Genomic DNA, 895530 nt, shown 5'->3' on the forward strand with positions numbered 1-895530 from the left:
CAGACCTGAGTCTGCCTTTACTCTATCAGTAAGAGTCGAATAACTTATAGAAAAATTACAAAAGTTCTATGAACCTCAATATCCCCATTTATAAAATGAATCATAATAAATATCTTGCAGAGTTATTATGCAAGTTAAATGAATATATATATGAAAAGGGGCTTCCCAGGCGGCTCAGTGGTAAAGAATCTGCCTGCCAATGCAGGAGATGCAAGAGACGTAGGTTTGAGCCCTGGGCCAGGAAGATCCCCTGGAGTAGGAAGTGGAAACCCACTCCAATATTCTTGCCTGGGAAATCCCATGGACAGAAGAGCCTGGCAGGCTACAGTCCATGGAGTCATGAATCGGACACGACTGAGTGACCAAACAATAATTTGAAAAGCACAGAGCACAATGCTTCAGATTACGTGACTTTCCTCCTCCTCAATGTCTCCATGGTGGATCTCCATGGTATTTGTAAAATGGTAGTACTTGCAGTCCTGAAAATAAAAATATAATTCATCTATAACTCTCCACATATGGCTAGACATATGTATTTAAACATGTTCATGTGTTTTCCAAATATAATTTATTTGCTCAATCTTTTCCTAGTCTTCTGCCCAAAGTATTAAATGTCTGTGGGGAAGGGAAATGAAACAACACATGCTATGACTTGTCCCAGGCCAATTCCTTATTTTTTACACAGACTATATAAAAATGGCATTGTTTTCATGAAACATAAGTGTACATGAAAGCTCACACCAGAGCCTGATCTACATTCTTTTCACGCATAGCATGTGATGAGTTTCCCCTTGATACCATTTAAGACAAAAGATTCCAACTTTTGCAAACATTTAAATATGTATTCTACCCTCCTTATATAGAGAACAGCAAAATAAAAGGATTTTGGGCCAGAATACCTGCTCTTTATAACTGTTTAATCCGTAGATGTAATCTTTATCAACTTTAGTTTTCTCCTATGTACAATAACGATAATGATCATTTATCGTTGGCAATTAATGATAATTGCCATGAATGTTTATTAAAAGCTTACTATGCCCTAACCCACACATACTTATAGTCTGATTTAATATACACAGTGATGAGATTGGTGTTAGTATTAGATCTACTTTGCAGATGACAAACTAAGGCTCAGAGATTACATGGCATGGCTTAGGTAGGCATCAGAGCTTGTGTTCATAGTCTGTGCTTCTAGACATCGCAGTCTACTGCTGCTGCTGCTGCTGCTAAGTTGCTTCAGTCGTGTCCAACTCTGTGTGACCCCATAGACGGCAGCCCACCAGGCTCCCCCATCCCTGGGATTCTCCAGGCAAGTACACTGGAGTAGGTTGCCATTTCCTTCTCCAATGCATGAAAGTGAAACTGCTCGCCATCAAAAAAGTGCAGTAATTTCATATGCTTCTCAGGACTATCATTAGGAGCCAGTGAGTTAATGCAGAAAAAATAATACTTTCTTTAAAGCTAACTAAGGGTTGGTTATTAGTTTAATTAAAAGACTCTGACCTCTGAAACTGGGCTTCCCTGGTGGCTCAGTGGTAAAGATGCCTCCTGCTAATGCAGGAGAAGTGGTCTCAGTCCCTGGGTTGAGAAGATACCTTGGAGAAGGAAATGGCAACCCACTCCACTATTGTTGCCTGGAAAACCCCATGGACAGAGAGTCTAGCAGGCTACAGTCCATGGGATCACAGAGTCAGACACGACTTGGTGACTGAACAACAACAATGACCTCTGAAGCTAGAGGAAAAGCTACAGTAGTACCAGGGAAAATCCAAGTACTTAGTGCCAAGAGAAAACCCTGCAAATCCATCTTTCCAGCTTCTTAAATAATTGGATATTTCAGACATGTTCGTTCTCTAGCCAAGGATGATTCCCCCAAATTTTCTTCATTGTAGGCTGATCTCATTTCCTTTATTAAGATAAAAATGGTAGATACAGATTTCTGTCTTTCATTTGCAAATATGGACAGTTGTATTAGTTTCTTAGGGCTGCTGCAACAAACTAACACAAATCTGGTAGCTTAACACAAGCAGAAAATTTTCTTACAAAAGTAAGAATACTTTTAGTATTGCATCCAGTAATACCATCCCTTGGTATTTACCTACATGAATTAAAAACGTATGTCCACCCCAAAACCTTCAAGCAGATGTTTATAGCTGCTGTATTTAAAATTGCCAAAAACTTGAAAGCAACCAAAATGTTCTTCAATAGGTGAATGGATAAATAAACTGTGGGATATTCAGGCAATGGAATATAGATCAGCACTGAAAAAAATAGGCCACCAACCCATGAAAAGACATGGAGGAAATGTAAATGCATATTGTTATTGTTACTCAGAAGCTAAGTCATGTCAGACTTTTTTGTGACCCCATGAACGGTAGCCTGCCAGAGTCCTCTGTCCATGGTATTTCCCAGGCAAGAATACTGGAGTGGGTTGCCATTTCCTTCTCCAGGAGATCTTTCCGACCCAGGGATCAAACCCATGTCTCCTTCTTTGGCAGGTGGGTTCTTTGCCACTGAGCCACCTGGGAAGCCAGAAAATGCATATTACTAAGTGAAAAAAGCCAATCTGAAAAGGCTACATTCTTGTAACCATTAATTTTATGTGTCAACTTGTTTGAGCCAAAAAGAACGCAGACATTTGCTCAAACCATATTCTTGTGTCTTTGTGAGGACGTTTTTGGATGATATTAACATTTAGTGGATAGATTGAGAAAAGGAGATTCCCCTCGAGAGTGTGGGTGGGCCTTATCTAATCAGTTGAAGGTATGACTAGAACACAAAGGCTGACTCTCCCTTGACTAAGAAAGAATTCTTTCTGTCTGATGGCTTTTGAACTGGGACTTTGGCCATTTCCCTACCTTGAGACTCAAAGTGATAACATTACCTCTTACTGGATCTTGAGCCTGCCAGCCTTTGGACCAGTACTGAACCATTATATCTCCTGGGTCTTTAGCTTACCTGCTCACCTTACAGCTCTTGGGATTTTTCAGCTTCTATAATCATGTGAGCCAATTCTTATCATAAATCTCTTTCTCTCTCTTATGCACACACCCACACCCACATACACTATTGATTTTGTTTCTCTGGAGAACCCTGGTGAGATAATATTATATATTCTAATTATATGACACTTCAGGAAAGGCGTTAACTATCGAGACAGTTAAAAGATTAGTAGGGACTTCCCTGGAGGTTCAGGGGCTAAGACTTTGCACTCCCAATGCATTGGGCCCAGGTTCAAACCCTGGTCAGGGAACTAGATCCCACATGCCACAATTAAGAGTGCACAGGCTAAGGGTCTAAGGATCCCATGTGCTTCAACTAAGACCTGGTACAGCCAAATAAATAAAAATAAATATTAAAAGAAAAGATTGGTAGTTTCCAGGGGTCATAAGCGAAGGAGTAATGGAAGAGGGAGTGCAGAGACTCTTTAGAGCAGACAACGTGCTATGTATACTACTACTACATTGGCAGATATTAATATATACTATTAAACATTGTCAAAACCCATAGAAAGTACAACACCGAGACTGAAACTTAATGTAAACTATGGTAATGAGTGATAATAATGTGTCAGTGTAGGTTCACTGACTGTAGCAAATAATCTATCTATCACTCTGTGCAAGATGTAGATAATAGGGAAGGTATGAGTGTGGGGGGCAAGAAATATATGGGAACTCTGCTGCTGCTGCTGCTGCTAAGTCACTTCAGTCGTGTCCGACTCTGTGCAACCCCATAGACGGCAGCCCACGAGGCTCCCCCGTCCCTGGGATTCTCCAGGCAAGAACGCTGGAGTGGGTTGCCATTTCCTTCTCCAATGCATGAAAGTGAAAAGTGAAAGTGAAGTGGCTCAGTCGTGTCCGACTCTTATCGACCCCATGGACTGCAGCCTACTAGGCTCCTCCATCCATGGAATTTTCCAGGCAAGAGTACCAGAGTGGAGTGCCATTGCCTTCTCCAGGATGGGAACTCTATTTTCTGCTTATTTTGCTGTGAACCTAAAACGTCTTTAAAAAATAAAGTCTATTAAAACAAAGAAAAAAAGGTAGAAATTTATTCTTCTACAGTTCTGGAGGCCAGAAGTCTGAAATCAAGTTTGTCAGTAAGACTGCATTCCAATTGGTGATTCTAGGGGAGAATCTGCCTCTTCCAAATTCTGTAGCTGTGGACATCCCTTGCCTAACAACCACATCACTCCAACTTAAATGACTTCCATGGCTCCTCTGCCTCCTCTTCCTTTTCCTCTGTGTGTTTCTTATAAGGATATTTGCTATTTATTTAGAGCCCACCTGGACACACCAGGATGAGCCCTTAAACTCAAAATACTTAATTTGGTTACACCTGAAAATATCTTTTTTTTTTTTTAAATATATAATGTACAATTCATAGGTTCCAGGGGTTAGGGCATGGAAATACGTTTTGGAGACCACTATTCAGATGTCTACCATGGTCAGTTACTCAATCCTAGAAAATAGACCTCAAGGAAAGTCGACTCAGTGAGTTCTAGGAAAGGTTTTCTCCTTTATTTCTCTTCTATTTATTAAAAGGGATGCAGAAAAAGAAATAACTTCCTTTTATACTATTCTGCGCAGTTGTAAGAGGAAAAGTTGCCAGGAGCAGCAGCAGCCATCTGGGGTCCAAGAGGTGACAAGGCTGAACACTTGGCTGAGTTGCCAAAATGAACTTAAAACCATCCATCTCCTGAATCTTATTCCATCTGAGGTTATAAATGTCTCTATGGTTTAAATGGATGATAACTGTAAATTTTGTTACTTGACCCTCCATGCATCCTAACCATTAAAGTAGTAAAGTTGATATAAGGAAAAAGAGAACGTATGTCATATTCAAAAGATTATGGGCTTAGAATGGAGGGGGAAGTAAGCAACTACCTCAGCTGTCAAGTTGGCTGAAGAGACAGTACTTTGGAGAGTAGTAATTTATCCTATTTCTAAGGATTAATATGATTCTATCTGTGTTCTTGGGGGTTATTCAAAGAACACAGTTAGAAAAAATCATATTTATCCTTATGAATAGGATGTGGAGAGAAATAGCCTAGCTTAGTTGGGAGTAAGGAGAATTGGAACCAACTTCTAGATTGCAAATTTCATGAAATCAATTAAGACTGACTTGAGATGAATGTACAAATAAATTATATAAAAAATACAGTATCTACTTGTCTTGCTTCTAAACCTCACAGCTCACATGGGCAGCCTTTGAGATCTTGCTGGGTATTGCAGTAAAGATTCAGCACATTGAAAAGCTCAGGCTTTTATTTGTAGCAACATGTGAAAACGATTGTGAAGTGGACATAGCCTGATATAGTACTGCATAATTGGAGCTGGATTTGACACAAATCTTATGTAACAAAATGCCAGTCAGTTTTCAGTTTATACTCCAACAACCACTGGCTCCCTTAGCAGTAATGAAAGGGTGACCCAGACAAGTTCTCTTAGGCACACACAGCCTGATATGCAGCCAGAGGAAGCTTGTGAAAATTATGAAATAACCCTCCAATATGAAGTTCATGGACTCACTCCCTCAACGTGATTAAGTGAGCTTTAATTTCAATTGCTGTCAGATTTTACAGCTTTCAACACCTGCAGCTCCCTGGTAGACTTGAGGTGGGTCTTTTTCAAAACTCCTTTTCCACATCTACAAAACAGAACTTCATTTCACTGGAGTTATGACAGAGCTTCTCTTTTGCAGGCAGCAGCTCTTTGACTTAGCAGAAGAATTAGCTCCCTGACCTCAGAGTCAGGCTGTCCCTTTTCTTGCTTCACTGTTCTTCTTGATCTCTGCCTCCCAAAGTTGTCTTTGCTCCAGACATCTCAAACAAAGAAAGCAATAATCCTTCCCCATGTTAGGATCAGGAGGGATTCTCAGGGGTTCTGTCATCGTATTGTGAACCTCTGCCATTTTGTGGGGGGTTACCATACCGAACGACCTCAGTAAACTCCCCACCGATGACCGAAACAGACCCTGGAATTTTGTTCATACCTAAATAACAGCCCCTGAGCAGTTTCAAATTTTAGGGCAGAGGACAAGCACCCTCTATTTTAGAAAGATACTATAATACTTAACTGAGACCAATGTCTTGATAACAGCTAGCATTTACTGCCGGTGCCAGCCGGCAAAGTCGATCAGGTCCTGAGAACATGCACGGCGCGGCTGAGAAAGAATACTACAGCAAGAGACTACAACAAAGATGAGGTCGAGAGGTTCAGACACGTTTCCACAAAGGGAAGTGGTCTGACACCAACTTTATTCAGCATCTTATATTTATACAGGAGAGGGTGAGAAAGACAAGACGGTTAACATTTTTTCTTGGTTGACCTATACATCTTACAGTCACAAGAAATCTTGAGAGCATGGGAATGGCACCCTGTTATTATTTCTTACACCAGATAACATTTCCCTGTGCGTGAGAAGTTTGCACAGAACTCCAGGTGTCTGCAGTAAATAATCGCCTAATCTCTGGGGTGGCGGGACAGAGAGCTATGTTTGCAAGCAAACCCTCAAGGACTGAGGCAGCACCCAGAGCTGTGTCCTTCAGACAAAAGACCCCGTTCTCACAGGCAGCTCCCCGCAATTTACTAAGTAATATTCACATCTCCTTTAATCCTTGGTCTGGTCTTCGTTGCTAAATCAAGTCTGACTCTTTGCGACCCCAAGGACTGTAGCCCACCAGGCTCCTCTGTCCATGGAGTTTTCCAGGCAAGAAAACTGGAGTGGGTTGCCATTTCCTTCTCCAGGGGATCTTCCTGACCCAGGGATCAAACCGAGGTCTTTCTGCAATGCAGGCTCTCTCTTTACTGACTGAGCCACCACAAACACCTTATTTTGTAAGGACCACAATTATTCATTTTCTAGCTGAGAAAATCCTGCTTCAGGTCAAATCACCTAAACTAGCATCACATAACTAGTAAGTGATGGAGATATGGTTCAAATTCAGGCCTCTCTCTGCTTTTAACCGCTACGTCTCCTCACATTATTGAGAAGTTTACTAGAGCTACATGTGCACCACAGATCTGTCATCCTACACTCTCATAGAGATTGCTCCTAGAGAGACCCATACCTAACAAAAGCGTCACAAAGGCGGAAGACACTCTTCATGACAGTCAGTTATGGCCTAGCCCCTTTGTTTTAATCAAATGGCTGCATTGATGACAGCTCATGATTGCACTGTGCTAAGCAGAATATTTGTCTTATTTTGCTCTCTTGATACTCTCCCAAAGAATACAGTGTTACATCTTTTATTTTTAGAGAAGCTGTAGCTCAAAGTAATTAAATTTATTTACTTCCTTCTGGTGCTTTATTCTGGATTTCCATTCTTTAAAGATGACAGAAAATACCACACTTAAATGATATGTGTTCATAACTAAATTCATGGTCAACTATCAGGTACAACATCTATACAGCAATAAAGGATTGGGGTCCAACAGGTATTCCCAGATGTTTGGTCCACATATGAAGACAGTCTGTGTCAGATATACCTAGATATCTGATTTTTTAAAAATAGCTTCAAAAATCTTAGCTCTCCACGATTCTGGAAAAGTGGCCTTCTGTACATTTTCTAAGCATAGCTTGGGGTAGGAAAAAGATGGCTTGAGAGTAGCCCATGAAAAATTTTTTTAAAACTCAAAGAATTTGAATAAGTGGTAAATGAGTCTGTGATGTAAATAGCTGCAAAATGAACTAATTAAACTTAGGCTTCCTAAATAATGGAACCATATTAAAATTTTCTTCTCCCTAGAATATGCTTTTAAAGGAAAAGTATTCTTAGTATCTTTTCAAACCTAGGCTTAACTTCAAATGAATACTTCTTGTAATCAAACCTTTTCCTTGAATCCCAGACACTGAACTATACCTGACTTAAGAGTCACAGAACCCTCTATAAAAGCCATATATTTCTTGTGATGTATTTGCTAAACACTGAAAGAACATTCCTGAAACCTTTCTGGTGCTTCAGGAGCATGCTCTAGTTTACCTCAAGTTATAGAGACCCATTTTATTCACTGAGGCTTTTTATACAAAGGCCATCCTTCTGTGTAGTCACAAACATTCCTCTAACGTCTGGAGCTCTTGGAACTCTCTCAGAATGTCAGGAATACAGGGAACTCTGCTCAATACTCTGTAATAGCCTAAATGAGACAAGAACTTGAAAAAAAGAATAGATAAGTGTATATTTATAACTGGATCACTTTGCTGTCCACCTGAAATGAACACAATACTGTTAATCAACTATACTCAATATAAAATAATTAAAAAAAAAAAAAGAAGCAGCTCCTTGAATGAAGGCAAGGCACAGCCCCTTGAAAGAAGGGGCTGTGATTTCCAGTTGTTATTGCCTGTAGATGGTGGCTCAGAAGGTAAAGAATCCACCTGAAATGTGCAAGACCTGAGTTCGATCCCAGGGTTGCAAAGAACCCCTGAAGAAGGGAACAGCTACCCACTCCAGCAGAATTGCCTGGAGAATTCCACGGACAGAGAAGCCTGGCAGGCTACAGTCCATGGGGCTCACAGAGATACACAACTGAGCAACTTTCACACACTGCATGAGTCTCAGTATCTGGGAACTGTTGGATTATATGGGTATTCGTATGTGTCAGATTCAGTGAAAGGCATTGTTTCAGCATGACTTTTAGCACCAATAACTGGTTTACAAAACAAAATCCATTCTACTGAAATCTTTCATTAGAAAACATCTCTCACACTTTATCCAATTCATTCCAGGCCTTTTAGTCAGTGAAGTGTTTATAGTTTTAACTTGAGTAAAATAGAATCATTCAGGGATATGTCAGTGTTTCCATTACACCCCTTCTTTTTTTACCCTGAAGTAGCCCAAGTTTATTAGTATGTCTATAAAAATTAATATTCCACTGAAACCTGGCACCAAACCCTAAAGTAAATGTTTACACATCCCTTCAAATATTAACTCAGTTGTTTCTACAAGATGATAGGTGTGCCAGGCATGAACATTAGCTTTTCTCAGCTAATTCAGTTGAGTTATTCTTTCAAAGACTAAACTTAGCTAAAAAGCAGTACCTGAAATGGACAGGATGCCAAAAAAGGGCTGAGAGAACATTTATTAATTATCCAGAAGCTTCCAACATGAGGTCATCCTGGAAAGTGGAAACTATCAAACTAAGCAAGCATAGCCTAGCAAGCAGGGGGGATATGCGCACCAAAACATACACCCCTGGTCTCCGTCAACTGCATGTCAGCTTCAGGAAATGGCCCGAGGACTAACCCCCATGAGGCTGCAGCCGCGGAGGTGCTTGGGACAGAGTGGTACAGGGAGTGTTGACTGAGCGGCCAATTCTCTTTTGGCTGACCCAGTGGCAGGGAGGCCAGGTCTCCACCAGCCCTTTAGACTTTAGGTCCATTGTAGAAAAGCTGACAAAACAATTCTCTGGATGAGGGGCCAGTGAGGATAGGGGAATGAAAAGTGTGATGAGCTCGGGTGTAGACACAGAGAACTAAGGAGCCAGAGTTTCTCCTTTTGTCAGCCCCTATCCTGGTTCTGCTTAAAATGAAGCTGTGTTCTGAGTCCTTTGTCTCCTTGTTGCCTCCCCTGGCTTTTTCTGAATACCTATTGTAACAAACATAACAAACAATAGGTATTCAGAAACAAAAAACAGAGAAGGCAATGGCACCCCACTCCAGTACTCTTGCCTGGAAACTCCCATGGACGGAGGAGCCTGGTAGGCTGCAGTCCATGGGGTCGTGAAGAGTCAGACACGACTGAGCGACTTCACTTTCAGTTTTCACTTTCATGCATTGGATAAGGAAATGGCAACCCATTCCAGCGTTCTTGCCTGGAGAATCCCAGGGACGGCGGAGCCTGGTAGGCTGGCGTCTACAGGGTCGCACAGAGTCGGACACGACTGAAGCGACTTAGCAGCAGTAGCAGCAGCACTGTAACAAATAGGTGTCAGAATTAGAAGACTGACTTGATTTGAGATGCATGTTCACCACCCACTACCCACGTGGTTTTGAGCAAGATACTTAATTACCTGAATAATCCTTTCCTTATCCATAAAGTTAACATCCAATAAAGGTTTCAGTAGAAACCTGATGATACTAATGCTGTTCTTTTTATCTTATATGGTTAGAATCAGAAGAACATGAACTAACATATATAAAACTATTTGGGTAATAATATTATTAGTCATAATGATAATCATTTACTATGTGTCTGGCCAGATTCAGAATTCTGCATAAAATCTTTTGCCTAGACTATATAATGCACATGCAAGCCATTTGTCCTTTTCAATTTTTCAGATAAAGAATCAGAGGCTCTGAAAATTTTAATATTTTTTCCAGGATGCTCTTTCTCCCTAAATTGATGTATAGATTTAGCAACCAAACTCCCAGGTGTCTTGCCCTTCTTTGTAGATGTTGACAGACTGATTTTAAAATCAATTTGGAAATGCAGAGGACCTAGAATAACCAAAAAAATTTTGAAAAAAGTAAGAAAAACAAAATAATTTAGGTGATATGCACTACCTTGTTTCAAACCTTACTATAAAAGCAAAAGTCATCGGGACAGGTTGGTGTTGGCATAAGGGCAGACATACAGATCAGTGAAATAGAAAGGAGAGTGTAGAAATAGATCTACATATATATGGCCATTCAATTTTCAACAAAGGCAACAGGATAACTCACTGGGGGAAAAGCAGTTTTTGTATTTTTTAATGATGCAGCAATAACTGTCTACATGAACAAAATGTACCTGATCCCTACTTCACATCATACAAAAATAATTTAAATAATAAAATATTAAAATAATTAAAAATAATTGTAGATCTAAATATAGAAGTTAAAGTGCTAAAACTTCTAGGAAAAAATCTTTGTGTCCTTATTATAAGCAAAAAGTTTTAAATATAGGATGCAAGCACACTAATTTCTTGATACACAGGGCTTAGAGCTGCCAACCCTTCATGTAGTAAAAAAAAAATCCATGTAAAACTTTTTAACATCCAACCCTCTGCATCCAAGCTTCTGCATCCATGGATTCAATCACCTGCAGATTGTGTAAGACTGTAGCACATATTTAGTGAAAGAAAACTGTCTTTTACTTTTAGTAAAAGAAATGTACCTTTGAGTGGACCCATGCAGCTCAGATACATGTTATTCAGTTGTTCAAGGATCAACTGTTTATATATAAACTTGAAAAAGTACTTTAAAAATAAACATAGAACTACCATATGATGTAACAATCATATTCCTGGGCATATATCTGGAGTAACCCATAATTTGAAAAGATACATGCATCCTAATGTTCATTGCAGCACTCTTTACAATAGGCAAGACATGGAAGCAACCTAAATGTCCATTGACAGAGAACTGGATAAAGAAGATGTGGCACATATATACAGTGAAATATTACTCATTTATATATTAAAAAAAGAACAAAATAATGCTATTTGCAGCAACATGGATGGATCTAGAGATTATTATACTAAATGAAAGAAAAATATGATATCACTTGTGCGGAATCTAATTTTTTTTAAATGATATAAATGAACTTATTTACAAAACAGACTCACAGATTTCAAAAACAAACTTATGGTTACTAAATGGGAAATGTGGGGGAAGGGATAAATTACGAGCTTGGGAATAACATTCACACACTACTGTGTGTAAAATAGACAACCAACAAAGACATATTGTATAGCACAGGGAACTCCACTCAGTACTTTATAATGACCTATATAATGACCCTTTTGGGCTTCCAGGTGGTACTAGTGCTAAAGAACCCAATTGCCAATGCAGGAAACACAAGAGATGCGGGTACGATCCTGAGTTGCAAAGATCCACTAGAGTAGGAAATGGCAGCCCACTGCAGTATTGTCGTCTGGAAAATTTCATGGTCAGAGGAACCTGGTGAGCTACAATCCACGCGGTCACAAAGAGTCAGACATGACTCTTTGTCATGAGAAAAGAATCCAAAAAAGAGTGGATATATATATACATATAACCAATTCATTGTGCTGTATAGTAGAACATAACATAACATTGTAAATCAACTATACCCCAATAAAAATTAATTTAAAAATGAAATAATGAAAATGCAAAAATACAGTTAAGGAAAAATTTCTGCAACACATATATGGGGGAAAGGATTTGTATTAAAAATATATACAGAACTCTTTCAACTAAATAAGACATGCACATTGTATAAGTATTTACATGAGGCTCCAGAACAACCAAAACTAATCTAAATGATTAGAAACTAGACCAATGATCGCCTAGGGTTGGAGGGGAGAGGATTAACTGACAAGGAGAAAGAAAAAACTTTCTGTGATAATGGAGATTTACTACTTCGTTAATGATGTATTGGTTATATAAATGTATACATTTGTTATAATTCAACCAAATGTTCACTTAAAATGGGTGAATTTTACTGTATTCAAATTCAAATCTCAATAAAGTTGACTTGAAAATCGATACAAACAGTCAAACATTTGGATGAACAATATTTTGAGATTAGTCTTTGTTTTCATGTGTCTGTTACATGGGAAAATTGTTCATAAAAGAGGAACTCAGAAATAACTTCTAGTTTAGGATTTTTTCATGGTATAGTGATGTCATTAATTTGTGATTCATTCATAGAAATAGCTTAGCCAGGAGAAGAAGAAAGCTTTGAAAATTGAGCTAAGTTTTTACAATGCTGAGTGTTATCTGTCTATGAGATATCTAAGTAAAAATGTCTGGTAAATAGTTAAGTGTGTGAGTCTTGAGGTCAGCAGAAACCTTGGCAGAATATGGACATTTGTGAGTCAGAAGTGCAGATGTTAAGAAAGCCATAGAATGGATGGGATTTGCCTTGGAAGAATTTGTAGTATTAAAATAAGAGGCTTAGGACAGAACTACAAAGAACACGTGACTTAATGGATAAAGAGACAGAGATGCCTGCTAAACAGTAAGTTTGTGCAGCTAAAGAGCTAGGACAAAAGGAAAGTAAAGTGTCACAGATATTAAAAGAGGTGACATGTATCTCAGCTAACATTTGATTAACAAAGCATGTCATAAACGGCCTATCTGACTTTTAAGAGGTGGGCAGTACCATCCTAACACATGGCAGGAAGCAACAAGCAGAAATATGAGTGAATGGTACTGATGCCTATCACAATTTGCAGTAAATTTCCTCCGTTTACTTTCAGCTTCACATTTCATTCCTGTTATCCAATGCTATATCTGTTTTTGTTGGATTCCATGACATTTTGGTCTTTGTGGCAAATCTACTCTTTTCTTCTCTATATTCTTTTTTGCTAACACTCTAACCTTTGGCTTGCTCTAACAATACCACTGCTATTGTCAGAGTTTTATTGAATTGCTCATCCACTGATGATGTTTTCTGTTATCTTCATTATTTTGAACTTTAAGAGTTCTAATACACTAATTTTAGTAATGTATCCAGACAGAGAGGATAGGAATACAAAGATTTAATTTATTATCTTTAAATAGACACTAAATAATTACACTTAAATTATAATTTTCTTGTACACTATTGCTTTATGTCCTATGAATTCATTGCCTGCTCCCAAGATGCAAAGATAGTTTCATAGAAGTTTTATAATTTCACTTTATAAGCCTGTGTATGTTGTTGTTGTTTAGTCTCTAAGTCATGTCTGACTCTTTTGCGACTCCGTGGGCTGTAGCCCACCAGGCTCCTCTGTCCTGGCATTTTCCAGGGAAGAATACTGGAGTGGGTAGCCATTTCCTTCTCCAGAGGATCTTCCTGATCCAGGGATCAAATCCTCATCTCTTGCATCTCCTACATTGGCAGGCAGGTTCTTTACCATTGAGCCACTGGGGAAGCCCAGATAATTCATATAAAATTATATATGGTTGGAGGTGGAAATAAGTCTTCAATACTTCCTGGTGGCTCAGACAGTAAAGCGTCTTTCTACAGGGCAGGAGACCCAGGTTCAATCCCTGGGTCAGGAAGATCTCCTGGAAAAAGAAATGGCAACCCACTCCAGTACTCTTGCCTGGAAATTTCCATGGACAGAGGAGCCTGATAGGCTACATTCCTTGGGGTCACAAAGAGTCAGACACGAGTGAACAACTTCAATGTCAAAATGAAATTATAAACTATTTGTTGGAAAACCTGTCCTTTCCCAAGTGGATATCTTTGTCATTTTTTCAAAACTCTTTTGACTATGTGAGTGGTATATATCTGAGCTTCTTATGATCCATTTGTATATTTTTAGGATGGTACTACATGCTTTATGTAATCCTTAAAGTCAGGTGACGTAAGTCCCCCCAGAACCTTGTTCTGATGGTGAAAGATGCTGAGATTCCTAGTAGCAAGGAAAATGATAGAATTCAGGTACAGCAGAGACCAAGACTTATCCATCAGAAAAATGAAAGTGAAAGTGGCCTGATCATGTCCGACTCTTTGCGACCCCATGGACTGTGGAATTCTCCTGGCCAGAATATGGGAGTGGGTAGCTGTTCCCTTCTCCAGGGGATCTTCCCAATCCAAGGATCAAACCCAGGTCTCCCACACTGCTGCCGGATTCTTTACTATCTGAGCCACCAGGGAAGCACAAGAATATTGGAGTAGGTAGCCTATCCCTTCTTCAGCGGATCTTCCTGATCCAGGAATGGAATGGGTGTCTCCTGCATTGTAGGTGGATTCTTTACCAGCTGAGCTACCAGGGAAGCACTAGCCATAAGAGTCAAGGCATAATTCTCAATGGAGAACATGGTCATGATGGCCTCCAGAAGGTCCTAATCCATAAGGATCTATGTATATGCTTCATAGAACATAATATTCTATGAAAAATAGATAGACAATGAGTTAGCTCCTTAATAATAGACCATGATCCATTGCCCAATTTCAAATCTTTGACGAGTTATAATCCTTAGTGCCCATCAGTTAAAATAGTTTCCATCTTCTTGCTGGTGATTTCCTCAGGCCTTCCCCAAAAAACTTAGGACCATTTATAATGGGGAAAGGAAGAAGTTCAGATTTTCAAGGTCTGGGTACAAGCTTGGATACAAGGTCTGAGCTGAAATGAACACCCAGGGACCCAAAGTACGAGTGTTTCACTCCTGCTAAAACAGAGGTATGTGGAAATCAGCTAGTAAATACAGGTCTAGTATTGGCCTCACAGTGAGTCCACTGCTACTGGGGAGTACACCAGCTGTCATTTCTCTGGTTTCTGAGCATACATTTATAGTCATATATGGACCTACATCATCCGCTGGATCATCAAAAAAGCAAGAGTGTTCCAGAAAAACATCTATTTCTGCTTTACTGACTATGCCAAAGCCTTTGACTGTGTGGATCACAATAAACTGTGTAAAATTCTGAAAGAGATGGGAATACCAGACCACCTGACCTGACTCTTGAGAAACCTATATGCAGGTCAGGAAGCAACAGTTAGAATTGGATATGAAACAACAGACTGGCTCCAAATAGGAAAAGGAGTACGTCAAGGCTGTATATTGTCACCCTGCTTATTTAACTTGTATGCAGAGTACATCATGAGAAACTCTGGACTGGAGGAAGCACAGGCTGGATCAAGATTGCCGGGAGAAATATCAATAACCTCAGATATGCAGATGACAACACCCTTATGGCAGAAAGTAAAGAGGAATTAAAAAGCCTCTTGATGAAAGTGAGAGAGAAGAGTGAAAAAGTTGGCTTAAAGCTCAACATTCAGAAAACTAAGATCATGGCATCTGGTCCCATCACTTCATGGGAAATAGATGGGGAAACAGTGGAAACAGTGGCTGACTTTATCTTTTTGGGCTCCAAAATCACTGCAGATGGTGACTGCAGCCATGAAATTAAAAGACGCTTACTCCTTGGAAGGAAGGTTATGACCAACCTAGATAGCATGTTCAAAAGCAGAGACATTACTTTGCCAATAAAGGTACGTTTAGTCAAGGCTATGGTTTTTCCAGTGGTCATGAATGGATGCGAGAGTTGGACTGTGAAGAAAGCTGAGCGCTAAAGAATTGATGCTTTTGAACTGTGATGTTGGAGAAGACTCTTGAGAGTCCCTTGGACTGCAAGGAGATCCAACTAGTCCATTCTAAAGGAGATCAGTCCTGGGATTTCTTTGGAAGGAATGATGCTAAAGCTGAAACTCCAGTACTTTGGCCACCTCATTCGAAGAGCTGACTCATTGGAAAAGACTGATATTGGGAGGGATTGGGGGCAGGAGGAAAAGGGGATGACAGAGGATGAGATGGCTGGATGGCATCACTGACTCAATGGATGTGAGTTTGAGTGAACTCCAGGAGATGGTGATGGACAGGGAGGCCTGGTGTGCTGCAATTCATGAGGTCACAAAGGGTCGGACATGACTGAGCGACTGAACTGAACTGAACTGATGGACCTACCTGTAGCTTGAAGAAGCCTCACATTGATTTCCTGGCACATGCAGTAAATACAATTAGAGCAAGAACATAACCATATTAGATTAGAGCCATATGTAGTCAGCTACTCAGAATTAGTCATACAGAACTCAGAATAGAAACTTCAAGTCTGGCTTCCCAATATAGATGTTTATTTTGAGGTCTACTAACTCAAACCCAGAGACATTAAGTCCCTAACTTTTTTATTTTTAAAGAGCTTTTGGAATTAAACTCTGTTTATATATGAATAAAAAGAAATAGTTTATCACATGGTTATTTTGAGGTCTAACTAGAAATTACTTCAAGAACTGTGAAAGGTCTAAGATTTTATGCTACTTGTAAACTAACCACTTCACCAAACACAGGTTCAAGGATGCTGGTGGAAGATGTGATATTTGTAGGTCAGAAATTGCATTTTTCAAAGCATAGGTCATAGCATGAGCTCTTACTTTTGCATTGGTTCGCCTTGCCCTCCAAATTCACTGGAACCCAGATGCAGTCACTTGGTACATCCTGCATACATAGTGGATATGCATCTATGTGTTGAGAGACCTGAAGCCTAGAAAATCCGATTTAATGGACCCCAAGCAAAGCTGCCTAACATTTGCTCCAGAGGGAGATGTTATCTTTACTACATTGACAGTGAATAAACTTGCCCTCTGCTCTAGGGGGAGACATTCAGTTCAGTTCAGTTCAATCGCTCAGTCATGTCCGACTCTTTGCGAACCCATGAACTTCAGCACACCAGGCCTCCCCGTCCATCATCAACTCCCGGAGTCCACCCAAACCCATGTCCATTGTGTCAGTGATGCCATCCAACCATCTCCTCCTCTGTCATCGCCTTCTCCTCCTGCCCTCAATCTTTCCCAGCATTAGGGTCTTTTCAAATGAGTCAGCTCTCTGAATCAGATGAGCAAAGTATTGGAGTTTCAGCTTCAACATCAGTCCTTCCAATGAACACCCAGGACTTATCTCCTTTAGGATGGACTGGTTGAATCTTCTTGCAGTCCAAGGGACTCTCAAGAGTCTTCTCCAACACCACAGTTCAAAAGCATCAATTCTTCGGCACTCAACTTTTTTTATAGTCCAACTCTCACATCCATACATGACCACTGGAAAAACCATAGACTTGACTAAACGGACCTTTGTTGGCAAAGTAATGTCTCTGCTTTTGAATATGCTATCTAGGTTGATCATAACTTTCCTTCCAAGGAGCAAGCGTGTTTTAATTTCATGGCTGCAATCACCATCTGCAGTGATTTTGGAGCCCCCCCAAAATAAAGTCTGACACTGTTTCCACTGTTTCCCCATCTATTTCCCATGAAGTGATGGGATCGGATGCCATGATCTTAGTTTTCTGAATGTTAAGCTTTAAGCCAACTTTTTCACTCTCCTTTCACTTTCATCAAGAGCCTCTTTAGTTCCTCTTTACTTTCTGCCATAAGGGTGGTGTCATCTGCATATCTGAGGTTATTGATATTTCTCCCGGTAATCTTGATTCCAGCTTGTGCTTCTTCCAGCCCAGGCATTTCTCATGATGTACTCTGCATATAAGTTAAATAAACAGGGTGACAATATACAGCTTTGACGTACTCCTTTTCCTATTTGGAGCCAGTCTGTTGTTCCATGTCCAGTTCTAACTGTTGCTTCCTGATGTGTATAGAGGGAGACATTACCCTTATGTGTGTGTGTGTGTGTGTGTGTGTGTGTGTGTGTGTTTGTGTGTGTATGGATATATGTGCTTAGTCACTCAGCCATGTCTGACTCTTTGTGACCCCATGGACTGTAGTCCTCCAGGCTCCTCTGTCCATGGCATTCTCCAGGTAAGAATACTGGAGTGGGTGGCCATGCCCTCCTCCAGGGGATCTTCCCAAGCCACGGATCAAAGCCAGGTCTCCTGCAATGCAGGTGGATTCTTTACCATCTGAGCCACCAGGGAAACTCAAATGGATGGATATATATGGATATATATTATATATCTACACCAGTTATATATATAATTGGTATATTCACTATTTGATAGCCTCGAAAGAAGAATCTCAGAGAAAGGCAAGATAGAAAAAAACATGGAGAACCCTAAATATTAGTGTATATTTCTTTTCCAAATTTGATAGAAAATTTGATAGAAAAATGAAGATTTTAGATGAGATACAAGAGCCACTGATAGACTCTGGAATATTGATACACTATGAGAAGGCAATGGCAACCCACTCCATACTCTTGCCTGGGAAATCTCATGGACGGAGGAACCTGGTAGGCTGCAGTCCTACCAGGGTCGCGAAGAGTCGGACATGACTGAGCGACTTCACTTTCACTCTTCACTGGAGAAGGAAATGGCAAACCACTTCAATATTCTTGCCTGGAGAATCCCAGGGACGGGGGAGCCTGGTGGGCTGCCGTCTACGGGGTCACACAGAGTCAGACACTATTGACGCGCCTTAGCAGCAGCAGCATGCACTAGAGTGGAACCCTACCCTTAATATCTCAACCCCCACCATTGATAAAAAAGGCAGCTTTTTTTTTTACATTAATTCTAGCATTTAAAAACAAGGTTATTTTAAGTATCTATCTAGTTAGCACTCTTTGTATTTTTACATTTTCAAATAACTTCTTGCTAAATTCATGCTCTAAACCAAGGTGGAGATTAATTGTCCAGCTGAAACCATTGTTTTAGGTCCCAAGAGAGTTCCCATTGGGTTAATGTTGATGGATTTATTTGTCTCATCATTCCATTCGAAAGCTTGGCCATCAGATGAGAGAGAGAATTTCCTAAGGGGCCAACTGAACTTCACATTTTTTTTCCCCAATTCATTTCAGCCAAAGGATAAATTGGCACCCTTTCTGACGTGAGCACATAGTGGAAAGAACATCAGACTGAGATCCAGGAGACTCATGTTCTAATCCCATTTCTTCCATTAGCTTGCTGTGTAGACTTGGACAAGAATGTAGGGCTTTAAGTAGCACAGAGTAAGAATCACTCATAAACAAACACAGCCAAAAAAGAAATGAAAGAAGTTTTGCCAATTTCAAATTACATATCTGGCTTCTAAATTTCAAGATGAATTTTTTCTTTAATAAGCAGAACAATGTTCTTCCATGTTAGAAGCAGACCATTTTACTGTAGTTCTTTTTTTAAACAAAGAGAAAGAGAAATCAAATACAAATATAGATATTCCAAAAAGTTTTATAAATCTGTAACTATATTCAGTATTTTATACTACAGATGTTGGAATATCATAGAAATTTTAAATCAGAAAAATTTCATATAAAGTGAAGAGTTTTCCCTTCATTTTGAAAATATCCCATTTCTTATTTCAAAATAAGGTTATTTTAAGTATCTGTCTTTCTTTCTTATTCTTACATTCACTGCTTTAGATTGGCCTACAAGATTAATCATTAATCCCTTAAATGATTTCCAAGTTTCTGGCTTGTCTCCACTTTCAATCTGTCCTTTCAATTTAATCTTCTTAAAATTTAAACCACCTCTGCCTATTGGATTAAATTCAAACTATCTGTCTTGATATTTCTAATCTCAGTTTATCTCATCTAGTTAACATTCATCTTCTTCTTTACCAAAAGAGAAATCTTATCCCAGTCAGATCAATACATTTATATGTATCTAGAATACCTCATTTTCATGTTAACTTCCTGACTTTTTCTCCCATCATGTCCACTTATCTGATTTCAACCTTTCCCTTAAGGCTCGGTTCTATATCTGCTTCCTCTCTGAAGCATTCCTTGATTTTTCTCAGGTCTTAGCAAAGCTTTTAGACATTTTATAAATGCTTGTAGGACTAGAACTCTAATTTGGACCACACACATTTTTGAATTTTGTCTTGGTATTTTTCCTTAGGTTGGGTGTGTTTTTTTGAGAGCAGAAAATTAACTTTTTTTTTTTTTTTTTTAATCACTCCTCAAAACCTTTGACTTTCCAATTGTTCTTCATTTGATTGGTTGGATTGTGACTTGGTATGATTGCTTGCCATGATTTAGTCTAAGCAAGTTGGAATATTCCTTTGTTCTTTTGCATCATGGACATGATACAGAGTGATTTGGTTTTAGTGGGCTGAACCAGAAGCTGTATCTTAAGTTTACACTGATGTTTTTCACTTATAGTACCAATAAGCTAGATGAGTGGAGGGGTTTTGATTCCGTGATTCAAAAGTTTTTGATTGGGACTTTCTTGGTGGGACAGTGGTTAAGACTTCGTCTTCCAATGCATGGGGCTGCAGGTTCCATCTCTGGCCAGGGAGCTAAGAACCTCTATGTTTGGCAGCCAATAAATAAATAAAACAGAAGCAATGTTGTAAAAATTAAATAAAGACTTTAAAAATGGTCCAAATAAAGACTTTAAAAAGATCTTTCTTAAAAAGAATGAATTATTAATTGATTTTAAAATTATAATTTTAATAAGGTGGGAGGGAATAAATCCATATTAAAGTAAGCTAGTGTACCTAGTGATGGAGTACTGATGGAGTACTAATTTATATACAGTCATTCCATTCAAATACTCAGTATTCAATTGGACTATTATTGTGGTCATTAATTTATTACCAGGATATTTGTATATTACTTTATCCTTAAGTTTCTCCTATGACTCTTCACCAGCTATTCTTTTCTCTGAGACTCTTAGGCCATGTCGAGTCTTATTGCCTTACCAACAATGAATTAATATCCTACTATGTATTATGGGTTAAATTGTATTCCCTTCTGTATGTATATGTTGAACTCCTAGCTCCCATTATCTCAGTTGTCGCTATTGTTTTTGGTCGGTTGCGCAGTCATGTCTGACTCTCTGCGACCCCATGGACGGCAGGCATGCCAGGCTTTCCTGTCCTTCACTATCTCTTGGAGCTTGCTCAAACTCATGTCCAATGAGTTGGTGATGTCATCCAACCATCTCATCCTCTGTTGTCCCATTCCCCTACCTGCCTTCAATTTTTCCCAGCATCAGGGTCTTTTCCAATGAGTCAGTTCTTCGTATCAGGTGGCCAAAGTATTTGAGTTTCAGCTTCAGCATCAGTCCTTTCAGTGTATATTCAGGACTGATTTCCTTTAGGATGGACTGGTTGAATCTCCTTGCAGTCCAAGGGATTCTCAAGAGTCTTCTCCAACAACACAGTTCAAAAGCATCAATTCTCGGCACTCAGCTTTCTTTATAGTCCAACTCTCATATTCATACATGACTACTGGAAAAACCATAGCTTTGACTAGACAGACGTCAGGAACATCAGTAGAGTAACATCAGTGGAGATCTGGTAACTAATGATTTGTGGAGTTCCCTCTGGGAAAAGCCATTCTATCTATTATCTGTCCAGTTCAGTTCAGTCACTCAGTCGTGTCTGACTCTTTGAGATCCCATGAACTGCACAGCACACCAGGCCTCCCTGTCCATCACCAACTCCTGGAGTCTACCCAAACCCATGTACATTGAGTCGGTAATGCCATTCAACCTTCTCATCCTCTGTCGTCCCCTTCTCCTGCCCTCAATCTCTTCTAGCATTAGGGTCTTTTCAAAGAGTCTATCTATTATGCTGCTGTCGTAATGGCCATCAACTACTGGGTTGGTCAAAAAGTTCATTTAGGATCTTACAGAAAACCGGAATGTACTTTCTGGCCAAGTCAATAGTTCTGCTGAGGGCTCAGATGACCTCTGTTATTGTTGTTCAGTTGCCAAGTCATGTCTGACTGTTTGCAGTCCCACGGACTGCAGCACTCCAGGCTTCCCATGCATACCACGATCTCTAGAACTTGTTCTTTTTCCCAATTTAAGAAAGTGCTTTCTTCATTTTTTTGTGGGAGTGGGTGGTGATCTTTCTTTCTTTCGAAGTATGAAAAGAAGTACATTTTAGATTTCAAAATAGTCCTGTTCTTCACATCACGTGGCCAAAGTAATGAAGTTTTAGCTACAGCATCAGTCCTTTCAGTGAATATTCAGGACTGGTTTCCTTTAGTATTGACTGTTTTTATCTTCTAACTGTCCAAGGGACTCTCAAGTCTTCTCCAGCACCACAGTGCAGAAGCACCAATCCTTAGGTGCTCAGCTTTCTTTATAGTCCAACTCTCACATCCATACATGACTACTGGAAAAAAAATCATAGCATTACCTCAGATAGTGACCTAATTTGGAAACAGGGTTGCTGGAGATGTGATTAGTTAAGTGCACACTGGAATATTGTGGGCCCCTTGTCCAATACAACTTTTTTTAATAAAAAAGGAGAAACTTGGACATAGAGACATGTTCACAGACAGAATGGTATATGAAGATTGGAATTATGCTGCCATAAGCCAAGCAACTACCTCAAGTGAGGACAGAGGCCTGGAGGAGATCCTTCCTAGCACCTTCAGAGGAAAAATGGTCCTGTTGACATTTTGCTCTCAGAACTGTGAAATAATAAAATCTATTGTTTAAGCCACTCAGGATCTGACACTTTGTTGTGGCAACATTAGCAAACTTGTACATTGCCCTCACAGTTCCTGGATGGAATTTTTCCTTGCATTATTATGCACTTCTACCTCTTTCTAGAACAGTGCTGTGTAAAGAATTTTTGTCTGTGATGCAAATGTTCTATGTCTTCTGTCCAAATGTTTTCCATTAGCTAAAGGTGACTATTAAGCACTCGAAATGTAGCCTCTGCACCTGAAGAACTAAATTTTTATTTTACTTAATTTCAATTAATTTACACTTACATTAAATAACTGCTTTTGGCTAGCAATTACCATATAGAAAACTGCAGCTCTAGAACTTGTTATAGTGCAGTAAGAGTGTTTACCTCAGAGTCCTGGTCTTATCCAGTTTGCTTTTTTTAGAAATTTTTTGATGTGAACCATTTTTAAAGTGTTTGTTGAATTTGTTACAACATTGCTTCTATTTCATCTTTTGGTTTTTTGGGGCCTGAGGCATGTGGGATCTTGGTTCTCTGACCAGGAATTGAACCCTCACCCCCTGCATTGGAAGGTGAAGTCTTAACCACTGGACCACCAGAAAAGTACCCATCCAGTCCGAATTTGACTTTCTGTGACCCATAATATCATAGGATAGAATAAAGCATGAATCCCAAAATTTGCCACAAAGTTTGTCTGCTGAATTTTGTTTTTAAGCCTCCTCTCATTAGATGGAGTTCAACCAGATTGAAAAGAATGATTGAGAAGAAAGATGCTAGATTCTAGTTCATTTGCTAGTCACTTTGATTTTGTTGAGCCTGCTATCAAATGTTCCCATTGTGTTAGTGGATTTTAATATGAATCATGACTATGAATTAAGCACTAGGTAGTAATTCCTGATTAATTTCAGCTAAGTCATTTGACCAGCCACTGAGGTTGCTTACTAGCTTAAGTGACCCTGGTTAACACTGAATTGGTGCCCAGAAAATACAAGGTTATAACTCATATTTCCAATTGTGTATGACTTTCATGACTCAATCAAACCACAGAAAGATATATTTCCTTAATATTTTTATTTTTGTGTTTTTTTTTTGCACTAGGAAAGTTAGTTGCTCTTGTTTTCTTATTGCTTCTTTATTTGGATTAAAGCTTTTCTGCTAGAGTATCTTATCTTTTTGGTTTTTGATTCTTAGTTTCTATCATGGAAAATGAATCTTGATATTTCATAGATACATTTCTTTTTTTTGGGCCTTATTAGCAACCAAGACTTGGGCCTCAGAAAAGGGATCAAACATGTTTTTGGATGGCCTAGATTGACTCCTCATAAACTCTGGATTCTTCTCCATCTTCCAATTCTATCCTCAATGATAAAGGTAAAAAATTTAGTCTCAAAATTCTAGAATACTAGATTAAGGAACATCCCTCAAAACCTAGGAAAGGTCAATTTAAGACAAGCTAAAGACATTGGATCAGCTAATTTTACATAAACACTATCAGGAAATAGAGATTTATAGGAATTACTTTGAAAACTCAGTAAGGCACTAAGTGACCCTATGTAGTATCTACCTAAATAGCTCTAGGTATACAACTATAAGGAATAAAGGTAAAAGAAAGAAACTATAATGAACAGTTCTGGAACAGATGTTATGTGCCAGTCACCTTGCAAATTACTTTCATATATAAGGTCTATTTTAGTATGGGCAAGTATATAAAAATTTTATTATGCTACTTACTTTACTGGTGAGGAAATTGAAGATCAAAGGTTAAATGACTACTCTGAGATCTACAGCAAGCATCTCCTAAATGATGAAGGAAACAGAAGATTTGGAAAGATCCAGAACAGAATAGAGATCGGATGAACTGTGTGAAGAGAAAGCCAACAAAGTAAATATGATGTCAACAACAAATTGGCACTTACCAAGAGCATTGACAACCACAGAACATCAAAGGCATTTGCCGTCTGCCTCTATGGAGACTGAACCCCATGCTGCTATAGCTGTTGACCTTCAACAACCCCTGAGGGAGTTCAGGGTGGAGTGAGGCACTCTGTGCTCCAGGGAATTTAGTGGGATAGGTCTTTCAGTTCAGTTCAGTCGCTCAGTCATGTTGGACTCTTTGCGACCCCATGAATTGCAGCACGCCAGTCCTCCCTGTCCATCACCAACTCCCACTCAAACTCATGTCCATCGAGGCAGTGATGCCATCCAGCCATCTCATCCTCTGTCGCCCCCTTCTCCTCCTGCCCCCAATCTCTCCCAGCATCAGGGTCTTTTCCAATGAGTCAACTCTTCCCATGAGGTGGCCAAATTTTGGAGTTTCAGCATCAGCATCAGTCCTTCCAATGAACACCCAGGACTGATCTCCTTTAGGATGGACTGGTTGGATCTCCTTGCAGTCCAAGGGACTCTCAAGAGTCTTCTCCAACACCACAGTTCAAAAGCATCAATTCTTTGGCACTCAGCTTTCTTCACAGTCCAACTCTCACATCCATACATGACCACAGGAAAAACCATAGCCTTGACTAGACGGAACTTTGTTGGCAAAGTAATATCTCTGCTTTTGAATATGCTAAGTTGGTCATAACTTTCCTTCCAAGGAGTAAGCATCTTTTAATTTCATGGCTGCAGTCACCATCTGCAATGATTTTGGAGCCCCAAAAAATAAAGTCTGACACTGTTTCCACTGTTTCCCCATTTATTTCCCATGAAGTGATGGGACCGGATGCCATGATCTTAGTTTTCTGAATGTTGAGCTTTAAGCCCACTTTTTCACTCTCCTCTTTCACTTTCATCAAGAGGCTTTTTAGTTCCTCTTCACTTTCTGCCATAAGGGTCGTGTCACCTGCATATCTGAGGTTATTGATATTTCTCCTGGCAATCTTGATTACAGCTTGTGCTTCTTCCAGATCAGCGTTTCTCATGATGTACTCTTCATATAAGTTAAATAGGCAGAGTGACAATATACAGCCTTGATGTACTCCTTTTTCTATTTGGAACCAGTCTGTTGTTCCATGTCCAGTTCTAACTGTTGCTTCCTGACCTGCATATAGGTTTCTCAAGAAGCATGATCAACCTAGACAGCATATTAAAATTCAGAGACATTACTTTGCCAACAAAGGTTTGTTTAGTCAAAGCTACTTTTTTTTCCAGTAGTCATGTATGGATGTGAGAATATAAAGAAAGCTGAGTGCCAAAGAATTGATGCTTTTGTACGTGGTGTTGGAGAAGACTCTTGAGAGTCCCTTGGAATGCAAGGAGATCCAATCAGTCCATCCTAAAGAAAATTAGTCATGAATATTCATTGGAAGGACTGATGCTGAAGCTGAAACTCCAGTCCTTTGGCCACCTGATGTGAAGAACTGACTCACTGGAAAAGCTCCTAATGATGGGAAAGATTGAAGACGGGAGGAGAAGGGGATGAGATGGTTGAATGGTATCACTGACTCAATGGACATGAGTATGAGTAAGCTCTGGGAGTTGGTGATAGACAGGGAAGCCTGGCATGCTGCAGCCCACAGGGTCGCAAAGAGTTAGACACAACTGAGTGACTGAACCGAACTGAACTATATTTCCAAGGCACACCATGGAACTGATATAAAGCTTAGGGGTGAGTGATGAACAAGAAATCAGAGAGCAATGGGCCTAAACTCGGATGTGCTGGGTACAAGGCCGGACTGTGCCAGATATGACTTGATGATCTTAGAAGAAAATCCAAAACTCAACAGCCAAGAACAGAAACATGAAGCTGAACATAAATGGAATGCTATTTCCTGGCAACAAAGAAGAAAAAATTTTCAGCTAAGAAGAAAATGTCTTCCTTCAGGTTGTTTTCAAACTTTATTGGCATCCTAGTTACCTGGGCTTGTTAAAACACAGGTTCCTGGGCCCCACCTCTAGAGTTGCCTTTTCCAAAGGTTTAGATCAAGATCTGAGAATTAGCATTTGTACAAGTTCCCAGATGATGCTAATGCTTCTAGTTTAGGTTATCACACTTAGAGAGAATCTCTGTTTTAGAATATGTAATTTACTACCTAATTTTCAAGCTGTTGTTTTCAACTATTTTTTTCAGTTCTCTTGATTCTTCCTTTCAGATAACCTCAACTACCATCACAAAATGCTGCAATATGAACATATAAACAAGCAGATTTTCAACCGTCTTAATATGACAGCCTCTATTCCAAGTTCCTAGGCTGAGAGCTTTCATCTGGTCATTTTTAAATTAAATGAAGAAATTGGCCAGGTCATCAGAAGCTCCAAAGGATTCAAAACCACTAAGTATAAGCGTTTATTCTTCTTAAGGGCTAGGAAACCATTTATGATTATTTTCTTGAAAATTTAAATGGCAACATAATGAGCAATATTCCAATGGGAATTTTATCTCTTCTTGGTCTTCTATTTTTGTCATCTGACAATTCCCACTTCCACAAAATGAGAATTCACAAGCTTATGTTTTTTCACTAAATTACTTCTTTGCATAGCTGTTTTCTTTCATCCTATGAGTGACTTCCAAAAAGAGTCACTTTTCAGATTATATCATCAAAAACTCCTGGCATAAAAAATTAAAGCACTAAGCATAAATGGGCTTCTCTCATAGCTCAGTTTGTAAAGAATCTGCATGCAATGCAGGAGACCTAGGTTTGATCCCTGGCTCGGAAAGATCCTCTGGAGAAGGAAATGGCAACTCACTCCAGTATTCTTGCCTGGAGAAACCCATGGAGAGAGGAGCATGGCAGGTTACAGTCCATGGGCTCATAAAGAATCACACACAACTTAGAGACTAAACCACCAAACATAAATAGCCAATTGCTAATTCTCTGTTTGAAACATCTATATTCTTAGTATCAGTGAAATTCATGTTTATACAACATCATCTTAGGATGACATCAATTAACAGCAAAGAATGGGTTTGAATCACATTATCTTCATCTCTGCTTCTCCTGGGAACTACAAGTTGATCTGCATCCCCCTAAAATTTGGCAGATATGACCAGTGGCTACAGGTCAGTGAGAGGACAGGTGGGAGATATAGAAGTGGCTTCACACATACTGTGCAGAAGAAGAAAACCATCTATACTGTACCCCAAAGGCCTTGAAGTATTTTTACAGCTAATTTGGAGTCCACTCCCATCTCTGGGTTCCAGGCTCCTAATCATGCTGCCTTCTGAGTTTCCTGGATGTTTGGTTACTTCTCTCACTGTCTCACACCCTGCTTCACACCATATTGCATGGTTCCACTTATTTTCCTGTCTTACTCTGCCCAATAATGTGATTACCTTTAATAGTGACTTCAAAGCTGCAAGAGTTTCAAGCCCTTTTTATAGGGACCTCAAAAAATTTAACAGTTTTCAAGACCTAATAAAATTAATCTTTATTGGTCTATAAGCCTAAAGTGGATCTCCCTGAATAGAGATTTCCCAAACTGTGCCTGACACTGAATCAGCCTCTTCCAATCAAATCTGATCTGGAATCTGTAGCTATATACCTTCCCATCCTTCAACCCTAGATCTCAACAACGACCTGGATTCTGGACTTCTATTATAATAAATGGTGCATGTCTTCTCTTGCCCCCCACCAGGAGGTAAGACTGCATATTGGTCCAGTGAATTTTAACTGATGTTCAAAGTGACTATAGTCCTGAGAAATTCTCCATCGTGGATAAAGGGGAGGATGAAGAAAACAGCCCAAGGACTAAAGAAGATTTTAGTCTTGAGTAGGAGGACCAGCTAATGTCATTGCAGAGTAGACTGTTTTCAATGTCCACGGAAGAGAGCAACACGTGTGGAGAGGAGCATGTCAATTCATTGTATTTCATTTAATTTGAAGCCTCTAACAAGTGCTCATGGTCATGGTGGATCAGTTATCCATTTAAAAGAAATTTTTTTCACTTATCCAGCCTCTTCTCTGTTTTCATAGTGGAGTACCCAACATGGAGATATTCCTCTGATGGAATACTATATTTAATGGCCACTTAATTCCTCCATATGCACTCACATGAAGTAGTAATGTAATAAATAAATCCTGGTAATGTAATTTATACTCACATGATTAGATATCTTAGTAACATTAGGTATCTTAATAATAACTAGATTCAGTAGAAATCAGTAGCAAATCAGTAACAAATAAAAACTTCTGGCCTTATTTTTGCAAAAATCTTACATATATAAAATGATTAATAGTTTACAAAGTGTGTCTTGCATGGGTTATCTCAACTAATGTCTATCATGATCTAAGGTGGGAGAAGAGATTATTACTCCCATTTATGTTGAAGAAAGTTTTAATGATTTCCCAAAGTCAAACATTTGGTTCATTATGAATAAAAGTCTCGAAAACATGAATTTCTGTGCTTTCAATATGTACAAAAATATTGGAAACAGAAAGCTAAAATGGTTGTATTCTCCTGATTTCTTTAATGATATAATATATATATATATATATATATTTTTTTTTTTTCCCTTTCTAATTTGATATTGTCTCTTCTGTATCTTTGCCAGTTCATCATTCCATGCCTGGCTACTAACTGCTGGAATTTCTCAGAGTTCAGTTATGACCTGTCTTCTCTCATCACCTCACACTCTGCTTAAATGACTTCATCCATTCACATGAAATTAAAACTCTACCTATCTGCCAACAATTCATAAATATTTTAATTCAACAACATTCTTCTGAATTCAGATACAACTTGCATTCTTATATTGCACGCGCCAGGGCAAGTTTAATGGGCCACACATTGATTTCTGAACTTTTGTTGTTGTTCAGTTGCTAAGTCATGTCCAACTCTTTTTGATCCCATGGACCACAGCACGCCTGGCTTCCCTGTTTTTCAAACTCCTGTCCATTGAGTTGGCGATATTTTCTATCTGTCTTCCACCTCTTCACAGACACTTGTTTCTATCCAGTCTCCCCTAGATCAACACTGACACCATCATGACCCTCACCTCCTTCATTTTCTTTATCCAATCAGTAAGCAAGTCCTCTTGATTATATATCAACCAAACAGATCTCAACTCTGCTGACTGCACATCTTTCTTACCTTTCTACATCCGTGATGTCAGTTCTTTCCACTTGTTCCCTTGTGTCAACAATGTAAGATAATGATTTTATAAAAATGGAAATGAGGCCATGTCACCATTCTCTGCTTACAAACCTTCAGTGGTTTCCTTTCGGTTTTTGGAAGACAAATTACTGGCATAATTTATAGAGACCTTCTCTTACCAGCCCTCATCTCAACCTTATCTCTCCTCTTTTCCTTTCCTCCTTCTCTGCCATCCTACACTGGTCTCTCTGTTACTGTAGGATGTAAACCTCAGAGCCTTTCTACATGCTGGTTCCTCTTCCTATGGTGTTAACGTGACTCACATCTTCTCATTCATTAAATTGCCATTTAAATTCATTTACTCAGATCTTTCTGGGTTATATTCTCTTAATCTATGTTAAGTCCTTCTGTAAAATTTCAAGCATTATATTCTTTTATTTTATAGCACTTATCACAGTTTTAATTTACTTCTTTGCATGATTATCTTTTTTGCTGAAATTCTCAGTATATTATAAAATTAGTGAGAATAGGATTCAAATCTTTGCTCTTCTTTGAACTGTAATTTAACATAGTTTCTGGTGGTAAGGCTTCCCTGGTGGCTCAGCAGTAAAGAATCTGCCTGCTAATGCAGGAGATGCAAGTTCAGTCCCTGGGTTGAGAAGATACCTTGGAGAAGAAAGTGACAGCCCACTCCTGCATTCTTGCCTGGGAATCCTATGGACAGAGGAGCCTGGGGGGGCTATGGTCCCTGGAGTGGCAAAGAATTAGACTTAGGGACTAAATAACAACAACAACTTGTGATATACATATTGATATTATTTAATGTTTGAATTAATAAATATACATGTTTGTAAGGGTTATTGCATATTAATCTGGAAGTCAAAACTCCTGGTATCAAGTCCATATTCTGAAACCAACACACCATATAACCTAGATCATGTCTTCCCCTTTGGGTGTTGTGGTTTTCTCCTTTGCTGAAAGAAGATAAAAGTGTCTGTATTCTAATTTTCCTTTTATGTCCAAAATGCCCTTAATCTATTACACTAGTAAAAAAAAACATATCCAGTAACTATAACTGGAGCCTTAGAATGCATTAAACAGGTCTCCAGGTGAAGAAGAAATGTGTTTATGTGTACCATCTTGACATTTAGACAAATTTTGCTGCTATTTTTACATGGCTAAAAACAAATGTAAGGTTTTGTCTCCTGACTATTTCTCCTTTCTGCAAGAAGCTTTAAGTTAAAGTTCATACTCATTCATCCTAAACTCCATTATGTGTATGTGTGTGTCTGTTTTCATTTAGGTTTCCATCTTAAAGGGCATCTTAGCCCAATAGGATAAGTTTTATTCTGAGATACAAGGACATCATCTCTGTGTTCTCCATTCTTCGTATATAAAGAAAGAGGCTATTGAGTTAACTGGGATCATAGAAATTATAAAATAATCCAAATACTTATTTTATAGTCCATTAGTGGTCCCAGCAAGGAGGAATCTGTCATGCTGATTTTTTTATTAGAGTCTGTCTGAAACACAATATAAGAAAACAGACACCATAGTCTTTATAAATAAATACTCAAACAAGTCAACACCACTCAGAAGACAAAACACTCTTTCCAAATTACCATTGTTTATCTTCCACTGTGTTTCCATTCCTAAATATGCTATCTTCTGCCTTACCCACGTCTCACTCTCCTATTATAGATCACAGATGTTGGGTTAACAGTTTTGTAAACTAGTCCTATTTCTTGCTTTGAAATTGATTCCACATTTATAGGACATTTTTGGAAACTTGTACCAACTCAAATATTTATGATTTTTGCTAACCTCAGAATTAAATATGGCCTTCCCCTTAAAGCATGAGGAGGCATTTTTTTTTTCAGTGTATTCTGGAAATTTACTGGCTGTACTCCCTAAGAAGCTTGGATAATTTGTCCCAAAATTATCTGGTAGTTGAGAAAACTAAAGTAGATCTTGGAGAAGCCAACCCTCCCACAGAAAGAAAGGGACATGAGCAATGAATGGCATGTCTCTGATTCTGCAACTGAAACTCTTAGTCTTCTGTCCATGAGTTCAAGTTCAGTACACAATATTTTTCCTCTCTTGTGCCTAGGACTTGGGTAGGGGAGTAGATATGTGTTTGCTTATGTTAGAGTTTCCCAGAATATGATATTCATTTTGAGTTTTTATGGAAGTATTGAGGAGAGTGGGCTTCCCTGGTGGCTCAGACAGTAAAGAATCCACCTGCAATGTGGAAAACCTGGGTTTGATCCCTGGGTTGGGAAGATCCCCTGGAGGAGGGTATGGCAACCCGCTCGAGTATTCTTGCCTGGAGAATCCCCATGGCCAGAGAAGCCTGGCAGGCTGCAGTCCATGGGGTCAAAATGAGACAGACACAGTTGAGCTACCTTCACTTTTCCACTTTCATTGAGGAAACTGCTAAACAACTCACCACAATGTTATAAGATTTAAAATAAAAGGTATTCTGAATGTAGTGCCTTGGGATATAATAAAGTTTTTTGGGGGTGTTGTTAACATTATACTCATTATTTTATATGATCTCTAACTTTCTATAGAAAATCATGGTGTAATAATGTGCTTGTAGAGTGAGCAGAAATGGAGGGGGGTGTGTTTTACCAACCATTGGGTCATTGTCTCTCCATTCTTTGGTGATAATAACATAGTACTTTCATAACTGCTATGCCATTATTTCTTTCAACTCCTTATGGAATATAGTTAAAATAAACAATATGTTTGCAGTTACACAGTAAGTAAAATAATAGAGGAAGGAATGCACCGAGACTTCTTGAGTTATGGTTTTATGCCTCCTCCACTGTCACAATAGCTTTTTATCCTGCTAATTTAAGGGAACGATGACAGCTTCTAAATCAATGCTTCACAGCATGAACTGAACAAATATGTGTTGGATGAATTAATGAGATTTTTGTACCATAACTTCCATGGGCTTGGAGTTTAGTTAAAGTACTGAAAAGTGTCTCTTCCAACCATATCCGGCAGGAGGACAAAAGAAAAGGGTTGTTGTGGAGTATCTCCCTCTCATTGAAGAGACAATTAAGGCCAGCGCATCTACTCCACAGCCACGGAGATTCCAAGCTCCATACACAGTAAAGTAACATGGTAAACTTTTTCCTGGGTAGGCTGAGGCATTAGCTACAGGCAATGGATAGGGAATATGAGAAACAGAGATAAGTCTAGAGTGACAACAGATTTCTAGTTTATTCAGACCCAGAGGACAATTAATTTTAATTCTTAAACTTGCTCCTCAACAAGGAGCAAGTTTAAGAAGGCTGATAACAAATTTCATGTTGGAAATCAATATGAAGTTCTCTGAACCATATGCATGGAGATGTCTATGGTTTGCAATATGAAATCCAAAGTCAGCTCAGAGAACAGGGCTTTAGATCCAAATTTGGCAGTTGTTGAGGCCACACTGACCATTGAAACAAAAATAAAGGTAACTGTACTATTTAGATTCTAAGTGCACATGCAAACACAAATGTATTCATTAATTAAGCAATAAGAGAAAAACACTTGATTTACTTCTATCTTTTAAAACATTGAAAGTCATCTTTTTCAAATATCAAGTGCTTTATATTTTAATATATGTTTTGCTTTCTAAAATTATTTTCTTGTACAAATTTAGTGATGCTTGTCTATAGTTGTCTATATATTTGTTTTGTTATTTGTCTATATATTTGTTTTGTTGTTTAGTTGCTAAGTCATGTCTGACTCTTTTGTGACCCCATGGACTACATCCCACCAGGCTCCTCTGTCCATTGCATTTCCCAGGTAAGAATACTGGAGTGGATTGCCATTTCCTTCTGCAGGGGATCTTTCTGACTTAGGGACTGAACTCCCACCTCCTGCATCACAGATAAATTCTTTACCACTGAGCCACTAAGGAAGCCCCCTATATATTTAGACCATCACAGTAGATCTTTCTTGTGTACCTTTTTTAATGCTTAGCTATTAAATTATTCAGGCCAAATTTGGATGAAACCAATATTAATTTTTTTTGTTTTGTTTACCTAGAAGTTGCATTGAATTTTCACTTTGTATTAATAGTAAGACATCACTGCAGTCATTACAATCATGAATATTGTTATGAGACAAATTGGTTTGGAACTGCAACTCTGTAGCTAGTTATTTGTACTACTTGGGAATTTACATAATCTTTTCATGCTTCAACCACTCACTGATAAACTACACACAACAATCTTGCTTACATCATATGGTTATAAAGGGTACTAAATAAATTAGTAAATAAGTAAAATTTCCTTTAAAAAGCCCTAGTATGCAGTAAGTTTTGTACATTGCTAGCTATTATTTTCCAATTATTTATATATATAAATTTATATTTAGAAACATTAAAAACATTAAAAAATAGAAATATAATTTCTATTCATTTTCAAAATTTATATATAAAATATATTTGTGAAGATTATAGCTAAAATTATTGGAATAGTTTCATGCAAAGAGTATTATTCTTCCAAATTTAGATTGATTGCTACAGAAATTATAAAAGGAAATTGCTTTGATCAGTCTCTTAATGAAATTGTATTATGCAAAACATCCAATCCAATCACATTTAGGTGGCAATACTGACTTTTCAGTGACCATGAACTCAACTTCTCTGTAGTTGCTTTAAAAGTTGGCCTTTAAAAATACATGTTCAAATGTTCAAATGGTCTCTGAGGGAGTTGGGCTCTTGTACTTATCAGAATAAGTAAAGGTTTATTCTAGGGGCTGTGGTAGGGGGTTTACGGAGTTCTTTGTCCTACCTGAGAGGCAAAATTTCTTAGGTGCAGGGACTGAATGTGATTAATAAACACTCAATGCACTACGGCATGGTTGCATTGCAAGCCACAGGGCTCAGCAGCAGCCAAGAGTTGTATGACTGCTAAGGTTTGCACAGACAATAAATACTGGACATAAAGCTACTTATAATTTTTGTGGAAAAATATATTACTCTACTTTTCAGTGTAGAATTTGAAGCCAAACAGCTAAGTGAACATGCTGTTGTTCACATACCAGCTTTACTCATCTATATAGTAATAGTACCTATCTGATGGGTGGTTGGAAGAATTAAACTACTGTATCTTTATAAATTATTTAAGAAACTTCTGACATATCATAACAATCTCGATAAATGTTAACTGTAGCTAGTTACTTGTACTACTTGGGAATTTACATAATCTTTTCATGCTTCAACCACTCACTGATAAACTACACACAACAATCTTGCTTACATCATATGGTTATAAAGAGTATTAAATAAATTAGTAAATAAGTAAAATTGTCTTTAAAAAGCCCTAGTATGTAGTAAGTTTTGCACATTGCTAGCTATTATTATTTTCTAATTATTTATATATATAAATTTATATTTAGAAACATTAAAAACATTAAAAAATAGAAATATAATTTCTAAATGTGATTGTAATGGAGATATGAGCAGAATGCCTGGGATGCAGAAGACTGGTTGTATTTTTTTCTTCCTAGGAAGGTCAAGAAAGGCTTTCCTCTTCCTGAAAATTTTCTCTGCCTCCCCACTCCAATTTGTCCCTCGAAGTTTGCTCAGATGTGTTCCTTTTCTGTGGAGACCTCTGGTCTCCCTGCACCTTTTTTTTTTTTTTTTTTAAATCAGAATGAATCACTCTCCTCTTTACACTACTTCTAGACTCTGTGTTTTACCAACATCTGTTGAATTATTCTTATTTGTTTTACCTTTCATTCTCAACTTTGATGAATGGTGGTGAATTTACTTTGCATTGAATATTGAAGATTATCCCTTGAATATATTAGGAACCCTTGTACATACTAGGAATATATAATATAATAAATATAAAGAAATAATATAACAGAAAAAGTAGGAAAAAATTACCTGGTGACTTGTTCTACCAATTAATAAAATGTATTTTACTGCAAACAATTAAATCAGAATGATACCAAAATAAATATATAGGTCAAAAAAAGAAGATAAAATATCTAAAGAAAGAAAGGATTTTTTTTTTTTCAATAAATGGATTCAGACAACTGGATAAAGACTTTGGAAAAAAATACTGGACAAGGATTACACAACACATCTTAAAGTAAAATAAATCTCAGATGAATTCAAGATTGTAATGTTATTATTTAAAAAATATATATGTAAATTCATTATTTTTAGGGTTTTGAAACAAATTTTTCTCAGTTTATAATAAAGGCAGAAACTATAATTGATAAAATAAAGCATACTTTTAAGATGGCAGAAATACAGTAAGCAGAGATAAAAACTACATTAAGATTTTAGATACAAAGTTTGAAAAATATATGCAGAAAATATAACAAACAGAAGATTAACAACTTTGACTTCCAAGAAACTCTTTAAAATAAATAAGAAAAAGACAAACTCAAACAAAATCAACAAATGACATAACCAGACAGTTCTCAAAAGAAGAAATATTATTCACTAATATTTAAGTTAAAGATATCTAACTTAAATATTATTATCTTAAACTTAACTTAAATATTAATATCTTGGTTAAAGATATTTAACCAAGCAAGTAATCAAAATATCAAATTAACCCATACTGAGATATAAATTTAAAGCTATCAGATTGAGTATCTTGTTTGTTTGTTTGTTTTGGGTAAAATCTATTGTTGGAGTGGATATGGCCAAATAGATATTACATAAATTATAAACAGACTTGTAAATTGATATACCTTTCTGGAGAGTAATTTGACAAAAATTTACAAAAATGGCCATTCACCTTGTGGTATCAACTCTACTTCTTGAACTTTAGACTAATGAAATTATCAGATTTGTGTGAAAATATAAATGTAAAAAGACTACAGCTTAGCAGCCTTTATCTATAATGCTGCTATTCATAAGCAATTTTAGAATAAATTCTCGTGTACCCGTGTATTGGTGAGTTATCAGCCATGTAACTCTTTAAGTTCTGTATTTATTGACATTAAGATGAATACAATGCATTGTAAAGTGTAAGAGCTGTTTTAAAATGATCACATTTATTATGATCTCATATTAGTAAGAAATGTACGTACACACTGGGGAGAAGTAGGGAGTTCAGATAAAGTATGAAAATGTACATAAAAATTGTGCCTCGAGCAGTATTTAGGTACCTATTACTTTCTTCTCTTTATATGCTCATAAGCCCATGTTGTCTTACAGTAAATTCATAGTGTATTTTATCTATAATGGGAACATGTTATTGTTATGAAAAAGAAAGATATTGCCCAATAACCAAATGGATTTTAAAAAATGCACTTCTGTAGTTTCCAATGACACTAGCTAAATACTTGGAAATGGTCATCTTAAAGGCCTCCCCCTGTGTAATTAGAAACACAGCTGTTGAAACTTGAACAGAAATAATTCTAGACTCCGGATTATGCTTTCCTATTTTTCCTTCTCTTCTTAATTTTCCAGAGTCTAAGAAAACAAAGCACCATGAATTATTAGTCCATGGAAAAATTACCAGGGGGAAAAAGACTGTTTTTAAAACCTTCATTTTTTTAAATAAATAATTTACTTCATTCTAGACCTAAACGTTCAAAACACCCATGATTTACAGTTCAGAATGCCAGATCTATTTCCCAGGGAATGCCAGATACATTTTCCAGATGCGTTGTTTATGAGACTAGATTATTTATCACAGGTGTCAGGGGTTTGTGTTTTTGTTTTTTTTTTTCCTCTTTCAAATTCTCTAATTAGCCTTAGAGGAAAGAGGAAACCTGCTTAATTCATTTTCAGAACAGGATACAGAGGCCCCTTCCACAGCTCAGTCACAAAACAGATGTGTTAGAAGCTGATGAAAGTTGACATGTAGCATTAACATAGATCATTTGGGGTAGATTTTGTGGGGGTGGCTTTCCTAACCTCTCTCTCTCTCTCTCTCTCTCTATATATATATATATATATATACACACTAAGTTAAGTATGAAATAGCATTCTAGAAATAACATGAGTTTTATTTTTTATTTTGTAATTCGTGTACAGTGTGAACACCCAGTAAATAAATAATGACCGTGATCTAGCTGATACTGAGAGAACACCCTCACATTTAAAAAATATATAAAATATTAACTTCACTTTATGTATTTCCGTCACGTCTCAGCTCTATTTCTTTGTTGAAAGATAACTTTCTGTGCCTACTAGAAAATTTCCTTTGGCTAATGTGGTTGAATTTGCTACTGCTGCTAATAATAATGACAGCAATCACTACAATAAATGTAGGCTTATTTACTAAATACTAAGCCCTAAGAAACACAGCTATTCTATTATGACTATTTCCATTTTACAGATGAGGAGACTTACCAATGGGAAATATCTGGAAAATAACTGATAAAGATGGAAATCAAGGCCCAGTTTGTCTGATTCTGACTTAACTGTGGCTTGATGTTGTTGTCTTTGCCAATGTATTCCAGAATGGTGAAGATATATTTCTTTTAAGCAAAAATAGAATTTAAATGTAAAATGCCTTTTTGTACTACCCAATGTATTCTTGCTTCTACAGTCCCACTTTATTTAAGGCATTTTATAGCTGACACATATCAGGAGTAGAGAAAAATAATTCAAAAGATAACAACTGCATTTAAACTAAAATACCAAGGTAGGAATAAATGAAAATGATGCCTGGCTACTACAGAGTTTCTGTTTACAAGCCTAGTGTTTTATTTTTTTTTTTTTTTTCTAATTTTATTTTATTTTTATTTTTATTTTTTTTTTTCCTTCCAATTTTATTTTATTTTTAAACTTTACATAATTGTATTAGTTTTGCCAAATATCAAAATGAATCCTCCACAGGTATACATGCGCTCCCCATCCCGAACCCTCCTCCCTCCTCCCTCCCCATACCATCCCTCTGGGCCGTCCCAGTGCACCAGCCCCAAGCATCCAGCATCATGCATCGAACCTGGACTGGCAACTCGTTTCCTACATGATATTTTATATGTTTCATTGCCATTCTCCCAAATCTTCCCACCCTCTCCCTCTCCCACAGAGTCCATAAGACTGTTCTATACATCAGTGTCTCTTTAGCTGTCTCATACACCAGGTTATTGTTACCATCTTTCTAAATTCCATATATATGCGTTAGTACACTGTATTTATGTTTTTCCTTCTGGCTTACTTCACTCTGTACAATAGGCTCCAGTTTCATCCACCTCATTAGAACTGATTCAAATGTATTCTTTTTAATGGCTGAGTAATACTCCATTGTGTATATGTACCACAGCTTTCCTATCCATTCATCCGCTGATGGACATCTAGGTTGCTTCCATGTCTTGGCTATTATAAACAGTGCTGCGATGAACATTGGGGTACACGTGTCTCTTTCCCTTCTGGTTTCCTCAGTGTGTATGCCCAGCAGTGGGATTGCTGGATCATAAGGCAGTTCTATTTCCAGTTTTTTAAGGAATCTCCACACTGTTCTCCATAGTGGCTGTACTAGTTTGCATTCCCACCAACAGTGTAAGAGGGTTCCCTTTTCTCCACACCCTCTCCAGCATTTATTATTTGTAGACTTTTGGATCGCAGCCATTCTGACTGGTGTGAAATGGTACCTCATAGTGGTTTTGATTTGCATTTCTCTGATAATGAGTGATGTTGAGCATCTTTTCATGTGTTTGTTAGCCATCTGTATGTCTTTTTTGGAGAAATGTCTATTTAGTTCTTTGGCCCATTTTTTGATTGGGTCGTTTATTTTTCTGGAGTTGAGCTGTAGGAGTTGCTTGTATATTTTTGAGATTAGTTGTTTGTCGGTTGCTTCATTTGCTATTATTTTCTCCCATTCTGAAGGCTGTCTTTTCACCTTGCTAATAGTTTCCTTTGATGTGCAGAAGCTTTTAAGGTTAATTAGGTCCCATTTGTTTATTTTTGCTTTTATTTCCAATATTCTGGGAGGTGGGTCATAGAGGATCCTGCTGTGATGTATGTCGGAGAGTGTTTTGCCTATGTTCTCCTCTAGGAGTTTTATAGTTTCTGGTCTTACGTTTAGATCTTTAATCCATTTTGAGTTTATTTTTGTGTATGGTGTTAGAAAGTGGTCCAGTTTCATTCTTTTACAAGTGGTTGACCAGATTTCCCAGCACCACTTGTTAAAGAGATTGTCTTTAATCCATTGTATACTCTTGCCTCCTTTGTCGAAGATAAGGTGTCCATATGTGCGTGGATTTATCTCTGGGCTTTCTATTTTATTCCATTGATCAATATTTCTGTCTTTGTGCCAGTACCATACTGTCTTGATAACTGTGGCTTTGTAGTAGAGCCTGAAGTCAGGTAGGTTGATTCCTCCAGTTCCATTCTTCTTTCTCAAGATCGCTTTGGCTATTCGAGGTTTTTTGTATTTCCATACAAATTGTGAAATTATTTGTTCTAGCTCTGTGAAGAATACTGTTGGTAGCTTGATAGGGATTGCGTTGAATCTATAAATTGCTTTGGGTAGTATACTCATTTTCACTATATTGATTCTTCCAATCCATGAACATGGTATATTTCTCCATCTATTAGTGTCCTCTTTGATTTCTTTCACCAGTGTTTTATAGTTTTCTATATATAGGTCTTTAGTTTCTTTAGGTAGATATATTCCTAAGTATTTTATTCTTTCCGTTGCAATGGTGAATGGAATTGTTTCCTTAATTTCTCTTTCTGTTTTCTCATTATTAGTGTATAGGAATGCAAGGGATTTCTGTGTGTTGATTTTATATCCTGCAACTTTACTGTAGTCATTGATTATTTCTAGTAATTTTCTGGTGGACTCTTTAGGGTTTTCTATGTAGAGGATCATGTCATCTGCAAATAGTGAGAGTTTTACTTCTTCTTTTCCAATTTGGATTCCTTTTATTTCTTTTTCTGCTCTGATTGCTGTGGCCAAAACTTCCAAAACTATGTTGAATAGTAATGGTGAAAGTGGGCACCCTTGTCTTGTTCCTGACTTTAGAGGAAATGCTTTCAACTTTTCACCATTGAGGATAATGTTTGCTGTGGGTTTGTCATATATAGCTTTTATTATGTTGAGGTATGTTCCTTCTATTCCTGCTTTCTGGAGAGTTTTTATCATAAATGGATGTTGAATTTTGTCAAAGGCTTTCTCTGCATCTATTGAGATAATCATATGGTTTTTATTTTTCAATTTGTTAATGTGGTGTATTACATTGATTGATTTGCGGATATTGAAGAATCCTTGCATCCCTGGGATAAAGCCCACTTGATCATGGTGTATGATCTTTTTAATGTGTTGTTGGATTCTGATTGCTAGAATTTTGTTAAGGATTTTTGCATCTATGTTCATCAGTGATATTGGCCTGTAGTTTTCTTTTTTTGTGGGATCTTTGTCAGGTTTTGGTATTAGGGTGATGGTGGCCTCATAGAATGAGTTTGGAAGTTTACCTTCCTCTGCAATTTTCTGGAAGAGTTTGAGCAGGATAGGTGTTAGCTCTTCTCTAAATTTTTGGTAGAATTCAGCTGTGAAGCCGTCTGGACCGGGGCTTTTGTTTGCTGGAAGATTTTTGATTACAGTTTCAATTTCCATGCTTGTGATGGGTCTGTTAAGATTTTCTATTTCTTCCTGGTCCAGTTTTGGAAAGTTGTACTTTTCTAAGAATTTGTCCATTTCTTCCACGTTGTCCATTTTATTGGCATATAATTGTTGATAGTAGTCTCTTATGATCCTTTGTATTTCTGTGTTGTCTGTTGTGATCTCTCCATTTTCGTTTCTAATTTTGTTGATTTGATTTTTCTCCCTTTGTTTCTTGATGAGTCTGGCTAATGGTTTGTCAATTTTATTTATCCTTTCAAAGAACCAGCTTTTGGTTTTGTTGATTTTTGCTATGGTCTCTTTTGTTTCTTTTGCATTTATTTCTGCTCTAATTTTTAAGATTTCTTTCCTTCTACTAACCCTGGGGTTCTTCATTTCTTCCTTTTCTAGTTGCTTTAGGTGTAGAGTTAGGTTATTTATTTGACTTTTTTCTTGTTTCTTGAGGTGTGCCTGTATTGCTATGAACTTTCCCCTTAGGACTGCTTTTACCGTGTCCCACAGGTTTTGGGTTGTTGTGTTTTCATTTTCATTCGTTTCTATGCAAATTTTGATTTCTTTTTTGATTTCTTCTGTGATTTGTTGGTTATTCAGCAGCGTGTTGTTCAGCTTCCATATGTTGGCATTTTTAATAGTTTTTCTCCTGTAATTGAGATCTAATCTTACTGCATTGTGGTCAGAAAAAATGCTTGGAATGATTTCTATTTTTTTGAATTTACCAAGGCTAGATTTATGGCCCAGGATGTGATCTATCCTGGAGAAGGTTCCATGTGCGCTTGAGAAAAAGGTGAAATTCATTGTTTTGGGATGAAATGACCTATAGATATCAATTAGGTCTAACTGGTCTATTGTATCGTTTAAAGTTTGTGTTTCCTTGTTGATTTTCTGTTTAGTTGATCTATCCATAGGTGTAAGTGGGGTATTAAAGTCTCCCACTATTATTGTGTTATTGTTAATTTCTCCTTTCATACTTGTTAGCATTTGTCTTACGTACTGTGGTGCTCCCGTGTTGGGTGCATATATATTTATAATTGTTATATCTTCTTCTTGGATTGATCCTTTGATCATTATGTAGTGACCTTCTTTGTCTCTTTTCACAGCCTTTGTTTTAAAGTCTATTTTATCTGATATGAGTATTGCTACTCCTGCTTTCTTTTGGTCCCTATTTGCATGGAAAATCTTTTTCCAGCCCTTCACTTTTAGTCTGTATGTGTCCCCTGTTTTGAGGTGGGTCTCTTGTAGACAACATATGTAGGGGTCTTGTTTTTGTATCCATTCAGCCAGTCTTTGTCTTTTGGTTGGGGCATTCAACCCATTTACATTTAAGGTAATTACTGATAAGTATGTTCCCGTTGCCATTTACTTTATTGTTTTGGGTTCGAGTTTATACACCGTTTTTGTGTTTCCTGTCTAGAGAATATCCTTTAGTATTTGTTGGAGAGCTGGTTTGGTGGTGCAGAATTCTCTCAGCCTTTGCTTGTCTGAAAAGCTTTTGATTTCTCCTTCATACTTGAATGAGATCCTTGCTGGGTACAATAATCTGGGCTGTAGGTTATTTTCTTTCATCATTTTAAGTATGTCTTGCCATTCCCTCCTGGCTTGAAGAGTTTCTATTGAAAGATCAGCTGTTATCCTTATGGGAATTCCCTTGTGTGTTATTTGTTGTTTTTCCCTTGCTGCTTTTAATATTTGTTCTTTGTGTTTGATCTTTGTTAATTTGATTAATATGTGTCTTGGGGTGTTTCTCCTTGGGTTTATCCTGTTTGGTACTCTCTGGGTTTCTTGGACTTGGGTGATTATTTCCTTCCCCATTTTAGGGAAGTTTTCCACTATTATCTCCTCAAGTATTTTCTCATGGTCTTTCTTTTTGTCTTCTTCTTCTGGAACCCCTATGATTCGAATGTTGTAGCGTTTAATATTGTCCTGGAGGTCTCTGAGATTGTCCTCATTTCTTTTAATTCGTTTTTCTTTTATCCTCTCTGATTCATTTATTTCTACCATTCTATCTTCTAATTCACTAATCCTGTCTTCTGCCTCTGTTATTCTACTATTTGTTGCCTCCAGAGTGTTTTTAATTTCACTTATTGCATTATTCATTATATATTGACTCTTTTTTATTTCTTCTAGGTCCTTGTTAAACCTTTCTTGCATCTTCTCAATCCTTGTCTCCAGGCTATTTATCTGTGATTCCATTTTAGTTTCAAGATTTTGGATCAATTTCACTATCATTATTCGGAATTCTTTATCAGGTAGATTCCCTATCTCTTCCTCTTTTGTTTGGTTTGGTGGGCATTTATCCTGTTCCTTTATCTGCTGAGTATTCCTCTGTCTCTTCATGTTGTTTAAATTGCTGAGTTTGGGGTGTCCTTTCTGTATTCTGGCAGTTTGTGGAGTTCTCTTTATTATGGCGTTTCCTCACTGTGTGTGGGTTTGTACAGGTGGCTTGTCAAGGTTTCCTGGTTAGGGAAGCTTGTGTCGGTGTTCTGGTGGGTGGAGCTGTATTTCTTCTCTCTGGAGTGCAATGAAATGTCCAGTAATGAGTTATGAGATGTCTATAGTTTTGGGGTGACTTTCGGCAGCCTGTATCTTGAAGCTCAGGGCTGTGTTCCTTTGTTGCTGGAGAATTTGCTTGGTATGTCTTGCCCTGGAACTTATTGGCCCTTGTGTGGTGCTTGGTTTCAGTGTCGGTATGGAGGCAATTGATGAGCTCCTGTCAATGAATGTTCCTTGGAGTCAGGAGTTCCCTGGAGTCAGGGTTTGGACTTAAGTCTCCTGCTTCCGATTATCGGTCTTATTTTTACAGTAGTTTCAAAACTTCTCCTTCTATACAGCACCACTGATAAAACATCTACATTAAAGATGATAAGTTTCTCTACAGTGAGGGTCACTCAGAGAGGTTCACAGGGTTACATGGAGAAGAGAAGAGGGAAGAGGGAGTTAGAGGTGACCCAAATGAGATGAGGTGAATCAATAGTGGAGAGAGTGGGCTAGCCAGTAGTCACTTCCTTATGTGCACTCCACAACTGGACCACTCAGAGATGTTCACGGGGTTATACAGAGAAGAGAAGAAGGAGGAAGGTAACAGAGGTGGCCAGAAGGATAAAAGGGGGGAATGAAAAGGAGGGAGACAGATCCAGCCAGTAATCAGTTCCCTAAGTGTTCTCCACCGTCTGGAACACACAGAAATTCACAGAGTTGGGTAGAGTAGAGAGGGGTTAGGGAGGAGACACAGGCGACCTGGTGGAGAAAAAGGAGGGTCCAAAGGGAGAGAGAGCAGTCAAGCCAGTAATCTCATTCCCTAGTGAAAAATGGGTCCTGAAGATTGGGTCCTTAAAGGTACAAAATTGGTAACAAATACATAAAAGCAAAAATTAAAAATCTAGAGTAGAGTTTGGAATTTCAAAAATACACTGTTAAAGAAAAGAAGAAGGAAAAGAAAGAGAGAAAGAACGAACAAACAAAAACAAACAAGGTCGTGAAAATTATAAAGAAAGTACAGGTACAAAATTGATAACTAATACCAGAAAGCGAAAATTAAAAATCTAGAGTAGAGTTTGGAATTTCAAAAATACGATGTTAAAGAAAAGAAGAAGGAAAAGAAAGAAAAAACGAACAAACAAAAACAAACAAGGTCGCAAAAATTATAAAGAAAGTACAGGTACAAAATTGATAACTAATACCAGAAAGCAAAAATTAAAAATCTAGAGTAGAGTTTGGAATTTCAAAAATACAATGTTAAAAAAAAAAAAAAAAGAAGAAGAAAAATAAAGAGAGAAAACAAACAAACAAATACGAACAATGTCACAAAAATTATAAAGAAAATACAGGTACAAAATTGATATCAAATACCAAAAAGCATAAATTAAAAATCTAGAGTAAAGTTTGGAATTTCAGATATACAATGTTATATAAAAGAAGAAGAGAAAGAAACAGAGAAGAAGAAGAAAAAAAAAAAAGTCACAGAAATTATATAAAAAAAAACTATAGGTACAAAATTGATAACATATACCAAAAAGCGAAAATTAAAAATCTAGAGTAGAGTTTGGAATTTCAAAAATACAGTGTTAAAGAAAAGAAGAAAAAAACAAACAAAAAAAAAAACAAGGTCAAAAAATTATAAAATATATATATATGAAGTTTGCTGAAGAAGAAAAAAAATAGGGTCTTTTTTTTTTTTTTTTTTTGCAAAGTAATAGGTTATAAAAGTGAAAATTAAAGGAACAATAGAGGACTTAAAATTTTTTTTTTTTTATTAAAAAAAAAAAAGAAAGAAAGAATGATCGTAAAAATAATAAAAATATATCTAGGGCTTTTTTGGTTTTTTTTTTTTTTTTTTTTTGTGGGTGTTGTGGGTTCAGTTCATTTTTGGCTAGTTCCTTGGTCAGATTTATATTTCTCAAGATCTATAGGCCCCTTCCTATGTAGTCCGTAGTAACCACAGGGTTTTGATCTATTGCCTGTAGCTTCCAAGGCGTTTCCCTCTGTTATATCTTCTTCTGTTTGCTAGTCTCTTCAGTATCTGGTTTCCGCCCTGACTCAAAGGGCACGGTGGAGGACACTTTTTTTTTTTTTTTTTTTTTTTTTAGGCTTACTTGTTCAGTCGCGCTGTGGGGAGGGAGGGAGGGATGCTGCAAACAAATAACACTGGCGTGGGCTCCCAGTGCCTCAGCCACCCTGGGTCTGCCCCCGCTCACGGCGCGTGTAGCCTCCCTGTCCACACTGCTCGGACTCTAGGTTGTTCCGCCGGGAACAATCCGAGGCTGGCCCTGGGCTGCATGCACCTCCCAGGTCCAAGCTGCTCAGGTTCAGGCACTCGGGTAGTCCTCAGAGGCGCAGACTCAGTTGGGCCTGCGTTTTGTGCTCTTCCCAGGTCCGAGCGCCAATTTGCTCTTCCCAGGCGAGCGCCAATGCTGCGACTTATCGCCTCCCCGCCACTCGGATATCTGGATATAAAACCGGCGCACCTTCTCAGGCAGATGTTGACCGTCCAGACCCCCAAGAAGTTTTAGTTAGCAAAGAAGCCTGCTTACAGTTTAATAGATAATGACTCTCTGGGGCTGCGATTGCCCCCTTCCGGCTCTGGCTGCCTGTCACCGGAGGGGCAAGGTCTGCAGCCGGCTATCTCTGTTCAGTCCTTTGTTCCGTGCGCGGGCCTGGCGGTCTTAGGTTAGGGCTGGCTTTTCGCGTGGTAGGTATCCCACAGTCTGGTTTGCTAGCCCAAATTATTTCGCTCAGATAGCGCTCAGGGTATTCAGGCCAGATTCTTACTCTCAGCGCCCAGCCCCGGCTTGCTAATGGCGGATGCAGGCGTCTGCGCTGCTTCTCTGCTGGGGGAGTTACCGTAGGGCTCGCAATCTGCGAGTTTTAAATTGTTTATTTATTTTTTCTCCCTGTTATATTGCCCTCTGTGCTTCCAAAGCTCGGCGCAGATTCGGCAGTGAGAAGGTTTCCTGATGTTTGGAAACTTCTCTCTTTTTAAGATTCCCTTCCCGGGACGGAACTCCGTCCCTCCCTCTTTTGTCTCTTTTTTTTGTTTTTAATATTTTTTCCTACCTCCTTTCGAAGAGTTGGGTTGCTTTTCTGGGTGCCTGATGTCCTCTGCCGGCATTCAGAAGTTGTTTTGTGGAATTTACTCGACGTTTAAATGCTCTTTTGATGAATTTGTGGGGGAGAAAGTGTTCTCCCCGTCCTACTCCTCCGCCATCTTGGCTCCTCCCCCAAGCCTAGTGTTTTATACTTTAGGTTTTCTTTCATGGCCTTTCTGGAGATTGTTTGATCTATCATTTTCAACCTTGCTTGATTTTACTCTGCCTCACATGGCAACTATACACCCTGGTGGCTCAAACAGTAAAGAATCTGCCTGCAGTGCAGGAGGCCTGGTTTGATCCTTGAGTTGAGAAGATCCCCTGGTGAAGGGAATGGATACCAACTCTAGTATTCTTGCCTGGAGAATCCCATGGACAGAGGAGCCTGGTGGACTAGAGTCCCTGGGGTTGCAAAGCATCGGACACAACTGAGCAACTAAGCACACACACACGCACAACTCTTCATTGGGTCATGCATATTTTTTTTGTTGTTTAATTAAAACCTAGAGTCTATCATACAGAATGAAGAAAGTCAAACGGGAAAACAAACATCATATATTAAAGCATATACGTGGAATCTATAAAAATAGTACAGATGAACCTATTTGAAGGGCAGGACTAAAAACACAGATGTAGAGAACCGACGTGTGGACATGGACGCCAGGGACGGTGGGAAGATTTAAGAGATTAGATTTGACATAAATACACTATATGTGTGAAATAGATAGCTAGTGGGAAGCTGCTGTATAGCACAGGGAGCTCAGCTTGGTGCTCTGTGATGACCTAGAAGGCTGGGGTGTGGGGCAGAAGGTCCAAGAGAGGGGGGACATATGTGTACATGCAGCTGATTCACCTCATTGTACACCAGAAACTAACACAACATTGTAATTTTACTCGTATGTTGTTGCTTTTGCTGCTTAGTCTATAAGTCGTATCCAACTCTATACAACTGCATGGACTACAGCCAGACTACTGCCAGACTCCTCTGTCCATGGGATTTTCTGGGAAAGAAAACTGGACTGGATTGCCACTTCCTTCTCCAGTGGATCTTCCCAACCCAGGGATTGAACCCGTATTTCCTGCATTGGCAGGCAGATTCTTTACCACTAAGCCACCAGAGAAACTTAACTATACTCACATATATATATGTATATATATAAACATATATATATGTTTCATGATATATATTATATATGTATTACTTATTTGTTGTTATCCAGTTGCTAAGTCATGTCTGACTCTTTGCAACCCCACGGACTGCAGCATGCCAGGCTTCCCTGTCCGTCACCATTGCAGTCCAAAGGACTCTCAAGAGTCTTCTCCAGCATCACAGTTCTATAAAAGATAACTATAAGAAATGAGACAGATTTTATGCATGCATTCTGGAACAGTATTGGTACTGGAATATAATGTCAAAATTTGTGTTTGATTTTTAAATCACATTGAAATAAAGGCATTTTTTTTTGCATGCCAAAGTATTGTCTATGTCTTGGGGACTGTGGTAGACAGAGCTCAGGGTGACCCCCATGTTCATATCTTGTGTATCTGGGACTTCTGTCTTGCTTCTAATAAATGCAGTGTAGCAAATATGTTGCAATGTGATGAGATGATGTCACTCCTGTGATTTTTGATAGTTACTATGGTTGTGTGTGTGTGTGTGTATATATATATCCATCTTACTATCACACATGGGAGAGACTTCCTAATTGATTTCCCTTCTTTGTTTACATAAGCACACTGCCATGTTGTCAAGTGCCCACAGAGAGGGCCAGGTGGTAAAAAATTACAATTCTAAGAATTGAGAGCAGCCTCTGACAAACAGGCAGAGGAAATAAAAAAAGGGAACCTTAGTCCTACAACTCCAAAGAGATGGATTCTGCAACAACCTGAGAGAGCTTGGAAGTGGAAGTGTATATTTTCCCATATATACACCTGAGGCCATGGCCTGACTGACACCTTGATTATATCCCTGTGAAAATCTGAGCAATGGACAAGCTAAGTCATGCTCAGACTCCTGACTCATGAAAATGTGGGATAATTAATATGTTTTCTTTTACATTAATAAGTTTATGGTGTCTTGTTACACAGCATTCAGTCCCTCAATATCAACTTGCATTTTCCTTACTCACACGGACAAATGGTGATTCACATAATTCCAGTGGATTGCCTGTTGAATGAAAGAGAATTTATATTTACCAGAGTATTTTTCTTCATCCTTTGACTTGAATTTGCAATGAGTTTCTTTAAGCTAAGGAAAACTGCCTTGAATGTTTTAAACAGGAAAAAAGACACTTTTAAAAATGATTTGATATGTGAATGTAAAAATTGCATATGTTCACTTAATCAATATGGTTTCTAAAAAATTTATCTCTCTCAAAAGTGTTTAAAAGCTATACAATGTGAAAAGTCTACTATTTATGGGCTTTGGGAAAAACAGGAATACCTCATTCTTGTTTTTAAAATGCTAATTTTCTTTAAGTACATTCTATATGAAATTATGTAGGGAATGAATATATTTTGATATTCTATAACTAAGATATAAAAAATGTCTACAATTTGTGAATCAATTCATGTGGGTAGACGATTCCTAATATCTTTAATTTTAAAAAATTATAGGGAAGAAGTTGTTGTCTTGGGAATGCTATTTGCACAGCTATAAAGATACCATGCTTCTCACTGGGACCCACACTGAGGATCTCACAGAGATACAAAAAGTGTTTCGGGGTGGGATTTGTACAGAGTGAACTAAGTCAGAAAGAGAAAAACAAATATCACATATTAACCCATGTATGTGGCATCTAGAAAAATGGTACAGATGAACCTATTTCCAAGGCAGGAATAGAGACACAGACATAGAGAACTGACATTTGGACACTGGGTAGAGAGAGGAGGGTAGGATGAATTGGGAGATTAGGATTGACATATGTACACTACCATGCATAAAGTAGATAGCTAGTTGAAACCTGGTATAAAGCACAGGAAGCTCAGCTCAGTGCTCTGTGATGACCCAGATGGGTGGGATGGGGCTGGGAGTGGGCAGGAGATCCAAGAAGAGGGAGAGGAGTATATATGCATATGTATATGCATATATATATGCATATATATACATATGCATATATGTATGCATATGGCTGATTCATTTTATTGTACAGCAGAAACTAACACAACATTGTAAAGCAATTATATTCCAATAAAATAAAATAAAATGGATAGCCAACATGGACCTACTGTATAGCCCAGGGAACTCTGCTCAATATTATGTAACAACTTAAATGGGAAAAGAATTTGAAAAAGAATAGATACATGTTTCTGTACAACTGAATCACTTTGCTGTACACCTGAAATTAACACAAGGTTGTTAATCAACTACACCCAATATAAAAATAAAAAGTTAAAACAAAGCCTTCTATAAATCCTTTGGCAGCTATTATCCTATCTATATCTAGTTTCAGTCAAAATTTCCTTTATTTCCTATTTGAATCATTCTTTGAAATCTCTTGGTGGACTCTCCACTTTCCCATCCATGCCCCTTTGTGCTAAAAGAGGGACCTAACACAAATTGTGCACCACAGGGAGGTCAATGACTCCCCTTCACCTTCAAGCTAAAAACAATTCCTGCAGGTATCCCATATTTTCTGTCTATTCCACAGCTTTCTCTTCAGAGTTTGTATTCTAGGCATCTGTGTTCTTCCCTCATCATGCCTATTGAACTGTACATTCCTTGAAAATAGGACCTGAGCCTGGTGATAAATGCTTATGAAAAGAATAAATGACTCAAATTTTGAATCTAACATTAACCTGGCAACAAAAGGTCAATATGATTTATATAGCCAGTGAATCATGACAGTAAGATCATGACACAGATGTGGAATTTATTTGCAAAATAGCCAGTCCAAGACTTCAGCAAAGCAATATTCATACTTGCTCTATAGACTCTACCTCTCACAACAAGGCTCCTCCCTTGGCCTCTAGGAGCATGGACATCTAAAAGAGAAGTGTTTCTTTTTTTATATTTTCATGTTTTCTTTAGGGTCTATGTAACTTCTCTTCTAATTAGAGAGGACATGATGCTAAGTTGCTTCAGTCGTGTCCGACTCTGTGCGACCCCATAGACGCCAGACTCCCCCGTCCCTGGGATTCTCCAGGCAAGAACACTGGAGTGGGTTGCCATTTCCTTCTCCAATGCATGAAAGTGAAAAGTGAAAGTGAAGTCGCTCAGTTGTGTCTGATTCTTAGCGACCCCATGGACTGCAGCCCACCAGGCTCCTCCGTCCATGGGATTTTCCAGGCAAGAGTACTGGAAAGGGGTGCCATTGCCTTCTCCGAGAGAGGACATAGATCAATCATATTTGCATGCAGAGAAAGAGACTGTCTTGAGTCTTCACTCAATAACCCAGGAGGTAGACCAGATGTGCCTGAAAAGCTGAATACCAGGACTTAAGAAACCTAGTGCATAAGTGGGCTCCACCATTAGTCTAAACAGACTGTCATGTGGCAGCTGCTTTTCATTATCTACTAAAATCTCTGAACCTTATTTTTTGTCTTATTCCCTCCAAACCATAATCTTCTCTGTTGGCCTTGAATGTACAGAATTTCATAGTCTGGAAGGGTTAGACATTGACCACAGGTGCTGTAATCAGTTCTTGGAACACTAGAACCAGTTGTGCTTAGAAGCTTCTGGAGACATGATGCTTGATGTTGGAGTGTTTTGGAATGATCCAACTGGAAGATACCGTAGAGGTGAGATAAACACAGAGCTTGTATTTTCTGGGGTAGTTTTCAAAATGCTAACTCTGTCGTCAGTATAAACCAATTAGTACTTGTTAGAAAACAAGATTCTTGTTCTTAGAGATCTGGTTGTTGTTATAATAGTAGTAGCTATCTTAGAAAACATTTTACATTATTTCGGGGCAGTATGTAAGGGCATGAGCTCAAGAATCAGACTAACTAGGTCCAAATTTGTGTTCTCTCACTCATAGCTGTGTGATCTAGAACGAGGATTTGTGACTGACACTCTCTGAACTTTGCTTCCCTAATTGTAAAGTGGGAATGGAAGAGTTTCTACAACACAAGTTTATTATGAAGATTAAATAAGATAATTTACATAAATCATTTAGCATTCAGTAATTATTGAATATGTTAGCTATTTTGATTATTATTAAAAATTTTACAGATGAAGGAACAGAAGCATAGGAAGTTTAAATAAGTTGCCGGAGCTAGACAACTAGCAACGAAGTTAGAATTAGAGTTTGCATTCAGATCATCATAGTGCCAGGCCCTTTTCATATTCACTTCAGCATGCAGCTTAACACAGAAACATCCAACGAATTATTCAACCATACATTTTGCAATTCACTTGTGGGAAACCTAGGTTCAGATTCATTATACCTGCTTTTCTTCCCTGTGAGAAACTAGGGATAGGATAGGAAGGGTTGCAAGAGAGTGACCCAGAGAAGGCAACTCATCACTCTTTCCTCGATTTCTTGTGGCTCAGCCTGACTTGGTTAGTGACAGAACCAGAGGATACTCTCTTCTCTGAAGTAGAAACAGGGATACTAATAAAAATATTTAGTAATTGGATTGACGTCAAGATTAAGCCATCAGAATGAATATAGTGGCTAGCCTCAGATCAAGAGGATCCTGGAGGTTCCTTGCTACACCAAGTTTCTGACTTATAAAAAATTATTTTAAATTGGAAGATAACTGCTTTACAATATTGTGTTGGCCTCTGCCACACCATAGATCAGATCAGTTGCTCAGTTGTGTCTGACGCTTTGCTACCCCATGAATCCCAGCACGCCAGGCCTCCCTGTCTATCACCAACTCCCGGAGTTCACCCAGGCTCACGTTCATCGAGTCAGTGATGCCATCCAGCGATCTCATCCTCTGTCGTCCACTTCTCCTCTTGCCCCCAATCCCTCCCAGCATCAGAGTCTTTTCCAATGAGTCAACTCTTCGCATGAAGTACTGGAGTTTCAGCTTGAGCATCATTCCTTCCAAAGAAATCCCAGGGCTGATCTCCTTCAGAATGGACTGGTTGGATCTCCTTGCAGTCCAAGGGACTCTCAAGAGTCTTCTCCAACACCACAGTTCAAAAGCATCAATTCTTCGGTGCTCAGGCTTCTTCACAGTCCAACTCTCACATCCATACATGACCACAGGAAAAAACATAGCCTTGACTAGATGGACCTTTGTTGGCAAAGTAATGTCTCTGCTTTTGAATATGCTATCTAGGTTGGTCATAACCTTCCTTCCAAGGAGTAAGCATCTTTTAATTTCATGGCTGCAGTCACCATCTGCAGTGATTTTGGAGCCCAGAAAAATAAAGTCTGACACTGTTTCCACTGTTTCCCCATCTATTTGCCATGAAGTGATGGGACCGGATGCCATGATCTTCATTTTCTGAATGTTGAGCTTTAAGCCAACTTTTTCACTCTCCACTTTCACTTTCATCAAGAGGCTTTTTAGTTCCTCTTCACTTTCTGCCATAAGGGTGGTGTCATCTGCATCTCTGAGGTTATTGATATTTCTCCCAGCAATCTTGATTCCAGCTTCTGTTTCTTCCAGTCCAGCGTTTCTCATGATGTACTCTGCATGTAAGTTAAATAAACAGGGTGACAATATACAGCCTTGACGTACTCCTTTTCCTATTTGGAACCAGTCTGTTGTTCCATGGCCAGTTCTAACTGTTGCTTCCTGACCTACATATAGATTTCTCAAGAGGCAGATCAGGTGGTCTGGTATTCCCATCTCTTTCAGAATTTTCCACAGTTTACTGTGATCCACACAGTCAAAGGCTTTGGCATAGTCAATAAAGCAGAAATAGATGTTTTTCTGGAACTCTCTTGCTTTTTCCATGATCCAGCAGATGTTGGCAATTTGATCTCTGGTTCCTCTGCCTTTTCTAAAACTAGCTTGAACACCAGGAAGTTCACGGTTCATATATTGCTGAAACCTGGCTTGGAGAATTTTGAGCATTACTGTACTAGTGTGTGAGATGAGTGCAATTGTGTGGTAGTTGGAGCATTCTTTGGCATTGCCTTTCTTTGGGATTGGAATGAAAACTGACCTTTTCCGGTCCTGTGGCCACTGCTGAGTTTTCCAAATTTGCTGGCATATTGAGTGCAACACTTTCACAGCATCATCTTTCAGGATTTGGAATAGCTCAATTGGAATTCCATCACCTCCACTAGATTTGTTCGTAGTGATGCTTTCTAAGGCTCACTTGACTTCACATTCCAGGATGTCTGGCTCTAGGTCAGTGATCACACCATCGTGATTATCTGGGTCGTGAAGATCTTTTTTGTACCATTCTTCTTTGTATTCTTGCCATCTCTTCTTAATATCTTCTGCTTCTGTTAGGTCCATACCATTTCTGTCCTTTATCGAGCCCATCTTTGCATGAAATGTTCCTTTGGTATCTCTGATTTTCTTGAGGAGATCCCTAGTCTTTCCCATTCTGTTGTTTTCCTCTATTTCTTTGCATTGATCGCTGAAGAAGGCTTTCTTATCTCTTCTTGCTATTCTTTGGAATTCTGCATTCAGATGTTTATATCTTTCCTTTTCTCCTTTGCTTTTCGCTTCTCTTCTTTTCACAGCTATTTGTAAGGCCTCCCCAGACAGCCATTTTGCTTTTTTGCATTTCTTTTCCATGGGGATGGGCTTGATCCCTGTCTCCTGTACAATGTCACGAACCTCATTCCATAGCTCCTCAGGCACTCTATCTATCAGATCTAGGCCCTTAAATCTATTTCTCACTTCCACTGTATAATCATAAGGGATTTGATTTAGGTCATACCTGAATGGCCTAGTGGTTTTCCCTAGTTTCTTCAATTTAAGTCTGAATTTGGCAATAAGGAGTTCATGGTCTGAGCCACAGTCAGCTCCTGGTCTTGTTTTTGCTGACTGTATAGAGCTTCTCCATCTTTGACTGCAAAGAATATAATCAATCTGATTTTGGTGTTGACTATCTGGTGATGTCCATGTATAGAGTCTTCTCTTGTGTTGTTGGAAGAGGGTGTTTGTTATGACCAGTGCATTTTCTTGGCAAAACTCTATTAAATAGTCTTTGCCCTGCTTCATTCCGTATTCCAAGGCCAAATTTGCCTGTTACTCCAGGTGTTTCTTGACTTCCTACTTTTGCATTCCAGTCCCCTATAATGAAAAGGACATCTTTTTTGGGTGTTAGTTCTAAAAGATCTGGAGAAGGAAATGGCAACCCACTCCAGTGTTCTTGCCTGGAGAATCCAAGGGACGGGGGAGCCTGGTTGGCTGCCGTCTATGGGGTCGCACAGAGTCGGACACGACTGAAGTGACTTAGCATAGCATAGCATCTAAAAGGTCTTGTAGGTCTTCATAGAAGTATTCAACTTCAGCTTCTTCAGCATTACTGGTTGGGGCATAGACTTGGATTACTGTGATATTGAATGGTTTGCCTTGGAAACGAACAGAGATCTTTCTGTTGTTTTTGAGATTGCATCCAAGTACTGCATTTCGGACTCTTTTGTTGACCATGATGGCCACTCCATTTCTTCTGAGGGATTCCTGCCTGCAGTAGTAGATAGAATGGTCATCTGAGTTAAATTCACCCATTCCAGTCCATTTCAGTTTGCTGATTCCTAGAATGTCAACATTCACTCTTGCCATCTCTTGTTTGACCACTTCCAATTTGCCTTGATTCATGGACCTGACATTCCAGGTTCCTATGCCACACCACAATCAGCTATAAATAAATGTATATCCCCTCCCTCTTGAACCACCCTTACTCCCTATCCTGACTCCACCCTTCTAGGTCATCACAGAGCTCCAGGCTGAGCTCCCTGTGTCATATAGACAATTTGTGTCCTTTAGTTGCTGGATTATGGGGAGAACTGTGGGCTGGCTTGGGGCAGAGACTCTTATAGCCCAAAGAAAGTATTTCCATATTTTAACTGTGCTGCAACCATGCAGTAGCAGGCCAACTGAAGGTCAGCCCTGGAGGTGTATACTTTTCACCCTGGTTACTGGTTTGTTTTCCAATCCTGCATACTGTAGTGCCTTTATTCAATGATGAATTTTAAGGTGAGTTATACTGCTTCTCAGCAAGTGAAAACTTCTAAATCCAGAGTCAAGTCTGATTCCATAACCTGAGTTCTATGTTAAACTACTTCAACTTCACACTGTGTGCTCAGTCACTTCAGTCGTGTCCAATTCTTTGCGACCCTGGGAAGCCAGGATAATAAAATTCAACAGCATAATGAAGATAAAACTGAGATATACAGTGGATGGTAGCAACAGAGCTGAACTTGAACTCAGAACTTCTCACTTTTCATCCAGAACCTTCTCATCACATGGGATTAGCCTTTCTGAAAAAAAGTGAAAATGTTACTTGTTCAGTTGTGTCCAGCTCTTTGTGACCCCATAGACTGTAGCCCACCAGGCTCCTCTGTCCATGGAATTCTCCAGGCAAGATTACTGGAGTAGGTAGACATTCCTTTCTTTAGGGGATCTTGCTGACCCAGGGGTCAAACCCGGGTCTTCTGCATTGCAGGCAGATTGTCTGAGCCACCAGAGAAGCCTATCAATATCAAAAACACTAGTCTTCTCTGTCAAACTTTTGCCTTTGTCAGTATTTCTGCTCTCTGGTTGGGAAAGACTCTGATAAGGGAGTGCCTGCACTTTAAATCCTACCAAGCATATGCAATGATCAAATATCAACTTGTTCTAAAGCTCCTTATACACAGCTAGATGATTATTCTTGTGGCTTGCTAAATTTGATCCAGGATTATTTTTAACACAAAAAGAGACTTCTGTTTAGTCCAACCTCTCAAGCTAACTACATTTGCTCAAACCAAATAAAAGTATGATTTATTTTTCATTCTGTATGATATTAATAACATTTTTAAAGCTCAGTATTAATCATAACTTCTTCCATATCAAGATGAGCAACTAGTATGCTTGTGAAACATATTGGCTTAGCCATACAACCTGCCATACTTAAAGAAACAGTATTCTCTGAGTCCATTTTTTACCAAGGAAAGGGAAAAAACTAAAGGATCAGTAAATGGGGCAGAAAAGTATCTACCAAAAATATATATATATATATCTATATATGATTTTGTTTGTTTATTCTTTCCTGTCTTGTTCAAGAAGATTTTAATTTATTTAATTTTTAGTTTATCCAATTTATGACCACTGATTGCCACCATAGGTTTCTGAGAAATGAAAATGACTTGTGACAGTCATACCACTAGAAATGACATTGAAATGATCTGTAAGTCCCTTTAAAAATAAATTTAAGTTCAAGACTCTAAACAACTATACAGAGTTTCTATAAATAAGACAGTTTTTTAATGTTTTCACTTATCTACTTTGCATATTTTCTAAAGCACATCATATCCAACAGTTCAAATTTCACTACACTTCTCCTCCCACTCAGGTTTAAGATGAATTCATATTTTCCTAATAGTTTATGTGTCATAATAACTAAAATATAGATTTTTCACTTATTTCTTTATGTATTTACTTAGCATCTGTTTCTTGTTGAGTCGTCCTTGTGTCAATTTCATAAATTTGCTGTGATTTTAGGTAAATTGCTTAGAAAATTGACTAGCATTTATTAGTTATTAACACAGTTTACTTTTTAAAATAAATGTCAGATCTGGTCTTAAGAGTGCTCTTAGGTCTCCCCTCAGCCCATGGCTGGGATGGATCTGTGCGTTTATCTTAGGGGCATCCTTGCATCTCTGATTCTAGAATTAATACTGAGTTGTTACTTCTGGTTATGCAAATTTTGCACTGCACTATCTAGGAAGCACAAGTCACATATACCTCAGGCTTAAAGCAGCTTCTCCTTAGAAGGCAAGGTGACCAGACTTTGCATTCCTACAGTTCCTTCTATTTGATGAGCAGGTTGGAAAACGCCGTAGAGTTCTCAGTTTCTTCACTTCAGTTCTCTTCTCTTCTTCCCTCTCAGGTTGTGTTCTCCATCTTGCGGTTTCTATTGCAGTTCCATTGTCTCCGATTTGAATTTTACCACTCTGGACTTTTGGATTGATACTAGCTTGGCCTATATGCTGGTTTTGCACTGGACTCTTATCTTTTAAAATCCAAGTGGAAAAATATTTCTTAAACAATACACAAAAAAGCACAAACTGAGAAAGAAAATGGACTGATTTGATACAATCAACTTTAGACTTCTCTCTAGCAGAGGACCCTACAAAATTACCAGATGACTGGTGTAATGGTAAGAACATAATATTTGAATATAGCAGAGAATCACTAGAAAAAGATAAAAATCACAAAGGAGAGTTTTTGAATAAACAAATCCAAAAAGGGAAAACAACATAAGTTTATGATGAGATACTCAAATTTATCATAATCTGAGAAATACAAATTAAAAGATAATTTTATACCAATCAGTTTAACAAAAATGTAAATGTAAAATTTAATTATTCTAGGTGTCCCTGAGATTGTGAGGAATGTACATGCACTGCTAATGAATATTTAATCAGTTGCAGTCTTTCTGGACAGTAATTTGGCATGGTTGAGTGAAATGAGCAACAAACAATTATTCCTACACCTATATATACATGCTAGAGAAACGTTCCCAAATCTCCATAAAAAGACAGATGAAAAGAAGTTCGTCAGAGCATTGTTTAGGGAATTAGGGAATTTGGATGACCTGAATGTCCATTACTGCATATATGGTTAAATTAAATGCAATGGATATATTTTCAGTGATGCAGTACAATGCAGCAATGAGAAGGAATGAACAATACTGATAACAACAATATGGACAGATTAAGAGGAAAGTCGAGTTTTTTTAAAAAAGAGAGAGCATTGAAACAAGAGCTAGTAGTTTTACATAAATTAAAACTTAAGTCCACTTAATGTTATATTGATATTTCTCTCAAGGATATGCATACTCCAAACCACATTAAACACTTTATAATAGGTTCACCACAAAGGAAGGGTTTGTAAGGAAATTACATTAGGATGGGGATGGAGAGTATAATAAAAAATAAATAGAATTAAATGAAATATGGGATTGGTCAAATTATTTGCTTGGGTTTTTCCATAATATGTTACAGAAAAGTCTGAGCAAAATTTTTGGCCAGCTCAATAAGAAAGCGGCTTTACTGGGATCACTGAGAGTGACATGTATTGAAGCAAGGATTCATTTCTCCATACCTGATGTCCAAGAAATAAAATTGTCTGAAAAACCTACCAGGACATTCTGCCCAGAGTTATTTACTTGTGAGACAATGCTTCACTTTTAGCATTTCCATCAGAATATCTTGAAGAGTTCAGCTTAGAGGTTTATGTTTCTCTATATGAATGAAGAGTCGGACACAACTGAGTGACTGAACTGACTGATATGAATGAATATACTTTTTTCCTCCTAAAATACATGAAACATCCATTAATATTAATTAGAGTTGAGGATGTACTTGAGATAAACCAATTGCTTTCTAGTCAAATACTGACAAAGTCCATCACCACATGCTATATACTATTTCTTCCCAAATAAAGATGCTTCAAGATGCTTATTTACCAGGTGGCTCAAAAAGTCTGTTTGATATAAACTACATGATGTTTATATAAGTCTACTTGATAGACACCAATAAAGAAACATACTCCTAATGTACTAGTTCTTTACATATATACGTATATAAAGAAGTCACATTATTTCTTGCATCTTTTGAATGGATTTGGAACAGAGACAAAGCATGTGTATTAGTCTAAATAAAGATATGAATATACTAAGTGATTTAAAAAACAATTGAAATTTAGATTTGAAAAATAAATTGTGGGGTCTTCACTGAGCTCTTACAAGGCCTGCTATTCCAGAGGATTAAGTGGGTTTTACAAGATGACACATGTACTAAATTTACGGACGTTCCCTCACCAAGTGTGGAGATGATGGAAACTGTGGGGAGATTTTCAAGACAACCTTATATTGTGGAAAGAAATCCAGACTAAAATTGTGAGGATTTCCTTCTAAAACTTTTTTCTAACAGCTTGAGAAATCACATTATATCCCTGAACCTAATTTGTTCATCTGTAAGATAGTGGAGAAATAGTTGCAAGATGCTGACAACATTCTAACGACATAACAAATGTGAAAGAGCTTAGTGAACCCCAGTTATTGGGATATAGGGAAAACTAGTAGCAATCATGACTGTTTACCCTCCCTGACCTTGTCACTTCCCCTGCTTTGAAAATGAAAAACAAAAGGTAAGAATGGAAGAAAATTACATTGAAAGTAAGACAAAAACAAATAAGATTCTGAAAGACTTTGCATCTACTGAGTTGAGGAGCGAAATTATATCAGAACAAGAATTCAGCATCAAATCTCTGTCAATTTCTTCCCCGTCTTCCCTGCTTTACTCAGACAAACCCCTCAAACTGAAGCTTACTTCCAGACCAGGGTCTTCCCTGGTGGCTAAGACGGTAAAGAATCTGCCTGCAATGCAGGAGATCTGGGTTTGATCCCTGGGTCAAGAAGATCCCCTGGAGAAAGAATGGCTACCCACTCCAGTATTCTCGCCTTGAGAATTCCATGGACAGAGGAACCTGGTGGGCTACAGTCCATGGGGTCGCAAAGAGACATGACTGAATGACTAACACTTTCTTCTTTCTTTCCTCCAGACCCTGTAAGTTTGAGGTCTTCAGCCAGACCAGAGTTGACATCTTTCATCTCAAGTGGTGAATATTATGGTATGCAGGGAAAAACTGGGTGAAATACTATTATGTTTCCTCCATACTGGGACACTTGTATGAGTTATGAGAGGGGCACATACACTAAGACTACTCCTGGCAAGTGGCACCCTACATAAAGTCCCCTCCACATGCCCTTCTGTTTCCTGTGCCTTGTTAAGTTACAGGTTAAATCATTTCACAAGCACAGTAGCAATGCTGAGTTTTTCTAATTCCGTTTGCACTAACACAATTATGAGAGTCCCGGGAATTCTAATGCTCTATGAAGTTTGCTCCTTCCCATCTATTTTATGGGGTCCCCAGAGAGTAACTCTGCTGTTTGTGAATTCATTCTTTCTAGCTAGCGTTAGAACATTTGCCGTCTTTTCACCATCTCCTCAGGCAAGTATCATGAATGCAGGGGAGGGAGCATTTTCCATGCCCTGGGTACCAGCATTTTCCATGCAGGGTACCAGCCGTTTTCACTTCACAAACGCACGCGGTCGGAGTCACCATGTCCCTGCTTGTCACATCTGTTGTTTCCTTGGCATCTCCTCCTTTTCAGATGTGAGCCTGTCGGCTTCATGCTCCGCACTGTGTGCCTTCACCGTGTTGCCGTCACATTTTTTGAGGTTTCTTCTTTATTCTCCTTTGTTCTTTGTTAGAGACTCTAAAGCAGCATGTTCAAGATCTCCATCGAAATGCAAGCAGAATCACTTTTATTTTTAACCACTGCTTCTGCCCAAGACTCTGGCACTGGTTTCTGGAGAAAAACACTGACTCTGTACATACTATGAGTAGCTCACTACTATAACAAATCCTTCTAGTCTGTAACTGGGTGTTCACCTTTAGAGCACGTTAGTTATTTTCTCTCCCCTCCATAAACAGATGATCCTTGACATTTCATAAAAATAGAATGAGGTGAGAGAAAATACAAATGAGGAGATGAGGAAGATATTCTCCACAGGAGGAAAAGCTTGATTAGAGAGCAGCAGGAATGATTATTTCCATACTATAAGATTCCTAGACTGCTGTCATTGAAAGATGCATGTTGGGGAATATTTAAAACCAGAGTTGCCTCAACTAACAGTTGCTCAATTCACACAGGAGGAGTTGAGGCAGTAAATGAAGGGATATTTTGTAGATTTCTGAACAAGAGACAGCCATGGACAGTCATGTTTACAGGATGGCTTGCAATGGGTAAAGATTGTAAACAGAGAGAATGGCTAGGACTATATGAATAAAACATGTGTGAGATATAATTTAGACTCGGCTGGTGGTAGGGACTACAGGGAGTGATGGAAAGGAGAATGAAAGGCATTTTAAAAAAACAACTTCTTAGCTGACTTCTTAGGGGAAAAAAAGTTCAAGTCCATTTCAGAGAGCTTAACAAATTAAAATTCATGAGTCTGCCCTGGAGGCTGTTTCCTTTAAGGTGATTTTCAGTCTGAGGAATCCCATCTCGGACTTGCTCTCTTAGTGTCCTAGACCAGAAAATTAAGCCTAGCTGTGTTCAAGGTAACTTTGCCTAGATTGAAGTTCACAAGCTTTCAGCTTCCTGTCTCAAAGCTTAAATGTCCATCCCACCAGTTATTTATGGTATAGTATTGGCAGGTTGAATGTGAACAAAATGTATACAATCCATCGATAGCTTCCACATTTTGACTCCCTAAAACTGGAAAATAAAAGCAACCATAAGAATGGGAAGACAGAAGATGATATCCACACTGAGGACAGGCTGTTGGCATTGACTTTGGATCCGTGGTGATGTGTTGAAATGTCCAGGTGACAAACAGCAAGGATGGTAACTTTCAGTGGGTCAAGATAGGAGAGAGATATTTGAGTCACTGGGATTGGGGTAAAAACTGAAACTCTGAGAATAAATACCCTTTTATAAAGGACAAGATAACAGAGAAGACTAGAAGGGAAGCCAAGATCAATTGTCTCATCATCTATCATAGGGAGAAAGTACCCGTGGTTCCCCCTACACAGCAAGCAGCCCCGAACACAGGCTCCTGACTGTCAGGCTATATCAGAGATACGATTGGCCCCAGTTGTGCTCGTCACCCAGCTGCTTCTGTGCCATGTTGACCAGCCTGTGCTTTCTCTTTCACACTCTCCGCCTGTGTATCTAGTGTTTAGACAGGGATGTCTGTACTGTGATCCTGACTCACGTGTTCCTTTCCTGTTTGCTCAAATCTGGCTTTATAAAGGCTTACTGCAGAAGGAGAGGTAATGTATTACTTTCTGACTCTTGGAAATATAAGGAAATCCCATCATTTAGTGAAATTATGCTTATAGTTTCCCTTACACACTGCACAGATGTCATTTCACTTTTTGCCTCTGATCCCTCCATAAGCATCTTGGGGAGGGGGGAACGAGAGAACACTTTCCCTGGGAACCACCACTGACTGTAGAAGGTTACAGCAGTTTTTCAAAATGCCAGGTCAGCAAGACATATGCTTCAGAGACCACAGCACACGATGTAATACTTGCAACCACAGTGAACTTGGCTCAAACCATTTATTTTGAAAAATTCCAGACTGGGGCCAAGGTATAGAGAAATAGCTCCATAATTTATAGGTCCCATTTAAGTCTTCTCCCTGTAAAATTAAATTCCACCCTTTTCCTACTTCTTCTTGCAACTGCAGTTTCCTGGCATGGCTGACAAGCTTTACTCTTGAGAGTGCTACTCCTTAGAGCCATGAAAGGCTGTTTGCAAGCTCCTGATTAACCTGCCAACTAACTGAATATGAAGCCATCGTTTAGGAAGAATCAAAACAACCCCCGCTCCATTTTCCAGATGCGTGGTTCTAAGGGCCAGAGCATAGCTGGCCTAAGAGAAGTCAATTGCGGTTTATGAGAAGGAAAGAGAAGCATAGGCTTTGGAATGATACAATTCTGGAGTCTAGCCCTAATTTTTTACGGCCTCAGGGTCTTTGCATTGCTATTTCCTATGCCCAGATGACTGTTCTCTTAGCTCAGTTTGTTTCATTACTGACGACTTCTCATCTTCACATCTCAGCTTAACTGTCACTTTTCCAAAGAGGTCTTCCCTGGCCGGTCCACTGAAAGCTACACCCTTCCTGTTCTCCCTCTAGTTATTATCATCACAATCCTCAGTTTCATCCAAAACATTTTCCTCCAAATATAAGTGCTGTTTACTTATATGTTTATTTGTGTTTTAGTTTCCCCTATACTCTTGAGAGTCCTTTGGACTACTAGGAGATCAAACCAGTCAGTCCTAAAGGAAATCAGTCCTGAATATTCATTGGAAGGACTGATGCTGAAGCTAAAACCCCTGTACTTTGGCCACCTGATATGAATAACAGACTCATTGGAAAAGACCCTGATACTGGGAAAGATTGAAGGCAGGAGGAGAAGGGGATGACAGAGGATATGTTTGGATGGCATCACTGACTTGATGGACATGAGTTTGAGCAAGCTCTGGGAGTTGGTGATGGACAGGGAAGCCTGGCATGTTGTAGTCCATTGGATTGCAAAGAGTTGGACACGACTGAGCGACTGAATTGATACTCTAAGAGGCAAGTTACCTGAAGGCGGAACTGTAAACACATCTGTTTTTTATTTTATTTTTTGAGAAGTAGAACAGACAGAGTCATGGTTCTCAAACCTTTCACTTTCTAATCTCTGGATCTTATTACATCCTTAAATGGTATTAAGGATCCTGAGAGTTTTTATTTATGTAAGTTATACATATCTATATTTTCTGTATTAAAAAGTAAAACTGGGTAAATTTTAACAATACATCTTTTAAGTCATTTAAAAATAACAGTAGTAAAATCCACTGCATATTAACATAAATAATACTTTTTATTAGAAAGAAATATTGTCTTCCAAAATATACGAAGACAGTATAGTGAGTGGCATTATTTTATATTTTTGCAAATCTCTTTAATACTATCTTACTACCATTATCTCATAGGCTTCTGCATTCAGTTTGTTGTGATACACTATTTTGGTTGAATAACTAAAAAATATTGCATACACTCTTCTTTGATGTTATACCCAAAATTTATAACTGGTAGTTCCTTAAAGTTGCAAACTGAAATCTGAAACCCTATCAATGGACTTCTAATAATTCGTCACACTATAATTCATTGGCCTAGTAATCTGAAAGAGTTTTTAACCTATGAATGATTTTTTAATATCATGCTTTGATCATCTAAATAAATTTGGTTAATTGGTCTATCCCTATCTGTCAAATGCTAACATAGGTTATGATAGGATATCAAGTAATTTCATTTGCTAATATCATCACTAATCTCACAAGAAAAAATTTCATTAGGAAGCTTATTAAGCCAACAGCGACATATATATGCTTTTCAAAATCCTAGTTTTTTGTTTAAAAGCTTACGTTTTATAAATAGCAAAAAATACTGTCAGTTGTCTTGCAGTGACAGGGTTAAAATTTTTGTTAAGATGATTTTTAACAAAAATACTTCCGTATTTTTTCCTGAAGAATTCCATGGAGAGAGGAGTCTGGTGGACACAGTGCAGGGTGTTGCAAAGAGTCAGACAGGACTGAACGATTAACACTTTCACTTTCTTTTCAAAATTAAGAAGCTATTAAGAGATTTCCCATCTACTTTCCACCCACACATACACCCTCCCATTATCAACATCCCCCTCCAGAGTGGTGCGTTTGTTGCATCTAAAGAGCCTACATTGACAGTGTAATCACCCAAAGTCCATAGTTTATGCTATGGTTCACTTTTGGTGTTAAACATTCTATTAGTTTGGAGAAATGCATAATGACAGGTATCCATCATATAGGTATCAAGCAGAGCATTTTACTGTCTTAGAAATCCTCTGTGCTCTGCCTCTTCATCCCTTCTCCTGGCAAACAGTGATCAAATATTTTGTTGAAAACTTTTTAATTCATGTTCATGAGAGATACTGATCTGTATTCTTTCTTGTGATGTCTTTGTCTGGTCTTGTCATTAAGGTAATGCTGGGCCCAGAGAATGAATTAGACAATATTTCCTTTGCCTTTATCCTCTGAATGAAATTGTAGAGATCTGGTATAATTTTCCCCTTAAATGTTTGGCAGAAATTGCCAGTGATCTGGGCCTGATTTTTTTGTATGTTTGTTTGTTTTGGAAGTTTATTTAATTATTGATTCAATCTCTTTAATAAATATAGGCCTACTCAGATTATTTACTTCTTGCTAAGTGAGTTCCAGCAAATTGTGACTTTGAAAAAAAAATGGTTCATTTCATCCAGGTTATCAAATTTATGGTCATAGAGTTTTTTATAATTTGTATTATCCTGTTAATGTCCATGGGATCTGTAGTAATAACCCCTCTTTCATTTCTGATTTTTAGTAATTTGTGTTCTCTTCCTTTTTGTTTTATTTAGCGTGGCTAGAGAACTGGCTCTTGATTTCATTTATTTTCTCTTTTTGTTTCCTGTTTTCAATTTTATTGATTTCTGATCTAATTCTGGTTCTTTTATTCTGCTTTCTCTGGACTTAATTTTATTATCTTTTTCTAATTTCCTAAAGTAGGCAGTTACTAATTTTAGAGCTTTTTCCTTTCTATTACAATAATGCATAGCTTTATTTCTTCTAAGTTTTCACTTATCCCATTAATTTTGATAAATTTACTTCATTCATTTTTGAGAAATTATCTACAAAATATTTTAGTGCAAGTAACCTTATTTTGACTTTTATTCATTTAAACAAAAATGGTATTCCATGAAAAAACTGGCTAGCTTATTTCCCAATTCAAACATCATATAAATCCTTTCCCTCAAGACAATTGTTATACTTTGTAAGCATAATTAGGGCTTATGTGCACTCTTTATTCCACGACATAGACTATTAAAAAAATGTATACTCAAGGGTTGCCACTTAATATAACTAATAATTTTACTCCTTCATCAAGTACATTCTTAACATCTTTGACATTAAGATTATTTTTTCCTGTGTATAAACACAACGACTATTAGGTCAGTTTGGTGCCACTGCATTGATTCATGGGATGACACTAGCTGTTTACCAACCACTATTTTGCACCATAAGTGTAAATGTCAACATGATGAAAAGCAAATATGAAAATGGCACTGACCTCATGAAAAGGTCTCAAAGACCTCTGGGTACTTTGAGGACCACTGGAGCAGTGGTTAGGGGGATAGATGTAGGGCTCTAGAATGCTTTGGGCTCTCCTTGCAGCCTATTCACAAGGAGGTTGTTTTCATCTTCCTTCAGTTTCCTCATCCCTAGAAAAGTATGCTAATGATGAATACATTTCATTATAGCTGTACAACACCAAAACTGAACCCTAATGGAAACTAGGAACTTTGGGTGATTATGATGTATCAATATCGGCTCATCAGTTGTAACAAATGTACACCTGCTGTACTGGCTACTGATAACGGGGGAGGCTAGGCACATGTGCTATCAGGGAGGTGTATGGGAAAACTCTGTACTCTCTCTTAACATTTCTGTGAACCTAAAATTGCTCTAAAAATAAGTTTTTTTTTTTTAAAGAGAAAATGCTAATAATAATATCTAATGCATAGTGTTGTGAAGTTAAGTAGGAGAAGGAAATGGAAACCCACTCCAGTAGTCTTGCCCAGAGAAACCCCATGGACAGAGGAGCCTGGTGGGCTACAGTCCATAGGGTTGCAAAAAGTCAGACATGACTGAAGCAACTTAGCAAGCATGGGGAAGGTTCAGAACAGTGTCAGGCACAGAGTAAGGGCAACAGAATGTCAGCTCTCTCTATTGCCTTTCCTTGTTGTCCAAGCCCTTAGAAAGCATCTGACACAGGATTGGTACTCCATAAATGTTTATTGAAAAAAATGTGATTGGACCAAGCCTCACCACATATTAGTTCTGGGTTCTTAGGTAAATGACTGTCTTTGAGCCTAAACTTTTTTTAATAAGGTGGGAAATTTTTACTTTACAGGTGTATTATGAAGATTAAACAGAAGGCTATATGTGGAAATGCTCAAGTTTCAGACACTCTAGAGATATTTTTTTGCCAATAATGAAAATTTTCCCTTATGGACTTCTACCCACTTTTCTGTTACCTTCTGACTTTCCCGCAGTTTCTACCCAGTTCTATAGAATCTCCACGTCTCAGCCTCATCAGCTTGGCTCTGACTAGCTCGTCAGATATGCCAACGGGGGATGAAGAGCAAAAGTGTCAGAGTTCCATTAAGTGGTCTACACCTAAAATAAAGTTTGTAGAAGAGAAATTATACTTGTTCTGAGCTAGAGCAAAACTTTTATAATAGAAAATGGGAATCAAAATTTGAATAAGCTTCCAAGCATAATAATCAGTGACAATTTGGAATTAATTTATATGAACAACAGGTGAATTAGTTAGAATTCTCTTAGTTACAAGTGATCAAAACCCAACTAAACTGTGTAAGGAGAAAACAGCCAGTCACATAGACAAAAGTTAGGTCACATTCCTTAAAGCACAGCTTCAGGCACAACAGAATCCAAATATTCACATTTTGTCATCCTTCATCTGTCTTTCTCCTCTTCTCTACTGTATTCTCCTGGGCATTGCCTCATTTCTCAGATTAGATTTCAGGACATAGTGACAGAATGAATCCCCAGCAGCTTTTAAGCTTTCATCAGTTTAAAAACTGTGGTGGAACATTCATTTAGTTGACTTAGCAGAGTCCTGGGTAGGACTCTCACTGACCCAGTGTGATCATGTACCCATTCCTTCACCACTTAGAGGGTTAAGTTCTCTAATAATTATCAGTTTGTAATTGACAAGTTTGATCAAACACACAATTCTAGAAACAGAAAGTGATTCAAGTCCCATTTTAACTACATAGATTGAAAATAGAAGAGAGAAAGTTTCCCTGATTAAATTTGGTATGATATTACCAAAAGAAGGGAGAGGATTAGAGCTGACAAAATAATAGGTATTTGCTAAGAGTGGTAAAAGAGAAATGTTGCCATTTTACTCTTATAAACTAATTACATATACTGTAAGTCCTGTATTTTAACAGGAGTGTTTATTGTCCAAGGAGTAACTCTGATAGAGGAATGTACTGGGGATCAGGCAGGCAAGTTGACAGACTGCATCACAAGATACTGTGTTTCAGTGAAGAGGCTTTAAATTTTTATGTTATCCTTAAACCTTTTGTTTAAAATAAATATCTTAGAGAAGCCCAAAATATATAAGCAATAAAATCACAATTTCTCTGGTTAAATTATAACTTCTCTAGTTAACTTGTGCTCTCTCTATTTTCCTCATTTTCTGAAATTTCTCTTTGGACAGATTTGTGGAATTTTAGGGCTACCAAGCACTACTTGAAAACCATCAGTATAATAGAAAGAGCCTAGGATTTCATGTCACAAATTCTGAATGCAACTCTAAGCCTACTACTTATCAAATGCACGTCCTTGAGCGAAGCTTTCAACATCAGGATTTTCATTTTTGATAACTCTGTAATAAGTGGCTCAGTAACCCTTCATTCACAGATTTCTGGGCAGATCGGCTGAGGTAATAAATGTGAGAGTAGTTTTCAGTCTGTAAAGTGATATTACAAGAGGATATAATGTTTTGATTGCTTTTCTGGCCAGACTTCCACTCAGTAGCTAGAGCCAGCTACCTGCTAACAGATTGTCTCCTCAATAAAACTGACACAGTGTACAGCTACTTACTTCTAGGATCTTCCAGACCATGTGGACTTATCAGGACAAATGGAGGTTTAATAACCATAAAATTGAATTTAATGACTCTTGCTTTGACCTGCTCACACAGAACTTCCAGAATCCTTCAAATTGTCTCCCAGTTACTTCAAGGGGTCTGTGAGGGCTTTCTCACATATATGAGAAAGTAAGTATGCTTTTTTGGTTAGTAAGTTATTTCTTCTGTTTCTTCATCTCTTGCAATGAATCCCCTTATCCACATTCTTGTCCCTGTAGGTTCTTGAAGGAACTGAGTTTCCTGTAGCTGCATTTTCTATGTCTGCCCATTTCCATAAAATCACTGCTATCTATGGGGTTTCCCAGCTCTCCTGAAATTGCTATCACAGTGCTAAAAAACACCATGTCCCTTTATCCACCTCACCTTGCCCACACTTCTGTATGTTCCACCCAGAAGAGAGGGAATGTGTACATTCTCCTCACCGAAAGCAACGTGATTTTACAGGGGCACAGAAGCCAGTAGTGCTTGGTCTCCATACCTCACAGGGTCAAAGATGCAAACAGTTGTTTTCTTTTTTGTCCAGGAACTCCTGTCTCTAAAGGGCTTATATAGGGGTCCTTGAGGATGTGTGGATAGATGAAAGGAGAAAGATAAATTACTATCTAGCCAGGGATGGGGCCAAGGTTGTAGTCAACGAAACAATACCAAAGTGCCATACTGAGGTTGTGTGAGGTTGGAAATGGCTTGTGGTGGGTTGTATGGAGTGAGTCAGGGTAAGCAGCTCAGGTCTGACTCTGAGAGAAGTGAGAGGGCCAAGGGCTTACTTCTAGGAAGGTTAAGTTTTTCTACACTGATGTAAGTGAGACTTTCACTTATAGCTTTTAGTTAATGGTGTTTCCATAGGGCAATGATTCTAAAAGTCTTAGAGCATATACTAACAGAATCTTGCAAATAAAAAGGCATGTTGCATGGTTTGAAGATATTCTTGAGTACACTGCATGTGCTTGCCTTCCACAGAGAGTGACACTCTATTTCACTGTGTCACCTGCATGGACTGTTGGCTGGCTAGGTCTCTAAAGGAACTGCTCTATTGAGATTCGTACTGACTGCAGTGGTCAGTCTCCAAATGACCCCCATGATCTTTGCCTCCTGGCATTTATTTCCCTGTGTAGTCTTCTCCCACAATGAATTAGAGCTGGTCTGTGTGACCAATAAAGTAAAGTGGAAGTGACAGTGTGTGACTTACAAGACAAGGTCATACAAAGTACCGAAGCTTCCTCTTTGATTCCTTGGATCAATTGCTCTGGGAGATGCGGGCTTCAATGTCATGAAGTCACTCTAGTATAGAAGCCAATGTGGAGAGGAGTTGAGGCCCTCCAACAAGCAACCAACACTAGCTTGCAAACCACATGGGTGAGTCAGCTAAAGAGGATCCTCCTGCCTTAGTTAAGCCGTCAGATAACTGTAGCCTTGGTCAAAGATGGCTGTAACTTCATTTGAGATCTTGAGCCAGACTGCTCAGCCAAGTCTACTTCCAAATTCCTGATTCCTGATTATGTGATAAACAACAAATTTTATCATTGCCTTAAGTCACAAGGTTTTTAGATTATTTGTTACACACAAATAGATAATATAGAGTAACTTACTCTAATTTCATTACTGACACCTTGGGTTAATTATACCTGTTCTTTTCCATATTGCACCAAGTAGACATTTTAAAGTTTTAGAGATTCACTAAGGACAGTAAAAAAAAAAAAAAAAAAAAAACCCACAAAGGGATGAATAAGTGTATATGATTTAATTTTTAAAAACATTCACGTTTGCTCATATGAGGTCACAAACATGTCTTAAAAATTATGAGAGAGGAAAAAGATGTTCCCTACAGATAGCAATATATTTATCAAATATTTGATAACAATATTAAGGACATATTTTTCATTTCTGCAAATCTAACAGAATAAAATGAAACAGAATGGATTAGGGAATAAGTTATTTGGCAGAACAAGGTACCAAAAATGTCCACGTTGTGTGAGTCAATGGGCCACAAGTTAAAAACAATAATTTTAATGAGAAAAGGATATGTTTTCTACTGTGGCCAAAATGTATATCATTTATATATTCGTAGATCACACACAACACAGTACAATACTGGATATTCTTAATAAGAAAAAATATTTGAAAGATATCAGCTAACACCTAGAAATTACGAGACCTGGGATCCTACTGCAAAAAAGAGGAACAAGTTCAGTCTAATTATCTAGATAATAAGAACATCTTTAATCCTCCGGAAAGGCCACTTCTGGAATGAAAATGTGGAACCATTTTTATTCTCAATCTGACTTTCTTTATATAAAACTAAGTATCCTGGGCAAACAGAGTCTGAATGCTCAGCTATATGCCGATGTCTACACTAAGAAAGAAAAGAGCATTTTAATTATAATCTCTCCCTTTATCCTTGTTCATCTCAAATTTAAGTTATTGCTACTACTAATAGGAGGGAAAAAAAAGATGCTGGAGGCTATAAAACAGCAATTGTGAACCACCAAGATGAATTTTCAAGAACAAAATAGCAGAGTTGTAAGGAGATTCAGGATTTTAGACTCCACTTCACTTTCACTTTTCACTTTCATGCATTGGAGAAGGAAATGGCAACCCACTCCAGTGTTCTTGCCTGGAGAATCCCAGGGATGGGGGAGCCTGGTGAGCTGCCGTCTATGGGGTTGCACAGAGTCGGACACGACTGAAGCGACTTAGCAGCAGCGGCAGCAGCAGCAGCAGCAGGTTCGAATATCATAATGTAGCCTCTAAATGCTCATTCAATCTTAGGCTACACTGAGAGTCAAGGTATGAAAAATGAGAGAGTAATGTTGCTGCTGCTGCTGCTAAGTCGCTTCAGTCGTGTCCAACTCTGTGCGACCCCATAGACGGCAGCCCACCAGGCTCCTCCATCCATGGGAGTTTCCAGGCAAGAGTACTGGAGTGGGTTGCCAGTGCCTTCTCTGGAGAGAGTAATAGATGTATACTAATATGTATGTTTAGATCATGCTGGGAAAAACAGCCTTAATATATTGTTGAGATAAGAATAAATTATTCCAGCATGTTTGTAAACACACATACACAACACACACACACATTTGTAAAGGATAAGGTCTACTTTACCAGCTTAGGTCATATATAAAGTATATATACGTATAAAGTATGTAAAGTCATGAAGCATAGTATTTGCTCAAGCCAGCGTCTATCTAACAGGCAGGATGCTTCATTCTCTTCCCTTCTACCTTCTGGTTTCTGAAACCCCCAGAGGCTGCTCAATTCAAAGGGACTGATTACATCTGGGTTCCGAACCTTTAACTTTTTGTTCATGACTAAAGGATGTAAGATGAGGACAAAAGGGGTAGCCCGCAGGGAGACTAATTTTTGCGTATTATAAGAAAACACTTTCTGAAAGTCAAAGCAGGCTGATATGTGTTTTTGTTATGGAAAGCACTAAGAAATACACTGATGGATATTTAGCAAGAAGTTATACAAGATATTTGATCAAAGATAATAGAACCAGACAGGAGTCTTTCTGCCTTGCTTGTAAGAGCACACACACTTTGTGTATTTGAAAACACTGCTGATATCCTACATTTATCTACTCAGGCCACATATAGTCTGCACATCAACACGATGCTCAGTTACTACAAATACTTTTCTAATCACTAATTTATAGCATCTGGTAGTGCTAATGGTGAAGAATTCGCCTACCAATGCAGGAGATGCAAGAAATGTGTGTTCAATTCCTGGGTTGGAGAGATCCCCTTGAGTAGAAAATGGCAACCTGCTCCAGTATTCTTGCCTGGAAATTCCATGGACAGAGGAACCTGGTGGGGTACAGGCCATGGGATCACAAAGAGTCAGACACGACTGAGTGACTGAGCACTGGAATCAAATACATAGGTGAAGAAGCAAACATTCTGATTGTGTCCTTCTTTTGCACTGACAGGAGTCCTCCAATAGAAACCTGGTACTTGAAATGCTCCAGGGCCTATCTGCACTGAGTTAAGGAAAAGAGAGCAGGGATAAAGAAGCAAAGAAAGGAGGAGAATATCAGAGAAGAGGGATGTGACACAGCCAGGCTTCTTTTCCCAGAACTAAGATGAAGTTACCATGCAGCTATATTTCCCCACCAGGAAGATCAATCTTGTCTTGCTTCTTCCCATTGTTTCATTTTCTGTTCGTTTTTTTTTTTTTTTTTTTTTCTTTTGTCTTCCTATTTTTTTTTTCACTTAAAAATTTTTCCTTGTCATGGTTATTTAAAAGTGATCCAAAGAGAGCAGTAATGTGTCCAGATGGCAGTGTTAAGCAACCTGAGGAAATTAGCTAAGCACATTGTGGAATCAAAGACAGCTGCTGCTTTTTTGCATATAATTAAACACTTTTGGGGAAAAACCTACTGACAAGAGCATGGCTCTATGGGCAGTCATTGGCCTTCTACTTGTAAGTTAGAAGCCAGGCAGCATGTAAACCAGCCTCATAATCTAGGGATGCAAAGAACCACTGAAACATATTATAAGATTGCCCTTTTTTTCTTGGCCTGAAAAGTTTCTTAAGATTAAATTATAAGATGTTGAGGACTCTTATGAAAGAAAGTGAAAGTGAAGTTGCTCAGACGTGTCCAACTCTTTGCGGCCCCATGGACTGTAGCCTTATATGTCCCTGGAAATCATTTCCCTTCTCTGTATCTCATTTTCATCAGAAATAAGGTTAGAACTATGGTTCCTCACCCAAAGTTCCTGGAATCCTTGTAAGGTAGTGACAAGAATCATTAAATTGCTTTTAGTGTCTCTGAAAGTTTAATGGAAATTATAAAGGCTTCCCAGCTTTCTCAGTAGGTAAAGAATTCACCTGCAATGCAAGAGACACAGGAGACACCAGTTCAGTCCCTGGGTTGGGAAGATCTGCTGGAGGAGGACATGGTGAACTGTTCCATTCTCACCTGAAAGATCCCATGGACGGAGGAGCCTGGTGGGCTACAGCTCATGAGGCTGCCAAGAGTTAGATACAACTGAAGCTACTGAGCATGCACACATGGACACAGGGCTATACAAATAATCACTATTGAGTTTGAGGGTTTTTTTAATCTATCCATGGATTGAGACTATATTGGTTATTTAAAGGTGATAAAAAATGTTACCTGGCTATAGAAAGCTTTAAGAAGTTCTGGGACATGATTGATGGACTAGACTCTGGTAATAAAATAGGGTCACACTGGTCATGACAAAAGAGTGAAGCTCTCTGTTAAATGTTAAAAAAAAAAATAAACAACATGCAAAGGTTAGGAAAATCCAGAACAGGTACATTATTTTGTACCTGAAATTCTCATGGGGGCTTCCTAGTGGCTCAGTGGTAAAGAAATCACCTGCCAATGCAGGAGACGCAGGTTCAGTCTCTGGGTCGGGAAGATCCCCTGGAGAAGGAAACAGCAATCCACTCCAATATTCTTTCTTGCCTGGAAAATCCCATGGACAGAGAAGCCTGGTGGGCTACAGTCCATGTGGTCACAAAGAGTTCTACAAGACTTAGTGACTGAGCCCGCATGCTCAAGTCCTAACATTCTTTCATTTGAAATTACTAAGTTCTGTGGCCTAAATTTGTCATGATCATATCTTAAGTTGTTTATCCAAAACAAATTTCCCAGGATAAACTTGTGAAATTCAACCTTCTGTGAAGAGGCAATGGAAGCCATTTTTCTCTACAGAAGCAGTAAATGTTATAATTCTCCTGCTTTGACTGCATTGCAGGTATCATTTAAAGGATAAAGTAGCATTTGGAAATGTGACCATCAGGTCTTAACTTTGCCAGAGCTTTTCCTCTTTTCATGGCACTATTGATGCCCATAAGCCCCACAAGAAATGTTTTATACCTGTCTTTTTAGAGCCTCTTTTCAAGTAAAAATATTTACTTTAGATCTTCCTGGGGATAGAGACAGGGATGGAATTGACAGCCATAGGCTAAAGCTCAGTGCCCACCTTCTCAAATGACAGATGTTTTTGTGGCCAAAACTCAGTCTCTTTCTTTTCATAATGTACTATTTTAGGTCTTCAACATCTGCCATTGGTATTATTTTAATAATTGGTTTCCTGGCCTCCAATCTTACTATCTTACTGTTTCTGCCAGATAAATCTTTCTAAAGCATAGCCCTGAAAATAACTCTTGCTTAAAATCCTTCAATGGCTTTTTATTGAATATAGAACAGAATAAAATCCTCCAAGCCTGGGATTCAGGGCACAGTATATTCTGGCCCTGAAATTCTTTGCAGAATTCCTTCCCACTACAGCCCCCTCTGGTTTGAACTTCAGCAATCATACCATGCTTATCATTCTCCCTTTTATCATTCATTCTTCATGCCTCCAAGTTTTTGCTCATGTTGTACCTTACAGCTAAAATTCTTTCTTTCCATTCTTTAAAAAAAAAAAAAAAATTGTATTAATCTCTGGGGACCAGTGCAAATGTTTCTCTAGGAAACAGAAAGACCTTTCTGCTCCTGTTTATCTTCACTTTCACAGACTTTGGCACACATTTTAGTCAACCTTCTGTTGTGTTCTGCAGACTGGCTATAGTCCATGGGGTTCTGAAAGAGTTGAACGTGGTTTAGCAGCTAAAATAGCAACAAACCTGCTTGTCACACTTGTAAACTCCTAGAGATCAAGAATTAGGTTATTTCCTCTTGTATCTCAGAAAGACCTTTAGGAAGTCTCTAAAATTATTTAGTTCCCCAACAGTGGTCAGTTGCTACATTATCTTTTGAAAGTTCTCCTAGAGAGAGAAAATGAGGATACAAGGAAGAATGTCATCTGTTACTTTAGAACTAAAGGATAAAACGTCACTCAAAAATGTCTGTGTTTGAAATAAGCCCCTATGGTCTTTATTAAAAGCTTTCCTCAGTCATCTTGGCTTTACCCAATTCCCAAATAGCGTAACCGATAATCTGGGTTTTTTATTTTATTTTACTGCTTTCAGATCAGGAGTCTGGGTCTCTGGTGGCTCTCTTGGGAGAATCACTCCTCCACTAGATACTTGCCTAGAGTCCTAAGTAAAGATTCTGCCAGATTCTTGGAAAAAACATGTTTCCAAGCTAAAAACAAGCAGATTCCACTGCACTTCTGCAGAAACCAAGGAAGAGAAGCCTGGAATTCTGGGTAGGTCTTACCAGAGCTTCTCAGAGATATCAGATAGAAAAGAGTGTCCTGAGGAGACACCAGTGTGAATCACAAGATGGGACACAAGAAGGGAAACCAGCTGAAAGATTAAACAAAGAGTAGAGCTCAAGAAATAGATGAGACTCAGTGTCAAAAATAAGGTAAAGTTTCCATTTCTTAAGTAATTGTTAATTATTCCTACATTTTTACTAAAAACAAAATTTTCTAAGTTGGCATGGTATATCAAAGTGAGTTGAGATGGTTTTAAACAAGGGAAGACCCTTGATATTTAGCCAATTTACACAGAATTATTGTGATGAAACATATGATTACCATTACATTTTAAGAAATATGGAAGCTGATTTGCAGACCCCTGTTATAATCTTTATAGATTCCTAGGAGGCCACCGAGTAAGATTTGGGAGAGTCATTAGAGTGAATCAATTCCAATTCTTGCACCTTTATTTTTGGAACATGAAGAACTTAACATTTCCCTGAGTTTTACTTTCTCATCCTATTGCTTAACTCCCAGAAAAAATGTCTTCATTTTTAGATCCTCTGTTCCCTCTGAAGGGACACCTATGTTAATGACTCAGGTCTGCCAATCCACAGTATTTCTTCGTGAAACCTAATATCACTGTCTACAACTATTTGAAGATAAAGAGGTCCAGATTTAAACCTCACAAAGGATTTTCTTCAAGGGAGGCTTTAAAGGCACAGTACAGCATGAATCACATGACCCCCTGAGAATAAGGTCTTTGGGGCTGCTGGAGAAAGCACACAATGAAGTGAGACCAGAGGGGTTGTTCTATAAACCATGAGTTAGGCATTTTGCAGAATTATCCTTCTTCCTTTCTACCCATGAGAGACCTGTGCTCAGTAAACTGATGTTTTCTCCTGACATTCATTTATCTTTATTTATAAAAACAATATGTGGCTCACTATAAACATTCTAAAACAATAAAAATATCAAATAAAATCTCAAATGTTTCTTTTGCTGTCCCCTTAGACCTCTAGTTTTACAGCCAGTCCCAATTCAGTATGTATCCTTCTGAATACATACTGGAAGATCCCCTGGAGAAGGACATGGTAACCCACTCCAGTATTCTTATCTGGGAAATCCCAAGGACAGAGGAGCCTGGAGGGCTAGAGTACATGGAGTTTTAAGAGTCAAACGTGACATAGCAACTAAACTACCAGCACCAATACATTTTTGACATAGAAAAATGTATATAATACATTGTCAAATCTTTTTTAAACCTACAAAAGATAATCTCTATATAGTAAAATTCAATTTTTGGAAAATACCCTATTTATATAGATATGGGATCTTATAAAACAGTTAACAGGGTTTCTCTTTAGGTGGTAATAAGATATATTGTTTTATGTTTTTCTTTTTCATTTTTCTTGTATTTAAAATTTTGTTCTTGTTTAGTAACATAACATGTCAAAAAGCATGGTTTTATGAAGGAATGTCAAACACATTTACTGTCTTTATTGAATGAAACTCTGTTGCCTTTTCTCAAAAAAGATAAGTTATAAGTTATTACAGTTAAAAGTGCTTAGTAAAATGAGAAAATTAAATTAAAATTAGAATTTTAAGTAAATAAAATATAACGAGAATTTTCAAGTACTTCAGTTCAGTTCATTCACTCAGTCGTGTCTGACTCTTTGCGACCCCATGAACTGCAGCACATCAGGCCTCCCTGTTCATCACCAACTCCTGGAATCCACCCAAACCCATGTCCATTGAGTCAGTGATGCCATCCAACCATCTCATCCTCTGTCGTCCCCTTCTCCTGCTGCCCTCAATCTTTCCCAGTGTCAGGGTCTTTTCAAATGATTCAGCTCTTCTCATCAGGTGGCCAAAGTATTGGAGTTTCACCTTCAAAATCAGTCCTACCAATGAACACCCAGGACTGATTTTCTTTAGGATGGACTGGTTGGATCTCCTTGCAGTCCAAGGGACTCTCAAGAGTCTTCTCCAACATCACAGTTCAAAAGCATCATTTCCTCGACACTCAGCTTTCTTTATAGTCCAATTCTCACACCCATACATGACTACTGGAAAAACCATAGCCTTGACTAGATGAACCTTTATGAAAGTGATGTCTCTGCTTTTTAATATGCTGTCTAGGTTGGTCATAACTTTCCTTCCAAGGAGCAAGCGTCTTTTAATTTCATGGCTGCAATCACCATCTGCAGTGATTTTGGAGCCCAGAAAAGTAAAGTCAGCCACTGTTTCCACTGTTTCCCTGTCTATTTCCCATGAAGTGATGGGACCAGATGCCATGATCTTAGTTTTCTGAATGTTGAGCTTTAAGCCAACTTTTTCACTCTCCTCTTTCACTTTCATCAAGAGGCTCTTTAGTTTTTCACTTTCTGCCATAAGGGTGGTGTCATCTACATATCTGAGGTTATTGATATTGCTCCCGGCAATCTTGATTCCAGCTTGTGCTCTTTCCAGCCCAGCATTTCTCTAGATGTACTCTGCATATAAGTTAAATAAGCAGGGTGACAATATACAGCCTTGATGTACTCCTTTTCCTATTTGGAACCAGTCTGTTGTTCCATGTTCAGTTCTAACTGTTGCTTCCTGACCTGCATACAGGTTTCTCAAGAGGCAGGTCAGGTGGTCTGGTATTCCCATCTCTTTCAGAATTTTCCATAGTTTATTGTGATCCACATAGTCAAAGGCTTTGGCATAGTCAATAAAGCAGAAATAGATGTTTTTCTCTTGCTTTTTCGGTGATCCAGTGGATGTTGGCAATTTGATGTCTTGTTCCTCTGCCTTTTCTAATACCAACTTGAACATCTGGAAGTTCACAGTTCACATATTGCTGAAGCCTGGCTTGGAGAATTTTGAGCATTACTGTACTAGCGTGTGAGATGAGTGCAACTGTGTGGTAGTTTGAGCATTCTTTGGCATTGCCTTTCTTTGGGATTGGAATAAAAACTGACCTTTTCCAGTCTTGTGGCCACTGCTGAGTTTTCCAAATTTTCTGGCATATTGAGTGCAGCACTTTCACAGCATCATCTTCCAGGATTTGAAAAAGCTCAACTGGAATTCCATCACACCCACTAGCTTTGTTCATAGTGATGCTTCCTAAGGCCCACTTGACCTCACATTCCAGGATGTCTGGCTCTAAGTGAGTGATCACACCATTGTGATTATCTGGGTCGTGAAGATCTTTTTTGTACAGTTCTGTGTATTCTTGCCACCTCTTCTTAATATCTTCTGCTTCTGTTAGGTCCATACCATTTCTGTCCTTTATCGAGCCCATCTTTGCATGAAATGTTCCCTTGGTATCTCTAATTTTCTTGAAGAGATCTCTAGTCTTAGAAGACTGAAAAAAACAAATCACAAGAAAGAGTCCTTCCCTGCAGGTACAAGCAGAACCTTGCCTTAAGGTGGTCACCACAACCAGGAAGAGTCTCAACTCGGTTTGTCTTTAAGATTCAAATAGGCCCCAGGTGACCTCAGTTCCCCAGCCCAGTAGATTCAGACCAGATGGAATTTTGGGGCAGAGCCCTCCCTGTAAATATGCTTGTGCTTTCAGTATCTTCCTGAGAACAACCCAAGATAAAGTAACAATTTAAATTTATGATAAAAAGTAAATCTTAGAAAGAAAATAAGTAACTTTTTATTTATTTATGGCCCTTGATCGAATCCCTGCTCCCAGTCCTGCCCTCTACCCCAAGTTTCTTGACCCTAAAATCAAAACCCAGCAGAAGCAGGGAGACCACAGAAGAGTTAACCATGAAGAGGCTGCCATCTTGTGGCCACTGAGAACACGCTTGCTCTGTCTGCATAGTTTTCCTCTTAAAAAACACAGCTGGTTCATATTAGGCTTGTTTCAGACTGTAGTCTATAGACCATAAATACAAATCCTAGTCATGTGTTAGAGTAGGACTGGGGTCTTACACAGTCATTTTTTATGACTTTCTAAAAAGCAAGGGTCATTTGAGTTTGGGCGTGTGGCCCATTTCCGGCAGTTTTGCCATTAACATTATTCTGAACAACCTACTGTCTTCACTCATTGGAGGCCTTCAGAAATTCACAGTGCACCTAACTGTGTGTTTGCCGCATTCTGATGACTTTCCCCAGACAGCCAGGGGGAGGACAGCCACACAGAAGGCTGTCTGTAGTGGCCTAACAGAGGAAATATTATAAAGACTTCTAAGAATTTCAGTGTGCAAAAAAGTTTATATGGGGGCTCTGTTCAAACACACACACACTCAATTTACCTATTCATTTGCTTTTTCTAATGTTTGAGGAAATGGCATGGTGGGCTTCAAATTGCTTATGTCATTTTGTCATATACAGATGGCTCCTTAGTGAAATAATTAACATTGAAATTACAAAAAGAAAAAAAAAACAAACAAACACAAAAAACCTTCAAATCTATTCCTGTGCAGGCTCCTTAGACATAAGAAGCACTATTCATACCAACTGTCAATCAATGCCTGAGAGTTGTAGCTACTGGGACCAAAAAAAATTTAAAGAAGTGAGTTTATCACTCAATTCATCTTCGTAGTTAATTTATCCTGTTAGTCATTAAGTCGTGTCTGACTCTTTTGCAACTTCATGAACTAGCCCACCAGGCTCCCCTGTCCATGGGATTTCTAGTCAAGAATACTGGAGTGGGTTGCCACTTCCTTCTCCAGGCGATCTTCCCTGCCCAGGAATCAAACCTGGGTCTCCTGCATTGCAAGCAGTTCTTTAATGACTGAGCCAGCAGGGAAACCCCATCCTAACAGAATTCTAATTCAATTGGGGAATCTGCATTCTCATCACACTTACACATATTTTCCCTTCAAATCTCCCTTGATCCTGTGTTCCTTAAGTCTCCTCTAAAGTTTTACTTCTTCAGTCATCTTTCTGGTTTTTTTTAGTTTTATTATTTCCTTTAGCAATTTCCCACTACTGTATAAAGTAAAACTTCCTCATCTCTAAAAATATACGATGAAACAAAACCAAATAAAAAATGTTTTTCAATCACCTATTTCTCTTAAGCCACCATTCCTAGTCTTATTTCTCCTAACAAATTTACATTTCTGCCTTCCTGTGACTTCCTCAGTGCTGTGACTCCCCCAGTGCTGTGACTCAGATGTGAGAATTCAGTTAGATATATAAATTAAGATATCATAAATAGGGAGGCAGTATTTTAAGTGATCAAAGTGAAAAGTCCTTCCAGGGAACGAATATAGTTTGAGAACAAAAGAGGGTTGAAGGTTAAAGATTAAAGAAATGATTGAATATAAAAGTTGACCAAAGAAAACAGAAGTAGAAATTAACTGATATAGAGGGACTGAAAAGGAAAGAAAAAAAAAATGTTCAAAGTCACTGAGTTCCAACAACAGTAGTATAAACAGCAAAAAAATAATAATAATTTCAAAAATAATAATAAAATATATTGACTGTTCTCTGTATTGATCTCCTACTTTATACTAATCCTGCCTGTAAATACTTGGATTTTTTTCATTTAATTCTCATGACAGTCTTCAAGATAAATATGATTTTTCTCTTGTACAGTAGAGGGATTGAGGCTTGGACGATTTATATTATTTTCTAGTTTTATAAAATGGGCTTCCCTCATAGCTCAGTTGGTAAAGAGTCTGCCTGCAATCCCAAGAGACCCAGGTTCGATTCCTGGGTGGGAAGATCCCTGGAGAAGGAAACGGCAACCTACTCCAGTATTTTTGCCTGGAGAATCCCATGGACAGAGGAGTCTGGCAGGCTATAATCTATGGGGTCACAAGAGTCCAACACGACTGAGCGACTAAGCACAGCACACACAGTTTTATAAAAGAGGTTGGCAGAGACAGGGTTAAAATCTAATCCCCTTCATAATGCTTCACATGCTCCAAATGACACTTCACAAATACATAAATACATATTTTTTCTTATCTTTATGTCTGTTCTCTAACAGAGTTTTTTCCTTTCTAATTTCTCCCCTATAAAGGGAAAGCATGAGAGAGGACTTTGTTAGGGGGAAAAAAAAAAAAAAGATGTTATGGAAATGTGATAGTTAAGGGCACATTAAGTAAAAAGGAAGCAGAATTCTTTGTTCATCGGACCAGGGCCTTTTCATTTTCAGAAGTGTGTTAATATATCCCTGCTCATATCTATTACTAGCTGAGTTACAGCAAGGATTTCAGTCACCCAGGCAAGTTGGTAGTAACACAGATTTGTACAAACTCAAAGCAGAAGGTCAGGTTTCCTATGGAGAAGATAATTCAGCTGTTTTGCCCTTATATGTTTATAAAGATGCAATTCTCATTAGAAAATTCTGTAGGCCACTGTGTCCATCTGTCAGATGCAATGTTAACGTTTGTATTAAAACACTACAGATACGTAGGTAAAGCTGTCTCCTTCCTGTTGCTCCTTTCATGATAAATGCCCATGAGCTCTCAGAATGAAAACTTTTCTCTCTCTTCCTGCCTCACTTCCTCTTGGTTCCATTATACTTGTCATTTCTTGACTCCCAGGTACACTAGCATGGCCCATCATCATCATTTCTGTTATAGATCAAGCTTCCTAAAGGTTGCAAACCCTACAGACATTATTTAACCTCCCCAATTGAGCTGTCTCTGAGATGATGTTCTTAAAAATCACTCTGATGGTCACCTCCTCTTTTTAATAATTGTTTTGAAAAAAAAAATGTAGTTGTTCTCTATTGCAGCTGTAATATCTTCCACAGACTTGGTGGCTTACACAATACAAATCTATTATCCTATGGTTCTGGAGAGTGAAAGTCTGAAATATGTCTCACAGAAAATCAACATGGCAGCAAGCAGTGCTCTATTCCTGGAGCGCAGGGAAAATCTCTTTCCTTGCCTTTGCAGCATCTAGATGCCATCTGAATTCCTTGTCTGAATTCCTTGGCTAGAGGACCTTTCCTGCATCTTCAAAGTTACCAACAACGGCTGAGTCCTTCGCATGCTGCCATTTCTCTGCTTCTCTTTTTTTTCTCCCTCCTCTTTCATTTATAAGGACTCTAGTATGACACTGAGTCTGCTGGGATAATCTCGGATAATCTCTCCATCTCAGTTCAGTTCAGTTCAGTAGCCCAGTCGTGTTTGACTCTTTGCAACCCCATGGACTGCAGCACGCCAGGCCTCCCTGTCCATCACCAACACCCAGAGCTTACTCATGTAAGCTCATGTCCATCAAGTCTAGGTGATGCCAACCAACCATTTCATCCTCTGTCGTCCCCTTCTTCTGCCTTCAATCTTTCCCAGTGTCCAGGTCTTTTCCAGTGAGCCAATTCTTCTAATCAGGTGGCCGAAGTATTGGAGTTTCAGCTTCAACATCAGTCCTTCCAATGAATATTCAGAACTGATGTCCTTTAGAATTGACTAGTTTGATCTCCTTGCAGTCTAAGGGACTCTCGGGAGTCTTCTCCAACACCACAGTTCTGAGAGGCAGGTTTCCTAGGCAGGTTGATAAGGAGTCTAGGAGTCCCCAAGGAGAGAGGGATCTGAAATTCTCAAGGAGGAAGAAAGGACAAACTTTTTTTCCTTCTCCACATTCCTTAGGATTATATAACAATAATGTATCCTGCCTGAGGACAGTCTCTGGATTAAACCTTCTGGCTAATTCTGTTATCTTAAAATGTAAATTATGGGAGTAGGTCTGGTGAGGTCTTTATAAACTCCAGACATTCTTTGGATTCATTGGAGAGTATATAACTTCATTGCTAACACTAGCAAGCGGGTACTCTTTCTGCCCCCTTCTGATGCCTATGTCAGAAGCTTTCTCTATCTCCTTTATACTTTAATAAAACTTTATTACACAAAAGCTCTGAGCGATCAAGCCTCATCACTGGCCCCGGATTGAATTCTTCTCCTCCGGGAGCCAAGAATCCCAGTGTCTTCGCGTGATTCAACAACAACCTTTCAGTTCAAAAGCATCAACTCTTTGGTGCTCAGCTTTCTTTATAGTCCAACTGTCAAATCCACACAAGACTACTGGAAAAACAATTGCTTTGACTAGATGGACCTTTGTTGACAAAGTAATGTCTCTGCTTTTTAATATGCTGTCTAGGTTGGTCATAGTTTTTCTTCCGCGGAGCAAGTGCCTTTTAATTTCAAGGCTGCAGTCACCATCTGCAGTGATTTTGGAGCCCAGAAAAATAAAGTCTGTCACCTTTCCCATTGTTTCTCCAACTATTTTCCATGGAGAGAAGGAACCAGATGCCATGATCATTTTTGAATGTTGAGTTTTAAGCCAGCTTTTTCACTCAACACTTTCACTTTCATCAAGAGGTTCTTTAAGTCTTCTTTGCTGTCTGCCGTGTCATCTGCATATCTGAGGTTGTTGATATTTCTCCCAGCAATCTTGATTACAGCTTGTGCTTCATTCAGCCTGGCATTTCGTACGATGTACTATACATATAACTTAAATAAGCAGGGTGACAATATACAACCTCGATGTACTCTTTTCTCAATTTGGAAACAGTCTGTTGTTCTGTGTCCGGTCCTAACTGTTGCTTCTTGACCTGCATACAGGTTTTCCAGGAGGCAGGTCAGGTGGTCTGGTATTCCCATCTCTTGAAAATTTTCCACAGTTTGCTGTGATCTACACAGTCAAAGGCTTTGGTGTAATCAATAAAGCAGAAGTAGATGTTTTTCTGGGATTCTCTTGCGTTTTCGATGATCCAACGGATGTTGGCAATTTGATCTCTGGTGCCTTGGCCTTTTTTCAATCCATCTAGAACATCTGGAACTTCACAGTTCATGTACAGTTGACGTCTGGCTTGGAGAATTTTGAGCATTACTTTACTAGCATGTGAGATGAGTGCAACTGTGTGGCAGTTTGAACATTCTTTGGCATTACCCTTCTTTGGGATTGGAACGAACACTGACCTTTTCCAGTCCTTTTCCAGTGGCCACTGCTGAGTTTTCCAAATTTGCTGGCATATTGAGTGCAGCACTTTCACAGCATCATCTTTCAGGATTTGGAATAGCTCAACTGGAATTCCATCACCTCCACTAGCTTTGTTTGTAGTGATGCTTTCTAAGGCCCACTTGACTTCACATTCTAGGATGTCTGGCTCTAGGTCAGTGATCACACCATCATGATTATCTGGGTCATGAGGAACTTTTTTGTACAGTTCTTCTGTGTATTCATGCCACCTCTTCTTAATATCTTCTGCTTCTGTTAGGTCCATACCATTTCTGTCCTTTATCGAGCCCATCTTTGCATGAAATGTTCCCTTGGTATCTCTAATTTTCTTGAAGAGATCTCTAGTGTGCCCTATTCTATTGTTTTCCTCTATTTCTTTGCATTGATCACTGAGGAAGGCTTTCTTATCTCTCCTTGCTATTCTTTGGAACTCTGCATTCAAATGGGTATATTTTTCCTTTTCTCCTTTGCCTTTTGCATCTCTTCTTTTCTCAGATATTTGTAAGGCCTCTTCAGACAACCATTTTGCCTTTTAGCATTTCTTTTTCTTGGGGATGGCTTTGATCACTGCCTCCTGTACAATGTCACAAACCTGCAACCATAGGTCTTCAGACACTCTGTCCATCAGATCTAATCCCTTGGATCTATTTGTCACTTCCCCTGTATAATCGTAAGGGATTTGATTTAGGTCATACCTGAATGCTCTAGTGGTTTTCCCTACTTTCTTCAATTTAAGTCTAAATTTGGCAATAAGGAGTTCATGATCTGAGCCACAGTCAGCTCCCAGTCTTGTTTTTGCTGACTGTGGGCAAGGGATTCTTGTCCACAATAATAGATATAATGGTCATCTGAATTAAATTCACCCATTCCAGTCCATATTAGTTTACTGATTCCTAAAATGTCCTAACATTTTAAGATGTTTAAGATGTTTAACATACTAAGATGTTCACTCTTGCCGTCTCCTGCTTGACCGCTTCTAATTTACCTTGATTTATGGACCTAACATTTTGGGTTTCTTTGCAATACTGTTCTTTATGACATCAGGAAAGGTGTACATCAAGGCTGTATATTGTCACCTTGCTTATTTAACTTATATGCAGAGTACATCATGAGAAATGCTGGGCTGGCTAAAGCACAAGTTGGAATCAAGATTTCTGGGAGAAATATCCATAATCTCAGATATGCAGATGACACCACCCTTATGGCAGAAAGTGAAGAGGAACTAAAGAGCCCCTTGATGAAAGTGAAAGAGGAGAGTGAAAAAGCTGGCTTAAAACTCAACATTCAGAAAACAAAGATCATGGCATACAGTCCCATCATTTCATGGCAAATAGATGGGAAAACAATGGTAACAGTTTCAGACTTTATTTTTCTGGGCTCCAAAATCACTGCAGATGGTGACTACAGCCATGAAATTAAAAGACACTTGCTTCTTGGAAGAAAAGCTATGACCAACCTAGACAGCATATTAAAAACAGAGACATTACTTTGCCAACAAATTTCCATTTAGTCAAAGCAATGGTTTTTTCCAGTAGTCATGTATGGATGTGAGAGTTGGACTATAAAGAAAGCTGAGAGCCTAAGAGTTGATGCTTTTGAACTGTGTTGTTGGAGAAGACTCCTGAGAGTCCCTGGGACAGCAAGGAGATTCAGTCAGTCAATCCTAAAGGAAATCAGTTCTGAATACTCATTGGAAGGACTGATACTGAAGCTGAAACTCCACTACTTTGACCACATGATGGGAAGAACTGATTCACTGGAAAAGACCCCGATGCTGGGAAAGATTGAAGACAGGAGGAGAAGGGGACAACAGAGGATGAGATGGTTGGATGGCATCACAACTCAATGGACATGAGTTAGAGTAAGTTCCAGGAGTTGATGATGGACAGGGAAGCCTGGCGTGCTACAGTTCATGGGGTCGCAAAGAGTTGTACATGACTAAGTGACTGAAGGGACAGTATTGGACTTTATTTCTGTTACCAGTCGCATCCATATCTGGGCGTTGTTTTCGCTTTGGCTTCATCTTATCATTCTTTCTGGAGTTATTTCTCTACTTGTGTCCATACTGGGCATATTGGGCACCTACCAACCTGGGGAGTTCCTCCTTCAGTGTCATATCTTTTTGCCTTTTCATGCTGTTCATGGGGTTCTCAAGGCAAGCATACTGAAGCGGTTTGCCATCCCCTTCTCCAGTGGACAACGTTTTGTCAGAACTCTCCACCACACCCGTCTGTCTTGGCATGGTTCATAGTTTCATTGAGTTACAGAAGGCTGTGTTCCACATGATCAATTTGATTCGTTTTTTGTGATTGTGATTGTGGTTATCCTCTGATGGAGAAGGATAAGAGGCTTATGAAAGCTTCCTAATGGAAGAGACTGACTGAGGGGGAAACTGGGTCTTATTCTGCTGGGCGGGGCCATGGTCAGTAAATCTTTAATCCAGTTTTCTGTTGATGGGTGGGGTTCTGTTCCCTCCCTGTTGTTTGACTTGAGACCAAACTATGTTGGAGGTAATGAAGCTAATGGCGACCTCCATCGAAAGGTCCAGTGCACTCACGTCGGCACTCAGTGCCCCGACCCTGCAGCAGGCCACTTTGCTCTTTGCCATGTAAACTAACATATTCACAGATTCTGGGGATTAGAATGTGCACATTTTTAGGGACCACCATTCTGTCTACCACAGAAGTTAGAGAAGCCTCACAAGAAAAGAACAGCCAACTTCAATTTTCCCTTTATTATCATGACTTTTATCTCCATCAGTATATTTATGCTTACATGTGTGTATGCTCAGTCACTCAGTTGTATATGATTCTTTCCAGCCCTGTGGACTGCAGCCCACCATTCTCCTCTGTCCGTGTGACTTTCTAAGCAATAATACGGGAGTCAGTTGACATTTCCTTCTCCAGGGAATCTCCTGACTCAAGGATCGAATTCATGTCTCCCGTCTCCTGAATTGCAAGCAGATTCTTTACTGCTAAGTACAAGGGAAGCCAAACTTATACATATATGCATATTATAGTAATTTTTGCGATAAGTTTGAAAGTAACTGGCAGGCATTATAACCCTTCATATTTCAAAATGTAGTTCTTAAGAACAAGCACATTCACTTATAACCACAGTGCAATTAGCAAAATGAATAGGCAATTAATGATGATAATACTATTACCTAATATTCACATTTCAACAGTTATTTTTAAAATGTCTTTAAAAAATTCAACTCAAGATCATACATTGCTGACATTTTTGAAGAGTACAGGATGGTTATTTCACCAAATGTCTCTCAATCTTGGTCATTCAGAATTTTTTAACCTCAGGATTAGACTCAAGTGATGGTTTTGCTGGCAACAAGACCACAAAAGTAATGCTGTGTCATCTCAATGTAATATAGAAGGAGGCTCACACTATCAGATTATTCTGTTATTGGTGATGCTAATTTTGATTACTTGACTAGCAGCATTTGCCATAGTTTTTCACTATACAGTTCCCATTTTCCCTTTCAGAAGTAATTAATAATCTGTGAGAGAACTTTGAGACTACAGATGTTAATCTTTATTCCACCAGACATTCATGCAATATTTTAGCAACCTTTGCTGATTCTTGACTGAATCAATTATTGGGAAAAATGATTGTAAAATGGGGATTTGTTGAAAACTTTATCATTCTTATTATACTTGTTAACTAGCATTTTATTCGGAGAAGGCAGTGACAATACCAGTACTCTTGCCTGGAAAATCCCATGGACGGAGGAGCCTGGTGGGCTGCAGTCCTTGGGGTCACTAAGAGTCAGACACGACTGAACGACTTCACTTTCACTTTTCACTTTCATGCATTGGAGAAGGAAATGGCAACCCACTCCAGCGTTCTTGCCTGGAGAGTCCCAGGGATGGGGAGCCTGGTGGGCTGCCGTCTATGGGGTCGCACAGAGTCGGACACGACTGAAGCGACTTAGTAGCAGCATTTTATTATAAGGATCATACCAACCATCAATTCATAAACCTCCAGTGGCTACTCATGGCCTACAGAACAAACTCCTAAACAAAGTCACAAGCCAGATGTGGGACCAAAGGTCAGAGGATATATATTTTCTATTTGATGCAAGTCATCACCTGCAGAGGCTCTAGCTGACTTGTCAGTTGTTCTGTGTTTGTTCTGATTGCCCCTTAGTGTGATAGGAAGAGGGGTCTTCAAAGAGGAAAGGATGAACATGACCTATTATTATTAATAAGTTGGGTTAAAGGAGATGTAGATGCCTATCACTGATTCTGTAAGCTGGAATAAAGAAGAGGAAAACTTCACAAACAGTAAGGTCCATTTGGGGGCTCCCTGTGCAGCCCAAGGCCTTCCGCAGGATGGGGGCTGTGAGATAGTTGGTAGTAAACCAGGAAAAAGGATAGAGTTTTATAGGTTAGCCATTATATGCATACTAGAAATTATTTTAAACAATGACACATATTAACTCATTTGATGGTCATTTAATTTAACATGAGGAAGTTTGTTGTTGCTGATGTGCACTCAGTCGTTTCCAGCTCTGTGTGACCCCATGAACTGCAGCATTCCAGGCACCTCTGTTCTCCACCATCTCCCAGAGTTTGCTCAAACTCAAGTCCATTGAATCTGTGACACTATCTAACCATCTCATCCTCTGCTGCCCTCTTCTCTTTTTGCCTTCAATCTTTCCCAGCATCAGGGTCTTTTCTGAGTCGGCTCTTCACATCAGGTGGCCAAAGCTTCAGCTTTAGCATCAGTCCTTACAATGAATATTCAAAGTTTATTTCCTTTAGGATTGACTGGTTTGAGGAAGGTACCCCTTATTATATCCATTTAACAGAAGAGGAAGTGATGCACAGAGAGTTTAAATAATTGCCCAAGTCCACAGAATTGGCAAGCAACAGAGCAAGAACTGCAACCTCTGAAAGGGAAATGCTTCACTACTGACTTTCCTACAGATGTTCAGAACACAGCGTGGTATTGATTCAATAAAAATATATGGTAAGTAGATGTATGAATGAATGATTGAGTGTTTTTAATGTAATATTACAGAAGCCTCTTTATTGGTCTCTTTATCTCCATGCTCTTCTCATGCCAAGTTATTACCATACAATTGCTGAATCAATCTAAAATTGCTTTTGCACATGCTGGGCATTCAATAAATATTTGAGAGAATAATTAAAAAATCAAATATGATTGCATATTTCCCTTGACAATGAGTCAATGTATATTAATAATATATACTTGAAAATTCAGTCTTCTTTTCATGGCATGCTCATTTCCGGCTTAGCTGATATAGCCACATCTACTTCCAGTTTTCAGGTTCTAAGCTTCAATATTACTAACACATTACCCACAAAAGTTGTGTTTTCTATCACCTCCATGCTTTTGAATGTGTTTATTTTTCTATCTAGAACTTCTTGCCATCTATACTCCACTTTTACCCACTTATCACTGTGTTCTTCTTCAAGCTTCCTCTTGAATGTTACAATTTTTAGGAACCTAATCTGATTCTGTCAGTTAGAATTCAACTTTTCTATGTCTTTGATCCCATTGGGCCTTGGTGTGAGTGTGTGCATGTGTGCCCAGTTGCACAGTCGTGTCTGTGTCCGACTCTTTCTGACCTTATGCACTGTAGCCTGCCAGACTCCTCTGTCCATGGGATTCTCCAAGCAAGAATACTGGAGAGGGTTGCCATGCCCTCCTCCAGGATGTCCCTTCCCAACTCAGGGACTGAACCAGCATCTAATCCATCTCCTGCACTGCAGGCAGATTCTTTACCACTGAGCCACTGAGGAAACTCTGGAAGTTGATAGATACTTCTTATTAAATATCCTCTAGTAGATCTTTTGATTTATATCATATCACAATTATTTCTTGCCTGCTCTTCGACTAGAGCTTCTCCAGAGCCAGACTAAGTCTAATTCATTTTTATATCCTTGTATCCATTACATGGGTCTTTCCCAATGGCTCAGTGTTAAAGAACCCACCTGCCAATGCAGGAGATGTGGGTTCGATCACTGGGTCAGCAAGATGCCCTGGAGTAGGAATGGCAACCCACTCCAGTATTGTTGCGTGGAAAATCCCATGGACAGAGGAGCCTGGCGGGCTACAGTCCATGGGGTCACAAACGAGTAGGACACAGCTTAGCAACTAAACAACAATAATATAGCATATAGCCTGGCACATGGGAGATGCTGAGGTTTGTACATCTCATTATAAAGAATGTAGATTCTGAAATCAAACTGCCTCATCTTAGGTCCTGATTCCAGAAAGTAAGAGCTTTCTGATCATTTATGAATTGCTGTCTTCTGTGTAACTTGGTTTTTTCCTTCTGTTAAAGGGAAATAATAATACTTAGCTTTTAGGTTTGTTGTGAGAATTAAATGAGCAAAATGTGCACATGCTTTACATAATTTAATATAATTAATCTTTAAGATAATGCATATAGATAGGTCCTATTGTTGCCTATATTTTACATCATCCAGTTTATTGAATTGTGGGGAGTTAGAGTAACTTGTCAAATATCAGTTATTGTTATTATATTAGTTAATTTAGATCCACTGACTAAAACAAAGGTTGATGTAAGAGTAGATTCATATGGAAGATTCTGAAGGTAAGTAGGAAGAGAATTCAAAATTTTCAAATGCTGGATTAGAGTTCAACTTTATTTTAAAGATGGGAGTGGCAAATAAATTTCAGTTCTTGTGCTAACTTAGACTAATTGCTGATGGCTGTTTGGAGTGTTGAGTTGAGAAAGGTTGTTGGCTTGCACACAGCATTAGGGAAAGCAAGCAGTGTGAGTGAGCTCACATACCCATGCTAAATGTGGGCAAGGGGAAATGGTAACATACATCCCATTTAGTTGACTTCCTTGGAAACAAAGCATTAAGGACATATGGATCTTGGGAAACTCAGACTAACTTTTCAGACTCTTGGGAAGGAACATGAGTCTCTTGTACATGAAAATAAAAATCCAAATTTATTCTTTTTGACAGTTCTTTAAATGCAGGTATTTCCCCATGACCATATTCAATCATAGCCTATAGTAACCAAACAAAAGTCTTAGATATTTTCTTCTAGATCATGTTGGAGACTCAGATTATATTATAAATCTGATTCAGTATTATCATCATGAAATCTTTGCTTAGACAAATCAAGCCATTGAAAGAGTTCCTGGAATTTCAAAGCCTTTTCTTTCACTGATTCTAGAATATATCATATGACATCCCTCATATGAGGAATCTAAAAGAAATGATACAAGTGAACTGATTTGCAAAACAGAAACAGACTTAAAGTACAAATTTATGGTTACCGGGGGAACAGTCGGGGGAGAGATAGTCTGGGATCAACATGTACCCACTGTTATGTTTAAAATGGATAACCAACAAGATGCTACTGTATAGCACAGGGAACTCTGTTCAATGTAAGTGGCAGCCTGGATGGGAGGGACATTTGGGGGGGAAATGGATACATGCATATGTATGACTGTATGTCATACATACAGTCCATTTGCTGTCCATTTGAAATTATCACAACATTGTTAATTGGCTACATACATACAGTCCTTTGCTGTCCATTTGAAATTATCACAACATTGTTAATTGGCTACACTCCAATATAAAATTAAAAGTTTTAAAGAAATATATGGCCCTGGCTGAGTACTTGCTTGTGTATGTGAAGAGTGCAAGCCTCAGTAAGTTTCTTCTAATTTTATACTAATTCTCAATGCTGTGCTTGTGACATGCCCCAAGAGAATGACACAAAAATATGCCTACCTGTAAGGAACACATACTTTAGTCGGAGAAAATGAAAAAAAGAAATGTCTATCACATTTGATTGGGAACAATCTCTGAGATTTTGGACTTCTGTGAAAGAAGTCTTGGCTTAACTGAGTCTAAAAATTGGATTGGATTTGAATGGGAGGACAGAAACAGAGCATTCTAGGTAATGAATACTGGACGAACATGGGGGAAGCAGGAATGAAGCTGGTTCTACAAGGAAAAAAAGTAGAAGAACAAGGGCAGGAGAAGAAGACTTATGTGGAGATCAAAGAAGTGACTTATAGAAGAAGGAAGGGGCTAGCTAATGAGAGCTATTGGAGCCTAGGCAAAGAAGTGTCACTATATAGTGACAAAAAGTGGTTTTTGAGCAAGATAAAATTATTATTTCAAGAAAACTACATTGTACAGATTTGCAGGGTGAATTAGAATGGATGAAGACATGAGGCAGAGACCTTGCTTAAGAGTTGCCTGACAGGTTCCTCTGTTCATGGGATTTTACAGGCAAGAATACTGGAGTGGGTTGCCATTTCCTCATCCAAGTAATCTTTCTAACCCAGGGATCAAACCTGAGTCTCCTGTGTCTTGTGCATTGGCAGGCAGATTCTTTATCTCTGGGCCACCTGGGAACCCAAACACCTTGCTTAACAGGCACTACAAAATGCTCTGTGAACTAGGATGCTTGATACAAAGGCTTATAAATGTAAAAGAGAACAAGGAACAGAATAAAATTGCTTGGACTGCAGAAGACAGAGTGAATTTAAGAGATTTCAGAGGAAGACTCAAAATATGTTAGAGAGACATCTTGGATTAACAGCCAAGCTCCACATCCACTCTACTCCTGGCTTCTGGCAGACAGGGAACACTTGGTATGTCCACAAAAGAAAAAAAAAAAAAGAGAGAGAGAGAGAGAAGAAAGATGAAATTGGTATCAGTTCAGTTCAGTTCAGTTCAGCTGCTCAGTCGTGTCCGACTCTTCGTGACCCCATGAATGGCAGCACACCAGGCCTCCCTGTCCATCACCAACTCCCGGAGTTCACTTAGACTCACGTCCATCAAGTCGCTGATGCCATCCAGCCATCTCATCCTCTGTCGTCCCCTTCTCCTCCTGCCCCCAATCCCTCCCAGCACCAGAGTCTTTTCCAATGAGTCAACTCTTTGCATGAGGTGGCCAAAGTACTGGAGTTTCAGCTTTAGCATCATTCCTTCCAAAGAAATTCCAGGGCTGATCTCCTTCAGAATGGACTGGTTGGATCTCCTTGCAGTCCAAGGGACTCTCAAGAGTCTTCTCCAACACCACAGTTCAAAAGCATCAATTGTCATATGAGATAATTATTCATTAAATTCACAATTTAAGGACTTCATATTCACTTTCTATTTATTATATCCCATCTTGTTCTAGAAAGAATTTCAGAAGACCTATATATTTTGTGTAGGGCATAATAAAATATGATAAATTAGTTCAGGTTAAATGTGGGCAAAAAGTTGTGAAAGACTAGATACAAAATGGAGCCATAAATAAGACTAATCATTCAAACTATAATGAACTACACATTTAATGTGGGTTTGAGCAACTGATGTCAAAGGTAAAAACTTGGCAATTAAACAAACCAGTGTCATCAGATAAGACCATATGGATTACTAGATGGAATTTTCAGTAATCTTGGTTCTAAACTTAGCAAGATAACCTCCCATGATATGTATTTCAGGTGAAAGTTAATTTTCTTGCAACAATACTCTCTATCTCAGCTTTCTCTCTGTTTCTTTCTGTCCCTCCCTTTTCCTCTACACTTGACTCCCACCTAACAGACACACACATGCTCACACACTATACACACAGAGAAGAATATCATCACTAATTGTAATTAAAGAATAGCTAATATCTAACTTTGGCCATATTATTGAGTTTTAATGGATAAATCAATGCTCCTTCTCCTCCTATTCCCCACCGGAAACAATCCAGAAAATTCTCCCTTGAGGTACAAATATAGAATTGCTTGTTTTAATCTTATGTCTTATGATGGACTAGATGAAATAAAGAATTTACAAGAGGACAAAGTAGGTATGAGAAGAGAAGTGAGAGAGAAGGAAAATGGGATTTTCTTTCAGATTTCTCCTATGGTCTGAAAACTTATGAGCTCATGTTTGACCTTGATTGTAATGGAACTGCACCATGAAGCTTAACTGAATCTGTTCCAAGAATTATCTAAATTTGGCAAGCAGACAATGCTACATACCTAAGGAAAGATTAGAATACTCACATAAATCAAAGGTGAAGGAGATCAAGTACCAGTCAAAATAACATTTAGAAATAATAATGCAGTGTTATATGCAGTAAAGTACAATGACTACTTAATTAGATACTGTGGTCTTAGAAGCATTTATGTGCAAACCTTGGCCAGTGTGAGCTCCCCAAATAAAAAAGAGTTCATTAAAGTATCACATTCCTGCTCCATAATTCTGTTATAATGATAACCAGGTATTCACAACAGGGCCTCGGTGGATTCCTGCTTTTATAGCCTAAGCCAATACAAAGTCTTGCAATGTTTTCATTTTTGTTACAGCCTAGCCATGGCACCCCACTCCAGTACTCTTGCCTGGAAAATCCCATGGACGGAGGAGCCTGGTGGGCTGCAGTCGATGGGGTCGCTAGGAGTCGGACAGGACTGAGCGACTTCACTTTCACTTTTCACTTTCATGCATTGGAGAAGGAAATGGCAACCCACTCCAGTGTTCTTGCCTGGAGAATCCCAGGGACCGGGGAGCCTGGTGGGCTGCCGTCTATGGGGTCGCACAGAGTTGGACACGACTGAAGCGACTTAGCCGCAGCAGCAGCCACCAGTTAGAGAAAGTGGAATTATAGCTTAAAAATAGAAAGATGGTTTTATTTTAGCAAGGGAAAGTGTTATGGAGGTTATTCAATAATAACCTTTCAAGCAAAAGGGGGGCAGGAAAATGACCTTGTTCAGGGTTTGAAATTAAATGGAGAAGAAAACATATATACTGGGTAAGATTGAAATATATTCATTATATGAAAACTGAAAGAAAGCTCATGTCCAAAAAAACAGTACATCTTTGTAGAAAGACAACTTTAGAATTATATAAATCTAGGATTGGTGTTCTGGCTCTGGCACTTATTAACTCTGTGTCCTTGGAAAAGTCAAACAGCTTTTCAGTCTCAATTTCCTTATCTGTAAAATGGGAATAGTGATACCTATTTCTTAGGGTTGACAATACACACTTTTTAACATATCTTATTCAAAGTCAGGCACATGGGAAGTGATCAATACATGACAACTTTACGCATTTCAAGATTTGTTTTTTGTTATTTTATTTAATTTTTTTAGATTCCAGATATAAAGACATAGTTCTTATCCTCAAGAATGCAGAGTTTAACAAGAGGCTACAGATAGATAAATAAAGAGTTAAGAAATAATGTGATTAATATTCTAGTAGCAACATGTATGATGTTCCACGGGGGTAAAAGCTTATCAGTTATTAATTCTGTTCTGGGTGGTTGGAAAAGGCCTGGAGGCAAAGACATTTGGGTCTGTCTTAAAGATGAGTAGAACTTTTTCCATAAGGACCGACCTGATAAAAGATAAGGGTCCATGAAAATCCTGGAGTAAAGGGTAATCTGGGACAAGGCACAAACTGAGGACCAAGATTCTGGTTGAAGCTACCTTTTGAAAGGCAAGATGTGTTTTGCTAAGGATTTGGAATTTGTCTTTAGGCAGAAAGACTGTGGATGGTTTACATAATTTTTAAGCAAATGACTGGTTTAATGTGTTTAGGAAGGAACCGGCAACTCTATAGAATAAGAACTAAAGAATTTGGAGAATGGAGACAGAAAACAAATTGGCCATTGCCACAGTCCATGGCTGCTCAGTCGGTAAAGAGTCTGCCTGCAATGTAAGAGATCCAGGTTGGATCCCTGGGTCGGGAAGATCCTCTAGAGAATGAAATGGCAACCCACTCCAGTACTCTCGCCTGGACAATTTTATGAACAGAGGAGACTTATGGGCTAGTCCATGGGGTCACAAAAAGTTGCCCACAACTGTGACTAACACTTTCACTTTCACAGTCCATGTGTAAAATAAGGGTTTGGACTAAGGTCCTAGTAGTGAAATTAAAAGGGGGTAAGACTGCAATTTTAGAGGCTTTTCAGAGGTAGACGAATAGAAGTTTGTAATGGCTGAATATTAGAGATTAAAGAGTTAGGAGTTTTGATGGCAGCTAGAGGTGCCAGGCAGGCTACAGTCCACAGGGTCACAGAGTCCAACACGACTGAAGTGACTTAGCATGCACACACGCACAGTAGTGTTATGATAGAATCATCAGCCTGACAGAAGAGGAAGAGCAGTTTTGCAGACACAACACTGAAGTTAATTTTGAATGGGTTGGTGTGAAGTGCTGAGGAATCATCTAAGCAGAGATGTGCAGTAAATAGTTGTACCTTGTATTCTGGGGCTCATGATTCAGAGATGAAGATGAAAGTGAAGGAATATAAATAATTATAACATCTATAACAACAACAGCAATAGCTACTATTAACTGAGCACTGATTATGTGCCAGTCATGGCACTAAACACTTTAAGACATTATTTTATTTAACTCTGACAATATTTTATTGTTGAACACAGGGAACCTCAGAAAGCTAAATGATTATATACAAAGAGTGGATTTCATTCCTTAGAGGGAAGGTATACAGAATCAACTGAAAAGCTGTTGACTGCAACTAACAGGAAACTAAACTCAAACTCTAATCTATTGATATATAATAATTAAAATGTCCCCAAATAGGGTAGGTCCAGTTGAAATTTGACCCTAAAACTCAGCCGTGTCTCACCAGAACCAGCTTCCATTCAGTTCTTGATTCCAGCTCTGCCTTCCACAGATTTGCTCTCACTGACCAGCTTAAATCATGGTTTCCTGCCTTTCCAATTAATTTGACTAGAGGAACAGAATGTGCTGACTTGCTTACACCTGACTTTATGTGCATCTTCATTAAACAGCTACTATAGCTGGGAAGGAGGCCTGGAGTTTGCTTACTGGGAAAGACCCAGAAAGGCCTATTCTCTTGAGCTGTGGGCATCAATCCTATTCAAACTTTAGACTGGAAAACATTACATTCTTTTTTTTTTTTTTTTTTTTAATGGACAAAATGATCATCTTCTTTTAATTTATATTTCTTTTTCTTTTTTTTTTTTTTTGGTTTTAATTTTATTTTATTTTTAAACTTTACATAATTGTATTAGTTTTGCCAAACATCAAAATGAATCCACCACAGGTATACATGTGTTCCCCATCCTGAACCCTCCTCCCTCCTCCCTCCCCATACCATCCCTCTGGGTCGTCCCAGTGCACCAGCCCCAAGCATCCAGTATCGTGCATCGAACCTGGACTGGCAACTCGTTTCTTACATGATATTTTACATGTTACAATGTCATTCTCCCAAATCTTCCCACCCTCTCCCTCTCCCACAGAGTCCATAAGACTGTTCTATACATCAGTGTCTCTTTTGCTGTCTCATACACAGGGTTATTGTTATCATCTTTCTAAATTCCATATATATGCGTTAGAATACTGTATTTATGTTTTTCCTTCTGGCTTACTTCACTCTGTATAATAGGCTCCAGTTTCATTCACCTCATTAGAACTGATTCAAATGTATTCTTTTTAATGGCTGAGTAATACTCCATTGTGTATATGTACCACAGCTTTCTTATCCATTCATCTGCTGATGGACATCTAGGTTGCTTCCATGTCTTGGCTATTATAAACAGTGCTGCGATGAACATTGGGGTACACGTGTCTCTTTCCCTTCTGGTTTCCTCAGTGTGTATGCCCAGCAGTGGGGTTGCTGGATCATAAGGCAGTTCTATTTCCAGTTTTTTAAGGAATCTCCACACTGTTCTCCATAGTGGCTGTACTAGTTTGCATTCCCACCAACAGTGTAAGAGGGTTCCCTTTTCTCCACACCCTCTCCAGCATTTATTATTTGTAGACTTTTGGATCGCAGCCATTCTGACTGGTGTGAAATGGTACCTCATAGTGGTTTTGATTTGCATTTCTCTGATAATGAGTGATGTTGAGCATCTTTTCATGTGTTTGTTAGCCATCTGTATGTCTTTTTTGGAGAAATGTCTATTTAGTTCTTTGGCCCATTTTTTGATTGGGTCGTTTATTTTTCTGGAGTTGAGCTGTAGGAGTTGCTTGTATATTTTTGAGATTAGTTGTTTGTCGGTTGCTTCATTTGCTATTATTTTCTCCCATTCTGAAGGAAGAAATGAAGAACCCCAGGGTTAGTAGAAGGAAAGAAATCTTAAAAATTAGAGCAGAAATAAATGCAAAAGAAACAAAAGAGACCATAGCAAAAATCAACAAAACCAAAAGCTGGTTCTTTGAAAGGATAAATAAAATTGACAAACCATTAGCCAGACTCATCAAGAAACAAAGGGAGAAAAATCAAATCAACAAAATTAGAAACGAAAATGGAGAGATCACAACAGACAACACAGAAATACAAAGGATCATAAGAGACTACTATCAACAATTATATGCCAATAAAATGGACAACGTGGAAGAAATGGACAAATTCTTAGAAAAGTACAACTTTCCAAAACTGGACCAGGAAGAAATAGAAAATCTTAACAGACCCATCACAAGCACGGAAATTGAAACTGTAATCAAAAATCTTCCAGCAAACAAAAGCCCCGGTCCAGACGGCTTCACAGCTGAATTCTACCAAAAATTTAGAGAAGAGCTAACACCTCTCCTGCTCAAACTCTTCCAGAAGATTGCAGAGGAAGGTAAACTTCCAAACTCATTCTATGAGGCCACCATCACCCTAATACCAAAACCTGACAAAGATCCCACAAAAAAAGAAAACTACAGGCCAATATCACTGATGAACATAGATGCAAAAATCCTTAACAAAATTCTAGCAATCAGAATCCAACAACACATTAAAAAGATCATACACCATGATCAAGTGGGCTTTATCCCAGGGATGCAAGGATTCTTCAATATCCGCAAATCAATCAATGTAATACACCACATTAACAAATTGAATAATAAAAACCATATGATTATCTCAATAGATGCAGAGAAAGCCTTTGACAAAATTCAACATCCATTTATGATAAAAACTCTCCAGAAAGCAGGAATAGAAGGAACATACCTCAACATAATAAAAGCTATATATGACAAACCCACTGCAAACATTATCCTCAATGGTGAAAAATTGAAAGCATTTCCTCTAAAGTCAGGAACAAGACAAGGGTGCCCACTTTCACCATTACTATTCAACATAGTTTTGGAAGTTTTGGCCACAGCAATCAGAGCAGAAAAAGAAATAAAAGGAATCCAAATTGGAAAAGAAGAAGTAAAACTCTCACTATTTGCAGATGACATGATCCTCTACATAGAAAACCCTAAAGAGTCCACCAGAAAATTACTAGAAATAATCAATGACTACAGTAAAGTTGCAGGATATAAAATCAACACACAGAAATCCCTTGCATTCCTATACACTAATAATGAGAAAACAGAGAGAGAAATTAAGGAAACAATTCCATTCACCATTGCAACAGAAAGAATAAAATACTTAGGAATATATCTACCTAAAGAAACTAAAGACCTATATATAGAAAACTATAAAACACTGGTGAAAGAAATCAAAGAGGACACTAATAGATGGAGAAATATACCATGTTCATGGATTGGAAGAATCAATATAGTGAAAATGAGTATACTACCCAAAGCAATTTATAGATTCAACGCAATCCCTATCAAACTACCAACAGTATTCTTCACAGAGCTAGAACAAATAATTTCACAATTTGTATGGAAATACAAAAAACCTCGAATAGCCAAAGCGATCTTGAGAAAGAAGAATGGAACTGGAGGAATCAACCTACCTGACTTCAGGCTCTACTACAAAGCCACAGTTATCAAGACAGTATGGTACTGGCACAAAGACAGAAATATTGATCAATGGAATAAAATAGAAAGTCCAGAGATAAATCCACGCACATATGGACACCTTATCTTTGACAAAGGAGGCAAGAATATACAATGGATTAAAGACAATCTCTTTAACAAGTGGTGCTGGGAAATCTGGTCAACCACTTGTAAAAGAATGAAACTGGACCACTTTCTAACACCATACACAAAAATAAACTCAAAATGGATTAAAGATCTAAACGTAAGACCAGAAACTATAAAACTCCTAGAGGAGAACATAGGCAAAACACTCTCCGACATACATCACAGCAGGATCCTCTATGACCCACCTCCCAGAATATTGGAAATAAAAGCAAAAATAAACAAATGGGACCTAATTAACCTTAAAAGCTTCTGCACATCAAAGGAAACTATTAGCAAGGTGAAAAAACATTACATTCTTTAAGAAAGTGAAATGGAATGCTGGGGAGACAAATAGCAGTATTGACTAAACAGAGTAAATATGAGAGGATCGAAGATGGAATTCTGGAAAGGCACTCTATTTAAAGGACAGGTTAAAAAAGCAATATTACTGCAAGAAAATGAAAAAAAAAAAGTGATTAAAGAAGTAAGGGGAAAACCAGGGAAGAGTAATATCTCAGATACCAAAGAAAGTTTCATGTGTGCCCTTGAGACTGATTGTGCTAAATTCCCTGAATCAGAAAAGCCAATATGATTTTGTTTTTAGGAATCTATTATTATTAAATTTTTCCAAAACTTTTATAAATGAATGGAAATGAGGATATTACTCCAATGTTAGCATAGTATGATCATCTAATATGATTGCTTGAAATTTTACAATAATTTTCTCAGGCTCTTGAGATATTCTTTTTCCTTTGAGGGAGAAAATATGGAGAGTACAGTTCCAGACCTATATGTGTAGTCTTTGTTGTGATGCGCGAGGGGTGGTCCCTTGACCCTCTAGCCCACAGAAGAGATCTCTCTGATGCCTTTTTTTTTTTTAATTTATTTTATTTTTAAACTTTACATAATTGTATTAGTTTAACTGAGCATTATCTCTTACTCAACTCCCAGGCCTTAGAAGGCATTCAACCTGTAGCTACACATTTCTAATGCACAAAGCACTCCTTCCAAGATTAAAGAGCTGGGATAAATTCAAACAATTATCTACTGGAAAGACTTATTCACTGCAACAAAGGTTCAGCACTACTTTAGGAAAGGATTGAGGTCTGGGAAGAAGAGAGGTCTAACACACCTGAGTCTGAATCTGACTTCTGATGCCAGCTGTAGGATCCTAACCAAATTACTACATTCTTTTGAGGCTCAGTCTCCTGACAATAAGATGAGGAATTTGATAATATCTTGAAAAATGTTTATAATGTTGAGTAGCCAATAATATCTATTAACTACATTGTAGCTGCTCAATAAATTGCTGTTATAAAGTCCCGTGTATGTTGTCTTTATAGTTGTCATTATTATCTGTTACAAAAAGGAGGCAGTTTGAATAGTGGCTAATCACAAAATAATGAAAATCAAGCTGCCTAGGTTTCAATCCCACACCATTTTTTATATAATTCTATATACTTGGATAACCACACCTCAGTCTCTTCATCTGTAGGCTAATGGTAATAATACTTTTCAAAAGATTGTAAAGAGAATTAAAAGACATGATAGATATATAACTCTTAGACTTGCTACTGATGCTCAATGAGTGAGCAGTAAACATTTTTTAAACAGTTTTAATTACTGTTGTGTAAGGTGATGATCGGAGGATTTTTTTGTTTTAATAGACTGTCTCAGAGTGCTCTACTTTCCAAGATATTTCTTATTTGACTTCATCTCATGAAAGGGTAGATGAGGTTCTCTTTGATTATCTTTAGATACAGTCTCATTAAGAACATGCGATCTTCTGATGGATCCACACTCACTTGATGTACAATGTAATCAGGATAACAGTAACCTCACTGGACTGTTGTAAAAAATTATCAGTCTAACGTGATGCAACCCTCCAGATCTAATAAGGTTTAACTGGAGCTCCATTGTACACTCCCTGGAATTTCAAATGTTTCCTCAGATTGGCCTGAGTTTTGCATTTCCTGGTCAATCTTGATGCTGTGCTTTTTGTCTTTTTCTGAATTGTGTAAGAATATGAACACCCCCACCTCCTCGCTCATGCTCTTGTCAGTTTTGCAATGGTTTTCTCAGCGAAGAGAAATGGAGAGAAGAAAAATTGAGAGGGGATCCAGAGAGAGATTATGTAAACACAGAGCACTTAAATGTGTAGTAAAAATCACTGACAATTTGGGAGAACAAAATTTCTAATTAAAAATTAGATGTTGCTTTTGTTTAAAGTCCTTATCATAAGGGAGTTTTTCTCTCATCATTTTGCCTTTCAGTGTATCCTAGCCTCAAATCATTTAGCTTATTTCTCTCTTTCCTTTTTTTCTCTTGTCGTTTTAGTCTTTTACCACTCACCATTCTCTAAAGTAATTTATTTCTTTTGTTTCTTTGACTTTTGTTGACATATATCCTGGCTTACTTACCAAAGGATATTCCTGAACAAATGTTTTATCCTGTTACCCACAAGCAACATTTAGTAAAGTTAAAGCACATAAAATGTGTTCAGTGATATAGCATTTAATAATAATGGATATAGTAATTATCATTATTGTGATTTTGCCATGGGAAAGAGCACTGGTCATGGGAGAGATACATGGTTTCAGAGCATCACTCTATGGCTAACAGGTGGAAACTTAGGACAAGTTACTTTATCTCCTTATTCTCATATTCCTCAAACGTAAAATGAGGTGTAAAATTAATATCTATGTTATATGGGATTGTATGGATTTCATGAGAAACTATGTAATTTGCTTAACACTATGCCTAGAAATACTTAATATTCAATATTTGTTAATTATTATTACTCACAAATTTCGAAACAAGCTCTCAAGGTCCATAATGCACAAAGTACGTGCTACTTCAGTAAACATACTTCCAAACACTCACCACCTAGCTCACAATCAGGTGTACCCATGGTTTTCTCTCCCAATCTATTTCTTTTTTTTAAACTTTTTTTATTGAAGGGTAATTGCTTTACAGAATTTTGTTGTTTTCTGTCAAACCTCAGCAAGAATCAGCCATAGGTATACATATCTCCCCTCCCTTTTGACCTCCCTCCCACTTCCCACCCATCCCACCCCTGTTTGAGTTTCCTGAGCCATATGGCAAATTCCTGTTGGCTATCTATTTTACATATGGTAATATAAGTTTCCATGTTACTCTTTCCATACATCTCACCCTCCCCTCCTCTCTCCCCATGTCCATAAGTCTAATCTCTATGTCTGTTTCTCCATTCCTGCCCTGTAAATAAATTCTTCAGTACCATTTTTATAGATTCCATATATATGTGTTAGAATATGATATTTATCTTTCTCTTTCTGACTCACTTCAATCTGTATTATAGGTTCTGGGTTCATCCACCTCATCAGAACTGACTCAAATGCATTCATTTTTATGGCTGAATAATATTCCATTGTGTATATGTACCACAACTTCTTTATCCACTCATCTGCCAATGGACATCTAGGTTGCTTCCATGTTCTAGCTATCATAAATAGTGCTGCAGTGAACAATGGGATACATGTGTCTTTTTCCATTTTGGTTTCCTCAGGGTATATGCCTAGGAGTGGGATTGCTGGGTCATATGGTGATTTTATTCCTAGTTTTTTAAGGAATCTCCATACCATCTTCCATAGTGGCTGTATCAATTTACATTCCCACCAGCAATGTAAGAGGGTTGTCTTTTCTCCATACCCTCTCCAGCATTTATCGTTTATTGACTTTTTGATGATGGCATTCTGACCAGTGTGAGGTGATATCTCACTGTAGTTTTGATTTGCATTTCTCTAGTAATGAGCATGGAGAAGGCAATGGCAACCTACTTCAGTACTCTTGCCTGGAAAATCCCATGGACAGAGGAGCCTGGTAGGCTGCAGTCCATGGGGTTGCAAAGAGTTGGACATGACTGAGCAACTTCATTTTCACTTTTCACTTTCATGCAGTGGAGAAGGAAATGGCAACCCAGTCCAGTGTTCTTGCCTGGAGAATCCCAGGGAAGGCGGAGCCTGGTGGGCTGCCGTCTATGGGGTCGCACAGAGTCGGACAAGACTGAAGCGACTTAGTAGCAGCAGCAGCAGCAGTAATGAGTGATGTTGAGCATCTTTTCATGTGTTTGTTAGCCATCTGTATGCCTTCTTTGGAGAAATGTCTGTTTAAGTCTTTTTCCCACTTTTTGATTGGGTCGCTTGTTTTGCTGGCATTGAGTTGTATGAGCTGCTTGTATGTTTTGGAAATTAATCCTTTGTCAGTTGTTTCATTTGCTATTATTTTCGCCCATTCTGAGGATTGTCTTTTCACCTTGCTTATAGTTTCCTTTGCTGTGAAAAACCTTTAAGTTTAATCAGGTCCCTGAATCTACTTCTAAATGGTGTGAAAAGGTGAGTTTTTCCACTCATGGATCTGTTGGGGTCTATTGGATCTTCGCATATATATGCCTATATGTTTTATATAGTATATATTATGCAATGTATCAAATATATATAGATCTTGTCTTAATATATATAACATAGTATATATTCTTTGATCTTCTTTTAGTGTCTGTATTTAAATATACTTTAAGATGTGCATGATATATTAGTATATATAAATAATCTTTAAGCAGATACAATATACCTATATTAGAAGTGTGATGGAAATCTTTTAATAATGAGCTCTAAAATTAAAAAAAAAAGAATTTAAAAGACAATTTACAACATTCTTGGCACAATAGTATTTAATATGATACACAGTACCAATTTGCCAGGCTCTAGGCAAACTTTTACACTCATCTCATATGCTAGTAAAGTAATGCTTAAAATTCTCCAAGTCAGATTTCAGCAGTACGTGAACCGTGAACTTCCAGATGTTCAAGTTGGTTTTAGAAAAGGCAGAACCAGAGATCAAATCACCAACATCCACTGGATCATCAAAAAAGCAAGAGAGTTCCATAAAAACATCTATTTCTGCTTTCTTGACTATGCCAAAGCCTCCCTTGCTTTTTTGATGATCCAGTGGATGTTGGTGATTGGAGAAGACTCTTGAGAGTCCCTTGGACTGCAAGGAGATCCAACCAGTCCATCCTAAAGGAGATCAGTCCTGGGTGTTCATTGGTAGGACTGATGTTGAAGCTGAAACTCCAATACTTTGGCCACCTGATGCAAAGAGCTGACTCATTTGAAAAGACCCTGATGCTGGGAAAGTTTGAGGGCAGGAAGAGAAGGAGACGACAGAGGATAAGATGGTTGGAAAGCATCACCGACTCAATGGACATGGGTTTGGGTGGACTCTGGGAGTTGGTGATGGACAGGGAGGCCTGGTGTGCTTTGGTTCATGGGGTCGCAAAGAGTTGGACACGACTGAGCAACTGAATTGAACTGAACTGAGGCAAACTCTTAGGAACCATAAGCTACTGCTTAAGAATAATAGACATCTGAGATAGAGGATATGTATAATACAATAATATAATAATGGCTTATATAATACAACAACATAATAATAGTTGTATTTATTAAGTGCTAGCAATTACGTTTTATACTTATTCATCAGACATCAGGTTATGCACTTTGCATATCTTTCCTCATTTAAACTGTCTAAACATCTGTGGTTATCAATAAAACGTGTATTTTACAGATGAGGAGACAAAGTCTCAAAGAAGCTAAGTAACTTGCATAAAGTTATAGAACAGGTAAGTAGTAAAGTCTGAGTTTATACTCATGCAGTCTGACCGTGTCATACATCAGAGCACATGACAGTCTGGCTCAAGTAATTTTGTATCACACCTGACTATCCCAGTTTTAAAATCTATTCCTGAGTCCAATCTTATTTGAGCAGCAGAGCAAATCTTTGAGTCATAATTAGTCCTCGAATTTGATATGCAGAGAGCAAGAGTCCATTTCATTACTAGTCTGCAGACTCTTTTTGTCCTTGTTAAACCTTTGCTCTTAGGGAAAAACAGAGTTGAAAGCTATCAGAACTGAGATTTGATATATTTATCTGATGTTTCTTCTTTAATTCCCAATGTCAATGTGAATGTGTCTGTCATAGCTTTTGCTTCTGACTTCATCTGATGAAGTCAATAATCAATGAATTGTTGTTGTTTAGTCACTAAGTCATGTCTGATTCTTTCATGACTCCATGGACTATAGCCCACCAGACTCCTCCATCCATGGGATTTCCCAGGCAAGAATACTGGAGTGGGTTGCCATTTCCTTCTCCAGAGGATCTTCTTGATCCAGGGATCGAACCCGTGTCTCCTGCATTGGCACGCGTATCTATACCACTGAGCCACCAAGGAAAGTCAACCAATGAATTACACAACTTCAAATTACTTGTGAAGTGTAAAGTTTCTTTCTTCTATAATGCCACTGAAGTCCTTTCAAGTTATAACCTATTCAATAAAGAAACAACTAGAACTAACTGCTTTTGGTAAAGCATTAACAGGGGATGAATTTACTATACTTCTTTGCTGACTAATGCCCTCATTCATTTTTGAGCTCTAGCAAAAACACAAGCTTGTTCTTACACCTTCATTAATAGACACATTCACTGCAAAAAGAGGCAGTCATAAATGTGTGATGGTGGGATAGACATACATATTTATCTTGCATGATTTCACAGCAAATATTTGCTGTTAAATAGAAACCAGAAACTGGAAGAATGATTCCTTGTACTTTCTGTAATTTCTGAGAGAGATCTGGAGAGAGACTTATAAAAATATTTTAAAGTTACCTATTCCAATGAATTATGAGCAACAGAAGTAAATCGGAGAGATGAGCAATTGTCTGGCACATTCAGGACTTGAAACTCTTTCATCCAAAACGATGACATGATGAAAAGAACTTGTTTTTGGCTTGAGTGATTGGGAAGATGGCCTGAGTACTCCACTTCACAGTGCAGATTAGATCACAGCATGTAATTTTTTTTTTTTCTAGTACCTAGAGCGGGGGTGGGCAAACTTTTTCTATAAATGAGCAAGCAGTAAATATTTTAGATTTGTGGCCCATAAAGTCTCTGTTGCACTAATGAACTCTGTCATTGTAGCAGGAAAGCAGTCACAGACAATAGTACATGAGTGGGCAGGACTGCATTTCAGTAACGTTTTATTTATAAGGACAAGCAAGTGAAACAAGGGTTGAATTTGGGCTGAGGGACATAGTTCGCCAATCTGTTGTCTACAACTTCTGGCTCCAAAACACCATTACTATCAACAATTAAAACAAATTTTTTCCATTTCTTATTTTAATTTTTTGACTGTACCATGCAAATAATGCTTAAAATTCCCCAAGCCAGGCTTCAATAGTACATGAACCATGAACGTCCAGATGTTCAAGCCAGATTTAGAAAAGGCAGAGGAACCAGAGATCAAATTGCCAACATCTGTTGGATCATCAAAAAGCAAGAGAGCTTCAGACAAACATCTACTTCTGCTTTATTGACTATACCAAAGCCTTTGACTATGTGGATCACAACAAACTGTGGAAAATTCTTCAAAAGATGGGAATACCAGACCACCTGACCTGCCTCCTGAGAAATATGTATGCATGTCAAGAAGCAGCAATTAGAACTGGACATGGAACAACAGGCTGGTTCCAAGTCGGGAAAGGAGTATGACAAGGATGTGTATTGTCACCCTGCTTCTATAACTTATATGCAGAAAATATCATGGCAAATGTTGGATGAAGCACAAGCTGGAATCAAGATTGCCGGGAGAAATATCAATAACCTCAGATATGCAGATGACACCATGCTTATGGCAGAAAGCAAAGAACTAAAGAACCTCTTAATGAAAGTGACAGAGGAAAGTGAAAATTTTGGCTTAAAACCCAACATTCAGGAAACTAAGATCATGGCATCCAGTCCCATCACTTCATGGCATATAGATGGTGAAACAATGGAAACAGTGAGAGACTTTATTTTTCTGGACTCCAAAATCACTTCAGATGGTGACTGCAGCCATGAAATTAAATTTCCTTGGAAGGAAAGCTATGACCAACCCAGAAAGCATATTAAAAATACTAAATACATATTAAAAATTACTTTACCAACAAAGGTCTGTCTAGTCAAAGCAATGGTTTTTCCAGTAGTCAGGTATGGGTGTGAGAGTTGGGCTATAAAGAAAGCTGAGCACTGAAGAATTGATGCTTTTGAACTGTGGTGTTGGAGAAGACTTTTGGGAGTCTCTTGAACTGCAAGAAGATCTAACCAGTCCATCCTAAAGGAAATCAACCATAGCTATTCATTGGAAGGAATTATTCTAAAGCTAAAACTCCAATATTTGGTCACCTGATGTGAAGAACTGATTAATTGGAAAAGACCCTGATGCTGGGAAAGATTGAAGGCAGGAGGAGAAGGGGAAAACAGAGGATGAGATGGTTGGATGGCATCACTGACTCTATAGACATGAGTCTGAGTAAGCTCCGAGAGTTGGTGATGGACAGGGTGGCCTGTCGTGCAGCAGTCCATAGGGTCGCAAAGAGTTGGACACAACTGAGCGACTGAACTGACAGATTGACTGACGCAAGTAGGATCCTAGTCCTGTCCGGGAATCAAACCCATGCCCTCTGCAGTGGAAGCATGAAGTCTTAACTATTGAACTGCCAGTGAAGTCCCCAATAATTTTGAATATATTGTTGTTCAGTCGCTAAATCATGCCTGATTTTTTGTGACCCTATGAATTGCAGCACACCAGGCTTTCCTGTCCTTCACTATCCCATGGAGTTTGTTCAGACTCATGTCCTTTGAGTTGATGATGCCATCCAGCCATCTCATCCTCTATCGTCCCCTTCACCTCCTGCCTTCAATCTCTCCCAGCATCAGGGTCTCTACCAATGAGTCAGCTCTTCACATTAACTGGGCAAAGTATTGGATAGAGTCTACACATATACATTAGATATTCATATGCATGTGTGTATGTATAAATAATGTCTCTGATGATGAAAGTCTTTTTGAATCTAATTTTAAATTCAAATCATCCTATACTGTTTCTCATTTTCAAATTACTTTTCTCACCTAGGTGTCATACCTTTGTCTTGAGGCAGAAAAGGCAGGCACTATTACATGTGCTTTCATTTTATAGAACATGAAACTATGAGCTAAATAGTGGAACTTGAACCAAGTCTTCCAAAACCCAACCATAGGTTATCTTCTCTGAATGATTTAAAACATGTCAATTTTAGCAGCTTTTGTCTTCCCTAAAATTCATGCATGCCCAAATTTTACAATGTTATCTTTTAGGGAAAATAGATACCACCTGTACCTAAATCTGGACTGAGAGTGGCATATAACTAAATTTTATATTAGCTTATATTTCCTAAGATAGAGTTCAAAGGTTTTGTTTACAGTATCATCAATATGAACTTTATTGTAGCTCTGAATGTAGATCTGGAAGATCAAACATTCTGTTCCACACCAGACAAGGACTGGGCTCTGATAGTATTGATTCAAAGATTTCTTTACATTTTTTATTGGTCAAAGGGAGGCTCAGAACTGACTTAGCGAATGGGAACTATACAGAGTTGAATGACTCTGAAGATGAAAATGGAAGAATTTTTATTTGATTAGTTTTGATTAATTTTGCTCCTCAAGGAAAAAAGAGAGAGGAGGAAAGAAAAGATGAGAGAGAGGGTGACTAGCAAAATGTAAAGTGGCAAAAAGCAAAAACAAAAATGCTTTTATATATATATATATATATATTATTGAAGGACAATTGCTTTACAGAATTTTGCTGTTTTCTGAGAATGGATCACTGGGCTTTTCAAGTTGGAAGGGGCCCCAAATAATCAACTTGCCACCAAATGGCTAAAAGATCTACTTGAGCAACAGTGGTATCTATGAGGCCAACCTTTTTGTCTCTACTAGGGTCCAGAACCCAGGAGTCTACTCAGTGATTGTCCCACTGGGATCTGACACAAATTCTTTAGTACAGCTTTTTCCACCAAAGACATCTCCAGAATCATAGATTTTGCTAGATCATGTGACCCAATTGGCAGGCCCACATGCACTGCAGTTTAAGTCTGCTGCAGAACCCTTTCTTTCCGGTTCCCAATCAATGTTGACATTCTTTCATGGTATGCGATGTATGATCCAGAGCAATTTTTATAGTTGTGAAATTGGTTGTGTGTGTGTGCATGTGTGTGTTATCATTCAGTCGTGTCCAATTCTTTGTGACCCCATGGATGTAGCTTGACAGGCTCCTCTGTCCATGGGATTTCCCAGGCAAGAATATTGGATTGGGTTGTCATTCCCTTCTCCGGGGAATCTTCCCAACCCAGGGATCGAATCCAGATCTCCTGCATTGCAGGCAGATTCTTTACCATTGAGCCACCAGGGAAGCCCATGAAATGGGTTACCTCCAGATAAAAGGAGACTCTCAGGAATTAGATTTCTTTGTGGAAGAGGATACAAGAGTCACAGTCTTTAAGGGAATGTCCTGACACATCCTGATCTATGGTTCCCTGAAATATTTCATTACAATAGCACATCTCTTAAATAGTCATAAGGTTGATCTGAGTGCCTCTGTAGCACTTATATCTCAAAGGCTTTTGTATATAAGTCACTTCCTGCTTATTCTAACCTATCAATATGATATTAGTGGTACATTAGATCAATGTCATGGTCTGCAGGATGTCACAACAGCTCAGATCTCTTTACTATATTATGACAAAGGAAAGGAGAGTAGATATTACTCTGGGGTAAAATTGCAAATATATTACCATCTATGTATTGTACATGTCAACTGTTTCTAATCCTCAATTGTGATGGGACTGAAAGGAATACATTCACCAAATTAATGGTCACATGCCATGCACACAGAGTCATGTTACATCAATCTACTGCTGCAAAAATATCTTGTTTTCCATGATAACTCTGGCTGTAGCTACTCCTTGGTTAAGCTTGCAATAGTCTATGACATTCTCCAGGATCCACTTGGTTTTTATATGAGCTCAGACTTGCAAATGAAATAGAACTATGAGAATGACCCTCACCTTTGCTTTCCTTAAACTTGTACTGTTTTAATCTGTCATCTCCTCTGAGATGTGATATTGCTGTAAATTTACTATTCTGGCCAGTCTTGGGATGCAGTTTCAGGGGGGTTCCATTTGGTTTCCTTACTCTGCTGGTACTTACCCCAGATGCCAAGGTCTTAGTATGGCAGATCCTGTCAAGGATGTCATTCACAAGTACACTTTCATGGACCAAGTAAGTGACCAACCAGTTGGGTTAATGAACGAGGGGACCTACAGTCATTCAGACTTTGGGGAACATATCGATTCCTTATACCTCCAGGTATCGTTACCCATAGAGACACTATGCTCTATTTACATGTCTATAAAGCGAAGTTGCTCAGTCGTGTCCAACTCTTTGTGACCCCATGGATTGTACCAGGCTCCTCAGTCCATGGAATTTTCCAGGCAAGAGTACTGGAGTGGCTTGCCATTTCCTTCTCCAGGAGATCTTCCTGATCCAGGGATCGAACCTGGGTCTCCCACATTGCAGCCAGAGCCACCATAATTCTCACTGGTTTAAGTTCCCTGGACTGCCACTCTGGCCTTGCCATTTGTTGTAACAATTGCAACATCTTAGTTTCTAGCCATCAAGGCTGCCATCTAGCTTTTTGCTTCAGGGCTCCATCATTCCCATGGCTATCAGTAAGCCACATTCTCTGACAGCCTCTCCAACCACCTGATCTCAGAGATGTTGGCATTTCTGTCCCATCCCATTCCCACCAGCTTTTATGAATAGTATGTCTGCTAGGCCTTTGGGGGAAGCCTAATCCTCTGCTGGTTCTTCTGGCCTCCTACACCTGTCCAGCTTGCTCACTCACTTAAGTCTATTTTTATTCTTAATAATATTTTAATTTTAGAATAGTTTTAGGTATACAGAAAAGGTACACAGGTAGTACAGAGTTCTCATATATCCCTCAGTTTCCCTCATTATTAACTTTTCACATTACCATGCTATAATTTTAGAACTAATAAACCAACATCAATACACTATTATTAGCTAAAGTCCAGACTTATTTGGATTTCCTTGATTTTTACCTAATGCCCTTTTTCTGTTGTAGGATTTCATCCAGAATATCACATGACGTTATGCCATCTTTGTATTTAGCCTCCTCTGGAGGGCTTCCCTGGTGGCTCATATGGTAAAGAGTTGGTCTGCACTGTGGGTGAGCTGAGTTCAATCCTTGGGTGGGGAAGATCACCTGGAGGAGAGCATGACAACCCACTTCAGTATTCTTGCCTGGAGAACCCCCATGGACAGAGGAGCATAGTGGGCTACAGCCCATGAGGTCACAAAGAATTGGACACAACTGAGTGACTAAGCACACACACTTAGATGGCAGCAGTTTCTCAGACTTTCCTTGTTTCTGATAGCCTTGACATATTTGAGTAGTACTTGTTTTTTAGAGTATTTCTCAATTTACGTGTGACTGATATATTTTTTTAAATTTTATCTTATCTTTGAACTTTACAATATTGTATTGGTTTTGCCAAATATCGAAATGAATCTGCCACAGGTATACATGTGTTCCCCATCCTGAACCCTCCTCCCTCCTCCCTCCCCATACCATCCCTCTGGGTCGTCCCAGTGCACCAGCCCCAAGCATCCAGTATTGTGCATCGAACCTGGACTGGTGACTCGTTCCATATATGATATTTTACGTATTTCAACGCCATTCTCCCAAATCATCCCACCCTCTCCCTCTCCCACAGAGTCCAAAAGACTGTTCTATACATCAATGTCTCTTTTGCTGTCTCATATACAGGGTTATTGTTACCATCTTTCTAAATTCCATATATATGTGTTATTATACTGTATTGGTGTTTTTCTTTCTGGCTTACTTCACTCTGTATAATAGGCTCCAGTTTCATCCACCTCATTAGAACCGATTCAAATGTATTCTTTTTAATGGCTGAGTAATACTCCATTGGGTATATGTACCACAGCTTTCTTATCCATTCATCTGTTGATGGACATCTAGGTTGCTTCCATGTCCTGGCTATTATAAACAGTGCTGTGATGAACATTGGGGTACATGTGTCTCTTTCAATTCTGGTTTCCTCCGTGTGTATGCCCAGCAGTGGGATTGCTGGATCATAAGGCAGTTCTATTTCCAGTTTTTTAAGGAATCTCCACACTGTTCTCCATAGTGGCTGTACTAGTTTGCATTCCCACCAACAGTGTAAGAGGGTTCCCTTTTCTCCACACCATCTCCAGCATTTATTGCTTGTAGACTTTTGGATCGCATGAAATGGTACCTCATAGTGGTTTTGATTTGCCTTTCTCTGATAATGAGTGATGTTGAGCATCTTTTCATGTGTTTGTTAGCCTTCTGTATGATATTTTTATTACAATTATATTGGTGTCCTACATCATGCTATCCTTTCTCTACCATCTGCCATGGTGATGCAGGCTTAAATTTCATTCATCATGGACCATTACCTTTTTCAATCTTCTAGGAGCCACCTGAGTGGTAAGTTTATACCATTTCTGGGGGTCCTTGCCAAGGTGTTAAAAATAGTATCCTATGAGAGCTTCCCTAGGTGAGGAAACTCTTCTTTATCTAGGCTTATGTTTTTCACTGGAGGTACAGATGGCCATAGAAAAGATAGTTTCCTAAGACTTAACAAAATTGTAGAGATGTCTCCTGATATATGGTTAGATAGGATCTCCGATTGAATGGACATGAATTTAAGCAAGCAAAGCACAGGGAAGCCTAGTGTGCTGCAGTCCATGGGGTCGCAAAGAGTTGGACATGACTTAGCAACCAAAAACAACTCCTGATACTTAGAGGTAGTTTAATTAGTGGGGCTCTGAGAAAATTAAGATTCCATTTCAAGAAACAAGGGAAACTCAGATGATTTTTGGGTCTGTCATGCAGTGTGAAGCTTTCCGATCCACACACATTAAAGAAGTGGTCTTATAAAGGCATTTTATTTTTTTTCTTTTTTTCTCTCCTGTAGGCTCTTTCCCATAGGCTGGACTTGGGAACAAAATTGTATTGTATGCCCACTCAATAAGCCTTGGATTCCCTGGAAAGATGGGATGTGAAATCAACTCATGAAAAAATTTCATCTGAGATGATTCAGATTCTAAACATTGTTGAGAATGTCTTTTCTATTCTAACAAGTAATACAATCTTTTCCTTCATACTCAGTGACTATTCCCTGCAATGAAACTTTAGCATTAATGAAGTCCTAGAACTTCAGCTAAATTTATCTGACCTGTGACCTTTGGTACAGTTAAACAGCAACATCTTATTACCAGGTAAAACAATTATTAACAAAAGCCAAAGTTCAAAAACAAATCTCTAACTGAAAGAAAATATCCTTGGGAGAGTGCAAAGTGCTTAGTAAGTTTCAAAACTTTTAATGCAGTAAGATTTTCTTATAAGTTGTATATTTATAAACTTTATATCCTCAGCAGCAAGACCATTTATTGAGTTATCCCATCTATAGTGTATCGGACTAATCATCTGAATTACTTGGTAATAGTTAAGACCTGATACTGTATTAATCATCTTAACCACTTTATAAGTATTATTTTATTTAATCCAAATGATCATCTTTCATATAATAATTCCCATTTCACAGCCAAGGACACTAAATCTCACAGTTTTCAGAACTTTCCTCCAACCTGTAGTGTGGAGCAGAGCTTGGGAAAGAATCTAGATCATGGTCATGATCTGTCCACCATGATACCCTGTCTTCTCAAAAATATTTACTTCTGCCTGACAAGGTCACTCACTGGTGGTTTTTAAAAACCTCCCCCCTCCCTTTTCTGTATTTAATTTTAGATTTGGAAGAGCAGGTGGTTACTCAAAACCAGAACCCTTTAATCAAGTATAAGGGCTCTCTTAGGGAAAGAGCACGTTAGAGCCACCCTCCTTAAAATTACCATTGTTCCTCTTGAGTAGGAACAGTGTCAGTGGCTTCTTTTTTTCTTTGGTGTTTTTGTTTGTTTGTTTTCAGTTGATTCTTATAAGTAAACTATATAGAAGCTCCTTGATTTGACACAAAGACAAAATCAAACACAAAAGTACTGCTTTTTATTAGCAGTTCTATGAGTTCTACTCGCTTCCTGCTTTTCCCCTTTGACAGCAAGGTTAACTTTAATCCCAAAGTCATTAGGGGTATTTTCATTCTTTGGTGCCTAAAAATAGACACATTAAGAAGTGGCTTAGTGACAGAAACCAGGGCATCAAAGATCTCAGCTGCAGTGTGTAGGTTTTCCTCCACTGGGATGGGCATCCTGTTTCGGAGGGTGTTTTTTTTTTCATAAGATACTGGGGGATGGAGCTGTTTTTGATCTCAAGCATTTACCCAGTGGAGATGTTGCCAGAGTGTGGGTGCTGGAAACCAGAATGTTCTGGATCCTCCTGTGATCAGAAACAAAGTACCAACCACAGACTTAAAAGTTGGCCTGAGGCAATTGGAGAAAGTCAGCAGATATATGCCCTGCAGAAGGGGTGACCATATGCTCTAGTTTGCTTGAAACCACAATCTCTTTCTCATTATCATAACACCCTTTTCACTGTCAGCACTCCCAATTCAGTTGATGTATCATAAATTACATCATGTCTTTAGTTATAGATCTTATCTTTCCATCTTCACACTCATACTAGATGATAGCTAACTTGAGAGTACGAACCAGACCTCATTTGCCCTTGCATAGTTCCTCAGCATTAAGCTTGGACCCTTTTACACAGTTTGCACATAATACATGCTTATATTACTAAATTGATTCCTGTATTCATACTCTCCCCACCCATTGTAAAAAAAAAAAAAAAAATGAAAGCAACTAATGTGTACAGAAAAACTACTGTGTGGTAGGCACTGATTTGGGCTTCCCTGGTGGCTCAGCGGTAAGGAATCTGCCTGCAATGCAGGAGACCCAGGTTCAATACCTGGGTCAGGAAGATCCCCTGGAGGAGGGCATGGCAACCCACTCTAGTACTCTTGCCTAGAGAATCCCATGGACAGAGGAGCCTGGAGAGCTGCAGTCCATAGGGTTGCACAGAGTTTGACAAGACTGAAGCGACTAAGCAGCAGCAGCAGGCACTGATTTAGATGATATCTTCTATTGCTTATAAACACCTTGCAAGGTATTCTTATTTTACCAAAGAAGAAAGTCAGAGAGGTTCAGTAATCAGAGTAAGTTACATAGTTAGTAAACAATATAGCAAAAATGCCCTTCAGTTTTGTGTCTAAGCTCAAGACTGTTATTTTCCCTGTCTCCCCCAACCGCCTATGCCAGCATCCTCATATAATGCTTTTACAGTTTATAATGCACAAAAGCATGGAAATCTCAAAGCAGTTATTTGAGGTAAGTAGTATCATTTTCTGGAAAAGGCAATGGCACTCCACTCCAGTACTCTTGCCTGGAAAATCCCATGGACGGAGGAGCCTGGTAGGCTGCAGTCCATGGGGTCGCTAACAGTCGGACACGACTGAGCTACTTCACTTTCACTTTTCCCTTTCATGCATTGGAGAAGGAAATGGCAACCCACTCCAGTGTTCTTGCCTGGAGAATCCCAGGGACGGGGGAGCCTGGTGGGCTGCCGTCTATGGGGTCGCACAGAGTTGGACACGACTGAAGCAACTTAGCAGTAGCAGCAGTAGCATTTTCATTTTAATAAAGATGTCTTTTAAAATTTGTTTGTTTTGCTCAAGATCACACTGCTGATTAGCAGAAAACTGGGCTCAAACTCAGTTCCTTTCACTTCAAATCACAAATTGCTTTGGTTTATACTTTTAAATATGCTGTCTCAGTGGTAAAGAAACTGCCTGCCAATGCAAGAGACATGGGTTCGATCCCTGGGTCAGGAAGTTCCCCAGGAAGAGGAAATGGCAACCCATTTCAGTATTTTTGCTGGGATAATCCCAGGGACAGAGGAACCTGGAGGGCTACAGCCCATGGGGTCACAGAGTTGGACACAACCAAGTGACTGAGCTCACATGCACGATATTTTTAAAAATACTGAAAATGGTGAAATAGCTCACCTACTGATATCTTCAGTGTTCTAGGATGAATTAATTGTGCCCTCCCCACTCCACCCCAGCCTTCCTTCCTCAGGGATACGATACACAGCCTTTTAATTTATGCTGGTGATGAATTCTTAAAAATTTTGTAGTTATTTGGCTTGCAATATGTTTTCCTAAAATTGTTATCAAAAGTACTTATGATTTAAAATGTAGCAGTATGTCTTTCCCAGTTGATAATTTTTGTTACTAACCCATGCTTTCCCATCAGAAAAACCTCAGCAATTTCAGACAGACCTCAAAGACCTCAAACAAAGTTTAATAGTTTTCCTTGGCAGGGATAAGAAGTGAGATTTTGAACTTGAAATGTATCAGGTAAATACATATTAAAACCTCATCCATATTGGCATTCCCATACATAGATATGCTTTAAAAGAAATGGAAATTAGCTTCTTCAACCCTGTTTGTCCCACGAAGGCACTGATATTGTAAGTGTTTCCCTAAGTTTTTCTTTCTAATCCTATACAATTTTAAACTATAACACACAGACAGATCATGTGCAAATGTGCTTTCTTACATAGTCTTCCCTAAGTTCTAGTTAAATAGTCAAGTTTTCACTCTTCAGTTCAGTTCAGTCAGTTCAATCGCTCAGTCTTGTCCAATTCTTTGCGACCCCATGAATCACAGCACGCCAGGCCTAGTTGGTATGATATTCCATAACATGTTTGCTTCATAGGGGGACTGAAATAATATTGATTTGGAAAAGCTTGAAATATTTGCAAAAGGGGCCATACAATTGCTTTTCTAGAGTATAGAACTGACAAGAAATTACATAGAAACATCAGATCAGATCAGTCGCTCAGTCGTGTCTGACTCTTTGCAACCCCATGAATCGCAGCATGCCAGGCCTTCCTGTCCATCACAAACTCCCAGAGTTCACTGAGACTCACGTCCATCAAGTCAGTGATGCCATCCAGCCATCTCATCCTCTGTCGTCCCCTTCTCCTCTTGCCCCCAATCCCTCCCAGCATCAGAGTATTTTCCAATGAGTCAACTCTTCACATGAGGTGGACAAAGTACTGGAATTTCAGCTTTAGCATCATTCCTTCTAAAGAAATCCCAGGGCTGATCTCCTTCAGAATGGACTGGTTGGATCTCCTTGCAGTCCAAGGGACTCTCAAGAGTCTTCTCCAACACCACAGTTCAAAAGCATCAATTCTTCTGCAAATACCTATAACATCACAAAGTCAGCTTCAGGCTTGCTGAACAGATATTAGCTGAACCAGAACTTTTAGCACATTCATAAGAAGACTCCTATCCAAAGATGCAAAGAGCCAATTTGAGAAAAGAAAAAAAAATTATAACAGTCACAAAATGATGAATATCATCAGTTCAATGAAATTGAGAAGGTTTCTGTAATCTATACATTAAAGGCAAAGAGTAGAGCAAAAATAAAGGAAACCCAATCAGAAATATAAATTCTATCCCTCTGGTTTGTGAAATAAATATTTATGAATGATAGTATGGTAGCTCCTGTGTTATTTTCCTAGGCTTTGTTCTTCCCAGCATAGTACTAAAAGTTCCTAGTGCAAATGCTGAAATATGACAGCTGCCAATCGTATTGATAATTTGTTGTTCAGTAGCTCAGTCATGTCTGACTTTGGAACCCCAGGGTTTGCAGCATGCCAGGCTTCCCTGTCCTTCACTATCTCTTTGAAAATTTGGTGAATGGAAAATTTGGTCAAATTCATGTTTGTTGAGGCATTGAAATGGATAAGCATTATTACTGAAGTTCCTATGATGTGCCCAACTCTGCATAAAGAAGCTGACGGACACCTTCAAAATTAACAACAACCCAATGAAAAGGGTCTCATTTCTATGTTAAAGATGAGCAATTGAGTGTCAAAGAAATGAAACAACTTTTTAAGATGATCAATTAAATACCTGAGCAAAAATCTGAGCCTAATTATGACTCAAATTCTCCAGTCTTCATTATTAATAAGAGCTTTCACTTAAAAACTTACACTTGATACACTTACTGCTGCTAAGTCGCTTCAGTTGTATCCAACTCTATGCGACCCAATAGACGGCAGCCCACCAGGCTCCCCCATCCCTGGGACTCTCCAGGCAAGAACACTGGAGTGGGCTGCCATTTCCTTCTCCAATGCAAAAAAGTGAAAAGTGAAAGTGAAGTCGCTCAGTCGTGTCCGACTCTTAGCGACCCCATGGACTGCAGCCTACCAGGCTCCTCCATCCATGGGATTCTCCAGGCAAGAGAACTGGAGTGGGGTGCCACTGCCTTCTCCACTTAAGTATGAGTCAATTACCTGAGTGTTAAACTAATCCCCAAATCATAAGTAGGGCCACCAAGAGCAAGCTTCTAGAAAACAAAAAGAGAGAGAGAGAGATACAAATAAAGTAACTTCAAGGTCTCCAGCAAAGGAGGAGAGATACAAATCTTTACCTGGTATTTGTATGGATATGTTCATTGACTTCCTACAGAAAACTCTGCTCACAGATTACTCCAAATTTTTCCCCTCTGTGTGCTTTAGCATTCACCTGAGCTTCATGATGAAGAATGAAAGACATAAAGCAACTTTCTGAAGGTCGTAAGGTTGGTTGACTGAGATGAGATTTGAATTCAGTTCTTTCTGCTTTAATGTAAGAAGAAGCTTTTCTAATTAAACAATTTCTAAAAATGGAACATTTCAGAAAGCTGAAAACTAAATTTTAAGGGGAATTTTTTAATGACGCATTTTCCATTTATCATGAACCCAAAATAAAATATCATCAAGACCTGGCAACCTACCAAGCAAGGAAATCAAGTCTTAGAATAAATTGGAAGGTATAGAATTAGAATAAAATTTCTGAAAATTCTTTCTTAGAAATAAAATTCCAAAAGACACACATGATCACTGAAGAATTCAACACTTGAAGAAGCTTGAATGACTGTGACCAGTGTGGATGAACCTCTGCTATTACCATTTTTTATTAAAGAGGACAACAGCATCTTATATGTGTCTCCAAACACTTGCGAACACAATCCCCTCAATCAGGGTTTTAAACAAGTCCTCTTGGAATAACTATATGTTGTGGTTACATTGCACCATACAGTTTGTGAAATCTTTCTTTGACATCACCTTTGAGGCTGGGAGATATTCATTTGTATATTCTTAGTGGTGAAAAATATCCAGTTAATTTCGGTTTAGGAAATATATAAAAGTCATTTACTCATAGCGGTGCCTGGTGATGTCAGAGATAGCATGAGGAATGCTGGAATTGATAGGAAATGAGAAACTAAAAAGAGTTTCCATGGTAACTGATAAACACTGCATCTGAGCTTGCCAGATATACTGTATGTTCGAGTACATTTCTACAGGATCTGAAAAATAAAAATCACTCAACATTAAATTTTGCCTGAATTTAATGGAAATGTCATTTGCTTATTTATAAAATATTTGCTGCTGCTAAGTCACTTCAGTCGTGTCTGACTCTGTGCGACCCCATAGACGGCAGCCCACCAGGCTCCCCCGTCCCTGGGATTCTCCAGGGAAGAACACTGGAGTGTTGCCATTTCCTTCTCCAATGCATGAAAATGAAAAGTGAAAGTGAAGTCACGCAGTCGTGTCCGACTCTTAGTGACCCCATGGACTGCAGCCCACCAGGCTCCTCCATCCATGAAATTTTTAGATATTTGAAGATGTGACAATATCACAAGATCGACACAAGGAGCCTTGAATATCACTGTTCTGTTTTACTTCACATGTGTTGATTATCATTGTTGAAGTTGACAGGAAAGACAAACCCAGATTTTTCTCTCTTACTTTTAAGAAGTGCCCCCATCAAAGCTTGAAAAGTAAGTCAGAACTGTGTTTGTAAGAAATATTCAGTACAAAGAACATGGATTTTCGAGTCACCCAGGATTAGACTTGTATTAAAAAACACCACTTAGTGACTGTGTGAACTGGATCTTCATGTTGCACAAAGCATTTCCTTGTTTATATGTTTCATTTGGAAGATGGGATTATTGACACTAATTTTAACAGATTTTTTATAACTATGAATGACATGACATATGAAAGTGTCACACACATGGTAGATTCTGTCCCCTTTTGAAACTTATTCAAAAGTTCTATTTTAATGCCTAGAAACCTGAAACAAGCAAGATCCCTTCTGTTTTTGCTTATTTAACAAAAGGAAGCTCATAATAGATCTTGCTGGTGGTTCTCCCATTTGTCATTCTACAATGAGAAGTTATTTGGTATCTAAGGATATTCAGCTAAGGAACTTGATCCTCACGCTCAATTTCCCTTCTAACTACATATTCACTTTAAAGTTCTACTTGTTTACTGCAAGTGTGTGATGCCATTAGTCTGTTTTAATATTAAATGATGATCTCTGCTGGACTCTGAAATTTGCCTCTTAAAGTTGCAAGTCACCATTTTTCAAAATTGTTAAGTGTAAATAGGATGAATGAATAAAATTTTAACTACTGTCAAATTTAGCTGTAAAGAATTTTGAGAATCTGATAGAATGAAATATAAATTTCAGTTTTTATTTAGATGGGAAAATGCGTTTTGGAGGTAGATAAATATTTCAACTTTTTAAAAAATAGTCTTGGAAATTTTTCTTTTAGTTTCCCTTTTTAATCAGTAAAACAAGATTTAAACATAGATTATAACAATGAAAGAAACCCCTAGAATTCACATAATTTAATTTGTTGAGTGTATACTATGGGACAGAAACTTATAGGTACTAAGAGTAACAGAGAGAACAAAATAGATAAAGTTCTTTATGGAGCTTATATTCTAGTAGGGGGATATTGACACTTAAAATACTATATGATATATTAGTAGGAGATATATTTTATGGAGAATAAAGAAAGTAGAGATTGAACATGTATCTGTTTACAGTGTAAGAAGGTTGTCTGGTCCAGGAAGGTAACATTTGAGCAGGCTTGAAAAGGTAATTTAGTTGCTTAAATTAGTCTAATTATCTAATTATTATTAAATATGATATAGCATTTTCAAATAGGTAGCCAAGAACAGAGACAATAGTAATGTGTCCAATATTACAAGATGGCTGAGTGAGAGGGTGGAGAAAGAGACTTGGTCCTTGTTGCAGATTAAGGATGGAATGCAAAAGTAGGAAGTCAAGAAACACCTGGAGTAACAGGCAAATTTGGCCTTGGAATACACAATGAAGCAGGGCAAAGACTAATAGAGTTTTGCCAAGAAAATGCACTGGTCATAACAAACACCCTCTTCCAACAACACAAGAGAAGACTCTATACATGGATATCACAAGATGGTCAACACCGAAACCAGATTGATTATATTCTTTGCAGCCAAAGATAGAGAAGCTCTATACAGTCAGCAAAAACAAGACCAGGAGCTGACTGTGGCTCAGACCATGAACTCCTTATTGCCAAATGCAGACTTAAATTGAAGAAACTAGGGAAAACCACTAGGCCATTCAGGTATGACCTAAATCAAATCCCTTATGATTATACAGTGGAAGTGAGAAATAGATTTAAGGGCCTAGATCTGATAGATAGAGTGCCTGATGAACCATGGACTGAGGTTTGTGACATTGTACAGGAGACAGGGATCAAGACTATTCCCATGGAAAAGAAATGCAAAAAAGCAAGATGGCTGCCTGGGGAGGCCTTACAAATAGCTGTGAAAAGAAGAGAAGCGAAAAGCAAAGGAGAAAAGGAAAGATATAAACATCTGAATGCAGAGTTCCAAAGAACAGCAAAAAGAGATAAAAAAAGCCTTCTTCAGCACTCAATGCAAAGAAATAGAGGAAAACAACAGAATGGGAAAGACTAGAAATCTCTTCAAGAAAATCAGAGATAGCAAAGGAACATTTCATGCAAAGATGGGCTCGATAAAGGACAGAAATGGTATGGACCTAACAGAAGCAGAAGATATTAAGAAGAGGTGGCAAGAATACACAGAAGAACTATAGAAAAAAGATCTTCACAACCCAGATAATCATGATGGTGTGATCACTGACCTAGAGCCAGACATCCTGGAATGTGAAGTCAAGTGGGCCTTAGAAAGCATCACTACAAACAAAGCTAGTGGAGGTGATGGAATTCCAATTGAGCTATTCCAAATCCTGAAAGATGATGCTGTGAAAGTGCTGTACTCAATATGCCAGCAAATTTGGAAAACTCGGCAGTGGCCACAGGACTGGAAAAGGTCAGTTTTCATTCCAATCCCAAAGAAAGGCAATGCCAAAGAATGCTCAAACTACTGTACAATTTCACTCATCTCACACGCTAGTAAAGTAATGCTCAAAATTCGCCAAGCCAGGCTTTAGCAATATGTGAACTGTGAACTTCCTGATGTTCAAGCTGGTTTTAGAAAAGGCAGAGGAACCAGAGATCAAACTGCCAACATCTGCTAGATCATGGAAAAAGCAAGAGAGTTCCAGAAATACATCTATTTCTGCTTTATTGACTATGCCAAAGCCTTTGACTGTGTGGATCACAATAAACTGTGGGAAATTATGAAAGAGATGGGAATACCAGAACACCTGACTTGCCTCTTGAGAAATTTGTATGCAGGTCAGGAAGCAACAGTTAGAACTGGACATGGAACAACAGACTGGTTCCAAATAGGAAAAGGAGTACATCAAGGCTGTATATTGTCACCCTGTTTATTTAACTTCTATGCAGAGTACATCATGAGAAATACTGGACTGGAAGAAACACAAGCTGGAATCAAGATTGCTGGGAGAAATATCAATAACCTCAGATATGCAGATGACACCACCCTTATGGCAGAAAGTGAAGAGGAACTCAAAAGCCTCTTGATGAAAGTGAAAGTGAAAGTGGAGAGTGAAAAAGTTGGCATAAAGCTCAACATTCAGAAAACGAAGATCATGGCATCCAGTCCCATCACTTCATGGGAAATAGATGGGGAAACAGTGGAAACAGTGTCAGACTATTTTTCTGGGCTCCAAAATCACTGCAGATGGTGACTGCAGCGCTGAAACTAAAAGATGCTTACTCCTTGGAAGAAAAGTTATGACCAACCTAGATAGCATATTCAAAAGCAGAGATATTACTTTGCCAACAAAGGTCCGTCTAGTCAAGACTATGGTTTTTCCTGTGGTCATGTATGGATGTGAGAGTTGGACTGTGAAGAAGGCTGAGCACTGAAGAATTGATGCTTTTGAACTGTGGTGTTGGAGAAGACTCTTGAGAGTCCCTTGGACTGCAAGGAGATCCAACCAGTCCATTCTGAAGGAGATCAGCCCTGGGATTTCTTTGGAAGGAATGATGCTAAAGCTGAAACTCCAGTACTTCGGCCACCTCATGTGAAGAGTTGACTCATTGGAAAGACTCTAATGCTGGGAGGGATTGGGGGCAGGAGGAGAAGGGACGACAGAGGATGAGATGGCTGGATGGCATCACTGACTCGATGGACGTGAGTCTGAGTGAACTCTGGGAGTTGGTGATGGACAGGGAGGCCTGGCGTGCTGCCATTCATGGGGTTGCAAAGAGTCGGACACGACTGAGCGACTATCTAATCTGATCTGATCCACTATAGTACAATATCAAAATGGCCAAGTCTTGTTCATGTCTGTTTTCCTCCTTTCTCTCCTAGGCTAACATAAACCTAGTGTGCATAGCCTGCTGTTAAGAATATTGCAACAGTGGTGTCTTTTCCTTGGATGTCCTGTCCTTCCAGTTCTTTACTCTTTTCCCCATTCCCCACCTTTGTTAACATTCAACGTCCTCCAACTCTTTTCCATTATAAGTGCTCTATGCCAGGTGCAGAACAATTTCATAGCACAGAACTATAAATGATCACAACTTCAAATATAACCTACTAGGCAAGGGGATAATTGAATAACTGGGCCTTGTTAAGGGAGTGTGCGTGTGTGTGTCTGTGTGTGTGCATGTGGGTGAAGGGTGGCAGTGTTTAGTATTTACATTCTAATAAAGGTCTCAGTTTTACACTAAAGAAATAAAATAGAGATGGTGCCCCTGGAGGCTTCTGTAAGAGGATACAGGAAATACCGTGGTTTCTTTCGGTCAAAGCAGCACATTTTCCTTTGTTCTCCCCCCATGTTAATATTTTTGACATAGGGATGGATGTACTTTCTAACTGATATAATCACTGAATGTGTTGGCTTTTTGTTTTCCCCCCAAAAGTTATGAATAAACAAGTGTTCTATATTATAATCAATATGAGCCTTGCATAAAGTGAGTTTTAATGGGATAGAGGGAGAGGGTTTAAAGACACTGAAGGCTATCAAAGGAAGAAAGTGTAAAGAAATAGAAAATAACTAAGAATTAAATCAATATATTAATGTTGTGCCTTATAATCAGTGAAAGTTGAAAGTGAGGACTGCCAATACCGTTTCTTGACAAAGGTTAACTGAAATCACTCATCAATTCTTTATCTACAAGCTTCTGGTATTTAACCTTGGGAATGTATTGATATAATAGTGCTTTGAATTAATATTCACAAGACTTGTACAAATTGTCCTCATGTCTTATGGATTGAACATTAACACTTAGATGTTAATATTAAAGCATAGAATAGCCAAAACTCTGAAAGCTGGAGCTCTGATTTTCTGCTGAGACAGATACCAACCAAAACCTGTTATATAATTAGAATATCTCATGATAAAAATTAGTAAAACTCAATGTTAAAGCAAAAAAATTAAAGAACTATTTTTTTCATTAATCCTGATATCAACTCTGTAAATTTAGAGGAGGGAATAAAGAAACAGGACATGGACAAACCTGGCAGAGCTTTTTCAGATTTATTCTCAACTAAAAGCATATTTCAGTCATCAAAGCTTTGTGTGGTTGACTTCAAATCCATGGATCAAGGTAGGGAGTAAAAACAGTATCCAAACTAAGCAACTAATCAAGGAGTCAGTCAGCTACTCAGATGTCAAAAGCAAAATTAGAGGTTCCTCTGTTTAATAGGAAGTATTTCTGGCCTTGGACATAATTTTTGTTTTTTTCTTTTGCTTTTTGGATGAGTTCTTTACTTTCTACAATTGTTATTCGGTCACTAAGCTGTGTCTAGCACTTTGAGACCCCATGGACTGCAATACACCAAGCTTCCTTGTCTTTCACTATCTCATGGAGTTTGCTCAAATTCATGTCCACTGAGTAGTTATGCTATCCAACCAACTCATCCTCTGTCGCCACCTTTTTTTCCTGCCCTCAATCTTTCCCAGCATGAGGGTATTCTCCAATGAGTCGGCTCTTCACATCAGGTAGCCAGAATATTGGAGCTTCAGCTTCAGCATCAGTTCTTTCTACCTATGGATTGGGCACCCTGGACCAGATCTTGTGCCTCTGCCTTCAAGGAGTTGGTCATCTACAACCACTGAGTGGCTCCTACAGATACATACATAGAGTCTTTAAAACAGGTGAGGATATTTGCAGAGTAAAGAGTACCAAGGGACCCTGCTTCCTACAGGAGTTGGGGGAGAGGGCAGTAGGAAGTATGAGTCAGAGAAGGCTCCACAGAGCAAGGTAAATATGAACTAGATCTTGTGGAACAGACTGGTTTTGTAGGGGTGGAGTGGGTGAAAACCATTGAGAAGGCAGGAGAAGCATGAATAATGTGGAGAAATTGCCCCACAGAGGCTTGCTGGGGGCACTTTGGATCAATCAACAGAGTCTAAGAGCAGAATCAAGAATCTCTAACTGTTTCATAGATAAGTTCATTTGTAATATTTTTCCACATAAAAGTGTTATCATGTGATATTTGTCTTTCTCTGTCTGATTTACTTCATTTAGTGTGATAATATCCAGATCCATCCCAGTTGCCGCAAATGGCATTATTTCACTCCTTTTAATGAGTCAGTAATATTCCATTGTATATATTAATATATACCACATCTTTATCCATTCATCCATGGATGGATATTTAGATTGCTTCCATGTCCTGGCTATTACAAATAGTGCTGCAATGAACACTGCGGTGCATATATCTTTTGGAATTATGGTTTTCTCCAGATATATGCCCAGAAGAAGTATTACAGGGTCACATGGTAACTCTACTTTAATCTTTTAAGGAAAGTCTATACTGTTCTCCACAGTGGTTATACCAATTTACATTTCCACTAAAGTGAAGGAGGGTTCCCTTTTCTCCACACCCTTTCCAGCATTTATTGTTTGTAGACTTTTTGATGATGGCCATTCTGACTGGTGTGAGGTAACATCTCATTATAGTTTTGATTTGCATTTCTCTAATAGTTAGCACCGTTGAGCACCTTTTCATGTGCTTTTTGGCTGTATGTCTCCTTTGGAGAAATGTCTAGTTAATATCACAGCTCATTTAAGTTTGCACCAACTTGAGCAAAGGTCTCCTGACTCCTTGTTCTTTGCTCCTTTTCCTCCACACCCACTGCCTCAGGAAGTCACAGATACACACCTTCACTCTCCCTTACTTGGAAGAAAGACACCAGTGATGGTTATGTTGGCATTTTACAGATTCTGTTTAACTCATTAAAAATGCTGAGGTGGTGAACTTGAATCACTCCTATGTTTCCCAGTAATATTTAACCTTAAGTTAAAAGAAAACCTAGAAGATTAAAGAACATGTTATCTGGCAAGTGCATTTCACCCTCGGTGGTTATTAATTTCAGAATACATCTGAGTTCCTTCTCTGCAGCATATGCTTTAGCAAAGGAACAGAGAGCTCCAGGCCAGGGTCAGATTTCAAGTTCTTATCTATTGATACCCATACCACTACCAGAATCCTCTTTGCTGTCAACTTCTGAGATCCTTCCCAGGTGCAACTTGGTATCTGAAGTGCTACCCCAGTGCCTCTGGTCGTCATTCTCTTCACACAACCTCAGCCTCCTCTCACAGAAAAGCATATACTGTACTGAGCTTCGCTTTTGGAAAGACATCAGGTTGAGAGCAACTCTCTGGTGCCTATACTTCTCAGCATGGAGGTGAAGAACTTTGCAGTTTGGGATTATGTTGTCTTTGCAGCCCTCTTCATCATTTCCTCTGGAATTGGGGTGTTCTATGCGATTAAGGAGAGAAAAAAAGCAACTTCGAGGGAGTTTCTGGTCGGTGGCCGGCAAATGAGCTTTGGCCCAGTGGCATTATCCCTGACAGCCAGCTTCATGTCCGCCGTCACTGTCCTGGGGACCCCTGCCGACGTCTACCGCTTTGGAGCATCCTTCGTCCTCTTCTTCATCACGTACGGGTTAGTCATTATCCTCACGTCAGAGCTCTTTCTTCCTGTGTTCTACAGATCTGGCATCACCAGCACGTACGAGGTAAAACAACTACTTACTTCTATTTCACTTTGGGAAGAGTTGCTGTTTCCTCTCCACTTGAACAGGTCTTTTTATGATTGCTTTTTCCCTCTAATACACATCTTATGTGTATTATGTCTTAATGATAACACATGGTGGTTGAAAACACTTATTTGCAGGATAATTATGAATCATGGTGAGAATTTATTACAGTGTTATTGGGGAAAGCTTAAGCTTTGGACACGGACATACCTGTATGCAGAGACAGCCACAGACATCTACACCTTCCATCTGTAGAGTGAAAGTAACAAAGTTAAGCTTTGAGGCTATTTCAATGATTAAATGAGAATTTGTTGGTAAACATCTAAAGCACTGCCTAACTCATAGGAGATTCTCAATGAAAGAGAACTGAACTTGTCACTTGTTTTATTTTATTCTGAAAAGCACAAAGAACATTGTGTACTGTCACTTTTTGGCTGAGAAAACTGAGATACAGATAGATGACTTAAGATTGTACAGTAGACTGTGCACTTTTAGTAAAGTGGTTCAGTTACTTAAACCAGTTGCAAATATGTAACTGAGGAGATTTGAGACCATACAGATAGAGGACACACAGGGATTTAGTTGAATTTAATTAACCCTTCACATTTGCCCATTACAAATTTTTTAAATTGTTGTACGCTGATACAAAGAAACTCAGATTGTGTAAAGTATATATTTTGGAATAGCCTCTTTCTTTGTAAGAATTGGCAGTGTCAGGGGTGGGGAACAGGGCAGAAAGGATAATTAGAGTGTTTGGGATCAACATGTACACACTGCTGTATTTAAAATGGTTAACCATCTGTACAGCAGAGGGAACCCTGCTCTATGTTATGTGGCAGCCTGGAGGGGAGGGGAGTTTGGGGGAGAATGGATACATGTATATGTATGGCTGAAGCCCTTTGCTGTCCACCTGAAACTGTCACAACATTGCTAGTTGGCTATACTCCAATATAAAATAAAAAATTTAAAAGAGAGAGAGGAAAGCATTGGCAGTGTTGCATATAAGTTAAAGGCATGAGCTCTAGACTCAAAAGAGTCTAGAGTTACTTGGTTTTGATTACTAGCTCTGCCACTTAACTAGCTGCATAGCTTTGGGGAAATGCCTCACTTCTGTATCTGATTTTAACACACGTAAAATAAGAATAATAAAAGGGTCTATCTTAAAGAATATCTGTGAGGAGTAAATGAGGCAATTTATTGTAGGCAAATACTCTTAACAGAGCCTGGCAAATGGTAAATACAGAGGAAGAGTTTGTATTATTATAATTATTATTCTTGTTGTTGCTACTGTCTCCAAATTTATAGTCTCGCTATAGAGACTTTAATTTATGTTTATTTTTCATTCTCCATTTCTTGCTACCTATCTATGGATCTTCTTACCAGGTTTTTTAAAGTAGAAAGGACTGAAAAGGGAGAGTTTATTTCCCCATCTCGAATCCGGGATGGCCTTGTGACTTGCTTTGGCCAATAGAATGTGGCAGAAGTGATGTGTAAATTTGGAGCCGAAGTCTCTTGGACTTTTAACTGCTGCCTTTGCTTCTTGGAATGCTGTCCTGATACAGCTATCTTAGGAAGTGGATCTAGCTGGTCTCACTTCTGGAAGATGAATGGACACATAGAGGAGAACAGAGGCAGCCTGGCTAGCAGCCAACACCAATCACCAGACTTGTGAGTGAGGCCATCTTGGACTTTCTCCCCCAGCTTATCTTCCCATTGATTGCAGCCCCGTGAGAACCTTGGACAAACAAGTACAGCAATCGCCCACCCAGTCCTAAAAACTGAGAAATATTAAGTCCTTAGTTTTTAAGCCAATGACTTTTGGGGCTGGCAATAACCAACTGATTTAAATGCTTTAATATGCAGAGAGATTTCAAGACTAATCTATGAATCTGGGCTACTTTGTCACTATTCTCTCCCATGTCAAAGCATAAGGAATTGTTCTCACCCTCAAGCTGTAACAGGCTCAGCTCATTTGCAATAGCGTGCATTTTCATTATCTCCACTCAGACAGTTTATAATTAGTCTCACCATGTTGTCTCCACTCCAGTTAGAGTTATTTTCTTCTTTCTGGTATCACATTAATAGATCCAGTTTGTTATAATTTACCCTTAACACTAGCTTATGGGCTACCTACTTTCTCATTTTTCTTAGTCTTCTTCTTCTTCTTTTAATTTAAAGTACAAATTTGTTATACTTATTTTATTTTTTTGCTCCATTAGGTCTTCGTTGTGATACACGGGCTGGCAAACAGGTTTAGTTGCCCCACAGCATGTGGGATTAAACTCGTGTTCCCTGCATTAGAAAGTGGATTCCCAACCATTGGACCACCTGGGAAGTCCTTTCTTGTACTTCTTAACTAAACAGTTTCTGAACTACTTACTTCTCTCTAATCCAGATTTTTCATTATAATGCCAAGGCCACTACTTCTCTATGTCTTCTTCCATAGTGTTGTCTAAGCATTATAGATTATATATACTCTTTATTTATAAATTGCTTTCCTTTTACTTCTCCTTTAAATTACATTTGTGGCATTTTAGTAATTATAGTTAAAAGTTGAGAAATTAGATGTGTATGATATCATTCAGTTCAGTTCAGTCAGTTGTGTCCAACTCTTTGCGACCCCATGAATGGCAGCATGCCAGGCCTCTCTGTCCATCACCAACTCCTGGAGTTCACTCAAACTCCTGTCCATCGAGTCAGTGATGCCGTCCAGCCGTCTCATCCTCTGTCGTCCCTTCTCCTCCTGCCCCCAATCCCTCCCAGCATTAGAGTCTTTTCCAATGAGTCAACTCTTCGCATGAGGTGGCCAAAGTACTGGAGTTTCAGCTTTAGCATCATTCCTTCCGAAGAAATCCCAGGGCTGATTTCCTTCAATGGACTGGTTGGATCTCCTTGCAGTCCAAGGGACTCTCAAGAGTCTTCTCCAACACCACAGTTCAAAAGCACCAATTCTTCGGTGCTCAGCCTTCTTCACAGTCCAACTCTCACATCCATACATGACCACTGGAAGAACCACAGCTTTGACTAGACGGACCTTTTTTTATTGATATCATTATTGAGTATATGATATCATTATTGAGTATTATTTCAGTAAAGTAAATGTTGTGACCAAATATTTGTTGTAAAATGGATGTTTAGTGTGTGATAGTGTCTGAACCACTGTTATGAGACCTTTTAGACCATTTTAAGGATTGGTTTTTACTCTCAGTGAGATAGATCATTACAATGTTTGAGCAGAACAGTGACTTGTATTTCAAGAATATTCCTCTAGCAGGATATTATTGCTGAAACAGGGGGTCTAGTTAGGAGGCTACTGCCATAATCTAGGCAAGAGATGACAGTATTAGTGTGGAGACAGAGGGGATGACACAAGTGGAATTCTGAAAGTAGGGGGAGAAGGTGCCAGGACTCTTTTATGAATTGCGTGTGGGGAGTGAGACAAAAAAGAGGAGTCAAGGATGGCTTCCTGTTACCTGGGCTTGAACCCGCATGAAAAGTAGACTTGTTATTTCCTGAGATGAAAAGGAGTGTGGCTAGATCAGATTTGGGGTTTGAAAATAATCCATCATGATGGTAAATGTTACCTGTGCTATTTTTAGAAGCAAGCATGATGTGTGCAACTTTTCTGCTGAACTTCCATCTTTACTTTTGACCATACCCAGTATTCTTGCCTGGAAAATTCCATGGACAAAGGAGCCTGGTGAGCCTCAGTCCATGGGGTTGCAAAGAGTCAGACAAAACTGAGCAACTGAACATGTCGGGAGCCGCGTTAAGCATTACTGACAAAATGGAGGCGTGGTCCCCAGATCCCTCTCCTCATTCCGCAGGCACGGATCCTGGGATGAAGGAGTTAGGCCTTGTAATTCTGACTTCTCTTTTCCTCTCCTCGGCTGAGTTGACTGAAAAGGAATATTAAGGTGCTTATTGTTCTTAAGAGGAGCATGAGAAGGCACAAAGCCTTCTGCAGTTGTGTTCAGAAAATAATTCATAAAGTTAATCATTGACATTTGTTCAAGGACTTTCACAAAGGAGTGTTCCAGGATGAGCACATAGGCTGTAGCTTGAGGCCATGGGAGGGATTGATATCTGAAGCCTATTTGTGAGGAGAATGTTTATGGCAAAGGAGTTTACTGAATTTAGGGCTTAGAAATAATTAAAATAGTTAGAAGTTAAAGATTTAAGGAATGTTGTAAAGTTAGCATATTTTACTATAGCTTATAGAAGTTATGAATTTTTAGAGACACTATAGCTAGAAGCCTTGTTAAGAGATAGTGAGCTCAGTATGTTAGGGGCAAATAGGACTTAGGAAGATAAGTAGTAAACTGAGGAATGTAGCATGAGCTACAATGTAATCACAAGTTAACTATAAGACACATTAGAAGAGGTAGATAAATGATGATAAGGCTGATACCAAGAGAATCACTGAAGCAGGAACTCTGTTTGAAGAGCAACAATGATTTATGGAGATAATAAACCTGGGCGAGGGGGCACTGAAAATGTCAAACCTCTGGCCTAATGTTTTTGTAAAAGTATAAAAGAGAATCTTAAACTTGAAATAAACAGGCAGTCCTTAGGAAAATGAGAGGCTGTCTCGTTGCCAACACTGTTCACCTCTTCAGTTTGAATCCCTGGTTGCTGGAGTTGGACTCCGGCAGAACATGCTTGCTTGCAAAGCTATACATCTGCAAAGATGACCACTGGATGAGTAAGTGAGTGAATACAATCTTTCAGATGGAAAATTATGCAGTTTGAATAGTCTCTTATTATGGAGTGAGATAGTGGTAAAGCTCAAATTAGAATTCAAGGAGTCTTACTTCATATATATATATATTTTTTTCTTTTTTCTTAATACTTTCTAGTTTGACCAAATTGACTGAATTTAGAGGAACTAAACTGAGTTGCATGTTAAAACCAGTGACTTTTTCTAGATTCCTATAGCAGTTTCCTTACCCTGTCTCCATTTTTCAGTAACAATTTTCTGTTTGCTTTCCTAGACTTCATATGCTATCCAGCCAATACCATATATTTTGGGTTTTGTTACATTTCTCAACATCTGACATCACTTTTTATGTCAATTATCTATTGATGTGTGATCTATCACCCCAAAATAAATTTCTTAAAACAACAATTATATCTGTTCACAATTCAGTGGATCAGTAATCTGATCTGAGCTCAAGAAGTTCTAATAAGACAGTCAAGTTCTTCTTCTGGTTTTCCTTGGGGCCATCTATCCAGATGTTCAAGTTGGTTTTAGAAAAGGCAGAAGAACCAGAGATCAAATTGCCAACATCCTCTGGATCATCGAAAAAGCAAGAAAGTTCCAGAAATACATCTATTTCTGCTTTATTGACTATGCCAAAGCCTTTGACTATGTGGATCACAATAAACTGTGGAAAATTCTGAAAGAGATGGGAATACCAGACCACCTGATCTGCCTCTTGAGAAATAAGTATGCAGGTCGGGAAGCAACAGTTAGAACTGGACATGGAACAACAGACTGGTTCCAAATAGGAAAAGGAGTACGTCAAGGCTGTATATTGTCACCCTGCTTATTTAACTTCTATGCAGAGTACATCATGAGAAACGCTGGGCGGGAAGAAACACAAACTGGAATCAAGATTGGCGGGAGAAATATCAATAACCTCAGATATGCAGATGACACCACCCTTATGGCAGAAAGTGAAGAGGAACTAAATAGCCTCTTGATGAAAGTGAAAGAGGAGAGTGAAAAAATTGGCTTAAAGCTCAACATTCAGAAAACTAAGATCATGGCATCCGGTCCCATCACTTCATGGCTAATAGATGGGGAAACAGTGTCAGACTTTATTTTTCTGGGCTCCAAAATCACTGCAGATGGTGACTGCAGGCATGAAATTAAAAGATTCTTACAACAAAGGTCCATCTAGTCAAGGCTATGGTTTTTCCTGTGGTCATGTATGGATGTGAGAGTTGGACTGTGAAGAAGGCTGAGCGCCGAAGAATTGATGCTTTTGAACTGTGGTGTTGGAGAAGATTCTTGAGAGCCCCTTGGACTGCAAGGAGATCCAACCAGTTCATTCTGAAGGAGATCAGCCCTGGGATTTCTTTGGAAGGAATGATGCTAAAGCTGAAACTCCAGTACTTTGGCCACCTCATGCGAAGAGTTGACTCATTGGAAAAGACTCTGATGCTGGGAGGGATTGCAGGCAGGAGGAGAAGGGGACGACAGAGGATGAGATGGCTGGATGGCATCCCCCACTCAATAGATGTGAGTTTGAGTGAACTCCGGGAGATGGTGATGGACAGGGAGGCCTGGCGTGCTGCAATTCATGGGATCTCAAAGAGTTGGACACGACTGAGCAACTGAACTGAACTGAACTGAAGTCCTTGGAAGGAAAGTTATGACCAACCTAGATGGCATATTAAAAAGCAGAGACATTACTTTGCCAACAAAGGTCCATCTAGTCAAGGCTATGGTTTTTCCAGTGGTCATGTATGGATGTGAGAGTTGGACTGTGAAAAAAGCTGAGCGCCAAAGAACTGATACTTTTGAACTGTGGTGTTGGAGAAGACTCTTGAGAGTCCCTTGGACTGCAAGGAGGTCCAACCAGTCCATCCTAAAGATCAGTCCTGGGTGTTCATTGGAAGGACTGATGCTGAAGCTGAAACTCCAATACTTTGGCCACCTCATGTGAAGAGTTGCCTCATTGGAAAATACCCTGATACTGGAAAAATTGAGAGCAGGAGGTGAAGGGGATGACAGAAGATGAGATGGTTGGATGGCACCACCGACTCAATGGACATGGGTTTGGGTGAACTCCGGGAGTTGGTGATGGACAGGGAGGCCCTGCGATTTATGGGGTCGCAAAGAGTCGGACACAACTGAATGACTGAACTGCACTGACTGATGTGACTGTCATCAGCTAGTGCTTTGGCTCATTGGTCTAGGCAAACTCAGATGGGACAACTTGTATAATAGCATATCAGACTTAGTCTCATCTTACAGTAGGCTATCCTTGACTCTTAATGTTATGGGAGAAGAATCTCTTCTCAACAAGAAGGTACAGCTTATCACACAAGCAATTCTGCAGTCTTCACTTGAATCATATCTGTTATTAATAAAAATATCACTGTCCTAAGTTGCATTCTCCCAGAAGCAAATCCTGAGACAAGGAGTTGTATGCAAGTCATTTTTTGGGGAAATGATTTAATTAAACTGTCAGTAGGCCAGTGGCAAGTAAGACATGGAAAAAAAAGCCAATGTTTTTGGGCAGGTTGTTAACCATGAGCAACTGAGGTTCCATCTCAGTGGGAATCTCAGGGAGACAGTATAGGTCACATATCAGGGTTGGCCTCACTGAAATGGAAATTACCAGGATTTTTGGGGTCCAACTTCCTTTTATCACTGGTTTTCAGCAGTTCCAGTCTGTCCTGGGGAAGGGCTGAGATAAAGCCCTCAAGCAGATAATCACAGAACACTTAGATGCCATCAGAGTGTACTGGGACAGAGAATGGCAATAAACTACAGGGGTCACACCCATGACAGCTACTATGGTCACTGAGATCCCATATATTCCTGTCCCTGCACTTGCTATTATCGTCCAGTGTGTCGATAGGTCATACAAGTGTCAATTTTAGAAAGAGGGAGCCATGGTTTAGTGCAATAATCTGATCTTTCCAAGGACATGTAATCTAAACCCAAGTTGTCCTCAACATAAAAGTTTTGTTCTGTTTTTTTATCCTGTGATAGCTGAGACTTTTGGATCCTTCCTCAGTGACTTCTTCACTTCTTTAAAAATATTTTCCTTGGTGCCCTCATTCACACATCCACCTGACTCATAGTGTACTGAATGCATCTTCTGTAGAAAGAAGGGCTTAAAATAAGGCAGTTCTTTCTTAGGGGGAAGGGTTGAGCAGGTAAGTTGGGAGATGTGGATTAGTGTGAAATCGAGTGACAGTTCTGACAAGAGGAGTCTTTTCTAGGGTTTTAAAGAAGGTCCCATCTTAAGGCATCAAACGACTCTTTCAGTTCAGTTCAGTTCAGTTCAGTCGCTCAGTCCTGTCTGACTCTTTGTGACCCCATGAATTGTAGCACACCAGGCCTCCCTATCCATCACCAACTTCCAGAGTTCACTCAGACTCACATCCATTAAGTCAGTGATGCCATCCAGCCATCTCATCCTCTGTTGTCCCCTTCTCCTCCTGCCCCTAATCCCTCCCAGCATCAGAATCTTTTCCAATGAGTCAACTCTTCACATGAGGTGGCCAACGTACTGGAGTTTCAGCTTTAGCGTCATTCCTTCCAAAGAAATCCCAGGGCTGATCTCTTTCAGAATGGACTGATTGGATGTCCTTGCAGTCCAAGGGACTCTCAAGAGTCTTCAACACCGCAGTTCAAAAGCATCAATTCTTTGGCGCTTAGCCTTCTTCACAGTCCAACTCTCACATCCATACATGACCACAGGAAAAACCATAGCCTTGACTAGATGGACCTTTGTTGGCAAAGTAATGTCTCTGCTTTAATATGCTATCTAGGTGGGACATAACTTTTCTTCCAAGGAGTAAGTGTCTTTTAATTTCATGGCTGCAGTCACAATCTGCAGTGATTTTTGAGCCCCCCCCAAAATAAAGTCTGACACTGTTTCCACTGTTTCCCCATCTATTTCCCATGAAGTGATGGGACCGGATGCCATGATCTTCATTTTCTGAATGTTGAGCTTTAAACAACTCTTACTTATGTATTATTTCTAGGAAAAAGGAGTGGTTAATTCCTGGCTTAATCAAAAGTATTTTTCTTAAATTAGATAACAACTATTACCAATTAAAAATTACTACCAAGAATTACTACTAAGATATTAAATCCTTAAGTATTTGCTACTTTTAACATTTATTTTGTTCATTCAATGCATGTTTATTATGCACTGGAATTCAAATACTAGTGCCTTCTAGAGTAGGAATTCTAGGGATTCAGGGGTACTTTTGTTGACCCCCAACAGTAAATCAGATACATCTATTTAGTATGTTCACAGCTCCCTGTAGCTTTTCTTCTAGTACACACCATCACTGTAACCTTACTGTTATAAATTTAGTAGTCTCCTCCTCTCATCGGTAAAGTCCTTTGGGTCATGAACTATATAATATTTGCTATCATTGTAGGTCAGAATGCAATACGGAAGACAAAGGATAAATATTTGTTAAATGAATAAATGAAAGATGAAGATAAAATGATAAAATTGGACACTGTTTACATGCCCCAGGGAAAATAAGTGGTAGACTGGAAGATGCATACACCTCCCTCCAAAAATGGTCTTCCCAGTGCTCAGTGGTAAAGAAGCCACCTGCCAAGCAGAAGGTACCAATTCTATCGTTGGGTCTGGAATATTCCCAGGAGGAGCAAATAGCAACCCACTCCAGTATTCTTGCCTGGGAAATCCCATGAACCAAGGAACCTGGCAGGCTACAGTCTATGCTGTCACAAAGAATCAGACACAATTTAGTGACTAAACTACCACTACCACTCTTCAAAAGGGATAATAAATGTCCTAATGCCAGGAATCTGAAACTATTACCTTATATGGTTTTAAAAAAGAGATCCTTGCAAAATTGATTAAATTAAGAATCTTGAGATAGAGGGATTATCCTGATTTAACCAGGCAGGCCTTAAGTACAATCATATTTATAAGAGGGAGGCAGAGGAACACTTGTCAGACAAAGAGAAAGCAATGTGACCACAGAGACAGAAACTGGAGTGATGACGTTAGAAGTTAAGGAATGCCTGCAGCCACCAAAAACTCCTAAGATGCAAGTAGATTCTTCCCTAAGAAGTCCAGAGGGAGCAGAGCCCAGCCAACACCTTGATTTTGGTCCAGTGAAATTGATTTTGAATTTCTGACTTCCAGAACTGTAAGAAAACACATTTCTGTTGCTTAAAGTCACCAAATTTGTGATAGTTTGTTACAGTGGCTATAGGAAATGAATACTGTAAAATATGTGATGTGTGCACGCATGTGTGCTCAATCAAGTCCAACTCTTTGCAACCCATGGACTGTAGTCAGTCAGGCTCCTCCGTCCATGGGATTTTCCAGGCAAGGATACTGAAGTGGGTTGCCATTTCCTATTTTAGAGGTCTTCCCAACCCAGGGATCGAACCCACGTCTCTTGCATCTCCTGTATTGGCAGGTGGATTCTTTCCCACTGTGCCACCTGGGAAGCCTATAAAATATGTGAATCCAACACTAAAATATAAGGTAGCTGGTTATCACGTGCTAAAGAAGTTTAGTATACTTGCCTTAAGAGTTCGGAGGGGAAAGTATGAGTAGGAACAGGAATGGCAATCAGGCTCTCATTTTTGAAAGATGACTAATACTTGGTGAATTTTGAGGGTTGGGGGTGAGGGGAGGCTCTCTTGCACTGAAAAATTTTGCTACACAGAAGAGAAATCTACAGAGTACAAACATGCTGGCTGAACAATACATAGTGATTTTATTGTATACAGTAAACCAGGTGAGGGCTAATGATGTTGAGAGGGGAAGGGTGTGGATCAGATAGTAGAGGGTTTAGAATGGAAAGCCTGGATGTGCGTTTTGTTTTGTCAGTGATAGAGAATCACTGAAACCTTTGAGGAAAAGTATGTGACCAGTGTTCTGCTTTAGGAGAATCAATGTGGTTGGTGGAATGGGTGGACACAGTTTGGAGAGAGTCTAGAGAGCTCAGATAGAGGGTTACTGCGTTGATCTGGTCAAGAGGTAAGGAAGGCCTGAGCTGAATCTGGGGGTAGTGTGGCTAGAAAAGGAAATAATGGCTTTAGTATGTCTAGTAGGAAGAGCCCTGGGGAGAGAGCCAGAAGACCTTTTAATTGAAGCAATAATAATTTAAAAATTAAAAAAAGTATTTATCTTCTCTGACCATCATGTGAAGTTTGAGCAAAAACTGAGCTTTAATACATCTTTGACTTTAAACAATCCAAATTTCTTTCCCTTTCTTTCAAGTTCAAATAGGGTAAAATTATGTTATAAAGCTAAGCATTAAACTCAGATAAATACCAAGAAAAAGCAAACCTTCTTCAGTACAGTTCAGTTCAATCACTCAGTCGTGTCCAACTCTTTGCAACCCTATGAATCGCAGCATGCCAGGCCTCCCTGTCCATCACCAACTCCCAAAGTTCACTCAGACTCACGTCCATCGAGTCAGTGATGCCATTCAGCCGTCTCATCCTCTGCTGTCCCCTTCTCCTGCTCCCAATCCCTCCCAGCATCAGAGTCTTTTCCAATGAGTCAGCTCTTTGCATGAGGTGGCCAAAGTACTGGAGTTTCAGCCTTAGCATCATTCCTTCCAAAGAAATCCCAGGGCTGATCTCCTTCAGAATGGACTGGTTGGATCTCCTTGCAATCCAAGGGACTCTCAAGAGTCTTCTCCAACACCACAGTTCAAAAGCATCAATTCTTCAGCACTCAGCTTTCTTCACAGTCCAACTCTCACATCCATACATGACCACTGGAAAAACCATAACCTTGACTAGACGGACCTTTGTTGGCAAAGTAATGTCTCTACTTTTCAATATGCTATTAGCAGCCTTTAAATAAAACTTGCTTATTTTTTGCATGTCCTTCTCTCTGTTCTTTCTAGTACTTACAACTACGATTCAACAAACCAGTTCGCTATGCAGCCACAGTCATCTACATCGTGCAAACGGTAAGGAGAAAGGGCTGCTGCAGAGGTGGGTTGTGGGGTGGCAAGGAACGGGTTTGTTTATTTCAAAAAGCAATTAACACAGTTAAAGGAAAGATTCAACACTAAGAAGAAACTACTGTCTTTCAAGGATAGCACTTTCAAAATATGTGATTTTATAGAGGGATTTCCACATTTCATAGGCTTCAAATATCTGTATGCTGCTGCTGCTGCTAAGTCGCTTCAGTCGTGTCCGACTCTGTGTGACCCCATAGACGGCAGCCCACCAGGCCCCCCTGTCCCTTGGATTCTCCAGGCAAGAACACTTGAGTGGGTTGCCATTTCCTTCTCCAATCATATATCTGTATAAATAATACCAAGTACATATCATAAACCACCAAAGGGGCAAAAAAGCATTTTCTTAAGTTTATTGTGAACTCTTATTTAACTGGTACAAGTTGCTTTTGATATGAAATGGTCTGGTAACTGTTTTTTGTTTTTTGTTTTGCTAGTTTAGCTGTGTTGAACCAGAAATGCTCATTTCCAATTCAACAGAGAAATGAGTTAGTTTCTGAAAAATAGTTTAAAATTATACTCTCAAACCAATACTCCCACATCCCCTTTTGGACTCTTCTCCTCCCTCCTTGGTTCAAGGGTATCCTCTTGCTGCCCACAGCTGCCTGTGGGATAGCTTCGATGCATTTCAATGACTCACCAAGAACTTTCTACTATAAGATAACCTTCTTCCATTTCTAAATTAAAACTTCCATCAGTAACTGAAGGATTTAAGAGCAAGAAAACGGGGAAAACAATGCTCCTTAACCTGTCCATGGTTACTTGCCTTTTAAAACTCTCACATGGATCTCTAAATGGTGAAATTTCATTTAAAACTATATGGGACCGGACCCACTTCTGTCCGTGTAGTGGCCTCCAGTTCTGGGAGTTTGAAGATATGCCCATAAAGGGGGTCGCCTGTGTAGCTAGTTTTCCCTGCAAGGTGCTCTCTTCATAGATTATTCCATCTCCACTTTAAAGTCTATGTTTCAGCAAACTGCTAAAATGTGTTTGTATCATGGTGATATGCGTATGACGGGGCAGTGGAAGGGTGAGTCAAAAACTGAACCCTATTTTTCATATCCTTCAGAAATACACCAGCTGTAGCCATAAAATCTCAAAATGTATAGCCATTTTAAAAGTCCAACAGCCTTCCTCTATCTCATGCTTATTATCCTTTTTGTGAATTAGTTACAGTGGCCAAGGACTTCAAAATGAGAGTGTGAAGGAATGAAATGTTTGGAACAAGTTGAAGGAAATGTAGTGCTAAGGCTGTAAGGAAATTTTTAGGAAGGTTTCCTTTCCATGTCGCTCTTCTCACTGTTCACCTGATTCCTGTCTCTCCCCCAGATTCTCTACACGGGAGTGGTGGTGTACGCTCCTGCTCTGGCCCTCAATCAAGGTGAGTTAACCACATTCCCTTGTGCTTTCCACCATTTTTATACCTGCGTTGTCACCTTGAGAAATGTATGCACGAAATCTTGTTGGGAAGACATTCCTGTGGTTAGAATACTATGAATTACTGTAGTTGTCACAACATAAAGCTCTAAAAATTGATCATTGAAAATAATGCAAATAACTAGTTACTTGACTGTATCCACGTGGTTTCAAACATCCAATTTGATTGTCATTCATTTTCTAATCACTGAAGTAATGACAAATTTTTTTGAGGTTTGGTTGATTTACAATATTGTATTAGATTCAGGTGTACATCAAAGTGATTCAGTTTTATGTATATTTTTCAAGTTATTTTCCATTATAGGTTATTATAGGATATAGAATATGGTTCCCTGTGCTAAATCTTTGTTGTTTATCTTTTTCATGTATAACAGTTTAGAAATAGTATTAGAAATCCTGTGTGTGTGTGTGTTATTCGCTCAGTCATGCCCCGCTCTTTGTGACCCCATGGACTGTAGCTCACCATGCTCCTCTATCCATGGGATTCTCCAGTCAAGAATACTGGAATGGATTGCCATTCCCTTCTCCAGGGAATCTTCCCAACCCAAGCATCAAACCTAGGTCTCCTGCATTGCAGGCAGATTCTTTCCCATCTGAGCTACCATTTATCCCTACTTCCTCTCTTTCCCCTTTGGTAACCCTAAGTTGATAGTTTTGTGTTGTATACACACAACCTAAATACGGTCATCCATAACATATGGTCCTTTCTGAGTAATCTCATGAAGAGGATATTCTGAATACATGAGTAAAAGGTGTTTGTAGTAATTATTTTAAGATTTACACTTGACCTTGTTGAAAGAATAGAATCCCAGGGGGAAAAAAGGAAAGAAAAACCAAAAGCAAAAGAAATTTCATAATGATATGTATAATATTAGAAGTCCTCAATATTCAATTTAATTGTGCTATGTGCTTATACTGAAAAATATTTATTCACAGTCATTGTTAAGGTGGTTTCAAAGTATGCAGACTTTGTTAAGAAAAGCAAACAAATAATGAAATGTTTGGTGCAGAAATTGGACTAATTGACTTTTTTAAGGAAAACAAACAAATAAGCAAACAATTGGTACAGAGATTGGGAACTCCAGAATCTTAAAAGAAAACATTTGGCTTATACCATTACATGAAAACTATGGACTGGGTTGCTGCTGCTCAGTCATTTCAGTTGTGTCTGACTCGGCAACCCTATGGACTGTAGCCCACCAGGCTCCTCTGTCCTTGGGATTCTCCAGGCAAGAAAACTAGAGTGGGTCGCCATGCCCGCCTCCAGGGAGTCTCCCCAACCCAGGAATGGAATCCGTGTCTCCTGTGTCTCCTACACTGCAGGTGGATTCTTTACTGCTGGGGAAGTCCCATGGACTGGGTTGAGTTATAATAATATAATAAAATAATCTCTATCAGATGTGATAAAATTTAATTTAATTTAATTTTGACCTCTAATTTGATTTTCATTTGCCCACAAAGAATACAGACAAGAATATTGTGACTTTTTCCTCATGAAGTTTGTTCTTTTACTGTTCTTAAAGGAACTTCTTTCAATATTTTTGTCTCCTTTCATAGTGACTGGGTTTGATCTCTGGGGCTCTGTGTTTGCAACGGGAATCGTTTGCACATTCTACTGTACCCTGGTATGTATCTAGCTGTGAAAAAGTATTTAGCACTACCTCCTAATATGGGATAAGGGCAAATTTTCAACAACAAAGCATCTAAGTATAGCAGAAATTGCTATTTCTCAATTAAATAAAAATATGCTGCCTTATCTGTAACAGTTTTCTGAGGAAGGTGCTGTTGTCTTATTTAAAATCCTTTTTCATATCAACCATTAGTAGAAGTTGAGCTCTGGGTTCATTTGAGAGAGCCATGAGTAAAAGAAGATTTAATGACAGAAATATCTCCCCGCTTGAAGGTGAGGTGGCCATATGCAACTACTGAGAAAAAAAAAAAAAAAATGTGCTCATTAACAGTGATTATAAGCCTTAGGTAACATTTATATTGGGTTGGCCAAAAAGGTCATTTGGGTTTTTCTGTAACATCTTATGGAAAAGCTAAACAAACTTTTTGACCAACCAGTACTTCATTGACTACTGGTTGCTGCTGCTAAGTCACTTCAATCGTGTCCAACTCTGTGCGACCCCATAGACGGTAGCCCACCAGGCTCCCTGGGATTCTCCAGGCAAGAACACTGGAGTGGGTTGCCATTTCCTTTTCAAATGCATGAAAGTGAAAAGTGAAAGTGAAGTCGCTCAGTCGTGTCTGACCCTCAGCGACTCCATGGACTGCAGACTTCCAGGCTCCTCCATCCATGGGATTTTCCAGGCAAGAGTACTGGAGTGGGGTGCCATTGCCTTCTCCATGACTACTGGCTAAAGAATACAAAATGTACCAATGAACAACCAGTGGTGGCTGATATTTTGGAAACTTGAGGATTCCACACCTTGATTTTGTCTCTTATTGATGGATAAGCTTGGATTACATTTAACATTTGGCTTTACATATGCTTAGTTTTAACCAAGGAACTTGGGTGGTATTGGAAATTATATTTATGAAATTATTACAATTAGTTTAGTTCAACAAATATTCATTGAGCACCTATCATTTGTCATGCCCTATAATAGGAGTCTTTATTCTTCTGAGCCATTGATATCATGCTTGCTAAGTCACTACAGTTGTGTCCGACTCTTTGTGACCCCATGAACTGTAGCCTGCCAGGCTCCACTGTCCATGGGATTCTCTAGGCAAGAATACTAGAATGGGTTGCCATACCCTCCTCCAGGGGATCGTCCCAACCCAGGGATGGAACCCGAGTCTGCATTGCAGGCAGATTCTTTATCACCTGAGCCACCAGAGAAGCCCTATTGGTACTATCAGTTCAGTTCAGTTCAGTTGCTCAGTTGTGACCAACTCTTGGCGACCCCAACTGCAGCACACCAGGCCTCCCTGTCCATCACCGACTCCCGGAGTTTACTCAAACTCATGTCCATTGAGTCAATGATGCCATCCAACCATCTCATCCTCTGTCGTCCCCTTCTCCTCCTGCCCTCAATCTTTCCCGGCATCAGGGTCTTTTCCGATGAGTCAGTTCTTCACATCAGGTGGCCAAAGTATTGGAGTTTCAGCTTCAACATCAGTCCTTCCAATGAATATTCAGGACTGATCTCCTTTAGGATGGAAATCATACTAAATATGGACTGGTTGGACCTCCTTGTATTGGTCCTATATAGGGAGCCTATAAGTAACTAGTTAAGAATATGGTAATGGTTCCCAGATAGTCAGATTGTCTTTCCCCCTTTATAGAGAAAAATAAAGTAATTGCTAAATTATCACATAGTATTTTGATATAGCATACTGTCCATGCATTTTGGCCTTGTGTGCATATCACCTACTTTTTTTAACATATGTTATGATAATATACAATTTTAAAATGTTCTTATCTCTTTTTTCATACTTATAAATCCCATCTTTTCTTTACACGGCAAAGCTTCATCTTATTTTTTTTTCTATTCCATTCTCACTACCATGCTTCTGTTCCAGACACACACCTCCTTTTGCTGTTGTTCAGTCCCTAAGTCATGGCTCCCTCTGTGAATCCGTAGAGTACAGCACAGCAGGCTCCCTTTTCATGTCCATTGAGATGGTGATGCTATCTAACTATCTCAGCCTGGACTTCCCAGGTGGTACAGTGGTGAAGTGTCCACCTACCAAGCAGGAGACAGGTTCCATCCCTGGGTTGAGAAGATCCCCTGGAGAAGGAAATGGCAACCCATTCCAATCTTCTTGCCCAGAAAATCCCAGGACAGAGGAGCCTGAAGGGCTACACTCCATGAGGCTGCAAAAAGTTAGACACGACTGAGCATACATACATCTCCTACCTAAATTAAAAATGGGCTTCTACTTCATACATGTCTGGCCATACGTAACAGATTAGTGGCTTCAAAGTATTTGCCTGTAGGAAGATAACTAGATGCATTGCCAGGGACATGAAAGGCAGACTTCTTAGCAACAGTAATGGAAGCCAGAGCAGTGAAACAATATCTTCAAAACATTGAAAGAAACAATTGTCAATTATAATTGTGTACTCAGCAAAACTATCTTTCAGCAAAACTATCAACTGTCAAGAACTAAGAGAAATTACCATTAACATATTTTCCCCAGAGAATAACCTAAAGGAAATATTGTGGGAAGAAATAAAATTCTCTAGATTTTGATGGAAAAAATGACAAAAATATAATAATAAACAGTAGGTCTAGTCAAACAATTTTTGGTGCTTAATCACAATAATTTTATAGTGTGGTATAATTTATATAATATTAAATAATATAATTTATAATATTAAAATGTAATAACAATAATTATATGTGATTTAGGGATTAAAAAGAATAATTTCATTTAGACCTCAATAGCATGTAAATCAAGGAGAGAGTACTTAGATTTAAAGATGTTTTAATCCTTGAATTGTTGGAGATTAAGACATTTTAAAAATTTAGACTTTAAATGAAAAATTCATGGCACAATTTCAAGGGGACCCATTTAAATAAAACAGTCAAAGTAGAAAAAGGGAATTAAAACAAAGTGAAAAAAAAATCACCCTCAACTTATTTAAGCAAAAGGAAAAATATATATATATAGAAAAAGTAGAACAAATAGCAAAAAGATGTCAGAAACAAGTCTGGATATTTTAAAAATCACAATAAACAAAAATGAGCTAAATGTACTACCTCTTAATTGATTTCAGTGCTTCCCTCCAGCCTGCATACCTCTGTCAGCCTAATCTTCTTCAAACATGCATCTCTTCATGCACTTGACTGATCTAATTCTCTCTCTGCTTGCATTGTTCACAGGATAAACTGTAAGCTTCTTAGACTAGTGTTGAAAATCTTTCTGTCTGTGAGTCAGTCCGCCCAATTTGATCTCTCCTCACCACACCTCTATTCCATCCTCTCTGGCCAGGCTGAAGGCTTCAATGTCTCACCAAAACAATGGCTCATCTAGCTAACACTTGCTCATCTTGCAGTCTCTTACTCTGATAATCCCATAGATGTATAGCATAGCTAAGATAATCAGTGGACAGTGGAAGAGATTTTAAAAATAAGAAGAAATAATTCCTGCCATGCAGGAGTTTGCAACCTAGTGAGATAAACAGTCAGCAACACAAAACAACACAGACTGATTAAATACCTAAGTGACACTCAAGATACAATCAGGATTATATATGAGTGGAGTGTGGGTAGGTGTGGTTCTTGCTATATGAAGGAGTCATAAAAATCAGAGAAGTTTTCATGCCTTTTGATGCACGTTTGATAAAGTGGTTTGTTCTCTTGCCCCAGGTCTAGCTTAAGTTCAGGTTTATACATACTTTCGTATAACCCATGCCAAATAGCCTCTGAAAGGACGTCTTTGGCATTGGTCTTTGTATCACCAAAATCTGATATTTTGATTTGGATTTGGAAGGGTTTTATCGCCTTTAAAGAAAATCAAAATACCACTACTTAGGAGGGGTAAGTAAGAGATTGAATATCCTTCCAATCAGAAATTGAACAGAATATGCAAATACAATGCATCTGGAAGGGACTTTTATGTCTATTTTTTAAACTCATTTTAATTTTAATTACACAAGAAATGATGAGACAAATCCAATGTCTTCTTTCTTCTCAAGATAAAGATGAAGCCTGTCATCTTTTCATAGAAGTTCTTGACACTCTGGAGGAGTAACTGAGGATAATAATTCTATTTTTCAGCGTTAAAAATATCACATCCTTTCATTCCCATAGTGCTTATTCATTTTCAAAATACTTTTAAAATATATCACTTCATTTAATCTTTCCTAGTTTGCGCATTCCATCTTCGCCATGGTCCTAAGATTCTCCAGCAGCCTCTTTCTTTCCTCCTTTCTTCTTGCCCACATCGTTCCAACTAGAATTGTACATTGGAGTCACCTGGAGGGCTTTCAGAAACACTTAGAACTGCCCCAACCCAGACCTCAGTTTATTCTGAATTCCTGGGAATGGGGCTCAAACATTGTTTTTTGTTTGTGCGCTTTTAAATTCCCCAAGTGACTCTAAAGAGGATCCAGATTTGATAACAACTACTCTAACCACTTGTTTAATCACCCTCTCCTGAAATCTACTGTTAGATTCACTCTCCTGACACTCTGGTTTGCTCATCTCACTATTCGATCTTCCTCCAGCTCTTAAAACGCTTTTCTCCATGAACGTATGGAATCTATCATTCCTTCCTAGTTCTTTTCTTTTTTTTTCAGTAGCCTACCATCTCCGTTTCCCCACATTTATTCACTAAATTTACAAAAATAAATCTCAAGTTGTACAAGCCAGACCCAGGTGATTATCCCCAATAAACTTGGCAGATAAAAGGTGTTCAGTGACTGTGAAAGGAAGGGAGAAGGAAAGAATGAAAGGAAGGAAGGGAGAAAGGGAAGAAAAAGACAGAAAGGGTGGTATCTAGCAGATAGCAAAGAGGCTGTGCTGAGGTGGAAGGGTTTGAGTCTTCACTTTAAGAACTCACATCCATTCTCTTCATTTCAGGGAGGATTAAAAGCAGTAGTGTGGACAGATGCATTTCAGATGGTTGTCATGATCGTGGGCTTCTTAACGGTTCTCATTCAAGGATCAACCTATGCTGGTGGATTACACAATGTATTAGAACAAGCAGAAAATGGATCTCGATTAAATATATTTGAGTATGTCCAACGCTACTTTTTCTTGTTTTATAAACATTTAGCTGTATGACCTCATCACCTAAAATAATATTTAGGTATCAAAGGAATGTGTTTTCTCACTCATTTCTCTCTGCTTCATAGCTTTGATATAGATCCTCTCAGGAGGCACACTTTTTGGACAATCTCAGTGGGAGGAACCTTTACGTGGCTTGGGATCTATGGAGTTAATCAGTCGACCATCCAGCGATGCATCTCTTGCAAAACAGAAAAGCATGCCAAGCTGTAAGTTATTAATAAACATTTTTATGTTTTCTTCTCTGCCGTTCTTGGGTATTTATATGCTTTGAGTGTGTATATGTATGTGTAAAAGAGAGAAAGAAGTGAAGATTCTTTTAACCCTTTCAATAATTTTTTGAGGCAGGCATGGCTATTATTCCCTTCTCCATGAGGAAGTGGCAGGGCTGGGATTTGAACTTGTTTTTGTTTGCCTTTTCTCACTATCACTTGTTGCTTTCATTTTTTGAGAAATTACTAGGTTGAATTAGGTGCTGTGGGAGACAATGCAAAGATAAGGAGCACCTGTATCTTACCTACAGTTTCGGTGACGAGTTGGTTCTCATCACTATTTCCATTCACCATGTGGTCTCTTCAACTAGCATCTTTATTTTGATGGATTTACCATAAAAGTTTCCAAGGAGGTTAAGAGAATAAAACACAAGGTAATGAGGCAGTTATAACACAGGTAATGAGTCAGTCATAACAGGACTTTAGTGTCTCTAACTCCTGTCAGGATAATCAGTAACCAGTCTTACCAGGCTGCTTACTCTGAAGAACACCACAGAGTCACAACTTGTTAAGCCTTTTTTAAACCATGCAAGTCATCCCACTCTCCAGAGTGGGGACCAAATAAAGTTATACACTGTTTTTTTTTTTTTGCAAAGCTGGAATAAATAAGCTAGAATTGCATTGAAAATAGGCATTTCATCCTCATTGCTGCTATCCAAAGTTCCAGCCTCTGCAGACCTGTCAGGATGCCCTTAACTTCTTTTGGAATGAGAAACAGTCTCTATAAATATTTCCATAGCTGATCATAAAGACTTTAATTGCATAGTTTCTTATTTAGATGGAATAAAAGATACAAGTAAATGGACATAGTTCAACATTTTGTGACTTGAATTACAAAAGGGAATATATTACTTATATAGTTCACATACCCTCAGAAGGAAGAAGTGAATATGTTGTTTACTATTCTATCATTTCATATCTTATTACAATAAATAATATTAAACTCTCTACACATGTGATCATCACTTTATCAAATAGTTGAATTGCTTAAAATGTGTTCAAGATCAACTGTAATTTTGATCTTAAAATAATATGAAATTAGAATTTATTTAAAGTTCTGCATTAAAATAAACTAGAAGATATCTGATAGGGGAAGAATCCTTAGGTGAAATAAATAATAATTCTCTGTTAGAGCAAGGGTTTTTTTGGTCTTATGTGATTGTGTTATACCATTTATTCTTGTGAACATGACCAATTTCTTCTTATTACTATAATAGTACCTAAAAGTTAGGAAATGTACTTTTTTCATCATATTCCCTACATGTCCAAGAATGATACTTTGTGCTCATTAAATATTTATTACTTATTTTACAAAGCAATGCTTCAAGGTGATGCTTATATATGTGAGTGTATAAGCATATAAATTGATACATATATACATAGGAATTTTTATGTGTGTGTGTGTGTGTGTGTGTGTGTGTAGGAGTGTGTGTGTGTAGGAGTGTTTGTGTATACTCCTGCAAGTGTACTTGTGTTTGTGTATCTTTCAGTCTCATTTAGTGGACTGGTTTAAATTAAGCAATCCATTCATAATAGTTTCTTGGAATTTGTTATATTAGTATTTGATGCATATGAAAACTGTCAGAAAAGGAGAGATACTCATTAAGGAAGAAATATGTATAATTTCCTAAGCATTTAAGATCGCCATTCTTTTTTTTTTAATTTTTATTTTATTTTTAAACTTTACATAATTGTATTAGTTTTGCCAAATATCAGAATGAATCCGCCACAGGTATACATGTGTTCCCCATCCTGAACCCTCCTCCCTCCCCATACCATCCCTCTGGGTCATCCCAGTGCACTAGCCCCAAGCATCCAGTATCGTGCATCGAACCTGGACTGGCAACTCGTTTCATACATGATATTTTACATGTTTCAATGCCATTCTCCCAAATCTTCCCACCCTCTCCCTCTCCCACAGAGTCCATAAGACTGTTCTATACATCAGTGTCTCTTTTGCTGTCTCGTACACAGGGTTATTGTTACCATCTTTCTAAATTCCATATATATGCATTAGTATACTGTATTGGTGTTTTTCCTTCTGGCTTACTTCACTCGCCATTCTTGATTTGACCCATCCCCACTCCCACGGACAGACCAGAACTATGGTAGGAATTTTGTTAGAATAAGGAAAGATGAAAAAATAAAAACTGTCTTTAGAAAATATTTACCTGTAAGAATCTAAGTTGATTTCATTGATACCATCCAGGAGTGAGAAATCAGCCCAAGTGGTCAGTACAGTTAAAGTGCCCATAGCTGGAGGGGAGATTGCTAGAGTAGAGATCTACTGGGACCGTCATTTGTCACAGAACTTGAGCATCAAGGCCAGCACTGGGGCACCTGAATGCCACTCAGAGCCAGCTGCCAGCAGACTCTGACCTAGAAGGCTCTATAGAATGTTGATCACAAGTACCACTTCCATTCAATTATCTGATGTGATTAAAACAGTCCATCAGGGCTAAACCTATGAATCACTGGTAGGCGAAAATACATCCAGAAAGTTCATACTGAATGTGGCCATAAGTGAAAACCAAAAGTGACGCATTATAAATGAATTGAATTGCATGGTTAGAATTCTGCTTACTTACAAAAGACACCTTCATCTTAAGCTAGATCTTCTTCACACCCAGGAACATTACCACTTACCATCATCTTAGATGTGCTCCCTGGAAACTTCCTTGGACTCTTGTTTCTAGAATTCCATTTACATTTCAGAAGTGCTGGTGGGAGATAGTGCTATGAGGGCAGGAGAAGCTGGTGCAGGTTATCAGGTCCCTTCCCACCACCACTCATCTCCCAGCTAAGATGAGCACGTCCACATGCAGTCCCTTTTGTTCCATTCTCATTGCCTTTGTTTATTTTCTTTGTATCTCTTATCATATATAAAAACACCTTGTTTATTTTGCTTTGGTGATTATTACCTGCCTCCAGTGGGTTCGGGGTTGCCCACTGCTATGTCCTCAGTACCTAAAAGAACCTGGTACATAATGATGCCTAATAAGTATTTTCTGAATGAATCACCAAAATGGCTTAGGTTTCAAATAGGAGAATCAGCCTTGCAGGGGGTTAAAGTATATCTCTAATGAAAAAATGGGTTTCCCAGGTGGTGCAGAGGTAAGCAATCCACCTGCCCATTGCTGAAGACGCAAGAGACACAGGTTCAGTGCCTGGGTTCAGGATCAGGCAAGATCCCCTGGAGAAGGGCATGACAATCCACTCCAGTATTCTTGCCTGGAGAATCCCATGGACAGAAGAGCCTGGCTACAGTCCATGGGATCACAAAGAGTCGGACATGACTGAGCACGCACACACGTCTAGATCCAGTGTGAGGCCAACCAAATTTCAAATCTTCCCTGATGTCATGGTCTTGTGCAAGTTAGAAAAGAATTTCCAGACATGAAGCAGAATGAGAGGAGAATAGTTTATTAGAGCAGAAAACACTGTTAGAGCAGTGGGCCGGCTCAAGGGAGAGTTGAAGCTTTTGTGGCTTTTTTAGAGCTTCAAGACAAAGAAAACTCTTGCTGGAAGGGTGGCATTAGATCATTTGTTAGGGTGCTATAGGTTGGGTAATAGAGTGGGTATTTTTACCTAATATGGGATCAGGGGGTTGGCAGATTTAGATTAGGACTGCTCATGGCTATGGCTGCTCTGGCACCTAGTCAGTTCCAGAGTTGACTTTAGCGCAGGTCCCACGTCTGTGGCCTTGGTACAAGGCCTTACACCTATGTCCTGGGCATATGGCTCCACACCTGAGATTTAGAAAATGTGTGATATTTTGACTTTCGAAGGACAGTATGAATACAAAATAGCCATAAGATACTACCAATGCACTCAAATTGAAGTTAAGAAGAATTTTGTAGAATTTAAAAGAATAAAAAAGAATTGCTTCAAAGAAATAGGGAAAATGACTTAGCTTTGTCATACTTTATATTGCCTTTTAAAAAACTGAACTTTAAATTTCATCTCACTTAATCCCTAAAGTGAATATTGCCAAAATGTGTCTATTTCTACATTTATCTCATCATCCCTGTGGGGGGAAAACAGATGTTAAAACATAAGTTGGCTTTTTGACAGTTTCATGAATTGAGAGAGGGGAAATTATTTGAAGTTATATAATATGAGTGATTGATACATGAAATTTCACCCAAGGAATTAGACCTGACCCCATATTTAAGGCTTCGCAGAAAACCTCTCAATTTCAAAAGCTTTACAGAAAAACTCTCGAATTAAAAAACCCATAAAAAAATCTATCTCGTTTAAATTTCATAATCAGTCTAAAAATGTAACATTCCCAAATAAAAATGAAAAAATACAAAATGTAATGATTTTTTTAAATTGCAATATAATTGACATAATATTATGGGGCTTCCCCGGTGGATCAGTGGTAATAAATCTGCCTTCAATGCAAGAGCCACAGGAGATGCAGTTTCAATCCCTGGGTTGGGAAGATCATCTGGAAGAGGACATGGCAACCCACTCCAGTGTTCTTGCCTGGAGAACCCGTGGACAGAAGAGCCTGGTGGGCTACAGTCCGTAGCGTTTCAAAGAGTCAGACACGACTGAAGTGACTTAGGACTCGCATATATTCGTTTCAGGTGAATAACATAGTGACTTGATATCAGAATATACAGATTTCTGAAGGCTAGAGAATTTTATTTTATAGCAAAAAGGCCATCCGAATTTTGTCTTGATTCTTTGGTAATGACCTTGTTGACTTAGAAAAATGCACTATGTAACAGATGCAAGTTAAATTTTATTTGGGGCAAAAAATGAGAACTGAAGCCCAGAAGACAGCACCTCAGAGAGCTCTGAGAAACTGCTCCAAAGAGGCAGGGGGGAAAGGTCAGTACATTTGTGATTTTGGTGAATAAAGAATACATGCAGTCAAGCACATGTTTTTCCAGAAGGTTTCTAACTAGTCTTGTGAAGCTTTTGCTAGTCACTAGGAACAGCCATCACCATGAAGAATTTTAATGCTTTTCTAGATATAAGGAGATATAAAAATTGAGCTCATAAAATTAGCTGCTTAAAATATCTAACTATCTGAAGACCTGTCCTGACAGTTTTTCCTGAACACAGAGTGCCTCATTTCTGCTCTCCAACCTAAACTCCTTTCAGGATGTGTTGAAAATCAGCAGCTGCAGCAGCTCATGATTTAATGCCATGGCAAGTGCCAAATTGTAGTTGACAACCTCATCACATTATAGTTTGACATAGAGTCTACCGTGTGTTCTTTTCTAGAGCCTTGTACTTCAACTTGCTAGGTCTCTGGATCATTCTGCTATGTGCAGTCTTTTCTGGTTTAACCATGTACGCGCACTTCAAAGACTGTGATCCTTGGACTTCGGGCATCATCTCAGCCCCAGACCAGGTATGTGCTCCCTTGGGGCCAGCTGAAATGAGTGTGTTTCGGGCCATCACTAGATAATGTTGAGCCTTTCTCTTTTTCCACCTGGACCTCTAGCTATTTCCCAAACCCCACGATTTGATTTTTTCCTCTCCTCTTGGATGATATTGTCACAGACCAGGATCTATAGTCTTCACTCTCTCCTCCTACTTGTTAAACTGCCACTGTGTCTTGTGGGAGCTCCTCTCCCACGAATCTAGCTCCAGAGTAGAACCATAATACCTAGATTCCCTGAAGATCTGTTTTAAGCACTTGTTTTTATGGCTTGGTTTCTATCATTAAAGTAAACAGGCAAGAAAATGGCACACATTGAAAACATTAAAAAAAAATTAAAGGTTTCTGAACATTCTAAAGTTCATACAGTGGGTTTTCCTAATATGACTGTCTGCTTCCTACCGCTTCTCCTACCCTACAGCTGGACCTCAGGTCCATGGAAATTGGATGGATCATAACTTCATTTGCTGGCATTTAAAAACCATAGTCAATGAAAACTTCTTTATAATTACTTTCTTTTTTCCCCCACCTTCTTTTGCTAAAAAGCTACAATATGTGCTCAGATGCTTAGTCTTGCCCAAGTATTTATGACCCCATGGACTGTCAGCCACCAGTCTCCTCTGTCCATGGGATTCTCGCAGCAAGAATACTGGAGTGATGTACTATTTCCCCCTCCAGAGGATCTTCCCACCCCAGGGATGGCATTCGTGTCTCTTACATCTCCTGCATTGGCATGCAGATTCTTTACCACTAGTGCCGCACAGGAAGCCCCCAAAATCCCACATTTCAGACATTGCTGATGAGACCTCTCACCTGTCCCATCTCGTCTTGCCTCCTCTTCAGCTGATGCCATACTTCGTCATGGAGTTATTTTCCACGATGCCTGGACTTCCAGGACTTTTCGTGGCTTGTGCCTTCAGTGGAACTTTGAGGTTAGTGTATTGATAACACTTGTCAATAGTGTTCTGATAATGAGGATGGTAATAACAAAGCAACAAGGATGACAAGAGTATTAGTGGTACTCACCACCAGTATTACTGAGTTCTCACTGTGTATTAGCTGCCTTCTGAATGCTTTATATGTATCTGTTCATCAGTTGTCATACAGTATATGAGACCGAAACTACTCATTATCTTCTGCTGATAGATAAGGAAACTGAGATTTAGCAAGGTAGATAACTTACCCACGGTAAGAGAGTAAACTGCAGAAATCGTATGTAAAGCTAGGCCTGCTCTTGCACTAGATCTCTCTGTTTATTTTCTCAACCTCTTCTGGAGCTCACTGCCCCCATGGTTTCACATCACTTGCCCATAAGGCAGCTCTGTTTGCTTGCATTTCTCATTCAGCTGCGGTAGATTCTTCCAGATCTCTTCTTTGCAATCCATTCTCTACATCTTTAATAACACACTCAGGCAGCTAAGAACATCCATTTCCAAAATGTAGGCATTATTATAAATTCAAAATTATTCACATGTTTACTCTGACAGATATGTTAAAAGGCTTATACTATGCCAGGCACAGCTGGTGATGTGGGGATGCTGCAGACAAGATTGGCATAAATGTTGCCCTTAAATAGAGTTTGCATTCTGGTAAACATGGGAGATGGATAATATATAACTAAACAGTAACAAAAAACCAAGATATTATTTGATGATGACAAATAGCATAAAGGAAATGACAGAGTGATAGCATAGAGAGAGGTTAGGTTGGGAGCTCTGTTTTTGAGAGGGTCTTTAGTGCACTTCTATTTAAGTGTATGACATTTGCGTTGAGATCTAAAGAGTGTGAAGATCACAAACAGGAATTTTTGCAGGCAGCGAGGAGGGCAAATACCAAACCCCCCAAGGACATAATCTGTATGAAACAGTTCAGGATCAATGAGAGGGGTTGAAGCTTAAGAAATCAAGAGGAGAGCAAATGAGGAGAAATTGGAAGAGGCAAGCAAGCATCAGATCAGGAAAGTTTTCATGAAAGACTGAAGAGCTTTCATTGCATATTAATTAGGAAGTCATTGGAAAATTTGAAGCAGGGAAGTTTGAGTGAGTGATGTCATACAGCTGAAGACTCGGTCTTGTTTGTGAAGGGAAGGGGCTATCGCAAAAGAAGGAGTGGTGAGAGCAAATGACTATAAAGGAGACTTTTGCCTTAACCCAGGTGAGACATGACAGTCATGGGGAGAATGGTGGGGGCAAGAGTATTGAGAAAAATGGACTAAAACAGTAAGACAGTATCACTTTTTTAGATTCCACATATAAGTGATACCATATGGTATTTGTCTTTGTCTGACTTAATTCATTTAGTATAATACAAATTGCCTTGAGCAGAAGTGGGGTTGGCTATCTTTCCATACCTTCACTGGCCATTTGTATTTCTTTCTCTGTGAAATGCCAGTTCATGTTCTCTGTTACTTTTTTGTTTGCTTTTGAGTTTTCTTCCATATATATATATATATATATATGGGAAAGGATTATTGATATATATCTCATTTTTTCTCATTTGTCCTATGTATATTTGCTTTATTAATATTTTTGAATATATGGAACAGCTATATCATATTAATTAATTTTTTACATTATGATTTCTAGGTTTATATCATTCTTCTCTGCTCCATGCTTACAAATAATCATCCAGATATCATTCTAGTATATTTATTGTCTTATTAAATGTTAAAATTATTAAATCATCTAGACTATACATGGGGTATAGTGTATACATGGGGTATAGTATAGAAAAGAAGTGGAGTTCCTGACTTATTTTTCTGCTAAGATAGTAGCAAGATACCTCATTATTTTTAATGAAAAGTTACCTTTTCATCACTGACTTGAAATGCTACTTTTATTACATCCTACCTTCTTTAATACTTTTGAAACTTTTCCTGGATTTTCTGTTATATTCCTTTGATCTATTTGTGTACAGCTATAATGATACTAATAATTTTAAGCTAAGCTTTAAAGTACATCATGAGAAACACTGGTCTGGAAGAAGCACAAGCTGGAATCAAGATTGCCTGGAGAAATATCAATAACATCAGCTATGCAGATGACACCACCCTTATGGCAGAAAGTGAAGAGGAACTAAAAAGCCTCTTGATGAAAGTGAAAGAGGAGAGTGAAAAAGTTGGCTTAAAGCTCAACATTCAGAAAATGAAGATCATGGCATCTGGTCCCATCATTTCATGGGAAACTGATGGGGAAACAGTGGAAACAGTGGCTGACTTTATTGTTTGGGGCTCCAAAATCATTGCAGATGGTGACTGCAGCCATGAAATTAAAAGATGCTTACTCCTTGGAAGGAAAGTTATGATCAACCTAGATAGCATATTCAAAAGCAGAGACATTTCTTTGCCAACAAAGGTCCTTCTAGTCAAGGTTATGGTTTTTCCAGTGTCATGTATGGATGTGAGAGTTGGACTGTGAAGAAAGCTGAGCACTGAAGAATTGATGCTTTTGAACTGTGGTGTTGGAGAAGACTCATGAGAGTCCCTTGGACTGCAAGGAGATCCAACCAGTCCATCCTAAAGGAGATCATTCCTGGGTGTTCATTGGAAGGACTGATGTTGAAGCTGAAACTCCAGTACTTTGGCCACCTCATGGGAAGAGTTGACTCTGGAAAAGACTCTGATGCTGGGAGGGATTGAGGGCAGGAGGAGAAGGGGATGACAGAGGATGAGATGGCTGGATGGCATCACTGACTTGATGGACATGAGTTTGAATGAACTCCGGGAGTTGGTGATGGACAGAGAGGCCTGGTGTGCTGCAATTCATGGGGTCACAAAGAGTCAGACACAACTGAGCGACTGAACTGAACTGAACTGAACTGAAGCTTTAAAGAATGATTTTAAATATGTTAACTTAGTATATAGTATTTATTCATTACTTTTACAGAATTTCCCTTGATATCATTTTTTTCTAATTATTTTCAGTCCATTCTATAAAACTTGAATGTACTCAAGTCATAATATTTGCAAATACTTTTGAGTTCTTCTTTCCTAATAGCTACACTTCTATGTTCACTCTCATATAATTATGCTTTGAGAACAATGATAAGAAAATTGAGGGATTACAGAAACCTTTGTTTTGTTATATGCTTTAAAGGGAATGGTTCCTGGATATTACCAGTAAATATGATACCAGGTTTTGGTTTGAATGATATTATTTATTTACATTTAATATACTTATATATAAAACTAACAAAATCATAAATAAGAACAATAATGCCTATATTTATTCTACTTTTAGGAAATATTTTTATCAGAGAGATATATGGAATTGTGATTACTATTGGCATTTTTGAAATGACTATTGTTTTCTTTTCTAGCTTTTGACATATCAATATTAGTATGCTTATGTATTTCCAAAATAGCAGTATCTATGAATTCACATAATGATTTTAGCTTGCTTATGGTATAATTTTAATTTAGTGTTCTGCTGAATTATTTTTGCTACTTTACTTCATAGGATTTTGCATCAGTAGTACAAAGGATGTTGTTCTGTGGTGTTAGTATCGGCATCTCAGGGAAACTAAGGAAGAAATAAAGAACAGTAGAGGATCAAATGCAAATAGGGATGACACATTAGCTTTCATTTGGTCCCTCCCTACAGAGCTTGTTTTATTTATTCAATTTTCCTAAAGCTGACTCCTCCATAATGGATAAATATAGCTGTCAACAGATTGATTCTCTCATAAAAGAATAGTTGATTCTTTTGATCTCAAATCCAAAAATTTCAAGAAAGAGATATACTGGACAGTACATACTATAGAGAGATTTCTTTTGCTGTAAGGTTAAGGAGGACGTTGGGTTAGAGAATGGGGAAGACAAGGGAAGGGGTAGAATAAAGAGATAGTGGTTTAATGCTAGGAAAGAAAAAAAGATTTTCACCATCTTGTACCAGTTTTAGAATCTGAGAAATTGACATATGGATAATATATCTGACTGCAAAAGCAGTCCAGCAGAAGTTCTGCAAATCTGATCCTTCTGGGGAAAAACGGCTTTCTGTTGCCTCCCTCACAGTGGATTCAAAGGTAGAAAATAAACCCTAAAACTTAAAGCTTTCAAATGATGGATTTTGAGCCATATATGTAGGGAGCATAGAAGCTTATTTTATTTGATCCTCTCCTTTCTTTATTTGACTTGCATGGAGCTGCAGATAGAAGAGAAGTCTTCTAGGGGACATACACTGTGCCTTGATTCTCAGGAAAAGGAGAAAGCTAAGCTGAAGTACTTGGAATTTCAATTTCTAGAAATGGGTCACAGAAAGTTTCTACTAACTGTATCTGTCATTAGGGAAAGAACTTTTAAATTTTGCACTAGATGGACCTGGAACCATCCCAACTGAAGTAAACTACAGCTAATGAATTAATAATAATACTATTATCTTGCATTACAGAAAAAAAGGCAAAGTTTGCATTTTCTTCCATGCTGTTGCCATAGCTACAGCTTGTCTTCAAATGAGCATTGGAGGATAACAAAACAATTAGCTAATGGATAGCAGTGGAAAAGGAAAGCATTGGAGAAGGAAATGGCAACCCACTCCAGTGTTCTTGCCTGGAGAATCCCAGGGACAGGGGAGCTTGGTGGGCTGCCGTCTATGGGGTCGCACAGAGTCGGACACGACTGAAGCGACTTAGTAGCAGCAGCAGCAATGGAGAATTTACAAACAGCTGACCAGGCTTTGTTCATTTGTTTCTTTCTTTTCCAGAACTTTTGTTTGTGCTTGTGATTTTGCATAACATGAATTTAATAAATACATCTATCCTACTAACTAAAATATTCCTGGTCTGTATGAGAAATTTAATAAGTTTTCATGTTGTTCTACAAAGGAAACTCTAATTTTTTGATTTTTCTGTCCATTAAGCAAATTTTGGGCTGTAAGACTGAACTCTGTTTGGAAAGTTAGAGAATACCAGAGCTTTTATGTGCTTTTGATCTTTGCCTACTTCCTAGTATTTTCTTTGTCTCTTTCTCCCTTATTAATTACATGCTAGTCACACTGGTGCTTCCTGTTGTTGGATGAAACAAGTTTTTCATCTGCAGGCATTTACTTAAAATTTTCTCTTTGTTCTAAAACATCTTATTCTGAATTTGCAAGGGTCCTTTCAGTACCTGTCTTAACTACCACTGTCCATGGAATTCTCCAGGCAAGAGTTCTAGGGTGGGTTGCCATTCCCTTCTTCAGGGGATCTTCTCAAACTAGGGATCAAACCTGGGTCTCCCACATTGCAGGCAGGCACTTCACTATCTGAGCCACCAGGGAAGCCCTTCCTTAGAGAAGAATCCTAACTTCATTTCAGTTTAGGTCTCTGCAAGATATGCTTTCTTAACTCTTTGTTATTTTTCTTCATAACAGTGGAGTCAGTTGAATAATTAGTTGTTAAATATCTATGTCACAACTAAAGTGTAAGCTCTATGTCTTTCTGGTTCACTATTGTATGCCTAGTACTCAGAATGAACAGATGTATAAATGGTATGAATGAAAGAATGAATGAATGACATATTGTAGTGATTCCTGAATTAGAATAGTCACTACTTCCTGCGTCAAGTTTAACCTACACACACACACACACATATACACAACCTCTCTGCTACTGCATGTTAGCTTATTTAAGGTCTAGGGAAATCAGTGGGAGTTAGAGAATGAAAGGTTAGCTTCTTCACTGGAATTAGAGGAAGAAAGTGAAAAGCTTTAAACACAGAAGCAGCTTTGGTGAGTGAGGCCCTGTAGTTCCCCAGAGATCCAGAATAAGGACATAGGTCTATTTTGTCTAGAGCCTTGCCTTGTCTATTTACCCTGGATGCCAGGGCAGGCCGGTCAGCTTTATTTAGTTTGGGCTATGTTCTCGCTTTTGTCTCCATATAGCACCGTGGCTGCCAGCATCAATGCCTTAGCAACAGTGACCTTTGAGGATTTTGTCAAGAGCTGTTTTCCTCGTCTCTCTGACAAGCTGAGCACCTGGATCAGTAAAGGCTTATGTAGGTACAGCCGGTGGATCTTCTATTCCGTATCATGAAATGTATATGTGGTACATGTCAAAATCCTGCACACTCTATTCAGTGCATACTGACAGGCACAAGTGCACATGGAGATACATGAGTAATCTCACATATAAATCCTTTTTTAAATTGGGGTATAGTTGCTTTACAATATTGTGTTAGTTTCTGTTGCACAACAAAGTGAATCACTATATGTATACATATATCCCATCCCTACTGGACTTTCCATCCACCCCACGCCCATCATCCCACCCATTTAGGTCACCGTAGAGCACTGAGCTGAGCTCCCTCTGCTATACAGGAGATTCCCACTAGCTAGCTATTTTGCACATGGTAGTGTATATATGGGCTTCCCAGTGGCACAGTGGTGAAGTATCTGCCTGCCAATGCAGGGAAAAAAGAGACAGAGTTTGATCCCTGGGTCAAGAAGATCCCCTAGAATAGGAAATGGCAACCCACTCCAGTGTTCTTGCCTGGAACATTCCATGGACAGAGGATCCTGATGGGCTACACAGTCCATGGGGTTGCAAAGAGTCAGACAAGACTAAGTGACCAAAGAACATATATATGTCAATCCCAATCTCCCAATTCATCCCACCCTTCCATTCCCACTCTCCCCACTATGCAACCTTCTAAGACTGAACCAGGAGGAAATAGAAAATATAAACAGATCAATTACAAGCAATAAAATTGAAACTGTGATTAAAAATCTTACAATGTACAAAAGTCCAGGACCAGATGACTTCACAGGTGAGTTCTATCATTCATTTACAGAAGAGATACCACCCATCCTTCTCAAACTGTTCCAAACAATTGTAGAGAAAGGAGCACTCCCAAGTTCTTTTTATGAGGCCAAGATCACCCTAATACCAAAATCAGACAATGATATCACAACAAAAGAAAGTTGCAGACCTATAGAACTGATGAACATAGATGCAAAAATTCTCAAGAAATGCTAGCAAACAGAATCACATATAAATTCTTACACTTCCAAAGGTCCCAGGAAACCAGGAGGGTATCAAGAAAGAATGATTGGCTAGCTTAGCTTTCACCAGTCTTATATTTGACATTCTCCTGTGTTCATCCTACACTCTAGATTCACCACATCAACACCTCTTGATTATGCCATATATTGATCCTATTTGTTCCTCCAAAGACAAAGACATTTAGCTCAATATGGCCACTCCGCTTGTCTAATAAAGTCAAATTGTTTCCTAAAGAATCCTTTATTACCAAACTCCCGGTAACCTTAACTCAAAAGATAATTGCTCTTTGCTTAATCATATAATCACATTTTATATTTATAATCACTGTAGCACTTATATTGAATTATAATTTTACAAAATTTACTTCTTTTTAAGTATAAACAAATTATACACCTACTTACTATAGGAAATGTAGGTAATTTGGGAAAGTATATGTGCTTTTAAAATAAAATTATGTATAATTTTGTTCCTGGTTATTTTTTTTTTCTAGTATGCTATACTGAGCACCTTCCTGTGCCATTTAATGTATTCTTTGAGAGCATGATTTTGAGTGATTGCTTAGTGTTTTACAAAATGACTCATTTTTATGCTGTTAGTTTGAAGTTTTTTTTTGGTAACACTGTGATGAAATCCATATGCATAATTTTTTATCGTATCTTTATTTTTTTTCCTTAGTCAGGAACTCCAAAAGAAAATTACCAGGTTGAATAAAATGCTATAGTTTTTGTTTTCATTTGTTTTGTAAAGCACATATGTGGCCATTGGCACAACTCTTGTTTATCCCCCAAATTTTAATTGATTTTCTAGTAAGTATGGTTATTACCTTCAAATATTGATGATTTTATGGTATCCTCATTCTTAAATGTTTCTCTAATCTGTGGTTTGTGTTGTCCATATTCTTCACGTTCTCTTGCTTTCATAATTTTTTCCTCTCCCTCTGTGTACTTGAAAGGCTTAAATTTTTTCTGTGTTATTGTAATAAGTATTCCACAAAATAAATTTCTTAATAATAGTGATTTGAATTCTGCTATAGTATTTTGTTCCTCACATTTTACTATTAAAACTACAATCACACAGCAAAGTTTAAAGACATTTATCATGATCTCCTGTATATATACCACCAAGATTCTCCATTAATGTTTTATTGAACTTGATTTTTCACACATCCATCTAACTCTCTATCCATCTATTAATCCATCATATATTTGATATATTTAAAAGTAAATCCAGACATCAGTACACTTCCCTCTAATTATTTTAGCATATTATTAACTAGAATTCAATAATTGTTTAAAGTTTCTTAAGTGTAAAATTTATCCACAATGATGTGGAGAAATGTTAAGTAAGCATTTGCTGAGTTTTGAAAAATGCATACACCTGTGTGACTCAGCCACTAAAGATATAAATTATTACCATCACCCTCGAAAGTTCTCTCTTGGTTATTCTGGTCAATTCCTACTCCCACTTCGTTCCAGAGGCAGTAATGATTTTTTCATCATAGATTAGTTTTAACTCTTCTAGAATTTTAGGTTGGAGAAGGCAATGGCACCCCACTCCAGTACTCTTGCCTGGAAAATCCCATGGATTGAGGAGCCTGGTAGGCTACAGTCCGTGGGGTCGCGAAGAGTCGGACACGACTGAGCAAGTTCACTTTCACTTTTCACTTTCCTGCACTGGAGAAGGAAATGGCAACCCACTCCAGTGTTCTTGCCTGGAGAATCCCAGGGATGGCTAAGCCTGGTGGGCTGCCGTCTATGGGGTCGCACGGAGTCGGACACGACTGAAGCGATTTAGCAGCAGCAGCAGCAGCAGAATTTTAGGTAAATAGAATCACACAGTACACATTTGTTTTTGTAAGACTCCTTTCACTCAGCACAATATGTTTGAGATACATTCATAGTGTTTTGTGTATCAGTATTTCATCCCTTTTTATGGCTGAGTAGTATGACATTGTATAGATACACTGTTTTTTTTTTTTTTTAACTTCTATTGATGTACCTGGATTATTTAAGTCTGAAGTTCTTTTGATACAGCTGCTATGGATATTCTTGTACAAGTCTTTCGTGAACATGTTTTCATTTCTCTTTAGTAAATACCAAGGAGTAGAAGTGCTTGGTCAACACCATAGTTTTCAATTTCCTTGTAGTCCTTTCTGCTCACACCTGGATTCACCCTCACCTAAACTATAGGTGTTTACCCTATCCTGCTGGTTTTTTTCTTGCCATTTGTTTTCTGTTGACCTGCACTTTTCACTTCATTGAGTCCACATGTTTTTGCATAGTATTGAAATTACCAGATAGTTTCTAAATACTTTTTATGGTTCTTAAGGTAAATTATTTCCAGAAAACATATTCTGTATTTGAGCTTTTAAGTTAATATATTCATTTCCTTCCTTGGCAACATTTTGGCATGGATCCTATCTTTCTTTTTTCTTTTCACTTATGCTCAAACAAGAGATTGGTGCTGACAAATGTTTGTTAACTGGGTAATTGAATTGCCTTGATTTTTTTTTTTACTATCTTGCAGAATGAGTTACATACAGCTAATAGCAGGTGGATGAGCATCATTTCTTATGCAATTCCCAATTTCTAGCAGATATTCAAGAACATGCTGGGTAGAAGTTTCTGCTATGCTCACGGTTATTCTGATCCTCCAAGCTGTTATAACACTGGGAAAATCCATAGGATTTTCTGAAACTGTGGTGCTTTCTCTCTCGCGCACATTTACTGCTTTGTCTGTGGATCCATACACTCTAGGTCTCCATGGAACACCACCAATTTTCCCTAAGCCCCTTGCCTTGAAAGTTGCTATTGATTGTTATTTGGTGGGTGTATAAAGATTTGGGGGAGAGAGGGACTGAATCAATTCTCTAGTCAGCACAGAAAAGTAGAACCCTTGGATTGAGGGGTGGTTTCCTAGAATCCCATTTGAAACAGATAACTGTTGGCTCAGCAAGAAGATAATTAACAGTTGAGAAAATATGTCTTTTAAATTTTCTTCAGGCAGGTGAAATTCTCCTTAATCATGAAGTGACACAGAATTAGGGCAAACATTTATTTCTGATGTCTAATCTATCATCTTTAAAAATAAAGGGAGCAATTTTATAATTCTGAAAGTTTATTGGTCAAGTTTATTGGTTTACTGGTCAAACTTGGTTTTATTGTTATTGTGTAGGTTTCCTTGTTTTTCTATGTTTTATTGAGAGATTGGAAAATACAGCTTCAAAGTTGCTACTCTGATTTCATCTTAAAAGTGAATTCCTGATAATAAATATTATGGATGTCACATACCAAATCTGATATAATAATAATAATAATAACAAGCATATAGTACTTGCTATATAACAGGTACTCTTGGATAAATTAATTTAGATGTCATCCCTTCCTAGAATATGAGATCTTTGGGGAAAGTGGTATTTATAGCATTGGCATTTAGAAAGTGTTTGACATACTCAGTGAAATTAATGGTGACATTGGGAACTGAGCCAAATATTTACCTGAGAGAGAATTTCAAATAAAATGAGAAAAATAATTTTCTCTATTTTTGTCAATGTGTCTCTATCTATCTCCAGCTCCTTGTCTCTCGCCCTTTCTCATTTAGTCTATGGGTTTTAATGGGAATTGAATAGTTTTAAGGTAGTTTTTAAACAAAGATGTATGAAAACAATTGTTTTTTAAAATATGGCTTAGAAAAAGATATCACCTTTAAAAGATAACCAAGATATGCTGATTCATCCAGCAAGATCCTATGATGCTAGAGGCACACTGCGTAAGATGCTTCAGAGCGTGGTACCCTGATGACCCTCATGGTGCTCCAACATAGCCATGTAAACAAAGAAATCCTTATGCAATATACTGAGGCCCATGAGGAGGTTATGAATAAAGCATGAAAAGACCAGAAAAAATTTCCAGATTTTCAAAATCTACGAGGTAAAGTGAATAGATATTTAGCTATTTTAAAGATGAAAAACTACATATATCCCAGAGAAGTTAGTAATTTCTTCAGCTGATTATAGGTAAGTGGTTGAAATGGACTTGCTGCTGCTAAGTCACTTCAGTTGTGTCCGACTCTGTGGGACCCCATAGACGACAGCCCACCAGGCTCCCCCGTCCCTGGGATTCTCCAGGCAAGAACACTGGAGTGGGTTGCCATTTTCTTCTCCAATGCAGGAAAGTGATAAGTGAAAGTGAAGTCGCTCAGTCGTGTCCAACTCTTTGCGACCCCATGGACTGCAGCCCACCAGGCTCCTCCGTCCATGGGATTTTCCAGGCAAGAGTACTGGAGTGGGATGCTATTGCCTTCTCCGTGAAATGGACTTAATTCTCACTAATTTAGTCTGGATTAGTCTGTAGACCAGTGATCTTTCTGCATCTTCATGTTGCTTCAACATGACAGTTTTCTTCTTAAATCCTGGAGAGAAGCCTCCTCAAGGCTGGATTCCAGCTCATTCTGCCTGACCGAGGAAAGCATGTATTGTGGGAGAAATTCTCATCAGTGCCCTTCTTGGGGTTTGTGATAGCTACATGGGGTAGACAATCCTTCCCAAGACCCCTTCCAATATGGCTTGCATGAGAGAAGACCCTGAGTAGGAGCTCAAGAAATCCCTCAAAGCAGGTCGGATGACAGTCATGCATTTTCTTTCTTCAGGTCTTTTATTTGGCGTGATATGTACCTCCACAGCTGTGGCTGCATCCCTCATGGGTGGTGTCATACAGGTAATGACAGATCTGAGAATTTATTATCCTTAAATAAAACTAGGATAATCATACTAGTAAAATCAATAATTAAAATGAACATTTATAGAATGCTTATTATGGTCTAGCTGCAGTCTCGAATGTATTACCTCATTTGATCCTCATCACTTCCCTAAGATGTAGTTTGAGTAATGTACTAATGTCACAGGTGATGAAACTAAGAAGTAGAGAGGTGAAGAACTGTCCCAAATTCATATAACCAAAGCATGATAGACCTTGAAAATGAGCCCACCTCTACCTATTAACAATGCTGAAAGTGAAGGAAAGTGAAGTCACTCAGTCATTTCCGAGTCTTTGCGATCCCATGGACTGCAGCCTACCAGGCTTCTCCATCCATGGGATTCTCCAGGCAAGAATACTGGAGTGGGTTGCCATTTCCTTCTCCAGGAGATCTTCTCAACCCAGGGATTGAACCCAGGTCTCCTGCATTGTAGGCAGATGCTTTACTGTCTGAGCCATCAGGGAAGTCAGTGCTGAAGTACCTTCCAGTGCTTATGTCAGCACTAGAAAGTGCTGATAATCTGTTTCAACATTTATTTTGTAAATGATACAGAAAAAAATGAAAACATCCTGCTCAAGTTCTCCCAGCTAGTTAGTAGTTAAACCATGTTTATGACCCAAGTCTTCTGAGCTCCCCCTTTTCCTTCCTCAAATTGCCCAACTCACAAAACATCATCAGATAAGCAATCTTCATAGTCTACATCAACCATCTTAATCCTATCACATCTTTGTATAATTTGAACATCCTTTATATTTTCTTGGCATGGTTTAGGTTTTTAATACATGCTGTTTAAATGTATAAATGAGTGAGAATGAGGGAATAGTCATCACTGACTTTTATAGGATGTGTTTTAGTTTCCAGAGCAGTGGATCTTGCTTGATCCTTCCAATGACTCTCTACATAGGTTCCATTATTTCCTTTTTGAAGTACAGGAAACTGAGTTGGGTAGTTTAGTACTGTAACAACCATTTCATCCTCTGTCTTTATAAGAGAAGTTGTGGGACTGGAAACGTCCTGTCCTCTGTGCTAAGTATGAGCTTTATTTAATGACAGTTACTTGCTGATCTCTTTACAACTTTTGAGGACTTTGCTATCTCCCCCTCCACACAGCAGAACTGACTGTCTGTAGTGACCTCAACAGCATTTTTTAAGGTTTGCATGCTTATCACTAAGTCATGTCTGACTCATTGCGACCCTATGGACTGTAGCCCTGCAGGCTCCCCTGTCCATGGGGATTCTTCAGGCAAGAATACTGGAGTGGGCTGCCATTTCCTTCTCCAGAGGATCTTCTTGACCCACGGATCAAACCCAATGTTTCCTTTGTCTCCTGCGATGCAGGTAGATTCTTTACCCAGTGAACCATTGGGGAAGCCCCCTTTTACGGTTTATTTTCCAAGTTACCTCTGATGCTTTGTGCCCCTTTGTTTTCTCCCCTTTATACAATCATTATTTACTCTTTTTTCTGTCTATTTTTTTTATTGGCGTAGTGTTGATTAACAATGTTGTTTTAAGGATGCATCACCATGTCCAATTTGGTGAAAATTTGAAACAATAAATTGTTTTCTTCCAGAGATAGTTCCATGTTAAGCTTATTTGCCATTGAGGCATGAAAGGCTCCAGAATAGATAAGGTCTCCTGCAACACTGGTGTAACACATCAAGCTTACCATGAAGAGGGAGCTGTGAGGGATGCTTGTCCTTATTCAAATAAGTATGCTAGGCTTGCTTCCTTTCCTGATTGGTTAAAATGTGTGTCACAAAGTTCACACAGTTTAGGGGATGCCAGTGGGCAAGAAATGAACACATTGATGTGTTGTTTCCTAGGAGAGAGATTTGTGTCTAAAATGCTCTCCTTGCTTCTCTGAAGACATCTGATTTGACAGGTGCAGAAAGACAACTATAATATACCATTTAATTTTCCAATGCATTACCCTTTCAGAAAGCTACAGCACACAGTACCATAGCAAAGGCTCTGGGAAAACCTAGTAAGCTGTTTCATTTTAAATATGTGACCATAGAATCATCTACAGGGAGAGAAGATGATAGGAGGGGCAGGTAGCATCAGTCAGTTCAGTTGCTCAGTCATGTCCAACTCTTTGTAATCCCATGGACTGCAGCACACCAGGCCTCCCTGTCCATCACCAACTCCTGGAGCTTACTCAAGCTCATGTCCTTTGAGTCAGTGATGCCATCCAATCATTTCATCCTCTGTCATCCCCTTCTACTCCTGCTTTAAATCTTTCCCAGCATCAGGGTCTTTTCAAATGAGTCAGTTCTTCACAATAGGTGGCCAAAGAATTGGAGTTTCAGCTTCAGTGTCAGTCCTTCCAATGAATATTCAGGACTGATTTCCTTTAGGATGGACTGGGTTGGATCTCCTTGCAGTCCAAGGGACTCTCAAGAGTCTTCTCCAACACCACAGTTCAAAAGCATCAGTCCTTCAGCTCTCAGCTTTCTTTATAGTCCAACTCTCACATCCATACATGACTACTGGAAAAACCATAGCTTTGACTAGACAGATCTTCGTCAGCCACATCAGTAGAGTAACCAATGGAGATCTGGTAACTAATGATTTGTGGAGTTCTCTCTGGGAAAAGTAATTCTATCTATTATGCTGCTTTCTTAATGGCCATCAGCTACTGGGTTGGTCAAAAAGTTCATTCAAGATCTTCCAGAAAACTGGAATGTACTTTTTGGCCAACTCAATAGTTCTGCTGAGGGCTGCAATGGCCTCTGTTATTGTTGTTCAGTTGCTAAGTCACGTCTGACTGTTTGCAACCCCATGGACTGCAGCACTCCAGGCTTCCCATGCATACCACGATCTCTACACTTATATTTTTCCCCAATTTAAGAAAGTGCCTGTTTGTTTTCTGTGAGAGTGGGTGGTGATCTTTCTTTCTTTCGAAGTATTATAAAAAGAAGTACATTCTAGATTTCAAAACAGTCCAACTATCAAATGACACACCTCAGGGATCAGAGAGCTCACCAACAGGGGAGGTAAGAAGATAATAGTAAGATGATAATAATGGTGGATAATATTTCAGGGGTGATTATCATGTGCTCCAGAGTGCAGGTTCTATTTAGATTCTATTGGATTCCACATTGAATACTCTCAAACAGGCACACACACAAAAATCCTAGGAAGCAGGTATTAGAAGCAGTTATTTTGATTTCCATTTGTCATCTGAGAAGGCTAGGACACCTCGTACTGAAACACATTTCTTTAGCTGCAATCCTCTCCTTGCAGCAGGGGCTTAAAAGAGATTTGGCCATTGGGGTAGGGGCTATTAAATGAGCTCTGTCTTCCTTCAATAAAACGTACTTAATGACAAAAAGAAAGACAAGAAATTGAAGTTGGTTTTGTATATTACAGAAATATGTATTTTTAAAATCCAGAAACTCTTTGATTTATTTCTCTTTTATCACATGAAGACTTCCCCCTTACCCAGAGCATATTGGCCAAGGACTTTGTAAAAGATTGATCATTATTTTTCTCCTACAAGGGAAATAAACATTTATCCTAATTTATTGATTCTCCCATATAATAGCTAGTAAGTTAGCTTCCAAATTCAGCAACCATAGCAACTAGAAATTAATACTATCAATCAGCAGAGAAAATGTGAAGACTATTAAGTATTGACTTTGGGGAAGAGTATCTACTGTAATTTTATCTATCTCCATCTTGTCAAAGATCTATCTGTGGCATTGATTTCTCTAAAAATTATCCTGGAAAAGCAATCATCACAGTGCATTGTAGCTCATTTTTCTGGACAAAAGAATTTATATTATAGCTGGATTGGACTTGAAGTCCCTTTGGTCCTACTTCTATTTTATTTTATTAGAGAAAGAAGACTCTCTGAAGTAAAATAAATCTGAATTAATAACTGAAGTTTCACCAGATCATATTTACATGTGGCAAAGTCAAAATGAGAATCTAAATATTCTCTTAGTGATGAGCTCTTTCAAAGAACTTTTTCCCTTAAACAGAAAAAAGGAGACCATGACGGTTGTCCATGCTTTTGTCTTTTTTTAGGTGGGACTTGCTTTTAGAAGAGAAAATATGGGTTTTAGAGCCAAACAAAACTGACTTCAGACTTTTCAATCTCACCTCTGCAACATTCTGAGAGTATACCTTGAATATGCTTTGTTTCAGTCCAAATTTCTCATCTGTAAAATCCAGTTAGTGCTATCAACTAAGCAGGGTAATTGTGGGGATGAAATGAGATCATTTGTTTAGAGTGCCAAGTTAGTTCATCTCTATTATCTGACACATAAGACATGGAGCTGGTGCCTGACAAACAGAAAAGATGTATAAAATGTTTAGAGCATTCTTATCACAGCCCCTTGATCTAACAGCCCTGTAGTTGTATGGATAGAACTAGGGTTGCATTGCAGAGTAGCTTTGTGTGTGTGTTTGTGTGTGCGTTTGTGTGTGCACGCATGCATATACTTAAGTACATGTTCCCTTCCAGGCTTATCAGTGCCTGTGTATGTTAAAGACTTTTGAAAAGCTATGGTACAAAACTATATAAGTTGATAGAAAACTAGTTTAATTAAAACCCATTGCCAATTCACTGGGTTCAACAACTTAATGGCTAAGAGAGATGGAAATGCATTTGCCAAACTCCCTCTATATACAAAGGAGACGGAGCCATAACAATGGGATATAGGATATGGAGTATCCAATGGTCTCCCCACCATGTTCCAAATTAATGCTGCAACATCCTTGAGGTATTCTGGTGAAATAGCAAAAGTGGGTTAATAATTATTGTCAAAATAATAGAGTTGTTCAAACTAAATGAAAACAACTGGATCAACTGCATAAGATATGCAACCAAGTTATAGATATATTTATTAAATAAATTATTAAAAAAGCTTTCTTTTTAAAAACTGTGTTACAATCCCCTTACCATGTTGTGTTAGTTTCTGCTGTACAATGAAGCAAGTCAGTCATATGTATACATATATCCCCTCCCACTTGGACCTCTCTCCCACCCCCCTACAAAAGCTTTTTGACAAGATAGAAAATATAAACAAATCAGTAATTTCCAGCTTGCGGGAAAACTTATTCTACTCAATCCAAATTGTCTGTGTTCACACACACACACACACGTATGTTTATAGATATTTTTGTTTTTTTACGTAATGCTTATCAATGAGCCCAGAAGGGAGAAATGATTTTGAGAAAGCACATAATTAATTTTGAGAAAGCACACGGTCAGGACTAGGACCGTATTTCACCACATGTCCAAGAAAGGGAGCTGGTCCTGGGTGGGCCACAGATTCAGGGGAATATAGTTTGTTGATCTGATCTGCTTTGCTCCACAGGCTGCCCTCAGTATCCACGGCATGTGTGGGGGGCCGATGCTGGGCTTGTTCTCTCTGGGAATTCTGTTCCCTTTTGTGAACTGGAAGGTAAGTCTCCCACACCCTTCTGCACACTTCCAGCTGAGATCGGGCCCAGCCACTCTTGTCTCAGTCCTCCTTGGAAAGGCCATTTGTCTTTGCCAGAAAAAAATGAGGTCTTCTTTCCATAGTAGATCTAAATAGAGCCCTAGCCCTCCAATCTCTTAATCTGTGAGTCTGTATTAAGAGCAGAAAACAAAGTAAAAGCCAGTCATGAAATATCATATTTTATGGCATCAATGCTAACTCTTTAGGGTTTAAGTTGTCTTCTCTAAATTAAGAGCCCACAAAATGAAATATAAAACAGATACTAAGATCAGAAATAGTTTATTTAAAACCCAACTTTGAAAACTTTAAAAGTGTAAATTTTCTTTTCTATATTTAGTTACCCCAAATTATAAGTAACTTAATTAAGCTAATTAACTAATTGAAGAAGGAGAGAGGAGACCAGCCTACATATTTTAATAGCTGGGTATTCTTGGTTTTGACAAAGGTACAAATACTAGATACCATACAAGCTAATGTGTGTGCATGAGTGCTAAGTCACTTCAGTCGTGTCCAACTCTTTGTGACATTATGGACTATAGCCCGCCAGGCTCCTATGTCCATGGGATTCTCCAGGAAAGAATACTGGAGTGGGTTTCCATGCCCTCCTCCAGGGAATCTTCCCAACCCAGGGATCAAACGCACATCTCTTATGTCTCCTGCATTGGCAGGCAGTTTCTTCTTTACCACGTAGCATCACTGGGGAAGCCCCAGTACAAGCTAATGGTATGTCCTTAAGTAAATATTGGTTGGATGACTGTGTAGTAAAAATAACTAAAAAGGAACACTTATTTGGAAATATAATACAATGCTCAGTTATTGCAAATACTTTTCTGATCATTAATTTATAGCATCTGGTGGCACTAGTGATAAAGAATCCACCTGCCAATGCAGGAGATGCAAGAGATGTGGGTTCGATCTATGGGTCTAGAAGATCACTGGAGGAGGAAATGGCAACCCACTCCAGTATTCTTGGCAGGAAGATACTATGGACAGAGGAGCCTGTTAGGCTACAGTCCACAGTCCTGCAGAGTCAGACGTGACAGCAAACGTGCGGTGTAGTCCAAGGGCTCTAGTAGTCAAGTCACATTCATTGCTTTAGCTTCCCTAAACAATAACAAACAGAACATTCTGGTGCTGTAACTGAAGAGACATTTTTATGAGTAAATAGAGAAACCAACAAGTTGTTTTCTGTCACAGAGAAAGCTCAGCTATCTGGCAGAGACCAGCAAGATTCAGTTTTAGTTTTCGGTGGTCCTGATCCCTGCTGGGTTATTCTGTTTCCTTGGAAGGAGAAGTGAGTGACTCACTGACTTTTAACTTTTTATCAAGAAGTATGACCCTTAACTGACATGACTAACATTTAGACTCAAACCAAAAACTCTAAACTTGGGAGTCCAAGGACATGACCAGCATCACCTGGGAAGAGATACGGGAATAAAAATTTCTATATCACAACCTACAATGGATGTCAAGGGAATGACCCCAGTGTCTCCATTATCTGAGGTTTTCCTGAATTTCTGAAACTCTTCTTCTGGGAACTGAGATTCAACAAGTATTTTTTAGTGATAGGATGGAGAAGCCAAAAAGAGAAAAATAAATCCTGCTAAAATTTACATAAAATGACCACAATAAAATCCTCCAATGTCTTCATTTAAGGAACAATGTATTCCTAAATAAAGCTCACTGTGGGAGTTTGAAGGCAGGCAGTGTGCTGTTTTGAGCACAAGTGGCCAGGATTGGGGGTAGAAAGCCAGAATGTCTGAGACAGAAGGCTTTTCATCTCATTATTCTTTCAATGGCTTTGATCTTTCAATGGTCAGATCTCTCATTAACTTTTGCTTTTCTTTTTCAAGGGTGCCCTAGCAGGCCTTCTGACCGGAATCCTCTTGTCATTTTGGGTGGCCATCGGGGCCTTCATTTACCCTGCACCAGCCTCTAAGACGTGGCCTTTGCCTTTGTCGACTGACCAGTGTGGCCTATCAAACGTGACGGAATCGGTGCCTCCGGTGCTGTCCAGCAGGTATTCTCACCTTAAAGATGGCGTCAGGTCCCAGAGAGACGGTCACCAAGTTAGAGAAAGGTGCATACTTCATGCTAAGTGTGAGGAGACCATCTTGCTCTCCTAAGAGAGAGTTGTTCTGGATGGTACCCAGCAATAAAGAGTGCCCCAGCGTTCCAGCTTTACGTAAATATGCATTCCTCTGCATCCTGGTGCCCAAGGATGAACTTGGCAAGAGCGTTAATTGGAAGTCTCAGTTCTCAGGTCCACTACGCTATTTCTTCCTTCCTCCTGTGCTTATTCTATATTTTTTCTTGGAAAGCTGAATCCTGGCTCTAACAAACCTTTTTTTTTTTTTTTTTTTTTGCTTGAATAACAGCTAAGTATTTTTTAAAATGGAGAAGGCAATGGCAACCCACTCCAGTACTCTTGCCTGGAAATTCCCATGGACGGAGGAGCCTGGTAGGCTGCAGTCCATGGGGTAGCTAAGAGTCAGACATGACTGAGCTACTTCACTTTCACTTTTCACTTTCATGCATTGGAGAAGGAAATGGCAACCCACTCCAGCGTTCTTGCCTGGAGACTCTCAAGTATGGAGGAGCCTGGTAGGCTACCGTCTATGGGGTCGCACAGAGTCAGACACGACTGAAGAGACTTAGCAGCAGCAGCAGCATTTTTTAAAAACAAGCCGAGACATCATCTCACATATCAGCCTGGGTTTAACACTCTTTCTGAATATTTTCCAAATCCTTTGTTGTTCTTCTACGAAGGGGTGCTGGTCTATTTTATGATTGTTAACTCTTATATGTAGACTTTGTGGCTTACTTATCTTTAATCTCCAGTGTCTGTCACAATTTCTGACACTAAATCTGGGCTTAGTAAATGTCTGAAATGGAAAGCATGGTCTTTATTGCAATTGTGGTATAGTAGTAGGACTTGTAATGCAGGAATGGATTGAGTTGAGTGAAATATAAAACACTCTACAGTCAATTATTTAAAAAAAACTATCAAATGGCAAAAAGATAAGCTTTGGGGTTTTGAGAGATTGTTGTTTAGTTGCTCAGTCATGTCCGACTGTTTGTGACCCCATAGACTGTAGCCTGTCAGATTCCTCTGTCCTCGGGATTCCCTAGGCAAGAATACTGGAGTGGGTTGCCATTTTCTCCTCCAGGGGATCTTCCCAATCAGGGATCATACCTGGTTGATCATTGGCTCATCACCACTGAGCCGCCAGGGAAGACCATTTTAAGAAATGCCGAGCCCTCAGCCAACCTCTTAGTCACTGTGAATCATGACTTCACACTCAGAACTGAGGATATGCTGCTGTTCTTCACAGACCCGCCATCGCTGAGACCTGGTATGCCCTCTCCTACCTGCACTACAGCACCGTGGGCTGCCTGGGATGCATAGCTGCTGGAGTAATCATCAGCTTCCTAACAGGTCAGTTACATACTTTCCTCTTCTTGGGGCCAAGGAAGACATAGGCTAGTCTTATGCATTGCCAAATGAGGTACCCATCTTACAGGCATGATTTGGGGTTCACCACAAAAAGACTGACCTAGTTCTCAAATGGACAATCCTTAAAGGAACTCTTGGAAGCGTGCAACACCTAATCCATTTTTCCTTTTATTATTAGGTCTCCAAAAGGGCAAGGATATTCCACCACTGCTAATTAGACCAGTCTGCAATTTATTTTGCTTTTGGTCTAAGAAATACAAAACACTGTGCTGGTGTGGAGTTCAGCATGACAGTGGAACAGAGCAGGTAAGCTGATGTTTGAGCTTCTGAACAATGTGAATTGGCTCAAAAGGATTCCCTTTCTGCCCATTTAAACCATGTGCAAGGCTGGGAGTTGGGAAGGTAGCTGGTGGATAGGACAATCTGAAAGAATCTGCTTTTCCACTTCAGTTACCTCAGCTAAATTCTCTGGTAGCTCAGCTGGTAAAGAATCCACCTGCAATGCAGGAGAGGAGACCCAGGACTGATTCCTGGGTTGTGAAGATCCTGGGGGAATCCTTGGAGAAGGGATAGGCTACCCACTCCAGTATTCTTAGGTTTCCCTGAATCTGCCTGCAAGGTGAGAGACGTGGGTTCAATTCCTGGATTGGGGAGATCCCCTGGAGAAGGGAACAGCTACCCACTCCAGTATTCTGGCCTGGAGAATTCCATGGACTGTATAGTCCATGGGGTTGCAAAGAGTAGGACATGATTGAGCAACTTTCACACTTTTGGAACTTCAGCTTTTATCTGAGAACAAAGGGGAGACCATGCAGTGTGACCTGGACATGAACATGTCTGGTATGTCACGGAGTGTAAATATAAAGTAAGATTTATTGGTGGAACTTCTCAGACAGAGAAGCAGCAGGTTACATACTATCTCCCAGCTCTCCTCTTATCCTTCCAAGAATCATGGTTAGGCCACACAGGGTGAGGGAAATTGTCCCATTGCTATTAAGGTCTAGAGATGCTGTCCAAGTATGATTAAGGTCACATCAGCCCATGACCATAACAGCCTGAAGTCAAACCAGATTGGACTTACTGACTTGATATAGGAAGCAGGGCCGGGACATCCCAGGGGAGCCAGGGATTGCCACCCTCAACAAAAGGGTAAGGTTGGTGTTTCTGCTGGAGGATTCTAAGAGCGGTCTAAGATAGGGAAGAGGGACTGGAGACAAAACCATCTGCGGCAGCTTTGGCAGAAGAACAGTAATCACTCAGAGTTACTATGGCATCTGATAATGCCAGGACCTTGACAGAAGCAATGATTCCTGTTGGGTTTGCAGCTGCTTTTATCCATGTCTGTCCTCTCAGTCAGATTACAGGCAGGAATTTTTTTCCCTTAAAGTGAGGGCTTATTATCTTTCTTTCAAGCCCAGATATTTCACTCTTTCAGTACTCTAGGAGAGGGACTCTTTGCCCTTATCACAGCTCTTAAGTTGTCATCTGCTTCCCCCCTACCCAAAGCCCATAATAACATGTATGTGAAGTAAAGCTGAGTTTCACAGTTTTTGCTAAGGAGAGCACCTTCTTGACAGGGGCTTGGAATGGGAAGGCAGCCTATTTGCTGACAAGGCAGCTGGCTAAGCAGTGTGTTGTTTGGCTAAATGGAGCTTGAGGAAGTTCTAGAAAAAAAAAGGAATAATGTTATTTACTGCTTTACAGACATCATCCTGGGCACAAATTTCCTGAGATAAACGGGAAATCTTGCTGATGCAGGCAGCTTCTGTTTTCAAGGCTGAGTCTAGAGTGGGAGGGAACACTTACTTGTCACTACTGGGCTCCTTTGCCAAGAAATAACACTGAGCAGCCTTCTGCAGAGTTTGCATACAGGGCCCCTGTTGTGACCAGAAGACTTGCTGTTCATGGAAAGGAAGAGGGTGACCACCTTCTGAGACTCAAATTTGTCTCTCCTAAGCAAGTAATACTACTGCCTCACAGGACTATTGTACTAGAGACATAAATGTCTTCACTCCATGCATTGATACATTGTGCGATGCAATTACTGGCTCAGTTGTGTCCGACTCTTTGTGACCCCATGGACTCTAGCATGTCAGGATCCTCTGTCCATGGGATTTTCTAGGCAAGAATACTGGAGTGGGTAGCCATTCCCTTCTCCAAGGGATCTTCCCAACCTAGGGATCGAACTTGGGTCTCCTGCATTGCAGGCAGATTCTTTACTGTCTGGGCCACCAGCTCACCAAACTGCTCTGTTATTATTATTATTATTATCATCATTAGAAATGGCACCTACATGGATTGAGGCATCAAAGCTACCAATTGGGAAGTGCCCTGGGTCAGAGTTATTTGTGCTGCTTTCATATTTATCTTTTTTTCTTTTTCAAAAGGGAAGGTGCGAGCAAGATTCCCTCAGTTTGATTTGGGATACATTAAGACTGTTCCACTAATATGTGTCTCTCTATTTTCCTCAGGAAAACCTTGAGAATGACAGTACCTGGAAACAAGGAGCTGAATCTGTCTTACAAAACGGCCTCAAGCAAGAAAGCCTGGTTCCAGGCTACGATCCCAAGGACAAAAGCTATGACAACATGGCTTTAGAGAAGATTACCCATTTCTAAGGCAACACACACACATGATACACAGATACACACAGTCCACATACTCCTTTCCTAATGTTTAGTGGGCTTCCCTGGTGGCTCAGACAGTAAAGAATCCGCCTGCAATGCGGGAGACCTGGGTTCAATCCTGGGTTGGGAAGATTCCCTGGAGGAGGGCATGGAAACCCACTCCAGTATTCTTGCCTAGAGAATCCTCATGGACAGAGGAGCCTGGTGGGCTATAGTCCATGGGGTCAGACACGACTGAGCGACTAAGCACATTGGTTAGTAGACTTTGTAGTTTCCAGTACTAGAAGAGGGGTTGTCTGAAGGAGATCAGCCCTGGGATTTCTTTGGAAGGAATGATGGTAAAGCTGAAACTCCAGTACTTTGGCCACCTCATGCGAAGAGTTGACTCATTGGAAAAGATCCTGATGCTGGGAGGGATTGGGGGCATGAGGAGAAGGGGACGACAAAGTATGAAATGGCTGGATGGCATCACTGACTCGATGGGCGTGAGTCTGAGTGAACTCTGGGAGTTGGTCATGGACAGGGAGGCCTGGCGTGCTGCGATTCATGGGGTCGCAAAGAGTCGGACACAACTCAGCGACTGAAATGAACTGAACTGATGACCACAAATAAAATGAATGTTCCCCAGAATATTCTGAAGATTATTCTTTGGAAGATCCCACTTTCAGGTGAGAAAAAATAAACAAGACTTAAGTGCCCCAGCAACTTTCTTTTTTAATAAATTTGGGCTTGACTTCATCAGAGTGCAAGAATCAGTCTCTTTGCTTTGTGTTATATAAAGTTCCAGGGACTGTGTGTGTGTGTTTGTTGGCTGGGTATTTTTTTTTTGTAGTTTTTTTTTTTTTTTTTTTTAGCCATCAAATATCTTGAAGTTTGAGCTTCCCTGGTAGCTCAGCTGGTAAAGAATCTGCCTGCAATGCAGGAGACCCCAGTTCGATTCCTGGGTCAGGAAGATGCCCTGGAGAAGGGATAGGCTACCCACTCCAGTACTCTTGGGCTTCCCTGGTGGCTCAGCTGGTAAAGAATCTGCCTGCAATGTGGGAGACCTGGATTCAATCCCTGGGTTGGGAAGATCTCCTGGAGAAGGAAACAGCCACCCACTCCAGTCTTCTTGCCTGAGAATCCCCATGGACAGAGGAGCCTGGGGGTGCTGCAGTCCATGGGGTCTCAAAGAGTTGGACAGGACTGAGCGACTAAGCACACACAGCACATACATGTTGGAATTTGCAGGAGGAGAGATGCATATTAAATGCTTCCCTGACACTGCACATAAAACAAGGGAATGACGTCCACCCCAACCCCATACCTTACACATATGCAGACATGTTGCATCCCTTCATCCTTCAGGTGCAGTGGGAACACAATTGCTCTTAGTCCCTCTCCCCAACCCACCCACACACCTTTAAGTCCTCTTCCAGTCATTCTTGCTATTACAGCTATCCTGATCAAGCCTTCAAATTAATTTTGCTCAACACAAGAGGACAGACTGGTATGTCTGGTAAATGGGAACAATTATAACTAAATACTCTGCTCCCTTTATGTTCTTAGTGTAGTATTTCTTCTTCTCATCTATCACCTTACAGTGAAAAATTCACACTGTGCTAAATAAGAAGTCTGGAGTCTTTTTCTGTGCATGCATGAGTGCTCAGTTTCTCAGTCATGTCTGACTCTTTGTGACACTATGGACCGTAGCCTTTCAGGCTTCTCTTTCCATGGAAGTTTTCAGGCAAGAATACTGGAGTGGGTTGCCATTTCCTACTGCAGGGGATCTTTCTGACCCAGGGATCGAACCTATGTCTCTGTTGTCTCCTGCACTCCAGCATCTCCTGCACTGGCAGGAGGATTCTTTACTACTGAGCTGGGTAAAGAGCAAAGGCCCCCAATAGGAAGTGAATTAGGACAGTACTGTGCAAAAGAAACTTACAGATAGCTTACCAACCCACAGGGGATTTCAGTAGCCCTAGAGTCTTCTTTGGTGCTAAGTGCCTCATCCACAGGATTCCTACTTTGTTCCTTCAGTTCATATCTGCAAACTCACTGTGATCCATCAGGTTAAGGAGATGGAAGTAAAGACCCTAGTTGTTGAATTCTAGAAAATAATCGTTAAAGTTCTGGAGTGAGAGGAGACTATAGATCAAAAAGTGAATTAACAAATGGAGAGTCAGTCAAAGCTTTTTGGAAGAAGAAAAGAAATCAAATCCTTAAAGGGTTAAAAAGAGGCAGTGCCAAAGATGCTAGATCAGAGGAAAGATAGTAGAAAACAAACTGATGTCTGTTAGGTCAGGGGCCAGGTATTTATTTTGGTGGCCAGGCAAGATGAAGAGGCCTAGAACAAGTATGTCAGCAAAGTAAGGAGAAATGGTCCAAATAAATAGAGATAAGGAGTCCCAAGGCTGTGTTTTGTCAATGTTACCCAAGAGAAAACTTTAAAAGAAGCAGGAGATGGGGGGAAGTTATGTAAATAGTGTTTATTAACAGGGAGATAAACTAGAAAGAAGGGAAAACAATCAATAGAGGAATTTAAAATATAGCCGGAGTTTATAAGTCATAGTCCATTGCTTGCCTTCTCTTCTCCAATTTCAAACAAGAGGGGAAATAATGGGAGAAGAAGAGAAAATTTGGCTATGGTATACAATAGAGATGAGAAAAATACATTTTGAAAAGAGGAGGAAAGAAGGGAAAGGGAGTACATTGGAGAAAATAATATGAAAATGAGAATGAAAAGAATTACTAAAAATATTTTTGAGGTACAGCATGTTAATGAAGGTATTGTTCTAAGGATTTGTAAATTGAGAATTGCAACTATTTCCAAATGATTTAGTGGTTAAGGCATTCTTATCAATTAGAACTTGAAAAATACATTGGGTGGATGTTGAAATCTGGGCCAAACCTCATTGGCTCAGTTAATGGGATAGAGAAGGAAAAAAAAAAAAATCTGAGGATAAGAATTAGATTAACAGTAGCTCTATCTATAAAGAGATATCCCTGTTGCTCAGTGGTAAAGAATCCACCTGCCAATGCAGGAGCCATAGGAGATGTGAGTTCTATTCCTGGGTGGGGAAGATCCTCTGGAGGAGGAAATGGCAACCCATTCCAGTATTCTTGCCTGGAAAATTCCATGGACAAAGGAGTTTGGCAGGCTACAGTCATGGGGTCCCAAAAAGTTAGACACAACTGAGCATCACACTATAAATACATAGATGTATGTGTATATATACATACATAGCTATATATATGAAATTCAGAACTTCACTTGGAATTCTGCAAAACTAAAAGGTACCCTATATTTTTCCATTTTACTCACAAATTCTCTTACAAAGTTTACTCCAAATTCTCCTACAGATATTTCACTAGCTTACTACTTTCCCAGAAAGTTTTTGGATCCTTTTTCTTTTTCAGTCACTAATTCTTTCACCTGGAGTGTTACCAAAATATAAAATGACTTACTTGCACATTGAAATAATATTTATTATAAAAATATCTCTGTCTTCTCTCATGTGATTGAACCTATGGCATTCTGAAGTCACATTTCAAGAAATTTTAGAGGTCAATATAGCGATCACACCTAATTCTCCCCAAAAGAACAGGTGAAAAACCCAAGAGCAGATGGGGATCCACAGGAAAGCCACCTTCCACAGTGCGCAGAAGCCACACGTGCTGTGCTGTGCAGTGAAGCAGACGGGCCCTACAAGGGCAAGGTCAACAGGTCTGCCTAGTTAGTCATAGCACACCTCTGCTGCCTCCCTCCTCCCTGAGGAACGCCAGCTCAGAGTTGTGTCAAGGCCGCTGCGGAGGTATAAAGTCTGCCCAGGGCTAAGTTCAAAGCCATAAAAATGGGTTACACTTGTGGTTGGTTTTGCCACAGAATGAACAGGGATATTTTCAATAAGGGGGCAATGAATGATGAGTTCTTAGGATGGCCTAAAATGTGCTAAATTTGACTCCAGTCTCTTAATCTGTTAAACATACCCACAGATATTGGTAGAAATGGAATAGAATGTCCTCAATGCCTCTTTCACTCATATGGAATGAATTCGTTTTGATGACTGACACTTTCTTTGTCACCATTTGGAGCAAGGAGTATAGCTCCTTGATTGAGGTGAGGGATTGGAGTCAAAGGGCTTCAGGTATAAATGTAAGTTCCAGCAAAAATTATCTTGGTAATCTTGGGCAAGACTTTCTAAACTTTATTCACAAATTAAAAGGAGCAAAACTGTCCCTACTTAATAGAATTGCTGCAAGGATTTACAGAGGTAAATAATCTAAGGTAGTTGGCACAGGGACTGACCTGTGTATAACAGTCAGTGCCTGTTAGTCTGCAGTGCCTGAAGAAAATGGTATCCATTCCAGGATTCCTTTTAAATTAAACTGGTTTACTGTTTCCCTTTAGGATTTTCAAGACACATAATGCTGAGTGCAATTAAAATATGATCTTCCAGAGAGTAACTTTCCTAAAGGTCCTAAATTCTTAAAAACAGGAAAAAAAATACTGTTCTAAAGACAGACAAGTTTTGTTATTGAAAAGTATAATATTCATATCTATAATTTAAGTAATACATTTATAAGTATAAACTTTGATAAGTAAACAGCATTTCAACCCAAGTTTGCCATTCAATGCACAGTTAATAGCATATGTAGTTCTCTAATCAAAGGAACAGTTAAAACTGGACATGAAACAACAGAGTGGTTCCAAATAGGAAAAGGAGTATGTCAAGGCTGTATATTGTCACCCTGTTTATTTAACTTATATGCAGAATACCTCATGAGAAATGCTGGGCTGGAGGAAGCACAAGCTGGAATCAAGATTGCCGGGAGAAATATCAATAACCTCAGATATGCAGATGACACCAGCCTTATGGCAGAAAGTGAAGAGGAACTAAAGAGCCTCTTGATGAAAGTGAAAGAGGAGAGTGAAAAAGTTGGCTTAAAGCTCAACATTCAGAAAACTAAGATCATGGCATCCAGTCCCATCACTTCATGGCAAATAGATGGGGAAACAGTGGCTGACTTTATTTTTCTGGGCTCCAAAATCACTGGAGATGGTGATTGCAGCCATGAAATTAAAAGACGCTTACTCCTTGGAAGGAAAGTTATGACCAACCTAGACAGCATATTAAAAAGCAGAGACATCACTTTGCCAACAAATGTCCGTCTAGTCAAGGCTATGATTTTTCCAGTGGTCATGTATGGATGTGAGAGTTGGACTATAAAGAAAGCTGAGCACTAAAGAATTGATGCTTTTGAATTGTGGTGTTGGAGAAGACTCTTGAGAGTCCCTTGGACTGCAAGGAGATCCAACCAGTCCATCCTAAAGGAAATCAGTCCTGGGTGTTCATTGGAAGGACTGATGTTGAAGCTGAAACTCCAGTACTTTGGCCACCTGATGTGAAGAACTGACTCATTTGAAAAGACCCTGATGCTGGGAAAGATTGCAGGCAGGAGGAGAAGGGAACAACAGAGGATGAGATGGTTGGATGGCATCACCGACTCAATGGACATGGGTTTGGATGGACTCCAGGAGTTGGTGATGGATAGGGAGGCCTGGCGTGCTGCGGTTCATAGGGTTGCAAAGAGTCGGACACGACTAAGCGACTGAACTGAGGTGAAGTGAAACAACAGTGGAAAGCGGGAGGACTTTTCCTTTTGTTTAATTCAAATAAATTTCTGTTTAGTATAAATTTCATTATCTTGTGATTTTATGGTGTTATACCATTTCTTTCTAAAATAAAAAGAAATAAACCACAGACCAGGGAGCTTGCAACCAGTATTTCAAAGATAGTATTATTGAAATCTATTTATGGTAATTTCAATCTTAATCAAGCATTATTACAAAGATCAGATCAACAAATAAAAAACATAGGGGAGTCTCCCTTTAGTTGTTCTTTTAGAAATAAATTGCTTTAAAATTAGTAATAGACATTTTAGCTCTTTCTATGTACATTTGAATATAAAATAATCTAATGTGCTCAGTCTCAGTTTTGTAGCAACTAGGTTTCCTATAGAGTTAACCTCTTTTATCCAGTATTTATAACCTTGAAGTAAAATCTATTTTCAAACAAAATTTAATTGATATTACAAATGATGTATATTAAAATGATGTAAAACTTTTAATTAAGCAAGAGTAACTAGTAATCAATTGTAATCACCTAATGGTTATTTTTATTTGCAATTCTTGGAAAGAATTAATGCCATTATTTTCTCCTCCATTCCAATCTTTTGACCCATATAATCTAGATTTGCAAACACTTATATGAGTAACAAACACTCATAAGCCCACTTTTCTTTTACTGTACCTTTGGTATTTGAAATATAAAGTTATCTTCACAAGACAGACATAAGGTTATAAATATTTGGCTACTTAATACAAAATGGCCTTCACATGGGATTTCAGGATATCAGTGGCCTTTCTTATTGGACTCTAATGACAAATTAGAAAAATAATCCTACTCTATAATGGAAACTGTTGGTTAATAATAATGCTTCTGTACATCAACAGGAAATTTAAGATGATATTTTTATATTTCCAAAAGTGTACGTAGCTTTTTGATAGAGCCTTGGAATACCACTCAATTTAATGCCATTTGTATAACTAATTTTAGGGGGAAAATGCCTATAGAATAAGAATAGATATACATAATGAAAATATATAATTATTTTAATTATATCTTCTAAATATAAGTGCAGATTGAAGTTCATTCAAACTTCCAGATGTTCAAGCTGGTTTTAGAAAAGGCAGAGGAACCCGAGATGAAATTGCCAACATCCGCTGGATCATCGAAAAAGCAAGAGTTCCAGAAAAACATCTATTTCTGCTTTATTGACTATGCCAAAGCCTTTGACTGTGTGGATCACAATAAACTGTGGAAAATTCTGAAAGAGATAGGCATACCAGACCACTTGACCTGCCTCTTGAGAAACCTGTATACAGGTTAGGAAGCAACAATTAGAACTGGACATGGAACAACAGACTGGTTCCAAATAGGAAAAGGAGTACGTCAAGGCTGTATATTGTCACCCTGCTTATTTAACTTATATGCAGAGTACATCATGAAAAACGCTGGGCTGGAAGAAGCACAAGCTGGAATCAAGATTGCTGGGAGAAATATCAATAACCTCAGATATGCAGATGACACCACCCTTACAGCAGAAAGTGAAGAAGAACTAAAGGGCCTCTTGATGAAAGTGAAAGAGGAGAGTGAAAAAGTTGGCTTAAAGCTCAACATTCAGAAAACTAAGATCATGCCATCCAGTCCCATCACTTCGTGGCAAATAGATGGGGAAACAGTGGAAACAGTGGCTAACTTTATTTTTCTGGTCTCCAAAATCACTGGAGATGGTGATTTGCAGCCATGAAATTAAAAGATGCTTGCTCCTTGGAAGGAAAGTTATGACCAACCTAGACAGCATATTAAAAAGCAGAGACATCATTTTGCCAACAAAGGTCCATCTAGTGAAGGCTATGGTTTTTCCAGTGGTCATGTATGGATGTGAAAGTTGGACTATAAAGAAAGCTGAGTGTGGAAGATTTGATGCTTTTGAACCGTGGTGTTGGAGCAGACTCTTGAGAGTCCCTTGGACTGCAAGGAGATCCAACCAATCCATCCTAAAGGAGATCAGTCCTGGGTGTTCATTGGAAGTACTGATGTTGAAGCTGAAACTCCAATATTTTGGCCACCTGACACGAAGAGCTGACTCATTTGAAAAGACCCTGATGCTGGGAAAGATTGAGGGCAGGAGGAGAAGGGGAAGACAGAGGATGAAATTGTTTGGCATCACCCACTTAATGGACATGGGTCTGGGTGGACTCCAGGAGTTGGTGATGGACAGGGAGGCCTGGCTTGCTGCAGTTCATGGGGTCACAAAGAGTCGGATACGACTGAGCAACTGATCTGACTGACTGACTGACTGACTAGGGTCAGGAGTGGGATGAAAATAGTTATCTTCTCTAAAATCTTCTATTTAAACAACATAGTATGGGAGGTCAACCAAGTGAGCAAGCAAACATATGTCAAAATAAGATCTGACATACTGTTATAAAACATGACTTCTTTTTCAGTGTTTTGGATAGTGCTTGTAACAGCTGGGCTACCCAGGGCTACATATACACATACACACACACATACAGACAGAGAAATAAACATTAAGGGGATTTTATGACAATAAAATTGGTTACTGTAAATAAAAGAAAAGCAAATATAATGATGGTAGCATTTCTGGACACGGCTTATTTGTCCTCAGGAATTTCTATAAGCAACAATTCATCTCTTTTTAAAAAATCTTAAAGCAAGTGTATACTCAGGTATTCACAACACACGGTTCCCAATTATAGAGTCTGCTTCAACACATTTGAAAAGCTAAGAATAAATTTCATGTAGTGTATTGCTTTCATGCCAATGTAACCGCCGTGTAAGAAAATAAATAAGCAATCCCCAAATTGCTTATTTGTAGCAGTATAATATAGTCAGGCAGAATTTGTAGAGAACTGAGCAATCAGACAATGTTGTTGACCGATTCAGAATCTACATTATAAAAACTTATGAATCTTTATTGTTCACTTTCTTCAATAATGCCGACCTTCTTTCAGTAACGGTATCTTTGGGGAGATACCATCTAAAAAACTTATTCTATCTCAACAGAACAAAGAATTCCTTAATTGGCTTTAAAATTTCTTATGAAAGTTTGGAATGTTTAAAGATTAATAATCACCATTGTTAAGATTCATACTTTAAGATTTTTTCACATTTTCAGAGCAAAAGTTGAAAGTAAAAAGAAAAAAATTGATATTTATAATCATCAAGTTAAATATATGGCTGCAATGCAACTCTCATATTGAGAACAAAAATGTGTGGAGAAATCCAGTCTTTCTCTTCTGGCCATCCCCAAATCCCCCCAATTACAGGACACTAATAATTCTTTCCTACTTGAAAATTACACTATAGAGGCCAACCACCATTCCAGGAAGATAAGATTTTGCACTTAAGTGCATTTTCATCTTCAACATTGAAAACTGAGACGATTATTCTTTAACTAGAGTTGTCACTGAAATCTAAGCTTACTAGATTTAGCTTCATGTCTTAAAATAGAAAAGAAAAAAAAAGGAAAACAAGACCATAAACCCTCCATTTCTTCTTCATATTAAAAGATGAACTAAACTGAAATTGTTTTTCAGTCAGAAAGAAGGCAGGGTGTTCTGACAGCAGATGCTGAATCAGGATCTGCAAAATAGCCATTTTTGGTTTTGTAGGAAAGTCCCATTGTGCCCGTGCTCACCATTCTCAGAACACTGCTTCCATAATTATCTTTGCTATCAAAGTTTACTGATCATTCAATTCTCCCTTCTCTCACTTACAGAACAGCATCCAAAAAAAGTATAATATGTCAAAATCAGTGAGACAATCTGCTCATATTTTTGTTAGAAAAGATATTAAATTTGGTCTGAAGTGTTGACCTGGCAGCATTGAGGGGTATTGACAAAATAATTATAAAAATTTGCAGGCAGCTTAAATACCACAGGGGGGTTAGCTATCCACATGACAATCATTTTCGTGGGGAATCATCGAAATGGATCTCATTAAGTTTTGTTTTCAGCTAATAACTTTAGGAAATGTTTGTTTTCTGAAAAACAGAGCAAAGATAATGCTTTTCCCACAGAGAGAGAACTGAGAGCGAACAAATACCCTGAATAAGTCAATGACAGCATATGTATGAAAGTATCATCACCTTCCTTCTCAGGGAAAGATGTGAAGCTGAACCCACCTAGCTGACTGTCCTGTCTACTGTACAAGGCTCCCACTCTGGGGATAGTTATACATGGAACTGATGCTAAAGCTGAAACTCCAATACTTTGGCCACCTCATGCGAAGAGTTGACTCATTGGAAAAGACCCTGATGCTGGGAGGGATTAGGGGCAGGAGGAGAAGGGGACGACAGAGGATGAGATGGCTGGATGGCATCACCGACTCGACGGACATAAGTCTGAGTGAACTCCAGGAATTGGTGATGGACAGGGAGGCCTGGTGTGCTGCTATTCATGGGGTCTCAAAGAGTTGGACACGACTGAGCGACTGAACTGAACTGATACATGGAACAGTTGCTTTTTTTTTCCCCTCAAGAAGAATGTGCTCCTCAAGGAGCACACGTTGATACCATCATAAAGTATAAGGCAGGAGGTATAGATGTCTTTTCCTTAATGTGATGGTCTAAGAAATTGGATCTGGTCTCAGATATGAGTCTCTTCTCCCAATCTGCCTGCTGTCATCTTACTTTCCTGAAAACATGTCTTGTGGATGTGGCTAGGATGCAGTGACTCTAATATCTGTGTTCTCTAGAAAGAAAACCATTTAATGTGGTCATGGGTGTCGTTTCCGAGATGAACACAGCTGACAAGCACTCTTGAAGGTACCTTAACACCACTACAAGTATGTGAATCCTAGCTAGCAAGAACCTACACTGATTAGTGATTCAAGCGCAAGTCAAATCAGTCTTCAGACTATGTTTTGTTGACACATTTCATTTTGAATAGAAATGTCTATATGGGAATGCCCTCCTTTCCACTAGAAGCTGGGTTTTCTAAGTCACTCCTAAAATGTTTTCTTTTCAGCTACTGAGGATAACAGGAAGGATATGAGAGGTTCACTGATGCTCTGGATAAAACTTACAATTGTTTTCAGAGCTTGTTATAATACTGAGATTTGGGGGAAAATAAAAATATCAGATGAATGTAACAGGATTGAGTTAGGCATATCTCACAGAGAGTAAGTGCTCACTGTTTTTTACAGAATAAAATGAATTCCTAGTCCTGTGTGTGGATGCACCCACTCTCTCTCACACACACACACACACACACACACACATATACACAAACACATCATACTCTCGGCTTATGTCTCCCTGTTACCAACTGATAGACTAATCAATTCAGCCTTATCAGTTACGCAACTCTTTGCACAACCTGGATTTTCAATTTGCCCCATCACATTGAGAAAAAAATGGGCCATTTGGTGGCTTCTTGTTGACAGCAGGTTCAATTTGTCCTCCTTCGTTGGCATGAATTATAATATCTGCTAAACTTCCTGTTCTAAGGAGATTTTAATGGCAACTGATAGAGCCAGTGCAAGTGTCAAAAAAAGAAAGAAAGAAAATGCTTCTACGTGACAAGATCAAGCTCCTCTCCCATCTTTGCTAACACAAAGCACTATTAGGATCAATGTGGTACTCCGTCTGCACTACCATATGAGGAAATGCCTTGATGATGATAGTTTATTGGAAGACAAAGAGTCAAAACCTTTCAAGTGTGGGGAAGGGCCCAAAGAAAAGGAAACTCTTGCCTTGGAGAACTAAAGAACGTGTAATGCCCTCTTCCCATACACACTCAACAAATCCCAGCGTCAAACTTAGAGAACAAACAGGATTAAATTAACATGCATATTATAGAAAAAATACCATCTCACATGAAAATTTATTGAGTGAAAAAGATTCCTTTTCATCGCATTCTACAACAGATTGTGCTAAGAGTCATTTTGGAAGAATATGCAGCATTCAGAAGTTGTATCTCCTCATGCAGTCACTCAGGCACATTTTATCTCAAAGTGCGTGCACGGACTCAGACAACTGCAAACAATTTCAGCTATAACCTAGAGCAATTTTCCACACACTGTACAATGAAAATGCTACAGCCTGGCGCAACTTGTCAAGGCTGAGAGCGTGCACATACATGTATATATTAGTTATCTGCTTGAAAAGACAACAATTTAGAATAAGAAAATATATAAGCAGCATTCATGTAATACAGAATTCCTGAGAATAGTGTGTTATATAAATCTTTGAGAAATAATTTGTATTCATACGAAAACCATGATATAAAATATTTCTCTCAACTAAAGCTGAGTTGTCTAAAACCGATATACTGTGAGGGGCTGTCAATATTTTGCTGTCAACGATGATGAAGATATAACTAGATTCTACTGCATTGCTTCACAAAAGGAGAATTTCAGATAATGTTTTTCATTGTTTCTCTGTTTTTCCATCGATTTCAAAAATATCAGAGAAGGCATTTCCTAAATCAATGTATCATAATTTTTATTAAAAATACCTTTTTCTTTTCATTTATTCCTGCTAGGTAATCAATATGATTTTATATGGTTGTATAAAAATAACTCAGAAAGAGACAAATTCTCAAGGGCTATCTGTATTCTTTACTATAAGGCAAATGGTTTTGCCTTGTGTCCCTAATTGTTAAAGGACATAAATGTCAGGTTCTTTTATGTCTTCAATAGGCATAGAGAGTATTTATCCTCAGGCATGAGTATATATTTAACAAACAAAGAAAAGGAAATGCAGATGCTACAAAATGGAAGTATTTAAAGTTTCTTTGTGAAATTAGTACAGTTAGTTACTGTGAATAGGCAGGTGGCAGAAACAAAACCTCTCTGGAATCTGAGGAAGATTCTGGAATCTGAATGGAAGAATTCCTTGAGACAAGGGAATGGGAGGGACATTTAGAGTCTGAAGTTCTTCCTCTTGCTCAGAATCAGAGGGCAGGTAGGGAAGTAAGTATTTTTGACAAAAATCAACCAACCACTGTGATTTATTTATCTCTGGAGAGAAAGAAGGAAAACTAAAATAAAACAAAACAAAAAACACTTCATTGTTAAAATTTTTTAAATAGTGAAGAGAAACTTTATGATTTTTCTTGCTAGAGAAACCCTTGCATATATACAAAGTAGTTTTATTTCCACAGGTCTTTATAAATTTTGGAAATAACTGTACCTTTAAACGGCACACAAAACAACCGCATATGTGTATGAATGCATGATTACATATGGGCTTCTCTAGTGGCTCAGTGGTAAAGAGTCTGCTTGTCAATGTATGAGATTTGGGTTCGATCCCTGGGTCGGGAAGATCCCATGGAGAAGGAAATGGCAAACCCTCCAATATTCTTGTCTGGAGAATCCCATGGACAGAGGAGCCTGGCAGGCTACAGTCCATGGGGTCTCAAAAAAATGGGCATGACTTAGCAACTGAACCACCACCACCATGACTATGCATGCCTAATCCCATTCCCAGAAGAAGAAAATTGAGATTAGTTTTGTTTTGCAAGAAAAAGTGTCTTGATTTCTACTATATATTTTCTTAATTCAACTCTTCTCTTTCTTCCCATCCTGCCCCCATAGTTTATGCCTCCACCAGACTTTGTTTGAATGCCTCCTCAACATCAGTCTGTGAACATTCATGCTCACAGAGTTCAGAGAAACAGCAACTCCACAACAAGCAAAAACAATGTCTTTCACAATTAATTTGACTTTGTTTCTAGTGAGTTTTCAAAAATAAACCAAATCAATCTACCAAAGAAATAACAGAAAACTCCCTTCAGTGATGAAGAGAAAGTAAGACTCAAAAAAATGTGTTCTTTTACAAATAATATAAATTTATATTCATGCATTGTTTTCATCAGCTCACGAGCAAGAGTGCACATTGTTGGAAAAGCTTATATGTTGCAAAGCATCTGGCTTCTGTTTTCCTGAATAAACAAGCTACAGTGGAATATTGTGTAACTGGTCTCAGAGCTGCATGAATTGTATTAATAACTTGGGTTCCATATTGCAAGGTGCAAAGGTACAAGGAAAATCAATATATTTACAGCATTTCAAGTTATTCTGTGAGAACTGTAATAAATCAGGGAGGTGGAAATTAAGTATACTAGAAAACAGCCTTCCACAGTAAAATATGGATTCATTATCTTCTAAATGATATGAGAATGAGCATCCATATTTTATAACAATATGACTCCATTGGCCTTTAGTAAAGGAGAAAAAAAGGCAGTGAAAGTGAATCTGCTAGTGATAAAACAGATTGGAATGCAGCCAATGCAATAGAGTATTATTTCAATGAATGGTATTCTTTTTGGAGTCTTAGATTTTTGGTTTGACTACTGAAGTTGTGCAACTCTTCAACTGCATAGTCAGTGAAAAACAACATGAATTTCCTGTGACAGAGATCCAAAAATCCCAGCAGGAAACAAAGGAAATTCTTATAAAACAGTAACTTGAAGGGACGCAGAGTTCTGGCAGCAAAGGCAATAACTAATTTGTCATTTCTTGGTAAGTAGCTCAACTCAACCTAAGGTTCCAAAGTCAGATTAGTGTGCACATGAGGACCACATGATACTTTAAGTCATGCCTGACTTGTGTACATTTACATGGAAATCTGTCATTAGAAACCTCATCATCACCCTCCCTCGTATACTGTGTTGATGGAAGGTGGAGGTTTCCAAACACACAACTCCCTGAGGCTGGTTCTGAGAATTAGACCCTGGCTTCCTGCACTCTCAATCTAACCATTTTTTAAGGTCATGAGCCATTTTTCTTCTTCCCTAGACGACTGGATATTTCAAATCCAGAGATGGCTATGATGTATTTCCAAGTATCATATTATACATGTGGTTTGCCAGGTATGCCTTCCTCTTAGATCCCACCTAGAATTATAATTTGCCACTAACGGTATTGCCCCCACTGGGCAACAGATCCACTAAGGCCATTCATGGTGAACAGGGTGACCACTTTTTCTCCGCTGCTGTTGCAAGTGTTCTAGTTCAGCCTCGTACATCATTTCTTGGACTAAGTACTTCTCCCGTCTTATTCGGTCATATAGGTTCTTTGGTACATCCGGAATCAGGTATGCGATGAAAGACTTGATCCCAAAAACAAGGTGCTGAAAGTTGAAGAGGAGAAAGTACATTTTCAATGATTCTGAAATGCTAATTATAAAACAAAATAGTAATGAACAATGCTGTGTTTGCCTTACATTCAAGCATCAGAACTCGGTATGTACCATCTAGAATATTTTGGGAATATTTTGGAGATATCCCAAAACTATATTGGGGATACATTTATTGCCTTCCATCTAATAAGTATTACAACAAAAACGTGTTGATGTCACCTTACAAACACTGAATGAATCTGACATGCACACCCATAAAACCCTTATATGCTATGCAATACTGCTATGATATGCATTGTCATACATGGATAAGAAAGACCATACGCAGGGAAAATTCCTGCTTTATAAGATGTTATAAGACACAGTGTATGAACCACACAGAATACAGTGAAGCTGTGAAGCTGAATTTGGACTCAACCCCCAGCATACACATTTTTCAGAATTTCTACTCTATTAAAATCATATATTATTATAACTGCTCTAAAATATCTTATCTTTATCAACATTTATTCTATGATAAAATATATTATACTAAAATAAACTGATAAAAGTATTGCATTAAAAAAAGCAGGAACAAAAATTAAAGGGTAATATGCCTGTGATTAAAAGTACAGATGCTGAATGAAATTGCGTGTGTTTGAATCTCACTCCAACACTCTTAGCTGTGTAACCTTATACAAATCACTTATGTTCTCTATGTCTCAGCTCTAAAATGATGCTAATATTGGTATCTTTTAAAGGTTGGTATAAGAATTAGAAGAGCAAATGTATGTGAAAAGTTCAAAGGGGTGCCTGGTACAGTATAAGCACTGCTTAAATAGTAACTTCAACTATTATAAATGAATCTTTTTTCTTTTCCCATGAATAATAGGTCTTTTAATTTCTCATTAAAAAAAATCTGATTGATGGAGTTAGGATGATCTGTAGAAAAGAACCCATTCACTAATTTAAATTGTAACAAATGTTTCTAATTTTTACTTCTGTGCTCTTGAGTCACATTGATTAAAAAAAAAAATCTGATTGATAGAGTTAGGATGATCTGTAGAAAAGAACCCATTCACTTGAAGGACTTAGGACTTAATCTCTATGTGGAAAGGAAAAAGGTACTTTTAACTGGGCTTGCTGTACGTGTCCAGGGAAACAGCACTGCATAGTAAATCATAGAAATGCAAGTCATACTTTCCCATAGATAAGCAGATCAAGAGTTTCTTTCCCGACCAAATACTTGATATTCACAGAATAGGCAGCAATGTGACTCAAGAGCACAGAAGTAAAAATTAGAAACATTTGTTACAATTTAAATTAGTAAGTAGGAATATGCTCCAAGTCCTATGTGGTTCAGTCACTCTGTCATGTCTGACTCTTTGTGACTCAGGACTGCAGCATGCTAGGCTTTCCTGTCCTTCACCATTTCCTGGAGCTTGCTCAAACTCATGTCCATTGAGTTGGTGATGCCATCCAACCATCTCATCCTCTGTCGCCCCCTTCTTCTGTTGCCCTCAGTCTTTCCCATCATCAGGATCTTTTCCAGTGAGTCAGCTCTTCACTTCTCAAAAAGCCAAAATATTGGAGCTTCAGCTTCAGCATCAGTCCTTCCAATGAATATTCAGGGTTAATTCCCTTTAGGATTGACTGGTTTGATCTCCTTGCAGTCCAAGGGACTCTCAAGAGTCTTATCCAGCACCACAGTTCTAAAGCATCAATTCTTTGGCACTCAGGCTTCTTTATGGTCCAAATCTCATATCTGTAAATGACTACTGGCAAAACCATAGTTTTGACTATATGGACCTTTGCCTGCAAAGTGATGTCTCTGCTTTTTAATATGCTGTCTAGGTTTGTCATAGCTTTTCTTCCAAAGAGGAAGCGTCTTTTAATTTCATGGCTGCAGTCACCATCTCCAGTGATTCTGGAGCCCCCAAAAATACAATCTGTCACTGTTTCCACATGAAGTGATGGGATCAGATCCCATGATCTCCAAGTTGTATACAATGGTAATAAATGAACCTACAAACTGATTCTCAGAAATTGATATGCAAGGATGGCTTAATACTAAAAAGGAAATCTTTTTTAAGTTAGATTTTAATATCCATTTATCAAGGCACTCTCACAACCAGTAACAGATGACAATTTTCTTAAAGTGATAGAGTTTACCTTAAAAAACCTACAGCAGATAATATACTTTAAAAAACCAGAAGTGTTTCCATTGAAGATGGAAACAAGACATGGTTGTTCACACTGCTGCTATTCAACATCCTATTGGTTTCCAGCTATACAGTAAGGCAAATAAAAGCAATGAAACTTTGGAATTCAAGACGAAAACTGTTGTTATTTGCAACTGGTATTATCACTTGAAAAGACAATTCACCAGATTTACCAGACAGAATACTAGAACTTAAACAAGGAGGTATGATCATCTTAAAAACATTATTAGTATTCCAGCAAAAATCAAGCAAATCATGTAAGGGAAGTTTAGATAGCATTCATAACAGCAATAAAAAATATCTATAAATTTTCTAGAAATTAAAAGGGAAAAATAAGCAAAAGAATATTTAAAAATATATTAAAGGAATAGAACAATTTGAATAAATTCCACATTCATTAATGAAACAACAGAGATTTTGTAAATAAGTCAGAATTTGATTTCTACAAATGTAATTCTAACCAAAGTCTTTGCTCAATATTTGAAGGAACCTGAAAAACAGTTTATATGAATGACTAATAATTCCAACTAGCTATGATAATTTTTTAAATTAAGAGAAAATGTGGCAGGAATGGAAGGTCACTTGTTTTGTTGGATATGAAATATTTAAATATTGCATTTATATAGTGCAATAGTGTTCCAGTTACAGAGTGATAACTCAAAATACTAAGGTCAGAGATATACCCGTGATAATATAGGAACTTGAAATATAACAGAGATGGTTTTACAAGTCAGTGGATAGATAATAGATTATTCAGTAAATTGCAGTGCAAAAATTATTTTACTATATGGAGAATAAAAAAATAACTTTTTCTTTCAGACCCTATAAGAACTCCAGGTATCTTAAAGACATGTGATAGGTAAAACTATAAAGTTAATAGTAAAAATGTAGTAGAATACCTTTTTGAATTGGAGATAAGGAAAATGTCTTAACTAAGCTATGCAGAATAAGCACACACCATGAAAGGTAAACAGTTATGGGCTTGACCACATCAAAATTGAACATTATCTGTTTACAGGTAAGACTAATAGGTTGTGGACAAAAAATGACATCTGCTATGTATATAACTGGTGAAGATTAATACATAAAATAGATAAGGAAATCATAAAATTTGGTTAACAAATACACTGGAAAAACAATCCAAAATGGATCAAAGTTATAAGACACACACAAAAAAAGGAAGCCTCAATGGCTTTCTAGTACTAAAAGTGATGGTCAGTGTCATTATAACAGGTTATAACAAAAAAAGTTAGAGCAAAATATTACCTTACTCTTTTACAAATGCAAAATATTAGAAATCAGATACTATGAAAATCTGGTGGAAATCCAGGAGAATTTTGAAGAGCACTCTGTCGGTATTATTATACATGAAACCAAGTACCCATACAAACTAACAATTCCACACCTGAGTAAAATACTCCTTAAAAACCCTTAATGTGTTTACAAGATAACATGTCCTATAGTCTTAATAACAGACACAATGAGGTAGAGAATTATTGTAGGTCTAGAAGGCAATGGCATCTCACTCCAGTACTTTTGCCTAGAAAATCCCATGGACGGAGGAGCCTGGTAGGCTGCAGTCCATGGGGTCGCTAGAGTCTGACACAACTGAGCGACTTCTCTTTCACTTTTCACTTTCATGCATTGGAGAAGGAAATGGCAACCCGCTCCAGTGTTCTTGCCTGGAGAATCCCGGGTACGGGGGAGCCTGGTGGGCTGCCATCTCTGGGGTTGCACAGAGTCGGACACGACTGAAGCGACTTAGCAGCAGCAGCAGCAGCAAGTACCTATCGTACGGTACGTATGGTATTTAATTTTGATGAAATATCATAAGTAAAGAAAATAAATTACAGATCTCATGGATAGATGTCTCTCTAGATCTGAAAAAGTACAATGGCAAGGGATAAAATGAATTATTACATAATACCATTGAAGTAATTCTGAAAAATAGTACTTAAAGTAATACTACACACACACACACACGTATATATTTATAAACAAACATATATTCAAATCAAGATGTGGAGCATCTTCCACAGAAGAAGACAGAGTGGGTGCTTATGGAGGGAGCGGGTAGCAGGGAATGAAAAGAGAAAAAAAAAAGAGGGAATCATTGGTGTCATGGATCCATGATGGAAGGTTGCTGGTAACTGAGGCATTTAATTAAGTTCTTCACTGTATCAGGCTAGCTATATTTTAAGCAAGGCAATGATATTGTAGCTTCTCTAAATTTCTTAACAGGACTACAATCTAGTATTACTGTATCACTCTGATCATCAAAATCTGTGCAATTTTTATAAAAGTGTTCTCAGGCATAAATTACTGAATTATTTGTATGCTTATACAAATACACATGAAGAAGGAAATGGCAACCCACTCCAGTATTCTTGCCTGGAGAATCCCATGGACGGAGGAGCCTGATGGGCCACAGTCCACGGGGTTGCAAAGAGTCACACACGACTGAGAGACTTCACTTTCATTTTCACAAATACATATGATTAACTATAATTAGAGTTGATTGTTCAGAAGATAATCTCTCCATCCGATGAACAAATATGGGTTCTTTTGTTAGATTATGAAAATCATTCTTTCCTTTTCAAATTTGGTTACTATGGTGCTCATAACTAAGTTGAAGTACAGTTGATTTATAATGCTGTGTTAGCTTCAGGTATAAAGCAAAGTGACTGACTTATATATATATACATATACTCTATTTTTTCAGATTCTTTTACCTTATAGGTTATTATAAAATATTGAATATAGTTTTCTAAGCTATATAGTAGGTCATTTTTTGTCATCTATTTGATATATAGTAATCAGTTCAGTTCAGTTGCTCAGTTGTGTCTAATTCTTTGCGACCCCATGAATTGCAGCACACCAGGCCTCCCTGTCCATCACCAACTCCCGGAGTTCACTCAAACTCATGTCCATCGAGTTGGTGATGCCATTCAGCCATCTCATCCTCTGTCGTCCCCTTCTCCTCCTGCCCCCAATCCCTCCCAGCATCAGAGTCTTTTCCAATGAGTCAACTCTTCGCATGAGGTGGCCAAAGTACTGGAGTTTCAGCTTTAGCATCATTCCTTCCAAAGAACACCCAGGGCTGATCTCCTTTAGAATGGACTGGTTGGATCTCCTTGCAGTCCAAGGGATTCTCAAAAGTCTTCTCCAACACCACAGTTCAAAAGCATCAATTCTTTGGCATTCAGCTTTCTTCACAGTCCAACTCTCACATCCATACATGACCACAGGAAAAACCATAGCCTTGACTAGACGGACCTTTGTTGGCAAAGTAGTGTCTCTGCTTTTCAATATGCTATCTAGGTTGGTCATAACTTCTTCCAAGGAGTAAGCATCTTTTAATTTCATGGCTGCAATCACCATCTGCAGTGATTTTGGAGCCCAAAAAGATAAAGTCTGACACGGTTTCCACTGTTTCCCCATCTATTTGCCATGAAGTGATGGGACCAGATGCCATGATCTTCGTTTTCTGAATGTTGAGCTTTAAGCCAACTTTTTCACTCTCCTCTTTCACTTTCATTAAGAGGCTCTTTAGTTCTTTTTCACTTTCTGCCTTAAGGGTGGTGTCATGTCATATTTCTCCCGGCAATCTTGACTCCAGCTTGTGCTTCTTCCAGCCCAGCGTTTCTCATGATGTACTCTGCATAGAAGTTAAATAAGCAGGGTGACAATATACAGCCTTGACGAACTCCTTTTCCTATTTGGAACCAGTCTGTTTTTCCATGTCCAGTTCTAACTGTTGCTTCCTGACCTGCATATAGGTTTCTCAAAAGGCAGGTCAGAAAAAAAAAAAAAAAAGGCAGGTCAGGTAGTCTGGTATTCCCTATTCTTTCAGAATTTTCCAGTTTATTGTGATCCACACAGTCAAAGGCTTTGGCATAGTCAATAAAGCAGAACTAGATGTTTTTCTGGAACTCTCTTGCTTTTCAATGATCCAGCGGATGTTGGCAATTTGATCTCTGGTTCCTCTGCCTTTTCTAAAACAAGCTTGAACATCTGGAAGTTCACAGTTCACGTATATACGTATATGTTAATCCCAAACTCCTAATTTATCCCCCTCTTTCTCCTTTAGTAACCATACATTTGTCTTCTGTCTGTGAGTTTGTTTCTGTTTTATAAACAAATTTATTTGTGTCACTTTTTTACATTCCACAAATAAGTGGAATATATTTGTCATTCTCTGTCTGGCTTACTTCACTAAGTGATAATATGTAGGTCCACCATGGACCTAGAGATTATCCTAGTTTTCTGATATAAATACTCTTTAACTTACATTATTCAGCCCTTGCCTTTTTTGTACTTGTCACCATGGTTTCGTTGTATTTAAATCTTTTACAGGTACATAGTCAGCTCCAGTTTTGGAAGTCAGTGAGAAACTGAGTTCAAAGAAACAATTAATGTATCAGTTGGAAAAGTGTTTATCTACAGTAATTTTATCAGCCTGTGACTAACCTCAAACACAATAATGAAGGCCAATCTAGCAGCGAGGATATGCCAGTACTGGAGGGTGAATTCATAGGGTTTGGAACTCCAAGGAGGACCTCTGTAGTCTCGGTACCTAAAATCCACAAAAACAGAGTTTGGAGAATAGAGATCAAGATGTGAAGATCCCAAATATTCTTTATTTGCCAAAACTTCAAAATGACAATTTCAGTGTTCCCATTAACATGTTGAATGGAGGAGATGGAATGGTGAAAGCAAAAAGAAAAGACAGCTATAATTTTTAAGTACCTGCAATACCCAGATTTTCCTATGCCAAGTTCACTCAGGTCAAAGAAGGATAGGCTATTGTTGACATATCCTGTTAAACAACTGAAAAGAAAAGAAAGCATCATGTGACTCAGATTCATAAATTTCTAATCCAACTCCTTCATTACAAATGATGGGATTTAGTAAGTGCTGTTATGCCATTCATTCTATTTATAAACTCTGAGCAACTCAGCTCTCTGATTCTATTCCCTGACTCACTATACCTGTGATTATACCTTAATGAGACTGACTCTTGCCTGTGATTTCCCTGCAATAGTTTCTGTCTTGCCCTATCACTTGACTTATATTTTGTTAAATGTTCACTATGCAGTGGGTGGATTTCCCTGGTGGCTCAGACAGTAAAGCGTCTGTCTGCAAAGCAGGAGACCCGGGTTCGATCCCTGGGTTGGGAAGATCTCCTGGAGAAGGAAATGGCAGCCCACTCCAGTATTCTTGCCTGGAAAATCCCATGGACGGCGGAGCCTGGTAGGCTACCGTTCATGGAGTTGCAAAGAGTCGGACACGACTGAGCCACTTCACTTTCACTTTCTTTCATGCAGTGAGCATTGTGGTTATTTCATATGCATTGAAATTACATAAATATACTTTTATAAATATACATATATATACATGTTACAGTATTTGGATAATTATAATCAAGCAGCCAGTTGATAAAAATGCTTATTTGTGATTTATTAACTTATTCAATTTATATTTGAGGACCTAAAATTTGTTAGAAAATTCTAGATACTTGGTATTCAACAGTAAACAATATAGGCAAAATTCCCTACCCTGATGGTTCAGTATTAAATTGTAATCAGGGTCAAATTTTACAATAACTTTAGAAGCTTATTATTTCCATCAGGTGGATTAAAAAAACTAATATTTACAGAAACTAAATGACTTTCTTTAGTATTATAATTCTCAAAATTTCTGGTTTCAGATACCCTATACATTTAAAATAGGCATTGAGGATCTCAAGGAGCTATTTGCATAAGGGCAACCAGGTAGAATTAGTGGTAAAGAGCCCATCTGCCAATGCAGAAAATGATAAGAGACACTGTTTCGATCCCTGGGTTGGGAAGATCCCCTAGAGGAAGGCATAGCAACCAACTCCAGTATTCTTCCCTGGAGAATCCCACGGACAGCAGAGCCTGGCAGGCTACAGTCCATGGGGTTGCAGAGCTGGACACGACTGAAGTGACTTAGCATGCAAGCATGCGTATCAATTGATATTTACCACATTAGAAATTGAAAGAGAAATTTAGAAAATATTATGTTAACTCGTTGTAAATAACTATCAAATCCATTCAAATAATATAAAAACACATTTGAAAAATATATGTTCCAAAAGAAAAAATTGGAGTGAGAGATGACACAGATTTACATGTTTGCAAAATACCTTAATATCTGCCTTAATAGAAGACAGCTAAGATTGAAAGCAAGAAGAGAAGGGGACAACAGAAGATAAGATGGTTGGATGCCATCACTGATTCAATGGACATGAGTTTGAGCAAGCTCCAGGAGATGGTAAAGGACAGGGAACCTTGGTGTGCTGCAGTCCACAGGGTTACAAAGAGTCAAGACACGACTGAGCGACTGAGCAACAACAAGATACTCATGTGTGCTCCATCGTATCCAACTCTTTCGACCCCATGGACTGTAGTCCACCAGGCTCCTCTGTCTGCGGGATTTCCCAGGCAAGAATTCTGGAGTGGGTTGCCATTTTCTCTTCCAGTGGATCTTCCTGACTCAGGGACTGAACCCAAGTGTCTTGGGTCTCCTGCATTGGCAGGTGGATTCTTTACCACTTGAGTCATCTTGGGATACCTGCATTAAATCTGTTGCAATGTGTTGTTTTTGTTGAAGGTTAAGTAGAAAATCTGGCCTCATACAGATTAACTAGTTGGAAAAAGGAAGACTATTTTAATATTTCAGATAAATGTTAGTATTTTTCTTTGGTATTCCACCAAAGCCCCACCTATGGTAATGTCTCAAGTTTTTGTTGCAACGTGGAATCTTAAAGTTTCAATGAACTTTCACATAAATTGTTTCATAGCAGGTCTATCTTGTACTCTGAATTCATCATTTATCCAAGCATGATTCCGTGATATCAAATAGGGGCCATTTGGAGAACATCTTTTCCAAATGAAAAGATAAATCAGGGGTCCCCAACCTCTGGGCCACAGACTGGTACCTGTCAGATCGGCAGTAGCACTAGATTGGAAATAAAGTGCACAATAAATGTGATGCACTTGAATCACCCCAAACCATCCCTCCTCTCCCAGGTCTTGAAAAACTGTCTTCCACAAAACTGGTCCCTGGTGCCCAAAAGTTTGGGGACCGCTGCTTATGCAGATATCCCATATATTGATTTATTTTTTACTGAAGACCATGAAAAAGCACAATTGTTAATATCACCACTGATTTTTATCAGAAAAAATAAATACTGGGAAACTCTCAAGCCCCACAAACATTCTTGATTATTTTCCTTAAAATGACAAGCTAGTTTTGTGCATTTTATAAAAGAGTGTTTGCTAAATACCCAAGTCTGAATACTCATAGTTTGGTAATTGTTCTTTGTCTGGCAATTGTTGAAAAAAATGTTGGTTTGGTATGCAGCTCCAGCAATCACACAGGTGCTCTTCTGTGACACTCCCATCACACTTCAGGATATAGCACGTGTGCTTCATGCACACTTCGTGTTTTGTCAGATAGAATATTGAGAAGACATTTATTCAAGGGTAGAGGCTTGATACAATTGATAATTATTACGCTGCATCCAAGATATTTTGAAATGTCTTTGTTGTTCAGTTGCTAAGTCGCGTCCAGCTCTTTGCGACCCCGTGGACTGCAGCGCGCCAGGCATCCCTGTCTTTCACTTCTCCTGCAGTCTGCTCAAACTCACGCCCATTGCGTCGGTAATGGTATTCAACCATCTGAAATTTCGTACTGGCATCTTAAAAATGGTGACTGTAGTGAGAAATACTGTCATTACTAGTTTGTTTTTGGTGCCACTGCTTTGAGAGATGCAAAGCCACCCCAAAATTTTATCCACCAGTGCTTTTGTACCATCTGTGCAGACTTCAATGTGGTAAAAAAAGCAAATAGTATCTTAGTATTATTATGAAAATAGTATTGACCTCATGAACACTGAAGAAGACATGCAAGCCACAGACTGAGAAGCTGTCTGGAACATAGTGTTGTTAGAGCTTGGATTTGAGTGCCCATTTATCTTATTCTAAACCTCCAAATATTAATTATAGGGTCCCACTGACTTCTCTCCCCTCCCTGTCCATCCTAGACCTCATAATCTATCATTTCAGCTGCTCTCTTGCCAATATTCTCCTCTCCACTGCCACCTTGTCCTTTTGCCCTCTTGCTCTGGAAATTTCCAATCTGAATGACGGTACTCCAATTTAGCTGCTAAGCATATCCAGAGAAAATTGAATACAGGTAGCCCTTGAGAATGTGTGGTTTCAACATCACATAAGTCCACCACATGTCTCCTTGAAATGATTCTGCATCCCTAGTCACTGCTTATGGAGAAGGGCTCATATGCTGACTAAGTGAAAAGTCAGGACTGGAATGTAAAGCAGCTGGTGCCCAGCCAGTCTCATTCTCGCCTGCCACTAGGTGGCGGTAAAGACACTAACGAATAATGCCTGTGAGGAAGAGGGCTGCGAATTGTGCTCCGTATTTCAAATCTTTAAAGTCTGCTTCTAGACCATTTTGAATTAAGAAAAAGGGGACTTTGTGATTTTTCACTACTAATATTAAAACCTTTTTTTTTTTTTTAGTGTTTTGTGTTTTACAGTTCATAAAATGTTACCTCAGACATCATTTCTGAAACAAAGGTCCAGACTGATGAGGTGCCTTTTAGTAAGAAGCAAAGTTAATACTTAAGTCTAGGGAGTTTGACTTCAAGTCAAAAATCTCTTGGGAAAAAAAAAAAAATCTCTTGACAAGACTCTAAAATATAAAATAAAATCTCATGTCTTTATTACCTCTCTTTGAAAAATTGAGATGTTTGTTTGTGTTCAGAAAGGCACTGCAATGTTCTGAGACAAATTAGTTAGCTCATCAGCAGAACTAAGAGCTGATGTCTTCCTAACCAGGACTCGGCCTGTTGGGGCACAAGTCCCGTATCCAGATAAGATGCAAGCCCAGAGCTGCTCCTGAAGGGAGGAGAGGCAGCTTCTCCTAGCACTACTAACCACTTATCACTACTTTCAGACCTAAAGCTACCCTCTAGCTAAAAACTCCAGTTTCTCTCTGTCGCCAAGTGCAGCACTGCCTTTCATTCTTCCCTAACACACATTTTCAAGAAGGAAAGATCTGGAAAGTCCATGTCCCCTAAGGCAATGGTCCCATTAATAAAATGGGAAATTTTGTTCCCCAGTGACCATTTTGTGATGATTGGAGACATCTGTGGTTGTCACAACTCGGGGAGCAGCGAGGTTGCTTTTGGCATCCACTGGGTAGAGGTCATGGGTGCTGCTAAACATCGTAAGATGCACAGGATGTCCCCTCCTCCTCAAAAACAGAATTATCTGCTCTGCAGTGTCAGTAGTGCAGAGGTCGAGAAACCCTGGAAGTGTTGATTTAAATTTTAACGAAAAAGAAAAAGGAGGCAGATCTAGGGTATCCTTTTCTGCATCCTTAAAACCTCTAGCAGTAAATTCCTTTAGAAAAGTCTTTTATATAGCTGACAGTTTCTTCATATTCTGCATCTCCTCACAAACTAGTTTAATTCCCTTCAGTAATCCGATTAACTATTATGGGCCTCAATTTCCTGATAGGTCAGTTGGTAAGGAATCCACCTGCAATGCAGGAGACCCCGATTCAATTCCTCGGTTGGGCAGATCCACTGGAGAAGGGATAGGCTACCCACGCCAGTATTCTTGGGCTTCCCTTGTGATTCAGAGGGTAAAGAATCTGCCTGCAATGTGGGATACCTGGGTTTGATCCCTGGGTTGGGAAGATCCCTTGGAGAAGGAAACAGCTACCCACTCCAGTATTCTGGCCTGGAGAATTCCATGGACTGTATAGTCAATGGGGTTGCAAAGAGTTGGACAGACTGAACAACTTTCATATCACTTCACTTCATAGACAGAAAATTACTGGATGATTTTTAAGGTCTCTCCTGGTTTTAAATCTGACTTCTAAATACATTATAACGTTTTTACCATTTTAATGCCAGTGATGAATTTACACAGAAAGTCATAGAGAGACTCTAAAATTATTTTCTGTAAAACCCTGTTGTGCTTTTTATCCCAGTTGATTTCATCTAATAAACATAGAAACACAATGATCAGAAACATTACCCTTAATGGTCACAGAACAAAACTGCCCAGTAAGTTCTGTTTAATGACAAACATAAAATGTGTAAAGTTCAACCTTACCTTTCACTATATTCAAAATGAGTTGCACAGGGGCCATATTTGTATTCATAGACAAAACGTGGGATGTAATCAGATGTTATAGCAATTACAAACGCATTAGTGATCACAGCCAATATACCAATTCCTTCAAGAATTCCATACCAGATACCTAGTAGAAGAAAGATAAAAGACAGTGAATAAAAATAAAAAAAAGAAAAAGAAAATCCTTTAGTTTTCCAACCTTTAACTTGGAAAAGATGTTTTAGTTATGCTGGAACCAAGTATTGTCAAAGTGTTAGTTGCTCAGTTGTCTCTGACTCTTTGGGACCCCGAAGACTATAACCCACCAGCTTTCTCTGTCCATGGAATTCTCCAGGCAAGAATACTGGAGTGGGTAGCCATCTCTTCTCCAGAGGATCTTCCTGACCCAGGGATCGAACCCAGGTCTCCCACACTGCAGACAGATCTTTACTGTCTGAGTCACCAGAGAAGCCAATGTTGGAACCAAGCTCTGTCCATTATTTACTTTCTAAGGATGGTATATATCTCACTACAGATATTACAGCTACTGAATACTTTCTATAGAGAGGAGGAAGATCCCATCTACAGAGATTTGAAAATTAGAAAATTGTTGGAATTGGTTTTTATTTTTAACAATGAGATATGGCATAGCTGCTTAAGATTCTTCAAAGCCTATATATAGAACTTGATTAGTACTAAAACCAATAAAAATATAGTAGTACTTCATTGTGTGAACCCCAAAATATCTGCATTCACTATGAGTTTTGCCTTTATCTTTGTCAAAAACATTTTTGATGTAAAAATATTAAAAAGTAAAGCTAGTTTAGTGTCATGATCTGGAAATCACTGGTTTCTTAAGAAGTAGAAAATGTCAACCAATCTGGCATTACATAGATACACCAAACAGGCTTTGAAATTGTATATCGTATCAACAGACTATTGATTTTGGTCAAAATTGATGTTTCAAATAGGATTAAAATTAACTTTAAAAAATGATGATATGAAAAACTAAGTCCTAGAAAGGTATATATGACATCCTTTACAGTTACAAACAAGTTTATGAAATAGCAATGCTCAGTAAGAACTTACACGCAGCCAAGAGTTATAAATAAAATCACTCTCATTTCATTCTTTTGTTAATGAAAACAGTTTTGTTATGGTTGGAAGGGAACCCCAGCAATAGAAACACATATGGTGCTAAGTAAGATCAAGCCACCACTTGGCCTTAGCAATGCAAAAACCCATGTAGTTCCTGAATCTTACCTATGTCGGTTGCTCGGGCTGGCAAAGGCCTCCGCCACTGGGTGACAAATTTGTATGCATCCAGCCTGATTTCGATGATATTGTTTAACAAAGCCAAAAGAGGGGCCAGAGGAAAAGCTGCAACGAAGATGGTAGTAAAACCAAACTGCAAAACTGTAAAGGCAGAGAGTTAGAAAATTAGTAATATAAACAGTCTCATTTATTGAGTGTCTTCTTTGTGTCATATTAGGCATCTTTACATAGATTGCCTTTAATCCATTCAACACCCTATAAAGTAAGTATGCTTATCCTATTTTACAGTTGAGAAAACTTGAAGCTCATAGGTGTTAGTTAATCTGGCTAAAGGGTAGATAGCTAAAAAAAGGTTAAAATCTGAATTCAAACTCAGGTCTCAATAGACTGTAAAAGGCTCTATGAGCCTTTCATCTCTATGTGATACATCATGAAGGAAGAAAAATGTCAGAGGACTTGAAGAAAAATGCTCAGTCCTAGAAGAGAAGCAAGAGACCTAATCTTGTCCTCTGTTTTTCTGGATGAGAAAACTGAGGGCCAGAGAACAAAAACAAACATTAAAACAACACACCAACATGCAGCAATCTTAACAGTCAATCCTTATTTTCATAATGTAAATAAGTTTATTGAAGAAGCCCAGACTCAGACTGATCTGTGCAAAGATTTACTGTGAGAAAGAATTACTGCTTTATTTGGATGGGATGATACATTTCTTAACATAGGAATGAGTTTTGCTTTATTTTGTTCCTTTAAAATATTTGTTCAAAAGGTAGATACTTTCATTTTGCTCAAATATTATGGTTGACAGGGCAATATGCATAAGCCTTCCAAGGACACTGCCTTAATATCTTCTCCAGCTCTGCTGAGATAAAGGTGTAGATGTGTTTTAGAAAGCTTGGAGTTGGAAAGGAGAAAGATGGTTTTCTCTCTGGAATCAGAGTCTGCATGAAGTACAAAAAGTATCAAGAAGGTCAAATAGCTTTGCAGAAGGTTACATACCCATTTCTAAGTACTCATCCATCAGTCCGTGAATATTCATGGGCTGCAGATTCCAATCATTTTCCCATTGAGGGATGGAAGCATCTTGAATTCCCCGCTTGATTTTATGTCGTGACCACCAGTTCTGGATCAACCTACATTATGAGCAGACAAAGGGCTTTTGAGCTCTTATTTAAGCAACTGGTAAACAATTTACAATGCATTAAGAAAAGTGAAATATTCACTACCTTGAAACTGTACTGGGAATCGGGGGTCTTTGTATGGTCTCAACTTTGTTTTTACAAAGTTATTTATTCATTTCTTTTTGGTTGTGCTGCATCTTCGCTGCTGCGTGTGGGCTTTCTCTAGTTGTGGCAGGCGGGGCTATTCTCTCGTTGCAGTGGGTGGGCTTTTCATTGCTGTAACTTCTCTTTCAGCAGAGCACAGGCTCTAGAGCATGCGAGCTTCAGTAGTTGTGACACACAGGCTCAGTAGCTGTGGTGCTTGGGCTTAGTTGCCTCACAGCATGAGGAATCTCCCCGGAGCAGGGATCAAACCCATGTCCCCTGCTTGGCAGCAGGATTCTTAACCACTGGACCAAGGGGGCCCTAGACTTCCTAGCCCCTATAAACATCTACATATTTGTCAGAGTTGAACCTCCCATGCACTGGTGCTTCCTGACATTGTTTAGACAGAGTCTCATTTCTATGATTCTATGATCCCATCTATATAAATATTTAAACTCCTATGCTGCCTGCTGTAATTGTATCTGAGCCCTTCCTGCCATATCGTCTGGGCTGTGTTCTCTGAACACGAGTAAAATCATTTAATTGAGCCCTACCTAGAGTTTCAAGAGATGTAATTTCTAGTCTCCACCCTACAATGCATTAGCTGTGTGGCTTTTATTAAGTCACTTCACTTCTCTGAGTCTATAAACATGAAGCATTCAAGCGATTACACTCTGCTCCTATAGACAATAATAACTTACAGGCAATGAGTCCAAGTTTCAGTCCATTTATCAGACTTGGGAAGGATGTAACAATACTTTCCCCAGTCCAGGGGCCGTCTTGAAATTATATGATTCAGAAATATCCTGGTATGCAAATATTATAGACTTCTGGGTAATTATTTTAAGAGTTAGATGAAAATTATCTCTAGGATAAAGTGAATTTCACAGGACTCAGTGAACACTACCCAACTCTCAGTTGTAATTAATCATAGACTTGGAGCTTTAGTGGGGCTTGGAAGAGCCACCATAGCCAGATAAAAACGTCGGGCAGAGTGCTTCAGTGTGTGCTCCATGTAGGTTGCCTCTGGAGCCTCATGAAGATGAAAAAGAGGGTTGGAGTTGGAAAGCCAGCTTGCTTATATGCTATTTACTTCAATCTGTTTAAGATTCTACTTGAAGAAAGAGAATTGTGGTTTAAAGTTTAAAAATTATTGCTTTAGGGACTGGGTCACTCCTGTTAGATTTTCTGCAGCGAGGTCTTAATCCAATTGTTGGAAAAACCCCACCAGGATATCCTTTGCCATGGTACCCTTGGGATTTGAAATACAAAATCCAGGCTGACCTCTTGGGCAAGGACATGGTGGAAGATGCTGTCCAAAATGCACAGTATGTATAGAAGTACATGGATAATGATAACAATTAGATTCAATGTTAATACCACAATGGCTACCACACCATTGTGACTGTGCTTGTGAAGTTCCCACACTATGTCAGATGCTGCGGTAGGCACTTGATACCTAATTTATTCTGATATTTTCAAATTATATTCTTCAAAATCTATGTTCAAAGAGATGAGCCAAGGATAGAAAGGGATATGAAAAATGGACTGGGCTTCCCAAACCTCTGTTGCTATTCTCTCTTCATTCAGAGGAAATTCGCTTTAATCCGTTTCGACTATTGAGGATTTGTATAAATATCTCTTCACAAAAACCTTCTGTCATTTATTGATGAAGATTTAAAAACCATTGTGTCATATAATCTAATCTTCATAAATCCTTTATTTTACAAATTAAAAAATAAAGTCTCAGAGAGGTTAAGTAAATTATAGGTATCTTTAGCAAGAGGCAGAGAACGAATCTGAACCAGGCCTCAGTAATTTCACAGTCCAGTGCTCTTAGACTGCCTGTAGTTTAACACAATACTTTATTACCAATTTCAGGGTTAATATCACCTCTCCAAGCCCTCTGCTCAGGCATGTCCTGATATAGTTATGGGTCGATGAGGAGAAAAAAATATGGTATAATTTGATGACTGAGCCTAAACTATTTTTTTATAGCATCAATTAACTAACCAGTTCTTCCCCCATAGCAAGGAAATTTCTCAATACTATATTATTTTTAGCTTGGTTAGACCTCAAAGCTTCCATATCACATTGTTTTAAATACATCCTATTTCACTATATTCTAAAGGTTAATATATTTTAATAGATGTAAAAGTGATCATTCAAGGCCCTTTCATGCCAGCATTTCATAGAATTTATCTTTATGGACAAAAATAGAATGCTGTTGGTTTGATATTGTCACAACCAATACTGGTGTAATGATTTTCATTATTACTGTTGTTGTAACAAAGAGCCCAAAATAGTCCCATCCACAATTTTAACTTTATTTTATTTTGCTTTTTTTTGGCAGGTGGGTAGAATGGAGGTTCTCTGTATTAAACAAAAACAACAACAACCTTAGTCTTCTGGTAACCAAAAGAGACCAGAAAGTTACTTTAGTCCTCAAGAACCCACACTATCAATAATGCTTTAAGAATACCAACAAGTGTGTTAGGATACTGAACAGAATACAAGTATTCTACATCCATTATCTCCATTAGTCCTTTAACCTGTTCTTGAGAAGATACAGCTTTTGAGCCCTTCCAGGAAATGTGAAAGCTAAGGTACAGAAAGACTGACTTACACACGGTCACACATTTTAGAGAGGAGCAGAATGGAAACCGAACTGTTATGACTCTGATTACCAAGCCCACTTCTTAACAACCAGCCATACTGCCTGTATCTTTCTTCTTTGTCACTCTGTATGTATATGTGTGCACACTTGGCTGTGTCTGACTTTTTGAGGTCCCACAACTATAAGCCACCAGGCTCCTCTGTCCATTGAATTCTCCAGGAAAGAACACTGGAGTGGGTTGCCATTTCCTACTCCAGGGAATCTTCCCAACCCAGTGACTGAATGTGAGTCTCTTCTGTCTCCTGCATTGGCAGGAAGGTTCTTACCACTAGTGCCACCTGGGAAGACCTGTCAGGCTATACATGGCCAGTTTAAAAATTAAGTACTCACGGGTATCCCAGTTCCATGAAGTTGTTCCATATTTGCTTCAAAAACATGATGACTCCCATCTGGAGGCAAAGGTCTATCAAACAGCCACTGGGATGACACTGAAACAAACAACAGGGCAATAAGGATCTTGCTGCTCTCAGAGAGCTTAAACACCCCTATCTTCCAACTGCACAGCAAATTCTAAAGCCATGTCTCCTCATGTCAATGCATAGAGAGAATAAAAACAAGGAAGGAATAGCAGGTATGAGGATACTTGATAGGGAAGTTTTCAGTAAATATACTGGAATATTGACCAAAATTATAACAGCAATAACAACAAATCTTCTTTTTTTTTTTTCATGGCCACCCCATGAGGTGTGTTCTCTGCATTGGAAGCACAAAATCTTAACCACTGGACCACCAGGGAAGTCTAACAAATCTACCTTTTAATGAAAACTTACTACTGCCAGGCTCCGTGTTAGGCATGATCACATTTAATGAATGTTCTGGAATACTTTATGAAAACAGTGTAAGTATTAGTCAGTCATGTCTGATTCTGTGATCCCATGGACTGTAGTCCACCAAGCTCCTCTATCCATGGGATTCCCAGGGCAAGAACATTGGGATGGGTAGCCACTTCCTTCTTCAAGGGATCTTCCTGACACACGGATCAAACCTGGGTCTCCTGCATTGCAGGCAGATTCTTTACCATCTGAACCATCAAGGAATCAATTTAATAACCAAGTGATATTAAAATGTTTAACAAAATGTTTATATTTTAAAAAATAAGCTTCCTATCTCAGGCTAATTTTAAATTTGTAGAAAATTTGCAAAGCTAAAATAGTACAGAGAGTACCAATACACTCCTCTCCCAATTTCCTTCACTGCCCCTTACAGAACCAAGGTATATTGTCAAAGCTAAGAAATTCACAGTAATACATTTCTATTAGGTAGTGTGTTAAAAAACAGAGGCATTGCTTTGCTGACAAAAGTCTGGAGAGTCAAAGCTATAGTTTTTCTAGTAGTTATGTACGGATGTGAGATTTGGACCATAAAGAAGGCTGAATGCCAAAGAATTGATACTTTTGAACTGTGGTGTTGAAGAAGAACTCTTGAGAATCCCTTGGATAGCAAGGAGATCAAACCAGTCAATCCTAAAGAATCATCCCTGAATATTCATTGGAAGGACTGATGCTGAAGCTGAAGCTCTAATACTTTGGCCACCTGATGAGAAGAGCCTACTCACTGGAAAAGACCCTGATATTGGGAAAGACTGGGGGCAGGAGAAGAAGGGGATGACAGAGAATGAGATAGTGGATGGCATCACCAATTCAACAGACATGAGTTTGAGCAAGCTCTGGGAGATAGTGAAGGACAGGGAGGCCTGGAGAGCTACAGTCCTTGGGGTCACAAAGAGTCAGACATGACTTAAGAGGCTGAACAGCAATGAACTAAACTCCAGACTTTACTTAGATTTCACCTGCTCAAGAATCTAATCTGGGATACCTCAGAATTTGTCATGTCTCTCCCAGTCTCCTCTGGTCTAGGCAGTTTCTCAGATTTTCATATTCTTAACAATTTTGAGCACCACTGACAAGCATCCTGTGGACAATCCCCCAAGCTGGGTTAATCTCATGTTTTCACCTTTAGACTGGGGTTATATGTTTTGGAATGGAGGTTGGGTACAGTGGTGAAGTGCCATTTTCACCATCAGGGTTACATGATATCCACATGTCATTACTAGTGATATTAACCTTCAACATTTGGTTAGTATAGTATCTGCCAGGTGTTTCCATGGAAAAGTTACTCATTTTTCCTTTCTCTCAGAAGTGAGTCACTAAGTCTAGCCCACTCTCAAGATGGGGGAAAGGTCTATTGCCCAGGGAGGAATTATCTATGCATATTATAATGCATTTAAGTGATAAAAGTGCGCCACAAAACAGTTTGCCAGTATGATCCCAGTGATGCCCTGTCTGTGTTCCACTGCTTTTTTTTAGATCTTCAGTAATAGCATTAGAGGGCTTCTCAGGTGACCCAGTGGTAAAGAGTCCACTTGCCAATGCAGGAGAAGTGGGTTCGATCTCTGGGTCTGGAATATCCTTTGAAGGAGGAAATGGCAACCTGCTCCAGTATTCTTGCCTGGGAAATCCCATGGACAGAGGAGCCTGGTGGGCTACAGTCCACAGGGCTGCAAAGTCAGACATGGCTGAGTGACTGAGCATACACGAATGCAACAACATTAGAAACCCATACACACAAAAATGTGATTACAATGAAAATTGTAATCAATGTGTTTTGCTTGAAAACTGCACACTATTTGAGTAGGAAAGCATAGGTCTTTTTCTTTGGAAATGGGTTCACGTCCTGCTCATAAGGCTGATGGTCTCTGTAGCTTTGATCTACAGTTTCTATTTCTATCAAGTCAGTACCAGTGGGACTTCAAAGGGAACAAATACTTAGGACACAAAGAGCCTGCTTTTCTGTTTCCAGCCCAGTAACTTAAAACTCTCCAATCTGAGCCAGAGAGGGTTTGCCAGTGGTAGTTTTTATTGTGTGGAGAAGTTTCAGTTCTCCTATACAAGCATATTCCTTTTCAGGATGAATTTAGGACCCCCTGAACTCTGCCACATATATACCATAAACAAGTTCAGTAGAATGTCTGAGACAGAATAATTACTAAGCTACAGAGGCAGATCAAAGATCACAGTAGCAAGCTGAAACTGTTCATTTTTTGCAGAGAGATTCAAAGAGGCAAATTAACTTGTCCAAGATTATGCAATGCTAACTGGAGATGTAGAAATGAAAGCTGTGGTCTCCTCTACCCTAATGCACTGCTCCCTCACATAATGCTAAGGATGACTTCTATTTATCAAATGTATTTGCTGCCTTGTAGGGCTGCTTTCGGAGAAGGCGATGGCACCCCACTCCAGTACTCTTGCCTGGAAAATCCCATGGATGGAGGAGCCTGGTAGGCTGCAGTCCATGGGGTCATAAAGAGTCGGACACGACTGAGTGACTTCACTTTTCACTTTCATGCATTGGAAAAGGAAATGGCAACCCACTCCAGTGTTCTTGCCTGGAGAATCCCAGGGACAGGGGAGCCTGGTGGGCTGCAGTCTATGGGGTTGCACAGAGTCGGACACAACTGAAGCGACTTAGCAGCAGCAGCAGCAGCAAGGCTGCTTTAGCAAACCCTATTATTTTGTGGAAAGGGAAAAGGAAGACCATCATAGAACCATGTGACTGGATCACTCTCCACAGTGGTAGGGCAAAGTGGGGAGGCCAGAAGACATGCCATTTATAATTTTGTTGGAATTGAGCATAAGGACTTTTTGGTTCACAGGATAGAGTATGTTAGTTGCTCAGTCATGTCCAACTCTTTGCGACCCCATGAGCAATAGCCCGCAAGGGTCCTCTGCCCATGGAATTCTCCAGGCAAGAATACTGGAGTGGATTGCAATTTCCTTCTCTAATATGGTAGAGAAAGTGGTTTAACAGTTTCAGTGAAGCTACCTCCTCACGTAATGATTCCTTTGAGCTAAATCCAGTCCTTCAATACTCTAAAATTCATTTAGTAAAAAGTCTATACGTAGAAAGAGTAAAGTGAAAGTCACTCGTTTGTGACCCCATGGACTATACAGTCCATGGAATTCTCCAGGCCAGAATACTGGAGTCAGTAGCTGTTCCCTTCTCCAGGGGATCTTCCCAACCCAGGGATCAAAACCAGGACTCCCACATTGCAGGCAGATTCTTTACCAGATGAGCCACCAGGGAAGCTCAGAATGAGTAAAGGGCATGGACAAATGTGCAGGAGACCCAGACTTTCATTTCCATTGCACCACTCACAATCATATGACCATCAGCAGTCCAGTTGCTCAGTCATGTCCGACTCTTTTTGACCCCATGGACTGCAGCATGCCAGGCTTCCCTGTCCATCACCAACCCCCGGAATTTACTCAAACTCATGCCCATCATGTCAGTGATGCCATCCAACCATCTCATCCTCTGTTGTCCCCATCCCCTCCCACCTTCAATCTTTTCCAGCATCAGGTTTTTTTCCAATGTGTCCGTTCTTTGCATCAGATTGCCAAAGTATTGGAGTTTCAGCGATAGCATCAGTCCTTCCAATGAATATTTAGGACTGATTTTCTTTAGGATGGACTGGTTGGATCTCCCTACAGTCCAAGGGACTCAAGAGTCTTCTCCAACACCACAGTTCAAAAGCATCAATTCTTCAGCTTTCTTTACAGTCCAATTCTCACATCCATACATGACTACTGGAAAAACAATAGCTTTGACTAGACAGACCCTTGTTGGCAAAGTAATCTTTCTGCTTTTTAATATGCCGTCTGGGTTGCTCAATAGCTTTTCTTCCAAGGAGCAAGAATATTTTAATTTCATGGCTGCAGTCACCATCTGCAGTGATTTTGGAGCCCCAAAATAAAGTCTTTTACTGTTTCCATTGTTTCCCCATCTATTTGCCATGAAGTGATAGGACCAGATGCCATGATCTTTGTTTTCTGAATGTTGAGCTTTAAGCCAACTTTTTCAGTCTCCTCTTTCACTTTCATCAAGAGGCTCCTTAGTTCTTCTTCACTTTCTGCCATAAGGCTGGTGTCATATGCATATCTGAGGTTATTGATATTTCTCCTGGCAATCTTGATTCCAGCTTGTGCTTCCTCCAGCCCAGCATTTCTCATGATGTACTTTGCATATAAGTTAAATAAGCAGGGTGACAATACACAGACTTGACGAACTCCTTTTCCTATTTAGATCCAGTCTGTTGTTCCATGTGCAGTTCTAACTGTTGCTTCCTGACCTGCATACAGGTTTCTCAAGAGGCAGGTCAGGTGGTCTGGTATTCCCATCTCTTTCAGAATTTTCCACAGTTTATTGTGATCCACACAGTCAAAGGCTTTGGTGTAGTCAATAAAGCAGAAATAGATGTTTTTCTGGAACTCTCTTGAATGTGCTGGTATATTGTAAACACTCATTCCATATTAACTACTATTAACATTTTATATAGATACACAAATAAGGTGCTCAGTTGCTCATTTGTGTCTGACTTTTTGTGACCCCATGGACTGTAGCCCGCCAGGCTCCTCTGTCCACGGGATTTCCCAGGCAAGGATACTGGAGTGGGTTGCCATTCCCTTCTCCAGGGCTTCTTCCCGACCCAGGGAGACTGAACCCAGTGTCTCTTGTGTTTCCTGTATTGGTAGGTGGATTCCTTACCACTAGCACAATCTGGGAAGCCATGAGATATTGTATAGCATGGTATGAGAGAAGTCCATAATAGCCAGTTTATAAATTTTCTAAATAAATTGCAGTACTATTTTTCTTTCTTTATAAATAGCTGCCATTATTCATGCCAGGCATTTTACATGCAAGATCCAACTTAATCCACCTATGGCCAGTATTATTGAGAATGACTATTCTTATCACAATTTGCAAAGAAAAAAAACATTTTGAGACATAGAAATATTAAGATCATGTATCCAGCGGGGCAAAATTAGAATGTAGATTGTCAGATTCCAAAGACAAAATACTTGTTACATATCATGGTTATGTTATTTTCTTCAAGATTGTTAACATTATTAAAGGAAGGAAAGAGATATCTTCACTTGTACACCACATATTACCCAGCAGAGGTCTAAGATACAGTATGTATTGGGAGAATGGCATTGAAATATGTATAATATCATGTATGAAATGAGTCACCAGTCCAGGTTCGATGCACGATACTGGACGCTTGGGGCTGGTGCACTGGGACGCCCCAGAGGGATGGTATGGGGAGGGAGGAGGGAGGAGGGTTCAGGATGGGGAACACATGTATACCTGTGGCGGATTCATTTTGATATTTGGCAAAACCAATACAATATTGTAAAGTTTAAAAATAAAATAAAAAAAAATAAATGCTTGTTGTATGACTAAATTCAGAGATCTAACTCTTATTTTCCATCATATATACCTTTTCTATCTACACTTCCAGGATTTCCAGGCTCTATTCCAAACCCATATTTTTAATTCACTGATTTTTTTTTCAAAATAAATCTTTTATTGGAAAATATGGCTACTATCTATGTCATAGGCATTGTGGAAAATAGGATGGCTATGAAATATTTTTCCTGACACTAGTATTACAGTTATTTCCCTGGGACTTTCAAAGAGGAATCACAAATTCTAATAATTTCATGATTAACAGTGAAAGTGTGAAAGTAGCTCAGTTGTGTCTGACTCTTTGCGACCCCATGGACTTTACAGTCCGTGGAATTCTCCAGGCCAGAATACTGGAGTGGGTAGCTGATCCCTTCTCCAGGGGATCTTCCCAACCCAGGGACTGAACCCAGGTCTCCAGCATTGCAGGCGGATTCTTTACCAGCTGAGTCACCAGGGAAGCCCAAGAATACTGGAGTGGGTAGCCTCCCCCTTCTCCAGAGGATCTTTCTGACCCAGGAATCAAACTGGGGTCTCCTGAATTGCAGGAAGATTCTTTACCAACTGAGCTATCAAGGAAGCCCCAGTTGACAGTAACAGTACCCAATTAAACAAAATTATTGGAGAAGGAAATGGCAACCCACTCCAGTACTCTTGTCTAGAGAATCCCATGGATGGAGGAGCCTGGTAGACTACAGTCCGAGGGGTCGCAAAGAGTCGGACACGACTTAGCGACTTCACTTTCACTTTATTGGTGCTAGCAGGCACGAAAATGGCATCATATGCAGACTACCTGCCTGTGACCACTTTGTTCCCCGAACTACCCTTGCTAACTCCACTGAACACTCTTGGAAAAAAGTAAGCCTTTTTTTCTCCCCACCCCTTCACCACAACACACACACACACACACACACACACACACACACACACAACAAAGGGGAGCTGAAAGGCTTTTAGTGGATATGGTCATACTTTTGGGCTATGAAAGAAAACTGCAAGTTTGATTTGGGGACTTCCAGGAAGCCTGGGATTATGAAAGGCCCTAGTTTATCTCTTTCCAATAGAATAATACCCAGGTAGCTATAGAGACATAGCATTGATAAATATCAGCTACAATTTACAGAGTTCCTACCATAGTACAGGGATTGGGCTACTTGTGTGATGCAAATTATCTTTTATCTAGTACAGCTTTGCAACCTAAGTATTACTATTGCCAGTGTACAGATGAGAAGACAAATATTCAGAGAGGTTAAATGAAGGACAAAGAATAATCAGAAAGATTAACATTTGAGCCCAGTTTTCTTTGATAAAAAGCATACATTCTTTGGGCTTTCTCAAAGTATTCCAATCAACTTTTAGAACACCCAAAGGAGACAACATTAATGAGAAAGCCCCTGTGTTTGGGGGGACTGTTTAGATAGAGATCAGAAATGCCTCTACCCTCCAAGTTCTCAGGTGATCTTTTTCTTAACCTTTCACTAAATTATGACCTCCTAATAATGCTGCCTCCCCTTCATGGATCACAGCCTTGTCTTGGCAAAGGGGTTTGTATAACTCAATGAAGCTATGAGCCATGCCATGCAGGGCCACCCAAGGCAGGTTGATTATAGCAGAGATTCCTGACAAAATGTAGTACACTGGAGAAGGGAATGGCAAACCACTCCAGTATTCTTGCCACAAAAACCCCATGAACAGTATAAAAAGGCAAAAATATATGATACCAGAAGATGAGTCCACCAGGTCGGAAGGTGTCCAATATGCTACTGGGGAAGATCAGAGAGCAATTACTAATAGCTCCAGAAAGAATGAAGAGCCTGGGACAAAGCGGAAATGTTACTCAGTTGTGGATGTGTCTGGTGGTGAAAGAAATGTCTGAAGCTATAAAGAACAATATTGCATAAAAACCTGGAATATTAGATCCATGAAACAAGGTAAATTGGATGTGGTCTAGCAGGAGATGGCAAGAATGAACAACGACATTTTAGGAATTCAGATGACCATTATACTGACTACTGTGGGCAAAAATCCTTTAGAAGAAATGGAGTATCCCTCACAGTCAACAAAAGAGACTGAAATGCAGTTGTTGTAGGTCAGTCGCTAAGTCGTGTCTGACTCTTTGTAATCTCATGGGCTGCAGCATTCCAGGCTTCCCTGTCCTTCACTATCACCTGGAGTTTGCTCAAACTCATGTCCAAAATACAGCACTTGGGTGCAATCTTAAAAATGACAGAATGACTTCATTTTTTTCCAATGCAAACTAATCAACATCACAGTAACCCAAGTCTATGCCCCAACCACTAATGCCAAAGAAGTTGAAGATGAATAGCTCTATGAAGGCCTACCTATAACACCTTCTAGAACACCAAGAAAAATATGTACTTTTCATTAGAGGGGATTGAAATGCAAAAGTAGGAAATCAAGAGATACTTGGAGTAACAGGCAAGTTTGGCCTTGGAGTACAAAATGAAGCAGGGCAAAGGCTAACAGAGTTTTGTCCAGAACACACTGGTCATAGCAAACACCTTTTTCCAACATAAGTGATGATTCTGGACATGGACATCAGGAGATGGTCAATACTGAAATTTGATTTATTATTCTCTTTGCAACTGAAGATAGAAAAGCTTTATACAGTCAGCAAAAATAAGATCTGGAGCTTACTGTGGCTCAGATCATGAGCTCCTTATTGAAAACTTCAGGCTTAAATTGAAGACAGTAGGGAAAATATTCATACCATTTAGATAGGACCTAAATCAAACCCTTATGATTATACAGTGGAGGTGATGAATAGATTCAAGGGATTAGATCTAGTAGACAGAGTGCCTGAAGAACTATGGATGGAGGTTCATAACAATGTACAGGAGGTGTGAACCAAAACCATCCCAAAGAAAAGGAAATACAAGAAGGCAAACTGGTCATCTGAAGAGGCTTTAAAAATGGCTGAGAAAAGGAGAAGAAAAAGGCAAGGGAGAAAGGGAAAGATATACCTTACTGAATGCAGAGTTCCAGAGAATAGCAAGGAGAGATAAGAAAACCTTAAGTGAACAATGCAAAGAAATAGAGGAAAACAATAGAATGGGAAAGACTTAGAAATCTCTTCAAGAAAATTGGAGGCATTAAGGGAATGTTTCATGCAAGAATGGGCATGATAAAGAACAGAAATGGTAAGGACCTAACAAAAAGCAGATGAGATTAAGAAAAGGTGGCAAGAATACATAGAAGAACTATATTTTAAAAAGTCTTAATGAACTGGATAACCATGATGGTGTGGTCACTCACCTAGAACCAGACATCCTGGAGTGTGAAGTCAAGTGGGCCTTAGGAAGAATTACTAACAGCAAAGCTAATGGAGGTGACGGAATTCTAGACAAGCTATTCAAAATTCTAAAAGATGCTGTGAAAGTGCTGCACTCAATATGTCAGCAAATTTGGAAAACTCAGCAGTGGCCACAGGACTGGAAAATGTCAGTTTTCATTCCAATCCCAAAGATGAACAAAGACAAAGAATGCTCAAACTACTGTACAATTGCACTCATTTCTCATGCTAGCAAGGTAATACTCAAAATTATTCAAGCTAGGCTTCAGTAGTACATGAGCTGAGAATTTCCAGATGTACAAGCTGGATATAGAAAATGCATAGGAAGATCACCTGGAGAAGGAAATGGGAACCCACTCTGGTACTCTTGCCTGGAGAATTCCATGGACAGAGGAGCCTGGCAGGCTATACAGTCCATGGGATTGCAAAGAGTCAGACACACTGTGCAATTAACTTTCACTTTTCACTTTTTTCATAGGAACCAGAGTTTAAATTGCCAAGATTTCATTGCATCACAGAGAAAGGAACCGAATTCCATAAAAGCATCTACTTCTGCTTCATTGACTACACTAATGCCTATTATCCACTATGTGGATCACAAAAAACTGGAAAATTCTGCAAGAGCTGGGAATACCAGATCACCTTATCTGTCCTCCTGAGAAATCTGTGTGCAGGTCAAGAAGAACAGTTAGAACCAGACATGGAACAATGGACTGGTTCAAAATTGGGAAAAGAATATGACAAAGCTGTATACTGTCAGCCTGTTTATTTCACTTCTATGAAAAGCCATCATTAGACATTCTGGGTCGCATGACTCAAAAGCTGGAATCAAGATTATTGAGAGAAATACCAACAATCTCAGATATGCAGATGGTAACATTCTTATGGCAGAAATTGAAGAGGAACTAAATAGCCTTTTGATAAAGCTGAAAGAGGAGAGTGAAAAAAGTTGGCTGAAAGCTCAGATTCAAAAACAAAGATCATGGCATCTGGTCCCATCACTTCATGGCAAACATTATAGAAGGGGGAAAAGTGGAAACAGTGACAGATTTTATTTTCTTGGGCTCCAAAATCACCATGGATGATGATTACAGCCATGAAATGAAAAGACACTTGCTCCTTGGAAGGAATGACAAGCCTAGACTGTGTACTAAAAAGCAGAGACTCACTTTGCTGACAGAGGTCCAGAGAGTCAAAGCTATGGTTTTCCCAGTAGTCATGTACAGATGTAAGAACTGGACCATAAAGAAGGCTGAGGGCTGAAGAATTGATGCTTTTGAACTGTGATGCTAGAGAAGACTCTTGAGAGTCCTTGGACTGTGAGGAGATCCAACCAGTCAATCCTAAAGGAAATCAACCATGACTATTCATTGGAAGGACTGATCCTAAAGCTAAAACTCCAATACTCTGGCCACGTGATGCAAAGCGCTGACTCACTGAAAAAGACCCAGATGCTGGGAAGACCCTGATGCAAAGAGCTGACTCACTGAAAAAGACCCAGATGCTGGGAAGATTGAAGGCAAAAGGAGAAGGGGAAAACAGAAGATGAGAATGTTAGATGGCATCAACAACTTAATGGACATGAACTTGAGCAAACTGTGGGAGATAGTAGAGGAAAGGGAAGCCTGGTATGTTGCAGTTCATATCATTGCAGAGAGTCAGACACCACTTAGTGACTGAACAAAAACAACTAATGCTGCCATATGTTAAATTGAATTTTATATTAGAATAATTTTTAAAATTTTGAACTAGATAAGTAAAAAATTTGACAATTACTCTAAATAGATCCAGAAATTTTAAGATGTAGAATACTGATATAATAAACCTTACAATCTCATTTCTCTGAGTGAAAAGTAATTTTATTAAATTTGTGGCTGCTAATTTTGGGGGATCTTAATTATACTTTACATGAAAATAAACTTCCAATGGGTCAAAGATAATATTTTAAAAAATAACAGTAGTTTAAAATATGCATGAATTTTTAAAATTTCCCAAATTGACAACACATTTTTGTGATGAAACAAATTCCCCAAAACATTAATGACAATAATATTTTGATTAGAAAATGCTATAGAGTTTTATAAAAAATATATCAAAATAAAATTAAAAGATATACAAGAAAATGGGAAACATATCCCTAACAAATTTGGAAGAACCTAATTGTATTTGTTTAGAAATTATTAAAACAGAAAAAACAGTTTAATGAAAATGAACAGGAATAACATACCTGCAGAAATACAAAATATCAATAAACATGAAAAACATTCTCTGTGTCACTTGTAATGAAAGGAACTGAAATCAAGAGATATTCTAATATCTTTTGGATTATTGGTAAAAACGAAATTGTTTCACTTGGCAAATTCTGAAGAAGTAAATTCATATACTATAGGTAGGAGCTGGCATTTGTGAGGACAGTTTGTCAGTCTTAGTGAAAATATACAACACTCTCTCCCTGGAATATAGAAATATTATTCCTAGACATTTTGTTTCCATATATACATATTATAAATCAATAAAGAAATATAAGACTTTGAAGATATACCTATACATATATAAATTGGTATTTCATGTAAGATTTCTTTTAGACTAAATTTTCCTTGCTTAGAAGGAAACACAATACATTTAAAAGTTTGGAGATCAGTGCATAGATAATAATAATCCTCCAAAAGAAAAAAATCTACTGGAGCTAAATTTCTGGGCTTTGTGAATGGAAGAAATGGTTCTGATAGTATATTAAAGAGCTCTGAGGTCAGGATCTTGGGTTTTAACGTACACCCTCTTTTTTGGAAGACTTGGTTTCTTAGGAACCCGTAGATTTCCTGCTTTATCAAAAACATGTCTTCAGTACAGATGAAATTGCCTGTTTCACCTCCCCTTTCTCTCTCTTCCCACCCCCTTTTCCCCCACAGTCATTGGCCCATATCCATGCCCACCCCCACCCTTACAAGGTTACTTACTTCCTCTAGTCTCCACCGGTTGAAAAGTTTATTGTACTTTCCTGGATGGCCAACAAATCTGTAAAAAGCCATTTTAATTCATTAGTGTTTAGGCGGGGTTGACTGAAGAACACTTACTAATGCATTACAACCAGTGCAAGTGTGGGTAGACGTAAGTGTTCTCTGGAGCAATTTGTACCCAAACAGTGACTTAGGCCATGCTTACACATCAAAGGACCTGACTTAAAAAGGAAGAGTGGTGTGTGAAGTCATTATCAACGGGTTGAGAAAGTACAGACAAACCAACCAAATGACATTTTCCATACTGACTTGTAGAGTTTTAATGTCTTTTTGACCTAGTTAGTGACTATTAATAAAATGTGCTGAATTGTTTAGTTTAAAATTTTCTAGCTTCAGTATGTTTCCATGGCACTGGCTGGAGTGTTGAGCATATGGCAAACCAGAACAGGTAGCTTAATATGCTTCTTTTTTATATTTTGCAGCAAATTCAGAAAAAAATATTACCATGATAGGTATGTTTCCACACTAAGGAAGTGTACTCTGGGCTTATACAAAAATATTCTTATTTAACAAAATCATCACTAATGATTGGAGAATCATAATTCAACCCCAGCATGGCATATAGGTCTTATTTATTTTATTGAAGTACAGCTGATTTACAATGGCGTGTTAGTTTCAGTTGTACAGAAAAGTGATTCAAGTATATGGCTTTACCTTTTTATTTCAACTTTAATTGGGAGTGGCAGCCAGAAGCACTATACTAAGTCTTGATTTGAAAAAGCATGTGAAGATTCATTGGGACAGTTTTTCAAGGCAGAGGACAAGAATTTGCTACCTCTGTTAACAAACTGGCAATAAAACTGTTGACAGTCTCCGTCACTGAGCAAAGACAATGTGTATGAAGTTGACTTACCTCCCCAAAAAGAAAGCAATATAGAAGATAGAACTGTTCAAATTGACAAATTGGAAGAGGAACATCTTCAAAGCAAAGCTGTTTTCCCATTCAGATTCTGTTCGAGGATATTCTAAAAGGAACATAGAGTGTGCTTACACAGATGAAGTAAATGACAAAAAATATGGATACAGAATCAGAAGTCCTATGTTCAAAGTCTGGTCCAGTCATTTACTGAGTCTATAAGCCATTCAATGCCTCTGAGTTCTAGTGTCTGCATTTGTAAAAATAGGAATGATAATATCTGTTCCACAGAATTGCTGAAAAGATCCAATGAGATAATCTTTAGACATTTTCCACAACTATAAAAGTATGATATCTGTTGTTAAGACATAAGGATTTTCATGATTCTCTCTGCTCCTGTCATTTAGAGGTAACCATAAATATTAGATCAGTCTTTCATTCCAAATGTCTATACTTAATTCAGAGAACTTAACTGTCTACAGAGTTCTTTAAAAAAGGAATATTTTATATGCAGACTGAAGTGGATTAGTAAAGAAAAAAGAGGGCTACATTAGTCAGAAAAGCTCAGTTCTTATCTCAACCTTATACCTAATTTGCTGGTAACCTCAGGCAGGTGTCTGCATGTATTTTGCAATCAGTTTTATAATCTGTGAAATGAGGAATTTAGATAAGATGATTTTAAGAACTCTGTCAACTTACACCTTAGGGTTCTGACTTCTCAAAATAAAGCAAACAATAGATAACAACATAAAGCAACATCTTCATAAAACTGGATGAAGATGGCAGAATGTACCTCAGCCTCAGCTCCCACTGGATATCCAAATAAGGGATAGAAAATATATATGCACATCTAATGTATATATTCTAATGTAACTGAAAATTCAAGAAAGATAGAAAGTAGATGTGCTCTGACTTAAAGGAAAAGATAGGCCAAACTGTATGCACGAGCAAAGCACAGAATAAAGAGGAAACTTTATCCAGGGGAACTCCAGAATAGGTCTTGGGGAGCGCCAAGCCCAAAGCAGACAACTGTCAGAAACAGGAAGGATCTGTGGGGCATCCACAAGAGTGACTGACGGGCAGAAGGGAGAGCTGTCAGGAGAACCGACATTTCTGCATGGTTATGTTTTCACTGTTGTTTCCTTCTAAATAGTTTGTAAATTAAACAGAAAACTTATTTAGAAATAAGACTGTGGGTTTTTTAAAAATCCGCTGTGTAAGATTGTTTTGGGTCTCCATTTCTAATTTTGGAGAAAACTTTGGAGAAGGAAATGGCAACCCACTCCAGTATTCTTGCTTGGAAAATCCCATAGGAGCCCGGTAGGCTACAGTCCATGGGGTCGCAAAGAGTCGGACACGACTGAGCGACTTCACTTCACTTCACTTCCAATTTCATTGCCTCATGATCCACACATGTGTCCTGTGTGATTTCTGCCTTGGGACAAAAAAAGTTGCAATTTCACTGTAGCCAAATTACATGGATAAGTTATGTCAGTTATCAAGTGTCTCAAAAGAATATTCACTTTTCTCTTGAGCATACAGCTTATATATGTTTAAAGGAAGCCTGCTAGTTATGATATTTAAATACTCTATCAGTTCAGTTCAGTCACTCAGTCATGTCCAACTCCTTGTGACGCCATGAACCACAGCATGCCAGGCCTCCATGTCCATCACCAACTCCTGGAGTCCTCCCAAACCCATGTCCATCAAGTCGGTGATGCCATCCAACCATCTCATCCTCTGTTGTCCCCTTTTTCTCCTGCCCTCAATCTTTCCCAGCATCAGAGTCTTTTCCAATGAGTCATCTCTTCGCATCGGGGGGCCAAAGTATTGAAGTTTCAGCTTCAACATCAGTCCTTCCAATGAATACCCAGGACTGATCTCCTTTAGGATGGACTGGCTGGATCTCCTTGCTGTCCAAGGGACTCTCAAGAGTCTTCTCCAACACCACAGTTCAAAAGCAACAATTCTTTGGCGCTCAGCTTTCTTTATATATAGTCCAACTCTCACATCCCTACATGACCACTGGAAAAACCATAGCCTTGACCAGACGGACCTTTGTTGGCAAAGTAATGTATCTGCTTTTTAATATGCTGTCTAGGTTGGTCATAACTTTCCTTCCAAGGAGTAAGCGTCTTTTAATTTCATGGCTGCAATCACCATCTGCAGTGATTTTGGAGCCCAGAAAAATAAAGTCAGCCACTGTTTCCACTGTTTCCCCATCTATTTGCCATGAAGTGATGGGACCAGATACCATGATCTTAGTTTTCTGAATGTTGAGCTTTAAGCCAACTTTTTCACTCTCCTCTTTCACTTTCATCAAGAGGCTCTTTAGCTCTTCTTCACTTTCTGCCATAAGGGTGATGTCATCTGCATATCTGAGGTTATTGATATTACTCCCGGCAATCTTGATTCCAGCTTGTGCTTCATTCAGCCCAGCATTTCTCGTGATGTATTCTGCATATAAGTTAAATAGGCAGGGTGACAATATACAGTCTTGACGTATTCCTTTTCCTATTTGGAACCAGTCTGTTGTTCCATGTCCAGCTCTAACTACTGCTTCCTGACCTGCATACAGGTTTCTCAAGAGGCAGGTAAGGTGGTCTGGTATTCCCATCTCTTTCAGAATTTTCCACAGTTTATTGTGATCCACACAGTCAAAGGCTTTGGCATAGTCAATAAAGCAGAAATAGATGTTTTTCTGGAACTCTCTTGCTTTTTCGATGATCCAGCAGATGTTGGCAATTTGATCTCTGGTTCCTCTGCCTTTTCTAAAACCAGCTTGAACATCTGGAAGTTCATGGTTCACGTATTGCTAAAGCCTGGCTTGGAGAATTTTGAGCATTACTTTACTAGCGTGTGAGATGAGTGCAATTTTGCGGTAGTTTGAGCATTCTTTGGTATTGCCTTTCTTTGGGATTGGAATGACAACTGACCTTTTCCAGTCCTGTATATCTTGGCTTGTATTTTGAGTGTTTATTTGTCAATTTATTTGTGTATTTCTATTACATTTTGCTTTCTATGCTTTGAAAGTTGGTGGAAAGGTGTATAGAAATTGACTGTTATACTGACCTGGTAGGTTGTTTATCAGTATAAAGTCTCTCTCTTTCCCTCTCAACTATATATTAAATTCTAGTTTGCCTAATATGAGTATGATGACATCTGATTTTATTGTTACTCTTCCCTTGACATAGATACTTTTATTCCTGAATTGAGCTCTGACAAAATAAAAATTCTTTTCAACAGTTGACCTAATTTGCTTCTTGGAATCTAAGTTTATCTTTATAGATAATCAATACTACAGATAAATCATTGTTCATTATTACAAATACTTCATTATTTGAAACAACTGACAACCATTCTGATCTAATTCTTAACAACCGAAAAGCTAGGCTGAAAAAAGTATCACTTTGGATCAAATATTATATATTCTCTTTAAAAAACCTTAATGTGACAGAATTGAAGGTTTGATTTTTGTGTATGTATGATATTTGAAAATAAAATATTTGGGCAAAAAATAAATCAAGAAACAAAGTCTTAAAAGTATTTTGTGTAATTAGAAAGTAAAATCTAATTTCTAATTTGAAGCACAAATTTGCAAGCCTAAATTTATATAGAATTTAATATCATATATATTGCATACATATTATTTTTATAGATACATGCAATGACATTACATTTCTTTAAACAAAATATCAATATTTTATTAATTTAAATTTATAAAGCTCATTATTAATTGACAGCTATGAGTCCACAGGCATTATGGTATGAGTTATAGAAGGAAAAATCAAATATCAAGTGAAAACTGGCATTCCTGGCAATTAGCATATTCTGCTTCTATAATTAATACTATGGTTCCCCCAAATTACTTGCTTAGGTTTGCTTTCATCTTGGGCATAAAATACTTTACAAGCAAATAAATGTAAGGAATCAGAGCTAGAAGAAAGCCTTGAGATATCTAGTTCAAGTGTTTTATTACCCAACTGAAGAAACTATAGCTCAGAGGGTTTAAAGAACAATGAAAAAGATCATTCCCATTTATGGGGCACTTGTCATGTGTCAGGCAGCTAATCTACAGTGACAGTGAAACAGCAACTATTCTCATTCTCATTTTACCAATGAAGACACTGAGACTCAAAAAAAGAAAAGGAGATGGAGCAGAGAGAAGAAGAGGAGATGGAAGAATAGAAAGAATAAAAAACTTGCTCATAGTCATGTAATTTCCAAGTGACCCTATCAGCCAGACTATGAACTAGGGGCTAGTTCTTCCCCCTATACATTGTCTCTTCTCATGTTACTCGCATCTGTAAACACACTGTAAGGCAAGCAACATATCCTAATGGAGTGATACAGTTACTCCACCAGTCAGTGGAGTCTGCCACATCTGAGTTTAAATTCTACCCATTAACTTAATTGGGCTTCCCTGGAGGCTCAGCGGTAAAGAATCCACCTGCAAAGCAGGAGACACAGGAGATGCTGGTTTGATCCCTGGGTTGGGAAGATGGACGAGGGATTTAACCAAGATCCTAGGGGAGGGCCTGGCAACCCACTCCAGAATTCTTGTCTGGAGAATCCCATGGACAGAGGAGCCTGGCCGGCTACAGTCCATAGGGTTGCAGCGTGGGACACGACTGAAGCAACTTTGCACGCATGCAACTTAATTACCTTGATTGTCTTATCGATAAACTTGGGATACTACTGTCACAGAATTGTGATGTAAAACAAAATAGTAAAGGAGGAGAGTCTAGCCGAGCTCAATGCCTTGGCTCTGTTGAGTTCTCAAATAATAAAAGATCGCTGCTCAAACAACTTGGTAATAAAAATTTTGTACCCAAATTAGGGGACCAAAATTTAAGTTTGAGGATAGAAATAAAGGTATTTTCTGACATTCAAGGTTTTGAGATGTTTACTTTCCAGGTAGCAAAATAAGAAAATAAGACAGAAGAAACAAAGGATCCAAAAAGTATTGTCCAACTGAAAAAATAAAAAGTGAAGGAATTGCCACAGTGCTGGTCAAAGCAGTGTATGCAATTGAGCACAAGCCCAGAGGGTAACCTATTGAGACTGGAGTAGACAGCGGTTCAGGGAGGATACCTCTCAGAAGAAAGTGAGTACAATATTTGATGTTTTTAATGCATTTAGAGAGAATTTAGAGTTACGGCAGGAAGTTCGGGATAAATCAAGGCAAGTATGTGTAGACAATTAAGCAAAAAAAAAAAAAAAAAGTTATTATTAGCTTCACGAAAATATAAAGGTTGTGTAAGAAAGAAAGCCACCACAGTACACATCATGCCTTAGATATGAGCATAGTTCTGTAGATAAACGATGTGAACACCAATTATTCATATGCTAATGCTGCCAGTACAAGTGCTTTGGAAGGAGGAGAAATAACAGTCTGCTTTTACCTCGAGATGGTTGGGGAAGTGTGAGGGTGCAGGATACTGCGGGAATAAAGTACGAAGTTCCTGTCTTTTAGTATGGGAAGGCAATCACTTCCCAAAGCTGGAAAACTCAAGAATGGCAGCAGTAGCATGCAATTTAGAAATAGGGTAGAACAGAAAACAATGATTAAACTGCTAAAAAGCACTACCTCAGGGATATGGAAAGCAAGAATGGGCAATGTGCAAAGACTGGTATTTATCATGAATCTCTTAACACTCTTGTGCCTTTTAAGTTGTGTACATGTAATATGACACTGTGATAAAATAAATGTTGCAGGGAAAATCCCAAAGAACTGAAAAGGTAGGGGGGAAAGCAATCCCAAGTAGGCAGAACCAGGTTTGTTAATTTCTACTAGGATTTTGTAACTATATACCTTGCTTCTCTATAGTTATACGAAGAATTCCAACTTCCTAGGTCCCTTCTTTCATTTTATTGACAATTATCCAACCAAAGTTGATATAAAAAATGCTAAAGTATGTAAAGAAACCGCAGACTGATATGCCCATGTTATTTTCTTACTAAGGAGTGAAGTAAGAAAAGTGGACTTACCTAAATTAGTGAGAAGGTAAGCAATTTTTTCATAAGCCTGTAATAAGAGAAAGCAGTTAATGTTATTTTCTTTTAGAAAAAACTGTTATTTAGACTATTCAATGAAACATCTAAAGTTATTCTACAAAGTGGAATGACTTCTTTCAATTAAGAAGAAGCACGTTTTAAATCTTACTATGTGGTACATTATATACATGAACACACAAAATGTAATAAAACACATTGTAAATGTGGCTATATACAGACATGATTTCTGCAATAACCTTTCTGCTGTCTTTATTTTCACTTTATAAGTCAAACAAAAGAGACTTGTATATACCCCAAAGAGTTTCAGCTAGTTAATGTCTGACCTGGGATTTGATAACCAAATTATATTTGCTTTTTTCCTACACTGGAAGGTTTAGTGGAACTATGTCTTCTTCACTATTGATAAACAATTTTCCTAATTATGACAAAGACAGCGAACAAAGTTGCATTCCCAAACAACAAAGCTGTTTGGTGGTTATTTAAAACAAGATTCACTTTGTTTCCCAAAACAAAGTTGGTTTGGTGCTTATTTAAAATAAGACTCACTAATCAAATTTGTTGAATCTGTAGTTACGTGAACATTTTTATAACATTTTTTTATAATGTGTCAGAATATTTTTTTATATTTTTTATATTCTCCTTGTCCCACCTTATTCTGTTCACAACTCATACAGACTCAAGGGAAAAAAAAACATATTTCACAATATTACAAGTAAATACAGCTGGAAGCATGTATTTACTACAGATAGAAGGGTGATATATATGTGCATGTAAATATAATTACATAACTTCAAAGTTAAACAAATTATTTTTTAGACTATAAATTCAAGTAACCCTGCCTATCAGCATGCAAAATCAAAAAGGTATATGGACACATTAAAACTTGTTCACCTTCCCTGGCTGTTCATTCAATAGAACTAATGTGATTATTCATCTTAACCATGATTCAAACTATCTCTTCCTAAGATCTGAAGCGGTATCTTCAGACAGAAAGATTATACTGAGTACAAAAGTTTCATTCTACTCCTGGTGCAGTTTTTTTAAAAACTATACACACAAGTTATCATTTTCAAATTTTAGAATTAGATAAGTTTGAATCTGTGAGCACCAAAGTTTTCCTGACTTTACTCTTTTCCATGCCCCGTTTATCAACTAAGATGATTAGAGAAGGGTCTCCAAAGAGTATGATAAGAAAGCCTTATCAATCAGCAAATAGTCCATGAGTAGCTACTGGGCTTCAAGCACTGAATTTAGTGCCCTCATGGAGACTGAGAAAATTTTACTTAAGTAACTGCCATTTAGAGTATCTGGCTGGTGCCAAACAGTGTTTTCCATTGGGCTGCACAGAAAGTTCGTTCATGTTTTTCTGTAAGATGTTATGGATACTGGAACGAACTTTTTGGCCAACCCAGTGTATATTATTTATGTTTGGCCTTACAAAAATATTATAAAATAGATGTTATGATTTTATGGAACAGGAAACTGAGGTTTAGAATGTTAAGTACCTAGCCTGAGATAATACTTCTAAGCAAGAAGCAAAGTCAGTATTTGGTATAAAGACTCTCTTGTAGCATCTATGCTATGCCTTGTCTCATAAACAATTTCAGATTTTATCTTATGACTTAGCACATAGACCTGCCCATAAGCCCAGGATGGCAATATCTAGAGCTGATGCCCCAAGGGACTATAATAATCTAATAATCTTTGAAGGAATTTTACCAGTCAGAAAAGCCACTGTGCCACCCCTGGAAATACTACTTTTGGAAGGGTATCTAGAGTAGTGGAGAGCCTATACCATCCGAGGCCCAAATGCTACAGCCTACTGGCACTGTCATGATGATAAACTACAAAACAGTCCTTGCAGTGTGACTCATTAACTCACCCACAAAGTGTACGAGGAAACCGTAATTTAAATATAACCAACTAGATGGTATATGACAGCAACCTTGATAGGGGAAGTTGTGTGTGTGTGTGTGTGTGTGTGTGTGTGTGTGTGTGTGTGTGTGTTGGAATAGAGATATAATTGAGGGAGGAGAAAATAAAGGGATTCAGGGTCAGTTGTTCTGCTTACTACATTATATACAGGTAGTGACTGTATGGGGGCTTCCCAGGTATTGTGGTGGTAAAGAATCCACCTGCTAATACAGGAGAAGCAAAAGACACCTCCAAGGTTCAATCTCTAGGTCAGGAAGATGCCCTAGAGTAGGAAATAGCAACCCACTCCAGTATTCTTGCCAGGGAAATCCCATGGACAGAGGAGCCTGGTGGGATGCAATCCATGGGGTCACAGAGTTGGACAGGAAGAAGAATTTATGTAAGAGTGTATGTATACATTATATGAATCTGCATCATTATACATATATATATATATATGCAATATATGTGTGTCTTTAAAATACATATATAAATAAAATAAATTTTAAAAATACATAAAATACCACATAGTGAACCCAAGCTTTAAAAATCATTCATGAGTCCATTTCAGTAAGCCAATATTCTCTTAGTCATGTACATTGGGTTAAAAGTATTTATTAGAAATTTCTAATGAGTCAGGTACTATCCAGGGAAACAAATGACAGTGAATCAAATATAGTCTCTACCATTATGGAATTTAAATTCTGGTTCTCAGAGACATATGACAAAGAAATATGTACTTGGCAGGAGATGCCAAGTACTAAGAGGAGAGATGAAGCAGGCTGATGGGTAGAGAGCAGTAGAGTGCTATGTAGAAGCTGGTCAGGGAAACCTCTAAGAGAGGGAGACATCTGAGCAGAGAGCTGCTTGGAGTAAGGGAGCCAAACAGAGATGGGGCTAAGTATCTGGGAGACATGGAAACAATGAGTGCAAATGCCTGAGCCGGCCATGCACTTGGTGTGTCTCCTGAAGGTGGAGGAATAAGAGCGATGGGGTGGAGGTACAATGGAAGTAACAGGCGAATCAGAGAGACCTCGGAGGGAAATACTTTTTTGGTGTCTCATAGGCTGTGGTGAGGACTTCAGAATGCATTCTGAGCTGAAAAAGTCATCATCTCCCCAAATAATGCTTTGTTTCGAGGTGTCATGGGAAATCCATTGGGAAAAAAGTGGCAAAGGCATTTGCTGTCAAAAGGCAAAATCCAGGAGTCCTACATTTGCTTCAGTGCTCTTCATCTCCAAGTCAGATGCTCACAATCTAACTTTCATTGTAAACAGGAGCTCCAAATGGCAAATGCAGAAACAAAAAGAGTCTTCACTTTTCCAGGAATTCTCCTTTTTGAATTTCTAGAAATCGTTGCCATACACATGAACAAACTAAACAAATACATTTAAAAAAGCCAATCTTCTTATTAAGAGTCATTTGTTATTGTTTCCTTTTGAGGTCAAGACGTGTGGTCCAACACTTTGATCCACCCTATTTCATAATAGCCTTTTGGCATTGTAATTATCAGTCAAGGAAACTTGGGTACATTTTGAGGTCTTTGGGGATCAGGCCCATGGAAGAAACATAGAAATGCATGCTCTGGACTCTAGAGACAGAAGGGGATTAATATGTGGAAGAGTCCAATACTACAAAGCTACAGTCATCAAGACAATATGGTACTGTCACAAAAACAGAAATATAGAACAGGATAGAGAGCCCAGAGATAAAACCCACACCCTATGGGTACCTGATTTTTGACAAAGGAGGCAAAAATATACAATGGGGCAAAGATAAGCCTCTTCAATAAGTGGTGCTGGGAAAAATGGAGAGCTATATGCAAAAGAATGAAATTAGAACACTTGCTAATGCCATACACAAGGATAAAGTCAAAATGAATTAAAAACCTACTTTCAAGACCAGAAACTATAAAACTCTTAGAAGAAAACATAGGCAGAATACTCAATGACATAAATCAAAGCAAGATCTATGACCCACCTCCTAGAGTAATGGAAATAAAAACAAAAATAAATAAGTGGAACCTAATTAAACTTAAAGCTTTTGCACAGCAAAGGAAACTACAAACAAGGTGAAAAGATAACCCTCAGAATAGGAGAAAATAATAGCAAAGGAAACAGCTGACATAATTAATTTCCAAAATATACAAGCAGCTCATACAAATTAATATCAGAAAAACAAACAACCCAATCAAAAAGTGGGAAAAAGACCTACACAGACATTTCTCCAAAGACATACAGATGGCTAACAAACACATCAAAAGATGCTCAACATCTCTCATTATCAGAGAATTGCAAATCAAAACCACAATAAGATATTACCTCACACCAGTCAGAATGGCCCTCATCAAAAAATCTACAAACAACAAATGATGCAGAGGGTGTGGAGAAAAGAGAACCCTCTTGCACTGCTGGTGGGAAAGTAAATTGATACAGCCACTATGGAAGACAGTATGGAGAGTCCTTAAAAAACTAAAAATAAAACCACCATATGACCCAGCAATCCCACTCCTGGGCATATACCCTGAGGAAACCAAAATTGAAAAAGATACATGTACCCCAATGTTCAATGCAGCACTATTTACAATAGCTAGAACATGGAAGCAACCTAGATGTCCACTATAGATGAATGGATAAAGAAGCAGTGGTACATACACACAATGGAATGTTACTCAGCCATAAAAACGAATGGATTTTAGTCAGTTCTAATGAGATGGATGAACTTAGAGCCTATTAGATAGAGTGAAGTCAGAAAGAGAAATATCATATACTGACGCATATACACGGAATCTAGAAAGATGCAACTGATGAATTTATTTTCAGGGCAGCAATGGAGAAACAGACAGAGAACAGACCTAAAGACATGGGGGGAGATGGAAGGGATGTTTGGGAGGGAGTGGACATGGGTGTACCTGTGGCTGATTCTTGATGTATGACAGAAAACCACAAAATTCTGTAAAGCAAATATCCTTCAATCAAAAAAATAAAGTGGCAAAATATAAATAAATAATGTGGATGAGTCCAGAACCAGCATGGAGTACTTACAACAGCCCAGTATATTCAAGGGTTTTCTTTCTTTTTTTTTTTTTTTGTTAAAGCATGCTCTATGCATGGCACATGGATTCTAAAATGAGAGGAGGAAAATCAAAAGGAATTCATCCTTTTATTGGCAATGCTGAAATAGTTTAATTGGCTTAATTCCAGCTATTTCAAACTGTAAGAGTACTTCTGCTGTGATGTTTCTATTTTTTTCTTCAAAATTATGCATTAATCATGAGACCAGACAGCTGTCATGCTATTGCAATCTATTCTTAAACTAATTAAGAATTAACTAATTAAGAATTAAGATAAATTAAGAATTAAGAATCTTGTTGTCAAGCAACAAGAACATACATTTAAAAAATAATGGCATTTTAAATTTTTATTAAAAACTTTTTGGAAATATTTCCTGATGGTGGCTAAGCATGCTATTTATGGTATCTTCAATAGCATATTTTCAGGGTCAGTAAAATAAAAAAGAAAAAGGATGATGGGATTTATAAAAATAAAGTCCTGGTTTTAAATTCTGGCTTTGAAGTTTTTTAGCTGTCCTCTTGGTAAAAGATGTTAAAGATAATAACTTGAAATTTTAGCTACTGTTAAATTATTTGTATTCTGTATTTGGAATATGTGATTTCCGATTTTGGCTGTGTATCAAAATTACCTTATATCCCTTAAATCACTGATTTTGTAATGCTATTTTGGGGAATGACTGGATCAGAATCACTTGGAGAGCATTACAGGTTATTTTTTGTTTTAAATACAGACTTCATAGTCCTACAAAGAAGATTCTGAATGAGACTCAGGGATCTATAGTTTTTCAAAAGTGTTTCAGGTGATTTGATGAATAAAAAACAGGAAACAATCCTTTAAGTTACTTTTATGATCTGTAAAACTGGCCTGTCATCAAATTTTTATTATCTTGACCCATATCTCTCTCCCAAATTGAACATTTCTTTAGGAATGGCTCGATCCACCTATTTTAAAAGCTTAGAGAATGTGTATACTTTGATCATTAATTTGAATTAAAATAACAAGGGCAGAAAACCTGAAAGACACTGAAAATATAATTCAAATAACAAAAATAATTTTGAGCAAATGTAATATTCAAAATGCTAGGATATTTGAAGAATAAAATATTTTAAATGTCTTCGAAAATATATTCTAAATGTCTTTTAGTCATTCGGCAAGACCTGGAGATACAAACACGAGGAAGCTACAGTCCCAGTTCTTGAGGAGTTGATACCCTGATAGGGGGAGAAAAGGCATGTCCCAAGCACTGTAACAGAAGAATAGTCACAAAAGACTGTTCGATTCTACCAGGAGAATCTGATAAAAATGGAGAACAGACCTGCCAAAGTACCTATGAGAAGAGACACAAAAGATTATTTCATTTCATATGTGGAACTGAGAAAAATTTTAAGAAGGAAGTGATCCTTAACTGGAATTGTCAAAGATGAAGAGATATTCTCCAAGGAGATAAAAGGAAATAAAGGCCAACAGAGGAAGCACTGCGAACCCGGAAATGGGTGCGAAACAGCAGAATGCCAGGGAGCAAGCACAAGTGAGTCTGTAGGCTGCAATGCAGGGTGTGATAGACAGGGAGGGGACGGGACACACCACTAATGAGGAGAGAAGGGAAAACCGATTTTAATAATGGAAACCCTCCTTGCCATTGATATCAGAGGCAGTGGGAACCTGTTAGACAGATTCGAGTACAAAATTACAATGATCAAATTTGCAATTTAGAAAGGCGATTGCAGCAATGGAGTGAAAGGGAGATGGGAAGAGGTGAAAATACAGACAGGAAGACTAATCAGGCTGCGGCAACAGTTCAAGTTAAAAATGCTAAGTAGCTGGCTGAACTAAGGAAGCAGAAGCGAGCCTGAGGAGCAGGGAATGAATAGGAGATATGTTATCAAAGCACAATTCTCGTTAGTCACTGACATGATGAAGGAGACAAAAGTAATGCATGAATAATGACTTAAGGTTTCAGTCTGTGTCCATTAAATATGAAAAGTTCCAATTAAACATATTTGGCTGATTTAAACTATTTTCCATGCACTTATTTTGTAATTTCATGTATATGACATATAGCCAAAAAACATATTAGATTAATAGAGTATTTTGACCGAGTCCAAATCCCTAATTTGGGGAATATAGTTTCACGAAGTCAAGTTATTAAGGAACAAAGCTGTTTATTTAGTGTTGGTCTGAAAATAGCAAAAGGTAGCATTTGGTATTCCAGGTGAATCCTTTTGGCGGTATGTTTTTTTAAAGGGTCTGATATTTTGATATCAATTGATATTCATCTATCCTTATTTGATTAAGCTTTTAAATTAATCCCGTGTGTTCATGTGTTTGGTAGGACTGTTTGATAATCTGTGAAGTGTCTTAACATCCTGAGAAGGAAGGAAATGCATAAATTCGGAAGGAATTTTTTATATGGATTGAATCTGAGAAATGTAACATTCCCTTCACATTTGTTGAGTAGACTGCATAGTTCTTCAGTTCGGTCACTCAGTTGTCTCTGACTCTTTGCAACCCCTGGACTGCAGCATGCCAGGCTTCCCTGTCCATCACCAACTCCTGGAGCTTGCTCAGACTCATGTCCATTGAGTCGGTAATGCCATCCAATTATCTCATCCTCTGTCACATAGTTCTTGCTTGATGCTAAATCCAATTTAAAATTTTCTCCTGAGTTAGTTGCAACGGCAAAGTACAAGTTCTATGGCCTATTTCACTTCCAAGAATCCCTGTCTTTATGCCAAATGTTCAACAAGTAGCAATAAACATTTAAAAAAGAAAAGTCAGCTGTTTTCTCCTGGGAACTATGGATGCTTGTACTTAGCTCTAGGTATTTACACAGGCTTTTGTATTTAAAGAAGTAGAGCTAGTGGGAGCCTGATGGGTTACTGTCCATTGAACACAACTGAGCACAGGCATGCACGCACACACACACACACACACACACACAGTGGGATTTTAAGGATCTCAAAGGATAGTTTCTATAATAAGAATAGTACTGTCTTCACCTGTCTCTAGAGGTCTTCTTATCTGTAAAATGCAAGTACTTTGGAAGGGAGAATACGTTAAACCTCATCAAAAATATAAACTTAGTGAGAAGAAGCTGTGTCTGAACCTGTGAGAGGAGTGTATGTTGGAGAGTTAATTGTGATTCTCAGGAAGGAGTGGTCACTGAGGAGAGAGACTAGAGGGGGTATAGAATCAGAGGTCAAGGGACTGGGGATTGAGAAGCACCTGGAATAATACAAAACTAGGGTATGGTACATCAGTGGAAACTTTCGTCAAATTTCAATTTTTTGCAATATCACTGATAATAGGAAGAATGCCAAAGAATGCTCAATCTACCGCACAATTGCACTCATCTCTCACGCTAGTAATGCTTAAAATTCTCCAAGCCAGGCTTCAGCAATATGTGAACCGTGAACTTCCAAATGTTCAAGCTTGTTTTAGAAAAGGCAGAGGAACCAGAGATCAAATTGCCAACATCCGCTGGATCATCAAAAAAGCAAGAGAGTTCCAGAAAAATATCTATTTCCGCTTTATTGACTATGCCAAAGCCTTGACTGTGTGGATCACAATAAGCTGTGGAAAATTCTGAAAGAGATGGGAATACCAGACCACCTGACCTGCCTCTTGATAAACCTGTATGCAGGTCAGGAAGCAACAGTTAGAACTGGACATGGAACAACAGACTGGTTCCAAATAGGAAAAGGAGTACTTCAAGGGTATATATTGTCATTGTGCTTATTTAACTTCTATCCAGAGTACATCATGAGAAATGCTGGGCTGAATGAAGCACAAGCTGGAATCAAGATTGGCAGGAGAAATATCAATAACCTCAGATATGCAGATGACACCACCCTTATGGCAGAAAGTGAAGAAGAGCTAAAGAGCCTCTTGATGAAAGTGAAAGAGGAGAGTGAAAAAGTTGGCTTAAAGCTCAACATTCAGAAAACTAAGATCATGCCATCCAGTTCCATCACTTCATGGCAAATAGATGGGGAAACAGTGGAAACAGTGGCTGACTTTATTTTTCTGGGCTCCAAAATCACTGCAGATGGTGATTGCAGCCATGAAATTAAAGGTCACTTACACCTTGGAAGGAAAGTTATGACCAACCTAGACAGCATATTAAAAAGCAGAGACATTACTTTGCCAACAAAGATCCGTCTAGTTAAGGCTATGGTTTTTCCAGTGGTCATGTATGGATGTGAGAGTTGGACTATAAAGAAAGCTGAGCACCGAAGAATTGATGCTTTTGAACTGTGGTGTTGGAGAAGACTCTTGAGAGTCCCTTGGCCTGCAAGGAGATCCAGCCAGTCCATCCTAAAAATCAGTCCCGGGTGTCTATTGGAAGGACTGATGTTGAAGCTGAAGCTCCAATACTTTGGCCACCTGATGTGGAGAGCTGACTCATTTGAAAAAACCCTGATGCTGGGAAAGATTGAGGGTAGGAGGAGAAGGGGACAACAGAGGGTGAGATGGTTGGATGGCTTAATTGACTCTATGGACATGTGTTTGGGTGGACCCTGGGAGTTGGTGATGGACAGGGAGGCCTGGTGTGCTGTGGTTCATAGGGTCACAAAGAGTCAGACATGACTGAGTGACTGAACTGAACTGAACTTGTAGGGAAAATGTTTGAGGATAAAAGTTCCTAATTAATTCAAATGCAGTTCTGATTGTAACATGTCCTTTAGTTTAACTGAAATGATCAGTAATTTTCTGGGTAGGGATTACGGAATGAACACTGAATGTGGAAGCTCTGTTACCAGAGCTGTCATGCTTGCCTTCCCAAGCAAAAATTAATTAATCATATTTGTCTTCTTCATTGTCTTTGTCTGTGAAATATTGTCCATCTTCAAAAATATGAGCCCATTTCAGTACTTAAGATGTATTTGAAGATCGGTAGGTCTCTGGAACAAATTGCCAAATAAACCCAGGAACACAGGGTACGTTTTTGAAGGCAATAATAATTGATGGGGGGAGTGGAGATTTACAGACATGAAACCATTAACATTGATTATCTCCAATGGGTACAATTAGTTTATGGTAGGAAGGGAGGAGACTGGCATTTTGGATTGAGAAAAGTAACTTTCATCTAATATTTTAAATATCCTTATACTATCTTTAGTTTTATAAGAACAATGTAGCTATTTTATAGTTCAATGCTAATAAACAATGGATTTAAAAAAGGATAAAATAAAATTAAGACATAAGAAGAACAAGACTACTGAAATTACCATAGTGTAATGGTATGATTTCTGTATGAAATAAGTAAACATTTCAATTTTCTTATATTTAGATGTATATTTGATGAAAACATATAATACAACAACCTATATGTGATTTATTTTCTCTCTACCAGCACTATGAGTATTTACATATTTATAGGTAGCAGATAATAAAGAACAGAGAGTAAAAAATTATTAACAAATGCAGATTTGGCCTGAAGAATTTAGAAGGATCAAAGAAAAGATCATCAGCATTCCTGTATCTTGAACTAAAGGGCAATAATCAAACTCTATTATTTAAAGATGAGGAAAACGGAAAAAAAAAAATAAAGAAAATTTTGTATTTTGCAGGAAAAGAAATGAGAGTATAAATAGACTTATAAAGAGAAATAAAAATTCAAAGCACTGAACAAATAGGAAGAAAATGAGCATTTATTGAACACTTCTATTCACTAGAAGCAGATTTCATTCCATCTTTCAATCCCCCTAGGCATTTGTCTTATTACCCTCATTTGAAAGATCAAGAAATTAAAGTTCAAAGATGTTATGCAGGGTAGTCAGGATCACACAGGTCAAGGAGCAAATCTCTGTTTTGCCTGTTTTTAAAGTCCATTACTTTTTATCTGGACAGTATGTTGAGGAACTGACAATACAAACTGATGAAAGCCTGGACAGTGTTCAGAGGGGCAGGAGGGAGGGGGAGAGCATAAATGAGAACAGAAGGAACAGAGAGAGAGAGAAAGAGACAGAGAGAGAGAGAGCGTGTGCGTGTGTGCACGCCTGCGTGTGAGTGTCCTGGGATGCTATGCAGCCATCAGTAAACCTTTGCTCTACTTGGTGAAAGACAAAATTTTAAAAATGACTTGAAATTGCTACCTAAAGCTACCCAAGTGGCTGTGGTTTTATGAGTGACTCATATACAAAGTAAAAGTACATTCTGATTCTGATTTGTTCCAGATTTTTTATCATGGTATTATGTATTAAAAGTAAAGACTATTTTTTTCTGATTATAAACCAAAACCTACATATAGAGATAAACATTTGAATGAACAGAAAAAAATATGAAATCAAATATTATCCCACTCCTGAAATATAACCACTATTAACATTTTATTGTCATTCTTCAAAATGCAGATGTATTCCCATCGAAATCAAGTGAAATTATATATCCTTCTTATGTAACTGTATGTCATGTACTTAAATACTATTAAAATTTAATATTCAACCAACCTACCAAGAATAGGAAAATGAATCAATTTAAAATCATACTAGCTTATCGCTAGTGTTACCTAGAAATAAATATATTAACCACTAAAGCCTGCTTTTCCTTAAACAATTTCTTTCCCTATCTGCTTGAACAGTTAACATAAGAATTAAAGATATAAAAATCTGTTGTATAAAACCCATGTTGTGAATGGCTCCTCCTTCACTGTGGTGATTTTGTGCAACATACAACCTATACTGCCTTTCATAGATTATCACACAGCCCTCTTCATCCTAGCTCTGTAGTTTTTCAATGTTTATTGTTCATTTCAATCCATGAGTCAAAAGCATAAATTAAAATACTGTATGGCTTACTTGGAGATACAGTAAAAAAATATTCTCCTTCTGCAAATAAACTGAACCTGAAGAAAGCAAACTCCAGTAGAAAATACTAACTATTGTCCTTGCATTGAAATTTACCCATTTCTTCAAGTGACTATTCACTTTTCACTTAAGAACTTCCCTGATTATTTTAAAGTTAAATAGAAAATGGTTCCAGTCCCTTCCCAACTAATCATATAACACCAGTGTCAATCTAGTTTGGACCCAGATACATATTACCTGTTTATGGTATCAACATCATTATGTGTGTATTGGTCAGCTCTCTACATGAATTATCATGTAAATAAATATGCAAGCACTAATACTTATTAAATGCACAATCTGGGACAAGTTATTTAAGCTCTCTGAATTGTAGTTTCCTTATTTACATAATGGAGAGAATATTGATCGTGTGGTGGTGTTGGAAGAATTAAAGGAAATAAATTGTTCTAAATGAGCCAGTCAATGCCTCCTGTCTTCAGAGAAAACAGGACCCCAACCACAGACCTTGCTAAAGGGGCAGACCTAAGCATAATGTCCTCTCAGCCACAGACATTTGGTTCACAAGTTAATTGGTATATGTGATGTTGAACCAATCACATGCACTCTCTGAGAAATTAGCACATTAAAACACTGGATGATCTAAGTTAAATAAACTACAGAAACTGACCAACAGGATCATGAAGTTAGAGTCAATGAAGATAAGAAAAGCATATCAATGCACCAGCACACCAGACACTGAAACAGCGGCCATTGTTAGGCAATATAGTCTTTTGCTGATAAAAACAGTCTCTTCCCCATGAAAACAAATGCAAATAGAATCATTGTTTTAAAAAAAAAAAAGATGAGAATGGAAGAAAGGAAGAGAGAGAGAGAAAGGAGAAACAGGGAGAGAAAGACAGAAAGATGAAGAGAAAGGAAGGAAGGAAAAAATACTTAGTCTCAGAGAAATGCAAATGGAGAAACAGTTTTCCATTTCACGTGAGGTCTTGGAGGTAACGAGGCTACACTTTCAAACAGAATTTTCTATATCTTTCCAATAAATTCTCGGAGTTTGAATTTGTTGGACTGGTTTTCTAAACCTAACAATTCCTTATCTGAATGAAAAGAGCATAGCATCTTAAATAAAGAGCACAGCACCATTTCCAGCACACACTAGATACTTGATGAGTGGAAGCTATCACTAAATCAAGTTATAAACCCAAGACTTCGCTGCTGGAGCAGTGGATAGGAATCCACTGCCAATGTAGACGACACTGGTTCGATCCCCAGTTTGGGAAGATTCCACACGCACCTGTGTGTCAAAGCTACTGAAGTCCATGTGCCTAGAGCCTGTGCTCCGCAAGAGAAGCCACTGCAATGAGAAGCCAGGGCACTACAAAGAAGATTAGCCCTCGCTTGTTGCAACTAGATAAAGCCTGTGCAAAGCAACAAAGACCCAGCACAACCAAAAATAAAAATAAATAAATAAACTATAAATTCAAAGACCAAGGAAGACAATACAACTGTCATGGATTTTAATTTTTTTAAAAAATCATGTAAACCACACAAATGAAATACTTCCTGTTAAGCCAAACTGTCTTTGCCAGAAATGATACTTGGCCTTATTTTGGCTTCTTATAAATCCAATCCAAATATAAAGGAAACACAGACCTCTCCTCTATTCACCCACTTTACACCTACTGAAAAATTGTAAACACTTACAACATTCAGTGCCATAATGATTACAAAATTGATACAGACTGCAGCAGCGGAAGTTGCAAACTGCCAGTGTTGTTTGATGAAATTCCACTTGAATGATGCAAACTGTTCCATGACAACCAGGCGATACACCACAACAGCGAACACTGCAGTGATCACCAGGGAAATCTACAAAATGGGAGACCGGAAGAGACATCCACGTTTTGCATTATTAAAAAAATAAAAGCAACAACATAGATCCAAAACATTGACCCCAAAAGCTAAAGAAATTTACTTTTCCAAGAAAGCGTACATAAATTTAAAATTTCCTTTAAAGAACTGAGTTACATTAGAGTCAAAATAAACAGTGTAAGCCTCAGTTGTTTTAGCGTGATATGTTGTTCAAATCTCAACTGTCACATGAATGCTTGGTTTTAAAACAGAGGATCTAATTTTAGGATGACTTACATAATTTCCATTTTTTCTTAGATGATCTTTGTTTCTCCCAGACAGTATTTTATTTAAAAATATATGCAAACTCCCTCTGCAATTACTGCATGACCTGCTGTGATTTTTATTTTGCTTAATAGTATGTATGTACCACCAACATACTGAACAGGATACAGTTGCTTACCCCCGCAGGGTCACAATATGAGTTGGTATTTTAGAACTTCTTTCTAACCCTGGAATCCCACAATATTCTGAGACTGATGGTTCTACTTTACCATGAAGAATATTCCTGAGATAGAAACAAGAAGACGAGTGACTTTGTCTGAGGAAGGCTGATGTGGTTCAGGTTTTCCACTGATAGGATTCACTCGCTCCATCTTGTAATACTTTGCTTCGAACTGGGGACGAAGGGTTTCCTATGAGAAAAACTAAAGTTAATTAAATATCTAAGGCATAAAGTAAAAAAAAAAAATCATCCAATATTGACTAAATTCTTGGAATTTGGCCTACTTCTATGTTGAGTCTTGGCAAAGAAGCAACTTGCAAAAAATTAGATGCAAGATAATTTCCAGGTTAAACCCTAAGCTATATTTTAATTGGCATGATTTTCCACTAATGGAATTTAAGGAAACATTAAAGAAGTGCTCTGAAAAAAGTACATATTTTATCATTGGTGTCTATTATATTCATAAAATAACAATGTTGTTAGTAAAACAAAAAAAAATCAAGGGAAGACTGAGCTGGGTTTAGCTGCTTTCTGCTTAGACATTAAGGCAGTGAGTGTTTTCCGACATCATATGTTATTCCAGTTTTTATCTCCTGGTCTCTTAACATCTTACCTCCTCTTCTTCCCATTCAATAAGGTCCCAAGTATAGGTTAGTGTACTTCTTCTCCTTTTCCAAAACTCCAGGAAGACTGTGGCTTATATAAATAAGAATAATAATATTACTATTATAATTCTTACCTGATGACATCACATTCTGTCATCATTGCCTTACTTTGAATTGATGCATTTATATCATATTATTAAATAATTAAAATTAACTACATTTAATTTGTATTAAATTCATACAGCTGCAATTTTTCTTCCCTTACCTTCTTCTATATAAATTATCAACATGCACTCTCAATGGAGAGTGATTCTTTTTATTGGAATAAATAAGCAGAGACTTTTGGTAGCATGACCTTGATCTTGTGAAACTGGATTGGAGATGAAGCTGGAGGATAAGAGGCCTTCAGTAGAAAAGGGAGCTTAGTTATCAGGGAAAAGCTGGGTTTCCTGTGCATCGTGGAGGTAGAAGAGCATTTCAAAATAGCTGAAGATGATGCCCAGTAATTCTGCTCCTTAGCAACTATGCATTTATTTTTTCACTCTTATCTCACTGACTATCATGTATACTTTTCTCAACATTACAAAAATTTCACAGATCACGTGCTGCATCCAGTCCTTGTACCTTCATGTCTCACGTCCATTTCCAGCGGCTTTCCTCTGTGATCCAAATTCAATGGCACAGAGTAACGGAATCACAGGGTCAAGCATGTGAGAGTAGTAAGGTCCTATGTGTTTTCACTTCAGTCACTCAGTCGTGTCCGACTCTTTGCGACTCCATGAACCACAGTACGCAAGGCCTCCCTGTCCATCACCAACTCCCAGAGTCCACCCAGACCCATGTCCATTGTGTCCGTGATGCCATCCAACCATCTCATCCTCTGTTGTCCCCTTCTCCTCTTGCCTTCAGTCTTTTCCAGCATCAGGGTCTTTTCAAATGAGTCAGCTCTCCGCATCAGGTGGCCAAAGTATTGGAGTTTCAGCTTCAACATCAGTCCCTCCAATGAACACCCAGGACTGATCTCCTTTAGGATGGACTGGTTGGATCTCCTTGCAGTCCAAGGGACTCTCAAGAGTCTTCTCCAACACCACAGTTCAAAAGCACAGTTCTATGTGTAGTCTGAAGTTATTTATTTTAATTTATCAAAAAACAAGGTCCAGAGTGATCAATATATATCACTGACCTTGCAAAGCATCTAGAACTTTTTCCTGTACCTGTTTTTTTCCCACACTTGAAGGTTAAGTCTCTTGAGGGCCTTTTTCCCCTTAGCATTTTAGTGCTTTGCATACTGAAAATGTTTAATAAATGAACTGAATTACTGAACAACTCAGGGATTGCAACTCTAATTCCTGTGCAAGTGTTCTTTGCATTATTCCAGAGGTTTTCATGGAATGCTCCATGGAATTTCACTGACGACATTGGAAGAAAGAGAGTCCCTTGACAGAGAATCCCTTTCTTTATATAAATATATATTGAGCAGTCATGTTCAAATTTTATTTGGAAAAATAATTATTGTTGAAAAAGTTTTAAAAACTACTTCACTATACTTTGAAGAAGGGGAGTAGCTAATGAGAGGGGGATCAGGGGTAAGAGGTCAGTTCCAAACACAAATGAATTTAAGTATGTCTGAATATATTGAGCCCCCAAAAGAATTCCAAGTATTATTTTCACCAGAAGAGATAAGGATTTGAAGCCTTCTTAAAAGGAGACCCAGCTGAAATGAGATTGTGTCAGAGCAAATGCTTGGCCTCATCAATGGAGACAACACCCGAGAACAACTGGAGTCCTCCATTCCCCAGATATTTTTTCCGCAACATTTGCAAGCATAATGTGCTTTCCCCACACAGCACTGCAACATCACTATACATGTGGTAGAAACAGAAACCTCACTAAACAGGTTCTACAATCAACAGAAGGGCCATGAATATGAGACATTTTAAATTTCTCTGCTTAGGACAAGTTATTGATTTTCTGGTTAATGCTTTACAGAAATGCAATTAGTAGAGCTTTTTATGCATGAATATCTAGTAGGTTAATCAATGGAAAGAGCCTATGTGTGAAATAGTAGATTTTGAATATTTGGGCTGGATTATACTTGAGTCAGTCACCACTGATTAGTTGTAGAACTGGCTAGTCAAGACCTTCTTGTCTGGTTAAATTTTCTCTTTGTCCAAAGACACAGAATCTTTTTCTAACTTCACTTCCAATTTTCCTCTCCTTTTGTCTCTCTAAAAATACTAAGTAAGAAATAAAACAATACATATCTATGTTCTAAAAACATGAGAAGGCCAGTATTTGATATAAGCACTGAAAATCCTTACCAATTTCTAAAATCAGACATTCTTCCCCATAGGAAACTTCATTAAGAAATAAAAATCTACACATAAATAGCATTGTGCTATATTAAAATACGAGAACTCTCACCACGGTCTTGACCAGACCAGACTCTTAAATTTGATGGAATGTGTCTAAGTTAACTCTTCCTGTCACTCAATATGGTATTGACATTTGTACATTAAATAGGCATTCAGTAGCACCTGTTCACATTAAAATGGATACTAAATGAATTGCTAAAAAATTAGGTGTCTATACAAATAACTTGTTAACTTTTTTTTGCCATGCATTTTTAATAAATACAATTTAATCTTTTTAAAGTTCTGGATTTATTCTTCTCAGGACATTTCTTCTTACCATTCATATATTTGATATAACTTCTTTAATTAACTCTGTGGAATAGTCTCTGATTATAAATATAACACCAATGAAAGTAACAGAAACAGCCCCTGTCTTACTTCTGAAATCTAGGAATGCCTGCTATTTACAAGGCTTTCAGTAAATGTATGCTGAATGAATAAATTAAACTGTAAAGAATAGAAGTCACCTACAATTCCACATTCATAAACAGTCACTACTTCAATTTTGGCAATCCCATCCAAAGTATTTTACTAAAGAAGTGTATTTAGGGCTGATATGTTGTTGACACTCAGAGATACAACCATTTGTTTTTGTTAAGTTGCTAAGTCATGTTCACCTCTTTGCAACCCCATGGACAGCAGCATGTCAGGCTCCCCTGTCCTTCACTATCTTCCAGAGTTTGCTCAGATTTATGTTCATTGAGTTGGTGATGTTATCTAACCATCTCATCCTCTGCAGCCCCCTTTTCATTTTGCCTTCAATCTTTCCCATCATCAGGGTCTTTTCAACTGAGTTGGCTCTTTGCATTAGGTGGCCAAAGAATTGGAATTTCAGCTTCAGCATCAGTCCTTCCAATGAATATTTAGGATTGATTTCCTTTAGGATTGACTGGTTTGATCTTGCTGTTCAAGGGAATCTCAAGAGTCTTCTCCAGAGTCTTCTCCACAACTCAAAAGCATCCATTCTTTGTTTTTGTTTTTCTTTTCTCTTTTTCTGTCATAAATGAGCCTGGTTGTTCATTTATGACAGGGAAAAACAAAAAAAATTCATAATTGAACCCTCTAAAGGCATCATGTCCTTCACAGGTTGGCCCTTCCTCTCCAGGAAACCTTCACCAGGATGAGGTACATGTAGCATTAACCCCTGGAACAGCTCTGGCCTCCAGGAAAGTGCTCCAGAACTAAAGTCAATATCCATTCTGATTGTCCAGTAAGGAGTCCTAGTTCCAAGCATGGTTAAATACTTGCCTTTTCACCTTATAAACATCCCCCTGGAATTGAATCCTTAGAAATGTACTTGGCATCATAGGCGAATGCCAACAACTATCAAAGAAATTACTAACTTCATTTTTACAATAAATACAATTTATCTTCTTGATCAAGTTATAAAGACCCCCAAAAGACCATCTAGGAATGACAATGTGGTGCTGGAGAAAGAGCATGGCTTGGGATACAGATGTTCTGGTTTTGAGAGCTTCCTATATTCTTTTCTAATTATGTGACCTTAGACTAGTGAAAAATGATAAGCCTTTGTTTTCACAATCTAAAAACAAGAATAGCAAAATCATCTTCTTAGAGGTGTTGTACAAATTAACCTTAAATTAAGGTATAATTTATAAGTGATCTAGCATCTAACTATTATTCATTCATTTGAAGAATATAATAGACCATGTTGTTGTTGCTTAGTCGTTAAGTCATGTTCAACTCTTTACGACCCCGTGGACTGTAGCCCACCAGACTCCTCTAGCCATGGGCTTCTCCAGGCAAGAATACTGTGTGCCATTTCCTTCTCCAGGGACTCTCCTAACCCTGGGATCAAACCCACATCTCCTACACTAGCAGGCAAATTCTTTTCCATTGAGCCAGCAGGGAAATCCCATAATAAATTATAATAATCTTTTTTTCAACATTCTGTTAGTTATTATACATAGGGAACTTGGTAGAGAAAGTTCTTGGTTTCATTGAATAAAGCTACTATATATTTTTCTGTAGGAAACATGCTTTTTCAATTATTTATATTTTGACTGTTTTATAAAAATTCAGTCATATGCGTCATAACACTGCCCATCTTTTTCTGGTGACCCAGCAAACCATTTATATTGTTCTTTTTCTTCTTTTGTATTTAAGACAGTAAAGCTACCTCTAGAGCAGAGGTCCCCAACCTTTGGGCCACGGACCAGTACCTCCTGTCAGATCAGTGGTGGCGTCAGACTAGAAATCAAATGCATGATAAATGCAATGCGCTTGAACCATCCTGACTCCATTCCCCTGCCTCTGGTCCAGTGAAAAACTGTCTTCCATAAAACTGGTGAAGTACAGTGAAGTCAAAGCTGCTCAGTCATGTCCGACTCTTTGCAACCCCCTGGACTATACAGTCCGTGGAATTCTCCAGGCCAGAATACTGAAGTGGGTGGCTGTTTCCTTCTCCAGGGGATCTTCCCAGCCCAAGAATCAACCTACGTCTCCCACATTTCAGGCACATTCTTTACCAGCTGAGCCACCAGGGAAGCCAAGAATACTGGAGTGGGTAGCCTATCCCTTCTCCAGTGGATCCTCCTGATCCAGGAATCAAACCAGGGTCTCCTGGATTGCAGGCAGATTCTTTACCAACTTAGACATCAGGGAAGCCCATGAAACTGGTCCCTGTGCCAAAAAGGTTGGGGACCACTGCTAGAATAAATAATTCAATTCAAAATTATTTTTGAGAGCACAACGTCTATTATTAGAGCGCACACAAAAAAAGGAAATGAGCTGCATCATAGTCTCAAAGAGGAAGAAGAAAACTACCATTATAGAGCACTTTCAAATTTCAAGACTTTGTGTTAGACATATTTTTAATTAGCTCCTATCATTTCCACAACAATCCAGGTGAAGTAAAGATTATTATCTTCTTCAGTAGAGAAGCAAATCGAAGCTCTTGGAGATTAAGTTACCTGAGGAAGTCACTTGGCTGAAATTCAAATCTAATCCAAACACTGACCTTTTTCTACGCTAAAGGAAAAACTATTGCTAAACATGGTCTGATACAGAACTTTTTGAGCTACATAATCTGCAACATTCTTCTGGGAAGAAATTAGTATCACAGACAAAATGTTTGAGCAGATTTCTAAGAGACCTAAATGAGGTTGAGAGTGACCTATTAATCAGAAGTCACCCTTTTTTGTTTGCTTTGGAGTCTAAAAATGATTACTAACAATTTTCTTTTCTTATAAATGTCTCTACCAAGATAGAAATCTTTGCATTGGTCTTTTAGAAGACTTTTCCTTTGCAATCAAACTCAAATAAAAATCTGACACGTTATAACTTAATTGTCTGAAAAGACTATTATTTTTCCTTTATTAGACGACTGTATCTGAATTTGTGAAGGTGGACATGCAGAAGTAAGCATAATGCTTCTGGGTTCACAATTCAAGCAAACACTCAGTTAGTCCCAGAATAATTAAACTGCTTCTATTTACAATTTTGATGTGTCTAATAGTTCCCTGTAGACATAGCCAGAATCTCTGATTTTTCCAAATATGGCTGAGGTAGTGGCCAAGTGTTTTTGATAGCTAAGTATTGCAAGGTTTCCATAATTAGGGATACATGCATTTAGTAAGATATGTTTATGTGATTTGCAGGCACTTCCAAGTGTTGTTCCATTATTGCCAGTTATCCTAATGTAGCAATGGCTTCTGAGGTGACTCCTCCAGTTCACATGCTGACTCTTTCAGGGGCCAGGCTAGGGGATGTATGAAGAGATGCACATGTTCTGTGGTATCCAGTACTGATTATGGAAGAGAAATAAGATCTAAGATATATGGGGCCAGAAACTACTCCATGGGAACTATTTCACAAACTTTAAGTCATATATGAAACACACCAGAGATTTTCTCGGAGTTCCAACAATATTAAAATGCGCATGGCATTATCAATTATGAAATTGAAATAAGCCTTTCAAAACTGCCAATAATGGGGACTTGCCTGGTAGCCCAGCAGTTGAGAATCTGCCTGGCAATGTAGGGAACAAAGGTTTAACCCCTGATCAGAGAACTAAGATCCCACATGCTGTGGAGCAACAAAGCCTCTGCACCTTAACTGGAGAGTCTGGGTGCCATCCTCAACTGGAGAATCTCTGCACCATCCTCAAAGATCCCACATGACGCAATGAAGATCCCATGTGCCGGAGCCAAGACTTGAGGCAGCAAAACAAATTAATAAATCTTTTTTAAAAAACTGTCAAAAATAATAAAATAACTTTCAATTAATTGTGCTAGAGGAAGAGGAAAAACTGAATGACTTCTCCATTCCTTCCATGAAATATCTTTTTAAACATCATACAGAGATTGGGATTCCCTAGTGGCTCAGACGGTAAAGAATCTGCCTGCAATGCAGGAGACACAGGTTCGATCCCTGGGTCGGGAAGATGCCCTGGAGAAGGAGATCGCAACACACTTCAGTATTCTTGGCCTGGAGAACTCCATGGACAGAGGGGCCTGGCAGGCTACAGTACATGGTGTCGCAAAGAGTTGGACACGACTGAGTGACTAAAACATGCATAGATAATAAAAAAAATGCAGATAAAAAAGTAAGACAAAAAGCATTTATGGAGATGTGTTAGGCAACTAATTAATTAAAATATTATTACTTCTATGGATTTTGATTTTATGTAGCATTTGAAGTTTTTAAAATTTGTAAACTTTTGATATTTTTATTTTGCATTCTTTTCCTAAAGAGAGCGTCCAAAATTGTGTATCTCCTTCCAATGAATAGCTATTGTGCATTAGACACAAATGTTCCAGATAGCCTGTTCAAATGTTTTACACACACTTACTCACAAAATCCTCAACAGCTCCATGTTCAAGAAATTAAGTTACTGTTATTGTACTGGTAATGCTGCAAAAGTTCAGAAAGCATAGTAGACTTGTCCTCAAATGAACTGGACCCTAGAAGACCAGCTCACTGTGACACCTATGGCAGAGTTATTGGTTTAAAGCATTCATTCAGAGAAGAGGATTTATGACAACGCTACATGTTTTTAATAAGGATTCTCTCCTGATGCAACACAAAACTACCTTCCTTTTACTGTAGCTAAGAGCTTATAGAACTGTCAGCTTAGTTAAACCTAACATGTTTTCATTGTTCTCTGCAAAATGTTTATATTGCTCCTAGTCCTCCAAAGAGATGAGAAAAACACTTGTCATTTTTATTTTTTGCCCATGAACTTAATATCAAAATCCCCTTTAGGTCATGAATAACTTCTTTTTCTTCTGTCCCTGCTTTTGAGCCAAGGAACAAATCTGAATTCTTAAAGTATATAGACCTAGCCTAGGTATCTCACTCTCTCCTCACTCTGCTCCTCTCCAGGTCATGGCTCAGTGCTGAGAACACTCAGCAAATAAAATCTTAAAAACTCTTTTGTTATGAGGTTCAGTTCAGTTCAGTTGCTCAGTTGTGTCTGACTCTTTATGACCCCATGGACCACAGCTCGCCAGGCCTCCCCTGTCCATCACCAATTCCTGGAGTTTACCCAAACCCATGTCCTTTGAGTCGGTGATGCCATCCAACCATCTCATCCTCTGCCATCCCCTTCTCTTCCTGCCTTCAATCTTTCCCAGCATTGGGGTCTTTTCAAATGAGTCAGCTCTTCACATCAGGTGGCCAAAGTGTTGGAGTTTCAGCTTCAACATCAGTCCTTCCAATGAACACTCAGGACTGATCTCCTTTAGGATGGACTGGTTGGATGTCCTTGCAGTCCAAGGGACTCTCAAGTCTTCTCCAACACCACAGTTCAAAAATATCAATTCTTCAGTGCTCAGCTTTCTTTATTGTCCAACTCTCACATCTATACATGACTACTGGAAAAACCATAGCCTTGACTAGATGGACCTTTGTTGGCAAAGTTGTGAGGTTATTACTTGTTACTCTAACTTTTAAAACCAGAAAGAAACAAATTAGAAATGACAGGATTTTTTAATTATCCATCTTAATTTTTTTAAAGGCAGGATTAATAAATCACTTGGATCTCTTCTTAAAGGTAGAAAAATAAACTACAATATTATCAATCTGCCAGTTTTGCCACTTTATTATATTTTAAACCGGTTGTAACTTGATTTAATTAAATTAATATCAAAATACATCATATAGTTGATAAATTAGGCAATGGCTATCTAAAGATTCTATAACAAAATTAGGATTCTAAAAGATGTGAACTTGTATAATAGAATACTCCATCATACGGGAATGAATCAGTTGTGCAGTACTTCCACACAGTGGAATATCATGCAGTTGTTAAAGAGAGCAATATCATTTCCCAGCAGGCTGCTACTGCCCGCTTGGAAAGAAAAGTTGCTTTAGGTGCTAGCAGTAAGAGGCTTCCCTTCAGAACTCTTTCATCAGCAGGAGTCTAGAGGGAGCTCAGAATTCTCCATCCTGGCAAGATGTTCCTTCACGTCCTTGCTCAACTGAGACAAGTAAGGGACACTTAGGGGACACTCCTGAAACTTCACTTTCTATGTGACATTTTCAGGTGATGGCTACGTGTGTCCCACACCAACAAGTGCCAAAGATGAGGCATTGAATTTCTTGTTCCTCGTTGCTGCTTCAAGACTAGTTTTTCTCTCCCTCCTCCTTAAAGATTCACAGACTTGAGTCTCATATTATCAGTTCATACTTTCTACCCTCTTTCTCTGTGGAAGTCATTTACTACTCCCTTGGGATACTTCCCCAAGTTTTCTAAAAAAAACTTTTTAAGTCAGCTGAGTGTAACTCTTATCAACGTGACTCCCAAAATAAATTTTTGAAAGTACAACATCCACCAATAATATTTCTAGTATCTTGGCTTCTCAGCTCTTTGCTTTCTCCTACTCTATCTTATGCCTGCCCTCCCAAGGTGTACTTTTGATTAGTCACTCCAAACCCTCCATAATCTCCCAATTATCACCTCCATCCTTAGCTTACTTCCTATAAACTTCACTTCCAACAACAACTTCACCCAGACTTTTTTGATACATTAACTTTTCACCCAGATTTTCAATCCATTCTCCCCATCACATTTTCTCTGTCCTTTCCTCCCCTGCGCCCTCAATTTCTTCTCTCTGCATCCTCTTGATCAATCACTATATTCACTCGCAAATGCCGTCAACTTTTTAGCTCTTCTTTCAGTCTGTCACATAAACCCATAGTTAAAACATAACCCTAATTAAAAACAACATTCCCTCTGCTGTCTACCTGTTCCCAAGCACATTACCATTGCTTGAGGAAAAATACAGTTTTACTGGATGACTTGTTTTATTTTAAATCAATGATTTGAGTAGACCCTCAGGACTGCCATACTATCATACTTTCTCTTCTCTATTTTAACATCCAGCAGCTATACCTCTAACGTCACTCAACAGTTTACTGTCTCTCATCTTTCAAAATTAAATATTCAGAATAAGTTATTCATCAAAACCATATATATCTATGGTTCTACACTTGCGCCATAACCTCCATATTCTCACCTGTTACAATACAAATTTTATGCATCCCTAGCTAAAATCAACTCTTCTTGTGAACTACCTCCCGTCTCTTATCATCTGCTAAAGGGAACTGCTCAAGGATCTATGTGTATAAATATACAAAGATGTCTAAAGAATATCTTTAAGTGAAGAAAAGATTATTTCAGATCTGTTGAGCTTATAATTGGAAGACTATTCTAGGTAGAAGAAAAATGAACTTGCAGTTATTTTATGCTTAGTGTACTTTTTTATTTATTGTTAAATATATTTATTTATTTGTTCACTCTCCATCATTTGCTCATTCCTTTATACATTAATTGAGCATTTAGCCTTTGCCAGGAATTATTCTAGCTATGTAGATAAAACCATGAAGAAAATATAAAAATGCTTGCTTTCATGAGATTTCTAGTATGGGAACAGACAAAAAACAACAACTAAAATAAGATATAGGGTATGTTAGATGGCAGTTAAGTGCTGAGGGAGAAAATAGTGCAGGGAATGGAGATGAAACAGATCAAGAAAGAAGAGTTATAGTTTTTAAAAGGGTGACCAGGGAAAGATTTTATTTTAAAAAAATCAATTAAAATTGGGTCATTTCATGATCATGAAAAATCATTTTTCATTCAATTAATATTTATCAAACAACTACTATGTACTAAAGTATAGACCCAAGCTCAAAATAATCCAATATAAGTTTTTCTACATTTTGTTGGATTCATCTCAACTTTTATGAGAATGTTGAAGCTTCAATTTTTACCATCTTTAAAATTATTATAGTTATCATTGATAAGCCCTTATTTAGTGTCAAGTAACACATAATACGTTACCTACTTTATCTTTTGGTTCCCCATTGTCTAGGATATCTACCTAGGAGGTAGATATCCCATTCTGTATTTTATACATGAGAAAGTAGTCTTCGGATATGATAGTTCAGGTTACAGAACCAGTAAGTAGCAGGACCAGGATTCAACAGAGAACACAGCCAGAGAAGGAGCCCCAGAGTTCTCACACTGAATAAAGATTCGGTAGGGCCACCTCATGCTAACAAATCTATTGTAGTAACATACAGAGTAGATTATGAGCATAATGGCAATGGTAACACACTGAAGAAAGTAATATCTACTTTTGAAATGTTTCCATCACATTTTGGCAAAAGCTCTGAAACCCTCTCCGGCATTTTTTTTTTTTTTTCCTTTAATGGAACTAGAAGAGAGTAAAATGGTTACTGGGTCAGGCCCTAATTATTATAGAAAAATGCCCAGTAAAATATTCTGAATCCTTAGAAATTAGTGAAAAAGTAACGCATTAAATCAGTGGTCTTCAAAATTTTTGTAACCTCAAATAAGTTTATAGAACTATGTATCGTATTATATATACTTATGACACCCAAAATTTATTTTCATCATATATGTTAATTGTGGCAAACAATGCAATTTCCAGTGCATTATAAAAACTGACATTTTAAAATATAACTTTTATGTTGGTCTTTTATACCTAATTCATATCCCTTTAAGATATATACTTTCAGAAAGCTCTTCTTATCTACTGAAACATTTTAATGGTTCCATTTCATCTTTAAATCCAATTCTATTCTATTTCTACCTCAGAATATTATCCTTTATATTTATGCCTGAAAACGTTTATTGATAACCTTATCATACTTCTTTGAAACAAAAAAATACAGACAGAAATTAAAATGATTAAAACAATTTTGAACATCAGAATGGATATGTCTCTTTAAAACACCTGGATTATCACTTCAATTAATAAAAAAATAGAATTCATTCCAAAATTTAATAAATATTAAGCTTAAAATATAAGATTTTATTATAAATGTTTCTCTTAAGTTGTTACGTCAATGGTCTTTTTGTTTTTTGATCGGTCCAGATATCCATGGACACCCACTACTTCTTATTACAATCAGATAGGTTTCATCATCAACTGCATTTTAATTTCCTGTTTCTATAAGGATGTTTACTGAGAAAACATGTTCCTTTAAATGTGTAGATAGGAATGCAACAGGTTTTGCTATGGTTATGTAATTCACTTCTTTGAACTATGCCTGAATTAAAGTTTGTATCTGACATGCCCAATTTATAACTTTCATAGGATCCCCATTTATGCGTGTATGTATGCCATGTATATGCTATTTCAAAAGTTCTGCTTAACAACAGGCATTGTCCTTAGCACCAAAATAGAGTGTTTAACCTTTCCAAGAAGTTACAGTTAAATGAAGATCATACTATAATACCATATGACTTAGGAAAAAAAAAAAAACACCTTGTATGCTAAACAAGTGTTAGCACTTATGAGAATGATCCCTCTACTTATCTTCTAAGAGAATACTAAAACAGCTGTTAACATCCCAAAGAAATTTTCCAGTCGCCAATTTCCATTGTGCTTGTAAAGAATATCATTGACATATCCTCAGATAATATAACCATGATATTACCTTATTTTTACTCAAAAATTTTTTTATTGCTTAAAAAATCTATGTTCCTCTGGAGAGACAAAACATAAATTAAACATAGAATCTGTTTTAAGCTCATAACCTGCTAATAATGAATTTAACCTATGAAAACAAATTCCATATGTGTCATGTCAGTATCACACATGTGACGCAATAGGGTTTGTAAAATAAGATACCACTTTGGACCTAGAACAATATTTTGGTTTTATCTGAGACATGGTCCCAAGCTACAATCTGGTTCTGTTTTCAGATCCATCAGTGACAATAATGTGACTTCATGTTCTGGAAACTCCACTGGTGAGTGGAGACATTTAAGACAAAGAGGCAGTAGTTCTTCTTCCATTATGTATTGTGAGCTTTAATTAATGGTGTCAAGCAATTGGAGAGTGCTAGATGAAAGCCTCCATAGGAGGTAAGGAAGTACAACACAAATTATGTAAGCATCGCACAGTATGTCATCTCAGCTGGTTTGCCGGATGAAATTGTTCGGTAATTGGCCCTTATTGTTGAGTTCTTCAGGTCTAAAATGGGATAGGTCTTACCTAGACTGTGGTATCATGCACAGGTACACCTGGAAATGCATCTCAGCAAGACTTGTTTGTTTGGCAAGAAATTACTTTTTAACTCCAACTCAGGTGCTTCCATAAAGGTGTCTGATCACAACTACGTGAGCTAAGTAATAACTGAGGCATTAAATTTATGCATAGTTTTCATTTTATAACTTTGCTTCCAGATGTGCTCATGACAGGGAAGGTAAACAAGGTTTATCTCTAGGGTCAGGTCTACTCAATTGGTTAAGGCTGTCAGGAGGGCAGTAGTGAGAAGGATTCTGAGGCCACAGCTAGCGTCTTCAGAAAAAAGGGTCACTGGAGATTAACTTTGACTCTTGTGGCAGTGAAAGCAGAGTTGTAGCAGAAGTACCTTGTAATTTCCTTGCCTGGTATAGGCCATGATTACTATGCTAAGTAGAACATGATAATGTATTCATGCACATATCTAGGAAAATCCCTAAGGGTATGTACGGTACACCCGGTCCTGCCAAGTCATGTTCAGTTCTCTAAGCACAGATATAAAAATATTTATTCAGTTGAATTTTTTTTTCCTAGTAACTAGCTAATCTGAAAATAACCAATTGAATTTTATTAAGCCATTTCTCAGTAACTAGTTATTTGATTAAACTGAACTTGCTTTTCTTCCTACCAGTACAGATATAGCTTAAATATCTTTTGAGTGAATATGTTTTAGGCTTAATTGGCTTAATTTCTAATCAAACTCTGAAGGACTTTGGGCTTCAGAAAATTTGAAACTATAGAATTACCTTGTTCTTTCTTAAAGCCAATTAACTGGGCAGATTCTTTGCATTCAATTTAAAGCCCCTGAACCTTAGCTAAAGTTTCATTTTCTCTCTCAGCAGTTGGAAACCTATCTCCTTGCACAACAGAATCTAAGCATGAACCTCAGGCTTACTGAACTGAACAGACCCTGGCGACGGTCCCCAAATATTGATGGGCGGAATCTCCCAGAAAGTGCAGTTTCATTCTTCTCCCTTTTATAAGCCGTGAAAGGAAGTACGCCAGGTTGTTATTCAACTCTAGTATTTAACCAAGCATTACTTAGGCTCTTCTGAAACTCTCTGGCTTCTAAGTTGAGAGGAAAAGCAAAGAGAACACAGGATGGAAACTAATTGAGCAGGCTGCCAGATTACTCAGGATCACATGGCCATTCTCAGTCAGGCCCCAGTTACCACCTCCCCCAAACTTCTGAGAGTCAGCAAGAAACCCCACCTCAGTCCTGGTGCTGATTTCTAACTTGATATTTTACAGCTTTCTCAAGGATCTGATGCACAGTAATCCACTGTCTGAAGTGTGACTTTCTATAAATCTAGTTTCAGCGCACAGCAGACAACACTTTCTGCATTCAGGTTGTGAGTACACAAATCGGGCATCCTCACAATGGGAAAAAAAGATTTGTGTATGTGTTTGGAGAACAGCATGCGGCCGGCACAGGTCACTCGAGCAACAGGTGCAGGCCTGACTCACTGTGGTTTCCTCACCTGCAAAGGGGGAACCCAGCATGTGTCAGAAATCCTTGATACAGCAGTGACCAGGACCAAACTCTCTGTCCCGCTTTTTTCCACCGAGGGCAAGAAATGTATGCCCTTTGTTTTCCAACACCCGAAAGAGAACTAGCCTGTCCCGAAGTCAAAGCAACCAACCTATGAAAGCCGGAGGGTTGGGCTTTCTTTTTCTCTTTTTTTTTTAAAGGCCTGAATGAGGTGATAGCTTCATGCTGACAGCTGAGAAGCAGGTCAGTCGGGTTCTTGGGTGCTCTATTACACAAGCAAGATACAGCTAGCCTCACCTAACTTCATTTCTCTGGCACCCTCCTGCTTAGTGGGACATCTGTACACTTAACCCATTTGCTTTCTCTAATGCATGGCAGACTCATTGTGGCCAGGACGGCTGTGATACTTCAGTTCCTGTTTGTAAACATCTCCTAGACCTGAAGGTAAGTGCATGCTGGATTATATCGGATCCTTGGTCTCATCCCTCTCTCTCTTTCTCTTATTTACCAAAGAGAATCAAAGTCAGTTGAACTTTTGGCAGAACAGTCTGGCAAGTACCTACAGAGAGCCTTTGTGAAGACAGGTAGCTGTTTCATCAAGTAATTACCTTCCAAATGAGCACTCGTGCTAAGTGAGTTAACTTTAAGAATTATTGCCAAATTCTGTAGATGATGAAACCAGCTGAAGAGTTAAAGAAAAAACTTGCTTCAAATGTGCATGATTGCAAGGGCGAATTTCCTTAAGTCAGATCTTAGTAAAAAGCTTCAAAATGTTTAAAGCAGAAGTGGCTGTGAGAATATAAACTGAGTATTTAGATTTAAATTATGCATTTGGCTCAATGGTTCTTGCTGAAGTGTTAGAACACAGCAGCTTTTCGAAAACAATCTACTAATGCAAGGAATTATTAACTTTATATCTTCACCAAAGATCTTCTTAATCAAAAATTGGCAAAATGATGTGTATATATGTTACTTAACATGGTATGTGTACCTATAGAGCACTCAATGGAAATCTAAAAGGCTAAGCCGGTTGCTGCAAAAGACCTCCCATGGATCAAAGACAGGCATTAAGTTTCTTATAATTATTTTCAGTTTGTGGCTGTGTAAGGATTCTTTTATTAAAGAGAGGTCGATATACTGCTTACCACTGTCTTCTAACCAACCCATAGAGACTGTTTCTACAAACAGTGAAACAATAGAAGGCTGAAAACCCAGGAATTTGGGTCCAGAATATTTCTTTTGGAGACACAATCTTTCTAAACTTAACACTCTTCAACCTAATTATTTCACTATTGAAGTTTATGACTGAAAATGCTCAAGTTAGCAGGGAGTATGACATTCTATCTATTCTTCTGGGCTTATACATTCCTCTGTCTTATATTAGAATGATGTTCTCAAACTCTTGAAATGTATTAGTTCCTGAAGGAAAGTCATGTTTTCCTTTTTGTTTGTTTCTTCCTTTTAAAATCAAATAAAGTGAATGATATGGGTTCTCAATAGAATCCTACCTTCTGGCTAGTTAAGTCTTCTCTCCCTTAAAACCCTCTCATAAAAGAGGCATCTCTAGAAGCATAATTCCTTATGTCTTCATTTACTGTGGCTTTTTCAGTGAGGGAAAAGCAAAATACAATGCAAGACTGGAAAGTCCACTCTGAGTAAAATGTGAGTTCTGCCTGGGATACCAGCTATATGTCAGGCTGTTTCTTATGACTAAGACAAGCACAACTCATCTGTCTTAATTGGTAGCCTGAGATCTACAATAAGAAGGATCACAAACAACTGAGAGAGAAGCAGCACAGAATATATTCTTTAGTTGTTTCACTACATGTAGAAACATGCTTTTATACATCTTCTCAGTGCAGCTTAAAGCAATGGTTTTCTTTAACATTTCTGATTTTGGTTTAGTTTAGAATAACTAGCATGGTTATTCCTCTTCCCTTGCATGGCTTGATTACTTGACACAAACCAGGGTACGTCCTTATTTTTAAAGCTCAGTGCAAAATAGGTATGACTCAGTTACAACAGGAGGGCTGGGCAGAATAATAACTTTACAAAATTAAGGGGCAACAATTTTATGAACAGTGAATGTGGATTTGCTTCCCTTAACAGCCACAAGTTTTCTTTTTTTCTTCCTTTATCACCACCTCCTGAAACCCTCTATAGAAAAGCAGTAATGTGAAACCACTTTTTAGTGCCAACACCAAAGACAAGAGAAAATAGCGTTCATTTTCTTTGGACAGAGGAATTATTAAAAAAAAAAAAAAGTTAAACTCACACTATCTGAAAGTATATTTTAAAAGTTATTAAGCCTTAGAAGCAATACAAACATTTCAATATATTCAGAAGGACTTAGAATCTTTGTTTAACGTATCACAAATTGGATGGATCCTTCTCTCTCTCTCTGTCTCTATTCCCTTTATAATAATTCTAATCTTGGAAGGTTTTCAGGTTCATAATGAGCTTATCTCTGTTCCTAGGCTACAATCCCAGGGGTGGGGGAGCCTGGTGGGCTGCCATCTATGGGGTTGCACAGTGTCGGACACGACTGAAGTGACTTAGCAGCAGCAGCAGGCTACATCCTGAAAATTCCTCTTAGGAATTTCTACCTCAGGGCAAGATGGGGCAAAGAACAGAAGAAATGATGCTATCTGGTTTTCCTGTTTTGTTTTTTTTTCTCTCTCTCTCTCTCTCTCCAAATTCACTTTCTTTCATCCCCACATTCTCTCTGCCTTCACTATGCAACTGGTTGACTGATGAACTTGGAAGACAGGAGCACTCAATCCATTATCCAGCGTAACTTTACACAGCAAATAGACAACAGAGTTTAAATATATTAACTAGAGAAGGAAGGAGGCTGAAAGAAAAGTATAAAGAATATAGATTTCTTTTATTGTCCTCTGGAGTTTCTGTACCACTAACATTAATCTCCCCTGTTTGTAATATGCCTTGTTCCATTCAGAATGGGGTCTGTGCTCAGTCATGTCAGACTCTTTGCGACTTTGTGGATTGTAGACTACCAGGCTTCTCTTTCCATGGAATTTTTCAGAAAAGAATATTGGAGTAGTTGTCGTCTCCTACTCCAGGGGAAAATGGGGTCACAACTTAACCAAAATTGCTTAGTCCATGCCCCAGCAAAAATCCAGTGCCAGTGTTCTGAAAAGCTGATGGCTTCAGTTCCTGGCTGCTTCTGTCCCTTTAAGATGAGCGGACCTGAGTAGGAGGTGCAACCTGGTTCTCTCAGAAGCCAGAGGGCAGAAGCAAAGTTGTCCCCAGTTACCATTCTGGGACAACAGAACAAATCAATACTCACAAAAGCCTTACCCACGAGTATATTAATTTTTGAATAAATTACAAATAGCATTCACAATGTACTGTCTTATCCCACTCTTTACTTTCTCCTGTTTCCCTGGAAATAAATTATAGGCATAACAGACTGCTTGGCCCATTAGGGGTGTTGATACCTGAGGTTTTCAAGTTATAATCAAAAGCTGGGTAAAAGGTAGAGTGATCCCCTTGGTGGTTCCATGTTACAGGCAAAGTGAAACAGGAACAACAAAAGTCACTTTGTTGACTCTTGAGTGGATTCTCATAACGGGAATGGGAAGGGAGTAAAAGCACTTTGCAACAATCCTTATGTGACATTATAAGAAAATTAGATGAACGGCCAAGGTTTGTTTTTTGGTCCCCTCTGGTGACCGCTTCTTTGGGAAGACAAAATAATCAGAAAGCCTAGGTTTAGGGAAGGCAAATCAAACTGCCTAACCAGACAGGTGACCAAATACAATGCAAAATGAATCAGATCCATGGCAGGAGACAGTGAAAGAGGCTATAAAGTTTACTATGAACTTGACAGTTAACAGGAAAGAGATGTTTCTGAAAAGGTTCATTTGAGTATTTTTAAACTAAATTGATTGCATTTTAAATGTGCTAGGTGAAGCAATATTTTAATTAAATGTTGGTGAACTTCAGGTTCTAGGGATAATCATTCCTATTTTGTTCATGTTAATCTGTAAATTACAAGGTAAAAGTGTTTATTTAGAAACCATGGCGACAACTGCTGGGAATTTCTAAATTAGGATAAAGGTGTACTTTAGTATGTTTAAGAGGTACTAAACAAAGAAGGTGGCTCAGACGGTAAAGAATCTACCTGCAATGCGGGAGACCTGGGTTCAACCCCTGGGTTGGGAAGACCCTTGGAGGAGGGCAGGGCAGCCTACTCCAGTATTCTTGCCTGGAGAATTCCATGGACAGAGGAACCTGGCGGGCTACGGTCCATGGGGTTGTAAAGCTTTGGACATGACTGAGTGACTAAGCACAGCACAGTTAGGTAGAAGTCACTACTTTACCAGTGATTAAAAAGATGAGGTTATCAACAGCTCTGGTTAAAATAAAATTTGGATTATTTTATTATTATTATAATCTGTGCTAAGCAAACACTTGTGGGAAAAGTTCTAAAAACCAGTTGATACCAAATCTATATTCCTTTGTAGCTTCTATTATATAGATGAGTGATTATGAGATTTTGATGCCAAGGTCTGAATCTTAACCCTATCTTTCAACTACTAGCTATGTGTTTTGAATACATTATTTACATTTTTTTATTCCCATTTAACTATCTGTAAAGTAGGATTAATACCCTCTTCCTTACTGTTTGATTGTTTTTGTTAAGAATTAAATGAGAAAACATGCAAACCATCTCATGTAATACGTGCATACTAATAATATGTTTTCCAATTATGTTAAAAATTTTTAGGATCTAAATGAATTTTCATGATTATCACAGAAAGTGACTGAAATATAAATAAACAAAATAATCACAAATACAAATATAGTCTAACTTTTTTAAAGAATTATTTTTAAATAAAAAATACTTAAAATTTTAACACCTAATTAGGTTGGAGTCAGCAAACTTGGCTTTCACTGCTGCTTTTTTCATTTACTAGCTTTCATTACCGGACACTCTGACCCTCAGTTTATTCATCTGCAAAATGAGGATAATGTGAGCTACTCTTTTTTGTCTCAAGGGATCATTGTGAGGATCTAATGAGTTGATATTACAAACTGTAAGACACTTATGGAAATAATGTTATATTTTAATAATAAGAAATGGAAATTAACTAACCACTTACTTTGGACCAGATATGGTTTAAAGTACTTCTACTTAAATTATTTCATTTAGTCTGCAGAACACTATGAATTTAGTATGATTATTATGATTTGATAAAACAACTGCTTCACATGATGATTCTTTTTCATATGTTTTTCATATAGAAGCCAGATTTGCAATATAAATGTAAATTCAAAACCTCTCCCCCGTATCCTCCTACCTATGAATTGTGGAGCTTCCACATTTAAGAGGCAATGTGATGTGCCCGGATTGGAGGTCAGAGCCATGGTTTCCAACTCCAACTCTGCCATGATCTAGTTAGGTACCTTTTTCCACACATACTCCCAATCAGATTCTTCACTTATACAAGAGGAGGATACAATGAAAGAATCTCCAATTCTAAGAGTTTTTCTGACTTTCTGTAACTTGGGATTAATAGGAAAAGGGGCTACATGAAGTAAAGATAATGTTAAAAAAAACGGATGTTAACCTCAAATTCAAGTAACTCAAATTAAGAACTAATAAAATGCTTTCAAGTGGAGTTCCTGACTGACTCACTTTAAAGTGGTATGTTTAGTGTATAATTGATAAGATAATTTTTATAATAAACACTCCAAATTACATCTTTATAAGAAACATGTTTCCTTAAATAGGTTAAAGAATCAGCAAGCTCTACATGCCCTATATTTATAGTATTAAAAAAAATTACTTAGCCATCCATATACACTGTGTGTGTGTGTGTGTGTGTGTATACTTCAACTTGTCCCAAGCTAAATGATCTTGGAAATAATAAAATGGCAATGCCTAGCTTGAAAAAGTTTCTATATGGCATTTCCCTAGAGGAAGAAAGAAAGAAATATTATATAGAAAATAGAACTCAGTCAAACAGAACTTAGTGACTCTTGTTTTAATAAAATCCAAAGAAAAGAAACTTTTGGAATAAAGGTTATGATACTATCATCTGAGTACTATGTCTCTATATTTTTTAAAGTCACTTTAGAAATGTAGATCAATTAAAGAAAAACCTCAATACTTCATTTAATAAATCAAATGATTATTATTTTCTTTCAGATTCTCCATATTAACACTAATACCAAAGAAGATTACAATGTTGACTTCAGCCAAAATTCTGTTGATTTCAATTTTGTCTAGTTTACTACTGTTTGGAAGCCATGGGGAAGAAGGTCAAAAAACAAACACAACAGAAAGCACTGCAGAAGACTTAAAAACAATGGAAAATCAATCTGTCCCTTTAGAAAGTAAAGCAAATTTAACCTCAGATAAAGAAAATAGAGAAACCTCCAACCCCAAGGCAAGTAATTTCTCTTTTGAGGATCCATCAAATAAAACACATGAAACAGGTTTCTACAGTAATCTGTCAACAGACAACTCTTCCAGGAGTCCAAGCCTCATGCCTACACTTTCCCCAAGATCTCCCTCAACCCACAGCTTTGTTTCTAAACTGCCTTGGAACTCATCCATAGCAGATAACAGTCTTCTGCCAGCTTCAGCCCCTCCCAATACCACAGTTCCTGTATCTTCAGAAAACTTTACCCTGTCTTCCATCAATGATACTATGAAAGCTCCTGACAACAGTTCCATTACAGTTAGCAACCTCCCTTCGGGACCAAACACCACGTCTGTGACCCCCATGGTAACAGAGGGATGGCCTACCACAACCAGAGAGAGCGTGGAGGGGTTTACCGTCTATCAAGAAACAACTTTACATCCCACCCTGAAATTCACCAATAATTCAAAAATCTTTCCAAATACGTCAGACCCCCAAGAAGGTAAATATAAATGGATTTAATTTTCCTTTTGTGTGAAATTGAATATCCAAATAAGTTATTACACCTGAGGAATGCACCACTCTAGAAGAAAAAGGAGGGTGCAATAGTGCACGTGGTTCTCATTTTGCAACAGCAGCCATGATATTCATAGTGAACAGTGAAGGGATTTGGGGCTTATAGACACTAGTCGTTACTGAATGGGAATGTGATGAAACAGTGGGCAAAAATAAGAAATAGGTTAAGCTGAAAAGAAACCGAAACTGATGTAATGGTACAGTTTTAAGACACTGTAACAATATTACTGCATCTCAGAAAGACTATATGAAATTTCCCAGGCTTTTAGGAATACAACGCAACAGAAGTTTAAAAATATATGTATGTGGGTTTTGAAAAGAGAATGAAATGAATAAATTTGGAAATTATCTGAAACCATACTGCAGTCACAGGAGACTAGAACACTGATATTTTAAAAAAGTAAATTCAACAGGATACCCTTCTTGATTTTTGGTTTGGTACCTACTAAACACCATAAAAATAAAATTTAGCTGTGAGTATCACAAGAAAATTGTGTTATGGGGACATTTCTGTTTTCATTTGGGGATTAGTCAAGTTTTAAAACATAAAACAGAAAATATTTCCAATATATAATGAAAATTGTTTATATAACCATGGTTTTGTTTCCTGAATTTAAAAAAAAATACTCTTTTTTTCCCTCCATGAACTAATTGATTTCCATACAACCTATCTACAGATGTTAGTGATATAAACAACAAATTATATATACAAATTCCTATTTGAAAGCTGTTGTTAGTGTACAAGAAAAGTTTTAAAATTTGAAATTCAAGATTACTATAGCATTGCAACCAATATATTACATGTACACATATTTTCATAATTTTAAGACATCCTTCCATTCATACATAAAAAAATATGCTCTGTTTTGCCTTTCTAACACTATATAGATGGAGAAGGCAATGGCAACCCACTCTAGTACTCTTGCCTGGAAAATCCCATGGACGGAGGGGCCTGGTAGGCTGCAGTCCATGGGGTTGCTAAGAGTCGGACACGACTGAGTGAGTTCACTTTCACTTTTCACTTTCATGCATTGGAGAAGGAAATGGCAACCCACTCCAGTGTTCTTGCCTGGAGAATCCCAGGGATGGAGAGCCTGGTGGGCTGCCATCTATGGGGTCGCACAGAGTCAGATACGACCGAAGCAACTTAGCAGCAGCATATATATGTATATATATAGAGAGAGAATATTGAGTACTTAATCCTACCATTGTTTTTTAATCAAAAGAAAATTTAGTTAACTTTGTCTCACTTTCAGCTTAGTAAAAAAATGTGCTGCTGTTGTCAATAAATTTCAACATGTTTCTTGGTGTATAAATGGAGTCTGATATAGAATTAGGGACCCTATAAGAACCCTTGCCTACCTAATTAATAAGCTTCTTGAGAAATTATTTTTTAAAGCTGAAAATAAATTGCACTAAGCATGAATTCAGGGAATATTATGTGATTTATTGATGACAGCCTTCAAATAAGGTGCTTGTTAAAGGGGATGATAGAATGAAATTCTGGATTCCTTGAAACAGACCTACACATTTGTTTGAAATGTACAAAGCACAGCAAACATCCTGTTTTGTTTGGTATATTTCCTGTATTTGAAAATATTCTATATCAGGATATATTTATTTTTCTCATAATGCCTTTTCATTGGGGTGAATTCATTTCTATCACCTACTTACTCCCATTTGCTTTTTACTTTTGAATAGAAACAAACTCAAAGCCTATCTCATCATTAAAGTTCATCAGTGATTCAGAGATGATTAAAAACAATATAGAATTCAACAGAGAAGTTAGATCTTAATGGAGAATGCACATGGCATTTCAGTACTATTGGTGTTAATACGTAATGAGACAGTTACAAAACTAAGGCTTAGGAATGTTTCAGCATAATTCAAATTCTGAAGTACAGTTTTATCAGGAAGTATATATTTTGGATACATCCCCAAAACTCAGTACTTTATAACACACACACACACACACACACACACACACACACTGTATATACATACCCATTATCTTAAAAGAAATGTGTTAAACTTTGCTTACATAAAATCCACATGTATTTCTATTCTTTGAATAACTGTTTTCTACTTCCTATGTGTAAATTATTTTTCCTTTGTCCTCTAGAGAACAGAAATACAGGAGTGGTATTTGGGGCCATTTTAGGTGCTATTCTGGGTGCTTCATTGCTTAGTCTTGTTGGCTACCTTTTATGTGGAAAAAGGAAAACAGATTCATTTTCCCATCGGCGACTTTATGACGACAGAAATGAACCAGGTAAAAACAACTTTCAGAACTTCACCTGTACACACTGGTTTTAAGTAAGTGAAGATGCTAATGTTCACTGCACTATCTAGATGGGATTTAGAGAGTCACATGACAGAAACGAACTAAAGATTTATTCTGATCTACTCTCTTTCTCAAAGAACATAGCCAAAATAACTATGGGCCTGTTGGTGAAGTTGTAAAACCATTTGGAACTGTTGCTTATTACATCACAATTGGTTTTAAGTAATCCCAGAACCTAAAACATAGCATTATAAACAGTGTTAGTCACTCAGTCGTGTCTGACTCTTTGCAGTCTTATAGACTGTATGTAGCCCACCACTCACTCCTCTGTCGAGGAAGAGTGTGGCAAGAATACTGGAATAGGCTGCCATTTCCTCCTCCAGGGTATCTTTCCAACCCCCTGGAAGGATCGAATCCAGGTCTCCTGCATGGCAGACAGTTTCTTTACCATCTGAACCATCAGAGAAGCCAATGAAAAGACTATGGTATGATATTAAGAACAAAATTGCCAGTTTGTAAGCAAAAAGCTGGAGCCATTCTCCATCGTTGTTGGATCTCTTAGTAGCAGGATTTTGAACAATGATTTATTCTAATTGGATGCTCTTTCAAAGTTTACACATATACAACAAAGTTTACACATATACAATAGCTGTCTATTAATTATGTTGATGAGGTTCTAAAAAAGAATTTCTGAAGAGTTGTATATTTGGGTACATAAAGTCACATATACCTTAATTCAGAAATTTCCCAATCACGTGATGGAAAAAAAAAGCACCCACATCTATGGATGAGAAATGTGTCTGCTAAGAATAAACTACTGAGTGTGATCAGTATTAACTAGAACAGAAATGAAATCACTTCAAAAGCTTGACTCATCTTTTTAAAAAAAATATTTCAGGACAAAAAAAAAATTGGGTTTTTGGCTTACACAATAGACTCTTGCTACCATCAAAATATAGTTAAATGCCCCTGTTAAGTCCTATTGATAAAATCTTGTTGATTTTTTATAAGTTTGGATCATTACTGATATATTGCTGATTTTCAAAAGCAAACCCATTAGTTGTAAATTTAACTGAACTCTGTTCATCTACATCCTGGCCTTTTCAAATCTGTTTATGGATTTCCAGCAATCCATAGAAAATAAAAAGTAGCACTTTTCGAAATTGAAGGATAGGATTTCAACCTTTTGGGGCTTCCAAACTTTTTTTTTTTTAACTTCATAATATTTTCTTTAAATGTTATCACATGTAAAAGGTCAGTCTGTCAACTTTACACAATCTAAGATTTGTGATTGAGGCATAATGGAATAATTCAATCACAACAGTTTTACTGTTTCAAGGTAACTTTGTGTCACCCCTTTCAAATCCATAAGGCTCCTGGGAGCCCAGTTTGTAAACAGAAGCCTTAAGGACTAGGTAGGATCTGAGACTACCTAGCTGAATAATTAGATGACTAATATAGCTAGTAAAGAGTCACTGTTTTAGTATTCAGAAGCCTAGAACACTCCAAGTTTTCTATAAAAATAAATTCAAGGTCATTAAGGAAATAATAATTAGTTGTTTGTGGAAAGAAAAAAAAAACTAACCATGTTATTAGTTAGAAAACCCTAAGTGTACAATAATCTGGATCTATCAGAAGCAAACAGAAGATTTTACAATTTTTTTCCTCTCCATTGCTCACCCATAAAGATATTAAGACACTTAATAAAATAATGACACTGATTTTAAAAGTAAAGCTCTCACTTTTTAAAAATCACTTAACACCAGAAGTAAAAATTCTGAACATGTTGGGAATTCCCTGGTGGTTAGGACTGTATGCTTTCATCACTGTGGGCCCAAGTTCTAGCCCTGGTCAGGAACTAGGATCCCACAAATGCACAACATGACCAAATTTAAAAAAAAATTCTGAACTTGTTGACATGGTTCTGAATTCACAAGATTCAAAAGTCAATGAGACATGTCAATACTTCCTTATACCAAATATTGCTAGACTTCTGTTGTGATCTCTCCCGTAGTTCCTTATGTTTGGACCACCAGCAGGGAAATTTTGGAAGTTAAACTGTTCTTAGTTTTAGAAACAACAATGTGGCTTGATAAATAACTACTTATTTAAATTCAAACCCAGTATCTGAAAATATCACATAAAAATGTAACTATTTGCTCATCCAGAACAATTCCTATGGTCTAGCAGATGTGGGAGTATGCATTCCAGACTGTCACTATAAAACAATTTTTTTGTTGCTTTTTTAGTTCTGCGATTAGATAATGCACCGGAACCTTATGACATGAGTTTTGGGAACTCTAGTTATTACAACCCAACTGCAAATGATTCATCTACTTCAGCAGGTGGAGAAAATGCACACGACAGCATTCCTATGGATGACATACCTCCGCTTCGTACCTCAGTGTAAAACTTAGGGGGGAAAGGCTGCAGATGGCAAGTGTTCATCTACATCCTGGCTTTTTCAAATCCATCTTCCAAACACTGAAGCAAGACCACTGTCATGTGGCCTGTGTCAAGGAGAACTGTAAAAGCGTAAGGCTACTAGCAAAAACATAAACAGAGGATAAATCATCCAAGAGGTTTCCTTTCTTACCAGTTTTGGCTATGCTGATTCATCCATTGAGAAACCTTCATTAGTATTTTGGCCTATTTTTTTCTTAGTAGGAAATATCTATAGAATCAGGTAAAACTAAAAGACTTCACCATGATTGCCCTGCCTGATTAATTAAAAAATCCTTCAATGAAAATAGGAACCCCAAATTACGTTTTTACTTTTTGGGTGAGGGGGTAGACAAAAGTCAATGGATTAACTCTTCATTGTTCCCTTTGTAGTCTTAATGCATTTTCCTGAAGGAAAATTGGAAGGGTGATTTTTTTTTTTTTTTTGACTTAAAACTAGAAAGAGTATGGCACAGAGTTTGTGTTCCTGGGAAATTAAGGCAATGGGAGTGAAAGATTTGTATTCTAGTACATTTTATTTTTCTGTATCAGCAGGTCCATAGTAAAGTTCTCAAGTTGCCAAGTTGATGATAACTTTGCATTCAACAGACCATCATCAGAAAGTTGACCCTACCCAGGAAAGTAATCACTTCTTTTCAAATCATGGGAAATTCCAATCTGTAATTTACTTTAGGTCTCAATTAATTGGGTTCTTTAAAAATTCAATGAGAAACTTCATGAAAAAGTCAGCCAATACATACACCTAAACATAATTTTTACAGTTTTAAGATGCTAGATAGGAACAGGATTTATTTAGTATTAGACATTATTGCTCAATCATATACAGAATAGATTCTGTATCTCTAAGTGCATAAAATGTAAGGTTAAAAAAATAGATTACTGGAAGCCTTAAGCAAACAAAATATTTTCTGATCATCACTTTCACAAGTATGCTTCAGTTTGTTTTTAATTACTGGCTGCTTTTGGTGGGGAAAATATGCTCTACATTATAGGAAGGTTGAGGCTTTAGGGATTAGAAGATTAGATCAAGAGTTAAATTCCCGAAGAAGCTGTGAATGTATCAAGAAGGCATAGGAAAAAAAGATATTTTATTGATATTGAATTGACACATGGTATGTGTGTTTGTGGGTGTGTGTGGGTGTGCAGAAACATACAACAGCTTCAGAAAACAAGGGTTAGGAAGTTAAGTAATGGAAGAACATACTTACCCCATATTGCCATAAAAATAGCAAAGAAGACTGTCCCTCCATTATCAAACAGATATGTCACCTTAATGGAAAACAAACGAAAATATTAGCCACATTTTTGGCTATAATAATACAGTGATTACTTTTTTTACATTGAGGCACTATTGATTTTTTTTTTTCTCACTGGAATCACATTATTTTATCATTTGTAAATATAAGATAGACAATCCTTTCATGGGTCCCGCAACTGTTTCATGTGATTTACTCATGGAGAAAGTTGGGGAATCAGCATTTCCCCCCTTACTTTCTCTTTTCCTTTTGGACTCTACCTTTATTTCTGCTTTGAAGTGGTTCTAGCACTCTAAGGAAGTATTTGTGGGTCACAAATGGAAGCTATGCAGTGAGCTTTAAGAAGTTAGCTTTCCAGGGAAAGCACACACAGCTGCACTTCCTGTTAGCCAAACTGCCAGGGCTGGGGCAGTTGCAGAATGCAGAATTCCATTAGTGATCCAGCATTTCCAAGGGAGAGGTATCAGAGTGCTGGCCCTGCTCTCTGATGTCTTTCAGAATGTGCCATGGGTCATTAAGAAATTTCATCAATCACTGGATATATTTAGGATACAGTCCAAGTGTTTTTTAATCAGACATGACCTGAAGTTTTACAAAGAACAATGTACAGTTACACAATGTTACTGAATATACATTTCAGAGTTGTAAGAATTGTTTGATTTTAATAAAGTATAAATTCAATTTGCCTTTTTCTCTTTTCATTTGCATAATATCTTTACTATAGTCATAATTTAGTGAGGGAGATTAAACCAATACAGTCAAGGCATCATATTTTTCTCAGTCACTTAAATACCATAGAAATCATACAGAAAATAGGTGCATTATTCTCACAGGAGTAGAGGGCAATTAGGTATTTTCCTATAATATTGCATTATTGAAAATTTCATTATACAAATGATAATGAAAACTACTACTTTTGAAAGTTGGTAGATAGGTGCAAGATATTCTAGATGGTTCTAAACTTCTAAGACTGTTGATGTTAAGACTTGGGCTTTTGAAAAATGCAATAAGAATAGTTTTTCACAACAATCATCAGCATATATTATGTACAGTAGAGAAAAGGACCACAAAGAAATTCTCCCACAGAGCTCATAAAATTCCACCCAGTAGGGGAATTTAGCTTTTTTTTTTTATGTCCAAAGATATCCCACAGAGACACTAGTGGCTGCCAAGCAGCTGAACAGCTGTCTGCTGTCCTTTATAAACAAGTTTAGTGCAGGAAACAGCCTCTTAAAAGTGTTAGAACAGAGGCTTCACACATGGAAACATAAAGATGACCAAGAAATAATGGCTCCTCCTGCTCCAGAAATGGCCCTGTTTTTAGAAAAGTGACATGTAAAAAGCCATATTTAATAACAATTGTGTTGCATAGACATTATTTTTTGAGCAATATTTTTCCTTAAAAAAGCTTTTCATTTTTTTCTTGTTACTTTTGTTTATAAATCTTTCAGGCATTTTTTAACTAAGTAAATTTAAATATCAACTTTTAGAAACACATCCGCTCGACATAGTAAGGTATATATGTCATACTGATGTAATGTGAGATTATAAACTTGTAGTGAGAAATAAAGCTAGAACGGAAGTTAGGGAAGTCTTCAGAACTTGCCCTGAGGAGGCGGGTAAAAGTGTAAGGTCGTCATGTTACCTCCACTAAACTGTTACCTGTGGTGTGTATTATGAGAGGGGAGACTTCGGAGATAAGAAGAACACTCAGAAGCCTGTGCTTATATAATAGCTTCCCATGACAAGGCTTTTTTAGGGTGCTAATATGGGCTTCCTTTGTGGTTCAGTAGTAAAGAACCCACCTGACAATGCAGGAGACTCGAGTTTGATCCCTGAGTTGGGATGATCCTCTGGAGAAGGAAATGGCAACCCACCCCAGTATTCTTGCCTGGAAAATCCATGGACAGAGGAGCCTGGAGGGCTACAGTCCATGGGGTCCCAAAGAGTCAGACATGACTTACCAACTGAACAACAACACCAACAAGGTGCCTAATATAGAGCTGCTAAATGAAAACGGAGGGGACAAAAAATGAAGAGTCAAGCACAGTGTGAATGGCTTGAGCTTAGAAAGTGAGCAATTGGCAGGAGAATAAAGGTGGGAGAGACCTTCTGCCTAGTAGGAAAAGAACAGTTGCTCTATAAAAGAAAACTCCAGTTGAAATCTCAAGAAAAATCCCAAAGCAGCATAACAGAGCCAAAAAAAAACCCCACCAAAAACGCGAAAAGTAAAAAATCTTGTCCAATCTACAAATGTATATTTGCAGTGAATTACTTTATTTTAATAGCATGCCTTTATGCATAGAGAACCTCTGGACAAGCATTTTATTTAACATTATGCATGTGAGTAGGGATAATTTAAGAAGACAGAAGCAAACTTCTTTAAGAAAACAAAGCTGTGTTTTAGCACAAATTCTCCATTTTCTTTGACATGTGATTTCTCTTGGAGAGCTGAGTGTGGCTGAAAATCAATAAATGTGAGGACTGCTTATGGAAATAAATTTCTTATTAGGTTGGAAGCTTAAAGTCTGTTTCTTCTCCTCTACTGTAGTTGATAGATAGCTCTCTCTAAAATTGTTTCTTGGTGAGAAATGGTCTATTTTCTGCCATATCAGTACATAAGGATGTCACAGTCATCAAGGATTCCAGCCCTCCAGGGCACGCAGAAAGAATACCTGCACCATCTGGCAGCCATTAGACTGCAGCCACTCCCTACAATGAGAACTGAAAATGTCAGGATGTGAAATATTGCAGAATACTGGCTCCAGACAGCTGAGATGCATAGGAAAGGAATGATTTCAGTGAGCCCAGACTCTAGCATCTTTCCGTATATAGAAAAGTGCTAAATTTCTTAACTTGAGATATCTGGTTTTCTTTAATTCACAAAAATACTTTTGATGTTCAGACTACCTGCCCTTTGTTGAAAACTTCTATATAACCTGACTCCTCTCTACCTACTTGGAGCAGTTCTCTTAGGGTTACTTGAGATGTCTCCTGGGCTTAAAGTCCTAAAAACTCCCACCAAAAAAACATAACTCTCAACTTTTAGGTTGTGACTTTTTTAAGTCAACAATAGGTTCAGAATAACTTAAGGCTTTGGAAACTGCTGTATATATTCCATTCAAGATTCTGTGGGCTAAGGAGAATAAGACTCTTCTTGAACAGATCCAACCCTGCAGGCCAGGTGATTACAAGGAAGAGAGGCAGAGAGTTGGAATTTAGACCAAAGTTTAGCCTTCTCTCAGTTCCTCAGTTCCTAATTCTTCAATAGCGCAAAATCTGTACACCTATCCATGCCCACTGGACCTGGGCACAGGCTACAACAAACATGGAAGCTTCATGTATTCACCCTCAGTTTAGTTCAGTTCAATTGCTCAGTCGTGTCCGACTCTGCAAACCCATAAAATGCAACACGCCAGGCCTCCCTGTCCATCACCAACTCCCGGAGTTCACTCAAACTCATGTCCATTGAGTCGGTGATGCCATCCAGCCATCTCATCCTCTGTCATCCCTTTCTCCTGCCCCCAATCCCTCCTAGCATCAGAGTCTTTTCCAATGAGTTAACTCTTTGCATGAGGTGGCCAAAGTACTGGAGTTTCAGCTTTAGCATCATTCCTTCCAAACAACACCCAGGACTGATCTTTAGAATGGACTGGTTGGATCTCCTTGCAGTCCTAGGGACTCTCAAGAGTCTTCTCCAACACCACACCTCAAAAGCATCAATTCTTCAGCACTCAGCTTTCTTTATTGTCCAACTCTCACATCCATACATGACTACTGGAAAAACTATAGCCTTGGCTAGACAGACCTTTGTTGGCAAAGTAATGTCTCTGCTTTTGAATATGCTATCTAGGTTGGTCACAACTTTCCTTCCAAGGAGTAAGCGTCTTTTAATTTCATGGCTATAGTCACCATCTGCAGTGATTTTGGAGCCCCCCAAAATAAAGTCTGACACTGTTTCCACTGCTGCTGCTGCTGCTGCTAAGTCACTTCAGTTGTGTCCGACTCTGTGAGACCCCATAGATGGCAGCCCACCAGGCTCCCCCGTCCCTGGGATTCTCCAGGCAAGAATACTGGAGTGGGTTGTCATTTCCTTCTCCAATGCATGAAAGTGAAAAGTGAAAGTGAAGTCACTCAGTCGCGTCCAACTCTTCACAACCCCATGGACTGCAGCCTACCAGGCTCCTGCACCCATGGGATTTTCCAGGCAAGACTACTGGAGTGGGGTGCCATTGCCTTCTCCACTGTTTCCACTGTTTCCCCATCTATTTCCCAGGAAGTAATGGGACCAGATGCCATGATCTTAGTTTTCTGAATGTTGAGCTTTAAGCCAACTTTTTTACTCTCCTCTTTCACTTTCATCAAGAGGCTTTTGAGTTCCTCTTCACTTTCTGCCATAAGGATGGTGTCATCTGCATATCTGAGGTTATTGATATTTCTCCCGGCAATCTTGATTCCAGCTTGTGCTTCTTCCAGCCCAGCGTTTCTCATGATATACTCTGCATATAAGTTAAATAAACAGGGTGACAATATACAGCCTTGATGTACTCCTTTTCCTATTTGGAACCAGTCTGTTGTTCCATGTCCAGTTCTAACTGTTGCTTCCTGACTTGCATATAGGTCTCTCAAGAGGCAGGTATTCACCCTCACCCCAAATCAATACTTGTTTAGTGCAATAACTTTATAAATGTGGGCCTACAAATAAGAATCACCTGAGTAATCTGTTAACATGTAGGTTTCTAAGCCTTGCCCTTGACCAGCTGATTCTGAATCTAACATGGGCCCAGGAATCTGTTTTTAATGACAGTTCTAGATGATTCTGATGTAGTCTTCTGAGGATTCTTCCATGAAATTTCTTAAAGAAGAAACATGTTCATGCATGTGTGTTAAGTCACTTTAGTCATGCCTGACTCCTTGCAATCCTATGGACTATAGCCTGCCAGGCCCCTCTGTCCATGGGATTCTTCAGGCAAGAATACTGGAGTGGGTTGCCATTTCCTCTTTCAGAAGAAACATGATCTGTCCTGATTCTGTTGTAATCTCAATATTAGTATACAATCTGAGGCTCAGTGCATTAGGGATTGAATAAATGTTTGCTGAACCAGTAAAAAAAATCACCGAATATTAATAACTATTATAAATAAGCATAACTTCAAATAAGAATTGAGTCATTTTTAGAACTATATGAAAAAACAATGCAGGACTCTTGTACCTAATGATTTTACCTTTAATGAAAAATCCTAACATAATGGAAATTGACACCTGTGGTCACCTGTGCTTTGAAGAATATGCAGATATCACTGCAATGACTTAATTGCAAATATTTCTCAACCCCATACTTTTAAGTATCGAAACCTAAAATAATCACCAAAGAAAATGTTAGTGTACTTAGATATAATTTTTATTATATAACGGGACCACATTTTTCCTGAAACACACCCTTGACACTATTAAGGGAATGATTAAATGTGCATATTATTTATTTATGCACAATAATTACATGTAAAATATGGCAGATTTAATGTCCTGCTACTTTTCACAAGTAGCAGTGATTCCATAAGGAATTTACCAGTTTCTAAATGAGGTGGCTGGGTCGCACAGAGTCGGACACGACTGAAGCAACTTAGCAGCAGCAGCAGCAGATGAGGTGGCTAGGTGATCAGGTGACTAGATGATTTTAGATTGGTGGGCTTGTTTCTTTGCTAAAAATTTCTTCTCTTATTTATGACACTGTCCCTCTAGTAACCTCTAGGTGTTTAAATACAACAGATTTTAAAAGAAAATGTTTATTTCCATTCAATGAAGGAAGAGTAGTTCTGATTTTTAAAATGTAAATCAAGTAACTACATTTTACCTTAACCAGAGGATCAAATACAAGACATAATGAAGATTTCACCCTGGTGGGTTTTATTTCTTGCATTGTTCCTTAAGGCAATATTCTCCTCTGCAAGCTAACATTTCTACCTACCTGATAATAGTTACTAAGTGAGATCTTCCTGAGTCATACCTACCCCTACATATACTCTTTTCTCCAGGGTAACAGAGGAATGTAGATACCACATAATTACAATAGCTCCCTAGATTTAGCATTTCCTTGGATAGCTTCTTCACTTTATCACTCTGCCACATATGATTCTTATCTTTAGTGTTTGGATTTGTTGGTGTCCCTAAGGCTGTCATGTATCTTTGAAATGCATGGGCAAAGGGAGGGACATGTGTCTATACATCAAATGACTCTAATATACTTGGCTTTTATAAAAAGTGTCGAGAAAATGCTTCCCAAAACAAGATATCTTTGGGGAACATTTGAGAGAATTCAATACTAAGCACACTTCAGAAATTAAATTATAAACAAAACAGATTTTCCCCATAACATGCATTTAAGAAAAATAATTCCGAAGCTAATTTTAGTAAGTTTTGGTCTCCTAGGAGGATCCTAAGTGGCTTTTGTTTTTATGTTCACCCTTGTCAAAAGTGATTATACACAAGCTTCTACTTCTGAACTGGGCTTCCTAGGTGGCCCTAGCGGTAAAGAACATGCCTGCCAATGCAGGAGACATAAGAGACGTGGTTTTGATCCCTGGGTCAGAAAGATCCCCTGGGGGATGGTGTGGCAATCCACTGCAGTATTCTTGCCTATTAAATTCCATGGACAGAGGAGCCTGGTAGGCTACAGTCCACAGAGTTGGACACAAATGAAGTGACCTAGCACAGCATTTCTGAACAAGATGAAGTAACAGAGACTGACTTTACCCACATTCTGGAAATAACTGAATAATTCCCAAAATACATAATGCAACAGATTTCAAGACTGGATGTGAGACAATGAAGGGCAGTGATTCCTAAGAGGTGGGAAACAATGGAGGTGAGCATTACGGTTGCCTGAAAGAGTCACAAGAGTGCACAGAAGGACAAGCCAGACAGAGAGCACTCGTGAGGAAACTGGCTGCAGACATAGTCCCTGAAAGCATTAGAGGAAACGGGTTCAGGAGCTCAGATTCAGGCAGGGGTAGGGCCTGTTAGCCTGACTGCAAATCCTCAGTATTCACACTTCACTGGGGAGAGTGCACAGAAAGATTTGTGGGGAGAATTAGTGCTAGAAAGAGCACTGATGTGAGGCTAACTCACAAATCCTAAAAGCAAGACCCGAAAGAATCAAATAATTTTCAAGTAACTAAATCACAATGAGCTCTCTCTAAAGCTCTATTAGAACAGTTACAATGAAAAAGACTATCATGAGAACTAGTGGGTATATGGAAAACTAGAACTCTCATACATCACTGGTAGAAATGTAAAATGTGTAGAAATTCTGGAAAAAAGTTCTGCAATGTCTTAGAAGGATAAAAATCTACCTATCATCAAATCTAGTAATTTTTATTCTAGGCATTTACCCAAGAGAAATAACAATACTTGTCCAAACAAACATTTGTAGATGAATGTTTATAGCACCTTTATTTAAAATTGTAACAACTTAACCTCCCCCCAGATTATTAATATGAATGAATAATTATTAAGATTCATCTTAATTATGAAGATCAAGGGATAACTGAATTCTGATATAGCCATATCATGCAATACTATTAATACTCAGCAATAGAGAGAGAGGATTTGCTGATAAATGTTATGACATTTATTTTGAGGATGAACCTCAAAATAATTATGTTGGGTGAAAGAAACTAGAAAAAATTCACACACTGTATGACTCTATTTACATAAAAGTCTGGAATATACAAATTTATCTATAATGGCAGAAAATGTTTGCCTGAGCCCAGGGGTGGGGTTTGGGAGGCAGGGATTACAAGAAATCACGAGGAAACCTTTGGATATGTTACTTTATCTTGACTGTGGCCGTAGTTTCACAAAAGCATATATATGTATTTAAACACATTCATTTATATACTTCAAATATGTACATTTTATTACATATTAACTATACTTTAATAAAACCATTTTACAAATGAGTACTCATAATTATATAATTGAAGTACACTTTTCTCAAACTTGTATGCACTCTGAAATCACCTGGGAGTTTTTAAATTATGCTGATGCCTAGGTTCCAAAAACTAGATTCTAATTTAATTGTTCTTGGATGTAGCTTGGGTTTCAGGAATTTAAAAAACTCTTCAGGTGATTCTAATAGGAAAAAATTTGAGAACTTCAGGTATGTTAAGAAAACTTGATTTTCTCTGTCAAATTAGAAGTATTTAGACTTCATGAGTCTTCATGGGAAGATACAAACTTTACCACTGAAGAAGAAATAATCTTCTTCTCCAAAAAAATAATCTAGATATCATTCCAAGTGGATGTTTTATGTCTGTGATGGCAATAACCATTTATATAAACAGAGGAAGACAGATATTCTAATAAAATACATCCTTTTTATAACTGCCACAGAGTGATGTTTTATTCAGTTGTCAATGACACTGTTTGTTGAAACTCTTGGGAACATTTAACTTTGGTAGAAAGCAGTTTGCTAGAGGACTTTTTACTGCCTACGTTCCTAGGAAAAGTAGAGGGCAGGGAGGGGAATGTGAGGGTCCACACTGACCTTGGCGTAGATACAGCTTTCGTTGAGTCTCTGCAGTGAGCAGTTCTTATCACAGAGAGGGCACATGAAGACTTCAGTGGCCTTGCAAATTTCTTGGCTTAAGAAATCAAAGAAAAAGAAAGCATGAACCTCCACACTCAGGAAGCTGCTTAGCCCCTACGGCCAATCCTATGGGAAGTAGTAGGGTGGGAAGGAAAAGAAGAAATGGAAATACTGGTGGACAGGGGAGGAAGAACTTGAATGACTCCCACCCAAATTTGTAGAATTTTTGTGATACTGAGTTTGCTTCTTTGTTTTAATAAATCTCTGATCCAAGATATTTTCATGATAATAGGCCAATTTTATACTCAGGAGGCACTTGTGGGGCCTTGTTACAAGGATACTTTTCCACCTGATTTCATGGCATGTAGGACAATCTTGGGAGGAACACCTAAGAATATTTTAACCCAGCTCACAGGCTTGGATGTGGCTGAGCTGGAATCACATCTGACTATGCTGATTTTTCAGAGAAGGCAATGGCAACCCTCTCCAGTACTCTTGCCTGGAAAATCCCATGGATGGAGGAGCCTGGTAGGCTGCAGTCCATGGGGTCGCGAAGAGTCGGACACGGCTGAGCAACTTCACTTTCACTTTTCTCTTTCATGCACTGGAGAAGGAAATGGCACCCCACTCCAGAGTTCTTGCCTGGAGAATCCCAGGGACGGGGGAGCCTGGTGGGCTGCCGTCTATGGGGTGGCACAGAGTCGACACGGCTGAAGCGACTTAGCAGCAGCAGCAGCATGCTGATTTTTCAAGTCTGTAGACCTTTCCCCTGGTTCTCACTGCTTTACAGTCACCAAAATGAGTAGCACCCATAATTCATATAATTCCACAACCCCTACTGCAGTCAATCAGTGCAATACGGATTACTGAAATATACGATACCCTCCAATAGAATGTAACCTTGTAACATTTGCTTCTTGAGTTTATTGCTATCTTTCAAAAATCTCAGCATACTTTATAGATGACATCATGACATGAGCAGGGCATCAATAACAATTTCTCAAAAGACTCACAATCTGAGAGTTCACAGAAACTGTTATTAGATGTTTTGTGCCTTTATCTGTCGTACCTGGCCCTTTCCCATTTGGTATCCCCTTAATAAATTGTCTTTAAGTAAATCTGCTCTAGAAATGTTGAAGGTAATATAAAGGCTTTTAAAACTATGCCTGGAAATACAACTGTTAATAAAACTTTTGCTGTTTTCAAAATATATAAACTCAAAGTGAAAAAAAATAATGCATATCTATTTCAAATGCTGGATGTGTACAAACTCAAGACAAAGTGGAAATGACTAGTAAATAATAGTACTATACTGTAATGCAAAGCCTTACAGTAACCAAAAATGGATTCACGTCCGTTAAGTTTAGTCCTCAATGCAATCTCCTGCAGTCATAATGTTCTCCACAGCTGAGAGGAAGCTGATGTTTAAGAGCTTTGTTCAAGGTCATAAGCTTACAAGAGATACTTGAAGGAACTGAGTTTAGGTTTTCCTGATTCTAGGTCCAGTTCTCCATCAACTACAACTCATCTGAAAGAGGGATACGTTTATTTCACATTACAGGGGACTTTCCTACCAAAAACTAATTTACTAATGATGATGATGGTATGACGAGTCTTATATAAACTATAATTCTCCCACTTTCACATACATCTTATTGCTAGTAATCATGATATCTATGTGAAGTAGGGGGAAGCAGGTAAAATATACATTTTTAAAGCTCAGAAAAAAAGAGAGATGATTATACTTCCTCTTACTAATACTACTAATTTGTAGTAATAAAAAAAAGAATTAACCCACCTCTTGGAGAAAATTCCTATGAAAATAGGCTTGCTATCATAATTCGTTGTTTAAAAAATGTATAATGTGCCCTGTATTGAACTCTCACACTAGAATGGTATTAAATTTGGTTTATATTACATCATCTTTCCCACCTTCCAAATAATCAGACAAAAGCACAGATGTATCAAAGCATCCAGTCTAGGATCCTAGTCATCAGACTGAGCCTTATTTTTATGTCTAGAATTATCAAACTCATTTTCCATAAGCTGCTCAAAGTTCCACTGGACAGATAACACACACACACAAAAAACCCCACTAAACAAGTTTTGCAACATTTTTTAGCCTAAAATATGGAATTTGAGATGATTACAGCGTTCTTTGACTTAACCACTAGATGGAGAGAGAGTGCCCAAAGTGTTTCTTAATTTCTTCCTAATATACACCTGGCTTCTCTGGTAGCTCAGCAGGTAAAGAATCCACCTGCAATGCAGGAGACCCCAGGTAGATTCCTGGGTCGGAAGATCCCCTGGAGAAGAGATAGGCTACCCACTCCAGTATTCTTGGGCTTCCCTGGGGACTCAGATGTTAAAGAATCCACCTGCAATGCGGGAGACATGGGTTTGATTCTTGGATTGGGAAGATCCCCTGGAGGAGGGCATGGCAACCCACTCCAGTATTCTCGTTTGGAGAATCCCATAGACAGTCAGACACAACTGAGCAACTAGCAACTATGCACAACATGATACAAAGCATTGCTTAAAATGTGGCTTTCTTTTGTCTTCTATCTGTTAGAAATACACATCAAAAGCTAATTCAAAGGAAATAATAATTATCACCAATTTATCATAATTACCACCTCTATCCATAAGGGAGGCGGGAGCAATTTGTCCATTTGGGGGTGAATGCCTGGACCTGCTCCAGGCTCTTGATGCTTCCTGTGATTCTGTTAACATGCAAAGTACAGAATAAGATGTGTGGTGATGCCCATTTTGGGGAAATCTGATAATATGAAAGTAGGTTTAAAGGAAGGAAGTTTGGAAACATGACTAAAACATGGATTTTAGAATAATATATAATTGTCAAGGAATAAGTAAATGATAAGATGCTAAGCCACACCTGTTAGGATTGTTATTATCGAACAAAACAAACAAAATAAAGTAAAAACAACACATGTTGGCAAGGATGTAGAAAATTTAGAACACTTGAATATTGTTGGTGGGACTGTAAATTGGTGCTGCCACTATGAAAAACAATACGAAGGTTCCTCAAAAAATTAAAAATAGAACTTCCATTTAATCCATTAATCCCACTCCTGGGTATATATCTAAAAGAACTGAAACCAAGGTCTCAGAGATACCTGCACCTCATGGTTCACTTCAATATTATTCACATTAGCCAAGGTATGGAAATAACCCAAATATCCATTCACGGATGAATGGATAAAAAGGTGGAATAGACATACAACAGAATATTAGCCTTAAAAAAAAGAAGGATAGTTTACCATATGCAACAACATGGATGAACTTGAAGGACATTATGTTAAGTGAAATAAACTAGTCACAGAATAATGAATACTGTGTAATTTCACTTATATTAGGTATCTTAAAAAACACACTCATAGATACAGAGTAGAACTGTGGTTGCCAGGGAGTAATGGAGCGGAAATGGAAAGCTGCTGTTCAATAGTATAAAGTACCAGTTATGTGGGATGGGTAAACTCTAGAGATATGCTGTCCAACATTGTGCCTACAGTTAACAATACTGCAGTGTGCATTTGTGTGTGTGTTAGTCGCTCAGTTGTGTCCAACTCTTTGCGACCCCATGGATTGGAGCCCACCAGGATCCTCTGTCCACGGGATTCTCCAGGCAAGAATACTGGAATGGGTTGCCATTTCCTTCTCCGGGGGATCTTCCCAATCCAGAAATCAAACCCACATCTCCTGCATTGCAAGCAGACTCTTCACTGTCTGAGCCACCAGGGAAACCTGTGCACTTAAGCGTTCTTTTAAAAAATATATTTATTCATTTATTTATTTTTGGATGTGCTGGGTCTTCTTTGCTGCATGGGCTTTTCTCTAGTTGTAATGAGCAGGGGCTGCTCTTTAGTTACAGCGCACAGGCTTCTCATTGCAGAGCGTGGGCTCTAGGACGTATGGGCTTCAGTGGTTGTGGCACATGGGATCAGCAGTTGTGGCTTCTGGGATCTGAGCACAGGTTCAATAGTTGCGATGCATGGGCTGAGTTGTTCCACTGCATGTGACATCCTCCTGGACCAGAGATTGAACCCCTGTCTCCTGCACTGGCAGGCAGATTCTTCACCAGAGCCACCAGGGAAGCCCCACTTAAGTGTTCTTATTGCAATTTTAAAAAATTAGATATAGGTTTAACTTGCTAGATATTTCCCCCAAGTCATCTACCACTTTGAGGATCAATTCTTCATCTCTAGTTGGAGATAATAGCCAAGTGGGATACTACTTCAGGAATACTGATAATGTGCCTGGCACATCATAGGCACTTGATAAGCCGATGAAGCCCTTATTGCTAAGGAGGTTGTCAGGAGAGGGTTTGAAAGGTCCTTTAAGACAGGGGTTCAATCCTGGTCCAACAGCTTTTGAAAACCTGGCCAGTACTGATATTTCTTGGTGAGTTCTAGTGCCAAAGAGGCAAGAAAGCTGTTTCTGCTCTTTGCCTTGGACCTGAAACCCAAAGCCTGAGAAGAAGGGACCATGTGTTCCTGCTTGTTCATTTTCATACTCCTATAATATGTGCTCTACCTGACACAAATCTGATGACCTTTGATTGTGTAAGACCGATATACATGTAAATATATGCTTGTACATGCACATACAAGAAATAATCTGAACATGATTTTCACATAAACAATTAACTGCAGAGCAGTTAAGAAATATGACCTTAATTTACATAAACACAACTGGTAGAAACATAATACAACCTAATCTTTAGCTTTTTAACATTTTGTTACCTTGCAATAAACAAGAAAGAGATTACTAAAATAAAACTGAAACAAAGCAACTCAAAAGTCCTATGTCCTCCACCCACATGCCATGATAACACCTACAACTTAACCACGTCTGACACCTTGAATGGAAAAATTCAGTCCCGTGAAATTTTGAAAGTCAAGATATTCAGTGATGCTTACCTTGATTTAGAACAGTAAGTCTGACAGGGTCTTAATTATAGTGTGACAGAAGTAGCAGTAATATAATACCATAAAGCACAGAAGAAAAGAGTTTGCGAGTTTAAAACACTCCTTGTGCTAAAGGTTAAAGAATACTTATCTCATACAAAAGGAGTCTAATTTTCTTCATTGGTACATAAATCAATAGGAACAGAAAATCTATTTCTTTCATTGCCTTTTGTTCATTTTCAGCTTCAAAAGTGTGGAGGAGGAAGTCTACATCACTTGGGAAAACTTTGTGAATATGTTCTCCATGGGATCAATTTGAACAGTAGCTAACTGCCTAAAAATCATTTTCTGCTCTTGTCAATTCATTTTAAAAGACCATGTCTCCAAAACCCTAAGTGAAGGGAAGTGATAGTCCCTCAGTCACGTCTGACTCTTTGCAACTCCATAGACTTTACAGTCCATGGAATTCTCCAGGTCAGAATACTGGAATAGGTTGCCATTTCCTTCTCCAGGGGATCTTCCCAACCCAGGGATCAAACGCAGGTCTCCCACATTGCAGGCAGATTCTTTACCAGCTGAGCCATCAGAGAAGCCCATTCTATCAAAAAACTATAACTAAAACATGAATTCAATAAATTTGCAGGATATAAAATCAGTACACAAATATCAGTTGTGTTTATATATACTAACAAAAAACTATCAATAAGAGAAATTTTTTTTTAAATCCCACTTAAAATTACATAGAAAATAAGAAAACATTTAGGAATAAACCTAACCAAGGAGGCGAAAGCTCTATACACTGAAAATTATGAGACATTGGCAAAGGAAATTAAAGAAGATACAAATAAATGGAAAGATATTCTGTACTCTTGAATTAGAAAATTTCACACTGTTTAATGTCCATACTACCTGAAGAGATCTACAGATTAAATGCAATCTCTATCAGAAATTCAATGGTAATTTCGCAGAAACAGAAAAACCTACCCTAACATTTTTATGAAACCACAAAAATCCCGAACAGTCAAAGCAATCTTGAGAAAGAACAAAGCTGGAGGCATCACACCTTTGATAACAATATTATAAAGGTATGATAATCATAACAGTACATTACTGGCATAAAGACAGATACATAGATCAATGGAACACAATAGAGAAACCATAAATAAACCCATGTATATGTGGCCAATTTTTGACAAAAAGCCAAGCATACTCAATGAGGAAAGGACAGTATCTTCAACAAATGGTGTTAGAAGAGAAGGATCCACATGCAAAAGAATGAAACTACAGTTCTATCTTCCACCATATACAGAAATTAACCCAAAATAGATTAAAGATTTAACTTAAGAGCTGAAGCTGTGAAACTACTAATAGAAAACTGAGGGGGTAAATTCCTTGAAATCAGTTTTGGCAGTGATTTATAGGGTTTGACACTGAAAGTAAAGGCAATAAATGCAAAAACAGCATATAAAGAAATACCCAAAGGGGGACGAATGTCTTCAGTGGGTGCATGTTTATCCAGGAGGATGCTGCCTTCTAGACTGGTGCTGAGTTTGCAAAACTCTGAAGAAAGACTGTCACTAGAAGAAATGCTTTTGAACATTAGGTGTTTGTTTTCATGCTAATTACCATTTGGCCTTCCTGAAGAACAAGGGGATTCTGAGATACCAAATCAAGGAATTTGGTTATGGAATAGGCTTCAACTCTGGAACAATGAAAATATTTTGTTTTTAGGCAAAATTGTTACGCAAATATATCTGCATTATTTATAATGCAGTGTGTACGTGTGTGTATGTGTGCATGTACACAAATATACAAAGAAAATTCAAGGAAATGCATTTTATGGTCCCATTAACTGTCATGATTACCACCCAGTAGCATGGCCATGGTTAAAAGATGAACCAAAAGAGAAAAAAGTACTGAGCTTTTAAGGGGAGCAAAAATGCTTTATCATATTTTGAATTGTATCATACAAGGTTGAACTTGATGAAGTCCCTTTGGCACAGTAAATAGAACACGCTATTAAGAGGATTTTTTAATGCCAAGGTGACTTACTTCTGCTGAATAGTATCATTGTATGTGTTGAGTACTCAGTTGTGTCTGACTCTTTGTGACCCTCTGGACTGTAGCCTGCCAGTCTCCTCTGTCCATGGAATTTTCCAGGCAAGAATACTGGAATGGGTTGCCATTTCCTATTCCTTGGGATCTTCCTGATCCAAGAATTGAACCCACATCTCTTGCATCTCCTGCATTGGCAGGGAGACTCTTCACCACTGCACCACCTGGGAAGCTTGAATAATTTTATATTGTTTCTATATCCAAATGTTGAGTCATTTAAACTTTAACAGAAAAACCATCCTTCTGATAAACATTTGTTATTTCTCAAAATCTTATTTACTACCATTTTGATACTTTAAGTTGATGCGAAAATCTTTTATAAATTCTATTCCCTTAGAGAATAAAAAGAAAGTAGAAAGTAACTTTATGTTGTCATGACAGGAGACCACTTAGGATAGGATTTACATGGTACAAATTCACCTGCAATACAGAAGACTGGGAGACTCAGGTTTGATCCCTGGGTAAGGAAGAGCCCCTGAAGGAGGAAATGGCAACCCACTCCAATATTCTTGCCTGAGAAGTCCCACGGAGAAAGGAGCCTGGTGGGCTACAGTCCATGGGATCACAAAAGAGTCGGACATGACTAAGCAATAAACAACAACATTTTGTTCAGATATCTTGAGCTATGTAAGATTCGCTCAGGTGCTGAAAGGAAAACTCATCTCCAAGGCTGGTAGTGAAAGTTGTATAAAATGAAACAGTGTGCTTGGAAGGTCTTTGTATATCTTAAGTGTTTAAAGAATTGTATCTATTATAATTATTTGAATTACTATATTGAGAGAGTATTTCAGACTACCAAAGACTATATGCAAATTTAAATTACATAGAATGGTCTATTGCATTGTTGAATTATTATTAGTTATGTACTAGAAAGAGAAATTTGGCATAAAGAGAAACAGTCTTAGAACTTATCCAAGATAATCTGCATATAAAAAATAGGAATGGCCTTTATACGGTGCCTCCCCCCTGCAAAAATAAAAACAAATTGTAGTACAAATTTTATTGTAAATAAAAAATCATTTATTTTTCAATCAGCATTATTATAAAGTTTTGATCCAATCAGAAGGCCAAGCTGTTTAGTAAGTCTGTTAATAGCTTACCTTACTTGACTTGCATTCATTGTTAATATTCCATAGAAGAACACACACAAGCCAACAATGGCTGCAGGAATCAGCATTCCAGTATACCACCCCAGCCAAGCAAAGTATAATCCAATCTTCTCACCAAAGTACAGCCTGTGCGAGAAAGCAAATTCTTAGCTTATGGCAACCTAAGGAATACTACAGATATTAATGCCGCACCTAATATGACTTTCAGATAAACATTTGAGGTTCCAGCTCAGTTCCTCCTCAGCTCCGTCTGGGATATCATAATAGTCTTGCTTAATAAATCCAGTGATGGTAATAGTTTGTTTTGAATGTTGCCTTTATAGGAGCAATTTTGCAAAATCTATTTATTTCTGTGTCAAACTTCTTAACATGGCTCATAAAGCTTTTCATAAGCCAGTTCTTGCTTTTCTTCATCCTCTTAGTAGAATCCTTTTTGTTTCCCCCACACAGAGCTGTGCTAAACCATACTGCTTTGGCATAAATTAGAAAAGTGTCTCCCTCTGGGTAGTTACTGAAAGCAGACTTGAATTCAGTCTCCATCTGCACTCTTGGCCAGATTCCCTCATGCCAGACACAATCTGCACAATTTTGTCACACATCTTCCTCAACAAAATTCAACTCTGCCGTTCCTGGAGCACATGACTCTTTTCTTGGTTAAGGCTGTTTCCTCACTTTGGAAGATTACATTTCTTCCTATCTGGCTTATACTTATCCTGTCCTTTATATCACTTCTTCCAGGAAGCCTGCCCTGACTTCACTTCAAACCTGGGTTAGATGTCCCTGGTCTTGCTCCCACACTCCCTTGACCCACGTTTCAGTATCCTAAACTCATAAAACTTCATGACCATTACCTGTCACTCCCCCATTCCTTACCCTCCCCCTATGACTACAAGCTACTTGAAAATGGACCTGTATTTTGTTTCACTGGCACCCACCCCAGGAAGTATTTTGTTGGATGAAACAAAGGGAATGAATGTATTTTATTTCCCTTTACTTGGTTAACATTTCATATGGACACAGCAGATGAACAAGATGGTTCCAACAACTTCTCAGTTGCTCTTCACCATGTCACTGCCAATATTAACCCTCACAATTTACAAGGCACCAGTAAGAAATGACAATTTCTTGAATTCTGCACTGGTGTTTGGTCTCCATCTTCTAAAAATGATTACTTAACACAGTTCTGTCCCAGTACTAGTTTTAGAGATTAGTTCATTCGGGAATACCTCTCTGGGCAAAAATTCTTACTGGAAAGAAAATTCTCTTGTTATTTTTTTTTCTTCTTCAGTAAGACTTCCCTCTCAAAAATCATCCTCTTTCTACTCCATTCTCTGTACTGTGCCAACTAAAATGTGTGTATTCTATCTAGTGTAGACATGAAATCATCCTCTACTGAGCATCATTTATCTAATTTTTTGCTTTTTTCATTGATTTCTCGTAGGAGACATAGATCAAAAGCCTATTTATTTCTTTTATAATGGAAGTGTTCTACTCTGAAATGAAGCTTATAATATTAGCAGGTATTCTAACAAAGCTACTTGTTCCTTCAAACAAGTGTTCTGTGGGGTGGAGTACAGTTCTGGCACATATTACTAACATTTTTATGATGATGATTATAGAGGACTGCACAGACAGAAACCCTTACATACACAGAGTATTATACCAAGATTTTTAATTATACATTATCGATGGTTAAGAGGAGCAACGACGTTATTTGACAAGAGTGCAATTACCTAAGTTATAGCAAATTTCAGATCTGTTTCAAGAGAAGAAACTAGTTCCAAGCAAAGAAGGCTAATGAAAATATCCTTAATCTAGAACATGGGTAGTCACAATCTCTTAGGAGCTCTATTCAATTTCTTTAAAACCACAACAGGGCAAGGAGGAACAGGGGGTTGCTATTGGTGTCATGCCATCACACTTCAACTGGAGTCACTCTCTTTTTATGTTGTATATACTGGTATCCTGTGTTATGGGGCTTCCCCTGTGGCGTTAGCCCACTGCCCATGCAGGAGACCTAAGAGATGCAGGTTTGATCCCTGGGTTGGGAAGATCCCCTGGAGAGGGGAATAGAAACCCCTTCCAGTGTTTTTGCCTGGGGAATCCCATGGACAGAGGAACCTGGCAGGCTACAGTCCATAGCGTCACAAAGAGTCGGACAGGACTGAAGCAATTTAGCACAGCACAGTCTGTGCTACGTTTCATTTGACGATAGGATTCCGCTGCTGAAATAACTTTTATCATAAAAATGAATGTTAAGTTGAACTCTTTTTAGAGTGAATTGTTCCATTTAGTTTTTACACTTAAATCCTTCCAGTGTCTATTGAAAGACATTAGGAAAAAAAGTCACACAGCTATCTTAAGCAGGTTTTGTAGCAGACCATTTTTTTAAATGTATTTTTTTCCAGATTTCAATATTTTCTTTGGAAAAATAGGCTGAAAAGGCTTTAGCTACTAAAATGATAGAGTTCATTCTTAAAATGAAAACAAACACAAACACGTGCTTAGAAATGGTTGTTTATAAAAAAAGAAAATGAACTGATACTCCCTCACTTTCCACCTGGGCTTCTCTGGCGGCTCAGTGGTAAAGAATATGCCTGTCAATGCAAGAAGACACAGGAAACACAGGTTCAGTCCCCGGGTCAGGAAGATCCCCTTGGAGAAGGAAATCACAACCCACTCCAGTATTCTTGCCAGGATAATTCCATAGACAGAGGAACCTGGTGGACTGCATTCCATGGAGTCAAAAAGAGTCGGGCACGACTGAGCCCCTGAGCACACATGCACACCAGTACGCAGACGCTTCATCATCATCTCGTGGCTCTCTTGACCATATTACACGTCTGTATGTTAAATTCTTTTATTAAATTATCTTCAAACTCTCCCTTTATTCTGTCCATTCTATCCATTTCCTATTAGGACAATGATACGGTTTTGAGTTATTCTTGATATTTATAATTCATGAACATCTCATCAACACATATAATCTTATAATATGAATGCTATTTAAAAATTTTATCCTATAAATATTTCTAGTTAGCTGGGGATGTAAGTCTCTTTAATATATATTTCCTGATTTTTAAAAATAAGAACAAATCATCTTCCATCAAAATAAAATAAATTGTGAATATAATACTATTTCAAGACCAATTCAAGTTGTGAGCAGTTACTCACTAGGCTATACCTCCTGGAATAAAATAGACACTCATTAAATCTTTGTTGAAAGATAAATATATGCAGAGATGCTATGCTGGCCACCTTTCTATTTGTTCTCAGATCTATTTTCTGCCTGTCCTTCTTTCACTGGGAAGTAGATCATACAGATTCCCTTGTAAATTGCTGCTAAGTCACACTAGGAGGTACTGAAAGTCTCAGAGGTGGAAGGATGGGAGGAGCTTGTATCTTATCTCCTCTCCTGGCCGTTCTCAGGGCTCTCCCCAGAGCAGCCATAATTTGTTGTGAATTGTGTGTATGCTCAGTCATGTCTGACTGTTTATGAGTTGGTGGACTACAGCCCATCGGGTTCCTCTGCTCATAGGATTTTCCTGCAAGAATACTGGAATGGGTTGTCATGCCCTCCTCCCTGGGATCTTCCCAATCTAGGGATCGTATTGTGTCTCCAGTGTCTCCTGCATTGGCAGGCAGATTCTTTACCACTGAGCCACCTATAATTCTCTGCTGGCTTGACTCTCAACACTTCACATCTCTGCAGACAGTCCTCATCATCAATAGCAACGCTCCTACCAAAGGGTTCAGGTATTAAGCTCTGAAACACACTTCATCCCATTTTTCCTCCAGCATTAAGTGTCGTTAGCATTTGTCTGCTGTTTTTAATTTCCCTAAATTGTTTCTTTTATTGAAAAGATGCATAGTGGCCTTTTTTTTCCCTTGTTCAACCCTGACTGATACAGATGATTTGGTGGGTAAAGAAAATAATTCTAAATCTAAGACAATGCTGAGAAAACAGCATTATATGTATTCCATTATTGATCTATCCCCAAGACCTACCTGATTAAATCCAGGGGCTGATGCTTGTACCACATTCCCCAGCGTGCCCAGCGTTCATATAATAGATGTCTGTTATTCTGAGGTCCGTGGGTTTTGATGGGTTGGTTACTTTTATAGGCTCCCTGAAACAAATAAGATAAAATGAGTTGATACACATTCTTTTAGTGAAATGTGAATTACTAGGAATTGCTTTTGCTTTTTTTTTTTCTTACAGAATAATTTAAAAACTTATTGGAAGCTCCAGGATTATAAACATAAACCCATCACTGGAGTGATGCAGTAAATGCATTTATATATCTATCTTTTATTGAAAATATTCTGATAGTTCTTTAAAACTTTTCTTAAATTCCTTTTTTAACCCAATGAAATACCTTTTACTTAAATTAGACTTTAGGTTTGTTTGAAACCTAAGGTCTTTTAATAAACACAATGTCTTCATCATCGAGAGAAATTGCTTTAATCTTTAGTTCAGAAATTGAGTCTTATTCTGCTTTGATAAGCTATCCACTCCCAGAAAATATTTACTTCATTAATAGAAGCTAATGAAAAGAGTAAATGTTCATTAAATAAGTGCTCCCCATCTAAAAGAATCACTACACTGTACACATGAAATTAATATAATATTATAAATCAGCTGTATTTTAATTAAAAGTGTTTAAAGTAAAAGAGATATAAGTCACCAGTTTTAGCCATGTTTTTAAATTCTAGAATTTGTAAAACTTACTTTAGATAAGATATTCCAAAAATGGAATTGTGTTTTAAAATTCTTTATATCGCCTCTCAAAAATCTGTCATATGCAGTTTCAGAAACATAGAATATATCTGTCTTTTAGAAGAAAGTGTTCCCTGAAGCCTGAACTGCTCTGCTTCTATAATAAAAAAGGACAATAGATATAATAATTTTATTTTCTGAATCAAAACTTAGACACAGAACTTAATGAAGTTCCTCTGCTCACTTCGATGTGTGATTCTACTTTTATGACATGTTTGATGAAAATTTAAAGCAAGTCATGTTTCAGTTACCTCACTTAGATTATGAGGATAATAAATATTGATGATATATCAATATAGAAGAGGTTTTGTGAGGACCCACTTCGCGTATAGCTATAAAATGTCAGGCACATAAGAAGTACAAAATCACTGTTAATTAATTTTATAGAAGTTTGCTATACTCTGGCAGTTGAACAGTGCCAAACTAACATCTCCTTCTAGACAATCAGGGCTGTGAGATCCTATGAAGAAAAAATGGCACCTGATTCATGGTCTGCAGGTGCCTCAAGGCTGAAATGAGAAGTTCATATGGATTTTGCTTCTGTTTTTCTCACTTCCAGGTTTTCCTGATAGCTCAATTAGTAAAGAATCTGCCTGCAATGCTGGAGACCTGGGTTCAATCCCTGGGATAGGAAGATCCCCTGGAGAAGGAAACAGCTACTCACTCCAGTGTTCAGGCCTGGAGAATTCCCTGGACTGTATAGTCCATGGGGTCGCAAAGAGTCAGACACGACTGAGCTACTTTCACGTTTCACTATCACTTCTAACAAAATAAATTAATCAGGTAAAAGCAGACGTACAGTTAGTGTGCAGTCTCAAAAGTTTCTTCCCTAAGGGAACCCAAGGTGCTTAAAGATTGGAAGCTAAGTAGATGGGAGGAAAGATCAAGATGCTTAAGACATCCACTTCCATTAAGATAGCTTGCCCTGAGATGGGAAGGTAACTCAAAATCTCAGGTTTCTTTAAATCATTCCTGATAATCCTTCTAAAATACATGACTTTCCTTGCCAGCCTCAATGGTCAGATGTAGGCATTTCCTGGATTTAAGATGCTAACCTTCAGAATCTCTAGTACATCATTGTCTGACTTCTACTCATTAATCTCAATGAACCACAAGTTCTGGGATGACAGTGACATGAGAAGCACTGCAAGAGAAAACGGATCAAAGTGCAGACTCCTGCTCAACCATGTATTTTCATCCCTTTTCACAGGACTATGTACACTCCTTGATCCATACCTTTTCCATGATCAGCCCCCTCATTCAGCCAACACACTTTTCTTGTCTCCACTACTCATAATTGGTGGGATTATCAATTCTACCTATATTTTAGGCAGTCTTTCTCATATATATACTCCTCTCCTTCCCTTTCTTCATTTTTGTGCCAAATTTCCCTGGGAATGTCTCTTTCTCCCCTCTTGCTATTGTCTTTTTTGTAAGCAAAAAATAAATCTCAACTGTGGAGGTCTAAAACTGTGAGTGCCCTTATTCAAATTAAAGAGTCCATTGACTCCATTTTCCTCTAAAAAAGCTTTGCTTTTCTTTCTTCCAGTAATAGCCTTCAAAATCAATAGGAAATTCCTGAGTCCATTTTATTGACTTGCCGCTATATTTTCATTGCCTGTATTTCAACAATATTGTTTTCTGTCATTTTGTATATGTGTACCCATAATTTTGTATATGTGTACCATATATTAGTTTTTCTACAAAATTACAAGAATAAATGGGAAAATGACCATTATTTACAACCTATTCCTGCTGCTGCTGCTGCTGCTAAGTCACTTCAGTCATGTCCGACTCTGTGCGACCCCATAGACAGCAGCCCACCAGGCTCCTCTGTCCACAGGATTCTCTAGGCAAGAATACTGGAGTGGGTTGCCATTTCCTTCTCCAACCTATTCCTAATAGGTTCCAAATTTCACATAAGAAACTGTCAAAAAATAAAAACTGTCAGAACACAGACTACTTAGGTAGACAAAGTATTTAAAATAAGAAAACAAACGATGTGCTATAGAAGCTCCTGTGGGGACTCACACTCCAAACACTTTACCACTTACTGACTAGGTCATATTGGACATGGTGTTTAATTTCTGAGCCATGTTTCTGTCTCTCTGCAAGGGCAAAATAATATCTCCTCTCCAGGGTTACTGTCAGATGAATGGGAATATTCACGCACAGGACCTGTTGTATGAAACACTCTAACACATTATCTGCTATCATTATTTCTATTCCTAATATCAGTAGGTATACTATAATGAAAAGAAGCATTGAAGTCTGGATGCCTAGGTTCAAAACTGCCATTAATACTTAACTTTTCTCAGGCTCAATGGTCTATCTATAAAATAGGGTCAATATTATTGCCCATCTCAAAGGGTTGTTTGCAAGGATTAAATGAGATAGTCCATATAAATAACAGCTCAGTACCAAATAGGAAGTGCTCAATACATTTTACCTTTTATGAGTTATACTAGACTGTGAATTCAGCCTTTAAAACTAGAAGACTGCTGGGCTTTGAAAACACACACATTAAACTCCTAAATACTTTGTTCTTATTTTAAAATGCAAAACTGCCTTAAAAAAGAATATTATGTGTGTGTGTGTGTGTGCGCGCATGTGTGTGTGTGTGTGCGCGCATGTGTGTGTGTTGGGGGAGGGAGTTTAAAACTGATTCAGGTGTCGTTTATGTCTCAACAGGCAGAGTCTACCACAACATGACCTACTGAAAACTGGAAGAGGCAATAATCTGGCAGAAAATCAAGTAAATAATGGGGTGTAGGGTTGCGGTTGGAGTTTTCCTTGGGCTTTCAGGTATCCCAAGGCAGTAGGCACAGACCAGAATCTGCCCCGTTTCACAGCTGTGTGAATTCCAAGCTGTGTCAAGCCTGGAGCTCTATGCTGGAACAGTCTGGTCAGAGTGGCTGAGCCACGTCCATGCGTTCCCTCAGAGGCTGGGATTCCTGGTACAGGGCAAACTGCAGAAGGAATATAGAACCAGTGCACAGGCACAGATTATAATGGGGGTCTCAGAAAGGTTCAGGGCCACTCACTTAATTGAACCCTCCTGGAATAAGGCAGCTAGACTTAACTGAAAGAAAATGAGACCAAGCATTGAACAGGAGAAAAAAAAAATTTTTTAATGGAAATTGTTCTTTAAAATTACCTCATGTGGGGGAAAAGCTGCTATATATGAGCCATTGTTTATAAGTTTACAGATACCTGGAAAGAGAAGAATAGAACATTAACTGAGTTAGTTTAATTGAAGAATTCCCTCTGAAGCAACATATATAATACTTGGATCAATAAATTAATTTTAAAACAAAATATCCCAAATGACTTCCACAGCTGTACCACCTACAAGCACAGTGACACTGTGAAAGAGACTGAATCTAAGAGTCTAATTGTGTCCTTATAACAATAATAAATGGAGCTTTGCAAGGTGCTAACAGATGGCACTTTGCCATATCATGAAATGTGGGCATTTTTTTACCAACTTATTTGGAGGCAGATGAACCTGGAACAACTTGTTTTTCCTCAAGAAAAAATGTCTCAGAAGGAGACTGCGTATCAAGAAATGTTTAATTCTTTAATGCTGATCCAAAGAGAATAAATAGCAATATGTGACTCTTTTTAAAATTTCTTCTGACCCAATGAGAGTGTAGTGAAATGGACTCTCTCATATCGTTTTGGGAAGACTAGATATTGATAAAACTTTTCTGAGGAGAAATTTTTATTGCAATATCATTTACATTAGTAAAGAATCTGAAGGAGATCAGCCCTGGGATTTCTTTGGAAGGAATGATGCTAAAGCTGAAACTCCAGTAATTTGGCCTCCTCATGCGAAGAGTTGACTCATTGGAAAAGACTCTGATGCTGGGAGGGATTGGGGGCAGGAGGAGAAGGGGACGAGAGAGGATGAGATGGCTGGATGGCATCACTGACCCAACGGACGTGAGTCTGAGTGAACTCCGGGAGTTGGTGATGGACAGGGAGGCCTGGCGTGCTGCGATTCATGGGGTCGCAAAGAGTCAGACACGACTGAGCGACTGATCTGATCTGATCTGATACATCAAAATTAGGGAATTGCTTCATTATTAGCGTTCAAACAATTATATTAGGGCTTGGTAAATGACTGCAGTTTGATGAATGCTTATAACAGAGTATTTATAGCTATTTACAATAATGTTTTCAGGCATACTAAGGGCTTGAGAAAATATACATAATGGTAATTTTGAAAAGGACAGAAAATTGTAAACATTGGATGATTCTAATTATGAGATATATATGTATGTACGTAAATTTAGCACTATTTTGTAACAATGCCAATTTTTAAATTTTATTTTTATACCCTTCTCTGTTTATTGCATGTTTGACAAAGTGCATGAATCATTTAAATGTCAATTTTATCTTTAAAGACTACATAAGCACATAGTGCTATCATTTAGACACATTTGTAGTTTACAGTCTGGATTTCTCTATATTTCTTATTTAGAAAACATCTGATTAACTGTAAAATTTTTAATAAAGATTTAGTGCTTAAATTAATTATTTTGACTGCTAGATAATAAATTAATTATTAATCAGAAGAGAACCAAAATCTGAACATTCCTCTTTGGATGACTTGAAACATAGTTCATTTTACTAATGTGGCATTCTATTTGAATGCAAATTAGTAGATATTAATACAAGTTTCCATTGGCTATCAACTCTTTATTTTTACAAGTTTTTAGAATGTGACTAACACTATTTCTTCAGCCATCTTTTTCACCCTAACAAATGGCCAGCTCATCTGATACCTGCTGTTTTCTGCTTTGCTCTGTGTAAACTTTGCAATTTTACTTAATTTTCCCTGGTGATACTTTCTCAGTTTTCTGTTGCATCAGACATACTATAGCACAGTGCTAAACATTCAAACAACACAGATGTTTAGAAAGCTAAAGTTAGGTATAATCTCACCTTTCAGAGATAATCTCTAAAATATTTCATATAGAGTCTAGATTTTTTTCATCTGTGTTTAGGAAATGGAATTATATTAGATTTATAGTTTTGTAATAATTTTTTCAACTTAATAATTGCTTTCAGCTATCTTTCAAAGTCAACAAATAGAGAACTGATACTAATTCTCAATCTCCATCAGTAAAGGGTCTATGTAATATACTTTTTATAATATGTAGAGTATAATAGATGCTGAATACATTTGAGTTGAGTGAATCAAATCACATCATTTTTAATGGATACATTATGTGGATATAACCTAGTGGACAAAGTATCTCCAGTATTACTCTACTGGAGTAGAGTACTCTATTCTATTTTCTGTTTATAAAGCCACAGTGGACAAATATCTACATATATCATTATTCAAGAGTCAGATTTTTTTCTTTGGAAAAAATTTTAAGAAATAAAGTCTATGTTCCAAAGTTTTTGAACATTTCACATTTCAATACATGTTGCCATATGCCCTTAAAAAAGCTTTGTTTTATTTTGTTTTCTTTCATTAAAGGCTGAAAAAGAGAGGGTTGAGAATTTGTTCACTGCATTATATCCTCATATCTAATGCAAGAAGGCAAAGCTTCAGTAGTCAAAAAATACTTCTGAGTGTAATTAGTAAAAGTAAATACCATATTGCATTTTGAATTAGTGTTCTTACCCACTTTTGATATTCCATTTTCATATTTGGTGTGCTGCAGCATGTGATAGACTATTCTGCTTCGAGTAGCATTGCTGAAGAAGGTGTCCTTATTGTTAATTATGAAGCTGGGAAGATTAAGGGGGTTGGTTTTAATATTCAGAGCAGACCACAGAATCTAGCAACAGTTATAAGGTCCTGGGTAGTCATCCATGCATTTTTCCCCTTAAAATGAATGCATGTAAAGTATAGTAAATCAGAAGAGAAACCCTCTTCTTAAAAGAAAATCATTTGGCTACAGTTATAAATAATACAGGGCATTATCAAATATTCATTTTAATATCTTTCAGTTTATAAGGAAGCCTAGATATCCTCATAGTTCTTGTTGAGCACGAAACAAAAACAGATTGTCTTTTGCCTCCCATAAATTTTGTACTACCTTAAGCAATGTGGTTCCAAATAGAACACATTAACAATTGATGTCATTCCCCCATACCTGCACTTTCCAAGCGAGGAGCTAGCTTATTTTGTTTTCAGTACTTTAGCGATAAGCAATGTTTCTCCCTTTCCCTTCATGTCCTACTCTCCCAATGCACAAAGAGTTGCATGAAATAAATGTGAGAGCCAATTATGTAAACAGCAAAAGGGTGATTTCAAGAGATGTTGGGAGAAAAGATATGGGAACTCACTGGTGAATCCGTGCACGGCTGAAGGGGCCAGTATAGCAGTCTGACTCCTCCAGGTCTGGGAAAGCTGACTTGTCGAGAACCATTGGGTTTTGGGACATCCATTTTTTGATTCTCCTAAAATATTTTTGCACCCTGGAACAAGGTCACATTTTTTAACTGAATTAAGTTGCATTCCAGAGTCATGAATGTCTACCTTTCACTATCATTCTGAAAAAGAGTTTCCCAAAGACATACATACATCCACACTCATACCCACACACCTGTATTATTTCTGTGCTCACACAAAGGAAATACATTCCAAAACAAACCAAATCTTGCATTTATTTAAATTCCTTCAGGACAACTAGGTTATCCTCATAAGAAAAGTCTTGTGGAAAAATATTAGAAACTCGTTATGTATAAAGATGACATAGGAAAAAGCATAAAGAATAAAACCAGTGAGATTATTTATTAAAGTTGTTTGTATACATGTATATATGTGTGTGTGTGTGTGTGTGTGGCTACAGATCACTTTAGAAAATCTACAGCAATGTGGCTCCACAAACATGGAAACTGAAAAGAAAGAAATGGCTCCAACATACTCAACACACTCAGTTTTAGGAGCCATAGGTCCTATGAGACCAGCAAGGATTTTGGAATCAAGAAAAATTGTGTTCAAAGGCAGCTCTGCATTATGGGTGCTGTAGGGACAAGTTATTTAACTTCTTGCCTTGGTTTCTTCACCCATGAAAGTAATCATACTGACATTGCTAGACAGTTGTGAGTTGGTGTTTTACTTTAAACTTGATTATTAACAACAAGTAAAGTTGAGTCAAGGAGCCTTTGTTGTACTTTCAGGACTTTAATGGACAGTTAAATCACCTGAATATCTTGTTAAAATGCAGATGCTAATTCAACAGGCTTGAGTTCTGAGACCCTGCATTTCTAACTAGCTTCTGTGGTGCTCATCCTGCTATCCATGAACTCAGCTATGTTATACTTATAAAAATGTGCTATATTTATACACTGTGAGGTCTATCTTTGGCAATTTTTGGCTTCTTCTGTAATAGTAAGTCAAAGTGGCAGGAAAGAATATTTTCCTAGAGAAGTACAATGTCTCATAATATTTGTTTGGTCAACTCTGCTGCTGCTGCTGCTAAGTCGCTTCAGTCGTGTCCGACTCTGTGTGATCCCATAGACGGCCTCCTACCAGGCTCCTCTGTCCCTGGGATTCTCCAAGCAAGAACACTGGAGTGGGTTGCCATATCCTTCTTCAATGCATGAAAGTGAAAAGTGAAAGTGAAGTCGCTCAGTCGTGTCCGACTCTCAGTGACCCCATGGACTGCAGCCTTCCAGGTTCCTCCATCCATGGGATTTTCCAGGCAAGAGTACTGGAGTGGGGTGCCATTGCCTTCTCCATTGGCCAACTCTGCTTAAACTTTAAAAAATTTAGTACGACAATCTGCAGGCAATGATTGTATCTTAGAAATTATTTCACTAAAGTCTATTATGGTAAAAATACCATGCCTAATTTGAAACAAACGTCAAGTCTTGATGTTAAACTTTAGCACGTAAAGAGTTTGGACCTTTTCTTTACCAAATAAGGTTATCATTTAGATGCCAAATCTTTTTTTTTGGTTTTTCAGGGACCAGAGTGTTTCTTTCTAGCCTAAAATAACACATTAAAATTATCTGAAGAGTCTTTTTTGTTTCTTCTTACTACAAAGAAAGTCTCTGAAATCACAAAACATCACCACATTCTAGCCACTTGTGCACAGACATGTGAAAACACTGAGTGTGTTTTAAAGCAACTATTCTAACTTTTCAAATTCAGCCTAGTGAAGAAAACAATGGTATAGAAGCGAGAGGATGAAATTGCCAGTATGGAAACTGAGCCAAACATTTCCAGTCTTTGAGCTTTAGGTCCCTCATCTGTAAAAACAGGAAGTAATTCCATCTGTCCTACTTCATTAGGTGGCTAGGAGGATCAAATAAAAGAGGCATCTGATGACAATTAGAAAACACTGATAAGCTACAGGACTCAAGGGCCTATTATCTCTGACAAAATTAGACAAACGAAATAAAGTGACTTTTAGATCATCATTGACCTTTTAAAGAAAAATAAATCATATTATCAGCTTAGGCTTTTCACACACTTACTGTGAAGGAAAAAATGATGCCTGCTAATGAAATGCAGTCAGTTCAGTTCACATCAGTTGCTCAGTTGTGTCCGCCTCTTTGCAACCCCATGAATCGCAGTATGCCAGGCCTCCCTGTCCGTCACCAACTCTGAGTCTACCCAAACCCATGTCCATTGAGTTGGTGATGCTAACCAACCATCTCATCTCTGTTGTCCCCTTCTCCTGACCTCAATCTCACCCAGCATCAGGGTCTTTTCCAATGAGGCAGCTCTTCACATCAGGTGGCCAAAGTATTGGAGTTTCAGCTTCAGCATCAGTCCTTCCAATGAACACACAGGACTGATCTCCTTTAGGATGGGCTGGTTGGATCTCCTTGAAGGCCAAGGGACTCTCAAGAGTCTTCTCCAACACCACAGTTCAAAAGCATCAATTCTTTGGTGCTCAGATTTATTTATAGTTCAACTCTCAGATCCATACATGACTACTGGAAAAACCATAGCCTTAACTAGACGCAGTTTTGTTGCCAAAGTAATGTCTCTGCTTTTTAATATGCTGTCTAGGTTGGTCATAACTTTCCTTCCAAGGAGTAAGCATCTTTAATTTCATGGCTGCAATCATGATCTCCAACGATTTTGGAGCCCCCAAAAATAAAGTCAGCCACTATTTCCACTGTTTCCCCATCTATTTGCCATGAAGTGATGGGACTGGATGGCATGATCTTAGTTTTCTGAATGTTGAGCTTTAAGCTAACTTTTCACTCTCCTCTTTCACTTTCATCAAGAGGCTCTTTAGCTCTTCTTCACTTTCTGCCTTAAGGGTGGTGTCATCTGCATATCTGAGGTTATTGATATTTCTCCTGGCAATCTTGATTCGAGCTTGTGCTTCCTCCAGCCCAGCGTTTCTCATGATGTACTCTGCATAGAAGTTAAATAAGCAGGGTGATAATATACAGCCTTGACGTACTCCTTTCCTTATTTGGAACCAGTCTGTTGTTCCATGTCCAGTTCTAACTGTTGCTTCCTGACCTGCATACAGGTTTTTCAAGAAGCAGGTCAGGTGGTCTGGTATTTCCATCTCTTTCAGAATTTTCCACAGTTTATTGTGATCCACACAGTCAAAGGCTTTGGTGTAGTCAATAAAGCAGAAATAGATGTTTTTCTGGAACTCTCTTGCTTTTTCCATGATCCAGCGGATGTTGGCAATTTAGTCTCTGGTTCCTCTGCCTTTTCTAAAACCAGCTTGAACATCAGGAATTCATAGTTCACGTATTGCTGAAGCCTGGCTTGGAGAATTTTGAGCATTACTTTACTAGTGTGTGAGATGAGTGTAATTGTGTGGTAGTTTGAGCATTCCTTGGCATTGCCTTTCTTTGGGATTGGAATGAAAACTGACCTTTTCCAGTCCTGTGGCCACTGCTGAGTTTTCCAAATTTGCTGACTTATTGACTGCAGCACTTTCACAGCATCATCCTTCAGGATTTGAAAGAGCTCAACCGGAATTCCATCACCTCCACTAGCTTTGTTCATAGTGATACTTCCTAAGGCCCACTTGACTTCACATTCCAGGATGTCTGGCTCTAGATGAGTGATCACACCATTGTGATTATCTGGGTCGTGAAGATCTTTTTTGTATAGTTCTTCTGTGTATTCTTGCCACCTCTTCTTAATATCTTCTGCTTTTGTTAGGTTAATACCACTTCTGTCCTTTATTGAGCCCATCTTTGCATCAAATGTTCCCTTGGCATCTCTAATTTTCTTGAAGAGATCTCTAGTGTTTCCGGTTCTATTGTTTTCCTCTATTTCTTTGCACTGATTGTCAAGGAAGGCTTTCTTATCTCTCTTTGCTGTCTTTGGAATTCTGCATTCAGATGCTTGTATCTTTCCTTTTGTATCTTTCCTTTTCTCCTTTGCTTTTTGATTCTCTTCTTTTCACAGCTATTTGTAAGACCTCCCCAGACCACCATTTTGCATTTTTTTTCTTGGGGACGGTCTTGATTCCTGTCTCCTGTACAATGTCAAAAAATTCTGTCCATAGTTCTTCAGGCACTCTATCAGATCTAGTCCCTTAAATCTATTTCTCACTTCCACTGTATAATCATATTTGATTTTATTTACGTCATACCTGAATAGTCTAGTGGTTTGCCCAACTTTCTTCAATTTAAGTCTGAATTTGGCAATAAGGAGTTCATGATCTGAGCCACAGTCAGCTTCTGGTCTTGTTTTTGCTGACTCTATAGAGCTTCTCCATCTTTGGCTGCAAAGAATATAACCAATCCAATTTCAGTGTTGACCATCTGGCGATGTCTATGTGTCAGGACATGTCCAATGCAGTCATGGTTGGATCTGAATCACATGATGTGAAGATCTAGCTTATTACTTAATTTCTTTGATTCTCATTCAGTTTTCTCATCTCTTAATTGAAGGGATATCCTGATAACTAAATAGATAAAGCCTGACCCTACAGTGCAAAGTGAAGACTCAATAAAATTTATGACATTAATAAGGAAAAGGAATATCACTACTACTTCTACAACCAACACAACCACCCCCAGGCCATAATTGCAATCTAATGTATTATCGACACTCTACCAAACCAGATAATCACAATGGTGTGATCACTCACCTAGAGCCACTCATCCTGGAATGCGAAGTCAAGTGGGCTTTTGGAAGTATCACTACGAACTAATCTAGGAAAGGTGAGGGACTTCCAGTTGAGCTATTTCAAATCCTAAAAGATGATGCTGTGAAACTGTTGCACTCAATATGCCAGCAAATTTGGAAAACTCAGCAGTGGCTACAGGACTGGAAAAGGTCAGTTTTCATTCCAATCCCAAAGAAAGGCAACGACAAGGAATGCTCAAACTACTGCACAAGTGCACTCATCTCACACACACACTAGCAAATAATGCTCAAAATTATCCAAGCCAGGCTTCAATGATGCATGAACCATGAACTTCCAGATGTTCAAGCTGGATTTAGAAAAAGCAGAGGAACCAGAGGTCAAATAGCCAGCGTCTGTTGGATTATGGAAAAAGCAAGAGAGTTCCAGAAAAACTTCTACTTCTGCTTTTTTGACTACACCAAAGCCTTTGACTGTGTGGATCACAACAAACTGTGGAAAGTTCTTAAAGAGATGGAAATACCAGACCACCTGACCTGCCTCCTGAGAAATCTGTATGCAGGTCAACAAGCAACAGTTAGAACTGGACAAGGAAAAACAGACTAGTTCCAAATCGGAAAAGGAGTACATCGAGGCTATATATTGTCACTTTGCTTATTTAACTTATATGTAGAGTACATCATGCAAAATGCCAGGCTCGATGAAGCACAAGCTGGTATCAAGACTGCCACAAGAAATATCAGTAACTTCACATATGCTGATGAAACCACCATTATGGCAGAAAGCGAAGAACTAAAGAGCCTCTTGATGAAAGAGGAGTGGAAAAATTTGGCTTAAAACTCAACAGTCAGAAAACTAAGATCATGGCATCTCATCCCATCACTTCATGGCAAATAGATGGGGAAACAGTGGAAACAGTGAGAGACTTTATTTTCAGTTCAGTATAGTCGCTCAGTCATGTCCAACTCTGTGTGACCCCATGAACTGCAACAAGCCAGGCCTTCCTGTCCATCACCAACTCGGAAGTTCACTCAGACTCACGTCCCTTGAGTCAGTGATGCCATCCAGCCATCTCATCCTCTGTTGTCCCCTTCTCCTCCAGCCCCCAAACCCTCCCAGAGTCAGAGTCTTTTCCAATGAGTCAACTTTTCCCATGAGGTGGCCAAAGTACTGGAGTTTCAGCTTTAGCATCATTCCTCCAGAGAAATCCCAGAGCTGATCTCCCTCAGAATGGACCGGTTGGATTTCCTTGCAGTCCAAGGGACTCTGAAGAGTCTTCTCCAACACCACAGTTCAAAAGCATCAATTCTTTGGCACTCAGCTTTCTTTATATATAGTCCAACTCTCACATCCATACATGACCACAGGAAAAACCATAGCCTTGACTAGACGGACTTTTGTTGGCAAAGTAATGTCTCTGCTTTTTAATATGCTATCTAGGTTGGTCATAACTTTCCTTCCAAGGAATAAGCGTCTTTTCATTTCATGGCTGCAGTCACCATCTGCAGTGATTTTGGAGCCCCAAAAAATAAAGTCTGACACTGCTTCCCCATCTATTTCCCATGAAGTGATGGGACCGATGCCATGATCTTCGTTTTCTGAATGTTGAGCTTTAAGCCAACTTTTTCACTCTCCACTTTCACTTTCATCAAGAGGCTTTTGAGTTCCTCTTCACTTTCTGCCATAAGGGTGGTGTCATCTGCATGTCTGAGGTTATTGATATTTCTCCCGACAATCTTGATTCCAGCTTGTGTTTCTTCCAGTCCAGCGTTTCTCATGATGTACTCTGCATAGAAGTTAAATAAGCAGGGTGATAATATACAGCCTTGACATACTCCTTTTCCTATTTGGAACCAGTCTGTTGTTCCATGTCCAGTTCTAACCGTTGCTTCCTGACCTGCATACAAGTTTTTCAAGAAGCAGGTCAGGTGGTCTGGTATTCCCATCTCTTGAAGAATTTTCCACAGTTTATTGTGATCCACAGTCAAAGGCTTTGGCATAGTCAATAAAGCAGGAATAGATGTTTTTCTGGAACTCTCTTACTTTTTCCATGATCCAGCAGATGTTGGCAATTTGATCTCTGGTTCCTCTGCCTTTTCTGAAACAAGCTTGAACATCAGGAAGTTCACGGTTCACGTATTGCTGAAGCCTGGCTTGGAGAATTTTGAGCATTACTTTACTAGCGTGTGAGATGAGTGTAATTGTGTGGTAGTTTGAGCATTCCTTGGCATTGCTTTTCTTTGGGATTGGAATGAAAACACCTTTTCCAGTCCTGTGGCCACTGCCGAGTTTTCCAAATTTGCTGGCATATTGAGTGCAGCACTTTCACAGCATCACCTGCCAGGATTTGAAATAGCTCAACTGGAATGCTGTCACCTCCACTAGCTTTGTTTGTAGTGATGCTTTCTAAGGCCCACTTGACTTCACATTCCAGGATGTCTGGCCTAGATAAGTGATCACACCTATGTGATTATCTGGGTCATGAAGATCTTTTTTGTATAGTTCTTCTGTGTATTCTTGCCACCTCTTCTTGATATCTTCTGCTTCTGTTAGGTCCATATCATTTCTGTCCTTTATTGAGCCCATCTTTGCATGAAATGTTCCCTTGGTATCTAATTTTCTTGACGAGATCTCTAGTCTTTCCCATTCTGGTCTTTTCCTCGATTTCTTTGCATTGATCACTGAAGAAGGCTTTCTTATCTCTTCTTGCTATTCTTTGGAACTCTGCATTCAGGTGCTTATATCTTTCCTTTTCTCCTGTGCTTTTCACTTCTCTTCTTTTCACAGCTATTTGTAAGGCCTCCCTAGACAGCCATTTGCTTTTTTGCATTTCTTTTCCATGGGGATGGTCTCGATCCCTGTCTCCTGTACAATGTCACAAACCTCATTCCATAGTTCATCAGGCACTCTATCTATTAGATCTAGGCCCTTAAATCTATTTCTCACATCCACTGTATAATCATAAGGGATTTGATTTAGGTCATACCTGAATGGTCTAGTGGTTTTCCCTACTTTCTTCAATTTCAGTCTGAATTTGGCAATAAGGAGTTCATGATCTGAGCCACAGTCAGCTCCTGGTCTTGTTTTTGTTGACTGTATAGAGCTTCTCCATCTTTGGCTGCAAAGAATATAATCAATCTGATTTCGGTGTTGACTATCTGGTGATGTCCACGTGCAGAGTCTTCTCTTGTGTTGTTGGAAGAGGGTGTTTGCTATGACCAGTGCATTTTCTTGGCAAAACTCTATTAGTCTTTGCCCTGCTTCATTCTGCATTCCAAGGCCAAATTTGCCTGTTACTCCAGGCGTTTCTTGACTTCCTACTTTTGCATCCCAGTCCCCTATAATGAAAAGGACATCTTTTTTGGGTGTTAGTTCTAAAAGGTTTTGTAGGTCTTCAAAGAACCATTCAACTTCAGCTTTTTAGCATTACTGGTAGGGGCATAGACTTGGATTACTGTGATATTGAATGGTTTGCCTTGGAAACAAACAGAGATCATTCTGTCGTTTTTGAGATTGCATCCAAGTACTGCATTTCGGAATCTTTTGTTGCCCATGATGGATACTTCATTTCTTCTGAGGGATTCCTGCCCGCAATAGTAGATATAATGGTCATCTGAGTTAAACTCACCCATTCCAGTCCATTTTAGTTCGCTGATTCTTAGAATGTTGACATTCACTCTTGCCATCTCTTGTTTGACCACTTCCAATTTGCCTTGATTCATGGACCTGACATTCCAGGTTCCTATGCAATATTGCTCTTTACAACATCAGACCTTGCTTCTATCGGACTTTATTTTAGGGGGCTCCAAAATCACTGCAGATGGTGACTGCAGCCACCAAATTAAAAGATGCTTGATCCTTGGAAGAAAAGTTATGACCGACCTAGACAGCATATTACAAAGCAGAGATATTACTTTGCCAACAAAGGTCCATCTAGTCAAAGCTTTGCTTTTTCCAGTAGTCATGTATGGATATTTGAGTTGGAGTATAAAGAAAGCTGAGTGCTGAAGAATTGATGCTTTTGAACTGTGGTGTTGGAGAAGACTCTTGAGAGTCCCTTGGACTGCAACGAAATCCAACCAGTCCATCCTAAAGAAGTTCAGTCCTGAGTGTTCATTGGAAGGACTGATGCTGAAGCTGAAACTCTAATATTTTGGCCACCTGATGTGAAGAACTGACTCATTTGAAAAGACCCTGATGGGTGGGAAAGATTGAAGGTGGGAGGTTAAGGGGACGAAGGAGGATGAGATGGTTGGATGGTATCAGTGACTCAGTGGAGATGAGTTTGAGTAAGCTCTGGGAGTTGGTGATGGACAAGGAAGCCTGGCATGCTGCAGTCCATGGGGTCGCAAAGAGTCATACACAACTGAGCAACTGAACTGAACTGAACTGAACCAAACCTTTATCACATTGGCCATTTTGCAAACTCAAGATTTTATGGCAAAATGTGAAGATGACTTCTAACAGAGCTTTAAGTTTATTTGCTAAAATCAGTGCAGAGCAGAGAATTCAAGGGAACTTGAAAATAAATCTGGATTAAAGGGTCAAAAGAACTTGTCAGAGCATACCAGCTATAAAAGTTAGGGCATGAGATGCAGGGTTGGTGAAAAGGAGTGATAATGAAATCATTCCTTTTCCCTGATCTGTAAAACTGGTTATGCTTTGTTCTGCCTCCCTAAAGGGTTGTTTTGAAACTGCTTTGAAAATTGAATATTAAATTGCTTTGTAAACTAATTATAGATAGCAGCAATGCTTGAACTGTATTTTTATATACACATTCTATCAATATGCCTATAGAAACAATGATCTTCAAAGCCTGGATAATTGCCTGTACCTATTTATCCCCTAATGTTTATTGGCCAAATTACCCATGCACAAAACATTTCTCCCACATCAGAAAAGGGAAAGCACAGTGCCATCTAACTGCACACTCTGACTTTTGCTTCCCTCTTTCCAACTGTCTACAAATTGGGTTTTATAATTCTATAACAATGATGACGCCCACACACACACATGCAAACATTTAAGTTTACTTTTCCAAAGGCCAAGTTTTAAGAAAAATCAAAATCAGCCATTTCCTTAATTGAAAATGTAAATGCAAGCAAATACCAAGACAATCATTTTTTTCAGTTTAATATCATGTATTTTATAAATTTGCCTTTCCTATTTATTTGCTACCCTCCTCATATGCATCCACTAACACAAGAACAAAGAAAACTATTTGTAATATGTAAATTGTAAGTCAGTAAGCTACAGTACCACTTAAAATAAATTAACAATCATTTGGAATAACTGGTAATCTTATTTTAATTTCATAAAATGAAAGAAAAAATAATAAACACAAAAGAAAATAAAACATATTATGACACATAATATAGTGTACATTTTTCTAGTTTACTTCTGTTTGACCAAAATAGAAAAGAAAAGCATTTTCTACTATTAAAAATGTTAAAGAAACAGAATTTAGAATACATATTTATCAGGAATTCTAAACACAAGTTTACTCTAAAACTAAATTACGACGGCATGACATAGACATTTGTCGCCAATTTAATATACAGGATTTTATCCTTCTGTAAGTCTCTGAAAGGAATACACCTGTATGGCAGAAAATCCACCACTTACATAGTGGCAAAAATCCCACTAATTCTATACAGCACCCAGAAGTAAACCCAAATATGTTTTCTCAACACAATCCAGTATTAAACAGGCATGTGTAGAGAAAAACCCACAGTTGTATAATTATGTAAAATCCCAATGAATTTGCCCTTGTTATGCGAAACTAACTTTGGAAATTTGCTATATAGACCAGGAACAAATGAACACAAGTGAAATGATGAACGCTCACAGTAACTCTGAATATGTCAACCTGACAAACAGAAAAATCTGACTGGCTAAGGAACATCATTAATTTTATTAAAAGCCATTTAAGTTCTAATTCCTTTTAACATCCATCCAAATTTCAAGTTTTCCCCCCATGATTTGCTTTTCTTGTCACCTATTCCAACCACACTCAAATTTAGTGTTTAAAGGAGTATACTCTTCTACTCTTGAATTCAAAATGTTCCTGTTTTAAAGTTCTAAATTATATTTAGATATTTCTTTGGTAAAAGAACTAGATTTATTAAATTCTTTCCTTAAACGGTCAGATATTTACACTGTATTTTTCTAGTTTCTGTGTCATTCTGATTTGCAACATCCTGCAGTATCATTCACTAGAGCCTACTACATGACATTCACATTCTGCTTTGGTTAATTGATTTTTTTGCAAGGAGCAGAGCAGTCAAATATTATAAGCCTTTTGTTTGTAGAGTTCATTAAATGAAAGCTCATTTCCTCCAGTGAAAAGGGGCCAAGGCAATTCAGGTGGGAGGGTTTCTTGTGTCTCAGGGTTATGTTTTAATTATTTCCTTTGCCATAGCTACTGTTACCACAATACGTAAGGAGATGTTGTTTTGAGATAAAGCTTTTAAAAAGAAGTTTGCTTTCAATGCCAGAACTGAAAGAGAGTCAGCTTCAGCTCGTGGAATAAAAGTAGGTACGTGATACAAAAGATGCTGTACGGCCTTGGGAAACCACTTCATCATTCCGGATGCTAATCTTTCTTTTACCATCTCATCAATAAGAGGCTTGGATTAGATGATCCAAAAGGCCTCTACTGTGTCTATTACTTTAGTGGGTCATCATTTACCTATAATCCTGGCTTTATAACTATTTTTAAAATTAAAATCTCCTAAAACACTAACTAGCAATTAAAATCCTTGTTCTATAATATTATATAAAAGGAGGATTATAGGAATGGCAATGGCAAATAGAAAAAAATAGATCATGATTTTAAGCATTATTAAATTTGGCATAATCACTTTGGAAATCTCTTGCATAAATAATAAAGTTCCCCTTTGTAAAATTTACAACTGCTGTTACAGATAATCAAATGCATTTTTATTGTTTTTCCCAAATGACAAATTGGTTATAAACAAATTACATATCACCCACCAACCTGCCCATTGATTTGCTCCTCCGGTCAGTGTAATAAGATTTTTTCCTAAAAAAGAAAGAAAGAAAGAAATCAGCTGAGGAAAGTCACATGAAAATCGTGAAATCAGAGACTGACAACATTCAATTATACTGAGCATTTCAATACTCTCATTTTCACATGCTAAAGAAAGACATGAAATAAACCAGTATAACAGGAAGAACATTTCCCAGGTGTCTCAGTGGGTAAAGAATCAGCCTGCAATGCAGGAGATGCAGAAGACATGTTGTTCGATCCCTTGGATTGGAAAGATCCCCTGGAGGAGGACATGGCAACTCACTCCAGAATTCTTGCCTGGATAATCCCATGGACAGAGGAGCCTGGTGGGCTACAGACCATGGGGGTTGCAAAGAATCAGACACGACTAAAGCGACTGAGAACACACACAAATAGGAAGAACGGTGAATTTGCATTGTTTTAATTTCAGACCCTAAGTTACTAATAACAGAGACACTTCATAAATCAATAGATCATTTTTGAACATTTGATTTTTTTTTAAGTTTAAAAAAATATTTATTTATTTGGCTGTTCTGGGTCTTAGTTGCAGCATGTGGGATCTAGTTCCCCAACCAGGGATCAAATTCAGGTGCTCTGCAATGGGAGTTCAGAGTCTTAGCCCCTAGGCCACCAGGGAAGTCCCTTAATTATCTTTTGAAAGTCTGTCTTTTGCTGCTGCTGCTGCTGCTAAGTCGCTTCAGTCGTGTCCGACTCTGCGCGACCCCATAGAAGGCAGCCCACCAGGCTCCCCTGTCCCTGGGATTCTCCAGGCAAGAACACTGGAGTGGGTTGCCATTTCCTTCTCCAATGCAGGAAAGTGAAAAGTGAAAGTGAAGTCGCTCAGTCGGGTCCGACTTTTATCAGTCCCACGGACTGCAGCCCACCAGGCTCCTCCGTCCATGGGATTTTCCAGGCAAAAGTACTGGAGTGGGGTGCCATTGCCTTCTCCGTCTTCATTGTGTAGTCTTCTACACAATGCATATTAATCAGAGCATAGGCTTGTATGTTCTACAAAGTCATCTATCCATCTAAACACATATGTACTGAATATTTCTGATATTGCAAAGAATTCTATTATAACCTTAATATTATAACTAGAATTATATTATAATTAAATTATAACCATTAAAAATTTAGAGAAAAAAGAGGGTCTTTACCCTCAAAAAGCTACTTTACAGTTGAGGAGAGAAGTGATAGTTATAATAAAGTGTGATAACACAGTAAAACAGAGAGGGCTATAGAAGTACCTAGGAAGGGATCTCATTTAGCCTTTGTAGATGTAGGAGAAAGGAGATAGGGAAGCCTTCATCACTATGTGTTATCTGTGCTGAGTCTTAAATTCAACCTTGTTGAATGACAGGAGTCTTCTAAACGGAGTACTTAGGACACAGCATTTTAGCCTGAGGTAGCTCGGAGAAGGCGATGGCACCCCACTCCAGTACTCTTGCCTGGAAAATCCCATGGACGGAGGATCCTGGTGGGCTGCAATCCGTGGGGTCGAGAAGAGTCGGACACGACTGAGCGACTTCACTTTCACTTTTCACTTTCATGCATTGGAGAAGGAAATGGCAACCCACTCCAGTGTTCTTGCCTGGAGAATCCCAGGGATGGGGGAGCCTGGTGGGCTGCCGTCTATGGGGTTGCACAGAGTCGGACACGACTGAAGCGACTTAGCAGCAGCAGCAGCAGCACATGAATGGTTATGGGAGCAAGTGAACCATTGTAAAATTCAGGGAATGTTTACTAATTTGATAATTGCCAGCATATAAATTGCAAGTTGAGGATCATAAAGAGGTGAGGGGATAATGAACAAGGCATATATAATGAAGGATCTTAACCACTGATGCTAAGGTTTTGGACTGAAAGATATTGAATGTATTAAGTAAATGTGTACCATTCTGATTAATTCACACTCTAGAAGATTCTCACTAAATCTACATCTTGGAGCTCAAGAATCTCATTTGGGACCTTCTAAAATGCCTCTTTACCCCCACCCACCAAAACCCATTCCAGAGAATCAGAAGACTCCTCTGCAGTGCATGTGGTTTCTAGAAAGCAGGGCTGAGAGTCAGTACAATTGACATTTAGTCCTGTATTATTAACTGCTTAGAAAACCTGAAAACATTCTGAGCTACTGTATTTCATAGCAATCACCAGTCACAATCCTAGAAAAGAATTTTAACTTGTCCCTGACACACTCTAACACTAATTATAAGTATGGAGTTTGAATGCTTGCTCTGCTTATCCTAAACTCACATTTAAATACCACTTCCTTTATTTTTTTCAAATATACACAGGTTTGTGTGCATATGTCATTTACTCCCTATTGGGCTATAAACCCATCTTCACTCTAAAACTCTCACATCATTTACCCCATTATTATATAACTGTTCACTGACTATCTTATATAGGAGATCGGGCTTCTTAAAGATGCCAGTTTCAGTTCATCTGACTTTGTGTATATGGTATATTCTTTGGTAAATAGTAATGAGGATTCCCATGACTGATGAATAAATGAATGAGCTTTTAACTCACAGCTGCATTTATTTCCTTCAGTGCCTGAGGGTACTTTCAATTTAATAACATTTACTAAATAAGGTATATCTTTAAAAAACTACAAATGTAGAAATTAGTTTAAAATAATTGTCAGTATCAAAAAAATCTAGGAATGTGATTAAGAGATGATAAGGATTATGATTACTATAATTATCAGTTGTGGATATGGTAAGGAATAACATAAAAAGACAAGGGAACATTGAGACTAAATGTTATCCTCTTTTTATTGTTACTATTTTGAAATATTTCTTTCAAGCATTTTTAAAAATTTTGAAATGCTTTCGGAGAAATAAAAAACAAGTGAAGGAAGAATATCATACAAGATGAATACACGTGGTTTTTAGACCATAAAAACAAATAAAATTAAGAGACTCACTTTTCCCAATTAACTAACATTCTAATTACCAGTCAAATCTAGGATGAACTATGTATGACAATTAATGCTGTAATGTCCTCTTACTTGAGGATTGGTTACTGTTTATCTTGAGGACATGCCCATAATGGCTTGTATCTGCGTGGCTGTATAAAAGGGGGAGCTTTCTTTCTGTCTTTGCAATCTCAGTGAATTTCCTGTGACGCAAGCCGCATTTGGTTTAATGCTTATTTATGATAAAAAGGGTGATCTTTCTCTCGTATCTTTGTGGAGAAGTTTCTTTACTTGGGGAAGATTTAGTTCTTAATTACATTCCCCTAACATATACGAGTGAACCTTTAACCCACTCAGTCAATAATAACTTGCAATTCTCCTTAGTCTTTCTGCATAAATGAACCTGCAGGACCAAATTATTTCCACACACAATCTTCATTACATAATTTATTAACTGCATATTGTTCTTTGACAGAGCTTTCTTTATTTTCCCTTATTTTTTCATTTGAAAGATCCTTCTATTTTACACCTTATGTCAAGACAGCATTTTTTTTTTGTTCCATCATAAGTTTATTTTTTTTCTTATATGATATTGTACATGTTTTAATGCCATTCTCCCAAATCACCACCACCGCCCCCCCCCCACAGAGTCCAGGACTGTTCTGTACATCTGTGTCTCTTTTGCTGTCTCGCATACAGGGTTGTCATTACCATCTTTCTAAATTCCATATATATGCATTAGTATACTGTATTGGTGTTTTTCTTTCTGGCTTACTTCACTCTGTATAATAGGCTCCAGTTTCACCCACCTCATTAGAACTGATTACAGTCACTCAAAATGATTTATAAGTAAATCATTATCTCAATCACTGTTTCCAACCAGTGTTTCACATAGCCAGTGGCCACATGTAAGATGTTTGCAGGTCCAAATGAGAAGGACTGTCATATGAGAGGGACCCTGGCCCCTGCTCCTTGTTAAGCGAAGCTCCTGTACTTTTATCTATTTTATACACTGGGGTCTCTGTATGTTATTACATCATTTTATTTTTGAGTGAGTTATCCTTTGCATACAAAGGAGATCTAAGTTTATTCCCAACAATAATAAAAGGTTATTCTTAGTTGTTTTAAAAAATTCTCCCAAATTTGCTCTGATTAAAACATTTGTGGGAATAAAAGCTTGAGGAAAGACAGAAGGTTGACCCATATTGAACTCAGTCTGAGAAGCTACAGGATGACTGAATCATCTTAAATAGGCTTGCCCACTTTAATATAAGATGGGTAAGAATGAATATGAATCACCTTGAATAAAAAGAAAAGTGAGGAAAGTGGGAATTGATATTTATGTAATATAGAAGACACACAAAGTCATTCCTAATAGAATAAAAGATAGAAAATGTAGGATATTTTAATTCTCAGATTTTTTTGGTTAGTTATGAAACATCAAGTCCAGTATGCAGGCCATTTTAATCAAGAAAAGAAATAGCTAGACAATTTAGATATATAAAATTCTATATATGCAGAATATTCAAGCATAGGCTCTAGATAAAATGTTGAAGTTTTGTGTTCAAACAGTAAGTTAGCAGAAAACTTTTGTAGGAAGGGTTATAACTCTAATAATTTTTTCTGAATAAATTTGCAGGTTTTCTTTATGGAATGCAATATAGGTTTCACTACTGAATATGGAATAGTCAAGCATGCATATGTCCCTCTTACATAAATTTTTTTAAAAATCTTGTCTTGAAAAGAGATATGCATTTTTCCTATTTAAGTTCTTTGATGTCTATCCATTTCTTAATTTTAAGACAATATGTATGTCTATATATGTCCTTAAATATGATAACAATTGACATTTGGAAATTGAGCTGACAATCATGAAAATACTTTGCCACTTATTTTATACTTAAATAATATTCCCTCTTCATGAGCTGACTGCTATCCCAAATTTAGGCATACCTTATAAATAAATCAGAAGTTGGTTACTAAGGAGTTGGTTAATGCTACATCTATTATTAAAGTAATAGGGAAAGATGTTGCAAAAGAACTCCTCATTCTAGAATTCCTCAGAATGTTTTCTCAAGAACATCATCATATTATGATTTAAAAAATCCATCATTAGATGAAAATTAAGGCAAGGTTGCTCTGTGTAACTGTCTGTTGAAATTTATAAACAATATAAGAATTATAAAAATACTAAAATCCTCAAGACAATATTTCTCTACCAACTATAATAAAATCACTTGGGATGCTTGTTAAAAACGTATATACCCAATCTTATCCTCTGGGTGTAGGTTCTAGGAAACTTTACTTTTGCTGAGTTTCCCAGGTAATTTTGATGTATTCTGAAGATTGAGAATCACTTCTCTAAAAATTCCTACAGTAAATAAACTTATTGTTTAACTTTGAATTTCAAGAACATATTTGGTCACAGGATATTTTTCTTTTACTTTGTCTTGAACCAGTGTTCTTTTGGTATACTTTGGAAAAGCTATATATTTTCTAATATTTATATTATTAAATCAGAAGAATCACAATTGCATTTTTCAAAGTTTCAGGAATGTGGAATTTGTAAACATTATCTTGAAAAACATAAAGAAGAAACTTCAGCCACAGCATCAATTAAAAGAGACAGTAACTATATATATTTCATATTTCTTTCTTTTGATGTATCATAACTCTTCTTTCAAATGCAATCTTATCAGAAAATAAAAATGAATATCATTTATAACAGCAAAACGGTTTTAAAGAACTTCTAAGGAAAAGACACGAAGAAATAATTTTGATACAGATTTTTTAAAAATTATGAGAATATTGATTATTATTTAAATTAGAGTTCCTCAATAGTTATCTGAAAAGTCAAGAGTAAGGGAAATGAGAGGAAAAAGGCCAATATGCTGTAACAGATTTTCAATTTTTAAAAATAATACAATCCAACCAAGATGGTGGAATGAGTTATATGAAACTTGTGACACTAGATTCTTTTGCCATTGTCTTTATAAGACTTTTTCCTGATACACTACAGCAGAGTGGACATACTTGAATAGTACTGTTAGGGGAAGCACCCTGATTGAAACCGCCTATCCTGGCCAGGCACCATCGTAACCATCTGCATGAGTTGTTTTATGACAGGAGGTCCTGGTAAGGAACATGGAACTAATAAGCCTCCACCAACCAGAAGAGTTCGGGAAAGGTCAAAAGGAGACACCACATGTCCGACCACCTCCCAGAATCCTTCTCTCTGGCATCCATCTTGGAAGGACTCTGAGTCAGTTGATTGGCTAAAGACAATCCGAAAACTAATCCCATCACCATAAAACCTGAGACTGCAGCCAGAGCTGTTCTCCTGGGTTCCCTTACCCTACTGCTCTCCACCCAGGCGCCCTTCCCCAATAAAATCTCTTGCTTTGTCAGCACATGTGTCTCCTCAGACAATTCATTACCGAGTGTTAGACAAGAGCCCAGTTTCAGGCCCTGTAAGGGGTCCCCCTTCCTGCAACAGTACTGATAGAGAAAGAAAAAATATTTCTGAAATTATGAGTGTCAAATATTTGGTGCAAAGTGAACATGCTAACCAACATTTATTTTTCATTGAAGGAAAGTATAATTTCAAATTAATAATAAGTGTCTTGGCCAGGAACTAAGAATCAGATGATGCCAAATTCCCCCTTGGATAGCAAAAAAGGATTCAGTCTTTTGGACCTCTAGCAGACATGTGTTTTGTATAAAGTTCAGAGGAGGTAATGGAAGCTATGAACCTTTTTGGATGAGATATTTAAACATAATATTCAGTTAACCTGAACATAATCTGAATAATAAAATCTACTGAAATGGCATGCTTTGTGACAGCCTCTAAGGGTTTCTTCCTTTTGCATCTATGAGGCAATTAGTTTGTGCATAAACTCAACTATAACTCCTCTTAGAAACAATGGTGAAATCACAGGAATAGGGGCAGGATGAAGGCATATGGAAATTCATTTGGAATTTTTTTTAGCAATTTCACCCTGATATCAGAAAGTAGGTTATTGTCTTGGGTGTTACACTTCTTTTGCATCTTTGTTTATATCCTGCAAGCAAATTAGAACTTGCTAAAAATAATTTTGTAAGAAAGTAAAATAAATAAGGACCCACAAAATAATAAAGACTTCACTCCCACCCATCAGAAGCAATCACGTTTTAGCATATTATATTCTCCTCCAATTTTTTTCTATTCATTTTACATTGTTAAAATCTCATTGTATAAATAAATGCATATCCTATACATATTTTATTAAATTTTACTACTTATTATTTAACTACAGTCATTAAGAAGTCCTTGTACCCATTCACTTTATAAATAAACTATTTTGCATCACAAGGATATATCTAATTTATTTGAATCCTCTACCGTTGAACATATTTACTTTTTTCACAATTATAAAAAATATTGCAGGGAATGTTTTTACATATTTTTCAATTTTCTTCTTAAGATAAAATATGAAGCTTATGAAAAGTTTTAAGTCTCACAGAAAATAATTTTAAATTGTTTCAGAATATTCTATGAAGATTGAGTCTCACCACATATCAACAGATGTGATTATTCACCATATCTGTGGTAGGTTTGAAGAGTACTACCTGTGAAAGTGTTTGATAATTTTGTAAGTTAAAATGAATCTCATTGTTTTAATTCTGCATGATTCTGTGTAGCATGTACAGACCAAACAAGAAGAAACCAGATAGAGCAAAAGGCAAATATGCTCCATTGTCAGCCTGAAATAAGTCACAGGCATGTATATCAAAAGGCTTTTTTAAGAAGGAGACATAGTGTCAGGAGGAAAAAAATTCCTCAGAAGTCAAAAGACGTAGAGTAGCACGGTGTTTATTTACCTACTTGTGCTCTCAAGACTGGTTCAGTAGAATGACCTGAATTGAAAGAAGTCTTCTGGAGACTTCAAACTATCTAATCACAACACAAATAATATTTCATATGTCCTTACTTGCTTCTTTCAGGGATCAAGTTTCATAAAAAGGTACAAACTTCAGGTTCTTATAGATATCATATTAATAATTTATATAAGGTGCTAAAGAATTCTAAGGAATTTTCTTTCCTGTGTTCATCTTCTTTTGTTCTTTTTTTTAATTTAAATTTATTTATTTTAATTGGAGGCTAATTACTTTACAATATTGTATTGGTTTTGCCATACATCAACATGAATCCGCCACGGGTGTACACGTGTTCCCCATCCTGAACCCCCCTCCCACCTCTCTCCCCATATTGTTACTATTATTATTTTTGCCAAGCTCTTCAAGATATTATTTATCTATCTTATAATTATCTGTATAGAGGATTTTGAAACTATTTCTCAAACAGGTTGTTCAGTTGCCCAGTCATGTCCGACTGTTAGCAATTCCATGGACTGCAGCGCCCCAGGCCTCTCTGTCCCTCACCATCTCCCAAAGTTTGCCCAAGTTCATGTCCATTGCATCAGTGATGCCATCTAGCCACCTCATCCTCTGACAGCCTCTTCTCCTTCTACCCTCAATCTTTCCCAGCACCAGTGACTTTTCCAATGAGTCGATTTTCCCATCAGATGACCAAAATACTGGAGCTTCAGCTTCAGCATCAGCCCTTTCAGTGAGTATTCAGGGTCAATTTCCCTTAAGACTGACTGGATTGATTTCCCTTGAGATTGTCCAAACAGGAATGGGAGTCAATTTAGGTATCTAATTCTAATATTGTCACTGTAAAATTCCTCAGTAGTTGCCAGTGCTTAATCAATTTCTGCTTTGTGGGCAATGACTTGTGGGTGCAACTTCCAAAGCCTGAGGAATTTCAGATGATTAAAAAGACAAGACTCTCGAGGCTTGTCATGCGACCCGAGGCTGGCAGCCCTCTCACAGATCTGGTCTCTTCCATGTTACCAGGTCTGATAAATTTCTTCACAGTTTTGAATTGCCCTCTTACTGTTCATGCAAATTCATTATCTAGAGGCTCTTTTCCTTGGCATCTTCTTACCCTGAACCTTTTAAAACCTTTTTTAGCAGTTGATGAAGCATACTGAGCTTCAATGCCAGTTCACGCATGGTATAAACACTTGAATTTCATTGTGAGACATCAGGAAGGAAAGTGATACATTCTGCATATAACACAAAACACACAATATGGGGAAATAGGTTTATTCAATTTTTGACTTTCCTGTAGTCTTGCCTATAGGAAAGACTGAAACATCTTTGAACTGAGAAGGTCTTTCATTACTATTTATCCTTTGGCACTGAGGACAGAGCCAAGAAACTATCTGGTTGATCTGCACCTGAGGAAAGTTTCCTGATAACTGCTACATACCGAATGCCGAATCTGTATACGTAAGAATGCTACACACTTACTTCTGTCACAAAAACAAGAGTTCCATCTACCTATATTAAATAAGTGAGACTGATCTTGGGAATAGTAAGTAAAATTGGAAAACAACTGTCTTTCCCTCCTTCCAGTCTAGTCCAGCTAGAAATGATATAAAGCATCCAGGGAACCTGGAAGCTTACACTAGGCAAGGAAATTAGAAGGTAAGATAAATGGCCAAAATTGACTAAACTTGGGGGAAAAAAGCATTTCTTCTGCAGAAAGAATTACATTTATTACTCTCTGGCTTTGCAAAAAAACAGGCTCACCTTAACATATTCTGAGATAGAACGAAACAAAACCTGAAAGTACCTGAAGGGCATCCTAATATTCAGTCTCTCTGCATACTTGCACAGTGTGTCCCACGGAATGTGAATTTTAATAAACATGATATCCGAGTTTGCAACAGCTGGCTGTAAAGGGCAACAGAACAGGTGCCAATTAGAATCAGAGCTGATTATCATGTCACAATTTGACCTTACAGGGAAGAACACTGTCCCCTTTATATACACAGGAATCATTATCGCTGATTTAAAAGGAATTTATATGAATAAAATTTCTTAACACAGAATTATCTTAATAAAAATGTAATGATGCCATTGTATGCAAGAAATAATCATCCATGTGAGTTAGCGTGCTTTCTTCCTTGACCATTATTAAGATCCAGAGCCACCAACCAGAATAATGAAGTTATTCTGGTTGCAAACTTTCTCATGATCCTTTTTTTCCTGCTCAAGGTGGATAGACAATACTGACAGTTATACCAGTTATTCATTCATTTTTCTTCTAGCATATTTTATTGAGCAATTACTATTATACTTGTGAGAGCCTATGACAATTCTGGGGATAAACAGAGTATAAGACTTACAAGTCCATGACCTTGCGGAGCTGTCAAATTTGCATACTTACTTGAATCTTAAAAGGTTAGTATAATGTTTCCTGCAAGAGATCATAATAATTTGTGTCTTTGATCTAGACAAGAGGTTTTTAAGCAAAATAAAGTGGGCATTGGGATTATCTAAGGAGCTTTTAACAAACTTGAGTACTCTGGTCAATTTCTTTAATCCTAAATGCCTACTTGGAAGAAATGACACAGTATGGAAGAAAAAACACAGTGTTTAGAATCACAAAGAGGTAAGTACAAATTCCATTTCTATCATTTATTAACTCTAGGACCTTGGGGAAATTACCTAATTTCTCTGATGCTCAGTTTTCTCGCTTGGGAAATGGAGAGAATGGTCTTACCTCATAGAGTTGTCCTGAGTCTTATGAGAGACTAGACTATAAAGAGCTCAAGTACAAGGGGTTTACCAGAATGTTCATTCCCAGTGAGAGCATGCTTCTAGAATCAGACCATGGCCAAAGTAATGGCTATTTTCAAAGCTTCACTAGAATAGTTCTTTTTTTTTTCTTTTTTTCAGTAAATAGCTACTTGATTCATCTTTGGTGGAGCACTGCCTTGGTTTTTAGGCCTTCTATAATAGGCTTTGAATTATACAAGTAAAAAGCCAGTAACAGCATATGATTGGGGAAAACTCTGAAGTTGGGGACTTGAATCAAGTGATTGAAAAGTTAAATTTTCTTTAAAATAAAACTCAGTATAAATTGTAATAAAACTGTATTTCTACAGACTATAGTTTCTTTGGGAAATTTCTCTTTCATCTTTATGTATTCAAAGTGCCTTATGCTTTTATGTCATTGCTCAGTTCCTGGGGAGGTGTGGGTTCCTTTCCAGCAGTTACTCAAAGACAGAGAAAATGGGACCCTCAGAATTAAAGAAAACATATTTAGTGCTCATTTCATCCCAGAATCTGGAAGTGAGACTTCTATGAAAATGAATCTAGACTCAGACAAAATCAGTCTCTCCCAGAATGACACATGGTACGGGTGGGATGATTTAAGATAACAACCAATCCCTTGAGAAGTGCACTGATGTTAGATCTTTACATTCTCTCCAATGGTTTCTCAGAAGTTTGAGAGTGGGGATCTCTTTTGAGGAATAAGCAGATGTTGGGACAAAAAAAAAATCATTTCTCAGGAGCTAAGCCTTATTTTGGTATGAATGGAGATCACACTCTCCCACAGAGCATCATGGTTCTTAAAACCTAGGAATGTTGGCTGCCAGAATATATTAGCAGCATGAAGAAGGAATGACTATTACATGCATGGGTGTTGGGATAGATCTGGGAAGGCTTACCCTCCACCATAGGAGAGCTTGGGTTTCATACCATTAGTTGGTTCCTAGCTTGTTTTTCTTCACAGCATGTACAGCTAGAACAGGTCGCTCCCCACTTCTTCCACAGCTACTGCTCTGGTCTATCACCACCATCTCTGATCTAGAGTCTTACAGTGTTTTCTAATAGAGCCTTTGCTCATATTCTTGCCCCCAATGCTCTATTCATAGCACAATGGCCAGAGTTATTCTTTCAAATATAACTCAGATCATATAATTTCTCAGAACCTCATTTGAATCAAAGTGAAAACCAAAGTTTTTCCAATGACCTACACAACCTTTTACAACCTCACCCTCCATATCTTGTTAAACCTTTCTCCTACTAATCTCCCTCTCATTCACTCTACTTCCATCATTTGGTCACTTGCTATTACTTGCCTGCTTCACCCCATCATCCTTACCTCACTCCATTTTTTTTTTCTATAGTGTTTATTATCTTCTAATGAATGAGTCTGTTTATGTAAGTGCTGTGAGAGGAGGGATATTTGCTTTGTTCATTTATGTCTACTGAGCACCTAGTTCTACACCAGGCACACAGTAGTCACTCACTAAGCATTCACTGAATGGATGAATGAATGAATGAGTTCACTTACTTTGAGTACACATTCTTTGTAACTTGTACCTAAGCGAGAGACAATGAAGATAAGAAAGCAAATAAGCCAGAATTATTTTGGAAGAGGTACTATGTCAGGTTCAAATTAGCATCATGAATAGCTGGCTTAGCACTGATAATTAATTCAGTCTGGTCAACTCTTAAGATGTGAAAAAAATCTAATACACCCAAATAAAGCAGATGCTTCAGAAGGACATTACTACATTAATTCTACCACCAGTGAAACATCAAGCTAAGGGCACATACAGCTAGAACATTTCTAATTTTGTATGTCTAAAATATATTAATATATACATACATACAGATGTATATATTTTTTCCAAGCAGCATGAATTGTCTTATAACTTCTTCAACTTAATTTCTCTTTTGTTATACCTCTACTTAAAAAAAAAACAAAAATAGTTTTATTTCCTTGCAGCAGGGGGTTGATGAAGGGATGGGGTTGGCAGAAAGCAAGATTACTTTCTCCCTTGGAATCAGAAGCTCCCAATCTGGCACTATTCTGTTTAGCTCTGATGCAGGCAGGCTTTTCCAGGGGAACAAAACACCCACAGCCTTCACACTTCACATTATTATTTAATTATTCCATCCAAGATTTTCAAGAGGTAGAAGATTCATTCTTGAGAAAAAAAGGAAATTTTAAAAATATGTTTTTATAATGTCACTCTGCAAGTTGGTGGCAGAGAGCTGAAAAAAAATATAGAATATGGTAGCTTGCTATACTAAGTATAAGATAAAGGTAAAATGCAGATATAGTCTGGAAATAACACTTGGATAACAAAGAACATATCTTGACAGAGATCATCTACCTATTTATCTGCACAATCTTCAAACATGAATCATTATCTGTTGCTGATGTGATTATCTAGAAACTATCCACATCAACATGCAATTTAATGAGGATTTGAGATATACTCTGTGCCAGGCTCAGTGCTTAACTCTGTTGAATATAAATTTTAAAAATTGGAACTTGTTTCCTAGGGAATACTCCCATTTTTTCTGCTAAAAATCCGGTACTTGCTGATATTTTCACAATTTCATTTTCCTTTTCCACCTGTGACAAGACCTAAATATTTTCAATTTAATACTTATTAAAATTAAGTTGCAAATAAAGCACATATACTATAATACTAAAAATTTTAAGAAGAAATAAAAGTTCATGATAATGCAAAACACTGGATTTGATAGTTCAGATAGGTATAACTATTTAGATGCCATTTAGTCATCAGTTAACATAAGGTTTAAACCAAAAACATATCTATGTTCTATATTATAATCATAGCGTTAAGTTTATTTCTACGCCTACTTGCTTAAAAGGGCAATACATAGGATATTGAATTTTTTAATGTGGTTGGCAGAATTCTAAGAAATCCTCTTAGATCTTCATGCCTTGTCTTCATCTTGAACAATCTACAGGACCTGTGAATACGATGGCATATTCAGTCTCATGATTAAGTTCTTTATATGGCACATTTGCTTTTAAAACAGAGATTATTCTCCATGGCAGATGATTCCCTGAAAGGGACTCTTCTTGGCAAAAGAGATTCAAAACAGCAGAGGTACACAAAGGGGAGTCTCTGTTGCTGGTTTTGAACGTGGGTGGGGAGCATGCAGCAAGGAATCAGAATGGCCTCTAGGAACTGAGAGAGGTAGCTGGCTTACAGCTAGCAAGGAGATGTGGATTTCAGTCCTACAACCACAAGGAACTGAATTCTATCACAACCACATAAGCTTGAAAGAATACCCTAAGTTCCGGGTGTGAATGCAAGCCTATTCAACACACTGATTTAAGTCTTGCAAGAAACAGAGCCAAGTGCTCACCATACCCAAACTTCTGATTTGCAAAACTGTGGGCTAACAAATAGGTTTTATTTTAAGCTGCTGAATATGTGGTGATGTGTTCAGCAGCAATAGAAAATTAATAAAAATAGTACTGAACAATTTCTTGATTATAAATTTTAAGACTATTTTTTCATATATAAAAATAACATGCTTATTTCATATATAAAGTTAGCATGCTTATTACATAAATATGTTTTGTTCACCTAAACTGTTTTTTGTTGATTTTACACATTAACATTATGATAATTAATCTAGTCCTAATTAACTCAACCATTTAAAAAACCAATGTTAATACTCTTAGAATTAAGAATATAAGTAAACATAACATTGACAACCAAAATAAATGATTGCAGAAAATTAACTTTAGAATACCATTAAGGAATCTTAATTTTCCCTGATATTACACATGATATTCTAACTGTATACTGGATCTCACCCTTAATTTTCACCTAAAGGCCTTTCAATTTTTTTTACTCATCTGTCTTCTGTTTCCTCAATCTTTCTCTTCTATTTCTTTCTTTCCCTGCCTCTCTCCATTCACCCTTCCTTCCTTCTCATTATTTAAACATCACATACAAGAAAAAAAGAAAACAGAAAGAAAGAAGTAAAACCTCATGAGACCTTGTTTCCATCTTGGGCTATCATTCATCCTTCCCTTCACAGATGAGCAAAAAGATGATGTTTGCCACAGCCTCCATTTTTCCATTATCCAGTCACTCTTCAACTTGCCCTAGTCTCTCTCCTCAGAGAAAAGATTCTCACTGATTTTACCAAGATCTCCATATTCTCCAGTTAACTGGGCCTCTTTCTGGTCTCACTTGACTTCTGAGCAGCACTTAACCCTGGTAACCACTCTTCTCTGTGACTCCTCATCTCTTCTACTTCCACCTACATCCAACATCTTCAACCATTTATTTCCCCCTCCTACTTTTTATAGGCTCACTTTTAGGCTCTTTTTTTTTTTTTTTTTTAATCATTCTCTCCAGTGATCTCATTACTAAAACACAGCTTATATTACCATCTATGTTCTAAAGATTAAAGCATTTACCTTCAGTTTAGAGTCCTCATTTGAGCTCTAGACACAAATTTCAAACATGCTTACTAAAATATTAAAATCTAGATATTAACGGTTTGGCAGACTCATTTCTTTCAACATTTTGTTTTTCTTTTCATAGAGTTTTGTACTTTATACAGGATCATTCCTTCTTTAATTTTAAAAAATGTAAAAACAGCTATGCCCTTTGCAAAATATTTAAATTTACAGAAATGTATAGAGTAAAAAAGGAATATATTTTAAAATATGACTATACATATGCATTTCTTTTACATGTGGGAGAAAATTGCTATATGTTTTTAAAAGCCATATGTTATACCTTTTATACTGAAATGTAAAATATCATATTTCTTCCAGCACATTGTATCATATAGGTAATATTATTAAAGCACCTACCTCCTTTTCTAACATTAAGCCTTCCGCTCTGAGGTTCTTTTCAAATGTGTTTCTTTTGTCATATTGTATATTTGACTTTCTATAAACCAAGATGTAATCAATCCGCTTTTTGCCATCTTTGAATAGAAGTCCACTGGATGCTATGTAATTCATGTCATTCTGCAAATAAAGCAATGGTTGTTAATAGTGTGGGTTGGATAAGCACACACATTCAGCTTTCAGACACTTCTGTTCAAATATTGGCAATCCAATGTAAAAATGTATTTTTTACATTCCAATTATGAGACATGAAAAGATAAATTTTAAAGTTTTCACCTTACAGTAGGAAAAAAGCTACCAAGTGATGTTCTAGGATTTGAAATTAGTCTGACACCAGAACATGGATTCTCTGATGTTAGCATCTGAAGGTCTATGTTTTATTCAATAAAACCCTATAAAAATAATAACAGCCAATATACATTGAACATTTGCTCAAAATCAGGCCCAGACATAGATGTTTTACATGTTTTATCTTACTCAAAACTCAAACTTGCCTTTCAAAAATAAAGACAACAAAGCTTAAACAACATAAGTACTAAGAACTGAAATTAACATAATTTCTTCCATGAAATGATACTCAGATGAGGCATTATTTCCCTAAACCTATGTTCAACAACACCAAAAAATAATTTCTGAACCGCTTGTTCCAAGAAATACTTCCCTCCAGAGTATAAGACTATGATCTGATGACAACCACCTACTTACTAAGACTAACCATGTGCTTATTAAGATCTTTAAGGTACTCATCTTGCTCTGTCAACCTATCCCAGCTGTTTTTCAAGGATGCTGCCCAATTTTCAACCAACTGCCTGCCTTGCAAGATTTACCTTAATACCTACCAGCCCAGGTCCTAGAACCCTCTGAAAACTCTTTCCCAACTTCATCTCTGTAAAACACTACTAAGACTACCCAGATTATATCTTTACTTGCTGTAACTTTAATAAAATTAATTTCAGCAATCACCTGATTTTTGTAATGGCCTTTTTTTGGGAGCTGGCACTTTGTCAGTAAACAGCTCAATATTACTTTAATTCAGTTTTTATTTCTGGTCCATGTTTTTAGCTATTAGATACATGATCCTTCTTTTCCCATGTTTCCTATCAAGCTATTTGATTATCTGTACCAAATCTCTGTCCCATTTTTCCCATACAGGCATTCTTGAGCTTAAAAAATGTCCTAACATTTTGAGAGTTAACTGATAATTTAAAAAAAAAAGGCATCTCAGACTTCTTTGGAGGAGCCTGCTTAGGACATATATGCAGCTTAAGGTTTAAAAAAGTGAGGACCAGAGTAACCTAGTGGCCAACAAGTCATCCAAGTGAAGCAACAAAAACTGATATCTGAGTGATTGTAATCCTACAGGAACAGGTCAGGTGGCTCAGAAGCTGTCTTCTTGGAGAAAATAGGTTCAAGTGTGTGAATTCAGGGGTACTAGAGACTCCAGTATTCTTGCCTGGAAAATCCCAGGGACAGAGGAGCCTGGTGGGCTGTCATCTATGGGGTCACACAGAGTCGGACACAACTGGAGTAACTTAGCAGCAGCAGAAACTTTCAGGCTCAAGGACAAGAAGACTTTAGACATTCTTTTCTCCAGTGAATAAAAAGGTCTTGAGAGTCCCAGGATTACTTTATTGGATACTATACAGTGACTAAGTAACAACTCAAGTAGAGTCACACACTGCCCTGTAGTTGCATAACGTGTGCTGCGTTTAGTCGCTCAGTTGTGTCCGACTCATTGCAACCCCATGGATTGTAGCCCGCCAGGCTCCTCTGTCCTTGGAGATTCTCTATACAAGAATACTGGAGTGGGTTGCCATGTTCTCCTCCAGGGGATCTTCCCAACACAGGGATCAAATCCAGGTCTCCTGCATCGCAGGTGGATTCTTTACCATCTGAGCCACCAGGGAAGCCCATAATAATGATGATAATAATAGCTATCACTAACTGACAATTTACTATAGTACCATGCAATGTGCCAAGTGATTTATTCTCATAATTCTTTAAGGTAGATACTGACATGAGTACATAGAAGCCAAAAAGGTTAAGTTACATCCCAGATGTCATGGAAAAGGAAATAGTGAAACTAGAACTCTCACCTCTTTGATGGTGGTCTTGACAACTATATTGAAAAAGACAAGCATATTTAGGTGCACATTACTAGGTCTGGGGTTTGGCAGTAATAGAAGGCTAACCCCTCAAAAGGCCTATGATTTATAGTTCCTATAGGGTAGAGATACTGAGGATTAATAGCTGGAGAAGACATAATTAACTTCAGACTTTAGAATGCTTTTGCCTCCATCACTCCAGAGATTTCACTTGGATGTCTAATGGACATATCAAAGCTGACTGTCTAAAATGGAATTCCTTATCTTATCTAAGCAAATGTTCCCCCAAACCCTTGTTATTTTGATTGGCTGCAAACCTATTCTTTAAATTGCTCAGATCAAAAATCTAGAGTCATCTTTGTTCCCTCTATTTTCATCCATCTAACATGCAAATCATTAGAACATTCTTCAAAATATATTTAGAATCTGATCACTTTCTAACATCTTCATCACTACTCTGTTCTAAGATATGTCATCTATTGACGACATTATCACAATAGTCTGACTCATCTCCTAGCTTCTAACTTTCCTTCTCTAAAATCTATTCTCAGCATGACAGTTAAGACACTTGAGTGATCCTCCACATTATAAATTACATTATGTAACTCCTCTCTTCGAGACCCTTCAGCTGTTTTCCATTATACTCCACTCTTGATCCTACTTTCCTTAACCTATTTTTCTTAACGATTGTTAAATTTCAGCATGTTCAGTTCAGTTCAGTTGCTCAGTCACGTCCGACTCTTTGCAACCCCATGGACTGCAGCACGTCAGGCTTCCCTGTCCATCACCAACACACAGAGCTTGCTCAAACTCATGTCCATCGAGTCGGTGATACCATCCAACCATCTCAACCTCTGTCATCCCCTTTTCCTCCTGCCTTCAATCTTTCCCAGCATCAGGGTCTGAACTCCAATGAGTTAGTTCTCCATATCAGGTGGCTAAAGTATGGGAGCTTCAGCTTCATCATCAGTCCTTTCAATGAACACCCAGGACTGATCTCCTTTAGGACTGACTGGTTTATCTCCTTGCATTCCAAGGGAATCTCAAGAGTCTTCTCCAACACCACAGTTGAAAAGCATCAATTCTTCAGCACTCAGCTTTCTTTATAGTCCAACTCTCACATCCAAATATAACTACTGGAAAAATTATAGCTTTGACTAGATGGACCTTTGTTGGCAAAGTATTATCTCTCAATGCTTTCTAATATGCTCTCTAGGTTGGTCATAGCTTTGCTTCCAACATGTTATATAACACTAAATTATTTATTTGTTATCTTTTTATTGTCTACCTTATTCTATTAGAATATAAATTTTACAAAGGTAAATAATTTCTTACTCTTTTGTTCACAGAATATTTCACACATCTAACTCAGAGCCAGACACATAGTAGGCATCAAAATATTTATGGGAAGAAGGAAGGAAGGATAGAAGAAAATAAGGGAATGGAAAGAATGGAATAATGCATAGTAATGTGTATCCACACAGGAATTACCTCAAAAATATAATGCCATTAAAAGATCATGTAATAATTTCTCATCCTCTTTCCTCCAACATTAACACAAATCAAATTAGAATAAGATGATTGATCACAAAATTATAGCAGAATTGCAAAAGCCCTGGCTTGCACTTTGTTTCATACATATGACCCACTGCTTCCAGGCATCCCCATGATAATATAAATAAGGAGTTAAAATAAGGTTATATAAAATTTTTCCTCTGCATTTTGTTTTGCCTAAAGTATACAATCCTCTTAATACTAGTCTAGTATTAAGTATCATTTCAGTTCACTTCAGTCGCTCAGTCGTGTCCGACACTTTGCGACCCCATGAATTGCAGCACACCAGGCCTCCTTGTCCAACACCAACTCCCAGAGTTCACTCAGACTCACGTGCATTGAGTCAGTGATGCCATCCAACCATCTCATCCTCTGTTGTTCCCTTCTCCTCCTCCCCCCAATCCCTCCCAGCATCAGTCCTTTCCAATGAGTCAACTCTTCGCATGAGGTGGCCGAAGTACTGGAGTTTCAGCTTCAGCATCATTCCCTCCAAAGAAATCGCAGGGCTGATCTCCTTCAGAATGGACCAGTTGGATTTCCGTGCAGTCCAAGGGACTCTCAAGAGTCTTCTCCAACACCACAGTTCAAAAGCATCAATTCTTCGGTGCTCAGCCTTCTTCACAGTCCAACTCTCACATCCATACGCGACCACAGGAAAAACCATAGCCTTGACTAGACGGACCTTTGTTGGCAAAGTAATATCTCTGCTTTTCAATATGCTATCTAGGTTGGTCATAACTTTCCTTCCAAGGAGTAAGCGTCTTTTAATTTCATGGCTGCAGTCACCATCTGCAGTGATTTTGGAGCCCAAAAATAAAGTCTGACACTGTTTCCACTGTTTCTCCATCTATTTCCCATGAAGTGATGGGACCGGATGCCATGATCTTCATTTTCTGAATGTTGAGCTTTAAGCCAACTTTTTCACTCTCCATTTTCACTTTCATCAAGAGGCTCTTTAGTTCTTCTTCACTTTCTGCCATAAGGGTGGTGTCATCTGCATATCTCAGGTTATTGATATTTCTCCCGGCAATCTTGATTCCAGCTTGTGTTTCTGCAAGTCCAACATTTCTCATGATGTACTCTGCATATAAGTTAAATAAGCAGGGTGACAATATACAGCCTTGACGTACTCCTTTTCCTATTCGGAACCAGTCTGTTGTTCCATGTCCAGTTCTAACTGTTGCTTCCTGACCTGCATACAGGTTTCTCAAGAGGCAGGTCAGGTGGTCTAGTATTCCCATCTCTTTCAGAATTTTCCACAGTTTATTGTGATCCACACAGTCAAAGGCTTTGGCATAGTCAATAAAGCAGAAATAGATGTTTTTCTGGAACTCTCCTGCTTTTTCCATGATCCAGCAGATGTTGGCAATTTGGTCTCTGGTTCCTCTGCCTTTTCTAAAACCAGCTTGAACATCAGGAAGTTCATAGTTCACATATTGCTGAAGCCTGGCTTGGAGAATTTTGAGCATTACTTTACTAGCGTGTGAGATGAGTGCAATTGTGCGGTAGTTTGAGCATTCTTTGGCATTGCCTTTCTTTGGGATTGGAATGAAAACTGACCTTTTCCAGTCCTGTGGCCACTGCTGAATTTTCCAAATTTGCTGGCATATTGAATGCAACACTTTCACAGCACTACCTTTCAGGATTTGAAATAGCTCAACTGGAATTCCATCACCTCCACTAGCTTTGTTCGTAGTGATGCTTTCTAAGGCCCACTTGACTTCACATTCCAGGATGTCTGGCTCTAGGTCAGTGATCACACCATCATGATTATCTGGGTCGTGAAGATCTTTTTTGTACAGTTCTTCTGTGTATTGCCACCTCTTCTTAATATCTTCTGCTTCTGTTAGGTCCATACCATTTCTGTCCTTTATCGAGCCCATCTTTGCATGAAATGTTCCTTTGGTATCTCTAATTTTCTTGAAGAGATCTCTAGTCTTTCCCATTCTGTTGTTTCCTCTATTTCTTTGCACTGATCACTGAGGAAGGCTTTCTTATCTCTTCTTGCTATTCTTTGGAACTCTGCATTCAGATGCTTATATCTTTCCTTTTCTCCTTTGCTTTTCGCTTCTCTTCTTTTCACAGCTATTTGTAAGGCCTCCCCAGACAGCCATTTTGCTTTTTTTGCATTTCCTTTCCATGGGGATGGTCTTGATCCCTGTCTCCAGTACAATGTCACAAACCTCATTCCATAGTTCATCAGGCACTCTATCTACCAGATATAGGCCCTTAAATCTATTTCTCACTTCCACTGTATAATCATAAGGGATTTGATTTAGGTCATACCTAAATGGTCTAGTGGTTTTCCCTACTTTCTTCAATTTCAGTCTGAATTTGGCAATAAGGAGTTCATGATCTGAGCCACAGTCAGCTCCTGGTCTTGTTTTTGTTGACTGTATAGAGCTTCTTCATCTTTGGCTGCAAAGAATATAATCAATCTGATTTCGGTGTTGACCATCTGGTGATGTCCATGTGTAGAGTCTTCTCTTGTATTGTTGGAAGAGAGTGTTTGCTATTAAGTATCACCTGACCTTAAATTAATAATAACATATTTAGTCCAGGTGAAGGTAAAATCTTTCAATGAGATGATCTAGAAATCAAATGATTGTTTTGTAGGAAAATTATGAGACAGTAAGATAGCTTTTAAAATATTTTATGTGCTTTTCCAATTTTAAGAAAGTGGAACTCTGATAGTTATTATTCATTACTCTAAGATTAAGCAAAATAAATGTTAAACTCTTCCATAGAATCAACTTACAATTTGAAAATTAAAAAAAAAACTACATATTTTATGTTTTTATAATAAGTGACCTTAGGTAATATTAACAGTTCTTGTATCTTTGTAAACATGTTCACAATCAAACTCTATTAACTAGAGTTACTAGGATTCTAGTTTAGTATCTAATTATTCTATGATTCTAAATCATGAATAAAGAGTTTGACCAATTGATCAGGCAAAAAAGAAAAGTAGTTTTCAAAGTGATGATAAAGAAATATGGCAAGCAAACTCATTCTATGAGGCCACCATCACCCTGATACCAAAACCATACAAAGATGCCACAAAAAAAAGAAAACTACAGGCCAATATTACTGATGAACATAGATGTAAAAATCCTTAACAAAATTCTAGCAAACAGAATCCAACAACATATTAAAAAGATCATACATCATGAACAGGTGGGCTTTATCCCAGGGATGCAAGAATTCTTCAGTATTTGCAAATCAGTCAATGTAATACACCACATTAACAAATTGAAAAATAAAAACCTTATGATGATCTCAATAGATGCAGAGAAAGCCTTTGACAAAATTCAACATCCATTTATGATTAAAAACCCTCAAGAAATCAGGCATAGAAGATACATACCTGAACACAATAAAGGCCAATTATGATAAACCCACAGCAAACATTATCCTCAATGGTGAAAAATTGAAAGCATTTCCCCTAAAGTCAGGAACGAGACAAGGGTGTTCACTCTCACCACTACTATTCAACATAGTTTTGGAAGTTTTAGCCACAGCAATCAGAGAAGAAAAAGTAATGAAAGGAATCCAAATTGGAAAATAAGAAGCAAAACTCTCACTGTTTGCAAATGACATGATCCTATATATAGAAAACCCTAAAAATACCACCAGATAATTACTAGAGCTAATCAATGAATATAATAAAGTTGCAGGATATAAAGTTAACACGCAGAAATTCCTTGCATTTGTATACACTAACAATGAGAAAACAGAAAGAAATTAAGGAAACAATTCCATTCACCATTGCAATGAAAAGAATAAAATACTTAGGAATAAATCTACCTAAATAAACAAAAGACCTATATATAGAAAACTATAAAACACTGATGAAAGAAATCAAAGATGACACAAATAGATGGAGAAATATACCATGTTCATGGATCTGAAGAATCAATATAGTGAAAATGAGTATACTACCCAAATCAATCTATAAATTCATTGCAATCCCTATTAAGCCACCAACGGTATTTTTCACAGAGCTGGAACAAATAATTTCACAATTTGTATGGAAATACAAAAAACCTCAAATAGCCAAAGCAATCTTGAGAAAGAAGAATGGAACTGGAGGAATCAACCTGCCTGACTTCAGGCTATACTACAAAGCTACAGTCATCAAGACAGTATGGTATCAGCACAAAGACAGAAATATAGATCAATAGAACAAAATAGAAAGCCCAGAGATTAATCCACGCACATATGGACACCTTATCTTTGACAAAGGAGGCAAGAATATACAATGGAGAAAAGACAATCTCTTTAACAAGTGGTGCTGGGAAAACTGGTCAACCACTTGTAAAAGAATGAAACTATAACACTTTCTAACACCATACACAAAAATAAACTCAAAATGGATTAAAGATCTAAATGTAAGACCAGAAACTATAAAACTCCTAGAGGAAAACATAGGCAAAACACTCTCTGACATAAATCATAGCAGGATGCTCTATGACCCACCTCCCAGAGTAATGGAAATAAAAGCAAAAATAAACAAATGGGGCCTAATTAAACTTAAAAGCTTTTGCACAATGAAGGAAACTCTAAGCAAGGTGAAAAGACAGCCTTCAGAATGGGAGAAAATAATAGCAAACAAAACAACTGACAAAGAATTAATCTCAAAAATATACAAGTAACTCCTGCAGCTCAATTCCAGAAAAATAAATGACCCAATCAAAAAACAAGCCAAAGAACTAAACAGACATTTCTCCAAAGAAGACATACAGATGGCTAACAAACACATGAAAAGATGCTCAACATCACTCATTATCAGAGAAATGCAAATCAAAACCACAATGAGGTACCATCTCACACTGGTCAGAATGGCTGCTGTCAAAAAGTCTACAAACAATAAATGCTGGAGGGTGTGGAGAAAAGGGAACCCTCTTACACTGTTGGTGGGAATGCAAACAAGTACAGCCACTACGGAAAACAGTGTGGAGATTCCTTTAAAAACCGGAAATAGAACTGCCATATGACCCAGCAATCCCACTGCTGGGCATACATACAGAGGGAACCAGAACTGAGAGACACGTGTACCCCAGTGTTCATCTCAGTACTGTTCACAATAGCCGGGACATGGAAGCAACCTAGATGTCCATTGGCAGATGAATGTATAAGAAAGTCTGGTACATATACACAATGGAATATTACGCAGCTATTAAAAAGAATGCATTTGAATCAATTCTAATGAGGTGGACAAAACTGGAGCCTATTATACAGAGTGAAGAAAGTCAGAAAGAAAAAAACCAATATAGTATATTAATGCATTTATATGGAATTTAGAAAGATGGTAATGATGACCCTATATGTGAGACAGCAAAAGAGACACAGAGGTAAAAGCAGACTTTTGGACTCTGTGGGAGAAGGTGAGGGTGGGATGATTTGAGAGAATAGCATTGAAATATGTATATTATCATATGTGAAATAGATCACCAGTCCAGGTTCGATGCATGAGACAAAGTGCTCAGGGCTGGTGGGATTGACCCTGAGGGATAGGATGGGGAGGGAGGTGGGAGGGGGGTTCAGGATAGGGAACACATGTACACCCATGGCTGATTCATGTCAATGTATGGCAAAAACCACTACAATATTGTAAAGTAATTAGCCTCCAATTATAATAAATAAATTAATTTTTAAAAAAAGAAAGAAAAAAAGAAATATGGTGAGATTTGGAAACCTCTTCTGAATTATGTATAGAGAACACAACATAGATTCTACATAATTTAAGCTTAGAGTATTATATTTTGCGCTTCCTGGTGACTCAGTGGTAAAGAATCCACTTGCCAGTGCAGAGATGGAAGAGACGCAAGTTTGATCCCTGGGTTGGGAAGATCTCCTGGAGAAGGAAATGGCAATCCACTCCAATATTTTTGCCTGAAAAATTCCATGAATAGAAGTGCATGGTAGACTACAGTCCACAGGGTCACAAAGAGTCAGACACAACTGAGTATGCATATATGTATTATATTTTAATACATACATGTCAACCATTAACCAAGATGTTTATTAACCCATGTTCAAATATGTTGCCTAAATGCAGAATTGACAGGAACTTTTTTAGATATATCATTGTATCTAGACGCCAAAAGAACTTCTTTGTTTGATATAAATGGTTGTTCATACATAAAATCAAGACTCATTTAGAACAGTGAAATGCTTTCCAGTTACAACGTGGAATGCATCCAATTTAACACCAAATTTTTCATGTTTATTTTTCCCAGAAGACAGAATAAAATCAGCTTCTCTCAGAGAAGCTGGATGCAGATCATCCATCAGGTACCTAATCTTTCAACAATTTTGAAAACCACTTAATTATTTAAGGCATTGCAAACCATGAAGCACAGGGACTTTCAAAAAAGCTCAACTTCCTAAAGAAGATCTTAAGAATGTGCAAGTTATGACTCAGGTTTGCAAACATTTTAGCCCATTTGCCAAATAGCAATAAAGCCTGCTTATTTGCATGAGAACGCATTTTAGGGTATTCTTCAAATAAAATTATGACAGCAACTGCTTGTGAAATGTATATTTTTCCTAACATTAATTCTTGTTGATCTAACAAGCATTTATTGAACACCTAATGTGTGCTGGTGCTGTGCTAAACTCCAGGGATGAAAATAAGAAGACACTGAATATTTTCTTATTTTAGCATACATATTGGCTTCTCCAGTGGCTCAGTGGGTAAATAATCTGCCTGCAATGTAGAAGACACAAGAGACATGGGTTCAATCCCTGGGTTGGGAAGATCCACTGGAGAAGGAAATGGCAATCCACTTCAGTATTCTTGACTAGGAAATCCCATGGACAGAAAAGCCTGGCAGGCTACAGTCCATGGGGTCACAAAGAGTCAGACACAACTGACAGACTAAAACTTTCACATTTTCACATGGAGTGATAGGCAAGGAAATGTTTAGTTACAATGCTATCTAACATGTGCAGTAGGAGAGATCTGAGCTACAGAGTTAAAAAATGTCAAGGTGTAGCAGAGGAAACCAGATTAATGGGTATCAGAAGCCATTAAGGGTCATATTATCTCAGTGAATTTACTGCAGTTCTTTCTCAGGCCATTGCAAAATTAGATCTTGTCACTAATCTGTAAGTGATGGCTGATTATCTGTTAACCATACCTTTGAGTTAGTACAATGCAATATGACACATTGCTTAATGTATTGAGATCCAGATCAGACAGAGATGGGTTTTGATTTACTGTGTTCTTAGACATGTAATTTAATTTCATTGCTTAGCCTCAATTCCTATAGGTTTGAAGTTAAGATAAAAATATCAACTTTGTAAGATCGTTGTTATGACTAAATTGGACATTGCATACAGAGTACTCTCAACATAATCTGACTCACTTTACAAAGTTTTTAAAAATGTTAGCAATTATCACAAGAAAACAAGATAAAAATGCAGGCAATATATTAATTTCTGTTAGAATTTTTCTTGTTTTCTAATGAGTCAAATGAACCCTTCCACATTTTGGAATGTTATCTTTCTCAGGACAAAGATAGACAGAAACAGATAAATATGCCAAAGGATGTTATTGTGAATATGGAACTAGAGTAAAGGAAAGCAGATATCCTTCACAAGTACTTATGAAACATGATTTACTAGGAAATAAAGAGTGCAATAAAAAAGCATAATAATAATTATAAGACAAACCTCTTTATAACTACTCCAAGAAACAATAAATACACCGTTAACCTTCTCTCTCAATCATTATGCCCTCCACATCCTCCTCCTCTAAAATAATCATAATCCTGTTATTTATGGTATTATTATCTCACTTTCCCTTAGCTTTATCTTCAAAGGATACTTTCTTTAAGTTTTTTAAACTTTATGTAAATGTATAATGAGCAATCTATTGTGTCTGGCTTCTTTCATGTAATATTATGGGTGTGAAATTTATCCCTGATTTTCATATACATTAGTAGTTATTTCTTCACTGTCATATTACCATATGAACACAACAAAAATTAATTATTTATGCTCTTTTCTAATGATGGATATTTGGGCTGTTTCCAGTATTGCCTATTACAAATAAAGCTATAGTAGACATTCTTATGTATACCTTAAAATACACCCGGGCATCCGTTTCTAGTATGTACCTAGGAAAAAAACTGGTGAGTCACAAAGAATGCTCATTTTCAACTTTAGCAGATAATGCCAAACTACATTCTAAATCAGTTTAAATCTCTACCAATAGTAAAGTTACCCCTAATTTATAACTGTTTTTTCCAATCTTTTAGAAATAATAATTACTACTATTGTTCTTTAAAGACATCCTGGTCTATGAAAAAATAAACTCTCCCCAGTATCCCAGAATCTCAGGTGCTACTAGTTTCTGTCCTCCCTGCCCCAACACTTCTTTTTATCAAAATTTTGGTATTTGGAATTCAACCAATTACTGCCATGCCCATTTCCTGGGTATTTGTTTTCTTTGAAGTTAGCGAGTGGGGCACAGATGGGGAAGAGCAGAGGAGGCAGAGCATGACTCTGGCCCACTCAGAAGACTGTGCCTGTTGAGATGGGGAGCCAGTGTTTAGTTTCTTAGACTCTGTGACCCCTGAAGCCCAAAACTAAGGCTACATCATGGACCAAGTTAGCTCAACTCCCTTCTGCAATTTTGGGGCCATTAGGCAGGTTAGTTAATAAGGCTAAGTGTCTGTTCCAGGCTTAATCATATCCTACAAATCTTCAAATAATGAAAACCTTTCCTATTAGGTTCCAGTGGTGGTGCTTGTTTTTGTGTTTCTGTATTTTTTTGGCTATCTTTAATACAAAACTAGAAGACAGCAGTCCAGATGCTATCTGATCCCATGTTTTCCTCAGAAGTTCTAGCTTTACACTCTTTAATTAGAGAAACAGCCAAGGAGCCTTGGTATGTAACTATAATTTATTTCAGAGTAAAACCATTTTTCATAATAGCTCTTGTTATTGGCCATACTTGTTATAGAGGAAAAATGATTTTTAATATTTTTTTCCATTTCAGACAAATAAGTAGTCTTGTCAAAAAAACCACAAAATTTAAAATAATAGAAACAATCCCTATTAAGAAAAACAAATCAACAGAACACACATCATACACTATGATTCACAAGAAATTCCACACATAGATGGAATTTTAGTAAATGGTACTAGACTAAAATTCAGATTTTTCTATCACAGAAACTTTACTTTTTAAAATTGTACTTATAGAATAAAAATGTTTTAATTTTCTCTACATACGTATTTCAATCATTTCAGTCACTCAGTTGTATCTAACTCTTTGTGACCCCAAGGACTGCAGCACGTCAGGCTTCCCTGTCCATCACCAACTCCTGGAGCTTGCTCAAACTCATGTCCATCATTTCAGTGACACCATCCAACCATCTCATTCTCTGTCATTCCCTTCTCTTCTTGCCTTCAATCTTTCCCAGCATCAGGGCCTTTTCCAGTGAGTCAGTTCTTTGTACCAGGTGGCCAAAATATTGGATCTTTAGCTACAGCATCAGTCCTTCCAATGAATATTCAGGGTTGATTTCCTTTAGGATTGACTGAATTGATATCCTTGCTGTCCAAGAGACTCTCAAGGATCTTCTCCAACACCACAGTTCAACAGCATCAATTCTTCAGTGCTCAGCCTTCTTTATGGTTCAACTCTCACATCCATACACGACCACTGGAAAAACCATAGCTTTGACTCAATGGACTTTTGTCGGCAAAGTAATGTCTCTGTTTTTTAATACACTGTCTAGGTTGGCCATAGCTTTTCTTCCAAGGAGCAAGCGTCTTTTAATTTCATGGCTGCAGTCATCATCTTCAGTGGTTTTGGAGCCCAAGAAAAGAAAATCTCTCACTGTTTCCACTGTTTCCCCATTTACTTGCCATGAAATGATGGGACCGGATGCCATGATCTTAGCTTTCTGAATGTTGAGTTTTAAGCCAGCTTTTTCACTGTCCTCTTTCACTTTCCTCAAGAGGCTCTTTAGTTCCTCTTTGCTTTCTGCCATAAGGGTGGTATCATCTGCATATGAGATTATTGATATTTTTCCCAGCAATCTTGATTCTAGTTTGTGCTTCATCCAGCCCAGCATTTCACATGATGGACTCTGCGTATAAGTTAAATAAGCAAGATGACAATATACAGCCTTCATATATTCCTTTCCCAACTTGGAACCAGTCTGTTGTTCCATGTCCAGTTCTAACTGTTGCTTCTTGACCTGCATACAGATTTCTCAGGAGGCAAGTAAGGTGGTCTGGTATTCCCATCTCTTGAAGAATTTTCCACAGTTGGTTGTGATCCATACAAAGGCTTTAGCATAGTCAGTGGAACAGAAGTAGATGTTTTTTTCTGGAATTCTCTTGCTTTTTCTATAATCCAATGGATGTTGGCAATTTGATCTCTGGTTCCTCTGCCTTTTCAAAATCCAGCTTGAACAACTGGAAGTTCACAGTTCACATGCTGTTGAAGCCTGGCTTGGAAAATTTTGAGCATTACTTTGCTAGAGTGTGAGATGAGTGCAATTGTGTGGTAGTTTGAGCATTCTTTGGCATTGGCTTTCTTTGGGATTGGAATGAAAACTGACCTTTTCCAGTCCTGTGGCCACTGCTGGGTTTTCCAAATTTGTTGGCATATTGAGTTCAGCACTTTCACAGCATCATCCTTCAGGATTGAAATAGCTCAACTGGAATTCCATCACCTTCACTAGCTTTGTTCGTAGTGATGCTTCCTAAGGCCCACTTGACTTCATATTCCAGGATGTCTGGCTCTAAGTGAGTGATCACACCATCGTGGTTATCTGGGTCATGAAGGTCTTTTTAGTATAGTTCTGTGTATTCTTGTCACTTCTTAATATCTTCTGCTTCTATTAGGTCCACACCATTTCTGTCCTTTATTGTGCCCATCTTTGCATTAAATGTTCCCTTGGTATCTCTAATTTTCTTAAAGATATCTCTAGTCTTTTGTTTTCCTCTATTTCTTTGCATTGATCACTTAGGAAGGCTTTCTTATCTCTCCTTGCTATTCTTTGGAACTCTCCATTCAGATGGCTGTACCTTTCGTTTTCTCCTTTGCCTTTCACTTTTCTTCTTTTTCAGTTATTTGTAAGACCTCTTAAGATAACCGTTTTGCCTTTTTGCATTTCTTCTTCTTGGTGATGGTTTTGATCACCGTCTCCCATACAATGTTCTGAATCCTCCCCATAGCTCTTCAGGTACTCATCTATCAGATCTAATCCTTTGAATCTATTTGTCACTTCCACTGTAATAATGTAAGGGATTTGACTTAGGTCATAAATGAATGGTCTGACAGATTTTAATGCACCTACCTTAAAACATATAAGAGATGTTATTACTATTCAAATTTTTCTATGAAAATCATCTCTAAATATGCTTCTGAGGAATCTCAAAAAAATCTGACACAGCCTGACTTCACTGCTGATCAAGGCTTGTCTTATCACTTCCTTACAGAAAGTCAACACCTCTAGCGTGTAGTCATCAGAAATAAAAATCTTCCCTAAGCTAGTAACTCTGAAGTACTGTTTATTAGATGGCAGAATCTCTAACTGATTGTATTCCAGCTCCTATTACAATCTAGCAGGAATAACTGCTATAATAAAATAATAACCAATATTTAAAAAATACTAACACTAATACAAGCTAGGCAGAAAACAAGTACTCCGCTACACAGTCTGCATATATTGACACATTTCACGGTCACAAAACTGAGAGGTAAGTGCTATTTTTCCCATATCACAGATGTTGATATTGAGGCAGACTTTAAAAAACAAACGGAAAGGTCTTTGTATTCTCTATATTCTCAACTATTGCTAAGCTAGGAAACCAAGGTCCCTGGAAAGCACAATATATTTTAATCGCCGTTTTAATTACCACTGATGGCAATGCATATGGAAATAGAGAATTTTTAATAATTTTAATTAGAGAAGCATAAGAATAAATCATGATCTGAACTAGCTTCTAACCTTGGACTACTGGGCATTGATATCTATATCTGATGATAGATTGATTCAATAGTCATAACTATAGCTAACATTTATTAAAGCTTTTCTATATGCCAAGCATTTAGTCAAGCACTTATATATATATATACACACACAGATATAGATAGAGATATAAATACAGATATACACTACTAATTTAACCTGTATAGGAACCCAATATAGCAGTTTTGTCATTAGCTCAGTTACATGTATCAGGCAACAGTATCGAAGGTCAGCCAGTCTGTCAGCCATAGAGTGAATTAGAATTCAGGCAGGCTGAGAGGAAGCACCAGCTCTTAAGCACTGCATTTTATAAACCCTCTCAGCTCAGTGAGGTGTTATTCCTATTTTCCTTTTGCTCTCTTCACCCAGACTTGTGCATGTGTATATCACATAATTATGGCTTCCTACGTATTAAAAATCACTACTAACTATGGGATTCAATCAGTTTACAACTAATAAATACTGATTTCATTAATGCCCAGAGATAGCTTATGACATCTTGGCAGCAGGTGATGCCACATGGACTTTGAAAAAAAAAAAATGTTTTAAGATTAACAAAAAGTACATCAGTCATGGAATCCAGAGGTTGCCTTGTTACCCAACCACAGAATGCTACCTCTGAGGCCTGACAGATAATGATATACAGAGTTTAGGACATAGAAGAGACGGACTTCACTGATTCACTCTTCTTTCAGCTAGGGCAACTAGGGAAGCTGAAAGCGGAATCCAGAAATCAGTCATAAGCTTCTTCCCCAGTGGCAGTCTAAGAGCTCCATGTCCCATCTGGGATTTCCAAGAAGAGATTCTCTTCACCTCCCTTTCACCCGAGGCTTAGTGGGTGCACACACGGTGTGGCTCTGGGTAAACCCCAGATTAAGGAACAAGGTTTGGGGGAAGGAGTTACTGCCTCTTCTTTCTCATTGCTTATGCTTCTTGGGAATGTACCGAAGCAAGCAAGCCACTGCATCTCCTATCCTGACCTAGAGGCAGGTACAGATGGATTCATCAGCCCTAGCTGCCTACAGGCTATGCAATTGGTTGGACAATGAGGTTTGCTCCAAATGGTAGCTCTAACATATTATACGATACAACAAAAGCACCCTAGACATTCTGGATCTTACTCTAATCTTGACTGAGATCTAATTCTTGAGTTTCTTTCTCTCTGGGAGAGGACCTTTAGAGGAAGACAGTCACTTGAGAAAAGGGTAGGACTAAAAGATGCCTTTTCTTCCTGTTGCTTGGTATCTTCAGAAGGTTCGGAATTTCAGGATTTGTTTTTAAATCATACCGATTTTTTCAGCTTTAGAAATGACTGAGTTGTCAAGTGAAAGTAGCCAGTTAAAAAGGCTACATATTATTCCAATTATATGATATCCTGGAAAAGGGAAAACTATGGGGACAATAAAAAGATTAGGGGTTTCCAGGAGCTAGGAGAATTTTAGGGCAGTGAAACTACCCTGAATGATACTATAATGATGGATATATTCCATCATAAACTTGTCTTAACCTAGAGATTGTACAACATCAAGAGTGAACACTAACATCAACCATAGACTTTGGGTGATATATCAATTGTAACAAAACACACACTCTGATGGGGGGGTGTTGATATTGGGAGAGGCGTTGCACGTGTTGGGGCAGAGTATACAGGAAATCTCTGACTTTTTGCTCAATTTTTCTGTGAACCCAAAAATGCTTTGAAAAAGAAAGTCCTTTTTTAAAGTTTCTTTAAAAGACTAAATGAAATGTCATACACCTTACAAGCTACTTTGTGTCTGTTATTGCCACTTTTCTAGCAATACTAAATTTACCTCTTGGGGGAGAAAAGGAGACATCTTCAAGTAAGAGTGAAAAACAAAGGACTTTTCATCTTGCTGTACAACCCCTTATCTCTAACAAGGCGATGTATATGTTCAAGAAATATTTATTTTATATATAAAATTTGTATATATATATATATTTATTTAACTACTATGTTTTTGGAATGTTTGTAGACTCTGAGAAATCAGCAATGAACAAAGCAAAACAAGGTATATCCTCCTGTAAGGCAGATATAGCAAAGAAATAAATACATAGTATAATCCAGATGGTGACAAGCACTGCACAAAAATAAGTCTGGTGCTTTGGACGATTGTCAGTAAAGACCATTTTAATGGATAATATCATATATGAAACGAGTCACCAGTCCAGGTTCAATGCACAATACTGGATGCTTGGGCTGGTGCACTGGGACGACCCAGAGGGATGGTATGGGGAGGGAGGAGGGAGGTGGGTTCAGGATGGGGAACACGTGTATGCCTGTGGCGGATTCATTTCGATACATGGCAGAACCAATACAATATTGTAAAGTTTAAAAATAAAATAAAATTAATTTTAAAAAAGACCCTTTTAATGGATAGAAATAAAGATGTGGGGTTTGCAGCTGGGACAATAAGATTCAAGTTACAGATAGCAATCACATTTCTTTTTTTTTTTTCTTTTTCTGTAAGAGGAATAGTTCAATAGTTCATATAATTATTGTGAAAGGAGAATTAAGGCAACACGTATAAGTAAGATGGTCTCTTATTTTAATATCCTATCCTTGTACATGTGTGTGCAAGCTCAGTCATGTCCAACTCTTTACAACCCCAAGGACTGTAGCCCGTCAGGCTCTTCTGTCCATGGGATTTTCCGGCAAGAATACTGGAATGTGTTGCCGTTTCCTCCTCCAGGAGATCCTCCTGACCCTGGGATCAAACCCAAGTCCCTTGTGTCTCCCGAATTGGCAGGTGGATTCTTTACCACTGAGTCACCTGGGAAGCATCCTTATACATATATGCTAAATGAGATAACGCTTGAATGACAGGAGTAAAAACTATATAAAATATTATAAATGTGTTTCTTATTATTACCATTACTATTACAACTGTGTGATGCTATTAAATAGAAATCTAGGGAATAGGGAGAACGTTCCGAAAATGGGGCATTTTGTGTAGCCAGGAAATAAATAAGTACAAAAGAAAAGTGTTTTTTTCTTTTAATATTGCTTCTTAAAGTAAAGAAATTCATGAAATTAGGCCATTATATTTTTCTCAGATTGAATACTCAGATTGTGCTGATGGAGCATCTTGTTGACATAATTTTACTGAATGAATTCAATGAATGTTTAGAAGTTATACAAAATTAATTTACTCAAAATTTCAAATCTGTGTCAGTGAGTCAGACAAAGCATATTGTTGATTGTATTCCCTGGCCTGCTGACAAGCTGGTATATTTCAGTTGGATTAAGAATTTTCAGTTTGGTTCATTAATGGTATACCAAAAATCCATTGGTAAGATTCCATTTAATGTATCAGGATAGCATATTTTATGGTAAGTGTGTGAATTATCTATTCTTGGATTAAAAATTTAATACAAACTTAAGAACTAAAAATCATGTAGATATATTATCTTACATTTCTGTGGGTCAGGAGTTCAGGCATAGCTTAGTGGGTCGGGGTCACATAAGCTGCAATCAATTTGTCTGCAGGACTGTATTCTCATTTACAGACCTGACTAGGGAGAATCCACTTCTAAGATAATTCAGGTTCTTGGTAGAATTCATTTCCTTGTAGCTAAGGAATAAGTATTTAACTTCTTTTTGGCTGTTAGCTGGAGGTCATTCTCAGCTTCTAGAAGCATTTTACTGCTTCTTGACATGTGGACATTTCCAATATGGCAGTTTACTTCATCAAACCAACAAGAAGAGTCTCCAGAGTGAAACAGATAGCAAAGCAGACTCATGTAATGGAACAAAGTCACAGAAGGGACGTCACATCTCTTTGGCCTTATTCTGGTATTTAGAAGCAAATCTACAGGGGAAAGGATTATACAAGAATGTGAACACCCAGAGGCAAAGATGATTCAGGTCCTAGAGTCTGTCTGTCACTGTAAAGTTTATGAATTAGATAAAAGCTAAAGATCTGGTTTGAAAGACGAAAAAGTTGATTTTTAAGAGTGATCTTAGGAAATACTACACAGAGGAAGGAAATCTTGCCATCTCATCCACCAAATTCCTCCATGGATCAACTGGGGGATAATATATCATTTTAGGAAATGTCAGGGGAAAATTTTTAAAGGTAAAAATAAAGAAACAAAAGAATTCATATTTTACTCATGGTTCTATGACTGCTAATGCATTCAGACAACTCTGTTTTCCTATCTGTTGCTGAATTCCCCTTTGTTTCTTTTTAGTCACTAAATCATGTCTGACTCTTTGCAATCCCATGGACTGCAGCACGCCAGGCTTCCTGGTCCTTCACTGTCTCCTAGAGTTTGCTCAGATTCATGTCCACTGAATCAGTGATGCTATCTAACCATCTCACCCTCTACCACCCTTTCTCTTTTTGCCTTCAATCTTTCCTAGCATCAGTGTCTTATCCAATGAGTTAGCTCTGAGCATCAGGTAGGCAAGTACTGGAGCTTCAGCTTCAGCATCAGTCCTTCCAAGGAATATTTGGGGTTGATTTCCTTTAGGACTGACTGGTTTGATCTCCTTGCAATCCAGCTCCCCTACCATGAATCATAGAGTTGGTGCAAAACAAGGAAGGGCATGTACAGCTCTGACATTCACGATGCTCTTCTTTTTCCCAAACGTTTCTCCAAGTGACTGTTTTTTAAAGGTCTTTCAGGTTTCTCAACTGACTTTGGCTATGGCTTTTATTTCTCTTCCAAATGATGCTCACATAAACAGCTGGCAGTTGAGTTCACTCCCTAGGTGAGCCAAAGGTCTTTTCAGGGAAAATCGTAAATGAAAATTGAGATCTGTTGTACTTCTGCCTCAGTGAGCACCTTTAACATCATGAAGGAGAAAATAGGAGAAAAAGGCAGTGCTCTTATTCCAAAATAAAACGTGTTACCTTATCAATGTTATCAAATTTCACAAATCAGCTGGAATACAAAGCACATACGTTGGAATGCAGCACCCTTCTCTGACCACTGAAATAAAGTCTGAAGGGGAAAATGCAGTGATGTAAAATTCTCCCAGGAAAAACCAGCACCAGTTTTCAGAAACAGGGATAAAAATAGAAAAGCATGGCTGGGATCCCAGCCACATGGCACACAATATAATTTCAAAACCTCTCATGCAATAAAATCCTGGAAATGATAGATAAAATAAAACATACATCTTTTGAAATTCATAGAGGAATTATCAGGAAAGTATGAAAACCTCTGGCTCTCAAGCAGAAAAAAAGTGGCAGGTTTTCTAAACACATGCTGGCAAATCTATAGTGTGGCTACTCTGGGTAGGATCTAAAGTTAATAACCGTAGTGGAAACAAACATTTATAAATTAAAAATAAATCATCCAAATAATTAATAAGCAAAAGAAATAAAATACGATGAAAGCTAGAAGATACTGAAAATGTAAACATAGTCTATTTAATAAAAGATGCTGATTCAGATGAATTGGATATTCACAAAAAAAGATTAATTAGACCTCTACTTTATACTTAATAGGCTTTTAGAATTTTGAAACATCAATTCTAGTCCAGGGATAACCCATAAATTCGTGGTCAGTTGACTTTAAACAACAGTGCCAAGACAATTCAATGAGGAACAAAAGGTCTTTTCTAACAGTGGTGCTAGGGCAACTGTATTTCCATGGGCAAAGAAGTTGAACACCTATCTTAAAACAAACACAAAAAATAACTCAAAATGGAGGGAGCTCGGACCTAAATGTAATAGAGAAAATTATGAAATAATGACACTAAAAACGTGTGAGTAAATACTTGGGACCTTGAGTTTATAGGTTATATACAATACCAGTAGCGCAAGTGACAAAAGATAAATAGAAATATATCAAAATTAAATACTTTTGTGCTGCAAAAATTCCATCAAGAAAGTAGAAGGCAAACCACAGAATTTTAAAAAAAAAATTTGAAGAAAACTGTATATGTGATAAGTGGACTTGTTTTCACAAAATATAAATAACAATAATTCAAACCACAGATAATCTAATTAAAATGGGTAAAGGATTTGAATAGAGATTTCTTCAAGAATATATACAAATGACTGTATAAACACTGAGGGATTTTCAACATGAAAATTATGAAAGTTAGAGAAATGCAAGTCAAAACCACAGTGAGATACCATTTTTCACCCACTATGATGGCTGTAATCAGAAAGACAAAATTAAACCAGCATTGGCAAGGATAAGGAGAAACCGAAACCCTTTTATGTTGCTGGTGGGGATGTAAAATAGTAGAGAAGCTCTGGAAAACAGTTTGACAATTACTCCTTGTGTGAAACATAGAGTTACCAAATCATCGATTCCATTCCTAGGTATGTGAAAGTCGTTCAGTCATGTCCAACTCTTTGCAACCATTGATCATATAGTCCATGGAATTTTCTAGGCCAGAATACTGGAGTGGGTAACCTTTCCCTTTTCCGGGGGATCTACCCAACCCAGGGATCCAACCTGGGTCTCCCACATTGCAGGCGGATTCTTTACCAGCTGAGCCACCAGGGAAGCCCAAGAATACTGGAGTGGATAGCCTATCCCTTCTCCAGCGGATCTTCCTGACCCAGGAATTGAACCTGGGTCTCCTGCATTGCAGGCAGATTCTTTACCAACTAAGCTATGTTCCTAGGTATATACCCTGAGAAATGAAGCACACATCCGCACAAGAACTTCTATAAAACATTCATAGCAGCGTTGTGATGGAAAAAAAAAGATGAAATAATGCAGTGTCTACTGGATGAATACACAAATCAAAAGTGGTATTATCCATATAATTAAACATTGTGTGTGCATGCTAAGTTGCTTCAGTTGTATCTGACTCTTTGTGACCCCACAGTCTGTAGCCCACCAGGTTCCTCTGTCCATGGGATTCTCCAGGCAAGAATACTGAAGTGGGTTGCCATTTCCTTCTCCAGGGGATCTTCCCAACCCAGGGATCGAACATGCATCTCTTATGTCTCCTGCATTGGCAGGCAGATTCTTTACTATTAGCACCACCAACATTATTCAGCACTAAAATGGAATTGAAAATTGACACATGCTACAACATAGATGAACCCGGAAAATATTATACAAAGTGAGAGAAGTTAGTACAGAAGTCCATATATTATATGTTCCTATTTATGAAATTCAATAGTAGGCAATATACATAGTTAATCATTTTCTAGGATTGGAAGAGTGGAGGAATGGAGAGCTACCACCAATGGATACAGGGTGTTTTGGGGGGGAGATAAAATATTTTAAAATTATATTGTGATGATTACACAATCCTATGAATATACTAAAAACATTAAAATGTACACTTTAAGTGGGCTGTGAATTATATAGTATATGAATTTTATCTCAATAAACTTCTAAAAATCAATTCCAGATGGATTACTGACTGTGAACATTAGAATATATAGTTTCTAGATGCTAACATAGGAACTTAGAGTAGGCGAATATTTCTAAAACAGGACAGAAATAGAAAAAGATGGATAAATTTGCCAACATTACATGTAAAAAGCATCTGTTCATCACAGGAAGATTCATTATTGTAAAAATACCCATTATCTCACACTCATCTATAAAGCTGATATCATTTAAATCAAGAGCTCAACAGAGTTTTGTGTGTATGTATATAACTTAGTGGGCTTCCTTGGTGGTTATGCAGTAAAGAATCTGCCTGCAATGTAGGAGACCAGGTTTTGCTCCCTGGGTCAGGAAGATCCCCTAGAGGAGGGTATAGCAACCCACTCCGGTATTCTTGCCTAGAGAATCCCATCGACAGAGGAGCCTGGTGGGCTGCAGTCCATAGGGTCCCACAGAAACAGACACAACTGAAGTGACTAATCCAGCAGCAGCAGCATATAACTTAACAAGCTTATCCCCCTATTTACTTGAAAGATCAAAGTGTCTTTGATAGGAAAAGATAGGTTGCTAAGTTCAGGACACAGGAGAAATTAGAATTGGAGAGGTAAACTGCATACCTGAACATATACACTGCTTTTTACTCAAGGACTTTTGCAGATCTGACAAATATGGGCTTTCATATTAGGACTGTTCTGTGTGCTGGGTGCCAGGGTTACAATGGTGAATGAGCCAGACAGCCCAATCTGCCAAGATATTTTTAGAATACCTCAATATTTAAAATATTAAGATACTCCCTTGGCTCTGAATTCATAGCAGATGAAGGACAGGCAGATGCCTAAAAAGAATGGGAAGCTCAACACAAAGAGGTCAGATTACACAGGGGCAGACTGAATTCATTTGCAGTTTTGCAAGTGCAAAATAAAAATGTCAGGTCAAAATACATGAAAAGATTATCTCTGAAACAGAGGCATAATCCAGAACATTACCCTGGTCAAAGGCTACTGTTTCACTTGAATATTTAACTTGAAGTGGCAGACCTTCAGATCAGGGTATCATAGTTTCTGGCACTGAATAACTGCTCAGTATCATCGCCATTGTCCTTGACCATATGTGGAAATGAGGGCAATTCACATAATACTCCAGGCAAACTGTTTGAAACTACTAGGCGTTTGTTTATCATCAATCATATACTCTAAGAAGGCAGAGAATAAAATCCTCCATAACCTTCATGGCAAGATGGATTTGACCTGATGAGAAATATATTGACTCTTGCAGAAAAGAGGAGCCATAGGTTGTGTTCTTTATATTTGCAGAAAATTACTTTTCATGATCCAGCATTCCTAGGTTTCTCTTTATTTCTCCCTAAAAGCTCTACCTCAATAAGACAAGAGTCTCTGGAGACACAGCAAGAGGAAGAAGAATTATCAAGCAAATATTTTTGCTAATGTCATAAAGCAGATGACCTTTCACAATATCTACAAATAATCTACTCAGAGCAAAAGTGAATCAGGTCATGTTGGAAACTTTAGAAAGTGAGCAATGAAAATACATGATAGAACATAAATGTTTATTTTGCCATGAGCTTAGTTCTTTCCAGTACCAGAGTTACTCTTGCTGTTAAAATGTACATATTTATAAAGCGATAAACCCCTTTATAGATCATAGCTTTGTTGTGGTAAAGGGGCTTGCACAACTTACTGAAGCTATGAGCCATTCCATGCAAAGCCACCCAAGACAGACAGATCATGGTAGAGAGTTTTGACAAAACACGGTCAGCTGGAGGAGGGAACAGCAAACCATTTCAGTCTTCTTGCCATGAGAACTCCATGAACAGTAGGAAAAGGAAAACAAAATGATATGACACCAGAAGATGAGTTCCCCAGGTCAGAAGGTGTCCAATATGCTACTGGGGAAGAGCAGAGGGCAATTACTAACAGCTCCAGAAAGAATGAAGAGACTTAGCCAAAGCAGAAACAACGTCCAGTTGTAGATGTGTCTGGTAGTGAAAGTAAAGTCTAATGCTATAAAGAACAATATTGCACAGGAATCTGGAATGTTAGGTCCATGAATCAAGGCAAATTGGACTGACCAGGCAAGAGATGGCAAGAGTGAACATCAACATTACAGGAATCAGTGAGCTAAAATGGATGGGAATGGGTTGAATGAATTTAATTCAGATGACCATTATATCTACTACTGTGGGCAAGAATCACACAGAAGAAATGGAGTGGCCCTTATAGTCAACAAAAGAGTCTGAAATGCAGGACTTGGGTGCAATCTCAAAAATGACAGAATGATCTCGGTTCATTTCCAAGGCAAACAATTCAACATCACAGTAATCCAAGTCTATGCCTCAACCACTGAGGCTGAAGACACTGAATTTGACCAGTTCTGTGAAGACCTATAAGACCTTCCAGAGCTAACACCAAAAAAAGATGTCCTTTTCATCATCAGGGGATTGGAATGCAAAGGTAGGAAGTCAAGATATCTAGAGTAACAGGCAAGTTTGGCCTTTGGAGTATAAAATGAAGCAGGGCAAAGGCTAACAGAGTTTCTTCAAGAGAACACATTGGTCATAGCAAACACCCTCTTCCAACAACACAAGGGACAACTCTACACATGGACATCACCAAATGGCCAATAATGAAATCTGATTGATTATATTCTTTGCAGCAGAAGATGGAAAAGCTCTATATAGTCAGCTAAAGCAAGATCTATAAAAACAAGAGATGTATACAAGTCAGCAAAACTATGGCTCAGATCATCAGCTCTTTATTGCATAATTCAGGATTGAATTGAAGAAAGTAGCAAAAAACCACTAGGCCACTCAGGTATGACCAAATCAAATCCCTTACCATTATACAGTGGAGGTGACAAATAGATTCAAAGGATTAGATCTGGTAGACAAAGTGCCTGAATAACTATTGACAGAGGTTCGTAACATTGTAGAGGAGGCAGTGACCAAAACAATCCAAAGAAAAAGAAATTCAAGAAGGTAAAGGGGTTGTCTGAGAGTACTTTACAAATAGCTGAGAAAAGAAGAGAAGCAAAAGCAAGAGAGAAACAGAAAGATATACCCAGCTGAATGCAGAGTTTCAGAAAATAGTAAGGAGAGACAGGAGGCCTTCTTCAACAAACAAAGCAAAGAAGTAGAGGAAAGTAATAGAATGGGAAAGACTAGATGTCTCTTCAAGAAAACTGGAGATATCAAAGGAACATTTTATGCAAGGATGGGCACCATAAAGGACAGAAAAGATAAGGACATAACAGAGGCAGAAGAGTTGAAGAAGAGGTGGCAAGAATACACAAAACTATATAAAAAAAGGTCTTAATGACTGGGATGACCATGATGGTGTGGTCACTCTCCTAGAGCCAGAAATCCTGGAGTGTGAAGTCAAGTGGGCTTTAGTCCAAGCATTGCTACAAAAAAGCTAGTTGAGATGATGGAATTCCAGCTGAGCTATTTCAAATCCTAAAAGATGATGCTATGAAAGCACTGCACTCAATGAGCCAGCAAATTTGGAAAACTCAGCAGTGTCCATGGGACTGGAAAAGGTTAGTTTTCATGCTAATCCCAAAGAATAGCAGTGCCAAAGAATGTTCACTACTGTAAAATTGCACTCATTTTGCCTGCTAGTAAGGTTATACTCAAAATACCTCATGCCAGGCCTCAATAGCATGTAAACCAAGAAATTCCAGATGTACAAGCTGCCTATAGGAAAGGCGGAGAAACCAGAGATCAAATTGTGAACATTTGCTTGATCATAGAGAAAGCAAGGGAATTCCATAAAAACATCTACTTCTGTTTCATTGACTGTGAGAATCACAAAAAAAAAAAATGTGGAAAATTCTTAAAGAGATGGGCATACCATATCAACTTACTTGTCTCCTTAGAAACCTGTATGTCAGTCAAGTAGCAACAGTTAGAACCTTACAAGGAACAACAGACTGGTTCAAAATTGGGAAAGGAGTATCACAAGACTGTATATTGTCACTCTGTTTATTTAATTTCTATGCAGAGTATATCATGCGAAATGCCAAGCTGGATGAATCACAAATTGGAATCAAGATTGACAGGAGAAATATCAACAATCTCAGATGTGCAGATGATACCACTCTTAATGGCAGAAAGTGAAGAGGAACTAAAGAGCCTCTAGATGAGGGTGAATGAGGAGAGTGAAAAAACTGGCTTAAAACTCAACATTCAAGAAACTAAGATCATGGCATCCGGTCCCATCCCTCATGGGAAATAGAAGGCAAAAAGTAGAAGCTGTGACAGATTTTATTTTCTTGGCCTCCAAAATCACTGAAGATGGTGACTGCAGCCATGAAACTGAAAGACACTTGCTCCTTGGAAGGAAAGCTATGACAAACCTAGAGAGCATATTCAAAAGCTAAAACATCACTTTGCTGACAAAGGTCCATATAGTCAAAACGATGTTTTTTTCCAGTAGTCGTGTACGGTTGTGAGAGTTGGACCATAAAGAAGGCTGAGTGCTGAAGAATTGATGATTTGGGATTGTGATGCTGGAGAAGACTCTTGAGAGTCCCACGGACTGCAAGGAGATCCAACCAGTGAATCCTAAAAGAAATCAACCCTAAATGTTCATTGGAAGGACTGATGCTGAAACTGAAGCTCCAATACTTTGGCCAGCTGATGGGAAGAGCTGACTCACTGGGAAAGACCCTGATGCTGGGAAATATTGACAGCAAAAGAAGGGGGTGGCAGAGGATGAGATGGTTAGATAGCATCACCGACTCAATGGACATGAATTTGAGCAAATTCCAGGAGATGGTGAAGGACAGCGAAGGCTGGTGTGCTGCAATCCATGGGGTCACAAAGAGCTGGACACGACTTAGCAGCTGAACAACAGCAACAAGGAAATAAAAAGATTAGCTCTTTGAGGCACCCATGGATGTCATTTAAGCTTAGAGGTTTGACTTTTTTTACTTGTATAGATTCCTCCATGATTGGTAGCTTAGTTCCCTAACCAGTAGAATGATAGGTCAAGATAAGACTAGTGGTTTTTAATTCTTCTTTGGTAATAGGCAATATCGAGAGGGGAAAAAATACACATACTTACATATTCATGTAATTATACATGCAATGTCAGAGAGTTCGTGGGTCTCCTGGAACTCATGCAGAAGCCCCTGTAGAGCTCCTTGGACAGGCTGAAAATTTTTGGATCAGGCAGTCTCAGAATCCTCCCAGTTCTAGGAACACCTGCTTCTGTAAACTAAACTCCCCTTGGCAAGCCTTGACAGAAAGATGTTGCATCTTTTACAGCAAATCCTCCAAGCTCTTTGGAAGCCTCACAGCTAAACTAATAGTATAGTCATTTGAGTTTTTAAAAGAAATGTGGATTAGTGAAGGTACGCAACATTTCTTTTCCTCCTCCTAATCTTTCTTTTTGGAGACTATGAAAAACCAACACACCACAATGCCTTCTGTTTGAAACCAAGATAAGTGGAAGAATTCATATTCCTTTAATTTTGTGACAACATAACTTGCAGTTGGGATAACAGAGATGAAGACCCATTTCCTACTTCTTATCTTGAGTTACTGTGCACAAGCCTTAATTAAATTTTCCACAGTCTTATTTATAAAATGGTAATAATAGGCCTGTTTATTTCTCTGAAAAATTGTGAAGATGGTGGCTGATGAGTATAAAACAACTATTGTGAGTGCCAGACTTCTTAGGTGCTAGATAAATGACAACTGTCATCTAGGAAGTAATTAGACAAGATACAATATGCCATTGCTTCTCAAAATTTACTCATATATCCATATATTTTTTGCTACAGCTAAAACCACCTATTAATATATTTTTCTTTAGATTGCACTCTTTCTTAAAAAAATAGACTTTGCAAAAATAACAACATCTGAAAAAAACAAGTTTGGCTAGTTATGTTTTTTTCTTCTAACAAAGATTAAAATAAAGTCATATTTATTAAATTTTTAAAAGTTGTTTCTGTGCAGCTTACAAGTTATTTTGAAAACTATGATTTGGAAAGTGTGCAGGTATAGCAAGCCACTAAACCTTAGCTTAGGTTAAACTTAATCTGGGTTTATTATTTCCCTTGGCAAAAACCAAGTCAGGAAACAAGGTGGTTGGAGTTTTGAGGGTGGGAAGGGAAGAAGGAAATGCCCCGAGGAGGCAGGTGGCAGTGCCGTGGGCATCTGACGTTCAGCCAGTGAGTGACAGTCCCTGCGGGCTGCAAACAAGAAGAAGGAAAGGAGGTCAGAACAGAAGATATCTGAATTTTAAAGACTGGTGTTACTGATCTCAGGTCCAGAGATGGATAAGCTCCTATCATTTTTAATAGGGAAAAACTACATCTCTTTTTAATGGCAGCAGTATGCTAAAGTTAGCAAAAACTTACAGATAATTTATCACTTAAAAAAGTAAAAATTAAAACACAAGGCAGGAGTGGTCAGGACATTAATTAGCTCGGTAGGCAGGAAAAAATGGCTCTCAATTGCTGATTTACTGATGTGAATCTTTCCTAATGCACTCCCACTCCTTTTTAGAAGCTAGATACAAAGTTGTAATTCTGTAAAGCATTTGGAAAGCCATTAAAGCACTGCTTATCTTTTTTTAATTTAATTTAATTTTTAATTGGGGGATAATTACTTTACAGTATTGTGTTGGTTTCTGCCATAGATCAACATGAATCAGTCATATGTATACATATGTCCCCTCCCTCTCGAACTTGCCTCACACCTCCCTCCCCATCCCACTCCTGTACGTTGTCACAGAGTACTCTCTTTGGGTCCCCTGCACACAGCAAATTCCCACTAGGTATCTGTTTTACATATGGTAATGTACATGTTTCAAAGCTACTCTCTCAAATCATCCCACCCTCTCCTTTCCCCACTGTGTTCAAAACAGCACTGCTTATCTTTTAGCCAGTATTTTCTGGAACTGCCCATGGCAGTCCTTTTCAGCATGCTCCTATATGGACAATAAGAAATATGTCCTAAAAAAAAAGATGGAAACAAATCATATCTCATGAAAGTTGCATTATTAAAACTCAGAGGTACAGCTTTCACTAACCTAAAACACACACATGCACACACACACATATCTAACATACTCAGCAACTACTTTGAACTACATGCTGAAGAAACAAAAGAGCATGTATTATTCAACAAATCTTTTTTTAGTGTCTACTCAGATCCAAATGGGAGAAGGCAATGGCACCCCACTCCAGTACTCTTGCCTAGAAAATCCCATGGATGGAGGAGCCTGGTGCACTGCAGTCCATGGAGTCGCTAGAGGTCGGACACGACTGAGCGACTTCACTTTCACTTTTCACTTTCATGCATTGGAGAAGGAAATGGCAACCCACTCCAGTGTTCTTGCCTGGAGAATCCCAGGGACAGGGGAGCCTGGTGGGCTGCCGTCTCTGGGGTCGCACAGAGTCGGACACGACTGACGTGACCTAGCAGCAGCAGCAGCAGATCCAAATACTTGCTTCAGTCATTGAGGATAGAGTAGTGAACCGCAGAAGGAGAATAAAATGAGTACAAAAGTGGTCTTTTATATTCCAGTTTGCATAAGAAAATGTTTAATAAGCACCCATTACGTGCTGACAAGCGTGTCTTTTTCTTAACCTTAGCATTTTTCACCCTATAGGAGTTAGTGCAGCCTAGAATTAAAGGCTCATTCTTGGGAAGTAGACAGACCTGGATTTGAATTCTGGTTCTGCCTCTCAGCTAGCTATGCGGACTTGCACATGCCAATCTCTGCATTCACTGGTTTCCCCATTCACAAAGTAGGAGACAAACATCCCCTCCAATATAGAGTTAAGTTCTCACCAACGAGTATTGATTCAGTGTTCTTCTGTCGTGGTTACTATTATAGGCGTAAGTGGAAAACAGTGAACAAAACAGACATGGCCTTATAGTCCAGCCATCAGGATAAGTGGATAGCTTTATCTTAAAGTGATTAGTGGGAAGTTGATGCAGTAGACTTACTGGTATAATTATTAAATACTGGCATTTTGAATGGAGGACAGAATGACAAATACATGCCCATAAAAGAAAAGTATTTTAATAAAATAAGTGGCAGGTATTAAATGACAAATGACTATCTGGAAAATAATAAGCGTTTTAAATTATATGCTGCCCTAGAAGTTAAATATGGGAAGCTACCATGGCAGATGGTGCTGAGCAAAGGCAGCTTTACCAATAAGAAAGGTTTTCCTAACCAGACAATAAGTAAAAAAGATCAGATAATCACATAACCATTTAGGCAAAGGCACCTATGAATATTCTTGAAGTGTAACAGCAGCATTGAGATAGAGCAAAAGATATACACATCTCAGCTCCCTAATTCATTAATAAGACACTAATGGTTAATCTCACCCTAATGCCTTGAGAGAACCCCAATTTTATTAAACAAAATTTTAATTCTAGATAACTAAGTTTTTCCTATGATATGGTGCAAGGTCCAGGGTACAGGGCCCACATTCAATACATTTCTCCTTATCTACATTGGCACAGGAAACTCTAAACAACAGAGGAACTCTTGTCTTTGTAAAGAAAAGAAAGAAAGAACGTGTACTTGCCCCCCATGGACTGTAGCCCACCAGGCTCCTCTGTCCATGGAATTCTCTAGGCAAGAATACTGGAGTGAATTGCCAATTCCTTCTCCAGGGGATCCTTCCCACCCAGGGATCGAACCTGGTTCTCCGGCATTGCGGGCAGATTCCTTACCATTTGAGCCACAGGGAAGCAGACAATGTCTTTATAATGACTGATTCAAACATGACATTCTTTGATTTTGGCTTTAAACAATATTTAGAGGAGATATTAAATTGTACTTATGAACACATTAAATATCCTTAGTCCAAATTGTTGTTCTGTTGTTCAGTCACCCAGTTGTGTATGACTCTTTGTGACCCTGTGGATTGCAGCACACCAGGCTTCCCTGTCCTTCACCATCTCCTGAAATTTGCCCAAATTCATGTTCGTTACATCAGTGATGCCATCCAGCCACCTCCTCTTCTGATGCCCTCTTCTCCTTCTGCCCTCAATCTCGCCTAGCATCAGGGACTTTCCCAATGAGTCAGCTGTTTGTATCAGGTGACAAAATACTGGAGTTCCAATTTCAGGATCAGTCCTTCCAATGAGTATTCAGGGTTGATTCCCCTTAACATTGACTGGTTTGATATCTTTGATGTCCAAGGGACTCTCCATCTTCTCCAGCACCATAGTTCAAAGGCATCAATTATTTGGGGTTCTGCCTTCTTTATGGTCCAGCTCTCACAACCAAACGTGACCACTGGGAAGACCACAGCCTTGACTACACAGACCTTTGTCAGCAAAGTAACGTCTCTACTTTTCAGCACTCTGTCTAAGTTTGTCATAGCTTTCCTGCCAAGAAGCAAACATCTGATTTCATGGATGCAGTCACCATCTGCAGTGATTTTAGAGCCCAAGAAGAGGAAATCTGTCACTACTTTCACCTTTTCCCCTTCTATTTGCCATTAAGTAACGGGTCAGATGTCATGATCTTAGCTTTTTAGTATTTAGTTTTCAGTCGGCTCTTTCACTCTCCTTCTTCATAAGTGGTACAACTTACCACTTGGTAAATAATGTACAGGTAATTAAATGTTTTGGTTTTGAGTTTTTTATAATTTTTTTTTTTTAAACTTCAGAAAATTGTAAAATAATAGGGTTTCTCTAAAGCTAACGATGTTTGGTAGAAGACAGAAGTGACAGTGGAGGTGGGGGCTATGTGGGAAGAGTTGGTTAAAATTCATCTGTTTCCTCTCTGAGTGTGGAGAAGGTATAGATGAATTGTGTCAATGTTTTCTTATGGTTATCTTTTCATAGTCAAAAGGAAAAACAAACTGGGGAAGGAGAATAAAGAACAGTTGCTTCTGTTCTGGGGCATCTTATGGTCTCCTGGTAATGAAGTCCTTTGACACACTGCCTCCATTTTTTGTGTCTCTTTCCCTACACTGAGATCTTTCCCTCACTTCTCACCCACCAGTATCGACTGAAGTGACTTAGCATGCATGCGTGCATTGGAGAAGGAAATGGCAACCTACTCCAGTATTCTTGCCTGGAGAATCCCAGGGACGGCAGAGCCTGGTGGGTGGCCATCTATGGGGTCGCACAGAGTCGGACGCGACTGAAGCGACTTAGCAGCAGCAACAGCAGCAGTACCTACTCACAAGAGCCAGCTTTTAAATTTGGGGAAATTTTATGAACTAGTTGACCTCACTGACGGTCTGAAATAGGCCGCTGGGAGCTTGCTTCTTTTTCACCATGGAAATCAGGAAAAATAATTATTTTGAGCCCTTTACCACCAATGCTTGTACATGTCGACTGCAGGAAGACAGAGACTACATCTTTGTTCTTTACGACATCTCTGTGGTGCTTAGTCTAGTGTCGGCTATATTGTGGATATAAATGAACTAGACAGATCAGACAGGAGACTTAGCAAGTCCATTCATTAATTCATTCTCAAAACTTATATATGACCTTTAAAATCATAACAGTGTCACAAAAATCCCCAGCTGTGTATGAACTCTGTTCAACCATTTCCATAATTCCCTTACAATAGAGAGGAGATGCTCAGGAACAAGTTATATGTATGGAGGAAGACAACCATTGAGAGCCCCCTGGACAGCAAGGAGGTCAAACCAGTCAATCCTAAAGTAAATCAACTCAGAATATTCATTGGAAGGACTGATGCTGAAGCTGAAGCTCCAATACTCTGGCCACCTGATGCAAAGAGCCAACTTATTGGAAAAGATCCTGATGCTGGGAAAGATTAGGGCAGGAGGAAAAGGGAAGACAGAGGATGATATGGTTAGATGGTATCACCAACTCAGTGAACACGAGTTTGAGCAAATTCCAGGAGATGGTGAAAGACAGGGAAACCTGGCATGCTGCAGTCCATAGGGTCACAAAGAATAGGACAGTACTTACCAACTGAACAACAGCAACAACAGGAAGGCAGGATAAATCATAAATTTTATAAAGTTTCTGTTACTTCAAGGCAGAATATCTCCTGACTGGGGGGAATGGAGCTACTCACAACAAATAAGTTTAAATAGCCTAAATAATCTGAGTTTCACACAGGCAGGGTTTTGAAGAGCTATAGTTTTGATGTTTTTTTAACCTTCTGCTCTTAAGAATCACCATGATTTAGGAATAAAGAATGCAATGGTGTGTGGGAAAACGGATTGTTGTGACTGACTTTTTGGAGACTTTAAAAGCCAAACAATTGTGAGTCATGAAAGAGTCCCTGCAAATCAGGTCGGCGTCTGCAGGGCAGTGGCAACTGCATTAAGTAATGATAACAAAAAGCACACAGCATCAGAGATGATTCTTAATAACAGTATTTAACAAATGGCTAGATGATGCTATTTTTTCCACTAAAAGCCTCCCCTCTTGTCTGCCTGTTTTGACCCAGTACCACTTTAAGACCCTGTCAAACAAAGATGACAGGTCCCAAGTCCCAGGTTATATAAGAGTAGTAGTTTCTTTCATCTTTGTCCCTGCCCCAGGCTCCCTTTCTTTTTACAGATGGCTGTTTTTTATTCACTAATGAAAAAACATTTTATTTCAGTGTCAAAAATGCCAGTAGCATCTGCTAAACTCTATGATCTCATGTCAGGAAGAGAAATCCTTTGAAGGCAGGATCTTGAATGTCTCTAGTTACCAAAGGAAGAATAGCTTATCTAAGAAGGACTAAAGAAAATCTGTATCTATAAACACATAAACATTTTGAGCACCCTGGAAAGTTTGTATAGCTTTTTAAACCACTGCTTTCCAAAGCAGTGATATCACTAAGAAAAGCAGGTATAGATAATGTCAGTCCAGAAACCTCTACCTAGGAACTCTAAAAACATTCTCTTTTAACCATTTAATCCCGCTCATGATTTTGTAACAAAATATGTTTCCTTAACTACATTTGCTTTATTGATGTACATGTTTATTTTTTTAAGGCAGTTAAATGTTTGAGACAATAAATGAAATAAACACAAAATGGAATTCAATTATATGCATATGTGAATTTTACTTAAATATATATACAGTCCTGACTATTCATTGGAAGGACTGATGCTGAAGCTGAAACTTCAATACTTTGGCCACCTGATGTAAAGAACTGACTCATTTGAAAAGACCCTGATACTGGGAAAGGTTGAAGGCGGGAGGAGAAGGGGATAACAGAGGATGAGCTAGTTGGATGGCATCACTGACTCAATGGACATGAGTTTGAGAAATCTCCAGGAGTTGGTAATGGACAGGGAAGCCTGGCATTTTGCAGTCCATGGGATTGCAAAGAGTCAGACATGACTGAGCGACTGAACTGAACATATATGAATATATCTGAAGTCAGATTATTTCTAAGTAGGAAAGTTTACATATATGTGTGTGTATGTATGTATGTATATGTGTATATATATATATAGGCTACCCTGGTAGCTCAGTCAGTAAAAAATCTGCCTGGAGTACAGGAGACCTGGGTTTGATCCCTGGGTTGGGAAGATCTCCTGGAGAAGGAAATGACAACCCACTCTAGTATTCTTGCCTGGAGAATTCTATGGACAGAGGAGCCTGGTGAGCTATAGTCCATGGGATAGCAAAGAGTTGGACACGACTGAGTGACTAACACGCATATAACCTCTCTCTTGTTAAGTGGGAAAATACAAGTTAAAAAACAGACTGGTAAGTATTCTATAAAATTGATCCCAAGTCACAAGCATAATCCCCATGAAGTTCCCATGATTCATTACCACTTGTTCAGTGGTGTAGGGAGAGACTAGTTTTCCAGACTCAACATTCAAGGTCTACTTTTGTCCTTAGGTTGTAAACATGTAACACAACATTTAAGAACTTCTCAGGAGAAGGCAATGGCAACCCACTCCAGTACTCTCGCCTGGAAAATCCCATGGACAGAGGAGCCTGGAAGGCTGCAGTCCATGGGGTCGGTAAGAGTTGGACACAACTGAGTGACCTCACTTTCACTTTTCCTTTCATTCATTGGAGAAGGCAATGGCAACCCACTCCAGTGTTCTTGCCTGGAGAATCCCAGGGACGGGGGAGCCTGGTGGGCTGCCGTCTATGGGGTCGCACAGAGTCGGACACAACTGAAGCAACTTAGCAGCAGCAGCATAGGATTCAAACTCAGGTCTGTCTTTCTCCAAAGCCCATGTAAGGATAAAAGGTAATGATGGTAAACATCTGACTAAAAGTACATCACAGAAATCACTAAAAGCCTTAAGATCTTAGTGACAACTTGAAAAACAGTGACAGCACAATTGTTAGTTACTCATTAAGTTGGAAAAAATTTCTAACATCCAGAAGTCGAAGTTCAGGCCTCATCAGTGTTTTAAAAAAAAAAAAAAAGAAAAGAAAAAAAATTCAAATAAACAAAGACATTTCTGTCAAAAAAAAAAAAAAAAAAACATTTAAGAACTTCTCATCTTGTTCTTTACTTATCTCCCTCCCCCACAAAATCCCATTTGTGGAGACAATTAATAAGGTAGAAATTTGTCACATACTGTAGAAGAAAATGAAAGATTGCATATCACACTGTGCATTAGACAAAACTCTTCTTCTGGAGCATTTTTTCTTAGTTTCTTTTATTTCTCCTACAGTCCTAAAACCTCTAAGTACCTGCTCCTCCTCTTGGATTTTTTTTTCCCTTAATCTCAATCTACCTCCCTTTCTCAGCACAGAATTAGACCACAAAAGGGATAGAGTCAACCTTGCCACTTACTATGACTGTAAATCCTTGAAACAGTGATTTGATCTTGCAAATCTTCAATTTTCCCATCAATAATAATAGGAATACTCCGTATTATTGATAAATCACTATGCACCAGCATAATTGTAAATTTCATATAAATATCCATTCATTGATTCCTTATAAATATCCTATGAAGTAGGTATCATTAATTGTTACTGCTCTCCCACCTTATGTTACAGACAGGAAATCTGAGGCAAAGAAAATGTAAACAGCTTTTCCAACACAGCATGTAAAAGGCAGCACCAAATCCAAATTCACGTGTCTTAAATTCAGGAGCTATGTTCTTAACTATTATATTGTTAAGATGCATATCTATAAAGTGATAAGAATCATACCTATTTCACATATGCTTATTATGTAGAGTCCCATGTACTCTTTAGCACATATTATTTGTTACTTTTAAGGGCATTGATTCCTTATAAATACCTTCCCAGATACTTATAAGGAATCAATGAATGGATATTCATATGAAATTTAGAATTATGTTGGTGCATAGTGAATTACTGTTACTATTTTCAATTTTTATTTTTAGTACTACTATCAAGTATATAAAAGACCAACATCCCTACACAAGAGATCCTCCAATGCCATACCTGCCCTTCAGAATCAAACTGAGGAGCTTATTACATAAATTGAAATGTCTATACTGTCATTTATGTAAGGAGTTACATGTGTTGTCCAGTTAAGTGACAATATAGAGTCCATTTGTCTGAATGCTCAGTTGGTAAATTAATCCACTCCGTGCGTGAATGTGTTTTGTAAATCTGTATGACATCACAAACATTTGCATTTATGGGTATGAGGCAACAAATGCTCATGAATAAGACTTGTTGTATAAATCCATATTGCCTCCTTACCTGTAGTCTTTCCACAGGCCCTTTCTCCCACACTCTGTGCTCTAGCTATGTGTGTCTCTTATCTTGATCACTGCACATACATGACTAGTCTAGACCCTACTTTTGTTCATGCCCCAGCCTTCATCTGCTCCAATGGCGCTTTTCATTTTTTCCAAGTCTGCTTTCACTTTCACAATAATCTGCATGCTTGCTACAAAATGAAGACAAAGTTAAGTGTTGCTCAGAGGTGACTGCTGTTTCAAATTCAGAGCTCTCTTTCACTCTCTCCTCTCTCAATCCACAGATATAGATGCAACTGTATGTGTGATGCGTATACACTTCTCTGATATATAATATGCAAGGTGGCTATGTCCTATTGCACTAATACCCAAACAGTATTCAGTTTTACAGTTCTTTCATTTATTTACCTTCCAGTGAAGAATAGGCCTATTCTTCTAGCCTATTCTAGTGAAGAATAGGCTTTCCTGATGACTCAGATGATAAAGAATCTGCCTGCAGTGCAGGAGACCTGAGTACAATCCCTGGGTTGGGAAGATCACCGGGAGAAGGGAATAGCAACCCACTACAATATTCTTGCCTGGAGAATTCCATAGACAGAGGAGCCAGTATACAACTGAGCAACTAACACTTATTGTGAATGGTAATGATTCATTGAAGAATATTTTGGCTATATTTGCTAAATTATTCTTTGGCATGATTCATCATGATTCAGTGAATATCCCTGAATATCATACATCCCTATTAACCTCTCTAATTGTTTTATTCATATAAATCCTAGAAGTAAAATTACTCAAAACTTTTATCCATTTTCAAAGATAAGCTTGATTTCCTACTTTTTCATAAACTTTATCTTAACTCTTAAGGCCACAATCATAACTCTATTCGACTGAAAGTTGTAATGTTTTCCTAATATTCTTCTGTATGTTCACTTATTTAACAAGTTTATTGTGTGTTCTTGTTATGAGGCAGGCTCTGTGCAAGGTGCTGATGTAATTACAAAGAAAAATAGACCATGATCCCCATCCTTGAGAGAGTAATTTAGTCAAGTAGACAGATAGCAAGACAAGTTAATTACAATTTGATGTGATTTGGACTATATGAGGGGTGAGCACAAGAGCTGAGAAGAAAGATAAAGTGACTGTCTGGAGAAGGAAGGAAAATTCTTCTCTGTAACAAATAGTGCTAAAACAAGTAGACAATCAAATGCAAAACAGGACAAAACAACTAATCTAGATGGACTACACTCTTCACGAAAATAATTCAAAATGGATCAAAGCCTTAAATGTAAAGTATGAAACTATAAAATTGCTGGAAGGAAACCTAGATGACCTCTGAAATAGTGATGATGTTTTAGATACAACACCAAAGTCATGATCCCTGAAAGAAATAATGTATAGCTAGACCTGATTAAAATTCTGCTTTGGAAAGAGACAATATCAAGAGAATTAGAAGACAAAGCATAGACTAAGAGAAAATATTTTCAAAAGACATATCTGATAAAGAACTGTTATCCTAAGTAAACAAAGAAATCCTAAAACTCAATATTAAAAAATCAGTTAAAAATGGCATGTGATCACTGAAAATACACCTCTTCAAAGAAGATGGTACATAAGTATATGTGAAGATGCTCCACACTGCATGCTACCAGGGAAATGCAAATGAAAACAATAGTGAGGTACCATTACGAATACATTAGAATGGCCAAAACCCAGTACACTAATAACAATAAATGCTGGTGAGGATGTGGAGCATCATGGATTCTCACTCATTGCTGCTGAAAATGCAAAATGGTATACCTACTTTAGAAGACAATTTGGGGGTTTGTTATAAAACTAAACATACTCTTACTATATGATTCAGAAATTGTGTTCTTGGGTATTTTCCCAAAAGAGTTGAAAATCTATGTCCACATAAAAACCTACATGTGTGTGTTCACAGCAGCTTTATGAATAATTGCTCAAACTGGGAAGCAATCAAGACGTCCTCCAGCGGGTCAATGGATAAACTGTGGCGCAGCCAGGCAATGGAATAATATTCAGCACTAAAAGTAAGTGGGTTATACAGCTATGAAAAGACATTGGTTCAGTTCAGTTGCTCAGTCGTGTCTGACTCTTCGTGACCCCATGGACTGCTAGAGGAATCTTTAATGGATATTGCTCAGTAAAACAAAACAATCTGGAAAGGCTATATGCTGCGTGATTCCCAACTATATGACATTCTGGAGAAGACAAAACTATGGAAACAACAGAAATACTAATAAAAAGAAAAGCGGTTGCTGGCAAGGGGCCGGAGTAAGGTAGAGAGAAACAGTCAGAGCACAGAGGATTTTTAGATCAGTGAAAATGATCTGTATGTTATTATATTGATGTATATACATCATCATACATTTATTCAACCCATAGAATGTACAATACTAAGAGTGAACCCTAAGGTAGACTGTGGACTTTGGATGATTATGAAGTATCGATGTAGGTTTATCGTTAGTGAAAAATGTACCATTCTGGTGAGTGATGCTGGTGATGCAGAAGACTATATGCATGTGTGAGGGTAGGGACATACGGAAAATCTCTGTCCCTCCCTTTTAATCCTGTTGTAAATCCAAAATTGCTCTAAATATAGTCTTTAAAATGTGGTATGTGAAGAAGGGGAAGAAAAGTCTGCAGGTAAAGGCACAGATCATGCAAGTGGGGGAGTTATTCAAGACCCATTAGGGTGTTGGTTGTGATTGTGTTGGGAGAAACTGGTATCTAAACAGGCTGTCAAAGAACAGAAAGGATGATACTTATGCACTCTAACATTTCCATCAGAGTTGCACTTATGTCCCTCTTCTTATCTTTCCCAACTAACTACAAGCCTTTTGATGACTGGAACTATACCTTATTCATTTTTTAACCACTATATTTTGTATAATGCTTGGAGTGTATATGTATGTGTACCCATGACTCAGTCATTCAACCTGTGGCTGTCTTCTCAAAGTCACAGTGTTTTCTTTTTACTGATACATGTGAATTTAGAAATTCTATAATAATATGCATTTCTAGTGTATACAAAATAAAGGGAATAAAAAATCACCTATAATCCCAGTATGATACTTGAAGACTCTTTTTACACACATGCAAGTATAATTTTGCTTTCAAACAAAATTATTTTGCTTTTTTCCCTCTTTGACATGTTCCCATGTCACTATAAGCAACATCACTGTGATTTTTTAGTAACTATCATCTCTATGGTTATACATATACATGTATTCTGATGTTGGAAACTGCCAGCACTCCTGGCTACACCACCATCATCTTTCAGCTGAACTGCTCTAACATCACCTTACTCTCATCACTGTTTGCCCATTCTCATGTAAAGTGATCTCAGGAAAACAGAAATCTGTTGAAAACTCTTTGAACTTAGAATGAAATCCAGACTCCCAGCGTAAGGGCCCCTGAATGGAGTGTTGCTTACCTCTCTCTCTCCTCTCATTTCAGCCATCCTGGTGTTCAGTCTCTGTGTTCCTGCCACACAGGCTATGTATCAGTTTCTCAAACACACCAAGCTCTTTCCCATTCCAGGGCCCTCATAAGAGGCACCTCTCTGCCTGGAATACCTCTTTCTCCCACTCTTCCTTCGGCTGACTTCTCATCTTTCAGTTCTTGGCGTTAATACCTTCTGAGAGGTTAATACCTCCCTGATTGCCCTGTGTAGCCTCTTCCACTATTTAATGACCCACTTAATGACAACTTGTAAATAGTTATTTAACTTGTTAGTTTATTATCTATTTTCTGACTCCTCCATTAGACATCTACAAGCTTTGCAAGGGTAGGAATTCTGCCTGTTTTATTCATCAAGAAATATCCAGACTTAGTATAAGGTCTGGCATATGGCAGGCTCTCAAAAAATAGAGTACACTGGAGATATTAAGGGAAGATGTCAGGGAATGGTTCTCAAATGTGGTACCAGTATCAGCAACATCAACATCATCTGAGAATTTTTTAGGAAAACAAATTCTCCAGCCTCAACTAGAATTATTGTTATCAGAAGCTCTGGTGTAGAGCTTTGTCACCTGTTTTTTTAACAAGCCCTACAGGTGATTTTGATGTTTCCAGCTTGACAACCACGGTTGCAAGGTATCTGTTTAGAAAAAGAAACATATTTTGTTTGAAAGTTGCCACAGCTAAAATTCCTTAGAATGTGAAATCTGAACCTCTGTGTGTGTCTATGTGCTCAATCATTTCTGACTCTTTTGCGACCTCACGAACTATAGCATGCCAGGCTTCTCTGTCCATGGGATTTCCCAGGCAAGAATAGTGGAGTGGGTTGCCATTTCCTTCTGTAATTTGAAACTTTAATATTACCAAATGTCATCTTTCATTTATTGATAAAAAAAATGCTGAAAGATAATTTTTAAAAAATATTTAACCTGACAATTAGTGAAGTTTTGCTTATAATTTTGCTTTTAAGGTTATAAAATACACATAATTCTTATAAAATCAAGTAAAATTATGCAGCACATACTCTTCTCTGCAAAAAGTCCTCGAATGTAAAGCTACTTTCCTACTGATGGCTGAGTACTAATTCAGTTAAAATCAGGTATAATTATGGAAGAACATATTTCCTACTTTTCTCAAGATGGTTCATACAATGAATTATTCTGAATAATGTATCAAGCACTTGGTCTTTGAGGTGAATTTTTGCATTAGTGACTTTAGTTATTTTATTTAAGGGGAATCAGTTTTTCAACATTTGGAGTATCCTATGAAATGGAGCTGGTTCACTGAGCAACACAGTATCAGTGGAATTGCAAAGAAGATAGAAAATTAATCACTGAAGGTGGAACCTCAGGTTGGATTCAAAACACTTGAATTACCTGACCTGCTATCACTGGACTAAGTGTGACTCTGAATACCATAGAATAAGACATATATCCATAGAAAGAATAAAAATTATGAAGCAAGTGTAAGTTTTCTTTGTAACAGTTAAAAAGGAACCAAAAGGAAGAGAGAAACAAAATACTGGTTGAATTTCTATGATGTAACAGGCACTATATTATACTAAGTGCTGGTTTTTAAGACTATCATATTATTCTCTTTCCACCCATTTTTATTTGCCAAAATCAAAGGTGTTCTGGGTTTTCTAATGAAATCCAAAAGCCAAACCTTTCTAAGCAGATTATGATGGGGTAGACTATGGTTTTTCTACTGGGTTCTCAATGAAATAAACATTTGTTTTTGAACATATGAGCTTTAAATATAATCTTAGTGGGAATAATTGACAGAGAATACATTTGAGCATACTTTTTCCTCCCCACTGATTTTTATATTTCATATACTATAAAATGAATCTTTTAAGTATTTATTTTTTTTAAAGAATACTTATTTCCATATCAGTGATTATCTATTTTAGATGATCTAACCTTGAATGGAGATTTAGAAGTTGAACCTCTTATCTCCAAAGGGAAGGAGCTGACATTTTTAAACAAAGAAATGAAAGCCTTCAGAATGGGACAAAAAATAATTTTATCACCTTTAAATGCATGAGAAAATACAGTAGGTTGAAAAACATTTTGTTCCCTAGTTTAAAACAAAATTAATTTGACAGTTGTGTCAGTTTTTTAACATTTAATGTTACAAGACATGCTTCTTTAAATTCGGATTTTTTTCTCAGACATTCTACTTTGACTGATATTATTTACTAAAATACCTTGTATAAAAAATAATTTAAGAACATCTTAAAAAGACATCCTTTTGTAAGTGATTATACTTTATAAATATTTTGAATGAAGAACAAATTTTAGAGTAGAACTTGTGAGTACCTATTTCATTGAAACCAAAATTCAAATGCATTTAAAAATAGCCAAAACTTCAGAGAGGCAGCATCTGTTATGTGAGATAAACACTGATGCTTAAAATATATCCATTTAGATGATATAGTTCTTATTTTTAAAAATACATTTCTAGTATTTGAAAGAACAGAGACACTCATCTACTATTCTGCAATCAATGCCTATAATTCTTTGTTGGCTTCTTACATATTTTTAAGGAAACAAAAAAGTAAAATAGAATTCCTAATGTTTAAATATACTTATTTAAACATACCACAGTCAGAGTTCTGGGTTCAGCGGCATTTGGAATCCTTCATTGCTGACAACAGAGTTTCAAATGACAATCTTCTTTGAAGCACTCTTCAGCTTGACAACAGAAAGTTCTCCCTTCCACCGCCTGCTTTTTCCATTAGCTAGAGTGTTACATATTGAACGCTGCACAAAGCATTTGACTGGAGGGTTTTTAGACAACTCTTTAAATTCCTGAATCTGAATAATGATTAAAAGGGGGAAAAAGATAACACATCATCTCTTTATAAGAACTTCTGTATTTTTTTAATTACTTTATTTTAAGGGGGAGTGGTTTATTTTAAGGGGGCTGCCTTCATGTGTCATTGTTTAATAGTGTCTGCGTATGATTCATCTAAATGGCATTTAGTTATATAATGTCAGTGACATTTTGATGATTTTACTGTCAATTTTTAATGATCTATTGCATATTCTTAGGTTATTTGAATTAGTTGGGCAGATTAACATAAAAGGTGGGAGGTATATTTCAGCCTGAATAATAGTGGTCTGACAAACAAAAACTTTTTTTATTGGTGAACTTTATTTTTATACGTAATGTTTTTTTGATAGCTGAGTGGGGCTATATATTTTTTTCCAGTTCATGTAAATGGCCACATTTTCTTTTTCACTGGAGAGAGTTAAAACAGAACCATTAGTAGTTTTTGAAAAATCCTATATCTATTACTTGACATTGTATTATATTGGCTCTTGGATGAAAATGATGAAGTGATTGTAACCTGAAAGCAACAGAAGTAATTGTTACCTTAAAAAATAAATAAATGAATGAATAAATTGAATTGAAAAATTTAGCCCATTTGTGATGAACACTGACAGGATGAAATGCAACAGAAGGTTACATTTATTTCTGTCAAGGAAACCTCCACAGGATAGCTTGTAATTGAGACTGACAAGACAGTGAACTAAGAATCAGCCACTTAATGGATATGGCCCTGAATTAATCAGCATGCTAAGAATGGATTTTCCAGTTAATCCCACATAACAGAATATTTTAATGTCACACAAGAGTTTGAAACCTTTAAACAACAAATTGAAGATTACTGTAATCCCAATGTCTACACTGTCTGTGTCATCAAGGGGTTAATAAAATCATGCAGGTCTCCATGGGATCCTCACCTGGAACCTTGAATTGCACCTTGCAAAGAAGTCAATGGTCACAAGCCAATTTTTTTAAAATTCTACAGGTTTCAGAAGTTATTTAATAAACACAAGAGTACTTAATCTTGTTGATATTTTCTTCCCTTTTCAAATAGTGATAGTGGCTCAGAATGGTCATATTCTGATGGACACATTTGGTGGCAAGAAGGAGTCTATAGGCCAATGTGAATGGAGGCAAAGGGCATGGGGTGGTGAAGGGCTCTGAGCAGCAGAAAAGGGGTGAGTATTTCACAGTTTATTAGGATTTGAGCATAGGAACCTCAATTTTATACTTTCTTCTTAAGCAGAAAACATTGACAAAAGCACAATATCCATGGTCCCTAGGGAACATGAGAATTCCTGAGTGAGGTGAACATGTTCTCTAACCACTTGATGGACTTGTCTCACACCTCCAGAACGCTGTTCAGTACAGCACAGCGCTTAGCAGTGAGGTGGCCTCTATAGACTTCCTGCCGACTGTTTACCTAGCTTTATGATAAAAGGATACTTAGCCATTCCCAACTTCCATTTCCTCACCTCTGAAAAGAGGGTAAAAATATACCCAACTTTTTAAGAGTTGCAAGTATAAATGGATGTAGGTCATCAATAAAATCTCTGAAGGATCCTTAATAGATGTTAGCTGTTGTAATTATTTACTGTTATTTTTATTAATGTTCCAACAACCTGGAGAGCCTCAAGTTAGGAGATTAATGAAGTAGACTTGACTTCAACTGTGTTCAAATAGCATTACTTTTGATGTGATTTCACTGGCTGCCCTCGCATCTCAGCAGGTAGAGAGAAAGTTTGATGTGAGCCTATCATTGACTGACTGTATAAATATCAAGCAGAAGAATTATCTGCACCATTTAACTGGTGTGCCCACACATTAATTTATTAAATTTGCTTTCATGTCCCATAAACGTATATACAATTCTGCAGACAAGTTATCGCAGCTTTCATTTTAGAGCTAAAGTCCTCCGGGGAGGCTTAGGAGATCTCCCAAGATAAGCTAAATACTCCTGGGGACAACCAGTAAGCTGGTGATTGAGGAAGCCTGTTCTGTGTCTAATTACCAAGACATTAGTTCCAGGAGAGAGCAAACATCTATGGCATTTTGTTTGTTTTCTTGTTATCGCTTATGAAATAAGACGACTTCCTAAATAGGCACATTTTCCCCACATAGTCTTTAAGGGAACAAAAAGACAACAATCCCAACAAAGCCATCCTTCACCTAAATCTACTCTCATAATTAAATGTCTCTTGATCTTCTAGCCTCCAGCTCTAGACATAGCCGTAGGGGCTTTTGTGGAGGAGTGTGGCAACCCACTCCAGTGTTCTTGCCTGGAGAATCCCAGGGATAGGGGAGCCTGGTGGGCTGCCGTCTATGGGGTCGCACAGAGTCGGACACGACTGAAGCGACTTAGCAGCAGCAGCAGCAGAGTTTTGTGGAGTTTATTTTTTCCCTGGTTTACAAGGGTAGTTCCCATACTGTGTAGCAGATGCATTTGAAAACATTTAGATCACTGATTATTATGTAACACCAAGGAGTATACACATCCTCCTCTGTGGCTACTTTTGCTAGAAATAGTAAGTCTGTAACAAACTCCCAACAAATTTTTATTTTGTTGATACAAGAGTAAATTACAAACAGATTAGTCCACTCCTGGGATGTAGAGGGTTCAGTTCAGTTCAGTTCAGTCGCTCAGTCTTGTCCGACTCTTTGCGACCCCATGAATCGCAGCACGCCAGGCCTCCCTGTCCATAACTACCTACTTCAGAGCAACATTTTAGGATTTTTGAAAGATATGATTAATATATGAGTATGTTATTATAGTTAACTATTAAGCTGAAGTCAGAAAAGCATAGAGTACTGAAGATAAAGAGACATGCTACAGTCCAACTCTGTTCCTGCCTAGTTCAGAGACTGGGCAAAAAACTTACCTCTTTAAATCTTATTTTCTTCATTAGTAAAATTAGACTACTACTACTACTTACTTTCATTATTATGAGAATTAGATTATATATATATGTGTATATATATAGAGAGAGTGCACTTCTGTTTAATGACAGTTAACATATTGAAAAGCTGAAGTCCTGAATTGCTCTTATCTCACCAATATAGCAAAGTAGAAAAGCAGTTGTCAGAAACAGAACCATCTTATTTTAAATTCTGCATCTGCCCATTTACTAGCTGTGTGAGATTTTTTAAAATAGGAATTATAATAGTGTAATACTTAATAGCTTACATATAAGAATATGTGAAATAAACTTTGTCATGTGAATTTGACCAATCAGTTTAATTTTTTGTACACAATGCTAATAATTTTATTTATGAAAAAGAGCTATATTACTTGTATATAGATGGTATCAAACTGCATATACTGTTTTTTAGAACCATTTTCTTATTATGTAATTATACACTGTGATTATTTCACATCATCCTTAAATAACTGGGGACTCATTTTTTATCACCTTATTTAAAGGCATTACTGCTTTTAATTTCATTTTTTACTCTTGAACATTTAAGCACTTTATATTCCCTCCCCCACAATTCCCTTACAAATTACAGTGTGAGAAACATCTTTAAACAATTATTTGGGCTAACATCTAATTACATTCTCTGAATAAGTTCCTAGAAGTGGGTCAAAGGAAAGATTATTTTAAGGTTTTTAATTGTTATTGTCAAATTACTTTCCAGAAAATTTGGATCAACATACATATCTACCAATAAAAAATTAAAGTGACAGTCTGTAGTATCAATTCTGAGTTTTATTTTTAAAATTATAATTTGGTTTAAAAAATTGCTTACTTTTGTATTTCTGCAATTACTAGTTCTGCTAATCACTGCTAATCACTTTACATGTTAAAACTGTATTGTTTTTTAATGATTTTTTTACTTGTGCATTTATCAATTATATTACTATGATGTCTTTGTAGACTAAGAATATGAACCAAACTTTGGTATATTCTAGTATATTCTATATGTAGAATCTTAAGTTTATCTCTTTCTTCTTAATGCTATTGTAATTTTGATACTAGTAAGTATCTAGTCAACTCCATCAAGATTTCCATGATTAATTTTGTTGCTTGTGTAGAAAATCCCTTTACAGAAGACATTTTTCCAGTCTGTGATTAGGAAAAAAAAAAAAAGCTTGTTTTATTTTTACACATACAGTTTTGAATTGGTTAACTATTTAGTTCTTCAATTCATTTTGGTGTAAGATGTGAGGTAGGCATCTGAAAACATTTTGCATGCGTACTAAGTCGTGTCTGATTCTATGCTACCCTACTGACTGTAGCCCACCAGGCTCCTCTATCTGTGGGATTCTCCAGGCAAGAATACTGGATTGGTTGCCATGCCCTTCTCCAGGGGATCTTCCCGACCCAGGGATCAAACCCACATCTCTTATGTCTCCTGTGATGGCAGAAGGGGTCTTTACCACTAGCGCCACCTAGGAAGCCTGAAAACATTTTAACCTCTTCCAAATTACTGATCAGTTACTGTGAGAACATTTGCACATTTTTCAAAAGATTGATGTCTTTACAATTTGAAATGATATTTTTATCACAATACATACACGAAAACATGAACACATTAGGGTTTAAACAACTCATAGATAATGTGGAGGGGTTCTAGAAAATCTTATGCTAAATCTTAGGGAAAATAAACACTAGCAATTAGCAAGTATAGAACACACCCTCATCATTTTCTGATGAGGGCTTTAAGGGTCAAGGTAAGTGATTAAACAGCACAATAGAGGGACATGCCTTCTATGGCCACAGGGAAGATAATGCTCTCCTCAGTATCAAAGAGTCTGCAGACAAGATCAGTTATTTGTTAGACTGATTAAAAAGGAGTCTTTTTAAAACTAGGGAAGAATATAAATTTAAAATACCGGCAAAAACATTAAGAAACCAAAATGATTTCCTGCATGTCCCATGGTTTACATAAAAATTAAATATTTAGGGTACAGTTTCCCACGATGAAATTATTAAATATAAACAAGTATTATCTCAAGTCCTAAGTTAGGGAAATATTAGCATTTTCTTTAGAAACTATCTCAATAAATGCAAATAATTAGTATTTAATTTCATGTATACTCATTAGCTGAAACAGCCATACTAGGTCAAGTTTAGTCATTTACCTTGTATTTTAAAATAACATTATCTTACAATTACTGGGGCAAAGTGTGCAAATTCAGAATATTAACACCTATACATTATTTGGAGACAAAGAACCATTGAATTGAGTTAACAACTGCCAATGTCCATGGGAAAGGTACACTGTAGAAGACCATAGAGACCATCGGGCTCACCATCACCATTATATGATCTGTGCTTCTCCAGCGTTAACAGAAAACTAATTCTGTTACCAATTTAGTTAAAGATGAACACCATCTGCCAATGCCAGTAGACAGTAAAATTGAATGGCCTTGTGATTCAAATTTAAAGAACTGCTAAAATATTCATATCAAGATTTTCCTGGTCTATAACCCCTTTTCTGTCTAATATGATACCCAAAGTCTCTTAAGAGGGGGAGTCACTATAATTTGAAATATAGATATATATTCTCAGATATTATTAGCAACTTCTATAGTTATTTTTGGCATCCTGAGGGACAGTAGCAGCAGTAAACTCTTCATTAATGCCTAGTACACAAGCCACTGATTCTGCTTCACAGCTTCGTTCCTTTTAACCTAGATTAATCACAGACATTTTCTGTAAACTGTCCACATCAAGAAGTCTCCACTGGTATGAAGTATATGATTCCTTGATGCAGAAAGGGATTTTGTTTCTCAGAACCATCCAGTTGGTTATAGGACCTTATCATCATGTGTTATTCATAATTCTCTCTATACTAATGAGACAGAGAGAGGAAATATTTACTGAAATAATCTTAAAAAGAATCCCTCTCTCCTCTAAAACTTTGCTTGCAGTCTGCCCAGGTGCTCCAGTCTATAAATCCATAGAATTGCTTCTTTTCTCGCATCACATTATTAATTTTCTCCCTCATTTTTCTTGTCTACATATATGTGACACAGTCTTCTTGTCAAAATGTTAGAAAGGAAATAAACTTGCCTTTAAAAAAGCTAGTTCCTCACCAATTTTAATGGGTGTTTGGAACATTACTAACAATATACATATGGTTTAATGGAAGGTAATCTTGGAATTCTTCACTGATTCAAAGGTACAAAAAAACTACTTTTGTAAATAGAGTTTTATTAAAAAAAGATAATTTAAGAAAATGTTAGAGCCCTAGATTTCTCATGATTTAGGTTATGACATTAAGATATTCTTGGGCTCTATAGAATTAAATGGATAACATGGGTATGTGTGGAAAACTCAGGGACAATTTTGCACATGTTCCCTTTCCAGTGAGAAAGAATTCACTTTACATTTACAATCATTGGTGCCAGCAAATACGCTACCCTCTAACATTTATGGCTCCAATATCTATTGTGGATAAATAAACCAGCCCCAAATACTTTTTATTTAGCTCAGGAATCTGTGAGCAGCCTGGGCCCAGTTGTGTAGTTCTCCCAGTCTCAGCTAGACCTTCTGTGGGTTCTAGCTGGATTCTTTCACGTCTCTGTGTCAGCGGGAACAACTGGACTCCCTAGGTTTCAGTCCACACGGCCTTATTATCCTCTTGCAGGATGGCTCTGACATTCCTATGATGGAGGCAGAGTCCTAAGAGGAATAATGGGAATGCAAGATCTTTCAAGTTCAAGGTTCAGCACTGGGACATGGTCACTTCTGCAGGCAATCTATTGATCAAAACAAAGCCCGAGGCCAGTCCAGTAAGAGTGTACCTCTTGGATGAGAGAACCTGCAAAGTCCCATTGAAAATATTGTAGGTATAGGGAAAAGGGAAGGGCTGTGGCCAATTTTGTAGCTACTGCAAAGCCCCAGAGATATTTAAATACAGCTTTTATTATACAGCTTGAGGCTAGATAAATCTAGACTTATCCCATATCTAGTATCATCTCTAATTTCTAAGGCCTCTTAGCTTTCTTCGTTTATATGCATGCCCACCTCCTGAACTGCATCCCACTACATGGATAGCAAGACCTGTCCATATTTGCCATCTTTCTTTGTCTTCTGTCCTGCAGGACAGAGTGGGTTAAAAATAAATTAAAAATATGTCCTATTAACTTATCAATATCATTTTATCATATTAGATATCAGTATCACATGAGTTTAATCTCTGAAATATTAAAGACTTTTAGTGTAAATGATACATGCCTAAAGTTAATAACTTAAAGAAAACATTCTAAAGAAATAATTCATCTTACTGAAGATAATTCTAGTGCAAACTATAGTATCTTACAGATATATTTGACTTACAAAATTATCAGAAGCAGTGGATATATCGTCAAAGCAAAATTCACCACACTGACTCAAGATCATTCAGGGAATGTTTGTACAATGGCTCTCAAAACAAATTCTCAAGCAGATGTATAGTTTACCTATACAATAACCAGTAAACTAGTCAGATGGATTTCTATATTTATTTATTTGTTTTTACTATTGATAAACTCAACAGGGAGTCCTCATAAATTCAATGTTAGACACCACTTTGACACATTTGGAGTTATTTCCTAGAACCTAGTTTTATAGCTGATGGCAAATCTTGTTAGAAATTTTTATTTGTTTTCTGTAATCTAACACTTGTCATGATTTACAATGTAGTTTACATTAGGAATCATTTTCCTCTGTGAATCTTTGTTCCCTTTCTGCTGACTTTTTATAAACTTGTTTTTTCATCTCTAAAATGTAATTGAATAACTTTTGTGAAGAAATAAAATATCAGTTACACTGTATAATATCCATGGGACAGGTTGCAACCAGTACAGTTATCCCAAGCAAATAACATAATGCACAGATCTTCAGCCATACAACTAGATACATAGAGATCAATACATGCTAATTTGAACCATATGAAAGTTGCTATTTTGTAGGTCACAAGTGAATGAATGTTGTCAATTTCCTAATAGCCAACTTAAAATATATGTAGATACACATACACACATATATATGCATATTATTTAATGATAGGATGAAATATCAATAACCTCAGATATGCAGATGACACCACCCTTGTGGCAGAAAGGGAAGAAGAATTAAAGAGCCTCTTGCTGAAGGTTAAAGAGGAGGTTAAAAGACATTTGCTCCTTGGAATAAAAGCAATGACAAACCTAGACAGCGTATTAAAAAGCAGAGACATTACTTTGCCTATAAAGGTCTGTATAGTCAAAGCTATTGTTTTTCCAGTAGTCATGTATGGATGTGAGAGCTGAAAAATAAAAAAGCTGAGCACCGAAGAATTGATGCCTTCAAACTGCAGTGCTGGAATCTTGAGAGTCCAGACTGCAAGGAGATTCAACCAGTCAGTCCTAAAGGAAATCAGTCCTGAATATTCATTGGAAGGACTGATGCTGAAGCTGAAGCTCCAATACTTTGGCCACCTGGTGCAAAGTGCTGACTCATTGGAAAAGACCCTGATGCTGAGAAAGATTGAGGGCAGGAGGAGAAAGGGACGACAGAGGATGACATGGTTGGATGGCATCACCGACGGAATGGACATGGGTTGGACCAAACTCCTGGTAGATACTGAAGGTAAATACTGAAGGGAAGCCTGGCATGCTGCAGTCCTTGGGGCACAAAGAGTCGGACATGACTGAGAGACTGAACAGCAATAGCAGAGTTATAAACTAAGGTTATTCAGATGCTTGTTCAAACAATAGATATATAGGTCATTGCTTTTTTGAGGTTCTCTCTGATAAATGTACACAAAGAATACACCTAAGAAGATTATTTTGCCTTTCATTTATAGATAAGCTTTGCAAGCAAGTAGCCTAGCTAAATGTATTTTAAACATCTTTTTTCTTCTTTTGGAATAAAACTATTTATTCAAGTTGGATTTGTGCTACACCTTAACCTATAAAATGGATGAAAGTGGGCATATTTTCATAGAAGCTAGAAGAGTGAATCCAAAAGCCTCCAGGTGATGCACTACATTTTCAAATTTGACTAGAAGTGTAATAGAACTAACAGGACTTTAGGTTAGGATGACTGGACTGGACGACTGTGGTATACTACCATCATCACACATCATTCTCTTATTTTGCTGTCAAAAAAACAAAATATGTATGCAGGTTTAATTATTTCTTCTTAACTTGAATATTCTAAAGTTCAAGTCTAGTTTAGAGATTTGGGAATTGGTGACTGTTGAGCAGAAATGGAGTGGAAGGTATCATTGGTGGCGGTGGTTTAGTTGCTAAGTCGAGTCCAACTCTTGTGATCCCATGGACTATAGCCCACCAGGCTCCTCTTTCCATGGGATTTTCCAGGCAAGAATACTGGAGTGATTTGCCTTTTCCTTCTCCAGTGGATCTTCCCGATCCAGGGATCGAACCTAGATCTCCTGCACTGTAGGCAGATTCTTTACTGATTGAGCTACCAGGGAAGCCCAAAGAGGAGGGAAGGAAAGCATTAGAATGAAGAGACTGAAATCATAAAGGGAAGAAAACATGGTGGCATGTGCTAATTTTTAAAGAAGCAGATAACACAAATTTTATTTAATCTTAATTCATTTTTTAATTATTTTAAGCGTATCATGTTTGTGTCCCTACTCGTTGGTGCTCAAAGTATCTTAAGGTAGAATATCTGCTTTTCCTCAGTTTTTCTTATGGCTTCTCTCAGGCTCAAGTCTCTTGGAACAATGCTTTAGAGATAGTTGTTGTTTGTTATTGTTCAGTTGCTAAATCATGTCCAACTCTTCGTGACCCCATGGGCTGTAGCCCACCAAGCTCCCCTGTCCAGGGGATTTCCCAGGCAAGAATACTAGAGTGGGTTGCCATTTCATTCTCCAGGGAATCCTCCCAACCCAGAGGTTGAACCTGTGTCTCCTGCATTGGCAAGTGGATTCTTGACCATTGAGCCACTCGACTCTCCAAACATCCACAGGACCAATCAGATAGTACATAGAGAGGCAGGTGAAGTAAACATTGGGAGATAAACTACCGATTAGTGAAGACAAGAAATATCAGCACAAAATAGTATCCTTACTTAACAAAACCAAACCAAAGATGAATGAATAAACCAGGCACAAATATTTATTTCTGTGTCTACTTATTACAGCTCAGAATCAATATAACAGTAAGATTTAAATTGTGCCATATTTTGTCACTAACACACTGATGGTGACAAATGAAGGGATTTGTAAAATTAATCCAGGCCACACCAAATCAAATATCACAGAAAAAGATATTTTCAAGGAAATGATTATCAGTTATTGTCCATGCAGTGACAACTAAAAGTTAAGTCATTCCTTATATTAACATCCAAATTTCTTTTACTAAGGTATTCCCACTTTAATCAATAAGCAATTTAAGAAAAAATGAAGTGAAGTTGGACTGAGTCAATATTTGTCTTGGAAAGCATCAAAAGGGGATGATGGTATTTGGTGCTGGATGACTTTATTCACATACTTTGAAGAACCCACAAAATAATTTTGAGGGATGGTGGGATTTCTGGAACCAGAGATTTTTAAAACTGAACCCCAACCCAGTGATTTGTTGATGAATTATAGTTTCAACACAATATTCTCAACATCCAAGTTGTTATGGAAACCTTTCATAATGTTTCAAAATCTGCAAATCAGTGTGATACACCACATTAACAAACTGAAAAATAAGGATTATATAATCAGCTCCATAAATGCAGAAAAAGTTATTTGACAAAATTCAACATCCATTTATGATAAAAACTCCCATCGAAACAAGTATACAGGGAACATATTTCAACATATACGACAAACCCACAGTTAACATCATACTCAACAGTGGAAAGCTGAAAGCTTTTGTTCAGGGACAAGAGAAGGCTGATAATTCTCAGCACTTTTATTTAACACGGTATTGGAAGTTCTAGCCACAACAATCAGAGAATAAAAATAGGCACAAAGAATCCAAAATGGAAAGGAAGAAATAAAACTGTCACTATTTGCAGATGATATGAAATTTTGTAAAGCTGTAGGCTACAAATTAATGTACAGAAATATGTTGTATTTCTATATACTAACAACAAACAAACTACCAGAAACAGAAATTTAAAAAAAAAATCAAATTTTCAGTTGCATCAAAAAAAATTAAACATCTAGGAATAAGACTATCTAAGGAGGTAAAAGACATACTTGCAAAACTGACACTGATGAAAGCAACTAAAGACCAGATAAACAGATGGAAAGATACATTAGTACCATACTTATGGACTGAAAGAATTAATAATGGTAAAATGATCATACTACCCAAGGCCTTCCACAGATTCAACACAATCACTATCAAAATACCAATGGCATTTTTCAGACAACTAGAACAAATAACGGAGAAGGCAATGGCAACCCACTCCAGTACTCTTGCCTGGAGAATCCCATGGATGGAGGAGCCTGGTAGGCTGCAGTCCATGGGGTCATGAAGAATCAGATATGACTGAGCGACTTCACTTTCACTTTTCACTTTCATGCATCAGAGAAGGAAATGGCAACCTACTCCAGTGTTCTTGCCTGGAGAATCCCAGGGACGGGGGAGCCTGGTGGGCTGCCGTCTATGGGGTCACACAGAGTTGGACATGACTGAAGTGACTTAGCAGCAGTAGCAGAACAAATAATTCTAAAATTTGTATGGAAATACAAAAGACCCCCACATACCCAGAAACAATCTTGAGAAAGAAGAACAAACCTAGAGGAATCGTGCTTTATGATCTCAAACTATACTACAAGTTAAAGTAACCAAAACCACATGTTACTGGCACAAAAACAAACGCATGCATCAGTGGAACAGAACAATGAATCTGTGACAGAGGAGGCAACAACAGACAACGGGAAAAGACAGTCTCTGCAGTGAAGGATGTCGGTAAAACCAAACAGCTATATACAAAAAGGTCAAACTGGACTACTTTCTCACACCATTCACAAAAGTAAATTAGAAATGGATTAAAGATGTAAATGCAAACCCAAAACCATGAAACTTCTAGGAGATAATATGGGCAGCATGCTCTTTGACATTAATCTCAATGATATTTTCTACATATGTCTCCTTAGACAAGAGAAACAAAAGCAAAAAATAAACAAATGGGACTACATTACATTAAAAATCCTTTGCACAGTGAAAGAAACTATCAACAAACTAAAAAGGTTCTCCAGGGGATCTTCCCAGCTGAGGGCCTGAACCCACATCTCTTGCATTGGCAGGCAGATTCTTTACTTCTGAGCCACCAGGGAAGCCCATATGGAATATTACTCAGCCATAAAAACAATAAAATCTTGCCATTTGTGACAACACGGAAGGACCTAGAGACCCAGAGGGCATTATGCTTACTGAAGTAAGTCAGGCAGAGAAAGAAAGAAAAACACTGTATGATTTCACTTACATGTCGAATCTAAAAAAGGGAATAAGAGGATAAATATAAAACAGAATTATAGACAGAGAGGACAGACAAGTGAACAGGTGATGGCCAGAGGGGAGGGTGAGGAGGGGAGGAAAGAAGTAAGGGAGATGAAAAGCTACAGACTTCCAGTTGCAAAATAACTGAGTCGTGGGTATGAAATACACAGTGTGGGCAATGGAGTCAATAACTACATTATATCTTTATATGGTGAAAAATGAAAGTGAAAGTCACTCAATCGTATCCGACTCTTTGCGACCCCATGGATGATACACATAGTAAATATAATGAACATTGCTGTATGCTGTTTATGGAAGTTGTTAAGAGTAAATTCTAAGAGTTCTTATTATAAGAACTATATATATATATATATATATATGTATGTATTTCTGTTTCTTTGATTTTGCATCTATATGAGACGATGAATGTTCACTCAACTTATTCTGGTAATCATTTCATGATGTATGTAAGTCAAATAATTATACTGTATACCTTAAACTTATAAAGCACTGTGTCAATTATATCTCAACAAAACTTGAAGAAAAACAAAAAATTTGTCAAGCTGACAACATGATTATAATTTTACAAATGATGAAAACAAGGCTAAGTGAGTTTGATTGACTTGCTCAAGTTACCACAACTATAAGTATTGGAACTGCAATTCAAATATTGGCCCACTTGATAATAAAATTCATGTTCTCATTAAACCATGGTGTCCTTCAAAAAACAAGAAGATGGAATAAACCTTTAAAAAATTACTGAATAATTTTATGCTTCAGAATGTTTATAAAATTCTGTTTGACAATATAAATGGATATGATGTCTACACATAACTTTTCAGTTTTAGTCCTGTGCAGCCTTATTCTCTCCAGGAAATATCAACTGAAATTCAAAAGAACTGTATGGATTTAGATGTTAGAGTCCCCAGTGACTTATAGATCGTTTAGTTTGCATTACCTTAGGTAATCTGGGCTTCGGTTCAGAATTATTTTTAGGAACAAAGTCTTTAATGAGGCGAGATCGATCATAATTAGCATGCTCTGATTCATCCGTGTAATCCTTATCTTTTCCTAGGTCTAGAAAAGAAAAAGAGAAAATTACATCCATTTTTATCCTTCTTTCTTTTCTTTCTCCTTAAATATAATAACCTCTTTTTTTCCATGTTTTCTCAAGGTTTAACCAAATATCATTTTCATATGACCCATATATCCAATAAATAAGCAAAAAAAGGTAATAATACAGAATCTTGCCAGTAACTTTCAGAAAAAATAAAATGCATCTCTGTCATTTAGTGTACTTAAACATTTTGAAAACAAAGTTAAAGTCATGCAAATGCAACTGGCTGTTATCTCTTTTGAACTTGAAAATAGAGATATTTGTAAGAATTCAGTACAATTTTGCTTTTTAAGGCAAATTTTACATGTTTATTTGCTTAATTAAAAAGACTACAGATTTTTGGTCATTTTTTTAAATTGCTGTTTTATAAATATGAACTTGACTTAAAAGAATAAGAAGTCTAAGAAATCATATAAGAAATGCTAACAAATTTTACAAGAAAGATTAAAAAGTATTAGGAGATTGAAATGAAACCACAACAGCAAAAAAGGAGCAAAACATTGAAATATGGTAATTACCACTGGAAAAATCAAAAAGGGTAACACATATAAGAAACTATATGTGCATATTATATGAATAATGAGCAAGCTAGAATCAATGTAAATGAGTATAAAATAGAAAATACCCATGATGGTTGCAAGCATCACCAAGAACTGGTGACAATTCCACAGACTTTGTGTTCTAGGTGATACAAAGAGCTCTCCAAATTAAAAAACAGATTCCTAAATATTTAGTCTTTTCAAATAAATCCACTGAAATTATTGTAATTATTTTATTCAATCTGTCCCTAACCTATCAACAAATTTTAACACAGAAAACTATACATAGTTCTTTCAAGACTTCAGTCATGTGACTCAGTATTGTAACAAAAAATTTTATTTATACTAATGCATTAGTTTCTTTTATTAGTAATGCTTAAAATCTACTATAACATATGGCATGTGAGGCATAGCTAGCAGTATCAAGTTATTAGTCACAGTATAAACTAAGAATGAACAGATCATTATACACCTTAGGATATACTTAACTACCAATTACATTAACATGCTCTAGGCATTTGACCCGGAGAAGGCAATGGCAAGCCACTCCAGTACTCTTGCCTAGAAAATCCCATAGATGGAGGATCCTGGTAGGCTGCAGTCCATGGGGTCGATACGAGTCGGACACGACTGAGCTACTTCACTTTCACTTTTCACTTTCACACAATGGAGAAGGCAATGGCAACCCACTCCAGTGTTCTTGCCTGGAGAATTCCAGGGACGGCAGAGCCTGGTGGGCTGCCGTCTATGGGGTCGCACAGAGTTGGACACGACTGAAGCGACTTAGCAGCAGCAGCAGCAGCAGGCATTTGACCTATACCTGTGTACCTATTAATAATAGCTATCACTCATGGATGGCTAATATTTGCTGAGCGTATACTAAGAGCCAGAAACTTTACACATATAATTTCCTTTAATCCTTATAACAACTCTAGTAGTGTGTATGGTTTTTATCTACACAATGATAAATAAACTAAGGCATATGCAAATTAAGTAGCATGGCAAAGTTGCTGAACCATTAACACACACACACACACACACACACACACACAGAAGTTGCTCAGTCACGTCCGACTCTTTGCAACCCCATGGATTGTAGCCCACCAGGCTCCTCGGTCCATGGGATTTTCCAGGCATGAATATTGGAGTGGGTTGCCGTTTCCTTCTCCAAAGGGGTACATCAAACACATCCCGATTGATGCCAAAGCTGATGTTTGTGAACATGCTATAATGTTTCCCAAGACTTAGGTAAGGGCTTCTCAGGTGATGCAGTGGTAAAGAATTTATCTGCCAGTGCAGGAGATGCAGGAGACATGGGTTCGATCTCAAGTACCAACATAATAAGTAAACTTTAGGAACAAAACGTGTCAATATGTTTTAACAGAAAGACTGGAGGGTATTCCTAAAGTCATAATCTGAAAGAAAGAAAATCTATTTTCACAAGCATGTTCAACAAGCCTATGGGCACTAAAGTATAGAAACCATTGCCACCTTAATAAACAGCAACTCAATTCTTCCATCAACACAGGCCAGAATTCTGACTCCTCATTTTCTCTTATCACCATGTCTGCTCCTTAAGCAAATTGTGTTGATTTAGCACAAAGCATAATTTTATAAACGTGGTATATGTTTATCCTATATATATGTATATATATATATATATATATCATCTGCATATGCACATATGTGTGTGTGTATATATATATATATATATATATATATATAATGAATATGTACATGCTCTGCTGCTGCTAAGTCACTTCAGTCGTGTCCAACTCTGCACCCCATAGATGGCAGCCCACCAGGCTCCCCCATCCCTGGGATTCTCCAGGCAAGAACACTGGAGTGGGTTGCCATTGCCTTCTCTACATGCATATATTTGTGTTGGTGCTTATATAAAGGACAAAGAAAAAAGTATATATGTAGAGAGAGAGTACTGATAGATGATCATCTGTCTCTTCCCACTTTAAGTGCTATTGGTGAGCTGATTGTTTTGTTCACTGCTTCATACACATTATTTAGCTTACTGTTTAGCATCTTGTATGAAATTAAAAGATGCTTACTCCTTGGAAGGAAAGTTATGACCAACCTAGACAGCATATTGAAAAGCAGAGACATTACTTTGCCAACAAAGGTTCGTCTAGTCAAGGCTATAGTTTTTCCTGTGGTCATGTATGGATGTGAGAGTTGGACTGTGAAGAAGGCTGAGCGCTGAAGAATTGATGCTTTTGAACTGTGGTGTTGGAGAAGACTCTTGAGAGTCCCTTGGACTGCAAGGAGATCCAACCAGTCCATTCTGAAGGAGATCAGCCCTGGGATTTCTTTGGAAGGAATGATGCTAAAGCTGAAACTCCAGTACTTTGGCCACCTCATGCGAAGAGTTGACTCATTGGAAAAGACTCTGATGCTGGGAGGGATTGGGGGCAAGAGGAGAAGGGGACGACAGAGGATGAGATGGCTGGATGGCATCACTGACTCGATGGACGTGAGTCTGAGTGAACTCTGGGAGTTGGTGTTGGACAGGGAGGCCTGGCGTGCTGCGATTCATGGGGTTGCAAAGAGTCAGACACGACTGAGCGACTGATCTGATCTGAAGCACTTAGTATCTGTTGAATAAATTGATGAGTAGATGGTACACTTATATGTGGCAATATTTTCCAACTGTTAAATGGCTAATTTTACAGACTGAAAACTTATAGAAATGTTTAAAATATAATATTAAGTTAAAATTTGTTTTTCTTAATTTTGATATATTTCATTTCAAATATACTTTCCCTTATGATGAAACTTCTGTGATACTATGCAAACTTAAGGACAAAAAGTGACAACTACAATATGTTAAGAATGTGAAACATTTTCTTATTTTGACAGAACAATGGTAGTTTTCCCCTCACCCTAGACCTTTTTCTACTATTCTTGCCAGAAGTTTATGCGTATCATAAATAGCAGAATTAAAAAAAAAAAAAACTGCCGTTGGTATTAACGCCAATAAACATCTGTGACAATGAAGAGGACCACATTGCATATGATTAATAAAGTGAATCCCTCTTCCATTAGAAGAATTATCTGAAATATAAACAAAACCTACTAATGTGTTTTGGTTCTTATCGAGGACACAGATCCTTGTGTTTGTGTGAAATATGCCCCACGTGGTAAAGATCATTTAAATTTCAAACAAACTGAATAATTTCAACAGCACCAAATTACAATACCATATATATTTCATTGTCTTAAGATGCTTTTCCCCCACATTTTAGCATTTCTGAAATCAGGATGGGGTCAACAGTCCATGTTGGACCATAAAGAAGACTGAGCACCAAGGAATTGATGCTTTTGAATTGTGGTGCTGAAGAAGACCCTTGAGAGTCCCTTGGACAGCAAGGAGATCACACTAGTCAAGCCTAAAGAAAATCCACTCTGAATATTCATTGGGAGGACTGATGACGAAGCTGAAGCTCCAATACTCTGGCCACCTGATGCAAAGAGCCAAGTCACTGGAAAAGACCCTGATGCTGGGAAAAATTGAGTTCTGGAAGAGAAGGGGAAAACAGAGGATGAGATAGTTGGATGGCATCATCGGCTCAATGGACATGAGTTTGAGAAAACTCCAGAAGACAGTGAAGGACCGGGAACCATGGCATGCTGCAGTCTATGGGTCACAGAGTCAGACATAACTGAGCAACTGAACAAGAGCAACAGTCCATATTTCCTAAAATTGATTATTAATTTGATGATGCTTTTCACAATTGCTAGTGTCTTAAAATCCAGTAAATTTGATAACTAAGAAAAACAGACTTTCAAAAAACAAAAACATTTAACATCTGTCTGGTATAGTAGAAAACGGGTAATTTTGATTATGACAAATGAAACTACTGTTGCTTTCCAGTAGCTGACCGGTAGAAAGACATACACTCTTAAAAAGTAGACAGTTGGATTTTATCAAAATTAAAAAAATGTACTTTAAAGAATACCATCAAAAAAGAGAGACAACCTTCAGAATATGAGAAAATGTTTGCAATTTATATATCGAATAAGGGACTTGTATATATGTATGTACAACTCTTAGAACTGAATAATAGACAAACAACCCAGTTTGAAAATGGGCAAAAAATCTGAACAGACATTTCTTTGAAAAAACATACAAGAGGTTCAAAGGAAAAAAATAACATGAAAGGTGTTCAACATAATTAGTGCTCAGGGAAATGTAAATCTAACCCACAATGAGACCACTTCATATTCACTAGGATGTATATAATAAAAAAGAGTGTTGATGAGAATGTTGAGAAACTGAATCTTTATATACTGCTGATGAGAATGAAAAATGGTGAAGCTGTTGTGGAAAACAGTCTGGCAGGTCTTAAAAATTTTTAACAGAGTCACCACATGATCTTGCATTCTACTTCTAGGTATAATACTCAAGAGAAATGAAAGCATAATTTCACCAAAAAAAATTGTACATGAATGTTCCTAGAAGCACTGTTCATAATAGCGAAAAAGTCAAAACAATACAAATGTCCATAATCTCATGAATGGATAAATAAAATATGGTTTAATCAATATCATAGAATTTTGTTCAGCAATAAAAAGGGCTGAATTACTGAATTACAGTAAAACCTGACTGCTGATAGGTATGGAATTTCTTTTTGAGGTGACAGGAATGATCTAAAATTGACTGTGGTGATGGGTACATATCTTTGAGAATATGCTAAAAACCACTGAGTTTTCACCCACTACTTAAAGTAGGTGAATTGTATGGTCAAGGTGAATTGTAACTCAATAAATCCATTATATAAAACACAAACAAACAAAAATCAAGATTCTCCAAGCTTAAGAAAATCAATTAGTATGTTAATGCAGAGAGCTTGATGTAATGGAAGGATAACTAATATTAGCTCCATAAAAGCCAAGTTTAAATTCTGGTTATGCCATTTATTAGCTGAGTGGCAGTGAGTCAGTTCCTTAATATGAAAATTTGGGGTAATAAAATCTTTTCATTCCAAGGATTAAACAGAATAGTCTAAAGTGAAGAGGTACAAAAGAGCCTCTTGATGAAGGTAAAAGAGGAGAGTGAAAAAGCTGGCTTAAAACTCAACATTAAAAAACTAAGATCGTGGCATCCAGTCCTATCATTTCATGGCAAATAGATGGGGAAACAATGGAAACAGTGACAGACTTTATTTTCTTAGGCTCCAAAATCAATGCAGATGGTAACTGCCACTATAAAATGAAAAGATGCTTGCTCCTTGGAAGAAAATCTATGACAAAACTAGACAGTGTACTAAAAAGCAGAGACATCACTTTGCCAACAAAGGTCCATCTAGTCAAAGCTATGGTTTTTCCAGTAGTCATGTATGGATGTGAGAGTTGGACCATAAAAAGGGCAGAGTGCCGAAGAATTGATGCTTTCAAACTGTGGTGCTGGAAAAGACTCTTGAGAGTCTCTTGGACTGCAAGGAGATCAAACCAGTCAATCCTAAAGGAAATGAATCCTGAATATTCATTGTAAGGACTGATGCTGAAGCTGAAACTCCATCCTTTGGCTACCTGATGTGAATTGCTAAATCACTGGAAAAGACCCTGATGCTCGTAAAGATTAAGAGCAGGAAGAGAAGGGGGCGACAGAGGTTGAGATGGTTGGAAGGCATCATCCACTCAATGGACATGAGTTTGAGCAAACTCTGGGAGATAGTGAAGGACAGGGAAGCCTGGCATGCTGCAGTCCATGGGGTTGCAAAGAAATGTACATGACTGAGCGACTGAAGGACATTAACAAAATGTGACTTGTACACATAAATATTGAAGAATTATATATTTCTTTCCTTTGGTTTTTCTTAAATTCACAACTCAAATATTTAGAATCAGCAAAACAAATTATGTAATTTGGAACAAACAAAAAAACCTTATCTTCCCTTTTAAAGCCTAAGTGGGGAAGAAACAATGTAATTACCTTAAGTATGCCAATGTACAATTTAAAATTTAATCTAAATATCTCTTTTCCAATCACCAATAATATGATTTATGATAAAAACTTTTGTTGAGTCAAGTGGGAATCCAGTAAGTCTTCTAAATGTTGCTAGTAAACCAGCACCAGCTCAAAACAAAAGAGACTGATCAATATAGGAGGCTACTAAGATTGCAACATAAACTTTAGAGCCATCTCTGGAAGTGTAATTTTAATAACCAAGTTATTCCATCTCAGCCATTTTTCTTTATTATAATACTATTTTATTTCATTATGTTGTTACATTGTATTATAACTGCCTAAGCATCTGGAAACGGATGGTGAAACTTTTGAACAATTTTCAGTATGTGTGAGTGATCATATTAGTGATCACTTACTTTCAACTATGTAACCTTCCCATTCATTACTAATGTCAGCATGTTTTAGGACTGCCAGAGTAGCTGAGGCTGAAGATTAAAACAACAGTTATTAGGTTCAGGATGGTGGCATAGGAAGATGCTGGACCCACCTCTTTCTGGGGTAGTTACATATGCATCAGTTTCTTCTGAGAAAGAGCTGTAAACCAGATGAACTGCTCCTCCATGACAAAAGATAAAAGGACCACATCAAGAAAGGTAGGAGAGACCATATTTGACAGTCCTTCCAAAACCCCACTCTCAGTGTAATGACACAACAGGGAGGGATCTCCTCAGTTCAGTATTTTTCTCAGAGGAGCAAGGGATTTGTGCCTTACATGAGGCACCCCAGCCTTGGATCTGCACCAGAAGACAAGGCCCCAAAATACCTGGCAAGGAAATAAATGGGAAGACATTCAAAGGACCCAAGGGACATATGGAACTGAGATTCACCTTTTAAAGGGCTTGCATGTGGTCTCATTCATGCCAGCAGCAGTTTAAAAAGTGCCTAGACTATATGTGAAGGAGATTCACTTGCTAATTTTAAAGCATCTGCAGAAAGGGCAGGAGACAGTTGAAACTCTCTCCAGAGACAGAGGTGTTAGTGGACACCATTTTTGCACTCTCTACCCATCCTGATAGCACAAGCGCAAGTGTCAGTCACTCAGTTCTGTCTGACTCTGTGACCCCATGGACTGTCTATGGAATTCTCCAGGCAAGAATACTGGAGTGGCTTCCCAACCCAGAGATCGAACTCATGTCTCTTGTGTCTCCTGCACTGCAGGCAGATTCTTTACCATCTGAGCTACCAGAGAAGCTAGCACAAGCAGGCAAGCTAAACCCTCTTGCTGCCCTGCTAGGACAGGTGGGGAAAGCAGCCTCTGCACTGTCTCACTGCCTTGCTGAAAGTAAAAAGCTCATGCAGTGTGACACTCCCTCGCCTGCTGTCTGGGAGCAGGAAACAAGAGCATTCTCCCCTTGTAGTTCAATGATGGTCTTTAGTGTTATGCATTTTTGCTTTGTGGTTATCAAGAGGCTCAAATATAACATCCCAGGATAGCAACTTAAATGTGAACATGTTTCAAAGCTCTTCAAGGAACTCTCTCATGGCATCACTGAGACCTACAGGCAAACACAGTTAAGGCATTTTCCTGTAATACTGCCCAGCTTACAGCTGACTCAGGAAAGCCAACAGGAACATTGGTGGTATTTAGTGATAAGGTAACCCTGGCAGCCAAAGAGGCTGGTTTCTGGTCTCCACCAGACTGTGACAATCAGAGACAATTCTTGGCAGGCTACTACCCTCAGAGCAATGCACAGATCACAGAATGAAACACATCCCCACCTTCCTGTGAAAAGCCTATTTATTTATGTTGGAGCTTCAGCCTGAGGGATAGGCTTAAGTTTTCCCACACATCTAGAGTCTATGGAGGTACTTCCAACCTAGTAGAGAGATAGCATCCTATGCAACCCCTTTGCCTCACTTCACCTTGATAATAGCTTACACACTGATCTGGAGCTCTGATTTTTGTTAACAGTCTCCCAAGGCCACCCTCAGATTTCCTGTCTGAAGACTGTAGGGTTTGGGATTGCAGCCCCACAGAAACTGTACTTATTTGCATACTTTAACAGAGCTGTCTGAGGCCATGGTCTCCAGTCAACCTGAAACTAGGTGCTAAGTGAGATTTCTTCCCTTGGAGACAACAGGTAAGTAAGAATCTCATTGGCAAAAACAAATACAGAGAAAAGGTAGTGAATTAATCACTTATAAATCTAGTAAGGAAGTTAAAAGACAAAAGTAGTAAAATCAACTAAAATGACAAAAATCAGTTTAGAAATACATAAAATGAAAAGATACAAAATTTGACATAAAAAACACAAACTGGAGTAAAAATGTAGAGGTTTGGTGCTGGTAAAGATCCAGACCCAGTCTTTTTACAATTTTTTATTTTGTATTGGGGTATAGCTGATTAACTTCCCATGTGGCTCAGATGGTAAAGAATCTGCCTGCAATGCAGGAGACCCTGGTTCTATCCCTGGGTTGGGAAGTTCCCCTAGAGAAGGGCATGGCAATCCACTCCAGTATACTTGTTTGGAAAATTCCATGGACAGATGAGCCTTGCAGGCTACAGTCCATAGTGTCGCAAAGAATCAGACATGACTGAGTTACTAAAACAATACACATAGCCATTTTACAATGCTGTGATAGTTTCAGGGGAACAGTGAAGGGACATACATACACACGTAGAAGACCCAGATTTACTGGTTCTTTGCTGTTCTTTTGTTGTCTGCTTCTCCCTAACAGTATCAATGTTCTAAAGTCCTGACACTAACCAGTCACAGCACAGGTACTGCTGGAGCTATACTGAGTCAACCCCCCAACTGAGGAAATTCTGTGGATAAACTACTTTCCATTGTGTCAATGTGTTGGCGTTTATTCTACCCACATCTATCTTTCCATATATTCACCCAATCAATCATCATTTATCTACCTATCTGTCACTGAAAACACGGTGCATGCTGGGCAACACGAATGGGACAGATATAAATAGCAATTGTTATCTAGCAAAATGAGTATGCATGGAAAGTAGAAAGAAAGTGAAGTCGCTTGGTCGTGTCCAACTCTTTGCAACACCATGGACTGTAGCCTGCCAGGCTCCTCCATTCCTGGGATTTTCCAGGCAAGAATACTGGAGCAGGTTGCCATTTCCTTTTCCAGGGGATCTTCTCGACCCAGGGATCAAACCAAGGTCTCCCGCATTGTAGGCAGACTCTACCGTTTGAGCCACCGGGGAATCCAAAACTGAAAGTCGCTTAGTTGTGTCCAGCTCTTTGTGACCCCGTGGACTGTAGCCTGCCAGGCTCCTCTGTCCATGGACTTCTCCAGGCCAGAATACTGGAGTGGGTAGCCGTTCCCTTCTCTAGGGGCTCTTCCCAGTGCAGGGACTGAACCCAGGTCTTCCATATTGCAGGCAGATTCTTTACCTTCTGAGCCACCAGGGAAGCCCAAGTATACATAAAGCCATATTCAAAGTGCTATAAGAATAGAAAGAAGGCCTCATCTCAACTTCTGAATGTTAGGGAGGACTTCACAGAAGGGTAATGTTAGAAAGTCATACTCTTCCTACTTAAGGAGAATGATGACTATCAGTTCTTTAAATGCTCTCCCAGAAGGTTTGTCAACCCAAATGAAAAAGAGGAACATAATCAGATTAGGTCGTCAGTGAGAAAACTAACACAGTAATGATTTCTAACAAATGAGGAAAATCACACTGAGGGATCACATAACGGTGAGAAAAGTAATGGGCGAATCCTACAGCAAACTCTCCAAAGATATGCATGTCAATAGCCTCTGTGTCGTTTATCCGTTTTTTTGGATTCTAAATATATTATTGGAGCCCCTACTATGTGCCAAATAACGTTCTTGATTCTGGGCTACAGGAATCAAGAAAGTTAACAAAGCCTCTATGTTCTGGAAACAGAAAGAGAAAGAAAAAAAAACCCACAGAATTTCAGGTAATGCTGCTGCTAAGTCGCTTCAGTCGTGTCCGACTCTGTGTGACCTCATGGACGGCAGCCCACCAGGCTCCCCCGTCCCTGGGATTCTCCAGGCAAGAACACTGGAGTGGGTTGCCATTTCCTTCTCCAATGCATGAAAATGAAAAGTGAAAGTGAAGTCGCTCAGTTGTGTCCAACTCTTAGCGACCCCATGGACTGCAGCCCACCAGGCTCCTCCGTCCATGGGATTTTCCAGGCAAGAGTACTGGAGTGGGGTGCCATTGCCTTCTCCGATTTCAGGTAATACTTTCTATGTATTAAAAAGAAGAATAAATCAAGATTAGAGCACATAAAGTGAAGTTTGTGTGAATCTGGTTTCTTTCGATGGAAGGCCCTGGGATCAGAACAATAGGGAACAGAAGTTTGAACTGTCTACAGCATTGGCTTCCCAGGTGGCTCAGTGGTAAAGAATCTGCCTGTTACCATGCAAGAGATATAGGAGACATGGGTTCAATCCCTGGGTCCAGAAGATCCCCTGGAAAAAGAAATGGCAACTCACTGCAGTATTTTTGCTTGGGAAATCCCATGGACAGAGGAGCCTGGTGGCTACTCCATGGGGTCACAAAAGAGCCAGACATGACTGAGCAACTGAAAAACAAGGGGGAAGAGGCAATAGGAAATGGCCATGCCCAGATACCTCATACAGCCTCTGAAAGCCAAGTAGGAGGTTTACATTTTAAGTGTAATGAGAAAGCTGGAGGAATATGAGGAGAAAAACAATGAGATTTAATTTCTTTTATTAAAGCTTCCTATAATTGCTGTGTAGAAAATAGATTATAAGGAAGCATGAGGTGGAGCAGAGAGACCAATTAGGAGGTTATTACACTATCTCCCAAGAAATGGTGGCAGAGTGGATTACGTTGTAGAGCACTTGTAGCAGCAAATGGTGAGCAGTGTTACATTCTGAATACAACTTGAAAAGTGAGACAAGATGACTTATGTAATGTGCTTAATAAAAAGCTGAAAAGATCTGCAGTGACTGTGAGGCTTTCAAAACTAGAGAACAATGTCTTTCCCTGTAACTCCATTTTTTTTTCTGTAATCGTAAGTAAATTGGTAACATCAGTGGAAGTTATTTTTATACCATTTTAACATGAAACTGTTGGAAAAAATGATGAAAATTAGTGGAGATTAATATTGCAGAAAGACAGCAAAATCATTACATACATACATCATTACATTTGAACATAACTGTTTGGAGAAATAAGATCAACAAACAAGCCATTAAGCTGAACTATGAAACTTGTAGAAAGCCAATGCCTTGATTATCTAACACAAACCCCTTCCTGAGGGAGTCATTTCATAACACTGGCAAAATGCTGATTGCACAAGATTAGGAAGATGAATATTTTGGTGGGTTGGACCCAAAGTATATTGGTCTTAATTAGCCCTGCTTGTTTCACTTCAGAGTTACCTGATTTTACTGCAGCGTGGGCAAGGGTAGAATTAGGCCTTAGTTACTTGTTAATTGGATTGCTCTGTCTTTGCCATTCTCTCGTACACTAACAAGAAAAGAAGGGTGAGCAATAGTAGCAGGACTTCCAGGATTGATGAGCAAGATTGCCAGCACACTATGATTTCACGTTCACTGTTACATGGATCAGTACTTCCCAGAACAATTGTGTGTGTGTGTGTGTGTGTGTGTGTCTATGTAGCTATGTGGCTGGGGGAGAATGGTTTATGCAATGAAATGGTGCCCTGGCTGCTCTATGAAAAGAAGAATTAAAAGTCCAGAGACAACAATTAGAAGAATAAATGAAGAAAACACAGCAACAAAATCCCAACCTCCCAACCTGATTAGTTTCCTTTAATCAATCATCTCCCAAATATATTTTACCGTGCAATGTTACTCCTCCATCTTTTGCTGCTCCCAGCCTGATACTTATTAATATCTTGCAGAGCTGGTGTTCCCTGGGTTTCACTAACCACTTGTCATCTTAAATGCCTGTGTTGCTATTGTGCTGATTAAGAGAGGAGATAAGAGATGAAGGTTTCCTGGGTTGAAACCTCTGTTCTCTTTGGCTACTGCTGCTAAGTCACTTCAGTCGTGTCCGACTCTGTGTGATCCCATAGAGCCCACCAGGCTCCCCCGTCCCTGGGATTCTCCAGGCAAGAACACTGGAGTGGGTTGCCATTTCCTTCTCCAATGCATGAAAGCAAAAAGTGAAAGTGAAGTCGCTCAGTCATGTCCCACTCTTAGCAACCCCATGGACTGCAGCCTACCAGGCTCCTCCATCCATGGGATTTTCCAGGCAAGAGTACTGGAGTGGGCTGCCATTGCCTTCTCCATTGGCTAGTTAGATGATTTTTGTAAGTTAACTTGCCTCTTGGTGAATCAGGTTCCTCATCTGTAAAAATAAGATGATAATAACACCAACCCAAAGGACTGATAAGAAAAATAAGATAACATAGGCAGGGAGGTGTGCATGTGAGTTCAGTAAATTATTGTTATTCCAGTATGCCATCAGGGTCACGTTTTGGTGATAACATAAAGAGATGGTTCAGTTCAGTTCAGTCGCTCAGTCATGTCCGACTCTTTGTGACCCCATGAATCGTAGCACGCCAGGCCTCCCTGTCCATCACCAATTCCCGGAGTCCACCCAAACCCATGTACATCAAGTTGGTGATGCCATCCAACCATCTCATCCTCAGTCGTCCCCTTCTCCTCCTGCCCTCAATCTTTCCCAGCATCAGGGTCTTTTCAAATGAGTCAGCTCTTCACATCAGGTAGCCAAAGCACTGGAGTTTCAGCTTCAACATCAGTCCTTCCAATGAACACCCAGGACTGATCTCCTTCAGAATGGACTGGTTGGATCTCCTTGCAGTCCAAGGGACTCTCAAGAGTCTTCTCCAACACCACAATTCAAAAGCATCAATTCTTCAGTGCTCAGCCTTCTTTATAGTCCAACTCTCACATCTATACATGACCACTGGAAAAATCATAGCCTTGTCTAGACGGACCTTTGTTGGCAAAGTAATGTCTCTGCTTTTCAATATGCTGTCTAGGTTGGTCATAACTTTCCTTCCAAGGAGTAAGTGTCTTTAAAATTCACAGCTGCAATCACCATCTGCAGTGATTTTGGAGCCCAGAAAAATAAAGTCAGCCACTGAAAGTGAAAGAGGAGAGTGAAAAAGTTGACTTAAAACTTGACATTCAGAAAACTAAGATCATGGCATCTGATCCCATTACTCTATGGAAAATAGATGGGGAAATAATGGAAACAGTGACAGACTTTTTGGTGGGGGGACTCCAAAAGCACTGTAGATGGTGACTGCAGCCATGAAATTAAGATGCTTGCTCCTTGGAAGAAAAGCTATGACCAACCTAGACAGCATATTAAAAAGCAGAAGCAGTACTTTGCCAACAAAGGTCTGTCTAGTCAAAGCTTTGGTTTTTCCAGTAGTCATGTATGGATGTGAGAGTTGGACTGTATAGAAAGCTGAGCTCCAAAGAATTGACGCTTTTGAACTTTGGTTTTGGAGAAGACTCTTGAGAGTCCCTTGGACTGCAAGGAGATCAAACCAGTCCATCCTAATAAAATTAGTCCTGAATACTCATTGGAAGGACTGATACTGAAGCTGAAACTCCAACACTTTGGCCACCTGATGTAAAGAATTGACTCACTGGAAAATACCCTGATGCTGGGAAAGATTGAAGGCAGAAAGAGAAGGGGATGACAGAGGATGAGATGATTGGATGGCGTCACCGACTCAGTGGACATGAGTTTGAGTAAATTCCTGGAGTTGGTGATAGAGAAGGAGGCCTGGCATGCCGCAGCCCATGGGGTCACAAGGAGTCAAACACGACTGAGTGACTGAACTGAACTGAACTGAATAGCTTTTTTGAACAGGGATAAATATGTCTTCAGTGAAACACTGACCACATCCACGTCACTCTGCCATAGCCTCAACATTTTTATGGGGCAGTTTAAAGTAGTTTACTCTAAAAAAATGAAAATCCATTAATTAGAAACATCAGTAGGGTTCCAAAAATTGTACTAGAGCCTATTAGTACTTGGAAACTCCAATGCATTAACCAGCTCAACATTAGAAGCTAGTAATCTGCACTCTAGATGCAACATTAGAGAATATAACTTCACTGAATTTAAAAGACAGCATGTATTATTAAATACTCATGATTCATGATGTTACAGTTTTTCTTTATTTGACATTGTTTTACTTGACCTCCTCTCAAACATGATAAAGACATACCAGCTACAGATATTCAGCCAACTTTGAAAGAGCATTTCACAGCCAAGTTTTATGTCTAGCTAGGCCCCTGGAATGCCTGGTGATACTACAGTCAGCTGGAGCTTCATTCCTGGCTTCATTATAGAGGTGAACATGTACCTCCGGTGTGATGTCTTAACCCCTTCAGAAGCTCTGATGTTTTTCTAAACTGAATGAATGATAGGCTGATGCTGGTAGATGCAAAAATAATGGGTATGAGTTACAAATTCCTGGAGAGATATAAACACAAGTCAAATGTGTCAAATGACTGAGATACTTGAATGGTGAGAGGGGGAAAAAAGGAGTCTGGGCATCTAATTATGCAGTAGAGGAAATGTTAATATTTGGATTGGCAAACTGTCAAAAATAAGATTCCTGGAATTGAATAGAAAGGTTTACATGACTGGAGTCATTGTTAGGCTCCTAGTAGTACCTTGGGAGAATTATTAATGAAGGGTTCTATGCAAACTGTCACACCTGCATGGATATTTTGAACAAGATTTTTGTTCTGTTTTTGTTTTCTTATCAGAAAACAACTAACACAAGTAACCTCTTTCAGGACTAATTACTTTTTATGGGAAAGACCTTTGCACTCTGAGCATATCTGTTCTGATGAAATGCTCTTCTCGATATTGTATGTGAAATGAACCTGCTGGTGGCTGTCTTCCTTTAATTAGGAAACTTAATAAGCCAACCTTGTGTCTAAGCCACACACACACAAAGAGGTATTATTTAAAAAAACACGACTAATTCACATTCAGAGTGCTATTATAAATAACACAGCTCATCCTTTAAACAAATTATGAAAAAGTGTCTCAGCGAAGTCTTCAGAGAGAGATCAATATACATGTTGTAGGCTAGACATGCTTAATTCTGGCTATACTTAATATTTATCTGGGGAACAGTTAAACGTATGGATCCTGATTTCTATCCTTAGATCAATTAAAACTGACTCTCTGGAGGTGGGTCCCGGAAGTTTTGAAAGCTCTCGGTGACTTGAGAATGCCTGATGTAGGCAATGCAGCCAGGCCACCAGTGTGTACACTACTGAAAATTCATGGCTCGGGTTCCACGGATTACAAATAAATTCAGTCTGAGGTTATAAAATACTTGTTGGGGCAGACACACGTGTTTGGGTATCACTCTTTGATAAAACTCTGACTTCATTTTATTTCTATTCAATTTATGAAGGAAAGGCCCTTGTTTTAAGGCATTGCTCGTAGGCAAGTCCAACGAGTATGAATCCGAATATAAATCTCATTCAAATGAAGCAAACTTGCATTGTAACTGCAAAAGGCAAAACAGTATATTGAGTATAATTGTCTCTGTTATAAAAAAAAATAAATAAAAATTATACTGTCTACTAATGGAGGATCAGGATAGAATCTTTCAGTACCACCATTATTCCAAATGTTATCAACCAGTTCCAAATATCAGTTTTGAAAACTATGCATAGAATTGTGTGCTATTTTGACTGAAATATGAGCTTTTTTCTCAACTTATAAAAAGTTTTGATGTCAGTATTTTTCTTTACATATTCTTACTATATAATATTTGTATATATCTTCCTTAGAGAAAAAAGAAAATATGGACAGCAAGAAGATATATAACAACCCCAAATAACCACATGTGGAGATGATATTCATTATCAGCTGGCATAATGGTATATTTCTTTCTAGTTTTTTTCCAATATATTTTTAACTAAAATAAGAGGCATTCTGCATTTACATTTGAAGAAGGAAATGGCACCCCACTCCAGTACTCTTGCCTGGAAAATCCCATGGACGGAGGAGCCTGGTAGGCTGCAGTCCATGGGGTTGCGAAGAGTTGGACACAACTGAGCGACTTCACTTTCACTTTTCACTTTCATGCATTGGAGAAGGAAATGGCAGCCCACTCCAGTGTTCTTGCCTGGAAAATCCCAGGCACAGAGGAGCCTGGCGGGCTGCCGTCTATGGGATCGCACAGAGTCGGACACGACTGAAGTGACTTAGCAGCAGCAGTAGCATTTACATTAAGCTGTTTTCCCTTCTGAGCAACGTATTTCTAAACATTCCATAATATAGTGTATTAATGAGCCTGTGATATTCTAACATGTATATATTTCACAATTTATCTACTCTCCCATTACTAAAATATTCAATTTGCTTCCATTTTTATGAATTTTTTTGTTTTATTGCTTAATTTTTTAAATAAATTTTTAAGTTTTGGGGGCTTTTTTACTGAAGTATAGTTGATTTAAAATGTTGTATTAATTTCTGCTTTACAGCGAAGGACTCAGTTATACACACACATTCTTTTTATATGCTTTCCCATTATGGTTTATCCCGAGGTCTTGAATATGGTTCCCTGTGCTATACAGTGGGACCTTGTTGCTCATCTATCCTGTATGTCATAGTTCACATCTACTAACCACAAACTCCCAGCCCGTTCCTACCCATTCGCCTCCCCTTTGGTAAACACAAGTCTGTTCTCTAGGTCTGTGAGTCTATTTCTGTTTCACAGATAGGTTCATCTGGGCCTTATGTTAGATTCCACAGATAAGTGATACCATATGGTACATCTTCTCTTTCTGACTTGACTTCACTTAATATCATAATTCTAACAGCATCTATGTTATTAGATATCATCTGCAAATGACACTAATTTGTTCTTTTTTATGGCTGAGTTGTGTTTCATTGTATCTATGTACCATATCTTTTTTTTTTTAATTTAATTTTTAAACTTTACAATATTGTATTGGTTTTGCCAAATATCGAAATGAATCCGCCACAGGTATACATGTGTTCCCCATCCTGAACCCTCCTCCCTCCTTCCTCCCCATATCATCCCTCTGGGTCGTCCCAGTGCACCAGCCCCAAGCATCCAGTATCGTGCATCGAACCTGGACTGGCGACTCGTTCCATATATGATATTATACGTATTTCAATGCCATTCTCCCAAATCATCCCACCCTCTCCCTCTCCCACAGAGTCCAAAAGACTCTTCTATACCATATCTTTTCTATCTGTTCATCTGTCAGTGGACATTTAGGTTGTCTCCATGTCTTGGCTATTGTGAATAGTGCTGCTATGAACACAGAGAGGCATGTATCTTTTTGAATTATTGTTAATGGCTACCCACTCCAGTATTCTTGCCTGGAGAATTCCATGCACAGAGGAGCCTGGTGGGTTACAGTCCATGGGATCACAGAGTCAGACATGACTGAGAGACTAACACTTTCTCTTTGTCCTGATACATGCCCAGGAGTGGGATTGCTGCATCAGATGGTAATTCTATTTTTAGTTTTCTGAGGAACCTCCATACTGTTTTCCATAGTGACTGTACCAATTTACATTCCTGCCAACAGTGTAGGAGGCTTCCCTTTTTTCCATACCGTCTCCAATATTTGTAGAGCTTTGCATGATGGCCATTCTGACTGGTGTGAGGTAGTATAATTTGCTTCTGTTCTTAAATTTGATAATGACTATAAATAAAGGCTGTAAGAAAAAATGTTTTTAATTTCTAATATTATTTTTCTTGGGATAAATTTTTAGATGTAAAATTGGACACTGAGTCTCTACAGTAAGTATTCCACAGATTTCCCCCTCTGTCCTATATGGTAAAATATCTCATCAAAGAGTCATTTATCATTAACTTGTTGATAGTGTGAAGAAGCAGAGTTCAAGGTGGCTGAATGAGTTTTCAGGCATGTTTGTTGCCCCTTCCTGCGGAGACTTCAGATAACTATTAAAAAGTAAAAATTTACCAGAGTGTTCTAGAAGGCAAAATTCTGATGGAAGTGTTAACTAATGGAGCAGCTTAGCCTAGAATATGTTCAGAGGTAAGAAGAGAGAGTGACTCTCCTTAGACAAATCCTGGAGATGTCTGGACTCAAAGATGGCAGATAAACAGAAGGAAAGAACGAAAATTGAGGGTGAAAACATGATGAGAACTGAAACAGGCAATAGAAAACAGAACAATAGAACAGGCAAACAGAAACCATTTCTCTACAGAAATTCACAGCATAAGAGAGTAATGTGGGCATTGGCACTTTAGAGTGCAGTCCTCAGCCTGACATGGGTGGCTCATCTAAGTAACAGTTCCTTAACCACTCTGTAGCATAGATGCTTTCTGTTTCTAAGACTTGTCCTTGTATCCAGCTTTGAGTCAGTCTTTCCTAAATGTAAACAGAGGACCAAAAAATCACTAGAAATTTGAGAAAATTCTACAGCTAAAAATGATCCCTGGGAAAACAGACTAAAATTTACAACGCAAAGGAAAACTTAGGACAATAGCCAAGTGTTGTTAGAGAGATGCTGTATTTATGAACGGAGAAGGCAATGGCAAGCCACTCCAGTACTCTTGCCTAGAAAATCCCATGGATGGAGGACCCTGGTGGGCTGCAGTCCATGGGGTCGCTACAAGTCGGACGCGACTGAGTGACTTCACTTTCACTTTTCACTTGCATGCAATGGAAAAGGAAATGGCAACCCACTCCAGTGTTCTTGTCTGGAGAATCCCAGGGACAGCAGAGCCTGGTGGGCTGCTGTCTATGGGGTCGCACAGAGTCGGACACGACTGAAGAGACTTAGCAGCAGTAGCAGTATTTATGAAATATAATAGGATACTCTGAAAAAGTTATATTCTGAAAACAAAAAAAAGTAAGTATACATATACTGTTGCATCCCCCGCCCTGCTCCCTCCCCAACAGAAGTGAAAAGAGATTTTGAGGAAAAAGTCCAGGAATCTTCCTGAACCGAGGCAGAAATCAAAACTATGAGATGAGAGAAAATGTCAGGCTTTTAACTACACTTCCCAAAAGAGAAAAAGAAGGAAAACCAAAGTGCATAAATTGTAGATAAAGTATCACAGAAGTGGAAAGGAGGCATAAGACAAATATATAAAGGACAAATGATCTCTAGAGTGGGATGAACTAAAACACATACACAAATATATAAATATAATGTTGTATAATTTTATAACACAACAAAAAAAGTAAATATAATAGAAATGTACACAGAGAAGAAAAATCAACTACAAAGGAATTTCTAACAGTAATAACAGATGTTAGATGACATTGAATTAATCACCGAATTTCATAGGAAATTATTTTTAATGCAGAATTTTATAAACAAAGAAATATCAATCAAATGTAAGAACCAACAGAAGTCATCTCAGATATAGAATAACTTAAAAAGATTGCATCTCACATCGATATTCACAGGTAGTTGTTTAAGGATATATTCTGAAAAAAAATGAGAATGAAAACTAGGAAAGAAGAATATGGGGGGAAATTAGAAAATGGAATTAATGCAGTAATTCAATGAGAGTCAATGGACACCACTTAAGAATTTCTTAAGGAAGAATGAGATAAAGGATATAAAAACAAGAAGCTGAAGTATAATGGAAGTATTTAGAAAAAGGAATATTTTTCTTTTCCTGAGAAAAAATTTAGATGATCTCGGAAAATAAAACTAACAAAAGTTTGTGACATTATATAAGCAACAAAATAAATGCAATATGACATGACTTTAAGTATGTGATAGAGGGTGGGAAAGGAGAGTTTATTTGACCTTGACTCTAAGAGGATTCAAGAGTAGCATAGAGGGCATAACTTGGAATTGTATAAAAAGAAGTGATACTGCATTTTTTTATTAAAAAATATACTATTTAAAGTTATAAATTTAATCTGAAGTGATTAAAAATTTTAAATGGCAATGTAACTGAAAAGAATGAAAGGCTATACAAATGGACTAATAAGCCCTCATCTAGCACAAGAAATCAACAGATAATACTGAAATTTGATAAATCTATACATAGTATAAAATTTTTTATTCATAGAGAAATGAAGGAAATTTCCAAAAGACTAACAGCAGAATTTTTTCTTTTTTCTGTTATAGGATTGTTGTTCATTTAAAACTTTCTGTGTTTGATTTACCAACTGTACATGACATACCTTAACAATACTTTAATCTTTTATTCTCATCCATCAAATGTTAAAGACTAAACATGAAATTTTTTCTTAAAAAATAATGTTTTAAATTTGAAGACAGTTTGCTTTTGGAATGGGAGAAAGTAGGAAGAAAATATCAAAAATCAACTCACCCAAGCAAAAATCACTGAGGTCGGTGAAAGAACATTTGAGCACAGAATCTTTTCTCTCTTCCTCAGTGTTAACTAGAACAACAGCAAAAAGACTTTGTAGTTTGGGGGACTAAACACATAACAATGATTAGAAAAATAACCGTGGTGACTAATATCCAAATGACTGCCAAACATGAAGAAATGTTTTTCAGTTAATGAGTTGAAATGAGAAAGACACCCATCTTACATTTTAGCACTTTGATTCTCTTGAACAATTAGCCACTTTTCTTACTGGCCATGGATGTAAGCTGACTATTTAAAATAGGCAGTACTTTCCCAATACTATTGAAAAGAGAAAATCAGAATTTTCAATTTATCTAGAGGAGGAAGCAAGCTTCAGGAATCATAAGGAAATGAGTTTTCATAACATAAAAGCTTTTAGAGATGGATGGGGAAAAAAAAAAAACACCCATCCACTGAATGACAAAGGGCCTGGTTGTATTTTGACTCCTAACTCTTTTGAAAAGGAGTTATCCAAAGGTATAAGGAAGGAAGGAAATATGGAGAAGGAAATGGCAACCCACTCCAGGGTTCTTGCCTGGAGGATCCCAGGGACGGGGGAGCCTGGTGGGCTGCCGTCTATGGGGTCACACAGAGTCGGACACGACTGAAGTGACTTAGCAAAGGTATAACGGCATCTCAAATGGGCAGCTGTGTGTAGTTTTGGTTGCCAACACTTGTCCAATCACATCTTCATGCAACCAAATCTTTATTGCTTTACAGTAAGTATTATTTAAAGTTTTTGGGTCTTTTGTTTTAAGGAAACCAAGTTTATTATTGCTGGCATATTTAATTACTGGTAATAAATTCTCACTAGGAATGCTAATAAGCCAGTGATTTGGGTGGCTGGTCTTTCTCCTCCCAACAGAAAGTAGGTCCATATCTGCATGGTATTGGCTACTTTTAGGGACATAAAGGGATGAACATCATCTAGCCAAGGAATGGCCTTTTGTCTGACTGGCAGGGGCAACTGTTCTCCTTCCTATGCCAGTCTCCTTTCTGAAGACTCCATAAACACTAAGTGGAAGAAAGGAAGAGAGGGCAAGAGGGAGGGAGAGAGAGACAGAGGGTTGGAACACTACTCTTTATAAGTTAAGCAAGAAAGTAGAGCTCACCTTGCTCTGCTTTGTCAGCGGAGATTGAGGTTACAGAAGTGGGATCCTGAGATTCACTCTCAATTGACTGGAAGAGTGAGGTAGACTGGCTCAGGCTCTTTGAGTAAGCATAGCTCTGGGCCAGGCAAGGCAAGGATCTCCGAGATGGTTTTAATGAAGTTTCTTTTGCTATCTCACTCTTGCTTATATTCATACCTGCAAATTCAAAATGGCATGTTTTAACAATAAGAAATTATCAGAAGAAATCAACAAATAATTTTAATTCTCATGATGGCTATTTCAGGAAAATACTATTGAAAAGTACCACCTAGGGATTAGAACTAAGTAAATTCTGTTTCTATATTTTCAAGGGAAGTGTTTTGAGATTTTTATCAAACAATTATGAGAAATAAACAGCTCCTCTTCCAGTTTTGAGCCTTCACTATTTGTTAAAGGGCCTGCAAAAAAGAAACTGAGGTTTAAGTTCATTTGGGGAGTTATAAGGACAACAATTTGGATTGTCTTTGGATAAATCTGTTTCAGTTTTAAAGTAGTGAAATAAATAAAACCTAATGAACTGACATTCAAATTACTCTTATTAACTGGAACCCTTCTTTTTATACCTTATCCTCCTTTCAACACATGCATAACACACTAATGGGTGAGCAAGAGGCGGAAAGAGGTAGCACATGTAGTTAGCACAAAAATCGGTCAATAGGCAGGGGTCGAGGGACAATATTCCTGTGCTCCATGTAACAGTCCCTCCCTTCACAGAGGACTGATCTGCCAGAAGAAAGAATGCCCCTAGATAGGACTCTGGCTCCATAACTGGATGTCCCTGTAACTGTATGCTCCCAGCAATGAATGACCCCATGCCCCTGCACATCCCTGTCCCCATTATTCCTCACTTCCTCACATTAATCCCAGGGCATTCCTCAGCCCTGGAATACTGCTGTGAGTATTCTGGCATATGCCTTCTTTTGCACATACTGAGTATTTCTCTAAGAGGAAACACTTAGATGTACAGTTGCTGGTTTGAAGAACATGAATATTTACGATTTGAATAAATAATGCCAAACTGATCTCCCTGAAAGCTTTATCTTTTCACACTTCCACAAATAGTACAAGATGGAATCCATTTCCTTATGAAATTTCCTGGCCAACTCTAGACAGTATCCATTGTTTTAACTCTGAATAAAATAAAAAGCCAACAAATAGAAAACTAAAAAATTGTTTTATTCTTTGTGTAACAGATTGAACATGTTTTCATATATTTCATAGCCGATTATAACTCTTCAATGACTAAGCGATTTTATGGTTTTTCTAGTGTATTGTTAGGCTTTTTCTTGTTATTTTATATGTACTTGGTATATGTGTGTATACATATACAGATAGATGGATATATTGTTCAGTCACTAAGTTGTGTCTGACTCTTTGCGACCCCATGAAATGCAGCATGCCATCCTTCTCCGGCCTTCACTATCTCCCTGAGTTTGCTCAAACTCATGTCCATTGAGTCAGTGATGCCTTTCAACCATCTTATCCTCTGTTGCCCCCTTCGCCTCTTGCCCTCAATTTCCCCCAGCATCAGGGTCTTTTCCAATGAGTCAGCTCTTCACATCAGGTAGCCAAAATATTGGAGCTTCAGCCTCAGCATCAATCCTTCCAATGAATATTCAGGGTTGATTTCCTTTGGGATTGACTGGTTTGATCTTGCTGTCCAAGGGACTCTCAAGAGTCTTCTCCAGCATGACAGTAATTATCATATTTATTATAAGACAAACAAGTTAACTAAACTCCACCAACATTGTTCTGGTCAATACTTTTAAGCTATTTTATAATCAGCTCATGAATTAACTCCAGATTTCTAAGAACGTATCAAATGCATGAATTCAAATAAAGACAAGCAGAGGTACCAATGTGCACTGTCCTTTGAGAAAAATGAGAATCTTGGGGAAAAAATGACAATTTTTGAAAGTGGTTCTACAGAAATAAGACATGATTGAATAGATGAAATGCAAATAAACCTAGCAGTATGGATTTTATCTTCCTGTTTTATTAAAAAATGTATTTAATTAGTTTCAAATAATTATCAGGGTGCAAATAAAATGTGAACTAGAAAGGGATGCAAGAAAAAATTATAAATTGATGCAGTCTTTGGCAACTAACACTTTCACTTTCTTTCACTTAGCTTTCTGGGACTCCATAATAGTAAGAAAGGAAAATACTCTTTTGAAGAGGGATTCCCTAAGGCCTACAAAACTCATATTGAAATCCTACTCAAATATCATACAATCTCCCTTAGTTAAGGACTGACTAGAGTTTTCTATACTACATCCAAGGAACTGCACAGGAAAAATCTGTCCTAGTAAGGTTTTATACTTGTGAATCTTTTGTAATATGGTCTAATATTTTATTTCATTTAGAAGACACTGATGTTTAATATTAAATGATCTGTTTTTGTTACAGGGCTCTGGCTGAAAACTATCTTTTACCATAGAAGAACATATAAGTAAATGAATAAATATTCTTTGGAGGGGGTTAGTACACAGATGGAAGATGGTAATAGTTGCTAGTAAAGATATTAGAAACAGAGAGAAATGCCTTGGTCCTCTGAGAATGGCCTTACTAGGGACTCTACAATGATACTAGTTACCTTAATCTACTGAACCCAGAATGCATGTTCAAAAACTGCTGAGCTAAAGATGATAATCACACTGGTGCCTGAGTGCATGTGCATGCTAAGTCACTTCAGTCATGTCCGACTCTTTGTAACCCAACGGACTGTAGCCTGCCAGGCGCCTCTGTCGATGGGGATTCTCCAGGCAAGAATACTGGAGTGGGTTGCCACTTCCTCCTCCAGGGAAATCGTCCAGAACCAGGGATCGAACCAGCATCTCTTAGGTCTCCTGCATTGGCAGCCAGGTTCTTTATCACTAGTGCCGACTGGGAAGGCCAGCACACATGTAGATATTGCTATTTTATAAACCAGTATAGGGTGAGACTAAGCTTTATGCTCATCAATGCTATCAGTATCTTCCATCATTTGATTCATCTCTGTATTCACCTAGTCACAGAAAAGACATTACTTGGGTTTTTGCTCTCTGCAGGCTCCATGTTGATATTAGATATACAGTGGTGAATACGGTTGACATATAATTTCTGCCCTCATGGGACTTTCACTCAAGCAGAGTGTCAGACATTGGTCAAACAATATGTATACACATATATAAATTGTCTGAAACGCTATGAAAATACAGGCATAGTTATATAATGAAGAATTATAAAAAGGTCTTTTTTATGAAGTGATCAGGGACATTTTCTCTGAAGAACTGACAATGTTAGGCAAAAAAAAAAAAAAAAAAACATGAAAAGGAACCTAACATATAGAAAGGTGTCTATGTATGTTTGTGTTGTTGTTTATATGTGTGTGTCTGTGGGGAGTGCTTTTAGGTAAAGATAATAACGTGTAAAAGCCGTGGGGAGAAAGATTGCAACATATTTATAGAACTGAAGAAAACAACAGCAGCAACTGCGGTACAGTAAGTGAAAGAGGCACAAATGGGCTACAGCTGCAGCCAGGTAGGGGGTAAAAACTCCCTATGGTTCTTTGGGGAGTTTTGCATACGCTTATGTTCCCATTATTTTTCACAGATTTATCTGCCTTATGTCCTTTTTTTTTGAATAACTGCATTTGCCAAAATTTATAAAATAGTTTTAAACATACTTCAAATGGGAAATGAAAATGTGAGAAGCAATGAAATTTACCTACTCTAGGTCATAAATCAAGCAATTGGCAGAAAACTGAATGTGAAAGTGATAGTCATTGGATTCCAGAACCCATGATCTACACAGAATGCTCCCCACACGGCTCTTCACAAACCCCAGTCCTAGATGAGTGGTTACCATGGTTTCACTTAGTAAAAATATCACACAAATTTTCAGCAGAGGGCTCTGAATGTAGAAACCACAGAGCCAGAGCAAACTTCAGAACCTGTAATTCTATATCCACAATCTTAGCCAACTCTGAAATATGCTGATGAAAAACGAATGTGTGCTGTTTGGTACACAGTAACTGGAATGTCTACCCATCATCTGACAAGTTGCTGTTCTTATGCTGATCTATAAAATAATTGTTGTTTAGTCATGAAGTCGTGTCTGGTCTTTTGTGACCCTATGGCCTGTAGCCCACCAGGCTTCTCTGTCCACGGGATTTCCCAGGCAAGAATACTGGAGTGGGTTGCCATTTCTTTTTCCAGGGAATGTTCCTGACCCAGGCATCAAACCCACATCTCCTGCACTTCAGGTAGATTCTTTACCACTGGGCCCCCTGGGAAGCCCTAAAATAACGGTTAGGAATAATACACAATCTGCTATGAGTAGACACTGTGACTGGCACAAAATAAGTATCAGCTATTATTTGTAAACCTAATTGTTATTTTTCCATTTCCATCATTAAGTTAACAACGTGTGTAAGTGAGTTATATAACATAAATATTATTATGCTTAAACCTAATTTTTATTCATTCAGTTTTCTAATGTTTAATAATTCCAACAATTATTGAGTTCTTTTTCTGGACCAGGACTTAACTCAGCATTTGGTAAAAATGCTGCTCACCATCAAGAGATGTTCATATACATAAAAGTAGTTCTTTATATTAAAAACATATAAAAATATGGATAAGTCATCATAAAACCACCAAAGAGGAACTCCTAATCCAAGAGGTAGTAACAGTGAAGTCCTGACTGTGTAGGTAATCTGAGCTGATTCTTTCTGAACCATTCCTTCTCCTACAATTTTATTTATAATTCTTGGATTTAGTAAGTTTTCTACAAAGGATTATGCATATAAGGTAAGAAATTCTGTGTAAGACCTTCCATAAACACATAACTGTGGAAAACATTTGTTAAAAGCAACATAAAAAGAAAATTGAGAAAACAATGTTGATGATACACATATCCTTCCTAAAGCTCTGCATTTTTCTTCCCCATTGACCTTAAAGCAGAACTTTCTCATTTCCTAAACAATTGAGTGTTTCCAAAACTATCATACAGGTTGGCTTTGCTAGAAACCAATAAAATTTAAGCTGAAAGTGTGATAACCTAATGTTCTAAAAAGTACAGTTTCTTTTCAAATTTCCACATCAAACACCATCACATTCTGCTTGGCATAACCAGCAATATCTGTTCTTTCCTTGGCATGATTAACACTAACTACTCCCACAGCACATCCAGGCCTATTTTCTTCTATTCTAAAGTTCCATTTCTTTTCTTGTATGACTTTACCTGGTACTCTTGAATATTTGACAGTTACCTATTTAAAGCTAATAACTAGAAAAGAGACCCCAGTAACATGTCAGTTTTGGTAAACATATGCAGCTCTTAAGTTCAAGGTTAAACCTGTAGAAGCATAGAAATATGTCATTTCCTATATTTATAACAGCTTTTTCTAAAGCAACAATTAGTACTACTTCCAACTGTTCTAAGAGGACTTAATAAATGCTCACATATTTAAAAGGATCTCATGAAAAGACTATTTCACTTGGGTATACACAAAGGTCCAATTACAAATAAGGTATTTTCTAGAAATACATTCACATAAGACATCTGACATCAAAGGAGGTAAAGTTCTGATTGAGATACTACTTAACTCAATGAGCTTCCAGATGATAAAAAGTTTTAATTGGAAAAATAGGTCCTTTGAAAACTTCAAAGAGAAAATTGAAGAGTAAAAAATTCTTTGTTGTTTTCGGTGCAAAATACACATTTTTCAAAAGACCCACCACTCTTTTATAAAATTTCAAAAAAACTAACTCATCCTAAAGGACTCATGTGAAAAAATGTATATATATATATTTAATATATATATAAAATAAATGCATATTTATAAACATATTAAATATATGCATATTTTATAGATCAAACTTTGACATTTCTGCCAAGTAAATTGTTAGAAGAATTTGGGGAAATTTGTAGCAAAAGAACACAATATTGTTATCTAATGAATTTCATATTATGTCCATAAGAGGAAATTTTTTTTTATTCACTTTTTCCATACATATCACCCTCTCCTCCCCTCTCACCGTGTCTGTAATTCTATTCTCTGTCTGTTTCTCCATTGCTGCCCTGTAAATCAATTCTTCAAAACCATTTTTCTAGATTCCGTATATGTGCATTAGAATACGATATTTATCTTTCTCTTTCTGACTCACTTCACTCTGTATAATAGGTTCTAGGTTCATTTAGAGGTTCATTTTTCTAGAGAAAATTCTTAAAATAAATTTAAAAATAAATATATTTGTCTATTTTTATAGTCTCAAGAAGAATTACGCTATTTAGTAAGATTTTATACCTTTATCAGAAGTACTTTCGAACTGATGGCCAGAGGAGAGGTGGTGTCTTAGATGTTATTTAATTTTATAAACTCCAAACACATTTTGCTATATTAGTGGATACAATCAAAGCATATTTACCTAAATAATAAGCTTTATGGGAAAAAAAAGCAAAAATGGGCAGATAATTTTCTTATTTGTCTGCCTTGTGAAATCGTAATAGTTTTCTCTCCCTCAAAAGAACATGTGGCTTGAGTGTGTCCTTTTCGGCAGAAGTTATTTCTACGTGATAAAAGCTCTATATATTGAGTGCCTACAAAATGCTAGGTGCACCCTGTGTGTTATCAATACTTCTCACAGCAATCCTGTTAAGACTTGTCATCCCCACTTTACATGTGAGAATCCTGAGACACAAAAGACAGTAACTTGTCTCAGGTCCCACAGGCAGCAAGTGTTGGAGCCTGAAACAAACCAGGTCCACCTGATTTCAAGGTCTCTGTTCTTTGGAATATAACAAGCAACTTCTCTGTTTACTTAAAAATTCATTTTACAATAATTTGCTCTTCACTCACTTTTCAGTTTTCTTCTCACTTGAATAAGAATAGTCCATTCTAAAGGAGATCAGCCCTGGGATTTCTTTGGAAGGACTGATGCTAAAGCTGAAACTCCAGTACTTTGGCCACCTCATGCGAAGAGTTGACTCATTGGAAAAGACTCTGATGCTGGGAGGGATTGGGGGCAGGAGGAAAAGGGGACGACAGAGGATGAGATGGCTGGATGGCATCACTGACTCGATGGACATGAGTCTGGGTGAACTCTGGGAGTTGGTGATGGATAGGGAGGCCTGGCGTGCTGCGATTCATGGGGTCGCAAAGAGTCGGACACGACTGAACGACTGAACTGAACTGAACTGAACAAGAAAGAGTATGTCTACTCATACTGTCCTAGTAGAGTAGAGATAGTTGTTGTTTAGCCACTAAGTCTTGTCCAACTCTTTTATGACCCTAAGGACTGTAGCCCACCAGGCTCCTCTGTCCATGGGATTTCCGAGGCAAGAATACTGGAATGGGTTGCCATGTCCTTTTCCAGGATATCTTCCCAACCCAGGGATCAAACCTGCATCTCCTGCACTGGCAGGGGGATTCTTTACCACTGAGCCACTAGGGAAACCAGAGATGGTTAATTCAGAGTAACTGATGAGTTTATTAAAAGTGAAGTGACAGTCGCTCAGTCATGTCTGACTCTTTGTAACCCCATGAACTATATAGTCCATGGAATTTTCCAGGCCAGAATACTGGAGTGGGTAGCCTTTCCCTTCTCCAGGGTATCTTCCCAACCCAGGGATTGAACCTGAGCCTCCAGCATTGCAAGCAGATTCTTTACCAGCTCAGCCACAAGAGAAGCCTACTTAAAGGCTGTGGGCAGGATTAAGATAAAAAGATAACAGTCAGGGAAGCTTGCTACAACTAAGTAGCAAGTACCCGGAAACCTTTATCACCCTTGGGCCGACAGAGCAAGGAGAGGAAGTAGATAAACGAACCTGGAGACAATTAAAGGTGGGGAAGAGGAAATCTGTCAGATTCCGTGTGCTTAGACACAGGAACATAGCCACTGCCAACCACAGACAGGCATGAAGGGAGCCAAGGAAATAATATACCCCAGCCTCTCTTTTGTCAGCTTCTAATCTGCTGCTGAAGCCTCCCACTGGTCAAATCTAAACGGTAGTTAGGGAGCATGAGAACCAGCAGTTGCTGTCAGTCATAGATATCTGCTTGCTGGGACATGGTGCAGGGTAGAAAAAGGTACAGGATGAATGTGGGGGGATCTACAGACACAATCCACTACACATGTACAGATGTGTAACTTCAGAGGAGCACCGAGCATAAGCCTTTGGGAGGAGAAAACAACATATGTCTTTTTAACACTAGAGAATAAAATTTAAAGTTTTTTTCTTTTTTAAATAAGGGTAAGTACATTACTAAAATTACGTCCGGCATGAATACTCGAGTGAGTTGCCATTTCCTTCTGCAGGCAACCTTCCCGACAGAGGGATCGAATCTGCATCTTCTGCCTTAGCAGGTAGGTTCTCTACCACTGAGCTACCAGGAAAGCCCTTATCTTTCTGTACTGCTCTGATTTCCAAGTCAAACAGTCCACCAAAAATAGGTTCTTTTCCTTGCTATTCATTTCATTTCAGTCGCTCAGTCGTGTCCAACTATTTGAGACCCCATGAACTGCAGCACGCCAGGCCTCCCTGTCCATCACCAACTCCCGGAGTTTACCCAAACTCATGTCCATTGAGTTGGTGATGCCATCCAACCATCTTATCCTCTGTTGTCCCCTTCTCCTCTTGCCCTCAATCTTTCCCAGCATCAGGGGCTTTTCAAATGAGTCAGCTCTTTGCATCAGGTGGCCAAAATATTGGAGTTTCAGCTTCAACATCAGTCCTTCCAAGGAACACCCAGGACTGATTTCCTTTAAGATGGACTGGTTGGATCTCCTTGCAGTCTAAGGGACCCTCAAGAGTCTTCTCCAACACCTGAGTTCAAAAGCATCAATTCTTCAGCGCTCAGCTTGCTTTATAGTCCAATTCTCACAACCATACATGACTACTGGAAAAACCATAGCCTTGACTAGATGGACTTTTGTAGACAAAGTAATGACTCTGCTTTTTAATATACTGTCTAAGTCGGTCATAACTTTCCTTCCAAGGAGTAAGCATCTTTTAATTTCTTGGCTGCAATCACCATCTGCAGTGATTTTGGAGCCCCAAAAAATAAAGTCAGCCACTATTTCCACTGTTTCCCCATCTATTTGCCATGAAGTGATGGGACCGGATGCCATGGGGATATGGCAGTGAATAAATAAGTAAAATACCCTCCACGCATAAAGACTGAAATCACGAGGGAGGGGAATACATCAGTGGCAGATTGACGTTGATGTATGGCAGAAACCAACACAATATTGTAAAGCAATTTTCCCCCAATTAAAAATAAATAAATAAATAAATCTCAAGGGGACTTCAAAAGGGATTTACTCTTAGTTCATGATACAGTGTTCTGAAACTTGAAGGCTCAGGCAACCTATCAACTTAGTGTTGCTGTTGTTGTTGCTATTTTGAAATACAAATGAGATTTTTCTTTAAATATTCATTTGGTAATGCCACAAATAAGATATGAATATTTATCATTACAAAACCAGTGACCCACACAGTGATTTGCAAATGCCCTCTCCCTCAAATACCATTCATGTCCTTGCTTCCTTTTTAAGACTCAAATTGATCTTGGCAGAAATGAAACCTAAGAGTCATAGAGGTGCCTGCTATTTATGAAAGGTGCTATTTGCAAAGTGCTTTCTTTAGACTACACTGGAAAAAAAAAAAACAGAAATTAGTAAAAGATAAATCTGTAACAGCTCTTCCTATAATTTCCCACTGTAGTTAAGTTCATAATCTCACAGTCAACGTCTCCTTATTCCTTCAATAACCTGGTCATTCAGCCACATTTTCTTCATGTTATCTCTTTTGTCCTGAAAACTTCTACCTTTCAGAGTGAGGCTCAGATGCCATCACCATTGGAAAAGCTTTCGTAATGCCTTTATGCGGTATTTGCTACCATGTTCCCTAAGCATCTGTAGCACTCCCAAGGCACTTCTAGTATAGGTGCGTATTTTTCTGTGACACCATGAGCTACCTCAAGGTAGAAACCAAGTCTCATTCAGTTTTGAGATCTTAGCATTTTGCACACATTTGGTTTCTAAAGAAAGAAAAAGTAAGAGTGGGTGGATAAGAGGGATGGTTTTGCTCATGCACAAGAATGAGCATATATGAATTACTGGCAAAATATGAATTATTGATCTTCGATAAACTTTTCAATCTCTCTGCTTCTGTTTACTCAACTTCAAAATTAGAAAGTGTGTGTGGGTGTTAGTTGCTCAGTCGTGTCCAACTCTTTGCAAATCCACGTAATGTAGCCCACCAGGCTCCTCCGTCCATGGAAATTCTCCAGGCAAGAATACTAGAGTGGGTTACCACTTTCTTCTCCAGGGGATCTTCCCAACCCAGGGATCTATCCCGGGTCGCCTGCATGGCAGGAAGAATCTTTACCATCTGAGCCACCAATGGTAATTAATTTACAGAGTGTGAATATTAAATGATTAAAGTGTGAGAATAATGCCTGGTACTTACTTTATCCTATATGTATTTGCTATTATTATAAATGAGTAAATGATGCCATGTATATATAAGATGTAATAAGATATAAAATCAGAACCATAAATATGTAGTATGCAGAATTTTTTTAAAAAAGAAACTTCTGGAGTTTTTATACCAATAAAATAATAAGTAGCTCATTTTCCAAAAAAATTAATATTTCATGCAGCATAGAGACACAGAGCACTAAAAAGGAACTAATCTTCTGCTTTAGCTTTTGGTAATTAGGGTCAAGGACTGCATCTGGGTGAAAGAAATTGCAGTATACTTGAGGGAACTCCTGCCTAAATCCTTGAAGGAAAGAGATCACTATGTTCAAAAGGCAACAGCTGTTTGAACAAGGATTCATGAATTAATGCCAAGAAAGAAACTGAAAGTTAGCAGATTCCCTACACACTCTCAAAGATTAAAATCCAGTAGCAGAAGCAAACCTTCTACCAACATATTAAGAAATTAGGGAATTTCATGCAAACTAACAAGGGTTCTAATGAAGATCCCCAAATGGGTCCAGAGCTTCCTCCTGAACTGCCTAATTACAATGTCTAACAAGGCTCATAAATGTTTTTTTTTTTCCATTTTCTATCTAATCCTTTTGTGTTTGAAAATCTTGGAAGCACTATCAGGAGATAATTTGGGACAGGACATGTATCCAAAACCTTGAACGGTTGCAGATATCCTTTTGAAATAACCTCCAGGTAACCTTTGAAACCTTGAATTTTATTGTTCAATTAATGTACCACAAGTGTGTTTCATGCAGGTGAAGGCAGTGGACTTCTTAGGGAAAAGACTGGTAATGATCTTGGTGGAACCACCAGGTAGGAATCATTGCAGGAACTGGAACAGTTGACAGGTCATCTCACCGTGTGTGCCCAAAATCCATGCCCCTGCACACATCTATAACCATCTGTGACCCAAAACACCTGTTCGAACTCTTCACTGGAACGGGAAAAGGTATTTTCAGGATTTTGTCTTCTGAGCTGTCTCTTGACTGATTAGCTAAAAACAAGGAGACTTCAGTATCATTCATTCATCATCAAGTTCATATTCTAATGGACATGCAGCCCAGAGCTATCTGGTTTAACAAAAATGTTTATTCTTTTTTTTTTTTTTTTCAGTACTACCATGATGACTGATAGACTTCAAATGCCTAATCAAACTCACTGGATTCTCAATGCTGTGAGAAAGGGATGAAAATGAAACCTTTAAATACCTTGGAGTTATTATTATGAAAACCACAGGGGTGCTCCTTGCATTATACTTAATGTCATTGTGTTTGTGCATATGTGTCTGTGCATATGTATGTAGAAGGGTAAAATGAAATTCCTGATCAACCCTTACCTGTCCCATGGAAGGTAACACCAAATGAAACTAAATCTTGGGTTTGGATAAGGGTAAAACACTTAAACACTTAGAGTACCTCTGACGAGCTGCAAAGTTATACTATTTATATGGCTGCCAAGACCAGCACAGGCTGTTTTACTCCAAAGAGCTCAAAAAAGTCACTTGGCCAAAGTATTTGGACATTCAAGGACACTTGGGTTACACTCTGTCCTGAAGTAGGGGGGTTCTGAAGACTCCCACTGTATCACACAGGTCTATGACAACATTTTGAAAATCTAAAAATCTAACCTCTTCCAACCACACATTGTTACTGGTAAAGCCAAAAACTACAAGAAATTTGTTGATGTGTAGAATATGAACCCAAACACAGGCATGATTAGTCTAACTAGTACTGCATTGGTACACAAGCTGTTCTATATTTTTATCCTACCATGAACATTTGTAGCCACAGATCTTCCCACTTCTTGCCACCTGCTGCTGTTGTTCTTACTTATGGTTCTGTTCATACTGTGCCAAAGGCTGGCAATTTATACATCTGCTTTTGAATATAGTTTGATATTTTGTCATTGAAAGCTTATTTCAAAAGCTTAAATAAGAATGGGAAAAATAAGTTTACTAATGCTAGGAAAACAAAACAAAAAGTAGTATTTATTTCAATATTTTTTCAACCAGTTCAGGATGAGAAATTTTAGCTATTCCTATGGTATTTTAAAATAAAGTTTATTTTTAAAAACAAGTGACAAATAATAAGGATTTCACATATTATTGTTATTATTAATATTGCTGTTTAATTATGTTTATATTACTACTAATAATTACCACCTGTTATTTATCAACTACTCTTCTAAGGGATATTTATTTTATAGAAGGTCAGAATTTGAGTTTTAGTTTAGTTTAATAGCTTTTTAGCTTTGATTTTTGAAATTATATTTTTAAAATCATAGTTTACCTGCATGAAGAAGGTTATATTATTTTTTCAAAGATTTGAGTTCAATAAAACCTAAGATTATTTTTGCCAAGCACTGTTATTCTCATTATAAAAACCATATGTGTTTTGAGAGATAACACATATGCTTGGATTTTTCCCCTTTTTTAATTTTCATAGAAGAAAATTAACTTTTTCATTGTACAGTTATTTGATTTTGACACAAACATATATTCTTATAACCACTCCAAAAGCACAGTTGGAAAAATTACAACACCTCAAAAAATTTCCAAGTCTTCCCATTTGTGTTCAGGCTCTTCCTTCACCATTAATTCCTGACAATTAGTGATTTGTGTTTTTTACCTACTTTTTTGCCTTTTCCAGAGTGCCACATAAACAGAACTGTACATTGTACACTGTATAAATTTTAAGATTAGGTTTTTTCATTTGGCAAAATGCATTTGAGAACCATCTGTGTTTTTGTTAAGTATCAATAACATGTTCATTTGAATTCATTTCTATTACCAAGTCATAACTCCATCGTATGGAGGTAACACATTTCTTTTGGCCATGTTACATAACATGTAGGATCTTAGTTCCCTGAACAAGTATCAAATCCACACTCCCTGTATTGGAAGCCTGGACTCTTAACCACTGGACCACCAGGGGATTCCTTAATGTAACAGAATTAGATTATCCACTCACTCATTTAAGTACATTTGGGTTGTGTCTAGTTTTTGTGCTTATGAATAATGCTACTATAAACATTCACATAGATGCTTTAAATTCTCATAAATGCATGGGAGTAGGTTTGCTGAGGAGAAGGCAATGGCAACCAACTCCAGTACTCTTGCCTGGAAAATCCCATGGACAGAGGAGCCTGGTAGGCTGCAGTCCATGGGGTTGCGAAGAGTCGGACACGACTGAGTGACTTCACTTTTACTTTTCACTTTCATGCATTGGAGAAGGAAATGGCAGCCCACTCCAGTGTTCTTGCCTGGAGAATCCCAGGGACGGGGGAGCCTGGTGGGCTGCCATCTATGGGGTCACACAGAGTCAAACATGACTGAAATGACTTAGCAGCAGCAGCAGCAGGCTTGCTGAGTCATATGGTAAGTGCACATTTAACTTTTAGAGGAACTGTCAACTTTTTTCAAAAGTGGCTGTTCTACCACCAGTGTATGAGTTTCTGACATACCATACACTTATCAACAGGATTGTTGCTGCTGCTGTTATATCTTCTAACAATAATGAGAGGCTACATTTCCTTAATGACTAGAGAGACTGAGCTTCCTTACATGTTTCTAGAGTTTCTAGAACTTCCAATCAAACACTGAGAAGCAGAAGTAAAAGGGGAAAATCTTGCCTAGTTCCTGATCTTAGGGGAAAAGTTATCTTAGGGGGAAATTTCATGATTAAGTATGGTGTTAGACGTGAATTTTTATAAATGAATTTATCACATGGGGACACTTCTTTCTAATCCTAGGTCACTGATATTTTTATCATGATAGATATTGAATGTCTTTTCTGCATTTATTGATATATCATGTAGTTTTCCTCTCAAGTCTGTTAGTGTGGCAAATTATAATTGGTTTTTAGTGCTGGACCAACCTTGCATTCCTAGGTGATATTTGATATATTTAATTCTCATAATAATCCTAAAGTTTTGATTTGCATATTTGAGACTGAGAAAATTAAAGTTAACTAACTAAAGGACATTCATCTCTGTGCTGTGCTATGCTTAGTCACTCAGTTGTGTCCAACTCTTTGTGACCCCATAGACTGTAGCCTCCAGGCTCCTCTGTCCATGGGGATTCTCTAGGCAAGAATTCTGGAGTGTGTTGCCATGTCCTCCTCCAGGGGATCTTCCCTACCCAGGGATCGAACCCAGGTCTTTGGCATTGCAGGCGGGTTCTTTACTGTCTGAGCCACCAGGAAAGCCCAGTAACTGCCAAACCTATGAACTGAACTCAAGTCCATAAGATCCCTGAGCTATGTTCCTCTTACCATAGCACCCTGCCTTTCAGATATGCAAGAAGAAATTACTGATGGCCTCTAGGGCAACAACAAAAACTCTCCCTCCCTATACTCCACTTCCAAGGTAAAGAGTCCCTGATAATGTTCTAGCAAATACACACATTTGTTCCAGGGTTCTTAAGAGTGAAGCCAACGGGTACATTGATAAGAGAGATCATAAACTCTGGCATGTACAGTGTCTGTTGGTCTTGCCTTTCCATTCAATTTGTCTTCCATGTGTCAGGATTTGTGAAGGGGAAGCAAAAACAGTACAGGGTTTATGCAGGTAACCTTTTAGAAGATAGTTTAAGACTTACACCTTAGGGACATATTTTCATTTCTTTCTGATTTCCTGGTGTTTATTAAGGTTTTGAGAGGATGTGATTTTAAGGTTCAAAATTAGATATAGGCCTAGAAGAAAGAAGCCTAAAAGGCCATTCGGTTTACTGTTATTTTATGTCTTAAAGCATAGATGAGCTCAGCAAAGCCAATAATTGCACCTAGAATTTTGAGGCCAAGGCCCTAGTTAGAAAAAATAAAATTAACAAAAAGCACTGCCTTGTGTCTTCTCTGCATAATTAGGTTCTCATGAACCTACTTTAAGATTTGAAAATACATTTCCTGGGTTTCAGCTAAATCTTTATCTTAATTCAAGAAATGCTTACAAAACCTTAGGATTCTATGCTCACATTCTCTAATTCCACAGCATTATCGTAATTTACTTACTGAATAGAAATACCAACATTCAAATAATGTCTAAGAGACAACAAAAAAGTGCTTTAAAATAAATATACATATATTTTTTATTTATGGTGGAGAAAGAGTAGAATTTGGATGATCTTAGGAAGAATATGACGAATATTTATAGCAAGATCACTTGTTCTATAAAATGGAAGTTATTAACAACTGCCAACCTTTACAACATCAATGCTGAGCACTTTAATTATTATACCAAAGCTGAAAATAGTAAGAAATTTAGGAATAATTCATTTAATTCAGTATAAGTCTAATGTTAAAAACCTCAGAGGAGTTTCATTGCCTTCTAATTTTCTTTTAAAAGCTGTCTGAATATAAATGTTCTAATCTTGTCATTATAGAATGAAGAATGTATTTTAAATTGACAGACCGACATTATTAAAAAGAATGATTTCAAATCACTCATGATATGTACAAATGTCATGCCCACTTCAAAGAGAAAAAGGGAATATGTCCCTTGCTTTATTTCCCTGATTTTCAAACAATCACTGGTCCTTGACAGGTTTCTTCCAGAATGGCACACACAAAAACAAAGATGTGTTCCGGACTTTTCTTTTCTACTCCTTAAAAAGGAAAATGGACTGAGGGATGAATAGGTGCTGCTTTTTGCAAGGGGAGAAATGAACAGCAAAGAAATGCAAACAAATTCAAAATACAAGAGCCGACTGACTGCTTTGTCTCTTCCAATGGAAACCATAGCCACATATATTTTTTAAAATTCAGACACACATTGTCAGTGAAGGTTACTTTATGTAACTGACTAGATTGCAGGCCTTTTGCAGTTAGAGGTGGCAGTGGTCAAACAGGGGTCCCTGGAATTGCTATAGGTCACAAACACAGTTCAGGGTATGCCACTGAACCTCTGAATATATTATCTTTATGCTTGACAGGTCTTTCTGGGGACATACTGTTATGTGAATGGGCAGGTTCAGATGGGACTGTCATTACAAAAGGGAATGTCATCTTCTGAAAATCCTAGCAGGTCTAGTGTATGGTGTTTTCATACGCTAGTTAGTACAGGGGTCTTAGGGCAATTCTAAGAATATTCAGGAGCTCCTAAAGAGATTCTAGATAGACCTGGGTATTTAACAGCCTTAAAGTAGCTTGTGTGTACTTCTAAACAGACTTTCATATACACACACATCCTCACACCTATCCCAAATAATATTTGGTCAGTCTGGCTCTACCTTATACCCATGGCTACTTCACAGCCACAAGTGTGCATTCCGGGGTTAGGAGTGTGGTTTCACTTCTCAAAACTATAAGAAATCTCCCCAAAATTAAAACAGAGAAATTGGACTGATCATAACGGTCATGGATAATTCTAAGAGTATGGCATACTATTTGTAAAAGATCCCAAAGCAGATGATAACTCCACCACTGGATTTGGATTAACTTCCAGACTCTGGACAATTTCAATTCCAAGACTGTAATATACTATGATTTTCACAGTTAAATTTGGTCATTCTGTTTCTAAGAGAAGTCTCAAAGGCCTTTATTTTAAGTTTTTCTAGTTTTTCTCAGCCTTACTTTATTTAACCTCCTTTAAGTTTCTGCCATTGTGAAGCTGCCAATAAATTCAAGGAGGCTGTAAACTCGAGCAGCATTATTTCCATAGACATGGGCAGGAGACATTGTGTATAAATTCTCTTCAGTAACCCAACCCCTTTGTTCTGTTTTTGAAAGAAATAACAAGGAAACTTAAATATTAAACTGATGAAAGGAGTACATAAGCATGGTTTATGGTGTAAGTTCTTTGGGGGTAAGGTCTAAAGTAGCTCCTAAGGTAAGAAGTTAGTTTCCTATTAAATTCATTTTCAGCAAAACTTAAACTAGTTCTCCAGCATATTAAAATAGACTGAAATTTATGATAGTTCTATACACAGGTCAAAATAATAATATTTCTGTACAAAATAGAAAGAGTAATTATACTAAGATTTAAAAATCAGACAATTCCAAGGAAATGAATTTAAGTCACTTTCAGGTAACAGCTTTCCCCCAAATGCATGATATCTCAGCCTTCATATATTCTTATTTAAGGATTAGAAATACATTATGAAGACAGCCTACTATCTCCAGTTAAACAATATATAAAGTAATTTTTTCAGCGAAGTACCTATGGGAAAGGCATTCAGGGATGATAGAATGACAACTTGCAAATACACATGCCTGAACCAGGCTTAATTCCCTTCACTTCCTCCTCCTGCTTTTAAGAACGCTATGGGCAACAGACTGTTAAGGCAGAACTCGGCACTGTTGAGTAAATACAGTTCGTGGCTGCCATGGAATTGTGTTTAAGCCATTCCCCAACTGTAAGGCACATATGTAAAACACTCTATGTCTTATGAATCACTTTTAAAAAGGACCCTTGATTTCTGGAACAATGGTGACCCCATTTAACATTCATTTCCAGAAATACATAGAGATTTGTCTGACTCTATTTATGACTTTAGAGGTTAATGAGGAGCTTAACCTACCTAATAAGCCATTCAAAAGCATCCATACGCTCACACAATCTCCCTTTATTCTTCCCTTAAAAGTGTTATCTCTTTATTTCAAATTTTAATAGCACCTAGGCTCCTTAACTAAAAATGATAATTTTTATTTCAGTATAATTTTTGCAAGCAAGCTATATCTCTACCATTAAACTCAGCCCCTTGAGGTCAGGGACAAATAAGATGCCTCCTTATTTCTGCCATAGAAACTTGGTCAGTGCTTTACATTCACTGAATAACTTGAAGCACTGTGTTGATTTCAGTACACCAAAGGCCAGCCATGCTTCTTAAAATATACCAATATACAGTCACAGAGTAAAAATCCTAAAACAACTATCAGATTATTATATCAGTAGCAATATTGTTTCACTACCCACTACAGCTATTAGATTGTTTAAAGTATATTACCTATTAAAATGTATGCACCCAGATATTATTGCTGCAGTGCTAGTGTTAAGTTTTTTGAGTTGTGTCCAACTCTTTGCAACCTTATGGACCATAGCACACCAGGCTCCTTGGTCATGGGACTTTCCAGGCAAGAATACTGGAGTGAGTTGCCATTTCCCTATCCAGGGAAACCTTCCTGATGCAGGGATTGACCCCAGGTTGCCTGCATTGCAAGCAGATTCTTTACCATCTGAGCTTTGAGGGAAGCCCTTCTACTCTAGGTAATTATTATAATTCAAGCCAAGAGATTTTTCCTAAAGCCAGACAAACCTGCCAGAGATTTAAGAATCTGAGGTCCCGGAACAGAAAGACAAAATTGCTTCTGACAGTCAGTGGCATGGTTAGTGCACAGGATGCCCATCCTACAAACAATGGAAATATCTACTAATACTGCTCTAACATTATACTCTGCAGCTCTGCTTACATTATGTCATTCCCTGCTTTAAAACTGTCGATGACTCCCCCAGGGCAGCCTGTTTCACATTCAGGCAGTTTCAGCTGTTAAGAACTTTTTGCAGAGCAAAAATGTGCCTTCCTATGGTTCCCAAGGTTGGTCTGGTTCTGCCTTTCAGAAAGTACAAAAATAAATGCAGTCTACCTTTCATATGACAGCTTTTCAATTATTTGAAGATAACTACCATTTCCCCTTCAAATCCTGTATTCTCTAAAGATTTTGTTTCTACAACTGTTTTGGGGGATGTTGCCAAACCACACCATTTCCCATCAATTCCTATAAAGGTGATGATTTGGGATTCAGTTCAGAATCAGCTCTTAACCAGTGCCCAAATTCATTGTGCTATATTTTGACAATTTCAGCAGCTCTTGATATTACAAATAAAGAAGACTATCTCCAGTTCAGTTCAGTTCAGTTCAGTCACTCAGTCGTGTCCAACTCTTTGCAACCCCATGAATCGCAGCAGGCCAGCCTCCCTGTCCATCACAAACTCCCGGAGTTCACCCAAACTCATGTCCATCGAGTCAGTGATGCCATCCAGCCATCTCATCCTCTGTTGTCCCCTTCTCCTCCTGCCCCCAATCCCTCCCAGCATCAGAGTCTTTTCCAATGAGTCAACTCTTCGCATGAGGTGGCCAAAGTACTGGAGTTTCAGCTTTAGCATTATTCCTTCCAAAGAAATCCCAGGGCTGATCTCCTTCAGAATGGACTGGTAGGATCTCCTTGCAGTCCAAGGGACTCTCAAGAGTCTTCTCCAACACCACAGTTCAAAAGCATCAATTCTTCGGCACTCAGCCTTCTTCACTGTCCAACTCTCACATCCATACATGACCATAGGAAAAGCCATAGCCTTGACTAGACGAATCTTTGTTGGCAAAGTATTGTCTCTGCTTTTGAATATGCTATCTAGGTTGGTCATAACTTTCCTTCCAAGGAGTAAGCATCTTTTAATTTCATGGCTGCAGTCACCATCTGTAGTGATTTGGAGCCCAGAAAAATAAAGTCTGACACTGTTTCCCCATCTATTTCCCATGAAGTGATGGGACCAGATGCCATGATCTTCGTTTTCTGAATGTTGAGCTTTAAGCCAACTTTTTCACTCTCCTCTTTCACTTTCATCAAGAGGCTTTTAAGTTCCTCTTCACTTTCTGCCATAAGGGTGGTGTCATCTGCATATATGAGGTTATTGACATTTCTCCCAGAAATCTTGATTCCAGCTTGTGCTTCTTCCAGCCTAGTGTTTCTCATGATGTACTCTGCATATAAGTTAAATAAGCAGGGTGACAATATACAGCTTTGACGTACTCCTTTTCCTATTTGGAACCAGTCTGTTGTTCCATGTCTAGTTCTAACTGTTGCTTCCTGACCTGCATACAAATTTCTCAAGAGGCAGATCAGGTGGTCTGGTATTCCCATCTCTTTCAGAATTTCCCACAGTTTATTATGATCCACACAGTCAAAGGCTTTGGCATAGTCAATAAAGCAGAAATAGATGTTTTTCTGGAACTCTCTTGCTTTTTCCATGATCCAGCGGATGTTGGCAATTTGATCTCTGCTTCCTCTGCCTTTTCTAAAACCAGCTTGAACATCAGGAAGTTCATCAGGAAGTTCTCCTGGCTTGGAGAATTTTGAGCATTACTTTACTAGCATGTGAGATGAGTGCAATTGTGCGGTAGTTTGAGCATTCTTTGGCATTGCCTTTCTTTGGGATTGGAATGAAAACTGACCTTTTCCAGTCCTGTGGCCACTGCTGAGTTTTCCAAATTTGCTGGCATACTGAGTACAGCACTTTCACAGCACCACGTTTCAGGATTTGAAATAGCTCAACTGGAATTCCATCACCTCCACTAGCTTTGTTTGTAGTGATGCTTCCTAAGGCCCACTTGACTTCACATTCCAGGATGTCTGGCTCTAGGTCAGTGATCACACCATCGTGATTATCTGGGTCATGAAGATCTTTTTTGTACAGTTCTTCTATGTATTCTTGCCATCTCTTCTTAATATCTTCTGCTTCTGTTAGGTCCATACCATTTCTGTCCTTTATCAAGCCCATCTTTGCATGAAATTTTCCCTTGGTATCTCTGATTTTCTTGAAGAGATCTCTAGTCTTTCCCATTCTGTTGTTTTCCTCTATTTCTTTGCATTGATCACTGAAGAAGGCTTTCTTATCTCTTCTTGCTATTCTTTGGAACTCTGCATTCAGATGTTTATATCTTCCTTTTCTCCTTTGCTTTTCACTTCTCTTCTTTTCACAGCTATTTGTAAGGCCTCCCCAGACAGCCATTTTGCTTTTCTGCATTTCTTTTCCATGGGGATGGTCTTGATCCCTGTCTCCAGTACAATGTCACAAACCTCATACCATAGTTCATCAGGCACTCTATCTATCAGATCTAGTCCCTTAAATCTATTTCTCACTTCCACTGTACAATCATAAGGGATTTGATTTAGGTCATACCTGAGTGGTCTAGTGGTTTTCCCTACATTCTTCAATTTAAGTCTGAATTTGGCAATAAGGAGTTCATGGTCTGAGCCACAGTCAGCTCCTGGTCTTGTTTTTGCTGACTATATAGAGCTTCTCTATCTTTGGCTGCAAAGAATATAATCAGTCTGATATCAGTGTTGACCATCTGGTGATGTCCATGTATAGAGTCTTCTCTTGTGTTGTTGGAAGAGGGTGTTTGTATGACCAGTGCATTTTCTTGGCAAAACTCTATTAGTCTTTGCCCTGCTTCATTCTGCATTCCAAGGCCAAATTTGCCTGTTACTCCAGGTGTTCCTCAACTTCCTACTTTTGCATTCCAGTCCCTTATAATGAAAAGGACATCTTTTTTGGGTGTTAGTTCTAAAAGATCTTATAGGTCTTCATAGAACCGTTCAACTTCAGCTTCTTCAGCATTACTGGTTGGGGCATAGACTTGGATTACTGTGATATTGAATGGTTTGCCTTGGAAACAAACAGATCATTCTATCTCCAGTTACTTAGGACATATCTGATCCCACCTCAGTTAAAGGAGGTTTCCCTGTTTACACTTTCATCACACATAGGCATGTATCTCCATTGTCATTAAAGAATCCTCCCTGAAATCATCTGATTCTTGTCTGCATAACTGCTGTGCATGGTAAGGTCCTGGAAGGCAGGAAATACGGTGTGTTCACAGCTACAGTGTGAGACTGACACTGAGGCCACCACGGTGCCTGGCACATAATAGGCACTCAATAAAGGTACTCAACAACTACTAAATGCCAGTGTATTCAGTGAATATTGAGGGATACCTGGATCCTGAAGACCATCCCTTTACTTTTCATTTACATTTATGTGTTAAAAGACATATTTTCCTTATAATCTACCCTCAGAGTTCATGAGAATATTGAATGTGGTGGAGTCTAGAAAAAGAACTCTGATCAAGAGGAAATCATGTAGAAAATGGCTGACACTGATCCCTACCTCTGAGATACAGTCATTTAATTACTCAACATTAACACTCAACCTTGTTTGTGCCTTGTCTGTAAGGGTATCATATCATCATTCCCATTACTACATCATTTTGCTAGAAGCAAAAGGAGGAAAACACAGCATTTAAACTGCCATCCTGCTCACTCACACTTTAAAATTCTGTCAAGGCACAAACAGAGATGATTAGATGAAAATAATCTGCTCTGGGAAAAAAAAAAAATGACATTCATTTTTTTTCATGGTAGTTTTTACCTTGATGAAAATAAGAGAGATTATGTTGTTTCATTACATATATTCCAGTACTCAATTCACAAAATATATACACAGCACGTTTAATTGGCTGGCGTGATTCATATAACTGTTGTTCCTCCAGTGTCAGGTTACTACAATTTATAGAGTAGCTATGGAGGGAAGGTCCAGTGTTATACACTGGAGGTGGGTAAAAAATTTCATGTGCATTCTTCAAGGCTTCGTCAACTGACTCCTGCCCCAAAGTATCTCTTTTCTCTTGTTTCCCAAGAAAAACAAGTACCTGGTACATTCCCTTTCACTAATTCCATGTTTGTTGAACTATGTTCCATATATAATGTCAGCTCCAGGGATAAATGACAAGTTAGGGGAAAGTTAGCCCTTAAGTATGTAGCACTAACTAGAGTGTGAGAAGTGTTATGGGAGGAAAGTGCCCAACAGCCCCAAGGGCATATCGGAGGGGTTTCTTACCCATACTTGGAGAGGAAGTGGAGAGTAGGGAAGACCTTCCAGAGGAAGCGATTTCTAAGCTATATTTGCATAAGTAGGATTACCCAGAGATAATGTGAGAGTGAAGCTTTCCAGGGAGAAGCAACATCATGTATAAATATCAAGAGGGTAGAGAAAGTTTGTTATTACTGGAAAATAGAGCAGAGACTGATGGAGAGTGAGGGAGTAATTTTCCAAAGTGATTAGGAAAAACAGCACTACAGGGGCCTCATGAAGTATGTAAACCCAGAATTCCTGCTATAGAGTCCAAAACAGAAGCTCAGATTCATCACACAGTGTCACCTGGACAAGTTCTGATGAAGACTAGGAGTTATTCAATGTAGTTTCTTGTTCCAATTCATTCATTCATCCTGTTATTAAAATATTTACATGACTAGGCAGACACTACCAGACAGACACTATTTTAGCCCTATCATATTAACAGGATGAACAACATGAAGCCCTCCCTTCATGTAATCCACATGCAAGTGGGGAAGACAGTCCATCAGAGCATGCAACATCAGGTATTCATAAGTCAGCTCAGAAATAAAACAAAAAGAAGGGTATGAGAACAAAGAAGAATGGACACTTCAATTTTAGGTGGGAAGGTCACAAAATCTCATTCTGTGAAGGTGAAGGATGAGTAAAAATCTCAGTGATGAGTAAAAATCTCAGTGAATTGGAAAATGAAGCATGCAAACATCTGAGATGAGAGCATTTGGTATAAATGCAAAATGAGCGCAGGCCCTGAGTTAGAAAGTGTTTGCAACGTTCAAAGAAGACCAAAGGGGCATCTGGCTACAGAACAGTGAGGAGAAGAGAGCAGAAAATAAACGCCAAAGCCAGGAGCCATTAATGCAGGAACCTGTAAACCTCAAGGAATTTGCCTTTTATTCTGTGTGAAATGGGATGTCACTAGAAGGTTAAAAGCAGTGACTTGGTCTGTTGTTTTGAAAGCTTGGCTCAGCTACTATGTGGAACACAGACTGGAGGAAGTAAGAATTGAAACTGGGTAATTAAGATGCTACAGAAGTAGTCTGGATAACAGAAAACATTGAACTGATGTGGTAAGGTAAGTGAGGGAACAGGTGTAAAAAGTCCTATTCAAGCTATATTTTGAAGTTAGAGCCAAAAGGAATTGCTAATGAGTTTTGCCATAGTTCCTCTGTGACTATGTAAAAGTAACTGAACCTAACTGAACCTCAGTTTCAACATCTTTAGGCTAAAACGATGTCCTAGTGAAATAATAAATCTCAATAATGATCACCAGTGACTGCTATTACTGCAGAGAGAAAACCACTCTTAGGTGTCTCCTCATGGAAATATGTAATACCAATTATGAGATATTCTTTGATGAGAATTGAATCTGAATCTGATCATGCTTTTAAATCTTTCAAGTTACAGGAAACATGGGATCGAGAGACACACTAAACAACACAAAGGGAACATAACCAGCAAAATCTAGATTCAGTTCAATTCAGTCACTCAGTCGTGTCTGACTCTTTGCGACTCCATGAACTGTAGCATGTCAGGCCTCCCTGTCCACACCAATTACCAGAGTCCACCCAAACCCATGTCCATTCTGTTGGTGATGCCATCCAACCATCTCATCCTCTGTTGTCCCCTTCTCCTCCTGCCTTCAATCTTTCCCAGCATCAGGGTCTTTTCAAATGAGTCAGCTCTTCGCATCAGATGGCCAAAGCATTGGAGTTTCAGCTTCAACATCAATCCTTCCAATGAACACCCAAGCCTGATCTCCTTTAGTATGGACTGGTTGGATCTCCTTGCAGTCCAAGGGACTCTCAAGGGTATTCTCAAACATCACATTTCAAAAGCATCAATTCTTTGGTGCTCAGCTTTCTTTATAGTCCAATTCTCATATCCATACATGACCACTAGAAAAATCATAGCCTTGACTAGATGGACCTTTGTTGGCAAAGTAATGTCTCTGCTTTTTAATATGCTCTCTAGGTTGGTCATAACTTTCCTTCCAAGTAGTAAGTGTCTTTTAATTTCATGGCTTCAATCACCATCTGCAGTGATTTTGGAGCCCATAAAAATAAAGTCTGACACTGTTTCCCCATCTATTTCCCATGAAGTGATGGGACTGGATGCCATGATCTTAGTTTTCTAAATGTTGAGCTTTAAGCCAACTTTTTCACTCTCCTCTTTCACTTTCATCAAGAGGCTCTTTAGTTCTGCACTTTCTACCATAAGGGTGATGTCATCTGCCTATCTGAGGTTATTGATATTTCTCCTGGCAATCTTGATGCTGTAGAGAGCAATATTGCATAGGAACCTGGAATGTTAGGTCCATGAATCAAGGCAAATTGGAAGTGATCAAACAGGAGATGCCAAGAGTGAACATCGACATTCTAGGAATTAGTGAACTTAGATGGACTGGAATGGGTGAATTTAACTCAGATGACCATTATATCTACTACTGTGGGCAGGAATTCCTTAGAAGAAATGGAGTAGCCATCACAGTCAACAAAAGAGTCCGAAATGCAGTACTTGGATACAATCTCAAAAACGACAGAATGATCTCTGTTCGTTTCCAAGACAAACCATTCAATATCACGGTAATTCAAGTCTATGCCCCGACCAGTAACACCAAAGAAGCTGAAGTGGAACAGTTTTATGAAGACCTATAAGACCTTCTAGAACTAACACCCAAAAAAGATGTCCTTTTCATTATAGGGCACTGTAATGCAAAAGTAGGAAATCTAGATTGTGGGTAAATTTACAAGATTAAAATTAAAGTTTTCCATCAAACAAATTGCAAGAGACAAAATGATAGTAAGAGGACCCTGTGCACTAAATGAGAGCTGAGAAATATCAACCAGTTGCAGTGTATAGATCCTTTTAGGTTCTGATTTGAACAACTTCCAAACTCAATTTAAGAAACAACTTGTGAAACATAGGCAAGGACTGGCTTTTAGTATCATGATATCAAGGATAATACTTTTTTAAGTATGGAAATTATATTTTGGTTTTAATTTTTAAACATTATTTAAATTGTAGAGATATGCACCGTAATATTTACTAAATAAAACATGACATAAGTAGTGTCTGATGAAATCTAATCCAGTGGATTACAGATGTGAATAGGGGTATAAATAAAACATGTTGGGCCAGTAGTTGATAATGTTTAAGCTGATTGCATGTACATTGGCATTTATTATATGATTCCCTCTACTTTTTATCCATTTGGGATTTCCAATAATGAGTATAAAATAAGATTAATCTTCCCATATAAGATTTAAAAAAAGATTACTGAGTAGAACTATTAGAAGGATTGCTGTATAACTAATCTAGTCTTACTCTCCAAGTGCATTCTTTTAACCTTTTGGGGAAAAAAATGGAAGCATGAATGGTAAGAATATGCCTACTGTTTGATGAATTAATTACTCTTTCAAGATATTGCCCAAAGGAAATATCAACAGTTCACAAGAAACCTTAAGTATGTTTTTTACACTTACTGGGTTTCTAACCCAAACTCCATCCCCCACATTACTGTCATCGAGACCCAGATTTTATTCAGGCATTCACAATATAGGTTGACTCTATCCTCAATTCTGAGGCATAAATTCTGAGAAGTCCAAGCCAATGATGGTAATAGTATTTCTTGTAACTGTAATCTTCATACAGTTGAGCATGTGGCCTAGTTTATGTTGATGGAAAAGTGAAGGGAAATATGTTAATGGGGGCACATGGGCAAGTTTTCTGACTCTTTCTTTTTTACAGTGTGATATTGTCTTTCTACATAACTAGAGAATAAGACTCTAAAGATGGTAGGACACACAGATGTATAGCCTGGTCCTTGCAGACAGCCTTGAGCTAGTAAATTGGTGCATTAAACAATCCTGAAGGAGCCCTAATTTTGGAATTGCTGGTTATGTGAGAAAATGTGTTCCTTGTTGTTTAAACTGTTCTGAATTAGATTTTCTGTTATTGCCAAATCAGAATTTATTTAAGGACAGCACTTAAAGTTTGGAAGTAACAGACTTTAACACGTGAAACTGGATGAATGATCAAATTAGAGTACCATTCAGTAAACTAGGCTCTGCAGGTCAAAACTGACTTGCTAATTATTTTTGAAAGCAAACTTCATTGATACACAGCCTGTCTAGTTGTTTACATATTGACTACAGCTTGTTCATGCTATTATGTCAAAATTTAGAGGTTTCATCGGAGACCATGTGGCCTGCAAACCCTGAAGTATCTACTACCTGCTCTGTTACAGAAAAAATGTGTGCCAAATGCCACGGTGCAGCACAGGGAACCAATGACTCAATTATTTCAGGCCTATGTGATGACAGTTCCTATAATCAGCTTGTAAAACAGTAGATACTTTTCAACTGTTACTCAGTTACTTATCTTAGGGCATGCTTCCATAGAAGCATGCTTCCATAGAAAGGCTTATTCTCACTTCTTTTAAGTAAAGTTCCATAGGAAAAGATAAAACTTATATAAAGCTGGCTTATAAGAAAAAGCAGGGAAAGAGTAAAATACAGCTTTTCTAAGAACACATTTGGCAGTATACAGTAAAAAATGAATTATTTGCAATGCAAGCCATAATGGGAAAATGATTAACCTAACAACATAAGATAACTACATACAATTTTGGGGGTAAAGCAGAATGATGTGGTATACGTGCACATGTTATGGATGACAAGGAATTCATTTTTTCTATATTTCAAGAAAATATATATATTAAGAAAAAATGAATTCTTTGAAGTCTCATAAGGCTGGAAAACTTTGTTTTGCGTTTCACACCGGAGTTGGTAACAGAAAAGCTACAGAAGCAAAAATTTAGCAAGGAAGTTGGAAAAATATAGAAAAATGTGATTAAAAGCATGAAGTCTTGTTACACAAGATCACAAAATACCTGGCTGTTGCTCTTCAGTTCAGTTCAGTCACTCAGTCGTGTCTGACTCTGCGACTCCATGGCCTGCAGCACGCTAGGCCTCCCTGTCCATAACCAATTCCCAGAGTTTACTCAAACTCACGTCCATTGAGTCAGTGATGCCATCCAACCATCTCATCTCCTGTGGCCCCCTTCTCCCGCCTTCAGTCTTTCCCAGCATCAGGGTCTTTTCCAATGAGTCAGTTCTTCACATCAGGTGTCCAAAGTATTGGCATTTCAGCTTCAGCATCAGTCTTTCCAATGAATATTCAGGACTGATTTCATTTAGGATGGACTGGTGGGATCTCCTTGCAGTCCAAGGGACTCTCAAGAGTCTTCTTCAACACCACAGTTCAAAAGCATCAGTTATTTGGCTCTTCTCAAAAGTTACACGAAACATGCTGGCATTCTATCCAGAATGTTTTCTTTTTGTATAAGAGAACTTCAGCTCTGTGTTTTTTTTTTTTTTTTAAGTTATTACAAATTTATTTTTTTTAATTTTATTTTATTTTTAAACTTTACATAATTGTATTAGTTTTGCCAAATATCAAAATGAATTTGCCACAGGTATACATGTGTTCCCCAAGCTCTGTTTTTATGAAGTAAATACATTTTTAGAGTGACATTGAAATCCTTTGCTATTTTTGTATTTTGATTTTTTCTTTAATTCATGTCTTTTTTTTTTTTTTTTTGTACAAAAAGGCAAACAGGCTAAAAAATGGTCCATGGGGTCGCTAAGAGTCAGACACGACTGAGCGACTTCCCTTTCACTTTTACTTTCATGCATTGGAGAAGGAAATGGCAACCACTCCAGTGTTCTTGCCTGGAGAATCCCAGGAACGGGGGAGCCTGGTGGGCTGCCATCTATGGGGACACACAGAGTCCGACATGACTGAAGTGACTTAGCAACATAGCAACAGCAATGCCAGGGACAAACTTCTAAAGCCTATGCTGTGATACTAAACTTTATTCATCATAACTCTTAGAAAAATAAATTATGACATCATTTTTATGAGGAAATTGTGGTTCAGAGTAAGTACACTGACTTTTCTAGTGTGCCATATATTCAAGATTGAGGCTGAGGTCTGTCTGACAAATGCCCACATCTCTCTAGCTTTGGTCTTCAATATTTTTATCTGGGCTAACTAACTGAACAAACTGAATGTTTTCTTATTGGAAACTTTCTTTGTCCTTGTGATGATCTTGAGGCTAATGTACATTTCTTCACTGTAACATGATGAAAATAGCTATATCTAAATACCCTACAAACTGAGGAGAACAGGTCAAACTATATACTACTTCTGGCCTCAAAACTGATCCAGTCACTCTCCAAAATAATTAAGCAAGGGTATGGTGATGTTTATTCTTGTGAATGATTTTAGTCCTAGGAATTAATCTAAGGAAATAACTGAATGGATAAAGTACTCAGTTGGCCAAAAAGTTTGTTTGGGTTCTTCTGTATGATGTTATAGAAAAATCCAAAGAAACACTTTAGTAAACCCAACAGTAAAGAAAACAAATTTTACATATTTTCTGTGTAGTTCTCAGGAAAATTTTCATGATTCATAAAAGATAGAAATGAATAACAGATTCCTTCATTTTACCCATTTAGTTTTAGAATTTACAAAGTATTTTTGCATACTTTTAAATTGCAAAGAGATCCATTTGACTGAGTTTAATTATTTCTATTTAAGAATGAAGAAGAGTCATTATCCAGGGTTATTTAGCTAATAGGTAATAGAGCTCAGGCTTGAGCCCAAGACAAAATGATCAAATCATTTTAAAGTTTAAATAATGATTCAGTTCAGTTCAGTCACTCAGTCATGTCTGACTCTTTGTGACCCCATGGACTGCAGCATTCCAGGCTTTCCTGTCCTTCACCAACTCCCAGAGCTTGCTCAAACTCATGTCCATCAAGCCAGTGATGCCATCCAATCATCTCATCCTCTACAAACCACATAACTTTTTTTCAATTAATTCAATTTCTCTCTCTCTCAACATGTCAGTTTCTACAAAATTCAAGATAAAGGTAGTTTTTCAGAAGAACTTGGGATGTCTCTTTTCTTATCAGCACCTTTATTACCTCACTGTAATAACTTCCTAGATGTGTCTCTCACCACTGTCTTTCTCTTCCACTTATAATTCACATTATAGAAGGGAAAAGGTGGAAGCAGTGACAGATTTTACCTTCCTGGATTCAAAATCACTGAAGACAGTAACTGCAGTCATGAAATTAAAAGATGCTTGTTCCTTGGAAGGACAGCTATGACATATCTAGACAGGGTATTAAAAAGCAGAGACAACAATGGATAAAGAGGTTGTGTTACATATATACAGTGTAATATTAGTCATTACAAAGAATTAAATAATGTCATTTGCAGCAACATGGAGAACATCATATTGAGTGAAGTACGTGAGACAGAGAAAGAGAAATAGCATATGACATCCCTTATACGTGGAATCTGTAAATAAATGAACTCGCTTACAAAACAGAAAGAAACTCACAAACTTAGATGAGGAACTTATGGTTGCCAGGTAGAAGGGATAGGTAGGGACTTTGAAAAGGTCATGTACACACTGCTATCTTTAAAATGGATAACCAACAAGGACCTATTGTATAGCACATGGAACTCTGCTCAATGTTACGTGCCAGCCTGGATGGGAGTAAGGTTTCGGGGAGAATGGATACATGTATACATATGGCTGAGTCCCTTCCCCGTTCACCTGAAATTATCACAACATTGTTAATAGGCTATATTCCCATACAAAATAAAAAGCTGAAAGTTAAAAAAAAAAGCAGAGACATCACTTTGATGACAAACATCCATATAGTCAAAGCTATGATTTTTCCAGTAGTTGTAAATGGATATGAAAGTTGGACCATAAAGAAAACTAAGCACCAAATAATCTATGCTTACAAATTTGCTGGAAAAGACTACTGAGAGTCCCTTGGATGGCAAGGAGATCAAATCAGTCAATCCTAAAGGAAATCAACCCTGAATATTCACTGGAAGTACTGATGCTAAAGCTGAAGCTCCAATACTTTGGCTACCTGATGCAAAGAGCTGGGAAAAGACCTTGATGTTGGGAAAGAATGAAGGCAAAAGGAGATGGAAACATCAAAGGATGAGAAGGTTAGCATCACCGACTCAGTGAACATGAATCTGAGCAAACTCTAGGAGATAGTGGAGGACAGGGGAGTCTGGTGTGCTACAGTCCATGGGGTTGCAAAGAGTAGGACACGACTTAGAGACTGAACAACAAATAATTTACACTGGATATAAATATGAAAAAAATTCCCTTTGTAAGTACCAAGAGAGACATTAACATCCATATTATACAAAAGAAATACTTGAGATCTAATTTGAGTGCGTATTTCTATAAAGCTTCTCTAACAGGAGCTTGAAAGACCCTCTTCTGGTGATATTCTGAATCTGGCATACTATTCTCTTTCCAATGACGAAATTACATCCTACAAATTCTTTCAGTTTCAAGAAACTTAATAAAAGACAAAACCATGTGAAGGCAAGACACTGAGTGGTTTATTGATTACTGATTACCTTCTTATTTATATCAGTTCAGTTCAGTTCAGTTCAGTCGCTCAGTCATGTCCGACTATTTGCGACCCCATGAATCGCAGCAGGCCAGGCCTCCCTGTCTATCACCAACTCCCGGAGTTCACTCAGGCTCACATCCATTGAGTCAGTGATGCCATCCAGCCATCTCATCCTCTGTCGTCCCCTTCTCCTCCTGCCCCCAATCCCTCCCAGCATCAGAGTCTTTTCCAATGAGTCAACTCTTCGCATGAGGTGGACAAAGTACTGGAGTTTCAGCTTTAGCATCATTCCCTCCAAAGAAATCCCAGGGCTGATCTCCTTCAGAATGGACTGGTTGGATCTCCTTGCAGTCCAAGGGACTCTCAAGAGTCTTCTCCAACACCACAGTTCAAAAGCATCAATTCTTCGGCACTCAGCTTTCTTCACAGTCCAACTCTCACATCCATACATGACCATAGGAAAAACCATAGCCTTGACTAGATGGACCTTTGTTGGCAAAGTAACGTCTCTGCTTTTGAATATGCTATCTAGGTCGGTCATAACTTTTCTTCCAAGGAGTAAGCGTCTTTTAATTATTTATATACATGCTCTTAATTCAGACCATTAGGCACACACTGAACTTCCTAAGACAGCGCAGTACATCATTCTTGAGTTAGGCAGCAGAGGTGAACTGAGACTTTTAATTATAATATTTCAAAACTACATCAAGTTTACCATAAACTTTTAAATTCTAAAATTTTGCAAAGTACATACAGAATTAGAATTTCAATATTCCTTAGTCTTTTATTCAAGATGAAAAATAATACCTTTTCAGTGTGCATAATGAAAAGATAAAGCACTATAAAATGTAATGAGATATTCAACTTTTAGACAAAATTAGCAAACATGTGGTACTTAATACATATTCATGATTATAAAGCAAGACTTGTCATAGGAATTAAAAATCTTTTCAAATGTTAATCAAAGTTCCTAAGATTATAAAGAATGCTATTATACCTATCCATTTGTAGAGTGCCTGTCTGCACATGGCTGGCCAGCTTGACTAAGATTGGAGAAATATAATTAAAAACACATACATTGTGCATTCCGTGACAGATCCTGGAATCATTCATTAATGGATTCAGTTAGCTTTATTCACTCATCAGTATCATAAAGTCTTTTTGAGATAGAAACTTTTATTTATTTTTTTTTCAAATTTTTTTTAAATTTTATTTTATTTTTAAACTTTACATAATTGTATTAGTTTTGCCAAATATCAAAATGAATCCATCACAGGAACTTTTAGTATCCACGTTATATTCAGGAGTTAATTGAGGCACTGAGTTATTAGCCCAAAATCACAGGATGAGTGGTAGAGGTGGGATCTGAACCCAGGCAGTCTCAGCACGTGTTATTCCTCACTGTACTATTTTGTTTCACAAAATAAAAAAGTACTATACTTTTTTTCCTAATAAAGAAGGAAAAAAATATTTGGAGTAGTTGTAGATACACTGGCTTGGTCTTATTACAGTGGAGTAGAAAAAAATCAAAATATGTGTATTTATAAATTAATTTAATATATCAAGCAAAGTTGGCCTAAGGATTCATGGCTAGGAAGAAATTCTGCAGGTCTCACTTACAAGCACTGAATTTGTGTTCTGTACACATGAACACCTCTAGGCTTGCCTTGAACTTTAGTTTTTCTCAAGTACAAAATGCTCCCCAATATTTCTTTCAAGTACTAATATGGTACAGAATACCCAACATTACTCTATTTGGGTAAAGTTTGTTGACTCATTGATAGGATGATTGATATATGCTTAACTGCTCCCCCAACCTGGTAGATGCTGGCATTCTCTCAATGTGGGTCATTAGCAGTGACTTTAAGTGGTCCAATGACTAGTATTTATCAAAAATTGGTCTTATGGGATGGTTTGTAAGGTGTAATTTTAAACAATTCATTTAGCTCTGTCTGCTTTCTAATCTGTAAAATGTGTGTTAGTCGCTTAGTTGTGTCAATTCTTTGAGACCCCATGAATTGTAGCCCTCCAGGTTCCTCTGTCCATGGAATTCTCCAGGCAAGAATATTGGAGTGAGTAGCCATTCTCTTCTCCTGGGGAACTTCTTGACACACAGATCGAATCTTTCTCCTCCACTGCAGGCAAATTCTTTATAGTCTGAACCACCAGGGAAGTCATTTGTACCTAGTCAGGTATGTATTATGGATGCTTAAGTGAGATATTATATGCAATGTACTTAGAACATAATTTGTCATATTTAAAATGCTTAGTAAATTTAGTTATTACTTGTTAAAGACTATTGTCTTTAACCTAGATAGCATATTCAACCTAGATAGCATATTCAACCTAGATAGCATATTCAAAAGCAGAGACATTACTTTGCCAACAAAGGTTCGTCTAGTCAAGGCTATGGTTTTTCATATGGTCATGTATGGATGTGAGAGTTGGACTGTGAAGAAAGCTGAGTGCCGAAGAATTGATGCTTTTGAACTGTGGTGTTGGAGAAGACTCTTGAGAGTCCCTCGGACTGCAAGGAGATCCAACCAGTCCATTCTGAAGGAGATCAGCCCTGGGATTTCTTTGGAGAGAATGATGCTGAAGCTGACACTCCAGTACTTTGTCCACCTCATGCGAAGAGTTGACTCATTGGAAAAGACTCTGATGCTGGGAGGGATTGGGGGCAGGAGGAGAAGGGGACGACAGAGGATGAGATGGCTGGATGGCATCACTGACTCAATGGACGTGAGTCTGAGTGAACTCCGGGAGTTGGTGATGGACAGGGAGGCCTGGCGTGCTGCGATTCATGGGGTTGCAAATAGTCGGACACGACTGAGCAACTGATCTGAACTGAAAGACTATCGTTAAGAAAAGAGATTTCAAATAGACTTTTATTAATTCATTTGTTGTTCACTTTACAATCAACTTTTTTGCATGAAATTCTGTGCTAAAGCCAAGACAATAAGGATATGCAACACTAGGGTAATCCGTAAGAGATTTATAGTTACTTTGGGAAAAACAGTAAAATATTATATATAAAATATTCCTCTTTTCTCATAATGAAAGACTTGACATTTTAAGGATTCTTTTGTTAAAGTACTACCTGATTCTGGTTAAAATATATTTTGATGTATTTCCTGGACTGTAGGAAGTAACGAAACTCTCAAAAATGACAGCATAACAAAACAAACAAAAATTAAACAAAAAAAGAATCATGATCTGAAACCAGAACAGAGGCAGTTGGTGGCAAGCTTGTAAAAGCCTATGTTACCCAGGAGACTAGAGCTTTGGCCTCTCCAAAGTGAGGAGCTGAATTTGCAATTTTCACATTAAGATCAAGCAGTTAAATCAGAAAAAAATGATTCCAGACACACTGTCCCCTGGCTCCCAGCAAAAAAAAAAAAAAAAAAACACACAAATTCTCTGTGAAGAAAAGCATCCTTGGTTTAAGCCCTAGTACTCCCACCAACTAAAATGATTTAAGAGTTGGCAAATGTAACATATTAAGATCACTCAAACAAACAAGAAAATGAACCTCTACTAATGAAAACCAGGAAAAATAAAGACATAGGTTTAGGCCCTTCAGGATTTCAGATATTTAAATATCAACATACAGAACATAAAGTAACTAAAGATAAAATGTTTAAAAATAAAATACAGAATTGAAAAGATGAACAAAGGGTTATTCATAAAACCTCTGATTTGAGAAATGCAAAAACCTTATGAAAATATATTTAATAAAATATAAAACAATGAAAGTATACAGTAGATTAAATACAGCCATAAGGAGAACTGGGGCACTGGATTTAACCAAATTACAGAGAGTGCAAAGGAAAAGAGAAAGAAAGATCTGGCATGTGTTAGGGATAGAGTTGAGGAATTAAGTGATAAAACTGGTTTCAGAAGAAAGGGAAAAGAAGGAAAACTGGAAGCTGTTCTTTGAGCACTTGGATGCATTTTAGGGTTCTCTCTACTTTTTAAAGGATTTTCAGTTAATTCTATCTAAGCTCTACTTCAGGTAGCCCTTTTGGAGGTTCTTGATACTTACAATATCTGAGCTGTTCTGGGGTCTGATAGGAATGGGTCTTGCTGTCTTCTCCATGTACCCTCAGCTTTTCACCTATCATGTCTAAAGTTAGCTACTCATTTGCTTATCTGCTTTTTTCCAAATTCCAAAACTGAGGGGAACTATTATCAATTGCTATTATGTATAAAGCACCGAGAACAATGCCTGACACCAAATATATGCTATAAGAGGATTAGCTATTGTTGTTCTTATTACTTCTTCCACATTCTTGCCAGTTTTGATAGTATTAGACATAAGCAAATATTAGCTAATGTACATATTTAATAAGTAATTTGAATATTGTACTTTATCTCTCCTAGTTCAGGCTGAATCTCGGTACTTGTTTTCGGATGCTTCTGTTTCCAGTGTAGTCATTCTCTAAAGGCAGCCTGAAAATAATTGTGAAAACATATTGTTTGACATGCTAGATGTCACAATTTAATAGTCTAAACTCATTTAGGATGGGGCAACCCTTTACATAAATTGCTATCATTTCCTAAAACAGCAAATCCTTTATCCTAACTTGAGTTTAATTATCAGGAGCACTCTAGGACGTGACTGTGAAATGTCCATAAGGCAACTATATCAACAAAGGTAGGAATAAGTCAAAATTCTCACAACTATTAATAAATTCTAAATTAAATATGACTAGAATATGTAGTTTTAATGACCTACTCTTTGGTTAGAAGTTCTCACAGTATGTCTTGTGGAATTTTTTATAGTGTGTTAGCATATACTGGTTGAAAACAAGTTTGTTTAAAACATATTTGGCCAAAGCTCGGTAAAACTAACTTGCATGTGTCTTCATCATAGTAATTTTCACTATTAATACCTGTCCTGGAGGTAACCAGGGGATAGGATAATAAATATTATTAAGAAACAAATTCCTATCTCATTTGATTTCTAATTCCTTTTTCTTTGGATATTTGATAGAATTTCTAGGACCACATTTTGGAAAATGTGGATATAGACTAAACCTCATGTAAAAGTGCTGCAATCTATCTGTTAGGGAATATTTCTTTTCTATTTAGTACTGAATATCACAGTAACGTGATATTTACAAATACCTCACATCAGGCATATGCTTACTCAGAGTCCAAGATTATCACATTAGGATAGATCTAACTTCTTTATGAGGATTCACCATTGTAGGCAAACTCCTGTGACTCAATAATAGGCTCAGGTGCTGCTGCAATTCTCTGACTTCTTTTCAAATAACGCCAATGTTTTCACAACTAAAGAGGGCAATCTCTCAGCTTGGGTAACACGTACTTTTAATTATATAAGCAGTGCAATTATTGCATTACCTTGGAGAATCATCAAGGAGGCAGAAACTGGGGTTTACAAGGCTAGGTTCATAAATGCTAGAACCTTGCTACCAGAGAGAAGTGGGCTTTGGGAGAATATTTATGTAATTTCTGAGACGTGATGACTAACTCCACAGCAGAGGAGCATTTGGGGGAAACCAGCTTGCTTCTATAACTGTTTCTTCTTTAAAAAATAACATCCATTTTTATTGAGTTTTATGAGGTGGGAGTTCATACTTCTTTTTATCTGAGAGACTAGCAGAGTAGGTGGTTGAGGGAGGAGAAAAGAAGAGTAGAGGAGCCAAGTCTAGCGTGTTAGTTTGTTCTTGCCAATTACATTCTAATTTCAGGAAATCCCAGCAAACTGGATTTTGAGGATGTCAGTTTGGCTATGAATTATGAAGAGACCACTGCTTTGAAAACTATAAGGCCCTATATTCACTATATGGATACTATTATTATTATATCAGTAGTTTCCAAATTACTTTCTTGGAACTTCTAATTTTGAAAATATTTTATGACATATTTTATGATTTTAACCTTCTTTGAGCAACTTACTTATGGACTTCTAATAAAACTGCTAAGCTCAGAACTCTCCGTACAAATTGAATACACTATACAGATTGAATACCAGACCACCTGACCTGCCTCTTGAGAAATTTGTATGCAGGTCAGGAAGCAACAGTTAGAACTGGACATGGAACAACAGACTGGTTCCAAATAGGAAAAAGAGTACATCAAGGTTGTATATTGTCACCCTGCTTATTTAACTTATATGCAGAGTACATCATGAGAAACACTAGGCTGGAAGAAGCACAAGCTGGAATCAAGATTGCTGGGAAAAGTATCAATAACCTCAGATATGCAGAGGACACCACCCTTACAGCAGAAAGTGAAGAAGAACTGAAGAGCCTCTTGATGAAAGAGAAAGAGGAGAGTGAAAAAGTTGGCTTAAAGCTCAACATTCAGAAAACTAAGATCATGGCATCCGGTCCCATCACTTCATGGCAAATAGATGGGGAAACAGTGGAAACAGTGGCTGACTTTATTTTGGGGGGCTCTAAAATCACTGCAGATGGTGACTGCAGCCATGAAATTAAAAGACGCTTACTCCTTGGAAGGAAAGTTATGACCAACCTAGACAGCATATTAAAAAGCAGAGACATTACTTTGCCAAAGGTCCATCTAGTCAAAGCTATGGTTTTTCCAGTAGTCATGTATAGATGTGAGAATTGGACTATAAAGAAAGCTGAATGCCGAAGAATTGATGCTTTTGAACTGTGGTGCTGGAGAAGACTCTTGAGAGTTCCTTGGACTGCAAGAAGATCCAACCAGTCCATCCTAAAGGAAATCAGTCCTGGGTGTTCATTGGAAGGACTGATTCTGAAGCTGAAACTCCCATACTTTGGCCAGCTGATGCAAAGGGCTGACTCATTTGAAAAGACCCTGATGCTGGGAAAGATTGAAAAGAAAGATTGAAAGGTTGAAGGCAGGAGGAGAAGGGGACGACAGAAAATGAGATGGTTGGATGGCATCACTGGCTCAATACATGAGTTTGGGTGGACTCTGGGAGTTGGTGATGAACAGGGACGCCTGGCATGCTGCAGCCCATGGGGTCACAAAGAGTCAGACACGACTGAGCGACTGAACTGAATTAAATACAGACTGAATATGTATGTATGTATATACGTATATGTGGGCTAAATTATTACCCAAATTGTCTAGAATGTGAACATTATAATAATATAGAATGAATCTATCATTAGTAAAAAACCCAGTTTGAGAAACAAAGAATACAACATGATTTCTCCTGCTACCAAGAAGTTTTTAAAAAGTGTTTTATACATAGATCCATTTTATGTTTATTTATAAAAATAAAATACCTATTCTCCATTCTACTGGAGATTAACATTAACTTCTAAATCATAGCTGACAATCACCTTCTTTGGGAAATAGACCTGCCTTATAAGTAAATAGACTTCCCTTATAAGTAAAGCTTCTGACAAGTTATTCTTTGGACACTGCTGGCAATATTCTGTATCAGACACAAGAATGGAGGGTTGAAGTGGAGGTGATTTAGGAATGAGGCTTTATCAGCTTTATATAGCAGCCAAATTATTCTTTTGGTCAAAAAGCATTCATTATGACCCTACTAAGTGTCAGGTCCTATTCTGTCTGCCAATGAATAAGACAGACATGGCTGCTTAGAATTGTAAAGGGGGATGAGACAGTTAATATAAAGTTAATACTGCATGAATAATTCCAAATGGTATAAAGTTAATACTGCATGAATAATTCCAAATGGTTAAGGATAACAAAACAGGGTGATGGGATGGATTATATCATTAGTCCATTTATATTTTTTACATTTTACTAAATAGTCCATAATAAGCATGCACTGCTCTTATTTCCATAAAATGATACATATAAAAAACAGTATTTATTACATGAATATAAACATTCACAGTGAACTAGCCAATCTATCTAAAATCTCAACTATTACTCTGCCAATTTATGGCCCTTTTCCTGCTCTAATTTTATGTCTTTGGTACCAGTCACCATTTGTCCGATGCATGTATGCATGCTAAGTCGCTTCAGTCGTGTCTGACCCTTTGTGACCCCATGGACTGTAGTTCACCAGGCTCCTCTGTCCATGGGATTCTCCAGGCAAGAGTACTGGAATGAGTTGCCATGTCCTCCTCCAGGGGATCTTCCCAACCCAGAGATTGAACCTGCATCTCTTATGTCTCCTGCATTGGGTTCTTTACCACTTCATGCCAAGTGGGAAGCCCCGTTTGTCTGACACATTATGCAGATATATTACTTCTTATATTGTCTCTCTCTACCAACAAAATATTACCTCGCTAAAAATCAAAAATTTTATCTGTTTTGTTTATTGTAGGATTTAGATCAATGTCCAGCTCATTATATAAGGTCAATCAGTGTGTTTGTTTATAAAAAAGTAATTGAAATAGTATAAAAAGTACTGTTACTTAAAGATTTACCCTTGAATTAAAAGCAAAATACATCCATGTTTTATAAATGTGCAACTTCTTTTTTAAAAAGAATATTTATTTAATTTCATTTATCCAGGTCTGACTTTTCATCATAAGAGCATAAACAGGCTAACAATCCATTTTTAAGGGGGTTAATCATTTCTAGTGCATATGCTGTTCTAAATAGGTCAGTTTAATTTTCATCCAAGAACAGACTGAATCTTCACATCAAAGAGTAGTCTGAGTATACAGAGGGAGAGAAAAGATGAGAAGGCATTAACCTGCTCAATTTCATCCTCTCTTTAGGCAATCAGCAGGGTACAGGAAGTGGCACTGATGGTGTTCAAAACCTGAAATTGATTTGAATATCCAAGGATAAGTCCCACATGATGGTTCAATAATACACCAAACAGAGGGTTTTAATTTAGAAAATAACAGTAAACCAGAAAGTAGTCAATACTCTTTGAAGAAAAAACAGAAAAAGAACCTTTCCTTATAGAGGGATAGATTAGAGAACATGAGGATGAAGATTAGAGAGACTGTGTTAGACACATCATTTGGAATCATTAAAATCAGGCCATGTTGAAAATAAGTGCTAAAATTGAAGGAGTATACTAAAAGTTTCCAAGAGTACTATAACAAAAGTAAAAACAAAAGAGTTGGTCATTGGCAATGTGCTGTTGCTTCCCATTTTGAAAATCATAAAGTATTCAAAAATCAGCTTTAGGTTTACCTGATAGCCTCAGAGCTCTCCGACTGGAAAATAAAAAAGGAGGAGAAGGAAGTGGAAGAAGTGAAGAAGGAAATTAAGAACTAAAAAATATCAAACATAAATGTTATAGTTTATGTGACATTCAAATGTTTCCAGATAGGCCAGATTTGAAAGATTTCCTAGATTCCCTTCTAAAATCTAAGTATGTCAGAATTCAGCTTCTTCAGAATTCTTATTCAGAATTCAGCCACTCCTTTATTCTCACTCCATGTGCTGTGCTTAGTCGCTGAGTTGTGTCTGACTCTTTGGGACTTCATGGACTGTAGCCTTCCAGGCTCCTCTGTCCAAGGGGATTGTCCAGGCAAGAATACTAGAGTGGATTGTCATGCCCTCCTCCAGGGGATCTTCACAACCCAGGGATTGAACCCAGGTCTTCCACATTACAAAGAGATTCTTTACTGTCTGAGCCACCAGAAAAGCCCTCCACACTTGCAACACACATACACACATTCATGTCATTTGAAAAGATATATATTACTTACCCAATTTAGAATATAAAAATAAATGAGGCCTTATTTTATTCATAATGATAAGGCAGAGAGAGTACTCTCAGCACTTCTGTGAATGTGGACCCTGTAAATTGGTTGAGCTTTAAATTAGCTATGCCATAATTATAGACTTTGTGCTTTTTTGAACCCTAAGTTATCATATTAAAAAGTATGCTCCACTAAAGAATAAAGAAAACGTAACTTTGCCAGTTGCATTTCCAGAATGTGTATAGTTTTAAATTAGATTCATTTATATTGAGATTCTTGATATAAACTGATGCAGAGATAATTCAGAACTGATATTAGATTTAACCTTTAATTATTTTAGAAAGGTCGAAGCACATAGATTCTCAAGGCTCACTCTTTAAAACACACAGAGCTATCTTTCACTAGTATTTGCATTCACAGCGATAAGGCAGAGGGAGTACTCTCAGCACTTCTGGGCAACAGTTCTTTGTCACCAACATTTGTTGTCCACTCAGGTGGACTTTAATATTTACAGAATTCAGGATCTCAACCAGAAAGATCATCAATATAATGACTATGCTCTCTCTAAATGATGGCCTTGCAGGCATGAACAAGAAATATTAAGAGAGACAGGCCTTTTTGAACCAAAGGCAATGATGTTTTAAAGTCACTTAGGAAACTGCTGGAAATATTAGCAATATTTTGTGTTGCTGAACCAGTAGGGTTATCAAACCTGAAGGGTAGATCCAACCTCTGTGCTTCTGGATGAACAGAGGTTGGATCTACAGAGGCCAGACATGCAGAGATAGGATTAATTTCTTAATAGGATTCATTTCTTCTTTGGGGAAGAAGAAATTAAAATTTCTTCTTTTAAGCTTGTAGGATCTGGAATAGTAGCCAGAACCCTGGAGCTATGTGAGTCTACATGAGACAGCAGCATCTACGATCAGTTGAAACTACACAAATGGATATGATTAAAATTCATGCACTGCAAAGATTGACTTCCCAGGTGGCCCACTGGTAAAGAATCGGCTTGCTGATGCAGGAGACGCGGGTTTGATCTCTGGGTTGGGAAGATCCCCTGGAGTAGGAAATAGCAACTCAGTCCAGTATTCTCACCTGGAATATTCCATGGACAGAAGAGGCTGGTGGACTATAGCCCATGGAGTCACAAAGAGTTGGACACAACTGAGTACGTTCACACACGCTGCAGAGATTAATTACTGCAGTTTCCACGAGCATACTTCTTCTAAGTAACATTACAAATTAATATCATTTGTAAATTATATTAAATATAAATTTGTAATTGTAAATGCATATATTTAAAATTAAAGAAAAGAAATTAAAATTTCTTTTCAGCTTGTTGGATCTAGAATAGCACCCAGGACCTTGGAGCTATGTGAGCCACTCCTTTAAAAAGGACTGTCCTGATCAGGACAAATGTACCAAAAGTAGGCACTTGAATCTTGAAAAGACAATCTCCTTTCTTCTCAGATCTATGGTATCATCTTCTTTTGAGAGCTGGATTAGGCCAATTGCCTTACTCTCCTTCTTTCTGTAATGTATATTAGAGAATGTGAAGCAAACATAGAAAATATAACTGTCAGTAAGAACTGAAGCCAACAGGAGAATTGAAGGAAATAAATGCGTAGTGTGTCTCAAGAATATGAAAACAACACAAAGTCATAAATTCAGCAAGCACAGACTTGACTCTCACATGCACTGCACTGTATTGCCTAAGAGTCACCTAGGAAGTCCTAAACCTCAATATGACTATCTTTGGAAATAGGGCCTTTAAAGGGGCAATTAAAGTTAAATTAGATCATATGCATCAGAATCTAATTCAATAAATGTCCTTATAAGAGGAATCTTTGGAAATAGGGCCTTTAAAGCGGCAATCAAGTTAAATTAGATCATATGCATCAGAATCTAATTCAATAAATGTCCTTATAAGAGGAAGAGACCCTAAGGATGCCTAGACATGGAGAAAGAGACCATGTGACAATACAGCAAGAAGATGGCCACTCACAAGACAAAGAGGAGGGCTTCAGGAGGAACTGAACCAGGGACATGTTGATCTTGGACTTACAGCCTCCAAAAAATAATAATAATGATGATACATCAATTTTTGTTGTTAAAGGCACCCAGTCTGTGCTGTTATGGCAGCACTAAACAGAATGCTAACTAATATATATTCTAAAATGCCCTCAATTAATTAAGATTTGTACATGGATTACCTGATAAGTTTGTGTTTTCCTATAAACTAAGAGGATGATTTATGGGAAGGTTTTTAATCTCTATACATCATGGCTTCCTCACCCAGATGATGGGAGAACACTAAGATATTGACAAATTTAAATTTAATGGGAATGATGACATTCCTAACTATGCCAGTCCATCAAGAAACTGCACTACTGACTGTTGAACAAATTCCAGTTATCACTTGTTCTTGAATGATACAAGCATATTTTAGTCCACCAACTGAGCTGTAAGAACTTAGAGGAAAGATTCTACACCATGTATTTTCTTTTTTTTATGTTTTTTTTTTTAATTAATTTCTTTTCTTAAACATATCCTACATGTGAAACACCATTAATGCTAAGAATAAAATTATAAAGCTGATGCATATGACACTTTCTTTTATGGAAGAGACTGACAAACAAAATTATGCAAGTAATTCAGAAATGTAACCACTAACAATATATAAAATAATCTGTTAATATTTCCTTAATGAATACTAGGAAAAAAGTATAACATTATTCTGGAATTCAAAGGAAGGTAACTCCTTCCTCTAAAAATCAAATTAATTTAGGAGATGGACTGATAATCCAAACACCAAAAGCACAATTTGCTCATGCATTTTAGGGTCAGCCTGAGCCAGCACAATTTCATAACTGCCACAAAGCCATCTGCTCAAAAATCTGTAGGCTCTGCTTGCCATCAGTCATTCCTTTAAGATAAACTGGTTTGCTTACTGGAGTGAGAGGGATTTCAGGGTCAGGTAGAGCTGCTCTATTAGACTTCATAAAAAACAATCTGAACTTGCTGCTTAAACATTCAGAACTTTAATTTCTTTTTTTTTTAGAATTTTAATTTCTATAACTGAGTGATGGAAAATCATAATCCACCCTGTACAGTTGTGAGAATTAGAGATAATAAATACACAACTCCAGAGAGACTATTTAACATACATTAGAAACACAACATATTTATCATTATTTTGTTTCAAAACAAATATGGCAAGATGATTTTTAATGATTGATTGTGGCTACTTGATACACCATCATGAAAATAGTAAGACAGTGATTTTACTCAAGTTCCATGGCCCACAGTCAATGAAGAATTTCTGTCATAGGCTCAGTGAGAGAAGCTGCACATTTAAGTGTGATTCTCATATTAAAAACTCCTATTTGGTGGTGAAATGGTAATTGGAGACAGTAATGGATGGTTCCAATAATTTTCCTCAATCTGTGAATCAGTCACTAAAATAATTGACAATTGTTCAGCTAAATCCTAATGGAGATGTGTGGAAGGAGGGGATAAAAGGGTATTTTTCAAAAACCTGGAACAGGGTTCACTACCCAGAAGCAGAGTCAGCAGGCAACTGCCTACCATGAAGAGATGAAAATCTTAAATAAGAAGCTATTGCAAAAAGAACCAGAGTGCCAAAGGACTAAACATGAATGCTTACTAGTGGTTTTGCAAGTACTGTGCATGTGCTATTTGGGACACGCACAACGTAGAAAAGTAATTTCAGAAATATTACCTTCTAAATCAACAGGGTAGCAAGCGCCAAAATTGGCAACCGACACCATAAGTCTAATTACCATCCCTTTGGTTTTCCTTCAAAATAAATATGTTTATTGCAAATGTTCTCTATTATTTTTCCATGGCACTCATAAGGAAGTAGCATAAACAAGAGTTCAACTAAGTCATTACAATTACATTATCAGTTATATTACAAAAGGCAGTTAAGTCACATTTCCATGTTAAATGCAATTATGTTTTATTACAAATATTACAATAAAGAATAGATCTCTTTAAAGTGCAGTTTCTTTTTGTTCCGCTGTGATGTAGAGCAAAGCCTCAAACAATAAAATGTCATTGGATATTTGAAATGAAAAATAAATCTAATATTCCCCAAACTGCTGCAAATATAAAACACTTATAAAAGCACCCAGGGGCCTTTTTCCCAAGACGATGGAACTCTTAACAAAATACTTGTAAGAATCTGGATACCTCTCATTTCGAACAACAGCTTTTCATTACCTAGGCCATAAGCACTGACCTCTGATATGATTTAACAGCTCTTACATTATATTAAACTGGCCTATCCTGGCTTCTGGAAAACAAATATAAAAAGTAATCACATATTGTGTTTGAAGTTTAATAGGACAGTTTAATAGTTTAAAAGGGTCAAGTTGCATTTGCACACTTAAAGCAGAACTTTTTTTTTTCTAAACTGAGGAGTAATTGACATATCAGTTTAGATGTGCAACGTAATGATTAAGTATTTGTGTGTACTGTTAAATGATGACAAACTAATACACATCTGTAACTAGACATAGCTACAAAATATTTCTTGTGATGAGAACTTTTAAAAAGCACTCTCTTAGCAACTTTCAAATATATAATACATTATTGTTAACTAGTTACTATGTCATGCATTCCATCCTCACGGCTTATTTATTAAGGTAGGTAAGTAGTGGAAGTTTCTACCTCTTAACCCCCTTCACCCATTCTGCTCACCCTCCCCACCCCTCTGCCTCTGGCAACGACCCATCTGTTCTCTGCATCTATGAACTTGGGTCATTTTTTTTAAGATCCCACATATAAGTGAGATCATTTGGTGTTTGTCTTTCTTTGTCTGACATTTCAATTAGCATAGTGTCCCTGAGGGATATCCATGTTGTCACAAATAGCAAGATTTCTTTTTTTTTTTTTTTTACAGCTGAATTATTTTCTGTCTATCCACTGATGGACATTCAACTTGTTTCTGTATCTTGGCTACTGTAAGTAACGTTCCAATGAACACAGGAGTGTATATATGTTTCCCATTTAGTGTTTTTATTTTCTTCAGATAAATACCCAGAAGTGAAATGGCTGGATCATGTGATAGTTCTATTTTTAATGTGCTGAGGATCCTCCGTAGTGTTTTCCACAGTGTCTGCACCAATCTACATTCCTCCAGCAGTGCACAGGGTCCTTTTTCTCCGTATCTTGCGAACACCTGTTATTTCTTATCTTTTCGATAGCCACTCTGACAAGTATGAGGTGATAAATTATTGTGGTTTTGATTAACAGTTCCCTGATGATTACTGATGTTGAATACCTATTAAGGACCTGTTAGCCATCTGTATTGCCTGGAAACTCCCATGGACGGAGGAGCCTGGTGGGCTGCAGTCCAGGGGGTCGCTAAGAGTCAGACACGACTGAGCGACTTCACTTTCACTTTTCACTTTCATGCATTGGAGAAGGAAATGGCAACCCACTCCTGTGTTCTTGCCTGGAGAATCCCAGGGACGGGGGAGCCTGGTGGGCTGCCGTCTGTGGGGTCGCACAGAGTTGGACACGACTGAAGTGACTTAGCAGCAGCAGCAGCAGTCATCTGTATGGTCTTCTTGGGAAAATGTCTGTTTAGATCTTCTGCTTATTTTTTGATTGGGTTTTTTTCCTGCTATTGAATTGTATGAGTTCTTTATGTACTTTGAATATTAACCCCTTATCAGATAAATGATTTGAAACATTTTCGTCCATGTGGTAGGTTGCCTTTTTATTTTGATGGTTTCCTTTGCTGAACAGAACTCTTTAGTTTCATTAGTTTATTTTCATTTTTGTTGCCTTTGTTTTTGGTGTTATATCCAAAAAAAAAAAAATCACCACCAAAACCAATGTCAATGCAGGACTTCTCTAGATATGCAACTGGTTCCACTCCAAAGAATTCGAGTTTACAGTATGCAGTACTCATACGTTCCAGGGACAGTGCCTGTGCCCACGAGCTAGACTGTGTGCGCGCTAAGTTGCTTCAGTCATGTCTGACTCTTTCCATCCCATGGACTATAACCCACCAGGCTCCTCTGTCCATGGGATTCTCCAGGCAACAGGGCAGGTTGGGATCTTCCTGACCCAAGGATCAAACCCACATCTCTTGTCTCCTGCATTGGCAGGTGGGTTCATTACCGCTAGTGCCAACTACTAACTAGACCAGAAAATCTCAACATTCAAAAAGCCTTGCACTATAGTGAGAAATTCCTTGATTGAGCTCTGATCCCACTTCACAAAACTTAAAAGCAAGATACAAAAGGGTCAAAGTAGTTTCAAGTAACTTAACTGCCGTCTAGAAAAAAGCTCAATGATATTTATAGAAATATAAAAATGTCCAGCATTCAGCAAGGTAAAACTGACAGTGTCTGGTTTCTAATTAAAAATATATATACTAGGCATTCAAAAAAAAGTTAAAATTGAAACATAGTAACAAGAATATTTATCAAAATTAACCCAGAACTGACACACATAACAGAGTTAGTAAATAAAGACATTAAATGGTTATTATAATTCTATTTCACATGATCAGAGTAGAAGCATGAAATTGAAAAAAAAAAAAAAAAACTGAACTTCTAGAAATAAAACCAAAATTGTATAAAACAAAAAAATATGCATTGAATAAGATTAATAATAATTACTGAAGAAATAAAGCAGTGAATTTGAACATGGCATAATGGAAAAAATTTGAAGAAACAATTAAACGGAGAGAGCAGAACTGAGTTTTGGGACAACTTCATGTAACCTAATTTATGTGTAAATGGAGACTACAAAAGAGAATGGGGTAAAACTACTGGCCAATTTTTTTTTCCTAAATTTGTAGAAACTAAATGTGTGTGTGTATATATATATAAAACAAACCCCAAACACAAACACAATATTGAATAAAAAATATAAGATATACCATCTTGTAAGTCAAAAGAATATTATGATGCCATTTCTCTGCCAATTGGCCTATAGATTTAATCAAGATCCCAACAGTCTTATAAAGTGTAAATGAATAAACTTACTCTAAGTTTCATATGAAAATGCAAGTAACAGAGTATAGATAAAAGAACATTAAAAAACAACAAATGAGTAATGTTAACTGAATTTCAACATTTATCATAAAGCTACAGTAATCAAGGCAGTGTGAAACTGGTGTAAAGGCTGACTAGCAGAACAATGGAATGAAAATAGCTCAGTAATAGATCCACACACATATATGAACAACTGATTTTTGACAAATTGCAAAAGCAATTCAGAGAAAAAAGGACACTATTTTCAACAAATGATGTTGGAACAATTGGATATGCATATGAAAAAGACACTTTGATCCATATAGAACACCATATAAAATATTTATGCAAAACAGATCATTGAAACAAATGTTATGACTACTTAAAACTATAAAAACTTCTAAAAAGAAACATAAAAGGAAACATTTATGACACCCAGTTAGGCAAGCATATTTTAGATATGATACCTAAAGTGTGACCCATAAAAGAAAGAAACTGAAAAATTCTACTTCATAAAATTAAAAACATTTCCTCAACAAAAGATTCTATTAAGAGGATGAAAAGACAAGCCATAGTCTGGGAGTAAATTTTATATCTAATAAAGTGCTGCTGCTGCTGCTGCGGCTGCTAAGTCATGTCAGTTGTGTCCGACTCTGTGCGACCCCATAGACAGCAGCCTAACAGGCTCCTCTGTTCCTGGATTCTCCAGGCAAGAACACTGTAGTGGGTTGCCATTTCCTTCTCCAATCATGAAAGTGAAAAGTGAAAGTGAAGTCGCTCTGCTGCTGCTGTTAAGTCGCTTCAGTCATGTCCAACTCTGTGCGACCCCATAGACGGCAGCCTAACAGGCTCCTCTGTCCCTGGGATTCTCCAGGCAAGAATATTGGAGTGGGTTGCCATTTCCTCCTCCGATGCATGAAAGTGAAAAGTGAAAGTGAAGTCTCTCGGTCGTGTCTGACTCTTCGCAACCCCCTGGACTGCAGCCCACCAGGCTCCTCCGTCCATGGGATTTTCCAGGCAAGAGTACTGGAGTGGGGTGCCATTGACTTCTTAGAACAAAGTATTAGTATGTATGTAATACATAATGAATATCCCAAGTGAAAAAACCCAAATAATCAAATTTTTTAAATGGGGAAAAGATATGGAAAGATGCATTACTAAAGAAGATACGTGGAGAAAAAATAAGCATGTGAAAAAATGCTCAACATAATAAATTACTGCTCCTGTTCGTGCTTGTGCTCAGTCGTATCCAAATCTTTGTGGCCCCATGGGATGGCAGCCTGCCAGGCTCATTTTATCCATGGGATTTTTTTCAGGCATGAATACTGAAGTGGGTTACCATTTCCTCCTGCAGGGGATCTTCCTGACCCAGGGACTGAATCTGTGTCTCCTACATTGGCAAGCAAACACTTTACCACTGTGTCACCTGGAAAGCCCCTATAATGAATCACTGTTGTTCTTCAGTCGCTAAGTCATGTCCTACTCTTTGTGACTCCATGGACTGCAGCATGTCAGTCTTCCCTTCCCTGTCCTTCACCATGTCCTGGAGTTTGCTCAAACTCATGTCCATTGTGTTGATGACGCCGTTCAACGGTCTCATCCTCTTTCACTCCCTTCTCCTGCCCTCAATCTTTCCCAGCATCAAGGTCTTTTAAAAATGACCATGGCATACCGCTACTAAGCACCTGTTAGAATGGCTAAAATTAAGAAGTGCTGGGGAATTAATAAAGGAATTAGAACTCTTACATAGTGCTAAAGTAGAAATATAAAATGACAGAACCATGTTGAGAAACAGTCTGTTTCTTAAAAAGTTAAAACTATATCTACAGGACGATCTAGCCATTTGACTCCTGGATATTTGAGAGAAGTGAAAAAATATATCTACACACAAAAACATTCACTCAATGTTCATAGTCCCTTTATTGTAATAACCATCAAATCGAACTGGAAACAACTCAAATGACCATCACCAGGTGAGTGGATAAATTACTTTCAGTATATCTATATGTGATTGAATAATCCAAGTCCTCTTCCCGTTAACCTGTGAATGTGACCTTATAGGGCAGAAAGGACTCTGCAGTTGTGATAAAGTTAAAGATTTTCAGGTAAGGAAATTCTCCTGGATTACTTGCGTGAGTTGTAAATATAATCCCAAATGTCCTTATAAACTGGGGGAGGACCAAAATTTGACTAAGAAGATAAGACCGTGTGGTGACAGAAGCCAGGACTATAACTTCATACCTTGAAAATGGGGGAAGAGGCAACAGGGGGGAGAAACAGGCAGTCTCTAGAAGCTCAAAAGGCAAGGAAAGGCATTCTCCCCTTAGAGTCTCCAAAACAAACTAGTTCTGCCAACAATTTGACTTTATCTTGGTGAAATTCATTTTGGACTGTGACCTCCAAAAATGAAAGTTGTAAGTTTAAGTCAATCAATTTCCAGTAATTCATTATAGCAGCAATAGGAAATAACACCTTATAATCAATATAATCAAATGCTAATCAGCAATAAAAGAAATGAGCTACGGATATACATAATACAAATGAATATAAAATAATTAAAAAGCAGAGACATTATTTTACCAACAAAGGTCCATCTAGTCAAAGCTATGGTTTTTCCAGTAGTCATGTATGGATGTGAGAGTTGGACTATAAAGAAAGCTGGGTGCTGAAGAAAATCGATGCTTTTGAACTGTGGTGTTGGAGAAGACTCTTGAGAGTCCTTTGGACTGCAACTAGTCCATCCTGAAGGAAATCAGTCCTAAATATTCATTGGAAGGACTGATGCTGAAGCTGAAACTCCAATACTTTGGCCACCTGATGCAAAGAATTGACTCATTGGAAAAGACCTTGATGCTAGGAAAGATTGAAGGCAAGAGGAGAAGGTGACAGCAGATGAGATGGTTGGATGGCATCACCGACTTGATGGACATGAATTTGAGCAACCTCTGGGAGCTGGTGATGGACAGGGAAGACTGCTGTGCTGCAATCCATGGGGTCGCAAAGAGTCGGACATGACCGAGCAACTGAACTGAACTGATAAAATAATTACATTGAGTAAACAAAAAGATAAAATATATACCATTTATATAAAATTATGGCACTTACATAAAATTCCAGAAAATGCAAAAGCAATCTACAGTGTCAGAGAGTATGCTGGTTATAGTCTGGGGGCAAGGGGGACAGGTAGGTGAGGAAAGGAGTGCTACGTGGAAAATTTCAGAAATAAACAATATTATATTGAATATAGTTTGGTTTCATTGGTGTGTACATAGTCAAAAACTATAAAACTGTATACTTAATTACATGCAGTTTATAATATGCCAAATATACTTCAAGGCTTTTAAAATAAAAAAATAAATGCGTGTAGCAGGTACTGCACTGTACTCCTCACTTAGTCATGTCCAACACTTTGCGACTCCATGGACTGTAGCCCACCAGGCTCCTCCTCCACGGAATTTGCCAGGCAAGAGTACTGGAGTGAGTTGCCATTTCCTACTTCATAGGCTCTTCCTGACCCAGGGATCAAACCTGTGCCTCCTGCATTGGCAGGCAGATTCTTTACCACTAAGCCACCTAGGAAGCTGTAGCTGTAGCATACATATATAAATGTACACACACACACACACACATAAATATATATATATATACACACACATAATGTATTAATATAGACATGTGCATATGTGTGTATAAACATATAGAGTATATATAGAAGAATGGAACAAAAATAAAAAATACAAATAGATGAAAATAGGAGAAAATAAAAGATAATTTGAGAAGTCACAATTTTCAAAATCTATCTTATAGTAGCTTAAGAAAAAAATGGATAAAATTTAGAGAAGTGTTATAGAGATAATATAGGAAAGCCTCCCAGAATTAACAGGCATCAGTTTTATATATTAAAATAAGGACTTATAAGTACCAGCATAAAGAATAATTAGAACCAATGCTTGCCATTATGAGATTTCAGAATACCAAGTTAAAGAGAAGATCCTAACCCTTTAGAAGAGTTGGTATTGTGAGGAACAAGAGACTGGGAGAGAAAAAAATAAACAAGTAAATTTAAAAGTTGTAAAACATATTTGGATCCAGAATGATGTGAGGCTATTTGAAAGCAAATGTCTGTTAAAATGAGCAGCAATATAATTCTGTAAAAGTTTTGTGAGGAAGTAATTTCTATCTTAGAATTCATTATCTAGCTAAACAGTTCATCAACTTTGTAGGTAGGGGGATACAAAGACATTTTATGACATGCAAAGGCTCAAACAATTAACTCCTCAAACATCCTTTCTTAGGAAGTTACTAGAGAATATCTTAGTAAAATAAGACAGCAAATCAAAAAAGTGAAAGACATGGAATCAAAAAGAGATATAAAAACAAGAACACTGAAAAGAGAAGTTCCAGGACAACAGCTCTGCAACAATCTTGAAGTCTGGAGTAGGAGGAGACAGGTAAGATGGAGTAGCATCTTCAAGAGGGAAGAAAAAAAAAATTACAATCATCTATGTTTGAGTACAAGGAAAAATAATTGCTACGCCTTTAATAAATTATTTTTGAACACTTAAGAAATTATGGAAGAGTTAATAAAAATAAAGCAAATGAAAAATGAGTTATTCAAGAAAAAAAGAACTCATAAAAAGGGAATTAATCAGTATACTATTTGACTATCACTTGACAAAGCACTAAAATATTATAATATGATAATAATATATTTATTAACTAGTGATTTAATCAAAATTGATAAACTTTACTGGGAAAGTAAAGGAAGAGGGATTGTGGTGGTGATGCAGTGGTAGTATGAAAAGTTAAATTACAAGCAATTTGAGAGGAAATCAATAGACTGTATCTAAATTTAACAAATAATAAAGTGCATCATAAGTATATAATTTAGAAATACAGAGGAAAATGCCAGAATAAAGAATATTAAGAACTAAAAGAAAGGTTGTTCCTGGGAAAGGTCCTGGGGAGTACAAAGGGGTAAAATAAGCCATTGCTCTCTTTTTAAGTCTTTTTTCACTATCCTTCATTTTCACATTGTCCTTTTCACTTTACTTTAATCTAAAAACGTTTAACAAGGAATCAGCAACTGTTGTCTTAGCAATACCTCCCAATTAGTGCAGCTTTGAATAAATCTCTATTTGCATTCTGAATCATTTTTTTCAGCAAAATATGTTTTACAGTTAAAAGGAAAAATAAATAAAATATTTTAAATGAGGTTTACATTTCCTCATTTTTGCATGCCAATTTTTCAAAAACAAAATAAAAACGAATATCTACTGTTGTTAGGTGAGGATTTCAACTTTGGTGATAAAAATTAGTAAGAACATGTTCTTAACAGATTACAGTTTATTAGTGGGTGCTAGTGGCAGTAAATAAACAGAAAATTAGAATTCATTGTGATTATGCTCAAAACAGTGAGGAGGGTGGCTGTGTTTAATTATGAAGAAATTTCAACACTGGGATAGTTTCCAAATTTATAGAAAAACTTCTTGGATGGGCAAGTGTAATCAAGACAATGAAGGGGGGAAGGGTGTAAATGATGTAATACTTATTATATACAAGGCAGAGGCCACCAGACAATCAGAATTTAAAACAGAGTACGTGCTTTCTAAATCACTGAGAAAGTTGAAAACCAACAAATTAAGTTTAATATAACAAAGACAGAAAGCAAAAAATAAATAAATAAAGGTAAATAAACACAATATCCAGGGAACACTAAGATAAAATGAAAAAAGGCCAAGGCACATCCATTTCAATAATTATAATTCCTATTTTTGCAACGTTCTTCAATTATATTTCTGAGAGAATTCTGGGGAGGGTGCTTCTTAAAATCACTCATACTAGTACAGCCACTATGGAGAACAGTGTGGAGATTCCTTAAAAAACTGGAAATAGAACTGCCTTATGATCCAGCAACCCCACTGCTGGGCATACACACTGAGGAAACCAGAAGGGAAAGAGACACGTGTACCCCAATGTTCATCGCAGCACTGTTTATAATAGCCAAGACATGGAAGCAACCTAGATGTCCATCAGCAGATGAATGGATAAGAAAGCTGTGGTACATATACACAATGGAGTATTACTCAGCCATTAAAAAGAATACATTTGAATCAGTTCTAATTAGGTGGATGAAACTGGAGCCTATTATACAGAGTGAAGTAAGCCAGAAGGAAAAACATAAATACAGTATACTAACGCATATATATGGAATTTAGAAAGATGGTAACAATAACCCGGTGTACGAGACAGCAAAAGAGACACTGATGTATAGAACAGTCTTATGGACTCTGTGGGAGAGGGAGAGGGTGGGAAGATTTGGGAGAATGGCAATGAAACATGTAAAATATCATGTAGGAAACGAGTTGCCAGTCCAGGTTCGATGCATGATGCTGGATGCTGGGGGCTGGTGCACTGGGACGGCCCAGAGGGATGGTATGGGGAGGGAGGAGGGAGGAGGGTTCGGGATGGGGAGCACATGTATACCTGTGGCGGATTCATTTTGATATTTGGCAAAACTAATACAATTATGTAAAGTTTAAAAAATAAAATAAAATTAGAGAAAAAAAAAATAATATAAAGCACTTGGCAAGGTAATCTGTCAATCTCTAGAAATCAATAATTTAATATCTAATGCTTTATTTTTTACCTATTTCCCAGTAACCAAAAGAGTATTCATGAACAAAGTACCTTATTGAAATTCAAGTAATAATAATGTATTGAAATTCAGACTTCAATAATTTGGATGGTGGCTGAAGTTGATTAAAAGTCAATTATTTCTTCAAAAAAAAAAAAAAAATCACTCATCTAACTCCCTCTGTCTAAAATTCCAAATTAAGTGACCTAGGAGGAAAAAGGAAGAGGATAAGGGGAGGAGAGGGGCGGGAGAGGGAGAAATAATATAAATGAATGAATCTTCATTACTACCACAATGCTGCTGCTGCTGCTAAGTCGCTTCAGTCGTATCCGACTCTGTGCGACCCCATAGACGGCAGCCCACCAGGCTCCCTGTCCCTGGGATTCTCCAGGCAAGAACACACACACACAAAAAAAGTAATGGGATAGACAAAGCCAGATTAAGTCAAGATGTCTAGTCAGATTTGGTGCTAAATTATTGGAAGAAAGTTTATGGAATTCTGATATGAGTTCATTAATATCTGTTGATTGTAAAAGCAAGGATAAGTGGACAGGGCAGAAAAATAGATGGGTCAGCATCCCTTTATCTTTATGTAATAACAGGGGAGAAGCAATAGCATAGGGCAAGTTGGTCCACATCAAACAGAAAAACACTTCAAAGTGGAGTTTTTCATTGATCCTACTGGGTTTACTTTGAAACAGAAGGAAATAGAAACAAGAAAGAATTACACAAAAACACACAATTTGCCTAAAGTAGAAACCAGGCCAAAAATAAAATTTCATTAGTAAATGTAGCAAGAGGCACAGCTGATTAAATAAACACTTTAACAAATGGCACAATGGAAACTGCCCAATGATCTTCTTACCCAAATCACGTCAAGATTCTAGGTCACTAAGCGGGCAAATGAAAGAGCAAACAGCCATCCCCTTTAAGATATGACTGGAGGATGGTAACAAGAGCAATGACTAGGAGAATCCTCTCTATTGCTTTGGGTCAAATCCCTGGCTTTTATAGCCCTTTATTTCATTGAAGATGAAAATTAGAAATTAATGTATAGAACTAATGAAGATGCTTATTCTTTTTTTCAGTATAAGAGGGAATAACATGTCTCAAAGTTTGCAAAATAGTAAAACTGAACAAGACAAGCTACAATAAACAAATATAGATAGCATCTGTGATTTCCCCTAAATTAAAAAAAAAAGAATTCTTAAAAATTGTTATACCACATTAAAATGAAAACAGAGCTGGATAAATTGAAGAAATAATTTATAGAGTTGTTAATAATTTGTTGCTAGACACTTAAAATATGTTTTGAAAAATAAAGAACAAAATCTACCCATGAGAAAACTGAATCATTGATACAGAAGACAATCTTAAGCAGTACTATCAGAATAAAGGGGGGAAAAAAAGTGGAAAACTTATGACAAAACAACAGAGAAGATAAAATTAATTTGAAAGCTGTATATCCCAGAGTTATGGTTGAACAATGAAGCAAGAATGAAAGAATGAGAAATAATAAAGTGAGTTTTAGATAATTATTGAAGTTATTAGGAGAAGGCAATGGCACCCTACTCCAGTACTCCTGCCTGGAAAATCCCATGGACGGAGGAGGCTGGTAGGCTGCAGTCCATGCGGTTGCTGAGGGTTGGACATGACTGAGCAACTTCACTTTCACTTTTCACTTTCAAGCATTGGAGAAGGAAATGGCAACCCACTCCAGTGTTTTTGCCTGGAGAATCCCAGGGACGGGGGAGCCTGGTGGGCTGCCGTCTATGGGGTCACACAGAGTCGGAGATGACTGAAGTGACTTAGCAGCAGGATGACATAGCCAGTAAGTGATAAAACAAGAATGTGAAGTTTTATATACAACTCTCATCTTATACTACCTCCTCATAAGAATTAGATACTATAATATTTTATTAAAAATACTTCCAAATATTAATATGGGCAGCACATTTTGAATTGCAATGCTGGATCAGCTCCCAGGAGTTTATTCCAGTGACAAGGCTGACTATAGCTGTTCTTAAAGAAATTTTGCTTGCTTTCAAATTTTTAAGTGATACCGCGTCCACAAAGCACTTTTATGACTGAAGCTGGTGTCCAAATTGATGACAGCCAGTTATTTCTTCAAGAAAAATGATTGGTTAAGAGACAGCTCTATGTTGAAAAACCATAAGTATCGATGGAAAGGAACATAAATTTTGAAGAGCTTCTTCAGCAGATGTCAAATTTAATTAACTGTTGTGTTTCCAATATTTATCACAGTGCCTGGAACATAGCAGATATTCAATACATATTTGAAGAAACACATAATTACGGAGTTAGGGTAAGCCACATTATGATTCCTGTCCCCTTGTTATTTTCCATCCCAGTAAACAAAAGCTTAACGTTCAATATTCAAATTTAGGGGAAATAAAGTAACAAACAGCAAGTCCAGATTTAAAATGGCAGCATGAAGGATATGTGACTAAAGGGAATTGGGTGTTTGGGGAGAGGGTGGTTTAGAATAGCATGAGATTGGAACAGAGTCATTCTGAGATGGTAAAACAGTCTTCATAGATACTGACTATACTATAAAAAGAGATACACTCTGTAACAGAAATTTTCAAATATTCTTTGTTGTTATCCCTCTTGTACCTTCTAACTGGCTGAATAACACAAGCACTCAATAATCCTTCCACTTTGCATGGCATACAAAGTTCATATCTTGGAGTATTCATCGTGATTATTGATTAATAAACTATTTTTTCTAATCCAGGTTTTTCAGGATGACATAGTAGAAACAACTCTTCTTAAATATAATGCATTTCATGATAGTAGAAGTGAGATTTTACTCCAGGCCTACCACATATTGGGCTTCCCTGGTGGCTCAGAGGTTACATATTAGCTATGTGAAATGAAGAAGTAAAAGTGTTACTTGCTCAGTCATGTCCGACTCTTTGCGACCCCATGGCCTACAGCCCACCAGGCTCCTCTGTCCATGGAGTTCTCCAGGCAAGAATACTGGAGTGGGTTGCCATTCCCTTCTCCAGAGGATCTTCTCCACCCAGGGATCGAACCCATGTCTCCTGCATGGCATTGCAGGGAGATTCTTCAACATCTGATGACAAGGAAAGTCTGTTAGGCTATGCGGCCACGTGCAACTTTAAATTCATCTGTTTCCCTATTTGTAAAATATATTTGTGCCTGAAATATACAAATTGTGTGATACTGCATGTATACAATGGCCAGCCCACTGACAAACATTAGGCCCTGAATATTATCAGCTCCTCTTACCCACCTTACTAAAATGCAAATACTATTTTAGGGAACAAGTTATACAGCCAAATTGCTGGTTTAAAGTTCATATCCTAAATACTCACCTTATGTTACTGGGTAAGCTATTTCTCACACTGTGCCTCAATTTTCTAATCTATGAAATGAAGCTGAGGGTACCTTTTGTGATGGGTTTTCAAGAGAATTATCTGAATTCAATGCACATCAAGCACAGTAAGTTCAATTACAATCCCCCACATCTTTAAAACAGGAATTTTTAAAAAATGTTCAGTGAACACTTGATAACATCTCTTCATCTGCTGAATAGCTGAAGAAGACATTTATATCTGGCCCAAAATTATTTTGGCATAAATAAAATTCAAATATGTTAAGTTTTATATCTGCTGGGTACTATACACATCAAGGATTATTATCTTGGTTAAATGAAGAATTATCAGATAATTTCAAAGAAAGTCTTGCTTGTGACATTTCCAATTGGCTATGGGAGGTTTTTTCAAGACTGGGTCTGAAGCAAGGAAAAGTTCAGAATTTCCCCATCCCTTTTTTACTTCTTACTCTCAAAACAAGCCATTCTTTAAAAAAAAATAATAATAATAATGTATTTTTAATTGGAAGATAATTGCTTTACAATATTGTGTTGGTTAGCGACATACATCAAAGTGAATTAGCCATAGGTATACACATGTCCCCTCCCTCCTAACCTCCCTCCCACCTCCCACCCTATCCCACCTCTGTAGGTTATCACAGAGCCTGGGTTTGAGGTCCCTGCATCATACAGCAAATTCCCACTGGCTATCTAGTTTACAAAGCATGCCATTCTTAAAGACAATGTGGTACTCAAGTATTATGCAGGTCTCAGATTATATAGGCAAATTACATTATGTCTTAAACATTATATTTAGACAGAATATTCTTATGTACACATTCATTGTTCAGTTATATCACTACATGGTGTTTTAAAATATATAAAATAAGTTCTGCAAAACGTGAATTTATATGAATTATATACTAGAGTGACTGTTATCCATGATTTATTTTTTCTTTTTTAAAAAATTTATTTATCTTAATTGGAGGCTATTACTTTACAATATTGTGATGGTTTTTGCTTTATATTCATGTGAATCAGCCATGGGTATACGTGTGTTCCCCATCCTGAACCTCCCGCCCACCTTCCTCCATATCGGATCCCTCAGGATCATCCCAGTGTACCAGCCCTTAGCACCCTGTCTCATGCATTGAACCTGGACTGGCGATCTATTCCACATATGATAATATACATGTTTCAATACTATTCTCTCAAATCACCCCACCCTTGCCTTCTCCCACAGAGTCCAAAAGTCTGTTCTTTACATCTGTGTCCCTTTCGCTGTCTTGCATAGTCATCATTACCATCTTTCTAAATTCCGTATATATCCATATATTAGTGTTTTTCTTTCTGACTTACTTCACACTATATAATAAGCTCCAGTTTCATCCACTTCATTAGAACTGATTCAAATGCATTCCTTTTAATAGTTGAGTAATATTCCATTGTGTATATGTACCACAGCGTTTTATCCATTCATCTGCCGATGGGACATCTAGGTTGCCTCCATGTTCTGGTTACTGTAAACAGTGCTGTGATGAACATTGGGGTACATGTGTCTCTTTAAATTCTGGTTTCCTCGGTGTGTATGCCCAGCAGTGGGATTGCTGGGTCATATGGCAGTTCTATTTCCAGTTTTTTAAGGCATTTCCACACTGTTCTCCATAGTGGCTGTCCTAGTTTGCATTCCCACCAACAGTGTAAGACGGTTCCTTTTTCTCCGCACCCTCTCCAGCATTTACTGTTTGTAGACTTTTGGATCGCACCATTCTGACTGGCGTGAGATGGTACCTCATTGTGGTTTTGATTTGCATTTCTCTGATAATGCATGATCTTAAGCATCTTTTCATGTGTTTGTTATTTAGTTCTCTGGCCCATTATTTGATTGCGTCACTTATTTTTCTGGAATTGAGAAATATCAAATTGCTTGTATATTTTTGAGATTAATTCTTTGTCAGTTGCTTCATTTGCTATTATTTTCTCCCATTCTGAAGGCTGTCTTTTCACCTTGCTTATAGTTTTCTTCACTGTGCAAAAGCTTTTAAGTTTAATTAGGTCCCATTTGTTTATTTTTGCTTTTATTTCCGTTACTCTGGGAGGTGGGTCATAGAGCATCCTGCTGTGATTTATGTCAGAGAGTGTTTTCCCTATGTTTTCCTCTAGGAGTTGTATAGTTTCTGGTCTTACATTTAGATCTTTAACCCATTTTGAGTTTATTTTTGTGTATGGTGTTAGAACGTGTTCTAGTTTCATTATTTTACCAGTTGACCAGTTTTCCCAGCACCACTTGTTAAAGAGATTGTCTTTTCTCCATTATATATACTTGCCTCCTTTGTCAAAGATAAGGTGTCCATAGGTGCGTGGATTTATCTCTGAGTTTTCTTATTTTGTTCCATTGATCTACGTTTCTGTCTTTGTGCCAGTACCATACTGTTTTGATGGCGGTAGCTTTGTAGTATAGTCTGAAGTCAGGCAGTTTGATTCCTTCAGTTCCATTCTTCTTTCTCAAGATTGCTTTGGCTATTCAAGGTTTTTTGTATTTCCATACAAATTGTGAAATTATTTGTTCTAGTTCTCTGAAAAACACTGTTGATAGCTTGATAGGGATTGCATTGAATCTATACATTGCTTTGGGTAGTATACTCATTTTCACTATACTGATTCTTCGGATCCATGAACATGGTATATTTCTCCATCTATTTGTGTCATCTTTGATTTCTTTCATCAGTGTTTTATAGTTTTCTATATATAGGTCTTTATTTTTTCTTTAGGTAAATTTATTCCTAAGTATTTTATTCTTTTCATTGCAATGGTGAATGGAGTTTTTCCCTTAATTTCTCTTTCTGTTTTCTCATTGTTAGTGTATAGAAATGCATGGGATTTCTGTGTGCTAATTTTATATCCTGCAACTTTACTATATTCTTTGATTAGCTCTAGTAATTTTCTGGTGGAGTCTTTAGGGCTTTCTATGTAGAGGATCACGTTATCTGCAAACAGTGAGAGTTTTACTTCTTATTTTCCAATCTGGACTCCTTTTATTTCTTTTTCTTCTCTGATTGCTGTGGCTAAAACTTCCAAAACTATGTTGAATAGTAGTGGTGAGAGTCGACACCCTTGTCTTGTTCCTGACGTTAGGGGAAAGGGAAATGCTTACAGTTTTTCACCATTGAGGAAAATGTTTGCTGTGGGTTTATCATATATGGCTTTTATTACATTGAGGTATGCAGATGGTGATTGCAGCCATGAAATTAAAAGACGCTTACTCCTTGGAAGGAAAGTTATGACCAACCTAGATAGCATATTCAAAAGCAGAGACATTACTTTGCCAACAAAGGTCCATCTAGTCAAGGCTATGATTTTTCCAGTAGCCATGTATGGATGTGAGAGTTGGACTGTGAAGAAAGCTGAGAGCCAAAGAATTGATGCTTTGAACTGTGGTGTTGGAGAAGACTCTTGAGAGTCCCTTGGACTGCATGGAGATCCAGCCAGTCCATTCTAAAGGAAATCAGTCCTGGGTGTTCTTTGGAAGGAACAATGCTAAAGCTGAAACTCCAGTATTTTGGCCACCTCATGCAAAGAGTTGACTCATTGGGAAAGACTCTGATGCTGGGAGGGATTAGGGGCAGGAGGAGAAGGGGACGACAGAGGAAGAGATGGCTGGATGGCATCACTGACTAGATGGACGTGAGTCTGAGTAAACTCCAGGAGTTGGTGATGGACAGGGAGGCCTGGCATGCTGCAATTCATGGGGCTGAAAAGAGTCGGACATGACTGAGCAACTGAACTGAACTGAACTGAATGTTCCTTCTATGCCTGCTTCCTGGAGGGTTTTTATCATAAATGGATGTTGAATTTTGTCAAAGGCTTTCTCTTCATCTATTGAGATAACCATATGGTTTTATCTTTTAATTTGTTAATGTGGTGTATCACATTGATTGATTTGTGAATATTGAAGAATTCTTGCATCCCTGGGATAAAGCCCACTTGGTCATGATGTATGATCTTTTCAATATGTTGCTGGATTCTGTTTGATAGAATTTTGTTACGGATTTTTGCATCTATGTTCATCAGTGATATTGGCCTGTAGTTTTCTTTTTTTGTGGCATCTTTGTCTGGTTTTGGTATTAGGGTGATGGTGGCCTCATAGAATGAGTTTGGAAGTATCCATGATTTAAACTCTAGAGTAATGTTGTCTAAATTGGCATAAGTGCCTCTGAGTAGGTGGTTTGCTCACATCTGGTAAGAGTTATGACTAATTACAAGCTGTGCAAACACCAACTCATTCATCTGGGAGAAACATGTGAGAACTAGAGAAGCATCATTCAAAATATTAGTGCCCCAAAGTAGGCATTACACCAAAGACTATTTTCCTTAGTAAGAAACTTAGAATTTACTGTATACCCCCAATTTTTTTTGGCTACTCTCAATGATGGACATTTAAATATTATCATTGCATATGATAACAGGCACAAAATATGAAAATGAGAAACATAATTTGAACTCTAACTGAACAAAATTTGTTTCGGTTTCCATTTTCTATACACTCATCCCATGAATAATATTGCTTTCTAATTCTTATAAGCATAAAACATATCATAAATAATTATAAATTAATAATGTTATATCAGAAATAAATAAAAATTCAGAGATGAACAATATATGGATTGTTTTTAGATAATTTTATTTCTAAACTGAAACCCTGGTATGTTGACATTCATATACAGGCTCATTTCTTTTGAATCATGGCATAAGTGTTGAGCTGTAAGGAAAGTGCATTAAATTTGATTTTTTCTGATCTATGTTATAGGGACATCTATAGTACAAGCTTCCCTGGTGACTCAGATGGTAAAGGATCCACCTGCATTGCAGGACACCCAAGTTCGATCCCTGGATCAGGAATATCTTCTGGAAAGGGGAACAGCTACCCACTCGAGTATTCTTGCCTGGAAAATTCTATGGCCAGAGGAGCCTGGCAGGCTACAGTCCATGGGGTCACAAAGAGGCAGACATGACTGGCTAACACTATCTCAGTACACACACTGTACTACAAGTGTAACTTGTACTGGGATATCTTAGAACTTTTTAAGATTAGGAAAAGTTAAAACAATAGCAAAAACAGGGAGAGCCAAATTGGTAAATGTATTAATTTTTAGAATCCACCTCAAAAAGCTACCCTCAAAACAATCCTATCAGTCCCAATTTATAAGAGAAATTTCTCTTATAATTTATAAGATAAAGTGGGAAATTTAGAGAAGTAAAATTATGGCTAAGATCATGCAATCACACATATCAAATTATACAGAAGTATCACTTGACCCAAGCTGCTTGACTCTTGCACTCAAGTTCTTGACCATTCACCTCTCTCTTATTGTAAGTCTGAGACTACGTTGTGTTGATATGTTCAATCTACATTCAAAGTAACTTTAGACAAATAGACTATAAGTGTACCACTAACTGCAAATATATAACACTGTGCCTGTGAGATTCACCAGTTCACAGATAAAAACAATTTTATGTCTTTTGAATATGTCTAAATTGAGCTAATGTTGGTAAATTAAGCTCACTTACAAGAAAAAAAGAAGCTGCGTAATTTCAATCAGCTCAACTTTGGGAGAATCATTTGAAAAAAAGAATTAGGAAATGCTGGTGAAATCAAGTGGGTAGAGGAAATAGCTAGGTAAAGAAGGAAATCCCTGTACTGAGTTATGAACAATTTTTAATCTTACTGATTTGGAGTCAGAGTAGAGAGTTAATGATGCTTTATGTAAACATTATTTACAAAGTACTGAGCCTACTATAGAGCAATTTCTGTAGAAGTAACTAATGGTACACTAATGCTAATCTTTGTAACATTTCTACCTGCCAGGTAGGTAGCTTAGCTCCACTTCTACTAGTTTTGTGACCTTGAAGACTTGCTTACCTTCTCTGCCCTTGTTTCCTCACTTATGAAATTCAGTTCAGTTCAGTTCAGTCACTCAGTGGTGTCCAACTCTTTGAGACTCCATGAACCACAACAAGCCAGGCCTCCCTGTCCATCACCAACTCCCAGAGTTCACCTAAACTCATGTCCATCAAGTCGGTGATGCCATCCAACCATCTCATCCTCTGTTGTCCCCTTCTCTTCCTGCCCCCAATCCCTCCCCATCAGGGTCTTTTCTAATGAGCCAACTCTTCACATGAGGTGGCCAAAGTACTGGAGTTTCAGCTTCAGTATCAGTCCTTCCAATGAACACCCAGGACTAGTCCCCTTTAGGATGGACTGGTTGGACCTCCTTGCAGTCCAGGGGACTCTCAAGAGTCTTCTCCAACACCACAGTTCAAAAGCATCAATTCTTCAGCGCTCAGCTTTCTTCACAGTCCAACTCTCACATCCATACACGACCACTGGAAAAACCATAGCCTTGACTAGACGAACCTTTGTTGGCAAAGTAATGTCTCTGCTTTTGAATATGCTATCTAGGTTGGTCATAACTTTCTTTCCAAGGAGTAAGCGTCTTTTAATTTCATGGCTGCAGTCACCACCTGCAGTGAGTTTGGAGCCCAAAACAATAAAGTCTTCCACTGTTTCCACTGTTTCCCCATCTATTTCCCATGAAGTGATGGGACCAGATGCCATGAGCTTAGTTTCCTGAATGTTGAGCTTTAAGCCAACTTTTTCACTCTCCTCTTTCACTTTCATCAAGAGGCCTTTTAGTTCCTCTCCACTTTCTGCCATAAAGGTGGTGTCATCTGCATATCTGAGGTTATTGATATTTCTCCTGGCAATCTTGATTCCAGCTTGTGCTTCCTCCAGCCAAGTGTTTCTCATGATGTACTCTGCATAGAAGTTAAATAAACAGGGTGACAATATACAGTCTTGACATACTCCTTTTCCTATTTGGAACCAGTCTGTTGTTCCATGTCCAGTTCTAACGGTTGCTTTCTGACCTGCATATAGATTTTTCAAGAGGCAGGTCAAGTGGTCTTGTATTCCCATTTCTTTCAGAATTTTCCTCAGTTGATTGTGATCCACACAGTCAAAGGCTTTGGCATAGTCAATAAAGCAGAAATAGATGTTTTTCTGGAACTCTCTTGCTTTTTCCATGATCCAGCAGACGTTGGCAATTTGATCTCTGGTTCCTCTGCCTTTTCTAAAACAAGCTTAAACATCTGGAACTTCACAGTTCACAAACTGCTGAAGCCTGGCTTGGAGAATTTTGAGCATTACTTTACTAGTGTGTGAGATGAGTGCAATTGTGGGGTAGTTTGAGCATTCTTTGGCATTGCCTTTCTTTGGGATTGGAATGAAAACTGACCTTTTCCTGTCCTGTGGCCACTGCTGAGTTTTCCAAATTTGCTGGCATATTGAGTGCAGCACTTTCACAGCATCATCTTTCAGGACTTGAAATAGCTCAAGTGGAATTCCATCACCTCCACTAGCTTTGTTCATAGTGATGCTTTCTAAGGCCCACTTGACTTCACATTCCAGGATGTCTGGCTCTAGGTCAGTGATCACACCATCGTGATTTTCTGGGTCATGAAGATCTTTTTTGTACAGTTCTTCTGTGTATTCTTGCCACCTCATTTTAATATCTTCTGCTTTTGTTAGGCCCATACCATTTAATAGAAATGTCTGCTTAGGAATATTAAGTGGCAATTACAAGCAAAATGCTTTAAACAGTGTCTGGCAAAGAAAAAACATTTAATAATAGCACTTATTATTATTCTGATTTTAGAAATGAGGAAACTAAAACTGACTGAAAGCAGTTTGCCCATGATTCCCCACTATGTAACAGCCTTTAAAATTAAACACAGTCTGTAGGTTTCCATACCCCCATTTTTGATTGCACACATTGCCTTTCTCACAGTGACTTTAAATTATGACAGTAAATTATTTATAAAACTCAAACCTAACACATATCTTTTATATACATTAATCAAGGAGAACCTTAAACTTTTAGTGTGCATTACAGTGTTTTCTTTTGCAAAAACTTGTACAGTAAAAAATAGGAATTAAAATACCTGGGGCATAAATGAATTGATAGCATTTGCTAAGGTCATGACAGGACAACTGGAGACAAAGTCTGAGAGCTCTTCCTTACAAGTATAAAAACTCCTTTACTGAAGTGTCCAATAAAGGATACCAGACAGTAACTCTCATTTAGGAAGTTCATCAAACCTTACAGAGGAGGAATTGGGGAATTATAATTATATTAGAAACACACTAAGCTACATTTTCATAGTACTAAATGCATGTATGAAGCTTAAGTGCTGGAATCTATACAGTTTTGCCTCTATTAATAAGAAAGATCATCTATTTATAATTTAATTTAGCCCACTCTCTTAAATCCATTATCTCTCTCAGTGTTTACGCAGTTACTATTTTTTTTTACAAAATTGTTTCTCAAATGCACCTTGTAAGAATTCCATAGTGCATAATTGTGCATAATTGTAAAGAACACAAATTCCCAGTGTCCCTGGAGATGAGATTCTCTAAGTCTGGAGGCACTAAGAACTTTAATTTTAACAAGAACTCCAGGTGATTTGTTAAATCTTGCAAATGTGGGAAATGAGCTATGGCAGATAAAATGAACTGCTCAGTATATCAGTGAGTGATGGAAACTGTTTAAGACAGAACTTGTGCCTGTATTTGCAATGTAGCCACAACTCCACCTCCAAATTGCTTCTAAAAGAGCTCCAAAGCCAAACATAAAACATGTACAATTTAAGAGTTATTTTGGGGAGATGCCTTTTGGTCAACCTGTTAGGTTCTTAGAAACATAATGATGAGAGGTGTTCCATGACTAATACAGTGCAACTGAAAAATACTTTAAGCGATGTACTTTCACATCCACCCAATTTACCCACAAGAAAGTCCTCTCCTCTGTGGCCAACTATTTCTCATCTTTCTTTAGTGAGGATGTGAGTCTGGGCCTGATGTTTTGATAAATCTGAGTCCTGCAGCTAGTACAGGCTTCCTACATGCCTGCTGAGTTGCTAGGTAGGAAGTAACTGCTGCTTTCCTGTGCAATTTAGGAGGAAAGGCAATAAATGAAGGGAAGGTTGGGTTGGTTATACTAATGATCTGTCAGGTTTAGAATATGATTTTATACTTCTGTAACTTCTGATGAAGTCAGAAGGTGTAATGAACATTATTCTGTTTAAAGTTTTCACTTCACCAAGGCCGCAGAAGGGAGTGAGCTGACCACGATCAAGCTCAGAGATCTTTGAACTCTGCCTTGAACTCATTAAGAGTTAACTTGGCAATGCATATAACATCTAAACCTTAATTCCCTCACCTTGAAAATAGAAAAAAAAAAAATATATATATATATATATATGTATCTATCTGCTAAAGTTTTAGTCATTATAAAATAATGCAGTGTACTTTTGAGTTTTGGGGACAGTGGATAGTGATAGTATTCACACAACGTTAGCAGCTTTTTTTGGTTTTGTTTTTTTGCTATCCTTCACCACATTCCTGAGAGATGAAGATTATTATCCCAAAATTTTGGATAAGGAACCTAACAACCCAGTATTTGTTAGGTAAATACCCAGAGTTACAGAGGGAAAGAGGATTCAATCACAGAAAAAACTGAGTCAACACTTTTTATCAAGGTACGATTACTTTACATTAATCTGTAAATACTAATATTTTTAAACATCTGAGCAATGGTAAAATGCCAAAGTAATAAATAGAAGAAAGTCAAGCTTTGCTATGCTTATAGATTTGGGTTTCCTTTAATAGGCTGATTTATATCCAGTTGACCCTTGAACAATGTGAGGGTTAGGGGTGCTGACTCCCCATGCAGTCAAAAACCCACATATAATTTACAGTTCGCCACTAAATATCTGGTTCCTCTGTATCTGTGGCTCTGCATCTGTGAATTCAACCAACTATAGATCATGTAGTACTGTAGTGTTTCCTGTTGAAAGAAAACCACATGTAACTGGACCCATACAATCCAAACTCATGTTGTTCAAGGGTCAGCTGTGATCACCAGTCCCAATATTTTTTTCCAGTAACATCATGCTCACAGTATAATGTTAAACTCTACATTGAGATGAAAATTTCAGCTCTTTAGAACTCTCAGGAAATATGACGCTTTGGATACTTGACTTTCTAAATAGCTTTCATAAACACTCACATATTTACATTATAATTAATTTGGGTGGAGTTGCTTTTAAACTTTACCGCTTGTCTTCATTCCTACTATAAGATATATATTATATATTATTGCATAATATATACTACTGTTGCTAATTCAAAATTATCATTTTAAACATCAATGTTACTTTGAAGTAACATGGCAGTTTCTCTAAGCCATTTTTGGTACACAGGATTTTTACAGAGATGATCCTAGATACATATGCTTGCTTTTTGGACTGAAGTATCTCTTTATTGTATTCACAGTTTGATTCATCGTTACTAGGAGATTAATTATCTATAACTAGAGTCATAAATATGTAAGAAATAGCCTGTGGAAAGGGAAAGAAAGGGAAGGGTAAAAATGAAGAGAGCAGAAGACCCGAGGGGCTCTCAATTAGATTAGACACTCAATCCTTTCTGATGATCCAGGGTGATATTCAGCACCAGCCTGAGTACCAGTCTGTGCTTAAGGACCAGTCAGAATAATTTTCTGACTTTAAAATATCTTCCCCAACGTTTTGCCTATATAGCTGGGAAGTATTTTAACAAGAGACAATGCCTTCCCTTCTTCAGTCATAAATAAAAGAACAGACTGTCAAAATACCAGGGAGAGCTACTACGAATGTGTGAATGCATTTCAGTCATTGCACAAATGGCTTTAGATTTTTTTCTGGATTCACCAGGGTTGAGAGTATAGGAAGATTCTAGATCCTAAAAATATCAGTGAAGGGAAAAGGAGGCTTAAACAGTGGATGCCAGAAATTCTGAAACCAGATATTCTCTCCAACACCCTCCCTTACTAGGCACAAAGCAAGCTAGTTGCTGAGAGGCTCGACAGGTGGGCCCCCGCAGTAGTGAATAATTTATTTTAAGAAAAAGAGAATGAAAATGCCTGTGGCCTGCCAATTCCCATGTAAGTGTAACGATTACTATTACCACATAACTTATTTGAGTAGGAAGTATTTGATTCTGTGGAAATATTATAAACACTCTTCACGTTTAACCAAATGTTCTTTGTGATAATGATGAATCACTTAACCACTTCTGATGATCCCATTAAATCCAAGCTTTTGGGGACAGGCTGTGTTTGATGTGACCTATGGCTTCTCTGAAAGTCTTACTGGCTCTATTGGTAAATAACAGCCACCAGAAGCCAGAACTATCATTGTCTTTTTCCCGCCCACTCTTGGGTGACACACGAGTCCATTTTAAATCAAGTGAAACAAAGCAAACCAGGCTGAGGAGCAGTTGGATCTGCATCAGAAATCAGTGATGATTTCCCAGCTATTAAGTTCCTCCAACATGTGCTAAGTCAAAGGCAAACACACACTCCCAGTTGTCTATAAGCATAATATACTCATTTACCTTTGGGACTTCAGAAATAAAGTTGCAAAAATCCCATCCCGATACTCCCCCCACTCTAGCTGAAGATTCTCACTTCTTTTGCTTCCTTATTATGCCTCTTAATAAAACAATCTATTAATAAAATTTAAATAAAAATCAAAAACATATGTGGGTCTTTTCTTCAGAAAACAAAACTTAACTGACATGGCCAAGAAACAGAATGTCAGTATCTTCCTAGAAAAATACAAAGTTCTCTATAACTCACATAAAGGTGGTGTTCAGCAAACCTCTCAGACTTCCTACTGTACAAAGTTCTCTGAAGGAGATTTCTGCAACAACAGGTTTAGGAATGAAAGTGTCCTTAATATTGCTACCACTAAGTATAGTCCCTGGCACACAGCAAGAACCTGCTAAATATGGGGTAAATCGGTAGTGAATAAATGCAATTTATTTGCAAAGGAATTTTAAAATTAAGAAAAGAATTGAATTTCTAAATTTACTTTATGGGAATTTAGGTGAAGTTTTCCTGAGGCATGGTCATATGAGTTGAATAGTTCAGGACTGTAACTCAAGACCACTGGAAGGAATCCTTAGATGGTCTGGAATCCAGTTTTCCCTAAGAAACCCTAAAGTAATAACAATGAGTGAGACTAAGGAAAATAAAGGGCAATGAATTATAAGGAAATCACTAAAGGTTTGTGTTTTTTTTTAACTCCTATGAAGTGAAAAAAAAAAAAAAATGAATGAGGCTGGGAAGAAAAACTATTACTATTATTGCTGCTGTTTTTGTTATTGTTTATTACATTTTGAACCCCAATCATGTGCCAGACAAACTCAGGTACTTTGCAACATATATATTATTATCTTTATTTCACAGTGGTGGTGATTGAGGTTTAGAGAGAGATTAACAAATGTAATTTGTTAGTAGGATATGTAGGATAAAAATCCAAGGCTGAAAATGAAGAACATAGATTAACCTAAGGATAAGTATTTCAACATCCATATTGATTTATTGAAAACACTGAGTGATATCGGTGTTTGGATCAATGATTTATTACTACATACTTCTCACATATATTGGAACATCTCCAAGCTTGCTGAGAGTTTCATTACTGTGTGCTTGTTTATCAAGTTAGTGAACATTTTTAAAGTTTTATAATAACAGTTTTTTCTGAATATCTCAGGCTATTTCTAGGTATTATAAAGTTGAAATCAAAACCACAAAAGACATTGATATCACTTAAGATAAAAATAATCCTCATAAATTGCTTCATTTATCCAAATTATTTCCTAACAGTGAACTAAAACACTACTTTCCACTTTATCTGGCCCAGGGGGAAAAAACCATCTCTTTTCATTGCACCTGCCCTTCCCATAGACCAGAGGAAGACCATGTTGATCAGGTGCTCACTTTTTTCACATTTATATATGAAGAAAAGTCCAAAGAAGCTAAAACGTCACTCAAGGTTTCTAAGCTACTTATAATGGCAGGCTTAGGATTTAGGACACTAGAGTTACAGTAGACAGTTTTCTCCTCTTCAATGGGCAGTTTTCAAATTAATATTACAATGAAAAGTATCCCTAAAAGCTTTCTGTCTCACACTTCCTGGGTAAGAAAGCATCTAGAATAGTGTTTTACTCCTCCCTCTTTGTAGAATTAAAGTAGTTAATCCTATGTTTGGTATGTCTTTTTGAAAAGTCCACTCAGGGTTAAGAAACAATTAACTAAAACCACTTTAATGATACTTCTTTCCTATCCCTCCTGCTCCCTGCATTTATCCTTCTGCTAAAGTTGCTTTTTGTGCCAAAAAGTAAAGGCGGCTTGAAAATAGATGGCTCATAATGCATCATAATGGAAACAATGCTCATAATGCATCATAATGGGAACAATGACAGTTGGTCCTAGAGTTGGCAATTATTTGCTTTTAAAAACACAATATGTGTTCATACATAAGTTGTGTGAGGGCTATTTCAATAGTTCAGGTCCCAGAAATAAGTTACCCCTAGCACCCATGCATGAGGGGAGGATTATTAGCCATATGAAGCTGGTGCCAAGTTCCTATACTTTCTTCATTCTGAATGTTTGTATGTGTTTAAAATAATGATTAAAGGGAACACAACTTTTGGAACAACTAAATTTTCTTTGGAACATTTAGATTTGAAGTGGAATTGCATACAAGTTGAATTTTTTGTCTACCCAATCTCTCATCTCACTTCCAACTTCAACATATTTGCAAAATAACCCAGAGAACTTGGACTTGAAGAGAGTATAAAACTATGCCATTCAAAGCTCACTAAGTCCATAATTTGTCTAATACGGGGATTGCTCTTAAATTATCCCTGGTGGATTCAACAGTTTTTGCTTAGAAAAACGCAAATATCTACAAAGAAACAACTGTTGGCCAAAAAAACAAAAACAAACATGAATAACATCTAGGCATGGGGAAGTAGGAATATTTAATTAAATGTATATGTCACTTTTTTTTTTTTTTTTTTTGACCATGCTGCACAGCTTGTGAGACCTCAGTTTCCAGACCAGGGACTGAACCTTGGGCATGGCAGTGAAAGCCCAGGATCCTCACCACTGAGCCACCAGGGAACTCCCTATTTCCTTCACGTTGCATTAACAAATCTACTATTCTAGAATTCACATATCTTAGGTACCATATGATCAACTATGACATAATTATCATCATTAATTTTAAAAAATGGTAATTATGCTATTTAATAATTTTAGGACAAATTCCAGAAAACTGGAAACATATCCAAAAATATGTGATCTATTAAAAAGCTTTTAAATAAAATAATGAACAAGGACCAAAGGGTGAGGATAACTTGAAAAAAAAATCTTGATTTGACTATGAACATATATAGACTCATCACTGTATCTAGGGAGAAATTTGAAGAAAAGGCAAAGAGAGATAAGACAGAGAACCTGCCAGAGGAACCTACTAACAATAATAAAATCCTGAAACCCAGAATCAAGCATAACAACAAGGGGAAAATTGAATTTTCTGAGAAAGTTTCAGAGCCCCTTCAATAGGCCAACTTCTGGAATTGTCCAAAAATTAATTTATCCTAGGATTGTGTAAAATCATCTTAAATAGGATATCTACTTATGTGGAGCTTATTAACCATCTGAATCACAGGCTGGGGCAAACCGGGGCCAATATCTCTGTTTTCAAATCTCAGAGCGCAACTGGGCCGGTATAACAACCCCTGCTAAGCTGGTTTACTGCAATGCATTGACAGAATCTTAGAAAAGATAGACATTACAGTCTCTGAAATGACGAATTCCGCTCTTCCCAGGGACCGTGCGGAGGCTCAGAGATCAGACTCATTTCGGATGCAAAGTGAAGTGGCATTTTAAAAAAAAAAAGAAGAAGAAGAACATTTTTTAAAACTTCACAGAGTTCTCCACCTCTGCGACGCATTAGTCTGGAAAGGATGCTCCTACACAACTGCAAGGGCATGCAGACGGGACGTGACGCCCACAGAGAGGGGGGGACCAAGATTCCGACTGACCTTTCTGCTGTTTAAAGGACTGAATCGAGCCTGAATGATGGACCATTTTCACTCAGTGCGTCCCCGCCGGTTTAGGAAGCTGTCCGAGGGAAAGGTGGAGTACCAGTATGCAGACTCCGTGAGAGCCTCCGAGGCTCAATGCAATCCCGGAACAACCGCGAACGCACTGCAATCAGACACCTGCTTTTGCCGGCACTTAGCTCCCTAGACAGCGCGCCCACTGTTGTCATGGAAACGGCGAGGCGGTCCAGCGTCCGGCTCCCCTTAGCGGCTACTCGAGGAATAGCCTCGCATACCCAGAGTGTCCAGTGCCACAATATGAGTGGGCGTCATGCGGGGTAGGCTGGGTGTGAGAAGGGAGAACTTCTAGAGTCTGTAAATGAATTGCAGCAAATCTCTAGAACCGCAAGTTCAGTTTGGTTCAGTTAAGTCACTCAGTCGTGTCCGACTCTGCGACCCCATGGACTGCAGCACACCAGGCTTCCCTGTCCATCACCAACTCCAGCAGCTTGCTCAAACTCATGTCCATCGAGTTGGTGATGCCATCCAACCAGCTCATCCTCTGTCGTCCCCTTCACCTCCTGCCTTCAGTCTTGCCCAGCATCAGGGTATTTTCCAATGAGTCAGCTGTTCACATCAGGTAGCCAAAATATTGGAGCTTCAGCTTCAGCATCAGTCCTTCAAATGAATATTCAGGACTGACTTCCTTCAGGATTGACTGGTTGGATCTCCTTGCAGTCCAAGGGAGTCTCAAGAGGCTTCTCCAACAGCACAGTTCAAAAGAATCAGTTCTTTAGGGCTCAGCCTTCTTTATGGTCCAACTCACATCCATACGTGACTACTGGAAAAACCATAGCTTTGACTAGACGGACCTTTGTTGGCAAAGTAATGTCTCTGTTTTTTAATATGCTGTCTAGGTTTGCCATAGCTTTTCTTCCAAGGAGCAAGCGTCTTTTAATTTCATGGCTGCAGTCACCATCTGCAGTAATTTGGAGCCCAAGAATATAAAGTTTTCTTTATTGCTGTTTAACACTGTCTCCATTATTTCCCCAGTTATTTGCCATGAAGTGAAGGGACTGGATGCCTTGATCTTCATTTTTTGAATGATGAGTTTTAAGCCAGCTTTTTCACTCTCCTCTTTCACTTTCATCAAGAGGCTCTTTAATGCTTCTTCTCTTTCTGCAATGAGTGGTTTCATCTGCATATCTGAGGTTATTGATATTTCTCCCTGAAATCTTGATTACAGCTTGTGCTTCATCCAGCCCAGCACTTCACATGCTGTACTCTGCATATAAGTTAAATAAGTAGGGTGACAATATACAGCCTTGACGTACTCCTTTCCCAATTTGGTACTAGTCCATTGTTCGATATCCAGTTCTATTGCTTCTTAACCTGCATACAGATTTCTCAGGAGGCAGGTAAGGTGGTCTGGGATTCCCATCTCTTTAAAAATTTTCCACAGTTTGTTGTGATCCAAACAGCCAAAGTCTTTGGTATAATCAATAAAGCAGAAATAGATGTTTTCTGGAACTCCCTTGCTTTTTCTATTATACAACAGATATTGGCAATTTCATCTCGGCTTCCTCTACCTTTTCTAAATCCAGTTTGAACATCTGGAAGTTCTCGGTTCATGCACTATTGAAACCTTGCTTGGAGAATTTTGAGCATTTACTTTGCTAGCATGTGAGATGAGTGCAGTTGTGCAGTAGTTTGAACATTCCTTGTTCACTGAACATTCTTTGAACATTGCCTTTCTTAGGGATTGGAATGAAAACTGACTTTTTCCAGTCCTGTGGCCACTGCTGAGTTTTCCAAATTTGCTGGCATACTGAGAGCAGCACTTTAATAGCATCATCTTTTAGGATTTGAAATAGCTCTTCTGGAACTCTTCTGGAATAGCTTTACTGGAATTCCGTCACCCCCACTAGATTTGTTCTTAGTGATGCTTCCTAAGACCCACTTGATTTTACACTCAGGATGTCTGGCTCTAGGTGAGTGATCACACCATCATGGTTATCTGGGGCATTAAGAACTGGGTCATCAACAGAAAATTGTATTAAAGACTTACTGAGTATGAACCCACCCATCAGAACAAGACCCAGTTTCCCCCACAGTCAGTCTCTCCCATCACGAAGCTTCCATAAGCCTCTTATCCTTATCCATCAAAGGGCAGACAGAATGAAAACCACAATCACAGAAAAGTAACCAAACTGATCACATGGACCACAGCCTCGTCTAACTCGATGAAACTATGAGCCATGCCTTATAGGACCACCCAAGACAGACGGGTCATAGTGGAGAGTTCTGACAAAATGTGGTCCACTGGAGAAGGGAATGGCAAACCACTTCAGTATTCTTGACTTGAGAACCCCATGAACAGTATGAAAAGACAGAAAGATATTACACTGAAAGATGAATTTCCCAGGTCAGTAGGTGCCCAAGATGCTACTGCAGAAGAGTGGGGAAGTAACTCCAGAAAGAATGGAGAGACAGAGCCAAAGCAAAAACAACACCCAGCTGTGGATGTGACTGGTAATGGAAGTAAAGTCTGAGGCTGTAAAAAGCAATATTGCATAGGAGCCTGGAATGTTAGGTCCAGCAATCAAGGTAAATTGGTCAAATAGGAGATGGCAAGAGCGAACACTGACATTTTAGGAATCAGTGAACTAAAATGGACTGGAATGGGTGAATTTAACTCAGATGACCATTATATCTACTACTGTGGGCAAGAATCCCTTAGAAGAAATCGAGTAGCCATCATAGTCAACAAAAGAGTCCGAAATGCAGTACTTGGATGCAATCTCAAAAACAACAGAATGACCTTGGTTTGTTTCCAAGGCAAACCATTCAACATCACAGTAATCCAAGTCTATGCCCCAATCACTAATGCTGAAGAAGATGAAATTGAATGGTTCTATGAAGTTTACAAGACCTTATAGAACTAATACCAAAAAAAAAAAAAAAAAGATCTCCTTTTCATCATAGGGGACTGAAATGCAAAAATAGGAAGTTAAGAGATACCTGGAGTGACAGGCAAGTTTGGCCTTGGAGTACAGAATGAAGCAGGGCAAAGACTAACAGAGTTTTGCCAAGAGAATACACTAGTCATAGCAAACACCCTCTTCCAACAACACAAGAGAAGAATCTACACATGTATATCACCAGATTGTCAATACCGAAATCAGATTGATTACATTCTTTGCAGCTGAAGATGGAGAACTCTATACAGTCAGCAAAAACAAGACCAGGAGCTGACTGTGGCTCAGACCATGAACTCCTTATTGCCAAATTCAGAACTAAATTGGAGAAAGTAGGGAAAACCATGGACCATTCAGGTATGACCTAAATCAAATCCCTTACGATTATACAGTGGAGGTGACAAATAGACTCAACGGATTAGATTTGATAGACTGCCTGAAGAACTATGAATGGAGGTTCATGACATTGTACAGTAGGTAGTGATCAAGACCATCCTCAAGAAAAAGAAATGCAAAAATGCAAAATTGAGGCCTTACAAATAGCTGAGAAAAGAAGAGAAGCTAAAGGCAAAGGAGTAAACAAAGATATACCCATCTGAATGTAGAGTTCCAAAGAAAAGCAAGGGGAGATAAGAAAGCCTTCCTAAGTGATCAGTGCAAAGAAATAGAGGAAAACAATAGAATGGGAAAGACTAGAAAGCTCTTCAAGAAAATTAGAGATACCAAGGGAACATTTCATGCAAAGATGGGGATAATAAAGGACAGAAATGGTATGAACCTAACAGAAGCAGAAGATATTAAGAAGAGGTAGCAAAAATAAACAAAAAAACTATACAAAAATGATCTTAATGACTCATAACTACAAGCAATTCACTCTTTTTCAAGTTTTGAGGCTGCTTATGTCTAGGCACAGACTGATTTCCTAAAAGTTTGTCTGAAACACCAGCACTTATAGAAGGGCAAAGTTGGTTTCTGCTCTAAGAGGAATACAATGGCAGATGCAGGAACAGTTTTATTTTTCCTGCTAAACTTGAATATGGAAAATATGAATAACCTCCACTTATCCAGTAGAATGGGTTTTTAGATAAACAATGTTAAAGTCTAGCACATTACACTTGAGTTCTTCTCTTGTATTTCAGTTACTGAGACTGGATCATATATGATATGGGCTCTGGACCTTTTCAGTAGTCAGGTATGGATGTGGGAGTTGGACCATAAAGAAGGCTGAGCAGCAAAGAATTGATGCTTTCGAACTGTGGTGCTGGAGAAGACTCAAGAGTCCCTTGGATGCCAGGAGATCAAACCAGTCAATCCTAAAGGAAATCAACCCTGAATATTCATTGGAAGGACTGATTCTGAAACTGAAGCTCCAATACTTGGGCCACCTGATGCCAAGAGCCAATTCATTAGAAAAGACCCTGATGCTGGGAAAGATTGAAGGCAGGAGGAGAAAGGGATGACAGAGGGTAAGCTGGTTGGATGGCATCATTGACACAATGGACGTGACTTTGAGCAAACTCCTGGAGGTAGTTTAGGACAGGGAAGCCTGGTCAGCTGCAGTCCATGGGTTCACAAAGAGTCAGGCACAACTAAACAACAACAACAGGTAACAGGTGCTGAAAAAATGCTATCCAAGATACTTAATTTAATCCTCATAAAAGAACTATAAAGTGGGTAGACTATCACTATCTGAATATTATAAAAGAAACTGAAGCCCAGCACAACAAATAATTATCACGTAAAGAAACACATAAAGCAACACTTTGAGAGAGAAAGGAAGGCATGTGATACCTAAAGACATGAAGTCACTTTCAGAAGGCCACGGTGGCCAGAACAGGAATCAGGGGCCTGCTCAACACACTTTTGGGTATAGTCTCTTTTCCTCTTACCAATGCTTCCTGAACTTCTCAAGTTCCTCCTGGAAGATGTAACATATTACAGAATAGGCACTCAAAAAAAGTCTAATATTTCCTGAGTTGTAAAGTTTTGTGAGATCAACTCAGAATCAGGTGAAAGATCCAAATAAAGGTAGATAAAAGAGAGAAGGATACATAGATATCAAAAATTTCAAAACCTCAGACAGGTCGAGCTACTAGCATATGCTCTTTGATTTCACCTATGGCTCATAAAATAAGGACAGTAAAGTGAATGCAGTTTTGCACAAGCAGATGTTCCAGTGATATATGCCAGCATAACAAACCACTCTGAAAGTAAAGGCTTAAAACTGAAATTTATTATTATCTCTCATAGTATTTTATAGGTTGCCTCGGGTAAGCCTGGTGATTCTGACTCAGAGTCTCTCCTGAGTTTTCAATGAGCGGGCCTGAAGCAAGGCATCTGAAGCAAGAAGAGTGAAATTGGATTTCACTCTCAGTGGGAGCCATAGCAAAGGATACGCAGCCTTCTTTAATGAAGGAGGGTCCTACAGAAGGAAAATGTTGAGTATTCAGTAAGAGCTCAGGAGGCAGACACCAAGAAAATATTAATTATTATTATTAATATTTGGTTAGAAGAATGAACTCAATGTGAGTTTATCTTCAACTGAAGGTTTGGAACAAATCTCAGAGTCAGTCTCCACAAAGGGTCCTTTTAGAGATGTTTCTATTGAAGAGGACACTGAAAACCAAAGCAATAAATCACTTACCTGAGAATGTTTTTGTTATGCTTTGCTCATTTCATTAAAATTCTAATACAACTGGTAGGTCATTTTGATACAACACAACTCACTAGAATTTAATACAACCCTATTCTCATAGGTGAATATTAGATAATGTATTTAAGGACTAGTTTATGGCAGGAAACTAACATACCTCAAACATTAGATACTATTATTATAATTATGATCTCAATGGATTTGATCTTCCTTTTCAAATCCTTTTATATCACTGGGTTTGAATCATAAATATTTTTGAAATGTGAGCAGTAATCTAATTCATGATCAGGAGGAACAGTTGCAAGAATTAAAAGCCTCTGATTCTACTCGACCTATACTCCAGATATAGGTAACATTTTCAATTTTTTAGAACAACTTCATTCTGCTGATGTCTGATTTTCTCCAACCGCACATCAGCAGGAGGCAAGAATGCATGCATGGGATCTAGGGATGACTAAGAATTTGAACCTCGTTAGAAAGAATTTAGCTTCATTATTTTTTTCCCAAAAAAAGTAGTTTGGCATTATTCCTTGCACCCTTATACCCAAACCTCTGCAGTGAATCTAAGATTAAATTATCTTTTCATAAAATTGACTGCTTTTAATTAGAAACATTTTAGCCTGGACTGACAGATTGACTAGCAAGGGATTCAAAGAACATCTATGCTTGTTTTAAAATCAGTGTTTTAAGGAAGGTTGCTAGAGGAACAGCTTTGTGAGGGGCCTTGGAAATTTCTAGCACCATCTGCTTTACAGGAAAAGCAATGCAAAGAGAAGGAAAGGCTGTGTGTCTGTGTGTGTGTGTCTCTATGTGTGTCTGTGTGTTTCTGTGGTATATAAAGAAAGAGAGGTTGTGTGTTTGGGGAGTGGGGAGTGCAGAAAGAGGTGTTTAAACAAAGACTTTTCTGAAAAACAAGTCTATGATTTGTTCAAAAGAAATAGTTTATACTGACATCTCTACTGCAGACAGTTTAGGAATGCATATTAAACAGCCTCATTAGGGAAAGCAAAACTAAATGGCTTGTTTTTTCATATTGTTTTTCATTTTGGAGTTCTTCACATTTTTAAAAATTTCTTGTAATTTAATACAAGGTAGAAAAATGCTGAGTAAAATGATTCCAAAATTTTCTGAGAGAAAAATACATGTGTATGTTGAAATTATTTGTTTATATGTCTGCCTTCCCTTTAGATACAGCTGCTCTCTATGAATGGCTAATGTGTCTTTAAGTTTGTATCCCCAGAACCAATCACAGTGCTTAACACAGAGCTTCACATGAGTGAATGAATGAACAAAAGAAGAAAGCAATAAAAAGAGGAAGGAAGAGAGATAATCCACTTCTAGGAATAATCATGAAAATGAGATTATTGGAATGATTGATACAAGTTCACTATATTCAAGCAGAATATAGAACACAGAGGTTCAGAGTCAGAGGTGGCCTGCTTGGGTTTAAACCTTGACTTCCTTACTTGCTAGATGTCTGCTCTTGAGCAAGTTACTTTCCTCAAATTTTAATAATGAAAAAATATTTATTTTATGTAATTTTCAATAAAGGGTCATGATTAATATGTTCTTGACTATAATATGTTCTTGACTATAATTTGTAAAACAGGGGGAAAAAAAGACTGGAAAGAAACATACCAAAAATGTCCAGAATAATTAATTTTGCAAGTTGGGATTAGACTAGATTTTTTAAATTCCTCCATATATGTTTGTCATGTTCATATTTTGTATAAATTATGCAACATTGATTTTAAATTGATTAAATACATGTATCTTTAAAAATCCTTCCATAATCTATCTTTCTACAACTCTGAGTTTCTTTCTTTTTCCATCTTGGAACATGGCTTTTTTTTTTCCTTGTTGAGGTTTCTGTTGCATTTGCCCTCCCACAGGTCACCACCTGTCTCCTGTCCTCCTTAGGTAATTAATTTATAAGGCCCCATGCTAACTGTTGCCTCCCAGAGAGGTAAAGGACTCTGATCTTTATGTAACTGAGAGGCTTTGTATTCCTTTGAATCCTGAAATATGACTGCTCAGCCAGTTGTGAGTTCCCCCATATTGCGCTCTGTCACAGAAAAATAGAGTTTCCTTGTTACCTCTTTGGCTCTTGAATCACTGACTTAATTGAAATTGCCAATTCTGCTTCTCTGCCCAAGTGCAAACAGAAATAGAGACAGAAATTCTCTTTGAGGTTACTCCCTTTCTAGAACCCAGTTATTTGAAGTATCAGTGGGCAAAATAAAATAAACAAGTCACATCAGTATGGATTTATCTACAAAGAGTAACAGGCAGTGAAGTAACGCGATCTCCCTGGAAGACATTATGAGTGGGAGTGTACGGTCTCTTTGAGAGCCGACTGAGTATAGAATATTTGTTTCTTCTGAGACCGGTGTAGTTCCTGATACACATGCTTAATAAATGCTTACTAATGAATAAGTAAAGAATGCAATGAATTTTAAAATGTAAAATGACCTCAAGGAAAAAAATGTTGTTTGGTTCCCTCATTTTCATATATATAATATGTATGTATGTGTGTGTGTGTATATATATATATACATATATATATAAATGCATTAATTACTTTTTTAGTTCTCGTGGCTCTCCCTACTCAAAGGCACAAAAAAAAAAAAAAAAAAAAAAAAACTCTTTAAAAATGATATGCTGTGATAAATGGAAGGGTGGAGTGCAATTTAACAACTGCTTTCCCCAAAGTCAGTGGTTCCTGGTCACATGTTACTATATAACAACAGAACTAGGCAGGTTAGACCTGCTAAAATCCAGACTATATGTTCAGAGAAGCATTTAGGAATAACATTCCTGATGGATTCATGTGACTAAAAGAAAGCAATGGAGGAGAATCAGCACCTCCATCTTCTCTGAATTCCACCTAAGTTTTTTATCACAAGTATTTTCAAGAGACAACACAAAATGATTTGCTGAAGAAGACAACATCAAGAGAAGGCAGATGTATGGGACAAAGTAGCTGGTGGTGGGTTAAACCACAGTTGTATGACCCTGCTGAAAACCTTAAGTTACTTCTTCAAGCTGCTTATAGAATACAGTCCAGGTTCACTGCTCTACCACTCAAGCAGCTCCACCATCTGCTCTTGCCAATTCTCTGTCTTGTTTCCAAGGCTTTCCTTTATAAACTGCTTTGATCCTACAGTGGATTTCTTCCTCAAGCCTGGAAGATAGGCTTTGCTGCTGCTGTTTCCTCTGCATGGAATGCTCATTCTAAAATCCTATCTGACTCATAAGTATTTTCACTCCCTACCCATTCTTCAAGGCCCCAGAACAATACCATCTTCAGGATGATGGCTTCCTTTATCCATACCCATCCACTATAAAGCCAGTTAGATGTGAATTTAACCTCCTATAATTCCTAGAGGATATGACTAACATCTTTTCAAAGCATATGTTTCTACCATGCATTATACGTATAAGCTTTTTTTATTATATTTTTTGTGTGCGTATTTGCTCTTAGTCATGTCTGACTCTTTGCAACCCTTTGGACTGTGGTCCACCAGCCTCCTCTGTCCGTGAGCTTTTTCAGGCAAGAATACTGGAATGGGTTGCCATTTTTAATTAGAGGATAATTACTTTACAATATTGTGATGGTTTTTGCCATGCATCAACATGAATCAGCATTAAGCTGTTTAAAGTAGGCATATACTTTTCTTCTAGTTCAGAAGAAATACTTTAGGGAAGACTTTGTACTTACCCATCTTTTTTTAAATTTCTTACATTGCCTAAAAGGTAGCCTGGCATGTAAAAGCGGATCAAATACACATCTGCTGAGTCAAATGCTTCCTCTGATACCCAACTGTTTTCTAGTATTTGTCAGAAGAGTCTAGCAACAAGATATTCGAATCTAAGTCTTTAATTGCCTTTTAAGACTTGAACGCAAGACTATGGATTTGCCTTCCTTTGTAATTTTATTTATTCCAGGCAAATAATTTCAGACAGACTGTTTTTGTGATGAAAACCCAAGAATGCAATAATTATTGATGTATTTTCTATGCCTGCTCATCTTTGTAAGTTCTTAAACTGACGCTCTGGTTGTATCAACTACTCAACTACATTTTACTGAGTTCCTATGCTCTTGAGCATAGCTGATGCTCAGCTGGTGTTCTGGATGTGGTGGAACTGATTCTGGGTGTGACTAGAATCTCTTCTGACAGTTTGATGCCCCTACCTGACTTGGGTAGGCCTGTGCTGTTGTTGGTTGTTAGGTGCTTGCCAATAGGAAGGTAGAAATGGAGGAAGATTTTGTAGTTACCAAATTACTTTTCAAAGGTAATATATGCTTAACCTCTGAGAAGCTGGAGTGGCTGGGTGTAAACAAACTGTGGTCTCTATTTGAACATAACCAACTCTGTTGGGCAAGGAATATGTCTGCTGGCTTTTCATTTGTCCAAAGATATTAACAACATAATACTAAAAAATCCATTAAAAATATAGTGTGCATAAATGCTTATTTACTGGAAAAATGTTTGATATATGTTTTATTAATAAGAACAAACTGCAAAATTATATGGCAATATGAGATCTGCCTTTGCAAAATATCACATATACATATCTATGACAGAACTAAAATTAGAGCTAAGTCTGCATGGAGGAAATACCAGTGAACTAAATATTTTTATTTTACTTTCTAATATTTTAAACTTGAAAGTGAAAAGTGAAAGTGAAGTCGCTCAGTCGTGTCTGACTCTTTGCGACCCGGCGGACTGTAGCCCACCAGGTTCCTCCAATTTTAAACTTACTCTCCATCTATTCCTAGAGCAATTTTACATTCTGGGTTGCTTTTTGTTGCAGTGTAATTATTAATAGCCTCAAACTTTAAAAAGTGCTCTGTCTTGGACAGCAAATTATATAGTCACTTTAGCCATCAAAAATGTATTGCTTATGTTAGAAAAATAAATGTAAATAAAATAAAATATGAAAAAAAAGAAAAATAAATGTAAAAAAGAAATGCATAATGATAACAAATATTTTAAAATAATCTTGATATAAAATACCATTATGCCATTTTAATCCAGTAATAGTACAGATTTGAAACTGAAAAACAAACTCAGCAATTAGGCATGGAGACCCCTTTTTTAACCTAGCAGAAAAATGTGGAAGGCGGGCATTGCTTTGGGAGTCTAGAGCCTACCTAATTACCCTGGCCTATAAATTGGCATGCTAACCTTGTGAAAATCATCTTGCCTTCTTGGCCCAAAATGTCTCATCTATAATAAGACTGACGGATTAGGTACTCCCTAAGGTCTGTTCTGTTCCTCATATTCCAGGCTTCTTATGTGCTGGAAGAGAATTTCATGTGCTCTGACTTCAGATATGTAATGCATATGGCTGGTTTCACTAGGGTCCTTCCTCTTTTCCCTCTGAAGGAAAATAGTAGAAATAGCACAGAAAATCCTCACGGATATAAATCTACAAATAGAAGCTTTGTGCAACCTGAACTTGAGTGGGATCTGAAATTAAACATTGTAATGTGATGAAGAGACATAGATTTTGCCAAAATAAAAGTTATAGGATGAAAAATTATTGAAATATTTAATGAGATACCATTAAATATGCTCTAAAAATGAATATTGCTACTTGAAACCGTTTACATATCAGTAATAAATCTGCCAATTATAGCCTTTGTATTCATTAAATCTAAAGAATCTATTTAGCATCACAGAATAGTTGATCACATTATATTACCTTGAAAATAATCAATAAATCACATTTTATATGAAAGAAAGGTCTTCTTCCCTTCCTATAATTTCTATAAGTAAGAGGAGAAAGCTACATATTACTTTTCCTTACATTAAACAAGTATATACTGGAATCTATGTACCAAATTCTGTAGGGATGTATAATTTTAGTTTTTGCAAGCTTTATAGGAGAAGAAACAGTACATCTTTGTAATTACTTTAAGAATTGTTAGCAAATGGTTATATAAGCCTTATACATTTGAAGTTTCAAGTCTTCCAAGTTTGTGGTGTTTTATCATAAAATGATGGTCAAACATTTGGAAAAAAAAATATGTCACATTTTACACAATAAAAAAAGAATGTGCGTGTTTCCTTTCAGGAAGGTTTGTTTGCCGATGCTAGTAACTATATTTTCCAGCCCCCAAATTAGGTTTTGTCACCTTGGAATCATTAAAATATTGAGAAACAAAAACAGGAAATAGACTGACATCAGACTTTCTAATCTGCAATGATGCAAGCTGGAGTAGTTCCTTCAGATTGATGAATAAATGACTTCAAACCAGAATCACATACCTAGACAGGATATAATGTATTCTCAAGTATAGGGAGACATTTAAGGATTTGCAGTAAATTGAGTGATATATTTAACTTACATACTTTGATTAAACCCTTAAGGAAAGAGAGAAAAAAAGAGAGATAAATCAGAAAAGAAACCTCTAGATAAAAGAAGAATAAAATAATATAGTAGTAGTATCATGCTTATATATTTATTGAATTACATTCAAGTTAATAATAATGCATTTTCTAGGGATACTTAATATAAGAGCTATTAAACGATATTTTAAAGAAGAGAAACACTATAAAACAAATTCCACTTAGTTATCAATTCTTTCAACAAACCCAGGTAGTTGAGAGTGGGAAAGTAAAAATGTTATAGAAGTCTAATGAGGGAAGGGAGAATGAATCAGGAAAAGTGAAAACAATCTTAATACCTTGTTTTATTGAGAAGAGGATAAAACAAAAAGCAAACAGAGGGGCTTTCCTGATGGTCCAGTGGTTAAGAATCTGCCTAGCAATGCAAGGGACACAAGTTCAATCCCTTGTCCGGGGAGATTCCCACATAGTACAGAGCAACTAAGTCCATGAGCCACAACTACAAAGTAAACACAGAATGATCTAAGTGATTTTTCACAATCAATGAACATTTAACAGAAGTTTATAAGAGCATATATTATCTTTGTATTTTGTGAACAAACTATAACATCACCTTTTGTGTCAACCTCACTAAGCTGCAACTAAGTTTTCCAGACTTGTCTTCCTTCTGTGGTTCCAGGTTAAAGCTAATCAAGAGAGAAATTAGTGCATGACTAGGAAGCTGGGAGAGAAGGCAATGGCAACCCACTCCAGTACTGTTGCCCAGAAAATCCCAAGGATGGAGGAGCCTGGTAGGCTGCAGTCCATGGGGTCACTAAGAGTCGGACAAGACTTCACTTTCACTTTCACTTTCCACTTTCATGCATTGGAGATCAGATCAGATCAGTCGCTCAGTCGTGTCCGACTCTTTGCAACCCCATGAATCGCAGCAAGCCAGGCCTCCCTGTCCATCACCAACTCCCGGAGTTCACTCAGACTCACGTCCATCGAGTCGGTGATGCCATCCAGCCATCTCATTCTCTGTCGTCCCCTTCTCCTCTTGCCCCCAATCCCTCCCAGCATCAGAGTCTTTTCCAATAAAGTCAACTCTTCACATGAGGTGGCCAAAGTACTGGAGTTTCAGCTTTAGCATCATTCCTTCCAAAGAAATCCCAGAGCTGATCTCCTTCAGAATGGACTGGTTGGATCTCCTTGCAGTCCAAGGGACTCTCAACAGTCTTCTCCAACACCACAGTTCAAAAGCATCAATTCTTCGGCACTCAGCCTTCTTCACAATCCAACTCTCACATCCATACATGACCACAGGAAAAACCATAGCCTTGACTAGACGAAACTTTGTTGGCAATGTCTCTGCTTTTGAATATGCTATCTTGGTTGGTCATAACTTTCCTTCCAAGGAGTAAGCGTCTTTTAATTTCATGGCTGCAATCACCATCTGTAGTGATTTTGGAGCCCAGAAAAATAAAGTCTGACACTGTTTCCACTGTTTCCCCGTCTATTTCCCATGAAGTGATAGGACCAGATGCCATGATCTTCGTTTTCTGAATGTTGAGCTTTAAGCCAACTTTTTCACTCTCCACTTTCACTTTCTTCAAGAGGCTTTTTAGTTCCTCTTCACTTTCTGCCATAAGGGTGGTGTCATCTGCATATCTGAGGTTATTGATATTTCTCCCGGCAATCTTGATTCCAGCTTGTATTTCTTCAAGTCCAGTGTTTCTCATGATGTACTCTGCATATAAGTTAAATAAATAGGGTGACAATATACAGTCTTGACGAACTCCTTTTCCTATTTGGAACCAGTCTGCTGTTCCATGTCCAGTTCTAACTGTTGCTTCCTGACCTGCATACAAATTTCTCAAGAGGTCAGGTGGTCTGGTATTTCCATCTCTTTCAGAATTTTCCGCAGTTTACTGTGATCCACACAGTCAAAGGCTTTGGCATAGTCAATAAAGCAGAAATAGATGTTTTTCTGGAATTCTCTTGCTTTTTCCATGATCCAGCGGATGTTGGCAATTTGATCTCTGGTTCCTCTGCCTTTTCTAAAACCAGCTTGCACATCAGGAAGTTCACGGTTCACATATTGCTGAAGCCTGGTTTGGAGAATTTTGAGCACTACTTTACTAGTCTGTGAGACGAGTGCAATTGTGCAGTAGTTTGAGCATTCTTTGGCATTGCCTTTCTTTGGGATTGGAATGAAAACTGACCTTTTCCAGTCCTGTGGCCACTGCTGAGTCTTCCAAATTTGTTGGCATATTGAGTGCAGCACTTTCACAGCATCATCTTTCAGGATTTGGAATAGCTCAACTGGAATTCCATCACCTCCACTAGCTTTGTTTGTAGTTCTTGTATTTCTTTACAAGATGCTTTCTAAGGCCCACTTGACTTCACATTCCAGGATGTCTGGCTCTAGGTCAGTGATCACACCATCGTGATTATCTGGGTCGCGAAGATCTTTTTTGTACAGTTCTTCTGTGTATTCTTGCCATCTCTTCTTAATATCTTCTGCTTCTGTTAGGTCCATATCATTTCTGTCCTTTATCGAGCCCATCTTTGCATGAAATTTTCCCTTGGTATCTCTGATTTTCTTGAAGAGATCTCTAGTCTTTCCCATTCTGTCGTTTTCCTCTATTTCTTTGCATTGATCACTGAAGAAGGCTTTCTTATCTCTACTTGCTATTCTTTGGAACTCTGCATTCAGATGCTTATATCTTTCCTTTTTCTCCTCTGCTTTTCATTTCTCTTCTTTTCACAGCTATTTGTAAGGCGTCCCCAGACAGCCATTTTGCTTTTTTGCATTTCTTTTCCATGGGGATGGTCTTGATCCCTGTCTCCTGTACAATGTCACGAACCTCATTCCATAGCTCATCAGGCACTCTATCTATCAGATCTAGGCCCTTAAATCTATTTCTCGCTTCCACTGTATAATCATAAGGGATTTGATTTAGGTCATACCTGAATGGTCTAGTGGTTTTTCCTACTTTCTTCAATTTCAGTCTGAATTTGGCAATAAGGAGTTCATGATCTGAGCCACAGTCAGCTCCTGGTCTTGTTTTTGCTGACTGTATAGAGCTTCTCCATCTTTGGCTGCAAAGAATATAATCAATCTGATTTCGGTGTTGACCATCTGGTGATGTCCACGTATAGAGTCTTCTCTTGTGTTGTTGGAAGAGGGTGTTTGTTATGACCAGTGCATTTTCTTGGCAAAACTCTATTAGTCTTTGCCCTGCTTCATTCCATATTCCAAGACCAAATTTGCCTGTTACTCCAGTTGTTTCTTGACTTCCTACCTTTGCATTCCAGTCCCCTATAATGAAAAGGACATCTTTTTTGGGTGTTAGTTCTAAAAGGTCTTGTAGGTCTTCACAGAACCGTTCAACTTCAGCTTCTTCAGCATTACTGGTTGGGGCATAGACTTGGATTACTGTGATATTGAATGGTTTGCCTTGGAAACGAACAGAGATCATTCTGTCATTTTTGAGATTGCATCCAGGCACTGCATTTCGGACTCTTTTGTTGACCATGATGGCCACACCATTTCTTCTGAGGGATTTCTGCCCGCAGTAGTAGATATAATGGTCATCTGAGTTAAATTCACACATTCCAGTCCATTTCAGTTCGCTGATCCCTAGAATGTCGACATTCACTCTTGCCATCTCTTGTTTGACCACTTCCAATTTGCCTTGATTCATGGACCTGACATTCCAGGTTCCTATGCAATATTGCTCTTTACAGCATTGGACCTTGCTTCTATCACCAGTCACATCCACAGCTGGGTATTCTTTTTGCTTTGGCTCCATCCCTTCATTCTTTCTGGAGTTATGTCTCCACTGATCTCCAGCAGCATATTGGGCACCTACTGACCTGGGGAGTTTCTCTTTCAGAATCCTATCATTTTGCCTTTTCATACTGTTCATGGGGTTAGCATTGGAGAAGGAAATGGCAACCCACTCCAGTGTTCTTGTCTGGAGAATCCCATGGACGGAGAAGCCTGGTAGGCTGCAGTCCATGGGGTCACACAGAGTCGGACACGACTGAAGCGACTTAGTAGTAGGAAAGCTGGAGGAAAGCAGCAGCCACTGCACTTGGAATGTCGTTATGTATACAAGCAATGAAAGAATGACACAGAAGTGCACTCAGCCCTTGTTGTTGTTGGCAGCGTGTCCAGCTCTTTTTTTATCTTCCTACAGAAAAGCAATGCCACCAGCAGGTACTGAAGCAACAGCTGTTCCATGGGCTGCTCCAGCAGTGCGCCACATCGTCCCACTCCATGTTCCCTGATTGTCGGCCATACCAGTGCCACAGAAGAGCTGGTTAGTGGCTTTTATAGGGTCACCCAACATCCCCTTTTGGACCACTTTTTTCCTTAAAGTCTCCTATTGTTGGTTAAATTCAAATTTCTAAAATAAATCCCTATTCCATGATATTTAAAGTATTTCTCATTCTGCTTCCCTGATTAAACCTAGACTGACAAATTTAAAAGAGAGAGAGAGAGGAAAAGAGAGAAACAAAAAAGAAAAGAAAAGAAAAATGTAGAGTATTTACAGACTGAATTCTCATATCATAATCTAAAAAGTCATAAAAAATTTAAAATGGGAAATACATTTTCTACAGCAGTCAAGGAAATATAAGTTAAAATAACTAGGTATATTTTTAAGCTCTGCACATTAACAAAAATGGAAAGGAGCCATGATACCTATTTTTACAGGGGATGTTGAGAAAAGCTTTCTTTCATATATTGCTTTGGAATTGTGATGTATGAGAGCCTATTTTAACCAATAATCCACCTCCTCAAAGTATATCCCATACAAACACAGAAGCCATAAAGAATGACCTAAATGTCAGAATCTTTATTGCATCACTGATCTTGGTAAAAAAACAGTGGAAACAAAACTCAGACTTAGGAACATGTTAAATTATAATTTATTGTACCATGAAATCTGATTGTTAGAATATGTGTGTGTTATTAAAATACACACAAAACTACATACCAGGCTATTAATAAGGGTGTGGGCAGGTTAACACGGCTGTATAAGAGAAAGGAAGAGAAGGAATCCCAAAAGGGGGAAAAGAAAAAATGACCATATATTCAAAGGCAAGTATATAACCATATTTATGCATTTATGTAAAGTTATATATATGTACGGCTAAAACAAAATTAAGCATTAAAAAAATTCTCAAAAGCTGGCCCAACTTAGTTTTTCCACCAGATTTCTCTTGATTCCCCAGCACAGGCTCTCAGTTTGGGTCAGAATATATTCCTTGATCTGCCTCACAAAAACAACCAAAAATACTTCTGTTTCTCTCATGGAAATGTTCTCCACCTGCTATTCATCACTCAAGTTCTCCATGGCACAATTGATTTGCCACCTCTTCCTTGAATATACCAGCCCACATGGAGTCCCTTCTGAACTTCTTTATCCTTACAAAATAATCTGGCACTTAATTATATAGAATCATGAGTTGTTCTGATTCTTTTATGCCAGTTAGTCTTGTCTCCCCAGCTATTAGTCCTATTCTATGAGTCTATTTCCCTTAACATATGCATCATCAAATTGTACCTTTAAGTGTAGTAATTGTCATGTATAGTGTAATGCTTGATCTTGGGTTTCCAAATAGGGAGACAGCTAGGAAAGTACGTAGCCTTGACCTCAAAAGATCTTAGTTAAAATCTGTGCTCTGTTACTTCCTAAGGGATGTACCTGAGTACATTTTTCTCTTAGCCTTATTTCCATTATCTGTAAAATAGTTTCCTCAAGCTCAATATAAAATTTTAAACAGCCTGGGTTATGGAAAGAACTCTGATTTCAGAGTCAGCTAACCTGGTTTTGAGTCTAGACACTACAACTGTTTTATTTCATATAGTGCTAAGTAGCTTCAGTCGTGTCCAGCTCTTTGCAACCCCATGGACTGTAGCCCGCTAGGCTCCTCTGTGTATGGGATTCTCCAGTTTAGAATACAGAAGCAAGTTGCCATTCCCTCTTCCAGGGGATCTTTCTGACCCAGGGATCAAACCTGGATCTCCTACATTGCAGGTGGATTCTTTATCACTGAGCCACCTGAGAAGCCCCATCTCCTATAGTACCCAACAATTATTATTAACTTGTGTCTCTACATTCAAGTGATTTTGGTTTGTCAATAGCTATGATATGCATTAAATAGCACTGACGTCACCACATAATTTTACTAACTTGCATAATTTTAAGTATGAAAAAGGAACTATTAATTTGTTACCCTGGGTGGGAAAGCAAGTATAAACAGGGACTGTCCCTGGGAAACTATTAGAATCTATGGTGACCCCCATCTAGAGCAAATAATCTAGTAATAGATACCTTATTCATGAGCAGCAGGAGATAATTTTATTCTCAATTCACCCTTCCTATTCTCAATCCTGGGCTTCCCTGGTGGCTTGGTACTGGTGGTGGTTTAGTTGCTAAGTCATGTCTGACACTTGTGACCCCATGGACTGTAGCCTGCCAGGCCCCTTTGTCCATGGGATTCTCCAGGCAAAAATACTGAAGTAGGTTGCCATTTCCTTCTCCAGGGGACCTTCCCCAACCAGGAATCAACCCTGGGTCTCCTGCTTTGCAGGCAGATTCTTTACTAACTGAGTTATGAGGGAAGCCCCTCCTTGGTGGCTTAGTGGTAAAGAATCTGCCTACAGTGAGGACACAAGATTTCGATCCCCGGTTTGGGAAGATGCCCTAGAGAAAGAAATGGCAACCCATTCCAGTATTCTTCCCTGGGGAAAATCCATGGACAGAGGAGCCTGTGGGGTGGGGGGGGAGGGGGGCTACAGTTCACAAGAGTTGGACACATCTTAGTGACTAAAACAGCACCACCACTGCTGTCAATCCTGCCCCTAGTGGAAAGGAGAGGTCTTTAGTCAAACAGAAAAAAGAGACAGACTATGCTGTCATAACTCATTAGCCACTTGATAAAAGGCAGTCAATATTAACAAGCCTTCATTTTCTTTATATTGTCCCTCAAAAACTTCTGAAGTATATAAAGCAGAAGTTTCGGGTTGATAGACAAAGGATAAATCTGAACTTGAAAGTGAAAGTGAAGTCCCTCAGTCGTGTCCGACTCTCTGCGACCCCATGGACTGTAGCCTATCAGGCTCCTCCGTCCATGGGATTTTCCAGGCAAGAGTGCTGGAGTGGAAATCTGAACTTAGGGTCATTTTATTAGGCTTACACAGTATTTTTTTTCAAGGATTAGAAAGTATTGCCAATATTCTAAATTGAAATATTTAGACAAATACCCTCATTAGCAACTTCTCTTGAAAAATTGGGGACATGCATTAAAACTGAAACTTCATGTCACTTGTCAGGAGTCAAGTGGAACTGAACTGTCGGTGCCTCCTCTGCCATCTCTCTTCAATTCATCACACTTCTCCTAAAGAGGTTTCGTTTCATTCATCATTCCCTTTGTCATATTATGATCTGCCTGCCTAACTCACTCACAGGTCCTGCAAAGACCCTGAAAGACTGTAGATGCTTTTTTGAGCTTCATGTAAACCTCCTTCAAGTAGCTTGCAGCAAAGGTTTTCAGACTGATGCTGAAAACAAGGAGAGCACAGTCTTACGAAAGCTAAGGAGATTTAAAAAGGGAAGAAGGGTACAGACTAGACAAAACAGTGGACTCTGCCCAACTAAAGTGGGTCTTTGTGACTGAGCTATGAAATAATATATAAAAATGTAGGAAATAATATACAGTTACTAAATATTTATGGACTGACAGATGACTAGATGGATTACTCACCATCTGAATATCATCAGTAAGTGTGATTATCTACAGTTGTTTTTTTTTTTAAATAACATACTTACAGACCTGCCTAGAATTTCTAAAAAAGGACAGAAAAATTACATGCAAAATAAAAACAACAATGTTTATTTAACTTATTAAACTGTTGGGATCCAACTCAGTAATAAGTATATGTGACTTTAAAATATAATAACTATAAAATGTTATAAGGCTTGATGATGAAGAGGAGGAGTCATTTGTATTTATAGAGCATGCTTTTTGGTTTGGGAGGTTATCTGAATATCTAAATAAAGTTTATATTTCTTGCTTCTGTATTCATTTTATTCATTGATCACCTCTTGTTGAAAATGGACAAAAGTCATTCCTAATATGACTTGGGTCAGTTTGTTACTTATTTTATTTATCCCCTGTACTCCCTGTTCCATGCATATTGCCATTCAAAAAAGGAAAGAACCAAGATTTCTGAGCACCAGATGGGTCTGACGCAAGGGCCCTGGACAATCCAAGCTTTGAAGAGTGGAACCATCAATATACAGAAGACAAAGAAAGAAAAAAAGGAAAAAGAAAGATGGCCAACTTTCCATTCTCCTTTATCATACCAAGAGACCACTCACATTTCTGCATGGCATTCCTGAAAATCCACTTGTGGCAAAAGGAAGTTTGTGTGCTGCCCCACTTACAATATTAGCAACATTAGTAAGAAATGTAACAACTAATATTTAATGAGACCTTAGTATGCAAAACGGGAGAAGGCAATGGCAACCCACTCCAGTACTCCTGCCTGGCAAATCCCATGGATGGGGAGCCTGGTAGGCTGCAGTCCATGGGGTCGCTAGGAGTCGGACTTGACTGAGCGACTTCACTTTCACTTTTCACTTTCATGCATTGGAGAAGGAAATGGCAACCCACTCCAGTGTTCTTGCCTGGAGAATCCCAGGGACAGGAGAGCCTGGCGGGCTTCCTTCTATGGGGTCGCACAGAGTCGGACATGACTGAAGTGACTTAGCAGTAGAGGTAGTATGCAAAACACTTATCTCAATGTTCATACTAGCCATATAAGACCAAAATATTATCTCAAACTTATACATGAGGAAATTGAGGAGCAAAAGGATTAAGCAAACACTAAACATCATGCAGCTAGGAAAATGCATAATCAAAATCTGAACACAGATAATCTGATTCCACAGGCCATGCAGTCAGCTTCCATGCCATGTAGTTGCTTTTCGTGCTTAGTCACTCAGTTGTGTCCCACTCTTTGCAACCCTACGGATTGTAGCCTGTCAGGCTCCTCTGTCTATGGGATTTCACAGGCAAGAATACTGGAAAGAAAGAAAGTGAAGTCGCTCAGTCGTGTCCAATTCTTTGCAACCCCATAGACTGTAGCCTACCAGGCTCCTACATCCATGGGATTCTCCAGGCAAGAATACTGGAGTGGGTTGCCATTTCCTTCTCTAGGGGATCTTCCCCACCCAGGGATCAAATTGGTGTTTCTGCTGTCTTCTGCATTGCAGGTCATTCTTTACCCTCTGACCTATTAGGGAAGCCCAGTTGCTTTTTACTACAAACATTTATATATTTTTCTCCTGCTGACTCTTTTTGTGTTTAGAAAAGAACCTTGGCAGTCATTCTCCCTGTTTCTTTCTTATATATCCCCTTCTTATTATATAATGAAGTTTTTATAATAATATTTAATTTCATATGAAAATATAAAATGTTTTGTTTTAATGTGGTAATAAAAGAACTTACCTTTATATAGCATTTTATAAATTATTTTATAATTCAGTAATTCTTCCAGTGCTCAGAAAATTCAAATTAGTAAAGTATATATTAACACCATCATTTTCTTAATAAAAAATAGGAAACTCAAAGAAAATTTGAGTTGCCAAAGTCACACTGTTTTTATACACCCCATTCTGACTCAATCTTGGTTTTTCTTACCTTTTATATAATGTTCTTTTCAGTCTCTCTTCCTGTACTTTCTCACCTAGCTCAATACCTGTTGCAAAAAGAACCACTACAATGCTATGATAAATGAATGAGTGAACACAAGTCCTAATAAAAGATCACTCCAATACATATATTCTTGTACAGACCTGCTAGCTTTCTTATTCACAGGATAGAAATGCTGGGTGCTAAGACTGGGTTTTTCTAGGCTGTTATTTAAGGAAAAATGGTAAGTAGGAACTACAACTTCTGGTTTGTGACAATGAAGATTAAATTACATTCTCCCTCAAGAATTTGCAATTAATTTAAAACAGATTTTTTTTTTAAGAAAATGGAATAAGCTGTATTCCTTTGATATTTAAGCATCTACCACGTCCAGGAGAATAAGAATGGCATTAAATGAAAAAGGAAATTTTGAACATACTAAGGGGAAAGCAGAGACATTACTTTGCCAACAAAGGTCCATCTAGTCAAGGCTATGGTTTTTCCTGTGGTCATGTATGGATGTGAGAGTTGGACTGTGAAGAAGGCTGAACGCTGAAGAATTGATGCTTTTGAACTGTGGTATTGGAGAAGACTGTTGAGAGTCCCTTGGACTGCAAGGAGATCCAGCCAGTCCATTCTGAAGGAGATCAGCTCTGGGATTTCTTTGGAAGGAATGATGCTAAAGCTGAAGCTCCAGTACTTTGGCCACCTCATGCAAAGAGTTGACTCATTGGAAAAGACTCTGATGCTGGGAGGAATTGGGGGCAGGAGGAGAAGGGGACGACAGAGGATGAGATGGCTGGATGGCATCATGGACTCGATGGATGTGAGTCTGAGTGAACTCTGGGAGTTGGTGATGGACAGGGAGGCCTGGCGTGCTGCGATTCATGGGGTCACAAAGAGTCAGACACAACTGAGCGACTTAACTGAACTGAACTGAAGGGGAAAATCTAGACCAACATCCCATAAGAATCATAAGAATCTCCACACAGTTAGTAATCTGGCTTTAATTAAGATTGGGCTTGGCTAATTACTATTTTCAGAAAGACACATATAACAAAAGGAGAGACTGCTGTCTAAGGAGCTCAAATTGATGCTGCAGTTCACTCCAGGGAAATATAGTACTGCATAAACTTCCAGTTTTACATTTTAAAGATGGATTACTGTGTAGTTCATTTCATTTCATCAGCAAACTTTTTGATAAAAGTGCCTACCATTTATCAGGCACTGTTCTAGGCACTAAAGATAGTGATCAAAATAGAAAAACTAAACAAAGCAAAACTTCCTTCTCCCATGCCAGGTACAATATAATGGAAGAAAATAACTCATAATGTATAAAAAAAAAAAAAAAAAACTATAGCATGTCAGATACACGCTGTGGAGAAAAGTAAGTGCAATGGAGTCGGGGCAAAGCATGCACATGATGGCCAGGGAAGGATTACTCAGGGTCCCACTGAAAAAGTGATGTTTGATCAAAGCTCTGAAGGAGGTGAGGCAGGAAGCCATACACATATTTGGAGAAATGTAGTGTTCCAGACAGAAGCCACCACAAATACAACAATCCAGAGGTAAGGAGACCTACAAGGAGGCCCTGTGCTCTATGGGGAGAGAAATGGAATATTTCCTGCCATATCAGAGAACAAAGGATATCACAGTCATCACAATTGCAGCCATCAGCCAAGGGTAAGCTGGTAAGCCCTGAGAGAACTTATCTTCCCATACATGGAAAAGTGCTATATTCCTTGACCTGAAATATCTGGTTTCTTTAACTGACAATCTTTTGACATTAGGATTATCTACCCTTTGTTGCAAAACTTCTATATATCCTAGCTCCTCCCATTGCCTCCTCAGAGCAGTTTCTCAGAGCCATCTGAAATGCTGTCTCCTGGGCTGCAGTCCTCATCTTGCCCCAAGTAAAACCTAATTTGCAACTCTCACATGGTGTAAATTTTTTTCAACAGGGGAATTAGTAGGAGATAAAATCATAGGGCTGGTAACTGGTGTTGCAGGTCATTTTAAGTAAGGTCTGTATGACACAGGAAGCCTTTAGGGGGTTTTCTGGAAGAGGAGTGACCTTATCTGACTAAAGTTGTAAAATCTGTTGTAGCTGTTCTGTCAAGAAGAGAGTGTGTGAGGGGTAGCAGAATAGAGTAAAGGCTATAGAGGCCACTGGTTGGGAAGGACAGTTATCCAGTGGGAAAGGTGGTGGTACTTTTGACCAGAGTGGAAACAGTGAAGATGATAAGCAGCAGTTGAATTAGGCATGCATTTTGAAGATAGAGTCACAGAGAAATTAACTAATCCTATGTGGAGGACTGTGAGAAAAGTATCATGGAGACTATAAGGAGTTTGGTCTGAGTAACCGGAAGGATGGAATTGTAACAAAATCTACTGATTAAACCAAACGAGAGCAACATAAAATCTATCTACCTTGCCAGAAAAATTTTAGTTATATAACACAATATTATTAACTATACCATTGATCGTCAGAACTTAATCATCTTGCATAACAGGTGACTAGCACCTTTGACCAGCACCTTTGCATGCTCCCTTTCCCCTAGCCCCTAGTAATCAACATTCCACTTATCATGTAAGAATTAATTAATTAATTAATAGGTCAAGTGATAGTCACTCAGTCATGTCTGTCTCTTTACAATCCCATGGACTGCAGCCCACCAGACTTCTCTGTCCATGGAATTCTCTACGCAAGAATACTCTACGCAAGAGTGGGTAGCCATTCCCCGCTCCAGGGGATCATCCCGACCCAGGGATTGAACCTGGGTTCCCACATTGCAGGCAGATTTTTTACCATCTGAGCCACTGGGGACCCCTTAATTAATAGGGCCAGGGAATAATTTTGGAGGTGGTGGATATGTTAATGGCACTGATTGCAGTGACGATTTCAAAAGTGTATACTTATCTCCAAATTCATCATGTTGTTAGCATTAAGCAGAACATTTTGTATGTCAATCATATGTCAATAAAGTGACTTAACACAAAACAAAACGGATTTCCTTGGTGGTCCACTGGCTAAAACTCCACTCTCCCAGTGCAGGTGGCCGGGGTTCGATCCCTGGTGAGGGGAATAGATCCCACATGACACAGCCAAGAGTTCCCATGCCACAACTAAAGATTCCACGTGCCACAACTAAGAGCCGGTGCAGTCAAATAAATAACTTAAAAACAAAGCGTAAAATGTCAAATATGACAATACTTGCTTCTTATCCCCAAGAAAAAACAAGCTAGTAAATGCCCTGAATTTACACTAAGAAATATACAAAAATAGGTATAATGTACAGAGGATTGTTTCCGTTAGGCATCAGGGAGGAAGAAAGAGGTCTTCTTTCTCTGATAAGTCAGGCTTGTGGCCGTGTGGTCCTAGAGCAGGAAAATGTTGAAAGCCTAAACCTTGCCAACAAGGAGACAGGTTTAGCATCTGGATGCCAATTTCTTCATTATAAATGAAAATGCTTTGATACAAAAACCCTACCTGAAATTTTCATAGAATAGGATAGGAAGAACATGCCATTTAATACCACAGGTGGATCTAAATCAGAAAAGTATAATTATCCACTTTTTATAAAAATAAGAACATCTATAGAATTGTAGAATTAAAACAAAATAAACTTAGAGTTTCCTAGTAAGTTAATCTTATCCTCTCCCATAATTTATTTGTCTATACACAGGATTTTGATGATTTATCATGTAAGATATGTCTGAAGACTAACACTTCTTCCCAAAATGCATCTAATTTTGATTTCCACAGTTGATGGAAATTTTGTTACTGATTTTTAGGATCACACCACTATCCGTGAATGTTCAAGAGCTCTGTCTCTTCAAAAGACAGACCTGGTTTTGTGTCCAAGTTCATGACTCTGCGAGGGCAAAAGGAGCTAGATCACAAAATGTGACTTCACATGTTTAATCCTCATTTACCTAATCTGTAATTGATAGTACTCTTGGTCTCACAGAGTTGCTGGGAGCAATCAACAATCCCACACAAAGGATTTATACACAGTACTTGGCACACAGAATAACTCAAATACCAGTTCCTTCTAACATTCTTATTGCCATTAATGTTATATAAGAGCTTGTTTTTACTCATATGAGTTTTCATTGATTCACAATTTTTTCTTGTTAATTACTTCACCATTCACCCATCAGAGAATTATGCATGAGCTGATCATGTACCCTGTGACTCTCTATGTTACTATGCCTTTAAAAATCCTTCCCTGAAATCCTTCAGGGAGTTGGAGTCTTTTGAACTTTAGCTGCCCATAGTCCTTGCCAAGCACCTGCAGTAAATACTGCACTCTCCTTCAACAAACCCTGTTATCAGTAGATTGGCTTTACTGGATAAAACTCAATAAGATGCACGATAATTAGTCATATGAATGTGATCCTACAAATTCGTGTTAAATTTTCACACCCCACAGACTCTGGAGTTTCTCCTCCATATACTGAAGAAAAAAGGTGGGAGCACCTGCAACCAACTTCAAAACTTACCTTCATTGTATTTGCCTTTTGGCAACCCACACACTCTTTTCAAGCCCACGATGAGAAGAGCACAACTTTTGCAAGGAGGAACAAAGAACCAAAAATTGCTTAGAAACTCAATAGACCAGAAAAAGAGTAGAAAATTATCATGAAAAAAAGAGCTTTTCGTGTTGACTACAGTTGCTATAAAACTACTATCTGGTATAGGTCAAATTAGTTATGAAAAAGTGTGTAGGAAGATACAACTTTCAGTAAATTGCATTAAAAACTAAGCAAGTAGGTAGCTTCTATTCGCTGTTATACAAGCTGATTGAGCTGTCATCTATGAAGAACTTAGAATGGCTAGATTTCCCAATTACATTTGCCCCAGGTAAGTAACACATTCTTCTAATACCCTGTCCACCCAACCTCAAAAGCTGCATCTTTTCCTTTGCTCAGTCCCTACTCCTCTTGTTACCATGCCTAATCACCAGAATTCCCTGACACAACCTCTACTTCTTTGCTTCTGGGATTCTGCTTAATCTGTTCTCTGTGCTTAAAATGACTTGTCTACCCACCAAGTTAAAGAAAAGTCTATTCTTTTTACAAGACTCAATACTAAAGCTACTTTCAAAGGCAATTTTCTGACACCTCCATTTAGAAATAATTATTTCTTTTAAATAAGCACTTCTACAGAAATGTTTCCAAGCCTCAAAAGATACCTAATAAGATGTAACGAATAGTACATTCTCATCACACTAGCTATGTGACTTTGGAGAGATTAAGATTTCTGATCTCATTTTTTTTTCTTCTGCTAAATAGAATAATAACCTTGGAATCTTGTAAAAAAAATAGTTTTGTTCATGTTAATTAGCATTCATATGTTAGTTCCTGGCATAAGTCCTAGTTCATATAAGTATTCAGTAAGTGGTAGCAATTAACAGTTTCTTATGCTTGTAAGTGGAGAAGCCAATGGCAACCCACTCCAGTACTGTTGCCTGGCAAATCCCATGGACGGAGGAGCCTGGTAGGCTGCAGTCCATGGGGTCGCTAGGAGTCGGACTTGACTGAGCGACTTCACTTTCACTTTTCACTTTCATGCATTGGAGAAGGAAATGGCAACCCACTCCAGTGTTCTTGCCTGGAGAATCCCAGGGACGGTGGAGCCTGGTGGGCTGCCGTCTATGGGGTCGCACAGAGTCAGACACGACTGAAACAACTTAGCAGCAGCAGCATGCTTCTAATTACAGTAATACCTTTATCTGTGTGCTCCCTCATTGGAAAATTTTCTCCTGGAAGGTAGACACCAAACCTTTTACTTCATTTCTCTATCCATATCCCCATCCCAATCTAACAATATTTGTCACAGTGCCTTGTACTAGCAAGCTTTTTTCCCCCAATAAAAGCTTCCTAGCTTATTCAATTAATATATTATATAGGTGTGATGTTGTGATTTATAATAAGAAATATATAGATGGTCTTCATCCCCATTTTTGGCATAGAGCTCCTAAAACCCTTTGGGTTTCCCAAGTGGGGTTGGGGGGCGGTGCTTAAAGGTGTCCTTTATTATGTTAATTAGGTGTTTAATGGAAAGCACCTATGGACAGTCAAACATGTGATTAGAAGGCTGAAACTGCAGGCCTGATATCCTGACATCTGCTAGAGATGGAATTCAGTCTCCAATGGCCCAGAGCTGTGTAATGAAGCCTCCACTGAAAACCCAAAAGGACAGGTTTCTGAGAGCTTCTGGGTTGGTGAACACATGGAAATTTGGTGAGAGTGGCACACCTGGAGAGGCACAGACGCTCTGTGTCCCTTCCCACACACCTTGCTCTATGCGTGTCTTCTATCTGGCTATTCCTGAGTTATAATCTTTTCTAATAAACCAGTGATCTAGTAAGGAAAATGTTTTCCAGACTTCTGTAAGCCTATCTAAAAAAACTGATCAAACCCTAGGAAGGAGAAGCTCATGGGAAACTCTGATTTATAGCCAGTTTGTCAAAAGTGTAGGTAACAACTTTGGCTTTTTTTTTAATTAATTATTTTATTTTAATTGAAGGCTAATTACAATATTATAGTGGTTCTTGCCATACATTGACATAAATCAGCCATGGGTTGTGTCCCCCATCTTGAACCTCCCTCCCACCTCCCTCCCCATCCCATCCCTCAGGGTCATCCCAGTGTACCCTGAGCGCCCTGTCTCATGCATTGAACCTGGACCACTTTGGCTTTTGACAAGCATGTGAACTGAGAGGGAGAGGGGAAGCAGTCTTGCAGGACTGAGTTTGTAACCATGAAATTTGATTATATTTCTGGATAAACAATGTCAAAATTCAGTTGATTTGTAGGATATCTAGCTGGTGTCCCAAGAATTGCTTGCTGGAATGGGAAACCTCCCCCATCACTCACATTGGAATTAGTATCAGAACCTAGTCTGTGTGTGTGTGTGTGTGTGTGTGTGTGTGTGTGTGTGTTAGTAGCTCAGTCGTGTCCGACTCTTTGTGACCCAATGGACAGTAGCCTGCCAGACTTCTCTGTCCATAGAATTCTCCAGGCAAGAATACTGGAATGGATTGCCATTCCCTTCTCCAGAAGAACTTCCCAACCCAGGGGTCAAACCTTGGTCTCCTACATTACAGGCATATTCTTTACCAATTGAGCTACAGGGAAGTCCTACCTATTTAGCAGGTGACCCCACATTTTAATGGCTCATCTGAATAAAATTGGTCTTATACAGTTACCAAAATAGAATAACTATCCTGTAATTTATCTATTATTTTGATTCTGAAGTGTGAGTACTTTTATAAGCATCTGAGGTTGAGAAATTTAATGATCACCAGACAAACATGTAATAAAATAGAGTCTATTTTATAATAGTAGAGATTGATTTATAATAGTAAAGTATAGCTTACATATATTGTATTAAACGTCTTTAAATATCAGTTTAACAATTATAAACTGAAAGAGACTTAGGGTCTATCTAATCCAACCCTACTTATTTCATAAATGAGCAAATCAAGACACAGTGCATGTTTTGTAAAGGGTTTTTAGGAGACATGCAGATTCAAAGTCACAGAAGAGACTTAAACCTAGGTTTATTCATTATTCTTTCTTACCCAGCCCTTAAAAGTCTTTATAGAAGAGTATTTAGATTTCCCGATTGTTTTATCAATATGATAAAACATTAAACATTATTTTAGGGAGACAAAGAGTTTTTTTGTTTAGGATGGTCATAATAAGTTTGAACTGAATATCTTCAGGTACTAATAGGATTTAAGCTGACCTTCACCCCACTCCAGTAGTCTTGCTTGGAAAGTCCCATGAACGGAGGAGCCTGTTAGGCTGCAGTCCATGGGGTCGCTAAGAGTCGGACACAACTGAGCGACTTCACTTTCACTTTTCACTTTTATGCATTGGAGAAGGAAATAGCAGCCCACTCCAGTGTTCTTGCCTGGAGAATCCCAGGGACGGGGGAGCCTGGTGGGCTGCCGTCTGTGGGGTCGCACAGAGTCGGACACGACTGAAGTGACTTAGCATAGCATCAAAAAAAAGACTTGGATAGACTAAGGAGATCATAAAGTTACTTCAAGCATGAGAAATAACGAGAGAAGTGTGGAAGCAGGACAAAGGCTTACTGAGAGATAAGGAGAAGAATATGGGGTTGGAGAAGCACATTTACAGAACCCCAGCCCCCAAAATGCAGGAAATGACATAATTATAAGGGATCTGAGAAACATGTAGTCCAATTCAATCACATGATAGTCAAAAAAACTGAAACGTCTTTTCCACTTTGGTAACTACATCTGAAGGAACTGAGTCTGGCTCAATTTCAGGCACGTTATCTTCGGCTTGAGCGTGAGACAGTTTAGTACCTGTGTTCACAAACTGAGAGGCGGGTAGGAGTAGGAGACACAGATTGAGATGCTACACACATAAAAGTGAGAGCTGAACTTATACAAGGAAAAAGTTCTTAGAAGAGAAGGGGAAAAAAAAACAGGAAGAAAAAACATAGAAGGCCAAGACAGAGTCCTAGCCAATACTAACATCTGGTTGGCAGAAAGAAAGGGAATCAGTGAGAAAGTGGAGGGCCTCAAATGGAGTATTTGGAAAAAAAAATATCACAGTATTTTTAGTTCCATCTTGGGAGAACTCCATATCCTAAAAGTCACTGGGGAGGTCGTCCACTGTGTATATGCCCATCAATTTCAAAACGCTAGGTTCTGTTTTAGTATGTACGTCTGGCCAAATGTTTCAAATCTTGCATGAAAAACAATTCTAGGAAGTTCAGCAAAGGATTGAGAACAAAGAGAATTATATCAGACTAGTTCATCCTCAGAAATGCATTAGTGAATTGAAATATTTTATTAAAATTTTTATTTCTAAGTAAAAGTCTCTCCAGACTACTTGTTAAATATTAGTTATCAAACTTGCTTTAGCTCTGAAACCCCTCTTTTATCAGCATTTATAAGACACAAATGAGGCCTACTGTCTGACTCAGTGGAAAGGCTACACTAGTCTGGTAAAATTGCCTAAAATTAATTGACAGATCTGGACTGCAATATCATTGGAGGAGCTACATATAATCTTGAAAGAGATGGTAGAAGGAAGGACAATTGGTTAAAAAGTTTAAATTAAAAAGCTTGCAACCATTCACTTATTCATTGACTGATGCTGTCTACATCAGAATGAATCATATATTGATACCATCAATGCTGAAACACAACTTATGACTGTTTTTCATGATTACAAAGGTGTTTGTGTGAATTTTTATTCAATTTTCAAAGAACTAATGAATCAGTTCAGAATGAAAGTAAGTCATGACCAACTAAACAGATAACCTTAGGAAGTTCATTTTTCCTTAATTTCTGTCTCTGTAAAATGAGGGGATAAACTGGATAAACTGAAATCACTTCTCTCTTTAAAAATAATTATGTAGTTTTTAATCAAAGCCCCTGAAACTTAACTTTTCATAAAGTTGTAATATAGATATGGATGTAGATATGATGCTTTTGAACTGTGATATTGGATAAGACTCCTGAGAGTCCCTTGGACTGCAAGGAGATCCAACCAGTCCATTCTGAAGATCAGCCCTGGGTGTTCTTTGGAGGGAATGATGCTAAAGCTGAAGCTCCAGTACTTTGGCCACCTCATGTGAAGAGTTGACTCATTGGAAAAGATTCCGATGCTGGGAGGGATTGGGGCAGGAGGAAAAGGGATGAGATGGCTGGATGGCATCACCGACTAGATGGACATGAGTTTGAGTGAACTCCGGGAGTTGGTGATGGACAGGGAGGCCTGACGTGCTGCGATTCATGGAGTTGCAAAGAGTCGGACACGACTGAGCGGCTGAACTGAACTGATGGGGTACATAGTATGTTATAGGTAAAGCATTAAATTTCAACATTAGATTGAAATGAAAAAGATTTTCTTTAAAAAAAAAAAAGTACATTTGTGGGAGACAAATATAGATATGTGCCATGTGGAAAGTTAGTACAAAACTTTATGAAACATAGGGAGGTAAAAGTTCTACTCCTTAACCTCTTCTGTATGAAGGAGCCTTTATCCTCACTCCTCCAAGTATCAGGGTAAGATCCAGTTCACAGATAAAGAATCATGTGAGACAGATACCATATGATAACTGGCAGACTGGCTGGATCTTGGCAGGTGCCTTCACGGCCTCTGCCCAGTACCTAAGCTTAGCAGGGTTGAATCACCAGTTTCTCCCCCTCCTTGCAATTAGTGGCATTAATCACTCTCTACCACTTTTAACCATGAATATTCTTTTAACAAATATAGGTTTATCTATATTATGAAACTTAGAAATGAGATGAGAAGCCAAAGGTCTCCATCAATCTCACTCAGAGCTGCCTTCTTTGCCTTTGAGACTACATCAATGAGGGGAAAAATAAAGCAGTCTCTGGTCTAAGGCATGGGTCTCCAACCTCCAGGATCTAACGGCCTGATAATCTGAAGTAGAGCTGATGTAATAATAGTAGAAATAAATTGCACAATAAATGTAATGTGCTTAAATCATCCCCAAACTATCCCCCTCCACATGGACCATGGATAAACTGCCTTCCATGAAACCGGTCCCTGGTGCCAAAAAGGTTGGGGACCGCTGGTCTAGGGTATATATAAGGGTCTTGGCAAACTAAAGGGCATCTCTTGCCTGAACCTTTCATCACACACACAAACACACGTAGCCTAACATCGTATGTTTATAAAATTAGGGAATCATAAGAGACACTAGATCCTCTAACGGTTTTAAATCATGATTCTTGGAGAACTTGAGTTCTGTGCAGCTGTCTGAAAGAAACCTGAGAAGGGTTTCTTTCTGCGCCATCATATCTCTGATTCAAAAATTTTTTTTAAAGTCATTTTCATTTCTCACACAACCAGAATGCTGCTACTTTAAAAATACTTTAACCACTGATCAAGCTCACCTTATTCAATTAATATGTTAAAAAAATGAGTGACCCAAAGTTTGGTACTTAACCAATGTTACAAATCTATGGCAGAAATAGGACAAGAATTCAGGTACCTAGACTTTAACTCCAAATGGAAATGAGAAAGTTAATGAAAGTGGTAATCACCTGTGATTCTGGATTTCCCATGAGGTTGCTATAGCTTATGATACTTGCATTATGAAGAGACAATTAAGAACTTAAAGAGGTAACTAGGCAACAGTAATGCCATTTTCCTAAAAATAATATGAGGGATATTATGCAGGGATAGTTTACTTTTGCTTCAGCTGAGCTGTTGCATATGTAGGAGAAGAGAGGTTGAGCATCTGCTGGGAATTAGCCTAGACCTTTTTTCTACACACCTGTTCTGTAGAAGAATATTGATAATGAAAGTGCCTACTAGCTTGTCCTATGTAACTAACAAAATCCAAGCCTGTAATATTCCCTGCCCATATCATTACAAAAGGCAGATTCTGGTCTGTGAGATGGCACTAAAGAAAACAAATAAGGTAAAGTTTGATGAAATTCTGTGGGTAGAGTTGTATGGAATCGTAAGCCCTCTGGGCCAGTCCCTCTCACTGGGCTTTAGTTTCCCCATCTGTAATGAGGGGAATGGAACTGATCTCTAAATAAATTTCAATTCTTATGTGTCAGTTATGTTGACTGGGGTATAGTGTTCTTTGTATTTTATTTTTTGTTTTAAAATCATATTCAATGCCTAGAGGGAAAAAGACAAAAGAAAGAAAAATATTAGCAACTGTTTTAGAAACATGGTATCAAAGCCTTTGTATTGCTATGTTTAAAAATACTATCTCAGATAGAGCTGAGATGAATGTTATTAAAAATATTCTTTTGACTAGAATAGAGGAGACACAATTTATTTTTAAATACGATTTGTGTGTGTATGTGTGCATGTTCATATCACACCAACTCCAGGCATAGACTGGACAGTTTAAAACACAACTGGAGTTAAAAATGTGTCAACCTGTAGGCTGATCGCCCTAAAGTTTGTAACAGTAGCCTCAAACGGGTCCTTAGTGCTGACCAGCAGTCAAAATATATTTTCACTCTTCTAGAAGACTATTTCGTATTTTATTCCTTCACTTTAAATTCTGTCTTCCAACACCTTCTCCCCAGTGCTCACTCTCAGCTGATGGTTTTGCTTCCTGTTCCCTGAGAAGACTGAAGAAAACTTCCACAGCTCCCATCCACCCCCTGGCATCTGTACCCATGTATTCTGACGTGCTGCCTGATACTCAAGACAAACTAACTGCATTCCCACCAAAGCCTATCTCCTTTACTTATGCAATAGTTTCCATTACTGTCACCTACTTCAGACCAATAACTTTCCCATGCTCTCCTTACTGAGTCAAAGCCAGCCTCTCTCCACACCCCACCTCACCCCTAGTTGATAACTCCCATCGCCATACAAGCATACTCTTTTAATCCCTAAAAATTGGGGGGAGGGGAAGCAACCTCTTGATGCCTGTTTTCCTGGTGGTTTTTTCCATATTTAATTGTTTCCTTTCATTGCAAAATTCCACAAAAGTAGGGTTGGTAGTTATTGTTTCTAACTCTTCTTGAATCTTCCACAATAGGTTTTGTTGTTGTTGCTTGCTGTTCCATACCTCCACTAAGACTATCAGAGTCACCAATGGCTCTTCAATGCCAAAGTCAGTAGTCAATTCCTAGTCTTCATCTTATTTGGTCTATCAAGGACTTTTGACACAATTGCTTGCAACTTCCTCCTCAATACACTTTCCTCACTCGGCCTCCAGTGCACAACACTTCCGTGGCTCTTCTCCAACTTCACTAGATGCTCCTTCTCAGTCCTCCCATCTCTTGACCTGTCTACTTTGGAAAGCCCAATGACTCAATCTTTGGATTCTTCTCTTTTTTATCTTTATCACCTTCCCTTGGTGACCTCATGATTCCTCATGGTTTTAAACCTTATCCACATCTGACACCACTAGATCAGATCTCCAGGCCAGATATTTCTCCCTAACTCCAGGCATTTATATTACATATCTGTCTTCTTTATATTTCCACTTGGTCTAAAAGAATCATGTTCAAACTGAACCAATATTCTCAAATTAACCTTCTGACATTTGCTAACAGATCAAATTCCCTCACCATTTTCCCATATCAGATGATGGGGAAATCTTGGAGACCAAAATCTTGACCCCTTTTTCTCATTACCCACATTCAGTCCACTTTCAAAATATATCCAGAATCTAACTATGACTTCTCAGATCTCCACAGCTGGCAAGGCTTCTAATTGGTCTCTCTACTATTGCAGTGACTGAGCATGGGGGTAGGTTTGGAATTGAGAGTGAGCAGATATGAGGAAGATGAGTTCTTTTCCTAAAACCCTTCATTCAATGAAATCCCATTTCACTCAGTAAAATATCAAATTTTTATAATTAAAAATGACAACAAGTCCTGAAATAATCTTGCTTGGTATTGCAGATACAAAAACACATCTGTTTTAGAAAACGCTCTTTCCATATTCCTCTGTAAATGCATCTTTAAGAATTCAAAGCACATCACTGCACACATGCTTACAGAGCTTACTCATGACTAATACAGCACTCAGGTATCTTTATAATGATAAGGACATTTATAATTTAATTATGCTGTTTATTATGTCTCTCTGCTTTCAGTACCCTACATTCTTTTAAAAATGCTGCTGTCATTTCAGCTTTTTTCAATCCTAATAATTCTTTTGATTTCCCGTTCTATTACTAGTTTCTCAATTCACTTTCCTTTCTAATTTCAATTTTTGCACATCAAATTATGTAAGTGTTTTATAAACCTATTACCTTACTCTTGGTAATAAAATACTAATAGTCTTTATTTTTATTGTTGTCAATTATAAATATGAACTTTTTAAAGAAAAATATTTTGAATTCATGACAAGAAGGAGCTAAGTACTCCTTTTCATTGTTTCCTGTGTTTGTTAATACTATATGAATTATAAAATTACATATACAGAAGTCCAATGTGGAGGGACTTCAACAAAATAACACTCCTAGTTTATCTGGGCTATACGATTTGCAAGTTTGGAAGAAAAGGAGCAAGGAATGCTTAGTTCAACAAATTTTTTATCTATTTTGGTTTGTTCCCCTATCTTCTGCCATGTAATATGGGGTCAGACACTACGGAAGTTGTCTGAGGTTTATACTTATGTCAGTTGCTTGATGGGAGGGTCTAAAATTCGGAAGAAGAGGAAACTGACCTAGCTCATTTGGCCACACATCAAAGTTCCATTCTCCCAGCTTTCATCAGTTATACAGCTGACCTTTTGATAGCCATCTGTCAGTCTCTAGTGCTCTATTTATCAACTGGTTTAAAACCTAGGTAGGGAGGACAGAAGGGAATTTATGGAGTCCATCACAATTCCAACATATTCAAGGATCACGATACTAGTTTCTAAACTCCTCATTTTTGCATGTATAATCTGAGGGCAGGAGGCTATAGTGGAAAGGATGGGCTCTGAGGTCAGTCTTTGCTTCAAATGTCAGATATGTTACTTATTGACTATATCACCCTGAGTCGACTTATTTAAAGCCACTTGGCTTCTTTTCCCTGATCTATAAAAGGTATGAAAAATGACTCCCTCACTGCATCATTGTGGAGTAATATATGGAATGACTAGCAGGAAACTTAGTATAAAGTATGCTCAGAATTATTACTGTTCCCTTTATATTAATAATCCATAGAATAAATGACTGAAATCAAGTCAGAAATAAGATTCATAAGTACTTACTTATTTCATTCAGAAATAAGTAGTCATGAGAAAGTTGCTTACAGATCAAAAACAACTGAGTTGTATAGACCACATATTTTGCAAAATAACCGATCTTTTATATTGAAGGGAAAGTAAATAAATTATCTTCTTGAAAAACTGAAAGAGACTAATGAAGAAGAAAAAGATACCAGTAAATGTCCAAAATTTCCACAGTAGCTGATGTGGGTGGAATAAAAGGACCCTTGATTCATCCAGCCCACGGCTTGTGTTCTATATAATTACAAGTTTTTAATGGCTTCTGCAAGGGTGCTGTTGATCATTACATGACAACAAATCCATAAATATGTGTCTGTGTTAGAACACTAACACTCACTGGTTACTTCTGATACTGACAACAATACTCACTACTATTAATAAAATACATCCCCTTATAAAGCAAACTTAAATAATCCTTATAGATGTCAGCAAGGTAAAAAAGAGGATACCCAACTCCTAAAGTATACCTATAAATATCTTGACAAACATAACTGTAAAATTTACCCAAAATGGAATTAGATGCTTTGGTTTGTGGCTCCCTACACCTCAAAGATGCCCAAATATATGTTAAAACAGTCATTAATTGGAGTAGGAGTAGCTCTAGCAAAGATTCATGAATAATAATTAGGAATTCTAGATGATCTTTGAAAGTGTTCCAACTTCCAGTACCTAGTACTCAAGAACTCAGAGCAAAGCCACACTTACCTGACTTGGAAGATTGTAACATTTTTTATAGTAAAATATGGTTCCTTTGCTCATATGTAAATTATATAAACCTTTTTTTTAATTATTAAATCTCTACTGGTTTTGGAAACAGGAGTGCTTGTCAAATCAGTGCCCTTGCTAGCCTTTTGTCAATGATAATTACTCACTGCAGTGAAAAATAATAAAAAGTATCTATAGCTTCTTACCTATGGGATGATTTTCTGTCACTTAACACAAAAGCAGCAAGAATGACTGACCTCTTCTCTTCTAATCCCCAACCTTAGTAAAAATCTTAAAGTCTCATAGTAAAACTAATATCAAGTTTCAGGAGAAATTTAACATGTGTCAGAGACTGCAAGGACTCTACCCTAACAGCTCATTATTTTTTTTTTTTCTCCTTTTTAGACTGGTAAAAGAGAAATGTTTTAAATTTCTGGCTTAAACATGTTGCTTATTAGTCATCCCTCAAAGCATTAAAGGGAGGGTCAATTAATCTAGGGCCAGAAGAAGCCTTAGCATCCCGTGCAGACATTTTCTCATTTCTTATTTTAGAAATGTTGACATTCAGGAACTTACGAAGAAACTGTTAACTCGCCCAAGGCAGTTCTGTTTTAACAAACCCATTCATATAATTACAGCTTGTTTCCCTTAGGTACCAAGAACATTCTTAAATATAAATCAGTGCAGGGCTTCCCTGGTGGCTCAGTGGTAAAGAATCCACCTGCCAAGGTAGGCACATGGGTTTGATCCCTGATAAAGGATGATCCCACATGCCGAGGAGCAAGTAAGCCTATGTGCCACAGCTATTGAGCCTGTGCTCTAGAGCCCAGGAGCTGCAACTACGGAAGCCTGCGTGTAAATCCACTGCAATGAGAAGCCAGCACGCTGCAACTAGAGAGCAGTCCCCACTCACGCACTAGAGAAAGCCCACATGCAGCAATGAAGACTCAGTGCAGCCAAAAATAAATAAAATCATTAAAAAATTAATCAGTGTACATACGATCATTTACCGATACAAGAGAAAAGATAATCTTGTTACCTACCACCACTCTATTGGGCTTCCCTGGTTACTTAGATGGTAAGGAATCCACCTGCAATGAGGGAGACCAGGGTTCGATCCCTGGGTTAGGAAGATCCCTTGGAGGAGGGCATGGCAACCCATTCACAGTATTCTTGCCTGGAGAAGCCCCATGGACAGAGGAGTGCAGCTCTCAGTCCATGGGGTTAAAAAGAGTTGGACATGACTGAGCGACCGAGCATAAGCACTCTATTACAGAGAATAGTAGTCAAATTCATTTTATTTTCCTTATTAAAAATATATTTAGGTAATGAAGAACAGTGGGATCACTGGGTTTAAGCGTTTTTCTACCATCCCTCTTTCCAGTTATCATTGGAGTGTGCTGATCACAAGACAATATCCAGGCTAAATAAAACACATGAATATAGACATAATCAGCTCTCTAGTTTGAGAGCAGGAGGAGAAACAATTTCATGAAGAACATAGAAGAATAAAGCATGGGTGAGGGTAGAAAAAGAGGAATTTGACTCAAAGTGTCCATGTGGTTCTGCTTTCTCAGACTGAATTATTTCTAAACAATAGCATCTGTAAGAACAAAACCCAGAGATGTATTCAAAGGCATTTTCAACGAGGCGGGCTCAAGATGGCAGAGTAGGAAGACCTGAGCTCACCTCCTCCCACAGACACACCCAAACTACAGCTACATATAGATCAACTCTCCCTGAGAATGTCCTGAAGACTAGCAGAACAGCTCTTCTACGGTAAAGGATACAGAGAAAATCACACTGAGATCGTAGGAGGGGAAAAAAAGAACCCAACCTTCAGTGGGTAACCCAAAAGAGGAAGGATATTTCAAAACCTAGAAAACCTCCCTAAAAAGTGAGGAATTTGAATCCCACTTTGAGCACCCCAGCGCTGGAGATTGGCACTTGGAAAATGAACCATTTAACTGGTTTTGAAAACGCGTGGAGCCTATGACCAGGAAAATCAGAAGGCTATAGTAAAACAAGACTCCTTTCTTAAATGATGCATGTATACTTGCACTTCCCAGGTGGCGCTAGTGGTAAAGAAACGCGGGTTGGATCCCTGGGTCGGGAAGATCCCTGGAGGAGGGCATGGCAACCCACTCCAGTATTCTTGCCTGGAGAATCCCATGGACAGAGGAGCCTGGAAAGCTACACCATGGGGCTCCACAGTGTCAGACACGACCGGAAGGACTTAGCACTCATGCACCTACGAACTGACTTGCTTGAATGACAGCACAGAAGCAGCAGATAGAAAAGTGTCTGGAAAGTTGTCAGCCTGCCTGCCAAGGCTGACCCAGAACACCCACCAGCCCGCACCCAGCTCCAGCTCCAAGCCCTCTGCCAAGGCAGCAGCCTTAAGTATGCCCCAGGAGGGGTTCCAACATACACTAGATTCCAGCTCTAGCCCCTCTGGTTCCAGAATTCCCACCAAAATAAAGGTCTCAGCATGTCCCAGGAGAAACCCTGTCCCATGCTGTAGCTACAATTCTGGCTGTAGCCAGTAGCTAAGGGATACACAAAAATATCTTAATGTGTCAAAAACATAAAACACGGGGGAGGAGTAAGGGTGTAGAGCATGATGACACTGTGATAATTATTTTTTTCAAACAGCTACAGGAAATATGTAACAACTCTTAACACACTGGCAAAAGAAAACATATCAAAGGCCATGATGTTACCAAGGTCCGAGAGAACACAGCAGAGCCCAGGGCAGCAGGACAGCATCGTGCTACCTGGTTCCTATTATTGTGTTTGACACATACATACATATTATTCACTTCTGCAGATGTTTCCAAGTTGCATTAAACAGAACTTGTTCTCACAAAGCTCATCACCATCATAATCACTGTTATTTAGATTTACTGTATCAAGATACACTCACATGAATCTCACAAATGTTTACTATTTTAAAGAGGTAACTGAGGCATGCTGAACTGAACTGAGGCATGAGGTTGAAAACTCCTTTCATAGACATGCAATAAATTAGTAACAGAATGGAATAAAGCCATACCTCTCGTACTCTAAAACTCATGATTTAAAACAATCTATAGCTTGTCATTCTGTGTATTTATATTATTATAATGGAAGGAAAGAAGAAATAATGGCCACAAGGGAGGTACAGATAAAGCATTGTGTTGGCATTTCAGAAAAATTACATTAGTTTTTAATAGAGGCAAGGTGAGCAAATATCTTATGAAGATGTTTTGATTTGAAACCCTTAGGTAGGAAGTTCTCAATTATGAAAACAGGTACAGTACCCTGCAAAGCAGAGAGAACTGCATGAGCAAATTCTGTGGGGAGGCAGGTTGGAAAAAGCACAGAAGCCATACAATTTCACTTTGGCTGAAGTGCACATCATATCGAAGAAAAGAGAAGGAAAATAATATTCCTGAGTGTGTTCTTTAGTGCTGGTCACCTTGCTGCATATTTCACACGAAATACCTAATTGTTATTGAACTATTATAAGAACTCAGTGAAGTATTATTAGAGTTTTGACAAAAATAAGTAATTGACAAGATGCAGAGCAAATGTATTCTGGTGAGATGTTGAAATCAGAGAATAAAGCCCATATTCTCTCAAACATCATATTTTATAACATAATGAAAAATCCTAAAGACAGATATAGAAATGGAAACAGGGACCACATTGAGTAGAACCTTAAAGATCAAGATAAAAAAGATTAAACTTAGCTTTGACTATAATCATAATTCATTGCTGGCATATTTATGTCTATACTCTAAAAAGATTTCTCTATATGTCAAAAGTACCTTTTAGTCATTAACTGACTGATTTGCCCATCATGAAAAACCAAGGTCAGTAAATTCTAATGTGTTAATTTAAATTCGTTCTTTCAGCCAAACTTTAAGCCCCTGAGTCATAACTCCCATGCAACAATCAGACAAATAAGAAAATCAAAATACTTCAGTGAACATAAAATTCATGATAAAAATTATTAAATTACTCATATAAAGAGTAAAATAAAAGGGATGGTAGGATGTGTTCATGAAATGGAGACTTTCTGTATTACTCATATAAGTAGGACTGGAACGTTTGCTTTGGTGAAGGAGGCTGCCACATATTTGCCAAAAGACAAAATCTACCACTAAAATGTCACTCCGTATACATACCCTTTCCATGGATAATCATTTTTCTGAGAATTTATCCTGTGGAAGTAATTCAATACATGCAATATTTAGGCACACAAAGATATATTTCTAATCACAAAATTGTGCAGGAAAAGTACAATATGAAGGTATAGCCTAAAATATTAACACTGATTGTGGGGATGTCTAGCTTGTGGTTAATTTTGATTGTGTTTTCATGATATATTTTTGTATTTTAAAAAGTTTATATAATGAACACAAATTATGTTTATATTGGGGAAAACATACAATAATACAAAATAGAGGGAGTGAGAGAGGCACAGAACTGGGAATTAAGGGAGGACAGACTTCTTCATTTCTTACTTTCTGCTTCTGGCCGGCTCTGGGCACAGGAATTTGTGCATGCTGCACCTTAAGTATAGACTGGGACAGGAGATGTTTTCCAATCTTTTGGTGCAAAATGTCAAACCACAGGACCTAAGACTACTTTGAGTATTTAGAACACAATATAACCTACCAGGAGAAGGAAATGGCAACCCACTCCAGTATTCTCACCTGGAGAATCCCAGGGATAGAGGAGCCTGGTGGGCTGCCATCTATGGGGTCAGACAGAGTCAGACATGACTGACGTGACTTAGCAGCAGCAGCATAACCTACCATGTCATAACTTATTCTCAAACTGCAATTAGCATGGTTCACTATGTAAGAAGTATTTGTTTCTGCCCAGAGAAATGCAAAATTCATTAGAGCTGTCGAGTGGTGACTGGAATGTGACCCTACGTACGTGACTTTTAGAGCTCATTTCTCATTCTCAAGGTCCAGGATCCATTACTTGGACTCATGTTTTATGTCAGTAAAATGATTTTGGTTTTTAGAGTGTCGATGATCATACTTCTTGAACTTTGAGACATTCTGTCTGATAATTTTTTATTTGTGTAGATGTGTGTGTAAATGTATACCTGTGGCGGATTCATTTTGATATTTGGCAAAACTAATACAATTATGTAAAGTTTAAAAATAAAATAAAATTTAAAAAAAATTCAGTTTTTGAGTTTCATATTAAAATTTAACTATATGTTTAATGTTTACTTTGATATTAAAAGTAAAATATATTGTTCTTGAGAAAATTAGGTTTTTTGTTATAGATATCTAAATGCTTATCACTTAATCACACCTGCCGACATTAATGCACAGATTGAATATTTCCATAAGTAGTACTTTGATGGTTAATATTTTCTCATCATGTGTTCTTAGCTATCTTATTCAGTTTCCCATTCTTGAAGCCATTTCTTCTGAAATTTTCAATTACATTATTACTAGAGTTTGTTATTCAAGTTGGCCAAGCACAAATATCTTTATCTTATTTCAATTTATATTTCTTTCGATGCTTTGCTTCATGGAACAAGCAAAAAGACCTAGGAAAATCATTTAAATGATAAAATTAATTTGAGAGAATTGTTTATCATCAGTAAGTAAACCAGTTGATTTGTACTAATGGTTATTCATATATTGGACAGAAGATGAAATCTCATTTAATAAGGATATGGAAAAGTTTTAACAAGTTGCATATAGGCCAGCTGAATGTCTGAGAAAAACATCTTTCAGAGAGTTTGCCAGTGAAGAAAGAGAGGAAATTTCTGATATAGGTGGAAATTGTCAGGTACAACTACTTTGGAAGGTAACATCATAAATATATATCATTCATACACATAAACTCATCCAAAATGCACACACAAAGTCAGTGCTTTCCACACTGACTATTTTTCTAGCCATATATAATTGTTCCTCTGGTATCTATGCTGCTTCATGGCATGTTGTTTTTCTTTCTCTATTTCCAGTGACTAATAGCATGCCTTCATGCTAGCAACAGAGCTGATGTTAGTCTTGTTAGTAAGAAAATGTGTCTTTATCATGTCTTGAAAGACAGGTAATTTCACTTAAGTATTAAGCATGTTTGAAAAATAATGTTCTAATATTTGAATCTGACATTCTTAGAATACATAACCTCTAAAGACTGCTGTAGCAGAGCCCTGACTCAGCCATTTCAGTACATGCCTTTCTGAATGTTCCTGTAAGCATCTGTTTGTCTCTGTCTAAAGGGTTTTTCCTCACAATCTGTATCTATTCTGCTGATGTGAAAGGCAGGCTAGGAGTTCTAGGAAATTAACATCCCTGGCAACATCCCTCAAACAGTGATTAATGGGTCTTATAGAAAGGTCCTTCACCTCTTAGGTGGGATAAATCTGAAGCATGTGTGCCAGGCCATTTTCAAATAACCTGGAATTCCAGACAGGACTAAGCTACAGATACTCACATTGAGGACTTTATTACTTTATTAACTTCTTGCACACAATGTGCCAGCAAATTTGGAAAACTCAGAAGTGGCCACAGGACTGGAAAAGGTCAGTTTTCATTCCAATCCCAAAGAAAGGCAATGCTAAAGAATGCTCAAACTACCGCACAATTGCACTCATCTCACATGCTACTAAAATAATGCTCAAAATTCTCCAAGCCAGGCTTCAGCAATACATGAACCATGAACTTCCAGATGTTCAAGCTGGTTTTAGAAAAGGCAGAGGAACCAGAGATCAAATTGGCAACATCCGCTGGATCATCGAAAAAGCAAGAGAGTTCCAGAAAAACATCTATTTCTGCTTTATTGACTATGCCAAAGCCTTTGACTGTGGATCACAATAAATTGTGGAAAATTCTGAAAGAGATAGGCATACCAGACCACCTGACCTTCCTCTTGAGAAACCTATATGCAGGTCAGGAAGCAACAGTTAGAACTGGACATGGAACAACAGACTGGTTCCAAATAGGAAAAGGAGTACGCCAAGGCTATATATTGCCACCCTGCTTATTTAACTTATATGCAGAGTCCATCATGAGAAACACTGGGATGGAAGAAGCACAAGCTGGAATCAAGATTGCTGGGAGAAATATCAATAACCTCAGATATGCAGATGACACCACTCATAGCAGAAAGTGAAGAGGAACTAAAGAGCCTCTTGATGAAAGTGAAAGAGGAGAGTGAAAAAGTTGGCTTAAAGCTCAACATTCAGAAAATTAAGATCATGGCATCTGGTCCCATCACTTCATGGCAAATAAATGGGGAAACAGTGGAAACGGTGTCAGACTTCATTTTTCTGGACTCCAAAATCACTGCAGATGGTGACTGCAGCCATGAAATTAAAAGACGCTTACTCCTTGGAAGGAAAGTCATGATCAACCTAGATAGCATATTAAAAAGCAGAGACATTACTTTGCCAACTCATTTGTGACAACAAATCTCACGGTGATAAGTACAAGCAAATTACCGTGTACTAGCAGAGTCAGCAATAGTTAAGAGAGCTAGCAAAACTTTGTGATGACTTTATGTTGCATCAACATCTTATAAATACCAGAGGTGGTTAATACTGTTGGAGGTATGGGCTCTTTTGAAAATAGGATGAAAGCTGTTGATACTCTCCTAAAAAAGAGCAGAGTCATGTGTGCACACTAAAAGCTCCACGCAATTTTAGGTAATTCATAAACTGATCAATTCAAATAAATGAATGACCATGCTGTCTTTTCCTGGAGTGTACAGACTGTAAAAGATTTTCCTCCAAATAATCTTAGATTAACAACAACGAGTTTAGTTTCCTCTTTGTTCATACCCTGGCCTCTGTTTTTTTTATATTTTGGCATCAAAATCTAGATTCAAAATATAGATTTGTTTTCAAGGCCAAACACAAATTAGTATCTATTTTATTATCACAGGATAAATTATATGGTATCTTATATCTGATGTTATTCTACTTTTCTTCATCATGGGTTGGTTTCTTTTACATGTCTGTATTTGTCCTAAAGTCTTGGCAGGATTTATTTCTAAATGGGCAGGATAGAAATCAAATGTGTTTCCTTTAAAACCTAACCCAGTTTAATAGAATGGTTTAATAGAATAGTAAAGCAGATGAGCTACATACAATCAGAAATTTCCTTATATTATACTTCTAAAAAAACACAGTAGAAACCAGACACCTAAAATACAACCTATCTGATAATAAATCTGAGTTTAAAGACTTTTAATAGTGAGAATTGTTCAGACAGAGTCCATATTTCCTTCAACTAAATGAATACGGGGCAGAAGCTACACAGCATTCAGCTATTTGAAAAACTGAAAAGTATAAAATCTATTGAGAGGTTATTGTCTCCCCAGAAAATGAGTACAGACACATACATAAATGTGGTAAAATGCTCATTTCAGGTGCTATTGGGACATTAAGCAAAATAATAGCACATGGGTTACTTATTTAGTTATTCTCCTTGTCAACAGCATAGAAGCATTGCTATTTTTACACTGTGAGAGATTGAGAAGGAGGAAAAGAGGTTCTGTCTACCTTCTCTGATTTCTAAAAATAACGTTGGAGCTTTGCCTCAGTCTGACAAGGTCAACAGACATACCATGTAACCTCTTTGAACGTTTTCAAGCACTTTTAAGAATACAGTTAGCCTCCATCTAGAAGCATATCGAATGTTCTGATATCAAGTGTGGACACATTTTTTAAAGTATTACAAATGATATTTTAAAAGATTAATTTTTCAAGCTATATATAAGTATTTAAGTAACTTGAAATACTTAAAGTGACAAATAATTTAGCTATAAGGCACATCCATGTGTGCTCAGTCACTTAGTCATGCCCACGTTCTTGCGACCCCGTGGACTGTAGCCTGCCAGACTCCTCTGTCCATGGGATTTTCCAGGCGAAAATACTGGAGTGAACTGCCATTTCCTCCTCCAAATGATCTTCCCAACCCAGGGATCAAACCCATGTCTTCTGCATCTCCTGTATTGGCAGGCAGATTCTTTACCTCTAAACTACCTGGGAAGCCCCATAATAAGGCACATACTCATATAATATCATCACATTATACAAACTGCATGAATAAAACCATGGGGCTTATAAAAAATACAGTTGGTGACAACATTCAAAAACTTCTTACATGACATAAAAATTGAAACTGAATAAAAGAGGAATCATAGTTTTATAAATATTAAATGGTTAAGATGCACATAAATTCTACAATAAACATGCTATTTCCCTTGACAGAGGCCTACAGCTTGCTTGCAGAAGTGTTGTAGATTATGAAGTAGTGGAAGGGGTGTTGTCTGAATCTAAGGGAACTCTGTCATGCATATGAGGACAGGAGGATTCATAACACACCACGTGGCTGAGGGGGTCGGTAATGTTTGAGGGGTATCCATGTGTGTGAGTTTTGTGTCTTCTATTGCAGATGAGTTCAGTTTGGTGCAGTTTCTGTGTTCACCTAGCAGTTTCTGTGCAGGGACTCATGCCCAAGTAAAGGCAAACTTTACATTTCTCCTCTAATATAGCAACTGAATTGAAACCAATCCTTGTTTTCAAAACAAGTTCTATAGTAGAACAGAATTCTGGTGAATATTAGAAATCCCATCCATTTCACTTCAACCAAAACAATATTCCTTATGCAGAGAAGAGAAATCTGACAGGACTATAAGTTGAGGAACATTCAAAAGCAAAAGTAATGCCAGTATGACATCTGACACTATAATGTTATTCTAATTATGTTTCTATTCCAATAAATCACAATATCTAGCCCATTAATTCATGGTCCTTGGCACATGATTAAGGATTTAGTGCACTTCAGGATTCAGTTCAGTTTAGTTTAGTCGCTCAGTCGTGTCCGAATCTCTGTGACCCCATGAATCGCAGCACACCAGGCCCCCCTGTCCATCACCAACTCCCGGAATTCACTCAGACTCATGTCCATCGAGTCAGTGATGCCATCCAGCCATCTCATCCTCTGTCGTCCCCTTCTCCTCCTGCCCCCAATCCCTCCCAGCATCAGAGTCTTTTCCAATGAGTCAACTCTTCACATCAGGTGGCAAAAGTATTGGAGTTTCAGCTTCAGCATCAGTCCTTCCAATGAACACCCAGGACTGATCTCCTTTAGGGTGGACTGGCTGGATCTCCTTGCAGTCCAAGGGACTCTCAAGAGTCTCCTCCAACACCACAGTTCAAAAGCATCAATTCTTCGGCGCTCAGCTTTCTTCACAGTCCAACTCTCACATCTATACATGACCACTGGAAAAACCATAGCCTTGACTAGACGGACCTTTGTTAGCAAAGTAATATCTCTGCTTTTCAATATACTATCTATGTTGGTCATAACTTTCCTTCCAATGAGTAAGTGCCTTTTAATTTCATGGCTGCAGTCACCATCTGCAGTGATTTTGGAGCCCCCAAAAATAAAGTCTGACACTGTTTCCACTGTTTCCCCATCTATTTCCCATGAAGTGATGGGACCAGATGCCATGATCTTAGTTTTCTGAATGGTGAGCTTTAAGCCAACTAGTGCACTAATTGTTTAAGTGAGCCCGTGGTGAAGAAAGAAACCTGGTCCTAAGAGGGCCAAACTCTATAACAACAGTGATAAACAAATGGCATTCTGTTTGCCTTCATCTTACTCGTGTGTGTGTGTGTGTCTGTCTGTCTGTCTGTCCGTCTCTCTCTCTCTCTGTAGGAGTCTTGCCTTTAGACTGTACATTCATGAAGAGCAAGAACCATATTTCATTCATCCTGTATTTTCAAGAACTATCTGGAGCTTGAAAGGCGCACAGTAGCTGTTTGTGAAATGAATAAAGTACTGTTAATTGGTGGTTGCTATATGCTGACTGTTTGTCGTGCTACTTCTGCTCCCTGCAGCAAATGTGTGAAAGAAGGATTTGTTCTCTGTCTTTCTAACTAAAGAAACTAAGGCTCAGGGAAGTTATGTAACATGGCTAAAAACACATGGGTACAGTGGAGGAACTAGGATTTTAACATATTCTCATGTTGAACCACTTACACTGGCAGTTCATTATTCTGTCTCTCAAAAATTTAAGACCTTTTTTGAAAGCACTTCAAATCAAGGTTACATTGTAGTGGTAATATACTTGTACACTACACTGTAACCTTGGTTTGAAGTGTATATAACACACATCTTTGGTAAGTTAACTGGTAATCACATCTTCAAATATTTGTTACTCACCCCTGCATCCAGGCATTGTCCAGGATGCAGAGATTTGGCCCTAATATCAGAGAATCTATGAACCAGTTTAGGTGCCTTAAGAAAGCATGTATTTAGAATATTCATCATAAAAACTGACATTTTTTCATACACACCAAAAAAAAGAAAGAATATATCACTGACGTCTCATCCTGCACTACTTGTAGATATATTAATTTAACTATTTCTTTTCACACATAGCTTAGTTTCCACTGTGCTAGCCTAGTTCTCTACTACATTTTCTGGATTATTAAAATAGTCACCTGTCACCCTTACATCCAATATAAAATCTCTTCAATCCCTGCTACATGCAGCAAGTACCCGCGATGTTGTAATTTACATTTATACGTGACCATTTCACATCCCTGTTGTTTATAGATTGGAACCCAGACTTTTTGGCCTCCCACATCTGGTATAGGGCCTCTGATCTTTGAGTGGGGGCTGGATGGAATTCTAAATACCTCGCTTCTCTTGCCTAGAATAGTTTTTTCCAACACAAAGCTTAGGAGGAGGAAAAGTGTTGGCTCCTCTCCCTTCTGGGGAGATATAGCAGTTCTAGCCTGGAAGCCCTTTGGAGAGGCAGCCCTGTGTTCTTGGCCGCACCAGCCTAGAAAAAAGATTCCATCATGCTGGGATGTTTTGTTCTGAGAGAGAGGGGCAAAGAGACAATGGATCTTGGCTCAAAAGCCACATGTACTCTCATTTCCCAAATACCACTGCAATTTAATTTATTGATGATCTGGCTCCTAGAAATCTCATTAGCAGCTGCCTACTTTATGTATTATGTTACAAAAATCCAAGGCTGTTTGTAGTCCCCTGATTTCATTTCACTTTTACATACTGACAGTGTTTTCTAATGGAACAGATATGCAATATGAGAGAAGAGAGCTCCTGAGTATAATTGAAAGAGTTTTACTCTAATCACATAGGTAAATGGATTAACAGCTATAGGAAAGGGGAAAAGAAGAACAAGATACAAGGTGGGGGATAGGAGGTAAATTTGATGTATGTTATGTTTCAGATGCCAAGACACATATGAAAATCTAAATGTTAGTGTGAGGCATTCCACAGACCCACCCTCCCCTTTTTTCCCAGCAAAACACCCTTAAATGATGATGTATGTATCTATCATCATTCACTTTAAATCTCCAGAAATTTCTGTAAGGATATACAGCAAACTAAGACAAGCAGAAGAAAAGAAATAACAAAGATTAGATAAAATGTGGTATATCTATACATAATGGAAAGTTATTTGGCAATGAAAATGATTGAATGACTGATACATGAAACAAAATGGAAAAATCTTGAAATTTTTGTTACATGAAAAAGCCAGTCACAAAATACTACATGCTATAGAATTCCCTGTACATGAAATGTCTAGAGTAGAAAAATCTTTAGAAGCTGAAAATAGATTAGAAGTTTTCTAGAGTTGGGGTCCAGCAGAGGCTGGGAGGGGGGTTGGGAACTATGGGTATGAGGTAATTTTAGGGGGCAGAAAATCTCCTAAAATCTATTGTTTTGATGGTTGCACATCTCTGTGAATACTAAATCCCATTGCGCATACTTTAAATTGGTGTATTATATGGCTATGAAATAGGATAAAGTAATGTCCCAGTGTGTGTGTTGCTCAGTCGTGTCTGACTCTTTGTGATCCCATGGACTGTAGCCCACCATAGACAGGTTCCTCTGTCCATGGAATTTTCCAGGCAAGAATACCAGAGTGGGTTGTCATTTCCTTCTCCAGGAGATCTTCCCAGCCCAGGAATCAAACCCAGGTCTCCTGCATTGCAGGCAGATTCTTCACTGTCTGAGCCTCTGGGGGAGTTAAAGTAATGCCCCAAGTTAGAATCTATTACCTAGAACTTCTTAATATTAAATTTTGACTAGATTGTACTCTACCAGAAAAGCAAAAATGGCACCAAGTTATAATACACTTGATGGTTGGGTATTGGGCTTAACTCCTCTACTGCAACTTCCCAGGAGGTCATTTGCATGCAAATAGATATTGCATATTATATCCATGGTACCAATTAATTTCTTCAATTTAGAAACACCCAAGATGACTAAGGGCTTCCCTCATAGCTCAGTTGGTAAAGAATCCGCCTGCAATGCAGGAGACCCGGGTTTGATTCCTGGGCTGGGAAGATACCCTAGAGAAGGAAATGGCAACCCACTCCAGTGTTCCTGCCTGGAGAATCCCATGGACAAAGGAGCCTACCAGTCTATAGTCCATGGGTTCCCAAGAGTCAGACTAGACTTAGTGACTCATCCTCCACCATGATGACTAATTTAGTGTATCCAGTTGGCAAAGCAATATTCCTCTCTTCTCCTACCTTGCTGGTTTCTAGAACATGGTACAGAAAATAGTCTGCTTTAAATGTTTTCTTCCTTTATTGCTCCAGGCACACAACAGTCAAAGAAATTGGCCTGAAATTGGAAGAAGGGGAGAGGCCAGGAGAAGTCTACACATTTATCCACTCTAGTTTGGGTTTATTATTACTGAAGCTAGAATGACCAGCTTTATGGAATCTATTAGGAAATAATAATAATAAAGCTGAGAATCCCTTTATCCCTTTTCTACCAACTCATACGATGATAGTTTGAGCCAAGATTTATGTATTCTCTTGTAGGCACTTTCTTAGAACAATTTTTTTTTTTAAGTAATAGAAAATTCCACATTTATTGTCTACTTAAACATGGGATCTATTTGTTTCTTTCTGAACAACCATTTTCTCAAACGTGGGCAATAATACATACCTTTGAAGTAAACTTCCACTTCTTGATCTTAAAAGTAAGCTAGGAAAAAGGCAGCTTGCAGTTTCCCCTTGAAATTACTCACCCTGTTGTGGGTACAGTGGGCCAGTCTGTCTTCCTCAGGGATCTTCTGAGCCCATCCCCTTTCTTCTTGGGTACTTAGCCTCCTGCTCAGCTATGTTCAGATTTTCATCATAAAGGTTTGGGGGGCAGTCTCTGCCTTCCATAATCATTTGGTTAACTTTATGATAGCATTAATCCATGCTGCCGCGTGGATAGCCCGTAACATACACGGAGAAGAAAATGGATGGCAAATTGAATCCATGTGTCAGTTTTCTATTCTTTGACAAGATCCTCTCTTAGTTTCAGTAGCCATATAGAGACCAACTTGGACTTTATCACTGAAAGGAAACAATCTGAGTTTTGACCTATATGTGGCCAATGACCGCTTCTTTATAATTGAGTAAGTCATTTACTTTCCAGGGCTCTAATTTTCTCACCTATTAATTGGTTCCTATAACAGTTTTATTGCAAAGCTGTAAAAAGTGTCGGTTAGGAGCAAAGGCTTACATACACCTACTGCCTGGGTTTAAAATCGCGATTTCACCATCATTTACTGTGTGACTTTACATAAGTTTCTTAACTGCTCTGTGTTTCTATTTCTGATGATGGAAAAGTATCTCAAATATTCACAGACCTAATTTTACCTACAATTAATATATTAGTGATACAGAAAATCAGGTGGGTACTGTAAAATCAAACTCATTGTGTTTCCACTAATTTATATATAATTTGTTGTTTAAAACTCCTTGCTGCTGAAAAATCTGAGTATCTGTTGGCCCAGGTTTCCTGAAAGAAAAAATAATCTAAGCAGAGAATCTTAGTGGGTTCTAGACTCAACCAAAAGATTCACAGAAGATGGGCTGAAGCTTGTGTCAACAATTCAAGAGCTTCCAAACCATGGAGCAACAGTGATTGAGTGAGTGAGTGACAGTCACTCAGTCGTGTCCAACTCTTTGCAACCAAGTGGAATGTAGCCTGCCAGGCTCCTCTGTCCATGCAATTCTCCAGGAAAGAATACTGGAGTGGGTTGCCATTTCCTTCTCCAGGAAATCTTCCCAACCCAGGGATTGAACACGGTCTCCTGCACTGCAGGCAAAGTCTTTACTATCTGAGCCACCACAGAAGCCTACTATTAAGAAACATTTCTGAGTATAAAGACAGGTCAACTTAAAAAGTATCAGCAGATACATGCTTGACTTTTATTTTATAATCTGTAGATAATACACTTCCATATCATTGAGCAAGAATAAATATCACCAAATAAGCTGAAGGAGTCCTGGCATTTTAGTAGCTCTGTGTTTATCCTCCAATGGCACCCCACTCCAGTACTCTTGCCTGGAAAATCCCATGGACGGAGGAGCCTGGTAGGCTGCAGTCCATGGGGTTGCGAAGAGTCGGATATGACTGAGCGACCTCACTTTCACTTTTCACTTTCATGCATTGGAGAAGGAAACGGCAGCCCACTCCAGTGTTCTTGCCTGGAGAATCCCAGGGACGGGGGAGCCTGTTGGGCTGCCGTCTATGGGGTCGCACGGAGTCGGACACAAATGAAGCGACTTAGCAGCAGCAGCAGTTTATCCTGGAGAAGACAGCAAACCCACATTGCCTGGTACAGTGGCTAAGCAGTGGTATGTTAACAGCAACATCGCCATCTTCTGGGAATTTCAGGCTTCACTCCAAACCTGCTGCTGCTGCTAAGTCGCTTCAGTCATGTCTGACTGTGCGACCTCATAGATGGCAGCCCACCAGGCTCCCCCATCCCTGGGATTCTCCAGGCAAGAACACTGGAGTGGGTTGCCATATCCTTCTCCAATGCTTGAAAGTGAAAAGTGAAAGTGAAGTTGCTCAGTCGTGTCTGACTCTGCGACCCCATGGACTGCAGCCTACCAGGCTCCCCCGTCCACAGGATTTTCCAGGCAAGAGTACAGGAGTGGGTCGCCATTGCCTTCTCCGTCACTCCAAACCTACTGAATCACAATTGGTATTTTAACAAGATCCCGAGGTGAGTCCTGTAACAGAAAGGTTTGGGAAACATTACACTGTACCAGTGATTCCTAGAACTGGATACACATTGGAATCACCTGGGAAAACTTAAATGACTAATGCCTGGATTTTAATCCCAGCAATTTTTATTTAATTGGTATGAAGTATGGCCTGACAGCTGAGATTTTATTAATATTTTCCCCAATGATCTCAGTGTGCAGTCAGAATTCAGAACCACTGAACTAAATATTAGCACACCCAGGTCTTTATATCATCAAAGTATAATGATTTCTTTCATGTACTCTGAATACAAATATATTAAGATATATCAAATCCATATCATTTTTGGTTGAGAAAGTTTTCTTCCCCATTACTGTTACATGCTGCTTTCAAAGCCTCCTGGGCTATTACTCTCATTGTAAGTTCAGTTTGTAGAGATGTGACTGTCTTATTTTCAGAAAGACAATTAAAGGTTGATTCCCCAACAAGCTGTTCCATCTGTTAGGATGGAACAGTGCCAATTCAAAATGTGGTATTGACCACTTCGTCTGCTATCATGCTAAATCACTTCAGTCTTGTAAAATTCCATGCAACCCTATGGACTGTAGCCTGCCAGGCTCCTCTGTCCATGTGATTCTCCAGGCAAGAATACTAGAGTGGTCTGTCATTTCCTCTTCCAAGGGATCTTCCCTACCCAGGGATCAAACCCTCCTCTTTAAAGTCTCCTGCATTGGCAGGTGGGTTCTTTACCACTAGCACCACCTGGTAGCAACAGATAACATGAAATTTGAGGCCCTTTCAGAACTCACACGGAGAAGGCAATGAATGGCACCCCACTCCAGTACTCTTGCCTGGAAAATCTCATGGACGGAGGAGCCTGGCAGGCTGCAGTCCATGGGGTCGCCAACAGTTGGACAAGACTGAGCGACTTCACTTTCTCTTTTCACTTTCATGCATTGGAGAAGGAAATGGCAACACACTCCAGTGTTCTTGCCTGGAGAATCCCAGGGACGGGGGAGCCGGGTGGGCTGCCGTCTATGGGGTCACACAGCGTCGGACACGACTGAAGCGACTTAGTAGCAGCAGCAGCAGAACTCACAACATATTATATGTTAGATCCCTGGCAGAAAGGTGATCCCAAATTAGAAACACATGCCTCACTGGAAGGGCACTTATCTACTAGCACCTAAGAAGCTCCATTCTGAGTGAGGCTTTTATCGCTCATACCCTTGCATGGACTCCTACCACCTTGCTGCTACTGTCCTCAAGAAGCATTTCCTGACAGCACACGGCAAAGGGAAGGGACAGCCCAGGCTGGCCTGTCTTATTCTGCATCGGACACCAACATGCCTGACCTAAAGGAAATAATTAAAGAAGAATCTATGTATCCCAAATGGTTGCTATTATTATTATTGCTGTTGTTGTTCTTATGTTTGTACTTATTCTGTGTAATTTAACTGGAGGTATTTACATGATATGACTCATGTGCTCTAAAAACTTCCTTTGGTAGAAAAATTCTGTATTCAGTAATATATGACCTTAGAGGAAGAATGGATTTGCGGACTATGCAAAAGGTAGCTTTTAATTGTTCTTAAATATTCACTAGTCACTTATAACAAGTAGAGACAGCACAGTGAATATAATTTTATACTTCTTAAAGTAAAAATGCTGATTTCTCTTAAATTTTATATAAGACTCTATGCCTTACAGACTAAAATATTTTCAGATTCTTCCTCAATCACAGTTTAAATTAGATGCTTCACTGCCAGTTATTTAAACTTTTCTCCCCCTTTATTTCCTACATTTTCTCCTTCAGAAAGGTTTATGCTTAAGACTCCAGGATCTCCTATGTGGAATATGCATACAATTTTATAAAAATAACAAAGTAACCTTTATTAAGATTAAATCTATGGGTAACCAAAAGACACTAACTTTGCCTTAGTTATCAAAAGCCAAGAATACAATGAACAAAAAAATAGAAAGCATTGTAGTAGCTCCCTCTAGTGGACATTCTGAAGGTAAGGCAGCTAAAACAGATCAGCCATTTTACATTGTCAGGCTTGAGTAGTGCCCTTACAGATCAACTAGCCAGTCAAAAAAGTGGGGAAAAGGAATATCAGTATTCAAAATGAGCATTTATGAGGGCAATAAATCCAGGGAAAATCTAATTTGTATTATTCCACTTTTTCACTGAATGATGGGGGCAGAGTTAAAGCTATCTCATTATCCATAAGTACAAAATACTTCACAGACTTGCTTCAAAAGGGTTAAACAAAATCTGTTTCTCCCTCAATCTTTCTCTACATTAAAAACTCAGCATTCAAAAAACGAATATCATGGCATCCGGTCCCATCACTTCATGGCAAATAGATGGGGAAACAATGGAAACAGTGACAGACTTTCTTTTCTTGGGCTCCAAAATCACTGCAGATGGTGAATGCAGCCATGAAATTAAAAGACACTTGCTCCTTGGAAGAAAAGCGATGACCAACCTAGACAGCATATTAAAAAGCAGAGACATTACTTTGCTGACAAAGGTCCATCTAGTCAAAGCTATGGTTTTTCCAGTAGTCATGTATGGATGTGAGAATTAGACTATAAAGAAAGCCAAGCACGGAAGAACTGATGCTTTTGAACTGTGGTGTTGGAGAAGAATCTTATGAATATCTTGGACAGCAAGGAGATAAAACCAGCCAATCCTACAAGAAATCAATCCTGAATATTCACTGGAGGGACTGATGCTGAAGTTCCATTACTTTGGCCACCTAATGCTAAGAACTGACTCATTGGAAAAGATGCTGATGCTGGGGAAGACTGAAGGCAGGAGGAGAAGGGGACGACAGAGGATGAGATGGTTGGATGGCCTCACCGACTCAATGGACATGAGTTTGGGTAAGCTTCAGGAGTTGGTGATGGACAAGGAAGCCTGGCGTGCTGCAGTCCATGGGGTCACAAAGAGTTGGACACGACTGAACCAAACTGAACTGAAAGATGTGCAGCACCAGTAATCAAGTTTGAATCCTCTTTCTTCATTTTACTTCACATTCTACATGCATGCTATTGCTTTACTCATGTCTGACTCTTTGCAACCCCATGGACTATAAACTGCCACACTCCTCTGTCCATGGGATTATCCTGGCAAGAATACTGGAGGAGGTTGCCATTCCCTTCTCTGGAGGATATTCCAGACCCAGGAATTGAATCCACATCTCCTGCATTGCAGGCATATTCTTTACCATCTGAGTTGTTTATATATGATGGGAAATTAAAAGAGGATCTCTCATAGTTGATACAAATTTGCATGACAATAAGTTGTGAAACAAAAAAATTAAAAACTATATTAATAATTTAAAATGTTGGATCAACTATTTTGGAGGAAGGAATGAGTTATCCTTCAATTTTGTTTACTGTAGAAAGTGTTATTAAAATGCACTAAAATATTCAAATAGCATGTAGCCAAAATGTAGAAAAGTAATTATAGAGTTGTGACAGGTAATTACTGAAAACATACTTTATGTTATTTTTCTGAGTTTTGTGATGTTTTGGTGCATGTGACCTTTCAGAATTTTATAATCATTTTGTCTTCTCATCTACTTTCTAGTTCTAGAATGTGGTACTCTCATTAGTCAGATTTAAACCACATGCTTACTAAAGGAAGAATTAAATGGTGTCAGCATCACTGGATGCCCATGAGAATTCATGGAAGTACAGAAAGAGAATCTGGGAGTCATTACTACAACACATGATTGGAAGTCATTGCTAAAATGACTTTCAGTGGAAGCTGGGAATGGATTCTGGACTGCGGTAATGACAGATTCCACCAGCAATGGCTTAGAGGGAAAATCATAGGTAGATGTTCACAGTATATCTACTAGTTTATACTTGGAAACTCAATGAGGCTTATTTACATATTAAAGTGAAAAAAGTGAAAGAGTTAGTCACTCAGTGAAGTCCAACTCTTTGCGACTCCATGGACTGTAGCCTGCCAGGCTTCTTTGTCCATGGAATTCTCCAAGCAAGAATACTGGAGTGGGTTGCCATTCCCTTCTCCAGGGGATCTTCCTGACCCAGGGATGAAACCCAGGTCTCCTGCACTGCAGGCAGATTCTTTACCATCTGAGCCAATAGGGAATCAATCTTTTATTCATAGAAATGCATTACCTGAATATGTTTTGATCACAGGCACACTACCAGGCTTTAAAAAAATTCTTAAAACCTCAGTCTACTATATTAAGTGATGATCTAGTAGAATTTTCAAGGCAGGATTGGGAAAAGGAAAAATCAGAAGAGTTTTACAGAGAAGATAATATTTAAGTCAAGAAGAAGGAATTCTGTGTTTGGACAAGCCTCTGAAGAAGGATGAGGAAGAAAGGAAGAAAGACCTTTCGAGTAGAAGAACAGCATGTGGAAAAGCATAGAAATATGAATGGATATAGCTTGTCTCTGTGCTATGTCACTTCAATCATTTCCGACTCTTTGTAACCCTGTAGACTATGGCCTGCCAGGCTCCTCTGTCCATGGGATTTTTCAGTCAAGAATACTGGAGTGGGTTGCCAGTTCCTCCTCCAGGGGATCTTCCTGACCCAGTGATTGAAATCAAGTCTCTTACGTCTCCTGCACTGGCAGGCAAGTTCTTTACCTCTAGCCCCACCTGAGCTTGTCTAGATACATGTAATTTGACTTGGCTAGAATCTTAGGATGCAAAATGAATGAGTAGCAAAAGATTTTTAAAAGTTGTTTCAGCCGAAATTATGAAAGCCTTATTTCTGTTGTTCTAAGGATTCAGCAATACGAGAACCATGAACTTCCAGAGGTTCAAGCTGGTTTTAGAAAAGGCAGAGAAACCAGAGATCAAATTGCCAACATCCACTGGATCATTGAAAAAGCAAGAGAGTTCCAGAAAAACATCTATTTCTGCTTTATTGACTATGCCAAAGCCTTTGACTGTGTGGATCACAATAAACCGTGGAAAATTCTGAAAAAGATGGGAATACCAGACCACCTGACCTGCCTCATGAGAAACCTGTATGCAGGTCAGGAAGCAACAGTTAGAACTGGACATGGAACAACAGACTGGTTCCAAATAGGGAAAGGAGTATGTCAAGGCTGTATATTGTCACCCTGCTAATTTAACTTATATGCAGAGTACATCATGAGAAATGCTGGCCTGAAGGAAGGACAAGCTGGAATCAAGATTGCCAGGAGAAATATCAATAACCTCAGCTATGCAGATGACACCACCCTTATGGCATAAAGTGAAGAGGAACTAAAAAGCCTCTTGATGAAAGTGAAAGAGGAGAGTGAAAAAGTTGGCTTAAAGCTCAACATTCAGAAAACGAAGATCATGGCATCTGGTCCCATCACTTCATGGCAAATAGATGGAGAAACAGTGGAAACAGTGTCAGACTTTATTTTTCTGGGCTCCAAAATCACTGCAGATGGTGACTGCAGCCATGAAATTAAAAGACACCTACTCCTTGGAAGGAAAGTTATGACCAACCTAGATAGCATATTCAAAAGCAGAGACATTACTTTGCCAACAAAGGTTCGTCTAGTCAAGGCTATGGTTTTTCCTGTGGTCATATATGGATATGAGAGTTGGACTGTGAAGAAGGCCGAGCGCTGAAGAATTAATGCTTTTGAACTGTGGTGTTGGAGAAGACTGTTGAGAGTCCCTTGGACTGCAAGGAGATCCAACCAGTCCATTCTAAAGATCAGCCCTGGGATTTCTTTGGAAGGAATGATGCTAAAGCTGAACCTCCAGTACTTTGGCCACCTAATTCGAAGAGTTGACTCATTGGAAAAGACTCTGATGCTGGGAGGGATTGGGGGCAGGAGGAGAAGGGGACGACAGAGGATGAGATGGCTGGATGGCATCACTGACTCGATGGACGTGAGTCTGGGTGAACTCCGGGAGTTGGTGATGGACAGGGAGGCCTGGCGTGCTGCGATTGATGGGGTCGCAAAGAGTCGGACACGACTGAGCAACTGAACTGAACTGAACTCCTTGGAAAGAAAGTTATGACCAACCTAGACAGCATATTAAAAAGCAGAGACATTACTTTGCCAACAAAGGTCCGTCCAGTCAAGGCTATGGTTTTTCCAGTGGTTATGTATGGATGTGAGAGTTGGACTATAAAGAAAGCTGAGTGCCAAAGAATTGATGCTTTTGAACTGTGGTGTTGGAGAAGACTCTTGAGAGTCCCTTGGACTACAAAGAGATCCAACCAGTCCATTCTAAAGGAGATCAGTCCTGGGTGTTCATTGGAAGGAAGGACTGATGTTGAAGCTGAAACTCCAATACTTTGGCCACCTGATGCGAAGAGCTGACCCATTTGAAAAGACCCTGATGCTGGGAAAGATTGAGGGCAGGAGGAGAAGGGGACGACAGAGGAAGAGATGGTTGGATGGTATCACCGACTCGATGGACATGGGTTTGGGTGGACTCTGGGAGTTGGTGATGGACAGGGAGGCCTGGCATGCTGCAATTCATGGGGTTGCAAAGAGTCGGACACGACTGAGAGACTGAACTGAACTGAACTTGCATGCAAGGAGATCCAACCAGGCCATCCTAGAGGAGATCAGTCCTGAATATTCATTGAAAGGACTGATGCTGAAGCTCAAACTCCAATACTTTGGCCACCTGATGTGAAGAACTGACTCTTTGGAAAAGACCCTGATGCTGAGAAAGATTGAAGGGGGGAGGAGAAGGGGATGACAGAGGATGAGATTGTTGAATGGCATCACCGACTCAATGGACGTGAGTTTGATTAAATTGCAGGAGTTGGTGATGGACAGGGAGGCCTGATGTGCTGCAGTCCATTGGGTTGCAAAGAGTTGGACACGACTGAGCAACTGAACTGAGCTGAACATTTCTCATGAGTGAAGGCAGAACCAAAGCTCTTCAGGCGCGATTTGAGCAGCTGCCACTAGAGGGCAAGCTTACATCGTGATGTCATCAGTTAGCAGCAGCTGCTGCTGCTGCTGCTAGTTGCTTCAGTGGTGTCCGACCCTGTCCAACCCCATAGATGGCAGCCCACCAGGCTCCCCCGTCCCTGAGATTCTCCAGGCAAGAACACTGGAGTTGGTTGCCATTTCCTTCTCCAATGCATGAAAGTGAAAAGTGAAAGTGAAGTTGCTCAGTCGTGTCTGACTTTTAGCGACCCCATGGACTGCAGCCTACCAGGCTCCTCCGTCCATGGGATTTTCCAGGCAAGAGTACTGGAGTGGGGTGCCATGCTAGCTAGGTTAATTCAGAGCATGAAAGAATAGCAAAGGTGATCTCAGTAGAGGTTACGAAGAGTCAATTAGTGTAAAAGGAGAGGTCAGTCCAAGTAACAGGGACAAAGTATCACGTGAGTCACTGTGAAGCAAAGCTGACCGATTATACCCATCAAAGCCCAAAGGTAATGATACCAGAGAAGTGAACAGTATCATTTTGATGCAGAGATGACCTGTAAAGGGAGGAAGGAGGTTGCTGTCAGATTAACCAATTCTACCTTATCAGGAGTGAGGTGGAGGCATTTTTCAAACACATTAAAACAGGCTAATGAAAATGTGTTGTAACCAGGTGTAATTCCATAGAAACAGAGTGAGAAGTGCTTTTTTAAACCTAAAAACAATGGCTAAATAGAATCCCTGAGGGGATATCCTTCCTATAGGAATTTATTCTTTGAGAAACTGACCCCGATTTGAATATAAGCACAAGGATCCTAGACTAGCCTGTATGTAGACAACCTTATCTCAGATTAAAGTCTTGGTGTCGTTTTGAAAGAGTTAAAAGTTATAAAACCAAATTCACCTGTAAAAATGAAGTCAGAATTCTTTGAAGGGGGACTACCTGCCTCAAAGGAAATCAGTCCTGAATATTCATTGGAAGGACTGATGCTTAAGCTAAAACTCCAATACTGTGGCCACTTGATGCAAAGAACTGACTCCTTGGAAAAGACCCTGATGCTGGGAAAGATTGAAGGCGGGAGGAGAAGGGGATGACAGAGGATGAGATGGTTGCATGGTATCACCGACTCTATGGACATGAGTTTGAGCAAACTCCGGGAGTTGGTGATGGACAGGGAAGCCTAGCGTGCTGCAGTCCATGAGGTCTCAGAGAGTTGGACACAACTGAGCGACTAACCTGACCTGCCTCAGGATACCTTCCTCAGACAAGAGGATAGTTGCTAAAACTTCGATGACTAGATTCCATCCTCCTTTTTAATGACAGACGCTCCCTATCAGAATTGCTGAGGTGGGGTCTAGGCATCTGCATTGCTGGCAAGAGCCTTGGGTAAGTCTTTTTTTTGCAATATTTGGAGACACAAGTGTAGCACAACTCAAGTTACCCCCATGTTAGCTCTATTGGGTGCCTTTGATGGATCAAGCTCTTAAGCACAGCTAAGTGTCATCTGTTTGCCTACATACAAATACACATTTTTATAAAGCAGGCAAAGCATCCCCTGTGTGAGACACCAGTATTTAATCTTACTGTGCTAAGCACTGGATGTGCATTATTGTATTTTAATGTTTCCCGAGCCAGTGAAAATATATATTGTCATTCCCTTTTATAAATCAGAGAGAACACAGCTTCAGATAAAATTAACTGATTCATCCAAGGTCCTGCATCTAGAAAGCAACCAAACCAGAAGTAAACGCAAGATCTACTAAAATCTAAAGTTCTTTAGCTAAGAAGCAGAAGAAGAGGTAAATACTTAAAAGTTTATTAGACATTAATTTCCTGTTTGTTTCCTAATCCTAAATTTTTGAACTGGATATTGGAAAGCTCCCCCCATTTAAAATTAAAATCTGTTGTTCTGCAATTCATCTAATCTGAGATGTCCAGAGTTATACAGGGGAAAAGTTAATCTGTGTCCTACAATATAACTTTAGAAAAAAACATTAGCTCCTGACTCTGTTTCAAAAGAAGAGGTAAAAAAGATTTCTAATGTTATCTCCTTGAAGGAAATCCATTTAAAACCCATCTTAATGGATTTCTTTGATTTAGAGATGTGTTTGTAGCATTTTATAAACTATGATTATTAACATTTAAAGTCAAAAGAAGGTTAGGCATTTCATCTCTACCAAAAATAAAGTGAATAAAAATCCTAGAAAAATTACTGCAGATTTTTAGATGTCTCTAAATAAGCATATTTCACTTGTCAGAATGTAGTTATGAAATACTATAGCATAAAAATGAAATGTGGCTTATGGCTTATTTTCTTTTCCTTTTAGTATATTTGGCCATTCCCATTAAATAAAACTTTTTTTTTTTTTTTGGTAAACTCTACTTCATTTCAGTAGCATGCATTTAAATGTCAAGCAAGAGATAAAATCCAGATTTTCATGTATATTTTTATTATTTCTTTCATATATATATATGTATACACACACACACACACACACATATATATATATATAATTGGTTACCTTTACAAATTGTGAAAACAACAAACATAGAAAATTAACCCTTAAAAAATCAAAAACTAAAAAAAATACTTCTGAAATCCATGATGATATTTACAAGAGTAAAGATAAATTACAGCATTTTCAGTTAGCTTATTTTTATTTTTAATTATATATTATGTATGTATTATATATACATATTTGATATTTTATTTCCTTAGCTTTGTTATTATTTTAGACATATAAAAAGCTATAATAATGTATACTATTTGATGAGCTTGGAGATAAGCATCCATTTGTGAAATCATCACCATAATTTGTGGTACTATTTTTATAAAGAATAAGTTAATGTATATTTGTATGAAGTAAGAATTATTTTCCCTCCTTCTTCTGCCCCCTCACTTCTAACCATCACTCATGATTTTCTGTCTGTTGTTTCATATCTATCCATATAGGTAGATCAGTAGGTGAAGAAGGGCAGACAATTAGGAGAGTAGATAGATAAAATGTATTTTTTTTTTAATGAGAAATAGCACATCCCTGGAGTGCCTCTATATACTGTATCTGAATTTAACACATTTTCAAACAGCAAAACGGTTCCCTGACTTAAACTGCAAGGATGTATGACAAAGTCACAAGCAGATGGATTTACATTGAGGATATAGAGTGTTAATAATATAAACTATATCAAGATGATGGATTTACTCTCCCAGTGTCACCTCAAAGTTATGCTGTTGACAATAACAAATGACTCAAAAACCTTAGTGACTTCCAACAGCAAGGTTTAATCTCATTATGCAACCAAGAGGAGTGAATAGCTATGTGGTTGCATGACTCCATCACTCCCCAGTGTGAGACCACAATGATGGGACATACTACCTGGGGCACCGCATGTATCATAGCTCAGGGAAGGAAAACCATGGAAAACAAATATTTGTGTGAAAACGTGACAGTCATCTCTTCTGCTGACATTTCATTGCCCTATATAAATCCTTCAGTCAAGCCTGATATCAGAGGGTCTAGGGTGTGGAAGGAGGGTGAGCAAATATTTTTAACAATATGTAAATTACAATAGGTATTTTAAATAGTAACTGCCATATCTAACCTTGCATTATTTTATATTATTTCATCATATGAATGCATCACAGTTTATTTGTGGACATTTATGTTCTAATTTTTCAAAATACAAACAATGCCTGACTGAACATATTTAAATATAAACCCACGTACACACACTTCTTTTGGACTATGCTTAATAAATACAAATTAAAACTCTAGAATTATCTTTTATACCTGTATTTTTCCTCAATTTTTCCTTCTTTTACAAAATAATACAAATCATTCTTGCCTGATTAAACAGCTTATCCATTCACCAAAATACTGATAGAAGCTGGCTTAAAATATCTATTACTGTGACAACAAACTGAAATTTGTAAAAAAAAAAAAAAAAAGAAAGAAATTACTTTTTTATCACTTATTAAAAAAGAAAAGGTAGTTCAAATTTGCTGTTCTCTGAGACTATTTTAATCAGATTTTTTCACCTTGCAGATCCAAGTTACATAAAGAATTACTTCTTTGTAAGTTTTCTGGCTACTTGGATATCATTAACTGAGTTTGGGTCAACTTTGGGGTAGCTTCCTTTCAGTTCAGTTCAGTTCAGTTCAGTCGGTCAGTGGTGTCCGACTCTTTGCGACCCCATGAATCGCAGCACACCAAGCCTCCCTGTCCATCACCAACTCCCGGAGTTCACTCAAACTCACGTCCATCGAGGCAGTGATGCCATCCAGCCATCTCATTCTCCCCTTCTCCTCCTGCCCCCAATCCCTCCCAGCATCAGAGTCTTTTCCAATGAGTCAACTCTTCGCATTGTATATTTCAAATTCTAACACACATCTGACATTCAGCCATCTGAAGAAATAACACCATTCTTTTCCTATGTCACTGAACAAACATAATCAAATAGCGGGTAATACTTTTTGAAATTAATGGACAGTTATACCTCACTTTAAATATCATTTAAACACATAGCCTTGCTTGTAATTTTGATAGATATTATGGTATTTTCTATTGTATAAATTTATTAATTATAATATTTCTAAAAAATTGAAAGATGACTACATCCATAATTTTGTAAGTTTATTCATCCAACAAACACTCTGAAAATTGAGGACCTACTCTGTGAAAGACACCATGATCAGGTGCTGGAGTCATGAAGAAACAACATGATCTTGCTACCACACTCTCCCAGTTAGTACACAGCAACACTGTGACCAAAACCAGGTCCATCACTAGACAAAGCCTACAATTTTAACTAGCATGTATTATGGCCTAGAGAAATATGTGCAGACTGCACTATCAATGACTGTTTTACTAAATGGAAAACAGTCTTGCTTATTCTGCTTGGTTGACGAACTAAACACATAAAATGAATGAAAATGAGATTCCTTTCACTAACCACTAACATGAATAGGGGAGGACAAAGAAACAAGAAAGTTTTTGTTTTTTCCTTTATTCTTAATATATTCAACAAATGCTTATAGAAACTCCTTATGCAGCAGGCATTGTACCATGTGCTATAAATTCAGTTGTGACCCAAAAAATCCAGGAAAATACAATTAAACAACAGAAAAAGAGACATTAAAAGGAGAAAACTGTAGGGAAGACCCAGGCAATGAACAAATAAAATGGAAACAACAAAAGAAAAGTAATTCAGGAGAAATTATTCAATTAAAGATAAAACCATTTCAACTTCCTCAAGTGGTATTCTTGATAGAAACTAGAAAAAATATATACAACAAAACTACTGGGAAAAAAAAAAAAACTTCTGGGGAAAGGAAAATTTTTGAGGAGGGGAAGAGATAGAACAAAAACCTAAAATATGTATTTTGAAAGGACAATAATACAAACTTACAAGAAATGAAAATCATGAGATATATACATACCAATTAAATGGCTCCATTTTAAGGCTGATGAAAGACTCCTGTGAGTGACTAAAAAAAAAAAAAAAAAAAAATGATAGTGTTGGGAGGCAGAGATATTGAATAATATCCTCTGAGCTGAGAAGGAACTTTAAGACTTGAAAAATGGAGTGCACTTACAAAGTTTATTGTGGGTAACTTATGGGGAATCAGGCAACAATGATTCAGAGGCATTCACAGCTGTACTCCGCAGAGCCAAAAGGGGTATCAGTTCAGATCAGTTCAGTCACTCAGTCGTGTCCGACTCTGCAACCCCATGAACCGCAGCACACCAGGCCTCCCTGTCCATCACCAACTCCCGGAGTCCACCCAAACTCATGTCCATTGAGTCAGTGATGCCATCCAACATCTCATCCCCTGTCATCCCCTTCTCCTCTTGCCCCCAATCCCTCCCAGCATCAGGGTCTTTTCCAATTTTCCAGTAGCATATTGGGCACCTACCGACCTGAGGAGTTCATCTCTCAGTGTCCTATCTTTTTGCCCTTTCATACTGTTCATGGGGTTCTCAAGGCAAGAATACTGAAATGGTTTGCCATTCCCTTCTCCAGTAAGGGGATTTAAATGAGCAAAAGATAAAAATAGAATCTGACCACTAGGGGAAAGTAAATCCACACTTCTGGGAACCTGGGGTTTTTCTCCTCCCAGGGGTCTCGTGACTATTAACCATTTGCATCAACAAAAGGCACTCTTCCAATTTTCATATCAGACGAAGGCAAGAGGAAGAGTTGATGAGAACTTATCTGGCTTGGGCACAGTCCTGGGAGTAGGCTAAAATTCAATCACATAGAAAGGGGAGAGGATAGGACTGCTGGCCTGAGATAGAGCTGACAAGATGGAATCAGTGTGGTTCAGCCAAATAGATAACACGACTTACAAACTTTGAAACAAACTGACCTTGGGCCTTTTCATAAAATATGAGTATAAAAGTACAGAGAAATTTTGTCACTAAAATTTTTATACTTAGATAGTATGTCATCATGGAGAAGGGACCGGCAACCCACTCCAGTATTCTTGCCTAGAGAATCCCGTGGACAGAGGAGCCTGGCGGGCTGCTGTCCATAAGGTTGCACAAAGTCAGACACGACTGAAGTGACTTAGCATGCATGCATGCATTGGACAAGGAAATGGCAACCCACTTTAGTATTCTTGCCTGGAGAATCCCAGGGACAGAGGAGCCTGGTGGGCTGCCGTCTATGGGGTTGCACAGAGTCAGATACAGCTGAAGCAACTTAGCAGCAGCAGCAGCAGTATGTCATCAAGAATGAAAGAAAGATAAATATTCTCAAGACATATATTTTACTAAAGGCTATTATGGGGAATGGAGAAGGCAATAGCAAACCACTTCAGTATTCTTGCCTTGAGAATGCCATAAACAGTATGAAAAGACAAAAAGATAGGACACTGAAAGATGCACTTCCCAGGTCCATAGGTGCCCAATATGCTACTGGAGAAGAATGGAGAAATAACACTAGAAAGAATGAAGAGGTGTCTGGAGCCAAAGCAAAATCAACACCCAACTGTGGATGTGACTGGTGACGAAAGTAAAGTCGGATGCTGTAAAGAGCAATATTTTACAGGAACCTGGAATGTTAGGTCCATGAATCAAGGTAAACTGGAAGTGGTCAAACACGAGATGGAAAGAGTGAACATTGACATTTTAGAAATCAATGAACTAAGATAGACTGGAATGGGACTGGAAGATCAAATTGCCAATATCTGTTGGATCATCAAAAAAGCAAGGGAGTTCTAGAAAAACATCTATTTCTGCTTTATTGACTATGCCAAAGCCTTTGACTGTGTGGATCACAACAAACTGTGGAAAATTCTTCAAGAGAAGGGAATATCAGACCACCTGACCTGCCTTCTGAGAAATCTGTATGCAGGTCAAGAAGCAACAGTTAGAATTGGACATGGAACAACAGACTGGTTCCAAATCAGGAAAGGAGTATGTCAAGGCTGTATATTGTCACCCTGCTTATTTAACTTATATGCAGAGTACATAATGCAAAATGCTGGGCTGGATGAATGACAAACTGGAATCAAGATTGCTGGGAGAAATATCAGTAACCTCAGATAATGCAGATGACACCACTCTTGTGGCAAAAAATGAAGAAGAATTAAAGAGCCTCTTGATGAAAGTGAAAGTGGAGAGTGAAAAATTTGGCTTAAAGCTCAACATTCAGAAAACTAAGATCATGGCATCTGGTCCCATCACTTAATGGCAAATAGATGGGGAAACAATGGAAACAGTGACAGACTATTTTCTTGAGCTCCAAAATCACTGCAGATAGTGACTGCAGTCATGAAATTAAAAGACACTTGCTCCTTGAAAGAAAAGCTATGACCAATCTAGAGAGCATATTAAAAATCAGAGACATTACTTTGCCAACAAAGGTCCATCTAGTCGAAGCTATGGTTTTTCCAGTAGTCAAATATGGATGTGAGAATTGGACTATAAAGAAAGCTGAGCACCAAAGAATTGATGCTTTTGGACTGTGCTGTTGGTGAAGACTCTTCTGAGTCCCTTGAACTGCAAGGATATCTAACCAGGCCATCCTAAAGGAAATCAGTCCTGAATATTCATTGGAAGGACTGATGCTGAAGCTGAAACTCCAATACTTTGGCCACCTGATGTAAAGAATTGACTCACTGGAAAAGACCCTGATGCTGGGAAAGGTTGAAGGCAGGAGGAGAAGAGGACAACAGAGGATGAGATGGCTGGCTGACATCACCGACTCGATGGACCTGAGTTTGAGTAAGCTCCAGGAGTTGGTGATGGACAGGGAAGCCCAATGTGCTGCATTCCATGGGGTCACAAAGAGTCAGACATGACTGAGTGACTGAAGTGAACTGAACTGACTATGGGGGAAGCCTGACTGATACTTTTCTAGGACAATATCAGTTTCATCTTAGGTATATTTTCTGAAAATATTTTATCAAATATAAATTCTTCTTCATGTAAAGCAGATCCTTACTTAAAATTCAGGTGCCTACTTTCAGATATACTGGTCTGTGGAGCTCACTGTAAGCCTTTTATATTGTGGGTTATCTATTTTTAGAATTTGTTCAGAAGAATCAGAGCCAAACTGGGAAAACACATTAAAGCTTCTCCTGGTGGAACATGAGCCACAGATACTCGGTCAAAATCACATAAATGAGATTCTTTTTGTGATACTATAGCTGGCAAAGCATAGAGTTTTGGACAAAGAAGGAAGTTTGATATTATAAAACTGGATTTGGTTCCCACCAATACATTTAATAATTATCAGCCACCTGTGTTCACTAATTAACCTCTTGTGACTATGTTTTATCATCTGTAATATGAAGAATCTTAAAAATAGTACTATCACTATTATGAAGCTTATCATTATAAATTAGTAGATCCCACATAATGTATGACTTTTCTTTCCATAATGAATAATTTACACCCTTCTCACCTTAGTCCAGCAGCGTATCAAAAACAAGAAGAAACCAAACCCACAGAAAACCATATGCCATTAGAAAGTTTATCATCCTTTGCTTCTCCTATACCACGTTTTAATTAGCCTTGCTGCTGCTGCTGCTAAGTCGCTTCAGTCGTGTCCGACTCTGTGAGACCCCATACACAGCAGCCCACCAGGCTCCACCATCCTTGGGGTTCTCCAGGCAAGAACACTGGAGTGGGTTGCCATTTCCTTCACCAGTGCATGAAAGTGAAAAGTGAAAGTGAAGTCGCTCAGTCGTGTCCCACTCTTAGCGACCCCATGGACTGCAGCCTACCAGGCTCCTCCGTCCATGGGATTTTCCAGACAAGAGTACTGGAGTGGGTCGCCATTGCCTTCTCCATTAATTAGCCTTAGTTTAATGGAAATAACATGGAATTTGTCAGCAGAAATGCCTGAGGTAACACTGAAATTTTATAATACAACAGTATGAAGCAAAGTCAATTACTTAATATTTCTAATGGTTAGTATCTTCACCCATAAAATGTACTTAATAATCCCTACTTTTCAGTTTTATGAGGCTTAAATGAGGTAAAATTATGAATATTCAGAACAGAGTAAATGCTTAGTATTTAATATTCTCATTTGACCTTTCTTGTATTTTCAGTTTTCAAAGAATATAAATATTTTCCAGAAATTTTCAGAATTATAAATTACTAGATAAGTAATATTTACCTTAAATAATTTTAGAAGGAAAACAACATAAAATTGTATAGCAAAGTCTTTAAATAGTATTTTAAAGTAGTCTTTTAAAGCAATCTCCTCTTCATTTAGATGATATTTTGAAGGGGAGGCTCGCGGGTTGCAAAGGGGAGTCGATGGGGTCTCAAGAGTCAGACACTATTTAGCAACTAAACAAAAACAACAAGAAGCTAATATTACATAAATATATCAAGGCTGACATCTTTGGCTCAGTACTCCAGTGGACACAATTTTGTAGGTGAAAGAGGGCTTTGGCATCCTCATATTCATCCTCTCTGCTTAAGAAGAACCTACTACAAAGAGGTCTCTGGGGGAGAAAATACGTGGTGATCATCTGAGTTACACACTTAGCACCATCCCTGGGGGGCTGGGCACCTTACTTCATGCAGTGTTCACAACAATTACATAAGTAGGTAATATTACTTCCAGGTTGCAGATTTTGAAACTGCCAGAGACTGGACATTGACGCTATCAATCCCATTAGAACAGAAACTAAAAAACAACCAACTCTCTATATTTTAGGTGGTGCTTATGGCAGTATCTGGCTCACAGTAAATATTCTGTAAATGATCATTTTATCATATTCCTTTCAAGACCATACATTTACCATACAATGTAGGACTGTTCTCTGCTCCACAATGATTTGTCTTTGGGCTATTCGTACTGTGTTTAATTTTGTTTAATTTTGCTCTCAGTTTTTTTTAGAGTTGTAAAATAGTTTCTTAACTAAATTTTCATTTTAGTATATTATCCAAGGTTTTATATGCCAAGAAATTAAAAGGAAAGGACTGCTGCTGCTGCTACTAAGTCACTTCAGTCATGTCCGACTCTGTGTGACCCCAGAGCAGCCCACCAGGCTCCCCCATCCCTGGGATTCTCCAGGCAAGAACACTGGAGTGGGTTGCCATTTCCTCCTCCAATGCATGAGAGTGAAAAGTGAAAGTGAAGTTGCTCAGTCGTAGCGACCCCATGGACTGCAGCCCACCAGGCTCCTCTGTCCATGGGATTTTCCAGGCAAGAGTACTGGAGTGGGTTGCCATTGCCTTCTCCAAAAGGAAAGGACAAAGTGAGACAAAAGGAGTTATATAATTCTGTAGAGAGAGAGTAACCATAAGTTTTTTGTTTTTTGTATGTCTGATCATTTTCGCCAGTAGACCAAGCAGATGGAAACATGAGTAAAATGTGCAATAAGATTAATTGGAGACCCATAAAAAAGGGCAATAAAAGTGGAAAATTTAGCTGGCAATACCTGCGCAATAAATATAACTAATCTGCTACTGAATTTAAAAAGAGATTCCTGATCTTCACATTATTTGCTTATTTTTTAAACTTTTTTTTTTTTAAACTGATACTCACTTTTAAAAGAAGAGGGAAACATTATGGAAATGATTATGACTTTATTCTCTCTTAGCTGATGATGTTTTTCAAGACATTTAAATTACCTGCTAAACCAAGGATGAAATAAACTGATAAAGCTGAAAAATAATATTTTGAGTTGTATTTCCTCAGTGTTCATGCAAAAATACAAAGATCTCTGAATATAAATTCTCTATGGAATGGAACAGTTGCCACATAATATAAATTATTAGTGACAAATTTCTGGCACAATATTTTATGTAACATCAAGCACTTGGGATTCAAGGCGGTGACCTCAGCTATTCTGATACATGGTCCTCAAAAGGAAAGCTTCTGGTGGCACTGAAGAGTGTTGGGAAATTCCAGGTAAATTTAGTTTGCACCACTGCAGATTTTTACATGTTTGTGGGAAGGTGGTTTTTATGCATGTTCAACTTGCACTTTATGCATGGAAACGTTTTGAAAATACTAAATACTGAAAACACTAAATACTGAAAACACTGAATACTCTGTACTTAGAAATATTTACATTTGTTGTTTGAATCATAATTAACTGCTTGGATTTAAGGTCCATAAGAACAGGAATTATATGAACTGTCTGCCATATATCAAGTGCCCCATAGTAGTGTTAAAATCAATCAGTGAATAATTCTAATTAATAAACCTTTAAAATCTGAACCATAGGGAAAGGGGAAATGATGTGTGAGAGCAGAGAAAGATTTCAGAGTGATTGGGGGATAGGTTTGAGGAGGTTGGAAGTATTTCTAACACTGAGCAACTTTGCAGAGATAGACTAAAATTTCCCCTAGGTGACTCATGGAGGGATTTGATGAATCCCAGTGTAAACATCTACTTATAAAATTCTATTGAATCCTGAATTTCATCCCAGAGATAAGAGACAGAGAATGTCTTTAAAATGCTTTCCTTATTCCCCAGAAGTGTTCCAGTCAAAATGGGTTGACACTGATAGGCTTTCTCCCTCCACTGTAGAGCTTATGAGGCAGGCTACTCGGCTGGAATTTCAGGTTTATTTGACATATATTCCATTTATCATTGCCATCCTTTGAATTGTAACCACTTTACCTCCAGGTTTTCATATGTATAATTTGCCATGCATCTTACTCAGGATAAAGGTTGTCATATGTGAATTTCTGCTTCCCACCTGAGCTTTGAGAAATGGTCCTACGTTTCACAATATTTGACTCACTACAAAATGAAACGAGTCGCCAGTCCAGGTTCGATGCACGATACTGGATGCTTGGGACTGGTGCATTAGGACAACCCAGAGGGATGGTACGGGGAGGGAGGAGGGAGAAGGGTTCAGGATGGGGAACACGTGTATACCTGTGGCAGATTCATGTTGATATATGGCAAAACCAATACAATATTGTAAAGTTAAAAAATAAAATAAAAAAAAAAAAAAAAAATTCAAGTCCTGGACTGCTAATATTTGTCCTAGACAGGCTAACTAAGAATGGAAAGAAATCTCTGCTCAAAGAATGTAATATTCCTCATAAAAACCTACTTAACTAGAGAAGAAAGAATGAAGGATGCCTTTCCGTGATTATAGGTAGTGGTGGTGGTAGTGGTGGGGGTTCGTCCAAGATGCATTGCTTCTGAGATGCTTTCATTAAATTGTTCTAGTAGAGCAGAGACTGATTGTTTTTCTTTTTGTTGTATCTTCTCTGTCTGCCACAGAGAGAATGCTGAACAATATGTATCGGATCAAGAAATTAAGTTTATGTAAAACCAAGCCAGGCATTGATGATGTGGGAATAAAACAGCTAGTCCTAATCCTCAAGGAGCTCTCAGCTTAATGGAGGGAATAAATGTATATGATTACTGTACAAGATGATAAGCCTACCAATGCTGATAAGCATTCAGGTGCAGAAGTAACATAGAGGAAAACTGCTGAATTCAGGTCAGTAAAAGTGGGAAAAAGTAAAGGCTTCCTATAGGAGATGGTGCTAAAATTAATTCTTCAAGCATCCCTAGGAATTAGCCATATAACTAATGGGGAAATAATTATTGATGACAAAAAATATGTACAAATGCAGGAAAGAAGGTCACATTGGTACATGTCTGGGTGTAGCATAGTGAGAAGAAATTCTTTTTTTTTAATCTTCTTGTTCTTGATGGTATATCTTTCCCCTTTATTTCATCCATAGTACTAACAGCACCAAGTCCAATAAATATTGTCTTCAAAAGAGAAATTTAATTACTGTATTGTTATAGACCGAACCATGTCCTCCAAAATTTATATGTTGAAGTATTTATCCCTTAGTAGTTCAGAATGTGACTGTATTTGGAGATAGGTCTTTAAAGAGGTAACTGTTAAAAGGGATAATTCGAGTGAGCTATAATCCAATATGACAGTTTTCCTTATGAGAAGGAAATTAGGACAGAGACACATAAAGAAGGAAGACCATGTGGAAACAGAGAGAAGACAGCTATCAACAATGCAACAAGAGAAATGATCAAAAGAAAGCAAGACTGCCAACACATTAATCTCAGATGTGTAGCCTCCAGAACTGTGGGCAAATACATTCTGTTGTTCTAGCTACTTAGTCTGTGGTACTTTTTCATGGTAGCACTAGCAGATTCAGTTCAGTTCAGTTCAGTTCAGTCACTCAGTCGTGTCCAACTCTTTGAGACCCCATGAATAGCAGCACACCAGGCCTTCTTGTCCATCACCAACTCCCAGAGTTCACTCAGACTCATGTCCATCGAGTCAGTGATGCCATCCAGCCATCTCATTCTCTGTCGTCCCCTTCTCCTCCTGCCCCTGATCCCTCCCAGCATCAGTCTTTTCCAATGAGTCAACTCTTCTCATGAGGTGGCTAGAGTACTGGAATTTCAGCTTTAGCATCATTCCTTCCAAAGAAATCCCAGAGCTGATCTCCTTCAAAATGGACTGGTTGGATCTCCTTGCAGTCCAAGGGACTCTCAACAGTCTTCTCCAGCACCACAGTTCAAAAGCATCAATTCTTCGGCGCTCAGCTTTCTTCACAGTCCAACTCTCACATCCATACATGACCACTGGAAAAACCATAACCTTGACTAGATGGACCTTTGTTGGCAAAGTAATGTCTCTGCTTTTGAATATGCTATCTAGGTTGGTCATAACTTTCCTTCTAAGGAGTAAGCATCTTTTAATTTCATGGCTGCAATCACCATCTGCAGTGATTTTGGAGCCCAGAAAAATAAAGTCTGACACTGTTTCCACTGTTTCCCCATCTATTTCCCATGAAGTGATGGGACCAGATGCCATGATCTTAGTTTTCTGAATGTTGACTTTTAAGCCAACTTTTTCACTCTCCACTTTCACTTTCATCAAGAGGCTTTTGAGTTCCTCTTCACTTTCTGCCATAAGGGTGGTGTCATCTGCATATCTGAGGTTATTGATATTTCTCCCGGCAATCTTGATTCCAGCTTGTGCTTCTTCCAGCCCAGCGTTTCTCATGATCTGCATAGAAGTTAAATAAGCAGGGTGACAATATACAGCCTTGACGTACTCCTTTTCCTACTTGGAACCAGTCTGTTGTTCCCTGTCCAGTTCTAACTGTTGCTTCCTGACCTGCATACAGGTTTCTCAAGAGGCAGGTCAGGTGGTCTGGTATTCCCATCTCTTGAAGAATTTTCCACAGTTTATTAACACAATGATACCACGAGTGCTCTTCCAACACTGATAAAAGGGTAAAGACCCTCACACACAAAAAAACATATCAAAATAAAGATCCTTCCTTCATTTTGTATTCAGTTCAGTCATCAGTCATTTCTGACTCTTTGTGACCCCATAGACTGCAGCATGCCAGGCCTCCCTGTCCATCACCAACTCCCGGAATTTACTCAAACTCAGGTCCATTGAGTCGGTGATGCCATCCAGCTATATTTGTTGGACCTTTGTTGGCAAAGTAATGTCTCTGCTTTTCAACAGGCTGTCTAGGTTGGTCATAACTTTGTTTCCAAGGAGAAAGTGTCTTTTAATTTCATGGCTTCAGTCACCATCTGCAGTGATTTTGGAGCCCAAAAAGATAAAGTCTCTCACTGTTTCCATTGTTTCCCCATCTATTTGCCATGAAGTAATGGGACCGGATACATGATATTAAGTTTTCTGAATGTTGAGTTTTTAGCTAACTTTTTCACTCTCCTCTTTCACTTTCATCAAGAGGCTCTTTAGTTCTTCTTCTCTTTCTGCCATAAGGGTGGTGTCATCTGCATATCTGAGGTTATTGATATTGCTCCCAGCGATCTTGATTCCAGTTTATGCTTCATCCAGTCCAGCATTTCACATAATGTACACTGCATATGAGTTAAATAAGCAGGGTGACAATATACAGCCTTGACACACTCCTTTCCCAATTTGGAACCAGTCTGTTGTTCCATGTCCAGTTCTGACTGTTGTTTCCTGACCTGCCCACAGATTTCTCAGAAGGCAGGTCAGGTGATCTAGTATTCTCATCTCTTTAATTTGTAGAATTAAAACCCAACAAATGGAAGATATCAGCTCCTTTATATTAGAGAAGACCACCTAAGGCCAGACTGAAGACTCCAGAGCAGCTCATCAAGATTATCTGAAACAAGTTCAGAGGAATGCAGGCCCAGTACCCACTCTAATCTTATCGACAACCCCACACTTGAACTGTTGCTATAAAGTGAAAGTGAAGTCACTCGGTCATGTCCAACTCTTTGCGACCCCATGGACTGTAGCCTACCAGGCTCCTCTGTCCTTGGGATTTTCCAGGCAAGAGTACTGTAGTGGGTTGCCATTTCCTTCTCCAGGAGATCTTCCCAACCCAGGGATTGAACCCAGGTCTTCCACACTGTAGGCAGATGCTTTACCATCTAAGCTACCAGGGCTATAAAACTCCTCATCAAATGTCCCAGCTTAGGACACACAATTTTGAGTGGCACAGGCGTGCTATGGCCCCTTTGCCTAGTGCAACAATAAAACTATCCTTTCCTACTTCACCCCAAACTCTGTCTCTGAGATTCTGTTCTTGGCACTGGTGCATAGAGGCCAAGATTTCAGCATCAAATCCACAGCATAGAACACAATCCAGGTGTTGGCAGTTCCTTCTAGAATAAGACTGCAGTATGCAGAGGAGCACTGCATCTTACTGTTGAGTATGCCTTCTTATTATTCCAAACTACCATTCCAGACACTAAATAATCTACTCAGTATCCAGTAGAGCAGACAGAACAAGCAAATGAACTATTTGTTTCAGAGGCCTTGTCTGTGAAACCCAGGTAACTCAGAGTGTGATGCAGACTCAAAGCTGGCAACACAAGGCAGACTGGCATAGTGCATTAAGCAGTTACATCACTCGTCCTCATAGCTCTCTTTACCATTGGCCAGCCATTAGGCCTTGCATAAGAGTGCCATTATCTCTTAATTTCAATTTCTTCATCAAAAGTGAAAACACATTTGACTCATTGGTTTCTTAAGATTATTTCAAAATAAAGCATTCTCTCATTGCAGATTTCAAAGATATGCCCAAATTTAAGTGTTCTCTTGTTTTTATATATTTTAGTATATTCTGTTGTATTTTTTAAAGCACTGGTGCAGATGTATGACCACAGTCAGTGTGCAGAGAGATGTCATGGGCTACAGCAGTGGCTTCCAGCAAAGACAGTGCAGTGAGAAAAAGGGTTTGTCTCCTCTGGACACGATCATCCATCGTTGTTGTAAAGTACTAAAGAATGTCTGCTTCCTGAATCTTCATGTCAGACGGATGACTGAGACCCCAGTATTGTTGTCCTTTGTGAATTCTGACTTTCAATTAACTAAAATCTAACAAAGGAAGTTCTCACTTTCATACTGTCCAAGTGTTTCTTTCAAGATCAATGATATAGAAGAATCTTGCAGGTGGATTACTTAAAAAAGGTTTACTCGGGACACTAGTACACTAATATTCTACCTTAAATATGAATTTTGTTCAGATTTTAGAAATAATATGAAAAGATTAAAAGAAGTTTTATCTTTAATGAAATGCAGTTCACTGGTGAGTGGTGAAGAAAGGAAAACAGGCATGAAGAAGTGTAAATGCATCTGTGTATCTGTCTAATATGTACAAGTGGGGGTTTGTGTAGGGAGGCATGTTCAAATTACTGCAGAGTTGGTATGTGAAAAGCCTGGAATAATATTAATGAGAATAAAGATTAAATAAGTAGGAACACCAAGTGCTCAAAACTATTCACTAAAGTGACTCACTTTTCTTAAGAAGGTGATAAAAGTAGTACTCCATGGAAGAGTTTAAAAACTACTCTATTTAAATACTAGAAAATTAACGAACAATTCACGTATTTGTCTTCAGGGTCCTCACTGGCCTCACTCTATAAGATTCTTTGAAATTTTAGTTCAGAAACCAGAGAAAAACTATCTGGAGAGCAAGACATCTCCTATTGAGATTCTAGTAATTCATGGTTTTGCTAAGATATCACTATCTTCAGAATATCACTTCTCATGATGCTTTTTAACTGTATTTTACACTCCAAAATAAGACTGACTCACCAACTATATCATTTTAAAATTTTGAAAATTAAGAAAATTTGAGTATCTCAATTTTTAAAAATTGAATTAAACAATGTGATTTTCTGAGTTTCTTTTGAAGCCAAGGCTAAAGTTGAATTTAGCTTTATGGAAACAGCACACCTAGAATGGAATAGCTGTGCCTCAGACTTTGACCCAAGATAGAAGGATAAGCCTCCTGTTCCCTCCCCACACTTGCTCTCTATATCCCCCTTTTAGTTAGACCTTTTTTTTCATTTTCTTGTTTATATTTAGGAAAACTAAAACAAATTTCATTTAAAAAACAGGCTGTGTGTGTGTTTATGTGTGTAAAATCAGAAGGATATAATAGCACTTTCATTAAACAGATTAAGGATCTTATGACTAGAGAAGTTGCATGAAATGCCCAAAGAAGAAAATAACTAGCCAGTGACAGAACTAACAAGATGATTTAGTCGTCTTGCTTATCAATTCATTGTCTCAACCCTATCGTTGAGGTGATAAACTGCTTCGACACTGAAGGATGGCGGTGAGGAATTCAATGGAAATTTTTGCATAAAATCAGCTCAGTGATAGTATGTAAGGTAGCAAAAAATTTGTAAAATAGTATCCTTTGAAAACTTATTTCACTGTAGTCTGTATCATGGAAATGAAAAGATTAAACAGGAATACAGAAGTGCTTTGACCTAGGGCTGATTAAACATGTTAGCTACTCAGGGAGTGTTATGGCATCTAGAGCTATGTGCATCATGGGACTCTTCAGTTACAATGTAATCAAACGGTGACCTGGTCCTCCAGAGAGAACAGAGCCTACTATTCTTTATTTTTGTATACATTCACCAACATGTGCATGCATGCTAAGTCACTTCAGTTCTGTCCAACTCTTTGAGACCCTATGAACCATAGTCCACCAGACTATTCTGTTCATGGGATCCTCCAGGCAAGAATACTGGATTGGTTGCCACGCCCTCCTCCAGGGGATCTTCCCGACCCAGGAATCGAACCCTCCTCTCTTAAGTCTCCTGCATTGACAGGCAGGTTCTAGTGCCACCTGGAAAGCCCTCACCGATACCGATGAGTAGAACAAAGATGGCAGCCAACCAGAAAACATAAAGTGCTCAGAGCTGCAGGAGGAAGAAGATGTCAAGCACACACAAACACAAAAGGAATTTTTCCCAGTTTATGAGCAACGCTTTTGCAACACAAGTGGCAGAGAGTTATTGCTCACCAAATAGTCACCACAGGCCACCAAAAGAGGCAAAGAATTACACAGTTCAAGAAGTAATAGAAACCACAACACCATAAAATTCAATCCTTAACTAAAGCTGGCTAAGGCTTCTCATTTGTTCCTTTGTATAGTGATTGATAATATCAGAATAGTACTATTTATTACTTCTTATGCTAACTACATAGTGGAATGTGTTCACTTATCACTCCATTGAATAAATTCAGCTTTTGTCTTATAAGTAACCTTTTGTTGTCTTCACAAAGTACTATATAAACAAAGTCATACAAGTATACAGTGGGGCTAAAGGATGTCTGGATTAAGAGGGTCCTTTTCAAATATGGCCATCAGTATTCACATGCCAGAGTGGCAAAGCTAGATAATCAGGTTCCATTCAAGAATATTTCAAAGATCTAGGCAAATATACATTTTATCTTTGCTTAAGTTCTGATATAAAAGAAATAAAGAAATGTAAAGGCAAATGAAAAATGTTGCATCCCACAGAATTAAAGAATATCACAAAAAAATTAAAACCTCAGAACTTCAACAAGTCATTTCAATAGAATGATTGTGTCTGGGTAAACAGTATCTGCATATAGAATCCAGTTACGCTCCATTAATTGATTTCAAGAGGATAGAATTGAAAAGATTCCTTGGAAGAAAGTCTCTGTCTCTTGTCGTACCATTTGCCATAGTTTTTCTTCAGATTCTCTATATTTCCTGTCATTCATTCAGGAATGACAAAAATCAAAGTCAAGATCACAGTCACATCCAATAACCGTCTCATTTGGGAAAGAAGCCTAATTTGAAAAAGAACTTGGAAGATGTAAATATTAAACCTTCTTCTCAAAAGTGACTGGAGTTCCCAACTAAATAAACCTTCTGGATCTTTCAATAATATTCCCCTCTCTTCAAAACAGTCAGATGATGCAGACAAAAATGGAAACTGAAAAAGGCTCCATCACTAATTCAACTGAGCTGAAACAATGGTTTCTGTGAATACCGATTCTTTCAACTCCCAATGGCCTGTCTCTTGATTTTAACAACTAACAAAACACATTTGTTTTTTGACTAACAAAAGACTAACAAAGAAAATAGACTAACAAAAGACTAACAAAAATAAAAGTGCTTATGAGTCTAATAATCACTGAGTACCTGATGATGGGAGAACACAGTGACTTTTTGTAGTTTTTTTTCTGGGTCTTCCAATTTTCATTGCAGTTCTGAATATGATCTTTGCATTTAAGTCCTGACTTAATGGTCATGTTTGAAGTCTGAGGAATTTTACAGAGAATATTCAGTACTCAGATATCTTTTTTCACAAGGTGGTAGTTTAAGTTTGGGTTAGTGTCTGGGTCAAGGAAATTCTTAAGCTCCTATCACATACTAAGTTCAGATTAAATTTGAGTCAGTAATACTATTTACCTAGGCAGCCAAAATATTTCTCTTATGAAACTAGAAGTAAAGAAAAGAAAGTATTTTTAAAGAATGCATTTTAGCAAGGCTTGATTCTGATATTTCATGTCTCTGGAGACCAGTTTCAATGAAAAAGTTCCCACAAGACTAAAGAACATGGGAACGAAGTACAATGCTAGTGCTTTACATAATTTCCAGTGAATACAGCTTTCAGCACTCACATACTGAGTATCTTTGAAAGAGCCCATTGTTCTGTTTTTCTGTAACAGCATTGACTACAATGGGCCTTTGAAGACAGCTATACTATCAAGGGAAGCTCTGGTATGAATAAACATGGGAATAAATTTTTATGTACAGCTTTACTGGATATGAAGGGATTCCCTTGGTGCTCTTTTTGTCATATGCTGAGGGGCCACCACAAGAAAGATAATTATGGTCACAGAATAATGATGATGGTGACAGCAAATACTGTCAAATGTTTGTTACGTACTATGCACTATCATAAACATGCAAAGAAATAAGCTCATTCAGTCTTCACAGTGTCTGTATGAGTAACTACTATTATCTTGATTTATCAGATAAAGAAGCATAGAAGGGTTAAAGTAATTTGCATAAGTAAGCAGCTGAGTCAGAATTTTAACCCTAACCATCATGGACTTATCCACAGTCCATGACTTTAACCATTTAACCAACCATGCTAAATTTACTCAGAGAAAGCAATGGCAACCTGCTAAGTCATTTCAGTCGTGTCTGACTCTGTGCGACCCCATAGATGGAAGCCCACCAGTCTCCCCTGTCCCTGGGATTCTCCAGGCAAGAACACCGGAGTGGGTTGCCATTTCCTTCTCCAATGCATGAAAATGAAAAGTGAAAGTGGAGTCGCTCAGTCGTGTCCAAATTTTAGCATCCCCATGGACAGCAGCCTACCAGGCTCCTCCGTCCATGGGGTTTTCCAGGCAAGAGTACTGGAGTGGGTTGCTATTGCCTTCTCCTTAGCAGCAGCAGCAGTAGCTAAATTTACTATGGTATACATACTATACTATACTATACTACACTATACTATATATCTTATTTTACTGTACTATATCATACCATACCAGACTATTCTATTCTATGGCAAATGCTTTTTTGCCCACCAAAAGTATCAATTTATTTCCCACTTAATCTGGTATTAAAAAGTTAACTAGAGTGAAAACACTAAATTATGGAGAGAAAGTAATTTTCTAGAATAATTTAATCATGGAAAGTCTAAGACCTTTATCATTTTTCATTCTTCACTCGACAAATATTTCTTGAGCATTTGTCATGTGTCAGATACTTAGCTTAGACCAGAGTTACAGCAGAGACCAAGGCAAATAGGAGTTGTGCATTTAAGACATTAAGGTAAGACAATAAGATGATAATAAACAAGGAAACAAATCAACCTTAGTGCTACGAGAGAAATAAAATGGATAATATGAAAGAAAGTGACCTAGGGTTGCTTTAATAGAATCCGAAGAAAGTCTCCTTTATTGGATGACATCTGAATTGAAATCTCAATCATGAGAAGGGGTCACCCTGGGCTGATCTGGGGCAACAATAGAAGCAAGTCAGTGAAGAGCTGTGTAGACAAGGAACTATTTGGCATTTACGGTAAAGAGTAGAAAACTTTGAACCACAAGTCATGACTCATTTTCAGGAGGCTGAATATAAATGAAGATGTAAATTAGTCCTGCTTCTTGCTCCAAGGCCGTGAAATGGAACTCTAATTAGCATAAATGGGAGGTCTCCAGTTTGTTGTAACCACATGATTATGAAGGATCTATTTTAACAATGTGTTTTCATATTATTTTTTTGTGTAAAGAAGCAATACATTACCATGTAAATAGTTTAATAATGTCTTAGTGCATCTATGAAGATCACCAATTTTTAGCAGGTCTATTAAGTTACAAATTTAAAAAAAATCTGAACACAAAATCATAAATGTCTTTTAATCCAAATTAGGATTAATATAAGTCTTTTTAAAATGCTGGACAGAAATGGACACAGTTCCATGAAATGCTAAAAGAAGCTATCTCTAGTTAGAAGAAACTTGAATTTAGATTTTCCAAATTTGGGTTAATGATCTGAAATAACTGTCCAAAATAGATGTGCTTGGTCAGTCACTCAGTCATGTCTGACCCTTTGTGACCCCATGGACTGCAGCCCGACAGGCTCGCCTGCCACAGAATTCTCCAGGCAAGAATACTGGAGTGGGTTGCCATTTCCTTCTCCAGTCCAAAATAGATAAACAATTAAATACATTATAAAACTTGACTATAATGAATTACCAGACAACAAATAAAAAGGATGCTTGCGATAACAGGGACTTCAATACTCTTTCTTCTGGTTTTATATAACATGCAACATCCACCACCTACTAAAGCACTATATATAATTTTCACATTCATTATATATACATGGCTGTGAATTTTCTCCTATTCTGGGAGAAATTAATATAAAATATTATCATAAATATATAATATATATATTATTAGAAATATAATAAATTATTATAGAAATATAATAATTTTCAATGCAAAATCCCTGCCTATACTGTTCAGCTGCATGAAGCCTAGAACATTTCTGACATTCAATAAATATTGAATGAATAAATAGATGAATAGGTAGATATAATTGTTTTAATGGTTGAAAGTTAAAATATCTTGAGGATCTAAATTTTAAACAATATTAATGTTAAACCAGATTACTTTCTAATCTCTTTCATTTTTAATCTATGATTGTAAATTAAGACCACTAAAGTCAATAAATTTGGATGACATTGAAAAAAGTGGTATGCACACTAAGTAAATACTAGTTAACCCCATGAGTGAGTGAGTGAGTGAGTGAGTGAAGTCGCATCCGACTCTTTTGGAATGTAGCCCACCAGGCTCCTCCATCCATGGGATTCTCCAGGCAAGAATACTGGAGTGGGTTGCCATTTCCTTCTCCAGGGAATCTTCCCAACCCAGGGATCAAAATCCAGGTCTCCCGCATTGCAGGAAGACTCTTTAACCTCTGAGCCACCAGGGAAGCCCTAGAGACTGTGCTGAAAAATCAATTAATGAGCAAGCTTCCTTTTCTTGATCATGACAAGCTAAATTCTCAAACTAGTCTAATTGAGTTTACTATGATGTGAATCCTAGAAGTTTAATTCTATGTTCTATGCAAGCACATGTATACATGCACAACCATTCTACGTTCAACACTCAAATGATAGTAGCAGGAAGGGCGGTAGACATTTTCATGAAGAGGTTTTCTAAATTGTTGACATTTGGGAAATTTTTGGTTTATAAAATAATTGCACCATTTATCTAACAGTCCATGTAAACAATCCAGTTTTTGTCTTTTATACTCACACACAAGAGAAAGTTGCTTATTTTTGAATCAGTGCAGCCCTTAAATTTCACACTAACTTATGACACTCATAAACACTTTCATTCAAGTGCAGTAGAATGTTTAAGATTAAAGGCTGACACGCAATATACTAAGTTATAAATTACAGAATACTTGTTAAAATTACGGACTGGCACGTAAACTTTAATACATACATTTGGGCATGTATAACTTTTCCATTACTAATTATTTTCAGTTTGCAAAGAGAATAAATGTCTATTATAGAACCTTTCACCTACATGGAAAAACAAAACAAATAAAGCTCTCTATATAAGAGCAAAAGCAAAAATACATTTTTGTTGTTATCCTATGATTCATACTTTTTTTAGAAAGAAGAAAAATATTCAGATATTTTTAGAATCATTTTTAAAATTACTAACTCCTTAAGATTTATTACGATTTTTGTCAGCTTTGTTTTCTTTGTAAAATATTGAAGCAAATTATGTAAAATGTGTTGCAACAGGAAACATATTTTGACAAAGGAAAGATATGATAATAATTAAAAGTATGATTTGCTGTTGATATTGCTGTTCAGTCGCTAAATCTTGTCCAACTCTTTGTGATCCCATGGACTTGTAGCACTCCAGGCTCCTCTGTCCTCCACTACCCTGGAGTTTGCTCAGATTCATGTCCATTGAATCGGTGTTGCTATCTGACCATCTCATCCTCTGTTGCCTCCGTCTCTTTCCATCTTTCCCAGCATCAGGGTCTTTTCCAATGAGTCAGCTCTTCACATCAGGTGGCCAAAGTATTGGAGCTTTAGCATCAGTCCTTTCAGTGAGTATTCAGGGTTGATTTCCTTTAGGATTGACTAATGTGATCTCCTTGCTGTCCAAGGGACACCTGAGAATCTTCTCCAGCACACAGTACCAAAGCATCAATCCTTTGGCACTCAGTCTTCTTTATGGTCTAACTCTCACATCTGTACATGACTACTAGAAAAACCATGGCTTTGACTATATGGACCTCTGTTGGCAAAGTGATGTCTCTGCTCTTTAATATGCTATTTAGGTTTGTCATAGCTTTTCTTCCAAGGAGCAAGTGTCTTTTAATTTCATGGCTGCAGTCACCATCTACAGTGATTTTGGACCTCAAGAAAATAAAGTCTGTCAGTGTTTCCAATTTTCGCCCTTCTATAAGGGAAATAAATAAGATACTTACTGATAAAAAGTAAAACAGCAAAAAAAAAAAAAAAAAAGTAAAACAGCAAACTTAAAAAAAAAACTTAATCACCTGCAATCAAACTGCAATCACCCAAAATGCTTTAGGGAAAGGGAAAATATAACTTAAAGCTATTCTATTTTGAATGATCTATGTAAAGCTTCACAAGTTATACTATTTAATCCTAGCAATGTACAGAAGAGGAAATAGAATTACAACCAATTTCATAGAATAAAAAACCTGGATTTAGAGATCATAAGCAAACCGTTAATATCATATGAATGAAAACTGTAAAATTCATAACCAGTTTTGGAAGACTTCAAACCCTTTGTGATTGAATCAATACTTTTCTATACAGGGAACTACGAGGGAGGAGATACCAGTACAAGAGAAAGAATCCTTGATAATTCAAATTTATGAAAAACAGAATTTTGACCCAAAATATATGTTTTCCCTAAATTCAAAATATTTTGGAACTGTATATATCCTCATTTCTGATCCAATAAGAATTACAGACTAAATGAACCTAATATTTATTTGAAAACTGGGGATTCTGAAGACACTTGAATTACTATTTCATACCATCAAATCTCATATGTATGAGAAATGCACATATTTCCTTAAAAAATGTGTTATGCTTCAAATTATTTTGAGGCAAAACAAACAAACAAAAACTTTTAAAAGGCTGCTTGAAGTATAATACATTGTTGATGAGAAAAGAAACATGACTCATGAAAAGAAGCCTCAGAGGCTTAATTCTGATTCTAGCCCTCACTTGCCCTTTCTGTCAGTTCAGTTCAGTTCAGTCGCTCAGTCATGTCCGACTCTTTGCGACCCCATGAATCGCAGCACGCCAGGCCTCCCTGTCCATCACCAACTCCTGGAGTTCACTCAGACTCACGTCCATCAAGTCAGTGATGCCATCCAGCCATCTCATCCTCTGTCGTCCCCTTCTCCTCCTGCCCCCAATCCCTCCCAGCATCAGAGTCTTTTCCAGTGAGTCAACTCTTCGCATGAGATGGCCAAAGTACTGGAGTTTCAGCTTTAGCATCATTCCTTCCAAAGAAATCCCAGGGCTGATCTCCTTCAGAATGGACTGGTTGGATCTCCTTGCAGTCCAAGGGACTCTCAGGAGTCTTCTCCAACACCACAGTTCAAAAGCATCAATTCTTCGGTGCTCAGGCTTCTTCATAGTCCAACTCTCACATCTGTGCAGAAGCATTAAGACCACTAATTGAAGATGACTGGTTCACTACTATTGTTCAGTATGTCAGAGATAAAGTTGGACAAGTCACATCCCCAGAGATTACAGGGTATCAATTCTCCTAGTGAATCTCCATCAAAACACATCTGAATAACATGAATGGCTACTGTGATCAATGGTCACTCTTCTGCATTTTCTTCATTTAAGTATGATTCTCACAGACTTTGAACACTCTTGGCAAACCCGAAGTTTTGATCAAAGGCCAGGACTCCAGAGGTTTAACCCCAGATGATCATCTTTATGAAAATCATCTATTCAGAGAAATACAAAAAGGAAACACTGAAGAAGAAACAGAAAAACTCTTATGAAAAGACAAATATTTAATAAGAACCTGCACTGTGGGTGGGGTTGTAAATTGGTGCAGGCACGTGGAAAACAGTATGGAGGTTCCTCAAAAAATTGAAAATAGAAATACCATATGACTCAGAAAATTCCATTTTGGGTATTTACACAAAGAAAATGAAAATGCCAATTCAAAAAGATATGTATACCTCTATCTCCACTGCAGCCTCATTTACAATAGCCAAGATATCACTTCAGTTCAGTCCCTCAGTCACATCTGACCCCATGAACCGCAGCACACCAGGCCTCCCTGTCCATCACCAACTCCCAGAGTCCACCCAAACCCATGTCCATCGAGTCAGTGATGCCATCCCACCATTTCATCCTCTGTCGTCCCCTTCTCCTCTTGCCCTCAATCTTTCCCAGCATCAGGGTCTTTTCAAATGGGTCAGCTCTTCGCATCAGGTGGCCAAAGTATTGGAGTTTCAGCTTCAACATCAGTCCTTCCTTCCAATGAACACCCAGGACTGATCTCCTTTAGGATAGACTGGTTGGATCTCCTTGCAGTCTAAGGGACTCTCAAGAGTCTTCTCCAACACCACAGTTCAAAGGTATCAACTCTTCTGCACTCAGCTTTCTTCATAGTCCAACTCTCATATCCATACATGACTACTGGAAAAACCATAGCCTTGATTAGATGGACCTTTGTTGGCAAAGTAATGTCTCTGCTTTTGAATATGCTATCTAGGTTGGTCATAACTTTCCTTCCAAGGAGTAAGCGTCTTTTAATTTCATGGCTGCAATCACCATCTGCAGTGATTTTGGAGCCCCCAAAAATAAAGTCAGCCACTATTTCCGCATCTATTTGCCATGAAGTGATGGGACCAGATGCCATGATCTTTGTTTTCTGAATGGTGAGTTCTAAGCCAATTTTTTCACTCTCCTCTTTCACTTTCATCAAGAGGCTCTTTAGTTCTTTTTCACTTTCTGCCATAAGGGTGGTGTCATCTGCATATCTGAGGTTATTGATATTTCTCCTGGCAATCTTGATTCCAGCTTGTGCTTCTTCCAGCCCAGCATTTCTCATGATGTACTCTGCATATAAGTTAAATAAGCAGGGTGACAATATACAGCCTTGATGTACTCCTTTTCCTATTTGGAACTAGTCTGTGGCTCCATGTCCAGTTTTAACTATTGCTTCCTGACCTGCATACAGGTTTCTTAAGAGGCAGGTCAGGTGGTCTGGTATGCCCATGGAAGCAACCTAAGTTTCCATCAACAGACAAGTTAATAAAGATGTGGCATACACATACAAATACATACAATGGAATTCAGCCATTAAAAAACAAAATCATGCCATCTGGGGCAACAGAGATGGATCTACAGGCTATCATGCATGCTAAGTCGCATTAAGTCAGACAAAGACCAATACCATGACAGTCTCCCTTATATGTGGAATCTAAAAAACAAAACAAATGAACAAACAAAACAAAACAAAAACAGACTCAGTCATAGATAAGAGAACAAAGAGGTGGTTGTCAGAGGGGAAGTGAGTGGGGGAGGGGTGACATAGGTGAAGGAGATTAAGAGGTATCAACTTCCAGTTTAAAGTAAGTAAGTCGGCGGCCAAGAGGAGTTACCCCACGTGCGAGGTCAGGGGCAGCAGTCGACAGTGCCAAGCTGCGACGGTGCAGGAATGGCCGAGAAGAGCTACCCAAGTCCAAGGTCCAGGGCGGCAGCTGAGAGGAGCTACCCCGCGTCCGAGGCCAGGGGCGGCAGCCTGGAGGGGTTTCCCCACACCTCCACGCCTGAGGCCAGGGGCGGCAGCCGGGAAGACCAACCCCATGTCCAAGGAGTGGTGGCTGCACGGGCGCAGGAGGGCCTAGAGGAGCTATCCCACGCTGAAGGTCAGGAAGGGCCACAGTGAGGAGATACCCCTCATCCAAGGTAAGGAGCAGCGGCCACACTTTGCTGGAGCAGCCGTGAAGAGATACCCCACGCCCAAGGTAAGAGAAACCCAATAAAGACGGTAGGTGTTGCAAGAGGACATCAGAGGGCAGACACACTGAAACCATACTCACAGGAAACTAGTCAATCTAATCACACTAGGACCACAGCCTTGTCTAACTCAATGAAACTAAGCCATGCCCGTGGGGCAACCTAAGACGGGCGGGTCATGGTGGAGAGATCTGATAGAATGTGGTCCACTGGAGAAGGGAATGGCAAACCACTTCAGTATTCTTGCCTTTAGAACTTCATGAACAGTATGAAAAGGCAAAATGATAGGATACTGAAAGAGGAACACCCCAGGTCAGTAGGTGCCCAATATGCTACTGGAGATCAGTGGAGAAATAACTCCAGAAAGAATGAAGGGATAGAGCCAAAGCAAAAACAATACCCAGCTGTGGATATGACTGGTGATAGAAGCAAGGTCCGATGCTGTAAAGAGCAATATTGCATAGGAACCTGGAATGTCAGGTCCATGAATCAAGGCAAATTGGAAGTGGTCAAACAAGAGATGGCAAGAGTGAATGTCGACATTCTAGAAGTCAGCGAACTCAAATGGACTGGAATGGGTGAATTTAACTCAGATGACCATTATATCTACTACTGCAGACAGAAATCCCTCAGAAGAAATGGAGTAGCCATCATGGTCAACATAAGAGTCCAAAATGCAGTACTTGGATGCAATCTCAAAAATGACAGAATGATCTCTGTTCGTTTCCAAAGCAAGCCATTCAATATCACAGTAATCCAAGTCTATGCCCCAACCAGTAATGCTGAAGAAGCTGAAGTTGAACGGTTCTATGAAGACCTACAAGACCTTTTAGAACTAACACCCAAAAAAGATGTCCTTTTCATTATAGGGGACTGGAATGCAAAAGTAGGAAGTCAAGAAACACCTGGAGTAACAGGCAAATTTGGCCTGGGAATATGGAATGAAGCAGGGCAAAGACTAATAGAGTTTTGCCAAGAAAATGCACTGGTCATAGCAAACACTCTCTTCCAACAACACAAGAGAAGACTCTACACATGGACATCACCAGGTGGTCAACACCGAAATCAGATTGATTATGTTCTTTGCAGCCAAAGATGGAGAAGCTCTATACAATCAACAAAAACAAGACCGGGAGTTGACTGCGGCTCAGATCATGAACTCCTTATTACCAAATTCAGACTTAAATTGAAGAAAGTAGGGAAAACCACTAGACCATTCAGGTATGACCTAAATCAAATCCCTTATGATTATACAGTGGAAGTGAGAAATAGATTTAAGGGCCTAGATCTGATAGATAGAGTGCCTGATGAACTATGGAATGAGGTTCATGACATTGTACAAGACAGGGATCAAGACCATCCCCATGGAAAAGAAATGCAAAAAAGCAAAGTGGCTGTCTGGGGAGGCCTTACAAATAGCTGTGAAAAGAAGAGAAGCGAAAAGCAAAGGAGAAAAGGAAAGATATAAGCACCTGAATGCAGAGTTCCAAAGAATAGCAAGAAGAAAGCCTTCCTCAGTGATCAGTGCAAAGAAATAGAGGAAAACAACAGAGTGGGAAAGACTAGAGATCTCTTCAAGAAGATTAGAGATACCAAGGGAACATTTCATGCAAAGATGGGCTCAATAAAGGACAGAAATGATATGGACCTAACAGAAGCAGAAGATATTAAGAAGAGATGGCAAGAATACACAGAAGAACTGTACAAAAAAGATCTTCATGACCAAGATAATCACGATGATATGATCACTGACCTAAAGCCAGACATCCTGGAATGTGAAGTCAAGTGGGCCTTAGAAAGCATCACTATGAACAAAGCTAGCGGAGGTGATGGAATTCCAGTTAAGATATTTCAAATCCTGAAAGATGATGCTGTGAAAGTGCTGCACTCAATATGCCAGCAAATTTGGAAAACTCAGCAGTGGCCACAGGAAAAGGTCAGTTTTCATTCCAATCCCAAAGAAAGGCAATGCCAAAGAGTGCTCAAACTACCACACAATTGCACTCATCTCACATGCTAGTAAAGTAATGCTCAAAATTCTCCAAGCCAGGCTTCAGCAATATGTGAACCGTGAACTTCCAGATGTTCAAGCTGGTTTTAGAAAAGGCAGAGGAAACAGAGGTCAAATTGCCAACATCCACTGGATCATGGAAAAAGCAAGAGAGTTCCAGAAAAACATCTATTTCTGCTTTATTGACTATGCCAAAGCCTGTGACTGTGTGGATCACAATAAACTGTGGAAAATTCTGAAAGAGATGGGAATACCAGACCACTTGACCTGCCTCTTGAGAAATCTGTATGCAGGTCAGGAAGCAGCAGATGGAACTGGACATGGAACAACAGACTGGTTCCAAATAGGAAAAGGAATACATCAAGGCTGCATATTGTCACCCTGCTTATTTAACTTATATGCAGAGTACATCAGGAGAAACACTGGACTGGAAGAAACACTAGCTGGAATAAAGATTGTCAGGAGAAATATCAATAACCTCAGATATGCAGATGACACCACCCTTATGGCAGAAAGTGAAGAGGAACTAAAACACCTCTTGATGAAAGTGAAAGTGGAGAGTGAAAAAGTTGGCTTAAAGCTCAACATTCAGAAAACGAAGATCATGGCATCCGGTCCCATCACTTCATGGGAAATAGATGGGGAAACAGTGTCAGACTTTATTTTATGGCTCCAAAATCACTGCAGATGGTGACTGCAGCCATGAAATTAAAAGACGCTTACTCCTTGGAAGGAAAGTTATGACCAACCTAGATAGCATATTCAAAAGCAGAGACATTATTTTGCCAACAAAGGTCCGTCTAGTCAAGGCTATGGTTTTTCCAGTAATCATGTATGGATGTGAGAGGTGGACTATGAAGAAGGCTGAGTGCCGAAGAATTGATGCTTTTGAACTGTGGTGTTGGAGAAGACTGTTGAGAGTCCCTTGGACTGCAAGGAGATCCAACCAGTCCTTTCTGAAGGAGATCAGCCTTGGGATTTCCTTGGAAGGAATGATGCTAAAGCTGAAACTCCAGTGCTTTGGCCACCTCATGTGAAGAATTTACTCATTGGAAAAGACTTTGATGCTGGGAGGGATTGGGGGCAGGAGGAGAAGTGGACAGAGGATGAGATGGCTGGATGGCATCACTGACTCGATGGACGTGAGTCTGAGTGAACTCCGGGAGTTGGTGATGGACAGGGAGGCCTGGCGTGCTGCGATTCATGGGGTCGCAAAGAGTCGGACACGACTGAGCAACTGAACTGAACTGAAGTCATAGGGACTGTGGTTTTCATTCTGTCTGTCCTCTGATGGATGAGGATAAGAGGCTTGTGGAAGCTTCCTGATGGAAGGGAGTGGCTGTGTGGAAAACTGGGTCTTGCTCTGCTTGACAAGGCCATTCTAGTAAATCTTTAATCCAATTTTTTTCTGATGGGTGGAGCTATGTTCCCTCCCTGTAGTACAGGTAATGGCAGTAATGGCAACGTCCTTCAAAAGGGCTTATGCAAGCATGCCAGGCCTCTCAAGACTGTTTTAGTCAGTACCCCTAACCCCACGGCAGACCACTGTCGACCCATGCCTCCACCAGAGACTTCCACACACTCACAGGGAATTCTGGCTCAGTCTCTTGAGGAGGTCTCACTGTTCCCTTCTCCTGGGTCCTGGTGCACATAAGATTTTGTTTGTGTCCTCCAAGAGTCTCTGTTTCCCCAGTCCTGTGGAATTTCTGTAATCAAATCCCACTGGCCTTCAAAGTCAAATTCCATGTGGGTTCTCAAGCCCTTTGCCAGGTCCCCAGGTTGGGAAATCTGTTGTGGGCCCTAGAACTTTTGCCACAGTGCCAGAACTCCTTTGGTATAATTATACTCCAGTTTGTGGGTCGTCTGCTCCATGGCTCTGTAGTGGAGTTAATGTCAACCTTCTCTATGAAGACTTATGCCACACGCTGTGCCTCCCAGGATTGCTGCAGCCAGAGCCCCTGCCCCCGTGGCAAGCCACTGCTGACCCATATTTCCACAGGAGACACTCAAATACTCAAAACCAAGTCAACTCAGTCAGTCTCTGGTGGAGGTCACTGCCCTGGGTCAAAAAAATGTGAAAGTGCTGGCACTCAATATGCCAGCAAATTTGGAAGACTCAGCAGTGAACACAGAAGTGGAAAAGGTCAGTTTTTCATTCCAAACCCAAAGAAGGGCAATGCCATAGAATATTCAAACTACCACACAACTGCACTCATCTCACAAGCTAGCAAAGTAATGCACAAAATCCTCCAATTTGGAATCAGTCTGTTGTTCCATGTCCGATTCTAACTGTTGCTTCCTGACCTGCATACGGGTTTCACAGGAGGCAGGCAAGGTGGTCTGATACTCCCATTTCTTGAAGAATTTTCTGCAGTTTGCTGTGATCCACATAGTCAAAGGTTTTAGCACAGTCAATGAAGCAGATGTTTTTCTAGAATTTTCTAGCTTTTTCTATGATCCAACCAATGTTGGCAATTTGACCTCTGGTTCCTCTGCCTTTTCTAAATCCAGCTAGTACATCTGGAAGTCCTCGGCTCACATACTGTTGAAGCCTAGCTTGGAGGATTTTTCTTGGACTCCAAAATCACTGTGACAGTGACTGCAGCCATGAAATTAAAAAACACCTGCTCCCTGGATGAAAATCTATGGCAAACCTAAACAGCGTAATAAAAAAGAGACGTTACTTTAGCAGCAAAGGTCTGTATAAGTCAAAGCTATGGTTTTTCCAGTAGTCCTGTAAAGATGTGAGAGTTGGATTGTAAAGAAGGCTGAGCACCAAAGAATGGATGCTTTCAAACTGTGGTGTTGGAGAAGACTCTTGAGAGTCCCTTGGACCACAAGGAGATCAAATTAGTCAATCCTACGGGAAATCAACTCTGAATATTTCTTAGAAGGACTGATGCTGAAGTTGAAACTCCAATTACTTTGGCCTCCTGATGCTAAGAGCCAATTCATTGGAAAAGACCCTGATTATGGGAAAGATTGAAGGCAGGAAGAGAAGGGGACAACAGTGGATGAAAGGGTTGGATGACATAACCAACTCAATGGACATGAGTTTGAGCAAGCTCCGAGAGATGGTGAAGGACAGGGAAGCCTGAATGCTGCAGTACATGGTGTCACAAAGAGTTGGACACAACTGAGCGAATGAACAACAACAACGAAAGTCATGGGTATGTAAAATACAGCACAAGAAATATGGTCAATGTTATAACTTTCTATGGGGACAGATGGTTATTAGATTTATAGTGGTGACCATTTCATAATGTATTTAAATGTTGAATCACTACCTTATACATGTGGAAGTAACATAATGTTGTACCCCAACTATATTTCAATTTTTTACAAAATCAACAAAGAATGACACTAAAGAATCATCTTATTTCAAAATTAAGCTGATGAATTAAGAAATCAAATGAATCTCAGTCTAGATAAGGGACATAAATTGTCTTTAGATTCCTCTACTCCTTTCTTCTTCCTTTTTGTAGTCAAAGTATTTTATGAACCTTTTTGTAGATATTTGACTTTTCCTCACTGGCAAGTGCTCTATATTGAAGACCTTTCTTCCCCCAGTTCTCCATACTGTCCCTTCTTATAACATTGTCACATATCACTTTTTAAAATGGCAACCCACTCCAGTGTTCTTGCCTGGAGAATCCCAGGGACGGGGGAGCCTGGTGGGCTGCCATCTCCGGGGTCGCACAGAGTCGGACATGACTGAAGCCACTTAGCAGCAGCAGCAGCAGCAGCACCTGTGTCCATTTCCTCACCTCTGCTCTCTGCTCAAAGACAATGGGTTGCAAAAAAAAAATAATAATAATAACCTCTTTTGTTCAACTATCCAATTCCATGATTTTATTAATTTAAACTATATGTGTCTAGAAAGAATCACAGTTTCAGGAGGCAGAAGTCTTTACCCAACTAGCTCATCTGTGCCAGTCTGTTTTCATCTCTGGGCGGTGTCCCTGTCTTTACATGGCACCAATCTCAGAAGAAAGCAAAGAGGCTCTGATCCTGAAACAGAATGAGGCAAACTAAGAATAAAGGATCAGAGAGGAGAAATGATTTTAAGACAGCAAAGTAAATAGGCAAAAAAGAACAGGAAATCTCTGCCAACCGTTCTTTTATTCATGTTTTATTTCCAGCTTTATTTGTTTACTAATACTTCATATGCATAACAACTTGAATACGGAGTAGTTCTGTGTATAGGTGATTTTTTAAATTAACATCTTGTAGATGTAGTGGATCCTGAACTTAAATAATAATAAAAACACACACCATGAGCTCAGCAAATGTTCATAAAGAAGCAATGGATCCTAGATTAGCACCTAGTGTAGACGGGTGAAGAAGAAAGGCTCTGTGACAGTTCAGGGTCGCCCATCATTAAGAGGTAGGTTATAGAAACTTTTAGGATTAGAGAAGTAAGAATAACAACAAAAAGGATAGGATAGTTTAGCATTTAAAACAAAAACAAAAACCGAATGCATTCTTTAAAAAAATAAATAAAAGCAACCTATGGTGTGCACATTGAAATATGAGAGGGGCATGCATGCCCAGCACTCAGAAGGCACTCATGGCATTTATGTCCCACTTTATCGTCAACAATGTTGACTTACCAACAAAGTGCCTATCACTTCACTTGTGTAAGCAATACGTTAAGAAATCAAAATTCTGTTTAAAAAGCTCATTGCTGTATACACCAATAGCAAAATATCTTCATCTCACTGGTCACACACAACTGGCAGTCTGGATTGCTATTCTGAGGAGGAGTATAAAGTATGAGAGGAAGAGAATGGTATGACTGAAGGGAGATGTTTCCCCAAAGCACGTGGGGAGCACAAGTGAAATCACGCAAATGAAGAATCTTTCTTCATCAAAAACTCAGGATGAATAAAGGCAGGTTGAGAGATTCTTATAATAAAAAAGGGAAAGAAACTCCACAATATTGCCTATGGATGAATCACTGATTGCTTCATCCCTGTTTTCTACAAATGGATTTAATTTCACAGCATTCAACACAATCATTTCCCAAAGACCAGTGAAGATGTAAATATGCGTTCTCAACTACGACCAGTAGATGGCAGGAGGAAACAGATGATCTAGTTCATGACTTTCACGTAAAGCTCAAAGGAATGTTTATTAATGGAGGCGGGTGTCAATGAAATTCATTAAACTCATAAAATGAAATATAGCAAACTCATGAGGCAACAGCAAAAGTTTCACTAACATAAATTTTCATGATTTTTTTTATCAGAGTTTACTGTGAACTTTTATATCTCAAGATTTAAGGATAATATATTTAAGTTAGATATTGAAAAATTCATTTAACTAAAATAAGATATGCCATGCTATTTGTCTTGTTTTAAATGTAATCTTCCAGCTTTGCCTATGTGATAAAACCAAATTTTAATCTGGCCAAAACATGTTTAATATCAAAACAGGAAAGTGTAGCAAGATAACAATTTTGAATCATTTTATTAATAGACTGAATATGCATGTAAGAGGTTAATAGAGTCTGTGAAGACAGGACTTACTAAGATGATTCAAGCAAAAACTGCTCCTTGGGTACCTAAGCCAAGAGGTGAGAAATAGTTACAGCAGATAAGAAGTTGGATTTGTCGTTTCTCTGCTTAAAACCAGGCAGTGACTTCTATTAACTTATAAGTAACTTGGTATTTAAACTTAAATTAAAGAAAGTGGGGAAAACCACTAGACTATTCAGGTATGACCTAAACCAAATGTCTTATGATTATACATTGGAAGTGAGAAATAGATTTAAGGGACTAGATCTGATAGACAGAGTGCCTGATGAACTATGGATGGAGTTTCGTGACATTGTACAGGAGACAGGGATCAAGACCATTCTCAAGAAAAAGAAAGGCAAAAAGGCAAAATGGCTGTCTGAGGAGGCCTTACAAATAGCTGTGAAAAGAAGAGAAGCAAAGCAAAGGAGAAAAGGAAAGATATACCCATTTGAATGCAGAGTTTCAAAGAATAGCAAGGAGAGATAAAAAAGCCTTCCTCAGCAATCAATGCAAAGAAATAGAGGAAAACAATAGAATGGGAGAGACTTAAGATCTCTTCAAGAAAATTAGAGATACCAAGGGAATATTTCATGCAAGGATGGGCTCAATAAAGGACAGAAATGGTATAGACCTAACAGAAGCAGAAGAGATTAAGAAGAGGTGGCAAGAATACATGGAAGAACTAAACAAAAAAGATCTTCCTGACCCAGATAACTATGATGGTGTGATCACTGACCTAGAGCCAGCCATCCTGGAATGTGAAGTCAAGTGGGCCTTAGAAAGCATTGGTAAGAACAAAGCTAGGAGAGGTGATGGAATTCCAGTGGAGCTATTTCAAATCCTGAAAGATGATGTGTGAAAGTGCTGCACTCAATACGCCAGCAAATTTGGAAAACTCAGCAGTGGCAACAGGACTGGAAAAGGTCAGTTTTCATTCCAATTCCAAAGAAAGGCAATGCCAAAGAATGCTCATACTACTGCACAATTGCACTCATCTCAAACGCTAGAAAAGTAATGCTCAAAATTCTCCAAGCCAGGCTTTAACAACACGTGAACCGTGAACTTCCAGATGTTCAAGCTGGTTTTAGAAAAGGCAGAGGAAACAGAGATCAAGTTGCCAACATCAGCTGGATCATCAAAAAAGCAAAAGAATTCCAGAAAAACATCTATTTCTGCTTTATGGACTATGCCAAAGCCTTTGACTGTGTGGATCACAATAAACTGTGGAAAATTCTTCAAGAGATGGGAATACCAGACCACCTGACCTGCCTCTTGAGAAACCTGTATGCAGGTCAGGAAGCAGCAGACGGAACTGGACATGGAACAACAGACTGTTTCCAAATAGGAAAAGGAATACGTCAAGGCTGCATATTGTCACCCTGTTTATTTAACTTATGTGCAGAGAACATCATGAGAAACGCTGGGCTAGAAGAAGCAGAAGCTGGAATCAAGACTGCCGGGAGAAAATATCAATAACCTCAGATATGCAGATGACACCACTCTTATGGCAGAAAGTGAAGAGGAACTAAAGAGCCTCTTAATGAAAGTGAAAGAGGAGAGTGAAAAAGTTGGCTTAGAACTCAACGTTCAGAAAACAAAGATCATGGCATCTGGTTCCATCACTTCATGGGAAATAGATGGGGAAACAGTGGAAACAGTGGCCAACTTTATTTTTGGGGGACTCCAAAATCACTGCAGATGGTGACTGTAGCCATGAAATTAAAAGATGCTTACTCCTTGGAAGGAAAGTTATGACCAATCTAGATAGCATATTAAAAAGCAGAGACATTACTTTGCCAACAAAGGTCCGTCTAGTCAAGGCTATGGTTTTTCCAGTGGTCATGTATGGATGTGAGAGTTGGACTGTGAAGAAGGCTGAGCCCAGAAGAATTGATGCTTTTGAACTGTGGTGTTGGAGAAGACTCTTGAGAGTCCCTTGGACTGCAAGGAGATCCGACCAGTCCATCCTAAAGGAGACCAGTCCTGGGTGTTCACTGGAAGGACTGTTGCTGAAGCTGAAACTCCAATAGTTTGGCCATCTGATGCGAAGAGCTGACTCATTTGAAAAGACCCTGATGCTGGAAAATATTGAGGGCAGGAGGAGAAGGGGATGACAGAGGATGAGATGGTTGGATGGCAACACCAACTCAATGGACATGAGTTTGGGTAGACTCCGGGAGTTGGTGATGGACGGGGAGGCCTGATGTGCTGTGGTTCACGGGGTTGCAAAGAGTCAGACGCGACTGAGCAACTGAACTGAACCAAACTGAACTTGGTATTATCAAGGTCCTTTGAGAGCTGGTTCCTGCCTACCTCTTCATTCCATTGCCTGCTATCGTCCCCCGTGCATCTCACACTATAGATCTAGAACACTGTTTTCTTTTCTGTATCTCTCTATTCATTTATCATATAGTGTGCCTTCCACTGGGAATGCCTGACTCTTTGTATGCTCATCCCTCTTATTGCTTCAGGAGGTGGTGGTTTAGTCACTAAGTCTTGTCGGACTCTCATGGCCCTATGGACTGTAGCCCACCAGGCTCCTCTGTCCATGGGATTCTCCAGGCAAGAATACTGGAGTGGGTTGTCATTTCCTTCTCCAGGGGATCTTCCCGACCCAGGAATCGAACCCAGGTCTTGCACTGCAGGCAGATGATTTACCAACTGAGCTATGAGGGAAGCTGCCATGCTTCAGAGGTTCCCATTAATATCTCCCCCCTTTTGAAAGTTTTCCTGATTGTTCAACTGACCCTCTACTGTGCTTCGGGCTGTTTTAGATATGTCCCTCTTGAGTTCTTAATCAAAACCAGTTCTCAATGATTATTCACTTCTCTGATCACTTCATTAAACTATAATAGTAGTTATTCATTCACTATCATTCAACAAACATTTGTGCCAACTGCATGCAATCTGTGAGGTATCAGAGGTGTATTTGTGCTCAAACTATAGACTGTATCCTTAGAAAACTTTGTGTAGTGAGAAAGACCAAGTAACCCAGGAGACAGCCCAAGATGAAGGTCTAAAACAGAAGGAAATGACATTTCCAATGTCACACAGATGGTAAATGGGCAGCCAGGATTTAAAGCCTTTCAAACCCACAACCAGTATCTCTAATCCTTATAATAGTTTTTACCAGGAAGAAAAAAGAAAAAATCCAGGCATAGACACAAGGCCTAGCCTATCTCTTACAATCATGGCAAGCTCGTGCTTGTGCCACATGGTATAGACCATTAAGAAAAAATCAAAATGCAAAACAGTACAGGCAATGTCATAGTTCACAGGTCATGATAGAAATTAACAGTGCTTCTTTTCCATTGAACATACTCCTCATGGAGAAACAGAAAAATGCAGTCAATGGAGCCCATAATTGAAGGTGTCTCTCATTTAATATGTTCCCATGATCACTCATACATTTTTATAAGTTTGCAAAAGTTATAATGCATTGGGACCATGGTCTCTATCTACTTTAATTTTCCTCTGTCACATCTCACCTTTATCAAGTGGGGCTTTGGATTGGTCATGAGTACTTTGTGACTTGACAGGGGAAGCTGAGTGCGAACACATTTATTTAGGTTTTAGTGAGAAAATTATGGGCTTAGCACCTATAGCTATGTAGAATTAACATATTTATGGCAGTACTGGTGTACAGATGGCTTCTAGGAATACTCCTACCATCTTCTTGCTATGTGAACTCACCCATGATATGACACAAACATATAAGGATAGTAATTGTGATTGTGAATGGATGTGTCCTATGTTCCTTTACTCCAGAAATTTGTAATTAGAGCTGAAATAACATTTGGAATGTACCAAACCTGAAACATCTGAGAAATTATACCAAACCCTATAGATGACAAATGAGAAACTAGAGAGAGGTATTTCCAAATTGGACAATAATTCTAAAAATGTGCGTGATATTATCAAACATAATTGTGTAGCTGAAAATAACTTTTTTAATGAAAATAAGCTTCTTCAACCAAGGATGAGAGAAAACAATGTATCATTAAAAAGTTCTCACTACAGAAACAATTATTACAAAATCAATGTCATGTGAAGAGGTTATCAATGTTTCCCTGGTGGCTCAGTAGTAGTTTGCCTGCCAGTGCAGGAGACATGGGTTCAATCCAGAATAATCCCACATGCCACAGGGCAACTGAGCCCATGCACTGCAGTTACTGAGCTCTAGAGCCTGAGAGCTGCAGCTACTGAGCCCATGTGCCAGAACTACGGAAGCTCAAATGCCCTGGAGTCCATGCTCCAGATGCAACAAGAAAAGACATGCAATGAGAAACCTGCACACCACAACTAGAGAGTATCCCCCAATCACCTCAGCTAGAGAAAAGCCCATGCAACAACGAAGACCCAGCACAGTCAAAAATAAACAAAAAATTTTTTTTAATTTTTATTTTTAAACTTTACAATATTGTATTAGTTTCGCCAAATATCAAAATGAGTCCGCCACAGGTATACCCGCGTTCCCCATCCTGAGCCCTCCTCCCTCCTCCCTCCCCTACCCTCCCTCTGGGTCGTCCCAGTGCACCAGCCCCAAGCATTAAAAAGAGGCTATCAACAAAAAAAATAAAAATAAAAAAATAAAAAGAGGCTATCAAAGACTATGAATCTGAAAATTAACAGGGAAAAAACATGGCAGAGGGTGTCCGACAGTTCATCAATAAAAATAACATGTCTTTTTTTTTCCATGCAGTTTGTGCTTTTGTGCAATTGTCAGCATTGAAACAAAGTCTAACTGTAGTAATTTACTTTTCTCAATTCTAAATGTGCCCTTTTCCACCAGCTACTATATATTAAAAATTCGCATTATTTTTTGAATGTGAGTAAGTGAAAGTCGCTCAGTCATGTCCAACTCTTTGGGACCCCAAGGATTATATAGTCCATGGAATTCTCCAGGCCGGAATACTGGAGTGGGTAGCCTTTCCCTTCTCCAGGGGATCTTCACAGCCCAGGGATCCAACCCAGGTCTCCCGCATTGAGGGCGGATTCTTTACCAGCTGAGCCACAAGGGAAGCCCAAGAATAATGGAGTGGGTAGCCTATCCCTTTTCCAGCTGATCTTCCCAATCCAGGAATCAAACCGGGGTCTCCTGCATTGCAGGTGCATTCTTTACCAACTGAGCTATCAGGGAAGTTCTTTTTCTTTCTTTCTTTCTTTTTTTTTTCTTTTATTACATAAGCTTCAAACTTCACAAATTCTGGATCATTTCTTACTCTCAAGCCAGAAATAATTTCTCATTTGAATTTTCTGTAGGAAGTTTATGGTCTCTATCTTTTTCTTCCACTTACTTGATCTTGAATAAAGTTGAATTATTCTAGTTCAGTGCCTATGACATGCAAAATGTTATGCAGAATTAAAAAGACTTTCTAAATTGAGAATCTTTCCTTAATATGACCTCACTGGTGAGAGTTTAATAGATATTTTAAAATTTTGCTATAAAGATAACATGACTTTTTATGTATAGTGAATTCACAACCCCCAAAAGAGCAGTGAGTAGCTTTAAGCTATAAGAAGAGAACGTGGACTCTTGTACTCCATGTTTCCTCTTGGACTGCATAACTGCTTAGGTATCTTAGGTGAGATGATATATTTTCTGTCTTTTACTTTCCTCAGCCACATAAATTGGTATAATATTTAATGTTGTTGTGCTTAGTCACTAAGTCGCATCTGACTTTTGTGAGTGTGGAGTCTGGACTATAGACCACCATGGACTGTAGCCTGCCAGGTGCCTTTGTTCATGGGATTTCCCAGGCAAGAATACTGGAGTGGGTAGCCATTTGCTTCTCCAGGGGTCTTCCCAAGCCAAGGGTTCCAACCCACGTCTCCTGCATTGGCAGAAGGATTCTTTACCACACAGCCACTTGGAAAGCCAATATTTAACCTTATCTTGTTTCAAAGACAGAGTTCATGAAAAAAACTAAAAGATCCCAAGGAAAAGAGCTTTGTTTATTTTACCATAATAAAAATAAGATATGATTTCTTTTTACACTGCTGGTTATTAAAAATTTCTACTCAAATAAAACAAACATCAAGTACAAAATGATTAAGCAGGCTCAGATAACACAGAAACTTTAATATAGCTCTTTGAAGTTCTGCCTAAGTTTCTAACTTGTACTTACTTTCAAGTTCCCCATTTTACCATATCTCTTTCCCATGGGCTTAAACATCTCCTGGAAAAGCATATTTTAAATGTTTTTTGTTGTAGTTCTCAACTGGGGGAAATTCTGCTCCCCTGGGACTTTTGGCAATGCCTAGAGATATTTTTGTTTGTCACAACTGGTTGGAGGGGTGTTGCTAGCATCTAGTGTTGTTGAGACAAGGGATGCTGCTAAATATCCTATAATGAGTAGGAAAGCCCCTCAAAACAAAAAACTTTATGGCAAAAAATGTTAGTAGTGCCAAGACTGAGAAACTTCAATCTGAGATGACAAACGCACAAGAGTTGAGATTTAACATGACAACTTCAAATCAAATGTTCAAATGATGACTGAAACCATCAATCTGCAGGATACCAGCTCTCTGCCACTTCATTGCATTTTATTTTCACATTAAAAACCACATGTGTGCCAAGTTCTGGTGTATTTTTTTAAAACATATCTCTTTTTTTGCCTTTTTGGGGAAAAAAAAACTAACAGTTTGGAGCTCTACTTACTGCCATTTCTCTCAAGAAAAATATAAGCCTTTGCACATTTACTTACCTTATATAAAAATCCTGAGTGTTAATATTGTCCTTTGGAGAAATTCTTATCAGTACAGCCATTGGACAAATGCAAATTTTCAATGAGCTGAACAATGATATGAAGCAGCTGCTCAGGACATAAAGGGTCAGAGGGTGTCACTGAACATAAATAATATCTAGAGAAGTGAGGAGCAGAGAAGGGAGCTGGAAGGATGAGTGTAACTAATTAAAATATTATTGCTCAAGCAAAAGTAGAAACTAGTATGAGAAAATATGGAAGAGAAAAATTCAAGAGACTGTACATTTACAACAGAGAGTAGAGAAAAAAACAATAAAGGATTCTAGAAGGTTCTAGGAAAAGGTCATCTGACTGCTAATACCACTAGGCACAGCTACAATGTCTCTCCTCTGATGATTCTTCTATGCAGGGTCAAACTGGCTGCAATAGGCAGTCATGGTCTGATTGTCTGGCATAAAGTGAAACCAGGACCACTTTTCCTCAAGACAAAAATTCTGTATTTCTGCTAATGTGCACTATAAACAGTGCTACCTGACCTTCTGAAAACAAATAAATGCATTTCATACATGTTAAAGTTGTTAAAGAAGGAATTCCTTATACCCTCAGTTCAGTTCAGTTCAGTTCAGTCACTCAGTCATGTCCAACTCTTTGCAACCCCATGAATCGCAGCACACCAGGCCTCCCTGTCCATCACCAATTCCCGGAGTTTACCCAGACTCACGTCCATTGAGTCAGTGATGCCATCCAGCCATCTCATACTCTGTCATCCCCTTCTCCTCCTGCCCCCAATCCCTCCCAGCATCAGAGTCTTTTCCAACGAGTCAGCTCTTCGCATGAGGTGGCCAAAGGATTGGAGTTTCAACTTTAGCATCATTCCTTCCAAAGAAATCCCAGGGCTGATCTCCTTCAGAATGGACTGGCTGGATCTCCTTGCAGTCCAAGGGACTCTCAAGAGTCTTCTCCATTGAGGATAATGTTTGCTGTGGGTTTGTCATATATAGCTTTTATTATATTTCCTCTAAAGTCAGGAACAAGACAAGGGTGCCCACTTTCACCATTACTATTCAACATAGTTTTGGAAGTTTTGGCCACAGCAATAAGAGCAGAAAAAGAAATAAAAGGAATCCAAATTGGAAAAGAAGAAGTAAAACTCTCACTATTTGCAGATGACATGATCCTCTACATAGAAAACCCTAAAGACTCCACCAGAAAATTACTAGAACTAATCAATGATTATAGTAAAGTTGCAGGATATAAAATCAACACACAGAAATCCCTTGCATTCCTATACACTAATAATGAGAAAACAGAAAGAGAAATTAAGGAAACAATTCCATTCACCATTGCAACAAAAAGAATAAAATACTTAGGAATATATCTACCTAAAGAAACTAAAGACCTATATATAGAAAACTATAAAACACTGGTGAAAGAAATCAAAGAGGACACTAATAGATGGAGAAATATACCATGTTCATGGATTGGAAGAATCAATATAGTGAAAATGAGTATACTACCCAAAGCAATTTATAGATTCAATGCAATCCCTATCAAGCTACCAACAGTATTCTTCACAGAGCTAGAACAAATAATTTCACAATTTGTATGGAAATACAAAAAACCTCGAATAGCCAAAGCGATCTTGAGAAAGAAGAATGGAACTGGAGGAATCAACCTACCTGACTTCAGGCTCTACTACAAAGCCACAGTTATCAAGACAGTATGGTACTGGCACAAAGACAGAAATATAGATCAATGGAACAAAATAGAAAGCCCAGAGATAAATCCACGCACATATGGACACCTTATCTTTGACAAAGGAGGCAAGAATATACAATGGATTAAAGACAATCTCTTTAACAAGTGGTGCTGGGAAATCTGGTCAACCACTTGTAAAAGAATGAAACTAGAACACTTTCTAACACCATACACAAAAATAAACTCAAAATGGATTAAAGATCTCAACGTAAGACCAGAAACTATAAAACTCCTAGAGGAGAACATAGGCAAAACACTCTCTGACATACATCACAGCAGGATCCTCTATGACCCACCTCCCAGAATATTGGAAATAAAAGCAAAAATAAACAAATGGGACCTAATTAAACTTAAAAGCTTCTGCACATCAAAGGAAACTATTAGCAAGGTGAAAAGACAGCCTTCAGAATGGGAGAAAATAATAGCAAATGAAGCAACCGACAAACAACTAATCTCAAAAATATACAAGCAACTCCTACAGCTCAACTCCAGAAAAATAAATGACCCAATCAAAAAATGGGCCAAAGATCTAAATAGACATTTCTCCAAAGAAGACATACAGATGGCTAACAAACACATGAAAAGATGCTCAACATCACTCATTATCAGAGAAATGCAAATCAAAACCACTATGAGATACCATTTCACACCAGTCAGAATGGCTGCGATCCAAAAGTCTACAAATAATAAATGCTGGAGAGGGTGTGGAGAAAAGGGAACCCTCTTACACTGTTGGTGGGAATGCAAACTAGTACAGCCACTATGGAGAACAGTGTGGAGATTCCTTAAAAAACTGGAAATAGCACTGCCTTATGATCCAGCAATCCCACTGCTGGGCATACACACTGAGGAAACCAGAAGGGAAAGAGACACGTGTACCCCAATGTTCATCGCAGCACTGTTTATAATAGCCAGGACATGGAAGCAACCTAGATGCCCATCAGCAGATGAATGGATACGAAAGCTATGGTACATATACACAATGGAGTATTACTCAGCCATTAAAAAGAATACATTTGAATCAGTTCTAATGAGGTGGATGAAACTGGAGCCTATTATACAGAGTGAAGTAAGCCAGAAGGACAAACACCAATACAGTATACTAACGCATATATATGGAATTTAGAAAGATGGTAATGATAACCCTGTATACGAGACAGCAAAAGAGACACTGATGTATAGAAGAGGCTTATGGACTCTGTGGGAGAGGGAGAGGGTGGGAAGATTTGGGAGAATGGCATTGAAACATGTGAAATGTCATGTATGAAACGAGATGCCAGTCCAGGTTCAATGCACGATGCTGGATGCTTGGGGCTGGTGCACTGGGACAACCCAGAGGGATGGTATGGGGAGGGAGGAGGGAGGAGGGTTCAGGATGGGGAACACATGTATAATTTTTTTTAATTAAAATTGAATAAAAAAAAAAAAAAAGAGTCTTCTCCAACACCACAGTTCAAAAGCATCAATTCTTCAGCACTCAGCCTTCTTCACAGTCCAACTCTCACATCCATACATGACTACTGGAAAAATCATAGCCTTGACTAGACGAACCTTTGTTGGCAAAGTAATGTCTCTGCTTTTGAATATGCTATCTAGGTTGGTCATAACTTTCCTTCCAAGGAGTAAGCGTCTTTTAATTTCATGGCTGCAGTCACCATCTGCAGCAATTTTGGAGCCCAAAAAAATAAAGTCTGACACTGTTTCCACTGTTTCCCCATCTATTTCCCATGAAGTGATGGGACCAGATGCCATGATCTTCATTTTCTGAATGTTGAGGTTTAAGCCAACTTTTTCACTCTACATTTTCACTTTCATCAAGAGGCTTTTGAGTTCCTCTTCACTTTCTGCCATAAGGGTGGTGTCATCTGCATATCTGAGGTTATTGATATTTCTCCCGGCAATCTTGACTCCAGCTTGTGCTTCTTCCAGCCCAGCATTTCTCATGATGTACTCTGCATATAAGTTAAATAAGCAGGGTGACAATATACAGCCTTGATGTACTCCTTTTCCTATGCGGAACCAGTCTGTTGTTCCATGTCCAGTTCTAACTGTTGCTTCCTGACCTGCCTAGGATAGCTAAATCATACAAGCCACGAGTATCCTGAATTCTCCTGCCTGCAGTTCAATGTCCTTAGTTATTACATTGGTCCCAATGCAAATTACATCCTCCATTTTCCATGCTGGTCCATGCATGAACACAGACACCAACCTCCCAACCTCCCAACTCCAATCATTCAGAAAGGAACTAACACATTCATATACATATACACACACACACCAAATATCCTTAATGACTAAGGGTTTTATTTTTTAAGTTAAATGTTAAAAAAAAATAACAAATATCTAGAGATAATTTGAATTTAAATTTGCATTTATATATCAAATACTTTTCAAATATTGTTATAACATGTACTATGTCCCAGGTTTTCCTCCAAGCACTTAACAAATATTAATTTGACCTTACATCATCTGCATGAATACAGACTAATATCACCATTGTACAGATGGGAGTTGGTGATGGACAGGGAGGCCTGGCGTGCTGCAGTCCATGGGGTAGAAAAGAGTTGGACATGACTGAGTGACTGAACTGAACTGAACTGAACTGAACAGATGGAGAAACCAAGATACAAGAGGTTGTACAAAAACTTGTCCAGGGTCAACTAGCTAGTAAAAGATAGACTTGGAATTCTGAACAGATCATCTGAATTCAGAGTCTGTGATCTCTCACTGTGACTCCCCAATCTTTACTTTATCCACCTAACTCCCATCTGAAGGTATATGACATGGTAGAGGCCCTCATTACCTCAGTCTGTTGGCAATACATGAAGACATTCAGAGTCCTTGAAATTCAGGCAAAAAGAGACAGAGACAGAGAGAAGTATTTTAAATCCCTTCCCCTACAGTCAAGAAATGCTACAAAGTTTTCATCACCTGTCTGTACACTAGACACAGGTTATATGTTTCACAAAAAGTAACTCAAACTAGATTATAGAACTAAACATAAAGCTATAAACCTTCTGGTAGATAATAAGGGAGAATATCTGTATGATACACCACCAAAAGTGCCATTTGTGGAAGAAAAACTGATAACTTGGACTTTAAACTATTGCTCTGAAATGGCACTTAATGGAAGAGAAAGACACACCATGGATTTGGAGAAAATACTTGAAAAGTAAATATCTGATAAAAGACTTGTATGCAAAACACAGGAATAACTCTTAAAACTGTATAATAAAACTAACACCATAAAAAACTTGGCAAAAGATCTGACTAGACAACTAGACTCCTCATCAAAGAAGATGTTTTGGTGGCAAATAAACATATGAAAGATGCTCAAGATCTTGTCATGAGAGAATTATAAATTAAAACAAAAACTAAATATCACTTCAAACATTTAAAAAAATTTTTTTAATGTTTTGTGTGTGGAGGGGTGGCAACATAAATTGCTGACCAGGATGCAGAACAATAGGAACTCTCACTCACTGATGGTGAGAATGCAGAATGGTACAGTCAATTTGGAAAATAGTTTGGCTATTTATTTCAAAGCTAAGTACAATTTTACCATACATTCCAGCAATCATACTCTGAGGTGCTTATTAAACTCACTGAAAATATGTCCACACAAAACTTTCACATGAAAATTATAGTAGCTTTATTCATAACCACCCAAATTAGAAGTATTCACAATAGGCTTCAATAAGTAAATGGCTAAGAAGACTGTGGCATGTACATACAACAGAACATTATTCAGCCACAAAATGATATAAGCTAATCAAGCCACAAAACAGCACAGATGGACCTTAAATGCATGTTGGTGAAATGCAAGAAGTCAATCCGAAAAGGCTGCATATGATATGACTCCAAATTACTCAGCATTCCTTTAAATGTAAAAAAACTATAAAGATGGTAGAAAAAAAAAAAAGTGGTCATTGCCAAGTGTAGGGTAAGGGAAAGTTTAATGAGTAGAGTACAGTGGCATACAGTTAAAGTTTTATCTATGATACTGGGTGGAATACAGGACAGTACACATTTATTTGTGTACTAGCCTAGCCTATACCTATAACAGCGTAGACAGTATATTAAAAAGCAGAAACATTACTTTGCCAACAAAGGTTCATCTAGTCAAGGCTATGGTTTTTCCAGTAGTCATGTATGGATGTGACAGTTGGATTATAAAGAAAGCTGAGCGCCAAAGAATTGATGCTTTTGAACTGTGATATTGGAGAAGACTCTTGAGAGTCCCTTGGACAGCAAGGAGATCCAACCAGTCCATCCTGAAGGAAATCAGTCCTGAATATTCATTGGAAGGACTGATGTTGAGGCTGAAACTCCAATACACTGGCCACCTGATGTGCAAAAGTGACTCACTAGAAAAGACCCTGATGCTGGGAAAGATTGAAGGCGGAAAGAAAAGGGGATGACAGAGGATGAGATGGTTGGATGGCATCACCAACTCAAAGGACATGAGTTTGAGTAGGCTCCAGGAGTTGGTGATGGACAGGGAAGCCTGGGGTGCTGCAGTCCATGAGGTCGCAAAGAGTTGAACACTGAGCAACTGAACTGAACACATTTATTTAAACCCTTAGAACTTTGTGACACAAAGAACAAACCCTAAAACATGCAAATTAAAAAAAAAATCTAAATAGAGTTTCTTCAGGAAAGAAGGCAGAATGTGACAAAGCCAATTACATTTATTGCAATAAATGAAACATCCTAATTAAAGAGAGTAAAGGAAAATGTTGCTATCCTAAACAAGTTTGAAAATGAAAGAAATCTGTAAGACTAAAGGCAAGAGGCTATACATAGGTACAGTACTCTAGTGGACAAAGTTCTTTCTGTTGGGGGTTTAGGCTAACAATTCCAGTAACACTATACATGTATGCTGGCATTGAAAAATAAATCAGTAAACGGATGGTATCAGTACGTGGTACAAGTCAAGTTTCTCATTGTTGAGAGTTGATTGTTACAGATAAACAAAGGAGGAGGCTACAGTGACTCATGGAATGGATCAGTTTAACATAGATGGATACCGCTACACACTGAAATATTTACAGGTAGATGCACACATACAGGCTATTATGTATACATATAGTTCACTGTACTTTCAGCTGAGAGAGCCTAACAGCAATGATATTAGAACACTAATAAGCATACTTAACACCCAGATGTTGGTTTCCATTTGTTCTTCAATGAATGGAATAAGAGTTTTCAGAAAAATGGCTTGCTGAAGGACTGGGGAAAGAAATATAAAAGAAGAGTCTGTAGTACCTTGTATTCTCTAAAAGTGCAGAATGTTTCATAAGGGGAAAAACAAATACTCAGAACAGTAGTAGTACAGCAAGGTGACACTGGAGACAGTTGCAACAGCTCCAGATGGCCAAAGTGTGAACAACTGAAGCCATACTGTATTAAAACTTAAAATATAAAATAACTATGCATGTTTCCATACCGATAAAAACAGAGGAGTATTTAAACAAACGAGGGAAAATGAACAAATCACCCATAAAGAAGACCTCCAAATAATTTATCTGAATGCTACTCCTTAAAGGAGATGAAAACAACTTGCTACTCCGTAAGTGTGGGCTATTTATACTTTTAGTGAGTCTTTTCTATGGTAAAGAAGGAAAGAAATGAAAACATTCTAAACTTGACAAACAGTACTTCATCCAGGTTAATTTCAACATTGGTAAGTAATGTTGATAGTATAACCTTGACACATTGTAATGAAAATTGTATTTTACCTCTGTGGTCTTCCTCCCTCAAACACATAATCCCAGTCTAAACATGAGGTAAGTATATGACAAATACATATTGTGGGACTTTCTACAAAATAGCTGACCAGTTCTCAAAACTGTAAAGACCATCAAAAACAAGGAAAGCCTGTAAAACTGTCGCAGCTAACAGTAGCTTTAATGTGTGAGTCACTCAGTTGTGTCTGACTCTGGACTGTAGCCTGCCAGGCTCCTCTGTCCTTGAAATTCCCAAGAAATTCTCCAGGCAAGAATACTGGAGTGGGTTGCCATTTCCTTCTCAAGGGGATCTTTGAAACGACAAACACAAGCATTGTGTTTTACTGAATGAGGTTCTGAAACAACAAAATGAATACAAATAAAAGCTAAGAGAATCCGAATGAAGTATGGAATTTAGATAATAATATATCTGTTTATTAATTTTACTAATGCACCAAATTGATGCAAAATTTAATAACAGGGAAAACTAGGGGTGGTGTATATGAGAATTCCTCATACTATTCCCTGGATTTTTCTATAAATTTAAATCTTTTCTGAAAAGTTTATTTTAAAAATATTATGTTGATAAGGAGAAGGAAAAAATAATGAGTAGAGGATGGAGTATAAAAAGGAATCAGACTATTCCCAAGTTTGTGTCTCTGGATGTAGCTGGACATGTTCAAATATTGCTAGTTAACAGTGATGATATTTATTTTGATGTGGAATACTTTTGCCAGAATCCATGACTAAGTATTAAATCAACAGTTATCCATCGGAAAGAAAATAATGAAGCATGGCAGTTGTGAATTCATGGAAAACTAGAAGATGACAGCCTATCTTACAAGTACCACCACTGCCCATCCTTAATCTCCCAAACAGAAAAACATAAATCAATGTTGGTACTTATTTACATTCATGAAAGTGAAAGTGAAAGTTGCTCAGTTGTGTCCGACTCTTTGCGACCCCATGAACTATACAGTTAATGGAATTCTCTAGGCCAGAATACCAGAGTGGATAGCCTTCCCCTTCTCCAGGGGATCTTCCCAACACAGGGATCAAACCCAGGTCTCCCACATTGCAGGCAGATTCTTTACCAGCTGAGCCACAAGGGGAGCCTATTTACATTCATAAATACACAAATATATTTATAAGGTTTAGACAAAGGTAATACTTGTAACTTGTTTTATATTTCTTTTCCAATTTAGTAAAGTGGCATAATATATTGCATTGCAATTTTTAAGGGAGAAACTTTTGTTTGGAAATTGGTATGCTGATATAAATAGCTCAATTGGTAAAGAACCCACCTGCAATGCAGAAGACCCCTGTTCGATACTTGGTCCAGAAGAACCCCTGGAAAAGGGATTGGCTGCTCACCCCACTATTCTGGCCTGGGGAATTTCATGGACTATACAGTCCATGGGATCACAAAAAGTTAGACATGACTGAGTGACTTTCACTTACATGCTGATATAACATGAAAGGTCATATATGTGAAAATTACCTTTCAAAACTCTCTATTACCAAAAGATTTGCAAAATTAAAACTGACTTTCATTTTTATTTTAGTGTTCAGAACAAATATATAAAGCTATTTTGCCCTTAAAAGTCATATGTGGAGAAACCAAATTACTTCTGGATTCAGAAATCTAATTAAACTTGCACTAGTCCAAACAGAAATCAAATCAAGACATATTTCAGTGCAATGTACTTTGAAGAGAGAGGTGCAAATTTAAATGAATAAAGACTAATTCTTTAAAACAGACCTTTTAAAATCATGTCAGATATACAAACATTTTAATCTCACCCTTATTAACCTGTACATCAATCAAAATATATCATTTAAAATAATTATCATTATTTTATTAAAAAAAGCAGAAAATTTGAACTTTTCCCAAGTTTACATTGAGGTCAGCTTTATCACTGTATGGGAAGAGTAATCTTAAGACTACTTTTCCCATAGAGTGGCAACTGATATTTCCAGACTGATAATATCCTTCAGTTCAGTTCAGTTCAGTCGCTTAGTTTTGTCCAACTCTTTGTGACTGCATAAATTGCAGCACACCAGACCTCCCTGTCCATCACCAACTTCCGGAGTTCACTCAAACTCATGTCCATCGATTCGGTGATGCCATCCAGCTATCTCATTCTCTGTCATCCCCTTCTCCTCCTGCCTCCAATCCCTCCCAGCATCAGAGTCTTTTCCAATGAGTCAACTCTTCGAATGAGGTGGCCCAAGTATTGGAGTTTCAGCTTCAAAATAAGTCCTTCCAAAGAACACCCAGGACTGATCTCCTTTAGGATGGACTGGTTGGATCACCTTGCAGTCCAAGGGACTCTCAAGAGTCTTCTCCAACACCACAGTTCAAAAGCATCAATTCTTCAGTGCTCAGCTTTCTTCACAGTCCAACTCTCACATCCATACATGACCACTGGAAAAACCATAGCCTTGACTAGACGGACCTTTGTTGGCAAAGTAATGTCTCTGCTTTTGAATATGCTATCTAGGTTGGTCATAACTTTCCTTTCCATGGAGTAAGAGTCTTTCAATTTCATGGCTGCAGTCACCATCTGCAGTGATTTTGGAGCCCCAAAAAATAAAGTCAGACACTGTTTCCACATCTGTCTGCCATGAACTGATGGGACCACATGCCATGATCTTCGTTTTCTGAATGTTGAGCTTTAAGCCAACTTTTTCACTCTCCACTTTCACTTTCATCAAGAGGCTTTTTAGTTCCTCTTCACTTTCTGCCCTAAGGGTGGTGTCATCTGCATATCTGAGGTTATTGATATTTCTCCTGGCAATCTTGATTCCAGCTTGTGCTTCTTCCAGCCCAGCGTTTCTCATGATGTACTCTGCATAGAAGTTAAATAAGCAGGGTGACAATATACAGCCTTGACGTACTCCTTTCCCTATTTGGAACCTGTCTGTTGTTCCATGTCCAGTTCTAACTGTTGCTTCCTGACCTGCATACAGGTTTCTCAAGAGGCAGGTCAGGTGGTCTGGTATTCCCATCTCTTTCAGAATTTTCCACAGTTTATTATGACCCACACAGTCAAAGGCTTTGGTATAGTCAATAAAGCAGAAATAGATGTTTTCCTGGAACTCTCTTGCTTTTTCCATGATCCAGCGGATGTTGGCAATTTGATCTCTGTTTCCTCTGCCTTTTCTACATCCAGTTTGAACATCTGGAAGTTCACGATTCATGTAGTGCTGAAGCCTGGCTTGAAGAATTTTGAGCATTACTTTACTAGCATATGAGATGAGTGCAATTGTGTGGTAGTTTAAGCATTCTTTGGCATTGCCTTTCTTTGGGATTGGAATGAAAACTGACCTTTTCCAGTCCTGTGGCCACTTCTGAGTTTTCCAAATTTGCTGGCATATTGAGCACAGCACTTTCACAGCCCCATCTTTCAGGATTTGAAATAGCTCAACTGGAATTCCATCACCTCCGCTAGCTTTGTTAGTAGTGATGCTTTCTTTCTAAGGCCCACTTGACTTCACATTCCAGGATGTCTGCCCCTGGGTGAGTGATCACACCTTAGTGCTTGTAATCTCAGAATTAGCGTCTCTTTCCTTATAGTTCCTACAAAATTGTAAGCAAGGTTCTCCCACTTCTGTCCACATGTTCAAATGATAAAGGACAATTACTACCAAGTGAATGATGTGTTCTAACTGAATAGACCTGAAAGTGATTTATCAGAACAGTACCAGAAAATTACCTTATCAAAATCAGTATTCTCCTTTTGAGTTACTGCAACAATTTATTTTTTTATTTCATAAGAAATCTTCTTATTTCATGGAAAGAATTTTGATTAGGTCAAAACAAGAAAGATATTTGCCCCCACTTTTCCCCACTGTCTAACCTTGCTTTCCTCCACTTTTTACCACTTTTATAAATTTTTCTCCAAAATCTAACTCTTTTCACGTTCTTCCCCAAATTTCTTCAAACTACAGAACAAAAGTGAACCTTTCCTGTGAATTTGGAATGCACGCTATTTATGGCACATGATATACAGATGCTTAGAAGATATTTTAAATAAAGGGACTTATTACTGAGGAAAGAAGTAACTGTTGCTCTCATCAGATGTTGAATCAAGGTGCAAAAGTTGCTCATGTGACTATGTTTTTATTAAGAATGTTCCTGAGAAATATATAACTGAAAATCCCTGAAAACGTAGGTAAATATTCATAAGCTTAAAAAATCTGCTAACATAAGAGAAGACAGCTGTTATTCAGTTGCTCAGCCGTGTCCAACTCTTTGCAACTCTGTGGACTGCAGTTTCTGTATATTTCATATACTAACCATTAAATTAATGCTGATTAGTATAAAGGTGCTTGCTATATATTTCTGATATTCTCAATATTTTAGAAAATGGCTTGATGGAGGTGGATGTCAGACTAGAAAGAACAACATGAAATATTGGCTTGGGGAAATTTATGTAGCTACATACATTTGAAGGCTTCAATTTGAATTAAGATGGAATTTTTTCCTATTGTGTATGAAGTCACAGAAGTAGTATTTTTGTTATGTAGGAACATGTGTTTGGGCCAGTACACAAATATGAAAGATGCATACAAAGACAAAGAAAATCCATGGAGAAATAAAGAAGTGGTAACGTTCAAGTAACTAGTGCTTACAATTCCCATCAATAATTCTGAGCCAAAACATAACCTCCTAATAACTCAAGTTCTTAGCTACTCTACTCCTAGAATACATTAGCTGCATAAATTTATATTCTTTATTCCTGAGTTTTATGCTCAAGGAAGCAGCCTTTAGTTCAATTTAAAAAATGTCTTATCCAAGAATTACAAACCTTTAAGTACCTATTGGAGAAGGCAATGGCACCCCACTCCAGTACTCTTGCCTGGAAAATCCCATGGACTGAGGAGCCTGGTAGGCTGCAGTCCATGGGGTCACTAAGAGTCGGGCACCACTGAGCGACTTCACTTTCACTTTTCACTTTCATGCATTGGAGAAGGAAATGCAACCCACTCCAGTGTTCTTGCCTGGAGAATCCCAGGGACAGGGGAGCCTGGTGGGCTGCCGTCCATGGGGTCTCACAGAGTCGGACACGACTGAAGCGACTTAGCAGCAGTAGCAGCTGCAGGTACCTAGTATTTACCAGAGATTTTTCTTTTCAAGAGAAACATTGTCAAGAAAGAGTGACTAGGAGTGCATCTGACCAGCATGTTTGATGACAGGGAGAAGAGGATTGATGCCTAACAAAAATGAGAAATATACAAAACCAGTATGAATAAATTCATTCTTTGTAGTTATGAAGAAGATATCATTGATTGGTTGAGGCAATAGTTTATCACTTTATTTATAAAATGTATCTACTTATTAGCTGTCATCACATTCACATAGAATAAGTTAATATCATTCACACTAAAATGTTTATAGGACTTGATCAACTCATATCAATTTAGAGAGTTTAGTGGGGAGTTGCTTCACAAACAGGGTTATCAATTATCTATTGCAAAATAATTAGTAGAAAATAAATTTTCTTCCCCTAAAAATCACTATTACTCAGGGCAATTCATGAACTATAAAACACAATCTCAAGGAAATTATAATCTTAAATTTTATATGACTTTTCATACAGTGAGCCTTAAGAAAAAGGGCTCAAGTTGTAATTAAGAGATAACAGTCTAACATTCCAAAATTCAATGCAGTCTTCTCAGGGAAGTCAGAACTGATTGCTCCTTATTTCAACTGTCTGCCACACCAGCTCCTTTTAGTCTTTCCTTAACAGGTTCTTCCTCACTACATGGCAGGTGGTGCCATAGTTCTGCCTTCTCTGTCCTCACAGAGAAAGCTATTCATGATAATGGTAATGTTGTCAATGAGTTAAGATTCTGCTGGAATAGTGTGTTACTATCATTAGAGGGCTCAGTGGTTGGGAGGCATAAGACCAACAGATTCACCTATATAATATTTTAATCCCAGGAGATTGATCCTCTTTCTTGAAAAATGTGGAAATGTGTGAAAATCACTATGAATACAGATAAGTTGGATTTTAGGTTACCTTGGTATGAGAAACTCATGAACTGACTAGTGCAGATGATAAATGCTTTTTACCATAAACTACTAAAGAATATTTTTAGCCCAATCCATCCATCCCAAGACTCACTGCAAACCTGACTTATTTATATCGTGGACATTTCTACTTGAACTTTAAAGTCAACTCTTGACCTTGTCAAGAATATAACAGCTGCTTTATAAAATGTGAAACGAATCCACTGATGCTACTGAAACTGAATTTTCTCTCCCATTGTGATACAGCAATACCAAAGGTCGTTATACAAAGTAAGGTGCTAAGTGTCACTAAATTATTATTATCCATATTATCACTACCACTACTACACCATATTAGTTTACTACTTACTTTGTATTTGTATATAGTCAATTTTTTACAGTTTACCCAGCGCTTTCATATCAGCTAATCTACTGATATCAGCCTTATGGGATCAAAGCTATTCCCACTTCACAATGAAAGCTACAGTGGCTCCAACAGTTACTTACCTCGTTTGCAGTTATGCAGTTACCAAGTGACAGAGCCCATCCTGGAACCTACTTCTTCCAACTCTAATTTCAGCTTTTTTTTTTCCTATAACACAGGTTTCTCCCTAACTTAATCTCTTATGAGACTCTGAATTGTGAGGAAAATTCCAGTTGAGGATAAAAAACAAGCTAGAGAGAGAACAAGATGGCGGAGGAGTAGGTGGACGTGGAGTACATCTCTCTCCAGGTATCTCCAGATACATCAGGAATACACTTTCAGATACGAAAGTGCATGCAGAACACCACCTGAGAGCAGGCAGGAGTACCTGACCAGAGGAAAAGAACATATAGAACCACGCAAAACTCAGTAGGATGAAGGAACTAGGGGGAAAAACAGGAGTGTTAGTAGGACTGGACCTGCCCTCAGCAGGTGGGGGAACTGAAGCAGGGGTCTGATACTCATATCAGGGCAACTGTCTGAGTCAGAGGAGAAACATTTAAGGCTGACAGTGAAACAGCTAATGTGTGGCAGCCTAAATGGAATGAGAATCAGACAGGCCTTGCCACAGCCATACATACCTTGGACAGGGATGAGGTCCCATGGAAGGCACAGCAGCTGGGAGCTGGAATTTGGGGATTATGGAGTAATCCCAGGGTGAGGGCTGCTGTTGACTGTGGAGAGACAGATTGAGGGGATGTGAGGGAGGAGATCCTAGTGGGAAATGCCAGTGGAGGAAAGCCAGGCAGACAAGGAAGCAAGGTGATACTGCTGAGTCATGCATAAGGGGTGGAGCCATCACCATAGCCTCTGTCTCCCCACATGCCAGCATCGGCAGCTGAATAAACAATAGAGAGGCTGGCCCATCAAACCGCGTGATGCACTGAACTACAGAGTAGGACCCCACCCAGGGTGCCCCTTGAAGTGCCTGATGCCCAGATCTACAGAGAAGGACCTTAGGCAAGGGAGCCCTCCAAGTGCCTGAATGGGCAGAGGTACAGAGAAGGACTGGCCAAAGAGGCCCTCTGATTGCCAGCTACAAGAGGCTTGGAAAAAGACTCTGATGGGGCCATTACTCCTGCAGCAGAGGCAGTCCGTGTCCCTGCACACTTGGCACCGCCAGGGTCCCTGCAAGTCAAGCAGCTGCTCTACCTTCACACTCAACTCCCACTGGGGCAGAGCTGAACAGGCAAAAAAAAGTCTTGCGTCTGTGTGCACAGGGTCACTTCAGTAGTATTCGACTCTTTGTAACCCTGTAGACTGTGGCCTGCCAGGCTTCTCTTCCGGGGAGGGGGTGGGGGGGCGGGGGGTTGAGATTCTCCAGGCAAGAATACTGGAGCGTACTAGCCAATACTGGTTGCCATGCGCTTCTAGAGAACTATATTTCCTGCTGGCCTAGCTGCCAACCCCCGTGAGTACTGGAGTTGCCAGAACCCCTGCGACCCAAGCAGCTGCACCACCTCTACACCTGGCCCTGATAGGGGCAAACTCAAGTCCTCAGGGGCAAACTCCAGTGGACAACCCACATGCAGAGGTGGAAATAAAACCATAATTGAAACCCAGGGGCAGTGTGGCTGAGGAAAAAGGCCCAAACTTTCCCACCACTTGTACAAGCTGCAGATTAAATCCACACGATCAACTAGGCAGACTCTGTGTCTATGGAATATATAAAAGGTCATTGAGAGCTCCCACAAAAGGAAATGCACTAGTTCTGATAGCTGTGGACATTGGAGGCAAGAACACACAGGAGTAGGACCAGATTAGAATCTGAGTTGCCCCCACAGCAGGTCCAGAGACCAGCACAGTGTTGGAGGGCATCCTAGGGAGGTGAGGTAGACTGTGACTCCCAGTGAGGGAAAGAACTCTGACAGCAGTGACTCAAGAAAAACATTTATTATTCTAATGTTTTGACATGTTCTCTAGAATTCCTTTGGATTTCTTTTTCCTTTTCCTTTTATTCCCCCCTCTGTCGTAGTTGTCAATTTTATTGGCACTATGAAATATAATTAAGCTTTGGAGCTCTTTTCTCCCCCTCAATTACATTTTTTATTGCTGTTATAAACCTCTGCCTCTTCGTTGAGTTTTTGCCATTCTGTGTAGTTTTCCTTTTTGTTTTTTCTTTTTTTGATTTCAATTTCTAATTTTTTAAACCTATTGGTATTTTTTCTACATTTATTCTTTTGTTTGCTTTTCCTACAGTTTTTACCCCTTGCAGTTAATCTTTAATATTTATAAATCTTTTTTATCTACCTCTATTTAACTTCTTATCTATTTCTTTCAATCCTTTCCTCTCAACATATTTGTAAGTTTTATTTTCATTGCTTTATTATTCCCCAATTGGCACCTTGCTTTAGCTTAGTTTTCCAGTATGTACTTAGTTGGCTTTGTCTTTTGTTCTAGTAGATATAATTTTTGGTTTCCTTTGTTCACTGGGTCAATCTATTGTACTTTATATTTGTTGAACTGTTTTGATTTTTCTTAAGGGTGTATATGTGTATGTGTATATTCAGCATACTTTTTATTGTTGTTATAAACCTCTGCCTCTAGGTTGGGCTTTTGCAGTTCTGTGGAGTTTTCCTTTTTTTTTTTTTCCATTTTTCTTTATTCTTTTCTCTTTTTTATATTTTTAATTTTTAAGCATATTATTTTTTCTACATTTATTCCTTTTTTGCCTTTCCTACTGTTCTTTTCCCACTGCAGTTAATCTTTAATGTATATAAATCTTCTTAATCTACCTCTATTTAACTTCGGGTATCTATTTTTTTCTTTATTTTCTTTCTTTCCTCTCCTCTCAACATATTTGCTAGCTTTGTTCTCACTGTTTTATTTCCCACTTGGCACCTTGCTTTAGTATTGATTTCCAGTTTGTGCTTTAGTTAGTTTTGTTCTTAACTGGTACATATAATTTTTGATTTCCTTTGTTCACTAGGTAAATCTACTGTACTTTATTTTTGTTGGACTATCTCACTTTGTTCATGGGTGTATATGTATATGTGTATATTCCATTATTTTAGTTATTATTTGCCTGATTTTGTAACTGTCATTTGTCTGGAATTCATCTTTGGTTTCTCATTTTTGGATACTTGTTTTAATCTCAGTTAATTCCATAACAAGCCACTTGTGGAATCTTCATTCCTGACCAGAGATCAAGCCCCGAGACTTTGGAGTGCCTTGGGAGCACTGACTCCAAGACCCTAGACTACCAGAGAACTAACCCTGCTGTGCTGCTGCTGCTAAGTCACTTCAGTCGTGTCCCACTGTGCGACCCCATAGATGGCTGCCCACAAGGCTCCCCCAACCCTGGGATTCTCCAGGCAAGAACACTGGAGTGGGTTGCCATTTCCTTTATGCATGAAAGTGAAAAGTGAAAGTGAAGTCACTCAGTCGTGTCTGACTTGACAAGACTCCATGGACTTCAGCCTACCAGGCTCCTCCATCCATGTGATTTTCCAGGCAAGAGTACTGGAGTGGGTTGCAGTTGCCTTCTCCAGAGCCTAGAGAGTATCAAATAGTGAGAACTCACACAAAGGAAAACCACTTGAATACAAGATCCAGCATCACCCAACTATAAGTGGCACCCTGTGCAGGACACCTCATCTAAAAAACAAACAAAAATACAAACCCAGTCATCAGCAGACAGGAGTACCACCTCATTCAGCCTTGCCCATCAGAGGAAAAGCAAACAAAAATGCAGCACAAATCTCACCCTATAGGAAGCTTACACAAACCCCTGGACCAACCTTAGGAGGACAGAAAACAAAGGAAGAAAGAATTCAGCCATGAAGCCTGGGAAAAGGAGACCTCAAACACAATAAATTAAAAAAATAATGAGAAGGCAGAGAAATACTACACAAGTGAAGGAACAAACTAGAAACACAGAAGTCCAAATAAATGAAGAGGAAATAGGCAAACTACCTGAAAAAGAATTCAGAATAATGATAGTAAAGATGATCAAAAACCTTGAAAACAAAATCGAGAAAATGCAAGAATCAATTAACAAAGACCTAGAAGAATTAAAGAATAAACATACAGAGACAAACAACACAATTACTGAAATTAAAAATACTCTGGAAGGAATCAATAGCAGAATATCTGAAGCAGAAGAACGAAGCAGTTCCTCTGATAAAGATAAAATCAGTTCAGTTCAGTTCAGTCACTCAGTCGTGTCCGACTCTTTGCAACCCCATGAACTGCAGCACGCCAGGCCTCCCTATCCACCACCAGCTCCTGGAGTTTACCCAAATTCAGGTCCATTGAGTCGGTGATGCCATCCAACCATCTCATCCTCTGTCGTCCCCTTCTTCTCCCACTTTCAATCTTTCCCAATATCAGGTTCTTTTCAAATGAGTCAGCTCTTCGCATCAGGTGGCCAAAGTATTGGAGTTTCAGCTTCAGTATCAGTCCTTCCAATGAACACCAGGACTGATCTCCTTTAGGATGGACTGGTTGGATCTACTTGCAGTCCAAAGGACTCTCAAGAGTCTTCTCCAACACCACAGTTCAAAAGCATCAATTCTTCTGTGCTCAGCTCTCCTTATAGTCCAACTCTCACATCCATACATGACTATTGCAAAAACCATAGCCTTAACTAGATGGACTTTTGTTGACAAAGTAATGTCTCTGCAAGGATTCTTCAATATACACAAATCAATCAATGTGATACACCATATTAACAAATTGAAAGATAAAAACCATATAATGCAGAAAAAGACTTTGACAAAATTCAGCACCTATGCACAATTAAAATTCTTCAAAAAATGGGCATAGAAGGAACCTACCTCAGCATAGTAAAGAACATATATGGTAAGCCTACAGCAAACATTATTCTCAATGGTGAAAAACTGAAAGCATTCCCCCTAAGATCAAGAATAAGACAAGGGTGTCCACTTTCACCACTATTATTCAACATAGCTCTGGAAGTCCTAGCTATAGCAATCAGTGAAGAAAAAGAAATAAACAGAATCCAGATCAGAAAAGAATAAGTAAAGCTCTTACTGTTTGCAGATGACATGATAATCTACATGGAAAAGCCTAAAGATAGTATCAGAAAAGTACTAGAGCTAATCAGTGAATTTAGCAAAGTTGCAGGATACAAAACCAGTACATAGAAATCACTTGCATTTCTATATACTAACAATGAAAAATCAGAAAGATAAATTAAGGAATCAATCCCATTCACCATTGCAACAAAAAGAATTAAATATCTAGGAATAAACTTACCTAGGGAGACCAAAGAACTGTACACAGAATATTATAAGACAGTCGCTTTAGTCATGTCCGACTCTGCACAACCCCATAGACGGCAGCCCACCAGGCTTCCCGTCCCTGGGATTCTCCAGGCAAGAACACTGGAGTGGGTTGCCATTTCCTTCTCCAATGCAGGAAAGTGAAAAGTGAAAGTGAAGTCGCTCAGTCGTGTCCAACTCTTAGCGACCCCATGGACTGCAGCCTACCAGGCTCCTCCGTCCATGGGATTTTCTAGGCAAGAGTACTGGAGTGGGGTGCCATTGCCTTCTCTGAATGGAATAAATCAAAGGTAACATCAACAGATGGAAAGATATCCATATTCCTGGGTAGGAAAGATCAATATTGTGAAAATGACTATACTACCAAATGCAATCTACAGATTCAATACAATCCCTATCAAATTACCAAGGGCGTTTTTCACAGAACTAGGACAAAAAATTTCACAATTAATATGGAAAGACAAAAGACCCTGAATAGCCAAGGAAATCTTCAGAAAGAATAATGGAGCTAGAGGAATCAACCTTCCTGACTTCAGATTATACTACAAAGCTACAGTCACCAAGACAGTATGGTACTGGCACAAAAACAGAAACATAGACCAATGGAACGAGATAGAAAGCCCAGAAATAAACCCATGCATCTATGGGTCCCTTATTTTTGACAAAGGAGGCAAGAATATACAATGGGGCAAAGACAGCCTCGTCAATAAATAATGCTAGGAAAACTGGACAGCTACATGTAAAAGAATGAAATTAGAACACTTCCTAACACCATACAAAAAGAGAAACTCAAAATGGGTTAAAGACCTAAATATAAGACCAGAAACTATAAAACTCATAGAGGAAAACATAGGCAGAACACTCAATGACATAAATCAAAAAACAATTTCCTCTATGACCCCCTCCTCCCACCAAGAGTAATGGAAATAAAAACAAAGGTCAACAAATGGGACCTGATTAAACTTAAAAGATTTGCACAGAAAAGGAAATGTAAACAAGTTTAAAAGAGAACCCTCAGAATGGGAGAAAATAACACCAAATGAAACAACTGATAAAGGATTAATTTCCAAAATACACAAACAAAGGGACTTCCCTGGTGGCTCAGATGGTAAAGCATCTTCCTACAATGCAGGAGACCTGGGTTCGATCCCTGGGTCGGGAAGATCCTCTGGAGAAGGAAATGGCAACGCACTCCAGTACTCTTGCCTGGAAAATCCCATGGACAGAGGAGCCTGTTGGGCTACAGTCCATGAGCTCGCAAAGAGTCAGACACTACTGAGCAACTTCACTTCAATTCATACAACTCAATACCAGAAAAACAAACAACCCAATCAAAAAGTGGGGAAAAGACCTAAACAGACATTTCTCCAAAGACATACAGATGGCTAACAGACACATGAGAAGATGCTCAACATCACTCATTATTAGAGAAATGCAAACCAAAACTACAATGAGATATCACCCCACACCAGTGAGAATGCTGCTGCTGCTAGGTCGCTTCAGTCATGTCCAACACTGTTCGACCCCATAGACCGCAGCCCACCAGGCTCCCCATCCCTGGGATTCTCCAGGCAAGAACACTGGAGTGGGTTGCCATTTCCTTCTCCAATGCATGAAAGTGAAAAGTGAAAATGAAGTCGTGTCCGACTCTTAGTGACCTCATGGACTGCAGCCTACCAGGCTCCTCCTTCCATGGGATTTTCCAGGCAAGAGTACTGGAGTGGGTTGCCATTGCCTTCTCCTCCAGTCAGAATGGCCATCATCAAAAAGTCTACAAAAAATAAATGCTGGAGAGGGTGTGGAGAAAAGGGAATGCTCTTGCACTGTTGGTGGGAATGTAAATTGATACAGCCACTATGGAAGACGGTATGGAGATTCCTTTAAAAACTAGGAACAAAACCAGCATATGACCCAGCAATCTCACATCTAGGCATATACCCTGAGGAAACCAAAATGGAAAGAGACACATAAGCAAGATGAAAAGACAGCCTTCAGAATAGGAGAAAATAATAGCAAATGAAGCAACTGACAAACAACTAATCTCAAAAATATACAAGCAACTCCTACACCTCAATTCCAGAAAAATAAATGACCCAATCAAAAATGGGCCAAAGAACTAAATAGACATTTCTCCAAAGAAGACATACAGATGGCTAACAAACACATGAAAAGATGCTCAACATCACTCATTATCAGAGAAATGCAAATCAAAACCATTATGAGGTACCATTTCATGCCAGTCAGAATGGCTGCAATCCAAAAGTCTACAAGCAATAAATGCTGGAGAGGATGTGGAGAAAAGGGAACCCTCTCACACTGTTGGTGGGAATGCAAACTAGTACAGCCACTATGGAGAACAGTGTGGAGATTCCTTAAAAAACTGGAAATAGAACTGCCTTATGATCCAGCAATCCCACTGCTGGGCATACACACTGAGGAAACCAGAAGGGAAAGAGACACGTGTACCCCAGTGTTCATCACAGCACTGTTTATAATAGCCAGGACATGGAAGCAACCTAGATGTCTATCAGCAGATGAATGGATAAGAAAGCTATGGTACGTATACACAATGGAGTATTACTCAGCCATTAAAAAGAATACATTTGAATCTGTTCCAATGAGGTGGATGAAACTGGAGCCTATTATACAGAGTGAAGTAAGCCAGAAAGAAAAACACCAATACAGTATACTAACACATATATATGGAATTTAGAAAGATGGTAACGATAACCCTGTATACGAGACAGCAAAAGAGACACTGATGTATAGAACAGTCTTTTGGACTCTGTGGGAGAGGGTGAGATGATTTGGGAGAATGGCATTGAAACACGTATAATATCATATATGAAACGAGTCGCCAGTCCAGGTTCAATGCACGATACTGGATGCTTGGGGCTGGGGCACTGGGATGACCCAGAGGGATGGTATGGCGAGGGAGGAGGGAGGAGGGTTCAGGATGGGGAACACGTGTATACCTGTGGTGGATTCATTTTGATATATGGAAAAACCAATACAATATTGTAATGTTAAAAAATAAAAAAAAAAAGAGAGACACATATATCCCATTTTTCATTGCAGCACTATTTACAATAGCTAGAACATGGAAGCAACCTAGATATCCACTGACAAATGAATGGATAAAGAAGTAGTGGTACATACACACAATGGAATGTTACTCAGCCATAAGAAGCAATGTATTTAAGTCAGTTCTGATGAGGTGGAACCTATTATACAGAGTGAAGTGAGTCAGAAAGAGAAAGATAAATATTCATATTCTAATACATATATATGAAATCTAGAAAAATGGTACTGAGGAATTTATTTACAGGGCAGCAATGGAGAAAAAGACATAGAGAATAGACTTATGGACATGGGGAGAGGGGAAGAGAGGGTGAGATGTATGGAAAGAGTAACATGAAAACTTAAATTACCATATGTAAAATAGATAGCCAACGGAAATCTGCTGTATGGCTCAGAAAACCCAAACAGGGGCTCTGTATCAATCTAGAGGGGTAGGATGGGGTGGGAGATGGGATGGAGCTTCAAAAGGGAGGGGACATATGTATACCTATGGCTGATTCATGTTGAGGTTTGACAGAAAACAACAAAATTCTATAAAGCAAGTATCCCTCAATAAAAAAAAAAAAAAGCTAGAGTTACACCAAGTACATCTGTTCCCACCACCTGCACCCATTTCTTCTACTCCACAAGAGCAACAACAGTCCTAGTTGTTCATCAATAGTCAGAAGAAACAGGAAAAGAGGGGAGATCTGCTGAAGCAAAGCCTCAAAATACAAATTAAAGGTCTTGCATATTATACAGTGCTATAAAATGAAACAAACTTAATGAATCAGAAAACTTTAAAAATATTAGAAAAGCAAAATCACCTCAATATCTTTTTCTTCTGACTGTTGTGTCTCATGATGGCTGTACCTGAGGCTGTTGCTTCATTCAGATCTAAGACAAGGACGTGCTAACTGCTTTGATTTTATAAATATGTATGTAAAACAATAAATGTTTGTGTAAAACTAAAAATATTAATCAAAATAATCTTTAAAAAGATGCCTTGGATACCTTAGAACTTTATTTTTCCTTTAGTGAGGGCTAACATCATTTTCATATTATATGGAAATATTTTAGTTTTGACATTTATTTTTATATTTTGTAAAACATTCAGTTCCCTGCAATCAAATGATCTGCAGAAGTGTGGCTCTCTGTGGAGAGCCTCCATGATCAATGCTTAGCAAATAAAGTGTGAAAGCTTAGTACTATATCTTTAACCATGTGTATCGTCCACACAAAGTTTGATATCATTAGCCCATAGAGATTTCAATGTAGACCTCTAATGGATTATATTAATCAAAGTAAAATGTCACCTTTACAAGTTCTACCTTTTACTGACGTTGATGTAACCTAGTGTGGGTATTAAGAGCAAATGAACCATCTTTGCAGTACCCCTGCTTTGCAGTACCCCTGCTTCATATCTGCCACTTATAAAGTAGACGTAACCTACCTTGGGCAACCTCTAACATCTCTGTGCGTCAGCTCTTTCTTCTGTAATTATAGCAACTTCTTCATTGACCCATTATGAGGATTAAATAAATCAAATTATGAAAAGCATGTAAAACAATGCCTGGCACCAAGTACTTAATGAATTTATTCTTATTAATGTCATCATCATTATTATTATTATCATTAAAGATGAAGAAACTTTGGAAGAGCAGAGAAGTTGAAGGTTCATGCAAGATGGCTGATGAGAGAGAAAAATGTGAATTTAAACCCACATCAATGTTTAATAAAGCAATTATGCACACATACAAAAGAAAACTACTGCTGAGGTTTTTCTTCCAAACCTCTAAAGGTTACAGAAAAACCCCAAAACTTAGAATATTAACTCTACATTTAAGAATCTGATTTATTATAAGGAATTTATACTTTTAAAAAAACTATTTTTAAACCCTTAATCCTTATAAAATTATTTCTCTGGGCATCAAATTCCCTATTAATTTGACTTTATTTTAGAAATCAACTATAATTAATTGAAACAGTTAAATTAGTTATTAAATTAGCAAAGCTCAAAGTGCACACTAAAATGTTTCTTTCTTGTATGTTCATTCATCTGCTCAATGCCTAACTTAATGTTTAAGAGCACATAATGCCCCAGCATGTCAAAACCTCTGCACAACTAATCCCTAAAGGTGAATAAATAATTCACTAACCTTGAGTTAGTTTTGATTGAGAATATTCCAATTATTTTGTCCTTGAATGCATTTTTCTCTTCAGTCTTTAAAACAGCTTTGTACTAAGAAGATAAAATCATTCTCATTTGTCAAATAATAATTATGCTGATGTCCTCTCCACGTCACCTTCTCTTTTCCTTAGGGAAATCAGTTTATATTAAAATGTAAACTAAATTGTTCTGATACTACCCAGAAAGGAAACAGTGTTGATATTTTTATAAAAAGTAGTGCAAATAGAGATAATAATAATGAGTTTACCTAGAACTGCAAACCAAGTTAACAAATACCAGATTTCTGACTTTTTTAAGAGAAATTCTAAATATGCAGTATTTCTAATAATATAATATATGCATTTGGAGATGGATGGATAGAATCATGTATCCTGTTAGGAACAGGGAGAGGTGACATTTTGACTGCAAGATGAATTGTTCACACATATGCAAGATTCAAGTAATATAAACTGGAAGTACAATAAAAAGACTATCACATCCATATAAACCCATATTTTAAAAGCTCCAAATTACTAATTAAACCAAATTTCCAAATGTATAATCAAATTATGTTTGATAATATCTTTAGCTCAATCAGAAATAGTTTCCTATGATATATTCAATAGAAAACTAAACCATAAAAGTTGAATTGTAATTGAAAAACCACAGCAATATATTGTTATTGTCTATCACTATTTCTTGTTATCTCCTCCCTTTTCATCTATGCATGTACCTCCATTTTTCTTAAAAGTTTTTTAGATTTTCCTTTTAACAGGTGAAGGAACAAAAATTACTAGAAGAGGACACATAAAATTTAAGCTTGAGTTTTAAACAATGCCTTTTGAGGCATGAATTGGTAACTTTGATTCAACTGCCATTTTACTTGGCTACATTTGGTTTGAGATAGAGGTGAAGCACACTGGGAAGATGTGCAGAGGATACAGCAGGCTAACACTTTCCTGTGTACACGAGTCTTCAGTCTTTCTTCCCTGTTAATCTCCTGTGTTGTCTTATATTTAGATGCGCTGAAAGATGTGTAAAGGGAGGCAGCCGTGTTTTATAATCTGTAAGTGTTCCCAGCATCATTCTTTGGAACATGGGGGTGAATTTTACCTATTGTTTTCAGCTTTGGTTCCTCTTTCTGGGAAAAAAAAAAAAATCTCATTTTGCATCCTACTGGACATTCTACAGCTCATTTAATACTCACATCAGCTCTAAGAATAGGTATTATTATCCTCATTTTACAGATATGGAAATGGATGTGGAACTCATTATCTCTCCAAGTGGCAGAAGTCGGCTGGAAATCTGTTGTGTCTATCTCAAACCAAATGTGGCAGATTCAAGAATACTAGTCCAAAGAGTCAGGGTGCCTCAGGGAAAGACCTGCTTTGCACCCACATAGGAGCTCGGCAATGAAAGATTCTTAAGAGTTTCGAAAGACTAAGTGACAAATGTCTTCCTAGGGAAAAATAACCTGCATTCTCTGGGGTTCCCATGGCACAGAAATCAATGTCTTACTATTTTCCTGGGAAAATTCTGAATAACATAGGTGCTGGAGATGTCCCTGTTAACACAGCAAAGAGAAAAAACCGGAGAGTAGCTTAGTTGCCTGCCCTTCTGGAATGTGTTGGGTATAATATTACTGTGTTATCCTGTGGGATAGGCCAATGCTTGGAAGGAACAGCTTGAAAGGAACTTGCCTGAGAGGAATGCCTGCCAAGGTGAAGAAATTTTTCTAAGAAAAGGCCTGTGTGAGGTGCAAGTTTTGTGTGTGGGAACTGAGGAAGTGTTCTAAAGTGGCACCCTCCCAGGGAGAGTAGAGCAGAAGCTCCAGAGAAGGTGTGAATGTTGGGATTAGAGTGACTCTCCAGAAAATCCTCAGAAACTTTCCACTGAATGGTTTATAAACACGCATTTTCACAGTTCTGGAGGCTGAGAAGTCCAAAATCAAAGTAAGGTGCCAGCAGATTTGTGTCTGGTGATGACCTACTTCTAAATGGTCATCTTTTCACTATGTTCCCATACGGAGGAAGAGAACAAGAGGCTCTCTGGGCTTTCTTTCATAAAGGCACTTATTCCACTCATGGAGGCTCCAACCTCAAGACCTAATTACCTCCTAAAGTCTTCACCTTCTAATTATCACCACAATGGGGGATAGGATTTCCATATGAATTTTAGGGAAAACAGACATTAAAATCTATAGCAGAAGGTAAGGTGAGTTAAACTGGACTGCATGAAAGGTTGAAGTGTTAAATCGTATTGTTTTCTGGACTTTTTAATTTCTTAAAACCTGATTCTCGTAAACCTGAAGAGCAACTGGCAAGAGGAGCAGAATTGGCCTACAAAACTGTTCAAGAGCGGAGAAGACAGACTTAATGACAGATTAATGTATAGTAACTAGAAAAAGTACATACATTCTTAAAGAATATTCTATACTCTAAATTTTACCTTAATATGCCTTTGCAAAGAGGATGTGATGAGTTTGTGTGTGAGTGGATGTGTGCATCTGAGTGGGTGTGTGTATAAGAGAGGTGTGTGTACCTGTCTCTTTGTTCTACTACTCTGTACCCCAGGAGAGCACATGTTGCTAGAGTTAATCTACACTCCAGAAGCAGTTACTACCAGTTTTTCACTATTACTATCTGCAGTCAAAACCAATGGTTTATCAATCAAAACAGTGGATGTTAGTATGATTTTTTTATTGGTGAAAGGAGTGATGTTTCAAACATAGTTTATGTAGAAACAGTACAGAGGCATTTTTGCCATTGCATAATAGGGTATATAAATCTGGGAACCCATATCTTAGATTTCTTAAGAATGGTTCCCTAGATTTAAATTTTAAATAGTCCTGTTTTACAGCTTAGGTGAACTTGCTCTTAGAATATCATTGCGTTGCCTCAGATAAATCTTTCACTCAAGGCACTATCAGAGCACCTGAAAGGACTGGCCATAGGACTTTGTGAACTTACAGAATTGGAATAACTATTTCACACTAGTCTGTTAATGAGTATTTGAATGTAGCAGTATATGTTGATTTCATTACAACTGGTAATAAGGAAGAGACACCGTCCATACCCACTTCTAATTATTCAGAAGGTACTTTAATTATTAATAAACTTAAAAGTTGTGTATGACCAGCTGTTTTAATTATTCATAAACTTAAGAATCATATGAGGCCATACTAAAACATTTTTTACCAAGATAATTAGCCTTCATTCGGAGACCAAAGAAAATAACTTTTCTTCCTCTGGAACTACCAAGAGCATAGCTTGGATTGTGTCACTAACCTCCTTTAATATCCTTGGAGGCTTCTCTTCTTTAAAAAAATAAAAGCTAAACTGCTTGTTTGGACATTCGAATCCCATCATAAATTGGCCCATCTTAACCTCATCTTTCAATCTCTGTCTTATGCAACCCACAGCCCAGTTACATTACTATCCATTTAACAACTGTCTCCTGAACTGCTGCCAAGGAAACATATGCTTTGCCAAGTAAATCAGAAATGGTCCCTGCTTTGAGGAACATAGAATGATGACAAATAGCCTAAGAGACTCATAAAAAAATTATTCTACCAAATATATGAAAAAATGTTCTAGGAATTCAGAGAAATGACTGAATATCTCTGGTGGTTTCAGGGTGGTTTTAAAGATGGATTTTGATTTCTCAACTGCAGGTTTCTTTCCCATGCTCTTCTGTGGTTGACCACATTGCTCTCTTTACCTGGACTCCTTCGCCAGCCTCATACTTTAACTTTATGGAAAAATTCTATTTATAAGGAGTCAAATGTCTCCACCATTGTGTACTTTTTTTGCCACTTCCTTTCCAATTCTTTCTGTCGGAACTTATCACTTCTAGTGCTGTGTTTCCACAACACACTATTCATGAATTTACTATAGAACTAACCATGTTACACTTTAATAGAAGGTTTAAGTGTTTCTCTTTCCACTAAAATGTTCCATTGATCAAAATCCACCACATAAGATTCTAAACAGTACTTTTTATAACTAACAAATTAATGAATGGAATTCTGGAAATAAATATAACTTAGAAGATTATTTGAAGCCAGTTAGAACCTCATGCAAAGAGTTGACTCATTGGAAAAGACTCTGATGCTGGGAGGGATTGGGGGCAGGAGGAGAAGGGGACGACAGAGGATGAGATGGCTGGATGGCATCACTGACTCAGTGGACATGAGTCTGAGTGAACTCCAGGAGTTGGCGATGGACAGTGAGGCCTGGCGTGCTGCGATTCATGGGGTCGCAAAGAGTCGGACATGACTGAGCGACTGAACTGAACTGAACTGAGAAATTCTGGATATGATATTCTAAGAAATTTTTGTTGCTGACTCTTCTAGACTCAACCAGTTATAGGAGTAGGTTAATTATTAAGACCAAGGAAGCTAATAGCTTGAACCTAGTCTCCAGGGTAGCAGTTTGCTTAATTCTATTCCAACATCAGCTGTATGCCAAACTCAAATGACCTTTTGATAGATGAATGTAAAAATAGCAATAGACTATAAGCATCAATGAGAGTGTCTGCCTAAAATCATTAGCACAGTTTCAACAGGGTTTTACTAGTGGTCAGTCTTTCATTTGATAACCTGTATGTTAAGACCTCAAAGGCTCTGAGGGACATTTTTAAAAATATTGCCTCATGTACTGATTCTATAGAGAGAAATAGACCCAGATATATGCAATAGTTTATTTACATAGTTTGAATACACAAATCATTATCCCTTCATGTAACTTCTCTCTCTGAATTAAATGTATTACTACTCAAACATAACATTCATGAACTTGACCTTCATGATTTCTGTATGTTTGACCACACTGAAAATCCACAGTATGATTTCACTTATGATTTATTAATTTAAATGAATTTAATTTATTAATAAAATAATAAGTAATTAAAATAAAACAAAATAAAAATATTTAAATAAAAATAATTAAAATAAATTTAATTTATTAATAAAACTGAACAGTATATTTATGTAGACTTCAAAAATATGTTACGTATGTAATAATCTGTTATTAGACATCTTCCATGGCATCCCTAGTTCTTCCTTTGGCTAAAATACATCATACCTTTAATGATCAATAATCTGTCTTTCCGGTAGTTCACTCAGAGCACAAACTCTGTCCTGATGAATTCCCCAAATTGAACACAATATAGAACAGAAGAGGTGCTAAATACTGTAAAATTAATTACAGTAATTTATAATATGAAAGATATAGATAAGCAAACATGCCATTATATGATAAAGATTATGATGGATTAACCACCTATCAAGTTGTGTCAAAAAAAAGAAAGCCTCACAGACAAAGAAATAACTTGAGAGAAATTTTGAAGAAAAGGAAAGGGTCAGTTACACAAATTCTGACATAGGCTAGTTTTAAAAAATAACAGACTTAATTTAACAGATTTCTGGATTCAGACCAGCTTCAATTAGGGCCTGATTAATACTCAATGATTACAGTACTATCCATCTCTTGGTTCCTCTTCTTCTCAGTATACGCTCCACAGATAGGCCCTGACAGCTCCAGGCTCTCACAGCATAACTGTTTCAGGTCTCAGTTTTAGCCTCATGTCTTTCCTCAAACCCAAACAGTAAGCCCAGAATTCCTAACTGAAGTCCTAATAGCCACTCTAATTGCACAAGCATATCTAAATAAGTAAGACACTCTATGGTCATGGATCAGTCAAACTCCCAGAAAAAAGGCTTTTATCTACTAATATTATGATTAGAATGTGGCAAGGGAATGTTTCTTCAAAGAAATTTGGCTAAGAGTTTCCATTGAGAGGAAAATGTACTCTGTTGCAACTGTTATACAGAACCACATGGTCTTATGTTTTTAGTCTTAAAACCATTCACTGAGAAAAAAATCAATTTCCTCATATAAGGAAGATAAAATCCATTAAGGTACCATGAAAATATAGAAACATAGGATACCATTAATATCAATGAATTCTATAGTCATAGCTTCTTAAGAGTGTAAAAGTGTCTTTGTCCCAGTTCCTAACCAGATGGTTAAATATGTCATTTCTCGGTGGTTATGCAAGTATAAATTTATGCCTAGATCCCATGCCTGCGTGAAACAAAAAAACAGGAACATGAAGTACCCACATGGAGTTCACCCTGAAATAGAACTGAATCAGGCTAGGCAAATCTGAGACCCCTGGAGGAATTCTGTAAACAGTCTAAGATTAGCCACTTCCTCCTCCTCCTACAATTAAATAAAATTTTCTCTTTGGTGGGAGGGACAGAGAACTTCAATGTTGCCTTGGGGACACATTAGGCTTCTACATGAGGCTTAGTTTCCATCTATTTTAGATGCAAAAGGATATAAAGTCAGGAACCTAGAGAGCAGAGGTTAAGGCCAGAGTTTGTTAGACTTCCATGAGTTAAGAATGGTTGTCTGGCTATGGGCCCAGCTTACTGTTATGAGGTCTTGACTAGAAAAAAAGAGGAAAGATAAAATGGGTCTCCCTCAAATAGCAGGGTATCTATCATCCACACTGGCTAATACTATTCATTTATCATTAAAGGCTAACTATTCTATCCATGGGCAGCAAGGAGACCAAACTAGTCAATCCTAAAGGAAATCAACCCTGAATATTCATTGGAAGGATTGATGCTGAAGCTGAAGCTCCAATACTTTGTCACCTGATGTGAAGAGCAGACTCATTAAAAAGCTCTTGATGCTGGGAAAGATTGGGGGGCAGAAGGAGAAGAGGGTAATGAAGAATGAGATGGTTGGATGGCATTACCAAATCAATAGACATGAATTTGAGAAATCTCTGGGAGATAGTGAAGGACAGGGAAGCCTGGCATGTTGCAGTCCATAAAGTCACAAAGAGTCAGACACAAGTTAGTGACTGAACAACATTCATCCATTCTATCCATGTTCCACCACCTGACAACAAGGATCTTCTAATTTAGCTAAGCAGGTCATTTCTTATCATTATCCTACCCCAAATCCGAAATGTACATATCTACCTTTGAGAAATCTTCCTGGTGCCCCTGATAGAAAAGTCAAATCAAATGAGTGATAACCAATAAGAAATTCATTGGCCCGATAACTGGAATACTTGGAAGGAAGGCTGACTTCGGGCACAGTTTAGAGGCACAAACCTTATCATCAAAGAGTAGGAAAGGGATTCATTTCCCAAGAGAAATCCAGAGTATTCATACTGAAAGAGGAATGTAGGCAGGACTGGCAAAAAATAAACCAGCAAACACAGGCATACACAGACGCACAAGTGAATGCTTTTAAGACATCATATTCTGTGGTCAGTCTTCATCATTGCATCCCCTGAGAACAACCTCTTCCTTTCTTTTAAAAAAGTCTGTCCCACTTTAAAATGTCTTTCATTTTCTACTCTCTTTGGGCCATACTGATCGATTCTTCTGAAAGTCCAGGACACATATCCTCAATCATTGATTTTTCCTTTGACACACACTATAATCAACAGTTACCTCACTTTTCCCTTCAATAATCACTCTCAACTTTAAAGCAGCTGTGTGTGCTGCTGAAGGTTAAATTCTAAGTTACACTGTACAGAAGATAGAAATCTCTTCCGCTTAAAAAGTGGTGTGATACAGTGTGTCCACTTTCCAGGACAGCTTAGCAAAATTTAATTAATTCATCATGAAACTGAGGTACAATATTAAAGTTCTAATTTGACTTTCCAAAATGATCCTAAATTCCTTCCTGTTCTCTAACACCTGACCACTTATATTGGGAGAGGGAAGAACACTGCTACCACTTCTTACCTCACTGGACCTGGGAGGTGAAAGGGTGTGCTCATTCCCATCATTTTGATGGCCCCATATTCTGTGAAGGTCCTCAGCAATACTGAGGCTGGAGTCACGCATGAGATACAGATGTTCCAACAGGTAGGGCTGAGTAAGATGGCATGAGGTGTGGAGAATGCAGGAATTTGACATCTGTGGAGGATGAATATCTAGTGTGGATGAAGATTAAAACAGTGGCCAAGTCCAGATCTGGGAAAGGTACATCTCAGAAACACTAGGGAAGACTAATACAGATAAAGAGATATTATGACATAGAAGCACAGACTGTAAGCCCAGGAAGAGATTCTTCTCTAGCTTAACTTTCAGTAAACTAAAGACTAAAATTAAACTTACTTGGACACATCCACACAGTGACTATACTGCAAAACTCTCATGCAGACTCTCCTTTTTCTTAGTTTTCTTCTCCTTCTTTGTAGCCATCTATCAAGATCCTAATACTGAGCACGTTCAGGGTGAGACAAGAACAAGAGCCCAAGACTGAAAGGACAGCTTGAGCTAATTCATGAATAAGAAAGAATGAGGCAAGGGATGCAGTGATATCTAGAATGTCAGGAAGAATAAAGTTGATACCAGCCCAGGCAGTACACACACATATACACAGATATTACTGCTTGCGTATCAAAGTACACTTACCCATGGTACATTGTATATTGCATATATTTATATATTGTACAATGTATTGCCATATATTTATATATACACACACACACAGACACATGACTACTCAGTGAGTGTTAATGTAATGAATGTCTTCTCTAATAGTCATCTAAAAGAAGATACCTTGTTTTAATCTCCTTTTAATTCATTCCTATCCTTGTATTATACAATTTTTACATTTTAGTAGGTCACACATTATATTGTTGATCCATAAATAAATAATTCATTCCCTGGAGCTTCCAAAAATTCCACCTATTCTTTCTCTTCATCATTTCTCTGTGATGAAATAAATGGTCACTTTCAATTCAAATGTAAGACAGTTTGCATATGTATTTTATGGAGCTAACAGGATGCTACTTTCTAAAAACTAATTAATTTTATTTTTATTTTTCTAAAAACTTTTTTAAAGAATCCATATAATAAGGACATCAGATAAATTGAGAACAACTTCATTTGACTTTCAAGACAAAGCCAGAGGAAAAAATGACCACGCTGTCTACGATTATTCTATAGTATTTCATTTGAAATTATGAAATACGTAGCATTTTGGATGTAGAAGTTAGGTAACCTCCAAAATCCACACTCTGGTTTCTGCTATAGAACTGACCTCTTCTTTATGTCCTTCTCTTTCAAGACTTGTCTCCACTGTGGCCTTGGAAATGGAACATGCATTCTGAAATTTGACTGGCTGGAGCCAAATATTCAGTGGAAAGGAATAAAAATAAAGCACTGAATTATGCTTATCTACCAAGGAATCAGATAAGAATTTTGGAGCAAACAATGGCAGAATAGATAAAGGGGGAAGATAATTTCTTCAGTGTTAATGGACAATAAACCAACAATGATGAGCTCAAGATTCTGATATTACTAAAAATGGTTAGATGAATATTCCCATATCTTTGTCTTTTTGAAATTATTCATAAATCACTCTCAAGGGAATCTGATCTAAAAGGCATGTAAAAGGCATGTAGTTGTAAGAATTAAATAGGGAACTCACAATGATATAGGTATTTGTAGAATATTTTGTGGTTTTCAGATTCACTATCCTTAGTTATCATAGCAATTAATGAATGGCCCAGCAATTTTTCGTTTGAGAAAGCACAGGGAGTAAATAAGTAGGCAAAACACTGAAAATGGGAAATGGGGAGACATCACATATTTATTAAACACTTATTGTAAGTCCCTTCTCTGCACAAGGTATTTTTTCATACATTTTCTCAATCCCATAGACAAGTCTGTAAAGTGGATATCCCACTGAGAACAGGAAGAAAATTATTAAGTAACTTGTACAAGTTCTGAAATCTACTGTGTCTCTGAATCATAATCAGAGCTTTCTATGATGAAGCCCATGTCGTGCCTCTTATTCATCATGAACCCTTGGAATTAGAAGACACTTGCAGTTTTGACAATGTAAATTATACAACATTATAGACTGACTTCTGTATCCAATTATTTGTGTGATCTTAGACAAGCTACACATGCTGTCTTGGTCCCACTCTCATATTTTCACACAAGAGAAGATTACAGATCTATCTCTACCCACTGACAAGTACAATTCAGTCAAGCTAATCCAGATGATGCCTGAACATCACTAGTATCTCAGCTTCCTTATGTAACACATTATTCAACATTGAGAGAAGACATCCCATTTCTAGAAGCTAGATCACCTCAATTTATTTTAAATTTACTGAAGTATAGTTGATTATCAATATTATATGTTTCTGGTGTACAACATAATCATTCACAGTTTATAAATATTATATTCCTTTTATAGTTATTATAAAACACTGGCTAATATTCCCTGTACTGTACAAATACACTTACAGCTTATTTATTTTATACATAGTAGTTTGTATCTCTTAATCCCCTACCGTGTCCCTCCCTTTCTGCTCTCCCCACTGGTAACCACTAGTTTGTTCTCTATCTCCATGAGTCTGTTCCTTTTTTGTTATATTCATTAGTTTATGGGTTTCTCTGGTAGCTCAGGTGCTAAAGAACCCACCTGCAATGTGGGAGAGCTGGGTTCAATCCCTGTATTGGGAAGATCCCCTGGAGGAGGGCAAGGCAACCCACTCCAGTATTGTTGCCTGGAAAATCCCCATGGACAGAGGAGCCTGGCAGGCTACAGTCCATGGGGTCACAAAGAGTCTGACACAACTGAGTGACTAAGCACATTAGTTTATGTTTTATTTTATTTTATTTTTTTTTTAGTTTTTTTTTTTTTTTAGTTTATGTTTTAGACTCCATAAACAGTATTTGTCTTTCTCTATATGACTTATGTCACTAAGCATAATATTACTCTGCTGGTCTAGATCTAGAGTGGGAGCAAAAGACAAGTTTAATAACTAACACAGAAAAAAGCTCAAGTTTCCCTTTCCCAATCTCATTTTAAGTGAAGTATTATAAAATGCCCAGCTTCTCCTGATGATATCCTGAGAAGAAAACACTGTTTAATGTCAATGCAACTATGTAAATGCTAAAACAAACGTGGCCTCACTGAACCCAAGACATTTGACTCCACAAAAAGCACTGAGAACCACTGTCATCATGGGGCTGTGTGTGCTTATGTCCAGCTCTTTGCAACCCCATGGACTGTGGCCCACCAGGCTCTTCTGTCCATGGGATTCTCCAAGTAAGAATACTGAAGTGGTGCCATGCCCTCCTCCAGGGGCTCTTCCCAACCCAGGGATCAAACCCAGGTCTCCTGCATTGCAGGCAGATTCTTTGTCATCTGACCCATCAGGGAAGCCGTTGTCATGGGCCATCAACACCCAAACAACCAGCATAAACCAGGATTCTGATGCAGCCAATACATTTTTTTTTCTTGCTTTGTTTTCTTTCCAGTGCCTCACAAACTTTCCTCTAGAAATGTTTCTCATGTTAGAAAAGCAAATGCCCACAAACATCTCTAGGTTAACAGGAATTTTCTTTGAAATCTAACATTTTATCATACAAATTAATCTAGGTATTTATTCACTTCCTACCAAATTTTCCTTTTTAATATTAAAATTTCATAAGATTACTTTTCAAGTAAAATAAATGCTCCTGAAATGTGTGATGTTAATTCTCTGCACAGTCATGTATCCCAGTGGAAAACTGTACCTAAATTGAGAAGCTCAGTTCTCACTACACAGATGCTACAATTTGTCTTATATGGATTACAATCCCCAGAACATGGTCAGTCATCATATTGTGGAACACCATGATAGTATATATCCTACCTTGTTACCTTGTATAATGTACTTAAAATAACAAAATTTCTTAAATATTTACTGTGTCTGCTTAGTTGCTTGGTCATGTCCGACTCTTTGTGATCTCATGGACTGTAGCCCCACCAGGCTTCTCTGTCCATGGGGGATTCTCCAGGCAAGAATACCGGAGTGGGTTGCCATGCCCTCCTCCAGGGGATATTTCCAACCCAGGGATCAAAGCCTGGTATCCCACATTGTAGGTGGATTCTTTACCATCTGAGCCAGCAGGGAAATTCAGATACTTACTAGTTATAGACTAAGTACTAAGCATTGTGCTAAGTGCTTTTTTGGTCTTATTTCACTTACTATTCTTAACTAAAGCTCAGAGAAGCCCAGATACTTACTAGTTATAGGCTAACTGCTAAGCATTGTGCTAAATGCTTTTTTGGTATTATTTAACTTACTATTCTTAACTACTCTGTGAAACAGAGATTTTTTTTTTACAGGCTTCAGCTTCCCTGTTGGCTCACCTGGTTAAGAATCTGCCTGCAATGCGGGAGACCTGGTTTCAATCCCTGGGTTGGGAAGATCCCCTGGAGAAGGGAACAGCTATTCACTCTGGTATCCTGGCCTGGAGAATTCCATTGATTGTACAGTCCATGGAGACACAAAGAGTTGGATACAACTTACCAACTTTCACTCTCATTCTTAACTATTCTGTGAAATAGAGATTTTTTTTTACACCCTTATATGAGGAAACAGAAACACACAGAGATTCATTGAAAGTTTCTTAAGTCGCATAACTAAGAAATATCAGAGCAACCTCTGGACTCTAGCTTGATTCTAGTATCTAAAGCGACTGCCTCTCTATTGCTTTATATGATGAATAACAAGTTTACTTTATATAGGGTACCAGATTATCTGCTAAGTTCCATTTCTAGGTAGACAACTCCCATATCAAGAAGTTGTTGTTCAGTTTAAATGTTCAAAAAATTGAAAAAATAAATGCTAGCAACTTTTGCATTTACTTACAAGAAGTAGAAAATAAAACTATTAAATCTAAAATTATCATTATGGTTTGTATTTTCTACTCATAAACTGAAGCAAGAACTTTCTGCACAGAATTTTCAGATAACATGAACAAGTATATTTGAGTTTTGAGAACTCAAATTACAGACCAAGAAAAAGCAAAAGCAAAGAACAAAGGACAAAGAAAAGCAAAGAACAGGCAAAAAGTTCAAATTTCAGAATGTGTAAGATACAAATATGGGAAATGAGAGTAGAGTTCATTGGTCACCTGCTGCTGCTGCTAAGTCACTTCAGTCATGTCTGACTCTGTGCAACCCCATAGATGGCAGCCCACCAGGCTCCCCCATCCCTGGGGTTCTCCAGGCAAGAACACTGGAGTGAGTTGCCATTTCCTTCTCCAATGAATGAAAGTGAAAAGTGAAAGTGAAGTCGCTCAGTCGAGTCCAACTCTTCGCGACCCCATGGACTGCAGCCTACCAGGCTCCTCTGTCCATGGGATTTTCCAGGCAAGAGTACTGGAGTGGGGTGCCATTGCCTTTTCCCATTGGTCATCTAAGAACAGGCAAAATGCCACTATCAATAATAGCATCCACCACAGCTGACTCTAGGGATAAGCAATGATTTCTCCAATGCCCTTGGTTTAGATGAAAAGTACCCCTGAGTCAGGCAGCACCATAAGTTTTGAAAAGACACAAGAGTAAGGGTGAGAACACAGGAACATGGGAGATCAGAAGCCAATGATGAGTTCCTCCAGCATGCAAATTTATATTAAGCAATAATTCCAAATTTATGATGACTTGCAGGACTTTGTAGACCTTCAAACAAAGACCCTTATTATTTTTTAACCAAATGCTTATGAAAAAAATCAAAGAATCTTTGAAAATAGGTCCAAGTCCCTTGTTTACCAAATGAGGAAACAAGTTCAAAGTGGCCTTCTCTTGATGAATCTGTGCATTGCCTACTCTCAGGCAATGGGTTCTGTGTGGGGTTCATTCCACCCCAGTGCAAGGGTTTTGGCAGTGATTTAATCAGAAACCAATTAGGGCACAGTTTTGGGTTGGAGATGTAGCACTGTATACTTTTCCTGTTTACCAAGTGATTTTCTGTGTAGCGCCAGAGTTGGAGGAGAGGTGAAAGTTTGGGCATATCAGCATAAGTAGCATGTGTTTGGAGTTGACAGCAGCTATGTCTCACTTTTCATGCTTAAACATCAGTATGTTCTATGATTTTTTTTCCTGAAAACTTACCTTAGAACCTATTTCAACTTGATTCAATGATCCTATGAGATATAAAATATCTTCCTAACAAGTCTCTATGTTTCAACAGATCCTGATACATAAAAATATTCTCTCTCTATTGTATAATTATCTTTCTGTTGATTTCCATACTTTTGCTATTGTTAGTTTTTAATACATGGCCCTTTCTCTTCTCTCTTATTGTTAGCTTTTTGATGCCCACAGACATTTTGATGCCTACAGCCATCATTATTTATCCTTTCTTTCCTTTCTGCTAACCTTAAATAGATGGGGCACCTGTTTGTTGGCTGCCTCTTTGTCTTCCCTGAAATATCCTCTTTCTTGAAAGGTTGTAAAATGATTTCTTCTTCTGAGAAAGTAAAACATAATGAAGCTCATAAAAGTGCCAGTTGCAGTTTTACCTGGATATGGTAAGTGGCCATTGATGTGTGCATATTGGCTATTTCTGTATATGGAAGAGCTGGGGTGAACAATGACTGCAAAAACAGTGCTAAAGATGACTATCCTCAACATCCTGAACAAGTGTCTTGAGTATCTAGTGTTTTCATGTGGGACTCTATGCTAGGGCCCCAGCATGAAAATGAGATTGGAATAGAGGGTTGTGGAAGTGCTGTGAGAGTCAAATGGAGACTTGAAAATTCTCAAATATTAGGAAACCTATATTTAGCCAAGGACTCTGGCACAATTTAGTCCCTCTATGTCTATTTTCATGTAAGATTTTTCTCATTTTTCTTAAGTATATGAAAACAATTATACTCCTGATATGCATTCAGATGTAACTCCTTTTTATCATTGTAAAAGTAATACATGATTAATCAAGGCAGTTCGGAAAGCATACAACAAAAAAAAAGGTAAATTTTATTGTCACCCTGCTTATTTAACTTATATGCAGAGTACATCATGAGAAACGCTGGACTGGAAGAAACACAAGCTGGAATCAAGATTGCCCGGAGAAATATCAATAACCTCAGATATGCAGATGACACCACCCTTATGGCAGAAAGTGATGAGGAACTCAAAAGCCTCTTGATGAAAGTGAAAGAGGAGAGTGAAAAAGTTGGCTTAAAGCTCAACATTCAGAAAATGAAGATCATGGCATCCGGTCCCACCGCTTCATGGGAAATAGATGGGGAAACAGTGGAAACAGTGTCAGACTTTATTTTTCTGGGCTCCAAAATCACTGCAGATGGTGACTGCAGCCATGAAATTAAAAGCCACTTACTCCTTGAAAGGAAAGTTATGTCCAACCTAGATAGCATATTCAAAAGCAGAGACATTATTTTGCCAACAAAGGTCCATCTAGTCAAGGCTATGGTTTTTCCTGTGGTCATGTATGGATGTGAGAGTTGAACTATGAAGAAGGCTGAGCGCCGAAGAATTGATGCTTTTGAACTGTGGTGTTGGAGAAGACTCTTGAGAGTCCCTTGGACTGCAAGGAGATCCTACCAGTCCATTCTGAAGGAGATCAGCCCTGGGATTTCTTTGGAAGGAATGATGCTAAAGCTGAAACTCCAGTACTTTGGCCACCTCATGTGAAGAGTTGACTCATTGGAAAAGACTCTGATGCTGGGGGTGGATTGGGAGCAGGAGAAGGGGATGACAGAGGATGAGATGGCTGGATGGCATCACCAACTCGATGGACGTGAGTCTGAGTGAACTCCAGGAGTTGGTGATGGACAGGGAGGCCTGTCGTGCTGCGATTCATGGGGTCACAAAGAGCCGGACATGACTGAGCGACTGAACTGAACTGAACCCTCAGGACTAACAGATTTTACTATTTTGGTATGATTTTCTTTTATATTTTGCTCAAATCTCATGTAATTATAAATATCTACACAAACCTTGTATAAAACATCTGCATATAATTTTATCACCTCATTTAATGTTATGTCTTGAGCATTTTCCATTACCAACAGCATTTTCTTCATTACTTATTTTATGAGTCTCTAACATTCCTTCTTGGGAGATATGTTATAGTTTAATTGTTTAATGAATTCAGCACTGTTGGACTCTTAGTTCTCATTATCTCTATTAAAAGCAGCACTACAATGAGCTTTTTTGCTTCATTATTTCTGTGTATGTCTCTGATTTTATCTGAAACAAATTCTTAGAAGTTGCATTTCTGAATCAAAGCTATATATGATTTGAAATCCACCTGAAAAATAATGCCAAATTTCTTTCCAGAATAGTTTACTCTTGGACTTCTATCTTCCTGCTTATATCTCTAAGAATAGTGATTTTCAATTTTGTTTCTACCTTTACACATGTAAATACACCCACATACGCAGACTTAATTAATTCACAGCGTACATCTGTACCCCACTACTTTATCTCCTGCTTTAAAAAAAAAAAAAAATAAGAGCATTGGAGTTAAAGTGAGATTGATTAACTGTAAGAAAATCTTGAATCTATTGTAAAGAGATAATACTCACAAGCTGCAGTACCTAAGTACATTTTCTGTAATTGGTCATAAATTATTAGGTAGCGTGTATGACTCCATACCTCAGATGTGAACACACCCATTACTTTAGAGAGAGCTTCCTGTCAATTGCTTTCCAGAAACAGTTTTATGAATAAAGATTAAGGCTATGTATCATTATGTCAACCTGAGAACATTATCATAAACATTTCACTACAAGTCTTAATTTAAAAAAATAAAATAAAATGCTGGGTAAGCCAAGGTACTGAGACTTATTCCAAAAAATTGAAGCAAAAATTTTTTTCATCTGGCATCAGGAAGACAAGACACCAGAAATCATTTGAGGAGAGATATCTCTATATCAGCAACTATCTTTATCTCTATTCATTTTAGTGAATTCCACCAATTATTATGCACTGATGCAATGGCCACATAAGCACTCCTTGTATGTTATCAGAAAAGATACTTTGAAAAAAAAAACTTTTATTTTGTACTGGGGTTTAGCCAATTAACAAATGTTGTGTGAGAGTTTCAAGTGAACAGTGAAGGATTCAGCCATACATACATATGCGTGTATCCATTCCCCCTCAAACCCCTCTCCCATCCAGACTGCCACATAACTGAACAGAGTTCCCTGTGCTGTACACTAGGTACTTATTGATTATCTATTTTAAATATAACAGTGTGTACATGCCCATCCCAAAGTCCCTAAATATCCCTTCCCCCTATCCTCCCCTGCCCCAACCCCTGGCACCCATAAGCTCTTTTTCAGTTTCAAAGTCTGTGAGTCTGCTTCTGTTTTGTAAGTGAGTTCATTTGCATCACTCCTTTTGTGAATTAAGTCAGACAGAGAAGGGGAAATATCATGTCATCCCTTATATGTGGAATCTAGAAAGGCCACTTTTTAAATCATTATTTTGAATTATAACAGAAGTACTCAATTCCTAGTAGAATATTTTCAGCAAGCATTTAACAAAATGATGGTTGTTGGGGTTATTTCATTTTACAACATCACATTAGCATTAACTTTTCATTTTACCAGGGCAGCCAAAGTACACATATTATATGAACCTAGATTGCTCTTCTTGAGACAGAATGAACTGAAGGTCCCTAGGCAGAGCCATTAGGAGATCAGAGTTATATTAAAACATTACACAAAGGAAGTAAAGATTTCCATCAGTTGGGCCATCTTTGTAAAGTCATATTAAGAACAAGTGATGCAGGTCCTTCTGTTCACAGAGCTCTCTGGTGGTCCCTCTTGAGGGAAGAGAAGTACAACATGTCTCTTATCTTGTAGAAGTTTATTCTCTATTTTACAAAATACACCCATTTAAATGCAAGATTAAATGCAGAAAGTAAACACTTTACATTGAAATCAGTGCCATAGAAATGGGTATAATGAACCTCCAATATAGAGAAAATGAAGTATTTTGTATAAAAGATGAGAAGAAGGACTTTTTAGAAGGATGTGAATCTGAATTTATCTGAGGGTGATGTGTAGGCGTAAGAAAAATAGGAAGACACTTTGGCAAGTATATAAATGGATCAACAGCCATTAAACAAAAGTTGATGACAAAAGAGTTCTGCTGCTGCTGCTGCTGCTGCTGCTGCTGCTAAGTCGCTTCAGTTGTGTCCTACTCTGTGTGACCCCAGAGACGGCAGCCCACCAGCCTCCCCCGTCCCTGGGATTCTCCAGGCAAGAACACTGGAGTGGGTTGCCATTTCCTTCTCCAATGCATGAAAGTGAAAAGTGAAAGTGAAGTCGCTCAGTCGGGTCCGACTCTTAGTGACCCCATGGACTGCAGCCTACCAGGCTCCTCTGCCCATGGGATTTTCCAGGCAAGAGTACTGGAGTACTCAGTGTTTTACCTGGATTTAATGTTTTCATGTGGGCCTCTATGCTAGGGCCCCAGCATGAAGATGAGATTGGAATAGAGGGTTGTGGAAATGCTGTGACAGTCAAATGGAGACATGAAAATCGTTACGATCAGAAATTATCTGGAAAAAAAAAACAAATGCCATAATATAGTGATCACCGAAAGGGGCCTTTGCCAATAAACCTCTCCTTGCCATTGACAAAAACATTGGTTCTCAACCTTTGGTATACAGAGTCATATTATGAGAAGTTTCTAAAATCTAGATTTCTGTATTATAACCACAGAGTGTACATGTAATGGGTCTGGGATGGGATCCAAGAATATTCACATATTACAAGATTCTAATGCAAGTGCTCTGTGGGCTACACTTTGGCTTTAAGAACTACCTCTCTAAAAGCACTGTCCTCCCGGTTCATAGGTTCCTGCCCTGAATGACACTGGCAGGATGAGACAGTAACCTGTTTCAATCATACATATGGATTTTTTCATAACCAGATTTAGAGCAGACATTGGGCCTTCCAAGTACATTTCTCACAGACACTGGCAGAGAGTTGGACACAGAGCAGACATTTAATAAAAACGAACAGTTGGTGATGTTTGTACAACTATAATTAGTCATGTGGCAGCTGGTTATAGTTCTAAGCATCTCAAAAAAGTTAGTACCTCTAATTACTTCTAACTGAACAAACCTCTTTTTGTAGAGTGGCCTGTCTTCTACTTTTTGGTCAGAGATAGTCTTCTGGGCTGACATTAGTTGGATGCTCATCCTCATACCCCAAGGTCAGAGAACACAGAACCTATTCTTTGGATTCCCTTTAGTAGTCATGCTCTTAATTTTTTGAGACAAAAAATAATCATTGAAAAGCCCATTTGATAATAGCCCAAAACACCTATGATGATAAAAAGATTGTTTTTATGCTTAGCACAACTAGAATTTCAGCAGAGTGGTCAGTCATTTCTGGGTTCCAGAACACTTTCAAAAAAATAGCAATAAAATTCTCTAAAAAACACAGTGACTGAATGTGTATGTACGTGTGTGCCTTTTGATGGGGATACTGTGTAATATTTATCATGGGTTTATATTTACTCCTCTCATTACTACTGAATGGTGCAATGCTCTTGAAAATACAGCATTTGTTTGCGATCATATGACACCTTAAAATCTGTTTCCTAAGGAAAGCACAATAATTAATTGTTTTATGTCTCAGTTATACTTCAGTGGAGTAGATTTATTTTCACTTGGTATCAGGGAGACATGATACTAAGAAATTTTTGAGGGAAGATAACTACTTTAGTGTGAAATGCAATAGATGAGAAATGAGACCCAGCTTCTCATCTTCATCTTTGGTATTAAGTAGCAGTATGACTAAATAGAATAATTTCAAGTTAATCCTCAGCTACAAACAAAAGAAAGCAGAAAGGATGTTGTTTGCATCAAAATGTTACTGTAAATGCACAGTACACCAGCACCTTGCTAAGACATCTGAATTTTTTTTAAATAAAAATTTAGAGAAGAAAGCAAGTCGCTTATGGAAATAACTCAAAGGCAATTTTTTAAAGTACAGCAATTGTGTCAGCCTCTAGTATTTAATGATAGTTGGTCAAAAGTTAGGATTAGTTTACCAGAAATCATTAGAATTGAATAAGCTTCCTAATTTAGACAGGAAAAAATGATTTAAAATGATTAACACTATTAAAAGATTCTGTGCTTCACCAAATATATAGAACACATTTGAAATGATCATACTAATTTTTTAAAACCAGCATGTTAACAGTTAATTTCTGTAGGCCAAGTAGTCATTCCTAGCTTAACAAGTTACTTGTCATATTTTTTCTTGCAAAGATACCAGCTCAACCCTTCTTTATTGAAAAACTATATTTGAAATATGACAGGTGATTACAATACTATTGAATCTCTCCGTTCTTCTGAACAGTATCGGAAGAATAAAATGAGATTAGAATTGTCTGGAAGGCAATTAATATAGTAAATATTGTTGTTTTTCATATTTTTCACTATAATCATTACAGCAATAGTGGTACTTATACTTGTAGTAGCATAGTGGTAATAACATGTGGAATTGGAAAAAACCTGGATTTAAGTCCTTGGTTTGCCACTGACTAAAATTTAACTGTTAGATATGCAGTTTCTTTATTTGTAAAACGGGAATAATAAAATGATTTCATCTACAGAGTGGTTGTAAAATTCAAATGTAAAAGAGCTCCGAAAATTATGAAGTTCATTGCATATGCTGACACTCACTGCTATAACTTACATATAAATATACACATTATCTTTACCTATTTTTATATTACTGGCTTTACCAAGCTTAATGATGTGTATTGGAAATGTTCTGAATCTGTTTTTATTAAGTTTTTTTATAATTATCAGTGGCCTTCAAGATCAACTAATCTATTCTAGATATTGTATAGATTAGGAAAATCATCCAGAAGAGATGTTAAAACCTTGTCTAAGGTGGTATACTTTGAGGTGACTTAGTGAGACCCTATCTTGATTTTTTATTAGAGTTCCCATTATTTCATTAGTTACATAATGTATTCTTTAAATCTTCAAAGCAAATCTTGCAGGATGTTGGAAATGTTCTATGTAAAAGTGTTTTGAGTCTAATAAACATGCACAGTCCTAGATTAAATAAAATTAACAAACTTCTTCAAAGTTGAATCACATACATTCTTGAATATATTAGACTGCACTGTATGAAACTCTAGAAAAAAGATTTACTATCTATTATGGCCAAAATCTTTCAACCATTGAAATGTATTTTATGTTATTGGCCTTTAAGTGAATTATAGATCACATTGATCAAAATGTTACTTTATCACACTGGAAGTTACATGACTATCAGTGGGACATACCTGGTTTTGGTAAGGAATAATAGATGAACAAAATGATCTTCAGAATTAGCACTGTACACTTACCACCACTGTGAAGTATTTGTAGCAGTACTTATGTGAATTATATAAGCATTGTTTCAATATGCAGCCCATTGGTCCAAATGGATGTTTACTGGTTTGCTTTCACATAATTGAGATAACTGACACAACTTTTTTTCAGTAATATACGATTTTATGTTAAGAGGTTATTATCTAATTGTATGAGGTACTTAAATTCTAAAGGAATGTCGTGTCTGCATCATGCAGCAACAGGTTAATTTGAAACTAGAAAAACAGTTCATGAAAAATAGTAAGAGTCCCTGAGGAGCTGACAAAAAAGCAAACATTCAGAAGCATCAAGGATATAGAAAACAGATGTAAAGACAGAGCAGTAAGTCACTCTAGAGAACTAGACATCCACACAGGCAGACACTATAGACAAGGGGAGAAGACATTCTTTAAAATTGCATCCGGTTTTGCTACAGTCTGCAGTAGTTATGTCTTCTTTCTGCTATATTATAATAACCACAACCTGAACAAATGATCTGCTTCCTAAATTGTAGGTGTCTAACTATCAAGTAGAGCCAGTCACCAAAAAGTCACAATAATAAAGACACTGCTGCTGCTGCTCCTAAGTTGCTTCAGTCGTGTCCGACTCTGTGCGACCCCAGAGATGGCAGCCCACCAGGCTCCGCCGTCCCTGGGATTCTCCAGGCAAGAACACTGGAGTGGGTTGCCATTTCCTTCTCCAATGCATGAAAGTGAAAAGTGAAAGTGAAGTCGCTCAGTCATGTCCGACTCTTCACGACCCCATGGACTGCAGCCTACCAGGCTCCTCCATCCATGGGATTTTCCAGGCAAGAGTGCTGGAGTGGGGTGCCATCGCCTTCTCCGAATCAAAGACACAATTAGGTTTAAATAAGTTTTTATAACCTATAGATGCATAACAGATTGTTACAGAAAATTAAAGATGTGTAGATTTTATAAACATCTAAAATCAGTGGTAACCACTCTTTGCATTTATGTACATATAATTTGTTCCTTATTGTTCATGTTGGCACATATATCAAATGTGAACCACTGTTCTCACAGCGAGAAATGATCCATTACTCCACTACACATTTCTTAAGGTGTAGAAAATATCTGTTGATTGACTAGTAGTGTGATAAGGAAATAATATTACCTAACTCTCCATAGGGCTGAACATGAGAAATTAAATATGTAAATACATACATTTGTGTGTGTATAGTGTAGTAATGTAGTGTTAGTTGCTTAGTCATGTCCGACTCTTTGCGACCCCATGGACTGTGACCCGCCAGGCTCCTCTATCTGTGGGGATTCTCCAGGCAAGAATACTGCAGTGGGTTGCCATTCCCTTCTCCAGAGTGTGTGTGTGTGTGTGTGTGTGTGTGTGTATACATGTATGTATGTATATATGTATATATATTACATTAGTATGTTATAAATAAACATTATATGTTTTATATATAAATATAAACATTATAGGTATAAAAGAAAGCACTGCTTGAATACACAGGAAATGATATATCTGTGCTTGTCATTAACACAACAGTAAGGATGATGACCAAGATGACCATAATGATGAAATGCTCACTGGCTCACAAATCATTTAAAGTGCATTCTGGAGTCCAGACAGGAAATTTACTGATTACTAATTAAATTCATTTCTGGAACACAATAAAGCATGTTCCCCCATGTGACTTTCTTTAAACTTAATGTCCCACTTGTGTTAAGAAGGAAAAAACACTAGAGACAGAAAACAGATTAAGAACTCTTAAACTTCCCCAACATACACAAACACACACACACACTCTCTCTCTTACTATATGTATATGACTTTTGTCCAATTAAATTACTTCTCTGAAATTTGGATTCTCTTAGTGAACAGTTTAAGATAAACAAACTCTATCTAATAGATGTCTTGTGAGAACTATTTAAATTCTGTAGGTATGTGTTATCTTCAAGGTATTTTTAAAAAAGTGAAAAGTATAAATACTGCTTTTGCAGACAATGGAATGTATTTCTTTTTAGACAGATCCATTAAAATCTTCTTCAGCATTACTTGTCAGGGCATAGACTTGGATTACTATGATGTTGAATGGTTTGGCTTAGAAACAAACAGAGATCATTCTGTCGTTTTTGAGACTGCATCCAAGTACTGCATTTCAGACTCCTTTGTTTACTATGATGGCTACTCCATTTCTTCTAACGGATTCTTGCTCACAATAGTAGATATAATGGTCATCTGAGTTAAGTTCACCCATTCCAGTCCATTTTAGTTTGCTGATTCCTAAAATGTTGACATTCACTCTTGCCATCTCCTGTTTGACCACTTCTAATTTGCCTTGATTCAAGGACCTAACATTCCAAGTTCCTATGCAGTATTGTTCTTTACAGCATTGGACTTTTCTTCTATCACCAGTCACATCCACAACTGGGTGTTGTTTTTGCTTTGGCTCCATCTCTTCATTCTTTCTGGAGTTATTTCTCCACTGATCTCCAGTAGCATATTGGGCACCTACTGACCTGGGGAGTTCATCTCTAAGTGTCATATCTTTTTGCTTTTTCATACTGTTCATGGGATTCTCAAGGCAAGAATACTGAAGTGGTTTGCATTCCCTTCTCCAGTGGACCATATTTTGTCAGACATTTGCCTTTGACTGTGTGGATCTCAACAAACTGTGGAAAATTCTTAAAGAAATGGGAATACCAGGCCACCTGATCTGCCTCTTGATAAACCTGTATGCAGGTCAGGAAGCAGCAGTTAGAACTGGACATGGAACAACAGACTGGTTCCAAATAGGAAAAGGAGTACATCAAGGCTGTATATTGTCACCCTGCTTATTTAACCTATATGCAGAGTACATCATGAGAAACTCTGGGCTGGATGAAGCACAAACCGGAATCAAGATTGCTGGTAGAAATATCAATAACCTCAGATATACAAATGACACCACCCTTATGCCAGAAAGTGAAGAACTAAAAAGCCTCTTGATGAAAATGAAAAAGGAGAGTGAAAAAGTTGACTTAAAACTCACCATTCAGAAAACTAAGATCATGGCATCTGGTCCCATCACTTCATGGGAAATAGATGGGGAAACAGTGGAAATAGTTACAGACTTTATTTTTCTGGGCTCCAAAATCACTGCAGATGGTGACTACAGTCATGAAATTAAAAGACGCTTGCCCTTGGAATAAAAGTTATGATCATCCTACACAACATATTAAAAAACAGAGACATTACTTTGCCAACACAGGTCCATCTAGTCAAAGCTATGGTTTTTCCAGTGGTCATGTATGGATGTGAGAGTTGCACTATAAAGAAAACTGAGCACCGAAGAATTGATGCTTTTGAACTGTGGTGTCGGAGAAGACTCTTGAGAGTCCCTTGGACACAGCAAGGAAATCCAACTAGTCAATTTTAACGGAAATCAGTACTGAGTGTTCATTGGAAGGACTGATGCTGAAGCTGATTACTGATTCATTTGAAAAGACACTGATGCTGGGAAAGATTGAAGGCGGGAGGAGAAGGGGATGACAGAGATAGCTGGATGGCATCACCGACTCAACGGACATGAGTTTGAGGAAACTCTGGGACTTGGTGATGGACAGGGAGGCCTGGTGCACTGCAGTCCATGGGGTCACAAAGAGTCAGACTGACTGAGTGACTGAACTGTCGCAACTGACTGACTGACAAAATGTAGGAACTACCATTCATCTCATACTTCATTTTCCCATGCTAGGAGTATGCACATATGCATACTTAAAACATGCTGCTGGGCTTCCCTGCTGGCTCAGTGGTAAAGTATCCACCTCCCATTGCAATAGAGTCAGGTTCAGTCCCTGGTCTGGGAAGATCCCACACGCTGTGGAGCCACTAAGCCCATGTGCCACAACTATTGAGCCTGTGCTTTGGAGCCTAGGAACTGTGACTACTGAGCCCATGTTCCAGAACTACTGAAGTTCATGTGCCTGGAGCCCATGCTCTGCAAGGAGAGAAGCCACAGTGAGGAACCCGCTACACACCTGGAGAGAGTCCTCCTCTCCCCGCAACCAGATCCAGCACAGCCAAAAATAAATAAAGTTACCAAAAAGAAAAAAAATGCACACTGTCATGCCACTGAGATTAAAAGGATACAGTTCTTCTCTACTTCTGTTATCACCTAATTTTATTTTCATATAGACATCTAAGCATTAACTCTCATGAATATTCAATCAATATATATTGAATGAAAGGATACAACCTGTCTCTATTAGAAATAGGACAAAGCAGATTCTAGAATGCTCAATGCTCCATAAAAATTTCAAATAAAAAACAAATTCCAGGTACTTGTTATTATCAGGCAACATATTGTGTAATAATTTCCACATATTTTGGCTGTTAAAATATATGTATAATTTTATTTCAGTAAATACTACCTATAACATAAAATTCATTAAAAGATAAACTATACTGTTCTGTGCTTAGTCACATACCACTCTTTTTGAACCCACGGACCACAGCCTGCCAGGCTTCTCTGTCCATGAGATTCTCCTGGCAAGAACAGTGGAGTAGTTTGCCAGGCCCTCCTCTAGGGGATCTTCCTAACCCAGGGATCGAACCCAGGTCTGAGCCACCAGGTCTAAGCCACCAGGGAAGCCCAGGAATACTGGAGTGGGTAGCCTATCCCTTCTCCAGGGTATCTTCCTGACCCAGGAACTGAACGGGGGTCTCCTGCATTGCAGGCAGATTTTTTACCAGCTGACCTACCAGGGAAGCCCAAACTATATGGTACTAACTGGCAATTCACTGAATCATATTTATTGTATGTGACAGACAATTGTTGTATGTGATTCACAGACACAAAAACAATTGTGAAATGGCAATTACCTTTAAGCAGCATAATCTAATAGGAAAGGATCCATGAGCATATGTATTTATAAAAATAATTAGAATGTGAATATTTTAACACAATGAACAAACATTTTGTAGAAGTTTAGCAACAGGAAAAATTCCTTTATATAGAGAGTTAATCATAGGTATTTGGGGATACAACAGTATTTTATCTCAGTGAGATCTTAATAGAGGCAGAGGGAAAGAATTATTGGAAATTATTTTTAAAGAATAATATGCACACTGATTTAAAGTGGAAAACATTCTTGTTGGGTATGTGTAGGTTATATGAGGCTGGAAACGTTTTGGAAGAAAACAGATTTAGATCATAGAGCACTAGGTTTATAACTGAAGTCATAAAGAATTACAGAAATTGTAAACAAAGGTGAAAATAGGTCAGACTTGTACTTATGAAGGACTATGTGACTGTCTTCTTAAATTAAAAAAAGTAGGGAACCACTATGCCATTCAGGAATGACCTAAATCAAATCCCTTCTGACGATACAGTGGAAGTGACAAATAGATTCAAAGGATTAGATCTGATAGAGTGCCTAAAGAACTATGGATGGTGGTTCGTAACATTGTACAGGAGGTGGTGATCAATCCCATCCCCAAGAAAAAGAAATGCAAAAAGGCAAAATGGTTATCTGAGGAGGCCTTACAATTAGCTGAGAAAAGAAGAGAAGCAAAAAGCAAAGGAGAAAAGGAAAGATATACCATCTGACTGCACAGCTCCAGAGAATTCCAAGGAGAGATAAGAAAGCCTTCCTAAGTGATCAATGCAAAGAAACAGAGGAAAACAATAGAATGGGAAAGACTAGAGATCTCTTCAAGAAAATCAGAGACACCAAGCTAATATTTAATGAAAAGATGTATTAAAAAAAAAAAAGACAGAAATGGTATGGACCTAAAAGAAGCAGAAGATATTAAGAAGAGGTGGAAATAATACAGAGAAGAATTATACAAAAAAAGATCTTAATGACTCAGATAACCAGGTGGTGTGATCACTCACCTTGAGCCAGACATCCTGGACTGTGAAGTAAAGTGAGCCTTTAGGAAACATTATTATGAATAAAGCTAGTGGAGGTGATGGAATTCCAGCTGAGTTATTTAAAATCCTAAAAGATGATGCTGTGAAAGTGCTGCACTCAATATGCCAGCAAATTTGGAAAATGCAGCAGTGGCCACAGGATTGGAAAAGGTCAGTTTTCATTCCAATCCCAAAGAAAGGAAATGCCAAAGAATGTTCAAACTACCCCACAGTTGCACTCATTTCACATTCTAGCAGAATAATGCTCACAATTCTCCAAGCTAGGCTTCAACAGTGCGTAAACCGAGAACTTCCAGATGTTCAAGCTGGATTTAGAAAAGGCAGAGGAACCAGAGATCAAATTGCCAACATCCGTTGGATCATATAAAAAAAAAACAAGAGAATTCCAGAAAAGCATCTGCTTCTGCTTCATTGACTATGCTAAAGCCTTTGACTGTGTGGATCACAAAAAAAACTGTGGAAAATTCTTCAAGAGATGGGAATACCAGACCACCTTATCTGCCTCCTGCAGAATCTGTATGCCGGTCAAGATGCAACAGTTAGAACTGGACAGTTGGTTCAAAATTAGGAAAGGAGTATTTCAAGGCTGTATATTGTTACCCTGCTTATTTAACTTATATACAGAGTACATCATGTGAAATGCCTGGCTGGATGAAGCACAAGCTGGAATCAAGATTGCCAGGAGAAATATAACCTCAGATATGCAGATGACACCACCCTTATGACAGAAAGGAAAGAGAAACTAAAGAGCTTATTGATGAAGGTGAAAGAGGAGAGTGAAAAAGTTGGCTTAAAACTCAGCATTCAAAAAATTAAGATCATGGCATCTGGTCCCATCACTTCATGACAAATAGATGGGGAAACAATGGAAACACTGACAGTCTTTATTTTCTTGGGCTCCAAAAAAAGCACAGATGATGACTGCAGCCATGAAATTAAAAAACACTTGCTCCTTGGAAGAAAAACTATGACCAACCCAGAAAACATACTAAAAAACAGAGACATTACTTTGCCAGCGAAGGTCCTTTTAGTCAAAGCTATGGTTTTTCCAGTAGTCATGCATGAATGTGAGAGTTGGACCTTAAAGAAGGCTGAGCATCAAAGAATTGATGCTTCTGAAATGTGGTATTGGAGAAGACTCTTGAGAGTCCCTTGGACAGCAATGAGAACAATCCAGTCAATCCTAAAGGAAATCAACCCTGAATATTTTTTGGAAGGACTGAGGCTGAAACTGAAGCTCCAATACTCTGGCCACCTGATAGCCAACCCATTAGAAAAGATCCTGATGCTGGGAAAGATCAAAGGCAAGAGGAGAAGGGGACGACAGAGGATGAGATGGTTGCATGGCATCACCAGCTCAGTGGAGATGAGTTTGAGCAAGCTCCGGGAGATGGGGAAGGGCAGGGAAGCCTGGCGAGCTGCAGTCCATGGAGTGGCAAAGAGTCAGACATGACTGAGCAACCAAACAACAACAAATGTGACTGTCAATATGCAAGAGGCTTGTTAGAGAACCTGGAGGTGAGATCAGTTAGAAATCTACACAGGTGCATGCACTAGGCGGAATGAAGAGGGCCAATCTTTCAGTCCCTTAGGTATGCAGGCAGGGAGTCACATCAAGAACCTTTTATTGCCAGGCACCCTACTGAGTACTAGGGCTACAGTGGTTGTCAAAGAGGTAGAGAAGACAAATATTATTAATAAACTAATATGCATACAACTAAACACAAACTTTATACTGAAATATATGCTAAGCAGTTATTGACTAAAAGGGAAAAAAAGGATATAAAAAGGAGGAGGAGTTTTTAGGAAGTTTTGCTTAGTTGTTTTGAATTTGAGGCACTGCCAGGATATCAATGAGGAAGTGTCTTCCAGGCTCTGGGTTTACACTTAAGCTATAGATGTACAGCTCAACTGCATGAAGACAACTGTTCAATTCAAGATGTGCTATGACAGAGATGAAATAAGATAAAATTCCTTGCAAAGAAAATGATTGAACTGGCAAACGCTTTGTTTATAAATTTTATTTTCCTGTCGAAGTTTCCTGTATAAAGCTGCATTTACTTGTAAAGAACTGATTTTTCCACTTTATGAAATTGTAGGTTCAATTCTCAAGAAGATTCTCAATTTAAGAAAAAGACAATAACATGGGGACCTCTTTTCTTACAATGGAAAGAAAATTTACAAAAGATTGTTATATCTCCTGACTGTAGAACTGCCTATAGTATAATAAAACAAGTCACAGAAGACAAAGAATCTATCAACAAAAAAATCAGCAATTGGTTTGGAGTCACATAAAGCTTCTTTTTAAACATCTCAAAACAAATAAACATGCCAGATTCTCTTGGAATAATCCTCTGGTTACAAAATGGAATTTATTATTTCTGCAAATATTTTTCACTGGACAAAGATTAGTGTCCAGTAACAACCAGAGTGATGAAGGCTTTGCTTAACTTTTTTTTTTATTTTATTTTATTTAACTTTACAATATTATATTAGTTTTGCCATATATCAAAATGAATCTGCCACAGGTATACATGTGTTCCCCATCCTGAACCCTCCTCCCTCCTCCCTCCCCATACCATCCCTCTGGGTCGTCCCAGTGCACCAGCCCCAAGCATCCAGTATTGTGCATCGAACCTGGACTGGCAACTCATTTCATACATGATATTACACATATTTCAATGCCAGAAGGCTTTGCTTAACTTTTACATTCATATTACACTGTCATTTTTATGAGTAAAGATAAAGAACTAAATCATAATAGTTTTCCTTTAGAATAACATTTAAGTATTATTTATTATACAATTTTTTTCTACAAAGAACAATTTATTATTGACATCTCACAGCTGTTCATCCAAATGAAACCCTCAGAAGTTTTTGATGAATGCAAACTATTAGTGTCTAGCATTAGTTACTCAAAATTGCAGAGCAAGAAGGAAAACTGAGATTCTGGATAAGTAATACCCAAAGGTATCAAAAAAGAAATTCTTCACATTAAATTCTATTAACACTGTCAGCTCACACAGAATCCAAATAAAATAACAAAACCAAAAGGAATACTATCTTGTTCTTAAAGAGAGGCAAAGCATATTTTGTCTTTGATATAATTATGTAAAAGAAAACAGAAATAAAAAAGAGGAATGAAAGATGGCAGGGCTTTTTTTTTTTTTTTTTTTTTTTTGCAGTTTATGGATAAATCCCCTGATTTCATCAGTCGTCCCAAACAAAACTAAGCCATGATAGACTTGAGTGTTCAGACAAACAAAATCTACTTCACCATTAACTTTTTTTAGTTCATTGAATTTGTTTTCTGACATTTTACTCTATTGGCAAACCCTCTATTCTTTTCTATAAAAAGTATTTATATATTTCAGGAAAAAACAGCTCAAGAAACTAAAATTGACACCAGTTACACGACTGCAAAGTAAATGACATTAAGATTTACTTTTTACACATCTGGCATTTAAAAAGTACAGATATAAGTTAAGATACTCAAAAATATCAATCTAAGGTTTAGCTTACCAACAGGGACAGAATTGGAGTGCTGAAGTTCCCATTGACTAGAATCACCAGAAAGTTCAGTCAAGCAGGTTAAAGCAAAATCTGAGCTGGAAGCATGCTCATGTCTGAATCCTTCAGGAGAAAGATTATCCAATTCAAACTTCACAGTTGACATTGCAAAATTCTTATACAGCTATATAAATCAAAGTTTAAACTTTGATTCAGATAGTTCAAACTACTGAATTTTTAAAAATCACAGGAGGGGGAAAATCACTGTTTTATAATCAGCAACAACCCCAGGCTTTCTAGTAATTGTTTTCACTTGGAAATTTAAAAGAGATAAAACATGCAGAGCTGACTTTACGAAGTTTTCTGTATTCACTCCCTTCCTAAGCAATTGACGTCAAGAGGATGGATGGATTTTAGCGCTGTTTTTCTTGAAGATAATCTTGCTGCCTTTAAATGATAGCAGTGCTAACCCCATCTCAGAGAGGCTGCAACAGAAAGTAAAATGAGCTAAGTGAAGATACAGGCAAGGCTGCAGAGAGATGCTTTTAGTAACTTGGTATTAGGTCTCCGCATATCTGTACACAAAAGATCAGCTGGGTGGGGCTAAGTACTGTCAGAGAATGCAACTTTATTCCACTGGGCAGCACATCAGAGGAATGTCTTAATTTGGAAGGAAGTTAATTCTAAATTATATTTCCTCGGTCAGGATTGTGAGACTGTAGTCTTCATGCTTCCTGAAACATGCTTGTGATAGTGGAGATTAAATGATGAGTTAAACTAAAAAGTTCTGCACAACAAAAATACAGTCAACAAAATGAAAAGGCAAACTATGGAATGGGAGAAAACATTTGTAAACCATGTAACTGAAAGTGCGTAACATCTGAAATATACAAAGAATTCATACAATTTGGCAGCAAAAGAATCCAGTTAAAGAACTGGCAAACAACCTGCATGTCTTCCCAGGAAAACATACAAATGGCCAACAAGTAAGCGAAAAGGTGTTCAACGTTGCTAATCATCGGGCAAGGGCAAATAAAACCACAATGAGATACCACTTCACATTCACTAGAATGGCTATTACAAAGAAAACAAAAACAAAACAAAAACACAAGATACAACATGCAGGCAGGTTACAGAAAAAAAAAAAAGAAGAAGAACACTGTGTACTGTTGCTGCTGCTGCTAAGTCGCTTCAGTCGTGTCTGACTCTCTGCGACCCCATAGACGGCAGCCCACAAGGCTCCCCCGTCTCTGGTATTCTCCAGGCAAAAACACTGGAGTGGGTTGCCATTTCCTTCTCCAATGCATGAAGTGAAAAGTGAAAGTGAAGTCGCTCAGTCGTGTCCGACTCTTAGCGAGCCCATGGACTGCAGCCTACCAGGCTCCTCAGTCCATGGGATTTTCCAGGCAAGAGTACTGGAGTGGGGTGCCATTGCCTTCTTCAGGACAACACTGTGGAGGTTCCTCAAAAGATTAAAAAGATAGAACTGCTGTATAATTTGGTAATTCCACTTCTGGTTGTATAAAACGAAATGAAATCACTATTTTGAAGAGATATTGCACCTCCTTGTTCACAGCAGGCAAACATGAAAGCTATATAAATGTCCACTGATGGATAAATGGATAAAGGCAATATAATATATGTACAATGGAATATTACTTAACCATTTATTTCTTCATTTAAGTGAATATGTATTGACCCTGTACTAGGTATTAGCTTATATACAAAAATGCCAAGCGCTGGTATTTGTTGGACTACTTAAGCTTACTTATTATTCCCCTGCATTCCCCTGCAGGCCAGGTACTGTGGAATGAAAGACAATCCCCAGCCAGGTTACAAATATGTTTGAAGGCTCTGAGAAGGTAAATATATAAAACAGGCTTGCAAATCCACTGCTGTTATAATATAAAAGGATTCTGGAGAAAAAGTGACAAGTCTTACTCATCATTAATTATTGTAACTGAACAAACAAGTAAAGAAAACTGGCTCTCTGCGCTACATGCTTTTATAAACTACTGTTCATAGCCATGGAATCATCATCATTCCAACAGCAAAGGACAACAAGAAAATATGCTAGGCAAACCCAGGCTACCACAGTTCTTGAACAGGAATGAACAATCTGACTGAAATGGCTAATACGACCAAGTTTCTCTGGTAATTATATGACACTTTGCTTGGATAAGATGGTGAAAGCATAACCAAATGATCAGTTTAAAAAACAAAATACACAGTTTCCATATGATCTTGATATCCCATTCCTGGGATGTATCTGGAAAAAACTATACCTCAAAAAGTTACATGTACCCCAGTATTCACTGCACTATTTACAATGACCAAGACATGGAAAAAACCTAAATGTCCATTGACAGATAAATGGATAAAAAGATGTGGTACATACATAAAATGGAATATTCAGTTCAGTTCAGTTCAGCTCAGTCTCTCAGTCGTGTCTGACTCTTTGCGACCCCATGAACCACAGCACTCCAGGCCTCCCTGTCCATCACCAACTCCCGGTGTATACCCAAACCCACATCCATTGAGTCAGTGACGCCATCCAACCATTTCGTCCTCTTCATCCCCTTCTCTTCCTGCCCTCAATCTTTCCCAGCATCAGGGTCTTTTCCAATGAGTCAGCTCTTCACATCAGATGGCCAAGAATTGGAGTTTCATCTTCAACATCAGTCCTTCCAAAGAACACCCAGGACTGATCTCATTTAGGGTGGACTGGTTGGATCTCCTTGCAGTCCAAGGGACTCTCAAGAGTCTTCTCCAACACCACAGTTCAAAAGCATCAATTCTTTGGTGCTCAGCCTTCTTTATAGTCCAACTCTCACATCCATACTTGACCACCAGACAAACCATAGCCTAGACAGACCTTTGTTGGCAAAGTAATGTCTCTGCTTTTGAATATGCTGCCTAGGTTGGTCATAACTTTCTTTCCAAGGAGTAAGTGTCTTTTAATTTCATGGCTACAATCACCAACTGCAGTGATTTTGGAGCCAAGAAAAATAAAGTCAGCCACTGTTTCCCATCATTTGCCATGAAGTGATGGAACTGGATGCCATGATCTTCATTTTCTGAATGTTGAGCTTTAAGCCAACTTTTTCACTCTCCTATTTCACTTTCATCAAGAGGCTCTTTAGTTCTTCTTCACTTTCTACTCAGCCATAAAAAAGAATACAATAATGTCATTTGCAGCAACATGGATGGACCTGGAGAGTAGCACCACCTGGGAAGCCGTAACAGGCACATACCAAGTGAAGTCAGACAAAGACAAGTGTCATATCACTTACATGTGAGATCCAGAAAGACACAAATTCACTTATTGTAAAACAAAAAGAGACTCACAGACATACAAAAAAAATTTACGGTTACCAAAGGAGAAAAGGGAGGACAGATAAATTAGGAGGTTGTTATTAACATATATGCACTACTATATATAAAATAGGTAACCAACAAGGACTTACTGTATAGCATAGGAAATTATACTCTATATTTTGTAATTACTATACTAGAAAAGAATCTGGAAAAGAATATATATTACATATATATATATATATATATATAGACACACATATAGACACACACACACAATCTAGATAGCATATTCAAAAGCAGAGACATTATTTTGCCAACAAAGGTCCATCTAGTCAAGGCTATGGTTTTTCCAGTGGTCATGTATGGATGTGAGAGTTGGACTGTGAAGAAAGCTGAGCGCCGAAGAATTGATGCTTTTCAACTGTGGTGTTGGAGAAGACTCTTGAGAGTCCCTTGGACTGCAAGGAGATCAAACCAGTCCATTCTGAAGGAGATCAACCCTGGGATTTCTTTGGAGGGAATGATGCTAAAGCTGAAACTCCAGTACTTTGGCCACCTCATGCGAAGAGTTGACTCTTTGGAAAAGACTCTGATGCTGGGAGGGATTGGGGGCAAGAGGAGAAGGGGACGACAGAGGATGATGGCTGGATGGCATCATTGACTCAATGGACATGAGTCTCAGTGAACTCTGGGAGTTGGTGATGGACAGGGAGGCCTGGCGTGCTGCGATTCATGGGGTCGCAAAGAGTCGGACACGACTGAGCGACTGAACCGAACTGAACTGAACTGAACACACATACATACGTTGTTGTTGTTGTTGCAGTTTAGTCGCTAAGTCTTGTCTAATTCTTTTGCCACTCCATAAACTACAGACCATCAGGCTCCTCCAGAATACTGGAGTGGGTTGCCATTTCCTTTTCCAGGGGATCTAGAATCACTGCGTTGTACACCTGTAAGTCAATTATCCGTCAATAAAAAATTATAAATGATATTTCAGAAAAATACTATATTTAAAATAAAAATGAAAGTATCAGTAATATTCTGAATGCCTGATGAAGTGCTTTCACAGCAATACAAACAATTACTTGTCTCCTACCACCTATGGATTCTTAAAACTTGAGTTAAGGCTTCTAGGAGAGATATAAATAGGTCAGTAGTGATAAAATGGGTAGCAGAAAAGATAGTTGGCATAAATTTGGGGAGATGATAAAAGCAAAAGGTACATTATACAATTTAGAGAAATAAAGTAGGTTCTAGAATCATGAAGTATGGGCTTATAATAATTGAAATATCTGTTATGGTAGATAGTAAAGGGCAGTTTCTTAAATATAGAGTCTAGATGGTTTGATTTAAAGATACCCTGGAAGTGGGCATAGCTACCCGCTCCAGTATTATTGCCTGGAGAATTCCATGGACTGAGTAACCTGGCAGGCTACAGTCCATATAGTCAAAAAGAGTCGGACACAACTGAGCTACACACACACACACACACACACACACACACACACACGGAGGTTTAACTACATGATAATTTCTACCCTCTATACCTCTGAAAAGTCTGCCCAAATCCTGCAGTGTTCCCTTTTTCAAGCAATCCTTGAAAGAATGGAAATGTGATTTTGCATAAGAACCAGAGTTAGAAATGCCTAAGGGATTTTTCAGCAAAACACTGAGGGTATGATATCTTATATCATAAGACAGTCTCATTTTTTCTAGCATGGGTTTTAGTTTTTGAACATGAGGACACCTTGGGAAAAAAAAGAATATATATATGTATATTTATGCATGTATATAGACACTGTATATCTCCAGTCATCATCCCTCTGTACTCATAATACTACTGTATTTTGATTATCAATATATGACATATTCATATAAAACAACTTGAAATTTACTAAAACTTAAATATTACATTTTATTAATCACATACTTCAAAGTGTCTTCATATAAGTGTGGAAAATGTTACTAACCTTCTCTAAGATGGGTGGATCTATAAACCATACAAAATTACTTGAAATGGTCCATATATTCATAAACCAGCAATTACTATTCTCCAGTATATTAAAAATAAGATTTTACTGTTATGAATAATATATATGGGCAAACTTTGTCAACAAACTCACTTCAATGTCCTTTTCCACTAGAGATGTAGGTACAAACATCTCCTGAGGCCTGAAAATGTCAGTAATAAAGAATCTTTCCTTAATGTGGATACTAAAGAACTGGAACCCTCAGCACATATCTATTCTTGGGTCTTTGGTCAGAATGTGACTGCCAGTCTTTTTTTTTTTTAAGTTAAGAAACACTGTATTCTCCTCTTTCCCCCTAACAGTTTTACTGAGGCAAAATTGACATAAAACATTGAGTAAGATGGAGATGTTACCTAAATTAGTTCTAAACTTCAAATTCTCTCATGAAGTATTTTCCACGATAGCTTAGCTAATACTTACATTCAGAATATTTGTCTGTAAATCTTTGGAAATATCAGTGCAAACTTTTGACTCATGTCATCTTTCTGATACCTGAAACACATCCTCCAATATTTTTCTCCTTAGAGTAGGAACGTAAGAGGGCAGGAAACAGCACATAACCTTCCTGCTGACTGGTCTAACTCCAAAAATTTTTCTCTCAATCTGGATCAGTTTGTCTCCGTTATTATAGTAACCACTCACTTGCCAGTGGTTACCATAAATTCAAATCTGGGCCTTTATTCATTCTAAAATATAAACTGCATTTGCAAAACTTTGTCTTCTTCAATAAAGCCTATTTGTTATAATGTGTCTTGGATTCTTAACAGGCCAAAGTAACTTGATTTTATTTTTAAAATAGTTAAACTTATTTTGAATCACTGCAATTTTAATAGTCTCATCAATACATTTTCAAACAAGTATAATCTTGCTTTCTACACAGGTTTTAGGATATGTACAAATTCCCAAGTGAACAATTGTTATGAATTGTAATTGTTTATAACAATTTTTACTTTATAACAGTTGAATAATTGTTATGTGATATATCACACAATATCAGTGACATGTCACAATATCAGTGAAAATATCAGACAACGTATTTTCACTGTCTCAGATGCTTTGCTCTTGGATGCAGTGCGTGAAACAATTCCCCAGACATATATTTATCATTTTTCTGGTTTCAGAATGACTCTTTGAGCCCGCAGGTTTATACCCTATCTTTTCCATTGAACCAACCATTGATCTAACTAAATAAATTACCATAGACTACCCTTGAATTAGCAGAAGAAATTTTAAAAATCTAAGAGTAGCAAGACAGCAAAGTATTGGAAATTTTTAGAAAATTCTGGACTATATTGTGGAGGTGAGTGTTAAATAGACTGAATAATGGGCAATTCCATAATAACACAAAGGAAGTTGCCTCAAAATAAATAGAGTTTGACTTAGGATGTCCATGGACAAATCCTCCCCAGTTGAGAGCCAGAGATACTGAAATTAAGATGAGATATGCTCCGTTTTCTTAATCATCATTTGATTCTAACCTTCCAATAAGAAAATAATTATATACCTAAAAACTTTTTAATAATTATGCTCTTTTTGCACTGGCTAGTAAATCTAGTACATGTTAATTGAAATGACAATCATGAATATTATTTCATTCCTATTCTGAACAGAAAATTTTCACTACATATGTAGCTTATCATATGTTTTTTGTAGATATTCCTTTATTAGATTATTGCCATCCCTCTTTATTCATACTTCAATAAGAACATACTGCTTTTATAAACAAAGTATGTGGGTTGACTTGTGCCTAATACTTTTTCAATGTCTATTGAGATGATTTCCCTTTTAATGTGATTGTTAAATTTAAAACTAATTTTTATTCCTACACTAAGTTCAACACTGACCTTGATGTAATGATTATTTTCATGTATCAATGGATTTAAATGCTAATCTTGCACCTATGTTTATGAGATAGCTCAGCATGTAATTCTCTTTCTTTAGTCCTTATAAGATGTGGCATTGAAGATGATACTGTCCTTCTGTAAAATAATTAAAACTATTATTTTTCCTGTTCTCTGGAAGAATTTTTTTTAAGATTAGTATTATTCTTCCTTAAATGTTTGGTAAACTAACTTGGGAAACCATCTGGAACTTGAAGTTTTCTTGCTTTGAAAATTCTTAATTATTGATCTAATCTCTTTACTAGATAGAGAACTTTTTTTTTTCCCACTGAATCCCTGAGTCAGTTGTGAAATGTTGTCTTTCCCAAGGTACTTTCGGTTTCTATATACTTCTAAAAATTCTTTTGCATAATGCTATTCATCACCCAACTCAATGAACATGAGTTTGAGTAAACTCCGGGAAATAAATGAAGGACAGGGAAGCCTGGTTTTCTGCAGATCATGGGGTTGCGAATAATCAGACATAACTTAGAGAATTCATAACAACAATTCATAATATGGGTTTCCCTGGTGGCTCAATGGTAAAGAATCCGCCTGCCAATGCTGGAGACACATGTACAGTCTCGGGGTCAGTAGGATGCCCAGGAGAAGGAAACTGCGAATCACTCCAGAATTCTTGCCTGGGAAATCCCATGGAAAGGGGAGCCTGGACAGAGGCAGGCAATGTCCATGGGGTCACAAAGAGAGTCCCACATGACCTAGTGACTAAACAACCACCACCAAATTCATGATAGCATCTCCATATCCTTTTGATGTATGTAAGGTCTGAAGTTATTTCCAGTTTTTATTCTTACTATTGACAATTTATGCCTTCTTTCCTTTGATTTGATCAATCTTGTTTAGGGTATTTTTACTTCTATTTATCTTTTTAAACATGACAGCAAACTTTCTTGATTTTCTCCTTTATTTATTTCTTTTATATATCAGTTTCTACTTTTACTTTTAAAATTTCCTCTTCCTATTTTTTTTTGGAATCAATTTACTGTTTATTCTAGACTCCTAAGAGGCATATACAGATTTTCAATCTTTCTTCTTTTCTAAAGTATAAATTCAATGTTAGTTTTCCTCTAAACATGGCTTTAACAATATCTCATGTTTTGTTGATAGTTATTAATACTTTACTATTAATAGTTAATATTATACTTTATGTTAAAAATTAATATTATCATTTTTACTCAATTCAAATTATTTCCTAATTTGCATTATGATTTCTTCCTTGAATTATAGGCTACTTAGTACTTGCTTAATTTGCAAATTTGGGCTCTTCCTTCTTTCCTTCTTTATTTTTTTCCATTTGTTGGTTTTACTGACAAGTTGGGTTTTAACATGGCAAGAACCATGATTTCCATCTTTGGACTTTTATTGAAAATTATTTAAGACCCAGCATAAGATCTTCAGTGCAATGTTCTTACAGGCCAGCAAGGCCATCTGTTAACCATACTGTCTAAGCTTCGAAACACTTGGTGATTTTTATCTGCATGTTTCACAAATAACTGGGAACTTTTTCTTACAATCTTATACTACAAATGTGTATTTATCTATTTCCTTTTTGTCATGTTTGCCTTGAGTATTCTGAGAATATGTTATTAGTCCACATGCAAAGTTATAACACTTTATAGTGGATTTAACCTTTTTCTTAAGAAATGATACACTCCTTCTTATGTCTACTAAAATTTATTGACTTATAGACCTCATGCAAAGAGTTGACTCATTGGAAAAGACTCTGATGTTGGGAGGGATTGGGAGTAGGAGGAAAAGGGGACAACAGAGGATGAGATGGCTGGATGGCATCACCAACTCGATGGACATGAGTTTGAGTGAACTCTGGGAGTTGGTGATGGACAGGGAGGCCTGCCGTGCTGCAATTCATGGGGTCGTAAAGAGTTGGACACAACTGAGCGACTGAAGTGAAATGATAGTCTGTTTATCTGATAGTCGTTTAGCAACAATAGATGTTTAGCAACATCAGGCTGGTTTTTGCTAATATTTGTAGAGTATAACATTTTTCCATCTCTGTACTTTCAAGCATTTTGTATTCTATATAACAATTTTGACTCTTCTAAGGAGAATATGACAAGGTTTTTAAAAATCTCAGTGACAGCCTTTGTGCTTTAATTGTTCTTAATGTATTACATTAGATATAGTTACTGATATATTTCAGAGAAGGCAATGGCACCCCACTCCAGTACTCTTGCCTGGAAAATCCCATGGACGGAGGAGGAGTCTTGTGGGCTGCCGTCCATGGGGTCGCTAAGAGTCAGACATGACTGAGCGACTTCACTTTCACTTCTCACTTTCATGCATTGGAGAAGGAAATGGAAACCCACTCCAGTGTTCTTGCCTGGAGAATCCCAGGGACAGGGGAGCCTGGTGGGCTGCGGTCTATGGGATTGCACAGAGTCGGACACGACTGAAGCGACTTAGCAGCAGCAGCAGCAACTGATATATTTAAGATTAAATCTACCGTTTTTTTTTTTTAAATTGCTTAACCTTCTGGACAAACCAATGGTTTTTTTGTTTTGTTTCTCTGCTATTCTTCTTTACCCATAATGCTATTATACATACTTTAATCTTTGCTTAGTGATCACCATAATACAAAATACTTTAATAAATTGACACTTTTGCCACTTCTTTAAAAGAACTTAGAACTTTTAGACTTCCTTAATTTGTCTCCTGCCTTTTGGGGCTGTAACTAATTGTGTATATATGTTTAATCACTACAAGAAAATATTATCATGGTTTCAGTTCTATTTTTTCAAATATTTAACCTGTTCTTTGTTCTTGGCTTCTTTTTTGCAATTTCATACTTTCCTAAAACTTCTCTCAGATTTTTTTATCTAAATAACTGCCTTTGTAGTTTTATTATGGGTTTTTGTGAGCCATGACACTTGTTCACTAAAGAGGCTGGCAGAGGCAGCAGCAGCCAAAAGCACTGATGTTTTGCCAAGCACCATTTGTGACTGTTGTGGGAGGGAGTATGCTGCCCTACTTAGCTGATCTGAGAAAATTTGTTATATCATCAAGGACTCTCCCAAAGCAAAGAGAATCAGATTAGGGTCTTGCTCATGTAAGACTGCTGAGTACACATAATCACTCTATTAGATGAAACTATAGAGGGAAATGTAGTGTGAAGGTTTCTCAAACACTTCCATGTTAGACAGACATAATGAGGTAATAGAGGTTGATCTGTCTTTAGTGTTTATTCTATCCGAAGATGGCAAAGGTTTCAGTCTACTCTGTTGCCTTTTTTTGGTTTCCTCAATTGCTTTTGGATTTCCCTAAGAACGCCTGATTAAAGAGAGGCTACACATCACAGCTCTTTTGGTTGGAATCCAGTATTACATTACTAAAGCCCTACTGTGGCGGTGCTAGGATGTGGGGAGGAGGGAGTATACTATAACTATGTGATAAGTTTCAGTCTTAGAGGGTCTGTGTCTCATGCAATTTTAAATAAGAAACATATCCTCTCAAAATATATCTTAAATATTTGTATATTCCTCTATAATGTCAAGGTACAAATGGCAAAAAAAAAAATTTATTCTTTGATAGATATACTTTTTTCTCTAAAATTTAGCCAAAGTTAATTTCTTTTTTTAAATTTTAATTGGTGGTTAATTACTTTACAATATTGTATTGGTTTTGCCATACATCAACATGAATCCACCATGGGTATACACGTGTTCCCCATCCTGAACCCCACTTCCTCCTCCCTCGCCGTACCATCCCTCTGGGTCGTCCCAGTGCACCAGCCCCAAGCATCCAGTATCATGCATCAAACCTGGACTGGCGATTCGTTTCACATATGATATTATACATATTTCAATGCCATTCTCCCAAATCATCCCACCCTCTCCCTCTCCCACCAAGTCCATAAGACTGTTCTATACATCTCTGTCTCTTTTGATATCTCACTTACAGGGTTATCATTACCATCTTTCTAAATTCCATATATATGCGTTAGTATACTGTATTGGTATTTTTCTTTCTGGCTTACTTTACTCTATATAATAGGCTCCAGTTTCATCCATCTCATTAGAACTGATTCAAATGTATTCTTTTTAATGTCTGAGTAATACTCCATTGTGTATATGTATCACAGCTTTCTTATCCATTCATCTGCTGATGGACATCTAGGTTGCTTCCATGTCCTGGCTATTATAAACAGTGCTGGGATGAACATTGGGGTACACGTGTCTCTTTCAATTCTTGTTTCCTCAGTGTGTATGCCCAGCAGTGGGATTGCTGGGTCATAAGGCAGTTCTATTTCCAGCCAAAACTAATTTCTAATTAGTGAGAATATTATTCACTTAACTTCAGTTGTCTCCTAGCCATTGTGTATTGGATGTATCCAGGAAATGTTAATATCTTTTCCATGGCCACACCTCAGTCTTACAGAAGCAGAAATTACTGAACTACAGTTGGAAGCTAGATGTTTCAACAGCCACCTACAAAATATCAGTAATGAGTCATATTTAGGAATAATGGATTAGATATTACTTGAGAATTCTTCAGTTTTTCGATGTTAGAATTTACGATTCTAAAACTTTATATTGGCTAGCTCAAAAAAAAAATCAATTAACATTAAAGAGCACTTTGTTCATTGTTCAGTTGCTCAATTGTACCCAGCTCTTTCTGACCCCATGAACTGCATAACAACAGGCTTCCATGCTTTCACCATCTCCCAGAGTTTGCTCAAACCATTGACTTGGTGATGCCATCCAACTATCTCATCCTCTGTTACTCCTTCTTCTCCTACCCTCAATCTTTCCTGGCATCAGGGTCTTTAAAAATGAGTTGGTTCTTTGCATCAGGTAGCCAAAGTATTGGAGCTTTAGCTTCAGCATCAGTCCTTCCAATGAATATTCAGGGTTGATTTCCTTTAGGGTGGACTGGTTGGATCTCCTTATCTAGGAGACCCTCAAGAGTCTTCTCCAACACCACAGTTCAAAATCATCAATTCTTTGGTGCTCAGTCTTCTTTATGGTTCAACTCTCACATCCATACGTGACTACTGGAAAAACCATAGCTTTGACTATATGGACCTTTGTAAGCAAAGTGAAGGTTCTGCTTTTAATGCACTGCCTAGGTTTGTCATAGCTTTCCTTCCAAGGAGCAAGCATCTTTTAATTTCATGGCTGAAGTCGCTGTCTGCAGTGATTTTGGAGTCTAAGAAAAGAAAATCTATCACTGTTTCCATTTTTGCCCATCTATTTGCCATGAAGTGATGGGACAGGATGCCAGGATCTAAGAATCTGAATGCTGAGTTTTAAGCCAGTTTTTCTCACTCTCCTATTTCACACTCATCAAGAAGCTCTTTAGTTCCTCTGTGCTTTCTGCCATCAGGAGTAGAAACATGCAAATCTGAGGTTGTTGACATTTCTCCCAGCAATCTTGATTCCAGTTAGTGATTTATCCAGCTAGGCATTTCACATGATGTACTTTGCATAGAAGTTAAATAAGCAAGATGATACCATATAGCCTTGATGAACTCCTTTCTCAATTTTGAACCAGTTCATTTTTCTATGTCTGGTTCTAATTGTGGCTTCTTGGCCTGCATACAGATTTCTTAGGAGACAGGTAAGGAAAGTGGTCTGGTATTACCATCTCTTTAAGAATTTTCCACAGTTTGTTGTGATAAAAACAGTCAAAGGCTTTAGCATAGTCAGTGAAGCAGAAGTGGATGATCTGGAATTCCCGTGTTTTTTCTATGATCCAGTGGACGCTAGCAATTTGATCTCTGGATCCTCTGCCTTTTCTAAATCCAGATTGTACATCTGGAATTCTTAGTTCAGGTACTGTTGAAACCTATCTTGATGGATTTTGAGCATGACCTTGCTATCATGTGAAATGAGCGCAATTGTGTGGTAGTTTGAATATTCTTTAGCATTGCCTTTCTTTGGAATTGGAATGAAAACTATCCTTTTCCAGACTGACAGACACTACTGAGTTTGCCAAATTTGTTGGCATATTTAGTGCAGCACTTTAATAGAATTTCCTTTTAGGATTTTAAATAATTCAGCTGGAATTCCATCATCTTCACTAGGTTTGTTCCTAATAATGCTTCCTTAACACCCACTTGACTTCATACCAGTTCGTCTGACTCTAGGTGAGTAACCACACCATTGTGGTTATCCTGGTCATTAAGACTCTTGTTGTACAGTTCTGTTTATTCTTGCCACCTCTTCTCAATTTCTTCTGCTTTGGTTAGGTCCCTGCTGTATCTGTCATTTACTGTGCCCATTTTTACATGAAATATTGTTTTATTCCATAAAGGAAGCCCAATATAAATTAGCTGATTGGCCTAAAATTTCAAAATAAGCTATGAATATGAATACCAAGACAAAGTTCAGCTTGAATCCTGAGGCTTTTAGATTTTTCACAGTGAAAAACTGGAAAGGTCAGTTTTCATTTCAGTCCCAAAGAAGGGCAATGTCAAAGTATGTTCAAACTACTGCACAATTGTGCTCATTTTACATGCTAACAAAGTAATGCTCACGATCCATCAAGATAGGTTTCAACAGTACCTGAACTGAGAATTCCAGATGTACAATCTGGATTTAGAAAAGGCAGAGGATCCAGAGATCAAATTGCCAACATCCACTGGATCATAGAAAAAACACAGGAATTCCAGAAGATCATCCACTTCTGCTTCACTGACTATGCTAAAGCCTTTGACTGTGTTTATCACAACCAACTGTGGAAAATTCTTAAAGAGATGGTAATATCAGACACCTTCCTTACCTGTATTCTGAGAAACCTGTATGCAGGCCATGAAGCAATAGATATAACTGGACATGGAACAATGGACTGGTTCAAAATTGAGAAAGGAGTTCGTCAAGGCTGTATGTTGCCACCTTGCTTATTAGTGTTCTATGCAAAGTACACCACGTGAAATGCAAGACTGGAAAAATCACAAGTTGGAATCAAGATTGTTGGGAGAAGTATCAGCAACCTCGGATATGCACATGATTCCACTCTTAATGGCAGAAAGCAAAGAGGAACTAAAGAACCTCTTGATGAGTGTGAAACAGGAGAGTGAAAAGGCTGGTTTAAAATTCAACATTCAGATTCTTAGGTCCTGGCATCCTGTGCCATCGCTTCATGCAAATAGATGGGGAAAAAATGGAAACAGTGACAGCTTTTCTTTTCTTGGTTCCAAAATCACTGCAGACAGTGACTGCGGCCGAGAAATCAAAAGACACTTCCTCCTGGTTTTAGAAAAAGCAGAGGAACCAGAGATCAAATTGCCAACACCCATTGGATCATTGAAAAAGCAAGAGAGTGCCAGAAAACATCAACTTCTGCTTTATTGACTATGCCAAAGCCTTTGACTGTGTGGATCATAATAAACTGTGGAAAATTCTGAAAGAGGTGGGAATACCAGACCACCTGATCTGCCTCCTGAGAAATCTGTATGCAGGTCAAGAAGTGACAGTTAGAACTGGACATGGAACAGACTGGTTCCAGATCAGGAAAGGAGTACGTCAAGGTTATATATTGTCATTGTGCTTATTTAACTTATATGCAGAGTACATCATGAGAAACACTGGGCTGGATGAAACACAAACTGGAATCAAGATTGTCAGGAGAAATATCAATAACCTCAGATATGCAGATGACACCACCCTTATGGCAGAAATTGAAGAAGAACTAAAGAACCTCTTGATGAAAGTGTAAGAGGAAAGTGAAAAAGTTAGCTTAAAGCTCAATATTTAAAAAACTAAAATCATGGCATCTGGTCCCATCACTTCATGGCAGATAGATGGGGAAACAGTGGAAACAGTGGCTGACTATTTTGGGGGGGCTCTAAAATCACTGCAGATGGTGATTGCAGCCATGAAATTAAAAGACGTTTGCTCCTTGGAAGGAAAATTATGACCAACCTAGACAGCATATTAAAAAGCTGAGACATTACTTTGCCAACAAAGGTCCATCTAGTCAAAGCTATGGTTTTTCCGGTAGTCATGTATGGATGTGAGAGTTGAACCATAAAGAAGACTGAGCACCAAAGAATTGATGATTTTGAACTGTGGTGTTGGAGAAGACTCTTGAGAGTCCCTTGGGCTGCAAGGAGGTCCAACCAGTCCATCCTAAAGGAGATCAGTCCTGAGTGTTCATTGGAAGGACTGATGCTGAACCTGAAGCTCCAATACTTTGGCCACCTGATGGGAAGACCCAACTCATTTGAAAGACCCTGATGCTTGGAAAGATTGAGGGCGGGAGAAGAAGGCAGCAACCAAGGATGAGATGGTTGGTTATCATCTTTGACACAATGCACATGAGTCTGAGCAAATTCCAGGAGATAGTGCAGGACAAGAAGCCTGGTATGCTGTAGTCCCTGGGGTCACAGAACCAGATATGACTTAGTGCTTGAATAAAAACAGTCCAAAAAAATCAGTAACAAAATTGAAGTAAACTTCTTTTACTTGTTAGCCAACTTTAACTCTATTGAATGTTATTTTATCTTATTGTGGCTTTTGGTCTTAAATCTACTGATTGATCATTTTAACCGACCTAAGATAGTCTCCAGACATCATTCTACATAACATTTCACAGTCATCAGATTCCCATACCATATTGAAGTCAGTCGAAACACTATGATCAATCAAATTGATTACATATTCAAATATATTTTCCCCAGCACCAACACTACTCTTAGAGGAAAAAGGGTTCTTATCTCATTACATTTACGATTCACATAAGTAATGCATAATCCCAAAGCCCTGGTTATTTGCTTCTCAAATTTCTCACAATAGCTCCTGAAAATTTGACTTCTGAGATGCAATCTCACACACCTACGTACATTTTTAAACTTTACTTAGAGTTGGAAATATGCAACTTGTGAGCACAAGTTTTAATAGAAGCAAAGGAAAGTTATTTATTTGAATGAATTAGCTGAACATTCTGGAGAAGGCGATGGCACCCCACTACAGTACTCTTGCCTGGAAAATCCCATGGACGGATGAGCCTGGTAGGCTGCAGTCCAAGGGGTCGCTAGGAGTCGGACACAACTGAGCGACTTCCCTTTCACTTTTCACTTTCATGCATTAGAGAAGGAAATGGCAACCTACTCCAGTGTTCTTGCCTGGAGAATCCCAGGGATGGGGCAGCCTCCTGGGCTGCCGTCTATGGGGTCACACACAGTCGGACACGACTGAAGTGACTTAGCAGCAGCTGAACATTCCATCTACTACAAACCAGAGCCACAAAAATCTTTTTTGTTAGGCCACTTCTGCACTTATCACATCATATGATTACTATCTTACACCAAAGATCCATTATGAGTGTTCTTAAAAATTTGTTTAGAGCCAAGCAATCAGGCATTTATAAGAAATCCCTAGGGTAATAACATGATTAAATTTTTAAAGGACACAGAGGCTTCATAAAAGAAATTTGCAGGGGAAAAGGAGAAAGGAAACATTTGTTTTTCTAGGAGGAGGGCAGAGATCATTGTGGCCGCTTGTGAAGTGGACTTTCAATTCTGTGTCATAAAAAGACTTACAGTTCTGACTTGTTCTAGGGCACTTAGGGTTAAGGATTGATACACCTCTTAAAGTTCTTAGATTCATAAAGCTGCACATTATTATTTAATGAAGAATTTAAATTGCATATCTCTGTAGAGGAACAAAGATAGATGAAAGTATAATGGAAAAAAACAGTCAGCACTTTCATTATAAAGGTATGAAGAAATGTCCTTTTAAAACTACAGACTTAGTTTAACGGATATATTATACTAAAACATGTTACTGTGATACAAAATAATGATTTACAGCATAGATAAAATATTCATTTTCCTTATTTTTTCTTTCAAAATAATTAGAAAGGCAGCACAGAATAATTGCAAAACTGGGAACTCTAAAATCATATGAACCTGGATTAAATCCTGTCTTGGATATTTAATACTTATTTACATCTGTTAAAGTTATTTGACATATATGAATCTGTTTCACCATGTGTGGAAAGAGAAATAATGATAGCCTAGAAGGACTGTTTTAAGACCGAGATAATATCCTCAAAGCTATTAGCATAACATCTGGCTCATGACCACCTATTCATTCAACACACATTTATAAAAAGAGTCTGCAATATAATATCCATTGGTTTAGGCACTGTTTATCAAAATAATAGAAAAGATAAAGCCATTAAAAGTATAAGGTGACATTAAAGACAGTAATAATTATTAAAAAAACAAAGACAAAACAAAACTCATCAAGTAAGTAGATTGCATGTGAAAGGGTGGTCAAGGAAGAGCTCTTGGGAGATGCTGTTTGCAAGGAAACTAAAAGGAAAAGGGTGGTGTGCTCTGTAGATATCTGGAACAAGAGGCTTCTGGACAAATGCAAGAGTCCATGAACAGAGTATTTACTGCATCTGTTGGACTCTGCCTGCAATGCAAGAGACCGATGTTCAATCCCTGGGTCAGGAAAATCCCCTGGAAAAGAGAATGGCTATCCACTCCAGTATTCTTGTCTAGAGAATTCCATAGACAGATGAGCCTGGCAAGCTACAGTCCATGAGGTCACAAAGGGTTAGACACAACTAAGCAACTAACACTTTCACTTTTCACAGAATTCATACAGGTTCTAGTATGTTCCCAGAAGGTAAACTAGGAGACAATATTATAAATAGCATACATGCCATAAATTCAACAGTTAAGAACAAGGACAGTGGGGTAGACTATCTATATCCTATGTCATCTGGATATAACCTTCTGGATTTAGGCTTAACTCATTTGTAAAGTGAGAACAACTATCTCCTAAAATTGTTGCAGGAATTAAATGTGCTAATAAACAATAAGGTGCTGCTGCTGCTGCTGCTGCTGCTAAGTCGCTTCAGTCGTGTCCGACTCTGTGCGACCCCCATAGACATCAGCCCACCAGGCTCCCCCGTCCCTGGGATTCTCCAGGCAAGAATACTGGAGTGGGTTGCCATTTCCTTCTCCAGTGCATGAAAGTGAAAAGTGAAAGTGAAGTCGCTCAAAAGAATTCCTTTTTTTTAAAGTTAACAACAAACATAGACTAGAGTATCATGCTGCCCATACTGGAAAATCAACTTTGATTTAATGAGAATATAGTCAGTCCAATGAGAATTCTTGGATTACCATTTTGAAATATACTTTATCTGTGTGACTCTTATGAATGTTTTCTATTTTGAAAATATGCCTTTCCTGCTCCTCTCTAGTTTTATTTTTAGGTTTCTTTTAGATAGAGTTGGTATTTCGTTTATTTCCAACTTTAGAAATCGTACTTAAGAGCTCTGCTCTCTCATAAACATCAATGAGCGAAACAAATATTTTGAAAATTGATGACTCATACAATTCAAAGAAGAATTTTAAAATTCAAGAACAAATAGTTTTGATGTTTTCTTTTTGAAAACTTTTGACAGCAGGGTTAAACATTGGATCTAGTTTAAGCATGAACAGAATTTGGCATTCAGATAAAATACAGATCTCATTGCCAATTATAGTGCCTTCTGCATTTAGACTATGAATTTGTGGCTTGCTCTTTCACTCATTTTCCTAGCCAATACTGACAACAATACAGTGAAGTGGGTATTGTTTCCCCTACTTTAAAAAGGTAAAAACTAAGAGTCATAGAGAGTTAACTTAAATAACTATGATGTTAAATGTTAGAGGTAGAATTCAGTCCCAGATGTCTTAAGTCAAACATGTATTCCCAACTATTAATGGTCGGAATATTAGTGTTCCCCAAAAATTCATGGAAAAGTAGGAAATCAAGAGATATGTGGAGTAACAGGCAAATTTGGACTCGGAGTACAAAACAAAGCAGGGCAAAGCCTAACAGACTTTTGCCAAGAAAATGCACTGGTAGAAAATACCTTCTTCCAACAACACAAGAGAAGATGCTACACATGGACATGACCATATGGTCAATACCAAAAACAGATTGATTATATTCTTTGTAGCCAAAGATGGAGAAGCTTTATACAGTCAGCAAAAACAAGACTGGGAGCTGACTGTGGCTCAGATCATGAACTCCTTATTCTAACAATGAGACTTAAATTGAAGAAAGTAGGGAAAATCACTACACCATTCAGGTGTGACATAAATCAAATCCCTAACAATTATACAGTGGAAGTGACAAATATATTCAAGGGACTAGATCTGATAGACAGAGTGCCTGAAGAACTATGGACGGAGGTTTGTGACATTGTACAGGAGGCAGTGATCAAGACCATCCCCAAGAAAAAGAAATGCAAAAAGGCAAAATGGTTGCCTGAGGAGGCCTTACAAATAGCTGAGAAAAGAAGAGAAGCTAAAGGCAAGAGAAAAAGAAAGATATACCCATTTGAATGCAGAGTTCCAGAGAACAGCAGGGAAAGATAAGAAAGCCTTCCTGAGTGATCAACGCAAAGAAATAGAGGAAAGCAATAGAATGGAAAAGACTAGAGCTCTCTTGAAGAAAATTAGAGCTACCAAGGAACATCTCATGCAAAGATGAGCACAATAAAGGACAGAAACAGTATAGACCTAACAGAAGCAGAAGATATTAAGAAGAGGTGGCAAGAATACACAGAAGAACTGTACAAAAAAATCTTCATGACCCAGATAACCACGATGGTGTGATCACTCACCTAGAGCCAGACATCCTGGAATGTAGTCAAGTGGGCCTTAGGAAGCATCACTACGAACAAAGCTAGTGGAGATGCTAAAATTCCAGTTGAGCTATTTCAAACCCTAAAAGATGATGCTGTGAAAATGCTGCATTCAATATGCCAGCAAATTTGGAAAACGCAGCAGTGGCCACAGGACCGGAAAGGTCAGTTTTCATTCCAATACCAAAGACGGGCAATACCAAAGAATATTCAAACTACCACACAATTGCATTCAACTCACAGGAGAGCAAAGCAATGCTCAAAATTCTCCAAGTCAGGCTTCAACAGTATGTGAACCGCAAACTTCCAAATGTTTAAACTGGATTTAGAAAAGGCAGAGGAACCAGAGATCAAATTGCCAACATCTGTTGGATCATGGAAAAATCAAGAGAGTGCCAGAAAAATAGCAACTTCTGCTTTATTGACTATGCCAAAGCTTTTGATTGTGTGGATCACAGCAAACTGTGGAAAATTCTGAAAGAGATGAGAATACCAAACCACCTGACCTGCCTCCTGAGAAATCTGTATGCAGGTCAAGAAGCAACAATTAGAACTGGACATGGAACAACAGACTGGTTCCAAATCACGAAAGGAGTATGTCAAGGCTATATATTGTAACCCTGCTTAAACTTATATGCAAAGTACATCATGCAAAATATTGGACTGAATGAAGCAGAAGCTGGAATCAAGATAGCCAGGAGAAATATCAATAACCTCAGATAGGCAAATGACACCACCCTTATGGAAGGAAGCAAAGAAGAACTAAAGAGCCTCTTGATGAAAGTGAAAGAGAATAAAAAAGTTGGTTTAAAACTCAACATTCAGAAAACTAAAGTCATGGCATCTGGTCCCGTCACTTCATGGCATATAGATGGGGAAACAATGTAAACAGTGAGAGACTTTATTTTCTTGGGCTCTAAAATCACTGCAGCCATGGTGACTGCGGCCATGAAATTAGAAGACGCTTGCTCCTTCAAAGAAAAGCTATGACCAACCTAGACAGCGTATTAAAAAGCAGAGACATTACTTTGCCAACAAATGTCCATCTAGTCCAAGCTATGGTTTTTCCAGTAGTCACATATGGATGTGAGAGTTGGACTGTAAAGAAAACTGAGGGCCAAAGAATTGATGCTTTTGAACTGTGGTGTTGGAGAACACTCTTGAGAATCCTGAACTGAAAGGAGATCCAACCAGTCCATCCGAAAGGAAATCAGCTCTGAGTGTTCATTGGAAGGATTGATGCTGAAGCTGAAACTCCGGTACTTTAGCCACCCTATGCAAAGAACTGACTCATTTGAAAAGACCCTAATGCTGGGAAAGATTGAAGGCAGAAGAAGAAGGGGAAGAGAGAGGATGAGATGGTTGGATGGCATTACCAATTCGATGAACATGAATTTGAGTAAGCTCCAGGAGTTGGTGATGGACAGGGAAGCCTGGTGTGCTGCAGTCCATGGGGTCACAAAGAGTTAGATATGACTGAGCGACTGAACTGAACAAAATTCATATGTTTAAATCTTAAGCCTCCAAAATTATGATATTAAAAGGTGGGTCATTTTGAGTACACTTAAGTGATGAGCATAAAGCCCTCTGAATAAGGTCCGTGCTCCAGAGAGATCTCCAGTTGCTGCATCATGTCAGAATACAAGAAGTCTGGACTCAGGAAGAGTCAGGAGGGACCCTCACCTAACCATGTTGGCTCTATGATCTTGGACTTTCTGTCTCCAGTAGTGTGAAAAATAATTTTTTTATATTTATTAGCTACCCATTCTTGGTATTATGCTATAGCAAGATATCCACCCAAAAAACATCTACTACCTCCTATTAGTTTTGCAAGCACCCAAACCACCATAAAGCTCACACTAACGACTTCAACTCATAGTATTTTGATTTTACTAGTCATATAATATACAATTGGGTTTGGGTTTCATAACTCTGTATTTAATATTATCTCTTGCAAATAATTATAAATTCCTTAAGGGAGGGACTGAACATTATAAACATATATTTTTGTATTTAATCTTCCATAGTCTATAAAATGTGTCTGATATAAAAGAGCTATTTTGAAAATATTTGATAAACAAAGTAAAATACCTGTACTTGGAAAGATTACAGGATTCAAAGCTGCTCTGATTTAGACTGAAAATCTCTTCCTTGTCATTTCCTTGATCTGTGACCTTGAGCCTTATTACCTTCATCTTTAAATAAGACCAATATTTTTTCCTACTGTAGTCATTATATGGATTGAATGTGTAGAAGAAAAAAAAATAATTTTCCCTCTTCCCTTCTGAGTTTTTAGCTGATAACGCTTAGTAGAAGACAGAATAATAAGAGAAAAGCAAACAGAAGTTTATTAAGATGTATACCTCATGTACATGGGAGATACCCAAGGGAAATGAATAACTTCTCCGGGTGGCCTAGAATTCTAGCTTAAATACCACAGGAATAAGGAAAAGAGAGGGAGGATGTACTTCTTTTAAAGGAAGAGGACAAAGCTTCTCTCAGTGTGCTATCAACTTCTAATCTCCTGTAAGAAGTGCCGATCTTCTTCTGCTGAAGAGACTCCTGGGGAGGAGCCTTATGACAACTGAGTTAGTTTAGGGGGATTTGTTTTTAGGCAGATAAGAAGAGTTCAGAGTAAACCTCTCCCCACATTTGCTGTTTTTCCAGGGTCTAACACTCAAAATAATCAATATATTTAAGAAACATATTTAGGGTTGACACACCCTGAACTCCTACAGTTATATTTCAGGCTGGTATATTCTGCTACCTTTCAAATGTAAATCATCTACCATGATCATGGACATATTATGGCCATTTCAAAGGTGTTGGCATTCCTAGTCCCCTCAGCCCTCACATCTATCAGAGTAAACTGAACAAATATCCCATGTTACCTCTTGCAACAAAAATAGTGTTAATCTAGTGTCCCAAAGACTCATTAATGCTCTTGGTTTATCTTTCAATATATTTAGTTTTGAAAAAATAAATATGCTTTTCACTCTTCATAGGAGACTGTGTTCAATGTTATTTATAATTCAAATTTAGATTTTCCACTCTTCCTTTTATTTAAATAATCTTTAAAAGGATTTTATCCATGATTCTCATTCAAGAGTATGGAAGATATGAGAGAGTCATAAGGAAGTCTTTACATATAATCCCATATTATTATCAAAACTATACACTAGCAAAGTAATGCTCAAAATCCTTCATGCCAGGCTTAAACAGTTTGTGAACCAAGAACTTCCAGATGTACAAGCAGGATTTAGAAAAGGTAGAAGAACCAAAGATCAAATTGACAACATCTGTTGAATCATAGAAAAAGCAAGAGAATTCCAGAAAAAACATCTACTTCTGCTTTACTGACTATACCAAAGCCTTCGACTGTGAAGATCACAACAAACTGGAAAATTCTTAAAGAGATGAAAATACCAGACCACCTTACCTGCCTCATGTGAAACCTGTATGTAGGCCAAGAAGCAACAGTTAGAACCAAGCATGGAACAGCAGATTGCTTCCAAATTGGGAAAGTTGTAGGTCAAGGCTGTATGTTGTCACCCTGCTTATTTAACTTCTACCCAGAGAATATCATGTGAAATGCCGGGCTGGATGAGGCACAAGCTGGAATCAAGATTGGGGGGAGAAATATCAATAATCTCAGATATGCAGATGACACCACACTTATGGCAGAAAGTGAAGGGGAAATAAAGAGTCTCTTGATGAAGGTAAAAGAGGACAGTGGAAAAGCTGGCTTAAAACTCAACATTCAAAAAAGTAAGATCATGGCATCTGGTCCCATCACTTCATGGCAAATAGATGGGAAACAATGGAAACAGTGACAGTCTTTATTTTCTTGGGCTCCAAAATCACTGTGGACAATGACTACAGCCATTGTCCTTTAGACACTTGCTCCTTGGAAGAAAAGCAATGACAAACTTAGTGTATTAAAAACAGAGAGACATTACTTTGCCTACAGTCAAAGCTATGGTTTTCCCAGTAGTCATGTACAGATGTGAGAGCTGGAAAATAAAAAAGGCTGAGCACCGAAAAATTGATGCTTTTAAACTGTGGTGCTGGAGAAGACTCTTGAGAGTCCCTTGGACTGCAAGGAGATCAAACCAATCAATCCTAAAGGAAATGAGTCCTAAATGTTCATTGGAAGGACTGATACTAAAGCTGAGCTCCAATACTTTAGCCAACAGATGCAAAGAACTGAGTCACTGGAAAAGACCCTGATGCTGGGAAAGATTGAAGGCAGGAGGAGAAGGGGACGACAGAGGATGAGATGGTTGGATGACAATCACCGACTCAACGGACGTGAGTTTGAGCAAACTCTGGAAGATGCTGAAGGACAGAGAAGCCTGGCGTGCTACATTCCATGGGGTCACAAAGAGTTGGACGTGACTGAGTGACAGAACAACAAATATTCCTTAATTTATAGGGTAGATAGTGTCTGATAAGTTTCTAAATTTTCGTAAAGCTTTGGAAGTGATCTTTGGCAACCATGAGAATGCAGCTTGCAGGTCCACAACTATTGAAGGAGGAAACAGACAGAACAGGCTCCATCTTGAAAGCAGGACTCCATCTTGGGTCGGAATGTGGACTTTGAGCTCTATGCCCAGTATCTCAGAGAAGGCAATGGCACCCCACTCCAGTATTTTTGCCTAGAAAATCCCACGGATGGAGGAGCCTGGTAGGCTGCAGTCCATGGGGTCGCTAGAGTCAGACACGACTGAGCGACTTCCCTTTCACTTTTTACTTTCATGCATTGGAGAAGGAAGTGGCAACCCACTCCAGTGTTCTTGCCTGGAGAATCCCAGGGATGGGAAGCCTGGTGGGCTGCCGTCTATGGGGTCGCACAGAGTCGGACATGACTGAAGCGACTTAGCAGCAGCAGCAGCCCAGTATCTATGGAAACAACATACCAACTGGAAAACCAGGCCCCCAGGAAGAAGAGCCCCAGGGCTCATACCTAGACTCTCTTTCGCCTAGAAGAATACCCTAATTATCTGTGTGACAAATAGAGTCATACATTCTATTACGGTTATTGGGGTATGACCACAGGCCTATAGATAATTGTCCACTGTTAACTACCTAGGCCTAAGACATATGAATCACAGGTTAACTTTGATTGTATCTTTCTTTTCCTTTGTTCAGACTACTTTCAGGGAATCGGGGGAGGTGGGTTTGGGCACGTACACTTAGGGTATATAAGGTTTTCACAAAAACTGGTCCAGGTCCTTGGCTAAGAGGAGACTCTACCTTGGGCCCGCTGGTGTAACAAACTGCACTCCACTATCTGCATTGTCCTTCTGAGTGAGTTTGTTTCCTGGAACGCGTGGCTACAATACTGTAGATAGATTAACAGCCTATTGCAATCTGAAATTTGCTGCAATGTTTTTGCCAAGATTCTACTTCCCAGGAGCTGCTCCCAACCAATGATAGTGTGGCACGGCTACTAAGGCAGACCCATGCGTGCAAGACTTGGAACTCCTTGAAGAATTCTGACCTTTCCAGACTTTATTGAATTGTACTGCAGTCTAAGACAAATCTACCCAACCTTCCCTCCCTTTCTGCTTGCCACAGGGCTGAATTTACAACACAGTTTACTTACCCTCCCTGTCTTTTGCGACTGCCCTCCCCCTACTTCCTTTCAAACAGGAGCTTCCCTATTAAAATTCATCCACATTTTATCTTGTTTTCTTAAAGAAAACAGGTTAATACACCATGCTACTGTCAAACTGAAAGGTAAACAGGAAGAACAACTAGGTACTAGAGGAAGCTAGAATGCATAATATATAAACAATTGAGATTATTTAGGCAGGAGAAAAGGTCTGTAACATACACTTTACCAGTAAACTATGCCAAAAGCATCCTTCCAAAAAGCACACCTGAATATATTTTAAAAGTCCTTAAAAATGTCTTAAGGTCTGTCAACTAAAAAAAGTTTAGCCACAATCTGTTAATAGAGAGCTGTTTTATTTGGTGGGTATGTTAAGAACTCTGAGCCCCAGAAGGCAGCATCTCAATGGCCCTAAGAAAAACTGCCTGCTCCAAGGAGGCAAGAGAGGGAGTCAGGCTACATATAAGTTTGCAACAAAGGGGGCAGGCAGCTGGAACATCAAAGACTATGGTTAAGTAGTAAGGAAAATCAGATATCAAGCTAAGGAATTTAGTTCTTCTATGTATGGGAAGATCCAAGCCTCGGGGCTCACTGGATTCATCTTATGCACCTCAGCTGTGCATGCGTGCCAAGTGCTCAGTCGTGTCCAACCTTTCATGAGCTATGGACTATGGCCCGCCAGGCTCCTCTGTCGGTGGGATTTTCCAGGAAAGAATATTTGAGTGGACTGCCATGCCAACCTCCAGGGACTCTTCCTGACCCAGGGATCAAACCCGGTCTCCTGTGTCTCCTGCATTGCAGGTGGATTTTTTTACCACTGAGCCACCAAGGCTAAATCCTGTTTCCTGTCAACATAAGGTGTGGCAGATGTGGTGGATGGCTGCTTCTTGCATCCCCCTCAAGCTCCTCTACAATCACCTTGGTGGGGGAGGCAGCATCTGCTGGATTCCAGGCACTGTTCCCTCTTGGGAGCCCTCATTCACATTAAGAGGCCAGAAATCACTGATAGCTGAGACATTTTTAGCCTGTGGATATGGCAGGAAATAGTTCATTTCACAGGTCAGTATGGTATAGGCAAAAAATGTGGACCTCAAAGTCAGCAAGATTTGATTTGAATAATAGCTTTGCCACTTATGGGCATATTCATGTAAAATTAGGTGAGACACTTAAACTTTTGAGTCTCCCTTTCCTTTTACATAAGATAAGAACGACAATCAGTCTTACAGATGCAGCTATCACCCAGTGAAAATGCTTTCACAGTACCTTGGTGGTGTTTATAACCTAAATCTTGAATCCAGTGACTCTATCCTGATTTGTTGCTCTGTACCCTCAATATACCCATCTAGAATCCGATCCATCTTGCCCCATCTTTATCTCTGTAATCTTGGACCCAATGCATAATACTGCTTCTCTTATTCTTTAAACTAAGATTTAAGTGTATCCAATATATTCTCTCCCCTTCACAGATCACTGCCTTGTCATTGCAAAGGGGCTGTCTAGTGTCATCCTGTTTATTTAAACTACTTGCTGCGCACATCATGAGAAATGTCAAGATGGATGAGTTACAAGCTGGAATCAAGATGCGGGCAGGGGAAACATCAATAACCTCAGATATGCATATGATATCTGATACCACTTTAATGGCAGAAAGCAAAGAGGAACTAAAGAACCTCTTGATGAGAGTGAAGGAGGAGTGAAAAAGCCAGCTTAAAACTAAATACTAAAAAAACTAAGGTCTTGGCATCTGGCCCCATTGCTGCTGCTGCTGCTGCTGCTGCTGCTGCTGCTAAGTCGCTTCAGTCGTGTCCGACTCTGTGCGACCCCAGAGACGGCAGCCCACCAGGCTCCCCCGTCCCTGGGATTCTCCAGGCAAGAACACCGGAGTGGGTTGTCTGGCCCCATTACTTCATGACAAAGAGAAAGGGAAAAGGTGGAAGCAGTGATAGGTTTCCTCTTCTAGGGCTCTAAAATCACTGCAGATGGTGACTGCAGCCATGAAATCAGAAGATGATTGCTTCTTGGCAGGAAAGCCATGACAAATCTAGACAGTGTGTTGAAAGTCAGAAATATCACTCTTCCAACAATAGTCTATATAGTCAAGGCTATGGTGTTCCCAGTGGTCAAGTATGGGTATGAGAGCTGGACCATAGAGAAGGCAGAGCGCCAAAGAACTGATGCCTTCAAACTGTAGTGGTAGTGCTGGAGCAAGGAGATCAAACTAGTCAATCTTAAAGGAAATCAACCCTGAATACTCCTTGGAAGGACTGATGCTGAAGCTGAAACTCCAGTATTCTGGTCACCGGATGTGAACAGATGACTCTTTGGAAAAGTCCCTGATGCTGGGAAAGATTGAGGGCAGAAGAAGAAGAGGGCATCAGAGGATGAGATGGCTGGATGGCATTACTGATGCAATGGAACTTGGGCAAACTTTGGGAGATGGTGAGGGACAGGGAGGACTGGTGTGCTCCCGTTCATGGGTTCACAAAGAGTTGGACACGACTGGGCGACTGACCACCAACAACAATATAGTCTATGTGCTTCTAACTGATCTAGGTAGAAAGTTTTTACATCTATCCTTCCATTCTGGTACCCACTTATGGATTAATGAGTAGTCTTTCTCTGAGGTTTGCCTGAGCTCTCAAAAGAGGGAAGAATGAAGACAGCAGACTGAAGACAAGGAGTACAGTCATAGCTAGGCTCCATAACTTACAAGAATGTGATGTGGCAAAGATTTAAAGCACTCATCAAAGTCAAGAGAGAAACAAATTCCATTTCTTAAACCTTCACAGGCACCCGCATTTCTTGAATATACTGTATGCCTAGAGAATGATTTTCTAAATCTTTCTACTTTTCCAGGTCCTCACAGTCAATTAATGCCTCTCATTTTATGCTCTAAAAAGGTGACTCGATTCCTCTTAGCTCTTGGCTTTAAACCTTCTACACATTATCTATCTTTTAAACACTTTTATTGGCTTTTCAAGAATCTAGGAGTTAATTTAGAATTGTCATCTATTGCACATATTTTATATTATTGTCTTCACTTAGTCACAATAAAAACTTTAATTACAAATAATATTTTTTAATTACAAAAATCTCTCTCTACCTACATGAAGTAACATCTCCAGCTCTCTGTAATTAAACCATATTTTCAGGATGCTTCTTTCACTTCACGCAGTATTGAGTCTATAAACTCAGTCTCCTAATGTCATCCTTTCATTCAGAAACATATTACCTTTTACTTGGAGTACTGCTTTCATCTCTTAACTGATATTTCTGCCCTCATTTTTAATTTAAATATGACTTACAATATTAAGCTAATAAATCAATATTTGGAAATATAGCAAAATGGCCACCACAATGAAGCTAGTTCACATTATCACCCTAGTTACATTTTTTTTCTTTTGATAAGAACTTTCAAGAGCTACTCTCTCAGCAACTTTTAATACACAGTATATTACTGTTAACTATTGCTATTGTGTTACACATTATATCCCTATGACTTATTTTGTAACTTAATATTTATACTTTTTTACCCCTCTAACTCATTTTGCCTACACCACTCCCCACTGCCCTTATTCCTAAATTAATTAGCCGTCATTCAAACTTCTGATTAAACAGATTCTCTTTGGAAGTGGTCTTTTTTTTTTAATTTTAGATGAATTCTTAAATATCAAAATAGTTCAAGGAAAAATAATTTTTACCTTCCAGAATTAACCATCTTGAATATCTTGATAAATTACTTTAAGAGATTGTTTTCAAATTTATAATTTTGAAAAAATCCATTATTACTTACCAAAATAATTTCCATTGGAAATAACAGATTGTTACAGACAAATCTGATACTCTTCTTTGATCTTCACTGGTTATATCATTCCTTTACCCCATTTACTGCAGCACTTTCTAGAGTAAAATTCAGAGGAGAAAGTTATTCAAACCCATTAGCCAAAATAAAGTTATTCTCATATCCCCAGTTTTATAAAGTAGTACATTATGATCCCCTAGACTTAAGTCCTAAGTCTAAACACTTACTGCATTTTCCATTATAGATTATACTTACATATGAATAGTCCTACCCACCTTCTTTAATCATAAAAATCTGGCTCAATTCAAGGCACTTTTGTCTTCCTTTATTCATTAGGTAAATATGATAATTTCTCTGTGATATTCATGATTACTCTTCTATCATAAAACTTGTCATATTTCTTTGGTGTTAATAATATTTGCATAGCTTTTGATCCTAATCTGTGAAGGATTTGAGAAGCACAGGCTGTTTCATCCTCATATTTATAGCTCCTGAATGAAGCATACTACTGATCCTTTGTCTGGGTTCAATACATTTTTGTTTTAAATGAAAAGTTGAGGAAAGGTGGTAATGGGAATGTAGGAAGAGGACCAAGAGAGAAGGAAGCTCCAACTTGGCATTAATTTACTCAAATCTGATTTTTTTTTAAAAAAGGTTTTAGATGTAATAGTAGAAATAATATATACAATGTGGAATGAAAAGTTCAAAATATACTCATAGATGGGTAATGGTTTAAAGAATTAAATGACTTCCCTGCTATAGAATATTTGTTTAAGAAATTAAGTTTTTAGCACAAGGGAAATGTTCTGCTTGACAGAGAAGTATTATTGAAGAAAATTTTGGAATATAAAAATATCAAATGAAGATGTATGCACAAGTCTTAAAATTTAAATCTGCCCTGAAGATGAGAAAAAATAATTAGTAAATGATGTCTTTTTGCAAAGAGCTTTCTAGTTGATATCTTTGAAATGATGCCTTAAAATCCCAATGCAAAGAGTACTTTGTGTTTTAAGTTTCATATGACTCTAGCTGGAACTTCCAACTTTGGACTCTAAAATAAGATATACTGATAGAAAATGTGTTGATAATTGATTTATATTTATCAATTAATCTGGCAGGTATCAAAGTAGTGATATTTGGGGCATTGTTTCTTAATATGAAAACAGAAAAGTAATTTTGCAATTACTAGCCATTATTTCCAATATTGTATTATAAAATCTAATACTGTATTATAAAATCTAGTTGCATGAATAAGATTGTATATTAATGTACCCAAATTATACTTCTGTTAGTTGTTTCAAAATGATAGCTCTGAGTCATTTAATTAGCTGATGCTTTTATTTTTTTTTCTTATTATTATTTTTTTAATTTTATTTTATTTTTAAACTTTACATAATTGTATTAGTTTTGCCAAATATCAAAATGAATCCATCACAGGTATACATGTGCTCCCCATCCTGAACCCTCCTCTCTCCTCCCTCCCCATACCATCCCTCTGGGTCGTCCCAGTGCACTAGCCCCAAGCATCCAGTATCGTGCATTGAACCTGGACTGGCATCTCATTTCATACATGATATTTTACATGTTTCAATGCCATTCTCCCAAATCTTCCCACCCTCTCCCTCTCCCACAGAGTCCATAAGACTGTTCCATACATCAGTGTCTCTTTTGCTGTCTCGTACACAGGGTTATTGTTATCATCTTTCTAAATTCCATATATATGCGTTAGTATACTGTATTGGTGCTTTTCCTTCTGGCTTACTTCACTCTGTATAATAGGCTTCAGTTTCATCCACCTCATTAGAACTGATTCAAATGAATTCTTTTTAATGGCTGAGTAATACTCCATTGTGTATATGTACCACAGCTTTCTTATCCATTCATCTGCTGATGGACATCTAGGTTGCTTCCATGTCCTGGCTATTATAAATAGTGCTGCGATGAACATTGGGGTACACGTGTCTCTTTCCCTTCTGGTTTCCTCAGTGTGTATGCCCAGCAGTGGGTTTGCTGGATCATAAGGCAGTTCTATTTCCAGTTTTTTAAGGAATCTCCACACTGTTCTCCATAGTGGCTGTACTAGTTTGCATTCCCACCAGCAGTGTAAGAGGGTTCCCTTTTCTCCACACCCTCTCCAGCATTTATTATTTGTAGACTTTTGGATCACAGCCATTCTGACTGGTGTGAAATGGTACCTCATAGTGGTCTTGATTTGCATTTCTCTGATAATGAGTGATGTTGAGCATCTTTTCATGTGTTTGTTAGCCATCTGTATGTCTTCTTTGGAGAAATGTCTATTTAGTTCTTTGGCCTATTTTTTGATTGGGTCATTTATTTTTCTGGAGTTGAGCTGTAGGAGTTGCTTGTATATTTTTGAGATTAGTTGTTTGTCAGTTGCTTCATTTGCTATTATTTTCTCCCATTCTGAAGGCTGTCTTTTCACCTTGATGATAGTTTCCTTTGATGTGCAGAAGCTTTTAAGGTTAATTAGGTCCCATTTGTTTATTTTTGCTTTTATTTCCGATATTCTGGGAGGTGGGTCATAGAGGATCCTGCTGTGATGTATGTCAGAGAGTGTTTTGCCTATGTTCTCCACTAGGAGTTTTATAGTTTCTGGTCTTATGTTTAGATCTTTAATCCATTTTGAGTTTATTTTTGTGTATGGTGTTACAAAGTGTTCTAGTTTCATTCTTTTACAAGTGGTTGACCAGTTTTCCCAGCACCACTTGTTAAAGAGATTGTCTTTAATCCATTGTATATTCTTGCCTCCTTTGTCAAAGATAAGGTGTCCATATGTGCGTGGATTTATCTCTGGGCTTTCTATTTTGTTCCATTGATCTATATTTCTGTCTTTGTGCCAGTACCATACTGTCTTGATAACTGTGGCTTTGTAGTAGAGCCTGAAGTCAGGTAGGTTGATTCCTCCAGTTCCATTCTTCTTTCTCAAGATCGCTTTGGCTATTCGAGGTTTTTTGTATTTCCATACAAATTGTGAAATTATTTGTTCTAGCTCTATGAAGAATACTGTTGGTAGCTTGATAGGGATTGCATTGAATCTATAAATTGCTTTGGGTAGTATACTCATTTGCACTATATTGATTCTTCCAATCCATGAACATGGTATATTTCTCCATCTATTAGTGTCCTCTTTGATTTCTTTCACCAGTGTTTTATAGTTTTCTATATATAGGTCTTTAGTTTCTTTAGGTAGATATATTCCTAAGTATTTTATTCTTTCCGTTGCAATGGTGAATGGAATTGTTTCCTTAATTTCTCTTTCTGTTTTCTCATTATTAGTGTATAGGAATGCAAGGGATTTCTGTGTGTTGATTTTATATCCTGCAACATTACTATAGTCATTGATTAGTTCTAGTAATTTTCTGGTGGAGTCTTTAGGGTTTTCTATGTAGAGGATCATGTCATCTGCAAATAGTGAGAGTTTTACTTCTTCTTTTCCAATTTGGATTCCTTTTATTTCTTTTTCTGCTCTGATTGCTGTGGCCAAAACTTCCAAAACTATGTTGAATAGTAATGGTGAAAGTGGGCACCCTTGTCTTGTTCCTGACTTTAGAGGAAATGCTTTCAATTTTTCACCATTGAGGATAATGTTTGCTGTGGGTTTGTCATATACAGCTTTTATTATGTTGAGGTATGTTCCTTCTATTCCTGCTTTCTGGAGGGTTTTTATCATAAATGAGTGTTGAATTTTGTCAAAGGCTTTCTCTGCATCTATTGAGATAATCATATGGTTTTTATTTTTCAATTTGTTAATGTGTTGTATTACATTGATTGATTTGCGGATATTGAAGAATCCTTGCATCCCTGGGATAAAGCCCACTTGGTCATGGTGTATGATCTTTTTAATGTGTTGTTGGATTCTGATTGCTAGAATTTTGTTAAGGATTTTTGCATCTATGTTCATCAGTGATATTGGCCTGTAGTTTTCTTTTTTTGTGGCATCTTTGTCAGGTTTTGGTATTAGGGTGATGGTGGCCTCATAGAATGAGTTTGGAAGTTTACCTTCCTCTGCAATTTTCTGGAAGAGTTTGAGCAGGATAGGTGTTAGCTCTTCTCTAAATTTTTGGTAGAATTCAGCTGTGAAGCCATCTGGACCTGGGCTTTTGTTTGCTGGAAGACTTTTGATTACAGTTTCAATTTCCGTGCTTGTGATGGGTCTGTTAAGATTTTCTATTTCTTCCTGGTCGAGTTTTGGAAAGTTGTACTTTTCTAAGAATTTGTCCATTTCTTCCACGTTGTCCATTTTATTGGCATATAATTGTTGATAGTAGTCTCTTATGATCCTTTGTATTTCTGTGATGTCTGTTGTGATCTCTCCATTTTCATTTCTAATTTTATTGATTTGATTTTTCTCCCTTTGTTTCTTGATGAGTCTGGCTAATGGTTTGTCAATTTTATTTATCCTTTCAAAGAACCAGCTTTTGGTTTTGTTGATTTTTGCTATGGTCTCTTTTGTTTCTTTTGCATTTATTTCTGCTCTAATTTTTAAGATTTCTTTCCTTCTACTAACCCTGGGGTTCTTCATTTCTTCCTTTTTTAGTTGCTTTAGGTGTAGAGTTAGGTTATTTATTTGACTTTTTTCTTGTTTCTTGAGGTGTGCCTGTATTGCTACGAACTTTCCCCTTAGGACTGCTTTTACCGTGTCCCACAGGTTTTGGGTTGTTGTGTTTTAATTTTCATTTGTTTCTATGCAAATTTTGATTTCTTTTTTGATTTCTTCTGTGATCTGTTGGTTATTCAGCAGCGTGTTGTTCAGCCTCCATATGTTGGAATTTTTAATCGTTTTTCTCCTGTAATTGAGATCTAATCTTACTGCATTATGGTCAGAAAAGATGCTTGGAATGATTTCTATTTTTTTTGAATTTACCAAGGCTAGCTTTATGGCCCAAGATGTGATCTATCCTGGAGAAAGTTCCATGCGTGCTTGAGAAAAAGGTGAAATTCATTGTTTTGCGATGAAATGTCCTATAGATATCAATTAGGTCTAACTGGTCTATTGTATCATTTAAAGTTTGTGTTTCCTTGTTAATTTTGTTTAGTTGATCTATCCATAGGTGTGAGTGGGGTATTAAAGTCTCCCACTATTATTGTGTTATTGTTAATTTCTCCTTTCATACTTGTTAGCATTTGTCTTACATACTGCGGTGCTCCCGTGTTGGGTGCATATATATTTATAATTGTTATATCTTCTTCTTGGATTGATCCTTTGATCATTATGTAGTGACCTTCTTTGTCTCTTTTCACAGCCTTTGTTTTAAAGTCTATTTTATCTGATATGAGTATTGCTACTCCTGCTTTCTTTTGGTCCCTATTTGCATGGAAAATCTTTTTCCAGCCCTTCACTTTCAGTCTGTATGTGTCCCCTGTTTTGAGGTGGGTCTCTTGTAGACAACATATGTAGGGGTCTTGTTTTTGTATCCATTCAGCCAGTCTTTGTCTTTTGGTTGGGGCATTCAACCCATTTACGTTTAAGGTAATTACTGATAAGTATGATCCCGTTGCCATTTACTTTATTGTTTTGGGTTTGAACTTATACACCGTTTTTGTGTTTCCTGACTAGAGAATATCCTTTAGTATTTGTTGGAGAGCTGGTTTGGTGGTGCAGAATTCTCTCAGCTTTTGCTTGTCTGAGAAGCTTTTGATTTCTCCTTCATACTTGAATGAAATCCTTGCTGGGTACAATAATCTGGGCTGTAGGTTATTTTCTTTCATCATTTTAAGTATGTCTTGCCATTCCCTCCTTGCTTGGAGAGTTTCTATTGAAAGATCAGCTGTTATCCTTATGGGAATTCCCTTGTGTGTTATTTGTTGTTTTTCCCTTGCTGCTTTTAATATTTGTTCTTTGTGTTTGATCTTTGTTAATTTGATTAATATGTGTCTTGGGGTGTTTCTCCTTGGGTTTATCCTGTTTGGGACTCTCTGGGTTTCTTGGACTTGGGTGATTATTTCCTTCCCCATTTTAGGGAAGTTTTCAACTATTATCTCCTCAAGTATTTTCTCATGGTCTTTCTTTTTGTCTTCTTCTTCTGGAACCCCTATGATTCGAATGTTGTAGTGTTTAATATTGTCCTGGAGGTCTCTGAGATTGTCCTCATTTCTTTTAATTCGTTTTTCTTTTATCCTCTCTGATTCATTTATTTCTACCATTCTATCTTCTAATTCACTAATCCTATCTTCTGCCTCTGTTATTCTACTATTTGTTGCCTCCAGAGTGTTTTTAATTTATTGCATTATTCATTATATATTGACTCTTTTATTTCTTCTAGGTCCTTGTTAAACCTTTCTTGCATCTTCTCAATCCTTGTCTCCAGGCTATTTATCTGTGATTCCATTTTAATTTCAAGATTTTGGATCAATTTCACTATCATTATTCGGAATTCTTTATCAGGTAGATTCCCTATCTCTTCCTCTTTTGTTTGGTTTGGTGGGCATTTATCCTGTTCCTTTATCTGCTGGGTATTCCTCTGTCTCTTCATCTTGTTTAAATTGCTGATTTGGGGGTGTCCTTTCTATATTCTGGCAGTTTGTGGAGTTCTCTTTATTGTGGCTTTTCCTCGCTGTGTGTGGGTTTGTACAGGTGGCTTGTCAAGGTTTCCTGGTTAGGGAAGCTTATGTCGGTGTTCTGGTGGGTGGAGCTGTATTTCTTCTCTCTGGAGTGCAATGAAATGTCCAGTAATGAGTTATGAGATGTCTATGGTTTTGGGGTGACTTTGAGCAGCCTGTATCTTGAAGCTCAGGGCTGTGTTCCTTTGTTGCTGGAGAATTTGCTTGGTATGTCTTGCCCTGGAACTTGTTGGCCCTTGTGTGGTGCTTGGTTTCAGTGTTGGTATGGAGGCGTTTGATGAGCTCCTGTCAATTAATGTTCCTTGGAGTCAGAAGTTCCCTGGAGTCAGGGTTTGGACTTAAGTCTCCTGCTTCCAGTTATCGGTCTTATTTTTACAGTAGTTTCAAAACTTCTCCTTCTATACAGCACCATTGATAAAACATCTACGTTAAAGATGAAAAGTTTCTCTACTGTGAGGGTCACTCAGAGAGGTTCACAGCGTTTATATGGAGAAGAGAAGAGGGAGGAGGGAGTTAGAGGTGACCCAAATGAGATGAGGTGGAATCAATAGTGGAGAGAGTGGGGTAGCCAGTAGTCACTTCCTTATGTGCACTCCACAACTGGACCACTCAGAGATGTTCACGGAGTTATACAGAGAAGAGAAGAAGGAGGAAGGAGACAGAGGTGGCCAGAGGGATAAAAGGGGGGAATGAAAAGGAGGGAGACAGATCCAGCCAGTAGTCAGTTCCCTAAGTGTTCTCCACCATCTGGAACACACATAAACTCACAGAGTTGGGTAGAGTAGAGAGGAGTTAGGGAGGAGACACAGGCGACCTGGTGGAGAAAAAGGAGAGTCCAAAGGGAGAGAGAGCAGTCAAGCCAGTAATCTCGCTCCCTAGTGAAAAATGGGTCCTGAAGATTGGGTTCTTAAAGGTACAAAATTGGTAACAAATACACAAAAGCAAAAATTAAAAATCTAGAGTAGAGTTTGGAATTTCAAAAATACGATGTTAAAGAAAAGAAGAAGGAAAAGAAAGAGAGAAAAAATGAACAAAGAAGAACAAACAAGGTGGCAAAAATTATAAAGAAAATACAGGTACAAAATTGATAACTAATACCAAAAAGCAAAAATTAAAAATCTAGAGTAGAGTTTGGAATTTCAAAAATACGATGTTAAAGAAAAGAAGAAGGAAAAGAAAGAGAGAAAAAATGAACAAAGAAGAACAAACAAGGTGGCAAAAATTATAAAGAAAATACAGGTACAAAATTGATAACTAATACCAAAAAGCAAAAATTAAAAATCTAGAGTAGAGTTTGGAATTTCAAAAATGCAATGTTAAAAAAAAGGAAGAAGAAACATAAAGAGAGAAAACAAACAAACAAAAACAATGTCGCAAAAATTATAAAGAGAATACAGGTACAAATTTGATATCAAATACAAAAAAGCATAAATTAAAAATCTAGAGTAGAGTTTGGAATTTCAGATATACAATGTTATATAAAAGAAGAAGAGAATGAAACAGAAAAAAAAAAGTCACAGAAATTATAAAAAAAAAACTGTAGGTACAAAATTGATAACATATACCAAAAAGCTAAAATTAAAAAACTAGAGTAGAGTTTGGAATTTCAAAAATACAATGTTAAAGAAAAGAAGAAGAAAAAAAAAAAACAAGGTCAAAAATTATAAAATATATATATATGAAGTTTGCTGAAGAAGAAAAAAATAGGGTCTTTTTTTTTTTGCAAAGTAATAGGTTATAAAAGTGAAAATTAAAGGAACAATAGAGGACTTAAAAAAATTTTTTTAATTGAAAGAAAGAAAGAATGATCGTAAAAATAGTAAAAATATATCTAGGACTTTCTCTGGTTTTGTTGTATTGTGGGTTCAGTTCATTTTTGGCTAGTTCCTTGGTCCGACTTATATTTCTCAAGATCTATAGGCCCCTTCCTATGTAGTCCGTAGTAACCACAGCGTTTTAATCTATTGCCCATAGCTTCCAAGGCGTTTCCCTCTGTTATAACTTCTTCTATTTGCTGGTCTCTTCAGTGTCTGGCTTCCGCCCTGACACAAAGGGGACGGTGGGGGAAACTTTTTTTTTTTTTTTTTAGGCTCACTTGTTCAGTCGCGCTGTGGGGAGGGAGGGAGGGATGCTGCAAACAAATATCACTGGTGTGCGCTCGCAGTGCCTCAGCCACACTGGGTCTGCCCCCCGCTCACGGCGCGTGTAGCCTCCCTGCCCACACTGCTCGGGCTCTAGGTTGTTCCACCGAGAACAATCCGAGGCCGGCCCTGGGCTGCATGCACCTCCCAGGTCCAAGCTGCTCAGGTTCAGGCACTCGGGTAGTCCTCAGAGGCGCAGACTCAGTTGGGCCTGCATTTTGTGCTCTTCCCAGGTCCGAGCAGCTCAGGTGATGAGGTGTTTGGCGAACGCCAATGCTGCGACTTATCGCCTCCCCGCCGCTCGGTTATCTGGGCGTAAAACCGGCGCACCTTCTCAGGCAGATGTTGACCGTCCACACCCCCAAGAAGTTTTAGTTAGCAAAGAAGCCTGCATACAGTTTTACAGATAATGTCTCTCTGGGGCTGCGATTGCCCCCTTCCGGCTCTGGCTGCCTGTCACCGGAGGGGGAAGGTCTGCAGCCGGCTATCTCTGTTCAGTCCTTCGTTCCGTGAGCGGGCCTGGCGGTGTCTTAGGTTGGGGCTGGCTTTTCGCGTGGTAGATATCCCACAGTCTGGTTTGCTAGCCCAAATTATTTCGCTCAGATAGCGCTCAGGGTATTCAGGCCAGATTCTTACTCTAAGCGATGCAGCCGGCGCCGCGCCTCCCTGCCCAGCCCCCGCTTGCTAATGGCGTGTGTAGGCGTCTGCGCTGCTTCTCCGCTGGAGGAGTTACTGTAGGGCTCGCAATCTGCGAGTTTTACTTATTTTTTCTCCCTGTTATGTTGCCCTCTGTGCTTCCAAAGCTCGGCACAGATTCGGCAGTGAGAAGGTTTCCTGGTGTTTGGAAACTTCTCACTTTTTAAGACTCCCTTCCCAGGACGGAACTCCGTCCCTCCCTCTTTTGTCTCTATTTTTGTCTTTTATATTTTTTCCTACCTCCTTTCGAAGAATTGGGTTGCTTTTCTGGGTGCCTGATGTCCTCTGCCGGCATTCAGAAGTTGTTTTGTGGAATTTACTCGATGTTTAAATGCTCTTTTGATGAATTTGTGGGGGAGAAAGTGTTCTCCCCGTCCTACTCCTCCGCCATCTTGGCTCCTCCTCTCTAGCTGATGCTTTTAAATCAGTTAGATCAAATGGTGAGCAACAAGGATGAATGGATTTCAAAGCAATAATAATGGAGAATTTGAGCAAGGAATAAATATATAACTGTATGGATATGGTGACTGATTATCTTTGGATTCATGAAGACCACTTCACCAAAAGTAAATTTGCCTTGCAGGATATAAACTGACCAATCGTCTATGTCTTAAATCTCAATCAAGCCAGTAGTTGCTTTGGAAAGTTGCTGAGACTACTGTAACTTCCTGGGCCTACAGCAAATAAAATGACAAGAGGACTCCTATTAATTCTTAATTAGCCCTGTGAGCTCTTTCTGATAAAGTTTTTCCACATTTTAAAATTAATTCCAATTTTGCCTATTGTAATATTAGTGGTTACAGACTGAATATAAGGTACCAGCAGAAAGATCCAATCTAAATAGGAAACTTAGATAAAATGTGCCTCAGAAATGGAATTATTCAGTGGCTTTAAGGTAGGAGAATTATTCAAACAGAGTATCTATTAAAGTGAGAAAGGGAAAGCAACAGATTTTATTAACCAGATTTGTTGTGTATCAAACAACTGCAAAATCCTAATGTTGATTCATTGCTCATGTGCCTGATTATGTAATACAGAAACACAGATTAATCTTGAGAAATAAGTGGATTCTTTTGAAGTAGTTGCAATTTAAAAAATCATCTAATGTTCATGAAGATTTCACTAAAGTGACTTATATTAAAGATGTCACAAGGAGAAATCTCCAAAAACAGAAAAGAATACTTTATATCCCAGATGAAATTCTTCATCTTTGTTTCCCATGTAACTAAGAATTAGTACATGACTGAAAACACATTAAGTCAAATGGTAGGGAAAAAAATATATGTTTTCTGTATTACATTGAGCATATTTTCTAATTAATTATTCAAATATCATAACAAAGAAATATACTTCAAAAGTCTTCACATGCTTTAATCATTTTAGATCTTTTTTTCTTTGAAATCAGTCAGAAGTCCCCCAGAACTAGCACTACAGGATTTTGTATGTAGATATTTACACTGTTAGGTGGAGTCTGATAATTCTCCAAATTGTAAGACTTACTGCACTAATTGGTCTTCCTAACAGGATTTTAAAAGCCTGTCCACTAAAATTTAGCAGCATCTATTTCACATATGAACTAATTATTAATCAACTGAGGAATGATGGCAAGTGCTAACATTTGAGTGCTTAAATGTAATGTTTTGTGATAAACAATTCAAATAAATTATCTTTCATAATCTCACAGCTATCACAAAAGGAGTGAGTATTTTTAATGATTATAGAAAGAAAAGAAAGGTTTACAGCTAGGCTAAAAAACATTGCCAATTTACTCAGGTAGTAATGAAGGTGCAGATATTGAACTAGGTCTCTGTGACCTGAACCTTGAACACTTAACACTACTAATGTTCAGTCTATATTTACTGCTCTAGATATTTTGTTGTTGTTGTTGTTCAGTTGCTAAGTCATGTCTGACTTTGCAACCCCAAGGACTGCAGCATGCCAGGCTTCCCTGTCCTTCACCATCTCCCACAGTTTGCTTAAATTTATATCCATTGAGCTAGTGATGCTATCTAATCATCTCATTCTCTGCCGCCCTCTTCTCCTTTTGCCTTCAATCTTTCCCAGCATCAGGGTTTTCTAATGAGCCGGCTCTTCAGATCAGGTGGCCAAAGTATTGGAGTTTTAGCTTCAGCATCAGTTCCTTCCAATGAATATTCAGGGTTGATTTCCTTTGGAATTGACTGGTTTGATCTCCTTGCAGTCCAAGGGACTCTCAGGAGTCTTTTCCAACATGACAATTTCAAAGCATCAATTCTTCGGCTCTCAGCCTTCTTTCTCACATCCATACATGACTATTGGAAAAACTATAGCTTTGACTATATGGACCTTTGTAGGCAAAGTGATGGCTCTGCTTTTTAATATGTTGTCTAGGTTTGTCATAGCTTTCCTCCCAGGGAGCAAACATCTTTTAATTTCATGGCTGCAGTCACTGTCCTCAGTAATTTTGGAGTCCAAGGAAAGAAAATATGTCACTGCTTCCACCTTTTCTCTCCTTTCATTTGTCACAGAGTGATGGGACTGGATGCTATGATCTTAGTTTCCTAAATGTTGCGAACTTTAAGCCAGTTTTTCACTCTCCTCTTTTACCCTCATGAAGAGGTTCTTTAGTTCCTTTTCACTTTCTGCCATTACAGTGGTATCATCTGCATGTTGGAGGTTGTTGATATTTCTCCTAGCAATCTTGATTTCAGCTTGTGATTCAAGCTAACCTGGCATTTTGCATGATGTATTCTGCATATAAGTTAAATAAATAGGGTGATAATATACAGCCTTGTCATACTCCTTTCCCTATTTTACTTTAGATGTATAAGCCTAAAACCAACATTGTGAAGTTGATGCTTAAATCACCATCTCTCAGGTGAGGAAACTGAAGCTAAATAATTTGCACAAGGTAACGTTTTTATTTAGAACCAGGATTTGTATTAACGTCTTTTATGATTTCTATGCACAATTCAGCAACAGTTTGATTTGGTACTTTGTCCTCATAGCTTCAAAAAAGATCTTGTAAAGAACAAGAAAAAGAAATAAAATCAAGTTCTGATCAATGAAATTCCATAGGAATGCTCAGGAACACGCAAGACAAAACATGGCTATTTCTAAGATGTTAAGTGAATCTACTGAACTTGGACTGTTTCTGAACTGGCCCATCAATGACCATATTTCAGAGGTACTCACGAGCAAAAGTGAACAAAATAATTTTCCTTTGTTTTATTTACTCTTTACTTCAGTTCTCAAAATTTCAAAGGTATTGAGTGAAAATGAAACAACATAACAGCACTGTTAACAGAAAACAAGCAAACCAAAAGAAAACCACAACAAACAAACAAAACCCACACAAACATATCAGAGTAATAAAAACCCATACTTCAGTAGAATTGAATATCTGAAGAGTAATGTAGTTGGCAGACAAACTTGAGTTTGAATCCTGGCTCTAGGACCAATTAACTACACAATTTATGGTATAGTCCTTTCACTTCAAATAACTACAACTGTCTACTAAATGCAGAAAATTTTAACTCACAGCATTTTTATAAAAATCAAATGGGTTCAACCTATGCAAATCACTTAAGATACTGTCAGGCATATAGCAATTATTAAATTGCCAGCTTCTTTCTCTTTCATTCTGTGTATACACAGACATATTGCTTTGTTTAAATGAGGATTAACATTATTTTTCCTCCGATACCTCTTTGTGTTCTATTTGGCATGATTAATCCAACTCTGTTTTCAAATATCACATAAAATGAAAAGATACATTGAATATACTAAATATATATTGCACATACAGCAAGGATAAAATACTATTTCTTAAAAGATTTTTTCCATTATATATAAGAAAAAAATGTACATGTGAATATTGGATTGTGATATAAAGTAAATTCTTACTGTGGGTCACCATCAAAATCTTTGAAAAGCATAGCTTAGTACAGTTCTGAGGGCAAAGTGAGCTCCAGGTAAACATGTAGTAAAATGTTTTCATCAGATAAACATTGTGTTTGGTTAGTAAAAAAGGCCTCCTTTAAATATTCAAGACTTTTTTTCTCTTGTGTAAAACAAGTCAAAAGGCAGGCAATTCTGGGTTTAATCTAATGCTTCCTAATATCAACAGGAACCTCATCCATTGGTTGTTTTCATCCTTAAGGTTCCCTGCCTGTCCAAGATGAACATTGTAGCTTTAGCCACAACATCAATACCACACTTAACAGTAAAGAAAAGAGTAACAGAAACATTCTCTCTCCCTTCCAAAGAAAGAACGTTAAGTACCTCTGAGCGATTTGATTCCTATGTCATTCACCAGAACTTAACTGTATGGCTACAGAAGCTGAAAGGCAATGATTAGCTGACATAAATTATTCAGTTGAGTTCAGCTACTAAGGAAGATGGTAAAAGTGTATTTTAGAAGCCTCTTTCCCAGAAGAGGGGTCTGTGTTTCTTTTTCCCATTTTGTTTTGCCTCATAGCAAGAAGTCTTTTAACATTTGCATATGTCAGAATTAAGTATGAGAGGAAATCAATTTTAAGAAGAGAGATTTCAATTTTCCTTAAAGATGTTCAACTCCTAGTGGTCAATGTCAGCAAAAATCTAAGAAGGCCCCACACATTCACAAGGGCAATGTCCTTGTGTGTCCTAGGATGTCCAAGGATGTCCTACGGTGCCATAATAAATACATCAAATGCACAATCACAGAAAATTGTTGTGAAAAATGGATTTCAAATGTAATTTAAGAAACGGAGAGACAGGAAGGAAGTAGGAGGGAGGGAGACAGACAGACAGAGGCAGATAGAAAGTGTCTTCAACCTCCCAGGGTGAACTGGTTTAAAAAATTGATTAAAATGCCCTAGAACGGTTCATCTATTCCCTGATGTTAAAATACATATATAAAGAAATTCCAAACTGTGTTTCTTAGAACACTAACTTCTTTAGATGTTAATACTGTTCTCATATGGTAGCTCTGCTGCTGCTGCTGCTGCTGCTGCTGCTGCTGCTGTCGCTTCAGTTGTGTCCGACTCTGTGCGACCCCATAGACAGCAGCCCACCACGCTTCCCCGTCCCTGGGATCCAGGCAAGAACACTGGAGTGGGTTGCCATTTCCTTCTCCAATGCATGAAAGTGAAAATTGAAAGTGAAGTCGCTCAGTCGTGTCCGACTCTAGTGACCCCATGGACTACAGCCTACCAGGCTTCTCCATCCATGGGATTTTCCAGACAAAAGTACTGGAGTGGGGTGCCATTGCCTTCTCCGATGGTAGCTCTACCTTTAATTTTTTTAAGGAACCACCATATTGTTCTCCATAGTGGCTGTAACAATTTACATTCCCACCAACAGTGAAGGGATTCCCTTTTCTCCAGCATTTAATGCTTGTAGATTTTTTAATGATGGCCATTCTGACCAATCTGAGGTGATACTTCATTGCAGTTTTGATCTGAATTTCTCTAACAATTAGTTATGTTGAGTATCTTTTATGTGACTCTTGGCCATGTCTTCTCTGAAGAAATGTCTATTTAGATCTTCTACCCATTTTTTATATGGAGCTTCAAGAGCTGTTGGTATATTTTGGAGATTAATCCCTTGTTGGCTGGTATAGTCACTATGTGGAACAGTATGGGGGTTCCTTAAAAAAAAAAAACTACCATAAAATCCAGCAATCCCACTCCTGGGCATATATCTGAAGGAAACCATAATTCAAAAAAAGATGTACACCCCAATGTTCACTGCAGCACTGTTTACAATAGCCAGGACCTGGAAGCAACCTACATGTCCATCAACAGAGGAATGGTTAAACAAGATGTGGTATTTATATATACAATGGAATATTAGCCATAAAAAAGAACAAAATAATGCCATTTGTAGCAACACTGGAAAGTAACTATACTCCAATTTAAAAAAATTTTACAAAGTTGTTCTTGCCAATTTGAAAATAAGCACTTCAAGGATATATGAAAGACTGTTAAAATATTAAAATCTTTGATTTTTTTTCAGAAATAATAAGATTAACATTAATTCAGCATTTCTCTAATATATGTATATATGTATTTGAAAAGAGAGTCACTCTTTTTCTTTTTGATTAGCAGTTATTCCATACTGGAAAACAGTGTACCATAGAACACTGTGTAAGAAAAATTAAACTGAGCTGTCACCAATATCACCAATACTACAACTAATAGCTAATAGGAGAAAATCACACAACAAAATGTCATTTCACTATAATTGTTTTCAAAGTTCAGACTGGCTAACATTAATACAAATTACCACAGTAGCACCCAACTTTCATGGAAGGATCAAAACAGAATTATTCCCTGGACCAGTCCATGAACTTTTCTTGTGGAAGAATTCAATGGGATAAAAATATCTGCATATTTCCTATACACTTGTCAAGTACAAATATAATGCCATCACCAATTCTTGTATTACATAGTCTTAAAGGGGATGTTATTCTCTCTCTCCTACCACATATTATTTGCCTTAATATTTTATGCTTCATGTTATTTTAAATTAGGTCATTTTTCCCAGGAGAATAAATCTTCATTTCCTCTTTTTCCTCTAAAATTACACAAAAACTTGTTTGAACTTCAGAAAGAATTCAAGTCAAGGAGGAAGCTGATTTGGCATTTACTTCCCATGACCATCCCTTGTTATGCTTATGCTTTTTTTTTTAATTCATTTATTTTTATTGAAGGATAATTGCTTTACAAAATTTTGCTGTTTTCTGTCAAACCTCTACATGAATCAGCCATAGGTATACATATATTCCCACCCTTTTGGAAAACCCTCCCATCTTCCTCTCCATCCCACCCCTCTAGATTGATACAGAGCCCCTGTTTGAGTTTCCTGAGCCATACAACAAATTCCCATTGGCTATATATTTTACATATGGTAAGGTAAGTTTTGTTCATAGTGATGCTTCTTAAGGCCCACTTGACTTCACATTCCAGGATGTCTGGCTCTAGGTAAGTGATCACACCATGGTGATTATCTTGGTCGTGAAGATCTTTTTTGTACAGTTCTTCTGTGTATTCTTGCCATCTCTTCTTAATATCTTCTGCTTCTGTTAGGTCCATACCATTTCTGTCCTTTATCGAGCCCATCTTTGCATGAAATGTTCTCTTGGTATCTCTAATTTTCTTGAAGAGATCTCTAGTTTTTCCCATTCTGTTGTTTGCCTCTATTTCTTTGCATTGATCGCTGAGGAAGGCTTTCTTATCTCTTCTTGCTATTCTTTGGAACTCTGCATTCAGATGCTTATAGCTTTCCTTTTCTCCTTTGCTTTTCACTTCTCTTCTTTTCACAGCTATTTGTAAGGCCTCCTCAGACAGCCATTTTGCCTTCTTGCATTTCTTTTCCATGGGGATGGTCTTGATCCCTATCTCCTGTACAAAGCTAGTGGACGTGATGGAATTCCAGTTGAGCTATTTCAAATCCTGAAAGATGATGCTGTGAAAGTGCTGCACTCAATATGCCAGCAAATTTGGAAAACTCAGCAGTAGCCACAGGACTGGAAAAGGTCAGTTTTCATTCCAATCCCAAAGAAAGACAATGCCAAAGAATGCTCAAACTATGCACAATTGCACTCATCTCACACACTGGTAAAGTAATGCTCAAAATTCTCCAAGCCAGGCTTCAGCAATACGTGAACCGTGAACTTCCAGATGTTCAAGCTGCTTTTAGAAAAGGCAAGAGGAACAAGAGATCAAATTGCCTACATCTGCTGGATCATGGAAAAAGCAAGAGAGTTCCAGAAAAACATCTATTTCTGAATTGACTATGCCAAAGCCTTTGACTGTGTGGATCACAATAAACTGTGGAAAATTCTGAAAGAGATGGGAATACCAGAGCACCTGACCAGCCTCTTGAGAAATTTGTATGCAGATCAGGAAGCAACAATTAGAACTGGACATGGAACAACAGACTGGTTCCAAATAGGAAAAGGAGTACGTCAAGGCTGTATCTTGTCACTCTGCTTATTTAACTTATATACAGGGTACATCATGAGAAACGCTGGGCTGGAAGAAACACAAGCTGGAATCAAGATTGCCAGAAATATCAGTAACCTCAGATATGCAGATGACACCACCCTTATGGGAGAAAGTAAAGAGGAACTAAAAAGCTTCTTTTTTTTTTTAATTTTATTTTATTTTTAAACTTTACAATATTGTATTGGTTTTGCCAAATATCGAAATGAATCCGCCACAGGTATACATGTGTTCCCCATCCTGAACCTTCCTCCCTTCCCCCTCCCCATACCATCCCTCTGGGTCATCCCAGTGCACCAGCCCCAAGCATCCAGTATCGTGCATCAAACCTGGACTGGCGACTCATTTCATACACGATAGTATATATGTTTCAATGCCATTCTCCCAAATGTTCCCACCCTCTCCCTCTCCCACACAGTCCATAAGACTGTTCTATACATCAGTGTCTCTTTTGCTGTCTCGTACACAGGGTTATTGTTACCATCTTTCTAAATTCCATATATATGTGTTAGTATACTGTATTGGTGTTTTTCTTTCTGGCTTGCTTCACTCTGTATAATAGGCTCCAGTTTCATCCATCTCATTAGAACTGATTCAAATGAATTCTTTTTAATGGCTGAGTAATACTCCATTGTGTATATGTACCATAGCTTTCGTATCCATTCATCTGCAGATGGGCATCTAGGTTGTTTCCATGTCCTGGCTATTATAAACAGTGCTGCGATGAGCATTGGGGTACACGTGTCTCTTTCCCTTCTGGTTTCCTCAGTGTGTATGCCCAGCAGTGGGATTGCTGGGTCATAAGGCAGTTCTATTTCCAGTTTTTTAAGGAATCTCCACACTCTTCTCCATAGTGGCTGTACTAGTTTGCATCCCCACCAACAGTGTGAGAGAGTTCCCTTTTCTCCACACCCTCTCCAGCATTTATTATTTGTAGACTTTTGGATCATAGCCATTCTGACTGGCATGAAATGGTACCTCATAGTGGTTTTGATTTGCATTTCTCTGATAATGAGTGATGTTGAGCATCTTTTCATGTGTTTGTTAGCCATCTATATGTCTTCTTTGGAGAAATGTCTATTTAGTTCTTTGGCCCATTTTTTGATTGGGTCATTTATTTTTCTGGAGTTGAGCTGTAGGAGTTGCTTGTATATTTTTGAGATTAGTTGTTTGTCGGTTGCTTCATTTGCTATTATTTTCTCCCATTCTGAAGGCTGTCTTTTCACCTTGCTAATAGTTTTCTTTGTTGTGCAGAAGCTTTTAAGTTTAATTAGGTCCCATTTGTTTATTTTTGCTTTTATTTCCAATATTCTGGGAGGTGGGTCATAGAGGATCCTGCTGTGATGTATGTCAGAGAGTGTTTTGCCTATGTTCTCCTCTAGGAGTTTTACAGTTTCTGGTCTTACATTTAGATCTTTAATCCATTTTGAGTTTATTTTTGTGTATGGTGTTAGGAAGTGTTCTAGTTTCATTCTTTTACAAGTGGTTGACCAGTTTTCCCAGCACCACTTGTTAAAGAGATTGTCTTTAATCCATTGTATATTCTTGCCTCCTTTGTCAAAGATAAGGTGTCCATATGTGCGTGGATTTATCTCTGGGCTTTCTATTTTGTTCCATTGATCTATATTTCTGTCTTTGTGCCAGTACCATACTGTCTTGATAACTGTGGCTTTGTAGTAGAGCCTGAAGTCAGGTAGGTTGATTCCTCCAGTTCCATTCTTCTTTCTCAAGATCGCTTTGGCTATTCGAGGTTTTTTGTATTTCCATACAAATTGTGAAATTATTTGTTCTAGCTCTGTGAAGAATACTGTTGGTAGCTTGATAGGGATTGCATTGAATCTATAAACTGCTTTGGGTAGTATACTCATTTTCACTATATTGATTCTTCCAATCCATGAACATGGTATATTTCTCCATCTATTAGTGTCCTCTTTGATTTCTTTCATCAGTGTTTTATAGTTTTCTATATATAGGTCTTTAGTTTCTTTAAGTAGATATATTCCTAAGTATTTTATTCTTTCCGTTGCAATGGTGAATGGAATTGTTTCCTTAATTTCTCTTTCTGTTTTCTTATTATTAGTGTATAGGAATGCAAGGGATTTCTGTGTGTTGATTTTATATCCTGCAACTTTACTATAATCACTGATTAGTTCTAGTAATTTTCTGGTGGAGTCTTTAGGGTTTTCTATGTAGAGGATCATGTCATCTGCAAATAGTGAGAGTTTTACTTCTTCTTTTCCAATTTGGATTCCTTTTATTTCTTTTTCTGCTCTGATTGCTGTGGCCAAAACTTCCAAAACTATGTTGAATAGTAATGGTGAAAGTGGGCACCCTTGTCTTGTCCCTGACTTTAGAGGAAATGCTTTCAATTTTTCACCATTGAGGATAATGTTTGCTGTGGGTTTGTCATATATAGCTTTTATTATGTTGAGGTATGTTCCTTCTATTCCTGCTTTCTGGAGAGTTTTTATCATAAATGGATGTTGAATTTTGTCAAAGGCTTTCTCTGCATCTATTGAGATGATCATATGGTTTTTATTTTTCAATTTGTTAATGTGGTGTATTACATTGATTGATTTGTGGATATTGAAGAATCCTTGCATCCCTGGGATAAAGCCCACTTGGTCATGGTGTATGATCTTTTTAATGTGTTGTTGGATTCTGATTGCTAGAATTTTGTTAAGGATTTTTGCATCTATGTTCATCAGTGATATTGGCCTGTAGTTTTCAATAAATGCAAAAGAAACAAAAGAGACCAAAGCAAAAATCAACAAAGCCAAAAGCTGGTTCTTTGAAAGGATAAATAAAATTGACAAACCATTAGCCAGACTCATCAAGAAACAAAGGGAGAAAAATCAAATCAATAAAATTAGAAATGAAAATGGAGAGATCACAACAGACAACACAGAAATACAAAGGATCATAAGAGACTACTATCAACAATTATATGCCAATAAAATGGACAACATGGAAGAAATGGACAAATTCTTAGAAAAGTACAACTTTCCAAAACTGGACCAGGAAGAAATAGAAAATCTTAACAGACCCATCACAAGCACGGAAATTGAAACTGTAATCAAAAATCTTCCAGCAAACAAAAGCCCAGGTCCAGACGGCTTCACAGCTGAATTCTACCAAAAATTTAAGGAAGAGCTAACACACCTATCCTACTCAAACTCTTCCAGAAAATTGCAGAGGAAGGTAAACTTCCAAACTCATTCTATGAGGCCACCATCACCCTAATACCAAAACCTGACAAAGATGCCATAAAAAGCTACTTGATGAAAGTAAAAGAGGAGAGCAAAAAAGTTGGCTTAAAGCTCAACATTCAGAAAACGAAGATCATGGCATCTGGTCCCATCACTTCATGGGAAATAGATTCGGAAACAGTGTCAGACTTTATTTTTGGGGGCTCCAAAATCACTGCAGATGGTGATTACAGCCAGGAAATTAAAAGACGCGTACTCCTTGGAAGGAAAGTTATGACCAACCTAGATAGCATATTCAAAAGCAGAGACATTACTTTGCCAACAAAGGTTCGTCTAGTCAAGGCTATGTTTTTTCCAGTGGTCATGTATGGATGTGAGAGTTGGACTGTGAAGAAGGCTGAGTGCCAAAGAATTGATGCTTTTGAACTGTGGTGTTGGAGAAGACTCTTAAGAGTCCCTTGGACTGCAAGGAGATCAAACCAGTCCATTCTGAAGGAGATCAGCCCTGGGATTTCTTTGGAAGGAATGATGCTAAAGCTGAAACTCCAGTACTTTGGCCACCTTATGCAAAGAGTTGACTCATTGGAAAAGATTCTGATGCTGGGAGGGATCGGGGGCAGGAGGAGAAGGGGACGACAGAGGATGAGATGGCTGGATGGCATCACTGACTCGATGGATGTGAGTCTGAGTGAACTCTGGGAGTTGGTGATGAACAGGGAGGCCTGGCATGCTGCGATTCATGGGGTCGCAAAGAGTCAGATACGACTGAGTGACTGAACTGAACTGAACTGATGCCATGGAAAAGAAGAAAAAAAAATCTTCATGTGCTGGGAATTTGACCATTCTCAGCACAGATAATTTTCATTTGGCAAGAGGCCTGAATGTTTACTGGCTTTTGCTTTCTATTCTCTGAAAAAAATAATTTTTCCCAGGAAAATACGAAGTTCCCATAGCTATCTATGAAGAAGAATTTAGAAGACAAACCTTGTTTTAATTTAACTAGGCATTCTGTGTCCTTCAGCTATTATTGAATAAAATCACTATCCCCATGACTGTTTCTAAAGTTGTATATTTTATGCAAATTTATGTATGATGATATATGCTTATTTGAAAAAATAAAATGATTGCTTCTTATTTTTATGATGGCAGACTATTCTAAGCTTAACTCCTGCAATGTGTCTTGATGTCTATTAGTTATGTCCTTGTATCTATGAGCTGCAGTGTAGTGTTTTAACACAAAAAAAAAGTCAAAGAGACTCTCAAAATTCTTATCTGGTGGCTAGAAACACAAGCACAGTTTAATTCTGATAGAACATCTATGAAGAAGTGGAAGTTCATAGGAACATGGGTGTTGTCTATTTCACTCTAGTAACTTCAGTGCTTACTTTTTCAATCAAGTACCTACTTCACTGATCCTTTTCTTGTGAAAACCATCCCAAAGCCTACTGTATCCACACTCTTCCCATACTCTCTTTTGCTATTGCTCTTGATTCATCTCGCTCAGACTTGGACTCACTTGCAGATCTGTCTCTTCAGCAGTCCACTTCCTTCTCCCTCTCATCACTATCTCTCACTCTGGACAAAACTCCCTGATTCATAGATCTGATTAATTTCAGATATCTGCTCAGGAACTCTGTGGGGTTGCTTATTTCCCACCAAATACTTGAAGGAGAGCAGAATTTGCTAGCCTAAAATATATCTCTTTGGCATAAAGATTTAGGCTGACTACTTTTAAGAAAGAGTGGACACAAGAGCAGCTCAGAAAATCTAGTAGAAGTTTGTTAACCTTTTGTAATGTAAATAGACATTACTTTGATAAAAGCAATCACCTTACAAGAGTGTCTCCATTGGTATACCAGGAAAAAGACAACTAAATCTCCAGAGCCTGTCATCAATGGAGAAGAATTGGTCTGCATAACAAATGTACCTTTGTTTACTGGGCTTTGCCTGAAAACCTCCCTGCTGGTTCATCACCCACCCAAAACCTTTTGTCTTTACTTGGAAATGTATTTAAGGTAATGGTTTAGGGCATTTGGGGCAGTTACTCCATTTTCCTGAGTCTCTTCCATGCATAGAGGAGGTACACGTTACTAAGCTTCTGCTTGCTTTCCTTCTGTAATCTGTCTTTTCTTATGGGAGTCGGTGGTTCTCAGCCAAGAATTTAGCAGCACAGAGAGAAAAATATATTTTTCTTTCACTACATAGTCATTTTTTATACTTCTGTTTAAAATCTTGAGGATGTAGCTCTAGTATTTCTTTCCACTGTTGTCTTCCACTCACCTACAGGGTCCTGCACTTATAGCCGTAGTTCCGATTCATCAAATTCTGATTCCAGCAAGTAAGTGGATTCTCTCTTCTTTGAACTCCACTACTATTTTCAGTTCCCTTTGGGCACCTATCTTGTTGCATCTTCTATCAATGATAAGTATTTTGCAACTAGTACCTACTTCATTGTTGTCCAGTCGCTCAGTCATATCCGACTCTTTGTGACCCCATGGACCGCAGCACGCCAGGCGTCCCTGTCCTTCACCATCTCCCAGAGCTTGCTCAAACACATGACCATTGAGTCGGTGATGCCAACCAACCATCTCGTCCACTGTCGTCCCCTTTTCCTCCCACCTTCAATCTTTCCCAGTATCAGGGTCTTTTCTAATGAGTTGGCTCTTCATATCAGGTGGCCAAAGAATTGGAGCTTCAGCTTCAGCATCAGTACTTCCAATGAACATTCGGGTTGATTCCCTTTAGGATTGACTTTTTTGATCTTGCAGTCCAAGGAACTGCTACTACTACCTACTACTTCTGACATTTCTAAGGCTCTTAGCTTATCTCCCATCTATCCCTTTCCTGTTGGAGAAGGAAATGGCAACCCACTCCAGTGTTCTTGCCTGGAGAATCCCAGGGACGGCAGAGCCTGGTGGGCTGCCATCTGTGGGGTCGCACAGAGTCAGACACAACTGCAGCGACTTAGCAGCAGCAGCAGCATCCCTTCCCCAGAAGAAAGTGGCAGTAGACAGACTGCTTTTGTGTGTGTGTGATGATTAAGGGAGATACTTTTAAAGGGTCTATTTTTTTTTCCTATTCAAAATGAACTACCATCCTGCTTCAGAATGAGGACTCTCTCAACATGAGAATAAAAACAATTTTATCTAACTAGCTGAATTGTGAACCTGGAGACGGTGAAGATGCAGGAAACAGTCATGATGATGACTGTGAGGCTTAGATACCTCCAGGATATCGGGGCCTACATCCTAAGCCTGGACATGTAGTCTGGAATATTCATAGTGGGGAAAAATTTTCCCTGAAGTTTGTTAAAAGGTTGTAGGGAGCAGGAGGTACCCTGACCTTTAGAGGAATGTGACATGGATTCTGGCAGCAGTCATTCTGATACTTAATATTACATTGCTTTTTTCTGCATTTTAACATGTTAACCCATGTTTGATGGCCAATTTTTATAAACTTACTTTACACCATAAGAGTGCTGGGGTTGTATTCAGAGGCTGATTTACCAGAAAGCTAATGGAATAAAAGGTTTAAGGCCTCTTACTTACATGAGGCCTCTTCTGTGCTATACTGTGCTTAGTCACTCAGTTGTGTCCAACTCTTTGCAACCCCACAAAATGTAGCCCACCAGGTACCTCTTCCCATGGGATTTCCCAAGCAAGAACACTGGAGTGGGTTGCCATGCCCTCTTCCAAGGTATCTTCCCAACCCAGAGACTGAACCCACATCTCCTTTGGCCTCTTCATTGGCAAGCAGAGTCTTTACCACTGAGCCACCTGGGAAGCCCCCCACTTTATAATAATTCCCATCTCATCAGTGGCTTTAGGGTGACAATTAACATTTTTAGAATCTTATTCAAGGAAAGTTGAGTTGAGAAGGTACATTTAGTTTGGGATTAATAGAATATATATTCCAGTTAATCCTTTCCATGTATATTAAGTTATAGTAGCAATCTGGGAATAGGAGTGGTGTCCAGTAATTCTCTGAATATTGACATTAGCTAATGAGTTTCTACTAAGATGATGCAGTTATTAATAGAGCTAAGTAATCACCAATCAGAGCAGGAGAAGGGCTGGGGTAAAAGTGAGACTGCAGGAGCTGTTTGTAGGCAAAGACACTGTGGCAAAAGGAAGCAGGAATTGGGAAGCAGATTCTCCTGAGAGTGTCTGTAATTTGGAGTGGCTGAAAAAGAGATACATTAATAAGAGGGCACAGAAAACTGGTTGGGCAATAATTTGTTACAGTGACAGGTAATTTCATACACTACAGGTCAAAATGGTCTCATGTTATGACACAAGAGTCATTCATTTTGGCAACACGTACTTTTCTTTGATGTCAGTTTCTGGCAGGTTGTGCATGCATGGCATATAGCTACAATAGATTTTTCAGCCTTTATAAGCTCTTTGGTGTGATAAATATTGCTAACTTTAGTGCCTTACTTTTTACTTTTACATTAATGTTTTCTCTGACTCTTCCATATTCTATAACCATAGATTTGGTTGTCAAATATCCAAAAGCATCTCTTGACTAGACAGAGATCTCATTCATATGTGCCCTCTTTTTCTCCAAGTTAACATTCAGAGCTGAACATAAACCTATACTTATAGACATTTCCTTTTTCAGTTCATATTCAAGTAGGGTAAATTGAAAATGACAAAGAAATGCACTTACAATAAACTATCTTTTATAGAGCTTGCTGTGGGATTAGAAGGCAACCTTCTCAAATATGTGACAAATTTTTAGGAATAACTATGGTATCAGAAACTGAGACTACTTATTCCAAAGTATTCACTCCCTTGTGCTATTTTATTTAAAGGAAAATATTTCTTCTTGACACAGACTGCCAAATCTCAGCCCAGTTCCATCCTGCCCTGTTTAGTTAAAGCAAATTCAATGCTTACTGGGCTAGGAGAGGGACATTAACTTCTATAATCTTTCTGCCCCAATACTCTACAACTTTACTGTAAGTGGCAGTAAAATTCAGCTGATTTTTTTTTTCTATTTTTGGTTTTCTGTGTTCTCTTGTTTGGAAATTTTTAATTCTACCCCTAAACATTTATAGCTGAATTTTCCTTGCTCATAACATCTCTTTCCCATACAATTTAAGAAATTTCCTCTTTGTGGCAATCTTTTAAAAAAAAATCCAGTTGATGTTCAGCACTATCCTCTGTGATGATCATACAAACAATGGTTGATTGTATCAATCTTCAGAAGACTTCTCAAACCTAACTATAGATATATTTTAACTCATAAAACAGGGCATCAACTTCCTTTAATACTGAAGAAACAAACAGAAAAAGAACTCAGTTTTCTCAGATTCATAAAAATTTCAGGGATGAAAGTCACGTGAACATAATTTATGGAGGAGATTAGACTTAAATGTAATCACCTCCTAGGTATTAAATGGGAGCAACAAGTATCATTTTCTGGAACTCACTGATAATTTTTAGATTTTGGTATCAAGTTCATCAAGCTAAGCATTCTCATTATGAGAAATATCAGTCCAAATCGTTAAAGTTAGCAAACATCAAGAGCACATCACAAAGGTAAAATTTAAGGAAATGTGTTGCTGATAATGAATTTCATAGCAAAAAAACACACAAAACCTGTCTGTTTATAGATGTTCTTCATCAGGTTACCAGGACCAAATCTGCATTTCTATACTTTGAGGTTTAATATTGGAAATTCTTCTGAAGGCCAATAAAAAATTTCTCTGATCATTCAACTCTCTTTTCTGGACCTTACTTTTATCATTGTATAAGGTTTAATTCCTAGAGTCCATCCCCTATTTGACATGTTCTCATTGGTCCTGCTTTTCTGACTGATAGACTTGCCCATACACTCCCTCTGGATGAGATCATGACCTATCTTTTCAAAACAACTGGTTGAACAAGGAGAAGAAAAAAATTTAAAGAAGGAGCCCATCCACAGATGGACTCATTGAGAAAAAGATCATCTGAGCAAACTAGATAACTCTTTTGCATTTTAGATTCAGGGCACAGAGACTGTGTCCATTGATCAAAAGATTTAAAACAAGTGACTTTAGTTATAAAGGAGCCAAGACCAGTCATGGTGAAACATTTTCAAGCTGCAGGATCAGATGAGAGTTCTCTAGAGAGAAAAAAAAAAAATCTAAGAGAAGAAAACAGTTTCTGAGCCTGAAAGATGCATAACTGCTTTGCATTGCTGATGGCTTCTCAGTTCTCAAGTCTAACCCTATGTGACTTTCCGTATTTGAGTTCTGGAAAACTTATCTAGGTTCTTGAAATAAACACCTCTCTCTCTTAAGAAAGTATTATTTTTCCCATAAGACAAAAGAAAAATTGCAGTTAAATAAAACCAAAAGTTTAAATTATATAGATGGAGATTAAAGCAGAAATGTGAAAATTCAGCACCTTCAGCGAAGATACTACTTTTAACATCCTATCTCATTCAGAGTTCAAAGACCAGAAAGTAATTATACTTATGCCAGTAATTATGAAGACAATGCACTTTTAAGTCTACAGTGATAATATTTTATTTTCTCACAAGATGGTGATTTTGTTCCAAAAAATAAAATAGCAGGATTTCCTAAAAGACTGATAGTTTACTAAGTATCAGGGTCTGCACAAGACATTTAAAGCAAACAGCCTCTCATCTTTCAGAATCTCTCAGTGCTGTTGGGAAAATAGACACATAAATGATAGACACATTAAGGATAATCATGAACAAATGGTATGGCACTAGTGATTGAGATATATGCACACTAAATATGGGGAGAATATGGTACTCCATGCTTTACAATACATAAAGTTATGTTTTTCTCCAATTAGGAATAGCAGGATTTCAGGAGCACTTGCATTAATATGCTGAGTCGGGGAAAAAGCATGTTCTTCAACAATGTGTATCATGTTTAAAACCTACCGCAGTTCATATTTACACAATCAATCATCATAACTCCTCTGCAAACATGCTCAACTATCTTTTCTCCCTTTTAATTTTTTCATATTTCCCAGGAAAAACACAATCCAAGCCAAAATCTGCACCTTTGCAGATAAATGTAACTAAAAATTCTGATCTCACTCTAAATTTACGACTTCTGCTTTCAAGTGGGCCCATAACATTGTCCACGACATACTGTAACTCCCAGCCTTTCCTAATTCCAGTTCCTCCAGATGAGTATTTATATTTTTCCTCTTCTTTTCAAACTTAAAAATATTTTGCCAATCCTCTCTCAGTTTATGACCTTGGTTCTTACTTAGCTAAGAAAACCAAAGCAACTACAAAAGAACTATAATTGGAAAGACAATATTTGAAAACCATTTGTCTACTAGACTACAGATTTTAAAATAGAGATACTTTTATTCTCATGAGCTTTTTGTTGTTTTTATTTGAAAACTTTCTAAAATGTATAGAAAACTTGCAAGAACAGTAAAAAAATATTTTTTATATTTTTATTTCTTATATTTTCATGAACTATTTGCCCATAAGCTGAGAACATGATGCACCAACCAAATAATTTAGTATTTTAGAATTCTTGCATAAAGACAAACCACAGGAATCATGAAATTAACAGTAAGTTATTACCAATCTAATTCTCATACCCTCACATGTAAACTTTGTTCCCCAAATGTCCTTTAAAGCCCAGAAATAGCTTTCAGAATCATGCGATGCACTCAGTTATCACGTCTCGTTAGTGATTTTCAGAATGTAGCTGTTCCAGTCTTTCCTTAACTTTCGTGAACTTGATACTTTTCAAAGTAATGAGGTTCAAGGCAGCACACTTCAAAATATGCTCTTTGGCATATTGATTATTTTGAATTAAAGTTACTTAAGGAGAGATCTCCTGGAGGAGGGCATAGCAACCCACTCCAGTATTCTTGCCTGGAGAATCCTATGGACAGGGGAGTCTGGCAGGCTACAGTCCACGGGGTCGCAAACAGTTGGACACAACTGAAGCAACTCAGCATGTACCCATGCAAGAAAACACTGATGCAAGAATACTCTGACCCTCTTTTGTCCCCCTTGAAGCAGGAAATTAATCTCTCATGTGAAAGGAACCCTCTCTGTACCAGGAGGTAGCAAGACATCCTTACAACCACAGATACAGAATTTAGAGCCTACATAAACTTTGTTACTTCTTTACTAATTTATTACCTTCCAAATTCTATTTCTTGTCAATTCTTCAAAAATCTATTGCTTCTTTGTCTAAGAGGTATATCAGGTTCCTGCTTCAGTCACTTCTTTGATTTCCATATCTATGGGACATCTGTATGTATGATTTTTTTTTCTTCTCTTAATCTGTCTTGTGTCAATTTAATTAATAGTCCAGACAAAAGAACACAAAAGGGGTGGGGAAAAATTCCCCTGCCTAACAAATGTTAGAGGCCAGTTGTCTTGTAGAACGGTCTTCAGTGGGGTTTATCTAACGTTTTCTTAAGAGCAGATTCAGGTTATACATCTTTGGATAGATACTGCAGAAGTTATACTATGCTTTTTTTCTTTTCTTTTTTGCAGCCTATCAGGGGCACAAGATTTCAATTTGTCCTATTACCAATAATGTTTGACCTCTTGACAAGGGTGATAACTGTTAGGCATCTCTTCTCCAAAATAATATATTCTGTGTATATATATATATGCAATCTTTATAATAGATTGGTATTTGTGGGGAGTTGCCTTGAAATTTTATAAACATACTGTTCTTTGCAAATCTTTCAATTTATTCTCATATCTATTTTTATTATTTTAGAGCTTCTGGTTTCCCATTTTATTCAATGCATCATAATCCATTAGTCATGTTTATTTTTGTGCTTAAATTATCTGAGAACAAGCTGGCTACTGTGTTCTTTGAAATATTCTTTGAACATTTCCTTATTTTTTGAAATCAGCAGTGTCAGGCTCATATTCGGGTGGGGTTGCCCTATGCTTGCATTCAGTCACTTCTCCATCGATCCCAGATTTCTTGGAGATGAGAACAGCATATAGAAGTCAAAAGTTGTGAGGTAGATGCATATATATTCTGAGTTTCCATTAATGACTTCAAAATTAATTAACCATCATTCTTCTTTATTCCCTTTATCTCATACCTGTAACTCTATTCTCTGATACTAGCATCTAATACCTTTAATATATTTGTTTAACTAATATCCCCATATCGAACACACACCCTCTTTTCACCCTACTCTAGACTGGACACACTATGTCTAGCATCAGCTACCACCCACCTGTGGAGAACTCTCCATCTTCTGCCCATGCTCCAACACCCATTGCCAAAACATTCCATAGCACAGAAGACTCTGTACCCACTCTGGGCTCCAGGCCCCTGCAAGGGCCTATCTGTTCCACCCCCATTTGGATCCCAGGCTCACCTCACATAGGTTCTATATCATAGATTGCAATGTCCCCCTCTTCTGCTGGGACTTCCCTTCCTCACTTCCCTTCCTCTTCAGTGTGAAGGCCTTCTTCATACCCCCACAGCACTGAACCCTGCTTTGTGGAGCCATGACTCTTTTCCATTTAGTAAAGAATACTTCCCTGCTAGGCCCTACCTAATGGCCTTAAGACTGGATTGCTGAGGAAGGGAAAGGCAGAGATAGAAATGGTTTAAAAAAGAGAGAAGAGAATGTGTAGAATAGAAGAGAAGGTAATTCTCATGATTTTAACACACTGAAATTGGTTTTCTGGATCATTTGTTTCATTGGCCCTTCTCTTTTTACCTTAGCTCAGATTGTCCTCCTTAAATGACTGTTATATAAAACTTAAGGACAAAAGTGAGGATGATATTTCTTAAGCAGAATTTTCAATTAAAATATTATTATAAAATTTAATGACTGGGCTATTGCCTAGAAAATCATTCTCAACTATGCACTTCCTTGATTCCTTGATTAATATTGCATGGGGTGAAAAGGAGCTACTTAGAAAAATTCTTAAGGAATAGTTAGCAAAACAAATCTGATACTGTGATTTCTGTTTATTTCATTGTTAAAATGTGAAGCAGGTTATCCCATTCTTGTAGTTTTAATGTTCTTGCTTGCAATTCCCATGTTGCCTTTCAGTTCCTCTTTTTGTTATCCCTTATCTTCTAGACTTTTCTGAAACCATGTTTATTTTACTAATGGTTAGGGTGGCCCTGCTCACACTAAATGCTATCTGCTTCTTTATTCTAGAACAGTGCTCTCCAACTGAGATATAAGAATAGTCATATATACAATTTAATTTTTTTCTGGTAGCCACAATAAAAACATAAAAAGAAACAGGTAAAGTTGAATTAAAACTATATTTTACTTAACTCAATATACAAAGGTTATTATTTTAGCATGTTAACAATATTAAACTACTGAGATATTTTGCACTCCTTTTTTCATACTAAATCTTTGAGATCCACTACGTATTTTAACATACACAACATCTCAATTTGGATGCTGGATTTCCATGTGAAACATCTGGCTTATATTTAGAGTTCATAAAATTATCATTTGAAAAACCAGATTCATACTTCCAAATTGGTTAAAACACACTTAAAAGTCTCCCAATATATGAAGTAAGTATCCATTTATAAAATTATAACCAAACTAATTTAAAGAAAATTATAACCACTTTCTTGATTTTATAAGTGATCAACAGATACATGTGGACAGTCTCTACTATCTAAAATAGTGCAGACTTCATCATTTAGAAATAAGGAAGGACCCTGGGGGATGGGATGGGGAGGGACGTGGCAGGGGGGTTCAGGATGGGGAACACATGTACACCCATGGCTGATTCATGTCAATGTATGGCAAACCACTACAATATTGTAAAGTAATTAGCTTCCAAATAAAATAAATAATTTTTTTTAATTTTTTAAAGAAATAAGGAATGTCTGAGTTTCAACATGGTGTGGTGTTGATAAGAAAGCAAATATGAGTAACTTTGAAGAGATGCAATCCATCTGATTTGGAGGCAGAATAGATCTGGGGCTATGAGAATTTAAGAGGAAAGTCAAGAATACCTGGCATTACTCATATAATATAGTTTTGAACAGTGTTTCTCAAGCCATTGAGTGTGAAGAAATTTTCTTGGGGAGATACTTAAAAACATATATCAATTTTCCTGTTCTTTACTCCACTCTTTCAGAGATTCTAGCTTAGAAGTTCTACAGTGGGGCTTAGGAAACTGCATTTTGATTCTGTTTCAGATACTTCCACATGAAACTCTGAGAAATACTGCCCTCCAGAGTTTGACTGCATTAAAACCAGTTTTCAAACCAGTATTAAAAATATTTTCTATATACATGTGTTCCAGTGCACCAGCCCCAAGCATCCAGTATCGTGCATCAAACCTGGACTGGCGACTCATTTCATATACAATATTATACATATTTCAATGCCATTCTCCCAAATCATCCCACCCTCTCCCTCTCCCACAGAGTCCAAAAGACTGTTCTATACATCAGTGTCTCTTTTGCTGTCTCGTATACAGGGTTATTGTTACCATCTTTCTAAATTCCATATATAAGCGTTAGTATACTGTATTGGTGTTTTTCTTTCTGGCTTACTTCACTCTGTATAATAGGCTCCAGTTTCATCCACCTCATTAGAACTGATACAAAACCAATACAATATTGTAAAGTTAAATAAAATAAAATTTTAAAATATATATATTTTTTCCAGCATTGATTTGGTGATGCTGAGCCAGCATCAGCATTGCTTTATCATTTGCCTGTTTTATTAATGACGTATGTCTATGGGGTCGCACAGAGTCAGACACGACCGAAGCGACGTAGCAGCAGCGGCGGCGGCATGCCTGCAATCATAATGCATAGTGTTTACAATCTTGCCAACAAGTGTATTTAAACAGAGAGTGTTATTAGATCATTAAAAACACAGCAAATGATGAACTGTCCAAGTGACTAGCTCAAAACAACGAAGTCTACTGCTATCCCTCCCTCAGGTTGTCAATGTTCAAATTGTGGCTATGCCTCTATATAAAAACATTTTTCTGTCCTACCATCATAGAAGATCAAGAAAAGCAGTGCTTTTAACACACTATTGAAAGATATTCATCTGTTAAGAAAAACACTGTTAGTGCTTTGGTCATCTATATGTGACGTTACTTTCTGCTTTATATTGTTTTGTTTTCTTTCCAAAGTTTATAAACATATATCTTGCAAAATTAGACTTAAACGTGTAAGATTTTTAAGTATTTACATTTGGTAATCTTGTATCACAGCTTTAAAATGCAATCCCAATTATTTAGAAAAATAGCAAGGCACTAAAGAAGGAAAAAAATACATAAAACTTTGTTTAGGTATTTCTGCATATAGTATCATTTTATTACAGTTCTGCCAATGTTTCTAGATTATAATTTAAAGGGAAGAAATTGAGTATATGAGAACAAAATAAGTAAAAAGTGTCATCTGTGTCATGACAGTCAATAATAGTAACTGAGAAATTCTCTGAGACCTTGAAGGTGTTAACAGGTAACTTAGTATCAGACAAATATTTGAGAGCATCAACAAAACCTCTGATAACTATAATGTTCTGTCATGGGCTTCCTAGATAACCAACCCTTACCTGTCATTAAAATAAAGTGGTAGTATTAAGAATAAAGTGGTCCACTTTGAAAAAAGTCGAATAAGATGTGACAATGAACTTCTGTAGACTACAGTGTAATTGGACTAAAGATTCCATGATATCCTAATACATGAAAGCACTGCTCTAAGTGATGTGACACAGATTTACCAGGATCAAGAGATACACCTTTGCTCAACAGCTAGGCAGGAGAGACTGGTCCCAAATAGAACAAAATCACAAGCCCAGATGGGATGTTATGGCTAGGAATGTAAGCAAGTTCTTATGAAACTTTTCTAAAGGAAGTAGTAACTTTGTTTTCTGCATGTCAGAAAACTCACTTCTCCAACCTGACAATACCCATCAAAGACATACTTCAGGCCCCTTTCACCCTTTTATTTGTCAGTTTTGTCTAGGCAACTATTAGAGTTCACCTGTTGTCTGACACCCTGAAACAAAAGCAGAGACTTCTCAGTTTTCATTCCTTTTCATATACCTACAAGTTGATCTTCCCTGGTGGCTCAGCTGATAAAGAATCCACCTGCAATGCAGGAGACCTGGGTTCAATCCCTGGGTTGGAAAAATCCCCTGGAGAAGGGAACAGGCTACCCACTCCAGTATTCTGGTCTGGAGAATTCCATGGACTGTATAGTCTATGGGGTTGCAAAGAGTCAGACACGACTGAGTGACTTTCACTTTCACATGTTGATCTAGTCCTAGAAAGTCATTTTATCTAGATTAACATCAGACTACTGTTGATTTAAGAATAGAGAATATGTTTTCTTCAGAGAGCTATCACAGAGTAAGTAGGAAATGGTGAAATCAACTTATTTTTGATGCCTAGGAATATTGAAGAATACATCCTCTAGGTATGAAAAAGGATTGATTAAATTTTTCTTGAAATTCATATAGCTGAAAATATGTATATAGGTGAATTCAAACTAGGTCCATTTAGAAATTAGTTATTGCACCCCTTTAGGTCACTGGAAAGGAAGAGATGGAACTTGTTTCAGAATCCTTGTGTAAATAATTTTGTTAATTAACTCTATCTTTAACAATGTGTCACCAAACTTATTATATTCTTGTTCCAAAATTAATAATTACACATTAATACTGTTTGTTTACTATACCCACAAATCCCAGAGTTAAGAACCCATTTGGGTATTTTTATATATAAATACCAGGATAAGTCAACCCAGATTGACTTTTTCAGTCAAGATACTTTAGCCCAGCCTTGGCCAATCCATGTAAACTGCTTTCTGTAAAAATTCATCATAAACTACTAATGTGTGTCACTTGTTACACACAAATAAGTTTAACCTTACTTTGGCCACCTTATGCAAAGAGCTGACTCATTGGAAAAGACCCTGATGCTGAGAAAGATTGAAGGCAGGAGAAGGGGACAACAGAGGATGAAATGATTGGATGGCATTATTGACTCAATGGACATAAGTTTGAGCAAACTCTAGGAGATGGTGAAGAACAGAGAAGCCTGGCATGCTGCAGTCCATGGAGGTCACAAAGAGTTGGACACAACTGAGTGACTGAACAACAACAAAGTTTAGCCTTCAGGATACAAATATAGCACCCAGAGAGTCCATGCCTTTAAGAAATTCATAGTCCAGTGTGTACGTGTGTGGGGAAGAGGGGGAGAGAGGAGAGGATGGTCAAGCAACAGAAGAAATAGTAACTGTACATTGTGTTCTGACACAAATGTTTGTAATGAGGTATCACAGATTTGAGACTGGCTCATAGTGGTGGTTCAAATTGTGTGCAAATTATTTCCCAGAACTGAAAAGAGATTCCAGACAAAAGAAATAACAGTTACAAAACAGAAGTGCCAACTATTGCATGTTTTAGGAAATACACACTGTTCACCCTTTAAGAGTACAGAAGGTCATGCAGGATAATAGGGATGATTAAGAACAGGAAGCCAAAGCAGAGAGTGTACTATTGAGAGCCATGAGCACCATGCTAAGTGAGCTGAATTTTATCCTTTGACGGTAAGACATGATTGAACGCTTTAAATATGGGAATATTAGCTTAAATCATATAGTTCAGCCAAATTATTTGTAATAACAGCTTAGAAAGTATGGTAACTGCTACCACAAAGGAACGGGCTTCAGTTCCACAATCTCTACCTCACTTTTTTTCTGTTTTTCATCTCTTAGTTCCATTTCCAGGGATAATAAAAATTCTCACCAAATTAGAAACAGAAGAAAACTTTCTCCACCTGCAAAAAAGCATCCAAGGAAAACTTGCAGCTAACAGTGTGTCTAATTGTGAAAGATCAAGTATTTTTCATCTAAGAGCTAGACTAAGGCAAGAATATCTTACCAGTTCTATTCAACATTGTACTAGATGCTACAGGAAAAGCAACAAAGTACGAAAAATAAAAGTTATACATATTAAAAAGGAAGGAATAAAAGTCCTTCTGTTCTCAGATGGCATGGTGTTTTATATAAAAAATCATATGGAATAAAAAATAAATAGCTTTTAGAACTAGCGAGTTTACCATGTTTAGTATATTTATAAAACAGTAAAACAAATAAAATAGACATAACATACCAGGAATTTAAAGATTCAATATTATCAAGATGAAAAGTTTTCTCAAGTTAATTCTAGATTTCACTCAACCTCATTCAAAATTCTCATAGTTTTTTTTTTAAATAGAAACTGATAATCAAATCATAAAATTTATTTGGAAATTCAAATGGTCTAGAATAGATTAAAGTGTTTTGAAAAAGAAAATAGATGGGCATCTTATACTACATAATTTCTGTGCCTAGTACATAGAAGGTGCACCATACATATTTTTAACTAAATAACATGTTCCCCTACATGTAACAAAGTCTTACCATAATCAAATGTCACATTAACCTTTGGCAGGAAAAAATGAATTATGAAGATAGCAAATGATAACATCAGGTGAAGTAAAAAATAAAATAACTAACAGATCTTAAGTTCTATTGAGTTTGATGTGGACATATCATCAGGTGTCAGATGTCTTTGCCATTTGCAGATTAAAAGCAAATTTTCCCATAGTTGAAAATTTCAACTCATCACTATACCTTTTCACAGCTGCTATCATGTTATTTCTCTTGTGAAGTGTTTAAAATGGCAGAATATATAAGCACTTGAGCCATACAGTCATTAAAGATATTAAGACAAAAATAAATCATTCCATACTGAAACCTCTAAGCCTGAAAAATCTGTGACAGATAAAACAGTGAGTAACCTTAGGAGAAATTTATTGCTTTACATACTGAAAACTAAACCTAACTGCCTCATAAATAAGTAAGAAAAATATGTAAGTGATAATCTGAGGCCTAAATTAAAGTTGTTAAACTGATGATGCTGAAATATACAGGTGTCCATATGAGCTTAGTTTTGAGAAACACAATTTCTCCACTTTTATTTTATTTAGCAAGATTTTCACTGTGCCTATCTGCTACAAGTGTGATAATTTCAGCCAGCAGATTATTGCATATAATTTTACTAATGATTTAGAAATTCTCCATGTAGCTAAAAAGATATACTTATTGCTGATCTCAGCCTACCAATGGTTCCCAATGAGGCAAAGTGCTATGACTTCTAGAAGGGGTCAACAATAGGCTAAAAAGTACGTGTTCTTAAATTACCCAAGCATATAACCGCCATTCCAAATACTATATAAAACGTTTTCCTCATTCCATAAAATTCAACTTTACCCTTTAAATCGTTATTCCTACCCTTCCCCAAGCACTCACTATCATCATAGACTGCTTTTGCTAGTTCACATATACCTTATGAAAATTCCATTTCCCACTACTTTATGTGTATATGTGTGTGTGTCTCCATCTTCTTTCACTGTCTGTGATACTGCATATATCTCAAGTGTATTTCCTTTTTTACTGCTGGGTACTATTTCATTGTTTGAATACATCACAACTGTGTTTATCCATTTTTCTACAGTTGGAACTTGGGTTGTTCTCTGTTTTATTTTATTTGATATTATATATAATGCTTTTATGAAATCTTTATACAAGTGTTTTTGTGGACATAACTCTAATTTATTTCCTTGGGAAATATCTAGGAATAGAAATGTTAGACCATGGAGTTGATGCATGCTTAAATTTGTAAGAAATCACTATATAATTTTGAAACTTTAATAAACTAGATGTAGTATTTGCCCTCTCACTACCAAATTGTAAGAATGTGTATTGTTCCACATTCTTATAAACATTTTGCATTTTTTATCTCTTTTGATTATTCTATTAGATGTAGTGTCTTATTTTATGTGCATGTGTACATTGTGTTGGGAATGGAAATTTTTCTTTCCCAAGAGAAATTAAATCAACAACTTTTAGTATTTCATGTACTTGCACAATATGGAGAGCAGATGATACCATCACTTCAGGCAATATCCTGTCTTACCTAGAATTCTTATAGATTATGACTCAGAGATTAATCTCAAGTAGTTTTGACTAACTGAAACTTTTTTTTAAAGTATTAAAAAAATACTGCAAATCCCTAATGTTTTATGTGCTTTATAATTTAGCATACTCAACTAGAACATATTCTAAAAGTGTGAAAATGTCTTTACCTTGTGCTTTTATAAAACTCAGATAGAACAACACATGCATATAAGATGTCAGCTCGTACAATTTATTCATCTTCTATAACTGCTAATTAATTCGTATTCACGGATATCTGTCACAATCCTAAACAGTTCAAAGTGTTTGCTAAAAAAAGTGAAGTGCTTCTTCTGAAAAATATTCTCACCACCTGGAAAGGATTTTTCCCCTATTTCAAGAAGCCTAAGAAAAGAGTTCTAACAATTCAATGTGTCCCTTTTAGCACAAAATCGATACCAAATAGATGCAGTTAAATATTATCTATCTTTTCCCTCTCCCTTTGCCTAATATCTGATAGAAATTTAATTTTCTGAAACAAACCAGTTATAAGCAAAATAAGAGAAGCTTGGCAAACAGATAAATGACAATAACAGCACAACAGCATCAACAAAAGCTAATGCAATCACCATATTAAGGAGCAAGTTAAAGCTACTTCCCTTAGAAAATATACAGACTAAAGAAAGAAGAGAGCACCTGAAAATTACATGTTTACAAGAGATCATCGGATGGTTGTGTGTATATTTATACACACAGTTACTATATATTAAAATAATTTTACAGTAGAAGAAGAAAGAAGGTCAAGAATAAGAATGAGGGATAAAGTAACTCAATTTTAGAAACCTTTATAAGAAAAAAAGTTGATTTTAAAAAGGCATAAAGTACAAAACAAATACAATTTTGAGGGGAGGGAACAAAGAAACTGTACCAGACTGTACTTAGTTTTACCATGGTTACCTTGGATTCGGCATATTTAATATCATACGTTTGATTCTCTAAATTCTCATCCTAATGCACAACTGACCATACCACTACATGTCTCAATCCCAGAAACATCATCAAGATATCATCCAACCTGGAGAACTCACTTATATTCGGACTCTCCTTGTCTAAGTAGCAGAATCACATCACCTTCTGTATGTCTTCTGCCATGTGATTACCAACGTCATTGCTTTAGGCCCTCTTCATCTTCCTCTTGTAACTATGTTTCTCACCTAGTTTCCCCATATTTCATTTTAACTTTCATATTGCAATCAGAATTTATTTATAAATAAAATCTAATTAAATCAGTCTTCTGTCCAATTCATTTGATTATACACCATCACATATAAGATAGTTAATAAGATAGTTTAAAATCACAGTTTATAATTCAAGGATCTTTATGAACTAGCTTCTACCAATTTCTTTCTATATAACCATATACATAATTATTTATATACAATAATTGGCAGTATTATTTCCTGCTGAACCTTCATTCATTCCCTAAGCTCTTGTTACACTGAGCCACTTTCACTTTCCTTTCTTGTACCTCATTTGCTTTCATATATTGTTGAATTTACTGAAACTCTTTTCAAATTACTGGTGCACCTTCTTTCCCCATCTACTTCTTTATGTAGCTAGGCAGCTCATAGTCATCCTTAATACCTAGTTCAAGCGTAATCTCTGGGAAGTCTTTCTTTACTGGCTTTGGCCTCCTCTGTCTTCCTATATTCTCATACTACCTTTGAGCTATCTTATGCTGCCTACTTTGAAAGTCTAAATAAGACATTATTTACATTCATTAAAAAAAAAAAAAACCTGTTTTAGCTGTATAGTTTAATAAGTTTGATATATTCTGCATTCTGGCTCAGTTCAGTTCAGTCGCTCAGTCATGTCCAACTCTTTGCAACTCCATGGACTGCAGCACACCAGGCCTCCCTGTCTATCACCAACTCTCAGAGTTTATCCACACTCATGTCCATTGAGTCAGTAATGACAGCCAATCATCTCATCCTGTGTCATCCCCTTCTCCTCCCGCCTTCAATCTTTCCCAGCATCAGGGTCTTTTCATGAGTCAGTTCTTTGCATCAGGTGGCCAAAGTATTGGAGTTTCAGCTCCAACATCAGTCCTTTCAGTGAATATTCAGGACTAATTTCCTTTAGCATGGACTGGTTGGATCTCCTTGCAGTCCAAGGGACTCTAAAGAGTCTTCTCTAACACCATAGCTTTCTGCCATAATGGTGGTGAAATCTGCATATCTGAGGTTATTGATGTTTCTCCCGGCAATCTTGATTTTAGCTTGTGCTTCATCCAGGCCAGCGTTTCTCATGATGTACTCTGCATATAATTTAAATAAGCAGGGTGACAATATACAGCCTTGGCATACTCCTTTTCCTATTTGGAACCAGTCTGTTGTTCCATGTCCAGTAGACTTTATTCTTTAAAGTGGTTTTGGGTACACCCAAAAATTGAACAGAAAGTTCCCTGCTGCTGCTGCTGCTAAGTCGCTTTAGTCGTGTCCAACTCTGTGCGACCCCAGAGACAGCAGCCCACCAGGCTCCCCCGTCCCTGGGATTCTCCTGGGAAGAACACTGGAGTTGGTTGCCATTTTCTTTTCCAATGCATAAAAGTGAAAAGTGAAAGTGAGGTGGCTTAGTTGTGTCCGACTCCTAGCGACCCCATGGACTGCAGCCTACCAGGCTCCTCCATCCATGGGATTTTCCAGGCAAGAATACTGGGGTGGGTTGCCATTGCCCTCTCGGAGAAAGTTCCCAGATGGCCTTTAATTTCCCACACCCACATGCTGTTATTCACATCTTGCATTAGTGTGACACATTTGTTACAATTGATGTGCATTGTGTTTCCTACAGTTTTAATGAATATCATGTTATGTATCCACCATTAGAATACAGAATAGTTCTGCTCTCCTAAAAACCTGTGTTCCACCTATTCATCCCTCTTTCCCTCCAAACCCTTGGCACTTAATTTTCCCCACTGGCTGTCACTTTCCATACAGTGTTGAATAGAGCTGATGAGTGGACCTATTGTTTTATTTCTGATCTTAGGGCTAAAGCGTTCACCATTAAGCATGAAATTATATGTGATTTTGATGCTTGCCCTGAACAGATTTAGAAATTTCTCTCTGGTTCTAGTTTTATGAGAATTTTTTTGTTATGAATGGATATTGGAGTTCATTAAATGCTTTCAACATGTATTAAGATGATGTTTATTGATATGATCATATTTCTCTCCTTTATTATTTTAATGTGATCAGTTACACTGATGCATTTTTAAATTGGCAAACTGCTATTTTAGTTCTGCTAAGACTACAGCAGTCCTAATGTATTCTTTTTTATATTGCTGTGTTTTATTTTCTAAGTCTTTTGTTAAGCCTGTTTTTGTGTAAGTTAGTGGTGGATATCGGTATTTAGGTTTTTTTCCCCACCCTTGAAATATCTTAGTCTGGTTTGGGTACCATAATGCTTGCCCCATAAAATGAGTTTGGATATGTTCCCTCCTTGTTGTTTTTCTAAAAGATTTAATGAAGGATTGTTATTTTTTCTTCCTTAAATGTCTGACGGATTTGACTAATGATGCTTTCTAAAACCAGAATGTTCTTTGTGGAAAGGTTTTAAATTGCAAATATATTAAAGTGATATAGGGCTGTTAAGATTTATTATGTCCTCTAGGATGGAGGAGCCTGGTGGGCTGCTGTCTATGGGGTCGCACAGAGTCGGACACGACTGAAGCGACTTAGCAGCAGCAGCAGCAGCAGCATCAAGTTTTAAATGTGTGCTTTCAAGGAATTTTTGTAATTCACATAAGATATCAAATTTATTTGCATATATTTATTTGATGTTATTAAGTTATGTAGCACTTGTGCTGATGACTCTTCTTTAATTCCTGTTATTTGGTAATTTTGTCTTCTCTCTTTTTTATTTACTTTAATCAGTACAACCTGAGTGTTTTCTTTTTAATTTTGTAGATCATTTTAGAAAAAAATGCTTTCAGTTTTAATGATTTTTCTCTGTATTCATTTCTTATTTTAATGATCTTTCTCTCTTATTTATTTTTTTCTGTTTACCTTAGTCTTACTGTTTGTTTTCCTAACTTTTTCAGAGGTAGAAGTCTCAATCATTGATTTTAGACTTTTCCTTGTATTTGATATAAACATTTAAACCTATAAATATCTGTGTAAGAACTGTATTTATTATGAATGCAAATTTTGGTTCTTTTTTTCATTTTCATTTAGTTTATAATATTTTATAATTTTTCTTATGCTATCCTCCTTGACATGTGGGTCATTGAGAAGTGTATTATTTAATGCTTGTAGGGATTATTTCACACATAGGATCTGTTTTTTGTTTTTCCATACTGGAAAGTCAATATAGCTCAAGGTATTTCATCATGCAGAAGACGTTTTTAAATGACTTTCCAGTGTTTGGAGTATTTGCCATAATTCTTTTGTGTACTACCCCTACCCTTTAGAAAGGAGCCCTTTAGACAGGAGTCATCAGTTTCTCAGTCTTTCTTACATCTAGAACAAAAACCTAGGTTTACTAATCAGAGGCACCAGTGTATGACCTTGATTCAGAAGAAAGCTATATGAAGAAGCAGATGCATGAAGAAATTAGTTTTTTCTAGTGATGTTGGTGACATAAAGCATTAACATAAAGTGTTCGAGGTGGAGTGGCTAGGGTTTTGATGTTCATGATTCAGTTCCAGCAGTGTGGTTTTAGTGTTTTTTTAGATGGATGATCTCTGAATCTTTTACTTTGCTCTTCCCTGCTCACTGAGATTTTGTAAGATTGTTTTTAGGTAAATTGCTTTTCCATTTGAACTAATTAAGGTGGCTTCTGTTACTTTGAAAAAGAATTATGACAGACAGAGAAGTGATTATTTTTCTAAATAATTTGCAGGTAAATCAGCTTTTAATCAGAAATATGTAACACTTTTCCTGCACTTCAGGACAGACAAGAACAGTGTTTGAACACAGAGTGATTATTGAGTAAATATAAATGATTGATGTACATTCATGTTATTAAAATATATAGTTGTTCTTGAGCTTGTCTTTGAGTATGATAAATTGTCCTACTAAGAAATCACAATTTGTATTACATAAAATATTTTTGCTACAAGGTATTTTATCCTCCAGACCTCTTATATTTTATCTTTATTATGTTATATTACAAATATTTATGAAAATAGGCTGGAATGATATGAAAGTCTGTAGACTGTCTGTGACAATACATTTCAAATTGCTACCATAAAAATTTCTGTGAATAAATTCAATTTAGTGCCTAATTTGCCTATTACTAGTATTACTATAGGAAAGAAAGAACAAAAACTTTCCCTGACTAATGATTCCAAAGTGTGTTCACCCTTTAGATCAACTCCATGATGATGCATGTGAACTTGTCGGTGAGTCAAATAGTTTCCAGTTACAGGCTCTTAAACTTTGATTTTCAGAATGGATATATTGAGGATTGGTTGACTTGACTATCTAAATCTGAAATTTCGGTACACTTATTCCATAGAATTGCTTTTTGGGGGGACTGCTAGTTGAGTGGGGCACTGCTGGGTATACAGGCACATGAGTGAAAACTGACTTGCACTGTATCTTCTGTTTGCTCCCTTACTTCTGTTTTACAACCCACTTGATATTGTTCTGTGCCCTAGAAGTGTGATCCTCATGAGCTCTGCAGTTTGGAATACTTTGGTTGGTAAATGCGAGGCACCGGGAGGAGATCAGTCCATGAAGGGAAGAGAGGTAGAGACAATTATCCACCAACTTCCTCCTTCCTGGTGTGTGGTTGACGGAGGATGAAGGCTGTTGAAGGCTGCAACTTCTGTCTGGTGGTTCCACAACTAGATTTTTCTCTTGGAAAACGGCTCACTGTCTTTGTCCCTTCAGAGTTAAAATCAGTACTGTTTTACACCCCGGTTAACTCCAGGGTGCTTACAAAGGTATCCTTGTTATTTTTCTTTAACTCTGCCCCCAAATTTTGTAAATGGTCTTGTCTTTGAATTTATTTAATCACCACTTTTGAGTGGAGGATCTGTTTTTCTGCTGATACAGTAATTAGACCAGGAATGATCCCAGGAATCACGGCTTCCAAATGAGAATCTGGGAGTGGGTTTCTCATTTACTTAATAACTACATGGATATCTTACTTCTGAGGAAAAAATAAGAAAATGGTAATCCATGCTTTTCAGTGAAAGCATAGTTGCTCAAATTATCATTGGTCATGGTATTGAAAGATGGAATATAGTCAGTATCAACTCCATCAGCATATAACCAATGCAGATCAAATCAGTTGCTCAGTCGTGTCCGACTCTTTGCGACCCCATGAATCGCAGCATGCCAGGCCTCCCTGTCCATCACCAACTCCCGGAGTTCACTCAGACTCACATCCATCGAGTCAGTCATGCCATCCAGCCATCTCATCCTCTGTCGTCCCCTTCTCCTCCTGCCCCCAATCCCTCCCAGCATCAGAGTCTTTTCCAATGAGTCAACTCTTCACATGAAGTGGCCAAAGTACTGGAGTTTCAGCTTTAGCTTCATTCCTTCCAAAGAAATCCCAGGGCTGATCTCCTTCAGAATGGACTGGTTGGATCTCCTTGCAGTCCAAGGGACTCTCAACAGTCTTCTCCAACATCACAGTTCAAAAGCATCAATTCTTTGGCACTCAGCCTTCTTCACAGTGCAACTCTCATATCCATACATGACCACTGGAAAAACCATAGCCTTGACTAGACGAAACTTTGTTGGCAAAGTAATGTCTCTGCTTTTGAACATGCTCTCTAGGTTGGTCATAACTTGCCTTCCAAGGAGTAAACGTCTTAATAAATCATATTACTTAATGCTAGGTAGTCACTGTGTTGAAATTCCTTATAAATTTTATCAGTGTTTGTAAATGAAGTTCCATGGATAATATAGCACATGTCAAAAACTTGGAGTTTCAGCTTACACCCAGTCCCGCCTCCTTCTGCCTCTCTCTACCATCATGTGACTGGTCTTACCCTGAGCTCCTCCACCTCTGCCCAGTGACTGCTGCCCCATGAGGGACCCCAGGTGCTGGCACAGGAAGGGCTGAGGTTTGTGTACCACTGTGTCATGAAACAGGACCCTGGAGACTATGAGCGTCTGCAAATGTACCACAAGTTTCCCCATGCCTGAGCAAATGTAATACTTAATAACAAATAAAAATTCTATGACAGTTGAGAGAGAGAGACATGGAAAAATGAAAAACTTTTTTCCAGATTTTTCATCAGAGGCCTGCATTTTTATCTTGTTCTGCTCCCTACCAATTCTTGGGCTTCACAGATGGCGCTAGTGGTAAAGAACCCACCCACCAATGCAGGATATATAAGAGACGTGGGTTTGATCCCTGGGTCAGGAAGATCCCTTGGAGAAGGGATGACAACCCACTCCAGTATTCTTGCCTGGAAAATCTCATGGACAGAGTAGCCTGGCAGCCTACAGTCCATAGGGTTGCAAAGAGTCAGACACAACTGAAGCAATTTAGCATGAACAGCACACGAATACATGGGATAGTGGGGAAGATAGATTTTAAAACAGAAGAATAATTAGTTTGCCAATAAATGCAAATATTTCCTTTGTGAGGGAAAGACAAGAGAGGAATGTATGTGCAACATTCCAGCTCTTTGGAAGTCTGCTGGAAGGACTGTTTTCTGTGTCACAGTGTAGAGTATGGGAAAATATGGATGTATAAAATAGATCCGTTGCCTTTAAGGAAGTGCCATTTCTCTTCTAAACTACAACAGCACCTTTTAACTCATACACTTACATCCATATTGTTGTCAAGATATAGTTCCAAATCTTAGACACTGGTCTGCAAAGTCATAGTTGCTTGGCACCTGTCCACCATCCCAACATCATCAAATTGCATAAGACACTGAACATGTTCATGAAAATAATGAGATTTCTATCTGCATCTTATCTGAGCTGGAATTTTTCTTCTTTATGTCTTTCAGTGTTGTATAAAATTCTCCATCAAAGTCATTTATTTTTAATCAATCGAAAAAAAGTAAGAGAAGGAAAAAATGCATATACCAAAAGGAATGAGGTGAATTTTAGACATCATTTTCTATTCTTAACTTGTATTCTGAAATTTGGGGACTTAGCACTTTAATGTTTTAGTCGTGTCTTTTTACTTATTTTTAAATGAATATATTTTGACTGTCACATGTTAGTAGAAATTGTTATGATTCTAAAACAAATATTCCCTTTCTGGTAAATGGTTTAGAAGTTAAGAGCAGGAAAGTTTACCCAAACTGTTACTTAAAGTGTATATTAACCACATAAACCAAGCTTTCCACATTTAAACAGTTAAGAGATTCTTGGAAAATGTTTATCTTCCTTTATAGAAGCACTCCTTGTGTACGTATTGTAGAAAAAGTTGTGTGCATGAGGATATACAAAGAGACTTTCAGAGTTTATTCTACATTTAGTCAAATTAAACATGCTCTTTGAAGACTGAACCACGTAAGCTTGGTCTCACCGCAAAGAGAAAACATGGTAATAAAAATATAAAACTTACCCATCTGACTGTTTGATCTTTATAGATTCTAGGAATGTAAAAGTATCTGTTTAATGCAAAAGTTATTAACAACATATTTACTTAGTATGGCATTTTTACAGTGTTCAAAGGCAAATTATAGATGAGTACGGCTGAAAATAACTTGAGAGATGAACTGGTCCAACCTAGACTACGTCCAACAACACAGGAAATGACTCTACAGGTGGACATCACCAGATGGTCAATACCATCATCAGATTAACTGTATTCCTTGCAGCTGAAGATGGAGCAGCTCTATACAGTCAGCAAATATAAGACCAGGAGCTGACTATGGTTCAGATCATGAACTCTTCATTGCAACATTCAGCCTTAAATTGAAGAAAGTAGGGAAAACCACTAGACCATTCAGGTATGACCTAAATCAAATCCCTTACATTATACAGTGGAAGTGAGAAATAGATTCATGGGATTAGATCAGATAGACAGAGTGCCTGAAGAACTATGGACAGAGGTTTGTGACATTGTACAGGAGGCAGTGAACAAAAACATCCCCAAGAAAAAGAACTGCAAAAAGGCAAAAGGGGTGTATGAGGAGGCCTTACAAACCGCTGACAAAAGAGAAGCGAAAGGCAAAAGAGAAAAGGAAAGATAAACGCATTTGAATGCAGAGTTCCAAAGAATAGGATAGAGAGATAAGAAAGCCTTCCTGAGTGAGCAATGCAAAAAAATAGGGGAAAACAATAGAATGGGAAAGGCTGGAGATCTCTTCAAGAAAATTAATGATACCAAGGAAACAGTATATACAAAGACAAGCAAAACAAAGGACAGAAACAGTATAGACCTAACAGAAGCAGAAGATATTAAGAAGAGGTGGCAAGAATATGCAGAAGAACTATACAAAAAAGATCCTCATAACTCAGATAACAATGATGGTGTGCTCTCTCACCTACAGCCAGACATTCTTGAATGCGAAGTCAAGTGGGCCTTAGGAAGCATTACTGCGAACAAAGCTAGTGGAGGTGATGAAATTCCAGTTGAGCTATTTCAGATCCTAAAAGAGGATGCTGTTAAAGTGCGGCATTCAATATGCCAGCAAATTTGGCAGACTCACCATGACCACAGGACTGGAAAAGGTCAGTTTTCATTCCAATCCTAAAGAAGGGCAATGCCAAAGACTGTTAAAGTACTGCACAATTGTACTCATCTCATATGCTACCAAAGTAATGCTCAAAGTTATGCAAGCAAGGCTTCAACAGTACATGAACCAAGAACTTCCAGATATTCAATCTGGATTAGAAAAGGCAGAGGAACCAGAGATCAAATTGCCAACATCCACTGGATCCTAGAAAAAGCAAGAGAGTTCCAGAAAGACATCTACTTCTGCTTTATAGACTACCCCAAAGCCTTTGACTGTGTGGATCACAACAAACTGTGAAAAATTCTTCAAGAGATGGGAATACCAGACCACCTTATCTGCCTCCCGAGAAATTTGTTTGCAGGTCAAGAAGCAATAGTTAGAACCGGACATGGGAAAAATGTACTGGTTCCAAATCGGGAAAGGAGTCCATCAAGGCTGTATATTATCACCCTGCTTATTTGACTTATATGCAGAGTACATCATGCGAAATGCCAGGCTGGATGAAACTCAAGCTGGAATCAAGATTGCCGGGAGAAATATCAATAACCTCAGAAATGCAGATGACACCACCCTTATGGCAGAAAGCGAAGAACTAAAGAGCCTCTTCATGAAAGTGAAAGAGTGAAAAAGTTGGCTTAAAGCTCAACATTCAAAAAATGAAGATCATAGCATCTGGTCCCATCATTTCATGGTAAATAGATGGGAAACATCTATTTTCTAGGGCTCCAAAATCACTGCAGATGGTGACTTCAGCCAGAAGTTAAAAGGCGCTTGCTCCTTGGAAGAAAAGCTATGACCAACCTGAACAGCATATTAAAAGCAGAGGCATTACTTTGCCAACAAAGGTCCATCTAGTCAAAGCTATGGTTTTTCCAGTAGTCATGTATGGATGTGAGAGTTGGACTATAAAGAAAGCTGAGAACCGAAGAATTGACGCTTTTGAACTGTGGTGTTGGAGAAGACTCTTGAGAATCCCTTGAACTGCAAGGAGATCCAGCCAGTCAATTCTTAAGGAAATCAGTCCTGAATATTCATTGGAAAGCCTGATGCTGAAGCTCCAATACTTTGGCCACCTGATGCAAAGAACTGATTCATTGGAAAAGACCCTGATGCTGGGAAAGATTGAGGAGGAGAAGGGGACAACACGGTTGGATGGCATCACCAACTCAATGGACCTGAGTTTGAGCAAGTTCCGAGAATTGGTGATGGACAGGGAAGCCTGGTGTGCTGCTGTCCTTGGGGTGGCAAAGATTCGGACACAACTGAGCAACTGAACTGAACTGAACCTAGACAATTCTGGAAAAATATCACAACTCTGATGGCCAAATACAATATATTTTCTTTTAATTTCCTGTCATTGGACATAGTTACGTATTCATTCATTTATTTGCTTAATTATTCCCTGCTTTCTATAGGCTAAATATTGTTAAGAGTCTATATCAATAAGGAAAGCAGACACACTCTCTGTACTTGTGAAGTGTACATTCTACTATGAGTCAATCCATTAAAGATAAATATAATAATAAGTAAATTCCTTGGTATATTACAAAGTAATAGGAAAAAGAAAAAGTAGAAGAGTAAGGATGATAATGGGTGCCAAGATTAATTTTTAATATTTTCTTATTTTCACATTCAGAAATGTATATAAATATTGTTTAACTGTTTACTTGATAAGGAGTTGCTTTAGTAGATAGAAAAATGTATTGCAACTTTTAAAGACCTTTCATTTATAGTTTAGAGATTATTCTTAACTGGTTTTTCAAGGAGAGGTTGGCTTGGCTAAATGATCTCAGATTTTCTTATAAGTCTTAAATTCCAGTTCATACAAGACCATAAGGTGGTAACCTCTCATTTATGCTGCTTCATGATTTGGGAACAAAAAGCAGGGCTGACTTTGTGTCAAAATAAATATGCAATTTGTGAAAATGGTTCTGTGATCTGAGTTCAGTACTGAGTTTCCTTGTCTGTGTTGTTACCAAACATTTTCCATTGTTTGTTGCTCTGTACTTGTAGTTCTCTCTGCCTAGAGTGCTTTCCTTAGGTTACCCTAGTCTGGCTCCTTTTTACAAACAAGATTTCAAATCTAATGCATATTTTTCAAAAAAGACCTTTCAACACACTGTTTAAATCATCTACTCCACTCCAGCAGTCTCCATCGTATTAACTATTTTATTTTCTTTATGACACTAAAGTTATATAATAATTTTAAATTATTTATTGCCCTCCTTTTCCACAATTTGATCTCCCTGAGAGCACATCTCCTGTCTTTCTCTTTCAGGGCTATAACCACAATCCCAGCAATGGGATAGTGGATACTAAGTGAAATATTTGTTGAATGAATTATGACCTTCCATACTTGTCCATAGTTAAATCCAGAATGTGTAAAGAACATTTCTCTTTAGTATTTTTACTGTATTTAAATTATTAGTCCTACAGTAAATGTAGTAAACAAGTTTAACTCTTGGTTCATAATATAATACATTTTAGAAAGTCTAGTTTATTCTGGTAGTTAAAACAGTGGGCTCTGGGGCTCAAATTTTAAATCTGATCTTGGCAAATTTATCCAATCTTTCTATGATCTTCAGTTCAGTCGCTCAGTCATGTCAGACTATTTGCAATCCCATGGACTGCAGCACACCAGGCTTCCCTGTCCATCACCAACTCCTGGAGTTTGCTCAAACTCACATCCATCAAGTCGGTGACGCCATCCAACCATCTCATCCTCTGTCTTCCCCTTCTCCTTCCACCTTCAATCTTTCCCAGCATCAGGGTCTTTTCCAATGAATCAGTTCTTCACATCAGGTGGCCAAAGTACTGGAGCTTCAGCATCAGGCTTTCCAATGAATATTCAGGACTGATTTCCTTTAGGAGGGACTACTTGGATCTCCTTGCAGTTCAAGGGACTCTCAAGAGTACTCTCGAACACCACAGTTCAAAAGCATCAATTCTTCGAAGCTCAGCTTTCTTTATAGTCCAACTCTCACATCCATACATGACTACTGGAAAAACCATAGCTTTGACTAGATGGACCTTTGTTGGCAAAGTAATGTCTCTGCTTTTTAATATGCTCTCTATGTTGGTCATAGCTTTTCTTCCAAGAAGCAAGCATCTTTAATTTCATGGCTTCAGTCACCACCTACAGTGATTTTGGAACCCCCCAAAATAAAGTCTGTCACTGATTCCATTTTTTCCCCATCTGTTTGTCATGAAGTGATGGGACAGGATGCCATGATCTTAGGCCCATTAAATTTGTCTTTCTATGCCTCAGTATCCTCATCTATAAAATCAGGATAATAGTCATGAAAGAGTGACTTTGTAAGGACACAGTTCTTAGAATAATATACATAATATAAAATATGCATTTGATAATTATTATTGTTTTTTTTCCAATGTGTTCAGTTCAGTCACTCAGTTTTGTCTGATTCTTTACAACCCCATGAACCGCAGCACACCAGGCCTCCCTGTCCATCACCAACTCCTGCAGTCCACCCAAACCCATGTCCATTGAGTTGGTGATGCCATCCAGTCATCTCATCCTCTGTCGTCCCCTTCTCTTCCTGCCCTCAATCTTTCCCAGCGTCAGGGTCTTTTCAAATGAGTCAGCTCTTCGCATTAGGTGGCCAAAGTATTGGAGTTTCAGATTCAACTTCAGTCCTTCCAATGAACATCCAGGACTGATCTCCTTTAGGATGGACTGGTTGGATCTCCTTGCAGTCCAAGGGACTCTCAAGAGTCTTCTCCAACACCGCAGTTCAAAAGCATCAATTCTTCAGCACTCAGCTTTGTTTATAGTCCAACTGGGTGACTATATTGGAGAAGGCAATGGTACCCCACTCCAGTACTCTTGCCTGGAAAATCCCATGGATGGTAGGCTGGTAGGCTACCTGGTAGGCTGCAGTCCATGGGGTCACTAAGAGTCAGACACGACTGAGTGACTTCACTTTCACTTTTCACTTTCATGCATTGGAGAAGGAAATGGCAACCCACTCCAGTGCTCTTGCCTGGAAAATCCCAGGGATGGTGGAGCCTGATGGGCTGCCGTCTATGGGGTCGCACAGAGTCGGACATGACTGAAGTGACATAGCAGCAGCAGGAGCAGCAGGTGACTATATTGTCCAGCATCTGGCTTTGCCTGTGCATATGAATAAAAAAGCACAAGAATATAGCAGATACTATGAGTCTGTTGCCAGAAACATAGGTGATAGCATTTTCAGCCAAGCCAGTTCTTCTCTTGATGAGATATCCATTTTCAGAAATCCATATAGGTTGTTGAATTGCAGAAGGCAACGTGTACAAAGATGGGCCATCTCAAAGTTGATGAGTATGTGACTTCTGAAATCTGTATTTGTTGCAGACTGTCCGTAGCCTATGTCATGCCTTGTCTTCTGATATCCTCAGTCCTGTAATGTGTCTGTGGGAATATTTTCTCATTAAAATGATTCCTCAGAGATTCATTGCCAATCATGAGACTAAGATACATTCTGTAAGTATACTTTCTCAGCTTTATTCTAGAGTTAACAAAATGTTTTAGCCACTTGAGTAAATAGTTTGAGTCAAATCTGAGCACCCTTAAAGTATGATAATAACATCATAATTCTCCTGGCTTAGGCATTCTCTAAAGCTTATGTTAAACTGGTACTGCTTTGTGAAACAGATATTCTTCATCACTTCTCAATGCCTGTGAAAGATTCTTCTGGCTTCAGATGTCTCCATCAAATCTTCTCATAAAACTGGAGGTCAGACTCAATGGCATCACCCAAAGAGGGAAGCCAGAAATAAACTGCCTCAAAAGACCAATATTTTTCTTTAGAACTGAGAAAACAAAATATTTCATGAGGGAGGAAATGGCCTTGGGAATTGTTATTTAAGATTTTCAAATTGCAACAATATGTGTAGAAACAATCACTTCCCATATCCTGTGTTAAATTTTCTAGTCTCTAAATTTAGGAGAAGACTCTTGAGAGTCCCTTGGACTGCAAGGAGATCCAACCAGTCCATCCTAAAGGAGATCAGTCCTGGGTGTTCATTGGAAGGACTAATGCTGAAGCTGAAACTCATATACTTTGGCCACCTCATGCTAAGAGTTGACTCATTGGAACAGACCCTGATGCTGGGAGGGATTGGGGGCAGGAGGAGAAGGGGACGACAGAGGATGACATGGCTGGATGGCATCACCGACTCGATGGACGTGAGTTTGAGTGAACTCCGGGAGTTGGTGATGGACAGGGAGGCCTGGCGTGCTGCGGTTCATGGGGTTGCAAAGAGTCGGACATGACTGAGCGACTGAACTGAACTGAACTGAAATTTAGTGTGATGATCATCTCATGATGTGTGTAAGTCAAATCATTATGCTGTATACCTTAAACTTAAAAAAAACTGGGAAAAAAAGAGAAAGTGGACTTTGGTTAATATTAAGGTATCGGTATTGGCTTACTAATTGTGAAAATGTGCCACAGTAATATAAGATCGTAACATGAGAGGAAACTGGGTGAGGGAAATACTGGAACTTGTATTATCTTTGCAACTTTTTCATAAATCTAAAGCTATTATAAAAAGTTTGCTTAAATACAAATAAAATTTTAAAAATAAAACATTTCTCTGAAATCTACAAACTGACAAGAGCTCTAGTTTCAACAGTGAGACAGTTTGTGTAGTGTAGGACTCAGAAAGAAAATATCCCCACCCCTTATGCCTGTATTCTGATACTGGTGATTTATTCTGGAATCTTAATCATTGCTATATGGAGAAGGAAATGGCAACCCACTCCAGTGTTCTTGCCTGGAGAATCCCAGGGACGGGGGAGCCTGGTGGGCTGCTGTCTATGGGGTCGCACAGAGTGGGACACGACTGAAGCGACTTAGCAGTAGCAGCAGCAATCATTGCTATGGACTTTTTTTGTCTAATTCTCTTTCCAAAAATAAACCTAACCAACCTAAACCATGTTTTCATTAACTACAGTTTACTTCTCTAGGTGATTTATCCATTTGTTATTAGACACATTTCTTACCTTGAAATAAAATGCTATTTTTGTAGATTAGATACCTCATAAGGCTCTTGAATCCAGAATGTATAAAGAACTCTTAAAACTTAATACTACAAAGATAATCCAGTTAAAAATGGACAAAGAATCTAAATAGATATTTCTCCAAGAAGATATACAGATAGTTCATAAGCAAATGAAAAAATGCTCAACATCATTGCTCGCTAGGGACATATGCATCAGTACCATGAGATAACACTTATACCACTAGGATGACTGAATTTCAAGTTTTTCAAATCTCAGTATTGCCACCTAAATAACACCTGAATTCATTCAGGTGACCTTTAACATCCTGTGTCATGTGTGCACAATTTAAATTCTCATTCCTGTGTTGTATATCCCCAGTCTTGGGTTTATCACCCTGTACCCCCCTGAAGTACTTGCTGTTTTTCCTACCAGCCCTGCTACTTGTAGTGCTGCAACACCTCCATTTTTAACAAGCCCCCAGGCAGTGGTATTGTAGATCATCTATGAAGAACTGTCACCTAGCTGAATTCTTACCTGTGAAATAGCTGTGAAAATGTTACCAAGTCCAAACTCATACTGCTCGCACAGAACAGGCCAATAAATCGAGAGACAAATATTTGTTGGGACAGAGAATCGTGACATTATTAAGAAAGCCCACAAGCCTAGAAGATGGTGGACTGCTATCCCAGAGAATCATCCTACGTGAGTTAGAATTCCAGCTTATTTTATATTAAAAGAGAATGGTTGGTTGTAAAGTTCTTGGTGTCAGAGTCCTTTGTTCCGGCAGAAGTCCATGTAGGTCAGGTCATGATGTTACTATAACCTCCAAGACAGATGTTATTCTCTGTTCTGCAACTTTTTCTCTCTGTATGAATGGGCAAGTAGTAAACCTTTAGGGTCATAACCTTTAATATGGGCTATTCTGTATATTTCAGACTATAGGAAACATTCTTAACTTGTAACAAAAGCAATAACATACAAAGGTTAAAGTAAAAGAAGGAGATCTAATAGGGAGATTTGTTCTTCCCTGTTATAAAGCTCCAGCTTCCCAGGTGGCCCAGTGGTAAAGAATCTGCCTACCAGTGCAGGAGATGCAAGAGAGGTGGGTTTGATCCCTGGGTCAGGAAGATTCCCTGGAGTAGAATATGGCAACCTCCCCCAGTATTCTTGCCTGGAAAATTCCATGGACAGAGGAGAACTGGTGGGCTACAGTCCATGGGGTCACAGGATCAGACACTACCGAGCAACTAACACTTTCACTTCTTTCACATACATATGTTCTTTTTTTTTTTTTTTTTTTTCCCAACTGAGCATACATACTCACACACATTACAGAAACTCTTACTTGGAAAAATAGAATGCTTGTCTCTCCAGATGCTTCCAACCTGTAAGTTATTCTTTTGTTCCTGTCTCAGTGTTTCATTCTGCTTATAAAGAGAAGAAAAGGCACTGTTTTTCTTCATACAGTATCTACTCAAATTGTATATATCTTGCAAGTGTAGCATCCTTTATGCTTATCTGTTTGATTTATAAAGAACAAGGGAATTGCAATAGTACTACCACTAATAAAAAAAATCTATATGGTAGCAGTGGAGCTGAAGTTGGAGTTAGTGGTTAAAACAACAGCTTACCTGTCTTTTGTTTTTGAAAATACAATATAGGGTGACTTCTTGGGATATATAAGTTTACTCGAATAAACCATACCACACTTTTTTTGACAGGAAACTACAAAGAAGTTTAATGAGCATATAATGTCACATAATATTGATTCTGCAATCAGACTCTCATTGGGATTAAGAGATTGTTTGCTGTTACTTTGCTTTTTTGGAGTTTTAAAAACAGAAATCCTGGGTATCACTCTGCAGAGTTCTACACGGTACAGTTGATTGCAGTTTACTAATCTAGGCACTTAATAAACAACAAACATAAAACACCTCCTCAGGTTATCTATCAGCCAGTTTTGGGGAACTGTCTACAGTGTGGATCTCAGATCACTAACTTCAAAATATCCCTGAAGTGTTTTCCTAAAGCTCTGTATCCTGTACTTGCTATATGAGAATTTCAAATGTGAAACCTAGGAATCTGTACAATAAACAGATTCTACTGTAGATGCATATGTATGTATAGGAGAACCAAATGTCTCTTTGACACATAGATTATTTTGAGCTGAAAACAATTAAAATCCAAAAGACCCATAAAAAAGTGTTGACCTTTCCTGTTAGCTTCCCAAAGAATTTAGATGGAGGGACTCTTACAGGAAAGGAATGATCACCATGCATAGCTATATTTTGAACTAGGTGTGGTTGACTAAGACCTGTGAAAGTGAAAGTCACTAAGTCGTGTCTGACTCTTTGTGACCCCATGGACTATTACAGTCCATGGGATTGTCACTGTTATAAAGCCCGTTTTATGAACGGTTAGGAAATATGTTTGTTTGTTTTAATTATGAGTTCATAGTGACACTTGGAATTCTGATCCTAAACCACAAAGTCGTCTCCCTTAACCACAAAGTCGTCTCCCTTTCCTGTTTCATACTTGCATTTCCCCTTTTTCCCATAAGGAAATCTGGTTCTTGAAAACTTTTAATACATTTGTACCATTTGCTTAATGTTACAGTATACAGTAGTTCAAGAGTCACTTTACCAGTACTATTACTACCAAAAAAAAAAAAAAACCCTGCTATTAAAATTCAAAATTTCTTTTAGTTTCCCTTAAAATATGTCTCATTGATCCATATATAGTCAGTACTACATTCAAAAGTTACCTAACTTGTTTTCCTTCTTTCCTCTGTATGCATGCCAACATTTGTTATCTCTTCTTTTTTTGATGGTCATTCTAACATGTGTGTGGTGATAATATCTCATTGTGGTTTTAATTTGTATTTCTCTAATGGATTGGGGGCAGAAGGAGAAGGGGACGAGAGAGGATGAGATGGCTGGATGGATTTGATGGACATGAGTTTGAGTGAACTCCGGGAGTTGGTGATGGACAGGGAGGCCTGGCATGCTGCAGTTCACGGGGTCGCAGAGTCGGACACGACTGAGCGACTGAACTGAACTGAACTGAATGACTAGTGATGTTGAACATCTTCTCATGTACCTCTTGGTCATTAGTGTATCTTCTTTGAAAAAATGTTTATTCAGGTCTTTTGCCCATTTTTAAAAAATCATTGAATTTGAGGGTTCGATATTGAGTTGTGAGAGTTCTCCATGTATTTCTGGCAGTAATCCCTTATCAGACATACAGTGTTGGGGCTCAGGGAGAACTGCCCACAAATATAACACAATAGCCTATTGATTACTTGGAATTAAAGTTACTTAAAAAATGGCCAGTGCAAGAGGAATACTGTAAACCTCCTTTCTGGCTCCATGAAAGCAGGAAATAAATCTCTCAGGTGAAAGATGCACTCCCTGCATCTGGAGGTGAAAGGATGCCCTGATTGCCAGAGACAGGAAATTCAGGTGAGAGGCCTATTTATGCAAATCTTGTCACTTCTTTAACATACTGCCCCAAATCCAAACTCTTCAGATTCTTTACTAAGTGAGCCCTGCAAACCTAAGTTTTTATGTCCTGTCAATTCCTCACAACTTATTGCTTGTCTAAAATAAAACTATAAAAGCTGCCTGCTTTGGCCATTTTTTTGGTCCTATTTCTACGAGACCTGCATGCACATAAATAAAATTTATTTCTTTTTCTCCTGATAATCTGTCTTGTGTCAGTTTTATTATTAGTGCAGCTGCAAGAACTCAAGAAAGGTAGAAGGGGGAATTTTCTCCTCCCTGGCAATGGTTTGTAAATACTTTTTTCCTCCTGTTCTATGGATTGTCTTTTCACTTTATTGATAGTTTCTTTCTCTGTGCAGAAGCTTTTTTAGTTTGATGTAGCCTCACTTTTAAAAAAATTTGTTGCTTGTGCTTTAGGTGTGATTTCCAAAAAAATTATTACCAAGACCCATGTAAGGAGATTTTTAATATTTTCTTGTAGGAGTTTCATGGTTTCAGGTCTTAGGTTTAAGTCTTTAATCCATTTTGAGTTAGTTTTTGTGAGTAATGTAAATTAGGGGTCAAGTTGTATTCTTTTACATGTGAATATCCAATTTTCCCAGCACCATTTATTGAAGAGACTATCTTTTCTCCATTGTGTATTCTCGACTCCTTCAATGATTCTTGTTTCCTTTCTTTCTCACACAAAAGTTAGCATACCATATAAACTATTTTGCAGTTTGCTTTTTCTATTCAATAGTATATATTAGAAATCACCCCAAATCAGTTACAGAGATTATCTTCATTCATTATGGTATCTGCATACAGAAACTGTAATTGTTTATGGATGTATCATAATTTATTTATTCAAATAGCATCCTATGTTTGACAGGATCTCATTCCCAATATTTTGTTATCAAAAATAATGCTACAGTGAGAAAATCGTTCATGTATTTTTCATATTCCTAACAATGAAACTTCAGAGTAAATTCATAGAAGCAGGATTGCTGTGTGTGTATGTGTTCACGTGCTCCATTGCTCAGTCTCTTTGCCACCCCGTGGACTGTAGCCCTCCAAGTTCCTCTGACCATGGAATTTTCCAGGCAAGAACGAGTGAGTTGCCATTTCCATTCTCCAGGGGATCTTCCTAACCTAGGGACTATACTTGTGTCTCCTGCATTGGCAGGTAGATTCTTTACCTCTGAGCCACTAGGGAAGTCCATTGGCATTACAATAATTATGTAAGAAACTGGACATCTTTTTATAAGGTTTAGAGCCATTTTGCATATGTTTTATGGACTGTCAGTTATACTATACTCATTTTTAAAATCATGTTTCTGATATTTTTTCCTTAAGTGGTATTAGTTCATTTTGTACTAGGAAGATAATCTTGTCCTCACTGGTAGTTTTTGGAAATGTTTTCTGTTTTCATTTATCTTTTTACTTTACAATGTCTTTTCACTTTATAAATGTATTTTAATATAGTTGAATTTATTATGCACTTTTTTTTTTACTGATTTTGAATTTTCAAGCCATAATTGGAAAAGTTTGTTTTTCTCATCCTCAGATTATGATTAATCTATGTTTTTTTTCTATTATATACATGAATTCTTTTGGGGTTTTTTTTGTTGTTTTTTGACCTCTAATCCCTTTTGACTTTACTCTTGTGTATTGTTTAAACTGTAAGTTCAGTTTTATTTTTTTTCCAAATTTGTATCTAGTTGCCCACAAGTTATTAATATGTCATTTTTCCTCAGTGATTTGAGATATTTTTATACCCTAGATTTTGCTCTGTACTTAAATATATTTCTGAACTTTCTCTTTTGTCCTACTGATTTATCTATTCATGTGTCAGTAGCAAGAGGAGGTAGTATTTATCCATTAGTGACTATTGGTCTTGCAAGTAGTTTTGTTTATTTTTATCACTCAATTATTAAGATAGAGGCTGTTGGAAATTCTAGGAAATGACATTTATAGAAACATTTTTTTCAGCTGAAATTAGTTAGTCTCAATCTTTTTAAATTACCATTTCTGTGCTATGTCAATTTTGAAGTTAGGAAAGACTTTTTGAAAGTCAGTTGTTTAATTTAGTTAACCTGAGTAACATGTAAGAAGGCGCATTTATTAATAAAAGCTTAAACGCCTACAGGCTAGTCTCTTTGAAGTTACTTTTATTTTCTTCTCCAGTGAGAATGCTATTATTTGTCTTCAGTGTTATTGACTTTGATTTATTCTTTGATACATGTAGCTCAAATGAATAATGAAAAACTTAGAGAATCTGCATAAGAATGGTGTCAAATGGTGTTTCAAGAGTGAAAGAAATACAGTTTCATTCAAATGATCTTTTCACATACATCTTTATTAATCATCAGACCCAAACATTCTGTCAGAATAGATTGTTTTTGTTAAGTTTACATTAATTTACATTGCCCTAATAATTTTAAGAAAGTAGAACATCTAACATACTATATTATTATTTCTTATTGTCTTTAAATTTCTGTTATGGTATTCAAAATAGCAGTAATATTACTTTAGGGAAAACGTGATTCTGAAAACAGTTTACATTTGCTGAGTTCTCTGATATATTCTGTAATAGCAACTGTTTATCTGGCTTTTCCATACTGCACAGTGATTGGTCTTGATATTTTTTATGACAATGTCTGTATGGTTTCTTTCAATATAGAATTTTCTGAAGACAACGAAAAGGCTAATTACCAATCATTGAATTCATACTATTAAAATGAAAATTACATATTCTCCTAGGCTGTTGACTTAAAACAGAGGTTGTCAAAGCATGACCAATAAACCAAATCTGCCCATATGCCTTGTTTTCTAAATAAAGTTTTATTGAAACACAGCCATGTCATTTCTTTACTTACTGTCTGCACTGTGGTGGCAGAGGTGAATAGGTATGACAGAGGTCATATGACCCTCAAAACCTGAAATATTTACTATCAGGCCCTTCAGAAATAGTATTTGCTGATCCCTGATTTAGAAGATACCACATAAAGCAAGTTGTAAAAAATACAAAGCAATATTTTATCATTTATCTATATCACATATTATAGATTGAATATTTGTGCCCTCCCAAAATCTGTATGTTGAAATCCTACATCCCGAGGGTGATGATATTAGGAAGTGATTGTTGTTGTTTAGTTGCTAAGTCATGTCCAACTTTTGCGACCTCATGGACTATAGCCTGCTAGTCTCCTCTGTTCATAGGATTTCCCTGGCAAGAACACTGGAGTGGGTTTCCATTTCCATCTCCAGGGGATCTTCCTGACTCAGGTATTAAACCCAAATCTCCTGCTTTGGGAAGAGGTTCTTTACCACTGAGCCACCAGGGAAGCTTTAGTCCCCTTATAAAAGAGATCTGCAGAGCACCCTGCACTTTCCGCCATGAGAAGATACAAAAAGTGATCAGTTTGCATATCGGGAGAGGGCTTTCTCACCTTTGCTGGTTTCTCTTGGGCTCACAATGGATTGAATTTTGTTGGACAGTAGCTTGAGCTAATAAGTCCAAAGTAGTCTTACATCTGCTAACAGACAGGTCCTGACTTTTATCCGGGAGGCCTCAGTCCTTCCCCATACCTGGCTCAGTGTTCCAAGGGAATAAAGGCAGAAACCATATGAAAGAGTACACTGAGTATCTGTCAGTTCCATTAGGGAGAAGTCAAGCTTCATTCATCATTATATTACTAGTTGGCATGGTTTTGTAGAACAGAACAACAAATAGGTAAATTTATGAACAACAAAGCAGAATTGAGAGGGAATAAGCTTAACCATGACCACTGTGATCTTTGAGGGCAAATCTCTGAGATGAGTTCACAACATTCCCTGCTATGTCCTGAGCTGCGTGGAGAAGATCTGTGCTAAGAACTGCTTATTTGCTTGTTCTGTCTTGTTAGATGTTGATTACCATTGACCATGACAGTGGATTAGACCAAATATGAAGAAAGGTGAAAATATAAGCCTCGTATAAGTGTGTATGCAATATCTGTATAAACATTCATTTAATTGCCTTTATAAACAATGAAATTTGAGGTTAACACTGGAGGCTGGCAATACTGAGAGTTCTTTTCTCGACGATGCATGTTCATGTTATGTTCATTTAAATGATTCTCCCTATACTCTCCAAATATCCACTTAACACTGGATAGATTTTAGCACAGAAAGATTGTTTACGAGGGACTTTTATGTAATCACTGAGCAAAACTAAGATTTAACAAAAGTCCCTCAATCTAAACTTCATATTTCCTATGTCACATTTAAAACTCATGCTTAAAATGTGACCTTTCTCACAAAGGTGAGAAAGTATTATTTAATTTTTAATCATGATACTATTTTTGCTTAATAAGGACATATTTAGTACTAAGCATTCATAGTATAGAAACTCCATAATTCCTTTACTTATTTTGTTCTCACAATAGCAATTATAGGTAAGTCTTAATATTCCATTGTTCAGACAAAGAAGCAAGTTAAACAAAGCGATGCACTTGCCCAGGGTAAGTGATAGAGCCAGAATTCAAATCCAGACCTGCCCTACCACAAAACCCATGCTGTGTACACTCCACTGTGCAGTTCTCTGTAATCATGTGTACTACCATTGTAATCATGTTTACTAAGCATTGTGTGTTATCCTAAATGAGGTGTTGATCTGGTAGGTGTTTTCACCTCTTTCTAAATACCATAGAATGACCAAGTGGCTAGTCAGAGGCCTGCGGGGGCCTTTGTGGTCCCACTAGAAAAAGCAGACTTCTTCAGGCTGCTGAAACCTTTTGTCATTCTAATTCCACGGGTATTCTTTTGTCTGGCATTGTTCCCTGATCAACTTTATGTTATTGTAGAATGTAGCCCCACTAAAAGAGAAATGAGCTTTAGGTACAGATAAGCTTAGATCCCAGCACCAGCCTTTCTCAGTCGTGTTATTTAGGTAGACTGTTCTCTGAGCTTTGGAGTCTTCATTTGTAAAATAAAGATAATAATTGCACCTAACTTAACTTACTGAGTTCTGGTGAGAAATAAAGGAGCATTATGTGTGGAATTTTGTCACCAAAGGTTATTAATCATAGCCATGTTATTGCTTTACCCTAGACATCTTAGATAGTTATTTTATAATTTCTATTCTTTGCTAAATAACACTACTTTTTGTTCCCCTTGAGTCTTAACGGAATGGTTTGTACATGCCAGGAACTAAGCTGGTATCTGGATAGAGCAGTGGACAAGGGAGGAGGAAAAGAAAGGTGTAACAGGTAACTGGATATAGGAGAGGTTAAAAATATCCGAGGTTTCCCGTCTCAGTAACTGGGGGGGAAAATGAAAATCGTTAAAAGGAAAAAGGAAACCAGAAAAAGTAATGAATATACACAATGGAGTATTACTCAGCCATTAAAAAGAATACATTTGAATCAGTTCTAATGAGGTGGATGAAACTGGAGCCTATTATACAGAGTGAAGTAAGCCAGAAAGAAAAACACCAATACAGTATACTAACACATATATATGGAATTTAGAAAGATGGTAACAATAACCCTGTATACGAGACAGCAAAAGAGACACTGATGTATAGAACAGTCTTTTGGACTCTGTGGGAGAGGGACAGGGTGGGATGATTTGGGAGAATGGCATTGAAACATGTATAATATCATATATGAAACAAGTCGCCAATCCAGGTTCGATGCACGATACTGGATGCTTGGGGCTGGTGCACTGGGACGACCCAGAGGGATGGTATGGGGAGGGAGGAGGGAGGAGGGTTCAGGATGGGGAACACGTGTATACCTGTGGCAGATTCATTTTGATATATGGCAAAACCAATACAATATTGTAAAGTTAAAAAAGAAAAATAAAAGAAAAAAAAACTATGTATCAGAAAATTAAAAAAAAAAAAGAAAAAGTAATGAAATCAGAAATGGCATCCTGCTCCAGTATTCTTGCCTGGAAAATTCCATGGACAGGGAAGCCTCACGGTCTACTATCCATGGGATCACAAAGAGTTGGACATGACTGAGAGACTGAGCATGTGCGCACACGCGTGTACACACACACACACACTCTATCTAAGGCAGAGGATGTTAGTCATGTTTAGGCTGAAAGCATGATTCTGGATGGGAATTGTCCTCACTGCATTTGGAGCAATAAGAATATAAATTGTACAAGATATTTTAACTAAAACTTCAATTTTTGAATTTGTTAGATTGAGTGACAATTAAAATGCAGAGGTCACTCTATTAAAAAAAAAATTGAAAGGTCAGGCACAGACCCATGGGGCATGCTCTCATTTACAAGAATAAAAACAAAGACTAGGAGAAGTGGTGAGGTGATATGTTAATTAACTAGATAGGAGGAGTCTTCTCACAATGTATATGTATTTTATTTATATTTTATTTGTCAATATTACCTCTCTGGATAGGCATAGACCCCTGGGGCATGCTCTCATTTACAGGTAGGAATCACAGGAATCTCTGCATACATTTGAGAGATATAAAACATGAGAGTAAGAAAGAATTTGCAAGAGCAGAATCTAAGAGAAGCCAGTCAGATGCTGCAGTGTGCTTCTTACTTGCTATATAACTTAGATCTCTGAACTCATTTATGCTTCTATAAAATGGGAATAGTATCACATCCTTTGAATGTGTGTGTTATGAGCCAGAGGGATGATATGAGGAGGGAGGTGGGAGTGGGGTTCAGGATTGGGAACACGTGTACACCCGTGGTGGATTCATGTTGATGTATGGCAAAACCAATACAATATTGTAAAGTAATTAGCCTCCAATTAAAATAAATTTTAAAAATAAATTAATTAATTAAAAAAAAGAATTAAAACACATAAAGAAATGGGCAGGCAGGTGTGGTAGGGAGAGTAAGAGTACCGGCGCTGGAGGGTGCAATCAATGATTCTCAACTCTAAAAGTTGACAACCTCATCAACTCAGTTTCTGCTCTTTTTTTCTTTCAGTTCTATTGACATATAATTCACAAATAAAATGTAAGACATTTAAAGTGTGTTAATACATTGTGGTGCTTTGATATACTGAACACATACTTTGTCATCAAAGTTCCGTCTAGTCAAGGCTGTGGTTTTTCCAGTGGTCACATATGGATGTGAGAGTTGGACTATAAAGAAAGCTGAGCACCGAAGAATTGATGCTTTTGAACTGTGGTGTTGGAGAAGACTCTTGAGAGTCCCTTGGGCTGCAAGGAGATCCAACCAGTCCATCCTAAAGGAGATCAGTCCTGGGTGTTCCTTGGAAGGACTGATGTTGAAGCTGAAACTCCAATATTTTGGCCACCTGATGCGAAGAGCTGACTCATTTGAAAAGACCCTGATGCTGGGAAAGATTGAGGGCAGGAGGAGAAGGGGACGACAGAGGATGAGATGGTTGGATGGCATCACCGACTCAATGGACATGAGTTTGAGTAAACTCCAGGAGCTGGTGATGGACAGGAAGGCCTGGTGTGCTGTGGTTCATGGGGTCGTAAAGAGTCGGACATGACTGAGCAACTGAACTGAACTGAACTGAATTGAACATTATGAGAAGACTCCTCCCATCTAGTTAATTAACTCATCTATCACCTCACCACTTCTTCTCGTTGTTCTTATTCTTATTCGTCTTATTAATTTGGTGATAACATTTAAGTTCTGGTTTATTAGCATATTTCATTCATACAATACAATGCTATCAAATTAGTACCATTTTATACATTATAGACTCAGATCTTACTTATCTTACGATTTGTACCCTGAGAATTTGTACTGTTTCACCAGCCTCTCTCTATTTCCCATACCACCTGGGCCCTGAAAACCACTTTTCTACCCTCTATTTCTGTGACTTTGACTTTTTTAAAGATTCTACATGTAAGTGATTCAATGAAGCATTTTTCTTTCTCTAACTTATTTCATTTAGCATAATGCCCTCAAAATCTATCCATGTTGTCACAAATGTCAGGATTTTCTTCTTTCTCATGGATTATTAGTGTTTCATCATATATATATATTTTTTTAACAACATGGAGGTTAGAAACACTGACCTCCCACATATCAAAAATCTGCGTATAACTTACAGTCAGCCCTGTGTGTCTGTGGTTCCTCTGGATCCAAGGTTCCACATTCATGGTTTAAACCAACCTATGATCCATAGTACCGCAGCATTTATTATTGAAAGCAATCTGTGTATAAGTGGACCCTCTAAGTTGAAATGTTATTCAAGAGTCAGCTGCATATTTATATGTTCATCATCCCCTCCTCTTTAGCCATTCATTCATTAATGGACACTTAGTCTGTTTCCATATCTTGATTATCATGAATAATGGCCACATTGAACATGGGAGTATATCTCTTTTATACACTTTTAAAATTTCTTTTAAATATGCATATACCCAGAAGTAGGACTGCTGGATCATATGGTAGTTCTATTTTAAATATTTTTCACTTTTTGAATAACCTCTATAGTGTTTTGTATCGTTGCTCCACCAGTTTATATTCTCATGAAAAGTGCACAGAGTATTCCCTCTTCTCCATATCTTTGCCAATACTTATCTCTCTATATATATTTTTGGTGACATCATTCTAACCGATGTAAGGTGACATTCCATTGTGGTTTTGATTTGCATATCCTGATAATTAGTAATGGTGTAGACTTTTCCATGTACCTATTAGCCATTTGCATGTCTTCTTGAAAAGATGTCTATTCAGTTCATTTTTTAACCAGATTTTTTTTTCCTTTTTGCCAGTGAGTCCTGTGAGTTCTTTAAATATTTTGGACATTAATCCCTTATATTTATGATTGCAAATATTTTCCTCATTCTTTAGGTTGCCTTTTCATTTTGTTGAAGGTTTTCTTTGCGATGATGAAGCTTTTTAGTTTAATGTAATCTCACTTACTTATTTGTGCTTTTTTGCCTTTGCTTTGGTATCAGATCTGAAACAGCATCACTAAGACTGATGTAAAGAAGCATATTGTCTTTGTTTTCTTTTAGGAGTTTTATGATCTTAAGTCTAATGTTCAAACCTAATCCATTTTGAATTGATTTTTTTTGTATGGAGTAAGATTGGGATACACTTGCATTCTGTTGCATGTGGCTTTCCACTTTTCCCAACATCATTTATTGAAGGTAATATCCTTTACCAATGTATAGTCTTGACATTTTTTGTCATAAATTAGTCGACTATATATGCATGGGTTTATTGCTAGGCTATCTGATTTTAGAATTCTGATCATTTTGAAATTTTCCATGCATTTTTGTGTGATTCTTCTTCCAGATAATTTGTGTCATTATTACTATTGAAAATTTTAATCACGATTCTCATATGGATATAAAATATACATGTGTTAAAGTTTCATTTAATTCACTAGTTAAATTGTTTAAATTAATTGTTTCATTGATCTATGAGTCTGTTTTTATGCCAGTATTATACTGTTTGGGGCTTCCCTGATAGCTCAGTTTTTAAAGAATTCACCTGCAATGCAGGAGACCCCAGTTTGATTACTGGGTCAGGAAGATCCACTGGAGAAGGGATAGGCTACCCACTCCAGTATTCTTGGGCTTCCCTTATGGCTCAGCTGGTAAAGAATCCGCCTGCAATGCAGGACACCTGGATTCCATCCTTGGATTTGGAAGATCCCCTGTAGAAGGGAAAGGCTATCCAATCCAGTATTCTGGCCTGGAGAATTCTATGGACTGTATAGTGGGGTCACGAAGAGTCAGACACAACTGAGCGACTTTCACTTTCACTATTATACTGTTTTGATTACTGTAGCTTTGTAATATAGTTTGAAAAAAGTAGTGTGATTCATTCAGTTTTATTTTTTTTCAGATTGGTTTGGCCATTTTCTTTTCTGGTTTTGTGCAACTTTTAAGATTGCTTTTACTATTTCTATGGAAAATGTAATTTTAATTTTGATATGTTTTAATTTTGCAATGAACCTATAGATTGCTTTGAGAAGTATGAACATCAGTTCACTCAGTCAGTCATGTTCAACTCTTTATGACCCCATGAATCACAGCAAGCCAGGCCTCCCTGTCCATCACCAACTCCCGGAGTTCACTCAAACTCACATCCATTGAGTCGGTGATGCCATCCAGCCATCTCATCCTCTGTCGTCCCCTTTTCCTCCTGCCCCCAATCCCTCCCAGCATCAGAGTCTTTTCCAATGAGTCAACTCTTCGCATGAGGTGGCCAAAGTACTGGAGTTTCAGCTTTAGCATCATTCCTTCCAAAGAAATCTCAGGGCTGATCACCTTCAGAATGGACTGGCTGGATCTCCTTGCAGTCCAAGGGACTCTCAAGAGTCTTCTCCAACACCACAGTTCAAAAGCATCAATTCTTCAGTGCTCAGCCTTCTTCACAGTCCAACTCTCACATCCATACATGACCACAGGAAAAACCATAGCCTTGACTAGACGGACTGTTGTTGGCAAAGTAATGTCTCTGCTTTTGAATATGCTGTCTAGGTTGGTCATAACTTTTTTTCCAAGGAGTAAAGTCTTTTAATTTCATGGCTGCAGTCACCATCTGTAGTGATTTTGAGCCCCCAAAAATAAAGTCTGACACTGTTTCCACTGTTTCCCCATCTATTTCCCATGAAGTGATGGGACTGGATGCCATGATCTTCGTTTTCTGAATGTTGAGCTTTAAGCCAACTTTTTCACTCTCCTCTTTCACTTTCATCAGGAGGCTTTTGAGTTCCTCTTCACTTTCGGCCTTAAGGGTGGTGTCATCTGCATATCTGAGGTTATTGATATTTCTCCTGGAAATCTTGATTCCAGCTTGTGTTTCTTCCAGCCCAGTGTTTCTCATGATGTACTCTGCATATAAATTAAATAATCAGGGTGACAATAGTATGAACGTATTTAATGTTAAATCTCCTAATCCATGAGTATGGAATTTTTTTCATTTCTTATGCCTTCTACAATTATCTGCAAGCAGTTACAGCATTACTTTTCCCTTCCCTATCTGGACATCTTTTAGTTTGTTTTCTTGCCAAATTTGTCACACTAGAACTTTCAATATTATGTTGAATAAAGTGAGTGAGAGTGGAAATACTTGCTTTGCTTGTGATCTTAAAGGTAAAGCTTTTAGATTGTCACCATTGAATATGATGTTAGCTGTAGGATTATCATATATGACATTTATCATGCTAAGATTCATGCCCACTATATCCAGATTGTTGAGAGTTTTTAGTCATAAATTGTTGAATTTTCTCATATGCTTTTTCTACATCTATTGAGATGATCTTATGATTTATGTCCTCTATTTTGTTAATGTGATATATGTCATATTGATTGATTTGTGAATGTTTGTTAATGTGATATATGTCATATTGATTGATTTGTGAATGATATGTGAACCAGCATAACATCCCAGAGATAAATCCCACTTGGTCATGGTATATGACCCTCTTAATGTACTGTTGATTTGCTATTATTTTGTTGAAGATATTTGCATCTATGTTCATTATTAATATCAGTCTATAATTATCTTTTTAGTAAGTGCTTGTCCAGTTTTGGCATCAAGATAATGCTGGCTTAATAAAATAAGTTTAGAAATGTTCCCTCCTCTTATATTTTTTAGAAGAGTTTGAGAATGGCTGGTATTAATTCTTTAAATATTTGGTAGAATTCACTGGTGAAGCCATATGGTACTGGATTTTTGTTTTTTGAGAAACTTCTGATTACTTACCGGTCTTTTTACTAATAATTGGTTTGTTCAGATTTTCAATTTCATCATAAGTTTTGATATTTATGTTTCTAAGAATCTATGTGTTTCTTCTAGGTTTTTTAATTAGTTACTGTACAATTGTCCATAGTAGATTTGTGTCTGTAAATGGAAATGCTGGAAAACAACTGGACAGCTTTTCTTAATATTTTTCATTAATTCATTAATATATTTAAAGTTATTACTTGAGCAGTATATGATTGCAATAACTAAATGTTTTGTTTTATTAACACTTTTGAATTGTTTTGCTATCTTAATATTCAATATTATTCAATACTAGTGATAATAGTAGTAATAATAATTATTTTGGAATTCTGATTATTTTGAAATTTTCCATACATTTTTGAATGATTCTTCTTCTGGATAATTTTTGTCATTATTATTATTGAAAATCATAATCATGACTCTCATATAGATATAAAATATACAAGTGTTAAAGATTATTCATCTATAATCAAATATGAAATCTTGAAATAAATTTAAAAGTAGATAAGAAACAGATGAAACTTTCTAGTATCTACAGGTTGACAATTAACTGCATTCCACAAGACACAGTTTGATTTCTAGCATTAAGAATTACTTACATTCTAGCTCATTATAAAACATATTTTGCCAACTTATTTTGATACTACAAATAGCATCAAGCACTTGTAAACTTGTCAAACCAGTCGATTCTAAAGGAAATCAACCCTGAATATAAACTGGAAGGACTGATGCTGAAGCTGAAACTCCAATATTTTGGCCACTTGATGCAAAGAACTGACTCATTGGAAAAGACCCTGATTCTGAGAAAGATTGAAGGCAAAAGGGAAAGGGGGTGGCAGAGGATGGGATGGTTAGATAGAATCACTGACTCAATGGACATGAGTCTGAGCAAACTGCAGGAGATAGTGAAGGACAGGGAAGCTAGCATGCTGCAGTCCATGGGGTCACAAAGAGTCAGACATGACTTAGCGACTGAACCACAACAGCACCACCTGTAAACTTATGGTATAAGAGATGTATTGGATCTCCAGTGGGACAAACCACTAATTAAAGTAGAAACTGAGAAATCTGAAAGCTGGAAAACAAATCCATCTATCCTTTCTTTAAGTGAAATGTGATGAACTGCTTAAAGCTTTTCACAAGGCAAGAATAACCTAGAAATATCAGAAAAGAGCTCTATTTTCTCTCTACTCTCTGCTCTTGTTTATTTGTCCCCACTGAACTGGGAAGTGTTTATTACTGAGGTAAATTTAAATTGTTCACTAAGACTAAATGTTGAGGTACTAGGAAATCCAATTCAGTATTCTCCAAATGCCTAAAGCTATACTTATGGTCATCTCCAGAGAGGCATTTTTTAATATTAATTCAAACATGCACCAGAATCATGCTTTCAGAAAAAAAATTCACAGATACATATATGTGTGTGTGTGTGTGTGTGTGTGTGTTCCTGTATTATGTGTGTGTGTGTGCACGCATGTGTGCACACACTGTGCTAAGTAGCTTCAGTTGTGTCTGACTCTGTGTGACCCCATGGACTGTAGCCCACCAGGCTCCTCTGTCCATGGAATTCTCCAGGCAAGAATACTTAAATGGATTGCCATGCCTTTCTTCAGGGGATCTTGCCCATCCAGGGATTGAACCCATGTCTCTTAAGTCTCCTGCACTGGCAGGCCAGTTCTTTACCACTAGCACCACTAGGGAAGACAAATATATTAATATTAATAAGACACTTTGAAGACTAGCGAATTTTTCAACATACAATGGTAAAATGTGCTCCTGTAGGAGCAAAACACTTAAAGAAACTTACAGAATATTATACTCCATTTTCTTATCATACAAGTACTTAGAATATGCTTGCATATCTTATGCATATCATATCATATGATATATTTTTAAAATATGATCGGCTACTGCTGCTGCTAAGTCATGTCAGTCATGTCCGACTCTGTGTGACCCCATAGACGGCAGCCCACCAGTCTCCCCTGTCCCTGGGATTCTCCAGGCAAGAATACTGGAGTGGATTGCCATTTCATTCTCCAGGGGATCTTCCTGACCCAGGGATTGAACATGGGTCTCCTGCATTTGCATTGCAGGATGATTCTTCACTGTCTGAGCCATCAGAGAAGCCCTTTCATTAAGATTTCTTTATTCATCCAGCAATATATATCAAAGGCAGACAGGGTACTATGGACTAAGGTTACACTATCAGACAGAAAAATCAATATCTTTACCCTCATCAGATTTATAATCTAATAGGTTACACATAAGTAAGTAAAATATGGTATATTATTTTAATCAGTATTAAGCACAAAGAACAAAAATATATAACAGGGATGGAAGATATTTCGTGAGGGAGTAGGGATTGTAAATTTAAAGTTGTTGCTCTACAAGGTTTCAAGAAAAATGTCTGGAAGGAAGTGAAGGACAAAATCATGTTATTGTCTGTATCAAAGCATTTCCAGGCAGAGGGAAAAGCAAGCATGAACATGCTGAGGCAGGGGAATGCCTAGTGAGAGAAGAACTTCTATTTGGGTAGATATGATAAGCCAAAGGGGAAAATCATAAATAAGATGGAAGAAAATAATGTTGACAAAGATACAATAGGAATTTTTGTTTTTACTCTGAGATGAGAAGCCCTAGGAGGTTCTAAACATAGAAGTAATATCATCTTATTTGTTCTTACTACCTTACTCTGATGGGTTGGAAATAGACTTAGGAGCAGGAATAGGTGCTGAAAGACAAAGTAAGAGACTTATATAATCATCACAGTGAGACCTGATTTACTTGGGAGAGGATGGGATACCATGTTCAGATTTTTTCCCATTGTATTAATTAGATTGATTGTTTTCTTCTTGCTGAGCTTTAAGAGTTCTTGGTACATTTGGATAATAGTCCTTTATCATATACAGTCCTCCCTCAGTATCCATGGGGAATTGGTTCCAGGAACACCTCAGATACCAAAATCCATGCTGGCCATTCAAGTCTCACATAAAGTGGCATCAGTTCAGTTCAGTTCGGTCACTTAGTCATGTCTGACTCTTTTCGACCCCATGAATCGCAGCACGCCAGGCTTCCCTGTACATCACTAACTCCTAGAGCTTACTCAAACTCATGTCCACTGAGTCAGTGATGCCATCCAGCCATCTCAGCCTCTGTCATCCCCCTCTTCTCCCACTTCAATCCTTCCCAGCATCAGGTCTTTTCAAATAAGTCAGTTCTTCGCAACAGGTAACCAAAGTATTGGAGTTTCAGCTTCAGCATTAGTCCTTCCAATGAATATTCAGGACTGATTTCGTTTAGGATGGACTCGTTGGATCTCCCTGCAGTCCAAGGGACTCTCAAGAGTCTTCTCCAACACCACAGTTCAAAAGCATCAATTCTTTGGCGCTCAGCTTTCTTTACAGTCCAACTCTCACATCCATACATGACCACTGGAAAAACCATAGCCTTGACTAGATGGACCTTTGTTAGCAAATTAATGTCTCTACTTTTTAACATGCCGTCTAGGTTGGTAATAACTTTTTTCCCAAGGAGCAAGCGTCTTTTAATTTCATGGCTGCAGTCACCATCTGCAGTGATTTTGGAGCCCAAAAAAATAAAGTCTATCACTGTTTCTACTGTTTCCCCATCTATTTGCCATGAAGTGATGGGACTGGATGCAATGATCTTTGTTTTCTGAATGTTGAGCTTTAAGCCAACTTTTTCACTCTCCACTTTCACTTTCATCAAGAGGCTCTTTAGTTCCTCTTCACTTTCTGCCATAAGGGTGGTGTCATCTGCATATCTGAGGTTATTGATATTTCTCCCGGCAATCTTGATTTCAGCTTGTGTTTCTTCCAGTCCAGCGTTTCTCAGGATGTACTCTGCATATAAGTTAAATAAGCAGGGTGACAATATATAGCCTTGACATACTCCTTTTCCTATTTGGAACCAGTCTGTTGTTCCATGTCCAGTTCTAACTGTTGCTTCCTGACCTGCATACAGATTTCTCAGAAGGCGGGACAGGTGGTCTGGTATTCCCATCTCTTGAAGAATTTTCCACAGTTTGTTGTGATCCACACAGTCAAAGTCTTTGGCATAGTCAATAAAGCAGAAGTAGATGTTTTTCTGGAACTGTCATGCTTTTTCCATGATCCAGCAGATGTTGGCAATTTGATCTCTGGTTCCTCTGCCTTTTCTAAAACCAGCTTGAACATCTGAAAGTTCACAGTTCACGTACTGTTGAAGCCTGGTTTGGAGAATTTTGAGCATTACTTTGCTAGCATGTGAGATGAGTTCAATTGTGTGGTAGTTTGAGCATTATTTGGCTTTGCCTTTCTTTGGGATTGGAATGAAAACTGACCTTTTCCAGTCCTGTGGCCACTGCTGAGTTTTCCAAATTTTCTGGCATATTGAGTGTAGCGCTTTCACAGCGTCATCTTTTAAGACGTGAAGGAGCTCAACTGGAATTCCATCACCTCCACTAGCTTTTTTGGCAGTGATTGTTTCCTAAGCCTCACCTGACTTCACATTCCAGGATGTTGGCTCTAGGTGAGTGATCACACTATCATGATAATCTGGGTTGTGAAGATCTTTTTTGTACAGTTCTTCTGTGTATTCTTGCCACCTCTTCTTAATATCTTCTGCTTCTGCTAGGTCAACAGCATTTCTGTCCTTTATTGTACCCATGAAAGTGAAAGAGGAGAGTGAAAAAGATGGCTTAAAACTCAACATTCAAAAAACAAAGATCATGGCATCTGGTCCCATCACTTCATGGCAAATAGATGGAGAAAAAATGGAAACATGTGACAGACTTTATTTTCTTGGGTTCAAAAAAAAAAGCAGAGATATCACTTTGCCAACAAAGGTCCAACTAGTCAAAGCTATGGTTTTTCCAGTAGTCATTTATGGATATGAGAGTTGGACTATAAAGAAAGCTGAGCGTGAAAGATTTGATGCTTTTGAACTGTGATGCTGGAGAAGACTATTGAGAGGCCCTTGGACAGCAAGGAGATCAAACCAGTCAATCCTAAAGGAAGTCAACTCTGAATATTCATTTGAAGGACTGAAGCTGAAGCTCCAATTGGCCACCTGATACAAAGAAATGACTCATTGGAAAAGACCCTGATGCTTTGAAAGATTGAAGGCGGGAGGAGAAGGGGATGCTCAAGGAGGAGAAGGTTGGATGGTATCACTTACTCAATGAACATGATTTTGAACAAGCTCCAGGAGATGGTGAAGGACAGGAAAGCCTGGCATGCTGCAGTCCATGGCATACAAAAAGTCGGACACAACTGAGCAACTGAACAACAGTTCTTTGATGCTCTGTTACTTTTTTCTTCCATCCTTTTTCCCTCTGTGCTTCTTATATTTGGGAATATCTATGGGTCTTTCTTCAAATTTACTAATTCTTTCTTCTCCCAGGTTGAATCTTTCATTTAGCATCACAAGTGAGATTTTCATTTACCATGTTATGCTTCAACTCCAGTATATTCCTTGTTTTTTTTTTAATAATAGAATCTATATTTGTTGATTCACTATTCACTCATGTGAGATGAGTGCAATTGTGTGCACTCACACCATTGTTATGCTTTAATTCTTTGAACATATATATAATACCTGATTTGAAGCCTTTTAAATTAATTTTTATTGCAGTGTAGTTGCTTTACAATGTTGTATTATTTTCTACTATACGGCATAATGAATCAACCATACATATTCATACGACCCCTTTTTTTGGACTTCCTTCCCATTCAGATCAACACAGTGCCTTAAGTAGAGTTCCCTGTATTGTATAATATATTCTTGATAGTTATCTATTTTATACATAATATCAATAGTGTATATGTGTCAATCCCAATCTCCCAACTTCTCCCACCACCCCGTTCACCCTTGGTATCCATATATTTGTTCTCTACATCTGTGTATCTATTTCTGCTTTGCAAATAAGTTCATCCATATCATTTTACTAGATTCCACATATATTCATTAATATACAATATTTGTTTTTCAATTTCTGACCTTCACTCTGTATGACACTCTAGGTCCATCCACTTCTCTACAAATGACCCATTTTCATTACTTTTTGTGGGTGAGTAATATTCCATTATGTATGTGTATGTACCACATCTTCCATATCCATTCCTTTGTTGATGGACATTTAGATTGCTTCCGTGTCCTGAAAGCAGCACTATCTAGAATATTTAGAGTAGTGCTGCTATGAATTTGGGGGCACATATCTTTTTGAATTATGCTTTTTTGGCGGTTTATGCCCTGTAGTGTGGTTGCTGGGTCACATGGTAGTTGTAGTTTTAGTTTTTTAAGGAACCTCGATACTGTTTTCCATAGTGACTGTATCAGTTTAAACTCATACCAGCAGTGCATGGGAGTCCCCTTGTCTCCACACCCTCTTCAGCATTTATTGTTTGTAGATTTTTTATGATGATGATTCTGACCAGTATGAGGTGATACCTCACTGTAGTTTTGATTTGCATTTCTCTAATGATTAGTGATGTTGAGCATCTTTTAATATGCTTGTTGGCTATCTGTATGTCTTCTTTGGAGAAATGTCTATTTAGGTCTTTCACCCATTTTTTTATTGGGTTGTTTATTTTCTTGATATCGAGCTGCTTGGGCTATTTTTTATATTTTGGACATTGATCCTTTGTCAGTCCTTTTGTGTGAAATTATTTTCTCCCATTCTGAGGGTTATCTTTCATCTTGTTTATGGTTTCCTTTGATATGCAAATGCACTTAATTAGGTACTTTTTTTTTTTTATATTTATTTCCATAACTCTACAAGGTGGGTCAAAAAATACGTTGCTGTTATTTATGTCAAAGCATTTTCTGCCTGTGTTTTCCTCTAACAATTTAGATGTCTGGAGTTATATTCAGGTCTTTAATTCATTTTGAGTTTATTGCTGTGAATGGGGTTAGAGAATGTTGTCATTTCATTATTCTACATGTGTGTGCATGTGTACCCAGTCATCTCTGACTGTCTGTAACGCTTTGGACTGTAGCCTGCCTACAGTCCATGGGATTTCCCAGGCAAGAATACTGGAGTGGGTTGCCATTTCCTTCTCTAGGGTATCTTCCCGACCCAGAGATTGAACCTGAGTCTCTTGTGTCTCTCGCATTGCAGGAGGATTCTTTACTCACTGAACCATTGGGGAACCCTCCTTTTTTACATGTAACTGTCCAATTTCCCCAGCACAACTTATTGAAGAATCTATCTTTTATCCATAGCATATTCTTGTCTCCTTTTTCATACATTAGTTGACCATAGGTGTGTAAGTTTATCTCTGGACATCCTATCCATTCTAAATGTAATAGTTTGCATCTGCCAACACCAAATATCTTGAGGGATGCCATAGTGTTTTTCAGTCTGCAAAGGATATTAAATAGCTCTCTTTCCTGTACCATTATGCCTGTACCACTATTTTGGCACAGCTGATGCTAATATGGGAGGGAAAACTACCACATTTTACTTTGTATCTGCATCTAGCAACTCTTTCAGAGGCTCTTGACTCAGTGATGTTTTCCATGCTATTTTGTGTGAAATGGTTTTATCTGTGTAGCAGCTTTTGACTCCCTAAGTTCCCTAGGCTGCTGTCTGCATCTTGTCCTTGTGTACAACATTGAGAGGTTTTCTAGGATGAGAGCCATATACTAGGTGAGAGCAGTCTGAGAAGTCAGGGAATGAACTGTGACAACTTTTAGAATAAGGCTATTCTTCAAGAAGCTGGCCTCTTTTTCCATCTTGAATAAGGAGCTAAAAAAATTAACATCTTCTGATGGCCTGAATCCTTAGATCAAAGAGAAGGATCTCCAAATCTGAGACTGTGTTAATTTTGGATGGGTTTGTTGGCCTGAGATGATAGTCTGTCAGTTGTAAGAGTACCCTGTTTTTACAGTGTGTGGCCAAACTCTCTGCAAATGGAAATGTTTGCAGAGTGTTGGAAATGTTAGCTCTGTCCTGCTGTCTTTGTGGTTTTTGTCCTCCCACTATGGTCCAGGTCCCTAACCAGCACTCTGTCTTGTCATGTCAGCCCCATTAGCTATCTTGTCATACTCTGAGGTACCACTGCCTCTGCTGGATGAGTTTTATTTCCTTCAAAAAAGGAGATAAAAATATTAGAATTGGAGTATGCCTTTCTTTCTCCCTTTCCTTTCTTTTCTAATTTTAAATTTTGAAATAATTTCAAACTTAAGAAAACCTAATAAAAAATATATTATGACATATGTTTATTCTTCCAGATTCATTTGAGATTAAGTTGAAGATGAGGTGTCCTTTTACCACTTCGATGTGTATTTATTCTTCTTTTCACTTTTACTTTAAATATTAAGAGAAATGGATGGGTCTCATGTTTGTATATTTGTTTGTATATTTTAAGGCATTGACTTAAGCAGTTATGGAGGCTGAGAAGTCCCATGATCTGCATCTACAAGTTGGAGACTTGAATGAATCCCAGTGGTGTAGTTTGAAGGCTAGACAGCCAAAGAGCTGGATTCTAGTTGAAGTCTGATGCCTGAGAACCAGGAGCAATGAGACCAGGAGAAGATCAATGTCCCAGGTGAATAGTCAAACAGCGAGCAGTCTTCCTCTACCTTTTTGGTTTTTTTAGGCTCTCCGTTAATTGGATGATGCCCACCCACGCCAAGGAGAACCATCTGCTTTATCCAGTCCATCAATTCAAATGCTGATCTCTTCTCGAAACACCCTCACAGATCTACACAGAAATAACATTTAACCAGATGCTGAGCTTCCCAACTTGACTGAGGCCCAGTCAAGTTGACACAGTGTTAACCATCACACTCTCCATCCCCACCTCCAGGTGAGGAGCTAACTGTAGGAGAGCTAAGTGAGCTGCTATCTCCTATAATCTATTTGATTTTGGCTTTTAGATCAAGGGGTCAAGATTGATAAAGAACTGATGACTCTTAATGTTGGTTTATGAGAGGAAAGAAACAATTAAAAATGAACAGTAAAATCACAGAAGATCCTCCATGTTGTTCCTGAGAGGACAAGTACAGATTTCTTATGTGTAAGATAGAAGGAATGTTAGATCATGGTTTGGCCCACTGGTAGGTAGGCTTGATATTGACCCAAAGATTGTGTTTCCTCAGTTTGAGTGTGTGGTGGTAAATGGTTAGTCTGATGAGTGCCTAACTCCTAACTGATATACGATGAAATGGTGGAAGAGGCTATAAGCCACAATTCTGCCATGTCATGCAGGCTTTGGATCACAACCCTTGTCAAGCTAGCCATTCTGTGTTTTTCCAGCCTCTTCCTTTGTGAAGCAATATCCTCCCTTGTTGGCAGTCATATTAATACAAGAATCAGGGCCCCTCTCATTCCTGTATGTTGACTACAAATGGAATAAGCAACAGGGGACTTCCAAACCTGCTACTGATGTCTTCCAATAAATCCTATGCTAAAGGTCTGGTCATCTGGCTTTGTTTGCTCCATGTTATTCAGTTGTCTGAATGTGCTGACATTATTTATTAATTCTTCTCAGTGAGCATTTTGGAGTTTTTGGCTGTTTGAGGCTATGACAAGGAATGCTGCTAAGAACAGTGCTTTATATTTAGTGCCCAAAAGCACATGTTTACCTAGGAGACATTCTAGTTGTGAATTATTGGATATTAGGGCAAATATATCTTCAGATTTCTAAAATAATTCCTAAGAGTTTTCCAAAGAAGTTGTACCAATTTAATCTGCCACCAATCCGGAAGTTCATATCCATTACTCAACCTTTCTCAAATTGCTCGGACCTTGCTAACATTCAGTACCATCAGACTATTTCATCATAACCAATCTGGTGTGTGTATTGTATTTTATTGTGCTTTTTCTCTTTTGTGAAGTGAGTTTTCAATCTTTTCTTCATTTTATCTATTGAATATTTTTGTTGGAATTCGTTGTAATCTAAATGGTTTTTTTCTTATTTTGTCCTGTAAAATCTATTTTGTGGCTTGTCTCTTTTAAGTGTTTTGAGAAAATTGTAGCTTTTTATATCATGTAGTGAAGAGTTGACTCATTGGAAAAGACTCTGATGCTGGGAGGGATTGGGGGCAGGAGGAGAAGGGGACGGCAGAGGATGACATGGCTGGATGGCATCACTGACTCGATGGACATGAGTCTGAGTGAACTCCGGGAGTTGGTGATGGACAGGGAGGCCTGGCGTGCTGCAATTCATGGGGTCATGAAGAGTTGGACACGACTGAGTGACTGAACTGAACTGAACTGAAGAGATATTTAAGAATACAAAGGAATACACCACATACTCTTTACATATGTGGTAAAGAGGAACAACTTACAAAACTAGAGTAACAGTATCATAACCAGAACATTGACATTGATATAGTGAAGATGCAGGACAATTCCATAACTACAAGGATTTCTCATATTGCCCTTTGCTAGTCATAACCACTTCTCTCGTGTCTCATCCCTCTTTATTTTACTTTCCTTCTTCCTGCTGCTCTTGGGTCTATTTTGCTCTTCTTTTCTAGATTCTTGGGAGCTATGTTATTGTTTTGAGACTTCCTCTTTACTAATTTATATATTTACTGCCATAAATTTCCCTCTCATCACAGCCTTAGGTATGTCCCATAAATTGTATGTGTTGTATTTTCACTTTCGTTGAGTTCAGTGTATTTTTATGATTTTCCTTGAGACTTGCTCTTTGACCCATAGATTATTTTGAAGTGTGTGGTTTAGTTTTCAAAATTTTGAAGATTTTCATGTTATCTTTCTGTTATGATTACTATTTTGATTCCAGTGTATCATAGAACACATTATGTGTGATTTAACTCCTTTTATATTGTCAAGGTCTGTTTTAAGACTCAGAATATGGTCATACTTGCTTATGTTCTATAAGGATTTGAAATGAATGTATATACTGATGTTGTTTGGTGGAATGTTCTATACATATCAATTAGACCTATTGGTTGCTGTTGTTGAATTCCTATAATTATTTGCTGATTTTCAATCTAATTGTCCTATCAATTTTTGAGAGTTTAGTGTTGAAGACTTAAACTATTATGGATCCATCTATTTCACCTTTTAGTTCTATCAAGTTTTCATTCACATGTTTTGTAATTCTGTTGTCTGTTGCACACAAATTTAGAATAGCTATGTCTTCTTTGTGGACTGACCCTTTATCATTATATAATGTCCTTCTGTGTTTCTAGTAATTATCTTTGGTCTGAAGTATAATTTATCTGGTATGAATGTAGCCTCTTCTGCATTCCTTTGATTCATGTATAACCTTTCCATCCACTTACTTTCATCCTGACTATTAATAACTGTTGTTATTTTTGAAGTGTGTTTCTTTTAGACAGCATATAGTTGGCTATTCCATACTTTATACCAGAGAGGTCATACAAAATCAGATGAAGTGTCCTGATTTTTATTTATATTTATCTACTGGCCTTTTCCACAAATGATTTAAGAAAACTTCCAACAAGAACTTTTTCAATTAAGTAGTAATAAATAACAGAAAATTAGGCCCAAGGAAAAGATGACACAGATATGTTGCTCACAAGAGTTAAAATATTGTTATACTTTAGCTTTTAAACTTTGGAACTGAACTTCCTGGAAGTCAATATTGCTATAGTTGAGCTTAAATTTTGGAACTGAACTTCCTGGAAGTCAAAGTAACAACGTACTTCATGTAGTTCTCATTGTCAGAAAAAAGAGAGGGCATTCCAGTTACCAGTGATTCTAGACCAGCACTGTCCAATAAACTTTGAATACTAACTTTCTCTGCCTTCATTGTCAAGTACAATAACTGCTAGAGACACATGGCTGTTAAGCACTTCAAATGTGATTAGTAGCAGAGAAACTTGACTTTTATTTTTGTTAAATTTTTATTAATTAAAATTTAGTTAGCCATGGGTGGCTCACAGCTACTTAACTGAAGAATCCAGGTCTAGGGGGAAAAAGTTTCATAATGTAACTGAAGTCAAATTGACTGGGTTAATTTATATGAGTCACTTCAGTGGTATCCAACTCTTTGTGACCCCATGGACTGTATCCTTCCAGGCTCCACTGTCTATGGGATTCTCCAGGCAAGAATACTGGAGCAGGTTGCCATGCCCTCCTCCAGGAGATCTTCCTGACCCAGGGATTGAACCCATGTCTCTTATGTCTCCTGCATTGGCAGGCAGGTTCTTTACAACTAGTGCCACCTGGGAAGCTACAGTTAATGAGTCAGAGGTATATGTGACTGTGGAGAAGCTACTTAATCTTTCTCAGTTTCTAGACCTGTGACATAAATACAATGATAATATCTAACTCTAAGACTCTGAAGAAATAAATAACATGTGCATTGTATTTAACACAAACCCTGACACACAGCAAATGCAGCCCTGTTTTATAATGCTTGGAATTATTTGGTTTATCAGATTTTATGCCACAAAAACTTTTACTCACACTAATATGGAAATTTTATAGAAGAATCAATAACTAGGAGTCAGAGTTATGCTTGAGCATCTTAGCCAATAACTGGTTTCTGTCCACAGAATCAAAGGCCGATCAACACTGAAAACAACCTAAAACCACTTCAGGCTGCTTGCGGATATTCTGTTCAAAAGCATGGGATTCTTTTTTCCTTGTCAAGTTATTAAGAGTTTCAGCCCCAGTATTACCAATGAGTAGCTCTTTCAAACTTGCTGTTCAGTATTTCTTCATTATGAGTGTATTAAGAGCAAAAATATTAATTGCAATGAGCTTTCATGAAGAGAATCATTACTTTTAATAAAAAAGGACAGTTGTTAAAATAGGAATACCATATGTTTTAGTGAAGATAATGTCCAGACTTTGGGCTTGATACACTGTTGTACAGATGACTAGAGTCTGGCATCAAGCCCCAGCATACTGCCAAGAAAGGAAAATCAGAGGCTGTCACTCAGCTGGTGAGTCACTCACCAGCTATAGGTCTTGAATTTATCCCTTTTTTGTGTCAGTTTTATTATTTTGCAGATTTAGATAACTGGTACTTAAAACAGCTCCTGACTCAGCCTTCAGTCCAAGCAGTAACAAACAGAATTGCTCTAACAGTAATTAGAATGATACAAATAAAGTTTGGGATTGCTATTGCCTAGACTGTAGGCTGCAGGTTAGAAATCTGAGTGTTTGTTTTAATATTACTTGCTTCTTACACTTTTCTGAGAAGCCTCTCCTGTCACACAAAGACTTAAGTGACAGTAGGCCAGCCTAGATGTTTAAGTAGCAAATGACTGTTGTGTGTGTGTGTGTGTGTACATATGTTTGCAAAGTATATGAAACAGGCTTTATGGATTATGTTGCTGCTGCTGCTGCTGCTAAGTTGCTTCAGTTGTGTCTGACTCTGTGCGACCCCATAGACGGCAGCCCACCAGGCTCCCCCATCCCTGGGATTCTCCAGGCAAGAACACTGGAGTGAGTTGCCATTTCCTTCTCCAGTGCATGAAAGTGAAAAGTGAAAGTGAAGTCGCTCAGTCGTGTCTGACTCTTCACGACTCCATGGACTGCAGCCCACCAGGCTCCTCCGTCCATGGGATTTTCCAGGCACTATAACAAACTGCAAACTCTCTTATGTTGTTTTCAGTAGAATTCTCCCCAAGATGATAGTGTAACAATGATCACTAGAAAGAAAAGTTTGTCTTGGGTCAGCTTGTTCCTTATGGAAACTATTTGACTAAGAGTTCCTACTCTACAGGAGGGTAGAGTTGTGAAAAAATGGCTAACATTCTTCGTTTGCAGGTTCGAAAGTGTCCTTAAAAAAATAACTCAGTTCTTCTAGCACAATCTTATATCAGTTCATCATACTTTTTGTCTAAAATCATATGTGGCTTACTAGACTTTGAACAGTATTCATTACAAAACAGCCATTTAATTAGATGAATAACAAGTCTGAAACTGAGTCAGTTCTTTTGGGACAATAAAGCTGGGAGAAAATATTTCCCGGATATCAGTGAGAACTCGTGGTCTCTTGTCCTATATCATGTCCCTGAGTCAAATTCTTTAACTATATTTTGTGGTTAGATTTGAAGCCTTACACAGAGATTGAGTACTTATGTTCTTTGAAATAAAAATGTGATAATTAGACTTATTTGATAAACTCTTTGTTACCCTTTTTATATTCTGCTTTGCGTGCTTTAATTTTGTCTTGCTTCTGCTTTAAAACTAAGAATGATAGTATCAGACCTATGTCTGCCCTAACATGGGACCAACCTCCAGAACTTGTTTCATTCTCTCTTGATAAGAGAAGAGGAAAAGGTGTCTAAAGAAGAGGTTTTAGAAAATCTTCATATCAGAAAAGATTTCTTAATCCCTTGATTGCTACCTAATCTCAGTGGATACAATGATTTCACGGGACATATAGGACAAGAGGAGGAAATATTTAACTGAGTATGGTTCTGAGGAATAGGTGGTGATGATCAAAAATGATCAGCTTCCTGTGAGTCTTACACCAACAAGAGGTATTAACCAGGTGAAAGTTAGAGGTGGAAAGTGGGTCAGCCTGGCAGTAGGGACAGCATGAAGAAAGACACATAATGGTCTAGGAGAGCAGTACAAGGGGTTTACTTTTACTGGAGTTACCCAACTTTTGCTGAGTTGGGATGAAGGAGAGAAGAAGGAAGATGAAGCTGGGAAGAAAGGCAGGATCCAACTTAAGGAGCTAAAAATTTAACATTAGGGATGAATTTTCAGAGAAGGCAATGGCAACCCACTCCAGTATTCTTGCCTGGAAAATCCCATGCACGGAGGAGCTTGGTAGGCTGCAGTCCATGGGGTCACGAAGAGTCGGACACTTACTGAGCGACTTCACTTTCACTTTTAACTTTCATGCATTGGAGAAGGAAATGGCAACCCACTCCAGTTGCCTGGAGAATCCCAGGGACGGGGGAGCCTGGTGCGCTGCCATCTATGGGGTCACACACAGTCAGACACGAATGAAGCGACTTAGCAGCAGCAGCAGCAGCAGCAGGGATGAATTTTAACTATGGTCAGGTATGCATTTTTAAAAAATATCACTAGACAACTCTTGAAAGGCACATTTTGGAAAGGTATACTGGAAGTAGTGAGATCTTAACACTTAGCATAGTAGTACTAAGAAGTTGTTACCAGGGTGATGATTATGAGCCTGTTGTAGTTCAGTTGCTAAGTCGTGTCCAACTCTTTGCAACCCCATAAACTGCAGCATGCCAGGCTTCCATGTTCTTCACTATCTCCTGAAGTTTACTCAAACTCATGTCCACTGAGTCAGAGATGCCATCCAACCACCTCATCCTCTGTTGCCCTCTTCTCCTGTTGTCCTCAATCTTTCCCAGCATCAGGGGTCTTTTCCAATGAGACCACATTTCACATAAGGTGGCCAAAGTTTTGGAGCTTCAGCATCAGTCCTTCCAATGAATATTCAGGACTCATATCCTTTAGGACTGACTGGTTTGATCTCCTTGCTGTCCAAGGGACTCTCAATAATCTTCTCCAACACCACAGTTCAAAAGCATCAATTCTTCAGCACTCAGCCTTCTTTATGGTCCAGCTCTCACATCCATACATGACTACTGGAAAAACCATAGCTTTGACTAGACAGAACTTTGTCAGAAAAAATGATGTCTCTGCTTTTTAATATGCTAAGTTTGTCATACCTTTTCTTCCAAAAAATAAAAATAAAAAATAAAGTTAAGTGTAAGAGCCAAAAAAAAACAAAACAAAACAAAGAGCAAGTGTCTTTTAATTTCATGGCTGCAATCACTGTCTGCAGTGATTTTTGGAGCCCAAGAAAATAATGGGCATTGCAATCAATAAGAGAATGTCTAGGAGAAATGAGTAGGAAGTATAATAATCAGAATTTGGTAGGTAACCATGGGAATGGAGTTGGAAAGGAAAAAGGAGGAATTACAAATGAAATCTTGGTTTCAAATCTTGTCATTTAGGGATTTGAAGACAGAGGCAATGAATTGTATTTGACGGAAAGATCCTTCAGGTTAGGGTTGATGGACTCTGAGGTGTCTACAGCAGGACATTCAGATGAATATGACCAGTAAACAGTTGGATATAAGTCTAAAAGTCAGAAATAAGATGAGAGCTAGAGAAATGCCTGGAGGAATCAGAGATTAAACAAAGGTGTAAATTTTTGAAGCAGGTTAGTTAAGAGAAAAAAAAGTAAAACAGAAAGAGAATTAATAACAAACTGGGGTACAAAGTTAGTTAATGCCTGAACTAAATGACTGACAAGAACTGAGTTTATGTGTAAGTTATTTTAAGGAAGAGCAAGACAAAACAGACCATACCTTAAAAGACATTTAAAGTGTGGTGCTCTGAGCTAAGGTCAGGTGTTAGCCTTGTATTTCATCTCAGTCCGTGACTTGGTATCCGAGGCCACGCCCCTGGCCACGCCCACCCATACCTGCAGTCTTGGGCTCTTCATTCTGCCTGGCCGCCATCTTGAGAAACGTTGGCCTTCTCTAGTCTGTATTCCTGATTTAGGTTTCGAATTGCAGTCACTGTAAGTACAACTCTGTGCTTACCCCTTAGGCATCTCTAGAAAGATGAAGCTACATTAATACTCTCAATTTGGTAGGCACAACTTAGGCATTCTACCCTGTCAGCTCACTATGTCTAGTGAAGCTGGCGCTGCCATCATCCTTCCCTGCTCAAGGGACGGCGCTAAGAACAGAGGGCTTCCACTTAAGCCGGTCCCCAGGCGGGGTGGGGCAGGAAGGGCGGGATGGGGTGGGGTGGGTGTGGGGATGGGGGGCACCAAGCCCCGCAGCCCCTGGGCAGGGCCACTGTTTCGGCTTATCTGTACGTCATGCAGGTGTGAATGGCATTTTTATTTCTCTTCTCGAGTCACTGTTCATCTTTGCCTTGTCAAATGTCTGAAAGTTGTTTCATGCATTTTGTCCAGTTTTCTTGTTTTTTTTTTTTAATGTCTGTAGGGTAAATTTTGTTTTACTTTCTCAGTCCTAATGGACACAGCCTGGATTTTGCTCGGACAACTGGGTGAACCGGGGTGCCCTTTACTAACATGGAACTGACCTCAAGAGAAATAGATTTTGAAGGGAAAGTCAAGGCTTCAGTTTTGGACATACTAAATTTTGAGATGCCTGTGAAAAATCCAGGTTGAGTTTGCAGTAGAGTTTTGGATGTATGGGTTTGGAAATAGGAGAGATCTAGAAGAGAAATCATATTTATTAGTGTTTCTCTAAATAGTACTGAATTTTCATGTGAATTTGGTTACCCTGGCTGATAGATGCAAGGTAAAGAATTGGTGGATATGTGGGAAATTATGATAGTAATGATTCTGGCTAGAATGTTTCATTCAGTATTCAAGTAGTTTACCTTCCTCTCAGTCACAGAACTTTTGTTCAGAATGTCTTTCTTTGGCCAGTATTTGAAATATTCATATTGCAATTCGTATTGCAGTTTCAATACCAACCAATTAAAACTTTTTCTCATATAATTGTAATTTGCCTTTGACCCATGGTTTTTTTTATGAGTATAGTGTATAGTTCAAATGTCAGATTTTTTAGTTATCTTTTTATGATTGATTTCTGGTTTGATCAAACTGTAGCCAGAGAATATACCCTCCAGATTTTGTTACTGAACCACAACTGTTTTTTCAAGGGGCTTTATGGTTCCATAAAGTCCACTTTAGTTCTTTAACGCTGTCTAGTCATATTTGAGTTTACGTATTTTCCAAATAGGATATTCCACTTAAAGCCATGGTCATATAGTCATTATTACTGTGTCCCATTATAAGGAGAACAGATTCTTAGTGAACTCATGCAAGTAGCTATATTTCCATGAAAATAAAAATACTGAGTTTCCAAATTGTGAAGGGATTGGGTAGAGAAGACATAAATGTTTCAATTTTACTTACAAAGTTATAACTTACCAGGTTACTACATGTTATAATTAGCTTAAGGGGAAAGCTTTCCCCATATATGGAAAACACAGATTAAAAGCCAGTAATATTTCAGATAAAAACTATAAAACGTATAACTATATTCATCAGTTCACTCTATCCAATGTACCTAATCTTTGATCTTATATTTTGTTAACAGTTTGAAGGAACCATCAGGGTTACATCAGTGTTTCCATTAGATTTCTGTAGTTATTCAGCTGAGCAGTGTGATCTGAATGTTTACAGAAACCTGTGGAAATGGCAACCCACTCCAGTGTTCTTGCCTGGAGAATCCCAGGGAGGGTGGAGCCTGGTGGGCTGCCTTCTATGGGGTCGCACAGAGTCGGACACGACTGAAGCACCTTAGCAGCAGCAGCAGCAGTACTAGTCAAAAGTCCTTTCTATGAATCTTAAAATGAAATTTTTTTTGCTTATGCATTAGAATGCAACAATAACTCTCTTTGAATAAATAACTCTCTTTTTCTCTTTGAAAAAGCTTAAAAAGCTTGGTTAAAGATCTGATGGGAATGCAGTTGACAAACTTGACAGACAGTGTGTCATACAGTGTTTAAAGATAATAGCTAGAATTATGACTGATAATACTATACTCAGACATATCCAAGTTTTAGAAATTTCACATGATTTCTAGGAAATTTATATTAATGACATTTATCCATACTGTACAACTTAAGATTTATCACCACTCATTTTATAATGCTTCCCATGTAGTCTGAAATATCAAATAATCCTAATTAGTTTAATATTTCTGTCTTCGATGCTTCAGCGGCCCTCTGAAGCATCCCAAAGTTAGCTCGAGACCCAAAAAACTTCAATTAGAATTTGACCCTTGGGATTTTGTCGGAAATCTTTGTCAAAAAGGCTTTAAAATGCCTGGTCAAATAGGGTACAAGATGACTGTAAAGCACCACTTATTCACTTAACCAAAGTACCATTAAAAGATTTCAAAGGCAAATAAAGTTATGACAGATCACTTAAAGGAGGTGAGGAATGTAAAATCTGTAATCAACAGTAGCTCAGTATTCCAAGAAAACTTGGTTCTCTTAACAGAGAGCACCAAAACTTCAGTCTTTCATCATCTTACTTTTAATAACAAAGTCCCTAATTAGATCATTTACCTAATTAAAATCCAATCTAATCCTAACCATTTCTGACCACTTACAAAACTCTCCTCAGGGTTCCTTTCCCATAAACAACCTTCCACAATTTTCTGTGTACATATTGTTTAGTCGCTGAGTCATGTCCAACTCTTTTGTGACCCCATGGACTATATGCTGCCAGACTCCTCTGTCCAGGAGGTTTTCCAGGCAAGAACACTGGAGTGGGTTACCATTCCTGCTCCAGTGTATCCATATTAGGTTAACCTTCATTTTCTCTCCCATTTTAAAATAACCAGGATCAGGAAAAAATCACTTTGTTTTCCCTTAACAAAATGCATTTCCATTTTTTCATACTTTCTTGCACTGAAAACACATATCTTTCCTGTATGCTAAAATATTTCCCTTATTATTTCTAGTAGCTTGAATTATGTGTATTTTATTATTTTTCCTTAGTTTTTTTTAAAGGCTGAGTAATATTCCATTAGAATCTGCCTGACAATACAAAAGATAAGGGTTTGACCCCTGAGTTTGGAAGATCCCCTGGAATAGGAAATGGCAACCCTCTCCAGTATTCTTGCATGGGAAATCCCAGAAAAGAGAAGCCTGGCAGGCTACAGTCCATGGGGTTACAAAAGAGTCATACACAACCTAGTGACTAAACAACAAATATTCCATTGTGTGTGTGCATCTTATATATCACATCTTCTTTTTCCACTCATTCAGTGATGGACATTTAGCCTGCTTACATGTCCTGGCTATTGTAAATAGTGCTGTAGTGAACACTGGGGGTCATGTATCTTCTCAAATTACAGTTTTCTCCAGATACATGCCCAGAAGTGGGATTGCTGAATCATATAATAATTCTATTTGTAGTTTTTTAAGGAACCTCAGTGCTGTTCTCCATTGTGGCTGTACCAATTTACATTTCCACTAACAACAGTGTGGGAGGGTTTCCTTTTCTCCACACCCACCACAACACTGATTGTAGATTTTTTGATTATGGCCATTCTGACCAGTATGAAACAGTATGAAAAGGCAAAAAGATAGGACACTGAAAGATGAACTCCCCAGGTCGGTAGGTGCCCAATATGCTACTGGAGATCAGAGGAGAAATAACTTCAGGAAGAATGAAGAGATGGAGCCAAAGCAAAACAACACCCAGTTGTGGATGTGACCAGTGATGGAAGTAAAGTCTGATGCTGTAAAGAGCAATATTGCATAGGAACCTGGAATCTTAAGTCCTTAAATCAAGGCAAATTGAAAGTGGTCAAATGGGATGGCAAGGGTGAACACCGATATTTTAGGAATCAGCAAACTAAAATGGACTGGAATGGATGAATTTAACTCAGATAACCATTATATCTACTACGGTGGGCAAGAATCCATTAGAAGAAATGGAGTAGCCATAATAGTCAACAGAAGAGTCCGAAATGCAGTACTTAGCTGCAATCAAAATGACAGAAAGATCGCTGTTTGTTTCCAAGGCATACCATTCAGCATCACAGTAATTCAAATCTATGCCCTGACCAGTAATGCTGAAGAAGTTAATGTTGAATGGTTCTATGAAGACCTACAAGACCTTTGACTGGGTGGATCACAACAAACTTTGGAAAATTCTTAAAGAGATAGGAATACCAGACCACCTGACCTGCCTCCTGAGAAATCTGTATGCAGGTCAGGAAGCAACAGTTAGAACGGGACATGGAACAAAGACTGATTCCGTATTGGGAAAGGAGTACGTCAAGGCTTTATATTGTCACCCTGCTTATTTAACTTATATGCAGAGACATCATGCAAAACGCTGGGCTGGAGAAAGCACAAGCTGGAATCAAGGTTGCCGGGAGAAATATCAATAACCTCAGATATGCAGATGGCACCACCTTTAGGGCAAAAAGTGAAGAACTAAAGAGCTTCTTGATGAAAGTTAAAAAGGAGAGTTTAAAAATTGGCTTAAAGCTCAACATTCAGAAAACTAAGATCATGGCATCTGGTTCCATCATTTGATGGCAAATAGATGGGAAAACAGTGGAAACAGTGACAGACTTTATTTTGCGGGGCTCCAAAATCACTGCAGATGGTGACTGCAGCCATGAAATTAAAAGACTCTTGCCCCTTGGAAGAAAAGCTATGACCAACCTAGATGGCATATTAAAAAACAGAGACATTACTTTGCCAACAAAGGTCAAAGCTATGGTTTTTCCAGTGGTCATGTATGGATGTGAGAGTTGGACTCTAAACAAAGCTGAGCACTGAAAGATTGATGCTTTTGAACTGTGGTGTTGGAGAAGACTCTTGAGAGTCCCTTGGACTGCAAGGAGATCCAACCAGTCCATCCTAAAGGAAATCAGTCCTGAATATTCATTGGAAGGACTGATGCTGAAGCTGAAGCTCCAATACTTTGACCACCTAATGCGAAAAACTGACTCATTGGAAAAGACCCTGATGCTGGGAAAGATTGAAGGCGGGAGGAGAAGGGGACGACAGAGGATGAGATGGTTGGATGGGATCACCGACTCAATGGACATGAGCTTGAATAAACTCCAGGAATTGGTGATGGTAAGGGAGGCTTGGCATGCTGCAGTCCAACGGGTTGGACACAATTTAGTGACTAAAACTAACAACCAGCTGAGATTTAGAAACACCATTTCACGTTTTCTTTTATTTTCATTTGAATATAAAGTAGTTCCAAATTCTCAGCCTCCAAATAGCCAATGTTTAACAAAGAAGACAATCAGATATTAGACAGACAAGACAACTAAGGCCAAAACATAAAACAATCTAAAACCAAAACCTCAGGACATTAACCCAGGTTTAGAAGAACTCTGCAAGTGTGACATTTTTATTGTCCCTGTTAATGTAGGCCTCTAGCCCATGATCCTACCAAGTTCCCACCATCTGGGCCTCTAACCCACCATCTGGAAAATTTAAGTACAGGTACTTTTTAATCAGGTTGTTGTTGTTCATTTGCTCAGTCATGCCCAACTCTTTGTGACCCCATGGACTGCAGCACACCAGGCTTCCCTGTCCTTCACTATATCCCAGAATTTGCTCAAACTCATGTCCATTGAGTCAGTGATGCCATCCAACCATCTCATCCTCTGTTTCCCCCTTCTCCTCCTGCCCTCAATCTTTCCCAGGTTCAGGGTCTTTTCAAATGAGTCAGTTCTTTGCATCAGGTGGTCAAAGTATTGGAGCTTCAGCTTTAGCATCAAGTATCTTCCAGACCCAGAAATTGTTTCTTACCTGCCATGAAAAATAATATACCAAAGGTCAGCAGCATCATGCCAGGGGGAAATCCAGGGAATGGTCCCTGGAACGAATGGACCAGACAGCTGCTTGGACTCATCCACAGGCTCATAATGCCTGCAAAGAATCAACAAACCATGGATAAAAAGTATGTCTGGCTCCCCAAATTTATTACCAAATCAGTTTCATTTGCTTGACATGCAGTAAACCAAGCACAAATACACCAGGGTTTGTAGAGGAGAACAAATCTCAGCGCCAGAAATAAAACTCAGTTCCAGGTCCCTGAAGGTGAGGGATTTGAGATATTTATGGGATAAATAAGCAGGGTGGTCTTTATGCTCCAAATAAAAAAAGTTGTATAAATAGGGTGAGAAAAGGTAGTTTGAGGTAGAGAAAAGGTGAGGCAATTGGTATTTTGTGCAGGTGTATCTGAGTGACATTCTTCTTCATAGATGCATGTTCAAAAAATGGAGATGCTTAGCATGATATGAGGGTGAAGTTTGTGGCCCTCTGTCATCAAAAAAATCATACATCAGATACTTGAGCAGGCTCAGGTTTTGGGTTAGTATCCCAACTAGTGTATGTTGGCTTCAACTGGACAAGAGCTGACCCCAGGTTCCTAAGCTATGTGAAGTTTGGAGGGTATCTATTTTGCAACAAATAAGGCAGACTCGCTCAGTGAAGCAGAGGGTGTTTTGAACAAGCTGTACGCTTATCTACTGATCTGTTTGTTGGTTTGGTCACTAAATTGTGTCCGACTCTTGTGACCCCATGGACTGTAGCCTGCCAGGATCCTCTGCCCATAGGATTCTCCAGGCAAGAATACTGGAGTGGGTTGCCATTTCCTTCTCCAGGGGATCATCCTGACCCAGGAATCGAACCTGAGTCTCCTTCATGGCAGGCAGATTCTTTACCGACTGAGCTATTAGGGAAGCCCATTCATAGCTTCCCTGGTAGTTCATCTGGTAGAGAATCGACCTGCAATGCAAAAGACCCCAGTTTGATTCCTGTTTTGGGAAGATCTGCTGGAGAAGGCTATCCACTCCAATGTTCTTGGGCTTCCCTGGTGGCTCAGCTGGTAAAGAATCCGCCTACAATACAGGAGACCTGGGTTCGATCCCTGGGTTGGGAAGATCCCTGGAGAAGGGAACAGCTACCCACCCCACTATTCCGGCCCTGAGAATTCCATGGACTGTATAGTCTATGAGGTCGCAAAGAGTCAGACACGACTGAGCGACTGATATGTTAGATGAGCTCAAAATTTTCTTATTCACCTGTTTCTGGTCATCCTATTGTGTATGGTTTCAGAATGGATTTTTTTTAACTTTATGGGGTACAGTTTCAGTTTCAATTCTTAGATATTTACTAAAACCAGTTGTGTGGCTCAATATATGATCAGTTTTGAAAACATGTTCCATTTCCATTAGAAGACAATGTTCATTCTGTGATTATTGAAGACAGTGTTCTATGTATGTTAATTTAGATTAGTTTGTTAATCAAGTTGTTAAAATCTTCTATCTACTTAGAGAACTTTTGTCTGCTTATTATATCCTTTATTGAGATAAATGTGCTAAATCTCCTGTCATGATTGTGAATTTGTCTGCTTCTCTTCTAAAGGCTGTGTGATTGGATGCCTATAAATGAAAATTTCTTTTCTAAAAAACCATTTTTCATGATTATGAGATATCCCTCTTTGTCTCTGCTAATGCTTTTTGCCTCAAGATTCTTTGATCTGCTGATAATATAGTGAAGTAGATTATGTCACATGGGCCCAATTCTCATTTTTCCTTTAATTCCATTCTTTGTGTTCATAGCTGTTGCCATGCAACTTTACAGTGGCCTCCTACTATGAGTTGACACACTCTGCTTTGACTCTGACATGAAGACATCCCTTGGAGCAGAGGGTTGAAATGGGTTTGTACCTTGGTCCTGCTCTCTTAGATAATTTCCATCACCATAAGAACATACTCACGCCAACCTAGTTGAGTGTCACATGGAGCAGAATTATCTGGTCATATTAACTGAGGCTGGTCTAGGTGAGCAGACTGAATAATTGATTAGCTCAGATGTTTGAGCAATAAATTATAATTGTATATGATTAAAGCTTTTGCCTTTGGTTGGACATGGCATTATCCTAGTAATGACATACTGATACATATAAAATTTTGTGTTTTCCTATTCTTTTACTTACTATTTCAACAAACCAAGCTCTTCTAAAGCATATGTGGTTGAGTATTGTTCTTTTAATCTAGTTAGACAATTGTTTTATTTGGAGCATTTAGTTCATTTACATTAAAATGAATCAGTGATATATTTATATTTAAATCTGGCATTTACTATTTGCTTTGTTCTCCTGTTCCATGTTTATTTTCCTTCTTTTGATGTTAATATTTTTTTAATTCTATTTAGCTCCTTTGGTTTATTATATACTCCTTATTGAGGTTAATAGTATACACATTTAACTTATCCTAGTCTACCTTCAACTAATATTATACTACTTAACATGTAGTAAAGAACTGTGCAACAAACTGTACACTTTCATTTCTCTACTTCTGGCCTTTGAATTATCATTGTCATACATTTTGTTTTACTTCTATGATTGTGATGAGCTGCAGTATTCATGGTTATAATTTTTCCTTCAAATATTCAATTATCATCTAAAGTGATTTTATGAATAACATTCTTTCATACCTACACAAGGTATACTACAAGGCTGTTTATTGTCACCCTGTTTATTTAACTTATACACAGAGTACATCATGTGAAATGCTAGGCTGGATGAGTTACAAGCTGGAATCCAGATTGCCAGGAGATATAGCAACAACCTCAGATATGCAGATGATACCACTCTAATGGCAGAAAGTGAAGAGGAACTAAAGAACCTCTTGATGAGGGTGAAGGAACAGAGTGGAAAAGCCAGCATAAAACTCCATATTAAAAAAACTAAGACTATAGGATCCTGTCCCATCACTTCATGGCAAATAGAAGGGGAAAAGGTGGAAGTAGTGACAGATTTCCTCTTCTTGGGCTCTGAAATCACTGTGGATGGTGACTGCAGGCATGAAATTAGAAGATGATTGTTTCCTGGCAGGAAAGCTATGACAAACCTAGACAGTGTGTTAAAAAGCAAAGACATCGCTTTGCTGACAAAGGTCTTTATAGTCAAGGCTATGATCTTTCCAGTAGTCATGTACAGATGTGAGAGCTGCACAATAAAGAAGGCAGAGCACTGAAGAATTGATGCTTTCAAACAGTGGTGCTGGAGAAGACTCTTAGAGTCCTTTGAAAGCAAGGAGATCAAAACAGTCAATCTTAAAGGAAATCAACCCTGAATACTCTTTGGAAGGACTGATGCTGAATCTCTAATACATTGGCCACTTGATGCGAACTGCTGACTCATTGGGAAAGATCCTGATGCTGGGGAAGATTGAAGGCAGAAGAAGAGGGGCAACAGAGGATGAGATATCTGGATGGCATCACCGATGCAATGGACATGAACTTGGGTAAACTCCAGGAGATGGTGAGGGACAGGGAAGCCTGTGTCCTGCGGTCCATAGGGTCACAAAGAGTCAGACACGACTTGGTGACTAAACAACAACACATATGTTTAATATTTCCAACGTGCCTCATTCCTTTATTTTGGTGTACATTCCCCTCTGGTACTTTTTTTCCTTCTTATTGACAGACCTTCTTTAGCATTTCTTATAGTAGATGTCACCTGTTGATTAATTCTCCAGTTTTTAATATCTGAAAAGATCTTGTATTTCACTTTTTGTAACTCTTTTGTAATTTTAATACTGAATTCTAGGGTAACACAGTTGTTTCTTTATTTCTTCAGTTCTTTGAAGAGGTTGCTCCACTATTTTTTTGGCTTTTCATTATTTTTTCACCAGAAGTCATTCTTGTTCCATGAAGATCCAAAAATCATTCTTATCTTTATTCCTTTATGTGTAATTTGTCATTCTTCTCTGGCTGATTTTGTGATTTTCTCTTGATTATGATGTGTTTTGTAGTTTTATGTCTGTCTTTTCCTTGGGATTTTGTAATGCGTTTGCCTATGGATTTATAGTTTTCATCAAATTTGGAAATCTTTCAACCACTAACTCTTCATATATTGTTTTTGTCTCTAAGTTTCTCCCTTCTCACTTTCAGTAACTCCAGTCACATTTATCTTAGAATGCTTCTAGTTGTTCTGCAGTTCATAGTTTCTCTATTCTTTTTTCTCAAATTTTCTAATTTTTTTTCTACAGTGTCTAATCTTTTAATCTTAGCAGTGTATTTGTCACCTCAGACATTATGTTTCATCTCTAGAAGTTCACTTTACATATTTTTAAAATATCTGCCATGTCTTCCCTTAAAATATTTGCTTTCCTCTATTGTCATGAACAAATGGAATATAGTTGTAATGAAGCTTTAATATCCTTGCCTACTAAACCTGTCATCTGAGACTTTTCTGAGTATTTGTTGACTTATTTATTTCCTATTTATGGATTGCATCTGCCTGGTAATTTTTGATTTGGGCTTCCCTGGTGGCCTAGTGGTAAAGAATCTGCCTGATGATGCAGGAGACACGGGTTCAATCCCTGGGTCAAGAAGATCCCCTAGAGGAGGGAATGGCAACCCACTCCAGTATTCTTGCCTGGGAAATCCTGCGACAGTGAAGCCTGGCAGGCTATAATCCATGGGGTTGCAAAGAGAGAGAGATGATATAGCGACTAAACAGTAACAACAACAGAATTTTTGATTGGATGCTAAGCATTGTGAATTTTGCTTTGTTGCCTACTTTTCTTTTTTTTTTTTTTTTCTTTTTTTTAAATTTTATTTTATTTTAAAACTTTACAAATTGTATTAGTTTTGCCAAATATCAAAATGAATCCGCTACAGGTATGCATGTGTTCCCCATCCTGAACCCTCCTCCCTCCTCCCTCCCCATACCATCCCTAATAATATGTATTCTTGGTCTTTGTTCCATACCCCAGTAAAGTAACTTGAAAATATTAGGTTGGGGCAAAAGTAATTGAGGTTTTACATTGTTGAACTTTGCCATTTGATAATGAAATACATTCTTAATAAATGTAGTTATCTAAAACATTTTAGTGCACATTTCTTGCTCTGTTTTTTGCAAATGACTTATTACTTGCTATTTATTTTATGTTTATTTTAGACTATAGAAATAATGTAGACAAAAACCAATTTTGAGCAATTTTTTTATTCGAGTTCAAAATGGGTTGTAAAGCAGTGGAGACAACTCATAATATCAACCACACATTTGGCCCAGGAACTGCTAACGAATGTACTGTGCAGTGGTGGTTCAAGAAGTTTTGCAAAGGAGACAAGAGCCTTAAAGATGAGGAGTGTATTGGCTGGCTATTGAAAGTTGACAGTGACCAATTGAGAGCAATCACCAAAGCTGATCCTCTTAGAACTACACCAGAAATTGCTGAAGAAGTCAATGTTGACCATTCTACAGTCATTTGACATTTGAAACAAATTGGAAATGTGAAAAAGCTCTGTACGTGGGTGCCTCATGTGCTGACTGAAAATTTTTTAAAATCATGTTTTGAAGTGTCATCTTTCTCTTATTCTATACAACAACAGTGAATCACTTCTCAAATTGTGACATGTGATGAAAAGTGGGTTTTATGCAATGACCAGCTCAGTGGTTGGACAAAGAAACTCCAAAGCATTTGCCAAAGCCAAACTTGCACCCAAAGAAAGATCATGGTCATTGTTTGATGGTCTGCTGTCTGTCTGATCCACTACAGCTTTCTGAAACCCTGCAAACCATTACATCTGAGACATATGCTCAGCAAATCGATGAGATACACCAAAAACTGCAGTGCCTGCAGTCAGCAGTGGTCAACAGAATGGGCGCAATTCTCCACCACAACACCCAGCCACATGTCACACAACCAACACTTCAAAAGTTGAATGAATTAGGCTACAAAGTTTTGCCTCTTCCACCATATTCACCTGACCTTTTGCCAATTGACTACCACTTCTTCAAGCATCTTGACTACTTTTTGCAGGGAAAACACTTCCACAACCACCAGAGTGCAGAAAATGCTTTCCTAGCATTCATCAAATCCTGAAGCATGGATTTTTTACACTAAAGGAATAAACTTATTTCTCATTGGCAAAAATGTGTTGATTGTAATGGTTCCGATTTTGATTAATAAAGGTGTGTTTGAGCCTAGTTATAATGATTTAAAACTCACAGTCTGAAACTGCAATTACTTTTGTACCAACCTAATATTTCTGTTCTTTTGAGGCTCACCTTTAAGTTTGTTTGGCCAGACCATAGCAGCCTTTAATGCAGGCCTAACTTTTTTTTTTTTTTTTTTTTTTGCAGTGCTGAGGAAATACCCTTCTAAGTCTGCTACTTAGTGCCACATGCAACAGTTTTTCTGCTTTGGTGGAAACTATTCCCAGCCTTTTATGAGCCCTGGGGATTGACTCACCACTTTATTTTGCGTGGTTCTCTCCCTACTCTCAGGTAAGTTCTTCTAAAGCAATTATTGATTCAGTTGGAGACATGAGAGACACAGGGGAACACTAATCTCCCTAAACTGCCATTTCATTCTGCTCAGTCTGGGATACTGCCAGGCTCTACTGTGTTTTCACACCCAGTGCTTTACCCTGAAAAAGTATATCCAGGTTTTAAATGAGAGATTCATAACATTCACTTCCTTTGTTTTCCTTCAGTCGAGGATTGCTACACTTCACTGCTTATTGTTATTTCACATCTTGCAGTTTTTTAAATCATTTAATCTGGGCGAATTACTGTAGGCCTTGTTGCTCATTTTGGCCAGACATGAAAATTTCAGACTTTGTGTTCTTTTTTTTTTTTTTGGCTGCACTGGGTCTTCGTTGCTGCACATGGGCTTCTCTAGTTGCAGCGAGCAGGGGCTTCTCATTGCTGTGACTTTTCTTGTTGTGGAGCATAGGCTCTAGGGCATATAGGCTGAATCGTTGTGGTATACAGGCTCAGTTGCTCTGCAGCATGTGGAATTTTCCGGGACCAGGGATTGAGCCTGTGCCCCCTGCATTGGCAGTATATATATATATACTGTATATAATATATACAGTATAATATATATATATATATATAAAGAAATACATATAAATAGGAAGTCAGGAAACACCTGGAATAACAGGCAAATTTGGCCTTGGAGTACAGAATGAAGCAGGTCAAAGGCTAATAGAGTTCTGCCAAGAGAACACACTGGTCATAGCAAACAGCCTCTTCCAACAACACCAGATAAGACTCTATACAGGGACATCACCAGATGGTCGACACCGAAATCAGATTGATTATATTCTTTGCAGCCAAAGATGGAGAAGCTCTATACAGTCAGCAAAAACAAAACTGGGAGCTGATTGTGGCTCAGATCATGAACTCCTTATTGTCAAATTCAGACTGAAATTGAATAAAGTGGAGAAAACCACTAGATTATTCAGTTCAGTTCAGTTCAGTTGCTCAGTCGTCTCCGACTCTGTGACCCCATGAATCGCAGCACGCCAGGCCTCCGTATCCATCACCAACTCCCAGAGTCTACACAAACCCATGTCCATTGACTTGGTGATGCCATCCAGAAATCTTAACTTCTGCCAACCCCTTCTCCTCCTGCCCCCAATCCTTCCCAGCATCAGGGTCTTTTCCAATGACTCAGCTCTTCGCATGAGGTAGCCAAAGTATTGGAGTTTCAGCTTTAACATCAGAACTTCCAATGAACACCCAGGACTGATCTCCTTTAGGATGGACTAGTTGGATCTCCTTGCAGTCCAAGGGACTCTCAAGAGTCTTCTCCAACACCACAGTCCAAAAGCTTCAATTCTTTGGTGCTCAGCTTTCTTCACTGTCCAACTCTTACATCCATACATGACTACTGGACAAACCATAGCCTTGACAGGACGGACCTTTGTTGGCAAAGTAATGTCTCTGCTTTTCAATATTCTAGGTTAGTCTAGGTTAGTCATAACTTTCCTTCCAAGGAGTAAATGTCTTTTAATTTCATGGCAGTAATCACCATATACAGTGATTTTGGAGCCCCAAAAAATAAAGTCTGACACTGTTTCCACTGTTTCCCCATCTATTTGCCATGAAGTGATGGGACCAGATGCCATGATCTTAGTTTTCTGAATGTTGAGCTTTAAGCCAACTTTTTCACTCTCCTCTTTCACTTTCATAAAGAAGCTTTTTAGTTCCTCTTCACATTCTGCCATAAGGGTGGTGTCATCTGCATATCTGAGGTTATTGATATTTTTCCTGCATTCCAGCTTGTGCTTCTTCCAGCCCAGCGTTTTGCATGATGTACTCTGCATATAAGTTAAATAAGCAGGGTGACAATATACAGCCTTGATGTACTCCTTTTCCTATTTGGAACCAGTCAGTTGTTCCATGTCCAGTTCGAACTGTTGCTTCCTGACCTGCATACAGGTTTCTCAAGAGACAGGTCAGATGGTCTGGCAATCTCATCTCTTTCAGAATTTTCCACAGTTTATTGTGATCCACACAGTCAAAGGCTTTGGCATAGTCAATAAAGCAGAAATAGATGTTTTTCTGGAACTTTCTTGCTTTTATGATGATCCAGCAGATGTTGGCAATTCAGGTATGACCTAAATCAAATCCCTATGACTATACAGTGGAAGTGGGAAATAGATTTAAGGGACTAGATCTGATAGACAGAGTCCCTGATGAACTATGGATGGAGGTTCGTGACATTGTACAGCAGACAGGGATCAAGACCATCCGCATGGAAAAGAAATGCAAAAAAGCAAAATGACTGTCTGAGGACTTACAAATAGCTGTGAAAAGAAGGGAAGCGAAAAGCAAAGGAGAAAAGGAAAGATATATCTATTTGAATGCAGAGTTCCAAAGAATAGCAAGGAGAGATAAGAAAACCTTCCTCAGCAATCAATGCAAAGAAATAGAGGAAAACAGTAAAATGGGAAAGACTAGAGCTCTCTTCAAGAAAATTAGGTTCAGGATGAGGAACACGTGTACACCCGTGGCAGATGCATGTTGATGTATGGCAAAACCAATACAATATTGTAAAGTAAAAAAATAATAATAAATAAATAGGAAAATTAGAGCTACCAAAGGAACATTTCATGCAAAGATGGGCACAATAAAGGACAGAAATAGTATGGACCTAACAGAAGCAGAAGATATTAAGAAGAGGTGGCAAGAATACACAGAAGAACTGAACAAAAAAGATCTTCATGACCCAAATGATCACGATGGTGTGATCACTCACCTAGAGCCAGACATCCTGGAATGTGACGTCTAGTGGGCTTTAGGAAGCATCGGTTCGAACAAAGCTACTGAAGGTGATGGAATTCCACTTGAGCTATTTCAAATCCTGGAAAATGATGCTGTGAAAGTGCTGCACTCAATATGCCAGAAAATTTGGAAAACTCAGAAGTGGCCACAGAACTGGAAAAGGTCAGTTTTCATTCCATTCCCAAAGAAAGGCAATGCCAAAGAATGCTCAAACTACCACACAATTGCACTCACCTCACACGCTAGTAAAGTACTGCTTAAAATTCTCCAAGCCAGGCTTCAGCAACACATGAACTGTGAACTTCCAGATGTTCAAGCTGGTTTTAGAAAAAGCAGAGGAACTTTGCCAACTTCCGCTGGATCATCAAAAAAGCGAGAGTTCCAGAAAAACATCTATTTCTGCTTTATTGACTACGCCAAAGCCTTTGACTGTGTGGATCACAATAAACTGTGGAAAATTCTGGATGAGATGGGAATACCAAACCACCTGACCTGCCTCTTGAGAAATCTGTATGCAGGTCAGGAAGCAACAGTTCGAACTGGACATGGAACAACCGACTGGTTCCAAATAGGAAAAGGAGTACGTCAAGGCTGTATATTGTCACCCTGCTTATTTAACTTATATGCAGAGTACATCATGAGAAACGCTGGGCTGGAGAAAGCACAAGCTGGAATCAAGATTGCCTGGGAAAATATCAATAACCTCAGATATGCAGATGACACCACCCTTATGGCAGAAAGTGAAGACGAACTGAAGAGCCTCTTGATGAAAGTGAAAGTGGAGAGTGAAAAAGTTGGCTTAAAGCTCAACATTCAGAAAACTAAGATCATGGCATCTGGTCCCATCACTTCATGGCAAATAGATGGAGAAACAGGGGAAACAGTGGAAACAGTGGCTGACTTCATTTTTCTGGTCTCCAAAATCATTGCATATGGTGATTGCAGCCATGAAATTAAAAGGTACTTACTCCTTGGAAGGACAGTTATGACCAACCTAGAAAGAATATTTAAAAGCAGAGACGAAAAAAAAAATTAAAAAATAAAAAAAAAAATAAAAGCAGAGACGTTACTTTGTCAACAAAGGTCCATCTAGTCAAGGGTATGGTTTTTCCAGTGGTCATGTATGGATGTGAGAGTTGGACTGTGAAGAAAGCTGAGTGCCGAAGAAATGAAGCTTTTGAACTGTGGTGTTGGAGAAGACTCTTTTTTTGTTTGTTTGTTTTACATTTAAATTTATTTATTTTAATTGGAGGCTAATTAGTTTACAATATTGTATTGGTTTTGCCATACATCTACATGAATCCACCACGGGTGTACACGTGCTCCCCATCCTCTCCCACCTCCCTCCCCATACCATCCCTGTGCCCCAGCCCCAAGCATCCTGTATCCTGCATCGAACCTGGACTGGTGATTTGTTTCTTATATGATATTATACATGTTTCAATGACATTCTCCCAAATCATCCCCCCCTACCCCCGCCCCCACAGAGTCCAAAAGACTGTTCTACACATCTGTGTCTCTTTTGTTGTCTCGCATACAGGGTTATTGTTACCATCTTTCTAAATTCCATATGTATGCGTTAATATACTGTATTGGTGTTTTTATTTCTAGCTTACTTCACTCTGTATAATAGGCTCCAGTTTCATCCACCTCATTATAACTGATTCAATTGTATTCTTTTTAATGGCTGAGTAATACTCCATTGTGTATATGTACCACAGCTTTCTTATCCATTCATCTGCTGATGGGCATCTAGGTTGCTTCCATGTCCTGGCTATTATAAACAGTGCTGTGATGAACATTGGGGTACACATGTCTCTTTCAATTCTTGTTTCCTCAGTGTGTATGCCCAGCAGTGGGATTGCTGGGTCATAAGGCAGTTCTATTTCCAGTTTTTTAAGGCATCTCCACACTGTTCTCCATAGTGGCTGTACTAGTTTGCATTCCCACCAACAGTGTAAGAGGGTTCCCTTTTCTCCACACCCTCTCCAGCATTTATTGCTTGTAGACTTTTGGATCGCAGCCATTCTGACTGGCATGAAATAGTACCTCACTGTGGTTTTGATTTGCATTTGGAGAAGACTCTTGAGAGTCCCTTGGACTGCAAGAAGATCCAACCAGTCCATCCTAAAGGAGATCAGGCCTGGGTGTTCATTGATAGGACTGATGCTGAAGCTGAAACTCCAATACTTTGGCCATCTGATACGAAGAGCTGACTCATTAGAAAAGACCCTGATGCTGGGAAAGATTGAGGACACGAGGAGAAGGAGATGACAGAGAATGAGATGGTTGGATGGCATCATCCACTCAATGGACATGGGTTTGGATGAACTCGTGGAGTTGATGATAGACAGGGAAGCCTGGGTGCTGCAGTTCATGGGTTACAAAGAGTTGGACATGACTGAGTGAGTAAAGTGAACTGACTGAATATGAAATAACAGTTTCTTAATATATATACATATATATATTATAGATGTATAGTTGACTTACAGTGTTTCAGGGTCACAGCAAGGTGATTCAGTTATGCACATATATTATTTTTGAAATTATTTTCCATTAAAAGTTATTAGAAGACATTTATAGTTCCTGTGATATACAGTAAACCTTTGGTATATGTTGCCTATCTTTTTTTAAAAATTAGAAATCTAGCATTCTATTCATACTATGTCCTACAAGTGGAATCAAAATGTCATAAATGGGGAGAACAGGATGGTGGAGGAGTAGGTTGGCATGGAGTACATCTCTCTCCATGGATACATCAGGAATACACCTTCAGACACAGAAGTGCATGCAGAACACCAGCTGAGAGTGGACAAGAGTACCTGACCAGTGAAAAAGAATATAGAACCACGCAAAACTCAATAGGATGAAGGAACTAGTGGGGAAAACAGGAGTGTTAGTAGGACTGGACCTGCCCTTAGCAGGTGGGTGAACTGAAGCAGGAGTCTGATCCTCACATCAGGGCAATTGTCTAAGTCAGAGGAGAAACATTTAAGACTGAGAGTGAAACAGTTGATCTGTGGCAGCATAAATAGAATGAGAATCAGACAGTCCTTGCCGCAGCCATACATACCCTAGATGGGACCGCTGGTCCACTGGAAGGCACAGCGGCTGGGAGCTGGAGTTCAGGAATTGTGGAGCAATTGCAGGGCGAAGACTGCTGTTGACTGCTGAGCGACAGATTGAGGGGATGTGAGGGAGGAGATCCTGGTGGGAAATGCCAGTGGAGGAAATCCAGGCAGCCATGGAAGCAAGATGATACTGCTGAGTCACGCGTAAGGGGTTGGAACCATCACTATAGACTCTGTCTCCCCACAGGCTAGCATCTGCAGCTGAAGAATAGAGAGGCTGGCCCATCAAACGCCTGAGGCACTGAACTGCAGAGTAGGACCCCACCCAGGGTGCCCCTTTAAGTGCCTGAGGCACTGAGCTACAGAGTAGGACCCCAGCCAAGGGGGCCCCCTCTATGTGCCTGACGTGCCAAACATCAGAGAAGGGCCCCAGGCAAGGGAGCCTTCTAAGTGCCTGAATGGGAAGAGCTATGGAGAAAGACTGGCTGAAGAGGCCTTCTGATGGCCAGCCACAAGAGGCTCAGAAAAAGACTCTGATAAGGCTATTACTCCTGCGATGGAGGCAACCCGTATCCTGCACACTAGTCACCACAAGAGTACCCGCAAGCCAAGCAGCTGTGCCACCTTCATGCTCAACTTTCACTAGGGCAGAGCTGTCACAGGCAAAAAAAGTCTTATATCTATGCGTGCAGGGTTGCCTTCGTCATGTCCAACTCTGTGACCCTGTAGACCGTGGCCTGCCAGGCTTCTCTGTCAAGGAGGGGTTTCTCTAGGCAAGCAAACTGGAGCATAGTGGCTATTGGAAGGAATGGTTATCATTCCTTCTAGAGCACTATATTTCCTGCTGGCCTAGCCGCCACCTCCCCTGAGTACCTGGTGCTGCCAAAAACCCCTGCAACACAAGCAGCTGCTCCACCTCCACACCTGACCCTCATAGGGACAAACTCAAACCTTCTAGGGCAGCTTCAGGAGCAAACCCCAGTGGATGACCCACATGCAGAGGTGGAAATAAAACCACAGTTGAAACCCAGGGGCAGTGTGGCTAAGGAAGAAGACCCAAACTTTCCCACCAGCTGTACAAGCTGCAGATTAAACCCACACGATCAACTAGGCAGACTTTGTGTCTATGGAATATATAAAAGGTCATTGAGAGCTCCCACAAAAGAAAATGCACTAGTTCTGATAACTGTGGACACTGGAGGCAAGAACACAGAGGAGCAGGACCAGATTAGAATCTGAGTTGCCCCCACAGCAGGTCCAAAGATCAGCACAGTATTAGAGGGCATCCTAGGGAGGTGAGGTGGACTATGACTCCCAACTAGGGAAAGGACTCTGACAGCTGCCGGGGTCCAGCCCCAGCTGATCCAGGGTATTCGAAGGAGAGACGGCATCAGCGACTATTTACATATTCATCAAAGATATAAAAAGTAATAGAATGAGGATAGCTCAGTAGGAAAATTCAGTGGAGAAAAGAGGCTGAGTAGCTTGGTTTACGCGGAAAATCAATATAACCTGTGACACCAGGTTAGCTCTGACCACGGAGGCCGCAGGCGCCCTCTCAAATAGCGGAAGGTGCCCCACCTTAGACACCTTCTCTAGTGGGTCTTAGAAGCCCAGGCAAATAAATGGTCTCAGAGGACCTCTGCGCTCCAGATGGAGACTCAGCTGGAAATTGAGGAGAAGGATGACATGGGGAGACCAAGCTTTGGTGAGCAAGGCCCGTAGCTTTATTTTCAACAGGGGCTTTTATACCCTAAGTTACACATAGAGGATAATAGGGGATGCAGAGTCAGCAGTCTTTGATCCTTATCAAAAACCAAGGTTTCTTTCCTGCAAATTTATCGTATACAAATGGTTTAGGTGATTTACATCATCTTCTGGCCAGAAGGCCTATTAACATTTTATGACTCTTGACAAAGACTTATTTTCTCTAAGAGTAATTATTTTAAGGTTTGGCGCCATCTTCCGAAGGTGTTAGATAAAGTTGCATTCCTATAGGGCAGATGTGTAATGGGTTTACAACAAAGGAAAGAATTTATTACCTTAAGGGTCTAAAGTTGCTAACACCAAGGCCACTACTTATTTTTTCTACATACCAACTATATTAATTAATACACATTCAAGGATACAATACAGAAGATGTGGAAACTTGGCAGCAAGCATTGGCTCATCAATGAAATCTTTTACTAGTTTTATTCTGACAGTTTCTAACTCTGAGAGGCTCTAAGCTATTTGAATATCTTAAGCTTCCCATGCCTCTCGAGGCTGGGAGACTGTAAACAATCCTATGCATAGCTGTAGGAGTCTGGGTAAACTTGTCAGGCGAGTTAGAGAGCTATCTGAGGGGTTTGGATTTAAACACTCCTAATTGCCCAGGAACTTAATTAATTGGAGCTGTAAGTTAACTCTTTGACAGAAAGAGCGAGATGGTGGTGGGGGACAGCCCCCAGTAAAGTCAGAGGTGAGAGCACAAAGCAATAAAGTAGGCAGACTCTGGTTTTTTTGGGGGGTAGATGCTCGAGAATATCCAGAGGGACTCCTGAGGCTCGATCCCACCTTTGCGTGTGCCGAGCCTCCTTCCTCATGACCTTTATCATGAGTGGAATGCCTCACCGGCTCCCGGCAGACAGCAATGACTCAAGAAAAGCATTTATTATTATTATGGTTTGACATGTCCTGTAGATTCTTTTGGATATTTTTCTTTTTTTCCCACCTCTGTTGTAGTTGCAGAGAAGGGAATGGAAACCCACTCCAGTACTCTTGCCTGAAAAATCCCATGGACGGAGGAGTCTGGTGGGCTGCAGTCCATGGGGTCGAGAAGAGTCGGACACGACTGAGCGACTTCACTTTCACTTTTCACTTTCATGCATTGGAGAAGGAAATGGTAACCCACTCCAGTGTTCTTGCCTGGAGAATCCCAGGGACGGCTGAGCCTGGTGGGCTGCTGTCTATGGGGTCGCACAGAGTTGGACACGACTGAAGCAGCAGCAACAGCAGCAGCTGTTGTAGTTGTCGATTTCACTGGCACTATGAAATCCACCTAAGCTTTTGAGCTTTTTTTTTTCCCTTTCTTTCTCAGTCACATTCTTTATTGTTGTTATAAACCTCTGCCTTTATGTTGGGCTTTTGCAGTTCTGTGGAATTTTTCTTTTTTCTTTTTTTTTTTGTTTTAATTTTTTAAACCTATCATTATTTTTTCTACATTTATTCCTTTGTATGCTTTTCCTGCTGTTCTTTTCCCCTTGCAGTTAACCTTTAACATAGATAAATCTTCTTCATCTACCTCTATTTAACTTTTCATATCTATTCTTTCTTTCTTGCCTTTCCTCTCAATATATTTGTTAGTGTTTTTCATTGCCTTATCCCCCAATTGGCACCTTGCCTTAGTTTTGTTTTGCAGGTTGTGCTTAAGTTAGTTTTGTTCTGGCAGATATAATTTTTGGTTTCCTTTTTTAGCTGAGTCAATCTATTGTACTTTATTTTTGTTGGACTGTTTTGATTTTGCTTATGGGTGTATATGTATATGTGTATATTCAGTCACACTTTTTATTGTTCTTATAAACTTCTGCCTCTCTATTGGGCTTTTGCAGTTCTATGGAGTTTTTTCTTTCTTTTCCCTTTTTTCTTTCTTCTTCCGTGTTTTTGTTTTTGTTGTTTTTTCTTTTTTTATCATTTTAATTTTCAATTTTTGAAAATCTATTATATTTTTTCTACATTTATTCCTTTGTTTGCCTTTCCTACTGTTCTTTTCCCCTTGCAGTTAATATTTAATGTATATAAATCTTCTTCAACTACCTCTGGTTAACTTTACATATCTATTCTTTCTTTCTTTCCTTTCCTCTCAACATATTTGTTAGTTTTCTTTTCATTGCTTTATTCCCAACTTGGCACCTTCCTTTAGTTTTGTTTTCCAGTTTGTGCTTTAGTTAGTTTTGTTAACTGGTAAATATAATTTTTATTTCCTTTGTTTGCTGGGACAATCTACTGTGCTTCATTTTTGTTGGACTGTTTTGACTTTGCTCATGGGTGTATATGTATCTGTGTATATTCCATTATTTTAATTATTATTTTCCTGAATTTGTAACTGCCATTTGTCTGGGGTTCATCCTTGGTCTCATTTGTATATTTCTTTTAATCTCACTTAATGCCATAACAAATCACTTGTCAAATCTTCATTCCTGACCGGAGATCAAGCCCTGAGCCTTTGGAGTGGGAGCACTAACTCCAAGAGCCTAGACTACCAGAGAACTAACGCTAGGAAGAATCAAATAGTGAGAACTCACACAAAGGAAACCACTTGAATACAAGACCCAGCATCACCCAACCACCAGTCGCACCCTGTGCAGGTCGCCACATCTAAACAACAAACAAAACAAAAATACAAACCCAATCATCAGCAGGCAGGAGTACCACCTCACTCAGCCTTGCCCATCAGAGGAAAGATAAATAAACAAACAAATAAACAAAGCTCAGCACAAATCTCAGCCTATACAAAGCTTGCAGAAACCACTGGACCAAACTTAGGAGGGCAGAAACCAAAAGAAAGAGAGAATTTAACCTTCAAAGAAAGAATTAAACTTTCCTTGAAGCCTGGGAAAAAGAGACCTCAAACACAATAAGTTAATAATAATGAAAAGGCAGAGAAATACTTCACAAATGAAGAAACAAACTAGAAACACAAGTCCAAATAAATGAAGAGGAAATAGGCAAGCTCTCTGAAAAACAATTCAGATAATGATAGTAAAGAAGATCAAAAACCTTGGGAAAAAATGGAGAAAATGCAAAATCAGTCAAGAAAGACCTAGAAGAATTAAAGAATAAACATACAGAGACAAAAAACACAATTACTGAAGTAAATACTCTAGAAGGAATAAATAGCAGAATATCTGAAGCAGAAGAACAAATCAGTGTGCTGGAAGATAAAATGGTGGAAATAACTTCTGCAGAGAATAATAAAGTAAAAAGAATGAAAAGAACTGACGATAGTCTCAGAGACCTCTGGGACAATATCAAACACACCAACATTCGAATTATAGGGGTCCAGAAGAAGAGAAAAAGAAAGGGTGTGATAAAATTTTTAAAGAGATTATAGTTGAAAATTTCTCCAACACGGAAAAGGAAATAGTCAATCAAGTCCAAGAGGCACAAAGAGTCCCATACAGGAGAAACCCAAGGAGAAACACGCCAAGACACAGACTGATCAAACTGACAAAAGAAAGTGAAAGTGAAGTCACTCAGCCATGTCTGACTCTTTGCGACCCCACGGACTGTAGCCTACCAGGCTCCTCCATCCATGGGATTTTCCAGGTAAGAATACTGGAGTAGGTTGCCATTTCCTTCTCCAGGAGATCTTCCCAACCCAGGGATTGAACCCGGGTCTCCTGCATTGTAGGCAGATGCTTTACTGTCTGAGCCACCAGGGAAGCCAGTTAAACTGACAAAGATTAAACACAAAGGAAGAATATTAAAAGCAGCAAGGGAGAAGCAACAAGTAACATACAAGGAAAACTCCATATGCTTAACAGCTGATCTTTCAACAGAAACTCTGCAGGCCAGAACGAAGTGGTAGGATATATTTAAAGTACTGAAAGGGAAAAATCTACAACCAAGATTACAGTACCTGGCAAGGATCTCATTCAAAACTGATGGAGAAATAAAAGCTTTTCAGACAAGCAAAAGTTAAGAGAATTCAATACCACCAAACCACCTTTACAACAAATGTTAAAGAGACTTATATAATCAAGAAATACAAGAACAGGAAACAGATTTACAAAATCAACCCCCAAATAATTAAGAAAATAGCAGTAGGAACATATATATCAATAATTACTTTAAATGTAAATGGATTAAATGCTCCAACCAAAAGACACAGACTGGCTGAATGGATACAAAAACAAGACCCATATATATGCTGTCTAAAAGAAACCCACTTCAGACCTAAAGACACATGTAGACTCAGTGTTGGAGGATGGAAAAATTATTTCCACACAAATGGGAAGCAAAAGAAAGCTGGAGTAGCAATCCTCATATCAGACAAAATAGACCTTTTTTAAAATAAAGAAGATTACAAAAGATAAGGAAGGACACTACATAATGATCACGGGATCAATCCAAGAGGAATACATAATAATTGTAAATACCTATGCACATGGCACCCCACTCCAGTACTCTTGCCTGGAAAATCCCATGGATGGAGGAGCCTGGTAAGGCTGCAGTCCATGGGGTCGCTGAGGGTCAGACACGACTGAGCGACTTCACTTTCACTTTCCACTTTCATGCACTGGAGAAGGAAATGGCAACCCACTCCAGTGTTCTTGCCTGGAGAATCCCATGGACAGAGAAGCCTGGTAGGCTGCAGTCCATGGGGTCGCACAGAGTCGGACACGACTGAAGCGACTTAGCAGCAGCAGCAGCATGCACACAACATAGGAGCACCTCAATACATAAGGCAAACACTAACAGATATAAAAGGAGAAATTGACAGTAACACAATAGTAGGAGACTTTAACACCCCACTCACACCAATGGACAGATGATCAAAACAAAAAATTAATAAGGAAACACAAGTCTTAAATGATACATTAGATGAGGCGGATCTTAATGATATCTTCAAGATATTCCATCCAAATGCAGAAGAATACACCTTGTTCTCAAGTGCACGTGGAACATTCTCCAGGATAAACCACATTTTGGGTCACAAATCAAACCTCAGTAAATTTAAGAAAATTAAAATCATATCAAGCATCTTCTCCAACCACTATGCTATGAAACTATATATCAATCACAAGAAAAAAATTGTAAGAAACACAAAAACATGGAGATTAAACAACACATTTCTAAATAACCAATGGGTTATTGAAGAAATCAAAAGGAAATCAAAAAATTTCTAGAAACAAATGACAATGAAAACACAACAACTCAAAACCTATGGGATGCAGCAAAAGCAGTTCTAATAAGGACATTTATAGCAATACAACCCTACCTCAAAAAAAAAACAAGAAAAGCATTGACTAGACAACCTAACTTTACACCTAAAACAACTGGAAAAAAAAAGAAGGAAAAAAAAATTAGTAAAAGTAAAGAAATCATAAAGATCCAAGCAGAAATAAGTGAAAAAGAAATGAAAGAAACAATAGTAAATATTAATAAAACTAAAAGCTGTTTCTTTGAGAAGATAAAAAAAAATTGACAAACCCTTAACCAGACTCATTAAGAAAAAAAGAGAGAATAATCAAATCAACAAAATTAGAAATGAAAAAGGAGAGGTTACAACAGACAATGCAGAAATACAAAGGAATATAAGAGACTATTATAAACAACTATATGGCGATAAAATGGATAACCTGGAAGAACTGGACAGATTCTTAGAAAAGTTCAGTCTTCCAAAACTGAACCAGGAAGAAATGGAAATTATGAAGAACCCAATCACAAGAACTGAAATTGAAGCTGCGATCAAAAATCTCCCAAAAAACAAAAGACCAGGACCAGATGGCTTCACAGGAGAATTCTATCAAACATTTAGAAAAGAGTTAATGCCTATCCTTCTAAAACTCTTTGAAAAAGCTTCAGAGGAAGGAACACTTCTGAACTCATTCTACAAGGCCACCATCACCCTGATACCAAAACCAGACAAAGGCAACACACGCACACAAAAAGAAAACTACAGACCAATATCACTGATGAACACAGATGCAAAAATCCTCAACAAAATTTTAGCAAACAGAATTCAGCAACACATCAAAAAGCAAATACACCATGATCAAGTTGGGTTTATTCCAGGGATGCCAGGATTCTTCAATATATGCAAGTCAATCAATGTGATACACCATATTAACAAATTGAAACATAAAAACCACATGATAATCTCAATAGATGCAGAAAAGGCCTTTGACAAAATTCAGCACCCATTTATGATTAAAACTCTTCAAAAAATGGGCATGGAAAGAACCTACCTCAACATAGTAAAAGCCTCAACATATTATAAGCCTACAGCAAACATTATTCTCAATGGTGAAAAACTGAACACATTCCCCTGAAGATCAGGAATAAGACAAGGGTTCACCTTGTCTTTCACCACTATTATTCAACATAGTTATGGAAGTCCTAGCTACAGCAGAGAAGAAAAAGAAATAAAAGGAATCCAGATGAAAAAGAAAAGAAAAGCTCTCACTGTTTGCAGATGACATGATACTTAACATAGAAAACCCTAAAGATAGTATCAGAAAATTAACTAGAGCTAATCAGTGAATTTGGCAAAGTTGCAGGATACAAAATCAATACACAGAAATCACTTGCATTTCTATATACTAACAGGAAAATTCAGAAAGAGAAATTAAGGAATCAATCCCATTCATCGTTGCAACAAAAAGAATTAAATATCTCGGAATAAACTTACCTAAGGAGACAAAAGTACTATACACAGAAAATTATAAGACACTGGTGAAAGAAATCAAAGACAACATAAACAGATGGAGAGATATTCCATGTTCCTGGGTAGGAATAATCAATATTGTGAAAATTACTATACTACCAAATGCAACCTACAGATTCAGTGCTATCCCTATCAAACTACCAATGGCATTTTTCACAGAACTAGAACAAAAAATTTCACAATTCATATGGAAACACAAAAGACCCCGAATAGCCAAAGTAGTCTTAAGAAAGAAGAGTGGAGCTGGAGGAATCATGCTTCCTGACTTCAGATTATACTACAAAGCTACAGTCACCAAGACAGTATGGTACTGGCACAAAAACAGAAACATATACCAATGGAACAAGATAGAAAGCCCAGAAATAAACCCATGTACCTATGGGTATCTTATTTTTGACAAAAGAGGCAAGAATATACAATGGGGCAAAGACAGCCTCTTCAATAAATTGTGTGGGGAAACCGGACAACTACATGTAAAAGAATGAAATTAGAACACTTCCTAACACTGTACACAAAGAGAAACTCAAAATGGATTAAAGACCTAAATGTAAAACCAGAAACTATAAAACTCATAGAGGAAAACATAGGCCGAACACTCGATTACATGAACCAAAGCAATATCCTCAATGACCCACCGCCTAGAGTAGCGGAAATAAAAACAAAAGTAAATAAGTGGGACCTGATTAAACCAAAAGCTTTTGCACAGCAAAGGAAACTGTAAGCAAGGTGAAAAGACAACCCTCATAATGGGAGAAAATAATAGCAAATGAACCAACTGACAAAGGATTAATTTCCAAAATATACAAGCAGCTCATACATCTCAATACCAGAGAAACAAACAACCCAATCAAAAAGTGGGAAAAGTACCTAAACAGAAATTTCTCCAAAGAAGACACAGATGGCTAACAAACACATGAAAAGATGCTCAACATCACTCATTATTAGAGAAATGCAATTCAAAACTACAATGAGATATCACTTCACACCAGTCAGAATGGCCATCATCAAAAAGTCTACAAACAATAAACGCTGGGGAAGGTGTGGAGAAAAGGGAACACTCTTGTACTGTTGGTGGGAATGTATATTGATACAGCCACCATGGAAGATGGTATGGAGATTCCTTTAAAAATCTATGATTAAAACCACCATATTACCCAGCAATCCCACTTCTAGGCATATACCCTGAGGAAACCAAAACAGAAAAAGACACATGTATCCCATTGTTCGTTGCAACACTATTTGCAAAGCTAGAACATGGAAGTAACCTAGATGTCTATCGACAGATGAATGGATAAAGAAATTGTGGTACATATACACAATGTGTATGAGTAATATACATATTACTCAGCCATAAAAAGGAATGCATTTGAGTCAGTTCTAATGAGGTGGATGAACCTAGAACCTATTATACAGAGTGAATGTGTGGAGTAAGTCAGAAGAGAAAGATAAATATTGTATTCTAACATGTATATATGGAATATATAAAAATGATACTGATGAATTTATTTACAGGGCAGCAGTATAGAAACAGACAGAGAATAGACTTATGGACATGGGGAGAGGGGAGGAGAGGGTAAGATGTATGAAAAGAGTAACATGAAAACTTACATTACCATATGTAAAAAGATAGTGAAAAGGAATTTGCTGCATGGCTCAGGAAACTCAAACACAGGTTCTGTGTCAACCTAGAGGGGTAGAATGGGAAGGGAGATGGGAGAGAAGTTGGAAAGGGAGGGGACATATGTATACCTATGGCTGATTCATACTGAGGTTTGACAGAAAACAATGAAATTCTGTAAAGCAATTGTCCTTCAATAAAAAATAAAATTTAAAAAAAACTTTAAAAAGTCATAAATTCTTTAGCTAGACAAAAATTCGTAGGTTTTCTAAAATACATAAGACATATTTAAATGCATATATACAAAAGGTTTTCCACTATGCTTGATAAAGGCTTGAGAAAGAACATTAAAAAAGACGAGATGGAGAAATTGGTAAACATAAACTAAATGAAATGGGAGCACTGGATATGAAATAGAAAAAGGCAAAACAAACTAGATAAAAGTAAAAGGTCATCATGTAATCCAGTTGTTTTTAAACATAACTGCTTATTAGAAAAATATCTGGAGCTCTGAAGGAAACAAAAAAAGCAGTCATGGGTATTTTTGTTTTTCAAAACTTAAGATAATTCTGATATGCATCTGGATTTTAAAAAGTGATTGCAGGTTTTTCTATTAAATCCTGCAATAGAGGATTTAGAGTTCTATTATTTAGAGATATAGAGTTCTATTATTTTTCTGTTGACCAATCATGATACAGTGTTATTGTTACTAAAAGTTACATAATCACAATAGTAAAAGATGTTTATCATTTTCCACAATCAATAGCCAAATGAAAAATAAAAGATAATTACAATTGTAATCCATAATAGGAGCACGACTAACTTAACAGTATAAAATAATTACATACAATTTAGGGGGTCAAGCAGAGTGATGTGGTTAGTGGAAGTGCATATATGCATGTGTTTTCATCCATCCAGCCAGTCTATATCTTTTGGTTGATGACTTTAATCCATTTACATTTCAGGCAATTATTGATAACGTGGCAACCCACTCCAGTATTCTTGCCTGGAAAATCCCATGGACAGAGGAGACGGGGGGGCTACAGTCCATGGGATCACAAAAAGTTGGACACGATTGAGAAACTTCACTTTCACTTTCATGATCCTACTACCATTTTATTAATTGTTTTGAGTTTATTTTCCGTACGTCTTTTCCTTCTCTTGTGTTTCCTACCTTGAGAAGTTCCTTTAGCATTTGTTGTAAAGCCAGTTTGATGGTGCTGAATTCTCTTAGCTTTTGCTTGTCTGGAAAGCTTTTGATTTCTCCATCAAATCTGAATGAGAGTCTTTCTGGGTAGAATATCCTTGGTTGTAGGTTCTTCCCTTTCATCACTTTAAATATATTATGTCATTCCCTTCTGGCTTGTAGGGTTTCTGTTGAGAAATCAACTGATAGTCTGATGGGAGTTCCCTTGTATTTGTTATTTTTCCCTTGTTGCTTTTAATATTTTATCTCTGTCTTTAATTTTTGTCAGATTACTGTGTGTCTTGATGTATTGCTACTTGGGTTTATCCTGCCTAGGACTCTCTGTGCTTCCTGAACTTGGTTGACTATTTCTTTTCCCATGTTAGGGAAGTTTTTAGCTATTACCTCTTCGGATATTTTCTCAGGTCCTTTCTATCTCTCTCTCTCTCCTCCTTCTGGGACCCCTAGAATATGAATGTTTATGCATTTAATGTTATCCCAGAGGTCTCTTAGGCTGTCTTCATTTCTTTTCATTATTTTTTCTATATTCTGCTCTATGGCAATGATTTCCACCATTCTGTCATCCAGGTCATTTATCCATTTTTCTGCCTCAGTTATTCTACTATTGATTCCTATTCTAGTCTATTATTCGTCTCTGTTTGTTTGTTCTTTAGTTTTTGTAGGTCTTTGGTAAACACATTTCTTGCATCTTCTCCATTATTTTTCCAAGATCCTGGATTATCTTCACTATCATAATTCTGGATTCTTTTTCTGGAAGCTTGCCTATTTCCACTTAATTTAGGGGTTTTGTCTTGCCCCCTCATCTGGAACATAACTTTCTGCTTTTTCATCATGATTAACTTTCTGTAATATGGTTTTTGTTTTAGCTGCTACAGGACTGCCCTTCTTGTTTCTTCTATCTACTCTCTGATGGATGAGACTAAGTCACTTGTGTAAGACTGATGGGAGGGACTGGCAATGGGAAAAACTGGGTCTTGCTCTGGTGGGCAGAGCCTTGCTCAGAAAAGCCGTAATCCAATTATCTGCTGAGGCTGGGGTTACACTCCCTCCCTGGTAGTTGTTTGTCCAGAGGAGACCTAGCCCTAGGATCTATGGGCTCTATGGTAGGGTTAATAGTGAACTCCAAGAGGGTTTACACTGAGGCGGACCTTCCCATCCTGCTGCTACTAGTGCCCCCATCCCTCTGGTGAGCTCTTGCCAACCCATGCCCCCACAGGAGGCTCTCCAACACTATTAGGTAGTTTTGGTTCAGTCTCCTATGGAAGATTTTGTTGTGCAATCCATGATTGGAGTCTCTGTTTCCCACAGTCCTGTGGTAGTCCTATAATTAAATCCCACTCACTTCAAGGCCAGATTCCCTAGGTATTCCCAGTCCCTTTGTTGGATCCCCAGGCTAGGAAGCCTGACATGGGGTTTGGAACCTTCACAACAATGAAGCTCTTTGGTATTATTGTTCTCCAGTTTATGGGTCACCCACCCGGCAGATATAGGATTTTATTTTATCATGATTGCACCCCTCCTACCACTTCACTGAAGCTTCTTCTTTGTCTTTGGACATGGGGTATCTTTTTTTTTTTGGTGGGTTCCAGCATCCTCCTGTCCATGGTTGTTCAACAGCTAGTTGCAATTTTGGAGCTTTCACAAGAGGATATGATTGCACATCTTTCTACTCAGCCATCTTAAATTGGAAGTCCAGACTTCGTGTTCTTAACTACAACATTAGATTGTCTTTCACAAAAAAAAAAAAAAAAAGCACAACAAAATTTCCAGTGGCAAAGACTATTGTCTGGGATCAAGTCTTTAAGAATTTTTCTCATTTGATTTAATTTTTCCTTTTACTCCCCTAATTCCACACATTCTCTAGAAGTTCCTTTGTCTGAGAACTTTATTCTATCACAGAGGTATGAGGAAATGCAGGAGTGACAGCTAGATATCTTTCAATATCTATTTTCCCTTTTTTACTAGTAAGAAAACCCCTGTTAGTAAAATGTCTCATACAGTTTCTTTAAATGTCCTTAAAATAAGGGGGAGCACCCTTCTTTGTTCCTTCTTCCTTCCTGATAGTTGGAATTTGGAGTGATAGATATAGCTTGAACATCCATTTTGTACCCTGAGAAGGAGCCATGCACTGTAATGGAAGAACAAACTGGAAGATGTCTGGGTTCTAACGACATTGGGAAGTAGCATGCCACATAATTTATTTATACATTTTTAGGGGCAAATTTTTGTTGGTAAAAGCGAAAATAAACTTGTCTAATTTTAGCAACTGCTGTTCTGAATATTCCATCATTTTTGATTGAGGCTAACTCTTAAAAATGCCATATGTAAGGTGAGAATGGCAAGGGGAAGCCATTTGTATGTCTAACTCATTAGTCAAGAATTGTATTTTTTCATATACTTAACCCATGCCTCTAAATTCTCAAGCTATTTCACGAGCATACCACAGTTTTAAAAACACATTCATATCTATCATCTAATTTGATATTTTCAGCATCTATTAGTTGGCTAGGGCAGAGAATATGGTACCATTTTAGAGATAAGAAAATTAAACATTGAATAATGTAACATTTTCAATAAATACTAAGCTAATTCATGAGAAAGAGAGGGTGAAGCTCTACTCTTCTACACCAAATCCAGTGCATCTCCCTAGATTATAAACTTTTGAAAGATCTATCCATTGTTGGGGCTTCCCTGATAGCTCAGTTGGTAAAGAATCCTCCTGCAATGCAGGAGATCCTGGTTCTATTCCTGGGTCAGGAAGATCCCCTGGAGAAGGGATAGGCTCAGTTCAGTTCAGTTCAGTTCAGTCGCTCAGTCGTGTCCGACTCTTTGCGACCCCATGAATCGCAGCACGCCAGGCCTCCCTGTCCATCACCAACTCCCGGTGTTCACTCAAAATCACATCCATCAAGTCAGTGATGCCATCCAGCCATCTCATCCTCTGTCGTCCCCTTCTCCTCCTGCCCCCACTCCCTCCCAGCATCAGAGTCTTTTCCAATGAGTCAATTCTTCACATGAAGTGGCCAAAGTACTGGAGTTTCAGCTTTAGCATCATTCCTTCCAAAGAAATCCCAGGGCTGATCTCCTTCAGAATGGACTGGTTGGATCTCCTTGCAGTCCAAGGGACTCTCAAGAGTCTTCTCCAACACCACAGTTCAAAAGCATGAATTCTTCGGTGCTCAGCTTTCTTCACAGTCCAACTCTCACCACTCCAGTATTCTTGGGCTTCCCTTGTGGCTCAGCTGTTAAAGAATCTGCCTGCAATGTGGGAGACTTTTCTGTAGAATTGTGGGGTAGGAGACATTTGAGGGAGCTTCTGGATCCTGACTATTTTATTTACCATTCCAGCAAAAGGGTGAAGCATGGATGACATTAACAGGACTGAGGTTGGGAATGAGGAGACAGGAAGAAGAGAAAATAATTCATGGATTAAACGCCACTTCAACTATGAATGCTATATGACTTTCCTTAATGGCTGCTACAGCTGCAAGTGGGAAGCCCAACAGAAGAAAAAACCCAGACGTCCACTCTGCTGCTGTTCTTTGGTACAGAGCAATGGGAAGGAGATGGGCCATATTTTCTTAGATATGGGGGACGTGGGCCTTGAAAGAAGTGCTATAATTGTGTGTGTGTCTGTGTGTGTCTGCCTATGCAGACAGTCATGCACCATGTGTAATGGGTCAAAAATAGCTATTTATAAGGTGAAAGGTGATCAGAATTGGATAGGTAAAGAAAAGAAGGTGGCAAAAGAAGTGATATCAGAGGAGGAGTCAAAGCGCTTAGAATAAAGTGTATTTTGGTAGAGAAGAGGATATGGATGGAGAAGTGATGGGAAATGAAGTTAGAGACAGAGGCGGGACAGACTGTGGTTTTAAGAATTTTATTTCTGCCACGTAGGGAGCTAAGAGTCCCTAAAGATTTTAAGACACCAAGGAGAACAGTAGTGTGTTCAGTAAAAAATGAACTTCCATTGTTGAATTTACACATATTAGGTGATAAATGGTAAGTGATCTGGTTGGAGAATATTTTAACCAGATTGTGTAGTAACTTTATGTCAAACTAAACTGAACTTTTTCCTGGAACAGTGTGGAGGCTTTTAACATTTTCAAATGAATGGCAACAGTGAAAATCAAAATAAGGAAATGGATTTATCCATCATTTATTGAATGTGTGCCATAGTGAATAAGACCACTAAGGCCTCTGGCTCTCCTGCGTGTCACAGGGATGAGTTAGGTAGTAAACAGTAATGAAGAAAGGTGGTTTCAGCTGGAGATAAGAGCTTTGAAGACAATGCATAGGAAAATGTGTTAGGTAGATGGAAACACGGTTGGAGAAGACTACTTTGAAACAATGTCACATGAGCAGTCTCAAGTGAAGACCTTGGGACCAGCCATGTATATGTCTGGGGGCAAAAATATCTCAGCCTGAGGAACCAGGAAATGCAAATCTCTTGAAATGGGAACAGATTTGGTCATGTTTTAGAAACAAACAAAAAAAAACATCATGAATGGAGTTCAGTAATGACATTAGTTTGTAGAGTGGGACGAGGTCAGGAGTGGGCAAGGCTTAATCATGTAGGACCTTAGGGCCATGGCAGGCAGTTTGAATGATTATTCTGATATAGTAGGAAGTTCTGGGAGAGTTGTAAGCAGGGGAGTCTTTATCTGATACATGTTTTTAAAAGGTCACACAGGTTTTATGTAGAGAGTGCATATAAACCTGAATCAAAACATGCTCTCTTCATCTTCCTACACGCTGGAAGCAGTGGTTAAGTGCCTTAATGCTCGTAGTGTCTCTCACCTTTTTGGGGTATTCTTTCTGTTTCCCATTTTATTTCTTACCCTTAGTCTTCACAATAGCCACATAATTTATATAAGGCAGAGACTCTATACAGTTTTAATAGTTTGGATGCAGTATCCCAAGGAGGCAAAATTTCTCTTTCATATGGTACAGTAATGTTCCCAGGGCTTGACAACTCTGGCTTGGCTGAATTTGATATGGTTTCAGTTCATGGGGTAGTCTTCAAGAATCAGTTTGTTCACCTTCTCCATAAAAATACTCTCCATCTTGACTTTGGGCTCACATATCTGGATAGTGCCCCTGCCACCGCTTAGCTATGTGACCTTGAGTCAATTACCTTACCTCTCTGAGCTTTAGTTCTGCAAAATGAGGTTAACAATACCTAACTTATATGACTATATTGAGTAATAAAACAAATGAAAATCATTTGTGAAGTCCCTAACATTGTATTCATATAAAATGGATACTGAAAAAAAAAAAAAAGGAGCTTGTTTATTCCCTAAATTCCTCCCTTCCCAAAAATGTGGGTAGATAAATGACTAAGTGAATTTGTGAATGAATATGTTACTCAACTAATGAACAAACATTTGATACTTGAAGAGATGGATAAATTCAACAGATGGTTGTTGAGACACTGTGATAAGATCAGATCAGATCAGTCGCTCAGTCGTGTCCGACTCTTTGCGACCCCATGAATCGCAGCACGCCAGGCCTCCCTGTCCATCACCAACTCCCGGAGTTCACCCAGACTCACGTCCATCGAGTCAGTGATGCCATCCAGCCATCTCATCCTCTGTTGTCCCCTTCTCCTCCTGCCCCCAATCCCTCCCAGCATCAGAGTCTTTTCCAATGAGTCAACTCTTCGCATGAGGTGGCCAAAGTACTGGAGTTGCAGCTTTAGCATCATTCCTTCCAAAGAAATCCCAGGGCTGATCTCCTTCAGAATGGACTGGTTGGATCTCCACATTGGCAATATATAGAAGGGTAACAGAAGTTCCTTTTACTCAAAAAAGAAACAGATAACATCAGATACAAATCTATACAAAAATGATTCCAGTTCAGGGTAATGTTATAAATAGGCTTTTACAAAATTCCATAGGGGTAAAAGAATACAGTGTTCTCTCCAGCCTGGGGAGTGTAATGCTGCAGTGTAACTATGTAGACCTCTGGGGAGTATAAGCAGATGTTGCTGAGATACAATGGATAAATGGAGCTAAATGAGACTTCCTTCTTTCTCTTCCCAGAGAGAGCGAATATTTTACCCATGGCTGATTATGTCATTTTTCTTGTCTACAATTTTGCTGTTTACATGGGTGGAGACTTCAAATGAATACAATGGCTTTGACTGGTGAGTTTCACTTTTTTTAATTTTTCATTTGAGTAAGGCAATGGCAACCCACTCCAGTACTCTTGCCTGGAAAATCCCATGGACGGAAGAACCTGGTAGGCTGTAGTCTGTGGGGTCGCAAAGAGTCTGACACGACTGAGTAACTTCACTTTCACTTTTCACTTTCATGCATTGGAGAAGGAAATGGCAACCCACTCCAGTGTTCTTGCCTGAAAAATCCCAGGGATGGCAGAGCCTGGTGGGCTGCCGTCTATGGGGTCGCGCAGAGTCGGACACGACTGAAGCGGCTTAGCAGCAGCAAGGGTTCTTTGGTCTAATAGCCACATGGATGCTACTTCAGGCTGAAAAGATCTGGTGACATAAGAGGAAGAGTGGGAAAAATTGGGTGTTCTACAGCTAGTGGATGGGAGGCACAACTCTGGGGAGGGGTATGGTTGCTCAGCACCCTCAGCTACTATACTTCCCTTCCACCTATGCTCCCTCTCACACTTAGACCAAATCTGCTCAGTGAGACGCTTTCTCTGTGCTTCCCGTGCCCCCAGTCCTTCTATTCAGATGATTCCCTGATACCTTGGTCCTCAGCTTCTCTGTCTGGGTTACTGATACCTACACTGGTTGGTCTTCATGATCTCTGTCCATGAACCCTGATGTCTCTGCCTCACCTCCAGCCTCTGTTTCTTCCTTCTTTCCTTACTGGGCTTTCTAAGACTCTAGAGACAGAAACAGTGTCCCATCTCATCATCTTTTCTAGCCAGATTCCTGCTCTGAACTATTCCTAGCTCTTCCAGTTTCTCTAGCCTGACTGATATATTGTACCATTACTTGGTATTTGAGGGCAAAAGTGGTATCTTTTAGTATGAGGCTTTAAAAATGTAATACAGTTTACTTTTTTCTTTATATAAGTAAAATATGTTGTTTTAAATATTAAGAAATGCAGAAAAGTAGAAAATATTATCTTATTCTTCAGTGGCAATCACTTGGTGTACTTCTCAGTCTTTTTTCCTATGCTTATTTTTATATTATGCTTGTACCATATATGTAATTTTTCTTTTTTCCCCCATTTAAAATAGTTGTACACATTTTGACAAATTATTAAAACTCAATGAAAATCACTTTAAATGGTTTTAGAGTCTTTCATGACATGAAGATACTGTAGTGCACTTCCGTGCTCAGTCGCTTCAGTTGTGTCCAACTCTAGGCGACCCCATGGACTATGGCCCACCAGGCTCCTCTGTCCATGGGATTCTCCAGGCAAGAATACTGAAGTCCCCTGGAGGAAGAAATTCTCCAGGGGAACTTCCCAACCCATGTCTCTTGCATCTCCTGCATTGCAGGCAGATTCTTTACTTACTGAGCCAACTGGTAAGGAGGTAGTGCACTTACTTATTTTTTATTGTTAAGCATTAGTTTTTCTAGAATATGAGTGTAGAGAAATCTTTGTGTTCTGACTTAGAGTCTTACAGGAGATTCCCACAAGTGGCATTATTCAGTCAAGAAGAATAAAACACTAGTAAAATTCATTATTCCTATTACTAAAGTATTTCTCAAAAGGTAGTAGTTTCCATTCAAAATAAAGGTTTTGGCTTTCTATTTTAAACTTCCATTGACAGCATTGACTATTCTAATTTTGAATCATTTTTATTAATTTATAGAAGAAATTTATTTTTATTTAATTTAATTATTTACCAGGTATTGAAACTGATTTCTTTAGTAATTTATTTTCTTTTTGGTTTTCTTCCTTTATCTTGTGGGATTTAGTTTTCTCATTTATATGCATTCTTTATTTATTCATCAATTCTAAAGTTCTCCACAATATTGGAAATAAGAAATGTTTCACTTCTTTATAAAATTTTACCTAGTTTTAGAGAACTTTATATTGAGATGTAGTTGAAACACAATATTACATTTCTTTTAGGTATATATTATAGCATAATGATTTGCTATTTCTATATATTGTGGAATGATCACTGCAGTAAGTCTGGTTAAAATTCTACATCACACATAGTTTCAATTTTTGTGTGTGATGAGAATTTTTAAGAAATATTCTCTTAACAACTTCCAAATATACAATACTGTATTATTAACTATAATCACCATGCTATATGCATTTCATCCCCAGGACATGTTTATTCTGTAACTAGAAGTTTACACCTTTTTATCCATTTTCACCCATTTGTCCACCTCTCACCTCTCTCTGATAATCACCAATCTGTTCTCTGTGTCTATGAGTTTGGTTGGTTGGTTTTCATTTTTCATGTATGAATGAAGTCATATGGTATTTATTTCTTTCTCTGACTGATTTTACTTAGCATAATGCTGTCAGGGTCCATCCTTATTGTCATAAATGGCATTTTTCATTTTTTATATAGTTGAATGATAGTCTCCTGTATGTATATACCACATTTTTATTAAGTCATCAGTGGACACTAAGATTGTTTTCTTGTCTTGGCTATTGTAAATAGTAGACTTTTTTATAAGGGCCATTCTGGTTGGCATGAGGTGATACCTCATTGTAATTTTAACTTTCATTTCTCTAATAAATAGCAGTGTTGAACATCTTTTCATGTGCTTCTTGGCCATCTCTGTGTTTTCTTTGGAGAAATGTCTATTTAGGTCTTCTGCCCAATTTTTTATATTCCATTGCTTGTTTGCAGTTGAGATGCATGAGTTGTTTGTATATTTTGGAGATTAATCCCTTGTCAGTCACATAATTTACAAATATTTTCTCCCTTTCCGTGTGTTGTCTTTTCATTTTGTTAATAGTTTCCTTTGTTATGCAGATGCTTTTGAGTTTAAGTAGGTCCCATTTATTTATTTTTTCCCGTTACTCTAGGAGATGTATCAAAAAGGTATTGCTGCAATTTACGTGAAAGAGTGCTTTTCCTATGTTTTCCTCTAAGAATTTTATAATATCTATTCTTATGTTTGGGGCTTCCCTGGTGGCTCAGACGGTAAAGCATCTGCCTGCAGTGCGGGAAACCTGGGTTCGATCCCTGGGTTGGGAAGATCCCCTGGAGAAGGAAATGGCAACCCACTCCAGTACTCTTGCCTGGAAAATTCCATGGACTGAGGAGCCTGGTGGGCTACAGTCCATGGGGTCACAAAGAGTCGGACACAACTGAGTGACTTAACTTTCACTTTCACTATTCTTACATTTAGAGTTTTAACCCATTGTTATTTTATTTTTGTGTATGATGTTAAAGAATGTTCTAATTTAATCCTTTTACAAGTAGCTGTCCAGTTTTCCCAGAACCATTTATCGAGGAGACTGTATTTTCTGCTTTGTGTATTCTTGCCTATTTCTTCATACATCAGTTGATCATAGGTGTTTTGAGTTTTGGGTTTCCCAGGTGATAATAGTGGTAAAGAACTTGTCCGTCAATGCAGGAGACCTAAGAGACGTAGGTTCAGTCCCTGGATTGGGAAGATCCTGTGGAGGAGGACACAGCAACCCAATCCAGTATTCTTGCCTGGAGGATCCCATGGACAGAGGTACCTGGCTGTCTACAGTCTATAGGGTCACAAAAAGAGTCAGACATGATTTAGCACATGTGAGTTTACTTCTGTTTTGTCCATCCTGTTCTATTGATCTATATTTCTGTCTATGTGACAGTACCATACTTTGTGCCAGTACTATTTTGATTACTGTAACTTTGTGATACAGTATGAAGTCAGGGAGCCTGATTCCTCCAGCTCCATTTTTCTTTCCAATGTTTGGTTTGGTTACTCAGGGTCTTTTGTGTTTCCATACATGTTTTAATTTTTTGTTGTTGTTCTAGTTCTGTGAAAAATGGCATTCGTGTTTTCATATGGACTGTATTGAATCTATAGATTGCCTTGGATGGTATACTCATTTTGACAATATTGATTCTGCCCATCCAAGAACATGGTACATCTTTCCATCTTCAATTTCTTTCATCAGTGACTTATGGTTTTCAGAGTTCAGGTCTTTTGCCTCCTTAGGTAGATTTATTTATTCTTACATATTTTATTCTTTTTGATGTGATGGTAAATGGATTTGTTTCTTAAATTTCTCTTTCTGATTTTTTGTTGTTAATGTATAGGAATGTAATAGAGTTAATTTTGTATCCTGAAACTGTACCAAATTCATTAATGATCTCTAGTAGCTTTGTGGTAGCATCTTTAGGATATTCTACTTATAGTATCTTGTCATATGCAGTAACAGTTTTACTTCTTCTTTTTCAGGTTGAATTATTTCTTTATCTTCTCTGAATGCCATGGCTAAGACTTTCAAAATTATGTTGACTAAAACTGGTGAGAGTGGACATTCTTGTCTCGTTCCTGATCTTAGAGGAAATGCTTTCACCTTTTCATTGTTGAATATGATGTTAACTGTGGGTTTGTCATACATAGCCTTTATTATATTGAGGTATATTCCACCTATGCCCACTTCCTGGAGAGTTTTTATCATATATAGCTACTGAATTTTTTTCAAAAGCTTTTCTGCATCTATTGAGATGATCTTATGTTTTTTTTTCTTTAACTTGTTGATGTGGTGTATCACACTGATTGATTTGTATATATTGAAGAATCCTTGCATCCCTGGGATAAATGCCACTTGATAATGATGTATGATCCTTTTAATCTGTTGTTGGTTTCAGTTTGATAGAATATTGTTGAGGATTTTTGCATCTATATTCATCACAGTTATTGACCTATAATTTTCTTTTCTGTGGTATCTTTGTCTGGTTTTTTTACCAGGGTGTTGGTGGCCTCATAGAATAAGTTTGGGAGTATTCTTGCTTCTGAAATTTCTTTGGAATAGTTTCATGAGGATAGATGTTAACTCTTCTCTAAACCTTTGATGGAATTTGCGCATGAAGCCATTTGGTCCTAGACTTTTTTTCTTGAAAGACCTTTGATCATACTTTCCATGTCAGTACATATGACTGGTCTGTTCATATTTTCTATCTTTTCCTGTTTCAGTCTTGGAAGGTTGTACCTTTCTAAGAATTTGTCCATTTCTTCCAAGTTGTCCATTTTGGGGACTTATAATTACTCATAGTAGTCTCTTATGATCCTGTGTATTCCTGTGGTGTCTGTTGTAACCTCTTATTTTTCATTTCTAATGTGAATGATTTGAGTCCTCTCCCATTTTTCTTGATGAGTCTAGCCAAATGTTTATAATTTCGTTTATCTTTTCAAGGAACCAGCTTCTAGTTTCATTGATCTTTGCTATTGTTTTTTTGTTGTTGTTGTTTCTATTTCATTTATTTCTATTCTGTTCTTTATGATTTCTTTACTTCTACTAATTTCAGGTTTTCTTGCTCTTTAGTTATTTTTTGTACAAGGTTAGGTTGTTTATTTGTGATTTTTCTTGTTTCCTGAGGTAAGATTGTATTGATATACACTTTCCTGGTAGAATAGGTTTTGCTGCATCTCATAGGTTCCGGGTCATTATGTTTTCATTGTCATTTGTCTCTAGATTTTCTTTTTTTTTTTACTTCTTTAATTTCTTCAGTGCTCCATTGGTTGTTTAGTAGTATACTGTTTAGCCTCTAAGTGTTTTTGTTTTTTATACTTTTTTCATGTAGTTTACTTTTCATCTCATGGAGTTGTGCTTGGAAAGGATGCTTTATATGATTTCAGTTTTCTTAAGTTTACCAAGTCTTGCTTTGTGGCCCAGCATGTGGTCAGTCATGGAGAATGTTCCATGTGTATTTGAGAAGAATTTGTGTTCTGCTGCTTCTGGATGGAATGCTTTATAAATATCAGCTTCTCAGGTGGCACAGTGGTAAAGAATCTGCCTGCCAAAGCAAGAGACATAGGTTCAATCCCTGGGTAGGAAGATCCCCTGGAGTAGGAAATGGCAACTCACTCCAGTATTCTTGCCTGGAAAATTCCATGGACAGAGGAGCCTAGTGGATTGCAGTCCATGGGCTCACAAAGACTTGAATACAACAGCACACACTTTATAAATATCAACTAAGTGTATCTGGTCTAATATGTTACATAAGGCTTGTGTTTGCTTATTGATCATCTGTCTGGATGATCTGTCCATTGATATAACTGAGGTGTTAACATCCTCCACAATTATTGTGTTACCATCGATTTGCCCGTTTGTGGCCATTAATATTTGTCTTATATATTGGCATGCTCCTATGTTGGGTGCATATATAATTACAGTTGTTATAAGAGCTTCATCTTGGATTGATCCCTTGATCACTATGTAGTGTTCTTCTTTGTCCGTTGTAACAGTCTTTATGTTAAAATCTATTTTGCCTAATGTGAGTATTGCTACTCCAATTTTCTTTTGATTTCCATTTTCATGGAATATTTTTTCTATCCCCTCACTTTCAGTCTGAATGTGTTCCTAGATATGAAGCGGGTTTCTCATAGACAGCATGTATATGGGTCTTTTATGTATCCATTCAGCTAGTGTATGTCTTTTGATTGGAGCATTTAATACATTTATATTTAATTATTGATATGTACGCTTCTACTGCCATTTTCTTAATTGTTTTGGATTTGTTTTTCTAGGTCTTTTTTCTTTCCTTCCTCTTTTGTTCTATTTTCTTATGGTTTGATGACTAAGTTTATAGTGTTGTGTTTGGATTCCTTTTGTGTGTGTGTGTGTGTGTGTGTACACATGCACACATCTAATTAGTTTTTGGTTGTGCTGTTTCCATGAGGTTTTGATACAGTTGTCTGTATATGTATAAGGTTGTCTAGTGGTGCTGAATTCTCTTAGCTTTTGCTTGACTATAAAACTTTTGATTTCTCCATCAATTCTGAATGAGAGCCTTGCTGTGTAGAGTATTCTTGTTTGTAGGTTCTTCCTTTTCATCACTTTGAATTTATTGTGCCATTCCCTTCTGGCCTGCAGAGTTTCTGCTGAGCAGTCAACTAGTAACATTCTGGGGATTCCCTTGTATGTAATTGGTTGCTTTTGCCTTGTTGTTTTTGATATTTTTTCTTTGTCTTTAATTTTTGTGAATTTGATTACTATGTGTCTTGTCATGCTTATCCTTGGGTTTATCCTGCCTGGGTTTCTGCATTTCCTGGACTTTAGTGACTGTTTCCTTTCCCATGTTAGGGAAGTTTTCAACTATTATCTCTTCAAATAATTTTTCAAGTCCTTTCTGTCTCCTCCTTCTGGGACCTCTATCATGTGAATGTTGATGCATTTAATGTTGTCTCAGAGGTCTCTTAGACTGTCTTCATTTCTTTTCATTCTTTTCTCTTCTGTTCCACAACAGTGATTTCCACCACTGTGTCTTCCAGATCACTTATCCATTCTTTTGCCTCACTTATTTTGCTATTGATTCTTTCTACTGTATTTTTCATTTCAGCTATTGTTCATCTATGTGTGTGTGTTCTTTTCTTCTTGGTCTTTATTAAACAGTTCTTACATCTTTTCAATCCTTGCCTCCATTCTTTTTCTGTATCCTGGATCACCTGCACTGTCAGTATTCTTAACTCTTTTAATCCTTGCCTCTCTCCACTTCACTTAGTTGTTTTTCTGGAGTTTTATCTTGTTCTTCATCTGGGACATAATCCTCTGCTGTTTCAATTTTTTCTTGTTGTTTTGTGATTGTGGTTTCCATTCCAAAGGCTGCAGAATTGTAGTTCTTCTTGTTTCTTCTGTCTGCCCCTCTGATGGGTGATGCTATCTAAGAGGCTTATGCAATTATAACTTTGTTTAAGAAATCAATTTATTAGCAGTTTTGTCTCATAAACTACTTTAGATACAAAAGAGACCAGAGATGTTTTTAAAGGATCCAGAGCTCTTACACAGAATATAGACATTAATATAGTGGCTTGCTGTTATGTAAGAAAACATATATTTATATGGATAAAAAATCTGCCGAAATGGAAAGTATTAGCTATGTGAAAGCAGTGAACTTACAGATGACTTTTCCTCTTTTGACATTCCAGAATTTCCATATTTTTTTTACTGAGTACAAAGTTTTTGAGTATTCTAAATAGTATTCTAATTCTAATAGTATCTTAAATAGCTTTTAAAAGCCATACAACTCATATAGAACCCTGTTAAAGTACATAATTATCTGTAGAACAAAGTTAAAACTTCTCAAATAAATATCCCCAAAGGGTATCTATTCCCAAATTGCTTTTCTTTTCAGCCCCTGTTTTCTTATACCTCATCTAGTCCAGTCTTATCCCTTATCCTTGACACAGATGCTACTAATTTATGTATTTTAGGAATTGAAACATATTTTTGCAGGGTTGTTTTCCTAGGTGCAAGAATTTGGTTCTTTTGGTCCCTTGTCTTGCTGAGTGTCATTGGGATCCTGGCTGCCTACACAACAATGCTGGTGGTGAGTAATGTTTCCTATTTCTCCCACCCACTTCTCGAATAGCCTCATGAGGTGTTCTTATCTATGGTATGGTTCCCAATTGGTGCTGGGAGCCCTCAGATCACTCTTAGCATAGTTTGGGTTTACATCAGCCCCTTGAATATTAGAGAGGAGGGATAGATTGCAGGGGGAAAGGCTTGTGCTGTTAGAAGGTATGTCTTTCTTCTTTGACCCTTTGAAAAAGAGGCAGGACATCCTTTTTCTCTTCCTCTGTTTCATGGCTTACTTTCTGGTTCACTCAGTATTGCCATTTTAGATGCTCACACCTTCACATGGCAGTACTTTTACACATTTAACTATTCATTTCATAGCGCATCTCCTGAGAATCAGTCTTTCTGGGCCTTACAAATTATCTAGTGTGTTACACCTGTTATACTGTGCAAGTGCTAGTCCCCTAGTCCAGGTGCAAAGTACATTTATTTTAGCAAGTATCTTTACACAGTAGAGACCCTGCCTGTTTCCTGACATAGTAATATCTGTAGTGTGAGAAATTCACACCAGACATAGCAGCATCATGTAGTATGAGAAACTGAGGGCAAGCAGTAGCGGAATCTGTAGAAGTGGAACATTTATGGGAGACTAACGTTTAGATTACTGGAGTTTTTCGGTACCCACTTACACATTGGACATATATATCTTTCTCTGATTTCATAATTTCTTGTCCCCACTGATTTCTTATCTGATACTAAAAAACCCAACTCCCAAATCAGTTGACATTTGCATTAACTTTTCTTTCAGCAAAATATATTGATTATTGTATGAGCCGTAAGTACTGAGGTTACAGAGATCAAAGACATGCAGTTTCTGTTTTTATTCAGGGCACTTCAAAGACAGAGGTATGAGAAATAAAGTTACAATAGTCCTTAATTCAATGAGTTTAGAATCTAGTAGGGAAGTAAGTCCTAGACAAAAATAACCAACACAGACAGAGCATTATAATTGTCATTAGAAGGCCTAAATAAAGTTCAGCCTGGGTTCTAAGAAGGAAGAGGCAACTTTCAGTCAAGAGGTTTAAGTGAAACTTCTTGGAGGAGGTGGCAGAGGAGTGGGATCTTGAAAGGATGTTGGATTTAGACACATGTTTATGGGAGTGCAAAAGAAATTCCAGACCATGGCAACATCATGACAAAGTCAGTAAGACAGAGATATATGGAGTGTGACTAGATAAGAGAGAAGAATCAGTACTGTTAGCATGTAGGGGATAGTGAATAAAAATGGGGAATATGGTTAAAACAATAGACTTGTGATAGATTTTGTAAGGCCTGAAAAGTAGACTAAGATACTTGGTATAAATCATATTCTAATTAGGATTATCATTTTGAAAGTCATTGTGTGAAGGGTGTCTGTAGATAGAAATTAGTTAGAAATTTTTCTATTTAATGAGAAAAATGCAGATGAATGATGTATTTGGGGCAAGAATTTGGCCATTGAATTGTACTAGTCTCATACATGATCAAAATAAAACCAAAATGGACTTCCACTGTCCAATAAGCCATGTGTTTTTTAATAGGCTTCTCCTCTACCCTACCTGTTTTTGGATACAGTGGTAACAACAGAGGAGACCTAGATTCTGTTTCTGCTTTAAGTTATTTTGTAACCTTGACCAAGTCACATAACTCTTCTAAGCCTCAATGCCTTGGTTCTAATGAGAATTATCATAATATTTAATGATATTTTATAGGGCTTGGTAATGTACAAATAAATGGCCGGTGACTCAGTCAGTAAAGAATCAGCCTGCAATGCCGGAGACCCAAATTTGATCCCTGGGTTAGAAACATCCCCTGGAGAAGTAAATGGCAACCCACTTCAGTATTCTTGCTTGGAACATCCCATGGATAGAGGATACTGGTGGCTATAGTCCATGGGGTCACAAGAGTTGTGCACAAATTAACAACTAAACCACCACCAAAGTACAAATAAAATCATATCCATAAAATTATTTTGATAAAAAGGTGAGTGCCTTATGCATTCAAACTCTCCTTAATAACCTAAGAATTGGAAGACTCCAGTTTTCAGTCTGTGTCTTCACACTGACTTGGTAATTACATAGATTCAAACCTAATTAAGGTTTGAATTAATTAGATTCAAACCTAATTAAGGTTTGAATTAATTAGATTCAAACCTAATTAAGGTTTATTGACTAATACCAATGTTAACAGCAGTGGTTAACAGTTGTAACAATGGCACTGGTTCCTCAAAGAAGAGCTTAAAAAAAAAAAAAAACTATTTATTTATTTGGCTGTCTTTGGGTCTTGGTTGCATAGTTCAAGGTCTTTCACTGATGTGTATGGACTCTCTAGTTGTGGTGTATGGGCTAAGTTGCTCTTCTGCATGTGAGATCTTAGTTCCCCAGCCAGAGATCAAACCCTTGCATCACAAGGCAGATTCTTAACCACTGAACCACCAATAAAGCCCCAAAAAAGAACTTTTAAATGACCCTTGGAAGGGCTGGCCCATGACCTCTGTTCTCTTACTAGTGTCTCTAACTAACACCAGGAATAAGCTCCATCACACGGAAAAGAAAATTGGTAGAAACTCAGGAAGGATATAAGTGTACTGATTGTTATAAAATCCCAGAGAAGATAATAAATTCTCTCTGGATTGCTGGTGAAAGTTACAGCTAGGAAGTAACATGTGAACTGTGTTTGATGGGCCCATGCATGGGAAGGGAGAGCTTTTTAGCCAGAGGAACAGCATGGCAAACTCTTAGATGATGAAAAGGGAAGGTGTAGCAAAGAGTGAATGTAATGCCAGACTGTGAAAGGAATTTTGAGTTCAGTTTTGTGTAGCATCTTGGTTTTTTTCTCTTTCTTTGTTTTTTTTTTCAGGTACTTGGATTTTTGCTGTGTTGGGAAAAAAATGAACTGTACCTGCACTGGTATCATAAGGTAGGACATCTGAATCTTCATAGGAGACCTGAGACAAGGACTGAATGTGCCTCTTGGCACTAAGTGTTAAATACAGAGCTTCCCTTTCTTTGTCTCCCTTAGAAACAAGAGACCTGCTTACACTGTTTCAACTGAAATCATTCAGTGTCTAACAGGTGGAACTGGCTTACTGACCAAGCTGAACCCAAACTTTATTTTTTCTCACTGCTGCTACTGCTACTACTAAGTCGCTTCAGTTGTGTCCAACTCTGTGTGACCCCATAGACGGCAGCCCACCAGGCTCCCCCGTACCTGGGATTCTCCAGTCAAGAAAACTGGAGTGGGTTGCCATTTCCTTCTCCATTTTTTTTTTCTCACTACTCCATGTTAAACTCATTCTGTGATTCTGTTCTTCCCATTCCCATAAAATCCTGGGCAAACTCCATTATTTTCCCAGTCCTTCATAGTCACAGAACTTTCTTATTTCAGTCATTAAGAATTTTAGTTTATTGTAGTAGACCGAGCTTTCCTGATGGCTCAGTGGAAAAGAATTCTGCAATGAAGGAGACACAGGAGAAGCAGGTTCAATTTCTAGGTCAAGAAGAGCCCCTGGAGGAGGGCATGGAAACCCACTCCAATATTCTTGCCTGAAGAATCCCCATGGACAGAAGAGCCTGCCAGACTACAGTCCATGGGGTCACAAAGAGTCAGACCCTGTTGTAACCTAAATGGGAAGGAAATCCAAAAAAGTGGGAATATGTGTATACATACAGCTGATTCCCTTTGCTGTACAATAGAAACTAATACAACATTGTAAAGCAACTATATTCTAATAAATTTTTTTAATAAATAAATTTAAAAATAAAATTTTACTAACAGTAACAGAGGATCCATATCTGGTCGGAGGAAGCACGTATCACTGACCCAACATCTGAAGACATGCATCTCATTTCCAACACTGCCTCCCTCATTTTGTTCTGCCATGGGCTTGAGCATCTCTAGCATAGCCCCTTGCTATTTATAGGCTTTCAGGTATGGCTTTGATACCATTCCTTGTATTTCCTCAAATCCAGGAACATGTCAAACTCTGAGTGGTCTCCTTAAATTTCCTTTTACTCAAAAGGAAAGGATGAGCTGAAAATACAAATTTAAGGGTTAGAATGAATGGAAATCGAAATCACAAGATCATACAGAGAAACAGGAAATTGAAGAGTGAACATAATAGGCCTTACTGAGATCCTGTGGGTTTTGGAGTTGGGACACCATGAGCAGTTAGTCACTACCAAGATAACCTATGGATTAAACCATTCTAATCACTATTCCAGGCTTGTGTCTATTATAGAAACCATGCTTACGTTGCCTCTGGCAGTGAGTGCTGCTACTTGGCCTCTTCCTAGCAGAATCTCATCATTGTCTTTGAACTCAGGGAACCAGTTTCAATGGCAGCACTTCTCACCTTTATCCAGGCATAAAGGATGGCCACTACAGTGCTTTTCAAGGATGCTGGCACTTTCCTCACCAATGAGCTTTTCAGTGTCCTCTGAGACCTCCCACAGAGCATGATATAGAGTGGCTTAGCTCCGCATTCCAGTAAACTTTTCTCAATAAATCATTGGATTCTTTCTTCCATATTACACTAAGAAATTGCTGGTGTCCCAATTTTATAAAGCATGGGCTACTATTGAGCTGAAATTCCAATACTCTGGCCACCTGATGTGAAAAGCTGACTCATTTGAAAAGACCCTGATGCTGGGAAAGATTGAGGGCAGGAGGAGAAGGGGACGACAAGGGATGAGATGGTTGAATGGCATCACTGACTCAATGGACATGAGTTTGGGTAAACTCTGGAAGTTGGTGATGGACAGGGAGGCCTGGTGTGCTGCAGTTCATTGGGTAACAAAGAGTTGGACATGACTGAGTGACTGAACTGAACTGAACTATTGAGCCAAGGTTTCAGATACACAAACAGAACCACTCTGAGATGCATAATACCTGGATGCTGATACATTGACTTTAGAATCTCTGGTAAGTGCACATGTATCAATAAATTCAGCCTGGTTTAATATTACTTTATTTTCTCCTTGTCTAGCATCCTTAATATTACATTGTTTTTTCCTTGGCAAGCATCCTCAGAATCAATTCTGACACATATTCTACAGGATATATATATATATTTAACAAAGGATACATATATACAGGATATATACAGGATATATATTTAACAAAGCCATCATCTCTTCAGGTATTCTGTGATCTAATTCCAGTTACAAATGCGTAGCCAATGAGAAGTAGTGGAGCTGGTTGTTAGAGAAGTTGGAATACCTTTGGAAGATGACTAATTTGTGTGGACCTTTAAGCCCTTGGTCTTTAAGTCTTCTTGGCAAGGGAGTTTCTTTAGGGCTTGGAATTTCAGTGGGAAAGAGTAAACCTGGAAGGAAAGGGTTAGCAATCAGGCCTATAGTGTATTCCCTTCTACTTAAATGTGCTCAGAGAATAATGAATGACCTCAATTAAAACTCTTTATTTTAAAAAAATCTATATATAACTAATAACCCAACCTCCTAATAAACATACTAAAGATATTTATTGGCCAAAAGATAATGGAGAGTCCTTATCTATGGAAATTTCTAGGAGGATCTAAATAGGTGTATCTAGGTTGCTTACAATAAATAAACTTACCTGGAATTTATAGATTTGTAAGGTGGGAGGCATGGCTGGCTGAAGTTGTATAGTTAACAAAATATATTTTTTAAAAAATGATGCACCATAACCCAAAAGATTCCTTCTGTGAAGAAATGTTTCCACATACTTTACTCAAAACACACCTCACAGTTTGAGTCCCAGACCAGAATATATCATATTATAGGAAAGACCTTTTTATGAATAGCTACTTTTGACAGATCTCCAAGGGAAACTGTTTTATCTGTACCTTATAATTGCCCTTAAATCATTAGTAAAGCTTGATGTTGAATAAAATCACAGAATTACATGTGATTCAGGTGAGTCTCATTTGTCTATTAAAGTTTGTATTGTGATGTATTTGGTTTGCTAATAAGTTATTTAAGATTTTAATATCTGCATAGATCCATGTATAAAAGAGTTTGGACTGTCATTTTTGTTTCCTATAATGTCCTTGTTGAGTGTGAATATCAGTGGGTTTTTTTTTTTTTTTTGGCTTCAAGAAACAAGTTAGAGAAAATTCCCTCTTTATTCTTTGGAAGAGTTTTTTAAAGTTGAAATATTTCTTCCTTAAATATTTGAAAAATTAACCCTGAGGGCAGCAAGGCCTGGAGTTTCTTTTATAAGGTTTAATTACAGATTCAGTTACTTTCATAGATAAAGAATTATGGAGGAGTGGAAGCCAAGCACTGTCTAGAGGGCTACATACATATAGAAAACTATTTGAAGGGAAGCAGTTAAAGTTATGTATTCTTGGTCTCAATGTTCATTTCCTATGACTAAATATAGTTTTCTGGCCAGCAGGTTTTTTTCATCTGTTCACCAAATATTTATAGAAAGTTTATTATGTGTCAGACATTCAAAAGACAATAAATATATAATCATGAACATTATCCCTGATTTTGTGAAGCTTATAGTCTATTTGGGGAAAGCATACATTGAACAAAATATTGTTTACCTGAGATTGTATTGAGTCGTATTTTTAAAAAGTGAATATTTGTAATGGCTACTGTTGAAACTGAATGAGACATGCTAAGCAATGTTGAGGGCCAAGCTGACATGGAGATAATAAATCAGTAAAGGAATCAGACCACATAGCTGTGTAGGTTTGTTTTTTTGTGTTTTTTTTTTTTTTTTCTTTCTAACCATGGTGCACAAAAAAGACTTCACAGCAAAGAAGGTAGATTATTAGATCCATGGACTATTAAAGAATGGTTAGATTAAAAAAGATGAGGAAATTAGGTCCCTGAAACTGTGAGTACATGCATGGCAATCCACTCCAGTATTCTTGGCTGGAGAATCCCGTGGACAGAGGAGACTGGCAGGCTACAGTCCATAGGGTTGCAAAGAGTCGGACGTGACTGAAGTGACTTATCACACACTCATGCACATTTCCCAAAGACAGTTCTGATCCAAGCTTAGTGTCTAGAAGTCAAAGTGAAAGTTGCTCAGTTGTGTCCAACTCTTTGTGACCCCATGGACTATATAGTCCATGGAATTCTCCAGGCCAGAATACTGGAATGGGTAGCCTTTTCCCTTCTCCAGAGGATCTTCCAAACCCAGGGATCGAACCAAGGTGTCCTGCGTTATGGGCAGATTCTTTACCAGCTGAGCCACAAGGGAAGACCAAGAAAAATGGATAGCCTGTCCCTTCTCCAGCAGATCTTCCCAACCCAGGAATCGAACCGGGGTCTCCTTCATTGCAGGCAGATTATTTAACAACTGAGCTATCAGGGAAGCCCCAAAGAAGTCAAGATATTCTTTTTATTTCCCTAGATCATGGTTCTGATAGTGATTCTGCTTTGCTCATTTTTGATGTGGATTTTATTAACTTTTTGGAGAGAGAGATGGCTCACCATTGGGCTGTCACTGCAGGTAAGCACCATCCTTAGTTGTAGCCCTGTCTGTCCAGATGTGTTCAGCCTGACTTTTGGCTTTCTCTCAGGTCTTTGCTCCCTACATACACCTGAGCAGCATATCTGCGATGGTTTTGCTTTCCTGGCCTGTGGCCTTCTACTTGATCCATTTGGAAGGAGAAGGTATGTCCTAAGGGTGGAACTTTCCCTGATTCTTCCAGCTCTGACTTTAGCTAGTGTACTTTACTCAGCCAGACAAGGTTGGTAGACAGCCAGCACTGTAGCTTTTTGAAATTCATTTAGCTTGTTACTCAGGCATGCTTCTTCTGGTCGAACTCACAACCCTACATGGCCTGTCACAGCATTTCTCTGATCAGACAGGCCCTCTTCTAAAAAGGGATTCTGCTTCTAGAAAAATAAGAATTTTCTCTCTGTTGTTACACATTGACTGGGAATAGATTGAAGTAGTTGTGGGGAGGGTAGAGGGAATTTTAGTTTTATTTGACCAGTGATGGTACAAGTCAGAGTTCTTTTAGTTTATATTCAAATATTACTATTTTCAACTCTAGAACCAAGTGCAGATATCCCCTGAACACATCTTAGTACTTCAAAACAGTCCCCAGTGAAATATCATGGAAACAAACAAGAGTCAAGAGCTGTATATGAAACTATTTTGAGAATGGAATTCTCTCTCAGCACCCTAACTGAGAAACAGGAGGATCTTCTTCTATGTCTTTTTTTTTTACTGCTGGTTAAACAGGAAGTGCCTGCTTCCTGACTTGTGCAAGGATGCAGGAAAGAGAAAAACTCAATTGGTAGTGTTGTCATTGAGTGTACACGTGTGTATGTGTATGTGACCAGTGGATTTTAGGAAATGTTTCTGGGGGCAAGAACTTACAGGAAATGTTTCTGGGGGCAAGAACTTACAATGACTCTTTTGTTTTTCATTTCCTGAATTTTAGCTAGAATGAGAAGATACCAGAATACTAGTGAAAGAAGAAGAAACAAGTGGTGTACTATGCTCACAAAGTTGAGAGGTTAGAGCTGGCAGATCTAGATTTGAAAGCAACATAGGTGGTAATTTTTAAGTGTACAAATGGGTAAAATCCTCCAAAGTCTAAAATAGTATGTGTTGGGGAGTGGCCAGTGATAACAGGTATTATGGTCAGGCTGTATGTGTGTGTGTGTGTGTGTGTGTGTGTGTGTGTCTGTGTGTCTGTGTCTGTGTGTGTATTTAAGAGATGAATGAGGAGAAAGAGAGAAGTGTCTACTATTTACTGAGAACCTGTGATGAGTCAACCCTGGCATATTAATTACATGAGATAGATGTTAGTAGCAAAATAGTTCCATTTTTCAGAATGAGAAAAGTGAAGATCCGAAGAGGTTAAACAACATGTCTAAGGCACAAAATTAGAAAATAGTAGTCTCGCTTTGAACTTGGATTTCTTTAAACTAGTATCCCTTCTACTATCCCTCACTGCCTTCAGTACAGGGGCATTTTAGGCTGATCCTTAAGGGCTTGAGGACTTTCTCAGAACCAACCAAACTACTCCTCCTTCTGAGAAGTTATTCCTTAACATTCCCTCTCCTTCTACCTCTTATACAACTCATTCCCTTGTAAATTTGCATTTGCAATAATTTTGACTTAATAACACTTTTTATTTGAATAGTTCTTTACTTTCAAGTCACTGAAAGAATATGGGGATATGACAGAAACTGAGAGTAAATCAATGAGTCCATAGATTCAATGAACCCATGCAGTAGGCATTTACTGACTGTTGTTTTGGGGATAGTTATTTGCTTGGGATGGTTCTTTATTCCTCTTTTCTTTTTTGTCACCTTCTCCTTCCAACTTTTTCAGTTCTGCAAGTGGTTGTTGGATTGCCCTTCCTCCTTATCCTTTTATGTCTCTATGTGGTGCCATTTGGGACTTATTCTCCCTGTGTTCAGGAGAAGGATAAATTAGCACCCAAGCCGGACTTCTTTGGTCATAGAGGTGCACCCATGGTAGGTCTGAGCATGATGGATGTTGGTGAGTACAGATGTGCATGGGTGTGGGTGAGACAATGGCACATCAGATCCAGGAGCCCCTGGAGAAGTAAAGAGTTTGGCTTGAGATGACAGAAATAAGGAGTTAAATGTAAAGGTTGGACTTGAACCCAGGTCACCTAATTCTCAGTCTTTTTTTTTTTTTTTATTGTACCCAATGACATTGCCTCAGATGAACCAAGTCCCCAAATCAGGTTCGGTAGAGTAGAATATAGGCAGATTCTTTGAAAAAAGAGCCAAGGGAGCCAAACTCTCCTTCCTAAAGTCTTGTCATTACTGGGTCCCCTCCCTACCGTACAAGGGATGTTGGCAGTAAAGACTGTGAGATTAAAGGCCTGATGTCCTTTTCTTACACAGCTGGGACCTGAGAATACCATAATGTCCTTTGAGAAAGCTGTTGAACAAGGGGCCCATGGACTGGAGAGTGATGTGCAAATAAGGTAGGAAAGAAGGGGCCAGGGTGGGAGGAGAAGAGACCAGTGCCATGGACGACTCCAGCCTGGCCTAGGCTGTAGAGAGGGCAAGCCCCTGGGAGTTTCTCCCATGTTCACATGGGACATCTGCCCATGACACACATACATGAACCACTTCTCCTTTACCAACCACACATCTGCAACCCCTACATGCTCATCACAGGCTCATAGATCACTCTGTGTAGTCTCCACACACAGCTCAAACTTGTACCCCCTACAAGCATGCTTATAACTCATTCCCATGCCCCACCTTAGCAACCTATTTAATTAACATTCCCTGGGTACCTACTATATTCCTACTATATCCTTCTTTTGAGTGCTGGGGAGAGGCAAATGAGTGAAATATAGTCCTGCCTAAGAGCTGTTCCCAGCCAGTGAAGGAAATAGGGCATGTTTACAAATAAACACAGTACAGGACCATGTGTGGTGAGGGCCGTCCAGAAAAGAGTAAGGCAAATGCAGTGGAGCCTCAGTGGAGGAGGGTGAGTACCCCTCCTACTCTGTGGAAAATGATCTTTGTGCTCAGAACTGTATTCGTGTTGCACCTTGAAGGAAAAATAGTATTTTCCCAAACAGAGATGGGGAATCTGGGTAGAGGCAATAGCTTAGCCAAAGGCATCCCAATGAGAAATAACTAGTTTGTGGATCAGTACATGATAAAGCCAGGATTAGAACTAGATTTCCTGATCCCAGACTAGGGTTGACATTATCTAACAGTGGTGTTACTCAGCTGTTTCATGCAGGATATTTTAAGCAGAACTGAAACTGGATGTTCTTCTAGAGCTTCTGGGTTCATTGTGCAAGTGCCTAGAGGTCGTGGCCTAATGTGGTCATGATGCTGAGCCAATGAGCTCCTGGCACATTGTCTTTCTCTCTTATCTTACTTGTGACTTCAACTTCGGTGTAGATGACCCTTCCAACCCTTCAGTTTCTCTGTGTCTTGATGTCTTCATTTCCCATTACCACTTCCTCCACATACCTCCACCATCCACATTGATGGTCATAATCTAGACTTAATCACTAATAAATATTGCTTATCAGTCATAGTCTAGCCAGAACAGGAATACCACAGCAGTAACTAGAACAGGAAAATCTAATATCAAGAATTACTAAGTAGTAAAATGGGGAAACAGTGGAAACAGTGAGAGACTTTATTTTGGGGGGCTCCAAAATCACTGCAGATGGTGATTGTACCCATGAAATTAAAAGATGCTTACTCCTTGGAAGGAAAGTTATGACCAACCTAGACAGCATATTAAAAGGCAGAGTAAGCCAGAAAGAAAAACACCAATACAGTATACTAACGCATATATATGGAATTTAGAAAGATGGTAACGATAACCCTGTATACAAGACAGCAAAAGAGACACTGATGTGGACTCTGTGGGAGAGGGAGAGGGTGGGATGATTTGGGAGAATGGCATTGAAGTATGTATAATATCATATATGAAACGAGTCGCCAGTCCAGATTCGATGCACGATACTGGATGCTTGGGGCTGGTGCACTGGGACGACCCAGAGGGATGGTATGGGGAGGGAGGAGGGAGGAGGGTTCAGGATGGGGAACACATGTATGCCTGTGGCGGATTCATTTCGATATATGGCAGAACCAATACAATATTGTAAAGTTTAAAAATAAAATAAAAATAAAGAAAGAAAGAAAAAATAAATAAAAAGCAGAGACATTACTTTGTCAACAAAGGTCCATCTAGTCCAGGCTATGGTTTTTCCAGTGGTCATGTATGGATGTGAGAGTTGGACCATAAAAAGGGCAGAGCACCGAAGAATTGATGCTTTTGAACTGTGGTGTTGGAGAAGACTCTTGAGAGTCCCTTGGACTGCAAAGAGATCCAACCAGTCCATCCTAAAGGAGATCAGTCCTGGGTGTTCATTGGAAGGTCTGATATTGAAGCTGAAACTCCAATACTTTGGCCACCTGATGCAAAGAACTGACTCATTTGAAAAGACCCTGATGCTGGGAAAGACTGAGGGCAGGAGGAGAAGGGGTCAACAGAGGATGAGATGGTTGGATGGCATCACCAACTCAATGGACATGAGTTTGGGTGGACTGAGGGAGTTGATGATGGACAGGGAGGCCTGGCATGCTGCGGTTCATGGGGTCGCAAAGAGTTGGACATGACTGAGCAACTGAATTGAACTGAATTGAAAATGTTGTTAACTTCTAAAAGAGGAACACAAGACTGTGGAAATGCACAAACAGCAGCTACTAAAACTTCAGCACATTCCACCCTGTTCTCTCCAAGAATTAGAAATACGTAAAAGAAAAAAAAAGTTTAAAACTGGACAAAATTCACAAACCATCTGACAGAAGACTCTGAAAGGTGGAGATTTGGAGGTGGACTGGCTGGTTCATAATATTGAAGGAACTTCCTAGTAGGGAGCAAGTTTCCTGTTGGTTGTTTTGGTTTTTTCCTCATATACCCTGACATGAGCTCTGAAGAGACGTGCACCGAAACACCTACAGCTGCAGAGGGAAAAAGAAAATCTGCTTTTTCTAGCCAGAGAATTTGCAGTAGGATTGCCCAGAAGGCTATAAATGTTTTGACCATACCAGTCCTACTCAGGGGAACACCACACAAAAGCCCCTCCCCTCCCTATCACAGCTTGAGGCTGTGGCCCTGCAGGGTATAAGCAAACCCCTGTAACGATTTCTGCCCTGGTATAAGAAGTGGTACCCCTCTCCTTTCTCTGCCTACTTAAGAGTGAAGTACTGAGAGAAGTTTTCTAGAGAAAGTGACTTTTTTGTGCTAAATATATTTAACATAAAACTTTTCATTTTAACCATTTTTAAATAAAATTTTGTTAGCGTATAGTTGATTTACAATATTGTGTTAATTTCAGGTGTACAGAAAAATGAATCTGTTATACATATATCTACTCTTTTTGTTGTTGTTTAGTTACTATGTGGTGTCTGAATCTTTTGTGGCCCCATGGACTATAGACCAAGTACCTCTGTCCGTGGAATTTCCCAGGCAAGTACTGGAGTTGGTTGCCATTTCCTTCTCTAGGGTATCTTCCTGACCCAGGGATCAAACCTGCATCTCTTGCATTGCAGGCAGATTCTATACTGCTGAGCCACTGGGGAAGCCCAGTCTACTCTTCAGTGTACAGTTTAATGGCATTCAGTATATTCACCTTGTTTTACTACTATCACAACCGTCCATGTCTAGAACTTCTTCATCTTCTCAAACTGAAGCTCCATACCTATTAAATAATAACATAATCCATATGGCATACAAAATCTGTTTTGATCAGCTGTTTGTGTTACTTGTAAGGCTTCCAGTCAATAGAAGACTATTAGTAGTTAAGATACTGGGAGTTAAAAGTTACGTATGAATTTTGACTGTGCCCATAACACCCCATTGTTCAAGGGTCAACTGTAGTAAAAAAAAAAAAAAAAAAAAATACTATCTATGAAAAATGTTCAAATAACCAAAAGAAAGCCAAAATGAGAAAACAGGGGAACAAAGTTGGAGCAACCAAACATCAAACTAGTATCAAAGTGGCAGACTTAAATTATAACATACCAACAAATATAATAAATATAAGTACTCTAAATATACAAATTAAGACATATACTGGTAGACTATATATATTAAAACATAATGCATTAAATACATATAGTACATAAACTATAAGCTGTGTACAATAAATTCACCTCAAATATAATGATATAGACAGGCTTTTCCCAAAACCTGGCTTAAAACTCAACATCTGAAAAACTAAGATCCTGGCATCTGTTCCCATATTTCATGGCAAATAGATGGGGAAAAAGTGGAAACAGTGACAGATTTTATTTTCATGGGCTCCTAAATCACTGCAGATGGTAATTGCAGCCACAAAATTAAAATTGCTTGCTCCTTGGAAGAAAAACTATCATAAAACAAGATAGCATCTTAAAAAGCAGAGACATCACTTTGCTAACAAAGGTCTGTATGGTCAAAGCTATGGTTTTTTCCAGTAGTCATGTATGGATGTGAGAGTTGGACCATAAACAAGGCTGAGTGCCAAAGAGCTGATGCTTTTGAACTGTGGTGCTGGAGAAGACTCTTAAGAGTCCCTTGGATAGCTGGAAGATCAAACCAGTCAATCCTAAAGGAAGTCAGTCCTGAATGTTCATTGGAAGGACTGATGCTGAAGCTGAAGCTCTAATACCACCTGACCACCTGATGCAAAGAGCTGACTCACTGGAAAAGACCTGATGCTGGGAAAGATTGAGGGCATGAGGAGAAGGGGATGACAGAGGACAAGATGGTTGGATGACATCAACAACTCCCATGAGTTTGAGCAAACTCCGGGAGATAGTGAAGGACAGGGAAACTTGGCATGCTGCAGTCCATCGGGTTGCAAAGAGTCAGACACAACTTAGCAACTGAACAACAACAAATAGGTTAAACTCAAAGGATGGAAAAATATACAAATAAAAGATGGAGTAGTTATATTAATATTTGACAAAGTAAACTTCAGAGCAGAGCAAACCACAATAAGCAGGGAACATTACATAATGATTAAAGTAAATTCATCAAGAGGACATAACAATTTTGAACGTGTGTGAACCCAAGAATAGAACTGCAATATACATGAAGCAAAAACTGACAAAACTAAAAGAAGAAATAGACAAACCTATAACTATAGTTGAGAACGATGACACCCTTCTCTTAGTAATTGATGTAAGACTAAACAGAAAACTATTAAATATGCAGAACAACAAGATGATGCTGGACTATGCCATCAGCCTACAGGATCAAAGTAACACTGATGGAACATTCAACGCAAGAACAGCAGAAGATATATTGTTTTCCAGTATCCACAAAACATATAATATAGACCATATCCTGGACCAAAAACAAAACAAAAACAAATTTAAAAGTACTGAAAACATACAGAATGAGTTCTCTGACCACAACAGAATCACACTAGAAATGAATCACAAAGTTAACAAGAAAATCTCCAAACACTTGGAAACTAAACAAATTCACTTCTAGATAATTCATGATTTAAAGAGAACATCTCTTGTATTACACATGTGATTTACAAAAATTTCCTTCCATTTTAAGTTCTCTTTCATTTTCTTGATGCCATCTGATTTTGACAAAAATGCAAGGCAATTCACTGACCACTGCCTCACACCAAATATATAAAAATTAACTCAAAATGGATCAGTGACATAAATATGAGAGGTAAAAGCATAGAATTCTTAGAAGAAAACACAAGGGTAAATCATGACTCTGGATTTGGTGGTGAGTCTTTCTATATGACACTAAAAGCATGAGCAACAAAAGGAAAAAATAGGTGAATTGGACTTCCTCCAAATTAAAACCTTTTGCTCATCAAAGGGCATTACCAATAAAAACAAAAGACAGATTACACAATTAGAGAAAATATTTGCAAATCGTACATCTGATAAGGATTTGTATTTTTAAATTTTTTTAAAATGTTTTGGATGGTGATATTCTATTTTATCCTATGACACTATTGCCACAAAATTGGCTTTACTATTTTGGCTTCAATAGGTATAAAAGAAAATGGATTACCATCTTCATTGCTATAATGTGTTAAGCATTAAGAGCAATGCCAAAGAATGTTCAACCTACCACACAGTTGCGCTTATTTCACATGCTAGCAAGGTTTCAGCAGTCCATGAATCAAGAACTTCCAGATCTACAAGCTGGGTTTCAGAGAGGCAGAGGAACCAGAGATCAAATTGTCAACATTGGGGCCCCCAAGATCAGTATCTAGTTTAATTGTTTCAGGTGGAAAGTATTCTTTGAGTTTCCATTTTTAAAGCATTTGGATTAAACAAAGAATAAAATACTGATGCCTACAGCAAAAAAAGAAAAAAAAATTGGCAAAGGACTTGAATGTATTTCTCTAGAAAATTTATGCAGTTGGCCAAAAGGCACATGGAAAGATACTCAACATCAGTAGTCACTGAAATTGAAAGTGAAATCGCTCAGTCGTGTCCTACTCTTTGCGACCCCATGGACTGTAGCCTACCAGGCTCCTCCCTCCATGGGATTCTCCAGGCAAGAATTCTGGAGTGGGTTGCCATTTCCTTCTCCAGGGGATCTTCCCTACCCAGGGATTGAACCCAGGTTTCCCGCATTGCAGGCAGACGCTTTAACCACTGAGCCACCAGAGAAGCCCCAAAGCCATTATCAAAATCACTTCACACTATTATGACTATAGTTAAAAACATAGAAAATAACAAATGTTAGTATGGAAGTGGAGAAGTTGTAAACCATGTACATTGCTGGTGGAAGTCAAAGTGGTATAGTCACTATGGAAAACAGCTTCTAATTCCTTAAAAACCTTAACATGGAATTACTATATGAACTAGCAGTTATACTCCTAGGTGTGGGTATACATTTTTATATACAATGAAAAAGTAGAAACAGATACTCAGATAGATACTTAGATGCCAATGCTTATGGCAGCATTTTTCATAATAGCAAAAAGTTGGAAACAACCCAAGGATCCATTAGCAAATGAATGAATAAATAAAACATGTGTGTGTGTGTGTGTGTGTACGTGTGTGTGATGGAATACTATTCAGCCATAAAAATTAATAAGGTTTCCAACAACAGGGATATTATAATACAGATGAACCTTGAAAACAATATGCTAAGGTGAAAGTAGCTAGAAATAAAAAAAGTATAATCCTGTGTGTATGAAATATCTAGAATAGGCAAATTCCTAGAGACGGAAAGTAAATTAAAACTACCAGTATTAGGGGAAGGGAGGAATGGTGAGTTACTTAATGGTTACAGAGTTTCTGTTTGTGCTAATAGAAAGTTTTGGAAACAGATAGTGGTGACGTTCCTATAACATTGTATATGCATGTAGTACCACTGAATTGAACACGAAAAATCGTTTTAATATGGCAACTTTTATGTTTTATATATTTTACCATAATGAATATAAGTGAAAAAAAAACTAAACAACAGAAGAAAAATAAATAGTACTAGAGAAATTGGACATCAGATACAATAAAAGTGACCCTCAACCTAAAGCTGGTGGTTTAGAGGAGAAAAAAGCACAAAAACTCAAAATTTACTAGGATTTAAATGCAAACTGTAGAATTATAAAATATTTAGAAAACCAAAGAGGGGGAGATCTCTGGGATTGGGACTGGCAAAGTATTCTTAGACTTTATACCAAAAGCACCGTCCATGAAATGAAAAAAACTCATAAATGGGATCTCAAAGTAAAACACTTCTATTCTGTGAAACACTTCTATTCTATTCCTTGTGAGGAGAATAAAAAGAAAAGTATCAGATGAGAAGGCAGTATTTGTAAAATATGTATGTCACAAAAGACATATATCTAGAATATATAGGAAACTGTCCAACTCAACAGCACAAAAAATATTCTGAACAAATCCATTTAGAAAATGGACAAAATTAATAATCAGTCACTTTTCCTAAGAGAATACACAGATAGCTAATAGGCACATGAAAAAATATTCAACTTTAGCAGATATTAAAAAGATGAAAACTAAAACTAAAATCACTACTTACTGATCAGAATGGCTAAGTTTAACAAATAGTGATATCTTCTAATGATAGTAGATAAACCAGATCACTCACACATTACTGGAAGAAATGTAGAATGGTATAGCTGCTCTGATAAGTTTAGCACTTTCTTAAAATACCTAATACATACTTGCCATACAACCCAGAAATTACACTACTACTAATTTATTCCAGAGGGAGGGAAAATTTGATGTTAATACAAAAACCTTTACATTAATGTTCATAACAGTGTTGTTTATAATGGGCAACATCTGTACAACTCCATTTTCCTTCAAGAAGTTCAAGAGGTAAATGGTCAAATGTGGTGTATCCATACTATGGAATACTATGCAGTCCCTGAGATTCTCCAGGCCAGAATATTGAAGTGAGTAGCCGTTCCCTTCTTCTAGGGATCTTCCCAACTCAGGGATCAAACCCAGGTCTCCCGCATTGCAGGTGGATTCTTTACCAACTGAGCCACCAAGGAAGCCCAAGAATACTGGAGTGGGTAGCCTATCCCTTCTCCAGCAGATCTTCCTGACCCAGGAATTGAACTGGGGTGTCCTGTCTTATAGGCAGATTCTTTACCAGATGAGCTTCCAGGGAAGCCCCAGTAGAATACTGCTCAGCAATAAAAAAGAAAAAAAAAAATGGGCAAAGGACTTGAATGTATTTCTCTAGAAAATTTATGCAGTTGGCCAAAAGGCCACCTATACCTATTGATACATGCAGCAATTTGGATGGATGAGTCTCGTGGGAATTGTGCTGCATGAAAAAAGCCAGTCTCTAAAGGTTGCATACTGTATGCTGTCTTTCTTATATAACTTTCAAAATCATAAAATTAAATGATTGAAAATACATCAGTGATTGCCTGGGATGAACAGGGGGAAAGAACATGATGTCTGTGGCTATAAATGATAAAAGATTGTTCTCATATCTTTACAGCTTTGCATATTGACTCTGGTGGTTGTCACCTGAATCTGTCTATGTGGTAAAATGAGCACATACACATTTAAGTGCATGTAAAACTAATGAAATCTGAATAAGGTCAGTGATTTTATCAATGTCAGTTTCCTTGTAATATTGTACTATATACAAGATGTTACTGTTGGAGAAAACTCACAGTATTATTTCTTACAAACCCAAGTAAATCTACATATATCTCAAAATAGAAATTTTTAAACAGACAAGAATGCCATCAGTTTAAAAAAACGACAATCCGATTCTAAAATTTATATGCAAAGACAGAGGAACTAGGATACCTACCCCAAAACTGACAAAGAATAAAGTTAGAGGACTCACGCTATGTGATTTCAAGACATACTGTCTAGCTACATTAATCTGAACAGTGTAGTAATGGAGGAGAATCAGACACGCAAATTAATTGAGCAGAATAGGGAATCCAGAAATAGATTCCAGTACATAAACCCATATGTTTATTTTTTACAAAGGCTCAAGATAAATGAAGTAAAGACAGTCTTTCTAATAAATGGAATTGGGACATATAAACTTCCATTATAGGGGTGGGAGTAGTAGAGAACCTCCTCCTTTAACTCGTATCTTGCTGGATTTATGTGAAAAAGTGTTCTGCCTATGTTTTCTCTATAAGTCTAACATTTTAAATATCGTTTTTTAGATATTTTGCAAAATAGTTAATGACCTTTTTAGTTAATTAAATACTTTACATGTTTTAAACTGGGGTTATGAATTTTAAATATTTTCTTTTTTTAGGTACTCCAGTGGTCTGATTTCAGTCTTTTCAAAATACTTTTAAGTAATTCATATAAGTCTAACAATTTAAATGAATTACTAGATAGACTTAAATGTTTTTATATCTTTTAAATCACTTTATAAATATAGTGAGATTTTAATTTATAATCATATTCTAGGTCAGTTGATCTATTTCACATTTTAAACTGGAGTTACAAAGGTAACCTAAGCCAAGATATAAATTTACCTGAAATACTAAATGCCCAACGATTTCTTAAGCACAGTACTAATAACAGGAATGTTTTAAATGTACGTAGATTAAACTCTTCATCTTTCCACTTTGAGACATATTTATTCACCTAGAAAACAAATGTTATCTGTGTTGGTTTCCCAAGTAAATATATTGTGGTGGCATTTTTTATTTAAATTTTTTTTAAATTTACAATATTGTATTGGTTTTGCCATCCAACATGAGTCCACCATGGGTGTACATGTGTTCCCCATCCTGAATCCCCCTCCCACCTCCCTCTCCATACCATCCCTCTGGGTCATCACAGTGCACCAGCCCCAAGCAACCTGTATCATGCATCAAATCTGGACTGGCGATTCGCCTCACATATGATATTATACAGGTTTCAATGCCTTTTTCCCAAATCACCCCACCCTCGCCCTCTCCCATAGAGTCCAAAAGACTGTTCTATACATCAGTGTCTCTTTTGCTGTCTGGTATACAGGGTTATTGTTACCATCTTTCTAAATTCCATATATATGCGTTAGTATACTGTATTGGCGTTTTTCTTTCTGGCTTACTTCACTCTGTATAATAGGCTCCAGTTTCATCCACCTCATTAGAACTGATTCAAATGTATTCTTTTTAATGGCAGAGTAATAACTCCATTGTGTATATGTACCACAGCTTTCTTATCCATTCATCTGCTGATGGGCATCTAGGTTGCTTCCATGTCCTGGCTATTGTAACAGTGCTGCGATGAACATTGGGGTACATGTATCTCTTTCGATTCTGGTTTCCTTAGGGTGTATGAACAGCAGTGGGATTGCTGGGTCATATGGCAGTTCTATTTCCAGTTTTTTAAGGCATCTCCACACTGTTCTCCATAGTGGCTGTACTAGTTTGCATTCCCACCAGCAGTGTAAGAGGGTTCCCTTTTCTCCACACCCTCTCCAGCATTTATTGCTTGTAGACTTTTGGATCGCAGCCATTCTGACTGGCATGAAATGGTACCTCATTGTGGTTTTGATTTGCATTTCTCTGATAATGAGTGATGTTGAGCATCTTTTCATGTGTTTGTTAGCCATCTGTATGTCTTCTTTGGAGAAATGTCTGTTTAGTTCTTTGGCCCATTTTTTGATTGGGTCATTTATTTTTCTGGAATTGAGCTGCAGGAGTTGCTTGTATATTTTTGAGATTAATTCTTTGTCAGTTGCATCATTTGCTATTATTTTCTCACATTCTGAAGGCTGTCTTTTCACCTTGCTTATAGTTTCTTTTGTTGTGCAGAAGCTTTTAATTTTAATTAGGTCCCATTTGTTTATTTTTGCTTTTATTTCCAATATTCTGGGAGGTGGGTCATAGAGGATCCTGCTGTGATGTATGTCAGAGAGTGTTTTGCCTATGTTCTCCTCTAGGAGTTTTACAGTTTCTGGTCTTATGTTTAGATCTTTAATCCATTTTGAGTTTATTTTTGTGTATGGTGTTAGGAAGTGTTCTAGTTTCATTCTTTTACAAGTGATTGACCAGTTTTCCCAGCATCACTTGCTAAAGAGATTGTCTTTAATCCATTGTATATTCTTGCCTCCTTTGTCAAAGATAAGGTGTCCATATGTGCGTGGATTAATCTCTGGGCTTTCTATTTTGTTCCATTGATCTATATTTCTGTCTTTGTGCCAGTACCATACTGTCTTGATGACTGTGGCTTTGTAGTAGAGCCTGAAGTCAGGTAGGTTGATTCCTCCAGTTCCATTCTTCTTTCTCAAGATTGCTTTGGCTATTAGAGGTTTTTTGTATTTCCATGCAAATTGTGAAATTATTTGTTCTAACTCTGTGAAAAATACCATTGGTAGCTTGACAGGGATTGCATTTAATATATAGATTGCTTTGGGTAGTATACTCATTTTCACTATATTGATTCTTCTGATCCATGAACAGTATATTTCTCCATTTATTAGTGTCCTCTTTGATTTCTTTCACCTGTGTTTTATAGTTTTCTATATATAGGCCTTTAGTTTCTTTAGGTAGATATATTCCTAAGTATTTTATTCTTTTCATTGCAATGGTGAATGGAATTGTTTCCTTAATTTCTCTTTCTATTTTCTCATTATTAGTGTGTAGGAATGCAAGGGATTTCTGTGTGTTGGTTTTATATCCTGCAACTTTACTATAGTCATTGATTAGCTCTAGTAATTTTCTGGTGGAGTCTTTAGGGTTTTCTATGTAGAGGATCATGTCATCTGCAAACAGTGAGAGTTTTACTTCTTCTTTTCCAATTTGGATTCCTTTTATTTCTTTTTCTGCTCTGATTGCTGTGGCCAAAACTTCCAAAACTATGTTGAATAGTAGTGGTGGAAGTGAGCACCCTTGTCTTGTTCCTGACTTTAGGGGAAATGCTTTCAGTTTTTCACCATTGAGGATAATGTTTTCTGTGGGTTTGTCATATATAGCTTTTATTATGTTGAGGTATGTTCCTTCTATTCCTGCTTTCTGGAGGGTTTTTATCATAAATGGATGTTGAATTTTGTCAAAGGCTTTCTCTGCATCTATTGAGATGATCATATGGCTTTTATTTTTCAATTTGTTAATGTGGTGTATTACATTGATTGATTTGTGGATATTGAAGAATCCTTGCATCCCTGGGATAAAGCCCACTTGGTCATGGTGTATGATCTTTTTAATGTGTTGTTGGATTCTGATTGCTAGAATTTTGTTAAGGATTTTTGCATTTATGTTCATCAGTGATATTGGCCTGTAGTTTTTTTTTCTTTTTTTTTTTTGTGGCATCTTTGTCAGGTTTTGGTATTAGGGTGATGGTGGCCTCATAGAATGAGTTTGGAAGTTTATCTTCCTCTGCAATTTTCTGGAAGAGTTTGAGTAGGATAGATGTTAGCTCTTCTCTAAATTTTTGGTATAATTCAGCTGTGAAGCCATCAGGACCTGGGCTTTTGTTTGATGGAAGATTTCTGATTACAGTTTCAATTTCTGTGCTTGTGATGGGTCTGTTAAGATTTTCTATTTCTTCCTGGTTCAGTTTTGGAAAGTTGTACTTTTGTAAGAATTTGTCCATTTCTTCCAAGTTGTCCATTTTATTGGCATATAATTGCTGATAGTAGTCTCTTATGATCCTTTGTATTTCTGTGTTGTCTGTTGTGATCTCTCCATTTTCATTTCTAATTTTATTGATTTGATTTTTCTCCCTTTGTTTCTTGATGAGTCTGGCTAATGGTTTGTCAATTTTATTTATCCTCTCAAAGAACCAGCTTTTGGCTTTGTTGATTTTTGCTATGGTCTCTTTTGTTTCTTTTGCATTTATTTCTGCCCTAATTTTTAAGATTTCTTTCCTTCTACTAACCCTGGGGTTCTTCATTTCTTCCTTTTCTAGTTGCTTTAGGTGTAGGGTTAGGTTATTTATTTGACTTTTTTCTTGTTTCTTTAGATATGCCTGTGTTGCTATGAACTTTCCCCTTAGGACTGCTTTTAAAGTGTCCCACAGGTTTTGAGTTGTTATGTTTTCATTTTCATTAGTTTCTATGCATATTTTGATTTCTTCTGTGATTTGTTGGTTATTCAGCAGCGTGTTGTTCAGCCTCCATATGTTGGAATTTTTAATAGTTTTTCTTCTGTAATTGAGATCTAATCTTACTGCACTGTGGTCAGAAAAGATGCTTGGAATGATTTCAATTTTTTTTTTTAATTTATCAAGGCTAGATTTATGGCCCAGGATGTGATCTATCCTGGAGAAGGTTCCATGTGCGCTTGAGAAAAAGGTGAAATTGATTGTTTTGGGGTGAAATGTCCTATAGATAACAATTAAGTCTAACTGGTCTATTGTATCATTTAAAGTTTGTGTTTCCTTGTTATTTTCTGTTTAGTTGATGTATCCATAGGTGTGAGTGGGGTATTAAAGTCTCCCACTATCGTCTTAACCATTTTTAAATGTATGGTTTAGTTGTAACATATATTATTTATCTGGAATTGAGCTGCTGGAGCTGCTTATATATTTTTGAGATTAATTCTTTGTCAGTTGTTTAATTTGGAATTTAGAAAGATGGTAACGATGACCTTATATGCAAGACAGCAAAAGAGACACAGATGTAAAGAACAGTCTTTTGGACTCTGTGGGAGAAGGCTAGGGTGGGATGATTTGAGAGAATAACATTGAAACATATATATTATCATATGTGAAACAGATCGCCAGTCCAGGTTTGATGCATAGGACAGGGTGCTCAGGGCTGGTGCACTGGGATGACCCTGAGGGGTGGGATGGAGAGGGAGGTTGGAAGGGGGTTCAGGATGGGGAACACATGTACACCTATGGCTGATTCATGTCAATGTATGGCAAAAACCACTACAACATTGTAGAGTAATTAGCCTCCAATTAAAATAAATTAATTAGTTTTTAAAATTTTTTAACTTAAATAAAAATAAATAAAACATATATTATTTATAATATTGCCTAAACTTCAACTGTTTATCTCCAAAACTCTTTTTATCTAGTAAAACTGAAAGTCTGTACCCATTAAATGATACTTCCCAATGCCTCCTCCTCCTCAGCCCCAGACCCTGGCAATCCCATTCTGCTTTCTTCCTTTATGATTTTGACTACTTCATGTAAGTGGAATCATACAGTACTTTTTGTATGTTACTGGCTTATATCACTTAGCTTAACGTCTTGAAAGTTCATTCACGTTGTAGCATATTGCAGGATTTTCATCCTAAAAAGGATGAATGATATTCCTCTGTATGTATATACTACATTTGGCTTCTCCATTCATCAGTTGATGGACACTTGTTGCTTCCAATTTTAGCTATAGTGAATAATGTAGTCATAAACATGGGTACATACATACCTCATTGAGATACTGCTTTCAGTCTTTTGAGTGTATACCTAGAAGTGAGATGGCTGGGTCATATGGTAATTCTGTTGTTAATTTTTTGAGGAATTGCCATTACCCTTTTCCAAAGTGGCTGTACCACCTTGAGTTCCCACCAACAGTATACAAGTGTTCCGGTTTCTCCACATTCTCACCAATAACAAACAAACCTTTTTGCTTTCTGCTTTTTTGATAGGAGCCATCTTAATCTTTGTGAGGTGGCATCTCATTATAATTTTGATTTGCATTTCCCCGGTGATTGGTAATGTTGAGCTTCTTTTCATATAATTATTAGCCAGTCAAATCTTCTTTAGACAGATTTGTAGTCAAGTCCTCTGCCCATTTTTGAATCAGGTTGTTTGTTTTTTTTTTTGTTGCTGAGATTTAGGAGTTCTCTTTATATTCTGGACATTAATCCCTTACCACAAATATTATTTGCAAATATTTTCTTGTAGTTTATTGGTTGCCTTTTTAGGTTGTAAGTAGTATATCTCGATGTATAAATTCTTGATTTTCATGAAGCCAATTTGTCTGATTTTTGTTTGTTTTTGCCTCTACCTTTGTCATCATAGAAAAAAAAATCATTGCCAAATCCAATGTCATGATTTTCCCCTATATTTTCATCTAAGTTTTTGTATATGGTATTAAGTAAAGGCCCAGTTTCATTCTTTTCATGTGAATGTCCAGTTTTCCCAGAACAATTTCGGAAAAGATGTCTTTTCCCTGTTGAATGGCCTTAGCACTCTTGTCAAAAATCATTTGACCATATGTGTGAGGCTTTGTTTCCGGCCTCTTTATTAATTTGTCTTTATGCCAGTACCACACTATTTTAATTACTGTTGCTTCATACTACTTTTTAAAATCAGGAAGTGTGAGTCCTCTACTTTTGTTCTTCTTTTTTAAGATTCTTCTGGCTGTTGGGGATTCCTTGTGATTCCTTATGAATTTTAGGTTGAATTTTTCTATTTCTTAAAAGAAATGTTATTGAGATTTTGTCAATAGATTGCACTGAATCTGTAAGATTGCTTTGGATAGTATTGACATCATAACAATGTGAAGTCTTCCAGTCTATAAACATGGGCTTATCTCCATTTATACATGTCTTCTAACCTTAATTTCAATAATGTTTTCTAGACTTCACTATATACATCTTTCACCTCCTTGTTTAATTCTTATGTACTTTATTCTTTTACTAAATGGATGCTAATGCAGTTGCTTTTCTAATTTCCTTTTCTGATTGTTCAAATCCTTGTTCTGATTGTTCAAATTTCCTTTTCTGATTGTTCAAATGTAGAAATGCAACTGACTTTTGTGTGTTGACTTTGTATCCTGCTGCTTCACTGAATTCATTCATTGGTTTTCTTTTGTATATGTGTAATCTTAGAATTTTCTGTACATAAGATCATATCATCTAAAAACAGAAGTAATTTTATTTATTCCTTCTCAATCTGTATGCATTTTATTTCCCTAAGTTGCCTAATTCCTATGGCTAGAATTTCCAGAACTATTATGAACAGGGGTCCTCAAAGCAGACATCCTTGCCTAGTCCTAATCTTAGAGGAAAAGTTTTCAGTCTTTTACCACTGAATACAGTGTTCACTCTGGATTTTTCATATATGTCTTTATATTGGGGTAGTTTCCTTCTATTTTTTTTCTTTTTAAAAATATTTATTTACTTGGCTGTATCTGAAAGAGGGAGTACCAGACCACCTGACATGCCTCTTGAGAAACCTATATGCGGGTCAGGAAGGAACAGTTCAAACTGGACACGGAACAACAGACTGGTTCCAGTAGGGAAAGGAGTACGTCAAGGCTGTATATTGTCACCCTGCTTATTTAACTTATATGCAGAGTACATCGTGAGAAACACTGGGCTGGAGGAAGCACAAGCTGGAATCAAGATTGCCGGGAGAAATATCAGTCACCTCAGATATGCAGATGACACCACCCTTATGGCAGAAAGTGAAGAGGAACTAAAGAGCCTCTTGATGAAAGTGAAAGAGGAGAGTGAAAAAGTTGGCTTAAAGTTCAACATTCAGAAAACTAAGATCATGACATCTGGTCCCATCACTTCATGGCAAATAGATGGGAAACAGTGGAAACAGTGGCTGACTTTATTTTTCTGGCTCCAAAATCACTACAGATGGTGATTGCAGCCATAAAATTAAAAGACGCTTACTCCTTGGAAGGAAAGTTATGACCAACCTAGACAGCATATTAAAAAGCAGAGACATTATTTTGCCAACAAAGGTCCATCTAGTCAAGGCTATGGTTTTTCCAGTAGTCATGTACATATGTGAAAGTTGGACTATAAAGAAAGCTGAGCACCAAAGAATTGATGCTTTTGAACTGTGGTGTTGGAGAAGACTCTTGAGAGTCCCTTGGACTGCAAGGAGATCCAACCAATCCATCCTAAAGATCAGTCCTGGGTGTTCTTTGGTAGGACTGATGTTGAAGCTGAAACTCCAGTACTTTGGCCACCTGATGTGAAGAGCTGACTCATTTGAAAAGACCCTGATGCTGGGAAAGATTGAGGGCAGGAGGAGAAGGGGACGACAGAGGATGAGATAGCTGGATGGCATCACCAACTCGATGGACGTGAGTTTGAGTGAACTCCGGGAGTTGGTGATGGACAGGGAGACCTGGCATGCTGCGGTTCATGGGGTCACAAAGAGTCCAACACGACTGAGCAACTGAACTGAACTGAACTGAACCAGGTCTTAATTGTGGCATGCAATATCTTTGATCTTCATTGCAGCATGCAGTATCCCCAGTTACCATGTCCCAGATACTTTGTTGCAGCATATGAACTCCCAATCACAGCATGCAGGATCTAGCTCCTGAACCCAGGATCAAAATCCAGCCCCCTGCATTGAGAACACAGAGTCCCAGCCACCAGACCACCAGTGAAGTCCCAGGAGTAGTTTCCTTCTATTTCTAGTCTGTTTAGTGTTTTTATCATTAAAGGGTGTAGAATTTTGTCATATGCTTTTTCTGCATCAATTGGGATGTTCATTTTTTCCCCTTTTTTCTATCAATGTGGTATATGATGTTGATGGATTTTGATATGTTGAACTATCCTTGCGTGTCAGAATAAATTCCACTTGGTCATGGTCTATATTCCTACTATTATACTACTAAATTCTATTTGCTTGTATTTTGTTGAGGAGTTTTGGATCACTGTTCCTAAGGGATATTGATCTGTAATTTCCTTTTTTGTAGTGCTTGTCTAGCTTTGGTGTCTGGGTTACCTTATTAGACTCTTCACTTTTCTGCAATCTTTTTTTATTCTCTTCCTCAGACTCAATAACCCATATTGTCCTATTTTCAAGGTCACTGATTCTTTCTTCTGCCTGGTTTAATTTGCCTTTAAATCCCTCTAGTCAATTTTTTTATTCACTTCTTCATTTTAGCTCCAAAATTTCTTTCTGCTCTCTTTTTAGGATTTTTTAATCTCTTTATTAATATGTCCATTTTATTCATATATAGCTTTTTTAACTTTATCTACAACTTCCTTTAGTTCTTTGAGTATCTTTAATATTTAATGTATTTAGTGTATCTTATATCAGCTCTTTTTCAGGGACAGTTTCTGTTGATTTATTTTTTGCCTTTGAATGGGCTGTACGTTCCTATTTTTTGTGTCTTACAATTTTGGAAGAATTGAAAACCTGACAGATTGTATTATAATAATTCTTAATGTGGGTATGTGTATGTGTACTCTTATATTTATCTTTCTTTGTATGCATTAATATTCTTGGATATATTGGTGCATAATTTTTATAAAGTTTTGGAGATTTTTTTAAAACTTTCATTTCCTCAGACTTTTTTTTCTGTTTTTCCTCTTCTCTTAGGATTCCAATCACACATATATATTTTGGATAAATTCTATTCCTACATCTGAAAATTCAGTGATATTTACATCATCTATAATACCTAATCTGATAATAATTTCATCCAATGAAATTTTCATTTCAGTTATTATTCAATAGCAAAATTCAGTTATTGAATTTTCATTTCCATGAAACTTTTTCATTTCAGCTCTGGAATTTCCCTTTATTTTTTATTTTTACAATTATGTCTCCATTATGTTCATATTTTCCTTTACATCTGTTTTATACATCACTTATATGTATATTTTGTATCATTTAACATCCTTATTTATTAATTTTACCATCTCTTTCCTTTCCAAGTTTGCCATTATTGGGTAATTTCTCCTGGCTATAGGTACATTTTTCTCCTTCCTTGCCTGTCATATAAATTTTGTTTACATGTTGGACTTTGTGATTTTACCATGCTGGGTAGTAAATTTTCTTCTCCTTGAAAGAATTTTAGACTTTTTGTAGCATGCAGTTGATTGAAGATTCTTTGGAGGCTTGCTTTTTTTAATATAAATTTATTTATTTTAATCGGAGGCTAATTACTTTACAATATTGTAGTGGTTTTGCCATACATTGACATGCTTTAAAGTCTTTTTGTGGAAGTTCTAAAGTCATTCTAGTTTTAAATTATCCCCATTTCAGAAGTATAGCTCTCTGTAGTCTCTAGAGAATGCCTGAGTTATTATTGAGATCTGTGCACTCTCACTGGATGGAACTTGAATCATTCACACACCCAGTAGAAGCTGTCCAAACTGTCTTAGAATTTTCTGGTAATTTTTCTCAAAGTTGCTCTTAGCAGGCTTCAAAGAATTTTACTCCACAAGGGTATCCTTTGATATTTATTCATATATTGAAGGAAAATCTTTACATATTTCCCTAACAGTCTTCTTTTCAGCATAGCTCAATCTCCTGTGGAACTCTTATCCACAAAGTCTAGCTGTCTTGACCTCTCCTTCATCTAGTTTTTTTCTCATTTCAGCACAATTTCTGGGTCACTTTTAGGTTTTTCTTAGTACCACAGTCCAGTATTCACTTGCAAGAAGAAAGCCTGTAGAATGGTAGAGGCTGTTTATTTGTTTACCTTTTCTCCAAAACCATCATGCTGTGCTTATTGTTGTCCATTGACTGAAAAAGTTATTTCCGTATTTTGTCCAGTTGTAAATTGTTTATGGGAAGGATGCTAAGTTTCAACCCTATTACTCTCTGATAGCCATTACAAAGTTCTCTTCTTAGGTATTTTAATGAGAAAATAACAGAGAGTCTCATAAAAGTAGAGATTCTTCAAGGAAAACTTCAGAAAACAAAATTAGGATCTTTTCTAATGATACGACCTGATGTGAAGTGTCTAGGACAAGAAGTACTCACTCATGGCAGGTGCCTGGCTGGAAAATGGGTCAGAGAAACATAGGGAGATTGTCTGGGTGCCTACTTTCCATGACTCTGAAGACCACAGAGCATCGCCCCATCCTCACCCCATTCACTTTACTCTAAAGTCACTACTCTACCTATCTTCCTCTCCATTCTAAAAAGTTCATGGATAGAGAAGTTATTCTTTCATCATAAACATTATTATTACACACCAGAAAATGCCGATCCCTAGGGCATTAAAATATTGACATCAACTATGAATTGCTTGTATCTTGGACTGCAAGGAGACCCAACCAGTCCATTCTAAAGGAGATCAGTCCTGGGTGTTCATTGGAAGGACTAATGCTAAAGCTGAAACTCCAATACTTTGGCCACCTCATGCAAAGAGTTGACTCATTTAAAGAGACCCTGATGCTGGGAGGGATTGGGGGCAGGAGGAGAGGGGGATGACGGAAGATGAGATGGCTGGATGGCATCACCGACTCAATGGACATGAGTTTGAGTAAACTCCAGGAGTCGGTGATGGACAGGGAGGCCTGGCATGCTGCGATTCATGGTGTCGCAGAGTCCTACACGACTGAGCAACTGAACTAAACTGAACTTGCTGAGATTGGGTAGGAGTAAGACTTGTGACCTTGGTGGACTTTCTGAGAACCCTGTCTACCAAGAGGACTGAATTCAATTTACTGACCCTTTCTCTTACTTTTCCCCTTTGCATATAGCCTGGATGAGGTGCCTTTCCTCATGCATGATTATGACCTGAGAAGAACAACCAATATCTTGGAAGTCATGCCAAATGCCTCCGATGAACAGAGTAGCTTTTTTTATTGGGATTTCCTGTCAACTCTGAATGCAGGCAAATGGTTTGCAGATTCATGGGTAAGACACATTCCCCAGGTCAAAAAATCTGCATTTACTCCCTCTTGTATGGTCATATGCTGCTCCTGGAGATAAGTACACTGTGTACAGTGTAATTTTGATGCAAGTGTGAATGAGTCTACTTGAGAGAGTTGGAGAACATTTCATGCAAAGATATCATTTGAACTAAAATAAGATCATTACTAAGAGGAACCATAGGCATTGATGAATTGATGGTGGTTTGTTTCAGAGATTATAGTATACTGGAGCAAGAGGAGATATATTTCTGTCTGTCTGTGTGTGTGTATGAATGTGTAAGAAAGAAGGGAAGGAGAGATAGGGAGGAGATGGGAGAAACAGATAGAATAATCAGGAAAATATGTTATGAGGAGACTATAGCATTGCTTAAATAACAAGTTCGAGAGTTTAGAATTATCCTAAATATTTTAAATAGGTAAAACAAAAGGTCAAATTTGCATGTGATAAAAGTCAAGCCTGCCTTCTCAAGAAAGTTAAAACCAAACTTACATTTTCTAGGTTATCATATGTCCAGAGGGAATCTACATGAATTCGGTTTTATCAATCAGATGTACTCATTTTGAGTCTTTGATTTTGACAACAAATATCTGAGCAGGCATACAGCAAGCATTCATATTGCTAGCACCTGTGGCAGCAGAGCTAAGATAGTTGGGGGCAGCTGTAGTAATAGCTCTCTTATCAGTTAATTGTGTAATTAGGAAAACAATTTTCAAATACTTTTGATTATGTACTAGGTGGAATGGAATTTTATTTATCTCTAATGTTAATCTAGAGGATCCATTTAATCTTTTTTCATGTTAAAATAGTGAGAAGTAAAGAGCTATGTGAGGGTAAATTTATCCACTTCAAATGTATTCTGTTAACTAGTGTTAATACTAGGAATAGCTAAAGATTGATTTGTAATGACTGTATCACCTCAGAATACTTATTACCATATGAGTACATAACCTATAAGCACTATTTCCATATATGAAGGTAGTGGGATCAATCTGATAGCCCAAGTGTCTATATGTAAGCTCTGTACATGTCTCATCATACATGAATAAATAGACGCATAGAAACTAGAGATGCTTTATTAAAATACATTTACTGGTTTAGTTAGTCATAGGTGATGTTTTGCCTAATGTGTGTTCCAGATGAATAGGCTGTTATTGTATCTGTTGTGTAACATATGGCTGGTAAAAGTCTCCATGGTAAGTGGTGTGATTAGATATGTTATTGTAGTAAATTTTGGTGGCTTCTTTTAGGATTAACAGTTTTTTCTTAGCATATTTAGATGATATGTTTGAAATGCTTTGTTTTGCTATTGCTTTAGCTACTGAGGAGTATCCTGAAGCCTCAGGTTCAAATATGGTTATCTAAGCAGCTTTATTTTTAGGTTTGTTTGTGTTTTCTTTACTTGCATACTGTATGTTTACTGGTGGTCAATGTGGTGATAGCACATAATTTTAAATATTTGAATGTTTGGATAATTTTCTGAAGAAAAATTGGTTTTCTTTGTGAAAAGTACTCTGGGTTTCTCTTCATTTGGATAGGTATAATTATGGATTGATATGGTGGTGAGTTGATGATTATTTGTTAGTACATTTGTTTTTCTTGAGATTAAGTGTGAAAATTAAGTAGTTAATCTGATCAGTAATGAAATAAGAATAGATACAAAAATTCTGGGAGTTGTCTCTGGAAGCTTAAGCTGAGTTCCTGTTTATCCAGTAAAACCCCTTTGTGTGGAACATTTTTATATCCTTTTGTGAAAGTATAAATCTCAAAATTACAGAGATGTAATTCTCATGCATATAGACAGTAAGCAGAGTACAATTTTTATTTAGCATATTCATGTGGGAACAAGCAGGATGACAAACCCCACTCAAAAGAAAAGTGAGAAACCAACATGCAAATACTCAGTGCAACAAAGAAATACTAAAATTGCATTGCTAAGTTGGATACAAATCTAGTGTATTGTTTTGGTTAATATACTTTGTGACAATAAAGTTTACTTTTAGAGTTCTCTTCTCTATCAAAACTCATTTGCATCTCTACCACACAAAAATCTTTTCCTCTTTTATCAGTTTTCTAGAAGTCAACATCTAACTTTACATAGTCTGTCCCTAATTAATAATAAATAATTCAAAGAAAGATACATTCCCTTGAGAGATGACATTTAGGTGTGCCTGGTAAGAAAAAAAATGTGCTACCATAATACTGGAGGGTTCAACAAGCCTTGTTTCTGAGTTTTAAATAATTAATTCCCCTCTTGTGATCATGAATAAACTCTATGGACTATTTAGAGGCTGTTCTCATTGTGATTTGTGTTATTTGTCTTTATTGATTTACATCAGTGCAGTTAAAATGGTTGATTACTACACATAAGGTTCCTTGTTGTATAATCAGCAAATCTAGAGTCAGATTGTGTTGTACAACTACTAAGGCTATTAAATGAGGTTCTGACTAGAGAATATATAAGGAGTCTAGAATTTCACTTTTAATAGTCCCTGTCATTCCAGAGCTCTTTTTCTCACTACTACTTTAAAAGTTAGAAGTTCACTTGAACCAGGTTTCACATCTATAGCTACAAATATGTGCAAATTTCTCTTTCCTTTTCCTGCTAGTCATTGATCTTTCTTACCTGTAATGCTGAAACAATGTACAACGTCTTGACACAGTGTACAAGAGTCATGCCTGACTCTTTGCAACCCCATGGACTATACAGTCCATGGAATTCTCCAGGCCAGAATACTGAAGTGAGTAGCCTTTCCCTTCTCCACAGGATCTTCCCAACCCAGGGATCGAATACAGGTCTCCTGCATTGCAGGCAGATTCTTTACCAGCTGAGCCACCAGGGAAGCCCCCGTGTACAACAGGGGACACCAGATAGTTTGCCTAGGAAGGTTCATAGGCATTGGTTCCAAATACTGATCATATATGTGTCCTTAGTTGGGCCTGGTGACTTGTCATATTCGAGTAAATGACATTTATTCTCAGATATGATCCTTCAGATATGACCTTTACAACACAATCAGTTTTTCCAGTTATATCCCAGTGTAAAGGGGCACATATTTTTATTCAGTTTATGCAAATAACTGCATTGCCCTGAAACACAGTGACTCAGTAAAGAGAATTTGTACCTAAATTCAGAGGAGTGGTGAGAACAAGTTATTAAATATTGGGTTGGCCAAACAGCTCCTTAAGCTGTTAAGTAAAAATGAAAGACGTTTTTTCATTTTCACCAAGGAGTTTATTAAACAACGTATTCACCATTTTGTTCCACCACCTTCTGCCATTTTTCTGGCAACTTCATAATTCTCTCTTCAAAACATTTTATCTTTGTGAGCAAAAAACTATTCCAGGTGCCTTGTACAATCTTTCGGGAAACTGAAATTTTTTCCACTAAGAGAATTTTGTAAAGACCAAAATCAACAGAAATCCAAAGATGCAATGTCTGATGAATATGGCAGTTGAATCAGAACTTTCCAACCAAACCGTAACAGTTTTTGCCCGATCATCAGAGAAACATGCAGGCTTGCATTACCCTGATGGAAGATTATTTTCTGCTGACTAATTCTGGATACTTTTCATTGAATGCTGCTTTCAGTTGGTCTGAGAGCAATACTTGTTGGAATTAGTCGTTTGGTCTTCCTGAATGAGCTCATAATAGAGGACTCCCTTCCAATCCCACCATATACACATCATCACCTTCTGTGGATGAGGACCAGGTGTGGTTGGTGGTGGTTCATTTTGCTTGCCCCACAATCACTTCTGTTCCACACTATTGTACAATATCCACTTTTCATCACCAATCACAATTTGTTTTAAAAATGAAATGTTTTCATTATGTTTAAGTAGAGAATCGCATGCAGAAATACTTTCAAGTCCTTTTTCACTTAACTTACGTGGAACCCAAACATCAAAGCAATAAACATAACCAAGCTAGTACAAATGATCTTTAACACCTGATTTGGTTATTTTGAGTATGTCAACTATCTCCCTTGTATTATAACTTTGATTGTTCTCAATTAATGTCTCGATTTGGTCACTATCAATTTCAACTGGTCTCCAGTCTGTTTAGAAATCTCCAGCACTGAACTTCACAAACTACTTTTGACATGTTCCATCAGTCACAGCACCGTCTCCATACACTGCACAAATCTTTTTTTGTATTTCAGTTGTGTTTTGCCTTTCTTGAAATAATTAAGCATAATATGCTGAAAATTTTGCTTTTTTATTCCATCTTCTGTATTAAAAATACACAATTGCTGTATGATTCAGGGAGCTCAGATTCAGTGCTCTGTAATAACCTAGAGGGATAGAATGGGGTGAGAGTGGAAGGGAAGTTCAAGAGGGAAGGGACCTATGTATACCTTTGACTGACCCATGTTGCTATACAGCATAAATCAACATAAAAAATATCATTATGAAGCATTAAAGATGAAATAAAATAGCAAATTGGAGAACAAAAATTCTCCAATTTTGATAAGTTTTTTAAAAGTTTTTAAATAGTCTAACAATTTTTCTCATTTGAAAAGACCCTGATGCTGGAAAAGATTGAAGGTGGGAGGAGAAGGAGACAACAGAGGATGAGATGGTTGGATGGTGTAACCAGCTCAATGGACATGAGTTTGAGTAAGCTCTGGGAGTTGTAATGGACAGAGAAGCCTGGCATGCTACAGTCCATGGGATCACAAAAAGTCAGACACAACTGAGTGACTGAACTGAACTGAACAACAGTTGTCACAATAGAATCTAATAAAATTGTTTCAAATGAAGTTAGACAGCTAAGTGCTTCTAGAACCGTCTTATGGGAAAAAATGAATGAACCTTTTGGCCAACCCAATATTTATGATGTTATGTATTGTTGATGTTTTAACCCTTTTATCATTACATCGTGACTTTCTTTGTCCCTTGTTACCATTTTGCCCTAAAGTTTATTTTGTTGGGCATAAGTATAACTACACTTGCTTTCTCTTGATTATCATTTGCATGGAGTATCATCTTCAGTCCCTTCATTTTGAGTCTGTGTGTATCTTTAGAACTGAAACAAGTGTCCTGAAGACACCATACAGTTCAGTCTTATTTTTTAATCCATCCCACCACTCTGTGCCTTCTGATTGGTGAGTTCAATCCATTTACATTTAAGATGATTGTTGATATATAAGAACTTACCACTGCAAATTTATCTTTTGTTTTCTGGTTGTTCCGTATCTCCATTGTTTCTTTTTTCTTGTGTTTCTGTCTTACTTTGTAAATCAGTGATTTTCCGTGATTGTTTGCTGAGTTTTCCTCTTTATGTTTACTATCTGTGTTCTAGATTTTTGTTTTCTGAGTATCATGGGGTTTGCATAGGACATCTTTCTCATAGATTAAATAGTTTTTTTCCTGTTGATAGCAATTTTTCTTAATTTGCTGTCCTCTCTTTTTATATTTTCTCTGTAGAAATTATCTCTCTTTATTCTATGAGTTTGTTGCCACATTGTAGTAGCTATAGTTATTTATGAAGCTCCTTCCTTTAACCTTTATATGATCGTTTAATGTTTAACACTTTGTTCTAAACTAGAGTTACAGTTTTCTACATTACTGAGAGCTATGTATATTTTTATCTTTTCCTTGGAAGAACTCATGTCAATATTTCTTGTGAGGCAGATCTAGTGCTGAGGAACTCCTTAATCTTTGTTTGTCTGGGAGAACCTGAATTTCTCCTATCTAAAGAATAACTTTGTTGGATAGAGTATTCTGGACAAACAGTTTTTATCTTTCAGTGCTTTCAATATGTCACTCCACTCTTTTCTGGCCTACAGAGTTTTCCTGGTAATCTAATGGGGATTCCTTTGGGCAATACTGAACTTTTCCCCCTAGTTTCTTTTTTTTACCATGGACCCTGACACCTCCCTTATAATGTGTCTTGGAGAAGGTCATTTTGCATTGAGATAAGGTGATCTCTGAGCTTTATGGAATTGTATGGCCAGATTTAGGAAGTTCCCAGCCATTACTTCTTTACATAAGTGCTCTGCCACCTTTTCCCTTCTCTTATTCTAGTATACCCATTATCTGTATTTTGGCTTTCTTAATGAATCTGATACTGCGTGTAGTGTTTCTTAACTATTTTAGAAATATTAGCTCTCTCTCCTTTTCCACCTGAAGCATTGGTAGATTTCTTTCTTCCAGCTCATTTATTCTATCTTCCATTTCTGTATTTCAAATGCTGTCTCATGCATTCTTCATCATATCTGTTGAGTTCTTAAATTCCAGAATTTGGATTTGGTTTTTTTTTAGAATTGAAAACTTCCCAAAAGCTAAAACAAACAAACCAAAAAAAAAAAAAAACCCACACCTCTAAATAACCCATAGAAAAAAGGGGAGAAATCTCAGAGAAAATTGCATATGTTTTCAGTTCAGTTCAGTTCAGTCACTCAGTCGTGTCCAACTCTTTGCCACCCCATGAATTGCAGCACGCCAGGCCTCCCTGTCCATCACCAACTCCCGGAGTTCACCCAGACTCACATCTGTCGAGTCAGTGATGCCATCCAGCCATCTCATCCTCTGTCGTCCCCTTCTCCTCCTGCCCCCAATCCCTCCCAGCATCAGAGTCTTTTCTAATGAGTCAACTCTTTGCATGAGGTGGCCAAAGTACTGGAGTTTCAGCTTTAGCATCATTCCTTCCAAAGAAATCCCAGGGCTGATCTCCTTCAGAATGGACTGGCTGGATCTCCTTGCAGTCCAAGGGACTCTCAAGAGTCTTCTCTAACACCACACTTCAGAAGCATCAATTCTTCAGCGCTCAGCCTTCTTCACAGTCCAATTCTCACATCCATACATGACCACAGGAAAAACCATAGCCTTGACTAGACAGATCTTTGTTGGCAAAGTAATGTATCTGCTTTTGAATATGCTATCTAGGTTGGTCATAACTTTCCTTCCAAGGAGTAAGCGTCTTTTAATTTCATGGCTGCAGTCACCATCTGCAGTGATTTTGGAGCCCCCAAAAATAAAGTCTGACACTGTTTCCACTGTTTCTCCATCTATTTCCCATGAAGTGATGGGACTGGATGCCATGATCTTCGTTCTGAATGTTGAGCTTTAAGTTAACTTTTTCACTCTCCACTTTCACTTTCATCAAGAGGTTTTTGAGTTCCTCTTCACTTTCTGCCATAAGGGTGGTGTCATCTGCATATCTGAGGTTATTGATATTTCTCCCAGCAATCTTGATTCCAGCTTGTGCTTCTTCCAGTCCAGCGTTTCTCATGATGTACTCTGCATATAAGTTAAATAAGCAGGGTGACAATATACGGCCTTGACGTACTCCTTTTTCTATGTGGAACCAGTCTGTTGTTCCATGTCCAGTTCTAACTGTTGCTTCCTGACCTGCATACAGATTTCTCAAGAGGCAGGTCAGGTGGTCTGGTATTCCCATCTCTTTCAGAATTTTCCACAGTTTATTGTGATCCACACAGTCAAAGGCTTTGGCATAGTCAATAAAGCAGAAATAGATGTTTTTCTGGAATTCTCTTGCTTTTTCGATGATCCAGTGGATGTTGGCAATTTGATCTCTGGTTCCTCTGCCTTTTCTAAAACCAGCTTGAACATCAGGAAGTTCACAGTTCACATATTGCTGAAGCCTGGCTTGGAGAATTTTGAGCATTACTTTACTAGCATGTGAGATGAGTGCAATTGTGCAGTAGTTTGAGCATTCTTTGGCATTGCCTTTCTTTGGGATTGAATTTAAAAAAAAAAAAATGAGCAGAGCTTCCCTGGTGATCCTGTGGCCAATGCAGGGGACAAAGGTTTGATCCTTTTGTGGGTCCGAGGAGATCCCACATGCCACAGAGCAACTAAGTACATGTACCGCAACTGCTGAGCCCATGCCCCTAGAGCACATACTCAACAATGAGAAGCCACCGCAGTAAGAAGCTTGCACACTGCAAAGAAGGGTAGCCCCCAATTGTGTAGCTAGAGAAAGCCCACACACAGTAATGAAAACTCAGCACAATGAAAAATGCATAAATTTTTTAAAAAATTGGTGGAATGCAACTATGGCAGTGACTGGAGAAAAACTCCTGGGATTATCTGCTTATGTTAGGAAAGAAACATTTGATTTTGTTACAAATCAAAAATGTAAGCTTCCTCTTTAATAAGCTAGAAAAAGAGCAAATTTAACTTGAGGTAAACAGAAGAGAAAAAAAAATAAAAAGCACAAATCAGTGAAATGGAAACAGAGAAATAGAAAACATCAATGAAACAAAAGTTTATTCTTTAGAGATCAACATCTAGTCAATTGACCAAGACAAAAAGAAAATCCACAAATTTCAAACATTAGGAATGAAAGAATGTTCATCAATTCAGACCCTCCAGTCATTAACAAAGGTAATAATGAAAGTGAATAGTGGAGCTGGCTCATATTGGCTCATAAGAACTAAATAGATTTCAGAGCTTTCAGAACCAGTTGTTAATCCAGTTGTAAAATTAGACATGGTTGTAGTATTTAAGTCCATGTGCATAAATCTGCCAATTTAGATGAAATGGAACAATTCTTTGTATCATGAAAATTCAATTAACAATCAAATTTTTAAAAAGAGAATTTGAGCCAAACTGAAGATTATAACCAGGAGACAGACTCTCAAAAGCTCTGAGAACTGTTCTAGTAGTTGACATTCAAGGCATAGTCATATAGGTTTTCAAGACAAAAGATCATACATCACAGTGACATGCTGACCTCTCTCGTCTAGGCCGACAACATGCCATCCAGACTAAGGAAGACCCAGAACTTAGGGACCACATGAGCCACAACCACAGCCACATGGGCAAACACCGAAAACACCTAGGAGGCCAGGCAATGCGGGTAGCGTGCATCACCACAGGGTCAACTTGGACAGCTGTCACCCAGGGTACTCTGGGAAAGTTGGTATGAGGCATTACCACTAAGAGAGGAACCAGAGTTTCTGCCCAACTATCGACCTTGATAAACTGTGGACCTTAGTCAGTGAGCTGCTGCTGCTAAGTCACTTCAGTCGTGTCCAACTCTGTGTGACCCCATTGACGGCAGCCCCCCCAGGCTCTGCCATCCCTGGGATTCTCCAGGCAAGAACACTGGAGTGGGGTGCCATTGCCTTCTCCGAGTCAGTGAGCAGACCCAAGTAAATGCTGCCAAGAACAAGACTGGTGCTGCTCTTATTACTCATATGGTGTGATCTATTTACTACAAAGTTCTGGGGAAGGGAAAGCTCCCAGAGCAGCCTGTCATCATGAAAGCCAAATTCTTCAGCAGAAGAGCTGAGAAGATTAAGCATGTAGATGGGGCTTGTTTCCTGGTGGCTTAAAGGCACATGCTGGGGAATTAATTAAATGTTAACAAGTGCTTTTCAAAAAAAAAAAAATGACATGCTGACATTTTACATAACATTCACCAAAGATAAATAGACCAGATAAGCACATATAAAGTGAGCAGAAAGTCATCATGAACCCTTGCAGAGTTGAAAAAGAATGCTAATCTTTTAAGACATCACATTAGTAGCATCAGAAAAAAAGTAAAAATCAATATTTCCAGTAAAGCAGTCATTCCCATCTTTGAGATCTTGTTGATGTTCAAGGCAGAAGCACATTGCACATTGAAGGGGTGGGGTGGGGGGAAGGAGGGCCAAAGGACAGAGAAAGAGCATTTTATCCTTAAAATTGCCTGTCCTGCCTTGAAATATAAATTTTTTCTTTTGAAAAACTCAATAAGAAATACATAAAGAAACTGACATTGTAGGGTAAAAACTTTCAACAGAAAATTCCAGATGCAGGTGTGCTCACTGGTGAATTCTATGGTTGTTGTACAAGAAAAAAATTATACTGATTCCACAAATAATCTTCTAGAAAATCCAACAAGCGAGCATAATTCCTAGTGTAATTTGATCAGCCCAGTATTTCTCTGATAAAAAACAAAGGCATTTTCACGAACCTCAGGACTGATATCCCTCATGAATATAGATTGAAATAACCTCAACAAAATCCAACAACGTGTAAAAAGAGCATATCTTAATCAAAGGAGTTTTATCATGAGAACACACAGTTGGTGCTTACAGTTTAAAAATGATTCTTATCATGTTAACATACATGAAGAAAGTCATATAATTTCAATACATGCAGATCACTTGATATAATTCAGTTCTGTTTTTCATTTAAAAAAACTCTTTGTAAACTAAAAACTAGAGACTTTCTTAATTTGATAGAGGTAATCTCTGGTATACTTATAGCTGTCATTATACTAATGGTGAAAGACTGAATTAATTCATTTTCCATAAGACCTGGAAAAAGAAAGTATGTCTTACCACTCAAGTCAACATTATATTGAGCCCGCACCAGTACAATAGGGAGGAAACAGGTATAAGTGTTGGAAAGGAAGAAATAAAACTATTTCTATTTGCAGAGGACCTGATGCTGGGAGGGATTGGGGGCAGGAGGAAAAGGGGACGTCAGAGGATGAGATGGCTGGATGGCATCACCAACTCGATGGACGTGAGTTTGAGTGAACTCCGGGAGTTGGTGATGGACAGGGAGGCCTGGCGTGCTGCGATTCATGGGGTTGCAAAGAGTCAGACACGACTGAGCGACTGACTGACTGAACTGAACTGATCATATAAAATCCCTAGAAATCTACAGCAACATCCAAGGACTGAGTTTAGTTTGAACACAGAATACAAGGTCAATATTTAAAGAAAAAACAAACCTCAAATACCTTAATCTAATCAGAGGTGACAATATACAGCTTTGACATACTCCTTTCCCAATTTTGAACCAGTGTGTTGTTCCATATCTGTTTCTAACTGTTGCTTCTTGACCTGAATACAGGTTTCTCAGGAGGCGGGTAAGGTGGTTTGCTATTCCCATCTCTTGAAGAGTATTCCACAGTTGTTGTGAATCATACAGTCAAAGGCTTTAGTGTAGTCAGTGAAGCAGAGTTTCAGATGTTTTTCTGGAATTCCCTTGCTTTTTCTGTAACCCAACAGATGTTGATATCGGATCTCTGGTTTTCCTCTACCTTTTCTAAATCCAGTTTGAACCTCTGAAATTTTTCAGTTCATGTATTGTTGAAGCCTAGCTTGGAGGATTTTGAGCATGACCTTGCTAGCATGTGAAATGAGTGCAATTGTGCAGTAGTTTGAACATTCTTTGGCATTGCCCTTGTTTGGATTGGAATGAAGTCTGACTTTTTCCAGTCCTGTAGCCACTGCTGAGTTTTCCAAATCTGCTGGCATATTGAGTGCAGCACTTTAGCAACATCATCTTTTAGGATTTGAAGTAGCTCATCTGGAATTCCATCACCTCCACTAGCTTTGTTCGTTGTAATGCTTCATGTTCAGAGAACATGAAACAGGATAATTATTAAAAATTCTATACCTAGGCATATTGCATTCAAATTGCAGAAAATCAAACACAAAAAATTCTCTAAAGTCAGCCAGGAGGAAAAATATCCTTACATATTGAAGAGCAAAGATAAGAATTACATCAGACTTCCCATCAGTCTTGAAACCACACATACAAGAAAAAAGTGGACTATTTATAATTGCAAAAACCATCAAAAGAAGTTCTTCAGAGAGAAGGAAAACAATATAGGTGAGAAACTCAAATCTCCATAGAAAAAGAAAGAGCATCAGAAAAGGAATGTGTAACTCCTAAATGAAATTTTTTATTTAGTATAAAACTTCTAATAGAATATATAGTATAAAATTGTGGTAACCTTGGATTACATAAAGAGTTTTTGGAATATCAAAAGCATCATCTTTAAAAGAAAACTGGATAAATTAGATGTCATAAAAATGAAAAACTTTTGCTCTGTGAAAGACATTGTTGATATTTCAAGACAAGGAAAAGGGTAAAAGTGATATACAGCATGATATATCTAATTGTATTATCCTTGCTTGTAAGTTCTACAGTCAGGTTTGCATCGTGAAAGAGACAAGTTTTGATATTTTGCTGAAGAATAGCACATAATTTGGGATGTAAAAAACTTAATTTTTCTGAATTTATGTCCTATGTTTGGAAGATAACATAAAATGTTATGGTATATAGGTCATTTAATTTTGGAGAGTTAGGTATCTAAGAACGGACAATAATTCTAGTTTTGTTATCAACCATACTGATAAACACTTTTAAAATAAAAATAGCAGAACATAACAATTATAAGGAAAATGAATTCCTTAAAAAGTGAAAAACATTTGTTTTTGTTATCTAAAAATAATAAAGGACATGCCAAAGTAAGGGCATGCAATAACGAAGCACAAGTTATTTGAGGGAAATATGGGACCTTTGCTAAGTGGACAGATGATGACCCACAATGTAAGTAAAGGTTCAGTCCATATTTTAAGGAGAAGACCAAATAGTCAAAGATCCATTTGGCATTTTAACAAAGATAAAATTGAATTATAGTCATACAATAATGTAACGTTTGTCAGCAGAAATTCAAAAGCCCTTTAACTATCTTTTTAAATGAGTTAAACTGAACTAACTTTGTCCAAATTTTGATCCATTTAATTGCTTCTTACCACACGCATTATTTGCAGATATTACAAACCAAAGCAAATATATCAACAGTTCTCCTCCCTCAAATCTTATTTAATTTATTGTACACACTCACTTGTCTTTAATTATATTTTGTTTCACATTCTAGAACAACCAAATACTTTTAGCTCTTTCACTAAAAACACTGTTTAGTTCAGTTGAATAGTCTTATTCTAGCATGATACATATGTATAGTGGGAAATAATACACCCAAGGAAAGAATCTTAGCATCCGGGCTGAATTTTAATCCTGCAGTTGTTCACTGTTGAGTTGAATGACTGGACGTGTCACTTATAGTTTACCTATTAGTTGAATAATTGTACTTGTCATTTTTTAAGCTTTAGTTTTCTCATTTTTAGTATATGCTGTGGTCAAATTAAATAGTGCATTTGTTGTTGGTTGTGGTTTTTGTTTTTTTTGTTTTTGGTTTTTTTTTTGCAAATTGCCTCTTACTGATACCATAGTCCAACTGTAAAAAGAGCCCAAAATAATTTTCAGTGACCACTGTCATGAAACATGTTTTATTTGTCTGTGTATCTTACCTCCCTTACTAAACTGAATATTTTGAAAACAGAATTTGTGTTTTAGGAGCACACAGAGTATGCTTTCTGAATGAATGATTGTCTAGTATCCAGGGCTTAGTAAGCAAATCTTACACTCCTTTCTTCTTAACAGTGTCATTGGAAATGTACAGTTAATGTCATTGGTAAGTTAAATTTCCTGAAACACTGCATTCCTAGTAGCATCCACTGCCGCAAAACCGAGGCGATGCAAGTCCTTTTGATTACATTTAATAAACCCCTCCCTTATCAAGTCACAGTTCAGTTCAGTTCAGTTCAGTCACTCAGTCATGTCCGAATCTTTGCAGCCCCATGGACCACAGCATGCCAGGCCTCCCTGTCCATCACCAATTCCCAGATTCAAGCCACAGTTGGTCTTTAATCCAGTACAACATGAAGTGTTGGCAGTGATGCTGGTTGGACAAAAATAAATCCAGGGCTTCACTATTTTCCATAACTACTCAGGCTAAGAAATTTAAACAGTTATAGTGTACACCTAAGGCTTGGGTTGTGTCTTTTATCACATCAGCCAAAGTGAAATGCACATTTTTTAAATCACTTCAAATATTCACTTCCTGGTGGTGGGATCCATATCCTTAGAGGGCTGTTTCCTAGGAAATATGCTATTCCTTCATATGCTTTATAAGCAGATCTTGTTTACTGAGAGTTTGGAGAGTCCTGCAGTTGCAGAGATCTAACTGGCCTACAGAACATCTAATCCTGCCATGGGTTACATTCAAAAAGCCTGATTTCTACATAGTTAAAGAACACAGGAGTTATATGAGAAAAATACTGTCAACTTTGATAAACTTTAATAAAGTATATTTTCCTTGAGAATTGTCATGACAGTCATTCAACTATTACACCACAAGTTCATTTTTATCTTCTTCTAGGTCAGGGATGTTTCTTTTCATTTAGGTACTACTTACTGGCGGCTCAGAGGTTAAAGCATCTGCCTGCGATGCGGGAGAGCTGGGTTCAATCCCTGGGTTGGGAAGATCCCCTGGAGAAGGAAACGGCAACCCACTCCAGTATTCTTGCCTGGAAAATCCCATGGACAGAGAAGCCTGGTGGGCTATACTCCACGGGGTTGCAAAGAGTCAGACATGACTGAGCGACTTCACTTTCACTACAAAAATAATCGTTATCAATAAAATTTCAAGCTGTCTGCACTAGTAACATCTTGGAGGAACTTAGAGTGATGATTGTGTAGCAAAGCTTAGAGTTAGGCAAATTATTATTTTTAGTAAGAGAAACATGATCAGCTAAATCAAAAGTATATAACCTTAGGACTTCCCTGGTATTCCAATGGTTAAGAATTCACCTGCCAATGAAGGGGGAAAGGGCTTGATCCCCAGTTTTGGAAGATTCCTCATGCTGCAGGGCAACTAAACCCATGTGCCACAACTACTGATCCACATGCTGTAACTGCTGAAGCCAGCATGCCCTAAAGCCCATGCTCTACAGATGAGGCCATCACAATGAGAAGCTTGTGCACTGCAACTGAATAGCTCACATGCAGCCTAATTAAATAAATTCTTTAAAAGTGTATCAGATCAGATCAGATCAGTCTCTCAGTCGTGTCCGACTCTTTGCGACCCCATGAATCGCAGCACGCCAGGCCTCCCTGTCCATCACCAACTCCTGGAGTTCACTCAAAATCACATCCATCAAGTCAGTGATGCCATCCAGCCATCTCATCCTCTGTTGTCCCCTTCTCCTCTTGCCCCCAATCCCTCCCAGCATCAGAGTCTTTTCCAATGACTTAACTCTTTGCATGAGGTGGCCAAAGTACTGGAGTTTCAGCTTTAGCATCATTCCTTCCAAAGAAATCCCAGGGCTGACCTCCTTCAGAATGGACTGGTTGGATCTCCTTGCAGTCCAAGGGACTCTCAAGAGTCTTCTCTAACACCACAGTTCAAAAGCATCAATTCTTCAGCACTCAGCCTTCTTCACAGTCCAATTCTCACATCCGTACATGACCACAGGAAAAACCATAGCCTTGACTAGATGAACCTTTGTTGGCAAAGTAATGTCTCTGCTTTTAAATATGCTATCTAGGTTGGTCATAACTTTCCTTCCAAGGAGTAAGCGTCTTTTAATTTCATGGCTGCAATCACCATCTGTAGTGATTTTGGAGCCCAGAAAAATAAAGTCTGACACTGTTTCCCCATCTACTTCCCATGAAGTGATGGGACCAGATGACATGATCTTCGTTTTCTGAATGTTGAGCTTTAAGCCAACTTTTTCACTCTCCACTTTCACTTTCATCAAGAGGCTTTTGAGTTCCTCTTCACTTTCTGCCATAAGGGTGGTGTCATCTGCATATCTGAGGTTATTGATATTTCTCCCAGCAATCCTGATTCCAGCTTGTGTTTCTTCCAGTCCAGCGTTTCTCATGATGTACTCTGCATATAAGTTAAATAAACAGGGTGACAATATACAGCCTTGACATACTCCTTTTCCTATTTGGAACCAGTCTGTTGTTCCATGTCCAGTTAAAAGTGTATAGCCTTAAGTAAATAAAAAGAAAATATGGCCAGAAAGATACGGAATGAAAGCATTCAAAGGAGAGTCTAGAATTTAACAAGAGAATCTTTTCCCATTGCTCTTTGAGGAAAGCTGTTCTACTTCATGAAGCTGTTTGCTCATGCCAGGGATCTAGGGTCAACTGCTGACTTCCTGTGGTACTCTAAGTAACCTGAGTTTATAGTCTCTAATGAGTGTAACTTTCCAATTGTTGTCAGATGGGGGTTGTAATTTTAGTTGGGAAATGTGTATCCAAGGATCAAGTCCTTCTACTTTAATAGCTCTGTTGGAGTTAAGAGTATTCAGTATGGTCGTCTTCGGTGATGTTCAATGGCAGTCTCTCTATGAGCTGTTCTCTATACACTGGACTTCACTGCTGCGATGGTTGGCAAGCAAAAGCAACCTGTTCTGTTAATGATTCGACTGAGATATATTGCTTTACCCCTTATAATATTTACCTAAAAGAGTTTTGGTAAATTTTAGCTGAAAAGTTTTGAAGCTATAGTAGAGATATTTCCAAAATGTAGGCCTGCAAGTGGCTAATTGACAGAAGATAATCTAGGGTTCCATGAGATGGTGAAATACAGGGGAGACTGGCATGCTGCAGTCCATGGGGTCGCAAAGAGTTGGACACAACTTACCAACTGAACAGCAGTAACACCAAATCTAGGATTACCTGGTGGGAAAGAACACAAAGCCTAAGAGAAAAAAGAGTGGTCCTTAAGGGTATGGATTGTCAAGAGTATCTGACAGTTTGGCTGATTTCAGTTTTTACATATCATGTATTCTTCCCACTTTTCTAGAGTATCTGTGTGTTTAAGGACAGGAAATTTTTTTAGTATGGAGCTAAAGCTGAAACTCCAGTACTTTGGCCACCTCATGCAAAGAGTTGACTCATTGGAAAAGACTCTGATGCTGGGAGGGATTGGGGGCAGGAGGAGAAGGGGATGACAGAGCATGAGATGGCTGGATGGCATCACTGACTCGATGGACATGAGTTTGAGTGAACTCCGGGAGTTGGTGATGGACAGGAAGGCCTGGCGTGCTGCAATTCATGGGGTTGCAAAGAGTCGGACATGACTGAGCAACTGAACTGAAGCTTTACCTAATTCAAAGTAAAACTTCCAATAAAATGTTTCCACCTATCACTGGATAGCTCAGTTGGAATGGCTTAGGTACAGAACACAAACATGTAACAGTTTTTTAAGCCATTTTAAGTTGCAGTGAAATTATTTGGGACACTCCCAAAATAAACACACAATTACTAGTACAAATTCATAATGCACAGAGGGAAGAAATTGTACAAAATCTATTTGGACATCCTCAAAGGATCCTTTAGGCAAGGTGCCTTTCATATCTGACTTTTATAGTTTTTTCTAGGATTGTGTTGGTTATAGATGAGGAAAGAACTGCTCATATCTTCTGATGACTTGGAAAGTTACCCCATAAATGTTCATTTAATACTGTAGTCAATTTGGACTTACCTGGTGGCCCAGTGGTAAGAATTCTCCTACCAATTCTGGGGACGTGGGTTCAACCCCTGGTCTGGGAAGATTCTGTGGCAACTAAGCCATGCACCACAACTGCTGAAGCCCAGGTGCTCCAGAACCCATGCTCCACAACAGTGGAAGCCACTGCAATGAGAAGTCTGTGCTCTGCAACCAGAGTAGCCCCCACTCGCTCCAGCTAGAGAAAGCTCATCCTCAAAGACCCAGCACAGTCAATATAGATATAGATATGTGTATGTATATATACATACATACATACTGTAGTCAGTTTATCCCTACTGTGGTGAGTTATATCTTGGAAGATTTGAAGAAATACCCATTTGAGTTTAATTGGTACTACCAGGTTGCCATCATAAATCTCAAAACCTAAGTAGTTCTAGTGTTTCGTTTCAGAACTGGGAGTCAAGTGCTATACATCAATGTGATGGAATTTGTGAACTCCATAGACTGATCTGTCTTCTGTGAAAGAGGCCCTTGTCAAGGACTTTAGTCAGAGCATTCTTGTAGTTTGATGACCTGCAGAAACCTTTCCTCTAATGTCTCATCTTACTGGCTATGTGCCCAGTCACTCAGTCATGTCCGACTGTTTGTGACCCCATGGACTGGATGGAGCCTGCCAGGCTCCTCTGTCCATGGAATTCTCCAGGCAAGAATACTGGAGTGGATGGCCATTTCCTCCTCCAGGGGTTCTTCCCAACCCAGGGACTGAACGTGTGTCTCCTGCACTGTTGGGTGGATTCTTTACCAATTGAGCCACCTGGGAAGCCTCTTACAGGCTATGAGTAGATGATTAGTGTTGCCAAGACTCCATTTTTTCCCCTGAGGCAAAGATAAAAAGCCTTACTCCTAGATCAAGGAATAGGCATTAATAAACAATGAGTCTTTGATGTCTGTTAACTTGTTAATAGATTAGACCAAATTTAGATTTGACCTCCTGTTTTGTATACTTTTAAAGAGAAAGATTTATGGTTATCTGGAAGATCAAGAAGGTGAGCAAGTTCAGCAAAGATGAACGTTGAATAAATATTTTGAGATCACGTAAGGTCTTTTTGGTTTCTTTTTTTTGAGAATGGTTCCAGGATGTCTGATTAAGTCAAATCACATGGACACATTTCATAAATGCTTCCTTCTTTAATCTTAAAGAACCAGTTAATCTCAGAAATCATCTTTAGTGATTTAGTGGTTGACCCTTGATAATTTTGAAACATTTGCAATCTCCCATTGCATTTTATCCCTCCTTAGCCAATAGATCATGGCGTAGATCAGGAGCTGGCAAACTACAGTCTGTTGTCCAGTTCAGTTCACTAGCTGTTCTGTACAGCCTGCAAACTAAAAATGGTTTTTGTATTTTTAAATCATTGGAAACAATCAAAAGAGTAATATTTCAAGATGTGTAAAACTCATATAAAAGCCAAGTTTTAGTTTTAGTTCAATCTATAAAGTTTTATTGGAACACAGCTATGCTTATTCACTTATGAACAGTTTACGGCTGTTTTTGCACTGTAATAGTTCAATAGTTGAGACAGAGCTGTGACTCACACAAAGTAAAAATAATATTTGTATCTGCTCCTTCACACATAAGTTTGCTGAACCCTGGATAATGAACTATTATTTTATAGAGTTAAGTTTATCCTTAGACGTTTTATTAATAAAATCATAGATTCAATCTTAAGAATTTCAAGGTGGGTTACTGCATAGCCTTAAGATCTTGGTTTAAGACTTAAGTAGAATGACTCTTCAGAAAACCTGAAACATAACTTTCCAGACAAATTGTTGATTTTGCCCTGGTCAGGGCAGGCAGTGTTGATGATCTTCACCAGATAAGACACAATGAAAGTAAATATAGAACCAGAAAGAGTACATTTGGGTTACACAAACTAGAAAATGAGATATAACTTTTTGGTTAAGAACTCACAGATAGTGAATGAATTTATATCCTCCACTGTCTCAGTTTTTGGGTTTAAAAAAAATCATAAAATAGATACATTTGCTTGGACTAATACAAGATATAGTTAAACATTGTTTTATTAAGTCTGTTGTTTAGTTAGATCTTCCTTAAATTCAGCATTAGGATTTTAGGCAAAATTTCAACCGAGTCAGTGTAAACTCTTATGGATTTTACTTTGATTATTCTAGATCTTTTCTCTTCAGGAATTCTCCTACCATGACCATTTATTTATTTATTTATTTATTGAATCAATATACTAGTGTCTATAGCTACAATTTGATAATGTGCAGTCAAAATTGGAAAAGGAATACGTCAAGACTGTATATTGTCACCCTGCTTATTTAACTTATACACAGAGTACATCATGAGAAATGCCGGGCTGGAGGAAGCACAAGCTGAAATCAAAATTGCTGAGAGAAATATCAATAACCTCAGACATGCAGATGACACCACACTTATGGTAGAAAGTGAAGAAGAACTAGAGAGCCTCTTGATGAAAGTGAAAGAGGAGAGTGAAAAAGTTGGCTTAAAACTCAACATTCAGAAAACTAAGATCACGGCATCTGGTCCCATCACTTCATGGCAAATAGATGGGGAAACAGTGAAAACAGTGACAGACTTTATTTTGGGGGGCTCCAAAATCACTGCACATGGTGACTGCAGCCATAAAATTAAAAGACACTTGCTCCTTGGAAGAAAAGTTATGACCAACTTAGGCAGCATATTAAAAAGCAGAGACCTTACTTTGCCAACAAAAGTCCGTCTAGTCAAGGCTATGGTTTTTCCAGCGGTCAGGTATGGATGTGAGAGTTGGACTGTGAAGAAAGCTGAGCGCAGAAGAATTGATGCTTTTGAACTGTGGTGTTGGAGAAGACTCTTTAGAGTCCCTTGGACTGCAGGAAGATCCAACCAGTCCATCCTAAAAGAAATCAGTCCTGAATATTCATTGGAAGGACTGATACTGAAGCTGAAACTCCAATACTTTGGCCACCTGATGCAAAAAACTAACTCACTTGAAAAGACCCTGATGCTGGGAAAGATTGAAGGTGGTAGGAGAAGGGAACAACAGAGGATGAGATGGTTGGATGATATCACCAACTCAATGGACATGCGTTTGAGTAAACTCCGGTAGTTGGTGATCGACAGGGAAGCCTGGCATGCTGCAGTTCATGGTGTCGCAAAGAGTCGAACACGACTGAGCGACTGAACTGAACTGACTGAGAGTAAGGAATGATCCAGAATTTGTGAAGTTTGAAGCTTATGTAATTTTTTTTTAAATGAAAATAAATAAATGGGCTTCCCTGATAGTTCAGTTGGTAAGAGTGCGCCTGCAATGCAGGAGACCCTGGTTCAATTCCTGCGTTGGGAAGATCCCCTGGAGAAGGGATAGGCTACCCACTCCAGTATTCTTGTGCTTCCCTTGTGGCTCAGCTAGTAAAGAATCTGCCTGCAATGCAGGAGACCTGGGTTTGATCCCTGGCTGGAGAAGTGAGAGACTACCTACTCCAGTATTCTGGCCCTGGAGAATTCCATGGGCTGTATAGTCCATAGGATCTCAAAGAGCAACTGAACTAACTAAACTGTAGAATTTTCTTCAGCTCCTGATACTAATTTGTCTGTGGTGCCTTTATTCTAGCTGTTCTTTTTCAAAAAAGATTCCTAACATAAACATTTTAGGAAAGTGCTATAGAGAAGAAATGAGTGTTATATGACAATAGTCTCAAAATAACAGTTGTAGGTTGGTAAATAGAAACGGACTTAATATTGTTAGAAATTCTCTCTGCATGAATAGTGTTAGTACTCTGAGCAACCTGGTTTACTTCCGTAGTGGGATTAATAGTAAAAGTAGTGGTACCTGTTATGGATAAGAAAATGATATTATTGTTCATTTATGTTTACAGCTGGTTCTCAGAATTATCTGTTGAGTGGTAATCTTTCCCTCTAAGTGGCATCACTAAGAAGATTTTACATAATTGTCCTTTTTTAAAACTGAAGATTTATTGACATAAAATATTATATTAGTTTCAAGTGGACAACATGGTGATTTGATATTTTTATATATTACATAATGATCACTACAATAAGTCTGCTTACATCTGTTACCATACAGAGTTATTATGATATTATTGACTATATTTCCTTTGCTGTACATTATATTTCTCTGACCTGTATATTTTATAACTGGAAGTTTGTACCTCGTTGTTGTTTAGTTGCCCAGTCATATCCGATTCTTTGTGACCCCCTGGACTACAGCATGCCAGGCCTCCTTGTCCCTCACCATCTCCTAAAGTTTGCCCAAGTTCATATCCATTACATTGGTGATGTCATCCAACCTTCTCATCCTCTGACGCCCTCTTCTCCTGCCCTCAGTCTTTCCCAGCATCAGGGACTTTTGTACCTCTTAATCTTACCTGTTTTAGCCATCACTCCTTCCCTTTAGCAGTCACTACTTCATTCTCTGTATCTATGATGTTCTGTTTTGTTATATTTGTTTTGTTTTACTTTTTTAAAAAAAATTTTTTTATTGAAGGATAATTGCTTTACAAAATTTCGTTGTTTTCTGCCAAACCTCAAAATGAATCAGCCATGGGTATACATATATCCCCTCCCTTTTGAACCTCTCTCCCACCTCCCTCCCCACCCCACACCTCTAGGTTAAAACAGAGCCCCTGTTTTAGTTTCCTGATCCATACAGCAAATTCCCATTCACTATTTTACATATGGTAATATAAGTTTCCATGTTACTCTTTCCATACATCTCACCCTCTCCTCCCCTCTCCCCATGTCCATGAGTCTATTCTCTGTCTGTTTCTCCATTGCTGCCCTGTAAATAAATTCGTCAGTACCATTTTTCTACATTACATATATATGTGTTAGAATACAATATTTATCTTTCTCTTTCTGACTTACTTCACTCTGTGTAATAGGTTCTAGATTCATCCACCTCATTAGAAGTGACTCAAATGCATTCCTTTTTGTGGCTGAGTAATATTCCATTATGTATATGTACCACAACTTCTTTATCCATTCATCTGTCGATGGACATCTAGGTTGCTTCCATGTTCCAGCTATTGTAAATAGTGCTGCAATGAACAATGGGATACATGTGTCTTTTTCCATTTTGGTTTCCTCAAGGTATATGCCTAGGGGTGGGATTGCTGGGTCCTATGGTGTTTTTATTCCTAGTTTTTTAGGGAATCTCCATACCATCCTCCATAGCTGGTCCAGCCTCTGGCTGATCTCCAAAATTCCTTGCCCCAGCCATTTAAGAGATAACTACTCTGAATAACCTTGGAGAAGAACAGGCCCCCTTAAGACAGTAACTTTCCACATACATGCCTATATATACTTATTCTTCCTGGATAAGTGCAGCAACTCACTAATCTGACTGCTGCCCCTTCTCGCTTCATTAAAGGTGATTTGTTCCTGTAAAGTGCCAGTCTCGTTCTTTTTCTGAACCTCGCCTTCTCTAACTCCCTTACCTTACAGGGATCGTTTCCCAGCATGACTGGATATGTGGCTTAGGGGCTTCTCGGGCTGGTTCTGACCTGGCAGTGGGCAGGGCTAGGTCCTGGAGCAGCTGGCTGGATAGCCTGGTCAGGGAGTTTCCTGGGGTTGGTAATGGCTTAGAAGCCTGGTGGGCAGGCTATGCCCTGGAACCAATACATGAGAGGGAGGCATCCAAAATGGTGCTGTCCAGCACCAGAGCTTCTGCAGTAGAAGTAGATCCCAAATGCAGCTGCTGCCAGCGTCAGTGTTCCCAGGGTGAGACCCAACTTCCTACCGCCTCTCCAGCGGCTCTGCCAAGATTGGCAAGTAAGTCTGACTAGGCTCCTTTCAAATTATTGTCTTTGTGGTGAGTCTCAGAGCATGTGAGGTTTTTGTGGGCGCCCTGAAAGAGCAGAGTATCTATTTCCTTTAACCTCCCTGCTCTCTAGTATACAAACACTGCAGGCCTTCAAAGCCAGACATTCTGGAGGCTCTTTTCCCAGTACAGGACCCTTGAGCCAGACAGTCTTATGTGGGGCTCAGACTATTTGCTTCTTGGGGAATATATTCTGCAATTATTATCCTTCCTTTTGTGAATTGCCTCCCTGAAGTATGGATCTTCACCCTACCGTGTCTCTAGCTTCCTTTTTTATATCTGGAGTTGTGAAAATATTTTCTATTAGTCTTCAGGTGGTTCTCAAAGATACTTGCTCTTTCAGTGGTTGTAATTTTGGTATGCCCTTGGGAGAAGGAGAGCTCAGGGCTTTTCTATCATGCCATTTTGGTCACAACCCTAATTGTCCTGTTTCTTAACCAATTGATACACTGGATCATCTAGCAGCCCTTCTACTTATAATTTCTCTAAGCCTAAGCATAGAGAACTGAAAACCTTTTAATACTGTTTTTTACTTGAGGAACAAGATGTTTTTGTGGAGAACTTAAGTTTGTTTTCATTCTATCTTGTTACTTACTGGAGATTTTTTAAAATACTAAGCTATAGGTTACAGATAGTCTAAACTGGCTTTGACTCATTCCAGCTTGGGACTTCCCTGGTGTCTCAGCAGTAAAGAACCCACCTGCAATAGAAGATATGGCAAAAGCCACAAGTTCGATTGCTGGGTCAGGAAGATCCCCTGGAGAAAGAAATGGCAACCCACTCGAGTATTCTTGCCTGGAAAATCCCATGACAGCCCATGGAGTCTCAAAAGAGTCAGACAAAACTTGTTGGCTAAACAACAACAGCATTCCAGCTTATTTTAAATATTTTTAAAATGAGCCTTCATTAACTTAAGCTATTACTTCTTTTTTTTTTAATTTTATTTTATTTTTAAACTTTACATAATTGTATTAGTTTTGCCAAATATCAAAATGAATCCGCCTTCTTAAAACATACTCAGATCTAGTTTTAAGCTCTCCTGTTAATCTTGATGATTTTTACTACTTTAATTTTTTGTCCAAGTTATTCTTAAAAGGAAAGGCTTCATGAATGTCCTTGTATAGAGCATTTCCTAGTCCTTTTGCCATTTAGGGGCATTTTAGAAATTATGCATAAATGAATTATTTAAATCCTATCTTGATCTTTGCCCATCCAGTTTTTCCACAACAATTAAGTGAATCATTTGGTCTAGAACAGGTAGAGTCTAACAAAAATCTTGAATTCTGAAGCAGATTTCTCTTTTCATGATGATTAAGAAAACCCTTAATTATAAACTTCTGCTCATGTCTAAACTATAGTTTCATTCAACACTGATATTCTGCCTTGTGGATATTATGAAATATGATTCTTTCTTTCTTGAGAAAAAAGTGAGAAAGGGTAGCTTTCTTAGGGTATAGGGGAATAAGAAGAAATACAAAGGGTGGAATTAGATTGAAGATAAATTTATGTCAAGAAAAAGATTGCTTTAGTCTTGAAAAAATGTGAGGTAGCTACTGCTTCCTTCTCCTGAGAAAGAACCTTCTATCACTGACTTCACCAACAAGTGATCTGAAATTGGAAAATGATGGTAAAAGTAACTGTCTAGTAAGTTCAATATAGGCAATATATATATGGACTGGGCTTCCCTGATAGCTCAGTTGGTAAAAAATCCACCTGCAATGCAGGAGACCCTGGTTCGATTCCTGGGTCAGGAAGATCCACTGGAGAAGGGATAGGCTACCCACTCCAGTATTCTTGGGCTTCCCTTGTGGCTCAGCTGGTAAAGAATCCACTTGCAATGCAGGAGACCTGGGTTCGATCCCTGGGTTGGGAAGATCCCCTGGAGAAGGGAAAGGCTACCCACTCCAGTATTCCAGCCTGGAGTATTCCAAGGACTATGTAGTTGATGGGGTCCCAAAGAGTCAGACACGACTGAGTGACTTTCACTTTCACTTCACATATATGGACTGAGGTATAAGATGTAATGCTGTGTTAAAAAAAAAAAATGGCATTTCCTGCTGTGAAAAAGTTATACTCAGTAGAAGCAGTAGAGTGACGGAACTATTGTGAATTATGCAATATTCTGTGTACCAGACATGCTCCTAAACCCAGAAAATATCTTATCATATTTAATAATCAAAGTAATCATGAGAAATACACAGATCATTCCTCCCCTTTCCCATTTTATACTTTGGACAATAAAGATTTTGAGAATCTAAGTGGTTTTATCGAGGTTACAAACCAACAGCATACGAAGCCAGAATTTTAATATGACTTCAAAAGTATACAAGTAAGTATAGAGAACAGAATTAAAGAGGCATAAAAATGAAACATCTTGGGTGTTAACCACTTACTGAAATGGGAAACCACTTCAGTATTCTTGCCTTGAGAACCCCATGAACAGTAGGAAAAGGCAAAAAGATAGGATACTGAAAGATGAACTCCCCAGGTCAGTAGATGCCCAATATGCTCCTGGAGGAGAGTGGTTACTCCAGAAAGAATGTAACTCCAGAAAGAATGAAGAGACGGAGCCAAAGCGAAAACAACACCCAGTTTTTGATGTGACTGGTGATGGAAGTAAAGTCCAATGCTGTAAAGAACAATATTGCATAGGAACCTGGAATGTTAGGTCCATGAATCAAGGCAAATTGGAAGTGGTCAAACAGGAGATGGCAAGAGTGAACATTGACATTGTAGGAATCAGCGAACTAAGATGGACTGGAATGGGTGAATTTAACTCAGATGACCATTATATGTACTACTGTGGGCAAGAATCCCTTAGAAGAAATGGAGTAGCCCTCATAGTCAACAAGTGTCCGAAATACAGTACTTGGGTGCAATCTCAAAAATGACAGAATGATTTCTATTCGTTTCCAAGGCAAACCATTCAATATCACAGTAATCCAAGTCTGTGCCCCAACCAGTAATGCTGAAGAAGGTAAAGTTGAATGGTTCTATGAAGACCTACAAAACCTTCTAGAACTAACACCCAAATAAGATGTCCTTTTCATCATAGGGGACTGGAATGCAAAAGTAGGAAGTCAAGAGATACCTGAAGTAACAGGCAAATTTGTCCTTTGAGTACAAAATGAAGCAGGACAAAGGCTAACAGAGTTTTGCCAAGAGAACACACTGGTCATAGCAAACACCCTCTTCCAACAACACAAGAGATGACTCTACATATGGACATTACCAGATGGTTAAAACCAAAATCAGATTGATTATATTCTTTGCAGTCAAAGATGGAGAAGCTCTATACAGTCAGCAAAAACAAGACCAGGAGTTGACTGTGGCTCAGATCATGAACTCCTTATTGCCAAATTCAGACTGAAATTGAAGAAAGTAGGGAAAAATCACTAGACCATTCAGGTATGACCTGAATAAAATCCCTTATGATTATACAGTGAAACTGACAAATAGATTCAAGGGGTTGGATATGATAGACAGAGTGCCTCAAGAACTATGGATGGAGGTTTGTGACATTGTACAGGAGGCAGGGATCAAGACCATCCCCAAGAAAAAGAAATGCAAAAAGGCAAAATAGCTGTCTGAAGAAGTCTTATAAATGGCTGAGAAAAGAAGAGAAGCTAAAGGCAAAGCAGAAAAGAAAAGATATACCCATTTGAATGCAGAGTTCCAAAGAATAGCAAGGAGAGATAAGACAGCCTTCCTCAGTGATCAGTGCAAAGAAATAGAGGAAAACAATAGAATGGGAAAGACTAGAGATCTTGTCAAGAAAATTAGAGATACCAAGGGAACATTTCATGCAAAGATGGGCACAATAAAGGACAGAAATGGTAGGGACCTAACAGAAGCAGAAGATATTAAGAAGAGGTGGCAAGAATACACAGAAGAACTGTACAAGAAATATCTTCATGACCCAGATAATCACAATTGTGTGATCACTCACACTCACCTAGAGCCAGACATCCTGGAATGTGAAGTCAAGTGGGCCTTAGGAAGCATCACTACGAACAAAGCTAGGGGAAATCATGGAATTCCTGCTGAGCTATTTCAAATCCTAAAAGGTGATGCTGTGAAAGTGCTGCACTCAATATGCCAGCAAACTTGGAAAATTCAGCATTGGCCATAGGACTGGAAAAGGTCAGTTTTCATTCTGATCCCAAAGAAAGGCAATGCCAAAGAATGTTCAAACTACCACACAATTGCACTCATCTCAAAAGGCTAGCAAAATAATGCTCAAAATTCTCCAAGCCAGGCTTCAACAGTACATGAACCATGAACTTCCAAATGTTCAAGCTGGATTTAGAAAAGGCAGAGGAACCAGAGATCAAATTTCTAACATCCATTGGATCATCAAGAAAGCAAGAGAGTTCCAGAAAAGCATCTACTTCTGCTTTATTGAGTATGCCAAAGCTTTTGACTGTGTGGCTGACAATAAACTGTGGAAAATTCTTCAAGAGATGGGAATACCAGACCACCTTACCTGCCTCCTGAGAAATCTGTATGCAGGTCAGGAAGCAACAGTTAGTACCAGACGTGGGGAAATGGACTCGTTCCAAATCAGGAAAGGAGTATGTCAAGGCTGTGTATTGTCACCCTGCTTATATAACTTATATGCAGAGTACATCATGAAAAATGCCACACTGGATGAAGCACAAGCTGAAATCAAGCTACCAGGAGAAATATCAATAACCTCAGATACACAGATTACACCACCCCTATGGCAGAAAGCAAAGAGGAACTAAAGAGCCTCTTGTTGAAAGTGAAAGAGGAGAGTGAAAAAGTTGGCTTAAAATTCAACATTCAACAAAAGAAAAGCATGGCATCCAGCCCCATCACTTCATGGCAAATAGATGGGGAACCAATGGAAACAGTGAGAGACTTATTTTTTTGGGCTCCAAAATCACTCCAGATGGTGACTGCAGCCATAAAATTAAAAGACGCTTGGTCCTTGGAAGAAAAGTTATGACCAACCTAGACAGCATGTTAAAAAGCAGAGACATTACTTTGCCAACAAAGGTCCACCTAGTCAAGGCTATGATTTTTCCAATAGTCATGTATGGATGTGAGTATTGGACTATAAATAAAACTGAGCACTGAAGAATTGATGCTTTTGAATTGTGGTGTTGGAGAAGACTCTTGAGTCCCTTGGGCTGCAAGGAGATCCAACCAGTCTATCCTAAAGGAAATAAGTCCTGAATATTCATTGGAAGGACTGATGCTGAAGCTAAAACTCGAGTACTTAGGCCACCTGATGAGAAGAACTGACTTATTGAAAAAGACCCTGATGCTGACCAAGATTGAAGGCAGGAGGGGAAGGGAACGACAGAGTATGAGATGGTTGAATGGCATCACTGACTCAATGGGTATGAGTTTGAGCAAGCTCCACGAGTTGGTGATGAACAGGGAAGCCTGGTGTGCTGCAGTCCATGGGGTCTCAAAGAGTTGGACACGACTGAACGACTGAACTGAACTGAACTGAACTGAAAAATGAACCATTGGAGTTTAATGCCACCAAAATCTCTCTAGTTCAGAATTATTTAAGGAAGTCTTCATGAAGAAGGTAGCATTTGAACTAAGCTTTGCAAATAGAAGAAAGGATTTAACAGGTTAGTATGGCAAGAAAGATCCCTTGAAGGAGGAAATGGCAACCCACTCCAATATTTTTACCAGGAAAATCCAAAGGCCAGAAGAGCCTGGAGGACTGTGTTACAATCCATGGAGTTGCAAAGAGTCAGACACGACTAAACACATACACAGACAGCAAGGAAGGCAAGTAAGTGATAGAGCTGGGATTGAGTCCAATTCAGCTTGAAACTGAAGTCCTTTTTTTTACACTACACATAACTAGAACAGTGAGAGAAAATGTGGGAAACCAGTAAAACTAAAACTGAATTATATTACCTTGAGTTTAAAAAAAGGTTGAAAAGGAAGCTCAGGAGGAAAATAGGAAGGTCCTTCAGTTCAAATACAGCAGATTCTGTTACAGAATAAATCATTGAAAATACCATCACTACCTATGGAGATTACATTTCATTTCTCCTCTTGGCTACTCTTACCTCTGGACAGTATTTCAGAAGATTTGGTGGGCTGAATAGTAGTGGACCAACACGAAGGTAGGGCTTGGTGTGGGGCTAAAAGCATGAGAATTGGAAAATACTTTTGATAGCAGCTAATGTTTTCTCTGATATACTTATTTTTAGATCAAACCATTTTTTGGTATGAAACCTCTATCAGATGCTGATAGGGAAAGAGCGAGAAATCAGAAGATTCCAAAACTAAGTGAATTATTGGAAATCGCACGGAAGGCAAAAAAAAAGGTGATATTTGATCTTTATACTCCTCCACGATCACATCCTTCCAGATCATCGTATATCCGCCTTGTAGTAAGCGTGATCCTTGACTCTAAGATTGAGCAACATCTGGTACGTCTATCTCAGTATTTATGGTAGAGGTTGGGAAGTGGGTAGCATAGCATTTGAACCTGAACTACCTTGTAATCTTCCCCAGAATGGTTCTACTCCCTGTAGAAAATGGAGTTGGCTGCTTATATAGCTACTGGGTTGGCCAAAAATTCCTTCAGTTTTTAAGTAAAAATAAAAGACACATTTTATTTTTACCAAGAGGTTTATTGAGCAACATATCCACTGTTTTGTTTCACTACAAAAGAGCTAAAGGTGCATGCTCAGTCGTGTCCGACTCTTCGCCACTCCATGGACTATGACCCGCTGGGTTCTTCTCTCCGTGGAATTTTCCAGGCAAGAGTACTAGAGTGGGTTGCCATTTCCTACTCCAAGGGATCTTCCCAACCAAGAGATCAAACCTGTGTCTCTTGCATCTCCTGCATTGGCAGGTGGTTTCTTTACCACTGTGCCACCTGGGAGGCCTTATCTTTTGCCACTTTTCAAGCAACTTCATAATTTAATCTTCCAAAAATTTCTTATCTTTTGGGGCAGAACTGTTCCAGGTACCATTTACAGCATTCCAGGGAATAGAAAATTTTTCCATTAAGAGAATTTTGTAAATACCAAAATAAATGGAAATCCAAAGATGCAATGTCTGGTAATACAGCAGATGAATCAGAACTTCCCAGCTAAGCTGTAACAGTTTTTGCCTGGTCATCAAAGAAACATGAGATTTTGCATTATTCTGATGAAAGATTATTCATTTTCTTCTGACTAATTCTGGTTGCCTGTTGTTGAGTGCTGCTTTCCGTTGGTCTAATTGGGAGCAGTACTTGCAGAGTTAATCATTTGGTTCTGGAAGGAGCTCATAATAGAGAACCCCCCTGCCCCCTCCCAATCCCACCAGACACATCATCACCTTCTTTGAATGCAGACTGGCCTTTGGTGTGCTTAGTGATAATTCATTTTGCTTGCCCCATGGTATCTTCAATTCCACATTATTGTACAGTATCCAGTTATCATCACCTGTCACAACATGTTTTAAAAACAGAACATTTTCATTATGTTTCAGTAGAAAATCGCTTGCAAAAATACCTTCAAGAAGGTTTTTTTTTCCCTTAATTTATGTGGAACCCAAACATCAAAGCAATTAACATAACCATGGTGGTGCAAATGATTTTCAACACTTGATTTGGATATTTTGAGTATGTTGGCTATTCCCGTGTGGTATAACATTGATTGTTCTCAATTAATACCTCAATTTGATCACTATCAGCTTCAACTGGTCTTTATGACCGTGGAGCATCATCCAGCAAGAAATCTCCTGCATGAAACTTCACAAACCACTTTTGACATGTTCCATCAGTTACAGCACCTTCTCCATACACTGCACAAATCTTTTTTTTTTTTTTTTTTTTGCATTTCAGTTGTGTTTTTACTTTTCTTGAAAAAATAAAGCCTAATATGTCAAAAATGTGATTTTTTTCTTTCTTCTTCAACATTAAAATCCTCCAATTTTGATGTTTTTTTAATGCACACTAATATTTCAGCTGTCACAATACAATCTAATAAAATTGTCTCAAATGAAGTTAAAGACAAGTTAAGTGCTGCTCAAGCCATCTTACAGGAAAAAAAAAGAAAAGAACAAAATTTTTGGTCAACCCAATATATGTGATAGTCTATGAATGAGCCAGTTAAATTTGTATCAGTAGGGAAAACATTGAGGCTGTTTGCTATTGCAAATCAAATGTCACCACTGTGTTGAAAGGGAATGTGTGTAATAGCTATATGATGTGACTTGCACCATGATCAACATACATCTCTTAGAGAAAGGGCCTTAGAGAAAGGGAACGCTAAGACTTTCATTATCAGCTTTCATTTATGATATAGAAAGTTCTTATTTCAGCAGAAAACTTATTCATCATGTTTTCCAGAAAGCTCTGCATTTTGGCAGTCAGTCATTCCACATATCTTTAATTCTCAGAATATGGAAGAATGCCATGAATGAAACAAATATCTGTCATTTTGCAAATAGAACTCTTTCCACAGATGAATCATAATAGCATTTCCTGTTGACAGGAAATTACTCTTCTCAAAGATGATTTGTATCATTATCAGCCCAAGGAGATGTTTATGATTCCAACCCCTCCTCCACACCTACCACCTACTCATCCACTTTAGCTAGTGTAGTGATACAGTGAACCCTTGGCCCCACGATGTTAACTGGGAAAACTCAGCTCCAGAATAACCCTGGTGAAAGCCCCATTACAGTTCACTAGACCATATTAGGCCAGGTTGACTCTTTCATCAAGGACTAGAATCTCTGCTCCCTATAAACTGTTACTCATGCTGGAATGAGACTTCTCCCATTCTACATGAGGCTGTTTGTACCTAGACAGCTGATTATCCACTGAAAGAATTACTGTTTCTCCTTGCAGATTATTTGGTTACCAGGTTCTGAGAGGGATTACGTCAGGAGCAAAGCTCCTGGTTTTCAGCACATTGGCCGGTTATTCACCATCGAAAGACTTACAAAAGAAAAGATCACTAGAATAAACGTTGACTACAAGAACTTGTTCTACAATGGGTTGAAGTAAGTGTTTAACCACACCTCTCTTGGTGTGTGTTGCCTTTCTTGCACAAAATCTGCATCCCAGCCAAGCTACTGGGATTTCTCCTCCCATCTCAAGAATTTCTGTCTGTGGCTATCTTTGTGAAATTCCCTATTTTCTTCTTCTTACCTTTCCCTCCCTGTCTGCCAAAAAACATTTATTAAGGGTAGACTCTGTTCCTGGAACACAGTCTTTAGCCCCTACTCCTGTCCTCCAATCTCTCATCATTTAACCCACTTTTGTGTATTCTTGGTGTTTTTCTTTTTAAATAATGTAAGTGTTTGAAAAGTCAGAACTCAAAAAGTTGTTGATATCCCCTGCCATTACCAGAGAGATTCCAGTACCTTATAAACGGCTTTGTGATCCAGATATCAAGATCTCTTATAGTGTAAAAAAAAATTATTAAACATCAAATTTATAAATATTATAATTAGAGATACATTTTCAGAATTAAAAGTACCTGGGAATAAAATAACTTTTTCAAATTTATTAATCACTGCTTACATTAATCCCTATACCATTCCTGTTAAAAGTGATTTTTTTCAGATAACTCTAAATGCTGCAAAAACAAAGTATCCTTAGAGATAGAGATGTAGGTATAATTATGAGTATAGATGTAGATATAATTATAGATATATATCCAAAATCCCCCTTGGCCAATAAAAATTCCCCTAGTTACTTTTCTGTATTTCAAGCCTTGAACTACGCTGTTGTATTCACCTAGATACCAATAAAAGGTATTGCCGATTTATTACACTCCACTTGAATTAATATTATTCCACAGTATAAAGTACAGAAATTAAGTCCTCCAGTGCAGTTCAGTCGCTCAGTCGTGTCTGACTCTTTGCGACCCAATGAATCACAGCACGCCAGGCCTCCCTGTCCATCACCAACGCCTGAGTTCACTCAAACTCATGTCCATCAAGTTGGTGATGCCATCCACCCATCTCATCCTCTGTCATCCCCTTCTCCTCCTGCCCCCAATCCCTCCCAGCATCAGGGTCTTTTCCAATGAGTCAACTCTTCACATAAGGTGGCCAAAGTATTGGAGTTTCAGCTTCATCATCAGTCCTTCCAATGAACACCCAGGATTGATCTCCTTTAGGATGGACTGGTTGGATCTCCTTGCAGTCCAAGGGACTCTCAACAGTCTTCTCCAACACCACAGTTCAAAAGCATCAATTCTTTGGCGCTCAGCTTTCTTCACAGTCCAACTTTCACATCCATACATGACCACTGCAAAAACCATAGCCTTGACTAGACAGACCTTTGTTGGCAAAGTAATATCTCTGCTTTTCAATATGCTATCTAGGTTGGTCATAACTTTCCTTCCAAGGAGTAAGCATCTTTTAATTTCATGGCTGCAATCACCATCTGCAGTAATTTTGGAGCCAAAAAAAAAAATAGTCTGACACTGTTTCCACTGTTTCTCCATCTGTCTGCCATGAAGTGATGGGACCAGATGCCATGATCTTAGTTTTCTGAATGTTGAGCTTTAAGCCAACTTTTTCACTCTCCACTTTCACTTTCATCAAGAGGCTTTTTAGTTCCTCTTCACTTTCTGCCATAAGGGTGGTGTCACCTGCATATCTGAGGTTATTGATATTAAGTCCTTCTGTTCAGTTCAGTCGCTCAGTTGTGTCTGACTCTTTGTGACCCAATGAATCGCAGCACGCCAGGCCTCCCTGCCCATCACCAAGTCCCAGAGTTCACTCAGATTCATGTCCATCGAGTCAGTGATGCCATCCAGCCATCTCATCCTCTGTCGTCCCCTTCTCCTCCTGCCCCCAATCCCTCCCAGCATCAGAGTCTTTTCCAATGAGTCAACTCTTCACATGAGGTGGCCAAAGTACTGGAGTTTCAGCTTTAGCATCATTCCTTCCAAAGAAATCCCAGGGCTGACCTCCTTCAGAATGGACTGGTTGGATCTCCTTGCAGTCCAAGGGACTTTCAAGAGTCTTCTCCAACACCACACTTCAAAAGCATCAATTCTTCGGCACTCAGCCTTCTTCACAGTCCAACTCTCACATCCATATATGACCACAGGAAAAACCATAGCCTTGACTAGATGGACCTTTATTGGCAAAGTAATGTCTCTGCTTTTCAATATGCTCTCTAGGTTGGTCATAACTTTCCTTCCAAGGAGTAAGCATCTTTTAATTTCATAGCTGCAGTCACCATCTGCAGTGATTTTGGAGCCCAGAAAAATGAAGTCTGACACTGTTTCCACTGTTTCCCCATCTATCTGCCATGAAGTGATGGGACCAGATGCCATGATCTTCGTTTTCTGAATGTTGAGCTTTAAGCCAACTTTTTCACTCTCCACTTTCACTTTCATAATTCCATTTACTACCTTCTGCCATTTGTGCTATTGTTCTTATAAATGATATTTAATAATATTTTATTTTTAACCCCCAGAATATACTTTATTATATTTTTTAAATAGTCTAGAATATTTTTCAGATTGAACTTTTTATTTTGAGGTGGTTGCATGTTAACATGTAAGGAATAATAGGAAATAGTCCTGTACCTTACCCAGTTTACTCCAGTGGTAAAACTTGCAACATTTTGGTATGATATCAAGACCAAGATACTGAAATGGATGCAATCCACCAGTCTTATTCAAATTTCCCCAACTTATATTCATTTTTGTGTGTTTTTCTGTATTAATATATATAGATCTATGTGCAGTTTTATCATATGTGTGTTTGTGGATTCAACATCACAACCAAGATATAGGCTTGTTTAGTCACCAGACGTATTCCTTTTGTTGCCCTCTGATAACCACATTCCCCTTCCTTGCATATCCAACTCACCTCAAACCCTAACTTCCTCAATGAATAATCTCTTCTGCACTTCTGAAATTTTGTCGTATTAAGAAAAATATATAGAAGAATCATAGAGTGTGCAACCTGTTGTGACTGGCTTTTTTCCACTCAGTGTAATTCCTTTTGAGATTCATAAAGACTGTTTCATGTGTCAGCAGCTGGTTCTTTTTCATTGCTGAATAGTATTCCATTGTATGAATGCACTAAACTTTAATTATTCACCAACTGAAGGATATCTGATTGTTTCATCAATTTATGAGCTATTTTTCATAAATGTGAATATTTATGTATAGGTTTTCATGTGAACACAATTTTTTAACTAAGTTAATAGCTTATTCAGATTTTGCTCTCTTTATTTTTTATTTTTGGCTGTGCTGGGTCTTTCTTGCTGCACAGGCTTTTCTCTAGTTGCAGTGAGTGGGGGCCACTCTGTAGTTGCAGTGTGTGGGCTTCTCATTGAGGTGGCTCCTCTCATTGCAGAGCGTGGACTCGGGGCTGTGGGCTTCAGTGGTTGTGGCACACGGGCTCAGTGGTTGCAGCTCCCAGACTCTAGAGCACAAGCCCAAGAGTTGCAGCACACGAGCTTAGTTGCTCCATGGCATGTGGGATCTTCCCAGACCAGGCATCAGAGCCATGTTTTGGGTTTGCTAGGTAGATTCTTTACCTCTGAGCCACCAGGGAAGCCCTTCTCTCTCTTTAAAAACTTTTAATTATGTTAAAATACACTTAAAATTTACTTTTGTGATAATTTTTAAATATACAACTTTGTGACTTTAATATGCATTCATTACATAGTTCAGCAGTCACCACCATCACCTACTTAACATTTTTTATCTTGTAAACTCAAATTCTGTTCTCATTAAGCAATGAGTTCCCATCATACTCTGCCTCCAGATTCTGGAAACCACCATTTTACTTTATATCTTTATGATTTTGATTCATATAAGTGAAATTATATAGTATTCATCTTTTTTTGATTGGTTTATTTCTTTTAAGATGAAGTCCTCAAGATTCATCCATGTTGAACTCATCCACTGAAGAATATATTACTTTTTAACTGAATAATAATTCATTGTGTGTAAATGCCACTATTTGCTTAGCCTTTTGTCAATAGATGGGCACTTGGGTTGCTTTCACATTTCAGTTATTGTGAATAAAGCTGCTGTGAAAATGGGGGTACAAGTATCTCTTCAAGACCCTGCTTTCATTTCTTTTGGGTATATACTAGGAAGTGGAATTGCTGAATTATATGGTAATTCTACTTTTAGTTTTTTGAGACACCACCGTACTATTTTTTACAACTCTAAAAACAGAAGGACGCAAATGCTCCAGTTCCTTCACATTAACACATCCTATTGATTCCTGGTTTTCTAATGTCGCCATAATGGGTTCGTATTAGTTCTTCTTGAAATGTTTGATGGAATTCACCAGCGAAGATATTGGATCCAGGACTTTTCTTTGTTGGAAGAGTTTTAGTTAATAATTCAATCTCCTTATTGATTGTAGATCTATTCACATTTTCTAATTCCTCATGATAAGTTGTGGTAGGTTTGTTGCTTCTAGGAATTTTTCCATTTCACCTAGGCTACCTAATTTATTGGGATACAATTGCTCATGTTGCTCATATTCTTTATAATCCTTTTAATTCTATAAATCCTGTAATAGTATGTTCACTTTCATTTCTGACTTCAGTAATTTGGGTCTTTTCTCTTTATCTTATTAGTTCAGTTCAGTTCAGTCGCTCAGTCATGTGGGACTCTTTGCAACCCATGAATCACAGCACTCCAGGCCTCCCTGTCCATCACCAACTCCCGGAGTTCACTCAAACTCATGTCCATTGAGTCGGTGATGCCATCCAGCCATCTCATCCTCTGTCGTCCCCTTCTCCTCCTGCCCCCAAGCCCTCCCAGCATCAGGGTCTTTTCCAATGAGTCAACTTTTTGTGTGAGGTGGCCAAAGTATTCAAGTTTCAGTTTCATCATCAGTCCTTCCAATGTACACCCAGGACTGATCTCCTTTAGGATGGACTGGTTGGATCTCCTTGCAGTCCAAGGGACTCTCAAGAGTCTTCTCCAACACCACACTTCAAAAGCATCAATTCTTCAGCACTCAGCTTTCTTCACAGTCCAACTTTCACATCCATACATGACCACTGCAAAAACCATAGCCTTGACTAGACAGACCTTTGTTGGCAAAGTAATATCTCTGCTTTTAAATATGCTATCTAGGTTGATCATAACTTTCCTTCCAAGGAGTAAGCGTCTTTTAATTTCATGGCTGCAATCACCACCTGCAGTGATTTTGAAGCCCAAAAAAATAAAGTCTGACACTGTTTCCACTGTTTCCCCATCTATCTGCCATGAAGTGATGGGACCAGATGCCATGATCTTAGTTCTCTGAATGTTGAGCTTTAAGCCAAGTTTTCACTCTCCTCTTTCACTTTCATCAAGAGGCTTTTTAGTTCCTCTTCACTTTCTGCCATAAGGTAGTGTCATCTGCATATCTGAGGTTATTGATATTTCTCCGGGCAATCTTGATTCCAGCTTGTGCTTCTTCCAGCCCAGCGTTTCTCCTGATGTACTCTGCATATAAGTTAAATAAGCAGGGTGACAATATACAGCCTTGACATACTCCTTTTTCTATTTGGAACCAGTCTGCTATTCCATGTCCAGTTCTAACTGTCAAAACTAGTGGAGGTGATGGAATTCCAGTTGAGCTATTTCAAATCCTGGAAAATGATGCTGTGAAAGTGCTGCACGCAATATGCCAGCAAATTTGGAAAACTCAGCAGTGGCCACAGGACTGGAAAAGGTCAGTTTTCATTCCAATCCCAAAGAAAGACAATGCCAAAGAATGCTCAAACTACTGCACAACTGCACTCATCTCACATGCTAGTAAAGTAATGCTCAAAATTCTGCAAGCCAGGCTTCAGCAGTACATGAACCGTGAACTTCCAGATGTTCAAGCTGGTTTTACAAAAGGCAGAGGAACCAGAGATCAAATTGCCAACATCCACTGGATCATCAAAAAAGCAAGAGAGTTCCAGAAAAACATCTATTTCTGCTTTATTGACTATGCCAAAGCCTTTGTGTGGATCACAATAAACTGTGGAAAATTCTGAAAGAGATGGGAATACCAGACCACCTGACCTGCCTCTTGAGAAACCTGTATGCAGGTCAGGAAGCAACAGTTAGAACTGGACATGGAACAACAGACTGGTTAGTACCTCTAGCTAAAAATTTACTAATTTTGTTGATATTTTCAGAGAACTAACTTTTGATTTCTTTGTTGGTTTTCTGTTCTGTTTTGTGTTTGCACTAATCTTTATTATTTTCTTCCTTTTACTATGTTGGGTCAATTTGTTCTTCTTTTTCTAGTTTCCTAAGTTGTAAACATATGTTGTTGATATGAAATCTTTCTTGGTTTTGAAATTTTTCTTCCACTTTTATTCAAATATACATATAGCACTATTAAGTTTAAGCTGTACAGCATAGTGTTTTACTTACAAATATCATTAAATGATTATCACAAGAAGTTCAGTGAACATCCATCATCTCATATAGATGCATAACTGGAGAAATAGAAAGAAGTTTTTTTACTTAATAACTTTCACATATAACATACAGCAGCGTTAATTATATTTATCATATTGCACATTATATCCTTAATACTCTGTTTCTTTTTTTAATTTTTTTAATTGAAGTATGATTTATTTACAATGTTGTGTTAGTTTCAGGTGTACAACAAATTGATTCATATATATATTTAATTTTTCCTATTCTTTTCCATTATAGTTTGTTCAGTTCAGTTCAGTCACTCAGTTGTGTCCAACTCTTTGCGACCCCATGAATCACAGCATGCCAGGCCTCCCTGTCCATCACCAACTCCCGGAGTTCACTCAAACTCATGTCCATTGAGTCGGTAATGCCATCCAGCCATCTCATCCTCTGTCGTCCCCTTCTCCTCCTGCCCCCAATCCCTCCCAGCATCAGAGTCTTTTCCAATGAGTCAACTCTTTGTATGAGGTGGCCAAAGTACTGGAGTTTCAAGTTATTAAATGTAGTTCCCTGTGCTATACAGAAGTTCCTTGTTTATTTTGTATTTGATATTGTTTATATTTTAATTTATGCCTTAATTTATCCCTTGATTTAACTCTTAATTTATCCCTCCCTGTATTTCCCCTTAGGCGACTATAAGTTTGTTTTTTATGTCTGAGAATCTATTTCTGTTTTGTAAAAAAAATTATTTGTATCATTTTCTCAGATTCCATATAAGTGATATGATATTTGTCTTTTGCTATCTGGCTTACTTCACATAATAGGTTCACCCATGTGCGGCAAATGGCATTATTTCATTCTTTTTATGGCTGAGTAATATTCCATTGTGTGTGTGCACGCATGCACACATGCACACCGTATCTTCTTTATCCTTTCATCTGTCAGTGGACGCATAGGTTGCCTCCATGTGTTGGCTATTGCTAATAGTGCTGTTCTGACCATTGGGGTACATGCATCTTTTGAATTAGACTTTTCTTTGTATGTATACCCAAGTGGGATTGCTGGAGCATATGGTAACTATTTTTGTTTTTTAAGGAACCTCAATACTGTTCTCCCTAGCAGTTATACCAATTTACGTTCCCACTGAGAGGGCAGAAGGGTTCCCTTTTCTCCATATCTTCTCCAGCATTTATTATTTGTATATTTTTTTTAATGATGGCCATTCTGACTGGTATGAAATGATGCCTCATTGTATTTTCCATTTGCATTACTCTAATAATTAGTGATGTTGAGCATCTTTTCATGTGCTTTTTGGCCACCTGTATGTCTTCTTTGGAGAAATATCTATTCAGATCTGATACCCATTTTTTCATTGAGTTGTTTGTTTTTTGCTATTGAGCTGCATGGGCTGTTTGTATATTTTGGAGTTTAACCCCTTGTCAGTCACTTCATTTGCAAATATTTTCACCCATTCTGTGGGTTGTCCTTTCATTTTGTTTATGGTTTCCTTTGCCGTGCAAAAGCTTTTAAGTTTTAATTAGGTCCCATTTGTTTTTATTTTCATTACTCCAGGAGATGGATCAAAAAAGATCTTATTATGATTTATATCACAGAGTGTTCTACCTATGTATTCCTTTAAGACTTTTATAATAGCTGGTCTTACATTTAGGTCTTTAATCCGTTTTGAGTTTATTTTTGTGTATGGTGTTAGAGACTGTTCTAATTTCATTCTTTTGCATATAGCTGTCTAGTTTTCGCAGCACCACTTTTTGAAGAGACTACCTTTTCTCCCTTGTATAGTCTTGCCTCCTTTGTTGTAGACTAGTTGACCGTAAGTGTGTGGGTTTATTTTTGTTCTTTCTATCCCAGTCCCATTTATCTCCATGTCTATTTTTGTGCCAGCACTATACTGTTCTGTTTGCATAGCTTTTAAGTATAGCTTGAAGTCAGGGACTATGATTCCTCGAGCCCCTTTCTTCTTTCTCAAGGTTGTTTTAGTTATTTGGGGTCTTTTGTGTTTTCATACACATTATTGACCAGGGAATTTTTGCCAAAGCCAAAACCTATGGCTGGCAACTTGTTATGTAAGTAAATATTGTTACATCTCCCGTCAATAACATTTGGGTAACAAAAAACTTAATACATCTCTAGTCAATAATTTGTTCACAATATTTCTTCTATTCCAAGAACACAGTTTACCTTTCCATCTATTTTGCATCATCTTTCATTTCTTTTATCAACATCTTACAGTTTTCAGAGTACAGGTCTTTTGCCTCCTTAGGTAGGTTAATTCCTAGGTATTTTATTGTTTTTGATGCAATGGCAAGTGGGGTTGTTTCCTTAATTTCTCTTTCTGATATTTTGTTGTTACAGTATAGAAGTGCAATAGGTTTATACACATTAATTTTGCATTTTTCAACTTCACTGAATTCATTGATAGAGAGATAGGTACTTGTTAGTAATAACAACTTGATTCATATGAGTTTTCTCCTCAGTCATCTTAAATCATGCTTAGGAAGAATCTACCTATATGTTATGCAACAGCAAGGCATGCTGAGCAAGAGATGCCATTCTCGCCTTCTTGGATTTTTATCTTCTAAAGCAGATGCTCTAAATGCTTGAGAAGTCATGAACAAATAGGCAGAACTAGATGTTTGAACTTGAGCCTAAATATTATTTCTGAAGCAGAATTTTAAGACAGTCTATGGAGCCCACCCAGGAGAAGGCAGTGGCACCCCACTCCAGTACTCTTGCCTGGAAAATCCCATGGACGGAGAAGCCTGGTAGGCTGCGGACCATGGGGTCGCTAAAAGTCGGACATGACTGAGCGACTTCACTTTCACTCTTTACTTTCATGCATTGGAGAAGGAAACAGCAATCCACTCCAGTGTTCTTGCTTGGAGAATCCCAGGGATGGGGGAGCCTGGTGGGCTACCGTCTATGGGGTCGCATAGAGTTGGACACGACTGAAGCGACTCAGCAGCAGCAGCAGTAGTTTTCTGGTAGTGTCTTTAGTATTTTCTATTTTATCATGTCATCTACGGAGTCAGTTTTACTTCTTCTTTTCCAATTTGAATTCATTTTATTTCTTTTCTTCTGTGATTTCTGTGGCTAGGACTTCCAAAACTATGTTAAATAAAAGTGATAAGTGTGGGCCTTCTTGTCTTGTTCCTGATCTGATTTTAGAGGAAGTGCTTTCAGCTTTTTAACTCTGAGTATGATCTTAGCTGTGAGTTTGTCATATATGTGGCCTTTATTATGCTGACTGTTCCCTGTTTGCCCACTTTCTGTAGAGTTTTTATCATAAATTGATATTTAAATTTATCAAAAGCTTTTTCCACATCTATTGAAATGATCATATGGGTTTTATTCTTCAGTTTGTTAATGTGGTATTTCACATTGATCAATTTGATAATACTGAAAACTTGTAGTCTTGGGATAGACCCCACTTGATCATGGTATATGAGCTTTTAAATATATTGTTGGATTCGGTTTCCTCATATTTTGTTGAGGATTTTTGCATCTATGTTCTTCTGTGACATTGATGATATTATTTGGAAGGAACACTTCTGAATTCATTGTGTGAGGCCACCGTCACTCTGATACCAAAAGCAGAGATATCACAAAAAAGAAAATTACAGGCCCACATTACTGATGAACATAGATGCAATAATCCTCTTATGTTTTAAATGTAAGAATTTATAGCTATGCATTTCCCCCTTAGCATCACCTTTGCTGCATCCCTTGAGTTTTTGTGTGTTCATTTTCATTCATCTCCATATATTTTTTTCATTTCCCTTGCAATTTCTTTCTTTATCCTTTAGTTACTTGAAAGTGTAATAATACTATCTTTTATACTTGCCCTTATATTTACTTTTATTGAGGATTTTTTGTCTCCCTTAGACTTAAGTCCCACAAATATGTGAATTTTCCAATTTTCCTTTTGTTAGACTTCTGACTTCATTGTGTTTGATTGGATATAATTTGTGACCTAACATATCTAAAGTGAGAGTCGTCACACATGCACTTGAGAAGAATGTGTATGGGCTTATTGGATTGAGTGTTCTGTCTCTTAGATATAGTTTCTTGTGTTAAGTCCTCTGTTTCCTTATCTTCTGTCTAACTGTTCTATTTATCATTGAGAATGAGATATTAAAATCTCCAACTGTTATTATACAGCTTCAATTTAGTCAGTGTTTACTTTGTAAATTTTACTGGTCTATCATTAGGCACGTAAATGTTTATGATTAATATATCTTCTTGCTATGTTGAAACTTGTATTAATATATAATATCCTCCTTTGTCACATGTAAACTTTTTTACATAGTCCCTGTTTTATCTGATATTAATATAGCCACCCATGCTCTTTTTAGTTACTATTTGCATAGAATAACTTTTCTGTCCTTTCACTTGCAATCTGTCTGTGCATTTGGATCTTAAATGAGTCTCTTGTGGACAGCATAAACATGGGTCATATGTTTTTATGCATTCTGACAATCTCTGATTGGAGAGTTTAATCTATTTACGTTTTAAAAATTACTGAAAAGGGGGAAGATTATTGTCATGTTGTTAACTGCTGTCATTTTTTTTAATATTGTTTCTGTCATCTGTTACTTTAATTTGTTATTTCTATATACCTTATCAGAGAAGGCAATGGCAACCCACTCCAGTACTCTTGCCTGGAAAATTCCATGGACGGAGGAGCCTGGTGGGCTGCAATCCATAGGCTCGCGAAGAGTCGGACATGACTGAGCGACTTCACTTTCACTTCTCACTTTCATGCATTGGAGAAGGAAATGGCAACCCACCCCAGTGTTCTTGCCTGGAGAATCCCAGGGATGGCGGAGCCTGGTGGGCTGCCGTCTATGGGGTCGCACAGTCAGACATGACTGAAGCGACTTAGCAGCAGCAGCAGCATATACTTTATAATTTTTCCCTTATTTTCTTCCTTACTGTTTTCTTTTGTGTTTAGTTGTTTTTTGTAGTGAAATGCTTAAATCCTTTTCTCATTTCTTTTTTTATATTTTTTTATACCTAATTATTTTGTGTTACCATGGGAATTACACTTACCATCCTAAAGTTATGACACTGTGGTTGAATTTATACAAGCTTAAATTCAGTAACATGCAATAACTCTTCTTTATGACTCCAATCCTTCCATTTTCACTTTTTGGTGTCAGAAAATTTCATTTTTATATACTGTATGTGTCAAACATAAACTAATAATTCCTCTAAATGGAAGTGTCTCAAATTATGTAGAAGACCACATGTGAAGTTGATAAAGTTATAAAATTATTAGCTTTTAGACTAATAATTCTGGTTTTTTTCCTATAGATCTTTTGCTAAATTATGTATAAAATAAAAGACTATAATTACACACCATTGTTACAATAATACTATCTTTTATCGTTGCCCTTCTATTTACTTTCATTGAGATCCTTTTATCTCCCTTAGACTTTGCGCTACTGTCTCTTGACTTTATTTCACCTTGGAGGACTCTCTTGAGTTTTTCCTACAGGGCTGATCTAGTGCCCATGAACTCCTTCAGCTTTCGTTTACCTGCTGCTGCTGCTGCTGCTGCTGCTACTGCTAAGTCGCTTCAGTCGTGTCCGACTCTGTGCGACCCCATAGACAGCAGCCCACCAGGCTCCCCCGTCCCTGGGATTCTCCAGGCAAGAACACTGGAGTGGGTTGCCATTTCCTTTTCAAATGCATAAAGTGAAAAGTGAAAGTGAAATCGCTCGGTCGTGTCCGACTCTTCGCGACCCCATGGACTGCAGCCCACCAGGCTCCTCTGTCCATGGGATTTTCCAGGCAAGAGTACTGGAGTGGGGTGCTGGGATATCTTAATTTCCTTCTGTGCCTGTGAATCTCCAACAAGACAAATGCTTCAAGATTCTTTCTTTGCCTTTGGCTTTTGGAACTTTGATTATATAGTGTGTCACAGGGAGGATCTCTTTGAGTTCATCTTACTTAGAGTTGATTGGATATTTATATTCATATCTTCCATCACCTTTGGGCAGGCTTAAGCCGTTATTTCTTCAGATATTCTCTCTGCTCCTTTCTCTCTCCTTTTGGGACCTAAAAATGCATATATTGACTTCCTGAATGGTGTCCCACAGATATCTTAGGCTCTGTTCCATTTTCATCAATCTTTTTTTGCTTCTTTTCCACAGAATCATTAATATCTATTGATTCATCTTCTAGTTCACTAATTATTTCTTCTGTCTGGTCAAATCTGCCTTTGGATTTTAATATTCAGTTTTTCATTTCATTTATTGTGATTTTTAGCTCTAGAGTTGGGAGTGGTATTTTCTAGGCTTTCTGTCTATTAATGTTTCTGTTTTCTTCATTTTAAAAAAAATTATATATCTTCTTTTAATTCTTTGAGTATCTTCAAGATGGTTTTTTAAAACTCTTCATCTAGTATATCTGAAATCAGCTCTTTTCCAGGGACAGTTCTTGTTGATTTATTTATTTTTCCTTTGAATGAAACCGTACTCTCTTGTTTCTTTGTACACTTTGTGATTTTTTTCTTAAAAACTGGACACTGAATGTAATAATCTGGTAACTCTTGAAATCAGAATCTTCTTCTCCAGGGTTTTCTGGGTTTTGCTATCTGTTTGTTTGGGGTTTGTTTGTTTGTTTTTTGTTGTTGTTGTTGTTGTCTCTGTACCAAAACTTAAGGTCTTCTAGGTCTCTAATATGCCTTTCCCTGGCATATGTGATCACTTCATAATTTTCCCCATATATGTTGCATGTCTTAATCTTTAATGTCTGGCTCCAAAAAGGGGGGAAAGAGATAAATGAATGGTGGGGAAGAAAGAGCACTGAACCTTTAAATCCACTGGAAGTCATTTTAGTGGAAAGGGAAGATATTTGCTTCAGTGAGGGGGGAGCCATGGTGAGGAAAGCAACAATAATACTGTATTCATTTTCTGTGCACGTCTGTAGCCAGAAGCAGCAATCACTGATCAGAGCACAGCTCCCCAGTAATTGGAAGATGGTGACTGTTTTGCCCCCTGTGACTCTTATAAGCTGTGTGCAAGCTGCTCTAGAAATGTGGGCACAGCTGCCTGTCATGGAGCTGGGAGTCTGGAAATGGTAACTGCTACTGTCATAGTTGCTGAAACTGACCAATGTTAACTATAGCTTACCATCTAAAATGTCCCTGAAAGTTGTAAGACTACAATAGATGCCATAGTACCAAAATATTAATAGTTGCATTAGATTTTGCCAGTGTTATTGTCCAGGATGGGATCAGGTTCCTGGTGCTTCTTTTTCTGCCATCTTCCCTGAATTGCCTGCTGTGAATATAAGTTGTTACTTCTATGAGGTTAATGGCTAAGAATGCAATTGCTGGAGTATGGTAGTTTTCAAAGTTTTCTAAGAAACTTTGTAAGTTTTATTTAGTTTTATAAGAAACTTCCAAACATTTTCAGAGGGCCTGTACTGTTTTATATCCCACCAGCAATGTATGATGACCCAGGGCTCTACATCCTTGCAGTTTATGGCATTGTCATTTTTTACTGTAGCCATTCTGATAGGTATGTAGTGATATCACACTGTGGTTTTAATTTTCATTCTCTGACACATAATGATACTGAAGATCTTATTATGTTCTTAGTTGCCTTGGTAAATAGATGGGAAAACAATGGAAACAGTGACAGACTATTTTCTTAGGTTCCAAAGTCACTGCAGATGGTGACAGCAGTCATGAAATTAAAAGACGCTTCTCTTTCTGCCATAAAGATGGTGTCATCTGCATATCTGAGGTTATTGATATTTCTCCCAGCAATCTTGATTCCAGCCTGTGCTTCACACAGTCCAGCATTTCGCATGATGCACTCTGCATATAAGTTAAATAAGCAGGGTGACAATATACAGCCTTGATGTACTCCTTTCCCAACTTGGAACCAGTGCATTGTTCCATGTCCAGTTCTTGCTGTTGCTTCTTGACCTGCATACAGACTTCTCAGGAGGCAGGTAAGGTGGTCTGATATTCCCATCTCTTAAAGAATTTTCCACAGTTTGTTGTGATCCACACAGTCAAAGGCTTTGGTATAGTCAATAAAGCAGAAATAGATGTTTTTCTGGAACTCTGTTGCTTTTTCTGTGATCCAATGGATGTTGGCAATTTGATCTCTGGTTGTTCTGCCTTTTCTAAAACCAGCTTGAACATCTGTAAGTTCTCAGTTCACGTCCTGTTGAAGACTTGCTTGGAGAATTTTGAGCCTTACTTTGCTAGCATGTGAGATGAGTGCAATTGTGCAGTAGTTTGAAAGTCTAGATGAATAGATGAATGAGTCCTCTTCCCAATATGCCAGTATTGGCCCAGTGGGGAGTAAGTTTCTAATGCCTTAAGTTTGAGTAGAAGGATATACGCTCATCTTCTGCAAAAACTTCAAAATTGCAACTAACCACTGAACAACCATCGACAGGAGGATTTTGGATCCCACCAAAAAAAGATACCCCACATCAAAGGGCAAATGAGAAACCCCAACAAGATGGTTGGAGGGGCAAAATCATGTTTAGAATCAAACCCCATAGCCACCAGAGATGCTCAGAGGACTCAAGCAAAACCTTGTGTGTATCAGGACCCAGGGACCCCACAAGAGATAGAGCCAGACCTGCCTTTGAGTGTTTGAGTGTCTCCTGCAAGGGCATGGGTCAGCAGTGGCCTGCCACAGGGACAGGGGCTCTGGCTGCAGCAGACCTGGGAGACGTGGCATGTGGCATAAGTCCTCTTGGAGGAGGTCGCCATTAGCCCCACTGCAGAGCCACCAAGCAGACGACCCATAAACCGGAGAACAATTATACCAAAGAAGTTCTCATACTGTTGCAAAAGTTCTAGAGCTCACAACAGATTTCCCAACCTGGGGATCCAACAAAGGTACTGAGAATTCCCAGGGAATTTGACTCAAGACCAGTGGGATTTGATTGCAGGACTCCCACAGGACTGGGGAAATGGATTCTTGGAGGGCACAAACAAAACCTTGTGCACACCAGGACCCAGGAGAAAGGACCCCACAAAAGACTGAGCCAGACTTGCCTATGAGTGTCCAGGAGTCTCCAGCAGAGGCGCGGGTTGACCGTGGCCTGCCACGGGCTCAGGGTCACTGAATACAACAGTCCTGGGAGCCATGCATGCTGGCATAAGCCCTTTTGAAGGAGGTTGCCATTACCCCTACCATAGTTTGACCTCGGGCCAAACTACTGAGAGAGAACACAGCCCCACCCATCAATAGAAAATTGGATTAAAGATTTACTGAGCATGGCCCCTCCCTCAGCCAGTCCCTCCCATCAGGAAGATTCCACAAACCTCTTATCCTTATCCATCAGAGAGCAGACAGAATGAAAACCACCATGAAAACCACCACAGTTACAGAAAACTAACCAAACTGATCACATGGATCACATCCTTGTCTAATTCAATGAAACTATGAGCCATGCCATCGTGTAGGGCCACCCAAGATGGAGAGGTCATGGTGGAGAGTTCTGACAAAACGTGGATAGATATAATCCTTTGTTGGATGTTCTGTTTGCAAATATTTTGTCCCAGTCTATTTCTGGTCTGTAGCATATCCTTAAGAATCTTCCACAGAACAAAAGTTCTACATTTCTTGTTAAGTCTAACATCATTTTCTCATTTATGTGTCATGCTTTTACTGTCAAGTCTAAGAGTTCTCTGTCTAGCCCATAGGTCTCAATTTTTCCTGAAAGCTTTGTAGTTTTACATTATGTATTTGTCTGTGATCCGTTTGAGTCCATTTTTATATGAAGTATGTGGTGTAAGTTGAGGTTTTCTGGGGTTTTTGCCTACATATGCCTGTCCTATAGCTCTAGTACCATTTGTTGAAAAACTCTTATCCCATTGAATTGCTTTTACACCTTTGTCAAAAGTCATTTTGACGTATTCTTATGGGTCTATTTCTGGGTTTAAAATTGTGTCCCACGGTTCCATATGTCTGTTCCTTCCCTAATACCACACTCTCTTGATTACTGTAGCTATATATAGTAAGGTTTAATATTAAGTAGAGTGATGCTTTCTCACTTTATTCTTTTTCAATAAAGTTTTAGTTAATTTTGAGCTGTGCCTTTTGACATACGTTTTGGAGTCAGTCAAATTAATTGTATAAAAAAAAAAAACCTTGGTGATATTTTGGTAGAAATTGCATTAACCTATAGATCAGTTTGAGGAGAATTTTGTGATGCTAAGTCTTCCAATTCATAAATACATGTCTCTTCACTTCTTAAATATTCTTTGATTACCTTCATCAATAGTTTGTAGTTTATGGCTTACAGATCCTATGTTTGTTTTGTTAATACCTGTGTATTTACATTTCTTTGGGGGTAATTGTTAATGGTACATTATGTTTCAGTTTATATAGGTTCATTATTAATATATAGAAATTGTGAATGGTCTTTGCGTGTTGATTCCAAAAAGTTTTAAAAGGTAGCTTTTTACTACTGTATCCTTATTTCTGTTTTTTGTCTTTATCTTTAAGTGATCTGTAGAATTATCTTAGAGACAATTCTAAGACATTAGAGTTGTCTTAGTTACCCAATATGGGTAAGTAATTGCAAGCACTCCTTTGAAAGTGGTAGTATTATTTTTATCTTACAGTTTTTACACTGAGCCTAAGAACTTGTGAAGCTAGTACAAGGCAAAGATAGATTCAAATGCAGACTTGCAGAGAGCTGTTCCAATATGCTATGCCATTTCAAGGTTACAACAAAAAAATTTTCAAGGGATTTACCTGCTGTAGTTTGTGAGAGGTTTTCCAAAAAATGACAACTTGACTAGAATTACTAGATGTTCTTCTACTTTCTTTCTGACTCTTCAGTTCAGTTCAGTTCAGTTGCTCAGTCGTGTCTGACTCTTTGCGACCTCATGAATTGCAGCACGCCAGGCCTCCCTGTCCATCACCAACTTCCAGAGTTTACCCAAACTCATGTCCATTGAGTTGGTGATGCCATCCAGCCATCTCATCCTCTGTCGTCCCCTTCTCCTCCTGCCCTCAATCTTTCCCAGCATCAGGGGCTTTTCAAATGAGTCAGCTCTTCACATCAGGTGGCCAAAGTATTGGAGTTTCAGCTTCAACATCAGTCCTACCAATGAATATTCAGGACTGATCTCCTTTAGGGTGGACTGGCTGGATCTCCTTGCCTCTTTAGACAGTGCACAAATACTTACTGGCATTTAGTGCACAGGGAAATTTGGGTTCCATTTCTCCTACTAAGTGCTTTTAAAAAAGTCTTTATTTTTGAAGTGTAAATATTTACCAGATCAACATTCATTTCTTTATTTCTTCAGTTAACTACTTATGAAGCAAGTACTGGATATGCAGAGACAAGTAACACAAAGTGTTTGCTTTTAATTTGCTACAGTCAGGTGAAGAAGACTGATAGGAAAAAAGATAAATAGAGTAAAGGGTGGTAAGTGCTCTGATGGAAGTAAGCACATTTGCTACACAATAGTGTACTGCAGCTGGCACATAGCAGCTTATGGGAGAAAAATTGGAGGAATATTTACACCATGAATTGAAATTGACAAATTCTGACAGGGCTTTCCTTTTTCCTCCCTGTCTCCCTTCTTTCCCTCCTTTTTTGTCTTAGGGCATGTAGTTTACTAAAACACTACTATTACTGTTGACATAGAAAACAAGCTTATGGTTACCAAAGGAAAAGGGAGAGGGATAAATTAGAAGTTTGGGATTAAAATAAACACACTACTATAAATAAAATAGATAACCGACAAGGACCTAGAGTGTAGCACAGGAAACTAGTCAACATCTTACAATAATCTACAATGAAGAAGTTTCTAAAAAAGAATAGATATAGATTTAGATAGAGGTATATGGTTTTTCCTGTGGTCATGTATGGATGTGAGAGTTGGACTGTGAAGAAGGCTGAGCGCCAAAGAATTGATGCTTTTGAACTGTGGTGTTGGAGAAGACTCTTGAGAGTCCCTTGGACTGCAAGGAGATCCAACCAGTCCATTCTGAAGGAGATCAGCCCTGGGATTTCTTTGGAAGGAATGATGCTAAAGCTGAAACTCCAGTACTTTGGCCACCTCATGCGAAGAGTTGACTCATTGGAAAAGACTCTGATGCTGGGAGGGATTGGGGGCAGGAGGAGAAGGGGACAACAGAGGATGAGATGGTTGGATGGCATCACTAACTCGATGGACGTGAGTCTGGGTGAACTCCAGGAGTTGGTGATGGACAGGGAGGCCTGGCGTGCTGCGATTCATGGGGTCACAAAGAGTTGGACATAACTGAGCGACTGAACTGAACTGAACTGTATATATGTATAATTGAATTGCTTTGCTATAAACCTGAAACTGACACGTTGTAAATCAACTATATTTCAATAAAAATTTTAAAAATCAAAAAAGAATAAAATACTACTGTTGGTACAGGAGTAAAGGTATTAAGCCTAGAGCTTTATCCTCATTGCAACATGAGCTAATTCAGCATGTCATATCATAAGTTGTCACATGACCAGGTGTTTCCAGTGATTTAAGCAACAACCTTTCACGACATGGTGGCTGTTTCCCTTTTAGATGTGAGAGTGAGATTAAGTCTAAATCTCCTGTGGGTTCTTTTTCTTCCCAGAGAATATAAAGCAGCTAACATCACCATCAACGTATACCTCGTGAATGAACCTTGGCTCTTCTCACTGGCCTGGTGTTCCAGTATTCATTCAGTGACAACAGACAACATTCAGGTCCTGAAGGAGATCAATCACCCTTACTACTTCATGGTGAGCTGGTTGTCCAGATTGTTCTTCCAAGTCTGGTACAATAGGAGTCTCTGTCCCCCTCCCCACCCCTACCTAGCACACTGTGTGGTCTCTAGGTGAGCTACTTAAGAGCAGAGACTTATGTGACATTGAAGATGTGGCATTCCCACTTCTCTCACCCAGCACCTTCTGTGATTTTTCAGGGAGAAATTATTATTAATGGTATAATAATCACTGTTTATTGAGTCCTCACCATGTGCCTTTCATGCATAATGTAATGCAGTGCTCTGGAGTTGAATTCAACCCACTAGGAGTATCACCATGGGGAATCTTAAACTTGAAGTTAAGATCCTTGACATTATCACATGAATGCAATATTCAGAATGAGGTCAGATTCCCGAGTTTTGTTACTGCAGCTCCACCTTCCTGAAGGTACAGTAACGACGACAGTGATACGAGGTGTGGTAAAGAAACCAAGAGAAAACTGTGTATCCTGAGTAAAAATGCTTTTGAAAAGGAGAGTGTGTATCCAGCTACTGCTTATGGTTAGAGGCATGGGGGCCTGAACATCTGGGTTACACTTCCAGATAAATCCCATCACTTATTATCTATGAAGGGAGCCCCAGTTAACCAGTTAAATGATACAGAGCTAATTTTTCTTATCAGTGTGGAGGTAGAATGGGATGACTGAGTCAGACACAATAGCCTACAGCAGAAAACTGCTCTGTGACCTCAGTCTTTTCTTGTCCCTGAATAAGATCTCACTCAGATTCCATAGTTTGTCTATAGTTCACTCTTATATAATTTTTAAAGTTCTTTTTAATCACCAGAAAGCCTCAATTCAACATCAAATGTCTTGTCCAGAGTAATAACCCAAACTCTAAACTGCCTTGAACATCAAAGTTTTAGTCAGAGAAACCTAAATGAGAAGCTTACATATCTTGGGTTGCTTTCTCCATACCTCCAGCCTCACTGGTCCTTGTTTCTGACTTGATCAGGGTCAGGAGCAGGTATGAGGTGATCAGGGCCATGGGCACAATCTCATAGGGCCAGTACTGCATTGAGGCCCTATGGTGGAATTGTCGAACTGCTTACTCCTTCTTCCTTGGTGCCTTGGGCAGCATTCTTCAGATTACCCTCAAGGAAACCTTGGATGACAGGTCCCTTGGCATAGGTGAAGCCTCTCTACTTGCCTGTCTCCGTAATATCCTCCGTCATGTATATATTATACATTTTTCTAGCATTTTTGCTTTTAAAATTGGTTAAACTTATTCAGTATATAAAATTCAATCATTCTGAAGTACATAAGTTGGAAATCAATATACCCCTCCATAATCCTATCCCTCTAAACCAGTAATGTCTGAAAGTTGTCCCTTTGGGTATATTAAATAAAACTTTATTAAGTAAAACTTTTCAATTTAATATTTAAATTGATAATAAATTCATGTGATTCAAAATTCAGAGAGTGTAAAGGATGTTAAGTCAAAAGCTTGTTTCTACACCTGGCCTGGGCTTTTTTAAAGGACTCAAGGTCAGTTTGTTCAGGAAGGTAAGGCCTGTATCCATGGGCCTGCCTAAGCAACCCACACCCTGAGTTAGAATATACTGACTCAGATCTTGGCCCAACCCCTTACTGTGTGAACTTGGAAATGTTAGTTAACTTGTCCAGGCTTCAGTTTGTTATTTGTAAACTGGGGATTAAAGGCACTACAGTAGAAGCAAATTTTATCCAATATAATCCTGTCTGCTTAGCAGTCTGTTAATTCAAAATTTTTAGATGAGGAATTGTGAAATAAATGATATGTGGTCTGTTAGCATTTTACTATGTTGGAAAAACCTATCTAATACTTAGTGGCTTAAAACTGACAAATATTTCACATTCATTATGATGGTTGAGCACTTTCTCTGGTCCCAGCCACTGTGGCCGGGCTAGGTGACCTAGGATGGCCTCACCCATATGTCTAGGATTCTACCGGGATGACTGAGGCCTCTCTTCACTTAGTCACTTATCCTCGATGACGCCAACTTGCTCACGTTCACCTGGTGGCACTGGGTTCTCAGCAATGAGAGGTCAAGCCCCGTGCATGTGCCTTTTCCAAGATCTCCCAAGTGTGATGTTTGCTAATGTTCCACTGGCCAAAGATGATCACATGGTCAAGTCCAGATCTAAGGTGGGGGCAGAGGAGAGACACGCTTTACTTCTTGATGGGGAGGAACAACAAAGTCATATTCCATACAGGCCTGCATTTGGTGAGAAATATTGTGGTCGTTTTTATAAACAATCCACCACATACATAACTCATACATTTAAAAATACTTATTCACCTTTCGACAAAGACTCAAGGTCTTTCCTTTGAGGGCATTTCAGCTGATTGAATTCTGTATTCCCTTGCTTATATATACTCCAAAATGAACCAAGTATAATTTCTAAGTTTTGTTTCCTTTGGTTGTTATTCAGACACTAAGTCATGTCCAATTCTTAAAGTCATTGGGAGAATGAGATATCCACCCAGATTTTCATAATAATCCCACAACCCCTTGTCTCTTACTGTTTCACTCATACCTAATTCATTTGCAGTTTGTGTGTGTGTGTGTGTGTGTGTGTGTGTGTGTGTGTGTGTTTTAGGGCTGTGCTGGGTCTTCATTGCTTTGCAAGGGCTTTCTCTAGTTGCAGCAAGCAAGGGCCACTCTTCGTTGCAATGAGAAAGGCAGCTTCTCATTTCAGTGGCTTTTCTTGCTGTGGAGCATAGCACCGAGGGCACACAAGCTCAGCAGCTGCAGCTCTCGGGCCCTAGAGTGTGTGGGCTTCAGTAGTTGTGGCGTGCGGGCTTGGTAATTATGGCTTGTGGGCTCTAAAGCACGCACTCAGTAGTTGTGGTGCATGGTCTTGAGTTGTTCTTCAGTATGTGAAATCTCCCCAGAGCAAGGATTGAATGCTTGTCCCCTGCATTGACGTGTGTGTGTGCTCAGTTCCCCAGTCGTGCGACCCTGTGAACTGTAGCCGGCCAGGCTCCTCTGTCCATGGCATTCTCCAGACAAGATTGCTGGAGTGGGTTGCCATTTCCTCCTCCAGAAGGTCTTCTCAACCCAGGGATTGAACCCACATCTTCTGCATCTCCTGCATTGGCAGGCGAATCCTTACTCACTGCACCACCAGGGAAATCCTGCAGTTTATTTTTTTAATAACCTTTCCTTTTATCATCAAGTATTTCTAAACATCAACTTAGTGTCCTTTGAAAATGCCATCTTTTTTTACTCAATTTTTAAAGATCTGAGTAATATTTAATTATACTGCACAATCATAACAAGTACAGTTGTTATAAAGCCATATGGACAGTAAGAACAACTGATTCTTAGTGACTGTACAGCACACCCAACGAGCATCCTAGAACAGGCCAAGGCATTGGTCAGGTTCCCATAGGCAATGCTGCTGCTGCTAAGTTGCTTCAGTCGTGTCCAACTCTGTACAACCCCATAGATGGCAGCCCACCAGGCTCCTCTGTCCCTGGGATTCGGGCAAGTATTCAGGCAAGAATACTGGAGTGGGTTGCCATTTCCTTCTCCAATGTATGCATGCATGCTAAGTCGCTTCAGTCGTGTCCAACTCTGTGTGACCATATGGACAGCAGCCCACCAGGCTCCTTTGTCCACGGGATTCTCTAGGAAAGAATACTGGAGTGGGTTGCCATTTTCTTCTCCACCATAGGGCATTAGGAGCCTTAGATTAGTGGAACTTGGTTAAAAGCTTCTACTGTACCTGCCTATTAGATCTGTTCGAAGGATTGATGTGCAAATACCCTTAACATGCTTATAACACTTAGTTGTGCTCATCATTATCACAGTCATTTGTGTTATTGTCGTTAATATTATCATTACTAATCAGTCCAAGAAAAGACCTTGTGATTGGGTGGAAATGGCATAAGAAAGAAAAAATCATGTCAGACCCAGTACCATCAAGTAGTATTGGAGGTGAAATAATGAAAGTAGAAAGGGAAGACCAAACCAGGGAATGTAAAATCTCATGCAAGTGAAGCTACAAGATGGGGCTTTGTGAAATGCGTGATTTATGCAAGGAGACTCAAGAAGTAGGCATGTTAGTCTTGGTTAAGAATTGTATTTGAGAATTGTTGAGACATGCTTCTTTGAAGTACCGTGATTTAGGGGAATGATTCCTAAATGCTGGTTCACAGACTGATTACTTGTTTCTGGAGGGCAGAAATTCTAATTCCTGAGTCTCTAATGAGGCCCAGGAACCTGTATTACTAAAATCTGATGCTCAGGTAGATTTAGATGCACAGCCAGGTTTGGAAAGCTGTGTCATGAGCACAGAGAGCACTGGAAGTCAAGAAACTCGGGCTTGTAGTCCTGGGTCCAGAATAGACTTGCTATGTGACATCTCTGGGACTCCCTCAGGCCTCAGTCAAGGGTCCAGAGAGATGAAGTGTGTGGAGTGTTTTAGCCCTTATAGAGCCCTTGGTACATGTAAGAGGGGATTGTTAGGACAGCAGCAGGTACCCTCTGTGTTTGACACTAACTCAGGCAATCGTGGTTCCTCCCCCTGCTCTGCCCCTGCTCCATCCCTGGTTCAAGCAAGGGACTTGACCCACATGAGCTACAATCCCTTCCAGCTCCAAACTCCTATAACTGTGTTTTCTGTTTTGCAGACACCAGATTTCTATATGTTCATGTGGATTTTCTTGGATATTCTTTCTGCAGTTTTCATTGTTGCCATATTTTATTCTATTTGGTAAGCATTTATTTGTAATTTTAAATGATTTTTTTTCCAAAAATATAAATGGTTTTACAGAAATTTAAGAAAAAAACAGTTACATTCTTCCTGTAACCCCACATGGCAAATCCTCAGGGAGATGGGGTTTTATCATCCTAACCTCCCATTTCTTCTCATGCTGGCTGCAGGTCCTCACACCCCTTCTTCCTCCTCAACACGAGATCATATTCTAAGAACTAGGACTCTCACTAAAGCTTAATCAAAGCCTATTAATACAGATCCCCTGTGGATCAGTTGGGAGAGGAGAGGGGTTGAAGACTGCTCAGAACAAGTGCCTCCACCTTCCCCTCCTTCCACGAGATGGGACATAGCAAGATGCTGTGTGAAGGGCAAGCTTCCACTCCAGGAAGCCTGGGTTTTAGTCCTGGCTTTTCCTTTGGTTGCTGGGTGACACTGCCCCTTTCAAGACCATAGTCTTTTTATCTGTCAAAAAAAAAAAAATGACAGAGGAGGAGCTAAGATGGCGGAGGAGTAGGACAGGGAGAACACTTTTTCCCCCACAAATTCATCAAAAGAACATTTAAACGCCGAGTAAATTCCACAAAACAACTTCTGAATGCCGGCAGAGGACATCAGACACCCAGAAAAGCAACCCAGGTCTTCGAAAGGAGAGAGAAGAAATACAGCTCCACTCACCAGAACACCGACACAAGCTTCCCTAACCAAGAAACCTTGACAAGCCACCTGTACAAATCCACACAGAGCGAGGAAACGCCACAATAAATAGAACTCCACAAACTGCCAGAATACAGAAAGGACACCCCAAACTCAGCAATTTAAACAAGATGAAGAGACAGAGGAATACCCAGCAGATAAAGGAACAGGATAAATGCTCACCAAACCAAACAAAAGAGGAAGAGATAGGGAATCTACCTGATAAAGAATTCCGAATAATGATAGTGAAATTGATCCAAAATCTTGAAATCAAAATGGAATCACAGATAAATAGCTTGGAGACAAAGACTGAGAAGATGCAAGAAAGGTTTAACAAGGACCTAGAAGAAATAAAAGAGAGTCAATATAAAATGAATAATGCAATAAATGAAATTAAAAACACTCTGGAGGCAACAAATAGTAGAATAACAGAGGCAGAAGATAGGATTAGTGCATTCAAAGATAGAATGGTAGAAATAAATGAATCAGAGAGGATAAAAGAAAAACGAATTAAAAGAAATGAGGACAATCTCAGAGACCTCCAGGACAATATTAAACACTACAACATTCGAATCATAGGGGTCCCAGAAGAAGAAGACAAAAAGAAAGACCGTGAGAAAATACTTGAGGAGATAATAGTTGAAAACTTCCCTAAAATGGGGAAGGAAATAATCACCCAAGTCCAAGAAACCCAGAGAGTCCCAAACAGGATAAACCCAAGGCAAAACACCCCAAGACACATATTAATCAAATTAACAAAGATCAAACACAAAGAACAAATATTAAAAGCAGCAAGGGAAAAACAACAAATAACACACAAGGGAATTCCCATAAGGATAACAGCTGATCTTTCAATAGAAACTCTTCAAGCCAGGAGGGAATGGCAAGACATACTTAAAGTGATGAAAGAAAATAACCTACAGCCCAGATTATTGTACCCAGCAAGGATCTCATTCAAATATGAAGGAGAAATCAAAAGCTTCTCAGACAAGCAAAAGCTGAGAGAATTCAGCACCACCAAACCAGCTCTCCAACAAATACTAAAGGATTTTCTCTAGACAGGAAACACAAAAACAGTGTATAAACTCGAACCCAAAACAATAAAGTAAATGGCAACGGAATCATACTTATCAGTAATTACCTTAAATGTAAATGGGGTGAATGCCCCAACCAAAAGACAAAGACTGGTTGAATGGATACAAAAACAAGACCCCTACATATGTTGTCTACAAGAAACCCACCTCAAAACAGGGGACACATACAGACTGAAAGTGAAGGGCTGGAAAAAGATTTTTCATGCAAATCGGGACCAAAAGAAAGCAGGAGTAGCAATACTTATATCAAATAAAATAGACTTTAAAACAAAGGCTGTGAAAAGAGACAAAGATGGTCACTACATAATGATCAAAGGATCAATCCAAGAAGAAGATATAACAATTATAAATATATATGCACCCAACACGGGAGCGCCGCAATATGTAAGACAAATGCTAACAAGTATGAAAGGAGAAATTAACAATAACACAATAATAGTGGGAGACTTTAATACCCCACTCACACCTATGGATAGATCATCTAAACAGAAAATTAACAAGGAAACACAAACATTAAACGATACAATAGACCAGTTAGACCTAATTGATATCTATAGGACATTTCATCCCAAAACAATGAATTTCACCTTTTTCTCAAGTGCACATAGAACCTTCTCCAGGATAGATCACATCCTGGGCCATAAATCTAGCCTTGGTAAATTCAAAAAAATAGAAATCATTCCAAGCATCTTTTCTGACCACAATGCAGTAAGATTAGATCTCAATTACAGGAGAAAAACTATTAAAAATTCCAACATATGGAGGATGAACAACACCCTGCTGAATAACCAACAAATCACAGAAGAAATCAAAAAAGAAATCAAAATTTACATAGAAACTAATGAAAATGAAAACATAACAACTCAAAACCTGTGGGACACTTTAAAAGCAGTCCTAAGGGGAAAGTTCATAGCAACACAGGCATACCTGAAGAAACAAGAAAAAAATCAAATAAATAACCTAACCCTACACCTAAAGCAACTAGAAAAGGAAGAAATGAAGAACCCCAGGGTTAGTAGAAGGAAAGAAATCTTAAAAATTAGGGCAGAAATAAATGCAAAACAAACAAAAGAGACCATAGCAAAAATCAACAAAGCCAAAAGCTGGTTCTTTGAGAGGATAAATAAAATTGACAAACCATTAGCCAGACTCATCAAGAAACAAAGGGAGAAAAATAAAATCAATAAAATTAGAAATGAAAATGGAGAGATCACAACAGACAACACAGAAATACAAAGGTTCATAAGAGACTACTATCAACAATTATATGCCAATAAAATGGACAACGTGGAAGAAATGGACAAATTCTTAGAAAAGTACAACTTTCCAAAACTGGGCCAGGAAGAAATAGAAAATCTTAACAGACCCATCACAAGCACAGAAATTGAAACTGTAATCAAAAATCTTCCAGCAAACAAAAGCCCAGGTCCTGATGGCTTCACAGCTGAATTCTACCAAAAATTTAAAGAGCTAACACCTGTCCTGCTCAAACTCTTCCAGAAAATCGCAGAGGAAGGTAAACTTCCAAACTCATTCTATGAGGCCACCATCACCCTAATAACAAAACCTGACAAAGATGCCACAAAAAAAGAAAACTACAGGCCAATATCACTGATGAACATAGATGCAAAAATCCTTAACAAAATTCTAGCAATCAGAATCCAACAACACATTAAAAAGATCATACACCATGACCAAGTGGGCTTTATTCCAGGGATGCAAGGATTCTTCAATATCCGCAAATCAATCAATGTTATACACCACATTAACAAATTGAAAAATAAAAACCATATGATTATCTCAATAGATGCAGAGAAAGCCTTTGACAAAATTCAACATCCATTTATGATAAGAACTCTCCAGAAAGCAGGAATAGAAGGAACATACCTCAACATAATAAAAGCTATATATGACAAACCCACAGCAAACATTATCCTCAATGGTGAAAAATTGAAAGCATTTCCTCTAAAGTCAGGAACAAGACAAGGGTGCCCACTTTCACCATTACTATTCAACATAGTTTTGGAAGTTTTGGCCACAGCAATCAGAGCAGAAAAAGAAATAAAAGGAATCCAAATTGGAAAAGAAGAAGTAAAACTCTCACTGTTTGCAGATGACATGATCCTTTACATAGAAAACGCTAAAGACTCCACCAGAAAATTACTAGAACTAATCAATGACTATAGTAAAGTTGCAGGATATAAAATCAACACACAGAAATCCCTTGCATTCCTACACACTAATAATGAGAAAATAGAAAGAGAAATTAGGGAAACAATTCCATTCACCATTGCAACGGAAAGAATAAAATACTTAGGAATATATCTACGTAAAGAAACCAAAGACCTATATATAGAAAACTATAAAACACTGGTGAAAGAAATCAAAGAGGACACTAATAGATGGAGAAATATACCATGTTCATGGATTGGAAGAATCAATATAGTGAAAATGAGTATACTACCCAAAGCAATTTATAGATTCAATGCAATCCCTATCAAGCTACCAACGGTATTCTTCACAGAGCTAGAACAAATAATTTCACAATTTGTATGGAAATACAAAAAACCTCGAATAGCCAAAGCTATCTTGAGAAAGAAGAATGGAACTAGAGGAATCAACCTGCCTGACTTCAGGCTCTATTACAAAGCCACAGTTATCAAGACAGTATGGTACTGGCACAAAGACAGAAATATTGATCAATGGAACAAAATAGAAAGCCCAGAGATAAATCGACGCACATATGGACACCTTATCTTTGACAAAGGAGGCAAGAATATACAATGGATTAAAGACAACCTCTTTAACAAGTGGTGCTGGGAAAACTGGTCAACCACTTGTAAAAGAATGAAACTAGAACACTTTCTAACACCATACACAAAAATAAACTCAAAATGGATTAAAGATCTCAATGTAAGACCAGAAACTATAAAACTTCTAGAGGAGAACATAGGCAAAACACTCTCTGACATACATCACAGCAGGATCCTCTATGACCCACCTCCCAGAATATTGGAAATAAAAGCAAAAATAAACAAATGGGACCTAATTAAACTTAAAAGCTTCTGCACAACAAAGGAAACTATTAGCAAGGTGAAAAGGCAGCCTTCAGAATGGGAGAAAATAATAGCAAATGAAGCAACAGACAAACAACTAATCTCAAAAATATACAAGCAATTCCTACAGCTCAACTCCAGAAAAATAAATGACCCAATCAAAAAATGGGCCAAAGAACTAAATAGACATTTCTCCAAAGAAGACATAAAGATGGCTAACAAACACATGAAAAGATGCTCAACATCACTCATTATCAGAGAAATGCAAATCAAAACCACTATGAGGTACCACTTCACGCCAGTCAGAATGGCTGCGATCCAAAAGTCTACAAGCAATAAATGCTGGAGAGGGTGTGGAGAAAAGGGAACCCTCTTACACTGTTGGTGGGAATGCAAACTAGTACAGCCACTATGGAGAACAGTGTGGAAATTCCTTAAAAAACTGGAAATAGAACTGCCTTATGATTCAGCAATCCCACTGCTGGGCATACACACTGAGGAAACCGGAAGGGAAAGAGACACATGTACCCCAATGTTCATCGCAGCACTGTTTATAATAGCCAGGACATGGAAGCAACCTAGATGCCCATCAGCAGATGAATGGATAAGAAAGCTGTGGTACATATACACAATGGAGTATTACTCAGCCATTAAAAAGAATACATTTGAATCAGTTCTAATGAGATGGATGAAACTGGAACCTATTATACAGACTGAAGTAAGCCAGAAAGAAAAACACCAATACAGTATACTAACGCATATATATGGAATTTAGAAAGATGGAAACAATAACCCTGTATACGAGACAGCAAAAGAGACACCGATGTATAGATCAGTCTTATGGACTCTGTGGGAGAGGGAGAGGGTGGGGAGATTTGGGAAAATAGCATTGAAACATGTATAATATCATGTATGAAACGAGTCACCAGTCCAGGTTCGATGCACGGTACTGGAGGCTTGGGGCTGGTGCAATGGGACGACCCAGAGGGAGGGGAGGGGAGGGAGGAGGGTGGAGGGTTCAGGATGGGGAACGCGGGTATACCTGTGGCGGATTCATTTTGATATTTGGCAAAACTAATACAATATTGTAAAGTTTAAAAATAAAATAAAATTTTAAAAAAATGACATTTGAGAATTCTTGAGGGAAAATGCTACAAGATTATAAGGTTCAGGGTGGGGGAGGGGACATCTGGTAGAAGAATTTTAGCTAGAAGGGACCGTGGTTCCTTAGACCTCATCATGCCCATCATTTCATTTGAGTTATCTTTTAAGGGGGGATGCTACAAACCCTCTGCCTAAGGTAGCATTTGACTGGGTAATGTTCTTTTCTATTCACTGCCTGTTATTATTGTCGCTTTGAAAGAGGTCTGTGAGGCTCATGAACACTCTGCTCCCTTCTAGGTTGAGAGAAAGCCAGAGTGAAAAAATCCTCCAAGGTATCACCAGTTACACAGGTAAAGTCAGAGGCCTAGCACCCTCCCATCTCTTCATCCCTAACCATTGCCTCCAGGAGGCAGGGCCTGCCTTTAATGTTCCTGACAAGAATTGAAGGAGTCTAAAAATCAGGGGGTGGGAACCAGTGAGAAGCTGGGAAAAATAGGCTGGGCACAGATACTAAGGGGCCCTTAACATCCAGATTCATTGTGGACTTTCTTCTCTTAAGCAGTGAGACTCCTTGGAAGATTTTTTAATGTGGTTATTTGCTGTCTTGTTCATATATTCATTCGTCACAATTATTATTGAGTTCCCACTTTGTGTCAGGCACTGTGAGAAAGACTGAAGTACCTGAAAGCTCTCTGTGGAGGGCGGCTCAAGAGAACAGAGCTCTGGCCTACAGAGAACCAGTGAGGAAGCAGGCAAAGGTATAGCAGTTGACATCTTTGGTTCAGGCATCTAGGACCAGGACAGGGAAGCTGCCATGCTCATCGGGGTTGAATGTGCTTTTTGTGGCTCCAGTTGTGATTATGTTGGAAGTCAGAAGGAGAAAATTGCTGAGATCCTGGAATTCTGGACTAGAGTCTAGGCTCTGCATATAAACAATCAGGAAATGACAAATGAGTTTCAACAAGGGAGCAATATGCTTAAACTTCTGGATAAAAGGATAGAATAGCAAAATAATGTATTATTCAGCAAAATAACTCAGGACTGAGTGAGATAGGTCCAGTAAGGGAAGGGAAGCTAGAGTTTATTATTTAGGAGGTTGTGGAGATAGTCACATAGTGAGTTACTGGTTTGGAAGCCAATGCAATGTCAGAGAGAAAACCAGTTAGGAGGCAGTTCATAATACACTTTCCTCCCATAGCTCTTGAAGCCTTAAGTAAAGTTGGTACAGTCACAAAATCATGAATTAATTTAACTTCTTGTGGACAGTGGTAAAGATCTTGAGATGCTGTGTACCAGCTGGCAGTGTTCAACACATACATTACTTAGAGTTGCAGGAATGGGTCCATAGAGACCATTGAAAAATAAATTCAGAACTTTGAAGAGCAGTGGTCTTTCCTACTATAAAATTGAATGTTTTAACCAAAATGACTCAAATTTCTTAAGATATAGAGTGATCTCCAGTGACTCTGTTTTATGGATTTTAAAAAGATCACTCTGCTGGCTATTAAGACGACTGAAGGCTGTGTTCCAGCTGCCTTATGATTTTTAGTAGTTTATTAGTAAACTAGGGCTTCCAAAATGAAGTACCAAGGACTGGGTGCCTTAAACAACAGACGTTTATTTTTCTCACAGTTCTGAATTATGGTTTACCTTAGTGTACGTGAGTGTATTTATCTGCTTAAGGTTTGCTAAATTTCTTAGATCAGTAAGTAAATAAATGTTCTGTCTGTATTTTTTAAAATATTTTTCTCCCACTACTCTCTTTCTGGGATTCCTGGTACCATTTATTTTTATTTTTAACCTATTAAATTTTTTTTCTTTTGACTGCATTGGGTCATAGCCGTAGCACATGTGATCTTTAGCTTTGCCCTGCAAACTCTTAGTTTTGGTGTGTCAGATCTAGTTCCCTGCCCAGGGAGTGAACCTGGACCCCCTGCATTGGCAGTGGGGAGTCTTAGCCACTGGACCACCAGGGAAGTCCTTTATCCTATTTAATTTTTATGCTTCTTTTTGGATATATTCTATTACTATATGGTTAGTTTTTAACTGCTGTGTAAAAAATTACCAGAAACCTAGCAGCTCAAAACAACACAAATCTATCATCCTACAGTTTATGTGGGCTAGGAGTCCAGGCATTGTTTTGCTGGGTCCTCTGCATAAAGTCTCAACAGGATAACATCAAGATGTTGGCCTGGACTGTAATCTAATCTGAGACACAGAGTCCTCTTCCAAGTTCACTGGTCATTGGCAGAATTTAGTTCTTTAAAATTACAAATATAAAGCCATCCATGTTGTCTTAATCATTCTTGAAAGAGTTTTGCTCTAAGAGCCTAGAGACTACCTTCAGGTCCTAGTTCTAAGGCTTTCTCACAACATAGCATCTTACTTCTTCAAAGCCAGCAGGAGAATATCTATTGTAACAGGTGGATTGAGAAGAACAAAGGAAACAAAACAATACACAAAACAAATAGAAAACAAGTTGAAACATGTCATACATTCGACCATTTTATTAATTACATAAATACAAATGAACCAAATTCTCAAAACCAGGAGTAGCAAATGTCAGACTGGATAGAAGAAAGGAGGACCCAAACATATGCTGTCTAGAAAAGAAATACTTAAAATATAAAAACACAAATGAAGTAAAACAAAAAGGATGGAAAATAATATGCCATGTAAAAATAAGCATAAGAAATAATATCTGAAAACTTCAAAACATGGAGCATTACTAGAAATAAAGATTTCATAATGATAAACAGTTGCTATATCAGGATGACACTGTAAATTATATACTTAAGAGCCAAGCCTCAAAACACATTAAAAAAGAAACTGAAAGAGTCACTCAGAGATTTTAAGATTCTTCTCCCATCACCTGAAAGAACGACGCACAAAAAATAAAATAAGAAAGGATATCTGAATACTTTCAGAGAACCTGACAGAAAATATTATAATTTTTCTATTTTCTATCAGTTTTCTAATTGACAGAAAATATTACATTCAACAACTGCAGAATAACAACATTTTCAAACGTACATGGCATATTTGCCAAAATAGACCACACATCAAGCCATAAAACAAATCTAGAAGAGATTGATGATTTACCTCATACATGGACACAGAGAATTAAGCAAAATGAGGGAACAGAGAAATACGTTCCAAACAAAAGAACAAGACCAAACCTCAGAAAAGGAACTAAATGAAATAGGGTTACGCAATCTACCTGCTAAAGAGTTAAAATTAATGGTCATAAATGTGATCACTGATCTTGGGGGGAAAGATGGAAGAACAATACAAACTTCAACAGAAAGATAAAAAGTATAAGAAAGTACCAAACAGTAGTTATAACTGAACTGAAAAATACATTAGAAGGGTTCAAAAGCAGAATGGATGAGGTAGAAGAATGCATCTGTGAGCTGGAAGACAAAATAAATGTAACTCACCCAAACAGAGCAGAAAAATGAAAAAAGAATTTTAACGTGATGAGACATTTGAGACTGCATCAAGTGTAATAATATTCACATTATGGGGCTTCTAGAAGGAGAATAGACAGAGAAAGAGCCAGAAAAATTAAATGAAGAAAAAGTGGATGAACACTTTTCCTAATATGGGGAAGAAAGCAGATATCCAGATCCAAGAAGCCCAGAAAGTTCCAAATGAACCCAAAAAGACACACACCAAGACATATTACAATTAAAATGGTAAGGGGAGGGGTGGGAGGGGAGACATAATTATGACTCCTCATAATTATGAGGGGAGACATAATTGTGTGGTTGTATGGTAGAAACCAGTACAACATTGTAAAGCAGTTATTCTCCAATTAAAAATAAATTTTTTAAAAAAGGAAATAATACAAACATTCAACCATAGTACAGTATGAGTATTCTCTTAGTTGATGAAATACAATGTATCCATTAAAAAATATTAAACTTCCACATTCATACTCATTATGAGTCTAAGGGTCAGGGTACAGAAATGTGTTTGTGTATGTATTGTATGTGTGTGTATATATGATTTTACTAAATAGTCTTTTTTGAAAAAGGTAAAGATAAAGAGAAATCCTAAAAGGAGGAAGCAAAAACCAGCTTGTTACACACAAGGGAAATCCCAAAAATCTATCAGCAAATATTTTAAGCAGAAAATATACAGGCCAGAAAGACAGGTATGATATATTCAAAGTCCTGAAAAGAAAAAAATGTCCAACCAAGAATTATCTACCCAGCAAGAGTTGAAGAGGAGCAATCAAGAGTTTCCCAGATAAACAAAAGCTAGGCAAGTTTCATCACCACTATGCCAGTTCTGTAAGAAATGTTAAAGGGACTTCTTTAAGCTGAAAAGAAATAGCACTAATTGATAAGAGAACATGCAAAAGTACAAATCTCACTGGAAAATGTACATATATAATAAAGGTAATATATGGATCACTTATATGAAGATTAAAAAACAAAAGTAGTAAAAATTACTGAAATTACAGTAATTAGTTATGGGTGCCAAAAATAAAAATATGTTAACTGTGTCATCAGTAAATTTCAAAAGATCAAAATCCCACACTGTTCTGTGACCACAAAAGAAATTAAATTACAAATATCTAGATAATCCTAAATACTGAAAATTAATGTATTTCTTAATATTTCATTAATCAAGGGGTTAGTCTCAAGGAAAATTGGAAAATATTTTTAAAGGATAATGCATATACAACAGCAAAATTTGTGGGGTACAATTTAAAGTCTAACTTAGAGGGAAATTTGCAACTTTAAATGTTAGAAGGTAGATTGTTAAGGTAGACATTTAATCAATATTTAAACAATCTAAAAAAGTAAATTTTTCTCTAAGTGAAGGACATAATAAAAATAGGAGCAATGAAATAGAAAAGATAAAACAATAGAGAAATATTTTTTATTTATTTTTAATCGGAGGATAATTGCTTTACAATATTGTGTTGGTTTCTGCCATACATCAACATGAATCAGCTGTAGGTATACATATGTCCTCTCCCTCTTGAACCTCCCTCCCACCCCATCCCACCCCTCTAGGCTGTCACAGTTTGAGCTCCCTGTATCACACAGAAAATTCCTACCAGGTGTCGGTTTAATACATGGTAATACATATGTTTACATGCTACTCTCCACTTGTCACACCACCCCCTTCCACCACTGTGTCCACAAGTCTGCTTTCTATGTCTGAGTCTCCAAAACAATAGAGAAATTTTTTTAAAGTGAAAAGCTAGTTCTTAGGAAAGATAAATAAAATTGATTGATTCTTAGTAAAATGAATGAGGGAGAAAATTTGATTGCCTGTATGGGTGAATGATTAATGAAAGAGGGACTATCTCCAAATCCTAAAAATATAAAGGAAAATTATAGACATTTTAAGCCATTAAATTTGACAATTTAAATGAAGTAAACAAATTCCTTGAAATTTACAACTTACCAGAACTGAGAGAAGTAAAAATAGAAATTTGTAATAACCCACTGTCTATCAGAATCAAATCTGTGTATGAAAAACATAGCACAAAGAAAAGTCCAGACCCAACAAGTTTCACTGGCCAATCAAATATTTTAAAATAATACCAATTTTATACTAACTCAGAAAAAGAAGGCAAAGGAACATTTCCTAGCTGATTCTTTGAGGCCAGCAATAATCTTACATAAAGGATATCTAACAAAGATAGTATAAGAACTAAATTTATAGATCAGTGTCTTTCATGAACTTAGACATAAAAATCCTGGACAAAACATTAAAAGATTGAATCCATCAATTTAAAAGAGGGTAAAACATCTGGAGCAAGTGAGAATTATACCAGCAGTACAAGATGAATATGTCATTTGAAAATTAATCAAATTAATCTACTATATTAACAAAAACATAACTGACAAAATTTAACAACTGTTTATGATCAAAGCTCTGAGTAAGCTAGGACTAGATGAAACTTCCTCAATCTAATGAGAGATATTTATTCAAAAACCTCCAGCCAATATCATTTTTAACCGTGAAACAGTATTTTCCCTCTAAGATCAGAAATAAGGCAAGGATATCTGCCATTTCTGTTTGGCATTGTTCTAGAGATCCTAGCCAGTTTAGTAAGATAAACAATAGGCATAAAGGAAGAAGTAAAACTCCTGATATGATTATTTACATTAAAAAATTCTATATTCCTCTAAACCTACTAGAACCAGAAACTTACGCAATACCTCAGGACACAAGATCAGTATACAAAAAAATAACTGTATGTTGATACATTATCAGTTAAAAGTTGTAAACTTTAAAAATTGAAATAGCATCATTTAAAACAGCATAAAAACATAAATAGGAATTTTAGGAAGATACTGTAAGCCCTCGCAAAGAAGATAAATGATTGGTCACTGAAAACTACAAAAGTTTAGTGAGAAAAAGAAGACCCAGATAAATGGAGAAACATAACACATTCATGCATTTGAAAACCTAATATCATAGATATTGGATGTCATGGAATTGAATTATAAATTCAAGTGCAATAAAAGTCCTCTTTGCCTGTGAGGTTGACAAAAAAATGAAACTCATGCGTGCACCTGTTTCTCAAGACTGAAATTACACTCAGGGCAAAAGTAACTGAATTCTGGGCTTGCTTTTTAGGATTTTCACTCTCTCCTAGATTTCAGTTCCACTGTTCCTCATTATATAGTAAATCCTTAAATAAATTTAAGATGTGTCCTTGGTTTTGTACATTATCCAGTTTTTAATTTGTCTTTCATAAGAGTCTGTTTCCTAGCTGCATTACTATAAAAAGTCTCCATTGTCTATTTTTTTCTATCATTCAGTTAGAAAAAAAGCTGTATTTTGAGCAATTACTGTGTGACAGACACTCCTGAGCACTGTATATGGGGTGACAAGCAAG

At 38.0% G+C, this 895530-nt stretch overlaps 4 protein-coding genes and 1 pseudogene across 8 annotated transcripts; 4 read left to right on the forward strand and 1 right to left on the reverse strand.

Moving 5' to 3' along the window:
* Positions 1-128774: 128774 nt before the first annotated feature.
* SLC5A12 (solute carrier family 5 member 12) lies at positions 128775-180050 on the forward strand. The gene is made up of 15 exons (XM_027562799.1): positions 128775-129443; positions 141069-141134; positions 142515-142566; positions 144180-144247; positions 149159-149313; positions 149434-149574; positions 154879-155008; positions 155882-155970; positions 161896-162008; positions 167663-167730; positions 173098-173184; positions 175077-175243; positions 176559-176662; positions 176859-176986; positions 179152-180050. Exons 1-15 carry the CDS (start codon positions 129105-129107, stop codon positions 179296-179298), a joined length of 1854 nt encoding a protein of 617 aa, XP_027418600.1. The 5' UTR covers positions 128775-129104; the 3' UTR covers positions 179299-180050.
* A 10684-nt stretch (positions 180051-190734) lies between these two features.
* ANO3 (anoctamin 3) lies at positions 190735-639060 on the reverse strand. Of its 4 annotated transcripts, XM_027562800.1 has the most exons (28): positions 638530-639060; positions 546373-546420; positions 407660-407854; positions 406506-406577; positions 385576-385694; positions 328255-328413; positions 322429-322529; positions 312791-312835; positions 301052-301183; positions 300384-300490; positions 297900-297955; positions 293971-294092; positions 289954-290088; positions 281769-281865; positions 273173-273233; positions 245829-245911; positions 245265-245405; positions 244564-244728; positions 231039-231075; positions 225045-225156; positions 224132-224189; positions 211946-212043; positions 208673-208806; positions 207662-207814; positions 206399-206546; positions 200976-201056; positions 200697-200802; positions 190735-194016 (listed from the first exon to the last, which is right to left on the reverse strand). In XM_027562800.1, exons 1-28 carry the CDS (start codon positions 638681-638683, stop codon positions 193834-193836), a joined length of 3102 nt encoding a protein of 1033 aa, XP_027418601.1. In that variant the 5' UTR covers positions 638684-639060; the 3' UTR covers positions 190735-193833. The 4 variants fall into 4 exon arrangements, with proteins under 4 accessions (XP_027418601.1, XP_027418602.1, XP_027418603.1 ...); XM_027562801.1 differs by lacking the exon at positions 546373-546420; XM_027562802.1 differs by lacking the exons at positions 546373-546420; positions 638530-639060 and adding an exon at positions 480901-481090.
* MUC15 (mucin 15, cell surface associated) lies at positions 257997-273905 on the forward strand. 2 transcript variants are annotated; one of them, XM_027562804.1, is made up of 4 exons: positions 259360-260690; positions 266425-267143; positions 269340-269489; positions 271751-273905. In XM_027562804.1, exons 2-4 carry the CDS (start codon positions 266462-266464, stop codon positions 271909-271911), a joined length of 993 nt encoding a protein of 330 aa, XP_027418605.1. In that variant the 5' UTR covers positions 259360-260690; positions 266425-266461; the 3' UTR covers positions 271912-273905. The 2 variants fall into 2 exon arrangements, with proteins under 2 accessions (XP_027418607.1, XP_027418605.1); XM_027562806.1 differs by lacking the exon at positions 269340-269489 and having other exon boundaries at positions 257997-260690.
* Positions 639061-785390: 146330 nt separating the features above from the next.
* GDPD4 (glycerophosphodiester phosphodiesterase domain containing 4) lies at positions 785391-882713 on the forward strand. The gene is made up of 14 exons (XM_027561966.1): positions 785391-785573; positions 788073-788176; positions 796383-796476; positions 799344-799403; positions 803838-803936; positions 804007-804100; positions 804880-804954; positions 805779-805924; positions 806324-806406; positions 826759-826915; positions 856078-856299; positions 858717-858871; positions 877836-877983; positions 882627-882713. Exons 1-14 carry the CDS (start codon positions 785391-785393, stop codon positions 882711-882713), a joined length of 1707 nt encoding a protein of 568 aa, XP_027417767.1.
* LOC113904716 lies at positions 835657-836238 on the forward strand (annotated as a pseudogene).
* Positions 882714-895530: the final 12817 nt, after the last annotated feature.

This window comes from Bos indicus x Bos taurus, chromosome 15 (assembly GCF_003369695.1).
Source record: "Bos indicus x Bos taurus breed Angus x Brahman F1 hybrid chromosome 15, Bos_hybrid_MaternalHap_v2.0, whole genome shotgun sequence".
NCBI classification, from domain to species: domain Eukaryota; kingdom Metazoa; phylum Chordata; class Mammalia; order Artiodactyla; family Bovidae; genus Bos; species Bos indicus x Bos taurus.

Excerpts from the sequence above, each read along its gene's own strand:
- SLC5A12 (XM_027562799.1), top strand. The coding sequence starts at position 129,105 with ATGGAGGTGAAGAACTTTGCAGTTTGGGATTATGTTGTCTTTGCAGCC. Across the intron at positions 142,567-144,179 it reads TGCTCTGGCCCTCAATCAAG|TGACTGGGTTTGATCTCTGG; the intron begins GTGAGTTAACCA and ends CTCCTTTCATAG. Across the intron at positions 149,575-154,878 it reads ACAGAAAAGCATGCCAAGCT|AGCCTTGTACTTCAACTTGC; the intron begins GTAAGTTATTAA and ends GTTCTTTTCTAG.
- MUC15 (XM_027562804.1), top strand. The coding sequence starts at position 266,462 with ATGTTGACTTCAGCCAAAATTCTGTTGATTTCAATTTTGTCTAGTTTA. Across the intron at positions 267,144-269,339 it reads TACGTCAGACCCCCAAGAAG|AGAACAGAAATACAGGAGTG; the intron begins GTAAATATAAAT and ends TTTGTCCTCTAG. Across the intron at positions 269,490-271,750 it reads TGACGACAGAAATGAACCAG|TTCTGCGATTAGATAATGCA; the intron begins GTAAAAACAACT and ends TTGCTTTTTTAG.
- ANO3 (XM_027562800.1), bottom strand. The coding sequence starts at position 638,683 with ATGTCAACTGTGAAGTTTGAATTGGATAATCTTTCTCCTGAAGGATTC. Across the intron at positions 290,089-293,970 it reads CAGCCCCTGGATTTAATCAG|GCTGTACTTTGGTGAGAAGA; the intron begins GTAGGTCTTGGG and ends TTTCTCGCACAG. Across the intron at positions 212,044-224,131 it reads ACCGGTGGAGACTAGAGGAA|TGTCATCCCAGTGGCTGTTT; the intron begins GTAAGTAACCTT and ends TGTTTGTTTCAG.
- GDPD4 (XM_027561966.1), top strand. The coding sequence starts at position 785,391 with ATGGATGACATTAACAGGACTGAGGTTGGGAATGAGGAGACAGGAAGA. Across the intron at positions 788,177-796,382 it reads GAATACAATGGCTTTGACTG|GGTTGTTTTCCTAGGTGCAA; the intron begins GTGAGTTTCACT and ends ATATTTTTGCAG. Across the intron at positions 856,300-858,716 it reads CTAAGATTGAGCAACATCTG|ATTATTTGGTTACCAGGTTC; the intron begins GTACGTCTATCT and ends TTCTCCTTGCAG.